The sequence below is a fragment of the Candoia aspera genome, chromosome 1 (assembly GCF_035149785.1).
Source record: "Candoia aspera isolate rCanAsp1 chromosome 1, rCanAsp1.hap2, whole genome shotgun sequence".
In the NCBI taxonomy this organism is placed as follows: domain Eukaryota; kingdom Metazoa; phylum Chordata; class Lepidosauria; order Squamata; family Boidae; genus Candoia; species Candoia aspera.
This window is the reverse complement of record NC_086153.1, coordinates 174,088,801-175,242,233: the sequence shown is the minus strand read 5'-3', so window position 1 is coordinate 175,242,233 and position 1,153,433 is coordinate 174,088,801. Positions and strand designations below refer to the sequence as shown.

Genomic DNA, 1,153,433 nt, shown 5'->3' with positions numbered 1-1,153,433 from the left:
CCTCAGAAAACGTAACTCCCAATGATTTTGAACATAGCACCAGCATGAGAGAACATCTGACCTGAATATCCTTTTTTTCCTTCTAATCATCTGATAGAAAAAAGAATATACTATACCTGCCAAGTCAAAGTTCCTCAAATAGTAGGCAGATACTCCACAATACTTTGTTGAGCCAATGATAAAAAAAAGCAAAAGTTGGGGCTAAAGAAAAAAAGAGTCTGATATTGATATCGAATTGGCATTTAGTAATTGATTAAATTCACATAACTGCTCTAAACCACTCCATTTTAGCTATGATTTGTTGGCTATAAAAGCTAGGTTCGTATATACTAAGCTACAGGTCATAGTTTGCAAAGCACAGTGATTGATGTGACACATCACACTAAACTCTAATGTGATTTATTAGTTTTTGCTTAATGTGATGCATGGGCCCAGCTAACTGCGGTTTATTCAACAAATCAAAATTAAGTAAATCACTGTGCAAAGCAACATTTATACTTATTATGACATAGGAATCAAGCCCCAGTTTTAACATGAAAAGTGGGAGAAGATATTTACATTAGCTTTGTGACCACTTGCTATGAGGTTGTACTTGGACGGTACGTGTATATGCTGGGATGAAGAAATAGCTCTGGTTGCTTTTCCTTTTTTCAATCCAAAAAATTCAGCTGTTATTTTTAAGCTGTCCCCCTGTTTGATGAAATATGGAACTCACAGCTGAGGTACACACACAGGAAAAGTGTTTGTGGCCCCACAGAAAGAGTTATTATCATATGCCAGACCCAAGTGACACAGTCTGCTTTCTTATGTCAGGAACTCTTACTGTGCTCAAATGTCATAAATCTGAGGGCGAGCAGAGGCGATTAATGGTCAGTTCTGCCAATATGCTGCTGTCAGACTCCTATGCACCAAAAAGTTCTTACAGGAGCAGTATAATAAATTCACAAAAGATTGCTTCTCCTCTTCCCGCCTTTGCCTTCCTCCATTGTCCAAATTTTTACAGGCCAGATCTCAAAGCCCTATAAACTGTCCCCTTCCTGAAACATATTCACATTTTAAAAATAAGTTGTTGTGTATTGCTTTTCTTTTTACATCCTTTTGCAAATTTAAATAATATTTTAAAATAATACTGGCATTTCTATTATAGTATTTTTATTAGTTTCTAGTCTTCCCAATGGGAAAATGGATTGGATCCTCACAGCTGTCTTTCAGCGTTCTTTAACTAGTTTTTCCATTTAAACATTTTTATAAAAGAATGATGGTGCTGGGCAATTTTTCACTGTCTCGGGCTGCCGCTTATCCAGTATTTCCTGTGTACATACTGATGTATAATTTATGAATAGTATTAAAATCACTGCTGCTGATTAATATTCCTTGCCGATTTTAATACATCCTTTCCCAATATGGTGCCCTCAGATGATGTGTCTGCAACTCCCATCATCCCAGCCAGCATAATCCAAGAGGCTGAAGATGGCAGATGTTTTAGTCAAACACATCTGGAGAATACAAGGATGAAGAAGGCTGCTCTAAGAGATGGATGTGTTGGCTGGCGCTCATCCTTCCAGAAAAGTAATTGTAGTCAGGGCAGAACAACATGTAATACTATGTAAGGCACATTTGCTAAACATATTGTACCCCTACATATACATGGGGGGGGGGGAGAAAGAGAGAGAGAAGCAGACTGTTTTACAGTGCAATCCTCTAGGTGAACACGTGGAAGGACTATTGAATAGATAGGAAGGGCTGTAGCTTCAAATGGCTTATGCAAAGGCTGGCAGTGAGCAAGCTCTTGCTAGGAGAGAATAAGTGGTGAGTAGGAAATGTTTAACTGTTTCCATGTCTGCTCATTCTCCCCTACAAACTATTGCTTTTATCAGTGTTTTCAGCTGATCCATTTTCATATTATTTATATCCTGCTCTAATAGAATACAGTATACTGTATGCCCCACTAAACTGAGCACTTTGCTCAACTCAGGCAATAATAATAATTAAAAAGTAAAGACAACAAACCATAAACAATCCTACCAATAAAAAGATTTAAAGCAAGCACATAATTAGCACTACTTAGGACAACAGAATTAACATTAAGAATCAAGTATCTGTCTATATAGTAAGTCTGCAAAAATTGGTTAAGAAGCAGGATGCTCTAAGGCAGTGTTTCTTAACTTATCACTAACCTCAAACTCAGTATCAGAAACACAGTTCAGTTTAGCATCCTGCCCAGGAGCTCTTTTCACTCTGAACTTAAACAAGTGCAAGCAAAAAAAAAAACTGGGGGGCTCATCAAAACATTTGGGCTCCCTTTTGTTCATTCTAAATTCATTTTAAGGTGGAGAGCCAGTTTGGTGTAGTGGTTAAAGCCCCAGGCTAGAAACCGGGAGACCGTGAGTTCTAGTCCTGCCTGAGGCACAAAGACAGCTGGGTGACCTTGGTCCAGTCACTCTCTCTCAGCCCTAGGAAGGAGGCAATGGCAAACCACTTCTGAAAATCTTGCCAAGAAAACTGCAGGGACTTGTCCAGGCAGTCACCAGGAGTCAACACTGACTCAAAGGAAAATCCATCTATCCATCCATCCAGCTATCCATTCATCCATCCTTGCACTTTTCAGATACTATCCTGCCTATCCCCACTTTGGAGACAAACAAAAGAACATCACCTCTTAATGCCTATCTATACAGTATATTAAGCTGCTGTTCAAGGCCTAACTACAAAAAATGGGAAACTAAATTATATTTCAACTAATCTTCTTTACAGAATCAATGTATGATTTTAATGGGTATAGCAAACTACAACAAAACCAACTTTTGAACCAGCTAATATAGCTTTGTATTTTTTTTAACAATGGCGCCATCCGCAGAAATTAATAGGCCACTGTCCATGTTGTAACACAGTCATGTGTTTATTTCTGCAAAAACATTAGGGCAAGCAGATCTGGGTTGCAAAAACCTAGACAGCTAGAAGGCAACAAAAGGTTAGGATTTTCTTTGCTGCTATTTTGTGGCCATACAAATGTTTGCAGCCTTAACACGTCATGACATTTTTTCCCCCTTACCCTAGTCAATCAGCAACTTTATATGACCCAGACATCATCTGAAAATTGAGTTTTAAATTTCTATTCCTTTTTGGCTTTCAGTTCACACATTTTTTCCAAAAGCTTAATAGAATGATTACTTCCTCAGTGGCTGGATAGATATGTTGCCTTTGATGCCTTTGGCATAACTTCCTAGAACCATACTATATTGGTACTAAGCACATGTGTCATACCTAGGAAGGTAGCTTTAAATTTAAGATAGTCCTCCCCTCCCTGAAGGTTAGAGAGAGGGAAGATCACACACATACACATCCTGTGCAATGCCCAGCCTCCCTACCTTGCCAATCCATGTGAAATCTATCCTCTAATAAAACACAACTCCACTCAATATATTTAACACAGATTGCTTCGGGAGGGCAGAATATGGAAGGAAGAAGTATGTTACAGAGTTTGAAAGACATTCCCCAAATCTCCACTACCATCAAAAGGCCTTGGGGGGGCTAACATAAAGACAAGAACAGGCATCAGAAAAGCCTGAACCTTTCCTAGCATTTAAACCCCTCCTTGATGCATATGGGCCCTGGATTGTTCCTGTGTTGTTGTATTCTTGAGCCTGATCTCAGTAGAACTCTTAAGACTAGGCTTGAGCCATGAGCACTGTGACTGAGTGATTGATTGATTGATTGATTGATTTAGAAGTCAGATTTATAAAATTGCCCAACGCACAATGACTATCAGTAGCTTTTCCATCTGGTTTCTTTGGGACTGTTTCCAAAAGGTCAAAATGTACCTGGCATCAAAACAACAGATGAGGGAGGCTGCTGTGTGTGATGTGGGATAAATGTATTTGGTTTGTCTGTGTATGCAAATTTCATAGCTTCCAAATCAACATGGGAGCTGGAATACACTTGCACACTTAAATCCCCATTATTCACAATTTTGCAATGTACTTTAGAATTAAAATGTATGCCAGTGTTCAGTGGAAAGGCAACGATGAATACATGCAAAGGCTATGGATCCTGAAGACACATACCCAAGTAAGTGCTTACAAAAATACTTCTCTTTGTCCCTAGAGATGTTGGAGGATTAAGAGCTGCAGAGCTTCCTGGCAGCTGGGAGAGGATTTATGAGGGTAGGGTGAGGTAGGACTTTTACCCTCCTGTAAGAAAAGGTCCTTCAGCAAAGGATCATTACCTTGTCATGGTGCTGGAGCTTGAGCACTTCAATGATGCCATGAGCTAAACCATGAAGGGCCACCCAAGCTGGGAAGGTCATGACAGAGAGGTCAGACTAATTGCGATCCCTGGGAAAGGTAATGGTAACCCACCCCAGTATTCTTGCCGTGAAAACTAAATGGATCCAGCTTGATTGATAACTGGCAAATAGAGGGAGAAAATGTAGACGCAGTGAAAGACTTTGTATTTCTAGGTGCAAAGATTACTGCAGTTGCTGACTGCAGTCAGAAAATCAGAAGACGCTTAATCCTTGGGAGAAGAGCAATGACAAATCTCAATAAAACAGTTAAGAGCAGAGACATCACACTGACAACAAAGGTCCGCATAGTTAAAGCAATGGTGTTCCCCGTAGTAACGTATGGCTGTGAGAGCTGGACCATAAGGAAGGCTGAGAGAAGGAAGATCGATGCTTTGGAACTGTGGTGTTGGAGGAGAATTCTGAGAGTGCCTTGGACTGCAAGAAGATCAAACCAGTCCATCCTCCAGGAAATAAAGCCAGACTGCTCACTTGAGGGAATGATACTAAAGGCAAAACTGAAATACTTTGGCCACATAATGAGAAGACAGGACACCCTGGAGAAGATGCTGATGCTAGGGAGAGTGGAAGGCAAAAGGAAGAGGGGCCGACCAAGGGCAAGGTGGATGGATGATATTCTAGAGGTGACGGACCCGTCCCTGGGGGAGCTGGGGGTGTTGATGACTGACAGGAAGTTCTGGTGTGGGCTGGTCCATGAAGTCACGAAGAGTCGGAAGCGACTGAACGAATAAACAACAAAAGAAAAGGTCTTGGGGCTTCTGTGATATCCTTCCAAGGACCACAGCATTGCAACCTAAATCTCTCCAATTATGTCAATGCATCTTAAAATGTTACCAGTGGAAATTGTGATTGGAGGATGTCCTTCCAGTATAATGACAGAAACTGCAGGAACTTTGCCAAAGCACAAACACAAGCCCCATCCCACATGGTTCAGCCGGAACAGAAGACCTGGCTCAGCTTAACCTCAACATATATTAAACTTCCCTTTTGATTTGTAAACCTCTTGCTTTTAATATGCTGTAGTAAAAATGTCAGGCCCACGCCCTCTGCTCTAATGATGAACATGTATCCTTGTTTCTGAGAGCTTAAAGAGCTCTCCCTTCAGGCCACCGCATTTGATAAAGAAATGAATCTTTGCAATTAATAATTCCGCGGGCAGTTTTTGTTTAATAACCCTTCTGTCAGTGATGGATCCAGAAAGCAAGGTTGTGTTTATATGCAAGTATGCTTACAGCAGGAAGAAGCAGGGAGAAGGGGAGAGGGAGAGAGAAGAATGTGGGGACAAGGAGTAATTTGATTGAGGCCAGAGGATTTGGCAGGCATGCATTACCAAGCAGCTCTTTAGCAATGGCTGGGGGAAGGAAAATCTACCAGCATGACAAATTGTTCCCTCTGCTCTTTCTCCTCCCTGCATTCTTCCCCCACAAATGTGCTATCTGATTAGGCAGCAGCAAGCCAATCAGAGGGCATGATTGGGGAAATATTTCCTCCTTGACATGCGAGAGAACAATTCCTTACCAGGGGAAAATTACATTAAAAAAAATAAATGGAAAAGCATCAATCAGCTAGGAAAATATATTCAGGTTTTTGGCTCTCTGGAGGGAAAGCAATTTTTTAGAAAACTTAAATAGGACTAAAGGGCCTAGCTTGATCCGAGGGCTGCTTTTTGGTTGTTGTTCTTTTTTTAAAAAATGGGTAACACTGCAGCATTTGTGATTGATCTCTTTCTCTAGGGAATGATACTCTATATTCAGTGAAACTTTGGATATTCATCCTCTGAATATGTACCTAGAGATGTGAGCATGGATAAACATCATCCATAACCAAAATTTGCAAAGCCCATAATGAAAAAAAAATGGAGGTATTATTATTTTTATTTTTCTTCTTTTTTAACAAAGAAAGTTTGGACGTACGTGTGTGGGGAATAGTCAGAGCTCTAAGGGCTGCTCTTCAGAGCAAATCAAAATAATCATCCATAAATATTCTCTGGAGCTGAATCGGTCAATAAAGGTGCTAGTTTTGGACCAGAGCTTTAGAAATGTATCTGAAGTTCAAAGAGGATAGGCAGAAGTCTATCACCAGCATGATTAATGAACGTTGACCAGTTATAAAAGTCCCCAGAAAGGGTCAGTAAAAAAATTAGCAGTCCCACCAATTAGATTAGCTGTCCAACTTGCCTCTTCATTTTTCCAGTGAGATAAATTTTAGAGATACGTCTGCTAAAATTTAACTGGAGTTTATAAGTTGGCCAGTGAAGATAAAACATCCTGTGAAAATATCTTGCATTTAATATCTTTCAGGGTCCTTCCAACACAGATCAGAATTTTATTGTATTAAAACTTTGTAGCCCTCAGCAGGGCTCAGAAATTTCTTAGGGTGCCTTGCAATATATAAAAACTAATAGGAATATCAGAATCAATACACTGTACAGTGCTAAACGAGCAACAAATTGTTAGCTGTAAAAGATAATACCAAAAGTTCATCTAAGGTACAGAGATGCTTTGCTTGCTCGTGTGGATCATCCGACAGAGCTTCTTGACCTGGTCTCTTCTAGCTCTCCATTCTTAAATAGAACATTGCAAATCGGCCTTTGTTGCATCCATGTCACTTTAGCAGCCTATGGTTTCTCTAATGAGGCAATACAAAGGATGGGATATGATCAGGCAAAAATGTCATTGAAGGAGAGGCTCCTTGACCCAGGAAGGCAGCAAATATTAGCTCGGCACCAAGGCAACCTAAATCTTGGAAACTGTCTTTTATCACCAATCCAGCTGATTTTTGCCAATCCTTAATAAACCATAGATATTGCACAGCATTTGCCCTGGCTAGCTTAAACACATTTCCTTCAACAGGCATTGATGGTAAATACCAAAACATTCCCTTTCATGACTCCCATGCCATAGAGGATGTGCAGTATGTTGTGTGGGGGAGATGGGCGGTGATAAAGTCTGATGGATTGATTGATTGATAGATAGATAAATACATAAATGTCCAGTTGCACTGTGATTCCTACTCAAACTTGCACCATGTATTAATGCAGCCCCCTTATCTCCCAGGACAGAGATAATCACTGGAACATCTCCTACCTCCCAGCAGATCATAAGGTCCTTATTACCGATAATGTAGCCAAATTTTGCCTTGCTGGCACGACGGTGAGGCAGCAAATATTGTCTAATTAAATTGCATTTGATACCTTCAACATTTTACCCTCTCCCCCTTTTTTCTTTTTAACTCTTTAATTTTCTTTTAACTGTTATTTTTAGGAACTGTGTAGAATATTTGTATATATACATATATGTACATATGCTAGTCAAAGATCATAATAAAGTTTACTATTATGACCAGGGCTTCAACTAGCGGGCGGCAAGCAGGGCATGTGCCCTGGGTGCCATGCTGGGGGGGACGCCAAAATGAGCGCTGGGGGGGCACCAAAATGGGTGCAGAATCCATGTTTGCCCCGGGTGACACAGACCCTAGTTGCGGCCCTGACTATGACTACTACTCTTTAGCATGGCTCTTCTATAAATCCATTCTATTTCCTTACATAGTTACACTGATATAAAAGAGTTATTCTAAATGTATTTTGCTAACTGTAAAGAACCTTTAGAGAGCCAGTTTGGTGTAGTGGTGAAAGCATCAGGCTAGAAACCGGGAGGCTGTGAATTCTCCTCGGAGCTCGGTGCTCTCTTCTCTCGTGTTTACATGAAGCCATTGGCAAGGGCATTCAACAGCATTGATCAGATATCGTCAGGACACTGTCTATCTTGAACCTGGACCAACCAAGCAATGCTGTCAACATGCTCTCACAATGCCTGGAGGCAGCTGCTGTCTGGATGGGGAGAAACAAGCTGAAGCAGGCAAGACTGGGTGGCTGTAGGTGCATGGACCATCTAGTTTCAGGGATTTGCCAACCTTGGCTCTGGATGGGGTGGTCTTTCCCAGACAAAGCTACTGCACATTTTGGGTCTTTTTCAAGTAGCAGGTGGCAGCTATGGTTAAGAAGAGCTTTGCACAGATTCATCTAGTGCATCAATTGCAACCTTTCCTGGATTGTGAGATCCTACTTAAAGTCATTCATGCCTTAGTCACTTCACTTATAGATTATTGCAATGTGTTGTACATGGGGCTGCCTTTGAAGACTACTTGGAAGCTACAAATGGTCCAGAATGTGGTAGTCAAATACATATGGATGTGCCTCACTACACCCATGTAACACTGCTACTATGCAAGCTGCACTGGTTACCAATAGGCTTCTAGGTGAAATTCAAGGAGTTGGTTGCCATTTATAAAGCCCTACATGGCATAGGCCTGGATATTTGTGCTACCGCCTGTCCCCCACTGTGCCTGCCTGTCCAGTAAAATCTGACAGAGTTGACATGCTTCAGATCATGACACATTGCCCTCTAGAACAACATTCTCTTACCCCACCCCAGCCCTTATATACCTGTTATTTTGAGATGTGCAGATCAGGCCAGGTGATAGGACTTTGCAAAAATCTGCTTCTTTAGTCTCCCCTATTCTTTAATTAAAAGCAGAACTTGCACACCTTTTTCCAACTCTTGTTCCTGACTTGAATACTTTTTAATATCTTTAATTGAACAAATATTTCAAACTATATCAGTGATTAACTCCTCAGAATCTGTAGCTAAAATAACAAGATTTTAAAGCATGGAAAAAAATTAAATCTTGGGAGATTGTCATCACAATTAGCAGTGATACAGCACCATTTAAATGACGTGCTTGTCACAAATTCCATTTGGCAAGGAGACATAAATAAAACAATGCTTTCTAGGGTATCAAACAATCTTTAACCAAAGGATTAACCAGGGCTGGCTTTTTATGACATCAACCAGCATACTCTTGTGCATGTGGGTTCTAGCAGCCATAGAACAGAGTACTACTTCAGGATCATGAAGGAAAGATGAAGCCAATGCTATACATTTCCAGAACACTCTTGGATCCAGCAATGTATGATGCCAACCTGAAAAAAAATACCTTGCAGCATTCTGGGCATGTGAACCATTTAAGGACTGTCATCCTTCCAGCTACATACAGACCAAAACCCATTGGTTCCCCTGGTAAATTGCAACAATTTAGCCCAGACTTCTTTTCCAGATATGAGATAAAGTTTAATATGATATGAGATAAAGATATAAGATAATGTTTTGCTGCATATCACCCAGGGAAACTACTTAACAGTTGCAGATACTTTGTCTCAAAACCCACTGAAATCTTCTGATCTATCTCAATTCAACTTTTAATTTCCATTTGTTCATAAATTTAGATACCACCTCTCCATTTAGAAGAAACAGAACCTTAGAAACCAGTATCAGGGCCTCATAATTATTTCTGAATGGTTACTTTAGTGTATATGCTACATTACTAATTGTGTCCGAGTAGGCTACAGGAACTGCTGAATGATATCCCAAAAAAAAAAGGCAGTTTGGTCTAGTGGTTAAGGCACTGGGCTAGAAACCAGGAGCCTGAGAGTTCTAGTCCCACCTTAGGCATGAAAGCCCAGCTGGGTGAAGAACCCCAAAGGAGTTGCAGCTGCCCTTCAGGTCCTCCTCACTGTTTCCAGCATTCAGTAAGAAAGCCAGCTCTCTTTCTCCATCAGGCGGCTATGGGCCCCGTCTTTATTATGACAAGTCTACCTCATGCCCACAAGATAATTCAGCCTGCTGTACTGTAGGTCAAGGCCCAGGGCACCGTCAACCAGCCTGGGAGCAACCACAAAGGCTTGGTTGAGAGGAATGACCAGCCACTAGTACGTTGCATGGAAACACAGGGTGCAGAATATACTGTATGTCCATCTGTTACTTTCTGTAGGAAGGGATGATTCTGATTTAAAAGGTCCTTACAGCAACGTATCTATAGGCAATTATTTTCACATACTAGAAGGAGAGCTCATAAGACCAATCGATATTTCCTGCTTTCCCATCCCAGAGGGAAAACCAAAATAAATATACAACAGGCACAACATTTGTTGTGTGAAAAGAGCCCATTTCTTGACAGTTAAACATCCATAATGCAAAAAAAAAAAAAGTTGTGTTGGGAGCCATACCAGATCTCTGACCATTGCTGACAATACATGGAATATCTGATTTTTTTGAGGTCATCACTGAGGGGCCACCATGTACCCCTAAAAATGAGCAATGAGTGTACAGAAGCTCATGGCCTCAGGCACACAATGGCCAAAGCACTGAGACTGGGTGGGGTAACCTGTCCTGTTGCATACATGCCATGCCAACCTTGTAATTGCACTTGTTCTTATAATGTATGTGAAAGGGCCACAAATTTTAAGTTTGTGAAATGTTTCTTCTTGCAACTGAGCCTCGTTTAAGTAAAAAGTGTTTCTGCTTAATCTTATCTGTTCTTTCATCAGGATTGCTCAGTGGTATTGAATGCTTCTTCCTGGCTCCAGACACCTCTCTGTAAACCAGCCTGCCTCTTTCCTCATGGATTACAATATGCAGTCAGTCTACAGCATACCTAAATAGATGGAAAATGGTGACAAAAATAGTATTTGCAGGACAAGAATCTCTAAGTCAAGAGGCAACAATGCTGCCAAGTATGTATTTGTGTGTGTGACAGTGTATTTATTTGTGGGATTAATGAAAACACTTGCTCATGATGTCATTGCACAAATGACATGACTGATGTAAATTAGATAATTGGTGCCATTTGCAGAATGACCTCATAACATGTGTGACATCTTTGCAGCTTCTACCAGATGTTTTTGTTGGGTGTGACTTTGGGGGATCAGAAAGAGAACACTTAACAAAGCCAATGTTGCCAAATTTCACATGTTGCCTTACTCCTATACTAAAAAGCTATTTACAGGAACACTGGGCCTAACTGATACAGTAACAGAAATCTAGGCAGAGAAGAAGGAAACTGATCATTGCTCCAGCAAGGGTGAGGAATCTGTCACTTTCCAGGTGTTGCCAAAGTACAACTGCAAGTGGCATTGGCAGCATGACCATTGCCAAGGACACCTGGATATTATAGGCCAAGGCAAATGTAATCATCAGCAGACTAGAGTAAAACAGGCTGTCCCAGGATGGGTTTTTCTCTTTCTTTCTTGGTAAAAGTTGCCAGGTGTGCAAGGATATAGCTGGAGGTGGAATAAAACCCACAAAAATGTTCCTGGACCATAAAGGGTAAATCCAGATGTAAAGTGGATGAGTTTATATTCCAAATATTGAACCCTTGTAAAATCTGGTATTTTCTCAGAACAAAACAACTCAGGAAATGGCAGTGCAGTAATTTCTTGACTCATCCAATGAGTGACCACTCCAGAATGCCCTCCACAGCTCAACATTGCTAAATATAACATATCAGCAATCTTGATTTAAAGCTCATAGTAATAAGGATATGTAAAAATTTATATAAAAATATATACATCTGTTAAATGGTCTATTCATGATTTCTGTTATTGCTTCATTGATTAACAAAAGACATTATGGGCAGTGGAGGTCAATATTTCTAGATGATGACCATGGCATATGGAAGATTGTGGCTTAGAATGTAAGAGGAGTAACTGATAAAGAACATGAATTAGGGAGGGAGGGAGGGAGGGAGGGAGGGAGGGAGGAAGGAAGACAGACCTGTAAAAACTAAGAGAAAGGAAGATTGTAATAGATCTGAATGAAAAAAATCTGATCTTGTGGAGTGAAGCTCATGAATACATACAGGAAAATGTCTAATTATGTATGAAAAGGCTCACATGTATGTCATCTAGGTTATTGTGGGAATGAATGAAGGTAGAAATCAATAGATTGATGATAGTTGTAGATGTTGATGATAACGAATTATGATAATGGAAGTTCAGAAGAAAAAACTATTCTTTAAGATGCCACCAATGGAAGTGTGGGAAGAAGACAAGAGAGTACATAAAAAATGATTGGACCATTCTGAGACTTAAGAATGAAGGAAAACAGACTGTTTGATGCTATCCAGTTAGAAAAAAGTCTGTTTCAAAGACAGGTTTAAGCATCCGTGTAGCAAAAGAATGGAAATAAATCTTAAAGCATGACTAATTTGTTTATAATGAAAGATAGAGAGTGAAAGATACAAGGATGATGAGAGGCTCTACAAGTGGGACAGATTGTTTTTTTGGTAGCACACAAGTGGGTCTTGGGAAATAATGGACATGGGGAAAAAACAAAGAAGTGAAAATAGAACAACTGCAAGAAGTGTGAATCCTGTGTGAAAAATTAGATAGATAGATAGATAGATAGATAGATAGATAGATTAATATCCAAACAGAATGAATGGAATCAAAAATGGATATAAGGGAAGATGATGTGGAAATTGCTTGAAACATTGTGAAAAGAATTATGTTACAGACTACCACCACAATTTTTGAAGTGACACTAATAAGAAATATGAAAAAGGATGCTTGGTAGAATGATGAAGTGAAAGAGGCTGTGGATGGGGAAAAATGTATATAACAAAATAGTTGCCTCAAATATGAGGATGAGAGAAAGATATTGTATAATGTATATGTAAATAAAAAATGCAACGAGTCTTGTCAATGAAAGCAAATAATGGATAAAATTAAAAAAAAAGAAAATGCGACTGATTTTGATGAAAATATAATTAAAATTAAATTAAATCAAATTTTATAAATGTTAGTGTCTGTCCAAGATTAAAAAATAATGAATGCTATGAGAAAGTTGAAAAATGGTAAGACTGCAGATATAGATGGTTTAACCAGAGAATTATTGAAATGTGGAGGTAGTTTGCTTATAGTGTGCCTGAATGACTTATTTAACATGCTGCATTTGTGTCTGCAATTTGAAGAATGTTGTTATCGTTCATGTATATAAGGAATGCAAAAACAGGGGAATTAATTTATCGTGTGTACCTGGATATATTTGGCAGACAACCAGTTGGAGGGGTAATGATGGACAAAATTTGGAAACAGCAGTGGCACTTTATGCCAGGCAAGGGTGTGTGTGTGTGTGTGTGTGTGCACAGACCAGATTTTTTTCTTTTCAGCAGGTCACTGAAAAATGCATGTGTGGAAGAAAGAGAGTTTATTGTATGTTTGTTGATTTAGATAAAATGTATGATAAAGTGAAGAGGTTTGAATTACAGAATATTTCATATAAATACGGAACTGATGGTTAATAGGTGAATGCAGTAAGAGATGGAAGTAACGTATGCCTAGCAATAAATGAAATGCTTAGTGAATAGTTCAAAACTTAAGAGGGATTAAGAAAAGTAGATGTAATGTTTCCTTGGTTCTTTAATGGATATTTCTTTAATGGATATATGCCTAAGGAACACTTATGGTGATGTTAGAGGTATGAGGTATGATGTCATATTGTTGGCTTAGAAACCAAATGAGAAAGCAAAGTTAGACTATAGTACAATGAGGACTATGGACCAGAAAATATATTGAGGACGAAGGTTGTTTTGTTTAACAATGAAATAAGTTTTAATACATGCCAATATTTTATTTTATTTATTTATTTTATCTAATTTATCCCCTACCATCTCCTCCTGTCGGAGGACTCTGGGTGGTTTACAACAATCGATTAAAACCATCACAATAAATACAAAAAGTAAAATACAGTAAAAAATAATATAAATATAAATAAAAAATAAAGAATCCAAGTGGTGAAGAATCTAAAACAGTCCAAGTGTGGGAGGAGTGGTCTATAACAACCATCCCCATGTAGATCTATTCCCCTCTCCACCCCAAGCGAGGCAGCAGAACCAGGTCTTCAGACTCCTCCGAAAGGCCAGGAGAGATGGGGCCAATCTCACCTCCGGGGGCAGCATGTTCCACAGGGCAGGCGCTACTGCAGAGAAGGCCTGCTTCCTGGACCCTGCCAGATGAAATTCTCTTACAGACGGGGTCAGCAGCATGCCCTCTCTGCACGATCGGGTGGGATGGGTTGATGTAATGGGGAAGAGGCGGTCCCTCAGGTAACCTGGCCCCATGCCATGTAGGGCTTTAAAGGTGATAACCAACACCTTGAATTGGACCCGGAAGCAAACTGTAAAGGTTAATATGTGGTCTGTTGTGAGGAATTAATGTTTCTCAAAAGAAGCAAAAATGGCTGCCCACATTATTATACGGATTGAGAGCTGGGTATGAGAGGAGAAACATGAACGTAAGTTTAATCCATTGGAATGTTTATGATAAAACAAGAAGAGATGGGCTCAAGAATGAATGGGTGGTAACTAAATGTAGACTGAATATGAAAGTGAGTGACCTGCACTGTGAGGTCATTTGGTGATGTAGAGAGAATGAATGAGGATCACATCATAGAACAAATATGAAAGGAAGAGTAAGTGGGTGAAGGGGAAGACTGAGAAAGATGTGATTTATTGAAAAGGATGAGATGCTCAAACAGAGAGGGGACCAATTTAAAGCACAAACACCAATGTATGTAGCTATGTATGGGCATGGTGGAAACAAGGTTGGTTTGCAAGGACAGAAATTATGGAAAGGTATAGTAGATAGTGGTGGTGTAAAGTAGATTTAGCAATATTGCCTTTTTTGCTTTTTAACCCACACCTTTAATTTCTTTGGTTTACTATTTCTTAAACCCTTTCTGTGCTTTGCATAATGTTTACCCCAAAAGGGAATGATATGATGGGTATGTATGTGAAAGTTATTTAAAGATTTTTATTATTACAGTTGCCTTGTATCTGATTATTTTAATCATTTTCAAGGCTGAACTGTGGTAATGTGTATAGTAATTTGTTTTTAATATTCACCTTAGTATAGTTTTTATATCAGAGAATTCTGGAAGACGCAAGTAATGCCCAAGTCTAGAGAAAACAGAACTCAGTAACTAGGTATGGGCGTTCTATTAATGAACCAGTTGCTCTGTCAGTTTTGCATCACTGATGTTGCAAAAGTTAGGTGGATAGGTTGTTTTAGATGGCTACTTGTCAGATATACTTGGAACATAATGATTTAATGACACAATGACTTGTGAGTTTGCCAACAAGTTGGTGGGTGTTGTGAAGGCCATCTGATACATTCTGCACTGTTTTTGCAAGTTAGAGCTGGAAAAGCTGGTCCAGAAATTAAGGGCTTCCTGGATGGAGAAAGCTGTTGTAAAAATAATGTGATAATACCACATTTAAAGCACCTCCATTGCATAAAGACTAGCTTGCCAGCTTATCAGACAGTCTCCAACCTTCCACATCAGAAGAAATCCATCACACCTGTAGTAGCAGAGCAGTTTTAAGACTTCCTAGTTAATACCTCTTTCCTTATTTAAATGTTGCTGGATTATTGTATTGTATTATTTATGATTATTTTTGTACTACAACAACAATAACAATTGTCCATCTTTTATGATGCACAGTATATTCTTGGACTGTAAGAGAATAAAACTGCTTAGAGCTGATTCTGACTGAGGTGGCACATGACTGTTCCATTACAATGGCCAGTGGTTCTTTCCATAATGTGGAACTTGACTTCCAACTACATGGCTTGGAACAAGCCACGTTTCATAGTAAGGAGGAGTTGATTTTCTAAAAAAGAAGACAGCACTGAATTAAGCCTATGCTGGCAGATTCCTGCACAGGCCCTATCTCAGGCTCCAGGGCCAAGATGGAGGTATGCATGCAGCCCCCTAGAGAGGGGGCACATTGTCTCTACCCTCACCACTGATGGCTTGTCACATGGCTGGAAGAGTCACTCCACTCTGCAGTCCAGTGACCCAAACAACCTCTTCAGCTGAGCGGCACCCTTGTGGCTCATGAAATGAAATATGTAAATGAACCTGAATAAACTCTTTTTTTTTTCTCCTTCAAAGCACCCTAGCACATTATTCAGAACCTCATCACTGTAATCCAGAGAGTAAATAACCTGCTGAATGAAATGTGCCATTTCAGGGCTATAAAAATGGGAATTCATTATATCCCCTTTTCCTAATGGGACACTGTAAGCCGTGGGGTGTGATTTTTCGCTGGAAGCAGCTGCAGCCCCAGTAGCTCTGCCTGCCCCATAATTCACTGCAAATTGTAGGAATTCAGCCTTCGTCTGTGTCATTATGGGAAGATGGAGTGCTGGTGCTGCTCGGAATTAAGTTTCTATTCATTTTGCTGATTTTTTTTCCTAATATTTGCTTCCCATACAGAAACTGTTGCTATTGCAGAACAATTCATGAGGTTGCATAGTTGACTGTTCCACCTTTTACATTCAGAATGTATCTCAGAAGTAATGGCAAAATGCAAATTTTCTCCCCCGTGACTTAATCCAACTTTTAAACAGCAGAATGGATTAGAGATGCACCATACATATTAATGGTGACCGTGAGTTAGTGCACTTTGTTTCCTATGTGCCCAGCCCACGTACCTGCCTTTTCTTCCCCTGGTTTGTTCAGCCCTGCATTCAGCCCCAATTTCTGATCCAAGCATTGGTCTGACCTCCCTTCCCCTTCCTCCTCTTCTTCCTCCCTTTCTGTTCCATGCTCTATGACTGATAAAAACTGTCCCAGTAAATCAAGAAGAACAATACCCCCTCGCTCAATCCATATATTAAAAACCCAAAGCTCAGCATGTCTGGTCATCGAGATAAATCCCCAAGTTATTGTCAAGGCTGAACGTTGAGTTATGGTCAGCGACGCAATTGCTCTATTAAACCTTGCCATCTCCTCTCTCTTCTGCACACACTCTGTAGCTCACACTGTCACTCAAGGCAGATAAATTACAAAAGACGATTTTCAAAAGCCTGCCTCTTCCATTCTGTAGCTTGCCTATCCTTTATCCCTGGTTTTGGGGCCTTCCTTCCTTCCTTCCTTCCTTCCTTCCTTCCTTCCTTCCTTCCTTCCTTCCTTCCTTCCTTTCTTTCTCCAGGTAAGCTGTATATTCTGTTAAATGCCACAGCAGTTTTAGATTACTTGAAATGCTGATCCTAGACTCAGAGGCCTGTTTAATAAGATTAGAAACTGACCATTGATTCTTTCTTGAAGATCTGGGAAAGGATTTTCATCCAACAACTACAAAAGTGTTCCCGTATTTACTTCAGAGTTGCCAATTTTTAGACAATCTTCTGCTCCTCTCCTCTAATAACTTATATGCACAAGTATTTCAAAAGAATGGATTTGAATGAAGACAGGATGTGAGGTTTCAGGAAGTATTTTCTTAGAGCTTCCAATATTTTTATAGCTGCAGGTGACTTTGATTCACTTTGCAGTTACTGTACCAGAGTTACACAGGGCAATGCCATAATTAGAGTAGCTATGTGGATTGTCCATCAGCTGTATGTAAGAGTGAGTTATATTTGCTTACCAAATGTTGTGCATTAGAGTTTCCCCAAATCAGCTTTTTGATCTGAATTCCAGGAGATTTGGTTTGTTCAATGTTATCTCTAATTTTTTGGTTATTTTCACTAGAGCTACCAGATGTTATGGATTAAAAGGAAGGACATACAGTACACCCTTTCCTCATTTAGTGACTGCAGTTCATTCCCTAAATCCAAAGCAAAATGGTCACTAAGTGAACATGTGACATAGAGAGAGAGAGAGAGAGAGATGCTGTGAAGATTGCTGGTTGCTGCTGTCTCATTTAGATACAGTTCACGTTACTCTCACTCCAACATGCATTGTTGGGCACACAAAATTGGGTCACAAGTGTGTGCATTGGTCAGAAAATAGTTTTTAACATGTATTATCGTCATATTTGAAAAGGGTTACTAAACGAGGAGTGGCTGTATTTGTGTATTGATTTGCACATTAATTTGCATCACATTTTTAGTCACCTGGCCCCAGAACCTCAGCCTAGACTTGGCTGGGTTTTACTGTTTCCTTACCTTCAATCACATATGCCACTCTTTTTAAAAACAAAAACCACATCCTCTGGGTTTGTGTGTGTGTGTCACAATCTTCCAAATGCCATGGTTTTCACCAGAGGGACTCAGAAATAGTGACTTCTGCTGCCCACTATGCCTTTGGTCATAGTAAGACATAGAAAGAGAACAATGCAATAAATCTGAGTGAAGGTGATCTGATCTTATGGAATGGAGTGGATGAATACATGCAGGGAAGTGAAGATGTAGGTTTCATTATGAATGGAAGGACTAAACTGTATGTCATAACCATGAATTGATGTTGTTTAGGTTGTTGTGGATGCGCATGAAAGTAGGTATTCATAGGATGGTGATAGTGGCATGTCACATTTCAGTGAATGGTGATAATGAAAGAACCAGATCTGAGATTGGAGGGAAATTGTTCAATGTTCTGAATGAATGTGATCCAAAGGGGGGGAAAAAACTACTCTGTTACATGACATCAATGAATGGGTGGGAATGAGATGAGAAAGTACAGAAAAAGTGGGCCATTCAGAGATCCAGGAATGAACAAGAATGATGACTGTTTTTTGAGTATCTGGTGAGCCTATTTCTATATTGTCTTAATTTATTGTATTTTTATTGTTAAAGGCTTACAGAAGTGGTATAGAACTTTATCAAGTACATAAATAAAGAAGGAATTGAGTCATCAAAATTAATGCAAATCTGAAAGGAGCTACACCTTTCTTCAGGCTCATTCAAAAGACTGCTATGATGAATAGCCATGATGTGCTTCTGAATGCATATTCCAAATAATTTTTGAAGCATGCAGAACTCTAACATAAAATAGATTAAAGAAGGCTAATTAGATGCCATTAGTTTGCAACTAAGCTCTCTGGTAAATACCTTGCTTGACCACTATAACTATTATTCTTAAAACCAACCATACATACTGTATATACCAAAGAAAACAAAACTCATATACATGATGTGCCTCTTCACAGGCATTAAAAATACTGATCAGACAGATGATTCCAGGCCAGAACCAAGCTTTGGATCCATGGATGCTCTTCCAGGGAAAAAGTGTTTTTCCTGGCTGTACAAGGTAAATAGATTTCTCTAGGCAAATTAGGCAGTGAAGTGGAAAAGGAAAGGAGGAGAATTGGGATCAGGAATTATAGGTTGAGCACTAGATAGAATGGAGGTGATACCAGAAAGAATAAGGAGGAACAGTCAAGTCAGTATTCTAGTGAAATCCATGAATACACTGGATTTCCAATTATTAGAAGAACAGCTGGTGCCCACTTTCAAGAGCTGTTATAAGGTTGCTAAGGGGTTAATGTTGTTGTTGTTTATTTATTCAGTCGCTTCCGACTCTTTGTGACTTCATGGACCAGCCCATGCCAGAGCTTCCTGTCAGTCGTCAACATGCCCAGCTCCCCCAGGGACGAGTCCGTCACCTCTAGAATATCATCCATCCACCTTGCCCTTGGTCGGCCCCTCTTCCTTTGCCTTCCACTCTCCCTAGCATCAGCATCTTCTCCAGGGTGTCCTGTCTTCTCATTATGTGGCCAAAGTATTTCAGTTTTGCCTTTAATATCATTCCCTCAAGTGAGCAGTCTGGCTTTATTTCCTGGAGGATGGACTGGTTTGATCTTCTTGCAGTCCAAGGCACTCTCAGAATTTTCCTCCAACAACACAGTTCCAAAGCATCGATCTTCCTTCTCTCGGCCTTCCTTATGGTCCAGCTCTCGCAGCCATATGTTACTACAGGGAACACCATTGCTTTAACTATGCGGACCTTTGTTGTCAGTGTGATGTCTCTACTCCTAACTATTTTATCGAGATTTGTCATTGCTCTTCTCCCAAGGATTAAGTGTCTTCTGATTTCCTGACTGCAGTCAGCATCTGCAGTAATCTTTGCACCTAGAAATACAAAGTCTTTCACTGCCTCTATATTTTCTCCCTCTATTTGCCAGTTATCAATCAAGCTGGTTGCCATAATCTTGGTTTTTTTGAGGTTTAGCTGCAGGCCAGCTTTTGCACTTTCTTCGTTCACCTTCATCATAAGGCTCCTCAGTTCCTCTTCACTTTCAGCCATCAAAGTGGTATCATCTGCAAGGGATTAATAGCATATACCAAAAAGAAGCTGATTTGTAGCTATTTGCTTGATTTAGATCTGACTAAAAAAAAAAACCCTGCCTCATGTGGCGCAAAGTGGTAAGGTGGCAGTATTGCAACCGAAACTCTCCCCACAACCCGAGTTCGATCCCAGCGGAAGCTGGATTATCGGGTAGCCGGCTCAGGTCAACTCAGCCTCCCATCCTTCCAAGGTTGGTAAAATGAGCACCAGCTTGCTGGGGAAGGTGACGGCTGTGGAAGGCAATGGCAAACCACCCCGCTATGGTCTGTCAAGAAAACGTCGCAAAAGCAGCATCCCCCCGAAGGGTCAGACATGACTCAGTGCTTGCACAGGGGACCTTTCACTTTCACACAACAAAAAACAGGTCCACTGAGGAGAAGTGGGAGCCAACATGCACAAGGGTCTGCTTGGGTGGAACTCTTGCCTGCAGATCTATATTCACAAAGGATTCAGGATGGGTCATTTTTCCCATCAAACTTTGGACTGACCAATATAGAGATGTTCTCCAGCATTCACTGGCCTCTGAATGAGATAGGCATATGCAGTTCTCAGAGATCAGCGCTTTTTAATTTATTTGATGGCTATAAGAACATTTCTTTCTAATCTGATTTCTGGAGAAAATGAATATACCTCATGCAATCCTTCAGAATTCTTCTTTGGAGTAGTCCTCACCCAGTGGCAATAACAGACTTACCCATGTACACTACTTTTGAATAAAAGTGGAAACATCACTGATTCCTGTGGCCCTCCCAGTGGCTACTGGTGAATCTCGTGATGAATGATCTTAGATTTAGAAATGATCTATGATCTTAGAAATCATAGGCTCTCCAATAATAGAAATCATAGACTTTCCAATCATATATGCTGATTATTCTGGAGATCATGACAAGGCAGGCACATTGGTCAACACCCATGTCCCTCCGATGTGGAAGTACTCCATCCATGCACTTCACTAGGGAAAAAAATGTTGGGGAGGTGGTTCCTTTTAGTTTTGATTAACCTGGAGGAGTGGTTGATGGCCACAGATATTATTCTACCCCTGTTCTGGATTAGTTAGCCCAATTTAGCACAATTCCTTCTCTTACCATCTAGAAACAGTAGGACACACTCATCCTGTAAGTTTGGAAGAATTCCAGCAACCTCCACTAGGTGGCAGACGAGCATGGTATTAAGTTGAATGTGACTCCAGTATTTTGTTGTTTTGTTTTTCTTTGTTTATTTTGTTATCTCATTTCACTGCTTATGGTTGTGGTTGCGGTTGTGGTTGTTTTAAGTTATATGGAAACCTTTTAGCTTTGCCTTATAGGAACAAGGGAGCAATGCCCAGTATGCATTACGTGGGAACAAACCTGCTATGTTATCCATTCCTGTTTGCATGGTATTAGCTCATTTAATTTTGAACTTTGGGATCAACAGCCCACAAGGCTCTTAGGAGATAAAACTGAAAAGGCATCTGAACAACTGCTCTTGCAGATACAACAGTTCGGAAGAAGCTGACTCTGGTGGTATTGCCTTTCCATGCAAAAAATATACATCTACATATAATCCCTTTCACAGGGCACTCCCAGTGAAACCATCCCAGAAACTTGGTCAAGTTCTGCCAGAGGGCCCCCCTCAATTTTTTCCAGAAGGATGACTTTTACCCAGCTTTCCCCAGCCAGTGGTCTCCAGACAGACTGCCCAATGATTCTTATGTCTTCTTGTGTTATCTATGAGGAAACATCAGCCTCCTGTTGGATTGCAGTTTGCATAATCCCTCATTTAGTATTTCTGTTTTGGAATTAGGGGCATTGAATTCCAACACAAGGAGAGGGCACTTGAATAACAGGAAAAGGTGCATGAACTATGGAAATTAATAATGGACAGTGCAGTTACTTCTGGGCCCCACTGAAAGGTTCTACTGATGGCTGCCAGTGGGGCTGACCAGATCAGTCCAAGCTGGGAGCATGCAGTACAGATCCTGCTCCAAACAGTCTACTTTTCTTGAGATCCCACGTTTCCAGTTTAGTGTTGCGATGACAACGACAACGATGATGATGAATAATTTATTAAACTTTGTATGTCAGACTCTGGGTGGCTCACAACAATCTAACAAAGAAATTACAATCAAATCAATAAAACATAAAAGATAAAGATAAGCATGATGAAGCAAGAGGCCTCTCTCTCCCTTGCCAAGGTCTTCACGGCTCTTCTAAACAACAGAGTGGGGGCCAACCGGATCTCTGGGGGAACCCATTCCAGAGAGAGGCACTACTACAGAGAAGGTGCACTTCCAGGGTCCTGATAGATTGCATTGTTTGATTGAAGGAACCTGGAGTGTGCCACCCCTGCAGGATTGAATCAACTGGGGGGATGTTATGGGAGACAGGTGGTTCCTCAAGTAACCAGGCCCTATGCCATGTAACAGCTGCTAAAATCAGCTTTAGAGAGAAAGTTAAGAAGGTTGGTCCTAGTGATGAATGCCCTTGAGTCCTGCTCTGAAGTCATCTGAGACATTGTACTGCCTGAGGCTGCAAAGCCTTTCCAAACCACGTTAAGATGATAGTAACTAAGGCCACTCAAGTTAGATTAACACTTCCTATAATCCTGTAAGTGCCTCTCTCTTACCCCAAACTGTAAAAATAGTCCATCCTTTCATGCCATCTCAAATCAGGGGACTGAGGAGGGCATCTCACGTTGCTTAATGATGGGGCTGAGTCTGGCTCTTCTTCAGGTGGCAATTTGTCTTTCGCTGGTATGGGTGTCTCCCTATGTTCCTAGAAGTCCAGCTTCTCTGTGATAAAACACAGTAGCCCCATTTTTTGTTGATTTATGTAAGATATAGATGTCTATCCTGTCCTTCAGGACCACATATTTCCAAGGCAGTTTGCAAAAAGCAGCATAGGCATCTTCTTCCCTTCAAGGCTCACAGAGACATATGCACATCTTCCACAGATCATTTGAGCATCATAGCCTGCCTGTACGCATGACATCCTAATTTCATTAGACTTTCATTTCCTGTGTAATGCTGTCACACTGCTATGCACCACTGCCACAGATTAGTAACTTTGCCAAAACGCCACTCCACTAATGAGTTAATCCAAATGCCCAAATGCCCAGATCAGGTTGAAAGCAAGACAGACAGAAGAGGGGTGTGTTCCAGTGAGAGACAATGTGTGGGCTCATATTGTTTTTATTTCTGTTAATCGGCAGGGAGATGAAAAATAGTAGAGAAAGAAGGGATCTCTTTGTTTTGCACTAAGAATGGGGATGTTTAAAAGAGAGAGTATCCTGTCTGCTGGATTTGCTTAGATATTTTCCTTACGCTCGCAACCATTCTGCGGGAGGGATCACCAATAGAAGCATTGCAGACAATCATTTCATTGTGTAATAAACATGGCATTGTTACAATCATGAATCTCTTTTGCCCAAGTGTGGTAGGGAAATTGCAATAATCACCCACCATTTATTGATGCTGCAAAGTACTATCTTTTTCCCCCTTAGCAAGTGACTGTCATGCTATACCTATTTAACATTACCTCTCTGCTCTGCTTTGCTCTGCTTGTTTTTAGACACTTTCTAAAGTTCCTTCTATAGCTCCAGTGAGAACGGTATTTACCTGGACTATATATACTGGAGCTGCAGGTGATGATTAACATTAGGCAGCCAACCAGATTTTGGCCTGCCCCACCACTAAAAAAAATTATTTAATAATAATAACAAAAGAATAAAGCAAATAAGAATCTCTTCTGATTATTAATGTATGGGGAAGTTAATGAAATTCGGCTGTCTGATACAACCACAGCATCTGCTATTAGTAAGAAAGTGGGTGGGGGTAAGATCTACCTTTGTTTGGTTTTGCCTTTATCGAAACTATGTAATTTAAGAACTTTTAAATTAGTTGTTAAGAGCTTTTTTTAGCATCTGTGCCTTGGAATATATTATTTATTTAAGAATATTGTTTTATTGTATTTTAACTAGTACTTATTCTTGTTTTCTTGCAAACCACCCAGAGCCACTCTTTGAGCGAGATGGGTGGTGACTAAATTTGAAATATAAATAAATAAATAAATAATTTAGAAAGCCCTTGCAGTATTCCCATTTAAAAGGTAGTTTGTTCAAAGTAACACAGTGTATAAATTGGCAATGGGGATAGAACTGGACAAGTAAATGGACTCTAGGTGTAGGAGTTAGTTCTCATATGGTCAGACATCAGATCTGGTCATTAGCAGTACAAGAGATGGATGGAAATTAGGCCTTTTGCCCAAAGGAGAATTCATCCAGCCTGCTGCTTAACTCAGGTGGGAGAAAGAAGTACAAGAATTTGAACACTGATTTTACTATAACAAGAACTTGTACTTGATACCTAGCAGTCACTGGAATTCTTTCATAATGGATTCTTAGCTTTTTTGCAAACAACTACCTTATCTGAAGCTCTTGGATGCTTGTGTGCTTGGTTAATTAGTTCATCTAGCCTGTCAGGAGAAGCCTGACACTATGTTAGATGTTCAAAAGCTTCCTCATTCCTGGTCCATCCTCCTTCTCCCAAGGTCAGAACTGCCAGGGCAGTTTTCCTTCCCGTCTGCTGGCAGTGCTATTAAATCATCAATCTCCATCCATAAGTTGATTGTAGTTGAGGGGGCCAACCTGATGTATATTACTGAGACATGGGTGGGTAGGTTTGGGGGACTTAACCTTCTACCTGGTTACGTGGTTCAACATCAGTCTAGACTGGAGGACCAAGGCCTGGTAGAGGCATGGCTGTCATAATTCAGGCTACAGTAGTGTGACTGTAAATCTAGGCTCTTCAGACTCTCAAGCACTTTTCTGGGATTGGCTGACTTGGTGATAGACTTCTCAGACATAACTCAGCTAGTGTAAATACTTTACTCCACACAGTAAATGCAGCCAGCTACAATAGAATATATGCCTACTGAAGCATACAGCAATTACAGCCTTCATTTATTCTAAGCTTTACATTCTAGGTTTCTTCCTCCTATCTTTCTGGGTTAGGATTGAATTATGAAATGCTATGTGCAAATATGGAATTCAATTTGGTTCCCGAATGCAAGTTAAGAGCAATATATGATAGACGTAAAGCATGTATAAAAATGATGGAATGCTTAGCAAATAATTCAAGATTGAGCAGAGAAAGGCAAGGGTGTGTGATGCTCCTTTGATTGTTTAATGTATGAATGGATATATAGAACACCCTGGAGAAGATGCTGATGCTAGGGAGAGTAGAAGGCAAAAGGAAGAGGGGCCGACCAAGGGCAAGGTGGATGGATGATATTCTAGAGGTGACGGACTCGTTCCTGGGGGAGCTGGGCGTGTTGACGACCGACAGGAAGCTCTGGCGTGGGCTGGTCCATGAAGTCACGAAGAGTCGGAAGCGACTGAATAAATAAACAACAATAAATGGATATATCTATAAGGAAGGCTTGTGCAGACATTATGTTGCTATGTTGGTTGAGGATATGAATGTGCATTTACTGTTGCATGTGCATGTACTTTTCTATGCAGATGATGTTGTGTTGTTAGCTGAGAACCCAAATATTTTACAATGAATGTTAGATTATATGATGGTATTAGGAGCATAGGTCTAAAAATTAATGTATCAGAAGACCAAGAAATCTGCATTTGACAGGGCAAATAGAATGAACAATGATAAAGTATGCATATATGATGAAAAATTAGAGCAAATAGATAAGAAACTTTAAGACTTGCAAACAGTGGTAATAAGGGTATGTGATCTATTGCAAAGAAAGAATGTTTGTCAAAAGAAGTTAAAACGTTGTGCACAATAGCCTGCTTCCACCCACTTTGTAATATGGTAGTGAGAGTGGAGTATGCCAGGAGAAGCATTATTTATATATTATTTATTGTATGGCAGCACATCATACATATTACAAATATATTTAAAATTTGGGAATATAAAAAGGTATGTAGAAAATATACATTGGCCATAGGGCAATTATAACTAAAAACAAACATTAAGGTCACAAATACAGTCTTTTGCAGCATCAGTTGCCATCAGGAAATCAGCAAAGTTCCCGTCGTAGGCTCTAGTCTTATGTTCTCATATTGTGTGTTTGCCTGTCAGCCCTGCAGTCACACCTTGGAGATGGTATCTTACCCCGTTTATATAGGAGAAGGGTAAAAGTTTATTACTGTGGGGAATGGGGTAGTTCAGAAGTATGAATGGTAAAACAAGGAGAAGTATGTACTGAATTAATGTAGCCTAAATACAATAGTGAGTGACCAATAACAGAAGTACATGGCTTGGTTATTCATTTATTTATTTATTTATTCATTCATTCATTCATTCATTCATTCATTTATAAACAAGTTTATATGGCCACTCAACTCACACACAGTGACTTCGGGTGGCTTACAGAATTAAAATCCAGGATACAAAAACCCGTCAACCCCTCACCCCCTGTGGTGGCTACAACCACAATCAAATCAGCCATTTGATTTAGAAAGAATGAACAAAGATCCAAGACTAAGAAAGTTGTGGTTGGATGGAGCTGTTGAGATCCTCAAAAAGAAAGAGCTGAGAAATGTACAGAGCAAAAAGCAACATATGAAGTAAGTGGTGGAAGCAAAGATGGAAGGATATGGAAAGCAATAGTAAAAGGCTTTGGCTTAAACTAGATTTAGCTTTCCTTTCTTTTCTCTCATTTGCTGCCCTTAATTCCTGTTGCTTACTATTACTTCTTTTCTGCACTGTGCACAATGTTGCTTATCTTAAAAGGAAACAGCAATGGTTGATAGGTATTCATGATTTTTTTTCAGTAGGCTGATGACACCAAAGTTTTGAACCTGAAGTACATTAAGTAAACTCTTCAAGGTCATCAAATCAGAATCGGCCTTTTAGATATCATCATATCCAACCCTCTGCTCAATGGAGTAGGATCATTTTGAATTTAGTTTTTGCCTTCTAGAGCATTACTTATTCCATCTAATTTTTCTGGTGAGTGCAAATTTGATTAAGATTCCTTCCATCACTTCATCCTAGTCATTAATGAAAACACTAAAGAGTACTGAGCCTAAGACAAAACCTTGTGATACCAACTTATTTACACTAGCTGAGTTATATCTGAGAGGGCTATCACCAAGTAAGCCAATCCCTGAATAAGGGCTTGAGAGTCTGGAGAGCCTAGATTTACAGTCACACTACTGTAGCCTAAATTACGACAGCCATGCCCCTACCACTTGGTCCTCCAGGTTAGTAAGAACCATTAATGAAATACTCTGATATGGTTCCAGGCCATCCATGTGGCTTTCAGCTCATGTTTAAGCAGCTTACTCATCAGAATGTCATGGGGTATTTTGGCAGAAGCTTTGCTGAAGCCAAGCAATAATGTCTAGCACATCCCCACAATACAGTATATTAAAAGAGTTACCTAATCACAAAAAGAAATATGCTTAGCCTGAGAAGCCATGTTATTGAGAAACCCATCCTGACTTCTAACAATCTTTGCATTATTTTCAAGGTGCTTCACTTACAGATCAATAGCTTTATGATCTATTGCTCTAAAACCTTATCAGGAATTGAGGTCTGACTGATTTGTCCATAATTCCCAGAGTCCTCCTTTCCTTTCCCCATCCTTTTTGAAGATAGATGCAACTTTTGTCTTCTTCCAGTCACTTCCAGGATTTCACAAGGATAATTGACAAACGTTCAGATAGATCATCTGCAAGTACAGTACTCTAGGATCCAATCCATATGTGCTGGTGACTGGAACTCATTTTAGGTCAATAGCTGTTCTCTGACCATATTTCTAACTAGATTGAGTTGCAATCCAGTAACATCTGGAGGGGCAGAGGTTGCTCATGCCATTGTAGGAAAAAAGCATACTTTGCTTTTGCAACATTTTTTTTCTCCTAGAATGGAAGGTGCCTTCCTCTTTCCTCTTACACACAGGAAGATCTCTCTCTTTTAAGATGACACTTGCCACTTTTTATAATTACTTGCATATTATATATAATTTTTAAAACAAATTAAAATCTGGCACCCAATTAATTTGCTAGCACCTCTTTAACTGATCAAAATTAATTAACCAAAGAAGTTAATTCATTTTAGAAATCAGCTCAAATAAATCATGTTTTCTAGAATATGAATGTTTTGGCAAGCATAAAGGCTAGGATGCAAATACTGAAAATTGAAATAGAGTCATAGTATGGTACAGTAGGAGAGTAATACAACATGCAGCCATAACCAAGAGGCAGGTATCCCAGCAATACATCCTCTTAATAGCAGTAATTGTGCCTGTATAAGATTTAGAAGATTCTAAGAATATTGGAATAAACTCCCATTCTTCTGCCTTTGATTACATTTCACCTCTCATCCTGGATGCACACAATAAAGTTAAGAATGACAGACAACAACAACAACAACAACAAAAACACCACAAGATGGGTTTTGACTTGGCTACAAAAATCTGGACAAACATTAGGGGGCAGCACGGACATATACCAAAGATCTGGAGTGGCTCCCTGGATTTTTGCAGCCCCAGTGTGGAAAGCCCACTAGAGACCATGGTAGCTTTTGAATCCAGCCCTGTATTTTCAGTACAATAAGTATAATGGACGAAATAAATTCTCTACTATTAGGCCATCTTCTAAACTAACATGATAAACAATAAATACTATGCCAGCCTAAAATGTTTTGCTCTGGTTACTAAACACTGGACTCCAATCAAATAAACAATGGCAATTTTCTTTAAGGGAAACTGATAGTCTGTCATTTTTTACACACTGGATGATCCTTCTAGGACATTTGCTGTGTTCTGTGAGTAAGAAATGGACACCTACCTAGGAAGCATGTAATATTTTATGTTTCTGTCACTAATCAACTACCTCCCTACCCCAGTTCCTGGCTTGCAATCTGCTCCCCTAGAAACCCCACCCTCCCCCCAAGCCAACTGCCTCCAGCAAACAAGCTTGCCTGTCTACAAGGCCCCAATAAGCATAGTAATCAGACTTGGCCTGCTCGGCTCACCCCAGGAGCATCACTGCAAATTGGTGATCATTTCTCATTGTGAATGATGACACTGGCGCATCACCTCACCCCCGGAATACAGCAGCACGTGCCAATCCTGCTAAAACAACGAGAGGAGAAATGAAAGGCCTGCCTTGGCCAATCCGATTCCCTGCTGGCTCTAATTATCCAGATGGGAGTTTCACAATTGCCCCCTCCACTAACTCCCATCTCAAAACTGCTTTGCTGTCTGTAGACTTTGGCTAGCTTTCTGTGAGTGTGTGAGAGTGTGTGCGTGCATGTGCATGCGTATGCGGGTGTGCGTGTACCTATTACCGCTCCTGCCGAGTGGATAGAGTTCCTAATGAGTCTTGACACTAATGGCTGAGCGAGACAGTGTAATTATGAATCCCCTCCTGCTTAGAACAGCCCTGGCAGGAAATGACCCCGGCCCTCACACCCTTCCACTCCAAAGAAGCCGGTAAAAACGCTTCCCCAGCAGGGCCAGCTGGTCTCCTCGTTCCTTCTCCCTCCCTGCCTTCTGCTACCTTCCTACTTCTCTCAGCACCATTGTGCAGGTGGTGAGCAACGTAATGTTTTGGCCTAACACAGGCTGGCTCCGGTTGGAAATCTTAAGGATTCCTCTTCAATTATCTCTTCACCAGCGGGCAATATTTTTTGTACACTACTTGCCGTCTGCTCCAGCCCGAATAATGGAATCCAGGATTTTTTCTTCTTCTGGGAAAAATAAAAAGGCGGCATGCACGTATGCTTCCAGAAGATGCAGGCAAGGTTTCTCAACGTATTCAAGTGAAACAGGCTTCCTAGCAGGCAAAAATTAAGGAGGCAGCCATTACACGTGCTTCTGAAATTTCTGTGTTGATTGTAAGTACAGGTGTAAGGAGCTGAAGCTACCTGCTGAACTAATTATGATAAGAAGCAGATGTTGTCTGCTAATGAGGAGGCAGAATCCATAAGAAATATCATAGAGAGGAATTTGTCTCTATTGCTTGCAGTAAATGGCTTACAGATTAAAGCCATCCTTTCTAACTCCTCCAACTCTTCTTTCTGAACAATGAGAAGCATCTTGTGAACAAGGATTTTCTAATTAGTAGTGACATTCATCACTGTAGCCAGAGTCAAAAGAGGAGAGGGTAGAGGTGGGTCTACGACCCCAGTGTTCTGGCCCAGCAGACATAACCTTGGACCTTCTTCCAAGTTTGGAGGGTAGCACTGGGGGCTACACAGCCTGACTTGTACATCTGAGCTGGCAGTAATAGAGGATGCTGTGTGATCCAACTACCAAGCAGTCCTTCAGCTTCTGTACAAAGTATTTGGGGGAGATGAAAATATGAGAAAAACCATCTGGAAAAACTTCAATACAATTTTAAAAAGGACTGAGAGTAAAATCAGCCTTGTGCTCCCTTCCCTCCCTGCTTTTGAGCAGGGAATTTCAAGTCTTTCCATTTGACGTTGTTCCTAAACTCTCCCCTTGCATCCAGATTGAGCAGCCCAGGCTCAACAAATGGTACCCGCAAAACATGAATGCTTATTCACAGGTCTTCTTTGAGTCTAACACATATGCCTAAATCAGACAGTTTCTTTGTCCTCTCTTAGGAGGCAAGCTTGGTATATGTGTCATGTTCACCGTTCCAATGTTCCTGGTACATCGTAACGTTTCGCATGTCATTTTCCTGATACGTGTTTGATCTCGGGAGGGAGGAGGATTCCACTTCGGGGAGTTGTTATCTGTTGGCTGTTGGTTTGGAATGTGTTTGGGTTATCTCATGTGTTCAAGGCTACTTTCCCAGGATCAGTGGAAAACGGTTAACAGCACCTGGGAGGGGGGAGTTTGCTATGGTCGGGCAAGGGGAGGGATTACGTTTTGAGCGAGGGTTTTTAGTTTGTATTTGGTGCGCTTTTATTCATTCTCAGCTTTCTCTGTATTTGCATACTATTCTTACAATAAATCAGATATCATTAAGTTCCTGCTTGTGAGTCTGACTCTGTTAGGATAGGCAATCATTACAATATGTCACAGATATCCATTGTTATCGTCAATGTCATCCTTGTCAGTATTATTATTGTCATCATTTACTTTTATGTTAAGATCATTGCTCATATTTATGTAGACTAGCAATGTGATTTAATTTTAAATCATAATCAAAAAAAGAAGGAAGAAGCTGATGCCATTCTGAGGCCCATAGCATCAAACAAAGGATTCTCTACCTAAAAGACAATTACAATATTAGAAATGTGTTGGATATTCTGGAGTATTTGGAGCAGCACAGTGAAAACCAAGCTGCATTGATCATTGCCTTTGATATTTTGAACTGGATTTTCTTGTTTAGACTTCTGGAAGATATGAACTTTGGAGATAATTTTATTAAATGAGTGAGAACGATTTATACCTCACAGAAAGCTCAAATAATTGTTAATGGAAAATTAACAAAACCTTATGAGATTCAAAAAGGGACAAGACAAGGATGCCCGCTGTCTCCACTCTTGTTCATTTTAGTTCTTGAGATACTGAATAGAGACATAAGACTTTTAGTTAGTTAGTTAGTTAGTTAGTTAGTTAGTTAGTTAGTTAGTTAGCTAGCTAGCTAGCTAGCTAGCTAGCTATTCGATTTCTATAGCCGCCCATCTCAGCAAGTGATTCTGGGCGGCTATAGAAATGAGATATGAGAGAATTGTAGGAGTAAAGATTAAAAAAGAAACTTATAAGTTAAGGGCATTTGTGGATGACCTGATGGTAGTTTTGGAGGATCTGTTAGAGGGAGTAGAAACATTAATGGGAAAATTAAAGAACTTTGGTATGCTAGCAGGTTTTAAGATTAATAATCAGAAGACAAAAATGTTAACAAAAAAAATATGAAAATAGAATATCAAATAGGACTGATGGAGAAAACTGGTTTTAAGATTGAGAAAACAGTGAAATACTTGGGTACCACTATGACTAATATGAATTGTATGTTATTCCAGAATAATTATGTTAAGACATGGAACAAAATTAAGAAGGACATGTCAAGATGGGAAAAACTAAAGTTATTACTGTTGGGGAGAATTTCTGTGATAAAAATGAATGTTTTGCCTAGAATGATGTTTTTGTTTCAGACAATACCTGTTTTGACAACTGATGTTCCATTCAAGCTATGGAAAAAAGATATATTTATATTTGTATGGCAAGGGTAAAAACCACGAGTTAAATACAAAGTGTTACAAGATGCAAAGGAAAGAGGAGGATTGGGTTTACCAGATTTGAAATTGTATTTTGCAGCTTGTTGTGTGGTTTGGATGAAAGAATGGGTGTTGCTGAGAAATAAAAGACTTTTAGAGTTAGAAGAGGTTTCAGTGGCCTGGATATTTATGGTACAATAAACTTAATGTGGATTTTAAAATTCACTTTATTAGATTTGCCATATTGAGAATATGCAATAGATATAAACCAAGGCTGTGCCCAAAAACACCTCTAAGGATCTCAGCATAAGAAGCATTTTACAGAAGAGAAACAACAGGCAAAGACAAATGGTTAACATACAAAGAATTATTGGAGAATCACCAAGGGGAATATAAAATTAAATCAAGAGAGCAACTAATGGCAGAAGAACATAGCTGTCAATGGTTTCCCCATTTACAGTTATCAGAAAGATTTAGAATAGACAAAAAGACTTATGGTATGGAGCAAAGAAAGACTGAATTTGAAGTGCAATTTTGTACCAATGATAAATATGTAATTGCTAAAATGTATAAACATTTGTTGAAATTTGAAATTGAAGAAGAACAGGTTAAAGAATGTGTGAAAAAGTAGACTAAGAATTTTGGTTATAATACACAGACAGATCAATGGGAAAAATATGTGGTCAAAAGGGTTGAAATTTACATTATGTTACGATCTTAAAGAGAATTTTTATAAAATAATGTATTGTTGGTACAGGACACCAGATATATTATCTAGAATGTATAAAGGCATTCCAAATGTTGCTGGAAATGTGAACAACATGAAGGGACATTCTATCATGCTTGGTGGACATGTAAAAAAGCTTTAACAATTTGGATTCAAATACACACATCGATACAGAAGATTTTAAAAATTAATATTCAGTCGAAGTCCTTTTAGGACTGATATATACACAGTTAGAAAAGAGTCGTGGAAGATGATTTTAATATATGATTACTGCAGTGAAATTATTATATGCACAAAGATGGGACGATTTGGCACTGCCCACCATAGAGGAATGGTGTGAAACTGACAGAACTTGCTGAGATGGCCAAACTGATTTCTTTGATTAGAGAAAGGTCATTATTGACATTCACCAGTGAGTGGAAACCCATTAAGGACTTTTTGCATAAAAAAGAAAATGATTTTGTGACTTATGGTTTGGCTGATTAGAAAGAATAGATTATAGAAAAAGAATTAGGATGTAATCTTAAGGAGAGAGGTTTGATTAGAATTGTATAGATAACTGCCGAGAGAAAGATTGGAAGCCATTTCTTTATATTCTTTTTCATGTTTTCTGTTCTTTTATTTTCTTCTATCTCCTTTTTTGTCTCTTTTTTCTTTTTTTTCTCTTTCACATTATATCTTTTTCTTTGAATGTATTTCTTATTATATACAGTATATAAAATCTTTTAATAAAAACTATTTTAAAAAAAATAGGATTCTCATAATCATAACAACAACAATAAAAGTTTACCACTTGGGAATCTAAAGTTGCTCAAAACTATCATAAATGGTTCCCCTTCCATTTGTTTTGTATTTTCCCAGCTCATCAAGCATTATTTCCTGCGCTATTCACTTTAGAACAAGGGCTTATTAATAGCAATATGTGCTATTATACACTGCCTGCTTGGGAGACATGAGAACAGAGCAGTTTTGAGTCTTCTTCAGAAATATTGTTGGTGAAAGAGTAATGTGCAAGATTTGCCATGCACGTATAATAAGCAAGTTTTACCACAATTCCATTCTTCTGGATCTTTTCTCCTTCCTTTCAGTTATGGTTACATCGTCTGGGGTGGTTATGACTGGGAGAGTTTTCAATCCTGATTCACAGCCTTCCAGCTCATATCTCACCACTCCTCTTTTTAGTGTTTAGTGTAACATCACTTTTTCCTAATATTGGGACAAACTGTTTTTTTGTGTTTTTAACTTTGTATACTGCCCAGAGTCATGTATGTGAGATGGGTGGCAATACAAATTTATAAAATAAAATATAAAATAACTATGCTTGGAGACTGTTAAGAGTAAGACATGTTTCTTAGGGCTGTACAAACCATTAGAAAGGGATGCATTAGAATATTTATAGCCCTTGAGATGTTGTCCCAGGTTACATAAGACACCAGCTCAAATATATTATTATTGTTATTGTTGTTGTTGTTTTAATGATGCACCTGTATGCAGAAGAGGAAAATGTCTCCTTTTTAAAAAAATCAGTCAAAATATTTAAGTCAATAACCTTATCTAAGACAGGAAATATAATATAGTAACTAGACAATTTGAATATGGAAATGTAGATTTAAATCTCCCCCACCCCTGCCGCCCCAGTTAAAGTTCATAAACAGTAGCATCATACAGATACACTAACTGGGTCCAAAACCATCATGCTGAAAATACTGAGTCCTCACTCATTTTCTCAGGAAGTACCTAGTATCCTATGAGCCTTTGACTGGGAGAATACTTTCAGAGTGGCACACTCACCTTTTCCATGTTAGCCAAGCCCACCACAAGAGCTTTGCATGCAGTCAATGAGTGTTAGGAAATGTGCTCTGGGTTCTGTGTGGCACAGCCTTGTCGGTGACTTCTGTAATAGGATGTCTTTCATTTAGAGCCACTCTTTCTCTGCATCTCTTTTTCTTGGAGGATTAGGTATGTCAAATACTGAGTCTTCCCACAACATGACTGATTGAATGGAATTAGCTTAATTCTGTCCATGACTGGGTCTCTTGGGAATTAGTTGAAAGAGTCAGTTAACTCCTTTTGGTGCCCTCTCTGCTGAATGTTTCGATGACTTTGAGCCATTTCGTACATCTTTCAACCTAACCTATTTCACAGGAAGAATGTTAAGAGGACCAGGGGAAAGAAAATCATATACACTGCCTTGGGCTCCTTGGAGGAAAGGCAGAGTATAAATATAATATGTAATAATAGCATAATATGGCTTTAAGACTTGCATACATTCTTGTCACTGATTTTTGCTTAAAATTTCCCTTTTTGTGCTACCCTGACCTCCTGGATTAAGAAGTTGGATCATCTTATGAGGTGTGCACATTCATGTTTCTGCCACCATGTGGCAGCAAAAAGTAGTTACTTTCCACCAAGTTGCAATACTTACGTTTATCTCTTCCAGCTCTGTAAGTCAACTGCTCAGGAAGAGGGAGGTGGGAGCGTTTCTTATTTTTGTATCTGCCAGCTGTCACCGAAGTCACCAGGGAAAGTGTGAAAAGATTCCTACTAAATTCCAGTGGGCAGCAGCAGCAGTGATTAGATTTGTTCTATCTTGTGAGAGTGGGGGGAGGAGAATGCTTCTGACTTAATTTCATTTTACCATTTGATTGGCTTTCTTTCCTCTTCATTTCTGTTGGTTCACTTTCTGTTGTTCTTTCTACGCAGCCCTTATGCAGAAGCACCACCTTTTTGTCTCTCGTTGCTCACCTAATCCAACCATCCCTTCCCTGTCTGCTTCCCACAAAGAACTGTTCGAAGATGCATTCAGCTCTCACTAACCATCTAGTTTAGCCTGCAGCTCCCCCACTAATAATTTTCTATAGACAGCACAATAGTTCCTAGCTTGGGTCTTGTGCTGTTGTTGGATAACAACTCAGAAGATGATGGGTCCTGAACACCACCAACATCTGGAGACCTGGGATTAGGAACCACCAAGATAGTAGAACAGGGGATAACCTAAAACAGGTATTTCCCCCCCAAAAGTAAGGAGAGATGGATATGGGCAGATCCTCTGAAGAATATATGCATCTTAAAAAAAAAAAAAAAGTATGAGGAGACAGCTGTCCAGTGAGGTTAAGTTCACCTTTCTTACTTGCGGGATCTCCTGCTAAGCCCCAGAAGGGGAGGAGCAAAACGAGGCATGCCGTTACCTTTTACAATGCCAGATGAAGTCCATGCCACTGAATACCCTGTGGGTGCTATTAATGGACTCATTTACAAAGAGAAGCCTTTAGCCAAAGCAAGGCTGAACCCTGGATGCAAAAAAAAAAAATCTCTCACAAGCCACTCACATTCATCATTAATCACTGTGTATAGCAGCATGACATGTTGCAGTTACCGTGTCTGTAGATCCCAAATAACAATTCCACCGTCCCTTTTTTAAAAAAAAAGCTGCGGGTGATCATCCCTTTAATAAACAAAACGGATGTCTGCTTAATTTAATTAACAGAACCCCATTTTCTCCTTGAGCAGAATCACACCCCAGGTGGAGGCAATTTGGGCTTTTGGTGTGGTGCAAAAAGCTGACAGGTGGTTAGATTGCCAATTACCTGAATCTGACATCCAGCTTATTCAGCAGATTTCAACAGTCCAAAGTATTAATGATCTGCCTAATGCTAAAGCTACACATTTTCTGAAGATACTTTATATAAAAGGAAAGAGACATAAAATAACTTGTGCATTTTAGAAGGGCAGTATGGTGGAGGAAGGACCTGCTGCATGGGCAATATCAAACTACAGTGAGTTGTGCTATCCAACAACAGGACTGTATGCTGTTTTCTTCAGCTCCCTTCCCTTATGTATATATATATATTATGCTTATATACTGCCATAATCACAAGTCCACTGGTTTAGATCATTAATTAAAAGCCCAATTACCTGCTCTACTGCCCCAGTGGAATTCAGATATCCTAGGTTGTGTCTTTAGCAATCTACTCTCTTAGTTCATGGACTGATTTCAAAAGTTGTTAATTTATATTTTATTTCCTCTTCTTTTTGATGGAGTTTTTAAAGGTTAATAAAAGAACTCCAAGCAGTTAACGACAATCTTGCAAAGTAGAAGCATGAACCAAAACTTTCACATTAAGCTTAATTACATTCAGAAAATAGATTCAGTCTTCACACAGTAGTTAGATGAAGAAAAAATAGAGATAGCTTACATTTATTCAATAGATTTAGATACAAGTAGATTCATAGTAGAAGGTACTTAATCATCACTGGTTCTTTGTAGACATTCTTATGGAAATAGAAATGTCTGCGGGCAAGTGAGATGAAAGGACAAGAGCTGCATTCTGCAGCACGTCCTGCATGCAGGTGTGCCAAATGGGTAAAATGGAGATCGTTAATCCCCAAACCAAAGGAGGAGGAGGAAGTGGAAATCAGGTGACCCATGTGACATCCCACAAGCATAATAGAGATGTGTTTACTAGAAAGACCCCCTTTTGCTTATGAGACAATGCTGAGTTGACCCCTGATAATTCCAACACTTTTGGACTAGAGCTATTCTCAAAAGGAAGTCCTCTTGCCATGCATACCTTACTTCACATTGCTGTTTAATCACACTGTCATTCATTCAGGCATACAATTTCTAACTTGTATATTCATTATTAAAATAATCCCAAAGCAATGAGCAATTAATAAACAATTTACAATAAAAAGTTGCAATCTTCAATAAAACTCACATAATTAAAACCATAAATTATAGTTATACCTGGGGCTGGCTAGTGCCCTAAGTGATTTTGAGGGGTGTCCTACACTCATGGACTGATTAAAATCTCTTGCCACTTAGATTTTACTATATTCGTATTTTATTGTATTGTTATATTGAAATGATTTTAAGTTTTAACTGCATTTTATTATAAACCGCCCAGAGTCCCCCATGAGGGGGAGATGGGCGGTGAATAAATTTATAAATAAATAAATAAATAGCTGAAAACAGTTGTACATGATGTTAAGTTTTAAAATAAACAGAAGGTAAAAGAATGCAGATGTAATCAAGAAAGGCTTAGCTCCTTATATTAACTTTTAGATACTTTATATGCTGCATATTAGAGTTAAAAATATTGTTGGATCCACAATTAAAGTGGCTTCATGTAATTTTTATAATTTATTTGAGCTTTAATTGAAGTGGTTCTAAGCAATCTCAAAGCTTCTTGATCTGACATGTTCAACTTCCTTCTAACTAAGCATTCCGTTTATTTATCTATGAAATAATTGCCCCTCCCATCTGAAAACAAAGCTGACTATGTTGAACAATCAAAGCGGTCAGAGGGATCCAAAGACTCTCCTCCTCAAACACCATTAAACTGTCCAGGATAAAATGTTCAGGGCCATCTCTAAGCTTTATGCCATCTTGATAATAATTGCCCAAAATAAACATGGGGGAATAAGATTATTTTTCTAAAACCATCATATTGTAAAGATACCCTGAATCTTTTCAGCTGAAACATGGCAGGACTGACCCTCTGAGAAGTATCAAACATGCTAGTAGATTTCATTCAATTCTGCTCATTTAAAAAAGAAAGAAAATTCCCTTTTAAAAAGAAATTAAAGACACATAGCATAAAACCCTTTTTACAGTAAAAGACAAAAGATTTACATGATCAGAAGAGAAACCAGAGTATATTTTGTTTCCAGTAAGAATTACAGAAATGTCTTCTGTTTGTCTTGTCCTTCGTTGTTGAATCCTCAACTCAGAAGCTTTTTCAAAGCTGGCTTTATCTATCTTTGAATAGACAATAAGGTAAGCATCCCCCATTTTCCTTCAGTGGTTCTGAAGCCACTGGCTCTCATCCTAAGGTTAAAAACCAGAAATATAAATATTGGCATTGAGTCAATATCAGTTAGGCATTATTGACCTTTCAGCTATTTTTAAAAAAATTATATTTTTATATTCATATACTATATGTTTATATTCATATTTTATATTTATATACTCTTGTTGGTCAACTTTTGTGGGGGGGATAGTTCATGGTGTCGTTGCGGTAAGCTGTTTTAGAATATACATTGTGCTTTTAATTTTGCTGTTATCTTTCTATGGTTTTAAACTCTATCTTGTAAACTAGCCAGAAGATGTATGGAAATGTAGTGAACAAAGAAGCTCTTTATAAGTTCCTTTGATATTTGGCAACTTCATTGACTGATAAGGGGCTTACACATATGAAGATTCCTATCATGAGGAAAATATGGCCATTTGTGGATTATTAGGCACATTTATAGGATTGATAAGGAGATTTGTTTCCCAAATTGACATTTGGAATTGAATAGCACCCCCTTAATAAGCACATGATCAGTAACACCTTGTTGCCCAATATCTGATTGGCAATAGATATTTACTGGATCAGCTTTCTACCAATAGGGTCAATGTTTGCTGCTCTCTGAATTGTCTAGGGTTGGGGGAACCCTGGTCAAATCCCATCTTAGCCATGACATCACTGGATGAGTTCAGGCCAGTCAATATAGCACTCTATCCATTCACCCCTGCAGCCCCTTTGCCACCCTGCAACTTTTTTCATGCAGGCCAGAATCTAAATGGAAGTGGTGCTCTTGCTTGATTGAACAACCTCCTCTTTCGCACAGCTATCAGCAGAATTCAAGACCTTGCTTTCCTCGGGTTCCAGGTGATGCAAACAACTGTACTGTACCAGCATGCAAGCATGACTAGAGGTCCTCTTCAGGCCCCTTCCCCTGATTGAATACATGGAGGTTGGAATGAAGTGAAGAAGTTTGTGTGCATTTTGGTCTCAGTAGCGAAAAGGATGATTTGTAACAGTTAATTGTCCATCATTTGGAAATACCAATAAATCACCTAGATATCAACCCCCAGATAATGAGAACTTTTTTTAAAAGCTATTTTTTCCCTAGAGTCTCGTTAAAACCCAAACAGCCAGTTTTGTATTAAATTCTACATTAACCCAGGAGCACAACAGTGCCTTCTAAACCCCCACCCCCAGTTTACCAGGTACTATGGTGGCTTCCTTACAAGCCCACACATGCATTGTATCTATTGTAGATACAATGCATCTGGTAGCTTTGAAGTTTTCATTATCACCCTTTTAAACATAAAACATTTGTACTGCTTTTTTTGGACACAATTCTCTCATTCTGCAGCAAAACAAACCTCCTCTTTCGCAGCCACAACAGAATAACAAATCCACCCCTGATTGTGCTCCATTCCCATTTTTCTCCTCATGGGGGTGTGCAAACAAATGTCCAGATGAAGGAAGTAGGTGGGTACATATGATATCAGCCCAGTTCTTGGCACGGAAAGGCACAGCTATGCATTTCCTAAATGTCAGGGAATGAGTTCCAAGGGCATGTGGGATCGCCAGGCACCTGCTCCCCACTATTCTCAGCTTTGCCTTCTGCTGTTGTCGTTCTGACATTCATGGCTTGGAGAAATTTCAGCCCACATTCTCAGCAGGGCAATTATATGGCGCTTTGCATGCTTCTTGTCGCCATAAGGCCAGGGATTGCCAACTGCTGTAGGAAGTTGCCAGAAGCCAAGAAAATAAACCACAGGAGCTCCTCAATGATGAACTGAAAGCCTGCATGAAGGCAGGCTTCCTGAGAACCTGCACTCCCTCCACCATGAACTCCATGTGCCCTCGAGGGTGGGGACCAATGGGGTGTCCGGGAATGTCACCAAGGATTTCCCAGAGATTGAGCTGGAGCTTTAGCCCAAGACCCCCAATGGGGAAAGCATCCCAGAAGCCAATAATACAAATTGCACGATCCTTATTGAGACCAGAATTGTACAATAATTCCTTATTGACCTGAGATATTGCCCAACTATGTTCTATCCGCAGTCACTTGGAAAGGGAGGAGAGGAGAACGAGCACACAAATTGTTGCCAACTGAGTTCTGATGAAACATTTGAATGAGAGGAAAGTAGGTAAGCCTTTCAGGAACTATTTGAAAAAGATCTCCAAACCCCTGCATTTCAGCAGACAATCCAATTCAAACACAATCCCAAAGAAAATAAAAAAACAGTGGGTGAAAAATTACCTTCTGCCCTGTTGCCCTCTCTGGGACGTTCTCTTAAATAACAGTGTAATCATTATTATTTTTTTTGCTCCTTCTAAAACGAAATGGTCTGTTAAGCCTATTTACAAGCACTCCCAATATTCTATTAATCATATAACAGATGAGACAGTTTATTAATAATCTAACTGCAGCTAGAACAAATTATATCGTTGCTAGTGATCAATCAGCTGAAAAAATATGTGCTCAGGTTATTTAGAGTCTTCCAAGTAGTGACAATATAATCACAGGAGTCTACAATTACTTCAGCATTGTCAGGCCACCAAAAATCATCATCTGTAGGCAGCTAAGAGTGACTTGAGAGAGAATTTCAGCAATGAATATTAAAGCATGCAAGGTAATACTCCATAAGGACTTGGAAACCTTCCCCCATCCTCAACTCTGCTCTCCTTGAGCAATGAATGCAGTAGTAAGGCTAGAGCCAATTGCTCAACCTTTTCAGGAGGGTCACAGTGACGTCCAGTGCTGCTCAAGCACCAAATGGGGGCAACTTTCATAGCCAAGGATCCTTGAAAAGAGGTTATCGAAACCCAAGCACCTTAGAAGAATTCTGTTGGATGAGTCCAGCACCCTGTTTTCCACAATGAGCAAACAGATGCCTCTGGAAGCCTAGGAGCGGGACTTGAAAGAATAGCACTCTCCTACTCATACGTCCCAGTATGTCTTCAGTATGGGGGTGATAGAGGGGTCTCCAAGCAGAAATTTGATCAGTTGCATCTGAAGTCTGCTAAACGGGGGTTGCACTGAATGTTCTCTGTACTGCTACTTTGATAACCGCCCAGAGTCCCTCTTTTGGGGGAGATGGGCGGTAGCAAAATTTGAATAATAAATAAATAAATAAATGCGGGAAAAGCAGATTCTTAGGTCAAATCAAGCTATCCTGTATTAGTCACTAAGAGAAGAGGGAGAGAGAGAGCCAGTTTGGTGTAGTGGTGAAAGCACCAGGCTAGAAACCGGGAGACCGTGAGTTCTAGTCCTGCCTTAGACACGAAGCCAGCTGGGTGACCCTGGGCCAGTCCCTCTCTCTCAGCCCTAAGAAGCAGGCAAGGGAAAGCCACTTCTGAAAAACCTTGCCAAGAAAACTGCAGGGACTAGTCCAGGCAGTCACCAGGAGTCAAAAACTGACTCGAAGGCAGCAAGAGAGATAGAGAATTAGAAATCATCTCATCAGCATAAAATAAGAGAAAGGGATTCATCAGATCCTAGACACTGGCAACAGCACGGCCTGGCATTTTCCCTCCACCATTATTTTTTACCTTACAAAGGTGATCTTTGATTGCTTCTCCAGGGCTGGGATTTAAAAAGGGGATCTAAGCATCTTCCTGAAAATTCAGATCTGGGCAGCAGCTGCCCTCCATTCCACCAATGGCAGACAGCTGCTGTCTTCCAATATTTTTTCTTGAAAGCCTCAAACAATACATACATTCCGGGAAGAAATCAAAGTATAAAACAAAACCATCATTAGCAAATAAAAGCAATATTATTTTTTAATTGCAGTGTTGCTATGTTTGTAGGCTATCCTGGGAACCTGTAGAAAGATGGAAATCATCAAATAAATACAGCATTTGAAGCCTTAAAGCCCACATTCTGACTAGAGTTCCCTCTTAAAGGAACAGATGGGGTGAATTCATCTGGTTCACATTTCAATGCAAGTTTGCAAACACACTCTTTCCAGACCAGTGCATAATCCAAACCTCCATAATGCTTCAGTAGACCCATTTTCTAAATGTTATGTTGATCCCCTGCAATACAAAATACATACAAAAATGTGTGTATGTGTGTGTGCAGGCACAAAAGCCAGCTAAGCTGGGTGAATCTGGGCCAGTCCCTCGCTCTCAGCCCTAAAATGAGAAGTTGAAAAACATCTATCTACCAACCTGCTTTGGCGCAACATAGTAGATTATGATCCATAACCTGCAATGAAGATCCTTCATCCTGATAATGATTATAATCATTTTATATAATCATTTTATATAATTATTATTTTATATAAAATATTAATATAATAGAATATAATATACAATACTTATTTATATAATTATAATTACTTTATGTAATTATTTATTATAATTATTACCAGTCTGGATCAATCCACTACGTGCACATGTTTGTGCATATACATACATTGATGTTATCACAGAAAACTGCTTTCAAAATGTCAGCATTATATTTTATTCATCAAGTGTACATCTGGAGAAATGTACCTGAAAATGTGCAGACTTTGTGCAAATGTTTTATTTAAACAAACTCACCAAAATCACTGTTCCGAATAGGAATAAGGAATTGGGCTGGGCAAAGTGTCAATGTTTGCTGCTCTCCGTATTGTACACTAGGTGCTTCAAAACAGAGGCCGCCACCTCTTCTGGAAAGCTTAGCACAAATGCTAATCCCAGGTCACTTCTGCAAGTGTGTGTGCACACCAAGTTGTTTTATTTCATCCGCACTTGTGACAGAAGTGCAGCAACCTAGGAAGTCCATGAAGTAGCCATGCTGAGCCTTCCCAAGTCTACAGCTGTCTCTTCTTTGCGGAAGGACACTGCTGCCAGACTGGAGGCTGGTGGAATCCAACCATTTTACAGATGACTATCAGGCAAAAAGGACCTCACAGTGATAGCACACATCAGACCAGAAACTTGAGGACTAAATTTGCTTCAGAAGAGCCTTACTGGTCAGGCCAAGGCCCTATCTTGCTCTTTTCACATTGATCAACTTGTTGCCTCTAGACTAGGGGATGGCAACTTTCTTTGGCATAAGGGCCACAGGTCATGCCACTACCACCACAATTTCCACCTCCTTCTCTGTTTCACAGCTTGCTCTTGCCAGCGCTGGATGGAGGACTTGTTGCTCTGCCCGCGCCAAGGCACCTAGTGAAGCCCTCATGGAAATGTCCACCCCAGGGAAGTGGTGAGCAGTCTCTCCCTCTCCCTTGCGGGCTGGGCGGATACATTTCATTTTGGGACCACTGGCCAGATGATTTCAGGTAGAGGGCCACATCCAGCCTGGGGGCTATAGGTTGCCAACCCCTGCCGTAAACTATGACATGATGGTAGTGCTCATTTATCTAGCATGGTGATGCAGTGCTTCTTCATCTTATTAGAAATTCTGAATAAAAGGCTTTACGTCACATTTGCCTAAAATTAGATGGAGCCAGTGGAAGAGCAGATAAATATGATTTTGGATTTCAGGTGTGGCAGCAACAACAGGAAGGACAAAACCAGAACAAAGAAGGCAGCAGCAGTTTCAGTGTCTCCCCCCCCCACCCCCCAGGTATTTTGAGATGCTCCTTTTATCAAGGCAAATATTTCATCTGCTTATCAAACTTCTTCAGCAGCCAGTCCAGTCAACCTTTCTTCCTTGGCTGTATTAAAAGTGAGAGACAGGAACAATGCACAAAGGAGGCTGTCTCCAAGGTTTGACAGCCAGACCTGGTCCATGGGTGATCCAGAGGCTACAGGAGCAAAAACTGCCTAATATTTTAGCTCTCTTCTCATGATAACAATCTGAGCCAAATATTAGCATCAGATATTTAGCATTCTTTCCCATATCCAGCATATTCCTATTGTGGTTTTTTGTTTGTTTGTTTGAAGAAACTATATTATATTTTCAGAATAAAGATAAAACATGAAAAGATAGGGAAAGATTGAAAGGAAACTAAAGAAGAAAGGAAAAAACTAAAAAGTGCAGAAACAAATAGAAAAAGATACAAAAAGAATGACTTCTGACTCTTTACAGCGAAGATATACATAAAAAAATGCATCACTTACTCCAATTTTAACTATAATAAATATTATTTCTATAATCCATTTCAACTTAATAATCAAAATTCAAAACTATCGCTTCATTTTTTTTCAATTACAAACAAAAAACCCTAAAAGCAATTCTCTATCAAAGGGAAATTTTATCTAAATATTATCACACATTTCTATAGTCAATTTCACCTTCTCTGCCAAATCTATTAAATTTTATCTTATTGTTCCCTTAATACTACCTTCCATTTTATGTATAATACTATACATAAAATATTTAATTCTTAATATATAAAAAATACAAATCAAACTATTATTTCAAATTAAATATTCAACAAACTTACAAGGAATAAATTCTATTACATATTCAGTTTAAAAACCTTTAGGAGTACAATGCATATCTTTCCCCAGTAATTCTTAATATTCAGGGTATTCTGATTGTTAAAATGGTAAATCCTTATCAGCCAACCAAAAAAGCTCAAGTGCTTACTGGGATTTTTATACTGTTTTAGACATCTGGACAAAAGGTTGCTATGCCTCTTCGCACAACAGGATGACACTCTTTGGTATTATTTACTTTCCAAACAAAAATCTTCCCACCTTGGGGTTTTATTTGCTCTTGGTTACTTTCTTATGTATGTTCAGACAATTCTTTAAGAGCAGACCTCTGTAGATCAAGCTGCTGCATTAGGAATGTCCTTAACTAGCCGGAACACTGCATCCTCATGCATTTTGATGAGCTAGATTAGTTATTTGTCACATATGCTGGTAATGCAGGGAAAGTACTCATTCCAAAAATTAATCGAAGCAATCAGCCATAGGCAAATGGATGACAGTGACCAAAACTAGGTCTGTACCGATAGCAACAGAGGAAAAACAGTCATCCCTCATATTCCCCCCTCTGCCCATTTTACAAACCTCTTTGCTTTGAAAGAGCAGATAAATGGTTCAGGGAAATTATATTAATCCTCTTGGAGAAAGATAGCAGAACAAGCTCCTACCCCCATCCAAGAATAAGATGCTAAACTCTGATTTCCATTCCCTCTGTCCATGCAATAATCTTCGGTCAACGGAAAAGCCACCTTCCATTGGCTTTAGAACAGGTAGTTCCTGAGCTGCTTGGAGAAAAGGTAAGATGTACAGGGCATTTGGCATAACTCCTAAGGGCATATTTTGTCAAGGAGAAGAATGAGCCACAGTACTACAACATAGAACAGTAACTGCCAAGTGAATTGATTTCTAAATTCCACAACGTTGGCCATAGATCCAGAGATGGACAGATGGATAAAGAAAGCAGTGGAGGGAGGGGGGTATCTTGGGCAAAGTTGCATTCAGTAGGTTTGAAATAATATCAGCCTTAAGACATGAATGTAAGGATTATACCTTTGATTAGCCAAAACATCGTCTAATGTGCCAGGACAGAGCATTACCCCCAAAGGATTAAAAACAATTGCACCAGGTATAAGAACGCATGACAGGTTTAAGCCCTTATAGTGCCATAACGCTCTGGGCATAGGACCTAAAAGCATGCTATGAGTATTGCAAGTTAAATGTTAATAGAGCCCACACACAACCCCATCATCTCCATGCCATTTTTGTTTGTTCCTGTTCATAGAAGGCATCCAATGTTATGCGAGGTGATATCTGTCCATGCAGTGGACAGTCTGCCCACACAGATTGGTCACTGTATCTGTCCTTTTTACCGGTGGATGAATGCAACTGGGTCTAACCCATAAAGTCTGTTCCATACTGCTTCCTTTTATCTGAGATTTTAAAAAACGAATACAAACATTCCACTTCTAATTCATGTTTAAGCTATTTTCTTTTTCAGCCAGAAAATGGTAAAATCCAGTGGTTAAAGAATCATCCACTGGATACTGGAAGGCGACTGGAGATCATCCCTTGCTCAGTGCAGGAATCCAGTGTAGGATAGCTTTATTCCAATTTGCACATACAGGGATATATATGGATCAGGTTAGTTCATCCTGGAATATGTAGAGATCTAACTAGATTAGGTTGGGCAATGGATCTAATCTCCTGGGTTTATTTTCTAAACCCAGGAGATTTATATTACCCAGATGCAAAGTAGGGTAGGAGGCATCCAAAAGCAGGCACTTTTTTTTTTCAACCCCTCTGGGGCCCTTGCTAAAATTCCTTGTTTTGCACAATTCTGAGACAAGATAATTAGGAGTTCTTTTTTACTTCCTTTCTGGTCACCTTCCAATCTAAATCTCAGTTGTGCCACAGAAGTCTGTTTTCCAAATCAGGGAGGGAGGAGTTTCTTACTCAATTCTTTCAGAGGCTCTGCTTTTATCCACTGCCAATTTTAGACCAAAGTGAAGCATCTCCTTGCTGATGCCTAATTGTTGTTTTTGTTTTTGTGTTTTTAGAAAGTAAAGGAGCTGCTAAAAGCTGAAAATACTTTCTGCTGATTTCCTAAAATATGCAGGGATGGGGTTTTTAAGAAGAGTGTTTACCTTACCTAAAAAGCCATGGATATTATGGATGCAGAACATATGGGATGCTAGATAAATTCAAGTTGTTGATTCCTCTTGTTACCACTCGTGAGATCTGAAAGCACATTTATCTGTCCTTCCATTGGCCCAATCTAATTTTAGGCCAATGTGGTGTACTTTTATTCAGAATTTCCCTTCTGCCAAATCAAATCCACAAAATCACACCTCAAGGCTTCATGCATCCTTTTTGTATGAGCGGAAAGCTTCAGTGACCAAGAAAAGGTAGATGTGGCTTCATGGGCCTTATTGCCACAAATCCCCCTTCCACCATCCTCCTCCTCCTCCTTCTCAGGGGTGGAAACAGATTCCTGCTTGCAGTAGGAAGGCAATAGGTGAGAAAGCAGGAACTTTGCCAACTCAGAGAGAAAAGCACAACCTACCTGGCAGGACAGTAAGTCTGATAGCCCTCTTAGGATACTGCAGAGAAAGTTGGAATGACTAATTTCAGATTGCTAAGAGTCGACTCGGACTTGATGGAACATTCAATCAATCAACCCAGGGGGGAGTGACCTTTTTGGATAACTTGGGGGGGGGTACACTTTTTGGTTTGATTTGTTTTTTAGTACCATGGGCTGCAGTGGGTTGGACCATGGATTTGTGGGTTTTTCTGGCATTTTGAAAGTGGGCATTTCCCCAATGAGAGCCAGTTTGGTGTAGTGGTTAAGGCACCAGGCTAGAAACTGGGAGACTGTGAGTTCTAGTCCTGCCTTAGGCACAAAGCCAGCTGGGGGACCTTGGGCCTGTCCCTTTCTCTCAGCCCTAGGAAAGAGTCAATGGCAAACCACTTGTGAAAATCCTTGCCAAGAAAACTGCAGGGGCTTCTCCAGGCAGTCTCCAAGAATCGGACATGACTGAATGGATAAGAAAAAGAAATCCCTAATAGGTGTAGTAAGAACTCAGCAGGTAGCAACATTTAATTGGCTGGGCTGGTCCCAAAGCTAAACTGATTGAGGCCTGATTATTACTTGGATGAGGGACCCCCAAGGAATATCAGAGTTGTAGGCTACACTGGGAAGTCAAAAACTACCTCATAAGAAGATGGTGGCAAATCACTCTCATCTGCAGACTCATAACCATGAAATCACCAAGGAGGGTTAATGTATACCAAGATAACCAATCAGTTTTGGGTTGCTGGGGTATAAAACCCTTCTGTCTCAGATGACTGAGACAGAAATGGTAGAACTATATATTTTTTTTAAAAAAAACAATAAAGCAAAGGGAGAAGAAAGAAGATTGGAAAGAAAAATAATAAGTTTTTAAAAATACATCAGCTGGGTTTCGAACCAGCAATGTTTAACTGAGAAGGCAAGAGTTATGCTAACTGGGTTCTTGCAGCAATCAAGCAAAAAGTGAGTCCAAAAGCCCTTACAAATAAATACAATTGTAAGACAGGATTTTTTTTTAATGAGCCTTTTGTTGTCCACATGTATGTGCATTTTGAAGTTTTAACTTGGAGCAGAAGTGAGCATGTTTGAGTCAGAATGGATTCCTGGCAACTACATAGATAAGTCTATGCATTTTGGAAGTAGTTTGCCCTTGCCTGCTTCCCAGGACTAGGAGAGAATGACTGGCCCAAGGTCACCCAGCTGGCTTCGTGCCTAAAGTGGGACTAGAAGTCACAGTCCCCCAGTTTCGAGCCTGGTGCCTTAACCACTACACCAAACTGGCTCTCTTAATTTTGTTTCTATATATTTAAATTAACTTTGAGTGTATGTACAGACACAGAGACATATACATATATAAATATTTATGTCCAGGAAGATCCAGCCATGGGAAGAAGAGCAACTGGCAATCAATTTCCTAGATCACAAAGGTTGGAGGGCCCAGTAGTAGGCACCTGCCCGATGGGAGCATGGGATAGCCTGCAGTCTGGACTGAATACTTGCAAGCAGTTGCTGAAGTGTATCAGTCAAGGGAGATTTATTTTTTTTAAGCCAGCTTAGAATTAAGCCAGCACAGGACAGAACAAGAGTACACAAGACAAGTAAGTCTCTATAGAGTATATGTATGTATTTACAGAATGTATAAGGCTGCCTATCTCAACCTAGTGGCTCTGGGTAGCTAACAATGTAGAAAATCTAAAATAAAACAAAATGGAATAAAAATACTGCAATACAATGCAACCATGGCTCCAACAAAATTGGTCCACAATGTATCATAAAACCTACAGAGTTCAACTAACATCCCGATCCGAATGCCTGAGGGAAAAGCCAGATCTTTAAGGCTTTCCAGAAGGCTTTCCAAATCACAGGAGGGATGCTGTTCCATAAGGTGGATACCCTTAGACAATCTTAATAACTTGGGAATTCTGTACCAATATATACTATATATAATACTTGTTGGAGTCTGCATGCAACCACAATAAACTCTGTCACTTCAACATTGTCATTGCACCACTGCACCTAGGTCCTAAGGTGGGCCAGTGAACAATCTGTTTTTTCTCTATGCCCTAGTACCTGCTTTCTGGAGTTTTCTGTTCCTCCTTCCCTGTGGTCTCAGTGGGGCTCATGTCTCTGGAAAGAGCCATGCCAGGGATGTCGTGCAAGTGCTGCTGTTGATCTAAACTCTTGCAGTTCTGGAAGGAAGCCAAGGAATCGAGACAAAGGCAGGCTGCCAGGGGGCCTAGGAGATATCTGTCTTGCCCATGATGGATGTGACTGTCAGCACTCAGTTGCTCTGCATGGCAGTCACGCAGGGAAGCGGGAGGCTTTGCATTGGGATCCTTGCAGTCTGAAAATGTCATGCCTCCGCCTCAGAGAGCTTCCTTCTCAGAAATGACTTGAGCCTTTCCAGCTGCATCACCGAGAGAAGAGATAGTGCGCTTCCTTGCAGGCTGCCATTAAGGGCACAATCTGCGGCTGCACTGACACCCAGTCAGAGTCGCAGCCTCTTAGTGTTTCCTGGTATAAGGAACCACTTCAGCAACAACGTGTTCACCAAATACATGTTGATATTCGCCAGTTGTTGATTCTCTCGGGAAAAACTCAAGTGTAGGAACAGTGCCGAAATCCTTGAGGTGGTATGTGACCTGCAGTAAAAGACGGGAATGCGTTCATGGAGAGCTCTTCACTAATCAACTCTATTCTCATTCATGGCTTCCTATGTCTATTTTATTGTTGCACCCTCTCACTTCAGAGCAGGCAGACACTTCTGAGGGAGGCCCTAACAGGTTTCGTTTCCTTTGATGAGAATGCATTCATGATGTGGGCTGCATTGAAAGAGGTGTGTGTAAGATTAGCTGCTTTTACAAAGAGGCTAGCAGAGCATCACTGGAAGCCAAGAAAGACTCTACCTGGCCCCTAAAGTGATTTCTGTATGTACAAGGTAGCTTCAAGAAACGCACAGCACTCTTACTCTCTCTTTCCTACGCACCTACTTCCCAGCGATCCCCAGAGAGTATTTCCTACCATTAATTGCATCAGTCAACTACCCTGTGCCTTAGATAAGAAGACTAGATCAGAATAATTCTAATTCTCAATTGAATTCACTGCTGTTCTAATCCATTCTTCCTTATGAAAAAAAGTAAAGCTGTGCTTTCGAGAATGCACAGTGTCCTGCTAGATAGCTTGGCTGACTAGGAATACCTTCCCCCGACCACAGATGCCCTTTGATCAGATGATTGGGCCGTTAAGGCCAGTCATAAGTGGTCATCTTTTTCAAATGGATCCAAAATTTATTTTGTTGTATGTTAAAGAAATAAGGCATTTGGGGGGGAGATGGGCAGTGATAGAAATTTGAATAATAAATAAAAAATAAATAAGACAATGTGCTATAGCTAGCTGCTGCTGCTGTTTCTTTCTACAGTGAACATAATAGTAGAATCACAGTTAGAACAACCCTTGGAGGTTTTCTAATCTAACTTCCTACCCAGGACAGGACTCTTATACCATCTTAGACAGATGGCTGTCTGAGAAAAAGTCCCCGGTGATGGAGCACCATGATTCCAGGAGGCAGGCTGTCCCACTGCTTAATAGCTCTCACGGTCAGGAAATTCCTCCTTATTTTGAGTTTGGATCTCCTATAGAGTTTCCACCCACTGGTTCTTGTCCTACCCTCAGAAGCTCTGGAGCATAAATCCACACAGACTTCCCTGTGATGGCCCTTCAAGAATTTGAAGACTGCTATCATGTTTCCCCTTAGCCTTCTCTTCTTTAGGCTAAACATACCCAGTTCCTTTAACCAATCTCTGCAGGATTTAGCCTCCTCTGCATTCTTTCCAGTTCCTTAGCATCATTCAGCTATGGCAACCAGAACTGGACAGAATTGTTCCAGGTGCAGTCTGACCAATGCAGCATAGAACAGAAATATCATTTCCTGTGATTCTGACACTATACCTTTGTTGATGCAGTCCAAAATTACATTATATTTTTGGCAGCTGCAGAACTGCTGGCTCATGCTTAATCTACAGTTTCTCAGGATGCTGAGATCCCTCTACAAGTACTGTCGCTAATCTAAACACTGCTTATTATGTACCTGGGCATCTAGTTTTTCCTACTTAAGTGTAGAACCTTACATTTCTCACCACTGAAATACATTTCGTTGGATAGGGCCCAATGTTCAAATCTAGCAAGATCCCTCTGAACCTTCAGTCTGTCTTTTGAGGTTCTTCCTGCCCTCATCGCACTTCCATGAGGAAGCTGAAGTTGGCATAAGATCCTGACTCACAATAATAGATGTCTAAGGTATGGGATATGACGATCGCTTACCAAATGGTTTACCAGTAAAATGGTAAGGAAGTGCTCTGTTTCTTATTTCTAGAAATATGGCTCTTATTCTTTGCACATGCCAATTCCCTTCTGGGAAAGTAGAGGCTCCCCTGAACGATAAGTGAATTTCCTTGTATTAATGACTGGAGAGAAGACAAAGTTCTTATTAAAGAAGTTGGCTTGAAAATACATACATTTCCCACTTCCTTCCTCTATGTTTCCAATAAACTTTGCCTTCTGTGGTCTCTGCTGAGATGAATATTCCTGTGAATCAATCCCACCTGACAATATATACTGATTGCTGAACTGTTGGGTTTCAGTTTGTGTTTTTTTATTATTATTTTAGTTGCTTTTCTGCTGAAAACTTACTTCTTCTTTTCTTTTAAGTGCATTTAAGGGCTCATTCACAGTGCTTGCCTCTATCCCAAAGCCAGGAAGAAATCACATTGGCATAAATCATGTTATACCTGCAGCATAGCTTTAATGCACATCTGGGAAAGGAATTTGTTAGGGCACAGGCTGCCAGGTCCTTTCAATTACACTTTCAATTATTCCCATTAAGCTAGGGATAGGCTAGTCAGTTTCAGGGCTTTGGATTCCCTAGGTCAGCTGGTCAACCAGTCCATAAAAATGGAAAGGAAATGGCTAAGGAAACTGGGGTTTCAGTCCTCCTCCTCCCATCTGAGGTAGGAAGCCCAGGAATCAGACATAAGTCCTGCTGCTGGGGCAATGGTAGCCAAGCAGATCACTGCTTCCAACTGCATCATCTCAAGCCTTCTCCTCCCTGTGCTAGAGGTTGTCCAGATGGGAGATCTTTTTTTTCCCCAGGAAAACCCATTTTCATGTTAGAACACCTTAGATTGATTCCAACCTGCCTTAGCAGTGAGTCTCCTATTAGGTGGGGGTTCTGTTGTCAGGACACATTTATTTATTTTTATTTATTTATTTATCCCACCTTTATTATTTTTATAAATAACTCAAGGCGGCGAACATACCTAATACTCCTTCCTCCTCCTATATGCCCCACAACAACCCTGTGAGGTGAGTCGGGCTGAGAGAGTGGGACTGGCCCAAGATCACCCAGCTGAATTTCATGCCTAAGGCGGGACTAGAACTCACAGACTCCTGGTTTCTAGCCCAGCGCCTTAACCACTAGACCAAACTGGCCCTCTCCTCAGAAAATGGTAAGTGGGGCATCTTCACACTGTGGTAAGCAAGTTGTGTGGATGAGCCTGAGACTCTCATAAGGTCCTATAATATACAGAGTTCTCTTTTGCCTCTTTACACCTAAACAGACTACTTCAGACTACTTTATAATCAAGCCATCTTACTATACTGCTAGGTTTCTTATATCAGATATACTGACACAGAAACAGACTGGTCACAGTCATATGTGCTTGTACAAAGACCTGGTAAGGGAGAGAATGTGTAATACTCTTTATCCAATTACACATTTGCACATTTATTATGGGCACTGCATGGAGGTTCACAAACATTGGCTTGGTTTATTAGCCAGCCAGCCATTACTTGTATTTGCTGATAGCTGAAAATGCAAGCTCTAATAATGAAAATCAAGGAGCACAGTGAGAAAATGGGACTAAGATTAAACGTAAAGATCAAACTCATGACAGCAGGTACAACAACCAGCCTTAAAATTGACAATGAAGATATTGAAGTGGTGGATAGTTTCTGCCTTTAATCAACTATGAACAATAAAGGAATCAGCAATCAAGAAATGCAACACCAGCTGGTACCTGGAAGAGCAGCCATGAAGGCCTTGGAAAAGATATTCTGATGCTGTGATGTGTCTATACCTAAAAAAAATCAGAACTTAGCAGGCAATGTTTTTTTCTGTGACACTCTTAAGTGAAAGTTGGAATTTGAAGAAGCAGGATGGAAAGTGTATTGATGCTTTTGAACTTTGGTATTGGACAAGACTCTTAAAATACAATGGATAGCCAAAAAACAAACTGATGGATCATCAAACAAATCAACCCAGAGTTCTTACTCAAGGCACAAATGACCAGGCTCAAGTTATCCTGTTTCAGAACCTTATCTCTGTTCCAGACCTACCTCTCTGGAGAAGGTTCTAATGCTGGGAAAGGTAGAAGGGAAGAGAAGAAGAGGAGGACCAGCAGCAAGGTGGATGGACTCAGTTACAGAGGCAAAGGGTGCACAACTGGAAGACCTGAAAGACCAGGTTGGAGACAGATGCTCCAGGAGAAAATCTTTCTGTGTGGTTGCTAAGAGTTAATACTGACTTGATGGCACATAATCAAATCAATTTGGATGTATTTACAATCCCTTTCCCTGCATTCACCATCAATACAGAGGCCTTAGGAAGCAGGGCCTTATCTCACATACGGAGAAAGTAAGAAACAGCAGCAGGTATTGTTCCTGCTGAATAAAATGCCTCCAGCCATTTCTTACCTGGTTCAAAACTGCCTCCCCCAAAAAAGTGCATTTGCACTATGCACATGAAAGCCTATCCTACAAATTATAGCTTGGGCAATGATATCTTAGAAAAAAGTGATCACCTGACTTTAAGAAGGCTACATGCAAAGGCAAAGCAAAATTGAGTCCCTGGCAGAAATACCACTGGCAGGTCCACAGGATGCAACCTTTCCCACAACAACTTGGACCTGCCAAATGCTTTGTTTCACTTAACCATTAAACAGAGAGGATCCCTGGTTTTGTTTGGATTTGGGCAGCTGTTACTGAAACCTGATTTACAAACTGCATTTTACAAACTGATTTTAACTGGAACTGTTATGAAACACTGAGTATGGTATCTACATTCCCATCTTGATTTGAGCAAAGTGTTGAAAGTTTTCCAAATGATAAGTGATTCACCAGGATTAATCAATCATGGCAAACCTAATTTACTTTAAAATGTCCTCAAAATATCAGCTGTGTTAAGATACTATAGCATTTATTGTAATCAGCTAATTAGGCAATTAATCAGTTAAAAACAGGCTAGTTAATTGAGTTAAATTCCTTTAATTGTCCTACCACAAATGTTTCTCTAATTAAAGGAATGGTTTCAAGAGACCTCTTGAAGTCTCTCCTGACAGTCTTGTGTGCATCAGCCACTATTACCTACTCTTTGTATCTCCTGCATTACACCTAACGTGGTGTGAGGTTTCAGCTGGCTTCTGACTCAGAAAGTGAAACGTATTCTGAGTCTGAAGGGGAAAACGAAACTTACCAGGCGGAACGCACGGAAACAAAACCAAGAAGTGACTCTGCAGTGTGGGAGAAGCTCGAGACGCCGATTGGCCAAACTTCGGAGGAGACTTTGAATCCGCCAATCAGTGCACAGGAAATGTGTGCAGAAAAGTGCGCGAAGGAAAAGGCAGCCCGATTGGCTGCAGAAGGAAATAGGTGCGCAAAGGATCGGCATAAAAGGCAGACATGCAAAGAGCAAGCTGCCGGAGACAACCAATCCTTCAAGCTCACAGCCCTTACGGAAGAGTCCTTACCTGCACCAGAAACCTCGCCTGTAGCCAGAGGAGAATCAACGGCAGTGTTTCCTATCTACAAAGACCTGCCTTCTGTACAAGCTGCTTCTGAGGATCCTTGCCTTGTCGTTCCTGTTGAGCACAGCCTCGCGCCCAGCTCTGGACCTCGCTGCCACGTTTCAGCGTGTTCCAGATGTGCTTCGTTCAGCGAGACAGTTGAATTCTGCCCTGCTGATCTGCCACAGTCTGATCCTGCAGCCTTGCCTGTTTCTCCATCATTGCCTGGGTGGTCTTGATTAAACAGTTTTGCCTTATTCATCATCAGGACTTTATTACTGTAAATAGTAGCTTTTAATAAAGAGTTTTTTATAGTAAACCTGTCTGTCCACCTCATAGTCTGAACAGGACACTTGGTGACTAACATGGGGAGCAAGGAAGAACCTGCTGCTATCCAGGTTCTCCAACAGGGCCTTGAAGAAACGCTTCCATTAGATGAAGCTTCAGTCGGATCATCCGCCGAAGCAGATTTGTGAATCGCAGCAGGGACTTCAAAGCTGATACTGCTCTTGATACGTGTTTATGCTCTCATGTTAAGGTGTAATCTGCTAGGAGTCATTCAGAATTAGAGTGGTACAAATAAATAAAAATAAGCCACCACTACAAACGTTTTGTAGCTGTTCGGTGCTTTTTCTATTGTTTCTGGGGTTGTTACAGACACTTGGCAGCCAAAGGGATGTATCTCCTCATGCAACTCTCTGCATAGCGGAGGTCTTTGGGGATGACAATACTAACCATACTTTAGCCTCTGCTCATTTCCTCAGCTCTCGACTGCTTCACCATGGCCAGTCTCAGGCTTTAACATTGTTCCCTCTTACACTCAAGGCTGACCTAACTTCTAATTTAAACTCTCTTGATTGTGAGTGAGTGAGTGTTCAACTAATGTTTATAGATGTTGGTCTAGACTTTTACTACTTTCAAAATAGGGGTGGAAGAGCAATGCCACAAATGCTTCTTTCTCGGTGGCTTCCTTGTCTCTGTGACACTGACCTTCACGATGCCATCTTACTGCTGTCTTCTGCTAATTAACTAACATGGAGTGTTGCCAGCAGGCCCCAACCCTGAAACAATTAGTCTGCTCCCTCCGTACAGCAAGGAAGAAAATAAGGATGAGTCACCTTCTGCAGCCATTTCCTAGCCTTCTTGGGATGGGCCTTTTATCTTTAGTAACAAAAGATGGGTTTGACAGCCTTCCCAACAACTATTCAGGGGGCACTAAACCCTCTAGTATCCAATTTCCCATCTCCTAGAATAAGACCAGATATCAGAGTCATGTACAATTTACATCACAGTCTGCCAATGATTATATTTCATCCTGTCCTGGTTTTCTGGATACAACTTGTGAATTTCTTTCTTACTGAGGATCATTCAGTTAAGGAACACCTCAACAATAGTCTCTGATATAGTACAGCCAAAGCATCAGCTTTCCACCTTCATGAAGATCCTATTAAAACTCAGAAGGCTACATCACACCTCAGAAGACCACAGGACCTCAGAGGTGAAGATTACAGAAGAAACAGTTCAAAGTGTCTTGAATTTAAAATTAATTCTTTACAGTGTAATTTTATTTTGGCACCCTACTGCTCTAATCACTCCTGTCCCACAATGGGTTGTTTTGTTCTGAACCTTGGAAGGTGCCAACTGCTCATTCCCAGACTTTCAAACACACAATGTTGGTTCTTTTCACTCAGATCTTGAACATCCAGAAGCTTTCCTGTGTTAGCTTTTCCCCTGTGTTTGGCTAAACAGCTCATGTCCAGCAGCCTAACAATTTTTCATGGTCTGGCTAAGTTAAAAGTATTGGAGGCCCCAGAAAATCAGCATGCCTCATTAGCATGTGGATGAGTTCGCTCTAGGATGCAAATTCTCTATGTGCTTCTGGAGGGAGCTGTTTGTTGCCCCTCCCACATTCCGTATCTTACTTCCTCCTTCTTCACCATCTGGGAAGAAGCATGAAGCTCCAGCTCTTTCATCTGGACACTATGCATGGGCCTAGACTTTCCCCCTTTCTCCATGCAGCCTTCAGCAGCAATGAGGGCTGAGGGTCAATTCAGTTTAGGGAAAAGAAAGAAAAACAAAGAAAACATCATTTTTCTTCTAAATGGATGTAACTGGTCCAAATAAATCAGTAAGACTCTTTTTACTTACTTTTGACCCTATTTTGTCTAAGTGTGTAATTCTTTATGCTTGGGTGGGCTGAGTGTGTAAGATCAATAACCTATATTTGTCTAACGTGCTCATTAATGATATTTAAGATAATATTCTTTTTCTGTGTGCATCTTTTGCTGTGTTAAGCTCTGCTCCATTCGGTGGTCCTAGCTGTCCACTAATGGCTTCAAAAAGGGACTTGTGCAGATGGGTAAAAAGCAGTTACTGGGTTACTCTTTAATTGACAAGTCTCAAATTAATACCACAAGTATGAAATTTACACCTGCTGATCTCTCCTCAAGCTTTGCTCCTCATCATATTAGACTTCTTAGAAGACCCTGGCTGCATAGAAGTTCAAACTTGAATATTCTGAATTTGCTTTAAGAGAAATGTCCTGGTGTTCACCCCAGGAAGCGACTACAGGGAAAGCCAGCATGTGGTTGTGGGTGCCCCCATACCAAAGATTTTGGGCACCCTAAAAACCCTGATCCACCGTAGATATCTCCCTCACAGCTGAACAATAGTTTCCTGTATGAACTAGCTGAATCAATAACAAGCATCAATAATACCTCGCACTGCATCATAAAACAGATGTCTTTGTTTTTACTCCAGCTATTTAGTTCCTAGTTCCAAATGTAATACACCTCATTTATGTCCATTTCTGAAAAAGTCATTTGTCTGTGTGGCAAGGAAAATAATTAAAATATAAAACACAGCTAGAATCAAATCATAATCTTTGGCACTGTTTTTATAATTTGCCATGAAGAACCATGAAGATTACTGTTCTGGGATTATGTCCAGGATGAGAAACATTTACGTTATCTCTCATTTTTGTTTCTAATCCTTTTCAAAATGGTAAAATGATAAGCCTAATTTACTTCTTTGTCAAGCTGTTACATTTTTAGAGCTGCCCAGTGCCTTTTCCCTATTGTGAATTATTCTCTGAAATGCAAGAAGATTTGTTTGTATGGAACATATTCTGAGTAATCATTCAGTTCTTTTCCCCCCTGAAGTCAATAAGCAGGTAATCGTCTACATGATTCCTTTGTTCTGCTTGTAAGATAATCTTTTCTGTTAACAACTTGCTTTTAAGCTGGGCTGGATGGAGTTTGTTAATTGCAATGAGATAAAGAAGCCGACAGGGTGCAAAAGAGAACAATACTGCAGTATTAGTAGTTGCAGGGCAAGCAGTTAACAGTAGATACACTGTTAATAAACAAACAGTCTGCACGCTCCATGAAAAACCTGCAAATGTATTTAATTTATTTATTTACTTCCCCTGGTCAAGAAGTGGAGAGTCATCACTTATTCAGCCTGGGGGCACCTTCTTCTAATAGGGCCTGCAGTTTTTTCTCTTGTTTTTTTCCTGGTTTTGGCCCCATTAATTTCAGCTGCAGAGGGCACGCAGAGGGGAGAGGCTCAAATTTTCAACCCTGTTGAAAATTGTTTGGGGAAGTGGTACATTAAACTTACTGGATCTAATTGACTTATTATTTTCTGAAGAATGTTATAAAACCATATTTTGGCTGCTTGTTCCTGGGAGCTCTCAGAGCTACAGAATGGATTTCAGGGACTAATATGGGCTTCAAATTCCCCTCTCTGTTTAAGTTTACTTCCAGGGCATCTGCAAAGGAAATCACCAAAGTCAAGAGGGCTGCTGCAACCACATGACTTGAAGCCCTGCCTTCTTTTTAGCTGTATCACGTGCCACTGTAGGCCCCTGATTTCAGAGTATCAACAGCTAAACAACAATATTGACCAGGGAACAATTTCTACCCGGACTGCTCTGCCCCAAAACACTTCCCATACATTGAAACAGAGCTGTGTCAGGAGGAAGTTGGTAGTGATCCACCCTCCTTGAGTCTCTGCATTTTAAGTGAGTAGCTTCTTTTAAGGAGGACTGATGTGCCTATTAAAATTGAAGTGTCTGATGAGTTTTATTGATTAACTTCCATTGTTAGCATGTGGCCAGGAATATTGCAAGATACATGCCTTCTGGTGGAAAGAGTTGTATATTTATGCTGGTGTGACAAACTTGTGCATAACATTAGGCCTTGTCCTGAAGCTGTCTATCATTAAAGCCCGGATAAGTGGCTAAGAAAAGCTGTTCGTAGCATATTCCATTCTTCCTATCAGCGTGATGCCCAATTACTTGGGAGAGGGTGAAGGTCTGTTCCCCACATCCACTCCTGACAGATATGACCTTTAAGCCCTAGCAAAATGCCAAGCCATAAGGGGACATAAAAATTCTGAACATATTTGCCTTCTCCGTTGTGCAGTTCCAATTTTTATGCAGATGTGTTCTTTTAAGTATTGTGATCTGCCAGACCTGGATGCCTGTTTACTGGGAAGTAAGTTGCACTGAGTGCAAGAGGGATTGCTCCACCGCTGTATCCCTAGACAAATATAGCACAAGCCAGGGGTATGTGTGCAACTGGAGTTATGAACAAATAAAGTCAGCAGCCCATCACTTGGCTGAGCAAGCTAACAAGTTATTTGCCTGCTCTTTGGAGTGAGTGGCTATGAAAAATATTCCAAAATAAGGCGAAGGTGGGGTGAGTTATGTTCATCAATTTCCTAGAGTGATGAGAAGTTTTAGGAGTGTAGCATTTACCAAGGCTTGGTTTCTTTGAAAGTTTAAGAGGCAAGTTTAAACATTCTGACAGACAAGCCCAAATCTGCTACTTCCACATCTGGTATTTGGGTCTCTATAGTAATCTGCAGTTAGCTATCAGCCCAAATACCACTCTAGGCAGTGGCATGCTGACTCATCAGCAGACAAAACTAGGAACCCAAGTCTATTGGAAAGCAACTTGCACTAACCAACGGCTCCACTACCAAAATAATAACCCAACCGCCCACAAGAATAGCTGTGTAAGAAGGTTATTCAGATGACCATAAACAATGCAGCAACTGGGAACGCCAGTGTAATTGTATGTGGGAATGACCTTGGGAGAGAGGAGGAAGAGCCGCAGACTGGACAACCAGCATGTAAATAATATCTCAGCCCACAGAAGGGAAGATGGTGTGGGAAATGTTCAGAAGGGACCCTCCCTAGTTTTCCAGAGAGTAAAAGGAAAGGAGGGGAGAAATACTTTCAGTCCTGCAAGATTCTGTTTGTTTGTTTATTCAATTTATATAGCCACCCATCTCAGACCAGTGACTCTGTGCAGCTAACAATAATAAAAACAATCAAACAATAAAAACAATACAAAAAAATTAAACATAAATACAGCTGAGAGATCTTAAAAGCCATTGGTGTCAACACAACCATGAAATGGGGCCCTTCAGAAACTTGGGGCCCCAGGCCCAGGCACAAAGCCAGGTCTTCAAGGCCTTCCCAAAAGCCAACAGGGTTGGAGCCATCCTAATCTCAGGAGGGAGGATGTTCCAGAGGGCAGGCGCCACAGGAGAAAAGGCACACTTCCTGGTCCCCGCCAGCCGACATTCCTTGGCTGACAGGGCCCGGAGCATGCCCACCCTGCCGGACGGGATTGGATGGGTAGAAACAACTGGGAAAAGACGGTCCCTCAGGTAACCCAGCCCCAAGCCATGAAGGGCTTTAAAGGTGACAACCACACCTTGAATTGCTCCCAGAAACACACCGGCAACCAATGCAGCTCCCGAAGCAGAGGTGTTACATGTGCCGAGTAGCTGACACTATTTACAACCCAGGCAGCTGCATTCTGTACCAGCTGAAGCTTCTGAATGCTCTTCAAGGGCAGCCCCATGTAGAACACGTTGCAGTAGACCAAACGGGAGGTCACAAGGGCATGAGTGACAGTGAGTAGAGCCTCCCAGTCCAGGAATGGGCACAACTGGCGTACAACCCGAAGGTGTGCAAAGTCCCTCTTAGCCAGAGCTGCCACCTGCTCTTCCAGCAGAGCCATGAATCCAAGAGGACCCCCAAATGGTGTACTGGGTCCATCTGGGGCAGTGCCACCCCATCCAGGAGCAAAGATGGAAAAATCTTGGTACTGGGAGCCCCCAACACCCAAAGCCACTCAGTCTTGCTTGGGTTGAGCTGGAGCCCATTGCACCCCATCCAGGCCCCTACAGCCTCCAGGCACTGAGATAGGACATCCACGGCATCACTCAGACAGCCTAGGGAAGAGATATAAAGCTGGGTATCATCAGCATATTGATGATACTTCACCCCAAACCGTCAGATCACCTCACCCAGCGGCCTCATGTAGATGTTAAATTAGAGGGGCGAGGGAACTGAGCTCTGTGGCAGCCCACACAGTAGAGGCCGTGGACTGGACCTCTCCCCTCCTTTTTTTAATAGTAAATTTTATTAGGTTTCAAGAAAAGAATAAAAACTACAAAAAAGAAAAAATGACAAAGAAAGGAAAAAAAACCTTTAAAAGTGCGGAAACACAAGAGAAAAAATTTTCAAATTTACAAAAAGATGTGGCTTCTGACTTTTAAAGGTTTTTGTTTGTTTCTTTGTCATTTTTTCTTTTTTGTAGTTTTTATTCTTTTCTTCAAACCTAATAAAATTTACTATAAAAAAAGGAGGGGAGCAAGGATATAAAAAAATTTCCATAATCAATCTCTTACTCTATATTAAACCAAAACACCACATTATTTCTATAAGTCATTCCACTTTAACACATAATAAAAATCACTAAGTACAGTTACTCCTCCCCTTTATATTAAAATAAAGGGGAAAACATTCATATATACCTCCTAAACATCTGTCTCCCCTCTAAAAGATAAAACATATTTAATTATTCCCTTCCTACCACTATTCCATACATTTCTGTCTGCTATAATAAGAATCAAATTAAAAAGCACATAAGTTGTCTGCTATTACGCTTAATAGTACAACAATTTTAATAATCCCAATCTTAAAAAACCCAAAAAACAAAGACAATTCGAAACAGTAATTCCATATCTTGAAAAGAGAATAACATCAATCAAATCCTTAAAGCAAACCAGGTAAACATTCTTTAACCCTAATTAACAGTTTTAATAACCTCTCATCTCCTAACAACGCTGACTGGAACCGACCCCGGAGGAAGGAGGAGAACCAATGCAACACAGTGCCACCCATCCCCAACTCCTGAAGCCAGTCCAGAAGGATACCACGACTGATGGTATTGAAGGCCGCTAAGAGGCCAAGAGTGAGGATGGTCACACTGCCCCCACCCCGCTCCCGCCAGAAGTCATCTAAGAGTGCGATCAATGCCATCTCAGTCCCATAACCCGGCCTGAGTCCTGACTGAAAGGGGTTCAGATAATCCGCTTCATCCAGAGCCCTTTGAAGCTGCTGTATGACCACTTTCTCAACAACCTTCCCTAAAAAGAGGAGGTTGAAGACTGGACAAAAACTGTCCAGGCTAGTTGGGTCAAGCGATGGCCCCTTGAGGAGGAGGTGCACCACCGCCTCCTTAAGAGCCAGCGGGACCACCCCCTCCCTCAAAGAGGAATTAACCACCGCCCAGACCCAATCACGTGTCCTCTCCCAGGCAGCCTTGACCATCCAGGAGGAGCATGGATCTAACACAGACGTGGCCGAACTAACAGCTACGAGACCCCTGTCCACTTCCTCAGGTTCAATGGGCTCAAACTCCTCCCAGATAACCATGCAGGACTCAGACCCCGTAGCCCCCACTGGCCTTGCATCAAGGCTGGAATTCAAAGCAGGGCGGATCTGAGCGACTTTACCCACGAGATGCTCAGCATATTCCTCACAATGGCCCTGAAGGTAGATCCCTGAATTACTCCCTCCGAGGAGGGTCCAGGTCACCTGAAACAGGGCCACTGGGCAGCTATCTGTAGATGCAATAAGAGTGGAGAAATAACCATATTTTGCCGCCCTTACCGTCATGAGGCAGGCTCTAATAGCGGCTCTAGCTCATGTTCTATTGTCTTCGCTCCTTGTCTTTCACCAGCGGTGCTCCAGGCACCTCTTAGCCCTCTTAAGCTTCCTCAGCTCTTCCGTATACCACAGGGAGCCACGGGAGCCATGGGCACAGAGAGGTCGCTCAGGTGCGATCCGATCCAAAGCCGTGGCCGTTCTCTTGTTCCACACAGCCACCAAGGCTTCAGTCGGACCGTGCAGCAGACTTCCTGGAACAACCCCAAGCTCCCTCTGAAACCCAACTGGGTCCATCAGTTGCCTAACAATGAAGTTACAATAATGTAACTAACAATAAAGATAGAGTTAGTAGTCCTGGTTGTGCTTCTTGAGCAGACTACCTCACAGGGATAACGCCCAGAAAGAGGAAACAGAACTCCTATACAACATCTTCCAACAAAAGGGATAGCCATGCAACTTTATCAAAAAGTGTCCGACTACACAACCTGCTCCAGCACAACCAGTACAACCTATGAAAAGGATAACACTGCCATACATCAAAGACATCTCAGAAACAACCAACAGACTGCTATAGCCACTCAGCATCACCGTAGCACACAAACCAACTAAAGCCCCCCAAAACATCTTAAGCAAACCAAAAGACCCAGTAGCTGAAGAAGAAGAAACAGGGGTCATCTACAACATACAACACAGAGACTGCAACAGCCACTGTGTAGGGCAGACAGGCGGAAGACTAGCAGAGCGCATCCACGAACACCAACTAGCTGTCAGAAGACACAGTGAGAACTCCTTAATCTCACAACACATGGACAGACTCAACCACGGTTTCAACTGGGGAACTGTGAGCATCTTTTTTGTGGGGAGGGGTGCCTTTGAGTCAGTCCTGACTCCTGGCAACTGCCTAGAGAAGTCCCTGCAGTATTCTTGGAAAGATTTCAGACATGGTTTGCCCTTGCCTGCTTCCCAGGGCTGAGAGAAAGCGACTGGCCCAAGGGCACCCAGCTGGCTTTGTGCCTGAGGCGGGACTAGAACTGACTCCCAGTTTCTAGCCCAGGGCCTTAACTGCTACACCAAAGCCAAATCTAAAAATGCTAGAGAATTCCTGGAAGCTTGGCATTCAGACAAAGCAGCCCTTATCTGATTTATCTGAATGCAGGTAGTCCTTGCTTAACGATGGTAATTGAGACCAGAATTTCTGTCACTAAGCAAGACAGTCATAATGAGCACATCCCTTAGTGATGGCAATTCTGGCTGTCCCCATTGCCTTTGTTAAGCGAGGATCACTGGTTGTTAAGCAAGGACCTCCTCACAACATCCTGCTGGCTTCCAACAACCAAAGTCAATGGGGAAGCCAGCAGGAAGTTGCAAGTCCCAGGCAGCACACAAGCAGGTGAGTGGCTGCTGCTGGGTGAGGGAGGGTGTGTGGGTGAGCACAGCAGTGTGCAAGTGATTTTGGGCCTGGGGTGGCTGCTGCCAGGAAGAGGAGACTTACCAGAGTGACTTGCAACCTTCCTTGCTGGCTTTCCCATTGATTTTGCTTGTGGGAAGCTGGGAGGGAATGTCACAAATGGCAATCACATGACTGCAGGGCGCTGCAACTGTCATAAGTGCAAGCCGGTTGCCAAGCACCCAGATCATGATCCTGTGATTGCGGGGTGGTAAGATGGCTGGAACTTCAAGGACTAGTCACAAGTACCACTCATTCAGCACAGTCGCAACTGCAAATGGTTGCTGAATGAGTGGTCGCTAAGCGAGGACTACCTGTAGACACATAGAGATAAACCACATTTATACACCATTCAAAAGAGACAATAAAAAACCTAGGAAGGAAACAAAAAGACTAGAACACATCCCCTCCAGCAGCCAACACTCAGATAAGCAGGGATCAACACCAGAGAAATAATCAGGCAGAAAACACTATCCTAATCAAAGAACCACCAAGGAGGAAACCACACTCCCACCAAACTGGCAGGCAAGCTACTGTATATAAGCAGGCAGCAAACCCCACCCTCACTCGCACTGAAGATGTTACCTAGTTGGGTAATGAAACGTCTGCAACCAAACAACCAGGCTCAGAGAGCACCATGGACTCCGCAGTTCGACTTAGCTACAGATAATCTTTTCTATTAAAGTGACTCTTCTCTGAAAATGTTACAATGACACACAAAGGATGAATAAAGTATTCGTTCAAAAGAAATGACGGATTTGTTTTATTCTTTAGTTCTCTGGTGAAATCAGAGGACGCCTTAGATCAGGGATGAATCATGGTAAACAATACTAAACAAAAAGTGAGCGTGGGCAGTTGTGCCAAGGTTATTTGTTTTGTGCCTTTGATATTGTATCCTTCCTTTCTCTTGCCAGTTTATTTCAGGTGACTTCTAAGCAAATCCACCTAAAATTGGCCTTCTTACAAAGAATTGCACTCTTGCAGATCCCTGAATTACAATGAAAACAGAATAATAACCCATGGGAACAGCCTCCCCCTTCCTCTGCCTCCTTTCTCCACTTTCACCCCACCCAATCCAAAATCTCAGCAATGCTCCAGAAGAGTTAATAGTAAAATCTCCCTTTTCTCCATGGCATCAAAATATGCCTCAAGCTTCAATACTAAAGAACAAAATCCTGCCCACCTTTAAGAGTTCGGGCTCCAGACATCCAAGCTAGACATTAGATAGCAGATGGGTGTAAGCATTTGTTTTTCCCCCTTTTTTGTTTTGCTTTTCTTTATTTATTTCTAATAGATAACAGCCTTCAGTGGTTCAGGCTGCTGAACACATCCTTCCCCAGCACTTCAAGTAGCAGAGCAGTGCCAGGGAAGGACCAAGGGGAAGAGGAAGCTTGGTGCAGCTGCCCATCTCTAGCTCAGCCCCTACCCTTTGTCTCCACTAGCCAAGGAGCAGAGTCCCCAAGGCCAGCCACCTCATCTGGATACCTTAGGCAGGAAAATCCTTCTCTCCCGCCCTTGTCAGTAAAAAAAACAAACACCCACAATAATTAAGCAATGAAGAATGTGCTGTCCTTTCATGACACTCCAATCTGTTTCTGTGACAGCTGTCTAGCTCTCCCTCAGGACAGAGTTTGCCCTGAGCAATGCCTGGATACTACAACTTAAAAGCTACCTTTAAGAAGAAGAGTAGATGCCTACTAAAAGATTAAAGGGTTTTCTGCTTATTTTTCAAGATTTCTGCTACATTTTTTTTCTTTTCAGCCATCTTCTTACCTTCTTTCCCTCTAAAATGCCTTGGGGTATTATTAATGCAGAACATATGGAGTACTATATAAATCCAGGTTGTTGCTGGTTTTACTTAAAAGCCATTTTATTATTTTTCTGTTTGGCTTCTGCCTGTTTACTGTTCCCTAAAACATCTCTCACACTGCAGCAGATGTCACCTGCTCAGAGCAATGTTGTGTCTCTTTTTATTTTATTCCCTTTTAAACTTCACTATCTATGATTTCGGTGCCAAAAAAGATAAGTTGCATTCAAAGATGCAGATACACAAAACAGAAATCCAATATGGCATGGAACACCACCAAGTGGCTTACAGAGGAGGCCTTGAATTGGCTTTAGAGACATGATGGTTGAAGTCACCCACTGGATGACAGGTGGTACAGCCAATGTTATGCCAATAGACTTCCAGGAGCAACTGTATTTATTGTATTTATATTAATTGTATTTATTTATTAGGCTTCTATCCTGCCTTTCATTCAGGAGCTCAAGACAGTATAGAGTGTGCTCCCTCATCCTCTTTTTCTCCACAAGAATAACCCTGTGAGTGTCAGGGCAGCCATGCTCAGAATAAGACTCAGACTCACTTAGAAGGTCTAAGGATTTCTGGTTTTATTTGAACGGTGTGCGTGCAAAGAGAAAGACGGGAATCCTTATGTGGTGACAGGGTGCCCTGTTTATACTTCGCTGGCGGACGTTGTGCTTCTCTACCCTCGGGCCAGGACCGGATGGGTGCTTAAGACCTCGATGCGTCAGCTGATGGGCGATCCCGGCGAACTCCTTTGTCTCCCTGTCTTCGTCCGGACCGGGTGCGTCCCCTGAAGGTGTTTCCCCGATCTTCTGATAGGCGTTAATTACTGCCTGATGGGTGCTCCCATTACGTTGGGCATTACTCTGTGAACATGCGTGCCTGAGGGAGGTGTGAATGCATCCCCGGGGGAAATGGGAAGGCGTTCCCCTTGCCTCTTGATGGGTGCTAAGTTTGGTCTGGAAGGCTTATCTATTGTGTTGGGGGTTCCCTTCTGGATATGGGTGCTTGAGTGGTTTAGGGATTATGCTTATCCCTTCCTCTTACCTAATGTGCATGTTCCCCGTTGTGATGCACATATGCCTTGCAACTGGGAACATGACAGTGAGGTAGGCTGGGCTGAGAGAGTGCAAGTCAGATAGTCCTCGCTTAATGACCACAGTTGGGACTGGTAACTTCATTACTAAGCGCTGCAGTCACTAAGCGAGACATGTGACTGTGATAGGCTTACGACCTCACTTCCACTACAGTCGTTGACTGAATTACCCATGGTTGTTAACCAAGACATCACATGACTGCGACTTGCAATTTTACTGCTGGATTCTCCATTGACTCTGCTTGTCGGAAGCAGGTTATGAGGTACCCAAATCATGATCATGTGACCACAGGGACACTGTGACAGTTGTAAGTGTGCGGACCGGTTGTAAAGTTCCTTTTTTAGCACCGTCGTAACTTTGAACGGTACCTAAACAGGGCAGTTGTTAAGTGAGGACTACCCGCAGCCCAAAGTCATCCAGGATCTTTTGTTGCTGAGTGGGGACTAGAACCTGGATCCAGCACCCTGAGTCCAACACCTTCACCACTATCCCAGACTGGCAAACGTCAGGAATATTCTACTGCACGAGGCAAAAGGACTTTCCCTGCCATCACACAGGAATGACCAATGGGTAAATGTTTATATGTCAGAATCCCCTGATATGTAAAGCTTTGAGTTTTACGTTCCATACTGCTTTCTGAGTTAATTATAACGCTGAACTTTTTTGTTTGTGTTCGAGGCATTCAAGATGGAGGACCTAATTATACGTGACACAGACTGTTTGTCTGACTGAAATGAAGCTTCAGAGGCTGCACGTTTGACCCGAGGAACGTAATCTCTCTGTGGCTGGTGCTCCACTTCAAGACTCACATAGTCAGAAGCTTTTTTCTTCATGGAGTAAAAAATGCAAGGAAGGGAAAACAACTGGTGAGCAGGAGGACCCATGTTGGAAATGCTAAGAACTTGCCTGCTGCTCTCTGATTAAATCAATAGCCCCTTCATCAATAACTGCATTTCAATCCCTCTCTTTTTTTTTTTTTGGAAAAAAGTCTCATGTCCTCTTTGGTTTGGTTGATCTTGCGTTCAAAGCAGCTTCGCCAGGCATGGAATGAACCTCCTCAACTGGCAGGAACAAATTCACTCTAGAGCCGGACTGCTGCCCACTTGCCTCGGGTGGGCCAAGAGGAAGATTGCAAGCATTCCTGAGGCTGGGATGTGGAGGGGGATTTTCTTATAAACTGCCACACGTGAATCCTTTGCAAAGTGAGATTGGCTGCTTTGTCAAAAAGAGGTATTCCTATTCTGTAACCTATCCAGTGAAACCACTTGGGCTCCTGTGGTATGTTCCTACATTACGAAGACTCAGAATCCAAGATTTTCAGGCACAAACTTCCCCATGACCTGCTACTAAGCATGCTACCATACTGCTGCACACTGTGCTTCACCTGTTGCTGTGTGGCAGCATCTTTCACTGCTGCTTTCTGCCAGGGTGGAGGCTGATCATGGGAGACAATCCAACAGTCTATTTCCAACACATACTGTATTTCCCCTCCCTTCTGCTGCCAGATCCTTTTCAGCTAGAGATGGAATAAAAGATCTTGAAATGAGAGATGTTCCACCTGCAACAATGACCTCTGTCTTTGGCTGTTCCGTTTTTGTTTTGTTTTTTTACTGCTATATATTTTATTAAGGCTAAATTTTGGTGCCCCCATTTGGAACATAGGGATGGGAACTCTGGCACAACACAAACATCCTGCAAGATCTTAAAACTGATATTTCATATATTCAGTTAAAAACATGGGGTGGGGGGGGAATGAGAACAGCAAAGTTATTTTTAACTCCATTCCACCCTGGTTAGCGATATAATTTTGTAGGAACAGCATCCAGGTAGTTTTAAACCAAGAGGCCCATGGACTAAGCCTCGTTTCCAAATACAGCAGAGAAGGGGCTAGTGGGGATTCTCAGGCAGGCAACCAATCACCCACCACCCAACTGGCATTTTGTTCCATGTTTTGTGCTTACACACATCATAAAAATCAGCCCCAGTAAGCCCCTGCATTGGCCAGTTGAAGGCCAACTTCATTATATTGTGGAAATGTGCAGTAAAACCTTGGGACTGAGTCCGTATTCCTCAAGGAGCACCTCCAGGCTTGAAACAGAACAAGCTGGCCATTGTGTATTTCATTTTCAATAATGAAAATGTAGTGTCATGTGGCTTTATGGCCAGGAACCATAGTGGACTTGACAGGGCCCTTTATCAATATATGATTATGTTCAGTGTTACTACGTACAGCCGATGATGTATGGCTTCTTCTGCAGCCCCATTTCAAGCTCTGCAGTGCGCACATTTTGCTGTTAGAGCACTACTGGGAGCATGGTGGGGAAAGAAATGGTTTGGAAGCCCACAAATTCATTCACAGACAGATCTCAAGACTGCTGAAACCTTCCTTCTTTTGGGGAAAAAAAGAAATGAAGGAAAAACAGGAAGGAGAGGAAGGGCTAGTCCTGTTGATATAAATGTCTCTCTCTTGCCAGAAGCAGCACATTACAAGGTCAGGAATCCACCCTTCGAAGGCCATCCCTGTCCTGGCAAGAACTTGGAGCCCAAATTCTTTTCTCCCATTTCTGCAGATAATTTTTTGAACCAAGTCGGTGTCGAGAGAAAATAGCATCCTCCCCCACCCCTTCCAAAGTGACCCCTAGGCTCATCTGGGACACCATCACCAAAGCCTCAGAGCTGATACTTATTTTGGTTCCGACTTTCAGCAGCCTTACTCAGAGAGCTGCTTAGCTTACACTGTTACCTGCTGTTGTTTGCTTTTCTAATTAAATAGCAAACATTTAGCTTATTTATAAAAACTAGGTACATACGCTGCATACAGTATAGGCCTTGGGGCAATTCCACACTGTACCTTTAAGCTGCTTGCTTCTCAAGCTGCTCATGGCTGTTTTTTTAGCCAACTGCAGAAATCGCTGTGGGTTGACAATGGGCCAGGCTGGGTTGGCCACCACAGGACCCGGTTGGTTGTTCCCCTGCTTCTTACTCTCCCATCCCTGCAGGGAAGGCAAGCCCCACTGGCTGGTCCTTGTGTGGAGCCATCTAGCAGTGCCTACTTTTTCCTTTCAGGAGAGGTCCCATCACCCGTCCCCAGGCCTTTCCTGTGCATTCTGGATGTGTGCATGCAGGAATGCACAAAACATGGAACAAAATGCACACACCCTTCCCAATCAACCTCCACTGATGCTAACGCAGACTCTTCCTTTAGGGTTCCAAGGTAGAAATTGGTTTCAGGCCATCTCAGAAGGCCTCTGCAAACACAATGGGTTTTTAACCCATTACACGTGTTAACTGAGAAGGGGCTCGCAGTCTGTCTCACAGGCAACCTGCATCTGCAGAACCGGCCTGTCTTCCCCTTCCTTCCCCCTCCGTCTCCCCAGTTCAAATCCTACCTCAGCCGAGACACTCTGCACATCATTGGATGAAGTGAGCTGCAGCTCGTGAAGGCTTATGCCTGTTTACAAAATGTGTCAGTCGAAAAGGTGCTCCCACACTCCTGGTTTTTTTGCCCCCACAGATTAACACGACTCCCTTTTGACAACCTCTTTGTAGAAACAGAATAGCAACGTTGCTATTTACCACTGAACGAGGTTAGAAAAGCATGAGGGGAAGGGAAGCTCTGAAGGACTGTGGACGGAGGGTGGGAGAGCAAGGGGAGCCTGCTTCATCCCTGGACAAAAGCTGAACGGCTGCCCCCTGGACGTAAGGGCTGAGTGGAGCATGAGCCTCTAGCACTGAGGATAGTTCGTTGCCTTGATAGACCGTATTTAGATCAACTGCAGGAAGATTTAAAAAGTAGCAACTACCAACCAACAGGAAACAGCCCTACCCAGAGCACAAAGACCTCATGTCCTAACAGTCAAAAATCACGCTGAGATGAGGAATAGGTCTCTTGTGTTTATTCCTGCTACATTAAACAGAATCCTAACAAACTGAAGAAGCGTGGGAAAAACTCAGATAAACCCCGAAAGTTAAGGCGGGTCTGATCTGTGTCTCTTTGAATGGCTGTTTAATTCCTCAGTACTGCACATGCATTTTCCCCCCTGGATAGAGGCCCCCTCCTGCTCGCCATCAGTACTCATGACACCTCATGATAGTAACTCACATTCTTTTCAACATGTGTTTAGACTATTGCAATATGCTCTCCATGAAGCTGCCTTTGAGTGCCACCTAGAAGCTACAATTGGTACAAATGTGGTAGCCCACTTGTGGGCACGTGTTAACCACTGAGAACTTATTACACCTGTACCTAAGGCTCTGCATTGGCTCCCAAGTGCAATTCAAAGTGATGGTTTTGATCTATAAGTCTTAGATGGTTTGACTCCAGGTTATCTCCAGGACTACCTTCTTCAACTGGAACTGAACTGGTGGATATGCTCAGCACAGCGACAGTTTTTAACGCATTTTTGTGATGTATGGAGGGTTGGAGGCCAGGAAGTAATGCTTTTCGGTTACAGTTCAGCTCTTATGGAACAGTCTCCCCATAGATATCAGTTAGCACTGACTTTCCAGGTTGGCCTTCTGGAAAGTGAGAAAGACTAAGTTTTTCCAGAGAGTATTTGAGATCAAAATCTCATCTTGTATGTGTGAAATTGGTGTTACAGAATTTATTCCAGGATTGTTTCAGAGTAATAAATATGAATATTATTAATTTAATTGTGGTGGAATGTTGCTGTGGATTTTGGTGGCCATTATTGCTTGTTTTAATGCTGTGTTATTGACCATGGGTATTTTATTGTTTCATATTTTAGGTTGTATTGTCGATGCTTATGTTTTATGTTATACTGTGAATATTTTAATTGTTATTCTGTAAACTGCCATGAGACAGTCTGGATTTGGTAGCCTGAAAATCCAATAAATAAATAATTTTTAACTTTCTTGCCAAAAAATTGGCAGCAGCTGGGAAGTGGGGCTGTGGAGCTGCACAAAAAACTTATGTTGTACACCTTTGCAGTAGTGGGATGTAGCTCCCTGGTGAAAAGGATAATTGGTGCATGGTTTGGCAAAATAAGTATCTATGTTTGGCCCAGCTGTAGCTGTTGGATCCCATTGAAGGCCTTCTGTTGTTTGCTGAGCCCTGTAAGGGCTGAAGCTGGTGAGGTGGGAATCTCTGTTTCTCATGCAATAGAAAGGGACAGATGGCAGAAACCTTCAAGACTGGGAAATGAGTAGCCATACAACCACTGATTCCAAAAGGCAGAAGAAACCCATGATTTAACCTACAGACTAACACATGTAAGGAGCAGGATTCCAAGGCATTCTTAGATAGGGAACTTGCATGTATGCCTTCCTTATTCTCCTATTTCAGTTCTACTCTTCTATCTTCTTAAATCTGCTTGCAGACACAGACAAGGAGACAGTCTGATTGCCACCCCTGGCCCTAACAGCCCAGAATTTAGCCAGAGGTCATCAAATGAGGCCGCAGATTGGATTCAGTATTTCCAAGACAAAACGCAAAGGTTCAACTCTCAAGCATATCTGTTCCATGACAGATATCAATAGCCCGAGACAAAAAGAATCTGGACTATGTTAAAAGCTGTTGCCTGCCACAGAGTTGACCCAAAGAATCCTTTATAATACAATAACGATAACTTTTCAAAAATCTGATTTTCCATTCATTGCTACAGTGAGAAGCATTCTCCTTTGTCACAATCTATTCCACAGCAGGAGACCTAACCTGATGAAGTATCATCAAACTGTCAACTCCCACTGTGAAAAACTGTGAAGAAAAGAACAAGAAAAGAACCAACTCCTCTGCTTGCTGGTTAGCCACATAGAGATAAGTAAGAAGATTTGCTTCGAAATTGCTTTTTCTTTCTTTTCTCAAAAGTTACAGTTGACATCAAAAAAAGTACTGTCATCTTTACCCACCCCAAAGAAATAAACATCAGGCCGTAAATTCTAATTGTTCTTCAGGACAGGGAAAATGTCTGTTTGGAGCCATCTTTTCATTTTAATTTATCTTCTTCTATTTTCTGTATTTTTATAATGGTTTTTAATGATCTTTTATTTGTAAGCCGCCCAGAGTCACTTTTGTAGTAAGATGAGTGGTGTATAAATTTAACAAATAAATAAACAATATTTTAAACAATATATTGAGCCAGTTTGGTCTAGTGGTTAAGGCAACGGGCTAGGAACCAGGAAACTGAGGGTTTTAGTCCCGCCTTAGGCCTGAAAGCTGGCTGGGTGACCTTGGGCCAGTCCCTCTCCCTCAGCCCAGCTCACCTCACAGGGTTGTTGTTGTGGGGAAAATAGGAGGAGGAAGGAGTATTAGGTATGTTCCCCGCCTTGAGTTATTTATAAAAATAATAAAGGCAGGATAAAAATTAATAAATTAAATTAAATTAAATTAATAAAATGAGATTAGCAAATCAAGCAAGTTCTCATATGGATCATCTAAGCCCATTTCCCTTTCAGAGGGCTTATGCTAAAGAAAAAAAATCCTAACCCATAGGCTGTCACTTTACTCTCACAGAACGCAGATATGGTGCAATAAGCCAACATGGCATAGTAGGGAAGTCAAGTTCAACCGAGGTTCAAGTTTAACTTTAGTTGTGGAAACTCACTGGATAACTTTTAGCCAGTTTTGCTCTCAGTCCAAGTTACCCTACAAGGCTGTTGAGAAGAAACATTAATGGAAGGACTGCTATATTACACCTTGAACTCCAGAAGAAAAGTGACATATACATATAATGATGCTTAGGTGCTTAGTGACCATTGTAATATTCTGTGTCTATAAATATGTATAACTCAGAAACTCATATTTCTGGGTAACTATACACTGCATAACTATAAATTGTGGTGTCTGGTATAGACTGACTTTCTATTCAAACAATGTAGACAAAATCACTATGAGATGAAATAGCAGAATCTTCCCACCTTTTCTACCTTCACATACAAATATTCCAACTCTAAGTGTGTCCTACTCTTCCATTACTACACAGTTTAGGACCTGTAGTTAGAAAGAATGTTTTTCCCATGAGATTGTCCAAACTACTTTGATTCAGTCCCAGAGTCACCAAAATTCCTTTGGCTACTGCAAAGCTGGGTTAATCACGGGCAATTTAAAGCTTCCAGGTTTTTCAGACCAAAAGGATCCTTTGCTTTCAGAGGGAAGTGAGGGCAGCTGTTTCCTCAGAGACTGAAAATGGTGAAGGCCTGTCTCACCTGGTATCTGTCCATGGCAGACTCTTTCCCCACCCAGCCACCTGGTAAAACCTAGGTCCCTTCTCCCAGACTGTCCCCCTAAAATTATCTTTCTCTGAGGCACATGATGTCAGCATCTGCCTCAATATCTTCTTTCCCTCATTTCATTTCCTACTTATCCTTACCCTACCTGTAAACAGAAGCTTAATTCTTAATTCTGCATGAAGAAATAGTGGGTACCATCATCTCAGATTGTGGGGCCCCATTAGGCTGGGTCCTTTGTCTTGCCTTTGTCCTCCTTTCCCATTGGACAGATAAGGACAATAAGCAGGCATCCAATACTTTTTCCCATATGAACCTGCTTCTGTAGATAAATAACGTTTAGAGGTGCTCCTCCAGGTAACCCAGACTGTTGGAACACTTTTAGTTGAGGCACCCTGTCCGGGACTTCCTCGCCTAAAGTCAGTGGATAATGCCAGGCAAATATTTGTTTTCCCAGGCTCTTAGATGATAGGATAGGATAGGGCAGCATAGGGTGGGAGGAAGGCAGGAAGGCAGGAAGGACAATGCATGAACATGAAAATCATGATCCAGTAGGTAGAAGGTAGATGGTAAACATGCAGATAACGTATGCCACAGAATGAGAGTCAGTTTCATGCCACTTTGAAGTGTTATGCCAATGCATAAAGGAAAACTGCTTCAGGGCTCAGAGACTGACTTCATCAATCACTATATAAAATGGGAGCCAACTGAGCCTGGAGATGGGTTGGCAGGCAAATCCTGCTGCCCTTTGATTGCCGCTAAACTGTTCAACGTTTGAATCAAAGTTGGTATCATTCCTCAGTATAACTCTGGGTTACAGCTGAACATTGGGAAATAGAGTATTTTAATTTTTTTCTCTCTAAATACTGAACCTACCATGGTGGGGAGCCATAAAAGAGGAGGCCATGGCATTCTTGCTATTCATACCACTATGAGATGCAGAAATAGTTCCCCAAAGGTGGGGAGAGATGCTGCTTTCATGTCCCTTATCTCTAAAACAGCCTTTCTCAAACCGGTCCATCGAAATATCTTGGATTACAGCTCCCATTATTCCACGCCAGCATGGCAATTGGCCTTAAGAAAGAGGATGCTTCCCAGCCCCCTTTGAAGTTCATCTTGCTGACTGCTATGGCTGAAGAATTCCATGAAGCATTCTAATATTTCAGGCTATTCAGCTAGGACTACCATATTTCAACTGTGAAGGTCGGGATGACTAGGAAGGTGCAGGGGAGCTGTAGGGCTACTAGACCTGGGTGCAAAAATCTGAATGACTGCTAGATGGCACAAAATTCTAGAAGTCTGGGTGCCAAGCCTGGGCCATCACTTCTCATGAGAGATGAGCTGTCAAAGGTTATTGTCCGGTGCATTGGGACAGGCCTTTCTCTCTTAAAAGTGCCTTTTAAAAGATATAAACACAGCTTCAGGGTTAATATCTTGTTGCGACCCAAAGTTACAAATTCTTTTTAAAAACAATTTGTTGGAGAAGTGAAAAGGAATTAAATATAAACAGTTCACCTTAAAAAAAAAAATCCTAGGGGGCATAAAATGTTCTTCCTTGGAGACAGTGCTTTGACTTTGTAGGATAAAGAAAAAGGTTTATCCAGCATTCACAAAAAAACCGATCTCACACCTAGCCCTGCCTCTGAGTTTTCTCACTTCCCTAGAAAAAGTTCAATTTGCATAATTTTCTCTAACTATTCTCCACCATTTCCTTTTCTTTTTTTGCTGGCCAGTATTTCAACCCCTCCCCCACATACACACAACACCCCCAGAACAATAGTATGCCCAGGACATGGTGGACAATGCGAAATGCTAGCGCTGCACCATTACTACCAAAGTCAAACTAACAAATAACCTCACTGTTTTTGGTGGGGGAAAGGAGTTGGGCTATCGAGATTGCTGATGGTGAGCCCCAACTTCAAGGAACTGCAGTATGGGAGAGTTTCTCTCTCCCTCCACCCTCCACTGGAAAAATTCAGAGAAATCGTCCTCTGATTTCTTTGCCCACAAGCCCAACAGACAAGTCTGAGAGGTCATGCATGCTCTAATTCCAGGGAATGTCTTCCATTTAAAACTGGCTGGTGATCAGAATGCGAGACGTCCACATGAAAATGTTGACTCCACCATCATACCATGTTCTAAACATTGGACCATATGATTGCCTCTAAATAAATTAGCATTGTTCATACATTATAAATACTCCCTTTCTCATTCTGTTTTACAGTGGCATTGGAAATACTGGCATTCATCCGTTTCAAAATACCTCCACTGCTTTTCCTAAAAACAAACAGAGAGATGAAATACCCAGGCAGAGCAAATGCAAAGGGTACCTTGGAGAGAATGCATTAGGGACAGGGAACAATGAGCACACCCTTCATAATTACTCTGTGACCTTTTCTTTTTTCTGGGAAAAAACACCCATAACTTGTCATTAACGTGGTTTAGCTTTGAATGCGTCAATTCACATAGCCACCTTTTGTCTTGGTTTCCTTATGCAAATTGTTTTACATTTTTGGGGCCACTCTATATGGCTGTTGCAATAATTAGATGCTAAAATATAAAAGCCAGAAACAAAAAGGAAGGAAGGAAGGAAGGAAGGAAGGAAGGAAGGAAGGAAGGAAGGAAGGAAGGAAGGAAGGAAGGGGGGAAGGAAATAAAACTGAATGCATTTTATGGAGTTGTCATCTAGAACAAATTTAGCTTATCAGAATCTACCTCTCAGTTTGCAGACATGTTAGATGTGAGCAGTTCTCTTCCTCTCCCCAAATTCAAACCATCCGAATGTCTTAATTAAAAAGAAAACAACTGCAGCCATGAGGCTGGCAAGGCATATATCCCCTCTAAACTCTTTATGCTCTCTGTGCGTGTCTTGGGCATTATGCCATGAGTACGTGATCCAAGCTGAGAATAACGTTTTGAAGAGCTTCATAATGTCAAAAGCCCCGTGGAATGCCAGCCCATAATTCCATGGCACATCTTATTCAGAAGCTCCCAGAAATCAGCAAACCAGGAAATACATTTGCAGCCACCTCTGCAACATTACACTACCACAGTGAACCCGAGCAGAGATGGAGAACTCTCTCTTTTGGCCAAGGGCTGCATTTCCTGGGGGATAATTTGTCACAGCTCCAAGGTTAGCTCCTCTTCTCTCTTTCTCACAATCCTCTCTCCATCTTTCCTGCTTCATCTTCTTTGCTGCCTGTCTGCTTTCCCCCAGGCAGCTAAGGAAAGACCAATTACTCTTGCCAGGAGTGCTAAGTTGCAAAGGGCTTTTGAAATTAGGTCAAAGGCTGCAAGTAGCCCTAGGCTTACTCACTCTTGCCGGAAGAATTATTTGCTGGAGGCAAAATGAATTTGAGTAGTTTTAATTCTAAGTATGCAAAAGCCAGAACCCAAAAATGGCAAATGCACATGTCACAACCAAATGTATTAATGTCAGAGGCTACATCTGTCATCCTGTACTAAACCTCCAAGTCAGCAGTCATACAGAATCAAGTATCATTGCATGGAATATGTACAGTAGTTTGCCCTCCCTGTCTGGTAGTGGACAATAATTTCTCCATTGGAATGGACTGTAATCTCCCAAAGCTTCTGATATAATAAATTTGGCCACCTGTTTATCTTTGCTGCAATGGCTACTCTACTGGGAGCCATATGTGGCCCAAGCAACCAAAATGATGCTATGATGTCAGCACCCAGATGGCACAATTATTTGGTGACGTCACAACATGTTGTTAGTTGTCCCCTCCCATGGATACCCATGCTACAATTGGTTACAAAATGATTGTAGCAGAACTGATTAAATGTTTGCATCCTGAATCTTGAAACAGGCCACTTCCTCCCCTGACAGTGGTCGTCTTATGAACCCAAACTGAATATTCAGACAAGTCAATACCCTAGCCAAAAGTTGGGCTTTCTCCCACTCAGGTGCTTGCATATCAAATGAGCCCCTACAGTCAACAAAACTGCACTGGGAACAGAGCTGATCTGAAATGTATCTTGAAAGCCAGGAATTCAAGTGAGTATCCTCAGGTTGCCCTGTTGCCTGGCTCTGAGCCCTCTAAGGCCTTAGGCAAGGCAGCTACTGTGGAGAGGCACATGGCTCCCTAGCAGTATGTGCTTGGTACATGGCCTCTCTGGACAATGCAAGGGGAGGACTGACCAGTGGGGGTGGGAAGCAGGATCCCTTGCCTACGGTCAAAGCAGGCAAAGTAGGCACAATGGATCTGCTAGGTTGGCCAGGGCAGACTTGTCCTGTAAGGAGTCCTGGGCCTATCAGCAATCTACCTTAAGACTGGGTGCTGCCGTACCAATATTCTAGTATTCTCTTTGTAGAGTCTAAGAAAACTGATAAAGCTGGGGCAGATTGGGCCAAATATTTGTATCATGTGGTCCTTTTGGAAATAGGGAAGTGATCAGGAGCACTTCAGATTGCAATTATTTGGTTGCAGATCCCACTTTTTCCTAGGAAAAAACATGAACTCTTTGGAATGTATTATAGTCTCTTAAGTAGCACTAAAAGCATTCCCTATAGAAGGGATTCATCTTCATGTACCAGAGACAGGAGCCTTCCCAGATATTGAATCACAAAAGGAAGCTCCTGATCTGCCCTTCTAATACACATATTCATGATTTTCCAAAGTTGTTGACACCTGCAAACCAACTCAAGTTGCAGGAAAATGTGTATTTTTTCCCCTGCTGGTCTTTCAGTGATTGCAATTAGGAAAAACTGGAAGAAAAGCTTGTTTCAGTTAATGTTTTTTAATAGCAGATGGGGTGCCAGCTATTTGATTTGATCTGTGTGTGTGTGATTTTTTTCCTCCTTGTTCCAAGTGTGTATTGTATAACTTTGCATGATGATGTGATTACTTTGTCTGTGACAATATGGCCACATTTTACTGGGCATCTCCACTCTTAATTTTAAGTTAATAACTGATGAGAACCACAGAGGGCTTTCTGGACAGCATTTTAATACCAAGGCACATTGATGGAAAGAAAGGACATTGACGAAACACTCATCAAACAGGAATAAATCTCATCCATAGCGGACGGCGATGTAACAGCTTCAGCTTTTTCTCTTGCACAAAGCAATGCCCAATTACTTGCTATTGATCCCTGATTGCATTGTGCCAAATGGAATGCCAGTCTCAATTCATTGGATCCAATTGAATTCCAGCCAATATGAATTGATAGTTGGCGTTTTTCCTTTTGGAACATTTGCCTGTCAACAGGGAATAGCTTAACAGGTTGGAAGGTTTTATTGCAAGATAATTCTTTTTAAAAAGTCCAAGAGAAAAGTGTAGAATCTGTTTCTGAATTTGTTCTCTTCCCTAGCATTGGCGGGGAGGGGAGGGGTGAAGTTCTTTTCATTGGAATTTGCTTTCTGAAAGAGGCGGTTACCCTGTTCATCTTGCTTAAAATTCTGTGCTATTCTCCACTTATTTTTTATTGATAATCAAGTGAATAATTGAAGTCCAACAGCTACATGAAAATCACATAAATCATCTTCAGGATGCAAATAATGCCACTGTGTTTATTCATAACTCACTTTGAAGATTAAAGTCAACCGACTTTTATTTCGGATGGTGGTGGGCTTGCATAGGATGGGTGTCACAATAGCTTCACTACCCATAATGACAGTAACAACAACTACACTCACAAATGAAATAGACCAGATGGACAATAGAATCACTGTGAGCTGTGTATTGGGTGGGGGATACAGTTTAATACATATGATTACCCCAACAACTATCCCAATCTTCTCCATCAGTTAAGAATGCGCTGTAAATGCAAATTCAGTGTAAATGTGCCCTGTACATGAATTCAAGAAGAAGTGAATGAATCAGGCTGTGGTAGAAAGGGTCAACAGTATAGCTGAACTGGACAAGGTAGAGGTGCTCACTCCATCATCACAGAAAGAGGGTCAGAAGGGGAAGAAAGCGCAAGGATCAGCCCAGTGATTCAGTAAATGCTGGGGTCATTGGAGGGGACTGACTCAAATCGCAAACACCAATCAAGCAAGGGCACAGCTTGGTATTTGAAAAATACACTTGCCAGTTGGCTCCTTTTGGCATTTACTTATCATTGTAATTTGGGCTACTGTTAAGACAGTAGCCAAACACAATAAATATGTAGACCAAGAAAAGACTCAGAGCACTGCCACCCTAGTAAGTTATGGTGTCACTCAGCCATCATTGTGGTGATATATCACAACAGCAGAAAACTTTTGGAATGGAGCACATGCTTGCACATTCGTGTATAGGGGACGTGGTGGGTTGGCCCCACTGGGTCCCTCGAAGCAAGGTCTCAGTGCCCTTTCCCAGTTATTCCCACCATTGTGCACTCCCACAATCCTGGAGAGAGTCTGCTTGGTCACCCCACCCCCACCCCCCATGCCTTTATGGAGAAAATTCCAGAGGAAGAGGCATTTTAGAGGCATTTAGGTATTGTATATGCTTTGAATTTGTATACTGTCCATCATCAGTGTTGAGTGGGGCAGCCTTATCAATGTAGATTATAATCATATTTAAGTGATACAAATAATCGCAAAACCAGTGTTTTCCCACTCTCTATTGAAAACCCACTGGAAAGGGAAAATCTCTCTGCTCCTAGTTGGTTGCTCAGAGTTTGAGTTTCTCAGACTTTACTAGTCTCTGCCCACTATCTGGTTTGGAAAGTTTAGGTCTGATGATTAACTCTTTCTTATCTGAACCTTTCTGAAATGGAATTTCTCTCCCTTCCTTATAATTTTATATAACCCAGCAGTGACTGAATGACTCTACGGATTCCTAGGATGGAAGTCTTCTCAGAAAAAGGACACCAAAAAAAGACAACTCCACAGCATAGTTTCATGTCTTTTTTTTAATGAAAATAAAATAACCGGCAAATATATTTTGAAATAATATATTTGCTACTGATCTACTCACATCTAGTGTTTTGTTTTTTCTTTTCATTAAAGAGAATGGTGACTCTTGGCATATATATCCATTAGCCTGCCATGCACTGCCAGCTTGACAGTTTTGCTAGAATAATATAACATCTGCCACTCATTCTTCAACTTCCTTTTGATCCCTCACACTTTATTTTTATGTTTGTCTCTGAAACAGAATGAGATTTGTTCCATCGCCTCTCCCAGTACATGATAAAATAGCACTCTCCTGCACAAACCTGAGATTTCAAATGAGAACCATCACAAGCCATCCACAGTGTTCTATTCTATGTTCAGATCTTTTGTATGTTGCCAAAAACTTATCTAGTCAGCACCAGCCTTCAATTAAGTATACATTTTATGTAGCAATAAATAAATCACATATCCTAAATAAAAGAACAGCAGTAGGCAGAAGGGCACATCTGTGAAAGAGGGATCCAGGCTGATAGAGAAGCTTCTTTCTAATTGCGTATCAGTGACCTTGTTCAAATGCAATACTAAGGCAATCTTTCTCCAGATGCTTTCAACTGCAATTCCCATCCTCCCTGGCTACTCAGCAAGTTAATAGCGCTAAGACAAATGATAGTTCAAAGCATCCTGAGAGCAAAATGTTGGGGAAAGCTGCAAAGCTGTGGCTTAGATGACACAAAGTTCTTCCCCTCGCTGACTGGAGCGTTATCAAGAAATATGTGAATGAGGCTCACTTACTTAGACTTTCAAAGGCCTGTACCAGAACCAACAGAATATACTTAGCATCCACGGATTACAATGAAAGGTGCTGTTATGGAACTAATGTATTAATAAATGGTCAGTTCTCCCAATGAATAGGGTGTAAACAGTGGACTCCCCCAAGGAGAGATGCTTCTCAAGTTGCTCATAAATGACTTGGAGAAAGGAATGAGCAGGATGGGGCCAGATTTTCTGACATCCAAGGGACAGCAAACAGCTCCGAAACAATTGCATGGAACAGGCATTAAAATGGCAGACACACTTCGGAGTAAGTATAAAACAATACACATTGGGGCACAAAGTCCTAGTTTCACATAGATCCTCATATAAAAGCTGCTGGTATCTTTAGAAACAGAATAAAAACCACACTTTTACAAATGTTACATTTTTTCAAATTTATGGTGTCATTACTGTATGTAATCTTATTTGTGTTCCTCCAAAAGGATATGGTAAAACTGGAAAAGGTGCAGATTCAGCCTTCAAAATGGCACAGGTGCTCAATACTTGTTTGCAAAGCAGGTACGTTCTGCCTTGGCACTTTGATTCAAGCCTCAGCAGCTTTGCAAACCCTGTTGATGCAAAGTGTTCTGCTTTGCAAAGCACCAATCATCCACCTCGACCAGCTGCTTCACTTGGAGGCAAGTGGTTTCTGAGCATAAACAGAAGACCACTAAAGGGCTAGGGAAGTGACTGAAGCAAAACAGCATGATTCCTCCAAGCTGGCGGGGGGGGGGGGGGGAGCACTGTGCCACTTTGCAGATGTGCTGCAATCAAGTCATCTTCAAAGCAAATCATGCATAGCCTTCATGGCGAGGACATGCAGAAGCAAGACCTATTTCTTCCCATTCTTCCTTTGGGCTTCTGGCCACTGTGGGAACAGGATTCTGTATGGACTAGTCCCGTGGTCTGACCTCAGGAGTTTTTAGGCAAACTTAGAAATAAGTACTATAATGTACAGTGATCCATCTCAACTTAGCAGAGAAAACTATTACCATGACCTGATGTTTTTGTTGTCCAGGTGCCTCTGCTCTCTTTTCTTATAGTGGTTTCTGTTAAAAGTAGACACAGGCTGGTAGATAGCCCTTCAAAGAAAGGCCTCCTTTCATCCAAAGATGATCCTCTGGCAACAGTTCAGAGAACTGTCCACTGTAAAGCTGGCCATTCTAGGTTACTCACTTAATATTCAAGTGATGCTACAGCTTGGAGTGTCACCTGAACAGTAAAATTTCCAAGAAGGTTTCTGGATGTTCAGGCAAACATATGGCACCAGAAATCACAAGGATGATTTACAAGTATCAGCCTGTAACATGACTTACTAGCTATGTAAGTCATTAGTACCTCTAGTTATTAATTACTACCTCCTAACCCAGAGAGGTATCCAGAGGGGAGGGGTCAAAAAAGTCAAGATGGTGGCCATGGCTATGCAACCATGGTTCTTCATGTATTGCAGGTACAACACCCGTCAGAGAGGGGCAGGCTGATGGCACGGTTGCAATCGCCCACTTTTAGCATACTTTTTATTATGGAATGTTTTGCATTTTATAAACTAAGTGAAACAATTGTTTGTTTATGTTTTAGGCAGATGAAAACAGTTGAAATTTGGAATCAATGCAGTAGCAAATTACTTCAAAGTGGACTAAATGACACTGAAGTGCAATAAGAATGGAAATGCCGCATAAGCAATTAAATGAGTGGTTGAAAAGGGTGAAAATAATTCTTATTTAACAGACCAATTTGGGGGAGGGGCATCTGTTAATTCAAAATTTACATCGTTTGCATAATTACCTAATTGAGTATATGGTATTATTTGTGCTACGCCATCAGTTTCATGGACACATCTATCCATATTCCAGAGAAAAAATGTATCTGCTGTGTCTGAAGTACACAAAACCAAAGGCCAATAAACTGAGAGTTTTCCAAGTAAGAACTGTGCTACCTTCCGTGTGTCTGCTGCTACAGAATATGTGCTCACCTGCTATGAGTAAGAATTATACATTGGAACTGGTTTCTATCTTTGACACATTCTGCATCGTTTGCATTCTTCTAAGGGGCAGCACCTGACAAACCTTGAAAAAGTCAAACAGCTGGATCTCTCCAATGCTGCAATATCAATCTCAAAAAAAAAACCCTAACAGGACAGTTCTTGGATGGGAGACCACAAGGAAAGCCTACACTAGACTGGGAAAAAAACACCCCAGGAAGTGGTGACAGCACATGACTTCTGCATTGGGGCTAAAAAACAACAACTCAGTTATGTTTGTGTAGCCACTCAGAGTCAATTCAGACCCAAAGGAGGTCTTCATCTCTTAGCCACAAGGGGTGGAGAACCATTTTCCAGTTTCCCAACAAGAAAATTTTTGCTGAGGGAGCAACACCTTTTACAATTTTTAATATGTGCTCAGGGAAAGGTTCTTCTGACCTGATGAAAAGTTGTACCTAAAGAAACTGAGAAAAGGCTTGGTCAAGGATCCCCTGGATATGCATAGTGCCTGACTAGATCACCTCTCTTGTTTGTGGTTTCCCTAAACCAGAGGATTTCCAGGTGGAGGGTGCCTAGCAATCTGCAGCCAAAGGCCTTGGGGAACTCTTTCGCCCTCCCTTCATTTCTTGGGATTAAAGAAGTAAAGATATAAGCAGTGGTTGCAAAACAGGAGAAGGTTGCACTAGGAAGACAACTGATTTATAGAGGACAGGGATGTTGCCCCATAAAAGTCTTGTTTGGAAGCACCCTCAGTGATCAGTGTATCTGTATCACACCTATCTGACAAAACTAGCCTGCCTGCCATTGTCCACTCAGGTGGGGCTGCCAGTAAACAGGCGAGTTTTCAACCCATTCGGAATGCAACCACTTCCTTGCAGCATATTAGCAGCGGGGAAGAGGAAGGGACATCCTCTGACTGGCTTAACTCTACAAAATTAGGAAACTGGGTACCGGCAATATTTTTTATACATCCCTACCATTTGGGAAAGCGCATCTCAACTCTTTCCTTTATAATGGTAAACATGCCTGCTAGGTGACATCATGGCGGACATACAACTGGGCGATTCCCTGCATCTGCAAATGGGCTTACAAAGAGAGAGACTGATGATAGTGAGGAGAGATGTCAGTGACACATCCTCCCTCCTCCAGCCCCAGATCTTTCCTGTTCCGAAGCATCTTTATCAGAAAAACAATTGACACCTTCCGGCTGTTTTTGCTCTGTCCATAAAATGAGAATTTCCATGACTCAAGGCATGGGGAAAGGTGCAGTATGTAGCCACACCACACTGCTGCAAATCTTCTATTTTCATAAAAAGATATGGAGACAGTTTTACCTATCCTAAGAAATAAAGAGGCAATGAAGTAAAGAGGCACATATTTTTCAGTCTCTCTCCATCTGGAGAAGCTGACTACCAACCTTTAGTTTGAGGAAAATCTCCACTGAATTAAAGGCAATCAGCACCACATGACAACAGAACGTCCCTCTTTGGGGAAAAGAACCTGTCGAGATCGTCTCTTTGCTGACCTTTCTTTGGAGCCCTGCTGAAGGTTAATTTCCAAAAGTGCTACAGTTGCCCATAACATAATTACTGATTAAAGTCATCTAACAAATTCCTCCAAAAGGCTAATATTAGCTTTTTCTTCTCAGTGAACATGCACATATGCACATTCCTGTTCTCACCCCAGGAATATAACAGGGGTGGTATTCCCATTTCCAGTGTAAAGACACCTTTGCCAGTAGGTAAGTAGAAATTATTACAAAGCATCTCACTGTGTACTGGTTTCAGAGGGAGAGAGGAAGCATATTTTTCTACTAAAAGCAAAAGGACTTAAAGGACTGAATTCGGGCTAGCGCTTTTTTAATCAGCTCCCACATCATGATGCTGTCCAACCACAAAACCTTTTTCTTACAAAGCATTAGAGGGTTTTGTAGAATAAACAATCAAGAGATCTGAAACGGTTACAGAAGATATAATTCAACCAGTGTAAGACTTTCAGGCTGTATTGCCTACTTGTTGCTCCCAAAACATGCACACACATCCTCATTCCGATTATATATAGAGTGACTGAGCCGGAAGAGAAATTTAAGTAGGACTCTTCTCTTCCAATAATCTTCTTCCTTCCTCATAGCATTGTGCTTATTATTATTATTACTATTATTATTTCATTTTTTGCATCTTCTTCTTGAAGTTTCAAACATTGCTCATTTATTTATCTTCCACCAACAGAGTAAAAAGAAAAATACAGAGAAATATAACTTTTTTCTAAACTTTTTTCTAATTTATTTCTTCTCATTTTTTGAGAAGTTCCCCACAATGACATTTGCTGCTTAAAATCTATACCTTCGCTCCAGTATCAAGATGGGCTGCTCACCATTTCTTGAGGAACATTCCTACAACAAAGCCTCCATCCAGAAATTGAACCAGCTCTCCTCTCTGTGAAGGTTCTGTGTCACATGACGGAGAAGTCCAAGGTAGAATGGTGACCTACAGGACTCCAAGTGGCCATTTCTGCTCTGACTACCAAAGATTTTTCTAGGATCGGGGGAATATTGACCTTGTGGAACCCCTTTCACAAGGTCCCCAACTCCACACACACCACAACAATCTTACCACCACAACAGGCTTACCTTGCTGGCCATCCCTGCCTCATTCCTCTCCTACCTGCCTGCTTCTCTTTTCTTGGTTCAGTGCCAATCTTCACCTGCTCTTCTTCCCTTCACTGCACCTTCTCTCTTGAGGGTGAGAGGAAAGCATTATGACCCACAATGGGGAGATACCAGTGTGGACTTGAGTAGCTCCACGTAAAAGCTGGAGCTCTTTCTCAATCACAAGCTAATGAAAGTAATACCTGAGTGCCACCATCATAAATCCCAGGCAAAAAGTTTCATTAAAATAATGCTAAATAATAATAATAATAATAATAATAATAATAATAATAATAGTCATTTAAAAACGATTGGGCTATATTTTCTAATTTAAACAATGCTATCCATCTCTGAAGCCTTTGACTGTGTGGACCATAACAAATTGTGGCAAGTTCTTAGTGGTATGGGGATACCAAGTCATCTTGTATGCCTCCTGAAGAATCTGTATAACGACCAAGTAGCAACAGTAAGAACAGACCACGGAACAACAGACTGGTTTAAGATTGGGAAAGGAGTACGGCAGGGCTGTATACTCTCACCCTACCTATTCAACTTGTATGCAGAACACATCATGCGACAAGCTGGCCTTGAGGAATCCAAGGCTGGAGTTAAAATCTCTGGAAGAAACGTTAACAATCTCAGATATGCAGATGATACCACTTTGATGGCTGAAAGTGAAGAGGAACTGAGGAGCCTTATGATGAAGGTGAAAGAAGAAAGTGCAAAAGCTGGCTTGCAGCTAAACCTCAAAAAAACCAAGATTATGGCAACCAGCTTGATTGATAACTGGCAAATAGAGGGAGAAAATGTAGAAGCAGTGAAAGACTTTGTATTCCTAGGTGCAAAGATTACTGCAGATGCTGACTGCAGTCAGGAAATCAGAAGACGCTTAATCCTTGGGAGAAGAGCAATGACAAATCTCGATAAAATAGTTAAGAGCAGAGACATCACACTGACAACAAAGGCCCGCATAGTTAAAGCAATGGTGTTCCCTGTAGTAACATATGGCTGCGAGAGCTGGACCATAAGGAAGGCTGAGCGAAGGAAGATCGATGCTTTTGAACTGTGGTGTTGGAGGAAAATTCTGAGAGTGCCTTGGACTGCAAGAAGATCCAACCAGTCCATCCTCCAGGAAATAAAGCCAGACTGCTCACTTGAGGGAATGATATTAAAGGCAAAACTGAAATACTTTGGCCACATAATGAGAAGACAGGACACCCTGGAGAAGATGCTGATGCTAGGGAGAGTGGAAGGCAAAAGGAAGAGGGGCCGACCAAGGGCAAGATGGATGGATGATATTCTAGAGGTGACGGACTCGTCCCTGGGGGAGCTGGGGGTGTTGACGACCGACAGGAAGCTCTGGCGTGGGCTGGTCCATGAAGTCACGAAGAGTCGGAAGCGACTAAACGAATAAACAACAACAATCCATCTCTGAGATATTCATGCCTTCCCTAGTACCCAACTCCCTAGCTACGGTGCCCTATCATTGACATGATTTCAGAGCAGCTAAAGCAGAAATAGCAGTACGTATGTGCTACCTTGAATTTATAGCATCGTCAAGTCATAGCAGCTAAAGCAGAGAGAGAAGAGCACAGGATGAATGAGATGGCAGAAGTGAGGTCAGCGAAGATAGAGACAGATGCAGGATTAGGTTCCTGAACATGTGCTTTCTGCAATTGTCACCGTGTGATATTTTGTACATGGCCACTTATGGTGTGTGCATATAAAAATAATGAGTACATTCTTCAGCAGGGCTGGAAAGAAGAATAAATACATTCTTTTGTGATGCAGGAACCATATGGCATCAGGACATTTCACACCGTGACCAAAACAGTAGCAAGGCGGCTATTTAAACTGAGGAGATGTAATGGCAGAACAGACCATATTGTTCCAACCTAAATTAGCCTTCATTTTCACGGATCTCTCAGATCACAGCTAGTGCACTCCTACAAATATGGAAGATAATGAAAAGTAGTGCAAAATAGTCATCAGTAGTGGACAATTACCATTAAATAGTATTTTATTGTACCAGTTAACAATATGTTCTCTATGTTACAGATCATGATCACTGCAAATTTTATATAGATATTTTATCACTGCTATTATTACTGTTGTTGTTGTTTCTACTACTACTACAAACATTATACTATTTTTTTTTTTTTGGTTTAAAAACAATCTACACCTGAGCTCCACTGAAAGCAGTGATGGTGGCATGATATCACAGCTTGGTAACCAGTGGCTTTTTCCAACAGCTGCAACCAAATCTGTAGGTAGGTGTTGAGGGCACGCTGCTCTACAAGGGAGGGTTTTTACAGGATTGTTCAGCAGTTGATCCCCCTGGCTAGCTTTTGTCTGGAAGGATTAAGAGTTGTCTACTGAACTTGCCTGTGCAATTTAACCACTGGACAGCTCTGAGTTCAGGCAGCAGGAGGCTGGGGTGAGGAGGGTTAGGCAGCAGCTCTTTGGGCGGGGGGGAAACCCTGCCCTTGCAGAGTGTTTGTGTCTCTCCCCCTTGAAAATTCGGCAGGGCCTCTTGCGCTCAGGTGAGCCAAAGCCAGTCTGTTTGGCTGCCCTGGAATTGCTTCTAACGGGTGCAGAATCCCCAGGTCCTGTTGCTATTTAAGGGGAACCCTCTGAGCAAAGACACTGGTAGTACCGAAGAGGGGTGAGAAACAAGGCAGAGAAAGCAGTCCATTCTTGATGGCTGCATTCTCTGCATGGCTACAACTTTGAATAGATTTCATGAATGATGTCTGCAGCTTTTTGAGCAGCAAAAGCTACTGTTTTGTAGTCTTCAAATATGGGTCAGATGCTTTATATCCATCTCCTCAGGCTACCTTCATGCTTGATGGGGATGATGGGAATTGTAGTTCAATACATCAGCAAATCTTTGCAGAAGACTTACATGAAAAGCTCTGGGCAGTGATGCATGCATTTCCTAAACCCCTGCCCTATGGGTCTGAGGGAAGGGGCAACTCTCCCCTCATACCAATAGTGCAGGCAGTTGGACACATCATGTGTCAAAAGCATGGGGAAGAAGGGCTAGAAAATTATTTTTTCCCCCTTTCTCTGTAGAGTGGGGTGATGGGAATTCTCTGCTCCACAAGCAGCCATAGCTCTGGCAACCGGACAGTAACTGAATAACCATTTTTGAACTTTCCTTTTGGCTGGCTGGAGATAGTACTGACTGGGGGGATTCAAAGTGAAAGATTCCCTGATGGTTTTCAGCATTCCAGATTGGCAAGGGAATTTCCAGTTTGGTGTAGTGGTTAAGGCATCAGGATAGAAACTGGGAGACAGTGAGTTCTAGTCCCAAGCTGGGTGACCTTGGCCCAGCCCCCCACTCTCTCTCTCTCAGTCCTAGGAAGCAGGCAAGGGCAAACCACTTCTGAAATTTTGCCAAGAAAACTGCAGGAGCCAATCCAGGCAGTCACCAGGGGTCAATGCTGACTCAAAGGGCCCAAATTTTTTAAAAAAAGATTGTCAAGAGCAGAGGCAATTGCACAACTGACTTCAAAACACTTTGGAGAAATTGGGGAGTAGAAACAAGGCCACGTAGAAGGGCCCTAAGCCTTCTTAAAGTGGTGGTGACAGTCCTCAGAAACTGACTGGGCTGGCTGAATATTCCTGCTTCCTTAGGAAAACAACCTCCACCATCACATGCCTCTTTTGTAGCACGTAGCTTTATCTGGACAAGCGGTGACATGAAAAGGAAACATTTCATTATTGTAATGTTAGCTTGTCTTTCATTGCAAGCAAACCTACTGGTTCTTCCATTCTTCTTCTCCCTTTAAGTTAAAAGTATTCCATTCTGGGTTATTTATGTATTATATGGCTTTGCCTGTTTGGGATTAATGCCATTATATGATATCTGCAGACTGCATTCAGCGTAAAATTCTTAGAAAGAAAAATGAAGCAAAGAAGTATGGATGAGAAATGGTTTTCTCTCTTTTCTCTTCCCTTCCCTCCCTCCCCCCTCTGTAGATGTTTTTACTGCACAGAGCTCCCTGGGTTGTGAGACAGCTGGCTGATTAATCAAGTAAGACAGTGGGGTTTTTTTATATAAAAAAATCAATTAAGAAAATAGACAAGACAAGACTTGATAGAAGAAGCCTCCCTTGAGGTGGCAGAGGTCTAGCCTGGCTGATAGAACAGGCACATGTTCCATGAAAGAGAAGATTCTGTTTTCCTCTCCAAACAAGCAAACAACTGAAGGGCAACTGGAATGTTTTGATGTTACACGGCCTCAGTAGCAACTGGGCAAACAAATTACTAATAGAGGGGAACCTGCTAATGTGGAATTATAGAGGGTGTGTGTTTGTGTGTGTGTGAAAGAGAAAGTTTATTTATGATACAGATTTTTATGCCACCCAATCAGCATGCAACTCTGGGCCACTAACGATCAATAAAATAACCACAATAACCATTAAAATAGGTTTTAAAAACCCTACAGAAGTGGAGCAAAGCCCCCCACCCCGCAAGTCACAAACAGGCTTATCCAGTAGCCATGTACAAGTCTCAGGGGGTAAGCCTCATGAAAGGCTGGCAAGGTCAGGGCCAAGCAAATCTCAGGGGGAGGCTGTTCCGTAAGGCAGGCACCTTAACAGAGAAGGCACACCTCCTGGGTCCCATTAGATGACCTTGACTGATGGAGGGGATCTGGAGCATATTCACCCTGCCAGACACAACTGGCAGGGTGGATATGCCCCAGTCTTGCAAATAACCTAGCCCTGTGCTATGAAGGGCTTTATAGTTGAGCACCAGCACCTCAAACTGTCTCCTGAAGTCCACTAGGAGCCAACGCTGCCTGCAGAGCAGAGGATTTATGTGGGTGGAGCAAAGGACACCCATAACTGCCCACCCTGCTGCATCCTGGACTACCCGCAATTCCCATCTGATCTTCAAGGGAGAGTCCCACGTACTCCAGCTCTGGCATTGTCCTAGGTGGGTTGCTCAGACTGTGTGAAGATCTGTGCTTAGCAATTCCAAGGTTGGCCAAAGAATAAATAGTCTGGGAGATGATCAGGCCTCTATGGTCAATCTTCTTAAATAAAATACATCTCTGAAGATTCTGAGACCAGTGGCCTCTTTGGCTTCCATTCCTTGAAAATAAAAGAATGAAATGACTTCTCCTGGAATAAAATAAAAACTGCTTTGGAAATCCCATTCAGTCTCCAAAGCAGCAGCAGGCCAGGCTGGAGGGAGGGATTGCTGTTGAAGAAAAATATCGAAAAGGATATTGGGCTCACTGAACCATTTTCATACTCTGACCAGTCTCCTGTCTCATAATAGCCTAAAAGAACAGCCACAACTTGATCAATGGGGTGGGAATTATTAACAAGGGATCCAAAGCCTCTTTGATTATGCCCCAGGATTGCCACTGAACTTCCTGTCATGTTCGCCGTTTCAATGTCTTTGATGCATCGTAACGTTTCGCATGTCATTAATTGGATGCGTGTTTCATCTTTCTGGGGAGGATGGGAACGGTTATCTTTTGGCTTTGCTTTGGAATGTATTTGTATTATCTACTGCGCTCAAGGTTACTTTCCCAGGCTAGCAACTCTGACGTTTGCTAGCACCTGTGCCGGGCGGGGCTGTTACGAGGGAGGCGGGATACGTTTGCACCAAGGGTTTAAGTTTGTATTTGGCGCGCTTTTGCTCATTCTCAGCTTTCTCTGTATTTGTCTTTAGTACTCTAATAAATCAGATTTCATTTAGCAGCCTCTTGTGAGTCTGAGTATTTGGGGCTAGGGCAATCATTACATAAAGCTGAGAATCTAAGTTCCTAACTCCGCTGGCCCCTGTCCAGGAAAGACAAGCGTCTAACCCTGTGAGGGAGAGAGCCCGCGATGACTGAACCCGACATCATGATGATGGAGGAAGGGGAACCGGACTCGACCGTGAGGCAGTCCGGCCGACCGTCCCAAGGTGGGGAGCTGTCAGCCATCCGAGAGGAGGCGAGCTCCGAGTCGGAGAGTGAAGCCGGGGGGCTGAAAACGGCCCCAGAGACCACCGTAAATTCTCCGGGCGAGCTGCTCACCTGGGATGAGACCCAAGGAGATGCCACGGCAGCGGGGGGTCCCTCCTGGAGGCAGAGATACCCATTATCCCCCAACGTGGTGCAGGTGCAGCCAACGGAGGGCTCACCCACTCCGGATCGGATCCGAGTGTTGGAGTCCAAAATGGATTCGTTGGAGGCTATATTGAAACAGCTGAGCTTGGATGTGACCTCGTTGCGAGAGGTCCGGGAAGAATCAAGCCAAAGGCATTCAACCCCCTCTTCCCAGGGGCTGTCCCCGGAACGGCGACGGGTGGTGCGGAGGCGCGAAGGGGACCAGTCGGTCCAGATGGAAATCGCAGCATCGCCAGGGCGATCGCCCCGGGGCCCCGTGCCGCCCCAAGCCAGGGAAACACAAGCCGCGGCAGCACCGGTGGTGGGGCGCAGCGCGGCGGGAGGCGGCATGCGAGACTTCCCTGTCAAGTTTGATGGGGACCCGACCAAACTCTCGTTCTTCCTGACGAACGCGAAAGCCTATATGGAAGAATGGGGGGCGTTTTTCCAATCGGAAAAGGCAAGGATCATCACCATTGCCACCAAACTGAAGGGGAGGGCGGCAGACTGGTATGTCCAGATGTGCCAGTCGGAGGCGCCTGAACTGGAAAGTCTCGAGGAGTTCCTCGGGGCGTTGAAGCAACACTTCGAGGACCCCTTAGCAAAGGAGAGAGCAAAGCGAGCCCTGAAGGAACTCAAGCAGGGGTTCAGATCAGTGGCCGATTATGCTTTGGAGTTTAAAGCGCTAGCTGGGAAGGTGGATGACTGGTCCCAAGCAACCATTATCGAGCTCTTCAAGGATGGCTTGAATACAGAAGTGCTACGCTGGTCCCTGGGGAGGGACGACCCATACACGCTGTATGAGTGGATCCTGCTGGCGGGGAGGGCTGAACATGCCCAGGAGATCTTTGCCCAGCGGAAGACCGCCAAGTCGGGGCGGGAGGTGAAGCCCAGCCGCCCATCGACCACCGGGGGGAAACCGGGACAACGACCCTGGGACGAGGAGCGGGAGAAGCGATACGCAAAAGGCTTGTGTCTGAGATGTGGTAAGGAGGGGCATCGAGTGGCAGCATGCCCGAAGGCGAAGGTAGAGGAACGGCCCGGAAAACCGCCAGCAAAGTCCCCTGCATTGCCGAGGAAACAGAAAGCTGCGGTGGCTGAAACCGAGGGAGACGATGTGATGTTCTTCGAAATTGAGGGGGAGACCGAAATCCCGCAGCCGGCGGGAAACGCCAGCCACCTGCTCTAAAGGGCGCCGCTGGGCAGGTGGTAGAGGACGGGCGCGAGCCTCCATCGGTGAGTGGCACTTACCGCATACTCATGGTGAAATTGAAATTGGGCTCCCAATCCAAGACTGTGGAAGTATGGGCCATGATTGATTCGGGGTGTTCCCGGTGTCTTATGCACCCCGACGTGGTGGCGGCTTTGGAGCTCCCCACGTTCCCTTTACAGCGACCCATCGCTTTTACTCAATTGGATGGGTCCGTGGCAGGGGGCAAACCGGTCACCCATTTTACAGGGCGTGTAGCCTTGCAACTGGGCAGTCACCAGGAAGGGTTGTCTTTTGTCGTGGCTCCTGTTGGGGGACCATTGGTGGTGTTGGGGGTACCCTGGTTGGTGCAGCAAAACCCCCAAATAAACTGGGTCTACCGAACTATCACGTTTAGGGATGGGTTTTATCAAGCGGCAGAGGGGAAGGGTGCCCCAGAGGAGATGGTGGGGGTTGCGGCAGCTGCGACTCCGCCTTACCCGGCCTCTCCTCTGGAAGGCTTGCCGGCCGAGTACTGGATGGTTGCTGATGTATTCGGTGAAAAGGAAGCCGATCAGTTGCCCCCCCATCGAAAGACGGACTGTGCCATAGAACTGTTGCCCAACACCCAATTGCCTAAACCAAAAATTTATTCCATGACGCAGAAGGAACTGACTCTGTTGAGGGAATTTGTGGACAAAAATCTGGCGCGCGGATTTATTGAGCCGGCGAATTCACCCGTGGGGGCGCCGGTTCTTTTTCGCCCAAAAATGGACGGGACCTTGAGACTTTGTACGGATTTCCGCGGATTAAATGCCGTCTCAATTTCCAACAAATATCCCTTGCCATTGATAAAGGACATGTTGTCACATCTGGCCAAGGGCAAGATCTTCTCTAAGCTTGATTTAAGAGAAGCCTACTATCGTGTACGAATCAAGGAGGGGGATGAGTGGAAAACTGCATTCAATTGCCCGTTGGGAGCTTTCCAGTATAAGGTGTTGCCGTTTGGGTTGGCTGGGGCCCCTGGGGTATTTATGCAATTAATCAATGAAGTTTTGCATGAACATCTGTTCAAAGGTGTACTAGTGTATTTGGATGATGTGTTGATTTATACTGAAACCATGAAAGAGCATGTAGCTCTGGTAAAGCAAGTATTGTGTAAACTCAGATCTGCTGAATTGTATGCCAAGCTGTCGAAATGTGCCTTTCATCAAACCCAAATTGACTACTTGGGGTATAGGATTTCAGCTAAAGGCATAGAAATGGACCCTGCCAAGGTGCAGGCTATCATGGACTGGGAGAGTCCCCGCACCCGCAGGCAACTTCAAAGTTTCCTGGGGTTCAGCAACTACTACAGATTGTTCATAAGGGGGTTCGCTGAGATTGCCTTGCCCCTAACTGAGCTGCTGCGAACCAAAGGGGTGGGAGATACTAGGAGAGTCAAGAATCCCGGAGCGCTGTTGAGGTGGACGCCTGCTTGTCAGACGGCGTTTGAGCAGCTGAAAGCAGCTTTCGTCAAGGAGCCCATTTTACAGCATCCTGATCCCTCAAAGCCGTTTGTTGTACAGGCAGATGCCTCCGATTATTCTATTGGGGCATTGTTGATGCAAAAGGATGAGGCAGGATGCCTCAAGCCCTGTGCCTACTTATCCCGCAAATTTTCCGAGACTGAGAGGCGTTGGCATGTTTGGGAGAAGGAGGCATTTGCCGTAAAAGCTGCATTGGAAGCTTGGCGGCATCTGTTGGAAGGGGCAAATCATCCCTTTGAAGTATGGACTGACCATAAAAACTTGGAGGCTCTTAGTACCCCTCGAAAACTGAGCCCCAAACAGGTTCGTTGGGCTCAATTTTTCAATCGATTCAATTTTCAGTTCAAATTTATTCCAGGGAAAAAGAACTTCTTGGCTGATGCCTTGTCAAGGCAACCTCAGGACTCTGGGGCAGCGCCAGATGTGGTAAGCACCCTATGGACGGCGCCCCAATTGGGCATGCAGGCTGTGACGCGAAGCCAAACGCGCGCGCAGCAGCCGCCCACCACAAGCGCTGTTCAGCCAAGTGCTTTGTCAATTCCCTCCCAGTTGCAACAAAAGTTTCTCAAAGAACTAAAAACGGATACTTGGTTGCTTGCGAATAAAGACAATGTTACTTTTGACAGAGGCTTCGCTTGGAAATCCGACCGCCTCTACGTTCCTGAAAGCCTCAGAAAAGATGTGTTACTACGTTCACACGATGACAAACTCGCAGGTCATTTCGGGTTTGTAAAAACCTTGCACCTCGTTCGGAGGCAATTCTGGTGGCCCACATTACGTAAAGATGTTAAAGACTACATTGCCTCCTGCACTGTTTGTGCAATGTCCAAGCGCAAGGCGGGCAAGCCCCAAGGACTGCTGCAACCAGTGGCAGCCCCTTCTTCCCCTTGGGAGGAAATCTCCATGGACTTTATTGTCGAGCTACCGCCCAGCCAACGCAAAACGGTCATTTGGGTGGTCAAAGACTATTTCTCCAAACAGGCTCACTTCATCCCTTGCGTGTCCATTCCGTCGGCACGTCAATTGGCTCGCTTATTCCTTGTACACGTGTACAGGTTACACGGATGTCCCTCCCGCTTGATTTCGGACAGAGGTACACAATTTACCTCGCAATTTTGGCGGGCGTTTCTCAAGCTGTTAGGCACGAAGCAAGCCCTGTCCACGGCTTGGCATCCTCAGACGGACGGGGCCACTGAGGCGGTTAACTCTACTTTAGAGCAGTACCTTCGAGCTTTTGTGAATTATCAGCAGGACAATTGGGTAGACCTCCTACCGTTTGCTGAAGTGGCTTACAACAATGCAGTGCATCAAAGCACTGGCCAAACCCCATTTCGGGTAGCTCAGGGTAAAGACTTTGTACCTATCTCTGATCTACCACAACCTCCAACAGCTGCAGTCACTCCAGATGATTGGACAACACAACTGGCTGACTCCTGGCCAATGATTCAAAAGGCATTGGCTGATGCTCAAGCAGATTATAAATTGTATGCTGATCGGAAGCGGGCCCCCCAACCTGCATTCCAAGTTGGGGACTCGGTGTACCTTTCTACCAAGTTTATCAAGTCATCACAGCCTTCAAAGAAACTTGCGCCTAAGTTTGTGGGTCCTTTCCCGATTATCGCTCAGATTAACCCTGTGACTTTTAAACTTGACTTGCCTCATAACCTTAAACGCTTACACCCTGTTTTTCATTGCAGCTTACTCAAACCGACTATTCCTTCTGACCGCTGGCATCGTCAACCTCCACCTCCCACCCCCATCATGATTGATGGTCAGCAACACTTCGAAGTTAAAGAAATTCTGGACTCTAGACGCCTTCGCAATACTTTGCAATATTTAGTTCGTTGGAAACATTTCCCTCATCCAGAGTGGGTCGCTGCACCAGATGTAGCTTCCCCTGTTTTGGTGGCCCGCTTCCACTCTGCTTATCCCACAAAACCGGGTCCCTAAGTGTATTTTTAGGGAGGCGGTATGTCATGTTCGCCGTTTCAATGTCTTTGATGCATCGTAACGTTTCGCATGTCATTAATTGGATGCGTGTTTCATCTTTCTGGGGAGGATGGGAACGGTTATCTTTTGGCTTTGCTTTGGAATGTATTTGTATTATCTACTGCGCTCAAGGTTACTTTCCCAGGCTAGCAACTCTGACGTTTGCTAGCACCTGTGCCGGGCGGGGCTGTTACGAGGGAGGCGGGATACGTTTGCACCAAGGGTTTAAGTTTGTATTTGGCGCGCTTTTGCTCATTCTCAGCTTTCTCTGTATTTGTCTTTAGTACTCTAATAAATCAGATTTCATTTAGCAGCCTCTTGTGAGTCTGAGTATTTGGGGCTAGGGCAATCATTACACTTCCCAATCCTCCCTGATATTGAAGCTCCAAAATCAGAGGGGTTAAGGGCTGCTGAAGTTTTCTGGGGAATGATCATTTGAGTTAGATCTCACCTTTCAGGGTTGGAAATCCCTCTGTGCAGTGAAGGGGGGATGCAATGTGATCTATTTCATGGCTTCAGTTCTGGAACACCCTGCCAAGGTCTATAGATTGCAGCCCAACAACTGATTGTTATATTTATGACTCTCTCTGCTTCTCCTAATTGGTTCCAAGCATACACCATTTTATTTTGCTGCCAGTTAACTTAGCTAGCATCTTTCATATTCCATGGAACGTCACATCTGTCAGCTAAGAAGATGAAACTATATTTCTCCTACACATTCACTAAGATAATTTAGGGTGCTTTTAGGAGCCTATTTCAGGGGTTTCACTGAGACACACCAAGGACACATGAGAGAAGCATAAGACAAGCTGGATCATCTGAGCTGCACCACAGCACCATGAGATGCCACAATGTAGAGGTAGCAACAACCTTTTCCCTGATCCTCTGCAGAACACTTCAGGGATTTCACAAAGGGAAGGCAAGGATATATAACAATAAAAACATGTCTCTTTCTAGGGAAAGTGACCAAATGAAACCTCTGAAAGGAGAGGCCAGTCTTGAACAAGCTGGATTTCTAATGAGATGGAGACACATTCCTGTCCTTTCTATTATCCTCCTGCAAAGGAATGTCAAGCATATTTCAAGGTGCTCTCAGCATTCTAGGCCAATATTCAAATAGAGAGAACATGCCTCAAAATCCTCTATAATAGATACCTGTCCACATGTTCATGTGCACAAATGCACGTGCGCACACACACACACACACACACACACACACACAACCAGTGATATTAAAGATGTTCCAATACAACCTATACTTTGGCATCCTGTTTTATTATTATACTGTTACATCATAGCTCTCAATACTGTATGATAAGAGAAAATATGATAACTATCAAATACTGTCAAAAATCAATGATCAAGTAGGACTAACACCAGATATAATGGAGTGTTGAAAAAAAGATATCAAGAGTGTTTGTCAAATACAAAACCTGCGGAAGATGTTCTATAGGTTTCTGAAACAATAAAACCCTCTTAGCTGTATTGAATGAGGGGATCAGGCTGAGCACCTTGATCACGATTTGGATTTGGTGCCAATTTTTAAGGAACTGAAATCACTATTATTTACGGCAAGAACACTACTCCATATTTCAGTATTCATTAGAAGGTAAACGGTTCAAAAGCTAACATGATTATTACTGGAATAGGAGATAATCAGGAAGTTTCAGGGAATAAGCTAGAATGGGAAATTGGGGGGAAAAAAGCCCCAGAAGGTGACAGGGCCAAACTTCTGTATTGTTGCCAAAGAAATTATACAGCTCTGTCTATGTAGAGTCCAGAAGACAAGTTTGACTCAAGGGGAAAGTTACCCTTCGCTAGTGCATTTCATATGAATATTTGTGAAGATCTTTTTAACATCTAACGTTTAGATTAAGATTAGGTTTAGGTTTAGGTTTACATTTAGGCTGCAAGACTACATAATATTTCTTAGAGAAAAGGCCCTTGTGGGGTGTGTTATGAATCCTCAGTAAATGAATCCTGAAGAAGAGCAGTGCCTCAGTAAATTGAACCAGTGACTTGGCCAGGGCCAAAGACTGACAGGAAGCCTGGTGTCATGGCTAGAATGCTGCTGATCCCAGCACCACCGAGATTCAACTCTCGAAGCTCCCCCAATGACCCACCACTCCCCCTTAACCTACCTTGCACAGCCAAGCCTGCAGAGGTAGAACACGATGAGTGGAATAAACAGAAGAATCGTCCTAAAGACCCACAACATAATGAAGCAGTATCTGCAGCAACAGCAGTGATGCTAAAATTATGACATGCATGCAACAACATATCAAGCAAAGGCCACTGCCAGGTACGTGCTTTCTGACACCCAACGTATGTCATTGTCATTGGCCCCCTCCTGTCCTCCCCCATGCCCCGCAAAAGCCCAGGCAGCTATTTCCCTCCCAAACCAGAAAAATTAAATCATGCCTGTTTTCATTTGAGTGGGTTCTTCTGGATGTGAAAACAGATCCAAATTAGAGGTGGAGGAAAAACAAAACACCTAAATAAATGTTGAGTGTGATCACTTCAGCCCTTTATTCTAAGATGATGATGGTGGTGATGGTGATGGTGATGGTGATGATGGTGATTCCTTATTCTCTTATGCATTGCTCTGCTACAATTTCAGGGAGACAATGGCTCAGGAACAGGGCCACAGTATCTGAAGCTCAGAGAGCCTTCACATGGACATGTTTCAACCTCCCAAAAAAGGAAGGAAGCTTTGTTCAAGCTATGGATGGCATTTCCCTCCCTCCAAATCAAATAATCGTAACAGTCAAGCTTCACTCTAATGTGGAGCAAAGGTTGTAGGGAGCCTTGAAACACTTGCCAGTTTTGTCTAATGATGAAAGACTCTCAGGGATTATTGTCACGGGCTTGCACCTTTACCAAGAAGCACTACTAACATTTTACGGCAATCCTATTTGTACTTCCATACTGGAATATTTCTCGCTACATAATTTCAGATTGTAAAATTTGCGACGACCACTTCAGCCCTACTGATTCAGGCGGGGCTTTCCAAATAGCAGGTGGTGACCCTCTCAGTGGCCAGAAGGCGGGCAGCGGCAGTGGAGCTCCAATGGCCACAGAGGTCTGGCAGGAGCAAGCCCATGTTGCACTTGGCGCATGTCGGGGCAGGGTGCTTCCTCGGAGCTGGGACCAGACTGCTGCACCGAGCTGAGCACTTTGAGTAGCTAGGGGTAGTAATGTAGCCCTGGTTGCCCAGGATGGAACTGGTGACTCTCAGATCTGCCCAGAAACAGGGTCTTCCACTTCCTAACTGGGTATTTGAACCTGGCAGGACGTGGGCAGGCCGAGTGTGTCCCTTCTTGGGAGTGTAATGGTATGTGAGAAGGACCCTGAGAAACAGGTTGAAGGGATGCTGCCTAGGGAACAGTCAGATAAGAGAGGGAACAGCCTGCAGCTGGATAGTGGGTGAAGAAAGAGGTTCAGAAAGGACCCTTCCTAACTTCTCAGGCTGTAAAGAAGATGGCGGGACATTTGTACTTTCAGACTTGCAAAATTCTGTTAATGTTCGTGTGGGTTTTTTTCTTAATCCATTCAGTTGTGTTCAATTCTTGGAGACTGCCTGGACAAATCCCTGCCCTGTTCTTGGCAAGGTTCCTTGGAAGTGGTTTGCCCTTGCCTGCTTCCCAGGGCTGAGAGTGAGTCGCTGGCCCAAGGTCACCCAGCTGGCTTCTTGCCCAAGGCGAGACTAGAACTGGTGCTAGTCTGATGCTTCAACCACTATACCAAACTGGCTCTCTCTATTTATGTAGCCTTAGAACTAAGTAGAATTAGCTCATCTGGTCGTGTTTCCTGTCTGGTCTACCTGAGAAGGCTGACAGGGGCAAACTCATCAGCGGCTGCAGCCATCAAAAGCCAGTTGTCCTTCCCGGGAGTGGGGCCTTGGCAGCAGCTGTCCCTCTAATTGGTTTGTCTGCTGGTGTGGGGAGGAGTTCAAGTTCCCTCATCCTCAGGTAGCTGACTGGAGGCGATGATGGGTCTTGGCATCTCAGCCTCCACATTACAGTTGGGTGGGATGAAAGTGGGCTCCTCATTACTTCCAGCTTGGGAGTAACGTTGTTGGACACGGACCTTTGGTCAGCTTTTTGTCTCAGACACTTTTGTTACACACGCCTGTTGTTCTTGCGTTCTTCCTCCGATCTGTCACTGCTAACCTATTGCTACAATATATTTTCCTTTAGCATTGTAAAACGGTTTTAAAAATTAAGGTGAAGAAGGAGACGGAAAAGGACAAGATGCCACGAAGCCATGCTTTCGTGGAAGAGACTATTACATGTGCTTCGGTTTAGAGTCAACGCCCAGTTCTTACCATAACTACAGACCCGACAAATCTTGCAAGCGAGTCAGATTTCCTTTTTCCCCTCGGTGGTGATGCGGGGATTTCACCTCTAGAGGGCGCTCTGTGTTTTTCGTTTTTGTTCGCGCGCGTGTTCGCGTGCGGGTGTGCACAGGTGCGGGTGCGAGCGTACGGCAGCCAGCAGCAGGGGAATCATCCCCATCATGGGAGGCTGTTAGTTTTGTCTTCCTGACCGAGAAATGAGTTGCTTTAAGGACAGGTATAATAAAAGTACTGCATTAATAATTTAGAGCCACAAGAAAAAACCCAGGCTTGTTTAGAATATTTTATGAGGAATTTATTCCCGATAATTGAAAAGAAGAGATTGATCACCAGGGCTTTAGCATATTACTTAACAAAACCTGGATAAAAAGACTGTCAGCATCTCTGATCTTATGGGCTTTCTCTTCTGTTTAAGATCAGATAAATAGCGAAGTAGGTTCTGCCCAATTTTCTTTTTAGCAATTAAATACCAGAAAAAGTTTGGGGGTGGGAAATGGCAGAGGGAGCCTGTCCCCCAATTCCTCTCTGCCCCCAAACATTTTAATATACAAATAATTTTTAAATAACTGCACTAGCAGAGTGAGGTGTTCAGGTTTTCTAAAACTTTGCAAACAACTTATTAAATGCAGGCAATACAGAATCCTTTTTGTCTTTAAAAACTTTTAGGCCTTTCCCAAAAGGCACTGCAGATTCTGGTTACCGCCCTTTCTCATAAAGTGGGGGTGGTCTATTTGCCTGCCTGCCCCATTCTCTTCAGGCAGTGAAGGCCCTACAACTCAGGGCCTCACATTATGAGAGGCCTCTGAAAACAAACAAGACTAAGGAGTTTTAGGTACTGTATTTTCATTTATCATTCCTAATCCACATCCGCTTATAGAAGGATACTTGTTTTCCTTAGATTATTAGTTTTTCATTGCATCTTTGCCACGTAAATCAAAGCTTTATTATTTCTATTTTTTGTAAGTCCTGAAATAAGTCAGCATGACTTCCAACATCCATCTTAGGTTTCTTTGGCAGAAATAAATATAATGCAGCAACTGCAGGCTGTAGCCTTTTTGTGTGCCCCATCCAACATGGGCCTGGGGAGAACTAAAAGGAAAAACAAAAACTATCTTGCTTGCCATACTCTGGATAGTTCCTTGTGGTAGGTGAATATTCTAAGCTATGTTCTGGTTTTGCCCCCTCTCCTAGCACACACTTCATATTTATCTTCACGTCTAGAGCTGAGCATGTGCCCTGTTGTGGAACCCAAAACTGCTTTAAGATACTTAGCAGTGGCACTCTGCTGGACCATTGTTCCAACACATGCAGCAAACTCAAAAGGTGTTGTTGCACTCGGAGCCTGATTCCAGTTTGCAGAACTATTTAAAAATCAGCCTAAATGAAAATAGCCTTTTAAAAGGGTTTCTGCAGTTGGTTTGGCAGAGAGTAGCACTGGGACATTGCACTTGACTTCCCTACCCCCTCAAGCATTCTGGCTCACACCTTAACCTTTGAATAAGTGTCTGTAATTAGACGGCAAAGCAGGGGGAGAAAAATAAACAGTGGTTTGGTTATTTAGATACACTAATGCATAGGGACAGTGATTACACTCAGCCCAGAGCTACCACTCCTGTACTTGCTGCATATATTCATAGACCAATTATAAGCAACAGGAAAGGGAAATTAAAGGGCACTAGAAAACTGTTAGACACAGACCTTCATTATTTTGCCCTGAAGTATGAAAGGTCTGCAAAGAATGACTGGCTCCTGGAGTAACAGAGGCAAAAAGTAATGATTTACAAACTGTAAGGCTCAAGGACTAGCCAGAAAAAAGAAAAAAAAAACAGTCATATGTTGTTGTATAGAAGCCCATTATTTCCCTAGCACCTCCACAGTTCTACCTTCTTTCACTCTATCATAGTGGGAGGAATAATCTGCCTGCCCAGCCTTAGCTGTATCTTCATTCAACTTTTCTGTAAGAGTAAATAAATAAAGTGCATAGGCTTGCACGATAGAGGAGTGTGTTATTTTTATTATTCAGATCTGAGACAGGTTTAACACTGAACAACAAAGCTTTCTGGATGCAGTTAAAGGTGCTAGCTGTCACCTTTAATATCCTCACAGTTTAGGACCTAAATACTGTATCTGGGGGACTGCCATCTCCCAGTAGTTTCTGTCCATCCTTGGTCCTACCCTTAAGACATGTTATCTGGAGCCTGGGCAGGGCTGCAACTAGGGTCTGTGTCATCCGGGGCAAACATGGATTCCACACCCATTTTGTGCCCCCCCAGTGAGCATTTTGGTGTCCCCCCAGCATGGCTCCCGGGGCATATGCCCCACTTGCCCCCCGTCCCAGTTGCGGCCCTGCGCCTGGTTTGCCTTCTCAGTTGCTGTTCCCCTTCTCCAGGCAGGCCTCAAGAATGTTCCCTTTTTCATAAAGCCATCAAAACCTGGCTGTTTCAGTGGGCCATTGGGGTCCGAGAATCTGTTCGTCTCTCCTGGAGGATGATTGTCTATATGGGGTACAGTTGTATCTCACCAATTTTTGAAGTCTAAGCTATTCAGAGTCAGGCATGATTTGAGTGGCATAGAAGCCTAGTTGAATAAATAGTCAAAATCAATACATAAAAATATACACTGATGCAGCATTTTGTATAACTTCACTTTTTAATAGTGACAATAAGGGCAGATGAAGTAACATATCTGCAAAGGTTTCAGAAAAAACTTCTCCCCACCCCAGCTGATTTCCCTCTGGCTCAGCAGATAGAGTGGAATAACTCGCTTAAGTAGCTTTAATGGTGCAGCAGGGCAGAATGGTCAATAATAGGTGCGTTCTCCTGGGTCAGCATGCTCTGTCCTGTGGTTACTTTTATGTGTCTCCCACAGGCCAAGGATCTGCCTGTCAGGCCGTAATGGTGTCTCCCTTTTGTCATTTTGCACTTGCAGAGATGGAGACAAAGTAATGATATTCATTTCTTACACCTGGCGAACACTGAAATTGCAAGGCTGATGAACGCAGTGGTTTCCAGCTGGGTACTGGAAGTCAAACTGTGTTCCCGCTCTGCTTGCCTGCTTCTTGATAGATAGCACACATCCATCTCTGTGCTGCCAGATCCCGCCTTTCCTGCAATAAAGGGTAAGCCACTGCAACTTTGGCCATTTTTGCACCAAAAGCAAGAAGTCAGCATCATGTTGCGCCTTTCCTGCTTCTTGTTTTATTGGCGTGCGGATTTGCTTCCTGAAGGGCAGGAGAAAGGCAGGAGTCACATCATTATTTCTCTCATTTATGTCAGGTGCAAAAGGAGGAAGATTAAAACCATTAACTGTTGGAATTGGCACTCAGCAGAAGAAACGTGTGTTGGGCTTCTACCTATTGAAGAGGCACTTTCCTTTTTTAGGAGACCCTCCCTGAGAGCAGACTCAAATCTTTACAAGACTGGTCTCTCTACCCGTGTTCACATGTGCCAGTCCCGGAGTATTTGCTTTGTCTGCTTTATGACCCACATGATCAACTGCCATTTCTCTGGCTTCAGATAAGAGGAGAAGAACACCAAGGAGCCCAAAGTGGTCTGGGTGGGCTGCAAGAGCAGCACAGTAATTGCTCCACGTCAGGGAGGAGCTCGACCACAGCAGTTCCCCAGTGATAAATCCTGATAAGATGCATGCAACAATTCATGTCAGCCACATACACAGTGTCACTGTAGCCACATGCTAGCTCTCTTCTCTGCACATGTCTTAGAGAGAGAGTGGAAAATGGCAAGTAACATACTTCAATGAAGTGACATTATATTTATAGCAACCGCCCTATCCTTTATCTACTTTATATTAGGAAAAGATGTGAAGATGTTTGGCATTAAAAATTCCATTCAAAAAAGAGCTGTTTATCTCTCTAATTTCAGTTTTTCTCAATAAACCATATTCCTTCACTTTCAGGTTAGGTCATTTTGTGCTGTCACTTAACTAAGGCTGGAATAAAATGCTGTACCTTAATTCTGATTTCCCCCAAATTGTCTTATTTTATGCTTTATGACAAATTGATGTGCTATATCAAGGACACTCCTTTTTAAAGGGCAGCCTGCTTTTTTCACTCCTGGCTGGCCATTGTAGGAACTCTAAACAGTTTAATTAACTTTTGTTCGCAACAGCTCAGTACACCTTGTAAATAGAAAATAATCAGTCGCTTGAGCATCATGGATTGGAAATCCCAGCTATACCAGTGAGCACTGTCTTTATGCCTCTTTAGCATTGCAGATGCTTTTCCAGAATCAGACATTTGTAAACAACAAATAATTGCACAATCTGGTAGCCACCCTGAATCCACAGTCAACCATAGATGACACTTCTACACCAATCAATTTCCAGAACAAGTACCAATTACACTAATAATAAAATCGTGTGCTGTCTTCAGACTGTGAAAGTGTTGTTTATGTATTAGTTATTCCTTTTCATGCTCTTGTGTGCATGTTCAATTTAATGTTCATAGAAGCCCTGTGAGATTGATCAAGTTAAGGGAAAGCAACTAGTCCGTGGTTAAATTGGTGATTTTTTTTAAAGCAGAACAGATGTCTGTAGATGTCAGTGGTGGTGTGAACACTACAGCCACTACATGGTGTCAAAAACCATAACTTTCAGATGTTTCTGACTTTAACTCCCATCAGTTCTAGTCAGTGGTCAAAGATTATATGAGTTATAGTCCAAAACATCTGGAGAGCATAAATTGCTTATTCATGCTTTACACTATAGTGTTACAGGTAGTCCTCATTTAGTGACTGCCTCATACAGCAACTGTTCATACTTACCATGGTGATGAAAAAGTAACTTTGCAACCAATCCTTTCATTTATGATCTTCACAGGTCTGTAACGCGAAGGAAAGCTGAAGTAAGATTGTAAGCACGTCGCAGTTTCACTTAGCGACTGCTTTGCTTAACGACCGAGTTGCTGGTCCCAATTGTAGTTGCTAAATGAGGACCACCTGTAGTCCCAAACAAAGAAGCTTTCATACTACACCACTGAGGGCCAAGCTTTCTGGCAAATACATCATAAATCCTCTTAGGTACACAAAGAGGAACACACTGCTTGGTGTTAGTGGTGATCCTTTTAAGGCTTCTAGAGCCCAAGGATGCTAGGTCCTGAGGGTGGCTCTGCTTGTGGGGCAGGTATCCATTTTTGCTATGTATTTTGTTTGTAGCTGTGGAGTTTTTAAACAGACTGGACAGCACCCTAACAGTAAGCACTAAGTCAGGGGCTCTCAACCTTTGGAATACCTCAGCTCCTAAAATGTTAAATAAATTTGGGTAACTTCTTAGACAGAGCAAGGGCACTGCCAAAGCTCTCTCTGAGCTGTGTTTGCTGCTTTGTCTGGGTAAGTGTTAGCCCAGCGAGGTACTCCAGACCTCGCCAGGGTATTAGCTCTATCTTTATTATAAGATTACATTAACAGAATCTCGCAAGACTCAAAAGTATTTCTCCCTTCCTTTCCTTTTACTCCAGAAAACTAGGGAGGGTCCCTTCTGAAACATTTCCCACACCATCCCCTATACGGTAGGCTGAGGCATCTTTTAAACGCCAGTTTTCCCCTCTGCAGCTCTCCCTCCTGTCTCCCAGGGTCATTCCCACAGACCATTACAGTAAGCCTGCTGAGGCTATGCCCAGGCAAAGTGAGGGTGAATTTTCACAGCAGGCCTGTTTTGCCTGCAGTAAGAAAAGTGGAGAGGAGAGGAGAGGTTTACCCCACCTCACCTCACCCCAAATCACTCAGGAGTCACAGCCCAGTTTCAGAACCCCTGCGCTAAGCTACTAATCCATTTTGCCTTTTCTGTGTTAAGTGGAAGCAGCAGTTCAGGGCAGGCAGTGTGTGATCTGGCCAGTGGGCCCTCTTGCCCAAGTGTTACATGAATTGATGGTGTCCATGCCACAGGTTAGCTCCATATGACCTGCTAATATTGTTCTGGCTGGAGGGATTACCTGGAGACACGACATACCCTGTGGTAGGCCCTGACAAAACTCCTCCAAGAAAATAATTATTTGTCAGTAGGTAACAAGTTCAGGTAGAGGAATAATTAGCAGGACTCTTGTCACTGTAGGATGATTCATTGGGTTTGGAATGTGGACATGATCTTGATTACTCTGAATCGGAAGAAAATGAATATTACCTGGTAGCTGAGAGATCACTACACACGCACACTAAAAAAACATACTGATGGTTCTCAAATGCTCCAGGATTGAGCAAATATTTCATCGATGAAGGCAAATTATTAATATTGTTCTTCTGATACCTGGAAGCTGCTCTCCAGCTTTTGGAAAACACACCATATCAGAATTAAGAAAGATGACACACTCAAGCTAAGGGGCCAGGGAAAAAAAACATTCAGAGCATTTGTTGGGGTAGATAGCTGCGAGATGGCTGAGCATGTATTGGCATCCTCTGAAAATTCAACATAGAGTTTCCTCTTTGCTGTAGGAAAGTCTATCCTCTGCTTATTGATTTGTAATGAAAGGACATTTTCAAACACTGCAATCAAAAATGTATTTACTTCCAAGAGAGTAAATTCTATTGAGCAAATTGAGATTTACTTGGGGGTAAGCAAGCGTAAGCTAACTTGGAAAGTTTCATAAATCTTGCATTCATCAATAGGAACTGAAATTGAGAAGCATTAGCTCTGGACTTAGGTGGCCTGGTGGAGAATAGAACAGAGTTCCTGCACCTTGAATCATAGGAATGTGAAAGAGGATTTCAGCAGGTGCCATTTACCAACTGGTGACATCTGCTGAAGCTCCTCCTTCTTCACACAATAAAGGTAAAAATCCAGGGCCTGATCCCGTTTTGTATCTGGTCACCCTATCTGGACTTTTCACTGTTTGGGCCACTTAACATAATTAATTCTATAACCATTATTCCCAAATCCATTAGAAGAATAAACATATATTTAGCAGTGAAGGAAAAGGAATAAATCTCTGAAGTCAAAAAGGAAATCAATAGGAACCTCAGTCATATGTTAAAGTAAGACACAGGATATCAAATTGGCCCAACAGCAAATGTGAACAGACTGCAAACTGACATCCATCGAGGCACACAGAACATTCCAACGTATTTCATATTCAGAAGTAGAGATAAGTCTGCACATTCACTCCTCTGGCTTCCAGGCCTATAGGCTACACTTTAAGAAAATATTTAATTGTATACTACCTTCCCAGTTTGTTTATACTATGGAAAACTGATTGGGATGGCTGAGAAAACCAGTCAGTCTTGCACTGAACTTCTTGTTCAATATTCTGGCATCACTGTGTCAACCTGGCAACACAGAGATGGGATAAAGCATTTTCCAAAGTGCTTAATTGTTTTCCTTTTCTTGTGGGTCTTGTCGCCCTTCCTTGTCCTTCTTGGAGAAGATGATAAATGGCACGTCCAGAAAGATTAGTGAAGTTACAGCTGAGTACTTTCTGGCTTTCCTGCTTTTCTCCAGCTGTTGCTTCCCACTATAGTTCTGGCAGCTCTGCAGTAGGGCTACTTAGTTGGTGAAATCAAGGGTGATCAGTACTACTAAACATCTGTCTGGTGTAATACTCCATGATTATTCTCAGCATTCACATTCCCCCTTATTACACAGCTGAAGTCAACAGCAAGATAATAATCATCTGTTCTTTCCAGGAAGTGTCTCCATGGAAGTTCATCTGCCCAATGGTCAGAGAAGACATAGGTTCCATTTGTAGAACCTTGGGGCTTTCCAGAATCTCCCTCCTTATGTCCAGTCCACATTGTACTTCTTCTCTTCCAGGCCAGTTTCATAACTTAGGAGCTGGTTGCAAATGACATAAATGATCAAATTCTCATGAGGTCATCTAGCAGGAATACACATATACATTACATGTTCAGCAAACAGTTCATCTGAAATATGGACCTTCATTCCAAATTATATTGTGTGTTGGTTTGGTTTATGTTGATCAATGTTCTCCAGTTATACACCCAAAGTTTGCATATGGTTATACAGATGCTCATACTAAAGTCAATTTAAAATCAAGTTGTAAATATTTATATTTAATGCTTTTTTTAAAGCATAAATAATTCACCTTACATATTTTACATAAAGATTCCTGAATTCAATCCAGTCAAGTGTAAAAACACATAAAAACTGAGCATACAACACTCTGAAATTAAAATGATGGCTTCAAGAGCCACCAGCCTACTATTTGTATTAGCAAAACACACACACATGTACAAACCCTGTACACCAATGGCAGATTTCTTTCCCCCACAAAATGCCAGCTTCAAAATAAGAATTTTCCTAAGGATCTCAAGAAGTAGAGAATGGGCTATGTACGTTCTCCACAACTGTTTGGATCCCATTAACTATGAGCATCTCACCCCCTCAGAAGAATAAATGGAAAGACTAATGTAATATTTGATAATTATGTGTTTCGGTTGATTCATTTGCTCTTGTTTGTTGATAACAAGTTTATAGATAAGGGGCTGTAAACTCTGTTTCTAAGATTATAGAATACTAGAGGGTAACTTTATTGCATGAAATATCATCAACTCACGTGTTCTTCTTTCATGAAGAAAACTTTCACTGATTTTTCTTGATTATTGCCTGTATAGGAAACAGATAAGATATAAGAATTCCAGGGCTTAAAATGTTGCTGCTGCTGAAACTATTGTTAAAAATCACACAGAGTTGGCTCCATAATTGTGCAGAATGGGCATAAACATGGCACTTTGGAGGACCAAAGGGGAAGACTCCTTCTGCCCTATCATGTGCTCATGAACCTCTGCTTTGAAAGTTTGGGGGACCCTCCAGAACAGGCTGAGGGATGTTGCTGGTATAAATCATGAAGCTGGCAAGGTAAGAACACGCGGGTTAGAGACAACTGGCACGTTAGAACTTCAACACTGAACAGGTGTCTTCCAGGACCAGCAAGGGAACTGCTAAGTATCAATTGACTCAGAAAAATAGGAGGAAAAAGCCTAGAACTTAAAGTTTGAAGCCCGGACCCATATGTAGGCCATAATTTCTATGTATACAGCAGACACGTCTTCTTGGCTTTGTTCTTGTCTGCAGTGGAGACTAATCTTGCTGAGTTGTGCCTATAGGCCTTTTATTGAGTAAGCCAAGTCCTGACTAAGGGGTTAAGTGATTTACAGCTAGGCCTGTGTGAAGGACACATTTGCTAACCATACTTCCAGACCTTTGTGAGCATCCAGCTCAAAGAGCAGGGTGGGTGTGGTAGATCTGATTCACTTTTGCCAATGGAAGTTGCCCTTCTGTGTGTGGAACTACAAGACTGAATTCAAACATCACTAGCATTACATTAGAGAAGCATCATTTATGAAGCTCTTCTATATTAAAGCCAGGCATTAAGACACATGAAAGATAAAGAAACATTGGAAGATCAGCATGAGGGCAAGGGGAGTGAGAATAAATCTATCCTCCTTTTCCAAAATACCAGGCTGATGACAACACCGCTGGGCTCAGCAAGTTGGGTAATTTTGCACTGAATATGAATGAGTTATAAGATAAATGACATTTAGTGACATTAATTAACTGATTAAATTAAACCTGATATTTTAATCAGAATTTGTTTATGCAAAGCTGTGAATAAAAACTGTGGTTTAACCCAGTTACTTTAAAAATGCAAGTTACCATAACAACTTCTTGCAATCTTAAAGGTGGTCTTTTCTTTACAATATTTTTAGAACCTGAGTTGCCATAACAACTGGATCCCATCTCCTCTGTTTTTTAATCTAAGGAGTTAAAGGGTTTGTTCCTTTAAAGACAATCAAAATATGGTAAGTGAAATGCTATGAATCAAACACCACAAGTGGTCACATAAACCTGCATTTAAAGAAAAGAAAGCTTGCTGAGAGAAAAAGAACCAATGAATCTTTTTTGTATGACAAGCTCAAATATCCCTTTCAATGCCCAAGTACATTTTAAGATGAATATTTAGCAATCAAGGAGGAAACAAGTGTAATCAAGACCCACCATATGATGAATTGTCAAAATACCATAAGAATGAAACAAATGTCACTCGCATTCACTGTCAACCATTCCCTTTTTACTTAGGCTTCTGACAGTATTAGAAGCATTTCATTTATGCCTCTGACAGTGCAACAGAGACTGCAAACTTCAGCCATAACATTCCCTAGCCATCCCTGACTGCACATCGGTCTTGCTCACTAGGTCCTTGGGATAATGAAGGGGGATAACACTGATACCCTGAGATGACCTCGGGAATGTGGGGAGAAAGATCATTTCAGGGCCTGCTCACAAATTGTGCTAAGGCTAGAATGCACCGCCCACGAGATGTGGGGTACATTGAAGGCGTATTTATGGGAATAGACACAGAGGAGTAGAAAAGGCCAGCCTAGAATGAATATTGTGGGTCTCATTCTTGCATTGCCCTCTCCAATTTTACTCTCTCGGGAAGCATCAGGACTACAACACCCAGGATTCTCAACCAGCAGGGGTGGGTGCAGATATATCCAGATGGATATTGTAGATCCGAGGCTATCCATCCTTTACCTGTTGGTATCACATTACCTTGCACGGCAGTACAATTTCACCTGTCTAATAGGTCAGTTGGTCACCTCGCTGCTTTTGCCACAGGAAAAAGCACTTTGGGTGACTAATTAATTTTTCAGCAGAGCCCACTGGGATTTCTCTGAGGAAAGAATGTGGTCACTAATACCACTTCCATTCACCTCTGTCATAGTCTGTGGTTTTGTTGTTAAATCTTAATTACCGCTGCAGTCTAAAGCTGCTTTCATAACTACAGTAACAGGCCCCATGCCTCAATGCTCTGGAAGAGCTGCATCTGTTCTTTGCCCAGGATGAACGAAAACACTCTCCTTTGCCTACTGCGTGCTGAGCAAAAGATCCATATTGAATTTCTCAGTGATTTGCCCTTTGTCCAGATAATCTGATGAGAATGCGATATATATTGCATTACTCAAGGCTGGTCTTCGCCCATACAGAGCAGATCAAGCAACCGAGTGGAACTGGGAGAGGTGACCCTGGATTCCAAGTGTAATTGTGGTCCTGTATCTTAATGAGGTTTCAAGAGGAGGCAGCAGAGCAAGCTTGGGGGCAGGGACGGAGGGAGCGAGGCCTGCTGATGCAGCTCGCTGGCTGGGGGAGGACATTTAATTAAACAACAATAAAAAAGTCAGCTGCTGCAGGTTAGCCGTCTGGATCCCCCTCGTCCCTTCTTCTGCTCTTTCATGACAGCAAGCAAACAAAGGCTGCTGTAAAATGCCAGCTTCTGCTCATCCGTCTTTGCTTTGTCCCATTCAGTCTCAAGCCAAAATCTCCAACTGCTCCAGGAAAAACCAACCAACCAATCAAAAAAAACAACAACACACCCACTGATGGCTATTCCTGAGGCTATCTCTACTAAAAAGGTGGAAAGTCTATCACATACAATCGGAGCATCTTGTTCGCTGTCTCAGCCAAGGATGCCTTTGCTATGATTTTTGGGATTAGTATTTTCTTTCTTCACTTAGGAGGAAAAGTCATAGCTTATAGGGTGGAATACATGCAGCCGATATAATCTCTGCTTCATAAAGCATCCTACCTAATCCTTGCTCCTGCTTCATAAATGATTAGAATTCTCTCATTTGGATCCAGCCATAAAATTCTGTTCCCCTTCTCACTTGTCTTCTTTTTTTCTCCTCTTCAGCAGTTGGCCAGAAACCTGTCTTCTCTGGGAGGGAATACACTGCTAAGGATTGTTTTTTTTTAATTTATTCATTCCTCTTGTACCTCAGAGATGCTGTTCGATAACATTAGAATCAACACTCAGATGAGTTCACTGTTACTATATAAAGCTATTTTAGATAGATATAAATAAAGAGGTGAGAGATGCTTTTTTTAAAACAGAGGCATTTCCACAAGGCAGCTATTTCTTTCACCCCAGTTCCTACAGAAACAACCCCCTCTCAGTTCCCCCACCCTTCCATAAAAAAGAGAAAGCGGGGAGGGAACCCAAAGCCTACTACTTGGCACTTTCCAGTTCTGGCACTGATGAAAAGGGGGTAGGAAACTGACAAAACACTTGTCAATTTCACTCTGTTTGTTACCTCCTAGTTGCCAAGATACCAGGCTAGCAATTCTTTACAGGATCTCCCTTCAGGAACTGGGAGGAGGAATGAGACAAGAGTTGCCACCAATGGAAAAATATAACCATGACATCTCTGGAAAAAAACAAAACACTTCCCTGTGGTTCCAACTATACTGTATCTGAGTTGAAAATAAATCAGCTTAGCTCTTCAGGGGCTGCTCTGGGTCTGGAGCTCCTGCCAAGCAGGCGCAGAAGCCTCAGGTGGAAATGCCCAGATCAGAAATATATGTTATCAAACATGGAAGTGTGATGGGTTGCAGTGTTCATGAAGTATCTTATTTTGAAGCACAATGTAATAGCATGTGAGAATGACCTTGGGAGACAGAAGGAAGGGCCACAGCCTGGACAATGGTCAGATAAGCAGAAGCTTAGCCCACAGAAGGAATGAGGGTGTGGCAGATATCTCAGAAGGGGCCCTCCCTAGTTTCTTGGGCTGTAAAGGCGAAGGGGGAGAGATGTACTTTCAGACTTGCAAGATGCTGTTAATGTAACCTTACCATAAAGTTAGAACTAATACTACTGGGTGTACTCCTTGTCTGGACTACCATGCAAGGCTGACATGCATGAAATAGCAATGCGCATTACATATACAGTATATCTACCCCTAAGCAACGTTTTGTGGAGCATTGAAGAGAGGGAAGAAATAATAAAGCAAAGAAATTAAAGGCATGAAATAAGAGAAGAAATATAAGTAACATTTGTTTATACCAACACCATTGACTATACCACCCCCTATTTTTTATCCTTGCAGAACATCCTTGCTTTCAACATATCTGTACTCTGTTTTACACATTGCCTTTTATTCTTTCATCTTCTCACCTCCCTCTTTTTGAGGAATTCTTCAACTTGTCCCAGCCATGACTTTCTCAGTCTTCTTCTTCCTCTTGATCCATTCACTCTTCCTTCATATATTTATTTTGCAATTCAATCGTTCACTTTTTTCTTTCATATTGGTCACTCACTGTTGTAATTGATCCTCAGACATTCAGCACCATTCATTATTGGCCAAATCTCTTACCACACACACTTCCTAAGTATACCATTTAACTGTTCACTCGGTTTTCCCTGTCAACCACACTGTCTTGGTCTTTGGTATATTCATTTTCAGATTCATACTATGGTCTGCCTAACTTTCCCTGCAAACCAGGTTCAGCAGACAAGAGTATGCATGCATTCATATCCTCAACCCACCTAACTCTGATGCCACCATAAGCATTCATTACACATTTAACCTTAAATACATTAAACAACCAAAGGGACATCATACATCCTTGTCTTAGTCCTTATTCACTGCAGAACCATTCACTAAGCATTCAATTTATTCTCACACTTACTTTACTTCCACTATATACTGCTTTTATTGCATGTAGCTAATGTAACTCCACATTCCTGCAAAAGATTCCATAATTCAATTCTATTCACTTTATCATATACTTTTTCTAAATCAACAGACATACAACAAACTTTCTTCCTTATATTCATACTTTTTTCGTGACCCGCTGAAGAGAAAAAAATCTGGTCTGCACACAGGCACTGCCTGGCATAAATCTGCACTGCATTCCCCAACTTTTGTTTACTGTCACTTTTGTGTCCTTTCAATCAGAATTCTGCCAAGCACTTTCCCAGGCACACTTAGCAAACAAATCCCCCCTGTCATTTTTGAATTTACTCTGGCAACCCATCCCCTTGAATAGGAGAAAAATAATAGCATTCTTCCTGACTTTAAGCACAGATGCAGTTTTCACACATACAAGTCTTACTCCATATATAAGCCACATCCATATTTTAAGATTCCTTCAGTTATACCATCTAAAAGAGGAGCCTTACCATTTTTCAATTTTTTTGCACAGGATTTATGACTTCCTGTTCATGATTATTTTTCTTGAGCACTAAGTTTTATAGCACTTATTTCAGTTCCAGTCTTCAGAATATCCTTAGCATTCCCATTCATTTGAAATCATTTCATCACTTTTCTTTTTTAGTTTATTCACTCTTTTTCACTCACTTCTAGAACATCTTTTATTTTCATCAAAATTGTCCTACATTTTCTTGCCTTTTTAAAATTTTAACCATTCCTTTCTCTTTTTAACTAACTTCTTTGCAAATAAATATTTCTACATATATTATATAGTCTATTTCTCACATCCATTTATATGCATTTTTCTCATCCACAGCCTCTTTCACATCATCATTCCACCAAACATCATTTTTCATACTTTGTATTAACATAATTGCTCATACAATTTATTTCAGGCAACATCCAGATCCTTTTTCTTTATGTTCATTTCCATTTGTGTTCTTGAGAGACCAGTCTTACACATTTTTGCAATCACACGTCATAATTTGTACAGAGTTTGAAGTGTTCCAAGGTTGGAATGACCCTGTCTTCCAGGGTTTTATCCTGAGCTCAGGAAAGAAAGAGTAATTTCATTCCACTTATTCTGAATGCTCTGTTATCACTTGATGGGCTTTCAAAAGCAAACATTTATCTAAATCATGGAGACTCAAAGAATAAATTAACCAATAAGGCCACAGGCAGTTTCCATCCCTACTAACATAAGCCAGAGCTAAATGAAAAGGGAAGGGAAATGGGGTGAGTGTGAGTCAGTTCAGCACATGAGATTGAGAATAATGTGGACTATTGCTCCAACTTCAGACTCAAGTTGGAAATCACAGAAAGATTCAGAAAATGAGATTCATTAGTGAGTCAAATATTGCCTGCCCTATGGGGAAAGAATAATGTTATTGTCCTTTTATGTTTTTGCTATACTGTTATTTGTGTGTGTGTGTGTGTGTGTGTGTGATAAGTTGCCCAATGCAAAAGTGTGCACTGCATATGTGCATTACTGGTAGGGTTGCTATGATGTTGATCTTTCAGACTGACAAATGCAAAAACTAGGTTGCTTTGTTTGTTTATTGAGCTTTGTAGGCAGGCAGCCAAATGTAAAAAGGATACATTGTGAATATGTATTAGGAAGCTAATCCAACAGCCTGTGAATTTTTGCTGTTCTGACATTGTTCAGGTAGGCTCTGTCACATTGTTGCGGTGTGTTTGCTGGTACGGTATCTTTTCTTTGGCTGTTGGCTGAGGAAGGCTGCAGAAAGCATATATAACCACTGCTTCTCTTATTTGCTATTGGTTTAAAAAAAATTAAAAACTTGTACATTGAGTAGCAGGTAGTATGGGCCATAGACTCCAAATCATGGTAGTCATGAACCTAGGACAAAAATTAAGGGAGCTAAGGGCTTGTTTCAAGTTCCCATTTTTTGCTAGGACAGAACACGTGATAGAGCTCAAATTTTATTTGGTCAGAACAAATTCCAACAGAACGTTCTGTTGCTTTGTTCCGAGACAGAGCTCTTTATTTTTTGGTCCTACTAACTGCACAATAAAAGGTGAGCAGGTTTCGTATATCACTGTTTACAAGAGCCCCAGCGGGGGAAAAGATTATCTGCCTTAAGTTTTTTGCCTTCCTTTTTGAAATACAGGTTCTTGCACGAGCTTCTGCTCTATATCTTATGCACTGTACATGAATTGACAAACGCAAAGGGTTCATTCAAGCTTAGTGCACTCCCTTATTTTCCTTCAGGACTTCAGCCAACAATGCAAGAGCATCCCTACCTCATTTCTTGCTTCTTCTATATTTCAAAATAAGTATTTTTAAAAAATCTCATCTTAATATCATGAGCGATATGCTCAAAAATCCTTTTTTGCATCCCTTATTATTACCTCATTTTTTTTCCAGGTTTATGTTCTATTCTATGCATCTCGGTGGGCAATATTTCTGTTTTGTAAGGGAAGCCTTCATTTTTTAAAGCTTCTTGAAATGGTTTTGCTAACAGCACTGGTCAATTGGGAGGAGACCAGAAACACTCAGCTGTTTGTTTGTTTTAAAAGACTTATATGGCTGCCCATCTTACAACTTTGGGTTGCTCAGAAGACAGAATAAAAGATACAATAAACTAACCATATCACCACCAGTGAATTGGACCAAACCCTATTTAATTGGTAATGCACCAAATTCATAAGATCAAGTCCCCCAACTCTGGGCACCAATCTTGAAGCCCCAAACCAACTAAAGTTTCAGAATGACACATCACACATCTCAGTCATCTGCCCAGAATCTCCATGTGCACATGTACATTTTGCAGAAGTACAGATAAGAATGCGTTAGGATTGTAGACTAAATAATTATTAGCAATCATGTGAATGGAGGACTAGCATTGTATATAACCTTATTTACTTTTTGAATGATCAAATTTCTCTTCATTACTCCTGCAGGCCAGCCTTTTACCTTTTTTTTATTGCTATGGCAAAGAGAGTGGGTTAGCTGAAGAGAATGAATAGCCTCAGGGTTAGGAGAATTCAACGTATCGATAAGCAAGTCAAATCATTTGTGCTGCCAGCAGCATCTAACGTACCAAATTATGACATAACTGTAGGAATAATGGCTGCAGCTGTTGCCTCTGTAAAATGATCTACAATACCACTTGCTAATAAGAAGGACAATATGTCTAAGTCACTTTGTACAATGCCGGCAGACTAATCCCATGCCGTGAAGCACGGTGCCAAAAGTGGTCATATCACAGCAAGAGGATAAAGCCTGGAATAATCACATAGTTAGAGGAAAAAATCATCTGTGTAATACAATGAAATCCATTCAAACAAGCCAGCCTAGTGAATCTATTAGAACCACATCCCCTGAGTTCTTCTACCATGGTTCTTTTTGTAACACAAACTCAGCGTGTTTGCATGCAAAATGCATACACCCAAGCAGGATATTTACTACTGACTTCTGGTAAGTAATAAACATGGTATCTTAGAACAACTGGGATGAATTTGAGTCTGTCCCTCCTGATGAGATAGATAGGGTTATGAGACATGTGAATTTAGCCATCTGCTTATTAGATTCAGGTCCCTCCTGGGTTGTCAAGCCTGCCCTGGAAGTGACATATAATTGGGCCCATGCAGTTGTGTCAGCTTCTTTGATAGAGGAGGTGGTTCCTTTGGCCTTGAAGGAGGTGGTGGTGTGCCCCCCCCCCCAAAGAAGCTGTCTTTGGACCCCATGATTGTGGACAATCATCATCCTGTCTACAACTTTTTAGGAAATGTTATTGAGAAGGTAGTCAGACAGCAGTTGCAGAGGACCCTGGAGGAAGCTGATTATCTGGATCCATTTCAGTCAGGTTTCAAGCTGGGATTCAGTATGGCGACGCCATTGGTTATACATGTTTGGCAGTGCAAACAACCTTTGGCAGAGCAAGGATGGGGGTGGTGTACACATCCTTCTGCTCCTTGATCTCTCAGTGGCTTTGATCACAGTATCCTTCTGGACTGGCTGCAGGATTTGGGAGTTGGGGCACCATGTTACAGTGGTTCTCCTTTCTCAACAGCTGCTTCCAGTCTGTTTGACAGGGGAGAGAGGTTGCCTGCTCAGGCCTTCAATTTGTGGGCTGCCTCAGGGTTCAATGCTTTCTCCCCTCCTGTTGAACATCTACAGTACATGAATATGCAGATGTTAGGGGAGGATATCCATTGGTTTGGTTCTGCTGTCATCAATATGATGATACCTAGTTGTCCATCTCAAACCTGGTCTGGCTGACTGATGTCATTAATGTCCTGTTCCAGTGTTTGGAGACTGTACAAGTGTAGATGTGGAGGAACAGACTCAGGCTCAGTCCTAAGTAGCTGTGGAGGTTTGGGGGCCCCAGAACTGGGGATTTCCCATTTTTAGTCTTGGATGGGGTTTCATTCTGCCATTCAAGACTGGTGCACAATCTGGGAATCATATTGGACTCATAGTGCCTGCTCAAAGAGCAGCTGACAGCTGTAGCCCAGAAGGCCTTTGCACAGCTTCATCTGGTGTGCTAGCTGTGCCTGTTCCTTGACTGGGAGATCCTTCAGATAGTCAGTCATGCCCTAGTCACCTCATGGTCGGATTACTACAATGCATTATACATAGAGCTGCCCTTGACGCCCACTTGTAAGCTACGGCTGGTCCAGAATGCAGTGGTGCAGGCAGTGATGGGCATGCCTCATATGCCCATGTGATGGTTGAGGGATTGCCTGTCTCCCATGGTTTTAGCCTATCTCGTAAGATCAGGCAAAGTTGGTACATTTTGGGTGTCTTCAATCAAACAATCCCCTCTATTGGGACCCAGGAAGCCTGCTGATAGAATGGGCTGTGAGAATAACCTTGAGGAACAGGAAGAAGGGCTGCAACAAAGACAATGGTCAGATAGGAGAAATCTGAGTCCAAAGCAGAAATGTAGTTTGAGAAAGCATCTCAGACTTGACCCCTCTTAGTTCTCTTGAGCATAAAGTCAGGGAGGGGAGAGGCTCCAAATAATTATATTTGGTAAGGGAGAATGAGATCCTTCACTTCGTTGCACTTGCCATCTTTCTTTTTCTTTCTTTTTTATGTTTTATTGTAATTTCTTTGTCTGATTGTTGTGAGCTGCCCAGAGACGTTGAGAGTCGGGAGTCATACAAATTTAAATAATAATAATAATAATAATAATAATAATAATAATAATAATAGTAGTTATTATAACTATGCTATGGGAGCTACAGTATATTGGCTACTAGTTTGTCTCTGGTACAATGCAAGGTGCTGATTATCACCTATAAAGCCATATATGGCGCTTGGAACCAGGCCTCTTTGAGATTGTCTACTCCAAACAGAATTTGTTTACCTCATATGCACTAATACAGTGTATGTTAAGAGGCCCCACCTAATGAGAATTCTGGCAAGAGAGGGTTCAGAAACGAGAATTCTCTATAGGGTTAGGCTTAGGGTTAGGCTTCCTCCACTGGGACAGCTTGCCCTCTGGGGTGCGATTTGCTCCTTCCTTCATGTTCAGGGAGCTGGTGAAGACATGGATATTGCAAAGGAAGAACAATATTGATGTGTGGAGTGTTTCTGAGACTGACAGTGGGTAGTTAGCTGATACCTTATCATTATCATTATCATTATCATTATTGATTTATATAGCTGTCCAACTTGCAAACAACAACAATATTGTGTTGTATGATTTTGTTTTGTTATTGCAGTTTATCTAACTTGTAAGCCCTTTAAAATTGGTGCCATTGAACTGGCACAGAAGTTATAGTAAATAAATACATAACATGTAAAAATCTAAGAAGAAAAGGGGAAAAGATCTAAATAAGTCAGCACCTAGTTATTATATGGGCAAATCGTTATAACATTACCTTATTATAAGGTAAGCCATTAAAAAAATCTGCCATGCATATATTTAAAATACTTTAAAAAAATAAATACCACCAATCTTCACTCTAGCAGTTTAAACAATGGAAATCACCAACACACATGGCAATTTAAATAATTAGGTCAGAGGAGGAATTATCTTCAGCATGCATTGCTGGCATAGAGGCCCAATGAATTGTTATAAAAACAATCACCCAGTGAATTGACCAGACATGTAAATGCTCCTTACGTGTTGTCTCAGATATTAAGTGGAGAAGAGAGCTGTCAGACCCCACATAGCTGGCAGGATTAAGGAAACAAGAACAACACAGATTTCAGTAAGGTCTTTCCAGTCTCAGTTGTAGTGAGTTAATTTAGGTGGAGTCTCTTTAGAGTGTATTTTTTCTCCTCTCCTAGCACCTCAACTGAGTTGCCTTTTCTAAGGTAAGCATTCAGCTCTCTCCCAGCTTTCTTACAGACTCTCACACGAGCAGGGAGAGGATTGAGGTAGATCCAACATCACTTGAAAGGACTTTAGAGATGTAAAAGAAATAAAACATAGGTTTCCATAGGAGCAAAAAGAGACAAACCACTAAGGCAAACTGTCATAACATGGAACAGAGTTCACCAGTATTCATAATACTTCATTCAAAGTTTGCTAAGATCTTACAGAGGGGAAGTTAAATATTAAAAAGTGCATTGTAGAAGTAGTTGCATTTAAACTAGTATACTTTAGGACAGGGTTTCTCAACCTTAGCAACTTTAAGATGAGTGGACTTCAACTCCCAGAATTCCCCAGCCAGCATTGCTAGCTGGGGAATTCTGAGAGTTGAAGTCCACACATCTTAACATTACTAAGGTTGAGAAACACTGCAAGTTTAGGAGCATTGCACAGAAAGCCCTATTAGTAAGGGACATTTGCAAACAATAACCAGTATGGGTTGCCAGATTGCAATATCTTGATTTATTTATTTTTTAAAAGAAAGGAATAATATGTAAGGATGACCACACTGACATAGACTGGATTCTTGTTCTTCTCTCCAATTCTTCAGAACAGATTGGGGGTGGGGGTGAAGCCTTCTGCTGCTGGACAGAGAACGTGGGGTCTGATGCTGTGTTCCCTCCCTAAGAAAGAGGGCCCGACTGGATCATGAAGGAGGCTACAACCAGTCATCCACCATTTGTTGTTAGTTCAACTTCAGTGCTTGTCACTTCTGCAATAGATGGTCAGAAGTCTATCTGTTTAGGATCCCTTTCTTATGCCATAAGACTCCATTCCCTTTAATTAATTCCCCAGTACTTATTCTCTAGGACTCAAAGAAACTCTCCGTGACATCAAAGATGCACTAGCCACATTTGGGAGCTAGCATAAGCAATTTGGTAACAGCCTGCAAAGGCCTTGAATGGCATCACAGTCTCATCAATTTATTTTGCACGCAGTAAATTGCTCTGGATGGAATGGGATGGAATGGAATGGAATAGACACCAGCAACAGCTTGAAGTTGTTTATCAGGAAAAACTGGGCTGAAACAAAAAGCCATTGGCTGAGGAAAGTCCAGTAAACTTTGCAAGCATAAACACAGCCACTCTTTTTCAAAGGTTATCCCCCCCCTCTTCGTTCTTATGCTTAGTTTTCCCCTGTCGTCCTTCCTGCTCTTGACATTCAAAAATGTGCTCTTAATTTACTATAGCTCTCCCAAAGCAAATATTCTAAAGAGAGTCAGCTAATTAATTATTGTTTCAACATTGTTTTTATTCGAACCCTTCAACCATTTGGCAGATCAGTTCTACAGTACATGCATGCCACATTGGCTGAGGAAATGAAACTCTTTTTCGTTTTGCAACAGTGAATTGAGATGTAGAACAAAGAACACATGATCCTTATATTTATACCCAGCAGAGAAATTCTTACCTTCCTGATACTTATTTCCCCATGCCTTTTATTGATAAATGTTAATCCACATTCATACCAATGGTGATAGCTAGATTTTGGCAAGAACATGTTGGATTGATTGTCTATTTATTTAAGAAGGTTAGCTAACCTGCCAAGTAAATAATACCTACATCCTACTACATTTTCTAATCACCCAGCTCCTACTCAGAATTCTTTTTTCTGAGTTCACTACATAAACATGCATGGTATCTTCTAAACGACATCATTTGTCTTGGGCCTGCTGGCTAGGCGATCAGTCTTTCCCAAAGCTGCCACCAACACTGCACAGAGTGAGTTAGTGGCAAACGTTTTTCTTTCAATAAAGCATCTGGCAATTCCCCTTCTATGCACTCAAGATTCTATCTTCCTCTGACATCCCAGACACCAAATTCTAATTGTTTCAGCACAAAAATCTTTCCATGAAGGTAATAGACACATTTTTAGAGTTTAATCTGTCTACCCAGAAAAGAAGTCCAGCCCTGTTTGATGGTAATTATTCTTTGATACATGAGTACAGTATAGCACTGCAACCTTACTGCTATTAGTGAACTGCCTTTAGACCTTTGCCTTAAATCTTTGGTCAAAAACTGATGGCCTATCAGATGGTGTGAGAAACTAACTCCCATCACCTTCAGATTTACTTAAATATAGGGCTGTAATAGATTTTAGGTACTTTCTCATGTAGCTTCTTGGTTCACCCAGCCTTGGACCCACCTAGTTCTAATAAGCCAGGTTTAGAAGACAAAGATGCTATGTTTGTATCTATGCTGCACTACTTCTAACTGAAGGGGGGAATTCAGAAGACAGAACTCCTTCCCAAACTGCATATGATTGGTCCAGGGAGCAGAATTTTAATTTAGCTTTTTCCTCAATGTATTCATTTTCTTCACGCGGGACATTCTGTGTTATTTGTGTACATATAAATGTGTCTTAAAACCACTGTATCTTATGAGCCCTACCAGTATTCTGTATGCACACTTAAATGGTTATTAGTGAGAAGTGACCCAGATCATGTCCTGGAAGCTGCCCAGATTCCCCAGAACACACAGGGATCAGGTGGCAAATGCACATCGAACACAGAGCTGGAAATTGAGGGTAGGAGGTCTGCTCTTATTGTATCTCTACTGAATTTAATCTCTAACATATATGGATATGATTCCATGAAATAGTTGTAACCAAGTTGGAGTGCCGCAAAAATTTTAAAGAAAAGGAGTATAAAAACTTTAAACTTTTAATGCAGCATTTTAAACCCACTATGACTAACCATTTTTGACAGGTTAAATTCAAGAGATAGATGGTTTCAGAGCATTAAGAGTAGAAGACCAATCTTAATTGTAAAGTATGAAAATGTCACCATTTGGAAGTGGTTTTCTTCATGCCTGATAAATAACTCTTGCAGATCTTTTAACCCAAGCAAGTTTGTAGTGAGTTAGTTCATTATCCTTCAGATAGTCAGGTCCTAAGCCACACGAAGCTTTAAAAGTTAAAATTAAATCCTGAGCCCAGAAACCAACTGTCAGTCAGCCGTTATCTTCCACTATCAATACTGTATGGCTGTATGTTGGTAGCACTGTGATTGTGAAAGCGCTAAATTTAACATCCTGTTCTGAATATTTATGAGTTGATGGCCCCTTGCATATAGAAGCAGGGGCTAAAATCTGAGAAATGAACTAAATGAACTTACTCATACTTTGGGCTAAACCATAGTTTATTTTGTTGGGGTTCCGTAAGTAAATCACAGTGGGATGAACTTGCACTAATTATTAAGCCATTAATCACAGCTTGTAAGTTTGGTTCATACAACACTGTAAGCAAAAGCGATCTAGCCACACTGGTTTAGGATAGTTATGAATTCAACCAGTGAATTAGGTTGATAGAAGAGGTCGCCTATTCTGAAGACTGAGAGTCCTGCTTCTTGGGTTTTGAAGCTTTCAAAGATACAGCACAAGCTCTCCCACTGGTTTCAGATCAGGAGTACAGACCATTTCCCCCCAATTCATCTTCTTTCCTGAGCATGTTTCTAATCTCTGTGCCTCCATTGTCTACTTGAATAAAATGAGGTCCATTTTGTTGTTATTTTCCTTAAGTCAGTTGTGGACTATATACAAGAAGGACCTAGTCTTACCTCTGATACCTCTTCATAGATCACTTTAAGCATCCTGTCTTAACCCCCCCAATTTATGTAGACATGACTGGCTAAATGGAACAGTGACTTGACTTGTATCTACATCTTCTGTTCCCATTAGCTATATTGGTTGGTGGTAAAACACAGACAGTAGTAGATAGACTAGGAGTCTGATGTGATATAGTGGCAAAAGTATGTTCTCTAGGCATGGAAACCATGTTTCCCTACTTCCTGAAATACATTCTTGAAATAATTTTATCAATAATATTATCATTTCATATGGCAGCAAGTGGCACATTGATACCGTATGACATTAAATGCTCCTGAGAATATATTTTGGGTAAGCCACAGGAAATAAATTGTATCAAGAATGTTTTTTTCATCCACAAGAAGCTCTACTCAAGAGTTGTTGCTCCTCCTGCAGCAATTTCCAGATTCATGTTCTGCGGTGCTCCAGATTGCTCTGTCCTGCTATGGTAAGGGAAAGCAGCCATAAAAGTGCCATACTGTTATCTTGAAACAAAATGGAGGCATCCACAGCATACCAATAACCCAAGTGGCGCATTGTTAATGCTCACTGGCATACATTAGGAATAGATTTTGTGACAGATATCTGTCCTGAAACTTTTTAGTAGTACAGCGCATAAACAGAGGATGCTTAAGAATTCCAAACCTGTCTCTGTGCTCTAAAAGACTGGTTCTGATTGTCAGCAGCTACACTAATTAATCAAGGGGTAAATTTTAATCTGCACAATTAAAGCCTAAGTTGATTTATTGCACTGGCTAAATCAATAACAGTCTGCACCTCTGCAAGCAATGCTCCCGACTCAGAGGACTTGAGACCGTTTCAGCTGTTTCCCTCCTTGGATTAAAAGAAAACAAACACCTCCCACCTGTCCTCGGATAGCGGTCCTTCTCAGCCCACGCTGGTTGGAGGAGCAGCAGGTGGGTTTCTGCCTTGGCTTGGGGCAAGGGAGGCTGCTTTGCACTTGTTATTTGTATTGGAAATTCCAGATAGACAGTCACGATAAAGGTCAATTCTAAGCCCATCACCCTTGTGATTTGAAGGTGCAGTTCAGCTGAACTTTGGTGTGCTGTTTTTTTAATAAGAAAAATAGAACACGTTCCTTTGACTATAGAACATGTTAGTGGGCCAGGTACTTTGAAAGGAATTTGAGAAAGAGCATTCATTGCTCTGCTGCCTCTCCCAGAGGTCCAGGCAGTCTGGAGCTCAATAATACAATAAGCAACCAAGAAATTATATTTTCAAATACATTTTCATCAAACCTTCTGTGTATCTGTCAGCTGCACTGTGAGTGAACCTGATCCTGTTTGAAAGCTGCTGCATAATTCCTGCCATTGATGAATATATTTGTAAGAAAATATTTGAGACATACCCTTAAAATTCCCCTGCCAATGCAAGTTAGGCTTATTTTCATGAGCCTTGCATCACCAGAATGCAGGGAGGGGTGGATTGCTCATGCCTTATCCCCACCCAAACCTGCTCAGTACAGTATCTTTTTCCTTCATGCCTGACAACCACAAAGCGATCTTAAATATTTCATGGCAACAAGAAACTATTTTAAGCTCGTAGGCACCATTTAAACTTTCCTGATAGTATGGTTACAAGCAGTTTTGTGAATTATTCAAAGTAAAGGGAAACAGCCTTCAGATGGGGTGGGGGGTTGCACATTCAAAGGCTTCTCTATTCCTTGGCTCACTTTGGGGGAAATTAGACTTGTTTTTGTTTTCAATCACAGATTTATTCAAAAAATAAATAAGTGGAAATTGCAGAAGTGTTTTAAAAGCAACGGCTATTGTATGTCAAGAGCATAAGAACCAGATCTGAAACAGCACTTTGCACAAATTAATACAAATCCTGAAGTAAGGATCGTAAGAGCCAAAACAGATCTTTGGCAGCAGCAAACCCCTGGCTGGAAATGCTGATTGCTGCCAAACAGGCAGGAGGCCACAGCTTGGAACCAGCAGCAGGCAGGGGAGGCAAGCCTAACCTTTTCACTAACCACCATTTTCCTCATGAGATTCTCTTTGGAGTGTTTTTTCAGTCTGGGGAAACTGCTGTCCAGAAATAGTTGCAGGGAGGCTAATCTATTACATTTTGGAGACTGGGTCAAGCTGCTTTATCTACCCTAAGTTACTAATAAACGATTTGGGTTGGTTTAGTACAGCTTTGAAATTCCACTCTGCTGGATTGGGTCAATGTCTTAAAATCTTTTTGTTCCCCTTGCCATTTTATTGACCCTGCAACTAATTTCATTTTTAAGATGGCACTTACTGTGTCTTTTGGAACTGCTTTGTAAGTTTCTTTGAAATTAAAAGATATTTTATGCATCAGAAGAAATAATGTGCATAGATTTACGGTGCAGATGCTTTTCCTGCAATCATTTGCAAGGACCACATTGATCACACAATGCAGGGAAATGGAAAGTGGCATTGGGAAGCATCAGTAATAAATGAACTGGTTTATTCTCTCCAGAATTTCCATACCCAGCAGTCTCAGGTTTATTGAGAACAGAATGTGATAGTAGAGACATGCAGTTAACCAGATGCTGGTAAGTAGTTATACTGGTCACTTGATACCATAACCCTTGGGGTGGCTCATAAAATGAAAAATAATGCTAAAACAGGAGAAACTCTGTCCCTTCCCCTATGCTAATCTCAGATTGTGCAAAATGCTTCCATTTTCATTGTGTATCCTTAACCACCTTGAGGGCCCTCTCCAAGCAGGAAGGTGGGAGGGAGAGGGAGAGAGAGAGAGAGATAGTAGGGTGTGTGTGCCCACCTTCAAGTCAATTTTGTCTCCTGATGATTGTCTGGAGAAGTTCATGCAGTTTTCTTGGCAAGATTTTCAGAAGTGGTTTGCCAGTTGTTTCTTCCTAGGGCTGAGAAAGAGTAACTGGCCCAAAGTCACCCACTTGATTTGTGCCTAAGGCTAGACCAGAACACACGGTCTCCAGGTTTCTAGCCCAATGCCTTAACCACTACACTACAAACTGGCTCTCAATAGCAGTAGAAGTACTGTAGTAAAAACCTGAAAATCAGGTATTATTAGGCAAAAACTGAATTTCATTTGTTCATTTATGTACCAAACTGACTGTTGATTATTACACCATGTGTGTGTAAAATTGTACTTGTTAGCATTCCAGTTAACATATGATCCATCACCAACTTAACCTGCCCAGTAGATGTCCACGTTATGGTTGTGGAGAACTGGCCTGACTTTGTCTTAAAAGCAAAACAGGATTGGGCCAAGTTAATCCCTGAATGGGAAGCATCTATGGAATATCAGATATGTTAGTTCCTCTAGGTCGACCCTACCAGGAAATCATCTCCACAGTAAAGCTAAAACTCCTTTCATTCAGAGGGGCTATAATAACAGTATCTTGCAAGTATGCTGATGCTATACCTCCTTATCCTCCAGTGAATCAGGCCAATGACTGCCTGAGTCACTTCTGAATGTTATCTTGTTTCTTTGGACTTAAAAAGTGTTTCGGCCCTTTTAGTTAGGTAACAGTTCTTGCATATTTCTGTCAAGATCATCTAAATTACAGGGGTATGTTCATGGACTTGAGTGTTCAGGGAAACTAATGCTTCCTTCAGCTCAATATTACTAATAAATGATATTTGATAAATGATTGCCTTTATTAGTAATATTGAGTTGCACAGGGCCACAAACAAAGAACTTTGGGATAACATCCTTCTCATGCTCTCTCCTGCTAAAATATAGGACATTCTCAGTATACCAGTTATGCTCATGATGATGCATTTCCTCTCAAACTAATGAAATGAAACACGTGCCCAAGGCCAGTTGGCTTACTCCAGGACTGTGTTCCTGGTTAATTAATTAGTGAGCCCTTTGTTCTGGTCTAGCTTTAGTGGTTCCCTGAGATTCAGACTCAGGAGAGAAGCTGGGCCCAGGGAAGGTGGTTGCCATATCTCTTTAGTCAGTCTATAGTGAAGGCAAGAGGCCTGCCAGTGGAGTTAAGAAAGCAAGTGACATTTTATACAAAAACTTCAGTCAGTAGGATGTTGGAGTTTCTCTTGAACAGCAGTGGAAGGATAACATAGTAAGGAAACAACAGAATAAGAAACTTAGCTGTAAAAGCTGAGTTCCAGGGTGGTAAACTTTGATAGTGGAGGGGACATTTCACATTTTTTGAGTGGTTAGGGACTACAAACCGTGGGCTGGGTGATGATGCCAAGTGGGTGGAGCCAGGATTTTCAAGAGGCTTCTTGCTCTGGGGAACAAGGAGGTTGTTTTGTTTCTTTTTTTTCTGATTACAAAATTAAGCCTATTACAGGGCTTAAGGTACTGGGGGCTTTTTGTCTGTGGGGTTCTCACCTTAAAATGGCAGGCAACTATTCCACCCATTTTCAGAAACTCTATTTAAAGGTGGCTTGTTTCTTTTGTACTGAATAAAGGTAATGGAATTTGAGAATGACCTTGGACGGGGGGGGGGGCAGCGGGGAGAGATGCTGCCTAGGGAATGATCAGATAAAAGGGGGAGGAGCCCGCAACTGAGTAACAGACAGAGAAAGAAGCTTAGGATCCAGCCTAACTGATCAGGCAGAAAAAAGGGACAGTGGGAGATTTGTACTTTCAGATTTGCAAGATTCTGTTAATGTAGCCTAAAAATAAAGTAGAAGTAGCTTGTCTGCTTGTTTCCTGTCTGATTTACCTGGGAGGGCTGACGATAAATCACAGTTGGCTAGGTAATGCTAATCAATACACGGTAGTTTACAAATCACAATTCATATCACATGCAAAGCTGAAGCTATATTATGGTTCGGCACAGTGTGTGAACCCAGTATAGAAAAGAGGGTCAAGCAACTAGGGCACCAAGGTAATTCTGTCTACTATAAGACTGAAAAAGGGAGGTAATATGAGCCTCCTGGATAAACACAAATGTTCAAAATAATCACTTTTGGGAGTAAAAATATATATTTTAATTTGCCATAATTTCACAGGTGTCTTGTTTTGCCATTATCATGTTTGGACAATGACTAGGCAAGGTTTGTGTGTGTGTACACACACTAATGTCTGTTGGCTGAAGTGAATGGGATTAACAATGCTTGGTACATAAGCATTAGGATTATAATTCAGGTGATGGAGTCACCAACAGCTTTAGACTGGGTAGAGTATTAGCTCAACCTTCAGCGCTATGTGTCAGCTGTGTAAGCCCAATAGGCAGTCACTTGGATTGGTCCCCTCCTCCCCTTAATACAGCTGATTTTTAAAAAACTGTATTTGGAGGGGACCATATGCAGACAGGGGCCTCAGAAACATACGTGCTCTATCCTCTGGCTTTTTCACTTCACCATTTCCTATTAAAGAAGGTAAAGCCTAGCCCATTCTCTATGCTTGTCGGCTGTCAAGATAGATTTGCTACAGCACCCATTATTTGTTGCTGAGAAGTCATTCTTCCAAATTAGAGGAGAAGTCATCCATCTGTCCAAAAGATTCACGTGTAACTGAGCACCACTGATGAAAGAAACCCCTGTTGGCAAAAGCAGTAGCGGTATAATCACAGGGTCTGTAACAGATAACACCCAATGGCCGTAAAATTGGGAAAAGGCTAGAACATTTCTAAAATCCAGTAAGGAGCAACGATGATGCTTTCCATCCCTGGAAAATTAGCATATCAAGGGGGATTTGTGTAACACTCCACAGAGAGCCTCAGAGCTCATCTGACATCAGTTCCAATTGCCTTTTTGCTCATTGTTCCAGAAACCTAGGCAGTTCAGCGAACAAGTGGAGATTCAGCTGTGGACTTGGCTTCTGAGTTTCCAAGTGTCATGGAGCAGAGAAGAAAAGTACCAGAAGAAAAGTGAGTAACCTGCAGTATTGAAACAAGATGAGATAGTGGAAGATTATTGGCATTCCATATACTGTTGTCACCTTGAAGGTAAATAAGCATTCATATATGAATCATCATCTAAGATGGTGCTTTGTACAACTTGGAACCGCTGGATTCTGGAATCTTCTGGAAGGCAGTCATTTCCTAACAGTAGAATTACAGTCAGACAAATTCATGTCTTACGTAGTTGGGTGTTATTTGATCAATTGATCCATGTTTGCTGTGGTGGTAGCTGTTTTGGACTAACGAAATGCTAAACCTTCCTTGTTTATGTTGTCAACGGTATGGAGCTGAAGGTATCACCATCTCTTATCAGTGATACAAAAGGAAGGAATAATGATGCAGGAAGACAATTTTCTGCTGACATTCAAACAAATTATATTTCAAAATATGCTTTCATATCCTATGACAATGACTCAGGGCACTATTTATGCACCAAGCAAAGTACAGCCCACAGGCATTTTATGTCAGATCTGACTTACTGAAGCTTAAGGTGAGTCTGAACACATTTATATGTATGAAACCAAAAAGAGGGGGGGGGAAGAGAAAGAGAAAGAATTTTTCCTTGCTTCAGGCAAACATTAGCATTATACCCTGAAGGAATCTAAAAGAGAAAAGACACATAGAAGAAAAACATACCTGAAATTCAGATGTCCTGTTCATCCAGAGATTCCTAGCACTGCCCTGAATTTCTCTCTTTAAAAATGAGTTTTGTAGGGAGTTCTACTGTTCCTCAATGCATAAGAGAAAGATATTTTAGCCTCACTACAGCTGGGCAAGGTATATTAAGAGGAGTCATCCAAGGGTACTCAGTGAGGTTCACAGCTATGCAAGTATATGAAAACAGACTTCCCCAAGCCCTAACTTAATATGTGCTCCATATTTGTGCCTTTTGCTCAGGTTTATACCAACTACCCAATTAGCAAAGATGATGAAGATACTCGAGCAGCTTAAAAGACAAATATATCTATTATGGCCTTCATAAGCGGGATTTTGCTTATTCAAATGAGAACTATACATACATGATCAAATATTAGTGGTATAAAAGGGTTTGTGGTGTCACATGATCACATAAACAAACTGTTGTATGTTGTAGCACCAAATGCTATCCATGATCTAATATATAGATAGCAAATGTTCTTCTTTTTCTTTACAGATACACATCACTAAATTAAGCTGCCATTTCCAGGGCTAGGTTCTCCTGCATGAAAATGTATGCCCTCAAATGGCCCTCCTGCATGCTACAGATAAATATCTAATCGTCTCTCCAAATGCCGGTGGCTCTTAGCTTAATGAGCAGAATGGATCTTATAATGTGCATTTCAGAAATTCAAGGTTCATTGTTCAGGAAAAAAGGAGAAATATCAAGCAAGGCCATCAGTTCTCCTCTGAGAAAGGCAGATACTCCTGACCATGTAGTCAAGCTGCATTCATTGAACTGAAATATACTCAAAAGGAACATTTTGACTTTTAATGATTTGGGACCAAGGTAGCTGAAGGATGGCTTGCATTCAAACACTTTTTAAAAAACATTGCTGCTATTATGAATAGCCTTATCACTTGCTGATCCCTCAAGAATTCACTGAATGGTAGGTTATCAACCCCTAAGAGGGACATACTTAGACAGTTGATCCATTTCTCTCATTCTATACATTCCAGCAAAAAGAAGACGACCCTTTGGGTACCTTAAAAGACTAATAGCTCTGTTATGGCTTACGAGAACTAGATTCTGTTTATCAAGCGTAAGTGATCAGAACGATTTCGGGTAGCTAGCTCTCTGTGATTCTTTTGCCACTATCAAACCTGGGCCTTTTGCATACAAAATGGGAGCATTACCATGGAATTATGCAGAGCCACCCCTGCCACTGGGCGAAGTGAGGCAGGTACAGTATCTCAGTAGTTGGTCTGAAGGACCGTGGCCAGCAGAGCTGTTCCCATTCACTTGACTGGCAGTGACGCTTGCAAGTTGGTGGCTGGGCTCACTAGATGCACAGTTCTCATCTAGTGAGCAGATGGAGAGGCAGCCATGAACCCCAGCATGTGTCACCTAAATACATGTGTTATGCTGCTTCAACAACACATCACACTAGAACCTCCATTGTTACGCTGCAGCATTTATTTCACTAGTAAGAGAGCAGGCAGCTGTTGCATCAATGAATATGCAGTAGTGAGACACTGAAGCCAAAGCTGTGCATGGAAAATAGCCTACCCTACTCCATTTAAGCAAGGTGTTTGCCCTTAGAAGTGGGGAGGACTGCTGTCCTATCCCCAGATACAACTACCAGTTGGACAGATGCTACAAGTGAAATGAGAGGTACATCCTACCTTTTACCAAGGCAACTGTGAGACTAGGCTGAAGCTGCCATTACCTAAAGATGGAGCAGGTAGGTAAGCAGAAGAGGACAAAAGCCAGGAAACTGGTCTAAAAGATCCCTTCAGGGAGGTAGACAAGTTGGATGCAAGTTGTAAAGGCATCAGAGGGCCTGAGAAAATGGAAACCAAAACCCCAATCCCATCAACAACTACTTGTGAATCAACAAAGCAAGAACTTTTGGGGATAAAAGGGGTCCCAAAGCCCGCCCACTCTGAGTCATCTTTGGATCCAGACTTGGCGGCTTCCGTCTCTCTGGCTAGTGCCTGGAAGCCCTAGTTGAGAAGGACGTGGGTAAGTGTGGATGGGTGTGTGTGTGCCTGTGAGAAAGAGCAAATGGACATTGCAACCAGTTTTGCTGTTGCTTTAAATTCACTGGGTCTCCTTGTATTCCAAAGAACCTGTTGTGCCTCAGTGTTTGGTTGGAAGTGATTTGTGTGTGTCCCTAATTAATTCCCGGCTGTTGACCAGGGCTGTGTGTCTTGTCTGCTCAAGCCGCACCTATCTGGAGAACCCAGGTACAAAGCAGGGGGGGCTGACAAGATCTGCATGCCACAACAGGCTGTGAGTGTGTGAGTGAGTGACCATAAGCCGGACCTAGGAGCGCGTGTGTAACACAACCCTAAAGCTGTGAACCCACAAGACTTATGCTTCATTCTCTGTCCTTTATCCATCATTATACAACCAGAGAAAATAAGTGAAAACTTGGTCCTTTCACCAAGTTATGGGGGCTGGGTTGTTATAACTATCCCGCCAGCTGACAAATTGGTCTTTCTACTCTAGTGAATGTGATTTCCAGTTCGTATATGCAGTGGCAATGCAGGGTCTATTTTTAAATTTGATTATTTACTTGCTTGGTTCTTAATCCCAAATTACATATTTGGGGAATTATATGCTGTTCAGAGACAACTGATTGCAGTGGCCATAAATCCTGTAAATAAACAAATAAATAAGCCCCATGTCTCTTTCAGGGTTCATTATCAGTAAATCCTGGCTTCTTTAGCAGCTACTTAACGTAAGTGCAAGATGTGGCCTGGATTTCATTTGGTGGTTTTACTGAGCTCCCCCCAATCATTGTCATCCTGACCCGTGAAAGCACCTGGCAGTGTTATCATTAGATGCACTGCTTCCAGTTGCGAGTTGCCTAATTGTCTCTCCCTGTAGTGCCTCCCTTTGTTAGAAAACACTGGCACTGTTCCTACCGTAGGGAGAAGATCTGCATGCACAAGCCGAGATGTTACTTTCCTGCAGCGGCCAGATAGGCCAGCCTTTTCAGTAACTGCATAAAATATAGCCCTAGCTGGAATTCTTTGTGGTTGTTGTTTTCTAAGTTTTACAGCCTTCCCTGTCCATAAATAAGAGAGTTAGATTTTTCCTTCATAATGTGCTGCATAAATACAACTTCATGTATCTGAGAAGCTGACAGCTGCCTTACGAGATCTACCTTGACAGCTTTAAAAGTCCACGAATCAATCATTTAGATATACCTACTGTACTCTCTCCTGGCTAGGATGTATTGCAGAATCCAGGCACTAGCGGCTGGAGAAATGCCATTGTAACGCTGATAGATGAAAGCCCCACATTCTCCGAACAATTGAGCATAAAGTGGAGGGGATGGTGAACATCAGGACTCACAGATTTGCCAGGTTACAGCATGCAGGAAGCAAAAAGCCGACTGGGGAAAGCCAGCTCTATCTCCCCTTCCAGAAACCTGCACAGCCGTATGATGACAGGTCTGTGCTCAAACAGCCCCATTATGATCTAATTAGTATACACGAAATGCAGATTCAACACATTAAAGTGATATACAAATCATTAATTTTTTGTCAACTCCGTGCCGGCCTAGTGTACGCCTTCTTATTTTCATGTTGCGTGACAGCAAAAAGCTTAACCCCTGAATATAGAAGAGAAGAATGGCTTGACGATATGGGGAGGCTACTTTAGATGGTATATTTTAACACTTAGACCAGCCTCTCTCAACTTTTTGACTCTGGAGTAACCCTTGAAATATTTTTCAGGCTTCGGGGGACCCCTGAACATTCAGGCTCAAATAGAGGCCAGAAGTTACAAAATTATTATATTTGTTTCATGTGTAGGCCTGAATATATGTATTAACAGTGTTCTTAAACCAGGCCTGCAACTAGGGTCTCTGTCACCCAGGGCAAACATGGATTCCATGCCCATTTTGGTGCCCCCCAGTGCTCATTTTGGCACCCTCCCCAGCACAGCACCCGGGGCACATGCCCTGCTTGCCCCCCCCCCCCCCAGTTGCAGCCCTGTCTTAAACTAAAAATAAAGAATGAAACTTACCTTTTTAATGTGAAGTGGCCCAAATTTGAAATAATTTTTTAAATGAATCGTGATCTCCCAGGGAACCCCTAGTGACCTCTCGTGGAACCCCAGGGTGCCACGGAACCCTGGTTGAGAAACCCTTAGATCATTGATCATTTTCGTGTCCACAAACTATTTGTGAAACAGAAGGAAATCATCCAACATTCTACCTGTAGTTTCTCTACTATCACTTGGATAGATGGAACAAAAATATAGGAAAGCAGCTCTATTTTTTAAAAACATGCCAATTATTGATTTTTAAATAAATCTTCTTACTATATAAACTTGTTTGATCCAGTTGAGGAACATACTATTTGTCCTCTGTTGGCCGTAAGCAATAATAAATTTGACTACTGCCTCTCTACAAATCTGCTTGCTATCATCCATCTTGTTCAGCAATGCCCTTACTGACTGACAGCTGTTCTCTATGTTTCAGGCGGGAGTTTTTCCCTGCCTTACGTAGAGATGCTGAGGATTCAGTCTAGGACCTTTTCTGGCAAAGTATGCTCCTCTGCTGCTAAACTGCAGGTCTTAGGTGATCAAAACACAAGCAGAGTTGCAATCAGATCAGAGGATCTTTGCAGAGGTCTGTGTGGTTTCTGCTAAGACAAGGGTGGGGAATTCTTTTCTGATCAGCGGCCACACTTACTTTTTTTCAAGTTTCTTAAGGGTTGTTGAGAGCCAGTTTGGTGCTGTGGTTAATGCACCAGGCTAGAAACCAGGAGACCGTGAGTTCTAGTCCCGCCTCAGGCACGAAGCCAGCTGGGTGACCTTGAGCCAGTCACTTTCTCTCAGCCCTAGGAAAGAGGCAGTGGCAAACCACTTCTGAAAAACCTGGCCAAGAAAACTGCAGAGACTTGCCCAGACAGCCGTGGAGAATCGGACACAAGTGAATGGATTTAAAAAAAGGGGGCGCTGTTGCCCAATGATGTAGTGATATCGCCAGGAGTGATAATCTTTGACCTGTTTCTCCTCTCACCTCCCCCTTCTTTTTTCCTCCTGGGTCTTTTAAAATGCAAAATATTGCACTTCTTCGAGTAAAAAAACTCACACTATCTCTAATATACTAGAGTGTAGTCTGTGTCCCAGGAGACATTGCAGCAAAGAGGAGGAAGGACTTAGGTGTGGAGTAGAGGGGGAGAGAGATGGAGAACTGCGAAAGTACTCTGGCTAAAAATGTTACATAATAAAGGGTTCTAAGTTGCAACTTACCCTGGAGTCTGTGTTAAGAACCCCCTAAGAAATAACACAACTATTGGCAATGAAGGCTGGGGATGAAGGTAGGATCCCGGAACATCACATAAGCAGGCTCCCTCTGGTCTCGCTGCCCCGGCCTCTCAGTATGAGGGCAGATGACCTGAAGTACGTACAAGCCGCAAATGGTCACTTTTGCATGTTATGAAACTGCTATCAAACTGGACAGGGAAGAAGATGCTATTAGAAACCTGTACTATTTGTGAGCTCCAGTACAGCAGAGTTTTTTTCAAACTTACTAGGAGAAAAAGATATCTTTTCACAAGCTACAGATGCTTTGGATAAATATTTCACTTCACACAGCGAGATGAAATGGCTTAAATTTGGACCAAGAGTCTAACAAATTCATCTAATGAATCTATAGGTGCGTATGTTCCGTGCACTTAGAGAATTAGCTAAGTCATGGGGGTGTGGAGCCTCGGAAGCAGATCTGATCTGAGAACAAGCGGTGAGAAAATGCATTCGCAAAAGACTGTGTGATAACCATCTGCAGCAGAAACATCTGACATTGGATAAAGCGGTTACCATGGCCAGATTATATAAAAATGCTCAAGAATAAAGCCATTCAGTGGTAACAGTGAGTAGCAGATCTATTGACTCTTTCGTTCATTGTGTTCATCAGCAAAGAGTGGTGCAAAGGCCAGCAACACGGGACCAAAACATGTCTGGGAACAGTATTCTAGGACTCAAGTCAGTTACAGGTGGAAATTCCTTCTTATCACTGCCGATTATTGCGCTATTCCAGAGAACAATACGGTACACTGAACACTACTTGTTTATCCTGCCAAAACAAACATTTGAAGCCAAGGATGAATTCTGCAAGAAGGACATAAAATAACCTAACACGACAACCAAAAATTGAGATGATGAGAAGGAAGGGTTTGCTTATTTTTGTGGATTTTGAAGAGGAAGAAACTGCGAATACTGATGGAAGACAAGGAGAGAGAGTGATTGATACTGGGAGTGCATGGAATGTTATTTGCAGCAATTCCTTATGCAATATTTGCAAGCAAGCAAGATTATTTATTTATTTGATTTACACTGTATAGCTGCCCATTCAGCACATGACTCAGGACAGCATTCATCATTTAAAAAAAACAAATTCTAAAAAACAACATAATGAACCAAAACAGCATAATAAAAAGTCATAAAAAACAGAAACCTATAGACACATAAGTTGCCAGGAAAACTCATCCGATGGCTCATGCCATTTGCAGTACCTACAAAAAAAAGCAGGGCTTTAATGCCTTTCAAAAGGTGGGCCAGAGCCAGCCAAATCTTGGGGCGGGGATGCTGTTCCAAAGGCAGATGCAGCAACAGAGAAGGTTCCTGGGTTCCCCCAGATGACATTACCTGAGCAATGGGACCTGGAGTCTGTCAATCCTGTCAGATCTTGCTGAACGGGCAGAAATAATTGCAGATGGACAGTCCTGCAAGGCGATCCTTCACCAATGAAACAAAAGTTGCCAGCAAAAATGGTTGGTTTTTTTTTTACTGTGGTCACTTGTGATCATTCGTGTGTTTCAGTTACTTTGCAGCATCATTTGCTTGGAATAATAATGCAGTTGATTATCTTTCACATGTTATCAAAGGAGCTCTGGAACCATTACTTGGCAGAAAAACTATTGCTGCCCTCCATATTCTTTAGAAGGGAGATTCTGTGAACCATATTACATTGCTGTTCATTCTCACAGTCTGCTGGATTAACTGGAATAGTATGTAGACAGTAAGGGAAACAACCTTGTCAGAAATAGGCAAGAATCATTACCTAGGCAAAGGGGGCTGAAGCATTTTATAAACCCTGAGAAATAAAATAATATTTGGAAGCATCTCAGGCAGACACCTCCCTGATTCCCTGGGTTATAAGAAGGGGGTGGGTAGGGGTGAAGCTAGAGCACAATCAGACTTGCAAGATTCTGTTATTATAGCCAGTCTCAATAAAGTTAGTCCTAGTGTTCCTGTGAAGTTGATTTCATCGTTGGCAAGCAAGGCATTGATTCAGGAACACCATCCTGTACCAATCATAGACAGATTTGCTCAATTAGTTCCCATCAAAGTTTTTTGTCAAGTAAAACTGACATTGAACATTGGTTGTGAACAAGGTTGTAACATTGAATAACCGTAATAATGCATTATTGTTGTTACAGTTTTAAGTTCTATTTGGACTGTCAGATGTTTCTGACGCTTATTAAAAATACTGGACTCCACCCTACAAAGCATTCTTGATGTTGTCTGATATACTGGTGATGATTGTCTGATACATGGATGATGGTTAAGGCAACAAGCTAGAAACCAGGAGACTGTGAGTTCTAGTCCTGCCTTAGGCATGAAAGCTGGCTGGGTGATTTTGGGCTAGTCACTCAGCCCAACTCACCTCACAGGGTGGTTGTTGTGGGGAAAATAGGAGGAGGAAGGAATATTAGGTATATTTGCCACCTTGAGTTATTTATAAAAATAATAAAGGGATAGAAAATAGATAAAATAAAAATTTTAAATAAAATGTTATTGTCTATGCAGCAACTATTGAAGAGCTCTGTGGTTGATTGATGGCAATTTTTGATAGATTCCATAGAAGAGGATTAAATTAAACAAAAGCAAATGCCACTTTGGTCTTGAAGAAATTTCTATCCTAGAACATGTTGTCTTAGCAGAAGGAAATAAAGCTGATCCATAGAAGACAGAAGCTGTTTTGCAAGACCCAATTCCTGAGAATCTAGATTTGCTATGTTCTCATGAAATTTATTCCTAATCATGCAGATATTTCAGAACCACTGCTTCTGAGAAAAGCAGTGAGCACTGAGCTACAGCAACTGACTCCACATTTCAACGGTTGACTGATGGATCAACTGAGGAATCTTAACTGCATTATTGTAATCTGAACATCCCAGCTTTTGTGGTGACTGATGCCAGTCCTGCAGGACTTAGTACCATCTTACTATAGATTCATGAAGACAGAGCAAGTAAGTTTGCAAAAGCCAGCCATTCAAGGATTAAGCATGAAACACTGAGGTGTGGGCTATAGAAAATTTTAATGTTTATTTGTGGAGACATCTATTTGTGTTTTGACAGATCAGAAAACACTTATACACATGCTTCAACCATATAAAACACCACTTTACCACCTCGTATTCAGCTTTTCAGTTGGAGATGGCCTTATGATTTTATTATTCCACTTCGCTGATTTATATGTGTTGGATTTTGAGGAATTATCATTAAAAGAACTCCACTTTGCTTCTCAGCATGATGCTTTGCTTGAAGGATATTGACATACTGTTCAATCCCACAAATGGACAAAGGCAATTACTGTTCCACTGCAGCTATTTAAGCATGTTGCTCCTGAAACTTCTGCACACAATGACCACCTGTTGCAGGGAAAGTGAATTGTCATAACTCAATCTAAAGTGTGCAAATAGTTAGCTTACGAGATGTACCAAGGTGTGGTGCAAACCAGACAGGTTTTGTGTGCTAAATCTTACTGACTGTATATGGACTTAGATGTGGAACACTTCGTCAAGCACTCTGCTCCTTGTGTGTGGACTCAACCTTACATGATGATCAACACACTTCCACTGCTATCTCAGCTTTGGAGCAAACTGGGCTCTGTTGTTGTTGGACACATACAACAAGCACATGTGCTTATGGTCATCAATTATTCCTCTTTAGAAGCAGTTTGGTTGCCACATATTTTGGCTGATGCCATGGCCAGTTCACTGCTGGATATTTTTGCTTATTTTGGATATCCAAGTAGTTACAGATAATACCAAGCAGTTCATGGCTCATCGTGCTTCAACTGTTTTCCAGTCTTGTGGCATTCAACATCTCTGTGCCTCATCTTACTATCCCAAGCATAGCATGAAGATGAAACAATTTCATCACTATTTGAAAAAAGCTGTGCAGACTGCACACTGTGAAAGGAGGAACTGGAAAAAGGAGTAACCTAAGATTTTAATGGCATATTGTTCTACTCCACTTAGGGCTTCCACTTTGGGCTTCAAAGGAGGTATCTGCCAAGTTGTTTCTTTCTTGAGACATTTGTACCAAACTTCCTAGTCTCTGTCCTGATGTGAAGGTGGATGATTTGGCCATTAGAGACCATAATCAAAAATACAAGGAGCAAATAAAACAGTTTGTTAATGCCAGGCATACAGTTAAACAACATAAATTGGAGAGTTGGTGTATGTTGCTAATAATATGGTTGGTCGGTGATAAACCTCAGTTCAAATACAAGAATGTTTGCTATGTTATCCTTTGGAGCATTTCTGAGTCTTGCTCTGAACTAATTAACATCCAAGATTGCCAGTGTTTGGATTAGAAATGTCAAGCATCTGAGAAAGGTTCCATCTCAACTGGAATGCAATGACGTAATAGCTCCTTTACTGCTGGGCCGGGGGGGGGGGCAGCCGCCTCTCAGGATGCTGAGCCTCCTGCATTGCAGGATGCTGGGACCAGAGTCAGCAGCTCAGTAGACAAAGGGATGACAACTAGAAGCGGCAGATTTCTTAGAAGACCTTCTAGATTTTGATATGCTTTTGCAGTTTTGGGCACCCAGGATAGACATCCTAAGCCCATTCCTTCTAACAGACATAGAAAATAAGACTATACAGTCAGAGCAACCAAAGCTCCAACCTTCCTCCATCTGTTTGGCCTGTTGATCCCTTGGTTAGTAATATTAGTTTAGACATACCTCTGAACAGCCTTCTCTGGGCCACTGAGCATGCTGTGTGCCCTTTTCCTTTATTCTTTCATTTGCTTTTAAAAAGTGTGAATTGCCTCTGTTTAAAAATGATGCTCAATCCATAAATCATGTGAATTAAAAATGCCATCTATTAAAAATGATGGGCAGACAAAAGGCAGCAGAAACAGAAAATTGGTTTTTAGTTTAATTTTCCTCCCCAAAGAAACTGTTTTTATCCACTGGCAAACTGCATGAAATGAGAGAATCCAGCGTTATCTCCCGAGGCTCTTGATTCCACAGGGAAGGCAGCTTCCTTTGCCCCCAGCTGAATGTTGGGAGGGGGAAGACATCAAGCATAGTGAGGAACTTAACAACAGAATTTGAGTTGTGCATTGATATGAATGGATAAATACTGTAAATATCTCTGGCAGAGCTGTGTGTTTTTCTCTGCGAGAGGCATTGTTTTCCACTGCAGTTCTATCAAGGGGACACCTTGCCGACAGGCACTGATTCCAGTAGAGCTGGTTTGAGTGAAGTTGTTTATATGGCTCAGGCTTTGTTACTTTAATACACTGAAGGAGTTTCCTTTAGGGGAAAAGTGTTATTTTGCAGCAAGCAGTGTGCAAAGATTTGTGGGTTAGATTTTAAATAAAAACCCAAGATGGAGGAGCTAGAGGGCTCTTGCTGGATTTCATGAGCCCATTGTTAGCAGTGATGGAGTTCTGGGGCTGAAAGGGAAAAGAATACTAACTGGAATTTAAATCTAATCTTTAGGAAAAAAGAGAAAGAGGAAAAAAGCTAACTTGGATAACCGATAGCTCTCCACTAATATTCAACCTGCAGCAATACTCATACGGTGGGGTTTCTATCCAGGTCCACAGTGTTTTCAGTACCTACTGTGTTAACTTTGGGTCACCCTTCATTGTGGCAATAAGGAATTTAAATATGCATACAGCTTCATATATTAACATAAATGTATAACTCAGTAAAAATCAACCAGGCTGTCTACAGTATATAAGTTTATCTCCCTCCACACACACACACACACACACACACACACCTTTTTTTTTTTGGAGGGGTGCCTTCAAGACAATGTTGACTCCTGACAACTGCCTGGACAAGTCCCTGAAATTTGCTTGGAAAGAGTTGTTATAATTAATTAATTTGAATGTATTGGCCACCCAAATCCAGTGGACTCAGTGGATTTCCAAAGTGGTTTGCCCTTGCCTGCTTCCTAGAGAAAGTACTGGCCCAAGGTCACCCAGCTGGCTTTGTGCTTAAGGCAGGACTAGAACTTGTGGTCTCCATTTCTAGCCTGGTGCCTTAGCCACTGCACCAAACTGGCTCTCTTTAGTTACTTTTCACCAATTCTCTTCTGCATTAGTTCTCCACCTTTTAACTTTCTTTTCCAAAGGTAGCTTTTCTATACCAATACAAGTAGGACTATACCTCCTACTTGTATTGGTATAGTCAATATAGTAACTGCAACCAATTGAGCTTCCATCTCCCATTCACCCAATTCACCACACATAACAGTTACAAAGCTACACATTCTTTGTTACTGTCATAGCCTGCTGACAATGTCTCAAGGCCTCAGAAGAGTTCAGCAACTCATAATATGATTTTTTTAAAACCCTTCTTTGATCACTTAGCAAGTAAGAATGTCAATTCCTGATCCAGAGATTAAAATTATGCTTCTTATAAGGAGGGTGACAGAAATGTTGACAACTCTAATGCTGAGGTATAAATCAACAGTGGCCATCCTCACTTTGATGGACAATCTCCCCCAGGATTCCTGGAGTGTGAAGGATTGTGCTAGAGTTCGCAGTTGTGTCCAAACTTATCAAGCTCAGCAGCTGGGAAGGGGGTTGGGCATTATTTTATTCTGGTCCTTCCTGGATGGTCAATCCCATTGGCTTATGAGGGGGAAGAGGGTGCACCAAGCTATTTAACAACTATATTAAATGATCAGAAGGAATGACTGGATTTCAGCACATTTGCTATTAATATGCAGCTGGCATTGCTTTATTTTTCCTTTGCACAAAATTCTAGTATCAAGGATTGGCAAGAATAATATTATAAATGAGAACAAACAGTAGAAGCTTGGTCCAGATAAATAATCCTGATCAGGAGAAGAGTTGATCTTACAACAGGCATTTGGCCAGCCTTGCATGGGATAACACTGCCCTCAAATAGTTATTTTGACACACACACACACACACACACACACACACCCAACACACAGATAGAGATTGCTGCAGAAGTTGCAGCGGATCAAGGCAGAAAGAGGCATGGGATTTGTTGCTGGTGGACCTTTAAAATCCTCAGTGTTCCTGGCCCAGGATCCTTGACAACCTGTAATAATAGTCTGCCCATCCATCCTTCAAGTTCTGCTTGGAAGGCTCTACCGTATTTCATGTCCTGGAAGTGGTCAGTGTCCAAAATGCAGCTGGTTGGGGCCTGGGAGAAGGCTTCCTCTGGGGCTGTGTCCAGGTTCTCTGCACTCAGCTTTGCTCTGCCATGTTGAAAATTCTTTTGGAACCCTTCTTTTGCCTTTTTTGATGTTTTTGGAACTGTGGCAGATCCCCTGGAACACTGTAAATGCAAAGGAAGGTCAGGATTTCATCTTTTAAATAAATGAATAATCTCTTCTTTCAAGCTCCCTTAAGCCATCCTCCTCTTCATTCTCCTCCTCCTTCTTATCATCATTAGAGCCCCATCAATGATAATTAACATAAAACAGAGAAACCTAGACTTTCACAAGAAGTGGGTGGCTGGGGGTAAAAGGAAGGTCCTAAGGAGACTAGGGGAAGCTCTAGGCTGCTAACTCTCTGCTCCTTAGAATTAAATCATTGCCAGCAGCATCTGACCTCCATTATTGGAGATATTTATCCCCCCTGCTAGTATATCCATTTGACTCATGGCTTTTTCTCCACTTCCATGAGTGCCACAAAGCACCATATTAAACTTCTGCAGCGCACACAGCCTTGACACCTGTTTGTCCTAATAGCATTTGCAAAGATCCATGCTGCTTCATACTGTGGTGACTTGTGGCAAAGAATGAAGTACATTTTCCATTAAGCAGCAGCTCTTGAGGGAGGTTTAAAAACCTAGCCACAACAACAGAAGCCTTTTAAACTCAATAAGGTAGCTCAGGGAAGCCACTGGCAATCTTTATGAATAAAACAGGGAAGAATGAAGGAATACTTTCAGCAATTCCAGGGGGTGTTAATATGTATCTGCACCACTAATAAGCAAGACTTCATCTAAACAGAATGAGGAGCTATGTCTGAAAGAAACTAGAGACCAAGGATAGACATAGCCAAAAGGGACACCACTTACTGTTACCCCACTTGTGCTGGCACAAATTCAGCTCTATCCTTTCTTCCCACAATAGTGTCACATCAATAAAGAAAGCAAGTGTAAATTTTAGAAGAGTTTTGTCCACACCAGCAGGCATCTATCATTTTTAAAATCAACAATTACTTTGCACTAGTCACCTTTCAAATTCTTTCTCCTCCCTCTCTCCTTCTATATTTTTTCACGAACCTGCGTGGACCTTGGCAGCCCTATTCTTTTCCGCTTTGAAAAGATTGCCCTTCAAGGTATCTCCTCACCTTTAAAGACTCTCTGGAATACAGAAAACTGCAAAATTCCAGAAGACCACTAGAGAGCAGTAAAGAATAATAAAGCTTTCTATGTCTCTTTGCTACCATCTAGTACTGGATTGCAGCCCAGGTATGTCATGTCTAGAGTACAAATATTCCTGTGGTAGATTAAGTGGCTTCTCTCATTAAGTTCTATATGGGGACTCTTCCATGGCATAACTGGTAATTCGATAATACATCTTCATATAATACAAGACAAATTATCATAGCCACTGCCAAATATCTGCCAAAGCCAAACAGTTCTCTGGAATTACACTGACAAAATGTTATGCCACAGAACCCAAGTGCCCACCTGGTTAGAAGTCCACAGGAAGAATACCAGCTTCAATACCTAATGTCTTTCTGGAAGAAGACAGTTGGGTGGGGGAAAGGGAATTTTACTATGGCTGCCAGATTTTTCTACAGAAACTCTGCACAACCACTAGATGGCAGCAAAGGTGGTCCTGTACCTCTTTGCTGCCATCTAGTAGCTATCTGGATTTTTGCAACTTCTATATAGCAACACTAAGCTTTATTCAAAATCTTTGAGAGGGCCTGCCTATCTAAATAGTCTAGACTGTAGAACCTTTTAATGGAATTGGCATTTAGAGAGCTATTGATGCATCTAGACCAGGGTTTCTCAACCAGTGTTCTGCAGAACCCCAGGGTTCTGCAAGAGGTCTCTAGGGGTTCCCTGGGAGAACACAATTTATTTAAAAAATTATTTCAAATTCAGGCAACTTCACATTAAAGATGTAAGTTTCATTCTTTATTTTTAGTTTAAAAACACTGTTAATTCATATACATAGGCCTACACATGAAACGAATATAATAATTTTGTAACTTGTAGCCTCTATTTGAGCCTGAATGTGCAGGGGTTCCCCAAGGCCTGAAAAATATTTCAAGGGTTCCTCCAGGGTCAAAAGGTTGGGAAAGATTGATCTAGACTCTAGATACTTCAATAGCTTTCTAAATGCCAATTCCATTAAAAGGTAAATTTTAGTCACTTCGATTTACATAACATACTAAGTCATACTATGATTTGTTTGAGTTTTGCTTAGTATCTTATGTGTTCTGCAAAGTTTTGACTTCTTCATCACCTTTACTTTACAAACTATAGCAAATTTAAATTAAAGCCAGAAAAATAGATTGAAACTTCTCCACATGGCAACACAGTACAAGAAAACCATGTACAGATAGTCCTTGCTTAACGATCACAATTGGGAGCAGAATTTTGGTTGCTAAGCAAAGCGGTCATTAAGCGAATCCGACCTGATTTTATTACCTTTTTTTGCGACATCGTTAAGCGGTCACGTGATCGTTATTTTCGACCTTCCATGCTGGCTTCCAGCAAGCAAAATCAATGGGAACTGTGTTATTTGCTTAACAACTACATGATTTGCTTAATGACTGTGGTGATTTGCTTAACAACTGCCGCAAAAAAGGTCATAAAATCAGGTCAGATTCACTTAATGTCTGCTTCACTTAGCAACTTTTCAAGCAAATTTTTAGAAATTCTGGTCTTAATTATGGTCATTAAGCAAGGGCTATGTGATGGAATGTGTCTCTGAGGAGGGAGGCGGTGCAATGGAGGTCGCAGGGGAGGAAGGAGGGGGTGCATTCCAGGGGGAGAAAAGATCTTACAGTTTGGAGGTCCTTGGGCAGCCGGCCAAGAAGCTGAGACAGGGCCTGCCTTAGATTCCCTGGAGTATTTCTCCCTAGCACCTTTTGGCTTTGCCTAGTTTGGCAAGATTCTGTGTATGGTAGAAACAATAAAGAACTAGAGCCCAATTCCTGGCTCAGCGTGGTTTCTTTGCCTCAAAGCCTGACAGACTACCTGTATAGCTACAAGAGAACATACTCTCTCCCAGTAATAACTTAAAGGCAGAACTCAACTATTTAAGTTGAGTTAGCATGGTGTTTAATCTAAGTCAACTACAGTTTATTCAACAAGCTATGATTAAAATAAAGGCTTAGGATCATATGCAAGTCCAGTCATACTCAGTTGTTTCATTTACGTATCCCAACAGTTTGCTTATTTATTTATTTCTCACATTTATATAGCCACCCATCTCACAAAATGTGACTCTGGGCAGTGTACAATAAAAAATGAATCATAAAACAATCATTAAAAACATTCCATGATAAAAAACACGAATATTTTTTTAAAAGACTGAAAGGGAGCATCTTCAGTGTTACGGACAATGTAGCCATCTCAACAATTCTCCATTTCCCTGAGATTCCCAAGCCTGTTGACAGAGCTACATTTTGAGGGACTTCTGGAAGATTACCAAGGATGGGGACAGTCTTCCTCAGGGGGAATGTTCCACAGGGCGGGTGCCACGGCAGAAGAGGCCTGTCTCCTGGGTCCCGCCAGTTGGAACTCCTTAACAGACAGGACCCGCAACATCCCTCTTCTGCCGGACCTGATGGGATGGGCAAACAGAATCAGGAAGAGGCGGTCCCTCGGATAACCCGGCCCCATGCCATGAAGGGCTTTACAGGTCAAGAACAGCCCCTTGAATTGGACCCAGAAGCAAACTGGCAAGCAATGCAGCTCGCAAAGCAGAGATATAACTTGTGCCATTCTAGAAGCACACATAACTGCCCACGCTGCCACATTTTGCATCAGCTGAAGCTTCCAAATACTCTTCAAGGGCAGCCCCATGTAGAGCACATTACAATAGTCCACCCAGGAGGAGTTACAATAAAACAGAACTTGCAGCTCTTAGTATGCAAATAGACTCCCGCACAGTGATGCACTTGAGTTTTTCTTGCAATATTGCTTTCCTCCCCCACCTTGGTACAGAGGATTGTTTTCCCTCTACAGCTTGCTTTATCTGTTTATTTGAACATATTGCCCCAATCCAAAGACTCTAGGTGGCTCACACTCGTCAAAATACACAAGCTATACCAAATTGAAACAAGAGCAATTCAGATAACCTTAAAAGTATTATTCATAATTTGTCCACACAAAGGTTCTTTCAGATGTTGTGCTAGTCCTGCACTGGGGACTGGGTTAGTATGTTCAAAATGACCCTCTGCAAAGTTGATACATTCCATGTGAGCTGCAAAATGGACATCCCATCCCTCTGGGATGGAAGGCTGCTAGCAGCATGGGTCCTGCCACACCGCTGGCATCAGAACTGCACAGACAAACTCATAGGTGCCTTCTGCCATCCATGTGGCTCTTTCCCATCAAGCCTGCTGAATCTAGTCAGCTGTGCTAAGAATGTCCCATTTGTCAGCAAAAACACCCCATGCTTAATCGCTGCCCCTTCTTTTTCGTGAAATCCCAGCCACTCTTCATCTTCAGCTCAACTATTCATTATTTAATTCTCTCTTAAATTGACTTTTAATTACTTGGCAGGCTTGAAGCATCTCAGTGTGCATTATTCCCCCACATCATCTGACACTGTCTCATGCTATGCTATTATTAGAAATAATTGCTGAGGCCTAGAGTTGAATGCAGCACATTATTAACACAAAAGGTCACAACCATGCTAGATTTTGAAGGAACCCTGAGGAGATTCTGCATCATCCTGCAGGTGATTCACAACACAAGAGCTAATCCTTCCCCAAGATGGTGCCTCCCGGTGCTGTTGGACTACAACGTCTTTCATTCCCATCCAGCAATGGAACTCTGATTTCCCGCAAGCCATTTCGTTATGCATGGCTTTAGCAAGACACAGATACCCGTTGCTAAAGAAAATTAAAGAAATGAAGCAGAAGAAACAACAGATCTACTAGAATAGGAAGACCAAAAGGAGGGCTGAAGGAGTTAACAGCTACACTGTCAGCTGCTGCACCTGCCATAATTTCATTAATAAGGGTTTGGAGGGTGTTTCTAAGCTCCCCCTTGACAATCATTGTTGCTAAGATTGATGTGTGCACTGAATTGTCTGGCTCTGACTGGTGATAACTTGGGTTTTAACAAAGAATCTCCAGGAGGCTTCAAATGCACAGCAACTAGAGGGAAGGCGGAGACACTTTTGACAGGCAGCAGGGCTGATAAGGCAGTATTTTCCAAAAAGGGCATTGTGCTCCTTGCAGGTAGTATCCACCTTCCTCTCCAGCATGGGATTAAGTCATGAGAGGAACTGCTGGGTTGAACGGATTTGGAGATTTCATGCCATCTATATTTTCTGGCTGCTGACTTGCAAGTGAATTGCTGGCTAACTCTGGCTGGCTAATTGCTCTGTAGCTATTGATCAGTTTTAGCACCCATAGTGGTTTCCCTGCAAAACAAATGCTAGTTTCCTCAGAACAAAAAGATTTGGTTAGCACTCCAGGGAGGGAGAGAGGGCTTGAATTCCTCCTCTCTGCCAGCTCAGATCTCAGCAGTTCTCAGCCTCTACCCCAACTCAGGCTATTTCACTTTGACAAAAATCACAGGGCAACAACACCTTGTGTGCAGATGGCTTTTAGCTCCAAGACTGTGGTTGTTAAACAAGGCTTGCTAGCTACTGCTACTGTCTCATCTGCAGCATTCCCCCATAGTTACACACTTCCAGTAGTCTCCTCCAGGGGACCCCCCGAAGGAGCTATGAAACTAACACTTTGCCTAATGTTAGGATTAGGGTTAGAAAACCAGCCAGCTGCTGGCCTGTTTGTTCGCTAGCAAGGAATGAAAGCACCATTTAGCTTTGGGGTCAAGTGGAGCAAACATGATCTTTTAAAACCTGGAGGTGGTGATCCAGTAGAGGGATGCTGATCAGGTCCCTGTCCTTGAACCTGAATCCATCAACCAGGAATCTCCTAGCTAAGAAGTCCCTGAACTTGGTCCACCACTACCTGTACTAAGAAACCAGCATCCTCCTTTCACCCAGATCTTGAGGTAGTAGCAGTGGGAGGAAGCCAGGTGAGAGACTGTAGCGAGCAGGCATGGCACTATGCTCCCAGCCTCACAGTGAATTATCGCTATTCTCAGGAAGATTCCGGAAGAGTTCATGCCAGTCTTGTTAATCTGGATTTCTGCTTAATTTTCAGACACAGATTTTACTATGTGCTGGACAGGCTGCGGGGATGAGCTGCTTTGATGGAAAGGAGGATGTGCCCACAAGAACAAGGCAGACACTTTAGAAAGCCAAACTCCACATGAAATCTCTTTCAGGTTCTGGTTAGATAGCAATTTATTATTTTGCATCAAGAATCCTTTGTGGTGGTGGTTTAGCTCATAGGGTGTTTATGATTTACACTGTAGCTGTCCACAAGCAGGCCTCTTAATTTACTGTTTTCCCCATTTTACTTTCAATGCTATAAAACCTACCAGACACTGGTGACTAATAAGATAAAATGTTTGAGCTAAGTCATTTTCCCGTTGTAGAGAGAGAAAGTGAAGGGGGGGACTGTGCAACGCTGATCTTTTCAACATGCGTGATTTCCATTGGCTCTGTGTAACTTCAGGTAGGTGCAGCAACTTCAGTGCTATTGTTGTACAGAGAGGAGGTGGAAATGCCAGCCAGTGAAAACACAGAATATTGAAAAGGTCAGCATTGCATAGCATGTGGCTTTAATTCATACAGCCATTAGAGAAGCCCCATATTTCATCTCAGGACAAACATTATAATGAGATTCAAAAATGGCACCACGTTAATTCATCTTTATAACAAACACAGCAATCAGAATGAAAGTGTGCACACATCAGATGTCTTTTTCATGATTTTCAGAAACATAATGCTTCTTTTCCTACAATGGAGGCCCCGGCATGAAAAGAGGTAGCTATATCTCATCGCCGAGGAAAAGCGAAGCCCCCAACCCTTCTGTTTCTCAAAAATGCAGCTGCCGTCCTGATAGTTCCAAACACTGCGAGTCTGGGGTTTTTAACTTGACTCCAAGGGACATCAGTGTACCCAGGGACACTCCTTTGGTGCCCTCCAAGCTTCCTGCCCCACCTGATATTGAGGCAGTGAGGGGAAGCTGGCAAGCTGCAAAGCAAGGGCCAACACCTGCCTTGTTTTTCTTTCAAGAAATGTTTCTAACCCTCCCTTGGACCCCATATAGTTGCCCTGGCCCTGTAATTTGCTTCTGCCTGCCTGCCCACCCCCAAAAGGAGAAAGGCTGGCAGGGAAGACATGGCAGGCTGCCTTCCGGTAAATCTGTGCTTGAAAACTGGCTATTTTGTGAATAGGCAAGAGCCCCAGTAGTACCTACAACATGTTCTCTGTTGGAAGTTCTGGCAAATCCAGCATGCCTCATTTGCATGTGAATTAACATGTAAATTAAGTTGTCCCACAAGGCACCTCTGAGGAAGCTGTTTGTTGCCACTCCCACTTCCTCTTTTCCTCTTCTTTCGTCTCCACCAGAAGCAAGCACACAGATGTGTGCTGCTCTCCTCCATTCTGGGCACCATGTGGTGGGCCTGGAATTCCCCTTTCTTCCACACAGCTCTTGGCAGCTGTAGGGCTGAGAGTTTAGGGCAAAACTAGGTATTTAGAAAGGAAAGAAGAACAAAGGAACTTCATCTTTTTCCACCAAGATGGATGTAGCAGAAGCAACATTAAAGTCAGTAAGAAATTCCTTTTACTTATCTCAACCTAATGTGTCTAAGCATGTGATTCTTTATGCTTGGGAGGGCTGAGTGTGTAAGAGCAATGACCTGTGTTTCTCTGGTATGCTCACTGAAGCTATCTAAGATAATTTTCCCTTTTTCTGTGCCAGCTTCTCAGCTGTGTTATAAGCTCTGCTCCATTTCAGTGGTTCTAGCAGGCCACTGAATTGGCTTCATTCTCAAAATTCCAGATATCTCTACCAGGCCCCAAAGATTGAGGACCTCTCTAAGAATGGCATAATGAAAAGACCCAAACAAAGCACCCTTAAAGAGTTGGATCTCAAGATGTATCATTTCAAAAACATCTGAATGGCATGGAATACATTGGACCCACACTGTTGCTGAACGAAAACATTGTCGTGCTAATGATACAGATCGAGGCCAGTTACTACTGAACATATGATAATGCACCAACTCCTTAAAAGGAAAAAGGATCATTCACAGAAATAATGAATATAAGCCAATTAAAGAGCCTAACTGAGAACAAAAGTTGGGGTAATGAAATTCATTCCCAGATTGTCCTGTGTGGCTATAAAAATCTTCTTTCTCTGATCTGCTTCACTGACATAGGGAAGGTGTAACAGAGTCAGGATAACTGAAAAGGTGTAGGTTTATCGCTGTCTAGAAATCCCCAGTGTGTTGGATGTTTTATTTATTTACTTAGGCTCTATGCCTGCTCAGTTGTGACCAACACTAAGAATGCCAGTAAAAGCACATTAGAGAATGACAGGCAGTTTTGATATTGTTAGCTGATTAATCTCCATGGACATCCTCTTTGTAGGACCACATGCCTAGTTGCAATCTTCTGAAAGGCAGCTAAACTGACCAAGCCTTGCTAACAAAGACTGACCGAATGATGACTTCCTAATATCAGTCAATTCAGAGGGGGGAGGGGGAGGAAAATACAGGACAATATTGCTGCTTCCACTGGATTCAAAGTATTGGGAATTACAGTAGAAGGACTCCTCTTAACTTGGTCTAACTTTGTGCCAGTGGTATGGGTCTGTCCTTCCTTTGCCATGTCCCCACTCCATGCTTTTTCTACTGGTATCTTTTGCTTAGCAGGACAGTTCTAATAAAAGATCATCTTATCAGGTCTCTCAATCAGCTAACAAAGTTGTCAGTCAAAGGGAATTGCCCCCAAACAGAAGTGACCTAAACCTTTCCATAGCCCTCTGCAGCCATTACAAATTTGAACTAGGTTTGCAATTCCTAGTTTACCTAGGCAATTGAATGAGGCTGGGAGCAAGGGGTCAAAGCCTGAGAAGGTTGAAGAAGCTCTACATTTCCATCTGCAGGAGGGTGAAGCACCTTTTAAATGTTTCCTATGTAAAAATAGCCCTGTAAGTACTGCCCATATGAAATGTGTCCCTGTGCAAATCTATCAGCTGATTATCTTTGCCGTCAGGGCCTTAACTAGTGGGGGGCAACCGGGGCATGTGCTCCGGGTGCCGCGCTGGTGGGGCACCAAAATGAGCGCTGTGGGGGGGCATCAAAATGGGCGCGGAATCCATGTTTGCCCCGGATGACACAGACCCTAGTTGCGGCCCTGTCACTGGTTGGTTGGTTGGTTTAAAACATTTATATAGCCACCCATCTTAAAACAACTCTGGGCAGCTTACAACCAACGATTACCCCAGTAATTGAGGGGCGAGGGAGGGTGAGATTGCTGCCACAGTCAGTTTTGTTTACATTGTGATCCACTTATGTCCAAGCAATCTTCTACATTTTAGAAGATTGTTCCTTTACAATAGCAGCAGAAGAAACCAGTACAACTGGTCTTTGTGAAGTCCCAACTCACAAAGCAACTGGCAATGAACAGCTTTCACCTGTTAACATGAGCACCAATGATTTGATGCTCTCCAAAGATTTTTTTCCTTTGGCAGCTTGTCTAATAACTTCTAGAAGGCAACATGGTAAGGAAGACCAGTCAAAGCCAGGAACACTTTGGAAACCAAGAGCTCTTCAGAATAAAATAGGTTTGAGGTCTCCCCACAATGCATTAGATAACACAGGCCCAATTGTTGGGTATTAGATATAAATCAGTCTTGCAAATATGATCAAGCATTTTGTACAATTAACCAGTTTTTCCTTTTTATTATAGTTCCACCACATATACAATATTCATACTGATAGGTCTCATACAGAATAATGTTAGTTATCATATTGGAACAGAGACCAAGCAGTATTCTGTTGTAGTGACTGCAGTACTGTTGACTTTAGGTAAAGTAAACTATGTCTTGTGCATACAAGAATTATGGTCTGAGATCACACTGCAGAAATTGGGCATTTTTTAAATAAACCAATATATTATGTTGAATGTCAGAAACAGGATTGTTGTTGGCATTTGTCAGTAAGCCATAGATTTTAAGAGGTAGAGAGAAAATTATAAAAAATGTGACATTTAATCATAAATAGAACTGTTACTGAGTGTCTTTGGAAAAGACAACATCAACCTCATTTTCATTATATTCAAATAACTGATATTCACCATGACATGTCAACCATTGGAAATTATGTTTTTGGGGAACCCTATATATATTTACAATTTTGTGACCAAGGTTAACATTCACCACATTTTTTGACATTTACTGAAACTGTCAGACTGTTTGGCAGCTGCCTAAAACTTGAAGCAATTTTTTCCATTCATGATTCTACAGGGTTCTTTTTAGCAAGATTTATTGAAATGAATGGGATGGGGTTAAAGAATTCCAGCACTGAACTATTTTCCATTTAAAGCCAATATACCCCTGCCTACATTTTTTTTAAAAAATTCCTTCTAATCATCTACAGTCTGGAAAGCAGCTGGGTCTCTTCACTGATACCAGAGGAGCGCCCAACTGGCTGTTTACACAACTGTTTCCTAATTTTTATCAGTCTGGGAACCAACTGTTCCAGTAGCCTACACTGAATAACATTCTACTTAAAATTGATCCTGAATATTTATTTTATAATAAAGTCTTACAGTTATAATGTAGTACTTATCCAGTATCAATATATTCCACAATAATACTGTTTCTATCGCAAACAAGGAGTTTTAAAGTTTGTTGTTATAGAGAACCATTGGTTGAGGATTACACCAGCCAGCTAGGATGAGGGTCTTGAAGATGTGCTGTCCCATGAAGTGTTGAACTTGATTTAAAATTAGAGTTCATGGTTCAGATGGTTTAGTTGGAAAACATTTCATAATTTTATGGAACCATAGTTTTAAAAATCTGTGGGATTTTAAATTATTTAATTTGCAGCAGGTTGCAATTTCAGAACACCTCTTTCCCACTGTGATGTCACATTAATTGGTTCTTAATTGAGACATGTGCTTCCAATTTTCTAAGTTCAACAGACTATGAATCTGGAAAAGACAGGCAGGTTTTAGCTGTGATTCATTTGTTTCAACAGGACTGACAAATATTTATTCCTAGTGCTTGTGACAGTCTTTCATGGTGGTTTTTGCCAGATCACTTAACAGATATTAATTATTCTTTAACGTGCTTTCACACTTCTGTGTACATTCACATGATGGACAGGGGAGAACTTTCTTTTGCTAAAGGATTCAGGTGATAATTTGCTTATAAATATTACAGGGATGCGAACCCACAGCTTCCTGAGTAACTCAAACCTATCTCAAGCAGTAGATGTTGGGGATGTATTGCTGTTCCCAGCCCAGCAGGGTTTGGTCACAGGTTCTACAGGTCCTTTTGGATTTGGAAGCAATGACCGCATCAGTATGAGCACTTAAGGCTTTAATCCAAGGCAGTGTTAAAAAAATAACAGTGGCTAACATCAAATAGTAATTAAAGAATATTCAGGAATACTGAAGTAATACAACATAACCCAAGGCAGCAATCAAATAATATTCAAGAATACTGAAGTACACAATAAGAGAAAGAAAGACCTTATGCCCTTTCTGCCAGTCAGGGAACCCCAGACATGTAGCACCTCCTGGTCAGGTCTGCATGGAAGTTCCATCCCATAGAGGTTTCTAACTAGCTTATGTGGGCTCTGAATCACCATTACTCACACCCCTTTTTTGATGGTCTCATCTCACTGGAATTTCCCAAGGGCAAGCCTATCTTATCTTGGAAGCTTTGCCTTTCTGCCAAGAATGAGACCATCAAGGCTAAGGAGTCTTTGTTTATACTAGGTGGTGATGAGACCATTTCAAAGTTAATAAGTATCTGTTTCTCAGGGTTAATTGGACTGAAGATGAGAAAGATCATCCTACTTTACACAGGTGTCCCACCAAGGACGGGGCAAAACAAAGTACAATCCAAGTATAATATTTCATGATTAAGATAAATGCTTGCTTAATTCTGTACGACAATACTGAACCATTGCGGGAAAATATAAAATCCTATAGAATTTTGTATACCATGCACCTAAGGGAAAGAGGTACACACCACAATTAAATTCCTTCTTGACAATCTTCCAGTAAAACCACCAGCACTACAGGGAGGCCATACATTGGAGAGATGTAGTAGCAGCCACCCGCTTTAACTAAGCCTCCTGGCCATTCCCCTCCCTGGAGGTTCAGCTTAGTTTATCTTGTATCCTCTAAGCAAGCCTAACATGTTCTGGAGAGTATCCCATTGTCAGTATTTTCATTTCATTTCACTATTTATCTTGTGCCTCTTTGCTCATAGAGCATTTCGAGTACAGAAGTTAAAATCAACTGCTCATTTGCTCGTCTTCTACATATGATTCTGGGTGCAACATAATGGGCCGAGCTGGCTCTGATATAAACCCAGTTCCCAAGTCCTTGCATCACACAGGCCTTCTGAAAAACACAAATCTAGGCAATACTCTGCACAGAATGATTGCCTCTTTCAGACCAGATTCATGCAGCGGTCGCCTGCGAACTAGCCATCCTTAAAAGGCCTCTTTTAAATGGCTTGTGCAAAATCCAGGGTGGGAATTCCCTGTTAACATATGCTTGCTGTAGAATGAGATCCCTACTGGTGGGAAATTATCTGGCAACAAGCTAATATTTATTTATTCAAAGGAAGCAGTACTTCCTCCATTAAACAGAGCAAAGCACAAAGCAGGACTCCCCTGACTCTTTGCTGCAGCTGAGCAAGTTTTAAAATTCCCCACTGCTCACAGCATTCAGAACATGGGAAGAAGTGACCACTGCTGCTTGCTGGGGATGATGTTCCTCCATGAGTCCCTGGGCCTTATTAACCAAAGATGCAGGAGCGTCAGGGTTCCGATGAATGCTTTTGTGGCCTGACAGTAAGTGAATCGTTTTGGGGCTTGGGGGGAGGAGTTTAGAAAAAGGGGGGGGGATTAATAGATCAATTTTATTATGGCCTTTAGCCAGCAAGATAAAAGAGGGGTAGAAAATCAAAATAGCTAAACACCAATAAGCATATACAGCAATCCATCTTAAGTCCTATTATAGATCCCCTGTCGAAGCCTTGATGCTAAATAACAAAACTTTGCAACATGGTAGGTTAAATAAAAAAACTAATCAGCCAGCAGAAAATCAACACAGAAACTACTGATTGTTGGGGGATTGCTGCTAAAAGAGGAAAAATCAGGTTTTGATGTAATGTCGTATGAAACCTGCAGTACAAACGGACTTGTGCTATCGATCTTAGCTTTTGAGTGCCTCCAGGGCAGAGACAATGAGCCGTGGGGAGTTTGCGATGTCTACCCTGTAATCGTGCTGGAGGAAGGGTGTTACAGCAAGCCCTTGAAAAAGCCCAGCGATACTTAGAGCCCATACAGGGAGCTATGCCTCTTCCATTAATTATTTCTGGGAACATACAAAAGCCGGGCAGTGTGATGATTGCCTTAATCCAGATAAAACTCTCAGACTCAGAATCTCAATTCAGGTTCTTGGTTTATTTAGAAAAGAGTGCAAAGAGGTAAAAAGCTGAGAATGAGAAAAGTGCGCCTAAACTCAAACTAAATAGCGTCTTTGCAAACATCGCCCCACCCCCTCCCTCACAGACAGCCCACCCCACATCCCCAGGTGCTCCTAACGAGCTCTGCTGATCAACGGGCAAACAGACCTTGACATTTAAGAGATAGCCGAAACACATTCCTCCCTGGCACAATCCAGCACGTCTCCCGTACAAGGTTCCCAGCAGCACCCTCCCAGCCAGCACACGTATCAGCACCATGGCAAGCGAACTGTTACGGTGTAACAACACCGGAACGGTGAACATGACAGGCAGTCAGTTCAGCTCGCCTTCAAGTAATTGTTGGGCAATCGGGTTTTTAGCATAAGACCAGCCAAGGCTACATGAAATGGTCTAAGAAAGGCCACCCAGAAAGAGCTTCTGCTTATGGGACTTCTTCCAAGTGGATTGGAAAGTATTGTTTAAAACAGAGTCGGGCAGCCCAGTGGGCTGATAGGTAAGTTTAAGCCAATAAGTAAATATTACTAGCCAAACTCTTGTCTCTACTCTGATCAGTCCTGCTTCTAGCCTAGGAGCTGTGTTTCAGATGCAGTTGGCAGTACCAAATATAGAACTAAGGAATTTGGATTGAACAGATTCCAGTGGACTAAAGAGAAGGTGGGGAGGATTAGTAATTCCCAAACACAGCTGAAAAAGAGGGACTTTGGATATAGGAACTGTGCTGCAGCAGTTCACAGCAGTGTTCCTTAAACTTTTTAAGACCACAGAACACCAAATGTTTTTTTTTTAAAAGGGGAATACCAATGACTATTTAATATATTTGACTAATTCTCTTCATTTCTCCTTACATTTAATAAACGTTAATGGGTGCATGAGCTTGTAGAAGGCAGCATATTTCACCAACGTGGTTTTGTTAAAGGATGTTTTAAGATTTTGTGTAGTGGTTAAGGCGTTGGACTGGCCTGGGGGAGACCCAGGTTCAAGTCTACCCTCAGCTATGGGATCTCACTGTGAGACTTAGGGCCAGTCACTCCCTTTCTCAGCTCAATCTACCTCACAGGATTGTTATTGTGGGGAAAAATAGGAGGAGGGAACAATAGGTGAAATAGAAATCTAACAAACACATATTGGGCTATTTCAATATTTGGCTTAGACTGAGTGCTGAAAAAAGCTACTGTGTGCACAAAATGTGTTAAATGAAAAGGTATTTGGATCTTTCCAAGTAAAAGCTCATCTGCTCTGTGAATTTCCATCCAAAAGTATTTTAGTGATTTTCTTTTTTAGTGTGATGCCAGCCAACATCTCCTCATTCACAAAGAGAGTACTTCTTTGGCTAGAGGACCTGAATGGACCCCAAACTCACCAGACAACTTATCTTGGATATTGGGACCAATTAGTGGAACACCTTGAAGTTGTTCAGGGAATGCTGGTGTTCTGTTACAGTTTAAGAAACATTGGGCTAGCTCACATTGCAGATACTTATGGAAACCAAGTTTGGAACTATAAGAAGCTGGTACAGGAATCCTAATCCATAAAGACATCTGGAAAATATGTTTCAGCACCTTCTATGGCTGCACAGAAACTGAAGAAAGACAGCAAGATTTGACATTAGTGAACTACTCTGGGGATATCTACTCCAAATCAGGGATCAGCCTAGCCTATAGTCTTAATGCATTTCATTCACACAAACAAAACAGGAGAAAGGAAAACAAAGAAATAGAAAAAGTAATTTCTTTGTACAGTCGTTTCTTTTATTTATTTTTGTATGGTCGGCTTTGTTGGATCCCTATATCCCCAAGTCATTGGAAGCTCCAGGAGCAGCAGTCATTGGAGATCCCCATTTGGGGTAAAGAAGTAGCCCTGGGGAGGGATGACAGTTTTGTTGGCTGGCAGGGATGAAAAGTAAGCACATGGGCAGTACTACATTGCAGGCTGGCACAACTTTGCCAAAAAAACAACAGCTTTCCTTTCTAACCCCCACCTATTGCCTTTTTCCAAGACCCCCTGCAAAATATAGAGGCTTGTACTGTCTCCTTCACAGTCACACCTCAGCTCACATCCCTGTTCGGCAAGGTTTGTCTGAACCCTCAGAAATATTCAAAGGAAGGCCTGCCTCCATCTCATACTGAGGCTTGCAGACACTGTGGGAGGAGAGCCATGTTAGTCTAGGGTAGCAAAAACCCAGGAGGAGTTTGGTCGCACCTCCCATTTGGAAATCCTTAACAAGCCTTATTATGGAGAGAGCCCGGAGAAGAAGAGATGCCAGGGAGGGGCAAGTGTACACAATGCTGTTGGAAGAATCCTGGTGACAAATATAATCCTGGTGGTTTTTTAAATCATGGGGATGATTTTTTAATGGTATGTGGGAAGGACGTTGGAAGACGGGGTGCCTAGGGAATGGTCAGATAAGAGAGGGCATAGCCCGCAGCTGGATAGTGAGTGGGGCAAGAGGCTCAGAGGGACCCTCCCTAGTTTCTTGGGCTGTAAAGGAGACGGTGGGAGATTTGTACTTTCAGCCTTGCAAGATTCTGTTAATGTAGATTTACAATAAAGTATAATTAGCTTATCTGGTTGTGTTTCCTGTCTGGTCTACTTGGTAAGGCTGCAGATTTAAACACTGGAGGTTGCAATGTTGGGGGTCTCTTGGGGCTATCAAGTGGGATTTAAATATTCCAACAGAACAAGAAACTGAACATTTTCTACCCATCAGAAGTCACTGTCATCAGCAAGAAAACAAGCTCAGGAGCAGGCTGCAACGTCTTTTCTTGACACGCTTCTTGATAGCTTACCAAAGGTCCTGAAAGTCCTCCCTTCCTTGAGCTTGCAGGTTTTGTAAACAACCATTCCTGGAAATGGTGTCCCCGTTCCTAGGAGAGGGTGGGGGAAGTGCTACAAGAGCCCAGCAATCCATTTTTCTTTGGCTTATTTATCACCAAGCAAGGTGTAGGAGCCTTTTTATTACAAAGCCTAGCAATTTAGTGTGCTGCCACCGTGCCAGCCTGCTGACACATCATCAAACTAATTACACTTATTCACTAAAGCGCCTGTCCTCCTTGTTAGAACAAGAATGGTGAAAAGGTAGTTAGGAAACAAAGTACTGCAAGGAGATATCACGGCGGTGAGCTGGCAAAGGCGCGGATCTCTTGTCTCTGCAGAGGCTTTGTAATAAAGGAAACATCTGGCCAAGAGGCATGGATTGGCAACCTCCTTCAGTTTTTTCCAAGGACCTGACTGGGGGCTCCTCCTCATGTGGCACCATTTCTAAAGAGTTTCTCTGAACAAACTCATACAGATGATGTCAGCCTGTCATTATTTCTGACCACCAGGCTGTTGAGGTCTCTTTTTTCCCAAAGCAAGAAAATAGGTACTAAGGGCTTGGCTGATGTGGCACTTGTTTAGAAAGGGGAATATGAGAATTAGGCTTTGCAGGAAGGAAGGGACTGGCAAAAATATTTAGAACTGGAGCCAGGGCTGTATCCAGAAGGCTACAGGTACATAACCATCCAGCCTGAATTGTATTGTACCATCTTTGCCCGTTGCCAGCACTGGCAAATGTTAAGCCATAAATAAGCAAACAAACAAACAAACCTTCCAGCTGATCTGCTGGTGCTGTTTGCTCACCGGAAGTCACTGCTGTAGTGCATACTTATGGATCAATACGTCCCATGGGGAGGATACATGCATTTGTATGGTAGGAGACCAATCTGTTTGCTGCTTTTTATCTCATCTTGGCATCTCGCTTAAGGCAGAAGAAGGGAACCTCTTGGTTAAAGGGCAAGTTCTTCAAGGGCAGTGGGGTGGAGGATGCTGAGGCTCAAGCCAGAATGAAATAAGAATGGAGGCACCCCTTTCCTTTGATAAAATGGACTTTATTTTATTAATCAGATGAACTCATTGCTATTTTACGGTAACTGGGTTCATGCATTGTGATAAGCAATGGTTTCTTTTAATCATGGTTCCTTCAATAAGGTAGAGCGGTTGGGTTTGCATATCAGACTAGGTCGGGGTTGCACTTCCTATTGTTATTTTTGCTCCTGGGGACTGCATTGCTGCTACCATGGTATGACTGGGATGAGATCAAAAGGTTTGGGCCCATTTTTTTCTTTGGGGGCGTGATTTGGGGAGGAGGCTAAGTGCAAATATGTTTGTAAAGGTCAAGGGAGCTTTAGTTATATGGGTTTCATCTTTTTTAGTGCATATTGTGTTGCTGAAAATTAGCAGATACGCTGCTGCATTTCAGTAGTGTGATTTGGGGTGTTCTAGTGGCCACAACGTGTTAGTATTTCTGATTTTTAGCTATTTTTCCATAGTTTTTATATATTAAGGTTTATATTTTCACAATTTTATATTGAATATTACATTGTAGTTTCCAGAATCTTAATATTTTAGTGATATTGTAATTTTATCATTGTGTTAGCAATTACTGTATACTTTGTAATTCATGTAGGCTATGGGACGGTTGTTAATTGTCATAATCTAATATCATTTTTAGGCTCTCAGCAACTGAAATAAAGGTTGACTGACAGACCAAAATGTGGGGTGTGGCACATGTCCCCATAAACCATGGTTTATAAAGCACAATAGCTGGGTTCACATAATATGATAAGCAATATGACAGTTGATGGCTTGATTCATGCATAAGCTTATGCTATTTACAAAGTGCAACAGCTAGTTTCACTGAAATCCTTTTAAAGCACAAAGTGGTTTTCAGAATTTTTGTTTTATTATTGTGCCTTTGAGTCAGTCTTGATTCCTGGCAACTGCCTGGACTAGTCCCTGCAGTTTTCTTGACAAGGTTTTTCAGAAGTGGTTTCCCATTGCCTCCTTCTTCCCAGGGCTGAGAGAGAGGGACTGGCCCAAGGTCACCCAGCTGGCTTTGTGCCTCAGGCAGGACTAGATTCTAGCCTGGTGCCTTAACCAGTACACCAAACTGGCTCTCTTTCACAATTTAGGCTTAGCATAATATGTGATCCCAACCAGTGTTATGGCTCCTTTTGTTTCACAAAGCAATTGCTCTTTAGCTCAAAATAAGAAAGCAGATAGCGTTTCTATACCCAAACCAGTAGTATTTTAACATTGTACCGGCACGGTGTTGGATTCCTCTGATCAAATTGGCTTTCAAAACTAGTTGTCATAAAATTAAAATTAACCATCCCCCACCCTTGTTGTGGTGAAAAAAGCAGGCTGTATCTTTAAATTTGTGAGCTAGCAACAGTAAATTCCAGGAATCAAGCTTATGTAGGCATCAGTAGATTTGCTTGCCCTATTTGAAGGCTCCAGCTTCCTCAAAATAAAATATTTATTGGAACCTGCTGCTGCTTAAGGCTACCCTAGCTGTCAGAACTCATACATAAAAATATCCCTTCTCCCCAAGAGTGCCATTCATCATTCAACCAGTAAATATAACTCACTTCATTGATTAGACTGTGATTATATTTTCTCTTTTAAATGGCTGTTAGAATCAGGTTTTAAAAGAGCCATTTGTTTCTTCTATAAATAATCTTCCAGACCTTAAAATCCTTCATTGTTTCCGTGAATCATTGTCGCCTGTAAAAGCAAAAATCTAAAGCTAGGGATCAGTAGAATTCTCTGTCTCCTTAGTAGCCTGAAAATTGTTCAAAATTACAGTTTTACTTTTCAACATGCTGACAAGGAGAGAGAGAAAAGTGTTCTCAGTTCCATGGAAGGGACCTTTGTCCTTGGGCTTTCCTTTTATCTATGAGAGTCCTCAAGGTTTGGTCTGAGCTCCCCTTTTGTTCCCTTTCTTTACTTTAATTTATTAATTTTATTAATTAAATTTATATCACTGCCCATCTCCCCCAATGGGGGACTCTGGGCGGTTTACAATAAATAGCATTAAAACATAGCCAGATAAAAATTACATTAAAATATACATAAAAGCAAACATGAAATCCAAGTGGAGATGGATCACTAAGGGGTACTATGGCGCCAGCCATCCCCAGGTGGAGCTATCTCTCTCCCCCTCCCAAGCAAGGCGGCAGAACCAGGTCTTAAGTTTCTTCCGGAAGTCCGAGAGTGAGGAAATCTGTCTCAACTCCGGGGGCAAGATGTTCCAAAGGGCGGGCGCCACTGCAGAGAAGGTTTGCCTCCTGGACCCCGCTAGATGAAATTCCTTTGCTGATGGGGTCCGTAGCATGCCCTCCCTGCCTGACCGGGTGGGACGGGTCAATGTTATGGGGACGAGACGGTCCCTCAGGTACCCTGGTCCCATGCCATGTAGGGCTTTAAAGGTGATAACCAACACCTTGAATTGGACCCGGAAGCAAACTGGTACCCAATGCAGCTCGCGTAACAGTGGTGTCACTTGGGCTGATTTTACAGCCCCAATAACTGTCCGCACAGCCGCATTCTGGACCAGCTGAAGCTTCCGAATACTTTTCAAGGGTAGCCCCATGTAGAGCGCATTGCAGTAGTCTATATGGGAGATGACAAGGGCATGAGTGACTGTTCGGAGGGCATCTCAGTCCAGGAATGGGCATAGCTGGCACACCACCCAAAGATGTGCAAAGACCCTCCTGGCCTCTTCGAGCAGGAGTCGCGAGTCCAGGAGGACCCCCAGGTTCCGCACTGGTTCCAAATGGGGCAGTGCCACCCCATCCAGAACCAAAGATGACAACTTCCTGGAACCCGAGGAGCCATCAATCCACAGCCACTCTGTCTTACCAGGGTTCAGTTGAAGCCTGTTGTTCCCCATCCAGGCCCCCACAGCCCCCAGGCACCTGGAAAGGGTGGAGACCGCATCACTTACTTCACCCGGGATGGAGATATATAACTGGGTATCATCAGCATATTGATGATACCTCATCCCATGGTGATGGATGATCTCACCCAGCGGTTTCAAGTAGATGTTAAATAGGAGAGGAGAGAGTACCAAACCCTGCGGCACCCCACAAAGGAGGCGTCGAGGGCCGAATCTCTCCTCTCCTATCACCACAGATTGGGAACGGCCCTGGAGGAAGGAGGTGAACCAGCGCAAAACTACCTCGCCCACCCCCAACCCCCTGAGCCGCCCCAGAAGGATACCATGGTCGATGGTATCGAGAGCCGCTGAGAGGTCCAAGAGAGCCAGGATGGATGCACTCCCTCCATCCCGCTCCCGCCAGAGATCATCCATAAGTGCGACCAATGCAGTCTCCGTCCCATATCCTGGCCTGAAACCTAACTGAAAGGGGTCCAGATAATCCATGTCCTCCAAAATTCTCTGGAGCTGCAACGCAACCACTTTCTCAACCACCTTTCCCCAAAAGGGAAGGTGGGAGACAAGGCGAAAATTGCCCAGTATAGTAGGGTCCAAGGATGGCTTCTTGAGGAGGGGGTATACCAGCGCCTCCTTAAAGGCAGCTGGAAACATCCCCTCCCTCAAGGATGCATTAACCATCACCTGGACCCAACCACAAGTCACTTCCTGGGCTGATTTTATCAGCCAAGAAGGGCATGGGTCAAGCTGACATATGGTTGCATTTACAGTCCGGAGAATCCTGTCCACTTCCTCAGCCCAACAGGATCAAACCGTTCCCAGATAACAGGGTAAGTACATTCCCCTGGCATCTCCCCAGACTCCGCTTCACACTTAGAGTCCAACTTAGAATGAATCTGAGTGATTTTATCCTGCAGATGCTGTGAAAACTCTTCCAAACGGCCTTGTAGGTGGGTCCCTGGATCTACCTGACCCAGAAGAGATCGAGCGATCTTAAACAAGGCTGTCAGACAGCATTCTGCGGATGCAATAAGAGCGGAGAAATATTCATGTTTCACCGCTCCTACCGCCACAAGGTAGGCCTTAATAGTGGCTCTAGCTTGTGTTCGGTCAGATTCAGTCTTCATCTTCCTCCAGCGACGCTCCAGACGTCTCTTAACCCTCTTCAAAACCCTCAACTCCTCTGTAAAGCATGGGGAGTGATGGGTCGAGCGAGGCAAGACAGGACACACAGGTGCGATCCTGTCCAAGGCCCCGGCCGCGGCCCTATTCCAGGCCGTGGCCAGGACCTCCGCTGGACCATGCAGAAGGCCCTCTAGAATAACCCCCAGCTCCCTCTGAAACCCTACCGGGTCCATCAGTCGCCGGGGGCGGACCAATCAAATGGGTCCAGCCTCCCTGCGGAGTGGGGTGGCACGATAAAATCTCAGGGTCACCAGGGTGTGGTCTGACCATGACAATGGGGACAGATCTAACTCTCCCCTCAGATCACATTGCCACTGCTCCAACAAGAAAACTAAGTCTGGGGTGTGATCACTGTCTCGAGTCGGGTCCTGGGTAATCTGGGACAGGCCCATGGCTGCCATGGTAGCCATGAACTCCCGGGCCGTCTCCGAGGCACGTCCCAGGGATGGCAGATTGAAGTCCCCCAGAACCATAAGCCTGGGGAACTCCACTGCCAACCCCGAGACGGCCTTCAGCAGCTCGGGTAGGGAGGTTGCTACGCAGCAGGGAGGCTGGTACAGCAGTAACACCCCCAACTGTTCTCGGGATCCCAGCTTGAAAAACAGGGTCTCACAACTGGCCACTTGTGGGGCAGGGCCCCTGAAGGCCACTAGAGATTCTCTGATGACAACTGCCACCCCGCCTCCCCTGCCCTGGTGTCTCGGCTGGTGCCACACTTGAAACCCAGCCGGCACATCTCGGAGAGGGCGACACCCCCTTCCGAGCCCAGCCAGGTCTCAGTGATACATGCCAGGTCTGCCCCCTCCTCTGTGATTAAATCACATATGAGGGGGGCCTTGTTGTTCATTGACCTGGCATTAATGAGCAGCAGCCGAAGACCAGGGTCCGCGAGGGTCTGTCGTCCAGGGCCTGGGTATGACCCTGGAGGGCCGGAACACGCCACCGGTAATAAACACTGGGGGCGTCTTCCCCGAAGATGGCCTGCCCTCCGGGTCCCATCATAACGTCCCCGGCCCGTCACCACCTCGATGGAATCGCCCGCCCCACAGCCCCCAGAGTTTCCTAATCCGGTAGCCTCCACTCCCGGACCTCCAGAACTCCTGGGCTTAACCAGGGGTCCCTCTTCCCACACATCCATCTTCTCCCACACCATCCACCTTAGCAGTGGCAATCCCCCCCAGCACACCGGCTTCTGCTCTTGGCGCTGGTGGGTCACCACTGCCATCCACACCCTTACAGTGCCCCACCTCAACCTCTCTCACTAGAAGAGGTGGGACACACCAGCTATTCCTAACCTGACTCTCACTCAAGGGCGGGTAAATTTCCACATCAAACCAATCCTAACCTCCTTCCGAGCCTCTCACCCACGGGAGGAGTGGCACACTCACACTCACACCAAGGGACCCCAGCCCTCTGCCGCCTAATCTAATGGGAATGGCCAGTCTCCCTTCCCCTCCCCCCCTCCAGAATCCCCTAAGCTTTTAAAAGCCAGGGATTTCTCCCAAAGCCACTTCACCCCCCAATCCTTCCCATTTCGCCCCCAAGTCTGTCACCCCAACAGGTTCAGTCTGTTGCGAAGCTGCCATTGTGGGGCACCATCTGGCCCATTGAGATGTGTCCAGGGGCCACCAAGGGAGCACAGGGGGCTACTGGGATTCCGCCGGGGTCCTCCAGGGTCCACACCCAGGTATGCTGCCACCGCCGCCGCCACCAGAAACCTCTGCTGCCCACCGCACGCCGCTTCATTCGGGGGGAGGAATCCAATTGTCTCCAGGTCCACCCCGATTAAGCCAGGGGACCAACCAATCCACCCCACAGCCACCTCAGATGACCTGAGAGCCAAGCCAGAGGCAGGACTTGCAGAGGCTCGCGGAGACTAGAAAACCGGGGGTCAGCGTCTTTCTCACAGTGTCTTTCTCGCAGCGGCCGCCATCTTGGATTCACCACCATTTATGACTTATGATGAAGAGGTGGAGGGAATTACTTATCAAATTTTATATGACACAAAACTGGGAGGGATATATAATAGCCTGCTTCTGTGCACGGTGCACATTAGCCAGCGGGTACAGAGAGAGGCCTGAAGGTTTGAGGCATCTTTGGGCGTGGGTTATCAAAGAGAAAAGTAAACGAAGGCCCTCCCTTGGTTGTTTTAGTTGAATAAGTTGTTGTTCAAAGTGAATCAGAGTCAGCAACAGTCAGTGAGGCCCTTGGCTGAGGCAGGAATCCGAGTTCAGGCATCCCCAAGAAAAGGTGTCCCCTTTACCAGGAAGGGAGCCCACCTCTCTCTGCCAGACAGATGAATAATTCAGGTACAAATCTCACGGTTGGGCATAGAGAACCAGACTTCCAGTTCCTGAAAAGGATGCACTTTGGGAGGTGGTTTGCTTCTGGTTCTCTGATTTCTTCCTTTCAGTTCAACTATCGTATTTATGACAGTGACCTCCAAGTGTATTTCTCTGCTCTGATCATGGACAATGCATTTTGGCTAGGTTACTGGGATTTCCAGCTGGATGTGTTTCCTCTGCTCTGGACAAGCCTTTATCCAGATTATCCTTTTTTCCTGTCTTTTCCTACAGTATTTCTTTTACTTTCCAGAAATGTCAGCTGCCAATGTCGTTGGCGGTATGAGATCTGGGAGTTCTTGCTGATGACAAATTTCCTCTAAATCCTTTTATCAATGAAACCACAAGAACCTGCGACTTTTATCTCCCAAAGATCCAAGAATCCAACCATCCCTTACTGTTGAAATAACCAGTTAGCTCATGTCTTGGTCATGCCTTGTTTGGACTATTGTAATAGTTTGTTGACAGGCCTTCTTGACTTTGATTGCCAGTCCTGCCAGACTGCAACAGCATATAAACCCCAACAAATAAGCAGGACACCGCCCATCTCTCTCTCGTTGGGGGAGATGGGCGGCGATACAAATTTAAATAAATAAATAATGATCAGTCTCAGGAGGTTCAAAAAGAGCCTTAAAATGCTTCTTTTTCAGGTCCTGTATGAAGTGAGCAGAATCATTCTTTTCAATTGCAATATCCCATAGCAGTTTAAATTACGGTGAGGTTGGGATCAGATAACACTTGTTAAATTGATTGTTTGTACAACCTAGAATGTTGTAATGCTGTTGTTTGTTTGTACTGAGCCTAGATATAAGCACATAGCAAATGAAAATACTATTAGTATTTGTAAGCATAAGTAGAATGGATTTTCTAACTCTGCTAAGGGTAAACTGTTTACATGAATATGGTATTAAGATTTCCAGGCAAGATAAACTCCTAGGTGCTGAATATTGGATAAAATGCAACTGTGAAAAAGTGTCATTTATTCATTCATGAAGCATCCAGGAACAAGTAAAATAATAAGTCATCATACCAGAGTCACTTTAGGGAAAAACTGTGTTTAAAAAAAAGCTTAAATACTGGGTTTTGTGAGGGTTACTGGTGTTTTGTCTTTTTTATTTATTTTTTGTCTGTTGCGGAGGTTGCATTCTTGATGGAAGTAGGAATAGGTTCAAGCAAGGTGTGTCATATAATTTCTGTTAGGCTAATGAAATTATATCAAAAGCCATATATCCATTAACTTCACATTAGGCAGCACCTGTTCTTTATAACTGTCTTATATGAATGAAGAATAGTGAGTTTAATTAAGTAGCACGTGTGGGTGGAACAGGCTTACTAACAGCAGTGAGATTATTAATGGATAAAACTTCAATGGGTATTGAAGTTTGTTTTTTTTTACATTTCTAAGAAACCAATTACAGTGCAAATTTAGCCTTAAATTGTGGCTTTGCTGTAGGATAGGCCTTGTAACTACTTCAGCCTTCTTCCTGATTCTTGAGAAAATCTATCTTCCCAGTCAAGCCTATAGCCTAGGGATTTCCTGGCTGTCTCCCATCCAAGTCTTAACATGTTTGATCCTGCTTACTTTTCAAGACCAGCCAAGGAAAGATATGAAAGATAAATATTTTGACTGCAATATACACACCTGTTTGTAATGACTGCCCACTCAGTTTCTCATTAAATCCGATTCATACGTGTTAAGTAGAAATCTCTTTAATGGATTGAAGTGTGCAGTACAGAGAAAAAGTTGTGAATAGAAGTTCCTGCACTTTCCCCAAGTTAAACAGTCCAATGAATTCAACCCCCTTCCCCTTCTTCAGTATGCAGCCCCCCTTTTCGTGCCAGTCTGTTCAGTTCTGTGCAGATGTCTGCAATGGCTCTGCCGGTTGACCTTGGATGCCAGAGATAGTCCAAACAAGATGCTTTCACACTCCTGGATTGTCCCCCCTCCCACTTCTACTGACTTGCAAGTCTCAACCTGTGTTGATTCCATTCATGCATGCGAGTCGGATCAGATGCTCTGGGAACATTTGATCTGGGAGCATGACATACTGCCCGTCTGAAAAAATAACTTAAATTAGTGAAAAGGGAAATATAATTAGTGAAAAGGAAGAACAATGCAAGGGAGTTAAAGAAATGGAAGAAAGAATATCTTAGGGAGTAGGCTTGTTAGGGTAGTTAGCATGAATTTTTTAAAAGTAAAACAGGTACATTAACATGATTACTGGAAACCCATTCGTTATCAGGGAAACGTTTCCAGCAAACTAGGTACTGTCAGGAGCCACGAAGTCTGTGAGAATCCAAAATATCTTTCACTTCGAAATGCTGTTCTCCGTCGACCATGATGGGGGTTGGTGTGAGTGAAGATGGGTGCCATCGCGACAACTCACGAAGCGGCTTCAGTAGGCTGCAGTGAAAAACAGGGTGAAGTCTCTTTAAATTAGGTGGAAGTTGTAATTGAACAGCGACAGGAGTAATGATTTTCGTGACAGAAAAAGGTTCTATAAATTTTGGTCCAAGTTTTTTGGATGGTTGAGGTGAATGGAGGAAAGTTGTAGAGAAATAGACTTTATCCCCAATCTTGAAGGGTTTTTCAGGAGAGCGTTTGCGGTCGGCAAATTTTTTAGAAGTACTCTGTGCATCAGTTAGAGCTTGCTGAATTACTGGCCAAGCTGAAGCAACCATTTTTTACCAGTCTGCAGCTGAGCAATTTTCTGGGGGAGAAAGAGGCAATTCGAGAATGGGTTTCTGCCAACTCTGTTCTTCTCTAGTATAATAGTATAAATGAAATGAAAGAATCTGTACCCCCCCCCCATTTACTGCTGAGTTTTAACTCTCCACGGATAACCATTGGCCATGCTAGCGAGGACTGCTGGGAGTTGTGGTTCAGCAACATGTGGAGCATCGCTGGTTCTTCATCCTGATGTGCACTATTAATCCATGGAGCAGAGTCCTATTACTATTTTTTCCATTTTTGTATCCTATAGAGTGCTATTTGTATTGCTAGTCTGCATGCAGATACAAATGATGCTAGAACCTACTTCTAATTTTTACTTGAGCATAAAAACTGTTAAAATAATCTGTATAAACTACATGTAATTCCTTAACATTTTAATTATTTAATTAAAAATGTAGGATACAGCCATAAAACCATGACGCATTTCCTCTCTGGAAGATTTTCTCTCCTATCTTCACTAAGATCTTTAGTGATTTTAGGCAGGGATAACCTGGGCACCAGATTTCCATTGATATGCACTTTCAGTAACAGGGAGGGGAGCCTTTGCTCTAAAGCAGCAAGGGATGCCTGTTCGTGAAACTGGCATCAGGTTTCTTGAACGAACCACCACTTGTGTCAGCCCACATTGTTACAGAATATGATTTTTCTAATAAATGGAGTGCTCCATGTAGGAGGTTTCCACTTTGGCATTTTTCCTTCGTAACCAAAATTTGCAACTTGTCCTCTCCTTAGTGGGACCCAAGAACTATCATTTGCTATCAAATCATATTTGGGGCAAAATGGTGGCAAAATGTTTCTCCCAAAGGTTCTTTATTTTTCCTATTTAAGAAATAGAATAAATTATTGGATTTTATTAATGCAAGTCTCTTCCCAAAGTCAGCTAATATTATTCTGATCTGTCAGCCCCACTAGGTAGGTCAGACCATGAAATCAGCTCCACGGGAAGGCTAAAAGTACCTTCACTGAGATTGGCTATAATAACAGAATCTGTGCTGTACCTCTCCCGCCCCCTCCCCTTCTTATACTCCCATGATTCAGGGAGACATCTGCCTGAGCCACTCCTGAATATTATCTTGATTCTCAGGTCTATAAAAACGTTTTAGCCCCTTCTGCCTAGCTAACCATTCTTGCACGTTTCCATCAAGGTCTTCTTTACTCTCTACATCTGTGTTTCCTAACCTTGGCAGCTGGCTGAGGAATTCTGGGAGTTGAACTCCTCACTTCAGGCTGCCAAGGTTGAGAAACACTGCTCTACACAATCATTCGAAGAAGTATTATTCTTAATTCACTATCAGGATATGTTTTTATTATGACTAATTAGGAAATTTTAAATTCCTCAGACCTCTTTGTCAGGCTGGATGTTAAATAAAACAGACAAGGAAGGCAGGGGAAGAAAGACAGACTTAAGACTGAAGTTTCAGTGTTTGCATTTTGTTATATTCTTACATTGGACTGCAGGAAGAGTCAAACTGACAGTACAATTCTCAGCTGTCTGCTGAGAAATAAGCTCCAGAGAACTTGACATTTTGTGACATTTTGGTTGATCCTAATAAAGATATTGTCTGACCATAGACATTTTTAATGGGCAACACAACTTCCTTCACTTATTATTATTAACAGTGCCTTTTTTTCTCCCAATATGTCATTCATCACCGTATGATTCTTAGATGGTGAAATTACAAATAAGTCTTCCTTTTCTTTCTTTTACAATATAAAAGTGGGAAAATTATTGTTACCCTATCATTCCGTTGAGTGCTACAATTGTATCTTCCACTGGGTCTGGAGATACTGGCAAATATACGATGAACATTTTCTTTCTGCTAGTGGCAAAATTAATGATTTCATTCCTATTTGATTTGTTGAAATGAGCAGTGATTTACTGCAGCTTTAGATCACCACCTGAAGCATACTACCTTGGAAACAGATCCTGTTCATTTCAGTGATTTCCAAATAAGGCAGGATTTCCAACTAAGTCCATAATTAAGAGCAGGCTACCATGGATGAGCCACAGGAAACATGCATGATATTCATCTTTTCCCCAGACAAGCAGCTGAGCCACACTGCAGCCCTGCGCACATTTATAAATTGTTACTCTTTTGTAGAAACAATGATGAAAAGTCCTAGTGGCAGTCTCAAGCTAACATATATTTTATGGCATAAGCTTTTGTAGTTTTCACAGATGCATGACATGTTGCTTGGCAAGCATATGTACACATGGTTGTGGGTGGAAGAAGAGTTAGAAGTGATGTCAGAATGAAGCAAAATGTCAATCTGCATGCATACAAAAGTATTACACCGACCACTGCATTATTGATGATAACATAAAGAGCCTGGAATTGAGAAACTAATTAACAGAAGTAGTGAGATTAAAAAATGCTATTTTGCTTCAAGCCACAGGTGGCAGAATTTAATTTCTAGATAAGGTATAATTTAGCAGTTTCATGCTGGAGTTTCCCTGTATAGTTCCTTTGTTGAAGGATCTCTGCACAAGGCCAGGCTCTAGAGAGAGTTCACTGTCAAGTAACCTACTTTCAAATGTAGGTTAAACTGGAATATGAGGGGCTGGGGATCAGGGGGAAAAGACACTTTTATGGGTGCAATCTAGTTAAAATTAAGCTGAATCAGCACAAAGGCCAGATGTTGCCTGTGTGCCCAACATTAGGAAAAGAGATATGAGTTTAAAGGTGGGATTCCAAAATATTCAGGGCTGGTGGGCAAAATCAGATCTTTGAGAGCATGTTATGGGTGCTCTCAAAAAATGGCTGTTGGTGACTTGCCCATTCACAGAATAGCTGCATATTTGAAGTGGAAAACCAGCCAAGGAAAAGGTTAGTCACTAGATAATAAAGTAGTGAACGGAATGTTCCAGGAGGATGTGGTGATTACAGAGAAATTGAATATATTCTTTCTACCTGATTTTACTACAGAAGATACAGGATAAATACCTGAGCCTGTATTGACTTCCGCAAGAAACAAATCTCAACTAGTAAAGCAAATTGACATAATGTAATAATATTTCTAGTACATCTTCAGAAACTACTGTATGCTCTAACAAGTCAACGTCTCCCAAGAGCATCCACCTGAAAATTCTTGAAGAACTTAAATGTGAAATTGGTCACCTCCTAGCAAAAATATGTAATTTATCCCTTAAATTGGGCTTGGTGCCAGAGGACTGGATGAAGCCAGTGTGTAACCAATTTTTAAAAAAAAGGATCTGGGGAGCGCTTGGAAAATTATAAGCTGATCAGCTTAGCACTTGTTCTAAGCAAACAGTGGAAACAGTATCAACTACAATATTAGGAGGAGCAAGCCTTGCTGAAAGAAAATCAGCATGGATTCTGCAAAAGTAAATCCTGCTTCACCAACCTTTTAGGTTTGGGAGATTGTAAATAGGGACATGGATGGAGTTGACTCTGTTGACACAGTACCCTTGAACATTCAAAATCTTGACAAAATCCTTCAACAAAGACTTTTTATTGATCACTGATGAATAGATCTCTAACTTTTGAATAAACATTGTGGTCATTGGATAAGAGCTCTTGCCAATTAATGCATTGCAGTTGATTAAAAAAGAGAAAGCAAAGGGTAGGAATTCATGGATAATGTTGCTAATGGAAGGAATTCAGAAGTGGTGTTCCTCGAGGATCTGTGTTTGGACAAGTGCTGCTAAACTTGCTCTGAAATGATCTTGACTTAGGGATAAACAGTATGCTGGACATATTTGTGGATAAGACCAAACTCTTAGCTGGGCTTATTATCTGTTCTCGTTTTTTATTCTTTCTTATTCCTTTGTCATAATTTTATTATATTGTATTTCCTACTTTGTTTGGTTTTATTGTATACCATGCAGAGTATATTTGGAGTCAGGCAGTGCCTAAATTGAATAAAATTAAATTAAAATTCAGGGTGATGAAAACCAAAAGTGATCGCAAAGAGTTCCAGAAGCAGCTTTGTAAATCAACCAAATGGCAGATGCAGTTCAATTAAAATAAATGTAAATTGATAAGCATTTGGGCAAAGAAGCACAAACAAATAAGGCTCAATTCACATGTACACTGATGAGGACTGAACTATCTATAATGAATCAGGAAAAAGATCTTGGACTCATGGAGGATAATTCAATGTGCATCAGTTGTGAAGGTAAAAGGTAAAGGTTTCCCTTGACGTAAAGTCCAGTCGTGTCCGACTCTAGGGGGCGGTGCTCATCTCCGTTTCAAAGCCTTGGAGCCGGCGTTGTCCATAGGACACTTCCGGGTCATGTGGCCAGCATGACTCACGGAACGCCGTTACCTTCCCGCCGAAGCGGTACCAATTAATGAAGGCACTGAAAATAAAACTATCGGTGTTGTAATGCCCTTATAGAAATTTATGATATGTGCACATCTGGGATATTGTGTACTAGAGCTATGTCAGCCCCACTAGATGATTCAGATCATGAAATCAGCTCCACAGGGCTAAACTACTTTTATTGAGATTGGTTATAACAACAAGTCTGCAAGTCTGATTACGCTGTACCTCCTCTTCCTTCTTATATTCACTGGAATTAGGGAGGCATCTCTCTCCATGAAGGTCATCTTCCTTACTATCTACAGGCTGAGCCTTGATTCTACGGGGGAAAAATGGCATTTGATTTAAGGAGTGCTGATAGGTGCTGTATACATACTATTGTAAACTATGCAGAGTTTGGGTGCTTTAAAAATTTAAATAAATAAATGCCCATATACACATTTCCCCTTCAAATTCAGACTGCTGCTGTCATGAGTAAGGATGGCGAGCAGAGGGCTCCCATCCAGACTGTTAAGCGCATGCGTAGCACTGAGGAATTGGTCAGCCATTCAAAGAGACACAGATCGGGACCGCCTTAACCTTTGGGGTTTATATGTCTGGGTTTTTCCCACGCTTCTTTAGTTTGTTAGGATTCCTGTTATGTACTAGCAATAAAACATTAGAGACCAGTTCCTTGTCTCAGCGTGTTTCCTGGCTGTTAGGACATCAATCCTAACAAACTCCTACTCCCATCGAAAGAGGGAGGAACAAGAAATTAAGGAGAGACGTTTGAAAATGTCTTCAGAAAACCAAGAAATGTGGCTCGCCATCCTTACTCATGACAGCTGCACAGCCCTATTGTGCACATTCTTGTCACTTATTTTAAAAAGGATATAATCGAGCTAGAAAAAATGCAAGGCAATCAAAACTGTTAGGAAACTAAAACACCTTCCTTAGGAGAAAAAGGAAGAACATTAGGAACAACTTAGCTTTGAAAAAGGCAATGGAGAGGGGACACAATCAAGGTGTATACATTTCTCTCTCCCTCTCTCTCTCTCTCTCCAAGTAGTTGGACCAGGGGTCATCTAATAAAGCTGATAGAAAAGGAGTGACCTGTGAAATTTATTACCACAGGATGGGATGATGGTTGCTAACTTAAATGGCTTCAAAAGGAGACTGAATAAATTCACGATGAACGAGTCTGTGAAGGGCTGTTGATCTTGAAGAGCCAGTGGTACCTCTGGGTTTACTTATTTATTTCCTTGATTTTTCAGGGTGCCCAATTGCCGGGTCATTCAAGGCAGCTCAGAAAGAGGGTTTAAAAAAAAAACTCAGGATGATATATTTTTTTAAAAATCAAGACAATAAACAACTGTGCCAGGAAAGGCAAAGACACATAACACTCTGGCAGTTTCACAAATCACCTCAGCCAGTGCCTGCAGTAAGACCCAGGTTTTTCAGATCTTCTTAAAGGGCAGCAGGGTCAGAGCCATTCATGTTGTAGGCAGATAGCTGCAAATACCAGATGCAGTAAAATATGGTAGAAGAGAAACAGGTTGCCTTACCCAGCTTCCCAGTACTCCAGGGGCATCTGGTTGGCCCCTGTGAGAAACAAAATGCTGGACTAAGGTGGGTCTTGGCTTGCTCTCACAGGGCTATTCTTAGGTTCAGCTGCAAAACAACACTTTATCAGAATGTTAGCTGCTGCTCCTACCTCTGGCCCTGCAAGATGCTACCTGTTATCCCTATTTAGTTTTGTCCTTTCTGGGGGCCCACTTCCCAGCAAAGCACAGGACTCAACTTACTATCCATCACTGTTTTTTCTAAGAAAGCTTATCAGATCCATTGGGGTCCTAGAGACCTTATTGGATAAAGATAATGCAGAGTGCCTCTCCCTTTTTTTTTTTTTTTAATGTATGAAGTCAGAAGGGGCAGAGAGCTGACTGGGTGCTGAGGGAGCTGTTTTCTGGTGCCCTTCAGCACCATGCTGGGGATTCAAGGTTAAATGCACAGCAGGTCAAGCAAGAACACCACAAGGGCCTAACGAACAGGAAGATGTAGTTTAGTGTGGCCATGCCTCTGGAGTTCTCATGGAGGGAAGATGCTTTGGTAGTACTGTACAGATTTTACATGCAGGAGCTCTCAAGTTCATTCCCTGACATCTCCAGCTTTGGGATGCTGCTTCAAGGAAAGTAAATGACAACAGTTGGGGTAGGCATAGGGGAAAAGACCTTCAGTTAGAGGAGAGGTGGATTATGGTTTTGTTTTAGGGTTTTTGTTTTAGCCCTTGTTGTAGTGACCTTAGACTTGAAATCAGTTGCTGGACCAATGTAAAAAGAATTTTAATAAAGGATAGACAAGTATTGGGTGGGTATTGTTGGGATTATGTCTGGAATCCTCTACTGGAATAACTCTCACCTCCTCTTTCCATTGCTTACTTGTTCAGGATCAATTGCTGGGCTTAAAATTCTGGATTTACTGAAATTAGAATGTTTTTAGTGGGGAAATGGTTTGTTTTGGGCCAAGGGGGATAATAAGAAGCCAGGAATCTCGAATGGTGATGTGTGAAAGAAAGGAAATCACGCTATCTGCTCCCTTCCCTTCTTCCAGCCACAATAGCCCTACTGGTGTATTGGCAATTTTCTTAGGTCTAAGGAGGCTTAGACCATTCATTATTCCTTCCTGTTTTCCACACCAATTCACTAAATATGTCAGCAAAGCACATGATGCGGTATTTCCCACCTGCTATCTTTTATTGTTGTTTAATGTAAATGTAAAGACCTTCTGGGCATGTTATATATTTTCATTAAGTTCTTCCTAACATGTTAATCAGGGCATGTTATTAAATGTATTGTTACTCATACACTATTCCAGGCATAGGAAGAAAAGAATTTGAAATCTTCTGCTAGAGCTCTGAGGGATTAGTAGGTAATCAGTCAGAACTTTCTGTCTGCTGGTGGATCTATTATATTTATCAAGAGTAATAAATAGCAAAAAGCTTCCTTTTCCTGAGAGGGCAGCTGAGGTGTTTTCTAAATTAGATTGCTGAAACTAAGAAGTTAATAGAGGAAGATGGAATAGGGGTGAATTTTTTGTACAGAAGGGCTATGAGTTCAGTTCTAGCTCTAAAACCAATTTCTTAGACTGAGTGTGAGCTCAGAAATACCTTGTATCTTAATACCAAGTATATATCTGTTCTCACTACTGTGCAATGGTGTTCTGCCTTGCTTTAGTTAGAGTGTGATGTTTCCGTAGAAGCACAACAGATTCCAGAATCCTGGAATCAACCCACAGGTTCTCTAGTCTACTGTGACTTACTGTGAAGGGGGAAATCCATACTCTTCATGAGATGGGCAGGAGAGACATGGCAGGGTTCATACAATGTTCTAGGCTAGAATTTAGTGACAACTTTTTTCAACCTGGGGACTGCATTTTAAAAAGTATTTTAGCCCACAAGGCTACTGGTAGTGAATTATTCTGAAGTTGCAATAACATTTTGGTGATGCTGAAAACATTTCAGCCTTTTCTTGTTCTTTTTTCCTTTCTCTCTCTCTCTCTTTGGTGGGGAGAGGGGAATTTAGAGGGTACAGTTAAAAGTCTGAGTGTGTTATCCAGTTCTATGCATATTTACTTGGCATTATGGAAAGTCCCACTGACCGAACTAAGACTTATTCCTGAGGAAGTGCAGAATTAATGTGGGAATACTGTAAGCCCCATGGCAAATGGTGAGTTCCGTATAACCAGATAGGGACAGATCTTACTGATTTGTATTAGTTTTATACGTATTTGCTCACAGGTCCATTCCATTTCACTTACACATCATTCTGCAGCTTTTTAAATAAAAAAAAAAGTCAACAATGTAGCTAAATATATATGGATTTTTGCATTAATTTAATTTATTTTCAATCTAGAGTTGTACAGGCAGACTTTGGAGATATCCACAATCCAAACAGTAATTGATATGTATGTGTGCACTCATTCAGGAACTGTGACTCAAGTTATTGTTTAAAAATGCAGATTGACAAAAAAATCCTCTCTGCCCAGATTATGTCTGTATAAGAACTGAGTATTTACCTAAATGATTTCCGTGGGATGTAGGTCTTAGGATTACACCTTATATCCCATAAAAACAGTGAGTTACCATGAATTTACAAAATCCACAGCCATTTCAATGGGACTTAAAGTAAATTTTCACTGGATCCGTCCTATGTGTTTTCTCTCAGAAGCGTGGCTTCAGACGCTCTGCCTCTTCAGCTTTCACAACCAAAGGCCACAAGGGGCAGTGATGTGCAGATAAAGGGTCTATGTTCGCTGTTTTCTTTCTCTACCTGCTATGTGTGTGGAGTTGCTATCTCCAGGTGCTTCCTGCTTTTGCCTTTCCAAGCACACTTGTTCTCTGATAAAGCTAGCCTTGCCCTACCCCAACTCCCATGTATTACATGTAATAAACCATCTTTCTGTTAACATTACAAAGGTATGATTTACTAGCCCTTGCTCAAGTTAGATTCCTGCTCTGAAGGTACACATTCAAAAAGCTTCCTCCGACACTATCCATGATGTATCCCTCAAATAAATCTGAATTATGCTTTTTTTCTACACAAACATTGTTACAAATCAAAAGCATTTGTTCTCAACTGATATGGCTGGATCTGGGAACTAGATACCTTGCCAGAAGACACAAGTCTCTTATTCTCTGCAAGAACATTTTGAACATGGTTAATTCATCAAATATCCATGTTACATTATTTCGGCATACCACACAACTCTAATATCTGGTTAGTTATCATGGAGGTCACAAAATGAATAGGAAGAATAGTTTGTAGTTGCAGATAAAAGGAGCTGGAATCTGTCAGGGGGGAAATAAACTAGAATATTTCTGATGTTGTAAAATATGAGTCTTTTGCAATTTTAATAATTAAAGAACCAGGAAGACTAAAAAAAGAATAAATATAGAAAAGGTAAAACCAAATGCCCACATTTCAGTTTATACATACATTCTATAGTATGTAAAATGAACAACCAACAAAATGTCTTTTCTCCTCATGTCTGAATTTCATGAATCAGAGAGTTTTATTTACGCTATAATGGCTCTAGACTGCTAAATTTAATCTAGAGAAGCAAAGAATACAGTCACACAACGTGGGGGTGGGGGTGGGGAGCAGGTTTGCTTGCTTTGTCAGAAGGAGGGATAAGTGGTTGCTGTTCTCTGGGTAGGTGGCTGAAAACTTTAAATAATGCAAATATGCCCTCTCTGAGCATTTTAATTCTCAAAAAGCATTAGGAGCTTTTTTGTTGTGACAAAACAGCTGCATTCAAAATTTGCTGACAAGCATTAGATGCACAAATATATGAATTTAAGATGAACAGTGCATGACCACAGCTTTGTTGTCATTCCAAAGGGTAATTATGAACTCTAGTCCAAAGAAGGGAGAAATAAAAATCTTACTAATACATAATCAAGACATGAGGCATTCTATGCATCTCCATCATGCACTTGCTTCATGTCTTCATTCTAAAGATCCAGATCGGGATATTGACCTGGAATAAATTCTTTAGGTTCGTTTCCATTCTTTGATTCACTGGATTAAAAGTATACAGATACTTCTTCTCTGGATCAGCGTGAGGAGGAAAGGCAGTATGTATGCTGGGAACGGCTGTTTTTTATGTCTGCCTAAAAAGAAAGTTCTATGGGGTAAAATCCTGTAGGTTTTAAGTGTAATTTGAAGCCAAATTGATAGGTACTCAAAGGAGTTCACCTCACCCTGCCTTGACAGTGCCAGGTGTCCCGAAGAGACAAACCATGTCAAAATGGAATGGGAAAATGTACTACAATTTTCTTTATAACTGATGGCAAAGGAGAATGCCTGCTGGGACTCTTGTCTCCAAAAGTACTGAAACAGATAAATATGAGAAGCAAAAAATAAAACCTCCTATAGTAATGTTCTATCTAGGTAACGAGGAAGAGATAGATTCTCCATAGGTGGTTGTCATTCTTTACTTACATTTCCTTCTTGGCTGACATGCTTTCAATCTATCTTCCTGATTTCACATTTTCTCTGAAAAGTTATTGATTCTCTAGTCAAGAGCATTTTTAAAAGGATGGTCAATTTGGCATTGCCCCCAAAAGAGGAAATACATTTAAAAAAAAATACAGATTCACATATGTTGCTTTCTATAGGGAAAAAATAACCATAATAATATCTCACTACACCTAGGAAAATTGTGGCCTGTGTTACTGCTTAGTCTATAATCCAAGTGCTAATGGCTGATAGCCAACTATAAGGCCTCTCTTTGCTCTTCCTTATTTTAACAGTGGACTTGTTCTTGAAATGGAAGAGAACAGAATTCGAAGACATGAATGTCATACAGGACACATGGATACCCTACTTCCTAGATACTCTACAAGGGATTATATATTTTTAATCAGACTTAAGGTACTTTAATTCCCTTTTCCATAAAGCTGGGATATATCCTCCTGTATCCATATTTTGAGAGCCAGTTTGGTGTAGTGGTTTAGGCATGAGACTAAAAACCAGGAGACCCTGAGTTCTAGTCCCACCTTGGGCATGAAGCCATCTGGGTGACCTTGGGCCAGTCACTCTCTCTCAGCCCTAGAAAGAAGGCAATGAGAAATCACTTCCAAAAATCTTGCCAAGAAAACTACAGGGACTTGTCCAGGCAGTTTCCAAGAATTAGACATAACCGAATGATTTTTTAAAAAAAAATCCATATATTATCCTCACAGCTGTAATGTATAGAACTGCAGAAAACACTTGAAAGGAGCACTTTGTCAGGTAAATTGGCACAACTGAAGCACACTCCTTGAAGCATTAAAGTAGCCATGTCATCCAAAAGGCAGAGAGTGGCTTCCTTAGGGGCCTCCCCCAGTTGTCTTTAACATTCATATGCCCATATAGCTATTTGTAGAAAATGTGGAAACATTTTTTCCAGGTAGAGGTCCAGCTACCAACAGTGATGACATTAGTGCATTGAATAATATATTTCTATGTTCAGCAGTGGTTTTGATCTTGTTTGATTGGGTGCAAGTGTCAGAAAAGAGATCAAAACACAGCAAAACCAAAAAGAATGCCTTTGATTGTTGGTCCTTGGAATACGGCAGACAACTGGTCACATCAGAAGAAAAAATTACATTTGCAGGTCCTGAAACACTACTACAGAGATGCAGAGAGAGAAAAGCTTGATGCTCAGTCTCCCCAAGCAAAATAGAGCAATCAGCATGTCATATTTTAGACACAGAAGATTGCTGAAGCCTATCAGACCCAGAGAAAATGGCAAAGTGCAGAATACTAAAACAGAATCAGAAATAGTAAAAACCGTGTTACGTAATAAGCAAAGTTCTCATCAGACCTAGCCCCAGCCCCAGCCCCAGCACTGTGCTTTTAAAAAAGAAGATACAGTGAACAAGAAATGAATAGATGAAACTGTTTACAAGTATATGAAGAATTCATCAGAAAAATACCAGCCATTCAGTATTTCAGAACAAAGAGAAGTCACAGTATAAGTGGATACATTTCAATATGGAGAAGGAACCGTTCTGTTAGAAGAAACAAGTAGAATGTACATTGTGACAGAATTGTAAATGTAAAAACTGATCATAACACTGGAGAGCAGCGTCAGAAATCTACTGGCACAAACACCAGCCAGATAGCAAAAATAATCTTGTAGCTGCAAAAATACACTTTGAAAATTAGATATGAATTAGAAAACCAGACAAAGATGTATCACTGGAAGGCATCTTATCCCAAATAATGCTGCTGAGCCACAATAGAAGGAACATCTGACTTTGAGCAAGTACATAAGATGATCAAGAACGTATCCATTACAGACAATATACTGTACTGGAGAAAATTAAAGAAAGGATTATAAGGTTGTAAACATGCAAACACTCATAAACCTGAGAGGATAATCAAAATTACGAAAGAATTGCCACCATTAAGGAGGAATAAGAACATTAAAGGGGAAATAACCATAGAAAAGGGATTTATTAAAAAAATATATAGAAATTCTACAGAAGCTAAGACTAAGTTTCCAAACCTTCATTTGGGACATTGTGGTAAAGTATTGCACCTCACCAAAAAGAAAGTGGATTGGCCAGGGATAAGTTCCTGTGCTCCAGATGCTTAGAACATCAGAAGTCAAGTTCACCAGAACCAATCATTGTAAGCAAACTTCCAGAGGGAAAGAAATGGGCAAAAATTAATGTTAGGCCACTGAGAAATCAAGGTGCACAAGGATGGACTCACTTCCCCCATCCCGAATTCACAGGTAATAACCAAGTGCAACCTGTGCTGTCTCTGTACTGTATCCCAGCTTGAAACCTGACTGAAAATTGGTCTCTTCCAGGATCAACTAGCTGGGTTCATGTAGTATGCTCCAATGTCATTTGATTTTACTGTAAACCATTGAGAAACCATCATAGATTAGGAAGTATGTCAGGGGAATGAACGAACAATTCTGACTTAGCCCGCTGGGTAAAGCCATTACTTTTTATCAAGCATGATGTAGGGTTTAAAGTGTTGTGTACCATGATAATTAAATAAACCATGATAGGTAAACCAAGATTAAACACAGCTTAGTGTAATGCGTGAACCAGTTCATAAGTTTTGGCCTGGCTATGTGAGCTGATGCTCTTTACTGGGAGGGATGGAATTTATCCCTTGTGTTTGCATGACACATTGTACCACAATGTGGTACATTTTATCCTAGCATGTTGTGTGAACCCAGCCCTTGGATTTAGTTTATGGTTCAGGGTATGGTGCCCAACTAAACAATTAAGTTAATTTTATATACCATGGTCCAGTTAATTATAAATAGATGTGGCATGTGGTTATAGCCACTGGAGAAGAACCATAAATGTAATGTCAAAGCAACCTCTAGAACATCATCCTGAGCACAGAGCTGAAATCTGCAGAATATTGAAGTATATAATTGAAGGTCATGCTTGAAACTGTTAGTTGTTGTGATTATTTTACCATCACTTAACATTTACAAACTTCCAGCCTATGCTAGCAGCTGTAATGAGTCAGAGTCTTCATTATTGTTGCATACAGAAGCCTCTCTTTTTTCAAAATTAATTTTTATTAAATAAGTTTTTTACAAAGTAAAAAACAATAACGTTTATAGGAAAGAAAAGTGATGAGTAAATAATAAAGAAATGAAAGAAAAGAGACAAAAGAAAAAGAAAAAAAAAGGTAAAAAGGAGAGGCTTCCAATCTTCTTTACAGCAGTTATAAATGCATTTATATTTTATCCTCTCTCTAAGGTTACATCGTGGTTCCTTTCTTTCCATATTCTACCCTTTCTAACTATCAAACCCATAAATCACAAGTTTATTTTTTTCTGTTTTCAGCAAAAAGTCCATAAAGGGTTTCCAGTCAGCCATAAATATAGATATTGTCTTTCCTCTGATCAAGTCAATTTTGCCAATTCTGTCATCTTCACCAACCATTTCTCTTTTGTAGGTATTCCAGAGTCTTTCCACCTTTGTGCATATAATAGTCTCACTGTGGTTACCATGTACAAAAACAGTTGTCCATAAGTCTTTTTGGACAATTGTACAGAAGCATTTCTTTAGAGACATTATCAGAAGATTGTCACTGTTATTATTTATATTCATATATTCTCAATTTCTATTAGGCCAGATTCTGGAATCAAGGTATTCTTTGGCTTCTGTTGAAACTGGTGGAGGGAAGAGAGGGGAGGCAACTGAGGTTAAAAAAAGAAAAACCTGAACAACAACCAAAAAAAAAAAGGAGCATTGTTAAGGAGAGGCTGGGTTCACCTAACACAAAACAGTAAGATGTTTGTTTGTTGTGAGCCCATCTATAATAGCTTAGCATTATGTGTGAACCAGGCCATGGGCTAGAGTTGTCATCTTTTTAGCACTAAAAGCAGTGAAGTGTTTTCTGCTACCCTAGAGACTAAAATCCTCAAAGCTATAGAGGCAATTGGAGCAAAGAAGTTGTAAAAATTCATTGCAAGGGTTTGTGTTTCAAGAATTCTGTATCAGACCAAGAAAGAATATATTGATACCTTGGTTTACAGGCAACTAAGGTCTTATCAGCTTCAAAATCTGGTTAACTTCCGAAATCTCTGAGAACACAAAGCAAGCAAACAACTGTATATTCCCTACCTCTAAATATATAACTTCTAGATATTGAAGTCAATATTTTCAGTCCATTCGGGTGCACAGATAACTTGACCAGTGGAGAACAGTGGAAAAACCAACGTATGTTTTTATATTAGCAAAGGTATTTTTAATCTGGGCTATTACTTTAGGTCCAAACCAAATTGAGTAGGATTTCCTATAGGTGGATAGGAATGGATTCTAGTAATTTGAAGTAATTTTCTTTTGATTCTCACTGTAGAACAGCTAAATTTGGGATTAATCCAAGTTCCATAAAAATATGTATCACATATGTACTGCAACATCAGAACAATCCAAATATAATTTATCACTATCTTAAAAAAAACCTCTACCAATTGCTTTCCATCATAATAAACTAGTTGCAATTGATATTTTTGTGAAGTTAGTAACCCCGTTTTGATTCTTAGAGGTGCATTGTATAATGATTTCTTAAAAATCACTTCCAAAGGTCTAGGATCAGTCTCTACCCACTTTTTTGATAAATGAATTGTGAAATCTTGCACTTCCAAAAACAATAGCTAACACCTCCTTTTTTATCTGAGAATACTGTTGCTGTGATTTAGGCACGGCTTTCAATGCTTATTCTTATTTGTTCCCTTCCTGGTTCTCCACTATTACTGATGGGTTCACAGTTCAGTAGGCTCATCTACTTCTACTACAACCCCCATCTGTTCCATTCTATTCAGTTTTTGCTAAACCTTTACTCTCAGTGCTATAGGAATGTTCTTTGGAGCACAGACTGCTGGTGATATCTGTGAATTCAGTTTAATTGTATAATATCCTGATAGGCATCCAAATCCTAAAAATAATATTTAGATTCATCTTACTGCATACACTCTTTGTACAAGATTTAAATGGTATTGCTTTAGGCTTAAAATAGCCTTTACTTCAAAATGTACCTCTTGGAATTCTAACATAAAATTCATATTCTTAATATTTAGTTAATATTTTCCTATAACCTGCAACCTTTGTCCTGAATAGATAACTAACATTACATTTGACTTTTTAAATGGTTCAGCATGCTAGGTTTTATATGGTCTGTAAGACATAGCAGTTGTTTGTGCCCCAGTATCTGTCTTAAGATTTATAGTTTTACAATCATTCATAACTAAACAGTCCATTCATATTTTAGACCCTCCATTTTAATCAGTCCGATAAAAAGTTCTGAAGAATCTTCTTCATCCAGTGCGCATAATGTTTTAGTCTGTAACTTTCTGTCCTTAGTTCTGCAAAATGATTCAGCCTTCCACATTTTCTGCCTTCTTTTGCAACAGCTGGGCATGTTTCTTGAAGGTGAGAAATTCTGCATCTCGTATATGTATGGGTACTTCCAAGCTCTGATCTTCAGCATTACAACTGATGGCTGGGATTTAAGTTTTGTGGAGGGTTTGTCTTTACTCCTCAAAAAATCCATTTCCTTATCAGTACTCCCAAGCTGTTTTAATTAAGTTATAGCCAACTCCTCAGCTCTATAAACATCAACAGCATATTCCAGTGTTGAGTGATTTATCCTTAACAATTTCGCTCTTACTTTTCCAAATCTTATTCCCCATACTACACAGTTCTTAATTAAGGAGTCCAAATTCACAAGACTGGGCTGAAAGTTTTAACTCTGCTACGTAGGCATCCGCATCTTCAGCGTCATTTTGTTTCCTTCTAAAAACCTTACGCCTCTCATATATAGTGTTTTTTTCTTCGTGCACAGTAAATTTCACATTTCTTAAACAACACCTGCAGCTTCTGCTTATCAGACTCCTCTTCAGATTGGAATATATTAAACACTTCTGTTGCTTCCTCCCCAGCAAAGTGCAGAAATAAGACTCCTTGTAATTTCTCATTCTTTTTATCAGCCCCACTCTCCATGTAATAGAGCTGAAAACTTTGTCTCCATCTTCTCCAGTTTTCTAGCACCTTTGCAACAAAATTTAATTTGTCTGGAAGCTGCAGATGATCCAATATTATACTGGCACTGCCCAAAACTTCTCAATTGACTGCTGAATTCATGTTTGTTAACACAACAAACATAGAAAGACAACCCAACATGCAGATGAGCTTTCCTGATTGTCTGCAGGTCACATCAGCAGTTGAGAGTTACATGTACAACTGGATTTGTTATCTACTTATTATAGTCTACTCAGAAGTGATACAGTACATTACAACTCATAACAATTGGATGTGTTCAAATGGAGATTAGGTAGCCACCTGACAGGGATGCTTTAATTTGGATTCCTGAACTGGGCAGGGGGTTGAATTATGGCCCCTTTCAGCTCTGCGATTCTATGATCCTACTGGTGATGCTCTCCATTTTTCAGAAGCCTTTGCACCGTCCTATAAAAACTATCTCCCTGCATTAAAACTTTAGGTAACATGGCTAATTTTGTTTTTATTCATTGCTGCTAAACACACTGATGTTAAGCAGATGCAGAATTTTCTACCACTTTATCTCTCTATCTGGAAAAATATTCAGCTGCTAATTGCCAGGACTGGTGACCTTAAAAATGCGGGGCAGTGGGGCTAGCCAGTCAGCAGCATGAGGGGCTAACTTTAACTTGCATGTATGCAGGACCCAAGAATTATTTTGTGTGATCCCATCAGAAAAGGTACATTTACCAATAACAGCAATTCCTTTTATTAAGCGAAATGTTTCAAGATTAGTTCTTGGCAGTTTTTCAAATAAATATCATTGAAGGTAAATGAACTGTGGTCTTCAGCCACCAATTTAAAGACTATTACCTAGTAATATATGGATGACCTGCGGAAGATGGAGAGGATGAGATGAGCATTTTGCATTGTGATGAACAATTGTTTTGTTGTTTATTCGTTCAGTCGCTTCCGACTCTTCATGACTTCATGGACAAGCGCACGCCAGAGCTTCCTGTCGGTCGTCAACATGCCCAGCTCCCCCAGGGATGAGTCCATCACCTCTAGAATATCATCCATCCATCTTGCCCTTGGTCGGCCCCTCTTCCTTTTGCCCTCCACTCTCCCTAGCATCAGCATCTTCTCCAGGGTGTCCTGTCTTCTCATTATGTGGCCAAAGTATTTAGTTTTGCCTTTAATATCGTTCCCTCAAGTGAGCAGTCTGGCTTTACTTCCTGGAGGATGGACTGGTTTGATCTTCTTGCAGTCCAAGGCACTCTCAGAATTTTCCTCCAACACCACAGTTCAAAAGCATCTATCTTCCTTCTCTCAGCCTTCCTTATGGTCCAGCTCTCGCAGCCATATGTTACTACGGGGAACACCATTGCTTTAACTATGCGGACCTTTGTTGTCAGTGTGATGTCTCTGCTCTTAACTATTTTATTGAGATTTGTCATTGCTCTTCTCCCAAGGATTAAACAACTTCTGATTTCCTGACTGCCGTCAGCATCTGCAGTAATCTTCGCACCTAGAAATACAAAGTCTTTCACTGCTTCTACATTTTCTCCCTCTATTTGCCAGTTATCAATCAAGCTGGTTGCCATAATCTTGGTTTTTTTGAGGTTTAGCTGCAAGCCAGCTTTTGCACTTTCTTCTTTCACCTTCATCATAAGGCTCCTAAGTTCCTCTTCACTTCCAGCCATCAGTGGTATCATCTGCATATCTGAGATTGTTAATGTTTCTTCCAGTGATTTTAACTCCAGCCTTGGATTCCTCAAGCCCAGCATGTCACATTATGTGTTCTGCGTACAAGTTGAATAGGTAGGATGAGAGTATACGGCCCTGCCGTACTCCTTTCCCAATCTTAAACCAGTCCATTGTTCCGTGGTCTGTTCTTACTGTTGCTACTTGGTCATTATACAGATTCTTCAGGAGACATACAAGATGACTTGGTATCCCCATACCGCTTAGAACTTGCCACAATTTGTTATGGTCCACACAGTCAAAGGCTTTAGAATAGTCAATAAAACAGAAATAGATGTTTTTCTGAAACTCCCTGGCTTTTTCCATTATCCAGCAGATATTGGCAATTTGGTCCCTAGTTCCTCTGCCTTTTCTAAACCCAGCTTGTACTTCTGGCAATTCTCGCTCCGTGAATTGCTGAAGTCTGCCTTGCAGGATCTTGAGCATTACCTTACTGGCATGTGAAATGAGTGCCATTGTTCGATAGTTTGAACATTCTTTAGTGTTTCCCTTTTTTGGTATGGGGATATAAGTTGATTTTTTCCAATCTGATGGCCATTCTTGTGTTTTTCAAATTTGCTGGCATATAGCACGCATTACCTTGACAGCATCATCTTGCAAGAGTTTGAACAGTTCAGCTGGGATGCTGTCGTCTCCTGCTGCCTTGTTATTAGTAATGCTTCTTAAGGCCCATTCAACCTCACTCTTCAGGATGTCTGGCTCTAGCTCACTGACCACACCGTCAAAGCTATCCCCGATAGTGTTATCCTTCCTATACAGGTCTTCTGTATATTCTTGCCACCTTTTCTTGATCTCTTCTTCTTCTGTTAGGTCCTTGCCATCTTTGTTTTTGATCATACCCATTTTGGCCTGGAATTTACCTCCGATGTTTCTAATTTTCTGGAAGAGGTCTCTTGTCCTTCCTATTCTATTGTCTTCTTCCACTTCCACGCATTGCTTGTTTAAAAATAATTCCTTATCTCTTCTGGCTAACCTCTGGAATTTTGCATGTAATTGGGCACATCTCCCCCTATCACTGTTGCCTTTTGCTTTCCTTCTTTCTTGGGCTACTTCTAGTGTCTCTGCAGACAGCCATTTTGCCTTCTTGGTTTTCTCTTTCTTTGGGATGTATTTTGTTGCCGTCTCCTGAACAATGTTGCGAACTTCTGTCCAGAGTTCTTCCGGGACCCTATCTACTAAGTCCAGTTCCTTAAATCGATTCTTTACCTCCACTGCATATTCCTTAGGAATATTAGTGAGCTCATATCTAGCTGATATATGGGTCTTCCCTAATCTCTTTAGTCTGATCCTAAATTGTGCAATAAGAAGTTCGTGATCTGAACTACAGTCAGCTCCAGGTCTTGTTTTTACCGACTGTATAGATGTCCTCCACCTTTGGCTGCAAAGGATGTAGTCAATCTGATTTCGGTGTTGTCCATCTGGTGAAGTCCATGTATAAAGCCATCTCTTAGGTTGTTGGAACAGAGTGTTTGTTATGCAGAGTGAATTGTCTTGGCAAAATTCTATCAGCCTATGTCCTGCTTCGTTTTGTTCTCCCAGGCCATGCTTACCTGTAATTCCAGGTGTCATTTGACTGCCTACCTTAGCATTCCAGTCTCCTGTGATGAAAATAACATCTCTTTTAGGCATGTTGTCCAGGAGGTGCTGCAGATCCTCATAAAACTGCTCTACTTCAGCTTCTTCAGCATTTGTGGTTGGGGCGTATATTTGGATCACTGTGATGTTAGATGGCTTGCCCTGAATTCAAATTGAGATCATTCTATCATTTTTTGGATTGTATCCAAGCACTGCTTTAGCCACTTTACTATTAATTATGAAGGCTACTCCATTTCTTCTGTGGTCCTCTTGTCCACAGTAGTAGATCTGGTGGTCATTTGATGTGAAGTGGCCCATTCCAGTCCATTTCAGTTCACTGATGCCCAAAATGTCTATCTTTAATCTTGACATCTCACCAATAACTACATCCAATTTGCCCTGGCTCATAGATCTTACATTCCAGGTTCCAATGGTGTGTTGATCCTTAGAACATTGGATTCGCCGTTCACCACCAGCACCGTCGGCCGCTAGCCGTCCTTTCGGCTTTGGGCTAGCTGCGTCATCACGTCTGGGGCTAGTTGAACTCATCCCCTGTTCCTCCCAGTAGCATTTTGACCATCTTCCAACCTGGGGGTCTCACCTTCTGATGGTATACCGACATATCTCTGGTTGTCCATTTAGTTTTCACGGCAAGAATACTGGGGTGGGTTGCCATTACCTTCCCCAGGGATTGCATTTAGTCTGACCTCTCTGTCATGACCTTCCCATCTTGGGTGGCCCTTCATGGTTTAGCTCATGGCATCATTGAGGTGCTCAAGCTCCAGCACCATGACAAGGTAACGATCCTTTGCTGAAGGATGAACAATTATGGAGTAAAATATAAAGAACCTCCCCCTGAATGGAAGATCTTCCTCACATAGAGTTGGGTTAATCCTAAAACAAACAAGTTTGCAGTAGTCTGTAAGAGTTCACACAAGCTAAAAAGAAATAAACAAGAGATTGTGTTTGCTGTTCAAAATGTGGGTTTTTATTAGCTCTCTGGTACAAGACTGTCATGGTCATCCACCCTGGCACAAAAATTTTTAAAAAACCAGAGTAGTCCATATCCACAATAAATAAAGTGTATTTTATTCAATTCTAGGAAAATAATTTTCTTCAGATTCTCCTCAGAGGCTTTGCAAATGGACATGTTATATGTTGTGATAAATGTAGCTTTGTATGGATTATTGGTGTTGTGTTTTTATAATAAAAACCATTATGTTGGATAAAGTATAGAATTTACTTGGTGTGCTGAAAGTTCCAACTCCAGTCCCAGAAATCTCCACTTAAGAGAAGCAGGTTGTAGGTGATAAAAAAAAGTTCAACCTAAGTTAGTGGAGGGTTACTGCTGGTTGGCTGGAACAAAACAATGCTAGGCTAAGGTCTAGACTGGCCTTTTCCAATCTGATGCCATCCAACGTATTGCACTGCAACTTCCACACTGGCTAGGAAATATCAAGGTTGCAGCCCAACAAATATGAAGGACACCAGTTGAGGAAGTTATTTTTTATTTCCTTTTAAGATGAAAATTGGTCTCCCCAACAATAGTCACAAGCAGATTTTAACAACCTTGTTGAATATGATGGGAGAAAATTGCCCTTTGTCTCACAATTTGAGCAGTGGACCATTGCCTGGGTAGGCCTTCCTTGGATGTATTGTGACAGCAGCTGTCAGGCAGCAATAGACGAGCCAGCTGAGAGGTATGGGAGTTGTGGTCCCAAGATACCTGAAGAGCAACAAGTTTGAGAAGGAAGTCTGTGTTTCTCTAAAAGCAGAGTGAAGATTATGTTGCGCAAAGTTGTTAAAAAATAACAGCAGCAATCAATAGGCAAATGTAAGGTAAAACCCTGTTTGAAAGTGCCCTAACCTCATTCTGGCATTATCTAAACTGGAGTGCTCACCATGACAACACTCTGGTAAAACTCCACTTTGATTATCATTTGTCTATTTTTTCTAGGACTTGCCCTACATTTTTTACTCTTTCCAGCAAGGATTTGGAAATATTTTAAAAAGTCTAGGATTTTGATATGCCCTAGCTCATGGAAGAAATAACCACTCTTTCAGGAACAGCTGCAGCCCCCAAGGCTCTGTGTCCCAGGTCTGTCTACACAGGAGGAGAAGATGGGCTGTGAGGAGCTCAGACCGGGTAATCCATCCATGTGACCCAGTAACAGGCAGCTCACAAGGATCCATCAGAAGAAACCTGCCTTTCTCTCACTCTCCTTCACTTAATTCTCACTCATTATTTTGATGTACACCTTGGCCTGAGTTTCAGGGAAGGCTTCTTCTCCAGTGCCAAACACTCTCTTGTTCGGTCAGGTCTCTCCTTTTAGCATTAAGAAACAGAATGTGTGCTGCAGTAACAGGAAAGAAGAGCAATAAGTAATAGTGCCCATCCTTCAGACTGTACTTTTTAAAAGCAAGTTCAAACGTGATAACCGTAAGTATTACCACACAGACTCAAATATCAAATAATGTGAGATTCCCTGCAGTCTTTGCACATTCAACACACATGTCTGTAGGAGAAAAGCCTATGTGTAGCAGAACTTCCATGAAATCAGGAGCCATGTTCTGACTCACATGAAGCCATCGTGGCTTCTCTCCTTCAGACATTATTAAAGCAATGCTGGAAGATGGTTATCCAGAGCTCACATGGTGAGCAATCCAGATTCATAAACTGAACACAAATTCCCCTTTTCTTTTTATAAGACCTATAATGGCAATACTGAAGTCTGATAAAGATCCTCTTGAAAATATAAGCTATTGTCCAATTTATTTATTCAACATGAATGCTAAAATGTTGTCTGCATTTCTGGCATAGAGGTTGCAAAATATATTACCATCATTAATCCTGCTTAGTCTGGCTCCATAAAAGGATGACAAGCTTCAGTTAATATCAGACTGCTAATTGATACATTAGACATACAACCAGAGAAACTGGATTAGGCAGGAGTGGCTTTACTGGATGCAAAAAAAAAAGCTTTGATATAGTGTAGATTCAATTTTTGGAATATGTTTTGATAAGGTATGGATTTATCAACTGGATTAAAATGTGACATTACAATTCATCAACTAGAGTGATTACAAATGGAATTATTTCTTCTATTATTAAGATGTCTTGTGGGACTCAGTAACAATATCCTTTGTTTCTTCTCATATTTAATTTGGAATTAGAAATAGTGCCCTGTTTTATTAAACAATCAGAGGAGCTGCTGATGTGGCTGGAGTGGAACATAAATTGTTACTATTTGCTGATTATATTTTGGATCTTAATGACAATTATTAGAGCTCTTTGCCTATATTTGTGGATATTATTCATCAATTTAGTAAATTATCAGGTTATTCAATTAATTGGAGGAAGTCTAATATATTTTCAGAAATATCTAGATTATCTGAAAAAATGTGTAAGAAATGAGCTTTTATTTATTATACAAATTCTAGAAAAACGTCTTTGTTGACTTGAACATTGTAAAGTGTTTAACATAGATTATAGTGATATAAATACATGGTTGAAAATTCTAATGAACTTATAGGGCAAAATATGTTGTTAAGAGGACTACATCACTACACTGAAGTGTGTGTGTGTGTTTGTGTGTGTATACACACAGAGAGAGACACAAAGACGCATACACAAACACAAACATAGGGAGGAGAGAGAGAGGAATCCCTACTAATTCCACTTAGGTATTGTATACAAATTGATAAGATATTTATAGAATGGGCAGATCCCTGATTTTCTTTCTTTAATTTGCAATTTCCATGTAAAAAAAAGGGGGGGAGGTAATTTCCCAGATTTCCAATTCTATAATTCGACCTATAATTTGCCTTCTGTTTTGTTTTGGATTTTAAGTGATTTTATTTCAAAAACCCTTATGGATACAACTGTGAAATTATGATTTGGCCCCTTTCATACCTTGGCCAGGGCTTGGTTCTTGTAGTTGAGGTTTAGCTGTTTTTCCAGCATTGAAGGCTACCGGACTCATTTGTAAGATTTTGGGATAGAAATTTAAATTTGATGCATCTTGACATGAAAAACTGACGCTCGGGTAATTTGAAGATTGCTGGGTTCATGTTAAGTCATAGTTTCTATAACCACAGTTTTGTTAATCCAAACCCAAATAAACCATATTATAGGTTAGCAAGATTTATGAACCTAGCCATAGTAAACCAGATGAATATTCATAGGTATGATAATGAACCTATAGAAAAAGATACACACATTTACCAGATGGTTCCAACTAATCCACAGCTTTCTTTTTGTAAAATATCAAATGATCAGGTATTAGTCAGACTGTCAATGTAATATTTTACACACACACACACACACACACTTTGTAATGGAATTACCATATCTCTGAGTATATGATTATAAAATTATGCATTACAGAAAATAGCATAAAATAATTTTGCAAGCTATCCATTACATGACCTACACTATACTGCAATGATAATATGAGAAAATGCATCAGCTTGTGAAATGTCTAAATTATTATTTTAAAAAAAGAAATATGAAAATCGCTATAATTGAGTCCCTAAAGTAGACATTCTGCTTCCACCCAAATGGAGGCTGATTATCTCAGTATAGGATACCAGAGGATAATTTTTCACTTAAAAATAATTTTACATGCACCTTATAAAATCTCTAGCTGCCTAACATTCTACAGCCTTTGATGTTGCAACCTTGGATGTTGCCCAGTTTTTTAAACACTGGGAAAGCTGATAAATTTATACAGGTCTAATCATACACATTTAACAGAGAGGAATACGTCTGTATTTCAGTTAAAAGCAGTATCCTTCACCAAAGAATGCTTGAAAAGTTTTAAAAACCAGTTAAAAGCAGTAATGTCGCAAAATAACATGTCCCAAAATTGAATACAGGCTTAGTTCCTTTACAACAGCATAAAGCAAGATGGTCCTTCTCATTTAGTCTTTTAGTTCCATAAGTGCATTTAAGTGAGTTTAGATGATAAAGAAGTGGGGAAGCCAACAGGATTCTAAATTTTGATTTTTGCAGATGTAGAACTGATTGTAGAGTGACAAGGTAATTATCTAATGCACTCCAGCCTTGACTTTCTAAGCCACCATGAAGTTAGATCAGAACTCCAGTCATTACCAAGTCAGAAGGCCACAGGAACTGATGAAATACCCACAGAAATATGGTAAGTAACAGAAAAAGAATCAAGGCTCTAATCCTGGAAAAGAGAGAAGAAAACAGAAGAAGAGCATGACCAGCAGCAAGGTGGATGGACTCAGTTACAGTGGTGATGGGTGCACCATTAGAAGACCTGAAAGACCAGGTTAGGGACAGATTATCATGGAGGAAATCTATGTGCTTGCTAAGAATCAACACCTCCTTGATGATACATAATCCATCAATAAATCAAAAGTCTCAGTAATATTTACAGTTTTCATTGAATTGCTTTATAGGAGAAATGCTTAACTGGTGGCCTACATGCCACATATCTCCCTGATGCCCAAAGAATCAGTTGCAGCAACCTTCATCTCATCTACATTGTGTTGTCCACCAACATCAAACATCAACATCATTGTTATCTGTCTTTACCCATAAAGGGTGTGTGTGTATGTCTGGAAGAGGATATTTAAAAGAGAATAGGGTGGGGGTTCTTGACAGACATACTTGAGTATCAATTGTAATGAGCCATGAATCACCATAATTGATTATTTATGTTAATTTTTAATTAACATTTCTGTACTGCCCCAATCTCATGATTCTGGATGGCATACAGGTACCTCAAATAGCAGTCTTAAAATATGAACAAAATCAAAACCATAAGTGCATGTATAAATATGAAATTTTAATACTTAACTCATGAAATTAGTTAGAATAATAACAATAACAGTATTAATAATTCATTAATTTTTTTCATTCCCCTATCCACTTTTGAAATTCTCGATGTGGCTCTGCTCCATTTTGCAGGGCAGCTCTGACATACGATCTCAAAGGCTAGTGAAAAACATGCTAGGAATGTTATTGCCATTTCAGGATTGTATAAATGTGTACAGATATTTAAATATTTAATACACAGAGTATTTCTGCTTAAGATATTCTGGTGGTACAGATGTCTGTTTGTAATTATCTTTTTCTCATTCTTACTGGCCTTTTGCCATAATAAAGTTTTGATTTGACACAAATAGCACCAACTTTTATACAGTTTACACAGGCAAATAGAGACATCTTTGCATTGTTGTTGTAACAGCTGTTCTGATGTCAAGGATTACTATCTGGCAGTAAGTCACGGCAGAAGTGAACCAGTGCTCTGATCTTTTGTGTCCATGTATACCTTCCACATATTTACTATTAGATTAAAAGTTCTTCTACCACTTCCTTTCAGAAATATTATCCTCTGGCCCTCCAAATTCCATTATCCTCAACCATTAACACTAGTGGTGGGGCTCGATAGGATTTTGATCTGAAGCCTCCCAATATCACAAATACCCCCAACCTGCAAAAGGCAAATATATACTAGAAGCAAAACAGATGATCTAGAGGAGGTTAGCATAAAATCAGAAAAATCGTAAGTAAACAGGGGTGGTTTTGATATGACAACTGTAGAATTGCATGCATTCATTGGAGAAATACTGTATTTTTCAGGCTGGATGAGCATCAGTTTTACTTGCTGCATCACCCAAAAGGCATTGATTTGCACATTGGGGCCTATTATTGCATTGTCCCTCCCTCATGTCAACAGTTAAAAGAAACCACCAGTTCCTTATCTTCCACTTGCAGGGTTGGTTTAATGTTCTGAAAATATAAAGAATGGAAGAAAGAAGGGAATTGAAGAGTTCTGAAAGTCCCTAAACTGTCATTATGATTATATAGATATTTCTGTATATTATGGCGGGGAAGATTAGATATATAGTTAATTGAAGCATTGCTTTAAAAGGAAATTTAACTATCATTCAGCATGATGTCTGAGCTGGCATACTAGTATTCAGTACCGACAAACTGTAAAAGAAGCCATGGTTTGACATGGACTTGCAGAATACAGATTATACTAATTCATGGTTTGGTGCAATGTCTGAATTGCAAATGATAGTTATAAGCCTATCTCTAGAGCCTGTAACATGGAGCAAAGAGTGGTCAAAAATATATATGAAAAAGCAACAAAGGAGGTTTAAACCATATTTCGTATGTTGGACATTTAGAAATTTAAATCATTTTTGCATTCTAAATTAACGTTTCATGCAGATATAACAGCAAAGCCTGATTATGTGCCTGGTGAGTTTCTTCAGAGTCTAATTTATCTCCAAAGATAAATTATTAACTCAGAAAAACTGTAAGATGGTATCAGTACTGAATTAAACTGATAATCGGTATGATTCTTAACTGTAACAGTGGCCAAATTCTGATAAAACTAAGGAATGCTTTCTTACCTGATTTATTCTTTACAGCATGCCTCAAAACATTGCTGTTAAAATTAGAATCCTTTCAACTAAAGTTCAAATAATGAATAAGCAAACCCGTCACCCCTTGGAGATCATTTTTAGAAACTGTAATGTCTTCATGAACATTAATGGGTAAAAGAGAGAAAAATCTATTTTTTTACTTAGAGATCATGTTTCATATAAACAAGTATGGCAAAATCATTGCCTTCAAATTTTTTCATTTTCTGAAGCAAGTACTTAGAATGGAAATAAATAGCATTGAGAAACTTGCATATCAAGCAGATTGTAGCTCCAAAAAATGTAAAACACAGCTCCTTATATGTCAATTCTCTGAACTCTAATCACTGCATTTTGCCTGCTTGTATAGTTAATCACTATTAATCAACACTCTTTTCTTTAAAAACTTGCTAAATATATCTGTTTTCAATTGATCTCTTTTCTATCTTATGCAGTTTTCTGGTGCATAACTACCTCTATAAGGTATTAATACTCTGTTCAGGTAAGGTAGGGAGCCCTGTGAAACATCAGCATAATTAAAAGAATGTCATCAGTTTGTGAAGTACACTCCCTACTGTGATGGATAGCAAGAAAATCTTTCTAATGTACAACCTGCGGGTCTTGAACACAAAATTATTTTTTCCACTGCTGGGCATTTCATTTAAAATATGGTGATGTGTACTTTTTTATGCTAGTATATTTTGTGTCTTTCATTCTTTACATAATGTATTCTGGCAATAGCCAGCAACATATGCTAACGTGTTTTTCTGTTTCCATCTCTCTCTCTCTCTCTTTTTTTTTTTTTGCTAATTGAGATAACTATTTGCTACTGTGCAAAACATTTCTAAACTTGGCACTTCTACAACATTTTCTGTAACCAGTTTCAGATGTGTCAGTTAAACAGGTTTAACTGTAAACATGTATACCTCTACCCAGAGAGCAATTGTTCTCAGCTGTTGAAAGGGCTATTACAGCACCATTGCTGTTCATGCTCCATCTCCTCATTGTATCATTGCTTCTAGTAAACAAGGTTTGGGGTGCTCCAAAACTTTGCAAGATCTGATTGATCAGAGATGACCGTAGGAACAAGGAAATGTGTTCCTTGATACAACAATCCCACGAGATGGAATCCTCCTCCCCTCCCAGATGAAACACACATCAGCCAAATGACATGCAAAACGTTACGATGTAACGGTAACATTGGAACGGTGAACATGACATACCGCCCCCCCAAAAAACACTAAGGAGCAGGTTTCAGAGGATAAGCTAGGTGAAAGCGTCTAACTAAAACAGGAGAGTGAACATCATGGGCAGACACCCACTCAAGGTGGGGAAAGTGTTTCCACCGAATGAGGTACTGCAGGGTGCCATGAAGTCAGCGAGAATCAAGGACCTCCTTCACCTCAAAATGTTGCTGTCCGTCAATCATGATCGGAGCAGGAGATGGGGGTTGTGGATGCCAATGATCGGAGTGGTTGACAGGCTTGAGCAAACTGCAATGAAAAACAGGATGTAAACGTTTCAGATTGTGTGGCAAACCCAGTTTAAACATGACCGGGTTCACAACTCCCACAATGGGAAAAGGACCAACAAACTTAGGAGCCAACTTCTTCGAGGGCTGAGGGGACTTAATGAACTTGGTGGAAAGGTAGACCTCATCACCAACTTTAAAAGCAGGTTGAAGGGCTCGTCGCTTATCAGCGTGCAGTTTATAGGCAGATTGGGCATCAGCCAACGCCTGCTGAATTACTGGCCACGAATCTGCCAGTTGAGCAGCCCAATCAGAAGCAGAGCAGGGCTGCGCGGGGGGTTGAGGCAACTCAGGAATGGGAACAAAATCCCGTCCAAAAACAATATGGAAAGGGGTGTGCCCTGTGCTCTGATGGATGGCGTTGTTATAAGCCACCTCAGCAAAAGGTAGCAGATCAACCCACTTATCCTGCTGATAGTTGACAAATGCCCTCAAAAATTGTTCCAAGGTGGAATTAAGAACCTCCGTAGATCCATCAGTCTCTGGATGCAACGCAGTGGACAACGCCTGCTTGGTGCCCACCAGCTTCAAAAATGCCTTCCAAAATTGGGAAGTGAACTGTGTCCCGCGATCCGTGACCAAGCGGGAGGGGCTACTGTGAATCCGGTAGATGTGGATTAGGAAAAGGCGGGCCAATTGCTGAGCAGACGGAATAGAAGCACATGGAATGAAATGGGCTTGCTTGGAAAAGTAGTCTTTTACCACCCAAATCACAGTCTTTCTCTGACTAGGAGGCGAATCCACAATGAAGTCCATAGAAACCTCCTCCCAAGGACGGGAGGGGCTGGCCACCGGCTGCAGCAGCCCGTGCGGCTTACCCCCCTTCCATTTTGACATGGCACAGACAGGACAAGAAGCAACATAACTTTTTACATCACGTCTCAATGTGGGCCACCAAAATTGGCGGCGTACCAGATGCAAGGTTTTGACAAACCCAAAATGACCAGCCACTTTATCATCATGAGACCTAATCAAAATTTCCCTTCGCAGACTGTCAGGGACATAGAGGCGGTTTTGCTTCCAAGCTAAGCCTCTGTCAAATGTAACATTGTCTCTATTTGCTTGCAACCAAGTATCAGATTTCACCTCTAGCAGAAACTGTTGTTGCAATTGCGAAGGAATTGGCGTCCTTCCCCCAGCTGGTGAACCTGAAGCTGGGGACAGCTGTGCATGAGTTTGACTGTGTGTGACAGCTTGCAAACCCAATTGGGGTTCTGTCCACAGTGTACCCACAACGTCAGGTGCCTGGACCGAATCCTGGGGCAGGCGGGAAAGCGCATCAGCCAGGAAGTTTTTCTTCCCGGAATGAATTTCAACTTAAAGTCAAAGCAACTGAAAAATTGAGCCCAGCAGATCTGCTTAGGACTGAGCTTACGGGTCGTGCTGAGCGCTTCCAAATTTTTATGGTCAGTCCAAACCTCAAAAGGACATTTAGCCCCCTCTAAGAGGTGGCGCCATGCCTCCAAAGCAGCCTTGACTGCAAAAGCTTCTTTCTCTCAAACATGCCACCGCCTTTCCGTCTCGGAAAATTTCCGGGACAGATACGCACAGGGCTTAAGGCAGTTGTCAGCATCCGCTTGCAGCAAGAGCACTCCATTTGAGAAATCGGAAGCATCCACTTGAACCACAAAGGGTTTAGTGGGATCAGGGTGTTGAAGAATGGGTTCAGCAGTGAACAGGCTTTTGAGTTTGTCGAAAGCCAACTGGCAGTCAGGTGTCCAATTGAGCAATGCCCCCGGGTTCTTCACTTTGCATGTGTCCCCCAACCCCTTCGTACGTAACAAGTCAGTGAGAGGCAACGCAATTTCGGCGAACCCCTGGATGAATTGGCAGTAATAGTTGGAAAACCCAAGAAAACTTTGGAGCTGCCTGTGGGTGCACGGGCGCTCCCACCCCAAAATAGCTTGAATCTTCGCAGGATCCATCTCAATGCCCTTGTCAGAGATCCTGTACCCCAGGTAGTCAAGCTGAGTCTGATGAAATTCACACTTAGCTTAGCATAGAGCTCAGCCTTTCTCAGTTTGCTAAGCACCTGTTTCACCAAGTGCTCATGTTCCTCTTCCGTTTCAGTATAAATCAAAACATCATCCAAATAGACCAGTACACCCTTGAACAAATGTTCATGTAACACTTCATTGATCAATTGCATGAACACCCCTGGTGCCCCCGCCAACCCAAAAGGCAAAACTTTATACTGAAAAGAACCCAGTGGACAATTGAAAGCAGTCTTCCATTCATCCCCCTCCCGTATGTGGATGCGGAAATAGGCTTCCCGCAAATCCAGCTTAGAGAAGATTTTCCCCTTAGCCAGATGTGCTAACATGTCTTTTATTAACGGCAGAGGATATTTGTTTAATATCGAGACCGCATTTAATCCACGGTAATCTGTACAAAGTCGCAATGTCCCATCCTTCTTCACTCAAAACAAGACGAGGGCACCCACTGGTGAATTTGCTGGTTCAATAAAACCCCTGGCCAAGTTTTTGTCCACAAACTCCCTCAACACTGCCAGTTCCTTTTGAGTCATGGCATAAATTTTTGGTTTGGGCAGTTGAGCATCAGGGACCAACTCTATCACGCAGTCAGTTTTTTGATGGGGTGGGAGTTGGTCCGCTTCTTTCTCACCAAACACATCTGCAAAGCCTTGGTATTGCTCTGGCAAGGCCTCCAGTGGTGTGACAGCGAAATGCGGGGTTGCTGCCGCCGCCCTCCCCACTGCAGCCTGCGGAGCGTTGTCCTCCCCAGGGGCTTGATAGAAACCATCCCCAAAAGTCAAAGTCCTGTGTACCCAATTTATATAGGGGTTTTGTTGGACCAACCAAGGAATCCCCAGAATGACTAAGGGATGCCCCACAGGCGCCACCACAAACGGCAGCCCCTCACGGTGGCTGCTCATTTGCAATGCCACCATGCCCGTGTAATGGGTGACCGGTTTTCCCCCCGCCATAGAACCATCCAGCTGGGTGAAAAACATGGGACGTTGCAGTGGAAAGCTGGGTAACTCCAAAGCAGCCACCACGTCAGGGTGCATCAAGCAATGCGAACACCCCGAATCGATCAATGCCCAAACTTCAACGGTTCTTGTGCGGGAGCCTAATTTCACTTTCACGTTCAGTGTGGGATAGTTGGCACTCACCGAAACATGTTCGCGCCCATCCTCCACCACCTGCCCACAGGCACTCCGTAGAGCAGGTGGCTGGCGTTTCCCGCTGGCTGATGTAGATCGGGCTCCCCCTTGCCCCTGAAGTAAGGAACCTCCTCCACTTCAGTTTCAGCCATGGCTGCCTTCATTTTCCTGGGTAGGGAGGGAGATTTCCCCGTCGGCTTCCCCAAACGATCATCGGTCTTGCCCTTCGGGCATGCCGCCGCTCGGTGACCTTCCTTTCCACATCGGAGGCACTGCCCTTTCGCATAGCGGTGCTCCCTCTCCTCCTCCCAGGCACGTTGACCGGACTTTCCAGTAGGCGCAGCAGGGCGGGAACCCTTGCTGAGCCCGGAATATCTCATCACCTTTCTGTGAGCGAAGGTTTCATGGGCATGCTCAGCCTTCCCTGCCAACTGTATCCATTCATACAGGGTATCCGGATCATCCCTACCGAGCGACTACCTCAGGACCTCCGTGTTCAGACCGTCCTTAAAAAGTTCTATTAAGGTAGATTGGGACCAATCCTCAACCTTCCCAGCCAGAGCCTTAAATTCCAGAGCATAGTCTGCTACCGATTGTGGCCCCTGGCTAAGCTCCCTCAGTGCCCATTTTGCCCTTTCTTTAGCTAACGGGTCTTCAAAGTGTAGCTTCAATGCCCACAGGAATTCTTCGAACTCCTCCAGCTCAGGGGCATCCGATTGACATAACTGCACATACCAATCGGCAGCCCACCCCTTGAGCTTAGTGGCGATGGCATTAATCTTGGCTCTTTCTGAACGAAAATACGGTTCCCATTCATCCATATAACTCCTTGCATTGGTAAGGAAGAACGATAGCTTAGTTGGATCTCCATCAAATTTGACTATAAAGTCCTTAACCCCCACTCCGGGCGGTCCCTTCGCCACAGCTGGGTGGTTGGACTTTCTTTTAGCTCCCAGGGATCTCTGCTCTCGAGGAGGGGACCTTGAAATTCTCACCCTTGGCACCCTTGCCTCCTCTCTGCGCCAGGTCCTACTCCTTTCCTCCGAAGAAGGTGGGGGCGAAGAAGGAGACGAATGCCTAATACTAGACTCCTCTCTCCTCCTCTCCCGGGGACCCAGTCCCTTGACATTTTCTGAAACATAAATTCTAGTGACTCCAATTTGGCCTCCACCAGTCTTATACGGTCAGGGGTTTGAGAATCCTCCTTTCCCTCCTGCCTCACCACAGTTGGGGAACTCGGGTACCGCTGTTTCCAAGACGTTTTGGACGTCCCTGGTAGGAGTCCCTGTGATTCATCCCAGGTGACCAGTTCGCCTGGCGACTCACCGGTCAGTTCAGGGGCTCTTTTACCTCTAACCTCCTCTTCTCCCAGGCTGGAGCTCGACACCTCCCGAATTTCTGAGAGCTCCCGAGTAGGGACCCTCTTTGTTCTTATCACCACGGAGTCGGGTTCCCCCTCGCTCGATTCCTCACTTTCCGTGGTTTGGGGATTTGGTTTGCTCATCACTAGCACTTCTCCCTCACAAAATAAATCTGGAAAGGGGCTAATGGAAATTTTTTTTGAGATTCTCAGCTTTATGTAAGGATTGCCTACCCTAATAGACTCAGACTCACAAGCAGGGACTTAATGATATCTGATTTATTAAAGAATAGTATGCAAATACAGAGAAAGCTGAGAATGAGCAAAAGCACGCCAAATACAAACTAAAAACCCTCAGCTCAAACGTAATCCCTCCCCTCGCCCTGCCGTTGCAAACTCCCCCCCCCCCCCAGGTGCTGGTAACCGTTTCTGCTGATGTCCTGGGAAAGGAACCTTGAACACACCAGATAACCCAAACACATTCCAATCCAGCTGCTAACATACAACAATCCCACGAGATGGAATCCTCCTCCCCTCCCAGACAAAACATGCATCAGCCAAATGACATGTGAAACATTACGATGTAACAGTAACATTGGAATGGTGAATATGACATAATGCCTGGCACTAGAGATCAGCCCACTGCCAATCAGATAGAAAGCAAAGGCCTGTTAGAAAAGCCATGTCTGGGGTGGGATGTTTTATGACATGGACAGAAAAGATCCACAGTTAAATGGCCTGGTCTAAATCCTGCTTGTTCTGGAGCCAAAATGTTATCAGAAAACATCCAATTCAAGAGTTTATACTATAAAAATTTGGTGTACAATTTAGTAATGACAGATAAAAGACTAATAGGTAATTTGCAAGATCTGACACCCTCTTTTTGTATATAGGGAGAATGATGGATTTAAGCCATTCTTTGAGAATTCTAAGAAAATTATTTATGGCAGTAAAAAGGGGACCTAGCACAGACACCCAGTAAGCAAGGTTAGATTTTAGAACTTCTGATAAAATAATATTTTTACCAGGGGGTTTGCTATTTTTCAAGTGGGATACTGTATTTATTTTTGAACTTCTGAGTGACTGGAGAGTCACTCTGGAAGGGGATCATCTGTTTCTAGAACATAAGAATCACCACTTGAAGATGTATTAAACAGGCCATGGAAGTACCCATTCCAAGACTCAGAAGAGATCAATTGTTGTGAGTAGCTAGGCTAGATTTTACTGAGGATTGGAAAATGAGGTGCCATAACAGGTAGTCATTTTTATTTGTTTCAGCCTGATGAATCTTAGCCCAATTCTTTACTGCATAACTTTGTTTCTTCTCTTTTAGAAGCCTCTTTTTAGAGTAGAAATGTTCTCCTGGACTAAAGATCATTGTAACTTTGGACATTTTTATATGCAAATATTACAAGTGTTTTTGCTGCAACACATTCACTATTGAACCAGAGTTTAGACTGCTGCTTGAACTGAAGAGGAGAGGGGAGTTGACCATGTTTGAGATATTCTTGAGCTAAAACAATAATTTGTTAGAATATAGTCATTATTTAGCAGGCCTGCTAGTCACACTTACAGTTTATTTCAAATGATCAGCTGCTAGGGCTACAAAGAATTGAGCCATAACCACAGGCAGCTTATTGCACCATATGGATGAAAATAATTGTTTTATTTATTTATTTATTCACTTTGATGTCACCCGACTCCAAATGACTTTGGGTAGCTCACAGTACACCAAAACAGTATAAAGACAATGTAACAGAGACAAACAAACAACAGAACAAGGCTCAAACAAAGAAAAAGAAAGAAGAGCAAAATGGTAAACCTGAAAACCCCAAAAACATCCCACCAGCAATTGACTTCCAACAAAGGGATCATCAACCACTGTATCCCAAGGCCTTTGGAATACCAGCTGATGGTGACAAGGAAATCAGGGGCTTGTAAAGATTGGTCCACTCAATTAAATTAATAGTGAAAGATCTGCCACTGGTAGGTGGTCACTTGCTAGATGGAAAGATACAGAAATGTTTATAATGAGAGACAAACATTATAAATTAGGATGTAATCTAAAATAAAAGTCCCTCTAGAACCCCAAAAGTTTAGTTCTCCCTCTGGATCACGGGACATAGATTCATTAATAATTTTCAAGTTGAGTTTTGTCATCAATTGCAACAGTCCCCATGCCCCTGGGTTGATCCTGGCATATTTAGATTTCCCTGAGGACAGACCAATCAAAGAGGAACATGAGGTGTTACAGTGTTGAAGAAGAGTTTCATCATTGTTCCCATCTTAGCACTGAAATCTTTGGCAAGTATCACTATTGAATTTGGGAATGAGGATGTTAAATCTAAGAACCAGAATTCAAAACAGTCCTAGCATCTGTTAATTTGAGAAACATGCTTATGAAATGGAAGACAGACTATAAGAAAACCCATTCCCAAAGGGGGGAAACAGGGTTGCATTCTGGTTCCCCTCCTTTTAAACTTTTATATTAACTTGTAATTAGAAAAGTGAAAGGGTTAAAAAAACTTGCGGATTTCTCACTCTGAGAACTAAATTTAAGCACAATTTAAAACATTATGAAATAATTTAATAAAACTGTAACAATAATCAGTCCATTTTTGATGTTATGAAATGATGAGTCCAAATATGTATCAAATTAACCTGACAGGATTACTAATTTCTGTTAACTTAATAAACATGTTAATAAAATGAACAAACAAAATCAAAAGAATATTTTCCTATATGATTAATGCAAACGCAAGTAGATAAATTGGGACCACTTCGGTGGGATGGTAACAGCATTCCATGCCTGTCATGCCGGCCACATGACCGTGGAAGCGTCTTCAGACAGAACTGGCTCTTCAGCTAAGAAATGGAGATGAGCACCGCCCCCTAGAGTCAGACATGACTGTGCAGGGGAAACCTTTACCTTTTAATGTGTGTTGGGGTTGTGCTCACTAGAGTTAATAAAGAAAAGAGTGTTTCAGTCCCTAACATGTTATTTGAAATTAGCAATTTCCTTATTTAAATATTTCTTCTTATTCCTGCTATTAAGAACTTCAACATTGTGTTGTGAACTTTTCAGTGTCTTTCTGTATTTTTTTACATCATAAAATATTATAGTTCTGACAGAGTTCTTATCTTAAAACATAGGCAGTCACCACTAACTTAATTTCAGTCCCTTTTATTTTATGTAGAGTTGATAAAACCTCAACTGAATGGGGAAATCCAGCTGAAAATTTGGCTGAAAATTCCAGGAAGAGCTATAGATTAAAAATGGATGGAATCCATTGCTCATGACTGAACATCTGCTTATATAAGTAGTTGTCCTCCTCCTTTCCTTCCCCCTGCACTCCCCCTCATAACCTCATGATTTACTCCCAAGAGTTATTCTCTGGAATAGACTTCTAAGGGATATGAAGGGCTCTAGCAGGGAGGAAATTTACTTTTCCCCCATCTTGCTGACTCAGGTAGTCCTGTCAGTAGAACTAGACCATTGAATCTTATCCTAGTAACTTTTATCATGTATCTTTATTATGTATAACATACATGTTATACATAACAAGGAGGAGTGCTTTCTCTGGCCATCTCCTCACAAGGACTCTGCTGATAAAACGAATCTACTCCTTAGCTATGGTGAATTCAAAACCACACTAAAACTGATCTTTACTTTGAATACTGTGGCTCTGAGGAGTTTGGGAGTGGACTGAATTCCTGCCTCACTGCACCTCCTAGGTCCTGGGCTCAGTCAGTGGGAAGGTGGGTCAATACCCTTGTAGTTCTCTGTTACAGATTCTTTTTTTTTTGTACCTGACCAGACCAATGAACAGAATATGGAGTAAGGATGTCAGTTTTTAAATTTCCCTTGCATTTGGAGAGAGGGTAAGGATTTTTTTTTTTTACTCAAGGACCTGTGACAACTCAGAGGGGCAGTACTTAATCTGTATTCTTTGCTCCTTGTTCTTGGTATCTAGTTGTTGACAGAAGTTAAGAAAACTGTAGATCATCCTTCAAGCTGCTTAGAAGGGCTTAGGGCATGGAAATAGTGGCAAGGTGGAAGTGTCTTTTACTGCAGTGTCCGGATTGTGCAATACGCTCCCCATTTATCCCATGGAGGTACAACTGGAGATGGAGCTAACAGCATATTATTTTTGTGGTGGATAATTGGGTGAAAAACATACTGTTCTGAGGTGTTTGGGGACCAGAACATTGTGAACCACTACTTATTTTGGAAGATTTTCTAGATTTACATCTAGAAAACTATCACTCATGTTGATAAATGTAGATTGGTATGCTCTGGAAGTAAAATGGAACATTTCAACCTTGGAATCACAAGTTTTCACTTCTCTGGCCTTGGGTAGAAACTTATACTTTTGCTGAGAAATTTTAATTTTTTTTTTAAAACGTACACATAGCTGCCTATATAAATACTGCCCCATTTTATATAATTTTATTAGATTTGTTCTATATATTTATAAATTGTATTAGTACCATAAGATGAGGAATGATACAAACACATTTTAAATAAACAAAACATAGTTACAATTAAATTCCTGTGTATGAATTTTACACTGAACAAAGCATGCCTTAATATTGGGTATACCATAAATGCATTGAGCTGTTACTCCTAAGCACCAGTACACTAGCAGATCTGATCAGCCAAGTTCAAGGAATCTTTGAACAATGAGAAGCTAAATATATTGTGTATATTCACATAAAATTTTCATTAAAGTTACACTGTTTTCTCTCCTTCTCCTGTTACCTGCAGCTGAGGCAAGATGGGACCAAACTCCACTATAGTGAACTCAAGCCATATTTTCCAAGAGAAGGTCATGCTTAGGTCAACTTCTTCACAGAAGAAGTTACAGCTACAGAAGATTCATATTTGGAGTCAGTGAACATGGAAGACATATTAATTGTTTCTTGGTCTTTTAAATAAAACAAAACTGAGGAAGGGGGACATTAGGGACTTGTTTAGGATTCTATATCTTTTCACTTTCTGGTAGGAAAAGAGTGTGATGTTGGTGCATAAGATTGGTTGTACAGATAGGAAGATGTTGCTTTTCACATTAGTCAGTATCAGGAAACGATGTGCGCATGTCCCATGTATCATTATTTAGACTTAGGCAGATATACCTTTAAATCACTTACAGATATATGTTTTAACCCTCTGTCTCAACAGTTCATCAATGTTCCTAGTGCATTATATTTTTACTATGAATTTACAAGTGATGCTATTGCTTTAGCAATTTAATATTTTTGTACGTAAAGTTATTAAAGAGAATTGAATATATTACTGACTGCCAAAATCAAACAGGTTGCACTTTTCCTTTTATAAACGTCAGGATGATCACACTAAAGGCAACAAGTGAACAAAAGAACAATTTCAGAGAGTTGTCCTATACTAAAATGATGAAAAAATTAATGGTGTTGGAGACAAAGAACATACTGGCAAAATTATGCTGTATGGTTATTATCTATTTTGTTCATATATAAATAGTTATAGGAGCTAAAAAGAGCTAGTTTTGCATATTTTAACTATCTGCAATGAATAAACTCCATCTGGAGAAAGGATAATGAAAGGGAGTGGCATTGATTTTTCTGTTTTTTAAAGCTGAGATGTAGGAAATTCAGCACGGCTGTTCCAGATGGCTGTGTATAACTAGGCTAAGGAAAAAAAGACAGTTGAGAAATAGTTTTCCATTTATATTTAAGTGGATATCAGTTCCCTACCAACCCTTTTCTCTGCTAATCCTTGGTGTTATACACTGTTATTTCCCATTAGCTATGTATTCACCCTTGTCATTTTGTTGCTTTATAGTAGTTTTTAAAATCCATTTCTTTAATCAAATAACCTGCTCATGATTTTGGCACTTTGAAGGCTTATCCAGAAGGAAACATTACAATAAACAAATAGGGCTGTCCAGCATAGTGATTTAAAAAATAATTATTTGTGATTTCTCTCGTACACATACATTCTCTAAGTCAATGGCTTTCAAAGTGTGTAATATACCTTCTAAAGAGGGCCTATTCCTGAACGGTCTCTCTACTGTAAACTTCAACTGGGAATCCACCAGTTCTCTTCCTGATCCTCTGCTACAGGACCATGAGGCCCTACTGCCCATTTAAGTCTCAAAAAATTTGTAACCTTCCATTTGGCCTTTTGTTTAAATGTATATTTAAGGAATTTAAAGAATGTTAAACTAACAAGAGGTACTTTATTTTATTTATTATTAAATTTGTACCGCTTATACCGCCCATCTCACTATAAAAGTGACTCTGGGCAGCTTGTATGACATGGGAAAGGTAGACTAATCAAGTTTTTCTAACATCTGGCACGTAATATCTCTACTTTGGCTATCAGGGCCTTATGATTCAGATGTTGAACAGATTTGGGCTACAATAAGACAACGTAAATTATTCTTCAGAGTGTGTATAAATTAAGACAATTCAGTTAATTCAGGGAGGCATGGAGCAGTTAATCATATGCTCGTATGTTATATGCTATGCTCTCCAGATAGCATGGCAATCTGTAGCTATCACATACAAACACACACCAGGACATGCACAAAAAGGCTAATCAGGGACAGGCCATTGCCTTTGCTCTTTTTGCCCTTAATAGCATGAACACATAGTTCAATTTGATTGGCTATACAATATTGTGACATCATAATCTCCAGGATCTGATCCCTTATTACCTATGATTCCCTGAAAAGGCATGAAGCAGAGACAAAAGGGACTGTCAAAATAGTGGAAGAGGGATAAAAATATGAGGAATCATTTACTGGGGTCTGTGGTGAAAAGCTATGGAAAAAGATAGATTTTGCAGACAGTGCAATGTGTAAGCCAGCCTTCTAAATCACAGTGGCTTTTTGGATAAGCCACAGGTGCTGGGCTCACAGCATATAGCCATAAACCATGGTTTACAAACTAAACGGCTGAGTTCATGGTAAACCATAAGCCAACCATATTTGGGTTTGGTATGATGTGTGTATCAAGCCATCCTACCATTAGCTCACAATATGTTTATTCCATGCTTTACCTCCAGCAGACCTGTTTGAGGATAGATTTGTTCTGGCCACCTAATTTTTCAGACTCTTGAAACAAATTTATTTATTTAATTTATTTATTTATCAAATTTATCACTGCCCATCTCCCCAGAAAAGGGACTCTGGGAAGTTTACAATAAAAATGATTCTGAATATGTACAAGACGTGCTCACACAAGCAAAATATAATGCAGCTATACAGTAATCTTCTTGTTTGACAACCATAAAAAATACAAAACCATAAAAATCCCCAAATATCAATGAAGCAAGATTAAAAGTTAGATCTAGAGAGACACAGAGAACCCAAAACTGGACTAAAATGACTGCCTGAAAATAAATGTCCTATTTACCTCAATTAGCATATTTCACTTTTAAGTTTTAGAATGTGGTGGGGGAGGTTTGGAGACTTTTCTAGAACTAGTGCTACTTTTTCTCACAAGTATCTTTTCCCAACACTCAAACCACCATGCTTAGAAAATGATTTTCCCCCATAGCAAGTAGTACCACAGAGATTTGGAAGTGTCTAGAATGATATTATTACCATTGTCATTATCCACAAATAGCGTCACAAATTTCTTTTCTACAACAGTCCTTCCAGATGTGCTAGTGCTACAACTCTCTAAAATCCAGCTATTGCCAATAGCTGGGTGGGAATTCAGGGAATTGCAATTACAGCATAATCTTGAATGCATCAGAATGAGTAATACATCTGCAGTTTCTTGTGAAACAACTTTAAGTCTGTACAAGTGAGAAATGCCATCAAACTGCATTCACACATACTGCCAAGCCACAGTGGGTGGATTCTCACATTATTTAAGCTGAAAACCACATTATGGCTTAGTGTTATATGTGAACTAGATCATTTTAAGACAAAATTTTTGGTGGTTGAGCCTTAATAACCAACTTGAAATTTCAGCAGGACTTGGTCCAACAGAAAAATTGGCAAAGCTTCTTCAGAATTTGTTTTGGAACCGACTTTCAGTTTCCATATGAGTCATCCAGTGTGAGAAGAGGTAAACAGCAGCAAAGCTATAATCACAGTCATTCTTTTTTCTTTTCCTGTAAGGAATGTATTACTTCTGAAGATAATGGGTTATTTTGATCTGGTTCTCCAGAGCAAAAGATTATCATCATTTTGTAGCCCTGGCCACTTGCCTTCAGGTGATATGGGGTGGAGGGTGATCAGCTTCATAAGAAAGTTGGCACTGCCGCCTTGAAACACTTATGCTCAGGTCTAGTTTTCTGCACAATTACGTTTATGTATTATATGCAAAATCTATCCCATGGATGTATTTATGTCTTTCTTTAAGGGACAGATAAAATATATACAGGAGCCACATCTGGCTCCTAGCCTGCCATTTGACCATCTCTAAATTAGATAAGTCCTATCAAATTAGAAGAGGCATGATGTTCCAAATTTGTGAGCCCCCCTTTGCAAAATTTGTGATTCATCTGCTTAGGGTGGATTCAGATCACATAGCTGTTCATAAGCTAATTAAATAGGGAAGAGGCTGCTTAGATAGGTACAGGTGGCCACTTACCTACCACAGATGAGAATTGATCAGAGATGACATTTTGTCAAGTGGCAAATTGTTATCCTGTGCAGAGCACATGCTTTGCATACAGAAAGTTCTAGGTTTATTTTCTGACAACTAAGCAGGGCTGGGGAAAAAGTCCTTTCTAGAATCCTGAAGGGCAGTCACCATTCCCTATGCATAATATGAGGCCAGTTGAAAACAGTGGCCCAACTCAAATACAGTGGCTTCCTATAGGGCAAATCCAACTTTAAGTAGACTTGTACTTCAACAGTGGGCATCCCTTCCTTCTTCTTCTCCAGATCTGCTCTGGAAAGTTCTCTAACGTCTGGAACAGACTTGGGGTGTTTGTGAGCAAAGGAAGCATCTGTTCTCTTGATGGATTATATCAGCAGATAGATGCCATAAGAAATGACCCCATATCTTTAACGTCATAAAAAAATAAAAGTGCTTTTCTGATAGCAATGGAGTTCCTGATGAATGGTGCTGCCCTGTTTTGTCAGTCATTATAGGTAAGGCGTACTGCAGTCCCCTTTTAGCATATCACCAGCCAATAGGGAAAAACATTTACCCCTCAGGGTACTGCAGCAGGCATGGGATGTGCCTCAATTCAGGACTCTTGTCTGTACTTCCCTAGGCTGGGTTGCCGGTCTCTTATCCCACATCCTACTTGAGCATCTCCCAAGTTAAAATAATGGGAAATAAACAAACCTATGGGAGAACCCCAGGGCAGAAATAGCTCTAGAAAAGAGGGAGGTAAATCTCACCATGATTTTGCAGCTAGCTTGATCCAATAGAGCAGTGTTTCTCAACCTTGGGAACTTTAAGATGTGTGGACTTCAACTCCCAGAATTCCCCAGCCAGCAGTTGAAGTCCACACATCTTAAAGTTCCCAAGGCTGAGAAACACTGCTATAGAGCCCCAACTGAAAGTAAATAGTTGATAGACAACCCTCTTTCTTACTTCATGGAAGGGGAGTGAAGGCAACTGAAATTGATGAATGCTGGGAAATGGACAAATAAGCAACAAAATCCTGATTGTATTCAAGGCCTTTTCTTATTTTCTGGAAAAGCAAGGAAAAGCAGGGCTGTTACACTTTAAGGAAGGGATGTATTTCACAATACTGTTCAAGCAAAATAGCAAAAAGTACTCCCTGTTCTTTCCCACATAAACTAGTGGAGCTCTGCTTCCTCTCCGTTTCTGGAAACCTGAAGAGAAGCTGGTGTCACAGACACTTTTTTTTTTTTGGCAGAAGTGAGGGGGACAGGTCTAAAATGAATGCAGGAAACAAAGTGCTAATGGCAAAAGCAAATGATTGGGAAAAAATGGCTGCAGTGGAAGCAGATTTGTAACCAGGCACCTCTGATCACACCCAGAACAGGTCACGTGACTTTGTCCTTAAGGTAATGGGTGGCAAACTATGCAGTACTAAGTTTTTATGCAACTGGAGTTGGAATAAGGCTACCTCTGCTGTGTGCTGGGGATGAAAGAAATATTACCTCACGAGACCCAGGAGGGGCTGAGGAAGGAACTGGTCTCATCAAAGCATGATTGTGCCAAGGTTAAATGCAAGTGAGGACAGGACCCAAGCAACAGTTGTAATGATGCCAACTTACCAACCATAAGTGTGGAACTTTGGGTTACCACACTACATCAAAAAGGAGTACATGTGATTCCAGCTAATACGTCTTTTAATGACCTAGGTTGCATGTAGAAAGTCTTTTATGTTTACTAATGTTTTCATGTCTCAGCAAGTCAAAGTGGAATAAAACCACTAAGGGTTAAAGGTTTTTACTCTATCTGGGAAAGGGAAGAGTTTTGTGCTGGTTTTATATCTCACTAAGCCATAATGTGGTTTATTTGGTTTTGGACCAAACTCAGTGCTTATTCCTGGTAGGGGGATTTAGAGAGTCAGCTTGGTCTAGTGGTTAAGGCGCCAGGCTAGAAACCAGGAGATGGTGAGTTCTAGTCCTGCCTTAGGCACAAAACCAGCTGGGGACCTTGGGCCAGTCCCTCTCTCTCAGCCCTGGGAAGCAGGCAAGGGCAAACCACTTCTGAAAAACCTTGCCAAGAAAACTGCAGGGACCAGTCTAGGAGGCAAAGCTAATTTGAAGGCACAAAGTAAGTACATCTAGGCTACAGTACTTGAAATAAATCTCGTTAAGCCAAAATACACTAGAGTGTCCTGCTCATCGCCAGTTCAATTGTTTTTTTTAAACAAGTTAATAGAACATTTTAAGAATTCCCCCTGCCTATTTTTCCAGCTGCTTTACATAAAGGAGAGGAGGTAGGCGGCATTCTTTCCAAAAGCAGTAATCCAAAGCAACCAATCAATTCAAAAAGTTGGAGCAAGAGAATTTGACTGTTGCCCAAAAGGGCTTTCGGGACTGTGTTTACTCCGCACTTTACTGAAATGTACTACAAAGCAAAAATTAATGTGCGTACACATGGAGTGGCTGCAAATGGTTCCCTTAATTCTCGCAAAAAACAAACAACCCCAGGACTTCATCGTTCTTCCGGGTTTGTTTCCGGGTCTGCTTTCCTTACAACCTAAAGCACAGGCTCCGAACCAGTCCAAACGGGATATTCCTCGCGCGGCTTTCCCGCCTTCTCCTGCGAGGCCAGCGGGACTTGTTGCGTTAGGGTTGCGTGTGCGCCCCTCTTCTGGAACCCAGCGCAGGGCGGGCGCGCGGCCCCTTTAAGAGCCAGGCAGGGCTAGCTTGCTGGGTGGGAACAGCTAGGAAGTGACACCCACCGACCCACCCACCCACACCCCAAACGCCGACCTCTGGAGCGCTGAGCCGCGAGCAGGCGCGCGGGGAGGCGGGAGGGAAGAGAAAGAGAGAGCCGGGGCGCGCGCGCGCGAGAAGGGGCGGGAGTTGAAGTTGCTGTACTGAAGTGGCGGCGGAGAGGCCCGGAGGGAAGGGGAAGCGTGGGGTGGGAAGGAAAAGGAGTCGCCAGGCCGGGCATGGGGCGCGGCGGTTGTTGCGGTTTGCTGTAGCCCTAGGCTCGGCCTGCGAGCTCTTCCTTCTTCCTCCCGGCCCCTCTGGAGACTAATCTGCGGAGGAGTAGGGGCGCAGCGACCCGCTTTCCTATGGGGTCGCTTGGGGCTTCCGCTTCCCAAGCTCCTGCATCTCTGGGTTCTTGGTTAGGGTGTGCGTGTGCGAAAACGGGAATAAGAGTGATTGCTCAGTCCCTCTCCGGCTCAGTTAAGAGTTGGCTTCGGGCGGCACTTTCTGCAGAGTAAAACCCAACCTGAGTGGTTTCACGCTTGTCTTCGCCTGCCAGGCCTCTGCCCTGTCCTTCCTGGGCAGTTCTGGCTCCCTGTCCCCCTTCTCTCTTCCTTCCTCCCCTCTTCCCGCAGTGTCAAACATAAACACCTGCTGCTGCTGAGAGTAGTGTTCTCTTCCGTAGTTTAGGCTTTGCTGAGTTTTGCATTTCAAAGAAAGGTTGGCTTTCTCTTGTCCCAATTACTGCGAGCCTGCTTATTACTTTTTTCCCTCCTCCGAATGTGCCATTTTTAACAGAATTCCTCATCTACCTTTGTATTTATTTGGATGAGATGAAAGTGACAGTTTGTTTTGGCAAGACGGGGATTGTGGTTCCCTGTAAAGATGGACAAATCCGGGTTAGAGATTTAACCCACCAGGCTCTACAGAGGTACCTAAGAACCAAAGAAAAGGTAAGCGTTGACTTCTGCTGTAACACACTGTAGGCAAAGTCACCTGTTACAATTCCTTGTGCAAGGTGATTGGCTGCATCTTTCCATTGCATGCATAGATATTTTGAAGGGGAAAATCTGTTTTGAGTTTTTTTATGCAGATGTTGATATGATATTAGAAATGGCACTAAATATGTCGAGATTGTGATACTTATTTCATTTTTCCTGGCCAAATGTTGTTAGGTATGACATATATATATATATATATATATATATATCTGAGCAGCATTCATATCTGATGGTTGATGCACCTTTGAATCTTAATATTTGATGCAAATAGGCGCAGGGTCAGACTTGGATATCCAGTAGTTCTGTGTGTGGTACTGCCCAAATGATTAGTGGCTACTGGAACTCAAAAGCAAGAGACTAGAGAAATACTTTGAAGAACTCTGGCAAATACATTTATATGAATAACTAAAATTGGGAGATTGGCCGTAGAGCATTATTATGTCACTCAGTGTCTTATTTAATGTCATTGTTGACCAGAAATGGATTAAACTGGAGAATGATATTCTATATGAAAGACCATAGATCTGCATTAATATAATGATACTATTTCCCAGAATCCCAAGAACATTCTTTAAAAACTTCCTCTGGTGAGTGATCACTGCCCTGCCTACAATATTCAGATCCTCTTTTCCTAATCTGGTGCCTCCTTAAATAATGGATTGTAATTCCTTGTTCCTCTCAGTGATTGGAGAAAGCCAAACTAGAGACAACAGTCAGCCATTCCAGAGTTTCCACACTACTGTGTCTGGCAGTCTCTAAAAATGTATGAAGATGGGGCTAAATTTTTATGGTGGTGCTCTTTGTGGTTTTATGTTGCAAGCAGAGTGGTGTCAACTCTGTCCTGTTTTCCTCCTGTCACTCCCTTAAGGTCCATAGACAGCAAAATTGTTGCCACTAGTTCCACCATAATTTTTATTGACACCTGGATCCTGTTCCTTCCCTATTATTCATTAGTATGCTTGACATCTGTCCCCCTGATGAGTTGAGTCTACAATAAGGCTGTAGAGTGCTTCAGCTTCAAAGGCAAAGGGACCTTTAACATATTGGGTTGCTTACATAGCACCTGTCTCTCATTAAAGCAGCTGTGTCTTTTCCTGAAATCATGAGGCTGCCCTCTGCTACTACAGGAAAAATATGCCATTTAAGGTACTGCAGATAGGTGCTGTAGGTACACCCCTGCATGTTCCAAAGTAACTTTTTGTCTTTGAATCTGAAGTCCCGCATAGCCATTGTCTACGAGTCCCAAAATTTCCAGTCAGCGTGGCTATCAGAGCCACAATATTATGGATTACTACTTTTGATAAATGAAGAGTGCTAGTATAGTGACAATTACTTCTTCTTTTTTTAATGTAAAAAATTCTCTTTATTTTCTCAGTGACCTGTCCAAGCTATTTTAAATAAGAGAGAATGAAGATGAAGTGATAAAGTGTGGCCAGTGATCTGGAATTAGTAGTTGTAACCCATAAATCTGGAATCTGCCCCATGGTTCCTGCGGTAGAGCATACAAAAGAATAGTTGTTAATAAATACGTTATCAGTATAAATGGCTTGATATTGAAGTGAATGTACTTGTGGTAGTTTGTCCTTACCAGACTGTCACCAGTGTATAATTTCACCATGTAAATTATATCTACGTAAAATGTAAATCAGGTCCTCTCACAGTGTTTATTTTTACGGCTCGGTAAACATCATGCAACTTAGGCACCTGTGTATGTGCCATACCATCAATTTAGAACTGAGCTGATTGCAGGCACATTTTCTTCTTGATGATGATGCTTGTGCTGGATAATCTTTTATTGAGAAGATCTCCTATACATGGAATGCACTGAGAAAGAACCTGGGAAAAACTCCCAAGTTAGCATTTCTTGGAACCTTATGCTTATTTTGCCACAAATATATGAAATGTTTGAATACAGAACAACATACTGAATTTGTTCCAATATAACAATAAGTCACAATGACTTTGTGTCTTGATTAATGCTACTATTGTTCCTTCTTGGCATCTCTTGTCAGGGTGAATATCTAAAAAATCCAGAATGTCTTCATTACATCTGAACTGGAATTCATGGCTTATTGCTTTCTTCTTGGGCCTGGTTTGCTCTTAGCTTGCTAGGAGAGAAACAAGGAGTACAACCTGAAGTTCTAGGGTTACATGCAGTCCCCAGATGTCTTGGGTACAGCCTGTGCAGACCTCCAAAAGTGATTGCCAAATTGTAGTTTTTAATGTGAAAGATAGGGAAATTAGTAAACATTTTATTGGAGAGTGATCATATTAACTGCATTTAATATTAAGTACAGATGTTCATGAAATGAAGTTAGATTCAGTTTTTGTTTTGACTTTACCCTACTTTGCTGCTCAAAGATCAAGTATGTTTCTCTGGAGAGAGAAACAATTGAGCACCTCTTCTGTAGATAATGCTTCCTGATTCTTTTAACTGTTCCATTGAGAAAGCTAGTGAAACTTCTCAAATATGATTCTTCCCACCTTCCGCTGGAATGTGGCTTTTGACATAGCATGCAAGGCCTGATGTGTTCCTTGCGTTGCTGGAAGTTGTACATCTGTATTCTACTTGTGTAGAGTTTAGCTGCTTGCCTTATAATTCTAATCTCAGTGTATTAGAGTGCTGAATGAGCAAGTGTTGAAGCAATAGGAGGCTGGAAAGTCTTGCATAATCTTACGTTTCCATGAAACTTGTAGCTCTCCAGGAAACTTGTTTATTGCTCAGCTGCATCAGGTATTACCAACTTCAGTACATCTTTTTTCCCCCTGCAAATTATCTGTAAAAATAAAAAAAAAGTATTATAGTTATGGATGGGAGATGTTTTGTGTAGATAATTAAATTTTACTCATGAGCAGTGTTTTCAGAGAAGAAAAATGAAGACTTATCTTCTACCTTTGATAAATGTTTTGAGTTATTAATACATAGTATCTGAAGTGCCTAATTATTTATCTCAAGCCTGAATTGACACTAGTAATTACTTCATGTTAAAGCAAGTATTCAGTTTCTTCATTTTATTTCATAAGGAAGTTACAGAATTTGAAAGAAATATTCCTCAGTTTGTTAGGTCGTGTTTATAACGTACTGGGTTTTTCCATAAACACTCAGTTTAGCTTAAGACTCACAGGTTGATCTTTTTCCTGTATCCTCTGGGAGCAGAAATTTTAAAATAGCCATCTTATTCTTAAAAGAGATCCCATAATATTTAAAAGAGACATGAGGGAATAAGTTGGGATCTGTAATGTAACAGAAGAGTTCTTTATTGGTGTGACAGATCTAAAAACAAGGTCACTTGGCTGTGCTACATTTAAACAAGGTGTGCCTCAGGTTGATTTGTAATATAAATCTATTTATAGATAAAGCTGGGGAAAACCTAGTGTACTCTGGAGCCTATTACACAACATAGCTGACCAAATCAACCCCCCTCCCTCTTATTTTAAAATAAGGTTAAAATCCAATTAAAAAGAACTAAAAGTATTGTACATCAGGAGATCATCAGTGTTAACAGTTTTATTGAGGTCAGTGAGTGGTGCCACTTTTAAGATCTATTTGGTGAAGGCTTTCTAGAATAGCCACATTTTTGTTAAAACTCCATTAAATATGGAGAAATTGGGTATATTGGTTATGCATGGTCTGCTGCACAATGTCCACTATCTTGTTAACAGAAGATAAAGAATTCAGGTCTTTAAATCTTGCAGAAAAGTCTGAGCTCAAAACAGCTCATTCAAATTTTCCAAGCTCAGAACAAATCAACCCATATTCCAAAGTTTGGGGGAAAGTGAAGCATTATTATTACAGATTCTTTCATGCTTTCTGCCATTCCTCAATTTGGCAGGGGTTTTTTTTTATTATTATTTTTAAGTCTTCCAAGTTCTGGAAACATGAAAAGTGCATTAGCTAATAAAATAGCAGCACAGATTCCATTTCTGCTGATTGGCTGGAAGTTTTTGTGGGGTGGCCAGGTGGAAGTACATGAGAGCCAGTTAAGTACATTTTCAGAAAGAGAGAAAACCATTTTGGGCATAACAAAAGAACTGCAGACTGGAGATTAAGCTTCCTTAAAGCAAAAAAAAAAAAAAAGCTTCAAAGAAACTTGTGGAAGAGATGAATGTAATGATCAGAAAGTTTCTGTTACTTTGCAAATAAGTTTAATAGCAAGGCTTGGACTAAAAAAAAAGGGTATGTTTATAAAAGAATGTGGTTTCTTTGCCATGACTGATTTTTTTAAAAAACCTTGTCTCTGATATCTAATCTAACACAATCAGAGATTTGTATTCATGATTTAGGGTTTTTTCATTTATTTAGAGGAATGAGGATTTTGCTACAACCTGTAATCCAGTTGCAGAGGCTTCATGCATGCAACCTAGTTAATACTTCATGGTTGTAATTTATAACTGATTTTGCAAGCAGTTAAAGAGAACTACGGTGATTAGTAATAGTTAACATGGATTTTCATAAGTCAGTGCCAAAGCAACCAATGGGTTTTGGGGCAGACAACTGGTTTTCCATTGCAGATGCAAATAACCGAATATTCAAATATGCAGTTAATTCAAATAATTGAATTTAGGATTGAATTGCAGCCTTTGAGTCCTTTCACAAAGTGAATCCTTGATGAAATAAAACCTAATAGCTGGCTTAAGGGTAGAGGTGAAATTTGCAGAAATGTACTTTTGTGTTTCAGCCATACATGTCTGCTGCAGAATTATACTCTCTCCCAGCTCAAACAGAGAAAGAGGGATAGACTCCACTGAGTTCTAGATTACTATTCTGGTACATTTATAAATCAGTATCATATATTTGTGCAAATGTGTAGACAAACGTTAATGGTTGTAATAACTGTAATATCTTTAATAAATTCTTTTAGTTTAACGTGGATTGAACATTTTTGCTTGTCCTGCAAGAGTGATGTTTAATTTTCCTGATGGACAGGATTATTATCTGTCACAGCAATAGTAACTATAAGCTGAGTTTTTGTATGTGCTTATTCAAACATATGCAGAACTATGTACTCTCCTATCTAAATACAAATTTATCCTTTTCTAAATCAGAGTTCATTAACAATTCTCTAATTTGGCTCTGGTGCATCAATATATTTTCTTGAATAGAAAATCTTAATTAAGCTGTACAACACTCAAATTTGCTCATCATGACAAGCATATTAATAAGCTCAAGTATCACTTTTGTACATCAGTGCCTCATGGTACAGTGAGAATTATGGATGATTGCTTGTCAAGTTTAGAAGAGAACTCCGAGTATAAATCATAGGCAGGGTCCTATGTAATTGAGAGGTGACTCCATACCATAGTATTACATAAAGAGAACTAAAACCTTAATGTGTTATGCATATCAATTTCTTCTATAAGGACTATAATTCTAAGTGAACTTGGTATTTCCTTTAGTGAACCGCAACTATTTCCTTTTTTGTCTGCGTGTGGCATATTTTTTTTCCTTCCACTTCTGTGGCTTGCTTATTTCTGACAGTTTTTATGTCTGCTAATAAAGTTACAATTTATTTTTTTTATTAATAACCTAAAATACATTTTAAAACTGCAGTAGAGTTTGTAATAATGAAAAATAGCTGACAGTTATTGTCTAAATGAAGAATTGCAATGTATGTGCCGAATTCAGAATTTAGAAGTTGGAGTTTCCAGTGCAGCTTTCTTAGCGTCTTCTGTTAGCACTCCTTGTATCCATAAAAACTTTTTGTGAAAGGCCTGGGTACAATAGGAAGGATATTGGTAAAGATGCCACGCAGCATGCGTCAGTCCTTTTGGGGGATGGGGTTGCTTTTTCAAAGGATCAGGAAGCTGCAGTGAGAAATTGGAAGTAGGTAAGCTCTGTAACAGTATTGCCTCTGGTATGACACCAGTGGATCTCAACCTATATTTGTCCAAAGAGAAGAGATAGTCTAGTATAATTTTCTATAATTAAAATGGTTCCCTTAATCTTTTACTGTGTTGGGTTAAGCAGCTCGCTGTGGAATGGTCCTTAAAAAGACCCTCTTGATAGGATGCTGTCTATTGCAATTAGTGTAAGAGATCCTTCCTTGATATTACAGTTGTGGGGCATTTTGTCTTTGGCAGAAATGATAGAGCTGCCCCCATCTACGAAGACATTTCTCCACTGTTGCTAATACAAGCCAGTTGGTAGAGCCTCAGAACACTGTGACACAGGTCGTCAGGATTATATCCAGCTTGTGGTGTAATACAATGAGTAGTGACATTGTTCACATGATAGGATCCTTACCACTTCTTCTGAGCACTGCTGAGTCATAAGATACCTAGTTCTTCCATGTGAGATTTTGAACAATCAGCATGTTGCTTTGTGAAGAGCATAATGATAATTGTCAAACATAAAATCAGCTTTCATCTAAATTTTGCCCCAGAAGGGAACAGTAGCTGCAACTCTAATAATGGAAGAAATACTGAAGTTAGCATCTGTGTGTGTGTGTGTGTACAACACACACACACATACATACCCATGCTGTCCCCTTTTAGGGTAAGCAACATTATGAAAAGTGCAGAAAAGGAAAGAAATACTAAAGTAAAGAGATTAAAGGGAAAACAGAAAAAGAAATACAACTAAATCTAGTCAGTACAGCAACATCATTTCCTCTTCATATATTTCTGTCCTTGCAAACCATCCTTGCTACTACAATGTCCATACTCTGCTTCATACTTTTCCTTTTCTTCTTCGAAGTTACCACCTCTTTCTTCTGAAGGATCTTAACTCCATCCAGCCATGACTTTCTTGGTCTTTCCCTTCCTCTCAACCTATGCGCTGTTGCTTGATATATTTGTTTTGTAATTCAGATGTCATTCATTGTTTGTATATGGTCCAGGCACCTTAATGTACTTTTTTCTTAGTACATTACACAGAACTACTTATTTATTAGATTTATATCCCACCTTTCATTCAGAACCTGAAGCTAGTGTACATGTCTCTCCTTCATCTCATGTTTCCCTACAACATCAGTCCTGAGGGGTTGGTTGGGCTGAGCGTGGGTGACTGGCCCAAAGTCCCCAGTGAGCTTCCATGGCTATGGGTGAGCTTGAAGCTGGGTCTCCACCTGGCTCCAAAAATATTTTTATTATTTCTCCTCCCCTTCCTCTTTTTTTTTTTTTTTACCTTACAGGCTTCTTAAGTACCCCATTCCCACTGCATTCAACTTGCAGATAGATTTATATCCCACCTTTCATTCAGAACCTGAAGCTAGTGTACATGTCTCTCCTTCATCTCATGTTTCCCTACAACATCAGTCCTGAGGGGTTGGTTGGGCTGAGCGTGGGTGACTGGCCCAAAGTCCCCAGTGAGCTTCCATGGCTATGGGTGAGCTTGAAGCTGGGTCTCCACCTGGCTCCAAAAATATTTTTATTATTTCTCCTCCCCTTCCTCTTTTTTTTTTTTTTTTTTTACCTTACAGGCTTCTTAAGTACCCCATTCCCACTGCATTGTATTTCTCCGGACATACCCACTTGTCACTTCATATAATAAAATGGGCAGAAGTATGTTCTTCTACATACAGTCATTTTATTTCAATAAACACTGATTTCTAAAAAGTCACCTCATAATGCCTACTATCTTTCTACCAGTATTTGCACATCTTAAAATTTCCCCATCCATTTTCCTGTCTTTAGTAAACATCAAGATATGAAAAATACATCAGATTACTATTTCTGTTCTATCTGTATGTGTATCTGTATTTTATTGCATTACTTTTTGCATTGAAAAATATATAGATGCACATTATACTTAGAATTCCCAGAGGGGAAAGCAATTTATGAATTGGCTTTTTTACTATGATCTTGATTTTCTGTGCACGTGTGTGTATATATATAACAGCTGTGCCCCTGGAATGAATAGGTATTAAATAGTCTAGATTCAACCTCTGACCTTATTTTTTTAAAGGCTAAAGAATAGATAATATGAGAAAGCATTCTCATCTCCAGATGGTTAAATGCTTGATGTGCTTTTATGTTTAGCTATCATCCAGCAATGAATGCAGTGATTGTGTTCTCCTCCTTTTTTGTGGGTTCTGACACAACCTCTTACATTCTGTTTTTTGACTGAATGATGCTTGGCTGATTAAAGAAGGTATTTAACAATGCCACTACCTTGGTAATGTGGCTGTATATGTTAAAGGCCATGAACAAATAAAATATGGGATCCTTGTTGCCTTGAATATAGTAATGATAGGTTTAGGTTACTTTTCTAGGAAAATAAGAGAACAGTTCTTGATTTATTTGGTGGATAAAATGGAAGGCTGAAAAATGCACCCTATTAAAGAATTCCAGTGAGTTTCAGTTTACCTTAATGTCAGTAATATTTTTTCTTCCACAATCTGAAATCAAAAACTTAAATCATCAAAATAATTAAATGCTGAAATAATGTATAAAGTCACAGTTAAAATATGTATTTTGACACCTTTTATGTAAGCAAAGTCAGTTGTAACTCTTTCTAGGAATTAACATTTTCTTTGTGCTAAAACATCTGCTTAAATAATACCCATTTTAATTGCTTTAAGTTTTAAGCAGTATTTGTTACTCTGTGTGGCTTCCAGGTGGATCATTGATCCATTCTTGGCTTATTTCTTTAGCTTTATGTCAATAGGAATTGAGAATTTCTTGTTTCATTGCTTAACAGAGAATTAAAATGTATTAAAAACATGAAATTCAATTAGGAAAATTTAAAACATGTAATATTGCTTACTGAAGTAATGACAGGTAGTCCTTGACCTATAACCACAATAGGGACCGAAAAATTCATCATTAAGTGGTGTGGTTGTTAAGCAAAGCATCATGTGACCACACCTGATTTTACAACAGTTTTTGTGATGGCTGTTAAGTGAATCACATGGCCCTTAAGAGAATCACGTGGTTCCCCATTGATTTTGCTTGTCGGAAGCTGGCTGGGAAGGTCACAAATGGCGATCATGTGACCCCAGGATGCTGCAACCATTTTAAATACATGCCAGTTGCCAACCATACCACTTACCGATGAATTTTCCAGTCCCTATTGTGGTTATAGGTCTAGGACTACCTGTAGTCAGTTCATAGGTCAAGGACTACCTATAGTTCATGTGACTGTGGGGATGCTGCGACAGTTGTAAGTGTGAGGACTGGTAATAAGTATCTTTTTTCAGTGCCTTCGTAACTTTGGTCACTAAACAAATGGTTGTAAGTTGAGGACTACCTATATCATGTTTTAAAGTACCTGCATGTGAAGAAGAATTTAGCAGATCATTAAAAAAGCCTTGGAAGAGAAATGTAAGGCATTTATGTATAACTTATACTTTTTACTTACAAAGTTCAACTTTTGTTATAATTCTGCTTATTAAAAAACAAAACACAGAATCATAGACATTAGAATAACAGTATCTACCATAATATTAAATTTTCCTAAATTTAGGGAAAACAAGGACCAGTTATAACACTCAGAGGAGTGCATCCCATTATTGTGACATAGGTGAAAGTCTTTTTCTTGGTACATGATATAACCACCCAGATGGATTATTTATTTATATGGCCACCCAATTCAAAATGACTCTGAGTGGCATATAACAAAATTAAAAACCAAGGTGAAACAAGTATATACATATCTTAATAAGTAGGCAACTTTATAATCATTAATGCTGCCAAGTGCTAACCTATTTAGGTCTTTAAACGTTAAAAGTGGTATCCAGAATTGTTGGTTACTGTACATTACTGTATTTTTGTTAAATACAGTTTCTGTGATTTTTGCCCCATGATTATGGTCTCATTACAAATTTGATAGATACTTTAAAAACCCTTAGGAGCCTTAGGAGAACAAGTAAGTCTTATACAGCACAAGTGAACAGCACAAGTGAACTTCTGGTGAGTCTTATACTTATACCCTTCAAACTAGCATGTCAGGCTTTGCTCCCCGTGCTGTAGAATTAATTACTGGGGCTGCTGATTATAAGCATATTGTACTAAGTTGTCTTGAAAAGGGGTATATCTTTCAAAGCCTTAGAAGATGGTGTATTCAATTGATGTGTGTATAGGTAGTCCTCAACTTATGATGGCAATTGGAACCAGAATTTCCGTCGCTAAGCAATGCGGTTGTAAAGCACGACCACATCGGTTAGCAGTGGAAATCCCTTCAGTCCAGGTTCTCAAATCCCATGGTTAACTAAATCCCATGGTCTTTAGGCAAGGCAACTTCCTGCTGGCTTCCCACAACCAAAGTCAGTGGGGAAGCTGGCAGGAAGTTGCAAGTCCCAGGCCAGCAGGCAGGTAAGTGGCTGCTGCTGGGTGAGGGAGGGAGCAAGGGGGTGTGTGAGTGGCCGAGAGGCACGGGTTGGGAAGGGTGAGCCAGGGGATGCATGAGAGGTGTGGTGCAGGTGTGGAAGAGTGCTGTGGCTGTGCAAGAATCACAGGGGAGGGTGTGTGAGGGTGCAAGGGAAGGTGAGGGAGGCTATGTGGGAGGCTATGTGGGAGGGTTGGGGTGCGCGAGGGTGCGGTGCAGATCAGGGAGAGTGCACAACAGTGCGAGGGAGGCGCAGCAAGAGGGAGAGAGGGTGCATGGGGGTACATAGTGGCCGGCACACTGTGAGCGCAGAGGGGCTGGGGGAGGGTACGAGGGTGGTGGAGAATGTAACTTTGGTTGCTGAACAAATGGTCGTAGGTTGAAGACTACTTGTAGTGAGCTTTGTCTTATGGTGAGCTAGTCATATAAGTAAATGTGGATTTGCAATGATATAATACCTTTACCCCCTTAAGTTACTTTACACAACTATATACTCTTAAGTCCAACTTTCTGTTATGTACTGCGAACCGCTGATTTAAAAACTGATACTTTTTGACATAAAGCAAAAAAGAACATGAAAGAATAGAATACACTCATGAAAACATTGCCATGGTTGTATTGATCAGAATTGGAATTCTTTCATTTTCTGGCAATTGTACAAGTAGATTGCATGCAGTGAAACCACATATTTGAAACCCATGGAACGTTGCTAATCTAACATTTATAATTGCTATATTAGATAAGCTGTGAGTCTTCTAATTAAGCAAAGCATGATGCTTTTTCAACTAGATTTAAAAATAACTGATGTTCAAATTTTGTTTACTAATAGTAATAACAAACATCTGTTAATGGTTTTATAGGAATTTTAATATTTGGAAACCTTTCCTGCAGGCATATTTTACAGGTTCTGTAAATCAACTACATTTAATTACAAAAGGTAATGGATACAAATGTTTACTTTACCCTTGTGGCAACAATTAATTCCTGAAACTATTTTTGGATAATTTTCTACTTTAAAAGTATAACCTCCAGTACAGTAATTTGCATTAATCAGATCTGTGTAAGTTAGATAATCTGTGATTATCAGGGTAGTTGTAAATCACACTTAGTTTGTAGTTGACCTGAGCATTATTATTTTCTTTTTGTTTCATGGAAGTCAAATGCTTAAATATAATGGAGATCATTTGTCACATTTTTCTTTAGTGAATTACCTGTACAAACACTAATTTCCAATAGGATTAGTATAGTGGAGGCAAGGATACAACTGGACCAGGTTACCCCAATGTGTTAGCAATGTGTTAGCAACACAAAACTACATATTTATCTAAGCCACTTATATTCAGTGAGACCGGAAATGCACAGTACCCCCCCAAGTCACCTATAGTAGTTGAGTAAGGAAGCAGAGAGAAAAGATTTGACCTGATTGATTCTCTGAGAGTAAGAGCAAAATCATTAGAAGCATATTAGTAAGCTGTTGTGTTTATCTTTAATAAAGATCAAGTTAGTCAGATTCCACAGTAAGTACCTCCAGGCTACTAGATTCTACAGCGAAACAAGCTACAGGCAGGCCAGTACACATCTGTTTTTTTCCTCCTTTCTTTTTGCATTAGTCTACTGCAGTAACTGGGAGGGACGCGGTGGCGCTGCGGGTTAAACTGCTGAGCTGTCGATCGGAAGGTCGGCGGTTCGAAACCGCGCGGCGGGGTGAGCTCCCGTTGCTCGTCCCAGCTCCTGCTCACCTAGCAGTTCGAAAACATGCAAATGTGAGTAGATCAATAGGTACCGCTTCGGCGGGAAGGTAACGGCGTTCCGTGAGTCTATGACAACGCCGGCTCCAAGGCTTAGAAACGGAGATGAGCACCGCCCCCTAGAGTCGGACTCGACTGGACTTTACATCAAGGGAAACCTTTACCTTTACCTACTGCAGTAACTAGGTAGAGTAAGGCCTAGTTATATTTGGATGGATGACCTCCAGAGAATACGAGGCTGTATGCTAGACTGTGAAGTTGAAAAAAAAGCATGCTGGAAGAAGGCAATACAAAACACTAACAAAACTACAAGAAAACTGCAGGTAGTCCTTGCTTAATGTCCATTTGTTTAGCAACCACTCAAAGTTAGAAAGGGACTTGCGACTGGTCCTCAAACAGCTGTTGCAGCGCCCCTGCGGTCACATGAACAAAATTCAGGCCCACATTTATGACTGCCTTTTGGCTGCTTGCCTACCCACTGCCGCCAGCTGCCACCAGCTGCCCCCACTGGCCGGCCCGGTGCCATGCCTGCTGCCCTGCACACCGCTACTGTACTGGCCATGGTCTTCTTTCACACTGGTGCAGCTGGGGCTTCAGTTGCGCCCTGCCCAAGGCCTCCATTTGCACGCCAGCCAGCACCTCTGTTTGTGCCCTGTTCAGGGCCTTTTGCAAAAGAAGGCTGGCACATGAAAGAAGGCCCCGGCTGTACTGGTTCAAAAGAAAGACAGGTTCTTTCACACTGGCACAGCCGGGGCCTTCTTTCACATGGTGGGCTTCTTTCGCAAAAGAAGGCCAAGGGCAGGGCACGAACAGAGGCCCTGGCTGGTGTGCAAATGGAGGCCTTGGGCGGGGCGCAAGTGAAGCCCCAGCTGCACCAGTGTGAAAGAAGGCCCTGGGTGATCCAGTAGTGGCATGCAGCATGGTGGGCGTGGCAGTGGCAGCTGGGGCAGTGCATAGGCAGAGAAGAGGGGAGATAGGCAGGTGGGGGGAGTTCAAGAGGAGGCAGTCCTTTACCTTGCTGAGGCTCGGGGCTGGGGTGTACCAAGACGGGAATGGCTTGGATTGGAGTGGGTCCTCGCTTAATGACTGGTGGGATTTAGTTAACAATGGCAATGGGCACTGCTGAAATTGCCATCGCTAAGCAATGTGGTCAAGTGATGTTGCGCTTTATGACTGCATCGCTTAGCAATAGAAATTCTGGTCCCAATTAACATTAACCAGGGACTACCTGTACAGGGACATGTCCAAGTGGTTATCAGGAATTGAACTCAATTTTAAATATACTTTTCTGTATCGCATATATATACTTGAATGTAATAGTATTTATCCCCAGGTAGGTATGTTTAGGGTTAAAGCCTTAATTGCCATAAAAAGGGGTGTTTTAGTCCTGCTTTCTGAAATTTCCAGATTGCTTAGGGTAGAGGCATAGACATCAATTGTATACATGTGGTATATATCATTACATATACCTGATGATAAGTGTTTTTTTTCAAGTAAATGGGACCTCTTTGTCTACAATTACAGGATTAATGTCATTAAATAATTTTCTCTCACCTTCTGAGATTTCTGTCTTTCTCTTTTCAATTTGTAAATATGTGTTTAAAGCTTATGATTGCCACTGTGGTTTTTATTGCAGAGTGAATAAAGTTAGCACTTTACATTGCTACTTCTAATGAAATAATGTTACTTCAAATTTAATTACCATAAGAATGAAAAAATGTGTATAAAAATTGTTATACACTGAACATTTTTTTTAAGAAGATGGAAGAAAGGTTTTGAGCAATAAAAGCAATTGGATTTGTCATTTGAACTCTGCATCTTGTACTTAATTGGTTGTGATCAAGTAAGATGTTATAGATTTAACAATCTGCTGTATTAAAACATTAACTGCTATTAGTTGTCTTTAAATTAGTGGGTATTGGGATCTGTTGTGAATCTAGGTCTGATTTCATTTGTGCCTTATCCCATGTTTTTCTCTTATACCTGACTTACAGTTAGATTTTTCAGGTGTGACATTTTATTAAGAAACTTTAATTTGGTGATTTTTTTTTTCAGTTTAAGCCAACTTGATTTTCTCTTCTTCCTTATTTACATATATAAAATATTGATGTACAAAGTAACGTAATACTGTTTTTTTTTAAAAAACTCTCCCCCATCTGATGGCATTTCTGATATGAAAAGATATGATAGCAATGAGAGACCTGCAGTAATCTAGTTGTTGCTGAATTTACACCTCCCAGCATCAGTCACCGTAACGAACATTGAACAGTGCTGCAAATTTTAGAACTTAACTAAATTAATTGATTAATTAAAAGTTAATGCAAGTTTTGCCTAGTTGTATATCTGAGAGCTTTTTTTCCCATATAGGCAAAAGTGGCCTGTGTAGAAGATGAAACCTGAGCAAATCTTGGTAGTATACCCTTTTAAAAAGATATATGATGGAGGCTTCTTTTTCTTTTATTCCCCCCCCCCCTTTTTTTTTGCTAGCCATTCTCTAATCCAGGGTTTCTCAACCTTGGGGAGTTTAAGATGGGTGGACTTCAACTCTCAGAATTTCCCAGCCAGCACAGCTGGCTGGGGAATTCTGGGATTTGAAGTCCACCCATCTTAAATTCCCCAAGGTTAAGAAACACTGCTCTAATCCATGATTAAATGATGTGCCATTGCTCTGCTGTATATAGATGATAGTATTTATATGGAATGAGCTGAAATGAGCATTGATTAATTCCTGGAGATACGGGCATTAGGCTTAACACTTGGATGTCTCCCAGACAGTCCAAGGGTGGTTCTTGGTGGCTTTACAAAGCGTTGATTCCAAAGGCTCCTGGGTATTTCTTCCTATCCTAAAAAAAACTTTTTCACCGACATAAGTAAGATATAAACAAAAAAATGTTCTATCCCTTGTGTATTGACTTTTATCTAACATTTCAAAACTTTCTTTTGCTTATTATGAAAAGTTGCGAATTGGTGGCCATTCACAGCATCTTCTAAAATCAGCACATTTTTTTTATGGCCTTCACTGAACTTCCAGTTTCTGGTGATTGCTGAATGAAAAATCACCCATCTGCCATTGTAAATGATATCATATTGAATCCAGTTCATATTATCTGCACTAAACAGTTCCTTTATACCCTTTTTAAACTATCAGTGAAGTTGCATTTTATTAAACAGAACATTTCATTGTAATTCATATTATAGCTCTATCCAGTTTAATGAAGGAATAAAACATTCATCATTGACTATCAGAAATCAATTGAAGTGGAGTTTGACAGCTGACTGGACACATTCACCCCCACCCAATCATTTTGTATGACCCCTAAAGCCCCTTTTCAGTTACTGTTGAAATTTGATTGTTGCACATAATTTCTATACACTGTCAGAAAGGCAAAAAGCAGCCATCAAATGCTTTACATTTATTTTTGTTAATCACTCAATAAGAATGATTGTTTGAGATTGCAAGAGCTACAACACTAAAGTATTTTACAGCACCGCTAATAGTAACAATTATTTTAAATGGAAGGTCTTATTTAAAAGAGATAAGCAGCTTGTTAATGTTAAGACTGAACAAATACCAGATCTTAAAGCATGGTGTTTAAACAGCTAATGAAAACAACAATGAAACTGGGGGGCCAAACAAAATACTCCTGGGGGTGCTTTCTATAAGTGAAGGGCCCAGTTATTTTGAAGCTTAAAAAATAGGATATGGGGAAATGTGTGTGTGTGTGAGATAGTGAGGGACAGACAGACTTCCTGAGACTGTTTCTTACCCAGCCTTTAATTACTTGGAAAATAAAGAGAAATGATTTTCTAGATTTTGCTGGACTAAAATTCCTATCCTGTCCTAGAATTGTAGAGGTAGGTGCCGCAAAAATATTTGCAATAAATAATTCCTGACACTTGATTATTATACTGGCTCAAAAGAATGAGAGTGGAGGACTACAAAATTTTCCTCTTTTGCTCTAAGTTACAGGAGAGTATTACTATTACTTTAAAGATTTTCAGTGTACCAATAAACTTTGTTACTGAAAATGTGGGCTTTGCAGAACAAAAGACTACCTCAGTGGTTCAGCTAACCCTGCTGGGAGTAATAATAATGAGGTTACATATGTGTGTGTGTATAATATTTATATTAATAAAATACAAATAATGAAGCCCTGGTGCCTGCTCTGGCTGAGGCCTTAATTGCTGCTTGGAATGGTGTTGGGAAAATTTCTGGGCAGGTTCTCTGCATAGGCCCGGTGGGTTCCCTGGTTAACAGAGGACCTCTGGAGAATGAAGTGGCAGAAGAGAAGCCTAGAGCACCCCTGGAGGAAGAAAAAGAGCAACTCTGGCCAGATACAGGTACAACCTTCCTCTGGATTTACCTTATGGCAATGTTGTTGTTTATTCGTTTAGTCGCTTCCGACTCTCCGTGACTTCATGGACCAGCCCACGCCAGAGCTTCCTGTCGGTCGTCAACACCCCCAGCTCCCCCAGGGACCTCTAGAATATCATCCATCCACCTTGCCCTTGGTCGGCCCCTCTTCCTTTTGCCTTCCACACTCCCTAGCATCAGCATCTTCTCCAGGGTGTCCTGTCTTCTCATTATGTGGCCAAAGTATTTCAGTTTTGCCTTTAATATTCCCTCAAGTGAGCAGTCTGGCTTTATTTCCTGGAGGATGGACTGGTTTGATCTTCTTGCAGTCCAAGGCACTCTCAGGATTTTCCTCCAACACCACAGTTCAAAAGCATCGATCTTCCTTCGCTCAGCCTTCCTTATGGTCCAGCTCTCGCAGCCATATGTTACTACAGGGAACACCATTGCTTTAACTATGCGGACTTTTGTTGTCAGTGTGAGGTCTCTGCTCTTAACTATTGAGATTTGTCATTGCTCTTCTCCCAAGGATTAAGCGTCTTCTGATTTCCTGACTGCCGTCAGCATCTGCAGTAATCTTTGCACCTAGAAATACAAAGTCTTTCACTGCTTCTACATTTTCTCCCTCTATTTGCCAGTTATCAATCAAGCTGGTTGCCATAATCTTGGTTTTTTTGAGGTTTAGCTGCAAGCCAGCTTTTGCACTTTCTTCTTTCACCTTCATCATAAGGCTCCTCAGTTCCTCCTCTCTTTCAGCCATCAAAGTGGTGTCATCTGCATATCTGAGATTGTTAATGTTACTTCCAGCAATTTTAACTCCAGCCTTGGATTCCTCAAGCCCAGCTTGTCACATGATGTGTTCTGCATACAAGTTGAATAGGTAGGGTGAGAGTATACAGCCCTGCCGTACTCCTTTCCCAATCTTAAACCAGTCCGTTGTTCCGTGGTCTGTTCTTACTGTTGCTACTTGGTTGTTATACAGATTCTTCAGGAGACATACAAGATGACTTGGTATCCCCATACTGCTAAGAACTTGCCACAATTTGTTATGGTCCACACAGTCAAAGGCTTTAGAATAGTCAGTAAAACAGAAATAGATGTTTCCTTATGGCAATAAAAGTGACAAAATGTGTATATTTCTCTGTTGTTATTGTGTCCTGCAAGTGTCAGCTGGCAGCTGTGTTTAGAGTGACCTAATCCCTCCTGGGTAGGGAAGGACTGGGGCAACATTTAAGGGTCAGTATAAGAACTGCTCTTGACACTTGGAGGATAAAATTTTTCAGCTTTGCAGATTCTGTGAAGTTGACTGAGACATGGTCTTGTGTTTCTATCTGGGAGGAATTTGATTCTTTTGGTTCTGAGGAAATAGGGTCTTTGGTGCTGTTGGTTTGTCTATCTCTGTGTTACTACCATGTCCCTCCTGATTGGTTAAACCTTCTTTTTAGCATCTACTGTACATGAAGTGACCAGGTGAGGTTATTTGTTGGCACGAGGTGCAGTATCATTAGTACACTGATGATAATGTATATCTCCATCTATGGCCAAGCAAGTGAGGTTGTCAAGGTGCCATTCCAGTGTCTAGAGGCTGTGGGGATGTGGATGGGGAAGAACAGCCTTTGACTCAGCAGTGCCAAGACTTAGGGCCTGTAGACTTTGGGCCCCTTGCATCCTGGAACTGGAGATTTTCAGTCAATGGTTTTGACAGGGTTACACTCCTCTGCTCAGATCTAGTGTGCAGTATGGTGGTCCTCCTAGACTTACAGCTCCTGTTTGAAGAGCGGGTGTAGCTTTGGCCAGGAGAGCCTTTGCACAACTTCATCTTGTGTGCCAGTTGCATGTGTTCCTGGACTGGAAGGCCCTGCTCACTTGTGCATTAGTAACCTCTGGAAGCTTCAGTTGGTCCAGAGTGCAGCAAGGTGGGTAGTTATGAAGATACCTCAGTTTGCCCGTGTGTCATGTCCCCCGTTGCAATGCATACATGCATCACAACGGGGAACATGCCTTTCTGGAGAAGGGAAGGAAAGAGGAAGGAATTAGTGATAATCCTTTAAGCACTAAAAGACAAATACCAATAAAGGACAAAGGAGCCATACCTTTGCCCTGACCCGAGAAGCCATCATCCTATCTCCCTGACATCTCTGCATTACCCCGGGGGACACACCTGCTCCGGACACAGGAAGAGGACAGAGGTAATCAGCGCTAATCCCCCTGATCGCCCATCGAGACCCCGGAATCGCACCCTGATCGCCCATCAAGACTCCGGATCAGGACTTTGGGACAATGGGGGGTGGAGAAGGACCTGGTCTGCACCGCGGGTACTTACCGGCTACCTCGCACGCCATGTGCTCATTCCCGTCTTTCTCTGTGTGTGCATTCTATTCCCAATAAACCAGAAATCCTTAGCCTGGCTAGTGAGTCTGTGTCTTATTGAAATAAGGGCAACCATCGCATAAAGGCGGGAATCAAAAAATTTTTTTTCCGCCAGCACCGTTCCAGATTTCATCTGTGAGGGACCCAAGCTGGCGATGGAAAGACTCAACCCATGGAGAGGTGGCTACCAGAGGACCGGCGACGGGTCACCCGACTCCACGGCACAAGTGATCGGTAAGAACCCTACTCCCAGATGGCACGAAATCCAGGAGGGTTCGGGATCAAGCTCGGAGGAGGAGGAGACCCGGAGGAGCAGGACACTCGGAGCCACCAGAGAGTCGCAGGACGAGTGGGTCACCCTGGACGAGACGGCGGGATCCCTGCCCGGAACGCTCGGGGCGTCTAAGAAGCTGCGGGACCAGCTGTCCCCAACAATCGCAGGAGCTGAGGGAAGGCGCCGGAGCGGACGGACCGGGGAAGGCTCCCAGACAGCTGAGCGGCTAAGCATAGTGGAATCGAGGCTGGAGTCGATCGAACAGCTGCTCCTGACATTGTCGGTCGAGTGGGAATCCCGAGGAAGGGGTGAGCTGGAACCAGGTACCAGAAGCTCATCACCCCCCTCCCATCCCTGAGACGCGACAGCCAGGGCGAGGTCGGAGATGGCAGGAGGCTGAGGCAGCGCCGGGCAGAGTTCACCTCGCAGAACCCGCCAGGAGGTCATCTTCCCCCCTTCCCCCCCTGGAGACGCGACCGCTGGGAAGAGGTTGGAGCCGGCACGAGACAGAGGCAACGCCACTCGGAATCCGGCTGAGGGAATCCCCACACTGAGACCGGAGAACCCCAGCAGCCCAAGGCACGCCCAGACGACCAGATGTGGTTTGGAGCCCACCGGGAGCGGGAGTGAAAGACCTTGGGGTCAAATTCAACGGGGACCCAGCAACATTATCCTTCTTCCTGACGAACGCAAAAAATTACATGGAAGAATTTGGGCCATATTTCCGCTCGGAAAAGGGCAAAATTAATGCCATTGCGAACAAACTCAAAGGAAGGGCAGCTGACTGGTATGTGCAGCTATGCCAGGCAGATGCCCCAGAGCTTGATTACTGCAACGAGTTCCTCTGGGTGCTAGATCTGCACTTCAGAGATCCCTTAGAGAAGGAGAGAGCGAAAAGATCCCTAAGGGGAATCAGCCAAGGGCAACGATCTGTGGCAGATTATGCCATGGAATTTCAAGCACTGGCTGGAAAGTTGGTGGACTGGTCGCAGTCTACCCTAATTGAACGTTTCAAAGAGGGCCTGAACTTGAACGTTCTGAGGTGGGCGTTATGCAGAGACGACCCATATACTCTAATCGAGTGGATACTGCTGGCTGGTAAGGTGGAAAATGCCCAGGAAACCTTCCTACAAGCCAAGAGGACGGCGCAACAAGCAGCGACGGCAAAGGGACCCCGAACCACTGCAGGACTGGTGAAACCAGCACCCCAACCCTGGAGAGAGGAGAGGGAGCGATGGTTCGCCAAGGGGCAGTGCCTTCGATGCGGGAAAGAGGACCACAAAGCGGCAGCATGCCCGAAAACAAAGGCAGTTGACAGGCCAGGAAAAACACCGGGCAAACCACCCGCAGCACTAAAAAAGATGCCAGTGGCCAGTGGAGAGATCGGAGCAAAACATCTACCTAACTCCATTGAAGAGGAGGAGAGCGACGAGGAAGAACCGGCAGGAAACGCCAGCCACCTGCCCTGAGAAGCGCCAGAGGGCAGGTGGAGGAGGAGAATGGGCGCAGCGACACCTGGGTGAGTGCCAACTGTCTCTCCCTGTACGTGAAGGTTAAACTAAAGTCCAAGGAGAAGTCAATTGAAGTTTGGGCCCTAATAAACTCGGGCTGTTCCAGGTGCCTAATGCACCCGGACGTGGTTGCCGATTTAAATCTCCCGTGCTTTCCACTTCAGCACCACATAGTTTTTACGCAATTGGACGGTTCGGCAGCGGGAGGGGGCCCGGTCACCCAATTCACCGGAGAAGTGGTGCTGCAGTTAGGCAGCCACCAGGAGAGACTGAAATTTGACTTGGCACCGGTGGGCCACGCTTTAGTCACCTTGGGCATTCCGTGGCTGGTATGAAGGAACCCCTACATAAATTGGGAAACCAGGACAATCACGTTTACAGACGGCTTCTACCAAGCACCTACAGGGGAACGAATTCCCCGTGCTGCAGTGGGGAGGGCAGCGTCTACAACCACACACCTGGCTGCAGCGGCCCTGGAAGGCTTGCCAGACAGGTACGCGGAGTTTGCAGATGTGTTCGGGGAGAAAGAAGCAGACAAACTCCCACCCCACAGAAAGACTGACTGTGCGATAGAACTGGTCCCCAACACACTTTTGCCAAAGCCCAAAATTTACGCAATGACACAGAAAGAACTGGCAGCATTGCGGGAGTTTGTGGACAAGAATTTAGCACGAGGCTTCATCGAGCCCGCAAACTCGCCAGTTGGAGCCCCAGTCTTGTTCAGAGAGAAAAAGGATGGGACATTAAGACTCTGTACGGACTACCGTGGATTGAATGCGGCTTCCATATCCAACAAATATCCTTTACCCCTAATCAAAGACATATTAGCACATCTGGCAAAGGGGAAAATATTCTCTAAACTGGACTTGCGAGAAGCCTATTTTTGCATATGCATAAGGGAGGGGGATGAGTGGAAGACGGCTTTCAATTGCCCACTGGGATCATTCCAATACAAAGTGTTACCATTTGGTTTGGCAGGAGCACCAGAGGTATTTATGCAATTGATTAACGAGGTCTTGCATGACCACTTGTTCAAGGGGGTACTTGTTTACTTAGACGATGTATTGATATATTCTGAGACTGAAGAGGAGCGCGAACGCTTGGTAAAGCAGGTGCTCAGGAAACTCCGCAAAACCGAGCTATTTGCCAAGCTCTCTAAGTGCGAGTTTCATAAATCTCAGACTATCTGGGCTACAGAATCTCTGAGAGGGGCATCGAAATGGACCCTGGGAAAGTCCAGGCCATCCTGGCATGGGAGCGCCCGCACACTAGGAGGCAACTACAGAGTTTCCTCGGATTTACTAATTTTTACAGGGGGTTCATCAAGGGACTAGCAGAAATCGTTTTGCCCCTAACTAACTTGCTCCGCACCAAGGGGTTGGGAGACACGCGCAAAGCACGAAGCTCAGGAGCGCTACTTAACTGGACACCTGAATACCAAAGGGCTTTTGATCACCTCAAAAGCCTGTTCACAGAAGAACTGGTTCTCCAACATCCCGACCCCACCAAGCCCTTTGTAGTTCAAATAGATTCCTCCGATTTCTCAATTGGGGCGCTCTTGCTTCAGCGGGATTTAAATGACCAGCTGAAGCCTTGCGTGTACCTCTCCCGCAAGTTCTCCGAAACAGAACGGAGATGGCATGTATGGGAGAAAGAGGCTTTTGCCGTCAAAGCTGCCTTAGAGGCATGGCGACACCTCCTGGAAGGGGCCACTTGCCCCTTTGAGGTCTGGACGGACCACAAAAACCTGGAAGCGCTCAGTACACCAAAATGCCTCAGCCCCAAGCAGGTTTGCTGGGCGCAGTTTTTCAGCCGCTTTGATTTTCAGCTGAAGTTCATACCAGGACGAAAGAACTTCTTAGCTGATGCTCTCTCTAGGCGGCCCCAGGATGCCAGTCAGGCATCCAACATTGTAGGTACTGTGTGGACCGACACACAGCTGGGTTGCCAAGCTGTCACACGCAGCCAAACTGGAATGCAGCGCACCCCGGCACAACCGCCCGCAAGGGGAGGGAGACACATGTCAATTTCATCGCAATTGCAACAGCAGTTCGTACAAGCCTTAAAAACAGATACATGGTTGCAAGCAAATAAACACAATGTGTCTTTTGCAAATGATTTGGCTTGGAAACAAAATAGCTTGTACGTGCCGGAGCAACTGCGAGCAGAGGTTCTGAACCGTTCTCACGATGACAAAATGGCAGGGCACTTTGGTTTTGTGAAAAAGCATCTGGTAAGGCGACAATTCTGGTGGCCTACACTTAGGAGGGATGTAAAAGAATATGTTGCTGCTTGCCCTACATGTGCTATGGCCAAGTGAAAAGGGGGAAGCCCCAGGGACTATTGCAGCCGGTGGCAAGCCCCTCCCACCCTTGGGAGGAAATCTCAATGGACTTTATCGTAGACTTGCCACCCAGCCAGAGAAAAACGGTCATCTGGGTGGTTAAAGACTACTTCTCGAAACAGGCACATTTTATCCCATGCGCCTCCATCCCCTCCGCTCAACAGCTGGCACGTCTCTTTTTAAATCACATTTACAAATTACATGGTACCCCCTCCCGCTTGGTCACAGATAGGGGTACACAATTTACTTCTCAATTCTGGAAGGCATTTTTGAAGTTAATTGGCACCAAGCAGGCATTGTCCACTGCTTGGCACCCCCACACGGATGGCTCTATGGAGATCCTTATCTCTACCCTGGAGCAATTTTTGCACTCCTTCATAAGCTACCAGCAAGATGATTGGGTAGACTTACTCCCCTTTGCTGAGGTGGCATATAACAATGCAGTGCAGCAGAGCACGGGTCACACCCCCTTCCATGTAGTCTATGGTCGAGACTTCATTCCGATCCTGGAGTTGCCACAGCCAGAGGCCCCTCCTTGTTCCCCAGATGACTGGGCAGCGCAGCTAGCCAACGTTTGGCCAATCATTCAGCTGGCTCTCTCCGAAGCCCAAGCAGCCTACAAGTGGTATGCGGACAACCACAGGGCTGTGCAGCCAGACTTCAAAGTGGGAGATAAGGTCTACCTCTCCACTAAGTTCATTAAGTCTCCGCAGCCCTCGAAGAAGTTAGCCCCCAAGTTCATTGGCCCGTTTCCAGTAGTGGAAATAATCAACCCGGTAACTTTCAAGTTAGAATTGCCACACAACTTGAAACGCATACACCCGGTGTTCCATTGTGCCTTACTGAAACCGGTTACCTCCTCAAAGTGGCACAACGAACCCCCCCTGCCTCCTCCCATCATGATCGATGGACAACAGCATTTTGAAATCAAGGAGGTTCTAGATTCCCGAAGGCTACGGGGCACCCTCCAGTACCTGGTCCGCTGGAGACATTTCCCCCACCCTGAGTGGGTGAATGCTCGGGATGTCTCAGCGCAGCGGCTTCTCAAACGCTTCCATGAAGCGTATCCTGCCAAACCGGCGCCTTTTAAGTTTTTTGGGGGGAGGCAGTATGTCATGTCCCCCGTTGCGATGTATACATGCATCACAACGGGGAACATGCCTTTCCGGAGAAGGGAAGGAAAGAGGAAGGAATTAGTGATAATCTTTTAAGCACTAAAAGACAAATACCAATAAAGGACAAAGGAGCCATACCTTTGCCCTGACCCGAGAAGCCATCATCCTATCTCCCTGACATCTCTGCATTACCCCGGGGGACACACCTGCTCCGGACACAGGAAGAGGACAGAGGTAATCAGTGCTAATCCCCCTGATCGCCCATTGAGACCCCGGAATCACACCCTGATCGCCCATCAAGACTCCGGATCAGGACTTTGGGACAATGGGGGGTGGAGAAGGACCTGGTCTGCACCGCGGGTATTTACCGGTTACCTCGCACGCCATGTGCTCATTCCCGTCTTTCTCTGTGTATGCATTCTATTCCCAATAAACCAGAAATCCTTAGCCTGGCTAGTGAGTCTGTGTCTTATTGGAATACGGGCAACCATCACACAGTTTAACACTACTGCTTTGGGAGCTGTACTGGCTCCCCATAGCCTTCTGGGTGCAATTCAAGGTGCTAGGTATCACTTCTAAAGCCCTAAATGACACAGGGTCTGGTTACTTGTGTGACTGCCTCTCCCCAGTTGTATCTGCCCATTATAGAGGCTCTAATGGGGTGGACGCACCACAGGTCCCTTCCTTGAAACACTGTCAACTGATGGGATCCTTTTTTGTTATGGGGCCTGCCCTCTGGAATAATTTCTCTCCCCTGACATATGGTTAGCTCCAGCCCTATTGGCCTTCAGAAAGGCATTAAAAAACAGGCTTAGGAAGTTGTGTTTTTAGTCGCTTATTAATGTTTGCTGGTTTATAACGTTGATCTTTTTTGTTTTTTGCTTTACCATATACTGCCCATAGTTACAGTGTTTGAGTTGGGTAGCCATATAAATAAATAAATGATGAAGTTCAAAAGGGCAAAAGAGGCAGTACAAGGTAGTTGTACTGGTTTTGAACTTCAGCTCCTATAACCCTTTGAGCTAGGGCTGGTGGGACTTGAACTTCCAAAGATGAGTAAAGAGAGTTCGTTCATTCTGTATGGCATTGGGAGTAGAATCAGAAGGATTTACACTGAACATGTTCATCGTCAAAAATAAAATTCAACCTTCTGTTCTTGAGCTTATTCTTATGAGATTGCATGCTTGGTACATGTGCGTTTTTCCAAGTCATCTATTTTACTATTTGCTATTTACCTCCATTTATCACCCTCTCCTGCGTTGAATTTTGAGGTTCCAGTAATTTGATTTGTATATTAGAATTTTTTTTTTTGAAAACCTCTGTAATGATGGGCTTGACATTAATTAGTAGTCATGGCAAATGTATCCCAACAGGTGTTCGACAACTTGACAATCAAGTTATTTCTTCATATCTAGTTAGAAATACAGAATTCTGTTAAAATCAAGAACAGTTTTATATATTTATTTATTTATTTATTTATTTATTTATTTTCCTTGGGATTGTGGGGTGCTCTTATTTTTCCCAATTATATCATAATGAAACAGTTTAATACTAATATTATGGAGAACTGAGGACTTTCTCTTGGCTGAGAACCAACTATCACAGACACATTATCTAGAGGTTTTTTTCTTCCCAAAGCTTTGGCATGGTTCCTGGTTTTGAATTGAGGGATTGTTTCTTTTAAAGGACTTTGCAAATCATGTGCTTTAGTGATTGTAACCATTGAAGCTCCTATTGTAACTAATGGCTTCATCAGTAGTCCTAAAAAGATCTGGGAGTGAGCAGAGACTAAATATATTTGTTCCATTTCAGTCATAAAAATGCAAGAGTTTTATCAGGTGACATTTGTTTTAATGGTCACATATTTGTTATGTTACCAACATTAACTGTACTTGTAAAGATACTATCTTGCCTTTTTTATCTGTTTTGTGGCTCACATCATAACAGCTACACAGTTGGTATACTGGGTATGTGTTTGTGTGTGTCAGAGATACAGGCAGAGAAGTTGGGGTAGATCCAGAGTTTTTAGGAATACTTGCTTCCTGTGGCAGAAACCGGCGGTGGAGGTGATGATTCTGCTTGCTTCTGCTGTCCTGGCACCAGCTTTTCTGTGTTTCGGAGAACTACCAACCCTTCTGGATCATGCTTCAGGGGACTCAGAAGACCCTACTGTGGGGAAGAATTGGTGAATTTTGCCTCTTCCCCTGTTCAGTCAACAGAAAAGATCTTTATCTGAATGGATAATTTGCCTTATATCTATTCTTGACCTGTTTCTCTATTTCAGAGTTTCAGAGTTGTTTATTCTGCATTTAGGCGAGGAACATTTTTTTAATATTTGTTTTGTTCATGAAGATCAAATCTCCTAATTAATTTAGAATAGAAGTGGGATATATAAATAGCCTGCTGAAGGGAATGGAAACCCTGCATTTTGTTATTTATTTAAAATATTACCGACTCCCCCAGTTTTTGGCCATTTTTCAACTGAAAAAAACTTTCACAGTTGCTTACATAAGATTAAGACCACAGTTACTAGCCATAGTAAAGCCAAAGACATCCTTGAGTCAAGCATAACTCATAATGGGCACAACCGTTCTAGCTCTGGAGATCTCCATCCAATTTTTGATCAGCCCAGACCCTGCTTTGCTTTGCTTTCCAACCCAGATGATGTTGGTCAGGTACTGCCACCTGTTGAGACTTAAAAAATGTGAAAAGAGTAGTGAAGAAGTGATATATTGGGGAACCAGTTCTAAAGTTCGAGAAATTTCAGTATGTCCAATTGGAATGGAATCAGGTAGAGAAGAGTCAGAAGAAGCTAGTCTCTTACCAATGGTCTTGTGTCCTATATCTTCCTCAGCAAAGAAGCCTGATGGATGCTGTCAGGAGTCAGCTATTTATCAGTTCACGTTGGTCAACCTGTAATTTGTTTTTTGTTTTTCCTATTCCATTAATCTTTTTTGGTCTCATTTTGTTCACTATAAGATCTGCTTGCTTACGGGAAATACAATGCTGAATATGGAGTTGGATGATGATTGTCATAATTCAACTAAAAGGATGATTAATTCCTTTCTTTGGTTCTAGCAGATCAAATGCTTATTCAGGTTCTTTCTAGCTGCAGATTAGAAAAACTCTGTAGAAAATGGAGAAATCATATGAAGTATTGAGTTTTTATATTAATATAAAAGGTCCTGTTCTCTTCACCATCCCTCTATCTTTTATTCCATCTATTTCTTGGGGAAAAGTGTGCATAAATTCCCTGCCTCCGTTTGTCATTTTTTCCCCTGTGCCTTCATATCTTTGTGTTTGGCTGATGAAGATTTTACCCTCTCAAAATTATATATTAAGCAAAAGTAGCACTATTCATTAAGAATGGTTAGTAATTACAACGGTTTGTTGAATAGTAAAGTAGAAACAGCTTTTAGATCAAGTATTATTTGCATCAGAATTTACGTTCCCTCAACTGTGTTTCCAGTAGACAAAGAGGGACCAGCATTTTAACGTAGCAGTTTTGGTTTTTGAAAGCATGTCTGAAGAAGAACGTTGTCATGAGTGCCGTTGAGCTGAAGACATCAGCGCAATGGCACACATGACAATAACGAGGAAACAGGGGAAGGGGCTCAAGATAAGCAGCCATCAACTCACAAAGAAGAAAGAAGAAGATACAATGGCTAAGCGGATCGCGAGGCACACCCAAGCTGTTAGCGCTAGCGCAACGGAGATCGCCCAGCTGACAGCAATCACCGGATGAATAAGGAAACCGATGATGGGCGATCCCGGAGTGCCAGCGGGGCCTCGCAACCCCTCACCTACCGGCAAGACAGCATGTTGGGCAAAGGGGGGGTGACGTAACCTCGAGTGAGGGGGCGCTGACCGGCGCGGGGTATTTAAACCCCGCACCGGCGCGCTCCTGTCACTCTCAGCTTTTTTCTACAACTGGCACTACGCTATGAATAAACCAGAGCCTGCTTCAACTGAACCAGTGTCTGTGTATTACTCGGCGGTAGGCAGTGCATGACAAACGTTATCTTCTGCACCCTTTGGCCTAAAGAAAAATCAGAGCATTTCCCTGACTTCTGAAAGGAAACTTTAGGAATTCAAACAGATGGGTGTGGGCGAAGGAGAGCACCAGCACTCTTCCATTAAAGTGGGTAGAGTAATTCAGTAATTGAGTTACCTGGGCTAGGACATACCCTTTATTTGCCCTCTCACCTATTGCTCCTAGCATTTGGAGTTTGGGAGAGGCATTGATACTGTCTTCATGGAGTTACTCTTTTCCTGTGAGAGAAATATGAGTTGAAAATGATTGCAGTTGGCAGTTCCCTATCGAATTAAAAATGCTGGGAGAACAAAATAGGAAGCAAGAGTGTGAAAGAGTGAAGCACCTTTTTTGGGATGGTGTTTAATGGCCATTTTTGAGGTTTATTATTCAGACAGTAAATTATTTTGCTTCAGAATCTGTCAGTTGTACTTAGGCTAGATAATTCCAACTAATTCCATCTCTCTTAGTTGATGCCTTTCTCTTTTTCTTTATGCCAAATACAGATGTGGCCAAAAGTATCGGTATCCTCCATTTTTTCACAAGTAATCCTAATTTGTTGTAAAATAAGTTGAAGCCGATACAAGTAAATGGCATCCAAAATTCTTTATTTCATAGTTCATAGAGCAGGCACTTCGCTTTTGATGTATGGCTTAACATTTTTCTGTAAATAATAAAAAAATTGAAAATGGCATAGACGTGATTATTGTTACCCTTAACCTAATATTTCGTAGCACACCCCTTTGAAGCAATAACTGCAATGAAGTGCTTTCTGCAGCTTTGAGTAAGACTTCTGCACTTCTCAACTGCCAACTGTCCCCACTCTTCTTGAGCAAACTGCTTGAGTTTCAACTCTTTCCATTGGTGTTCTATTGGATCCAGATCAGGACTCATAGCAGGCCACTTCAGAAAAGTCCAATGTCTGCTTTTCAACCATTCTTGGATTCTCTTAGGTGTATGTTTTGGGCCACTCTCCTGTTGGAAGACCCATGACCTGTGATTGAGATAGCTTTCTAACACTGGCGTTATGTTTTGCTCCAGGATGCCTTTTCTTTGGGGAAAAGTGGAGGGATACCAATACTTTTTGGCCATACCTGTATATATGTTGCCTTAAGCAGAGACAGAAACTGTTGGTATTATATCAGTGCTTTAGTGTTCTAGCACATTTGTGTTATATCTGAAGCTCAAAATATATTTGTCAGAGTGGTGAACTCCTGTAATCTTAAACTATGATCCATCAAGTTGAATGTGTTCTACTGATTGTGTCTTGTGAGTGGCTAGGCACTTTACAAATCCTAATTTGTATTTTCAGTCAGTAAACTAAGGTGTATTATACCTTTCCTGGATTGCTGCAGACCTGATGTGTTTTATCTAGTGGGCCACCCATTGTGAATTACTAGTGTAGATACATTCCTTTATTTTAGTGTTCATATATTTCATTTCCTATTCAATGCGATGACTCATGCTCAGCACTGAAAATTTTGCTTTGCAAAGCTCTCCCTATTCTTGTATTCCTTTGCTTTTTTGTCATTGTGATAATGACCTTGACATTTAGGGCCAGCCCTAGGAAAAGGTAAAGTTATTGGTAGTAATTTGGTTTTCTGGAATAGTTTTCATTGCAAGGTGTGAATTAGAGATGTCTAAATAAGCAGCTATAGTTCCTACTTAGCATTCTTTAATTTCAACTGACTACTTTTTAAATATATGATTAGGAAAACATTTGCATAGTATATCCCCAAACACTACTCTTTACATAAATGATATGCTCATCAAATAATGTTGGAGTGGTTTGATGTTAAACACAAACATGGGATACATTCCTTAGGCAAGGAGCACATGCATGTTCATGTTGCTATTCAATATTCATTTGAGAAGTGCTGAGATAAATTAAACACAGTTCCCTCCCTCACCCTTTCTCCTTTTTAAAGAGTGTAATGTGGTACCTATGGATAAAACTACAGCCTGATGTAATTTCTGTCAGTGCTGCTATTTCCAGAATTAGGTTAGTAGAAGTTACTCAGAAGAAAGGTCTACATAATGCTTTAGGTGATAATCCCTTTTGACTCAGGAATGCAGTAGTAAGAAACGTATTGTGAAGAAACCTCAGAATAGGTTTCTTACTACTGTGGTACTACAACTTGTTTTGGAGGGGAGGGACCACAAGTTTCAGCTTTCAGGCCATGGATTGCCCCTCCCTGATATAAACAAGCTGTTTACAGCAATTAATTTTCATTACATTGTAAATTGTCCCTCCCTCCCCAAAACCCCAACCTTAATAGAAAACTACCCAAGACTCAGGCAAGCACAGTGTTCAACTACATGTTGAAAGAAACCTCAGGGGCCCTAGTATAAGTGTTGTTGCTCCCTCTTGTCTTCCTGCTAGCTCAGGAAAAAAAGCAGCTCAAGTAGCAATGGGATATCCTTCCATGGTTTGCTTATTATGATGTGCAAATCAGGAACCAGGGAGTATTTTTTTTGTTTTGCTGTTGAAGCTTGACAGGACAGAACAAACCAGAACTCCTAGATTGTATCAATTGCTTTCAGTTATCATCTAATTTGGAATTGCTTTTATTTTCTTATAACTCAGTGGATTGTGGTAAAGAACAAGATCTTGTTTTTTGCCAAGTTAAACTTTCCCTATTTTTTTTTATGTTACTGGGACATTATATTTAAAATATAAGAAATGCTGCAGTTCAGAAAGAAGCAGGTTTGTGAACTTGTAGCAATACTACAATTAGCAAATGTTTAGTAAGGCTTTGGAAAGTATTCAGAAAAATCCTTTACGAGATACTGTGGGAGAACACAAGTAGAAGATCTTTTTTGAAACGCTAAAGCATTGGTGTTTGCAAGGCTTGTGTGGTTGATTCAGAAGCTGTTCTTGGCTATCTCCACATGAATATCCCTGTGTAGCCACTTCTCTTAGCTCTTTGAATTGCTTTAGCCTGTTAAAATCCTGACACAATGCTTTATTTGGAAAATAAATAAAAATAATACGTCTATTTTTAATTGACTTCTTATATGTTGAAAGATGTGTTATAAATGTATTACTGTGTTTAGGAAGCAAACACTTCTCTCCATTAAAAATAAAACAAGGGTAAAATATGTATGGGAACAATAATGTAACATGTAAGTAAGTAAAAAGTTATGGCTTTCTCTAAAATGTAGTATAAAAATAATAGAAAAGCTGAAACCTGTTAACTGAAGGTTATGTTACCTAGAGCTTGACCTTGAGCAATACATTTTAATTGATTGAAGTGACTAACTTCAGATTAGCAATTAGTTATTTAATTAATGTAGTATAAACAGATAAGGATCTATTAAATATGTGGCAGCAGATGTAGTAAATTCTTAATTTTGTGAGTTAAGATATTGTAGTGGTAGGCTAATATCAGCCAATGATTTATTTTGTAATATAGTAAAATTTACATAATATATGTAAATTTAAATTTACATAATATATGTAAATTTAAAGATGGTTCTCTGTGTTCCAAAAGTAGGTCTGTTATAGAATAGCTTGCAGTGGTTTGGCTTTGAAGGAATTGTTTTAGTCTTTGACCTCTTTGGTTCTGATCCTATAGCACCAACTGAATGAGAACTTTCGCTTCTGATTTTATTTATTATAGGCCCAAAGTACACGTGATTAAAACTCCAATTTGGGCACTAATGAAATTAGCTTAAAATGATATCTTTAGATAATTTATTTCTCTCCTCTTATTCGAGTCACAAATCAAAAGGAGTTTGATAATACCTTTTTAGTCCGAAAAGATGCTACTAGACCAGGGTTTCTCAACCAAGGTTCCATGGAACCCTAGGGTTCCGCGAAAGGTCACTAGGGGTTCCCTGGGAGATCACGATTTATTTAAAAAATTGTTTCAAATTTGGGCCACTTCAGATTAAAGAGGTATGTTTCATTCTTTATTTTCAGTTTAAGAACTCTTTTCATGCATATATAAAGGCCTACCCATGAAACAAGTATAATAATTTTGTAACTTCTGGCCTGTATTTGAGCCTGAATGTGCAGGGGTTTCCTGAGGCCTGAAGAAATATTTCAAGGGTTCCTCCAGGGTCAGAAAGTTGAAAAAGGCTGCACTAGACTCTTCCTGAATTTTGTCCACCATAGGCTAACATGGCTCTTCTCTTACATTGTCTCTAATTTGAATGTACATCTTGTGTACAAACCTGCTTGGGATTCTCCATGCCAGCATTTAAAAAGGAAAAAAAAAAAAGGGTGAGCCTGCTGTAAATTTAGTTATCAAGAAATGTAACCAGAAATGTAAGCCAGTGTTGAAGAATTCCCCTGTAATTTGACCCATGCTTGCTATTGCTTCCAACAGTGGTTGACAGGATAGGTTAACCAGCTGGAGGGTTCTGTCCAGCGTTCTCATCATCCTTATGCTTGCTCAACATAGAGGAATTTTCACATGGAACAACAGTAAGATAAGTGTCTGTGGGGTGGGAGTGTCAAAAAAGATCATGATGATGGTCATGGTACCACGATAAAAACCCCGCCCCTTGTGTATGTGCATCAGTGTCAGACACACGTACAAAGGGTCAGGATTTCAATTATACTGCCACCACTACTATCTTGACTTTTTTGCTCCCCCACAGATGCCTTGAGTGAGGCTAAATACATAATAGTTTAGAACTGCAAGAAATTAAGTGCTGCCAAGAGAAGTTTGATTGCGGTGGGGTGAAAATGTAATAAATAAATGAGCCATAAACATATATTTTGCATTGTAATTTGAGTATAGGTAGTCCTCAACTTATGACCACAATAGAGACTAGAAAATTTGTCATTAAGTGGTGCAGTCGTGAAGTGAGGCATCATGTCACTGCACCCCATTTTATGACATTTTTTGTGGCAGTTAAGCAAATCACCGCAGCAGTTAAGTGGATTACTTGGTCGTTAAGCAAAGCATTTGGTCATTAAGTGAATCACTTCCGACACACTGGCTGGGAAGGTTGCAGATGGTGATCACATGACCCTGGGACACTGCAACCATCATAAATACATGCCAGTTGCCAAACACCCAAATTTTGATCACATGACCACGGGGGTAATGCTGTGATGGTCGTAAGTGCAAGGACTGGCCACAAGTCACTTTTCCCAGCGCCATCATAAGTTCGAATGGTTGCTAAACGAATGGTCGTAAGTCGAGGGCTACCTGTAGTAGTTAGGTTGCAGAACATCCGTGGTTGCTCTGGAATCTTAGATGCTTGTTGTCTGGCCTGGTTTACAAGTAAGTTGGCCTTCGTTGAACTGAGGTATATCTTCCATCCTTTCCTTTTTTCTCTTCTTTGTTTATCTAGAGCAGGGGTTCTTTTTGACATCATCCTCATGATTCCCCACTCTCATGATTCCCCACTCCCTTTTTATTTTATGGAAGAATAATTTAATAATCAAAATTCAAAATAAAATATAAAATGATGTACATTTTAACTGAATAGTTTGTCTTCCCACAACAACAACAAAAACTTGCCTTCCCATTAGCCTGCTCAGCCATGATCTTCTTGCCATACCTCTACTAATCTTCACAGAGCTTGCCTCCTTCCGTACTCCCCCACTGATCTTCCCAGTCTATTTCATTTGCAAAGTATTGTACATACACATCTATGCAGTGTCAATGGATTAGTTTTTTAATACGTAACTAAAATAAAACAAAACATTGTGCTAAGCTTAGTAAAGTTTGTTTATTGGCTATTCAAATTACACCATATAGTCATACCTAGCTCAGTTATAATTATAGAATTATTACGATTGCATGATAGCCACAATCTCCATATGACTCTTTTCTCTCTTAACTCAGTTTTTAATGTTAAGATGCCATTATATGCTGATGGTGAGAAAGAATGTTTCCTTATACTTCTATTTACCGTAAGCTTTTCTTAAATATCTGTCGTCATATGGTTGACATCCATGGCATATGAAAGATTACAACTGGGAATGTAGCAGAGGTATTTAGTAAAGAGTATGTGCTGAATGGAAAAAAGAAGATATGTTGAATGTGAGACTAGGAGAGGGAAGAAGACTAACAGATTTGAATTATGGTGGGTGGATCTTATGGAGTTGATGAATCTGAATTAACAGTCTAAAATATTTATCAGAAAGTATGAATTGGTGTCATTTTTGTTGTGAGTACATGTAAAAGTAGGAACCTATGGATTGGTGATAATTGTATGTTATGCTTTAGTAAATGATGGTAATGGAAGAACCAGAGATGAATTTAGGGTAAAATTATGCAGTATTCTGAATGAATGTGAACCAGGGGAAAAATATTTTTTTAGGTGACGTGAAGGGATGGGTGGGAATAAGAGGAAGTACAGAAAATTATTATGAAGATAACATCTGTATCTGACAATTGTAAGAATGCTATTGTTCCCCTATATAGGGGGAAATGTAATAAGAGTGAATGCAGAAATTACTGATGGGTTAGTTTGTAAAGTGTGCCTGGAAAGGTGTTTGCAGAATTCTGATTTGAAAGGTTCAAGAGGTGACTGAGCAGAATTTATGAAGTGCAGTCTGGCTTTTTGCTGGTCAGCGGGATGTGCAACTGAGACTTTGTTCTTCAGCAGATCACTGAGCAATATATGAACATGAGAAAGATAGTTTACTGTGCATTTGTTGTTTAGGAAGAAGTGAATTATATTTATATTTAAAGTGAATTATAGAAAGTTTGTACAAACATAGAGTGGCAGATTAGTTGTTGAATGTGGTAAGCATGGTGTACTGTATGGTGGTAGAGCATGGATGAATATAAATGGAATGCTTAGCAAATGGGGTAACACCAAGCAGGGAATAAAATAAGATATTTCTTTGGCTGTTTAATGTATTCATGGATTAAGAATGCTTCTGGTGATGTTAGAGGTGTATTGTTTGGGGACATCAATATTTTGTACTTTAATATACAGATGATGCTGGCTGAATACACAAATGATTTACAACAGTAGAATGTATGATGCAAAAACAGTATGGATCTGAAAATTAATGTATCAGAAACATGTATTAGTTGTATGTGACAGGGCAAATAAAGGAAAGAATGCTGAAAAATTAGGGCAAATAGATGAACTTGTACATCTTGTTGAATGTTTATATGTTTTATATGCTTATATATTTATATAAATATATTCAACAAAATATATCAATATTTATATGTTGAATGTTTATAAATTTTAAAATGTGCAAATGCTGATAGAAAGGGTTAAGTAATATGTGGTTTGCTGTGAGGAATAAATATCAAAATAAAGTGTCTTTGTGTAACAATGTGCTTCTTCCCACTCTGTTATATGAAAAGAGTTGGATACAGAAAACAGAAAAATAAGTTGGCTGCAGTAGGAACTGGGAACCTATGAAATGCGTGTGGTAAAACAAGAGATAGAGTCAACAATGAATGGATGATGATTTAATTCAAGTCAGTGAACAATATAAAAAAGTACATTGAGGTAATTTTGTCATATAGAGAGAATGTATGAAGATCAGGACAAATATATGAAGGAAGGATGAATGAGTCAAGAGAAGGGGGAGGACTGAAAGAGTCATGGTTGGATAGAGTTGATAAATTCCTCAGAAAAAGAGCTGAGAAGTTTAAAGAACAAAATGTATTGTATGAAAGAGTGCATAGACATGGTGGCAGTAAGGATGGCATAAGAATACTAAAGCATGGGAAGCTATGGTGTTAAACTGGATTTAATTTAATGTCTGGACTTCATATAGGATTATTTAACACCTGGCTGTATATGTATGTATACATGTAAAATCCTAACTATTTTGCTGGATTTTTAAATTTAGATGATCTGAATCCTTTTTTAACTACAAACATACCATACTGGAGAGACTGAAGCTGTTCGTCAGAGACCTTTACAGCTAGTATTGTTTCATTTCAAAAACTCCATTTAATAATGAATTTAATAATTCATGTATAACTTTATCAAAATTATCAATTTTTAAAATGTTAGTTAATTGAAACAATTACAAGGTAGAGTAGCTAACCCAAGTGGGTTAAGTCTTAAATTTAAAATGTAATTTAAAATGTCCTAAATTATTCTGGAAAACATTGGCCTTATTTTAACCATTTGAATCACTATTGAATTTGTACAGGAATTATGATTTATATTTGATGGAACAAGCCAAATGATCTAGGTTTACAGCAGGTAAAATTTGTTAGTTTTTGTAAAATGCAGCTTCTGTTTGCTGCCTTCCAAAAACTGAGCTTCTCTTTCCTTGTACATGGAGAAAGTCCTTGTGCCCTAGACTCCATTTGTTATAATAAAGTTAGTGTTGTCTGGTACTTAATTCAAAAAAGGCTTTTGTGCAATAAGAAATGTTGTTCTTCAGCAACATTTTCCTTTTTTTAAAAGGTAACACTGGCAGAAACTAGAGGCCCCTCCATGGGAAATTGTGTTTTTTAAGACACTGGATATTCTTCTGGTGTGATTGCATGGGACTGGATATAATTTAGCATCAGTTAAAATGGACAGGAAGCTTGGTGCCCCACAATATTTAGGCTTGATTGTGATTAAGTTCAGTATAGGTGAGACTGCTAACCCAAAGGAATAGAGCAAATGGTTGAATAGTATATTTTAGCTTCTAACGTCGGTCCAGGTGTCATGCAGGTGGGGTGGTATATTCAAGTAGATCAAGTGAGAGGTAGCTTACACAGAAGAGCACTGTTACAGAGCTTTAGCAAGGAGTGGACGTTGTAAGTAACACATGGTTGTTGTAGGGGACAGGAGACGACTGCAGGATTTTGAGGGCCCATATGTGTGAGTTGATTTAGTATTACATCTGAAACTTATGGTTGGTTTATCTGAAGATGTTAAAGAGTGACACTTTCTAAAATAATAATTAAATTAATGATTATATTCGGTAATGTTATTCCAAATTAGGACAAGACAGGCAAACTCATCGTTTGCAAGCTTCTTGTCCAATAGAAGCACAGGGTTTTTACTGTTTGTTATAAAAGCCTTGCTAGTAGAAGCATTGTTCTTTTACTGGCTCTTTGCACAACAGGTCATGCAGTGATATAGCATTGCTTGGATTTGTTTTTCTAATACTAATTTTTCACTTCACTTTTACCTTGCTTTTCATTATGTTTTGAGCAATTATATTTTTTAGAATTTGATATTCTTAAAGTAGAATGCTATACACTTGATGTGAACAAAGATAATAACTGAAACCCTTCATATTACAGACTGAAGTGTGCTAAAATAGTGATTAATGAGAGAATGTACTTACGTTTCATTTGCAGAATCCTTCATATTGGGTGAATGTTCACCATCTGGAGTACACAGATGGCGGAATCCTGGATCCAGATGACATCTTGGCAGATGTTGTGGAAGACAAAGATAAGGTTGATGGAGAATAATACTTTATTTTTAAAGAGAAAGTGACTGATTAAATTAAGATCTGATTTCAATACAGTAACCTTATGCTAAATTCATGTTTAATAAGTTACTTGTGTGACTAATATTAGATTGAATACATTAAATGTTTATATTGCTGTTTTGTTGAGCTCAGCAAAGATTCTTGAAGAAATAACTTGAAATATTTTTAGTTCAAATTAAGTATTCAGTGGAAAAAAATCTTGAGTGCCCTTATGGTTTGGAAATTTGAGAAGCTCATGGGACTAAGCATTGATTTTAGATGTGTAGATTTGATTCTTTGATTTCACAAAGATAATGGCATTGTCCTGTGTAAATACATGACTTTCTTCATTAAATATTTCACATATGAAATTTTAATTGATCCACAATTTGAAACAGTGTATGCATCCTTCTGACAATACAGTATTTTCATGGAAATTCCATCTGTCCCTAAATGTATTGATAATAGGAAACAAGTGTGTGCTTTTACATTTGTGTCTTTTCCATACATTATCTCTTTTTTTATGGAAAAATATGGAAGTTGAAATAGCCCACATGTTCTAAATGGATTCATTACTTTTAAATGCTTGGATCTTCATTTTCCTACTGAGTAGGGTTTAGGAAAATTATTTGTACCAAAAGGTTTTTTTTTTTCCTATGAGTGTAACCTCCCTTCTTCACAAATTTAAAAAACAGAGCTTCTGAATCATAGGATTTGAGTAGTAGGAAAGATGATGGAAAGAGCTGGGAGAAAGTCATATTTTTTGCTCTTTCTCTTCCAGGCAGCAACTCAGAAAAACATTTACTGATGGTCAGTTGATCCTCCTGAATGAGCTGTCTCTGAAATGGGAGACTCAGGGGAGGTGGAGGAAATGCTTGGGATTGTTGACTTACTCAGTTTAATAGAGTGAACTCTGGCTCATATTTACAATGTTTTAATAATTGTTTCATGGTATTGTAGGCTCAGCAATGGCAATGCTGTAGTATCTGGTCTTTATATCAGACATTTCCAAACTTTGCACCTTCCAGAATTTCAACTCCCATAAATTTCAACAATAACCATGGGGAATTCTGGGAGTTGGGGAATATTATTTGATAGGCCAATACTTAGGAAAAAACCAAGGAATACAATAGTGTGAATTAGGTTAGTGGTTCATTTGCGGTTTATATAAAAGACAAAATATATTTAATTCCGAAAAACATATTTTGATAATGTGAACGTTCTGGAATAATCTTAGAGATTATCTTAAACTAGCATATACTTTCTATAGTTTCTCTCCTTTAGAAAGTTGCAGGGGTGAGGTAAAAGCAAACTTTGGCATTACCTACTTCCAATTATACTGCAAAATACAGTAGAAGATTTTTCCCCCCTCAAAAATTACAACTATTACCTTTTTACACGACTTGCATTCTACGAAGGTGAGGTTGTTCAAACAATTCAGCAGTCTTGGAGTTGTCAGGGAAACTTGGGGTAATTTTAACCGGAAGGCTAAAATTTATTTTTCTAAAAAAGAAAAAAATGACACAAATTTGAATAGTGTGCTGTTTCTAACTTAAGAAAATTATAGTATAATTAAATGTGGCATGCTGTACATGTTTACTGTGTCTTGTTGCTAATTAACTGTTGGGATTTTTGAGAAGAGCTGGCTAACAGCTGTTTGAGGTAATAGGAATGGGGAGGGCTTTGGAGGTGATGTGCAGAACAACAAAATATTCCCATAGTATAATAAACTCCTGAATTTCCTACTTTTTGAGGAAAGAAACAGGAAACATTGATTATCAAAAAGAAGGTTAGGCAAGTATCTTTATAGCTTTTGTTTTTCATCTGCCTTCTGTTTCTTGTATACCTTTTAAAAGTATTGTTAGACATTTCTCTTAACAAAATATATCCACACATTTCCTCTCAATTCTCTTTTGCTTTTTTTCTTGTATCTTGGACCATCCTTTTCTGATGCATCAATGGAACGATATGTTGTCTTTTCAGTTTAATTGGCAAAATCTACCCTAGGACACCTTGCATTTATTTTCCCTGTTTTCTGTGCCCTTATTTTTTTCATTTTTTTCCCCTTCTCCCTTCTGTCCCCACTGCCTAAATGGCATGTGTCATTTCTCTGTAGCATTTAACACATGATTGAATGCTTCTCTCTCACTTACAGTAATTTGATTGGAACCACAGTGATACTCAGAAAAACTGTATAAAATAGAAATTCAAAGCACTTGGAGCACATTGTCCTGTCTTTATATCATTTTGCAGCATATATGGAGGACTGGTCAATATTGCTCTTCTTTATGGTATAGCGGGGAAACTCGAAATAGCACTTTTAATACAGCAAATTCATGGTTGACGTGAGCTCTCATGGGCTCCTCAGTTGATCTTGTTTACCAGAAGATTGCTGGGTCTGATCTTGTCTCTGCTATGAATTTGGCAGGTGCCTGTAGTAAAACAATACCTTCTTAGCATTATAGTTTCTTACCCCTGATGAGAATAATCATAGTGAACCTAAAGATTATTAGTATTGGCCATGTCCCTTTATTCCTTATTTTTAAAGGAATCCAGGAATGTTTGCAAATTATAATCTCCCATATTGCTTTTATTTTTGTGTTGAATCCTGTACTATTCAGAGATCTACCAATAACAGGTAACAAGCCATATGGAGGCCCCCATGCAATTAACAAATCTGTGAAAACACTGTTATTTTCGCATTGGCTCTCTGTTTCTAAATTTGATCACCATTGTTTATTTATTTGTTTGTTTTTGGGTGCTGCTGTTAAGGTGTCAGGAAGTCTTGTTTCATTTCTCAGGTGAAAATAACACATGTTGGCAAAATGATGTATACTAAAAGCATAACAATGCATTTAAATATTTAGGAAAGTTTTCTAATAACAGGGATTATAAATACTATTCAGTTTGAATACAAAAAAAAACACAGTTTGATATTTAGCATGGTATAAATGGCAGAACATTCATTGTATCTGTGTGGAAAATCTGAATGGTTGAGAATCAGCAGTTCCGGTTGTGCATTAACAAAATCTAATATTGAACTTGAATGGAAGTACAAATAAAATCATGAAGAGAGATCTACACAGTTTAATCTGGTGTTCCCACTTCATTTTGTAAAACATGATTTCATTGCATATTTAAAATAAATCTGTCACATACTAGAAATATTGAAATAATTAAACACATTTGATTTTTATGCATACATTTTCTAAAATTAACTGCCTTTTTCACACTAATCTGCCTTGTCTCTAATTGGGTTGAAATGTGTGAAAGAGAGAGAACAATTTTTCAAAGGGAAAATGAAGTCAACTTTCATCTGTTATTCAGTGTGGAGGGTGTGAGCCAGAGAAAAAAGCTTCTTGTGGTATCTGGAGGTGGTAGCTTTTGCAGTGGTAAATGTCCTGCTGATTAAAATATTGTATTTCTATCTATTTACATTTTAATGCACAAAGGATAGAAATTTCATGGATTATCCCTCAACTTCTTATGTTTTGTTTTTTGGTAAGAGAAAGTAGATGAAACTTGAAATCTAACAGAAGTAAATGCGGGATACTTTTTGTCCAGGGAAAGTATCTGTCTCATCCTTTGCCATTATATGAGTAAAAAGATGGAAAGAATTTGGAAGGAAAAAATGAGCAGCCACTGGTTATGTCTCATGTAGCTGTTTATGATCTAAAATCAGTGCAGTTAGTTGGGAGGGAGGGTATCTATAACTAAGCCAATTTCTAGTCTATAAATTCCTTGGACTTAAACCAAAATCAAACAACCAAAAAACAGTCAATGAGATTTGGCAAATATCTGTTTATTTGCCCTGAATTTTTAAGAATGAATCTTATCCCTGATACTGATTTTATTCTAATTTATCATTTATTATATTAAAAGTAGAGGTGCAAAATTTCCAGAAACTCTGGAATAATGGGTTTTTCCCTCCTTTTGGAAAAAAATGGAAATTTTAGGAAGAAATGAAACAGATGCGATATTCATTTTTATTGTAGCCTCACTGATATGTTCACTTTGTTACTTAAACATAAAATGCATTATTCTTTTTTGGCTTACTTATAAAACTATAGTTTGTCAATATATTAAATGTAAATATATAATTTAGTCAGACAGTAATGATATTTTTTAATTGAACACATTTGGAATTGTTTTTTATATTTCTCCCAAATGTAATGATAAGCAGTAAAAACTCCCAAACTTTGTCATTTTTGTCTTGTTAGCAGAAAATAAAATTGAAAATAAAATTTATCAGCATGATAAAAAACTACTGCAGGGCAGCAGTAACTGCAACTGAATATTTCCGATAAATGTTGTTCAGTCCTGTACATCGGCATGGAGGAATTTTAGCCCATTCCTCCTGATAGAACAGCTTCAAGTCAGAGGTGGTGGTGAGCTTCCTTGCGCAAACTGCCCGCTTCAGCTCCTTCCACAACATTTCTATAGGATTAAGGTCAGGACTTTGACTTGGCCATTCCAAAACATTAACTTTCTTCTGGTTTGACCATTCTTTGGTGGTACATCTTGTGTCTTTGGGTTGTCTTGCTGCATGACAATCCAGAATTCATAGTTGCATCAATGATGGTAAGCATCCTGGTCCAGAGGCAGCAAGGCAGGTCCAAACCATGATACTGCCACCACCATGTTTCACAGATGATATAAGGTTCTTATGCTGGAAGGCAGGGTTTGCCTTTCACCAAACATAATACTTTTCATTCAGACCAGAATGTTCTGTTTTGGTCTCATCCATCCACAGAACATTCTTCCAGTAGCCTTCTGGCTTATCCATGTGGGCTTTGGTAAAGTGTAGGTGGGCAGCAGTGTTCTTTTTGGAGAGTAGTGGCTTTCTCCTTGCAACCCTGCCATGCAGACCATTGTTGTTCCATGTTCTCCTGATGGGGATCTCACGAGCACTGACATTCACTAATGCAAGAGAGGCCTTTAGTTCCTTAGATGTTACCCTGGGGTTCTTTGAGACCTCCTGGAGTATTACATGCCTTGCTCTTGGTGTAATCTTGGTTGCTTGACCACTCCTGGGGAGGGTAACGGTGGTGTTGAATTGCCTCTATTTGCCTGACGGTGGACTGGTGGAGTCCAAACTCACTGGAAATAGTTTTGTAACTTTTTCCAGCCTGGTGAGCATCAACAATTGTTTTTCAGAGGTCCTCAGAAATCTCCCTTGTTCAAGCCATGAGACTTCCACATACCTGTGTTGTGAACCTCAGACTTCGATAGTGAATACCCAGAATTCTGTTCCTTAAATAAAACAGGACCTCCCACACTCACACCTGATTGAAACACCTGACTCTAATTCAGGTGTTTCAATCAATGGGATAATTGAAATGAAAATCTTCATTTTCATTTCAATCATCCCATTGAATGAACTGATAATCCTAAAGGTTCTTCAGATGAACTGATAATCTTAAAAGTTCACATATTTTTGCCACAGACAAATATGTAGCTTTGGATCATTTTCCTCAATAAATAAATGAACAATTATAATGCTTTTGACTCATCTGCTCTTTTTATTTAGTTTTAGGACTTGTGTGTTGAACAGATCAAATTTTAACTTATATTTATGCAGAAATACTGAAAATTCAAAAGGGTTCACAAACTTTTAAGCTCCACTGTATATAAACAGTGGTATACAGAATGAGATAAAAAGTCTACTAATAAAAGATTGTAGGCTTTTTTCCCCCTGAGAAATTGATACTCAGTTGTCTTGAATAGATATTCAAGAGGGCTGAGTATTCTCCAAGCATTTTGTTTGTCTGATTGTTTAAACTGCTTTAACTGTTGAATGTTTTGATGACAACTTCGTAGAATGTAATATTCTGATGGTTGTGATGAGTAACTTATGAAAGTAGCTTATGAAAGTACCCTACATTCAGACCAAAAAAAAAAAGATCTTAACCAGAATTCTCTGAGATCATTTTTGCATCTTCCCAACAGTTTTTTTTTTAGATCAGCAATCACTTGTTAAGAAGATTAAAAAGAATACTGTCCTTTTCTAGGCTGAGAACTGTATTCATGAGTGTGCTTCTGCCTTAAAGGGTAGAGCTAAAGAAATAAAAATGTGCAGTGCTTGCTTCAGTGAAAAGAATAGATTTTATTTTCTTATCAGAAATTAATAGGGAGCAAAAGGCAAAGTTGGTTCATAAATGAGTACAGGGCCATGTATAATAGGCCAGATTCAGGTCTCTGATCCATCTTATGAATTTCGTAATGAAACTTCCAAATTATGGGTTCATGCATTATCTTTTCTATTAAGGCAAAACAAGGAAACCTTTCAAGTTTCAAATTAAAACTGGGAGATACTTGAAGTATCTTGATCATTGTATTCTATGTTATATATTTCCCCTAATCCAGATTTTAGAGTAATCCATTCATTTCTTGATTAGACTGAATTGACATCCCTTTCTAATCTACATCAAGGAGCTTTGATTAACCCAATCACTGATCAAGACATTTTAAACATTATTACATCTCTTTAACATGGCAAATCTGGAATGGATAGATTTCCTGCTGGTTACTTAAAAAGGTTCTGAGACATTTTAATACATTATCCGAAGCCTTTATTTAATGATATATTATCTACAAAGTCATGGCAGGCCTCGGAGTTAGTGATTCTGTCCAAATTTAGAGTGAACCTTAATTCCATGAGCTGATACTGCCCAGTTGTGTAATTAAATCAAGATATGAAAATATTTATTGCCATTCTTTTCTGCAGAATTAGCTTGTTTGTATTCTGACCAAGACTGTTTTATGCATTTAGGCGGGTGTTAAACATAATTCAGTACTGCAGCACCCCTAAACTTGCTGCTGCTTTATTTACTATAGATATTTAAAAACAATGCAGATTGGACTGGCCTTACTTTTGTATTTTATGTGAAATAGGTTTTGGAGAGACTGTCATTACATTTTTGGATTGTTTTTAGACAGCATTCCATTCCCCCTGCATAAAGCAGTCCTCTACATCAGTGTATGTATTTGGAGTTGGTCTGGAGCGGACATGACAGGATTGCTGCTCTTTGTCATTGTGACTCCACTCCCTCAGTACACATCAGAATGCATCCGTAGATGGGGAGAGGACTAGGAAGTTTTTAACATGCAGTATAAATTTGTACTGTGATTGATGTATTATGCCATTCCAGATCCAAATTTTATAATACTTTCCAGCTTTCATGCTATGCCAGACACAGCATTAATAAAGATATGGCATTAATAATGATAAATCTGAACTTCTTTGTTGAGCCACTCCGTGAGCTATACAGGAGAAGCCTCAGCAATTTGGGGGCTTTTATCCTAGATTTGGGTCTCCAAATACTTTGGGATATTTCTTCCAAAACTTCATGCCGGTGAGTTCTGGAAACTGTAGTCTGTTAGAAAGATTTGATATGATTATCCTTGCATGAGATGCCTTGCTTCTATCAAGATGACACTCTTAACATAGGTCTTTTGGTGCTGCTTCCCAGTGCTTTCAATTCAAGTCAAATCTTGGCAGTCTCTTCTATAAAGAAAAATATATGAAAAAAACTCTATTCTCTGAATTAAAGAAATAAAGGGAAATGGGTGAGGCAAGTCCTGGAAAACCCAGCTTTTCAGCTATATCTGGTAGCTGACCATATTCATAATGCAAGGCTTTTAGTCAGACTGAATGTGTTGTTTCTTGGCTCCCCATGGAAATTCCCATTCAACACTTTCACTGATATGCCTTGTTATTCAGGGTGATGACACTCTATATAACAAACCCATGTTTAGCCTATATCTCAAAGCTATTGGTTTGGAAATCTTGGATGGGTATATTTGTACAACCTATATTCTCCCAACTTGCTTTTCTAGATCATTGGAAGTTTCTGAGATGCAATACAGACAGTTTAGAGGGCGGAGAAAATTTATGTTTTTTAGACTCTGTATATAACAACCGAGAATTACTATAAATCAGACCTCACTTCATGTGGATGACTACATTGCAAATATTATTATTTTAGCTTCTTGAATTTGCTAAAAATTAAACCATATGATCTCTTACTAAATGTGAAGATTTGTTTTTTTGAGCTACAACTCCCATGCCTTACAAAAGCTTGCAATGTTTACAAAGAATCACCTCGCCACAGATGACCATGGGAAACAGATCTAGATTTTTCTTTTATCAACAAGATGTGGAACAAAGCCTATTAAAACTATCTTACATAAAATTGAAATATGTGTTGAAAATGATCCATCATTGGCATCTGAATCCTTTCAAGTTAAATTGTAATGTTACACCCGTTGTTGGCAGGGAGGCAGACTTTTTCAGTGTATATAGCAATTGTGTCCCATTTTGGTAAACAGCTTCTAAAATTACTAGATAGATACTTAAATTTTGCGGAACTTTGTTACTATTTATTGGGGGATGCCAATGCAGCACATCAAGTAGTAATTGGTCTATGTTTAGAAGCCCAAATGAAAATTGCAGCTTCCTAGAAATTACCTATTAATCTCTTATGGCAAAAGGGAATAGGTTTTTCCTGCTCTCTCAAAAACAAAACAAAACAACTTTATTCTGTCAAGAAATCACAAAGTCCAGGGTATGGTGATGCATTGCTTGATATTTGATTTCTTTTGTTACATTTTTCTGCCACTGGACTTCTGGTAGTTCCCTTCCCAATGTGTTTTCATTGAACTGTTTATGTTGTTACAGCTCCTGTTTCAAATTTCATTAAAAGGTTCAAATTGAAATAAGCCTTTCCCAATTATTCTCAGAGTCACTGATCTGAGATGGGCAGCTATATAAATTGAATAAATAAATAAAATACTTACCTATTCCTAAGTGCCTGCAAATATATACCTGTATGAGAGAAGTGAATTTGGAAGTATATATATATATGGGTGAAGAATGGTGAACTTGACGAATGGAGAGACTGACATTTCATATTGCATGTCTATAATGAAACATCTTTTATAAAAGAAGAGACCTAGTGGAAATGGTTCACGCAGTTTTTGCCCCGTGAGGCAATGGTGTGCAAAATAATGGTAATTTCAAGATTACAGAATTGCCTTTATTTCTTCAGATTGCTCTTTGCAGTTTTGTCTCCCACTGCTGCCGAAAGTAAAAGGAACAACCTTACAAAAAAAATCTGTGCTGTGTTCACTTCATCTAAAAGGCAGTGGGAGGTGGAAAGAACATTGCTGGCAGCAAACTAATAATAGGAGAAACAGCTTAGTGTCTATAAAACACCTGGGTTGCCTTGTCAATTGTTTTGATAAACACATTTCTGGAAGGTATATAAGAGGGATTTGGGTTAAAAGCCTCCCCCCTACTCCCTCTAAGCAGCCTTAATACCTCGGGAGCATAATTTGGGATGTTTGAGATAATGTGATATATACATTTTAAAAAAAAAAACCATCCCAACTTGATGTCCTCCAGAAGCTGTATGGAAATTTTGGGAAATGCAGTCTCAAATATCTAGAGTGTGTGTGGTTGGGGAAAGGTGATGTAGTATTTTATCTATATCTATCTATCTATCTATCTATCTATCTATCTATCTATCTATCTAATTTGTCCCTGCCCATCTCCTCCCATCGGGGAACTCTGGGTGGTTTACAACAATCAATTAAAAACACATTTTGTTAATGTAGTGTGGGTATTAGATAGCAGAGAGCTTTCTACAGTGGAAAGAATGCATGGACAGACAGACAGACAAATACTAACATTACAAATGTAACTTTTATAAGAAAGTATTGTTGAGGCTGGTGCTTGCATACAAGAAAATAAAGATGTGCTTTATTTAAGAAATAATATCACAATAGTAAAGCCTAAGTTACTTAAGTCTGCCTACAGCTAAGAGCCTGTTGTCTGCTATCCATTATGGAGAGAGGAGGAGTCAAGTGAGAACCTAAATTGTTCATACTGGGACTAGAAGAGAAGAAGGAAGTGATGAAAACCCTGAGAATATCAGCCTAACACAGTGTGTCCCAAGCTGGGCAACTTTGAGATTGGTGGACTTCATTTCCCAAAATTCTTAACAGTAGTCATATTAACTGGAGACTTCTGGGAGTTGAAGTCTACTCACCACAAAGTTGCTCAGGTTGGAAACACTGGTTTAACCAATACAGTAGGCACATTCCACAGAGACATGCAAATTAAATCTTCTAGGCAAGGAAAGGAGGTAAAATAGCAGAATCCCTCTGCTAACTCTGTATCTATTGTCCCTAGCCATTAATAGGTCTATAGATGCAGAAAACTGATGCATACAGTTAAATTCCAATACTATTTGGAATATTAAAAAAAAAGTATGGGCAGCACTAAAACAGAACAGAACATCTTTATTATGGCCATTTTCTGTATACATTTCAGAAAAGTACAGAGTTACTTTGGCTGCAGTGAACTCCTTTTATTGGAGACTTCAGAGTCCTCTTCAGCTACCATGGTCAAAAATCAATGGCATCATTTTCTATTTGTTTGTTTTTTTGAGAAGGATGCAACAAAGCTGTGTTAACATATACTTAATACAGTCAAAACTTAAAAAAAATTTCTCATCATAGAGCTCAGAAGAAGCAGCAAAATCCTGGCCACACTCATGGGTGTGATACGTCCTAATCCACTTCTTATCATTAACCCAGGCATCATGGCCCTCTCCTCCAAGATTCTGAGTTCCACCCCAGTGTATCTAAACATTTTAGGTATGTAGATATGTTGACTTTATTTATAAATATTGTCAATTACGGTTTTAAAAACTGGAATAAATGAATGGTGAGACAAAAGATGAAAGACTACTACTGCAATGGCTTGCAGTTTATTTCTGTACATGATAGAGGCATTTAAACAGTACTCAGGCGATGCTTTGTCCTCATTCATAATAGAAGAAAACTGTTGGTTCAGGTATCTCTCTCTATAGTTGCATTACCTATTTTTTTTTGCCTCCAGTCTTCAGATTGCATTGTACGGGAAAAAAAAAAAAAATCGATTTCCCATTAATGCCCTAAATGACTTTTTCCCAGAAGATTAAGGCAGTATTATGTAGGGGATAGACTGGGAATAAATTGAGATACTGCCAATATGTCACTCAAAATACCACAACCATCACTTTGTGTTTGCAAAACATAGTAGGCTATTGTAGGATCATCAGGTAGATGATAATGGTGTTTCATTTTGTGGCTGTCTAGTTTGAAAACTGTTTTAAAAGTTGAAAAACCTCTTTATTCTCTATTACTTCAAAAGTATTCTCTATGCTAAAGAATTTTTTACTTAGTTTTCTGCATTAAAAATGAAGTCTCAGACTGTAATGATTAATTGGACTATCACAATGTGGTTAATTGTGACACACTGTATACATTTCAAATTATAATTTGCCTTTCATGAATAGCTATAGGAGTGTAAGCTAATAAACATAATAGATTACTGCTATGTAACTTATATTTAAATAAATTCAGGCTGAGACATTCAGTCTTTAGTAATTTGAAGCAGTTTGAAATAATGAAAAACTATTATAACATTTAATTTTGGCTCATTGAATCTTTCTGCTTTTAGGTGCTAAACTGATACTCTGTCATATGGCTTCAATTATTAAAGCTTACCATTTTTATTGATTAATTAATACTTAACTTTGGTGAAATCAGAGTGATATTATAAAGCTGAGGTAGCTAGAATTCTGGTAGCAGACATGCTTATACTTATTGTTAACCAGTCTGAGTGGATGAGGCAGTAAACTGGGGTTAAATATTGTAGGTAATTCCTGATTATGGGAATTGGTAGTGTGGGTTGCACTTCTTTAGAAAGTACAGATACATAGTTTTGGAGGTGGTCCTAGAGCTATGACTGTCAATGGAAACCCACTCTTGAGAGTGCCAGTTCACAAGTTTACTCAGGGAAAAAGAAGGGATTGCCTAATATTCCATGGTCAAGTCTGTCTTGACAAGCTGTTTTGTCATCAGAACTACCAGAAGTGGTATAAGAGGGAGTGAGGAGAGAGCTCAGGCTTTCCAACTCTGTTACTATAGCCTATTATGGTAAAGTATAGTTCCAGTCAGATTTGTGTAGTCTGTTTCTGGCCTAGCCTTCCTTGAAGGCCTGAAACCTCACTGAGTTCTCCCCTCCTTCCTTCCTATGCTATAGTGAGTTAGGGAGGAATCAGTCTTTGCTTCTTTCTCATGCTCTCAGTGTTACCCAGGCTTAAAATATGCTTTTGTTTATGTAGCCATCACCGCCTCTGTCCATCTTCCCCAAGGTCATCTCCATGGCTCTCTACAGCCTCAGACGCAAAATCTGCCATTCCAAGAACAAACCTGCAGCTTTGAGAACATTTGTGTAGTATAAAACTCAAATAATGCAAAAATTGTATCATACTACTTGTTGAGAAAAGTAGCAGATGTACCATGTGGTAATAAGGTGACCTACCAATCCTGGCCTTTTCTTCTTGTTTCTACTGCAGAAGACACCCCCTGTAGATTCCACAGCATCTCTCTTGAGAATGCTCACTAATGTGTCCAAGATCAAAGGAAAACATGAAGCTCAGTAGTGGAGTTAGAAGGTCCAGACTGAATCTTTTGTCTTCCCCAGGAAGAGTTAGAAACTCAGGAGAGCAGCTATCAATCAATGTAGATAATAATAAATTAGGTGGATTAGTTTGCAGCTCCATGTAGCACTTTCTCTTTGAGAATATCTGACACATAAAATTCTCAAATCTGTTGAAAAGGTGGTGCCCCCCGAAATATTCAGTATATTCTTAAGATATGTATACTATGTTTTTGCCCTAAATAATGCTAAACAAGGCCCACATACCAACAATTACACAGAGTTGCAGCAGAATACAAAACATACAAGTTGTAATCTTTCATTTCAACCTATGCTTCCAGAAAGTTTCCTGCAGCTGCCCATTGTCATCAAATCACTGGAAACAGCTGATCTCAACCAAATAGTGTCAAGTTTTATACCAGATGGAAGTGTAATACCATACTGTTGATGGTATACTATATCCTGAAATCTGAGTTTTTCATAGTTAGAAGTAAGATTATGCTGTTGACGCTTGAATTACTTTCTTTTAAAAAATTAATCACATAATGCATTGTGAGATATGAAATGTAAAAAATTCTTTATCAATCTGCTTATCCATTTGCGTCTAATATCAGTATGATAGTAGGCAAATGAAATGGATGGCTTTTACATTCATGTTAATTGGAGAAATCTCATTAGTTCAAAATTGGAAGAACAGGATATTATACTCTATCTATAGATACTTTTTTGTTCTTAATTTTAATAACATTCCTACAATTATTGTGTGTCACAAGGCATTCAGCTGAGTTGATTCCTCTTAATTCATTTTGTGCCTTGAATCGTCTCTTTTGTTTTCCAATTCTGTTCTTGTCATTTTGGATTTCTTGCTATCTGTTCCCTTCTGTGTATGTTTAACTGGCCTTTTCTGGTGCTACTCAAATATTATATAATTAACTTGGTTACAGAAGTGTATTAATTTCATAGTGCATATGCCTCCCCCCCCATCCCCAGATTTGTATTGTGGCAAAGATGTATTTAATCCAAACAGATTGGTTTAGTTTTTAAAACAAATAAGAAAAGAATTCTGATCAGTAATTTATGCAAGTTCATCAACTAATAAGCATGGTCCACTAAAGTAAAACCTGAATATTACAATGAAGAATATATTAGAAAAGGCTAATTTGAGGCTTAAATAAGAAACTGAGGTAGAGATAGAGCATTTCAATTATTTCTAAATTCATTAGAAACATTCTATATCGAAATTGTCCTTGGTGCTAACTGAAGTAGATATGGACATAGAAGTTTGATTTAGTGTATTATTTGATAGCCCTCAAAATAATTTCACCAGTGCATATATTAATCCATCTCAAAATACAGTGATGAGGGGAAAAAACCAAGATTATTACTGTAGGATAATTAGCAGAATGAAACTGAGTTAATAGGTGCGACATCCAATTATTTTCTGCCCTCGAGATAAATTTCAAGTGAAGGTTGAATATTATAGCAGTAGTTCAGTTCTCCTGCTTGTTCAAAGTCATGTTGAGTGGATAGAAATTGTGGCATGAAGAAGATTTGGTATTACAAATTGATTTTTAGAAGATGCTTCTGCTTTACTCTGATGCAGCGTTTGTACTGAAAAGGTTCGTAGCTAACCTTGACATCTACCTAATTGCAGTGCTTTAGCATGAGCAAAGGCATTTCTGATTTAACGAAACATTTCAATAGTTTTTTTTTCCATTTTATTATGCATACGTTTCCGCTTAGGTAAATGCTTTTAATTGGGACCAGAAATCTAAAATGTCCTAAAAATGAATAATGAAGTAAAACCAAATTCAAATTATAAATTTTATTTGATTATGTGCCCATCAAGTTGGTGTTGACTCTTAGCAACCGCATAGATTTTTCCCATGGACTTTCAGGTCTTCCAGTTGTGTACCCATTGCTACTGTGACTTTGCTGCTGGTCATCCTCTTCTCTTTCCTTCCACCTTTCCTAGCATTAGAATCTTCCCTAAAGAGCTAGGTCTTCACATAATGAGTCTGAAGTAGGATAACTTGAGCCTGGCCATTTGTGCCTTGAGTGAGAACTCTGGGTTGATTTCTTCAGTGATCCATTTGTTTGTTTTCTTGGCTGTCCATGGTATTCTCAAGAGTCTTCTCCAACAACAAATTAGAAATAACTTTCAGCAAATACCTGCTTGGGGAAAAAAAAGATCTTGCTAGCTTTCTGGAAAACTACTACTATTTCCAAGGTTTTCAGCAGTTATCATAAAAGTAATTGTTTTGAGTGACTTGCTTGTGACCTGCTGGACAATGGAAAGATCCATGGGACTTGTGGTTCACAAATCAGGTAACCAATAATCTCTTCATCTGTGGAGTGAGATGATTGTTAAAGTAGAATAATACTGAGATAACCTTGAAATTAAATTTAAAAGTACCTGTACTGTGGCAATCAGAAGAAATTGATGCAACATAGTTAAAATTTAGCTCATTTTTCAGCATCTTAAAGCAGATGTGTTTTGAATCAGTTACAAAAGAAAAGGAACCAAGCTTCTGCACAAGGAGCAGATAGAAAAATGTGCTCCTAGTCACAATTCAATTCTGATCAGTTTATATCATTGCTAACATCCCATTATGGCTGTGTGTATTCCATTCCTCCCCATAATAGTTTGACTTCGATTGCATTCAACTTTTGGACTTTTGTTTAGGACATACAGAACTTACTACTTTGTATTTCATTACAGATGTAAATGGCTATCCCAACACCAAGCCTTATAATAACCTCTAAATGCTGAAAGAAACTGATAACTGGAATGCTCTGCCAAAGGCCTTTTGTAGATATTTAGTAGAATTCAGCCACATCAGGAAGAAGCCATGTGTGTCCTTCTCTTTTCAACGTTTGGTCAGTTTTTGGGGTACACAATTACAGTTTTGTCCCTATCCAGACTGAAAGTCATGACAAACAGTGATATTTTTGCATCTGCATGAATATTGCACAGCATAGTGGGTGACTGAATTTATTTGCAGACTGGATTAATCTAATTTCAACTATGCCATTGTGATAGCTTCTTGTATAAATTGAGTATCATGTGCCAGTAATGCTGAATAGCCAATTATCCATGACTTATTAACTGTTGCAATGCAATAATCTGTCTTGACTTTGTCTCTCTCCTGCTCCCTGCTTCAGAGTAAAATTCATTGTGAGCCACCATTGTTTCTGCTTTCTTAATAATATTGACCATGAAAGAAAATAGAGTCGGACTTATTATTACTCTTTTCTAATTTCTAAATGCAATAATACCTGTCCGTCACTGTTAAAAAAAGCACACGTTCATAACCCTGGTATTTGGAATCTATCAAAATGTCAAGAATTGTGGATCTTTGGGGCATGGGGGTTGACTAAAAGAATGGTTATGCAATGCTGGAAGGAGTAATGTACACCCACTACAGGTAGTCCTCAACTTATGACCATTTGTTCAGTGACTGTTTGAAGTTACCAGTCCTTGGAGTTCTGGCCGTCCCAGCACTCCCGTGGTCACATGATCATGATCTGGGCACTTGGCAACTGGCTCACATGACCGGCTGCAGTGCCCTGCAATCACGTGATGACCATTTGTGACCTTCCCTGCCGGCTTCCCCAGAAAGTAAGTGGGAAGGGAAGGTCACAAGTCACTGGGGTGAGTCTCCCCCACCTGTGCATCCCTCAGCCCCTCTGCATTCATGCCTCCCTGCCCCTTGTGCACCCCTGCATACCCTCCCCATGCCTTGCCACACCTCCTTCGCATCCTTGTGCACCATGGCATACCCTTGCGCACCCTCCCTAGCCTTGTGGCACCTCCTCCTTGAGCCTCGCTGCATCTCCCGTGCACCCTTGCGCACTCTTCCCAAGTCTCACCATGCCTCCTGCTTACCTTTGTGCACCCTTCCTGAGCCTTGCTGCACCTGCCTTGCACACCCCCATGCACCCTCCCCAAGCGTCATTGCACCTCCCTTGCACCCCTTCCCTGAGCCTTGCTGTGCCTCCCTCACACCCCTGCACACTCTTGCACACCCTCCCTGAGCCTCGCCACAACTCCCTCTCTTGTGCACTTCTTTTCACTCCCTCGCACTGTTGTTCATTCCAGTTCCAATTGCCATCATAAGTCAAGGACTACCTATAAACAGAAATTGATTATTCATATGTGTTGTTTGTCAACACTTAAATTATCATTCAGTTAGTCTGTATTTAGGAACATGGAAGAAGATTTTCAAGTAGGGATGTGCAAATTGTGTTGATACATGAGAAGATCAAGATGGAGTTCCTTGGAATATTCCATTCCAGGATCAATATATTTTGCAAATCTATATTTTCAAGCAATATGGCCAAAATTTATTCTGTTTATAATATAATTTCCAGGCTCCTTTTACTGGAGAAAGCAAAGAAATGTGACATAAAAGTGGGTGGAAAAGTATATAGCTAAGTTAACTATACCTAGAACATAATTTCCCCTTGGACGATGTACTAAGGAGATAAGCCATAGTTGACATATAAAAGCATTGAGTAAGAGCTGTGGCATTGGCCATGTATAAGTGGAAAGGAAAAGTCAGTGAAATGGTAGACCTTTTAGGGTGTCTAATGGTAATAGTATAGAAGGAATATAAATCATAGCCAGGGACATACCGAACTCCAAAGAGAGGGTAGGCCAAGAGTAGAAAAATGTCAAAATAAGGAGTGAGGAGTTACCTGTTGGATCTCTTGAGTATTGTAATGCGCAGTTCTAGGCCTGAGTTGGAGGGTAGTGTTTGGGCAAGTCCACAGGGGGTTCATCTCCTTGAGCAAATCCACTTCGTTCCCCTACTCCCCCCCATTCCATTTCTCAGTTTGGAATTTAATTTAGGTCATAAGTGCAGGCGGACTGCAATGCACCCAAATTTTGATCACGTGACTGCTGGGGCACTGCAACCGTCTTAACTTCGGGGACTGTGCGTAACTACCATTCATTCAGTGCCTCCATAGCTTCGAATGGTTGCTGAACGAATGGTTGAAACTTAAGAACTATATTTACTTAAGGAATCATGGACAGACATGAACAGTAAAAAGGAATAATAGATTAGTATTGGAACCCTGCTGAAGTGTTAAACTTGGTATAGATGCCCAGAGGTACCAATTCTAGATTGTAATAAAATATAGTATGAAAAAGAAGAAAACCTCTAATTAATAAAATACGGAAGTTGTATCTGAAATTACAACTGTAATAATTTGATAAATAATAGAAGGCTAATCCTAAATCTTAAATGATGCTATTTCCCACTAATGAACTGAAGGAAAAGATGCAGACCAACCAGTGGTTTTTTTCACTGAATATATATTTTGAAATATTACTGCAAAGTGTATTTTCTGTGAAAATGCTTTACTGCACATTCTGCATGATTGCTAAAGGTAAAAACTAATTGTGATGAATAAAGAACAAGTTATCAAAATGCATTAGATGTTCTAGTAGAGAGAATCCTTTTTCTTAGATTAAAAGATAAAATAGTAAAAATTGCCATTTCATAACTGCCATAGTCAACAGTTAGTGTACCCATTCAACTTTGGAGGCTGTGAATGTTGATAAATAACAGGTCTTTTGTATGACATGTATTTGAAGAGTGCTATCGTACCCCGCCTTTCTCTTTTCAAGCCTAAATATTTTCAGTTCCATTAATTTCTTTCCAAACAACTTAGTTTCCAGTCCAGTTATCATCTCTGCTTGAAGTTGTCCTGGTTTGAATCCTTTTGAAGTGGTTTGCTTATAACTAGAACCAATACTTGAAGACTGACCAACACAGAATAGAGTAGTAGTATTACTTCTCCTGATTCTGAAAACTGGAGCTCTGTTTATACAGCCTGAAATCACATTTGCCTTTTTTGCAGACAAGGCAAACGGTTGAGTTATATTTGGTTTGCAAATCAACTGAAGTTGTTCTTTTTCACAAGTGTCATTGCTAATATGAGCGTCCCTATTCTATTACATATGCATTTGGTTTTTCTCCAAAATTATACATCGAATTACAATTCCCATCAGCCATCATTATGCTTCATTGATTTAAACAAGATATTCAGGAAGATAAAACTGTTGAAGACATTACATCTTATAAAAGTTGTAACAGATCCCACAGTAACCCTAAGTTATTCACTCATTTCTCAGAGTTAAGGTTGCTTTACCTGGCTAAATGTCAATGCATTTGATTCAGTAATGGTAAATATAAAATTTATGCTTTATTGGGATACTTTAAGCCAGTAAAGAGAGGCCAGAAAGTTAGATTGGCTTTAGTAAACTAAATCATGTGTTTGATTATGCCCTGCTTTTCTATTCTGGTGATGATTGGAGCAGCTAACAAAATTTAAAGAACAAAAAATTAAAACAAAAAAAATGTTTCACAACCCAGAACCAGTACAGTAATGAAACTAGTAGAGTTCCTTCACATAAGCCAGTTTGGCCAATCACTGCTATTAATAACCATGTAAATATTAATTATGATTTTGAGTAAAAATATTTTGTTAAGTTTCTGTATGCATTTTGGTTAACTGTAGACAGCTCTAATAAACTTACCTTAATTCTGTAATGCATATTTCTGAATTAATCCAATTTAAAAAAGTTTAAAGTTGAATTGAATTGCATAAGTGTTGGAGAGACCCGATGATGCTACCTAGTGAGGTAATGAAACGTCTGTAAGCAAACAACCAAGCTCAGAAAGCACCAAGGATTCCACACACAGGATGATTCATACTGCATTTTACTGGTTAATGAAAGAGAGTAGACTTTTGGCATAGTTGTCTCCTTGGTTTTTAAGGAAAAGAACCTTTGCCCAATATTTTAACCTTTTTAAGGTTAAGAAATATTCACATGCTTTTTTTCAGACCTTCTCAATAAGAATGAACACAAAATTTGGCAAAGGACTAGTGGTGTAAAACAATTTTCTTGCTGTAAAGAAATCATTCGTGTATCATTTGTGTATCATTTATATGGAAAATGGCCCTTGGCCCCTCTGATCTGAGAAAGTGGGAATGAGAAGGCTGTTCAACATTTTGGTCCTGAACACTGATAATCAAAATGTCCCCTTATTTTTGTATTAAAAGCACAGTAATAAATTAACCATTATCTACATTTACTTCATTTGGTCAACCAAAATATTCTGCTTGACTTAGACTTTGGAGGATGACTGCAGGTTGCTGGATGTGGATTGGAAAGGCTCTTCTGGATAGGATTTCCACCTGTCTGCAGAGTCAACGTTGGAATAGTCTTTTCCTCTTTGCCAGCTCATTCTGCAAACTTAAATCTTATTTGCATATCTGTATGTTCTAGGTTTTTTCTCTCAGTGGATGGTTAGGAATATTAGTTGCGTTGACATTGAGTTTTACGAGGGGACATACTTTGTACCTTGTGAAATTTTGTGATGCTTTAGTTGTCAGATTATATAGAAGAACCAGTTAGCTGAAAGATTTCTAAACGTTTTAATTTATTTTTGTTGGAACATTGAATAGGCAATCAAACAAATTTGATTGATAATTTAAAAAGAATTCTTTCTTACAAATGCTCACTATTGTATGGACATATGCAACACATACCCTCTCCCTCTTTTAGAGATTTTGAAAACTTGTGTTTTTCACTGTTGATGGTCCTTCAGGGGTTAATATAAACACATTAGCAGTGATACTTTAATTTGATTTTTCTTGATTTCTGTAAATGACTAATTTTGCCAGTAGTTTGTAAGTTATGGAATAGGCATACATTTGAAATGTATTGTATTGTATAGTATATAAAAAATTAAGAGCAATAAACTGAGCTGTTTTCAGAAGTAGTATTTGTAAAAAAAATTGAGACTTCCTACATTCTTCAACCATTTGCGGTAAAGAACGGATAGATTTTTTTTTTTTTTTAGTTTTAGATTTGGTCCATGATTAGAGTCTGATTCTTCTCCATTATGTTTTTCCTGAAGAGGGTGGCCACTCAATCTTTAAGTGGTTTAATATCTCACGTTGGTTATATAAGTAATATTAGATTTCCTGAAGCCTGCTACATGGCCTTGAGTCCACAACAAAACAAAACCAGAAACTGAATTTGGATTTAACAGTTGCTGACTAGTGACAGTCTGCAACTGGGGCAGGATATTTGAATGGATGAAAGGAAACCTCATCTAGGATTTCTACATATTGAAACTGAAGGAAGCTTGGTCAACCTCATGGATAATCTGTTCTGGGCATTTAACTTTACAGAGACTTCGATAGCATCAGCCTTTTTTTACAAAAAATATGACTGTCTAAGATTGGAATTTGTGGTACCCTGATTGAATTCCTGTTTTGCGGATCAGTTTCAGAAGGTGTTGCTCAGAGACTGCTGCTCTATCAATTGCATTTTCATGAAAATATTTTACTAGATTCTGTTTTATCTTCTGAATCATTTAATAGAAATAAGAAGGAATACAACTTGTAAGTGTTAAAATAAATGTGTTGCCTGCCACTCTGTGTCCAAGCACTGTTAAAAATGTTGGCCTTTAAAGTATAAAATAGTTTGGGACCTTCATACATAAATTCTCCAGTGTAAGACTTCCCCTTTTGGGACACAGGTTTTTTTTGTTGTTATTCCATCCTTTGACACCAGGTTTTTTGTTGTTTATTCGTTTAGTCGCTTCCGACTCTTCGTGACTTCATGGACCAGCCCACGCCAGAGCTTCCTGTCAGTCGTCAACACCCTCAGCTCCCCCAGGGACGAGTCCGTCACCTCTAGAATATCATCCATCCACCTTGCCCTTGGTCGGCCCCTCTTCCTTTTGCCTTCCACTCTCCCCAGCATCAGCATCTTCTCCAGGGTGTCCTGCCTTCTCATTATGTGGCCAAAGTATTTCAGTTTTGCCTTTAATATCATTCCCTCAAGTGAGCAGTCTGGTTTTATTTCCTGGAGTATGGACTGGTTTGATCTTCTTGCAGTCCAAGGCACTCTCAGAATTTTCCTCCAACACCACAGTTCAAAAGCATCTATCTTCCTTCTCTCAGCCTTCCTTATGGTCCAGCTCTCGCAGCCATAAGTTACTACGGGGAACACCATTGCTTTAACTATGTGGACCTTTGTTGTCAGTGTGATGTCTCTGCTCTTAACTATTTTATTGAGATTTGTCATTGCTCTTCTCCCAAGGATTAAGGGTCTTCTGATTTCCTGACTGCAGTCAGCATCTGCAGTAATCTTTGCACCTAGAAATACAAAGTCTTTCACTGCTTCTACATTTTCTCCCTCTATTTGCCAGTTATCAATCAAGCTGGTTGCCATAATCTTGGTTTTTTTGAGGTTTAGCTGTAAGCCAGCTTTTGCACTTTCTTCTTTCACCTTCATCATAAGGCTCCTCAGTTCCTCTTCACTTTCAGCCATCAAAGTGGTATCATCTGCATATCTGAGATTGTTAATGTTTCTTCCAGCGATTTTAACTCCAGCCTTGGATTCCTCAAGCCCAGCATGTCGCATGATGTGTTCTGCATACAAGTTGAATAGGTAGGGTGAGTGTATACAGCCCTGCCGTACTCCTTTCCCAATCTTAAACCCGTCCGTTGTTCCGCTGTTCCGTGTTCTTACTGTTGCTACTTGGTCGTTATACAGATTCTTCAGGAGGCATACAAGATGACTTGGTATCCCCATACCGCTTAGAACTTGCCACAATTTGTTCTGGTCCACACAGTCAAAGGCTTTAGAATAGTCAATAAAACAGAAATAGATGTTTTTCTGAAACTCCCTGGCTTTTTCCATTATCCAGCAGATATTGGCAATTTGGTCTCTAGTTCCTCTGCCTTTTCTAAACCCAGCTTGTACATCTGGCAATTCTCGCTCCATGAATTGCTGAAGTCTACCTTGCAGGATCTTGAGCATTACCTTACTGGCATGTGAAATGAGTGCCACTGTTCGATAGTTTGAACATTCTTTAGTGTTTCCCTTTTTTGGTATGGGAATATAAGTTGATTTTTTCCAATCTGATGGCCATTCTTGTGGCATATTGACACCAGATAGGTTGTAATTAAAAGCAGGGTCTTTTTCATTATGCTGCTATGCCCTTCAAACATGCTCCTTTTCTGACACACTGTTTCTGTGTGTGGTTTTTTGTTTTTTTTTGGAGGGAGATAGAAGAGAATTTTGTTTCCTTTGTCTATGCCTTTAATGTGATTTCTATTTTTATGTTGTTTATGGTAACATTGATGGAGGATTGTAATTTTTATTTTATATAACGTTAAGTCTTCTCATTAACCCCTTTGTTTTTTTATCTTTATTGTCTGAGTGATACTGTAGCTGTGGCTGATAATGGATAAAACTAGAATCCTGTAAACATTCTATTGGAGAATATTTGGCTCTTAAGGCATTCATTTTAAAATTTTATTTTTTGGGAAGCATACATGTTTGTGTGACGGCTTGTACCTAATAAAAGCACAAATTCTTGCATCATACAAGAAAAAATAAAACCTTTTTAATAGGCTCTTACATATGTCTTAGTCATAGATATCATCCTCATGTTTGCATAGCTTACAAATAAATCTTACGATGATATCAGAATTAAAAGATACTTGTCATAATGCATAAGATTATTCCATCTGTCTGGTTAATTCTTTGTTTCCTGGAGCCTATTTGGCAAATGCCACTGACTTCTGTTTCTACAGTATATATAGGGCACCAGTTCTACATATGTACCACTTTTAAGAAGCCCATATGAAAATAGAATTAGAATCCAGTAGTCAGGATGTCATATATACACACTCATCATAGTATTCCTTTTTGGGGTAAGAAATGTTATGCAAAGTGCAGAAAAAGAGTAAGAAATAATAAGCGGATTACATTTTGTTCTGCTTTTTCAGTGTGTGTGTGTGTATAGTAATTCAAGAGCTCAGTGGTACCATTAAATATAAGAATCTCAGTTTGTTAATAATAATGCTTGAAGACTTTTAAAGGCATTAAATAATATTTTATAATACTTAGTGGAACAAAAAATGGTTAAAACACTTTAAAAAACTTCTGATTTAGAAAAAGCAAACATTGCTATACTTCTGTTGGTTTGAGAGTCATACTTTGCTTTGTCAAGGACTACATTCCAAAGGAGGGTGGGGCCAAGATCTATTTAGAAGGTAATTTCCTTGCATTTAAGAGGTAAACTGAGTTCTTTAAACCACTGCAGGTTTTTTTGCCCTTTAAACTCATCCTTAGCTCCAAAAGTGCAAAAGCTGGGTATCTGGTTTCTGTTGCTAAAAATTTGTTAATTGTGTCAGTTGGAGGCAACAGGAAACTCTGTAGTAAGGGGAAGCCCAAAGGAAGGCAGAAATGTGTTTATAATTTGGTGGGGGTCTTACATTGAAAAGTTGAAGCTGTGAAATGAAAATTGAAAATATAAATAAATATAAATAAAACATAAAAAATATAATGATATGGATGATTTTGACCTAACATTCATTAAGCACTTGTACGCCATGAATAGTGTAAAACTGAGATGGCACATAGGAAGCTTGGAATGATTTTCTTGACAATTTTGACATTAGGAGAAACACAATTATGTGGAAATTGATCCAATAAAGATATTAGAATTAATCTCCAATTTTAAAATTAAAAATCACTGCAAGTTGGGACAGATTTGTATAGCCTGCAAGCTTTACCTGCAGTTTGTGGCAGGATAGAGATCCATATTTGGACATCTCTCAGTGGTGCAAAACTGCATGTATGTAAATTTTTTTAAAACAAACCTATAGCCTTTGAAATATTGTGAACTACGGTTTCTGGCCATCATGGTCAAAGACGAGGTAGGTTAGGAGATTTTATTCAGCAGCACTTGGAATGCCACAGATTCATAATCACTCTCCCAAGAAACAGGCTTTAAGTTCCTGATGAAGTGAAATGTTCGCATGTAGATTTCAACAAGTGGAGTAGTGAGCATCTCTCTGGCTTCTGCCTCCCTACTGCAGACAATTGTGCTATTCCTGCAGAGACCAGCTCTTCAAAGATATCACCATTAGTGACATACTCTGTTTTCTAGAGTCATTCAACTATCATTGAATCAAGATAATGGTAATGAAAGATGTGCTTTATATTACCTAAACAAATGCTGAGCAATGCCAGAAGATGTATGTCACTAGGACAGAAATACAGGTGATCCTCGCTTAACAACCACTCATTCAGTGACCATTTGAAGTTATGATGGTGCTGAATGAGTGGTACTTACAACCGGTCCTCAAAGTTCTGGCCGTTGCAGTACCCCACTGTTTGGGATCCAGGTGACTGGCTTGCAATTATGATGTCGCAGTGTCCTGTGGTCACATGATCACCATCTGCAACCTTCACTGCTGGCTTCCATCAAGCAAAGTTAATGGGGAAGCTGGCAGGAGGTTGCAAATGGTAACCATGTGACATTGCGCATAACAACATCACAGAATTCACTTAACAACCGGAAGTGCTGGAACTGCTATCGCTAAACGGCGCAGTCACGTGACATCATGCTTTATGACTGCGTCACTTAGTGACAGAAATTCCAGGCCGAATTGCCATCATTAACTGAGAACTACCTATACTCTTACGAGGTGGAGGAGCTAGGCACAGCTGCTCATGTTGAAGTGTACTTAAAAATGTATTTACCCAGTTGGGTGTTATGTCATATAACATTCCATCCACTTCTGTGCTCTGCTTGTCAAAGAAATAATGAATATATGAATTTGTTCAATATGAACAAATTGAACTATTTTTTAATTGAAATAAAAAAATTGTTTCTATTTCATACATTTCATTCATTTTGTGTGTTTACACATACTTTCCATTCTCCTTTCTTAAACTTTAATCTGACATATGAGCTATTAAATCTTTGTTTGTAAAGGACACTTTCAACTGAGATACCATGATATTTCTTTCAATGAACAAAAAATGAACATTTCTCATTTTTCAGGCAATTTGAAACTCTTCCAATTTTTAATGATTTTCTCCCATCATGTAGCTTAAAGCAGTATGCAAAGTATCTTCTGGCCATCTCCTAACCAGCAAATTAAACACAAACTTGCCAAGTTTCTGCAAGTCAGGGACGTAATTTGTTTTGGGAACGTCTCTGCTATCACTTTCTTGCATTCAGTTTCAAATACATACCTAGACAAAAAAGTGTTTCTATACTGCTGAGCAACTGAACTTGGGCTCTCCTTAACCTTTTATTGCTTGGGGGAATATTATAGCATTGCACATAGGTTGAACAGGTACATTTTCAGTTCAGGAAGGAAGAAATAAATGAAGCAGGTTGAATATGGCCATCCTCCAGTCCACTTCTTCAGAAAGGGAGAGAGTTTGGATACAGGTAGTCCTCGAGTTACAATCATTCAGTGACCAAAGTTAGGATGGTGCTGAATGAAGGGACTTACAACTGGTCCTCATAGTTTCGGCTGTTGCAGCACCCCCATGGTCATGTGAACAAAATTCAAGTGCTGGGCAACCAGCTTGCACTTACGACTGATTGTGGTGTCCCACAGTTACATGATCACCATTTGCGGCCTCTGCCAGCTTTCCACAAGCAAAGTCAATGGGGAAGCCAGCAGGGAAGGTCACAAGTTGCTCGGGTAAGTCTTCCGCACCCCCAGCCTTTCTTCGCTTGCACACACCATGCCCTCCCCCCCCCTCACTTGCACACACCCCGTGCCCTCTTTCCCCGGCCTCCCCGCACTCACACATACCCCTCACCCTCTTTTCCCAGCCTCCCTGCATTCACACACACCCCGTGCCCTCTTTTCCCAGCCTCCCTGCACTCCCACACGGCCCACGCCTCTCTCCCTAGCCTCCTTGCACTTGCAGACACCCCGCACCCTCTGGACATGTGACGTCACGCTTTGTAACCCCATTGCTTAGCAATGGCAATTCCATTCCCAATTGCAGTCCTAACTAGAGGACTACAGGTAGCTGAAAATTTGCTGCAGTCCACCAGCCTTTTTCTTCCTTTTGTAGTGAATGCAGGGAGTGTGTGATGCCTAGTGCAACTAACAGCTTGAGGGTTCTCTCTGGAAAATATGAGAGCTAACTTTATCAGTCAATACTTTGAATTATGTTCCTAAATAGAAGAAATTGCCCAGGGCATATCTTTAGGTTAGTTCACCCTTCCTTTTGTATCAGAAATTCAGTAACTGAAACTCTGGTGTGTGTTTCTTAATGTTTATTTGACAAATTTACAGGAAAATGAAACTCTGTCTTTGATATTTTTAACTAAAAATCTTCAGATGTTTTCTTCTCAGTCAGGCATAAGATAGAAATATGGAATGAAGAAATTATGAAAGAAGTTGTCACTCTTTATATAGAACTGCATAACCAGTTCATGATAAAAAGAACTGAATGTTTGAAGTACATATTTTTGGAATCTTTTAACAGGATAAAGACTTTGGCTTTCTTGGTAGCCAAGTAATATCCCTCTTCTTCTCAACTAAAATGTTAATCAGAGCTTCAGATGGGAGATACTTAAGTTTGACTTCTGGAATTTAGTCCTTTGTATTAATATTTCAACAAAAAAGAGCAACATTATGGTTTTGGATATTCCAAATAATTTGGCTTCTTTTCAAAGATATTTTGAAGTTCTTAAGTGCATCCAGCAGTGGAATGCCCTTCACAGTGGAAGATTTTAAAACCTTTTCCTTTGCATAAGAGATCCACATCCTCATCTTGTTTTGAAATGCATAGGGCTACTATTCAAGAACCAACCCCCCTGCAGTGAAGTCATAATTCCATAAATGCCATAGCATTAATTATTTTGGGGTAATATTGGCAGTATATTATAAGCCACACATACAAGTAATTGTTTTTGTTTTAATGAATGGTAGCTTTTGTTGAAACTGTTCAAATTTCGCGGTGGTTGAAAACGTGTTTGAAGCTTTCTCCTTTGGGATTTGCTTCTATTAAATTAGATTGCATTTATGTTGAGAGTAGAACGTTAAAGGATTCTGCCAATCTATATTTAAGTCTATGGAATCTTGGTTTTTCCCTCTGGATTCCTCATTGCAGCCTACAACTTATTAAGATTGATCCTAGAGATAGCTTCTCTTTTGTGCATGAAGTAAACCTACTGTTCATTGAAGAATTAATATGTCAAGCCATTTTTTTAAAAAAAAGCTTCTTTGTTTGTTTCACTTGCTTTGAAAATATTTTCTTTTGTATGTTATCTGCCTTCAGGCTCTCACCTAGCCTTCACCATGCTGATTATGAATGGGCTTAAAGCTGTACAATCAGAGATAGCAGGTTCAATTTCAAAGATAGCTGTTGATTTTCAGGGTCTTTCATTGTAGTCTGGTTTAATCTGCCCATGCCAAGATAAACACTAAAAAGGTTTACCTTGGTGAAATAGTTATTTTAAACATAAAATTGGGAAATAATTATAGAAGCCTTATGTGGCAATGGCTAAAAAACACAAACCAAACCAAACCAAACTTGAACAGCAGCTCTTTTAATTGTGATAACTACTTTTTTTTAATCAAACGACTGTACTAGATTAGATGCTTTTGAATCATGTAGGGATTTGCAAATTTTCTTACTCGGTCTATAAATTATAGCTGGATTTCCTACCTAAGCTATATTGTCTAGTACACCAATGCAGTTTGATTGACTGTAAATATTTTCAGAAAACTGAATCCAGATAAAAGGTGATTACTGTGAGGGACTACAGTTCCAGAGAAGTGGTATATCAGCCACCTGTACACTCTCCCAGAAAAGCAGGTGTGTAGTTTGGAAATGCTTCTAGGCTTGAATCCCTGTGGTTTCCTAGAATGTCCAGTGGTCAAGATCCCTTTTTTCCGCTTTGGTAGATAAACCAATTGTGTCCTCGTAAAGTAAGGGAACGTGTGCTGGTAACCTCCTTTAATGTAGAGTATAAATAATGCACTCTATGTGATATTGCCTTTATGTGTAGTCTGGAGACTTCCATTTGGTACAAAACTAAGCAACTACTTTAGGCTTGGGAACAGCTGAGTGAACCAACTGTATTACATGTTCAGTAAAGCACAGCCCTGTCTGCCAGTTGGGCAAAATGTAAAATGTTGGCTGTTGCATTTAAAGCTGTAGGTAGCTGAAAAATACCTCTTCTTTATATGAACCTCCACTTTTACTGAGATCTTCTAGGAAAGTTTGCCTGTATTTAATTTATTAACTAATTCTTCAATTTATATAGCTGCTCATCTCACAATAGCAACTCTGGCTGGCTTACAACATTTAGAACAATACAATCAACCTACTATAAAACATTGACAACAGTGGAGGAGTCAGACCAATCCAGATTATGGGCTGGTTGTGCATAATGTGTTACAACCACATTATGGGCTCTAATTAAGAATTCAATCCTCCATGCCTAGGAATACATCCATGTCTTGAGAGTCTTTTGTAAAGCCAGTAGGATTAGGACCAATCCAGTTTTGGGAGGAACAGTGTTCCTTTTTTATTTTTTTATTTATTAAGTTTGAAACAAAGATAAAAGCTACAAAACAAAAAAACTACAAAAAGAAAAAACTAAAAAAAGTATGGAACACAAAAAAGAATTTTGAAGATTACATAAAGACGTGACTTCTGACTTTCAACAACAAGAATATACAGCAGTTTCCATAATCAATCCCTTACTCTGTATCAAACCAAGATCACATTATTTCTATAAATCCTTCCATTCGCACATATACAAATCACTAATGCAATTGCTCTGTCCCCTTATATAAAAAAAGTGTGTGTGGGTGTATATATATATTTTTCCTAAATCAACTTCCCTCCCCAAAAAACATTTATTTAATTATTTCCTTCCTATCACTATTCTATATATTTCTGTCCACTATAATAAAAATCAAATTATAAAAACATATAAATTGTCTACTTTTATAGTTAATAATACTACAACCATCTCGACCCTATTAAACCTAAAAACCAAGCAATTATTGTAGATACTTTATAAATCTTACAAGTCAAACAAACCTTAAAAAAGGTCCAGTAAATCTTAATCCAAATCATTAAAGAGGAATGAAGTCATAATAGCCTCATTATCAATCCATTTGCACATTCTTAAATTTTTACCCCACTTCGAAATATACTAACACATTTACATATCTCGCTATTACACACAAGGCATTTTTCTTACAAAAATCAAGCAGCCCAACTGCCCCCCTTAAAAACTCAGACTTCTCAGCAAAAAACCTCCCATAAAACAGATTCTCTTCTCTCCCATAACATTCCCTCAAAAAAATCTGTGATTTGCAATTCAAGCAGCCTCCCATATATTAAAACCTCTTCTTTCTCATAACATTCCCCCAGAAAAACAACTCCCTTTGTAATTTGCAGCTCAGACTGTCACTTTAACCCCTTCAGCACCAAAATGTAATCTTTGCCTGGCATTACTTCAGTCTCACTGTCAGTAAAAACATCTCCATCCTTACTAAAATCTTCATCTCCTTCCATAACATCTTCAGCCAGATGACACATTTGAGAAAAAGATTTTTCCCATTGTGCCGAATATTCTGCAGAATAGCCTGACAGCAATCTGAAAAGATCTCTTTGAAGGTCTGCTTAAGCTCACAACGGGACTCTGAAAAAGCCTCCTTGAAATCCTCCATGTTTCAGGCAGTAGATTATGGTGCCCCCTAGATACTTGACTGGTGCAGATAGGAGTTAATGAGTTAGTGAAAAGTTTCCAAATGAAATTGAGACGAAAGTGTGCTAACAAGCAGCTCTCAGGGAAAGTGAGCACAAGGCTGGAGATTCAAAAAAGCAAATTCAATGTGTAGGAATAATATTGAATCCTTCAAATTCAGTACAAAAGTAATAACAGGAAGGCAATTATTTATTTCCAGTTCTCCTTAATCTTTAAATGGGAAAACAAGCCAAAACTTTAAAAGATTTTAAAAATTTAATCCAGAAATAATGATAAGCACCAAGAGAGTCCTCTTCTTCTTACTGTAGAAAGCTTCTCTTAGAATACAAAAACTTAAAAAAATATATAAATTGGGTGATTTAGAAATGGGGTGGCTTGACCTAATGTCCCTTTAAGGCTACAGCGTGGGTTGGAAATGATGATGTCCTTGCTTCCCGTCGTCTTTTACCGGATCGTCGTGAACGCTGTTTGTGATTCTCTGGCTACAGGACAGTGTTTTAGAGAGCAGATGGGATGATTCTGAGCGTTTTCTTTATTATGAAAAAGCTCTGGGCTTCGCATAAAAACTTGCCTGAGCCCGAAAAAGCACCGCATTGTCAGTTCTGTCATCAGAGCTCGTGAACACAGCTGTTCAGTCAGCCATGTTCCCCACCAGAAGTTGGGAGGAACAGTATTCCAAAGGGCAGGCGCAGCAACACAAAAGGCCTGATTCACAAGATGTCATTCTTTGACTGACATGACCTGCCTCTCCTGCTGGATCTAATGGGATGGGTAGAAACAACTGAGGAGAGGTGATCCCACAAATACCTTAGCCCTGTGCCCTGTGCCATGAAGGGCTTTACAGTATAGGTGACAACCGACTCGTTCATAACTGCCTGTGCCACTGCATTCTGTACCAGCTGTGGCTTCCAGTTGTTCTTCAAGGGCAGCCCCATGTACAGCATATTGCAATAGTCTGCTTGGGAGGTAACTAAAGCATGAGCAACAATGAGCAAAGCCTACCAGTCCAGGAAAAGGTGTAACTGGCACACAAGAGACAGTTGTGCAAAAGCCTTCCTGGCCATGGCTGCCACATGTTCCTTGAACAAAAGCCATGAGCCCAGGAGGACCCCAAGTTGTACAGTAGTTCTGTTTGAGGTAGTGCAGCTCCATCCTGAATGAGAGATGGAAAATCCTATCTGCTACCTGTCCATAACTTCCAGACATTGAGACAGAAAAGCTCCACTGCATCATTTGGTCAACCAGGAATGGAGATGTAAAGCTGGGTATCATTAGCATACTTGCCATGAGCTTATCTGTTGGTGACTTGGGATTGAACCTTTTCTGTTGCCATCAGTGTTCTTCAGAATGCATTGCCTACACAGCTGAGGGGCCTAACTTCTTGTTTAGCCATAGAAAAAGGCTATTTTTGCACAGGCCTTTAGCTTGGTTTTATGTGTTAATTTTTATTATTAATTTTTATTCTTTTACTTGGTTTTTAATTGCACTTTTAACTGTCTTTACTGTCTTAATTTGAAATGTTTTCTTCTGTAAACCACCAAGACGTTTGGGTAGTTGGATACACTTTCTAGTATCTTTAATTACGTGGTGTAAAATTCTCAAATGTTTAATGCAAATTAGCTGGTAAGGACTGAATTATTGTATCAATCTACTGAGTCCTGGCTATTCCACACATTTTATCTATAAAATATTGAGGAAGTACTTCTGAGAGAGTGTACCTCCTAAAAGGAAAAAGACCTATCCTTTCTTTTCATTCTTTGAAATTCATGAACTCTAATCTGGCAGGGAATTAATCAGAAAGGGAAGAACTGCTCTGGATATGCTATCAGATATGATTCCATTGGGAGTGGAATTACAGGGTTTGAATGTTGATTAGACATAGATGGTAGGCAACCCTCATTTTGTGAAACAAAGATATGCATGTGATATTTTGGTTATTCTGTTTTGATCCCTTGTAAGGGAAGTTTTATATTTTCACTGACCATAACAGTCTGTTCTTTGAAAATGGATGTTCTTAATATTTTATTCTGGGCTAACTATTTATGTTCTCATCATAGACAATGCATTTATATCTCTTCTTTTCCACAATGCATATTACTTATCCAACATGAGCATGCTTCCATTCTTCCAGCAGGACTTACTTTGCCCTCCACTCACCTGTAATCTCAGATACCTTTTGAAAATAGATCTTTTATCTTTTTATTTTGAAAATAAAGATTAAAATATTTTACTAACACTTTCAAGCTATTTTTCCTTCCCCACAACCTTAAATAATATTTTCTTCCTTCTTTGAAACTAAAAAAACCCTTTCTAATGTGAGTCTGTACTTTGCAGTATGGATTCTCAAATAGTTGGGGAGAAAAAAACCCTGTATTGCACACAAGGGGGAAAGTGGTAGGGGCAGGGCTGCAACTGGGGGGAGGGGCAAGCAGGGCATGTGCCCGAGGTGCTGCACTGGGGGGCGCCAAAATGAGCACGGGGGGTGCCAAAATGGGAGTGGAATCCATATTTGCCTTGGGTGACACCCTAGTTGCGGGCCTGGGTAGGGGAAGAAAGTTTCACTAAAGTAGCCTGGACACTAGTCCCATGTGTTTATTACTACTGCCAGCAGAGACCCTTCATAGTGGTGTGGGGTATGATGGAGGTGAGGGATCCTAATGTCTCTAGCTGGTTACTTTTCTATATGCCATACTTGAGAAGGAGTGACTTCTACCACCACCACAAGACTAAAGCTGCCTATATGTTGCTAAAAAAAGAATGTTACTTTAACAGTACCAGTGTAAAACAAATAAATAAACATAGTAATCTTAGTTTTTTTGTCTTCTGATCTTTAATTCTGTATTTTTGACGGATAACCATAGTAAATGCTAGTTGTTGAAACATTATTAATACCTCCTCCTGAAACCCCAAATCCCAGATATGTTATCTCCAGCTAACAGTATGTGTTTTGGCTTCTTAAAGGCAAAAGACAATCTATTTCTACAGGGATGGATAGGTATGCTCAACAGTGTTTATTCACTATTTTTGTTCAGAGTTAATGTGATCGGACTGTTAAAGATAATGGCAAGACAACTTTTCAAAGTGTAAAGAAGTTCAGGAGTAGTTTTCTTTATCTGATAAGCACTGAAGAGTATAGAATATTTCTTTCATTTAAAAATACATAAAGGGAATATATGTGAAACAAGCATGGGCAGTAAAATTGGTAGTAGTGCATTTGAGGGGCTAGGTCTTAAAAATGTAGCCTGCGTTCAAGTTGATTTTTTAAAAAACTTAAAACTTTTTTATAAGCTCAAATTCTCTCTCTCTCTCTCTCTCTCTCTCACACACACACACACACACACACACACACACACACAAATACCATATCCAGTTCTGTTGTAAAATTGTCCATTCAGGAAATACTTCAATTGTTAGTTCCTTTTGATTGAACAGTCTTAAGATTAAATTTCTTATTTAAATATATCATCATAATAGATTAAGATTTTGATTTCCAGTAAGAATAGAGATCGCTTCTTAAAATGAGTTGAAAACGTTTTTGAATAAAATTATGAGGCCCATATTGCTTACTGGTTGCCATTCTCTCTTCATACAAACATACAGATTTGTATGCATAATGGAAGATGCTAGAATCACTGCATTTTTTGTGGAGATCGAACACAGAATCGATGTATGCATTAATATTTTATTAAATTGATAAATAATCATTACTATTTTTCTTTTAAAAATGAGATTAGTTCAAATTCCCACTCAAAATAAACAAACATTGAGGAAATTAACCTAAGAGCTCTTCTGATTTTCAAGTGATGGGAGTTAAAAAGGTTCAAAAGGTAGTTGTTTTCTCTGTGTGGTAAATAAAACAATAACTGAACTGGAAACAGTTGTTACAGAAAGGAAAACCAGTTAGGTTAATGTGCATGTTCCCTAGCACATAGATCAGTGTTTCTCAACCTTAGCAACTTTAGGGTATGTAGACTTCAGCTCCCATGGCTGGCTGGGGAATTCTGGGAGTTGAAGTCCACACATCTTAAAGTTGCCAAGGTTGGGAAACACTGACATAGATTGTCATACTAATTCTAATAGGCTGGACTTTATAATGGAAAATTGGAGCAGGAAATGGGGAGTTATGAAATATGTAGTGAAAATTCCTGGATGATGAGGTTATTGTAAAAGGTAGTTTGCTGTCTCATGAAAATGGTCAGCCATTGATAGAGTCTTGATATTTAGATTTAAATCTAAATATTTGAGGTTTATATTGTTAAGATAATAGCTATATTTGGTAAGGGGCTAAAATCTGGGGAGAAGCTTTCAAGGGTCTATGCAATAAATAATGGAAACATCTTTTAAGACTATGAATTGCTGCTAAAATCGATATTTTACTTTTAAAATTATGCAGCCTATACGTATTAGAACACGTATTAGAACTTATATTACTAAGTATATTTTATTTGAACAAGTTGAAAATGTTCATGTTATCCATTGACTAGTATCTGTTTATTGGTTTCCATCCAACCAATAGGCTTTGATTGTCAGTCATTACATGTAATATTAATGAAACATAATAGGTAATATGGATTTCTATTTTTCACCGTCATGGAAAATAAAATTATTAAATAAAGTTAATTACTCTTAATTATGTTCTTGTGAGACACTGTTTTGCCCTAATGCGTTTTAAATTGATGCCTTCCACTATGTGAGGAACTGATCATGGAATTTCATCAGCAAAATATAAATATTTTTATCAGTCCCTAAATCTTATGCATTGTCTAGTATTTTGTCCCCACCCCCAGATTTAAACCAAAGGAAGAAGTGTCTGTCTCAATTCTTCAGTGGTGGTAGAATTATTAGCAAGTGACCAACTACCTATATTACAGGACAAAAGCAGTAAGAATTTATGATTTTTTAAAATTAAGTATATCCATTTCATGGATCATTATCCTGGCATTGTTTTGTAGTGGTGAATGGGGCTTGGATTACCTGGTGTTATGATGAGCTATACTGTTGGGGGTCTATACTTTTTAAAAAGTCACCTTTGAATGGTGGGTCATAGGAGAGAGGTCAGACAATGCAATACATTGGTGAAGGAAATGACAAACCACTCCAGTATTTTGTCAAGAAAACCAAGTGAGCACTCGTAATGAGGACAGTATGAACATGATGAACCATCTTCTCTCCCAGGTTGGAAGGTATCCAAAGAAGTTTGGAGAAGAGCAGAGGAAGTACAGGTAGCACTGTGTTTATGACACGGCTAGATTAAAACTGAAAGGACATCCAGCTCCTGATGTGGCCAGAAGAAGGAAGATCCATGCTGCTAAAGTCTATATACAATTGGAAATGGAATAACAGAACTATAAACTGAAGGTTAAACGTGATACCACAGAGCAGAAATTTAAGACTGACCATGATGTCTAGGAATCGGCAAACTGAAATAGACCAGAATAGGTCACTTTACATCAGAGGTCAAGAAAACCATACCAGAAATGGGTAAAACATTATTATTAATAGAAATATGTCAATTAGAAATAATTATCTCAGTTCAAATCCAAGGTGAGGCAATTCATATTTTAGTGATACTATGCTCCAACCACAGATGCAGAGGAAATAGAACAATTCTATTATGACTTGCAATACCTTGTCAACACAGCACCAATAAAAATATATCATGCTAATTATAGGAGATTGGAATGCTAAATTTGAAACTAGAATAACAACTGGAATATCAGGAAAATTTGGTCTTAGTTTTCAAGCAAAATGGGAGACAGACTAATAGAGTTCTGCTAAGAAAATTCAATCTTTATAGCAAATACTTTCTTCCCACAGCCTAAAAGATAAGTTTGCACATGGATATCACCAGGTAGACAATAACAAAATCAGATTGACTCTGACAGCAAAGATTGAAAAGCTCTATTTAGTCATTAAAAACCAGACCTGGTGATGACAGCAGTTCATACCATGAACTCCTTGTAAAATTACAGCTTAAACTAAAGAAATCAAAATTATCAGATCAATAAGTTATTGCCTCAGCAATATTTCATACAATTATGCTTTGAAGATAAAGACATCTATCTTTAAGGGATCAGTTTTGTTAAAGAGGATCCCTGAAGTGCTCTGGGCTGAATTATCAGACATTATTAAAGATGAAGCAAACAAAAATATCCACAGATGTAAAAAGCAGAAAATGGTGAAATGGCTGTCTGCTGATAGGTTGAAAATTATTGCAGAGGTAGAGAAAAATTTGTCCAATTAAATGTTGAGATCCAGGGAAGAACATGAAGAAGCAAGGAGTTATCTAAATAAGGAAAGAAATTGAGGATAATTAAATGGAAAGGACAATAAATTATTTAAGACAATTACAGAACTCAAGGGAATCTTTTCTGTAAAGCTTGTCATGTTAAAGACGAGGCACATAACTGTTAAAGAAATAGGATATAAAGAAGAGAGAGCATAGAGATAGAGATGGCAAAAACTTCAAAAACAATCCCAAGACTGATGATATGTATGAAGGCTTGAGGTCTGAACTAGAGCCAGACAATTGTGAAGTGAAATGGGCTCTAGAAAATATTAACGATAAAGCTGCAGGAGATGTTGAAATGCCCAGAGAACTGTTTAAATCTGAAAATATGATGCACTTGAAGCATTAACACAGAGTTTGTAAGCTAATGTGGAAAACACAGCAGTGGCCAATGAAATAGACAATATTGATTTTTTTATTCCAGTGCTAAACAAGAGTAGTGTAAGAAAAGCTCAATTGACCAAACAGTTGCAGTTATTTCGCCTGTTAGTGAGGTAATGCTCCAGATTCTGCATCCAGAGTTCAACAATACACTGAACAAGAACTGCCAAATGTCCAAGCTACATTCAGAAGAATCAAGGGTATCTGAGGTTACATTGCTAATATTCAGTTCATAATGGAAAAGCAAGGGAGTTCCAGCAAGACATTGGTTTTTCCTTAATTTTTGATTAAATTGATTTTTAAAAGCTAAGGCTTTTGGCTAGGTAGGCCACAACAAATCATAGCCCTTAAAACATGGCTGAAGAATTTGTATGATGACTAAGACCAACTATTAGAACTGAATATGAAATAATTAAATGCTTTAAATTTTGAAAAGTATCGCTTTATTTAACTTATATCTAGTATGTATAATAAGAAGATATAAAAAGTCTAGAGAATGAGGAGGCAAAAAGGAAAGAGTACCGGTGATTAGATTTAAAGACAGTTAAAGGGTCTTGGGTCAAGAACGACTAAAGGCTTATTTATCATTGTTCTTTCCTCTTACATGGGCTATGCTCAGGATAGGTACAAAAATACAAAAGAAGAGTAATAAGTTTAAATTGCTCTGGATCTATCCTGAATGTTTTGACCTTTTAGAAGAGGGATAAAGATTCTCATCAAAGCTAAGGACTGGCAAAGTAAAAGATTTCTCTTGTGTGTTAATTGGCAATAATGAGGGTTTGCAGTCACAGGTAATGTCAGAAATGGTCATGTCTTTGGGAAGCATATTTAGTCTAATTAAAATAACCCATATACAGACTGCATATTAATACTAATATAAATTTGCTTCTGCTATGTCCACAAATGATTTACTATGCTTTCCTCTTTCAGAAACAAATTGAAAGTTTGAGCCAAGGTATCTGGATAATGTGTAAAAGTGTTACTGTAAGCATTTACAGTTACTAACTAAAATTGTGTTAATTACTAGAAAATAGGATATACTATCAAGTCAGAGATCCTGCATGTGTATATGAAATCTTATATATGTTATATATGATACCAGTGGATGCCTAGATGTCCACTGGATGTCTATTGGATATTATCCTGTTGCTTTTCCCCACATTTGATAGAATGCCTCCCCCCCCCAGATTATTGGAATATTACTATATAAATCAATTGGATCCTAGAAAAGAATTATATTAGTAATACTTAAATTATAAGTATAATTATCTCCAAAACTAAATGAGGCTGTGGTATATAAAACTGCCCAAAACCAGCATTTAACTTGCTGCTAAAACTTTTTTTTTTAATAAGCTTTTTTTGGGTTCATGAAAAATCAGCTATTAGTTTTAAGTTGAGTGGTGGTCCACTTCTGCTTTTATGTTGCCTTTAAATAGAGTGATTAAGTTCAGAGCAATTTTAATGATTGAAAAAAGAGTTCACTATGGAAATTGGGTAATAAATACCATCTAGCATGCTGTCACGAGTGCACTGCCATGGGGCAAATGCATGGCAGCGCACACATGACAATAGATAGCCTCAAGTAGAGAGGGGAAAAGGAGAAGTAGTTAGAAAACAAAAGAAAGCAATAGCCTGGAAATATCCTACCTGAGAAGAGCCGGCACTCAACCATCAACGCCATTGTCCTGACAACGAGCAGGGCAGGAACAGGTAGGGTGTGGTTGAGACATGCGCACATGGCTCGATCACAACCAAATAAGGAAATCCGGTGAAGGGGCGGAGCAAGGGTGGGGGGGAGGAACTCTGGCGGGAACGAGGGGATATATTTGAAATCTGTAACAGGCTACGCTACTCTCGGCTTTTTACTGGACAAGTACCTATCTAAATAAACCCTGAACCTGTTTGCCCGAAGCAGCATCTGCGCGTTATTTATAATAGGACGATCCTTACACATGCTCCTAGAAAAATAAAATTGCTGACGGTCTGAAATTGCCTTTTACACTTCATCTAAATGTACTAGTTACCTTTTTAATATAGAATGTCTTTAATGAAATAAACCCTTAAAAATTACAGTAAGTTCATCTATTGTGACCTTTAAGTGAGAATCACACACACAACACCAGTAAGAGACAAGTCTTAAATAGAAAATTTCTGAGGATGTTACATTTCCCAAGAGGCTAAGTCAGTTTGTCTTTGGTTTATTTTAATGTTCCAGAGACAAGTAATTTTACTGAAGTATACTGCCGTAGAGTGTATCTTAGAGTTCTAATTATTCTGTTTTTAAGTGCTGACTTCTTCGTATAGTTTAATTGGAATAGGAACATTCTTTATGGTCACAACTTGATTGGAGAATAGGCATAGAAGGCTTTGAAATCTAGATTTAAAATACGTAAGCATAGGCTAAGATCAGCGTGGAACATGCCAGTTTTGAGATAGGATGTATTTATGTTATAGTTGCAGCTCATAGTCCCTAGATCATTGATGACGAACCTATGACATGCGTGTCAAAGGTGACATGCCATGACGTTTTGGGTGACAGCATTCACCAGCACCCAGCAACAACTATTCTTCCTGTTTGAGAACAATACTGAACAAACAAACTGAACAAACAAAAGGCACTGCAACTCCCCCCCGCCTATCTTCTCCCCCCACCATCTTTGCCCTTTTGGCCACCCAAAATTGGATTGTATGGGGGTTCACACGCCAGCAGAGTCAAGTTAGGTGTTTTCGGAATTTTTGACATGCTGAGCCCAAAAGATTTACTATCACTGCCCTAGATAGTTCTTATCCTAACTGGATCCAAGGCAGATCTGCCCATAAAATATTTTTAGTCATTTTCTTGCTTTTACTTTATTGGCTGCCTCAGAGCTATGGGATTGATAGTGGGGCTGGCCTCCTTTTACAGTCCTCAACTTTTTATTTTTAATAGTTCAGGTTTGAATCCTGCTTTTTGACTGGAGCATCTAAAGCAGTTTATATTTTCCATTTTAAAATCTCTTCACTAAAAAAAGCCAAAACATATAATTGGATTTTTTTTCCCCCATTTCTTCCTACTATTTAAACAAATACAGTTGGCTTCCATTCTACATTGCAGTTAAGTATCAAAACCCATGCATGAATTAACATTTTCATCATTTGATGTAAGATTTAATATTTGTTCTTTTGAAGTTCAAAATACAGCATAAAAATCTTTTCCTAAGACAATGTGCTGTTTAATATCACAAATTATATTTATTTAGCTATATACACACACACACATACAGACACAAACATTTAGAGAAGGTTGTTTTTTAAAAATAAGATTCTGGTCTAGTCTGTGTGTATCACACGTGTCTATTTTGAACCTATATAAGAATCTTCTGTAGTTCAGATTTTGGTGGAAAAGCCTATTCCAATATGCATTCCTAGAGGCATGATTCCTATTTTTAAAAAATATTTTGCAGTGCTGCAATAGTTGCATCATCAGGAACTTACTCCATCAGGAAGGAGTTGCATTTTTCTCCTCTCTTTTGTCTTTTGGTAGTTTGTGGTTTTTCCCTCCTTCTCTCCTTTTCCATGAACATTAAAAAAAAAAGCTTTTAAATTGCTCCTCTGTTCTTTTCTTTGAAAGAGACGTAGTGGAGTGTCGTGTTAGCATCTCCAGTCATGGGTGTTTCAGAAATGTATGAAGTGTGACAGTATTCCTCATTGGTATGCACTCACTCAAGCCTCTTTTGCTTGGAAGAGGATCATATTAATTGCTGTATACACTGCCAGATCATAGAGTAGTCATACACAAACCTAACATGCACACTCAATGCCCTACTTGGGGAGAAAGCCATATTAGCTGTTGAGCTACTAACAAAAGCACACTGAGCTCAGTCTTCAATGATTTGTGACTGGCCCTGACTATGGCTGAAGTAAGAGGCTTCATGCTGGTTCTAGGAGATACAGTCCTGCTCCTCTGGTATTAGTGAAGATACTTGCCCACCAACTCCAGGCTGAGTGTGGTACCTCCACCTTTGTCAACACTCCTTAGATGAGCAGAAGCAAGACAAAAGAAGACTGCCCAATCTCTTCATCAAAACACCGGATCACTATCATGATAGTAGCAGCTCTCCTGGATCCACCACTGGCATCACTTCTGCAAATGATACAACACCTGCATTGCATTTGATAAATGTTGTTTAGCCCCATCTTAACCTTCATCGTTGATTGTTCATTGGCCCAGGGTAAGATCAGAAAGGGAAATCAGAAAAATAATCCATCCTGAGTTCCAAAGGAGCACATTGCAAGAAATGGCAACTGCACCCCAATTTCTGTCCACTACAAATGAGTTACTCAACTGCCCAATTTTGCCAGGCTCCAACAATTCATACAGGAGCAGAGGTTAATGCCAACATAAGGAAAACTACCCCTATTATTTTGCTAATCATTGTGGATGTTGAATCAGTATCTCTTCGGTTTGAAACAGTGGGAACAGAGCCACTTAGATTTCTTATGATTTCCAGCAAAACGGGAAGTGTAATGTTGCATACCTGGGTTTGATAGTCTCCAGGCACTTAACTCTTAATTCTATTCTCAGCTAGGGTTGACAGAAGACACACATACATGACTCAGCAAATTAAAACTTCATTGCAGACAAGCCTCAAGCCTTAGAACACTTGATTGCCCACTGAAGTGCAAAAGTATCAGCGATGTAGCTGTGTTCTGGGGTTTAAACATTGGTTTCTTCCTCATGTACCTCTAAATTAATACCTACTTGGTGGTTGTCTAATAGCCTTGGGAAACTGCAACATGTTTATATGATGAACATTTCTGGCCTGAAAACTGCTTTTTTTTTAAAATCTCAGCAACCTTAGCCTCTGCTTCAGTGTTCATCAGTACAGTTCCCTTCTGTCACCATGCTACAGAAAATGAGAACTGATACATACATGTTATTCAGCCCACAACAGTAATTTAGCGTGTTAGCGTCACCTACAAAATCACTGTTGCCGCTTACTGTGCATCAGACACTTTTGTAGTCCAAACCAGAGAACATGCATAGCTTACCCTGATATCAAAAGTGAGAATACCATCTCAACCACAGAGGTCTGTACCGAAAACTGCAGGATGGCCAATCAGAAACCAGCTGATCACAGAAGCAATATTACTAAATTCAGTGGTGATACATGCAGTGAAGGCAAATCCTAAGGCTCAGAACCAGATAGCTACAGTTGATAGAGAAGAGGGAAACCCAGAGGCTATGGGTCACCACACTTACATCACAGCCTTGTTTTGAGTTGCCAGCCTCTGGATATGTCTGGCAGGGTGTCAGCTTTTTCTTTTAGAAATGTTGCTTTTTTTCCCCTTTTGCCTTTTTGATGGGTCCAGGTTACCTGAGGGACTGCCTCATCCCTGTTACATCAACCCATCCCACCAGGTCATGCAGAGAGGGCATGCTACAGACCCCATCTGTAAGAGAATTCCATCTGGCGGGGTCCAGGAGGTGTGCCTTCTCTGTGGCAGCTCCCGCCCTTTGGAACATTTCCCCTGGAAGTGAGGTTAGCCTCCTCCCTCCTGGACTTCAGAAAACAGCTGAAGACCTGGTTTTGCCACCAGGCTTGGAGTGGGGAGAGGAAGAGCCATTCTTGGGGCTGGTTGGTTCCCTAGTCCTGCTGGGATCAGTCTTATCCCCTTATGGGCTGAATTAGATCTGCCGTTACTTGGATTTCATCATATTTTATATTTATTGATTACTGGTATTATTTATTTTATTGAATTTTAAATCGTTTTTATTGTGAACTGGCAAGGGTCCCCCGTGTGGGGGAGATGGGCGGTGATAAAAATATGATAAAGCTGGATGCCAACATCTTTTTCTATTTATTACGTAGATGAGTTGCATTACTGAGAGGCTGGGGTGTGTTTGTGTTTGTGTGTGTGTGCGCATGCGCGCGTGTGTGTGTATGTGTGTATATTCAGTATATATATCCTCCAGCCATCCAGTAATGCAACTCATCTACATAATAAGTAGAAAAAGATGTTGGTGTCCCACATAATCAAATGCTGTAAGTCCATTTAAAAACAAAGTTTTGAGAGCTTCCCTGAAGTACAAGATCAGGAGGTGGCCAAGTAGATCTCGGGGTAGCATTTCCCATAATGTTGAGGCCACCACTAAGAGGGCCTGTCTTCTGGTCCATGCACCTCTTACCTCTTGAAGAGGTGGAACATTCAGCGGACCTTCTGTAGATAACTTGAAAGGACAAATAGATTCACTATGGGTAAGGCACTCGGTTTTGCAAGTTAAAGCCGTGAAATGGACAAAACAAGGTAGTAGCTTAAGTCTGATTTTATGATATAGCCAAACCTGAAGTCCTTCTACTTCAATTTATTATTGAATTTATACTCTGCCTTGAGTGTTGGAATAAACAGAAAGATGGGATATAAATGCAGAAACAAATAAAATTGTCAGGCTGACTTCTGATCCTAGCTCTGCCATTTCAGGGAACTATAAGCTGAAGCATAAAACTGCATAGTATATATGGGGATATTTTTCAAGTGATTAAAATGGTTGTTATTAATGTTTCTTGTTTCTAAAAGCATTATAAGAATTGAAATCTGTGTTAAGGTCCTTCATGTCAAACATGTAATCCAAAAGCCATTGACAAGAAAAAAATAAAAGGTCTTTATTGAGTAAGTAGGGCTTCACTTTAAAGTCTTTGAAATCTGAACAATACAATACAATACAATACAATACAATACAATACAATACAATACAATACAATACTTTATTGGCCAAGTATGATCAAACATACAAGGAATTTGACTTCGGTGGAAGAGCTCTCAACATATCTATACAACATCAAAAATAATAATAAAGCAACAATGTTATTTACTAAAACCATACAATCAAGAAAGAAAGAAAAATTGAAAGAAATAACACTACAGCTATCAACCAACACACACTCATATCTAAAAGAATTTATGGACAGCATACTGCATCTGTTGTCCAACATATGTTCACATTTAACAGAGCATTACCCGTCACATCTTAGCAGTCACGTCTTACCATACTAAGCCTACAACACTATGATACTAAGAACTGTGGAAGTTTTCTGACTTGCTTTTTGTAGTTGGAAACTTCCAAAATGAAATCAATAACTTTGTTTCTAAGAAATATATATTCAGGTTATATCAAACAAGAGGAATGTACTTTCAGTAGAAATAATGATTACAACATCTTCCTAATTAAGGAATAAACCATGATTTCATCTTCCTGACTAGTGTTTTAAATATTGTAAATTTATTTGAATTGAATCAAATTACCAGACTTCCAGATACTTTGGACTAATTTCTGGCAGGGGGGTTATTGCTTTCTTATCCTATGAAAAATAACTTGCCTTTGTCCTTTTTAATAAAGTTTCCTTAATTGCACTTCTTAACTGGACAGAATGCCTATACGCAGTTAAGGTGTTTGTTACTTCCTAGATTGTGCATGTGGATACATTACCTCTTATGCTAGGAAGGAAGGAAAGAAAGATGAGCTTAATTTCTTGACCAGTTATAACTGGTATTTTAGCTGGCTTCTTTTATTACCTTTTCAGTTAGGACAGAGAGGTGCAAATAGCATTTAAATACAGAAATTGCATTGCCAGTCAACCACTCTGCAAGATTGGCTTGGGACATTAGTTCTTCCCACTTCTCTGGACCTAACTCATGTGTATTACATTACTGGTATTTCTTCTGGCTTTTCTTCTTCTGTTAACTCTGCAATGGCATTAATTTAATTTTGGGTGCCAGTATGCAGTCAAAGTAGTATTTCTCAGGAACAGGTTACATAGAGTACTCAGGCTCTTTTACACAGGCTGTAAACAGAAGGATAATGTTTTGCAGTTTGGTATGAGTGAAGTCTTCACTCTGCATAGACTAGTACTGTTGTTAGTAGAACAAAGCCTTCAACAAGTTGAAATGGTAGAAAACGAGGGAAGATCGTTTCAGTGATGTGAGAGAGGAGTGGGGTGTGTATAATGTCCCAGGGTTTTATAAATATTGAGGAAGCACATATTTGACATCCCCTGTAAGGTGAACTGGACACAAATGTTTATTCTTAAGTATTGTCAAAGATTAACAGTATTGACAAATATAATTAGATACTTATATTAAACATCCGTGGATCCTGTCCTGTTTGGACTATGAAATGGCCAGACAGGGTTATTATCAAAGAACACTCTTTATTAATGCAACTATTTACAGTAATAAGTCTTTGTGATCAAGAAGTAGGCTGGTTCCGATGAAGACCAGCCGGGCAACAATGGGAGAACTGGCAAGGTTGCAGGAGGAGGCTGTGACCTGGCAGCTAGGCAGGATTCACTGACCGGAGCTATGGAACTGGAGGACACTAGGACACATGAGGAAACTGGAATTGGAGGTGAATGTCCGTGATCTGAAATGCCACCCGAACTAGGCTGGCACCTGGAAGCTAGGCGAGCCTGAACTGGAACCACGGGGCTAGTCTTGGCTCTGGAGGCTAGGTTGGGCTTGACTGGATATTCTAGGCAGGGCTGAGAACTGGAAGCAAGGCTGGACAGGACTGAGACGCGAGGCACGGCTGCAGGCTTGAACCAAGGCTGGGTTGGACTGGAGACTCAAGGCAAGGCTGCGGGCTTGAAGGAAGACTGGACTGAACTAGAATTCCTAGGCAAGGCTGAGAGCTTGAAGTACGACCGGACTGGACTGGAGATCCTAGGCAAGGCTGGGAGCTTGGAGCAAGACTAGACTGGACTGGAGATCCTGGACAAGGCTGGGGACTAGAAGCACGACTGAGCTGGACTGGAGTTTCTAGGCGAGGCTGTGGGCTTGGAGCGAAACTGGACTGGACTGGAGATCCTAGGCAAGGCTGGGACTTGGAAGCAAGACTGCACTGGACTGGAGATCCTGGGCAAGACTGGAAATTAGAAGCACGATAAAGCTGGACTGGAGATTCTGGACAAGGCTGGAAGTTGGAAGCACGGCTGGAAGCGCACCTGGAATGGGCAGAATGACGGTGGTGAGGTCGGAAGCTGGACATGAAGCTGAGGTTGCTGGATCCGGCAAGGAGAAGATCCTCTGTGGCAGCGGGTGCAGGATACAGGTCCTCTTCAGTAGGAAACAGAGGTGCAGATCCATTGTTCGATTCTTATTTTCTCTAGTTTCTTCCTTCCTTCTTACTCTGTTTCTTATCTTTATTTCAGCTCCTTTCTTTCTTAGGAATGCCTTGTTCATTCCTTCTCTCTTCTTTTTCCATACCAATCAACTGTAAAAATATTACACCTCGCCATAGATTTAACCTCTCCAACTTGCTTCTCCATTCATACCTCATCCATTTCCCTCAAACACATGGATCACACATTTCACTGTAATAGTAGTGAAATACTTTCAACTGTTGTCTCATTCATTAAATTTATAAGAGACTGAATTTCTTGTAATTTAGTTTGGTAAGCTGGGATGAATCCTTTACAAATTACTACTTCTTGGTTAATTGTAAACCCTATGTAAATGAATAAAGAAAATTCTGCACTGGCTTCAGTTTGGCTGAAGGTTATATGTTTTAAATAGTTTGGAAGTTAATCTGTATGCTCAAGAAAATAGTAACATAAAGCTTATATGAGAATGGGGAAGGTTAGTCAGTTTTATTCACTTTTTCCCAAGTGTAAACCTCATTATATTCTGAGGTGTATCCATATCTCAGATATCCATATCTCATATAAGTATCCATAGTTGAGTATTGTAATGCATTAAAAACATGAAGTAGAAAATGATCAATATAAGTAGAAACAGAAAACAGAAATTCCCTTTTTAGTTTATTCCTTTTTGCACATAAGGGAAAAATTGATTTTGTGAAATATTTCTCCAGAAAGGGAATCAGGCTAGTCTGATGTGGATGGAAATAAAAAAGGGCTACTGAACTTACTTATTAATGGAAGCAAATATGTTGCCAACAGTATTGCCTTATTACTTATAAGAGCTGCTAACAGCATAGATCTTCTGTAATGCACTTTCACTTATTATTAATGCCGAGTTCCATTGTACAGAGCTAGATGGAGCTGTAAGATCTATATAAATGGTTAAGGCCAATTTCAGATGTACCTGTGACAAATACCAACATTTATTTAACAACCAGAATTCTAAAAAATAATTTTGGAGATTAACAATAAAGTGAAGCAACAAACATACTGGTCAATATAATTTATTAGAATGGTAGGTGTGTTTTAATATGTATAGATATAAATTCAATTCAATTAATAATTTTAAGTTAATATGGTGTTAAGAAAGGTAATTATAGGCATTTATTCTGACTTTACATTTTTAATGGAAAAAATATAAACATAACACATCTAAATAGATATTTATAGATAAAATACTGACATGTGCACACTATTTTGTTTTTACTAAGTTATTATTTGCTGTATAGTAACTTACACCTCCCTTTTAAACTGTTGACCAAAAAAAGTGTCCAGGTTTTTGTTGGCACTATTTTATTTTTCACCTTGCTTATTTAACAAATAGGAAGGAGAGCTTCAATATTTCTCACTAAGCAGAAGCAGGTATTTTGCATCACCTGTCAGCATGCTTAGTTAACCTGTCTGCATACCAGTTTAAGGAAATTGAAATCTCTTAGATAGAGAGGATGGTGACATTATTGAAGGCACATGTGGCCATGGGCAGGATGAGAGGATGGTCTTGATTAGCTCTTCCCTGCCCTTTCAGATTTATGTCTTTTCCTTGATTCAGTAGGCTAGAAAGAATATCTCAACAAAGTAAAGTTGGTACTTTCTTCTCATTTTTGACATATGTGGAAAATGTTTGGCTGTTTCTGTCATAAAATGTATTTTCCAGGGAAGCATGCTGAATATTTAAGCTACTGGACAACCTTCGGGTTGTTCCTGTTCCTGTTGTTATTATTTTTATGGCTTATGTGTTTGGGCTTGAACTGTCAGTTTTCTTCTTACTGAATTTGCTTCTGACATAATATAAATAATATGTAACTGAAATTATTCGTCCATATACAAAAAGCAGTTTGAGCTTGAAGAAAAGTTCCTTGGCAGTTTGATATTTTAAAATGGATAATGTTTGGTAAATAGATTTCTATTCTAGATTTCATTGATATTCCAGATGTAATTTGAGCCAGGGCAAATTGTTTCCTTAAAAAAAAAATAAGCCAGCAATTATTTACTTTCCAAATAGCAGTTAAATCTTACTAATTCACACAAACTTACTAATTTGAATATTTATTTTATAAATACGTATTTTCATGCATATTTCTTTAAATGTACATAATTGAATATGATACATTACCTAATATGTGCATTTTTTTGGCAAACAGTTCTTAAAATCTTAAATTTAAAGCATTATTTTTCAGATATATACATTTTTATGTGCACTTTCTTCTAATATGAATTTTAATGTTCTTTTTGATCAGAGAATTGCAGAAGGACAGATTCTGATAGGTTACTTTTTTCATTTCATGAAATTGATTTGAGGATGTGAAATTAAGTATAAAGTTACCAAATAAATTTGTTCCTGGACTGTAATAGTCATAATATTCAGTTTGTTTTAGGACTTTTAACTTAACTGAAGGGGAATCAGTTACAGGGAAACCTAGAGGAGAGTTTGTCTAGATCGTTTTCAGCCAGGGTTCAGGGCTGGTCATGAGACAGTGGCAGCACTGATTGCTCTAATGGTTGACCTTGCTGGGATTTGGATGGAGGAGTGCCCCTCCTTGTCCTGTTATGCCTTTGGGGCAGTGTTCAATGCAGCAAGGGTAGGGAGTAGGGCCATCATTTTAGGGTGGTACCACTCTTACCTGAGCAGCTGGTTCCCATTTGATAGTCATGGGGGAGAAGTAATCAGGTTCTTGGCTATTCCAGTTTGAGGTGCTACAGGGCTGTCTTACCTCTAAATTATGTAACATTTATACAGAACAGCTGGTTGTGGTCATCTTTTGGTTTGGGGTGAGAGGTGATCAATATGCTAATGATACACAAATGTGTATTGCTATTAGAGATGCTGCAGAAGTCCTGAACTTGTGTGTGGAGGCTGTCAGGGACACTAGATGGGAAGAAAAAAGCTCCAATTAAATTTCACCAAAATAGAGCTGCTGTTTATAAACATCTGAGCTTTCCAAGAAGGTTGGCCTCAGTAGTTGCTCCAATGGGGTTAGTTGTCTTGCTGAAGCCCATAGTGTGGAGATCCTCCTCAAATCATGGCTCTTGCTATAGTAGCAGGTGGAAGCTGTTACTGGGGACTTGTGTAACCACAGCTGGTGACCAGTTATGAACATACCTGATCAGGAAGCTCTTGCATGCCCTGATCACCACACAATTGGATTACTGTCATAAACTCTGTGTGGGCCTGCTCTTGAAGAATACTCAGAGGCATCAACTGATTCAGAATTCAACAATCAGACTATTGGCTGTGGAAACCTGCTAGAGTAGAATTACTCCCATTCTGAGGTCACTGAACTGGCTGCTGGAATGCTCCTGACCCCACTCACTGTACCTGTATAGACCTGTATAACATGGAAGTGGGTCTGTCTTGCCAAAAATGATTCTGCCCATCCAATCCAAAGATAGAAAGGGCCTGCTGAGAATTCCAGGTCCAAATGAAGTTCAGGGGGCATCAACTGGGCATCAGCCATAACTACCACTCCCTAGAATTCCCTTCCCCTAGAAGTGTGTCTGGCCCTGTAATGGTCCACAGGAATATCCTTGAGAAACAGGAGGAGGAAGAGCCACAGCCAGGGCAAAGGTCTGAGAAGAGATATCTCAGCTCACAGAAGGAATGGGGGTGCAGAAAGTGTCTCAGAAGGGACCTCCCTAATTCCCTGGAAAGTAAAGTCAAGGGGGGAGAGATGTGCCTTCAGACTTGCAAGATTCTGTTACTGTAACCTTACAATATAGGTAATGTTAGTACTCATGGTTTTGGTTTCTTGTCTGGACTACCTTGAAGGGCTGACAGGCCGCAACGTTTCAAAAGGTTGTGATGACAACTCTGTTTCAATGGGTGTTTTGTCCATAGAATGATTGTGGGCAACCACCATACTTTCCATCCATCCATCCATCTATTATATTTGTATACCACTGTAATCAAAAACAACTGTCAGTGGCTCACATTGAAAATGCAATATAAAACTCCATATAAAAATTAGAAATACTAAGAAAGAGAGAACAAAAGATAGCAACAACTCAAAGTGGTGGAACACTCTCAGGAAAGAGTTCAGTCTTTAGAAGCTTGTGGAAAACCAACAAAGAGGATTATGGATATGTTATATTATATTCATGTTTATGTTATGATTGTCCACCACTCAGTTACAAAGATTGGGGTGATATAGAAAAATAGCACATAAATAAGCAACTTAGTTTTGTTCTAACATCCAACATGAAGGAGAAAGAGGCATAACTAGTACTAGTTATTAATTGTCATACATTTAAATCAGACCCTCTTACAAAAAGAGCTTGGAATTATAAAACAAATGCCTAGTTTCAGAAGAAACCATAGACTGGTTGCATGTTGCACATGAATCAGGATTAATTCAATCTACTTTGGTTACAGAGTATTGCTTCTTGAAGGTTATGAAACCCACCACTACTTTTACAGATTATTTTGGAGTGATCTCTTAATGCATATTCCTGATCCCCTACATCCATTTTCAGTCTAATGAGTGTAAGGCTATTTAAGTACTTACCTGCATATATATTGACAATTCAAGGTCTTTATTGGGTATATAGAACTAATAGACCTTTTAGGTAGTATGCTGTTCATTGGTGGCAATATTTTTGTTAATTTAGAAAAAATATAGTGAAGTTTTACCTTAAAAATATTTTTTTAAATCAGTAATTGTAGCAGTTTTGATACCATTATAGATTTTATAAATGTGATGCTTATAAATAAATTCTGTTCCATGTACAAAGCAAGAATGTTAACCTTTTTGGTTCCAATCTCCTCCTTGTGATTAATATACTCTCCTTCTACAGTAGGAATGAGGTGAAATGATGAAAGGTCACCTGCGCAAGCTCCGAGTCATGTCTGACCCTTTGGGGGGATGCCATTTTCATGACGTTTTCTTGGCAGACTATAGCAGGGTGGTTTGCCATTGCCTTCCCCAGCCGTCACCTTCCCCAGCAAGCTGGGTACAGTAAAATGACCTCGGGAGGATGGAAGGCTGAGTCGACCTGAGGTGGCTACCCGAGAATCCAGCTTCCACTGGGATTGAACTAGGGTCATGGGGAGAGTTTTGGTTGCAATACTGCTGCCTACCACTCTGCGCTGCACGAGGCCCTTACAGTAGGAATAGCAAATCATTAAAATTGAAAATATGTAAACAAAATTACATATTATGCTTGAGGAGGGGGATTCATCTATGACTCTTCTAACCATTATCTTTTTTTTCCACATTTCCATCATCCTTGGCTTGCCAAAATATTTCATGCAGTGTTTAAGAAACTTATGTAAAAAGCCTTGAATTCACTGAAATAAATAGTGGTTGTCTGATTTGTACTCAAAATTCTTTGTTGTAGACAAGTTGTGTTTGTGTAATTTTTTTTTGCATAAATCTATAGGTACAGGAAGAAAACAGAAGTACTAATTACAACTACCATTAAGCAATTACATTACAGTAGATGTATTCCAGTGTCACTGTGATTTTCTTCTTCTGAAATTTTGAATTAGTCCTTCATAAATTCAATAAACAGAATATTCCTGAACCCAAAATTGGGATACATGGACCCCTTATTTAACAAGCAAGTGTTTCTGCGATGAGGAAGGAAGGAGACAATATCTGAATGAACACCACCATATATTCCTGAGATCACCATCAGAGGTATGACTGGTCAGAAACAAACTTTTTCAGTATTCTTTTATGGAATACTTTTGCTAAAAAGATCCTTCTGGCACATATGCTATTACTCCACTCTGGCATTCACTGAACACCTTTATATTCTCTTAGGCTATTCAATTACTTGTTTAGTTTTACTTCTGTGGTATTTTTTAAAAATTTGCATGTAGTGTTCTTTCGGTGCCTATTACTAATAACAAAAGTTTTAGTTCATTGTTTTCCTATTTTTATTTGTGTGGATTTTACTTTTTTGTTCCCACTCATTCTGAGAGTCATGGAGCCATGGAGGAACTTGTATATTTTAGAAATTAAATTAAATTAAATTAAATTTTTTAAAAATGATACTATCACTGTCTGATTTAAGTTAGAAGTAAAAATTATTCTCTGGAGTACATATATCTGTTGCATAAATAAAATACAGCAGATTCATTTATTTAAATATTTTGATATTACTTCTTATCAGAATAAATGTTCATGATAGTTTACAATTCTGCAATACAGAAAACCAATAAAGTAATTAAAAGTCTGGCAAAGTTTGGCACATTCACAGTCGCTGATCAGTTAACTGTCTTCCTTTTAAACTTCCAATCAAATTAAAATTGCAGAACTTCAGTAAAAATTAGTTTTGAAACTTCTTATAGATAAGCATTCACAAATAACTATATAATAAACCAAAAGCCACTGTACTTTTTTTTATCAGATTTGAGAATAGGGTGTATTTTCCATTACAAAAAACCAACAAAAATACACCTTAATCATCTACATAAATATTTAGATTTAAAAGATACGTGGACATTTTGATTGAACAGTGGTAGGATCCAGTGCCTATAGATACTGCTGTTACAAAAGCATAGTTAAGCCCTTTGGGTTGAAATTATTTAATAGCTTTGGATTTCAAAAGACCCAAACTCTTCTTCTCCCTGCCAAATATTAGCACAATTAAGCTTTATTGTGATTTCCATGTGGCATATTGGGATGGGGGAGGGAAAAACTATTAGTTGGATAGACATTATTCTTTATCCTATTTACTACAGAATTATGACAGGGAATAGAAGCCTTTTCAGGTACCAGGAGCCATCACATAATTTTGCATGATGGCACGGCTGCCAGAATAAAAGAAATTTAGAAAGAATTTAAAACGGGTGAAATTCCATGAGATTGCCCAATCAGTCAAGATTTCAGGTTTGTTGATGTCATGCACTGCCTACCGCTGAGTAAAGCACAGACACTGGTTCAGTCGAAGCAGGTTCTGTTTTATTTCTCACGTAGTGTCAGTTGTAGAAAAAAGCTGAGAGTGACAGGAGCACGCCGGTGCGGGGTTTAAATACCCCGCGCCGGTCAGCGCCCCCTCACTCAGGGTTACGTCATCCCCCCTTTGTCCAATATGCTGTCTTGCCGGTAGGTGAGGGGTTGCGAGGCCCCGCTGGTGCTCCGGGATCGCCCATCATCGGTTTCCTTATTCATCCGGTGATTGCTGTCAGCTGGGCGATCTCCGTTGCGCTAGTGCTAACAGCTTGGGTGTGCCTCGCGATCCGCTTAGCCTTTGTCTCTTCTTCTTTCTTCTTTGTGAGCTGATGGCTGCTTATCTTGAGCCCCTTCCCCTGCTTCCTCGTTATTGTCATGTGTGCCATTGCGCTGATGTCTTCAGCTCAACGGCACTCATGACAGTTGACCATAAATCTTGCACCTGTATTACAGATACCAAAGACTGAGATCTTGGTTCTATTCCTTCTTGGTACATGTTAGGAATAGGGAAGATGTGAGGTCAAATTACATTAATCATCCTTTTTCCTGTCTAGCTTGCAAGAAGCACAGCGCTTATACTGTATGGTTCTGCTGTGTTCTCTCATTACCAGAGGTTTATTAGAGGAAATTACAGTGTTAGGTTGAACATTCTAATTAGCCAGGGCTAGTATAGTATACTTACATATGTTCTGTACAACAGAACTTTAAAAAGTATCTGGGAAATGCGTGGCAAAAGATCTATAGTATACTCTAAGTATATGTTTATGTGTCTGTCCATGCATGCATTTGCGTGTGCTTTAAGGATGGGAAACTATGGGAGATTTGGTGGCAGAGGTATGCTATCCTTCCTTAGTTATATAATTAAACTTTGATTTAACAGACTCCCAACTGGAGATGGAACAGACTGGACATCCCCTTGAATTAACAGATAGACCTGTTGCATCCCAAGTTGTCTAGATGAGGCAGTTAAATTTAGTATGCAACAATTTATGTAGTTTGTGTAATGACATCATTACGCAAATGACACTAATTGATAGAAATGATGTACTCATATATTCAGTGGAGTAGTAGGAATAATGGACACTTCCTCCTGATTAGTCTATTAAATAGTGGTTTTATTGTGCTACCATGGGCTAATAAAGACAAATTCTTTAGCCAAAAATACTCAGATTTTGCGATGAAAATAGAGAAGTCCTTAAAACAGCTACAAGCAAATAATATAGAGGCAAGTTTTGCTATTATACAAGCCTTTCTTTGGTTTAGTTCAGCAATTGGGACAAAACCTGATATCTTTTCCACCATTCATTAGTGGATGTAATGAACACTGGTTTTCCTCTTAATCTTGAAGCATGTTGAGGCAAGCTGGGACTTATCACATTTCACCAGAACATGATAAAATCTACCATACAATGAGCAGAATTATGGATCAGTAGAAAGTATAATAATGCAAGACACAATCATTTTCAGGTGTCATGCCAAACCTGGATTTCTCCCATTTGAAAGGTGCAAACCACTCATCCGTGATTTATTTTGAAGTTGCCATATACTCTGAATATAACACAATGGACTCTTTCAGTTGGAATAAAGAGAATCTATAAACACTCTTAAAATTTGAGTTCTGTTGCATACTTTCTTTGTTGTGGTCCTTTTCTTACTTTCTTTCTTGAAATTAAAAGGTAATCTCACTAACCCAAGGATATCTCTAACTACTGGTTTCATTGTCACCATTGAAGTTCTGATTTGACAGTCTTTTGTGTATACACATACCCCCCCCCATGTATATACATACACACATGCGCAGACACAGACACACACAAATATATATATTTGTTATATATATATAACACACACACATATATTCCCTTCTTGGGAGGGAGATGGGCAGTGATAAAATGTGATAAATAAATAAATAAATAATACACACACGCACACGTATATACATTACATATATACAATATATATATATATACATACACACACATGTATATACATACTGTATATACATATGCATGCGTGCGTATACACACACACACACACACATAAAGAGCGAGAGAGTGAGTAGAAGTAGATTGGGGGAAGGTATAAAATAGCATGGTCAGTATGAGTGAGGAGTGGGCTCAGTTAATGGCTCCCTTAGAGATAGAAGTTTTGGTCTAGCTTGCCATATATCCACAGAATCCTGGGATAATTACTTTCAGAGTATTTTCACATCTTAATAGTTAATCCAGTTGTTGTGATCTACTCTCAAAATAGTCTTCCTGACTGGTCTTCTGGGCTGGTATTTGAGGTCGACTACCTCATTTTGCAATTAAAATCTGGAAAACCCTGGAAGGAGATTCTATCCCACTGGAATTATTAAGGGAAAACAAGGGCGGTTGGGCTCCTGCGTTGGCTACCCTCTTCATATTAACAGTTTGGCATATTTCGCTATTGACTGGGGCTATGCCATTGTTAATGCATTCTATAAAAACAAAGGGAATGTATTAAATCTTGCCAGTTATAGACCTATCAGTCTGCTAAATAAAATCACCTAGCATATATCTCTATTTAAAGATATCAGGCAGGGTTGAAAGTGGAAACATCCTAGCTGAGGAGCAGGCAGGTTTCAGAAGAGACCAATCATCTCTCAAGCATTGTTTGATTCTCCTCCATTAAGCTGATGAATATTCTTCCCAGCCCAGGGTTATTCCCTTTTTGCAGCCATCATTGAAACTTTTTGAAGCAATACCTCATTGCAATGTTATTCTTAGTTATACTCTTTGCAGCTGTTTTGAAACAACCCTAAGTCATACTAACCTAGTGGTTGATTTTTTTTAATGATTGTGTTATAAGAACAATTATCTTAGACTAAGTTCTTATCTGATTGAAAAAATTTTACATGCTAAGTAAAGATTAAATATCTGTAGAAAGAGACAAGGAAGGACATTTTCCTTTTATATGGCAGGGTTATCTAGAATGAAGAATGCAAATTCTACGCCAACTAATCTACTTTCCCATCTTGTAATTTGAACTATGTTTATTAAAGGACATGAGAGAGACTGTGTGGCTGTCTTAGAGGAAACGGTTCAGGTGTTCAGCTAATGCAAGACATGAGAACTGAAATAGTATTAAGTTATTTAGAGAGCAATAAAACCTGTAAGTAAACTTTATATAATATTGCTAATTATACTACAATATTTATAAAGTATTTTGAAATTTTTGAAACAATTCACCCCCCCCTTTTTCTTTTTAACCTGATTTCAGTTACACTTACAACAGCACCATAATGATGATTGGTTTTTTTTTCCTGGTGTTGAAGGTAGGAGTTGGTTGATGAGGCATTATGAAAGATGTAAGATTTTAGGGAAAAACATTTGGCATCGATGCCAACTTCAATGGCAGTAGACTTTTGGCTGCTTTAGAGTTGATGTGGTGTGATGGGAGGAATGACATCATTTTTGGTGATAATCCCCCATATTAGATGTTGTGGCTTTAAGTGCTACAATATTTCAATATTCAATATGACTGAGAATTTGTACCATATGGAAAGTGTCAGGTTGAGTAAGGCTGTTTTATATGTAAGTGGGGCAAGAGTTGTTTTGCTCACCCATATCTGAACTTCTCTAAAATGTCTTTAAGCAAGGAATGTCAGGAAAGAAAAGAAGTTCAAAAACATTTGTGGTGACACCTGTAACAGTGTGCAATATATTTTAAAACAGTTGCAAAGCTTGAAAATGTATATATAAGTCCTTTCGATGCACTTAAAATGAACCTCTGAATTTTATCTTTAATTGTAGACAAAGCAATTCTGTTTTAGATATATAAATACCTACATACTTCAAGACATATTTTAGTTTGTTTTTTCCAGTAATGTTTCTTTACTGTGAAGGAGGTAGGCAGAATTTTATTTCTCTCTCTCTCTCTCTCTCTCTCTCTCTCTCTCTCCCTCTCCCCCCCCCCCCACACACACATACACACAGTTTGAAGGGTTTGTTAGTCATTTCATTGGCAGATGGTTGAAATAGCTGGGTGGACCAGACATGACCAGATGAACTAATTCTACTTCATTGTAAGGCTACATTAACAGAATCTTGCAAGTCTGAAAGTACAAATCTCCTGCCGTCTCCTTTACAGTCTGAGAAGCTAGGGAGGGTCCCTTCTGAGCCTTTTGCTTTGTCCACATTCCTGCTGCGGGCTATGCTGTCTCTTATCTGACCGTTCCCTAGACAACATCTCTTCACTCCATCTCCCAAGGTCTTCCTTACATACCTTACATCTGTTGGGAGAAAGAATACTCTGCATTCAAATACAGTAATTAGTTTGATGGAATAAGTTTGGGGTTTGCCTTGAGCTGTGATGTCTTCCGAGTTGCCACTAGGAGGTGTGCCAGTATGGGGGAAAAAGTGTTCCTAGCACAGGAAAAAAACAACCATATTGTCCATTCTGTGTTCTGATAGAAAACTTTAGTTGCTGAGCAAATTATTCGGTACTTTGCTTTTTGTTCTAGGGCACAAAAACAGTTGAGGTAGTGGTTCTTGGGATAAAATGGCCAAGGAGCTTATTTTTAAATCTAGGAAACACATTTTTAAGATTGCTGTTGTCATGAGTACTGATGGCGAGCAGGAGGGGGCCTCTATCCAGGGTGGAAAATGCATGCGTAGTACTGAGGAATTAAGCAGCCATTCAAAGAGACACAGATCAGACCCACCTTAACTTTTGGGGTTTATCTGTCTGGGTTTTCCCACGCTTCTTCAGTTTGTTAGGATTTTCTGTCTTATGTAGCAGTAATAAACATTAGAGACCTACTCCTCATCTCAGCGTGATTCCTGACTGTTAGGACATCAATCCTAACAAACTGAAGAAGCGTGGGAAAACCCAGACAGATAAACCCCAAAAGTTAAGGCGGGTCTGATCTGTGTCTCTTTGAATGGCTGCTTAATTCCTCAGTACTACGCATGCATTTTCCACCCTGGATAGAGGCCCCTTCCTGCTCGCCATCAGTACTCATGACAGCTGTAGCAAACATTGAAAAAAGTGGTTAGCTTTCTTTTTTTTTCAGAAAAATAACCATAGAAGTAAACTCAACAAAGACATAAAAGCAGTTAATAGAAGAGATTTTTTTTTCATGTCCAGAATGGTTCTTGGTCTCTGAACATTGCCTTAACTATTTTTCTCTCTTCCCCAAAGTAGCTTCATCTGACAGCAACCAAGATATCTTCCCTGCCTGATGTTGAATTTGCTAATTTACTCCATCCACCTGAGAGTTCTTAACTCAAATATGAAATTGCTGACCTCCTATCAAAAATCTCAAATCAAGTTTAGTTCAAGAGGGCTCAAAGCTAACCAATGTCATACCAGTTTTGAAAAGGAGACTCAGGGAAGAGCCAGGAAGTTACAGCTTAATTTTCTCCTGGCAAATTAGTAGAAACAGTATCAAACAAAAAATATGTAGGGACATAGAAACACAAGCCTTGCTGAAGGAAATTAGCATGGATTCCTTGAGGATAAACCTCGCTTCACCAACATTCTAGAGGTTTTTGGAGAGTTTCAGTAGACATGTGGATGGAGTTGACCTTTTCGACATTATATACCTTGATTTTCAAAAAAGGCTTTGACAGATCTCATCAAAGCCTTCTTAGAAAAAGTAGTATCCTGGGTCAAAAGGATCTGTCATTTTATGGATTTCTGATTGATTAAAAAAGAGAGAAAACAGGGTAAATGGGCAGTTTCCTCAATGGAGTGAAGTGGAGCAAGTGGACTTGCTCAGTGAACTGTCTTTGTAGCAGTCTTTTTGAAGTTTCTCATAAATTACCATGAATTAGGGGTAAGCAGTGGCCTGATCAGTTTTGTAGATACTAATAATTCAGGGTGGCAAAAGCCAAAATGGAACAGGAAGGGTTCCAGAAGCATCTCTCTGAAGTGGTTGAGGGGTCAACCAAATGGCAAATGTGGTTCAGATTAAGTAAATATAAAGTGATGCTTACTGGGGGCAAAAAACTATCTTCACATTATTGGTGGAGTTTCAGGTCTCTGTAACTAATGAGGAAAAGGATCTTGAGATAAGAGGGATAGCTCAGTGAAGGTGTTGTCACAGAGAGGCAATTGGAGAAAAAAAGCAAATGTCATGCTAGGAATCATTAAGAAAGATATTGAAATAAGCTGTCAATATGGTAATGGTGTGGTGAGGCCACATCTGAACCACTGTGTACATTTATGGTCATCACATTGGAAAAAGGATGTAAAAGAGCTGGAAAAAGTACAGACGTGATCAATTGGCTTGAATACCTTACTTATGAGAAACAGCTAAAATGATTCTTTAGCTTAGAAAATGGCGACTGTTAGGAGATAAAATCATGCATGACAATAGAAAAAGAGATTTTTTTTTCTCACTTTCCCCAAACAGTGGGACAGTGGATGATCTACTGAAGCAGATTGGAAGTGGATTTAGAACAGGCAAAAGAAAGCACTTCTTCAAACAGTGTGTAATTATCCTGGAAGATGTGTTATGACCTCCAACTTGTGTGGCTTTAAAAGGGGAATTAGAAGGCAGGTCTGAACATATTTATTTATTTATTTCTCAAATTTCTAACATCGCCCATCTCCCCCCGAAAACATAGCTCTTAGTCTTAAAGATTCAGTGTTCCCTTTGGGTTGGGGCAGCATACCTCCAAATGGCAGTTGCAGGGATACAATAACAGAGGAGCGTTTCCCCATCTCCTACTTGTAACCACTGCAGAGGCATCTGATTGACTACTGAGAAAAAGAAAATGCTGGACTAAAATAGGCCTTGGCATGATCCAGGATTGCTGTTCCTACAGGTTAGAGAAAGAATACCAGTCGGCTGTTCTTCCCCTGTCTGCAGAAGCTGCATTAAATAATAATATTAGAAGGATTACTAATAAGTTAAATGGTGCTGTTCATCAACAGTCTGTCAGAAAATAATTTTCTTTCTATGGTGAGAGATTTATATAAAAAAAGTAGCTAAGTAGATAATGCCACAAAGATTTTAAAACAAGTAGTTCCTATCTGTAGATAAATGATTATTGGAAATCTCACTTGATTATTGTCAAGTGACAAGACAAGTTAAGTACTCTTGTCTTGGAATTCTTACAGGAATCAGACTCATTGTAAATCAGTATTTCCCATTCTTGCAATCTGAAACAAAATTGTAAGTGAAGTGAGAAGACACTGGAAGCCCTTTTAATCCAGGATACCTTAGGGACCATTTGCTCCATTACCATTCTACCTGCACCCTAAAATATGATGGAAAGACCCTCCTTCACATTTGAACTGAGAAGGCAGGCCAGTTGGTAGAGAAAGGAAGCACCTCAGGTATGGAACTTCCTGCCTTGGGAAGGGGTTGGGATGGCATTCTCCTAGTAGTCTTTGATCAAGGTATGTTCCACAATTATTGTGATTATGTTTAGCTACATTTTTTTCTTTTTTAAATGGATCCTTTTGGTTTAATTAATTGCATTGTTTAATTAATTGTTTTAATGTTTCCTGAATGGTACACATGCATTAGAATTGTGAGACATAAAAATTATATAGATGAAATAGGGATGGATTTCCATTATGTGGGATTAGTATTTAGTGGACGCAGTTTAATCTGACTGCAGTTTTTCAGAAGTGTTGAATATGCCAAACTGAATTGATCTCTCTTTAGAAAGGATCACAGATGCTATAAGGATCACTTGCAAGTTAATCTCCAGTAGATTGGGCAATCTTCTAGGGGGTAGGGCTGTATTTCCCTCCACCTCCAACTTTCTGTAGTGGCTGAGGACCACAATCATATCACCAAAGTGGCTACATAACATGATTTCTGGAAAGTAATTTGGATTTTGCCTTTCCTCCCTTCTTGGATTAATCTTATACATCTGTTTTTTGTTGTTTTTCACTGTACAATTGTAGGAAATAACTGATTTTTTTTCTTGGTGGTTACTGCCAAAATGTAGTGGTCATTTTGGGAGCGAACAAAACAAAATGGTTGTCCACCCCAGATCAAGAATATGCCTGTTTGCAAAGAGAATTCATGAAGCAAAATCCTGTACGCAGGCAAATTAGCTTTTACATCATGACGAAGTTTAAAATAAGTATATGTTTAGCAATTCAAGAAATGTATACCCAGGGCAGGGCTGAGCAATCTTTTAGTGTCCAAGGGTAACATAACATTTTTAGGAAGGTGATGGCTGCAATATGGGCTGGGCTGGGCTGGTGGTTTGAAGGGATTTTTATGATTTTATTTAAATGAAAGACTTACACTAGTTTTCACTAGTTTTTTCCTCAAAATGGCAAACTCTGGTGCCAGATTTCCACAGTCATGGTTAGAGGGTGCTCTAAGGGCATAGAAAGGAGACATGTGGGCTGCATCTCCATTATGCTAGAATATTATGTATATGGGGCTGTTACTATACTATTTTTCAAGAACATGATCTGATCAATATAAATGCTAGAGGATGGCATTAGAATTCTTTTTTCCATCTTTGTAGAAGACTCCTTTAATCTTTTTTTTCCCCTTGGTGGATTCACTTACTACATTGCAGGGAACTCTGAGCGTACATACAGCAGGAAGCTGCCTCTGTTCAGAGTGAGTTTATATGCATGATACATGAATTTGTCATGGATCAAGATGAACCCCTAAAATATACATTAGCTCTCTCAGGATAGAGAAGTCAATAAAACATTAGGCAAGTCATTGCACATGTGCTTTTCCCCCCCTAAAAGTCATTTGCCAGTTTTGTTTTGGATAACTTGCCAATTGACAATGAATTTATATCTTCTGTTAAAAATACAAACAGTTACATTAAATTGAACATTAGTCTCTGAATTTTACTTTGAAAGGCCTTACAGCAATTCAAAATACTAACATTTACTATACCAGCTTTTGCAATGCCAATATCCACTTGGTTTTACCAAAAGTACCACAGTAGATAATTTTCTGTAGAGCTGGGAGCCGAAAATGATCAGTTGGAAGAAATCAATGTCCAACTACTACCTGAACAGCAATGCTTTTTGAAATTCGATGAGAATCTAATCACGGCATCTTTAAACAAGGCAAACTTACCAACTGAAAAAAATGACTGGTTGAAATACAAAGGAAAATAAGGAAAGGAAAATAAAGTATAATTAATCCAGCATTTTTGCACTCTCATTATATATGAATTATTTCTCATTACTCTGTGATTACTTCAACTTCATAGCATAACAAGGCTTCTTTTCCTATATTTGGAAGACATTCACATATGCAATCAAAATGGTGCATAATTTTGGTAAATTGAGTTGCAAAATAACCAAACTGAATATACAAATCTTTACAATTAGCACCTTTTTCAGGAGGAGAATCTTCCAGATTTGCTTGGATTTTTGTTTTGCTTGGAAGTTTGAATTATCCACCTATGCAAATACATCTTTGCTGCACTAAGTGAAAAAAAAGCTATCAGCTAAAAATTCGGCAGTGTAGATTAAGACTGCTGGTAAGTCTAATTTTAAAGTTTGATTGATTGTGTTTTGTAACACCATGAGTTGAAGTACCATTTATAATTTCCTGTCTAGTATCTAAAAGTAAAGTGTGCATCAGATAAAAACTGTTACAACCCTAACAGCCATGAATTGTCTATGCAGAACATTTTAAAATGTTGGTTAGTGACCTCTGAAGTGTTCCTGCTAAATAGTGTTACTTTGAAGTATAGACAGTGAGATGTCACAGAATTACAAGACAGTCCAATTGAATTGGTCGTCTTCAGTCAGTTCTTAATGTGATCATTCTTTTTCTTTTACTCCTCTGAAATATTTCCCTCTGCAACAGTAAAATTGCTCTCTGGTTGAGAAATGAAAGTTGAGACTCGGTTCAGCAGAACCCAAATTCTGGATGAAAGACAACATACTGTCTTTCTCTTGCTACCCTTCCTACAGCCTAGGGACCAAGGGAGCCATTCCTTACAATTACTGAGTGAAAATGACATCTGGACATGAAAACTATGCATGTTGGATTTTAGTTTTACTGTTGTAATAATTCGATGAACTTCTAGGAAGTGGGTTCCTTGTGTTGAATGGGGAGTGGATGTGGAAAATGTTATAGACTAATTTGTGATTATGTGAATATGCTCTTTCTACTTAGTTCTTTTTTAAAAAAAAAAAGTTTTGAAATGCAAGTTTAGAAGTGGGTTGTTTTGCAACCAACTATAGCTGGTGATGACAGTCTTATGGAGAACTAATTGGGATTTCAATAATACAATACTCCTTGAGTATGAAACATAGACAAGAGCCAGTCTGTTCAACTAACGTCAGCTACCAGGCATATTAAGACTCCTATATTAATGCTGTACAGGATATAGCTTTTTATATTGTGCTAGTTTCTTTGACTTGAAGTAATTGCGTAAGTATTGCATAAGAATGTTTATGTGAATGTAATCATTTAATATAACTATCTCTTTGTTTCTTAAAAAATTGATGCTTGTAATCAAAATAGAAAAATGATACGTCTTTCCATTAGTGACTCAAACTCCAGTTTCTCCCCCCTCCCCCTAAAATTAATTAAATGCAAAAATATTTTTTTTTCCTTTGCTCATATGCAATATGTTGAATCTTACAGGCTTTTTATTTAGCTAATCTGATTGACAGGAATATAAATGAGAGCTGCATGTGGAAGCTTCTAATTTTTCATAAGTAAATGAATTAATTTATCATAGCTGCTCTGTGTTATTGCTGTCTGTGAGCCAGACTGGCCAGCTCCTTTTATTTTCCCCCTTCTACCTTCTAAATACTGAATCCATGTCATCGTGTTTGACAGCTTTCCGATTCCCCTGTCACATACAATTTGGTACTAATCACATTTCCTTTGCTTAGTGTCAATGATGCAGACCATGCATAATATTTCTCTGCGTCCACTGACTTACGTGCCACACAGCTGAAATGTCTTGGGCATTAATCTGATGGAGCTGCTGCACTGAAATGCAAAATTGACACTTGGACAGTAGGATAATGTGGTGTGGCAGATGTGCAGTAGATAAGTGGGTTCAACTAGTGATCTTTATCAAGCTCTGCTACATTTTGTTGATCAGTTTCCTGAATACCTCCTTTAAAAATGGAAACTATAATCAGCGCTGGTTCATTAGTTCTCCATTGTTGCTAATAGAATTCTTTCTGCACAGTCAAAACATGGAAGAATTAACTTTTCATTACAGTTTTAGAACTGTTGGCCGTTGTTAGTAATATTGCCTATGTTTGTTGCTAGGGATGATACTTGTGGGCTGACAATCTAATTTTACTCTAAAATAGCATCTGTGTGTATTCAATTACTTAAATAAGAATTTAAAATCTTTACTCTTGACTTCCTTTCCAGCTTTCTTCTTACAAGAATTTTTTAAGATAAATACTGTTTTATTAATTTTTTTTAAAAAATAATATTAAAAATAATTGCCTGTTGTAGTTTTAATACAGTAGATGCCCTTATCTGATGAGATATGAAGGAAATTTTTTTAGGACTTTGGAGAAACCACTTATTTAATATATGTTCTCAAAATGGGTTTTATGTTTTCTGCTTCATATCTCTGGCTATAGCAATTAAAATTTTCTCTTAAGGTTTTGAGCATTTTGGAGGAGATATACTGTAGCAAGAAAGGCAGGGGCAGAAGATAATACATTTTAAGTTATTCAATTAAAAATATTTTCTTCGTGAGTTCCATTTTCCAGGAAGTGCTGATAGTTAATTTGTTTTAGTAAGATAATTCAATGGATATTACAGAGAAATTCAGCAAAATGAACATCAATTAATAATAACATTGAAAAATTATGACTACATATGTAAAGGCTTGCTGTTTAAAATGTTGATTTGTGTTATTTTTGTTTTCCTGAAAATCACATATGTAGTTAAGCATAAAGCTTAATGTTCTAATGTTTGAACCTTTGACAAGACTAAAAAATGATGCATTTAATAGAACAAGATACATCTACTAATATTATTATATTACTATGGTGTCACCATTTGTTGGAAGATAAAATATGTAGTTTCTCAGGATCAGTGAACTAGTAACTCTGATTATAAGTTAACATGTTGGGAGAATCTGGAGATTAAACAGAAGAATGTGACAAAGGAATTTGGGTGTGGTGTTAAGGGTTCTCAGATCTTTGTTCAAGAGGGAGCAATTAATCTTACTGATATTCGAGAAGTAGACTGGCAGCATGTTGGAAACTGGATGGCAAAAAATACATTTAGATGTGGGCTTTATGCCTCTCCTTGTCTGGTGATTCTGTAATGAAAAATATGGATGGTCTTGTCCAATATGTACTGATTAGGGAGTTTAAACCCCCCACCCCATGTTTTCACATTTTATAACTCTAATTTTGACAAAGAACAAAGGCAAGCTAAAATAAAATAGGATCTTCTATTAAATTTTGTTAATAGTTCATATTTTGTTATTTAATTAGATTTACATGCTGCCATCCTGATCTGCTACTAAATTAATTTTTTTATGAAAATATGTAATTACTAATTTTATTGTGCAGTCACACTGCAGTCCTGAAGAGGTTGAGAAGTCTAGACTTTATTTTATATTTATATATAGTATAACTTTATTCTGGACTGTTTCCAGTACAACCTATGAAGACTGGTTATCCACTTGATTTTTTTTATCTGTACAGTTGTGTCCAATTCTTGGAGACTGCCTGGAGAAGTCCCTGCATTTTTCTTAGTGAGGTCTTTCAGAGGTGGTTTGCCTTTGTCTCCTTCCTAGGGCTGAAAGAAAGTGACTGGCCCAAGGTCACCCAGCTGGCTTTGTGCCTAAGGCGGGACTAGAACTCACTGTCTCCCAGTTTCTAGTCTGATGCCTTAACCACTACACCAAACTGGATCTCTATCCACTTGATAATTTCATGCAAAGATTTTGTTCATAATAATGAGAATATATTGAAGAAAAATAACCTAACTTTGGGGGTCATATTTAGTTCCAAGTATATTGTTTTAAAAGTTTATCTTTAATTAGGATAGTTTTTTCTTGACTTTTTCTGGACATTTTTGATAGCGCCTAAAGGGGGATTATACCTAGATGATCAAATTGAATTTAATTATACAGTATTGCCATCAGAAATATCAACAGAGTTGGAAAGATGAATTGTACTAAGTTTTGGGGGTAAAATCAATACTATAAATGAATGTTTTGTCCCAGATAATTTGTGTGGCATTCCCTCATATCTTCATATTCATAAAATAGAGTTTCAGACATGAACTTTTTCAGAAATTTATTTGAGAAATTCTCATTTGTTATTCAGAAAACTTCAGTTCTCAATTAAGGGAAGATGTTTTAGAACTTACATAGAATTTGGAGTGTGTTCAGCTAATAAAAGCAGATGATGGATGTCTGCCACTTGAGGAGCTGCAACATAAATACGATTTGTCAAGAAGTACGGAGTAGCTATACTTTTGACATCTAGACATGAGCCCACAGCCATAAGAACTTCAATGCTCTCTTTATGTATAGAGGATTGAGCAGATAGTTTACAAAATAATATGTCAATAACTCTTATTTATAAGTGGTTGTTATACATCTACACCAATAGAAATTACTTTGTCACCCCATGTCATATTCCTATAATTTTAAAATTACAGTTAACTCAACAAAGATTTTGTATATGTTTTATGTATATTGCGTCAGGAAGAAATTTAGGGATTTAACTAATTGTTTGAGCCATGATCTCTAAATACAAACCTAGTTCATATGATGTAGTCTTCTGCCATAGTGGGTTCCTTTTTACAATATGTTACCTCTTAATTTTGTTTTACAAGACTGATTTGTTTTTCATTTGGTCATGTTCTTTTGAACAACATGTCTGTGATGTGGAAAGAATGTCAAAAGAAATTGACATTGCATGCTTGTATAAATCAAAAAGTCTACTATTATAATTATCTGAAAAACTGACCTCTTTTTAAATATTTGAACAAGCATTTTATCACTGTAAGTGTCAACTGGAAGACTGTATATGAAGTTGGCGTTTATGTTTAATCTTCACTTGTTTCTTTATCCTTTACAGTTTGGTAAACTGACTTTGTATTTAAATTTAATTTAAATTTAAATTGCATAATGTAAGATAGACATATAGGTAAAATTAATTTAACGCTCCTGTCACTGATTATTCATGTACATGTTTTTCTGTTCTTTTTTTCCTTTGTAAATGCTGCTGCTGCTACTACTACTACTAGAAATCCAGTTTGATTTCTGAATAGCATCATTAGCTGTACGTACTAGTTTGAATACTTTCTTATTTGCTTTCTCTATCCCACTTATCTCTGTGGCTGGCCCAAATGGGTCCTGTGCCAGTAGAGCAATAGGAGTCCCACCTCCAGTATAATTTAGCCACCTGGGAACTTGCCTCCATCTCTGTTCCCTTTTAATCACCACAGAGGCAGTGGCAAGAAATTTCCACCAGCTTTTTCCTGCTGTTCTGCCATTACAGTTTTTGGTTTATTTCTTTCTCCTGCCATACATGAGAATCCAAAGTTTCTTTTGAGTGGAATTTCACCCACAAGAGCCAATCGAAGAGAATATTTGTAGCTCAGGGTTGAACTGTGGAGTCCCTGGTGCTCTCTGAGCCTTGTTGTTTTCTTGCAGACGTTTCATTGCCAGACTAGGCAACATCTATTCATGTTGCCTAGTCTGGCAATGAAACGTCTGCAAGAAAACAACAAGGCTCAGAGAGCACCAGGGACTCCACTCACAAGAGCTCTTACTGGTTTAAGACATGGGGGAGGAGCTCTCCTGTTTGAGAAGTGATCCTCTGGATTAATCAGAGATATTTATGTATAAATGTGTGCTGTAAGCAGGTTTGTACATAATGAATTTCAAGTTCACATCAGAAAACTCAATGCACTGGTTTTGTGTTTTGATAAACAATAACATCTCACTTAAAATGGCAATCAGTAGACTTAAGAACTAGGACAAAATCAGTATTGTTAAAAGGACATTAAAAGCAGTAATTTTATTTACAGAACAATTTAAAAAATAATGTATGGTAGTAATAGCACAATCCTTTAATATTTTCTTAAAGAAACTCTAGAAGTTATATTTTATATCTCCCCTATCCCTCCAATCTCTCTCTCTCTCTTCTTTAATTATCTAATATGATGCTAAGAAGCAAAATATTTATTTCTTTAAAAAGCAGTACTTGATTTGATGAATTTAATTGCATGCAGGTTCTGGTTGTGTATGTTGAAACCACTTTTCCTCCTGCCACTTTCAGCTCTAGGGATTAAGAAAAAAACAGGAATATTTTTAAAACAGTGAATTCAGGTAGTTTTGTACACATACACTTACTTAGAAAGAGATTAATAGGATTCTTTTTGCTTTTCCAAACTAATTGAAAGCCACTCATTTGGAAATGTTTGAAGTCAGCTGATATAAACTAATTGCCTTGATTTACCACTATATAAATATTTAAACTCCAGTATTTCTCTTTCCACTTAAAGGTGTTTGTCTTGTTCTTTCTGTCAAAATGTTGGATTTCAGGGTTTTATTGTCCTGTCGTTTTGTGATCTTCCATTTGTGTGTATCCTTTACCTTTTCTGATGGATGAACAAAAGACACCTCTACCTTGATACTAATGGCAACCCAGCCTCTGCTGCCTCCACCATCCCCATTACCTCAGCCCATACCAATTTGCCTTTGTCCTGCATCAAAAATCTTGTCTGCACAGGACTTACTCTCCTGTTGATTTCCATGAAACAGAATCCAGAGGACAAGCTTCCAAGTTACGTTAGAAGATTAAGAATTATGCTAATGTAGATACCATATCATGGTCAGCATCCTCTCCAAATGTGGTGAAAGGAGTGAAACTCTCATCTCTCTGTCAGAGGACTTGTGGTTTTTTTCATAGTGAATTCTGAGATTAACCCATTCTTTAGTACTTGAGGTTAAGCATTCAGAACAAACCTTAGAAGATACAGCTATTCGGTCAGTGCAGGATTTAGTAGTGTTTCTGTTTCCTTAACAATATTATCCACATTATGGAAGGTGGGAAAAATTGGCCCACATGGGGAAGGCTGTTGGTTTTTTTAAGAGATGAAATTGGTCCTGTAAGCCTAAGGAAGCCTTAAGGCATCCCTCCCTGTTCCACCTCCCTCCCCAAAGGAGAGTTTACATTTAGAATTTCATTTTTATCATTGGTTCAACTCTATCTCCATATGTAGACTTGAAAAAGAACTATTCTGGAACATATTTGGCTTACATAAGGTTGCACACGTGAATATCTTTTGCTCCCTTCTGCCCGCAACCCTGGTGCACTTTCCTGTCTGTTCCTGAGATCCCCTAATGGGGAAGCATGGAGGGATTTGCTTTACTGGCACCTGCCATTTCATTAGCAAATGGATATACTTGGAAATGGATATACTTGGGTTTTTCACTCTCTCTGGATTGGCTGAAAACACCCTGAAGTTTGTAATTCATGTTGAATATCAGGTAAACCTTTTGCTGATTCTGGTGAAAACATTAAAAGAACAAAACTTTCACCAGAATATTGGGGCTTTGGCTAGGATGCTGGCATGTATGTGGTTTCATTCAATTTTGCAACATTTTTTAAAATGTACTTCCTATAGTATCTTGCAGTTACTAGTACATTAATTGGATTGTCCAAATAATTAAATGTTAATGTAACTTGCTTCATATTTTAGAGAGAGACTGTGCTTTAAGATTCATTACTTCAAAGTAATGTAACTTTCCATGCAAAGTCTTCATAATTATTTCATTTATGAACTAATTGTTATACTTTACCACATCTTTGGTTAATTTTATTTATATTATTTTTCTTACTGACCAGCAGAAAGGTCCAGACTACAGCAATTTGAGCTTATGTTTTAATTCCTTTTTGCTTGTGTTAATTGTATGTTAAATTGTAGCACTCCCCTTGTCAGAGTAGAGAAGGCTCTTAGAGAGGAAAATGAGTCACAGTGTGGACTTTATGAATCCTTTAGCACCGATTTCCCCTATTTTGGATATAGAACAATATATCTCAGTACTACTAATATACTCTTATGTGATTAACAAAATCAATTTCTCTCTCTCATATCAGAAGGACAGGAGCATTGGACTTTAATTCCAGGCAGCGTGTCCGGTTTTAAGAGGTGCTAGGAGTTGTGTTTTAGCATTATTTGGAGTGTCACCTGTTACCTTCCCCTTGTGTGATACAGTAACACTTGTTGTTTTGATTAGATTTATAGTAAAACTGTGTAATATTACTTGGGTCATATTCCTTGTTTCTTTTAATACAATATCGTGTTGTATGATCAATGTTTAAATAATTTGTTTGCTGTTACAAACTTGAACTGTGTGAGAACATTTTCTTGTTTTTGATTTTTTAATCAATGCTGTTTCACATATGTTGGTGTGCTTTTTCTCTCATATGTATATGTATGTATATGTGTGTACAACTTTTGAGTCTCTGTTTTGGAACTCTTAATAGATCTTTCTCTGTGTCTTGCACATAGTTTCAGACATTTCAAGGTGCTGGTCTTGAGACAACTGAAGTTGGTTCAGCATCCAGCGTTGTATTGCGTGACCCTCACAGTAGATGTCTGTGAGTGTTTTCAAGGAGCAGGGCTTTCTCTGTAGTAATGCTATCCCTGTGGAACTCCTTTCTCAGGGAGAATTGCACACTGTTTGACATAAAACACCAGATCAGTTTGGTTTTGTTAACTGTTTATCTCTTATCCTGTTTGCCTGCTCTTCCCTGTTTTTGCTCCTTTCTTGAAGGCTGGAGAAAAGTCCTATAAGCTGTAGACCTCTGTTGTTTAGAATGGAGTACTAATGTGGTGGTATGTCTCCATGGAGGAATCCCATCCTTGCTTATGAATGCTTTATAAAATATTACTTTATTTTACAGTTGATTGCCGTGTACGACGAACAAGATGCATTCCCGAAATCTAATGACACAAACGGTAGTTTAACAGAAGGCAACAGCCCAGATGCTTTTGAGACTGATGTAGCTGCCCAGCTAGCTGCATTTCAACCTGTTGGTGGAGAGATTGAAGTGACATCCTCTGCTCTGAAATTAGGTAGGTACTTACATTTTTAAGAATGGATTGTAAGATAAAAATGTCCCTTGCAATTTTCTTGAGTCACTTGTCTTCATGAGCATTTATAGGCACTAATAAAATAATGTTAAAATGCTCCCTTCTGCATGGCAAAGGTGTGCAAAATCATTACCCCCACATTTAAATCACTGCCTGTTGCCTCTGTTGAAGGGAGAGGACTTATTTGGTAATTGTCTTGGAATTATTCCTGACTCTACGTGTCTTTCATTTTAGGTATTGTGCATAGGTTTCTGTGTCATAACCCAGATAGTTTAAAATCTTTGACTTCCAGTTGCACTTTTATTGGCAGGTTCTGTAAGGATTTATTATTTTGTTTGGTATCAAATCAGTTTATAAAAACTAAAAGAATGATAATAAGTGCGATATTAATTGTTTATTCAATTAAAAGATATTGAAGCTTTGTAGCATATATAAATTGAGCCATTGAAACATGATTTATATAAAGTCTTAATTTGTCTAATTTTTGTCACATTTTTACTGTCTTGCTGTATAAGGGGAAAGTTGCATGTTATGTTCCCTTTGGGGGGCCTTTGTTTTCAGCAGCCAATCACAAGTATGCTTGTATCATATGAATATAATATATAGAACAAAATATCAAAAATGATGGTTTATAAAAGTGGTATATGTCAAACTCTGGATTGTTTTGTTTCAGATAGTGGCTTTTTTCCCTTTCACATTATATTTTTCTTAAATCTTCCTTATTTGGAAGCTGATATGCGTTGAATGGGAGAAAGTTCCATTCTAAGAGATTCAGACACTGAAAGTATCCAAGAGAAACCTGACTTGTCAACCAGGGACATGGGCAGAGACCTCCAAAATCCAGTGAAATCAGATGCTGAAATGCCAGTCAGGAATAGGACTTTTTCATTTGCAGGTGGGCTTTTAAAAAAAGGAGGGATTTGCTTTTGCTGTTTCTTGGTCTTGGCTGAAATCCAAGTAAGAAAAGCCCCAACTCACAGAAACCTGAGTTGGAGATCAGGGCATTATTCAGCAAGCTAGGCAAAAATGGAGCTACAGTAGATATGGTGTAGATTCCATTTTATTTTATGACTGTGATCTGTTGGACTTTGGGCATTTTCAGAGATTCTGGGCTGAGGAAACAGCTAGCTGAATCAGTCTCTTCTGAAGCAATTTTTGTGCCTTTGGACCCCTTTCTTGTTTTCTGACCTTGATATACAAAATAAAGACTTGCATTCTTAATGATTCAGTGGCACTCATTCTGGGGAAAGGGACTACTGAGCGCATGGCTTCCCATCTGGTCAATTATGGAAGGAAGGAAGATTGCCAATGCCTTTTCACAAGAAGACCAGGGTAAAGAGGGATTGCTCTAGAGACAGATGCCTGGTGGCACCATTACCAAGTTAGCTCTTCCCAGGAGTGTTGGGATATGGGTTGAGGATTTAGAAACCCCTTTCATGGAAGCCAGGAGGGCCCAGTCCACACTAAGTAATGCAGCAATGCTTACTGATTAGTACCTATCACATTCATAAGCAACAAAAAGTGGCCATAAAAAATTAGAACCCCCAATTTAAGTAATTTAATCTTGAGAGGCGGTACTTTAGGATTTGTTCCATACTTTAGTATGAAGTTTAATTATTCATTGTGAAGACAAAGTATTTTGTAGCATTATCAAAGTAACAGAAGTCTAAAATCTCAGGCTGTTTAATGCATGTAGTCCGTCTCTCCTTTTTAGTTGCTTCAATGGGCTAACATTTCGAATAATCAATTTTTAACCATTCATCACTGCCTATTATTTCAGTTTGTTTCCTTTGTCTTTGGCTTACCCTATTGCACTTGTGTATGTCAGCATAAGTGGTATGAGTCAAGGATATATCTCAGTCTACAAAATACTTCTGGCAATAATAGCTTAAAATGAACACTAGCTGGCATTTCACAGACTGCTTTTGATATCACTTATAAAGTAATTTAACTGGCTCTTAGATAGAAACGAAGTATTATCAAAGTGAATACTTTGTTTAAATTGTCATTTGATATGGAATCATAAGTTAAATCATGCTCATAAAGTTAAACTTCAAAGTGTGTACCTTTGGTCTTTCTCTTCATGTTTTGTTATTGACTGTTCTCTTAAAACATGCAACATGCAGGCAATCTGTAATGCTGTTTAACTGCTCCTTTCATCAACGTCTTCAGCTGCAATTATCTATATTTTAGTAGCTTCTCATTTAAATAATCAGTGGGATATTCAGTGGAGATGCTCTAGTAGTAAAGGTGTGCTGTCCCTAGAAAGCCCATTCACTGAAGTTTTTTTTTAATGCATCTGGTGCCTTCCTTTTAAATTCTTCCATGCTTTTTAATCCTTCCTTTTAAAAAGTTGTGTGTGCTTTTTAAATATTTCCTCTGCTATAGATTTTTACTTTGCTGTAATTCTACAGTTGTCTTTAATTTGTTAAGCTTTTTAAATCCTATGTTTGGTTCTTTGTGTTCTGTTTTACTTTATTCTTTTTTTTAAATATAATTTTATTGAAAGTTTTAAAAACAAGAGTAAAAATTAATATAAACTAAAATAGAGTAAGAAGAAAAAAGAAAAAAGGAAGAAATAAAAGAGAAAGCTAAAGTGCGAAACAAAAAAGAAAAGAAAATTGGTAGAAGAAAAATAGAAAAGAAAGAAAAAAGATATAAAGAAGTGGCTTCCTATCTTCTTTACAGCAGTTATATGTACAGTTGTAGATTTACCTCTTTCTCTAAAGTTACATTGTGACTCTCTTCCTTCTGTAATCTATCCTACCTAATTGTCAAAACCATAGGTTGTAAGTTCATTTGTTCTGTTTTATGTAAAAAGTCCATAGGGAGTATCCAGTGAGCGATAAATGTAGGTATTGTCCTTCCTCTAATCAAACAGGTCAATTTGGCCATCTCAGCAAGTTCTATCATCTTCACCAACCATTCCTCCATTGTAGGTATTGCCAAAGCTTTCCATCTTTGTGCATACAACAATCTCACTGTTATCATATACAAAAACGAAGTCCCATGACTTTTTTCCAACTGTTTATCCATCAGACCCAAGAGGAAAAGTTTTGGTTTCGGTTGCATATTAATCTTTAAAATCCTCTGAATCAGTATATGTTTTACTATATTCTGATAAATTGTAGCTTTATGGTGTGTGTATGTAGGGAGCTTTCTTTCCTGGAAAATATAAAAATATAAGAAATAATTATTTTCTGCTTCTCCTTTACCTTTTGTTTAGCATGTATTCTCCTTGAGGCTGACTGGAAAAAGAAGCTGAGAGGACAATTTCTAACACTATATTTTTTACTGATGTTTTAAAAAACATGTGGGGAAGCAAGCAGAGAATGTGTAAAGTTCAAAATAATCTTCCATGCATGTACACTCTGACAAGGATCTCTTAAATGTTTGCTTCAACCAGATTGGTGTTCATGGGTCGGTTTCTTGATATTTAAGTTATGACTCAATATTTATTTGTTAAGTGCTGCTGCATTTATACTACAGCTCCATTTCAGACATATGAAAATGGCCCCCACATCCTTCTGTCACAGCTTCCTTATGTTGACAAGGATGGGATTTTAAGTGGATGGGAGAGAACATGTTTGTCCTGGTCTCCCTTCCACACTTAGAGGTTTCAAAGATCTGAATAGGACCTGTCTTGGAATGGTGTGCAGAAAACAAAGATTGGAGTTGCTGATGATTATAAACATTAAACTTAAAAAAGGAAGCCATATCTCTTAGACTGATAACATGTTTTATGTCAGCTTTTTCAAAGCCATGCTTTCCTTTTAAAGTAAATTTCCGTGTAAGAAGTACAAGAAGGCTATACACTTCAGAAAAGCAGTGTAAGTGAGAAATAATTCTGAAATAAAATGATGCTACCATTTAGTGTAGATCAGGCCTACAGAACTTACAGAAGGAAAAGGGCAACATTGCTAAATTAAAAATAATTGCAGGCTGCAAGAAAATAGCTGGGACACTTATCAGCTGTTTGGCAACTAGCAAAGTGGCAGCAGTCCTGGAGCTGGTGGTGGTGGTGAAGCCTGGGCTGGAGGCATTCAGCAGCATGTCTTTTGGGACGGTGGTGTCAGCAGTGGATTCATCCTGGCAGCAGAGAATTTATTGAGTTTTTAACAAATGCTGGCGGGCCGCACAAGGCTGCTTGGGCCATGTGTTGGCATTGATACTTCTGGGTTAGATGGATTTGGCTCTGATTAAAGAATTCCTTGCTATTCTTTAAAATGATATTTTGAAGAAAATCAAGAATGAGTGTTAATCTCACTGCCACTTGCAGTTACAAGGCCCTTGGTTGTACAAAATGGGACAGGTTCCTGTTTAACTGCAAGGGAACCAGACTGTTCATATTTAATATCAGAAAGGTTGAAGAGAAGCAAGTCCATAGGGAGTATCCAGTCAGCGATAAATGTAGGTATTGTCTTTTCTCTAATCAAACAGGTCAATTTGGCCATCTCAGCAAGTTCTATCATCTTCGTCAACCATTCCTCCATTGTAGGTATTGCCAAATCTTTCCATCTTTGTGCATACAATAATCTCACTGTTATCATATACAAAAACGAAGTCCCATGACTTTTTTCCAACTGTTTATCCATCAGACCCAAGAGGAAAAGTTTTGGTTGCATATTAATCTTTAATTAACTGAGTTCTTGGGGGAAGGCCAAAAGGAGCATTTTGTCAGGATGATTCATCCCTAAAGTTTGAAATAAATAGTTTAGAATATCCAATTAGCATACTTAAAATTTATATAGGAGCTCAATACAATTTGTGAAATAAGTAAAAAGGCATTAGAAGGAAATAAACATACAAAATACTCTTGAAAGAAGAAACAATGTATAGAAATTTATGTTGGATGCCTCATCAGAAAAGACTGGGAAATTGGAACGTTTGATACTAGAAAACAGTGTAGAAATCATGGGCATATCAGAATTGGAAGGGGCCATTTAAGTCGTAGAATCTAACCTCCTAATCAGAGCAGGAATCCAAATTAAAGCAATCCTGTCAGATAACTATCCAGACTCTGGTTGAACACATTTAGCAAAGTAGAGCCATCATATCTTTTGGTTAACTGGGTCTAATGTAAACTACTGTTACCGTTGCATTTTTTCCCCCCTAACATTCAATCAAAATCTACCTTTCTTCAATCCATACTCTGGAATGACAGGGCATGGGTCTTGACCTTTTTCTCTGCGACATCCTTTCATGTATTGGTAGGTAATGACGGTGGGATCATTTGGACGTAGGACAGTCCACTTTTCTACTTTGTTGCAGGACAGGATTTATTGTACAGAAATAAACAATTTCCTTCCAAACAAAATGGGAAATAAACCACTTATTTTCTAAATCTTGTCTGTCTTTATATCTCTTTCTAAATCCTATTTGCTGTACATCTTCTATGAGTATCCTGTGAGTTCATGGTTATGAACTCATAGATAAACTTGTAAGATAAGATAAACTTACGTTTATTGGCTCTTGTTCCTTGTTTGCTTGCCACAAGCGTTAAAATCTCATCTCCAAAAAGTTTTTACCTGCCACAGATAATAATATCCTTGTGATTTCATTGTGGGAACATAAATTTACAGAGATGTCAACCATTGATTGATAACCCTAACCTATTTGGTTGGGGAAAAGAAGTGACACAGTGAAATAAGCGGACATAATCGATTGGTGCATGAAACTCATTGGCAGGTCAAAACCTTGTGGGTGAAAAAGGAACAAGAAATGGTTTATCTTATTCCTACAGCTTCTATGGGATTATCTACTCTAAATATTATTTACTCTATATCTTATTGTGTGAGCTTCTTACTATGACTGTATCTATGGTTTCCATGAGTTTCTACAAACTTTCTTTCCTCCTCTCCCCTTTTCTTTTTTACATGCAGGCTTGAATTGCCCATAATTGTGCTAATTAACAGGGTTTAGCTAGCCCTGTCCTTGGTCTTTCTTCCAGGGGTGGAGTGTGAGGAAACCAAGGTTCTTTTTCCTCCGCCTGCATTCTAGCCTCTCTTTAGCTATCCCAGGTTTGTCTGCCTTCATTGCTGGCTGGTGTTTTCCAGGCTTTGGGGATGGGTGCCTCTTGCTTCTGGCTTCAGCTGCTGCAGGGGCTTTGGCATCTTTCAGGATCTGGTTGGTAAGGGGAAAAGTCTGTTACCAGTGCTAGCTGGTTTCTGGTGCTGCTGGAGAAGTTGGCAGAGTTGCTGGGCTCCATTGGTGGCTGCTGCTGCTGCTGAATTAGCTCTAGCAGCTGCTGCTGCTGCTGCTGCTGCTGCTGCTGCTGCTGCTGCTGCTGCCGCCGCCGCCGCCGCCGCTGCTGCTGCTGCTGCTCCTCCTCCTCCTCCTCCTCCTCCTCCTCCTCCAGTTGCCCAGTGCATGCTGACTCCAATCCAGCACATTCACCCAGCCTGTTTTGTCCTGGGCATCTTTTGCTTTGCTCAACTGCCACCTGTGACTCTTGCCTGCAGGGTCATCCTTTCCTCCTCCTGCCCTCTCACATACCCACCTCCAAGTCTGGAAGGCTTTGCCTTTGGTAGCTGGAGTGTGAGTGTGGTCGCTCTAATGCACCAGCCTCCAAGTCCCAGAGGGAAGGAAAAGCCAAGGGCAAGAAGGGCCCACTCAGACCGCTGCAAGGCTCTCCTTCCCCAGTAGAATGCTGTCATCTCACCTCACCCTTTTCTTTTCATCGGTCCTTCAAGCTCCCCTTGCTGGAGTTAGTTTCTAATCCCCAACTGACCTCATTGACCTTTTCCGAACTTGTTTCAAAGTGGGATGCTTGGAAATATATATTTTATACCTCAAATGGTATAAAATTCTATTCAAAGCAGAATAAAGCAGAACTGTTAATTTCTGTGATTTGTGAACTCTATTTCTGATGCTGCAGTATGAAGTTACATTTGCTTTTATTGCAATCACGTTTTACTGCTGCCTCATATATGATTTTCAGTCAAGTAGTATAACAAAAGCTTTTGCACAGGTATTATTACCAAGACAGAAAGTTTCCTAACTTTGCATTTGTGTCTGTTAAACAGCATTCTGTTACTTCAGCCTGTTCTTCTAACTTAGCAAGTTGTTTTCAATTTTAGTTCAAAATTTATTTTAGAAGGTATTATCTACCTCAGCAATTTGTGTCATTTATAAGAAACATTGGGAGAGTGTTATTTCTGGATCCAAAATCCAAAGAAAGGATGGGAAACGTCTTACTTAACATTGAACTGCTATGTGCTAAAGAGCACATAAGGTCTACTAGATTTTTTTCCGTAAAGTCTCTCAGGTTGGTAATATAAAGATAAAAAATAATATAACTCTGACCCCTCTCCCCCACCCCTCAGATTGATATGGAGGTGAATAAAGAAAACTAGACCCACCTAAAGAATGTGAAGTGACACTAATTATCATCACACGGATTTGATAAAAGACTGTAACAAAAACTCATAGCAATCATAACAACAGTATCAGAAGCCTGCCAGAGAGGCATACGACTGTCAGATGGTACAGAAATGCTAAAGGAGGACAGGAGGATCGCAGGAAACCTGAATTAATTATTTAGGTTTTTCTCCACAATGAAAGACATATAATACTTCATACCTGAAATGGCTTTTACAGATAAGGTGTCCCAAGTGCTGGGTGACATAAAGGTGACAGAAGAAGAAGTTCTAGAATTTATTGGCAAATTACAAATTAACAAGTCACCTGATTTATATGATAATCTCTTGAGAGTTAAAGGAAAGAACTCATATGTGAAATTGCTGATATGCTAATATGCAAATGATAATATGCAAATTATCTCTGTAATCAGCCTCTATAATGGGATTGGAAAGCAGCCACTGGAACAATGATTTTTAAAAAGAGATCTAGAAGTGATCCATATAATTATAGGATAGTTAACTATTAATTAGAGGAAAGCATTATTAAACATACAGCAGAACAAGATTTGCTGAAGAAGTACCAACATAGCTGTATAAATGGATGTTGTGCATAATCTCTGGAAAAGTCTATAATGCAGAGAAAGGTGGAAAGAAGGAGAGGAAGAGGATGACCAGAGGCAAGGTAGATGGATTCAATTACAGCAGTGATAGGTGCACTGTTGGAAGACCTGACAAACAAGATTAGGAACAAATCCTCCTGGGGAAGATCTGACTGTGTGGTTCCTAAGAGTCAACTCCGACTTGATGGCACATAAGCAGTCAAAATGCTAAATCATCTAGCAGCAGCCTCCATGGCTGTGGAGTGGATCAGAAACGTAAAAAATTCAAGATGGCAGTCACAACAGCCCAGTCAAAGCCTTGCCACTTCGTTTGTGCATGCAATATTGATGCATATACAAAGGAGCCAGGGTTTCAGCTGTATAGTTGCGATTGCCATCTGGACTATTTTGAGCCCCTCTGGGGACACTAGTTAGCTTTTTTATTCAGCATTGTCAAATTCTAAGCAGGGAAGAGATTTTAGCTACTTGAAGCTCAATAGTTTAAATGCGTATGCAGCTGGACTTAATTTCAATCTCAGTGATTTTGTTTTGTTTTTATTAAAGGTGCAGTATAAAGTGTATCCTTGTTTTAAAAAACCAGTTGGTTGATTTCTGGCTACTGTATTTCAGTGTTATTAAATGTTCTTTTATTGTCTGGATCTTTGTAGCTCCATTTTGCACTCCATTACAACAATTTAGATCTTAAATGCAAATGAAAAATTTTATCCTATTTTTGCATGATCAGGATATAGACTGATTTTTTTAAAATTATACATAAATTGACCCTAGGTAAAGGTTTCCCTTGACATTAAGTCCAGTTGTGTCCGACTCTAGGGGGCGGTGCTCATCTCCGTTTCAAAGCCAAAGAGCCGGCGTTTGTCCGTAGACACTTCCGTGGTCATGCGGCTGCCATGACTGAACGGAATGCCATTACCTGCCCGCCAAAGCGGTACCTGTTAATCTACTCAAATTTGCATGTTTTCGAACTGCTAGGTTGGCAGGAGCTGGGACTAGCAACGGGAGCTCACTCCGTCACGCGGATTCGAACCGCCGACCTTTTGATCGGCAAGCTCAGCAGCTCAGCGGTTTAACCCACAGCGCCACCGTGTCCCTTAAATTGACCCTACTTAGTATTAAAAACTTGAATCTTTTGGAGTAGTTGCAAAAGATATAACACTAAGTATACAGGAAAGAAAATGTGATTGGAATAAAAAGTCTACATGTTGATCACTTCTGTGTATCTTGTTTAATTATTGATAAATACCTCCAAAGACCTAATTCTGTCCTTTTTTAAACACTTCCTTTTGGGTTTTGTAACCTCATTCTGCAAGCCACAGCAGAATGAGGTGATCCAGTGATCAGAGACTGCCATTCTTTTCACTGGACCTCTGACTGTTTGCTGTCATCTAGTGGCCTTCCAGAGTTTTGAAGTCCACTACATGATGTGCCTAATATTAAATGTATAAATATTTTTGAAGATAAACAATGCCAGCTTGCTCAATAGCATGAAGCTCTTCTACTCTCCCAGCTATTACTGTTTAATATAATTGTTTAAGTTTCTTCAAACTTAATTCAAACTTCTTTCCACTCTATTATAATATTGATTATAAGGGCTCAGTTGAGTTTAACAACATATGAGTAATATTTTTGAACGAAGATTATGCATTCCCCAAAATGTATTGATGACTACGGTAGAATAATCAAAACTCAAGTTTAACTAATGAGAGAGAGATAAGCTATATAATCACTCAGCATACCATAAGGTCTAGGAAAAAGAAAAGAAAAAAGAACATGTTCATAGATAGAGAAGGAACAATCCATTGAAGTATGAATGAGAAACTGGCTGATTTGGCCTTAGAACTTCAGAAATTCTAAGTTCAAATAAATGAGCTCAAGCTTAAATTTTCAGTGATGTCATCATGATTATAACATAGGGCTAGGGTTAAGATTAGGTTTCATGTGTTTTTGAACACAAAAAAACTTGAGAAGAGTTTAAAATTATTTGGCATAATTACATGAAAATGATACATATGAAGAGAAAGGATACAGTTCACACTCACAAACTAGATTTGAATATAGTGACAGTGAATACATTATTTCAAAATAAAGTAAAAAATACAATATATTGAAAAATTGAAGTATAAGAATAACATGACAAAAATAAACCCATCAGATCATGAAAGCAACAGCAAGCCAGAAGAGGAAGGAGAAAAATTAACCGGTGGATCTTTCATTTAAGATTTCAAATCAGAATAAAGTGGAATTGCTCAGAAAAGGGCTGTGTACCCTCACCAAGACATAGTCAATCACAAACCAGAACTGACACTTTCTTGTTTAGGAGAGCATTAAAGCTAAAATAGTATTTTAAAAATAGACCATCTACTCATATGGAGCCTTACCACATTTTCCATTCTAAATGTATATTTAACACTCCAGGAGCTCTATCAATTGATGTACAGACTTTTGAAGAATTGGTTTTGAAGGAATGAAAAAAATGAACAATTTATATTGGCATAATTATATACAGTAGAGTGAAATCTGAGACACTATGCCAGGTTGGCTAAGGACCCAGAGACTAGATCAGCTGAGTCAAAAAGAGCTATGGGAACTAAGAATAGATAGGATTATGAAAATGTCCTGTATAAACTATTATTAGAGAAAGGTTCATGTATATAGAAAGTGCAATGTTATCAGTAGAATAAAACATAGATCAACATAGAGGAAATTTTAATAATGGGATATATAAGACAAAATACTTACTTTAAATGCATGCACAACGCATGTATTCCAGCATTCTGTATTCTTCCCAAAATTAAAAAATGAGTACCCTGCCCCCCTTTGCCTATCTCTTCGATCTGGCAGGGTTGGCATGCTCCAGGTTCCATCAATTAAACCGTGCCTTCTATTTGGACCCCAGAAGCGTGCCTTTTCTGTAGCAGCGCCTGCCCTCTGGAATGAGCTTCACCCTGAAATTCGAATGGCTCCCACCCTACTGGTCTTTCAAAGGGCACTAAAGACCTGGCTCTTCACCCAGGCCTTTGGCAAGGATGACTGATGCCCTTTTCTTCCTTTCTGTTTCTCCCTGGGTTTGTTTTCTTTGCCATCATGGTTCTTTTGTCTTGCATTTTTTTTTGTGGGTTTTACCCTTAAATAAACTTCTCTAAACTTTTGTGAGATGGGCGGCTATATAAATTTGATAGAAAAACAAACAAACAAACAAACGAACATGCATACATACATACATACATACATACATATATATATATATATATATATATATATAAATAAATGTTTTTAATAATTGTAAACTACCCAGAGTTGCTGGGAATCAGTGTATAAATTTAATAAATTATTATTATTTATTATTTCAGACTGTCTAAATTCATGGTTCTAAATATGGGGAAAGAGTGAATGTTGCCCCTCTTTTACAATATTGAAACACGGGATCAACCATTAAAAAATAAATTGAGGGAGATTTAGAACTGAGAAAAGAAAACATTTCTCAGTAACATAATGATACTCTTGATTTTTACTATCAGCTGTGGTTATTCTCACTTACTCCTTTTAAAAGGAAACTGGACCAATTCATAGAGAACCAGGATATCAAAGGCTACTCATCTTGATGGCTGTTCCAGTAAAGCAGTGTGCTTTCTTAAACCCTTTTTACAACAACTGGGTATGCTACATATTCTGGATTTCATTGACACACTACATCTTTCTCTTTTTCTCTCTGACATATTTAGAATTTCCAGTCAAAATAGTTTTCTTTTCCATATTAAAAATATAAAGCCACAGTTGATTGTTTTGCAGGGGATCCCTAAATCCATGTAGAAATATACAGTGTTATGAAAGTGAATGCTTCTGAAGTGATCATAATTAATCAAATTAGCTAATATGAAACCTATTATTTTTATGTTTCCAGGTACTCCACTTTTGGTTAGAAGGAGTAGTGATCCAGCTGTGGGACAGCCAGCTGACTTTGTAGCAGGAACTTCATATGCTAATCACCATATTCTGAAGACCTCTGTGTCAGTAGGTATCTTGTGCTTCAAAATTCTGACATTGTTCCTAGCAGTATTAGAATTCTTAGAAATCTAGGGGTTGATAAGCAATTTATATTCTATTAGGCTTTGTTATAATTACCCAAAGACTGATGGGTGACTTTTGGCAAAGATTCTTGCACAAACTTCTGGGGCAATTTCCCCAGTTTATTTGAGTCCTGTATGACAAAGTTTCTCTGTCCTAGAGAAGGAGAATGGAAGAATGGTATTTGTTGTGAAGCTACTTTTTTGCTTACCTTACTATTCCTGAGTAATAACTTGGATGCAAAATACTTTAGGCAGAGTTCTAGTAATGTGTTTTCTTAAACCAGTTTTATAACAACTGGGTATGCTACATGAAAAACTGCTCCTGAGATTTATGAAAATTCTAAGGTCTGTATGATATGGAGAGCTATAGCTGTGTATATGTGGATACACCTGAAAGAAGCAGAAATAAGAGATGAATTTTGAAGACATATGCTGAGAAGAACGTCTGATATTTCTTCTATTTTGTATATACATGTGTGTTATGCAAGCACTGTTTTTCATCTCAATAGAATGCCGAAAATTCTAGATGCTATGAAAAAAATCACTATCACATAAGTTAAACATCTCCAGTGTTTCTGTTCAGTAAGATGTTACTGAAATGAGAATATTTACTTTTCACAGCAGTTTCACATAGCTATTAATGTAGCAGCTGCATTTGGTTCCAACTGGCACTTCTAGTTACATGTATACGCAAAAGGACATCTACATAAATGAGTACATGCTAAACATTTTGTTTATTTGATGTAACTTATTGTTACCTATATTAAGTTTGATTAAATTTAGGTGAATTAAAACTTAAATAAGAGGATTTTAATTGTTATTCTGGCAGTCGTACTTGCTACTGAAATCCAGACTATTTGTATTTTTGGATTATATTTAGTGGTAGTTTCTGCAAAATGCTGAATTTGGTTCATGACTCAATGTACAGTTGCCAAAATATACTTCAAACAAAGATTTAATAATTTTGCAAGAACTTAAAATGAAAATAGACTTAAACACAGAGGAATTCTTTCAATATCATAGTGAATAGATGATCATGAAATTAAGGCAGTCTCAAGTAGAGCTTGATTCCTGCTGATTACATGGAAATATCCATGATATTTTCTTAGCAATAATATGGCATAACTTCTTCCAAGATTTTTTTCAACTTCCTGGTCTAGTCTATAGCACTGCCATTTTCTTGTGGTATCCTATTCAAGTATAAACCAGATTTGATCCTGTTAGTTGGTTAGATCATCCTAAGTTTAGATGCTGCTGCTTGAAGTGCATTTGAAACAGTACTATAGTGAGAAAACTTTTTAAAATATATCTAATAATAGGAAAAAATAAGAAAGCTGCAAATCAAATAATAAAAGATATAAATCAATGACAGGAACAACATAAAAGAAACCACCCTGTAAATATGGATATATATGAACCAATCTGAAAGTTAAGAAAACAATGTATTTAATGGATCATAAAAAGCAGATAAATTCATAGTTTTCATTAAATAAAGATCCTTTGAAAAGGTAGCCAAACATGGTAATTCATTAGATTGACAATTAGAAAAAAAAGCCAAACCAGAATGTAATATGTATGGTATAATTAATTCTTCCAATTAAATGAGTAGTATTAGGGATTAATAAATGAAAAAATATATAAGCATTAATGGAAAACTATAATAATTACTATAAACTGAGGAAATAAAGAACTTTTAAAAATAAGTTACAGGTACAAATTCTTTTAGGAGGATATTGTCAATCTAATTGTAAAATATAGGAGTATTACCTAGAAAAAATAGTCAAATTTAAAAAAAAGGATTCAAAACTATAGAGTAAAATAGAATTATTACCCAAATTAATAAAAATATAGAGCAGAGAGAATTCCAGAGCCTTGGAATCAAGGAAAAAGTTTATACTATTAATTTCAAGGAATAGACCAGCTTTCAGTGCAGATGATAAAATCAATGAAGGTCTTTTAGCAAACAGATTCAATAATCTAATTGGTAACTACACAAATATTAGGCTGGATTGAGTAAACAAAGATAATTAATTGATAATAATAGAACTCACCATATTATTAATAATGCACATATAAGTAAAGAAATCCACTTTGGAACTTTCTGGGATGCTGCAGAAGCAGTTAATAGTCAGATGAGTATTCTTGTTTGACAAGGTCCCTTTATAAGTTACCACAACTTACTAAATTGATTGAGACAACCTGTTCCGCAGTTTTAGCAAAGTAACCAGTAAATAGGTGATTAGCTATGAATTTAATGTGTGGAAAAGTTTATCATTCTCCTCTCTGTTGTTTGCTTTTGTCACTGAGTTATTTACATAATGCTGTAAGTAAGGAACTTAATATTTTTCCACCTGCTTAATGACCATTTGGTCAGTGACTGTTTGAAGTTACAGTAGTGCTGAATGAATGGTACTTATGCAGGCCCCCGAAGTTTCAGCCGTTGCAGTGCCTCCATGATCACGTGATCAAAATTTGGGTGCTTGGCAGCCCACCTGCATTTGTAACCACAAGGTGCACTTCAACTTCCCCCACTTGCCAATCTCCTCCCATCTCTGTCCTTTTAGCCGCCTTGCACTCCACTGCCCTGTGCTCTGCCCCTGCCACCCTGTGCTCCCCTAAGCAATGCAGTCATGTGATGTCACCCTTTATGACCACATCGCTTAGCGGTGGAAATTCCGGTTCCAGTTACCATTGTTAACCAAGGACTACCAGCATGGCCCAAACAAGGAAGTCTGCAGTAAGCTGAGATGTCATCAAAATGACAACATTGACCTTGATGTCACAATGCAGGCTCTGTCTCTTACATACTTGTGTATGATGTCATAACTCAAGTACAAAAGTATCACAATGTCATGATACATGTTTTGTCATTTGCTCCCTCCCTTGCTCTTCTGTAGATGCCCATAGACCCAAATAGAAATAATTTTGCAGATAGTATTACAGTACTATTGGAGTACCTTCATAAACTTGTGAGAGAAAAATGTGAATTATTTCTCTCTGAAAACTAAGCAAGCAAAAATATTTTGTAAATTTAACTTTTTAAGATGAAATACACATAGCACTACAATAGTTTTTTTAAAACAATTAAAAATCGATTTCAGTAAGTTTTGAATAAGATGTCTCAAAGCTAAATTATCTGATGATATTAGAAAGCTGAGAAAAATTAGTTATGATTTAAATTGAATACTAAGGTGAAAATAGAAGAAATAAATTTTAACATAATCCTAAATGCATGTCATGCGCTGCCTGCCTCTGAATAATACTCAGACACTGGTTCGATGGATCAGGCTCTGGTTTATTCACAGCGCAGTTACAGCGTCGGAAGAAAAAAGCTGAGAGTGACAGGAGCGCGTCGGTGCGGGGTTTAAATACCCCGCGCCGGTCAGCGCCCCCTCACTCGCGGTCACGTCACCCCCCTTTGTCCAATACGTTGCCCTGCCGGTGGGTGAGGGGTTGTGAGGCCCCGCTGGCGTTCCGGGATCGCCCATCATCGGGTTTTCTATTCATCCGGTGATTGCTGTCAGCTGGGCGATCTCCGTTGTATTGGCGCTGATGGCTTGGGTGTGCTCCGTGATCCGTTTAGTTATTGTTTGTTGGCCGTTAGTCGTTGTGAGTTGATGGCTACTTATCTTGAGCCCCTTCTCCTGTTTCCTTGCTATTGTCATGTGTGCCATTGCGCTGATGACTTCAGCTCAACGGCACTCATGACATACTGCCCCCTGTCCGAATAGTGCTCCCCCCCGGTTTTCTGGTTTTTTTTTTTTGGTTTTTTTTTTGAAATTCCCGCCGGAGTAGTTGTCGCCCCTCCCTTTGCTCCTCCCTCTACCACGTGCCTTCCCAGGGTGTGTCCATGGTGCGCATGCCCGGGTCACGTCCTGGCGTGCGCATGCTCCAGCCACACCCTGTTTGTTTGGCTCAGTTCGGCGAGGAGAGAGGCGTGGCTGGTCGGGTGCTTATCAGCTCCAGGTAGGGCCCTTCTTTTTTTTTCATTTAAAGTGCGTCGCCTTTGTTGTATCTCCTGGGCGTTGCCCCCAGGTTGCCCTGTTGACTTGCTTGCCACTCCCCCGCGGCCGGGGGGCGGGGGGAGGGTGCTGGCGAACGCTTGTCACCACCTCGTGGGCCCGGGGCGGGGGGAGTGAGTCCCAGGGGGGGAGGTCCACCCAAGTCGCGGGCTTGGGGGGGCCCTTTCCCTTGGGGCACGGGAGGCGGGGGGGCCTACGGGGGGGGGTTTGGCTTGCTGACCTTGGTTGTGGCTTGTCGGGGTATGCCCGGTGAAATGCTCTGGTTAGGTCAGGCGCGTTAACGTTGTGCACCGCCACCCATTCCGGGTGGGGGAAGTGTTTCCACCTGACCAGATAGTGTAGAGTTCCTCGTTGCTTGCGGGAGTCGAGAATGTCCCTTATCTCGAAGTGGTGTTGCCCGTTGATCATCACCGGTGAGGGCTGTGGCGTGCTTGGGTGCCATCGGGAGGTGGTTGCCGGTTTCAGGAGGCTGGTGTGGAACACCGGGTGGAGTCTCCGTAGGTTGTGTGGCAGGTCCAAGCGTATTGCTACCGGGTTCACTATTTGGGTGACTCGGAACGGCCCGATGTACTTAGGCCCCAGTTTTTTCGAGGGTTGGGTTGACTTTAGGAACTTGGTGGATAGGTAGGCCATATCCCCCGCTTGGAATGTCGGTTGTTGGCGCCGGTGCTTGTCGGCCTGCTCTTTGTAGGCTGCCTGTGCCTCCTTCAGCGCCGCCGTGATTATTGGCCATGCTTCCGCGATCTTCCGTCCCCAGTCGCTAGCGTCCACCTGGGGTTCCGGGGGTTGAGGTAGCTCCGGTATGGGGACGAAGTCGCGCCCCGAGACTACTTCGAACGGAGTTTTCCCCGTGCTCGTGTGGACGGCGTTGTTGTATGCGACTTCAGCGAACAGGAGCAGTTCAGCCCAGTCGTCTTGGTGGTAGTTAGTATATGATCGTATGAATTGCTCTAAGGTGGCATTAAGAACCTCTGTGGCTCCGTCCGTCTGGGGGTGCCAGGCCGTAGATAGGGCCTGTTGGGTCCCCGTCAGCTTTAGGAAGGCCCGCCAGAATTTGGAGGTGAACTGTGTGCCCCTGTCGGTCACCACACGTGCGGGACATCCGTGTAGCCTGTACACGTGGATGAGGAAGAGTTTGGCTAGCTGTTGTGCGGATGGGACCGACGTGCAGGGGATGAAGTGGGCCTGCTTTGAGAAGTAGTCCTTCACCACCCAAATGGCCGTTTTCTTCTGGCTGGGTGGGAGGTCCACTATAAAATCCATAGAGATTTCCTCCCATGGGCGGGAGGGTTCTGCCACCCGTTGTAATAGCCCCGCGGGTTTGCCTGGTGCCCGTTTGGCCCTAGCGCACGTTGGGCAGGACGCTACGTAGGCTTTTACGTCTCGCCTGAGCGCGGGCCACCAGAATTGACGCCGTGTTAGGTGTAGGGTCTTGAGGAACCCAAAGTGTCCCGCTTGTTTGGCGTCGTGTGACCTATGCAAGATCGCCTGGCGTTGCGAGTCCGGGACGTAGATTCTGCCTTCCCCCCATGCTAGGTCCTGTGCCATCGTTACCTTGTCGGGGTTTGCCAGGAACCAGGGGTCGGTTTTGAGGGCGGCGGCGAGGTCCGTGCGCATTCCCCCTGGTAGTTGCGGTTGGCTTCTTCCGGTCGCCGGTTGTCCCGCCGTCGGCTGCGCCGTAGAGTCGAGCTGCCTCCGCGCGCCGCTCCGGGTGGTCACGGCCATCCCCAGTTGCGAGGCGGATAGGACCGTCCCAATGGTGTCTGGGGCGGGCTCTTCGTCTTGGGGCAGTCGGGAGAGGGCGTCGGCCAGGAAGTTCTTTTTGCCCGGCATGAACTTCAGCTGGAAATTAAAGCGGCTGAAGAATTGGGCCCATCGGACCTGTTTTGGGCTAAGGCGTCTGGGCGTTCATAGGGCCTCGAGGTTCCGGTGGTCGGTCCAGACCTCGAATGGTTGGGTGGCTCCCTCGAGTAGGTGTTGCCATGTCTCTAGCGCTGATTTCACCGCGAAGGCTTCTTTCTCCCAGATGTGCCATCGCCTTTCTGTCTCGGAGAACTTCCTTGACAGGTAGGCGCATGGTTTCAGGAGTCCCGTGGGGTCTTTCTGTAGCAGGATGGCCCCCAGGGAGAAGTCTGAGGCGTCGGCTTGGACCACGAACGGCCGTTCTGGGTCCGGGTGCGCGAGGATTGGCTCCGTAGTGAACAGCGCTTTCAGCTTGTTGAATGCGGTCTGGCACGCGGGAGTCCAATTCAGCACTGTGCCCGGGTTCTTGGCGCGTCGGGTGTCCCCCACCCCTTTGGTTTTGAGGAGGTCCGTTAGGGGGAGGGCTATCTCTGCGAACCCCCGGGCGAATGACCTGTAAAAATTCGCGAATCCGAGGAAGCTCTGTAGTTGGCGTCTGTTGCGGGGGCGCTCCCAGTTTAGCACCGCCTCGACTTTTGCGGGGTCCATTTCTATGCCGTCCCCGGAGATTCGGTACCCCAGGTAGTCTAGGCGCTCTTTGTGAAACTCGCACTTTGTAGGCTTGGCATAGAGTTGCGCCCTTCTGAGCTTGTCGAGGACTTGCCTGACTAGGGTCACATGTTCCTCGTGCGTTTTTGTGTAAATAAGGACGTCGTCGATGTAGACCAGGACCCCTTTGAACAGATGTTCATGCAGTACCTCATTGATGAGCTGCATGAACACCCCAGGGGCCCCCGCGAGTCCGAAGGGCAGTACTTTGTACTGGAAGGCGCCTAGGGGGCAGTTGAACGCCGTCTTCCATTCGTCCCCCTCCCTGATTCGGATGCGATAGTACGCCTCGCGAAGGTCCAGTTTGGAAAAGACTTTGCCCGTGGACAGGTGGGCGAGCATGTCCTTCACCAGGGGTAAGGGGTATTTGTTGGACAGGGAAGCCGCGTTTAGGCCCCGGTAGTCGGTGCAGAGCCGTAGGGTGCCGTCTTTCTTCTCCCGGAATAAGACGGGGGCTCCGACCGGTGAGCATGCTGGCTCTATGAATCCCCTGTCTAGGTTTTTATCGATGAACTCCCGGAGGGTTGCCATCTCCTTCGGGGTCATCGAGTAGATCTTTGGTCTAGGTAAGGGGACGTCGGGCAGTAGGTCGATCCGGCAATCCGTCTTGCGGTGTGGGGATAGTTGGTCAGCTTCTGCCTCTCCGAAGATCCCGGAGAAGTCGGCGTATTGTTCCGGTAGGTCTGCTGTGGTAGCGGCATTGTCTTGTGTAGTCGCCTCCGCTCGTCCTACAGTGGGGTTGGTTCTGCCCGCTGGAACTGGTGCTCGATACTCGCCGTCGCCGAATGTGAAGGTGCGGGTCTCCCAGTTGATGCGCGGGTTGTTTGTCGCGAGCCATGGCATCCCCAGGACTGCAATGGGCCGTCCGATGTGAGTGACGACGAACGATGTGCGCTCGGTGTGAGTGCCCATTTGCAGGGTGACCGGCTCGGTTTGTAGCGTGGCTGGTTTCCCTCCCGCTGTGGAGCCGTCCAGCTGGTGGAATGCCAGCGGCGTGGGGAGGGGGAAGCAGCGGAGGTCGAGTTTGGCGACTAGGTCGGGGTGGATGAGGTTTTTTGAGCACCCCGAGTCCACTAGTGCCGCGGCCGTGGTGGCTCCGTTGCCGGCAGAGAGTTTGATTGCCGCCATTATTACGGGGCTTTCGTCGTTCCGTCGAGGTGGTCCGCGCTGCTGTCCCACCGCCTGCCTCGCCACGCATTTCAGGGCAGGCGGGGAGCTTTTCCCGCCGGCTGGTCGGGGTCTGCGTTATCCTCTTCCCCCCAGTAAGCGTCCCAGCCTTCCTCTGGTGTCGCTGTGGCCACGGTCATTCGGCGGTGAGGGGGCGGCCCCAGGTTGGGTGGTTTGGGGCTAATTTTCGGGGTGGGTTTGGGCGCACTGGTCGGCGGTCGGTTGGCGAAGCAATCCACCGTCTTGTGCCCTAATTTGCCACACCTCCCGCAGGGCTCCCGATTGAATTTCTTTTTTGGGTATATGGGGCCGGCCATCCCCACGTGTGGTGCGGGTACCTTTTTTCCGGCATAGTTTGTGTCTTCCGTGGTTGTCATGAGGAAGGTGCGGTGCGCGTGTTCGGCTTTCCCCGCGAGGTGGATCCACCCGTGTAGCGTTTCTGGGTCGTCGCGGTAGAGGGCCCATTGGAGAATGTCGCGATTGAGCCCCCTTTTGAACATTTCCAGCAGGGTGGTCTCGGACCAGTCGCTGACCTTCCCCGCGAGGGCTTTGAACTCCAGGGCATAGTCAGGGACCGTGCGTGTGCCCTGTTTAAGTCTTTGGAGTGCGCTTTTCGCCCTTACTTTGGCTAGGGGGTCTTCGAAGTAGTTTTTCATCTCATTGATGAAGGCAGGGAAGGTGGCGAGGGCGGGGGAGCTGGACTCGTACAGTTGGACGTACCAGTCCGCCGCCCTGTCTTGTAGTTTGATCGCCACGGCGGCGATCTTGTCGGCCTCGGAATCATAGGAGTGTCCATGCCTCCCCATGAACTCCCTAGCGTTCGTTACGAAGAACGAGAGTTTCGTGGGGTTCCCATCGAAGAAGATGGGGAAGTCCTTTGGGGCCCGGGCGTTTTGCGCGGCCCTGCCTCTCGCTTCCCGGTCTGTGGTGTCCGCCTGTGCCGTCTGCTGACCCTCCGCTGGCCCGTGGGGGTTCGGTGCTTCGCTCGGGGTGTGGGCCTGTGCGGGGACGTCGTTGGGTGGCGCGGGGGGCATAAGCGACTGGAGCATGGTCCGGAGTTCCGTCAGTTGAGCCCGCATGGCTGCGAGTTCAGCTCGTGCCTCCTCGTCCACAGCCCGCGCCGCCGCTGGGGCCGGTTCCGTTGGTGTGTCAGCGGGGGTGGGTTGCCGGCGGGGTTCATCCTCCCTCTGCCGCTGGTCCGCTTCCTCCGCCGTCTGCTGGGTGTCTCCATCGTCCTCCTCCATGTTGACCGCCGTTGGGCTGTCGCTCCACGCCCGTTGCTGGGGTGCGATGTGGGGCGCGGGGTCCTCCGCTGGTTTTGGAAGGCGTGCTGCTCCCTCCCGCGGTCGGGTTGCCTCCGTCGCCATCTCCCCTTGGGGTTGGAGCTGAGGCTCGGGTCGGGTGGGGTGGGCGTCCATGGCTCCGGGAGTCCGCGGTGCGTCTGGCCTTGGTCGGTCCTCCTCTGTCTCTTGCCGCGCGGCTCGCCCTCCTTGCCCGCGCCGCTCCGGCTTCATCTTGCTGGTCTTCTCGCCGTCTACTCCTCCCGCGGCTCGTTGTCGTCCGGTGGGGCTCGGCGAGGCTGAGTTTATGACTCTCAGCTTTATGTCATGCGCTGCCTGCCTCTGAATAATACTCAGACACTGGTTCGATGGATCAGGCTCTGGTTTATTCACAGCGCAGTTACAGCGTCGGAAGAAAAAAGCTGAGAGTGACAGGAGCGCGTCGGTGCGGGGTTTAAATACCCCGCGCCGGTCAGCGCCCCCTCACTCGCGGTCACGTCACCCCCCTTTGTCCAATACGTTGCCCTGCCGGTGGGTGAGGGGTTGTGAGGCCCCGCTGGCGTTCCGGGATCGCCCATCATCGGGTTTTCTATTCATCCGGTGATTGCTGTCAGCTGGGCGATCTCCGTTGTATTGGCGCTGATGGCTTGGGTGTGCTCCGTGATCCGTTTAGTTATTGTTTGTTGGCCGTTAGTCGTTGTGAGTTGATGGCTACTTATCTTGAGCCCCTTCTCCTGTTTCCTTGCTATTGTCATGTGTGCCATTGCGCTGATGACTTCAGCTCAACGGCACTCATGACAATGCATAAGTTATATACAGTCAAAATGGTATCATCTTGATTCCTTTATTTTTGTTCATATTTTTTGGTGCTTGATTATATCACATAGTGAAAAATCTGGGCAACAGATTTTAAATAACTTTAGCAGGACAGAAGCTCTAGGATTAGAGCTAATACTATGTATCTACAAGAAAAAAGATGTTTAGTAATCCCAAATTTATTGAAACATTATGATGCTGTTTTTCAAAACATGGGATAAATATAAGGAAAAAATTAGAACAGATATGTACTGAATGCTTTGGCTTCAGTCATTTTGGACATTGAAACTATTTTGGGAAGATCAAACACAAGATTTTGGAACTTTGAAGTTTTATCAAGACAAGAAATATTTAGGTCCTTTTTATTTAAATATTGTCAAACAAAACTTTTATTCTTAGACATATTAGAGCAGAGAATTAATTTATATTTAGAGAAGCAAAAAGTTTGTTGGTTAGAAATTATGTTTAATTATTATGGAAAGAAGCTTTGGAATTATAGTATTGTACTTGAATAGAAATAGAAAAAGGTGTACTCATTTGATTAAGTAACTGTATTTAGATATCTCTGCATGTTAAAATCTTAAATAAAGTCTAAAACCTGGGACAATAATGCCAGACTATAGTCAGCAGCACCATATCACTCAATAGCCTGGTATCAGGTTTGTCCTAAGGTAGCACTGGAAATTTAAATGCTTGGTGCTGATTGTAATTTAAGAGGGAAGGTATTCCAACCAGGATATTCAATGTTCAGAATATCTCTGTCGAATTACCATGTAATGAATCCAGTATCCTCAAAAAAGTTTTCCTGCTAGATTTGACTAGAGCTGACAGAGAGACACACTATTAGATAACTGGGCACTAAGTCATATAGGGCTTTGTACCGTATTGAATGTCACCAGGTTGCAGGCAATGCAGCGCCTTCAGGATCAATGCTGCATGCTTATGTGTGGCCATCCTGTTGAACAAGCTAACTCTGGCATTTTGCACTAGCTGCAGCTTCTTGGCCTGCTTCAAGGGTAGTTCCATGTACAACTCATTGCAATATCCAATCTTGAGACTATAGCTACATGGATCACAGTGGCCATGTTACCCTAACCTTAGCTGGCAAACCAGTCAGAAAAGGTAAAATTCACTTTGTTCCATAAAGTCAGTTGTGCCTTCATTCACAGTGTAGAAAGTAAGGAAGATGACCTTGATAGAGATAGGCCAGATCCATTACCAAAGTGACAAAGGGAAAAACATGGCTTAAGCCCAAAATAAGAAGAAGGCATGTGCAAAAGCAGACACCTCCCTAATTCACATGGAGGGGGGAAGCACAGTTATACTTGCAAAATTCTGTTACTACAGCCAATATTAATGAACATAGTTTTAGCCTATATGTGGAGTTGATTTCTTGGTTTGGTCCACATAGTGGAGCTGACACATACAGTAGTGATAGAACTGTAATTATTGTTAGCTCTCATCTCATTTGAATTATGATTCAGTACCAGTCTAAATCAAGTAATCTCCATAATTTCTGGACAAGGAAACTGCTTGCCTATAGTGCATATGCCTTGTCTGGATTAAGCCACATGATAGGTAAGATAATGTGTTCTAACTCATGTTCAATCATCTCAGTAAGATTTCTACCCCTGCATACTATCTGTCTCCCAAGCTGGTTCATTGCCTGTAGGTTCTCTGAGAACCAGGAGGACCTCTGGGCTCTGTAGTGCCACTTATAGGTCAAGAAGATGCTTGGGCAATTGTATCAACAGCCTGAATTGACTCACAGTTCCATAGATCTAAAGGTTTACAGAATCACCATCTTTGTCACCAGGAAAATCTCCCTGAGTTGGTTATTTTAGTAGGTTCTTCAACCCCAAAGGCAGATGAGATGATCATCAGTTCAACCCTCATCAGAAATTGAACAGACTATGACAACATGGGGATTACAAATTATAAATCCCTCCACTTTCAATCTACCCTTTTCATATCCTGGCACCAAGTCTAGATCAAGAGTATCCTTTATGTTGGTCCAGCAACTTATTGAGACAGCTCCAGTGTTGTGATGGAAGCCATGAAGTCTCCAGCTACAACATGGATGTTGAAGTACCTAAGGACAACTTTCCTTTTAGTCTTCAACCCCACATCAGAGACTACCCTGGCCAGCCATTGGGTATTGAACTGGATGGTACAAAAGAACATCGGATTTTGTCCTTTTGCATCATATGCAAACCCACAGATCCTGCTTGGGAGCAAAAGAGCCTTCCCATGAGAGCAGAGTAACTCCCAATTAAAGTATAGATGACATATATTTACTTAAACATTAAACGTTTATCAATGGCACTTCCAGACTAGTGGATAGGCTGACAGTACAACTTAAGATTCATATATATAGAAATAATATGAGCTAACTAGTAAAGTCTTCTTCAGCTGATTTCCTATATGTCTTTGTACATAGATATGAGTAGAGACATCAATTAGAAAATAAGAACCTTTGGGAAACAATTATTTTAAACAGTATTGGAGTTTGCAATATATAAGTATAATACTAGATAAAATGTTTGAATAATAACCAATAGGAAGAAGCATAAAAGGTAACATAATAATATGGTTATATCAATAATCAGTTTTATGAATAATACATTTTGAGTGATACTTTTTGATAAAAATTATATTGAAGGAAAAATTCTGTGAGGGAAGATGTTTTGTTCTATACAATTCAAAAATGTCTGGAAGTTCATAAGATTTGGTGATGTGGCAAAATTTCACTTTGGATGTCCAAGTTGTTGGGATATTGTGGCACTTATGAATACTGTCCTGTATTATTAACTCCATTTCTAGAAACCAGGAGTCTGTGAGTTTTAGTCCCACCTTAGCCATGAAAGCCAGCTGGGTGACCTTGGGCCAGTCACTCTCTCTCAGCCCAACTTGGTGCAATGTAGACTAGCCTCCTCATGGTGCACCCCAGGCAACGTGACTTGTCACGGCTAAATAGTCTACACATCTGGCTGCTGGACCTCACAAGGATTTCCCAGCAAGAAAAGCAGCATGAACACCAAACTGCTATGCCATACAATTAAAAAACAACAACTCCCATTTCTATTCTCATAGTATATTGTTCATCGTTCCTTTATATTAATGGCAATATATCTTCTCCTAAAGCCCCTTATAGGGACGCGGTGGCGCTGCGGGTTAAACCGCTGCGCTGCTGAGCTTGCCGATCGGAAGGTCGGCGGTTCGAATCCGCGCGACGGGGTGAGGTCCCGTTGCTAGTCCCAGCTCCTGCTCACCTAGCAGTTCGAAAACATGCAAATGTGAGTAGATCAATAGGTACCGCTTCGGCGGGAAGGTAACGGCGTTCCGTGTCGTCATGCCGGCCACATGACCATGGACAGGTCTACAGACAACGCCGGCTCTAACGGCTTAGAAACGGAGATGAGCACTGCCCCCTAGAGTCGGACACGACTGGACTTTACGTCAAGGGAAACCTTTACCTTTACCTAAAGCCCCTTTTGCCAACCAGAGTTTTAAAAAAAGAGATATTGAAATAAATATATTTTTCTCTGCTGATATAATGATACTTCATTCAGTAGCATCAGATGATGCTGATGATGCTGATGCTGTATGTGTAATTAATATGCATCAGACATATTATGGCTTTTTGCTACTAAAAAGGATATGTTTATTTATTGGCTAACATATCTCATTTTGTTTTGTATTCATATATATTTCATCCTGTTGACAAACTGATAAATAACAATAATAAAAACAACCCAGAATACTTTGAGATAGCAAATTCACACCAACCAGGAAGGCTTTCTCAGCAAGACTTTATCTGAAAATGTTAGAACTTGGGAAGGTTTGTGGAAGACTTGTCTTAAGAACCTTTGGCTCATGGCCTCCTTCCAGCCAATGAGCCATGCCACCAAGGTCCAGCTGCCCCTTTCTCAGTGAACAAAGAAGCATGGAGCAGTGGGGTTTTCAAGAGGTTGGAGGAGGCTGATGTTACAGATAGTCCTCATTTAGCAACCACAATTGGGACCATCAGTTTGGTCGCTGAGTGATGCAGTTGCTAAGGGGAAAATCACGTGAGCACAACTGTGCTTATGATTTTACTTCAGCTTTCCTTTTTCCCCACTCCCCCACCCTTTGGAATGCTCACCCCGGTGCTGGGATAATTAGCAAGAAAGGAATTAATGTTTGTATTTACATTCACTGGAGAGGAAAGGATTACAAGTGAGGAAGTAGGCACACAATGAGGAATTCACATTGAAAGGAATGCGCTGGCACCAGCTGTTGCCTAGCGCACTCGCAGCTCTGAGCCCCAAGCTGTTTAAGAGGGTAACAAAAGCCAAAGACTTGTCAGTTACAGGCAGAAGCTGCCAACCAGCTAACTAAGATCACAGAGCTGAGCTTGTTAATTTGCAGTTAGCACCTTTGGGGGAAGTGCTGTGCTGCAGAGAAAGCATCTCCAGAAGAGATCGCTTGTTCAGACAATCTCTCCACTCTGCAAGGAGGGGGAAAGGAAAGAAGGATCAGCCATAGGACAACGCGTACTAACTGATTATAATGGTGAACATGTGACTGAGAGAGAGATACTGCGAAGGTCGTAAATGTGGGCATTGCTTGCAAAGTTACTTTTTCATCACCATTGTAACTGTGAACGGTCGCTGCCCGAGGCAATTACTAAGTGAGGTCTACCTGTATATGATTTCCTGGAGATGTCCTGGGAGGCAGTCTGGCACTTGAACCAATACTTGGGCATTTCATAGTTCCGTATCCTGCTCAAAGAAACAGAAATAAACATACATGAGATAAAAATTAGACTACTTCTTTCCTGAACAATTGTCAGGGAGTAAGTTTAACATTTCTTAATCACTTTTTAGATGATTTTCATGCTGTTATGTTATAGATCAGTGAACTAGAATAGGCAAAAAAACTGCATAAACCTTTTGCTTTAACAGAATTGTCAGTAGGGACGTATGTCACTATTGTACTTTTTAGTTGTTTATCTCTAACATATACAATTACAAATAATTAATTGGAAGTTCAAATTGCACATGATCAAAATTTGTCATGCAAATTGTGTAAGTGCATCAAATAGGCTAAGTGAAAATAAACAATTTACACTCAGTGCTAACCAAAATTAGCTTGTAACATGTGCTCAAGCATGAAACATTTTCAATCTGGTCTTCTAAATTTAGCAAGTTTAATAAACTTCAGGTCTGGTGTTCCTTTGAGATATGAACATAAATACTGCTTCAATTAACTTGAACATGACTGTGGATTAATTTAACATACATTCCTAAAAAGTGCAGTTATAAATTATATTAAAATCATGTTAGATAAGTACAAAACCTATCATTCTAGGAATGGAATGTTCCAGAAAATTGCAAAGTATTTTGTTCCGGCTCTTAACTTTTGGGAAATCATAGGACCAGCTCCAGAATGGTCAGATTGGTGTGGGAAGTAGAATATTCTGTTCCTGGAAACAGGTTTTGTACGTCACTCTTCAGGATCACGATATAGGGAGTTGCTCCTGCAGCAGCTTTTAGGGGAATGCAAGGAGCGGGGTCGGGGGGGAAGCTATATATAGCCAAGGACTGGATAAAGAAGATCTTGACTTTTCTCCTACATTGAATAAGTTAACCTTTTAATCAATGGAAGATAACTTATACTTGCATTAAAAGCATTGTTGAATGCAACACAAAATAATTTTACTGCATTGTTGAAATAATCATCACAAAATGACTGTTGTGGGGGACATGGATAGATGAAAAGCAGTAATTTGCCAGAAGGGAGTAGGAAGCTAAGCCCCAGGATACTCCCTATCTCAATTTACTTTAGTAGCTTTTGGAGGAAAGGAAACACATTTCAAAGCTCTGGGATATAGTTACCTGCCACCTTTATTTTCCCAAAATGTGTATGGGACCTACATGGATCCCCAATACCAGTTTTTATATACACATGCATATACACCCATCATGCTGTTCCCTCCTGGGATAAGAAAAGCATAGAAATGGAGAAAAAATAGTCAAAGAAATTGGTGATGTGAAATAAGAAAAAGAGATACAGCTAAATCTAGTACTCCACTGTCCTTGCCAGATTAGCCCATAGATACTGGCATCAGCTGCCAATTCTGACTTTGGTTAATCATGGTTTTCACATAATGCTGTTTAATAAAGAAAGTGTAATCTAAATTACTAGCCTTAGCTGTACCTATCCCACATACAGCATTCCCTGCTAAGAGTATAAGGATATACTGGTCATTTTTGACACATTTTGACAAGTATGCCATAAGCTCAGCCAAAGTCCAGTTTTAACCCAGGTGTGTTCACATTATTCTATGCAAGGTAGGACGTCTGATCTAAGAATTACCCTGAAAACAAACAAGCTGTTGTCTGCCTCCCACCAACTTGAGGTGCATGCAGGTCAGGTAGGGAGGCTGACTGATGCAAACCCTAAAATATATCTTAAGGTAATATACCTGTCATGTGGTATGTTACTCTTGAACCTCTGCTAAAATATGTAATAGTGAATTGGAGTATGCTCTAGTAACTCTGTCTACTTTGGATTTATAGTTAAAAGAATGCTCCTATTTATTTCTTTTTATGCATTTTGGACATAAAAAATTAACTTGTAAGGTTAGTTATCTTTGTATATTTTACGTTCCTTTATAAAAAAAAGGAAAAGAGAAAGGGCAAATGCTAATTGTTCCTATAGTGCTAATTTTAATTTTAAATTATAGGCCATTATGTTTCAGCATTTTAACATTGTAACATCTATCATGCTCTAGCCCAATTAATAGTATTTCTTTTTCTTTTTTTTACATATGACAAATGAAATAGTGTTGCATTTCAAAAGTTTGTATTTGAGATGAAGCAACACCATTCATTTAAAAAAAAGTTTAAACTGTAATGGGTATATTTTATAAGAAGGAGGGGAAAGGAATTGTCTTTGAAATAGTAATATTTAAATTTTATGCTATTAAATTACACACATGAATGGAGCAGTTCTTGACCCAGTGAGTTATTAGTTACAGAATATGTATCTCCAGCTGTTCAATTAGGCAGTGGTTAAGAGTCGGAAATGTTATCTGTGCCTGTTTTTTCAAAATTGGAATCTACCAATTTTCCTGGTGCTGTTATTCTTCATCTAGTCAGATTAGAAAGTATTGACTGCTTGCCCATATATTCCTGGCAGGATTTAAAAATTTATATGGAATGTTAGGTTTCTGTAGTAGATACATCTTATCAAGGATACCTACCTACCTACCTTCCTACCTTCCTCTGGCTGAAATAAATTTCTGGGCTTAATTTAGACACTCAAAAAATTGTCAGTGTAGAAGGCCCCGGGATGTGCGGTCTGATTTTGCTTCTCTACTGTTTGGGCTCCCTGTCCCATGCAGTATTGTTGTCATTATTATGGTAGATTCTCACGTAGATATTTTAAAGTCCTTGGAGGCCCGATGAGATATTGCTCCCAATGTTAGCAGATCATGCAATTGCAGCTCTGACCTGTTAGGATGTCACAACAGTATTCCTTTATATCAGCGCATATGCCCATGTGGGGATGGCTCTGTGGAGTCCCTAAGCCGTATGCTCTTCTGCTGCTCTCCTTGGATGGGAATCTCGGATGACATTCGCCTGGCCCATTCTGAAGTCATACCCTGACAGAGAGTACAAAGCTTCTTTATAGCTTCTTCTGCCTGACCAGAATTCTGCTGTACCCCCTTAGGTTGCTCAGTTTTGTACTTCTGTTTGTTCTATTCATCGTACTTGTGACTAAAGGTTTGTACTAATTTTGAAGATCACCACTATTGCTTTTTTATATTTTATGTTATTTTATTGTATTTTATGCTCACCCTTTATTATATCTATAGATTTTAATTGTGTGTGTCTGTGAATGTATTTGATACACATATTTGAAGCATATTGTATCTTCTGGCTGTAAGGCTATACTAAAAATTAATCTAATCCTACTTTAAGTGCTGTTTTGGAAGACTGGAAATTGTGTTATAAAGAAGAGAGATAGGCAGATATGTGGAAGAATGTTCTATAATTTAGGAGGTAGAATGTTTATTTCCTTAACCACTCATTTGTGTCCTAACAGACTCTTGATTTAGGTAGTACATTTAAAAACGAAGCTGATAATAATAAAAGCCCAGTTGCTACTGTATGCATTTAAACTGTGGAATTGTATATATGAAATACTTCTAATCAGCATGAGAGCTTGTCCAGAGAGTGCTTTTGATGTTTGATTAAATGATCACAGGGACATCTGGAGGGAGTTAGACTTGGAGTTGTTGCTGTGATGCACTGCAGAAGCCAAAACCCTCTTGCAATTTTCATCTGCTGGATTGGGCCGGGGGGGTGGGGGGGAGAGATGCGTGGCTTTTTCCAATTCTTTTTAAGAACAGCTTCCCTCCTCAGCATAATACACAACTAAATAATAGTACATCATGTTAACTTAATTTTCTTATACCTTTTATCTGGCCAACAATAACATACATTTTATTATTTTTAGATGGCAAAGTTGTAATAAATATGAACATGTACTGTAGAATTTTCAGCTTAAGTGAAAAGGTGAGATTTAATGGGATGCATTTTATGACTTCAGCATTACTGATTTCATTGGCTTGGGGAATTGGGGTAAAGTCAAAGCAGGAAGAGATCAAAGTATAGTTTAATAGTTTCTGTCCTTTCCATGACCAGATTTTAATTCTGTAATCTGTACAGTACTTGTTTGTCTGTTTTCCTGTTTTATTTGTGCTTTTCTTCAGCAAAGGATCGTTACCTTGTTGTGGTGCTGGAGCTTGAGCACCTCAATGATGCCATGAGCTAAACCGTGAAGGGCCACCCAAGACGGGAAGGTCATGACAGAGAGGTCAGACTAAATGCAATCCCTGGGGAAGGTAATGGCAACCCACCCCAGTATTCTTGCCGTGAAAACTCAATGGATCAGTACAACCAGAGATATGTCGGTATACCATCGGAAGATGAGACCCCCAGGTAGGAAGATGGTCAAAATGCTACTGGGGAGGAACAGAGGATGAGCTCAACTAGCCCCAGACGTGATGATGCAGCTAGCTCAAAGCCGAAAGGACGGCTAGCGGCCGACGGTGCTGGTGGTGAATGGCGAATCCGATGTTCTAAGGATCAACACACCACTGGAACCTGGAATGTAAGATCTATGAGCCAGGGCAAATTGGATGTGGTTATTGGTGAAATGTCAAGATTCAAGATAGACATTTTGGGCGTCAGTGAACTGAAATGGACTGGAATGGGCCACTTCACATCAAATGACCACCAGATCTACTGCTGTGGAAAAGAGGACCACAGAAGAAATGGCGTAGCCTTCCTAATTAATAGTAAAGTGGCTAAAGCAGTGCTTGGATACAATCCAAAAAACGATAGAATGATCTCAATTTGAATTCAGGGCAAGCCATCTAACATCACAGTGATCCAAATATACGCCCCAACCACAGATGCTGAAGAAGCTGAAGTAGAGCAGTTCTATGAGGATCTGCAGCACCTCCTGGACAACACGCCTAAAAGAGATGTTATTTTCATCACAGGAGACTGGAATGCTAAGGTGGGTAGTCAAATGACACCTGGAATTACAGGTAAGCATGGTCTGGGAGAAAAAAATGAAACAGGACATAGGCTGATAGAATTTTGCCAAGACAACTCACTCTGCATAACAAACATGCTGTTCCAACAACCTAAGAGACAGCTTTATACATGGACTTCACCAGATGGACAACACCGAAATCAGATTGACTACATCCATTGCAGCTGAAGGTGGCGGACATCTATACAGTCGGTAACAACAAGACCTGGAGCTGACTGTAGTTCCGATCACGAACTTCTTCTTGCACAATTTAGGATCAGACTAAAGAGATTAGGGAAGACTCACAGATCAGCTAGATATGAGCTCACTAATATTCCTAAGGAATATGCAGTGGAGGTGAAGAATAGATTTAAGGGACTGGACTTAGTAGATAGGGTCCCGGAAGAACTCTGGACAGAAGTTCGCAACATTGTTCAGGAGGTGGCAACAAAATACATCCCAAAGAAAGAGAAAACCAAGAAGGCAAAATGGCTGTCTGCTGAGACACTAGAAGTAGCCCAAGAAAGAAGGAAAGCAAAAGGCAACAGTGATAGGGGGAGATATGCCCAATTACATGCAAAATTCCAGAGGTTAGCCAGAAGAGATAAGGAATTATTTTTAAACAAGCAATGCGCGGAAGTGGAAGAAGACAATAGAACAGGAAGGACAAGAGTCCTCTTCCAGAAAATTAGAAACATTGGAGGTAAATTCCAGGCAAAAATGGGTATGATCAAAAACCAAGATGGCAAGGACCTAACAGAAGAAGAAGAGATCAAGAAGAGGTGGCAAGAATATACAGCAGACCTGTATAGGAAGGATAACAATATCGGGGATAGCTTTGACGGTGTGGTCAGTGAGCTAGAGCCAGACATCCTGAAGAGTGAGGTTGAATGGGCCTTAAGAAGCATCGCTAATAACAAGGCAGCAGGAGACGATGGCATCCCAGCTGAACTGTTCAAAATCTTGCAAGATGATGCTGTGAAGGTAATGCATGCTATATGCCAGCAAATTTGGAAAACACAAGAATGGCCATCAGACTGGAAAAAATCAACTTATATCCCCATACCAAAAAAGGAAAACACTAAAGAATGTTCAAACTATCGAACAGTGGCACTCATTTCACATGCCAGTAAGGTAATGCTCAAGATCCTGCAAGGTAGACTTCAGCAATTCATGGAGCGAGAATTGCCAGATGTACAAGCTGGCTTTAGAAAAGGCAGAGGAACTAGGGACCACTTTGCCAATATCCGCTGGATAATGGAAAAAGCCAGGGAGTTTCAGAAAAACATCTATTTCTGTTTTATTGACTATTCTAAAGCCTTTGACTGTCATGCGCTGCCTACCTCTGAATAATGCTCAGACACTGGTTCGGTGGAACAGGCTCTGGTTTATTCACAGCGCAGGTACAGCATCGGGAAAAAAGCTGAGAGTGACAGGAGCGCGCCGGTGCGGGGTTTAAATACCCCACGCCGGTCAGCACCCCCTCACTCACGGTCACGTCACCCCCCTTTGTCCAACACGTTGACCTGCTGGTGGGTGAGGGGTTGTGAGGCCCCACTGGCGTTCCGGGATCGCCCATCATCGGTTTCTCTATTCCTCCGGTGATTGCTGTCAGCTGGGCGATCTCCGTTGTATTAGCGCTAATGGCTTGGGTGTGCTCCGTGATCCGTTTAGCTATTGTTTCTTGACCTTTAGTCGTTGTGAGTTGATGGCTACTTATCTTGAGCCCCTTCCCCTGTTTCCTTGCTATTGTCATGTGTGCCATTGCGCTGATGACTTCAGCTCAACGGCACTCATGACATACTGCCCCCTGTCCGAAAAGTGCTCCCCCCCGGTTTTCTGGTTTTTTTTTTTTTTTTTCCGGTGGAGCTGTCAAACGGCACTTTTTTTTTTTTTTTTTTTTGAAATTCCCGCCGGAGTAGTTTTCGCCCCTCCCTTTGCTCCTCCCTCTACCACGTGCCTTCCCAGGGTGTGTCCTTAGAACGCATGCCCAGGTCACGCCCTGGCGTGCGCATGCTCCGGCCACACCCTGTTTGTTTGGCTCAGTTCGGCGAGGAGAGAGGCGTGGCTGGTCGGGTGCTTATCAGCTCCAGGTAGGGCCCTTCTTTTTTATTCAAAGTGCGTCGCCTTTGTTATTTGTGCTCCTGGGCGTTGCCCCCAGGTTGCCCTGTTGACTTGCTTGCCACTCCCCCGTGGGCCCGGGGCGGGGGGAGGGTGCTGGCGCACGCTTGTTACTGCCTCGTGGGCCCGGGGCGGGGGGAGTGAGTCCCGGGGGGGGAGGTCCACCCAAGTCGCGGGCTTGGGGGGGTCCTTTCCCTTGGGGCACGGTAGGCGGGGGGGGCCCGCGGGGGAGGGGTTTTGCAGGGGACGGCTTGCTAACCTTGGTTTTGGCTTGTCGGGGTATGCCCGGTGAAAAGCCCGGGTCAGGTCAGGCGCGTTAACGTTGTGCGCCGCCACCCATTCCGGGTGGGGGAAGTGTTTCCACCTGACCAAATAGTGTAGAGTTCCTCGTTGCTTGCGGGAGTCGAGTATGTCCCTTACGTCAAAGTGATGTTGGCCGTCGATCATCACCGGTGAGGGCTGTGGCGTGCTTGGGTGCCATCGAGAGGTGGTTGCTGGTTTCAGGAGGCTGGTGTGGAACACCAGGTGGAGTCTCCGTAGGTTGTGTGGCAGGTCCAAGCGTATTGCCACCGGGTTCACTATTTGCGTGACTCGGAACGGCCCGATGTACTTAGGCCCCAGTTTTTTCGAGGGTTGGGGTGACTTTAGGAATTTGGTGGATAGGTAGACCATATCCCCCGCCTGGAACGTCGGTTGTTGGCGCCGGTGCTTGTTGGCCTGCTCTTTGTAGGCTGCCTGTGCATCCTTCAGCGCCGCCGTGATTATTGGCCATGATTCCGCGATCTTCCGTCCCCAGTCGCTAGCGTCCACCTGGGGTTCCGGGGGTTGAGGTAGCTCCGGTATGGGGACGAAGTCGCGCCCTGAGACTACCTCGAACGGAGTTCTCCCCGTGCTCGTGTGGACGGTGTTGTTGTATGCGACTTCGGCGAACGGGAGCAGTTCAGCCCAGTCGTCTTGGTGATAGTTGGTATATGAGCGTATGAATTGCTCTAGGGTGGCATTGAGGACCTCTGTGGCTCCGTCCGTCTGGGGGTGCCAGGCAGTGGATAGGGCCTGTTGGGTCCCCGTCAGCTTTAGGAAGGCCCGCCAGAATTTAGAGGTGAACTGTGTGCCCCTGTGGGTCACCACACGTGCGGGACATCCGTGTAGCCTGTACACGTGGATGAGGAAGAGTTTGGCTAGTTGTTGTGCGGACGGGACCGACGTGCAGGGGATGAAGTGGGCCTGTTTTGAGAAGTAATCCTTCACCACCCAAATGGCCGTTTTCTTCTGGCTGGATGGGAGGTCCACTATAAAATCCATAGAGATTTCCTCCCATGGGCGGGAGGGTTCTGCCACCCGTTGTAATAGCCCCGCGGGTTTGCCTGGTGCCCATTTGGCCCTAGCGCACGTTGGGCAGAATGCTACGTATGCTTTCACGTCTCGCCTGAGCGCGGGCCACCAGAATTGACGCCGTGTTAGGTGTAGGGTCTTGAGGAACCCAAAGTGTCCCGCTTGCTTGGCGTCGTGTGACCTATGCAAGATCGCTTGCCGTTGCGAGTCCGGGACATAGATTCTGCCTTCCCCCCATGTCAGGTCCTGTGCCATCGTTACCTTGTCGGGGTTTGCCAGGAACCAGGGGTCGGTTTTGAGGGCGGCGGCGATGTCCGTGCGTATTCCCCCTGGTAGTTGCAGTTGGCTTCGTCTGGTCGCAGGTTGTCCCGCCGTCGGTTGCGCCGTAGAGTCGAGCTGTCTCCGGGCGCCGCTTCGGGTGGTCACGGCCATCCCCAGTTGCGAGGCGGATAGGACCGTCCCAATGGTGTCTGGGGCGGGCTCTTCGTCTTGGGGCAGTCGGGAGAGGGCGTCGGCCAGGAAGTTCTTTTTGCCCAGCATGAACTTCAGCTGGAAATTAAAGCGGCTGAAGAATTGGGCCCATCGGACCTGTTTTGGGCTAAGGCGTCTGGGCGTTCGTAGGGCCTCGAGGTTCCGGTGGTCGGTCCAGACCTCGAATGGTTGGGTGGCTCCCTCGAGTAGGTGTCGCCATGTTTCTAGTGCCGATTTTACCGCGAAGGCTTCTTTCTCCCAGACGTGCCATCGCCTTTCTGTCTCGGAAAACTTCCTCGACAGGTAGGCGCATGGTTTCAGGAGTCCCGTGGAGTCCTTTTGGAGTAGGATGGCCCCCAGGGAGAAGTCTGAGGCGTCGGCTTGGACCACGAACGGCCGTTCTGGGTCCGGGTGCGCGAGGATTGGCTCCGTGGTGAACAGCGCTTTCAGCTTGTTGAATGCGGTCTGGCACGCGGGAGTCCAATTCAACACTGTGCCCGGGTTCTTGGCGCGTCGGGTGTCCCCCACCCCTTTGGTTTTGAGGAGGTCCGTTAGGGGGAGGGCTATCTCTGCGAACCCCCGGGCGAATGACCTGTAAAAATTCGCGAATCCGAGGAAGCTCTGTAGTTGGCGTCTGTTGCGGGGGCGCTCCCAGTTTAGCACCGCCTCGACTTTTGCGGGGTCCATTTCTATGCCGTCCCCGGAGATTCGGTACCCCAGGTAGTCTAGGCGCGCTTTATGAAATTCGCACTTTGTAGGCTTGGCATAGAGCTGCGCCCTTCTGAGCTTGTCGAGGACTTGCCTGACTAGGGTCACATGTTCCTCGTGCGTTTTTGTGTAGATAAGGACGTTGTCTATGTAGACAAGGACCCCTTTGAACAGGTGTTCATGCAGTACCTCATTGATGAGCTGCATAAACACCCCAGGGGCCCCCGCGAGTCCGAACGGCAGCACTTTATACTAGGGGGCAGTTGAACGCAGTCTTCCATTCGTCCCCCTCCCTGATTCGGATGCGATAGTACGCCTCGCGAAGGTCCAATTTGGAAAAGACTTTGCCCGTGGACAGGTGGGCGAGCATGTCCTTCACCAGGGGTAAGGGGTATTTGTTGGACAGGGAAGCCGCGTTTAGGCCCCGGTAGTCGGTGCAGAGCCGTAGGGTGCCGTCTTTCTTCTCCCGGAATAAGACGGGGGCTCCGACCGGTGAGCATGCTGGCTCTATGAATCCCCTGTCTAGGTTTTTATCGATGAACTCCCAGAGGGTTGCCATCTCCTTCGGGGTCATCGAGTAGATCTTTGGTCTAGGTAAGGGGACGTCGGGCAGCAGGTCGATCCGGCAATCCGTCTTGCGGTGTGGGGGTAGTTGGTCAGCTTCTGCCTCTCCGAAGACCTCGGAGAAGTCGGCGTATTGTTCCGGTAGGTCTGCTATGGTAGCGGCGTTGTCCTGTGTAGTCGCCTCCGCTCGTCCCACAGTGGGCTTGGTTCTGCCCGCTGGAACTGGTGCCCGATACTCGCTGTCGCCGAATGTGAAGGTGCGGGTCGCCCAGTTGATGCGCGGGTTGTTTGTCGCGAGCCATGGCATCCCCAGGACTGCAATGGGCCGTCCGATGTGAGTGACGACGAACGATGTGCGTTCGGTGTGGGTGCCCATTTGCAGGGTGACCGGCTCGGTTTGCAGCGTAGCTGGTTTCCCTCCCTCTGTAGAGCCGTCCAGCTGGTGGAATGCCAACGGCGTGGGGAGGGGGAAGCAGCGGAGTTCGAGTTTGGCGACTAAGTCGGGGTGGATGAGGTTTTTTGAGCACCCCGAGTCCACTAGTGCCGCGGCCGTGGTGGCTTCGTTGCCGGCAGAGAGTTTAATTGCCGCCATTATTACGGAGCTTTCGCCGTTCCGTCGAGGTGGTTCGCGCTGCTGTCCCACCGCCTGCCTCGCAACGCGTTTCAGGGCAGTCGGGGAGCTTTTCCCGCCGGCTGGTCTGGGTCTACGTTGTCCTCTTCCCCCCAGTAGGCGTCCCAGCCTTCCTCTGGTGTCGCTGTGGCCACGGTCATTCGGCGGTGAGGGGGCGGCCCCGGGTTAGGTGGTTTGGGGCTAATTTTCGGGGTGGGTTTAGGCGCACTGGCCGGCGGTCGGTTGGCGAAGCAATCCGCCGTCTTGTGCCCTAGTTTGCCACACTTCCCGCAGGGCTCCCGATTGAATTTCTTCTTTGGGTATGTGGGGCCGGCCGTCCCCACGTGTGGTGCGGGTACCTTTTTGCAGGTATAGTTTGTGTCTTCCGTGGTTGTCATGAGGAAGGTGCGGTGCGCATGTTCGGCTTTCCCCGCGAGGTGGATCCACCCGTGTAGCGTTTCTGGGTCGTCGCGGTAGAGGGCCCATTGGAGTACGTCGCGGTTGAGCCCCCTTTTGAACATTTCCAGCAGGGTGGTCTCGGACCAGTCGCTGACCTTCCCCGCGAGGGCTTTGAACTCCAGGGCGTAGTCTGGAACAGTGCGTGTGCCCTGTTTAAGTCTTTGGAGTGCGCTTTTCGCCCTCACTTTGGCTAGGGGGTCTTCGAAGTAGTTTTTCATCTCATTGATGAAGGCGGGGAAGTTGGCGAGGGCGGGGGAGCTGGACTCGTACAGTTGGACGTACCAGTCCGCCGCCCTGTCTTGTAATTTTATCGCCACAGCGGCGATCTTGTCCGCTTCGGAGTCGTAGGAGTGTCCGTGCCTCCCCATGAACTCCCTGGCGTTCGTTATAAAGAACGACAGTTTCGTGGGGTTCCCATCAAAGAAGATGGGGAAGTCCTTTGGGGCCCGGGCGTTTTGCGCGGCCCTTCCTCTCGCTTCCCGGCCTGTGGTGTCGTCCGCCTGGGCCGTCTGCTGACCTTCATCTGGCCCGTGGGGGTTCGGTGCTTCGCTCGGGGCGTGGGCCTGTGCGGGGACGTCGTTGGGCGGCGCGGGGGGCATGAGCGACTGAAGCGTGGTCCGGAGTTCCTTCAGTTGGGTCCGCATGGCCGCGAGTTCAGCTCGTGCTTCCTCGTCCACGGTCCGCGCCGCCGCTGGGGCCGGTTCCGTCGGTGTGTCGGCGGGGGTGGGTTGCCGGCAGGGTTCATCCTCCCTCTGCCGTTGGTCCGCTTCCTCCGCCGTCTGCTGGGTGTCTCCATCGTCCTCCATGCTGACCGCCGTTGGGCTGTCGCTCCACGCCCGTTGCTGGGGTGCGATGTGGGGCGCGGGGTCCTCCGCTGGTTTCGGAAGGTATGTTGCTCCCTCCCGCGGTCGGGTCGCCTCCGTCGCCATCTCCCCTTGGGGTTGGAGCTGAGGCTCGGGTCGGGTCGGGTGGGCGTCCATGGCTCCGGGAGTCCGCGGTGCCCCTGGCCTCGGTCGGTCCTCCTCTGCTTCTTGCCGTGCGGCTCGCCCTCCTTGTCCGCGTCGCTCCGGCTTCCATCTTTCTGGCCTTCTCGCCGTCTATTCCTCCCGCGGCTCGTTGTCGTCCGGTGGGGCTCGGCGAGGCTGAGTTTATGACTCTCAGCTTTATGTCATGCGCTGCCTACCTCTGAATAATGCTCAGACACTGGTTCGGTGGAACAGGCTCTGGTTTATTCACAGCGCAGGTACAGCATCGGGAAAAAAGCTGAGAGTGACAGGAGCGCGCCGGTGTGGGGTTTAAATACCCCGCGCCGGTCAGCGCCCCCTCACTCGCGGTCACGTCACCCCCCTTTGTCCAACACGTTGACCTGCCGGTGGGTGAGGGGTTGCGAGGCCCCGCTGGCGTTCCGGGATCGCCCATCATCGGTTTCTCTATTCCTCCGGTGATTGCTGTCAGCTGGGCGATCTCCGTTGTATTAGCGCTAATGGCTTGGGTGTGCTCCGTGATCCGTTTAGCTATTGTTTCTTGACCTTTAGTCGTTGTGAGTTGATGGCTACTTATCTTGAGCCCCTTCCCCTGTTTCCTTGCTATTGTCATGTGTGCCATTGCGCTGATGACTTCAGCTCAACGGCACTCATGACATTGACTGTGTGGACCATAACAAATTGTGGCAAGTTCTTAGTGGTATGGGGATACCAAGTCATCTTGTCTGCCTCCTGAAGAATCTGTATAACGACCAAGTAGCAACAGTAAGAACAGACCACGGAACAACGGACTGGTTTAGGATTGGGAAAGGAGTATGGCAGGGCTGTATACTCTCACCCTACCTATTCAACTTGTACGCAGAACACATCATGCGACATGCTGGGCTTGAGGAATCCAAGGCTGGAGTTAAAATCGCTGGAAGAAACATTAACAATCTCAGATATGCAGATGATACCACTTTGATGGCTGAAAGCGAAGAGGAACTGAGGAGCCTTATGATGAAGGTGAAAGAAGAAAGTGCAAAAGCTGTCTTGCAGCTAAACCTCAAAAAAACCAAGATGATGGCAACCAGCTTGATTGATAACTGGCAAATAGAGGGAGAAACGGTAGAAGCAGTGAAAGACTTTGTATTTCTAGGTGCGAAGATTACTGCAGATGCTGACTGCAGTCAGGAAATCAGAAGACGCTTAATCCTTGGGAGAAGAGCAATGACAAATCTCAATAAAATAGTCAAGAGCAGAGACATCACACTGACAACAAAGGTCTGCATAGTTAAAGCAATGGTGTTCCCCGTAGTAACATATGACTGCAAGAGCTGGACCATAAGGAAGGCTGAGAGAAGGAAGATCGATGCTTTTGAACTGTGGTGTTGGAGGAAAATTCTGAGAGTGCCTTGGACTGCAAGAAGATCAAACCAGTCCATCCTCCAGGAAATAAAGCCAGACTGCTCACTTGAGGGAACGATATTAAAGGCAAAACTGAAATACTTTGGCCACATAATGAGAAGACAGGACACCCTGGAGAAGATGCTGATGCTAGGGAGAGTGGAGGGCAAAAGGAAGAGGGGCCGACCAAGGGCAAGGTGGATGGATGATAGGTGACGGACTCTTAGGTGCTTTTAGCTGACAGCTTAGTAGAAAATAGAAAAGTAAAAACTATTGGTTTGGGGGTACTTTGTGAATAGCTGATTTTAGGGCAGTGTGGTACCTTGTAATTTCCCCTATAGGGAAAATTAATCTTGGGTGAAAATACAACCTATAATGTGTAAAGGACAGTGTTTTTTAATCATCTTCGAATTTTAAACAACTCATATCATTAAAGTTCCATGGCCTAGCCCTGAGTAAATGTGTAGAGCCTCTCTGCAAGGATAGGGTTGGGAAGGCTAAGGCTCAGCATGAGCCAAAAATAACAGAAAATGATTTTTTAGGTATGTGTGCAATAATAGGAAAATCAAGGAAACAGTTGGCCCACTGGTTGGAGAAGATGGCAAGATGTGGATGGGCCACAGGGAAAAGGCTGAATTGTTTAATTCCTACCCTGACCTGTCAGTGCTGCAGATCAAAATAGGCAAGGAATTGGTGAGAGAACACTTAGCTGCTTTGAATGTATTCAAGTTTCCTGGACTGGATGGATTATACCCCAGAGTGCTATAGGAACTGGCAGATGTTATTTCAGAGCCACTGACTGAAATTTTTGAGAAATCCTGGAGCACAAGTGAAGTGTCAAAAGACTGGAAAAGAGCCATTGTTGTTCCAATATTTAAGTACACCCAAGAAACTACAGACCAATACCTGGGGTGATCCCAGAAAATATAATCAAGCAGTGGGTTTACGTAAAAATGAACAAGGTGGTTACCAGAAGCCAGCATGGATTTGTTAAAAACAGGTTGTGCCAGACAAATCTTACTATTTTCTTTGACAATGTGGCTAGAGTAGTGGACTAAGAGAATGTTGTGGAATGAGTGTACTGTCAGCCATTGAGATTGACTGGATTACGAAACAGAATTCACAAGATGGTTAGAACTATACTTTATTGAGATGGGCTATTGTAACAGAAACTTGAAAGTCTGACTTTGTTTTCCCTTCCCTCCTCCTTATACCCCAGGAGTCAGGGAGGAGTCAGTCTGAACCTCTCCCTGATACTTCCACTATTTCCCAAAATCAATACACATGTTGTTACAGTCTCTGAATACTTTCTCCAAGGTCATCTCTGTGGCTCCCTACATGTATTTAGACTTCAGTAAGGTATTTGATAAAGTTGACCATAGCTGCCTCCTTGATAAACTGGAACAATATAGGATGGATGGTCCTACTACAAGATGGATTTGCAATTGAGTGAACAGTTGTTGCCAATACATGGTCCTTAATGGGTCTGTGTCCATATAAAGGGAGGTATGCAGTGAGATACCCCAGGGTTCTGTCCTGGACTCAGTACTCTTCAGCATCTTCATAAATTATTTAGATGAGGTAATAGAAGGGATCCTCATACAATTTGTTGGTCATACAAAACGGGGTGGGGGTGGGGGTTGCTAACACCCCAGAAGGCAGGCTCATGGTTCAAAAGGATCTTGTGAGACTTGAGCATTGGGTCCTATCCAATAAAAGGTTGTTCAGTGATGAGAAATGTAAAGTTCTGCATTAAGGCAGGATAAACCAGATGTACTGTACCTGGCTCAGCAGTAGAACTTGTGAGAAGGATCTGAGTGTCCTGGCAGACCACAGGTTAAGCATGAGCCAGCAGAGTGCTGCAGCTGCCAAAACAGCCAGTGCAGTTTTGAACTGCATCAACAGAGGTGTAGTGTCAAAATTACAGGAAGTTATAGTATTGCTCTATGCTGCACTGCATGTGGAATACTGTGTCCAGTTCTGGTTTCCAAAATCCTACAAAGACCAGTTAAAAGAAGTTGGTATGCTTAGCCTAAAGCAGAGAAGGCTAAGGGGAGACATAATAGCAGTCTTCCAATACATGAAGGGTTGTGGGTGTCCGTTGGAGGTTTTCAGGAACAGATTGGACAGCCATTTGTCCAAGATGGTCTGAAGATTCCTGCACTGAGCAGGGAGTTGGAGTAGAAGCCTCCAAGGTTCCTTCCAACTCTAGGATTCTATATCAAAGTTGTTAGAGGAGTCTCCAATCTGTTGCAGCTGGTAAGCACCAAATTTAGAATGTTGAGAGCACATCTCGAGCACTCTCCCCCAAATCGTTGCAATGGGAGTAGGCTTGCCTAATTGTAAACTTGTAGGTGTTGTCATTCACAACTTGTCAACTTCCCAGGAAACAAACTGATGAAGCTTAAAGAATTGTAACATGCCTGAGGATCTAAGTGTAAGTCAGAAGTTAGGTGTGAATGTCAAGGCAAAGGTTAGAATGGGATTAATTGAAGAGCAGAGGCACTCTTTAAAGTCAGTAAGGTTTCTTTTTTTTTACTGCAATAGTTATTTCAGTGGAGACAATTTAAGACTTTGTAATAAGTGACTAGGAAACTGAGTACAAAGATAGGTAGACTTTAAGCTCTCAATTGGGTATTTACTGCGATTATGTGCAAGTAGATACCCATTTCAGAGAAGGCGAAAATAGTGACGCTAAGACAGTTGTGTAGACTAAAGAGTCATCCCTCCCATGGTGAAAAACAAATATATTACATACACACAAACTGGAAAGCTAACCTCATACATATATCTTCTAAAAAGAAGAAAGCCCCAGACATGTACACAACAGACGTCTTGCTAATTTCATCTCCCCTAGCCCACCAGGAAGCTCCTCACTGCCATTCTAAGTTTCCAGGTTATTCCGTCCCCGGATTGTGTGTTTTGAGGGGATGGGGGGAACATCTCAACATACAATAAACTGTATCTTCTTAAAAACCAGCATGGTGTCTGGAGACCGGCCCTTTTGTTTTCAGTATAAAAGTCTCCTCTATCTATCTATCTATCTATCTATCTATCTATCTATCTATCTATCTATCTATCTAAAAATAGAAATAAAATAATGGAAAGACAGAGAACTTGTCACATACCCAAAAGAGGTGCCTACTGCTACACTGGGGTCCACAACAGCATGCTGGAGAACGTTACAGAAAATGATGCAATGCTAATTTAAAAGCATGGTTAAAAAAGGAATCCATGTCATATCTTCTTATATGAAGGTGTGGAAGATGATACAGTAAGCAGAATGGTCGAAAATGGCAAGAAAGGTTCTCTATTAATCTTGGAGATTCTTGTTTCTGCAAAATACCCCAGAGTGATAGGAAGAAATTCAGCAGCTTGTATAGTTGCTGCCTGCATCAGTGATGTTGATGTTTCCAGGGTATCTAAGCTTGTCTCTTTCTGCTGTTCCTAGCTAACTTAAGGTCACAACTCTGTGTTTACTTTGGATCAGTGAGGTTGGTGATCTCCTCTGGAAAGTTGGAGGAATGAAGCCAGGGAATAGTGTGCAAATGAATCACATTTGGAAGATTCTACTGAATAAGCTAACATTAACAGAAAGATAGAACTGCTTTTTCTCTTTTTCCTTCTTTGAAATGCTTTCCCCTATATATGTATGGATGTGCTCATTTTTGAGGGTGCTTCATAAGACATCACATCTGAACTAAGACTCAAATACCTTCCAAAGTGAAGCAGATTGAGGCTGGCACCTTTTTCTGTTTTAATTTTAAATAGTTGTCAGATGCTGAAAGTGCTTTGAAGTACAGAGATAAACAAAAGAGCTAAAACTAAATTTAAAGGAGAACAAACAGCATTTTATGTTGGTGCTTTTGAAATAATCTGAATGGATATAGTAGTCCTCTGCCAGAGTAGTAAGTCTGCAAATATTATCCGATCAATCTAAATTGAGTTACTGTATATGCAGTAAGCAGAAACAGGTGGAAATTCGTTTATCTGTGCCAGAGTTTTCTGTTTGCTGGGAACATTGGAACATAAACTAGTTTTTTTTAACCTAATTAGTTTTTGTTTTCATTTCCTTTACTTAGATGGGTGGTGGCAAAGCATGTCTAAAGCTATCTTAGCTTTAAAGCAAAAGATGTAAAAGTGTCTCTACTAGCTACTGCATGCAACTGAAGCAAGTATGAATTAAAGGTCCTTATAAAACAAATAGAAATGTGAGCAATTATCTTTGATTCTGCTAAGTGCTACAACTATTAGCAGCCTGAATATACCACTGTTTTCACAATCACAGCCTAAGCCTAGCAGAGGCTTAAAATACTCCTTGTCAGCTAAAGCCAGAATGAAGCTTTACTAGGGGAGATGGCACAGTTGTCTGTCTTAGTAGTGACATTTTTGAGGACTTGTCTATAGAGATTGTAACATCTTACTATATAATCGGGAATACTCATTTTCTGAGCAATCCAAACTCTTCACTGATAATATCAGTGTATGGATTTAAATAATTCGAAAATGCCTGCTTTCTGTAAAGTTATAGGAAACTTTAGAGTTTACATAGGCTTATTAATACATACCTTTTTTAAAACTGTGCTTGGATTGGATTAGATGCTAGTTTTCTATTCATATCAAAGTTATGGTAGTGGACTACCATGCAATTAAAACCAAATGTTGTATTATATCAATAATTTGCAATCTTATTCTCATTGCATTTACAAATATTAATGCCAAACCTGATATTTGTTGGTTAGGGAAATGTATAAACAACAACTTCTCCTTCTCCTCCTTCTCCTTCTCCTCCTCCCCCTCCTCCCCCTCTTCCTTCCTTCCTTCTTCCTTCCTTCCTTCTTCCTTCTTCCTTCTTCTTTTCCCTAAAGGGAAGTTTGTTAAATCTCTCAGTAATTTTAAATTAATTTATGCACACATTGGATGTAAAATTATAAAAGTCTATTTATTTACATAGATTTAAAGAATGCCTGACTCCCAACAACTTTGGGTGCTTCACATTATAAAAAATCCAGAATAATAAAAGAACAAAAGACGTGTGTCCAGAAAGAGAAAACCCATACAAAATACCATGAAATCTTACACGGGCTCACCACCACCCGCTATCCTAAGGCCTGGGAAAATAGCCAGGGTTCCAGTGCCTTTTTGGACATTATCATGGTGGGAGCCATATAGATCTCTAACATATTAACCATTGTTTCCAAATATTAATGCATTTTTTTTCAAAAACTACCTCAAGCTCTCCAATCCCAGAAGGACATAAATATGCAGCAAAGAGATACTTTGAAATCCCTTTCTTGTAGCAGTATGGAAGCTAAAATACTGAGCTTTATAGGGATTTGTGGAACATTACAAGCCATTCTATGCATGGAATAGTAGGTTTTGAATAGTCTATGCCCAAACCAAACTTTGTGAGTTTTAGATGTTTTGTTTGAATATAGAAAGAAGCCCAACTGTTTTTCAGATGTGGACGGAAAGGCGATTGTTCTGGACAGAAGAGGTTCAGAGGGAGGGAAGAGAGGGGAAAACTCCAGGACAAGATATTTGCTTGGCACTGGCAGGTGCAGGTATTGTGGCTGAGGGAAGTCAGGGAGGAGAGGAAATGGAAGCTCCCAGGAACATGAGGTGGTTAGGCCAGTGACATCTGCCCCACTGAGACATCAGAGGCAGTAATAGTTGAGAGGAAGCCAAGGAGGGAAGGGAATGCACTGGGAACATCAAAGAAGTAGGTGGACTGGTAAGGTATGCTACACTGGGAGCTGGTTCCCTACTGCAGAGACCATTGCAGTAAGGAGCAAGTGCACAGGCTAATAGAGTGGCAACTGCAGCAGAGGGGAGGGAGGGGAGGCATTGGGAGTAGGCCGGCCAGTGGGATGTGCTGCCCTGGGACATTCATGGACATTTATGACCTCAGCTGAGCAGAGGCAGCAGATATAGCAAGGCAGTAGGAAAATGGTTGAGGGCAGCTGATGAACAGGTTATGTAGAAGAGGAGGGGAAAGCGGGGGTGAGGTATACTTTTCTTGGCCTACTTGCCCCATAAAATCATTCCAGATTTTGGAGGACAACAGAAATGTCCCAAGTTTTGTTTTGGCCAGACTGTGGCTGCTTCTAAATAGTTCAGCAGAACTTCCAGAATATGAGGGTTTTCACACGATAATAAAATGTATTTTCTGTTTCATGCATATTGGAGAACCTAACTTGTGCGCCACTGAGAAAAAAACATCTCTGTTTAGGAATATTTAACACTCAGAAGTGGTGTACTTCAATCTGATTAATAGGCTATAGATGTGTATGAGTTTGTGCCCAAATCCTGCAGAGCACTGCAACAGAAAATCATGTGGGACCTGATCATCAGCATAAGCATCTTTTTCACAAGCTTAACATTGCTGAACTGGAACAAATAACATACGTATCTGGAAATTTGTGGTACATGGGAAGAGGCAAATGCCCATAGTTTAGAGCAGCATTTCTCAACCTCAGCAATTTTAAGACGTGTGGACTTCAAGTCCCAGAATCCCCCAGCCAGCCATGCTGGCTGGGGAATTCTGGGACTTGAAGTCCACGCATCTTAAAGTTGCTGAGGTTGAGAAACACTGTTTTAGAGGCTCCCTGATATACAACGTACCTTGTCTTCTGTGGGTGAACTTAACAATAATATTTACTGCAGAAGCATCATCTGCTAATATTAAAAGATGGGCCTTCCAAACACATACTTGCCCTAGCCTCTCACCTTTCCAAATAGTTTTCATACTCCAGTGGTTCCTATACTCTGATGATGTTATCAATAATAGTGTCATTGTTAGTGTTAGCTAAGGTTAAATAAAAGTTGAATCCAGAGATTAAAGGTGGTTAGAAGGCCCTGATTACAATTATAATGTGATAATAAACTGCCATGTTTCTTAACTCTGATGGAGGTTTGTGGGATATGGGCAGACAGTAAGTTGAATATGTGTTGTCCCAATTATCCTTATTTTTGGTTAAGAATATTAATACATCATCCATTTCTGTTCCATTGAATGTGATCATTAAACAAATAATGCTACCATTATATATAACAGTGGCCCTTATAATATTACATGTCCCTATCCCATGACAATATTGAGCTCTGGAGGGGTATTTTTGTTTCTTTGTTTAAAGATAATGCTTAAAGATTGTGTTCATGTCATGAGAATATAGGAAAACTGTAGATTCATTATTATATTTTGACTTTCTTTCCATTTAAGAGTTCCGAAGATAAGGTAAATATCAATAATTCAGTAAATTAAAAAAAAATCAAAAGCAGAATAAGAGCAAATATGAGCATTGACCGAAGTAATTTCTTAAAAATTTTGGATTTGATATACTGTAATAAGTAGCTTGCCAGCTGTAGTGGATGAGTGAAGCCATTCCTCTTTCCAGGTACTGCTTCATTTCAGACTGTAAATTTGTTCACAAGGAACATGAGATGAGAAAATGGATCATACAGTGCTGACACTTTGAGCAGAATCAGAATCGTGTAACTTTTGTTCTTTGTACAGAATAACTATAATTTTCACACCTTTCCAAACAATGATTAGCAATGTTTGAGTGCAGCTACTCCTGCTGTTAAAAGGGATGGAGGCAGGTTTATGTGACTTCATAAACTGGCCCTAGAGAGTTGGGAGAATATTTGTGAAAAGCACAGGGGTTGCATGTTGGATCTTAGGAGAGGGGGGGGGAATTATCTTGCCATTTATTGGGTGGAATATTCACTGGATTGAAAGCACATAAACCACCAAAAGGATACTTAGAATCAAAGGCAATGACCCATGCACCTGTAGGTTTTCAATATGATCTAAGTGCTATTTAGATGACTTTGTGAATATAAATAAAATTATACTTACTCCCTGCAGTGCCCTAGCAATTGAGAAGAATTACCACGTTGATTGCAATATATTTCATTTGCAAGTTTGAAAGTTGCTTTTTAAAAATTCAAAGATTTTACAATCTTATTTCTGCTCAGATAATCGGGTTTGATGGATAATAATTTTATAAATAGGAAAGTGAAACCAAATGCTTTATTCAGTTTATAGATGCTAAAATGTTATGTGTGACAAACAATGGATCATATATTTAATCTTGACAGTGAGTCATGTTTAACTGCTTTTCATGGCTGACCTATATTTGACCTATGTGAGTTGTGAAAAAGTCTTGAGATGGCAGTGCATGTTCCCAAGAAGGAATTATCTGAGCAGATACTTGAATTTAAAGTTACAGCATCGAACAATATTTTCATACAATCACTTTTAAGAAATCCTAAAATAGTTTTTGATAACCCAGTTATCAACTGCTGTAAAAGTTATTCATTTGACTTTCTTTTAAGTTCTTAATTAAAAGAAGTTGCACATTAAACTAACATGAATATTTGGAGAAATGTCTTCTTTAACAATGTTATTAAATATTTAACAACATTCAGCTTGCCTGACTGAGTCTGTTTGTATCCAGATTCTCAGAATTAGTCACATGTACAACATTAAGTCCAGATGTGCAGCCTGTAAGATGGTAATACTATATTATAGACTTTGAAAGTAGGGAGCCTTATCACATAATTAAGTTTAGTTTTGAAAAGTTTAGTTTTACATAAAGACATCCTTATATGTTTGTCATTTCTTCTGCACACAATTTACCTGACCATCATCTTTTTATATAAACAATTTTATATTGTAGAATCTTTAAATTGAAAATAACTGTTTTTTTAGTGGGGCTGTGTGCCTATTTTATTTATTTATTTATTTGTATGTATGTTTGTTTTATATAGCCGCCCATCTCACACAAGTGACTCTGTGTGGCTTACAAGGATTAAAAGCACAGAAAAACCCACAACGTATAACCTCAGGCACCCAAGGATAAACAGCCCCACTCAACCCTCCACCAAAAAAGCACATTGACAACAGCACAGCTCATTCAAGCACCTGACCCAAATGCCTGGGGAAATAACCAGGTCTTTAATGCCTTGTGAAAGGCTAACAGGGTTGGGGCCATCTGAATCTCCAGGAGGATTTTGTACCATAGGGTGTTTTTGAAAGAATTAGGATTTTAAAATTTTCATTTTTAAAAGAATTAGAATCTGTCTTTTTTTTTTTTTGCCTTTGTATCATTCTTGATCCTGATGACTACATGGGCAAGCCCAGGCAGTTTTCAAAGGAACATTTCTGGAAGAGGAAGTCCCTAAATTTAACATAGCTTTTGTTTATTTAATTTTCAGTTATATCTGTTTTCCAAAAATTAGAAGTATAGTTATTTGTAGCCATAGTAAGGTAGGTACAGCTTTCCCCAGGTTTCCTTTTGGAAAAGTTAAGGCTAATGTAATTGCATTATTTTCCCCATATTATGCTCAGTGTGGCTACTCAACAATGACTCACTCCCATAACCCAAGGTAGGAGACCTTCTGGCCAGAGGCTGCATGTAATGTTTTCCATTAGGGGTGGGCTTGGGTCAAAGACCAAAGTGTGATCACAGGGTGATGACATAAGGTGGACAAGGCCACATTATGAATATGGGTGGGGTTTTAGGATGGATGAGTAGCTGAATCTTTTACAATGTCAAGTTAAACTGGCTTGCACAGTAGATTTTGTGCATTTCCTACTTCAAAAAGATTGGAAATGGCAGTGCTGATTTTTGCCAGTTTTGACTAGAAAGGGACTTGGAGAGGTTGCCCTTCACTGTCATATGCCAAATTGCAACACAGAAACCCACAAAAGAAGGAATACTTTGCTTTTGAAGCTGTTCATTATTTTGACACTAATCTTTGAGCAGACATTTGTATAGGTGATTAATAGATTATTTTATACTCTTGATTACTGGAGTCTTTTGGTAACATATGGTTAAAAACATGTTGGTGGAAGGGATACCAAAAGAAGTAATAAATCAGGAATATGTTAGCACCTTTCCCAACTAAAAGGCTTAAGCTTTTGTGAGCTCACAAAAGACTCCTGAGTTTTTGCAACCATAGACTAACACGGCTCTACTCCTACTAAAGAGGTAATGGAAGTGCTGGCTATGAGCTTTCTCTGGGTTGACTTTGCAGTTTCTTAGCATCAACTTTTGTGCTTTTAGAAATAACTGTCATAGCCTTTCTTATACTGTTGTAATCACTGATTTTTCTGTTTAAACAAGGATCACAAGTTGAATGGGAAAGCACTGGAATATGTGCGTATATTACTTCTTTTTGAGTGGAGATCTTAGTGAACCTCCATTGGTTATAGCCTTCTTCAGCATGGATATCTGGACCTCAACTCCAAAAATTCTCAGCAATGGCCATGCTAACTGGGGAATTCTAAGAGTTGAAGTCCACACTTCTGGGGGGCATCCAAGCTGGGAAACACTTTATTACACATTTTATCTGATGCTGTTAATTCTTTGACAGAAAAAGGGAAGAAAAAGAGGAATGCATTTCTCTGCTTTGCAGTCCCCAATACATTTTTCAAATATGCTGCAGAGAATTGCAGGAAAAGGAGGGCGGAGGAAAATGCTGTTACAAATACAAAAGTCTGTGTGTGTAATGTTTCAATTAACCCTAAAAATCAAGGAGATTTAATAGCTTTTGCCAGATTCATTTCACTGGGTTTCTGCCACACCCATATACCAATTTGTTTTTTCACCTTTACTTGTCTATTTAATCATGTTGGCATTGCTTTACAGCACTACATCAATTACATGTAACCTCAAAGAAGATAATGCTGTCGGTAACCATATCTCCTAATACAAAATGAAATCTGCTGTGGGGTTTATAATATTAATTTTCTCTGAATTAATTACAATTTAGGGATATTAGCAGTAGCTTTCATATTAATTGTCTCAGAATTTTGTAATAATTCTGAGAAGGATGCATTATTATAACATTTTAAATTAACCTTTATTGGTTTCTTTGTAGTTGTGCTGTTTTTTGTCCAATTAGTGTCTAAATCATGATTTCATTTCTTACAAAAGTTAGCACATTCTGATTTTCTCATTATTTTTTATCTTTAATAAATATTTTGTTTTGTTTTATTACAGGTTATGCCATCATTTTGTCAAACAGTTCATCAATTTTTGTATTAAAAATGTAATTCAGTCCTTCAGTACCGATTTCATTGAACATTACACTAAATTAGTATCATATCTTGCCAAAGATTATTTTCTGTTATTATATTCTTGCATGGACATGCAGATACATACATGGACACTTAAATCATTATTATAGATCCATGCAGGTTTCTTAGAAATAACAATGTTTCCTTTAGTGATTAAACTCTCAACTTTTTCTCAACATTTGAAAATGGAGACATTGATTTACATAAGTTTATAAACAACATAAAATTGGACTCTGTATTCATGTATAGGATAGATGTAATTTTTTATTTTATTTGTTTATTTATTTATTGTATTAAAACAAAGAGCGTAATTCAACCAGATTTGTAGTAGTGTTGTTGTCAGCAGGGAAGATTTAAGTTTATGCTTATCTCTGCTACTGAAGTAAATGCTGTTTCAAAATGCATTAATACATTTTTATCCCAGTATAATGCTAGGTAACATTCTTCTGGCTGGCAGAAAATAAAAAGGGTCAGGGAGAGAACTATTTGTGCCGCTAATGAAATTGATGCTCCGTTTTTTGTCATAGTCAAAATTCAGAGGCATATCTGGTATGTACCCAGGCAGTAGTTGTTGGGGTTGGGGGGGAGGATTGCTACAACCTTCATAAAAACTTTGGGGGCACATAACTCTGTAAGCTATCCAACCTATTGTAGGTTGTATGCTGGTCTATGACCAAAATAAGATTGATTGATTGAATGTTTTTATATTTGTGATCTGTAGAGAAATGTTGCTAAGACTTTACATTCAATCCCTACCATTCTATGCTTTAGAAATTGGGGGCTGCAATTTGCCATAAACACTTCTTCTTCTTCTTCTTCTTCTTCTTCTTCTTCTTCTTCTTCTTCTTCTTCTTCTTCTTCTTCTTCTTCTTCTTCTTCTTCTCCTCCTCCTCCTCCTCCTCCTCCTCCTCCTCCTCCTCCTCCTCCTCCTCCTCCTCCTCCTCCTCCTCCTCCTCCTCCTCCTCCTCCTCCTCCTCCTCCTCCTCCTCCTCCTCCTCCTCTTGTGACAGAGATAGTAATTGCCTTAATTCTCCAGTCTTTCTTTCTTGTCCAAGCTTCCTTCAATAGCAGTGGTCCTTTTTGAGCTGGTGGGCACATCTAGAATTTTGAGAATGTGTTATGGTCACTCTTATAAAATGGCTGTTGTGGTTGCTATTGCAAATCAGACATACATAAAATAGATCTATGGGAAGGGAAACTAACTAGATTGTTCCCAACCATCCCCTCAGGCCTCTCAAGATGCTATCTCAGCTAATCTTTTGTCTTTTTTTTTTCTGGAAAGAGGGCACACTTCCAAATGAATCAATGAATAGCAGTTGTCACCATTTGATTTTTGAGAATGAGTCTCAGAAAAATCCTTGAAAATAATCTGGTGCTTTATAGCATGCTGGCTTCCTATTTATTATTTTATTAAATAAATGTTTTTAAAAAACAGGGCATGAAGGTGTAATGTTGCCAGGTATTTAGCATTCACCAGTCCCATGCTGGGGATTCGGATGCCATAGTGTTCTTGGCTTCTAGAGGGCTCTCTGTTTTGGATGCGGTAACATCCAATAATAGCTACAGCTGACAGAAGGACTCAGAATACTGCTAGAAGTTGAATTTCTGTCAAAATTAATTTAAACAATTGGAAAGCAAGGGATAATTTTTCAGCGCTACAGCAGATAATAATTATTCCATGCTCCACTAAGTTGATTATTATCTTTGGGTGAGATTAGTATGGAAAAGTAGTCAGTCGTAAACTAAATATAGATAATTATTTTATGTTGCAAGTATGTAGTTAATTAGAAAAAAGAGTAAGGTATTAAATACGTATTGAAGTCTATCATTAAATTTAAAAGCATACTAGTGATTAATTGATGTATCATATATCTGTGTCTGTCTAATCTATCCATCAAAATCTGTATGTATTGACATTGGATGTCCTATGCACTTTTGGTCTGACCCAGTCAGTTTTAGGAGTACTGCTTTGAAGATATTCCTGAAGACTGAAAATGACCTGAGTCTCCACACACACGCACACACACACACAGCCCCAAATAAAATAACAATGACAACAACAACAATAGCAGCCAGAAGGTGCCCATTCTGGGACAAAACTCCATAAACAGGAGTGATTAGTCAGTCTCCCCATCTCTGGTGGCTTTCAAGGTACTTGTACTATGCAATGGAAATATTCGACAGTTGGTAAGATATGATGTCCATGATTAGTTCCTGTCAAAGAAGCTAGGTTCTGAAATAAAAAAAGTCCTAGACAATCTAAAAAGGTTGAAAAACACATCACAGTCTTCTAAACTGGCCCTTCTCCCAGTTTAGGGGAAAATAATAAAGAAATTCTGCAGACATGCTTTTGTCTCTCGATAGGTTAATGGCTGCCATATCAGTGTAGTAATTGAAAAATACTCCATGCCAGTACAACCACTTTTAGATAGCTAGAGATAAGTTTGGACTTTACAGCCTCTCACAACTGAAAATGTTATATTTTAGGACAACCTTCCTCCACTAAAAAATGCCAGCAACATTTTTTTTCAAAACAGTGTTTTTAGAGTGTCTGATTAACCACTGATCTAGATAAATGAGTTATCTATTTTCAGATTTTTTTATCCAAGACCTCCTAAAAACAACCCATGTAAAAAAGTACACTATTAAAGTTGAGATTAATAGATTAGATTTTTTTTTCAGGATTCGGTTTCAAATATGTTGGATTCAACCAAGGAGGTTATAGTAATTTCATAGTACATGTAGAAAGCAAAGATAGTTAATGTGGTTGTGTCATGAATTATTAAATCTTAGTCCTTGCTTAATGACAATTGGGGTTGGCAACTCCATCACCAAGCAAGACAGATCGTTGAACTCTTTTCTGACGTGGTCGTTAAGTGAATCACCCACAGCTGTTAAGCGAGACATCACATGACCATGACTTGCAGTTTTACTGCCAGCTTCTCCATTGGCTCTGCTTGTTGGAAGCCAGCTGTGAAGCATGCAAATAGCAATCACGTGACCATAGGATGCTGTGACAGTTGTAAATGCTCGTTGCTTGCGAAGTGCTCAAATCTCGATCATGTGACTGCAGGGATCTTGCAAGGGTCATAAGCGCAAGGACCAATCGTAAAGTTACTTTTTCAGCATCGTCATAACCCCGAGTGGTTGCTAAACAGGTCAGTTGTTAAGTGAGGACTACATGTATAGCAAGTGTGTGATGCAATAAAATATTACATTGAAAACTTCAGATATAAATAGAGTGCCTGTGGAATCAGGTCAGGTTGCTTTACAGCAAGATGAGTGCCATCACTGGCATAAAACAAGATAAAAAGTATATTAATATCTAGTTTGTCATTGATAGTTCTTCAAATATTTCTTATAGACTCTGTTAATATACCACTCATTATGACACTTGACAATTATCTTTGAGGTACCTTTTTAAAAATAATATCACTTACTTTAAAATAAAATAAAGTGGGCAGGTTTCTCTGTGCTGTCAGTTCGACCACCTGTTTACTGGATCTGGGCCCCTCCTGGACAGTAAAAGCAGCCAAGGAGGTGACCCTCAGTTGGTCTGTGCTGTGGTGTTGGCTTCTCTGAGGGAGAAAGTGGTACCTCCTGCCTTGAAAGGGGCAGTGGTGTGCCCTCTCCTCAAGAGGCTGCCTTTGGACCCTTATCTTGCTCATGCTTGTCAGTGACCTGTGGTGGAACCAGGATGGTAGCAATGCATCTATCCTTGTGCTGCTTAAACTCTCAGCAGCTTTCAATATTGTCGACCACAACATTCTTCTGAGCCAGCTCTGCTCATTGTGGGTGCCATTTTACAGTGGTTGTCTTCCTTTCTCCAGTGCCAGTTCCAGTCAGTGTTGGTTGGAGGAGGAGAGATCACAACCTAGGCCCCTCCTGTGTTATGCCACAGGGTTCTATTCTCTCTCCTCTCCTTTTCAACTTCTATATGAAACTGCTGGGTGAGGTCATCTGCTGGTTTGGGGTTTGGTATCATCAGTATGTTGATGATAACCAATTATATCTTTAGATCCTGGGCCAGCCTAGTGAGGCTGTCAAGGCACTGTCCCTGATGTCCCCTACTCTGCTGTTATTTAGAAGAGCTGTGAAGATCTGGCTCTTCACCCAGGCCTTTGGCAAGGGAGAATGAGATCTGGCTCTTCACCCAGGCCTTTGGCAAGGGAGAATGAGATGCCTCACTTCATCGTGCTCACCATCTTTTATCTTTTTTCTTTTTGTCTTATTGATTTTATTGTGATTTCTTTGCTTGATTGTTGTGAGCTGTCCAGAGCCGTTGAGAGTCAGGCAGCATACAAGTTCAATAAATTATTATAATTATATTCATTTTAAAACAGTACATTATACACCTTACTTGTGTTCTGTTGACCTGTCTCTGGCTGTCCCCTCCTGTTTCCTTTCTCACTCAGTGGATTATTCTGTCTTGCTTAGCCTAACTTCACATCATGTAAGCATAGAACAACCTCAATCTTGTCCAACCTGTGCCTTTGCAGAGAAGCAAAACATGGAAATAATGGTACTAATGAATGGCCACATTTATGTTTATTATATTATTGGCCATATTTATGTTTATTAATTTTTTAAAACAATAAGACAAATTTTGACTATATTTTTAAGTTAAAATGATTTAAATAACTGCTTTTAAATCACTGACTTTTAAAAACCTAACGTCTGTGAGTTAAACAACTTTCTTATTCAAAATATTCCTTATTTTGTTGTGAAATAAGGATATAAAAATTATTATGCTGCTAGTGCTCTTTTATGACCAATTGTCACTGAGATTGGGATTCATGTTACACCACTTTTTAATGGGAACAAATATATTTCAATACAGTATAATATCTTTATTTTGGTCTGTGACCAGCATAAAATAAAAACATAGAGAATTTGGAATTAACTACAATGTGACAATAGTCTATGTATAAAAAAGTGTGATTGTAGAGTTAAAAGATGGAAAATAAGTGTGATAAGCTGTTATAAGACTAAAATATATAAAAACCTATAGGGATAACTAAAATTAAAAATTTAATTAAAATACAGCTGTTAAATATAATATAGTGAGATAATATGTGGTGCTATCTAAAGGCTAAAAGAAGAAGATTCAGCTACAAAAGCTGTAAAACCTAATAACTGGAAGCTAAAAACAACAGCATAATAGTTAAGCATGAGCTGTTTTGAGCCTGGCTGGCTCTACCTGGCAACCCTGGTAAATTTTGTGTGTTGTTATGCAGAACTTGGCAACACCATATATTATGAGGGGATTGGAGTCAGGGAGTACTAGGAAGACATGAAATTGGCCTGTACATCCTGGTTACTTGGTGAGTAGTAGGAGGGGAAGGGCTTTCTTGATGTTTCTGTGTTAGCAGGAGAGTAGCACATGCTTGGTAGCTCCACCTTGCCCAGCTTTGCAAGGGCACAGATGTTCCAGGAAAGATCTTTTCCTATATCTTCCCTCTAACATAACTGAAGGGAGAACAATTAATGAAGCAGTGCCATCTGATGGAACCCAGGAATGGGACATGCCCTCTGGAATAGTATCCAGAGATTCAAATGGCCTTCACCCTTCTCCCCTTTGGATAAGTTCTGAAAACCTGATTCTTTTCAGGGTTTGGTCTGGACTGAGCAGTGGCTTTTTTGAGATGTGATTGTGTTGAAGAGTGTGTATTTTTTTCCCTCAGGGTTAACCTTTGTTCTTTGTTGCCTGGCTTGTTGCATACTCTGTCTTTATTCTTGTGTGCTACCCAGAATTGCTTGGAGTTGGGTGGCTTTATAAATGTGATAGACAGGTAGACAGACAGTAAGCCATGCAGTAAGCCATGGCAGTTTACTGTAAAAAGAATTACTGTATCACAGTGAAATAAAATCAACGTAAAATAGTCAGTGGTACCAACTTAATCCAGTCGAGGCAAGACTACCTTTCAAAGGCTCTATGGAATGAAGCTGGACAAAGGTCCAATTGGCCATGTCTCCACCAGCAAATCTAGCAGTGCCCATGAGTTCAGAAGGAGTCCCAACCTCTAACCCTAACCCTAACCTTAACCCTAACTCTAATCCAGACTTGCCCCTTTGGGAAAGTAACCCCCCCTAGAGTTAAAACCAGAACAAACAAAGAGGTGGTTTCTGGACAAATAGGAACTGTGCCTTGTTAGTATTCAACTTCACCCTATTTTATCCCCTGCAACTCCTCACAGTCTCCAGATACTGGGCCAATGAATATCTTGATCAAAGATATTCATGGCATCTCTGTCCTGCCCGTGGTGTGGGCGTGGTGGCTCAGCAGTTAAGACGCCAGGCTTGTCGACCAGAAGGTTGCAAGTTTGGCTGTTCGAGACCCGAGCACCGTGTGACGGAGTGAGCTCCCACACTCACCCCAGCTTTTGCCAACCTAGCAATTCGAAAGCATGCAAATGCGAGTAGATAAATAGGGACCACTTCGGCGGGAAGGTAAGTGTTCCGTGACTCTCACGCTGGCCACATGACCGCGGAAGTGTCTTCGGCAACGCTGGCTCTTCGTCCATGAAACGGAGATGAGCACCACCCCCTAGTGTTGGACACGACTAAACAGGAACCTTTACCTTTACCTGTCCTGCCCAGGGTGGCAGTGTGTAACTGGGGATTGTTGGCATATTGATAATCCCTCATCCTGAACTGAGGAATAATCTCTCTCAGAGGTTTCATGTAGTTGCTGAAAAGTAAGGTTGAGGGACTAAACTCTATGAGCCCTTACTCAACCAGCCTCTCTTCCCTCCAACTAATTGATACATCTACTGTAGAAGGAAGGGAATGACTACCAAACAGTGCTTCTGATCCAATCCTTGTTGGTAGTCCAGAAAGATAACTTGATTGATGGTACTCAGCTGAACTGATGCTGAACTGTCAAGTAAGACCGGAAGAGGTATATTTCTTCCCATCCAGGTTCTGATAAAGATCATCTACATTTGCCTGATGCATTCATTTATTTTCAGCTGGTACGTTAGGATCTTAAATGTAATGTCATTATATTCCATAAGAGATTAATTATCCCATTATAGCAAGAGCATATGCATCTACAAAGGTATAGACCAGGGGTATCCAACCCTTGCATCTTTTCCAGAGCTTGCTCTGATCACTACTTGTAGTGTACGCTTTCCAAACATTTTTAAAATCATTGCTTTATCAGCTTTCCTGGGCAGAACTGGCATGTAAAGATGAGGTGTTAGACAGTATTTTAAAAAGGCAATGGGATTGAACTCTGAGCAAAGAGGACAAACAGAGTAGAATATCCTAAGAGAAGTCATGGCTAGCTTTTGATGTGGTAGAGGTCAATTGAGAAGGAAGGTAAGTGTGGCAAAAATAGTCATTTCAGTAGTTCTCTTCAAACAGAGGGGAAGAAATGGCCAGCAGACTGGAACATGAGCATTGATGCTCCTATGTCTGACCTGTGCTTGGTGCATAGATTGTCTTGGTTGTCAGATGGATAATCTAGACAGGGAGAGAGATCAGGGATATTTCTTGATATTCCTGGATCTCTCAGGGCTTTTTTTCATATTTTTGACCACAGTATTTTTTTGGAGTGCTTGAAGAAGATCAGAGGTATTACTTTATACTTTACTAGGTACTATCATAAGGTGCCATTGGGAGAGTTTTGCTTGATTTTTCCAAGGGGACCCTGCAAGATTCCATTTTAATCTGATAAATTGTATGTACCCATACTTGGAAGAGACAGTCCTGGGATTGATTGATTCATGGCTGGGAACTTTAGTGTTGGATTATTGCAACACAGTCTATCAGATAGCCTTGAAAATGGTTCAGGAACTGCAGATGGCCCAGAATGCAGTAATGCAGATTATGAGTTAAATGAATAACATAAAATGTTGGAACTGGAAGGGTCCTATATGCCATCAGATCCAATCCCCTATCAACAACCTTTCCAAAATGTAAGGATGTGGGCAAGCTTCTATATTTTTTTGTTAGACACATATCGTCCAATGCAATTTCTCCTTTAGATGTTGAGAAGTTCTACTTGCTGAAAATAGAATATGTACTTTGATGCATTTGATTTTGATACAATACTATTAAATATGATATACAGTATATGCCCACACATCTCTGTTCTTACACAGCTTAAATTAAATTGAATAAACTGGTTGGTAGTAGAAGTTACAAGAAAAACTGGAAAAGGAAAGTTCAGAGGAATTGAAATCTTCTTCGTTCAATTCCATTCTTTCCCAATTTTATCAATGGAGTGAGACCCAGTTCATATTCTTTGAATACATGACAGTAACAATCCTATGCTCATTTAACGAGGAACAAATAACATTGAACTAAACAGGCCGTAAACTAAACTTAGGCCCAAGTAGTAATTCATTGGGTTGTGCTGGTGAGACTATCTCCTTTATTGCATTTTATGTGCTCCTGTGACAAATTTCATAAACTCTTTTCTTTGAAAGAGCCCAGTACCTCTAAACCTGTGGGCCATTGGGAAAAAGCAGTAGATGAGTCTTTGATTTATATGAGAGTGTTAAAGACTCTCCAGATATATAGATTTCAGATATTACCTTTATTAGTGTAAAATTATCTTCCTCGCTTTCCTTCTTTGTTCCAAATTGAAGGACCTGTTTTTCACGGCACTTTTTTCAATTATTTAAATAAACTCAAAATAAAAATAGCATCCCTGTTCATGGCATTCCCCTTTCTCACATAATTTAGCATGTTACACTCATTATTTGCGCAGTCAAAGCTGAAGTGATCACAGATGAGAAAATTGTACGGCGACAGGTTTGTTTCTTTTGATGCTGTCAAAGGATCAAAACCCAGTGCTTAAGTTGCTGTAGGAAAAAAAAAAGTTTCTGTAGTGTTTTTGTGATGCAATAAGTTACTGTCTCAAAATTTCACGTTTGAACTGAAAGGTAGGGTTAACACTTGTAAACAAGGCAGTATACCACTTGTAGAATTTCCCCTGGTATTCTTTCTATGAAGTAACAGCATTTTCTCATCCTGATATTGGGTATTCCAGGACATCTTATACAATTAAACCTGAGTTTTGGCAGTTATGTATTCAGAATGGTTTTGTGTGTGGTGGTCTCACTATTTGGAGCAAGGAAGATCAAGTACAGAATCTGAATTTTTGTTCCTTGGCTATCTCATTTAAGAGAGAAAGGTTTGGATTATTTTTTCCCCTTCCAATTGATCCTAGGCAATTGTTTTCTATTTTTATCAACAGAGCCACACAACTGAGGACTTGAAGCAAACAAACACACACACACACACACACACACACACATGCGCGCACGCGCGCGCACACACACACACACACACACACACACACAGTCATTCCTAGATCCATCCCAAATCTAACAGATTGGCTTCTGTGCAGAGCTGTAGCTAGCCAGGGCAGGATAGCTTTAATGCTGTTTAGGGCTTGCAAAGGGAAGAGGTTTGGGGGAAGATCAAATGGAAGCCAAATTAGCCCTTTGATTTCCTATACTTTTGATGTCTTTTCTTGCAGATTTGAACTCTTCTTTGTTTAATGTCAGTAGCTTAGAGAGAGCAGAATGATTGTCTTGTTTTCCTTTAAAACTTCCCTAGAAAATGTAAGAAGACTATATGGATACTTCCTTCAAACTCTTATTCTTCTGCACCCAAGATACAAAGTCATTAGATGCTTAAACAGAACATTTCCATCCCAGTCCAGACGATTCTCTCCCTTCTTCCTTTTCTTTTGGTGAATATATCCTCAGTAGTTTAGTTGGGTTCTACACATCAAAGGTTATCAAAGTGACCTTAAAGACATCATTATGGGATTATTAAGAAGCTTCCTAAAATAGTTATGTAGGAACCTGTGGAGTCCTAACTTTGCAGAAATCACTAGTCTTGCATTTTGCTAGTGTCTTCCTTCCAGTTTTTTCATTGTGAGACATTGATGGGTAAAAGATAAGATTCCAAATCATCAAATAGTTTCATAAGTAACAATAATTTAATGAATTAGACGAAATGTGTCCAGTCCAATTCCCATTTCTTTAATAGATGTAGTATTACCTTTTAACCAAATTGATATATTATGGAATAGTAATGAATATATGGAGGCATTCCTTAAGTCTTTTCCTTTATCACTAGATATGATAAATTTTTCATACTGCTTACATTACTTTAATACCTTCCTTGATGGTTCGCTATAGTTACAGATATTAATCATCATTCATCTAAGCAATCAGCAATATTTTCATAACCTAAGCAAGTACACATGATTTCTGGTTCTGTATGCTATTGCATCTCTTCAAAGTATTTCCCTTTCTCCCACATGAGTGCATTATGTATGTGTCTGTGCATGTTCAGTAATTTCTATAAGGGCAAAAAAAGGGTAACTTTCCCTTTCTAGCATTTCCAGTCTAGCTGTCTCATAAAAAATGGAGATAAATACATTAATATCAGGTGAAATATCTGAACATCAGTGTTAATTATTACGCGCAGTCCTCTTCAACTATCATTATAAGAGACATATGGAAGACCTGGTGAAGAACAATATGGTATTTCATTGCTTTCAGCTTTTTTACAGCTTCATTTAAGCAGAAGCAACAGTATTACATCCTCAGCATGATCTTGATGATATAACAGATTTAAAATGCTTATTGTTTGTATCTTTTAGTGTTCAGCACAATCATCTTCAGAAGCCTGGGATCTCACTACACATAATGATATACTGACATCTCAGAAAACAAAACTCAATTTCAGGTAAAAAAATCCATTTATGTTTATGTTTATGTTTATGTTTATGTTTATATTTATATTTATATTTATATTTATATTTATATTTATATTTATATTTATATTTATATTTATATTTCTTTATTTCTATAATACAAATAAGTCTTTACACTTTTGCTTTTAAGAGTGTAAATTCATATGCCTGTCACGGTGCCTTTATCAAAGATGATAAAGGACTATAGTAATCTCGTACTTTGAAAATATTGGCACTTGGTGGATTTCAAGATGGCATAAAGCCTCTGTATTGCCATCTAACTTGGAGTTCAACTAGATGTCATGATGCAGAGTAAGGATCTCCCACTTTCATTTATTTGAAAGCAGCTGTGGGAAGAGAAACAACCCTATAGTGAGTCCTAACTGGTAAATGTGATCTGGTGTGAGATGTATAGTAAGTATTGTGGAAAAAATAGAAAAAATGACCATAATTCCACTACATAGAATACACATAAGAAATTGCCAACTATTTCAACACAAGAAATTGCCAACTATTTCAACACTATTTCAACACAGCCACATTTAACTATGATGTATCATTGGTACTTAACTCCCGATAAATTGTTGAAGATATATAAGGGAATGTCAAATTCATACTGGAAATGTTCCCAAGGCAAAGGTAATTTTTACCATCTTTGGTGGACACCTAAGAAAGCTAAGTACTATTAGGACCAGATATGTATCTTAATTCAAGGGATTCTTAAGGTGAATGTACAATTGAATCCAGAAGTTTTTCTTTTAGGCTTGATGGATAAACAGTTTGAAAGAAAATTTGAGACTTTGTTTTTATATATGATAACAGCAGCAAGACTTTTATATGCACAAAGGTGGAAGGACTTACAAATTCCTACTGTGGAAGAATGGATGGTGAAATTAATGGAATTGGCAGAGAGGGCAAAGCTGACTACATTGATTAAAGAAAATAATTTGTCTAACTTTGTTTCTTCTTGGAAACCACTTTTGGACTTTTTGCTTCAAGACTGAAGTTTTGATTTTGAGATTTGATGATTAGGACTGTATAAGAATATAGAAATAATGTATACCTTAGTTAAAAATGGAGTAAGAGGATAATGTACAGTAGTTTTATGTTTTTATCTGTACTGGACATGGTTGGAAGTAACTCTTCTTTCTATCTCTCTTTTTATTTCTGCATTTCAAGTTTGTTCTTTTTTCATTTCCTTTTTCTTCAATCTCTTTCTATCTTTACATGTTTTACTTGTACTTTGAAATGCCTGGAAGTTTCTTGAGCCTTGACTGGCATGTTTTCCACAGTGTAAGAAAGAGTCAACGAAGGCCACCAAGCTGTAGAAATTAAGATGGATCTTTCAGGAAATGGGAAGCCTGTCCTAATAAGCAGAATAAAAAGAAGTACAACTTACAGAGAAAAGAAAATGTATGGCAAACAAACTAAGGAAACAATAAGAATGTTTTTAGGTATGCTTAAAGCAAGACTTAGTCAGGGAAGTGATTGATCCATTAGGGAAAGGGATTTTGAGGGACGATTTGGAGATTACAAAGAAACTGAATGAAATTTGCACATTCTGCATCCACAGAATATATAGGATGTATTGACTTGAGATCCTTGAGAAGACTCCTTTTTGCGGGAGGGGGGGATTAAGCAAAATGCCCATTTATTCCTATTCTTTGCTTTCTTTTTTTTAACTAGTTAGTAATTTGTTACAGGAAAAGTCCTCATATCCCATGACTGCTAAATTTACTGAACAGCCTTTGATGAGGAACTTTAAACAAGTTAAAAACCAGACAGAACTGGAAAAAGTGCAAAAATTATCATGGGTCTGATGTACTTTTCTTACAAATAAGCATTGCAACATTGACTGAATAGCTTAGGGGAACAAATTGTGGGGAACACCATTAAAGTGAATAAAATCATGTGTAGTGTGGAGAAAATGGACAAGAAAAAGTTTTTTTCCCCTCTCTTAAAGCACTAAGTCTAAGAGTCATTCAACAGAATTGATTAGAAGGAGATTTAGAATAGACAAACGAAAGCCTGTCTTCACACAATGAATAAATCTGTAGAATTCATTACCACAACATGTGGTGATGGCTATTAATTTGGATGGATTCAAAAAGGAATTGGATAAATTCATGAGGGAAGGTCAGGTCTATAAAAGCCTCAGTGATTTCCCTTCCAGGATGGGAGAAGCATACCTTTAGTACCAGCTGTAGAGAGCCAGTTTGGTCTAGTGGTTAAGGTTCTGGGCTAGAAACCAGGAGACTGAGAGTTCTAGTCCTGCCTTAGCCATGAAAGCCGGCTGGGTGACCTTAGGCCAGTCACTTTCTCTCAGCCCAACTCGGTGCAATGTAGACTAGCCTCCTCATGGTGCACCCCAGGCAACGTGACTTGTCATGGCTAAATAGTCTACACATCTGGCTGCTGGACCTCACAAGGATTTCCCAGCAAGAAAAAGCAGCATGAACACCAAACTGCTATGCCATATGATTTTTTTAAAAAAGTACCAGTTGTAGAAGAGCAGTGGTGGGAAAGGGGCATGTGTCCTTCTTCTCTTTCTGAACCCCCCAGAGGAATCTGATTGGCCACTATGAGAAGCAAAATGCTGGACTAAGTTGAGCCTTGGCCTGATATCCATCAGAGTCCTTAATTTCTTAAATAGCAATATGGAACACTTATGAAAAAGGAAATATGAAGATCAGGGAAGATCGAATTCTAATTTTTTTTTACAAAACCCTGCACTGCAATTATCTCTATATTGGAAGTTTCTTCCACAAAGTGGGTACCATTCTAATAATGCCTATGTCTGCACTTTAGGCTGATGGATATTATTGGTCTCCAAGTCAACAAGATACTGTCACTGAAATATGAAGAGTCACTGGGTAAATCTGTAAGAAACAGGCAGTTCCTCAGCTAAACTGATCCCAAGCTGTTGAGGTTGTTAAACCATCAACATTTTGAAAATGATTCAGTAACTAATTGGCAGACAGGACAGAGCCTTCAGTACAGGTGGTACATATAATAATGCTACCTACACATGGCATTCTCTCCTATCTACAGTCTTTGAAGCACAGTCAAGGGGAGCCACCAAATGAACATGTTACAGTGTTAAAGTAACCTAGTCTGCCTGAATCCCACCCTCCTCCAGCTAATAGGAATTGGAGGGGGGGGGAGTATATTTTAATTTCTTAATACCATGACCTTACTTCATTTCTAAAGTTAGGGTAGAAAACAGTGATGGTCCAGTCATCTGTGACTGAGTCACATTGCATTCTCCTTAGTATTAATTCATGGAGCATATGCTTTATCACAGTGGAATAAAGTTTCGGCAATATATAACATAATTCTCATTCACTGTTCTTTTGATAGTTTATTTTGTTCTTTCTGTACCTCAAACATTTGTTTTAGCTAAATGAGAGCAGAGTGGCATGAAAAGTATTGTAGGTGATCTTGACGTTGTTGACTTTGAATTTCATACTCAGTGATCTTAAGAACTTAATGAAAAAATGGAGGATATTGTGATACCCCTTTAATGTAGCTGCCACTTTCAATTAGGCTCCCTTACCATATCCATTTGGTGTTTCTGCATTCAAGAATCTTTGTGGCCAGATCAATGACTGGCAAGCAGTGAATTTTCTAATCTGATAAAGGTTTCCCTCATTTAAATAGTCTGGTGAAAAGTATTTTGCTCTTATATATAATATTGTGAGGGCAATTGCAGGGCAGTTAAAAACAAAACTAAGATACCAAATCTAGAAAACCAGATGCTTAAATTTAAACTTTTTGTATTCCAAAAGATTTTAAGAACAGACTACAGTGGCATTATTGAAAATTTTAGGTGCCTGATTTCTTTATGGACCTACATTTAGCAATTTGAAGGGTCGTACCATAGTTTCTGATCCTGTGGGTGTTTTTAGGCCTAGCTTCTTATTCCTCATGCATTCATATGACTTATTAAAATTGTTAAATAAAGCAATGTCAGAATAAATAACTTTTTCTACATTGTCTGAAGAGGGATGTATCTAACCTAATTGTGGAATTGTTTGTTAACTTGCTTCTAGATAAAATGGAGATACTGTATGTTGATCTAGAGGGTTTTAGTTGTTGTTAGCAATAAACTAATCTAGGAATTTTAAAAATTGCTTTAAAAATAAGCTCAATTGTCCTAACAGTCAGGAACCACGCTGAGACAAGGAACAGGTCTCTAGTGTTTTATTACTGCTACATTAGACGGAAAATCCTAACAAACTGAAGAAGCGTGGGAAAAACCCAGACAGATAAACCACAAAAGTCAAGGCAGATCTGTTCTGTGTCTCTTTGAATGGCTGCTCAACTCCTCACTACTACGCATGCGTTTTCCCCCCTGGATAGGGGCCCCCTCCTGCTCACCCTCAGTACTCATGACATCAATAATATCATACATGCTAACATGGCTACTTAATGTGTTCAGTAATAACTAGTGACCAACATCACTTTTCCATTTCTTAACTTCCTTGTTTTTTTACTGAGGACCTCTTAAAGGAAAGTTTTAAAAATGGCACCATATTATGCTTTTAAAAAGGTAAAGGTAATGATTGCCCTTTAGTCGGGTCTAGTGACACACTAGGTGGCAGTGTTCATCTCCCTGTCCATGGCCAAAGAGCCAGCTTTGTTTAAGGACGCTTCTGTGTCATGTGGCCAGCTTGACAGTCATGGAACGCTGTTACCTTCCTGCCGAAGTGGTACCTATCTATCTACTCTCATTTGCATGCTTTCGAATTGCTACGTTGGCAACAGCTGGGGCGAGTGCGGGAGCTCACTCTGCCGCTTAGTGCTCAGGTCTCAAACGTCCGAACTTACAACCTTCCAGTCGACGAGCCTGGCATCTTAACCGCTGATCCACCACGTCCCCCTATATTATGCTTTAGTTTAGGAATATATAATTAGCCATTAAATTCTACCCATTGTCAACAACTGGAAAGAGAAATGCAGTTTTTGCAAGCCTAATTTTTAACATATTTTCCATAGTAAACATAGAGTTGTTAATTTTATCACATTGAGATTATTAGAATATGGATAATTCTAATTCACTCACTATCACTTTTACCTTCTATATTGTCTCAGACTAAACCACTTCTGGAATCTGTTTAAATTTGTGTATTACATTGATAAACATAGCTATAATAATAGAAATATTATTTTAAAAATTAAAATCCTTTATCACATTTAGTTTTTCTTCCTCTTACCTTTTCTTTATACCCCCTGCCTCTCTCTTTAATGTCTTGTCTGATGAAGTCTTCTGAAGAATTCAAAAGCTTGCACACCATTCTGTGATCTTTCAATTAATTCTAATAAAAGTATTGCTTTAGGAGGTGTTTTGGATTTTTTCCCCGTATCCATAAACATGGCCGGCTCTGAGTTTTGTTCTGATGGTGTATCTTGAAATGAAGTGCTCATTTACACATGCATGTTGATCAACCTAACCTTTTGCTGTAAATATATGAAAGAGATCTATTTAAAAAGTATTTTTTAAAGTTGGTACTGGGAATGCCAATGCTCCGTCAGTGACCAATAATCTCTGATAGCTCATACACACATGCATGTCTATGCTGGTTAATGACCGCAATAAAGTCTTTCATATAGTTTCACATGCAAGTTGTCCCTTAATGCTTTTTACTTGGTGTTTTGCATTTATGATCCTCCACACAAAACATGACTGGTAAACTTGAAACTTATTGCCTCTTCTCCTGTTTCTTATAGATGGAACTTCTGGTTCTTCCTATATAGAGATGTAAATGTTCAGCTTCAATTGGATTGTCAACTTCTTAGCACTTTTTGTTTGTTTTAGCAGATTCACTTTTTGCAACAGTTCCCACAGGCATCCTAGGAAACACTTTGTTTCTTGCTGCTGTTCTAAATACAGAGGCCAGATATACATGAGTTGCCCACTGGTTGGTCTGTAGAAATGTAAGGTTAGCAGTTCAAATACTGTTATTCTCGTATAAAAAGTTTCCTTTTGGAGTACCATTACTAAATTTTACTAATAAGTTTAACTTTTTCAGCAATTATGTTCTAGTTTCAACCTCCTTCCTAGTTGCTGATCTTCTAGTCTTTGAAAATACAGTATCATCTTAGTTTCTGTCTCCAAGTTCAGAGAAGCCTTAGGAAATGATTCCCTGCATTTTCCATGTTAGCCTGCCTGGATCTCAAAAATACAAAGAGAAGATATATTTTTGCTCACATTGTATGCTTGTGTGAAACGATGTAATAATACTGTATGTTGAAAAGTGTTCGTTTGACAATCTGCCTGCTCCAGTTAAGTTGGAATAACAGGGTATTTCTATTCAGTTATACCTGTAAAAGTGGAGTAATTGCATCTCTTCCACAAGACTCAGTAGGAGGGGTGTCTCTGAAAGCCTTCTTTAGCCTCTCTATGATGCCTGTATTTGTCTGGACAACCACTTATTATTGCATACTTGACCACATCAGCTCCTCTTCCTATTTTGTTGCCACTTTAATTTCCTGCAGGGTTGTAGATTTAATCAGTAGCTAATGCCTTGTGTTGATTGACTCAATTTTCTGATTAGCTTTGTATCACCTCCTTGGTCTTGTTGTATACCATGCTGAAATATCAATTCTTGCTAATAATTTCCTATAACTGCCAGGTAAAAGATGGGAAATGCAGCAGTCTCAAACTGAAAAGTGTTGTGGGCATGAGGGGCACATTTATACACTAACCATTATGTCACAATTTTCTCTGTTGTGAACCTATAGGTAAAATTGTTTTCTCTAAGCATCCATTGTAGTTTGGCCATTTGGTGCTCTCATGACGTACAGTTAAAGTAAACTTTGCCCCCAGTTTTGAGCTGAGCAAGCCTCATCTTCCTCTTCCCCCCCCCAAATATTATTCTTTATTTTAGAAGATTACAAAATATAAACAGAGTATCAGGATATACCACAGTAACAAAATTCAACTAAATAATCAAAGGGAAAAAAGAGCGAAGAAAAAGAAAAAAGGATCCCTCACCAACCCCCTTCATGACCATAACCAAATTTAACAAATTACCATACTAAAGGGTTAGATTTGAACTGAAGATCTAACATATATGTTAAACTTACAGATAGTTACTGGTTTACAAAAACTACCATATAATACTTTATTATAATCAGATACAAAAAAATTAGAAACCTAATGATACCATTGTATTATTGTAAAATATCATAAAAATCTATGCCAAAGAAAAACATAATGCTTCATCTTTTGATTAGTAGACAATACTGCCTTTTCCAGGATGGATAAGTTACACAGTTCCAAAAGCCAGTCCTTAATTTCTGATCACTTTTCCAATTTCTAGTATAAAACTTTTCCCCCCCTACCCCATGCCCGGTATAACCATAATTCCTCATGGACAGCCAGATTCCAGAACTCTGATATATAATTCAACATCACATTAGCATCTTTAACATTTAGGGATTTCCCATAAATCTACTTATGTACATTAAAATTCTATTCCAGAAAAGTGCCAAAACTTTACAAGACCATATCACATGTATCAATGAGCCTCAAATTTTTTTGCATCTCCAACAGAGAAAATTTGATGTCAATCCATTTGAGTACATTCTTTGGGGAGTCCAATAATACAATTTTTGATGAATCAATTTAAGATTAAAGCCTGTTGATACCATATTAGCATTTTTAAAGATTTTGTTGTTTGTTCATTTAGTCGCTTCCGACTCTTCGTGACTTCATGGACCAGCCCACGCCAGAGCTTCCTGTCGGTCATCAACACCCCCAGCTCTCCCAGGGACAAGTCCGTCACCTCTAGAATATCATCCATCCACCTTGCCCTTGGTCGGCCCCTCTTCCTTTTGCCTTCCACTCTCCCTAGCATCAACATCTTCTCCAAGCTGTTCTGTCTTCTCATTATGTGGCCAAAGTATTTCAGTTTGGCCTTTAATATCGTTCCCTCAAGTGAGCAGTCTGGCTTAATTTCCTGGAGGATGGACTGGTTTGATCTTCTTGCAGTCCAAGGCACTCTCAGAATTTTCCTCCAACACCACAGTTCAAAAGCATCTATCTTCCTTCTCTCAGCCTTCCTTATGGTCCAGCTCTCGCAGCCATACATTACTACTGGGAATACCATTGCTTTAACTATGCGGACCAGTGTGATGTCTCTGCTCTTAACTATTTTATTGAGATTTGTCATTGCTCTTCTCCCAAGGATTTTTAAAGATATGTAGCCATTAATGGGGCATTATCAAAGATTGGCCTGATTTTAATCTTGGAGAAATATATGTTTTAAAGAACATAACGATTTTTAATAATAAATACAGAGGCAGAGTTTATACAGATCATTATTTTGTTTCCTGTTACATATGCGGAATCTTGGAGAATCTTAGAATAATCTTGTATTGCTTTATCTGTGTTACTTATTACATCCTAAGGCCTAATAAGCTGTATTTGTATGTTTTGAATTGTAAAGGGAACATTCATGAAATTTAACAGCTATTCATTACTTAGAAGCTACCTACAAGATTATGGATTCTTTCCTTGAAGACATGAAGACCATGCTGAATACAATTTTGAAACATTTTTATTAAAATAAATTTTTTTGAGAAGAGTGATACAGTTGGACAAACCTGTTTCTCAAATTACACAGGATGTATAGAAAATGTAAATTCAGACATGTAATACTGAAAATTATACAATCTGGTGCACAGACAGAGGCTATTGGCCATCCAGTCCATGCAAATGCATATATTTTATTAAATATGTAGAAATGAGTTGTGAACTTTGCAATACACTTTGTAATGTATCAGTTATTGACAATTTCCAATACAGAGGGTTCATTGCTGATCTTTCTCAGAATTACTTGTTTTTCCTCAGCAGGGATGTTTTTCTCTAAAATCAAGCTAGTAACTGGAATGGTATTTTTCTGAGGAAATAAATGTCCTTGTTTATTTTTACTGAAATGGTGATATAATTATGTCTTAACTTCCTGAGTTGGTAAGAAGAAAGCTAGCATGCTGTAGCCATTTAGATTTAGAAATCTTGGCATATCATTAATACCTTCTGCCAACATTTCACAGAGGAAAATAGCAGTATCTTTGTGACATATCAAGGGTCAGCTGATGAGGAAGAAGATTCTGTCCTGTGTCCTCTTGTGATTTGTTTATTATTTAAAGTATTTCTGTGTCACCATCCAGGGCAATGCTCTCCCAAAGTAGCTTACTGAAGTCAGTTAGCTAATATGGAGCTGGATAACAAAAACATGTTTACAACTAGTCCATAGTACAGTCTACTTACAATGGTGAGGCTAGCCCCCAGTGTCTGTTCTTTTACTGTCTACTTCAATTTCCAGCCCTTGTGCCTTCCGTAGACCAGTGGTTCTCAAACGGTTTGGCCTCAGGACCCCTTTGCATTTTTAAAAAAAATTGAGGACCCCAAAGAGCTTTTATTTATATGGGTTTTCTATTGATATTTACCATATTAGAAATTAAAACTGAGAAATTTTAAAATATGTATTTATTTGACTGCATGGATCCCCTGAGGCATCTTGAGGACACCCTGGGGTCTCCAGACCAGACTTTTGAGAAATGCTGCCCTAGACTGCTGCCTCTATCTTAGTCTGCAGCTTATATTTATTCATGTTCATTCATGGAGAGACATGGTATGAGATCTGCCTTGCAATGAATCTAACCTAAGAGTTTCATTTGTAAAACGTTTAACATTTTCCTAAATTAAAGCAAATGCTCAATAATGCAATCTGGATTTCTCATTTGTATTAGACTTTTTTCCTATTATCATTTATACAGTACAAAATTTGGCCAAATATTCACCTGCCACCTCTCAGCAATTTTTAAGGTGGCTATTTATTAAAAACAGTGAGAAGATTCTTCATCTTCCTCTCTCTTTTTAATACTTTTTCAAAAACGTAACTAACAAATTCTGAAAGAAGTACATAATATACTGTACATAATGGTTACTGATTTCTTGCAGCATGGCATAGAGGCTATTTTGGCCTTTGTTTTGTGAATCATCCTTTATTTTATTATTGCTGTTAGCTCCATTTCATGAATTTAAGTGACAGAATTCTGTACAGCTGTTGTTTAAAGTATAGCTGAGGGCTGGTGCACAGATTTATTTGCGACAATTTTTGTAAGCCTTGATTTAATGTGAGAATGCTGAACTGGATATCTGAATATTGTGGTATGCTCTCTCACACACAAACACACACATATATTTATACGAATTATAATTTAATACTTCAAAAGTATTAAAGTTGAATTCAGCCTAGGAGGAAAAAGATGGATGGATGGATGGAGAAATAGAAAAGTCTATCTCATTCTCCTAAAACATATAGAGAGCTTTTAATTCATACACATTAACATTTTATGTTCTGAATGTACCCTGTGTCTCATGAGACAGTGTGACTGATGAGCAGCCCCTACAGATTACAGAATCTTCTTAGATGGTAGAGATCCGCTTTGTTCTCTGAAACAAAGAGGCCAGTTACACTTTTTTTTAGTTTTGATTGAAACTTTGCCATAATAACAATACTGTAATATTCCTTGCTCTAGCATGTTATGGGGTGTGTTTCACCTTTATCTCCAAGGCCCAAACCTTATTTCAAACATTCTTTCTGCCATTCCCCCATCCCCACTTTTTAAAGAATAATTTTGCTAGCATCTCTAGTGTTCATCCTATAGGCAGGCATAGTTCAAACATGACAATTAATATTTTGGTGCCTAATCATATAGGCACAAATCTAAACCTAATGTTCTCTTTCTCTTCTTTCCTCTGTGATTTTTTATTGAAGTGAGTCAATATCAAAGTGGCTATGATCTTGAGTTTTTAATACATCCTAATATTATAGATCTTCCTTTTAGATTTAGCCTCTAAGATCTTTGGAATAGACAGCATAACATTCCCAAATAAAGAAAGGAGCCACAGTTTGCCCTTTGCATTAACAATAAAGATGTTGAACAGGAAATGGATTCTTTGGGTCTTCTACATCTGTCTTTGTGGGAGTAGAAAAGGTGAAGCAGGAGTCCGTGGTTCTATAGTTGAGTCTTATTGGACATAATATGGAGTATTATTTTTATTTATTTTTATCCCATCTTTATTATTTTTATAAATAACTCAAGGCAGCAAACATCCCTAATACTCCTTCCTCCTATTTTCCCCACAACAACCCTGTGAGGTGAGTTGGGCTGAGGGAGAGTGACTGGCCCAAGGTCACGCAGCTGGCTTTCATGCCTAAGGTGGGACTAGAACTCTCAGGCTCCTGGTTTCTAACCTGTTGCCTTAACCACTAGACCAAACTGGCTATTCCCCTTTTTCTCCTCCTCCTATTGTAGATTTGATCAAACTTTAGTGCCCTTTTTTTTCAAAAACCAAATACTTTTATTGATCCATTTTCAGACAGACATAAAATAAAGTAAAAATAAACAGTTTACCATACACAAAAACAAAAGGAAAGAAGAACTTTACACAAATTACATAAAAAGAACACTCAAACAAAAAACTTGTAATTACAACTATATCCCAAGCTCACCTGATTTTGTAAATCTTTAAAAAGGAAAATTAAACTTTTAATGTTGACCAAGCTTGTTCAAAAATTTTTCCCAAAGGGAGAGATAATGTGTCATTTTCTGATTAACTGAATTTATAATTTTCCCCAAACTTGCTAAATCACACATCTCCAAAATCCAATCCTTTATCTCTGGAGTTACAGGTTTTTTTCCATCTCCTAAGGATTATTCTTTTTGCTATTGTTAAAGCACAAAAAACCATCTTTGTTCTGAACATGTTAAATTCCAAGTCATCAGTATATAATTCAGTAAAATATACATATTTTTAAAAACCAGAGTTTTCTCCAAGGTACTTGTAACCAGGTTATCAAATGATGTACTAATTAATTTATTTGCATAGAAATGTAAAACACTTCTTTTGTCTTGAAGGAAGACATCCCTGAATTTACGATAGCCTTCTCCAAAAAGGATGGCTAAACAGAAAAATCTCACCTCTCTCCACTGTTACATTCTTAGTAGATCTAAGAGTATTCTCCTGTTTTAAAGGGAAAATATACATATAGCTTTTCTTTAAGGTAAATAGGGTCAAATTCATGTAGCACATCTTGTCCTTTAACATATTTTTATTGATTTTTTTAATAAATCAAATTTGATTAATGTGGGCAGTTTTTGTGTATTAATTATCAATATATGGATATCGAGCAGACAAAGAGGCTGGATGAATAGTTTTGTTGTACATAGGCTTTGTTGTGGTTTTTGCTTCAAGTCACTCTTGACTCCTGGTGATTACCTACCTAGATTAGTCCCTGCAGTTTTCTTGGCAAGATTTTTTGGAAGTGGTTTGCCGTTGTGGCTTTCTTTGTAGGGTTGAGAGAGAGAGACTGGCCCAAGATCACCCAGTTGGCTTTGTGCCTAAGGCAGGACTAGAACTCACAGCCTCCCAGTTTCTAATCTGATGCCTTAACCACTACACCACACTGGCTTTTGTAGGCTTACTTAGTGATTGCCAATATATAGAAGTTATTGTGTAATCTACTTCATGGAGGATAGAGAACAAAGCTCTGGCTATTGAAGGAAGTGTCTTATGGAAGTGCAAGTTATTAAGAATGACCATTTATTTCAGGGATTCATAAAAGATATTGAGGTAAGTGCCTCTTTGGAGCTCAGAATAATCTCCCTGCTTTGTCTTGCTTTCTTCTGAAGATAACCTGGTGCTTTTCCCTTTTTCTTAGTGGTGTGACAAGAATCGTAGAGATTTCTGGGGAAGGAGGCCCACTGGGGATACATGTGGTACCATACTTTTCATCCTTAAGTGGAAGGTAAGGGATTTCCATTATGGAGAAGCATCCCAGTGGAAAAAGTCATCAGAATTTCTTCTTTTCAGATATCAGTACCCGTACACACTTAATACAAGCTACATATTGAAAATCTAAGTCACAGTTGAGAATATTTCATTTATTTATACCCAGTCTTCCTATTCTAATATTTTTCAGAATAGGAAGACTGGGTGTAAATAAATGAAATATTCTCAACCAATATATAAGGCTCCAATATATAGACCTAAAAGCATGAGTTAAAATTAATTCTAAAATTAATGTTAAAATCAATTCACAATTAAAAGCCTGACAAAAGAGATGTGCCTTTAATAATTTTCTTAATGCCGGCAGAGTAGGAACTAAACGCAAAAGGAGTAAGATGTGACCCTTAGATAGTCAGGTGCTAAACCAGCTGGGTTTTCAAGGTCAATACCAATATCATAAGCAATTGGTAGACAGTGCAGGTCTTTTGTATGGGCATCATATAATCCCTGTATCTTGTATCATATGACAGCTAACCATTTGGTATAGGCTGGATACTACTATCTGCATCAACAACTTTACTATTTGGGCCTCTTACAGAAGCCCTGCATGTCAGAAAGTTCTGTTGAAGGTTAACTGGACTGATGAACTCAAAAATTCTGGAACTGGAAGGGGAAATCAGCAGGAATGTTGCATGCATGTGGAAGTAATTTAGGCATACACAAAGGAGAGCTTTGGCTTCTGGCCATTTGCTCGTCCCTTCCGGTTTCTATTAGTAGCCAAGTCCTCTATATCTTTTTCTGAATATTTTCAAATGTATTTTTCCATGTTTTACAGGTGAGGGAGGGAAGCATAGTTTTAAATTAAAGCTTTCATTTAATAGAAGAAGCTTCTGAGAGAAAAAGGGAAGTTTTACAAGCAATTTAAAGTAGCATCACAGCCTTTCAGCATCACAGACATTAAAGCAAATATTTCTTTGTAAATATTGCAAAAAAGCTCCTCTAGCAATTAAGAGGTCTGTATTGGCAACTAACAACAACAACAACAATTGGCACATACTGTACTCAGATGCATTACTGAATAGACTGCCATTCAGAATAGCAGTACTGCCTATGGGTAAGGATCCCTAATTTCTTCATTTTAAAAAAAATACACTTTTACTAATATGACGTGATATGCTCTTCTTGTCACACCATGGATGGGAAAATTCCATTTGGAGTAAGCAATCTTGGAGATTGCCAGGCTCCAGCAATGCAGGACTTTAAAGATGATCACTAGGGCCTTGAATTGCACCTGGAAACAGATCAGCAATGTGGCTCCTACCATATCATTACTGGGTTGTGCCTATTAACATGTGGACCCCTGCATTTTTCACTTGCTGCAGTTTTGAGATGTAGTGTACATTACTGTAGCCCATCCATGAGGTGATGAGTGTTTGAGTGACTATAGTCAGTCAACAAACACACTCCTCACCACAGCATGTATCTGTTCCAGCAGAAACTGAATCCAGGGACACCTCCTGATTACACACCGGTTTTTTCTTAGAGAGCATAGCTCTGTCCAGAGCTGATGTTGGTATTGTCCCAACAGCCAACAGCCTGAATTGACAGCCACTCCATCTTGCTAGGGCTGAATCTCAACCTGCTTCTCCCCATCCAGATCTGTACAACTTAGGATAATGGGTCAGAACTTTCACCACAACTCCTATATAGCCTAGGGTGGAGATATGTCACTGAATATTACTAGCGTGTATTATTGATATCCATCAGATAGTCCCTCCCAACAACTTCATGTACAGTAGTTATTAAATAGGATGGTGGAGATGGTTGAGTCCTGAGGCACTCCATAGCAGAGTGCCAGAGGATTCGACATCTCCATCTTGACACACACTGATTAAAACTGCCCACTCAGGAAGGGAGAAGTAATCTAAGCAATCTTGGTCCCACATCCCAACTAAAACCCCAATTGAAATAGGCCCAGATACAATGTCATTCCATTCATTCATTCATTCATTCATTCATTCATTCATTCATTCATTCATTCATTCATATATATATATTTGGAGTTGTGAGGCCATTACTATCTCAGTCACCTTAGCTAGAAATGGTACTTTTGAGACTGACCAATAACTTCCAGGCTGTCAAGCAAATGAAATGTTTCCTAAGTAATGTTCTTGTCAGCATATTTTCAGGCAGGAAGGGAATTCCCCTCCTGCAAGGAAGTATTAATCATCCCCCTTAAGCATGGGTTCAGTAATCAGTCAGGAGGGAGAAACGTGAAGCAAGCAGAAAGTAGCTCACACTTCTTCAGATCTTCAAAATCAACAAACTGAAAAGTATCCAAACAGGATGAACATGTGTTACATCATAATATTCTGCACCAACACTGGCATTGTAATATTCTGCCCCAGCACTGGCATCTAAGGCAAGGTGGATTCTTGTAACTTCTCCCCAGCATCTGTATGTAGAGATGCTGCACAGAGTAGGAAGAAATTCATACCAGTTTACTTTGTGCAGATGCAGTGAAGGCAGAGGATTAAGCATGCACTCTAGGACCTGAAGGAGGAAAGGGGAATCTGTAAAAGTGACCTGTCTTTTCTTGAAGCAGCAGAAGCAAATTTTGAATCACAACTTAATAAAGATGATTTAAACTTAACTTAAATATATATTTACATTTCCTCCAGGATTCTAGGACTCTTCATCCGTGGTATTGAGGAGAATAGCCGGTCTAAGCGGGATGGACTTTTCTATGAAAATGAATGCATTGTGAAAATAAACAACATTGAACTTGCAGATAAAACCTTTGCACAGTGAGTTTTTCTTCTTTTTAAAAAAATTCTGTGGTGTTCAATGCAGATCAGTCCAAAGTTTCAAAAGTTAAATAATTTGACAAAATAACTTAAATATTGCTTTTTCCCCTTTATAGTATACAACACTAACATTTTTGTAGTACAAGCATCTTGGAATGAAAGTATTTTATCTCCTGTTGCTATATACTCAAATCTGTTTTCTTGATCTGAACATTTTGCTAGTCATTTGTAATATTTCCTTAGTAATCAATCTAAAAACTTCAAAGCCTGTTCTTAATAAAGAATCATAAATGTCATTAATCTGCCTTTTTTAAAAACAAAAATAACTAAATTAACCAACTCTTCATTAGTTTTGTTTCATGAAAATTAGATACTTGTTTTTAAGGCAGCTTTCCATTTTCTGTTCAAACAATATCTTCATTACTAGCATTTCTTTTAAAACAAGGCTGTTTATTATTTCTAAAGTACAGAGGGTGTCTGTTCATTTTTCATACAAAGCTATCTTAGTAGGAATTTTAGACATTCATCTTCTCCAGGGTGTCCTGTCTTCTCATTATGTGGCCAAAGTATTTCAGTTTTGCCTTTAATATCATTCCCTCAAGTGAACAGTCTGGCTGTATTTCCTGGAGGATGGACTGGTTTGATCTTCTTGCAGTCCAAGGCACTCTCAGAATTCTCCTCCAACACCACAGTTCAAAAGCATCGGTCTTCCTTCTCTCAGCCTTCCTTATGGTCCAGCTCTCGCAGCCATATGTTACTACGGGGAACACCATTGCTTTAACTATGCGGACCTTTGTTGTCAGTGTGATGTCTCTGCTCTTAACTATTTTATCGAGATTTGTCATTGCTCTTCTCCCAAGGATTAAGCGTCTTCTGATTTCCTGACTGCAGTCAGCATCTGCAGTAATCTTCGTACCTAGAAATACAAAGTCTTTCACTGCTTCTACATTTTCTCCCTCTATTTGCCAGTTATCAATCAAGCTGGTTGCCATCATCTTGGGTTTTTTGAGGTTTAGCTGCAAGCCAGCTTTTGCACTTTCTTCTTTCACCTTCATCATAAGGCTCCTCAGTTCCTCTTCGCTTTCAGCCATCAGAGTGGTATCATCTGCATATCTGAGATTGTTAATGTTTCTTCCAGCGATTTTAACTCCAGCCTTGGATTCCTCAAGCCCAGCATGTCGCATGATGTGTTCTGCATACAAGTTGTATAGGTAGGGTGAGAGTATACAGCCCTGCCGTACTCCTTTCCCAATCTTAAACCAGTCCGTTGTTCCGTGGTCTGTTCTTACTGTTGCTGCTTGGTCGTTATACAGATTCTTCAGGAGGCAGACAAGATGACTTGGTATCCCCATACCACTAAGAACTTGCCACAATTTGTTATGGTCCACACAGTCAAAGGCTTTAGAATAGTCAATAAAACAGAAATAGATGTTTTTCTGAAACTCCCTGGCCTTTTCCATTATCCATCGGATATTGGCAATGTGGTCCCTAGTTCCTCTGCCTTTTCTAAAGCCAGCTTGTACATCTGGCAATTCTCGCTCCATGAATTGCTGAAGTCTACCTTGCAGGATCTTGAGCATTACCTTACTGGCATGTGAAATGAGTGCCACTGTTCGATAGTTTGAACATTCTTTAGTGTTTCCCTTTTTTGGTATGGGGATATAAGTTGATTTTTTCCAGTCTGATGGCCATTCTTGTGTTTTCCAGATTTGCTGGCATATAGCATGCATTACCTTGACCGCATCATCTTGCAAGATTTTGAACAGTTCAGCTGGGATGCTGTCGTCTCCCGCTGCATTGTTATTAGCAGTGCTTCTTAAGGCCCATTCAACCTCACTCTTCAGGATGTTTGGCTCTAGCTCACTGACCAATATTGTTATCCTTCCTATACAGGACTTCTGTATATTCTTGCCACCTCTTCTTGATCTCTTCTTCTTCTGTTAGGTCCTTGCCATCTTTGTTTTTGATCATACCCATTTTTGCCTGGAATTTACCTCCAATGTTTCTAATTTTCTGGAAGAGGTCTCTTGTCCTTCCTATTCTATTGTCTTCTTCCACTTCCGCACATTGCTTGTTTAAAAATAATTCCTTATCTCTTCTGGCTAACCTCTGGAATTTTGTAATTGGGCACATCTCCCCCTATCACTGTTGCCTTTTGCTTTCCTTCTTTCTTGGGCTACTTCTAGTGTCTCAGCAGACAGCCATTTTGCCTTCTTGGTTTTCTCTTTCTTTGGGATGTATTTTGTTGCCGTCTCCTGAACAATGTTGCGAACTTCTGTCCAGAGTTCTTCCGAGACCCTATCTACTAAGTCCAATCCCTTAAATCTATTCTTCACCTCCACTGCATATTCCTTAGGAATATTAGTGAGCTCATATCTAGCTGATCTGTGGGTCTTCCCTAATCTCTTTAGTCTGATCCTAAATTGTGCAAGAAGAAGTTCGTGACCGGAACTACAGTCAGGTCCAGGTCTTGTTGTTACCGACTGTATAGATGTCCGCCACCTTTGGCTGCAAAGGATGTAGTCAATCTGATTTCGGTGTTGTCCATCTGGTGAAGTCCATGTATAAAGCCATCTCTTAAGTTGTTGGAAGAGAGTGTTTGTTATGCAGAGTGAGTTGTCTTGGCAAAATTCTATCAGCCTATGTCCTGCTTCGTTTTGTTCTCCCAGGCCATGCTTACCTGTAATTCCAGGTGTCATTTGACTACCCACCTTAGCATTCCAGTCTTCCGTGATGAAAATAACATCTCTTTTAGGCATGTCGTCCAGTAGGTGCTGCAGATCCTCATAGAACTGCTCTACTTCAGCTTCTTCAGCATCTGTGGTTGGGGTGTATATTTGGATCACCGTGATGTTAGATGGCTTGCCCTGAATTCGAATTGAGATCATTCTATCGTTTTTTGGATTGTATCCAAGCACTGCTTTCGCCACTTTACTATTAATTATGAAGGCTACGCCATTTCTTCTGTGGTCCTCTTGTCCACAGTAGTAGATCTGGTGGTCATTTGATGTGAAGTGGCCCATTCCAGTCCATTTCAGTTCACTGACGCCCAGAATGTCTATCTTTAATCTTGACATCTCACCAATAACCACATCCAATTTGCCCTGGCTCATAGATCTTACATTCCAGGTTCCAATGGTGTGTTGATCCTTAGAACATCGGATTTGCCGTTCACCACCAGCACCATCGGCCGCTAGCCGTCCTTTCGGCTTTGAGCTAGCTGCGTCATCACGTCTGGGGCTAGTTGAACTCATCCTCTGTTCCTCCCCAGTAGCATTTTGACCATTTTCCGACCTGGGGGTCTCATCTTCCGATGGTATACCGACATATCTCTGGTTGTACTGATCCATTTAGTTTTCATGGCAAGAATACTGGGGTGGGTTGCCATGACCTTCCCCAGGGATTGCATTTAGTCTGACCTCTCTGTCATGACCTTCCCGTCTTGGGTGTCCCTTCACAGTTTAGCTCATGGCATCATTGAGGTGCTCAAGCTCCAGCACCACGACAAGGTAACGATCCTTTGCTGAAGACTTATATGATTACAGTAATAAAAATTAACACAAACTGAACTGAAAAAGAGAGAAGAAAATAAAAAGAATAAAAAGTGCAAGAAAAAAGAAGAAACAAAAAGAATATAATAATAGAATATATAAACAAGTGACTTCCAACCTTCATCACAACTAGTATAGACAAATTTAGCAACTCTTCACCCCAAATAAGGTTACAAACGGATATCAATTCATCCCATATCCTCTCCCTTATCTATATGCAAATCCGTAAAAACATCAACTTTTCAATCCTGTTGTCAGCAAAATGTCCATAAAGGGTTACCAGAACTTTGCAAAAAAAAAAAAAAAAGAATCAGCAGCAGCAGCAGCTTTATTTTAATCTAGATAAATAAGCCAACTTTATATTCCTTCCTTTTACTTCTAACAGGCTTAATCTTTAATTCAATCAAATATTGTTGTAGAATTTGATTTCTCTTCAATTCTTCTTTATCCTATCGCATAGACTTCCTCAGAGATTTAACAAGACTTTTTTGTACATCCAGTAAGAAAAGATTTTCCGGATCATTCTCTTGTTTTTCATTTGTATTTCCCTTTTAATTTTTAAAACTTCAGAGAGTTTCTTTGGATATCCAGTAAGGCGTCCTTTCTCAGATCGTCCTCTTGGCCTGTTATTTGTATTTCTACTTTCGGCACATTTTCTATCTTGTCAAACAAAATTTGTTCCACATCTGTCATTCCCTCATTAACATCTTTTGGACATAGTGTATTCCTAGAGTCAAACGTCATTACTGAGACTATTGATATTGTAGCTACTAATTTCTGGCTCTCTTCTTCAAAGATCTCCTTTAATATTTCCAGTGTTGTGATGTTTTGTGTCATTTTGTCAGTCCCAATAGTAACTGACACCAAAAGCAGGCTTTATAGTTTTTTTCCCCTGCTACTTAGAATCTTTAGTCCTCTCTAGTGTCCAGTTTCTAAAATCATAAAGTCACTTACCTTTGTTATTACTTACAATAGCCAGGATAGCCAAAATAATTCTGGTTCCCATGAGAAACTATTTTTTATAATTAATTCCAAAATCTTATAGTAAAAATCAATATTTCAAATTTATCTGGGCCCTTAATCAGTTGTAACTTTCTTAGATCAAACTTTTATTTAGCTTTTTGCTGTTTATTTCAAATTCTTAAAGTTCTTAAGATTATAATGATTTTTTCTTTTGTTCAGAGTTGAAGATAAACTCACCTGATGACTTCTCAAACTTGTCATTCTGAAGGTCTCTAATAGCTTTAAGATGATTAATAGGCAATTTTCAAAAGTGATTAGAAAGTGAGGCATGCGAACTTAGCGTCCTTTAAAAGGCTCCATCATGGTTGTGAGCAAGATGGCTAATTCCTTCTTCTCCTGGCACTCAGACCTGCAGAAGACTGCTCTCCTGCAGTCTCCTTGCAAGAAGCAGCCTTCTGGAGCACATGTGGGTGATCTCCTGTCTTCTCCTTTTCCAGAGAGGTTCCAAAGAACTGGTCTACTTACTGGTTCTTCGGTCTTTGCCGCAGTCATCGGCTCTGCTTTTGTGGAGATGTCTTCAGTTTGCCCTGGAAGTCTTGTGATTTTTCTCTTGTAATGTAGTCTTCCCTTTTATTGCCTGAATTGCTATCCTTTAAGAAATTTCACATAAAACAGCAAAAATTTAAAAAAAGTTTTCCCCTTATGCAACAATAGAAGAGAATGCTTTTTCTGAGATGGTACATGTATTACATCTAAAAACAAATTGAGGCCCCTAAAAAATCTCAATGTCATACCTGTCATATATATCAGTCATACCACTTCCACACCAGAGCTCCATTAATACTTCATTTTATTTATGCACATGTATGTAAAGTATAAATTCAACATAAATCTGAGAGCCAGTTTGGTGTAGTGGTTAAGGCAATGGGCTAGAAACAGGGAGACTGAATTCTAGTCCCACCTTAGGAATGAAGCCATCTGGGTGACCTTGGGCCAGTCCCTATCTCTCAGCCCTGGGAAGCAGGCAAGGGAAAACCACTTCTGAAAAACTTTGCCAAGAAAACTGCAGGGACTAGTCCAGGTAGTCGCCAGGAGTCAACACTGACTCAAAGGCACCCCTCTCCCCCCCAAAAAAACAAACCCAAAGCAAAACAAAACAAAAACCCAAAATCTAGTATACATAGGTCTGTGTAGCATAATTATTTCCCCATTTTCAATGTGGTAATTTTGGTCTACTTGAATGCATAGAGATTTAGAGTGGATAAGGTATGACCTTGTTCCATTGTTGCACATTAGAAAATCTTTAGTCAGATTACAGACAGACTTATATTCTATTTGAATGTCTTGCAGTGGTGAGAAGGGAGGGAAGTACAGGTATACAGGTATCATTATAGATTCTAGTTGGTAGAGAGAGTGAACAGAAGGAAAACGCATATAAAAATAAATTAATAATGGAACTTGGTTTAAAGTCTGAAAATCCTAGGTTCATGGAGCTAATTAACGGAAAAGAGCAAGGCAGTCTCCTTCATCTCACAGTATATTTTATTTTACAATTGTTAGGGAAATAAGATAAGAATGATAGAAGTCTTCATTTGCTGAAGTGGTTAACACTGCTTAATTGTTCAGATCATTTATGGGTTTTTTTCCCAAGAGCACAAGATCTTTTCTGCCAAGCAATGAAATCTCAGAACATCATCCTGGAAGTTGTCCCTTCGTATGGCCGTGAACAATATGAGAAGCTGGTCATTGCACCATTGTACTCCCCAGATAAAGCTGAACACATTTCAAAAGGAAAGTTTCCACCTGCAGTCCATCCAAAGCCGATGATGAAAGACCTAGATTTCTCTGGAGCGAACAATCTAGAGACTGGTATTCATACATCTGCCAAGAGTCCTAACTTCCCAAGAATTAATAGGAAGCCTTCGTCACCATCTTTATCCCCACTGATGGGCTTTGGCAGCAAGAAAAATGCAAAGAAAATAAGGATCGATCTCAAAAAAGGTAATGGTTATAAGTTGTTAACACTTTCCTAATAAGACTCTGTTTGTTGTGGCTGTCTCATATTTACAGATGCTTCTTCTCTTCTTTAGGACCTGAAGGACTAGGCTTTACTGTGGTCACCAGAGACTCCTCCATACATGGTCCTGGTCCTATATTTGTAAAGAATATTTTGCCTCGAGGTGCAGCAGTTAAAGATGGCCGTTTGCATTCAGGAGACAGAATACTGGAGGTTGGGAATCTATTTCTTTACAACTTACTACAAATCTTATTGTTAAGCGAGTTTAAACATAGTATATGGTGAGGACAAAGAAATCTAAACTTTTCTGCCATTGTAAGATGTTTTTTCAAGTGATGCAAGCCTGTTTAATGTAAAACATAGGGCCCAAGTAAATTGTAAAATACTCATAACCAATTTGTGTTGCCTTTTTGCAAATATAACTGCTTTTTTTTTTTTTTTTTTTTTTTACCAAGCAAGGATATCATCTTCCGGTCCTATTGCTATGGATAATTTTTAGCTTCTGTAACCTGAAGATGTGGTCAAGTTTTTTGGATAATCAATTGCTTTGATTCATGATTCATGATCCTTGCCCATTTTTGCTTTTTAAAATCTGCCTGAGCAAGACTGGGAATTTGGAATTCAGAAGTAATAAATGCTCCTTGGGTATCCCACCTCTGAGGAGATGTAAACCTCCTCCTGAAGATGCTAAGCTTAAGATTCAGCAATTTGTAGCTTTCCAGATTCAGATATTTTGGATGATATTATTTGGACCCATTGAATTCCATGCTTAAGCCCGAGTTCAAGACCAAAAAAAACCCTTCTCAGCAATATTCAAACAGGTTCTGGATGTACCTGTTGAATGTGTTTCTCACATAATGTGAAAAAAAGCACAAAGCAGGCACAAAGCAAGTTTCTCTGGGGATGCTTGGCATGCTACAGCTGGAAAGACCCTTTGCTCAGTAGCCATTCACCATACTTCACTTGGCAAAGACAACTGGAAAATGTGTGCAGTTCTGGATGAAGTGAAATCATACCTAAATCAGGTGGCATTGTTGGAGAGAAGTCAAAATTCAAGTTTAGTCTTTGTGACAACGTCTGGCTTGGGTGGGAAATGCTTGTTCTGAAGTATGTCTTGCCTGACAGGCAAGTTTAGTGCTCCATCTTTACAAGGATTTCATCTAATGCAACCACAGGCAGACCTTTGCTTCAGCAACCTTGTGCTTTCCTCCGTGGGAGGGTGGGGTGGGGTTGAAATGGTGTTCTTGCAGGGACTCAAGGAGAGAACTTGCAAAAGCAGCTATTCTTCTGCTGCAGAAGAGCTGTCCTTGTAAATTTTCATTGGAATGCCTGCAATGGTGGCTGTTCATAGAGAGGGAATATCAGTAGATATACAGGTATATAAATCTGTAGATATACCATAGAGCTCACTGCTAAGGATGGGCAGGAACCTTTGAAGCATCTGCAAGATGGATGGCCAAGATGGATTAGGCCCATAATCCTCAGTTTGATATTATGTAGATTAAGTTGCTTAATATTTAACAATATGTAGCTAAATATTTTTGCTGACTTGTTCATTTGTGGTGTTCATTAGGTGAATGGTAGAGATATCACTGGCAGAACTCAAGAAGAGCTTGTAGCTACACTGAGGAGCACAAAACAAGGAGAGAGAGTTTCCCTGGTCATTGCTCGCCAGGAAGAAACCTTTCTGCCCCGAGAACTGGTAATATTTTCTGTAAAATAAAGTGCATGGAAATGTATCACTGTTTAGTAGATAGTTGAAAATGTTTATTTAATGATTTTGTGAGGTTACAAAATTGTTTGACAATCAGAATAAACAAGTTTGAATTCGCCTATCTACACGAAGATACAAAATAAGTATGATGTACGATAGCGCTATTAATATTAGGAGAACTATATTAAATGTTAAAAAGTATATATGATTTCTTCAAATGCCAATTTCATGATTTTTGTTGTTAGCAAGAGTGATTGCCTTCCATTCTGCTAACGTCTGGTACAACTTCCTCCTCTGTGGAGTCCCTGGTGCTCTCTGAGCCTTGTTCTTTTCTTGCAGACGTTTCATTGCCAGACGAGGCAACGTCTTCAGTTCGAAAAGGAACTAGTCTGGCAATGAAACGTCTGCAAGAAAAGAACAAGGCTCAGAGAGCACCAAGGACTCCACAGTTCAACCCTGAGCTACGAATACTCTCTTCGATTTGAACTTCCTCCTCATTAGATTTGTCCAGATGCTTATTTAATACAGTAATACTACTCTTCCTTCAAAGACAGCAGAGCAAGGTATGTGATAACCATCTCCTCTATGTTACCCTGATAACCTGGAAGTCAGGCTAACTTAGACAGAAAATGCTTAATGTTTCAGCCAGAACTGACAAGGGAATGGACACCAGGTAATCCTGGATCTAAACTGGCAATGCATTTCACTGTTTTCCATTATGACTTCCAGTGCTGTGGTTCTGGGGTGTGCATCTTACACTTCATCAACCAATCATGTTTAGAAAACTCAGTTCTACCCATCTACATTAGATGACAATTTTAGTTTTCTGGGTAGTATTCCTTATATATATATATATATATATATAGCAAGAAGCAAGGAGGCAATGAAGGAACAAAAATGCAAGACCATCTGTGTAGCAGTCCACCCCTCACCCAAACCGTCTGCGCAATACATACCAAGTTGTACCAAATCTGAAGGTTGCTACAGAACAGGTTAACCTTACATTTTAAAATGTAAGGATGCAGTGTTTAAAATATTTCATAATTTCTCATACGTCAGTTTGCCAATGATATACTGCAAAATGGTTGTTTAGAATAAGAAGTTGCCTTGCTTTGAAAATCTGTTCTTGCCCAATCAGTGCATAGAGAAGTCTATCAATATAGATAGAGAAGGTACTTTTCTGGAGTAACTGCCGCCTCAGAAAAATGTAACCTCTTGGTTTCCTCTTTGCTATTTTGATTTTTAAAAATCACTTTAAACATAAAGGGTAAAGGAAGGCCAGTACATCCTGCCTTTGTCTCATTCTCTCTTCTTGAAATAAAATAAACTCCAATAAGACTTTTCCTTTTCTGTTTCTTAAGAACTTGTTTTTAGTTCAGCACTTTTACCATTCTGTGAAAATCATATAATATATCAGTGGCTAGGCATGCTTTTCTTCACTTTTTTTTTTGCTTGTTTGTTTGCCCTTTAGCACTCCAGTCCATTTTGGACTGACCATTTTTGTAGTAAGAGGTTACCATGGATTGGTATACCTACAAAAAGCAGAGTAGATTTAATTGCAGAATGATTTAACATACAGCGTGTATATATGTAAGTATGCATGCATGCATTTCTTTCCTCTCCTTTGTAGTTTTGATTACGTCCAGAATGCGGTAACTGTACTGAACTTAACCTTTCTTATGGGCTAATAATGCAGTTTGCTCTTTGCCTGCTGAAATGCTAGATTTAAGCCAACTTTGGAATTTGAGAAACCCACATATTTCATCTTGCAATTTTGCCAGTTGGCAGCTTTACTTGGGTGAACAGCACCTTTAGCGGGAAGTCCTTCCCTCCCTCCCTCCCTACAATGAAAGTGCAACAATAAAAATACAATAAAGTAATAAAATTCAAACAGTTAAAATCAAAGCCAAAATCACACCTAATTAAAATAATTAACAATTTAAAGCTTGGCAAAAATGAAGTAGTTTTATCATCTTTCTAATTACTGGCAGAGTGGGAGCCAAACACCCCCCCTTACAAAGTGCATTCCATAGCCTGAAGAAGACCCTTTCCTGTTTTTTACACACCATTCAAAAGAGATAATAAGAAAGCTAAGAAGGAAACAAAAAGACCAGAACACATCCTCTCCAGCAAGCAACACCCAGATAAGCAGGGATTAACACCAGACAAACAAGCAGAAAACAATACCTAATCAAAGAACTACCAAAAAGAAAACCACACCCCCACCAACACTGGCAGGGCAAGCTGCTGTATATAAACAGGGAGCAAACCCCACACTCACTGCCACTGATGATGTTACCTAGTCGGGTAATGAAACGTCTGCAGGCAAACAGCCAAGATCAGAGAGCACTAAGGACTCTGAAGACCCTTTCCTGTTAGATCGCTTCAGAAGAGCTTCTTCTGTTGATCTTTGTAACATGATAGGTTCATACTTTGCAAAAAAAGCTTTAGCGGCTCTTCCTTACACAGTTTCAGAATAGTACATGACTGCCAGAAGGAGGAAAAGCTAAGGCTGGTGGGCAATGTAGTTCAGAGCATTTATTTATTGAAATTATATGTCCACCTATATCACACAATGATCCCAGGTGGCTCACAACAATCAATAAAAACAACAATATAGAACAAATCAGATCCTTTCCACCAGGCACCAGACCACCCATACTCTAGACTCCTGACTCAGGCCCATCCTAGCCCAATGCTTAGGGGAAGAGCCAGGTCTTCCTGGACTCATAGATCTTAGTAGACATCCAAATTAGAAATAAAAACAAACTATGTTTTTTTCATTCCTTAGCCTTCTTTAGCAAAAAAAAAAAAGTACAAATAATCTGCTATATTTATTTATTACTTCAGATTGATTTTTTTCTTATTGACCATATACAGAACTCTTTCCTGCCCCCTGCCTACTTTATTCTGTGAAGTAGGTTAGGTTGAGAGAGGTGAGTGATCGAAAGATAACCAGCGAGTGTCTTGTTTGTGCAGGGCTTTGGACTTCCACATCCAAAGCTGTAACCAGATTCAGTACCAACCAGCTACACTCCAGAAGCAGGGAATTTTTCTTCTACTTAACTAATCAGGGTGATATACTGGTAGGTGTGAAACAGTTGCCTGGGGAAACTAGCAATGGGAAAGCACTGATTTTGAAGTACTGATAGAAAAATGCCCCCTTTTTCTTCCAGAAAATATATGAATACAGGGGGGAAATGTCCATACACACAGTATTTTTATGTACTCTTTGGAAATACAAATAAGTGGATTATTTGAGTACTTGTGGAGAACTGGAACAGATCTACCAATTTCTAGGTCAACGTTCAGTAAGAGGAAGCAAGTCCATGAGGACTGAGTGCCATTCTTGTCCCCAGAGGAAGAAATGCATTTTTGTAATTGGACTGGAGGCTGTACTGTGTGACATGACCTCTTCGTACAGGTCTCGCAAGGAAACTGCCATGCGCAGCATCAGGAAGGAAGCCTCGTGCAGCCAGCAGCTGCCTCATGAAGGGCCAGGCCAGGTGTGCTTGGTCAGCAGTGGGAGTAAGAAGATGGCAAAGGTCAGCTGGGGCAGTGGAGTGCAGGCTGGCAGGGGCCTCGGAGTACAGAGGGTCAAACGGTGGGGGGAGGCATTGAAGTGCCCCTGCAGTCATAAGTGCAGGTGGGCTGCCAGGTGCCCAAATTTTGATCATGTGACCACAGGGGTGCTGCAAAATCTGTAACTTCAGGGACTGGACATGAGTACCATTTGATCAGCGTCACTTTCACTTTGAAAGGTCACTGAATAAATAGTCATAACTCGAGGACTGCCTGTAATTTCATGAATAGCTAATTTTAGAAAAAAAACATGAAAAATCCTCACATTTTCCTGTTATGGTGATGATTTGCTGAGGCTGGGTGGGATATTTCTTATGCTTTTACATCTCCACACAGGTTCTGTCAATATAGAACATGATGCTAAACTGTGGCTAAGTGCTAGGTGTATTAGCTGGAAATAGTCCAAGTGATTGTTAGAGCTTGCACTCAATCCCCTTGTTTCTAATCAATCTTCAAACAGAGTTTTCCAAAGCTTGCTTTTAACTAAATGTAATGAAGATTCTTTGAAAATACTACCCTGATCACTAGAATAGTCACTTATTTCATTTCATATACATTTGTGAAGGACCTTCTTAATGGTGGCATCTGCTATTTGGAACACCTTGCTGATATGTATAGATTGCTTATTATTCCATTGTTTGCGGATGCTTACTTAAGACTCAGCTTCATCCAGATTTTTGTTTTTAAATACGTTTAATTGTTTTCTTTATTTTCTCCGATCAATTTTAATGTGCATGTTTTATATTTATTTCATTTACAGTCGCTTTTTGTTCCTAAATTTGGGCTGTTTAACTACAAGATATTGTATGGGAATTGGTATAAACAAGTTTAGATAAATGAGTAAACATACGTGACACAAAATGTTGGATTGGCATTTCAGACAGTTTTCTGAGGTAACGAGGAAGCCCAACTGAACAGTGGAAGAATAGAAAGGAATAAGTATACTCACCATGGTGGTTTCACCTGAGCAGATGATGGTTATCTTTATAATTTTGCTGTCATGGCACACTTGGCATAGATAGTGGTGTTGTACTGAAAAAAACATCCTCTGGAGGCTGACTTCCTTTCTGTAACTGATGTATATTTACTACTCTCACAGGTTATTAACGTTACAGTTTGTTCCCTCTGCTTCACTGTTGCATTTTAAAGCACCCTAGGAATCTGCATTTTTAGATGGGCAAGAAAAGGCATTTAGAATTATAGATATGTTTATAATTTCTGGGTGTACATTTTAATTCATGCACTAAGGATTAATTATCTTTCAAGAGGACAAGTTGCTCCTCACTGGCTTAATTGAGATCTCAAAAGGCAGGAACACTGGATAGTTTCAGTCTGGCCTTCAATTAAATTGCTTTTTTATTTCTCTCAAAAATAATGCACAGGTGTTAGGTTTCATAATAATGAAGATATTTGAGTTCTAATGCAATATAAAATATAGCTCTGTTTACTCGTTCTATAGCTATATAACATAGCAAGTCTAGTAACTTACTGGCGGAAAGGAAGGCTCAATTGCTTAGGCATATTGCAACATGTTTTAAATCTGCTGACATCTGAAACTAGTCTACTGAATGTTGGCATTGTGTGCTAAAATGGTAGTAGTATTCTTGATTTTCTTCTTAAATACAGTACTATCCTTTTTGCTGTCATAAGGCAAGTATACATTTTACTGGCAGCAAATATATAGAAGGAATAATACAGATTTTGTGTTTTTTAGTTGAGTGGACTTCTGGGGAATAGGATAATTTAGTCTGGATAGTAAGTCGAGGGGAGACAGTATAGAAAATAAGGGGCATAAATATTTCCTTGCTGGTGTGGATGGTTGATAAAATGGAATGCTTACCCTAACATGGGTAGATGGGAATGGGAACTATATGGGAACAGTTGTACATGTTTGCTGCTCTAATTTAATCACCTAATTCAGTAGTTGAATGTTTCTGGCTGTGATGACTGGAACACTCGAGCTTTCACTCAGTTAAGGCTCATAAGCTGTTGCTTAGAAATCTATTTAATGAAGTGAAGCATTCAGTACATAGAAAAAGTTGTGAATGGCATTTCCTGCACATTTCTACATTTAAAATCACAGAAACTTCAAATCCCCCCCCCCCCGCCCTCTTAGGTTTGTGCCCCTCTTTCCCGTGCCGGCAGATGGCTGGAACAGTTTCTCTCCCGATGACCTTGGGGCAAGGAGCATCTGGCCCAAACAAGATGATTCACACTCCAATCTGGCTCCCCCTCCCTGCTGGCGACTCGCGGGCTGACACCAATAAGGTGTTCTGGGAACATTTGATCAGGGAGCCTGACACTGGCATGGAATCATTTCTGACATGGAACTGCTAAAATGAGGACTGACCCAAATGGAGTCTAGCAATCTTATTAATCCCTACCATACTTGAGTGCCTGCTTGAAAGAGAGCAGAATTGTACTCAAGTTATCAAATTGCCTTATTCTATACTTTTCATTGATGAATCAGTATTGAATGCTAACTTTGCACTCTTATGACAGCAGTGGAGGAGTAGTGACCCTCCAGAGGTTCTTGAGCTGAATCTCCCAGCCTTCACCATCTACACTGCTGGGTGGGTCTGCTAGCAGTATAGTTCAGCACCATCTAAAGAGTCACCGTCCCCCAGTCTGCTCTGCAAGTAATTTTTTGCAATCTTCCATTCTTGTTTTAGGGATTTCTTTTTTACAAATTACATTTATGTGTGCCTTACTTTTGTAGATAATGCAGTTTTAGGAATATTGCATAAACAAAAGACAAATATATTGCCCTATTTAAATAAATATTTAAGTATAACCGTATATAAGACTATTTAATACAACAGTGCCATTTCTTTAGGTTAATAATATATTACAAGATTAATATTTTGTGATTCCTTTGTATTTTCACTAACCACCTGGAGCACTTAGGGACGCGGTGGCGCTGCGGGTTAAACCGCTGAGCTGTCGATCGGAAGGTCGGCGGTTCGAAACCGCGCGGCGGGGTGAGTTCCCGTTGCTCGTCCCAGCTCCTGCACACCAAGCAGTTCGAAAACATGCAAATGTGAGTAGATTAATTGGTACCGCTTCGGCGGGAAGGTAACGGCGTTCCGTGAGTCATGCTGGCCACATGACCCGGAAGTGTCCTATGGACAACGCCGGCTCCAAGGCTTTGAAACGGAGATGAGCACCGCCCCCTAGAGTCGGACACGACTGGACTTTACGTCAAGGGAAACCTTTACCTTTACCTACCTGGAGCACTTACCTTTTTTTGACCTTGAAACAATCTTGATGAGTCACAGCTCATAAGTAGGTGGTATACACAGGTAGTCCTCACTTACCAACCACTCGCTCAGAGACCATTCGAAGTTGCGATAGCGCTGAATGAGTGGTACTTGCAACCAGCCCTTGAAGTTCTGGCCGTCATAGTCCTCTCGCGATCACATGATCACGATTCAGGTGCTTGGCAGCCGGCTCGCGCTTACAATAGTTGCAGCATTCTGTGGTCAAGTTATCTCCATTTGCGGCCTTCCCTGCCAGCTTCCCACAAGCAAAATCAATGGGAAAGCCGGCAGGGAAGGTCTCAAGTCCCCCTGGCCTTCCTGCACTTGCAACAAGCATGCCATCCACCCCCGGGCTTTCCTGCACCTGTGCTGCACTGTGGCATCCACCCCCCAGCCTTCCTGCACTTGCGCTGTGCCTCACCATCCAATCCCAGCTTTTCTGCGCTTACGCCGCACCACCTTCCTGTGCTTGCACCTTGCTGTGCCATCCATTCCCTGGCCTTCCAGTGCTTGTGCCCTGCCACACCATTCACCCCTTGCCTTTCTTCCACTTGCACTGCACCATCCACCCCCTGGCCTTCCGGTGCTCGTCCCCTAACATGCTATCCATCCCTTGGTTTTCCTGCACTTGCACCCTGCTGCACCATCCACCCTTGGCCTTGCTGTGCTTGGGTGTGGCCTGCACCAGCTCTTCCAAGTCTTCCCCCAACTCCCGCATGCCCTGCACCAGCCCTCCCAGGGCCTCTCCTGACCTTCCCTGCCCCCTTGAGGCACCCCCGCACTTGGGACTTCCTTTGGTTACGACTGCTGGGATTGTCACGTGACATCACGCTTCATGACCACATTGCTGAGCGACGACAATCCCGGTCCCAATTGCCCTCGTAACTTGAGGACTACCTATATAGGTAAAACAGAGCTATCAGATCTGGGCTGCAAAAATCCAGTTAGCCACTAGATGGCCACAAAGTTATACAGAAAATATTAACTCTTTGATGTCTTCATCATTACAGCCTAGATCTGGTAAACCTAAATAAAGATACTTCCTGTGTCAAACTGGATCTGCTTTTACATAATTTTTAAGGCTCTTCTGAACATATAATAACAAATCTAAGTTTGCCACATGGTTTTATAAACCATATGACTAATTTCAGATCTAACAAAGGATAATGACTGTTGATTGGATTATATGATAGGCCTTACTTAAGTATGAGTTCAGCAAACATGAACAAATCTTTATATGCACTGTTTTCACATTATAAGTGCAGAGCAACCCAGATTACTCTTTGAGATTGCTTCAGAAGAGAATCTTAAGATTCTTTTGTAAACAGATCCACAAAATAAAATTGGGATCAATCACAAACTGTCCTCTTATTATCCACTTAGCCAAATGTTACCGGTAATGCATGCCAGCTGTTGACAATGTAACAGCTGGGGTTAGTAGCTGGTTCCAAAACTCAGGATTATCTTAATTTGCTTAATTATCAGACTCTACAGATTGCTTTGTGATTAGTATATTTTATAAGACACATTTGGTTTTCCAAATACATAATAAATACTAAGTTGACTTCTCTGAAGATAATTTAAGGATTATGAGGATAAGTGAGGAACTGCATGATAAAAATCTGATTCTGGCTGTTTTTTTAAAAAAAAATCATGGAGAAATCATGCAAATGTTCCACTCGATTCAGTTTGATTACCGTTTCCAAAAAAGATGGATTATGAGCCCACTTTTTAAAAATCAATTTAAATATCATTTCTCTTCTTGCTCCAAAGAAGTAAGACTCTTTCAGGGAAACAATCATGTTTAATGCAGCTGTATAAATTTTCTGAGCAATATTACTATGAGAGGAGCCTTTGTTGTAATGATTTTGTATATTTATCATTGTATTCCTATCCCATCTTTTTTCTGAGAACTCAAAAGGGAGTGTTTATTTCACCCTTCACAACAGTCCTGTGAGATAGATTGAGCTAAGGGAGAGACACCCCGGCCCAGAGACACTTAGTGAGTTTTGTAGTCAAATGAGGATATACACCCAGGTCCCCCAATCCGCCCCTCCAGCACACAAACACACACACACACAGAAGTAATGGATGAATACTAATATTCACCTATATCTGTTTTCATCTACATATGCATTAATATCCTCTTAATATTTGGCCTTGCCTTGCCACTCATGAGTGTATTGCCTATAGATGCAGACTTTGTATGGATAAGTAGAATGAAATATGGGACTCATTTATACAAAGTACAGTAGGTGGAAAAAAAAGATAGTCATACAAATGTATTAGAAATATATATGTTCTTGAATAATATTTCTGTTAGATAAGTATATAGAGAACTGTAACTGGTTACTGCTATAATGTCATATTATACTATGCTTTTGTTCTATTTTCTTTTTTTGTTGCACTTTTTCTATTTTTTTGTAAAGCTCTTTTTAAGTTTTTTTCTTTTTATGGCAATGTATGTATCTCCATCTGTATTATCACTGTGGGTTTTTTTGTTATTAATTAAAAAGCAATACAAAAATAATACAAAAATAGCCTCTTAATATTTGGGACAGCTTTCAAAGCGTATGTTTTATTGTAAAATTAGGTTTTTTTAAAAAGCCCTGAAAAGCCCTGAAAAAGGTTTTTCCTTTAAAGGAGAATATGTATAAATCCTATAATCATAGAGCTTCTCAGGTGCAATGGTCACTGGAGTGCTCTGCTATTTCAAATTATGAATCCATGATGCAAAGTTTAATAAAATCATTGATCTTGAGTATACACTGCCTTATATTTTTGAGTTGGCATGCTTGCATGTATGTGTGTGAAATGCCAAGAAGCTTTGGTTTTCCAAAGAATTGCCACAAACAGCATCCTTGTGCAAATGGAATAGTTGAGAAAAGAGAACAGTCATTTTATATATGGAGATATGGGCTAAAGAAGCTATGAGAGGACTAAGGAAATGCATTTTGCACCCTAAATTTTAAAAAGTAGAGGCCCCGAAACAAAGAGAAAGGGAATTCTATGCTTTACCTTCTGGGACAGACTTTCCTATCATTTGCTGCTTTTCCCAGCAACCACTTCTCACCTGATGCTGCCTCTTGAGAGATCAGAGTGACTTTGTAACAGATGGTGAGAACTTAACGTCAGGTGGAATACACCAGGCATATCTTGAAGGACTTTCCCTCTCACCCTGTTTTCCTCTTCTGATATTAGGGTATGGCATTTTATAACCATTTGCTGAGCTTCAGGTAGAAGAAATAATATCTGACATTTTGCAATCATCTGCTAAGTTTTAAGGAATGGAACAGTAAAAAGCAAACCTGATCTCCTTTGTACTAATTGCACTACAAGAATTTGAAGGGGTGTAATCTGGAAGCGTATGTGGCATGGCTATGCCTGATGGAATGGAGTGTGTGGGTTTGAGTAGGAGGCAGTCCCAGGAGGCAGGAAACAGATAGTCCCCAGCCAGTGGGCAGAAGATCATTGGTCCCTCTTGATCAGAGATTCCCTAGAGCCGTGTTTCTCAACTGTGGCAACTTTAAGATACGTGGACTTCAACTCCCAGAATTCCTTAGCCAGCATGGCTGACTGGGGAATTCTGGGAGTTGAAGTCCATACATCTTAAAGTTGTCAAGGTTAAGAAACCCTGCCCTAGAGGGTAGAAGATTGTCAGTTCCCCAGGGAGCTGTGTGAATGGAAACCAAATTAAGTGAACAGATTGATTCTAGACCCAGGTTGAACATAACACATGTACACAGTATAAAATTTGTCAGGAAAATCTGTTGTTAGAAAGCCAAATCATACATCAGGGGAAAGCCTTAGAAAATAAACAGCTGTGATGCTTTTGCAGATTAGATGCCTCTAAACATGTGCTCCCTTAAAAGATACCAATTTTGTAGGAGAAAAACCTAACTATGTGGATTTCTGCTATTCTAGACACAGTAAACAACATGCCAGCATGATGGAGTCTTTAAAGCTGGTGAAGCTCAGTCTGAACTGATGGAAGGATTTGGGTTTTGCTATTTTGTTGAACACCTGACAGAGTTTTGGGTTTGGGAGACCATTGAAGGCTGTTGTTTGGCAAGGCAGGATCTCTCAGTAACCCACCTCTTAGACTTGTTGTATAGGTAAAATAAGATCAAAGGCAGGTTGCAATCTTACTCTAGTGCTTAAGCAGGAAAGATACCCAAAGCATCATAATTGCCTTTTAAAGACTTCGTTAAATGGTTTTGTCTCCGCTGGTGGCAGCACCTGGGCTCAGGAGCTAAGTGGGGTTGCCACTGATTAGTACTTGGATGGCAGGTCTCTGGAGAATACCAGGCCTGTAGGCTGGATAAGGAAGTCAAAAAACATCCTGGAAGAAGGCAAAAGCAACCACTTCCATTGCCAGGAAACTGGGTGGATCTGTCTATGAAATCACCAGGTGCTGTGTTTCACTCGCTGTGTTTGATTTTAAAACTGTTTTATCTCAGACATATAGGTGTCTAGGAAAGAGGGCCACATCATTTTTTTCTCATGCCTTTGAGTCAGTCTTGGCTCCTGGCAACTGCTTGGACTGGTTCCTGCAGTTTTCTTGGCAAGGTTTTTCAGAATTAGTTTGCCACTGCCCCCTTCCTAGGGCTGAGGGAGAGTGACTGGCCCAAAGTCACCCAGCTGGCTTCATGCCTAAGTCAGGACTGGACCTCACAGTCTCCTGGTTTCTAGGCCACTGCCTTTAGCCACTATACCAAGCTACTATCTTACATCAGTTATTACTAATAAACTAATACATTAGTAAACATACTAATGCTTTGCTTTTACAGCATTATTCGTAGTACAGTACTTGCCTTTATGAAGGGAGGATGATAGGTGGGTATAGAAGGAATGGCATTCACTTCTGTATGTGTTGCAGTACCTGATCTAGATTGGAGAGCCCTGACACACAGTTTCAAGAGAAGACACATAGGAAGATACATAACTGTGCACTAGATAACATGCAGTTCTACCCTACCAACATTTTCATGTTAACCTTAGCGTAACGTTTTACAAATACCACCAAATTCTCTTGGGTGGCAAGATTTTAAATAAAAATTAGGAATATAATAGTATAACGAGTTTAAGAGCAAACATCGTATTTTTCAATATTTATCTGAGATAATGGTTATTATGGCTTCAAGATACTGCCTTCTTGAATCACACGTCGTTCTTTTGGAAAAAGAGACCAAGGGAGTATGAATTCATAAGCCTTTGAAAACGATACGTTTTTAAGTCAATTGCCTCTTGCTGTCGGCTCTGAATGGCACCCAGGGGAATACGTTCCTCTTATCAGACCTGAGCAGTCAGGCAAGAGGGCAGCCAGCACACATTCAAGAGGCCATGGTGGTGTGTGCTGGTCAAGGACATCTAACAGTTAGTAAAAAGTCTCTGGCTGTGTTAAATAAATGCTGTTTCCTTCCTGGCTTTGTGAAGGCTTTTTTGGCCCCAGAACAATAAGGGTAACTAAGACAGCCCTTCTGTCAAGGGAGATGTGCATTTGATTACCATAAATCCACAGTTAGACAGTACAGTGGTCAGCGAGTGTTGGTATTCTTAGATTAAATAAGATTTAATTGAAAAGTTGTCTCAGGAGAGAAAGAGGCCTTAGACAATATTGAACATACATTAATATCTTCTGGACAGAGAACACTTTATGTGATTGAGAATATGTTTCACTTCATTTTTAAAAAAATAATTGTTAGCAAAGACCAGATGCATATTTTGCTGGAACTGAAACTAGGGTTTTCTGTTCTAGTGCATGGGATACTTGTTTCACATCCCTTCTCTCCAGTAATCTGGTTAACACAATTTACAGTGGTAGGAATCATGCTATTTCAAAATAGACGGTAGCTTCTGTTAAAATAAAAATGATCAAGTCAGCTGTTGGTGCACAAAGTTACTTGTCCTGTTTAAGAAGAAAACCTGGAGAAAGGGAAGATGAGTAAATGACCCTCCCTGCCAAAAATCTGTTTTGACCTACTATTGCAAATAAGATGTAGAGCTAGGGAGGAGAAAGTAAATTATGATAATAACTCTTGAGAAGAGAAAGAAAAGAAGAACAGGGATGAAACTTTCTTCATTACTCAACAGATAGGCAGGCAAACTGTCTAAGTTTAAACAGTGATGGCTGTGGGAACTGTTTACAGTTCTCTGGTTTGAATCTACAGCAATCTTTATAGAACTCTAGAAGCTTTCTTAGCTTAAGTCAAACAAGAGTTGAAAGAAAATGATTAGAAATGTTGAGATGCCAACATTCTGCTCTTTTCTGTGGCCATTTCCATTTCATAAAAATACTTTCTAACAAGTTGTTCATGGAAACAGAACAATAATAAATGTTGATTGTGTGATGTTTGCATTTTCAAAGTATACAGAATAGGTTACAGTAAGGGAGTGTGGTGTGTGTCCTACCTGTGGTTTGTCAAAGGATGTTTTTGTTTCTAATGCTAGGAAGAGGGATGGTGGGTGCATAGTACATTGGTAGTGATAACTGGTCATCGTTGGCTTTCTCTTGTCTTCTCACTGCCTATCAGCTCTTAAAACTTTTTTAGGGAAAATGTTTTCTCATAAATCTGTTCTCTATATGAATCAGTATTATCAGGGGAGGCCAGTTTGTTCTAGTGGTTAAGGCACCAGGCTAGAAACTGGGAGACCATGAGTTCTAGTCCCGACTTAGGCAAAAAGGCAGTCACTGTCTCTCACCTCTAGCAAGAAGGGAAGGGCAAACCACTTCCAAAATCTTGCCAAGAAAACTGCAGGGACTTGTCCAGGCAGTCTCCAAGAATCAGACACAATTGAATGGATTTTAAAAAAAATTATCAGGGCAGAAAGTTTTCTTTGAATTGCTTTAATAAATTATTGATGCATTGACAGATTGCAGCCAAGACAAAGAACAAAAGTGTTTATTAAAGCTTTGATTTACTGGCATATGTAAAATCACATTTTATTTTAAACTTAAGAAGCCTTATTCTGCAATCCATTCAAGTCCAGTTGTCAAGTTTGATATATCCTGGATGTAATGAATTTATACAAGTTACCAAAATGTAGAGGCAAAAAAAAAAAAAATACTGCAGCCAGTGATTGCATATTTACAACTACAATTATTTGCAATTGTTTTGGACTTCAGAATTGTCAGGTACTGCCAACTGCTATAAAATGGATTGGGAAAATATTCTTGGAAATGTATTTGCAAATCTTCTTGGGTAATGAGATGAAGTCCAGACCACTTGTAAATGAGGCATTTCACATGATTTATCAGTGAACTTGATTAGTGGTTTTCTAGCATGCTTGATTATATTGCATTGGTGCCTTTATAAATCAAATCATTTTATTTTCTGTTACTTTCATCAGAAAGTTTTAATATACATTGTATTGGTATTGCCTTACTTATTTCAGTTTACTTTTGTGCCTCTTCTGAAATATCTAGCTGCTCAAATTCAGTGATGCGAAATGTTGAAAGAGAAGTAGATGGGGCAGAATGGAGAATGGCAATGTAAATCATTGTGTTCCAAGCTTTTGGAATATGCCATACAGGTTACCAAGTAAACAAGAATAAAATATTCACTAAATATAAGCAAATATTAAATATTCTTCAGAAGATAACTGCAGTTGTTCATCATGGTTTCTGTGATTCATGGATATGGTTCTGTATCTGTTCAGTAGCTATATTTGTAACTTTTAAAAGAAAACTTGATGTTAGTTATCAACCAGTGTCCCCATATGGCATGCAAAGCAAGCAAAGTGTGGCAACAAGCCATTCCTTTTGTCTCATCCACTTGGGAATTGCCCATGTGCTGAAATCTTATCCCCATTGTTTGAGAGCCAGTTTGGTCTAGTGGTTAAGATGCTGGGCTAGAAACCAGGAGACTGTGAGTTCTAGTCCCACCTTAAGCATGAAAGCCGGCTGGGTGGCCTTGGGCCAGTCCTCCTCTCTCAGCCCAACTCACCTCGCAGGGTTGTTGTTGTGGGGAAACAAGAGGAGGAAGGAGTATTAGGTATGTTCGCTGCCTTGAGTTATTTATAAAAATAATAAAGGTAGGGTAAAAATAATATAAATAAATTGTTTGGTCTTTACCAACAAGAAACTATTCTTCCCAGCTTAGGGTCTCTCTGCAAACTTGACTGTTTAAAATGCTCTGTCCCATTCCACAGTTCAGACTACGAATTTGAGAAATCTAATTCTACTTTAATGCTTATTTTACATCTGCCCTGACAGACAAGGGAGGTGAACAAATACAGTTCTGTGCATTAATCTCTACCAGCGTAGGCTATAGTTCAATATCCCCCAAACCTTAAGAATCACTTCCCACTAGGACATTTACTCAGCTGTAGGTCTAAGTGACAGCCCCAAGCTAAGTCTAATAAGCCAAATGCAAAACAGAAAAGACAAGAATGACAAGTTTACACTTTGGCAACAGAAAACCTCTTCCTTTCAAGCTTCTGAAAGCAGTGCCACTGTTAATATCACTCCTCCAATGCTCATTTAACCAATACACTATTGGAGGGCTCTGCTTCAGGACTGATCTGGTTGCCCTGCTAGAGCTTTACTTCTTACTGATTCCATCTCTAAGGATCTATAATCCCTTCACTGAAGTAAGTCATTCTGTAGTCATGAGCTTCTTGGTAATGGATCCTTATCTGCTTTAGGCTTGATCATCTGGTCATTGCTGGATCTCAGAAGTAGAAAATCCACATCTCACTCTTGGGCTTCTCAACATGGCTCAGCTCAAGAGAAGGAGGTCTATAAAACCTGGGTTCCTTTCCTCCATTTCTAGCTTTTGTGCTCCCTCTCAGTATCCAAACCCGGCATATTATAAAAATCTATGATTATGAACACTTCCTTGACATTGGAAATCATTATCTACTATCTCTGGACCATCACCACCCTTATTACTCAAGCAGACTGCTTCTCTGTCTCGACCTCCCACAACTCCCACAAGTAGTCCTTGTGCTCCACAGGATCCATCTCAAGAACAATCAATGACCCCAACATTGGGTGCCACTTTTCCACATCTTCTGAAAAGGATATGTCAGAGGATTCCACATCTGAGCGAGAAGACTCATCCATCTCTCCAAAAGCAGAAGTAGGAGTCCAGACCAATCTCTCCTGAAAGTTTTGGTTTCTGTACCAAGTAGTGCAAATGGTACATTTTCTAGATATTAAAATACAGCAACATGTTCCACTTTTACAGGACCCTATGTTTGATGCTGCATTTTATGTCTCAATTGCAGTGTTCCTGGCCCTTTTGAAAATTGTAAAGGACTGTTGACTAAGCCATCATACATGGAAATACAACTCTGTAGTAGTGATGATGAGAAAGTCAAAGGATTAGACCGGTGATTGGTCTCTGAAACAAGGAAGATTTATTAGATTAAAAAAAAAATGGAGGTAGTACAACGGGAGCTGACAGAAAACAACCTTCCAAAAGGAAGAGAATCTAAAAACAGGCCTAATAAGCAAGAACGATTATCAGAAGCAAGAGATGTAAATAATATTCTGCACCTGCAGAACTCAAAATAATTCTCAGGCTGCACAGTGAACAGCCTCTGAACCTTCAGGGTTGAGAAAGAGACACTGTGGAACAGGAGATGGATGAACACAGCTGTATCCTGCAAGAAGACAAAGGGATGAATTAGGATAGTTACTAACTCACTACTATGAAGAATCAAAACAAATGTACCCTGATCAAACCCATGCCCTTGTAGGCCAGGAACAATTGTCATGAAACTTCCAAAGCTCATCAAATCAGTGTGTGAGAACATGAGAGTAGCCCTGTTGGATCAGGCTTAGGCCCATCTAGCCAGCATTTCATCTCACACGGTGGCCCACCAGATGCATCTAGGAAGCCACAGGTAGAAGATCAGTGCAGACCTCCTCTCCTGTTGCTGCTCTTGTGCATCTAGTATTTAGAGGTAGACTGCTTCCATGGCTAATAGCATTGATAAATTTGTCCTTCAGTAATTTGTCTAGTCTCCAACATAGCATCTCATGATAAGCAAATCACATAGGACATGCTAGATGAAAAAATATATTTCCTCTTACCAGTTTTAAATCTTCTGCTAGGTGGTTTCATTGAAGAGGTAGATAGAATGATTATGAGATTTATAGATGACACAAAATTGGGTTATATCCTTTATGTATTATTAAAAATGGGCTGAAAATAGCACATTAAATTTTACAGAGACAAATGCAAACTACTTAACTTAGGAGATAGGAATCAAATATACGTATTATCTAGCTTGGCAATAGTGAAAAAAATCTTGAAATATTATTTGATTACACACTGGATATGTGTCAGCAATGTAATGTGGGTGCAAAAAGGCACAATTTTACACTGCATCAAAAAGTATAATCTCGAAATCACAGGAAATAATACAGGTAGTCCTCCCTTAATGACCATTCATTCAGTAACTGTTTGAAGTTATGATGACACTGAAGATGGAGACTTGTGTCTGGTCCTTGAAGTTCCAGCCGTCACAGCACCCCAGTAGTCATGTGATTGTGAACTGGGTGCTTGGCAGCCGGCTCACACGTACAATGGTTGCAGTGTCCTGTGGTCTCATGATTGCCATTTGCAACCTTCCCTGCCAGCTTCCCACAAGCAAAGTCAATGGGGAGGCTGGCAGGGAAGGTCACAAGTTGCTCTGGTAAGTTGCTTGCACCATCCCCTGCCCAGCAGCAGCCACCCCCAGCCTCGCCACACTTGCACTGTGCCTTACCTGCCTACCAGCCTGCTTGCAAGCCACCTGGAACTCACTTAATGACCCACGATCCCCCCTTAATGGCAGCAGTGGGAATTGCTGTGATTGCCATTGCTAAGCAATACGGTCATGTGACATTGCACTTTATAACCAGATCACTTAGCGACAGAAATTCTGGTCCCAACTACCATCAATAACTGAGGACTACCTATATTCTGCTTTATTTTGTGTTGGCTAGACTACACTTTGAGCATTCTGTCCATTGCTGGTACACTATCGCACTGAGGGGGAGATCTTACAGCATTCTTCAACTACCTGAAAGGATGTTAAACAGCCATCCAGCCCTGTTCTGTCTCACTGAAGAGTAGAGAATACAAAATAATGAATTCAAGTTGCAAGAAGGCAGATTCTGACTGAATATTACGATTACCCAGAGAAGTGGGTCCACTTTACTAGATGTGTTGAAGTAGAGATTAGACAGTCATCTAATGATGCTTTAATTGGATTCTGTAATCTGTGGGTATTGGACTCTATAGCCAAAATAGCTTTCTCCAATTCTGTTGTTTATAAATTTAAGGCAATTTTGAGAAATCTTATCTCCTCCTTTTTCAGACTCTTCAATTTATCAGAGCATCCCTAGACACTTTGGAGGGGGGGGGTGCTTTCCTCCCATGCAACCCACTTGACTGAATCTCCGGACTTGTGTACCAGAAAATGATAAGGCTGATATTATCAGACTGTTTTTTGCTTCACCTCCTGGGCCATATGGTTCCTACTTCTGCAGTATGAATTCTTGTCATGCTTCAACTGCATTTCTTGATCTCATGGTTCTGAAGGACATCCCTCATTCAAATTGGTAGCTACCTGTGCCTTCCCAAACCAGTACCAGCTATGGCTACACCCATAGACCTGCCTTACCATCCTTTGCTCCATCATGGAGCTAGCAGGAAATCATGTCATCCCATATCTGTCTGTGCCATATCACTTCCTTATCATGCTCTCTGCTGTGTGCTGTTCATACAGCTGTAATGTACAACATTTTAAGGCCCATGGCTGCTGGTTGCTCACCTGAAGTTCCAGACCTGCCCAATGTCATCCACCATGTGAAAAACCTCCTCCAATTGGCATGCACAATGTTTTGGCTACTCCATACGCTACCATAATTTTTCTTTCCTGCTGTGCTTTTGATCAATTGCATTTTCTTTTTTTCTTTTTTTTTTAATTATTCCTTGAAATTATGGAATTTCAAGGAATAATCACCCAATCAACCTTTAACTTCAAAAAATAGTTAAAAAAGAAAATGCAATTGATCAAGAGCATAATGGGAGAGCCAGTTTGGTATAGTGATTGACACACTGGGCTAGAAACCAGGAGACCGTGAGTTCTAATCCCACCTTAAGCACGAAGTCAGCTGGGTGACCTTGGGCCAGTCACTCTTTCTAAGCCCTAGGAAGGAGGCAATGGCAAACCACTTCCAAAATCTTGCTATGAAAACGATCGGCAGGAGTCAAAAACTGACTTGAAGGCACGCACACAGACAATCAACCTTTAACCTATTGAGTACCAGATGGCAGCGAAGAGTTGGGGATCTGCCATCTAACAGTTACCCAGATTTGTGCAGCTGGGATGCAGCCCAGTGTTGCTGAAAAGCTGAAGTTTGAGAAAGGTCTTAACTGTGGGTTATAGTAAACTATCCTAAGCATATTATGTAAGAAGGGTAAGTGAGGAGCCAGGGCTTCTCTGGAAGAAGTAGCGTTGTAGGCTATAGAAGTATATGAGAGGAGACTTTGTCAGTTATATTTGCAATCACATGCATTCAGCCAAGGACAGGCTTGTCAATGTCAGGGTTTCATACTCTCTAGGTCAACCAGTTAACTGTGGACCAACTAATTTACAACAGAAAAGGGAGGGGGACTTCCAGAGCCATGGTTCTAGTCTCCCTTGCAACCAAAAAAGGATCGGGAGGCAAGAGAACAGGTTAGGGACCAGCTGGAAGTGGCAGTTCTGTCGGAAACCTGCAGAACCAATTAGAGCAAAAATTTGTCAACAGAGAATATGTCACATCAGGACTGCTCTCCCTTGGGCATCCACACAACTTACATTGCCTGCATGCAGCATCTGGAGGTAAGGTAGGATGGAAAATACTTCCAGAGTGGAGTAGCTAAAGGTGAACTTTGAACACAGTGGACTGTTTTTGTGCCAAGGAAAGAATGCTGTGATGGTGAGAACTTTCTGTGCAGCTTCTCGTTCAGTCCCCTATTCCTATTGGCCAGAATCATGATAATTGCATCTACCCTCATCTGGGGTTCTCGGTGCTCCAGCAAAAAGGCTGTAAAGCTATACTAATTGTGTGCTAGCCACAGGATAGCACCTTCCTACATGTCCCTTATTTGTTGAGTTGGAACTATTCCTTTGTATTATGCCTGAAAGTGAATTAAAAAAAGAGAATAGGACAAAGTAAGTACCACTACATTAAAAAAGAGCAAATAACATGTGGAGAAAACACATCAGTCTGGAGGAGAATAGATGGAGTGGGAGATCTAATGCCTAGGGCAAGACTTATTTCTCTAATATTGCATTTAGCGACTAACATGGGATTAACCAAAATAAATATGCTCCACACTTTATAGTATACTCAATGCAGCCTACAGTAATCCTTTTTCAGATATATACCAAACTATCATATGATACTCCTGAAGAAGTTGAGCCCTGCAGGACAAAGATAAGAGGGCAAATGTTGGGATTAAGTCCAAGAAAGTAGATCTGTTTGGGGTTCAGGGTGCAAGAGGAACAAGCTGCAAGGCAGTAGAAGAGCTTATCTCAAACAGTGAACTTTACACTGGAAGCTATACCTGGTAATATTATATACATTCTAAAAAATATCCAAAAAACCCAACAGCTTTGGACCTCTTACATGCACAGCACCTCTCTGCTATTCATTAAAGCAGCCTTGTTTTTTTTTTCAGAAAAGTTTCTCTTTTTGAAAAACAATTTTGGCCATTTTAAGGAGCTGAGCAATTGAAGTCAATGAGACTCTTCAGGTAGCTACAACTTTTTTCCAGGCTCAAGTGGAAGCCTGAAAAAAGACAGGCTATTTTAATGAGCAGCAAGGAAGTACTCTGCTCATTCTAGGCCCAAAATACTTCTTCAGATTACTTTTGAAGTATGCTCAATGGTAATAACCCTTTTTCTCACAAAACTGCTGTTTATGAAGCCTGATTTGGCTGCAAAGTTATCTGGATATAGTGAGCTGCTCTGAAATAGGCCTTTATTCCCAAGTCTTTTCTCTGTTGAGTGAACCCTTCAGCAGAACTCTGTACAGGTAGTTGTCACTTAACAACCATTCGTTTAGTGATGGTTCAAACTTAATGATGGTGCTGAAAAAACTGACTGATGACAGGTCCTCACACTTATGACTATCGCAGCATTCCTCTGTGCACGTGATCACAATTTAGGTGCTTGGCAACCAGATTGCATTTATGACCGTTGCAGCATCACCTGGTCATCTAATCACCATTTTCGACTTTCCCAGTTGGTTTCTAACAAGCAAAATCAATGGGGAACCATGTCATTCACTTAACAACAATGTGGTTCACTCAATGCCTGTGGTGATTCACTTAACAACCACCACAAAAAAGTTTGTAAAATTGGGTTGAATTCATCTAATGACCACTTCGCTTAGGAACCGAAATTCCAGTCCCAATTGTGGTTGTTAAGCGAGGACTGCCTATAGCTTTTAATTCCGGTCCCAATTGTGGTTGTTAAGTGAGGACTGCCTGTAGGTTGATTATTGTACTGGGAAGTCTAGATGAGAGTCTTAGGTAAAATGTTCCAAGGCCCTGGCTCATCAGTTGCAAAAAGTCAGGTTGTCTAACGCATCTTCCTCCTCTGAGGAGTCTTTGAAGCTCTGAAATGTATAGCCTTTAGCTTTTACAATAATTCATTCTATATGATCCATACATGAACTATTAAATGTAGTATATGTATTTACTCTTAAACATGAGACAAATAAAAATGAGTATTCACTCTAATAAGTTGTTTGATGGACAGAACATTCCCAGAGTGCTTTCTGGAGAGTAAGTAGCTGTGAAATATTATGGATCACAAACTGAATATTAGTGGAGAGCTGTAAGAAATCTAGTATTTGAAAATGATTTAGTATATTTATATTTGTCATTTTACTCCAACACATTTAACAACTCTATTTTGCTACAGATAGCATTCTGTGTACTCTGATCATAACCAACAGATTGGTTCAGAGAGCTAATCTGACCAATAATTCTGTTTTAATAAACTAATAAATCTTAGTAGAAGTATGAAACACTTGAACACCCAAATTTGCATGTTTTACCATTGAATGTTTTGTTGAATTTAATTATGAAGTAAAGTTTTATTTGAAGTTGTTGTCAGAATGGCTTTCTATATTGTATTCTTTAACTTTTGAAGAAAAATACTATTTGGGAAGAAGCCAGCAATTGCTTCTGTTATATTGTGACCAGTTTATATATGTTTGAAATAAATATCAGAATATTCATATTGGAATGGTTAGTTACTGATTAAAGTAGAGCATTTATGCTGAAAAGTATAAAGAGTTTAAATAGTTACATAAAATATTTATTATTATAGAGGGCATTACATACATTGATTTAGCTGTGGTATTACCATTAATTTTGTTGCACTATTGGAAATGGGAAGAAAAATTAGCATTTTGGTACAACTTAACAAAACTAAGTTAACAGGGGCACTTATCTAAATAAAGTGTGATATACTGTAGAAATAAATTGTTATGTCAAAGTGTTCCCTAAGAAACCCACATACTTTGCTTGTTAGGAGGAGAAATTAACTATTGGGTATGTATAGTGTGGTGCAAGATCTTCATTGCTGTTCTTCTAAGCTAATATGATCATAGATTTCCTCTGTAATTCCTCAGGCTGTTCATGCCCTCCATAGCAGCCATGGACTGAGTTGGTATGTGAATGGAAGATAAGGACATTGTACATAGTCTTTTGCTATGGTCAGATCACTTCCTAGTATGGATAAGCTTCACTGCTGCTGGTGACCTCCATAAGTGGTAGTGGTGGATTGATTAAGATGGTTTGTCCTAGGTGCCTCATGGATCTTAATGGATTCTGGCAAGTGCTTAGGTATTTTCCAAGCAGCCTGGCAGGCAATTGTCCTGAGCTGTGCTTATGTTCTTGTGCTCAGAGGCAGGATGTGATCTCTGCGCAACCTGGAATGCTAGTGGAAGAAGACTAGGAGTGTGATTGAACATGGGTGAGACTGAGCCAATCGTATCAAAAAAGGCAGCTCTAGGCAGTAAGGAAGATGACCTTGATGGAGATACACAGGGTCTGTTGCCTAGGCAAAAGAGGCTTGAACAAATTTTAACTCCCCAATGAGATAACATTTGGAAGTGGCTCAGGCGAATGCCTCCCTAATTCACTGAACAATAAGAAAGAGAAGGAGGTACAGAACAGATTCTGTTGTTATAGAAATCTCAGTGAAAATAAGTTTAGCCTATCTGTGGAGTTGATTTCCTAGTCTGATCTATTTAATGGGACTGACAGCAGACTTCTCCTTCCTGGGAGAGGTGGGCAGGGAGATCTGCCAAACAGCCCCAGTGAATTATTTGCATAACACTTTGCTCGCAAAATTGCTCAAATTCACTCAGGCCAGGACTTTGCATTGGTGGGGTCTGAGGAGGTGGCTTGTGATGAGGTGGTATTTTTCTACTGTTCCTCACTGCTATGGAACAGCCTCCTTGAGAAGTGGCTGACATCATCTCTGTTTGCATTTAGGAAAGCTATCAAGATGGATTCAAGGCCTTTCAACCTCTAAGAGCTGTTGCTCTTAATTATGGATGCTGGGTTGATTTCTGGATTTTATTCTTTGTATGCTTTTATGTACTTTTATATTTGTACTGCAAACCACCAGGAATTGTTTGAAATGCAGTAGTATATAAAAACAATAAATAAATAAGCAAGCAAGCAAGCTAGCTTTAAAACATACATGGATAGAAGGGGCTTTGAAAAGCAATTTATATCATGATGTACATGGTGGGTGGAGTGGGGATGCTGTGATACTGTTTTTTTCTCAAAAAAAATGTTGGCTATGCCAAAGCTCTTACATATGGCTAATGTAGAAATATGGAGCTTAGTCCTTGTCCTGATGCACATTATAGCAAATTATGGAGTGCTTTACACTTCGAATGTTCTGAATGCTGTGGAGAAAGGATTAGTCATAGACTATTGTCTGTCACTACAGATGGTCTAAGGAAACAAAGATGGTGGTTGCTCCGAGTGGGAAGCATTATTCAATATTTGGTGACAATTGAAGTTGGATAAGAAAGATATATATATTGGTTTCCTAAATAAGAGTAAACCAGAGAAGGTATTGTGCTAGTAAGAAAAACAGAATATCTGAGGGAAGGATAATTTGTTAGGGAGAAACAGGAGAGAAGGTGCTGAATATTACAGTTTATATTAAATTCACATAAAATTTGGTATGATCTCCATAAAATTCATCAGATAATCATGGAGGGAAGGATCAACAAAGCAGTTATGGTGAACCATTCTTGATATGTACAGGGTTTTTTTTTTCTAATTCACTTATTTTCACCTGATAATCATTGTTGTGGTGGTTTATGAATTATACAGGACAGCCTATAGCTGACATCATGTAGAGATGGGTCTGTAATGTCAAGAGACTTAAACATCAGTACATCTATTTTATACTAAGCAACTATTGGTTTTTATTTTAAAAAAAATTCCAAGCATTCATACAGTGCAATATGTTATTAAATTTCAGTGCACACATTATTTTCTAAAACATAATTATACAATTGTTTTTAAGAATTTAAAATTTACATACTGTGTATGCATCTTTTATTTTTCAAGACTAACTTTGGGTATAGAAAAAGCAATAGAGGTAGGCTGTTAGATTATACTACAGCATATTATTAATATCAACATCCAATCATTTTTATGTTTTCCAATTAAACAGAATGCATTCATTAAATATATGAAATATTTGTTCTTGTTATATATGAAATTGATGTTTATAGTTCAGTAGAGCCTGACTTTTTCTCGCTCTTTGAAATAACATGTTTTCCAAATTGAAGACATGTTGTTTATTTTTGTTTTTCACAAGAACAAAAATAAAAGGTTTTAATTTGCAATATTGTTGGATGTGCTATTGCTCACTGATATGAGTGACATTTCCATAAAATAAGTTCCAAGAAAGTGAAATCCTATAAATACTACGTTTCTTATATAATGAGATTATGCTCCGTACCCGAACCCTGATTGTGGGAATCATAAAGTGAGTGTAAGGAATCTGAAGAATTAGCAATAAGAATGGCCATTAAAATACATCATATAAGGAAACACAAAGCTTGTTAACAGAAGAAAGGGAGGCAATGCCCCTGAAGCCCTCCTTGTGCCCTGAAATTTTTGTAGGCAAAAATATAGAATGCATTATTTATTAATGTGTTTATTAGATTGAAAACAGCATAAAATAATATTTGTTGTAGGAGGAGAGGCATGTTAGTCTAGGGTTGCAAAAAATCAGAAATCTGATAGCACCTTTTCCAACTAACATCGAAAATTTACACTTTTTAATAAAATTTGTTAATTGGAAAAGGTGCTATCAAACTTAGGATTTTTTGCCATAAAATAGTGTGTATCAGTCATATGATGATCAACATATTTAAAATATTTTAACCATTATAGTGAATTGACATAGTATGCTTAAATGATATGAAACAGCTTTGATGACTCTAATTCATCTCATACCAGACTTCTCTGCTGTTCTTTTAGTATGGCATCATAGTTCGGTCCCCTGCTAATGCAATCACTCTTGTTAATGACTTGGAGAATACCTGACTGCATCCAATGACTCCTTCAGGGCTGAATGATAAAAAGTTGGTTTCAGGGATAGCTTGCCACTTTTACTTATAGAAACGGCAAGAAATTTGAAATACTTTGAAATAAATATTGTCTGGCCTACCTTTCAAAGGAGACTTTTCATTCTGATTCCCAATTAAAATGTAGTTAAAATGAAGGACATCTCTGTCTCTTGAGGTATTTCTCTCTGTTCTTAATCTTGTATGATCAGAGGAAAAAGTATTTACCTGATACTTTTAGTCACATGTTCTGTTTTCTCTGTTCATTCAACAGAAAGGAGAACCATGTTGCAATATTTTTTCAGTTGAGGCAACAGAGCAATTGACTTTTGAAATTCCTTTGAATGATTCGGGTTCAGCTGGACTTGGTGTGAGCTTAAAAGGCAACAAGTCTCGAGAGACAGGGGCTGATCTTGGAATTTTCATCAAATCTGTCATTCATGGTGGTGCAGCATATAAGGTATTTTATTTATAATATTTTCATCTTGAGAGAACTTCTGTTCCAAATTGTCCATCTAGTTCAGTATTCTGATACTGGCTCTTGGGAATTTCAAATACAGTTTTTTCACACCACCCCAAAATACTTTGTTTTGGATGTATTTTGAACATGGAACTAAAGTAAGTTGAGGTCATATCATTTTTATTTAGTTTGATTTACAGAATATTTTTACTAACATTACCTTAGTAAGAAATATATGTAAGACTAAAAAGTATACATCCTGTTTTTTGTACCTTTTCTTACATTATAGGAATATATTATGATTAGCTCCTTTATTATTCTTATGCTAAATGAAGTTGTTGCAATCCTTTTGAATCTTAAAAGAATTTTTTGCTCCTTTTAAAAAGGCTGTATAAATAATATTTTTGTGGGACTGGGATAAATTATTGTTTTTACATTTCAGTGAAATGTACTTATATACTGTGAAATGCACCTTAGCAAATACCAATTTTGGAAAATGTTTGCATTTATAGAATAGCTTCCTTGAGTTTTCATGTTGTAATTAAAAGATTCACACATGACAAACCTGTCTTAAATACCAAGTCACTAGGGCACCTGCATAACAACATGTAACACAGATGGAGCCATAAACCAGCACAAAAGAAATTGAGAGTCTCATTTATAGGTTATAAAAGTAGTCATTCATCAGGTCCATGAATTCACAAAGTATATATTCAGTCTGCACAGAAAAGGAAAAACAGCTTGATCATATTTGAATAATTAAAATAGTACTATGGACAAAAGTGGTTCACTTGGCAGGAGTTATATCTATGTGCAGAACTTGATTAAATTCAAGCCAAACACATTGTGGTGGTGGTGGTGGTGGAGGTGGAGGAGGAATGATCATCTTGGTTTTTTCATCATGTTGTAGTACTGTTAGAAAGCTACATTCTTTGTTTGTTTGTTTATTGGGGAAAATGAATGGATATAAATACCTGGAAATTCACAAATTCTATCTTATTGATTGAACAGTATAAATGTGATTTTTTTTTAAAAAAAATTCAGTTCCTGAAGATTATTTTTCGCTTGAAAACTGGTGTTTCAAAAATGTATATATCTTAACTTCCATGGAGTAAGATAATTTCCAATATAATCTATGCATTGTAGCATATATATAAAGTAATATTAAATAAGTGATAAGTGTTCAGTACTTGTTTAGATTTATCTCTTTCTTCAAGATAATCAACCATACCATGTATATGTGCATAAGTGTGTAAGCATATTCGTGTTTTTGAGCTTTAACATTTGATTATGCATAATTGACATGGTGGTTTTGTTTTTGAATGAGTTGGTGACTGCATAATAAATAAATAGAACAGAATTGAGAAGAAAGCTATGTGTATTTAAGCACTGGACTTTAAATTGTTACCATCAGTGCTTCTTAATGTTATGAATTAATTTATTTTAACCACAAATTAAAATGATGATGTGGATGTTGTACTGTTAAATTTAGACTTGTAGATCATGTTGTTTGTTTGTTTAAATGTTTCCAAGCCTGTACCCTTGGGTGGTATAATAGATTGCTTAGTTCTCTTCTCTTCTCAGCCACAAAATCCGGTGACTGGCTGTTGACGCAAATTTAGTTTTATCATGGTTAGGAACATAGTTTTTCCAAAGAGTATTGAAATTAGATTTTTCTATATAGCACACAAAGCTTTTTACAGCATCAAGCTCTACCTGTTACTCATATACACTTTAAAATACCATTTCTTTTGTCCATGATTTTTTAAAGCTAAACTTTTTTAAAAATGTATCATTTAAAAAACAAAAGCAAAGCTTTGGGTAGAAACTTGTTTTTACATTCACTAGTAACCTTTTCAGTCCATTATTCTCCTCTTTGTTTTCACAAGCAGTAAACACTATTTTGCCTGAACATTTAAGAATTATACAAAATCTGAATTTGTAGTTCTTACATCTGATCTCTCTTACTCTTTGGTAAATAACTCAGGGACCTTCCCCTCAGGCCAAGTGCACTGGAGAATATGGTGGTTGGGAAGAGCCCCGAAGAGTCAGCTGAGACTTCTATATGTGTGGAGTTCAGGGAAATGTCACCTACTGCTCCATAATATCAATGTTAAAGAGTTTTGGTATGGTCACTATGCATTTCATGTTTCTTGCTGCTACTGATCTTACGCAGTTTTTTCTTTGGATTCTTCTTCCTAGGCTTATAGATGTTGTTGGCTTTAATAAACTACATCAATTGAAGTATTTTTACAGATAGTTTGTGATAACAAAGCCAATTCAATTTTTCCTGCTATATTTGCAGGAAAATAACTACTGTCTTTAGTCATAAAGAAAAATTGACATTTTGTAAAATGACTGCCCTTACAGTTGCTGGAAGTAACTTATTCAGTGTGAAGAATAAGCACCTCTTATAATAATGGAAAGCTCAAAATGTTAGATGTGTTTATTGAAGTCATGGACTTTAAGGGATGAACACTCTAAACCAGGGGTCCACAACCCTTGTTAGGAACCAGGCCGCACAGCAGGAGGTGAGCGGTGGGCGAGTGAGTGAGCGAAGCTTCCTCTGTATTTACAGCCGCTCCCCATCGCTCGCATTACCGCCTGAGCTCCGCCTCCCGTCAGATCAGGGGCAGCAGTAGATTCTCTGTTGGGATGCAGTCTGAGTTTTGCGGCAATGGAAGGAAAAGTGGCGAGCTCAGCAGCAATGGCAGAAAAGTTGCAACAGAGCCCAGCTTGACAGTTAGAAAGTGCGCCAAAAAGAAAGCAAGCCCATTGGCGGCTATCTCCAAACGGTGCAAAGAAAAAAGAATAAAAGGTTGGGAAAAAGAGGAACATGTTGTCGAGGACAATCATTCTTCAGGCTCAGCTTCCAGACCTCGCCTCTTAGGATCCAAAACTGGGAAGACCTTCCAAGCCTTGCACAGCTGAACCACCAGACAAGCATGCCTTCCTGCACCTTCACTGCACTCAGCCTCTTCCAGCCCTGCCCTGCTGACCCATCCTCCACCAACTTGTTGGTATTTGTTTTGTTTCTGCCTGGAGTAAGATTACCATGGTAACAAATCACTTTGGCAGGGTGAGAAGGTCAGACTTAATTGTCCTCAGGTTGGGGTGTGAAAAGGATGACCATATAAGAAAAAGCTGCTGTTTGGGGAACTTGCCTGGAGGAAAACTTGTCTGGACTTGCTGCCGGAAGGTTTCTGTTTCGTTTTTGCAGGCCCCCTTCCAGCTTCTTCTCTTCCAGCTCTGTGAGTGTATGAGCTTGTAAAGCTTTTGTGCCTATCCAGGGATCTGGATATGGAAACTATTTATGTTTTATCCTTTTTATAAATACACTTATTTTTATAGAAATGCCTGGTGTGTTTTTTCTGATCTCGTGGGCCAAACGCTTTCCAGCACTCTGAACACAACCCCTACCTTCCTACGCCTCCTCCACTCTCCACCTCTGCCTCCATTGCTGCTGTGCTGCTGCCGAAGCCTCCAAGGGTTACCAGGCTGGAGCTCCTTACCTGAACCTGCTGGTTTCTGTGCCGGTCCTAGTGCCTGACGGGTGCCTTGTGAATCCAAGGAATTCTCTGGCTGGGTCTGCTTTGACTTTGCTGGCTTTCTGGAAAGGACTCTGCTCTTCAACCCTGCTGGCAAGCATGCAAGTACTCTGTGTCAAGCCTTCTTGTACCCAGAGCGAATCCTGCCAAATCTTGTGGTTATCCAAGTGAATCCTGCCAAGTCTTGTTTTTGCCAGAGTGAATCTTGCCAAGCCTTGCTTGGATCCAGTGTGAAATCTACCAAGCCTTGCCTTCTCCAGCACAACCTTGCCAAATCAAGCCATTACCCTGCTTGCCACCATCCTGAGTTTCGTGCCAAGCCTGCCGTGTGCCAACCAGCAACTAACCACTGAATCTGTATCACACTTGCTGTATTAATAAAGATTATTACTTTACCTTCCATGTCCAGTCACACTTCGGAACAGGACACTTTCATAGGAGCACAAACCCTGCTGTAAACTGTGCATGCGAGGGATCTAGGTTGCACGGTCCTTATGAGAAGTCAGAATCCGACATTTATTTTAGTCCGCACACGGCCTGCCCATCATTTTATTTACCACTTCTGTCTGCACCTCTTTCCCGCACTGCGCTCTTGTCTCAGTCACAGTTTTGGTAAGCCCACAAGCTACCCCTAGCCAAAATGAGTAAAAAACAAACATTGCTGGAGAGCTTTGAAAAGGGGGAAAGACCCAATGATGAGACAACAGAAGACTCTAAGACTGCCAACAAAAAGAAAGCTGCATTTAAAAGAAAATACCAACAGTCCTACTTAAATTACAGGTTCATTGCAACAGGTGATTCACATTCTCCAAGTCCACTTTGTATAATATGTGGCGACCGGCTATCCATCGAAGCCATGAAACCTTCAAAACTGCTTCGCCACATGGAGACCAAGCACCCTGCATTAAAAGACAAGCCTTCGGAGTTTTTCAAAAGAAAAAAAACGTGAACACGAAGAACAGACGCAATTGTTGAAGGCCACCACCATCAGATGTGTCTGCACTGAGAGCATCGTTCTTAGTGGCTAACCGCATTGCTAAAGCTAAGAAGCCCTTTACTGTTGGTGAAGGGTTGATCCTGCCTGCTGCTAAGGACATTTGCCATGAACTTTTAGGAGAGGCTGCAGCTCAAAAGGTAGCACATGTTCCTCTTTCGGCTAGCACCATAACTAGGCGAATCGATGAAATAGCAGAGGATATTGAGGGACAATTATTAGAGAGGATTAATGAGTCACCGTGGTACGCAGTCCAGGTTGACGAGTCTACCGATGTTGACAACAAGGCAACAATGCTTGTTTTTGTGCGATACATTTTTCAGGAGGATGTGCATGAGGATATGTTAGGTGCACTTTTGTTGCCAACCAACACCACAGCTGCAGAACTCTTCAAGGCTTTGAATGATTGCATATCCGGAAAACTGAATTGGTCATTTTGTGTCGGTATGTGCACGGACGGAGCAGCTGCCCTGACTGGACGGCTTTCTGGTTTCGCTACTCGGGTCAAGGAGGTCGCTTCTCAATGTGAGTCTACGCACTGTGTCATCCATAGAGAAATGCTGGCTAGCCAAAAATGTCACCTGACCTTAACAGCGTTTTGTAGGATGTGGTTAAAATTATCAACCACTTTAAAGTGCATGCCCTTAACTCCCGTCTGTTCGCGCAGCTCAGTGAGGAGGTGGACGCAGAGCACACACGTCTTCTCTTATGCGCAGAAGTGAGGTGGCTTTCTAAAGGTGGATCACTGGCCAGAGTTTTTGAGTTACGAGAGCCGCTCCAGAGGTTTCTTTTAGAAAAACAGTCACTGCTGGCAGCACATTTCAGTGACCCGGAATGGGTCGCAAAACTTGCTTACTTGTGTGACATATTAAACCTGCTCAACGAACTCAATCTGTCACTTCAGGGGAGAATGACAACTGTGTTCAAGACGCAGATAAAGTGTCTGCATTCAAAGCCAAACTGGAATTATGGGGGCGACGAGTGAACATTGGGATTTTTGACATGTTTCAAACGTTAGCAGAGATTTTGAAAGAGACTGAGCCAGGGCCTTCTTTCTCCCAGCTGGTGCATGATCACCTGTCTCAGCTTTCAAAAGAGTTTGAGCATTACTTTCCAACCACAAAAGACCCCCGAACTGGGAAGGAATGGATCTGCGACCCATTTGTGAATAAGCCAGGTGAATCAACTTTGTCCATGCCAGAAGAGGATCAACTGCTTGAGATCGCAAATGACGGTGGCCTTAAAAGTATGTTTGAGACAACTTCAGATCTCCATACCTTCTGGATTAAAGCCAAGGCGGAATATTCTGCGATTGCCACAGAAGCACTGAAAAGCCTTCTTCCATTTCCAACATCCTATCTTTGCGAAGCAGCCTTTTCTGCAGTGACAGCAACCGAAACGAGATTACGGAGTAGAGTGGACATAAGCAACACACTTCGGGTGTCACTGTCTCCCATCACCCCCAGATGGGACCGTCTAGTTGCAGGAAAACAAGCTCAGGGCTCCCACTGATTCTGCATTATGCTGAGTTGTATAATTATTTCATTATATATTACAATGTAGTAATAATAGAAATAAAGTGCACAATAAATGTAATGTACTTGAATCATCCTGAAACCATTCCCCACCCCCCACCCCCGGTCTGTGGAAAAATTGTCTTCCACAAAACCGGTCCCTGGTGCCAAAAAGGTTGGGGACTGCTGCTCTAAACTATTGGGGTTACTTAGTTAAACTTATTGCCTTCATGTCAGTAGTACTGCCTCTTTTTGGTGCCTCCAGAGTCTTCAGACTCCTTAATCTGGAGAGAAAATGTATGACAGTGGCTGTGAGGTTTTGCATTGATCTTATGCACTTGCTACTGATCCCTTTATGGGCATCAGTAGCCCATAAAGATGTAGCAGAATCTATTTAACAGGCAATATACTAAGAGGTACCTATTCAAGATCTTGTATCATTTTTTCAGTATATCAGATATTAAATACATGGACTTGGTTATACTTGAAGAAATCTGGCAGTAGTAGGATCTACAGGAACTTGCTGCTTTAGTCAGAATGATGAAAGCAGTATTTTAGTCTCATGTTGCAAGCTCCACCCCTGTGGGACATGCATGTGATGTTGTGACAAATGTAGAAAAGGAGTGAGGCTTTCATCACAATGCTGCTTTCATCTGTCTGCACCTCCCATTGCCTCCCCTGTGGGTGCAACTGCCTGACAGCAAGTACAGATTATATACTAACAGATGTATTTAGTCTGCAAAGACCATCTTCAGACTGAGTCTGAGCAACAACAGACACAAGGTCTGCAATATTTTTTTACTTTCTTTTTTCTGTTCTGTTGTTTTTTTGTTTTTTATTTTGGTAACATCCTACCTAATGAAGAGTTCATCATTTGAAGGTTTGCACGCTCTTCCCTTCAGTATTAAGGATGGAACGGTATTACACTTGTCTCAGTTGGTTGACTAGGTTGAACAAATCTCTTTCGGAATTCTTCAGAACGGAGAGACTGCTTCAGCTTTGTGCAGGAACGGTTTCAAACAGTAATTCATGTTTTGCAGAACCTATCAGTAAAACTACAGTAGAATTCATCAAAGATCTTGCATAATTCTAAGCACTGGTTTGACTGAGATTGTGTCCTAATTATTATGGTTTCCTCTGACTCCTCAGTGGTTGAGGGGCCTGATCCAGCAAGATACCAGCCTCAGGAGTCAGCAGTCAACTACTTGAGTCTGGTTCAGTAGATAATCAGCAGGTGCAAGTGTAGGAGAAGTCAGTGATGCCCAGGCCACATCAGCAGTTTTGGAAAGCTGAGCAAAGGTGATCTACTCAGCTGTTTAAGAAGGGAATATGCCAGCACCATACCTGCATCTGGCCTATTTAAGAATAGCCACCAGTAATAGGCCCTCTTTTGGAAATAAGCCACCAACCTTTGCTCTGCTCCTTGACTCTTGGCTCTTTAATTTGGAGTGACTAACCTGTCTGGTATTTGATTCCTGGACTATCATGGACTATTTTGTCTTTCTGTCACTGCTGCACCCTGTTCTCCTGAAGCTGTGCTTCATTTCTTTACTATGGCTTGTATCTGGACTGAACTCTAAACTGGCCCTGCTGCATCCAGCTATAAAGCAAAACGTTGCTTCCCTCTCTTTTTTGGAGTGTGCATGCATCTGCAAAGCCAGTTGTCTGCCTTTCCTTGTTATTAACTGCAGTGCTACTCATCAGTAAACCACCTGTAGATCGAGCCAGTATGTTTGCTCAGTCTGAAACAGGACACTAATGAAAAAAGCTTTATTTGCCAGTTTTGGGCATATAATTGCCTTGTATTTTCTCCCTTTTTATATATTCAAAAAACCAAAAATCATACAATATTCTCTTGCAGCTGAAAGCCCCTGGGAATTGATTAAAGCTAATCTTGAGTGGTAGGTTTCCATGTTGACAGTTCTGTTCATCCATATTGATCAAAATCCAAAATGATTAGAGGCAGACTAATGTGATCCCTATTTTCAAAAAAAGAGAAAATATGACTTATTAGACTTTTGAGTTTACTGAATACTATCAGCAATTGTATGCTAGAAGATTTACTGTAAGTGGCTCAAACATTCAAACTGCATAACCAGTAAACTGGCAAGATTTAGGGTTGATTAAGTGATAATTGATCACTTTCTCAATATTTCATTAAGAGTAGCTCAATTTTGGTTGCCTGTCAATTCTATAAAGCAGTGATTGCTTAATCCACTGGATATACAGTATATTCTAAATTATATAAATTGCATGTTGAAGTTCAAAAATATATCAGTGTGTCATTCCTGTTGAAGAAGTTAATGGCAGAACATGGAATCCTGTCTATAGAATTGAACCTTTTAGATCTTAAAGCTTTTGTATTAGGCCTATGATAGCTAATTGGATGATTTGGGTTTCTGTTTTATACATTACGTATATTTTTGGGGTATTTTATTGTGTTATTGTTCTATGTTTATCAAAGTGATTAATGTTAAGAAATAAATAGAGCAGAACATGGTCACATAGTTACATCCTAATGACTACTTACAAAGAAGACTTGCCAGACTGCCAACTCTCCTGTTCTATTGAACATTCATGTCATATCAGAAACTAATACTAGATAGAGGAGACCATTGATGTCACTTCTCCCACTGACCATTATGGCCACAGGACCACTATCCCATGGACTAGAGGGAATAGGAAAATGCACCATCTCATTGTTGAGGCCATTATTATGATCCCTTTCTGACCTCAGAATCGACATCCTTCAGGTCTAATTCACCTGGTTGTTAGGGTAAAGATGAGAGCCAGTGTTCCCAGGCTAGTGATAGCAGTTACATAAACATTCAATGAATTCTTGGCTTCCAAACCACCATGTGCATACCAAACAGTCTATTAATTCATGGGAGGGCAGGAAGAAAAATCCATGAATTTAAACCATCATAGATGTAAGAGAGAAACTGGATGCATATACTAGCAGTGGGCAATCAACTGTTTCATTTGGTTTCCTTATTGTTTGCAGTAAAAAAATTTACCTACATTGAACCATGTCTATAGGACTTCTGCCAAGTCCTAGCCCATACCCCAATTTAAATCATGCAGAGGAGGTTGAGGGAGCCAGACTATGACCTAGATATCCTTATAATGGACCAATTTGCATTAAGATTGTTTCCCCCACCAGTGAAGGTAGCAGAAACAACTATATGTCAACTTCTGACATCACGGATGACAGAACGTAGGTCTCATGTAATCAAATGATCAGATACAACCGAACCAACCTCTAGAATGAGAGTTGAAACTTCCCCTCTGAGAGAGAAGATAATCAAGCAGAAGGCAGAAAGAGCAGAATCTGATCAATTCTTAAACTTGTATCCATACAAACCAAGAGGAGGCCAAGCAAGAAGCTGATAATATGCTGGAAAATCAATCCACCTTGCCACAAATCCATCAAGTGATGAAATCAATAGATGACTCAGTTTTTCAGTTTGTACATTATTAAGCATATACCCCAGGAGCCTTCATTCTGTTATCAGCATTATTAAAAATACCAGTGACCCAGGGAAGAAGCCAGCTACTGCACCATAGAAACTGATACAAGCTACAGCAGGAGGAGTGCAAGTTTCTATTACAACACCTGTTGGAGAGAGAATTCCACTAAGTGTTGTGTCCCTGGGATTAAAAAATATCAATCCTTGTGGTGCACTATTTACCCGTTTATTTACAGAAAAATGTGCAAAGAACAATAACACGTATAGCACTCTAGAAGTTGTTGGTATATAAAGGATACAAATTCCATAGAGAAACCAGCGTCCATAATCCAATAAACATAGTCCAGTGTACAGTAAATCCAATATCCAAATACAGCAGTTAAATTGTCAAACAAACCAGCAGAGTAACAGGAAGACTTTTCACAAATGAGAGAGAGAATGCCTATGCTTTGCTTCCATATTTATGTGGCTGCTAGCCAATCAGATGTCACCTTGCATCAGCCTGCTCTGTCATTGTCTTGTGACTGTCTTGTGCTGGACATTGCATCAGACCATCAGACAGCACTTTTTCTCTGCCTCGCATTCTTACATTTCCCAGACTGCTTTGCCATGGAAATAACATCCCTGACACCCCTCCTATTTACTGGCGAACAGTCTGTAATCCCAGTTGCTGGATGATGTCTATGTGTTTCTGTACACTCGCTGGCTTGGTAAATATATCTGCCAGATTCTCCTCTGTTGGGCAATACTGTATATCAATTACTTTATTTTTGACTGCCTCTCTGCAATTGCAGTATTTTATGTCAATGTGTTTACTTCTGGTTTTTATCTGTTCTCCTGTAGCCATCTGTATGCAGGTCATGTTGTCCTCCATGACCAGTATGGGTTGTGTGACTGCAATATTGACATCTTGTAATAGGTGTATATACCATGTCAATTCCGTACATAAGTGTGACAGTGCTACAAATTCCACTTCCGCTGTGGATAGTGCAACAATAGTTTGCTTTCTAGTCTTCCATCCTATGCTGGTGTCCGCAAACATAATGAGGAAGCCAGTCGTTGACTTTCTGTCCACCTGTTACTCGCCCAATCACTGTCTACATAGCATTTCAGGACTAATGCTTTTGATGGCTGTATATGGAGTCCAAGATCAATTGTTCCTTTTAAATACCTTGACACACGTTTAATACCGGTCCAATCAGTCTGTGTGGGTTGTGCAGTGTGTTGACTTAAAATATTCACTGCACTGGTTATGTCTGGTCTCCACCATTGCAAAATGTATAACAAACTTCCACAGCTGATTGAAACAATTCAGGATTGCACCGGCTGGCGAGAATGGCGATGTGCGCCTGTGCGCAATGCCTTTATGCCTTAGCCAGTTTTGAAAATAGTTCGCCATAAATACTGAGCCCGTCTGTCTGTAGAGCCTTTACTTTATGTGTATACTTCCGCTCTACGAACGTGACCCGCTGTTTAAATGTCATGAATGCTTCAGATTTGTTCAGTGTACAGCAGTTAAATTGTCAAACAAACCGGCAGAGTAACAGGAAGACTTTTCACAAATGAGAGAGAGAATGCCTATGCTTTGCTTCCATATTTATGTGGCTGCTAGCCAATCAAATGTCACCTTGCATCAGCCTGCTCTGTCATTGTCTTGTGACTGTCTTGTGCTGGACATTGCATCAGACATTGCTGGACATTGCATCAGACTATCAAACAGCACTTTTTCTCTGCCTCGCATTCTTACATTTCCCAGACTGCTTTGCCATGGAAATAACATCCCTGACAACACCCAATGCCAAATTCTTCAGTGGTGAAGGCCACTCAAGGGAAATTGCAATGTCAAATTAGTAACACAAGCTAGATGCCATGGGCAGATGAAGCTTTACCATGACAGGTCTCCTCTTCAGAATCTCCAACCACCTGGTGTCCCTGGCAGGCTATCAACTGTGTCTGTGACAGAAGAATACCTCCTTTCATTACTTTCCAGCAGATAAGAAAGAGCTGGCCTTGATATTTCCAGCAGAAGCCACCCGTTTCTCAGAACAACAGATAAATTTTGCCAGATATGTAGCTGACTCTGTTGCAAATTCAGTAGGAGGGAGGATAGCTCTGAGACAGAACCCCTGACTGGGCTAAGCAGGCTTATTCTCAGCAGTCCCTAACTAAATGGAGGACTAGGCTTTTGATGGAGGGAGTCTCTACAGGTCGCTTCCAGGTGAATTCCTAGTGGTGCTGTAACACAAACTTTCACTTTCACCATAACTCTCAAATTTTTCACTTGGAGAGGTTTTCCAGTATTATATTTCTTAGTTAACTTAGTTTACTACTTTCATGCTGCTGAAAAGTTCTGAAAAAGTATTTTCAGGGGCAGAATTTAGAAAGCAAAAGGTAATCATATATATTGAAATGAACGTATTGGAAATAAACTACTCCTAGATGTGACTGTCTAAAGTGTTCAATATAATTAACATCCCTTCAGAAGCTAATTTAACTCCACTGTCTCAATGGGTTTGTCAATAAACTGTTGACATGTGAACATTATAACTAATCTGAATACATCTGAAAATATCTTTTGGAGTGCTGAATGTTACTGATTAATGGAAATATATGCCCCGGACTTGGAATCTGTGATATTACTTCTATGCAGATATCAGGTCAATGTTGCCATTTTTTGACATCACACACAGAGAAAACATTTTATAGAACTCACTGGGGTTGCATACAATTCACCTAAACCAATATTGTCTTTGAGTTTAATATTCATCTTACTATATATCTCTCTATTCCATTTTACTGTATACTATTTTACCTTATCTTTTATTCTTATTTTACCCTATCTTACTATATCTATTTTATCTCATTCTAGCCTATTTTATCCCATTATATTGTATCTTACCTCATTTTGTCTTATTGTATTTTATTGCAGTTGATGTTTTGATATGGTCAAATAGACTAATCAATAAAGTATAATCAATCAAAGAAATGGAAATATAAAAGTTTCCAAGATTTGTAAATGTTTGTAATATATCAAGGAGGCAATGTCTTGAAGCATGATAGTTGGGTCAGTCTACTGTACCTCTCTCCCTCATAAATAAAATAAAATAAAATGTTGCTTTATTTTCTAATCTATTTGTTCCTACGTTTAATTTTCTCCTTAGGTACTGTGTCCTGTACATTACCGTTATAGCAGCTTTAATCACTATTTATTAAGATAGACAGATAGACATGGCAGCAATGTACCATGAATATATTGAATGCCTTACTGATTAGGATATTAGAATTGAAAATACACATTTTATGGACTACTAAGACATATGAGAGATGTAAGCAACTCTGACAAGTGCTTATAGAAAACTCTTAATGAATGCATGATTGAATCAAATTCATTGTAAGCAGACTAATGGTTTTTCAATGCTACTTCCTCATCTATGAGACCTTTTGAACTATAGACCCTTTTAATCCATATTAAGTTTCTTCAGATTTATGTCATCATTATGAATAATTCGAGTTGCAATGTCTCTAAGAGACATCATTTTTAAAAAAATAAGGATTGCTCTATCTTTATTTTAAATAAAAAACATACCGTATGCTATAGGTGATCTTGAGTAAGTGGGAGATGCTAAAAGTTAAAATAGATCCAACTTTAAATCCTGTTTAACTCTTTCCCTTTTCTTAAGAGACCCAGGGCATAAGCTCCATAATAAACAAATAGGTTTAGAATGCAATAGAGGTCAGACTTCTGAGGCTGGGCTTGACAGTAGACTGTTCTTGTCACTTCCATGCATATTGTATCATGCTCTGCAGTATAACTTTTGGTCGGTGTTCTAAGGCTTCTTTTACTTAAAAATAAATTACCTTCACCATGGAGGATGAAAGTAATTTCTGCTATGTATTTAAGATCTAGTGGTAGAGTCCTATAGTTACATAAAGGTAATTTTTTATAACCTAAAGTTATATTTTTAATTAAATCTTATTATTTTGTTTTTTCTCATATTATCTCTCTTTGTTCTATGAGTTTCAGTGCTCTTTGCCCAGTAAATAGGAACAGAGCATTGGGGTGATACATACCTCCCAACATTAAATATGCACATTTGGTTAATGCTGTTTGATGGCTTAATTAACATTTAAAAAATGTAAGAATAAATGACTGCATAGTTCATTTTAGAAGGCAGCATAAAGGATCTACTAAAGATGGAAAAATTGTGCGCCCTTTATACTTACCTCATTTTTATGTTATTAGGGCAATGAGTGCCTAGGATATGGATGACACAGTAAGACAGTTTCAGGGCAGAGCTGTTTAAATAACAGTCATAATCTATGTCACTTTGTGTAAGGACTTTAAAAATTGAAATATGGTGTATAAGGTCTTATGCAGTTGTATGCTTTGCCAGTTACTCCAATCTTTTAAGTGGAGGAAAGATTGCAGGATGGATTTCTGGATCAGAAACAGAACAGCCTATTGTGCTTACTCAGTTCTCACTCTGGACAGGCCAGAATAATACTTTTTTTTTTTTTTTAAAAAGCAAATTTATAATTTAAAAAACCCACAAAGGTACAATTAAAAAATGCCTAAAATACATCAGTACAAAGAAGTAACATTTAAGCAATCAGACCAAGCAGAAGACAGAGATTGCTAACCTGTTCTCTTTGCAGGTAATTTCAAAGCTTGGGGTGGCCACATATAGTGCCCCGACAAATGTGGATTTTTGAAAAGGTATTTTCCAAAGAACTGGAAGTCCAGGAAAACCTGTAATAGAGAACACAGTCTTTGAAATAGCCTGGTCCTAAGTGATGTCAGTGTTTATACATCATAACTAGTACTTTGAATTGTTCCTGGAAATAGATCAGAGTAATCTCTTCTCTATACCTCCTGGCCCTAGTCAGTAGTCTGGCTACAGCATTCTGTAGTTTCCAAACAATTTTCAAAGGCAGAACATTTTACTGAAGTCCAAACAGAGTGTAATTAAGGCTCAGATCACTGTATTTAGTTCTGACCTCTCCAGGAATGCACATACAAAACAAATCTAACAATACATTGAATCTTCAAACCTGAGGCTTCAAAGGAAGTATGATTTCATCCAAAACTTCATTCCCTGGGCTGATTTTTAGACTGACCAGGGACACTTGTCTGGGTTGCACTTCAATTTAGCTGCCATGGCCAACAGCATAAGACTTCAATTTAGAGCTTAAATAGTTTGGTTGGGCTTCAGTGGAAAGATCTCTTTTCTGCATAATAATGACACCAGCTCCAAAATTCTGGGCCAGTGGTTCTCAGTTTTTTGCAATACATTCCACCAAGTACTCTGTAAAAAAAACCCACGCCCTACCATGACAGAAGCAAAAAGGCCTGTTTTCCAAGAGGGCATTTTTTATGTTTACAGATATATTTGTTGTTACATTCAAAAAGTATGGTTGCAACATAGCAACGCTTGCACCTTGTACACATATAGAGGAGTGGAGTCCCAACAAGCTCTGTTGAGTGTACTTCTGACCAGATGTGAACTGAAACTTGGATGATGGCTTTTAACTAAGGCACTCCAAGGTTTTCTCCATCCCAACTGCATTTGCCAGAAAAATAACTTGACATACTTTTGCTTTAAAAGTCTGTTGATATTCCATGGATATGTTGGCTACGAATATTCATTTTGTTCTAGAAAGGTTTGGAGAATAGTAAGAAAAAGAATAAAACTCTTGACTTTTTTTTATTCACCACAAGGAAACTTGGATCATATTTTGCTGTATCTTAAACATAGCTGCTAGATACCTGTTGTTTTGATTTTTTTCTGCAAGCTGCAACAAAATACTTTGAGCAAATATTACAACTATTTAGCTACCTCTAAATTCTTTATTAAATCAAACTATTATAACTACAGAGTCATTAATAATTATTACATTTCTGTTTGTTCTTCCTGCCATTATAAGAACCTGTTGTTCTAAAACTGGTTTCTGATACATTATCCAACACCTCTTTCTGTGCAGCGTAATTCTTGTGGATATCTAAGCCATTTGACTTTTTTTTTGGTGTATATTCAATTTATAATCAAAAGGTGGAAGATACATACTCATTATGGCTTTCAAATTAATTCTGAACAAAGTAGAAGCAAATTCCTTCTACGCTATAGCAGGGGATTGTTACCATTTCCACTTTGTTTCTCTTCCTGTAAATATTTTCATTTTGCCCCCATATCACAGCACTTTCACTAGTGCGGAAAATTTGTTGTCATACAAGAACCCCTGCTCCAACAGCTTTTACCACACCTTATTTCAGAAATATTGTTGATGTTCTAATCTTTTTTTTTTTCTGTCTCTTTTTTAGGTTTCTCAGCAATAATATCCTGGGCATGTGCTATGGGCTGGTTATACTAACCAGCTGTTTTTCTCTTTGTAACACGTTTTCTTGTGTGCACGTGAAAAATAAAATCTGTAACTTTGGACTTGAATGACTAAGCTAATTATTTTAAAAATAGCTAATGCTCTTTTCATTGACACATAATTAATTAATAGCTGTTACAAGTGTGCCACGCCTCTGAAAAAGGTTTCTTCTTCTTACATTTATCTATGCAGAAATGTATCGGGAAAGATGCACATTTACAAATACTGCATTTAGTTGCTTTAAGTGAATTTTGTTGAGCACTGCAGGGAATATACAGGGTGTACCAAAAGTTGGGTCCCATAGGTCAATTCAGTTAGAGAAATAGATCATAATGACAGCCAATATTTAACATCTTCTGTGGGCTCTTACGTATGTATAATGCTAGAGTCCTGCAAGAGAGTAAGCTGATGGAAATGATTCCCAGACTACTCTGGTATCAAATAGATTGAATTTATATAATGTTGTAGCTTCTTCTGAGTTGCTATTTCTGGTCATGTTAAGGTCTATGATCTTATATAATCTGTTTTAAGTCTGTAGCATATAATTTCCTGATATTGAGTGAGATATCCGAAAAGTACACTGTATATAGTGTAGTCATAGGCCAATCACAATATGTTTTATTAATTAATATATTTTTAGAGAAAATGTTACTGTATTTAAGAATGCTTAAAGTCATGCATCAAACAAGTAAGAACATGTTTAGATGAAAACAGCAACCAATTTAAACATTTAATATAATTTATATAGTAAATTTTCTCTGCGGGCTGGCTTTTGTTACACCCTGTATTTCGGAGTTGGATGTAACAGAAATCCTAGATGCTCAGAACTCACCCCTTCGGGGATTTACCACAGCCTTTTTATTTTTATGTGTTAAAGAACGCTGAGATAGGTTTTAGGATATGTTTATAACAATTCTGCTTATGCTTACGAAAATTCATATGCTTTCATATGCTTATGAAAATTCTGCTAAATTTTGTACTTCTGGCTCTTCCAGTATTTTGAAGTAGCCAGCAATCAAAATGACTTGTGCCTTTCCAGGTGTTTTCCAAGTTAGAGTAAAATAATAGGGTGTTTTTAAGTGATGGAGATTGGTGTTCTTAGATTATACAGAATTTTATGGAAACCTTGATACTATACTCCGTTTTTTCAAACATTCTTTTAACACATTGTTGACTGATATTTTAAATTTTTTTATATACCTAGCTCTCTTATTTTGTAGGATGGGCGATTACGAATAAATGACCAGCTTATTGCGGTAAATAGTGAATCTTTGCTTGGAAAATCAAACCATGAAGCTATGGAGACTTTGAGACGTTCTATGTCTATGGAAGGAAACATCCGTGGCATGATCCAGCTAGTAGTTCTCAGGAGGCCAGAAAGGCAAACTGAAGTGGTATGTGAAGCATTTATATCCCCCTGTCTATGTACTTATTATATGAAATATTGAACTGAAATTGCTATAATTAGCATTAACATCTGCTGACATTGATTGTTTATACATAATGCTAAGCCATTATGTGTTTGAGATCTACTGAACAGGACATGGTTAATCTCAGATATGAGTCAAGAAACCACAATATTTTTATTTTTATTTTTTTATGAGAATTTTATTAAGTTTAAAACAAAGATAAAAACTACAAGACAAAAAAGAAAAAAACTACAAAAAGAAAAGAAAAAAAAAGAGTGAGAAAACAGAAAATGAAAAAAGATTTTTTAAAGAAATTATATAACAAGGTGACATCTGACTTTCAACAAAAGGAAATGTTTTCATAATTAATCCCTTACTCTAGATCTAACCAAGATCACGTTATTTCCATAAATCATTCCATTAGCACATTATAAAAATCACTAAAGACAATTGCTCCTGCCCCTTATATATATAAAAAATAAACAAATATATAAATCTCCAAATCAACTCCCCCCCCAAAAAACCCATTTTTCTAAATATTTCCTTCCTACCATTCTATATATTTCTGACCACTATAATAAAAATCAAATTATAAAAACATTTAAATTGCCTACTTTTATACTTAATAATACTATAACAATCTTAACCCTATTAAACCTAAAACTAAACACTTATTATATCTTATAAATCTTAAAAGATCAAACAAACTTTAAAAGCAATGGAATAAATCTTAATCCAAATCATTAAAAAAAATAGAATAATACAAGCCTTAATATCAGTCCATATACATATTCTTAATTTCTTATCCCACCTCAAAATAAACCAGAACGTTTACTTGTCTCCATATTACACACAAGGTTTTTTTCATACAGAAATCAAACAGCCCAGCTGCCTTTCATAGGAACTCAGACTTCTCAGCAGAAAACCTCCCACAGAATAGAGCCATTTCTTTCCCAAAACATTTCCTCAGAAAAACAAGCCCATCAGTATCTTGTAAGTTGAGCTGTCTTAACCCCTTCAACACCAAAGTGTATTCGTTGCCTGGCATTTCCTCGAAGACTCCAATCTCACTGTCAGTAAAAGCATCTCCATCTTGATTGAACTCTTCCTCTTCCTCCAGAATGTCCTCAGCCAGCTGACGCATTTTAAAACTGATATTTTCTGCAATATCCTGAATATCTTGCAGAATAGCTTGACTGTCATGAGTACTGATGGTGAGCAGGAGGGGGCCCCTATCCAGGGGGGAAAACGCATGCAGAGTTTAGAGGCTTTGAACTTTCCTTCAAAGAAACTCAGAGCAGACCTGCCTTGAGTTTTGGGTTTATCTGTGTCCTAATAGTCAGAAATCACGCTGAGACGAGGAGTAGGTCTCCAGTGTTTATTACTGCTACATAAGACAGAAAATCCTAACAAACTGAAGAAGCGTGGGAAAACCCAGACAGATAAACCCCGAAAGCTAAGGCGGGTCTGATCTGTGTCTTTGAATGGCTGCTTAATTCCTCAGTACTACGCATGCGTTTTCCCCCTTGGATGGGGGGCCCTCCTGTTCACCATCAATACTCATGACAATCTGTGTGGGTTTCCCACGCTCTTTCAATTTGGCAGGATTTTCTATCTACTAGAGCATTCAATAAACACTAGAGACCAACTCACAAGAGAGCTCAGAACGAAACTCTGAGAAATTCTCCTTAAACTCTTCCATGTTTCAGGCAGTAGATTATGGCACCCCCTGGATACTTGGCTAGCGCAGATAGGAGCTAATGGGTTAATGAAAATCTTCTGAGAGTTATTGGGTGATAGTGACAAAAGGGAAAGTATGCTAACCTGCAGCTGCGGCCTCCAAGGAAAGTGAACAGAAAGCTAAACACTCAAAATGGCAGATTCGATATGTAGGAAAATGTTAAATCCTTCAAATTAAATACAAAAATAGTAGCGGGGAGATGATTATTTATTCTCATTTCTCCTTAATGTTTAGATGGAAATAATCCAAAGATTAAAAAAAAGGTTTTAAAATTACTCCAGAAATAACAATAAGCACCAAGAGAATTTGCTTCTTCTTGCTGTAGAGAGCCTCTCTTGGGGTACATAAACTTTAAAAAATATATAAATTGGGCGATTTAGAAATGGAGTGGCTCAACCCAGTGTCCCTTTAAGGCTACAGCGTGGTCTGGAAATGATGGTGTCCCCGGATCCTGTCGTATCTTACTGGATTAGTGCTAACACTGTTCACGATCTTCTGGCTGCAAGGCGATGTTCAGGAGTACAAATGGGATATTCTGAGCATTTTCTGTCTATGAAAACGCTCTAGGGCATCAGAAAAAGCCAGCCTGAGCCCCTCCCCAAAATCTGGCATTGTCGGGTCTCCCTGCAGCACTCGTGAGCACAGCTGTTCAGTCAGCCATGTCCCCACTGGAAGTCCATAATATTTTTATTTAATGTTGATTTGTTCTGACATCTGAGTGCTTCCTAGGTGTAAACTCTGTATAATGAACTTTTTTGACTGAGATAATGAATATAATTACCTGAACACAACCGAAGTTTTCACACCACTTCTGGATAGGCTGACCATACGTACCGTTTTGAATGAGACAGTCCTGTTTTTTTAAATTTCCTGACCGTCCTGTCATTTAAATATAAATGTCAATTTTGTCCCGTTTTTAAAAAAATGTTGGAGCCCTTATTGGGAAAAGCAGGAAAAAATTGAAATTGAAATTGAAAAGGAGGCTGACTTACCCATTGACAGTAGTTCTCAATCCGGTGGGAAACCTAGAGCAGGAACCTCAGGAACAGCTGACTGGCGGTGAGCAAGAGGAAGAGTCGCTGCCGCCAATCAGTGCAGTGGAAGACAGTCAGAAAAACACGCCCAGTAGAAAAGAAGCCAATTGGCTCTCAGGCCAAAACGGCAGGAAGAAAATAAAATAAAAGGGCGTGCCAGAGAGGAACAGGTTGCTGGGGACAACCGTTCACTAGACTGCTCCATTCCTGTTCTTCTGCCCCAGCTCGCTGCCACCTTCAGCCCTCCTGCACTTCGCCAGCCTGCTGCCGCCTCCGTTTAACTGCGTCCCATTTTGCCATCCCAATGTCCTGTTTTTGTGTGAAGGAAATATGGTCAGCCTACTTCTGGAAGTCTAGCACCTGCCCGCTGCTCAATCCTTGCCTTGTGATGGATTCAGTATGGAATCCAGTATCGCAAATATAGTGGCTCAGGTGACAGATGGCTCTATCCAAACTCCTGGCATACCAGATGGCACCAAGATCTTGGTCTTTAGTTTGCTTCCTGAGCCAAAGTCCCATTATCTCAGGGGATAATTATCAGTCACTACAAAAGGAAAAAGGGAGCAGTCATTCCCAGCCACTGGATATGAAAGTAGGATTTACGGAAAGGGACATGGAGCTGGCAGTTTAGAGGCCCTGAGAAGAATATAATTTCCAGTAGAGCTTTGGGATCCAAACAGGCTATATCCTCTTTGCTTGGCCTTTGTGTTAAAACATAAATGAGAAAGCACAGTACAGATTGTTTTAATTCTTTCTTTCTGTAAAACAGTAACAGGAATTATGTGCTTATTTTTCATGCTGTCCATGAAAAACAAAACGTTCCCAAATTGCAAAGAAAAGCATGTATTTCTTTGGTAAACAGTCACTTTCATTTAGGGTCCTGCTAATGGCTGAAATATGAGCTATGATCTTCAGTTCATCTTTTCACAAGTTTTACAACTTCCTCAGTCTTGTGTGAATCAGTGTGCGTATATGTATTATGAGTACACTTATGAAATGGTATGAAATGCAATTTACAGTACTTTTTCCACATGCCTTGTGGAATACCCAAGGAGCACCTTACTGAATCTAACTCATTTTAAACATTAATTTTTATAAGATAGTCTTGCAGTTCAATTGTAATTCCATTTGGAGCTAAAAACTATAGCAAAAGGAGCCATGACCTGTTCCTTCTCCTGCTTGAACTCCTTTTCTCCCTACTGCAGCTCGGTACAGCAGGGTATGTTTAAAAATCCATTATTTTTTTACTGGCTGGGACACTAATGGAATCTTTTCATGACAGTTCTGTTTTGCTAACTGAGTACCCTAATTAGGCAGTATACTGATCAGTTATTGAGCTATTGATATGGTTGTTTATCAGAGAGCTTAAAAAAGCAGATTTTCATTCCATTGCTGTTAATTTAAAACTACCTCCTTACGAGGTATCTGCATTTGCTTCAAGCTTGCCCTTCGGTGTATTCAGAACCCCAGAAAATAATTACAAATTGTAGTGTAAAGGACATACAGTAAGCTTACAGATATTTTTTTTAAAGTTGAGATGCTGTACTGGGTAAAAATGCCTTATTGATTATTAATATAAACTTTAATATGCTACTTAAATAGCCACTATATGTATATTGTAAACCGCCCATAGTTCCTGGGCAGTGACAAAATTTGAAATATAAATAAATAAATAAAATATGAGTGATTTCCTTATAATAGGATTTGCAGTAAACTGCGGTAGAGTATCCCCACTCCTGCTAGTCTAGATCAGGAGTGTAATAATGCTGGGTCAAGCTCTCACAAGGACTGGTCGAAGAGGGAGAATGAGAAAAGGGGGATTTGGTTGAAAATTAGTTTGACAATCTGTTTCCAGTGCAGGACTATATTCTTACTGGCAAATATTCTCAATACAGTATATGCCTCATATGCAGGTAAAATTGTACAGACATTTTTAAGTCTCCGATTACTGGAACTCTCAAAAATATGTCACAAGACAAAGAAGGAGGGGAAAAGCAAAACTGCAACCTGGAGAGTAGGGAAGAAGGAAAAGCAAATAATTCAATAAATCACTTAGGATTAGGAAGAAAAAAGACCAGTTGAACTTCAAGAGGAAAATGCAGGAGATAAAAATGAGTTATTCATAATGCTTTGGAGTGAGATAAGGAAGTGCTGGGATATTTAAAGGAAGATAACTCTACTTACAACAAACTACAGGAGAAATGGGTCAGGAAAAATAGCACAAGGGAGTGGGGTTTTAAGAGGAAAACTGGTGGAATACCAGAGTATTTGTATACCAATTAGATAAAGAGATCATATATTAGATAAATATATATTATAAATATAATTATGTTAAAATAAGTAAATAAAATACATTAAATACATGAGACATATAGTTTACAACAAAATTAAACTTGATGAACAAAGAATCCAGTGAATAGAGATATTTAAAGTATGTGAAAGGAAAAATAAAGTTCAGAGGCATCAATCACAAAGGTAATAGGCTTAAACTGAGGCACAGGCCATTCCATTACTAGGACATCACTAGTGTTGACAATGGAATTACCTGAATGAGCATTTTAGCAGATTATTTAAATTATACTTTGGGTGGGTGCGTGTTTAAAGAAAAGACAGCAATATACCTAAACTGGAGCAGCAGAATTCTGATCTGAAAAATAAATATGATTAAAAAAAGAAATTAAAAAAGTTGAATAACAATTACAAATATTGATAAGAACAAAACCATAAAAACGAACAACAAAACAGACCTGGAGACCTTCATAATAGCAGCCATATTGCAAGACAAAAGAAGGAATCAGATTTCCAGGGGGAAATAATATAAAGAGCGAAAAGAAGGAATCTAAGAGTTGACAGCAACTTGGTGGCACATAATCACACTGTCATGACGTAGGTCCAAGATCTATTAGAGTAATCTACTGGAGTAACAACAGCTCTGAGAAGGACGTTGAATCATACTTGATGCTTTGAATATTGGAGCACTGCATCCCATATTCCATAGTTTGTCCCATAAAAGTTCAGGAAGATGCCCCAACCCTATAACTTAGATCCACCCAGAAGACCTGAAAGAACATTACCTTCCAGGCTCTAATCTTCTTACTTACATATTTTGAAGGAACGAACACTGAGAGTAAGGAATGTTGGCTCTTTAAAATCTGATACAAAACCTAAGAGGTAGAGTTACTAAAACGATTCTCCTGGCCAAGCTCTAATACCATGGCACTTACTCCAGATGAACGCTGGGATAACTTATCTTGATTTGAAAATTGTTCCATTTGGTTTGGGTCCTATACTCCTGAACCTTTTGTCCATGGCAGAACTATCAGATTAGAGCTAAAAAATCTAGACAACCTGTCATGAGTACTGATGGCGAGCAGGAGGGGGCCTCTATCCAGGGGGGAAAACACATGCGTAGTACTGAGGAATTAAGCAGCTATTCAAAGAGACACAGATCAGACCCGCCTTAACTTTTGGGGTTTATCTGTCTGGGTTTTCCCACGCTTCTTCAGTTTGTTAGGATTGATGTCCTAACAGTCAGGAATCACGCTGAGGAGTAGATCTCTAGTGTTTATTACTGCTACATAAGGCAGAATCCTAACAAACTGAAGAAGCGTGGGAAAACCCAGACAGATAATCCCCAAAAGTTAAGGCGGGTCTGATCTGTGTCTCTTTGAATGGCTGCTTAATTCCTCAGTACTATGCATGCGTTTTCCCCCTTGGATAGAGGCCCCCTCCTGCTTGCCATCAGTACTCATGACACAACCACTTTAACACCAAAGAAATAGAAAACACTAACTTCTTGCTGTCACCTAGTGGTCATCTGGATTTTTGCATCTGTGTTGGCAATCCCGGTGACCAGTCATGAACCACATCCCTTCAGCAAGCCAGGTACCCCAAGAATGGCAGCAGGTGGACCCCCTGAATTGTGTAGTACTCTCTAGGATTCTGGGTGTACGATGAGGTTCAAACTCTCTGGGATCATTTACCACCTCTTTAATATTTTTCTTAATGGACAGGGAGTATGAATGGTAATACCTAGAGATGGCTTGGTAGTCCATCTTATCAGTGACTTGATCATAACTTTAGACAGTGGAACCTCTGCGAAGAATATTTTAGACCAAAGAACACAGTCTAGTAGACAGCATCTGGGGATGGTCTGATGACATATCTAATCAGGAACCTAGACATGCAACCATCTACCAGGGTTTATGAAAACACTGCTATTAGTAGGCAGCTTTTTTGTCCCCTCCCCTTGGCAACTTCTTTTAATCGCACATATGGAGAAATCTGCAATACACAAATACAGGTTGCTTTAGTCAACTAAATAAACCTTTCTCCATGGGTATTTCTTGTATGTGGAAGGGAAAAAGGGATCCATACCATTAACTCCTTGCTGATCTTCTGGGGAGCTACTACAGCATCCTGGATGTGGCATCCATATCTTATGCATGTTCTGCTCTTGGAGTCCTGAACGAGATTTGCTGATCATTTCTTCCTCTGTAATATAAAAATATGGTTAAAGTAGGAGAATGACTAGCCATCCTGAAGTGAACTAGGCAGTGTTGCCCTAGTGAAGACCACTGAATGATCCAGAAGGGCCCAAGACACCCCTGAAGTTGCGTGCTGGGACCTTTCTTCCCAACAAAGAAGAGAGGAAGACTACATCACACCAGCCTGAGAGAAACTGCTGACCAGCATAACTAAACCTCTTAATTCTCAGTAGGAAGGGAATCTAGATATAGCAGTGCATGCATTTGCTACCATTGAAGGCTGCACATGTATCCTGTAGAGAGATGTTTAACTTTGAAATGCTTAGACAGACACCCATAAATCAAGCTTATGTTTTATTGCTTTATTGCTACTTCTCTAGCACTACCACTTATCAGAATGGCCTTAGGGAAGCAGGAAAGGGGGCAGGGGGGAGGAACTGGTTTGTTTAGCTGTTGTTTAGCTGCTGAAATGAAATACTGTCTACATTGCTTTACATGCCCCAGAATGAAAGTACTAATTTGCCTTATCATGCTAATAAAAAAGAGAAAAAAAATCACAAGAAGGTACTTGTATACTGTCTGTTGGATCAATTCCCATGAACCCATGAGACTGGCTTTCTCAGCTTATAGAGAGTATCCTGAGAGAAGGAAAAAGAGTCTTCATGAGAAAAAACAAACAAAAAATAGCTATCGCTTTAAAAAGATGTAAAGGGACAATGGGATTTTCTTCTTTTTCTAGTCCCTAAACAGACATATATTAATATTGTGAGGAAGGTTCAGAATAGACAGCCACGCACAAAATGTGGCATCCAGATTGTTGTCTGACATGTACATTAGAGGCCAGGCCCAGTTGCACTTGATGCTAAGCTTTTTACTTATTGTAAACATCACTTGACTTATTACTGCTTTTTTCGGCATCTGAACAGATACTAGGCAATGAATTGTTTATAGGCCTTGTTTCAAACTTGAACCTGGAATCTTATCTTTGTTTGTTTTTGTGCTTTGTGTAAACTTCTTTCTTTTCACAAAAATGAAGGGTTAGGATAGCAAAAAAAAAAATTATTCCATTTCAGACTAAACTTTACCTTTTAACTTGCTTTTCCCCTGAGGTCCTTATTCTCCCTATAGTAGAAAGCCCAAAAGAGACATGAAGATCTGAGCTTTACATCCCAAGTCACATAGTTGGTTCCACAGCCAGAGGAAGGTTGAAAAACCCTGAGTTAGCAGACAATTAAGTTGCCCAATTGATTTCAGAGGGCCCTAGACTGTAGCCCAATTTTTAATGATAGTTTTAATCAACTATCATTGTACTCCGAATGCTAGATATACATCCCATCCATCCATCCATCCATCCATCCTTGATATCAGTTGTGGAAACAAAGCCCAATTTACCAATGCTTTGTAAATAGTTTTAAAAGAAGGAAATGTGCTTTTAATCATTGTGGAAATAGGATTTTTTTACAGCTAATCTGTGAAAATTAAGAACAGTTAATCTATATTTTAAATTAATATTTTAATTCCACTTAGTAAGTTGTTTATTTTTACAACAAAAATGTCAGAAGAAATTTGGAATGGTTATTGATGTGAAAAATAAAAACTTTATAAAGCTAAATACATTGGCATATGATTTAAGGGTATGCCATTTGTTTCCAAAGCCATTCTGGTGTGCATTCATTACAGCACATATGTGGCAGCCACTGAGAGAAGGGAACCAGCTGGCTGTCAAAAAATTACCATTGGCACAGTTTTTTCTTGTCTTGACAAGACTACAAGCTGCCTTCACAGATGGAGTAATAATGGGAAGCCAGTTGTGGTCATAAGAGATCTTACCATGCAGTTTGCCTTTCATGCTATAATATGAGTCCTCACTAAATATTCACTGGTGTTCATTTTTAAACCCACCACCACCATAAAAATAACCCCTTCTCAAAAGAATTATGTGAATGTTTTGTGCCATTGTTTCTCCTGCATGCTGCTGCTCTATTCCCTTTTAAGTCCTTTTTTAAAAAATTAGTTATCATAATAGCCATGGCGAGTGTTATCTGGCCAATCAGATGTTGCCATTAAAGGCAACTGATAGTTAATTAAGAGCGAGAGCACACCGAAACAAATGATGACAGACTAAATGAATACACAAAGATATTCACCAAGAACACCCATAGTCATCAGGAAAAAGATACTGTATTGTCAGAAGGCAAAGCCTAAACTCCTTGCCCAGGTCTCATTTATAGATTTCAAAAGATGGGGGATATTTGGGCAAGGAATTCAATGCTGCTTCATCCAGTGGTCATCTCTTAGATGTCATTTTATATCTCAGAATGATACTGTTCAGTTATATGGAGGTGGCTAACTTGAATTTGCCTGGAGTGTTGACAGAGGTGATAACAAAAGATAGTTTGTCTTCATGCTTCACTCAAAGCTTCCAAATCTGAGCGGAGAGCTTAAGACTGACACTCATGCAGGAGTACTTCTTAGTGCAGTTTGCCAACCAGTTCTGCTCCAAATCAGCTGAAGGGTGTGATCACTGAGAGCTTGTACAAGCCTAGGGATAGGCAATTCATGGGTGGACAGCTGCACACACGTTTTCCCAAAACACTCTTGGAATGGGTGGCTACAAAAGCTTTGATCGATGGGGGACGGAGGTTAAGGGGAAAAGTAGGTGCTCTGTTCCTTTGTGAGCTGCAATACATCTGTCTCATCCCTTAATCCCTCCCTTGAAGTCCTCCCCATGCATTCATCCATTTTTATCATTTTGGAAAAGATACTTACCTTGTATGCTAACTATCCAAACTCTTCCCCAAGAGCTAAAGTTCTGGCCCCCACCCATTCTAGTGACATAATGCTATTGGCCATGTCTCCAATAGCCCTCAGTGTCATCTGCATGCAGGTGTGGCTCTTAATCACAAGCACATTGCTCATTCCAGTCCTAGTAGGTCAAATCATAGGAGTTAGTTCCAGTTGCAATTTCTTGTTAATATAGGACTATTTTAAAGGCAGGTCTGTCTATAGTAAGGTTTGAGTGTTCACAACGTAGAATAAACATTTTGGAAACAATGCATAGATTGGGTGGTCTCCAAGAGAGACTGATAAAAAGTTGTGTTGTACCTTAAAGACAGCCCAATTTATTACATTATATACCTTTATGGATCATTGTCAACTACCAGAGCATTGTTTTACATCAGACACTGGGGACTTGTAGCTCACCAGAAGCTACTGAACTACAGTTTTCAGAAGCTTCAACCAGCATGGACAGTGGTGAGAGCTTCTTGAAGTTATAGGTCAGCAACTTCTGGAGGGTTGCTGTAAAACACTGAAGTGTTATATTAATAGATATTATTTTATTTTGTTCTAGGAATATAAGGAACCTGATACTTTATTTCCAAAACCAGAAGTTGAAGGGAATATTAATTTTGCAAGCACTCCTAAGCATAGTGATGCTGCTGTACAGTGTTTTGTAACATATTGCCCACAGGAGAGGTTAAAAGGTAAGCACTATGCATTGGGCTTGACTTTTGTTTTTAACTTTTTGGGGCCACTGTATGATTTTCAGAAACTCACAACAACCTAAAAAATGATTAATTAAAGTGCAGACTGTAAAAGATCTGAAGATTTCACAAATGGTGGAAGAGCTGACTCAGACTTCATGAATTGGTTTCTTGGCACAAATTCCAGCTTTAAATAGGTTCCAGCTTATTGCTACACACAAATAGATAGATATAAAGCAAAGTTAGACATACAAATTACAATTTCAGTACTTATTTTCTACAAATCTTAAATAATTCCATTGTTTCTAAACTTAGATAAGAGGTTCAGATGTATGTAGTTTTTCTATTGTTGTATTGATATATTTGTAATTACTTGTTTTAAATGGCATTTTGAATATTGTAGCTGTTTTGAATGATAAAAATTGTCTTAATTTTCGTTCTTAATCTTTAGAGGTTCTACTTTTTTAAAAAATAACTTACTAAAGAGTGTATGGACATGTTGTCTTAACTGCTGACTTAGGTTTCAAGTAGATCTGATCTCTAAAACACTGAGAGAGAGAGTGACAGTACACTTGAAGAAACAGGTTACTTATCCAGTAGGTACTGCAAAATGTGAAGGGACACACTGAAGGTCAACTAAAGGAACATCTGGCATAAGTTAGCTAGTAGGGTATCAGGAATAGTAATCTTTAATATAAATGATGAAAATCAGATTAAAATGGGCAAAAAAGAATTATGGGATAAAAATTTTGTAACTGAAAACAAGTATGGAAACAAACAGCTAGTCATTAGTTTTGCTTTGCCAAGAAATACATTCTTGAAATAAAGTGCTTACTATATGTTTTGTGAGCATAGCCTGTAAATAACACAGTGACAGCTTAATAAATTGATCATTTCCATGAATTTTGTATGGTGACCTATAGTAGTTATATAAAAATAAATAACATTCATCAAATTTTCTACAGATATTACAAACTTTGATAGAGAAGTGGCTTTGTAACATATTGATGATAAAGTATCCTACCGGAGTAGATAAAAAGTTGGAGCAACTGCATAGCAAAACTCATGATCAAAACAGGAGAAGGCATCCTCTATCTTTCCAACAACTTTGCTCCAAGGAGGAAGTGGAAGGAAGCTATGCCATCTCCAAGTGACAGTTTATTAAGCTGCTGGTTTCCTAGATATTGAGAATCAGTGAGGAAAGAGGATTGTCTTTCTATCCATCTTCTAGTGACCAAGCTCAAAATCACTGGATTCCAACAGTGGGAACCCACCGATCTTCTAGCAGGACATTTGAGAAGGGAGGAAACCACTTTGTTTCTCTGAGCCACTTGTTAGATTCACTGGATGGTGTGTGGACAAGAGCAGTTATACAACATGTATTGTGTAGAAGCATGATGTGTTCATGTGTGTAAGTACTTGAGAGGTGATGTGAATGGGAGTGTGAAGGAGCACACGCACATGAGGACAAACCCACAGCTTTAAAACTTGAGTGGGATCGGAGTAAAAGCTTGTACCCCCATGCAGTGCAGAATAGAAGAGAGCTGTTTTCTGCTGCAGGAGTCGAGAAAGCTTGACTGAGTAGAGTAATGTAAAAAAATGAACTAATGGTTATTAAAAAAAAACAAAAACAAACCGGTGAGTGGTTATTGAAGAATTAATCCCAAGTATAATAGGTACTTTATAGGCTTTTTGTTTATATGAAGAAATAGGATTGGGAGGAACTGATCACAGCTTCATTGTTAGATACTGAGACCTATTGGTATTAATTTGGAACACATTACACTGTATTTGTTCTGGTAGAAAACTGAAGTGGTTCATTTATGTTCTTCTCATTTCTCATGTATCTCTATAAATGCTGGCTTTCTGCCAATTTACTTTGGCTTTTTAAAAATCTAATATTCTTGGGAAAAGATTAAGAGACGCTTCTTTAAAATAATTTTGCTTTGCCTATCATTATTAGAAGAAATACTTAAAAATCCAATATTGAAATGTCAACCTTCAGTCTATTTTTATATGAATAATCTAATACTTGCTACCCCGAGGTCCTCAGTTTGTTCCTCTGCCAAGCTGTGGTGCAGAGTCAGCATTTGTTTCGTACAACCTCTTCAAAGAAGTCTTACTTCAGTGCCAGCAATTTCACATTTCTGCTGCTGAAAGATTACTGGAATCTGCCTCATCAGAGGATTTCTAATGTCCCCCTGAAAACTATGAAGTTGTCAACAAACCTGTCATTTCTGTGGCTAAGTAACAGGTTTCCATTCTAATGACCCAATATACTGATTCTTAAAATGACTGTATATAATTTGAAAGATTCCATCATTTTAGGGAGGATAGTCAGATAAGCAATTTATTTTATTATCTTCACTTACCAAGTTAATTAATGAATACCTTTTATTGTATAGGTTACTATCATCATAACTGGCCTTTGTGATGTTAAAGCAAGTAACCATCTGCCTAAATATCTCAAATAAGAAGTTTTTTAAAATTTAAAGGTAAATTCAAAATAAGATAATTTACAATTTACCTTTAAAAGTACTGCTGGGCATATTGTATCAAAGTGGTATCCTGAATCAAAGTGCTGAAGAGTGGTAGAGTGATCCTGTGCAGTTTTCCATCAGTCTTGAGTTATTCTTATTTTCTACTTCCAGAATTTGATGCCAATGAGCATGTTGTGCAACTCAGTCATTATGTAGTGGCTTGGGAGAGGGGTTCAGATGCATTTTATTTTTAATTTTTTTTGTGGGTTTTTATTTGTTTATTTAGTCTTGGTTTTTGCATATCTGCAAATCTTCGTTTGTCCTCAGTATGCGGATACTTTTCACTTATTAGTGCCTGGTATGATTTGGATCTGAGTGCCATAAGCATGGGAAGGTTGGAACTGCTATTTAAAATGGATGATTTTTCTTCTTCAATTTTTATTTCAATTTAACCTATGAGTACTGAAATACTATAGCCTTAAAAAATAAACAAGTGGACCTTTAATGTGCAGCACTACTGATTGCAATTGCTCCCTACTAATTAATCAACTATCAAGGTTGATTAATCTATCAAGTTAAGACAATTACAGATTGCAGTCTTAATTTTATATGCACAGCCTTTTCCAGCTACAGTTTCATCAGAGTAAAGTTATGTTCCTGAATGTCATTGATTTGGATTTATTTATGCATGCAGGCAATCCTATTTGCCTGAGCAATCTATCTTTGATCCCTACCATTGTTTCTATTGTCACTGTTTCCACTATCATTTTCACAAGAAAAAAAAATCCATTTGTAGAACATCACATTTTAGAGTTATTCCGTCACAGCAAAATATCTCTCATTTTTGACAAAATTTCTAGTAAGTGTTTTCATGATAAATATAAAAATAATAGCCTTTCATGGTATTCACAGAAAAGGTTATAATAAATGCATGCCAAGTCATTTCACATTTTTGATACATCAATGTCCAAGCAAATCCCTGTATTTTATAAAAGACAGAGTGGCGAGAAAGTATCACTTGTGGAGATAATGTTCCTTTTCTGTATGTTAATGGAAATGTATGAAAAAGTTGACTTTCTAGCATTTGAGAAAACAAAAGAGTCTTGGGAATACAATACAATGTGGATATTCCATGAAAGTTATTAAATAATTTGAGAAATACCCCAATTAGGGAATAACCATTTTAATAAAGAAGGATCAGAATAATGGGATAGCTGAATTCATCCAAAAGTTTTAAATTATGCTTATACTTTTTACAATTTCTGAAAATACAAGTTGCTTCAAGCCTAAAAAAAAGCACTATTCCAAATATTCCAACAGGACATTTTAACCTGCTGGCATTCCAGTGGAACAAAACTCAAAGGGTATTGAGTGTTCCTGCCATAGAAAACTACGAGAACTTGGGACTGGCCCCTCACTTCCTTGTTTTGCCCCCCAGGGCCACATGAATAGATGAATGACAGTTCATGCTAATTAACACAAGCCAGCTAATTTGCAGTAAGATTGGAGAAAGCGATGATTAACAAAAATTAAAACATTCTTCGTAAAAACTGGGATGGGGAAAAAAGCATCACTAGTCATTTAACAGAAAAGAATGAACAGCAGAATCTGGGTCATTGTGGCTGTGCTTAAGAGTTTTCTTCCAAAGAGGTCACAGGGGTCAGAACTTAGCAGAGCCCGTGTGGTTGTTTGGAGGTATTACTCTTGGTAGCCATTTTCTGTTTTCATTATGTGTAATTCATTTTCTTATGGTTATTTTTATTGTTGTTTTTAAACTTGTTTGCCATCCAGGGTCACTTTGGTGAGATGGGCAGTTGTTTATAGACTGAATAAAAATTTAAAAATAAAAAATAAGAATGGCTTGAGTCCAGAGACTGCTTTGACCATAAGCTGCCTCCTGGGTGCTAAGGAGATATAATTTAGAGTGTCTTGCTGTGCGTTAGTGATACAGGGAAGGTCCACCCTGCTTCCTAATGATAGTGAAATGGATAGTCAGGAACAATCAGATAGAGGAGGCATTAAAATCCAACATTCTCCACCATATTAAATGGCTGGGCATCCAGAACCATCATCTGAGCTCATGTCGATATCTGATACCTTTGGACAACTTTAACACTTATCCCCCTAACGCTGCTTCACCCAGTGCTTCTTGACAGCAAGTGCCTTACTACTAGTTTGCCTCTTGATACCAGAGCTGGGAAGGATGCTTAGATTAGGCCTGAGAGTTTGTTTAAGCATCCAGAATGTCCCAACCAATTTTGTATCCTTGCCTCTGATGACCCAACAGCTTTTCTGTGGTTGTAAGCAGCATAGAGTGGGTCAAGCTTGATGTATACCTGTACTGTGCTGCCCTTAGTCCCACAGCATGCTCACTTTGATGGTGGCTTGTTTCCTGTGGACTCATCTGACTCTCTAGCAGCAGCAGCAGCAGCTGAGGGATTCTCTTCTTCCTGACCCTCAGTCTCAGTCTCTGGGATGCTAACAAAGAGGAGTGGCTGACTGTGCAAAGATTTGGCATGACTCCTTCCTCTTCTGCAAAAGCCCTTTCACCAGTACTAGGTCCTGCTTTAGTGACAGCTGGTAGGACCACTGCTACCCTGGGAGGAGTGGGCATATTCCTGATATCTAATCTCCATGCAGTTGACCAGCAAAGCTTAACTCAGCTTTTGCACTCCTTCTCAATAGCTACTCCTCTACCTCCTCTAATCATGCCTTCTCAAATGAGGTTCTGTAGGGGGAGGTACAACTACTTAGCCCTAAAGGGGGAAGAAGTGGGAAGCCGTAAACACATGCCTCGGTTTAACAAAAGGGCTTGTGCATACATGAGTCTTTAACTGGAAAAACTGATTCCCCCATATGGGAAAGCAGTTCTTATTTTGGGATGGGGAGTGGTGGAAACCCCTTCTTAAATTTTAAAGGGAGATGGACTGCATGTCTCTGCCTCCTCTAGCTAGTATCCACTATACTGTTTTAAACTATTGTTTTAAGACAAAGGCATGTTTGAACCCTTCCTCCCACGATGAGAATGGTGTCTATATGTGCATAAGTTACCTCAGAGGCATATAGCCTAACCACCACAGAGCAATTTACTGTCCTTGCATTTGCTCTGCAGAAAGACAGATTAAAAGGACCCCCTATAGGATGCTCACCTCCCTTTGTGGCTCAGGGGTGGGCAAAGCAGTTGGGTATGTCCTGTTATACTCCAATTTTGTAGGGATATACCCAGTAATCATATTGCAACCCTGTTAGCATGCTTCCCAGATTGCACTAATGAATTTCTGCTTACCCTTCTACTTGCAGACAGATGGTCTGCTGGAACTCAGGAGGTAGCAAAATTTTGTGCAACAGCATGTAGGGGTTGCCAGCACAACTGGTAAACCAAATTTTCCACAGTTATATCGTTATCTCTTTATTGTCTGGACATTTCAATGTGTGTAGGATGTTTTAAGTTGCTGGCTTTGGGCTATAATAAAAATTTCAGTTACTCAATCTTTCATAATTTGTTTGAGAGGGTCAGACTTTTTTATTTTGTCTCTTAGTGCTTAGATTGAGATAATCATGTGCATGATATTAATTTATTCAGATCTCTCTCCCCCCCCAACTCCCCCCCCCCAATACTTCCTGCATTAAAAGCATCTATTAGTTAGTAAGATTCCCAGCTCTCAATGGGGTAGGAAGTCAATGCAGAATTCATTATGCTTTTCTTCTCTTAACTTGCAAATGGTTTTTCTCTTACTTTGGGAGGAACTAAAGAACGTCCATGTCATGTACATTTCAGACAACAACAACATGAAAGAGTAATTTTGCACATAGTTGATACATTAAGCCAAGATTCAGATTAAGAATGTTATAGGAAATTGCAGAGTATGCTTTCATTGTTTGCTTCCTGCAGTTTTGCTAGATATGTATTATTTATTTGTTTTCTAATACATAACAATTTGTAGATATCAAAATAGAACTGATACACAGCTTAACTATGTGGCAGCATACTTGATACAGCATCTACCCACCCACAGAATGTTTTATTTAAGTCTTAGCATAAGCATAGATGTGGGGAAGAGAATATCCAATGAAATTACTAAAATCAACATAGAACTTTCATTTTTCATCATAAGGAGAATTTCAGTGTGTTTATCTTTAATTATACATGGGCAAAAAGGAATCAGGTCTGTTGAAATCCTAAGGGGGAAGTATTTTTTGCTTGGTGTAATTTTAATTCTAGTCTAGCTAGTTTGGAGATTTGTATAAATTTGCTGCTACTTCAAGAGAGATGCTGCTTGCCAGTTCAGTTCTTTGGCCAGCAAACAAATATAATTGTTTTTACCATTGTTTATTTTTTCCCTTTAATTTCAGAGCTTGAAAGTGGCATGGTTGAAATTGAAGTTCCACCCTCTTTGCCTCCACATCCTAGTGAGAAGCTGTTCACAGATTATAATCATAGGTCTGAAGATGTTTACTATTGTTGATTTCATATCTAGTAATAGCAATGCATTTCCTTTGTGTTATGCAAAAAATAGTTTTGCTTTATAATTCATTTGTACCAAAACATATGCTCTGATGTTCAGCCTTTTTAATCTTCCAAATCTATTATGATTTTTTTTTTACTTATACTCACAGCACTTAGATATCATTATCCCCAATGGATAGGAAGAAACAGGCCAGTCAAAACTGAACTGTTAAATCTCCAAAGTTTAAACCAAACAAATCATCTGTTGAATTGCTATGGCTCACTCTAGTAATTTTTTTACTAGTAGTAATTATTTGCACCTATAAAAATTAGCACAAGTTTTCATTTGGGGGCATTTTGCAATTTTATATTTCACTGAGTATGAGGGGGGCATTCTTGTGTTCATATGGGATTTGCAATTCCATTAAATAGAATTGTCCCTTGTTAGAACAATTGCCCCTCTCCCATCCGTACTATCCACTCTGATTATGATTAAAAAGATTCTTTATCAACATTCTGAATAGGATTGGAAACTGGTTAAAAATTGGTTATGTTGCAAACCTGATTAAATCAAACCACAGATAAGATGGAAGGACTGGGAAGCCTACATACAGTGTTATGTGCAATTTCTTGCCAGAGTTTTCTCTATCACATGTTCTCATTTCTAATTGGCAAGATATTTCAAAATCTCCAGTTTTTATCCAGTTTCCCTCTTCCCTCAGAAGGAATTGACTAGAGAATTGAAGTGTTTCTTTGAGACAGTTTTTGAGCATATAATTCACACAAATAATTCACACAAATATACAGTATATGACTGAACATCAGTAAAATTTCAGTATGAAAATTTTTGGAAATATGTAATTTTCAGCATATGGTTTTGTGGATCAAATACTGGCTGGAATCTAATAGTCCTCTTGCAGTGATGGAAATTTTCCATTAGCAGAATCAAAAGAGATCAGTCATCCTTCCCCATAGGAGTTCATCATTAGACCTCCAGATCTGGTCAGAAGGATTGGAGTACCCTTTTTTGGCAAAGTTTGGGAGCAGGGCTAAAGATAGAGGGATTCTGTGGAAAGACTTATGTTTACATACATTGGACCATGCCTTTGATCTTTTCATTTGAAAGGTGAAATGATTAAGTTAGGTCTTGATTTCCCTGGAAAGCATTTTTGATATCTAAGTGTTCTCAACAGCATATTCACATTTTTTATCTTAAGCTTGAGTACATTATAGAGCATCTAGGAGTTTTGTCTAATTGAAAACAAATTAACCTGATGATAGTTAGATGATAGCACACTTTTTCTTTGTTTTAATACTTAAATTAATGCACTTTGTTAATATGCCTTATTAGTGACTGAAATAATGACAAAGTGGGCAGACAAGGTCAAACCAATACCTTTGGGTCCAGTGATAGTTACCCAAAGTAAATTTAGATTTAATGTAGGCAATAACTCATTCGAAAAACTTGAATGGCTTATAATAGCTCAGGAGGGAAAATGCATTATATTGTATCGAGTTCAATTACTACGTTTGATTTTGAGTCAGTGCTTCTGGTTCCCTACCCCACCCCACAACCCTGGTATGATTTCTTTCTTTCAACAGCATAATAGCAGGTTCAGAAGTTCTTTTGCCAGATCAGCACATCAACTTCAGATCTTTGACACTGGCCAAGCAGACGGAATCGATTAATCTGAAAGCCTCCAAAAGCATGGACCTTGGTAAGAAGTGGATGTTTAGCTTCACCATACAGTATATTCCCTTGTTTTGTTTCTTAAGTACATCTAATTCATAAGAAAAGTTATTATGAGAAGCCAAATTTGGCAGAAAATTGGATGGAAAAAAAAATCTGTCCTTGCAGTACTATGTTGTTGTTTAGATACAAATGTATATAACTGTAGAGATTGAATGGGGTCCATATTGTACTAAATCATAATATGATTTGTTTGATTTATTATTTGGTGCAATATTTGAACCCAGTATTTGGTTTATGTAGTAATCTGTGAACTAAGGCATTCTACTCTTAATGTCTGATAAAAGCACCTTACTTTGTTAATGCAGATTTTAAATGTGTTTACATACAAATTTTGAAAAGCTCAGCAACTCCAATATTTTATTCATTGTGATGCCTTAGAACATTTTGCTTCTCCATTTAAAATATTGCCTAGGAAATGGGGAGAAAACAAATATGCTAATGATATGCACTGTAGGCCATCACTAACATCAGTAACAATCATCATCATCATCAACATCATCATCCAAGAAAATTGGGGTAAGATTCTAATGCAGGAAAGTTGCCGGTTTCTCTGTTACTGTTGACTTAAGCTAATAGAGAAGTTTTCTTCTAGCCATTTAGGGTTACTATTAAAATAGGAAGCCATTTTCCAATCAACAGTAAAATAATAATACTAAAACAACAGCAACTGCTCAGCTCACTTTTAAAGGCACATCATTGGTGTCAACATTGTGCCTTGCTAGCAGTCAGAGCTGTGCCGACTGTATTGAACTGTGGTAGAAAATAATTTCCACAGTCTTGGCACAGCATATAACAATTTCATCTGAAATTGCTTTCTCTGAAGAAAGGTGACAGATCTTTCATGCACAGTTACTGCACAGGTGGGTATTTCAGCTTGGCCTTGTATTTTGTAGCCCATCAGCATCTGTCTTGCAATTGAGCACGTCATACCTATTGCTAACCCCAGAGCTTGGTGCTTTCAATGTCAGTTGGAAATCATCCTAACGCAGAGAATATGTTAATGTGAAGATGAGACATAGCTTAAAATACGGCTCCTGGGTTTGAGTTTACAGAATGTTTAGACAGTTTCTACAAGTGGCAGAGATGTTACAGAAATGATATGGGCAACAAGGTTTTCCACAATACATGAAATTGCTCAAATTGCAGGATAGAAATAACTGTATCTGATTCAGTATTCTGATTAAAATGGGTGACTGCTTACTGTGTAACTGTTACGCTAATACATTCCCGTACGATAGCTTTACTTCCATGAAGAGCTTATGGTCTGTGGGTTCCATTGCCAACTGTGCCTTACCAAGCTTTCCATTCACTATATAGGCATTGCTTCCAGTAATCAAAGCTTTCAGAGAACATGAATTGAAGATGCTTGATTATAAAGGAAGAAAAGCTATTTTCCTCTACAATTTAGGACTTTAAATGACAGAGCTAAGTGTATGTCCTTATTTTTCTGCTCAACAGGTCTAAAGATAAATACTAAACAAGAAAATGACAGACAGTTCAGAGTAGTTGGCCACAAAAGATCTTTCAGATTTTCAAAACCATTCACATAGTATTTGCCAAAGACATGCATTGTTCTTTGTTGTTCATTTCCTTGAATTTTATGAATTTTGCAAATGTTTATCTTGCAAAAAAAAAAAAAAAAAATTCTCATCCCAGAAACTTAAAGAGAAGAATCATCTGAACATTTAGAGATAGAATATATATTTACTTCCCTTCCCAATAAATTATCTGCTCTTCTAATACATCAACTATGATAGATGAACAGCCAAATTGATTGACTCGTGATATAAATATCTTGGGTCCTTCCAAACAGTACATCGCACTGGCTATTTAACATAGGAGGAGAAGCTGCATGGCCTTCTCATGTATGTACAGTCTTTTTTTAATTGGCTAGAAAACTATGGCAAAACTCTCATGAGGGTGAATTTTTCCTTATTTTTTTATATTATATTTTGTTAGATAAAGTGTTTGGATAAATATTTTGTTTCCCCAACCTCATAGAAAGGCAAGATATACATATTTTAAAAAATCTGGAAAAGAACCTGTATGAAATTACTTAGAACAAGGCTGCTATTGTTTGGTAACACATGGCTTTAGTCTTTTGCAGTGCTTTGGAAATGTGGGTCCTGTCTGATAAGGGAGGAAGGGAGGGAGGGTATAATTTTAGTAAAGATCCTTTTAATATATGTGGTTTCATTTTTTATATTTTTTCGTGATCGTTTCAGAAGCATCTGGGATAGCGCCATCGTCCCTTCCTTAGGTCAGAGATAAACCTCTCACTGAAAAGTGGTTCTGTATTTTCCTATAAATCCAGTGACAATTCCTTTTTGGAACTTCAGGGTAGAAAAGGTTGTGCAATGATTTGGAGCAGTCAGCAGGCCATTCAGAATTGTTTCTCTGATACTGAGAACTTTTCAGGTGAGGAATAGGACAAAACAAAGGAAATATAATCAAGAATTTGTCTGCTGGCATGTTTCTAGTATGCTGCAAAAGTGAGAGGACCACTATATTTAAATGTTTTCTCTCCCATAATTTAAACTGCAGTAATGGAAAGTCAGTTGCTAGTCATGTGCAAGCAGCATTCTTATTTTTAAATGTAGTATTTCTGCCAAAACCATTGCTTCTTTTTCTTTACTAGCTCCTTGACTTCATTTTCAGAGTTTTTTTGTTGCAATTAATGACTTGCAATTAAAACTTGATATATCTAATTAAATTCTGTTTTTAATTAATTTCATTCAATTAAAGAGGGGGGCTTGGAGAAGGTGGGTGCTAATGTACTACTGAATGTTGTAAGAAAACACTTGTTTTCATTCTAATTTCGTTCTATTAGCAAACTTGGAGTGAGAAAAAGATGAATTTAATATTTCATCACCGGAGAAAAATAGTTCAGTACAGTTATCCAGACTGAATGGCCTTGTCATCTCACACCATGGTGAACTTGCCTCTTGCCTGATGAAACTACTTTTGATGTAGGAATTAAGGGACTGTGCCCTTGGAATTTGGTACTATCCAGAAGTATATCCACATGAATATGCCCCTCATGTGGAACTGTGTGGTGACATACAGGCCAAGAGGTAAAGCTTTCCTCATTCTTGAGCATTTGACAAACTCATGCTTAGTTGATAAATACATGACTAGTCTACATCACTACAGATGAATATTTGTAATGATTTTTTTCACTGTTAAACAGAACAAAATGAAATGTGCATGAGAAAAAAGTTTGCCTAGCAAATCTCTTCAGTTGATCCTTACTTTTCAGTTTGGAAGAAAGTTTTAGGTGGAATAACCTTCAATCACTTGTCTCCTATTTTTAACATCTAGTTTGAGATTATTCTCCATCTTGGTCATAATTTGGCTCTCCATCTTGTCTGATTCATGGGGATAGGATTCTGAGAGTTCTTGGTGCAGAAACCCTGGTGCTTGTGTGGCACATGAAGTGCAGCTGGGAGGTGGATCGGTGACTCTTAGAGTTAGCGAAAACCAGCCTGCATCCTCAGCAGATCAAACATTTCTTCACAATTGTTGCTTCCTCTCTAAATTCTTCGGAGTCCAAAATAAAAAGGGCACTTAAGTACTAGAATTCCTGCCCACAAATACTGGCTGGATCACAAACTTGGTTGTAAAAGAAAGGCAGTTCACATGTTTCATTTATATATTTGACATATTTTAGCTCGTTTTTCTTATAAGTCATTTAAAACAATTAGTAGCATAATTAAAAACAGAATTTGAATGCAATCTACATTTAAAAAAGCATAACTGAAATAAAATAATGAATCTATTTAAAATACCCCTCAGTCAGAAGGGTGAGAACCAGTCAGACCATCAACTAAATAAAGCCAGCAAATGGTAGAAGAAAAACTAAATCTTAACTTATACAGTATCTGAAAAGTTTCAGGTGGCAAGAAATTCCAGAAAATGGGAGCAGCCAGCTTCAGCGTGGTGACTGACTGGCTTCGCAGAAGATGTGGGAACTCACAGGGAAGCCACTCAAGCTGTCCTTACAGACTGGGCAGACTCTTACAGGAGCAGATGGTCTTTTCAGCACTTTGTCCCAAGAAGCTTAGGGTTTTAAAATTAAAACAAAAAACAAAACAGCATCCAGAAACACACTGTCAACCACTGCAGCCTGTTGAATTCTGTGCTCAGATCTTTTAGAGCTAGTCAAAACCCTAGTTCCCACGTTCTGAACTAACTAGCTTTTGAAGGCTCTTCAGTGGCAGCCCCTTGAGGTGCCAAGCACTTAGGTCAGTCTGGCAAGCCTGCATGCTTCAGGAATGGTTATATTTGGGACACCAGCTGAAGGTGAAAGGTGTTGAGGTTTTCCTACTAACGATTAAGACTGCTATTGTACCTAATCATTTTGGCCGGATGAGGAGGTTGTATTTGATTGTCTCCTCTCACGTGCTTCATGCAAATTGCCTGGGGGGAGGAAACCTGCCCGGACTTGTTTCTTACTTCCTCTTTTTTCTCTCTGCCGATATGTAGCAAGCCAGGCTTGCTCTCAATGAGAGCTAAGTCCTTTAAATATGTTTTGCTTTTGTTTTGCTTTTTGTAAATAAATTATTTTTATAGATATGCCTGGTGTGTGTGACTTTTCTGATCTCTCCTGGGCTAAAGGCTTTCCCAGCATTCTGCCAACAGGTTATGGGCCCAGTGAGCAACCCAGTAAGCCCAGTAAAACCCAGAGAGAAAAGAGAGATCAGCTCCACACCTCATGCACAATTTAAAGGCAGGTAGCAAAGACCTGTGAAGATTTTCTTTGGAGCCACCTGGAGTTTTTCCAGCAACTGCCGGTCTACAGGACAAAGAAGCCAGCTGAGGTGACTTGCAAAAGAAGGAAGAAGCCATGGCTACCTCCCAGCCCTCAGCGATGCCTCTGGAGCGCCTATCAGAGACCAACTATTTGAATTGGGCCCTGAAGATGGAGATGTATCTTCGCAGAGAGAATCTTTGGCTGCCAATTGGTGAGCAAACCCCCCAAAATCCCAGTGCTGAATGGCTGAGACAGGATGAGCGGGCTAGAGCCACCATTATCTTGGGAGTTGAGGACAATCAGCTAGTCCACGTGCGAGGCATGCAGTCTGCAAAGCAACTTTGGGACGCTTTGAGAGACTTATATGTAAAGGCAACAGCAGGGAGTAAAGTTACTCTGACGAAAAAGCTGTACAGAGCCTACCTTGCAGAAGGAGATAGCCTTCCTGAGCACGTGCATTTTATTCAGCAGCTGTTTGTTGAGTTGCAGGAGAGAGGGATGGAATTTACACCTCTCACAAAATCATATATCCTCCTGTCCTCACTAAATGCAACGTGGGACACGCTGATTTGTACCCTGGAGGATATGCCTGAAGCAGACCTCACCCCATCGTATGTTACACAGCGCTTACTCACTGAATGGGAGAAGAGAGAGGAAAGATCCCCCCCCCATCTCTTCTGGAAAGCTGCAATACCAGAAAATGAGGGAAAAGAAGGGAAAGGAACCTGAGGCCACAGCGCTAGCCAGCCAGCAATGCTTCACTTGTGGTTCAGCTGGACATTTGCAAAGAGACTGTGCCATGAGACCCAAGAGTAGAAAGACAGGGAAGAAGAACACAAGGGCAACACAGAAGAAGGCTCTTCAGACAACCCAAATTGCACAGGTTGCTGAGAAGGGTAATTCTGATGTATGGGTGTTAGATTCTGGGGCCAATTGTCATTTATGTAATTGTAAAAGCTCTTTTGTGTCACTGTCTAAAACTGAAAGACAGTGTATCTTTGGCTGATGGGTCTGTAACCAAAATTATGGGACAAGGTGACTTGTATTTATCCTGCTTAGGAGAAACTGTAAAAGGTGTGTTGTATGTGCCAAATTTACAATCAAACCTTTTATCTGTGGCACAATTGGCTGCAACAGGGTATATCATAACATTTAAGAAAAATGGTTGTGAGATACGTAAAAATGGGAAATTGTGTGCTACTGGTATGTTAAAAGACTCCTTGTACATTGTGCAAAATGCAAGGAAGCCAAGCTGCAAGGCTGCAGTTGGCAACACGCCATATCATGACCAATGTGTACACCTGATGCACAGGAGATTTGGTCATGCTAATTTCAAGTATATAGCACAAATGCCACAGCTGTGTGCTGACCTAAAGATAAAACCCTGTGATAAATACTTAGACTGTGTAGTTTGCAAAGAATGCAAAACACTAAAAGCTCCTGTGAGTAAGCACAGTGACAGAGTTACAACTAGACCTTTGGAAATTGTACACTCTGACATTATTGGTCCTTTTGCTCCAAGTCTTGGACAAGCAAGGTATGCAATGACCATCATTGATGATTTCTCAAGATACACATTTATCTACATCTTAAAACATAAAGATGAGGCATTTGAGAAATTTAAAAGTTTTGTGACATGGGCAAATGGAAAATTCCCTAGACCTGTATCTGCACTCCAATGTGATAGAGGAGGAGAATACCTTTCTCACAAATTCAGAAGGTTCCTAGTGGAAAAGGGGATAGAACAAATTCTTTCTAACCCGTACACCCCTCAGCAAAATGGTGTTGCTGAAAGAAAGGGCAGAACCTTGCAAAATGCGATGGAATGCATGATTAAAGATTCACAATTATCTTTTAAGTACTGGGGAGAGGCCATATCTACTGCCACTTATGTACAAAACAGATTGTATAACTCTGTGATTCAGGATACTCCATTCCATTTGTTTTATGGTGTGAAACCAAAGGTAAGCCATCTTAGAGTGTTTGGTAGCACTGCATGGGTTCACATTCCAAAACAGCAGAGAAGGAAAGGAGGCCCCACAACAAAGAAAGCCATCTTTGTTGGCTATGAACAAAGCCAGAGGAGCTACAGGTTCATAATGGGAGAGAAATTAATAATTAGCAAAAGCGCTTCTTTTGCTGAACAAAACTGGGGGAGATTAAATTCTAGCTCTCCAGTTGATCTGACCACCACAAGAGAACGGCAAGGACTTGCTGATGGTGATCTTTTGCCTGATGAGGACATTAAACCAGAAAAGCAAACTGAAGATCTGTCTGATGAGACAGATGCTTCTCAGGAAAGTGATAGGAGTCAAAATTTAAGCCCTGTATTACCTCGCAGATCTCAGAGGAGTAATAAAGGCATTCCTCCATCACGTTTTCAGGCTGAAACAGTAAAGGCTTTTCACATATTCACAGAACCTGAGTCTTTAGAACAAGTGAATGCTTTACCACCTGAGATTGCACAAAATTGGCATTCTGCCATGCAACAGGAATTAGCATCCTTGAAAGAAAATAAAAGATGGAAACTGGTAAATCTACCTCCCAATGAACGCTGTCTGGGTTGTAGGTGGGTTTTCAAACTGAAAAGGGATGCTGATGGCAAAATCCAAAAATATAAAGCAAGGTTGGTTGCAAAAGGGTTCACTCAAAGGAAAGATTTAGACTTTGACAAGACTTTTGCACCAGTTACTAAAGGTGAATCAATTAGATTACTGTTAAAAGTTGCTGCACTCAAGGGAATGTCAGTTAACCACTATGACATTCAAACTACATTTCTCTATGGAGATTTAGATCACAAATTATACATGCAGCAACCCCCTGGCTATGAAAAAGGGGAGGATCTAGTCTGTGAACTGCAGAAGTCAATCTATGGGTTAAAACAAGCTGCTAGATCCTGGAACCAAAAAGTAGATGAAAAACTGCAGAATTTTGGTTTTGAAAAAGGAAAAGCAGATCCCTGTGTATATATGAAGAAGGACAAACAAGGCTGTATGTATCTGTGCATTTATGTTGATGATTTGCTGCTGTTCACATCAACAGAGAAACAAAGGCTTGATTTTGAAGCCTGCATGAAAAGCCATTTCATATTAAAAAGCCTTGGAGTTGTGACCAATTACCTAGGTTTGGAAGTACACAGAGACAAGGATGGTAGCTTTCTGTTAAACCAACGTAGTAAAATTCAAAAGCTCCTAGAGGATTTTAATATGCAAGACTGTAAACCAGTCTCTACTCCGATGATAATAGATTTTCAGAAAGATATAGGAGAAACTCAATTAACTGAGGCAGAGAACTATAGATCTGCAATTGGAAGTTTACTGTACATTGCAAATCATTCTTGCCCAGATATCTCAAATTCTGTGGCCATTTTAAGTAGACAGGTAGAGAAGCCTACATCTACTGGAAAAGCAGCATTGAAGAGGTTAATGAGGTATTTGCAAGGAACAAAGAATTATTGCCTGAAGCTAAATGCCTCTGGAACTGAGAAATTGCAGACTTTTGCCGATTCTGACTGGGGAGCAGATGTCAGTGACAGAAAATCCACTTCTGGGATTTTAATTCAATTTGCTGGATCTAGCTGAGGCTGGCATTCTAGAAAACAAACACTTGTTGCTCTTTCCACTGCAGAAGCAGAGTTTTATTCTCTAACACAAACCTGTAATGAGGTTACATGGTTTAAACATTTGTTAAAAGACATAGGCATGGAAGTGAACCAGCCTATAACTGTTTATGAGGATAATCAAGCTTGCATTGCTATGGCAAAATCTGAAGCCTGCAGAAATAGAACAAAACATATCGATATTAGATATCAATATATCAAAGATATGATAAGCAAAGGAGAAATAATGTTAAAATATTGTGAATCAAAAGACATGATTGCTGATACTTTAACCAAACCTCTTCCTGTACCAAGACACACAGAGTTGTCAGAGAAGATTGGTTTGCATCTTAATCTGTAGTATAAAAGGGGGAGTGTTGAGGTTTTCCTACTAACGATTAAGACTGCTATTGTACCTAATCATTTTGGCTGGGTGAAGAGGTTGTATTTGATTGTCTCCTCTCACGTGCTTCATGCAAATTGCCTGGGGGGAGGAAACCTGCCCGGACTTGTTCTTACTTCCTTTTTTTTTCTCTCTGCCGGCATGTAGCAAGCCAGGTAGCTCTCAATGAGAGCTAAGCCCTTTAAATATGTTTTGCTTTTGTTTTGCTTTCTGTAAATAAATTATTTTTATAGATATGCCTGGTGTGTGTGACTTTTCTTATCTCTCCTGGGCTAAAGGCTTTCCCAGCATCCTGCCAACAAAAGGATGCCTTCCAACGCCACGTGACATCAAGGAATAAACCAGTTTTATTAATTTAATTAATAAAACTTATTAATAAAAAGTTTTAGGCTGGGGAACACCCTAAAACTGCATACCCATTCCTTCAGAGGGAGTGCAACTCTGTCCAGAGTCAGATAAATAGCCAAATCTGCTTGCTTTGTGTACCCTTGTTGGATTTTTTAAAATGTTTACACTGCATCACACTTTTCCTTTTCAAAAGGGACAGATGGAATGGCTCTATTATCCTCAGTATCATCTCCCGTACAGGTTTTCCCCATCTCATCAATGTGCAGTATGCAGGTGGACCACTGAATTGGGTCACTGCAATTAAAATATCTGGCAAAAATGGGATCAGCATCTGGTACTGGTAGAATGTTGCCACTGCTGCTCATGGTTATGAAATGTATTTCATCAACTTTGATGAGAAAATCTCAATATTTTACTCTTTTTCCAGATTTAAATTTTTTAGATATTGTGCTCTAATTAGTTCACTAACTGTGCATATTTGGGAAAGGAGAATTGGTCTAATAACTAAATTAGCCAGGCTGATGAAAAGAGTTAACTAAAGGGGAATGAGCTGAAACTGTGGGAAAAGATGTCCTTGGTTAATTATGTATTCTTGGCAACTGCAGCTTCTTGGGATAAATAATTATGTAAATAATAGAATGATCTCTATTTGGAAAGTGTCACTGTAGCTGAAGTTCAGAAGCCACTGACCTGAGAGTGCCTGCGGTAAAGATGCAAAAGGAGCAGGTGGCCAAAGCTTTCCTTTCTGTGTGATTGAGAGATGAGAAGGCTTGATTTTGTTAGCAAGCCCTAAATTACTGGGTTATGCTAATTTTTTCCCTCTCCCCCATAGAGGTGTTGGTGATCGTGGTGTTTCAGTTATCTTTATGCATGCAATCTCTTAGGGCACCTAAATTCAATACAGTCTGACCCTTGGTGAACAATTCCAAGGGTTGAACTTTTAGCCTTTGCTTTACAGATCTGAAAATTACGGTCCATCCAATTTAGAACAGTGGCAGTACAGATGGTTTGTTCTTACTTTTGCAAATAAACAAGACAGATGATATAGCTGAGTGTTATTGGAGTTCAGAAAGGAAATGAGGGGAAATAGCTAATTACCGTACAATTTATTGTAAGGATGCTGCTGCTTCCTATTCATGCACAATAGGACAGTTGTATAGACAATAATTGCCACATTATGCACTAAAATGCATTAACCAATCACGTGAGCATCAGTGTTTTTCTCCAGCTGCATGAAAAATGAATTTGTCCAAGCAGTAACAGGAGACAAATACTTTAAAAACCCTAGCATTTTATTATTTATATTAATATCACTTACCCTTTTCCATAAACATACTGTATATACACAAAGCCTACTTGGGCCTTGTAAAAATCTTCTTACCTACAGCCACGGAAATTGCATTCAGAAGAATGAAAGCCCTATTAGCTTTAGCTTGCAGCTAAACAGGGAATTTAATGTTATCAAAATACAGCTATTTTGCTATACATAAGTTCATATACAATTCCTGGTAATGTTAAAGTAGGAAAGTGGTGCTATATTTCGATCTTGTGTATATACATGCATGGGTGTACTTTGTATCGAACCTTAATCCTTTCACTGAATGGCAAATTGTTCATCAGGTATAATTTGTGTTTCAACCAATTTTTTTCCTTTTATTTTCACTTTCACCATGAAGATTCTTCTGCTCATTTGAGAAGTTATAAGCTGCACTGTATAAAAATAAAATGCTACATTCCTTAATAAAGTGATAAACTCGACCTTGATTAGCATGCCACATTACTGCAGATGCTGACTGCAGTCAGGAAATCAGAAGACGCTTAATCCTTGGGAGAAGAGCAATGACAAATCTCGATAAAATAGTTAAGAGCAGAGACATCACACTGACAACAAAGGTCCGCATAGTTAAAGCAATGGTGTTCCCCGTAGTAACATATGGCTGCGAGAGCTGGACCATAAGGAAGGCTGAGAGAAGGAAGACCGATGCTTTTGAACTGTGGTGTTGGAGGAGAATTCTGAGAGTGCCTTGGACTGCAAGAAGATCCAACCAGTCCATCCTCCAGGAAATACAGCCAGACTGCTCACTTGAGGGAATGATATTCAAGGCCAAACTGAAATACTTTGGCCACATCATGAGAAGACAGGACACCCTGGAGAAGATGCTGATGCTAGGGAGAGTGGAGGGCAAAAGGAAGAGGGGCCGACCAAGGGCAAGATGGATGGATGATATTCTAGAGGTGACGGACTCGTCCCTGGGGGAGCTGGGGGTGTTGACGACCGACAGGAAGCTCTGGCGTGGGCTGGTCCATGAAGTCACGAAGAGTCGGAAGCGACTAAACGAATAAACAACATAATCAGAAACGTGATACTGTGCATTTGGCTATTATTCCTAAACAAGCAATAGGTGAATGAATATCATACTTCTTTGTGAAAACGTCAAGTAGAATTTGAAATGTAAAGCTTTTTCAAATCCCTAAAAGTTTTACATTTCAAATTCTACTTGATTTTTTCACAAAAAAGTATGATTGTCTATTGCTAGTAAGAGTGTCCAATATTTCCATTTCTTTAATTCTGTATTTATTCATGTATTTAATTCGATTTGACGCTGGTCAACTCCAAAGCAACTCTGGGAAGCTCACCAGATGTTATCCCAAAATCTTGCACAGCTGATTGATATTTTCTCTTTTGTATTTTTGAAGGCAAAGACTTCAATCATCTGTACGCTTATTTTACAAAACATTTTCTGTTGCAAAGCAAAGGCATGAACAAACTAATGGTTTTCCATTGTTCAGGACATAGTTTCTCACTAGGGCTTGGTGAATTATACAGTTATCAGGGCTCTGTTAGCGGAAGGAGAATTTCAGCCTAGAAAAAGGGAATTATGTCAGGAGAAGATGAATGCCAAGAGTATGAACCTCTAACAGCCTTCAAGGGATGAGACTTGGAGTCATGTAAAGAGGAAGTCTAAGATTTCTCTGCAAATGGGGAGATGTGGGAATAGAGTGTGCAGGATTTGAAGTAGTGAAATACTCTGAAGAAACTCAGTGAGCTGTTTCAATTTGTCCCAACTGAAAAGCGCCATAAACTACAAAAGAAATGGGATAACGTGAGAGGATGGTGAAAGTGTTTCATATGAGCAAATGTTAAGAAAATGTCAAAGAAATACCGCAGGGCTTATTCTGGTTACAGGCCACTTCATAGAATTACTGATCTTAAATATTTTTTAAAAAATGATTGCCTTTCAGGGGAAAATGAGATCCTCTTTATGCACATAGTAATCATGAGATGAGTTGATAGTGTAGCAACTTGTGGTTTTGGAGATTTGGTGTCCCCCCCTTTTTTCCTTAACCTGATATATGATTGTGCTGGCAATATGAATCTTACACTTGGTCAAGTTTCATCCACTATCTGTTTTAAAGACTATCATCCCAAGTCATATAATTGTATTGGCAAACAGTAAGAAATGGTCAGAAAGTGCCAAATCCTACATTTGAGGGCATTCACTTAGATATTCTGGAGCAGTCTTATTTCATTTTAACAGATGTAGTTATGTAGAAATCTGATGAATGGAAATATTATAGAAATGTTTCCTGAAACTTTTTATAATCTCCATATTAATATCTTTTTAGCAGCAGGCATAACCATAAGAGGTTTTGCTGGTTTCTTGCTGTTACTCTGCTCATTTAACTGTTCTTTCTGATTTTCTGTTACCTTTGATGTTTTGTTGTAAACCACCTTGAGAATGATGAAAGTACAGAAATGTAATAAATATAAAGACCCAGTTCTCAGATCATTTTTTTAAAGTCAAGAGTCGTGAACCTGAACAAGCTGGTTTCAAAGACATATAACATTTAGCTGGGAATAAGTCCCACTGAATTGGTGGATTTATTTCTGAGTGGAAATGTATGGGATTGTACCAGTAGTGATTATGGGTTGTATTTCTTCTATTGTAAGCTACGCATAGAATCCCTTTCATCCTAAAATTACTAGCATTTTTGTACTGTGTTTTTTTGTTTCTGCATCACCACTGAACTGCACATTTTGAGAGTTGTTTACAGTAGAAATGGGAGCTCATGACTTTAACTCAGAATACGGCTGCCATTCTTTCCTGGCACATCCAAAATTGATTCTCCCCACCTGATTCAACCTAGGCTAAACAATTGCTGCAGAAATCTCTTGGATCAAATCATATCAGAGAAAGATTAGTTGGATTTCTTTCTCTGAGAATTATCCAACACCATAAAAGTACATTTGTTTTATGAAATCTGCCTTTGTCTTTGAATATTTGTCAAATAATTAATTGACATCATGTGGAATCATCATGTAGGAAGGAATTCTTAAGGAACCACTATTTAATAATTCATGGATTCTATATCCATTTTAATTTTAAATCAAGAGACCATTTCTAATCTTTTCTCTGCTTGACTCAGTTGGAGCCCATTCAATTCTTTTGCCTAGCCTGAATTTCATCTTGCTGGCCTACTATATTGTAGGACTTACATATTACCATAGTTTTAAGAATAATAAGTTTTTGTATATCCAAGGTAAGCTTTATGAATCATCTCATGTATGGTGGCAGTACTTTTGTGTATAGAAGTATTTAGCTGCCTGAGCTATCTCACAAAGTTAGAAAGGCAGAGGTCTGTTGGTCACAGATGGCATACCTAAAGGAAGACAATTAGGCTCAACTCTAGAGAGTTCAAAATCATGGATACACGATGTATCTGAGCTCTTTCTTGAAGGAATACTCCCATTTTGGATTCCATCCAACTATGACCTCCAGGCAAGGCAGGCATTCTGTATTTTTGCCTATTTTTCTCTCTCTCATACATACAACTCTCATGGTTATGGAGCATGCTTAATCCTAATTGAACTACTAGTGTTTGTCATTTTCTTTAGATACATATAGAGTCATTCCTCTTATTTTGGCTGCAGTCCTGGTAGCAAATGTATCTGAATTTGCTCTGAGGAAAATACTGGCTTTTTTGTCAAATCCATGGAGGTTGTCAGAGATGAAGATGCTAGAGGCTAGGGAACACATTTACTGCTTCCTCTTTCTGTGAAGAGGGACAATGGCAGTGTATATTGCAATCCTGTTGTGAGTAAATTGTAAAAAAAAAAAATTGGTTCAAAAAGACAATATTCATTTATAACCTGTATAGTATTTAGACTAAAAGCCTCTGGATCTAGTAATAGGGTAACAGAAAATATAAATAACTTTAATGTAATACAAAATATGGCTCAGTAGTACTAAGTATTTTGGCCAATGCTCATAAAACCTTAACATCATAGAGTTGGAATTGCCCGGTTAGGCCATAGAGCCCAACCTCTGCTTCAAATTATGGCAGACCAGGTTTTGTTTTACAATGCCCACCATTTCCCTTGGTAGTTGGCTCCACTGTTTTCCCTACCATTCAGCCAGAATCTTCATTGCCATGACTTAAGTATTCCATGTTCTGCATTCTACGATGATAGGGAATCTTGAACTTCTCTGTGGCATCCTTTTAGGCACCTAAAAAGAGCTTTCCTATTCCTTCTCGGTTGAATCTTTTCTCAAGATTAGACATATCCAGTTCCGCTCATCTCTCCGCATAGGATGTATTTCTGACCCCATCTTTCTTCTGTTCATTTTTTCCTGACTTTTTCTTAAAATATATTACCTGGTACAAACACAAATGGGGTAGGATATGACCAAAGCACGACATATAAGGGAACAATTACTTCCTATGATTTGGAAATCCTGTGATCTGAGCAAAAATGACATTTACCTTTTTAGAAGCCAAGTCACCTTGCTGATTCATATTCAGCTTGAGATCAACTATAATTCCACTTTGCAAATGTACTGTTTTCAGGCCATGCTATATCTATGCATTTGATTTCTTTTTCCAAAGTGAAGAATTTTGCATTTGTCTCTGTTAATTTTCATCCTGTTTTTTTCAACCCATTTGTCTAATGTATCATGATCACTTAATTTTATATCTGTCTTCTAGGGTATTAACTCTCATCTAATTTTGTGATCTACAAATTTGATAAGCATTCCCTCTACCTCTTTATTCAAGACGTTAATAAAAATGTTGAAGAGATCAGGACCAAGACTGAACTTTGTGGCACGCCACTCAGTGCCTTTCTTTAGTCTGATGAGAAAATGTTGATGAACATTCTTTGAATACAGTTTTCAGACCAACTACGTATTGTCATGTCAATCCACCAACATTTAACTATGTGCAAATCAGAAAGTCTTAGTCAAATGTCAAATGCTTTGCTAAAATCAAAACAGTTCTACAGCATTTCTCCAGTTTACTAAGAAAATTAAGTTTAGTCTGGCAATACATGTTCTTGGCAAATATTTACTGACTTCTGGTTACTACCATATTGTTTTTAAAGTGCTTACAGATTAACTTCTTTATTATCTGTTCCAATAACTTCCCAAGTATCAGTGTCATATGGACTGGTCTCTAGCTCTGTGGATGTTCCTTTTTCCCTTTTCCAAATAAAAGCCATGTTCATCCTCCTCCAATCATCTGAAATTCACCAGTTAATTCAAACATAAAATTTGACAAGAACTATCAGCAAGTTCTTTCAGGACACTAGGATGCATTCATATGGCTTTGAGGGTTTGTACTCATTTAAGGTCGGTATGTATTTCCAGACCATGTTCCAATGAAGCTTATGCTGTAATCATCCTGCTATTCAAAATTTCTTAGTGGGACACATACCTTCTTAAAGAACAACAACAACAGGAGTTGAATAAGCTCATGTTTATTTTATCATTAGCTACATATCCTTTTGCCATGTTCACTTCTGAATATATCTGAAGAAGCCCTTTATGTTGTTCGTAGCATCTTTCTCCCATCTCTGTTCATTCTTCAGTTTTGAGTGTCTGCCTACTTTGGGCTACCTGTATAAAATCTTCCTTGGTGACCTGCCCTTTTCTCTACCTCCTATATGGATCCTGTTTGGTTTTCACATTTTCAGTGAACTTTTTGTACAGCCACATTGGCAGCTTCTGCTGCCTTCCATTTTCTTCCTCATTGAAATTATTTGAAATTGTGCTTTTAATATTTAAATTTCTAGAAACTTTTATACATCTTAAGCTCCTTTTTCAATTAGCTTTCCTTGCCATGCAACCCTGCTTACTGTTCAAACATGCTTTCTTGAAATCTAATGGATGTGATTGACTATACTTTGCTTTAGTTTTCCTTAATATCAAGAACTCCTGTGGGGGCCTGGATGGGGAACAACAGGCTTCAGCTAAACCCTGGTAAGATGGAGTGGCTGTGGGTTGACAGCTCCTCTACATTCAGAAAGTTGTCATCTTTAGTTCCGGATGGGATTGCACTGCCCCATTCAGACCTTGTGCGGAAACTGGGGATCCTCCTGGACTTGCGACTCCTGCTTGAAGAGCAGGTGACAGTCATGGCCAGAAGGGCCTTTGCACAACTTTGTGTTGTGTGCCAGCTACACCCTTTCCTGGAGCGAGAGGCCCTCCGAACAGTCACTCATGCCCTAGTCATCTCCCATATAGACTATTGCGATCCGCTCTACATGGGGCTACCCTTGAAGAGTATCCAGAAGCTTCAACTGGTAGAATGCGGCTGTGCGGGTAGTTATTGGTGCCTCTAGATTGGCACATGTGACACCACTCCTGCGCGAGCTGCACTGGGTGCCAGTTTGCTTCCGGGTCCAATTCAAGGTGTTGGTTATCACCTTTAAAGCCCTATATGGCATGGGGCCAGGGTACCTGAGGGACTGTCTCATCCCCTTTACATCATCCCGTCCCACCCGGTCATGCAGAGAGGGCATGCTACAGACCCCGTCGGTGAGGGAATTCCATCTAGCGGGGTCCAGGAAGTGAGCCTTCTCTGCAGTGGCAACTGCCCTTTGGAATATTCTGCCCCTGGAGGTAAGGCAGGCACCTTCGCTCCCGGCCTTCCAGAAGAATTTGAAAACCTGGTTCTGCTGCCTTGCTTGGGATGGGAAGGGCAACAACTCTTCCTGGGGGTGGTTGGTGCCATAGTGCCCTCCCCATTGAATGAGAGCTTTTTGCCACAGGGATCTTATATCTATCTATTTATAATGATGGTCTGTATCATAATTTATGTTTTATGGTTTTAATTTTTTTTTATTTTGTTGTAAACTGCCCAGAGTCCCCCTTTGGGGGAGATGGGCGGTGACAGAAATTTGAAAAATAAATAAATAAATAACTCCAGCATTACATAATCATCTTTGCCCCAAAGTTCCCAGTGTTTGCCCTGTCTACTATTATTTGCTGTAGCAATCTGAATCACACAGAAATGAAGTCACAGGTAGCTGAGATCCAGAAAACATTAACCTTGTTAGATGACAAGAATTTCTGGAAGTAGAGGCTGAGTAGAGTTTGTCTCCTAACCAATAATAGCATAACTATTCCCCCATCACTACTACTTTATGTAGGTTGAGCTAGGCTACTATTAGATGGATATAGAGCTAGCTGAACAGTTACCCACTGAGAGTACATAAAAGGCTTTGTGTCAGGCTGGAAGTAAGTATTGAGTGGAATGTAGCAGGGCCCCATTCTAGGTCAATGATGGTCAATATATTTAAAAATGACTTGGATGAGGAGTTATAAACTATGATTGTCAAATTTGCAGGTAACACAAAGACAAGTGGAATAGCAAACACCTTAGAGGACTGTATCAAGATTCAGGAGAATCTTGTGAAGCAAGATGGGCAACAAGATGAATTTCAACAGGGACATATGCAAGAAAAAATCAAAGGCATGAGAAGGGGGAACCATTTGGCCATTTGGGTAGAAGTACACGCATAAAGGATCTGAGTGTCTTGGTGGATCACAAACTGAACATGAATCAACAGTGTGTTTCAATTGGGAAAAAAGCAAATGCCATCCTGGGCTGTTTGAACAGAGCTATAATACCAAGATTAAGAGAAGTCACTTTTCCTGTCCATTCAGCATTGGTCAGACTCACACTTCATCCAGGAAGAATATTTACAAACTAAAGCATGTCTAAAGGAGAGCAACTAAGATGATAAGGGACCTGGAAGGAAAAATGTATGAGGAATAGTTAGAGGCACTGGGTATATTTTGTTGAGATTTTCCTACTAACGATTAAGACTACTATTGTACCTAATCATTTTGGCCGGGTGAAGAGGTTGTATTTGATTGTCTCCTCTCACGTGCTTCATGCAAATTGCCTGGGGGGAGGAAACCTGCCCGGACTTGTTCTTACTTCCTTTTTTTTTCTCTCTGCCGGCATGTAGCAAGCCAGGTAGCTCTCAATGAGAGCTAAGTCCTTTAAATATGTTTTGCTTTTGTTTTGCTTTCTGTAAATAAATTATTTTTATAGAAATGCTTGGTGTGTGACTTTTCTGATCTCTCCTGGGCTAAAGGCTTTCCCAGCATTCTGCCAACATATTTAGCCTGGAGAAGAGTCAACTGCAGGGAACCATAAATACTTCTTTTCAGGTATCTGAAGACTGCCACGTAGAAGATGGGGCAAAAGTGTTCAGAATGGTTTCAGAAGACAGGACATGAATCAACTGATTTAAATTCAAAGTAGATTTTGCTTAGACATGAGAAATATTTCCTAATGATAAGAGCTGTTCAACAATAGAACAGAGTATCCTGAGAGGTGGTGGAAGCTCTTTCACTGGAGGTCTTTAAGCAAAGGCTCAGTGGCTATCTATCTGCCAGGGATACTGTAGTAGTAGATTCCAATACTGAGCAGGGGTTGGACTAGATTATCTCCAAGATGATTTCCGTTCTGTGATTCTTCGTTAAGGTTAGTCTTTCCTGGTAACTTTTTTGATAGAATGCTGATCATTATGACCTGGAAACTGAGTGGAAGTGATAATGGATATTACAGGTTCCATCAGAATGTGGATTATTAATGTTTTGCGGTATTTCATTGTGAGGGAATTAATCTGCTTCATTTAGTGTATGAGAAAGACATGCAGCAACAAAAGTGTAAAAGAAGCTATATGCTGGCTTTCATTAGCTGTGCATTACTTAGGAATGAAAAGCAGAGGTGTTATAAAGAAAAAAGAAATGGTTTGCATTATACCGACAGTAACAAATACTATGTGAGGAAGTGAGGAGATAGTACTGGCAAAATATATTGTTATGAACGATAACATTGTGAAGATTTGTCTACATTTTGATTTTGCTGTATGCCCCAGGAATAAAGAATTTTATCCCAACTCTTTATTACCTGTTTCAGTATAGATTTCTGCCAAGGGCTGATGTATTATTTTAGATGGCTTGGAAAGAGATTTGTAGGTACCTAGATCTAAAGGTACTTAACTGCATTCAGGAGATTTGAGAGAGAGAGGAAAAAAACACTACTTTTCAGTCATACATACAGCATTCAGATAACCTTGTTTCTGTACTTTAAAAAGAAAAGAAAGCTGTTCCAGCGAGTACAGAATAAGTAATTTCTGGAGTGCTACTGTGAAGAGAAGGGAAAGGAAGAAGTATGCAATACAGCATCAAATAATAGTTGCTATTCATCCTGCATAATCACACAGAATGCATGCAAGCATGTCGCCATTTTTACATCTACTACTCAAATTTAGTTGAGTTTTATGAGAATTAGTCTCCATTTCCTGCACTCTACTTCCTTCTCTCTTCACACGCAGTTGCTCAAGACTCCTGAACTTCTAGGCAATGGTTTGTTCTAATGATGATTAATTAAACTATACCAGGCTGTCAAGTCATGGCTTGACTGGCTCTCTCTTTGGTAAGAACATTGGAACACAACAATTCACCTATTTCAGTTAGCAGCTGAACATAGCTTAAAATAGATAGTAGCAGCTTTTGGTCTTCTTGAATGAAGACTTTTATCTGACAATTTTGTTGAGGTCTTCAAAATTAGCTCATTTTTAGGGAAAATAACACTAGCATACCATGAAAGAGTTTCTATTCAAAAACAGAGCAGCTGAATGGTTTCAAGTCATGATTTGACATGTTCTCTGTACTATCCAACCACCCTTAGATGAGGAAAGACTGCAATGCAGAAATAAGGGCTGCTGAAGTAATGTTATTGGCACAATCATTGACTTAAAATTAATTGATGGCACTATGTTTTTATTATGCGGAAAGGGCTGTGTAAGGATAATATCCATCTGGAAAGCTAGCAACTGATTTTCCCCCTGACTGCAAATATGTTTAGATCAGGGAAAGTAATTTATTTAGATCCTTAAAAGCATGCAAGTTTTTGGGGGGTTGTGGAAACAGGACCTTGGTTGATTAATTTGCTCTCTGTGAAGTGTTTTTGGTTAGGCTTTATACAGATAGAAAAATACTTTGAATTTTATTGAGATAATTGGTGGGGGGGGGAGAGATTCTTCATTGTGCTGTAGCTTCTCCAGATCTATTGTGTTAGAGCTCATACAAACTTAGTTTCCCCATCTCTCTCTGCAAAAATGAACAAGTGGTGCCAGATTTTATTTACACACACACACACACACACACACACAATGAGAAGCAGTACAGAGGCCACCTTGAAAGTAATGAATATATCTTCATTTGCCAAATGTATCATGCTAAAAGCTTTTTGTTTGGGGATGCCTGCTGGTGGCATATTTTAGGAAGTTTGACTAACTGTGCTAAAACAAATTTCAGCCAGTCTCTACTCATTGTTTCACCTAAATATTAACTAGTTCCATGTTAATGGCATCAAAAAATACTTGGGGGCAGTGTGTTTTCTCTGTGGGATTGCTCTGGAATTTCTTGCCAGTGGGAACCTTCCTCCAAATGTGAATGGGAGACATACGTGTATGTAGGGGACTGTCATGAGTACTGATGGTGAGCAGGAGGGGGCCACTATCCAAAAATGCATGTGTAGTTTAGACACTTTGAGCTGTCATTCAAAGAGACACACAACAGACCCGCCTTGACTTTTGGGGGTTTATCTTTCCGGGGTTTCCCACGCTTCAGCTTGGTAGGATTTTCTGTCTACTATAGCAATAATAAAGCACTAGAGACTTCTTCCTCGTCTCGGCGTGGTTCTTGCTTAGTCAGGACAGGGACGGGGTATTCAGTTCTGATTGGAGCCACGGGAATATTCTAGAATAGAGCCCCCTTTCATACTCCCAGTTGTGGCTACTTGTTGACAACCACAAAAAAAAAAAAAAAATCAGTCACAAGGTTAAGCCAGAAGAGAAACAAAATGCCCAGTTTGGCTAAAAATGCTATTGGTAAAACATGAATAATTTGGGTTTTTATACATTTAACATTGAAGTAGGATATTGTATCAGAATTGTATTTTATTATGCTTCCATTTTTGTGTACTGGAATTACTTTTATGCAGAAGTCCCAGCTGCTTTCCACTGAAATTGGATGGAAAAATATGTAGTATGACTGAAATGTCATCTTTGTTCTAAAATACTTCAATAATCCATACCTATTTCACTTTAATTTAATTGGGGTTTGAAATTTAGAATGTGTTGATATTTTATATTTATATATGTTTTGTGAATTAGACACCAAAAATAAAAACTTTGCAAAAAGAGTGCATCTGCTTTGAAAAATCGACTGCGGTCTGTTACTGATAGTGTATGACTCCTTCATTCAATGCTAAATCTGATTTATTTGTATTTTTCTTTTCCTTCCTTTCCTCCAGTGGCAGATGAAAGCCAAGTTGCCTTGTTGACCAGTCAGAAACTAGGTAAGATATTGTTTTGCCTTAGTTTTACTATGCTTTGCAATTAAAATATTATATAAAATACATAAAATAGTTTAGAGAATCACTTAAATTCCATTTAAAATTAATCTCCAATCTGTAATGGGAAATTAAGTTTTATTCTGTTTCTGGGATATTCATTGAAAATGGAACAATTTGCAAAAGCAGCAGTAGTATGACTTTTTAATTAAATACAATTATGTGTGCCAAGTAAACAGTTACATTTGAAAAAGCCATTAAAAATGAGGCTAGGGAGGAGAGGAAAATCCTGATGATAGTGGTAGGGAGTTTGGTTAGGAGTTCATTGCTCTCTTTTTTTTAGGTATTTTTACTGTATTATTTTAATGGTTGTTTTAGTTTGCCAGCTGGTTGGTTTAGTACAGTGTTTTTGAACCTTGGCAACTTTAAGAGGTGGAGAATTCTGGGAGTTGAAGTCCATACATCTTAAAAGTTTCCATGGTTGAGAAACACTGGTCTAGTATTTAAACCTTATCTGGGGCAATACAGGGGATGTATTACTTGCAATTTAATCTTGTAGGTGAAAGTACAGAGCTTCGATGATCTTTAGTGATCACTGAGATCACCCCAGCTGTGTAAAATACAGTTTTTCCTGGATTTCCAAGCTCATGGAGCAGCATCTTTATCTTGACCTTCCAGGTTTAGGTGACCTGCTGCTGGCAGCCTTGACTAAGTTTATGTCCTTCCCCTTTGTGTCACGTTACATAAACTTAATTCCATTTCTAGACTAAGCCCCAATTCTTTGTTTTCAGAAACTCAGTTCCAAACATGGGCTGGTTCCTAAATAAAACATTGGGTAACCTTACCTCACAGCAGCTATCACACAATTGATTCCCATCTGATCTGAAAAATAGAAGAATTAAAAAAAAACATATCTCTGTTATGTAGGGATTTTGTGATGGTTATGTGTTACTTCAAGTTCTAGACTGGAAGAATAGGATTAAAATGTTGTGACTAAAGCTTCTACTGCTCTTCACCTAACATCTTATGATAGAATTCTGGATCACTGTAAATACTGCTTTGGCTAGGGGAAAGTATTTGAAAACCTTATATGACTAAGGCCCTATTTTGCCATAGCTATCTACCACAGCACAATTTTGGAAGATCTTCCTATTTGTATTATGAGAGAATGGCTCTTATAAATGTAGAAAACTGTTTAGTTTTCCTTCTCTAGAAATGCAAATCATTCTCTTTGACAGAAGAATAGAATGAGAGTTGCTTACTTCATTTATCACAATTAAATCATGGAACCTTCAGAGAAGAACATTACAAATGTGAAAATCCTTAATTAATATCTGTTGAATTCTAACTAATAACGTGACATAGGTTGTTATCCTCTATTTCCCATCCCTATCCAATTTGATGTAGAAACGTTCTTGGAAATAGAAAAGCTTGTATCTGGAAAAAATGTTCACATGTTAGGAGAAACTAAATTCAGTGTATTCCAGGTCAAGTTTAGAAAACTACTTAATTTCTCTTTGAATAAAAAGCTTTGGGTTATTAATACCACAGTGAAAATCTCATAGATAAATATTTTAATGCCTTTTCTATTTAGCTTAGAAACTATATCCTTCTTTTAAAGGATATGTACAAAAGTGGCCGTTTTGAATAAACTTTGTTATAAGTTTTGCGAAATTAAAAAATGAAGGCTACATTGTCTGCTTTAATAATCATGGTGATAATATATTGTCAAAGCTTTATTTAAACAGAGTAACTGCACTATATCACTGACATTTTTCGTTAGATACTTTTAGTCAATACTTTTTGGCATTCGGCAATTTTCATTTCTGTGGTACAAGAATATAATCTTTTTAATTTCTCCTACTCTGTAGTTCTTCCCTTTACCTTCAGTGTACAAAAAATTGTTCTTCTATTTGAAACTGAGGATCTCACCTGGTACTGTCTTTCATCCTCCTCTCTGAAACCACTGTCAAAGAGAATCTCAGGCTGAAAATCTTTCCAAAAAGTGACTCATCAGTTGGAAATTGTGCCCTGCTACTCAGAAGGAGGTTTGCAAACATAGCAGCTGCATTTTGTTTGCCAAAAATAAATGAGAGCCCTTCCTGTCAATCCACATTGGAACAAGGCCCACTGCAGTCGTAATAGTTGGCAAGGAATTGTTTTCAAACCGAACAAGCTCTCATTTCCAATTTCCATGCCCAGGCAATGGGTGGGGCCCCGAGTCTCTTTTGCTTGTAATGGAGGTTTTTGTAAACCTCAAAAAGAGCCCAGCTGTGCCCTTTAGAGGCATATGCGTGTACACACAGATGCATACATACGCAAGATAGATAAGCAAACAGGCATACAAACGGACAGAGATGGAAAAAGCTGCTGTTCTGCATGCTGTCTCTCGTCTCTTATAGTTTACAGGATTATGCTGCTGTCTCAGTTTTGCCATGTCATCATCCCAGGTTATAGGCAAAGGGCTACATCACACTAGCTCAGCTTTTTCCAAGTGCAAGTTCTAATTTAGCACTGTTTTTAATAGCACACTCAAAGAAAACAAAACCCCCACAGAGATTCTGAATTTCTACTATGATGTTATTTGGATCTGTTTTCTTTGATACACCAATACCATGTTTGAGGCATAAAGAAAAGGAATGGTGATCTAGACTGGAATTGCTGGGGTTTTGTCTTGGCCAACAATTTACTTAAAGCTAAAAAAAATCTTCCAAAGCAGCTTTTAATGGTTACATACAACCAGAAAGGGATCCTTTGTAAAGTCAAGAGTTAGTTCTTAGAGTTCTAAAGTTACCCATTGCCCAATTAGCATGAGAGCAGCTGAGAAAGTGGGAGAGTTAAATGGGACTGGTCTGCTAGAATGGCAAAAGTATAATGAATTTCCAGCTACTTGGTGTCAGTTAAAGGAGGAAGCACCCAAATGGAGCTTGTATATCAGCAGATCTGGCCCCATCTGTTCCTCTGTAGGATCTTAGTAGAACATAAACCAGACATCTTCACGGAGCAGAGCGATTTAATCTTATCCATCAAGTGAATGTAAAAACACAGTGAAATAAATGACAGGGTAAACAGAAGCATTTATTTTTCCCAGCAGCATCCATCTCCAGTCTCTTACACTTTCAGACAATACATCCACTGGTAAAGGATGGCTGAGAGGCAGCTAAGCCAAGTTTCCTATGTAATCTCAGAAACACTCAAACTCTCTGCTGATCACAGCTTTTCTGCTGATTGTGTTTCAGTAAGCCAGGTTTCAAATCAGATTTGGCCACCAAAATGCCCAAGATGTCCATCTTAATTTAACTTGCTATAAATATATAGCTATTCTGTGTTACAGTGGTTATAAAGGCATAGATTGGAAGGATTTATGTACAAGCTATTGTTGGTATTGGAAAAATGCTGCCCTTTCCCCCCTTTTATGCAAAGTCACAAATGGTATTCCATTAGCCTCCCAGCTATTTGCTTTATTTTCATTTTTCATATGGTTCTTTCTGATTATTTAATGCTTGGGACTAGTCTTAATATGTATTGACTGTCTGCTAAAGTCTCTGCTGACACAGCTCTTTAAAATGATGCAGAGAAAGCTGATGAGTTCTTCTTTACGAGCTTTGACGTATTAATTAGTAAAATGGACTAAAAGGAAGAAACCTTTCCCATATTCTGTTTTAATTTTCTAAAACACATGTATTTTGAGACTTTAAATGAAGAGCTGCATCAAAGGATTAATACATGTTGGGAAGTTGTACATTCTAGTAGATTAATACATTGATCTCTGTTGGTTTTGGGACCCCAGTCCTTACAACATCAGGCTGTCTTTCTCATGCCAGCAAGAGGGTCTCCTCCTTTTATAAAGTTATCTTATAAAGCTGTGTAGATCGTCCTTACAAAAGTACCCTGGAATCAGTAAAACATTAATAGTCAATTTTTTCAGGTTGTAAAGTTGTAAATAACTTACGAAGTACTATTTGACATGTTCCATTAAATGTGGCTATCATCTGTATTATATAATGCCTATATTATGATGCTCTCAAGTAGCTCATAACACAATAGCTTCCTCTGTGTTTCCCAGCAACTGGTTTCAGTGGCATGTTGCTTTGGCACTGAAGACAGAAGACAGCCTTATCTTCTATAAATTGGTCTGATCCCCATTTTAAAGCTAAGACATTAGTTATCTAACTTCATTTTCCTTTGCCTTTTCTGAAATCTATTTGTTCATCTGGCATTTCTTTCTCCATGTATGGGTCTATAGTTGTTTGTAAGGTCTTAAAGCTTTGTGAGAAAAATCAGTAATTTGTAAAGTAATTTTCCTTGGTACAGGTATATACAAAGATATTTTCAATCTTTAGGCCGCACATCTTTTTCCATACTTGTTGATATAGAGCAGTTAACACTTTAACTGCCTCTTCTCCCACAGCATTAAACAGTTTAGTATATGCTTCATCTGTACCTTTCCTATTTTACAGCTGGTCTATTGCTTGCTAGTTCTTGTATTATCTATTGGCCTATAGTCATATCATACTTTTTAGTGGAGTTGGTTCATGAATATGTTTTGTCTCCATCATTCTACAATCCCATTTGTAACAGAATTCAGCATGATCTTTCTATCTTCCTTACATTAGAGATGAAAATATTAGATCTCTTCCATGATTACATATTATAGATTTGTTTTTAATTGTTCCATTTATTTCTACTCTGCATGGGTTCAATGTTAGCTGCTCACTTGTTATGAATGGAGCAGCATACAAGCTGAAGCAAACAAGTACAATGAACAAATTAGTGTTGAATAACTTAGCTGTAACTTGTCCTGTGATTTTTCTGAACTTCTAAAAAATGGCTTTCGTTTGTCATTTCATGTTTGGAATTGACACTCTCTACTCAGACACTTTATTGTCCTTTCTGCTACTCCAAACTTTCACCATCTTTCTGTAGCTACCATGATAACTTGTTCTAAAAGCTCCTTGCTGGCCTACCTATTCTCTCAATCCATAATGTTGACCAATCTTTGGTATGTTCCACAATAATCCATATGAGAGGTGACTAAAGGATGAGTGACCGTGAGCAGGACCTCCCAGTCCAGGAACAGGTAACAGGTGCACAACACATAGTTGTGCAAGAGTCCTCCTGGCCAACCAAAGCCACTCAGTCTTGCGTGGGTTGAACTGAAGCTTGTTGTTCCCCATCCAAACCCACACAGCCTCCAGGTACCGAGACAGAACCTCCACAGCATCACTTAGTTGGCCTGGAATAAAGCTGGGAATCATCAGCATACTGATGATACCTCACCTCATGATGTCAGATAACCTCACCTGGTAGCTTCATGTAGATATAAAACAGGAGAGGAGAAAGTACCAAACCCTGTGGCACCCCACAAAGCAGGGACTGAGGGCGGGACCTTTCTCCCCCAATCAACACTGACTGAAACTGGCCCTGAGGAAGGAAGAGAAGCAGCACAATAAAGTACCTCCCATACCCAACCATCAAAGCTGATCTGGAAGGACACCATGGTCAATGGTACTGAAAGCCTCTGCAAGGTCAAGAAGAGCAGGGATGGACACATTACCCCCATACTGCTCCTGCCAGAGGTCATCCAAAAATGCAATCAATGCCATTTCAGTTGCATATCCAGGCCTGAGTCCAGACTGAAAGGGGTCCAGATAATTCGCTTCATGCAGGATCCTTTAAAGTTCCTGTGTGACCACCTTCTCAACAACCTTCCTCAAAAAGGGAAGGTTGGAGGCTGGATGAAAATTGTCCAGAACAGTTGCATCTAACAAATCACTGCCTCTTTAAGAGGAGGAGGAACAACCCCCTCACTCAAGGAAGAATTCACCACCATTAGCACCCAACCACATGTCACATCCTGGGTGGCCAGGATGTGTAGGACTAGGCACATTTGTATCATGTAGTAGGACTAGGCACATTTCAAAAATGATTCAGAAGTAGTTTGGACTTCTGCACCTCTGCTACTCCTTAAAGTGCTACTCTTTTTTCAGACTTCCATGTGAGTCTGAAAAAAGGTGCAATTGCATAAAGATCTGATTTCTTAAAGTAAATGCAACTCTTAAAAATAGCTGATTTTTTTTTCCAGGCTCATACAGAAGTCTGAAAAAAGTAGGGTTGTTTTAACATGTATCCAGGCAAGACAACATACTTTGATGAGATGTAACATTAAATTAAAAATAAATACTAAATAATTAATTCAGCTATACTTTCTCATTAAGATTCTATTACAATGGCTTTAAATAGTGTTCAGAATCTTTTGGAGAAATTTGATGATCTTTTAAAATTGCATATGATTCTAGTGGTTCTAGTGTAAATATTTTTTCATGGTTGTTTGTATTATCACTCTTTTCTACACTGCGTGAGAATTTATCAAATTTCTGTAGCTTGGGGATTGTGTTGTGGGTCATCACATTTATACAAGACTGGTTATGTAATTTGTAGGAAAGGGATATAAGGGCTAATGTAAACAATACCTCTCCTATTCTACATATATCACTGGGATTGCCTCTACCTTCTCTGCACTTAAAACTGTCCACCAATTTCCTCCCGCCAAGGACTCTTGGCCTTCATCACAAACTCATTCTTCCTCAGTCTACCTGATACCTTTTGGAAAAGATAACTAGAATACCAGACCTTCAGTGAGGATTCATGGCAAACTAGACATCCCTGAAGCAGTGGGAACGGCATTGTGGCGATCATCGACAGCCAGACAGTGAATTCTAGCCATTGAAATCTCTCTGGAAAAAGGAGAGAACATGAGATCTCCTACTTGCACTCCGGGCAGTTGCTCCTCATGAGTAGACTGCAGGAACTGAAGTTTTTGCAGCCAGCTTGTGAGTTAAGGGATTTCTACCAAGCTCACAACCATAATATAGCTTACATTGACATGGGATTCACTGAGCCTCATTTCTTAACCACTTATGGAAATTGCTTCTTAACTGGAATAAACAGCAAAAGGGTGATTAGGACGTCAATTTTGGAAAGTTACGAATGGACTAAGGGTCCAGATGGATTTGAAATAAGGTTTTGAAATTATAAGAATCCTTCCTGTGGGAAAGGACTGTTGTTTTGAATTCTTTAAAAAAACATGATAGGATGGGACTTTGAGGGTTGGACACTAGAGAAAACTAGAAGGAACTAAAGGTTACAATTAAAGGAGAAGAACACTTAAATTTGACTTACAGAATGGAGCAAAATACTTTAACATCAGATGTATTGAAGGTTATTTGTGAACAATGGACCCAGAAGTTAATTTTTAAAATGTCTGCCATTATAGATAGATTGTGTTTAAAAGATGTTATGGAAGAGGAACAAGTTATACCAGACAAGACTGAGACTGATTTCAAAATTAAAAAATGACAGGCTACAAGAACGGTCTGGAAAAAGATGCTACGGTGGATATACAAATGAAATCGGCTGATGTCTTAATAATTAAAAGGGATATACAAATAACAAACCAAGAGAGTGACCTGGATAACTTTCCTATATTAGATTTACAAAAGGGTTTTGTTAAAGTTTTGAAGGATTTTCTGAGAAGGGACAAAGTAAAAAATGAAAAGAAATCAAGTTCTAGGACAGTATTTGAAGGGATTAAAGATCAAGATTGTTAAAAATAAAAAGAAGGAATATAAAGTTGGTTTATTTGATCAAAGTTAAAATAGATACATTGTTATCGCTAGTAACTGTTAATGGACTTTTGCTGACCAGGACTGAATGATGAGGCTTTAAAGATTTGCTCATAGATAAGAGATGGGATATGGGAAGAAGAAATCATTTTTTGTATTTTAAGAGAAGGTGGTAAGTTACTAAAATTGTTCATACTTGTTATGATGAAGGGGGGTGTCATTTCTTTATATATTTCTTTTCTTTTTCTTTACTATATTCTTGTTTTCTTTTCTTCCTATTTTCTTTTTTCCTTCTTTTCTGCACTTCCTATTTTTTCTTTATATTCTTTTATTTTTTTAGTTTGTATTAGTGTTTATTTTTATTGTAATGTTTAATAAAATTACTAAAAAAAAGAAAAGATAACTAGAATACCAAGTACCACTAAATTAAAATTGTGAATATAGTTTTGCAAAATATTGTAGATTTATCAATATAATTTGGCTAAATGAAGATGTTTACAGGCAAGAAATGGATCCAAGATTTCATCCAGATTCCCTTAAAATTTTGTGTGACCCACTGATTTGATATAGAAACGTTGAGAGCAATTGTGTATTTATACTGAAACTTAAAGGAGATGCATTCATTGGAATACACACTGTTCCATATTTTAGCACCCATTTTATTTTATTTTTTTGTATTTTATGTTATCTTACAGTATTTTATCTCATTCCATTTTATCTTTTCTATTTTATCTGGAGTGCACAGACCATTCTGCACACTTGTAGTCCATTTGTCAAAAGGGTGACTTTTGTTGTTCACACCAAAGAAGTTCATCCTATCCTCTCTAAAGGTAGCTTTTGTAACCCACTCCAGTGGATTAACAGAAAGGGTTACATTTCAAATAATCCTCTGTCATAGAGGTGGTTAACCTTGAAAACCCTGGACCATGCTTGACATATTTTGAGGAAGTGAGAGGGCAGGGCAGGGCAGTAATGCAAAGTAGGAAGGGCACACTGGGCAGGGCAATAATGCACACTGGGCAAGGCAGTAATGCAAAGTGGGAAGGACTAGGATTTTCAGTTGTTTCCCCTCAATTTTCACCCCCTTTTGGGGGGTTGTTTTTGAAGCTATATTAAGTTTTCTGTTTGCCCTACAGCTTTCATGCATTTCAAAATGAGAGTAACGTTGTTGCCAATTTGGGCCATTATGGTCTAAGGGGACTCCCAGACCACAAAAACAGTGTTTGGAGGTTTCATGCAGTTCTGGGACCTCAAGTTGGCCAACCATATTTCTTTCCATACAGGTGAAGTCAAGCAAACAATGCTGAAGCTGTTTTTCAAGTTACCTTATTTTATTCGATCTTATTTTATTGTGGCTGACATCCACTGTTTCTTGACTAATCAATAAAGTTACTTACTTACTTACTTATACTTTGTGGTTAGACAGTATGTATGTATGTATATATGTATGCATTCAATTTATACAGCCACCCATCTCAAACCAGTGACTCTGAATGGCGAACAGTCATAAAAAACATTCAAACAAGTAAAACATCACAAAAGAAATTAATACAAATAGCAGCCAAGAGATATTAAAACCTGTCGGTGTCAGCTTAACCAGGAAATGGGGCCCTTCGCACACTTGGGACTCCAGGCACATAGCCAGTATACTGTAAGTTCAGTAATGCTGAACATCGGTGTCCAGTTTAACAAGGAAGTCACGTCTTCTTGTGACTTCATGAATAGGTCCATATTATTTCTTGGCAGGATACAAAAGTAGTTTGCCATTGCCTTTTTCCAGGGCATTTTCCCAGTTAACTCACAGAACTAATATTCCCTGGAGATTTCCCATCCAAGTACTTACCAGGCCTGCTTAGCTTTCCAGACCAGAGAAGGTGGGCCAGATGCTGCCACTTCCTGAGGTGGCCTACTTCATCTAATGTTAGAAAATCTAATCAAAATTGCAGCATTTCTTAAACGTTTGGAATCGCCCTTTACATACATTTTACCTACCCAGACTTTCTTCATCAGCTGTTAATCATTTGGGGAAAAAAAAAGTCTCCTGTAAAAATCAGTTTCAGATACTCTCTTTAATTTAGATTAGCCTGTGTTTAAAGTAGGACCTAACCCTTTGACATTAATCATTAACAGTTTAAACAGAAAACAAGGAAAAAATAGTTTGTCTGTTTGTTTATTTGTTTCTCATATTTCTACACTGCCCATCTCGCAAGCGACACTGGGCAGTTTACAATTTAGTTAAAATAACAAGAGATTAAAAATATAAAAAAATACGTCATAAAAATATAAATGTGAAATATAAAATATAGAAAAAATATTTAAAACTTACATAAAATATAAATTCCTTGGAGCCACATCACAGCACCAACAGCAATATAATCACTTTAGGTAAATTAAAAATAACAAATCAATAAATAAATTTTAAACAGCATACTTCCAAATGTGTAGAAGTCTTCCTTCTTGCACAATTATATACATAATAGTAATAATTCCCTCTCACCATTGCTATTCATATTTATCCCAGTATCAATTATTTTGAATAAAACATATCATAGATATCAGACACTGAAGCTCAGTTAAGCTTTTTCATCTCCTGTATATGGATGAGCTGAAACTATATGGAAAGTCACAATTAGAAACTGAAGCATTACCTTATAAAGTCCAAATTTATAGCAATGACATTGCCATGGATTTTCAGTTAGCTAAATGTGCATCATTTAGGAAAACTGGTGAAAAGCGTTGGAACTGAAATGCCAGATGGAAACTAAGTGAGAAGTCTTGCACTAGAAGATAGTAACAAATATCTGAGCATCCTACAAGCAAATAACATTAGACATGTGGAAGTCAAAGCCAACATAACCAAGCCAACATAACCAAGAAACACATAAGGGAAAGAAGAATCCTAAAATCTAAGTTTTAACAATGGAAATATTATTAAAGCCATCAATGCCTGGATTATCCCACTTCTTCAATACTCTGCAGGAATTACAATCTAGATACAAGCTAAGTTAGAAGCACTCAACTGAAAGACTTGGAAAATTATGACCATCAACCATATAGTACACCCACCTGGTGCAACTGAGAGGCTGTATTTGCCCCATAGTGAAGGCAGACATGGAATGCTGCAATTGCAGCAAACAGCTGAAGAAGAAAAAAGGACTGGGGCTGAATATACTAAGGGTACCCAAGAAGATAAACTAAATGACCTAATAAAGAAAGGTGTATTGAACAGCAGTGCAACCCAAAATATATCTCAGAATGAGCAGCTGGTGCTGTGAAGGGCACAACTGTCAAAAGAAGCCATTATGTGGCCAGCACTTTAACATCACCCAGTGGCTACTATGTGTTGTTGTTACTATGGCATGGCGTACATAATTTACCTCAAGTGGTAAATACTTAATTTTGGTTTAATATTTTCATCAAAATTGAATTTTAAAAAGATTTTTAAAATGGTGGAGATGGGAAAGTATACACAAATGGAACTATAATCATTAACGTATGCGCTGGAAAGCATGAATTTCCATGCAAAGACAAAAATACAGGGAGGTGGGTTGTTTAATTGGGTGGTCCCTCATTTTCAGATGTTTTATTTAGTGATCTACAGTCACAGAAAATTTAAGAAATGCTGCTGTAGACAGTAAGAATGATGCTGCCAATGTACAGTGATAAAGAACTTCACTGCCCTTGATATGTTAACACCTTCTCAAAGTATAAATGGCTGAGTGTGTAGCTGCACGTGCTTTTGAAGCAATAAACTTTACTCAAAAGGTTATAAGAAAAAGAGAAACCTGTTTCAAATAGTTTTAAAAATATGTTTATCCTAGTTGCAGAATGAATATTGTGTCTAGGAGGGTTTTTTTTTCTTTTTTGGAGCCCAAAGCATTCTATTTCTAGCCTTTCCACCTTAGAATACTTCAAGGAGTTGTTTTATAGGCCAAACTCTTACATTCATCTGAATTATAATTCTTATCTCAACATTTCTAGTTCATGTTGGATTGAACACATATCTGTAGGAATTTAATTCTACATCAGGTCACCTGTTTATTTTAATTTTCAAAGGGGCACATTTGAGTGGATTATAAAAAGGGAACAGAACCTGCTTGAAGAATTAAATACATCAGAATTGTTCTTCATGTAATGCTTAAATCTCAGATGCCACACTGAACAATACATTGTACGAAAAACTGTTATAGCAAGGAAGAGGCTAAAATGAACCTGCTTAAAAATGTGATGAATCAGAACCAGTAAGTATTACAAGCTTGTAAGAAAGTATATTTTAAATGAATTTAGCTATTTCAAGGCACAAAGATTTCTCAGTGACTGTGTTTTTTCCCATTATTATTTCATCCTGGGTACAAAATTTTTAAGCGGAAAAGGGTATTCTAATAGCATATGCCTTTTAGTTTGTGGGATACGGGGAACAATATGTTGGCTTGCAAGGTCGTCCCTTGATTACACGTCCTAGTTTGCATAGAATAGTCTGAATATGCTTGGGGCAAAACTGGGTTTTGGTTGTACTTGTGATCTATAGGACAAAATGTGTCTACACTGACTGGTTCGCAGGGAATTATGCATGTGGCATGGAAACGATTAAGGGTGGTAATGTAAGCTGCATCTTCTCTTTCTTACTAAAAAGCATTATATGAAAGTGTCAATTGACCAAAGTCATAATTGGTGTCTGAGGTCAATATTTACAGACCCGTGTGGTGATGATCGTAACATATTCAAGATTGGAACTTGGAATGTAAGAGGAGTAAATGGCAATGTGAGTGAATTAGCAAATGAAATGGAAGAAAAATAAATCTGTATCCATGAAACTAAGAGAAAGGAAGGATGTAATAGTTCTGAATGAAGTTGGCTTGATCTTTTACAGTGGCATTGAATACATGCAGAGAATTGAAGGTATAGTTTTAATTATGAATAAAAGAGCTAAAATGTTAGTAAATATGAATATGTGATTTAAACATATGTTTAAGCAAAAATTTATATTTATTTCCACATGATAAAGTTATGATTGATTTGATTGTTTATAATAAAATATTGAAAAAAAACAGTGAAGGATACAGTGGTGATGAGATGTTCTGTATGTGGGACAGATTAATTTTTGATAGTGTCAAGAATTGATCTTGGGAAAACAGGCATGGAAGGAAAGGAAGGAAGTAAAAGTAAAACCATTGCATGGAGAGAAAGTATGACTACTTTTTTAAAGGCAAATTGACAAAATGAATGGAAAATAAACATAAGGAAATAGGATGTGGCAGCTGCTTGGAAGAGAGTAAAAATCATTGTGTTCCAGAGTGTACCACAGAAATGTGGAAAGTATGAAAGAGGATACTTGATGGAACAATGAAGTGAAGTGAAGTGAGGAAAAAATGTGTAGAAAAGAATACTTGCTGCAAAAATAAGTGTGAGAGAAAGTTATTGTATGTCTACACAGAAAGAAATATAGTTGCATATAGTCAAAGAGAGCATGGAATAGTTAAGATTAAAAGGGGCAGGCAAATGCAGAGTGATATGGAGGGAAATAAAAATGGTTTTGGAAGTGACAGGAGAAAGCTAAACACAGAGCCTCCAACAGACTGAATGGAATTAAAAATAAAGAGATGAAATAATTTGGGTTGAAACTGAAGTGAAGAAAAATTGGAAAGAGTATTTTATAGATTTGTATGGAATGATAATGGTATGTCAAAGAATGGAACTGAAACAAATGCTGTAAATGATAGTATCCAAGAAAAAAAATGATGAAAAGGAAGTCATAAATGCTGCAAGGATGTTGAAAAATGGTCTAAATGTGTAACTGGAGAAATACTAAAATATGGACATGGTTTGGTTAGGGAGTAGCTCTGTGAGACAAAGTGAGGTGAAAATTTTAAGGAACCAAAGCAAAGGATGAAATGCTGTATAGCCATGTTGGAAGCAAAGATGGTTTGCAAGGAAACTATGGGGAAGTTTAGGGAATAGTGTTGTTAAAAACCAGTTTTAGTTTTGTTTCCCTTTGCAATATTCTGTCTGTCTTTGCTTGCCCTGTTGAAGAAAAATCCATAAGGAGAGAACTTCTGTTGAATCAGATCAAAATAATTTCACAATCTTGAAAAGCTCGGTAAGTTGGAACATTTATTATGTAAAGGAATCTTCATCCTTATATTTTATTTGAAGGGTGGTGTATACACCTAAAAGCAAAATTGTCTGATAGTCCTCACCTGTATAAAGCAGGGGACCCCAAACCCCAGGCTGTGGACTGGTACCAGTCCGTGGCCTGTCAGGAACCGGGCTGCACAGCAGGAGGTGAGCGGTGGGCGAGTGAGTGAATTTACAGCCTGAGTATTTACAGACGCTTCCCATCACTTGCATTACCACCTGAGCTCCACCTCCTGTCAGAGAAAGCAAGCCCATTGGCTGCTATCTCCAAACGGTGCGAAGAAAATAGAATAAAAGGTCGGGGAAAAGAGGAAGCTCTTGAATCATCCCAAAACCACCACCACCCTCCCAGTCCGTGGAATAATTGTCTTCCACGAAACTGGTCCCTGGTGCCAAAAAGGTTGGGAACTGCTGGTATAAAGGACTTCCAAAAATGGAAGTTTCAGACTAATGTTTTTTATTTAAAAAAATAAATTCCCTCCTCACCCCTATGGGTGTTATGTGTCTTCCTCAACCTTGGGTCCTCTACCAGAGGCCTGGGAGTTTGAGGGTTCTGCGCAGTATCTTAGCTGTTCCTAGCATTGCACTCTTCTGGACATGTTGCTCCTGGGATCTGTTGGATTAGGATTCACAGCCCCGAGTGCTCCTACCACCACTGGGACCACTTTGGCCTTCACTTTCCACATCCTCTCTAGTTCCTCCTTCAGGTGCTAGTACTTCTCCAGCTTCTCATACTCCTTCCTGATGTTGCTGTCACTTGGCACTGCCACATCTATCACCACTGCCATCTTCTGGTCCTTGTCTACTACCACGATGTCTGGTTGATTGGCCAGTACCTGCCTGTCCATCTGGATCTACAAGTCCCACAGGATCTTAGCCGTGTCATTCTCCACGACCTTCTGTGGAATCTCCCATCTGGACTTGGGAAGGTCTAGCCCATATGCTGTGCAGATGTTCCTGTACACAATGCCACCTTCTTGGTTGTGCCATTCAGTGTATGCTGTTCCTGCCTGCATCTTACACCCTGCCACTATGTTTTGGACATGTGTTAGACTCTCTCTGAGGCCTCTCTGCAAAGTCTGCACCTCGGGTCCTATCTAGTGTGGTAGACCCCTGCTTCTATGGATCTGGTGCTTAGTGCCTGTTCTTGTGCTGCCATGATCAGTGCCTCAGTGCTGTCTTTTAGTCCAGCCCTTTCCAGCCACTGATAGGATTTCCCAGTGTCAGCCACCTTAGCTATCTGTCGATGGTACATCCCATGCAGGGTCTTGTCTTGCCATGGCATTTCCTTTGCTTGATCTTTCTTCCATGTCTGCTGCTGCTTCAGGCATTCTCTCAGCAGCTCATCTTTAGGTGCCATCTTACTGTTATACTCCTGGATGCTTTGGGTCTCATCCAGGACAGTGGCTTTGACACTCACCAGACTCCGCCCACCCTCTTTCTGGCTGGAGTACAGTCTCTGGGTGTTGGACTTGGGGTGGAAGCCTCCATACATTGTGAGGAGCTTCTGGGTCTTCACGTCAGCAGTCTCCATGTCCTCCATTGGCCAGCTCACTGTACCGGCAGGGTATCTGATGACTGGCAGGGCATGGATCTTGTTCTTCCCATTGAGCTGGCTCTTCAGGACCTGTCTTATCCTTTGGTGGTACTTGGATGTTGCTGTCTTCCTTGCCTCCTCATCGTGGTTCCCATGTAACTGTGGGATACCAAGGTAGTTTTAGCTGGTCTGTATGTCTGCTATGTGGCCTGCTGGTAGTTCCACCCCATCAGTCTTAATTACCTTCCCTCTCTTTACTACCATCCGGCCACACTTCTCCAGTCCAAATGACATCCCAATGTCCTTACGGTAGATCCGTGTCAGGTGGATCAGTGAGTCAATGTCTTGTTCACAGTTAGCATACAGCTTTATGTCATCCATGTAGAGGAGATGGCTGATGGTAGTTCCACTCTTGTATCTGTATCCAGTTCTTGTGATAATCTGACTGAGGGGATTCAAGCCCATGCAGAACAGCAGTGGGGACAGTGCATCACCTTGGTATATGCCACACTTGATGGCCACTTGTGCAGGCTGCCTTAAGTTGACCTCCAGTGTTGTCTTCCACAGTCCCACTGAGTTCTTGAGGAAGGTCCTGAGTGTGTCCTGTGACTTTGTATAGTGCCAGGCATTCATAGATCCATGTATGTGGCATTGAGTCATAGGCTTTCCTGTAGCCAATCCAGGCTGTGCTCAGATTGGTCTGTCTAGACCTTGAGTCTTGGGTGACTGCTCTATCTATGAGCAGCTGGTGTTTGGAGCCTCTGGTGTTGTTCCCAATGCCCTTCTGAGCTGTACTCATGTATGGGCCTATATGGTCCTGCAGTTTGGCAGCTATGATGCCTGATAGGACTTTCCATGTTGTGGGGAGGCAGGTTATTGGCTGGTAGTTGGATAGTGTTGTTCCCTTGTTGGGGTCTTTCATGATCAGCATTGTCCTACCTTGTGTTAGCCAGTCTGGGTGGGAGCCTGCTGCTTGCAGCTGATTCATCTGTGTTGCTAGGTGTTCATGCACTGCTGTCAGTTTCTTTAGCCAGTAGGTGTGGATCATGTCTGGGCCAGGTGCTGTCCAGCTCTTCATGTTCTTGACCCTCTGTTGGATGTCTGCTACTGTGATGGTGACTGGTTCCTGCTCTGGGAGATTTCTGTGGTCTACTCTCAGGTCCTGCAGCCACTTTGCACTGGTGTTATGTTTCTTCTTTTTCTCCCATATGTTCTTCCAGTACTGTTCAGTTTCTGCTGTTGGTGGTTCTGCTGTTGCACTGCAGTTGGGAGTACACCTCGGATGGTTCTTTGGCGAACAGGGCATTTATCTTCTTGGCCTCTGCTTCTCTAGTGCATCTCCTTAGCCTGGCAGCCAGTGCTGTGAGCCTTTGTTTAGCAGTCTCTAGGGCTTCAGATGGAGTCAGGCCCTTGTATTTTTTCAGTAGCCAAGTCTTATCCTTAATCTCCACACCCTTCTGTAGCTCCACCAGCTGACTAACTTCCCTCCGAGTTGCCTTGATCTTAGCCTCCAACCTCATTTTCCAGGGGGGTTATGTACTGCAGTTCTTGATCATGTAACCAAGCATCTCCAGGATTACAGCAGCTGTAGCATATACCAGTTCATTGGTTTGAGTTATGGTGGTAGTAGGGATTGTCGTGAGGGCTCTGTTGGCATCTTCTAGCATAGTATCTGATGGTACTTCTCCACTGAGCCTTAGTAATCGGTCTCAAGAGTTGACTGTAGCTAGTTTATCCATGAACTTTTGCCTCATATCAGCTGCTGTGCTCTGTAATGGAGGGGGTGGCAGTGATGTTCCAGCTTCAGGTGTTGGCTGCACCTCCAGTTGTTCTTCTGGATCTTCTTGAGTCTGGGATATAATGTGTAGTTGGTCTATCTCAAGCTGTGAGAGCAGCTTCCTCTTCACTATGTTGAAGCATTGGGTAACTAGCTGTTTCTCAGTTAGTGTGGATGCAGGTCTTCTGTCCATCCATAGTTCCCTCATGCACTTCATATATCCCCTCTCATTAGGTCTGCTGTTGTAGTAGCATTCCATCAATTCCAGGTTCTCTTGTCTCATCCAGGTATGGTTTGTTCCAATAACCCACTTATCAGATTGTCCTGGTTCCCCAACATCTGATGCGGACCTTGTTAATCCAGGCGACGTCTGAGCTGGCATGACTCTCTTAGTTCATGTCACTCTCATATTTGAGGTAGACAGGTGAAGCGTTAGGGGGTCTTTGCCCAAGGACCCCTACTGGTAAGGTAGTTAGAGCTGGGATTTGAACCCTGGTCTCCCACTTCAAAGGTGGCACTCAAACCACTCCAGCCTCTCTTTACTATACATATACTCTATCCAACCACATGCGCATGTGTGTGTGTCTGTATATATACACACACAAATACATACATACTACTTGCTTTCCATTCAAACTATTATCCCAGTTTTTTCTTCCATATGAATTCTTGGTTGAAAACCATCAAAGCTGATGGTTACCATTGCATTATGTGATTATCTTAAATCAGGAATAGGCAACTTGGTGCCCTCCAGGGGATGTTGGTTCCCATCAGTTCCCTACAGTATGGCTGTAGGAAGTAGATTGTGGAAACTATAACTCCTGGGGGAGATGGGCAGTAATTAAATTTGAATAATAAATAAATAAATAACCCAAAGCATGTGAAAATACCAAGTTGGGTGCTCTTTTTGTTATGAAAACTCTTTGGCAAGTATGTTCAGGAAAAACAAAACAATCACAGGAAAAAAGAATGAGCAGATATGTTGATGTGATCCCTTTAGGATAAAAAGGGATCATGATTGCATTCTAGAAATACATGAAAGATTCTACAGAAGAAAGAATCAAGCTATTTAGGATAAATATCAGTATGCTTTTTGACATTTCTCCAAGTCTTCCTTAAATACTGAGAATTAAAAACAAATGCCAGCATTTAACATTCTGACATCTAAAGTATCTTATTTGCTGACATTTTGTCATTTAAATAGGCTGCTTTGGGAATTTGCAGCAGATACTAGGAGTCTACTCCATCCCTTAATTATGGTTTACGTACTATCTAGTTTGAATGTAATCTAGGACAATATAAGGTAGCCTATGCTGTGTTTGAGAGAATAGAGTCTGTGGTTTTCTGGAACATTTATCATCTTTGCTTCCTTTTCTTTCTTCTTAGCTTGATGGACTTGATCAAAATAATCATGTCTATAGATGAGCGATTTGAGCTTTGAGAAAAGACCTCTTGCCAACCATCTGTCCATTGGAATGTAGCCTAGGTTTTCTTAATGCCTGCTAGGAATGTGATAGTTACCTAGCACTGGCTTCAGGCACAAAATTGCTTTAGAAATGCATTGTGGTCTGTCTGTGAAAGACACCATATTCTTCAGGCTGTACCAAATAGATATCAGTGGAATACCCTGCCCCCTCAAGGTCAGAATGGCCTTCATCTTTCTGGCATTTAAGAAGGTTGTATAAACATCCTTTTTAATAGAGCCTTTGGGATAGAGAGCCCTTAGTAAATGATAGTAATTAAGGAAGTTGTGGTATTTTTTAGTTATTATTTTATTACACATACAGTATGTTCATAGTTTTAATATTGTAAGCCACCTAGAATCCATTAAGTAGGCAGCATGCAAATCTGTATAATATATACCTCATCTCCTTAAATGGGTTTTTCCTTCTCCATACTGCAAGCTAAGAAATTTGGCAAAAGAAAAATCTAAAAGTGACAAAAGACTAGACATTTAGATTTCAGCCCTGTTCTTCCTACTTGGTAGTAAGATCCAATGAACCCAAGAGGAGTTTCTTTTAAACTGAGAGGCTAAATAATAATAATAATAATAATAAATTAAACTTCTATGCCACCCAACTCCCAACAACTCTGGGTGGCTTGCAACAATCATACAAATTACAATAGAATCAATAAAAAATAAAAGATAGTAAGAATGACAGAACAGATGGAAAAGAAGCAAAGGGTCTCACTGTCCCTCACCAAAGGCTTGGGTGAAGAGCCAGGTCTTCATCACTCCTCTGAACAACAGCAGAGTGGAGGCCATCCAGATCTTGGGGGAAACCTCATTCCAGAGGACAGGTGGTACTACAGAGAAGGTGCATTTCCAGGGTCCCAATAGATGACATTGTAACTGAAGGAACCTGGAGCGCACCAACCTTGCAAGATCAAATCGGCCAGGCCGATACTATGGGAGACAGGCAATCTCTCAAGTAACTAGACCCTATGCCATGTAGGACTTTATGAGTAACACCCAGCACCCAGAAGCAAACTGGCAACCAGTGCAGCTCATGAAGCAAAAGTGTTACATGGGCATACTGAGGCATGCCCATCACTGCCTGTGCCACTGCATTTTGTACCAGTTGAAGCTTTCAGGTAGTCTTCAAGGGCAGCCCCACATGGAGCGCATTGCAATAGTCAACTGCAAGGTGACTAGGGAATGAGTGAGATTCTGAAGGGCCCCCCCCCCATCTAGGAAAGGGTGCAACTGGCACACCAGATGAAGTTGTTCAAAAGCTTCCTGGCCACAGCTGCCACCTGTTCTGCAAGAAAGAAGTATTAATATGGTTGCTAGGCTTCCAATATGGAACATAACTCCCAAATCTTATAATAGCTAATTGTTGCATTGCAACTACTGGCAGCATTGGGCAAGAGATACTGATCTAGAATCTTCATTTACTTAAAACATTTATTTCCTTTTCTTAAGAAAGACTCCCAGAGTGACTGACAATTTTGGCAGTCTGTTCCAGTTCTTGGGCTTATAATCTAAAAGAACATTGCACAGAAGGGAAAACAAGAGTTTAGTGTTGGGGATAAAGAAGGAGAAGGAAACAGCCATCAATGTTTCAGAGTCTCATAATAAACCACCTGCCATTTACAGTTCAAAATGTGACCTTCCACAAAGTGGTTGTAAGGCAGGTGGAGGTCAAATTTTCTGGCTTCTCACAATTCTCAAGACATCCAGTGGACTGCACCTCCTCACCAGTCAGTATTCTTTTTTGGTCAAGAGAGTTGATTCTGCCTACCTTTCTCTGTAAGAAAGGAAGAAAAAGCTGGAAAAGGAGCAGCAAGCAAAGAAGGCAGTGTCTCTTTCTGCTGCCTTGGCCACGGTTAGCTGCTTCTCAGGTATATGCAGCAATGAATGTCAGTTTATCTGACCCTGCTGGTTGTCTTCCCAGGCAGGCCTTGATCCATATAAACAGAGGGTAACCATAATAACTGACATATAGGAAAACCAGACAAAATTAAGAGAAATTAATTTGAAATTTAAATTCTTAATTTAAATCCATCAGGCTTATCTGCCTGTCCACACTGCTGTTGTCTAGTCCTCTACTTCTGAGAAAAAAGCAGTTTTCAGTCTCTCCTTAATAGTACCTAGAATACCTGTATTATGTTAATAGAATATTATTTAAATAATATTCTCTGTACTATTTGCATTGTTACATCTTTGACCAATTGGATTCTGGACACAAGATCTGTGCAAAACAAACAAACACATCACAGTAAGCTGAAAAGCAATACTCTCCATGCTGAATGAGATATTCTTGGGGCATTCTTCAATTCTGTTACAAGGTTTTTATTTTCTCTATCTTGCACAGCATTCCTACCAGTATCATTACAGTAGTGTATGTGTATTATTATTATTATTATTATTATTCTATTCAACTGTATCTGATTCTCAGAGATTGCATAGACAAGTCCCTGCAGTCTTCTTGGGAAGGTTTTTCGGAAGTGGTTTGCCCTTGCCTGCTTCCCAGGGCTGAGAGAAAGTGGCCTTGACCCAAGATCCCCCAGCTGGCTTTGTGCCTAAGGCGGGACTAGAACTCATGGTCTCCCAGTTTCTAGCCTGATGCCTTCACTACTACACCAGACTGGCTCTTACACACAGATATTTGTGCTTATGTTTGTATGTCTTTATATAGCTACTTGCAATGAAACTTGTGATTCCATCTAATCATGGATGCTCAGTTTCTTAAACTGTGAGGCAAAATTCCTAACAATAAATATGTATTAATTATTTTTGTAAATAGGGTGAAAATATTAAGTAATGCTTCTGAAACAGGACCAGATTTCTAGCTATTTTTTTCTCAGGTTTGACGGGGGTCTGTAAGAAGTTTATAACCCTCAAATCCCATTTGGATAATTTTATTGCTTTATTTATCTATATGTCTTTGTATTTTATGCTTCCCTTTTTTAAAGTTTATACTACTTGAATTGCTAATTTTAATCTCTTTTCTCTTTTGTGGCACATGTGTAGCCAGAGCAAGCATCTTATCATTCTGTTTTTAATATTGTTTTTAGCCAAAATTCTATGTATGTATTTTTCCTAACTACCCTGATATTGTCAATTCAGTTTTGGATATTTGCATATCAATTTCCTTGTGCTGGTTAAAGTTTTTCATAGCAAATGCATTCATAATTCACGTCCACTGCCGATTTCTGCCTCCACATTTTGCAGAAAATCTCACTGCCATCCTAAACCTGTCGTGGGCAGAAAACAGTGTCTGGACAGCCATTTCTCTCTCTTTCTTCTGAAGCAGAGCATTCTTAAGGTCTCATTGCTGTACTGGATTTTCACACAGATGTTCCAAGGAACAAAACATTCCATACTGGCAAAGTGTATGCAATGTTTAGAATTCAAGGGGATTGTTCAGGAAAGGGGAAAATAAACAATATTAACGATAATAAATTGTTTATTAATTTATTTTATAATAAATTCATCTTCCTATTGACTTACCTATTGCCCTTGTAGTAAAGGTAAAGGTTTCCCTTGACGTTAAGTCCAGTCATGTCCGACTCTAGGGGGCAGTGCTCATCTCCATTTCAAAGCCGAAGAGCCGGCATTTGTCCGTAGACACTTCTGTGGTCATGTGGCCAGCATGACTAAACGGAACGCCGTTACCTGCCCACCAAAGCAGTACCTATTAGTCTACTCACATTTGCATGTTTTTGAACTGCTAGGTTGGCAGGAGCTGGGACTAGCAACGGGAGCTCACCCCGTCACGCGGATTCGAACCGCTGACCTTCTGATCAGCAAGCTCAGCAGCTCAGCGATTTAACCGACAGCGCCATGCATCCCTTATTACCCTTGTAATCAATCCCTAACCCAAAGTATTTTCATAGATTCCTAGTTTTGAATATTATCTGCACTTAAATCTCACACTCTCTCTCTCCCAGTAAAATAAAGAAGATAAACCATTTCTAAGCGACCAGCCTTTCACTGTTTTTGCACTTAAAGATATTTACATGAACCTGAATTGCTAAATAGATTTGTCACAGAACTGTAGACAAGGCTTAAGGGCCTTACATGTTTCTCTCAAGTACATTCCCTCAGATGGAGTTTAATAATAATCTCAGTGAGATTACATCAGTGTATTTTTATCTTGTGAGGGTATCTTAGATAAAGTACCCACCACCTAAGCCTTGTCTTACCAAGAAGTAATCTAGGCCTGGCAAATTAAAAAAAAAAATTCAGGTGTTCTTTATGTGCACCTTTTCTTCCACAGATTTTATAACATTCATGCTCCTGGGGACAATAGGAACAGCTAGCTCTGATTCCACATAATAACTTCATACAAATTTGATAACAGATGGAGAACCACACTGCAGGGTTTATATGTGGAAGGAAAGGTAAAAGTTAATTGCCTTAGTTGCCAATTTAGGTAGATAGTAACACTGTTAGGAGCTAGTAATATCTAAAGCAAGGACTCTCAAACAGCGACCCTCCTCATGAAAGTCAATAATAAACAAACACTGGCTAAATAATATAGAATAAATAAAATTCTTATGCAGAGGGTTTTGACAGAGGTCTAGAGCCATGAAAGTAGCCATCTCTCAGAATGTGCTTAGGGTTTATCCTCTGCGCTGCTTATGCAAGCCCAAAGCAAGCTTGCCCTGTTAAAGCTGGAGCAGATTTGTACCATGCTTCTGCTTTGCCTGCACTGGTGACTGGAACCATTGTCAAAAGTCACTCTGGGCTTTGTGGTCCACTTTGCCACAGATTTAGCCATTTCTCAAAACCTGCTGGGCCTTCCTCCTGTTTTGCCTGGGAGCAGTTCGTAGGTACACAGCCTTTTTCTGGTTTTCTGACTCCCTCTTAAAGTGTGGTGCCCAGAACCTGGGGTCAGTTTCTTTTACCTAACATGTAACTGTTTCCAACTTGCCAGTGAAAGCTGTGCCACACATGGCAGGGCCTCTTGGGTCTGCACAAAAGCCTCTGTTGACCTGGTAGACTGATGTGAGTCCTTTTCCCCCTTGGCCCTCTTTCCCCTGATTATAAAGTGTGGCTTCTGGTGCCATTGGTCAATAACCGTTTCAGCACCTGACGAAGTGAGTTGATAAACATGCTAGTACTCCACTTCATTAGGAAAAGATACATTTCTGGGGAAAGCAGATGACTGGTCTGAAGGTCCTGCTGTGATGCGAGAGTGGGAGAGAGAAGCTGATCGCTTCTGCTCTCAGTACCCCTCCACATGTTCCAGACTCGGGCCTGTTCCCCGCCATCTTGCCTGAGCCTCTGCATTAGCTGGCTGCAGCAGAACTGGCCAAGTGCACCTCCAGCTTTGGCTTCTGCCCATCCACAAGCCTCGCACTGCGCTAATCCAGTTTTGACAGTGTCCAGTTCTGCATGCACGAGCCACCCTCTGGGCAGTTGGGAAAGCCCCAAGTAAATTCATTGTTGGGGTAACACAAGACTACTACAGGAACAGTTGTTTGAATGTCTCCCTCTCTTCTCTGCTGTGTGAACCTGTGTTCTTAGGCACTTTGAATCCAGTCTGAGAACTGGGACACTGCCTCACTCTTCAGTACATTTGTAAAACGTTCATGTACAAGTAAATTTATGATCAGGTTAATGGCTTGGATTTGACATGCTGTTTAATTGTACCCTGGCTGACAAATATTAGTGTCTCACCTGATGTCAAACTGTGGGGATTCAAGCAGTGTGATCTCTCCAAATGATAAAGGGCAGGCAGAACAAACATTGTACTTTATGTTCTCTTCATTCGGGTCCAAGTGGATTGGGATGAATTGTTTGTTTAGTTTGCCAGTTTCTTCAGATGTGCTGCCATATTGATTTCTTTTTATTACTGGCAGTCATAACTTGACCTCTTCCAAATCCTATATTTTAAAAGGTATAAATTTTAACTTTTCTTGTAAATAAGGACTGAAGTGCTGTAAAAACCACTTTATTAGTAGAGCTTTACCTTGCTTTGTGTTCTTGAGTTGCCCATGGCAACAATAGACAGAGTGCCTTAAATTAGAGTTGCTGCAGGGGAGGGAACCCCAATAAAGCATGTACATAAGCATCTCAGGGGAGCATGATTCATTGATCAGACTGAGACTCAGCAGGTATTTGTTTTGTTTCAGTACTTTCACAATTTGGAGAGAAAGAATTGTTTTGTTATTTTTTTTTAAAAAAATACATTTCCATCCTTTTAATTGGAGAAAAATGCATGGTCTCTTAACCTCATCTTTCCTCATTATATTAATTTTCCATGTGGTAGTGATACCTTTCATAATTTCTTCAGAGTTTGAAACAGTCTTTATCTCACAGCTATTTATCTATAGTTTGAAATAAACACTGAAGTTCAAGTTTCTGTGAAAATTGGTAGGGAATTGAATTGAATCAGATATATATTAAATAATATTTTAGGGAGGACAGTTTTCTATTTATAAGTAGTAGTTCAGTAAAAAGTTGGGAAATATTGAACAATGTACAATGTCACTTTTACCACTTCCACTATAATATCTAAGTTGGTCAGGCAAACAGATAATTCGGGTAACAAAGTTAGTACGAGTTAAGCCCATGTTTGACCATCACTGCTATTATTCAGTATTCAAAAAGGCATTATTGATATTACTGCTTTTTGCCAGTCACAATTGCAGTCTCTGGCATGGATCTGTTTTGTAAAAACAGTAGAGGTGATCCACTTTTAGTTGAATATACAATTGTGGTATCTAAAAAGCACACATTTTGCTGCTATACCCAAGTTATTTTTTCTTCTTTGTAAGTGGTAACTGGTTATCATGTTTATCTTTGAGGAGGCAAAGAGTGAGTTTTATTATGTAACATTATATGGAGGCCATCTTAAAACTTAACATTTTATGTTTTATCTCATGATATTAGCATTTTTGGCCTCAATATTGTAACATCTGTGCCTGGCAATTAGATGTTTTTAATTCAAACCTATAAATGTCAATATTTCCATCATTGGTTAAATATTTGAATCTCCCACAAGGCTCTGTTTCTGTTGGTCAGGGTAAGATTATCTTTACTAACTGTACTTGGTAGAAGCAGAACCAATTTTTGGGGCCAAGCATATCTCCCCTTGTGTGCCAACTCCAACCTCTGTATTAAACAAGAAATTCAGGATAATAGGCACAAGAATCAACTCCAATTTTTGTTTCCAGTTCTATGAAATTAGGAAACAGGTAATTGAAAACTCAGTAAATGCTTCTCTTGTGAGTTCACAACTCCTATCTTGATTGATAATTGATTATGAGCCATCAAGTTGTTGTTGCTCTTAGCAACCATATAGATTTTCTCCATGATGATTTGTCCCTAACTTAGTCTTTCAGGTCTTCCATCCACCCTACTACTGGTTGTCTTCTTCTCCTTCCTTCTGTCTTTCCCAGCATTAGAGCATTCTCCAGAAAATGAGGCATAATGTGTCTGTAGTAGGATAATTTGAGCCTGGTCATTTGTACCTCGAGTGAGAACTCTGGGTTGATTTGTTCAATTATCCATTTGTTTGGGTTTTTTGGGTGGTCCACAGTATTCTCCTATCTTAAGAACATGTCTATTGCTAAAAATGAAACAGTCACTCCAAAGCAATACGGTGGTTTCTGCATACCCAAGGGAATCTCTGGGTACGCAGAACTACAGACATGTTGGTGATGCATATGAAAATACATTTCCATGCTTTAAAAGGTAGGTCTCAGAAGGGTAGGTATAAAGGGAGCACTTGTTGATCACATTGAGTGTCTCAGTTTAAGTTATGGTTGGGAACAGCTGAAAATAAACATTAAAATGTCAGTGGAAAACTGTAATTTTGTTGTCTTCTCTCCAGAACATTCATTTACACGTTTCTTTTTCTAGGCTGACCAAAATAAAAACAGAAGGGACTTCTTTTGCAAGTCTCCAAGGTTTATAAATTTGCCTATCAACTGAGGAGGATAATTTAATGTCCTTTGTAACATATAGCATATAGCTACTCTATGATTACAGAGCAGTATGAATCGCTTGCTAAATAAGCCTGAATATTCCCTCCTTTTTACCTGGCCTTCCAGATTAAAGCAACAGCTCTTCATGAATGAGATTAAGCCTGTGATACAATCAAGTGGTGCTATAGTGTATAAGCAAGTTATTTCAAGTAGATGTATGTAATGTTCTCAAATATGTAATGAGAGTTTTTAATCTGAGGTTTTTTTCAAATTCTCTGGACTTTGAACTTCTGATGTTTCTTTGACATGCATAATATTATTCAGACCTTTTATTTTTAATTCCAGTTTAGGATCCTTTGCCTAAGGCAAAAGACCAACTAAAAGATAATGATTACCAGTAATTATTGAGTATAAAAAGTTTTAACATATTTCCTTGCCTTTCATAATTCTCTACATGTTTTCTAAATGAAGCAGTGTTGAAAAGGCCGTAACACTAGGAGTGCTAGTGATAACTATTCAGTTGAGCGCAAATTAAAGCGTGTGATGAATATTGAAATCCCTCTGTCCTAGCTAATTTATAGTATCTCTGCAGAGATCATGCCTGAAAATGTAGATGAGTAATGATGAGATGGGGGGAAAAGGGAAGGAAAGAACTCTAAATGAGCCTATAAAACATTATGTTTAATACTCATAAATGAAAGGAATACAGATCCAAAATGTGAACATTTACTGCTTTTTTTCTTGTGACCAGAAAAAACAGTACAGTTCTAAGACTTGTCATATAGTCCATTTGCTGAGGTTGTCAAAATAATCCTGAAAACACATTTCAGTACTTTGGCATGGGCTGAGAAGGGCAAAGTGTTAGCCCTTTTTCAGTAATTGGGCCTGGGGTTGTGAGTTTCTGTATCCTAGAAACTCTACAAGGAATAAAACACGTTACTGTAGTCTCAGTATAACCTTCCTTAGATTGGCTCTTGCTCCTTGCTCATTTTCTCTATAACCTTTCAAGACAAAGCCTTTGCAAAGTAGTAGACAAATTGGGAAACATAATTAACTAAACTTTTCATTTCACAGTACCATAGAACTGGAAGGCACCTTAGAGATAATTTAGTCCAACCCCCCGCTCAGTGTAGGATCCACTACAGCATCTCTGCTGGATGACCATTCAACAGCTGTTTCAAGAAAATTCATCACTTAATATGACAGCTTGTTCTACTGGCTGGCAGTCAGGAAATTCCTCCTGATATCTAGCCTGAACATGTTTCCTTTTTTTAAACCATTGTTTCTGGTCCTGCCCTCTGGAGGAAGAGAGAATAAGCCCACTTGCTTGTCTGTATGATGACACTTCAGATATTTTAAAACTACTATCATGTCTCCCCTCAAGTCAGCTTTTCTATAATCTAAACATACCCCAATCCCTTATACAGTAGGGCTTGGTTTCCAGACCCTTCACTATCTTGATAGTTGTCCTTTGAACTTTTTCCAATCTGCCACTGTCCTTTTTGAGCCATGGTGCTCAAAACTGGAACAATATTCCAAGAGTGGTCACATTAGGGCAGAGTAGAAAAATTACTTTCCATTAACTGGCTCTACATTCCTGTTAAGCCATCTCAAGTGTCAACGCCTGGCCACTCAAGCTGCATTCAGTTACGACTCATAAGGGTTACTTATAAATCTGTTTAATGAGCGAAGCGTCCAGTACAAAGTAAAAGTTGTGAATGGAGGTTCCCACGCATTCTACAGTTTAAAATTGCCAGTTTCCCATCTTTCCCCGCATTACCCATCTAAGAATGCACCCCTCCTCCTTCCGTGCCAACAGATGGCCAGAACGGCTTCTCTTTTGATGACCTTGTGGCAATGATCCTCTAACCCAAACAATACAATTCACTCTCCAGTCCATTTTCCCCTCCCGCTTGGCAACTCGCAGGCTGGCACAGGTCTTCAGAAGATGGATGCGCTTCCAATAAGGTGTTCTGGGGAACATTTGATCAGTGAGTGTGACATCAAGCTAGTATTTACCTTTTTGTCAGCTGCATCAACCTGCTGGTTCATGTTTAACTTGCGGTTGACAAAGACATCCAGATCCCCTTTACATGTACTACTGCCACGCCAGTTCTCCCCCATCCTGTACTTGTATTATATATATTTTTCCTTATATTTTTCCTACTCAAATATAGAATTTTATAATTCTGTCCTAGTCATCTCAGCTCACTGCTCAAGTCTGTCTAGATTTTTAACTATCATTTAGCCACCCCTCATCTGCAGACATGATAAGCATCTCCTGAACTCCTTCATTCAAGTCATTGGATTGTAGTGCGTGAAAAGCAAAACAGAATAATTAAGAATAGCCTCTAAAATGTAAATCAGCATCAGTATTTAATTACAATATTTATATATTATTCAGGGAATCACTCTGAACAGGTATAGAGTTTATTTTTTACATGACATCTTGCCAATAGTTCTCCAAATCCAGAAAACGCACTGCCTCATAGAACAAAGGTTCCTTACAATTTCTGTTTACAGATCTGCAGGGAAATGGATTCTCTTCCCTTTAGTTCTAGAACATCATCACAAGAATTTCTAAGCCATCTCTGAGCAATTAAAGTTTTTATATATACATAAAATCTCTCTCTCTCTCTCTCTCTCACACACACTCACTCTCTCTCTCTCTCACACACACAGAGAGAGAGAGAGAGACAAATAATCTCCAATTCTGAAAGAACAGTCATGAATAGAGGAAGATTTAGATTATCCACATAAGCAGGAATGGATTTTTATTTTATGTGATAAGAACAATATTTATGTTTCTGATAGTATTTAAATTCTGGTCCCTTAGAGTTTCATGTAGGCGCGCACACATGCATCATTGGGTCAGTCATATTTTCTATACAGCAGACTCCCTAACCTTTCTGAGCCGGGGACACGTTTGGAATGTTGAATATATGTTATGGAACCCCCCCCCCCCCCTCAAAACAGTTGCCATGGTGGATATGAATACCCATTTAGCAGAAGGTTAAGCTTATTTCTCTGCCATTCCTTCTAGTCTCCCAGAATGGTCTGTATTACCTCAATTTACCTTTGTTGGTTTTTTCACCCTCCCTAGGCATGGGGACACATTTCCACACAAAGCATAGAATTTAACTACCTACCGTGTTATCTGCTAATAATGCCTTTGGGGTACATGTACTTGGGATGATATTATTGGTAATACAGAGTATTCTTGAGGCTGGGTGCTTTGTTTTGCAGTGTGCTAGCTTCCAATTAATATTTTAAATTAAAAGGCCTTCTGTATACCTGACTAGGGTAGACTTGTCCATAAATATGCATCACCGCGCCTGTTCTGTCTAGTTTTGCCAACTGACTACATTTTATGAGGAAGAATCTATCATTTTTGTGAGGGAAATATATTGCAGGCAATTTATCCAATTCTTCTCTCTTCTGAAATGGCTGTAATCTTGTTATATCCCTCTAATATTGGGATACTTAAGTAACCTGTTTTACACAAATTCATTTCTCTGAATTGGTTCCCAGAAGCATCTTCTTTTAGCTGGAGTATACAAAGAAATTACTCTGATAAATTAATGTGTCAGTAATTCTAACACTGGCTAATTTAGTGGCTCTGCTTAATTGCTCAAACGTTAACCACCTTGCACTTTAGCTGACCACTGATGACATATTCCTGTTTCTTCAAATTTTACTCTCTGTCCTTTCATCTGCAAGCCACCTCCTTTCTTTGGCAGGTATTTATTTGGACATATCCAGATTAGTTGAATGAGGGATATAGAGCTGAAAGAGTTTGGTCTTTCTTATTAAACAAGGGACCAAGCTTGAGAGCTGCATTTCTCTCAGATAGAAAGTCATACTAATCAGGAAGACCAACTTTGCTCCATACAACTTCCAGAGAAGGAGCAGCTGTAGGAAAGATGCTTTGTTCTCCCTTGTCCAGAACAATAGATATAAAAACTTGGTTATCCAAGAATTATTCAAGAAATTAAGTATCACCCAAATTTGCCTTTTCCACTCTTTCCTCCCAACTTTTTCCCTTTATGTCATATCTTTCAGATGTGTAAATTTAATTCTATAGAATTATATGTATAGGACTGAGAATACACCATAATCAATCAACCAGAATTAAAACACTTCTCATTGATCAAGGGACTAAAAATACCATTCCAACAACCCAGAACCTGTTGGAAAAACCAGGTCGTGAAACACCTGTTAAATGCCAAAAAGGAAGGGCAGTTCAGATATCCAGGAGAATGTTGTTGCAGGTGGGGCAGGGGGGGGGGGAGCAATAGAAAAGACTTGCTTCTACAGCTTGGTTCAGCAATATATGGTTGGATGGAGCACAGGTTCTCCACCCATATTAGAGTAATTGCTTTATTTATTAACATAATCTAAGACGGTTTTCATTATTAGATAGAACTAAATGTGATCATATATGAAAATTGAAGGGTTTTCTTGTTATGTATATATGTTTGTGATCATGTGTGTGAAAGATCTTAGTTGGAATTGCAAGTTTAACAGTCAAGATTTGAAATAATAAATTAGGACCTAATTTATAGTTTAACTATTAGCATAGGATTGGTGTGAAGAGGAGAAATAGAGAACTGGGTCATTCATTATATGTTTCCCAATCTGCTCTTTCTTTATCCCTGTAGTCCATCTCCTGTTTCAGAATAAGAGTGGAGGGGGGACATAAATGTTAGCACTATTATGCATTTATTTCGCTAAGTGCATTGTGCTTTGTAAGAATCATGTATGCCACCAATGAGTACAGTTCATTCTTGCCTTGGTGGAGTTCAGCTTAGATAAAGGGTCTTTCTGCTCCAAATTGTCCCTAACTCTCTGGGACAAGTTGGAGAGAGGGCTGAAGAAGAAAGGTAATCCTATTCTGTGCAAATACATATATTTAGATAGGCCCAGTCCAGTATATATTTTCTTTGCGGCAACATGGTTCAATATATAAATGCAATTATTGTAAAAAACTAAGCATCGCTAAAATAAAATGCTTGTGTGGGTGCATATGTCTATATAGCTTACATTTCTGTATCAGGACTTGCTAGGATCTTTTGGAAAGACGTGGGCTCTCCCAGGCTCTACTTCTGGCTTATATAGGTTTTATTGATTGTTTTGATTTCCAGCTTAATGTATATGATGTCAAGAGTGGTTCCACATATGACTGCCAGTTTTATGCATGTATGTGTGTCTGTGCACACAGATATGTATAAAATTTTAAACTAAAAATATCCCTGATTTTCTAGTAATTTTTATTATAGAACACAATATGAGGCTATAATTTTATACTGACAATCTTATAAAAAATTAAACAAGGGTACATCAGTTAATGAAACTGCAGCTTATTATCTTAAAGTATCTATTATATTTTGATTCCCTTTATTGAAAATATAAGTATCTTTGTGGGTTTTTTCCCCCTGAACCATTGTTTTTATTACTTTTTAAAAATTTGTCACCACTTAAAATGGGTAAATATCTGTGGACTAATACAGGACAAAATCCTCTATGGATATAGTTTTCATTGTTTGATTTTGTATTACATGTTTGGACATATTTGAACATTTATTTTATACTGAAGTGATGGATTTCTATGACCTAAAAATGTTAGAAATGTGCAAGCATTTATGACCTTTAAACCATTTAAATATGACCAATTAAACCAAAAATATGACTTTTAAAGCAAAAATATGACTTTACAATTTTTCTGAAATTAGCACTCAATTTTTAAAAATCTGTGCTTACACACACACACACTAAAAGGTTTATTCTTCTTCACTTCCAGTGCAGAAGTGCTAGTATTGAAGGAATCAAATGAACATTTTGAGAGTACAATGGTCATCCCTGGATTAGTTTTCATTAACAGCAGAATTGCATTGGATGACCACCTACATCTTGAGGTTATCGAACTCAAAACTCCTTCTGTTGTCCACCAGTATGTTCTTGTATCTGGAGAAACTCTGTTCAACATCACAAGAGGTTATAGGAACAAATTTGAAAAAAGCAAACTTATCTGGAGAAAATTCTGACTTGAAGTCTTCAAATTTTGCTTCGAGTCCATTTAGAATGTTACTTATTCTGCAAAGTGTTGAATAACCCAGATTAGATTGCAGCACTCTTTGCAGTTTATCACTATTTTTTTCAGCCACTTTCCCCTTTGCTTGCTTTAAATCACTCTCAGTTTGTTTTACAATGTTCAGTGCATCACTAAGTTCCATTCCGACAGTTTCAAGGTGGGTGATTGCTCTTGATAATCCACTGAAGTGAGATCCTATATATACTAAATTTCCAGCCAAGGTTTCAGATAAGGAATCTTGCACCATCTTGATGGAGGAAGATTCACAACAGTCAAATTCTTTAACTATCCACCACAAGGAAGCATAATTTGTGAAATAATACATAGCGGCATCCAGCCAAGTCCCCCAACATGTCACGACAGGTTGGGGAGGAAGAGCCAAAGTAGGAGCAATTTCTTTGAACTTTGGTACTCGAAGTGGAGATTTAATGAACATTTTTTCCCATTCGACATTATCTTATCTACATCAGGATAGTCGCTTCAAATCTCTTTGGCCACTCTGTGTAAACGATGTGCAAGGCATATGACATGGATCATTTCTGGATAAAGAAGTTTAAGTACCTTGGCTGCTTTAGTCATATATGGAGTAGCATCCATTACAAAGAGAAGGATATTTCCCCTTTTTACACCATCTGGCCAGAGTAGTTTCATAGAATCATCAAAGAGCATAGCAATAGTGGAATTGTTTACTTTTTGTAGAGTTTCACATGTTAGAAGAAATACTTCACCAGGCTTGTCACATTTCAGAGTGCCAATAATAACTTTGGCTACATATCTTCCGTTTACATCACTTGTTTCATCTATTGAAACCCATATCTTATTGCTGTCAACAGCAGATCTTATCCTTCCTAACACATCTTCCTAGCAGGCAGAGATGTAACTTTTCCTTACAGTTGATTCATTTGGAATCGGGTGACTGGTGTACTTCTCCAAAAAATGCCTGAGGTTACCGCTACCTAATTTCCTTAAGGGAATATTTGAAGTAACCATCATTGTACAGAGATTCTTACAAAATTCTGACTGGGTATTTGATGAACCTGCCGTTAAAGAAGAAGCTCTCTCGAAAAGGAGACATTGCCTGTTCTCAGTGAAGGTAAATCTTGCTAAACAACTCTTGTGTTTCGCAGTGTCACAACGTTGTTGAATATTAAAATGCTTTTGGGCCGATACCTTAACTTCACACAATTTACAAAACAAAATATCACCATCGCTACTGAAAATCTGCTCCCCAAATTCTTGAACAAGACGCCATAATTTCATACTCGCTGAACATCTACTTTTAGGGATGTTGAAATCAGATTGCAGCTCTCATGTGACTCTACCACCTTGAACACACACACAACTGAGTTGGGGAGCAAATGAGAAAAAGAAAAAAAGGCAAATTCTCACTCTTTTTTTCAGGCCTGGTCAGGGGAGAAGCCTCTGCCTGCTGAAGTCATTTTAAAAAAGGTTGCTCTCCCTCTCTTACACACACACACACATACACACAGCCCTGAGTTGGGGAGCAAATAAGAAAAAGAAAAAAACAGGCAAATTCTCACCATTTTTTTAGGCCTGGTCAGGGGAGAAGCCTTTTCCCTTTCCCTCCCTCCCTCACACATACCCCTGAGTTGGGGAGCGAATAAGAAAAAGAAAAAAAAACAGGCAAATTCTCACTTTCTTTGCTGGCTCGAACTTCCTGGCTTATCAGGAGGGTTGCCAATGACCAAAATATGACATTTGTTACAAAATTAAGCAGAAATATGACATAACACCTTTAAAAAGTCAAAATATGACTTTTCAGGCAAAATAAAAAGCATCTCACCAGATTATTCTAAAACATGTTTTAACTTACTTACAAATTCAAATAAAGGTTCCAGAAAAAAATTGACATATCATGGAAATCCTCGCCCTATTTATTACAATTATTTATTACCCTTTTTCAGTATACCAGTACTGCCTTGCATGTGGCTTGCATGCAGTATAAACAATTGTAAATAAAAATATAGCAAATATTGATGACAAACTTCTAGGGACCTTCCCACTGAGTTGTTGATAGTAGTGGTCTGGAGTGAGGAAGGGAAAAATTAGAGAAACAGATCATAATGACAGCCAATATTTACTATATTGTGTGGGCTCACACGTATAATACTAGAGTCCTGTAAGAAAGTAAGCTGATGGAAATGATTCCCAAACTCAGTGGTATCGCGTACATTGAATTTATATAATTTTCCTCCTTCTTCTGAGTTACTATTCCTGGCCATGTTAAGGTCTATGACCTTGTATCATCTATTATAAGTTTGTAGTATGTAGTTTCCTGATATTGACAGAGATAGGTCTGAAAAGTCTATGTATGTCTATGTGTGTGTATTATGTGTACCCAAAAATGTATATCTGTGTACCCAACAGTGTATATGTGTATAAGTCAGGCCCCGTAGGTAGGATTACCAGACATCCGGCAAAAGGAGTACATGTCCTCCTTTTTGTTCTCATGTCCTCCATCTGGTAGGCATAGCCTTAAAATCAAACATTGTCTAGCTTTTTGAGTATCTAACATGCTATCTCTTCCTGAGCAGCTTTTCTCTGTGGCACAGCACTTCCCTAATAAGTGCTAATCGCAAGTTAACAAGTTCCACTCTGTGACCTTAATTAGTTGATTAGAACCCACAGCCAACTCGCTCTGCTGCCTTAAATTGACAACACAGTGATCAGTTATACACTGAAGGCTTTTGCCTCCTGGTTTCTGTATGCTTCCCCATCTTGGAATTCCTTGTCTTGCTCTAATTTGCTCCAATTGTGACTGTCCTTTTTGAGCTTTGGTGCCCAGACACAGGCAAAGTATTCCAAGTGTGATCTGACAGGGCAGAGTAGAGTAGACAATTACTTTCCATGATCTGGACTCTGTGCTAGTTTTGATTAATAATGAATCAATACATTTAAATGCAATAAAAAAACATAATTTCTTTTTAATCTGATCTCTAAAATAATCTATTATTGGTAGGCTTTTCAGGTGAAATGATATTATCTAAGGAAAAAGGCAACTACATGTTCTGCATTATTCTACTAGAGAGAGAGTGTGTGTCCTCAGTAAGAATTTTGAATAAGTGAATTAGCTGTTTTTAAATAGGATGATTCAAGGAGGTGACAGAGGAAAACTTCACTTTTATTCAAGCAAGTACAGTGTGTTGTTAATCTTTGCCACTTCGCTCCATATTTTGACAGGATCCCCATAAAATGCTTTTAGGCCATAAACTGAACATAAGCCTGTTCAATGTGTTCTCTAATTTTAGATGCATTAACAAGAACTAATGAAGTGTTTAACTGAGTTTACTTGTTAAATAAATGCTGTCAGCTTTTTCTCATTTCTTCCTCTTTTTTTAAATGTACCTGGGGAGGCTGCTATATGGGAGGCTAAAAAGAAGGAAGTATATCATTAAGATTTAATTTAATTCCTCTCTTTTGATCAGACTTAACATTTATACAACAAAAATATTTTCCAAATATTTTTTTCATGCCCGTATTGTATTTCACATTCACAGAGCTTCACAAGTGCTTATAAAAGGTACAAAATTCATGATTAATTCATTAGCTATGTTTCTAAGTACAATATGTAAGATGACATGGGCAGGTTTGTGGACATGAGTGGGGAGCATTTTGCAATGGTGGGATATCTGAAGTAAGACTTTTATATAATGATTGTATTCATCTGGGTTTTTGAACTGGCTGTAAAATCCAAGAGAGTCTCAAAAGGAATTGATAGTAGAATCTAGGATACTTGATCACAGCCATCTGCCCTGATCAGTACACCAAGAGCAACATTATCCTTGAGTTATATTTTCAAAGACAAAAATGGTATATCCTTTTAATGGAAATTAATCCTCCCAAGTGTCATTGTAACACATATGGCATCCATCTATATCAACCCTTATGCCATATGTCTTCGTTCTTTCAAGTTTTATCAACTTAACTCAACTGATAGATGAAACAAGATTCACAATTGCTCTTAATTTAATCTATTCCACAGTAACAAAGCATCGCAATAAATACTACCACTTAGTTTGATCAGATCCATTTAAAGACAAAGGCAAACTGAACATGTAGTTCTTGTTTTGTTTTGCTTTGTTTTCTTACAAGACTTAGGGAGAATGTCATGGTGAATACAGATGCTACCACTAAGTGGGTGAGGAAGATAATGAGGTAACACCTTCCTGGGCCAGGACTACTAGGCCCTGTGACGTTCCATGTAGGTGTTGAATCTTCACAGCAATGTACAGAAGCCCAAGCCTTGCAAAGTGGAGAGCCAGCGTGGTATAATGGTCAAGGCATTGGATTAGGGGGGGGGGGAGACTAACTCTAGTCCACCCTCAGCAGTAGGTGACTTGGGGCTGGTCAGTCTCTGCCTACCCTATCTTCACAGGGTGCTGATAGTGATTGTTAAAAATTAGAGAAGTGAGCATATGTATGCTTCCTTGAGCTCCCAAACAAATAAAATCAAATAAATCAAAATTGGTACCCCATATACTGTTTGAAAATGAAGTTCACCTATACCAGATCTGCTGCTATTTCTTTCGTCAATTTAGGCTTCGAACTGGGATAAATAGCATGACCTTGTTACTGCTCACTCTTTCCAGTCCTATATATTCAGAACTAATTTTTAAAGATATCTCAGGTTGCTTCCCATAGAAGAGAATGACAAGCTGCTCAGAGGATCTTAGGAATAGATGATTTTACTGTGGCTCCTATTGCAGTTGGGTGAGGGAAGAGAGGATTCTAGCCTGGCCTAAAGTCCATTTTGTGAGCTTGCAGTGGAAAAAAACACATTCAAGGAAGAAGTTTACCACCTTACTTGCTTTTTTGACAACTAGGACAGTACCAGAAGGAGGGCTTACAAAGAGAGGAATGCAGTTGTGCTTCCTTTTTCCCACCCTCTTTTTCTACTTGGATTGAATACTTTTATGCTATATTTATTTATTTATTTCTCAATAAATAAATTTATGCTATATTTATTTAATTCATATATATTTTATGCATGTGTATATACGTTCTGTTTAATCAGAGAGGGATATGTGCATGCTCAGAGGCCATATCTTTATCATCCATGTCTCTCTGAAATACGTTTCCTAAGGATGAGCCTAAATTTTGAAAGCACGACCAAAACTGAGATCTGGTGTTGATTAAGCACTGCAGGAGAATCCTATATTTAAAGCCAGGTAGTGGTTTTCTTGTTGAAAGCTGGCAATCAAAGCTTTTTTCTCACTAGAAAGCAACCTTCCTTTTTCTCTACTGATCAGAAGACCGTTTATTTTAGCTGTTCCTTCTTCAGTGATTTTTCTCTCATTTTTTGTTGTTCCTTTTCAACCTCAAATGGGCACCACTATACCTCTCACTGAGGCTTATGCCTTGAATAATTTTAAGTACCTTCACATTGCACACAGGGCAGTGCTCACAGTCCATTTCAGCAGTTGCTAATTTGGCAATAATGGTAGTCTCCACAATGGCAATTAATGAACAAAGGAAGCTTGCACTTTGTGACCTAGCAACCAGGTTTCCCTCTAAACTGGTTTCTCTCATTCTTCCTCTCTTTTTTGTATACAAGCCCTCAAAGTCTCCAGGGAACAGCAGTGTTAAATTGCTTTGTATCACTGATCTTTACTATGTGATGGCAATGCTTGCTCTCCTTTCCCTCTCTTCTCCTCTCCTCTCCTGGTTTCATTAATTACTTGGCTTTATTTACTCATTATTGCATTGCATCGTGTATTTAGTTCCAAACATGCAAATATCGCCAGATTTAATATTACGTTTAAATAGTTCCAATTCTCTCAAGGCTCAAAGTTTTTTAAAAAGCAGCAACCAGCACAGTATTTTGCATGTTTAGTTTCTTTTACAGCAACTGGACTAATCCAAATATCTTGTTGATCTTTCTCCTTCAAAAATCATAGCATATTGTTTACATTCTTGCTTTACTTACCATCTATCACTTATTGAGCTCTTTACTTTCTTGCATGCCTTGCAAGTTTGAAAAGTCTTAATAAATTTCCATTTAGAAACTTCCCTTATACAACCGATTTATTCAAATTAGTTTTTGTTCTGGTTCTGCTTGGGTTATGTAGTTCATGCACTAAAAGAATACAGTGACTGAGAAGAAAGAGGAAACGTTTTCCCTGTTTTTAAAAAACGCTTTGTCATAATGTTCAGAGAAATGCATAGTAATCAGTATGTCTCCAGAAATAAGTACACTACATTATGATCTGCGTTAAAAGCAAAATACTCTGGAAAAATACTCAGCATTACCACCATTCTTTCATTTCACAACTAGTACATATGAAAACAAAATTAGGAACACTTTCCAACATGCCTTCTATCCCTCTAAGCATGCTCATTTTTTTCCTTGCACACATTTCTCGCTACATCCCATCATGATCCTCCTCTTTATTTTGCATCACTAAAGTCTTTGAAACTTCAGGTGTGCTAATGATCATTCACTAGCTCTGCACCCTGCAACTTTCCCTGTTGCGTTGCGTGCCTGAGACATTTCAAAATCCTCTGAGTCTCTCTGCACAGCATGCTACCCCTTTTCTTTCTGTATCTTCTGTTATCTTTCCGCCTCTGGCCTATGACATCTTTTTTCACCACATTTGTTGATCCACTGTTCACTGCACCCAGAGGCAAAAGCTAGCAACGAAGATGCCATTATGGCAGAAGCTCTATTCTGCTGTACTTGAGTTGTGATGTCTCACACAAGCATGTGAGGGATAAAGTTTCCATTATAATATTGTGATTCATGTTCCATCACTTGGCATCCCCCCCTCCGTGGATGTCTGTGACTGCATCCCCAGTTCTAAGTCTTTGCTTCTTTTCTTCCTATAGTCTCTCTCATACTGTTGCTTGTTTGTTTGTGGGTTGTATTTATTATTTATTGGTAGTCCCTAGAACTCCTGGAACTTAACAACAGAATTAAAATATCCACAGTAAATAGTGCAAGAAACATAAAATTCAATCATCCATGGTCAAACGTAAAAAACAAAACCCACAACATAACGATAAATAACAATAAATCATCAAATAGCACCACTCCTATTATTCCTCAATTCCTCTCTGGAAAAATCCTGCTTTGAACAATTTCCACATAGACTGGGGGCTAATCTATCTTCCAGAAGGATGCTGCTATTCCTTCAAAAAAAATGTTTTCATTTTTTTCTTCTCTCTTCCCTTCTCTTGCCACATTGTTCTTTTTTAGGCAGGAACCACGTACATAATACAGTTTCAGTAGTTCCCACTTTCAGGCCTTTGAAGGATAAGTAAGCTATACAACATGGCTGTCCATCAGAAATGGTCTGGTAAAGGCAATGTGAGAGAAGCATTTCTGATCTCCCCACTTAAACTTCAGGTTGCTTTTGTAGACAGTCCACATCAGATATTATCTTCTTCCCCTGTCCATTGTGTAAAAGTAAAGGAAAGAGGAAGTATACTTAGAACAATTTATGAAAACAAAATCTAAGTACATAGAATGCCGAAATTCTTCAGCAATCTTGCTTAGGGAGATTTGCCTAACTGAACAATCATGTGCCTTGTTGTGTTTTAAGGGCATCTTTTGTTTTTCTTCCTGTGGCTTCTGCTGTGTAGGTCTGCTCTTTAGCTTCTCGGTGGACAGGTTTTTGTGTAGCACCTTGTCTGGCCGCCCTTTAATTCACGTTTCATATACCCTTCAAAAGACCCTATGCTATTCTTCATGTCTTCATGAGACAGTCCTTTTACTCTACGAAAAGGAGGAGCTTGCATATGCAGATGTACTGACTTGCTTTTCAAAATGTATGCTTTGCCAAAAAGTTGGGGGTTAAAATACTTGAGACATTTTCATAACAATTCTTGGAAATAAATTAATAGTCTTTTTCTTCTCTTAAAGAAAAATTCTCAGCAAAAAAAAGCACTACAGATATGTCCCAGTAAACTTGTAGACAGATTTAGGATTTATGTGGCTATTGAAGGAGGGTTACTTTCTTTATGAAACTAGTATTCATTTGTCTTAACAAAGCCTATGTCAGTTGTGAAATTAGATTAGGATCCTGAGGGAATTTTAGATCCTGCTGTTTTGATTCCCTCAAGTCTCAGAATAATAGTATTGTTTCTGAGTTAATTATGCTTCCAGCTTTTATGGTTTATGTTTTCTGCGCCTATGAGATTAACATCTAATTTACTAGACTTCAAAGTTCTACAGAATTATTATTATTATCATTAATAAGAATTTTATTACGTTTGAAACAAAAATTAAAACTACAAAAAAGAAAAAAAACTAAAAGTGTGGAACACAAGAAAAAAGAATTTTGAAGATTACATAAAGAGGTGACTTCCGACTTGCAACAAGAATATACAGCAATTTCCATAATCAATCCCTTACTCTATATCAACTCAAGATCACATTATTACTATAAATCCTTCCATTAGCACATTATAAAAATCACTAAACACAATTGCTCCTTCCCCTTATATTGAAAGAAAAAGAAATATATAAACCTCCAAATCAACTTCCCCCCCAAAAAACAGTTATTTAATTATTTCCTTCCTACCACTATTCTATGTATTTCTGTCCACTATAATAAAAATCAAATTATAAAAACATTCAAATTGTTTACTTTTATAATTAATAATACTATAACAATCTTAACCCTATTAAACCTAAAACCAAGCAATTATTATTATATCTTATAAATCTTAAGAATCAAACAGACCTTAAAAGCAATCCAGTGAATCTTAATCCAAATCATTAAAGAAAAATGAAAACATACAAGCCTTAATATCAATCCAAATAAACAGTCTTAATTCTCTACCCCACCTTGAAATAAACCAAAGCATTTACATATCTCCATATTATACACAAGGCATTTTTCATACAGAAACCAAACAGCCCAACTGCCTCCCCCACCCCAGAAGCTCAGACTTCTCATCAAAAAACTTCCCACAGAACAGAGCCTCTTCTTTCCCATAATACTACATCAAAAAAAAACCTCCCTTTGTAATTTGCAACTCAGACTGTCCCTTTAACCCCTTCAATACCAAATTGTAATCGTCGTCTGGCATTTCAACAGAAGCTTCAATCTCACTGTCAGTATAAACATCTCTATCTTTGTTAAAATCTTCATCTTCTTCCACAATGTCCTCAGACAATTGACACATTTTAAAGCTGATATTTTCTGCAATGTCCCAAATATCTTGCAGAATAGCTTGACAGGTATCATAACAAATCTGTTTAAATTCATAGCGAAGCTCACAACAGAACTCTGAAAAAATCTCCTTGAAATCCTCCATGTTTCAGGCAGTAGATTATGGTGCCCCCTAGATACTTGACTAGCGAGAGTAGGAGTTAATGAGTTAATGGAAAATCTCTGAAAGTTGCTGACATAAAGAGAAAGTATGGTAACAAGCAGTTCCCAGGGAAAGTGGAAACAGAAAGCTGAAGATTCAAAACAGCAAATTCAACGTGTAGAAAAATATTAAATCCTTCAAATTCGATACAAAAATAATAACAGGGTGATGCTTGTTTATTCTCAGTCCTCCTCAATATCCAAGTGAGAAAACAAACCAAAGCTTAAAAAGATTTTTGAAAATTAATCCCAAAAATAACAACAGGCACCAAGAAAGATCGATTCTCCTTGCTGTAGAAAGTCTCTCTTAGGGTACATTACACACACAGACACACACACACACAGAGCATGTGTGTGTGTGTGTGTGTGTGTATAGATAGATAGATAGATTGATTGATTCAGAAATGGGGTGGCTCGACCTAGTGTCCCTGAAGGCTACAGTGTGGCTTGGAAATGATGATGTCCTGGCGTCCTGGTGGCTCTTACCTGATCAGTGCGAACACTGTTTGCGATTCTCGGGCTGCAAGTTGCCATTCCAGAGGACAGATGGAATGATTCTGAGTGTTTTCTTTGTCCGTAAAATCGCTCTTGGGCTTCAGGACAAAAACCTGCCCTAGTCCAAAAAAAGCCCCGCCGCTGTCAGTTCTGTCCATGGAGCTCGCGGACACAGCTGTTCAGTCAGCCATGTCCCTACCGGAAGACCCAACATTCTGCATAATTATGAGGAACAAGTGGTGACTTCCAGTTGTGCAACTTCAAGATCTAGTATTACTATATATTGGTGTACTAACTGAAACTCTACTTTAAAACTTGGACAAGTTAGTAGCTTTGTTACAGCTTTAGGTAGTTTAAATATTTTTCTGTTATTCTCTTTCTTTAGAATCTCCTGGCAAGGATATTGGCCCCACCCTGGGTTTAAAAAAGTCAAGTTCCCTCGAAAGTCTCCAGACAGCTGTTGCTGAAGTAAAAAAGAATGAGCTTCCATTCTATAGGCCAAGGCCTCACATGGTCCGTGGTCGGGGATGTAATGAGAGTTTCCGAGCTGCCATCGATAAATCTTATGATGGACCTGAAGACATGGCAGAAGGTAAATATCTATGTTGTCCTATAAAAATGCATCAGTAAAATCTGATTTCAATGAAGAGTTGAATCTAGTATTGCATATATAACCATAGTTTTGTATGGAACATTACTGCAGATTATCTAGTTATGGAACTATATTGAGATTCACGTATTGAGCCCTAACCTGTCATCTTTGAAAACATGGCTGGAGGTCATATATTGATCTGATCAATGAGTAGATACTCCTTTTCTATCTTGGTATACGGTATATTGTTGGACAGCTCTGTCATATTCCAATATGATCACAGAAGACTGGCTCAATTGATGCATATATCTTGTCTTCTTCCTGAAAGCCATTGGTGCTATCTGTATTAGGTCATTTCTGAATCTAGGTTTGAATAGTGTGTGTATATTTCTATTTGCATGTAAAGCCTTGATAGACTTGGTGTCAAGCATATGACCGAATATAATAAGTAGTGAATAATATGAACAACAGTATCCAGTTAGATTTAGCTGTCCATATTTTATGGTCTCTTTAATACAAAGAATCAAATAAAAGTCTGTTATAATCCTACCTCTGCAGTTCTGACAGGTTTACTGGAAATGTCTTTGGTTTGCCATTTATAGAAAGTAGTTTTGCTTATACACATTAATTAGAAAATATGTGTGTAGCCTATAAGGCTATCTTCTGTACATACTGATTACTTTTCTTCCTCTGCAGATGGTCTGTCAGATAAGAGCTCTCTTTCTGGTCCTGATGGTCAGCACTTTGCAAAAGCCTTTCACATGAATTCTGAATTAGAAGATGTGGAAGGGAAGACAAAAAAACACAAGACCAAAGAAAAATTGAAAGTAAAAGAAAAAAATAAAAAAGTTAATCTCAAGAACAAATCGAAGATCAGTGAAAAGGACAAAAAAGAAGAGAATGACAATCCTGAAAGAAAAACAAAAAAGAAAAGTTTGGGTGCTATGTTAAGGTAAAAGGTCTTTTTTATATTTCTTATTGATCTTATGTTAATTTGAACTTTATTTATTTGGCCTGAGGCCCCTCAGTGAGGTTGAGCACAAGTCAAGCACTGTATCCACTGAATGACATTTAGTAAAAATGAACACTATATATGTTAATTTTGCTAATACATCAGTTAAACTGCATATTAGAAAAGGAGTATGTATTTTTCAACATGTACTTGTCAATTATTTTGTTAGCAGTTATGCCCTATTTTTCCTCAAAAAGAACTAAAGAGAGGTTGTAACAAATAAACTATTGGTTTTGGAGCAAGCACACTGAAAGCAGTGAGATTTGATTTAGTCAAGTGTGACTTAAGTCCTACTGAGTTCAGTGGGATTGCTTTTAGGATGACCAGTTCTGATTCAACCTTATTCTCTTTAAAGTTCTTAAGTAGCATAGTAATATAAGCCACATGAACTAAATATTGTTGAATGAAAAGTAAAGATGTCCTTGTGTGGAGCTCTTCTTTTATTGACTGCATCCATGCAGCTTTCTTGGGAGTGATTATGGAAGTGGTTTGTCATTGCTGCCTTGTGACATTTTTTTTTTACTTCATTATCTGAGAAAAGGTAGAAAAGAGGATCCTAGCCAAACTCTTCCAGTTAATAAAAGGGACAGAGAAGCTCAGAAGTGATTATAGATTACATGGCAGACAATATTTGCCTATGCTGACACTGGCATCTTCTGCTTCTGGCAGCAGATGTTTTGGAAGTCACCTACTCAGCGTTGTATAGAGGTTATGAAATGTCTGTTTTCCCAGAATATGGATTTGCTGAATGCTTTTAGTTGTTTCATTTTACACCATTTTTAAGTTGATTGATTTTTCTTCTCTAGTATCTGCTTTAAATGTTAGCCATTCAACACCCCTTCATGAATTCTTGAACATTTAATTGGCAAGTTTATTTCTGAATGCCCTGCCACTGTCATGGGTAGAGGTAAACATGAGAAGTCTTTGAAAACAGAGAAGGAGAAGTGTTCTGAGCCTCTGAGAGAACCCCAGAAAAGTGTGGCCAAGTCTGTTCTCTTCTCCAGAAGAACATCCAGAAGGATGTGACATAAGCATTAGATACATTGATAATATTTTTTGAGATTTTAAAGATACTATTTTGTGTTCCTGTACTTCTTATTTCATTTTATTCTTCAAATTAAAGGGAAGAACTTAACAAATTCGTCTTCCATATCCTGCAAGAACAACAAACCTCTTTCATCAGACTCTCAGCCCAATTATATTTGAGTCGGCATAAAAAGGCACTTTACTGTTAGTAAAGTTTCATGTCATCCATCTCTGTAGGCTATTCAGAATGCTAAAAGGTATCTATTGAGCTGGACCAGTTACCAAGCTGTATGAAGTGTTTCAGATTAAGGCAGTGGTGGCTATGTACCTGCAGGCCTCAGATGTTACACTGGAGATTGTTTCTTCTACCACTATACATATCATGCTGTATGAACTGTAGGAAATGCACCCTGCATATTTCTATAGAGGAATCTTCCAGATGTCTTTTGACAACACCTACCAATGAAATTAGGGTTGGTGTAAAGATGGCAATCCATTTGTCATTTCTTAATGCTTACCTATGTATAGGTAAAGGTAAAGGTTTCCCTTGACGTAAAGTCCAGTCGTGTCCGACTCTAGGGGGCGGTGCTCATCTCCGTTTCTAAGCCTTGGAGCCGGCGTTGTCATAGACACTTCCGGGTCATGTGGCCAGCATGACGACTCGGAACGCCGTTACCTTCCCGCCGAAGCGGTACCTATTGATCTACTCACATTTGCATGTTTTCGAACTGCTAGGTGAGCAGGAGCTGGGACGAGCAACGGGAGCTCACCCCACCGCGCGGTTTCGAACCGCCGACCTTCCGATCGGCAGCTCAGCGGTTTAACCCGCAGCGCCACCGCGTCCCTACCTATGTATAGCACACGTCTTATTCATTCATAAAAATGACATACGCTTCAGTTGGCTGGATTGGATAATGGGTATTAATTTCTTCATTTTGTTGTTGGACAAAAAACATTGCCATCCTGTGTTTCTTTACCAAAAAGCCAAAACTTTACCCTCATTTTCTTTAGTTAAAAGTTTAGTTAAATGAAAGCTGGACTTTTTAAGTCACCAAGAGTATGTGGCATCTGTCATAGTATACTGTTGCTCTGTGGCTTGATCCCAGAGCAGTTGTTAAAGGCACAGTGTATAATAAATGCAATTTGACTGTGGCTCAGTTATTACCTTTTTCAGATAGTGGTTGTAAAATTTCTGGGTTTACCCTTCACTTTTTATGGGTATAAAGGTACGTTAGCTAATGGACTGCAGCCATACCTATGAAATTTTTATAGCTAGCTCCCTATAGGCAACCAATAGACAAGGGTTGTGGCGTTCAGCTTTATAAAGTATAGACCAACTGTGTACCAGGCAATTTCCGTAGAAGGAAGAAAAGGATAACTGTGCATGTGAAATGCAGTCTCTTACTATATCGTCAGTCAGGGTAAAAAAAAAATTAAAACAGTGTTGGAGTAGATCCATATTTTTTCCACTAGTCCAGTGAGCTTGATTACACTGGCGGATGTTGCAATGGCTACATTGCTTGTCAAACTTTACTATATACCAGAGTAGTATTTCAGTAGAAAGTTGTTTTATATCAGCAGTGCAGGGAAATTAATAAAGTACCTACGTGCTAACCATTATTTTCTTTCTGTAGAAGTATTATATTTTCTTACCAACAATTAATCTTAGACTATTTACTCTCATTTTCACAGTATGAACCATTTTGTCTCCTAATTTGCCTACATTGCTTTGAGCTAAGCATCTCAACTATTTTAATGTTTCATTTTAGCTCGAGTCAAGAAACATTTTCATTACTTAATTAAGACATTCTTTGCAACTGTACTTTTTTGACCAGCCATGTTGACTGTGTAATCACCCTGCTGAGGAGGCAGTTTCACTCTGCCTAACTTCTACAGCCCTAAATCAAGAGAAACGGGCTTCTAATGAGCCACTCATGCTCTGTATGTCTAGCCAGGTATGCCTAACCAGGCTGCCAGAAGTGGCATCAGGTTTGAAAGTGCAAACCATCTCTTCCAAAAGTATTTGCAGACCCTCTTATTTCCCCCCTACACACAAGATTCAGTATCTCATCTATTTCTTAGTTCATCCATCTTATGAAATTAGTGTCGGGTGCTACACCCACAGCCATCTACACCAAATGCAGTTCTAGAAAAGGACCCCAGTGCCTGCTTATGTGAGTATCCACATAGGTGTGTACACATTTTCTTTCTCCTGGGCCTTAGGTCATTCTTGTTAGTACTATTTAAGTTTGGAGGGAAAATTATAGAAATAAATGTCTGTAGTGCTACTGCAAAAAGGGAATTAAATTATCAATAGAATGTGGTTAATTCAGTGGTGATGAGCTTCCAGTCTAATAGGCACTGGTATAATGATCTGGTATCCTGATGTTTCACCAGCAACTGTGCTGGCATCTTCAGAAGCAAAAGTGATCTGCTCTGTAGTATACTTCTTCAGGGAACTGAGCAGGAGCTGACTGAGCTCTTGTGTGTATAAAGGAACTAATCTCTAATTGGACCATGTCATTAGAATTCTGAAAAGGCAGTTTCACAGTGAAGGACCAATCAAAATTTCAAGATTTCCAGTGACATGGTCTAATTAGAGTTCCTGCTCAGTTGCCTGATAATTAGACCACAGATAATCAGATCACTGACAATTAGACCATGCCCTATTAGCCTGGAAGCTCATCACCATTGGATTGACACTGGCCATGAAAGCCCGCATCAATATATAGAACCTAGTTAGTTATGCAAGGACTTTATTATACAATTTTTCTTTTCTTTTAATTTTTTAAAATTGTTTTTAATAGTGGAATACAAATAACTCCCAGCACCACCATCACAACCTCCAACAACAACAACAAAACAGTAGTGGTTATACAATAATAAAAGAATCTATATACATTTTTGGTGATTAAAATAAACTAAACATAACAAAAGAAAAGAAAAGGGGGGGGGAATTAGTAAAAGAAAAAAAATCCATATATTATCAATATAGAATCCTTAATCTTATAACTAAATCTAGATTGTATGGAAACATGTTACTTAATCTTCTCATTTTTAGAACATAACTAATACTTTTCAAAAATAGGTAACAGATTCATAGCCTGAAACCATTGCTTGGAATCTGGAGGATAAGTTTCTTTTGGCCTTGATAGAGTCTAAGGTCTTCATAAAATGATGTTTCCATATTTTAGGAATATAGTTTAATATCACATTTACATTTTTACAATATTTCTTTCCAAAGACAAAACTAAATTGTATGAGTTAAAGAACCTCAAATTTCTTACAATGCCGCTACAAAAAATCTGATGTCGAACCCTTTTTAAACATTCTTTGAGGGATAGACACAAATAATACTTTTCTGATGGTGTTACTTCACTCTTAAATCGTAAGAAGTATGTTTTACATTTCTTAAAACCTAGACCCATTGATTTTTCAAGATTGTATAATACAATTCTTTGTTATACTGTATAGTTCAGATATGTAACTGATGCTAACTTTTTTTTTTAAAAAAAAATCCTGATAAAATTGCTGGTTTCACTTCAAGCATTCCATCATTCAAGGATCCTAGGCCTGCAGATATCTCCGAGGCTACTAAAGCATCTGGGCCATACTGTTTAGTCACTATATGTTTCAATTGTATATATTGCCAGGCAGATGTTACAGATAAATCATATTCAGAACACAATGTCTCAGACTTTAAAACAGCCATTATAAATAAACCGATTTAAGGTATTGCCCAATAGAACATCTTCCCCACTATCTTAAGTTTGGATTATTTCACAACATTGATTTTTCACACAATTCTGGGTCAAAACCTACCACTGAAACTATGTCTATTAGCTTTCAAGGCCGGAAGCAAAGATCCCTGTTTAATATACTTGGATCCTGAACCTTGCCAAGATTTGAAAGAGGTGACCCATTTGTTCTCCAAAGAAGCCCAAAGAGGGTTAATAAAAAAAATCCCATTGCAGAAAAATATAGATGTTAAAATGGAAGTCCAATGGTACAATTGAAAATCTGGTAGGTTAAAGTTCCCTTTACCATAAGGCAACCTCACTTTGGCCAAAGATATTTGAGGGGTTTTGGCACGCCATGGATATTTTTCTCAGTAGTTTGCCTAACTGGATAAAGTACTTGATAGGAATAAACATTGGAATCACTCTTAATTCAACATATTTTGAGAAAAATATAAACAAAAGCATATATACATTCTGTACAAACTGAAAATCCTAATTTCTTATAGTAGTCTATAGTATAATATACGTAGTAGTCTCTAGTAGTCTTGGCGTAGATCCCATAAGCAGCAAATTAAGCTTTTTCCAATTGTTAGTGCAACCAGATTATAAATTTCAATAATATTTGGTAATGACACTACATAATTATTCGAAATGGCCATGATATCCTCAACATACACAAATATAGTAGTTTCAATCTCAAGTGCCAGTATACCCTTAATACCCTGCTATTTATTTATTTGATTGATTGATTGATTGATTTATATGGCGTGCAGCAATAAAAACAAGATAATAGATTCTGTCTCTACATAACTGACCATTATTGGCCTGAATTCCAGATACATATTTTGTTGTTTTTGTTGTTTCAACCAGTGAGCCATTAATTGTCTGGCTTTCTCTTCTGATTCCCAATAGATCTGAATAATGCATTTCAAGGAATATTCAAATTTTTCTGAATGTAGTGGCCCCAATTTAACCCTATCTGCTATAAATATTTGATATAATTCATCTGTGGGGTTTTATGTCATAAGAAAATGTGAGTATTTCTTTTCCAGGTGTATGAGATTAAAATCTCTGTCTTTTTGCTGGGGTGATAGCAGTAGTGGATCCACAAATTAATACCTTAAGCCCATCCCAGAGGATTAACATATTGGTAGAGTCCCTATTTCTGTTTGAAAAACAGCAAATTTCTTCATGATATATTTCACAAAAGGAGGCCCTCCTGTAAGAGAAATATTTGAATACCATCTGGAATTAGCTGATTTACGATTTTTAAATTTCAGAATAAGAGTCAGTGGAGTGTGGTTTGAGATTGCAGTATTGAAGAGTCAACAACTTGATTGACCAAAGCAGAAGATTTTTTTAAAAAATAATCTAAACCAATTTTGATGTGCATTTATACCCACTGTGTTTTACTGAGTTCAGATTAAGGGACAGATGGGAGAATTAATAGGAAAATGGGCACATGTTATTTCTCATACTGTTTAGAAAAATCCATGGGGTACTTTATGATACCCACTTCTTATTTCTCCTGAAATCTTGTTAGTCACTCTTAAAGATAAAGGGAAAACAGCATATGTACTGAGGTTTATTTAACCAAGGCAAGATTGACACTTAATGAAAGAGAGGGAGTTGGAGGAAGTCTAAGACATTATTTGGCAACCTTCTGATGCCAGTGAGCCCAAATTTGGAAAACCACCATTTTGTTGTAGAATAATGGCTGTTACAGTGATTTGATGAGTCAGAAAATGACTGGTCTAGTGGAGAATGTAAAGCAACTATTTGTCAGAATGCAAAGAAATTAGGTTGCTCCATGATATTTAATTTAATTAATTTTACTTATTTTCTATCCCACCTTTATTATTTTTCTAAATAACTCAAGGCAACAAACATACCTCATACTCCTTCCTCCTCCTATTTTCCCCACAACAGCAACCCTGTGAGGCGGGTTAGGCTGAGAGAGAGGGACTGGCCCAAGGTCACCCAGCCGGCTCTCATGCCTCAAGCGGGACTAGAACTCTCAGGCTCCTGGTTTCTAGCCTGGTGCCTTAACCACTAGACCAAACTGGCTCTCTATCCTTTATTTATTTGTGTGTGTGTGTGTGTGTGTGTGTAGGTAGGTAGATAGGTAGATATAAATATAGATATAAAGGTATCTTTATATCCTTTCTATCCGACTTGCCTTTCCCCCTGGAGGGTTCTATCATCTCAGCTTGACTTTGTTTGTTTTTCTGGGTAAACTGGGCAAACAAAGCAGGAGTTTTATTTTCTAAAAATGCCAAAATATTTTTGTGGGTCAAGAGGTATTCTTTGAAATAAACATCATACCAGAGATCAGGCCCTTACTGTGCAGCATGCTAGCTTCCCATTTATTGGTTTTTAATAATTAATTTTACAAATTGAAGTTAGGTATGAGAGGTATCCTCACAGGTCCCATACTGTATATTCTTAGTAATGAGGATGATTGTTCATGTATCTTTAAAACATAACATTTGAAAGTACAAATAGCTTTCAATCCTTTGCACACTGTTCACACCATTTTTGATCCTTGGTTTCAGACTTGCAAGAATTATAGGAACTGCAAGAGTATTTCCTCTTTTTTAGGCAAATTCCTAAATCATTGTCGTCCTTGTCATTATCATTATCGTTATTTTTCTTATTATTCTTATTAAATAATCTGAAGACACTATTGTTGCAACATTGAATAGTGATTCAGATTACAGTGTTTAGCCTGAAATACATTGCTGAGAATCCCAGTGGAAACAGACATACCATTTTCTTCAACTTCCTGGGCATTTTAAGGAACACTGAAATTTTCAGGAAGGAAACAACACAGAAAGAATTAGAGGGAGATCAAATGTCTTTTTAACATCTGCTTTGATGGGAACAAATTCGCTGTTACCAAAAAACAAACAGTCCTTACTATACGTTTATATCAGAGAATTCACATAGTTTTGTTCATGAGTGAACGTGACAGTCATAATATCAAATGTAGCATGCTAACATCTTTACAGTTTTATTTGTGCTTAATAAAATGCATATAAATGAGGGAAAAAATAACTGGCTAGAGAAAATAGCTTTGAATAATATCAGCACAAATGTGTATACCGTGAATTGGAAAAAAATTGGAGGAATAGAGGGAATTCTGTTCCTTCCCATTATGAGTGTAAAAGGTGAAGAATTGAGTCGTCACTTGCTAGTTCAGGGATGAGCAAAGCATCCATCCATCCATCCATCACCTCAATTGTGAGTGACTCTAGATGGCTTGTAGAATAAGATTAAAGCTCTCATTTAAGAAATAGTAAAAAAAAGGGTATGAGGGCGATCCAGCTGCGACTTCTATCACCCCATTGATCGCCAGGGTTGATTCGGCTGATATGGCTGACTAGGCAGGTGCTCCCTTCCTCCCACACTGCCCCATATGTGTCCTTCCTGAAGCTGCATGCTCAGTGGAATAGGACAAGCATCACAGACAGAAGGAGGGTACCAAACTTCAGTCAAGGGTTAATTATAGCTGCACTCCCCTGCTGGAACCTCCAAACATGCTAAAACAACAACAACTACAATAAAATACACAGCGCTTATCAGGGAGGTATAGCTAAGCAAATGCATTTCCATCCAACCACCATCAGGGAGCCAGTTGCTACACCCTATCCCAGGACCAGGTGGGAAAGCCAGGTTTTTACAGCTTTACAAAAACTCAGCATGGTCAGGGCCATGTGGACCTCAGGGGGAGTGTTCTTCCACAGAGTGGGAACAACTACAAAGAAGGTGCGTCTCCCAGGTGCCACAAGATGACACAACACTGCTGAACAGTTGGGACCTGAGCACTGATTTTACTACTCAGGCAGAAATAACAAGAGAAGTTTGTTCTCCTACCTATTTGACTACAAGCACGTTTTAGCCTCAAGGTGCTGCGGAAGGACTTTTTCACAGGCTGCTCATTTTCTACTCTTTGTGAAATAGCCTGGGCTTGCTGATACAAGCAACTACCTCCACCAATAATGATCAACCAATGTTTGGAAGCATCTAGTTCCCTGAAATTGGCTTATGGAACAAGGAAATGTTATAGTTGTAATGGAACCCCTAGTCCCCTGTTGTGCAGGCTCACAGTTTGTCCTCAGGTAGATTAATGCAAGGTAAGCCCATCCCTCCATACCTAGAGGAATATAGCCTGATCCCTCTCAGGCTTGCATTTTCCATTTGGAAGCATGGGAGGACAGGTAATGAAAGGTAGATCTTCCTTTTGGTTACTGGTTACCTGTTAATATTATTTTTTATTATTTTAATCAGTTCAGTCATGTCCGATTCTCCTTGCAGTTTTCTTGGCAAGGCTTTTCTTGGTTTGCCATTGCCTCCTTCCTAGGGCTGAGGGAGAAGGACTGGCCCAAGGTCACCCAGCTGGCCTTGTGCCTAAGGTGGGACTAGAACTCACTGTCTCCTGATTTCTAGCCTGGTGCCTTAACCACTACACCAAACTGGCTCTCACCTGTTAATATAATAGCTGTTTAATTATAAAACAAAGTAAAACGAAAACTAAGAAAACTAAATAAAAATGGCCGTACATCATGAAATAAGTATCACCGATTTCATTGATTTTAGCTTTTGACGCTTTATTTCTGAACATAAACATGTATATTTCCCTAAATGTTTTTAGTGTAGGCATTATGGGTGCTACTTTGAACTGCATGTTTGAATGTTTAAGTGAATATGAAGTAGATGTTCCATTTTTTATAAATACATCACATATTCAAGCAAATTTAAGCACTGCGGTAACTTTAAATCTTCAGCATGGTAGTGCCAGTGCTACCGTGAGTCACATGAAAAGGTTGAGTAGTCAGAGATGGTTTAGTACTGCAGTTGTAGAGTCAAGCTGAAATTTTACTCTTAAATTATGAGATGAATCCTTTGAAACATCTAGCCACTGAGCAGTGCAGTGGTGGCATTAACATAGAATCCTTCTACTAGTATTGGATTTGTTTTCCTTTGCCCAACCTCCAGTTTGTTCTATTCATTTCAACTGAAATTTACAGTAATAAAGCTGTAATCCTGGACAATGCTTAGAGAGAGAGAGAGAGAGTCAGAGTCTTATTAGGAATCTTGTCAGTTTTGCAGGAAGGCCTCAGTGTGAGTTGTTTAATTTCTTGATTTATATGAGAAGTAGATTTTACCTACTGGATGGTGAAAAACGATTTGACATGCAGCTTTGAGCGAATAACTGCCTTTAGTCCTTACTTGCTATAATAGCATGGGATTTGTTCTCTTACAGATCCTGATTAGAAATTGCTATTGCAAATATGTCTTGTAGAGATACTCCTTATTTTATAGAGATTTGTACAGAACTGTTGGAGGAATTGCACTGCTAGGCATTTTGTGATGCCTGCTCAACTGAGAATCACATCAGATTTTAGAAATGTGTAAAATAAGCTTTAAAAAAGTTGCAGTGGAAAAAAAATGCTTATACCAGACGTAATTATAGATTTCTCCTGGAAAAAAAAAGTTTTACATTATCAGAATAATTCTTATTTCATCACTAGATTCTGAAATGAAGTCAGAAATAATTGTAATAAATCTCATACATAGAACCAGTTTTATTTTTGTGGCACTTCATATTCCACTGTTTTTGAGTTGGCCTGCATATTAATATATGAGTGTTGTATGTGATTTCTGGATTATGGCTGCCCATATCTATAAGAAAGTCCTCATTTGAATTAATGTGAGCAGGCAAATATTACAATAGCTTTCAATCAGATGTTCTCCCTCATTCTCTTTCATGCTGTATTCACACATTTGTTTTAATCATGAGTTGTTGAATACGTTAGTTTGAATCTCAAGGACAAGCAAAAAGATATCATAGTTTGTTCTTCCCAATCTTAGTCTCTTTCCCCACCTTACTTCTTCCACTTTCTTGCTAATAGCTTTTGTATGGGTCATAGGCTGGCTTCAGAGAGTTGGGAACTAGTCTTGAGTATCTTTTGCTGCTCCAGCCAAATTGACCCCATCCCTGTTTTATAGGCCTTTGTTATTTGTGATTTACTATTTTAAACTGTATCCCAGTTTTTCATTGGGTGGTCTGAATTAAGAGGAAGGCTTGATTCTTTCTACAGGTGGAGAGAGTAGGGACTGCATGTACCTTGGGGAAAATGCATTACAGAGTTTAGGAGTGATGGTGGAGAGTCCCAGGGGAGATGGGGCTCTGAACCTGAGAGGTACTTTGAGCAGATGCTTCCTGCTGAGCTTAATGCCCAGAAAGATTCCTGACACGACTGGTGATCTTCCTGGTGCTTAGGCTCTTAGAAGAAGAGAAAAGTGGTAAGACTTCTTGGTACACCTAAGAGGATATTTTTTTCTATGAAGTGTTAAGTACCATGCAGTCATAAGCAAGATTTCCCCTGCAACAGATCTAGGGTAAAAGAATCAAGCCATTGTAAGTTATAACAATTTTAGAAATAGCAACCAGGATATCCAGCAAGGTTTTAAATTGTGCTTTCAACATCTAGTCAAAGGGTTTAGTAAAGTAGAGAAAGGTTCCTTCAAATGTTTCTCTTCTTGCAAAGCAGCAGCAATTTTATTTAAGCTGGACTGAGAAGGTAGGCAATTTCAGGTGAGGGGGAAAAATATACTGCTAAGCAGCAGGTGGAATACCATCAAAAGTTGTTTAGCTGGGATAGGGAATCTGAGGCCCATGCATTTAATGTGCCCACAGAAACCATACTCTTTGAACGGCATGGAGCAAAATGAAACATCAGCCTATGGCATCATTTTTATTTCTAAGAATGCCCCTGAGCTCCATGTAAGTCCCCTAAGCATTTTAAATAAACACACATTCCGAGTAGCTACAACCCTGTGTTCTATCTGAAAGTGTGCCCAGCTGTCCAGAAAAAGAAAATAAACTGGGATAGTAAGAATCATTTTGGAGTGGGAACTAGGAAAGGTGTTGGGGAATAATTGTATTGGTTTGCTTTCTGGTAAATGGATGCCTTGTGACTGCTCACACCTGCTATTGTGGCCATTTTGTGAATATGGAAACTTTTTCATCACAGCCAGCTCAGACTCCCCCAAAAACTGTTTCCACAGCTTAGATTATGCAGAATATTTATTTTCTAGCACTTGCCACAGATCTCTTTAATTTTGAGAGCATGGTATCAAATACGTGGTAGAGCCTGCCCTGTGGAACAGCATCCCCCCAGAGATTTGGGTGGTCCCAACCCTCTTAGCCATTCACAAGGCATTGAAGACCTGGCTGTTTCCCCAGGCATTTGGGTCAGGTGGGTAGATGATCTCTGTTGGTGATGTTTTTTAGGGGTGAGTGGGGTTATTGAGAGGAACTTTGCTATAAAATTAGATATACAACAGACCAAAGTTTAGCTTAATGAAGCACTTACACCTGAAGCTTAATTATCCTTGGGCACCAGGGGTTATAGGCTGTGCGGTTTTTTGTGTTTTAATTAATTATCCTTGGGCACCAGGGGTTATAGGCTGTGCGGTTTTCTGTGTTTTAATCCTTGTAAGCTGCCTAGAGTCACTTGTGTGAGATACATGGCTATACAAATCAAATAAATAAATAAGGCACAATAAACCAAGAATAAGCCAGAATCCTAAATTCAGGATTTATAAAACAAAAACAATTCATGACTTAACATTGTGGTGTAGCAATCAATATAAACTTTATTTATCTGTTTGTTTGTTTGTTTTTATAATTCCAATTTCTACAACCACTCATGACTTTGGGTGGACCTCTAGCTGTTGGCGCACACAACAAGCACATAATAGTGTAATAAAGAATAGTTTTTTCAAGGAAAACATTCTAAAGAAGCAGAAAGAAGCAGATTGTGTGAGGAAGGGGAGAGAAGATATTTGAACATAGAATCAGTGCTGCCATTTTCTTCCTGGCCCTGTTCAGGTAAGTGCATACAGAAACTGGGAGAGAGGCAATACATCTTTCCATTTTGTGATTGCTGATTTTCTGTTCTCTTGCCAGCTAAACTATGAACTCTGTATTGCATTTTGTTGTTGTTGTAGTAGTTAAAATATATTCCAGGAAAAAATTATCAAAATGCATTTTAACTGCTATAAAATTAGATATACAACAGACCAAAGTTTAGCTTAATGAAGCACTTACATCTGAAGCTTAATCACTGTTGGAAGCCTGCATGCAGTGTTCAGCAAAGAAACTCAATAAATGCCTGTCTGTCCTATAAATATGTTATCTACCTTTTTTTTTGCCTGAATCTTTATTAAGGCAGTATATTTGACAAAAAATGAGAAAGGATTGATAAAGCCAAAATAGAAACATTTAGCTCAGCTTCTGTGAAACAGTATATTATGTTGAATATTCTGTTTCCATGCCATTTAAACCCATAATTCTAAGAAATAGAGTAGGCTGGAGTTATGGTGGTCTTTCTTGCAGTGTTCAGAGTTCTTTTTATAACTAAGTAGCAGTTAATTTCTGAGAATGCTATATCAAAATAGATATCTGTACTTCAGAAGCCAAACTGCACATAATGTACTTACCAAATATATATGAGAAGTGGAAAGGTTCTTTTTCCCTGAGTTGTGATGCCTCTCCACAAAGGTAGAAAAACAGGATTCTTTTAACCTCTGCCAAAATCTGTAAAGTACCCAGCCCACTTCATAAATCTATTTCTTATAAATATGCCCTTTATAAATATATTTTTAGATTCCTAAAAACTTCTTCAATCATAAATGAAAGAGGAAGTACAGAAAAGAAAATAAACATAAATTTATTCAACATCTGCATATAGATAATTAAAGCCATGAGATTTAATTAAAAACTACAGAATAGCTGATGTTCTCAAGAATAAAGCATCTTGCTTCAAGCAGATATTTGTGGAATATTCATGGGGATTTTAAGGAAAAAAATAAGAACAAATGAGCTCGTTTCAGCTGGTTCAATGAGAAAGGCCAGAGACTGTTTGCAGTGCGCTGTGAATGATCTTATGATCAGTTGAACTGACTGCACTTCAGAAGAATTAGATGGAACCAACATACAGCAATCCACTTGACCAACTAGCAAAAAATTCATTGCAAAACTTATTTAAGTTATTCTGTAAATTGTACATATGACTTTATGGCTGAACCAAAATATGTTCTGGATTATCTAGCTGAGGTTTTTGCAGGAAGCCTACCTCCAAAAGCTGGGGTTTTAGAAGTTTTTCCAGCTGTCGAACCTGTTTAAAAAAAATGTCATGAACACATATGCAGGCTTCTTCCAAGTCTGTTTCTTCCCAACTCCTCCTCTAGCTCAGTGTAAATACAGTACACAATCTTGGAATAGTGCATCGTCCCAATCCTTGGGATGCACATATTAAGCAAAATCAATAAATGGCTCAAACATGACCCCTGCAGAGAACTCCTTTTTGTTGTTGTTTATTCGTTCAGTCACTTCCGACTCTTCCTGACTTCATGGACAAGCCCACGCCAGAGCTTCCTGTCAGTCATCGCCACCCCCAGCTCCCCCAAGGTCAAGTCCGTCACCTCTAGAATATCATCTATCCACCTTGCCCTTGGTCGACCCCTCTTCCTTTTGCCTTCCACTCTCCCTAGCATCAGCATCTTCTCCAGGGTGTCCTGTCTTCTCATTATGTGGCCAAAGTATTTCCGTTTTGCCTTTAATATCATTCCCTCAAGTGAGCAGTCTGGCTGTATTTCCTGGAGGATGGACTGGTTTGATCTTCTTGCAGTCCAAGGCACTCTCAGAATTTTCCTCCAATACCACAGTTCCAAAGCATCTATCTTCCTTCTCTCAGCCTTCCTTATGGTCCAGCTCTCGCAGCCATATGTTACCACGGGGAATACCATTGCTTGAACTATGTGGACCTTTGTTGTCAGTGTGATGTCTCTGCTCTTAACTATTTTATTGAGATTTCTCATTGCTCTCCTCCCAAGGATTAAACGTCTTCTGATTTCCTGGCTGCAGTCAGCATCTGCAGTAATCTTTGCACCTAGAAATACGAAGTGTTTCCCTTTTTTGGTATGGGGATATAAGTTGATTTTTTCCAGTCTGATGGCCATTCTTGTGTTTTCCAAATTTGCTGGCATATAGCATGCATTACCTTGACAGCATCATCTCGCAAGATTTTGTACAGTTCAGCTGGGATACTGTCATCTCCTGCTGCCTTGTTATTAGCAATGCTTCTTAAGGCCCATTCAACCTCACTCTTCAGGATGTCTGGCTCTAACTCACTGCCCACCCCGTCAAAGCTACCCCCGATATTGTTATCCTTCCTATACAGGTCTTCCGTATATTCTTGCCACCTTTTCTTGATCTCTTCTTCTTCTGTTAGGTCCTTGCCATCTTTTTGATCATACCCATTTTGGCCTGGAATTTACCTCCAATGTTTCTAATTTTCTGGAAGAGGTCTCTTGTCCTTCCTATTCTATTGTCTTCTTCCACTTCCGCGCATTGCTTGTTTAAAAATAATTCCTTATCTCTTCTGGCTAACCTCTGGAATTTTGCATTTAATTGGGCATATCTCCCCTTATTGGTTTTGCCTTTTGCTTTCCTTCTTTCTTGGGCTACTTCTAGTGTCTCAGCAGACAGCCATTTTGCCTTCTTGGTTTTCTCTTTCTTTGGGATGTATTTTGTTGCCGCCTCCTGAACAATGTTGCGAATTTCTGTCCATAGTTCTTCCGGGACCCTATCTACTAAGTCCAGTCCCTTAAATCTATTCTTCACCTCCAATGCATATTCCTTAGGAATATTAGTGAGCTCATACCTAGCTGATTTGTCGGTCTTCCTTAATCTCTTTAGTCTTATCCTAAATTGTGCAATAAGAAGTTCGTGATCTGAACTACAGTCAGCTCCAGGTCTTGTTTTTACCGACTGTATAAATGTCCACCACCTTTGGCTGCAGAGGATGTAGTCAATCTGATTTCGGTGTTGTCCATCTGGTGAAGTCCATATATAAAGCCATCTCTGAGGTTGTTGGAAGAGAGTGTTTGTTATGCAGAGTGAGTTGTCTTGGCAAAATTCTATCAGCCTATGTCCTGCTACGTTTTGTTCTCCCAGGCCATGCTTACCTGTAATCCCAGGTGTCATTTGACTGCCCACCTTAGCATTCCAGTCTCCTGTGATGAAAATAACAACTCTTTTAGGCGTATTGTCCAGTAGGTGCTGCAAATCCTCATAGAACTGGTCCACTTGAGCTTCTTCAGCATCTGTGGTTGGGGCGTATATTTGGATCACTGTGATGTTAGATGGCTTGCCCTGAATTTGAATTGAGATCATTCTATTGTTTTTTGGATTGTATCCAAGCACTGTTTTAGCCACTTGACTATTAATTATGAAGGCTACTCCATTTCTTCTGTGGTCCTCTTGTCCACAGTAGTAGATCTGGTGGTCATCTGATGTGAAGTGGCCCATTCCAGTCCATTTCAGTTCACTGACGCCCAAAATGTCTATCTTTAATCTTGACATCTCACCAATAACCACATCCAATTTGCCCTGGCTCATAGATCTTAATTCCAGTTTCCAATGGTGTGTTGATCCTTAGAACATCGGATTCGCCGTTCACCACCAGCACCGTCGGCCGCTAGCCGTTCTTTCGGCTTTGAGCTAGCTGCGTCATCACGTCTGGGGCTAATTGAACTCAGCCTGTGTTCCTCCCCAGTAGCATTTTGACCATCTTCTGACCTGGGAGTCTCATCTTCCGATGATATACCGGCATCTCTCTGGTTGTACTGATCCATTTAGTTTTCATGGCAAGAATACTGGGGTGGGTTGCCATTACCTTCCCCAGGGATCATATTTAGTCTGACCTCTCTGTCATGACCTTCCCGTCTTGGGTGGCCTTCATGGTTTAACTCATGGCATCACTGAGGTGCTCAAGCTCCAGCACCATGACAAGGTAACGATCCTTTGCTGAAGAGAGAACTCCTATTCAACATTATTTCTATGTTTAAAAAAATCAAGTGGGTACAAGTGGAATTAGAGCAAAATATTGTAGTACATAATACTTCTGTTTAGAGTAGCAGTCAATTATGTTCCATTTTCCATTTTTCCCTTTCCAACTGTTATCTACAGTTGTCATTACACTGTTTTGGGAAGGGAACTTTCCATGTCCAAATTTCTTGTACCTCTTTTGTGTTGTTCATATGGGCACCCATAATGAAGTATACTTAGATAAAACGGATACTAGATGGAATTGTAGATAAGAACTGGATTCAGTGGCCTGATCCAATGATTGCTTTGAAAGAAACTAGTTATCAGCATAGGACATACTGATAAGGTATGTCTTTACACCAGCACTGCATTACAAATCTGCCAAAATAGTTAAGAATTTTACAAAGAATTTGTAATTGCAAATTACATAATAAATAAAGGATTGGTTGAGAAAAATAATGAAAACTTATTAAAACGGACCTTCACATTCAGAACATCAAACTTCCAATATAAGGAATGACAGACCCAGTTTAGCCAACACAGGTAATATATATATTTAAGCTCTAAAATGAACAGTTCAGAAATTCTGCATGTACTTTTTAATCTCATTTATGAAATCATTACTATTAATACTAAGAACTTTATCTTATGACAATGTTATTGGAACCTTGAGCAGAGCCAGGGGGAGTTTTAAATGAATTCTGGTTATGATCCAGTAATAGTGTGCAATAATATGCCATCAATGAGCTGCTCCCTCATAATCTTGGAGGATTGGGAATGAAATTTTTATATAGCCTATGTATTTTTTAGTAATTCATTGCTTTAGCTTACTATCTTCAAATTTGAAGATTAAAGTTGAATTGAACTTAAACAGAATTGTGTATTGGTTTATAAATAGTCCATTGCTTAGAGAGCCAGTTTGGTGTAGTGGTTAAGGTACCAGGCTAGAAACCAGGAGACCATGAGTTCTAGTCCTGCCTTCGGCACAAAGCCAGTTTAGGGACTTTGAGCCAGTCACTCTCTCTCGGCCGTGGGAAGGAAGCAGGAACGAACCATTTATTTATTTATTTATCTATCAAATTTTATTACCACCCATCTCTCCCAAAAGAGGGACTCTGGGCAGTTTCCAAAAATCTTGCCAAGAAAACTGCAGAGACTAGTCTAGGCAGTTGCCAGGAGTCAAGACTGACTTGAAGGCACAAAATAAATAAAACATTGCATGGAAAGACCAAGGAAAGGTTCAACCACATGACAAAATTCTGAGTCACTTGTTGAGAAGGGCAGCTATAGAAATCAAATAAATAAATAAATAAATAAAAATTGTTGTACACCGCCCAGAGTCACCTTGTGTGAGATCGGCAGCCATATAAGGGTGAGAAATAAATAAATAGATAAAATCTATCAACCAAGCCCTTCAAAAGATTTTGTTTGAATGCAAATCCATTGTGGTTAACATGAACAGATAATAACAATGTGCAGAGGGAGGTAATGAGCCTGAAAATACTAAAAAAAAAAAATTCTAACTCAGCTACAGTATCCTACTAAAATGCTAGGTCAGTTGTTCACATTAAAAATAGTCGGATGGTTGTTGTTATTGATCAAATAGAAGAAAATGAGAATCTCTAAAATTATTCCAATTTAATACCAACATATGAAACCAATTATTATTCACCAGGAATACAATAAGGAATGAGTGATCTGAGTTCTGTAATGATCCCAACTTGTTCTATGAATATAATATAATAAAACAGAAAACACAAAGTTGTTAACACCTGTTCATAGATGCTAAAACAATGCAGAATCTCTATTGTTTTGATCAATTTTGGATGAAAACAGTATTCTTTTCAGTGGAATTCAGTGCCATTCTATTTTATATCTTATAGTGGCTGATGCCCAACTTTCTGATATGGTCATTTGACTAATCAATAAAGTTATTCATTATTAGCACACATTCAGAACAGAAGATTAATTGTGACCCAGTAGAATTATACTGAAATGAAACAAATTAGAAGAATGTTTTATACTTATGGCCCCAAATATACAGAGGAGTTCAAAGTGTTCCATATCATGGTTACTTCTCTTTTCTGTCCTATGCACACATTAGGTTATAAGTCATGCTAGCTGAAGTAAATGACCCATATCAAAAGTTAATGAGTAGACACCTACATTTGATAAACAGCTTCAATCATATAGCTTCTATAGTACTTCCAAAGCATATATAAGAAGAGGAAACAACTGTGTACAAACAAAAATAAAACTCCAATATGTTTAAATAATCTCTCAGATGACCTAGATACAGTCAACTACCACATGAAATGATAATCATAATCTGGTCTTCTGGCTCTTTCCAAAATAAATACCAGTGAGATTCCACCTCTCCTGACCATTTTACCCCCTCCAGGCTGAACTTTTTAGTCACAGCAGTTCCTGAAATATTGCCTACAATACTTCCCATAGAGGTTGCTCCTGCTGGAAAGAAATACAGCCATCCAAAACGCTTCTAGTAGACCAATATCCGTGTTTGATTATGGGTAGCCATGAACCCCTTTTTTGGAATACAACCCTCAATTTCCCTGGCCCTTGTGGAAAGAGTCTCTCTCAGAAGTGAGATGGCCCCATTTTTATAAAGCAGTGAAAATTAAACTCTACCACGGGGCTTTTGAAGGCTGATGTTGCCCATGATTGAGTGGGTGCTTATATTGTTTTATCATTTTATTTCTAAATATTTGGTATGTTTTATTGTTTTTGTCTTATTGTAAACTGTCATGAGCATAAGATTCAACAGTATTAAAATGTGATAAAATAAATTTATTTAAAATAAATACAAAGGCTGTGTAGTCCAAGTTTGTTTAAAAATAAAGAACCAGAATAAGATAGAGCAGAGACAAGGCCAGGAAATTGTCCACCAACAATTTGCATCGTCATTGTCAATAGACAGATCAGTAACTTGATCAGTCTTGAGTTCTGTAGGTCTCTCTCTTTCTCCTCTCTCAATAATATAAATACACATATGTTGTCTCTGTTTTTGTCTCTTTTTGGAGTGATTAATTTTTCAGATGTATAGAAATCAATATCCTAAAATACAGAATGTGGATCCTTGATTTGATATGCAGTATATATTTTGCTCACAGTGACACAATGACTGTGTGTTCACGTAGATTTTACACAAAGACTTCCTAAATAAAACGTTGCAGCGTGCTTGTTCAAATTTAAACAGATGTTCTAAATTGACAGGGATTTGGGGAGGGGTAATTTTCTCTCAGATGTGCTTGGATGAAGAGACGAGAAGGTGAATTAGACTTTTACTTTCAATTGACTTGGCATAGAACTTTTGAAGTTGATGGAAATGTTGCAGATGGTGTGTCTTAACAAGTCCCTTTCTACTGGAAAATCTGCTCCTGGGTTTAGTGATTGAACGCTCTCTTGTGGAAACGTCTGTTTCTCTCTGGCACATCAGGAACACTGCATTTCAGTCCTACATGTGTTTATACATCTTTCCATTAGCACATACACAAATCACTAATTCAATTGCTCCTTCCCCTTATAGAAACAGCAGAAATAATATATAAATCTATAAATCTATTTCCCTCCCTCCCCCCCCCACAAAAACATCTAATTATTTCCTTCCTATCACTATTCTATATATTTCTGTCTAACAAAAATCAAATTATAAAAACATATAAATTGTCCACTTTTATCATTAATAATACTACAACACTTAACCCTATTAAACCTAAAAAACAATTATTATTCTACCTTATAGATGCCTTATAAATCTTATAAATCAAACAAACCTTTAAAAAATCCAGTCAAACCATTAAAGAAAAATGAAGTCATATAAGCCTTAATATCAGACCAAATGTATATTCTTAACTTTTTTTATCCCACATCAAAATAAACCAGAACGTTTACTTGTCTCCATGTTACACATAAGGCATTTTTCATAAAAACATCAAACAGCCCAACTGCCCCCTTAAAAAGTCAAACTCCTCAGTAGAAATCCTCCCACAAAGCAAAACCATTTTGTTCCCAAAACAATCCCTTAGAGGGGAAAAAAAATCAGTACCTTGCAAGTCAGACTGTAACTCCTTCATCACCAAAGTGTATTCATCGCCTTCAAAGAGTTCACTGTCAGGAGAAATACCTTGCTTTTGATAGAACTCTTCCTCTCCCTCCAGAGCGTCCACAAGCAACTGACACATTTTACAGCAGGTTTTTTCTAAAATATCCCAAGTATCTTGCAGAATAACTTGACGGGTATCATGGAAATTCTCTTTGAGATCACAACGAAACCCAGAACAAAGCTCTGAGAAAATTTCCTTAAGGTCGTCCATCTTCCAGGCAGTGGATTATGGCGCCCCCTGGATACTTAGCTTGCAGAGTCCGGAACTAATGGGTTGATGAAAGGCTTCTGAAAGTTGAGTGATACTGACAAAAGAGATAGTATCCTAACCAGCAGCTGCGGCCCCCAAAGACAGTAGATAGAAAAATTGAAGACTCAAAACAGCAAAGTCAACGTGTAGGAGATTATTAAATTCTTCAAATTAAATACAGAAATAGTAACGGGGAGATGATTATTTATTGTCAGTCCTCCTTAAAATTTAAATGGGAAGTAAGCCAACAATTAAAAAAAGTTTTAAGATTAATCCAGAAATAACAATAAGCACCAAGAGATTTGTTTCTTCTTGCTGTGGAAAGCCCCTCTTTGGGTACAAAAACTTAAAAAATATATAAATTGGGTGATTTAGAAGTGGGAAAGGCTCGACCTAGTGTCCCATTAGGCTGCAGTGTGGTCTGGAAAATGGTGGCATCCCCGACTCCTCTTGCCTGTTACCAGATTGACACAACGCTGTTTGCGGTCCTCAGGCTACAAGGCAATGTTCTGGAGTACAAATGGGATATTCCAAGTGTTTTCTGTCCATGAAAATGCTCTAGAACATCAGGAAAAGCCTGCCTGCGCCCCCACAAAAATCCATGCTGTCAGGTCTGCTCGCTGAGCTCTCAAGCAAAGCTGTTCAGTCGGCCATATTCCCACCTTCATTTACAGTATTACATTAATAAGCAAAATTTATACACAGTTATATATAACAGGTTTTTCAATTTGATAATGGAGAAATCTGCATTATTTCATATTTTTAATCTTTATGGCAGAGAAATCTTAGCTGAATCAAAACTGTGTACTAATATATGCATTATATATGTATGTATGTATGTATGTATGTACAGTACATGTATAGAGCGAGATTTGTACATTTCTGTAAAGGTCTGAGGGCTTAAAGTGCAAATTGGGAAGGTTTGCATATAGTATTCTACCCCCATCATCCACATGATCCTGTAGTCATTTGTTGAACATCCTTTAATTTGGGTTCCTTCATTGAGAAGAGGTTGTACTTTTCTAACTTTATGATTGCTTTATTCCAAAGTGGCAGACCCAAAGTGCTTCAGAACTATCGATGATGATATTCATGAAGTGTTATAATCCCATATTTTTGTTGTATGTTGCATTTGTGGCTTCAGCATCTACTGTGGCTAGTATGCGATTTTCTGTGAGTTTATTTATAGCTTTTACTTTCTCATAAGGTAAAGGTAAAGGTTTCCCTTGACGTAAAGTCCAGTCGAGTCTGACTCTAGGAGGCGGTGCTCATCTCCGTTTCTAAGCCTTGGAGCCGGCGTTGTCCATAGGACACTTCCGGGTCATGTGGCCAGCATAACGCCGTTACCTTCCCGCCGAAGCGGTACCAATTAATCTACTCACATTTGCATGTTTTCGAACTGCTTGGTGTGCAGGAGCTGGGATTAACAATGGGAGCTCACCCCGCCGCACGGTTTCGAACCGCCGACCTTCCGATCGACAGCTCAGCGGTTTAACCCGCAGCGCCACCGCGTCCCTTACTTTCTCATACAAGTTGCATATTTTATGTAATTTACAGTGTGGATGGCAGTTGGATAGAGTCCATATATTCAGGTATTTCTACTGTGATTGTCCAGTTCCTTGGTAGATATTCCTGAGGTATGGTCAGTAGAGGTCTTGTGAATCTTCAGGAAGTTCCTTCATTATAAGGAATGAAGTTCCTTCATTCTATAAAATGATGTGCTAGAGATTAACTCTTAGCCTCACCTGTAATCTGTACTGCAGGAGGTTGATATTGGCTGCTGTCTAGTTGCATTATCTTTCTGTCTGTCTCCTGCAAATCATAACAATCCTGCCTATTTTTTTTACCTTTTGTCCATCATACTTCTTTCTCATGAGACTTTTCTTCATTGATCAGATGAAGTGGATATGATCCCCAAAAGCATATAGTGAAAATAGATGCGTTGGCTTCTAAGGTGCCAAAGAAATTCTCTCCCCTTCCTCCTGCCCCACTATATATTCAGAGGAACATGTAAAGAGAGCCAGACACTCATCTACTGTCATGTATATCTCAGGAGAGGAAAAATATTATACAACTACTGCTGCTGTTATGGTCCTTCAAGTCAATCCTGACTCCTGGTGACTACAGAGACAAGTCCATGCAGTTTCCTTGGTAACATTTTTGAAGTGGCTTGCCAGTGTCATCTTCATATGGCTGAGAGAGAATGACTGTCCCAAAGTCACCCAGCTGGCTTCTAACTACTCATCTGTAATTTAATTTTTCCTTTCTTCCTTATCCATCAAGAAATATCAAAGTGAACCTCTATTTTCTGAAGCTCATCATCAGTATCAGTCAGATCTTCTCTTTCTATTGATCTCTGTATGTTATATTATATTGCAGTAGTATGATTTATTTCTTTATTCTACTTTTGTATCACCCAGTAATAGGAATTCTCTAGAGAGTATATAATCAATTAATACATATCATTAATAAGTAAAAGGTATATAACATTATTACATTCTGTTGTGCTATATTCTGTATAGTTTTTTATGTAGTTTTCATGCTGGGTTTGTATTGAGAATTGCAATAGTAATGCTAATAAGTACACCTTAAAATTATACTAAAGCACCAATTTTTAATCTCATATATGCAAACTTGTGCAATGGAATTTTAATTAAAAACATTTTGGAGAAAAATATGTATTGTATGAAGTGTGAGGAATTGTAATTTCAGTGGAATGCCAGTTAGCAGATCCCATGGAAATGACTTCATTGCTATGCCATTATAAAGAGAATTGGTCAGCTTCTATTACCCAAGTGAAGAATTTTCATATTAAAGTTTGGAGGGTATGAAGATAGATAACAGCATGCTTTACCTACAAAATCCCATCTGTCAACCAGCTTTGGCACTGCTGTTTTCATGGATGTCAATTATGGAAAGAAGTTTGCATGGTTGGGTAAAGTATCTCAATTTCAGTTAATCTGGATTGCCAATTCTTAGTAAAATAATCCTTTGAACTTCAGTTGTCACATATTTGAAGACAAATACTTTTTTCTAGTTTTCTCCTCTGCGTAAATCTTCCAGGCTTCCATGGAAAATGTGGACAAACATTCTCAGCCAGATAAGACCCAAGAAGTCTCAATGTACAATTGCCAGATTGTCCGTGAACTTGAGCTCAATGTGCGCATAAAGTATAAACTAGCTATTGACATCTGTTTCTGCTAAGCAGATAGCATATAAATATATACATTATGTTTGAAATAGGCGAATGTGAAATAGGATTGATTCATGCTTTAAAAATGCTGTTGTTCAGAGCTGTATAGTGGAGAGTCATCATTTGTGATCTATCTCTTTGCTCCCTGTGCATCTACAAAGCTTTTCAATTTCTGCCAAAGTAATCTTTTAATGGTGGGTAACGTAATTATCACTATAATTCATTACCCTATCATCTATACTATGAATGGGAAATGTTATGTCAATTCTGGGCCTTCATTATTTCCCCTGATAGCAGGCAGAAAAGAGTGGGGATTTAAATGGCCTTCCTCTGTGTGATGTAGCATTGATGATGTTGATTCTCTGGGAGTCTGCATTTGCTTTTGGATCCATAATTCTTCAGAATAGAGCAGGAGTAGTACAAAAAGCACACAAAAGACGTAGTGGTAAAAATGGAAGGGAAATGAAATAGCATTAGTGTAATTGATGAAAGAAAAACGTTATTTGGTGAATGCAAATAGAAAAACAAGGTCCATAGGGATAATGGAAAATAAGTGTATATAGATAAATGCCCATACTTGTACATATATGTCTATGGCAGTATGTAAGTTCCAATTTCTTATCTGTTGAAATCAATTTGTTTAAGTGCGACTGGCTAGAGGATTACAGTCTAGGTCATTATCAGATGCATCAAAGAATGTAAAATGTGTGCTGTGCCATTTGCCAAATGATAGCTATTTTTTGTACAAGTGGCCTGTGCTGAATATCCTTCTCTTCTCTCTATCTCCCTTTAAAGAGCAAGCCTCCACTTTGTACACAGAGTATCTGGAGATGGCCTTCAAAATATCAGTATTGAAGCTTCGTAATGTTTTTATGTTTTCTCCCTGCAAACTTATTTTCTGATTTATAATGCCCTATAACCTGAGAATTCTGAGAAAGATCATTTCAGATGATTTAAAGTATTTTTATGCATTCTGAGTTTCAGTGAAAGAACAAAAATTTTAGCCTCCCCTTTATTTAACTGAAGTTTTAAGTACTACACTTCTTACAGTTTCTGATAAGCAGATAATTCTAGAAGGTCTGAATGTATCACAATATGTAAAATTCCTGATTAATATTTTTCTATTAAGTAACCTATATTGGTAGACCTCTTTTAGAATTGCTTAAATGTTGATAGTTTTATGCTATCACTTAAAATTAATTCTTGTCATTATTTTATCTTGTCCCAGGAAAATGTAAGCCGATGACGATAAATAGATTTGAATGAAAGACATCATGCAGTTATTTGTCACATTCTGCAGTCTCAAGCCATTCATGTACAATTATAAGTTGTAGAGAGAAGTTTCTCTCAAGGAATCTTCATCACTTTAAGCCATCCAAGGCCAGATTCAGAAGACTCACTTCTAGGTCTGCCTCCTTTATCAAAAGTAGAATTGCTGTAAGAGCAGAGATGGTACCCCAGAGGGGATGAAGCCAGGAGCATGACTGGTCTGTTTAGGCTTTTGCATTTTCCTGAAGCAACAGCTTTCCTTCAGTAGTGAGAATTTTCCATCCAGATACCCCATAATATTCTGTGCAAGATCTGAACAGGTTCTGACTTCTCAGACCTCACTGTACTGTGTATACAGTAAATAATGTTACTTTACCTGCTATGACCTGATCTTGCCAGATGTGACTCTGCCTGATCTGCCATTATACTATCCTGCCAGTAGGTGACACAGTTGTAGTTTGCTTCCCAGTGGACTTAGAGTTTGCAGGACATCATTTAATACATGAAATAGTTTTCCCTTTCACAGTACTGCATTTTAATATAATACAATTAAGGAAAGGATGTGTATTATCTGTTTGATGTGGATTAAGTTTGAGGTATATCTTCTTGCATTTTAAAATAAATTATTCTTTGTGCTAATGCTTATCTTGCTGTTGATGGCTTCACCATGGCTAAACATCTGGGGTTAGAATGTAAGATTACATGCTTTTTATTCATCTCTCCTCATATAACTGTGGTTAAGGGTTACATTGGCAATAAAGGAAAATCAAAACTCAGGGAAAAATGGGTTTGCTAGGACCTAAACTCATCACCAGGAACTGCAGCAATCCTTTGAATTTATATCAGAATGGGGACTCACACACTGCTGAACAGTGGGAACACATTACGAAAAGGGGTCATGGGGGGAAAGAATATCCGTATCTCCGTAAAATCTTGATTCCTGATTTCTGTGTTTGTAGTGTTTTGTGCTGTCAGGGGAACCTACTTTCCCCCCAAATAGAAGTTATTCAGCTAAAGAGTGATTAATGGTGAGCCCATCTGCTCTCTGATGGCCTTTTCCAGAAATATTCCTAAGGTGGCATACACTGCAGATAGGCTTATCTATGTACTAGTGGTTGTCAGGCTTGAAGCCTGGCTGGTAATGAAGACAAACAAGCAGATGTCTGCATTATAGGCCAGATATTGTGTCTGGCCATATGGGCCCCCACAGATCATCCTTACCATCTCTTTGAAAAGTGCATACCCAACTAAGCAGGGTTCTTTGGAACAATGCCCAAAAGAACTCTTAGGCTGGGGATGGAAGGAGGTAAATGACTCTGAGAATCTTTGGTCCACCTGCAGGCTGACTGGGTCCCAGATGTCCCTGCTTCTAGCAGTGCCCAGTGCCCTGATCTGAGTCACTGGGTCTTTCATTCTAGGCTGTGCAGATGCCAAGGGCTCCCCTGGTGGGTTGCAGAGCAGGCCATGCCATTCTTGTCTAAGTCCAATCTTTATCTGAAAAAAATGATCTGAAAAAGACAATTATTTTTAAGTAAAAATGATGCTAATTATGTTTTCTTACTATAGAGAATAGTTCTTTTAAACAGTTTGTTTTTTGAAGAAATATATTTCTATTTTCCGAATAGTATTCAGCATGTTCCAGTTCAGCTGTTTGTTTATCTTTTCCTAAGTAACAATTCTGCTTTCTCATCCCAAGAAGCAGATTTCTGTAAAAACTTGAACGGTATATTTGAATTTTGGCTAATACCATTTTAGTTTGGACTGTCATTCCTTCAGTATTGCTGCTAGAGTTCTTCAGATTAAAAGGTCTGAATTCTTTCTTATTCAGGAGGGAGTGGAGTGGTGTGTGTGGTGATTGTAGACACATTGCAGCTTCTTGAAGCTGTGCTGTCCTAGTCACGTGTGCATACTTTTCAGCAGCACCGGGGTCTTGTGATCAGGGAGATCTCATGTTAAGATAAATATTTATGTTCTTGTCTGTTTGCTGAGTCTCCTCCACCTGTGGTGGAGAATGAGAAGGGAACATGTGAATCTAATGGTCAATTCTAATACCATCTCAGAATCGTGAAAGAAGCATGCAAAACACGTGTGCTTCAGGGAACTGAGTGCTGTCGTAAAGGTTAACTTTTCTCCCAAGCCCACCCCAAACTGAACTTATCACCTCTCTGGAGTCAAACGGTGGAGAATGTTTTGTTCTCCTGAAGAAAAAAGGGCCACTCTTTGAAGATGCTGCTTGACCTTGCTTTCTTTGATATTTTTGTCTTTCGTTTCATCTTGCACATGCTTCTGTAATGGAGGTAAGCCCTTATGGGCAGCGTCAGCCACTCTGAGAGAGAGGAAACGTAATGGATTTTATGAGGAACTTTCAACATTTTGATTGTTCTATTATTTGGATGCAGAGCAGCAGGAAGGTGTCTCCTCTGCATTCCTGATTAGAATATATAATCAGGAATACTGTAGATGACTTGTTACTCTCCATATATTTTGGACTACAGCTGCTATAGTCACATGACCATTTACCATACTGGTTGGGTTCATGAGAATTGAAATCAAAGCTTTTATTTATGTGTTTCTTTACTGGGCTTATAGGCCACTACAATCATACATATACATACAATCAATCATATTAGACTCTGAGTGGCATACATATCTGATACAACAATTGAATAAAAATAAATATGTAAAAATACATAATCCAAAATATCCCTGGCACCAGTAGTGCAACTCACATCTAGACATTACCGAGCAAGGAAGAGCAAAATAATATATCGAATCCTGAAGGCATGCTGAAAAAGCCAGGCCTTTATGGCTTTTTGAAAACTCGGGAACATAGGGGCCAAACTGATCTTTGGGGAAAAGTTGTTTTTATGATGTACTTTTGTTTAAACATCTCCTTCCAAAGATCAAATACATTTATATTTTATTTCCCTGCTCCTGGGTCCACATCATATATTGGATCTATCTCTGCATATCCAGTAATCTTCTCTTTGTAAAAATATTGCCCTTGGGACAGCTGTCTGTTCAAGCTGGCAGCCAATAAACTCTCTTTCAGGGTACAGTACTTCATTCTATTCTATTCTTTCTCTGCACTGATTCTTATTCTCTCCACAAGTCAATTGAAAATCCATATTCACTGAACATGCCCAGTGGGTACTTCCTTGTGCCATGGCCTGAACCGCATTATACATGCGCTGAGGGTGGCTTCAGGTGCTCTGCTCAGGAAATTGTATTTTCCCTCTTACCCTATCCAGATACCATGTGTTGGCAATGTTGATGCATATAAGGGAGGCTGCTTGAAGTGACATATTCTGTGTTGGCAAACTCGTGGCTCCGAGTTTCATGTACGACTGCCCCCTTCCATCTGATCCCTGACCTGTTCTCATGCCCTAAATCCTCTTGGCTGTGAGTCTAGAACACCAACCTCTAATCATTGGATTAGTGGATCTAGAGAGTGTAAAGTCCTGAAATGGATTAGCATGCCTCTAGCTTAATGCATATAATTGGTAAACTTCTTTCTCAGATTTCAGTTGTTCAACAGCACTTTGCCAACAGTTGCATGTTTCAGGACAACCCCCAGATGGCAGCCAAGAGATTTTAAAAACTCCCAACTCTTGGCTGCCACCTAGTGGTCAGTAGCTCAAACAGTTGACTCACAGTTTTGAGATTTTTTTAAAAGTTCAGAGAGTTGATGGGCAAGAAAAAAGAAAATAATGATAATGATAATAAACAACCAGAATGTTGTACATGCTAATTGGAAAAATGGATTATGTTGGGCAAAGCTGGAATTTCAATCGAGGGAAGCACCAATCACAGCCCTTAGAGTATTGTGTGTTAAAACTATAGAAATTCATGCCAGGTGCATGGTGAGGACACACTGTGGGGACACCAAGTTACGGGGTGGCAAAATTTCCTGCTGGTTCCAGGATTGGAATGGTACACGGGAAAGCATCCTTGTAGATACTTCAATAACATAACAAATTAAATGTGTATTAATTGTGTATTAATTTCAGTTGAAGTTATAACTCATGAATTTCAAGGCCAAGTAGATTTTCACAAGACTTTGCCCGTATTGTTTCTCCAATTTCATTTACATTTACTTACTTAAATAGTAGAATAGGCCATTCTAAATGGACGACTGAAAGCATATTTTCATGTTAACAAATTGTGAATATAGATGTGAATATAGCTTGTCAGGTAGACATTAGTAGGTAATAGAGAGCACAAGATATCTTTCACAGGATACAAGTGCTACTGGTCTAGTGGTTAAGGCAACCAGCTAGAAACCAGGAGCCTGAGAGTTCTAGTCCCGCCTTAGGCATGAAAGCCGGCTGGATGACCCTGGGCCAGTCCCTCTCCCTCAGCCCAGCTCACCTCACAGGGTTGCTGTTGTGGGGGAAAATAGGAGGAGGAAGGAGTATTAGGTATGTTCGCTGCCTTGAGTTATTTATAAAAATAATAAAGGCGGGATAGAAAATAAATAAATAAATTTGCAACTGCTGGCAACTGCTGTACAGCATCTAGTAACTGAGCTCAAAAAAATTTTGTTACTGCGTATGAGGTCGACATGTATGTAGAGCTTGGAATTTAAACCATATGTTCAAAACCAAAACTAAATATTTTTTTTTATTATTTTTCATTGCACAAATATGGCTTACCTTTCATGGTTTGAGTGTCTTTAATTTCTTACACAATGAAACAAAAAGAATCCTGTAAACAGCATTCAAACTTGTCATCCCTAAAATTCCCTCTTTGGAGTAGATTTTCCTCATAGTTATAACTGAGTCTGTAGGAATGTAAAGAAGGAGGATTTGTCTCCTCGTCTGAATGTGTATTTGATTTCCGTTCCAACCACTCCCTGCCACTCCCTCCAATCGCTGTAATGCCATTTAGCACTGCAGGCAGCAAGGGTTCTGTGGAGGTGGCTGCGTGAGCGGACAAAGCCACAATCTCTGCAGCCAGCAAGCTGCTACACTAGCAGAGTTCAGTACATTTTCTGATGAAGTGAACTTTAGTAAAGTTTTAACTAAGAATGCTTCTCAGCTCGTTTACCAAGTTCCCTTATCTGTTACCTGCTCTTCAGTGTGTCACTGGTCTTGAACTGGGGTACTGTTTAGCTGAGTTAGCCACGTGGGAAGGCTCTACTGTAGTCGGTCTTCCCCAGCAAATCAGTAAGCCCTGCAGCTAGGAGGCCAGTTTAAAAACTGTCACTCGCCACAATTCATGGCTTCTTTATTGAAACATTCCTCCCATGGCATGAGAGCTGTTCTCATGCAGCAGAAGTGACCGCTACTATTTTTCCTATTTTGAATTATTGTCAAGATCCAAGGGGACTCCAGAACTTAAAGATGAATAGGCAAAATCAGCTTCAAATTCCATAATTCAGTTTGGCAAAGAGAAAAGGTAAAATATGGCATTTAGAATGTAAATCATGAACAACGGACTTCTGAATCTAAATTAGATCTCTTCCTTTTGAAAAGTTTTACTGCCGATGACATTAACTCCTTTTTGCTTTCCTTTGATTCAAGCAATGTGTTTAAAATTACTTGAATCTATTGTCTTATTCTCAAAATATCTGCAGTGAGATACTGTACTATTTTAATGTGATAATTCATCAAATGCAAGAAAAATGAATTGCCTATTGTTAAACATTATCATTGCTGTTATGTATTAATTTTAGCTATACCTTGAAAAATGGGTTAAGTTTTGAAGAGAGTTTAAGTGATGGTAAAATTATACATTTGGTGCTTTGTAGTCCTTGCTTTCAACTTAGTTTCACAATACTGCTTTGTGTAATTTATACTGTATTATTAAAAATGATTTTAGAGACATTCATTACTCCTGGCAGTATAGGGTTGCTATTATGACCAAATTAGTTGGTAAACTTCCTTGTTTCAGAACCTTTTATGAACACATCCGCAGTATCACAAAAGTGAATTCATCCTTTCTAGCAACAAGATTTCTTCATTATTTAGAAAGAATGAATTAATAACCCATTATATTTATATTATCCAAATAACTATGTCTTCAAATAACTAGGACTTCAGAGTTAAAATCAAGACAATAAAATGCCTACAGATACTTAGTTAATGGTTCACAATGTGCTTTATATCAATAATCAGTAATATAGTCCAGTATTCCTGCCAGCATTGTCCGTGAAAATTATAAATCCTCCTTTGACATCATAAGCATACCATTAACCACCTAGAGAATTAAGTATTACTGAATTATTTATATATCTGAATGTTAACAGATATGCTTATCAAATACATACTGAAATTAAGATGTAATTACCAAAAGGGCCCTGTTCGTGGATTTTTTGAATAGTTACTTCCAAATATCAGTGTTTATTTGGTCAGCAGACTTTAATTATCCGTGGTAATTTTAGAATAAGAACATGATTTAATGACGAAATTTTACCTGCCAACCATGAGTATCTCACTTTGGTCCTGCCTGATTGCCAGTTACCAATTTCCTGATTCCGGTTCAGGTTCTTAGTAATGTACAAGCGTCCTAGCTTGAATGTGACAGAATCGTTTAATCTGCTAATATTCATGATGCCCAGTTTAGAAAGGACAAGCTATTTTGCCTTCAATATCTGTTAGCCACATTCAGATCTGTTCTTTCAGCCCAACACTATTAAACTATCAAAACAGAGTTCAGGGAGTCAGTCCTTGTCTGTGAGTAGCTTTGATTGTATATTGGGGGGGGGGGGAAACACTTGCATTGAACAGGTATAATTGATTGCTTTGGCTGGCCAATAAGCTCTGGAAATAGCTATGCCATGTTAGAAATAGGTTTTCAATCTGTCCATATTTGTATGTCAAAGAGGGGCAGTTATTTATTACATGTATACTGCACAAAAGCAGTAATCCTGTTTGGTATCAATAAACTTGAAGAAATATGGTTTCTAATCAAAGAGTATGTTGTTAGCAGTAATATGATTTAGCAGAGAAAGATGGACACACAGAATTTTCAGGTTAGCTTTTCTGTACGCAATTAGAAAGAAACTGTTAATCTGGCTGCCAAGCTGATATTTTCTAATTACTTAAGAATTGCAGAAGTATGCTAGCAACTGATTTGGCTTTCTATGGCCATGTTAGCACCATGTGGCTGATAGAGACATCCTTTATTCCAGTTACTCTTTTCAGCTGTGTGCTGCTAACACACAATTGGAGATGTCCCAGTGAGTTGTTTGATACTGGTGGTGATGTTTACAGTCTTTCTAGCTTCTGCAAAGGGTGCTTTCTTTCCTAGCATTTCACAGAGATAGACAGAGAGTGCAAAAAAGAATAAAACTGACAGTGCAATCAAGATTGTATCCACCACTTGCATTTCTGTCCCTCTCCTCTCCATATTGCTGCAGGTGAGAAAGGGTAAAAACCAAAACCGTTTCACAGGCAGAATCCCAGAGAGATTCCATTTTGTAGTAAAATAAAGCCTGGGTCTATTTAGAGCTAAAAATACTCTTCACATGGTTATTTAATTCTAGCTCAATTAGCCAGAGGGGGGTATCCACATGACATGCTAACCTTGTCCCCATAACCCATTTAACTGTGTAATATGAACAGGGCCTATATATTCATGGGATGAAGGCAGACGTCAGAACCAAAGGACAAATGAAGAGGCAGGATTAAGGAGAAAACCAAAAGCCTGTACAGAAAGGAGGACAACAAAGTTATACTAGAACCAATCATAACTTCTGCAGAACATTTAACTTCCTACTCCACACCTCACATCTCTGTAGCTGATATTTTTCCCTCCAGACTTCTCCCAGCTCCCCTTTTCTTCTCTGTGAGCTTTGAAACTGTTATGGGTAGAAGGCTTATACCACAGTCCCTAATGCTGCATCGTGTTTAATGAGACTCAGGCTTACAAAGAAAACAAACATTATTTCCTTTGATCTATTGTTCAAGGCTGGAACCTGAAAGGGGGAAGCTACTTGGCTTCTCTTTCCCTTATTATGAGTCTTCTTACAAGCTCACTGATTCATAATTAATTACACAATGTTACATGGTTATGATTAAGATTGTCATGAAAAGTTGTGTTCCCTAATCAAAGTTTATGTTTGCTACCTGGTACATTGCTCAAAACTGAAGTACTTTGGCCACATAATAAGACAGGATACCCTGGAGAAGATGCCGATGCTAGGGACAGTGGAAGGCAAAAGGAAGAGGGGCCGACCAAGGACAAGATGGATGGATGACATTCTAGAGGTGACGGATTCGACCCTGGGGAAGCTGGGGGTGGCGACAACCAACAGGAAGCTCTGGCGTGGGCTGATCCATGAAGTCATGAAGAGTCGGAAGTGACTGAACAAATAAACAACAAAAAACATTGCTCAAAGTTATGAGAACAAGCACTGGACAATGTTAAGGAAGATTATCAACAGAGTTCAAGCTAGAATTAGATGAAGCTACACCCCCATGTCCTATAATGCCTATGACACATTTTGACATGTACCAGAAGGTGGGAAGGGATTTGTTCTTTTGGTATGCTTCTGGTACAATGCCAGATGTTTTATTAAATTTCATCAGTACTCTGCATATTGCTTTTGACTTCCATTGATCTGAAATACCAGATTCTGCACCCTTTGCAGGATATGCTATATTGTCATCTCAGCATTGTTCTTGTTATTATCCCTTGGCTGATTTCTGATCTGGCCTCTGAATATTGAAATGCAACTTATTCACAGAATGACCCAACCTGGCTATTCAGTTTCTTTCTATGGGGTCTTCCTCACGAGTGCATTAACATGAATTTCTCAATAAATAGGTAATAGCTGTGCTGACAGCGAGTGGTCATGACTGATAGCACCTGTTGGTCATCCATGGAGCACCCAAAATGGCATAGGGTAGGAAAAATGGTGTCACCCCATACCCGAAGTAAAAAAAAAACACACCAACCCTTGTCAGCAGAAACAGCAGAGAATTGGTAATGTGCTTATTTAGGACAGAATCAGCAACTCAAAGCTAGTAGAAACTGATCTCTTTCCTCAGTTTAACTTGACCTGCACAGCACAGGACTAGTTCTCTGTTTTTTAAAAGTTTTAATGCTCTTTCAAAACTGCACTAAACCAATCTGTGTTTTTGTTTTTGTTTTTTAAAGTCTGCTGTTTCTATAAGGAGATAACTCAGGCATTACATGGGCACCTCCAGGAGCCAGGTTCCTGATCATAATGCTAATTGAGGGCAGTGCCCACTGGGGGGGTAGAGGTATACTTACAGTAGCCCCAGACCCTGACTGCATCATCCGTGAGGTGTTGTAGTTCATTTATATAGCAGATTGTTTGAGGTAACAGGGAAAACACAGCTTTAAAACCAGAACAGCTAAAGATGAAGTTAAGCTACCTCCGTGATGAGCTTGGGATGAGACAGAAGTGACATCACGACCATGTTCCTTTAAAACAGCAGAGCATGAGGTTGAATTGTGGGTAGACACAGACAGCCTACCTTCAACTAGACTTATGCTTGCCTTTGCTATTCTTCATTTCCCCTACTAGCATGTCTAGAGTTTGTAAAATAAGTTTGCATAAGTTTCTGCCCATGTGTTATGGCTACTTTCTGAATCTGCCTACCCTTTCTTTTGAGAAATTCATTCCCAGGTCTGACTCTGTTTAGTTTAGTATGGGTACAGTTGAGAGAATGAGAAATAAATGCCAGAGAGCACTTGGAAGGAAAGGTGCTATTTTCTGAATCACAGTCAGCAGCAAAAATAATGTTTTGATCCAGGCTTTAGTTAAGAATAAAAGTACTTTCTGGTCTTAGTGCTCCTAAAGTTCAGTTAGGAGAAATAAAGATTAATTCAGGTGAAACCATATGTATTTTTAACAAACCAGCTACAACATTTATGTATTTATTTCTTTTATTTATTTCTCTTTTTTTAAGATCACCACCAAAAGCCAAAAATAACAAATTAAAACATATAGAATATACGATTTGGCAAGAAAGTTTAAAAAAAAAGAACAGTGCAGATTTGTTGTCCTCTGAAATTACCCATCTGCTAAATACTAATACTAAATACTAATCCGGTGCTCTTCAACACAGATTGCTTAGGATACTTTTTTTAGTCAAGGTATAAAAAAACATTTTAATACATACCCATTGGGGCAGTATATGCATCAAATACATTCAATATTAATCTGGTGTTACCATATTTCAAAAATCGAAAAGTAGGACACTTGGAGAGTCACAAGCAGTATAACATGCAGATTATTCTCCTCCTCCTCCACCCACCCACCCCCCCACTGCCCACATTCTGACTCCTAAGCCCTAAAGAGGTAACTCCAACAGAACAAGACATCAGTAACTTTGCATACAGTAACATTGCATGCTAGTCTCAAGGATGGAGCCCCCCTGCATCTCCAAGTGCATGCCATGGTAGTTGCCATTGGCTCATTAAATCAATTATAGTTTCTCTGGTTACTCCCAGCAGTGTCAAGCAGGCATGAAGCGATGTTGGCCACTGTAGAAGTAATAAACACCTTAGTAATATTAGAGCGCTACAACTGAGGCTGAAGCAGTCTTTCAAAATGAAAATTCTCCTTCGTGAAGCTCTGCGCTTCAGTGTAATGTAATCCATGGGAGCAATCTGCCCTAAGGTCCTGGTTGATCCTGCCAGTAGCATCGGCTAAGTCTTTGTACACCTGAACATTTTCAAACTCTCTCTGTCTTCAATAAGACAGGTGTGCAGTCCTTTTCCTTGAAACTATTTTGATGCTTAATGGTCTGAGATGTAAAAGCATCCTTTGCAACAATAACAGCATCCTTTGATCTGCTGTTGGGTTTTACAAAATAATCTGTCAATTTTCCTGATGAGCTCTCCTCAAACTGCTTTCTTGTGCTTTTCTGAGCCCAAATAAGACTGTAAATCAATAAACCTTTTCTTTGCTCCGGAGACTTGTGTACCAGCTTTGCCTCCCAGATGGTTGGTTTCTCAGGGTTCTCAACCCTTTCAAAAGCATGGGAATTTGATCTACAATTCTGCAGGGTTATTTGTATTTTTGTTTTGGCATTGTTTGGAGCAACAACAAAGCGTCCAAATACAGTACAGAGCGAGACCTAACTGGAGCTAAAAGAGTGTATCAGAATCAGATTAATTTTTTTATACAGTAGCATTTGTGGAATGAAATCTCCTAGTTTCTTACAAAGCACTACCAAAGAAGTCAGCCTGTTTTTGCTTGCAAAAATGAGATCTGTATGACAGGCAATAATCTAACCGGAAACTGTACTTTCTGGCAACTGGTGGCAGGCCAGCAGCTCCTCTCTCGACAAGCCCACTGGCCCTTGCCTCTTGTCTGTCTCTCACCAACCAGCAGGCAGAATAGGGAGAACCCTTTCCCCTAGAACAAGTGGTTCTTAAACCAGGGATAATTTGGGCATGTCCTGGGGGTGATGGAGCAGTTTGTAATTTGGGCTTGTTTGTGAGTCAAGGATCCAGTTTGGGACAGCTGTTGCCAAGACACTTGTGTAAAACAACGGAGCTGGGTGCTTTTCTGGGGATAATGACTTTATCTGAGACCAGGGAAAGGAGTATTTGCATCCAACTTTTAAGGACCACTGCCCTGAAAAGTCTCTCTCAGTTCCATCTGTCTGCCAAACTGCGAGTGGCACCTCTAAGTCTACTCTAGTGAACCCAGACATCTGGGTGTACATTCTTTTCCTTGGGTGCACAGAGCATAAACAGATGAAAAGTAACTAATTTCCTCAAGATTTTGAACAGAATCAGTCAATTCAAAAAACAGTTTCTTAAGCAAAGGGCTGACTATTGCCTCCTTTAAGGTGGCAGGGATCTGCTCCTGCTGAAGAGAGATGTTCATCATCTACTAAATCATGGGCAGGTCAGAGTACGTGGAAGACCATAGAAGTTTTCATCAGGTACTAATCTATCCATGGCAAGAACATCTTTCTGGGTGCTCCACATATGAGTCCCTCTCCTCCAGGACAAAAGCCAGATCAAGAGTATGATCCACCTTATGGGTAATTTTGAAAGACTTTTGAAACCGTGAGGCCATGATAACCTTCCAAGGCAACCTCAGTTTGAATGCTGAAATCTTGACATCCATCCTTGAATTTCAGACAATAATGGGTTTTATCCCAAGTAATGGACAAAGTCTGTTATTTGGTGAATCAGGCTAGATAACCTTTTTACAATTTTTATTTATATGTATATATATTCAAATATGTTACATACATCTTACACATGCATAAAATCCTATTTTTCATTTAATAGACATTTGGCTCTAACAAATATCTCTTCCCCTCTTTAGTCCACTAAATCAAGTATTTATTATTTAAAATTCCATGATATGTAAACAGCTCTTCAAGATAACACTCTACAGCAGTGTTTCCCAACCTTGCCAACTTTAAGATGTGTGGACTTCAACTTCCAGAATACCCTCCTCCCCACCAGCATGCTGGCTAGGGAATTCTGGGAGTTGGTCCACACATCTTAAAGTTGCTGAGATGGAGAAACACTGCTCTACAGCAATATTATATGGTGTTTATTGATACTAAATGAAGCTGCAAAGTTTCAGAAGGAACAGTAGTACTTGTTTAGGTTTCAACTGGGAACTTTCTGGTACTGCTGAAAAATTAGCTTGGGTTGCAAAGCCACAAAAAGGCAAGGAAGTATGAGACATTCTTGTTTTCCACTACATGGGGAAACTAATGGAGAGGGGGTTAAATCCTGGGATCATGGAGACATTTGCTAAATCTCAGGCATTATGGCTGACTGACTGCTTTGTGTTTCTCAGGTCAACAAAGCTTCAGTTTGCTGCTTTTCTGCCCCACAGATTTTTATCATGACTTCACCTTTATGCTTCTATATCCTGTTGTTCTGTATTTCTAAATATTATTGGCTTAGCATATTCATAGTTCCCACCACTAAAATTGCAGAATTGGAGTTTTATAGTGACAAGAGATTGGTCAACTGTAGGAAAGAAATGAATTTTTTTTTTGTCATTTCCATCTTTAATAGAAGACTGGATGATTTCTGTGATTTATAGCTGGAAAAATAATTGTGAACATGTTCAAACTTTTTTTAAACAAATATTTGATTTGTCTGTGCTTTCACTGAAAAATTTCTGCACCTTAGTTCATATAGGATAGGTCATTAAAAATGATGCTAGTGAAATTAATAAGAATCAATAGCAAGGAAACCTTATATAATCTTATGAAGCAGTACACAGTAGATCCCTGGACTTTCAAATTTTTGCAGAATGAAAGATAAAGTACTTTATTTCTGCACCACAGTATAGACAGCAATGTATCACAATCATACATACAGCACATCTATTCAGATGTAATTCCCATTTATTTCAGCAGTGCTTACTCTGCAGTAAATAGTTATGCCCCTTCCTGGATCGGGAGGCCCTTTGAACAGTCACTCATACCCTTGTTATCTCTCATATAGACTATTGTAATGCGCTCTACATGGGGCTACCCTTGAAAAGTATCCGGAAGCTCCAGCTGGACCAGAATGCAGCTGCGCGAGCTATTTTTGGTGCCCCCAGAAGGGCACATGTAACACTGCTGCTGCGCGAGCTTCATTGGGTACCAGTTTGCTTCCGGGTCCAATTCAAGGTGTTGCTTATTACCTTTAAAGCCCTACATGGCATGGGGCCAAGTTACCTGAGGGACCGCCTCTTCCCCATTACATCAACCCGTCCCACCCGATTGTGCAGAGAGGGCATGCTGCCAACCCTGTCTGTAAGAGAATTCCATCTGACGGGGTCCAGGATGCGGGCCTTCTCTGCAGTAGCTCCTGCCCTGTGGAACATGCTGCCCCCAGAGGTGAGATTGGCCCCATCGCTCCTGGCCTTTTGGAGGAGTCTAAAGACCTGGTTCTGCCACATTGCTTGGGGTGGAGAGGGGAATAGATCTACATGGGGATGGTTGCTATAGACCACTCCTCCCACACTTGGACTGTTTTAGATTCTTTCGCCACCTGGATTCTTTATTTTTACCTTTATTTATATTATTTATTATTGTATTTTTATGGTTGTTGTTTTTAATCGATTGTTGTAAACCGCCCAGAGTCCCCTGATGGGAGGAGATGGGCGGGGACAAATTAGATAAATAAAATATATAGATAGATAGATGTAGGATAGCAGCCTCAAGTAGACTTTCTTTGTCAGCTGCTCTAGAGAGGTGCAAAATCCACAGGACAAACTCTGCAGCCAATTACATTTTCATGGTCCTGTGTAGCAGGCTCTGCCAAACTTTTCATGACCTATTTCTGTATTTGTTTTCAGCCTTCAGTGCTCTCAGCTCATTTTTAATTCAAGTCCCAAGACATTTTTGCTCATGTGTATTTTATTTGCATTGCATCATGGTTTTCTTGTATTAAAGCTGCTGTTCTTCTGATCAGTAATGAAACAAAAAGAAATAAATTTTTAAAGTTTTCAGTAGATGTTTGGCACAGAGGATTATTTGAGCTGGGATATTTTTTGAGATGGGTTGACATAAATACATTAAAATGTTTTAATAACACAGGACTATGGCATGTGGCATTGAAAGCTCTTAACACTTCATGAAAGAACATTTAGTGGATATGACAAAAAGGATTGCAAATTTCAATAAGATGGCTTGCAATTTCAGAATAATATTCTGATTTGAAGCAATTGCATGTTTTAACCAGGATTATGTTGATACAGTTTGCTAGGAATTCTGTGTCTTGGTACTGGTGGCCTGCCTGGTCTCAAGCATTTTGTATCATCATTTTCTTACAGTACTGAAACTTCTTTCCTTCCACAGCAAATGTTAGAGGGGTAGAAAGATGATGGAGAAGGGAGGTCCACTTGAGAACGTCGTGATCCTGTTATAGTTTTGATGTACAGATACTAATTCTGAACAGATTTGTAACATCAGTAGTTATTGTATTGGCTGAGGATAGAGAGGAGAGCTCTTTTCAGGGTCTAAATTACGTACAAATTGGTTACAGATGTGTGGCATTTATCAACACGTTTTCATTCATCTCAAGCACTGATGTTTCTGTCAGTTACAGTAGCATACTGTAATTGTTTAAAATACCTCCTTGGGCTTTTCTATTCCATTCTTTCCCAAGAAATCTGTTTTGCTTTCCTGTGGTGTTTGTTGCATTGGCAATAATTCATGTGCTCATGGAGTTCCTTCCTGCACTTCCCTTCCCTTCTCCATCTCTCACTGCTCTTCTATGAAGTTTCTTGGTTTCATAAACCATAGTTTCCAGTTAATTTTAAACTAATGAAATGTAGAACAACCTATAACCTAGGGCATAAGACATTAAACCACAGTTCCCTGGTTTGGATGAATTGGAAACTGGCTTAAGAAATTATATGTGTAAATAGAAGAAGATTGAAGGAGGATTATCGGATCAGAAATGTTATATATGAATCAAACCTTAATAATGTTTTGCTAAGATTTCATTCCTTCCCCGCCTATAACAGATTATGTAGGGAACAAGGAGACTCCCAAATGGCCACTTGCAGGATGACTCTGGTGGAGAAAGCCCTGCCCTGCCACTATGGTATCCTACTGAAGAATGGGGCACACGGCTAATGTATGGAAGAAGAGCCTCTGGTTCTGGTGAGGCAGCTGAAATACTCCCCTGCCAAAGGCAGGCATTGCCAACAGTATTCTCCAGCAGCCACAGTTTGCAGCAGCAATCACATAGAGGCAAGAGGGAGGGAGACCACTATAGGCAGCAGCCATTTTCTCCAACTGAGCCTGAAAGCAGCGAGCTTGCCCCTTGTTTTTCCTCATAAGGCATTGGAGGGCTTTCTCCAGATATCAGGCCTTTTCGGGAACATTGGCAGAAGGGAGAAGAAGGACTATGCTGTGCTTCCTTGCATAGTCCTTCCTCTCCCCAGGATGGCAGGACCAGGAGGTTGGATGTTCCCTCTTCCCCCTTAAATAACAGCAGCCACTAGTAAGGGGAATCCTTTCACCTTTGAGCCAAATCTTAGATGGCAAACTGGGTGGCAATATGCATGCCAAGGAAAAAGAGAGAAACTTTTCTAGTTCCAATCGTCTCCCTCCCTTTCCCTTTTACTGTGGACCTCTATACCTTCTATGCATAGAATAGAACTATATTCCAATTTAGCTAAGCAAAGCATCCAAGGTACTCCATCAGTAGTAGATAGCTTTCTCCCCCACAGCCATATTGCCACCCCAGCATTAGCATTCCAGACAGCCTCCAAGGTCTTCTCTGGGGAAGACCCCCACAAGATACAAAATGCTGTTTCCTCTCGCTATCAACGGAATAAGCAAATGTGAAGGTTGAAATCCATTAGGACAACAGAGATGCCCGCAGAATTACTGCACTCTGTGGGTAATCATGCCTAGGTGTGCAGTTAGCAATAAAAACAACACTAAAGGAAGAAAAAAAAAATCCCAGACTAGACGTTCTATGTCACTTCAAAAGTAAACCAATATTACGCAGTTCTTCTTAAGAGATCTGCCAAACGGCATGACAAAAACATGAAATAGAATTCTGATGCACCTTCTAACAACCATTGTTTCAGCATGGTTTGCCCCTAGTCTCCTGACTGTACTATAGGCCAGTTCTAGTGGGAGTTACCAAAACTTCTATTTTTTTCAGGTTAACCTGAAACCTACTGTTTGTACTGCTAATGTTATTTTTTTCCATAAGCTAATGTACAGTATGGCTCATAGTAAGTTCTTGGTAATTTTATCAAGTCTGAAATACAGAGTGAGAATTGTTTTTCAGTATGAAACAAGCTGATACATTAACTCCACAGGTATCTGTCTTCTGTTGTTGTTACTGCTGTTGCTGCTGTTATTCTAAAAATAATACTTGTTTATTCAGGTAAACCGTCTGACATGGCTTATTACATAGTTGTTAACTTTACTGAATGAAGATGCCATTCTGCCAGAGAAACCATTTTTTCTCGCAGCCCCAACCTCCACCACTGATTCCACAGATCACCTCTGGAGGGTTGGGGGTGACTCTGGTGGGAATGGAGAAATCCTGCCTGTGAACCTTCAGTACCTGACAAACATCAGACTCTAGGAAGAAGTCTTTGTTGTTTTGAGATCCATATTTTTCAACTCTTGTAACGTAATACTGGTACAGCATAAAGTACGTATTTTTACTTTTTAAAAATTAAATTTATATCTTGTCTTTCTATTTACTGTGTACAACACTCAAAGCTGCTCATTCGCCTGATTCTTTGACGTTTTGAAAAAGTCTGTCCTGCATGCAGAATGGAAACAAAATCGTCCAGGTCCTGAGCATTGCATTGCAGAAGAGAAAAGCTTATTGTTTCTACTATTGTCTTGGACCTTCTGCTTTTTATTTATTGATTTTCCACTGGCATAATATATTGTATAAAGCATTAAGGAGGGTGAGAATCTTGTACATCTTACTGCCTTGTTTGTATTCCTATATCTTGGCCTGTTCCTAAGTCAAGAAAATTATATATAACCTTTTTTTTATGGGGGAAGCTAGTTTCCAGTGCCTAAAAGTCTGTGCAAGGTATCATTCTGAATTCTAGTAACTATGTCAAAGCCCATTTCAGTCCAGCCTGGGGCACAGGAAGGTTGGAACTTGTCTCCAATACTTTTCATTTAACATTGCTATCGTCCATTTTGTTGCTCTTGACATTTGACAATTGGCTTTGTGTCAACCTGGCTGGCAGTAGAAGAGGAAGCGAGTTCTCCCAAGAATGACAACAGAGGATTCTGCTTAATTAACCAGCAGAGAGAGAGAGAGAGAGTCTTTGAGTGACAGAATCTCCTTTAGTCCCCGTAACAAGGTGGTGTTAATCTCCACAAAAGGATGCTCCCCTTGATACTTGCAGATAAGTCTTATTAACACTAATGAGACTTATGCACTTGTATCAAAGAAAAACAACTACCTTTGCTCCTGAATTTTTTCCACTAAATTAGATTCTTCTTCTGAGCAGTATAATTGCATCCTTCTGCTTGCTTTTATGTACTGTATTTTTCAACAATTTCATAATTTCTTGTTCCTATTTAGCAGCTGTTTTCAGTTTTGCTAAACCACCTAAAAAGAATGAATCTGACCCAGATTTCTTAAGATGTCCCATTCTGCATACTTTTAAAATTAATTTAGATGCCTATAACATTCCCTATGGGGATAACGTTTCCAGAATGACTATTCTGGGCATAGGTTGTTGGGGGTTTTTATCCATGGCAACTTTTTCCCCCTCGTTGATACAGTGGTTGTTTTTTGTTTGTTTGTTTTCTCTCTCTCTCTTTTAAGATTCCCTTGCTTAATAAAAAATACATCACTTAAAAACATAGCTACCAACAAAACAAAATCTAGCAAAAATAAATGAATTTAAGAAATGTTGGCCACCCTTATGACAGGCAGATGCATTTCAAGTGACTGGACTCCACTGGTTTTTAGCATTAATTAAATTTGATTGGAAAAAAGTCAACAAACTAATAATAAATCTCTCATAGTTAAATCATATTCTCCCATGACTGATGTATGATGGTTATCATGGTTATCACCATGAAGAAAGATATTTACGCAGCTTGCTTTTGACCCTTTTAACTGCCTAAATAGTAAATATTTAATAATGCCATATTGAAACATGTCACCTGCATTAGAAATATATGTGCACCTCTATAAGAAGCCTAATTTTATATTGCTATAATATGCAATTTAAGTGGGGAAGAATGGAGGAAAAAAAAGAGAAAAAAAAGAAAGGAAACAACAAAAATACCTTAGGATTCATAAAGAAAATGTGTTATTTTTTAAACACGTCATTAAACCTTAATCATGTGAATAATTGTGAGGTTTCAGCCTGCTTCTGACTCCAAAAATGAAACTTATCTGGAATCAGAAGGGGAAAACAAAACTCATCAGGAGGTACTCTGCCAAGCAGAACCAGGAAGTGACTCAGCAGATCAGGAGAAATCGCAGACACAGATTGGTCAAACTCCAGAGGGGGATTTGAATTCACCAATCAGCACTCAAGAGAGGAGAGCAGAGAAGCACGTGAATCAGAAAGCAGCCTGATTGGCTGTGGGAGAGAAAAGACATGGAAAGGATCACCTTAAAAGGCAGACTCACGAAGAGCAAGCTGCCAGAGACAACCGATCCTTCAAGCTCACAGCACTAGCGGAAGAGTCCTTACCTGCATCGGAAGCCTTGCCTGTAGCCAACGTGGACCAGCACCAGTGTCTTCTACCTCTGTGGAACTGCCTTCTGCACAAGCTGCTCCAGTCGAGTCTCTCCTTGCTGAACCTGCTGAGCACAGCCTTGCATTTAGTTCCGGACCTAGTCGCTGCACTTCAGCACGATCCAGGTGTGCTTCTAGCCTTGCTTCCAGTCCTCAGCCTTGCTTGGATTCTCCAGTCCAGTCCAGCCTTGTTCCCAGTTCTCAGCCTCACTTGAGTTCTCCAGTCCAGTCCAGCCTTGCTTTCAGTGCTCAGCCTTGCTTGGATTCTCCAGTCCAGTCCAGTCTTGCTTCCAGTCCTCAGCCTTGCTTGGATTCTCCAGTCCAGTCCAGCCTTGCATCCAGTCCTCAGCCTTGCTTCAACTCTCCAGTCCAGTCCAGCCTTGCATCCAGTCCTCAGCCTTGCTTCAACTCTCTAGTCCAGTCCAGCCTTGCATCCAGTCCTCAGCCTTGCTTCAACTCTCCAGTCCAGTCCAACCTTGCATCCAGTCCTCAGCCTTGCTTGGATTCTCGAGTCCAGTTCAGCTTTGTTTCCAGTCCTCAGCCTTGCTTGGATTCTCCAGTCCAGTCTAGCCTTGTTTCCAGTCCTCAGCCTTGCTTCAACTCTCCAGTCCAGTCCAGCCTTGCATCCAGTCCTCAGCCTTGCTTGGATTCTCCAGTCCAGTCCAGCCTTGCTTCCAGTCCTCAGCCTTGCTTGGATTCTCCAGTCCAGTTCAGCCTTGCTTCCAGTCCTCAGCCTTGCTTGGATTCTCCAGTCCAGTTCAGCCTTGCTTCCAGTCCTCAGCCTTGCTTGGATTCTCCAGTCCAGTTCAGCCTTGCTTCCAGTCCTCAGCGTTGCTTGGATTCTCCAGTCCAGTCCAGCCTTGCTTCCAGTCCTCAGCCTTGCTTGGATTCTCCAGTCCAGTTCAGCCTTACTTCCAGTCCTCAGCCTTGCTTGGATTCTCCAGTCCAGTTCAGCCTTGCTTCCAGTCCTCAGCCTTGCTTGGATTCTCCAGTCCAGTTCAGCCTTGCTTCCAGTCCTCAGCCTTGCTTGGATTCTCCAGTCCAGTTCAGCCTTGCTTCCAGTCCTCAATGTTGCTTGGATTCTCCAGTCCAGTCCAGCCTTGCTTCCAGTCCTCAGCCTTGCTTGGATTCTCCAGTCCAGTTCAGCCTTGCTTCCAGTCCTCAGCCTTGCTTGGATTCTCCAGTCCAGTTCAGCCTTGCTTCCAGTCCTCAGCCTTGCTTGGATTCTCCAGTCCAGTTCAGCCTTGCTTCCAGTCCTCAGTGTTGCTTGGATTCTCCAGTCCAGTCCAGCCTTGCTTCCAGTCCTCAGCCTTGCTTGGATTCTCCAGTCCAGTTCAGCCTTGCTTCCAGTCCTCAGCCTTGCTTGGATTCTCCAGTCCAGTTCAGCCTTGCTTCCAGTCCTCAGCCTTGCTTGGATTCTCCAGTCCAGTTCAGCCTTGCTTCCAGTCCTCAGCCTTGCTTGGATTCTCCAGTCCAGTTCAGCCTTGTTTCCAGTCCTCAGCCTTGCTTCAACTCTCCAGTCCAGTCCAGCCTTGCATCCAGTCCTCAGCCTTGCTTGGATTCTCCAGTCCAATTCAGCTTTGTTTCCAGCTCTCAGCCTTGCTTGAACTCTCCAGTCCAGTCCAGCCTTGCTTCCAGTCATCAGGCTTGCTTGGATTCTCCAGTCCAGTCCAGCTTTGTTTCCAGTCCTCAGCGTTGCTTGGATTCTCCAGTCCAGTCCAGCCTTGCTCCCAGTCCTCAGCATTGCTTGGATTCTCCAGTCCAGTTCAGCTTTGTTTCCAGTCCTCAGCCTTGCTTGGATTCTCCAGTCCAGTCCAGCTTTGTTTCCAGCTCTCAGCCTTGCTTGAACTCTCCAGTCCAGTCCAGCCTTGCTTCCAGTCCTCAGCCTTGCTTGGATTCTCCAGTCCAATTCAGCTTTGTTTCCAGCTCTCAGCCTTGCTTGAACTCTCCAGTCCAGTCCAGCCTTGCTTCCAGTCCTCAGCCTTGCTTGGATTCTCCAGTCCAGTCCAGCCTTGCTTCCAGTCCTCAGCCTTGCTTGGATTCTCCAGTCCAGTTCAGCCTTGCTTCCAGTCCTCAGCCTTGCTTGGATTCTCCAGTCCAGTTCAGCCTTGCTTCCAGTCCTCAGCCTTGCTTGGATTCTCCAGTCCAGTTCAGCCTTGCTTCCAGTCCTCAATGTTGCTTGGATTCTCCAGTCCAGTCCAGCCTTGCTTCCAGTCCTCAGCCTTGCTTGGATTCTCCAGTCCAGTTCAGCCTTGCTTCCAGTCCTCAGCCTTGCTTGGATTCTCCAGTCCAGTTCAGCCTTGCTTCCAGTCCTCAGCCTTGCTTGGATTCTCCAGTCCAGTTCAGCCTTGCTTCCAGTCCTCAGCCTTGCTTGGATTCTCCAGTCCAGTCCAGCCTTGCTTCCAGTCCTCAGCCTTGCTTGGATTCTCCAGTCCAGTCCAGCCTTGCTTCCAGTCCTCAGCCTTGCTTGGATTCTCCAGTCCAGTCCAGCCTTGCTTCCAGTCCTCAGCCTTGCTTGGATTCTCCAGTCCAATTCAGCTTTGTTTCCAGCTCTCAGCCTTGCTTGAACTCTCCAGTCCAGTCCAGCCTTGCTTCCAGTCCTCAGCCTTGCTTGGATTCTCCAGTCCAGTCCAGCCTTGCATCCAGTCCTCAGCCTTGCTTGGATTCTCCAGTCCAGTCCAGCTTTGTTTCCAGGTCTCAGCCTTGCTTGAACTCTCCAGTCCAGTCCAGCCTTGCTCCCAGTCCTCAGCGTTGCTTGGATTCTCCAGTCCAGTCCAGCCTTGCTTCCAGTCCTCAGCCTTGCTTGGATTCTCCAGTCCAGTCCAGCTTTGTTTCCAGGTCTCAGCCTTGCTTGAACTCTCCAGTCCAGTCCAGCCTTGCTCCCAGTCCTCAGCGTTGCTTGGATTCTCCAGTCCAGTCCAGCCTTGCTTCCAGTCCTCAGCCTTGCTTGGATTCTCCAGTCCAGTTCAGCTTTGTTTCCAGCTCTCAGCCTTGCTTGATCTCTCCAGTTCTGTCCAGCCTAGTCTCCAGAGCCAAGCCTTTTCTAACGTATCCAGTCCAGTCTTGCCTAGCCTCCACATTCCAGACTGATTCTGTCTGCAGGCCAGTCTATGGGACTTCATCTTCACCTTCTGCCTTGCCATGCAATCTAGCATCACCAAGTCTGACAGCTTCAATCCGAGAGTTAGCTGAATTGTTGCTTGCTGTTCTGCCTAAGTCTGACCCTGCAGCCTTGTCTGTTCATCTGCCCTTGCTGGGGTGGTCTTGTTTGAAATTGCTTGCCTACTTATTCATAGACTTTTACTGTTGTAAATAGTTGTTTTAAATAAAAGAGTTCAATAATACTTCTGTCTGGCCGCGTCATACTCTGAACAGGACAATAATATTAATTAGTCTTTTGATTTATTGATTGATTATGTGCCATCAAGTCAATGTCAACTGTTAGCAAACGCATAGATTTTCCCTATGGCAATCTGTCCTTAGCCTAGTCCTTCAAGTTTTCCAACAGTGCACCCACCACCGTTGTAACTGAGTCCATCCACCCTAACTTCTGGTCCTCCTATTCTCTTTCCTCTTACCTTTCCCAGCATTAGAGCCTTCTCCAGAGAGCAAGGTCTTCACATAATGTGTCTGAAGTAGCATAATTTGAGCCTGGTCATTTGTGCCTCAAGTGAGAACTCTGGGTTGGTTGGTTTGGTGACCTATCGGTTTGTTTTCTTGGCTGCCCATGATATTCTCAGGAGTCTTCTCCAATACCAAAGTTCAGAGGCATCCATACTCTTCCTATCCTGCTTCTTCAAAGTCCAGCTCTCAATTCTGTAGAGTGTCACAGGGAATACCATGGCTTACACAGTTCTGATATTTGTAGGTATAGACACATCACAGCATCTGAATATCTTTTCCAAGGCCTTCACGGATGCTCTACCATGTGCTAGTCTGCAGCATATTTCTTGACTGCTTGTTTCTATGCTGTTGATAGTTGACCCTAAAAGGCAGAAGCTATCCACCACTTCAGTATCTTTATTGTCAGCTCTAAGTCTGGTTGTTGTACCTGTTATCATTAGTTTGTTGTGCTTTATATTTAATCTTATTCCCATTTTTTTCACTGTGCTCCTTGACTTTTATTACTAGAACTTGTGGATTCATTGCCTTTTTGGCTATCAGGGTGGTGTCATCATCATAGCACAAGTTATTGATGTTTCTTCCTCCAGTTTAAAATCACTCTCATGTTCTTCCAATCCATCTTCTCTTAATATATATTCAGCATATAGGTTGAATGAATAAGGTGAGGATATACGGCCTTGTCTCATTCCTTTACCAACCTGGTGCCAATCTGTTTTGCCATGTTCTGCCAGTACTGCGGCTTCCTGACCTGTATATAGGTTTCATATGAGGACAATGAAAAGTTCTGAGATTCCCATTTTTCAAGCTCATTCCACAGCTTGATATGATTGACACAATCAAAGGCCTTTCTGTAATCAATGAAGCACATACTAACTTCTTTTTGGTATTCTTTGGCTTTCTCAGTTACCCGGCATGTATCAGCAATAACGTCTGGTGTTCCTCAGCCTTTTCTAAAGCCAGCTTGAACATCTGGCACCTCTTTTTCAATGTAAGGTTCTTTGCATTACATCAAAAAGTATTTTTTCCCTTTCCTTATTAGTTTTGTGGAACATAAAAGGTCTTAGATATCCCTCCAAGAGGGATTTATCAAATTAGGCAACTTAAAACCTGGAATTGTTTTTTTTTTCACAAGATAATGATCTTGTATCTAGGAGGTGGGTTAGTCAAGTATACTTTAGTGGAAATTTGAAATCTTCTGTGGAGGTATTAATCCTGATTAACAAGTGCTCAAGAAGTCAGTGATCTGGAAGAATATTTTTAATTGGTGAGTGTTTAAATACACATCCTGGTTAATTATGTCCCTACTAAGGGTTTTCCGGATATTTTACAAAAAAATGTTTGAATATCTTTTTATTTTGGCTGTGGGTCAGAAAATTATGGCTGGATATTTTGGTAATGTTTTAGACCCTCTATTAGATTGGAATACTAATCCACTTAAATCTAATTCTCATATTTGGAAAATATTGCAAACTCATACATCTGAGTTTATTTGGTGGACATATGACGGCTTTTAAATCCTTTGTAACTTTTTTTTTCTTTTTAAAATTCTGTCTTAGAGTTGTCCTCAACTACATTATTTTCTGGTATTCTGAACTGAGCAGAGACATGAGCTGGAAAATCTCCGTTTTGCAAGTTTGGTAGTTTCACAGTGTCAGATAATATCAGGGGTCTAACATGAATGCCCTTGCTTTTACATCAAGGTGTAAGGGCAGCTGCACCTAGGGACCAATGCCAAGAGGTTTAGGGTTTTGTGCAATAGTAGATATACAACAGTGGACCCAAGAATCAAGCAGCAAGAGTATTTGATTTATTTAGGCAGGTTCAATAAGCAATTTCCATTCATTCCTCATGCATACAGACATACATATCATCCTATGCCAGACTGGCCAGGCTTTGGTCTGAGGTGTGGGGAAGCGGTACACAGCAGAGGGATGACCCTGATCAGAAATCTTCCAGCAATTCCATCCTACTTTTTAAAACATCCATTTTACTGTTTTCTGCAGCATACGCCCTCATGCACTGTTCACAAGCTTTGCCTCTGGGTACGTACGTCCTTTTTCAATAAATTTGTTATTAAGCTGTTTTCATACATGTACTTGCCTAGACCACTTCCCATTATTTGTCAACTTCAGAATGACTGGTTTTCTGCTGCTACTAAGTAGTTCTTCTCATCCCCCACAAACTTCACTATGGCTTTCCTTTGAGTTTTTCCTTACACCTTTTATAACAAAAAATTTATGATGCTGGCTTTTCAAGTTTTCAATTTTCTAAAAAATTGAAAAGTAAGGGTTTCATAACTCCTCACATCAATTAATGTAGCCTCAATAGTTATGGAGACTATGGGTATTGAGAGATTAATATGCTAACTAGAATCATTCTCATTTGTAAAGGAACATTTTCTAAAAAAATTCTAATTCAGAATTTTCCCGAAAGCCAACTTCTCTATTCTCCAATAATGCTATCAATTACTACAAGGAAGCGTCACCCCTATTCTTTTCTAGATGGTATTTATCTAGGTGCTACAGGAGTTTGAAGAATTTTTTTTTATAAATAAACGTTCTGTGAATTTATGGGCTGTTTGGAAGGCTTTTAATTTATTAAGACTTTTATATTCATATTATTGCTTATTCTTCATGGGCAAAGATAAATAATCAAGATGAACAAGAAAATATAAGGAATGGGAATTAGAAGTCCTTTAGAATACATATAAGATAACCTATACCAGAATTTTATAAAACTTTTATTAATGCTAATTACCATTATTCACTTGACACAAAATATTCATTGAATTTTAATTTTTTTAAAAAAGATACTGGGAATGTAGTAAAAGACCTGGTATATTAGTAACCTCTCAACTGAAAAAAATTACAACAATGTAATAGTATCTCTACTATTAAAGATGTCAAAGGTAATGATTGGTGATAAAGATTCTGACGCAATAAATCAACATTTTTAATGTTTACTCTTGAATGTGTAATACTGATTAAATGCATTTAAGAAAGTAGTTGTTTTTACATAATACAGCTCTTTCCAGTGGTCACACAAGAACAAGTTGTCTATTTACCTGCAACTTATGTTTCGAAGAAATTATAGATACTATTAATTCTATCTAGCTTCCTGTCCAGATGGTTATCCCATTGAGATAATATTGGACATATTATTATTAAAACTATGACTTTTAAAATAAGGTTTTCAAACTGCTTTCAGACTCATATACCTGTGAGCATCATGGCAATTCTACATGGTATCATCTAATTTCCTTGTAAAAGTTGATACAAACATACTAATAGCATCTCTGGCATGTAGATTACAGATGTATTACCTGAGATTATCCATCCTGAAGAAACTGATTATATAAAAAGTCATCAGGTATCTGATTTAGTTTACTAACCAACATTTTGATATACATTGAGAGAAAAATTTAATTTATGTTGGATTCAGAAAAGGCTTTTGATATGATGCAGTAGAATTTTTTTTAAACAAGTTGTGTAAATGTGGATTTCCCCCTTTTTTAATGAATTAGATCAATATGTGGTACTCCTTTTGCTAGAGTTATTACAAATGGAATTTTCTCTTTATCTAGCAAAATGTCTCATGGAACTCATCAAGGATCTCCCTTACCTTCCTTATTTTTAATCTGATATTGGAACCAGAACTTGGTTTATTGGATTATTAGAGGATAGACTGTTACTATGTGCCAATCATATATTACATCTCATTAATAAATATGTATTTTCAATAATGAAGTATACTGATATTGTGCAACAGTTTGTTATTGTAAATTTATTCAGTTCATTGGAATGAGTTTCATATACTTTCTAAAGACCTAATGACATTTGTAATAATTTCATTAGGTCTTTACAATGTAATAATTTCATTAGGTCTTACAAATAATTATTTGTAATAATTGAGGTTTATTTTATTTATTTGTTCGTTTGTTTGTTTGTTTATCAAATTTCTCTGCTGCCCATCTTGTACACAACGACTCTGGGTGGCTGTTGCAGTTGTTGTTTGAATTTCAGTTATTGCTCAAATTCTTTTAAATATCTGGGAATAGTTATTTCAAAGATTAAAAAGTTATATCTAACTTTTTAGATATAAATTATATCAGGATTAGAATGTGCTTTGGATTATTCTATGTCTATAGTATTTTTTTAAATAAACATTTAAAGTGCATTGGTAAGATGGATAGTAGTTATTTGCAACAACTCTGGAATAAAGTTTTGTAATATCCCATATTAACATCTAAATGTTTTAGGTTCTTAAAGAATATTAAATCATAAGACAAAATCAGCAAAAGATTATGTGTATGTGTGTGTTAAGGTAAAGGTAAAGGTTTCCCTTGACATGAAGTCCAGTCGTGCCCGACTCTAGGGGGTGGTGCTCATCTCCGTTTCAAAGCCAAAGAGCCGGCGTTTGTCCGTAGACACTTCCGTGGTCATGTGGCCAGCATGACTAAACGGAACGCCGTTGCCTGCCCGCCGAAGCGGTACCCATTAATCTACTCACATTGGCATGTTTTCGACTGCTAGGTTGGCAGGAGCCGGGACTAGCAACGGGAGCTCACCCTGTCATGCGGATTCGAATCACCGACCTTCCGATCGGCAAGCTTGGCAGCTCAGCGGTTTAACCCGCAGCACCACTGCGTCCCCTGTGTGTGTGTGTGTTACTGGCATGTAAAATAAGTAAAAGGACATTTACTCATACAATAACAGGCTTATCCCATTATTGCCCCATATTGGTTAACATGCATACGTGTATTAATATGATGTTATGAAAATCAAGATAATTTAAAGATTTGAATATCCTTTTGAATGATATAGCCCTAAGTTAGAATTTATCACTGTACAAAGAATTGTGGATTTACTGGGTGTAAGGTAGATAGCGATTTCTTCAATGTTGGGGAAACTGTGCAGCCTCAGGTGTACAATTTTAGATGGCCACTATGCATTGGCTTTCTTTTTATGAGAATCCTTTCCCCTGAGTTCCTCTTTGCAATCTGTAGGCCACAGATTTTGATCTTCTGAATAGGTGACTGGAAATTGCAGTGTAAACTCACACAAACAGTCTTCTCAGATGTTCAATTGGAAGCGTGTCCCACTTGTGTTTCTACTTGGTTTAGATACTGCATTTGCATTAGAGAGAAATGCCTCTCTGCTATCTAAGTCAAGGCCATTGTGTTGTGAAATATCATGTCATTCATGTAAATATAGAGTTGCATTTTTGTACATAACTTTTTATCAAAGCAGCCCTATAATCATATTTCCAAATACACTTGCTGCATAATACTTCTGATAAGTCTCTCTGTTTGTTTGTATATAAATATGCATTTCCCAATTTAAAAAAAAATGTTTGGAGTGAGAATGGTTCATTTTAGCCAATCAAAACACTCAGCTATGGTATTGCATATTTAGCAATTAGAATAAATTTTGATAATGGAACTAGATAGTTTCTTTGAAAGTCTCATTTCACCCCCTTTAGCTCTTGCTGTTAGATTTGCCATGCTTTTTCATACAGCAGGGGAGGGAAAGTGCAACCCTCCAGTTGTTGCTGCATGACTTCTAACAGCCCCAGTTATCATAGCAACAGGTGAAGGGCACAGATTCCCTACCCAAGTCATACCTAAAGAATATAGAACTTCGTATAGCCAGTCTTACAGTATTAAGAACAGAATGTGGCTTCTAATACAGATTAATGAAATATGGCTTCCATTATGACTATGGAAATCTGAAAGATGCAGGGTTCCAAACTCACATTGTTGAATGAACACATTGTTCATTTCTTTTAAAAAACAAAAACAAAATGACTTTTAATACCTTTCTCCTTAATAATTATAAAGGATAGCATGACTTTTGAATTAGCAAATTTCACTTCAATTACTGTTATGTAAATGGGACAGTGTTTAAACTGACCTGAAAATAATATGGCTGTCAGGATACTACTTAGAAATAAAGATCACCAATCTGAAATGGACAGCATTGGTTGTGCATTATTTTTTTGTGGGTTGAATTTAAAGTGCCAGGGTGGACCAGCAAGTTCTAAACAGCTCACGTTTTACATGATATTTATAAAGCTCTAGCTGAGATCTGTGGTGATGTTTTTATTGTTATTACTCATTTTACTGAGTTTAATGATATTGTACTGAACTTTTTAATTTGTTGTTTTGAGAAAATTATCTGCCATGCTTTGTTTTCATGAAGGGTAAGAATGTGTCAAATGAGAGCCAGTTTGGAGTGGTGGTTAAGGCATCAGGCTAGAACCCGGGAAACCATGAGTTTTAGTCCTGCCTTAGGCACAAAGCCAACTGCAGGACCTTGGGCCAGTCCCTCTCTCTCAGCCCTAGGAAGGAGGCAATGGCAAGCCACTTCTGAAAAGCCTTGCCAAGAAAACTGCAGGGACTTGTCCAGGCAGTCTCTGAAAATCAGACACAACTGAATGGTAAAAAAGAAAAGAAAAGAATGTAACACTAACTATGGTGCAGCCATTTTGCTACACAGATCAGACAGCTTCACTCAGTCTGTTGTAATGAGGTAATAATCTGAATTTTGTAGCCCCCAGCGAAGCTTGAAAATTGCTTAGGTATCAGATGAGCATCTTACACTTTATGTATCTTTTCCTACTATATACTCAGATACTAAAGCAGTCTTAGAATAATAATAATGTGCTTTGTTGGTTAATATTTAACAGAGGGGTATAAAATGTTTTACACAAAAGATGGAAAATGGAAGAGAAAGAATTTTGAAGCAAATCAAATGTCAATTCTAAGTGTAGATATGATTGTTAAGTTATGAACCTAAGTGAAACACAAAATTGATTGAAGCATCACACTGTGGTCTAGAAAAGTGACAACATTTATTTGAATGTGGAAAGAGCTCTATTTGGATCTCAAGTTAGATATCAATATCAATATTTTCTGGGTAATTATTGTGCACTGAAGTAACTCAGGCAGAAGTTAATGTTAAGGTATACTAAGCCTTCTCATCATTTTTCTAGAGTAGGTCCAGAGTTCCCCCTCACTTTTGTCAGTACTGCTTTTGAGTTGTGAAGAGCATCAGACCTAAAGGCATAGTGTCCTTTGGAGAATGCAGGGGCTTACACATAGGACCTGTTGACAGTTCCTTAAAGGAGCTGCACCTTTCTCCAAATCATGCAGTTTCCCTCTGCTGCTGCATCACAATCCTAAGAAATTTGGTATGGTCTTAGGGAGTTGCAGACACATCCTACATGAGTAACTCCATGTGCTCTGAAGCACTTTCTGGCTTTCAGATCTACTGTAAAGTGCTGCATATTCCTATGCTGTTCTTCCTACCATGTCTTTATTAAAATGTTTATAATATAACCTATTTGACAGATACCAGAGTAGGACACAAGCTTCAAAAAGAAAAAAAGTTTGGCAGACATTAACCCTTTTGAGAGGAAGCCAACTCCATTGGGTTTGCCTGCTTTTCCCATGGTCATCATATAAACCATTCCAGGGATGGGTGGGTGTATACACATACATACACGCACACACATAGGGATACATCTGTGATGACTGTCTACTCAGCTTACCTTTAAATGTGATTCATACGTGATTAAGTAGAAATCTCTTTAATGGAGTGTAGTGTGCAGTACAAGGAAAAAGTTGCGAATAGAGGTTCCCACGCTTTCCCCCAAGTTAAACAGTCCAATGAACTCAACCCACTCCCCCTTCTTTGGTATGCAGCCTCCCTTTTCGTGCCAGTCCATTCCGTTCTGTGCAGATGTCTACAACAGCTCTGCCGGTTGACCTTGGATGCCAGAGATAGTCCAAACAAGATGTTTTCACACTCCTGGCTTGTCCCCCTCCCACTTCTACTGACTTGCAAGTCTCAACACATGTTGACTCCATTCATGCATGCGAGTTGGATCAAATGTTCTGGGAACGTTTGCTCGGGGAGCATGACAATAGCTATATATCTAAATCTATTTGGTAATTTAAATTTTAAAACAAGAGTAAATAAGTGTGGTCATTAACTGTATTGCATTTTTTCCAATCCTGGTTGAGACTTTGACAAGTATTATATTGAAAAGTAAATTTCAGTGTATGGGACTTACTCTAATCTCCCTTATGAATGCTATACTTGAATATTTTCAGATTCCAAAATCAAATCTGCCTTACATGTTCTGCTTCACTGTCCTGTTTATGCTCAATGGCGTATGGAGCTAATAGCACCCACCATTAGATAATTTACTTGTTTGCAGGACTGTGAGGCCATGGCCATCCTACTTAATGATCAGTCTCTCAATGTCTCTACAAGACAATGGCAAAAAATCTGTCAGTGATGTTGGCTCTTAGAAGCCTTTTTCTTCTTATGCAATGTAAACTATCATCTGTTATTTGTACATTTTATGAATTTGTAAATTGTTCCTTAGTCTTAGAATATAAAGATAATACTTTAAAGCGAAGGATGAGTTAATATACCACCCTCCCAGTTTCCTCTTCAGACCACAGAAATGTTGTTCATCTTCATACGTGAGATACACACACACTCACACACATACACTCTTTTACCATTTCTTCATAATACATAAAATAGCCTTTAACTGGGATTTTAATTCATAACAGTTCCTGTCTAATGGGCAATATTAGCAATGCAGGCCAGTAGCCAAAAAAGATTAGTAGTAAGTATTTCAAAATAAATTGCTCTAACGTCATGCTGCAAAAAGAGTATCAGGAAAAAAGAAAATATATGGGGAAATGGTACTTATACAGTCTAGCAGACAAGCAAATGGAACTGTGTGCATTGGACAGCTTCTAAATCAATTCATCATTTCTCTGGTCAAGTTGTACATCACTGCCATACTATACTAGTATAACTTGTATAATTAATGATTTGCTCACAAGTGATGACAATGTTTACTGTCCCCCTCCCCTCCAAAATGGCATATTTGCATTGCACTGGAGTATGAAAGTGGTGTACATTCAGATTAAAATAGTGTAGTGTGGAAAGATAGTATCTTCATTCACCGATGCATTATCCTGATACTCTCCAGCTCCAGCCTTCTAAGGGCTGAGGAAGCCATGCCCGAAACACAGAAGTCTTTGTCTCTGGAGAGCAGAGGTATTTACTAGTTTTCCAGAAGCCTTGAGAGATGTGGATGGTACATGTTTTTTCTCAGTTGCAGGTGAGGGAGGGAGAGGTGGGAGGGAGCAAAAGAAGGAATGCTAGTAGCCGAAGGCTCATCCAGAATGAAATAGGAAGCAGTTAGTAACTACTTAACAGCTCGCTTGTATAAAGAATTCCAGTTTAAATAAAAAATGCTTGCTGTTTTGGAGGTATCCCATAATTTATTGTACTGCAGAGAAAACAGTGGGAATGGGGGGTGGGGGTGGAGAACCTATCCCAGGTTGCCAAGGCCCTCATATGCAAAATTTCCTAATTATCTTTAAATGTTGCAGAATAACAAGCATGTTCATATAAGCAAAGTGGGAAGAGGCTATCTTCTCATGGCTTTGCTTCAGCAGACAAATTAGTCCCTGTGAAGAGTTGATTGAGACAGTATCCAGGGCAGCCTTTCTCAACCTTTTGACCCTAGCGGAACCCTTGAAATATTTTTCAGGCCTCGGGGAAGCCCTGCACATTCAGGATCAAATATAGGCCAGAAGTTACAAAATTACTATATTCGTTTCATGTGTAGGCCAGTATATATGCATTAACAGTGTTCTTAAGCTAAAAATAAAGAATGAAACTTACCTCTTTAATGTGAAGTTGCCCAAATTTGAAATATTTTTTTAAAATAAATTGTGATCTCCCAGGGAACCCCTAGTGACCTCTCACGGAACCCTGGCTGAGAAGCCCTGCTCTAGGGTATTCCACTGGCTCTAATCTATTGTAGCTGGCTCCTTTTCCTAACTTTTAACTTCAATTATTCTTCAATTACGGAACTCTAAAAAATTTTACTATTAGTTTATTATTTCGCTTGTGATATAATGTTTTTGGGACATCAAGCCTATAATAACCCACTAGTTTGTACTACATCTCCATCTGTATCTGTTTTCCTGATCTGATTTATCTCTGATTAGTCCACATTTGGAGTAAGGTAAGCAGCTTTTGATGCCAGCTTCAGAACCTGGATATATATTTTACTTTGTATAGTTATAATCAGCTATCATTTTAAAAAAATATGACTATAACTATTATAAGAGAGAAAAATATAGTACTAAGCTGAAGTTCTAATTAAACAGACAACCTGACAGATCATTCAAATTAACTATTTTATATAAGATTTCAGTTATTCAATTATGTTACTCCCAAAATGACCTAATCAAGAGGAAGCAGCAGCAGCAACCAATCCTGGCTGCAAGAATTCAGTGTTCAATTTATAATATATCCATCCCACCCTCAACAATGAGATGGCTGTGCATATGTGTGGCATATTCTGCATGTTAAACAAAAGGGTAACAGTAGCATGTAGAGGGTTACAGCTTTGTTTTTCATTTAAAATTCCCAATAAATATAGTTTCAGCTTTGTTCCTATCTGGACTAATTCTTTTGTCATTCTTAATAATTAATTCAGCTTCTGGAGAAAAGATGCTAATTTGAGCATCAAAGTAGCACTTTCTTTCTGTTAATCAGAGTTGCTGAAAAAGATACTTTAACTCCCATTGGACTCTCTTGGACTGTAGCTGTTTTGGTCTTATCCTCCAAAACGGGAAAAAAATGTGTTTAATATTAATATAAGAAATTACACCAGACAATATTGATGATATGTTTCATTTATTTATTTTAATGAGGCTGTTCCCTATTTCATTATAACACTTCTGATCATATTTTGAATTGCTTATAAAGACAAATAATTGCTATGCATCAACATCACAGCAACCAAGTTTCTTTCTAAAAATTATCTGAAAATGAGTAAGCTTGATTTATCCAAATGCCACCATATTTTTCAGTTTTCTATAATTATTTCCAGATACCCTTACTAACAAAATGAATAATTAAGCAATATATCTTTAAAACTTTTTCAGTTATGTAATCTTCCTCCTCCTACAGAGCTCTTACACTTTTATACTGAGTCCATTCTAAGTCAGGATAGTGAACATCAGTATCTGTAGAAATTTCATGCGGTGGGATGGAGGGGAGGCAGTGATTGTGAGGGTGGTTCAACTTTTTTTTTTCTCATCAGCTAACATGATGCAACTTTTTAATTACCAAGTGGTCTGGTAGTTACATTGTATTGTCTTAATAGATGGGTTTCACGGTCTTGCTAGATCAAAGCCAAACATTCCATATTATGGCTGAACATTATAGAGAACCAGGCCAGGGACTGACAAAAGGCTTGAATATATCTCTGCATATTAAGCTCATTTTTATACATGCAAACCAGGCTACAAGTTGTTTAGTGTTTCAACAGAAGCTTGAATCTGATGTTTAGCCATTGTATTATTCCGAATGATCGTACTATGCTAATGAAAGGCCTCCTTTACTCTTTTTCCTCTTGATTACTTAGTAATTTTTTGTGCTATTCTCTTTTTCTATATAGCCTTGAATGATAGAGGTTTGTTTATTTGTTTTATTGAAACCTGGGAAGCATCCATTTCTATCAAGATCCCATGTGCCCCGTTGCAGTGGCCTTCAGCAGATGCACGTTTGTCTAATGCAGTGGACTTTTTACTAAGCTGCACTAATCAATGCAATTCTTGTTTTGAATTGGTACAGCAATTATAAAAATAAGTAAATAAGAGCCTGCAAAAAACAAAATCTGGACAGGGAAGTACTCTAATATCTGAGGAGATGTATTTTAATTCTTACTTCATTGATGAATAGATTAAATAACAGTGTATGGATGTAGATTTCAAGCAAGTTAAATACACTGAGTTAATTGTCATCTGTTCTCTTAGAAAATGACATTTGATGGCAGGTTTAGAGAGTTTTTGATTCCACATTGTTATAATGTATCACAGCATCTGAATTCTTTCATAATTATATTTTAATGATAAGAAGATGTTGCCAGTAGCTGGGAGAATAAATAGTTTAATTTATTTTTGTTTTACTACTTTTTGAATCTACATTAGTATGCTTTGATATTTTAATTTATTTTATCTTTGTCATCTTAATATTTCATGAGAGTAGAAGACTGATATCTGTTATTACTGCATACATTTCAATTTATTTATTTATTTATTTTGAAAGTAATGTTAAGTCTGTTACGATCAGGTTAAAAAAAATTTAAGGACCCACAGCCTGTTTTCAATAACTGGCTAAGTGAGTTTGTAAATAGTCCCATATGCCTTCATGGAAACATGTATTTCTTTTAGCTAGTGATTTTAAAAAATAATTCTTACGTTAGAGAGTTTACAAAATAGAAGTTAGCACTTGAACTTTTCTGATCAGTTTGTTACTCTGGTTTATCATGAATATTAAGTGGGTCTTTGTAAAGTTGAAAAGAATAGCTTCTTTGATTGAAGCTTCAGTTAATACCCTTGGATATGACTCTACTTCTTGAGAAATCAGTGACTTTTCTGGCTTTTAACAGTCTTCTACACACGCATGTTCATATGCAGAAGATATTTCTATTTATGCAGTACAGTTCCCTCCCTCCATCATGAAACTTTTGAATTGAGAGCTTGTAATGAAAAGCCTTGTTTTTCTTTGTCAAGGTTCCACCTTGAAGTGGATTGCAGAAATGATTGGAGATAAAATAGTTTCATAAAACCAAATTGGTGCCACTTCACTCGCTCTTAAAAACACACACAGACAATAATTTGTATTCCGCAAGTATCTGGGGGGAAATAGATATCTTCTACCTTTGCCTGGCCCCTGAACTCTGAACTTTAGGCTCTTGCTTTAGTCAGACTGGGGCCCTGAACAGGAACTTTGATCTAAGGCAGGACCAGTCCTACCATATGACACAGTGAAGCAACCAGCAGATGCTGGGGAGCACCATTTAAAAGCCTCAACTATTCCTCCTAAGCCCCATCTATTCCATTTTGTTGCAGGGCAGTGCTGTGTGTCCTGCACAAGCCTGTCTAGTGCCCCCAGCCTGTTGTGTCTGCAGAGTATGATGACATCCCATTGCCACTGTTGAAATAAGATTCAGAAATAAGAACTGCCAATGCAGTTTTGTGTGGAGTAGTGATGCCTCAGCATTCTTTGCCTCAGTAGTAATGGCCATCATTCCTTGGGGTGAAACACTGTAAATTAATTGTGTTTCAGGTCTCACTTAGCATTGTTCTAATTATCTCAATTATTCCTTGCTTTCTTTGATAACAACCATTGCAATTCTACTTTTTCTCTCTATGCACGTTACACATCTTTCTCTTATCCTCAGTTTTTCCAGCAAATCAGGCAACTTTTCTCTTCCCCAGCCTTTAATTCACCAAACAGCTTTTTTCATGCCTTCCATTGGCTAAGCTCCATATAATTCAATGGAACTTTTCAGTTTCTTCAAAGCAACTTCCACATATCCTTGTACTTTAATTCCTATAGCACTGTTTCTAGTATAAGAGCCAGTTTGGTCTAGTGGTTAAGGCACTGAGCTAGAAATCAGGAGACCGTGAGATCTAGTCCCACCTTAGGCATGAAAGCCAGCTCAATGACCTTGGGTCAGACTCATTCTCTCAGCCCTAGGAAAGAGGCAATGGCAAACCACTTCCAAAAATCTTGCCAAGAAAACTGCAGGGAGTAGTCCAGGTAGTCTCCAAGAATCGGACACAATTGAACAGATTAAAAAAAAAAAATTCTGGCACATGTGCTAAGTCCCTTATCAGTTTTTGAGTGAAATTTCACTATTTTTTTCAAAATTAATTCTTTTATTATAGAATATAAATAATACATTGTAGAATACAAATAAAAACTTAGTGTAGTCTACACAGTAGAAACTGTAAGCTGTTAATGCTCTAATGATTAAAGTAAATTAAACCTTTCAAATAGCAAATTTATATAATTGTTAAATAATTTCTAATATATGTATAAACATAGAGTTGCTTATAAGTTGATGCTTAATATGACATTGATAAGAACTTGCAAAGTGCACTGAATTATTTTATAATACGAAGAAAAAGTTTATATTTTTGAAATTAATATTAAAGCCTCCACTGTATTATTATTTACTGTTGTTTATGAGTCCTAAAAAGGGGGGGGGAGGAAGAGGGGGAAAAAGAGCTGCTTGGAAAAGGTACGTAAATAGGTATTTAATCCCTAATTTCCCTCTTCTCTGTACTCTGATGCATTTGCAGTGTATATGAACATGTAAACCTCTTTAAAAACTAAACTATCAATGCTTATATTTGCCTTGCTGCGTGACGTATTGTACATGGAAGCCATTATAGCTTAAATTTCCCTTCCTGATTGCAGCTACTGCAAAGCCTCCTAACTGAAGAGTCTTTCTCACGATACATCTGAAATTAGCCTCTGCTAGTTATTTTCAAAATAATTGCACATCTGACAATTTGATTCTTCGTATTGCTTCAGTAACATTACATCAATATCCTGTACAACAGTTTACTGTATGTATTCCTTGCTCAGGTACTTCACTTGTGTGCCACACTAGTTCACTGTCAACCAGAAGGCTTCTAGCTGCATCTTCAGGTGTTCTTTTGTCTTATATCCTAAAGCGATAGAGAGGCTTTAAATGAAGCTTTCTAAATCATTCCTTCTGTTGCATGATTTATGTCTTAAATCATACCTTTTCAACTGCCAAACTGTTTCAATATATATTCATCTTTCTTTATATAAGACAAAAATAGTTTCCATTTTTCTTTTCTCTGCCTCACTGCTGTTCATAGAAGTGTTAACCATTGTGTAGTCCCATTTTTTAGAACTGAAACTGAGCTTAGACTAGTCAGGTTAGAACTACATATTGGCTTAGATGCAGAATTGGCCTTCTGCAGATGGAAGTGTTCCTTTTACCTGTGAGACCTCCATGTTCAGCAAAGAAATGCCATTGTTCCAGTATAGTCTCCTCCTCAGAAATCTCCAATATAAAAAGGGAGGTCATGTTTCTAGGAGCTCTGGGAGGGAAATATTGGCAAAAATGCCATTGCATTGCATTACATCTGATGCCCATTCAAGCAATGCTACTTGTGGTAGAAGAATTACTTAAATCAAACGTATGTCATTCAAAACAATGAACTAGTTTTGCATAATCCTCCCTGTTCTTTCCCTGTCCCAGGTTTGCTGCCTTTGTCATCATGCAGACAGCTTGAGAGAACTTGTAGTTGGGTTGATGCCATGTCCTATTTTTCTTGTGACTGAGCTTGCAGGAGTAGCTGCTTTCAATCTGAGTGTCAGCCTCAGTTATTGACTTGACTCCAGTGGTCTCTAGAATTCACTGAACAAAATTAAGAATATACACTTAGACTTATAATTGCTTTTACTTCAGAGAAACAATAATTAACATTAGCATTATAAATGGAGATGAAGATGAAGGGGTCTGATTGTCATAACCAAAGAGTTATCTAGGCATGCTTTCTTTGGAATAAATTCCGCTTTATGTATTGTAATTCTCACCCACAGTGTAGGGATGAATATCTGTTTAGCTATTCACAGAGTAAGAGCTTCATTGTGATTTACTGTGCATATTTTCCTCCCAACTCATGCAATAATTTCAACGAGATGCATAGAATTGCTGTATATGGCACCCATAATTCCTCTCCAATAAGTAAGAATATAACCAGAAAGCTTTTATATAGTTAGAGAAACACTAAAAATGTAAAAGATTTCTTTCATTAACACCCCTATTAACATAAATGTAAAATGAGTCTGGGCTGGTAATCATAGGCAGCCAGTCTGACTCACTCCAGCACTAATATCCTGTAAAAGCCTCTGTATGAAAGTAATTAATCAAAGTATGGTGCTGTTCTGAGAGAGTATTTCTCCTGCTGTAAAGCAGAGTAATAAAATAACTTAAAACACAAGGCAGTGGTGACAGTTAAGCTTTTTATAGTCCCCATGTGGACCTGAAAATCATACCTTATTAGTATCTTTATCTTTCTCACTCATTTTTTACTTACATTTAAATATAACACTCTGGTTTGTTGCTATATATTTTTTCTGAGTATTGGGAATGTTTTCAGAAAATTTTGTTGAAACCTTCTATTATTTTTTTCTGTCTATAACCAGTCTTAGCTTGAAAGATCCAATGTGAGATACGGAACTTTTACTGAAGCCTGATTTTTGCCCACGGAGGAAATGTTTACACCAAACACAACTATGAGCTGTAGTTTTTTGTATGATATCCTGTGGCCCATGTGCTGTCAAATGGCTGTTTCAGTCCATATAATCACACCCATTAAGTCACATGCCCCAGCATATAACTTTTCTATACAGGCTATAGTTCACTGAATATTCTCTCAAGTGAGCACATCCTGTTAGATGCCTCTTCTGTTTATACATGATATGAGAGATTGTGGAAAAGTTGGGGGACAGTCAGCTGAAAGGTATGAGAGATCTAGGAAAAAGCACGAGATTAATTAACTCACTATAAATGAGGTTGTGAAATTCCTATTACAGTTTGCAAGATTCTGTATTTACCCCCAGACTACATTAACTGTCCCTTACTGAAATCCATCTTGTTCTTGCTTCCTTGGGCTTGCCAGTTGTGTGCAGCTTGACACATGGCCACCTTACCTAACCCAATAAGAGACATTATGCATGCTTGTGTATGAGGATAGTCCTACCATTAATGTTGCTGACTAAAATAGGAGGAGGAAGGAATATGAGGTATGTTCGCCACCTTGAGTTATTTATAAAAATAATACACACGGGATAAAAATTAAATAAATAAATAAATATAAGCAAATAATTCCTGGCACTCTTGAATAAAGTTGTTTATCTAGATCCATTTCAGCCCAGCTTCAGTTCAAGCTTTGAGTATAGGAGATACATCAGGAGGTAGAGTTTCCCAGGACAGAAATGCTGAATTGGTCATTGAGAGTGGCCTCCTACTACCAGGTGCAATGAATGCAAAAAAGGTTTCTGTTAAGCCATAGGAAGGGTAGAACAAAGAGGCATCAAATTTAAACTAAGAAGGTAAAAGAGAAAACTGCTCAGTGTTAGTTGCAGTTATAACTGCTTTTAGCTATAACATGTGAAATATCTGTGAAGTTTCTGTCAGTTCAGAGTTTCAGCTTTAGTTAAGGGAGACAGCAACTGAATTGATAACTTGGCAGGATGGGTTTGGTGGGTTGGTGTAATATAAATAGCCTGGTTCTGAATGTTGAAAAAACCAAGGAGATTATTGGTGACTTTAGAAAGAACCAGCCCAGCCAGACACCACTCTTTATTAATGACTTAGCTGTGGAGTCAGTTAGTAGCATCAGGTATCTGGGGGTGCAGATAACGAACAGTCTGACTTGGTCTCTTAATACTGCATCTTTGGTAAAATGAGCACAGCAGCGTCTGTACTTTTTGTGCCGGACGAGGAAAGCACATCTTCCACCTCCCATCCTTCTTACTTCCTATAGAGGCGCTGTAGAGAGTGTATTGACCAACTGTATTTCTGTCTGGTTTGGAGGTTGTAGTGCCTCAGATAAGAAGTCTGTGCAGAGGGTGGTGAGGGCAGCAGAGAAGATAATTGGGATCTTACTTCCTCTCATTCAGGACACAGTGCATACACGCTGTCTGTCCAGAGCCCGAAATATTGTTAGTGACCCCTTCCACCCCCATTATGGCTTGTTCTCCTTGCTGCCCTCTGGGAAAAGGTTCCGCTGCACCCAGTGTAGAACAGCTAGATCAGGCAACAGTTTTGTCCCCTGGGCTATTAGACTCCTGAACTCTTAATAATCCCGTCTCACTCCATGGGAACACATGCTGGGTGTAGGACTGATATTTATTAGGATAAAGATTAGAGGAGAGGAATGGGTAAAGAATATATATTACATATTGTAGTAATTATGGTATTCTTATTTGATTGCTTGAGCCAATGCAATGAAATTTCATTTTAATGTACACTTTGGTGCATAGTGAATTGACAACAAAAGTTTATCTTATCTTATCTCATCTCATCTCATCTCATCGAGATAGAAACTGAGTTGGTAACTTTGCAGGATGGTCTTTGCCAAGAGAGAGAGAGGGATAATTAAATCTTGTTGATTTTCTTGGCCGTCTCATTGGCTGTCTGACTGTTGAAAGTTGGACATTGTCTTACTATGGTCCCATTGCTACTTGATTGGTGATTTTCAGTTGGTGGTGTTAAGACGTTATAGCTATGGTCCATAGTAGTTGTGTCACAGGAGTATTTCCTCCTTTACCTACCTAGGCTTTCTGTATGTCCTTGCCAAGTAAAATCAGATAAGTGGTTACAAGAGAAAGGGCCTTCTCAGTTATGAGCCTCTGTATCCTCCCCAGAGAGGCCCATCTGATGCCCACATTGATACCTTTTCAGCTCCATGCAGAAATAAGCAACTTCTGCCAAGAATGTCTACAGTCTGCTTTCAAGTGCTTGTTCTGTGTCAGAATTTTTTTTGTGCTTTCTAATTCTCCTGTGCTATTTATTGCATGTTATAAGTGTTACTGTTTTATCTTTTTTTAATGTTTAAAAAAACTGGGCAGTTCCTGGACACTTCAGAAGTAAGATTTATTGTTTTTGCTGTTGTTGTTGCTTCATCACCTTTTATGCAGATTAAAATGGGTATCTGAAATATATACCATATGAGGGGCTGGAAAGTGGCTGTAAGATGCTGTAGAATAAAACTGTGTAGTTTATCCTAAACTAATAAGGGTAGTAGTAGTAGAGGATTCAATCCCATCACCGGCATTGAAATGAAATTCCACAGTCAGTCTGATTGGTTGTCGAAGATGGAATGGATGACCCAATGTTATTTTCAGGCAGCAAAATCCTGGGGGCTGGCCAGAGACCATGACTGCATGATCCTGTTCTTGTGCACAGTGGATCTTTCTTTCTCCAAATCGTACATTTCAATAAAAGTCCATACATGAGGATCTCTGTTTTTGTGTGCAGTCAAACACACACCTGCTCGTATATCTTTTATATAAACCACTTGGGAGACCATGAAGGAGGAGCTCCTTAACAATGCCAGGTGGCCTGTACTATATTGCTGCTTTGCCTATTGTTTGCCTTTGGGAAAGATGGGTTTGGGCAAAGTACACATTTGAAAGCACTCCCAGTGGAGACAGCCTTCAAGTATCAAGTTCCAAGAAGCAGGTTCTGCCTGCTCACTCCACACCCTTCTCAGAGGGGTAGGTGGGAAGCAAGTGAAGTGCCTCCTAAGTACTGATTCCTCAATGATTACCTTTGCCCACACTGCAGCTTTGTGAAAAGGAAAGGCGAGGAGCAGGGAATTCTTGAATAGATGCTACTTCTAAATGCTTCCCAGTGAGATGATAGAGGGAGCAAAGTTTGTAGAGCAGGGATTTACTAAGTTCTATTAACCAGATGGAGCAGTGTAGTAGACCAGATTAGGCAGAAATTCCTGAACCCAGACCTAGTGCCTTAGCAAACATTAATGAAAAACAGAAGCCTCATTCTAATAGAGCATAAAGGTAAAGGTAAAGGTTCCCGTTTAGTTGTGTCCGACACTAGCAGGCGATGCTCATCTCCATTTCATGGCCAAAGAGCCAGCGTTGTCCAAAGACACTTCTGCGGTCATGTGTCCAACATGACAGCCATGCAACGCTGTTACCTTCCTGCCGAAGTGGTACCTATTTATCTACTGGCATTTGCATGCTTTCAAATTGCTAGGTTGGCAAGAGCTGGGGCAAGTGTGGGAGCTCACTCCGTCATGCGGCACTCGGGTCTCGAACCGCCAAACTTGCAACCTTCTGGTCGACAAGTGTGGCTGCTCAAAATACTGTGGGTTTTTTTTAATGTATCTGAGTTCTGCAGTTATTTAGAAATAACACATTCTGAGAGTGAGAGGCAAAGATATTTTGCTGAGTCATTTCAGGAGGACGGCATTGCTGAGGGAGGAAAGCTAAAAAAGGGGTTTTGCAAATTGAGAGTGACACCCCGCCCAATACTGAACAGTGTAGTGATTGCCTTATCCCAACGAAGTCAGTCTCACCAGTGTTTAGTGAATAAAACTGATTTATTGAAAGAATAGTATGCAAATACAAAGAAAGCTGAGAATGAGCAAAAGCGCGCCAAATACAAACTAAAAACCCTCGCTTCAAAACCAACCCCGCCCTTCCTCCCTCCTAGCAACCACCCCCTCCCAGGTGTTAGCAACCGTTACTCACATCGGCCTGAGAAAGTAACCTTGAACAGAGTCACTAACCCAAACATACATTCCACAGTTGCAGTAAGAAGATTACAGCCCGGCACGGCTGGAAATTTCCAACCCGCAAACACGGGTTAGAACAGTGACATGCGAAACGTTACGATGTATACAGAACATTGAAACGATGAACATGACAAACAGCATCAAGAGACAGTCTGAAAGTGGTGCAGCTGGATGTATTTTCCAGCTCACCAATGTTCAGGAGAGAAGGGGAGGAAAGGAACAATTCTCCATGCCGTTCTGAACTAGAGAACTATACAAATTTATTCTGTAGAAATCTTTTTCAGTTTTTCTAGCAGCCTAAGGCAAGATTGTAAAACCAAATGCAAGAGTATAGAACCTAAATTAGCACGAGGACTTGACTGTCATTCTGTCGTGTTGTCAGGAAATGTGGCTTTACTCCATTTCTGAACTTCTGCCTTCTGAGGGGAATCCTTATCTAGAAGAAGGGAAAGGAAGAACTGGCTTTCTCGGTAAAGAAATGGGGGGGGGGGGAAACAAGTGGTTCCTTTCTCCTTTGCCACAAAAGACTCTCTAGTCTTCCTTCATGGAGAGGAAGGCAACACCATCTTTTCTTATGTTTTTTTGCATAGAGGAAGGTGTCCTTTTCAGTGCTAGGTTTGAAAAAGCTCTTGTCTCCAAAACAACAGCTGATCAGAGATGGGGTTTTTCTCCATTCATTGTTCCGAAGAGAGCTTTAGTCAGCACTGAAGTGAAGAGTAAGAAATTGATGAGCCAGATGTGAAACATTTGAGGCTTTGGGTTCCTGGTTCCTACTGTAATCAACCTCTTCTGCCTATGCATTAGACCTATTAATATTAAAAAAAAGAAGCCCTTCTGTTGACAGTATCATACAGGTGAATAGAAGATGTCTCAAAAGTGTTGCATTTGCGTTAAGGCAGAGATGGAAAACCCTTTTTCTGCTAAGAGCCACACTTCTTGGGAGTCATCTGGCATATATTAGTGTGGCTTAAACCAGCAGTTGGAGGAACAGAGCCAAATGTTGGACTACTCATTCTTTTTCTCTTTTTGGCATTCCCTCTGTTTCTGTTTGTTTCTTTATAGATCTTGGTCTCTCCTCACCATCACCCTCCAAGTTTGGGGGAGTGGGGTTGGTCTGTGAAATTCACAAATAACTTTTTGAGTGTTTTGAAACACAGATCATTTCTACAGATGACAATGTCTTAGTATGAATTCTGTTGTTTTTCTCCTGTTATTGACCTTTAGAGTTAATGCTCTTTTCTTACAAAATGCTTCAAATAACATTGCGTCCTCAGTTAGCTCCAGTGACATCTACTGATACGGAAGACCTAATTAACTGAAAGAATTCCCAGTTGCTGAGTTTAGCTAGCAATCTGCTTAGGACTCTGTCCAGCAGATGTTTTCCCTGCATTAGAAGTCTAGGGACTTTGCAGACCTCCCTGCTCTTTAATCCTCAAAGTAAATATCAACACATTTGAGATGTGGAAACTAGTTCTTCAGCACAGAAATGAAATGTTACCATGGTCACCGCTTTTCAGTCCTGTATGTAAGAAATTCATCACGGGAGCAACAAAGTAGGTTTGCAGAACAGCAAGTTCATTTTTAGCCTGCCTCAAAATTAAAAATGAAACAAAGAAAAAATGGTGCCAGTGGGACAAGTAGCGATCAGCACGTAGCACTGCCTGGGACATCAGCAGAGAAGTATTGCTTCCATGTTATCAACTCTGAAAAAAAGATGATAACATATAACAGCAGATAGGATTATTGTACATTTGGTCTTTAAATGAGGGGTATGGTTTTTTGAAATGGAAAAATGAAAGTGTTCAAGTTTGATTCTGTGCGTTTGTTGTGTTCATAGACAACTCTAGGTGGATCAGAACAATTCTACACCTCTGTTTCTACACCATATTCAAGATGGTTTGTGTAAGATGGCAACAAAGCTGTCAGGGCACGAACAATTTATTGGTGTTCTTGCAGCCAGATGTGAATTTAAAAACTTGCATTAAAGGTAATCTATTACACTAAAGGTAAAATCAGGAAAGGGGAATCCATTGTGACTGCACAAATTGTCCTTGGCTGTAGTACTTTAGATTTTTCCCATTGGGATGACTCGCCTATTTCTGCTTTTTTGATGGGAAATCACAGAAAAGAGAATCCCTTCCTGCTTTTGTATGCACAGCTAATATACCCAGTGCATTTGGATATTGCCATTCCATTGCAAGCTGCATACTAATGGATCATAGCTGTAACTGCTTTCATAGCTTACTGCAAACTTCAGCTGATGCTACAACAATATTATGCAGAGTGGCAGAAGGCCAGAATGCTCTTAATTTTATTTTCTGTCTCCTTTTCATATAGTCTGAAGAAACCATTTTGAAACGCCTAATATATTAAATACCCAATAGTTTCATTCATCACAGGAGGCTTTTCTCTCCTAACTGAGCTATCAGTCTAACAGTATAACTGTTTAGCAGGAAGCATCTATATTATTATGAGAATGTTGTTTTTTAAAAATAACTGCAACAACTTGCTTAGAGAATGCGGCTTCTGTATTATTTTTTGTTTCAAATGGACTTCTTGCACTCTCATCTAAAAGTGCCCCTCTTTAGCATTTTTGGATGAGCACATTTTTTTCACTTTGTAGCCAGGATATTTCTTAAGCTATAAAGTAGGCAGGAATTATCAGTTCCACTGTATTCTTTCAACAAGCCTTTTGGAAATCTCCTGTTACTCTGTCATCTTATATCTCTCTTACATCAAATGTTGCTAACATTTACATTCCTTTCTTATAATTTTAAGTGCTGGGCTTCTAAATTGCCAAGTAAAACCAAGGCCTCCGGAGGAGGAGAAGCTTCATCTAGCAGATGAAGGGACCAGTAAAGTCCACCTTTGACCCATGGAAGCACACAGGGTTGTTGTGGGGAAAATTGGAGGAGGGAGGGCTATAATAGTGCCTGAGCACATGGAGGAAAGGCAGGATGTCAGTCGAATGAATAAATAGAAGTAAAACTTCCTTCACTTTGGCAATTCCAAGTAGTCTGTTGCTTTGTCATTTTAAAGCCTGCTTTTCCATAGTTTGTTGATATTTTTCCTTGCTCAGTGAGTCCTGTTGCACCTTAAAGATGAGCATGTCCCTAGAGGACTCTTATCATGTTTGCTGCCACAGGATAATAGGCATCAGCTTTGACACCTGAATGGGTTTGGAACCCAGATATCATACAGGTATCAGCTTTGATATAAAACCAGCAGGAAGAGCTTTCTAAAGGTTTTGTAAAAGGCAAAAATGTTTTTTTTTTAAAAATCCAGCCAAGGCTACAAAAAGGCTGTATATTTGGTACAGCAGGTGTACTGTGCAACTTAACACAGCTTTGGTATGAATCCAAAAATAGCAGAGAGAGCTATTTTCATCTGGATTTACTTACAGCTCATTAGTACATAATTTTATTTCAGTTTACCAATTTTTGGACAATAATAATACATCACTAACCAGCAGCACTCTTCTTGTTGCAGTATCTACTTGTTCTCATTGCCAGGTAGTACAATGAAATTTTGTTTGGTTTTTTATAATTTTTTCCTATGGGAAAAAAAAGACATCATTCAGGTCTAAAAAGTGGAGATAGGCACCTTTAATTTCTTTCTGTTTTGCTCCATGTTCTGCATTATTCCTATAACCGTAGAAAGATGGGGGCAGTATTACTTTGTAAAAACTTCAGCACGTGCAAAATCAAATATTAAATGTCAGGTCTGCTTCAATGAAACTGTGGGGAAGGAGAGCAGAAACAATAAAGTATGGTGTGGTCAGAATGCAGCTTCTCTAAAAGCAATGAGTTATCCATTTAATATGTATGTATTAGACAAGAAAGCTCTCTTCTGGGCTGCTATTAGATTCAGATCTTTCCAGAATTAGCTGGAGGGCCATTTTACACTCTCTGATTATACTTGTAAAGTTATTATGCGATAGAATAATTGATGATCTCAAATACCCAACTCTTTTTGATATTTCTGCCTGCTAAAAATTCAAAGAAACAGAGATTTCTCTACAGGACAATGTTTAGTCCTTCTCTCTGAAGTCCCTAGAGAGAAGGCAGAAAAAAAGTATTTTTTATTCAGTGAAACTTTTGCTGATGCTGAAGCATTCTGTTTGTTTTCAGATGTTGATTATTTCCAACTCCTTTTCCCTCATTACTTTTGGCTAACCAGCAGTGCGCTTGGTGATGAGTATGGAAAATGGTATACCATTTTTTGCCTCAGCAAAATCAGTCATGAATTCCCAAACAGAATTACATGTCTTAAGACCATAAAAATTTTTCTTCTCTCCTGCTAGTAAAGAAAGTAGCAATTGTTTCATAATATGTAATGGAGCCTATACATCTTTTTTTAAAAAAATCTGTGACAGTGAAAATACTACAGTATACAATAAGAAGAAACCGGCTTTCTAGCATATACATTTCACGGTCTCCCAGTTTCTAGCCTGGTGCCTTAACTACCACACCAAACTGGATTTTTCCTTCTTCTTGATCCATTTAGTCTTTCTTCAAATATTTGTACTTTGTACTGATCACTCACTTCCACATTCATTCAGCACCTATTCATTGTTGACCCTGTTGCTTCTTTTTTTTTTTTTTTTTACTGCACACAATTTATACGTGCCCCATTCCCAGCACATTCAACTTTTATATTTTTACCAGAAAATAACAAAGATGAGCAAGAATACTTAAAAGAATTCAGAAAGAGGGGGTCTAGAGATAGTGGCAGTAGCATTCTGATAAACGGGTGCTTTGTGTGATCCAATGACTACCTTTATGTGAAGGGATAATCCATACCCATAACCCCTGCCATTTTGTGAAAGCACCTATAATGTTTTCTTAAAATGCCAAGTGCACGTACTGAACCAAAAAGATTGAAATTCCTCCGTCTGTACATATCACCTCATACACACAAAAACATGTACATATCCTGTGTGCATAAAGTTAACCTTATACAAATGCTGAATTTACACAAAGCAAGATATTTTTAGTTGGCAATTAACTTGTGGGGCCTCCAAGCAGTATTGTGTTGTTTCCTTTTAGAGACTCACTTTGTACTATATTGCTGTAGACTCATTGTTTGAATTCAGTAGTATTTTGAGCTATATAATATTGAAATGAAAATCAGGATTTCAACTTTGGTCACTGAAAAATTGCCAACATTTCAGAAAAATATAATTCATCCAACATGCTAGAGGCCATGGAGAGATGCTTAATGAATAAAAAAAGTATTTTCTAGAGACCCAAAGGAACTGAAGAATGTCCTGAATATTATTCATTCATACACACACACACACACACACACTATTCTCATATATATATGTATGTATGCATATACTGTATATACTGTATATATAGTATTCAGTAAATATATTTCGGTGTCTATGTGGATGTATGAAATGTACTTACTGAATACCTTCTATAAAGGTCTGTTAGCACCAGGTAGCATTTGAATCAAGAGAGATAATGGTTTGCATTTTTTGCAAATGCTAATTTTACAAAAACTAGAAAGAGTAATATTTTTATTAATGAGGTAGCATTAGAGATAAATGGTGAGTTCATTAAGAAAATAGTATAGCATCCAAATTATGCAAATAATGATTACTAAAAATTTGGGCTTAAGAAATAACTCAGGACTGTTACTGCTCAGTGTCAGGGCAGCAACATCCTCTTGAAGATTGTGTACAGTCATTTTAAACTCCTTCCAGGTCATCTGGGGAAGGATCTTCCGTGCCTTTACAGATGTGCACTGATGACCTGGTAAAGCCCTCAAAGCAATCACACTAAACCTTTGAGGAGACATCACTGGCTTGGCCCTTCAGGGATATATGCTTCACTCAGGGTGTTGCCACAATCAAAGCTCCCCTCCACATAATTTGCATAGCTCTATTAAAAATATTATTTCTATAAAAGGTTGTTTTCTTTCAAAGCTGAGTTTACTGCATATGTTTCCGTCAGTGTTTATTGCTTGGAAATAACTGACTTTCAGCTAAGTTACTTAGGGATTTCACTGCCTTTGCCCATGCCTTTAAAGCAGCTTTGGTCATAGGTCTGCCACTTCTGGGATACAAAACTCTAGATAATCATTAGATGGAAACATCTAGGCTAACGTTTTGCTGCCATCACATTTTGGAAAGATATTCTTTCTATTTGCAGCCCAGATCCGATAGCCATCAATAAAGTTGGCCAGCACAAGAGACAGGGCCTTCTTAATGGTGGTTGCATGTATGTAACTGTAGAACTCGTTCCCCCGGATCATGCATATGGCCCCATCCTTACTTCAAAATAATTCGTTGCATTAAAAGTATCATACTGCTGCTGTCTGAAGTGGCATGAAATTTCTTTAATTGGCTGATTTTAATGATGGCAGCCTATTACTGAGATAGCTGTTTTTCATTATTGTCATCCAATTTTATTGGATTGTTTCATTTTAAAGAGTACTTTTTGCTAAAAGGTACTTACGGTTCATATTTTCTTAGCTGGATTTGACTTTGCTTTTATGGATTCTTCTTGCCTAGTGAAAAGATTTGTTAATACTGTTTTATATATCAAGAGAGGTATAGATTACCGTAAGAGGAAAATGGCCTTTAGCCATGGAAATTCTAACATTTTTGTAAATGTGGGATCAACAATGATTTCTTATGTCTTTTTCACAGCATGTTTTGGGAAAGTTTGCATTTCAAACAAACATCACTTCTGTACCTGAACAGAAGCAGAGGATTTGGAAGCCAGGGTTTTCCATCTTTTGGGAAATTGACACAGAACCAGGGTTTCCCATCTTTTCTACAGCATAATTGCCCCCCTCCTTGGACTGTCTCTAGATTTTCCTCCATACCATGTTCCTTGCAGGAGACTCCTTACTCTGGAACGAACTGGGGCACTGCCCATTGGGACAACACCTGGCAGATGTACTACCCTTATGTACAAAAGCCATACTTGCATGTGCTAACATGTATAGAGAGCTGTTGAATCTGCATTACATGTGTTATTAAAAGGGCCATTCTATACCAAACAAGGGACGTGGTGGCGCTGCGGGTTAAACCGCTGAGCTGTCGATCGGAAGGTCGGCGGTTCGAAACCGCGCGGCGGGGTGAGCTCCCGTTGTTAATCCCAGCTCCTGCTCACCTAGCAGTTCGAAAACATGCAAATGTGAGTAGATCAATAGGTACCGCTTCGGCGGGAAGGTAACGGCGTTCCGAGTCGTCATGCTGGCCACATGACCCGGAAGTGTCTATGACAACGCCGGCTCCAAGGCTTAGAAACGGAGATGAGCACCGCCCCCTAGAGTCGGACACGACTGGACTTTACGTCAAGGGAAACCTTTACCTTTACCTATACCAAACAGTAATAGAAACTCATGCCCCCAATTGTCTATCATTTTAATTGCTCCTGCGATTATGAAATAACTGCTCTCCTTCTACGTGATCAGTTCTAAGAAGGTTGCAAAATTCTTATCAATAGTCATGGCTTAGAAACCATGGCTCCTTCACATTATTAACAGTTTCAGATTTTTAATGTATTTTTTTTTCCTTTATTCACTGTATTTGTTTTCCTAAATGCTGACTAAGCAGTTTATAATTCTGCAGCCTTTAATGCATATTAATACAGTACATAACAATTTGTATTTTCCCTTCATTTTCAATTCTGTATTAGAGAAATATAATATTTCTTTACATTTTCAAAACATTTTGAGACAGTAAAGGTATCATAATGCATTCATCTCATTAAGAATGGAAAGTTTTCCATATACCATTCCAACTGCAGCAAGTAATTCCAATATTAAAGAAGTATAGTTATTTTCCATTCTATTTAATAGTTCTTGTCATTGGGACTTATATATTGTGTACTTAAAAACAGTATTTGCAAGGCCTTTAACAACAGTTGTTCGTTCATGAAAAAGAATCCAGGCTTTGTGTGAAGTGGTTTCCCTAAATTACAGTTGTTTGGTCTTTTCATTATAGTACAATTTGTTTTGGTATTAATTATGCTTTATCGTTATTTTAAAGGTAAGGTGTGCACCATAAAGTCTGTGAGTAATAGTGATCCTGATCTGTCATGCAGAGTTTGTGAGCTGCATTGATTTGGGGGAGGGAGTTCACAGGGAAGACAAGACTTCAGTGTGATAATTTGCTGCACTGACTTGAATGCTGTCAAGGGTGCTTACCTACCAATTGACTGCAGTGAGTGCAGAATCCTCAGCTCCTTTCCAATGCATTCTATTAACCGTTTAGCATTTAAAATCCCATTCAGTTTGCATTTTGCAAAATTTCTATTATTTATTACCTGTGGTATCTTGGAGAAACTGAGATGAAATTTATGGAAAATAAGTTAATTCATATTCTTAAAAAAATTGAGTTCCTTGAGTCAGCTTTATTGAAGATGCAGCCAAAGCAAACAATAGTACACTATACTTGTTTAAACCAGTCAGGGGCTCTGAACACTTTCATAGTATTTCTGGCTTATTTTAATATGAACTTGTCTCATTTTTAAATCAGATTTGGCAAGAAAAAAGAGGATAAAGGTGTAAAAAGTGATCAGAAGGGGAACTCCAAGCATGGTACACTCAAAAAAGATGACCTAGAAAAGATGAAGGAGGAACGGGAAAGGTAAGTTGAGTGGGTATGTATAACTTTTCTGGTGTTTGGTGGACAGGAAGGCTGAGTGCTGGCCAGCAAAGGCTGGGGAAAATACTCAAGAATGTCCATCGTTCTTGATGGAAATGTTATTTCAAAACAGCAGCTATGTGTACAAGCTGTCAGAGCATAGTGGGTAAGTTGAATTAAAAAATGTGCATGAGAGCTATTCATTTTTAACCAATAAATATAGAGAAAATTGTTTTACTTAAGATTATATTGGAAAATTCATGTAGAAAAAGACATAAATACCAGATTATAGTGTATGTTGCATACAGAATCATATACTGAGAAAACCTATATCCAAAAATAATATGTAGGAATAATATGCAGTGATTGCATATTCTATATTTTTCCTAAAATGTTTTTGCTAATAAATATGTGAAGAAATGAAATAATATGAGTCCCTGTGGCTATGATGCAGGCCACATTTCCACTGATTTCTTGTCTATCATGCACTGCTTGTGCCCTGCACTTGGTTTAGTTGGAAACACAAAAAGCCTGATGTCACTTGTTAAATTCAGCATTTTGTTGTTTCTTATTATTTATAAAATGTTTATCCATATAAAAATATTCATGACATTATTCAAGTGATGAAATCAGCTAAGGATATCCAACCATGACAATAATTGTTCTCATACCAAAACTCCATCTCCAGTATCTTCCATGGCAAAAATGGTGGTCTATCTATATGCTTAGCCAGAGCTTGCATTGATGACGCTGAAATCTCTGTCACTGGCAACTGTAAGGTACATGTCTTTCACTTCTGCAGAAGCTCATGCTCATTGCTGGGATCCTGGCAAGCTACAACGCATGCACTCCATCTGTTAAAGGGCCACTGCCATTTGTTAAAATGTTGGCAGACTTCTGGGAATGATCCCGTCTGTTTCTAGGGTTAATGTTCCAATTGGACAGACGTGAAGCAATTGTTGTTAATATTTCTTGTGGTAAATTCTCTTTCAAAATAGAATATATTCCCTGGAGTGACAGTTAATTGGTAAGAACCTATTAAAAACACTTGGTTCCATGCCTTTATAATTCTGGTTTATCTTGTCTAATAATTATTCACCTTTTGACCTGGAATCGTTTGAGACTGAAATGGGGAACAGCAGGTGTGCTTAGAAGCTGATGAACCCATATGATATTTTTAACTTACATATTTGATTTTTATTCTACAATTAACAAGAAAAGAAATACAATTTTTCCCCTGGATAGTTTTGTATCTTTTATTTCTCCTTTACAGAAAATATATATAACATGAATCCCAAAGGAAGGCTTAAATTATACCATATAGAGAAGACAATTTCTGTTTTCTCTGTCATTTTTATATAACATATTGATGTGTCATCTTTCTGAATACAATGCTGGTCAATATTGCCTGAAGAAGGCTTCTGTTTTAGCAAGCATGTCACAAGTAAGTTCCAATGCACTGTACCCTTTAACTGCAGCTGCTAATATAAATATAGCTCCACTGTTTTACTGCTATTTTATTGAGTAAGATGACTGCTCGTGAAGGGCAGCAGAAATGCAGACCTGATCAGTCATGAATACACCGGTAGACCACCTAGTTTCCCATTCAGATGATTCTTAAAGCCCTCCTGCTTTAGCCACGCATACCATAAATTAACCCCCATGGCTTCCAGCAGGGATAGGCTGCCTGGCGCCTCCAGATGTTTTGAACGACTAATTTTACAACACTTTGCTATTGGCCATGCTGGCTAGAAGTCCAAATCTCTGGAGGGCATAAGGCCACCTATTCCTTGTTTACAAAAGCTGTATCAGATTGCCTGCACATATGGTACTTTTGTGTTTAAAATGCATCTTCAGTCTGAATGGGGGGAGGAGTGAGTTGATCCATAGAAAACTGTCATCCACATTGATCCTTTTTATTCTTAAAGTAGATGTTTGCGTGCGGATGGGTGTGCATGCGTGCGTGTATGCACATGTACGTACATGTGTTTCAGTTATACCTTTTTAAATAACTTCCTTTTTTCTTTTTGTAATTTTCCAGTGTAAACATGCAGGTAACATTCCCCAACTTTAGATAATGTCTCGACTACCCTGTGATTAAAAAAACAAACAAACAAACAGAAAACACCCCATGTCTAATGGGTGGCCTCCACTGTAAGTCAGGCCAGAGATGTCTTGGGTTAGGTCCTTAGAACCATAAGTCTGGGGAACTCCATTACCAACCTGGCCAAATTTTAGCAGCTCCAGTGGGTAGGCTGGTGTGAAGCAGGGAAGCTGGTACACCAGCAACAGTCCGTTCTGATCTCTGCAGCCCAACTTCACAAACAAGGCCTCACACCTGGCAATCTGTGAAGCAATTCTCCTGAACACCAGCTGGGTTTCTGATACTTTGTGTGTGCCCCACCTGGTTTCTCATCACTCGGTGTTCAGCTCTTGAGGGCTCGCTCCAGAATGGCTACAAGAGTCTAAAGAAGATGATGCTGTGGAACATGTGTCTTTAGCATGGCTGAGATAGTTCATCTGCAGACACAAATCACGACATGATGCTTCAGTTACCGAACTATGAACATGCATGTGGGAAGTAGCTCAAGAGCTGAATGTGGTGAGTGATACTGGCAAAAAACAAATAATGTATTGCCCAGTTCTTGAAAACACAGCAGCTGATTTTATCAACAATAAAAATGAAAGCTAGCTTTCCTGTGACATGCTATTATAAAAAAAGCCCATCTACCTGTAAGATATGATCTAAGTTATCCAGATGAGTAAAAATTGAATGCTTTCTGGTGTTACTCTGTTAACATAACGAGGGCTTACGCAGACAGTAAAGATGAGTTTTATAACTCTGCCCCAAGATTCACTAATCCTATAATGTATAATGTAGTTCAGGCCTAAGATTTCAATGCATGTATTGGCAGCCACCACCATGCAGTGAACTGATGCTATAGATCTTGCTGCCACTGTGACTTCACTAGCTGCATACTTTGTCTTACCTGCCGAACAGACCAAGCTTCAGAAATGATTTACAAGAACGTAGGCTCTGCACACTCAGTTGCACATTCCTCATTAGAAGAGAGATTAATTTATTGTAAATCTTAACAATTGCAGCACCTGGAGATAGCAGGAAAAAGATATTGTGAGCCTGAGCCACTCACCTCAGTTTTAAAGATTTTAATTGCTTTCCTAATTACTGACATTGGTAAAAGTTTCTTAGCCATCTACTATGAATTTTCCATGTCTGCTCACATGATAGTTTGATGCTGTTCCTATTGTTGTACTGGTGGAGAGGTAGAAAAATAAGATTTTTCCTTGTCTTGGCACTTTGACCTGAGTCCCAGCCATTTTCCTGAAAGAAAGTTATGAAAAAAAAAAAATCCTTATCCAAAGAGCAGTGACTCTTCACTGGCAGAGAGCAACCTGAAAGAGGTGCCACTCATTGGGTAGCAGGAAGCAGACTCTCCCAGTCAGGCCCCACCAGTCAGGTGACAGTTCTTGTGGCTCACTATCAAAGTTAAAGAATGGGGATTATCTTGATCCAACCCTTAATAACAACTGAGGGGTTAGTCCAGCTTTAAAAGCCAGCTTGTCTTCTTCCTTTTCTCCACACCATGTATCTGAGGAGAGGGACTACATTTTGTTTGTGATCGTACTGCCCTGGTTGCTGTCTTGCATGGCAAGAAAAGAAGAGAAACTGAAGGGCCTCTTGGGGAAGTGCTCTTCCATTCCAACCAAAGAAGTTCCTCCACCTCTCAAGCACAGTCAGGAAGGCTGTGCTGGGATTCAACTTGGATTCAAGGGCAGAAAGAGTTCCATGATAAATGGCCCCAGAAGAAGGTCTCTCACAAAGTCCTGAGATGTGAATCTTTGCACTGAGCTCCTTAAGCATGTTAGCAAAATTGTAATGAAAGAAACATCATCTTTTCATGGAATGGCTAACAAACTAAGCAATGTCTTCACAACTTTCGGTGGGAAGTCCTTAGTACTTAGTAGCCAGTCTTTAGTCCAGTCAACTAAATATCAATAGCTGTAAATCTTCCTGAAGAATAAATATGCCCCAGAATAAGAGTGGCCTTGCTAAATTTGTTGTCCATTCGTTCATCAAACTGTATGTATGTGAGTTCTTACATGTTCTTTAGATATTCACATTTCCACTGGTATAGCATTGTACACCAAAAAGTCATTTTGCATATACAACTTATGTAAGTATGTTCAGTAGTTGTCGCTTGGACTAGAGTTCAGATTGTCTCCTCTCTCCCTCAAGTGCTATCAGCAACACCACCAATTTTAATAGCTGTTGTCAGGATGGTAATAAAGAGAAAATTATCTCCATTGTGTTTTTCCTGCTTGGTGCTATTGGTGTCTTGTTCCATTCTAGACCTCAGTATAGTCTAGAGATACTGTATATCTGGGTAAGAGTGTGCCTCCATGGACCAGATTATTTATTTGTTTATTTACTACATTTATGTCCCACTACAATTAAGTCCAATTCTCAGTGGTTTACAAGGTATATTAAAAAATAATTAAAATATTCACAGTAAACTAATTACAAATCCCTACTCAATAAACCATGACATAATCAAACATAATGGAACAACACATACACAATCATGCTGAATCATTATATTACAGGGATGGCTCATTCTAGAATGTGAATGCTTCACAAAGAGCTCAGTTTTTAAAATTTTCCTAGATGCAATCAAAGAGAGGCCCAGTCTGATTTCCACTGGAAGACTATTCCAAAGGGCAAAGCAGCTACTGAAAAACAGCAACCTTTGGCTTCAACCCCCATTTACTTCCCGGGAACTATAAACTGCTCCTTCCAATATGACTGTGTAAGTTGGGCTGATTCCAGTTGAAATAAGTGTTTCTGGGAATAACTTTAAAGGGCTTTATAGGTCAAAACCAGCCTTTAATCTATACTAAGAAGGCAGTGCAAGGCCTGAGACACAAATGTGATATGACCAACAATAGGTGCCAGTGAGTATTCTGGACTAACTGTAGCTTCTGAATGTTCTTTGAAAGCAGACCCATGTAGCAGCATTGCAGTAATCTAAACAGGTGGTAGTGAGAGTGTGAGTTATTGTTGCCAGGTCCCCTTGCACTGAGTAAAACCACAACTGGCACAGAAGACAAAGCTGTACAAAGGACCCCTAGGCACAGCTGCCCCTTGCTGCCCTAGTAGGGGCCGTGAGTCCAGAAGAACCCTCCAGTCACGGATCTGCTCCTTCATGGGCAGTGCCTCCCCATCCAGAGATAGCACTGGCATTAACAGACAACCTTGATGGATAGGCAGTACTAATTTTTCTTATTATGGTCACGTATTAGGCAGTACTTCTGTCTTTTATGGCTTCAACTGAACACCCCCTCATCAAAATTAAATATTTAATATTTAAAAAGAAAGAAATCAGGATGCCTTTCTTGAAATTAGAATTCTTAAAATGTGGAGCCCTGTTTTACAAACACTGTGCTTGATTTCAGGATCAGAGTGCTCAAAATCAGATCTGAGCCCACAGATTTACTATGGAGCTCTTCCATTTGCTGAATGAAAGATTACAGTGGTCTCCTGCAGGGGAATATATGTTGAAATCAAGTGCTGTGTTTCTTCTTTTACTCAAAAGGGGGATGGTTGGTATAGCCTGCGCTTAAGATCTTCCAGGGGAGAACCATCACACAGTTGATATATGGGGCCCCCAATTGGGTTTTCAGTAAACTAGAAGAATTAGAGGTGGTCCAAAATAAATTTGTAAGATTAATCTTAGCCTTACCCCCATGTATACCAGCAGCAATGTTGAGATTAGAAGTGGGCCTCCCATCAATTAATATAAGGGCAAAGAAAGTAATAATCTTATATTATAGGAGACTAGTCCTCATGCCCATTACTTATTTGGCAAAACAATGCCTCCATGAACAGTTTAACAGTAATAGATGGATGAATTTGTGTCTAAAACTATTTTCACAATAATCGCTAGATCAGGAACTGTTGAATGACATAAATTATCATACACTATTGAGAGACTATTTTTTAAAGATTTTAGACAAGATAGAGAGCAGGTATGTAAGCTTAAGTTGGCCAAGTGGTATTGATCTTTTAAAGATGGACAAGGAATGTCATATGATTTACGATCTCTTACATCCCATTCCCTGAGACAAGCTTTCACAGAACTTCATTTTCAAACAATGCCAATAGCCTGTCTGGATGGAAGATATAAAGGATTACCAACTACACACTGATTATGCATTTGTAATAATTCACAGGTGGAAGATTTGAACCATTACTTACTATTTTGCAAATTATATCAGGAACCTAGAGCTAGATTCATCATGCTTTTGTTAATCGAACTGAATCATTCTAGTTTAGAAGAAAAAATCTACTTTCTGTTGACTGATGTTGATGAACAAGTAACTAAATAAGTTACATTGTTTGCAATGGCCACAAGGAAGATACGAAAGCAGATGTTGACAAATAGTGCTGTTAATATTAGAGGGGATGTATTTAACTGATATGGGTTGTTGTAATTTTATACGAATTTTGCTAAAACCTACAGCTGCAAATATACATACAATATTGAACTTTGATGATGGGGTGTTCAGTCTTATGAGAGACATTTGCATGACATGCTAAACCATATCGAGGTTAGATTTAGAACGTTGCTGAACCTGCTCCAGCCGTGAGAGGGTTTATGGATTTACAGCTCAGACTGAGTAGGAGGAAGATGACTTTTCGAATTATGTGTGTCATGCTTAACTCTACATTCTGGCTTCCAATCATGGGCAGGTGGCACTTGTGCCACAGTGTCTGCTGCTTCCATCTGGGCTGTATCTCTTACAGATGCTCAGGAATAGTTTAGTATAAAGCGGAGCTAATTCTTCCTCTCTTGTTTGTGTTGTGTCTCCATCCCTGTTTGAAATACAGTCCACCTGTTATTTTAGGGTGGGGTGAGGTTTGGGGAATTTCCTTTTGTTAAAAAGAAAAAAGAGGGGACACCTCCAATCAGCCAGATGGCACAAATGCCAGCCGATTGAGGGAAGAAGCTTGCCTGAGTGTCTGCATTATCCACGAATATCTCGTGCACGGCTAGCCTCAATGGCAAACCTATGTCTATTAGGAATAAGCTCATAACCTGGGATTAACTGAAATAAGGGTTTAAGTGGGAAATGAAATCTTGCTCCATTTTGAGCTTTCTATAGTATTCACCTGTATCTGAATGCCGTTGAATATTAAATTAATATCTGAATGCCACCATTTTGTTTGGTCCTTTTAGCTTCTTTTCAGCTAAATCCATCTATAAGCTTTTGACTTTACATTTATAAGGACTGCTAGGAGAGGGAGAAAAGCATGGTAGGGTCTCAAATAATTTTCTCTGAATTTGGGGGGCAGGCATTAGGGATTCATTTTATATTTGCTGATAAAAATCCAAACACTGTTGAAAACCAAAGAAGGTACAAGTGAGGGCCAAGAGTCTTGTGGAAAAGTCAGTGCCTCTAAAGATAAGCTGTTTTTTGGGAAACACTTGCTTTCCTGCTGAGTTTAACCTTTTTTGTAATATTTGACACTCCTGTCTGCCTGCCTGCCTTGCTTCCCTTGATTGCCATCTTCTTTTATTCCACCCTTTTTCTGTCACCCCATTCCCATCTTCTCTTTCACCTCCTTTTCCTTTTTAATATTACTGCTGGGAGTCTTTGTGTGTATTACATTTCTGCATGTGAGAATGGTTTAAGTGAGAGAGAAAAGATTGGTATACATGCAAATAAAGATCAATGTTATCAGTCAAATTCCTTATTTTACAGGCAATTTATTTTTAATTAGCAGTTACTGATACTTTATGGGTGGTTTGTGTTGTTGTTGTTTGGTCCTGATCCTGGTCTTTTTTGGAGTGGCTTCTGGCAAATCCATTTACATATACACCCAAGTGTAACTCCTGCACAAACTGATTGGGGTGGGAAATTTCTCCTGAATCAGTTTCACCTGAAGTTGGCAACTCTAGGTTGACAAGGGAGGGAAGGTAGGCATTACATAGGATTATTCTCTTTTTTTTTTTCAGTCTACTCTTCCTTTTGGGATGGGTCATTTGGGATTTCTTCCTTTTGTTTAAATTCGGCCCTTAATTCAACAGAGAGTGGTGATAGTCCAACTTCCTAAGCTTCCTAAATTGTTAGATCATCTGACTCAGTTCCTGTTTTCGCCCTGCTTTAAAAACTACTTAGATTAATTAATTACTACTTAGATTAATTAAAGATTAATTCTATCTTTAAGAATTTGTTCTAATACTTCTAATTAAAATAATCTGTCTTAAAAGTAAAACTGTTATATAATGTTCAAAATAAGAAAAACAGAATTCCTTTCTCTGAAATGAAAAGTATCCTCCTACTTTAAGGTAGTTTGTGTGTTTTGTTTTGTTTTTTTCATATTCTTGCTTTTGAAGAATATGAAACAAGGTGGGTTATTCTTTATTACAACTTACTCTCTTTTGTACTATATGTAAGATTATTATCAGTTAAAGGACAGCTGTCTTTGCAAGTTGTTTCCATATTTTAGTTAAATACCCTATTGAGACTAGTGTTCAGGAGAGTTCAACATCTCATACACACACTGTAGAGGCAGGGATATTTTGAATAAAGAGTATATAGAGAATATGAACTGTGATTATATAGAAGTACTCTATGCCAAGTTGGTTCATTTATGAAAAGCAAAGAGCTCACTGTATTAATTAACATGCTCTTGTCTTAGGGAGACTAGTTTTACATGCAGGAAATAAAAAAGTAAAATATAAATCTAGTCCTTGTTTTCTGCAGCTGTATATTTGAGGGAGTGAATCTTAGTCTTGGGGTCTAATAAATTATTTTAAGTTTGTAGTTTCCTTGAATTCCATGAAGCCTTGGAGATATTCTGCATTGTCTTTTCAACCCTGAGCATTGCTGCATGCTAATACACTTTAAATAAATATGTATCTTTTTGATATTTGAGAAAATGAACTTTAATATTGCAGCTGTGGATACTCAGCACAAGCTAAATTCAGATTCATCTTAAAAAGAAAAGGAGTGACTCAGAAATCTAATTTTATTCTGCTAATGTTTACATTGCTTTATTATATTCTTCCCCTCCCACAAAAAAGATGTGGTTCTGAAAATTAATATTAGTGCAGATCACCTTTTAGATTATAGCATGAGACAGTCTACTAGAGTGGGTTCGTTCCTGGGAACCTTTTAGACCTGCAAACTATCTGTTCAGTCTGGTTTGCTCAGCACCTTCTTTTTTGCCCTCTTTAATATTCTACCCTCAGCAGTCTTGGATGGGAGGTTTCATAAAATCCCATTTAATGAGATAACTTGCCCCTGCGGTCAGAATGAACCCAAGAACTTAGTGCAAGTATTTCTTCACTGTCCTTGCCAAGTTTTTATTAGCAGCTATTGCTGTAAGAGGACTCAAAATGTTGTAAACTTGGAATTATGTCTCTAGGAAGACCTTTTATCCTAATTTTATTTTTATTTTATCTATTTTGTTTTGTTTTCTCTTGTTTCCTTCTCTGTTGTTTTCTTCTTATACTTGTAAATTTTAACTGGCAGGTCTATATGGTACTTGCATTGCTCTTACTGTATTTGAACCTGCTTTTATGTGCTGTTTTATATTGTTCTAGCTATATACTTCACTGGTCACTGGTGATAGGTAGGTAGGTAGGTAGGTAGGTAGAGCAGAAACAGATGCTTGTTTAATTTTCAAAGAAAATTACATCATTTAAAAACAGAAGCAACATACTTCAAGAAGGCCTGTGCCTTTATTCTCTAGATTGAGAACATCAAGGCCATAATCTAAAATTGCATGTGCTTATGACCTGGGTAAGCCAGAACTACTGCATGGCTGAATCACTACAAATAATCCTATATTATTATGAGAGTGAAATACTTTCATTATTTAATTCCTAATATTACCTTCAGAATGATGTTCTCTATCTTGCACTCCTATATATTTTGCTTCATATCTGGGAAGAGTTAATTCCTTCTGTTCACTAAATATTCCTGACTTAGCAGCACTCGATACTGTGGTTTAGACAAAATAAAGTGTTGGATGAGATCCCAGTTTTAATAGTTCCAATTTATTATAACCATTGAACCCTGATCAGATCACAGCTTGGATGAGGTCCCAGTTTTTTAAATGCCCCAATTTACTCCTGTCTCAGAACTCTGATAAGAATACATATTTGATTGAGACACTGGCATTTTTTAATCCAGTTAATTACTTTTAGATACTTATTAGATCATAGCAGGATAGTTATGATATATGCAGTTTAGGTGGGGGGTGCTAGATGGGCTGTCAAGTCAAGGTCGTAGTTCTGTTTTATGCTGACTACATAACCATGTCAGGTGTCTGGTTCCCAAAGAGAAAGCTGTAATAGTGACCAAAAGGATAGGTTATACGCATCAAATTGATTGGCAGTAATTCTCATTCTCTCTGTTATAATGCTGCTGCCATACTTACCAAAACCACTTATCCAAGTTCCTTATTCCAGCTAAATACATAAGTTCCATCATTTGTAAAACTACCACAACTTCAAATACTGCTTAGTCAAAAATTTACATCTAAGAAATTCTTCTTGTATTTAAACCATATTTGAGCTGATGTATTTAATTGCAGACTTCTGACTTTTCATCCCTTACTTGTCCCACCGGACAACTTTTAAAAGTAAATGATGATTTATAGTAATTATAAAATGGAAAACAATAGGGCATCAGTCAAGAGCTCTAAATCACTCAGTTTTTTGGCATCCTTTTCCAAGCCAAAAAGGGCTTTGCAAAAGAGGGAGGGAGACCATGTTGTGAATGTAACTGATAATAAACCTTTTGTACTATTATAATGTGGGCAATTGTACTTTTAAATTTCTGGGTTTTTTTCCAAAATTTCTCAACCGTCATAGGGTCAGTTCACTACGAACTATCTTTATTATGTACTTTAGATGGTGATGGAAATATTTTTACCTAGTCAATTACCTGTGGGGGGGAGTGCTCAGGTAACAGGGTAAGGTCCAGCAGAGTGGGTGTACCCCAGGCCCCATCAAAACATAACGAATATCAGTTTGCAGGATCTGGAAAGCACACCAACTCTGTTGCAATTCCTGTCCTCTGGAATGATCGCCCCTCAGAGATTGCTATGGCTCCCACCCTTAAGTTGTTCAGGAAATCATTGAAGACCTGGTTGTTTTCACAGGCCTTGGGAACAGGGTGATTGTGGTCCCCCTTTTGTTTTGTTTTTGTTTTAATATTTTTGCTCTTCCAGTTGGTTGTGTGTGTGTGTGTATAAAAATCGTAAGCCGCCCAGAATTGTTTAGGACTTGGGCAGCCTCTAAAATAAATAAATAAATGCATATGGGTTTTTAAATTAAAAATGAATGTGATAATTTACCTTGCTCATCAATCCTTTGACAATACTCAGGAATGTTGCTGTCCTGATTATTTTTGGAACAGCATCATTCCACCAGTTTGCTGAGAGAACTATAACCTTGCTCTGGCTTGCTCTATCTGACTTCTTAGCCGTATGCAGCATATATTTCCTCCTTCAGGCTTCCATTAATACGTGCCAATGAACTTTATTAAAATGTTTTTCATAAAATTGTGAAAATTGAATGCTTTGTTTCCTTCACATTGTGAAAATAGCTAGCTATATGCTAAGTGATGTTAGTAGTTAGTCCTGAATTGCTTGGTGAGTCCTCGAAAGAAAGATGTCAGCTACAGAGCTTACCTTGTTGCATCAGGACTGACAGATGTATGTAAAGACTGTATTATACAGTATTTATTTATTGCTGAATAAACTTTAATATTAGAAAAGTATTAAGTTTCAAAGAAAGAATAAAAATTATAATAAAAAGAAAAAACTATAAAGGTCATGTTATTATGAGAGAGAGAGAGATGATTATATTATGATTATGATATTATGAGTCAGGGCACCACAGTACCCTCTAGGTCTCAGCATAACTTCACTTTCCTGCTAGGGCTTACTCAGTAGATATCAGTATCTTGATCTCTCTTTCTAGGTTTCTGCATGTCAGCCTGTCTGTTTCCTTCTCAGTTCTTGATCTTGTTTCTTTAACCATTACCGCTTCTTATTTCTAATGGTCCAATACATTTGTCTTCCAGTCACCCTTAAACTCCTTCACAGGAGTCCTATCTATGACTGACTTGAAGATAAAGTAAACTGTTCTGGATTATGTACATACATACATACATACTGTCATGGGAAAAAGTAAGTACACCTTCTTTGAATTCTATGGTTTTCCATATCAGGACATAATAAAAATCATCCGGTCCTTAGCAGGTCTTAAAATTTGGTAAAGACAATCTCAGATGAACAGCAAAAATAAAGCCAAAATGGAGAAGCCATGTGTGAAAAGGTAAGTACACCCTATGATTCAATAGCTTGTAGAATCACCTTTAGCAGCAACAACTTGAAGTAATTGTTTTCCGTATGACTTTATCAGTCTCTCACATCGTTGTGGCGGAATTTGGGCCCACTCTTCTTTTCAACATTGCTTCAGTTCATTGCGGGCATTTGTTTATGCACAGCTCTTTTAGGGTCCCATCACAGCATTTCAATCGGGTTGAGGTCTGGACTTTGCGCCACTGCAACACCTTGATTCTTTTCTTTTTTAGCCATTCCACTGTAGATTTGCTGGTGTGCTTGGGATCATTATCCTGTTGCATGACCCAATTTCAGCCAAGCTTTAGCTGTTGTGCAGATGGCCTCACATTTGACTCCAGAATACTTTCGTATACAGAGGAGTTCATGGTCGACTCAATGTGTGCAAGGTGCCCAGGTCCTGTGGCTGCAAAACAAGCCCAAATCATCACCCCTCCACCACCATGCTTGACAGTTGGTATGGGATGTTTGTGCTGATATGCTGTGTTTGGTTTTCGCCAAATGTGGTGCTGTGCATTATGGCTAAGCATCTCCACTTTGGTCTCGTCTGTCCAAAGGACATTGTTCCAGAAGTCTTGCAATTTGTTCAGATGCAACTTTGCAAACCGAAGCCATGCTGCCATGTTCTTTTTAGAGAGAAGAGCCTTTCTCCTGGCAACCCTTCCAAACGAACCATACCTGTACAGTCTTTTTCTAATTGTACTGTCATGAACTTTAACATTTAGCATGCCCACTGAGGCCTGCAGTGTCTGAGATGTAACTCCTGGATTTTTTGCAATTTCTCTGAGCATTGCACGGTCTGACCTTGGGGTGAATTTGCTGGGACATCCACTCCTGGGAAGATTGGCAACTGTCTTGAATGTTTTCCACTTGTGAATAAGTGTCCTCAGTGTAGAATGATGGACTTTATATTGTTTGGAAATGGCCTTAAAACCCTTCCCAGATGATGGGCAGCAACAATTGCTTCTCTAAGATCATTGCTGATGTCTTTACTCTTTGGCATTGTGTTAACAACACCTGAACGCTCAAGACCAGCACACCCCTAAAACTTCGGCTTTTATAGAGGTGGTCACACTTGCTGATGATCAGTTAATCAAGGGCATTTGATTAGTAGCACCTGGCTGCTACTTAGCCTCTTAATACCTATGGAAGCAGTAAGGGTGTATTTACTTTTTCACACATGGCTTCTCCATTTTGGCTTTATTTTTGTAAAATAAATAATGACACGGTGTAATATGTCATGTGTTGTTCTTCATCTGAGGTTGTCTTTACCTAATTTTAAGACCTGCTAAGGACGAGATGATTTTTGTTATGTCCTGATCCGTAAAACCATAAAATTCAAAGAGGGTGTACTTACTTTTTCCCATGACTGTACATATATATCTCCAATCCCTTGTAGCACGAAGTACTCACACACGCACACACACCCCTAGCTAAATATTGGGATTGGTTCCATATTTGGAATTGGTCCCGTATTTCTGTCCAGCCTTCATCTTACACTTCCTGTTCATAGACTGATCTTTAGGTACTACTGTTCCATTGCAGTAGTAATTCAGACACCCACATTACACATTAAAAGTTGGTAACATCCTGCCATACGTTGGTTTGCTTATAAATCTGGGTTAAAGTTGCAGGATTCAGTTTACAGTTTTGGTTTAGATTTGTTGGTTTAAATATCCATCTGCTGACTTTTCCAGTTTCTAATCACATATTATTACCATACTTATACAGGCCTATAACAATGAGATGTCGTATATTTCACTAATAAATTAATGAAAGAAGATGACCTTGACAGAGATAAGCCATATCGGTTCCCAGGAAGCGCGACTCATACCCAAAACAGTCTGATGAGGGGAGGAGGAAACAACTCAGACAGACACCTCCTTAGTTTCAGAGGAGTATTAGAGGGAGGGGAGGGAGTAAAGTATAGACAGATTTGCAAGATTTGGTTACTACAGCCAATATAATAAAGTAGTTTTAACCTTCCTTTGGAATTACTATCTTGGTCTGGTATACCCAGTGGGGCTGACAGGTACAAACAAAACTAAGATACACTTATTAGAATCCTCTCAGAACAGAACACAAAGATTCTCTTACTCATGAATTTTGGTTATTGTTTAATAAACATAACGAGTGCTTTTTCCAAGCTTGAAGCATTCCAAGCTTGAAATTTATGCTCGCCTCAAACTCAAAATGGGGTGATTTTAAGCCCAGAATACTTCCAGAATGATCAAAGCACTGTTGGAAGGTCAGAACAACCTGTTTCAAACATAAAACAATTATTTCATGCTTGAAACAAGGTGTTTTGAGTTTGAAGCACTTTGAATTCAAAACTTGCATGCGCCTCTACAGGCAAGCCTAGGCATATGGACCTTTAATAAAAGAACATTCACCTTTGGCAAGGGAGAGTAAGACCCCTCACTTCATTCCATCTGGTCTGTCACACTTGCCATCTTTTATCTTTATCTTTTATGTTTCATTGACTTTATTGTAATTTCTTTGATTGTTGTGAGCTGCCCAGAGTGTTGGCAGTCAGACAGCATGTAAGTTATTAATAATAATTATATACTCAAACTATCACTTTGTTTTATGTTGTAGACAAAGCTGATTAAATTGGAATTTCTTATGGAAACATGTAAGGAACAGATGACAAATATTTTAAAGATCTATGTGTAAAGGGTCTGGAAAACCTGAGTGAGCCCAGACTCTTTAATACATACAAATAGAAGAACTCTCACCCCTGCTTTGTTGATTGTATTTAAAGCAGTCACATATATTACATATACTGGAGAGCTTCTTCAGAGGTCAGCTAACGTATATGGAACTCTCTTTAGTTGCATGATGATCTAACTTTGGGTTGCTAGGTAATATTACCTATTGGGATCTTGACAAGATACAGAATTTTTAAACTGGAAGTAGTAATACCCCTCTAGGTAAGAGCCCCCATATACCAGAAAAATTGAAAGCTGCTGTCTGACATCTCACAGATTTTTTCCAGTGTAGTTTTGTAATCAGTTTTGTAATCAGGCACAGGCGTACAGTTGCACTGAATGATGGCTGCTGTGGTCCATATCTTACATTTTCTCTAATTTTTTTCCCCTGTAATCATGCTGATGAATGGCATGTTATTTATTGATAGAGCTCTATGCGTTTTATCTGACAAATCTCACCAAATCTAATCACTACTTTTGCTGTTGAAAAACTTACTATTTGTTTTTGAAGTAGCAGGCTTTTGTAATTAGAGTAACATGTCCCTATACTATATGTAGCAGCCGGATTCAAATATTTTACATCTTATTCTAAGATCTTGTGCTCCCTGTGCTCTAAGGGGGTCAAAAGAAAGAGGAAGCTGGGAAATACACTGAATGGGGAAACAATGCATGAACAATTCATTGCTTCCCATCCAGTTGCTGTGACCAAGCACAGAAAGCAGCTTCTTTCAAATTGTTAAAACAGCTGTATCTTTTTCTACACTCATCCAGCTACTTCATTAAGTTGCTTTTGGCTGTTCCCACATGCACGTGCGTGAACAGCCACTTTATTTCCCCATGCAGCCCCTTCATCCAGGAGCAGTTTATGAAGCAATTTATTCTGTTTTAGTAAATAAATAAATGCAGGCATGCCAGCCTGGAAAAATCTGCCAGAGTTTTAATAATATGAAGAGGGGAGATGGTTTATGCATCTTTTTCAAAAGAATTGCACAACTCTGACATGTGTCTTAGAAAGAAGCAAACTTTTCCCTTCCTTTATGATGTATTTATTTGCTGCTTGTTTTTGACTTCAGATTCAAATACAGGTAGTCCTCGGATAGTAACTGCCCAGTTTAGTAACCGTTTGAAGTTATGATGGCACTGAAAAAGTAACTTTATGACTGGTCCTTGTGCTTACAACTGTTGCAGAGTCCCTGTGGTCACATGATCGAGATTTGGGCGCTTCGCAGCCTTCATACGTTTTATGACTGTCACAGTGTCCCACAGTCACATGATTGCCATTTGTGAGCTTCACAGCCGGCTTCCCACAAGCAAAGCCAGCAGTAAAATCACAAGTCACAGTCATGTGATGTCTCACTTAATGACCATGGGTGATTCATTTAATGACCACAGAGGAACTGTCATCATAAGTCTGGCACGGTCATGCTTGGTGACAGAGTTGCCAGTCTCAATTGTGGTTGTTAAGTGAGGACTACCTGTAATTTCTTCCTGATACATTCTTAGCAGCAATAAATAAATCCTTACAATGGGACACAATGATATCATTTTAAAGAAATTAACCTGGGCTCCTAGGCCATCTCATTTTGAAGGCTGCTAAGCTTCTACATTGATAAAATAAAAGGTCAACAATGTTTTGTAAAATAAAATTAGGAAAGTGATCCTTAAACCAGCAAAGAAAACATGACAGCAATAATACAGTAAAATCGACAAAATGTATACAAGATGGTTCAAGTATTGTTGACTACCAAATGAAAGTGTGAACTGAGTAAAAAAGAGAACACTGATGAAAGTGTATAGATTTTTTCCAGAGAGAGGTGAGAAACAAGAAAAACTAATGCAATTATAATAGCCCTGTCAAAGAGTTGAAACATTGATCATGGAGAAATTCACATAACCTAGTATTGGCTAACCAACTATAACATAACATTGTGTTTTTTAGCAAGTATGGCTAGAACTGAGGAAGCAATTGTAGGTTGCATTTATATAAGAGAAAATGAAGACTTCACATTTTTCCCCACTCTAAATACAAGAGAAAATTGTGGTGTCCCAATTCTTACTTTTGTTTTATACGAAGTACCAGAATTCACAGCAAGACTATCACACTTGAAGGAAAATTATGATCGAGATGGATTAAGCCATTGTGCTAATGAGCTTCTCCTTGGCCCAAGTTTTACGCATTTCTATAATTTTGGAAGAAAATAAAACTAATCATAGTATTTTTAAGCAGCCTCCTCAAGGCTTTCCTGGTAGAACTGTGTTGGCCAGCTACAGCATTACTATCCAGATTTTTGTATTCATTTCTACCTCTACCTATTTCTTTCTTTCACAGTAATGTAAAAATAGTGCAGTAAAACTGATGGAGGAATTTCCACTTGGTAAAATGTAACACTGGTAGTACTAGTGTTTATGGAAACCAAATGAACAGCTCTCCTTGGACCTTGGGCAGCCAGATATCGTTACAACCGCTTCTTTGTATCTTTGCAAAACTCTAGCATCAGAAAAATTGAAGTAACCCTCTGAAACAGGGGTTAATAAACAGGCTAATATAGTTTTTGAAGCCAAATTAAGAGCTTTCATCTTTATTTATAAATACAACTCTCCCATGAAATCGAATGAAATATTTATCTTTCTGTGCTATACCATGTGTGAGAGAGAGGAAGAATGAGAGTGTAATCAGTCCAGTTACTTCACACACATTCTTCAACTGTTCTCCCTTTTTTTATTGGTGCATTGATTTGCCCACAGAAATCCATTTCAGTTGTTACAGTGCAAGAACACTCTGACAAGAATTTTGTTATTGCTGCTGACAAATTTCTAGGTTTTAACTTTCCACATATGTAACCACGTACTTGTTCCAGGAGAACCCTAAACAAGCAAGCAGGGCTTCCTCTTTTCTCTTTGCTGTACGATCTTTCTTTCATCTTTCTTTAAAGATTCTTTGGAGAATTAAGCCTTTTTCTCATCAGTTCCCTAATTATGTGCTGAGATTATTGCATTGTAGAAGTAAAAGGAAATGGTTCTTTATAGTTATCTGTTGTAACATCAAACCCTTTACTCAATTCTGTTGGCTATTTGCTTTCAGTTCCTGGTTCTTTCCAGGGATTCCTTTCGTTTGAAGAGTATCTCCTTTTCTATCCTGGAATCTATTCTTGTGTCTGAATGACAACAATAAGCATGTTGCTTATTTATCATTAAAGACTGAAGATGGCCATGAGTGTCCTTCTCAACTCAAAACCATAACCTAATCCTTTCATAACCAGTGTAGGCTTTCATGGCCAGTATCTGTTGGGCAGTGTTGGGCTTCAGCGTTTAGTTGCCATGGTCTAGACAACAGATATCCTGACGTTTTGGTGGCAACTGTGGATGATCCTCATTGGTCACTTTGGTGGTGTTGATTCATGATTGGTCCTTTGTTCATGCCAGCTTCTGATTGGTCATTTTTGGAGTGCTGATTCCTGATTGGTTCTTTGTTTGTGTTGGGTTCTGGTTGGTTAGTCTGAGCAGCTGAGTCCTGATTGGGTCCTTGTCCATGGAAATGTCTGATTTGTCCATTTTGGGAAGCTGATTCCTGGTTGGTCCTGCTTTTGGGCAGGATCTTGGTGTGGCGCAGAGCCACATTCCTGGTTATCTGCCCTGAAGAAACTTGTCTGGAGACCAAAATTGTGAATGCTAATACTATTTTTATTATAAGGTTACAGTTACAGAATCTTGCAAGTCTGAATGCACCTCAGGGAGTGCATTTATGTTCCACCATGCCTTTATGTTCAAGAGAACTAGGGTGGGTCAAGCCTGAGATGCTTTGTCAAATTACATTTCCCGCTTTGGACTCAGACTTCTCTAGTCTGACCATTGTCTTGGTTGCAATTCTTCTTCCTGTTCTTCAAGGTTATTCTCACATCCCATTATAGTTGGTTTCTGAAAAAAGGGGCCTGTGTGGCTGTCTAACATAGGGAGAAAGCACTGTCCATCCCTATGTATGACAAAGCTAGACTTAGCTGTGGGTCAGAGAAGACCGTATGTGAGCCAGCTTAGAAAATATCGGTGCTTATAATACATGTTGTATAATTATTCAGTTGAAGTCACATTAAGAATTCATATGTAATCCATATGCAGACATATGATACAGACAACTACCTAGATGCCAGTGATTCCTGCCCTGGTCAGTGGTGCTGTGATCTCCTTAGTCATCTCCCCAAGAGTTCTGCAGCTTTAAGTAACATCAAGGCAGGAACAGATTAGCGCCTACCCCAAAATTCATGACAACATATGAACCTGCCTTCCCTTCCCTAGGTCTTCTGGCTTATGAAAGGGAGGTTTAAATCTGTGTATGTCTCATATTCCAAGAGGTGGCCATTTTCACAACTGTAACTGACTGCAAGTTTTCCACCATGTCATTGTCCACCCAACAGAGCACTGGAGTCAGCAAGGGATTCCTGTACCCACTCTATGAGTGCCTTATCATGATGTGTAGGTTGCAGTTGTAAATACCTGTTAGTTTATATTTACACTTTCATTTTAGATATACTAAAGCTCACAAGATCTGAAGAAGCCTTCTGATTTCAGACTACTTTTAATAAAATACCCCTCCATAAACAGTATGCAAGTGTTCTTTAAACTTGGTTATCTGACCTTAATTCCTTCTCATGACTGTTCAAATTCCTGGAGCATCTTTTCCGTTCTAGGCATTTTCTCTGTCCTCTACTAAATCCATTTTTGTCTCATATTTCATTCACCCCCTACTCCATGGTTCTTAATTTTTTCCTGCTACAAAAGGAGATGGTTTAACATTGTTATTCTTTTACCATTTTTATGCATCCTCTATAGCTGTTTGTTTCCAGGAACATTTTCTTGAGCTACAGAATTTAATAATGGTGGGTAAATCCTGACTTTTTAATTGGCAGCTTTCCTGTGCCTTAATCCTTCTCTTGCTTTTCATTCTCTGCTCCCTGTACACCAGGCTCATCTTGCTGCTGTGATCTTTTCTGCTGCTTTAATTACGGAGTGAGGCAGCTGAACATTTAAGTTTCTTATTATTAATAGTGCCTTGTTTAAAGTTCTCAGTCATAAAGTAAATGATGAATCATCTGAATTTGACTAGGTGTGAAATTATACCTGGATGTCTTCTTACCTCTCCTATTCCCAACAGATTACACAATAGCATTGATTAGCAGCAACGTTTGTAATACCACTTAAAGATTCATCATAGTGGAATACTGCTAGTAATAGTATTTAATTCACTTATGTGTACCAATTCATCTCTGCCAGGCTTCTGCTCGTTTCTTCACTGTATTACTCTCTCTCTAATCTCCACATAACAAGATATGATGTCCCCAATTTAAGTGTTGGGAAAAAATGTAGAAAACCCTGGTAAATTGCTTTGGGTCTTTGACTTTACTCCACTAATTTCCATTTGCATTTGCGTCTCACATTGCTACACTTCTCACAAATGAATTTAATATTTGCTTCAAATTTAATATAGGTGATTCATTAAGTTGGGAGGAAGATATGATAAGAGTGGCATTGGTAATATTGGCTAATTCAGATTCAAAAGAGAAAAACATATTTTAGGATACACACACACACTGTATATATATTAAAAGGGACATTAGATTTGCCTTTAATTCTCAATGGAACTTATATTTGTGCAGTGATGATGTATATATAGGCATTTCAGCCAAGTCTCTGAAAATACTTGGAAGGGGACTAGATATTTATTGTTGTGAATTAAGGTGGATCTGTGATTACTTTGCCTGCATAACCTGTGCTGTTACAGGTAGTCCTCATTTAGCAACTGCCTCATTTAGTGACCTTTCACAGTTACAGTGGTGATGAAAAAGTAACTTTGCAACCAATTCTCACATTCACAACCTTCACAGGTCTGTAAAGCAAAGGAAAGCTGAAGTAAGATCATAAGCACAATTGTGTTTCACTTAGCAGTCGCTTCACTTAATGGGACCGAGTTGCCAGTCCCAATTGTGGTCACTAAACAAAGACTATCTTTATATTCTGACAGTGTGATTTTAAAAGTGAAATGATTGTCACTGGCATTTGGCTTGCATATTAAATTGATCTAATCAAACTTCAGTGAATTAGGCTTCCTGTTTTATGTTGGCAGTATGTACTGACATTAGTTGTTGTGTCTCCCAGAATTGGTGCAAAACATCAGGAACTACGTCAGAAGCAGATCAGGGGACTTGCTGAGTATTCCACAGTTCCTATGGGACCCCCACCTGATCTTGATGATGATGAGACAGACCCAAATTATGCACGAGTGAATCACTTCAGAGAAATATATCCAGTTATCAGCTCCTACCAGCTTTCTTCTCCACCTGTTTCTGAAGCTTCTGGTGGGTGCAAAAATCCTGCAGCACCTCTGGACAGGGACCACTTAGAAGGATTATATGCAAGGATAAACAAGCCATCCCATCAGCATGCTCCTGTTGAGAGGTAATGCTCATGTCATGGGGAAAAAACCTAATGCATCCCTTTTGGGGAAAATGGGCGGTGATAGAAATTTGAAAAATAAATAAATAAATAATGCATGTGTGAATGTTTTTAAACGTAACAACCATATTATATTAAATTAACATGGCAACTATGTTATATTTTGAAAAATGAGTTTTTTCTCAGGGTTTTCAATGGTGCACTTCTGTAGTTTTACAACTGCGAATTGTGATATTATGTGAGCACAATGAAGACCTTGGAATGGTTGGGAAATAAATCAGTGGATGTGTTTTTGAAGAAGCAAAGAAGCATTCTGTACATCTTTTTAATGAGCAGAATGCTTCACATACTGGCCATTTTCACAGTATAGTAAGCTTTCCACACACCTTGGAATGTGTTTTCTTCCTTCTTTCCCTCAACAGTCTCACAATTGAAGAAAAGCTGAGGTTACCTTTGAAACGTATACCTTTTACAGTACCAGCATTTTGATTAAGTCGGGAGCTTCTGCTGAGCTTCTACAGCCCATGGCATCACTCTGTTTTCTGTGAGAGGGATTTCTTACCTTGCCCTTTTACCTGTGCAAAGTTGCAGGATTCTATTACTGTCTCAGCCAGGTATAGCATTCACCATCAATCTTCTCTTTTCCCCTAGTGTCGTCTTCTAATATCCTACTGATTATTTATGACTCGTTAACAGTCAATGGCACTTTAGTCTCCACCTCCCAAACACATGCATACCCACAGAGAGAGAAAACAGTCCAAATGCAGGTTTAGCAATATGCAACCAAGCGCCCAAGTGCTTCAGAAGGCTTTCTGATGCAGATTTGGCCCCATGCTGCTATGATCATAGTTTTTGTAGTTTTTCAGCACGGGGTTAATGCTGTACAGCCACTGAGCTTCCATGTCATGGAACTTCAGTAGATATACAACATACTCATATTATCTAATTCTGAAGTCATTTGCTTTTTTTTTTAAAGAAAGGGGGGTCCCCTTGCTTACGATCTATAATTTTACTCAAAGGGGCTGAATGTTCTTAAATGATCAAGAATTTATATTTGCTTAAAAGGAAACAAAATAAATTTGCATCATTAGTAGATCCATTACTCAAAGTCATTATGAAATTGAAATTATTATCAAAAGGCTCTTCTTTCACAAACTGACTTAATTGACCTGCCTCAAATTAAATTTCAGTGCAGATTGAGTAAGTAGTTTTCTTTCTGTGCTCTGAAGTTCTATACTTGGGGAAGGGTTGCTTGTACAGTATTTTACTATGTATGCTTACAGTTTACATTTTCCATATTCTGTGATATTATATGCTTTCAATTAAGCCAGAGGAAGATCTGAGAATAATGGCATATTTATGCAGATTGCAAAACATGGCTTCATAAAACAGATTACTTTTCAGGGTCTTTTGAATAATAAGCAGGGAGAAAGGAGCCATTTTTAATCCTTAATGTCAAATTTCTAGGATGATAGCATTATTATTATATGACTGAAAGAAAGCATGCATCCCTAGTCACAGTCATGGAACCATAACGATGAGATTCTGAAATCTGGCACTGGAGATTACAAAAACTGTCTTTCATGTGGCTTCCTATGTTTAAACAAGACATTTTTGAGGCACTCTTTGAAAGTGCAAACAAGACAGATGGCTGGAGGTAACTGAAGAGTGAGGAAGAGGTCACTACTGAGATGTGTGGAATTGTTTGGGGGGGGGGAAGCATGCTTTGTTTATCTCAATTTTTGGAAGAAGAGAACTGTATTGAATTGGGATTTGTTTTGGGAGAGGCAACTTCAACATTTCTTTATATCCAACTTTGTTTATTTCAGTCACTGCAAAGTTTTAAATGTTTTAGCTCTCTGAGTGTCTATTGTTCATATTGTATACTTAAGCTTTAATCAATTAGGCTATATATTACATAAGTAATGTAATATAATTGATTATGAAAGGTGGCAAAGATAACTGGCTTAACTTCATGGTCCTCCCTCATCTGAGAAAACTGGATAATAATAAAAGCATATTAATCCCATGATGCCTTTGGTAAAGTATTTTAACCCACGGATTTACCTTTACTGTAATGTTAGTCCAATATGGTTTTTGTATTTGGAGTTTTATTATCATTTGTTACCTTTTTCCAACTGTTTAAAATGCAAGGGTTTTTGAAAATGCTGTGGGTGAGCTTTTATTGAGTTTTCATTCTGTTTGGGGGTTTCTGCCATTTTTCTATTTTGTGAGCTGCCCAACATTGTGGTTACAATATGAGCAGCTGTGTAAGCCTTTTTAATTTATATCTACGTGTGTGTGTGTGTGTGTGTGTGTGTGTACACACACACACACACACACACTTACCTACACAGTAAGCAAGACCAGGTAGATGTCTGTGTCCATTGGCTTGAGATTCTTTCACAGAGCTTAAATCAGTCATGTTAAAGTTCCTTTTTCAGACCTAAGCATCCTGGTAAAGTTTTATGTTTTTTTGTAAAATGACTGGTTGGAAAGGACTGTTCATTTATGAAGTGGTTGCTACAATTGATATGGAGGAGTTAAAAAGCATCCCTTTTACAGAAAGTGAGGCTTCTCAAGCTAAAAGAGAAAATGGAGTGTGAGCAACACTCAGAAGACATTTGATTACATCATTCTCTCTCTTGTTCCTGATCCTCTGTGCAAACACTTTCTCGAGCATAACCCCACCATATAAGATCCATTTACTCCATTCATATATCTTCTGTAAGGACCACCTCTTTCAAAATCATTCTGTCTCTCACACACAGGCTTAAATATGGTGACTCTGTTATCATAACATTGGGGTGTGGGTGACAGGTCATAATTTCATAGGCTGATGTCTTTCTAGCATAATATTTTATTGCATATTCATACTACTTTTTTATTACAGCCCCAAATTTTTAAAAGCTAGATACTTATACACTATTGTTTGCTATGTTAGAATCCTGATCTTCTAAGAAAACTGCTTGTAGTAGCCTTCTGATTCTTAAAAATATATACTATACTCATTTTTATCACAAACTAAAATCTTCAGCAAAAAAATGAAGAATACACTAAGAAAGGAAGAGTAAAGAGTCAAAATAGGACAGTAGAACCCTAAGCCAGTATTTCTTAAACTCAGCAACTTTATGCTGGCTGGGGAATTCTGGGAGTTGAAGTCCACACATCTTGCTGAGGTTGAGAAACACTTGGCCAGGTGCAAGTTGGGAACCCCTTAAACTCTGGCTTGAGTTCAGGCATCATGGTTTTAGATACACGTACAGGAGGCTTGGTCTCAGACCCACAGTTTAAGCCCAGAATTGAGATGCAGATTCCAGTTTAGAAATAATTGCTTTTGTTTTCTCTCTAAGACCCTCAATTGGAAATGAACAGCTGTTATTGTGATAATTCAGTTAAGGCATCACACGAAAGCCGAAGTAGTCCAACTGAGTTCACTGAAAAATTTGAGAAGTTACTGCTGGCAAGGATTCCCCCCCCCCCCCAGTGAAAAATGGTTTTAAAATAATTCACTGATATTTATTAAAAACATAGAAAAAATGTTCATCTCTCTGCTTATATTTCCATTTTAGACAAAACCCCATGATGCCCTTTAAACAAAAGTAGGTTTTATTTCCTCCATCAGGCAGCTCTGTAATAAGAATGTTAACTTTTTATGTGTGTGCACATTATTTTTTTTTAATCTGCCATTTAATTTCAAATGGTAATATGAGTGTGAGTAATTAAAAAGCCAAAATTGACTATGAGGTTAGTAAGCTGCAAGAATGGGAAAAGGGAGATCATTATGCCTCTGTTCATGGATAGCTATTTGCAAAACAACTGATAATGTGCAAAATGAAGATTTTATAAGTGGCATTTTAAATGAATGGTTAATGGCTTGAAGATTAATTAAATAGAGTTGTTCCAAAGAGAACCTGCTAAAATCTTGTTTATAGGCCAGTCACTTGCACAGTGAAAGTGCAGAAAAGCTGTGCTAATTCCATTTTGCAGACAAACAATTTAGAGTGTTTTATTCCTTGAACCTTTTGATTACCTTTCCAAAATGCATAGGTTTCTTAATTAACATGTGCAAGGTCAGAAAAGCTTTAATGCAGAATATGTTAAGATAAGTGGCATAAAACAAATTATAGGCCTTTGAATTTATTCTTTGACCAGTATTACACTTGCTAATCATGAGCATTCTGGGGATGGTGCAGAGAATCAAAACATTGCTGTTTGTGAGAGCTACAAAAATGCAGTATCCCTGGAATGAAAGTGCTAGCTTGGGGAAAATATTTGGATTTCAAGGCAGCTGCATATTTTATGTCATTTTATTTATTGTGCAATAATATGGCTGCCTGGAAAAACCATTACAGCGAACTGTTCATTCCTAGACTGTACTCAAACATGCAGTTCACCACAGATGTTGTGAGTATATTGAGTACCACTATAGCACCAAAAGAGAAATAATGCATATTTGTGGCAGAGTTCTTTCCATTGTACAACTTGTACATCTCTAGTTGGTCTGTCCATATTCTGGCTCTCTTTGCTGTTTCAGACCAAATCAGGGAGCATAAATTCCTTGGTTCTTCAGTGGAGGAGTCGTTTCTGTTTATGTGTCATGTTTATTATTAGAAAAACTGACAATTACAATTTCATGGCTTGGTTATGTGAAGGGTGAATGAAGGGTCTGCTATTGCACATGTAGTTTTTCTCTCTCTTTGATTTCGTACCTGTCTATAGCACAGCCAAACAATGGGTTTGCTCAAATTGCCTTTGCGTAGCTCTGTGATGCAGTAAATAAAGGATAATCATGAATGCTGGAAGGCTGATATTCCTCTTCCCAAAAGGGAAAGCGTTTGTGGATGTGGTTTACAAACTGATTCTTTTTCCCATTTATTGGAGAAGCATAATATAAAGCCATTTTCAAATTTGAGTTCTTCCCTGCAGTGATTAATATGATTAAACAAAGATGTCAGGCCTCGATCTTCCATCTATATCCAAATAAATACTTTAGTTGACCAGGTGATCTCATAAACGTGAGGGCAGTATGGAGCAACCAAAAGAGTCCCCCGGCATTTACTACATGCCACTTTCTGTAAAAGATTTGTTAAGACAGTAATGGAAAATCTTAATGCATGAAGTGGAAGAAGAGAAGGTCACGTACAGTGATGACTAAGAGGACCTCGAGCTGGAAGCAGTTGCAGTGTGCTTCCCGAATCCCACATCTTTAAGACGAGGGCCACTTTCATGGGCTACTTTGTCTGATATTAAGGCAGTTTTTCACTGTAGACTATGTCTCAGTTTTAAAAGAGAAAAAGTAAATGTTACTTGTAGACCAATACTGTTTTTATAATAACTATTAATACTTTACTTGCATATTATTGCTGCCATACATAGAAACCATGATGAGTAATATTTGAAGAACATAAAGACTCATGCTGCAGCCCAGCATCTTTTTGTTTTTTTACTGAGGTTCAGAGTCTGATAGTTTGATGCACACCCTCTATCATGACATTGGCTGACCATTCATAAGTAATCATGAATTAATTATGCATTATATAAAATAACTTCCTAAACATGATCTCTATATCCAGTGGTGCTTAAATGTTTGTGAATCCTTTTGAATTTTCCATACTTCTGCCTAAATATCACTGAAAACAAACAATGTAGCTTTGGATCATTTTCCTCAATAAATAAATGAACAAGTATAATGTTTTTGATTCATTTGTTTAACTGGGTTCTCTTTAGCTAGTTTTAGGATTTGTGTGGAGAACAGATCACGTTTTAGGTCATATTTCTGCAGAAATATGGAAAATTCAAAAGGGTTCACAAACTTTTAAGCACCACTGTAGTCCCACACTGAAAGCTGAACATGCTGATGGAATCTATGGGTGGGGAAGACACTGCATTGGATTCAGAGATCCAGGTTAAGGTGGGTGCAGCTGAGTTGGTAAGAAAGTGGTTCATATCAAAAGTGTCCTCTGAATCATATACATTCTGATGACATAAAATGGCAGGAAAGGAGAGGATGTGCAGCTATATAACATCAGCCAATGAGGATTTAAAGCTGTATTATGAGAAATTGATACAGATAATAAAGTCTTTTGAGATCATTGGACCTCCCCAAATTTTGTATTTACAGTTCTTGCTGCAGCAGCAATGAGTATGGGAGCTTTATCTGTCATGCATGAGTCTATTAAAAGCTGCACGTTTTGTAGTTACTGCTATTAAAAAGAAGGAAAAAATGATAAGTCTTTTGGTTTACATATTATTGGTCCACAGCTGTGTTATGCTTCTCATTCTCCTCCAGCAGAAAGAATGACCTGCTAGGGCAAAATATGTGTTTTTTCTTAGTATTAACTTACCAATCTACTATCTAACTAAAATAGCAAATTATGGGGAGAGGCATTTTTGTGGTGGATTATGACACCTTGATTTGATTTGACTTTATGTGCCAACAAGTCATTGTCAACCCTTAGTGGCCACATACATTTTCTGCATCTGCCCCTAACCTGGTCTTTCAGGTCTTCCAACAATGCACTCCTCGCCCTTATAACTGAGTCCATTCAAGTGCTAGTCTGCAGCATATTTCTTGATTGCTTGTTCCTTTACTGTGGATGGTTGATCCTAAAAGGCTGTAGCTATCCACCACTTCAATATCTTTTTGGTCAATTCTAAAGCTGGTTGTTGTACCTGTTGTCATTAGTTTGGTCTTGTTTATATTTAATATTCACATGCCAGTAAGGTAATGCTCAAGATCCTGCAAGGTAGACTTCAGCAGTTCATGGAGCGAGAATTGCCAGACGTACAAGCTGGGTTTAGAAAAGGCAGAGGAACTAGAGACCAAATTGCCAATATCCGCTGGATAATGGAAAAGGCCAGGGAGTTTCAGAAAAACATCTATTTCTGTTTTATTGACTATTCTAAAGCCTTTGACTGTGTGGACCATAACAAATTGTGGCAAGTTCTTAGTGGTATGGGGATACCAAGTCATCTTGTCTGCCTCCTGAAGAATCTGTATAACGACCAAGTAGCAACAGTAAGAACAGACCACGGAACAACAGACTGATTTAAGATTGGGAAAGGAGTACGGCAGGGCTGTATACTCTCACCCTACCTATTCAACTTGTATGCAGAACACATCATGCGACAAGCTGGGCTTGAGGAATCCAAGGCTGGAGTTAAAATCTCTGGAAGAAACATTAACAATCTCAGATATGCAGATGATACCACTTTGATGGCTGAAAGTGAAGAGGAACTGAGGAGCCTTATGATGAAGGTGAAAGAAGAAAGTGCAAAAGCTGGTTTGCAGCTAAACCTCAAAAAAACCAAGATTATGGCAACCAGTTTGATTGATAACTGGCAAATAGAGGGAGAAAATGTAGAAGCAGTGAAAGACTTTGTATTCCTAGGTGCAAAGATTACTGCAGATGCTGACTGCAGTCAGGAAATCAGAAGACGCTTAATCCTTGGAAGAAGAGCAATGACAAATCTCGATAAAATAGTTAAGAGCAGAGACATCACACTGACAACAAAGGCCCGCATAGTTAAAGCAATGGTGTTCCCTGTAGTAACATATGGCTGCGAGAGCTGGACCATAAGGAAGGCTGAGCGAAAGAAGATCGATGCTTTTGAACTGTGGTGTTGGAGGAAAATTCTGAGAGCGCCTTGGACTGCAAGAAGATCAAACCAGTCCATCCTCCAGGAAATAAAGCCAGACTGCTCACTTGAGGGAATGATATTAAAGGCAAAACTGAAATACTTTGGCCACATCATGAGAAGACAGGACACCCTGGAGAAGATGCTGATGCTAGGGAGAGTGGAGGGCAAAAGGAAGAGGGGCCGACCAAGGGCAAGATGGATGGATGATATTCTAGGGGTGACGGACTCGTCCCTGGGGGAGCTCGGGGTGTTGACGACCGACAGGAAGCTCTGGCGTGGGCTGGTCCATGAAGTCACGAAGAGTCGGAAGCGACTAAACGAATAAACAACAATATTTAATATTAGTCCCATTTTTTCACTGTGCTCCTTTTATTTCTAAAGTTTGCAGATCCTTTGCACTTTCAGCTATCAGGTAGTGTCATCAGCATAGCATAGGTTATTGACGTTTCTTCCTCCAATTTTAAAATCACACTCATCGCCTTCCAATTCAGCTTCCCTTAATATATATTCAACATATACAGTAGGTTGAATAAATAAGGGGAGAGTATGCAGCCTTGTCACATCCTTTGCCAACATGAAGCTAGTCTGTTTTGCCATGTTCTGTCTGTACTTCCTGACCTGTATATAAGTTTCTCATGCGGACAATGAGATGTTCTGGGATTCCCATTTTTCTAAGCACATTCCACAGCTTGATGTGATCAACACAATCAAAGGCCTTTCTATAATCAATGAAACACATACTGATTTCTTTTTGGTATTCTTTGGCTTTCTCAATTATCCAGCAGGCATTAGCAATAATGTCTTGCTCCTTGGCCTTTTATAAAGCCAGCTTGAACATCTGGCATCAATTTTTCCATTTAGGTTCTAATCTGCATTGGATGATGCTGAGCATAATTTTGCTAGCATGTGAAATTAAGGATATTGTACGATAGTTTGTACATTCTGTTAAGTACTGTTAAGTTTGTACATTCTGTTAAGTATCCTTTTTTGATATTGGCAAGTAGCTTAAGTCTTCCAGTCTGTTGCCCACTGTGCCATTCTCCAGATTTGCTGGCATAGCTTGGTTAGAATCATTATTGATTCTTCTTCTGTTGCTTGCCCTATTTCTGTGGGTATTCCATCAGTTCCTGTACTTTCCAGTTGGGTAATGACCAGAGTGCTGATCTAACTTCATCTTCTAGTACTAGAGGTTCTTTTAAATAGGGTATCACACTCATCTTCTAAGGTATCTTGGATGTTGACATCTCTACAGTACGTCAGTATACCCTTCCATTTTCCTTTGATCTCCTTGAATCAGTTACTATCTGTCCATTGGCATCCTTTAGCATACCAAGTCGAGGTTGGAACCCCCTTCTGAGTTCAGAAATCTTTTCAAAGACTTTCCTTGTTTTTTCATGTTTTCTGTTTCCATCTTCAATGTCTTTACAGATATTGTTGTAATACTGCTCCTTGACTCTTCTTACAGATCTCTGAAATTCTTTGTTAAGTTCCTTCCTGAAATTTTTGTCTTTCTTGGCCTTGACTTTCTTCTCCTCTTGGCAGTTTCCACAGTTTGTTCTGACATCCAGTTTGCTTTCTTTCTTCATTTTTGGCAGTCTCTTTTCACATTAATCCTTAACAACTTCTTTAAATGTATTGCATAATTCATCTCCTTCTTTATTAATGAAGTTCAGGATTTCAAAGCAATTCCTGATGTTCTCCTTGAACATGGTAGGTATATATTCAAGATCGTATAGTGGAAACGGACTAGCTTTCTTCTTCATCTTTACCTAAACTTGGAACTTGCCAATGAGCAGTTTGTAATCTGTTCCACAGTCAGCACCTGGCCATGTCTTTGATGCTATAATTATGTTCCTCCACTTCCTTTAGCAATAATATAGTCAATTTGATTTCTATATACTCCATTTGGTGATGTCCATGTATAGAAGTGTCATTTTGGTTGTTTGAAGACAGTGTTAGCTATGAAGAAATCATTGGAATGACAGGAATTGATAAGTCGGTCTCCTGCTTTATTTTGGTTTCCTTATTAGAGGATAAATTTGAATGATCATTATATTAAAGGGTTGTCCACAAAGACTAATTAATATTATTTGGTCATTGATTGCATTGTAGCCAAACACTGTTCCTTAGTAAAAGAGCAACCCCATTTCTTTTTTGCTTTTCATGTCCTGAGTAGTAAACAGTGTGATCTTCTGACTGAAAGTGTCTGATCTCAGTCCATCTCAATTTGATGATGCCTAAGATGTCAATTTGTAGTCAGTTCATTTCATCTTTCACTGTGTTGAGCTTTCCCATGTTCTTGCTTCTTACGTTCCACGTTCTATCTTTGCAGCTTCGGATTTTCTTTTACTGTATTGTATGGCAACATAAGGGACGTGGTGGTGCTGCGGGTTAAACCGCTGAGCTGCTGAGCTTGCTGATCAGAAGGTCGGTGGTTCGAATCCGCGTGACGGGGTGAGCTCCCGTTGCTAGTCCCAGCTCCTGCCAACCTAGCAGTTCGAAAACATGCAAATGTGAGTAGATTAATAGGTACCGCTTCGGCGGGCAGGTAATGGCGTTCCGTTCAGTCATGCTGGCCACATGACCACAGAAGTGTCTACAGACAAACGCCAGCTCTTCGGCTTTGAAACGGAGATGAGCACTGCCCCCTAGAGTCGGACACGACTGGACTTAATGTCAAGGGAAACCTTTACCTTTAGCTATGGCAACATCAGCAACTAGATGTCCCAAAGGCTTTAATCTGGGCATATCATAAACACCATTAGTGCTCCGAAAGATCCTCAGCATTTCCTCAGTAGTACGTTGTGTGCCATCCAACTTGAGGGGCCCATCATCTAGCACTATATCGTCAATCATTTTATATTTTCTATCCATGTGGTTTTCTTGGTGAAAATACAAGAGTGGTTTACCATTGCCTTCTCCCACATAGTTTTAACTGATGCCTTCGCCACTGTCACTAAAGTGATTTCTGCCTTGTCAGCCCATTACAGCCTCCAACATCTTCCTATATTGCTGCTGCCCAATAGAGGTGCCTGTTTGCTTTAGCTGGGCAGGTGGGATGTCCTTCATGCCTTGGATGACCCTGCTGGGAATATGTACCCTTGGCACACACTCCCAGGGTTCTTTGCTCATCCCTCCCAGGAACAGCACCCCGCCCCCGCCCAGCACTATGAGGTAGCACAGCAGGACTTGGGGGGAGGGTGTCACCTTACCTAGATCTAATTCCAGAAAAAAAGAGGCAACAGACTTCATTCTGCAAGAAGGGGAAATTCCACTGTTAAAACAGCCAAATATGGCCAGCCATGGTATGGATAGCAGAATGTGAAACATTATGACAGCTTCATTGTTTGTTTTAGTAGGGTTGGAATCCACTGCTTTATTAGCTACAACCAAAAGCAAGGATAAATAATTTACTAATTGAAAATACAGAACTATTTATTGCCCTAGAAAAACAAATGTCTAGAAAAGATAACTAGCTTCATCTCAGTCCTTAGGATGTTCAAGTCTTCTTCCTATTTGACAAAATAGGTTTTTAGTAATGCCTCACACAGAATTTCTCTGCCCCAGCCTTCCCAACCTTGTATCTTCCCAATTTGTTGATTTCAGTTAGATCGTTTTGATTCTGAGTAGATATTCCCATTCAAAACAAAGTAAACTGAAGTATATTAAGTTCCAGAAACCTAAGGGGAAGTTACTCCTGTATGACATTTAACTGTGATTTTTAGCAGATGTTTATCTGCCTATCTTTGAGCAAGAAGTTAAATTTATTTGTAGCATTTTGGTGAGAAAAGGAGACTCATTCTGTCAATTTCTAGTGGTTTTTTCATGAGAGTTTGTTAATATGTTCTCCAATATTCCAATACATGATTCCAAGTACTTACTGTAGTTGCCTTTTAGCAGAAAACATCTTTATAAACGAGCTATGGAATCAATACCTACCCAGTAATTAGAGAAATAATTTAGTAATTTCTGATCAGCTAAAAGGGAAAATATCTACATAGAAACCCAGCCCCCATAATAAATATAGCAAGAATAGAAAATCAAGAATGGTAACATTGTAGAAAATCCTCATATGGCTCACCATTATAGATTTAAACAGAGGTTTGTTTTTATATATCAGCAGCATCAATACCTCCAAAGGTATGTCTACTGTATTTCTACAAATGGATGGAGGGGAAGAAGTGTTGTATAGTACAAGGTATCCAGATATGAAGTTCTGTTCATCTAGAATTAAAAGCTATTAAAATGCACTAATATACTTGCCACCTGTAGTGAAATGCAATATTGGATGAGTAGCTGCAGGCAAACCACTTTGAGTCCTATGAAAACAGGCAGTTAATAAATAAATAAATGTGCTTTGTGAACTTAGGGAGGCAGCACATCACTCAGTATGTACAGAGAAGAGATGCATATTTCATGTTCTTCACCATTTTGAGACACTTCATATTCCATAGATCAGGTGTGGTCAGTTACATGTTCCTGGGCAACAAACATGTTCCTGATTTGGGGAGTATCACAAATGGAATTATTTGCAATGAAATTTTGATGCAATTTTTCATAGTTTTACAACTCTGATGACTGTAATTCCCAGTGATAAGTTTGCCTTTCCCCCCTACCTTTGTTTATTTATTTTATTTATTTATCTATGGCAGCACATCATACATATTACAAATCTATTTTAAAAAATTGGGAATATAAAAAGGTATGTAGAAAATATACATTGGCCATAGGGCAATTATAACTAAAAACAAACATTAAGGTTACAAATACAGTCTTTTGCAGCATCAGTTGCCATCAGGAAATCAGCAAAGTTCCCGCTGTAGGCTCTAGCCTTACATTCTTGGATTGTGTGTTTAACAGTTTGCCTGTCAGCCCCACAGTCACACCTTGGAGACGGTATCTTACCCCGTTTATATAGGGAACTGCACACCTGCCATGATTAGTGCGCACCCTATTGATAGCTGACCATATTCTGCGTGGCTGATCAAAAGCAGGAGGCTTCGTTGTAATACAGGGTAGGCTTTGAGAGTGCCGGGGGCAGGCTTTTTGCCAAGACTGCCTCCAGGAATCAAGGAGATGAAAAATTTTTATAGCCAATTCCCTGGCAGTAGCCATAGGTGGATGCCTAGATCTCAATCTGTTTATGACACTCTTCAAATGTTTCTACAAGCCTTTTTGCACTATATCCTCAAAATCATGTTAGGGTACTCATAAGTAAGTGGAATCGCATTATCTGGCCAATGATGATAAGACTGGTTATTCCATGACAGATTGCTACGTTGTACATACCCTACGTTGAATCTTATTGCTATTTTACTGTTGATTCATCCCATTTGAATTTTCTTCCTGATTTCTACATTTCACCTTCTTGAATAATTTGCTATAATCTGCAAACTCACCACTCATGCACAAATTGTAATCATCAATCCAATTCATTCATTTATAAAAAGTAAAGAGCCCCTGGAAAAGTTCATGTCCCAGTTGTCCTAGATGACTTTTTAAAAACGATGTCTAAGCCCTGCTCCAAATAATCTGAAAAGAAGAGTGATCTTAATAATCTGTAAATAGTATTAAAGTAAATGTCACTCCTTTCAAGAAGCCATGTTGATGAATCTTCAGCAAGGCCGTTTCTCCTCTGTATATATCAATTCTAGTTAATAATGCTTTCTACTGTAGACCAGAAGTAAGCCTAATGTGTCTGTAATGCCATAAATCCTCCCAAATCATTTTTTAAAAAATGGTGATGCTCTCCTCCAATTATCTGAAAAGAAGGATAATCATAATAAATGGCAAATTACAAAATAATAACGCTGCAGAATCAGGTGGCTTCCATAAGAAAAAATATTAAGTGTGTTTATTTCAGAATCTACAACTTATCTCAAAAACTTTTTAAAATGCCCTTTAAACAATAAGCATTTCAGCTCCTTTGACACTCTTCCAAAAATTGGTTGTTCTTTAGCTTTCCTGAAATACCCTTGTACTATCTTACTCCTGCTGAAACAACACAAATTTGTTAATTGTGTAACTATGATCTAAAGCAGCCTTTCCCAACTTTTTGAACCTGGAGGAACCCTTGAAATATTTTTCAGGCCTCGGGGAACCCCTGCACGTTCAGGCTCAAATATAGGCCTCAAGTTACAAAATTATTATATTCGTTTCATGTGTAGGTCTGTATCTATGCATTAACAGTGTTCTTAAACTGAAAATAAAGAATGAAACTTGCCTCTTTAAGGTGAAGTTGCCCAAATTTGAAATAATTTTTTAAATAAATTGTAATCTCCCAGGAAACCCCTAGTGACCTTTTGCGGAACCCTGGCTGAGAAGCCCTGCTCTAGAGCAAGATGGGGTTAGGGTTAGGGGCACTGCATCTCCATGCCATATAGCCATGCCCTGAGCATGAACTGGAGACCAAATCCTGCATGACTCCAGTTCACCTAGCAACCTGTGCATTAAGCTTTAGAAGTACAACAATATCACAAGCTTTTATTCATGAGGATGTCATTCAAGTCATTTTTTTTCTCATTTTCACGTCTCATCTTTCTCCTGTTGCCATGATCCTTCTTCCCACCGTACAGGTCACTTCATCCTTCATTACATAGCTGTCACGTATTGTTATCACAATGTATGCCCCTCCCTGTCAATTCATTCTCAAGGGAATTAGAGCTTTTGTATTTTGCAAGCAAAGCCGCAGAGGAGAATACAGTAGCGGGCAGCGAGGTGTCAATATTTTGTACTGTCTTTACAAATAATCTGAATCATCAGCCCTGCTGACAGCCCATTGTTGTGCTTGATTCTCCTCATTCATTTAAAATTTAAATGATGATACATTATAATTTTCAGTGTAATAGTTACTTCAGGGTGTTGTCTGTCAACTCAGTAATCACCGAAAACATAGCCAATGCAAGCTTCTGAAATTTATCAGCTCTAAACACTGCTGCCTTTGGGCTTTTAAGCATATTCAGCCCAAGATGCGAGTCTACCTCCTAACTAGATAGCAGCCTTCTGTAATGATTAAAATGTGTCAAAGGGGATGCATTTAATTTATTGGGAGTGGGGAGAGGTAGCTTGTATGTGCAGTTGAAGATCCTACCCAAAGTGTTACAAATTAACTCTTTGAGTCTTGAAAGGGGCCACCACAGATACAATGTTGAAAATATTTTTAAAAAGGAAAAAAGAAAGCTCACAGCGCTGATGGAAGGGGTAAAACTTACAAAAATTCAGTCTCTTTTGCGGTAAAGGGGAATGCTGCTTTCTGCTTCTGAGCAGCTGTAATGCTCCGTAATTGCCTGAAAGGGCAGCTTTAATTGAGCACTTGTGTGCAGTGAGTGTTCTGCTAACTGGGGGATCTGAAGTCCTTCTGATCCATCTGCAGGTAATGATAGAGGAGGGCTGTTGCAATGCAAGCCCTGGCCTCACCAATCAGGAGCTATTTCTGCTGGATGGGCTTGGAGGGGTAGGGGTTAATGGGGGGTGGAGGAGCAAGAGGACTTCAGGGAGTAGTGTTAAACCAGCTACAAGCCTGTCCCTAATTGTTATTGATTGCTAAGCTCACAAATTATAGAGAAGTAGTTGTCCCTCATATGAAGAAAGCCTTGTTTTCTTCCTTTGCTACTTCAGTAACTGCTGCTCCTGATTTATACAGGTACAGAGGCAGCTATTTTGCCCCTGTATTGAAGGAAATTGCAATGCTTTTCAAACAGCTGCTGCTCTTAAATAAGTGGGGAAAGAGGAAACGGCACAAAAGGGGGTGTGATTTTTTTTTTCTTGCTGCAAATGCTACTTTGGGGATCAGTCTCGATGCTTTGGCCTCCACGGTCCACCTCAATGCTTATTTGTAAACGTATTATCAGACTAACTATATCACATTTAACATGATTCATTGGTGCCCTTTGCCAGAATCATTGCAGTGCATTTTATCTTACCATCATGTACATGTCTTTAAGACTGGGGTGCCATTTAAATGGTTTTATTAAGTCACAATTTTTAATTTCTTTGATCTGAGCCATTTCATTTTCTCATTTAATTCTCCAGCCCATTAATCCATTGTGGAGCACAAAGCTACTTTGTAGCCTTATGCTACATTGACTCATTGGGAGGCTACTTGGGTATCCATTTAAGCAAGGTGCTTTTAACCTTTTTGCAGGCAAAGAAACTCTTAGGCAGAGTTACAGCAAGCATTTGAATCCTGCAACTTGCCAAAGTTTTGCAGGACGGAGGGAAAGATGGAGGAACAACTAAGCATTCCCCATGACCTCCAGGAGTAGAGCAGTGCAATTCCTGTCATTGGCTCTCTAGATGATGAGATTTGTAAGATTAGACTGATCCTGGGTGGAAAAAATGCTCCTGTGGATACATTCCCCTGGCATTATAGCCTTTTCTGGAATTTTCATCAGGACTTGCTGCTTTCAGGATGAGCAGCATGATGCTTGTCTACCCAAATTCTCAATATTTCCAGGAGAAAGGACTATAATTGAGGGCTGGGGGAAGTTTGGTCTTTAGTTTTGCATGTTTTGCTGTTAATATACAAACTGGTCCATCAAACTCTACTTTTTCATAAAAATAAAAGACTCAGTCGGAGATAATCAAGACACTGGTAGCTTTCAACATTTGCTATCAGTGTGTACCTCTTCTCTTATTCTCTGTGGCTTTGGAGGGACCAAGGCAGATTGTGTGGCCTCTTCTGAGAATATATGCAGGCAGATCTTAAGGTTACTGGAGAAATCAGTTACCTACAACAGTGTCATGCGCTGCCTACCTCTGAATAACGTTCAGACACTGGGTTGCGAAGCAGGCTCTGGTTTATTTCAGGATAGGTACAACGTTGTTAGAAAAAAGCTGAGAGTGACAGGAGCGCGCCGGTGCGGGGTTTAAATACCCCGCGCCGGTCAGCGCCCCCTCGCTCTCGATCACGTCACCCCCCTTTGTCCCATGTGTTGCCCTGCCATTGGTTGAGGGTTTCCAGGATCGCCCATCCTCCGGTTTTCAATCTTCTGCTGATTGCTTTCAGCTGGGCGATCCCCGTTGCAATTGCCGCTGATGGCTTGGGTGGCTCCGTGATCCGTTTATCTATTGTCTATTAGCCGTTAGTCGTTGTGGGTTGATGGCTACTTAACTTGTCCCCCTTCACCTATTTCCTTGTCATTGTCATGAGTGCCATTGCGCTGATGACTTTAGCTCAACGGCACTCATGACATACTGCCCCCTTTCCGAATAGTGTTCTCCCCCGGGTTTCTGGGTTTTCCCCTTAGAGCTGTCAAAACGCCACATTTTTTTTTTTTTTTTTTTTTTTTTTTTTTTTTTTCAAAAGTTCCCGCCGGAGTAGTTGTCGCCCCTCCCTTTGCTCTTCCCTCTACCACGTGCCTTCCCAGGGTGTGTCCATGGTGCGCATGCTCGGGTTCTGACCTGGCGTGCGCATGCTCCAACCACACCCTGTTTGTTTGGCTCAGTTCGGCGAGGCGAGAGGCGTGGCTGGTCGGGTGCTGCTCAGCTCCAGGTAGGGCCCTTTTTTGCTTATTTGGAGTGCGTCGCCTTTGTTGTGTCTCCTGGGCGTTGCCCCCAGGTTGCCCTGTTGACTTGCTTGCCACTCCCCCGCGGCCAGGGGGCGGGGGGAGGGTGCTGGCGATCGTTTGTCACCACCCCGTGGGCCCGGGGCGGGGGGAGTGAGTCCCGGGGGGAGGAAGGTCCACCCAAGTCGCGGGCTTGGGGGGGGCCCTTTCCCTTGGGGCACGGGAGGCGGGGGGAGGCCTGCGGGGGGGGGGGTTGGTTTTGCTGACCTTGATTGCGGTTTGTCGGGGTATGCCCGGTGAAATGCTCTGGTCAGGTCAGGCGCGTTAACGTTGTGCGCCGCCACCCATTCCGGGTGGGGGAAATGTTTCCACCTGACCAGATAGTGTAGAGTTCCTCGTTGCTTACGGGAGTCGAGGATGTCCCTGATCTCGAAGTGGTGTTGCCCGTCGATCATTAGCGGTGCGGGCTGTGGCATGCTTGGGTGCCATCGGGAGGAGGTCGCCGGTTTTAGGAGGCTGGTATGGAACACCGGGTGGAGTCTCCGGAGGTTGTGTGGCAGGTCCAGCCGTATTGCTACCGGGTTCACTATTTGCGTGACTCGGAACGGCCCGATGTACTTAGGCCCCAGTTTTTTCGAGGGTTGGGTTGACTTTAGGAACTTGGTGGAGAGATAGGCCATATCCCCCGTCTGGAACGTCGGTTGTTGTCGCCGGTGCTTGTCGGCCTGCTCTTTGTAAGCAGCCTGTGCCTCCTTCAGCGCCGCCGTGATTACTGGCCATGCTTCCGCGATCTTCCGTCCCCAGTCGCTGGCGTCCACCTGGGGTTCCGGGGGTTGAGGTAGCTCCGGTATGGGGACGAAGTCGCGCCCCGAGACTACTTCGAACGGGGTTTTTCCCGTGCTCGTGTGGACGGCGTTGTTGTATGCGACTTCGGCGAACGGGAGCAGTTCAGCCCAGTCGTCCTGGTGGTAGTTCGTATAGGATCGTATAAATTGCTCTAAGGTGGCATTAAGAACCTCAGTGGCTCCGTCCGTCTGCGGATGCCAAGCCGTAGACAGGGCCTGTTGGGTCCCCGTCAGCTTCAAGAAGGCCCGCCAGAATTTGGAGGTGAACTGTGTGCCCCTGTCGGTCACCACACGTGCGGGACATCCGTGTAGCCTGTACACGTGGATGAGGAAGAGTTTGGCTAGTTGTTGTGAGGATGGGACTGACGTGCAGGGGATGAAGTGGGCCTGCTTTGAGAAGTAGTCCTTCACCACCCAAATGGCCGTTTTCTTCTGGCTGGGTGGGAGGTCCACTATAAAATCCATAGAGATTTCCTCCCATGGGCGGGAGGGTTCTGCCACCCGTTGCAATAGCCCCGCGGGTTTGCCTGGTGCCCGTTTGGCCCTAGCGCACGTTGGGCAGGACGCCACGTAGGTTTTTACGTCTCGCCTGAGCGCGGGCCACCAGAATTGCCGCCGTGTTAGGTGTAGGGTCTTGAGGAACCCAAAGTGTCCCGCTTGCTTGGCGTCGTGTGACCTATGCAAGATCGCCTGGCGTTGCGAGTCCGGGACGTAGATTCTGCCTTCCCCCCATGCTAGGTCTTGCGCCATCGTTACCTTGTCGGGGTTTGCCAGGAACCAGGGGTCGGTTTTGAGGGCGGCGGCGAGGTCCGTGCGCATTCCCCCTGGTAGTTGCGGTTGCCTTCTTTCCGTCGCCGGTTGTCCCGCCGTCGGCTGCGCCGTAGCGTCGAGCTGCCTCCGTGCGCCGCTTCGGGTGGTCACGGCCATCCCCAGTTGCGAGGCGGATAGGACCGTCCCAATGGTGTCTGGGGCGGGCTCTTCGTCTTGGGGCAGCCGGGAGAGGGCGTCGGCCAGGAAGTTCTTCTTGCCCGGCATGAACTTCAACTGGAAATCAAAGCGGCTGAAGAATTGTGCCCATCGGACCTGTTTTGGGCTAAGGCGTCTAGGCGTTCGTAGGGCCTCGAGGTTCCGGTGGTCCGTCCAGACCTCGAATGGTTGGGTGGCTCCCTCGAGTAGGTGACGCCATGTTTCTAGTGCCGATTTCACCGCAAAGGCTTCTTTCTCCCAGACGTGCCATCGCCTCTCTGTCTCGGAGAACTTCCTTGACAGGTAGGCGCATGGTTTCAGGAGCCCCGTGGAGTCTTTTTGTAGGAGGATGGCTCCCAGGGAGAAGTCTGAGGCGTCGGCTTGGACCACGAACGGCCGTTCTGGGTCCGGGTGCGCGAGGATTGGCTCCGTCGTGAACAGCGCTTTCAGCTTGTCGAATGCGGTCTGGCACGCGGGAGTCCAATTCAGCACTGTGCCTGGGTTCTTGGCGCGTCTGGTGTCCCCCACCCCTTTGGTTTTGAGGAGGTCCGTTAAGGGGAGGGCTATCTCAGCGAACCCCCGGGCGAAGGACCTGTAGAAATTCGCGAATCCCAGGAAGCTCTGTAGTTGCCGTCTGTTGCGGGGCCGCTCCCAGTTTAGTACCGCTTCGACTTTTGCGGGGTCCATTTCGATGCCGTCCCCGGAGATTCGATACCCCAAATAGTCTAGGCGGTCTTTGTGAAACTCGCACTTTGTGGGCTTTGCATAGAGCTGCGCCCTTCTGAGCTTGTCGAGGACTTGCCTGACTAAGGTTACGTGTTCCTCGTATGTTTTTGTGTAAATAAGGACGTCGTCGATGTAGACCAGGACCCCTTTAAACAGATGTTCATGCAGTACCTCATTGATGAGCTGCATGAACACCCCAGGGGCCCCCGCGAGTCCGAAGGGCAGTACCTTGTACTGGAAAGCGCCTAGGGGGCAGTTGAACGCCGTCTTCCATTCGTCCCCCTCCCTGATTCGGATGCGATAGTACGCCTCGCGCAGGTCCAATTTGGAAAAGACTTTGCCCGTGGACAGGTGGGCGAGCATGTCCTTCACCAGGGGTAAGGGGTATTTGTTGGACAGGGAAGCCGCGTTTAGGCCCCGGTAGTCGGTACAGAGCCGTAGGGTCCCGTCTTTCTTCTCCCGGAATAAGACGGGGGCTCCGACCGGTGAGCATGCTGGCTCTATAAATCCCCTGTCTAGGTTTTTATCGATGAACTCCCGGAGGGTTGCCATCTCCTTCGGGGTCATCGAATAGATCTTTGGTCTAGGTAGGGGGACGTCGGGCAGTAGGTCGATTCGGCAATCCGTCTTGCGGTGGGGGGGTAGTTGGTCTGCCTCTGCTTCTCCGAAGACCTCGGAGAAGTCGGCGTATTGTTCCGGTAGGTCTGCAGTGGTAGCGGCGTTGTCTTGTGTGGTCGCCTCCGCTCGTCCTACCGTGGGGTTGCTTTTGCCAGCTGGTACTGGTGCTCGATACTCGCCGTCGCCGAATGTGAAGGTGCGGGTCGCCCAGTTGATCCGCGGGTTGTTTTTCGCGAGCCATGGCATCCCCAGGACTGCAATGGGCCGTCCGATGGGCGTGACTACGAACGACGTGCGCTCGGTGTGAGTGCCCATTTGCAGGGTGACCGGCTCGGTTTGTAGCGTGGCTGGTTTCCCCCCCGCTGTGGAGCCGTCCAGCTGGTGGAATGCTAGCGGCGTGGGGAGGGGGAAGCAGCGGAGTTCGAGTTTGGCGACTAGGTCGGGGTGGATAAGGTTTTTTGAGCACCCCGAGTCCACTAGTGCCGCGGCCGTGGTGGCTCCGTTGCCGGCAGAGAGTTGAATTGCTGCCAATATTACGGAGCTTTTGTCGTTTCGTTGAGGTGGTTCGCGTTGCTGTCCCGCCGCCTGCCTCGCCACGCGTTTCAGGGCAAGCGGGGAGCATTTCCCGCCGGCTGGTCGGGGTCGGTATTGTCCTCTTCTCCCCAGTAAGCGTCCCAGCCATCTTCCGGTGTCGCTGTGGCCACGGTCATTCGGCGGTGAGGGGGCGGCCCCGGGTTGGGTGGTTTGGGGCTAATTTTCGGGGCGGGCTTGGGCGCGCTGGTCGGCAGTCGGTTGGCGAAGCAGTCCGCCGTCTTGTGCCCTAATTTGCCGCACCTCCCGCAGGGCTCCCGGTTGAACTTCATTTTTGGGTATATGGGGCCGGCCATCCCCCCGTGTGGTGCGGGTACCTTTTTCCCGACGTAGTTTGTGTCTTCCGTGGTTGTCATAAGGAAGGTGCGGTGCGCGTGTTCGGCTTTCCCCGCGAGGTGGATCCACCCGTGTAACGTTTCTGGGTCGTCGCGGTAGAGGGCCCATTGGAGAACGTCGCGGTTGAGCCCCTTTTTGAAGATTTCTAGCAGGGTGGTCTCAGACCAGTCGCAGACCTTTCCCGCGAGGGCTTTGAACTCCAGGGCGTAGTCAGGGACCGTGCGTGTGCCCTGTTTAAGTCTCTGGAGTGCGCTTTTCGCCCGTACTTTAGCTAGGGGGTCTTCGAAATAGTTTTTCATCTCGTTGATGAAAGCAGGGAAGGTGGCGAGGGCGGGGGAGCTGGACTCGTACAGTTGGACGTACCAGTCCGCCGCCCTGTCTTGGAGTTTGATCGCCACGGCGGCGATCTTGTCGGCCTCGGAGTCATAGGAGTGTCCGTGCCTCCCCATGAACTCCCTAGCGTTGGTCACAAAAAACGAGAGTTTTGTGGGGGTCCCATCGAAGAAGATGGGGAAGTCCTTTGGGGCCCGGGCGTTTTGTGCGGCCCCGCCTCTCGCTTCTCGGGGTGTGGTGTCGGCCGCCTGTGCCGTCTGCTGGCCCTCCGCTGGCCCGTGTGGGTTCGATGCTTCGCTCGGGGTGTGGGCTTGTGCGGGGACGTCGTTGGGTGGCGCGGGGGGCATAAGCGCCTGGAGCATGGTCCGGAGTTCCGTCAGCTGAGCCCGCATGGCCGCGAGTTCAGCTCGTGCCTCCTCGTCCACAGCCCGCGCCGCCGCTGGGGCCGGTTCCGTTGGCGCGTCCTCGGGGGTGGGTTGCCGGCGGGGTTCATCGTCCCTCTGCCGCGGGTCCGCTTCCTCCGCCGTCTGATGGGTGTCTCCGTCGTCCTCCTCCGTGTCGAGCGCCGTGGGGCTGTCGCTCCACGCCCGTTGCTGGGGTGCGATGTGGGGCGCGGGGTCCTCCGCTGGTTTCGGAAGTCGTGCTGCTCCCTCCCGCGGTCGGGTTGCCTCCGTCGCCATCTCCCCTTGGGGTTGGAGCTGAGGCTCGGGTCGGGTTGGGTGGGCGTCCATGGCTCCGGGAGTCCGCGGTGCCTCTGGCCTCGGTCGGTCCTCCTCTGCCTCTTGCCGCGCGGCTCGCCCTCCTTGCCCGCGCCGTTCCGGCCTCATCTTGCTGGTCTTCTCGCCGTCTACTCCTCCCGCGGCTCGTTGTCGTCCGGTGGGGCTCGGCGAGGCTGAGTTTATGACTCTCAGCTTTATGTCATGCGCTGCCTACCTCTGAATAACGTTCAGACACTGGGTTGCGAAGCAGGCTCTGGTTTATTTCAGGATAGGTACAACGTTGTTAGAAAAAAGCTGAGAGTGACAGGAGCGCGCCGGTGCGGGGTTTAAATACCCCGCGCCGGTCAGCGCCCCCTCGCTCTCGATCACGTCACCCCCCTTTGTCCCATGTGTTGCCCTGCCATTGGTTGAGGGTTTCCAGGATCGCCCATCCTCCGGTTTTCAATCTTCTGCTGATTGCTTTCAGCTGGGCGATCCCCGTTGCAATTGCCGCTGATGGCTTGGGTGGCTCCGTGATCCGTTTATCTATTGTCTATTAGCCGTTAGTCGTTGTGGGTTGATGGCTACTTAACTTGTCCCCCTTCACCTATTTCCTTGTCATTGTCATGAGTGCCATTGCGCTGATGACTTTAGCTCAACGGCACTCATGACAAACAGCTAAGAAAACCCACACACCAAGGCAAATGCCATGTGAGAAATTGAAAATAAAGCTGTTATGATTTATTTACTTTGGTATTTTTCACGTTCTTTTTCCTGTTCATCAAGGAGTTGCTGAATTACATATATGCATGTATGGCCCAATAGTTCCTTTAAATGGGGTGAGTGTCACCTACAGAATCTTTTTCTGCAGTCCACCATGAGTGAGTGAGTTAGTTATTGGACTTATATGGCCACCTATCTCATGTGATGACTCTAGGTGGCTCACAACAAACCATAAAAAACATGGTTGAAAAGTACCCATCCCCACAGGCACCAGACCAGTCATCCTCGCAGTGCAACTGGAGGTCCTAGAGTTGCCATCCTGTACCTTTTCCCTTATAGGATTGAAGTTCTAACAGCCTTCTTACCAACTATCTGGCAGGCTATTCAGACCCCAGTCCTGTTGGAGACCAAGACATGCAGGGATGACTCTGAGAGCTCTTTGACTCTGAGATCTTAAGAATTTATTTATTGAAATAAATTATTGCTGTATTTGTACAGATAGGAGATATGTAAAATGTTATGAATAGTCTAAAGAACCATATCTCATTAGGAAAATATAATTTTCTACCACTCGAAAGTGGAGCTTTCAAGGTTATGTGTCCTCTAGCCCCTAAGCCCCTCCCAAGGGATTCCTACCTGGACATGGAGGGAAGGCTCTGGAGCTTCAGTGATCGTGAGAGGGACCTCAATGATAGCATGAATTTTGGGTAGAATTACCCTTGCTGTTAAGATAATAAGGAAAAGAACCCAGGGCATGGCTTCTAGAGTTCTTTGCAATCCTTAACCATCAGTGATCATAGGAAGCATCTTTATTTTCTTTTGTGGGAAAAAAGAAGTATAGGCTTGCTGACTGCTGAGCTCAGTTAAAGCCCCCATCTTAACACTATCTTAAAAAGCCTTGAAAACATGGCTCTTCCCTCCGGCTTTGGGTGGGGTAAGTGCTGAGTCCTTGTATCTCTTTTGGATAGAATGGTTGCTTTTTCCAATAAGTTGAAGTCTTCCATTTGTATATTGTCTATTTTATTCGTGTTTTTATGGGATGCCACCCAGAGTCACTATACAATTGGGCAGCCGTATGAATGTATGTAAAAACTCCCAGGATGGAGGAAAACACTGAGGAACTCAGTGACAAACTGGAAGAGGGTCACCGTGTAGAAGGGACATGGTGTGGTTAATGGGTGCCTGGAATGCAAAGTTGGAAAAATGGAGGAACTTGAAATTAAAGAAAGATTTGGATTGTGAAGGTAGACTTTACAAAAATAATGTTTCTTTGAAGCAAACTTATACTTGCTTCAAGTTACATAATCACAGATTTTACACATGGTCATCACTTATACGGGAATCAGATTGACTATATAATAGGAAACAGAAGATGAAGATATACAATCCCACCAGCCAGAACGTTCCTGGTGCAAATTGTTTACCATGAATTACTGGGGTCAAATATATGGGTTAAACTTAGAAAATAAAAGGGAGACTGTGTGCCAACAAGTTTTGACCTGAAGAATATAAGATCAATGTACAAAACAGGTTCAGTATACTTACCTAATGCAGAAGAGATAAGATATATTGTGAAAACTAAAGCAGAAAAAAAAAATCCCCCAAATTTCAAAGTGAAAGAAATCCAGATGGCTATCATAATAGAAGATGGAGATGGAAGATGAAAGCCCTGGGTCATAAGAAGGATGCATGTTGACTAAACACAAATTTTCAACATTAAGCAAGAAAGAATAAGGAAAGGTACCTCAGTCAAGAATGGCAACAAATATAGACAAATAGCAAGACAAAGAAAATGAAAGTTGTTTTTAAGACAAAAGGAATCACAGGAAAACATACAGCTAAGGTATTTCTGTTCAAGAATAATAATGAAAGAGTTTTAATAAAGACAATGTTAAAAGAAGGAAGACTGTAATGAATTACTTTACAAATGGGATTGTAGAATGACAGAATCATTTTCAGATAAAGAATATCTTCAGGTACTAACTGCACCAGAACAATAGGAATAGCAGGCAATGGACCAGCTGTCAAATAGGAAATGCAGATGAAATACCAATTGAACTCTATAAGGCTGGTGGAGAAGAGGCAGTTAAAGTGGAAACAATATCATGTCAACAAAGATAGAGGAAGACTGTGTGGCCCTCAACTTTGAAAATATTTGTTTTAATATTCCAAAAGAGAGGGATGCAAGGGAATGCACAATTTATCTAACAGTAGAATAACATATAGCCTTGTGTGGCGCAGAGTGGTAGGCGGCAGAAACTCTCCCCACGACCTGAGTTCGGTCCCAGCGGAAGCTGGAACTGGGTAGCCAGTTCAGGTCGACTCAGCCTTCAATCCTTCCGAGGTTGGCAAAATGAGTACCCAGCTTGCTGGGGAAGGTGACGGCTGGGGAAGGCAATGGCAAACCACCCTGCTATAGTCTGCCAAGAAAACATGAAAGCAGCGTCCCCCCAAAGGGTCAGATATGACTCGGTGCTTGCACAGGGGACCTTTCACATCACATCAGAATAACATATATTCTGAGGTTACTGCACTGGTTACTAGCTGGCTTCTGAACTTAATTCAAAATTCTTATTATGCCCTGTATGGCATGGCATAGAGTTATATCAGGAATTGCCTTACTACACATGATTCTGCCATCCTGTCAAAACAACAAGAGTGGATCTGCTAAGCGTCCATCCTCCATGTGAAGTAAGAGAGAGCTATGGATCAGAAGTGCTCCCACATAGTGGAACAGGCTACACTTAACAGCTGTAAGTTCTTTGCATTCTGGAAGGCCCTTAAACCAGTTTTATTTCAGCAAGGCTTCAACTCATGGGGAGATTGCAGGTAGTCATCTGTTGAATATTTATATACAGTATGTTATGTTGTATTTTCTTTGTTTTTTATTTAAACTGTCTTTACATCCAGCTGTCTTGGAATGGTTTATAAATATTGGAATAAAATAAAAGATATTGCACTGATTCTATATGAAACAAAAGGTTTCTTAAGAACTTACAAAGAAGAGAATAGAGCCATGCTTGAATAGAGAAATTTGGCAGGTTGCAGAGGGACTGAAGATAGTTCACATAAAATGGAACATGGAAGAGAGCAAGATAATACAGGCTGATGATTTACCTTTGTTTATTATGTACAACAAGGCATTCAATTGGTTGGATCATGCCAGTATGTAACATATACCATAATATGTATGTAGAGAAAAAGGTAGTTGCAAAGAACATTGTTAAGATTAAAAGAGGAAAGAAAATGCAGGGGGATTTTGATGCAACTAAAAAAATCACTTTGGAATACTGTAGGTAGAAAGGTCTAAAAAAAGAAGCATTCAGCAAAATGAATAAAAAGAATAAAAATGAGAAAATGGTTTGTGATGAAAGTGAAAGAATGGTGGAAGGATATTGTATAGATTTGTCAAAGAGCAGAATTAAAACATTAAAAATGTTAGTGTTCAAGGAAAAAAGATGAAGTGCTGTGAGAAAATTGCAGAACAGTAAGGCTGCAGGCGTAGACAGTGTGACTGAAAAATGCTAGCATGGTGTTATAAACTGATTTTTGCTCCCCACACCGCCTTTTATTCATCTCATGCTTTAAATACAACTTGTTTAATGTGTGTGTAGTGACTGTATCAGTACCTGACAGTTAGAAGAATGCCACTATTTTTCCCCTATACAAAGGGGCAGGTAACAGAAATGAACATAAAAACCATTGTGCCTGGGAAGATATTTGGCAGAATTCTAATTGCAAGTGTAAAGACATGACAATAAGCAAAATTTAGGAAACATGGTGCAGCTTTATGACAGGATTTGTGTGCAGGTATGCAAAAAAGATTTTTGTTCTTCATCTTTATCTGTCTATTGGAACTTCCAGCTGCATGAAGTATGCTGTCTGTGTTACCATGTACCAGTGATTTGCAGCAGTCAGGAGTGCTGGCTAGATCACCTTGACTCTCTTTGGCTACATCCACACAAAGGAGTACATCCTTTGCCGTACTCCCCTCCTGTTTCAGAGCTGGCAGGAAATCCTCCCACCTTACATCTTGCTGCCCCCGCTGCACATTCAGATCAGGTCTGTGCCACATTGCGGTCCATGCAAGCTTAACGTGCACCATTCTAAGGGCCATGATTTGTGATTCCCTTGGCTGAAATTTCATTCCCACCCAATGTCACATGAAAAGGCTCCATCAGTTGACAAACAACAGTTTGATTATTCCATGCACTGATTTTTTTTCTTTCCCGTTGTACCATTGATTGAACTTTTAAAAAATATATGTCAGTATTAGAGTTACCTTCATTGTCATTCTTTGGTTCAGTCTTTTGACCATTAGGTTGCAGCAAAAGGGTTCTTGTATTTCTTGACCACCATCTAGCAACCATCCAGATTTGGACAGCCAAGATGCAGCCAGGGGATAATTGCTGCTGATGAGCTACAGTTTCAGAAAGAGGTTTAGCTGTGAGGATCCATGTGGGAGCTGTAGACTACCCTAAGGGCGTACTGTGAGGAGAGAAGGCGGGGAGTCCAGACCTTTCGTCCAAGAAAGGAAGGGAATTTCCTACTAGGCAGGTTACAGAAGTCTAAGAACCGATCCCTTCAGCTGCAGTTTCAGTTGCAGTTTCAGGGCTTTGCACTCTCTGGGTGACCCACCCATTAAAAAAAGTGACTGCAGAAGCTGGAATTTCAGTCTCTCTTATAGTCAAAAGAGAACTGAGGGGTGGGGAAGGAAGTCGAGGATCAGACTGAAGGAGTCCAGCAGAACCCGTGGGAGCCTGCCATGTCATTTCAGGCTGCCTCCACAATGTACATCAATGTAGGGTTACTTCTGTGATTGAGGTGGCATACAAGTTGATAAATAAATAGATACATAAATAAATAATCCACACAGACTATCTTGCCTCCACACAGTGACCTGAGGCAGGATATTAGGGAAATATTAAGGAAAACACCACTTCAGAGCATCTCACTTTAAGCTGCTGTTGAGCTGCCTCTGCTGCAGGAGGATGCTGAGATGCAGGCAGAATCACACAGTACTTGGGAAATAGTTCCTGGACTGTTCTCGCATCAGGGCAAAGGTACTGTACAGATTTGCCCTTTATCCTCTCTTTGCTGTTCTTTTTTAAACACAGTTCTAATCAATGCTCCCCAAAATGGGCTCAAATTTTGCTGCCAGATTTCAGCAACATAGCCTCAGGGTGCAGGGTGGCTACAGCTTTGAGACCGATAGCCTGCCCAGCACTGTTCTATTGCTTGTTGGCATTAATATGAAGCATGTCCTGCAATGGCTTGGGGCTCTTAGCCAGTTGCATTTTTAAAAGAGGCGTGGAGAGAGACAGCACTCAAAGAACCATGCACCTTTGTGCATTAAAGCAAAGTAAGTAAAACAGCCCTGCAGCTCCTCTGCTGATTCTCTGCATGGCACTAGTGAACACAGCCAGACTTATCCTAATGGCGATCATGTATTCCACTCAGATATCCTCCTAGGCAAAAATCCAAACTCTAGTCCCAAAGGAAATCTTGGAGGAAATGTATTATATCCCTAATCATTGGATGTGGCCCCTGTGACCCCTTACCTCAAAAGAAATCTAACATTTTTCAAATGTGGCCACTGGCTGCAGGAAAACTCTGGCTGCTTCTACTCTGCATGAACACATTTGGTCTGACAGTGTAGAAAATAGCCAAACACTTTCAGAATGTTTTAATGAGATAAGATAGAAATAAGGCCATGAGGCTCCATTTCTTAGGAATGACCTAAGATGGGATTTCACAGCTTCTCTAATACCCTGTAAGATTTATGCAACACTGGAACATTTACAAAACAACAGATTAGTAATTCTTACAGAGCTTACCTTAGAGAATTCCTTGGATAACATTTTCATATTCATTGTATTACTCCTATATTAGGAAATGGAGCAAAAATAATCAGGGAAAGGATGAGTTAGAAATCTTTAAAACATGGGTTGAATATGGAAAGGGAATTTCTCCCAGTATCGGGTCAAGTATTGTACAAGTCCATAGATGACTAATATTCATAATAAATGTTGTTCAACATATTTTTGCACCATTTTTTTTTTTACATTGATCCAAAGTGGAACATATGAAATACTCTGCTGGTCTGTTTAACTCAGTTTTGTCTATTCTGACTAAGGGTTGCCACTTTCTGTGGTCTGAGGTTAGAGGTTTCTTAGCCTCCCTAACTGGAAGTCTGTTATCTGGAGGTGCCAGTAATGGAACGCAGATTCCTTCATATAGACAGGTTTAGGATGTGCTACAAAGCACCTCTCCATTATTTTGTGTGAAAACCATATTCTTTTCTATTTTGTGGTAAACAGCTATTTGAGAAGCAGCTGATCATCCTAGAATTGCACATAGATGTGTACATAGATGAGAGAAAATTTAGTTAAAATGATGAAGATGCTTCAGCATAATAGTGATTTTTTTTCTTTTCCAAATTATCTTTTTGTTTGCTTTTTTAGAGTGCAGCTATCAAGGGGAATAACTTTTTCCATCACTGACCCTAAATTTAGAACTAGCAATGAGCAGCCTACCCAAACTAAAATTTTACAACATTAATTGTGCTAGACCTTAGCATTTAAAGCAACCTATTCTACCGTCCACTTACCTCCCAAGTGAAATGAAAGCTCTGTTTTGATTTGAACTGTCACAGATAATTTCTGCACATAAAACACATCCAGGGACAGCTTTCAAATGGAGTTGTCACTTCTTATTTAGCAGGCGAGGGACTCTCTATTGTTGTCAAACCTTTGCAAAAGCATCACTATCATGCTGATATGCACAGCTATTTGGAAATGAAGGAATGGATACTCTGCTGCCAGGGAATGCCAGAATCCACTTTATGATGCATTCATCTCCTTAAAGGGGAAGGCTTAAATATTTTAACCAGTTTATCTGTCCCTTTTGTTTTGTAAAGTGCAGATGGATAAACAGGTATTTACTCATCAGAATTACATATGACCTTTAGCAGTAATATATGAGGTATAGTAGAGCATAGATGGTAAAGTGTCTTCATGTGAAACATGCTTGGTGATAATAACATGCCAAATTACATATTCAGGGAAGAATCAAAGTTGGTCTGCATCATCAGTTTCATTAGTGGGGAACAGTATCTGCAATAGTACTGTATGTATTTGTGATGCCAGAAATAAGATACACTGTTTTAGAAACTGAAATGGTTCCTTTCTAATTCACTTCAGCTCACAGACACACGTGCCTTGGTTCTTCTCCATATCCCTATCTATTATCAAGACATGTGAAATAGCCACACTATAAATGGTCCTTCTCTGAAAGCTTCACTTAGCAGAACCTTCAGAATCTAAGCACAGGTTGTCATGTGTTCTTATATCCCAAATAAAATAAGGGATACTTGATCTTCAAATATGAATAGGCTATTTTATATTGGCGACATAAACCTACCTCGTACTAAATAAATACAAAAATAATTTTTCAATAAATATAAATAATAAGCGTTACCCACGTTTAGATTCAACAGATTTTCAAAGAAAACTGTTACAGACAATTGAACACTGTGCTCAGTTAGAAGTTCAGTTGTTTTGTTTCCTCAGAGTGACTCATATTTCTATTTTCTTAAAGTTTCTTTTTTCTTGGGATGGCAATCTCTGTTCCATGATCATTAATGGAGAAGTCCAGATATTTCTTACATAATTAACAGTTTGATCAACAGTTTGATCAGATATCATACTTCTGTGGGCATTCAGAATTTAGTAATAAAATCTGTGGGTAATTGCAGAACTCTGTTTATGTAGGAAAAGGTATTGTGGAACTTAGTGGAACTTCAGTCATGCTTCCCTATTGATTATGAATTTCATTAATTTTATTTTTCAATCCAACTGCATTATCCTCTGTAACTCTGATTCTCTGTTGCTCTGCATCCATTCATTTATTTTGTGATATAAGAGAATCTTCAGCTTCAGGTGTGGCTGGATCACATTGGCACATATTCTGCTGTTTTTGGATTAAGAACCAAGCATGCTGTGTTATTTGCCACAGCCTCTGCATCTGATTCAGGAAGTATTTCACTAAAATCATGTCTAAACTATTTGCTAGCCTTTGGGCTATGCTGAAATAAATCCACAAAGATATAACAAATCCCTGCAAAGAATCTTTTCAAAACCGCTTCTTAATTCTGTTTTTACTCCATAGAGAGGTAAGTCAAAGGTAAATCCTGCTTCACTGTCCTTTCAGAGTTTTGGGAGAGTGTCAACAAACAAGTGGATTGTTTCTGTGGACATAGTATATGTATGCTTGGATTTTCAAAAAGATTTTGACAAAGTTCCTCATCAAGGGTTGCTGTGTAAACTTAGCAGCCAAGGGTAAGAGGATGTATCCTTTTATGGATTGCTAATTGGCTAAGCAATATAAAGAGTAGTAATAAATGGGCATTTGTTTCAGTGGAAAGAAGAAGTGGAAGACGTAAATTTGTTCATAAATGATTTTGACTAAGGGTTAGCAGTGAGGTCATCAATTTCACAAAAGTGATTACAAAGAGCTCTAGGATATCTTTAAATTATCTGGTCAACCAAATGGCAAATAGAACTCAATTTAAGTAAATGTAACGTGATGCATATTGGGTGGGGAGGGACTTTACATATTACACTGGTGATATCTGAACCATCTGCAACTAAGAATAAGACCTTAGAATCATAATAAGTAGCTAGCATGATGATGTCATCTGAATGTGCGTCAGCTATAAAAAAATAAAAAGCAAATTCCATGCTAGAGATAGTTAGGAATGAGACAGAAAAATAAAAATGTCAGTGCCATAATGCCTTTATACAAACCTATGCTGCAGCTAGAGTACTCTGTCTAATCCTGGTCAGCACACTTGAAAAACAATATAACATTATTGCATATTATCTGAATTTAAGTTCCCAGTCTGATATCATTGGTAACATCTCTCTTTCCCAGTGCTGTGCTAAGTTTATCCTCGTGGCTGTGAACATGTATTTTAGTAAATTGTGATTTTTTTATTATTATTATTGTGTTTTGGAATTATGCCTAGTTAAAAAAAAATGGTTTGATTTCAAAATTGATTTCCAGAATTCTCTCAGTAATGCCATATATTTCTTTCCAGTACTTTTCAGTTTTTTTTACATGTCCACCACATATGGTAAAATGTTCCTTCTACCTCACAGCTTTTCCAGCACTTATTACAATATGATTTGTCTATCTTGACAATTATTGATAGAGTTTTATACCATCTAGAAAACATTTTATATCAATTTTCTCTTAAGTTGTAACCTGAGGTAAATGTAACAGTATATATTCACAACAGACGTTGAATTCCATTTAAGCAAGAATGGCTTCCATATATGTCATATATTACCCAGCAAAGCAAATATTTAGAGTATTTTTTTAAGGAGAAAAGGAATTGATTAAAGAACTGGAATTAGAAATACAAAAAAAATTAATTTTTTATCAATATTGTATGTCAGTCAGAGTACAACAAAGAGGAAGTGAAAAACTAAATATTTGTAATGCTTTTAGTAGCTCTTTCTTTCTTTCTTTCTTTCTTTCTGCTTCTCTCTCTCTCTATCTCTCGTATCTTTAAATAACAAAATAGTGGAAATCTTGGCACTCACTCCAGAATTTCAAATCCTTTCTCACATTTTAAAATAATTCATCAATGTACTTTGTTTTTATGGTCAATTTCTTACCAACAATTTACTGAGCACTAACTGTACAACGTTGGTAACTCCTTTGTTCGCTTGCTTCTGCATCATTTCCCCCCCCCCCTTTTGCTTGTGTGTTTTCTCTCTTTTTTCTTCTTTTAAAAAATATTAGAAAAAGAAAATATTACACAGCTGGAAAAAGTTCAGAGCTTCAAACACCTGCATGTGGGAAAAGGCTAGAAAGTTTGAGACTTTATAATTTGGAAAAAAGGCAACTGGAAGGAGAAGAAAGAGAAAGGGAGAAATCTCGGTCTCAAAACAGAAAGACAAGGACCATCCAGTGTAATGGAAGGAAATTTAAAACAGGCAAAAGCAGGCACTTCTTCACACAACACATGATTAACCAGAGTCCCTCTGGTGGGAGAAGATGGGCAGTGACAAATTTGATAAATAAACTAAATAAATAAATAAACTTGTGAAATTTATTACTGCAAAAGGTATGGATGACTTTCAAAAGGGATTGGATAAATTCATGGGGGACAGCTCACTCACGGGCTAATGAACTTGCTCATTCTGGGTTGGGGCCAGGGTGTCTCAAAATACCACTCACAGGGGAGCACAACAAGAGAGTTGTGCCCATCTTCCTGCCTGCAAGTACTGTACTATAGAAGGGTTTATTTGCTTTTACGTATCTTTGTATACCACCTACTCCACGGAGTCTAGACAGCTTATACCTATAATACAATAAAACATACATAAAATCACTTGTTCGATGCTCTCCCCCTTTGGTTTAACATCTACATGAAACCACTGAGTGAGGTCATCTGGTGGTTAGGGTTTGGTATCATCAGTAGGACTACTCATCAAGCTCACATACATGGTAAAAAGTCAAGTGCATGCTTAAGTTCTTCAACAACAATAATGAATTTAGGTGCCATAAAACTCCATCCTTAGAAGGAGCCCTGCACAAGCTTGCCACCTCAGCGTAACTGCAGCAGTGAGGGTCACTCGGCACCATTGCAGGGTGGCCTGAGCAGGAGTTGGTCTGAGCAGTGTAGCCGGAGCAGCCTGTTGGTCCTTTCCCAGCCTGGCAGCCAACCTGCTCCAAATAAGAGCTAGCTCGAGAGAGCCAGGCACGACCCCAGAGCTTCCTGTGCACAAAGGAGCCATGCCAGGGCCCCCCCTCTGTACTGAAAAGTGATTTCTGACAGGCCCCCTTGGCCCACCTCCTTCCACCCTCCCAAAAGGGTTTAGTATCTGTTGAGTTTCAGGCCACGCAAGGTCCGTGATCATTGTTAACTTTATTTTAAAAAGCAGTTTATAAATTAATAATAATTAAAGTTTAAATAGGGAGCCGGTTTGATCTAGTGGTTAAGGCACTGGGCTAGAAACCCCAAGACCGTGAATTCTAGTCCTGCCTTAAGCACAAAGCCAGCTGGGGGACCTTGGGCCAGTCACTCTCTCTCAGCCCTAGGAAGGAGGCGATGGCAAACCACTTCTGAAAAACCTTGGAAAGAAAACTGCAGGGACTTCTCCAGGCAGTCTCTGAGAATCGGACACAATTGAACAGATAAAAAAAAAAGTTTAAGTTTGGAATATATCCAGAGAAGGAAAGGGGGGCGGGGATTAAAGAGATGAGGCTATCTAAATGCTTCTTGTATTATGCTTTACTTTTTCTTTCCTTTTTTAAAAAAAAAATATTTCATTACAATATCAAATTTAAAAAAACAATTTTAAATGCTTACAAAATATTTATCGTAATTATCAGTTGCCTTAGGCTCAAAGCCAGCTGGGTGACTTTGGGCTGGTCCCTCTCCCTCAGCCCTAGGAAGAAGGAGGCAATGGCAAACCACATCCGAAACCTTGCCAAGAAAACTGCAGGGGGCAGTCACCAGGAGTCAAAAATGACTTAAAGGCATCACTTTTAAGTATGTATGTGCCATACTATTCTACCTTCTCGTTTCTATACTTTAAGAAATATGTAAACATTTTAACATGTCACTATTACATGTATTTGCAATTTACTTATATTGTGGCACATACATTTGTACTTGGTTTGAAAAAAGCTGCACAAACATTTTTGTTCCACATATGGCATGTCAGAAATTAGAAGGAACATTGTTGACTGCATATAATTTTGTCATCAGTTGCAAAATGGAAAGAGTAAATTTTGATTCTTTGTCATCCACATCTCACAAAAAGACAGAAGTGAGATACTAACGTTTTTAGAAGGAATAGCTGATCTGATAATTTTGAAAATATATAATTTATATCTTAAAATGCAACATTATTTGTTAAGCAAAGATTGCATGTCTAACATCACAAAATATAGTTGACAGTAAAGAAGAAATGAACAACAGGACTATAGTATCAACAGAAACTTAAGTTGGTGATGGGAATGAGATTTCTGGGGTATTGTTGGGAAGTCCTAATTTATCAGGGTTATCTAATCATGTTTGGAGGACATTTCAAAATATGTGATCATCATGTGTTGCAGAGTATTCAGTTACTAGAAGTGGGAAAGAACAGCCTCTTAATGGTGGAAATGGAAAAACATATCTCCAGAAATGTAGTTATCTGTTGAAGAAATGGAAGCATTTTTGCATCTGAGAGCCGGAGTTTTATATCATCAAATTAAGAAGTACGAGATTATTCTTTGTACCCACAGATGTTATGGATTTGGGGGAACACTTTAATACTGTATTTTGCTGGTCTTAAGTGTTTGATGATGTGGAAAGGAAGTATAGAACATGTAAAAGCAATAAAACTAGAAAAAGCAGCCCCTTTAGTGAATTTTAAAGTTTATGCTGTATAGATCTCTTGTGCTCTAGTTATTTCATAACAGAGCCACGTTACAGTATCCAAAATATAACAGTAAGAATTGTTGGATGTGTGATGAGCATTTTATTAGTTGTTATGGATTGTCTCTGAGAATACTGCTGTGTGGTAGCAGAAAGAACTGAAGCAACGCACACAGGCCAAATACAACTAATTTTTATGAAACAACTGTAAAGAATGCTGACAAAACTCCACCCAAGAAATACAGCTCTTTCAAACTATGTGATCTGCAGTAGGCCAACAGGAATTACTAACTCACACAGTGTCCCCTGGTACCTGTAAGAATATGTGCATAGCATAGACAAGCTAATTTTAATCTGAGATAAGAAAACTGTGCAATTTATGTGGAACCAACCACAATCACGCCATATCATCTTAGAGGCAATCCTGTAGAACACTTTTATAAATGCTTCTTGGAAGATCATACCTTGGAGGATCTTAAGAAAACAGAGTGGCCAAAACACGCAAGGCACTAGTATGTGCATACAACTTCACCAAGAACCATATTTTTAATATTTAGCAGACAACCAGTTTTGCTATAGATACTTCTTGTGGTCCAGCAGCTGTTTAACAGTGAAAACAGGCTGTGAGGGGATGAGTTGGGATCTGGTCTGCTAGCTGGTTATCGGCATACATAGGGGGATGGGGCTCAGTCAGTGGGGGAGCTTGGCCAGTGAACAAAGGGCAGCTGCAGCAGATCACCTGGTGGATCTCAATCTGAGAACCACTGATCAATGTTCTTACAGATGGACCAGCATGATAAGACCTTCATCCCAGTGTCTACAAATAAATTGCTTTATTAAAGGTAATTCAGTCTGTCCTTATAAATATCCTCTCTTTTAAAAAAAAAAAGAAATATTTTTCTCCAATCATTTCTGAATGTAGTCTGGAAGCTTTTCTGTATTTTTTAATAGTTTGTGTGTATATAAGTCTACACTGTAATATCATATATCTTTTCCAGTTCATCTAAGTAATTTTCATTATAGCAGTACAGACATACATTTATAGTATAGACATTTAGATCAGAATGTTATACTTATTTTTTATTATTATTATTATTTATTTAAAGTATTTGTATGGCCATCCAACTCAACCAAAGTAACTCTGGGCAGCTTACAGAAAATTCAAGTGAACTTAACAGAAAGAATACAAAACCAGAGTGCATAAACTGATAAACAATATTATTATTAATTTCTTCATTTAACATGACAATCCAAATCGAATAACACCATCCTCCATTCTTCATTATTTTTTTCCCTCAAAATGAAAAATAGTCTAAATCTTTTACTAGGTCTTGAATTTGTTACCTCAGGTATCAAAACCTACTCCTCCTGCAGGTTTGGTAAATTTTCAAAAAAAAATAAAACTTTATAAGAATTACAGTTACCTCCTTCTGAGTCTAGAGATTTTATGACACATCAAACAGCCACCTTATGCAAGCCTTCAGGTAGGAGCACAAACGTAGTAAGAGAAATGTGGAAAAATTCTTCCCTAACATTTTCTGCCAACTGAAAAACTTCCTGACTTTTTAAGGGTAAAAATTTTAAGTAGAAAAATGCCTGGCTTGACTAACCCTCATTTGGGAATTACTTGGGTTTGAGAAGTTATAATACACTTTCTTCCAGCTTAATGGAATTACAGTAGAAACATGTATTCAGATCCAAAGCATGCCAAGGTGCTTCAGATCTGGTGTGGTCACCCTTGTTGTATCTGTTGTCAGACTCTTAAAGCAGCCCTGCCTTTTCCTGAGCATGCAGAGTAGCCTTGGGGCCTCACAAAAATATCTGTTTGAGTTGTGGAAATGATAACCTTTTGATAGACCTTTTTTGGCCCATCATGGCAAGCAACCCTAATGATGGTCTCGAACCCCTAGAGAGTTGCATTCCGTCAGAGATTTGAAATCAGCTTCAGAGGAAAAATAAAGCACTGAATTACAGAGGTCTGTCTTATCCCACAGAAGAACTCCCTGCTGGGCCACATAGGATAGTGGCAGAGGTCAAGAATGTAGTTGCTCTGTTAAGATGAGGAAAGGTCCCTGGCAGTGGTTTAATTCACACTGAGTTGGTAGACTCCCATTCTGCCTTGTGGGTTATAACTAGATAGGTCTGGTTGTAGCCCCAGGGACCGGGAGCTAGCAGTTACGGTTCTCTCGCTCTCGCTCTCTTTTAAGAAAGGTAGGATGACCCAGCAATCTATGAACATCGCAGTTCACTTAATACAATTAATAAGCTTTATGTTAGACACATACATTGGAAATTAAGGAATTGGCTAGAACCAAAAACTGTCTAGGAGAGGAACAGACAGGATTTAGGGAAAGCCAGTATCATTATCAGCCAATATTTAATATTCCAATATTTAATGGAGATAAATTCCACTGGCTGCAAATTCTTTTTATATGCAATGCTCTCTCACTCTCTTTATTTTTTTTTATTATTAATTTTATTAAGTTTGAAGAGAAAGATAAAACCTACAAAAATCCCAAAAAAACTACAAAAAAAAGAAGAAAAACTAAAACTCTGAAAACACGAAAGAATATGACTTCCGACATTTAACAGGAAGGATATATAAAAATTTTCCATAATCAATCTCTTACTCTATATTAAACCAAAATCACATTATTTCTATAAATAATTCCCCTTTAGCACATTATAAAAATCCCTAAGTACAGTTGCTCCTCCCCTTATATTAAAATAAAGGAAAAAAATTCATATAAACATCCTAAACAACTCCCCCCCCCCAGAATAACACTTATTTAATTATTCCCTTCCTACTACTATTCTATACATTTCTGTCTACTATAATAAAAGTAAAACTAAAAAGCACATAAATTGTCTGCCATTATACTAAATAATACAACAGTTTTAATAATCTTAATCTTAATAAACCCAAAAAAGAAAAGCAATTCAAAACAATGACCTTAAATCAAATTCTTGAAACCATCCAAATATTTTTATACCCTAATAATCTTAATCCAAATCCTTAAAAGCAAATAACATCAGTTAAACCCTAAAAGCAATCCAGATAAACATTCTTTAACCCTTATCCCACTTCAAAATAAACCAAAGCATTTACATATCTCCACAATGTGCACAGAGCTTTTCTCTTGAAAAACTCAAATAACTGCCCCCCTCAAAAATTCCAACTTCTCTTCACTCTCACTCTCTTTAGACAATGTATGGTTGTGGTTCCTTTCTTGATGAGATTGTTGAAGAGTTTTAAGCTTATGATATGGGAAAGTGAGAAGACGACAGCTGGAGAATGTTGTTGCTGCTTTTGGGGTGGTCTCAGATTTGGTTTCACAGAGCCGAAAATCGATTATATCAGCTTGAATGGGGCCAGACTGGGAGCTCAGGAAGTGGAATGAGATGGATAGTAGAGATTGAGAGAGGAATGAATGGAGAAGGTTTTAACAAATGCTGTTGCTGGTGGTTTACCAGAACAGAAGATCAGAGTCAGCCTAGCTCTGGGTTGCATCACTGCGATTTAGCATATTTAGCATGGCAGCAGGAGCAAGTGAATCTGTTGGTTTGGGTGCACTACTCTGGGAAATAGCAGCTATGGATGTTAAGACCATATGGTGGTTGCTGTTCTTGGCAACCAGAAATAGACAGGAATGCTAGAGGGGAAGAGGTTTGGATAAGGAGCCCCACTGGAGTTCCAGAAATTCTGATAATAGATGGTTTGTGCCTTCCATACCATCAGTCGTAATATCCTTCTGGACCATCCAGAAGGGTTGGGTTGGAAGCCACTGTAAAGTGGCTCTGCTACCTATTTAGTAATTGGTTCCGCTCTGTAGTTATTTTTGTTGTTTATTAATTCAGTTGCTTCCGACTCTTCGTGACTTCCTGGACCAGCCCATGCCAGAGCTTCCTATTGGTCAATGCCACCCTCAGCTCCCCCAAGGTCAAGTCCGTCACCTCTAGAATATCATCCATCAATCTCGCCCTTGGTCGGCCCCTCTTCCTTTTGCCTTCCACTTTCCCTAGCATCAGCATCTTCTCCAGGGTGTCCTGTCTTCTCATTATGTGGCCAAAGTACTTCAGTTTTGCCTTGGAGAAATCAGCCATGCTGTTCCAGGGTGCCTCAGGGTTTAGTTCTCTCTCCCCACTGTTTAACATCTACACAAAGCTGCTTGGGGAGGTCATCCATCCATCTTGGATGTAATATTATCAACATGCTGATGATAACTAGTTTACTTTGCCACTCCAGGATGAACAGGAGATACATTTGGATTCCTGTCCTGGGATCTTGAGGTTGCTGGGGTCCAGATGGAATAAAACAAATTGAAACTCAGTGTCAGCAAGAAATAACTGTTTGCTGATTGACAGCTCTGGTGTTGTCTCTTGATGGGTGGCACTGCCCCTAAAAGGGCAGATCTGCAATTTGTGAGTCTTCTTGGACTCATGGCTACTGTTTCCTAGGTAGGTGGAGGCTGTGGCTAGGCAGGCTGGTGATTCCCCTTGGCTGCAAGGTGCAAAGTAGGGAGGCTTGTAGGCAGTGATAGCACTTATGCTATGAAACAATTTCCCATTTGAAATTAGTCTGAGCCACAATTTTGGCCTTCTGGAAACTACTGAAAACAGAGTTGTTTCAGATGTCCTATACTGACTGATGATGCCCAAGTTGGATGATTCTTATGGTTTTATGACAATATATTTGCTTTTTGTTTTTGTATTTGTGTAAAACCTACTGGGGATATTTTACTTTTGGGACCTCCAGGGGAGGTATGGCATACAGATGTGCCTGTGAAAGCGAAGCCAACAACAGCAGCAAAGATCAAAGAACCGGTGAGTAGATCAATTCTTCAGAACCTCTCCAGACAAGGAGAGGATGGGAGATCACCCACATGTGCTCCAGATGGCTACTCCTTGCAAGGAGACCGCAGGGCAGCAGCAAGGTTTGAGCGCCAGGAGACAAAGGGATCAGCCAACTTGCTCGCAACTGTGGCAAGGACACTAAGTTCATAAACTTCACTTTCTAATCACTTTCAAAAATTGCCTATTAACCATCTTAAAGCTATTAGAAACCTTCGGAATAAGTTTGAAAAGTCTTCATCGGGTGAATTTATCTTCAACTCTGAACAAAAGAAAAATTAATTATAAGCTTAAGAAAATTTGAAATAAACAGAAAAAAGCTAAATATGATTTTGTTTCCAAAAAGTTATAAATAGATTAAGGGTCCAGATAAATTTGGAATATTATGTTTGGAATATAAGATTTTGGAATTAACTATATAAAATAAACAGCTTCTCATGGGAACCAGATTTATCTTGGCTATTGTAAGTCTTTATGATTTTAGCCTTGACTTTATGATTTTAGAAACTGGACACTAGATTCTAAGCAGAAAGGAAAAAAATACAAGCCTGCCTTTTATAATACTGGGACTTACAACATGACACAAAATGTCATAACATTGGAAATATTAAATGAGATCTTTGAAGACTGGACCCAGAAATTAGTAGCTACGATATCAACAGTGTCAATAATGATGTTTTAATCTGTGGACAGACTATGTCCAAAAGATGTTAATGAGGGAATGGCAGATGTGGAGCAAATTTTGTATGACAAGACAGAAAGTACCAAAAGTAGAACTACAAATGACAGGTCAAGAGAATGACTTGGAAAAGGACACTTTACTGGATATACAAAAGAAACTGGCCAAAGTTTTAAAAATTAAAGGGGAAATACAAATGACAAACCAAGAGAATGACCTGGAAAATGTTTTCTTTCTGGAAAATGTTGGATCTACAAAAGAGGCTTGTTAAACCCTTGAAGAAGTCTGTGCAATGGGATAAAGAAGAATTGAAGAGAAATCAAATCCTACAACAATATTTGATTGAAATAAAGATTAAGACTGTTAGAAGTAAAAGGAAGAAATATAAAGTTGGCTTATTTGATCAAGGTTAAAATAAGAGTTTTTTTGCAAAATTCTGACCACCTTTACAGGCTTTTTGCTGACACTAGGAGTAAAAAGTTAGTGTTTTATGGATTTGCTTATAAATAAGGGATGGGATATGGGATGAAGAGTGATCTGTTTGTAACCTTGTAGGGGGTGAAGAGTTACTAAATTTGTTTATACTTGTGATGAAGGTCGGAAGTCACTTCTTTATATATTTCTTTCCTTTTTCTTTATATTCTTTCTTTGCTTCCTTTTTCTTTTTTCTTGCACTTTTTATTCTTTCTATTCTCTTCTCTTTTTTAAGTTTGATTTCTATTAGTTTTTACTATTGTAATCAAAATCTTCAATAAAAATTATATACAAAAAATCTACTGGGGATATTTTACTTTTTATTCTTGGGAACTGCTGAACGTCTTGTGACTGGAGTGGGTAGAACTGGATAAATAAGTAATATAAATGTGGGGAAATGTGGAAGCATTTTTAACTGATTGGTGGCTGTTATTTCTTATTCCAGCGCTTTTTGAAAAATAAATATAACCATGGTGGCTCTTTTCTTGTGTTGTTTATGATGCCTAAATTTAAATCTAACCAATACAAATATGGTTTATAGTAGTCATTATGTGGAGGCAATAATAATGTTTGCAATTCTTGTATTAAGTTATAATGACTCTAGAATGAAATCAAAGGATTACTGATATAAAAGACAGATGCATGTGCTAGAACTGTTCTGCATTTAAATTGTTATTTTATTGCTTTGTTCAACTGAACTTTATCACAGTGGAATCTTCCCAGTTGAAGACCCTGTGACTGATATATTAAAAAAAAAAGCACCTCAGCATGAGGCTGTTGGTCAAAAGATTTTAAATGGGAAATGCTCACTATTAAATTGGAGAATAACCTCAGAGTAGTTTTTAAAAGGTTACCAGAATCAAAAAATATAATAAATAATTCTCCTTTTAGTTGCAGCCCAGTAGTGAATTCAGCTGGATGCTCTTTCTCAAGGGAGCCATTTAAGGATATAAAGTTTTAGATTATTAGCTATATGAGTTAGAGTCCTGCAAAGTTTGGCCTCCTGCCCTTTGAATAGTGAGACAGGGAGAGTGTATCTTCTTCAGAATTAGGTGGACAGCTCTAATATCTAACCTGTAAGATGTCATCATCTGGGTCTAACCTGGCAATAAAACTGTCTGCAACTACTATATATGCTTTAGGAAAAGCAGAGAAAATATCAATTAGATAACATTCCAATTCAGGCCATAATTTCCTGACCTGAGAATTCTGCTCCAAGGGAGGTAAATAAATGTTAATTACTAACAGAATACAATATCTGAAGCAGATTGTCACAGCCAGCACAAAACTGGTATTCCCAGCCCACCATTAGATCTCCCTCTTCCCACAATGGCTGCTGCCCCCAAGGAGTGAGAGTTGTACCCATTAAGATCTTCCAACATCTCACTTCCCTGCACCATTTCAAATTATCATATCCAAATATTAAGTTTATAAAGGAACTATTCCTATAACTAAAGTACCACCCTGGCCCATACCAAGTCCAAAAGAAAAACTTATCCTGCTCTTTTAGACTTCAGGTTATGATTTTATTAGTGGAGGCCAGAACATCTGGAGTCAATGTATCAAAGCTGGAAGGCTTTCAAATTATTTCCAGTATACTGGGCTCCAAGTGTTCCTCAAAAGGCTATATTGGTATTATATAGCATATTTTTTTTTAAAAAATGCCAAAAAATATAAATAATAAACTGCAGTCTAATTCATATTTAGATAAACAGTTTTGAAACAAACAATGTGTTCAACTAGAAGTTCATTTTGTCTTTCCTTAGAGTGATCTAGAGTTCTATTCTCTTACTGTTCCTTTTCTTATGTCATTATAAGGTTGCAGATATCACTCTTTCTGTTACTGTTTCTTTTCTTGGGTTTTTAGCCTGGTAACTCTTCTGTAACATTAACTAAAGACTTTCAGCAAAGCCTTAAACAAAACTGGTAGTCCTCTTGAAGGAATCTTTTTTCCTCCGGCCTTCTGGAAAATTCTTACTGAGAACTGTAATGGAATGGAATTTGTATTTTAGAGCCCTCAAAAGACCAGCATTGCATTGGCATCAGAGCTAATCAAGTTTCTTTGGATCCTCTAAAAAGCATTTAAAATGTCCAAAGTTTAGCCCATGCATTTTTTTTTCCTCCCCACAGAAATTCTCATGCCGATTACTGCATTGGGAAGAAATGTGTAAGCTCAGATATGATGAGACACATCACAACTGTGCTTCTGTTTGAGTCAGTTGCTTAGAATAATTGAAACCATGTCCAGCTGAGGGACCATTTATTGCAGCAGAATCTTCCCACTTGAAGGATCTGTGACTGAAAGGCTGTTGGACCAAAGGAAAAAAGTTAAGCATAAGAAAACTGGGAAGTGGCCATTATTACTGTCATGAGTACTGACGGCGAGCAGGAGGGGGCCTCTATCCAGGGGGGAAAACGCATGCGTAGTACTGAGGAATTAAGCAGCCATTCAAAGAGACACAGATCTGACCCGCCTTAACTTTTGGGGTTTATCTGTCTGGGTTTTCCCACGCTTCTTCAGTTTGTTAGGATTCTGTCTTATGTAGCAGCAATAAACACTAGAGACCTACTCCTTGTCTCAGCGTGATTCCTGACTGTTAGGACAATTACATTGGGGAACAACCTCAAAGCAGTTTATAAAAGCAAGCAGGTTACCAGAGACAAAAATATGATCAATAACATTCCTTTTAGTTCCAGCCCCATAGTGAGTTCACCTGGATGATCTTTCTCAAGGGAGCCATTTAAGGATATAAAGATTTCAATTTAATCTGTCTGTCTGTCTGTCTGTCTGTCTGTCTAGTTGGTTACCCAATCCTTCTTCACAGGAGGATCTCACTTCCATTTTACAGTGAACAGGGTCACCCAGCCAAGTAATAACCTGCTGCTACCACCTTTACTCAGTCATTCTCTCATTCTTGTATTTGAGAATAGCAGGATTACAATTTTTCCAGCCATGTCTCAGCCATAATCTACCTTTGAGCATATTTTTCCTTTAAGTTGTACAATAGAAGTTAGGATTTGAATCCTAGTTTTAATTATATTTTTCCACTTTTTAATCACATTATACTGCTAACTGTTCCTTTGGCTGTATTAAAGATGGACAGTCTGAAAGGGATGGTCACATCAAATGATATCTAGCTGGGGTTGGGGAGGGAGCTGTAGTGCTTTTCTGCAATGCATCCCTCAGCTCCTTATCTTCAGTGCATAAACTGGCTGGAAATGAAGCCATTCTAAGAAATCCCTGTGGTTTAACTTCTTCCTTCACAAATGGCTTGATATTTGTTTGTTTGTTTGTTTGTTAATTACGCCAGCCATCTCACTGTATAAGTGACTCTAGGTGGCTTACAAATAAAAAAGAATAAAAAATCTTACAAAAAACATACAAAGTTTAAAAGATGGAGACAGCATACTCAACCCAGGGCTGCGTACAACTATTGGATCCCCACGCTAGGTGGCAGAGCCAGGTCTTAACGCTCTTCCAGAAGGCTTGAAGAGTGGGGGCCAACCTCACGTCCAGGGGCAAGATCTTCCTCAGGGTGGGGGCAACAGCTGATACTCTGTCCAGGCAATGTTTATTTATTTTATTTATGAAATTTATCACCTCCCATCTCCCCCACAAGGAGGGACTCTGGGCAGTTCACAATAAAAATGTTTATCCTATTCCCAGGTTAGTGAATTCCCCTGCTCCTTTACATCTCCTGGACTGATTTTTAAAAAGGAAAACACACACACACCCGCAGTTTAACCATTTTTCCTATCACTTGTGCTGAAAAGGAAAGGGGCAGAATTCTTGTCAATTTCACCTGGTCAAAAAAAAAGAAAGGATGAATTTTTTAAAAGGCCACAATGAACTTGGGGGGGGGGGGGACCCATACCTTTTCATTGTTCCACTGAAAAAAAGAAAAAAGACAGTGGAGGGCAACAACCAATGACCAGAGGAGAGGGTGCATTCCCAACACAAGCCTCAGTTGCCAATTGGAGTGCAACCAAAAGGAATCCAATTGTCTCGTGCACTGTCTTTCAAGGGTTTGAAAGAAAGCACACAAACTGGACAGTATGGCTTGAGCCAGCACAAGATGGAAAACACTACTTTTGACATGGAGCCCGAGAACGCAGGCAAACTTTGCATTAGCTGCTAGCTGGGGATAGGTCGATGATGATGTGTTCCTGCCCTCCAGAAATGGTAAGTGTCTGTTGCTTGTGCAGGGGAAAACGGAGAAGAGAAGCATGCTTTCAAACAAAGCACAACGCAACTTTCTCCAAATGTTGGCTTAGCATAGTTAAATTTTAGAATGTTGGAATAAACAGACCAGAGATAGATTTTTAAAAAGTTGCAGGGTAGCTTTCATGATCTGAATAGCTCCTTAGCATGACCACCTTCAGAAGTGTCAAAACCTGCAAGATGGTGGCGCAGTATTATGACCCAAGTCCCACCCCTTTGTTACATGCATGTAACGACTCACATTCAGAAGAATTGGGACTTGGATCACAACACAGCACCCACAGTCTTGCAAGTTTTGATATACTCCTGAGGGTACCACTGCTCCTTAGCATGGATGTAATTTATATACGGAGCTTGTTCAGCAAGTTACTTAACTTGATGCAAATAATATTTTATAGATTTCCATTTCTAAAACAATTACTAATTAGTTTGAGTATCAAGAATACTGAGACCAGTGTACACTGCACATCTAAAGACCAAACTAGAAATGACAAGTGTTGCAATGTTATTTATTAACCTGCCTGCCCTGCTCATGTACAGCTGAGAAAGGTGAGGACTCTAAGAGAAACTAAGTTTGTTGCCTCTCCTTTGCCTCATCATGGCTGTTGGGTAGCAAAGTTTCTCCCCATCCTGAACTGTCTCGCCCTGACAGTTGAAAGCATATTGCAACTGGTCAACAGGGCAAACACATAGGTTTGACACTAACATTAGCATTAGATAAGGGTGGCAAGCATCATTCACCAAAGAAAAATGGGCTACCTCTCTTGAGTTGGGAATTGGAGTCCTGTGTTGTATTCATTCTACTTCTACAGGAACATTGCCAAATAGTGCTGGGGAACTTCTGTTCAGCCCCTATGCAGTCATGCTATAGTCTTTATATTGTTTCCAGATAAGAAGCTTCTGGGAGAGATCATCAATAAGCTGAAGACACTCATCTCCCATTCTTACTTTGATTTGAACCAGGAGAGGAGGTGAAACTGTTGGATCAGTGCTTACAAGGTAGTAGCTGGCTGGATGAGGTCCAAGAGGATGAGGCTTCCTTCATGGGAAGAAAGAAACTCTCTGGCTGGACAAATTTCAAATCCAGGAATTGTCATCAGGCCTGGGGTTGAATGGGTGGCACATCGCTATAGGTCTAACTGCAGGATTTAAGGTGCCAAATTCTCATTGGAGGTGCATGTGGCTTCAGTGATCAGGGGCACCTGTGCACAACTTTGGCTGCTGATCAGCTCTGCCTATTTCCAGATGGCAATAGCCTGACCTTAGTAGAGCATGTGCTGACAACTCCCTGGCTGGATCATTGCAACGATAGGCAAAGGAACAGCCATAATCAACATCCCTTGTTCTTTCACTGCTGCTCAAGAACATTGTGGGGGGGGGGGGGATTTTTGGCAGCAGAACCATCAGTTTCTATTCACATTCAACCAGTGGCTCCCCAGGGCTAACTTTCCCACTGTATTAATAATGAAGAATAAGATCTGCTGCCATAGCTTATTTTTTTGATTAAGGTGAAAGCAGGACAGTAACAATAGTAAAAGGGAATTCCATTTAGAATCTGTATGAATTTTTATTCCACTTCCTGGCTACTTTGCTTTCCTAGCAACAATGGCATATAAATGGCTGAATTCTCTCTAAATTTATACATCAAACATAGAGATCCTCCATGTGTGAGATATAAGCATCCTTTTATCATGCTAATGTGATTTGTTTCTGCCATTCCTACTATTCTGAATGCATGGTTTGGGGGGAAAAGAACAGTTTCTACCGGTAGAGGAAAAGCATGGTATGCAAGAGTTTGCCATGACAACACTATAATAGCTTCCTACCTTCCTTTATTCTTCTTACATTTTGTCCAGAGGGTTTTTTGTTCCCTCCAAATTTCATTAATAGTCTCATTACAAGTACAATGCAACTAAGGCACTGGCTGAGATGGGCAAGCCAAAGCATACATTCCACCCCTGAGATCTTTAGCTTGGATTTCAAGCATGTGGGGAGAGGATCCAGTCCAAGACAGGGCCCAAATATTACAAGCAGCCTTCTGAACAGTAAACTCTTGGTCCTCTTGGTTCAAAAGAGTCATCTGAAGGGCAGAAATTTGTGCCTCTCTGTGTGAGATGTTTCAAGAGCAACAGAACTTTACGTATGGGCTGGAGAGAAGAAGACACTGTGGTAAGGATAAAGGGCCCAACACTGAAACATTGATCCCAAGGATAATAGAAACCACAATTGCTAATAAGCCATACAGGTCCAAATCTAAGTGAATAATAGTCCTAAGTACATGTACAGTCTTGCTTCATACTGCTGCGGTCATTACTATAACGCTAGTTTCTAAAGCAATTAGGAGTTTAAACAAAAGAGAACTAAAAGAAACTAAAAGACACCAAACAATCCTCTAATTTTTCAAGACATATTTTCCCCCCCTCCCCTCAGATTTGGGCTTGCAGCCTAAAAACATGTTAAGTTCTATCTCTCCAAAATGTTCTATTCAGTATCCTGAAATTGGAAGAAGTGCACAACTGAGCAAAATCAGTGCCAACAGATCTTCTGGGCATGAGTTTCATACATTTCTTCCCAATAAGAAAGAAAAAATTTCTGTGCGCGAAATGGGACTACAGTATGTATGAGGAAAGGGCACTTTACTGTGGTTATTGGGTCCTATTTCTGTTGAAAAATCATGGGGAAAATCCTAGAGACAAAGTTGGTGCTGTGTGACTTGGGCAGAGTTTCTTAAAAGCAGCAGACACTCACAGGAGCTAGTGGAAGCCAGATGGGCAGTCCTGGTACACATTGCTCCAAGCCTAAATGTTATTTCATTGTTATGCTCCCCCATATACCTGCTTAAGCAATTTTCAGGTGGAAAGCAACATCCAAAGAAAGTCATTTTACCTAGCAATTCTACTTGTTGTAGTTACACTAGTATTATATTACCGTTTCCCACAATAATCACATGACATGTGAAGTAGAAAAGTGAGCATCCCTAACCAACTAGAGCTTTCCCGCCACTTGGTTCTCCTGAGTATTCTCCTCAATGTCCTTGCACACTGCATAGACAGTGAGAAACCTGGATGTAACTGCGACAGAAAGTGAAGCAACTCTGAAAATAATCAGACAATTCAAGAGAAGAGACTGAATCTGGATGGGGCAGCCTAGAGCGCTCAGTAGTCATGTGTGGAAAGGCAAGTTGGGAAAGAACAGGCAGAAGAGATTTAACTCTTCTATTTTTGACTTGAATAAACAAGAGAACTGCTGTAGACATCTCCCTGACACCAGCAGAATACAGTCCTTTGGAGAAAAGTATTTCTCTTAGTATGTCTGTAAGTCAGAGTCCCCAATTTTTACTATGCCTATGGGTCCCACAATACATTAAGGAAGTCAGTTTTTAAAAACTATACCTCACTTTCTCATGTTGGAGTCACTTTGATAGACAGCAGTGCCAGGGTTTTTTATAGTCCATTTCTAAAATGAAACCATAAATTTAAAAAATAGGCTTCATCCAGCAGACTTCATCGCTGGGGAAAAAAAGCCTTTCCAGTCTGCTGATGAAATATAACATTTAATGGGATTTATGAGGCCAAGATTCAGGGAGATAATTTTCAGGACAGTTATAGGAGCTTTTCCCCTGCTTCCCTCTGCCCTTTTCCTTTCCTCATCCCAAAAGCAAAAGTGTGACATCCACACACATGAAAATCTGTTAGTAATGAAAAATTATTAGAAATAGCTCAGTTGAGCCTGTACAAATTTCAGTTGGAGGGAAAAACAATGGTGAAAGGGATTTACAATAAGGGGTAGCATTGAACAGAATACCGCTACCCCTTATTGTAAAGGAGACAGCATGTTTATTTTTATAATAAAAATCCATAAATGCATCACAGTACTGTACAGGTTTGCATTACTACATTCCTGACTAGGTTTTAAAGAAGAATAAAATCTTAATGCTGCTTTTTGATGCTTCTTCATGCTGTTTCAGTAAAGTAACTGTTCATCAAATAACATTTTGTAGGGAAGAAAGAGAGCCTCTAACTTCTGATTCTAGTGACCATCACAGATGAGGAAATGAAAAAAACCTGCCAGAGAATGTCATATTTATTAACAGCTCCACAACTCTCCAAATTAATGTGTTTTTCTTGCCTTTGACAAGCTGAGATGTGCACTGTTCTACTTACATTAATGGACGGGAGAAGGGAGTGGGGCTCATCAATTAACTATCTCATTAAGCTGACTACAGCTTCATTTCAAAGGCAGGCATGATAGCTACCTACTCATGAAAGCTCTTTGCAGATCTCAGGATGTTTCCTGTTTCTATTGTGGGGGTGCCCAGAGGCTCCATGGTGTAAAGCCTATGTAAAGCTTGATGGAATTTAAAAAACAGCAACAACAACAACAACCTGTGCCATCTCCTGTAACAGTATTGTTGTTTGTTCAAAATGTATCCTAAAATGATGGTGTGTGTTCCTTAGGCTGTGGCTGACCCATTTCAACTTACCTGGAGGTGTATAATACTACTGGGATTTTGAAGAAGCTCTGTATTTAGTCTTCAGATTAGACTTCTCCTGGTAGCAAGTTCCCGTAACAAGGTCATATTGTGCCACATCAGAATAGGTTTCTTTCTCTAGGCATTTTTCTTAATTCCAGTATAGCCTTGCTGTGGGTGTCGAAGGTTAAAAAAAGAAGAATATCAGAGTCACAATAGGTGTGGGCATATACATGGGTCTGCATGCATGTATATTAAAATTATATGCATATTACTTACACTTTTACAATGTATAAATATTTATAAATCCTGGTGTTATACAGTGATAGATAGAGATATTTATAAATCCTGGTGTTATACAGTGATGGATAGATAGAGATAGAGATCTTAATCCATCAAAAATCAAGAACAATGTCTATCTTAAGGCCATCTCTTAAAGGACAAATAAAAACAAAGGGATTAAGAAATATTAAAATATTAGTCCATGTTGATGGATATGAAATGTCTTGACCAACCTTCTGAAAACTAAGTCAGGCAAACATCTCTGCTACCCCTGCAAAAAGTGTGCCTTCCTTGGCAGCTGGACACAAGGGCTGCTTAGGATGGTTGCAACAGGCATTATGGGAGGAGATGGTCATTCAGCTCTCTTGGCCTCAAGCCATCATATGCATTAGAAGTAATAGCCAGCATCCTGAAAATAACAACAAAGTGAGGAAAGATGGAATAGTATTGGGGGTAATATAGTGCTAATGCCAAGCATCAGAAGGCATTCGAGCTGCAATTTTTTTCATTGATTGTAGCTCGTAGACATTCTTATGACAAGAGATTAAGCCCACTTCTGTCTCTAACTTGGTTAATGTCCCATTCCTTCCCACTTTTAACTGAGAGAAGTTTATGCAGGCAGGGAACTAATCATGGAATATTCCTAGAGTGCTGCTCCTGTACGTCTTCCAGGATACTATACTGCAAAACAGTTTGCAATAAATGAGGTCAAGCACCCAGACAACAAACTGAATTATATAAATTAATGTTTATATACAACTAGATATTTTTAGTATATAAACAAATATACATGGGACTCTATGTAGAGATAAATATATTGGGGAGCAACATAGCTTAAGAAACCATGATTAAACAATTTAACATAACCATTACATTATTGCCCGAAGCATCACAAACAGTTGTTTTATCTTACTTCTCTGTGATCCCTCCAAGAAGATTCAACCCTTCTACCCAAAAGGGCTCAATTATTTAAAGGTTTTCTGACAATTGAATGCAACTGCTTTTTTTCAGAAGGAATACCACAATTCAGTCACAAATTAATAGAAAAAAATGAACTGCCAAATAAAAAGTTACTGTGCAACAACTATTTGCAGTAATGTGTAAAACATCATTGCAAGGCCAACAAGAGAGCCAGTTTGGTCTAGTGGTTAAGGTGCTGGGCTAGAAACCAGGAGACTGAGTTCTAGTCCCACCTGAAAGCCAGCTGGGTGACCTTGGGCCAGTCACTCTCTCTCAGCGCAACTCACCTCACAGGGTTGCTGTTGTGGGGAAAATAGGAGGAGGAGGGAGTATTAAGTATGTTCCCTGCCTTGAGTTATTTATAAAAATAATAAAGGCGGGATAGAAAATAAATAAAAATGATAAAAATAAATAACAATACTACAGAATATCTATGGGCACAAAGTAAGTTTAACTCCCATTTATTCCAAAAAGAAATCATTTTCATTGCACTTACTCCCTGTAATGTCTAAGAAAGGAGGCAAATTAAGATATGTTGAAAACCTCTTCAAGGACATCATTCTCAAGAGTAGAAGGAGGGCCATGTTAGTGTATGCTAGCCAAAAAATCAAAAGCAATCTGGTAGCACATTTTCCAATTAACAAATTGTATTAAAAGGCATAAGCTTTCATGAGCTGCAGCTCACTTCATCAGATGTATGGAGTGGTTAAACTGATGTAGGGAAGGAGGAAAGAAAAAGTGGGAATGCAGAGGTAGGTTACACATGAGACAGATTACAATTAGCATGTGTTAAAACCCATTGTGTTTTGTGAGGCCTTCTGAGATAGCCTGAAACCTTTTGACGTATGTGAATCTGCCAGTCTCTTAGAATGATTCTATGCCAGCGTTATATAGTGAGAGACAGATTCTACCTTGATATCTGTAACTGAGTGTCCTGGGAAGTTAAAATACTCTGCTATTATTTTGTCTTTGTTTTGAGTCCTGATGTCAAACTTGTCTATTAATTCTTTTGTGCAAAGTTTTAAAAAAATATAACAGGTGCAAAATCTGCCTTTTCCAAAAATGGTGCTACTGGCACACTAGGAGAAAGTCTCAAAGCCATTTCTAGTCATAAGTTTGCTGGATATCCACATTAAGTACAGAATTCAGAAATATGTCTAACTGCAAAACTGTGCCATCTCCATCCTGAAGAGACTGGCTTTCTTTCAGAAACCAGATAAGCTACTATCTGTGCTACAACCTTTACTGAATTCAATCTTAGCCCACATCCCATACATCATTACACCCAGGCATGGATTCGTTCTTCCTAACTTCCTTGACAGTACATGAGTCGAATACTCTCAGCCCATCCAACCTCAGAAAAGCAGATGTTCTATCCAACTGTTTCATGTAATTAGTAAGTAGCAGGTGTAAAAGTCTAGAGACATGCAGAGCCCCATAAAGCAAATAACTAAGGGGTTACTTCATTCTCAAAACCAGGTATTAATCCAGAGTTGAAAGCTGGAATAGCCATCAGTCACCCACTTCACCCAACCATTAAATCTTCTGCATTGTTTTGGATTCTCTACTGCTATTGAGGCTGGGCAGCATTTGTCTTTTCTAACCTTTTTGCCTTGTTCTATTACCATTCCCTTCCACGCATCACTTGATGTATATGTTCTATGCTAATCCTTTCCATCTTGTGGCTTCTATATTGACCAAATCCCTCTTAGCAAGTGGGTGGGGGAAGAAGCCCTCCACTGTTGGAGCAGGCAATCCTAGCTTACAGAGTGCAGGCAACTTCCAGCCCCATTTTTGCAGCTCCCACATTCAGGAAAAGGAACAGCCTTGGTTCTTGATTTAGCTGCATCATGGCTTCTTACCCTGTTGGCAAAGTCATTCAAAAGCTGGCAAAGATAGGCTGCTGGGGCTTTCTCTTGCTCTTCTTGGTACTTAGCATATTTCCTCTTTCTGGAATTGTAGGGATGCTGTGGTGACAAATTATTTTTTTTTCTTCTTTACCATCATTGTGCTTCAGAATAGGATCCCAAATGGGCTCTAGCCTATCTTCCATTGGGTATACCTTCTTTCTCCCCTGGTATTTCAGCAACTTTCCCCACTGTTTCATTTCCCCCAGGTCCTAGAAAATCAAGAAATCTGAGCTCTATGTTTTGGTGGAAGACACTGGGGAAGCCTTTAAGCAATCTCAGAACTGACTTAAATGTGAGGATGCTGACTGCCCAAAAGAACTTAAGCGTATGCTGAAAGTGGCCAAAGTAATATTTATTCCATGGATGGTATTTACACTGTGTCTGTACAATGTCATCCACTTTATGAAAGCTCTTGGGAGACCCACCCACTAATCATTTACTCCCAGCATGTCATGCGCATGTTAATAAGTTAATGATTTGTAGACAGTATGCTTCCTAGGCCCTGTAAGATGCCACTGCTTAATAGATGGAACCTGGAGTGTACCAGGCTCTAGCTGACCTGACTGGATGGGCAGAAACATCCGGAGACAGGCAGTCCCTCAAGTAACCAGGCCCTGTGCCATGCAGGGCTTGATCGATGATAGCCAGCACCTTGGATTGCACCCAGGAGCCAACTGGCAACTAGTGCAGTTCATGAAGCAGTGGGGACATGTGTGCATACTGCAACATATCCATTACTACTCGCATTGCTGCATCAGTTCTTTCAGAACATGGGTATAGTGCTCTTTTGAAAGAACACTAAAGCTGTGTTGAAATTATAATGGTTGATAGGTAACAAGCACACAGAAAGAATATGGGGTGAAGCAGGATGGAGCAATTGATAATAAGCAAGCTCTGTCCCAACTCCCAAGAGAATGGATGGTGCTAGCAGCAAGTAACCAAGGAGCCTGGTCCTGAACTTGTGGCTGGCAACTCCTAAGAGTAGCCAAGCAACATCCATCAAGAATGTAAATCACACACCTGTGATTGGCTCACCCATAAATAGCTATAACTCCCACTAAGTGCCACCAAAGCTGGAATTCCAGCTGTCCTTCTCCCCCCTCCCCATGGGGACATAAGTAACTGGTGTGTTGCACAAGCAGCTGTAGAAAATGCAGCTGCATAAAATTGGTCCTGGAAATATTCCCCAATCAGGTCAATACAAGTCCTCAGAGATAAGGAAAATAATCAGTGAAAAGTACAGCCATATGAATCCCATTGCTGGTAGAAGCAGAGGAAATTCCGCAAGGCACTCAAAGGTGACAGAACTAACAACTTAGCTGGTAGAATCCAGCTGTCTTTCCAGATTTAAATCAGCTTTCTGAGCGGTACAGGACTAGAGAGCTATATGTGGTTTTTGTTTCTTTCTTTGTTTTGTTATGTTAAACCTAGAGGTCTTTCAAAAGAGTATTCAATGCATGTTTCTGTTGAGCCATTATAAGAGGGCAATGTGAAGGCCTGAGAAACATGGAATGCCCCAGTCAGGCCTTCAGTAGACAGATGCCTTTGCAATAGCTGGAGATCCACTCTCTCTTGGAGGCCAGTAACAAGTGCCCAAAATGGAGGGGGTGGACCCACAGCAAGCCTAAAATGTCCAAGAGGAGCCGAACAGACCCCAACCCATGATTGTGTCACCAACCAAATGGTTGGTGAAGCAGGCCAAACCATACCCACTGTAAAAATTATGTCAAGGGTAGATAGAAAATGCAATTTAAAACTGGAACATTAAAGCACTTTAAGCTTCCTCAAATATGGGCTGGAAATGAGACCAAGGCAATGTCCTGAGGATGCATTCATGCCATGGTTAGGGTAAGATGATGAGGGAAGACCCAAAGGGGGCTGCAGAGTATGCCTCAAGTGTGCAAGGAATGTCTGCCTCTTCTGTTCAGAGAAGTTAAGCCCAGGACTGAAAGAGTATCCTGCACTATCTTTCTGAAACACAGAAGCTCCAGCATATAAAAGCTTTGCAGTAGGAGGAGCAAAAGTACAGCAGCATATCTTTGTAGTTAGCCAATGCCACCACTTTTGCTTAATTGATTGGCAGGAGCACAATAACAGCAGGAGAGAAAAAAGTAGAGAAAAATAGGGTTGGGGGGCAAGGGGGACTTACTAGCAGAAGCATCCACACAAGCTGATGCTTTTGTCACCATGTAGTTACAACAGGGGCAGAGTCTGCACCACAATGGTTTTGTCATCCCCCCTCCACAGAAGCCTCTGGGGGTAGCAGGGCAAGTGTGGAGTGTTGGAACTGGAGTTTTTAGGATGCTCAGCCTCAAGCTGAGCAAGGGAGTGGTTGCATGTAGGCCTCAACAGGGGCTTGTCACTGTATTAGCTTTTGTAAAAGTTTCTGAAATGGGTCAGTTCCACATTTTCATTTTGCCCTCTGGCTCACCCAGAGTGTGGCAAGTTGATAATGCTGTAATGTATTTTAATGACCAGCTTAAAGATCCTTGGGTACTTCTGAGAAAAGACAATGGCAGATGCATCTTGATAAACCTTTGCTCAACCAGGATTTCAGACATGGCTATTTTCCAGGGTATAGTGTAACTCCATTTCAAGAAGGAAGGAGCAGAAATTACATTTTTGTTACTTTACCTCCATAGTTTAAAAAGAAAAAGTGTATTTACAACTTCCTTAATAACAAATATAAATTATGTTTGTGCCTGTATAGCAAACACTGTGAAAAAGAATTAATATAGCCAGTGAACGAAAATAAAAGATTTCAGTGTGTATGTTTGCATTATTTATTTTTAAAATTTATACTTCTTTCATTTTGCTCAGAAGATTTTAGAGCAGTTTTCAGAATAAATACTAAATTATCATAAAACAGTGGCCATAAAAATGAAACAGTTGAAAGATTATAAACCTATCATTAAACCCCAGTAAATGATAACTTTATTGTACTTATCCCTTCAAGCTGGATTTCAGGGCAAAACAGCTCTTGCGGGATTGTCAATTTGCCTCCAATTTGCAGAGCTGGAATGAGAGATGGGTTTTCTTGCAAGGGCAAAGAAGCTCAGAAGTAAAAGTCCTGCTCAGGACTTTTCTTCTCCTCAAAGATCACATTTCTCAAGCAAAAAGAGAAGAAAAGCAGTAGGTACAAGTAGGTATAATGTGCATGGTTGCCCGAGCCCTAACTTTTTTCTGCAAGGATTTACCAGATTTACCTCTGAGCATTTAATTCTAGCCTACAAACCTTCTATCACTGGTGGAAATGGGGGAAGAAATAGAAGAGCTAATGATCAGTAATCACTTAAAAGGTTAGATGGCTTTTCTTGTTTCTTGTTTCTATTATTTCAACTGGGATCCTTTTGAAAAGTGGAAAATTGCTTTAAGGCCCTAATCCTGAGCAGATATAATTATACCAGTTAATTTGAATGCTTTGATTCCTATCTAAGAAAATATGGCTTGGTTCACATGTCACAGGGTTTGGCTGTGGCCTCATGTGATCTGTGAACCTATCTCATTGTGGTTTATTAAACAAATCATGGTTAAGTGCATGGTTAAGACTTGGGACAATGTGTAAACCCCAGTCTGTATGTAGGGAGGCCTCCGAATGGTCTCTGTTAGGCTTCTAATTCTAGAATACAGAGGCCTGTTGATGGCGTGAGAGCTGAGGCAGACGGCCAAAACATTATGAAGTTCTTGTGAGCCGCCCAGTGTGAAGCTTTCAGCTTGATGAGTCATACGTTTTGCAGGCCTGGTCTAAATGTTAAGCACATCATTAGACGTGTTGCATGAATGTCAAAACCCCATTTACATAATTTCCTTAATGATTCAAAACCCACTCTTCTCCTATTATGTGAAGATTTTGCAATTCCAAAAGCTCCTTGAGAATGACAGGCCACCTCCTTGAACCCATACCAGCAATATATCTCAGTCCAGTCATGCCTAATCCAATGGTTGCTGTGGTCGAGACTCCTGAGGCAGTAACAGGATGATTATAATACTGATTAAATGTGCACATCTCGGAGGAGTTGTGGGTTCTGTAATAGCAGTTCTGTCATGCACGGTTATTAGGCACATTTTCATCTTGCCTCGCATCTTGCACTGGCAGCTAATGAAATACTTTACAAATTATTTAACTTGCTATTTATGCTATTCCTTGTTAAATTGCTGCTGGAATGCTTTATTCTTTCCTGGTAACCTTTCACCCCTGGCGTGCTAGTGTCTTAACTAGAACATCTGCTGTAGAAAAGATGCTGATTTTGTTTTTACATCTGTTTGGCTGAACATATAAGTAGAACTGAAATATAATTAGAAAAATGGGAAGATGCATTTCAAACAAATACTTTGAAATGGTGTGCCAGGATTTCTATTGTCTGCAATGTTAAGGATCTGAATTCACTGAATTTTCCTTTAATAAGGAAGAAACTGTTATATTCAAAGAACAGTGTGAGTGATACATTTCATAAAAATTACCAGAGGAGTAATGTTGACAAAGCACCAAATTCCATATGGTGTCTTGAGACAGGAGGAGATGTCGATTTGAGGAAACCATTTGGACTGATGGAAGTTGCCTGAAGATGCACATTCAGACACACATACCTTTGCTAATGGAGAGGGAGGCAAGATTATCATTACCACAAGGGAACCTTTCCTTCCTTCTCCATCTGTGGCAAGGAGCCACTTGGAAGAGGACAGCTTTGTGAATCTCTCTCTCCCTGCACCAGCACTCTAATCTAATTCAGCTCCTCAGCCCTGCTCTTAAGGCTAGACGCAGAAGCAGCAGTATGCCGCCCAACTGCCAGTGACGCCCTGGGTTGCTCACAACAATCAAACAAAGAAATTACAATGAAATCAATAAAAGATAAAGATAAAAGATGGCAAGCACAATGAAGCAAAGGGCCTCACTCTCTGTCACCAAAGGCCTGGGTGAAGAGCCAGGTCTTCACAGCTTCATGTTGGAAGATGTGTTTATTTAGTGCATGAGTCTGTTGCATTAAAAACAGCAGAGGCCTTTATCATCTTGAGAGAAAAAAGACCTTGTATCTTGAGAAATAAGCCTTATAGGCTCCGTCCATTTCTATAGACATTTCATTCATTCCAATTTTTCATGTTTTTATTTGTAATCAGTTCTTCAGCATCCTGAAGAGATCTCCATATGCTGCTGAACTGCATCTCTCAGCATCTCTCACCATTGGCCATGTGGTTAGAATTGCTAGGTGTGAAATTCAGCAACATCTAGTGTGCCCCACATACTCTACAGTTTCCTAGTCATTACAGGTTGATATGTAGCATATTTAGAGGCTTATGGCAGTTAATTATTAAGTGCAAATATAGGAGCTTTTCTTCCAATCAATGTCCTTACCTTTGTAGGATTTTTTTGGGAATGTTGCTGATGACATTATTGATAAGTATCATGGCTGCCACCCCACCACTATGTTAGAACTCAAGCCCATTATATGGGTTTAATAAATATTTGGCTTTTTTTTTTTTTTTAAAAGTCCTTTATAAATGTTCCTGTTCTGTCTCTCAGATATAAAATGTAAACAGTATATAAACAGAAGAAAAAAACCCTACTTTTTCCCTTGTGAAATATTCTGTCTGGATGACTAATCTTTCACTAGTGGTTGTGAAATGGTGCATCTCCTGTTTAACTATATTTCACAATGAGATATACATTTTCTTTATATCCATTTTTGTCTCTTTCATATGCATGTTTTCAGAAATTGTGTGTGTCTATCAGCCTTCTTTTTTATCATATTCAAGGGAGTTCTGTTTCATGTGGTCTAGTAATAAACACTGATGGTGTTACTAGTTTGTATTGAGGTTTAGTGTGTTTCATCAAAATGGCAGCTCTAATTAGCTTCCTTGAATTAGCTGATGGATTTTGAGAAAGATAACTTACAAAGCTCTTACAGCTGTCCAAGATATTCCTGCCATGGCAGAAAGACAAAAGGCCGCTGGAAGCTGCAGATTTTAAAGCTTCAGAAATGCAGCTGACAGTTAAAAAGACAAATTGCATTTGTATTTTTTCCGGTAAAAGTCTTAATACTGGATTAATGTTATCCCAGTAGCCATCATCCATTAAATGCTTTCTTTTATTATAAGGATGCTTTTTGACCACATGATCTATCTACTTTTCTCTGACATCCTAGGCAGCCTATAAATAACCTTTTAAAAAGACAAAAGCAAATTATTTCTTCAGCATTACTAATGTAGGGAATTTAAAATTTAAGGCTACCTCACTAGGCTTACAATATTTCTAGTTACGGAGAGGTATGATCAAATGAAGGAAGAAGGGGAAATGGACCACTGAACATCTGTCAATGAGAGTGACTGATGCATCTAAAACAAGCCTAGTTTCAGGTTTTCATGGAACACGCAGGATTAAATCTCACAATTATTTTCAAGTATTTCTGTGTAGAGCTATAATTCTCAAGTCTTTAAAAATTAGTACAAGATTGCAGAATTGTAGCACTGAAACAGGCTCTTTGGGCTAAGTCTAATTCCCTGTTCTGTGCTGGAATCCAGATGGAAGCATCTATGAGAGATGGTTCTCTCTCTACTTGAACACATCCAGTGAAGGTTGGCCCGCCACTTCTCTTAGTAATAGGGTCCACTGTTGAGCTACTCTTACCCTTAGAATTATATAAGTAATGGAATTTCCTGTTTAGAAAGTTACTATCACAAACAACTTTTTCCCCATAGGTGATTTCTGAAAGGAAAGTGAAACCATTTTGGTTTGGTATTGCTACCTAGATTGGAACTCCACATTCTAGATGGTAGTGCCTCTAATTTTGCTTCAGGATTCACTGCTGAGCAGCCACATGGCTCTTCAACCAAGTGTTGCTTTTCCCCGCAGTGCTTCTTCAGTGAGTGAACAGATGCTCCAGGAATTTTGCTGCTTGAAGAGGCAACATCGCAATGGGATACTTGCCACTGAGATCTTCTCAGTGGTGAGAATCCCAGACTGTGATAGAGAAAGTCTATTGTTTGGAAGCAGGAAGGTTTTTTAATAATAGGATTGTGGCTGGCAGTTTCAGCTTAGTCATCTTTATTTCTAAAGGAAGAGAAAACACTTCCAGACATTTTTTCTTTGTGAAAAACATTGAAAAGATTGGTTGCCAAGATGATTTCCAGAGTTACTTCACATGGTCCTATAGCAGATCAAGTTAAACTCTCAGGCCCATATTGATGCATAAAATGTTCTTTCCTCTTCATTTCATTTTTTTAAGCTCCATGATTGAAATAGTTTCTTCTAGTGTTCAGCCAAAATGCCCACTTCACAGTGAAGGGGTTAGCATATCCCAGTGAGCCTATAAACTGTAGAGTTGGGAGTGTACAGTCCAAGAAAGTACATCTATGACCAGCAGATCATAGAAGAGGGATCAGATCAGATACAATCCATGGGAGAAGGACAAGGCAATGCATTCTGTATTCTGCCGAGAAAACCAAACGGGTATTTACAACAACACAATATCACATGATTCTGGAAAGTAGCCCTCCAGGTCAGAGGGTATCCAGCAGCAAGGGCAAGTACAAGTAGCACTGGTGCTTTTGCTATGGATAATAGATACCAGGCTGAGGATGTGCCAAGGGGCAAAAGGGAAGTTTGAAGTTGTAAAGATACGTATACTATTGCAAGTCGAATGTCAGTTCTGCAAACCAAGGCAAACAAGCTATTCTCAGAGCAGAAATTTCAAGATTTAACAACCGAAACATTCTGGGTTATCAGTGAAGTGAAATGTAATGGAATGGATGTCTTCACATCAGAGAAGCATCAGAACTTCTACCATGGACAAGGAAATTATAAAAGAAATGAAGTAGCCATCATTATTAACAAGTGGGTATTAAAGTTAGTGCTCGGATTTAATCCCAAAAATGGTAGAATGATCTCAATTTGAGTCCAAGGCAAGTAAGTCAGTATTAAAGTGATCCAAGTTCATGATCCAACTACAGGTGCAGAGGAAGCAGAAGTTCTGCAGTGACTGGCAACACTTTGTCAACGGAACACCCCCCAAAAAAGAAGACATACCGGTCATAAGAGATTGGAACACTAAAGTTGGAAGTAAAATAGCATCTGAAATAATAGGGAAATCTTGGTATATGAAATCCAGCAGGAGACAGGCTAATCCATTTCTGCCACAAGCATTTGATATTTATATTCTTCCAACAAACTAAAAGATAATTCAACACATGGACATTACAGGAGGGACAACATCAGAACCAAATTGGCTGTATACTGTATTGGCAAAGATGGAGAAGCCCTGTTCAAGATCTGGTGCTGACCATGACTTAGATTATGAACTCCTTCTTGCAAAATTCAAACTAAAGAAAACAAATAAAATCAATAAACCAAGACAATACTACCTCAGCAATATTTTGTATGATTATGTGGTTAAGGTAAGTAATAGATTGAATGGATTTGATTTGATAAACAGAGTGTCTGCAAAACTCTGGACTGAAATTCATGACATTATTAAAGATGAGGCAAAAAAGAAAAAATCCCAGTCTGCTAAAAGCAAAAGAAGAATAAATGATTATCTGCCGATACACTGAGCTGGAAAAGGTAGAAAGTAAATGTCATGTCATGTTTGGTCCCCTGTGCAAGCACCAAGTCATGTCTGACCCTTTGGAGGGACGCCACTTTCATGACGTTTTCTTGGCAGACTATAGTGGGGTGGTTTGCCATCGCCTTCCCCAGTCGTCACCTTCCCCAGCAAGCTGGGTGCTCATTTTACCGACCTCGGAAGGATGGGAGGCTGAGTCGACCTGAGCTGGCTACCCGAGAATCCAGCTTCCGCTGGGATCGAACTTGGGCCATGGGGAGAGTTTCGGATGCAATACTGCCGCCTACCACTCTGCGCCACATGAGGCTTGCTAGAAAGTAAAAGGCAACAGAAATAAAGGAACATTTGCCCGACTAAATGCTGAGTTTCAGGGAACAGCAAGAAAAGATGGGGAGTTATAACTAAATAACCAATGCAATGAAACTGAGGATAATAACTGAATGGGAAGGACACAAAATTACATGGAAAAACTACAGAATTTTGACTGGAAACCCCTTATGGATTTTTTGCTAAAAAAAATGAACTGGTATTTGATGGTTAGAAAGGGTAGATCATGGAAAGAAGGAAACTTTGATGTAACTTTAGAGAGGGTAAAATATAAAGGTACTTATAACTTCCAATGGAAGAGAATATTTGTAGCTCAGGGTTGAACTGTGGAGCCCTTGGTGCTCTCTGAGCTTGGTTGTTTGCCTGCAGGCATTTCATTACCCAACTAGGTAACATCATCTGTGCTAGTGGGTGTGGGATTTGCTCCCTGTTTTTATACAGCAGCTTGCCCTGCCAGTGTTGGTGGGGTGTGGTTTTCTCCTTGGTAGTTTGTTTGTTTGTTTCTTTTTCAAATTTCTATCACCCCCCCATCTCTCCCGAAAGGTGTTGGTTGCTGGAGAGGATGTGTTCTGGTCTTTTTGTTTCCTTCTTAGCTTAACACAAACCGGACATAACTCTTCATCCAATTGTATCATTACCAGGGACCCCAACATACAATATAGGCAAAGAACTTACAAAAAAGCTTGGACATCTCACATAGGGGAGTGAATATTTCTATCAACTCCCTGTGACAGCACCTCCAGAAAAAATAAAGACCTAAAAATAGAATATTAAATTATAGTTTCATTCAATGTCACAGCACTCTTTACATCCATAGATCCAGAACTAGCTAAAGAATCCATGGCAGCAGTACTACACAATACTACACAACAAACCTGACCTAGCCAAATACACTTAAGATCAAAATACCCAGAATCATGGACCTCATCAACCTTTGCCTCACTATCTATTTTCAGTTTGATGGACCAGAGCACAGCCTGTCCAGCAAGCAACACCCAGATAAGCAGGGATTAACACCAGACAAACAATCAAGCAGAAAACAATACCCCAATCAAGGAACTACCAAGGAGAAAACCACACCCCCACCAACACTGGCAGGGCAAGCTACTGCATATAAACAGGGAGCAAACCCCACCCTCACTGGCACTGATGATGTTACCTAGCCGGGTAAGGAAACGTCTGCAGGCAAACAACCAAGCTCAGAGAGCACCAAGGACTCCACAGTACTTATAACTGCTGTTAAGAAGATCGGAAGCCACTTCTTTATTATTTTTTCTTATTGTTCTTTCTCTTTTTTCCTTCTTTTCTATCTCTTTTTCTTTATTTCTTTTTCACTTTTCTATTACTTTTCTCTATTTCTCTTATCTTTAACTTGAAATCTGTATTGTTTTAGTCTCTGGAAAAACTTCTGATATATATATATATATCAGAAATTAAGAGATCTCTTTATGCAAAGATGGGTACAATAAGAGATAAAGAAGGAAAAGATCTACTGGAGAAAGTATAGATGATGCAAATATGCCAAAGATATCCAAAAATATTCCAAAATGAATGATATGTGCAAAGACTAGCACCAGACATTTTGGAGAATGAAGCTAAATGGTCTTTAGAATATATTGCTGAGAACAAAGCTACAGGAGCTCATGAAATACCAACTGAACTGTTTAACATTTTGGAAGATGATATAGTTAAAGTGCCAAATGTGGTTTGGAAGCAGGTATGGAAAACAGAGCAGTGGCCAGTTGCCTGGAAAAGTTCATTTTTTCCCCCCAATAACCTCCCCCACACCAAAAAGAACACTCAAATTATCAAACCACCATGCTTCTCTCTCATGCTATTTTGAATCCAGACTTCAACAATACAGGAACAGGAATTCCCAAATGTATAAGATGGATGCAGAAGAGGCAGAGGTACCTGAAATCACATTGCTAGCATCAATCCAGTCCGGCAGGATAGGCATGCTCCAGGCCCCATTAACCAAGGAATGCTGGTTGGCGGCGGCCAGAAGATGCACCTTTTCTGCTGTAGCGTCTCCCTTCTGGAATATCCTCCCTCCCAAGATTAGGATGGCATTGGCCCTGCTGGCTTTTCAGAAGGCCTTGAAGACCTGGCTGTGTGCCCAGGCCTGGGGTCCCAAGTGTGTGAAGGGTCCTGTTTCCTTGTTGTGCTGACACTGATGGATTTTAATATCTCTTGGCTGCTATTTGTATTTAATTTATTTTGTACTATTTTACTTGTTTAACTGTTTTTATGATTGTTAGCTACCCAGAGTCACTGATCTGAGATGGGAGGCTATATAAATTGAATAAATAAATAAATAAACCTGATGGGTAATGGAACAGCCAAAGGCAATTGTTTTTGCTTTATTAATTTTACTATGGCTTTTGACCAGGTAGACCATAACAAATTGTGGATAGCCCTTAAACTCATGGTTGTACCAAGCCACTTATCCGCTTGTTGAAGAATTTGTATGATGACCAAGAAGCAACAGAAAACACATTATGGAGAAACCAAATGATTCAAAATTGGCAAAGGGGCATGCCAGGATTGTATACTGTTACTTTATTTAACTAACATGCAGAATGTATCATGAGAAATTATGGACTAGATGAAATACAAACTGGAATTAAACTTTTCAGAAGAAGAATGAACAACCTCATGGTGGTTGATGATACCACTTTGCTGGCTGGAAGAAAGAGAGACTTAAAGAATCCCTTGCTGAAGTTTAAAGGAATGAGTGCAGAAGTCTACTGCTCAGTATTTTAAAAACCAAAATACTAAGGTCCATACAATACAAATAGATGGAGAAGCAGTTGAAGTAGTAATGGACTGTATCTTTCTAGGCTCAAAGATTCACAAGGATGGTAATTGTAACCATGAAATAAAGAGGCATCTACTACTTAGGAAAAAGACTGTGACATGACTAGACAAAATATTAAAGTTCAGAGATGTCACCCAGACAATAAAGGTACACACAGCATTGTCAAAGCCATGGTTTTCCCAGTTGTAATGTGATTATGATTATGATTTTGATTATTACCATCAAAAAGGCTGAACAAAGAAAAATGGATGACCTTTAACACTTAATTTCTGTATGCCACCTAGAATCTGGTTGGTTTCAGGTGGTAAAATAAATTGTACAAATGTATAAATGAAGCTAGAGCTTAAATATTTTGGACACATAAGAAGATCTCAATGCTCGGAAAAAATCAAAGGCCCACAGAGAAGAAGCTACTGATAGACAATCCTGGCAAAATGGTGTCGGTTGAGTCACAAAATGTCAGACGCTGAACACCAGCAAAGCCAAACTGGGTGGTGGGAGTGCTCCTCCCTGCCATCTTGTGAAAATATTCTTTTCCAATGGTTTTTACCCAAAGCTGCATGAAAGAGTCATGAAAAGGTAAACAGGAGGAACAAAGAAGGAATATACCCCAAGACATAAGATAATGATCTCTCATTCAGATAGCGGTATGCAGTTGATTAGTTTTGGTGGAACGTGCAAGGCAACGTGATACTAAAATGCATGGATCTATCTGGGCAACCACTAAAAGGGGGTAAAGTGTTAAAGGAGTTTTCCTGCATCTCTGCTTCCAGCTAGGTGTTATCCATACTTTTGCAGCCCATAGGTGGTAGCCCTACTAGAACTGGATCAGGAGGAAAATACGATTACTACTGGTAGACAACTGTGACTAGAAGCATGGCAATTCAGAGAGCATTTCAGTGGTGACATAACTCCCTTTCTTCTCTTGTAATGAGGGCAACATAATGGGCTTCCCCATTCCTTAGTATGCATAGCTGGATATGCGCACATTCACTATGTGAACCCTGTTGGATAATTACTGTGGGTAATTTCTCATGTAGTCTGCAGCTGGCATACTCCCAGCCAATCCCTACATCCAGATCAGAACAAGCACACGCACCACTCAGATCAGCTAGCAAAAAATATATAGTTTGATCTTTATTTACTAAATCTCAAAAATAATTAGTTGACAAAAGGCAAGCCACAGCAGGGAGAGAGAGGGATGAACAACAGGCAAGAGAAAAGAGGACGGAGAACTGAACAGGAAGAATCTGCATTATCTATATGTACCTATACCAAAAGGCACAGAACGTTTTAGAGCCACTGGAAGCAATGCGGTAGGCAGTAGGCCTGGACAGGCCCAAAGGGAATGCCCTGTGGTAAATCCAGCCTTATCCCTTTTAGATACGTAACAGCAGCAGAATAGAGATGGAAAGTAGGACATCAAGTGATCTGTTCTGCACCTTTAAGGAAACAATTTGCTGGATGGGGGTGATATATGCAACAATCTCAAACGGACTGGGATCATATTATACAGAAGATCAGCTAAAATGACACCAAATTAGCAGCATTATAGGGTTACCAGTAAAAGTTGAGTGAAGGAACATAAACGTTCACTAAGGCGAGTGAAGGTTTTAGAGATTCTCTGCACCCATCAAAAGCCTAATTTTCAGTCCATAAAATCTGAGTGTGGAAATCTGGTGCAGTGCAATTTTTCTAAGGCACTGTAACTCAGAATAGCTTAATAACCCTTCTGTATGCTTCAGTCTTTTACATTCTGAAGCCAGATGATAGACATTTCTTGAAGTTACCCCATTGTTAATTGTTTATTAATGTAATAGGCACTAAGCCTGAAATACCACTCTTATATACATGGGAATAAATAATATATTCTTTTAAGTAAATTCTTAAGTCTGAGAAACAAGGAAGACTGCAACAACAGCAGCCGCTATCCCCTGCAATAATTTAACATTCAGTGTTAGCTTAGTTGAATTGTTACAGTTGTTGTAAATTGAGTGAGAGGTTGAAAATCTGCACTCTGTAGTGGTGTGACCTGTATGTTACAAATATGCCAGCTGCTTTTTCTCAGCATACACAGAGAGAGAAGGAGAGAGAGAATGAATTCTGCAAGAAGAGGTGCCAGAAGAAAGCAATACCCCAAATATTCTGCTCTGGGTATTCTAAAGAAGTTATCACATATAGATTGCCCTCTATTATTGGATTTCCCAGTGATGCCAAAACAACAACAAAAAGAAGAGATAATTCCATTTTTCAAAAAACAAATGCTTTATGTTTATAAAAACAAATCAAAATATTTCCTGGGAAATCAAAAAAAAAAATAAGGAACAAATTTGGCGATTTCTGTGTCATTATTTGTTACTGTGCATAAACTGAGAAAACATCAATTGTTGTCAGTAACTGAGTTCTGTAATCCTCTGGTTCAGACATTCATATTCTAGAACAGAATATACTAGATGCTCAGACAAGCAGTTAACTAACTTAAAGTTCATTTTTTCATTATTTTCAAAATGAAAATCTTAAGCTCTTTCCTGCCTTGTGTCTAAGAACCTTTCAGCAACCATAATGCCATTTGTCAAATAAATCTTTTTTATACATATGACCAGAAACACCTAATTTGCCCCCAATTATATCATCTTTTATTCTGTGCTTGATAGTCTGTCAAGGTTAAAATTTTAACATTTCTTCCACCAGCTTCAAATGTTGCCTTCAGTGGAGTAAGGTGTTTTTCCTACTGTAATAGCAGAGGTTCTGATCACTGCTCCGTTTCAACTGTTAAGCAGGCTTGTCCTATTCACAGTCCAGAAGAAGTCTATAAAGACCTGTAGGTTACAGAATCAAGGACATCAGATAGAGGTAATGAGAGGAAATAGCTTCCGTGAAGAAGTTAATTGTGTGTTTGTCTGGAAAAAATGATACATAAATGATCTTCTCTCAAAGATCTATAGAATCCAATGGTGTGACTTTCCAGTAGCCAGAGCTGGTCATCCTGTGGAACCCCCTGGTCTTACTAAGGAATGGTGAGACGAGCCATCTTTGTAATGGCTCCTGAGTGCCCTGTCTGACGCTGTGGAGAATGATTTCCTTCCCCAGAAAGCTCTGAGCAATGGAGCACATCAGACAATGGCTAGAGAGCCAGCGGTAATGGAATCGGTGCGAAACAAAGGATAGGCATGTGTTGCTTTAGAGGTCTTTAATGATTTGGGCAGAAGCATTTGTGATGCTTTAAATCTGCATAGTTAAAAGGGCACAAGTTGCATAATTAAAAAACAGCAAGGATTTAAGTATAAAACTAGCTAGTGATCTGGTTGATGTTTTTTTTATGGTACATGTTAGAACTTCTGTTTATAAATGTATCATTGAAAAATCATCTCTCTCCCTCATTTGTGTTCATGCATAGAATGAGACATAAGGTTACTTTTTGTCAATTTCCACTTTCAGGAATGTCTGACTTTGTGACTCTGCCTGAATCATCTTTCACCCATAATTTTGTTCTGCAAAGTCTAGAGTTTCCATTTCTAAAGCTTTATTGTTCTCTTAGTTACTGAAATACATTTTCACATCCTGCTGACAGCAGTTATGGCAAAGAATTAAGCACACCAGTTTTCTGAGTTTCTCTTTCAGAGTTTTTCCCCTTTTCCCTTTCCCCATCCCCATATTTATGAACCACATTTAGCACTCAGAAGACAGCAGCTGAACAAAAAGACCTTTTCTCTGCTATTAGCTCCACCCACCTGCTTTCCTTTCAGCAGTTTTCCTAATGCCCAAAGTCTAAGATTGTATTCTCACATGCTCTTCAAAGCACAGCCTTCCTATTTTGCACAGCCATTACTACATTAGAGCTGTTCTACCCAAAAAGCATTGGCTGGGTTTTAGTGATGCCACCACTACATTCCTTCCCTGCAGCTTGAATACAGATTTTTGGGTGGCACTGAAGGTTGAACTTGCAGGTTACTCCTGGAATGATAAACAGAAAATCCACTGTGTTATATTCAAAGGGAGTGACTGGGATCCCGCTGTTGACTCCCTGGAAGATAATAGGGCTGAGTCAAACTCCTACGGTGTCCTTATTCTATAAATGTCTGAGGTGAGTCAGTGTCTCCTAGTATCTCTTGTAACAGGTCTGATGCAGTGGGGCTCAAACCATGGAAGCTGAGATAGTCAGTATATGAGTTGCAGCTGTTTGCTGAAAAAGAGGCTAGACATCCTAAGAGCTGTAGTATTAGCAATAAAGGGGTTTCTAGCAATTCTGTGATCCTCAAAGCTGGGGTTCAGGTAATGTCAGATGATTCAGGGACCATTGGACAAAAGCAGCAGATGTGACCAGAGGACAAACATAGAAATGCAAATTCAGGAAGGCCTTGTTGCCTAAGAAAGTCTTCAGTGGAACAGGATATCCTTTGATGCTCTTTCCTTTGATGTCAGGAGAATTCAGTGCCCAGCCCAGAAGGTGGGATCAGTCCAAGGTCTAAGCATCCTAAACTAAGGCCCCTGTCTGATGTTATTACATGCAATAGAGTCTAGACTCTAGAGTGTTTAACTTCCATCAGAATGGTGATTCTCTCCAGCCTTTATTCATTTCTCAGGTCTTTAGGAAACAGGAGCAGCCAGCAACATACATTGTATACCACTGATGCTGAGTAGTAATATGAAAGAAAAGCCTCAGCATTATAAAAGAAAATGCCATTGCCAAAGTGACTATTTCAGCAGGTTCTCAACGTTTTAGAAGACAATGACATCTAATAATACAGCAGGGTTAAGTACCTTTTCTCCTGTGTTGGCTGTTTCCCTGAAAGAATAAACATTAAATCATACCTTCTTTTGCATGCTTAGCAAAAGATAATATATCATACAGATCTTGAAGGATCCTGATTGGACTAAGTCTGAGACATTTGCAGACTTCTGTATATTATGAATGGAATATACTGCCCAGAGTTGCAGGAGTTGGGCAGCATTTAAATTTAATATCTTCTTCTCCTTCTCCTTCTTCTTCATCATTCTTTCCTTGAGAATATATTAGGTATTAATGAAGCCCATCCAAATTCACATTGGTATGCTCACAGCTCCATGGATATCTTTGCCCAGTTTCATCTGGTGTACCAGTTGGGGCCTTTTTGGAGAGAGAGAGACTCTGGTAACAGTCAGGCATGCCCTCATTAGCTCTAGATTGGATTACTGCAATGTTTTGTACTTGGAGCTGCCTTTGGAGACTATTTGGAAATTGCAGTTGATGTAGAACGTAGTAGGCGATGGTTCAGGAATGTTCTGCCTATTTTATAGGCGCTGCCGCGGCTTCCATTAAGTTTCTGAGTACAATATAAGAGGCTGGCATTAACCTATATAGGTTACAGGGTATGGAAACAGGATATTTACAGGACCATCTCCTCCAAGCTGACCCTGGCCAGCCTGTCCCCAGCACAGAAAGAGAATTTGGTAGGGCCAGAAACCCTGCTTCCCCGTTGCCACTCTGACTGATGTTCTTTATGGAACAATGGGAGGAACCAGACAGTCCCTGTTTTAGTTATTTTACAGAAAGCGGTTAAGATCTGCCTTGCTATCCAGCCTTTGGAGATGGACATCTGTGTTCTGCATGCCACTAGTACAGTAGCATGCACTTTTAGTTTGACTGATTTGGTTTTATGTTTGTTATTAATGTGGTTATATGGTTTTTATTATCTTTTATGTTAGGTCTTATAAATATCATAGCATTTTATAATTTAACTGTTTACAAATACTAGGAATATACAGCCCACTTCAAAGTCAACAAACTTTGTTTCTAATGAGCTTTATATTAGAAGCTGTAGCTACCCCACCCTTACTCAGCTGGTGCTCAAAAGCCAGAATTGAGTATATCGTTCTCTCTAGCATGCTATCCCATATATACTTGTTCTTGTTTCCCCTTTGCCTTCAGATATTCAGTCTATTGGTGACACCAGTCATATGGGGTGGCTGTATGGGTGGGTGGATACAGATTCTGGATTTGATGAGTTAAGCAATGAGGTTTAGTTGACTATGGTCTGTTCCCATCGCTTTGATACTGTAATTATATGTGGGAATGACCTTGGGAGACAAGGAGAAGAGACACAGCCAAGGGAACGGTCAGACAAGAGGCAGGTTACCTGCAGCAGGAATGTGGGAAGAGCAAGTGGCTCAGAAGGGACCCTCCATAGTTTCTTGGGCTGTAAAGGTGAGGGGGGAGAAATGTACTTTCAGACTTGCAAGATTCTCTTAATGTAACCTTACAATGAAGTAGAATTAGCCCATTAGCCATGCTTCCTGTCTGGTCTACCTTGCAAGGCTGACAGATAGCAAGTATTAAGGGTAGTTCTCAGATGCAGCTCGGAGCAGGGGGAAGCACAGAACATTCCCCCATTCAGCCAGTTCCTAAATTAAATAGTGATTACAAGTCTCACTGACAGATTCCAATGGTAATTCTTATCATATTGTATTATGCCAAGTTTTCAAGTTGGCATAAAATTTTGCACTTCTTTTGTAACTTCTGATTGCTTTTTCTAGGACAAGCATTTATTCTTCCTGTGCACCTAAAATCTGTTTTCTTTTTTCATAATTCTGCCTTAGAATGGCTATCTGATCAAACACATATTTTTAAATATATGTATATATAGTCAGATGGGAGAATAGGTTGCAATCAGTATGATTTTTTTTCTTATGAATGTGAGAAAATGGTGGGTTTTTTAATATTGCCTTATAAGTTTCTTTTTTATCATTATTATTACTGATGACTTCATTTTGTTTGAATTCAATGCTTTGGTTCCTTTGGGGTAAACTAATAGATTATGTATGCGATATTTGCCTGGCCCTGATTGAATTCATCTGGTGACTCTGAATGTAGTTCATATATTCATGTAATTGTCAGGAGGCAAGCTGAAATTCAGAACTGCTAAAGGATTGGATATCACAATCATTTCACATTGCCTGGGACTTGAAGTTCATTTTTTGTTACACAGTTCATATTTCTATCCCCAATTAAGCTTAAATCCTTTTAATTATATTGTTGTCAATCCTGATTGAGCAAAATCCCTCAAAGTCTATGGTCTGGTTTTTGGGGGGGTGGGGGGGTGCAGTGAAGGTATAGTGCAAAGAATTGTCTTTATCAGACAAATCTAGCTCCCTCTCTCTACACCCCACTCAGAAATTAGTTCCTAGTATGGAACCTGATAGCTTTGCCCTGCAATTAAGTTAAGGTTGGTTTGCCAACATGCCATACAATCTGATGTAACACAGTCAATTTTTATATGGGCCTTAGTGCTGAATTTAAGACTGTGGGCCATGTAATCTCACAATTGTCCTGCAAAGGATTTCTCAGAGGAGCTCTGATGCACCTGAGAAATCGCCAGCGTAAACAACTTGTTATGCCATCATACCGTAAGCAGTCAGTTAAGTATGATGTCTGAAAATGAAGACACTGATTCATAATAACAGGAACTGCATAAACTGCCTTGATAAAAGTTGTGTGAACTGTGAAATCGTGATCAGATGTGCTTGCTTCAAGTGTTGCAAAGTTTCCAGGCAGGAAGAATGTCCATGTAAGGAAATGTATGACTCGAGTAAAGGTTATTAAACAAGGCTGTTGTGCACATTTGTAAGGCGTCACATCCAAATATATTACTCAGGATGTGCAAATCCATTTTACTGCCTGCTCTGCATGATAGATTTCCATTTTGGCAGATTTATGTCAGGATTTTTAATAAAATATCCAGATATAATCCAGTTGATTAATTTGGGGTAGGGGGCTTGTTTATTTTTGTAGAATGTCACCTGGTTATACTAAGAATACATCAGAAAGAAGAAGCCATTTCAGTAGCAAGCCCTACAGTGCCAGGAGACTTGCAGCATTTGTGCTGTGAAAAGCAAGAAAAAGACATAAAGTGTGCACATTTACAAAAATGGGTCAGATTTCTTTTTTCTTTTGCTCTTTGAGGTAGGATGAAGGCTTGTTTCCCTACCTTATTCCCATGGATCCACTGAGAGTGAAAAACTGAAATTGCTCCTATCAAGGTCCACAGCGAAATGCTTTTACATCCCTATGTGTCACATGTAGGTGAACACAGGAGATGTGGGGGGTTGGCGGTATCCTCTCTATTGTGCTGTGAAACAAGGGATGCATTATTTTATTAAAAATTCATTAACATCTGCTATGCACATTGAAGCGCTTTGTTATATTCCGTGTGCGTGGAATTCGTTGAACTATCCAACAAGGCCTCTTTCATCCCTTACAAAAATGGTCGTTGTTTCTTCTTCATATAACCCCTACATTTGGGCAGATGTAGGAAATGTATGTGGTATCCACCAATGTCACTGTGAATCAAATTAGTTTAATAACTTTACATTTAAACCCACAGAAGACAGGAAATGTAAATCTTGGCCAGCTAACTTTTTTTTTCCTTTTTTGCCTTCTTGTTCATGCATATAGCTCAAGCTCAACATTAATCTTGGACTTGCTACCAATCATGCAGATAAACATCACAGTGCCTTTCATTTTACCAGCCATACCATAGCTCTTTCAACAAACCTTCTGCAACTATTAGCAAGATTTGTTAGGTGACAGATAAAGGAGGGAGGAGAAGTCGCAGCACTCGGGCAAAGAGTTGCAGAAAAAGACAAGGGGGTCCTATGTAGTAACCAAGTCATTTCTACCAACCCCTTGGGGCACATGAATAATTGTTTTTATGTCAAGAAGCTGGTTTAATGTGCTGCTGAAAAATAATTTCTTTAAGGAGAAAGAACTTGAAGTCAGAGTAGAAAAGGACTCTGCTATGATTGTACCATTCTCCAGATAGCCTAAATGGTGATATAGGTTACGTTCTGTAATGATTTACAGGTAGTCCTCATTTAGCGACCACAATTGGGACCAACCAGCAACTCAGTCATTAAGCAAAGTGGTCACTAAGTGAAACTGCAACTGTGCTTATCATCTTACTTCAGCTTTCCTTTGCATTACAGACCTGCAAAGGTCTTAAATGCAAGGATTAGTTGTAAAGTTACTTTTTCATCACCATTGTAACTGCGAACAGTTGCTAAATGACGCTAAACGAGTACTTGTATAACGAAACCCACAAAGAGCCCTAAATAACATTTGATGTATATGCCATATGTGATTCTTTTGAAACTGAAGTGAAATTGTAAAAAAAAGAAACCCTAGCTAGCATGGTATGCTATATGCGTTTATTTACCAAATTATGGCTTATGAAGACCTAGCTAAATGAAAAATTGCCTTTGTTGAATTAATTCAGACATGTACCAACTAAAAGTAAGTATACTCAGATATCACTGATATATTCCTTCTTTATCCAGTGATCGTCCACCTGTTGGAACTGCTGATCGCATCCAGAAGTTACGTAAAGAGTATCAACAGGCAAGGAGAGAAGGTCCACCTTTATACGATGAAGAGGATGGTAGAGGAAGATCATCTGATTATGATCAGCATTGGGTAGGTGCTCATAATCTATTCAAAACTATTTAATGTATTATATGTGTTACGCAAATCACTGGGAAATATATATAGGTAAAGGTAAAGGTTTCCCTTGACGTAAAGTCCAGTCGTGTCCGACTCTAGGGGGCGGTGCTCATCTCCGTTTCTAAGCCTTGGAGCCGGCGTTGTCATAGACACTTCCGGGTCATGACTCACGGAACGCCGTTACCTTCCCGCCGAAGCGGTACCTATTGATCTACTCACATTTGCGTGTTTTCGAACTGCTAGGTGAGCAGGAGCTGGGACGAGCAACGGGAGCTCACCCCGCCGCGCGGTTTCGAACCGCCGACCTTCCGATCGACAGCTCAGCGGTTTAACCCGCAGCACCACCGCGTCCCTTGGGAAATATATATAGGCTTTGAAAAATATAAAAAGTTATCAAACCAAATCAGTCGATGCTCTCCCCTACCCACCCTGCCTTGTGATTCTGGGAAATCTTCGGAAGCTTTCAGAACCAAAGTAGTCATTATCTAAGTAAGTGACAGAACAGTCTCCCTTGGATTGTGTAGGCATAAAGTAGCATTTCTGTGTAAACCTGTTCCTTGTTCTGCACTCCTGCTAGCATGCATTAAATTCTTCCAAGAGTCTGGAAACTACCTTCTTATCATGGGATCTGGGAGTAGAGATTATTGACACTGTTAATATCAGTTTATCCTAAATTTTATATTCACTTAGCACTTAAAATTTTAAATACTATATCTTCACATCAACTCCTTGAATTCTGTAGATTATCTCACAAATATATTGCCCAAGCTAAAGTGGATTTAAGGTTAAGACAGTGCCAACTATTCACAAAGCAGTAATTTGATATGAAGCTGGAGACGGTGCAGAAGGCAAGATAATCCGAGGGGAGGGGAGGGGAACTGCTTAACCCTGTATAATTTTTTCCCCATGGTTTGTTCATTTTTAGAGCCATTAAAAGAAATACATCATAACAACTTTGCTGATCACACGATCCCAGCTGATTAGGGAATACAGCGTCAGTCAGATGATGTCACAATACCAAACTGCCAATGAGATTTGAGTGGATGTTGAGAGGGAGGAACAACTGCAAATTCTTGTATGATGTTTAAGGCATTACTTTATTTAGTTTATTTAGCATAATGACTGCTTTGATTCTGAGAGCTTCTTAGTAACAGGAGGAAATGGGGTTAGGAGAGGATTGATTAAGTTTATGAAAAGAAAAGAAACAAATCAAATGCCTAATTTGCAGTTGTGAATTATTAATAGGTTTTCCTTGTTCATGTGTGAATTGGCTCTTTTTAAACAGAGACTAAGAAGATATTCAAATTGTTTATATTTTCTTGAGTTATTTATTTAGTTTATGATTGTGTGTGTGTATAGATGATTTTCCTTTTTTCTCATTTTTTTTCCTTTTATTTATACGTTATGTATTGCATTTGTTGTTAGAAATCAACCTCTTGGTACAGAGTTGCACTGAACATTGGGAGGGGTTGTGGAGGATAGAGATGATGCAGTGTGCACCTGGCAATGGCTCCATGTACTTTAAGATAGCATGTTGCCCTGAGTTATGATAAAAGAGGACTGAGAAGCTGCCAGGCCAGTTGGCTTCTGAGCAAAGGAGGTGTTCCTGTTATTCTTCACTTTAACCTAGAAAAGATCTGCCCTACACTTATGATCAAGTCATCCTTGTGATTACATCGAATCCATTCAGTTTGGAATCAGGTTGTTGGGAGAATAAACAGTACTTTCAGGATTTAATTCAGTGCCCATAGGAATATTGTGTGCTGAGATGTCCTCTGCATAAATCAGTTTAAATGATATTTGAGTAAGTCAATCTCCTTGACCAAATATACCCAATTTTAGTACATAGTTTTGTTTGGATTGTTGTTTTTAATGAAATCCTATAAAGAACATGTCTGTATTCCCAAGGTATAGATGGTGAAAAACAGTTGATATCTTGACCAGGTCAGTGGTGCTTTCAGAGCTGCCTAGGATTCTCATTTCTTATCAAACCTTGAAGGGCTTTATTACTTTTTTGAGTATGGCCCCATTGAGTCTCTGAAGCTTCACAAAAGGCCCTTCTGGGTAATCCCTTTTAAGCTGGTTCTATTAGGTGTAATACCCTAAGATTACTGATTCTCAAAGCTACATGTTTCCTGTGAGGGGAGGGGTTGTTAATCAAAGCACCCAAGATAGCTTTAAAGCTCTCAGACTGATTAATATCAGAAGCCTTCAGATGGTTTCATTTCTCATTCAAAGGCACTTGTGCTAACATTAACTCTATGGCTTTCACACTGGAGGAAAGAGGAGAAGTACAACTGTACTGGCCAGGTTTTCCTTGTACAGATGGGTAGGTGTTTCTTGAGCCCTGGTCTTCACTGTATAGGTTTGTGATGAACATTGGATAGTACCTTGTACCACCAATCTCTTTATCAGACCAGATTTTTTTCTAATGGAAAAGCAAGTTTTCTCACACCAAAGAGCAAAACAAGAATCCCTCCTGAAAGGAAGAGCCTTTATCTCTTGGAAGAGAGTGCATTCAGTCAGCCTCCATCCAAAGCAAAGCAAGAATTTCTCTAGTGCTTTGCTAAAGAGTTGCATTGTAATTCTCCTCCCTGGCCAAGTTGGGGTTGGGGGGTTCTAAAGTTAGAAGGTTCCCCAGTCTTCCCAGGAGCAGCTGTACAAGAAAAAACTTCCTGCCGAGGCAAGGAACTTGGCTAAGGGGAGCTGAACTTGGGAGATTGAGGTTGGGGGGCTCAAGTCCATCCAGAGATAAAATGTCCTTGTGTCCCACATGACACCCACATGGAATGAAGCTTTTGCTCCCCACAGCAGATGTTTTAAAAATGTTTTTTTAAAGAAACCAACTTCCTGGAAAGCAGCAAAGATATTAATGGGCTGCTTTGCTACTAGGTTGTAGCTCTATATTTTTGCAATCTCTCCCCCCCTCAGGTAAATGCTTGGTACTTATCCCTGCCTTGGATTCACTCATCTCTCTACAACTTTGCTTCTCTAGGACAAATTCCTCCAATGCCCACTCCATTTCTAAACAAAAATAGCTTTGCTTATTGAGATGACTGGCCCTCGCATGGGGCTAAGTCAAAACCTGATCCGGCTGTACATCAACTGTGAGCCTGTTGATTGAAAGCACTGTTTGTAGATTGCCTTCATCAACACTAATTTACATACCACCCTTCAATATTATTAGATTTCCTTTCCTTTTGTCATGAGTAAGGATGGCGAGCAGGGGGCTCCCATCCAGACTGTTAAGCGCATGCGTAGCACTGAGGAATTGGGCAGCCATTCAAAGAGACGCAGATCGGGACCGCCTTAACCTTTGGGGTTTTTCCCACACTTCTTCAGTTTGTTAGGATTCCTGTTATGTACTAGCAATAAACATTAGAGACCAGTTCCTTGTCTCAGCGTGTTTCCTGGCTATTAGGACACCTTTCCTTTCCTTTCTTTTGTTCTTTGCCAAACTAAAATTTCCCTCTCAAGAAGAAAAGTCAAATAAGGACAAAAAATTATTAGTACAGTTGTCACAAAAGATTAATCATGAAGTATATCTACTTGAGAGCCAGCTTGGTGCTGTGGTTAAGGCACCAGACTAGAAACCAGGATACCACAAGTTCTAGTCCCGCCTTAGGCACAAAGCCAGCTGGGTGACCTTGGGCCAGTCACTCTTTCTCAGCCCTAGGAAGCAGGCAAGGGCAAACCACTTCCAAAAAACCTTGCCAAGAAAACTGCAGCATCTTGTCCAGGGAGTCTCTGAGAATCAGACATGATTGAACAGATTTTTAAAAAAAATCTACTTGCCCCAAAGTAGCAAACTATCTGTGGTTTGAATATGTGTTATTTGTAGTAGCTTATTAGGGTGAGTGAATTGTGACTAAAAAGTAGTGTTCATTCAAACTACATTTTGATATCACTGTTTTTAAGTGACTTTTAAGGTCAACCTAGGGAAAATTACAAAATAATGTTTCTCAATGGATTTTGAATGAAAAAATGCATATGTAAAATAATGGAAACATATTTTTGTGAGCAATTCAGCCTTTAGAGTTTCCTATCTATATCTGTCATCCAGAGTTTTTCTGGCTTTCTTGGAAATAATGTGCCTGTGTGTGGAGAGGAGTATATGAAGAGAAATATTTGCCTTCAACTTTCTCCTTTGCCTTCATGACATTGGGTCCTTGTCTCTGAAATCACCGTTACTGATAGCCAGAACAATATATGTATTAATCCACTGACAACTAGCAAATGTATCTTTCCTGACCAAATAGGCAAAGTGATGGTAGTAGATTATTTGCCATCTTTTGTTGCGTTATTTCTCTTCACTCAAAATCTACAGAAACATATTTTGGCAATTTTGTCTAGGCATGTCAAGACTTGGACTGTATTAGAATCACAGAGGTGGATAGGACCATTTAGGCTCTCAAATCCAACCCCAGCTTCCTGCGGGAATCCCAGCAGAAGCATCCATGATACATGGCTGTCCAGCCTCTGCTTAAACACATCAGGTGAAGGAGAGACCACAATTTTTCTGGATAATTGATTCCACTGTTGATTAGCCCTACAATCAGGAAATAGTTTGTTTAACCAGAATCTCCCTTTCTATTACTTACTTCTCTTATCCTAGGTCCTGTACTCTGAAACAAGACAGATCAGGTCTTGCCCATCTGTCTGAAACCTTTTTGGGTACTTAGAGAGTACTACTGCATCCTTCTTTGCATGTTCCATCATTCTCTCTTCATAAGGAAAGATTTAGTTTCAAACCTTAGTTCCTGATCATCTTTTTGGTCCTTTTCTAAACCTGGTCTATTTTGTCTGAATCGTCCAAGTATGCTGCCCAGGTATTATTTCTGTATTCTATTTAGGGATAAGGTGATTATGAAAATACACTGAGCATTCTTGTGACCCGATCTTCACTGCTGATACTGGATTCAGCTACTAACATACAATCTTTTATGTAAACATTGCTTCATATCTTCTCATATACTGAATAACCTTGTTGGAAAATAGGAACTGTAGACAATGACCTAATAGAAAAACTTTCTGACTTCTGCTTGGGATCCTTGGAACAGAGATTGGGCAGCAGCTGAGTTGTTTGCTATAGGAGTGAAGAAAACTGAGTTCCATAATTGGGACTAAATTGAAAACTTATTGGAGCCTGCATATGACCAGGCACATCTCAAAGAGACAGGAGGAAATCCTGCTGTTGAAAGTTTTTCCTTTCCCTATATAGGAGATTCACAAGGGGAATACAGATGGTGACCTCCATATGTGATTGATACAGAGAGAGAGAGAGAGAGAGAGAGAGAGAGATTTCAGTTATTTCTGTTACCTAAGCCATAGTTACTTTATACTTTCTTGCTAATACATAGCAGCTGCTGTAATTATGGCTCACTATCCAACACAGTATTCAATCTGGTTTTCATCTAACACCAACAGCAAGCTCAAAAATGTGGTGTACTTATTATATTGTTGAAATACAATATGTACAATTTATAAAATACATAAAAATAAAAAATATGGTAAAAAGGATATCACATTACCTCACAAAAACAATTTGAACATCTAGAGTAGAATAATAACTTGATTAGGTCAACCAACCATTGCTTTTTTGTGTGACCTGGAAAGAAATGAACCTGAAATCTTCACAGTTCCTACCAGACATTAATCAGATCAGTTATTATCTTGTTCCAAGTTAATCTCCACTAACTGTAGGCTCCTTAGTTTCAACCTAATCTGGTTGTTGTTGTTTTTCTTTTCTTCCTCCTCCATGCCCCATTGATTTATTTATTGTTGCACAAATCTGTGTGTATGTGTGTGTGTATCTTATTTAAGAAAAGCCCATTGCCTTAGAAAGTAAATATGGATCTGTATATAGAGAGATTTTAATTATAAAACTTGAAGAGATTTCAGTATTCAGCAGTTTTTCTATTATCAGTGCCATTCTAATAATTTGGAGTCCCCAGATTAAGATAGGAGAAACTTTAAGGTATAACATAGAGAATAAATAATAGTGTTCTAATTTAATCATTAAAATGACAATCATCAACATTCAATTAGAAATCAACAGCAGCATTGATCAGAGTACCATCTACTTCAACAGCAAGTTTGCTTGAATGTCAAAAGCAGCCTATCTGAATCAAGATATCTTTAGAGAAGCTCTTCATTAGAAGACAGCCCAAGGGCCTATGAGCTTTTTTTAAAAAAAGAACAAGGTTCCAAATACTTTTCAAAAACAGCATAACATTTTCTAAATTCACATGTTATGACAGGATGAAGTGAATACAGAAATGGATGCATTTAGTTCTGGGCATCCAGACTGAAGAATTGCCCTCATCCAGCCATTAAGGGCATCAGAAACTCATTTGGAACCTGAAGAGCGTCTTTGAATTTCAGTGGAAAAGAGAAGTTGAGCATCATTAGCATTGAACTCCAAGCTGTGGACTCTCTCTCCAAGTGGTATCATGCACATGTTGAATAGCACAACATGGCACCTAAGACGTTGGTGCCAGACCAGGACCCATAGCAGCACTTTCAAATCTACTCCTTCAAAAACAACCAGAAGCTCTGCAAACAGTACCTCTACTTTCTAATTACTGAGACAAGATAGATACTATGATCAATACTATCAAAAGAAGCTGAGAATGTGTTCAGAAACAACAGGGGCATATTCCTCTCATTCATGTCCTGGTGTAGATTATCCATCAAGACAACCAAAATAGACTCTATCCCATAATCATGATATGGATCTATCATCCATTCAGAACTCTTAGAGCTGAGATATTACTACACATTCCAGCATCTTGTTTAGGATCATTAATTGACTTTACTTTTTGTCCATCTCTTGAACCTCTATAAATCTAAAACTTCATTTAAAACAAATTAAGACTTGTTTCCAAGTAAAAAACACATATTAGCCTGATATCTGTAAGTTTGAATACTGTGGTCTGATGGCTCTGTAATGGTTAAGGGACACCTAGGGCTATACTTTTAAGGATTTGATCTTAACACCTTTGAAGCCAAATTTCCTATTAAATGTACTGAATTTCCTCCTGTTAATTTAGATGCAAACAAATAGAAACTGACAGGAAATTAAGGATACCTTGAGGTCTTGGTCTATTGGGGAAGAGTTCTTTATTCTCAGATTTTATTTTATTTTATTTTGTAAATGAAGTTAAGAAAATAAACTGAAGCTGCCAAGTGATCTACCCATTGAACTAGACTTGCACATGCTTATTCCTGGCTGAATGGGGAAACGTATCTATTTTAAAATCTGGTAGGTGCCCTTGAGTTGAGCTCAGTTCCTGGTGACTGCATCCATGTAGTTTCTTTGAAGTGGTTTGCCAAGGATGCCTTCTGGCATGTTTTTTCAACTTCTACAGACAGGGTCACCTCCTGGGAAAGGGGTGCCAATGACATCAGAATGGTGGGTGTGGCCAGGCAGTTTTTATTTGTGTGCAATGCATGTGGCTCATGCTAAAAAGGAGGAGGGGCTTTGACTGCCCAGTCATGCCCACCATTTTGTTGTCATTGACCTCCCCCCCAAAACTGCTGATCACAGCCCTGGAATTATTACCTGGTCCCCCTATTAACCAGGACAGACCCTGCTTAGCATTTGAGACCAATCATGATTGGGTAGATGCTGTCTTAAAAAAAAGAAAAGAATGTCTGCTACCTTTCCCCCTTTAGATCATCAAAAGATTGGTTGGATTTCAAATTTTTATAAAGGAATATTTCTGGTTAGCCCCAGCCACTCTATGCATACTCTCAGACTGGAAGCACTGAATCTCCACATGTGCATGTGCACATGCCAACAATGTAACTTGGAATTAGTAATCTCTTTGCACATTGGTATAGATTGCTTAACAGATCTCATATAGAGATTTGGTTACTTTATAATCTTAGCCCTGTCCTTTGGCGTGACATTAATTTCCTCCTTGTTGCTTATCTTTTGGTCTTCAAGAGCTGCATAAAACACAGTAATTGTGCAGTTCTTCACTGGTAAGATGGATGCAGACAGCATGACAATTTCCTTTTATAATATCTTGTTTATATCCAGTCTCATAACTCTTTTTTTCTGCTGTTTTGCAAATCAGATTTAAATGTTGATAAATAACACCTTAAGAAATAATTATGTGTTTGTTATTTGACTTTCCTTGAGCCATTTGTGGTCCTAAACTGGTGTAGTTTGGCAGGAAAACTCCTCCCAACAGATTTTGACAAATACTTTTGCAGCACAGTAAGTTTTGTTAGTATCCAATTAAGGTTACAAAAAGTAGAATCATGCTAGCTCATGTTCAAGGCCAAGGAGTTTATTATTCATCTGGCATGGAACCAGACACCCCCCTCCTGCCCCCCTGCAAAAGTCAAAGGGAGAAGAAGGCTGAGAACAGCATTATTTTTTCCATATTGTGTCAAAAGGTTCTCTACTTTACTTTGGGCTAAGAAAGAAGCTCTTTGTGTATTAATGAGCAATTAATTCCAACTTCAGGATGTTGAGTTTAGAGTGGGTTAGGTACCCCTAAACCACAAACATTTGTACAGGAGTGTGAATTTTGAGAGTGCCATTCCAGCTCAGAGAGAGTAATGGCATTCCTGTCTTCTCATGCAATGGGAGAAATGACAGCTTTATGGAACACAGGATCCTACTGCAGAAGCACCCTATGAATTCAAGCGTTTTCTTGTTTTGTTTTGTTTTGTTCTGTTTGAAAGGCCTCTGCCTGGTAAAGTCAGTTGCACAGTGCTAATTCATTTGGCCTCTCTAACTACTTTTCAGAAAAGCAGAAAAGTAGGAAAGCTTCAAATGTGACATAGCAGGATTCCTTTAATGAAGATCCCTGGTTGCTTGTTTTACCCAGAATGACATTATGGAACTTACTGTTCTTTCCAGCAGGAAAGGAATGACATGACTCTTCTGTGGGTAATGTTTGCTTACTGAGGACTGAATGGGCAAGTCATAATTCTGGAACTTGGGGGTTAGGGTGGGGTGAGAATGCTAATGGTGCCACAAATAGAATTGGGTGTTTCTCCTTTCTTCCTCTACTGTAATTTTAGTGCAGATCTACAGTAGATCAAAATTTATATAAATTGATACTACACCAACTACATAGGTCTTCAGTAATCTCCAAATAGGTTTCATTGTTGCCAGCCAAAGAATGATAGGTAGGTAGGTAGGTAGGTAAAGATGGATGGATGGATGGATGGATGGATGATAGAGATTCTTTGTAAACTTTGTTCCAGTCTTCCACTTCCAGAAAACACCTTGCAGTGGTGTTGCCTCTTTGCTTGCTTCTTCAATTAGTCAAGTGGAGCCATATCTTTACCACTGTCCAAGGGACAGGACATGGCAACTGAAGCTTATTTAATCAGCATGAAAGTTTGAGAATGGCAAGTAACTGACTGCATCACAGGCGGCAGCATTGAAGCTGGCAGGCAGCCAGCCAAGAGAGAACAGAATCCTTTCCTCTACCCACCCCAGAGGACTGCCTGGAGAACACTGTGGCCAGAATTTGGCAGCAGAGCTTGGAGTGTCTCTGATGGTGCTTGGCAGAAGAAACTCTGAGGTCCTCTTCTTTAAAGCCATAGGGGTGTGCAGTGGACCACACTGATTCCGAATCTGTAATAATGATTTAGTTGTGTTTATAAAATCCCCAGTTTAAGTGGGAGATTTTAAGGGAAGCTCAATAAATTAAGATAAGGATGCTACAAAAACAATTGTTCCAGCGACGAAGTCAGCATTAAAGGCAGAAGCGTTCTCTCTCTCTTCTTTATGCTTAAAATATTCATCACGTTCCTTTGAATAGGTCAGGCCATAAATTTCCATTGGTAATAGCCCCACAGCTGACAAATTACATTACTACTAAAGGTGTTTAGTAATTGTGTGGCTATGTGTTAATCTACATCAGGAATGCTGTTCCTGTTAACTTCTAGTCTTAAAAGGGTAGCAGCTACATTGTTACCAAGTAGTTGCAAAGTTTAAAAAGCTTGAGTCCTGCCTACCCCACCATCACCAACCACCCAGCCCCTTTTCTCAGCGAAGATGTGAAAATTAGAATTCATTGCTTGGTGTTGTATAAACCAATTATCTGTGAATATAAAAAAGGCTTTTTAACAAACAAGTGGCATTGTTATAATTATTTTAAATGAAAAATAAAGTCAGTGGCTCAGACACCTAGAGATTGTGTGGATAACTTTATTAGTTTCCACTTCAAGGTCTGTGGTGCAGATGCTAATCTAATAGGAATACATTAAAGTACAGAACAAAACAGGACAGCAGAAAACTTCATTTGCTAAATCATCCCCCGTTGTACTACAAATCTAGCCTTTCTGTCAAAGGCCATCTCAGCCCCGCCCCCCTTTTTTTGCTTCAGTTTGTGTTAAATGGATCTGCCCAGCTTAAATAATTCAATTCTGGTTATATTTCTAATTTTTAAACCATCATTTTGGATGTACTTAGGTACATGAATTTACTGGATTTTTAAAGAAAAACCTATACGCGTAGGTATTTTTCAAGCTCAACAAAAAGAAGGGACAAAGAGAAATTAGAATCATGAGATGATATATTTCGTAGAATCATTGCGTTTAGAGGTCCTTAAAGGTAATCTAGCCCAACCGTCTGCTCAGTGTGGGACCTACTTTGTTCATGAGATTTAGAGGCTGCCCAATTCCAAAAGGACTCCAAGCAGCTTACATAAAAAATAAGAACAGTAAGAGGAAAACAATAAAAAGGCATCCCGTGCATCCAGACAACACACTCCCTGTAACAAAGAATAAGAAAAATCACCAACAGGACTCCACAAACATCCTACCCCAAGGCCTGGGAGAACAGCCAAGTAAGTTTTTAAAGACTTCCTAAACATAATCTCTGTGATGTGAAATATCCAAGACCCCCAGTGAAGGAAAATTCACCAATTCATATGGCAGTCTGTTTCACTGGCTGACAGCTTGTACAGGCAGGACATTCCACCAGACATCTAACCTGAAGCTCCTACCTTACAGTTACAATGCCCTGGTCCTGGTCCTACCCCCTGGGGCAGGAGTGACTAAGTCCACTCCATCTCCTGGATGACAACCCTTCAGACACTGGGAGACTGCTATCTAATCTCCTTTGATCATCCCTTCTGTTAACTTGAACATTCCCATTTTCATACAGCAGGGCTTGATTTCAGACCCCCTTCCATCTTATTCCAATTTGTTACTATTCTTTTGGAGCTATGGTGCCCAGAACAGGACACAGTATTTCAAGTGGGGTCTGACCAGACCAGAAGTGAGTAGAATTTCTTCTCATGATCTGGACTCTATAGTCCTCTAAATACCTCCCAAGAGAGCATTTGTCTTTTCTTTTCTTTTTATTTATTTATTTATTTATTTTCTATCCTGCCTTTATTATTTTTATAAATAACTCAAGGCGGCAAACATCCCTAATACTCCTTCCTCCTTCTATTTTCTCCACAACAGCAACCCTGTGAGGTGAGCTGGGCTGAGAGAGAGTGACTGGCCCAACAAGGTCACCCAGGTGGCTTTCATGCCCAAGGCAGGACTAGAACTCTCAGTCTCCTGGTTTCTAGCCCATTGCCTTAACCACTAGGCCAAACTCACTCTCAGTTTGTATATACAGCTGTGTCACACTGCTGGCTCATGTTTAACTTATAGTTGAAAAGGATTGCCTGATCCCTTTCTCATGTACTACTGCTAAGCCAGGTCTCCCACATCCTCTACTTGTGACTTCCATTTTTCCTACTCAGTTGAAGAACTTTACATTTCTCCCTGTTACATTCTGTCCTATTCATTGCAGCTCATTGCTCAAAACTGTCTGAATGTGTGTGTTTTTTTAAAAAATTCTCTCTTTTAAAGTATTAGCTGCCCCTTCTGGACTTGCTGAGCATTCCCTCAACTCCCTCATCCAAGTCATTGATAAAAATGTTGAACAGTGCATAAAAAATGTTGTCAAAGCACCAGGACACTCCTCACAATACTTTCTTCCAATCCAAAGTGGAATGATTTAATGAACACTTTTTGGATGCAGTCATTTAGCCAACTTTGAATCTAGTAGCATCTCACCCATGTTCCTCCATGTCATTAAGGAGAATATCAGGAGATGCTCTGTTGAAAGGTTTGCTGAGCTCCATTCCATTTCTCTGACCAACTAAGCTAGTAATTCTACAAAGAAGGAGAGATGGTTAGTCTCTGGTGTGATTTCTTTGTGAGAAATCTACACTTGTTCCTGTTAATTGCATCATGCCTATGCAAGGGTTCATCTCTCTAAAAACTTTGCCCAGTATACACATCCAGCTGACAGGTCTGTAGCTTCCTGAGTGCTCCTCCTTCTCCTTTTTGAAGATGGGGATGGCATTTGCTCTCTTCCGGTCCCTAGGACCTTGCTAGTCCTCAGTGCTTACCAAGGGTGGTTCTCCAAACTCCTCCGCTAGTTCCTTCAGTACCCTGGGATGGAATCCAGCTGGCCATGGGGACTTGAATTCATTTAAATTAGCTAAGTTCTTTCTTACAATTTTTCTTTTCTATCTTCAGCTTTATCCCCCTCATAGGGTAACAATGATAGCTAGAACACCAGTTCTCTTCCAAGAGGGGACAGACACAAAATAGGAGTTCAGAAATTCTGCCTTCTCACTATCACCCAATACCACTGTTTCCTTGCAATGGGCCTATACCAACTTTGGCTCCCCTTTTATGTCTAATGCACCCAAATAGCCCCAATAGAACCAAATTATTGGAATTTGTCTATATGTGTGTATGCACACAGCTACCAGATACAAATTCAAGCCATCATTCCATTTATTTTGATACTTTTTGCTCTGAGTGGTAATTGCAGAACAGCCAGAGAGATTTTCCCCAGTACCTGATTCCTGAAACCTAGGAAAATTCCGCTTGCAGTCCATGAGCATTTTGGCCTTGGCAATTTTTCTCCCCTTCCTTGTTGGTTCGCATTTTCTCAATTCACATTAGCACCATGCGTTCCTCTTCTTGCTTGTCCTTGGATGTAATAAGAACAGAGAAGTTGCTCAGCATCTTAGACCATGTTCCAGCTTCAGGATCCTGGCACAAATGGATGACCTCAATGAAGCAGAACAAGCTCAAATCCAAAACTGATGTAATTAAAAACAAACATCATTTTCAGTCATGTACAGATCTATCGGTCTATATCTCTATCTATCTATCTGATTTATATACCACCTTTTTTTGAGGAGCTCAAGGTGATATACATAATATTCCCTCCTTCCATTTTCCTCCACAAAAATTATCCTGTGAGACTTCTTGGGCTTAGAGAGCGAGTGTTTGGTTCAAAATCACCCAATGAACTAGAACCAGGGTATCCCCAGTGTCAGACAACACCTTAAGTACTATACCACAGTGGTGTATTTTGTGTAGTTCTGGTTGGCATCTCCACATTTGTAATGTTGATGATCTGCACAGCAGGAAGGAGAAAATATAGCAATATCCCAAGATGTCATCTCCTTTTCAAAGCTCTGTAGGAGTTACATAAAATCTAAAATGCCCTCTGCTGGAATTTGCTTACCATCCTAAACACACATTCATAAAGTTTGCTGCTGTAAGGACGGAAAACCCAGAAGCAATAGCTAATTGCGACTGGGTGCTCCAACCTTACACATCAGGGGGAATGAAGGATAGAGGTGAAACAATGGAGGAGCAAGGGATGAGAAGACAGCAGCTAGCAGCAACCCCACTCACAATTGAGAGAGACTGCAAAGCCACCGTCATGCAAGCTGTCAATGCAGAGGAAGGGGTGGGACAAAAAAAAGGCAGGATGCTTAAGGAGGGAGGAGGGAGGAAGTGGAGCCAGTCGTGGCTTTGATAGAGTGAGATAAAGACCTAATAAAGAACTTCACATATCCCTCATGGCTTGCTGTGAGTTTCTAAAATAAGATCTTAAAACGAAGACCCCCACAGCTGCAGATAGATTAACCAACATAGTTCAGAAGGAATACTACAGTTCTGTCATTTTGAAATCTTAACTCAAATGTTTGGGCAATCATTTTATTATCTGCCTTGCTTTCAGTGAACCTATGTATACATCAGCTCCCCCACCCCAGGTAAACCAGATAGGCAACATGACCAGATGAGCTACTTTATTGTTAGTCTACATTAACAGAGCCTTGTAAATCTGAAAGTACAAATCTCCTGCCCTGCCTTTTTACCACCTGATCAATTAGGGCAAATTTCCTTTCTAAGTTTCTTTCACTGCCCATTATTCAGTTGTGGGCTCCTCCCCTGATCGTTATCTGATCGTTCCCTAGGCAGCATCTCTTCCCTCTGTCTTCCAAGGTCATTCTCACATTCCATTACAGTATGAAACATTCACACTTGAATGAAGTTTGTAGGATATCCTGCATTTTTGTTATATTTTAAACTTTTCAGGGAAAAAAGCCCATATAGTGCTACGACATTCTTTCCCAGCTATTCATAGTAAAAGCTCCCATTTGTGAAACCAACACTTTATGTCTTTCCAATACTTTAGTTTTTTTCTAACAAACTACCTGGAAGAAATCATGATTTACAAAGCTTTTAAGCTAATAATTAATGATACTAAGAAGAGTGTAATATTGGAAATAGCCAAAAGTCAAATAATAAGATAATATTTTTCATGAAACTGTATTAGTAATGTTAGAAAAATAGTATTTGAGTTGTCATTTTTATATGTATCTACAAAGAACCATCAAAAACTCAATTCATTTTGTTGAGGCAGATGCAAATGTTTTCCAAATCCTCTGAGCCATAAATGAATTGTTATTTACTGCTTGTATTCCCTCTTCACTATTCCCTTCCCATTCATTCAATGTAGACATACACATCTTTTAGGGGATCTGCCACATTTATTTCATTGGAAGGGAGCGTGTTCATTTATGAAAAAATATATATACACAGATCTGCTTCCTCTAGTGAAATTAGAGAGTTCCTTTGGAGCTACTATATAATAGTAATGGGGAGAAACACAATTTACTTTGTATTTGAATGCAAACTTGTTTCATTCCCCATTTTCCCATTTTCCAACTAATGTACAAATTGAAATTTCATCACCATTTCACCATATTTCTGAATTTCACAATTCAGTAATACAAAAATTATACTAAGGATAATATAATAAAGAATATACACAATATAAAGTGTTATATTGATATTTCCATAAATTGGGTATATTTATTGGGTGTATTAGGCAAAATTGCAAAGAAAAATGCATGTTTGGAGGAATAATTGATGCAAGAAATATATTATTTTTACTGCAAAATAATTTCAATGAACTTAACAGATCTGCAAAAAATCACAAAACATAGAGAAACCAAATCAATATATTTGCCATTTCTAAAGTATACATAAAATGGACCAAGAGAAATTGTGTTTAGGTGTTAAAATATATGTTTCATATGTTCATGTTCAAAATGTTTTATACACACACACACACACACATATGTAGTAAATGTAGATAGGTGATAATTTTCTTGGTGATTATATCAACATTGCATTCATCAATAATTTTCAGCTTAGACGAACAGATCATATTATAGCAGTTGTCATTTGAAAGAAGTATGGATTGTAAATTAAGTATTGGTTTAATTTACGATTGTTAGAAGGCTTCTTTTCTTATATATTCAGAAAGGCAAAAGCTTATCAGAATGATAGAAAACTATGTTCCCCATGACTGTCCTCCCATCATCCAAAATCTAAAATACATCCTTAGTATAAAATAATTGCATGAGGCAGTATCAGAGAAAATAGCTATCAGATGCAACAGAAAAGTAATATTTAATATTTATTCTTGCATCCAAAGATTTATTTCTCCTGATACTAGTTAATAACCAATGAAATATCAGTTAATTTCTACTCAGCCACTAAGAAGTTTAGATGGATTAATACATCTTTCTTTTAAATGTTACGTCCACAAGTTTTGAAATAATAGCAATAAAACATGCTGGCATGACCTCTTTTAAATCTCCTCCCCCCACTCCCCCAAAAAATCAAGTTCTGTCATTTTGATGCAAATTGTACCTTTGGAAATGATGGCCTGAAAAGAAAAGGTTTCCATGGTAACCTTAGGGAACCACATAACCTGTTTATCATAACTTCTCCATGAAGAAAATTGCAGAGTGGAGACTGTGCTTTGAAGTCAGCTGTATTTTCCTGCAGACCTCATTCTAAACTTAAGGGCATTCTTTTTCTTTTATACATAAAGAAAGGAAGGGAGGAAGCGCCTTTTGAAAAATCACATCTGGTCCATTAAGCAATTGATGCTACATCCAATTTGAAAGAAGACCTGCCTTCTGAAAAACCAAATTAAAACATTAATACTTCTAATAGGTCTCTGCCCCACTCTCTTCTTTCTCTTGCTTTTGCCTGCTTCCTACGCAGTCTTGGCCTCTCCAAAATCAGAGCCATTTGCTTGCTTTGCTTTGTTGTCCTGTTTTGCCATTTGAAACAAAGTTCTCTTGCTCTGTTTTGGGAGCACCTTGTTCACAGTACTATTGCATATGGCTACCATAGTTGGGTTGCAAAAATCCAGGCAAACACCAAAAAAGTAGAAATCCCTGGGCCTCTTTGCTGTCATCTTGAGGTCATCTGGATTTTTGCACTGAGGTATTGTAACTCAACTGTTGAAAGAGAAAAGTATACTGGTTATACTTTAAATTCAGAGGGGACACTAGTGGTCCAATTGCAAGGCAAAGTGTATGGAGGCTAGAACCTTTGTTTGTTTGAAGATCTATATTAACTTCACATTATTTTCTATGGTCATTATAAATTTGGAACAGATGTTGCAGTCTTCTCCTCAATTGTCTTGTTTTGAAGTGCCATCTGAGATGGCCAGCTGACCAGACTTGACCCCGTCTCCAGTGATGTTTAGGACTGGAGTCCAAAAAAAGGCATTGTCCATCTGGCATCCATCTGGTACCAAAAATGGTAGATAGCATTAGATCACACAAATATTGCTATCAACTGTTAAAGTGGTATCAACCAGGGAGGGAAGGTTGTCTCCCAGTCATGATTGCAGGCTTAAAGGAACTGAATCTTTAGTGCTTGGAAAATTTAGTCTAATGTAATTTTTTTTTTTTAAAGAAAAGTCAGATCTCATGTCATGTGGAATAGAGCTAAAATCATCTGCTGCTGATAGCTTTGATAAATGTTAATGCAGACCTATTGGATTTTGGTGATGCGCTTTGTTTACATACTGAAGCTGAAGTTTAGAGAGGGCTTTTTGCCTTAATTATTTAAGGTGGAATGGAGAGAAAAGCAGAAGAGGAGATTTTCTTGTTTACTCTCTATCCTATCTATTTTTAAAAGGATTAAGGTGGATTTATTACTCTAGCCATTAACATTCCATGAATACTGTTCTGGTTTGTTATTAGATTAGAAGGAAAGCATGCAAGGTTAAAGTTTAACAGCAAAAATATTATTTGTTTTATTCAGTGTGGGTTGCAATGTAAGACATTTGTCATTCTGTCCCCGACCCCATTTTCTCCCCTCTAGTAATGGAGTATCCTGATTTGTGCATTAACTAAATGTTTAGAAGGTAATAATGGAAGGATTATTGCCTATACTTTCGACTCATGAGAGTCTTTAGCAAAGCAAGAATCCTAGAGACAATGAAATGCTCTGTTTCCCCTGTGTGTATATCTGCCTATAAGTGTATTTTTACTGCCTTTTTTCTCTGCTTGATCTGCAGTTCAGTTCCAGGTCCTGCTGTTACATGCATACTCTCACAGCAGCATGTAGCCACGTATGACAGTACAGTGAATCATACTAAATATTAAAAACAGAGTGAGAGCTTCAGCGGCCCATGGGCAACTGATGAACTGAGATGTTTTGTCGCTTTCTCTCCCCCACCCCCAAGCCCAAATTTGTTGCTCTCACGGTTCAGTTTGACTGCTGACTTCTGCAAATGTTTTGCAAAGCTTAGGCTGAAACTTCAGCCTCTGAGAGTTAGAGCGCTGGTGTGCTGTGCTCAAAATACTTGGGTTAAAAGTTAATGTAATGGGAGGACATGGAAATATAGATAACGATTCAAATTGTTAACAAGACGACCGATTGGAAAGAGGAGCAGTGACTCATCTGAAAGCGGTAGTTATCTGGATCAACCGTGTAGTAAACTAACAGCAAGAAAGGGAGAAGAGAAGAATGCAAGACTGAAAGAACAAAAGGGGGTCATTTTCAATCATGGGCATCCATCAAAAGGTTGCCTTTAATATTACAAATGAGCCAAAGGGGCAGATTGTCATGCTAGTATTAAATAAATGCTGTCCTTCCAGTTTAAAGAAATAAACAGAAAGCTGACCACTCCATGTGACTGCTTCTCTAAAGAAGTTGAAAAGAGGCTCGTTGTTGTTGTTTCCCTGAGTTTATGTTCTCTTAAGACACTGAAGTATTCTTAATGCAGCCTAAAAACATGGAGAATAAAGCAAGCCTTTCCTATTACCCAGCTGAAGATGTCTGTTGTTCGTTTTTCTAGTTTATCTCAGCATTGGGCTTCCAATGTGAGGGTCCCAACAATCTGCTTGCATTTAAGACAATTAAAGCATCAAATTAACAAAAACAAATGACTGGATTAATGGGACAGAAAGCCACCCAGCAAGAAGGGCGCTGAGATGGCAATGATCTCATTTGTGAAAGAAACAGAGGCAATTCATAAGATCTTGAAGCAGAAGCTTCTGTAGCCTGAGATGATTCTGGACAGAGGGTAGCCAGAGAGCCCAGAGGCTTATTCTCATTTTCAGTGGGCTTCCATCTAGATTGGCCAGGTTTTCCGTGAGAGTACAGTCCGGCATGTTCCTTCAAAAGCAAGTGTAACTGAGTTAGAGATTCCAGCCAAACCCCTCTATCTCATCTAGTTAATGCCCCTAAGTATTCACTCTCCCTCAGCCCAACCCACCTCACAGGGTTGCTTTGTGGGGAAAATAGGAGGAGGAAGGAGTAATGGATATGTTCCCCACCTTGAGTTATTTATAAAAAATAATAAAGGCGGGATAGAAAATAAATAAATAAATAAAAATAAATACAGGTTTCCATCTGTATGGCACTTTCTTTGTTCAGAAATGTTTTCAGTCCGAGTATATTGCATTAGTGCTCAAATGCTCAATGCTCAAATGATATGATTGGCATACTGTTGTCAAAGTTTCATCCTAGTTCTGTACAAAAGGGAGAAATGAAATTTAAATAACAGTGTCATTATCTCATTCTGTCTCAATATACGAGATAGGGAGATTAAAGGAACACTTAATTATTTGAGCTTGCTTTTCTGTAAAAGTCTCCAAAATTGCTAACCAGAGACACCAAGGTCATCAGAAACCTTATTGATAAGAAAATCTACTGTCAGTCTTTTATGGATGAGAAAAATAATGCTGTGACTATTCTATCTATTTACTTTATTCCAGAAATGCTTCTGACCTATGGAATGTGCATTCTAATGACATACATACAACTATTAATCAACACATTGTGGTAATCAGTGAGTGAAAAATGATGACCAGAAACTGAAAATTACCTTAGTGGGATTTTGTTCCCTTTGAGATCCTGCCCTTGCATTTTTAGAATGAATAATGCTTACATAGTTGTGGTACAGTCTAAAGTGTAGAGATTTTAAAAAATATATATGTAGTCCTCATTTAGTGACTGCAATTGGTTCCAGTGAAATGGTCATTAAGTGACACAGTCAGTAAGTGAACCAAGTGACAGAGAGAGAGAGAGAGAGAGAGAGACTGTGAAGATCACTGGTTGCTGCTGTCTCATTCTGATAAAGTTCTCTTGTACGGTGTCCTATGCCTGACCCGTTTTTCCCCCCTCACAGGGCAGAGAGATTGTTTAAACAAGCTATCTCTTCCTGAGCTGCTTTCCTCCAGGCCTGTCCCTAAAAAGTGCTAAACACAAGTTAACAAGCTCAGCTCTGTAACCTTAATTAATTGATTAGAACCCTCCTGAAGCTGCTTCCTGAAATTGACCAGATCTTAATCAGTTTAACACTGAAGGTTTTTATTGTCCTAAATAGGGGCACTGGTGGCAGTTACTTTTTCATTGCTGTCGTAATTGCAGTCACTATCCAAGGCAGTTGCTAAATGAGGACTAGCTGTATAATTCCAATCCATTACTTCTTGCTTCTTCTCCTACCCAAACTACAGATGGCTGCACTCATCTTTGAAATAATAGGCTAGACTTTTTAAAAGGTAGCCAAGACAATGAAGGTGATGAAATCTGCATGAAATTTTACATATGGTCCTATGCCATGTAGGGCTTTTTAGGTGATAACAAGCACCTTGAATTGCATCCAGAAGCACACCAACAACTAGTGCAGCTCACAACACAGTGATGTCACATGAACATACTAAGGCATGCCCATCATTGCCCATGCTGCTGCATTTTGGACCAGTTGAAGCTTCTGAGTAGTCTTCAAGGGTAGCCCCAGGTAGAGCATTTCAGGAGTTGAGCCACGATGTGGCTAGGGCATGAATGACGGGTCTCTGATTCAGGAAGAGATGCATAAAATGAAGCTGTACAAAGCCCTTCTTGTCCAAAGCTTCCACCTGCACACCAATTTTGAAGGGGGAAGTGCTACATCATCCACGATTAAAGATGGAAATTCTATGGATCTTGGGGGAGGGGAGGCTAATATCTACAGCTAGGAGAATTGTATCCACATTCTCAAGAGTCACTGACTCAAACTCATGCTGGAACATACCACCACACTGAGCCCTTGGCACCTCAACCAGATTTAGCCAGAGTCCAACTCCAAGCAGATCTGAGCAACTTTATTCACCAATTAGTTAGTGGATGTCAACCCCACTAAGTAGACCAGACCAGAAAATCAGCTCTACATGAAGGCTAAGCTTTTGTTGCGATTGGCTATAAAAACAGAACCTTACAAGTCTGATTCTACTGTACCTCCTCTTTCTTCTTATACTTGAATTAGGGAGGCATCTGCCTGAGCCACCTCTGAATGTTATCTCATTCTGGACTTTAAAAATTCTTCAGCCCTTTTTGTCTAGGCAACAGATCCTGCATATCCAGGGCTGCAACTGGGGGGGGCAACCGGGGCATGTGCCCCGGGCGCTGCGCTGATGGGGCGCCGAAATGAGCGCTGGTGGGGCGCCGAAATGAGCGCTGGTGGGGTGCCAAAATGGGCATGGAATCCATGTTTGCCCCGGGTGACATAGACCCTAGTTGCGGCCCTGTGCATATCTCCATCAAGATCATCTTCCTTAGTTTGCACAGTATATTCCTTGCAGCAGCCCTGCAGGGACCAGGTTACCCTAAACAGGGCTGCTGAGCAACTATCAGTGGGTACAATAAGGATGGAGAAATACTGACATTTGGCCATTCTTATTGCCACCCAGTAATCCTGAATATGGATTCTTTCCTCTTTTCAATCAAACTCGCTCTTTATCTTCCTCTAATGGTGCTCTAAGCATCTCTTCTTGCACTTCATCTCCCAGACCTCCTCAGTGAATCAAGGTGCACCCCAGGATTGGTGTATAGGGAGGGCCCACATGGGGAAATGTGGTTCAAGGCCTCAGCCACCTGCCCATTTTGGACTGCAACTAAGACATCAGCTGAGTTGCCCATCAGATTCCCAGGAAAAACCTCAAGCTTCCTCTGGAATCTCATTGGGTCTATCAGCCACCAGGGGCAAGCCAATTGAAAAGTGCGGTGGGTGTCATACCAGTAAAATGGAAGGCAATCAGAGTGATCTGTCCATGGCAAAGAATGCTGGCTGGGGAATTCTGGGAGTTGAAGTCCACTTGCCAAGGTTGAGAAACACTGCTCTGGATACATACATAGAGATGTCTCTGTATGCTTTAGAAGGGGAGCTTTCTGTGCTGCCTTTTTTTGTTCCACTGATCACAAGGAAGTTTTCTTCTCTTTTAGCCATGTGAACATATAAATCTGACTCATATGACAACCTGTGATTAGCATGTTGCCAGTACCAAGAAACCTATTCAAATTGTGATTAAGGCAGAGCAGAGCACCTTAACCTCAGCCTGAAACTGTGGTTTATTTTTGGTTTAGCCAGTTCTGCTGTATTTGTGGGTGGCCTATAGTTAGGTAGCCCTAAATCTGCCCAGAAAATGAAGTAGGCAGCCACCAAGCAGCATTTCCACCACTCCAATTACCATCTGCTGCCATAAGGGGTATTTCTTTTAAACACTGGGGGGCTGAGGGTTGAAATTATAGTGAAAAATAAAAACAAGCACACTCAGAAACAGCAAAGTCTCATATTGCTTCCTTTCCCAAAGGTTGAGGGGACACTAACCTCTTGGACCAAAGAGGAGGAGGTGTCCCCTACAACTATACTTGGAATGCTTTGTGTCATTGTCTGCTGGCCATCTCATCCGGTAAGCCTTTTAAGCTATTAGAAGCCCAGAGATCCTTGGATATTTTCACACTGTGTTTAGCTGAGATTGACAGGGAAGGTTATTCTTGGGGCTATCATATACAGCATATACTGATGATTAAGGAACTGAAAAGATACTATTAAAAAGTTCTGTTGAATGTCATTTATACCTACTCTCTGAATCCTTTTCCACTGGTGAATCATTAGCTGAAATCCTGATCCATGCAAAGTAAGAGATTATCTGCGACTAAATCATGCATACTTTTCATAGATTTAGAGTTAGATTGACCAAAACAAGGGAGAGATTACTGTTTTTTTAACATTTTGAATCACGATAGAATTTTAAAAAATGACTAACAGTAGCATATGTTACTGTATTTTTCATACAGCATAGCTCTGATTGTTTTTGTGGTTAGACCTTGTAAGGTTTTTTTTTTAGTTATTGGAAATGACTAAAAATAATTGCATTTTAAAAACTGAGCTATTTCTTCTCTTGACATGGCAAACAAGCTGCTTTTTCATTGTGCCAGTTGAAGACGTTTGCATAGGACTAGTAATGATTAAAAAAATGTTTAGTTGATTGATTATCTACCATTTAACATATGAATTAAGTATAAATATGTTTGCATATTTCCAAAACCTCAGTCATAGAGCATGTTTATATTTTTGTGTATATTGAAGACAATGTAAATATACGAATTAATAAGGAGAGATTACTACTTCTGATAAGAGGCCATGGATAATGTCACCTTGCTGATTCCATGTACGCTTATCAAACTGAAAATCAAAGAAGCAAAAAATATACCACGTTACCATAATTTAAAGACTTACCCATTGTAATTCTCGTAGTCCTCCCTTATTTCTGTGCAGAACAAATTGAAAGGTTGAGTGACTGTCCTAACAGTGAGAATCACACTGAGACGAGGAGTAGTTCTCTAGTGTTTATTACTGCTACATAACAGAATCCTAACAAACTGAATAAGCATGGGAAAAACCCAGACAGATAAACCCCAAAGGCTAAGGCGGGCCTGATCTGTGTCTCTTTGAATGGCTGCTTAATTCCTCAGTACTACGCCTGCGTTTTCCACCCTGGATGGGAGCCCCTTCCTGCTCGCCATCATTACTCATGACAGTGACCATGGGTTTTCCCGTTTCAGAAATAATTCATTGCTACCATCCATTCCAATAAGCTTTGGCCTGAATAGATGGACATTTCAGAGCTACAATTTATGCTTATGGAGAAGATCAGGACTTTTTATGGGAATTGTTTGATACATGAGCAGATATGCCCAATATCTTAGGATATGTTTAAAACTAACTTAACAAACTTGCAGTAGAATTTTATTTATTTTATTTTATTTATTTTCTATCCCGCCTTTATTATTTTTATAAATAACTCAAGGTGTTGAACATACCTAATACTCCTTCCCCCTCCTATTTGTACTCAGCACCAATTTTCCATAAAGCATTTAGGAGCCAAACAGAGAGAGATTAGAGAAGTTCCATTGTTTTTAAAAAGAAAATAACCTAGAATTTTCTAACATTTGCTTACTTATCAGGAATCTAAGGTAACCCATATTTTCAAGTAATTCAGAGGAGAGGGAAAGGTGAAGACTCTCTGGACAGGGAGACTGTGGGAATTATGGTGCCACTTTTGGGAAATGTGATGAGAGATCCAAAGCAAGTCTCTCCTTGCGACAACATCCCCCTTTTGAGCCTCCCCACACCTCTTTGCTTCCCCCTCCTTTTCACATAAAATTTGTGAGGGAGGGAAAGACAGAATAGCTGCACAATGTGCTTTCACTGGTAGCAGTAGGGCACTACCTGCTTGGAAGAATCCTTACTTAGCACCCTGCCAGCTGCAAGATTTAAAGGAAGTTGTCATAACCATCGGTATTTCCACCATTGCTTTTTCTATAAAGGTAGATGATGTCCAGACAGAGTGGATGGCTCAGAAAAGCTGATCAAGTCACCCAGATTATGAACATTTCAGTGGATTCCTGCATGTTCATCTCTAAGAAAAGGGGAGAGGGGACAGGGAAGAGAATCAAGCTTCGGATGTGAAAAAAACAAATCTATTTATCCTTGTCAAAAGCATATTTATTGACAGGTTGGTTATCCACCCTATTCATCTACTCCTACAGCATTTGTTAGTTTGTCTATTGATTAAACATACAGGCTGAATTTTATGTAATTCAAAAGCTTGCATATTTCCTCACCAGTAGTAGATGAGCCAATAAAAGATATTCTGTCTTTTGTATGCTGTTTCAAAAAGGACAACTTATTCTACGCAGTGACGAAGTATAAAAAGTAACGTCAAACAATGATGCAATGGTATTGGTAGGATTATATAACCCTAATTCCATCTTCAGGAGATGACTGCTATCATTAAAATCAATGCAACTTAATTAAAGCAAATTAAAGATAGATACATCTATAAATAAGATATTAAAGTGTGCTGCTGAATATGATAATTGCTGCATATTTAGTAATCAGTGTGTATGTTCTGCATTTGTCAAGAGAGGGTTTCATTCAGTGGAATCAATGGAGCTTTATTAAAAACCATCCAAATTAGAGGCAGAAATGATGACTCTTATAATAATGCAAAATCACTGTTTCAGCTTTGATCACAAGAAGGAGAAGAGCAGGAACACACCCTTTCTCTGTGTAGAGAAAACACCAGGACTGCTTGCTTGCTTGCTTGCTTGCTTGCTTGCTTGCTTGCTTGCTTGCTTGCTTGCTTGCTTGCTTGCTTGCTTGCTTGCTTGCTTGCTTCCTTCCTTCCTTCCTTCCTTCCTTCCTTCCTTCCTTCCATTATTAATTTTTTTTAATGAACACAAGAATGTTTGAAATTGTAATTTGTACCTTTTGGATTAAATAAGAAGGCAAATTGGAAAATCTGGATGGATTTATTTAAATAATGTGCCAGACAGAGGGAAAGTATCTGTTCAGTCCTCTTCCAGATACTAAGAAAGCATACCAGGAAGACTGTTGTTTTTGTGATAATCCTTGTTATTATGCAATTGGATGGAATGTGTCTGATAAAACTTGACATTTTACTCTTTATTTTTCTCCATGACTTAATCCCCTTTGGACAGGCACAACAAGCTATACATTTCTTGCTTATTTGCCTTCTCCCCTCCAGCACACATAGGTGTCCCAGGCAGAAAATATAAACTTGGAGATAAAACATCAGAGGTTGACTTGTGCATGGTTTCATGGTTCTTTTCATGTCTTTTCTTTTCAACACTTGATTAGAAATTGGGAGGCTTTGGTTGGGGGGAAAGTACAGAAGACTGGAGGTCAGGGCCTCTTCTGAGACCAGCCCGTTAATGCAAGGTGAATGGGCAGCAAAAACCTGTGAAGCTTTGCTTGAAAGAATGTCTTTATGTGCCTGACAAAGGTAAAGGAGATCCTGGAAGGAAGACAGCAGGAATACCTGAGCTAATGTCACCTTTCACCACTGGGAAGGTGACACTTCAGCCCAACAGAGTGGCTAATCATTTTTAAGCAGAAAAGCTGAATGATCCCATGGGTCTGGTAAACTACAACTATTTATTAAAAGTAGGAAACTTATTAAGGATGTTGCTGTGTGCAATGAACTTACTTAAATTCACATGGAGGTCAGGCAGTCCCTAAGTGAATAATCCCTATGAGAAATGGTTGGGGTTTCGTCACCAGAACTCTGATATTAGACTAGGGATATATTCCCTTTTATAATGTTCTGTAAACTTTTGCAGCAGTGAATACTCATCCCAATCTCTTCTCTTTTTCTAAGTTTAGTTTGTGTTAGTTTTTAACTGTTGTAATTAAAATTCCTCATAAAAATTATATTCAGAAGATAAGTGCACAACACCAATCTAGCAAGGGTAACACATGTATAATCCCAGAAGCCAGTGCAGGTTTTATATATTTTGCACACACAATGCTCATGTAAAAAGGAATTGTCCTCAACCCACAGGGAAATAAACATCTCTGAAACTTCTACAACATCAACAGTAGAATAGTTGTCCCATGTCACCTCCTTATTCTACAGCTGCTCACTGTGAGTCTTGCATACTTCAAAGTGAAATGGCTCAAGCAACAACTCATTAATGTTTTTGCAGTTCTATACCATCAGACAGCGAATGCTCCTGTTAAGTAATCCATGGGTCAAAAGCAATGTGCAGCTCCCTTTCCATTTCCATGTTAAAATATTTTAAAGTACTCTGATTTTATAAACAAGCCTCTGGATAGCAGCTTACTTGGGCTGCCCTGAGTATTTGCTTCAGAAGAAAGATGGGGTGCAGATCAAATAAACTTAAGTTCAACTAAATTCATGTATTTATTTAGTTATATTTCAAATTTCTGTCACCACCCATCTCCCCCAAAGGGCAACTCTTTTTAGTGACAACTATTTCACTCTCAACAGTATAGATCCTCAGTGACAGATTCCACCTCAACTCTGGCTTCGTCCTAGCAAACATATCTAGGAAGGAAGCAGGCGCATCCACAGGAGGAATAGAAAAACATCCCGCTGGTGGCCACAGCAGCCTGATCAGAGCCCCGCCCTGCATGTGACATATATTCAAAATATATGTTTTTGAATATATGTTTTTGACAAATATACACTCCCCGTGGATATCAGTGGAAGAGAAGGATGTCATTTGGGGGAAAGTGGACTGGCAGCTACCTGGAAGGATGATAGACATTACTCATTTCTGAGCAACACACTTCATGAGGGATTCTGTGTCTTAAAAAATAAGCCAGATTTCTCCCTTGCTCTCTCACACTCAGATGCTAGAAACACCTATCTCCAGGTGATGAAAATTAATCTGCAAATCAATTAATCTAGAATATTAAATTGACTTTCATTTAGTTTCAGTTAAATTCATACCAGATTTATTAATTAGTATATTTGTTTTCTTACCTGAACAATAACAACAAAAAAGATAATAGAGCAAGCTCCAGCAGGGATGAACTTTTTTTCCTGAAATACTGGTTTTATTTGGAATCCAATCAAATATGCCAGTTTAAACTTTAAAGATTTTTAACGATGTTTCTATTTTGCTTTATATGAACATGAATCAAATAACCGCTTTTCTTGCCTGTTTTGCAAGTTTATGTCTCTATTCATTTTTAGTTCTGTTTCCCCCCCCGCCCCTTCGGTGGGTGTGGGCAGAATAATAAAACCATTCAAGTAGATGAATAATTTATCCAAATAAATTAGAAACCTGAAAATTTGAATGTATGTTTAAAATGCTTTTAAAACTGATAGTGGTACTGTATGGTATATGGACTGATGGGAAGGGAAAAAAGTCAGATTTCATGAAGTATCATAATATGTATCAACTTCTTCAGATTCTCCTTCAGGGGCTTATCACAACTGAAATGGGATCTTTCATAATGTAAGTGAAATTGGATGAAGTAGCAGTTACAAGGAAGGAAGAAAAGAAATGTTTCTTAACAGGAGATAAAATGTACGGTCTCGACAGTTGCACCATAATGTACTTTTGTACTTTTTATGCATGGTTTGAATATAGAACATTAGATGTTTAGAGTGCTGTTTATTTTTATATATAAGCAGCCACTTCCAGTGAATTGAAACCTCGTATCCAAAGCTTAAGCTAATCCATTCCATGAAGGAGGTAGGAGAGGAACAATCACTAAACAAAATGAGTTTAGAATCTCATTATGCTAATTTCTATTGTGTGCTTGATCTCGACCTTATAGGGAACCCTGTTTGGATTTCAAAAACACCCATGGAAATATCTATTAGCACAAGTAGCCATAACGACAACTAAGCAGGCATATGCTTCTAGCTCCCTCAATAAATATATTTTTCCCTTCCTGTTTTATTAGGTCAGCTATTCCTCCCCCCCCCCCCCCATGATTTGCTGAGGTCACCTCAGGGCTTGGTGGATCCTTGGAGGACAATGCAGAGTTTTTCCCTGCCCTTGGAGCATACTGACCACTTTACCCTGAGCACAGAATGTCTCAGCTCTAGGGAGCCAATTTTTTACAAACTGTGTCCACAGTGAGTTTCTATGGCAACAGTATCTTAGAGCACACAAACAGAATTGCCAAGGGGATTATTATTTCTTCCTCTTCCTCTTCCTCTTCCTCTTCCTCTTCCTCTTCCTCTTCCTCTTCCTCTTCCTCTTCCTCCCCTCCCTCTCTAGGAATAACAGCAACCACAATAAAAAAAGGATAGTGCAGGCATATTTGATACACACAAGTGATGCAAGTAATGTAAGGAAACAGTGCAAAACTGTGAGGAGTTACAGAGATGGAGAAAGAAGCAGAAATCCAGACTTCATAGTGAAAAGGGTTTTGTTTGGTGGGGAGATAACTACTTACTGAGGTATTTTCCCAATCCAGGTTTTTCGTCTGACTTAAAATAAATAAATAAATATTGGGGCGAGGGGAGATCTGAACTAGAAGACTGCTTCATTAAGTCGCCATTCCTCCCACAAAACATTAATTTTAATTTAATTAAAAGTTTTTAAATCGGCAGGGGAAAAATGTGTGGCCATTTAACATACTTAACAGGGGCTTGGAGGAATCTCCACGCTGCTGCAAGCATGAACCAGGGAGCTTCTGGTGGCACAGGAGCCTCCTGAAATCCATTTCCACTTCAGTTTCAGGACCTGGATTTCTCAACAAATATTGAACTGATTTGGACCTAACACCAAACTGTGGTTTATGTATGTAAGGAGGGGTCATAAACTCATGCCCTCATTGTTTTCTTCCAGCATGACATAAGGAAGAGTTTGGAAGCTTCTAAATCCATTTTTAGTTAACTGTGGCTTCTTTTTATGTCCAGACCCAGAGCTAATTTGATTCTGGTTTAGAAAAGAATTGTAAACCATAGTTTGCAACTCTTATATTGTTGAATTACAATTCCCATCAACAGCCATCAGCACAATCAAGGATAATAGGAAATGGACTTTTTTTAGTCATCCTAAACTATAATAAGGAATAACCATGATTTGTTTGGGTTGAGCCAAAACAAGTAACCTCAGTTTGCTTAAATGAAGCAAAATTTCCCATCTCCTCCTTGTGGCTGAGGCAGAGACAAGGAAAACTGATAAGCCCTGGGCTGATTCATCTAACACCAAATTGTAGGTGACCATTCCTTACTAGAATGATACCAAACTGATGAAATGTGTATTGTGACATCACAAGTTCTGCTCTTTAGCATTTGCATTGTGACATGGCATGCAAGAACCTAAGGGGCTGAGCTTGTATTGTGATGTTGTAGTACATATTTTTTCCCTTGCCTGCTCTCCCCATGGATGTCCATCCACCAAACCATAGTTTTCTATCATGCCATGTAGCATGTTTTATTTATTTGTTTGTTTGTTTGTTTTTATTTAATTTTTTAGAGATTAAAAATTGTTTATTTTATTTTTCTCTGTATATATTTTATTATTCTCTGTATAAACACAGAGAAGAGAAAACATATAAAGAAAATAAAAAATCATGCACAAATGAGTAGACAAGGGATTTTAAAAACATCCAAAAGTTACAATTTTCCACTATACCCTTAGTAAGTTATGAATAGCCAAATATAATATATAGCTTTAAATGACTAAAATAGTTATTAAACTTTAAGCGAGGATAAATATCAAGTGTGGTCAGCAAGATATGAATCACCACATAAAATTATAAGCTACAATAGATTGAGTCAGAATCTGTTCTGCTTTAAATAAACCATGAAATTCAGGTTTGAACTGTATACATAAAAATACCCAAATTATGGATAAGGTACAAATCTGGGTATTACGTTCTAGTCCAGGAATGGTTTCCATTTTGAATTAAATTCTGTGTTAGATCTACTTTTAAGATACGAAGTTATTTTGGACATTGTATTTTGGCATACTCCCTCAATTTGATTAACCATTCTTACAAAGAGGGAATCAAACAAACTTTCCAGTAAGAAGCATATAACATTCTTATACAAAAGTAGCTCAGTATATTTAGAGGGAATATATGGTTTGGTGAAGTTTACTAAGCATATCACAGGTTGAAATAGTATCCTATTGTTTTTATAAAGCTATCCTATAGCTTTCTTTCCGTTTGATGCCAGAGAAATAAGCAAACCTCTCATAAATCCTTTACTAGCTTCCCACACTGTAGATCAGTGTTTCTCAACCTTGGCAACTTTGAGATGTGTGGACTTCAACTCCCAGAATTCCTCAGCCAGCATGCTGGTTGGAGAATTCTGGAAGTTGAAGTCCACACATCTTAAACCTGCTGAGGTTGAATAACACTGCTGTAGATAAAGAAACATCAGAAATTAAAATGATTTGGAAGAAACTGTTTAATTCCTGGTAACACTTCAGTTTAATATATTATAATAATATTAGCCCATTGAGTCTCTACCTGTTCAATTTGGAAGTTCCTCTATTAGGTCTTAGCCATTAAACACTTAAGGAAGTATGAATTGACAGATCATACCTTGACATCACACAGGAGGTACTTAAATAAAATGGGTTTCTATCAGCTATAGTTTTTTATAATATCTGAATCTACAAGCTATAGCCCCCATAATGTGTGTATTCAACGAGGGAGGGAGTGGTGGGCAAACAGAAAATGACAACTAACATATAGTTTGAAATACAGATGAGGTATAAATTATTCTTACAGAGATATTTTACTTGAGCAAATGAAATTGGGAAAACTCTTCTGCATTTTGTGTATCTAAATTCGACAGTTGGCTTTCCTTGTGTATCCTGGATAGATCTACATGGTGCAATCATTTTATGTGGCTATGACAGGATGAGCAGAGATTTGTGCTTCTGCTGAATGAGTTACTCCTCCTCACACATAACTGTCTTATTTATTCTTCAGCTTTGTCCTTTCCAGGACATATGGCTTAGAGCATGTAGATGGGTTGTTGAAAATAACAATACATGCTTCCCCAATAGTGAACAAACTTAATAATTTGCTTATTTGTTCCTTCACAATGCTTCAGGTCTGTCAAATAAGTAAAGAATAGGTTCATATTTTTGTTAATAATTATTCATTCCTCTAGCACTTTGGAAGACAAAGGTTCAATGTTCTTTTGCAGCCATACAGACAGTATCCCTGTTTTATACCCTGGAGAACAGAGACTCAGACACTTGCCTGTTCATTTTATAGTCTGTCCCACAGTTTCAATAAAGCTAATTTAGGTCCACATCTTAACATCATGAATGGTTATCAGTAACTAGTTTTATTTCATCCAATATTTTTCTTGATTCCTTTCAAAAATATATTCCATGCAAGTTCACAGCAGCTTTCTTGGCTTAGAAAAAGAATAACAAGAAGGATTTCCCTTAGGAAAAAAAAAATAGGATCAAATGTGGATTTCTCTTGAGCCTCAGAATTTCTTCTGTTTTTTTCTTTTTGTTTTGTTTCATTTTTGCATGCTGGAGCCTCATTTGTTTTCTGATTATCATTTTTGAGAAACATTTTCAGTAACTGGGTTGAATAATTGATCTTCATCACTAATTATGCTGCTCTCCACAGGTGTCTGGAAAAGGCCCAGATGAGACTCCACACCATCTCCAGTTTGAAGGCATAGAAAGGCAGTATGCCTCCTTACCCAGGTAAGCTTTATTTTGTATTTATACACAGTCGCTCTTTTATGCAGACACAAGTGTGTCCGCACAAATGCTTTTCATAGGCAATCAAGGAGTCTCTCCCTCCTCTCCCACTCTTTAGCAAAATCTGCATTGAACAGACATCTGGCAGTGAAATGAGAGATTATGTTGCAATTTTGTTATGCTGCCCTTCTGTTGATGATTTAGTGCCATCTTTATAGCTGTGTTAATAATTTAGACAGCCAATTTTGGTGGTGGGGGGAGTTTCTTTCGCTGAACATGTCAGCAAGAATCATGATCTGCAGGAGAAGAATGTGATGTTGAGGAAGCTTCTTCTGTGAGAGTTTAGCCACTTTAGCAGAGCTGAATGAGACATCCTTTGTGGAGTAAATTTCAGGGCAAGGGGCCTGCTGGGAATAGCTCCCATTGCTGCAATCACAGCCCCACATCCATAGCTCTAGAGGTTCCTGAAGGAAACTTCATTTTTCACAGCCAAGTCATTCATGCTGCAGCCCCATACATAGGTAATTGAATAAATCTCACTAAGCCTAATGGAGTGGATTGCTATAACTTCTATTTTTTTGTTCTTATAATTTCTAAGAGAGCCAGTTTGGTGTAGTGGTAATGGCATCAGGCTAGAAACCAGGAGACCATGAGTTCTAGTCCCGCCTTAGGCATAAAGCCGTTTGGGTGTCCTTGGGCCAGTCTCTCTCAGCCCTAGGAAGCAGGCAAGGGCAAACCACTTCTGAAAAACATTGCCAAGAAGACTGCAGAGACTTGTCCAGGGTGTCACCAGGAGTCAATACTGACTTGAAGGCAACCACCTCCCCTTCAAAATATTCCAAACTGGTTGAAGACAATCCATGCCTAGTGCCCTCAAGATATTTTGGGACTACAGCTCTCAGAATTCCCAGCCATCAGAATGCCCACACTAAATTGGCTGGGAATTTGGATGATCCTGATGTATCTCAAGGAAGATGACAGTTCTCAGGAAGTATAGGAATTATAATGCAAAACATAGAAGGGACACCAAATTGCTTGTGCTTTCAATCTCAACTTTGTGGCTACCTTCCACAAGCTTTGGTTATTGATGTTTGTATCTGAGAAACAACAGTAACAGTTTTTCTTAATTCTCCCAATACACTGATATGCTTAACAATAGTAGGCCAGCAAGGGAAGGAGGTTCACTCCAGGCAGCATAAAGGAGGACCTTTGTTCACTCAATCATTCTGAATTCAACCCATAGAATTCAAAGCAAATGTGCATTAATGAGAAGAGACCATGCTGTGTCTCCTCGTCACTTGCATCCTTAAGCTATATTTGGCACCTTTTTTTAGGTGACATGACCATGAATTCCTTTCGGAAACTTAAAAGCCAGTCCCAACAGTGTACGGGCCCAGGGGCAGTTGCTCAATTCTGTAGGGTCAGAAATGTCAGGCCAAGCATCCATGTTACTTTGTTGTTAACATTTATTGAAACATTCATTTAATAGAATTAGAGCAATTAATTAAATATAGAGTAGTCCTCTGGAGTCCATTATATTCTTTCCCTCCCAAACCAAGATTGTGCTTTCTTTGCCATCCCACCCTCCCTCAGCCCATGTGAACCACATATGTCTGCTTTCACTTTTAAGAGGATGCTCCAACTCTTCTGAAGAGCTGAAAATCTATGAAACTTGTTTCACAGAGACCTTGGCAAGAAACAAAAAATATTCGTACTGTAAGCAATGTTCAATTATCAGAAAAGCTGTAGTGCGCACACATGTGTGCGCAGAAACACACTTACGTAATTTAGTTCAGATCTGTGGTCATAGTGTAAGCAAGTTATTCCAATTTAGCCTCCTCTCTCACCTTTGCTACTCCCAGCTTCTCACACTAAATATGGCAGGCAAGATTTTTAGCAAATCCTAAAATAGAGAATAATTTTATCTAGAAATCAATGACATATGATAAATCAGAAGAGTTCTTGGGAATTTTTTTTTTAATCTGTTCAACCATATCTGATTATCAGAGATTGCCTGGACAATTCCCTGAAGTATTCTTGGCAAGGTTTTTCAGAAGTGATTTGCCATTGCCTGCTTCCTAGGGTTGAGAGAAAGTGACTGGCCCAAGATCAACCAACTGGCTTTGTGCCTAAGGCAGGACTGGAACTCACGATCTCCCAGTTTCTAGCCTGATGCCTTAACCACTACACCAAAATGGCTCTCTTCTTAGGAATTACAGTATATTAAATGGCCAAACTTTGGTGAAAGTCAAAGCAGCAGCATTCAAAAAGTAGTAATGTTAAAAAGGAGACTAAGAACATAGAAGTATAGATTGTTTATCTGTCTAACATGCCAAAGTAATATCCAGGAATATAAATGGTCAAAAGGAAGAAAGGATAGCTTTCTGAATCAATGCATCATTTTCAACGATGCTGAAGGACCTTACATTCAAACAAAGCCCCTCCTGCCCAAGAGTTCATCTCTCTTTCAGATTTTATGGTGCCTCTTCATTCATATTTTCCAGCTATATATTCTTTCAAATTTTGTCTTCTGTTAAAACTACATACGTTTTCTATCCGTATGACAAGCTAATCTCTTGGTTAAATTGTACTAATTATGGAAAGACAGTATACCCTTTGATGGAGAAGAGGCATACCTCTCTTGATGATGTGAGAATTCCAACTGTCCCACAGGTCCTGTCATGTCTCAGACCTTCCCTTTCAGATGAAAAGAACTGAAAGGTTCATGGTAACACAGAAGAATGTTTTATATCAAATCTTTTGACCATCTAGCCCATTGCCATTTTCCCTGTTTGGAAGCAGCTATCTAGGATCTCAAGCAGAACTCTTGCCCATTAGCTACTATCTGTCTATTTTATCAGGAGATGCTACCAAATGAACCATACACGTTTTGCACACAATTAGGTATACTCCAGTACTGATCTGTGGTTGTTTCCCGGCAGCTGGACAATGTTACAATAATACACTTAGTGCCAAATGTCACTTATTATCCCTTGTGCTTCTAAGGACTCTTAACTTTTAGACATTACCTCTCTGATCTCTTTACTCAAAGGAAAACATAAGTTTACTCAATATGCTAAGAGGGATATGTGTGAACTACCTTCATTAATTTTGTCATATTTTGTATATGCTATTAACAAAGCTTTGGCAGTTTCGAAGTCCAGTAATAGTGAAGTGACTTCAGTTTGAATGTCAGTGTTCACTGGCAAATGTTAAGGATCCAATACTAGTTTGTGGTATTCAAGAAAATGTGGACAGCTATCTACATATGGTTATCACCATTCACTGGTGGAGTATCTGATTTGGTGAGGTGTATGTTTATGGCATGAGAGACGGCTGGGTGACCTTGGGCCAGTCCCTCTCCCTCAGCCCAACTCACCTCACAGGGTTGCTGTTGTGGGGAAAATAGGAGGAGGAAGGAGTGTTAGGTATGTTTGCCGCCTTGAGTTATTTATAAAAATAATAAAGGCAAGATAATTAATTAATTATTTAATGTGGGATTGTTAACATCTCCCAGGTTTTAGACATTCATTGGAGCACACACTTGAAATGTCAGGGTTCTGCAGTCTAGATTCTCCAACAAGGAAGGGGCGTTCCAAGGCCTTAATTGGTCCAGTCTCATTTAGGGCTGGGCAACCTCTGGCCATAAGGTCACATGTGCTCTTCGCCCAACTGCAAGCAACGCTTGGCTTACTTCACAAAGCCCTCTGCAAACAAGCAACTTAGACCTCTAGAAGGAGTGATCTTCCCTGGCAGCTTGTGGTGTCTGAGAAAGAAGAGAGAGTATTAAAAAGGGGAAGAGAGAAAAAGAGAAAGAAAATTATTCCGACCCATTTTGAGTGGCTGATGTTCTGCAATAATGGCCAGCATTTTTCAGATGTGGTACAAATTTTAAAAGTTTAGAGGTGGTTTAGATTTGTATGTATCATATAGAGATGGAAACACACACACACATATGCTATTTAGCATTATGCTTTTTGGGTAGATGTCGCCTGTTTCCTACAAAGTTTTTCTAATTGTTTAAATTTATATTAGGCAGTATTAAGAATATCTAATTGGATTTTGGGATCTCTCCTAAGAGAATCTTTCCCAGGCTTTAATATTCTTTAAACATACACTGGAGCTGTTAGAAAACATTCTCTTATTTAAAGAGGATTTGACATTCCATGCAGTTTCTTATATTCACATCTGTGACCAAGGCTGGCTACAGTTTGCTAATTTAGTATCAGGAGAACTATCTTTATTTTTTTAATGTGTAATTTGTTTCCCGAAAGTTTTCCCTGTCGTCTCAGGTGATGGGATTTTTTTTTTTTACGGTTAAAATGCAACTATCCATTAGAAAGGCATGTTCCACTGGCTTATTATTCATTTCAACAACTTACTGGTTTCTAAGTTTTCCAAAAAGAGCACCTTAAAACTCAGTCCCCACCATAGCCCTGTTTCCCATTCTTTCTTTCAATCCTTTTTCTGCCACCATGCTTATTCTTTTCTACTCTCTCCTCTCCTCTATTCAGTCTCTTCTTCATGTCCATTACTTTTCTAGGCTTACAGACACAGCTGTCTTCCATTCCATCCCTGAATCCTTTTCATTTCCTTTATGTGTGCACCATAATAGAACATAAAAACTGAATATGGTCCCCAGCTGTGCATGTCCTATTTGATTCATTTGACTATTATTTCCCTTCAGTTCTTCACCATCTCAACTCTTGTGTCCCACTTTGACGGTAGCTTTGACTTTACGTAAGCTTGTTCAGTTAACACTCTTTCTTTCTGAACACTAGTATTCCAGTTATCATAAAACATGAGAGTTCAATTTTTATAGTCCTAACCTGGTAACACTTCAGCAAAGGATCGTTACCTTGTCATGGTGCTGGAGCTTGAGCACCTCAATGATGCCATGAGCTAAACCGTGAAGGGACACCCAAGACGGGAAGGTCATGACAGAGAGGTCAGACTAAATGCGATCCCTGGGGAAGGTAATGGCAACCCACCCCAGTATTCTTGCCATGAAAACTAAATGGATCAGTACAACCAGAGATATGTCGGTATAACATCGGAAGATGAGACCCCCCAGGTCGGAAGATGGTCAAAATGCTACTGGGGAGGAACAGAGGATGAGTTCAACTAGCCCCAGATGTGATGACGCAGCTAGCTCAAAGCCAAAAGGATGGCTAGCAGCCGACGGTGCTGGTGGTGAACGGCGAATCCGATGTTCTAAGGATCAACACGCCATTGGAACCTGGAATGTAAGATCTATGAGCCAGGGCAAATTGGATGTGGTTATTGGTGAGATGTCAAGATTAAAGATAGACATTTTGGGCGTCAGTGAACTGAAATGGACTGGAATGGGCCACTTCACATCAAATGACCACCAGATCTACTACTGTGGACAAGAGGACCACAGAAGAAATGGCGTAGCCTTCATAATTAATAGTAAAGTGGCTAAAGCAGTGCTTGGATACAATCCAAAAAACGATAGAATGATCTCAATTCAAATTCAGGGCAAGCCATCTAACATCAAAGTGATCCAAATATACGCCCCAACCACAGATGCTGAAGAAGCTGAAGTAGAGCAATTCTATGAGGATCTGCAGCACCTACTGGACAACACGCCTAAAAGAGACGTTATCTTCATCACGGGAGACTGGAATGCTAAGGTGGGCAGTCAAATGACACCTGGAATTACAGGTAAGCATGGCCTGGGAGAACAAAACGAAGCAGGACATAGGCTGATAGAATTTTGCCAAGACAACTCACTCTGCATAACAAACACTCTCTTCCAACAACCTAAGAGACGGCTTTATACATGGACTTCCCCAGATGGACAACACCGAAATCAGATTGACTACATCCTTTGCCGCCAAAGGTGGCTGACATCTATACAGTCGGTAAAAACAAGACCTGGAGCTGACTAGTTCAGATCACGAACTTCTTATTGCACAATTTAGGATCAGACTAAAGAGATTAGGGAAGACCCACAAATCAGCTAGATTCATATTCCTAAGGAATATGCAGTGGAGGTGAAGAATAGATTTAAGGGACTGGACTTAGTAGATAGGGTCCTGGAAGAACTCTGGCAGAAGTTCACAAGATTGTTCAGGAGGCAGCAACAAAATACATCCCAAAGAAAGAGAAAACCAAGAAGGCAAAATGGCTGTCTGCTGAGACACTAGAAGTAGTCCAAGAAAGAAGGAAAGCAAAAGGCAACAGTGATAGGGGGAGATATGCCCAATTAAATGCAAAATTCCAGAGGTTAGCCAGAAGAGATAAGGGAATTTATTTTTAAACAAGCAATGCGCAGAAGTGGAAGAAGACAATAGATTAGGAAGGACAAGAGACCTCTTACAGAAAATTAGAAACACTGGAGGTAAATTCCAGGCAAAAATGGGCATGATCAAAAACAAAGATGGCAAGGACCTAACAGAAGAAAAAGAGATCAAGAAAAGGTGGCAAGAATATACGGAAGACCTGTATAGGAAGGATAACAATATCGGGGATAGCTTTGATGGTGTGGTCAGTGAGCTAGAGCCAGACATCCTGAAGAGTGAGGTTGAATGGGCCTTAAGAAGCATTTCTAATAACAAGGCAGCAGGAGACGACGGCATCCCAGCTGAACTGTTCAAAATCTTGCAAGATGCTGCGGTCAAGGTAATGCATGCTATATGCCAGCAAATTTGGAAAACACAGGAATGGTCATCAGATTGGAAAAAATCAACTTACATCCCCATACCAAAAAAGGGAAACACTAAAGAATGTTCAAACTATCGAACAGTGGCACTCATTTCACATGCCAGTAAGGTAATGCTCAAGATCCTGCAAGGTAGACTTCAGCAATTCATGGAGCGAGAATTGCCAGATGCACAAGCTGGGTTTAGAAAAGGCAGAGGAACTAGGGACCTAATTGCCAATATCCGCTGGATAATGGAAAAGGCCAGGGAGTTTCAGAAAAACATCTATTTCTGTTTTATTGACTATTCTAAAGCCTTTGACTGTGTGGACCATAACAAATTGTGGCAAGTTCTTAGTGGTATGGGGATACCAAGTCATCTTGTCTGCCTCCTGAAGAATCTGTATAACGACCAAGTAGCAACAGTAAGAACAGACCACGGAACAACGGACTGGTTTAAGATTGGGAAAGGAGTACGGCAGGGCTGTATACTCTCACCCTACCTATTCAACTTGTACGCAGAACACATCATGCGACATGCTGGGCTTGAGGAATCCAAGGCTGGAGTTAAAATCGCTGGAAGAAACATTAACAATCTCAGATATGCAGATGATACCACTTTGATGGCTGAAAGCGAAGAGGAACTGAGGAGCCTTATGATCAAGGTGAAAGAAGAAAGTGCAAAAGCTGGCTTGCAGCTGAACCTCAAAAAAACCAAGATTATGGCAACCAGCTTGATTGAAAACTGGCAAATAGGGGGAGAAAATGTAGAAGCAGTGAAAGACTTTGTATTTCTAGGTGCGAAGGTTACTGCAGATGCTGACGGCAGTCAGGAAATCAGAAGACGCTTAATCCTTGGGAGAAGAGCAATGAACAATCTCGATAAAATAGTTAAGAGCAGAGACATCACACTGACAACAAAGGTCCGCATAGTTAAAGCAATGGTGTTCCCCGTAGTAATATATGGCTGCGAGAGCTGGACCATAGGGAAGGCTGAGCAAAGGAAGATTGATGCTTTTGAACTGTAGTGTTGGAGGAAAATTCTGAGAGTGCCTTGGACTGCAAGAAGATCAAACCAGTCCATCCTCCAGGAAATAAAGCCAGACTGCTCACTTGAGGGAACGATATTAAAGGCAAAACTGAAATACTTTGGCCACATAATGAGAAGACAGGACACCCTGGAGAAGATGCTGATGCTAGGGAGAGTGGAGGGCAAAAGGAAGAGGGGCCGACCAAGGGCAAGGTGGATGGATGATATTCTAGAGGTGATGGACTCGTCCCTGGGGGAGCTGGGGGTGTTGACGACCGACAGGAAGCTCTGGCGTGGGCTGGTCCATGAAGTCACGAAGAGTCGGAAGCGACTAAACGAATAAACAACAACCTGGTAACAAGTTCATTTCCAAATACATCTTGGAATGGTATATGCTAATAGAGTAATAAATAGAAGGAGGAGGAGGTAAATTTCTAGAGGTACCAAGAACTGGACACAGTCCAAGGAATTACCTTCTCTTTAGGAAAAAAAGGTCAACAGTCCCTTTTCCTGATTTCCCCTACAGTAAAAAGCAGGAAGGGGGACAGTATTTCCACTCCGAACTCCTGCACAGGAAAGAACTAAGATAAAGCAAAGCTCCCTTCCTGCAATTCCAGTCTCTGCCAGCAACAGCCTACCAATCTAGATTTTTCTGAAAAATCAGTCATACAGTCAGTTGATATGACTTTGAGGCTTATAGAGAATGGGCATGCCAATATGTCTTACTTTATCTGATGAATAGTTTTCTGCTAAGGAGTGCAACCTCAGTAATCTGGTGTTTCTGATGGGATATATGGCTTTTGGAGGCTGCCTTTTTGACTGTTTTACCTTCTTCCAGTCTGGGCTGCATAGTCCAAGAGAAGCTCTATTTGTACATGTATTGTAAGAGCATATGGCTGTCCTTATATGCACACACACAGTCCCGTCCAGAGCCACATACACAGTGTATGGAGGAGTATAGAGATAACCTTAAAGAAGGAGTGCAAGACATCAACTTAGCCCTGGGAAATTAGAGGGGGTGAGGAAAAAAATCAAGACAACCCCACCTTTATTCTCTTTGGTCTAAGAGGTGGAAGAGGTAAATTCCATCAGCCTTTCAAGATTCTGTTATTATACCCTATAACAATAAAGCAGAGTTCCAGTAGTCCTTGTGGCATCTTTTCCTGACCTGGCCTACCTTAAAGGGCTGACACAGTGTCCTGTGGAAAAAAAACATTATGGTTGGAGTACCTGTTATTTGGTGGCCTGTTTCAAACTTAAAGTTGAGATGGGTCTTTGCCAGAGAGCTTGATTATGCTCATCCAGTCCTGGCAGGGCCAATTTGATGAAATGATTTAAGTACTTTGGAGGAAATCTGCACATGGGCTGAAATAATTAGATGCCTGTGAATTATTGCTACCTGTTGAGGGCATAGGGAATAGCCTTGAAGGACAGGAGGAAGAGTCCCTACCAGGCAAAGGCCAGATTAGAGGGGCTTGAGCCTGGGCCAAGAAATTAGTTTGAGTAATTTCAGACATACCCATCCCTAGTTCAAATGAAGATAAAGTGAGAGAGGAGGAACTCATTCAGGTTTGCAAGATATGTGTGCTAACCTATATGGCAATGGTTTCATAGTCTGGTATACCTTATTGGGCTGACACTACCTGACCCTTTCAAACTGTTCACTGCTCTAAAACATACGTGGCACATTCACTGACCTCAGTTTCCACATCACTGTAAGCCAGAATGTAATTGTTCATTTGCTTCCAGGAGTAATCAAGGTGTTGGAACAAAATAAACATACCAGTTGTAGCTGGGGACAGCAAGTTGTTCCCAGCTTTTGCATTCCCACTTTAACAAGTATGCTGTGTGTGTGTGATTCCTAAACAGATTCCAACTTTTGTACGGGAGGCTCCCTTGGAGTATTTGGTTTGTTAAATTGTAGTGGTCTAACCCACCACAGGGTTAACAGAGCAAGGTTGCTAATGCTCTGGGAGTTCTCAGTTGTTAGGAAAAGCTGCAAAGAAAACAACCAGGATTCAATCAAGCCAGTCATGTGACCTCATATTAATCAAAGTTTACAGTCATCGTTTGGCAACATTTTGTGGGAAACTTTTTGCTAAGTCAGATCTTCCCAAGGGCTCAGGAGTGATGGATACTCATTCTTATACTGGATTGTGTTATTTAATCTCCAGGAGGAAAGGCAAAAGAGAAATGTGAAAGCCAAGGATTTGCAGGCAAGAGAGATTCTTTGCCCTGAGGCTCTAAGGCAAGCACTGCAGAAGACTGTCAAGCAATATTTAATCTCCTCACTTAGGAAGAAAATAGCATGAGTCTGGCCAACCCTGCAGTGCCCCTTTGGCCCTTGGAAATAGTTGGAGAGCTTCCCGCTTAGAAAATGCAGCAGCATCTTCTCCTTCCATTCATGACATTTGAGTCAAGTGCTTTTTTTCCTGAATAAGTGCATTGTACCGATGAAATTACAAACCAGTTCTATTGTTAAAACTTGTCTGCTTTCTCAAAAGCCGTTGCTCTTGCTTGCTCTTCCTTTTCACTTTTGCTGTAAACTGCTTTAGTTCAAACAATAACTTTGTCAGAGTCATCTCAGGTAAGCAAAGTATTGGTGCCCAAAATAGACTCTTCACTAGAAGCAGAGGTCAGTCACCAAGGCCTTTAATGATCAGTATTAATATGATATATCTCCCAAGGAAACTTGGCCACCTTTCTAGCAAGAAATGCTGATTCTAAAAAAAATCAATATTTCGATTCGTCTAAGTCCTTGTGTTGATACAAGAACAGCATTTTTAGTCTAAAGGACACTAAGGTAAACCTGAGAAGGCTATGAGAGATTTGTCAGTATACAAAGCATTTCCAGAGGAATGAAGAAAAGCAGGGCAGGAGGAGCCCTATGCAGAGCATCCGTCCCCTCTTTAGAAGCCTGCTTAAATTTAAAGAGAACTTTTAAAAGAGCATCTAGAATTCTGCTTTTCTTCAGCCATTAAACACGGAAGGTTTAGTGAATGATACAAGGGAGCAACTACTCCCTTACAATATTATTTACTACAGCACTGAGGGGGTATTAAATAATCTTTGAACAAAGGGAATTGAGTAACCCAACTGGTAGACTTGCATAAATTTGTCCGCTTTTCCAGTCCTGGAAATAATTCATTAATTCATGTTCATAATCACTCTGAGATTTCTTATAGTCATGTTCTTTCCCTTGAACACACTCATACACACCTACTGTCCAATCAATCTCTTTAGTGCTACTGTACAGTATTAATCTTCTCAGTAGGAGGCTTTTGTTTTCTGGAGTCACCTTCCCATTTTGAATATTTCCCTTGAGATTGAACCAGATGCAGAGTTTGTAATTACTTGCTCTTACAAGGTTACGTGCAGGTGTAGGCTTCACATAGCTGCAGCTGGTGTCTGTGTTTCATTCTCTCTCCTAACTGACCAATACTTGTATGTATGCCTTAGCAATGTATAGAACTATATAACAATTGCTTATATTTCTCGCCTGGAAGTCAGTAGGTCCTTTGCAAATGTAATGTCTGTGCTCATTGTGAGATTCACTCTTTATCCTTCCATGGAAAACAATCCAATTTGGACTTCTCCTTTTTTTTACTGAAATTAGATGCCTATTAGAGAGATACCTAATTCCCTTTTCACCAATATCTGGGTTTACTAATCTAACTATCTGAAAGGATCACTTGAAAGACACTTTTCCTCATCCCTACTTGGTGGAGAAGGATTACAAATCAACAATAGGTCACATGCTCTACATGCAAAACACCCATGTTCAGTCCCTAGCATGTGTAGAGCATGTCTCTGAAAACTAGGAAAGGCACGTCCTATGTAATTCTTAAGAACAGATTTACTCTTTGCATCTCACCCTTGCAGTTTAACAATCACATTCAAGGCAGCAGATAAAATACTAAAAATGTAAAAGAAATCTGCACCTAGGCAACTAGCTGCAGGTCACAGCAGGCAGACAGAAACCTGAAGGTAAACAGCTAGGTTTTATAATACTCTGTAGGAAGAACTGAAGTTAGTCTTTGGGTTGGATGCAGCCACCAAGAGGGCTTTTCTCCCATATCCCAGCTATGAAGAAAAGCTTCCTTCCAGATGTAAAATGGCAACTCCAAATGGGAAGAAGTTGGTCTTTTAATAATTTGGGTCAAAGGTACTTTTGACATGATAATGAAACCTTGCCCAAAAGCCAACTGAAAGCTAGTGCAGCTCTTATGAAATGAATGTGTTATGTCCTCACCAAAAAGCACCTTTGTTTCTGTACTGGACCAGATGAGGTTTCTAAGAATTCTTCAGAGACAATCAATGTAGGATGTGTTGCAGTAATTGCATCTAATGACTTTAGCATATTAAGGAATATTCAGTTCAGTCTAATGTGAATAAGCTAATAAGAATACAGAGTAAAGGTAAGAGTCTCCCAAGTTGAGCTTGACTCCTGAGGACTTCATAGACACATCCATATAGTTTTATTTGACATAGAATGGGAGGAGATTTTCATTGTCTCCTCTGGAGATTTTTCTTTCATCTTCCCTGCCTGTGACTTCCTGGCAGTCTCCCACTCAAGTATTAATCAGATCTGATGTGCTTATCTTTCTGTGAGATCAGCCAAGTCAGCTAGATGATACTGGCTTGCAGAAAGAGTTACTGGTTTGCTGGGGAGAGGCATAGGAAAGTTGGAGATCATTGTTCTTCCTGCAGCAACTCACTTGCATTTTGATGTAGGATATGAAGGAAATAATTAACTTCCTCTAGAAGCCTGCTAACTTGCCCACTTGGAATTGCTGGTCACTTATTGCTACCAAGCTGACACTAAAATACAAGAATGACTTCATTTGATGAGGTGCAGTCTGAAATGCCATAATCCAAATCAGTTCATCATCTGCTGGTTTTTAAGAAATGCTTATGATAGAAAGATAATGATTAAGGTTGATGAGGAAGTGGGGGGGGGAATAAATATCAGGATATAATTGTACCAGACCTTCTAAAGCTTTACATAAATTACATAAAGCCAGTAGAAAAATTAGACCAGTTTTAGATCTAGATGATTAAAGCAGCAATTTTAATGGGTCACAAAAAGATCTAGTGCATTATTAGTAAGGGTCAGTCACCCACTATTTAGATGCTAGATTTGAAGCCAAGAGCAAACTTTCTCAGCAAAGCATATTTCAAACCTGTTGTCACTTGTGAACTTTTGTCTCAGTGCTAACTAGGGAAGCTGAGGTTGTGGTAGCAGTTAGGAGTGTTTGAGGGATTTTTCTTCAGCAGGAGATCCTGCACATGGATTTCGTCTCCCAAGAACCACTGGACCCAAAACAATGTAAATTCCAAGTTCCAACGGAGAGAATACATTTAAACCTGAATGCAAAGTAGGCATTAACTGTTGCCCAGCATGCTGACTGGAGCTTGCTGACCAACGCTTATGGGAGCGAATACCCCAAATATCTGGACAGCACTAGTTTGTTAATCCATGCTTTAAAGGATTTCTTCCTTTTAGAAACCTCTCTCTGCCTAAAGACTCCACCAGAGGAATTCTTGGCATTGGCTGCTCTGTTTCTTGGCCAGTCTTCCCTGTGTTAGCCCATCTGAGCAATTTGGCTACCGGTTGGCTTAGGAAGAAAAGAAGCTGACACCAAATTAAAGATGACCCTACTGCTTCCTCTCTGTTTCACTTGTAATTCCTGGGATTCGTTGTTGCTGAGGTATAAGAGGAGACGTGAAGGCAGTGGGAGCAACAGAAAGGTATCTTGGCTCACAATCCCCTTCTAAGGGCTGGCGCACAGAAACTTAACTCATGAGGTTTAGCTATTTGAATTTGTGAGTTGGTCTGAGCACGTTTCATGTCACCAAATCTTGAAGGTGTGGGTATCAAATGACCACCCCATAGGCACGTATGTTATTGTGTAGCGAGAAAATTCCACTCAGATGAAGAAATAAACAACAATCTGAGCATGGCCAATTCTGATTGATGAGTGTGTGTGTGTGTGTGTGTGTAAGAAAAATAGATCACCTTCACTCTATCTTAAAAGCAGCCAAAGGAGCTTTTGTCTTGATTTTGTCTGTTTAGTACAAATTGCCTTTTGTTTCTGGATTCACCAATTCACATCCATTTTACCGACTTTGAAGGATAAGTGCAGTTTTTAAATTAATTATATCAAATAGTTCGTATTAAATAAATCTCTGCCATATGAATTATTTTTGATGAATCTACTTAGCCCCTGATTGCTACACTGTTTCTGGTAGCTCATCAAGTCAAGACAATGATAGATTAGGTATGAAGAACCCTTTAGACTGAGAGGGTAACATGTCAGTTTAAGAGAAGTTGCCATTTGAGCAGAAAATGCCTTTGATAAGAGACTTGTCATAATTATAGAACTTTGCCTCCTCACATTATTGTGAAAGATATAGAAAAGATAGCAGCCCACCAGGAGGAGGAGAATAAAGTTGCAACAAATGCAGTGTATTAAAGCAATCCCTGATGCCGGCTCAGCACCTAGGTTTTACTAAATTTTATTGAATGGGAAAAGCTGGAGGGAAAGTACCAATCAAGTATGAGTCACTTCCAGTGATTTTGTTTTAAAACCTTATTTGCAACATGGATTCAAAATTCGTTTCCAAAAAGCAAAATATGGTTACATCTCAACCAAACATCATGTGTGGCCATAGCAGCTCTGTTGCCTGTGATGAATTTTTCAAGCATTGAACCAGAAGACACTGGACTTCCTAAAACTGTTGCCTTGCCCTTTACTTAGGACTGAGTTGGAAAGGAAGGGCTCCTTGTGCAGATTGATGTATCCTGGAATGAAAGGAGTTGTGTATGTGCATTAAGAGCAAATAGTGCACTGCTAGCTTAATTCAAAAAGCAGGCACTAATCCCAACAGTCAGTAAAACTGTCACACCAGATCCATCTGATGTCCTCTGTGGGTTTTTTTCCTACTATAGGCCAAAGTAGGTGTGATGTTTATTGTGTAAATGCATATTTCTAAAAAATAAACATTGAGTTTTAGTTTAGTCTTTAAAAATAATAATAAATTTGAGTTTGTGACCAATCCAAATATCCATAGTGGGACTCAGGTAAAAAAAAAATCCCTCCCTCTGCACAGAAACTTTCCTTCCGGGATAAATAGTCAGTTATGGGTAGAAAATACAGTTTTAATTCAGGCAGCAGTGTGAAAGGTTCATGTCAATATTTAAACCTGTTAAATTCAGTGTGTTGTCTTATTAATGCATTTAAGCTCATGTCTGGTTTAGCCCTCATAGTCTTCCTATTTTTATGAGTAATTCTCCTCCCTTATTCTCTATCAGTTTTAATAGCCAAAGTTAAAAAAAAAAAAAAAAAAGCAACTGCAGAAATGATACTTGGGGGTAATTACTATTAATTTCAGAGGTGATTTGAGGCCTGGATCCAACTGAGGCATGACATCCTGATTCCCTATTATCTGATTTTCTGGATGCATTTGAAATTAAACTGAAGTTTCCAACTTGGTGCCCTACAGATGTATGGTACTATACATGTTCCACGTTTTCTAGCCAGCACGGGAATTATAATCTAATCATTCTGGAGTGCACCAGATTAGGAAAGGTTAAGTCAAAATAAAACGTTCAAATAAAAAGTAGAGTGGTAAAACATTGACTGGTTAGGTGAACAATTTTATACTGAAGAATTCCAATTGGAATGAAATGGACACTTGACCCAAAAGAATTATGATAATGAAAAGGAATCATTCTTCTTTAAAATGAAGTAGAACAAAGCCTGTAATTAGCAAGTTGCTTTTTTTTTTTGAAAAGCCAATTTGGGTCTTTTATACTGAAAGGGATTCTTTTTAAAAGGAGCCAAGAAGGTCACAAGGTCAAAGCATAAGTCATGGAGTGCAGCTGTCCAACTAGATCAGCAATCTCCAAGGGAGAAAGTGAAGAAATTTTAGGAAGGAAGGGGAAATCTACTCTTATACCAGTGAGAGCTTGCTTTAAAACCAAATAAAGTAAAATAACACACACCCCCAGCCCAAGGAAGCCTTAAAAACAATTGTCCAGGTTGAATGCTTCAGAAATATGGAATAAGATTAGATACAAACCAACAAGATAAAATATTATCATTTGTTCTCTTTAGCTATTAGTTCTTGCCCAGAAAGGACCCACTGATATAAATTGGATAGTTTAAAAGTCAGTGTTTTTTTTTAAGCAAAACAGTTGAGTAAATTAAAAAAGCAGTGTTCCCTTTAACTGATACAATCATGGAAGGACAAGTCTTGGTGAGAAATTTCATATGTTTGACATAAGGCCTTCTCACATTGAGAAGCAGCATATGTTTAGGAAGTAAAACATTAATGGAAAAGGAAGAATGAATGTTTCAGGAGATCCATTCATACTGTATTTGATTGGATTCTAGCTCATTAATTCCCATGCCTAGCTAGAGGACATGGCTTCATTTTTAGCTACTAAATTAGATCTTGAAAGACTGGAAGCCTTAATTGTACATAGAGGATGAGAAGTAAATTGAAGATATAGTACACTTACATAAGCAGCCTCAGATCATTTGGTTGAATAAATGTGGGGTACAAAAAATCTTTGACCAAATCAGGACATGGATTGTTTGCCCCTGGATTACCCCCCAAATGTTGTCATTTTCTGAGCAATCACCATCTCATATGCTGAAAATATATCAGTAGCCACAACATGGATATCAGAAAAAAAATCAATTAAGTTACAGAAGTGGTAATATTTCTCTTTGCTAGATATACATGATGTGATAAAAGAAAGATCCAGTGCAGCAGTTGATGTCATTGTCAAATAAGACAGTAGCAACAGACTAGAGCAAATATAATACTAAACTATAAACCACATTTTACAAGCTACAAGGGCTGAGTTCACTCAACATATTGAACCAAAATCAACTACCCCATCCTCACCAACAGACAGACATGCAAATGTGATCTCAGCCAGATTGTCTCCTGGGCACTATAATGCATGTGACTGACCTGGCTCTTGAGATGATAGAGGAGTCCAAACAAGAAGGGTTACCCAGAGACGACCCTCCCTTTAGTCAAAATTAAGGGCAGATGCTGTGAGGGACAAGATCCTATATTGTAGATGAGCTCATTCTGCATAAATAGTTCCCCTTGGAGAAATGCGAGGGGGAGGCATAAATACATAGAATATATTATACCTCCTAGGAAATATTAATCTCTAATCCCACTTCAGTTCTTTGGGATTTGAATTTCTCATATCCTATGGGAAGAGGAGGACGATATTATAGCAGTATGGATTAAGCTTGCCCTGTGACTGATTTGAAATAAAATCTCCTTTAAAGGCCAATAATAAATTCAGCTAGTATATGTTATGACAGGGAGAAGAAAATCAATTATCATTTTTCCTGGGTAACAACATCCTTATTATGTTGGTTCTGGATTCCTTCTGCAACATTTTAAATTGGTTGACTCTCATTTTGAAGCTTAACATTTAGGTTGTGAAATAAATTGACCTTCCCAAATAATATTTTATATTAAAAAGACACTTGAGGGCTTTGTGTGTGGGGGGAAAAGGGGAGAGGCATTGAATGCCAGATTGCATGGTAAACCTTCATCAAAATAGATGGGACAATATCCTGACAACAAGAGACTTGAAAAAGAGGGTTATTTATGAGAAAATAGTTGACAAAAAGTAAAATCAAAAATCAAAATTTTGTGGTTTGATTTGCAAATGCTTCCATGATTTTGAAGTTACCAGGACCTTCTCTCTTTTTTTCTCACAGCTTTAGGGAAACAGCTGACTTAAATTTTAATCTGAATGTTGTGTTATAATATGTTAAGAGTACTTGTGTATGGCATTGTATAAATGCTTATAATTGGTACAAATTAATAAAAGCTTAGAAGTCTATAATGTCTGCAGCATATGATTTTGTGCTGTTCCTTTTTTCTGTGAAAAATTAAAAAGCAATTGTATCCAGTTACATATGATTAACATTTTCCCCCTATTAACTTTCATCTTTTAATATAAATGTGAGTGTTGCTTTTCACTTCTGATTTTACTTTAGAAGATTGAAATATGTGCAGTCCAGTGAGATTCTTGAGTAAATGTTAGTTTTAAAAGAGTTAATCCCCTCTGAACCATGTAATAAAAGGGAAGGGGAAGTCATGAAGCCTTGATTCAGGAGGAGTGCAGGAGCCCTGCATTTACATGGCAGAGCACTTGACAGGGAAGTGAGAAGTAACATTAAATGGAGAGCTGTTATTCAGGCCCGCATCCTCCCTGCACAAAGTAATTGATATCCGGTACTTTTACAACAGCTGAAAAAACAGCAGAACATTCTCAACACGACATAACAGCCATCGGAAGTGAGAGGAAGGAGGGTGTTATCCTTGAAGGAAAATGAGCTGCCTACCAGTTGTGTTCCACTTCAAAGTTAATTTCTTACTGAGAATGAGGACTGCATATTCAGCAGGGTTTTTTTTTAGGCTGTGTTCTAGAAACTGGTGCCATACCATCATCTCTGGAGTCAAGGATGCAAAATCAAGTATATTCAATCAGAGTGATTCCTGATACAAGGAGCAACCAGGGAATCAGGAGTGTGTCGTGAGACATTAATTTGAAGCATTTTGATTTACTTAGACCCTTTGCTTTCCTGGGAAAATAAAATAATCTATAGATAAGAAACAAATTTGGCAAGCAGAAATAATCTCAGTAGGATTTCATAGTTGAAACTCAATGCAAACATTTTTTTACTTGGATCAAGGTGTCAACAGCAACAGTGTTATATGACAGCATTTGACACTTTAGTTATCAATTTCCATTTTTGAAAAATAAAATTGTTTTTGAAGTAGAAAAAAACTATTTTTTATTGAAATAGTTGAGAAATAAACATGAAAAACAAACATTGTGCTATTGATATGATAGCATCCAAAATCTAATAAAAAGAAGGAAAATAGGTCATAGGGAACTACCAGTTTTTAATTATTCCCATTGCTCATTAAAATGGAATCAGCACAAGAAAACCCAAAGATCATCTTACATTTATCTAGAGATCTCTGAGGATTCTGAAATAGCCCATTGGGGGCTCAACCTGCATTAGCTGCTAAGGATATCTGTCAGAGAGCTGAGGTGTCTCTGTAACAGGCGTGGGGAAAAAAAGAGAGAAAATTTGAGGGAGTGGGGAATCTACCTGCAGTTGTGAATAGGCCTTATTTGTATGACCCAAGACACTCTGGAATAGAAAAGTCATTTTTGGGGAGGAGGGGGAGTCTGATATTAGCTCAAGTACTTCCAGACTTTGAGATGAATGTAAAGAAGATTGTCCTAACTTTTATCTACAAGTCTCCAAGCATTGGACATTAGCCAATTGAGGACTCGATCTGCACAGACTACATAACAGTCATGACATTGAAGTCAGCATTAAAGCAATGAAACCATTTTGTAGAACTGCCAAATCTGAGCTAAGCTTGTGTGGACATAGTTTAGCAGCTTCTGTTTACGAAGACCATCCAGAAGCTACTGAAGCCATTAGTGGACAGCTAGGACCACTGAATGGAGCAGAGCTTAATACAGTGAAAAAGCATGCACAGAAAAAGAATATTATTCAAAATAGCATTAATGAGCACGTTAGAGAAATATAAGTTATTGATTTTACACACTTAGCCCACCCAAGAATAAAGAATTACACACTTAGACAAAGTAGGTTCAAAAGTAAGTAAAAAAAAGAGTCTTACTGATTTACTTGGTCCAGTTACATCCATTCAGAAAAATGATTCTTGTTTTTCGTTTCTTTCCCTAAACTGAATTAACTTTTAGCCCTCATTGCTGCTAAGAGCTGCATGCAGAAAGGGGAAGCTCATGGCTCTAGGCCCAAGCATGGCACATGATGGAAAGAGCAGGGGCCGCATGTTTCCTTCCTTTCCAGATAGAGGAGGAGGAGGAAGAGGACAAAGGAATGTGGGAGGGGCAAGAAACAGCTTCCTCCTGAAGCACATAAAGAATTTGCATCCTAGAATGAACTCATCCACATGCTAAGGAGGCATGCTGATTTGCTGATACCTCCAACAGCTACAACTGGTCCAGAATGCAGTGGCATGTGCAGTTTTGGGTGTCCTGCGGTTCACCTGAGTAACGACTGCTGCATGAGCTGCACTGGCTTCCAGTTGCTTTCTGGGTGCAGTTCAAGGTGCTGGTTATCACCTTTAAAGCCCTACATGGCACAGGGCCAGGTTACTTGTGGGACCGCCTCTTCCTGAGGTTATCTGCCCATCCTATTATGTTCATAGAGTGGGTGCGCTCCAGGTCCCCTCCCTTAAATGTTGCCATCTGATGGGACCTCAGAGGCGTGCCTTCTCGGTGGCCATCCCAATCCTTTTGAACAGCCTCCCACCGGAGATCAGAGGGACCCGTACCCTTTTAGTCTTCCAGAGGACTGTGAAGCCCTGGCTCTTCCCCCAAGCATTGGGCTAGGATGGGGGGCTGAGCTATAAGGAAGTATGTTCTGGCCCCTGGGGGAAGGGTATGTTTTTAACTGTTTTATGGATTGTTGTATGCTGCCTAGAGCATTGTATGAGATGGGCAGCCATATGAGTCAAACAAAGAAACAAAACAAATCTACTCTTGACTTTGCCTTCCTACATGCTGTGGAGCTGGCAAACACTACGAACTTTTATTATGAATGTTAGAATCGCTTTCTAAACCATTTTGTAAGCCCAGGGCTGTTGAGGGTGGGCTGTGGAGAAAGTGAATAATACTGTTTATTTCTCTTTAGCTTATCATCATGGGATTGTGCACTTAGAATCTAATCTGTTTGTTTGTTTGTTTGTAGCCCAGGAATTTATTGAGGGTTGGTTTTGTTTTTTGTCTTCGTTTTCTGTTTTGTCTTTTACAATGTTACCTGTCCATCTGCCATAGCAGGAAAACTATGTGCGTCAGATATAAAGCATAGGAGGTTGCAGCTTGCAGATCAATAGCAGCTTGACGATAAATACCAATCAAAGCAGAGGGAAGGCAACAGGAATATTCTTCAGAGCAGCAAATCATTCTTACGGAAAGCTGGTTGCGCCTCACTCTTCTCCTCACAAGCCATAAAGTGACACAGCAGCCTCATGGCAATGCAATGGGGTGGGGGGGCTTAAGAAGTCCTCTGCATACCGTATCAGATCAGTGGTTTATCTAGCTCATTTTGCTGGCGTTCAGTCATGCTTTGGGGTGTCAAGCCAGAGTCTTTCCAGCTCTCCTTGGAGATCTTTTACATGCAAAGCATCTCTTTTTCCCCTAAAAGACAAACAGTACAGTGGGTTGGGCTATTTTAAGCCGGCTAAGATTATGTACCCTATAAAGCAGAGGGTTTTCCCTGTTCAAAGCCAGCTTGAATCACACGGACACCGCTTTGCACAACCATCTAGCTTAGTTATCGTTCTGTTTCTCTTCTATCAACAAGCAGATGGTAGCTTTTAATAACACCGTATCAACACTTGTTACTTTTTCAGATGTTTGCTTATTGTTTAAAACGGTAACTCTTGTATCATTCTGGGTTGTTTATCAATGTTACAGCTCAATTCTCTGTTTATAAAGCCTGTTATTTATATCGTCTTATTTTTATTTCACAACTTAGTGTCATGTTCTAAATATAGAAAACACAGGACATGGCAAGGTTTTAATATGAGACAAACACAGAAAAGCTTAGGCCTGGCCATTTCTTTTGTTCATGTTCTATCTTTTAATTAAATATTACTGTTAATTTATAGAATGCCTACAAACACACACATACTGTAATCAACACATGGAATTTTGTACATAAAACCTATATAATAGATAACCAATTTTCTTAATCAGATTCTTCAACATTAAACTATTGCAAAATAGTTTTACAGTATTAATTCCAATTAATACTTGCTGAAAAAATTATTTAGGGGAAGGCAGATATAATATTACCCTGTTGATTAGTATTTGCTGATTGAGAAAGAAGATGAGAATTATGGGAATCATATGTCTTGTTATGTTATTTGCTGGCTCCAAGAATGAGAAAAAAATTGGAACTATCTCCAACTTTCATGAACGATGGTCTTTATCTGGACTCATGTTTTGCTGATCCATACTTCATAAAATAAATGTGTAGCATACTACCTATACTAAAGAAAATTTTAGTAACAGCAACAATTATTTTGGGATAGCTAATGTATTAATTTACTTTTTTCCTATTCCTTTATGTGGCTGCACTACACAAGAAAAAAAAACATTCCAAGTTGCATCATCAGTTTGCCACCCTTAGAGATTGGAGCCTAGAGTAATAGCTTCTTGGCAAGAAAAAAAATAACTCCTGGTATCGACTGAAGCTTTTTAAACACATTTTTTAAACTCAACATACTCCTATTTTCCCATCTGTGAATTTTTAAAAAATGTATTTTGGGTCTGCCATTTTATACTCTGGTGACTACTTCTGCTATGACTGGCCATACTGCTTGCTTTAGGCTTTTGGGGGGTGAGATACCTGCCATCATGGGTGGTCCTTTACTTGGACCAAAGTAGCTTTTCAATGTTCTATTCCTGCTCCAGCTGCCTTCTCCAAATCAGTAGGTCTTGTAAATAGTACCCTATGAATTGTGAGAGGGGTTAGTGTAAGGAAATGCTATCTTCTCTTGTTTGTGCAGAAGCAGTTCCCTTTTGCATTAGAGAATCTTGACCTATACTTCTAACAGATACTACACTGCAATAGTTTGCACACTTAAGCAGCTATATGTTACACTTAATTTGGTCACAGTAGATTGAGTTTAATGAACATCATGTACGCAGTACAGAAGCATCTGAAAGTTAACTGAATAATTAAAAAAGAGTTCAGAACTCTGTTTGCCCAGTTTCATAGAAGTGCTGCTAACTCCATCATATTAATCATGAAGACTGCTATTTCGATTTATCTGGGAATAAGCCATCTGGACTTCTGAATTGCACTGTATATCTTCTTCAGTTCATAAAGTAATGGGCAACTTGTGGAAGCTTAATGATCACAACTCACCCTCCCATTTTTTGGAGGGCTGCAGAAAGCTGCATGGAGGCATTATGACACCACCAATCATATTCTTTTGGTGTGCTAAGGGCAGAGGGAGTAGGTTTGAGAATGGGAGGCCAGTATTTAACCACCATCCCCAAAACAAACTAAAAATCATGATGCCAAAATGTGGATGTTTTATTGTCAAAAGTTGGCAATGTGATCTGGAGTGCTAGGAGGTGGGAGGGTTTATGCAGTAGAAGTAGATCAAATGCACTGCTGCAAATGTACAATATAATGGAATGTGGAATTCATTTATATTAAAAATTGGGGAATAATTAAATGCAGGATTTATAAAATGGGAAATAGGGAGACAATATATGAAGAGGATGAACTTCTTTGAAACTAGAATAATATAGCTGCTTTACATCCTTATATTATAAAGGCAGATGAGTAAAAACAATACAATCCAGCCAAAGTTTTCTCTATTTGATTTATTTCAGTAATACTCAAGCTATCCTGCTTAGGGCCTTTAAAAGTAAGAACTAGTGTCTTAAACTGAGCCCATAAACAAATAGATAATCGATGCAGGTTAAACATCACTCAAATTATATGGTCTGATCAATCACTTTTAATCAGGAACACAAGTGGAACAAAGTTCATTTCTAGGAAGGACAGTATTTGTACTTTTTAGAACAAAGTCATCTTTAGTCATGAAACAGAATGAGAACTTTTTATTAAGAACAGCCTATCAACAACATGACACAAAATTCTTTTATTAGAATTTTCACTAATTAGGATTAGTGCTTCCTGTTGCCACTAAGATGGGTTTAGCTTTCAAAATGTGCTAAGAAGCACACGCATGCTACCAATTTCATGGTATTATTCCAAGATCTCTTCCAAGGGCAAAATTTCCATCCCAAATTTCCATGTCCAAAAATAGCTTAAAGCAGCTAACCAAGATTCCTGAAAAGAAAAAAAGCACCGCCCTCTTGAAATAAAATGGATTATGCCTTAAACTTCCAGTGAGCAACTTCAGTGTTTCCCTAAAAGTAGCACATTAGTACATCACCAAGTAATACATCAGTGCATCCCTAAAAGTTCACTTTCCCATGAATGGCTGTCCCCATCCCCTGAATTTCCCAACCTCCCAACCTTTCACAGTCATTGCTAGTGCAATGCAAAATTCAGAGTTAGGGTAGAAGATGTTTGAAAAAGCTTCTCCCCAAAAAGGAAGGAGGAAGGAAGAGCCAAAGTCAGGTGGTGGGAAGTGCTATTGATCTTCCCCAAAGAAAGAGTGGGGAGGAAGAGAGATGGGATGTCTGTAGATATAAGCAGCATGAAAGGGAGCCCAACCCATGGAGAGCTGCTCTTTAATGCATGGCTGCCTGTATAAATATGTAAAAACAGGGCCGCAACTAGTGGGGGGCAAGTGGGGCATGTTCCCCGGGTGCTGCGCTAGGGAGGCGCCAAAATGAGTGCTGGGGGGGTGCCAAAATGGGCGTGGAATCCATGTTTGCCCTGGGTGACAGAGACCCTACTTGCGGGCCTGCATAAAAAACACATTTTTCCTTCATATAATATTGTAACCCAGCAATATTTGGAGGGGCATTGTGAGGTCCTCCAGATACTCAAAATTTTGTGTGTTCTCTTGGGGAGGTTGCATTTATGTTCCAACCACATGCAGCAGTCAGAGGTTACCTCTTTGCTGGATGTAGGAAAGCAGGAAACTTTCAGTTGTGTTCTCTAGTTAGTGCAAAGATGCCTACTGGCGGCCAAGGAGAACCTAAATATACCATTGGCACTGTTAATGTCACTTGATGGTCATTATCAACACTAGTATATCAATGGCAAACCACTTCTGAAAATCCTTGCCAAGAAAACTGCAGGGACTTGTCCAGGCAGTCTCCGAGAATTGGACATGATTGGACGGATTAAAAAAAAATTGGCTAATGAATGCAATCCATTTTTTTAACAGATTAAGACCTATAAACATAAATTAATTATTAAATGTAAATGAATGCCTCCCATCCTGATTTCCAATCTACCATATGAATATCTGGTTAGAAATAATAATAATACTAATAAGCTTGTCACTTATTTAAGCTACGAAAACTTTTCTTCTTCTTGAAGAGAATCTCAGTCCAGATAGAGCCAAAAACAGAGTGCCAAAAGTGAGAGTTGATGGCTCTTTCCTGCAACATTTGCTACAAATGTTCACTGGAACTGCTTTGTTTTGAATCTGGGGAAAATGGATGACTAGACTGTATGAAAGGAATCTGGAGCATTCCGGAATTGGGCAAACAACAATAACGTGGTTGCCTACAATATACAATCCTGTTGTTACTTCCCAAAAGACCCTATTACCAACTAAATAGTTTTATATATGCCAGCAGATAAATGTCATGCAAAGTAGAGGAAATAGAAGTGTGATGCATTTTTGTTATATTAAAAAAAACATAGGTAGGCATCCACATTGCAATATCTAAACAAAAGAAATGACAAAAATATTTTAAACAAAGATGGTGAACTTTGTTGGAGCTTTAGGTATGAAAAAAAATGTTTCAGCAAATAGGCTTGAATTACTGTACTTGGAAATAAAAGTCTAAAAATTGAGGGAAATATCATCTCTGCTGAGTCTAACTCAAACTGTTCTGAGTTCATTGAAACTTTTTGTACAATAGCAGAATAGTAGGGCAGATGAGCACTGACAGCAGGGGGAAACACCAATGAATGCTCTAATTAAAATAAAAGATAATTTTAAAATGTTCTGTAGTAGTATTAATAACCTGCTTTTATAGTATTTTATCCAGCTTCTAAAAATCAGCCCATATGTTAATAATAATAATAATCCAATATTTGAATAGCTAGAATCTTCTGTACCACTTGTTACAACTTAAGGAGATTTGCTAATGGGTTCTATTGTTTGTGGAAAATTCTTTTATCAGTGCAGCTGATTTTTCATGTATAAAATGGGAACTGATTAAAATGTGTTTTTATATGACTATGAACATGTTTTACAGAATGCTTTAGGATTTCTGTAGGGTAGGGAAAGCACTAGCAAAAGGTGCAGTTTTAAATATGGTACTCATCTGCGGTCCCACTCCTTCTCCTTATAGCCAATATTGCTGTATTTCCCTTTGCATGATAGAGAAGGATATTTTTCTTAGAGTATCAGAAAGGCTGATTTTAAGTGCACTAAGAAGGCTTAATCTTGGCAGTTACTAACAAGCTAACCTTCAGACCTGTTCCCCTTATTTTCTGATATCGGGTGCCTCATTAACAGAGCTCAGTTAATGACATGCCTGATACAAGCTGGACTCCAGTTTGTTTTCTCTAGGTGTGTACCTTTTCCAACCTAATACCTTGGATTAAGCATTTTGTCCATCTCTAAGCAATCAAAATGCATAATCCAAGTGAACAAGAAGTGAAAAATCCCTCCTGTTGGGATAGGATTGCTGCTTTGGTCAGCTGCCTAAGTTTTCCACCATCCCAAATTGTGATTCCTTTGGCTAGAAGAGACCAAGAATTCTCTAAAACTCCATCTCTAGATTGATCAGAAAGGTTAATTCAGGAAGATGCAAAACTCTTTCCACAGAGCTGAATGTTTTATGTTGACATACTGTAAGATCTCAGCCCATGTCAATTCAAGGAACAAAAGGGTAGAAAGAAGGAATCCACATTCTAAACCTGGTCAAAAGGGTTGCAACACAAAAGACAGGACTACTTGGCATGGAAAAGAGAATTCCTGATGCCAAGAGGTTAATGACGCTCATGGTATTATGTTGTATTGAACAATGTACAACATACAGTAAAACACATGTTGTTAATTTAAGTAGCCAGTCATTACATTAGGCTTTAGCTCCTTCCACTTTTGAAAAGGTCACAAAATAGCAACATGTTCTTCAGTAAGTTGTTTAACTCACGGCTCCTGCTCAAAGAGCAGGTGGCAGCCGTGGCCAGGAGAGCCTTTGCGCAGCTACGTGCTGTGCACCAGTTACGCCCTTTCCTGGATCAGGAGGCCCTTCGAACACTCACTCACACCCTTGTTATCTCCCATATAGACTACTGCAATGCGCGTTACATGGGGCTACCCTTGAAAAGTATCCAGAAGCTTCAGCTGGTCCAGAATGCAGCTGTGTGGGCTGTTTTTGGTGCCCCCAGAAGGGCACATGTAACACTGCTGCTGTGCAAGCTGCATTGGGTACCAGTTTGCTTCCGGGTCCAATTCAAGGTGTTGGTTATCACCTTTAAAGCCCTACATGGCATGGGGCCAGGCTACCTGAGGGACCGCCTCTTCCCCATTACGTGAACCCGTCCCACCCAATCATGCAGAGAGGGCATGCTGCGGACCCCATCGGTAAGTGAATTCTGTCTGGCGGGGTCCAGGAAGCAGGCCTTCTCTGCAGTGGCACCTGCCCTATGGAACATGCTTCCCCCAGAGGTGAGATTGGCCCCATCGCTCCTGGCCTTTCAGAGGAGTCTGAAGACCTGGTTCTGCCGCCTCGCTTGGGGTGGAGAGGGGAATAGATCTACATGGGGATGGCTGCTATAGACCACTCCTCCCACACTTGGACTTTTTTTTTACCCTTTTTTACCCTTACTTTTTTATATTATTTATTATTGTAATTTTATATTGTGGATTTTATGATGGTTGTTTTAATTGCTTACTGTAAACTGCCCAGAGTCCCTCAAAGGGAGGAGATGGGCAGGGACAAATTGGATAAACAAACAAACAAACAAATAAAATTCCAAAGACAATTCATGGAAAGGCAGCCAAGCATTGCTTTTGATCATCAGAATATAAAAAGCAGCTAGACAGACAATGGTCACTTTCCCTTGTAGCTTATTCCAAAATCTATTGGACCATTCATGTAATTTGTTTTTTATTTTCATTGTGCTTAATTAATAGCCACCTAATAGTCATCTCTTATCATGGTCAGCTCTATAATGTCCAGGTAAAGCAAGGGAGGAGCTTAAAGAAAAGACGTATCTATTTTGAATGTTCTTAGCTTCATTCATTCATGTATTTATTGTACTCTTTTAGTGCACTGATTGATTGATTTGCAATCCAAACTAATGCAGGTTTCTTTGGAAGCAAAACACATTTTGTTCAGTGGGATATAATTCCCAAAACATGTGGAGAGAATTATAGCATGTTTTTTGCTAATTTTGTTTTTGGAGTTCTTTACAACTGGTCCTATTCACCCAGTTCAATGTTATTTTTTACATTTCATTGTACAGTCTGTGGCAAATACTCTAACACTCTCTTTGTAATAATTTCACCTTCCCTCAATTTTCATATTTTTGAGAAACCATCTCACACTTTCCACAAGTAAATAAAAAAATTACAGGAATATTGTTTTTGATACAAGATGCTGGAAACAACCATTTCACCATGATGGGACAGGGGTACATTATGGTCCCATCTAAGAATTGCCATAAAGTATTAATTCTCTGGGATACTGTTGTTTGATTTTCCAGTTGGGGGAAAAAATTAACATCAAAGTATTGTAAGAGTACATTAATGTGTCAGGAGAACATGATAATTCCAGCGGTATCCCGGTTGCAAAATACAAGACACAGCACATATTTTTACACGTGCAACACAAAGGGTTTGTTGGAATAAGAGGGAAACTTACCTGGAAAACAACCTAACTAAACTGGACATAACAACGAACAGGTTATTGAAAATAATAATCATAATACATAATGGGAAGGCTTTTCTCTTCGGCACAGAAAATAGTCTGAGTGTGTACTGATGTTTGCTACCACTGACTTTTCTAATCGAATGATTTCACTAGTTAAAGCAATCAGGCTGAGTTATTTTGTTTGACAGCTGTTAATATCACGAGTTGTTCCTAGAGGTTCAGCTTTACATTTCAAGGCTTCTCATCAACTATTCCCCAAGAGTTCAGTGGAAGCAGTATTGCTAGCATCATTCATTTTATTTCTGTGGGTCAGAACAGGAAAATGATTTGAATCAGAGCAGCAACCCCCATTTCCCCTCCAATTTTTCATTCTGTGATGTCTGGGTTGTGGGTGGAATTGTACCTAACTGCAGTAGCATAAAGGAGAAGATAAGCTAACCCAACCTAGCTTCTTTAATTTTCTTTAAAACATGTCTGTATCCAAATTATGCTCCTGGCATAGTGAAGGGACTTGTGCTTTTTTCTTTTCTGTACTCTGCTGCAAAGGCAAGTGGTGCATGAAGTCTTTTATTTTGTTATATTTGCTCTCCACTCAGCATCTTAAGTCATCAAATGACATCTTCTGTATGGATCTGTAAAGCCTAAAGACATCAAAACTCTGGAATATATTATGTTGCATAGTAGTCTGCTAATCCTGCTTAGCGGCAGTGCTGCATGTGAGGTCTGGTAACTGGAAATCCGACACTGCAGGAATTCCAAACACACTCCTCGAAGTACAAACAGCCCCTAGTGCACGGCATGTGCTGCATGAGAGGCTGAGATGGTATAAGTTTACATTATCTGATTTTGTAGCCACACGTTGTTGATAAAGAATAGAAGGAGACAGCACCTTTACGAGAGCAACGCATAAATAATCTGTGTGTGGCATGTGCAAGGACTGGATGGTATTGCTAAACATCTGCTTTGTACCTTGAGGTGCAAGAGTCTTTCATGGACATCAACAGTAGCAAACAGAGCATGTTTTCTTTTAGCAGTTTGGGACCTTGAAGTTTCTAAATGTGAAAAGCATAACCCTCATTGCTAAATGTTATTTGTTTGTTTGTTTGTTATTCACATTTCTATCACCGCCCATCTCCCCCTAAATGGGGGACTCTGGGCGGTGTACAATAAAATTCACCTTAAAACCTCAGCATCATAAAATCACCAAGTCAACACCTACAATACTAAAATAATAAATAAATATAAATATAAATTTTATCCTAAAATTACTAAAACCAAGGGCTTTTGAGAAGAAGCCAGCCTACTCTGAAGATGTCCAATGATGCAAAATGGATTTCAGTGAGCTGTAGCTGATAGGTTTGCCCCTAGATAAGTATAGTTGTGCACATACACACATACCTATTTCCATGCTAATAGACTTCACCCATATAGAAATGTTCCTTTATGCAGCTCCACTTTCCTGATAGCATCTCCTCTCAGAAGAACATCCTCTCAAATTCTGGACCTGGGTTTTTACTAATGAATGATCAGAAGCCTTGCTGCTGGGTAATCACCGTCCTACATAAAGGACTTTTCTCCACCCTCTGAACCTGGGCTTACTGAGTAAATATAATAAGCACTGAGGACATCAGAGATCTGTCAGATGTTTTATCTGAGATCCTTTGGACTTGTGTTTTGGAAAGAACCATCTCTTGACTTTATATTCTGCTGCTGTATGGCCACTTGTAATAGAGAAGAGCTGAACTTGTTGGAACAACAGGACAAACTCACTGAACACATTCCTCACCATCAAAATGGCAATGGCAGGGTTTTCTCTGAAAACACTTACTTACATCCAGGCACCTGCATGTTGTTTATGGAAGGTTAATACCATCAGATCTCTGGCAGTGTAAGCATTGCCTCCTGCCCCCAACATTTCTCTGCTTCCGAAAGCCATCAAAGAGTAAGATTGGAATTGTTCCCGAATGTCCTTAGCATATGCCTCTTACGAAGCACTTTTGCACAGTGTATAATGAAGACTCAGTGTCAATTCCAGGACTGGGATCAGCACTGGCAGAGTGCTGGGTTTTGCACAGGAGTTCTCTGCGGCCTGGTTCTCATTAAGGGTGTAAATCTGTTTCTGGGCTACAGGCAGGGACTTGCATGATTCAGTCTTTCTACACACCAACAGTCAAGTTCTGCACCACTGACAACTGTTATCTCAGGTAAAAGAAATAAATAGGCCTTCTTCTAAGATATTAGTGGACTAGAAGGTATGAGACAGCACATATTTACATCAAGAGCAAGTATTTCACATGAATAAAAAACCCATTTATTGTTTTCTGAACAATGTGACTGTGGAATTCAAGGTTTCAATATTTTATTTCATTAGAAATTACAGATCACGTCTCAGTCCAGTGGTAAAGATAAAGGAAAGCATCTCAGCTAGATTAAGACATTTGCAATCTTGTGTCTGGTCAAGGGTCTACTTTCTTTTTACTTTACTAAAGAGAAATGATGAAATAGGGCTTAACTGAACTATGACCTCCATTATTTCTAGAACATCTGTAGTTTACAAAGTGCTTCATAATCTTTGGTGAGTTTGCCCTCGCAAACCTCAGATTTCCCCTTTTAAAAATGGAGGCCTGAGCATAAGAGAGTGATGCAAACCACCGCATGACCCCACGATATGGCTTTGAACTAAGCCCACCCAAAATCCAAGCTTTTTCTGCTAGACTGTACCAGCAGCAAGCTGGGCATAGCTCACGTTATTTCTAACTCTTTAACATGGATGTTCAAGGACAAATAGTTCTAGGTGTCCTTGCCGCTTTTCTAATGATTCAATTTTATAGGCTCTTGCTAGTTATGACCTTGAAATTCTTGGGAAGCGACCCAGTTCAAATGATTGGTGTTAGTACAGTAATGAATATATGAAAAGCAGAACAAGCAAAACATTGTTTTTTAATTTGGTAGCATGAGTTGAAATCATACCTTACCATTTTAACTTGATTGTTTTTAAATAACTTTTAAGCATTTGAAATGTAGTCTGAGAAGGTACAGTTGAGATGCACCTTCTGGAAGACTGGCTTGGTGTTCTTATTGCTAATGTCCAGTGCCATACTAGATGCCCTTTTTTGTATTGTTTTGTTCTCCTCTTCATTTTCAAGAACTTGAACAAGACTAATTTTCTGCAAATTTGAATGGGCATGCCTTTTTAGTTGGTTACATATTACACATTAACCTGAAAAAAAGAAAAAGGCATTTCTTTTTACTGTTTCCCTGTTAATGGAAGTATTTACCTTTCCAAGAATACATTATTAGAGGAAGATGCTGTTAAAAGTGAGCAAATAGGCAGGAGGTGCAGATAATGAAAGCAAGTGGCTGAAAAGAGGCAAAGAGAAGCAGCAGCTGCTATGATGCTTCAAGGAGATGAGGGACACTCTAGCCCTGCCCTCCTCTTGGAGTTGAGTATGTGTAATAAAAGAAGATGTTGCTGGAAGTGAGCAAAAGGGGTGTGTATGTGTGCAAATAATAAAAGGCTGACAAGAGACAAGAAAGGGGGGAAAACAGAGCTGTCATTTCAAGAAAGGCAGGATGAGTTGATTAGCCTGGCCTCCTCTTGTGTCCCTCCGACTGCAGAGACAGTTGTTTTCAGTGGAAAACTTCCTACAGTATATCAGTTGAGCTTCTCCATACAAATGAGGACTTCAGAAAACCAGGATCCTCAGCCCCATGCAGTTTCCCTGGATAGAGGGTCTCTCCACTGCAGATGCTCCCCCTCTATTCATGGAGGGGAATGGAAGGTCCTAAGCATGCTCACCCAGGAGAAAGGGCCACAAACTCAGTGGGACTTACTACTGAGTGAGCATGCACAGCAGCCCATGCTTACTTCCCTGAGCAGGGGAAGTAGTTAAGATGGTGATGTGGAAGCACTCTTTTATAGATAGTCCCCAACATATTTTATAAGTTGTATTTTTTATTCTTTTTCTCCTTTTATCTTGTCTTATCCTTGCTCTCTGACTGAGGGAATGATATTAAAGGCAAAACTGAAATACTTTGGCCACATAATGAGAAGACAGGACACCCTGGAGAAGATGCTGATGCTAGGGAGAGTGGAGGGCAAAAGGAAGAGGGGCCGACCAAGGGCAAGGTGGATGGATGATATTCTAGAGGTGACGGACTCGTCCCTGGGGGAGCTGGGGGTGTTGACGACCGACAGGAAGCTCTGGCGTGGGCTGGTCCATGAGGTCACGAAGAGTCGGAAGCGACTAAACGAATAAACAACAATTTTTCCATCTGCTGGACTAATTTCCATCTGCATTTTGGGTACTGATGGTGGAGATGAGTAACACGATAATACATACTGAGCATAAGAGCCACTGAATTCTTTGGGTCTTCATACCAAGTAAGCATGCTGTGCTTTATGCTTCATGATTCCAGATTTCTGCAGTCTTTTTCCCTATATGGGTATATGAGAGATAATAGTTCGCATGTGGGACAATACTTTGTGTGTCTGTATGTAGATGGGGAAGCAATCAGTTTTGTAAATGGGGTGCCTTATTTTACAGACAAATTTAATAGTAATTAATTCAATTAATATTAATTTTATATCATCGTCTTTCAAGTCAGTTTTGACTCCTGATGACTGTCTGGAAAAGTTCACGCAGCTTTCTTGGCAACATTTTTGGAAATGGCTTGCCCTTGCTTTCTTCTTCCTAAGGTGGAGAGAGAATGGCTCAAAGTCGCCCAACTGGCTTCTGTTCCTAAGGCAAGGCTAGAACTCACAGTCTCCCGGTTTCTAGTTGGGTGCCTTTAACCACTACACCAAACTGGCTCTCATTTTTTATTATCAGGTATTATAAAATAATAGAATACATATTAATTTTTCTTTGGAGCTCTACTTTTCTCTAGAAGTAGATTTAGTGACAGCGGACAAGTCTCCCAAGTGGTTTGAATCACAGCACCAAAATTTGGGGTGGGAAGATTTTTTTTTCCCCTAGGCTGAACATGGGGATGTTTATTTGCCAAAGGCATTCTGCTCCTATTTCCACACTTGTTTCAATGAACCTCAACATTTTCATGCTACTGAAAAGGAGGAATTTGCCAACAAATTTCAGTGGTGCGATATAGTACTAGAGGAGCTGCAAATGGGCAATTGGGCTGCATACAATCCACAAATGACTGCATTAAAGCTCCATGATCCCGAAGGGACAGTCTTATCTTATTCTTCATTCACCAGTTGTTTGTAGTCAGTTGCACCAGACCTTTTTGTAGAAAGGAATATTGTTCCATATAAAATAGCAAGGTGCGTTTTTATTTTTTGGGTGATCCTATATTAAATGGAAAAACCATGGTCCCCAAGGGAACAAGTGCACTTGTGGAAGTGACCCCTTTGGATAGGTGAATAAATGCGAAGTCCCCTTAGGTGCTCACTGATATGAAGGGCCCACAGCAGTGTGTCGGGCTTGCTTGTCCACCCTGATGATACCCCCACCCTAGCAACATTCCCAAATGGTAATTAAGGCCGAGTGGATGGAAATTCTTACCACCTCTTCAGACATTCATAAAGGAACTCTTGGAGAGGGACCTCTTCCAGCTTATACCCAGTTGCTGCCCTTTAAAAGCATGAGGCTGTGCTGGCATCCATTTCTTTTCCCTGTTCGTTCTAGTGCTTCAGGAGGACCTGCGTCTGTGGAGTTTCTGGTTGCATATCCTTGTTGCGCATGCAAGGGGTCATATTTGTTTATCACTAGGAGCAAGTGAATTGCCAGGAACCTGAAGCTAACAGATCCAAGTATCTCTGTCTTTGTACTCTTGCAATAACCAGTTGCTCAGTTTCAACAACTTCATTGGACAGACCATGCCTGCCAGGCTGACATGATCGTTACATTGCTTCTGGATTGCCAGTACTGATGGCAGAGATGTCGATGAAGATTCTCAGTCATCCCGGTGGAATCGCCTGTAGGCTGAGTCATGGCAACTGGATTTCTTTCTTTTCGGTTGAAACATTTCGCTGCTTGTCCAAGCAGCTTCTTCAGTCTGGGCAAAGCCACCCTGGAAGACATATATGGGGTCCCCTCACCAACCTTTGCCCAGACTGAAGAAGCTGCTTGGACAAGCAGCGAAACGTTTCTACCAGAAAGAAAGAAATCCAGTTGCCATGACTCAACCTACAGATGATGGCAGAGATCTAATTGATAAAATTATATACACTGAAGTGTGCCTCAGTTTTCCATTTGCTCTTTGGGATTATTAAATTTCCCATATTGTTAAATCTTCTGTGACCTGTAGGAATTCCTAAGGCTAGATTTTTTCTCATTTTTTTCCCTTACGGGGAATGTTCCCCACATGTTTTCTGAGTGGCTGGACGTGCAGCAGACATTTTGGATGAATCCCATGGGTCACTGACTTTCTGCCTTCCCTGTTGATCTGAGAGACATGTGTACCCTCCAAAGTACGGGTCACCATGGAGGCATGAACCAGGCTTCTGAACTCTGGGGCCTGCAGGAGTCAACAAAAACAATAAAAGCCGAGAATAAAATTCATTAGGACCTCCTTGGAGGTAACCGGTTTTGCAAAGTGAAAAAGCAGTATTGTTTTCCTTATGCTTGGAAAGGGAAAACTAAGACACACACAAGTGAATTCTCAGTCTGTACATGTGTTGTTGAGTTGGTTTTTTTAGGAAAAGTAGCAACAAGTAAGGCATTGTATAAGGTCAAGTGAAGGTGAGCTGGCTCAGAATTAAAGTATGTTTATACTTCTGTAGCTATACTCCTTTATCAGTCTTTCTCAGAAAAATAAAATGTGTATGAATCTCTCCCAACCCTTGCTCTGGTTTCCATGTACTGTAATTCAAGATATGAATGTTTTAAGTGTGATAGCAGGGGGCAGAACTATGTGTTACACTCACTTTATGATTGCATGCTATGGTGACATGCCCAGATTTGGACCGCTTTTTCCATGTCTTGATATTATCATGACTATTACGATATTATCATGTCCTCAACCCTTCCACATCACTGGCCACCATCAGTAAGAGAAAGAAAATGCACAACTTGAAAACAAATGACAATTAAAGATTTCATATATGAATAGAAGTCCATTTCAGCTTCGACATCATTTTGTGACATTCTTGGAAACAGCAGCTTAGTTTCTGTATTCACAACTATGCACAAAAAGGAATTATATTTCAATATAAACATTAGAGAAGGGAGTAAGTTCTCTCTGGATTTTAGCCCTGTTGTGGCTGTTGGAGGCGGCCTTGGAAAGATTTCAGACTTTAGGACTCTGGCAACAATTTTCATTTTTGCTTTTTAACAATCTTTTTAAAAATTCTATCCTCTAATTAGTACAGATATATATAAAAGTTAGAGTAGCATTTCCAGGGGGATGAAAGGGGTTTAACGTCCTCATTAATGCTTCATCTTTCTTCATGAGTAAGAGAAATAAGATTATGCAATTTTATTTCAAAAACACCCTAATTAAAATCCAATTTCCCTTTTTCTACAGTCTGCACTCAAGGCAGTCCATCAAAGTAACTTCTGTAAATCACATTCTTAACACAACAAACTGTAGATTTGTGTTAGCGACATTTTTGCTACTTCTCCTCTGGATTAGTCATGAGACTTCAATAAGGGCCATGATGTGCCTTCTAGAAAGGCATTTCTGTCTTATCAGGAATTCCAGGAACTGTGTGTACTTTTTCAGACCAGCCAAAATTCCTATAAAGTCATCTTCTTCTACAAAAAAAATGCTAAGAATATTGTCAGTCCAACAAAGTTAAGAGAACCCTATTTTCCTCAAGTTAGCCGAAGTAGCTACACTGCCATGTTTATCATTTTAAACATGATCATTCTGATTCTAGATATCCAGACTCTCAATATAATATGGATCAAGCCCTTCAAAAGGAGGATTACAAAGTCTATCCTGGGTATATTCCATCTAGGTTCAATGTATTTTCTTGCTTAGGTCATTCCATGAAAAAGTGAGTCAACATTTAATGCTTCATTCATATCGTTACAAGATCTCATAATCTTCCCTACCTGCTAAGGCTCTGGGGGTAGATGTTCCTCCAGCTTTGTGAACTAACCAGTCTAACCTAAAACCATGATAACCTACTTTTGTTACCAAGCACTTTTAAGGGAGATGTTCTGGCATGCCAAAATAATAACTTTAAAAAGAAGAAGCAAATGGCTGATTATTCTAGTTTTATCTGAAAATTGCACATTTCTGACCCTCATCTTATTTGCCTAGTATTTTGTGTCTATGCTATGCTCCAGACTTACCAAGCATTGTTTTACATGACGTGAAACATAATGTGTGTTTTTAGTTCCTGCTGGACTCATTTAAGCCCATAGGATAAATCACCAAACATAAGCCACACACAAACATTATCTTCCTTGAAATGAACCTACATTCTCCCACTGGAATGGCTCAGTGCAAATGTTTCCTGTTTAAAGTGGAAAGAGAAAGAGGAAGAATTCCAGGCCTTGGACTTTCTGGACTCTGGTACTCCCCAGAGATTTTTCACTTTGAAAACAGAACATTATAAAAGACAGGCCCTCCCTGTTTGGTATGAGGGACTCCAGACCAAGTGCTGAAGGCCTGGAGCCACTCTCAGAGATGCTGAAAGGACTCTGAACCAACAAGTGCTAAGGTAGCTACTGCTGCCGCTTGCACTACAGAACCACGTTTCAGAAGATTCTGTTCTCTTTTTATCACACAATTTGAGATGCTTTTTTTACGATTGAAAGTAACATTAGATCAAGAAGGAGCTATTGTGTGCATATGTTCTTTCTTTCCTTTATTTATCACCTTGAATTGAGTTGTGGGTTATCCAATAGCTTGCTTGTTTATTTATTTACTTGTTTGTTTGTCAAGATTAGATCCCTCTGCCCTAAGTTTGGATGTGCTAGCTATATCTAGTTTGCCAAAATGCCTAGTTCCCACCAGCAAGTAAACTGCAACTTTTGAACTAACTACAGTTTCTGGGTAATTTCTGACTGCATTGATTGACTGGTGGATTGTATCTCAGTTAAGGTTGTACATCTGTTGAGTTTTCTGAGTACATCACAAAGTTACTGGGCCAGTTTAAAAATAAAATATATATATAATTAATAAATAGCACAGAAAAATCGTAAAAAACAGGATTCTGCTCCAATATAATGCAGGCAGCCAAAATCCTAGGGATGACAACAGTATAAAAATGACTGAGAGAAGAATGTCAGCCTAGTATTGAAAAGACATGGATGACAAGCATGGTCCCCTGGGGAGAGCATTCCACATGACAGTAATCTAAGCTGGAGTTAGCTAAAACATGACTGACAAGGTCCATCTTTATCAAGATGGTTGTGGCTGACAAAGCAAAACAAACAAACAGGAAATATGCATTCCAACTGCACATCTAGCAAGAAAACCAGATCAAGGAACATTCTAAGCTAATCCTGAACTCCCAACAGAGCTCAATAGAAATGAGCTCTCATTCCAACAACTCTGTAGCCCAAAGCTCTAGATGACTTGAGCCAGTGTTTTTTTTTTCTCCAGATGGAACTCTGACAATACACTTGCATCAAGCATCAAGTAAAAGACCACAAGGGTCCTCTTGCACTATCTAGTGAGGTGACGGCAGCTCATTACGGTACCACCAAACTGCATCCCTTTAAGACTGTATAGAAAGTTACTAAACATGACAGTATTGAACTCAGAGGGCCAGGAGTATACTCAGGTTGGACTCGCAGTCTCTGTTTCATGAAAGTGGTACTCCGTAGAAATAATTATCAAGAGAAAGTGAACAGAAGTGCTCTCTCGCTCTCTCTCGCTCTCGCTCTCTCACACACACACACAAACACAATACTGTGATGTTGGGTCATTCAATTAAGAATAATAGTGGAAGATTCATAATAAACACAAGGATGCAATCATTCACACCTCTTATATTTAAGCTATGGGATTCAGTGCAACAAAATGTGGTGTACACCAACTTCATATGGTTTTAAAACTGGGTTAGAGAACACTTGTTACTGGTTGGTCTACAAGCAGAACAAATAATAGTTTAGATGAAACCATGGGAGATCAATAGCTGCTATCCACATTGGCAATCTATTAGCTCTAGGGTCTTCTGAGTATTGGATTTGGCCCCTTAGGCTTCATAGCCTTCATCCATGCAGCCTGCTTTAATTCCAGCTAGTTGAGGAACTGAGGTGGATAGACGGTAGATGCAGGATTTGTCCTGGTGGCTCTTTCCCCAGAAATGTTCTTGAGACATTTAATGTGCCTTCACCCGCAAACAGCTGCAAACTTTGAACAGGACAGATGCTTTTAAAGATGCCTCATGAAATACATAATGTTTGTTCTGGATAAAAAGTGAGCACCATGGATGCTGTATTACGAGATGTTACTGTTTCTATTATTATGTTGATTTTTAGTGTATTTTTTTACTTTTGAAAGCTGCTTCAGACTGAAGTGGCATAAAAGTCACTGTAGTAACATAAAATCATCACAAAATAATCTGAAACAAGGATAGGAATCTGAAGCCTTGGAGTAGCAGGTCACCATCAACCCCCCTTTCTTCATGTATGCACACACACATCTGGGCCATCTCCCATAATAATGACTGAACATCAGTGGCACTATTTCTTCCCACTTTGTAGTGGTAAGCACACAAAAACTGTAGGATAAGCCCTAAATCATACTTCAGAACTAACTAAATCCAAACTCCCTCCTTTCCTAGTCTAGGAAGAAACAGAAAATTCTGGCCCAACTTACAGTGTGTGTGTGTGTGTGTGTGTGTGTGTGTGCACGAGCATGCATGCTTGCATGTATACATATGTATGAGAAACAATGTGGTGCAGTGGTTAAAGTGCTGGACTAGGAGCAAGAAGACCCAGGTGCTGGTCTCTTTTAGGCAGGGAAGGTGGCTGGGTGATTTGGGACAATTGCTGTCTCTCCCTAGAAAGTCTAAAAACGTCTCTCTACCAAGCTGCACTGGACCAGCGTGGCAGATTATGGTCCATAATGTTCAGTGAAGACTCCTTCATCCTGCAGTCAATTGATTTGGGCTGATTATCTATCTATCTATCATCTATCTATCTATCTATCTATCATCATCTATCTATCCATCTATCTCATGCTCACTTTGCATCTTTGCCCCACTCACGGTGGCCACCTTGCCCCTCTAAAAAAATTCTTAAGTATAACATTCCCACTTTTGCTTAGGGTGAATTTGTGTTATGCTTTCTAAGCATCTCTGCTCCTAAGAAAAACTCTCCCTGGCTATCCTCCAGTGCTTCACTCTTTTCTTTGGCAAGCTGGATCAAATGTATGGAGCGTAATTGCATGAATTACATGAATTGCACAAATTTAGCAGAAGAATAGAACATTTGAAACACACGCACACAGTCTGAGATCCACGAAAGAGGAGAAAATATGACATGTAGAATCTGACAAACCTAGCACTAAGACACGAATTCTTTCAGTTTTTCAGTGTTGCAGTCAGCAAGTCAGTTCAGAGTTCTTTCTGTAACTGAAAAAATATTTCAGTTTGCAGGGAACAGTTCCTAATAGGTCAAACTTTTATGGTGTTGGTGCTGACATCTACATACAACACTTCTTTATTCCATGTAATATTTGTCCTGGCTTTAGGGAGAATCCATCTTTAATGTAAATCCTAGATTTGGAACAGAAAAACCTATAGAACGACCCCATCATCAGCCCTCCCCTGACATTTCATGGTGTGAGTTTGCATCTGATCCAGATCTTGTCAAATATAAATTAACACAAGCAAGTTGAGGAACATATACATGCTCATATACATGCACACAGCTTACATGGTTGCTACACACGGGCACACACACACACAGAATCAAATGTTATCGGCCCCTAGGTCACTGAACACAGATACTGTATCCTCGTATCATTAATATTTTTTATGGGAATGCCAGGCTTTCTAATTATGGGCCTTCAAGAGTTTTATGGACTGGCATGTTTGAGGCAACGACATAGGTAAATCAGCTTTGAGGTATGAATTGTATGTGAGCCTCATGGGTTGCTGGGATACAGACCAAACTCATCTGTTTATCTTCAGGCTAGACAAGACACAGTCAAACACACATTATTAAAAAGGTCTTGCTTTCAGTATTGCAAATGGATTATGAATCGCTTGCACTGTTTGATGAAGGAGCTGCAGTATGTGGGGGCTGGACTTTTCCACTGGCATCCTCAGTGTTTTACCAGGCCAGAGCTTAAAGTCTTTGTTATGTCAGACCTTTGTGGACTAGTTGCTAGTCAAAGTGGCATTTCTTGCCCCAAACAAATGGTACATTTTAGATTAAGGTGATGCAAGGCTTTTTACTGACAGCTTCCCCCTCCCCTTCTATTTCTCTTCCCAGGCATGGATCCGTAGAACCAATGGAATATTTAACAGGGCTACGGATAGCACAGAAAGAAAGAGATCTTCCTTATTGTCCTGCAAGCCAACCTGCAGTCCACCCCTCCAAAGGGAGCTACCTTCCTCCACCAGATGGCCCAAGAGCAACAGAGCTATGGTATTCTCAGTACTTCCCACCACAGCCAGTTATCCAGCACAAAGGACCTCTCCGCCAAGATGTACCACCATCCCCACCACAAGGCCACAGAGCTCCACCTTATAATGAAATGGGCAGAATAGGACACCGTCAAAGCACTCCTGATCAGTACCAATGCAGGTACCAAGATCCAAGGCAGAAGGACCCTGTGACTGCAGCTGTGTAATTGAAAGCTGAACTCTGGCTGATATTTGCGGTTGACATCATCTTACAGTTAGTCCCACTGAAGTAATTTCTGCACTCTCAGCCTGTAGCATCTTCTAGCGTCATCTACCCATTCTTTTGCCAACCTACCAGTAATAAGGACAGGCTTCATATTTCTTCAGCAATGGCTGGGTGATGCTATGAAGATGCTGTAAGTCACTCCAAGGAAAGTGCTCTTTAACGCTGGCCAGTCTATGGCCAGGATACGTACCCAGCTATATTGCAAACTCATACAAGTGGTACATGACCTTTAAGTATTGAAGAGTAAGAGAGGTTTTTTTTAAAAAAAAAAATGCTTAAACATACAGTAGATGATGGTAGATAAAGACTCAGCAGTATTTCTACACACACCACAAAGTGCCACTCAGGGCTATTTGCAATTACACAGGCACAAAAAAGACACCCAGATGGTCATGGGCGGGGGAGGAATGATTTCAAAAAAGGTATATAATCCATGCCACTGAGGGTGCAATCAGTATAGCAGGTCCTACTTTACTAGACTTCCTCTGAACTGAAGAACTGGGAGTATTCTGCAGTGTCACTGAGATGGGTTCCTTTCAAAGTGTGACCTGACACTTGTTATTGTCTTCATCTTGGTAATAGTGCATTCTCTCTCATCTTTGAATCCTTCATGAATACTCTTTTCAGCTGCTTGTAAGGATGCTTCAATTCTGATGCCAATTTTCTCGTCTTCTCTCTGTTTTCTAATAACAAGAGCAGATGGACAAATATAAAAGATGCCTAAGGAGTTCTTAGAACACCATACAGTGTTGCATTGTAAGAGGTTCTGGAAGGAAATACAAAAGGGCTCAGTATGTAGTTTCCTACCTCTGATTTCATGATGATTAGAAGATTTAGTTCATTTGTATGCCAGTATATAAATGTGTGTGGGTGTCTACATGTCTGGAGAGGGCTGATTCTCCATTGGTAATACCAGAACTGCCTGCTATATAGTTAATAACTGTGCCCTAGGATGGAATTATAAATTTGTGCTCTGTTGGTATTTTACTAGTACTGGTTTCCCCAGTTACAACTCCAAGTCAAAAAGGTTGCAAGATGGCTGTGGAAAATCATGTTTTTAGGAACTCATTTTTCCTAGACCACCATCCTTTCCTTGGCCCTATCAGAAAACAAGTTGTTGACAATGTTTAGGCTGCTGTTTGTAGTTTCTTTGTTTAAGTCACCCACGAAAAGCAGCTCTTCTGCTAAGCCTAGAAAGGTGGTTAAATGCCAAGCATTACAATGCTTGGGGCTGTGGGGGCAGTGGAGAATTCTAGGTTAAACAAGGAAGAAAAAGAGAAAGAAATAATAATAGTATAGTTATCAAGTGAGAGATTGACTGTAGTGTGGGTTCCACTGAGATGGAATCATGGCAGGAGTATCTGGGATGGGAGAAATGGGGCAGGAGTCAAAAAATCAAGATGGCAGCCACAACCACACAATCAAAGCTGCCATCTTGATGTTTTTGACCCTTCGCCCCATGGATGTCCTGAATCATAGTGTAGCTGTGATGAATGTGTCTAGAAGAAAAGAAGACTGCAGAAGGGAAATGACAAACTTTGCACATTTCTATGAAATGCAAAGGTAGTTTAAGTTCTCATGATTTTTGTGGTTTACCACTCAAGACTAATGAAACTTCTGAGACTTGCTTCAGTCTCTAATAGCTTCTCTAAAAAGTCTCTAATAGCTTCAGTGTGTTTTTTTAAAATTCCAAACTCTGACTGGGGAATCATTTTAAGTCTATGTTACAACCCTTTTCCTTCCAAGTGAAAGACCTTGGGCCTGGCCACTGAAAAGGATTGAAAAATCCTTGGGTTTTCTTTTGCTACGCAGCAAATTAACAAGATTCATTATAGAGGTCATCTTATAATTATTATATATTGCTCAGAGGGGTCATCAAGCAGGCAGAGCCATTTATCATTTAGCCTTTCTGAAATGGCTTCATTCTACCAGGTACCCTCAAGAGACTTGGCATGTAGAGAATTCATTATGTATACCGATTTGTGTGGCTATATTTTAGAGAGTCAGTTCCTCTAGCGCCCCTGAAAGAGTCAGCTGCTTGATGTGAATGCAGCCGATTTCTTATGCATTCATGTTCAGAAAACATGAGGTACTGTAATGCATTTTGAATCAAGGTTGGAGGTCACAGCCTTCCTCCAGAACTGTATGTTAAAAATATCAGGACATGGGGCTAAGTGGGAAGCCTCCAGTGAAGACAAATATCAAGTATGTTCATTTTAATAGGGAATGTCACCAAGAAGTGATTTTTTTCCCACCCGGCATGTTTGTATCTGTGTGTGTACACACCTGTGTGTGGGATTTCCCCCCTAAAATGCAGACCTTTATAGCCATGCAAAGGCCAATATCTATTTCCAGTGGATGAATTTAATTTCAACTGGCCCTGGATGATTAATCAAGAATTAACTGCAAGGAATTGCAAGACTACATTGATCCTTCCCTGGAAAAATCTATCTATATAAATGAACGAATCTTGCTCATGCCATTTTAAGCAAATAGCTAATTCTCCCCACCACCTCCATGTAATCATGTCTGAAATTGATGACTTGCCTACTTTTTGTTAAGCCAACATTTTCACATTTTGTTGAATATCCACAGTGAGTTGAACTACTACAGGGAGGAAGGAAAAAATGGCATATTGTGAACACCGGTATATACTTGCACATACATGTCATTTAGTCAGACAAGTTCTTTTTATATCAGACTTTATTTTTCTGGCTAATTTGTCATCCCATAATAGATGGATTTCCTCGATGTATGTAGCATATTATATACATAAAAATATGTTTTCCACTTTTCACCTTTGTGAATCATGTCAAGCATTTAGGATATTTATAGCTTATGTGCAAAAATGGAACACATCAAAACTCAGCTCTTCTCTACTCTGAACTGCCAATGCTTCAATTTCATAATCTCCTTGGTTTTAAAGAGGCCTCAACAAAACCTGCCTTCTTATTAATCCAGAACTGATGTTGGTCATCTGGTTTAATATGTAGGAAAGTTCCCTGCACTGAATTCAATTTATGCTTTCCTTAATGGTTTTGGACAGAACAGATGTGGGCATCTATTTGAGTAGGAGCATTCAGAAATCTAAATTTTAGAGTGGCCATTCCAAAGTTGAAACAGATTCTCTTCCTTCTCCAAGGATTGGGCCTGTGCTTCTGATTTAAGTCTATAGCCTTCAGTTTCTGTAAAAAAAAACACCATATTCTTAGATGAATGAAGATTTGGCAAGGATGCAGTAGGTGCAGAGAAGCAATTAGAAGTGAAACGAAAACGTTTTAATGCACTTTGCTTTTTTTTAATGACTATAACTTATAATGCATAGGGCTCCTTTGGTAGTAAAAACAAATGTTGATGATGGTGGCTTTCTTGAGCCTAATCACAATTAAGAATAGCCTTGAAAGATAAACTCCCACCTTATAAATCAATGCCACTAAACCTTTCCTGGGCCATTACATTCTCCTTTGCAAAGATAACTGACAGCATTTCAGGAGCAAAGGAAGGATAAATCCAAATTGGATGGAAAGAGCCTGCCTAGGTTATTTATGGCTTTTGAGGCTGGTGCTCAATTGTTCCCATGCAACCTGAAACTCCCGTCCGAAAACACCCATTGACTGAGGTGGCCCAGTTTGGTAGAGCATGGCAGGCAGGTCAAAAGTAGATTTCCTGGGCTGTTAATCTTAACCAGTGGCTTATTAAACAGTACCTCTCTCAGATCAGTAAGGGAATTGATTCCCTGCTATAAAATAAGAGATGCAGCACACCACTATAGAGGTGTTTTGGGTAGGTGCAAGGAAAATGAAAATTCTTAAGCTGAGTATGAGGAAAAGTGCAAAAGGATTACATGCTATCCTCCTGAGTCCAGAAGGCCAGGATTCTGACTGGGGAAAAGCAGGAGGATGCGTTAATTGATTTTAAGAGGGGTGTGTTCATCAGAGAAAAGTTGCTTCTCTGAAAGAGCATAATGCAAACTATCTCAGCACCATATTGCAGACAAATGAGTCGCACACACATACATCACAAGGTGCTATAGCTGATGGATGACAATGTACCACTTGCAAAAACAAAATAAAAATCAACATCAGCCGTTAAGAAAATAGCTGCTCTTTTTTCCTGTGCAGCCATATGTTTGGGCATATTATGGACCTGGAAAGATCCATTTATATTCTGATGTACTTTGCACTCATTTGCTGTAAAAATGTACCAGTCCAGCAGGATGTGATGGCTTCTGGACATTTTGGAGGTCCTCCTCTGAATGCCTGTCGCTTTTCCAGAGAAATTGTGAAGACATTCACAATGGGAGTGTGGATGTCTTTCTAGGCAGAAGACCAACTGATACCTTCTGCTACACCCTTGTTTCAATCTCCCTTTTCTGGAAAAGGAGCAGGAAGATTCAGGAGAAATTCTTTAATAAAGCAAGCCCCTGATTCTATACAGATGCCTTCACTCATTTTCTATACCACCTGCCAAGAAAAATTACTAGTCCTCAGGCATGTATTGTGGTAGTTTTAATCTGCATCCACTACTCACACTATATCTGCGTTGAGCCATTTTCAACTTAACCCAAAAAAGGCTAAGGAATCCGCTGCAGTTGCTAAGCACCAATGATGTACTTTCTATAAAGGCTGGCTGACCTATGATTCTACAAACGAATGTGGTCTGAACAGTTGGTACACCCAAGAGGGAACCATTCAGTTGATAATGATATGGTACAGATGAAGGGCTGCTAACAGTTGGGCAACCAGGCCTGAATGTTGGGCAAGCTTAGGTTATCAGGCACAGAAGATGGGTCAGCATCCTCTAAAGTCATTGGAAATATCACTGTACTGTCAATCAAATTATTGCTGACATTTTTAAAAAGCCTGAATTGAACGTGTTACTAAATATTTACTTTGACCACCATTAGATTCCCAAAGAAGGGGACTAGCTCTGATCACCCAAATGAAAAACGTGGCTCTCTGAACAATATAAAAGCCCAAAATGTTTATCCCAGCTAAAGCCCATAGCCAGAAACAGCTTCACATCCTGCCCAGTAATGCACAGAGTGAAAACGATTCCTCCCTCTTTCGTGTATTTCTTCTAGTGAGAAGTGCTCTGTAACTCCACCCTTCACATGGGAGCCCTTGCCTTCCTAGATCAGGCCCTTGTTCAGAAAACCATGGAAGATTATCTGTGCACTTGAATGCTGCTTGTTTGGATGCTCAGCATACAAGCCATCCATTTCAGGTTATTTCTGGTGCAATTCCACAGGCATCAGTGGTTGAACTATAATGGGAATTGCTCTGGTTTGCACATTGGGTGACCTTTCTTTTATACTTAGAGTTTTTTTTTAAGAACAAATCTTTATTTGTGTGCGCTGAATTGTTAAAAGTTTGGGGAAATTATGAGGGGGGGGAGAAATCTGAGAGATCATTAATTTGAGTGTAACAAAATTAAGTTTGAGCTGTTTTGCTTTGTTTTTATTTATATATATACATACATACATACACACTCATATAGATATTGGATGCCATATAGATTTTGGACAGTTTTATTTTGCATTAAAATAAAAGCTTTGAGAACAAATGCCTTTTGCGATTTTTTTGTTGATCTTTTTTTCTTCAGCCATGGTCAGACCTCAATAGAAGTCTGTTAAAAAGAGTCTTGGCAGATGATGCAGGCAGCTGTGGGAATGGTAGACTTCTTTCTCATGTAGGTTTGCAAGCTACATCCAGTCCTCTAAGCCTGATTCTTAGAACTCCTTTTTTGACACTTAATGTTTAAAAGACTTGTACAAATGCAACAAATGCTCAGGGCACATATTTAGTAGTAAAATCACCTGAAGACACTGAGGTTTCCCATCTGCTCCACTGATCCCTTTTATCAGACACAGGCCCATTTTTTACTATAAACAAATGCATTTTTTAAAAAAAGAAAGTAAAAGAAAATAGATTCCTGTGTAGCGGCTAGTAAAGAACTTGATGCACTGTGACTAAAGCAATTATTTCTTTACAATATAGAATGAACTGATGGCAAAACTCAGAATTGGATCATGAGAATATTTTCCAGCCTCTCAAGAGTGTGACTGTATTCATTAAGACATATTTCTGAATTTAAAAAATCCAAGGCAGATAGATCTACTTATTTATTTAAAATATTTGTATACCACGTCCCATTAAAAGAAATCTTAAAGCAATTTTCAAAGTTGGACATTTGACAGGACAGAGTCAGTTAATTTTAGCACATAATAAACAATTTACACATAATCTGTGTAAATGGGAATTTTGATTAGGAGTTCTGCAGAGAATGTTACTCTTCTAACAAATCTCTGTAAGTAGAATATTTTAGTTTCCTTCTTCCTACTAATGGTTGTAGTCCAAAACCTTAATCACTCTACCATCCTGGAAAGGGGTTGAGGAGAAGTTTAGATGGCTTGCAGAAGGAAAGGTTTTTTTCTATGTCACATGTACTATATATACAAATCCATGGTTTGCAATGAAATGAAATGCAATGAGGATGCAATTGATAGGAAGTGAACAGAATATATTTTAAGAGATAAAACTGTGTTGATTGAACTCTTGGCCATTATTTGTATTCTGAGGCCTGGAAGAAGGTAGAGTGGAATTCAACTCTTTTGTTAAAATATGATATGCAGCCTTTCTCCCCACCCACCCCAAGATTCCATAGACAATGAACAAGTAGATGTATGTATCAGGATATAGAATAAATCATTCAAAATCAGATGCCTTGTCTCCAAAAGCCATTGGTTGGTGGAATAGAGTTGTACAATTCAGAGAATGGTCTTCTGCCACCTGTTTTTTTATTCCAAATGATGTATTTCTTGAAAGGGCACCATCTAAGATGGCACAGCTGCATACAACTGGTTCTAGTAGACACTATTAGGAAATCAGGGAGTACATATGCCCAGCTTAAAGATATACCAGTAGGTTGTGCAAATGCAATAGATATTAGACTGGACTAATAAACCAGAAGATGAGTGCTGCATGTCTGTTGAAGCAATACCACTAAACAAACTTTGATGACCGTTGAAGCCTAAACTTGACTAATTATAGGCATACCTACACCATCAAAGCTGACTCCTGACATGTAACCAGAGCTATGGAACTTCAGACACCAAGAAGGGGTAGGGAAACAGACAAGTGTTTGGATTTTGGTGAAATGTAGAAGTTGACAAATGTAACAATATTTTCTTTCACAAAAAAATGTCTTATAATTTAACAGCCTGAACTTTACATTTTTATCAGAATCAATATCAATAACACACAGCTTAAACTTTACATTTTTATCAGTATCAGAAACTTTTAAACCAGGATTTCCATTTAACATAAAAGAAAGCAGAAAATATTTTAAAATAAAGAAGGGAATTTCATGAAGGAATTAAATTAAGAGAAAGGCAAAAACACTGGACTTCAACTTTCTACTACCTATATGTAGTAAAAGGGTTACAGATGTCTTGGAAGGTGCATATAAGGACAGGAAGACACATTCCTGTTTAGATATTCATGCTGGAAAGTGGTGAGACCACATGACATAGTCTGCCTATCTAGACTTCCTGAATGAAAGAATAAAGCCCACATTTTATTCTTATAAATATTTGGCTTTTATCCCAGAGTGCAAGATTACATTTCTCCAGCCTACACAGCAATATCACATTGGGTTTGTAAAGTATCCACAATGTACAGAATACAATCATTATGCCAAATTTAACTGAATAAAGGCCATAATTCACATACAAACGTACATACATACATGCATGCATTTTGGTTAGTCAGATTTCTCATTAAAAGTTAACTGAAAATCTGTAATACACATTGCCTGAGATTTGAGATATAGATATATGTTGAATTCATGCTCTAGTTTGTATGAAGTAAAATAATCAGCCAATGGATAACTTAAAATCAACTTGCTTAGGGGGAGAGATTGGAAAATCTGGGTGGTGGGGGGAAGAAGAGAGAGAACCAGAGAGAGAAAGAGTTTTATGTTTAGTTTTTCTATTGAGAAAAGAAATATTTAAGATAGAAGCAAGAACTTCTGATTTACTCTACTATGATGTACAAAATGTTATAAAGTATAATAAGATGTTATACTATGTGCAATGTATTATGGAAGTAACCTTCAAAAAATTTTTTATAATTTCCAAGAAGCAAGACTTCATATATGTTTCACCCTACCGGAACTAGGTTTTGAGGCTGTCTCAGCATGGGTATTAAAATATGCATACCATCTAAAGAAAATGTTGAATGAAGAACCAGCTATTTTAGGCTGAGGCAGAAAGATGAAAGGAATAGCTCTATAGTCTTTTATTTGACACAAAGATCTGAAAACAGCCTCTGTGCCATGGCATCAAACAGAAGAACGAAGAAGGAAGGCCAGGATGCATCTGCACCTCATCTCTGCATCCAGAGCTCCACTGATGTGTGCTGGGACTGTGCTGTCTTCCCCTCAAGCAGTATGTGGGCAAGCATTTGCCCAACAGGGGAACTGAGATTCCTTTGATGATAGACAACCTGCTGCCACCTCACTTCAATAGATCAAAACTAATGCTGGCCTTGGTGTCCTGGACAGGGCCTGAAAGCTAAATGGAAGGAGGGAACAGAAAAAGTTGCTATATGTGAAAATACTAGTGATGTGAAGAGTATCATCTGACATGCAGAACAGTCACATGCTAGCTAGCTGTACAATCATCTGTTAGGATGGATTGAAGATCTGATTCAAATCCACGTTCCCACTTATTATATTGGATGTTCCTGAATTGATCTGAGAAGTCATGACTTTTTGCGTATGTGCACAAATGCTTCCCTCCCCAACTGACTTTCTGAATCTATCAACTTAATTGATAGAAGATTTCTGAATTAGATCATCAAATAAAGTTGATAGATTCAAAAAGTCAGTTGAGGAGGGAAGCATTTGTGCACATACGCAAAAAGTCATGACTCCTCAGATCGATTCAGGAACATCCAATGCCTCTTCCATTTCTCTGTTTGTACACTTGCAAAGTTGACAAAGACACCATATTTGTTTGGTTGTTTAATTATTCCTTCACCACATTTCTAGGCTGACCAACTCCAGATGATAGCTGGCTCCAATAATCTTTCATCCAAAGGGAACCGAATCCTGGAAGGAATAGTTCTCTTTAAACATCTCACCGTTTGGTGTTGTGCCCAACACCATGTTTTTCACCTGGTTTTCTGTTTGTTCTTATCTTCAACTTAAGGCTTCTTGGACACACTTTTGTAGGGCTGCACTGTTAGGTATTGCTCTTCTCTTGCTCCATATACCTTTTCCAGACCACTCATGGCAACTGACTGAGGTATCAATCTTTGAGTTCCGTCTGAGATTTCTACTTTTTCCCTGTTCTCTGCCAACATTCCTTCCTCTCTGCAACCGCCCTGTATTGGATGTCCTTCTGGCTTTTCTTTATCGATTCCCTTTTCCTTCTCTCATTCTTGTGCTGCCTTTATTGAGAATACAAGCCTACCTTAGAATTTTTTTAAAAAAAAATATGTGCATCATTTTGCAGCTCAAATTCTAGGGAAGAAGATGGCCTTAAGCAGAAAATGGCAGAATCAAGAGAGAAGCCTTATAAAATTCAAAGCACAAAAGTTGAGCAATAGTAAGACTGTATAGGATTTGTAGGAAACAGAAATAAATCTATATTTACTTTTATGATATGCCATTGGCTGAGCTGATCCAAACATTTCACACCATGGTTCATACCTCCACTGATTGAAATCCAGGAGATTCAAGAATGTCACCTCTTTTGAGAGAAGACACATACACATACATACAAAATAGCAAGAGGGGGAGAGAAAAGCTATCCAAAAAAGCAATATTTATGACATTTATACACTGGCATTCTTTACAACAGGCACTCTCCATACCAACTCTTAAATGGCCACATACAGGGGCAGGATAATAGGATCTATTTCTAAGCACCTACATTATATTCAGCTACACCCAAACATTTATACACTGGTATCTCCCACAGAGCTCAAGGAGGCTAATGAAAAATATAAAAACTTGTGTAAGCAATAAGTGGAATTGCATTCCAATATCAAAGCAGTAGCAAACCATCAACAATCCAACAAAACAATGTTGTCTGAAAAAGGAAGGTGTTAAGACTAATTTCTGAAATGTCTCTAAAAGGGAGTTGAAGGGAAGTTTCTCATGGAAATAGCTCCCTCCTTGGTCCAATCCAGTCTATTTCCGGGGACCTCCAGCAGGGCCTACCACAGGGCTATAAACCCTAACAGGCAAAGACAACCTTTCAGGAATGTATGGTTTTACAGTGGTTGTCGTCAATAAAGCACTTCAAATTGGGCTCCTAATCATAATGGAAGCCAGTGCATATCCTGTCTCTTCTAACAGGAGGCATGGTTAAAAAACAAAGCAAAGCAAAACTGGTCATCATCTGGACCAGTAGAAGTCTGTGTGTATGAAACATTTCATTAAGAAGTCTGGTCTCCCAAAGAGGACACATAACACAGTTAAATTCAGGTAGTGATGGAGTTTTTTCCTTCCTGCCTGCAAACAGAAGACACACTATATGTGGGCCAGTTCAGAGAACATACAAGAAAGGCCGCCATTTTGAGCTGTGCAGGGCAGTTTTCCACAGGCTCCTTTTCCTGGCTCCAGTACTGAGGCTGCCTCTTCTGGAGAGAAGAGCAGCCACCCCTTCTGGCCTGGACTTCCCTTTTGCCTTGCAGGCACATGGGTGGCTTTCGGAGACTTGAAGGCACATGGCCTGCCAGCCTCCCTTCCTGATGGAGAGGCTTTCCCAGCCACTTGGCTCAGCGGAGGGGCCACATTGTCTGAAACTGAGACTCACAGGGTGGAACAGGGAGTAGCTGCTGAGAAAGTTGCTACTGACTGCAGGACTTGGTGGCCAAGAAGCCTTACCTCTTCCTCTGCCTCTGCCACGGTGGCCCCCACTTGTTTCCTTGGAAACAGCAACTGTGCCTTAGGAAGCAAAGAATTAAGAGGAGCGTGGCTTGTTTTATTAGATGGGTGTGCTGGGCAGAGCAGGAAAGGGAGAGGCAAGTTCCACGCAGTAGGCTCTCCTTCTTCCGGGAACCTAGTGCTGGGCCTGGACTGCTGGATGAGCTGGACACAGGAGCCCATGTCCCTTGCAAGCACTCCCTGTGCCCTCCTTCCCTCTTCCCAGACCAGCACAGCTACAGCAGGAGAGGTGAGCCATGTGAGTAGGTGACACTGCTGCCTGGGCAACTAGAGAGGCACTGTGGCTTCCATAGGTGGAAGGTGGAATAAGGGAGACAGGCTTATTCAGGCTGTACAGGACCAGGTTCCGGCAGCCTGGGCACAGTTCCTCCTATTCTGGAAGGCCTGCCACACCGGACTTCACGTTGTCCCTCCCGTTCTGCCAGCAGCTGCCAGCTTGTTCAAACAAAGGGGAAAGTTGTGGCTCCCCTCCACTTTGCTAACAGCCCCCCAAAGAATTGCAACCCACAGTCTGGGAAGCCCTGAGACAGCCATATAGCTGCAGGGACACTTCGAATGCATGCGCTCTTCATCCATCCCCTCAAACTTGGAACTGATATTGGGCTGGTACGATGTGTAGTTTTCAAGCAAGCCTTCTGGATTTGGGGGCTTACAACTGCCATACTTCCTGACTACTGAGCACACTGACAGAAACTGTAATCCAAAACATCTGGAGTACCCCAGACTGCCTACTGTATCCAGGAGATTTTGATGTTTAAGGCAAACAACAGGATGAAGCTCCCATTCTGGGTACAAAGACTAGTTGGATTGGCAAACTGAACTGTTCATCACTATAGGTTATAAAATAGTGTTATCTACTAAGAATGGGGTAGCTAAGAGATACAGGCAGGTCGCATGGCACCCTGTCCTTCTGCAACACTTTCCTTTTGCCTCCCAGCATTTCTGCCTGAGGCCACTACTTCATTTGACCTAATTGGAGGGCCAGCCTTATTGTTAGTTGGTGGTATACCACACTAAACCTCCAGGGAGATGGCATTAATACAGTTAAGAGACACTTTTTGTAACTGCTCCCACCAAGGTTTGCCCCTTCTTTCAGAGTTTCTAGGGACCTGGTAGTCTTGAAGGAAAGCTGCCACATACACTCCCCCAATAAATTCTGTATCTGAAAGAACATTTCTCAAGGCATCTGTGCAGTCAAATAAAATTACAAAATCAGACATCTGGTGTGGATTCTATATATATAAAATCATGCCCTTTGCCTCCAACGTACAATGACTAAAACACGCTATCAAGAAGCAATGCACATTCAATATTTCATATTTAAAATATGTTTTTGTGAGGGAAAACAAGGGGCCATAGAAATGAATCTGAAAGGCTCTCAAAGGATAATGCCAGCCACTGCAAGATGTTGGCGGCATGGTCACCCAGGTTTCAAGGCAGGTTTTAATTTTCTCTTATGAAATACAGCAGTGAGGTGAACACCGCCACGAAAATCCATTGGAAGTTGTGGAAAAAAGTAAAGTCGCAGTGAAATCTCTTTGGGTTTTTTTCTCCTTGGCAGACTTCTTGTACTTGTTTGTGAGAGGGACGATTTGGTATTCTTGCTAAACGTCACCTACGTCAGGTAGTAATTCAACCAGAAATCTATGAAATTAGAGCTTCCTCTGCTATAGAGCAGCACTTGAAAAAATGTAGCATTTGCTATAAAGAGAATCTTGAAAATGTGGCTTTGTTTTTTAAGGTTCTCACTGCATATTTGTCACTTTGAGTCCAAGTTGTTGGTCTACTCAAGCTGGAGTAGGGCGAGAATCAAGCGAGAACCGCAGCTACCAGTCTGTCCTATTTAGCAAGGAAGTGCAAGCTCTTCTATAGGTAAGTGAGAAAGTGGTGTCATTTGCCTGGATTAGGGTCTGCTGCAAGATCTATTCTGGTAGCGTTGCTATCTTTGCAATCCACCCAGAGCGCTGTCACCCACTTGTTGAGACAAGTTCCTCGCATAAGAGAAACAATGGTCTATCTAGGTTACCCTGCAAAAACGCTGCCTGCTGGGATTTCTGACAGAAATGGAAGAGAAGTTACCTTGCATTGCATTGGGATGTAGCTGCCTTACAAAAACAACAGCCACAAAAATAATTTATTAAATGTATATGCTGCCTGACCCCCAGCAACCCCGTTGTGTGTCATTATATGCCATTTTAGTTTTGATCTGGATTTAAAAAGCACAGCTGAAAAAGTTAATGAAATCTAGCTGAAGGGGAGAAAAAACACGTAGTGGTGTGAACTCATATCCAAGCCCTGAGAAGTAACAATCACTGCAGCCCCACAAGGTTTAGAAACATAGATTCGGCATTGGTAGCGGATTCCACTGGATATAGGCAGCCTAACATTGATAATAAATTTGAATAATTTAGTGGCAGAGACCTCCATGGGGTTTTAATAATAGGAACCGGCTTAATTTCTAAAGTTCAACAACATGGATGTGTGAAATAAGCTGAACTCATCCAGATAGAAAAACACTGGAGCCTAAAAATAAAAAAGGCTCTTCTTACTCATAGTAGCAATAGTAATGCAAGTGCTTCTGACCTTTGGAGTGCTTTGTACTTACATTAGAGCAGTGGGGTTGTTCATAATATTGCAATTTGTTACACCTGGATTTACGGCTGGGACTTAGAGCTGTTTTGGTCTGGCTGGGACAGATAGGAGCTGAAGGGCTGCAGACCAGCCTCTCCTACCTGCTGCCCTTCAGATGCCATTCAGCTAACTACTCCCATAATTCAGGCAATACTGACAAGGAATTAGGGGAGGTGTAGGTCAGTGTACCTGAAAACGGTATGTCGGCAAAACCCAGATGGAATCTATGCATGGCCCTCAGTTACTGATTTCTAATTAAAAAACAGCATATGGTTAACCTTTCTCTAACAATTCCCCCACCGTCCACTGCAATAAAATTGAAACTGATATCATAAAGTGTTATGGCTTCATTTCCAGGCCCAACACGAAGTGGCCATAGAGATTTAAAATCTTTCAGGACAATGAAATCATTTCCACCAGCAACTTTCCCTTTATCTCTGGATTTTATTCTAGCAAAAAGTCTTGGTGTGAGGGAAGGACATGTTCTCATTGGCAGATTATAAATTCATTCCTAGTATGGATCTCAGGTTATATATCTTTTATCTGTGACTACTTTTAATGGACTTAAGCAGTGAAAGATTAACAGGGCCCAGATAAAGACTGCTGATTAAATCAATGGGGAAATACACAAAGTGGGGACATCCAGGTGCAAAGCCTAGCAGAGTCAGGGAAACTTCCTGGGAGGCAACTGCTATCTGTAAAAGATCCGAAATAGATCAAAGCCAGGGATGGGGATGGGTGTGATTTGAGATAACCCCCCATCTGCCGCCTTAAGTTCGTTCTGATAAGCCCCATGCATATTTCAAGGGTCATGAAAATGGCTGCAGCAAGCATCAAACCACCAATGTGGCTAGGAGGTATCAAATCCTGCCAGTAGCCTAGGACAAGTCAAAGGTAGCTCTGAGCTGCAAACATCTGTCTCAAACTTGACAACAATCTTGACACAATTTGCTAGTAAGTAAACTGAGTCCAGTTGTGGGCTCAGCAGAACCTACGATGAGTCCCCTAACTACTCAAAATGTTATTGTAAGGAGAAAGATTATACCACTCCAGCTGTGTTCTTTCTTCTGACCTTTTGGCATACCCACATACCTCTCCTCATTTTCAACTTTTTGAGATTTGGTTTTTCCTACTTAAATCTGCAACAGCAAGGAGAGAAACTCTTAACTGCATCCCAGACTGCAACTAAGAATGCGTCAGATGAGAGAGTTTGGCTGCTGGAGTTCCAAACAATGGGGAGGAGAATGAACTTGCTTTGTACAGGATAACGCATGAACGTTCTTATGCACGCATGCTTCTTACACACTCACAACCATCATTTTTCCATAGTATATTGAAAAGTGTTATTTATGCCATGAAGGCACCGGCAAGTTGTTGACAGTTTTTTAAACCACCATGAGTCTGTACTGATTAAATGCTATGTAAGTAGAATAAATGACTGGATGAATACCTACATTTTTTTAAAACCTTTCAGTCATGTCCAATTCTTGGTGATTGCCTGGACTAGTCCTTGCAATTTTCTTTGCAAGGCTTTTTGGAAGTGGTTTGCCCTTGCCTGCTTCCTAGGGCTGAGAGAGAATGACTGGCCCAAGGTCGCCCAGCTGGCTTCGTGCCTAAGGTGGGACTAGAACTCCCGGTCTCCTGGTTTCTAGCCCAGCGCCTTCATCACTACTCCAAACTGGCTCTCGAATATGTACATACATGCTGCATTTAAAGTGCAGTTGTTTTAAAACATAAATAGCATCAGTATGTATGTGAATAGAACAGTGATAATTATGGGAAGATAATTTTCTCATCTGTCAAGTTCAAAATAATTATTCAAGAGTTCCTAAACACAGTCATAATCGTACCTCTACTAAACAGAACATTGTATGAGATTATGCTGTAGTAAGATCTATTCTTAGATATAGTATTTACAATGATTCAAGCCCAAGCATATATGAGGAGCAAATGTATGGATTTAAATGTATTTCCTGGCCTATGCCATCCTCAGTTTAGATGGTAAGATCACAGACCTTGAGGATTTGACTGGAAGCTTGCTCCTGATAAGTTACTAAAGTTATGGACTTCTACATCACTACACCATCACCAGCATACCAAGCTCTCAGACTTCTTCATGATGTCCTTGACACATCCAGGAGATATATGAATTTCTACAATATACTTCAGACTGAATGGAGAGAATAGTTAGTGTAATCCAATACATCTGGAGGGTGCCAAGTTGGGGGAAACTGAAGAAAAACCTATCAAAGGTTATAAAACAACATTGTTCTATAGTGGTAATAATTATATTTTAATTAAACAATATGAAGCAAACAAGTAGATTTTTCACAGGAGGTTCCCTGTAGATATTTTTATTAATTCAGGTAGATGTGGAAATCCTGTTGCCAAGACCAGTTCTCTATTTCTCTTTCTCCATAAAGTGAGTTCATCTGAATGCTCATTCTGTCATTCATCAAGACAGTGCTATCTATTCAGGCAGCAAATTTAATGGGTGCATCATTAAAGACAATAGATTTTCCTCACTTACTGTTTGTTATAAATATTTTCAATACAGGAGGAGGTAACTCTTCATTTTCATCTAAGTGTTTTTCTAATGGTTCCCCTCTCAAAATCTTACTTTTTCCTTCTCTCATTTTTGTCATACTCCATGCTTAAAATATAGGGAACATCCATGCTAGTACTGTGTCCCCCAAATCTCTTCAAAGGCTAGGGAATGAATTTGCAGCGTGTGTGTCCACATATATGTATGAGGGCTGAAAGAAAAGTAATGCCTCCAATATTATCAGCCACCAGTTGAGGGCAGGACTGATGTGCTAGAAGCTCTGATGTGTCCTTTAGCATCTGTTCTTTCATTTCAGTTGACAGGATGTTGCTGTGAGAAAAGGTGTGTTGATGTTCCTTAAAGAGGAGCCCGTACTGAGTGCTCATCTGTGCACTTTAAGCATAGTGTTGTGATCGTTTTGACTGCTGAAGGAGTCCCTCCAATTGGAACTCACCCTGAATACAGATTGTTTATGATGATGACTGTGTGGACATCAATACTGTGCACTGCTAGGCCAAAAAATGTAAAGAAAGTGAACCAGAGCTGAGTGTGAACAAAAACAAACTAGATGACTTCCGACAGTGACTAAAGCACCTTTCAGATGAGAAAGACTGATGAACTGATAAAGAGCAATTGATAAATCACTCAAAGAAAATTGCTGTCAACCTTGGCATTTCATAAGAATGTACGGGGCACATTACTGATGTTCTTCAATGTCAGATGTTTCATGCAAGATGCATTCTGCATAGGATGATGGGAGGGATAAAAGTTTCAAGAATTGAAATTTGCCAGCAATTGTTGTCATGCTACAGGAATGAAAGTGAGGAATTCCTTCACAGAATCGTGACAGTGGGTGAAACATAGGCTGATCATTATGACCCCGAAACTAAGCATCAGTACATGGATATCGTCACAAAGGTGGAAAGGATTGTCAAGACATGGTTGAAGAGACAAAGTATGGAGTTCTTTTGTAATGGCTTTAAGAAACCTGTCTATCTTTGTTAGAAATGTGTAGCTCATATGGAGAAACGTGTAACAAAAGCGCTCATTCCAAGAACTATTTTCCTGTTTCATTCATTAAAAGATCCCTATTTATGCTAAAGTTAATGGACGTGGAGGCACCATTTTTTTATTCAACCCTCGCATCTGAGCATGTTAGCCCAGGAATGTGCAAATCATAATTCATAATTTATTGCATTGGAAACTTTGAGACTATTATCCAACAACTTTTCTTGTTTTAAATATATTTTTGTGCTTGCTTGAAAAAACCTTGATGCTAACTTGGGCGGTGCATTTCTACAGTGAACATTCCTGCAGCCAGCTTTCTCAAATGGAGCAATTTCATGTTGTCCAGCTCATCCAGAATATAAACATTACATTGTAGGCCTATAAACACAGGGAAAGTTCAAGATGAAAATGAATCCAGGCTTGTGGTTTTTTTGCCAGGATATTTCTTTTCCTAACAGGATATAGTGTTACAAATTTTTAGGCTCGTGCATATTAAAAGAATTTAAAATGTCACTAGGAACATGAAATTCAGGGTACAAGGCCACATAGCAGCAGATAACATTAACTGGAAGCAAAACAAATCTGAGTTTAGGGGAAAAATATTTGACTTGCACATTCAAAGTATGCTGTGTTAGTGGGTCACGTGGACTTTTTGTTGCTTAACAAGACATATATTTAACTGGGGAAAAATATTTTCAAACTATTGACAAAAAGAAATGGGGGAAGAGAATGCACTTGGCTTGAACATGTCTTTGGCTCTCTACAAGTAAAAAATTCAAAGGAAATATGGTTTTGCCAACAGAAATCATGATTCTGCCACTTTGTCTCATTAAGATGATGGTAGCTTTGCAGAATGTACCTTTATCATAATTGCCTGCAGACCAGGGCCCGTATTTTTTAGCATTAATTCTAGCACCATTGTGCAAAATGCATTTATGCATAATTTTATTTGGTTGGATTTTTCTTGAACATGGCCATCAAGCCCACTCAAACAAAAACAGTGCTAAATACTATGAATGCTATTTCCTCACTGTAGTACTTTGTAAATTTTCTGTATTATCTTTGTAAAATGTATTTATTTAATGGCCGGGCACTCCTCCTCTCTCATGAGCAATCATTTTGTACTGTTCATTTACAGCAACACATAAAAAATATAAGAAAGTGCTGAACACATAATTTTTATTTTCTCTTCAAAAATATATGCCTCGCTCAGTAGCGAAGGTTTTCCATTTGCTGCTAATATTAGGAGTGTCATTACTCCCTAAGGAACCAAAGCTGCTTGCAATTTTTCATTAATGGAAATGGAATGTTTCTCAAATAACCCCATGAATGATTCCAAAACAGAGACCTTTGATAAGAAGCTACAAAGAGGATGGGTTCCCCAAGTCATAAGACATCAGAGGAAGCCAGACTAGGGAAGGCTGCTTTGAGGACTCAAACGTTCCTTTTCACATCTCATAGCAGAGGAGAAGCTACTGGCTGCATTCTGGTGTGACTGGTTAGATTCCACCATAGCAAGTGGCTGGAAAAGGGAAATGCTGCCACTGCACTCAGAGGAATCAGGTGACATGAAGAACCAAAGAGGTTTCCCCTGGTCTTATATTCTCTCTGGCTGGACTGTGCCTTCTCTGTTCCACCTTCAGATAAAGACTAACTGGCCATTAGGCTGCCTGGCCCACCCCACCAGACCATCCCTGTCTTTGCCAGCTGATGGACCTGCACTGCTCTGCCTCCTCCTAGCCGCAGGTCCCAACACATCTGAAGTCCAGAGAGATGAAGGCTGGGATTTTAAATATACACAATGTACATCTCAACAAGGAAACGAGTTCCCTCTGAATAAATACCCAGGCTGGGTGCACACAATGTGCTTATCGGAGGTGAACTGAACCACGGCTTCCTGAATTGGCCCAACTGCCTTGGTTCACACAACATACTAGGCCATAAACGAAGCCCGCTAGGCTAAAATGTAACTGACCAGCTCAGGTCGTCTTTTGTGCAAACCCAAGCACCCAGCTGCGCTTTCTCTGCCTTTTTACCCGACTTCTCCAGGCATTTGCAGGCTGCCTAAGTCAACGCTGAATAAAGCAAAGCAACCTCTTTGGCTGATCAAAAACAGGTTGGGAAGGGAAAGAAAAACAGTCTAGTGACCTTAGCACGACCATACATAAACCTCTTCGTCCCTTATCTTTTCTCTCCTTGCAGATCCTTTCATGTAACGCGGGCGGAGGGGCAGGGGAGTGCCATTCAGCGGGGCAACACAAGACAAAGCCGGGGGCTCCCGGGGCTTCTAAAGAGGCCGACATTTCCACCACAATACACGCATTTGCCTATTCAATGACCGACGAAAGCGGCTTTTTTGAAGCAGACCTAATACTGAGGCGCGGGCGAATGGACGCCCGTTCCCGCCCACTGAACCGAGCGGGGGCAGCTGGGTGAAGTAGGAAGGGCAGAAGCAACGTCGCACAAGAACTGTGGTCGTGCAAGGCGGGTCACTATTTCTGTCCGCGGACCACAGGAGCACGCAATGGAAGGGGCGGCAGCGCCCACCCGGGAATTCTTCACAGCCGCAAGTGGCTTTCCCGCTAATCCCTGGCTGGCGGCAAAGTAGCACCCGGCGGCCGCCCTCTAATCTCTGCCCTAGCGTGGAAGCCGTAGCAAATTGCTCTTCCCGTTTCTTACGCCTATTCATCTCTAGACCCTTGAACCCAAACTCCGGGAGAAGGCCCTCTCTCAGCCCCCACCCCATATGGTTATGGCCATAACCTTCTGGGGACGCCCAACTGCGCGGCCCCACTACAGCCACCAAAGCACGGCCGCCTTGCCTCCGCAAAGGCCGCCGTCTACCAACGCTCCGGTGGGGATGTCCCTCCCGTCTGCAAACATTTCCCTGCCGCAAACGCAAACGAAGAGCGCCGGCAGCCCCCTCGCGCCGCTGTGGCCCTCCTGCCATTTGGGGATGTCCCTCCACCGACCAGCTGGTTCACGGGGGACCCTGCTCTCTCGTGGTTAATGCCAGCCGCAACAACAGAGGTGAGGGAAGCAGGCGTGAGTACAGTAGCTTACATGGTAGCAAGTACTGCTACAAACCTGAGCCAGATGCTTAACTCATCACAAACAATTTGTGGCTCATCGCTGGAATTCATGTAGTAACAGGAAGGCAGTTGAAATTACTTCTTACCTGGGATGGCAGAAATTCGTTCATGTTTGACAAGAATTTAAGATTGCCTACCCGATATCCGGCCTCAAGCCACACCCTATTTAGTGCTGGTTTTACTATTGAAGAAGTAAAATACCCCCGGGAAGCATTTGTGGGGATAACCAGTGATAGGAGGCTAATGCTCTCTTCTGTCTTCAGTTCTCCCCTCCAAATATACAGTACTCCATCTTATCACATAAGGAAGTCAGGGCTACAGCAACTTTATGTTTATCCATGTGTTCTACCCTGTTTGCCTATTTCTGTTTACACTTAATTTTTAAAAAAATTTGAAAAAAGAGATTCATTTTCTGTTTGTAATTTGTGTGTGTGCACAGAGGAAAAGGAAGTTAGGACTCTGAAAAAAAAGCTGTAATTTGGTTGGGAAGAACAAAGTGACTTGCAGTATGGCTGACAGAGCTGGGTTGCAAAAATATGGGTGACCACTAGTTGGCAGCAAAGGATACCTCTTTGCTGTCATATACTGGTCGCCCAGATTTTTGCAGCCCAAATCTGGTAAATCCTAGTTTGCAAAGTATCACTTGCAAGGGTCTGTGACAAAAGATGGATTTCTTATTCCTAAACCTGTGCCTTATCAAACAGCTCCCCACTTTGTGTTTTCAAATGGGATGGTTTCCAAATGTATTGGAATTACTTCTTGCAGAAGTCCCAGCTGTTGACCATACACAGACCATACATAGAGCGTCAAGACCCAGTTCTGCCAACTGGCTTGCAGATCCAAGACAGATAGGCAGCCCTGGGGGTGGTTGGTGGCTTAAGATGCTCTCCCTGCCTTTTAGTTTCCCTCTTTTATCTTCTATTTTTTGTACTTCCTATTTTTATTTTATTTCTATTTTTAGAATGGTTTTATAATTTTTATTTGTAAGACACCAAAAGTCACTTTTACAGTGAGATGGGTGGTGTATAAATATAATAATAACAACAACAACAGCAGCAGCAACTGCTGGGAATATTTGGAACTGTAGTCCTAACAGGGCATGAGGTTGGGGGAGCTGAACTAGATTACACACCTGCACAAGCCATTTATTTGTGAATCATAAACCTCCAAGAATCTGCCCTTAACTACCTAACTGGCAAAGCTTCAAGCAGAGACTGTGGTGTAGCACAGAAGAGAGAATCTAAACAGTGCTTATAACTGTACATCCTGGGTCAGCAGAGGGCTAATTAGAGAAGTGAGACTGCCAAAGGTCAGGCTGGCTGGGAATTCTGCAAGTCATTCAGGGCACAAAATGGAGAAGCTCTTTGCCCACATACTGTTATGGATACATTCCACAAACTACCATTTGGAAATACAGACACTAAATCTGGGAAGGTTTTAAAATTAGATGGAGCTTTCTACAGTGGGTAGCGCTTTCTTGATCTGAAAATGCTTGGCTGCTGCTGACATCTTTATTGGCATCTGGAATGATAGAAATCCGAGTGAGGTGTCCTGGGCAGGCCTTCTAGCTTTTTCCAGAGGAAGAGAAGGAGGCTGGGATAGGCACCAAGTTCTGACCCATGGGCCACTTTCCTCCGTTGTACATAGGCCAGGTGGAACCAGAAAGGTGGGTTGTTGTTTTGCCATCAAGAAACCTTGTGTTCTTGTGCTATGGCCCATAATAGCATGCCCTTGGTTCCCTCTGGGGCAGTGTGAAAGGACTCCAGCCTGTACTCAGCCCTGCCAATGAGCAAGCCTAGTAATGATAGAGAAACGGGGAGGGGATAGAAGATCAGCCTTTCCTCATTCTCAGCCTAAACTGACTACCAGCATTCCTGTCTCATTTTGCCCAAGAAGCTCTTTTTTGTGAAGGCAAGATGGGGCTCAACCTGTCTGGATTCTAGTTAGGACTGATGTTAGAATGTAGCAGGATGACTTGCATCTTGAACAACTGGTCTAGCATCTCTTCACATTCTAATTTCTGTGCCACTGAGATTTTAATGTTCCTTCGCTGGATGTTCTTGCAGGCACTGTCTCACACACCACAGCATATCTTTAGTTGCCAGATCCAGATCTCCAGCAGAAGTACTCCCTTCAGCTTAGCAAGATCTCATAAACTATCCCCATTATCTTCCTGTCTGTACCTATCCCTGTGGTTGGTAGATGTGCAATTAGACTATAACATCTGTAAATCCTAAAGCCATCTCTTGAAAAATAGTATTTCTGTGGAATAAAGGAAACAGCTATTACTAAAAGCAGTTATTCCTACTTTATTGAGAGACATAACCATTTACTTTATTTATTATTATTTTTTAGGTTGGATGCTGTTGATTTCCACACAGCTGGCTTTATTTCCCTTACCTTCTCCCCTCCCCCCCCTTTTTTCTTTCTTTTTAATCAAATCCATGTGGCGCTAAAACCTTGGCTTCCATTTACATGTGGTACAGAAAACATTCTTGAATTTCATTTTCAGGCTGTGGTACAGATGAAATGAGCTGAGGTGTGTTACGAAGCAGAGTGCCAAAAAGCAACTAGCAGTGCCATTTAAAATAAATACAGTGGAATTCCAGGTGCAGTTTACCCTCTATTGCTACCGTGTCTCTTCCAAGCAGATGTCTTGAATCTTTACTCTGATGCTGGTGTACCACAGGCTAGAATGAGAAACCATCAGAATTAAAATATCCATTGGGATTGTTTCACACAGCCAGGGGCAGATGCCTCTGAAATAAAATTGATTAGTAGTATCATTGATATGGGGTAGTTCATGATTAATTTCAGGCAAAGCTTTTTTTATTTTAGTTCAGTTTTCTAGCAAGGACCAAGAAAAAAGATGGCATACATTTCAAAGATGTTCAGCTTGATTTTCAGATGTGTTTGGAACTAGTAATTCCTGATGGAATCGATTATCCTTTGATGCAGTCAGTACCTTTGAAAGTCATTGTAGCTTTATCTTCAGTTCTTTGCCACAGCAGGTTTTATGTATTCAAATCAAAAAGGCTGAACAAGATCTGATTAGCTGTTGCTTCTTTATATTGAAATATGTAACTGTGCAAAAAACAATAACCTGATTGTACCTATAGCCATACAGAGATTTTTAATGTTGTTTTCTTTCTAATTGTCTTTTTTATCCCTTGCTGAAACAATAAGGCACTTGTCAGATGAGTGTCCAATTAGTAGCTGTAATGAGTTACAGTAATATGACAACAGCCTCCATTCCAATTCCTTAGCAACTGTAATTGCAGAGACAGATCACATGCTTCTTTCGCCCTCAGAAGAAGTTGAGTTTATGCCAAGTGATATTTTTAAATGAAAATACTAATAAGCTAAAGAGTAGTATTCAGCTATCAATGACCCGGCAACAGCATTTGTGCTAGGAACTGATGGTAGAGTGCTTTTAATGCTGAGAAAGATCTTTAGGTTGCATTGGAAATGGGGCGGCCCAGTGCCCATCCCCTCTAAGGTCATCTTATGTAATCCTACCACAATCAAAGAACTCTAGGGGATTTCCTAGGTTTAAAATTAATCGCGCAAGTGGTTGCTGCAAAAGACTGTACAAACTATACATTAGTATGGAGGGCAATGGATGCGCTTGCGTAATATCAAATATGGAATACCAGCAAAGTGAGGACTTTAGAAGTCCAAATGGGCTTGAGTGAGGGAATCTCTTCTACAGAAATCAAAGAGGATTTGGAAACTTTGGCTCCGTTGTGCTTTAAATCAAGGATAACAGACCTTGAGTGGGAGCTATATTTTGCTATACAAACTGGTCACAGTCCCCAATACGGGTTGATTAGGATTCGTAGTAAGGTTGGCTCGGTGTAACTGAGAATGCCATAACAATAGAGCCAATGCATTCTGAAACCTATCTGGACTTCCCTTGGGTATAGAAGAGTGTTCCTGGAGTTACAGCGATGAAATCATTCCATGGAGTCTGAAATAGGAAAGAGTAGGGCAACAAGAGCTGGGCTGCAAAAATCCAGACACCATTGGACAGCAGCAGAGAGATGCAGAAAACAAAACCCCTTTTCTGCCACCTGGGGGTCACTTGCATTTCTGCAACTTGGTTATGGTAGCCCTAGGGAAGGGCAAGAACAACTGACTGCTCTTCCAGATCTGCTCTTGACCTCTTTTCCTTTCTCCTACTGCACAGCTCCCTAAATCATGTTCTTTCCAAGCCTTGCCCACATACAGGCATACACTCTTATACACACCCAACAATGGAAAGGCATTCTCAAAAGAAATTATTCATAGTGACCCCCTTCTGTGTGGAGATCCTGGCTCCTGAGTTTAGCTGCCAAAATTACCTTGTACCTGTCCTCACAGCCCCTTTCCAGCTGCTGCTTTCCATATTCCCTTTCCCCAGTAAATTTCAGGAATGATGAGCTGATTCATATACATTCTTTCAATAGAACGGTTTAAAAGAAAACAGAAAATGTTTTTACAGCAAGTGAACCCACTAAAGCTGCTTTGACTACTGTGAGGCAGAACACTCTAAGAAATGGCAGCTGTAAAATATATTATAGAATGTTTTATTCATTCCCCTCACAATGGGCAAAAGACACTAAATACAGCTTTTCATTTGTTTTCCTCAAAACTGCCATTCCAGTTTCTTTAACAGTAATGATCCTTCCGCTTACAATCAGACCTAGATACTTGCATGCACAAAACCCTTAGAATTTTAAACCAATATTCTCCCGATGAATTACTGATGGTGGGATCCTATGCTTTTAGAGATTGACAGGAAAGCTGACATTTTGGGATATATGTATTTAAGAAATGAAACACAAGGATGCAGAAACAACTTTCTATACATAGCAAACTGCAGTGAACCTCTTCCCAGGATAGCATCAGGACTGTTCAGCTCTTCAGAAGACATCAAATAATAACACCAACTACTAACTCCCCAGGAAACATCTAGGGAATTGGAAACTAATGATAAGACAAGCAAAGCCATCAAGTACCTAGAATGCTTTTCCAATGCATAGATCAATTCCTATATCTTGATCTCTTCTTTTCCTTAGGGAAGACCCTGAAAAGTGCAGATCTATGTACCCAGGGGAAGCAAGTACAAATCAGTAATAAAGTTGGTTTCTCTGAGAAATGTAGAATTAAAAGCAGCAGTTCTGGTGGAGGATATCGATCACCATTCTGACATAATATTCAGCTATAAGTCTAGTTGACTTTGGAATGTCGATAGGGAGAGGATGCCATCTTGTCCATCATCTCATACAACCAAATATCTTGGATCCACAGCGAGGAATCCACCCAAGGAGGAACAGTTTAATCCCTTACAGGGCACTTCCACGCAGCCGTGATTTCTGTTCCTCACTGAGTTCCTTGAAAAGCAGCATGCAGCTGTCCTGTGATGATTTTCACAGCTGCCAGCCTCAAAATGAGGAGAACCATCAGCTATGGCAAGAGAAAGGAGTTCTTGCGGGATGTCTCAGAACCTCTGCAGAGGAACTAGATTTGCTGCGGTATTACACAGATCGACATGGCTCCCACTGTTCTGGCATCAGAACAGGCTGTCCAGAGCTGACTCCAAAGTGCTGTGAAGTTCCTATGTGAAATGCCCACAGCTTTTCTACCACCCTGTGCCCCAGCAACAGTCTTTACTAAGTAAAAGCATTTTACTAAATACTTTACTAAATAAAAGCACCCCATAACCCTGCTTTGTCAGCAGTAACATTTCATTTGAATCTCCCTCTAAGTATAACCCAGTCTTCCCTGCTTGGGTGGGTCAGTTTCTTCTCCCTGACTGGGCAAGATGTGATGAACTTGCCTTCTCAACTGGTTCTTTGTCTTCCCTAGTTCTTTTACAACACCTTCCCTTGCCATCTGGAATTGCAGCCTTTATTTCTGGCAAGGTTGCTGTGCCTTTAACAGCTTCCTAAAGGGCAGGAATAGAGAAGGACAAGACTTTGGCCTGGCAATGCAGCAGCGGAGGAGACATCACCTTGTGAATTCTCACTGATGTACAGCTGATAAAGGCGCAGAAGCCTGCAGTGTTGTTTGCTGCAACCTGAAAATGAACCTCTGCTTGCTTCTCTTGTGAAGATGATGGATTATTGTTGGAAGGAGACAGAAAAAAAAAATGGTTAGGCAATCCAATACCCAGAAGAAGCCTCTCAGGACAAGTTAGAGCTGTGAAGAATTTTATGAACATTAATATGCTATTCTTGAACAGCTGGTGTTACTGCCTTATTCTGTGGCTCTCTGTAGCCAGGATTCTACTGGCAGTGGTTCTCCCAGGTCTCTGCCTAAGCGAGGTTCTTCCTTACTTGGCTGTCTGGCATCTTTTGAATTGGAAATGCCAAGAAGTTTTGCCTTCTGTGTGCAGTGTCTTGTTCTAACACTAATAATGTTTCCCTCCTAGTATGTTTGAAGCACACCAAACACACCAAAGCAACTCGAACTCAAAGGGGCACATATTTCCATCTTTCCTGTAAGATGTGGTTTGAAAGCCCAATTTCCAATTGCCCTTAGGCTAATAGGATGAAAGGGTTTCACCCTGAGTTCCCTCTTAAACTAATTGAGGTAATATGCTATGGTATTCTGATGAGATGTGACTTACCACCAGGCAGTTGGTAAGGACAAGCCCTTAGTCTTTGGATAAGCACTAACCAATCATTTTTCTAATTGCTGTAGCAGGCCTCCACGCCATGCATTCATATCTGGAAGGCTTCCATTAGCATATGCTAGCAGCAGGAAACCTCTAATCCTCTTGGATGATATCTCAGATCTTCTGTAGGAATGGGAAGATTTTGGTAAAAGAAATGGCATTGTTTCCATAGGAAATATTTGCCTTAAAGGGGGCTATGAAAGAAGCACATGCCAATTACTGGGGAACATTTATGTGATGTTCCCTTGTGCACATGCATTGTTTGTGGACTTCCCAGGGGCGTTTGGTAGGTCATTGCGGGATACAGGATGTTTGACTGAATGCGTTTTCAACCAGATTCAGGGTTCTCTTTATCTTTTTATTTAGAGCAGTTCCTAAGACTTTTGATATTTGTAATTTAATGATAAACGGAGTGGGCATAATCCTGCCTCGTGTAGATGCTGCATATGATTACAGAAGGCATCTCTACACACAACCCTACCCTTCCTCCTTCAGCGCACATGTGGGCAAGAAACCACACTAGGCCTACTTGATCCAAGCTGCAAAATCCAGTTGACTTTATCTCTGCTGCCATCTAGTGGTCATCTGGATTTTTGCATCCCAGGTCTGGTATCCCATCACCAGGTTCTTGTAAGAAAGCAAAGGGCTCTGTAGATCTCCCATATCTGCATCCAGCCCATTGCTTCCATTTGGTTAAAGAATACCTGTTTTGGCAGGAAGTACACCAGTGATTAAGACATGGAAAGCACAGGAGGACTTCATCCTTCATCTGCTTTTGTATCCTTCCCCAGTTGCTTCTCCCATTTGATCCCCATACAGTTGCTCGGGGCTATTGCAATGGTGCCACTCCTAGTTTCCCACAGTGAATGGCTGCAGATTGATCTTTGACATTTCCCCAAAGGCTTAATCCTTGGTGGAAAAACAACTGCTCTCCTTCAGTGGCACGCTTGTCTTTCCTGCCCAGATCTGTGAATTTCTTTTAGGCTTGGTTGCTCTGCTGCTATCACATGTTACAACGTAGGCAAAATTCTGAGCAGGGGTATATACACACTCCATGATGAAGAACTTACGGTGATAACTATGCAACTGTAGGACTTTGACTAGAGTGGATTTTATTAACAAAAAGCAAAACAAAGGCCCAAGACAGATAATAGATTCTACAACTCCTCTTACCCAAAGAATAGATTTTAAAGTAATCTGAACAAGATTATTGTTTTTGTTCCCGAGTGTGCTTTTTTTTTTAGCTTTAATTTTGATTAAGAGTAATTATAGAATAAACTCATGGTTTAGCTTGCCACCTGGGAAGCAAAGAGGCCGAGAAGCAGGAAAATTTCCTTACTCATAATCCTTATATCTGTTGGTGATGATAAATTTATCTAGGTTTACTGATGGGTTTCAAAGCTTAGATTGTGACCTGTCTTAAACCATGGTTAAAGAAGATAACATGTTTGTGCCCCCCCTCCCCATATCTAGGTAACCACTGTTTGAAACGTGATGGAATCATGGCCCCATATTGTTGGAAGGTCCATCTAGCCATCTGCTCACTGCAAAAACCCAAATTAACCCATCGCAGGCAAATGGCTGTTTAGCCTCCACACGAACCCATTCAGTGGAGTCCACCACCTATCTGGGTAACTGGTTCCATTAGCAAACAGCTGTTATTGTTAGAGCTTTTTTTTTTCTCCCCAATGTTCAGTCTGAATCCGCCTTCCTGGAATTGAAATTTATTACTCAGTGTGCTTCTGGAATAATAGAAGAAAATTCTTGTGTGATATCCTTTCAGGCATTTGAAGAGTGCTATCTCATCCTTCCTCAATCTTCTTACATGCTGGATATGATAGATCCTTAGTCTGATCCAGCAGGGTTCATCTTAAGTTCCTATGAACATAAAGAGGTTAAAGCTCTCCAAAAGCACTTTGAAGTCTCTTAAAAAGTATTGTTTGTCCTCAAGTCAAATTGCAGTGAATTTCACTGTAGAACACATTGGGCCTCCTGCTGTGTTTCGCAGACTTTTCTAATTGTGTTTATGAAATTAACACCCAGTTAGACCCATGCAATACGTGATGCTAGTAGGATGTAAATATATTCCACAATGTGTATACTTGTAAAGGTGAGAGGCTGCAAGCTAAAGCACTGCTAAGTGTAGAGAATGAGGAGATAGCAGTTGACAGTTTTCATACATTTTCTGGCTTATCAAACAGAGTCAAGTACTGCAGACAAGAAAGAGAAAAGAAAAGAGAGAGGGAGGGAGGGAGGGAGGAGAGAAAAGAAAGAAAAGGAAGGAAGGAGAGAGAAAAGAAGGAAGGAAAGAAAAAGAAAAGGTAAGGGAAAATTTATTTGTTGAGTTTCAGGCTGGAAGGAAATGAAATAGCTCTGTAATAATTTGGTTTAGGAATCTATTTTTATGGCAGTGTTTATAACAGAACTGCTGGCAGAAAAATAAATATAAAATAAAATACTGCACAGACCTTCTGGCCTTAGTTCTCTGTCCCTGGACTTCAAAATGAGGAGAGCTGCCTCCTAAGATGTTAGTGGGGAAAACCATGGAATGTGAAACATTGTCAGGAACACAACTAAATAAAAATAAAAAGGAACACATTCTTCTAAGAATTACTGCAACAAAACCAGCATAAATAGTGAATATTTTTCTCAGAACATATTGATGACCATTTCTTTTGTTTGTGGGCTTGTTCTCCCATGTGCTTGCTTGCCTGGGTCTCCTCATAGCTCCCACAATTGTTTTAAAGAGATGTGCTGCATAAACATTAGAAGTCTCTTTAACTTTCTGCCCCTTGCACCATCACTTAGAAGCTAGCCTTCTTTCTTCTTTTCTCTTCCAGTTCTTCTTCTTACCTTTTTAGACTCTTTCTTAAAATATATACAGCTTTAACTGGGAAAAGTTCCTTAATGTCATGGACATGGTGAACGGGCTCCAAACTTTTGGGGATGTGAAGTTGTTGGGACAATAAAGTGGGGGTGTCCTTCTATTTCCCACTTCCACATCAGCTTACTGAAAAAATCCATCAGAATAGGGTATGATTACAAAGATTTTAACATTTTTAGTGTAAGGTAGAATTGTGTGTATGTGCGTGCGTGTGTGCATACGCCTTTGAGTCAGGGTGAACTGCCAGGACAGGTGCCTGCAGTCTTCTTGGCAAGATTTCAGAAGTGGCTTGCCCTTGCCTGCTTCCTAGGGCTGAGACAGAGGGACTGGCCCAAGGTCACCCAGCTGGCTTTGCGCCCAAGGTGGGACTAGAACTCCCAGTTTCCTGATTTCTAGCCTGATGCCTTCACTACACCACACTGGTTCTGTGTAAAGTAGAATTACATTATTGATTACATGCTCAGTGCTTGGCAGATCCATATTTGGTTACCATATTCTGAGCAATGCACCCTATTCCTTTCTTTGAGTCATACTTACTCCTTTGAATGGCACCAGCCCCAGACTGAAAAGTGCCAGTTAACTGGAATCTGGCAAGATGGGCAGTTCTGGTTTGAGGGAAAGATAACTTGTAGAAGAAGTTGGGCAGAAATACAGACTTCATGTTTGAGTACTAAAGTACCTTCAGTACTTTAATGGTTAAGATAGGCACTGGTTTCTAATATCCTTGTTCTCATAAAATAACAATTGCCTAGCCAGTATGGTAGAACATTTGAATGTCAAGTAGAGCCTTGGTTTCAAATGCTAACTTAGCCATGAAGGTCATGGGATGACATTGGGCCAGTCCTTATATTGCATACTAATCTGTCATAAATGTGAAGTTCCCTTCAGTTTGGCTCCTGGTGACTCTATGGACATAACTAGGTGGTTTTCTTGACAATGGCATGGAAGTGATTTGCTATTACTTTCTCCCAGGATGTTTTGCAATTTCCCAGTCTACCACAGAATTCTCTAATAGTCTACCATTCAGGTGCTACCCAGGCCCGATCCTGCTTTAGCTTCTGAGCACAGACAGGATTAACCAGGTGCTGCCACCTGCTGGGGCAATCTATCATACATGGTTGTTAATAATCTGCATCTAATGAGTACTTATTATATGCTCAGCACCAGCCTGGAGGGAAGTCTTGAATACAAGGTCACAAGGTCGTTTTCTAGGCCCAGTAGAAATAATTTGAAGGAGGATGTAGAGGATGTAACTAACATTATAAGAGGCAGATGCCAAAGGTTCTCTTAGGAGGGGAATGCTGAACTGAAATAAAAAGATGTAATTGAACAGAAAGAAAAATATTTTACCACTGGTTGCCCCCCCCAAAGTAAAAAATACTCAAATCTAAGATGAGGGTAACCTGACTTGGATGCAGTCTATCAAGCTGTCTTAATGGCTCATAAGCTGAAGTGCAGTCAGTGGGCAATGCATCAAAACAAACAAACAAACCAGAAACCAAAGCCCGTGATACGGTGGGCTATACGAACAGAAGCATAGTGTTCAGATCATCAGAAGTAATTGTTTTGCTTCATTCTGTGTTAGAGTACAAGGTGAAATACTGTCTCCAGTTCATGGCATCTCATTTTAGGAAGGTCTGAACCTTTCTGCTGGATCACTTTCTAAAGAAGCCCAGCGTTCTGTGTCCCGCAGCCAGTACATTACAAACAGGATATAAGGATGACAGCCTTCTTCCACTCTTGCTCCCTAGGAAAAATCTTGAAGGCGTGCTGCTAGAGGGAGCATGTAGCCATGAAGGCCAGCAGTCTTGTCCTCCGTGAATTTCTCCAGTTCCCTTTTAAAGCTGTGTATAATGGTGGCCTTCATCCTACCTGAAGGCAAAAAATTGCATTGTTAAATGTGAAGTACTTTTTTGTGTGATGGTGAAAGGTCCCCTGTGCAAGCACCGAATCATGTCTGACCCTTTGGGGGGATGCCGCTTTCACGGTGTTTTCTTGGCAGACTGTAGCGGGGTGCTTTGCCATTGCCTTCCCCAGTCATCATCATCCCCAGCAAGCTGGTGCTCATCTGACCGACCTTGGAAGGTGGGAGGGCTGAGTCAACCTGAGCCGGCTACCTGAGAGAGAATCCAGCTTCTGCTGGGATCAAACTCGGGTTGTGGGGAGAGCTTCTGTTGCAGTACTGCCACCTACCACTCTGCGCCACACGAGGCTCTACTTTCTTTTTCTTTTTTTGCAGGGGTCCTGAATTTCCCGAAAGTGAGTTTCAATGAGTAACACTGACTTACAATACTATGAGACTGAGAAAAATGATTTCAAGTATTTCTATGCAATGTGTGATTTTATACAATTTGTTCACTACCACCACCATTACCTACCTTCTTTCTAATCTAATGCTACATTTTTTAAGGACAGAAGAGCCCCAATAATTTTGGTTGCCTTTTACTGCACCATTTCCATCTCTATGATGATCTTTTTGATGTGCAGTGACTAGAACTCTACACCATATTTCAAGTGTGGTCACTTCATAAAATAACATTGCTATAGTGGCAGTTTTTTCAACCTCTTTCAAAGTTTTTTATTTTATCTTTTTACCCTTCTTGATTTTACCTTCCTGAAGAATTTGGCGTTACTGGCAAATGCACTGTTCACTGTTAAGTGTACCTACTGACTCCAGGTAATATATGAACCATGTTTAAAGCACTGGTCCCAATATAGATCCTTAGGACCCCTCGCTTGGTATATCTCCCCAGGGTAGTGATTCACTTCTTCCTCTTCTTTCCTTCCTGTTCTTCCTGTTCACTGCTGTTATTGAGAGCACCCATTTTCTTATCTCATAGGCTTTCCAAAAACCTTTGTTGAAGGTCCTTGCCACAAGCTTTTTTACGTCTAAGTACAATGTGTCAGTAGTTTCAGTCTGTGGTCTGAAGTCCACTAATGGTCTGTTATGGTATTATATTTGGTACTTGATGTTGGCACCGTAATAAAACAGACTGTCCAAAATCACATAAAGTTAGTAAATCTCCTAAGATTTTGGTGGATTTACTTGAGGTCTCATAAGGTATCTGGTGGGAATCCAAGAATCTCAATTGTGTTGGCGATTTCAGCCATTAAAATAATAAATAAATGTGAAAGAGTTTTTTATTTAATTTTGGGTTCTGTAGAAACAATATTAGGAGGGAAGTCTGTGTCTTGGTGCCTACAGATGCCATGTTAGTGATTCTTGGTGTATGTGATAGTCATCAAAAGCTTTTACATATGATGTGGTGGTCCATATAAAGAAAAGCATTGGGGAAAACCATGCTGTATTTATGAAGTCAATCATACCTACATGTTTGTTGACATGCTAAAAAAATTCTAGGAAATTAGTGAAAGATTTACCCTTACAGAAGCCATGTTGGCTATTCTTTAGCAAGTTGTTCTTTTATAAGCTTGACAGTAGTTTCTCTTAACACCTTCTACTGCCTGTCACTGATGATGTTTTCCATCAAGTAGGGTCAGTTTGAGACATTTCCCTTCTTGAGGCAAAGAACTAGATATGATTCCTCCCGTTTCATCTTGAAAGTCCACTGGACTGAAGACAATAGGCTGTTTACTGGGCCCAGGGCAGGGTAAGGAACACAAGCCTCTTTATCCTTGCTGCCTTCTGGGATCCTCCATCCAAGGGGACAAGATTACTTTATCTGACTGCAACACTAGACCTAAAAGGTAGTGTTTCTTTGCCTAAAGAATGTATGATTAAGGGAAGACATGATAAATGTCTCCAAATATTTGGATTATTTCCTGTAGAGCATGGAACATGCTTATTCTTGACTGCTCCAGAGGAAATGGCAAATAACAGCAGCTAGAAATAAAAAGAAAGCAAACTTTAGTAGACATTAAGAAATGTCTTAATAGTTCAAGCAGTGTGAACGTGGCATGGCTTGCTCAGAGGTGGCAAACCCACCCCTGATGGAACTATTGAAGCAGAGGTTAGATTATCATCTGTCAGGAATGCTGAAGTAGCATTATTTCTTGCACTGAGTCCGTCCTTGGACTGGACCAGAGATGCAGAGCTTGTAATATTCTAAAAAGGGTTGAACTATGACTTGAACTTGGAGGAAAGTTGTTTATCTATGTTACTAATTCATTAGGCCTTCCCAGTTGCTGTATTCCCCTTTCTTTTGTATTGCATTTTTTTAAAGTCTATCTATTCAAATAATGTCAGACCTGGACAGAGACCACCAGAAAATCCCAGGGCAGAAAATTAGTTGGAAAAAAATATCCCACACAGCAGCAGTGGCCAGGCACTACTCTGTTGTTGCTAAGAAGACCTCATAGATGTATTTGTGAAGTTGCCAAGAGTCAAGCTCAACTCAAAGCAGACTTTCCCTTAATCTGCTCTGCACCGAAGTAAAAGCGTTTGCTGCCCTGCTTAAAGATGTATTAGTAAAATACATCTGGGTATCGCGATTCACGAATGTATCCTAGAAGCTGCACTGTAATGAATTGGCAGTGTGGGTATAAATAATAATTCCACATTCGTGCACACGGGTTACATGCACATAATCAAAAGGTAAGGGGTATCTCCTAGGTTTCTCAAGCCAAAAACAGAGAGAAAGCTGGATCTTAAAAAATGGTGAATTAAGTAACATTGAAAAAGCCTGTTAAAAAGCATTCTTGCTAGAATAGAATAAAAGGGATGTATGGATGTTTGTTGGTAGGTGAGCTGGTCTAATTTCCTAATGGTTGTTCTCTGCCTGTTCTTTGATTTCAGAGACTTCTCCAAGGAATGCAGTCAATGTGGACACATGAAGAAAGCCTTACTCATTCACTGAACTCTGCAAAAAGAAGACAGAAAAAAAGAAAGAAATACAAAATAAAGGCCTGGTGACAAAGCTTTGAGACAGCCAGCAGTAGCGGCTGCTGCATCATAAGTACGGGAAGTACAAGGGAAACACCATCCATTTAGATCTCTTATCGCAGAGAGGTCAGCAGCAGACAGCACAGGGTTTCTTCTCCCTTAGAATTCAATTTGCCAAGATTCTCGTTCAGCCGCCTTTCAGATCCGAGGGCTGTTTCTCACTGAGGGTCCGGGCCTTGTGTTTGGAGCGTAATTAATAGCTGCTGAGGATCAGCTCCTCTCCAAGGCCCTCTCTTGCCCGCCCAGGCATTCCATTCTCCGGTGTGGTGTAAAACATCCGTTCACCAACATCCCACCAAGGGCCTTTTTTTCCGCCTAATGTAGCCACCCAGTAGGACTCCGAGCAAACATGAAAGCAGCCGAAGGAACCCTTTAATGAAGTTAACCTGCCGGAACCAAGAGGGTAGCTGGGAAGAAGCGCGCTTTGAAAGACTCGGGTGAATCAGAAACGGCTTTAAAAAAAGCGAAAGCAAGTGGGGAACGAAAGAAGATCCGTTGCCTCTCTTAATACTACTGAGGGATTGAGAGAAATAATATTGACACCCCTAGATTTGGCCTCATTAAATTCACATGCTCAGGTTTCAAAGCTTTCTCTCTCTCTCCCTCTCGCTCTCTCGGTCACTAATGCTTAATTCCCTTCTTCTCATATGAATGCATACTTCAACACTTTTTATGTTTCTCTAGCTAATAATACTGTGTTCACTTCTTTCTCCCTCCCCACACTATTTCTAGAGGTTGCCCCATAACATGTTTGCCTTTGTTCCTCTTTTTCCACTGCTGCTCTCTTCTTCAACAGCTCCTCATCTTACTCCTCCTTTCTCTGCTCTGCCTGTATTTTCTTACCGTTTGCTTCTGGTTTTGCTCTTTTCTGGTCATAGCTGCCCCCTGATGGCTTCCAGATGTATTACAGCTTCAAAGCAATGGGAGGTGAGGGAGCACTGACAGCTTTGCCCGCAAAGGAATTATAATAGTGCTAATTAATTTGAATGGAGGCGGAGAAGCACTGCAATCCAGATATAATCTTAAAAAACAAAACGTGATTTTCTTTCATTACAAACCATACTCTAAGGAAAGAAAGGAGGAGAAAGCCGATCCAGGAGAAGACATTTAGGCCACCCAAGAATGAGAGTTCAAGTGTTCCTTCTACTTTTGAAGCTTTTTGGATGTCTTTTGGCAAATTGCAGTCTATCTGCCAGACTCTCCTGCAAACTGTGAGGCTACAAATGCTTCTCTGAGCTCCTTGGAAGGAGTTGAAGAGAAAAATGGACCTTACAAGGGAATTGGATGAACTTTGAGCTGAGGTAGCTGTGTGGCTAAAGAGATGCCTGAGCTGATGGCTGCTTCACTAAGCCAAGCCATTCCCTGGGGCTTTCTTTCATACATGAGGAAAAACACAATGGCCAGCCTAAAGATTGCAACTAAATAATATATGTGAAGTGCTCGGAACAGTTTAAGTGCCATAATTATTAATTATGTCACAACAAAGCTGGTTAAGTATCAGATACTGGTTTTAGGATCCATGATATATGTACTATAAAACAAATTTCTATAATCAGCTCTTGCATGAATCTGGAAAATACAATAAAGTCAATAGATTTTTTTAACTGTCTAAATCCATTAACATGCAAGCAAACAAAACGTCTGTTTCTGGAGCAGCCCCATCTCTTAGCATGTTGTTTGACTGATTTCTCTGCAAACTGCATAGGAGTGAAGACCAGGGAGGCAGAAAATGAAATGGAACTGTTAGTTTGAGTTCCCTGTGGCCTCTTCATTGCCAAAAGGTCACCTCCCTTATGGTCTTCTCTCCCCCCTTTTCTTCTCTTTCCAGAGTCAAGGTTGTTGATGTCACTCCGGCACTGTGATTAAGCAAGGAATTAACTTAAGTTAACAGAACTTTGCAAATCAAGAGGACCCATCATTCTGAACCATTTTCAAATGTAAAATCCAGTTCTTTCAATGTAAAAATGGATCTGTCCATACCACTTTGTTGCACAATAAGCTAAGTTATGTTGCCATGCTTTGCCATGTTGATCTACATTTGTTATTTATTTTATTTCCTAGATTTACATCCTGCCTTTGTTCCAAGGAATTTGTCCTGGCTCATTGGCTTTTCAGCCAAAATTGAAAAGGGGCACTCTCAGTTAATTTGTAGGGCAAAGCTGTTAAACTAATGCAGTCCAAATCAAGACCTGAGGTTCCTACAAGCAAACTGGATTCAAAGGGAAAGGAAGAATATGGTCAGAATGAAGCAGAGAATTCCAGAAGTCAAACCCAACACCACAACCAAGGTTTGAAGAGCAAAGCAGGGACAGTCATGGCAAAACAGGTCAAGGTGTTAAATGCAACATGATTTGAAGTGCATGAGAATAGGTTGTAACAAAGTTGTTCAATACCTAACAGCACTAGCATGAAGCCTTAAATAAATGCAATGTAAGCCTCTGTCCCAGCATAGCTGTTGGCTCTGAGTCCAGGACCTGGTGCATCAAGACTACATGATACTCACAACCAGACCCCTCATTCTTTGAATTTATCTTCACTAAAAATGCATCCCTTTATCTTTCCATCTTCTAGTGCCTACCCAAAGGCATTCTGGCGTTTAATTGAAGGTCAGAGTCTATGGAGGTAAGTGCTTATATGTATTAAGTGAAGTAACAATTTCAGCAGTATTGGGGCCTGAGCCTGAACCCTCTGTAATCAGTCCTGTCTAGAAGCCCTTCCTGTTCTTCACCCAAGGATGAATCATAGGCCAGGGCCATGACAGGACTCCTGGCAATGGTCTCTTCCTCCAGAATTTATTCTTTACAACTACCCTGTAAGATAAGGCGGGCTGAGGCCGAGCTCCTAGCCTAATATAACCATGTGACAGTCATCCTTTTAGGACTCTCTGTCAGGCCTCTCTTAGCTATCAAGGAAAAACTGCAAGAATATATTTCCCAGGATTCACATATTCAGAGAAGTAGGAAAACTATCAAGTAATTATGAAAAAATTTCAACTACTGCTCTGCATCAAATGTGAGCTCTATTTATAACAATGTTCACACTTCTTGTGTCACTTCCTTGTGCCCATTTGATGTAAAGAGCTACAAATGACTCTCTTTTGGGCAGGAGATCCAGTTTCCATCTGTCCCTTAGTTTTGGTAACAGCCCGATAACTAGATCAGGTTGTTTAGTTTTGACCATGCCAGAACTAACTTTCACACTAAATCTAGTCCAGCATTCTAACCACAATAGTACTCCAAGCTATATCTATTAATGGATAAGCAATAGCATGGTTTCCCAAGTGCTGTTTATAAATACTCAATTGAGCTTGCTTAATTAAAAGATTGTGCCACCTGGATATCCATTTTTTTAATAGTCCAGGTGTTAATTAAAGAAGATTCCATCAGAAGAACAGCAAGGTGAAGGTATACTTCTAACCAAGGGTCACCAAGGGAACACAGGGACCAAGGTCAATAAAAATTGAGACATACACCCCTATACTTTGAGCTACTCATTAAAGGGTTTTAGTCATAAGAGTCAGAAGTTTCACATACTCGCAATTTACCATCTGCCATCATGAATAAAGTTTTGTTTTACTAGATAAGTAAGTTGCCAGATCAAGCTATTCTGATACATTAACACATTAGGAAATTACACATTGGCCTTTGTCTGACTTCCTGGAGATTACACTCCCAAAAGGATCAGGATGAGGACAGGCACACACACACACAAACAAAACCGTGGATTAATGTTAAATATTTTCCTTCAAATGTTTTTCCCAAACGACCAGTATTCAGTTTCAATTCAATTTTATTTATTATAGCCTTTATCCAGCAAACCAAACTACCAGTCAAATAAAGCACCCCAGCTGTAAATTAATTGAACCCATGTCTGTATACCCTCTCTCTTTCTCTTACATGCATCACTTCCTCCTTCAGCAATCCTTGGCATGATCACTGAGTGAGAAAGAACAAAAAATGAGATCCCATCACCACTGCCAGAAACGTATTTGAATAGTACCTTTTTCTACAATGGAAAGTCAGTTTTTCAAGAGTGAGAGAAAGCTAAGGCACTTCTGCACAGGGTTTTTGTGCCAGTTCTCAATCAGCTCCAGACCAGTCCACTCTCATATCATCAGTTGATTCCAAGTGGCTGAGTTGATTTATTATTGGCTGTCTACAATATATTTGAAATTGCAGTCAAGCTGATCTTTTTGCTTGAGATATTTCAGCTCTGCAGAGCTTGTAGGTGGTCCATTTGTCCCATTGGCAAGAACTCTTGCCTCATCCTGGCTCGCTTCTCCCCCTCTCCCCATAGCATTGTTTTCATTGTTTCAAGGTGGGCAGAAGTGAAGATGATTGTGAGTCTTAAAACATGAGGTATTCTTCCAGATTTGGAAGAATTCCACTCAGTTTACTTGACATACTTTACAGGCAATCTAGGATGCCACACTGACTCCATCATGAAATGTATGTATGTACTGTGTGCCTTCAAGTCAGTCTTGACTCCTGGAGACTGCCTGTATTAGTCCCTGCAGTTTTCTTGGCAAGATTTTCAGAAGTAGTTTCCCATTGCTGCCTCCTTCTAAGGGCTGAGAGAGAGTGAATAGCCCAAGGTCACCCAGTTGGCTTTGTGCCTAAGGCGGGACTAGACCTCACGGTCTTCCGGTTTCTAGCCTGATGCTTTAACCACTACACCAAACTGGCTCATCCATAATGAAATATGAGGAAGCCATCAAAGTACCAAAATATTTTGTTAAGTGTGTGGTGAGATCTTACAACATAGTCCTTACTCATCTCATAAATTCCAATTTGTTGCTCTATATTTCCATTAAACCATGTTTCTTTCTCAGGTTCTCTCTTTCCCCTGGCTCCTATTTGGACATGTAGCCAATGTAAGGAGTCCCACTCATGGGTTTCTTTCTCAGAAACATATATTCCATTTTAACTGTTTGATGATTAGGTAGTCTTACAAATCAAATCAATCAACCAATCCATCAGTTTGTTTGGTAGCCATCCCCAACTAGTTGGCTTCCAGATACAGTATGTTGGACTGCAAAATCTCATTTTCCCCAATTATTTGGGGAATGGTAGCCCTACAGTCTGGAGGGCACCAAGTTGTTTCAGCCCTTCTGCTCAGTGCAGCCCCATTGCTACATGAAGAGGAGAATGGAGGGGGAGAGAGAGACATGAAGTCTGCCTTGTGACAGAAGTCTATCTGATCTGGCAATATCACAATCTGCACAACTACAACCATAGGCTCAACTTCTTCCCTCCTCTTCCCCAGTTCAGGATGACTCATTCTAACAGTTACCGCTTGGCCATTTGAAAAGGTGAGTGAGATGTGGTAGACTTTCGCATATATATGACAAGGCTGAGAATCAGGATATGAGTATCATCAAATGTCATGGCTTGTTCCACTCAGTGGAATGATGGTGACAATATTCTAGGAAGAACAAAGAGGTGAGATGGGGGAAAAGAAATCCATTTCATCCAGACAGGAACTGAGAATGGGGCAAAACAGGTTCCCTATTTGAAGATGCCTTGGGTTCCCTCTCCTCTGAGAGGAAATTCTATCCCATAAAAACTGCAGCCAGCATTTCATCTATGAAATTCTTCCAGCTAAAATTTATTGCAGATGCTGAAGTAAACAAACTATTAAAGGGCAATTAAATTACAGATTGTCCTATTTTCTGTGAGGTTTTATGGATGTTTTTCATCTACTGAGATAGGGAGGGTGGGGAAGGGAGACTATTAATGCAGGTGGTGTGTTGAGAATTAGGCTTTAATTCCACTGAAAATTACATGGGCTAGTCTTCCCTGCCCATTTTAGGTGAGGATTCTGCTGAAGTCAGTGGGAAGGCAGAATTCAGATCCAGGTCAAACTTAGTAGCCCCCAGCAATCATCTCTATAGCTGCACCGAATCCAGTACAGCTCTCGGCATGTAGATTCTCACAAAGCAGAAAACTGGTAAAGAATGCAGTTATAAATAGCCAAAAAACCTGAAGTACACAAGCCTTCCAAATCCAGGCAAGGCTGGGAAAGGCCATAGCTCTATGGTAGAGCAAAGGTTCTGTATGCAGCGCAACTACGGTTAAACTGGGAAAGGTCCAGTCTGAAACCCTAGAAAGCTGCTGGCAGTGAGTGTATGCAAAATACTGCCCGGGATGGGATTGGCTAATTTGGTTTCACACAGCTTCCTGGGCTCCTAAAATGTCCTACAGCCACAACTGCTGCTGTCCTCCTTGTCCTCTCACTCTTCTTCCTCTTCGTAGGAGAAGATGGGGGCAATTTCAGGGACCCTGTTAGGGGGCCCTCCACACTGTAGGGCTTTGGAGGTTTCCCACTCAAAATAGCATCTTAAGCCTACAGGAAATTGCATGTGCGTATTTGTGTATGTATGGAAAAATAGCTTTTTGTGGCACAGTCTTGGAAGATTCTGGGAATGACAGAGCTGAAGGACTCACTTGGTACTGTGTGTTGCCCATTTCCTCTTTGTGATGAGACGTTATTCATATTATAACACCCTAATCACAAACTTTACACTAGTAAATCTCCCATTGCATTTGACAGATATTTATTTTGTCATTCTACTGAATATGTTTAGGATTATGCCAGTTTTAATTATGGGGTTCCCCTACTCTCCTTCTTGATGATTGTTTTTTCCCACTCTTAGAAAATATGTTTTTGTAATAGCAAAATAGGAATTCAGAGGAATTCATATATAATACATAAGAACTATGTTATAGTTTCCTGCAACTATTTATAAGTATATAAACAAACAAACCATGCCTTGAAAGAAACCTAGCCATAAGCTAGCCATTAAAATGTCACACTTTCATGTTGAAAATTCAGTGAATTATGCTCCCATTTTCATTAACAAACTGCTATTAATGGCAGGTGAGATAGAAGAAAACTGAAATGTCTATATGTTTAAGAGTAGAAACAATAACCAGTAAAACTTACAATTATTTAACAAAAATGGGCTTAAGGAATCCCTTGACTTCAGTTAGAAGGAAGCATGTACACGAGTGACAGTAAACTTTTCTGGGTATTTTCTTTATATGATGAATCACAGCAATATACAGATTTTATTAGTATGAATCAACTAACACGATTTGCAGTTTTTGTTCATCAATCCAAACAAATACCACTGACTTAAAAAATCATTGGTTTCTTTTGTGTCTTTTAAAACATTCTATTATGCAGGGAAAAATGGATTATTAAATCTCTCCTGACCAGTTGTGCTGAACACGGTTGTGTACAACTTCTAAGGGACCAAAAGAGTTAATTTTTCCATTACCAGCTCTTCCAGGTGTCCTGATCTTAGACTCCTTGCCTTTTGTCCCCAGTAATAATGTGCGAACTCTCTAAAAACAACATGATTGTTAATTAGTTAATGTTTAAATCACACACACATCCACCCTGTTAAATTATTCTTGGTTCAGAACAAAACTGAACAGTGATGATATCAAAAACTCCCTTAGACATCTGTGACAGAGTTTGCAATGTCTCAAGTGAGCAGGTGCAATTTGTCATAAAGACAAAAATAATCATTATCAGATGGTTTTAACAGAAGAACTTTTTTATAAGCTGTACTAAAAATGGGCCTGATCAGTTGAGAAGTTCTGTGCAGTGCAAAACTAAGCTCCCAAAGAAAAACAGAGTCATCCTGGGAATAATCACCATCTATTTTCTAGGCTTAAAATGTTGGATAACCCTGGTAATCCTTACAGGTCAGCCAGTATCCTGCCCCCGCCCCCAAAGAAGAGGAACTGCCTAAAGCAAGTGGTACAATTTGCAACCCTCTGAAGTAGCTAGGAATTCTACAACATTTGAGGAAAGAGGTTTAATTGTAGACCATTTTTAAATAAAACAATGAAAAGTGGCTGTGTAGTATTTGACAAAAGGCAAGATGGATGGATGATATTCTAGAGGTGACGGACTCGTCCCTGGGGGAGCTGGGGGTGTCGATGACCGACAGGAAGCTCTGGCGTGGGCTGGTCCATGAAGTCACGAAGAGTCGGAAGCGACTAAACGAATAAAAAGTATTTGACAGAAGGATGAAAGGTAATGGAAGGGAAGAAGGTGGGACACTGTCAGGATTGGTAAAGGTTGGAAAGAGAAAGCAGTAGGTATGATATAATCTTCCAATAATCTCTCTCTCTCGTTTCCCCCCCGCCCCCACAATCACAAAGTGTTTTTATATGACCAGTTTAGCTTAGTGATGGATTTCCTGCTAAAATGTTCCTCCTGCTTAATTTATTTAATTTAAACTGTTTTTGCCTGGCTTTTTTATTACCAGGCATCCAAACTGGCTAATGAATGTGAGATAAATGCAAATATAGTAAATGTTCAAGAAATGTAAAACAAAGGGGGGAATATTCTCCATTACAAAGCCAGTAGGACTGGAGAAAAGCCAGATTTTCACTGGTGTGAAAACGGGTGTCAGAACTGTTCCAACTTCAGGCAACAAGAAATTGCACAAGGGGGAGGTGCAACTGATTAAAAGGCTGGCTCCAGTGTTAGGAGAAACTGCTGCAGTTCTTCAGAAAATTAATGTGAGAACAAGCAGTCCTTACTTTGGCCCTAAACTTTGTAGTCTTTTAATGGCAAATCTTTCTGAGTGCTATGTACAATGAAGCAAAAATCCAATGAAATTAGTATATGGAAATCTGAAAGCGTCAGACGTCAATCATTGTGGATTTCGAATAATCTTTTCCAAGGCTGGTGCTTTTGCTAAAGTGCAGAGTGCTCTCTTCTACCCTCTGCAAAGGTTTAAATGTTTACATATAGTGCTTTTCTTAAGGGATCACGACACTTCGGGCATGTCACTCTTAGGGATTCTGATAGCATTCTGATATGTATTAGAAAGTGAGAGAAATGTGGGAGAAGAAATTAAGGCTTGGCTGATAAGAGCAGTGTGGGGGACTGTGTGCTCCTTCTGCATAAATGTTCACAACCAGGGAAAGCTGCAGAGTGTCTGTTCTGCTCTTTTAACCAAACTTAAACTCGTCAGGCTAAGTAATATGCATACTTGATGTAGTTCTCCTTTGGTTTCCCCACCTCACTGAATGTAGCAGTACGGATTTTGGTTAGAAGTACTAAAAAGCACATGTACAAAAATGTGTTTGAAATGCAGACAAGAACAGAATAGACATTAATTCATGTATCTTTAGAATAGTCACACATGTTTAAACAATACAAGAAATGTAAGGCAGTCTTCCCCAAAAGTGCTAGATTGCAATTCCCATCAATTTCAGTCGGTCTGGCCAAATATTTTAGTCTAGTATATCTGGAAAGCATCAGCTTGGGGAAGACTAGTTTAAGCCATCTACCTTCCAACCCTTTTCAGAATACTTGTTGCCATAAAAGTAAAGGCAAACTCTTCCTCAAGTTGGGCTCAGCACCTGGCAACTATCTGGCCATATCTGAGTTCTTTTCTTAGCACCAAGCGGGAAACCGTTGGCCACTGCCCTCTTCTGGGGACGCTTTTAGATTTCCCAGTCTAGCCCACAGCCCTGAGATTTTTGGTGCGGTTTTATGGATAGTCACCAGGTACAACCACTTGAGCTTTTCCGTGCATGAATCTTCTTGCCATAGCATCATGAAAACTTAAGTTTTTTTCCCCTCATTTGCTAATTTCACCTCCCCTTATCTCTCTCCATTTCTCTTCCTGAGAACTGTATTCCTTTTTGTTTTGACATCATTTCATATCACTCTTTAGAGATCCAATCAAAACTTTGGCTTTCCTAGGACAGTTCTCGTCCCCACTCCTCCAGCACAGAGCCAGTGTCTGAGAACTGCTTATATACAGCATTGAAGTGCCTGGCTGCCCCCTTTTTTTTGGAGAGGAAAAGAATTGATCTGTGTCAGTGCAAGCAGTCCCAAGCTCATTGGTTCTGAAATATCACAGTATTCATTTTGTTCTTGGTATTCAAGAACACTTGAATACCAACTACCTCCAGGTGTCATCAGAAATATGTCTCAGCTCAATGGAATTTACTTCCAACAATGTATATAACGTCCAGCGTTGCAACCTGATTTACTACCCTGATTGACTTGCACGTACGTGCCAGTTCATAATTATTAGTCTTGTACCTGGCACAACCACAGACAATTGGCATTTCGTTTGTTCAGCCTACTTTAGGAAAATTTTTCAGTGATATGTAAAAGCATAGCCTATACTCCACTGCCTAGCCTTGTGAACATTTCACTGTAACAATATACTGAATTCTGGTGGAAACTGAGCAGCTCAGGTTTGGAGGAATGGCCTCCTAACCATCCTTACTACAACCGTATATGGACTGCACATGGGCTTTCAGCAGATGCCTTGGGAGTGCTTCCAAAGCAGCTCTTATGAGAAAAGCCAATGTGCTAATAGGCTTCACATGGCTACTTCCATAACTAGCACCAGCATCTTGGCATACCCACAGGGTACCGTGCCAGACCGTGTCATAAGAATCAGCCGCTGTGGTTTTGTTGCGCATGCGCAGGCCATCCTGCCTGCTTGCCCTTCTCCTCCGCAGGGGCCAGGTGGAAGTGGGGAGAGGCTGCACCCGCTTCTGCTCCAAGGCCAAGACATTCTGCACTCACTGCTGGGTGGTTTCATGAGCACCTCCAGGAACTTCCATCCAACAGTATGGAAGTGGTCTGCCATTCCTTTCTTTTTTCTTCTTCCACCTTCCCAGGAGGTTTCCCATCCAGGTATTAACAGGCCCTGATCCTGCTCTCCTTCCAGGCCCAATGGGGTTGGCTGGATGCCACTTGCACATCACCAGTGAGGGGTGGTATATGATGACAGAATAAGGAAAATTATTTTGATCCAGCCTTTGGATGAAAAATGCACAATGCCCATGTTATTTAATACCCCATCTTTATTATTATTTTTTCATAAGTAACTCAAGGGAGCGAACAGACAAAATACTCCTTCCTCCTCCCCCCCCCCCAACCCTGTGAGGTGAGCTGGGCTGAGGGAGAGTGAGTGGCCTGAGGTCACCCAGCTGGCTTTCAGGCCTAAGGCAGGACTAGAACTCTCAGGCTCCTGGTTTCTAGCCCGGTGCCTTAACCACTAGGCCAAACTAGCCATGGCTTACATGTGATTTCATCCTGCCAAAGGTAGAGTTTTGTATAACTGGTGAGCCTGCTTTCTCTTAGCCAAGCAAAAATGGGTCCCTTCTTCTCCAATCGCCACAAGTTATTTAAATCAATCTCTTTATGGGACTGAATCTTTATCGTTTTCTCAGGGGTAAATTAATTTACTATGCTGCTGGCACGATTTATGCAAGAAATCCTTCTACTATGTTGTAGCACATAAGGTATCTCCTGCCAGCCTTTTAAGTGTTATTTGTGTCTCTCTCTTTGTGTGGGTGGTGTTTGGAGCTCAGAACTCCGGTTTATAGTTGGAGAAAGCTGTTAAGCATTGAAGCTATCACCTTCCTCCGACAGCGTGCGTGTATAATTTTAAATACCTATCATTTTATGGAGGGATGCAATATGTAGCACGTTCACGCGACCTCCCAAGAACGGGGAGAAGCGCCCCACCGGCAGCCCCAGCCAAGACGCCCAGCGAGGAGGCGGCCTCCGCGCTGGACTTGTTGCTTCTGCCAAGCGCCAGGCGTGGGCTGCTGCTGCTGCAGCCGGGAAAGTCGGAGCTGGTCCGGGGAGACTTTCGATCTAGAGCAGCGGGAAGGGACGGAGAAGGGCTTTACCGCCCCTGCTGCTCGCCGCGCTTTCGCTCCCCCGCTGGATCCCGGCCGAGTTCCGAACGTGGACTGCGCGGCGGTTCGCGGGCTGCCCCCGCCTCCCCTCTTCTCTCGGTGTGTTTTGTTTAAATGAGAAACATAGAAGGGGCGGGCCCTGGGCGAGCGTGTAATCGGATAGCTCTGCCTTTCTGTCTGACATCCACATGCTGCTCTGCCTGAAAAGGCTGCGAGGAAGCCGAGGCGGAGGCAAAGAAAGGGAAGAGCAGCAGACCTCGCACCAGCGTCCGCACAGCTTCAGTCAAGACCCCACGCGTCGGAGGAAGGCGGCGGCGGCGGCGATAGAGCAGCCCTCGAGTAGTCGTTCGCGGCGCTGCATCCGGAAAACGCCTCTGGCGCGAAGCTGACCGGCAGCCGCCTGGGAGCGCGAACTGGCAGCGCACGGGGGAAGCAGCCGGGAGCCGCGGGGTAGGAAATTACCCTTCGCCGGGAGAGCCGTTCACTGCGCCCTCGCTCTCAGCCGCCAGGCTCGGGCGTGGGCGTGAGGGTGCGCGGCGGCCGGCTGGTTGCGATGCCAAGGCGGCCCGTTCTTTCGGCGGCGGTACGAAGAACCCTGGCAGTGATGCTGTGCTAAAGGCAACGCCACTCTGAAGAACGGGGATCTCTCGCGCGCTCTGGGTGTGTGTTCAGTTCTCCTGCTCCGTCTGTCGCTGGCTGAGCGCGCCTTGGGAAGGGCGGCCGGCGCCTCCTTTTCTCCTGAACGCAAGGAGTTCCCTCCAGCTCGCCGATCCTTTGGGCAAGTGGGTTTACTGCTGAGCCGAGGGGAGGAAGCCCCGGAGCGGATTTGAAACCTCGGCCGAGGAAATCCTGGGACGGAATCGGTGTCATCTCGGAGAGTTGCGAAAGAAAATTCCCTTTTCCCCGATCCAGCGCGGCTTGGGAGGAACCGCTCTTTTGCCTTCAGGGGTTTCTCCATCCGCCCCGAAATGGATACCGTTCCTCTGCTCTGGGGCTTTCTCCTTCTGCATTTGGCCGGTTCGGGCGTCGTGGGGCAAGCGGCAGGTAAGACCCAGTGATCATCACTCTTGTTTTAAAAGACTCCTCCAACCTGCCGTTTCTGTCAGGGGAGAGGGGGAAGCGACCAATCCGGGTTACTCAGCCAGATTCTGCTTACATCTACGGCCATAACTCTGCTGCTCTGCTGGAACACAACTTCACCCCCACTTGAGTTGGCTGCGCAATGGATGGTGGCTTTGTAACAAACTGAAAAGTCTGTTCTTTTTTAAAGCGGTGTATGTCTCGTATGGAATAAATCAAAGGTCTAAACGTACCACAAAGTCCCCCTTGCTGTATAATTTTTGTGGGGGTGGAGAGAAAATATAACTTCTCCAAGTCTGTCCTGCCTTTAACAAAAAGGCATAAATCACTTCTAAATTTGAGATACATTTCAGATTTGCATTTCTAAAATAGGAAGATCCCGGAGGGGGTGGTGGTGGAAGGGAGAGTCCCTTCCAGAAATAGAAAAGTTTTCAAAAATAGGTGAGTAGCTTGGGTTCGGGAGAGAACAGGCGAGCGCGTCTTTTTTGCTTAATATCTAAGAAATACAGTAACCGAGGATGTCCTTTGAGTATGTTCCTGCACACGCGCGCGCGCGCACACGAGTGTACTTTCTTCCACGGGGAGAAAGAACTTTATAGATTATACAACAATATTAGCTGAAAACCCCTTACAAAATGGCTAGAAACTTCTCTGGATGAAACTTACAGGCCAAAAAAAGGGTGCTAGGAAGAATTAAGGCAAACTGTGCAGAGATATGGGATATTCCAAGTCCCTCAGTCTATTTCAACGCGCAGTGAATTACTAAAACCATCTACTGCTTCTTTAAAACTCTTCCAGCCTTGTTACTGAAAGAAAAAGGGAGACTGGAGCTAATCTCCGTTTACTGGCGAAGAGGGCGCGCTAAACCCGTCCGGCTTAATTACTCCTTTTTTGATCTGACACTTATTTCTTCTGAATTAGCCACTGAGCGGGCAGTGAGAACTCTGGTAACGGAGATCAAAATCCCAAACGACAGGGCTGGGAGAGGGGAAGAAGAGCCAGGAAACACCAGCTTTACCCGGAGAAGTGGAGCATCTTGAGGTAGTTTCGAAATGACATGGGGGGGGGGGGGTGGCGTTCCGCGTTATGCCTCTAGCTCGAAGCGAGTAAAAATCACTGCTCGCGGCGCGGTTCCTTGTCGATTCCAAAGGGAGTCTGACTCAATTTGGGGTCTGCTTGAACGCAGCGGCGCGCCGCATTCCTGCGCACGGTTCCTGCACTCAAAAGTCTCAGGGAGTTCCATGGATTGTCGCCCGGGGTGCAGGATGACTCCCAACAATCCGACTAGGATCAGGATATTTGATGGGTTTTCCACGAAAATGACTCCATGTTACTGATGAAGGAAATCCGCCACTCTCTAGGCCTCAACCGAGCGCCAGGATTTCCTTGGCATGAAAGCTTCCCCCAAGGGTGGCTTGAGCGTAAGCAGAGCGCCTTTGCCACAGCCCAGAGGCCGCCACGCCACGCCACGGGGTATAAAGCACAAAGTTCCTGCATCAAAGGCTGGGACTTCTAAGTGGGTTTGAAACCCGACTCTTTTCCCTCCAGCAGTGAAATTTTGGAGGGATCCGGCAGGTGGGTGAGGTCTAACTCCGGGCAGGGTGCAAGTCAGGGTGGCAAGCGAATGCTCAAAGTGTGGGTCCTAACAAACTGGTGCGCCGTGGATATTCGCCTGACTAGAGGGAGAAAGCATCGCTAACGTGGAAGGGCGGTGTAGTAAGGAACGTGAGAGAGATGGACAGGAGTGTTGCATTCTTTTTTAAGTCGGATTCTCTCCCTCCCTCCCGACCCCCCTCCTCAGTCCAATAACAACAGTGATTCTTGTGCTTTTTCACCGGGAGGAGGCAGAGCCTGCGACCCTTCGCGAGCCCCATTGCAAAAGGCGGCATTAGTACATTCCCGCGGTCTTGCCGGGGCGGCGCTTCCCGCAGAGTCCAGGGCGTGCTGCGCGCCGCCACCGCTCTGGCTTTTGGCGACGGCGAGCCTTGCGGCAGCGCTCGTCTCTTCTGCAAGGTGGCGGGTAGATAAATACCTCCAGTCCCACCAGACGACGTGGGCTTGCCCTGCCGCGTCTCCGCCAATCTCCCCCCCCCCCCAGCCCCCTTCTGCGGACCTTCGGGACTCCCCACTCCCCATTTAAACAGCCAGCTATAAATCCCCTTGGGAGTCGGTGCGGCACTCGCGAGTCTGTTCTCCAGCCGTCCTCTCAGGCTGAGCTCCCCGAGGTCAGTTGGCCCGGCAGTGCCTTCGCTTGTGCGGCTTGCGCCTGAGCTTCCTGCTAAAGTCCGAGCCAGAGGGCTTGCGAGGGCCGTCCGGTCGCCCGGCCTGGTCTGCCATGTTTTCTCCGCCGAGCCTCTCCTGCCCTGTTGCACCTGGCCATTGCGCGCCGCCCCTGACGCCGCAGAGCTCCTTAGGGGAAAGAAGCCTCCGAGTGGGGGCTGGGCGGATCACAAGACTCACAACTATTAGGCAAAGCGGGTGCCGGGCAAGGGGTGCTGAAGCGCCCTAATGCTGGCCCAGGTTGCGGTATCTGACTCCATTTGCTTCCAAAAGGGGACGTGCGAGGGCCGAAAAGCTACCCACCCTGGAAGCCACAGCTGATGGAAATAGCCCCCCCCCCGGAAAATCCGAAGTGAGAAGTCAAGCCCTTTCAGGGTGAAGGGTGCTGGTAACTTGTTTCTGCCCATGATAAAATCCTCAAATGAAGGAACAAGAAAATAGTCCCGGGGTTTCAAGGGGCTCTGCTAAGTTGTGCTTTGAATTAGAAAAATTTGAAAGTGAAGCATTCCCATCTCAGTCAGGTCAGCCCTTAGGTGTCAGGGGTTAGAAGCCGCGGGATTTGGGTGAAAATGCCCGAGAGCTGTTTGCCTGCTTGAGAAGCCTGGTGGGGCTCTTTTCTTTCCAGCCCCCAGTCGATTATAGCTATCTCAGCAGTCCGGGGTTGAGGACTCTCCCCAGAGGAAGTGCTTCCCCCTCCGCCAGCCCAGCCCAGCCCAGCCCAGCCCAGCCCAGCGATTTCAGGGAAACCAGCAGGGAAATCAGAAATGTGATTGAAGTAATGGAGGGAATAGGGGAGAGAGAGGGTGATGAATGTGTCGTAAATACTGGCTTGTTTCCGAATTCTTGGCACTGGTGCCTTGCTGCAGAGGGTGGCTGCCTCAAGGCTGCAGTAGCCCTGGGTTGACAGCAGGCTGGGTTTTTAAAATCTCATCTCTCCGGAGGTTGAGGCCATAGGAGCTGGGCACTGACAGATGTGCCCACTGGTGTAGATTTGCAGGGAACATCCCTCTCATCTCTGTCCCCTGTAAGCCCTTTTCACTTCCAGAGGCTTGGCCATTCCGGCAGCTACTTGGGCTCTCTCTGTTTCTCCAGACTGGGCAGGAAGAACTGGAATTTCATATGAGAGGGAGAGAGAACCTATCCTGTCTATCTTTGATCGATCTATCTGCATTTGAAAAACATGCTCCAATTAAGAACAAGTGAAGACTGTGCTTGTGTATACATTGTGGACAGGGAAGGGTGGGTTTTTAATTTGAATTCATATTGTTGAATTAAAACAAAAAGTCTGTCCTTCCCAGTAGGAGTTACCCTTCGGGGAACTAAGAAGGGTGGGTAGACTTGGTTACTTGTCTTATCGGAAGGAATTTGTTCCAGCAGCCCTTTATTTCTCCCTCCAACGCATCTGCATAGGGGGTGCTGTGGATGGGGAAGGAGTGGAGATTTAGCAGGTGGGGACTGGCAAAAGTAGCTTTTTGGTCCCTCCCAGCTGTTGGGACTCTGTGAATAAGGAGCACTTCCATTTTCCTCTGCAGCTGTTGTCTTCTGAAAGACCCTGCTTGTGCATTTGCAGGATTTGCTGGAAGAGCTGCAGATGTAGGAATTCTGTCCCCCCTGTAGCACAATAATGTAAATTTTCTGGGGACCACGAGAAGTTGTCTATATTGTTAAATCTCAGAGCTTGATGGAAACCAAATGGCATTGTTAACAGATTTAGAAGAAGTAGAAGCTGGATGGCTTGGAGTTTTGCCAGTGGGACTGGTGAAGCAGTCACTGATGTTGCTTTTTGTTGCTGCTTGTGGGTTAAAGCATGGCAGCTCAGGAGCTGCATGCATTGGAGATCTGCCTTTGCCCATTCCCTGTGGGCATCCTCATTCAAACTGGGAGGCGGGCGAAAGGCTGTCCCTGCCTGTAGTGAGAGCCATCCCTGTTGTACCTTGGCATTGATTTGCTTGGGCCACTGAAGCAGAAACCAAACTGGACAATCCATATAAATTCTATTTAAGCAAAGATTATCTATCCTAACACTGTGCCACTCTGTATGTATATGGAAGATGGATCAGCCCTGTCCTGTCCTTTTCATACCTTTCCCGTCTGAGTGTGAGACTTACTGTGGTTCTGGAGAACTGCTTAAATGGCTGGAGAAAGGCTGACAAATCAAAACACAGAAATGGATACCTGGTGAATGTTTAAGAGATGCAATTTTCTCACAAAATGATTTTTTTTAGTAGGGTTTAACACTTTAAGTCAGAGGCATTGTGGGGGACAAGAGGCTTGTTGGTTTGCTTGCATGGCTTTTGGACATTTTTAGAATGTTGGATAACTTTTCCTGATATGACCCAAGGAAAGGACTGTGTCGCATGTTGTGCTAACCATCAAGCAGTATGCTGGCTTAGGGATCTAGCCATTGTGGTTTGTAAACAATGGTTTATGATTAAAATTGTCTTTGAAGCTAGTCACAGCAGACTATGGTTAAACAAATTACAGCTTGATATGAAATGTGAACTCAGCCAGTATCTAGTTTTCAGTGATTCAGAGATTTAAAAAAAATAGCAAAAGCTGAGAAAGAAGTAGGTAGAAAGAAAGATGTCCTCCTCATTATATTTATTGGCTCTCTACTTTGTAAATCCTAAAACGTATCAGGATTTTTCAAGGACTTGCATTAGCTTTGCTGCTGCTGTAAGAGTAAGATACTGTAAAACGTGTTTAGCATGTCCAGCTGCAGTTTAGCATTTGCTGTGTTCATGAAAATGATACACAAGTGGCATTAATTATGGGTAACCATGGAATGCAAGGTAGCTGTAGCATTTATGATGCATTTCTTTCCATTTTGGGCTTCTATGCTGCTAAGTAGGTTCTCAGCCCACTGATTTAAGGATAAATGTAAGAGACACAGAAACTTGGGTGGGGAGTTATTGCAGAAGGAGTTCTCTCATTTGGGGAGTTGAACCGTTCTCAGCTCTTGCCACCCTCAGGAGCAATTTCAGTTGCAAATGAACCTCTGCCTGTTGTTGCTTTTCCCAATGAGGAGGAAATTGTGGCTAATGCTTCATTTCAGCTGATTGATTTCTCCTTAATACCGACATAAAGTTAATAGAGGAGAGCAGAGCTGTGATTAAGCTATATAGTCCCAATTGCTTGACTTAGTTTGATTGAATCTCTTTTCTTTACAAATATAATCAGATAAATCTGAAGCTTCCTTTGGAGGAACAAAACTGTTAATGGGGAAGAGGAAGAAGAGAGGGCAGCTTGTGGGCCAAGCTGGTTTTAATACTATAGACTTCAGTACATCCACACCAATGTAGATGTCATTCTCTAAAGGGGCATAGTCAAAATAATTCAACACGGGTGAGAATCATCCTATGATACTCTGTAATCACTCTTCTGTACTTCAATGAATGTGACTGAAGTGAGGATTCAGAGGTTGATTTCCTAGCAATATGGAATGCTAGTTGTGAATACAGAGTGGGTGTGACAGTGGGAACTATGGCAGGTTAGCTACAGAAAGAGGAAGGCATAGTTCCTTGGCAGGTTAGCTACAGAAAGAGGAAGGCATATACAGAAAGAAGAAGGCATAGCGAGGACATAGTTAGTGTATCCTGCCTAAGTGAAGATGGGCACTTAAAATACAGTGTCTTACTTACCCAGGAGAACAAGAAGAACATGGGAGCAAGATTTGAGTTTTGTTTTCTGTCTCTTACAGAAGTAGTCCATAGCTTTCTTTTGCCCTAATCCTGACCCAGGCCCCTTCTAAGAGAGAAGAGGGGGTGGGGGAATCTTCTCTCCAGAGCCATTTAATCCTTGCCCTTTTGGCTCGTTCTCATAATAGGGAGGACATCTGCTGGTTTAGGGCACCAGGTACAGGCTTTGAGAAACTCATATGCTGCACTCAGTAGGGAACTTTGCTGGCAGCATTCAGCGGGGTGGGGGGTTTATCCTTTAGCTTCTAAACTTGAGCCAGGACTACCAAGTTTCTGGAGAAACATAAAGGCTTTTCTGCTTTTATTTACTTAGGTAATGAATTTTTAAAATGCCTTTCAAGGCAGCTTATGGTAGGAATCATGTACTTTGGTATCAGTAAAACAAGTCCATTAAACCAGTTTTAAACAAGGTTAAAAATGAACCAGTTTCAATCAAATACGATTTAAAAAAATGCCAAATCCAAAATCATCTTTAATCAACACAAGTACTAAATATGATAAAAATTGATGATGGAAACCCAAACAAAGAAACAATAGAAGTAGGAGCATGCAGGGACTTCTCGATGAAAGATTCAGGTTCTGTCTTGCTCAGTTCTAACACAGCTTCCTTTGTCCAAGATATTCCTTTATTTAACTTTGTTTGGTATTTGTCTTTCTGCATAACTGTCCTATAGGCCAAAAATCCATAGTAAGTCCATAGTAAGGCAACCTGGTGGCTGACCCTGAAAAAGGCTAAACAGGACTGGGCCTGGTTAGTATTTGGATGGGACAGTACTAGGAAATTTCAGGGCTCTACTGGGCTGTTTTTGATAGATAGATAGATTACAAAGTCCTCCAAACGAAGGCACTGACAAACCACTTTCATATCATTGCCAAGAAAACTCCCTGGAAGTGTCTATGTAATCACTGAGCTGAGCTTCACCTGAGAAAGTATTTCCCCTAAGGAGTTTCTAGGCTTGCAAGTTGCTAAGCCAAGGTGGTTAACAATCCAGCCGCAGGGGAGAGCCCGCGTGACAAGGCTCCCTCACCCACTCCTTTCCCTTAAAAGGGAAATGTTGTGGATGATGTTTGACTCATATCTGTAGCAGCTGCAGCTGAGAGTTTTAAGTGCACTGATGAAGACTCCCCAGACATGCATATGATTATGGGGCGCAGGGGAGGACACATTATACCAAGGACTCTCCCAAAGGTTGCTAGGGGGAGAAACAAGAAGATAATTAGTCTTTGGCTTTGTGGAAATATAAAGTGTTCAGCCAGTAAAGTGAAACCAGTATTGATCCTTTAGACCTACACATCCTTTGGTTGGAAAACAGTAAAAGAGTGATTCTCTAGATTGTGTGTATGTGTGTGTATAAATAAAAGCTTGAGCTGTTTCAGTAAGTAAGAAAGGTCAGTCAAGGCCAAGTTTGGTAGGGTTACCTAACAGTGGGAGATGATGCCATTTCTGAGAATGCAGTCTCAGCATCAAAGATTACAACCCCCCCTTTCTCCTGTGTAGGCTCTCGCTGTTGATTGATTACATGCAGTATTTTCTTAGTCACATAGAAAGCACAGAAGCAGTCATGTTGACTCGCAAGGGAGAAAAAAATAAAATAAAATCCATACTGAGACCCTCTTCAGTAGAACAATTGAAGATTTACACCATCTTCCCTGATGAAGGCTTCTTGGAAACTTGAAAGATTGCAACTTTCTGTCAGTCTTCTACTGACCTAATAAAGATATTATCTTGAAATGAATTAAGAAATGATGCCTGCAGAAAGCTGCCCAGGAAAGCAAAATGGCTTAGTGATTCAGACCAAGGGGCCATGCTCTATGCGTGTGAAGGCAAACAGAAAACCTCACTTGAAAAGACCCTGCGGTCACTAGACACTGCCCAGAAAAATTCCTTCCCTCCCTCCCTCTGTTGACATTCAGAAAAGTCTTGGTATTCTTAGAATTCTCAAAACAATTCTATAGTGTTTTTTAGGTGAAACACATTAATTATTCATCTTCAATGTGCATTTCCATTCTGGCTGAAAAGGAATAGACTCTCCTCTCTTCCAGTCAGCAAGAAATTCAGGATCCTGGTCTCTGGGCATGCAGCGTTCTTTTTGAAGAAGCCTATGACCAAATGTGCTGGTGGGAGGGATGTGTCTGAACTGCAGACGTCTCTTCCTCTGCAGCCCCATGGAAACAAAGAGATTGGTGGAAGAGGAATGGAGTGGTAACATGCATCCCCTGCCAGCATCCTCTCTCACCTGCATGAAATTCCTTGGAGCTGAGAAGAGTTATGAAATGCAAAGCAGCTTCTCCTTTTTTTTTTTTGTTAAAGGAAGTTCAGAGAGTGTCCTTTACAGTAATTTTTCAACCAGGCACAGCCCAAGTCTGCAGGCATGTAGTTTCAATGATGCTGCAATAATAAGTGCTTTTGCAATGATTTGTTTTAGTGCATCTTCTAGATTCAAGATCTAGAAGCACTGGGATTTTCCCAAAAAGATAGTTCCAGCAAATGTGAGTGTAGCTGTGGGAATCTGGAGACTTGATTATTCTATATGTTGATTGAGAGATGACTGTTCTGACACAGTCCTTTCCTCAGGAGTGTTGAGCTGGTCTTGGTCCTGGGGGAAGAAAGGGGGGAAGGAAACCAGTAATGAGTATTCAGGATTCCTGTGAATCACTGTGGACACAAGAATGAATTTGCCTGGCTGTAAACTAAAGCTAAGAAAGAGAAGTTATGCTTAGGATAGAGTGAGACATGGGCAATTTGTGTTAACATTTCTCCTAGCTATTGAGTAGATCTTTCCAGCATAGGAATGAGTACCTGATGGATTATATGTGGCCCTTGTAAGATTGTTATTGCCCCACATCCCCCTCTTCATTTGCCAGCTGTTTTTCACTGCCCTTGGAATCTCCCTCCCTCCCACCTACCCATCCATTTGGAGCTACCTGAAAAGGTTTGAGCTATATAAAAAAAGTCATCAGCTAAAAAGTATCTACCATGGTGTTAGTTAAGACTTATGAACTTCATGTAACCTTGAACTTCAAAAATCTAATGGAATTGATCTATTTGCCTTTTAAATTGCACTATGCTCAACTTTTCTTTGTCCTCCTAGATCATGGAATGGGCTGAGTGTTTGTTTTCTTTTGTCAATATGTACAGCTGGTTCAGAATACTGGGCACCGTGACACAAACATGTAGACATGGGTGCTCTCTGGTCCTTTTTTCCAGTACCCTTGGAGACTTCTGAAGAGCCATTGTCATTATTTAATTTATTACAAATTTATTCTGGACCTTTCATCCCCCTCACCCTTTTGATGCTTCCCACTTTTTCTCCAGTTATTTTCAAAACTAAATGAGGCCCTTGGATTAAAAAGAAAGTACTTGAATCAACTGTGTTGACTTCATATCTATAAACGTATCCATCTCCATGAGGGCTATAAATGTACACCTAATGGAATATAAAGCAGGATTCTATCATTTTTGTTAATCCATTGCCTCCTTAAAATAAAATCTGCATAATGTCCAGGCCCACATTTTTGGGGAAATCTGCAAAAGCTGGTACCAGCAAGCCTGCAGAAATAATCCATTTTATGCAAATTGCACTCTTTGTACATACATATTTCTCTTTGAAATACATATCTGCATTTCTTAGCTAAACGTGTTGCTTTATCTCTTCAGAAATCCAAAGCTTAAAAATAGATCGTGATGATAATATTTTGCAAAGATCACACTGCCAAAGCTTCCCTATATAAACATTATAGGGAAGATATATATGTTTATAACCGGGCTATCAGTTTCTTTTGTCATAGCAGATGGCACTACCTGACTGTGCCTGATCCGAAAAACTGAAGTAGGGTCAGATCTGATTAATACCTGGATGGGAACCTACCAGGAAATCCCCAGACTGTAGACTAGACTGACAATAAAAAAAAAAAAAAACCAAAAGTAGGGAATGACAAACTATTATTGTTATCAAGAAATCTGCATGACAACATTCATGTTGTCACTAGAGGTGAACATCTCTTTAGATTCAAAGACAGAATGAGCTTTTGGTACATATAGCCCCTGATTGCAGCTCCTTAAAGCAGCTGTGTCTTTTCCTGGGATCGCACAACTGCAAAACATATATTTGGTTTAAGGAGTTGCAGACAGGAGTGACAAGGATGCCTGTGCATGCATCAAGGCACTGTTTTGGCTTTGAATCCAAAGTCCTTTCACAGCTCTAGTAGTCATAGGGAGTTGAGTTTGACTGGAAAGAGGCTTTACCTTTTAATTCCTGAGTTTAAGGTAGAAGTTTCAGCAAAGTTTGTAGCTCTGGTTCCCAGTAATGCAGAAGTAATCAGATCAGGGTAGCTTTTTTTTCCACAGATGACAAATGGGGTTTCCAGAGAATGGTTGAAGAAATTCAGAAGATGTTGACAAAAGAAGGGGCAAAAGTTGAGAAGCTGTTAATAAACAATCCTGGCAGACCAAATAATATGTACACAGAAGTAAACCTTCTACTGACTTACTCAGCTGGAGTCTCTTCTCTCTCTCAGTCTGATGACCTATAGTTAAGCAACACTTACAAGCATAACACGTTATTGCATGAAAGGCTCAGTATATTTTACAAGAGCAAATGTAAGCATTCCCAACAAATCTACTTTAAGTTGCTTTCTTTGCCAAGTGCCACTCCCTCATTATGGCAATAAGAAAATAGGGACATTTAAATAAATAGGAAACCAAAAGGAAAGAGTCCTTGTTTCCTTTACTGTCAACACATTCTTGTAACAGGAAATTGGAAGAGTGATGTATTTATTAGAAAGTAGTGTTGAAACAAAAGTCTGGGTTTCAGTATTGTGCAAAGCCATAGTTGGTCGGTTTTATTATTATTTATATCCTGCCTTATATCTCTGACAGCTTGCCTCAATGTCCATGGTGGTCTCCTCAGATTTTATCCTTGCAACACCCCTGTAAAATTGGCTGGGATGAGAAACTATGATTGACCCAAAGTCAGCCAATATGCCCTGTGGAAAAGAGACTCCCCAGTTCCAGGCCAGCATCTGACCACTATATTACTCTGAGCTGAAAAAGCTAGAGTGGCTGGATTCTCAAGTCACACTAAGCCAGAAACCACACTGCCTGGGTTCAAAGAACTTTTCCTAAATCAAAACAGAAGAAACCACATTGTGACTTACTGTGTGTGATCCTGGTAATTTGTGATCTCCTTCTAAAGAAGTATTTTGATGAAGATACCATGGCAGTTTCACAACATGAACCTAAGAATAGTTACTGAGAAAGAGATTTCAGTAAGTTCAATAGAGCTTACTCTAGTAAATGTTTCTCCACCTCAAACATAACTGAGGCCCAGATGGTATGATGGGAAACAAATTAATGTGCTGCCGTGGTATAAAGTTTCTGGTGAGAGCTTTAGATGTTTGTAGTAAAGTAGCTTGTTGCTGCCTCTTTAATCCAATTGATTCAGTCCAGCAAAGTAGGCTTGGGTTAGAACAATCTTGATTCAGCTACTGTACTGTGTCTGCTAGAAACTCAGGGTATTTCCCTCCCAGGGTTCCTCTAAGGGTGAAGCCAACCCAGGTTATGGCTGTGATTGTAAGGCATGTATCTTCCTGACTGTTTATGTTTGGTGTTCAAGAACAAAGGAGTATCCTACTCTTCCAATAGCAGTTATATGTCCAGTCTTGAATGTTTTTGGGTTGTATAGGAATTCTAGGCAATAATGTCTCCAGTCTTTTGTTGCTGTTGTGTCATGCTTTCTGAAGAACTTTTGCTTTGTTCCTGTGCTGTTTGGATGACGTGTCTGAACCAGTACTATCTGTTTGGTTCTGGATATATAGGAATTTAGTTGACCTTTCCCTATTTGAAGATTCGGTTCTATAAGAGAGAGAGGTAGAGAATGAAGACAGCTGCCTTGCAAAATGTGGCAGTGTTCTGTGTTTGGTTTATATAAAATGTTGCTCTGAATATCTATAGAGGCATGGTTGCATAGCTGGTTGTGTGAACAAGCAGACTTTACAGGTTCAAAGATTTTCACCGGCTAACCTGTTTCATATAAAAGGAGAAGGTTGCAAGGTGATGGGTGCCCTGGAAGACAATACTGGAGCAATCTGAAGTCAAAAAAGGGTGGGGGAAGAGCTCCAATTGGCTTGTTGCTCTCTTCTCACAAATATTTATCAGATAAGCAATTCAGATCCTTAGCTGTGAGACATCCACTGTTGAATAATCTATGATCTCTGGTACGTGCAAATGGCCTCTTTGTCTTCCTTTCCAAATATGCCATTTTAAGCCTATGCCAATCACCTCTTGTTTGACAAAGATATAGACTTAATGGTGGATTTGGTTAATTCACCTATAATTTTATTTGTATTGGTCAGGCTCTGTCTTCAGAGACATGAGTGTGATACCGGAGATCCAGTAATGTGACTTCAGTATCTAATCTAGCAAGAGATAAAGATAAATTGTGACAAGGAGGAAGCCCTGACTTCCCCACAGATGGCTTTGGTAATTAACAAAGCAGGGTAAAAACACATGTTAGAGGTAGATAAATTTATGCCAGGATCTGGTGTGTTCATCCATAATGAAAACCTGTTTCAGTTCCCCAAAGGGATGTCAGATGTAAAAAGGGAAGACTTTTAAATAGAAAATAGTCTGGTAATCTACACAGAGTGAAAAAAGCCTTCTGTGGTTCATACACTTTTCCTAAGACTGGAGGGGGTAAACAGAACAGCTGCCAGCATGTATGTAGCCATGCAGTGTTAAGACAACAGTTTAGGGCAGTGAATGGGAGACCAAGGATAAATCAGATACTTGGACTACCAGCTATTTTAATCTCCCTTGACTAGCTATAAAAGGAAGCCAAAATAAATAAACCCAGTTTTGGATGGCCATGCCACATAGCAATTCAAATATTGTTTATGCAACTTGGAGCAATATGTGCTCATAAAGACCTTGAAATGCTTTGCTAAAAGCTAACATTTGTAGAAATGACTTTAGTAAATCTAGCAAAAAAATATTGCAGTGGGGAAAGGCAAGCCTGCAGCAAATATTTGGTAGCTGCTAACTGGTTTGTTTGGCTGAGTTAAAGTTTTTCTTGGAAATGAGAGTTTTTTGAAAAGGAAGCGGATGGCTGTCAAAGGGATCTTTGAAACATGCATGCTTGCCTTTAATTAAGAATGCTATTCTGCCTTATTTGGTCAGTGATATCTGCTCTGATAACTTTTAAAGCCTAGAGCCCTGAGATTGGCCGTAACAAGTATATATCCCTCCCTGAGAGAAATGATCTAGGCCATGTTTTGGAAAGGTTTAGTTGTGGTTTGTGTTTGGGCTAGTTGTCCTCATCTTACTCCAGAAAGCGTGACTTGAACAGCTTCTGAAGGATTGGCTGAATTGGAGTAGCTCCATTTGACTAGTACTTGCAAGACTGCCTTTAAAAAGATTCATGTCTACAGTAAGGTGCAATACAGCCAATTAAACCCTTGTAAAACTCATTGATTTCAGCAAGAGAGTTCACTACGTGCTTAAACTCCTCCAGCCTAAACCAGTGAATTTAAAAAGGCTGGGTTTACATAAGGGAAAGTGGTGGAGGAAGAAGAGGTGTACATGTTTCTAAGGAAGTTGTCATATTCTCTGGCCCTTTTCATATTTGACCGATGGGTGACTTGTAAAAGAGGTTGGATATAAGGCAGCTTCCTTTGCTAAGTAGATCATTGCTTCCTTGAATATTTTATAAAGTTTTAAAATATGGGATATATTTAGAAATATTGTTCTAAAACAATATATGTGAATTTAGGATCAGTGGCAAACTCAGTGGGGAACCTCTATTTTTTAGATAAATATATGTAGAAGTGCATATGTAACAGAAAAAACCAGTTCCAAAATACATCAGGAATCGTGTGGCAGACAATATAAATCAGCTATCTCATATTTCATTTGTCGTCTTATTGTAAATACTGCCTATAAATTTGCATGCAGAAATACAAAGCTTCCTATCAAGCTTCCCAGTGGCCTCCTTGTTTGTAAATATAACTCATCTTTGCAAACTCTGGTCTGCAAATGGATGGCTAGGCCTTTTGGTTTGGTAGAGGTGGACTGAGCTGAAATGGAAGAAATGAAAGGGGTAGCTGATAATTTTGAGAAACAATAAGGACATGCTCTTATAGACTGACCATAGTAGAGTATTTAAAAGAGGAATATAAAATTTCAGAACATGTGGGATGTGTTTATTTATTAATGACTAATTTTAGATATTCAAATGCTGTGATGTGTCTATACCTGCAAAGATCGGAATCATGCAAGCCACGGTATTTCCTGTGATACTCCATGGAAGCGAAAGTTGGACTTTGAAGAGGTGAAGATAGGAAGAGTATTAAAAGCTTAATACTCTTCCAGATAGGAAGAGTATTAAGCTTTCAAACTTTGGTGTTGGAGAAGACTCCTGAGAATACCATGGACAGCCAAGAAAACAAACCAATGGATCACTGAACAAATCAACCCAGAGTTCTCACTCAAGGTACAAATGACCAGGCTCAAATTATCCTATTTCGGACACATTATGCAAAGGCTCTAATGCTGGGAAAGGTGGAAGGAAAGAAAAGAAGAAGATGACCAGCAGCAAGATAGATAGACTTCGTTATAGTAGCGATGAATGCACTGTTGGAAGAGCTGAAGGACCAGGTTAGGGACAGATCATCATGGAGAAAATCAATGTGGTCAGTAAGAATTAGCAATGACTTGATGGCACATAATCAGTCAATCATTTTTTAAATCAACTAATCTGGTTTTCAGGGAATCTGAGTATTTCTTAGTTTCCTTTAGTCATTTTCCCCCAAAACAGACTGTGGCACACTGTTGGTACCTTTTTTAAACGCTATTAGAAGCATGTATTCCCTCTTCTCAACTAAATGTTCCCTATCACCAATTCTCAAGCATTTTCCTCACTCCCTCACTTCTACAGGTTGTGTTTCATTATCCTTCTCCTCTTTAAAGTTTTGATACTATTGGGTATTGTTCCTTGCTGATTGACAGGTGTAGAATCTGTGTTTGGAATGTTGCTTGAGCATTCTATAACTCTTGAATACATGTTAGTTTCTTCAGTTTGAAGAATTTTGTTGTTGTTTTAGAAGGGAGACCTGCCCCCCTGATGACACACCTATGAACTACCCAATAAACTACCCAATAATTCTAATGCCTCTTCACTTGCTTACAAAACCTCCACAACTATCTATATGCTCCTTAGTAATGCACTGATAGGGTTTTTTTTTTTCCAAGTGACAGAATCCTTTAAGGGAAGTAGAGTTTACTTGAGTGACAGAAACATATACCAACCAAGCTCCATTTTCTGCTCAGTGTTGCTTCCTGTACTTTTGGCTGTGGAACAATAAGGGTCTCAGTTGGAGGAATGCATCTTGTCCTCATTTAATTGATGAGAAGTGGAACTTGCCAAAGATCCATGGGCAACACTAAATCTCCAAAAGCCTTTGGATTAAAAAAAATATTACCATACCAACTCAACTTGGTAACAGTATTCAGTATGAATTATATTGTGAAAGTGTCATAAGCAACTCTATCCCAGCTGCAACCCACCCAGGCTTATATTGTGGAAAACGAACTTGGACTATATATTACCAGAAGTTTAAAAATGTTGTACTGACTTTTGAAGAACAAACTGTCCTCTTCACTGTGTTTTGGACTTTTCTTTTGTTAGGGTGGTATTAGCCACACTGGTGCCCAAATATTAGCTATATAAAGAACTTGGATTTCTTTACTGACTTTATAAGGGTGAATAATTTCTGATCCTGGAGCCATTTTAAATAGTTCCACATGTTGGCCCAGAAACGAGCTACTTAGAAAGCCAGAAGACTTTTCTCTACACATTTTGTACCTGTCACACTTCTCTCTTCCTTCCTAGTTGCTCAAATCTAGTCCTCCCCTCACTTTTCTCTCAATATATTACTTAGTCTGTTTTGAGGGCTCTTGCCTTGGGTTTTCCTTACCTAAAGATAATTTGTGCCTCTCAAGGTATGAAAATATCAAACTCTTCTATCCTGAACTTCAAAGACAGAATACTAGTTAAAGACAAATCCAGATGTTCTACCATGATGTCCTTGAATAGATGTGTAAGGCCGTGGGTCTCAATTTAGCAGATTCCTGATTTTAAAGCCCTGTTTCTCTGTTACAGAGCAACTCCACAGCCAATGGACAAGGAAAGCAAAGAAAAATAAATTAAAATGAGGAGGAACATGGTTGTTTAAATGGCTTCCAGCATGGTTGCATTCCAGGATACAGTGGCCTTGTACCGTCAATAGCCTTCGAGGAGAATGTTAGGAAGCTGTCAGGTTCAGATAAGGCTGGGATCCTCTCCTATGGGACCCTCAGTTGTATTAATAAGGAAAAATTAATTTTTAACCACTGGGATGGCTGCCAAACCCTACAACCTTTTGGCAGACCAGCTGTGCTAGAAAAACAAATTGTAGGTATCTAAGAACAAAGGGGAGGGAATCCTACTACAAATTAAAGTACAGTATTTATGATGGAGGAGGGAGGAGTACAGTCTTGTGCTGCAAAAGCAAAAATCTGGAGCTCTTTTGATTCCACCTTCCACTTAGCATTGGACGGTTGTAGACAAGAGAATTGTGTTTCCCATGAGGTCCTAGATTACAGTTGTCTAATCCAGAGCTTGGGATAGGTGACAGCAGCGACATACCCAAGGGGATGAGGGAGGTGTCAACGACTCCAGCTAACAGCAGCCTCTTGACACTTCTAATTAATACATATGCAAGGAAAAGGAGAATTAATTTCTTTGCAAAAAAAAAAAAATATCCAGCTGCCCAAATACCTACCAGACTTGAAGTCTGTATTGTAAACCACGGCTGTGCCTGACACAGTTTAACGGTGGCACTTAACAGAAGCAGAGTTTCTAGTCATCGTGTTGTAATTGAACAGGGTAAGCCTCTTTGAAGTCAACGTCAAATCAAACCTCAAAGGACGGTCTGTGATGTCCTTGTATTTCTTTCCTTGTAATTACAGGAAAAGAAAAATCCCTCTACTGCTGAAGGTGGGAGTTTGCCTTAATAAAGCCTTCTGGAATTTGCTGACGTTTACTGGAGCAGTGTGTACTTTCCAATATTTGGTTCCAGTCCTCTTCTATTTGTTCTTTCAGAATATTGCACCAAGGATGACATTTTCCTTTGGATTGTGAATTCTCATGATCATGTTATTAAATGCTTTTTCTGATTTATAAATTTGGCATTTGAAAGGTCAATTAAGAAGCAGTTGCCCCATCTATTGAAAAAGTGGAATTCCTGTTCCTCATTCCAGACTGCAAAGAGATGCTCTGTAATTAGCCCATAGGTAGTCCTGCCCTAGGTGTTCATAACATTAGAAGAGTGAAGTTATCAGGCCTGTTAGTTATTTACAAGACCACTTACTCCAAATAGAATCTGCAGAGAGTACGTGCTGAGAGTCCTTATCCCTCTCTCCCAGCATGAGGAGCAGTGGGAGGGGACTCAGGAAGAACACATTCTCTACAGGTGTGCCCCTCCTGTGGAACAGGCTACCACCAGAAATAGTAGGATGTGTGCTCTCATCTGTGACGCTTAGGAGTCTGGAAGACCTGGCTTTTTGAAAGAGCATGTGGGGACTAAGGAATGAGGATTGGATGTACCTGAGTTGAATGAGGGCACTGGCAATAGGAATTGCTCTTACTTGTTATGACATGATTTGATGCTTTGTATAATGTTTTATATGTTGTTGCAGTCTGTGAGCTGTTTGAGTAAAATTGCTGAGACGGCATGAAAGCATTCCAGATAGATAGATAGATACGAAAATCAAAGGATCCATCAGTTGGCATTCAGTACAAAGAATAAAACCCTTAAAATAAAAGCATTCTACACAGGAATTTGTTTTCAGTGCCAGAATTCATGGTCTGTCCATGTACCATCTCCACTCCTGCTGACTGTCTGACCCTGAACTGCTGTGCTTTTTCAATGTTTGGTAAAGGATATGAATCTTGAGGCATGTCTAAGAGCAGTGATGCTTGTCCCAGGGTGAGAAGAAGTGATGGGGGTCAAGCAGCACTGAGACTAAGCCAGAGCACTATCCCCAAACTGGAGGCTGCTTTGATATGTTGGACTTCAGCTCTCATAATTCCCAGCCAAAGCCGAGGTTGGGAAAGTCTGCTGTGTGGTGTCTTGTAAGATGATAAATGGGCAACACTTCTGGGTGTTCACCTTGGAAAGCCCTCCTCTCTCCCTCTTGGTTACTTTTGTTTTAAAATAAAACAACTTTGGAGTTTCTGAATTTGGTTTTTATTATTTTCCCCCCCTTTTTACCACAGAGCAAACAAAAGACAATTAAAAAGGTAAAAGGAAAAGTAAGGACAAGAAAGCACCTTAAAAAATAAAATACAGATGTGTGAAACCAAGGAGAAATATATATATTTTCATCATCCACATCCACATCCAACTATTTTAATCCAGAACAATATTTATACAGACAAAAGTTTTTAAAAAATTAATATAGTTAAGACATTTACTCAAATCTGGCCACTGTTTATCATTCATTGCAGGTCTTTCAGAGCTCTCTACAACTATTGTTCTGTTAATGTTTCAGCCAAACCAATTTCCAACAAATAGCACTGATCCAATTAAAGATGTACATTAATTTTCCAGTGTTTTACAATAACAGACTAGGAGCTAATATTGCATCATTTTACATGCCTAGGGAATCTGGTCAATGAACCAATATCAGGAATTCCCATGAAAATACATAGGATGCTTTTTCCCAATTTTTTTTAAAAAAATTTATTAAAAGATTTTACATATAGAATAAGAAATACATTCAATATTTATTAAATGTATTATTTCAGTATATGATTACTGCGGCAAGATTGCTATATGCACAAAGATGGAAACTTTTGACATTATCCACCATGGAGGAATGATTCGTGAAATTGGAAGAACTTGCTGAGATGGCTTTTTCGCAATTTCTTCAAAATTTTAAATCAGAAGGACTCACTGACAATTGGGCACTGCAATGAAAGACAGTGATATGTACCAATTTGCTTATAATTCTGCCAGCCCTGGATTAACCATTAAGCAAAATAAGGCCATGCTTAGGGTATCAAGGGAAGGGAGGCACCACACAGTTTTTTCCCCTAGCTATCATGCCCTCAACTGGGATACTCAACTTTTGTCCAATTTTTCTAATTCTCCTTATCTGTCATGTTCAACTTTAATCTGCATTGTTAAAAAAAAGTTTTCTTGGGCATGGTGAGTGACTAAAGTTTAAAAGTTTGGTTTGAGGGTCGGATATCACATTTGCTTTCATCTCATGGCAGAGTTTTGCTTCTGTTGAGGGGCACCATTGTTAGGCTGTGCTTAGGGCATCAGCTGGCCTAAATCCAGCCTTGAATTCTGCCAGTGCAGTCTGAAAATGTACAATTTATATAGTGCAATTTATAGCAGAGTGTAGAGCTGCCTATGGGTTATCAGTTCCTGATGCCTTGCTAAAATTAATTTTCAAGAAACTGTGGGCCATAGAGACTTCCAATGAGATTCATCAAGTTTAGATCTTCAATCATTTCCCTGGAGTTTTTAAAAGACATTCAAGAAAACCTACCATGCTTAATACAAAAGTTTTATATAGCATTATTGAGATTCCCCTGCTATAAAAAAGATATTCTTCAAATGTTAATGGTATTAATTGATGAAATTTACATATTTTATGAAACATTATTGAAGTTAAGTCATTTGAAACCAAGATGGTACTTGTAATTATTCTTTTTGCAAATTGTGTTCAGCAGTATCACGATTTCCATCAATAGCTAAGTCTGGTCCTGTAAAATCATCTATCTTCCTATTCCATGTATTGAACAGATTGGTATCACAATCAAGAAGTGGAGAAAGGTTGGGGAGCTTTTCCAGATTCATATAGTACATTTTAAATATGCAATTGAAAAATATACAGTAGTTTCTCCCCTATGTGAACTACTAACAACTTAGGGGAGCAAGTTGCATGTAGAAAACAGCATCAAGGGAGTGACATTTGCCCTCAGTCAGAGAAACAGGATTGGATATTGCCTGCCTGAGATTCTTTCCACTAGATTTTGGGGGGAGTGGGGTATCTATTTTTACATACCCACTAAATATGGAGGAGAGTGGTAAAGGTATTGCTCCAGTAGTAGGAAATTGAGGTTCATGTCTACTCTCGGTGTCTCTCTCAGGCCAATCTATCTCACAGGGTTGTTGTGGGAAGAAAGGGAAGGAGGGAGTGTTAATATAAATCTAGCAAATACATCCCACCCTCACCCCCAAATATAAACTACTGTCTTAATTTGGAAAGGAAAGGAAAGTGAGATCTGAACTCTGTTCAGGTAGCACTGCATATGCACTGGTCTGGGAAGAATGCATCATGCAGTGGAAGAATGGAGGAAAAGGGAGAGATTTTTAAGCTGCTTTCCTCCCCACCCCCACTCCTGGACCCACATTAAGATTTAGGCTCCTTATAGGCGAGTTTTGCAACCTGTGGCACTCCAGGTGCATGGCCAATAGTGAGGGATGCTGGAGTGTCACAAGTTGACTATCCCTGGTAGAGGCTTTTTCTGCTTCTGAAGGGTCATCAGGTTGGCTGAGTAGGGAGAAGAGCAATAATATTTTTATATGTATATTTAGGGTGTTGTAATGATAAGGGAAGCATTTCTCTGCCATGCTGCCCTTGGGCAAAAAGGGCAACCCTGAGAAGACATACAGTATATAGGATTGTGGGCAGAAGGCTCACTCCAGAAAAATAAGGGATGGATGCCAGGGCATGCTGTCCCCTTCCTGCTTCTTCCTTATTTTCTTCCTGAATTTGGTTTTTGAGATGCAGCATGTTCAAGGTGCTTTATAGAATCTGCAAGAGCTTGTGTGCCTCGAAGCAAGAATGAATGAATTGGACAGAGTTGCCCTAAAGACCAAACAGCTCTCTCGCAGCGAGATTCTGAATCCCCTTCTTCCCAGGTCTCCATAGGAAACCTCCAGTGTAGCCCAACAGAGGGGGGCAGTGGAGAGGAAGAGGAGGGTTGAGGATAACTGCAGGGAAGTTCTCTGGATTCCTGCAAGGGCATTTTAGTCCAGGGCTGAAATGCTGGCTGGGCAGCAGTTAGCCATGGACTCAGTGATAGCTTTGGCTATCTGCTGCTTATGGGAATTCATATTCTGGCAGGCTGGTATTATTATTATTATTATTATTATTATTATTATTATTATTATTCACTTGTATTATGGAAAGTCTGTGTATTGCAAGTGTGGACACTACTGAGTTTTGAGCAGACCTGATTCTAACAGATGCCCAGGCATGAGGTTTAGTGAGTTGCTTTGAACATAAAAAGTGATAACCATGCATGAACTTCCAGGAGGTCCTTGAGAAAGAATGGGCTATGTAGGTCACAAATGAGCAAGAGGAGGTTGCATGTAACCGGCAAGGTTTCTGAGAATGCAGTGGCACAAATGGGCTTGGCAGGTTTCATTCATATTCAGAAATTAAGCAGAGGTGGTGATCTGGTTCTGCTGTGGACTGAGCATAAATTAAGTGGAATATTTGTAGCATTATCTAATTGTTTAATATAGCTAGTGGAAATAATCAAACTAAACCTTTATTATTATTGTCACTGACCAGTATTCAGGGGAAATAATTGGGTGAAAACTGCAGAAAGTATTTCACAATCGTAATTCTTTAATACACATTAAGGCTGCAACATTGCTTTGAATTGAAGTGGGAATTCAAACTCGAGTGGAGCAGCTTGTCACTTTGGAGGATTGCACGGTTGCTGGAGGGTAGCTTCTGCTGGAGCCCTGCCATCCTGGGCACAGACCGCTTTAATGAGTTGCAGGCAAGTCTTGCATCTGCACTTCCATGAGTTCCAAAGCTGCTTTTCCTAGTCAAATCCAAAGGACTGTCCAGCCCTAATTTCTAGTATTTGTGGTACTGAGGTTCAGCTTCTGAGTCCTGCATGCTTATTGGCATTGTTACCCATTTTTGAAATCTGTTTTTATTTATAAAATGTATATGCTGCTTCAGTTCAGCTGGGCTCTAAGTGGTTTACAACACCTGTAATAAAATGCAACCATGATGATGCAATAATATAAAATAGAAACAATATATAACTATAGGAAAACTAAAGCTTCCACTGATGGCTCCAGAATTGCTCTCCAGAAAAGCCAGGTCTTTACAAAGTCTGGAAGAGTGACAGTCTTCCTTGCCTCGGAGGACAAGCTGTTCCATTAGAGGGGAACAAATTTTGGATCACAAACCTTTCTCAGATTTTCTGCTTATTTGTTTGAAGGGACAAAAGAGGTACCAAGTTTCTGCAAGGTTTAAGATCCCCCTTTTTACTCCTTAAAATTCCTCAAACTCTAAATACTCTTCCTACTTCAGTGGCATCATGATGTCACCAATCACACCCTCTCTAGCTCTTAGTCAAATAAAATAAAATTAAAATTAAATAATAAAATAAAATTAAATAATAAAGAAATGTAGCCCCTACAGGGCAAGAACTTTGGCCAGCTCTGCTTCACTTCTTTTCACATAGGGCTGATTCAGACTTTACAGTATTTTCTAAATATGCGGACATGTGCAGCATGTAAAATGTGATTGGCATATCAGGCAGAGATGCAACTTGATGTAAAATCTGGCATCCTTTCTTTTTCTCTCCCCTTCCTATGTGATGGGATAGTGCCCTATTGTGACTGAGCTTCTCTGCCCCCGCAAGTGGCAACCTCTGAAGCTGAGGGAAATTCTAAAAGGATGACTTCCTGTCTCATATTTTACATTATTAAATGTTAGAGAGAATAGATGGGGAAGGAAACAGCCACTGCTTTAGGCATGAATCAAGTGTGCAGAGCGTAATCCCAGTCTAACTGATAGGGCTTCCTCGATATATGTCAGCAGCAATGAGCAAAAGGCCAGTGACCTATTTCCACAGATGAGAGAAAATGAATGGAAGGAAGCTATATTTGCATACATTGCACTGATTTGTGAAATTTGTTGCAAGCACAGAATTCCAGATTCTTTGATAGAAAATGTGAATATCTATTGTGGGATCACTTAATCCTGAACTGGAGCTGATCCACAACACAGCCTTTGTCCTATGCTTGCTAACCCTGATTAGGTACAAACCTAAAACATATGGCTCAAATTCCTATGTTATGGGCTGAACAAAATGTAATTTTACATCAATGGACAGTTTAGTAGAATTCACACTTTTCTTGCATTAAAGATAACATTATGGACCATAATGTTGACATTACTTGTCCAGATGTTATGATTGTGGCCAGGAAAAGCAAGCAAACGTTGATGTGACTGTTCTTTTCAATGAGAAATTCCAGAAACACAGGTCCTTGTCATGAGTCACTCTATGAACTGTAAAAAGTGTGATTTCTACTTTAATTGACTGCACATCATGAAGGGTGGGGAGTGCCCCTTGTCATCCAGTTGAAGTGTCCACTCTGTTCTTTACAGTAGCATTCTGCTTAATACCGGTATGCATACCTGCCTCCTAGAAGCACGTAGCAGTTGTATAGGAATGGTTCTCAGCACCTTCTCTTTAGAGCAACGAGTTCTTCCACACGTGCTGGCTGAGATAAGTTTTTCAGAGCAACTTGAGTAAAAAATGCAACATTTGGAATCCAAACAAAGCTGTGTTCAGAATGCAAATTGAATTTGCATTTACATTGCTATCATATGCATATTTGCTCAGAAATTAGTCTAAGTAAATATTAAATATTGTTTAATAGGATTTATTGTTGCAAGCTCAAGTTTAGGGATATTATGAATAGCCATAATACTGAACACTGAGAAACTTATCTCCACACAGAAGGAAGAAATAATTAACTAATTATTCAAATAATTAACTAGTCTTGTACTGTTTTAGTAAAATCTTTTAGGAAACAATATGAAAGATATTTTCCACCATTTTTATTGCACACTTTTAGTATGAAGCCACATTTCCACATACGCTGAACACAATGAAGTTTGGAGGGAGCAGCCCCACATAGGTCAAGAATGCAGGATTGTTCTAAGAGATGGCATTAAGGAAGGCACCAGAGTGGCGGCGTATTAGGGAGACTCAATGATGGATGATGATGTCGGAATTGTAATTCCAGAACTATCATCAAGGGCCCCGGAACTGCGTTTGCAGGAATACTTGGGCAATAATGGACGTAAATATCAATTAACAAAGTTATATCATCTGCTCTATCGGAATTACATTTGCTTATGATCTAAGATGACAGATAATGATGTTAGTGTAGGTGGCATTATGGCGAAGCAGGATGTAAAATCTCATCAGTTGTGTTTGTTAAAAAGGAAAATGTGAACATTAAAGGATAAACTGTGGGCTTCCCCTAGGCCCTCTGTAAATAGCTTCTCTCCATTGACTTACTCATTTGCAGTGAAAGGGCAAATTCTGCATTAGGCACACATATGGTTTGTGATATATGGCTTTGGAAGGGAAGAACTTGAAGGCAGAAATTATATGTAGAGCAGGAATGTTTGGCTAAGGCATCCCTTCACCACTTTAAATGCCATCTTCCCAACTGGCTCCTTAATTACATACTGCAAATAGTCACTGAGACCTTTTCATTAAGTAAATTTGCATAGAGTTTTGAGCTTAACATCTACATTACCTCAAAGCTGATCTTGCTCAGAAGAGGTATCTGTATTCCCTCTTTTTCTAGATATTTTACTTGAAGAGTCTGTAACCAAAATTAAAATTTGAAAGTGTTAAGAAAGTTCTAGTCCTGCCTTAGGCACAAAGCCAGCTGGGTGACCTTGGGCCAGTCACTCTCTCTCAGCCCTAGGAAGCTGGCAATGGCAAACCATTGCCATTGGTTTCCAAAAAACCTTGCCAAGAAAACTGCAGTGACTAGTCCAGGCAGTCGCTAGGAGTCAAAAACTGACTTGAAGGCACCCCCCCACAAACCATATGTTTGTTCATGCTTGTTTGAATAGTAATAACTTCTAAGTGTACTAATGTGTCAGCACAGGATGGCTTCTATGCATAACGATATACAGTAGAATCTCAGTTAACTGGAACTCAAGCAACCGGCACTCTCAAGCAACTGGTAAAAAAATGAAGAAATAAGATGTTAAATAAAAATTTAAATAAAATCAATTTTTAGCAGAAAGATAAGTTTAAACTTGGTGCGCCGTGCCACGCCAATCCCCCCCCCCCAGCAGAAAGGCAAGTCCAAACCCACCCCTCTGCTAGAAAGGGACCGGATTGGCACAGCATGGCGTGCCAAGCCCAAACCCACCCCTCTGCCAGAAGGGGATTGGCCGATCCCTCTCTAGAAGAAGGGCAAGTCCAAACCTGGCATGCCTATTTTTAATAGTAGCCCTCAAGCAACCAGAAACTACCTTTATCTGGCATCTACCAATCCCCCATGGGTGCTGGCTAACTGAGATTCTGCTGTAGATGTAACCCTGAAGATAAAATGAATAATCTTTGCTATAGGAAAGAATTGCCTGACCATTTTTATGGCTTATGGTATTATGCACATGGTGGCCCTTTGTCTGAAAGTGTCCCTGTAGACAGTCCCAAATAAGCTATAAAATACTTTCAGGGTTATCCCTGCTGGAAGACCTTAGGGCAAGGTCTTCTAACGATGTGGTAAACCGTGAACAACCACAGACTATAGTTTCCAGGTTCCAAGTTTATGGGAGAAGCCATTGTGTGCTCATGTGCAAGCCCAATTGATTGAAGAGTTCTATCATTTTACTTCCTAAAGACGCTAGAACTGAAAGAAAGACGTACTGGCAATTGTGTTCTTAGAACCATGTCTACCCATTTGATTTCTCTCAAGATACACGTGTAACAGGGCAGGAAGTGCTGGAATGTCTTGGCGTCATGCAACAGCTGCAGTATACATATTCAGATTGTACAATTGTTCAAACAGTGAAGGTCACAGGGTGATGATGGCCAGTCTTTTTGCCTAGCCCATTTTACTGAGTTGCAATGACAAAACAAAAGGTGATGATGATAAGTCAGAGAGGAGATAGCATTTGTATTACTCTGAGTTTCTTGGAGGTACATTAGAATACCCGTGTAATAAATTAATCCTTCCAAACCCAGTGGAGAAAAACATCCATCAAATCTTTCCAAGACTGAGACCTGAAATACATAAGAATGAGTATATTTTAAAATGGTTCTCCTTTTTATCTTTGTTTAAGAAAGGAAGATTGAATCTTATTTCTTTCTCATGAATGTTCGCAGGAAAAATAGAGCCATATGCTGAGGTTTCAGGAGTTCATTACTCACGGCTGTCTTGCAGTATAAAGTGGATATATTATAGCCCTTCCCTCTTGGCCTTAGGAAGTGGTCAAATGACCACATTCTTGGGCTGATGAATTGTTCTTCTCCTTTGCTTAAGCCCAGATGTGGCATTTATGAGGTGTTCTCATGACAAGGGGAAGTCGTTTTGAATAAAAACAGAATCCTAGTTCAGACTGCAGAGAAAGAAGACCTCTTACCATCAGCATAGCTGCATCCCTAGCATGAAATTTAGTTAAAACATCTGTCTGGGGGAATACTGAAGGCTTTATTAGCAATGTGAGTAGGATTTCCAGTTTGTAATGAAAAGTTGAATTCTTGTATGTACTTACTTGCATTGTGATTTGCTTGCAACAGACTCATGGCCTGCAGATGTAAAACATTTAGAAATATTTGTGGTGGTGGTGTTGATTTGATTTGGAATCTCTTATAATCTACTCTGCATATAAATTAAACCGGCAAGATGCATCTCTTAAAAATAACCTTTGCCATCAAGCTAAGAGGTCTTTTTTTCCTACCTGATTAGTGGATCTTGTCTTAGATGTCATTCCTTGATAGATTACCTTCATAAGCACTGTTGTTAAATCAGAGATGTCAAATTTACATTGTTCAATCCCTGTTCATGCCTCTAGGCTGCAATTCTCTGCTGGGATCTTGTCTTCTGATCTTTAGAATATTTCTGGCTCTGATACTTCTGAGGGACAATGTAGAAACACAGACCACCAGTTCCCAAATCATGCTGTAGTGCAATGTTTGGTTACACTGTAGTTAGAATCAGGGGATGAGATTCAATCACCCTGAGGTTTATAGAGTATGAACAAAAGCTGGATAAATTTCTTGAAATCAGCATCTTTAAAAATTAACCTTTACTTGTTTTATTTGATACATTTTTAGTCCACATTTTGCTTTTCTTCCACCATGGACCTCAGAAACAGCAGAATAGTGTAGCTTCAGCAAGGAAGCTTCATCATGTGACCTAATGTGTTGGAACAAAAGCAACAGTTTTGTGGCATGTTAAACATAGTCATTGCGTTGTGTGCTTTTGTAGACGATAGTTTGCTTCAATGTTAGGTTTTGTGTAACACTCTAGGGTTGTTATTATTAGTCCGAAAATATGGAGTAAATATATGCCCAGAATCTTTGACTAATCATGGCTTCAGTGCACCTTCATTGACTGTTATAATCAATGTCTACCTATAAATACTACCCAGATGTCATGCCAAAGATTGTGGTCAGACATATGTTTGCTATAACATGTGAAGGGCAAATGGACACTTCAATGCTCTGCAGAAGAGTGCTTAGAACCTTATGGGGTTGAGGTGGATCAACGGAATCTTAGAGCATGCTTTTAGGCATGCCTGGTTTCAGGGCTTTGCTAAGGACATTTATGATTTGTGGAAAGGGAGTAGAAGAACACCTTAATGGGATGGTGCTGATTATTTTTCGGCTTCACTGAGTATTGAGATTGCTCAGCGCTTTTGCAAAAGGTGCTCAACCTTCACTGAACAGGGTCTTTAGTATACTATAAATGGACACGTGCACTGAGATGGAAAGCTGCCTTCGGGAAATCTTCCCTCTTTACTGAATTGTGATGAGCAGAAAACTTTTTGCTTCAAAGGCAGCAGGAGGTGAGTGTGAACCTGAATGTGCATGGCATTTAGAAAAGAGTAAATAAAGAATTCAGCTTAAAGGATTGGAGCTCTGGCAGCTCAGGAAGACAGCTGTCTGGGCTTCTCCTTTTCTGTAACCCAATGTTGAGTTTATTGTTGAAGCATCACAAGCTCCTCAGATAATTTCTAGAAATAGAGGGAAACTTTGTGAGAGGCACACATGCTAGTAGCTCTGCTCTTTACAGCTGGGTGATCTGTGCAATTTTACAGCACTGAGCAAGAAAGCACCTGTGCTTTTCATCTCCAGCCTTACCCACAGGCAGTCTTCAGTGGCAACAGGGTTAGATGCACTGAACCTTAAGTCCCACTTGAGCTATTGTACAATCTGTCTTTTTTTGCAATAATAACAATGCAACTTTAATCGAGTCACTTTACATCTTCAATTACTATTTTAAGTAAAGCTGCAAGACTCAGGAGAAAATTCTGTTTGAATATTTAATAATAGATTCTGTGCAGAAACACTTTGCTTATGTATGCTAGTAGCATTATTTTCACCAGTGTGGGTCTGTTCTCTCCCCCCACCCCCAGCCCATATGTTTAATTAAGAAATATACTGAGGATGTGCAAGATCTCTGGTGATGTTAATATGAACTAGAGTGTGTTTATATAATTCTAAAGGCTTAGTGTTGTAACAATAGTGTTATAACTTTGGAGATTGCTATGCCTGGAGGAAATTTTTTAGATATTTCTTTCAGAATGGTAACAATGATACAGTTTTTAAAACGATATTGATGTATTACGATGTCTGAAATGGTTTTCATTCGCCTAAAGTCTTGTTAGAGTTTATGCATATTAACCAGAGATTATACAAATCTGTTTTACATGTACGCCCCAACATCTGCTTGGGGGTAGGCATATTGGTTAGGGAACATACAAAATGTTGTTCGGATACCTGTATTCTCCTGTCCTGCATGTACACGTTGTATGGAAAGTGTGCAGAATTTCATTTTCATGAACAGATGACGCATTTATGAGGCATGGTGAATAGGCAGAATAGGTGGTAATTATGCCAGCTATTGCGAATGCCCCCCTTCTGCCATTTTGTCTTTCATCCCTTCTTTAGACCTTGCTAAATGCAATATTTTATATATTTTTTTCTTTCTCTCCCCCATGTTTGCTTTTAACGTGTGTGATTAACCCAGATAAAGGATTCTTGAAACAAAATGCTTCTAAGAGCGCATTGTGTTTGCAAATACGACTATCATACAGACACAGTTTTCTGAGATCCAGGTTTAATGTAGTTTCCTTCTAATTTTTGGCAACCTGGTTTACTTTTTGTCATGTTATGCACAGTTTGAAAAATGTCTACTGTTGATTTTTTTTGTTTTCATATTCTGTCAAATAAAGTGGCTTGACATTTAAGGATAACATGCAAAGGACAAGTAGGGAACTATAAAACTGAACATGAATTTCTGTTACTTTTCCATTTTTTAAAAATAGTTTAATGGCATGTGGGAATCCTGAATGCAATGCAAGGGCTTGAATCTGAAGGGTTGATGAGATGTGGAAGTTGTAAATGTTTTCTTTGCTTGAAAACTTTGTCTGTGTTCCAGGCAAAATAAAATGTGTCCCTTGAATGTTTTTGTTGGAAGAGTTTGAGCTTGTGCAAATGATGTGTGATTGTTTTTATGAGGAGGGTGTAAAAGTGTGTAGAGAACGGCAGGATAAATTCTGTAGACATCTGCATCTATCAAGTTAACTGAAAAATAAGTGTGTAGTTTGCATGCAAAAAATCTATATGGCATACATACATGTGCTTGAATTCCAAGTAAAGGGAAGAGATTTTAGAAGGAGCTGTGGGTTTGTATAAATGTTTTTGTGTTGACAAAATTCTCTCCATGGAACAAAACCAGATGTTTTTTATATATTCTTACCTCTTAAATGCTTTCTCATGATCTTTTCTAGATACCATTTTTTTTCTTCCAAAAGAGGAAAGTCACACAGAATTATTTGGATGAGGTCTGTAGAAGAAAACGTATTGAAACAATCAGCATGTTTCAGAACAAAGCAGTTCACATATGTGTGTGTATGTGTGTATGTGCATACATACACACAAGCCAAGAATGTTCTGCCAATTTGTTAACAAGGGCTTTGCTTGCACATATTGTAGGGGTCTGTATAAAGTATTTCGATAAAATACAAATTGGTACAATGAACATCCACTCCAAAAGTAACCTCACAAAATAGAAATATATAAAATTAGAAAATAGGGAACAATTACAGTTTGAAATATATGAAGAGTGTGTTTTTGTTGAGAAGGTTGTATTCTCTGATGGCAAAGATGAGGTTAAAAAAATCCTAGGAAAGGAAGATTTTCAGGCAAGTGAGATATAAAAACTAACAGAGTAGTGCTTACACTAGAAGATTCTGGTCACAGCTAGGGTCTGGATGCAAGCTATGAAAAGGCGAAAGAGCCCACACTACCAGGCAGGCTTGCCTAGTAAATTAAACTTAAAACCTGCACTGCTACACAGTTAACTGCTAGCTGAGCATGGCATTTCTTCTGATAAAATGGATTCTATGGTTCTACAGGGAATTTTGAAAGTCTGTCAGGGATTGAGTAGGCAGGATTATCCTCCTGGCAGAAGGCTTGCTATCTAAGAGGGCAGAAGAAGGCCAAGATCAAAAAAATTGAGAATTTTGGCTTTGGGTCATCGCCCATGATTAAAATGATTTGTTAAACATTATCAAACTTTTTTTTTTTTTTAGCAAGGGTTCAGATAATCCCAAAAGTTTAACAAGGGCCTTGTGTGAGTCTCCTCCAGCATATTCTGACATGAGAGGAAGGGTGGATTTGGTGAAAGATGAAAACAGTCCTTTGTGGAACAGGAGGTGGCAAGTTCCTTGTACAGGAGACAGAGAGAACCTTTTGAGAAGAGATTTCCTGTTGTCACTATTCCTCTTTGCTGGTTTTGGGCAAAGCAGATAGTCCTTCTCTTGGAAAGAGAAAAGACTATTCTTGCAGAGAACAGCTTTTCAGGGCAGGGTGAGGAGCTATGGAGCTATGTATAACTTTATTGATTAGTCAATTGACCATATCAAAAAATTGGGCATCAGCCATAATAAAATACAGTAGCATAAGGCATGTAAGATACAATAAGATAAGATAAAATAGGCTAAAGTGAGATAAAATGAGATAAAATACAGTAAGGTGAAATAGAGATAAAAGAGTAAGATAAAAGAGTATAAGATAATATAGAGGCTTATAATAAAATGATTAATAAAATACAAAAACAATATGTGTTTAGGTGAATTCATCACCTTTGCACGCCACCCCAATGTGTTCTATAAAATACGTTCTCAGTTGGACAGGATGAGGAGTTACATGCTTTCCAAAATATAAGTGGCTTTTCAGGGTTTAACCTGCTTGTCTTCCGGAGGGCGTTGGGTCCTAGCTGAGCTAATCGCATTGGGCTCCCTGTGGCATGTGGAAGGTGGCCTCCAAGGCTGGCAGAACAACCCATGGGAGAACAGATCTTTTTTCAATGAGATCAACAGGTAACTTGGACTAGGCTGGGCAAGTGGAGGGATTTGGCCTCCATCTTTGCCTTCTCGCAATATAAACCCAGGATGCTTCCCGCCTTCTGCAAAAAGGTGACCTCCCTCTTGTATCCGTTGGATAACATGGAGTGGTTACAGAAAATACAATTTGCTTACTTGGAACCCTGGGAAGATGGGGTAACTCTTGGGCAGAACTGGGATTATCTGTGAGAAACTCTGCTATCTCTGCCTGTGTGTTAGAAATGGTCTAATTGTTAATCCCTGCTGGAGAGCACTAGGCTCCCTCCTGTGTGTTGGCACTAAATGTAGGATTGTGGACAGGCCTGATTTTCTTAGGTGATTTAGTGTAGCTTCGGCTACCATGTCTGAACTCTTAGCTAGATAGGGAGACTTGGCAAATTGAAAAGGTTCAGCTGCAAGCACACAGAACAGTTTGTGGTGAGGAAGTTCTTTGCTTGGCCTCCTGTGTTTGGACCTTCAGTGGCAGTCATTCAGCCGGGCTGGGAGATCTGGGGAAATGCATGCCTATTGGGAAGAATGCCTCTGTCCTTCTACTGAGAGGTAGCTGCTGAGAAGTAATATATAATTCACAAGGCCATGCTGTTTCATGCAGATGGTGATATTCAAGCATGACTGACAGAGAAGCAAAATCTCTGAAGCCCATTTACTTTCTTCACTCTTTCTCTTCCCTGTGGTCTCCTGAAATTCTAAACATTAAAAATTTCCCCAAATGGAAAACTACAGGCACTGTATAATTTTATACAGTGTTTGTAGTAGTTTCTAATTTCAGCCTTTTGCTTATATATCTATGCAGCTGAGGCAACATTTCCCCTTTCTTTTTCATCCTCAATTTATCTGAAGGACCATGAGGTCATCCAATGCATTTCAGTAAGAAGTTTGTATAAGCAAGAGTATTATTTTCACGTGATGATGTTCACAGGGTGGAGTGTGGGGAATACACCAGTAGCTTTTTTTGGTGATCCTTGTTTAAAAGGGTTTTCTTACTCTACTGTCTCTGTAGAATAAAGGCATCCCCAGAGGCTAGAAGAACGGGGAGAGGAGGAAAGCCTGTCTTCAGGACCCCTGTTTATTATGAAAGGCCTCCTATTTGCCTCAAGGTGTTCACCAGTCCCAAAGGCCTCCTTTAATGCTGTTTGTATGCCCACCAGAGATAAAAAGGACTGTTTAAGTTAGATACCCCTGGATTCCGACTCCCAGCATGGACCAGCAAGACAAAACTGGCAGAATTCTCCCAGCTTGTGCATGGGTCTTGGCTTTCCCAGCTGAGCTAGCAGCTGTTAGCAGTGCACCAGTAGAAGACTTCTTGCCAAATGTTAGTTGCTGTTGACTTGAGTGCAGAACACCCACATCGCTTTGGATCCTGAGAGCTGGCATTCTGTTCCGTAAAGCAGATCAGAAAATAGGAAGAGGACTAGATCAGATACAGCATGAGCAGGAGAAACTAAAGCTGCCTTGCTTGGCTTGGCTAAGCCTGTTGCCTGGGATTGCAGGGCAAGGATATAGAGCAGTTCTCAGGACTGGAACATGGCAATGCTGCCAACTACATTTTCTCACATAAAAATGTTCCAGTGTCATTGGGTATTTCCAAGTATGTGTAGGATGGCAGCTGCTAGATACAGAACACATACAATCATGCTGGTCCAAAGTATTTGTTTTATTATCTATTTCCAGCTGTGGTGATGTCTGAGCCAAAGCTCTGATTCAAAGAGAGAGGTAGTTCATTTAACTCTTGGGTGTCTGCACTTTTCCTTCTTTCTTCTTTCCCAGTTCCTGTGTCCATAGCTGCTTGAGACATGCAGATAGGGACAATCCCATTAGGCTGCTCTGAGGGAACATCATCTGGTGGTGGCAATGAACTCCTGTGCAGCTTTGTGCCTTTTGATGGGCACAGTAAAAATAAAAGCAGTGTGCTGTATAGCCATATTGGACTGGCATTGTTGAGATGCTTTAGTATGTAATCAATTGTGTATATGATGCAGATTTTCCCCCTAAGCCAGTAATGAAATAATAAATCAGTTTTGTGGCATTTGTAAGATGAAATGTTTTCTTGAAGATTAAATCGCCCTCCTGGGTCCATTGTTATATAACTAAGGATTGAAAGTGCTTTCCTCACTCAAGATATAATTGTTACCAGGCTATTTGTGGGCCAGTACCACAAAAACCACCACTGCTGATTATTGCAGTCTTTAATTCCAACTGCTTAGGTTGCCATGAAATGTTGAAGGAGACAGGGAGAAGATGAAGGTGAAGCCAAGAAGGAGAGACACGCAGAAAGGAGGTGAAGAGGGGGTATGGAAGTGCAGTTTTGTGGTTAGAACAGAAAGAAGAAATGCTGAGATGTAATCTGGAAGCCATTCCAGAAACTTTATGTGTGGGCCTACGTGGGACACGTAGGCCTTTTTGGATGCCAGACACTGATGTTGGACAGGGTGGATATTCTTCTAGAGTGCCACCTTGTAAAAGGCCGTGATGTAGCTTAGTAACTGTTTGATTGCTTCTTCTTCACATTAGGTTGGAGAGTCAACGTTTAGGCAAGCCTTCTACTTTAGACCACAGGTGATTATTCCTGAGGCATTGGTGCTTCTGCTGCTATAGATTAAAAAAAAAACACCTTAAAATCAGATTATATATTTGATAGGCATAATATAGTGGTTAGAGTGTTGGATTAGGACTGCAGAAAACTGGGTTAGAATTCCTGCTTGACCAAATTCCCATGTTGTTTGACCTTCGGCCAGATTCTACCACCTTTTGGTGTCAGTTAAAGTTAAGAACTGTTGAAAGGATATAACAGAGACCATGACATATTATCCTGAAGAGGAAAGGTGGGACAAACATGTCATAAATAAAAATAAGTACCACTGCTTAAAAAAATGAAAAGAATGGCTATTTTCTACTGGTGAATTTCAGGACAGGCTTTAAACTCTGAGCACATTCAAAAGCCAAGGTGTTTGGTCTTGCCAAGTATCCACTGAAACGCCTTTCCTCACTCCTATCTGACATAGTAATTATGAAGGGAGGGAGAACATTTGGCTGGAACCATAGCATGAAGCCTTTCTCCAGATAAATGACAGCCAAGCACTGAAGCATGGTGATCACTATTACGTGAGATTTATCCAATTGTACGGAATTGTGTAACTCAGAAATAGAGGAGCTGTTGCTGAGGAAAGGCATTACCAGGGACAAGACAGGAAGGGAAGACTACAGTTAATTTTTGCATTGTATATTGAATGTATGATGGTCTGTTGGTCATTTCAGTTTTGAAGAGATCAATGTATTTTCCTTTTTTATCAAAGGCAGGATTGTTAAGTTGAGATCTAATAATGCCTGTGATTCCTGTTAGACTCACTATGGAAGAAAGGGAAGAAACGGAGGCACTTCCATTTATTTCCAAATTATCTGATTTCTGTTTTAAGTGTTCAGAAAAAAATGAAATTGTGTAGATGGGCCCATTTATAGCCGTTCTGTTTTTCTGGATTGTCTAAGATGTGAATGTGTTGGTATTTGGAGTGGATTATTGTGCACAGTAATTCTAAATATCCAGATTTAGCAGCCAATAGGAAAAAAAATGGAAAACATGTAACAACAGCAACAACATAATTCAGGCATCATTTGCCAGAAGAATACATTAATGTGTTTAAGATTATCACCATTGTCAATTGCTGTCTTTATTTTAGATTCTGGATTTTTTTTTTATCTGTTTGTTTGTAGCTCAGCCATGCGGGGGCCGCTTGAATTCCAAAGATGCTGGCTACATCACGTCTCCTGGCTATCCACAAGACTACCCCTCCCATCAGAACTGTGAGTGGATCATTTATGCCCCAGAACCCAACCAGAAGATCATCCTCAACTTCAACCCTCACTTTGAAATTGAGAAACATGACTGCAAGTAAGAGGTTTTTTGTTTCCCACTGCCCCTGTCCTTGACTTAGGAAAAAAAAAAAAAATCCTGTCTGTTCCCCTAATTCTTGGCCTCTCTTTACTCCCACGATATGATGAGTGTAATATCTTTATAAAAACTGACACTGTGATTGGAGGAATTTAGAATGGGAGGTTGAAACTCTGAAGCTGAAATTGATGATGCCATTCTGCAAAGTTGCATATAATATATCACATTTGGAATGTAGCTATTAGGCAAGAATTTCTGATAAGCCATTAGTATATCTAATACAGCGTGCATGAGCACACATTACAGCTCTTATTTCCAGGGCTTTTTTACTTTGCAATAAAGCACAGAATAAGGGAGATGGGGAACATGTGGAATCATATCCTGATGCCTGACTTGGCTGTGGCTCTCTAAGTCTAGGTCCTTTTTCTATCTTACTAAGCACTTAATAACTGCCTAAATAGATATACATTGTCAGTATTTTCACTTTCCTCATATTTGGTCATTACTATCCATCAGAGGTAGGAAAGGAAAAGCGACTCTCTTTTAAACTGCAGGAATAAGTAGAGTCCCTTCAGAATCAGAGTCCTAGATTGGTTAGGAGGCCTTTGTGCTGCAAATTTATGTAGGAGCAAATCTATTGGAATTTATGGTAACATATTTAGAATCATATTATTAGCATAATGAGAGCCAGTTTGGTGCAGTGGTTAAGGCACTGGGCTAGCAACTGGGAGACTGAGTTCTAGTCCCGCCTGAGGCACAAAGCCAACTGGGTGACCTTGGGCCAGTCCCTCTCTCCCAGCCCCAGGAAGCAGGCAAGGGCAAACCACTTCTGAAAAACCTTGCAAACAAAACTGCAGGGACTTGTCCAGGCAGTCTCTGACATGATTGAATGGATTAAAAAAAAAAAGCATAATAGTTAAGGATGCAGATTTGAGGAACCTGTCTTGTACAAGTTTAGCCTAGTATAAAGGGGCAACCATCATTGGGTGATTGAGCACTTGCTTCACATGCAGAAGGTCCCAGTTCAAATCTAGATGCCTCCGGTTAAGAGAAGGCTGAGGTAGCAGGTGATGGGAATGACTGAGACCTTGGAGATGGGCTGCTATTTGGAACTGAGGACCCTTGGCTTGATGGGTAACTTGGCTGACTTGAATAATGGAGATTCTTCCATTCCTATTACTGGAGGCGGTTTCAGAGAGTCCCATAAAGAAGTTGTTTTTGCACGCCTTTCTTGCTTGTAGTTTTCCTCCCCACAATTTAGTTTTGGAAATTACAAGTTGTGCTGGCATCCTAATTCCCACGCTGGTAAAGCACTGAAGTTGAAGCCTGGATATTGTAGTTGTTGGTCATGAGCAAGCCCTGCATTCACATGTCTGACAGCATGTATTTTAACTGCTTCTGTGATTCTAACATAGCCAGTTCCCATTGGTGGATATTTAGGTGATTTTGTATAATAAAAAAAAATAAAGGAAAAAAAAGATTACAATAGAAGAGAATATCTATAGCTTAGGGTTGAACTGTGGAGTGATGACGTTACCTAGTCTGGTAATGAAACGTTTGCAAGCCAACAACCAAGCTTAGCACCAAGGACTCCACAAAAAGAGATTGCATGACGGTTGCATGTTTGTTTGTTTGTTTTTAACTCCAAAAGGCAACCATTAGATTTCCAGTAGTTGGCCAGGTACGAGGCTTTAAAAAAATATTTATGGCAAGCGCCACTTCTCCTGCAGAGGAGAGAAAAGCAGCTTTTCTGACATTTCCTCTCCCATCTGGTTAGCAGAAAGAACTACAGCCTCTTCGGCAGCTTGTCACCTAGGTCTGGGCTACTCCTGTGCTGTGTGTTTGTCATAAGAAAGGAAGTGTTTGCTCCCTGCCTTCAAAAATCAGGCAGATCCTCCTGCACTTGGTGAATTGCAAAGCCAGGGAGCTCCATGTCCAAGAAAAACAATTAGCAGCCAGTAAGAAATAATTAACCGCTTCAGTGAGCACCATTAAAAGCATGAATTAATGAGGTAGCCCCTGGGGTTTTATAGCATGCCTGTGGCCTAGAGGCTGCCTAAAATATTTTGCTTTTCTTGAAAGTCTAGATCTGATCCTGCAGCCTTTTCATGTGGTTTTAGGTCCTGCTTATTTCTGAGTGGTGGATAAATTGTGGCAGTTGATGAGCTGGCTGATGATACAGCAACTCAGTTTCTCCAAAACAGTAATAATCCCCCCTGTAGATGGGGAGAAATGCCAGGTTCACCTTTTAACGTAAACCTATTTAATTGGTACTTCTGCACTATTTTATTGTGTCAAAATGCAACTATTCATTGACATCCATATATCTTTAATTAAAATTCACACAACTGTGTACAAAATGCTTTCCGATTAGGGACCTTTCTTGTGAAATACACACATCAGAGGAAATGTGCCTAATCTGTGTAAAGTTTTACACTTAAAATAAGAAACTGGAAAAATAAGAAACAGAGAGAAATTAAATTTATCCCTAAGAAAAAATAGTGCAAATCCATACAGCTGACATAGTCTGAAATTGCTTGCTTAGATCCTTGTTGGTACAAGTTTAAACCATTCAGTTCATTTTGGAATGAAATTGCTTTTGCCATCTTTGTGGATATCCAAAAACAAGACAAGATTGGTTTTGCTGGACCTCTCAGTACCTTTTAGTTTTCTTTTTTCATATTGTTTGTTAGTTTTATAGCCCATGTGTTCTCTCGGACTCAGAGCAGCTTACAAGGGCATCTGCCATCATGTTAAATGAAAACAGCTCGGGACGATTCTGCATGAAGGAAATCACAAACTCAGTTCAAACATTATGCTCCACCATGGTTTGTTCTAAGTATAGTTCTTAAGCTAAGCTGTGAAGATTTAGAACTGTTTCCTGATTTTGCTGTGTACCTGCTTAAGTCCATTTTGGTGGGTCAGAGCAGGGCCACCACTGTGGAATATTGCACCTTTTCGTGAATTAGAAAATGATGTTTCTTCAAGGTTTTTTTTTCTAAAGTCAGAAGAAGTGGGGAGGGTGTGTGCACGCTGCTGTATCTGCTCTCCTCGGGGACAAGGTGGCCATGCCTGTTTGCTGAAGCCCCCGAGTGCCCTCTCATCTGCTGGTAGACCACTTGCTTACTGTTATTTTGCCCAGAAAGGGAAGTGTCACGGACTCCCTGTGCTTTGCAAATGCTCAGCTGTGTGAATGGCATCCCTTCAGATGTGGTGTGGTATACAACAGGAGCTACTGTATGTGGCAGTTCTGGGTTAGAGGCTTCTACAGACAGAGCAATGGCTATGACTATCTTGCTAATTTACCTATCACACCAAATGGTGGTTAGCCCGGTCTGACAAACAAACCCATTTTTAGCTATAACTACAGATTCTGGTATATTGGCTGATCCCAAATCATGGCCCTCTTCTGTTCTCAGCTGAATATGTGGACAGTATCAAAATGGTCAAGTGGGGTTTGAAGGGGAGGCGTGTTCCTTTTGGCCTGAATATGAGGAAACTTCCCTGTGTGACTAAGGGACCAGGACCAGGTGCTCACTCTGTTTTCAATTCAGTTAACTCCCTGCCCAGGTTCTCCCTAAAACAAATTAAAGTTTAATATGATAGAATTTAGGAACCAACATGAAGCTTTCACTGTCCATGGGAATCCAGGAACTGCAGTAGCAGTCCATTGGGTTATAATGGGCCAGATATCTAGTTCCCTATTTAAGGGGAAAATATCTTCTTGTCCTACAGGATAGTTGGCCTAAATGCTCAGAGTGAAAGAATCTGCAGCAGTATATTTATGGGGAGAATCAAGTGTCTATTTTATATCAATAACATTTTATCCTGGGAGGCAATCCTCTAATTTATTATTCTTGCAATGTCACTTCTTCTCATAACGTCTGTGTGTATCTATGTATGTGAGAGAGACAGAGACAGGGAGAGACATTGCTGCCAAGGCAATAACCCATTAGCCATTTTAAAATAATTAATCATGGGAGAGGCATATTCCAGCACTGGAGAAAGGAAGCACACACCCTAAATGTAAATCAGCATGCAAAGAAAAGGGGAAAAAGGCTGAGAGTTCATGAAATGGTAGAGCAGTATTTTGGAAAATATGGTATTCTTTGCTGATGTTTGAGAATTTCTTATAATGTTTATTTGCAAAGACTTGTTAAGAGAATTGAAGTGATTGTGATAAAAAAAAAAGCACAGTACACATGTATAATTTATCAGTGGCCAGATTTTCACGAAGGCTCTTTAATCCACTTACTGGGAGATTAAATCCACACTGAACTTTAAAGAACCTCTCTACTTCTAAGCAGGCTTGCAGCATTAGATTCTGATCTTGAAAGTACAACATTCACATACAGTATGCAGAATAGTTTAAACAACAATTCTACAGCCTAACAGCAGCTGCTATTCTACTATGTAATTGGTTTAAATGTTGCTTATATATAAGTAATGGGACTTCCTGCATTAGGGCTGTAATACAATTCTACATAATTTGCATAATGTCCCAACATAGTCAACTTAACCCTTCACAAATAGATAATCATAAATTTAATGTGGTTGGGCCTTTAAAAGTCCTCCATGATTTCAATAATTTTTAAAAACATATTTTCTAGGCACTTTTCATGAAAATGCCTGCTATTTCTTTCCCTTTGGCTTCATGCATTGAAACGTCCTTATGCCCCAGTGATTCTTGGAATGGCCTTCCAGGACCTGCACTTCTCAGAGTGTAAGAACTAAAAAATAGAAAAAGCATGTGGTCAGGACAAAGCTAAAATTATTCAATTTAAATGCATTTCTAATTAAGTTAATTAAAATGGTTAATAGTCTGTTTTTGGCATATTGAATACTTCTTCCTTTGATCACATCAGTGGAATTTGAGAAAAAATTGGGAGAGATCCAAACTTCCAGGGCCCCTGATTTATATCCTGTCTTTTAATCGAAGTAATCCTTTACTCTAGAGTTTTTCAAACTATCATCCAGAGAACCTTAGGGTTCCATGAGAACTTGACAGAGTTCAGGCAAAAACAAAAGTTCACTAAAGTGCAGCTCTAGCTTTCTACCACTAGAGCAGTGTTTCTCAGCCTTGGAAATTTTAAGATGCGTGGACTTCAACTCCCAGAATTCCCCAACCAGCAAGCTGGCTGAGGAATTCTGGGAGTTGAAGTCTACGTATCTTAATGCTGCCAAGATTGAAAAACACTGAACTGGAGTATTGGCTCTTGATTACAGATTCTGGGGAAGGGAGGGTACCAAGATGATGAAAGGTCTGGAAACCAAGCCTTATAAGGGTCTATTAATGGATCTGGGTACATTTAACCTATAGAAAAGATGAATAAAGCCACAAGATATGATAGTGGTCTGAAAGGCTGTCATGGAGAAAAAGGAGTCGAATTATAAAAGAAGCAGATTTAAGCTAGACATCAAGACGAGCTTGATGTCTCTACAAGTGGAACTGGCTGCCATATTAAAGGGTGAATTCTCCTTCCCTAAAGGTCTTCAAACAGAAACTGGATAGTCATCTGTCAGAGATGTCCTAGTGGGGCCTGCACTGAGCAGGCAGTTGGACTTTAGGAGTCTGTGACAACCCAGAATTCTTTGTCTCTGTGGTAATGGATGAGGCCACGGTATAATTTCTTTGGGCTTTCCAGTTGCTGCCAAGTATCCTTCTCAGCAGGGCTCCCTGTAGGTTCTTCTGTGGCTGCTATAAAGGGTTTGGTTTCTCTCTGTCTTGCCGTGATGTTCTTTGTAGGGAGTTGATGTAATGTCTCCCTGTGGTTTTCAGTCCCCTGGTAGATTGATGCTAGGGAAACGTCAGAACATGCCCAGATTTTATTGGCTTGGTAACCTTATGATGTTAGTCCTTTCCCGTGATCCATGGCTGGCTGGGGTCATACATGTGACTGCTTCAGGAACTATGAATTAATAGCAGCAGCAGCAACAACAGCCAGATGATACTGGGGAAAAATAGTTTAAAAAGGGTGTATGCTCAAAAGTGGTTTGCAGAAGATAGTTCTTCCCAACCCAAATGGCTAGTGAAAAATCAAAACCAAGATGCCTGCCTGCCTGCCTGCATTGTCTTCAGATTTATAGATTGCAGTAATGGGCTTAAGAATTTTGTTAAAAAAAACACAGAACTAAACCAAATGTACTATTCTGATTCCCATTTGTACTCTCTTTTGCTTATTTATATGGAGACCCATTCCTTCATCCCAACATTTGGAAGAAGAGGAGAATTAGGAAAACTAGGAAAAGGCTCTACTTTTGCCTTCCTTGCCATGAAAGGAATAATTTGGCACTATTAAAACTTCTTTGCCCCCACAGCTTCGTTTCTACTCGAGGAAAAAGCGCTTCAATTTGGGAAAGCACTTCCAACCCCAAGAAAATTGGCCTCCTTCCGTTATCACGCGCCCTGAGTGTGCTATGCTAGGCACCGCCAGGATGTTTAATACTTGCAGGATGGGTGCTTTTCTGAAATGAAGATTGGAGGCTGAGCCATTCTCTGCTCTGCTGCCCTTTAGAAGCATTGACACAGCAGCCAACTGAAAGCAAAAGGGGAAAGGGAAACAGAAGCGCTGATTAAAGCAGCGCCAAACTATTTGGAAATAATGGTAATAGCCCAAGTCAGCTTGCCATTTCTTACTCTCCACGCGGTGAGTGCAGCTGCTGTTTTCCCCTCTTGCTCTTCTTCAAGTATCCATGTGGGAGGGTTTGGTATCTGCTCCTTGAATTGGGAAGCTGCATCTTGTTCGAAAAGAACAGGCTGTTGTGCTCTTCTGTCACATCAGATTGAGCAAAACCCCACGGCCGTGCCTGTGCCAAGGTTTATTTTTGATCTGGAAGGGAGACTTGAACTTCCTGAGGCTGAACGAAAGGACTTATTTCCCCTCGGCCCCCACCCCAGAGATCCCCTTGGTCACGTAGCTGGCCTGCCTAGATTATCTCTAATGGCTGCTTCTCATTTCTTTGACACCGCCTAGGTTGGAAAATTTGACTCTGAAACCTCATCAGTATGTGAATCACTGCACTGGAGGCCTTCCTTTTTCATTCACCCGCTCCCTCCCAGCAGCATCTTTCAAGTTCAGGTTTCAGTTTGGAATTCATATGCCTGTATTCTCTTCCCCAGTCCCCCAACCTTCCAATTTCTGAACTAATGCTGCTGAAATATGTGTCTCACTGTTCCATGCTGGGCTACTCATCATGCGGAAGGATCTTATGGGGCATTCAGATGGCTTTTTGTTTCAAGTCTGTATCATGGATGTGGGGCAGTCTTTCTCCTGCTGCAAAGAAGTCATTTCAAGGGAACTTTGGTAAAAATCAGCCCCAAGTATTTTCTCCGTCGTTATTCAGTTCAGTTCAATTGTGAGTAACCCAACGGACATCCTGGCTTTGGTGTGTTCACACTGGTGTGGGTAGCTCCGTGGCTTCATCAGTGATAGCTTATAGCCCCCTCTGGCGGTGACATGTCAGAGAGGTCATGCAGCCTTCTGAGACTGGCTTCTGGAGGAGAGAGTGGCTGAGATTGATAGAGACACTGTGGAGTTGTCTCGGGGTTTTGAAATTCTTAAGTGTGTTCACCTTGAAGTGAACTTCCTCTCTTGCTCTTGGTTGACAAAAATAGAATGCAGCGTGAAGAATTCACACAGGGAAATCACACAAATCATGGCAGAATATAGTGAACACACCTTAAAAGGCCAGTACAGTGAGGCTTCGGAAAACTGGCTTTAAATGTAATCAAGACTAGATGTATTATGCATTGTGCCTTAAAACTGCTCTCTTGATCCTGAAAAATAGATCAAATGCCTCCAGAGTATATTAACAGCATTGATTTAAAACCCAAACTCTTGTTCTTTCATTGTACTAACATTACTCCTTAATTATTCCATCACATTTAAAGCTTCTAGCATTATAGGGGAAGTGCAAAATTTTACAGAATTCTGCATTCTGCAGCCTAAAGACAATCAAATGAAATACCAGCAGAACTGAATTAATGATAGGTCAGGAATTGAAGTAATGGGGGGGGGGATGTATTTTCCCAAGCTGGGATCCTGCCTACTAGATTTCTTATTCAGCTCGGAAAAGAGAAGTGCCATTTTTATATCTGTGTATCTGTCCTGGATTGTTTCAGGGAGAATTGAATCAAAACGAAGCAACCTGTGTTCTCAGCATTTTTTGCTTAGAAATAATGTTCTTCGAAATGAGTAAGAGTTAGTTCTAAGTAGATTTGTTTAATGCTAAAGTGTACATCTTCCCGATTGAGATGAGGCGTATGACAAAATAGGGTAGTATTATGACAAAACAGACTATGCCAAGAGTTTCTTAGCTATCCCCGGGATCTATTTTCCTTAATGAAAATTAGGCTGCTTGAATTTAATTCACTGGCAGATGTTTCCTCACAGAATGGGGAAATATTTGGAAGTGCCGTAACTTTATAGCCAAATAATACAGAATAAAAAATAGCAATAAAACGAGACTCATAAAAAGACCATGAGGCCAAGATCAAGCGCAGTGTTTCCTGATTGTGATCACAATTTAACAGCATTCAGCTACTCCCATTGAGAACTCAGAGGTCTGAACTGCTAATAGAAATTAGCCTCTCCCACAGGCCAGCCCAGGCATTTAGTCAGGATGGGGGTTCCTAGCTCAGAGTTTCAGATGATATAAAACAACACATGAGCAACTCTTAGTTTGATGTACCATCAACGATGGACTGAGCCAGAGAACCAGCCCCAAAAGACTAGTGATAGCCAGAATTTCAGATGGCAAATTCTCATTTAGGCTTCCACAGAGGAAGTCAAACTCCAAGCAAAACAGCATGTTGGGCAGACAACAGGGAACATGGAACACAATTCTTAAAAATTTAAAGTAAGTTACTTGTGAGAACAGAGCTGTGCTCCATGTAGTAGGAGGCACACAGTATGTAAATAGGAAACAAGTTATTTCACTTTGTCTCTGCAGGAAGAGATACCATCTTTGGGGTGCAAGATGAATAAGCTGCTGTAAGGGGAGGACTGAGTATGACCACTTTACATTTTGGTTTCTGAATTAGGATAGTATGGTGGGGTATCCAGAAGTAAGCATGCAGATTCTAATTCTGAGTCAATAATTTACCCTCCTTGCTTTCAAAAATTGTTCTGGAGGATGGGTTTATGGGGAAAAATAATAGAGCCAAACTTCATAGGATTGTTGGTGAGTAGACTTGGAGCTATGATGTTTCTGATCCCCATTTTATTTCTCTTCTTAGGAACTGAACCACTAAGGTATCTCAGATAAGCTAGAATCTCTGAGCCAACATTTATGAAATTGGGATAGTAATATATTTGCAGGACTTTTGGTGAAAATGAACGGTGATATTATGCAAACAAACACTACATTGCTGCCTGCCAATTTTATAACAATCTACAGGGAAAGAAGAACATAAATGTTTATTTGTTTTTTCCTGCCTGTTTTTATATTGCTTCAGTGGAGGGAAGCAGAAGTGAAAATTGTGAATCATTGAAGTACAGTTCTGACTTGACTATATGCCCACTAAAATAACAGCTGATAATTATAATTTTAGATCCAGTGAGCCTTGGCTGCACCCTTTCACACAGGAACACAGTCTTGCAACCAGGCTTCTTTCCATCAGCCATGGTCAAAGAGCAGCTGAGGCAGCCATTACTGTGGGATAATTAATAGCATTGTGAAGACTGATGAATGAATGGTACAGGCATAAATGTTTAAAAAATAAAACAAATGCATCTCTAGAAATTGGACAACTGCTAGAAATATAAACAATGCAACTTTCCCCTCTCTTAAACCAAGAACAGGTCTATAGTACCCTGTATGAGATCCAATTTCTTGTTTTACAACAGAGGTAGCAATTGGCTTGTTTCCCCTCCATACCCTACCTCCACACTCTTGCAGAATTCAGTATTAAAGGAGTAACTTTGAATATAGTAAGAAACTGAAAAATGTGGAAATTTATTCAGGAATCAAGTAACAATATGAAACTATTTGTTAAAAATTACACCATAGTTCTGCTGGAATGTAATTTAGGATGCAAATGAAACCTAGATTGAAAAGATTTTTATTAATAGCCTGTTGAATAAAGAACATTTAGAACTTAATGTATAAAGTGCAAATAATTTATGCATAAGGAGGCAGTTGAACCCAAGCCTTTCAATGAATTAAATACATGTAGGAAGCACTTAAACTTCATTGACAGATACGCAGTTGCAGCTATTACTAGAAAAAGAAAGGAAAACAGGGCAAATTATTATACATTATAATACCAAAGAATGTGACAAAATAAAAAGACAGGATAGTCTCTGTGCAGGAATATAGGCTAATGAGGAAAAAAAAAACAGCCAGAATTCTTATTTTTTTTAGAGAACCTTAATCGATCTTATGTTTATATATAGGCTTGATAGAAGGAAAGCTTGAATAAATTTAGATTAAATTATATCAAATATTTATTCTGTCCAGCAATAATGGATGCATAAATCCTTCAAAATCTCCAGGTTCAAATAAAATGTAATTCTTGGTCCTGTTGGCTTGGCAGCAGAATGCTATAACTATTTCTAATTCTTTGATTCAACTGCTAACACATCTTTTCAATGAATGTTTAGAGATATGACGTATACTGGACTCTAGAAATTATACAAGAAAGATGTGTTTTTATACAATAGATAAAGACTTTTCTACAGGACATGCATAAACTTATTTAACTTTTAAATTAGGATTTTAATGTATGATGCTTTAGGGCAAAATGTTGATTAACATAAATTGATAATAACAATCATTATGACCAACATGGCAATAGTGAGGCAACATTAGAATGGTCTTATCCACGATTAACAAGTATAACAAGACAAAGAAAAATCTTGTATTGATGTTTATTCAGGCAGAAAAGTATTTTCAGTACTGTGGAGTGCAAGTATCATTTTAATACACTGCAGAGTTTTGGAATAGATAAACTTTTCTGAAATTAGATCTTCTGAAATCTGAATCATTTACTTGCAAAGTGGCATTAATCAATGTTATCTTTTAATCATATTGTTCATGGTCAGTTTAAAAACTGAAATTCACTGTTTGTTGGTTAAATTTGAGCTGCAACTAAATAAATAAATATTTTCCCTCAAATTTGAATTTATTTGTTAGAAACGTAGAAATTTCAGTCTTGGACAGATTAGATATTGAAATCCTGGCACAAAATGGCGTGTGTGTGTGTGTGTATAGGAAGAAAAAAAACCAAGTTTTGGGATAACCTTCTAAAACCTTGAGATAAAGGAGGCACAATCTTTCCAAACTTGTACATATTATGGTACTAATTTAAAAACGACATTATAGAGCTGAAGTTCTAGATAATACCTTGGTTGTATATTAATGGACCTAGCACTGCCATACTTTCTTTTACTCAAATATTTATATGGCTGCTGCCTTTAAGTTTGAACTAAGGATAGGGCAGCTCTAATTTCAAGTTTCTATTTGCTATTCTTGACCTGTATTCAATAATATAAAATAGTGCATAGTCCTTCATTATAGACAATATGAAATTACAACCAAGGAGTCAAACCATTAAATTGTTTGGTTCATACTGAACTATTATTGATGGTTTATGTTGTCTCTGGTTCAGGTCAAAGGCCCAATGATCAGTTGGTTTTCTTTTATTTCATGTGAGAATATTATGTGAAATATAAAGCATGTAATTTACAGCAGTCACGATGGGATTATTAGGTTTGAAACGGCTGCAGTTATATCAGCAATATGTAGAGTGAAATATAAATGGAATTTTTAAAAACATACTTAGCAAAAATGTTGAGGGGGTTAATTTGAATTGTATATTCAGAGACATGAAAGAGTGACTTGCCATGTCTAGAGGCTGACTGCAGCATGGGAGAGGTCTCATCAATGTCTCTCCTTCCACCATTAATAGGTGGAATTATTCTTTAGGTTTGTCACTGCCCTCCCCATCAAGATTTGTGCTAACAGTCTGTCTAAATAGGTTGTTTTCATTTTTCTCTGTTTCTCTTGTTTTCTGCCATCCATTCTTGTTTTCCTGCCCCAGTTTTGTATTCTGAGATAAATTCCTATTTCAAGCTTATACTTGCTTTATTTTATATTGCTGTTACTCTACTGAAATTAATGAAAAACACTTGAAGTCATATGTTGTATTTCCAGTCCAACTAAGAAGGCTGTCATCTAGTGAGTGTATCACGTTAGAAGTTTTCTTGTTTGGTTGAATTTTTATTCTCAGTTTGAGTTCTGATTGATTCCCCCACCTCCATCTCATTCTATTCTGATTCAAGTTCAACATCAAGTTTTAGTTCAGAAAAAGTTTCTTTATTTTGTAAGTCACATTATTTTTTTACTTTTTTTTTAAAGTCCAATACTTCATATTATATATTTATTTTAAGGCCAAAACTTTATGCATATTTACTTGAGAGTAAGATTAATTGAATATTATCTTATCGCGTCCACAGAATGCCGCCCCACGGCCCTGTTTAAAATCACTCGATCCCTTCTTGGGAAGGTGGGCCCATTGACCCACCTACAGGGCCGTGCAGAGGACTTTTCTGAGCATCTGCAGGATAAAATCGCTTGGATCCATTCCAAGTTAGACTCCAAGTGTGAGGCATGGTCCGTGGAGATACCAAGGGAGTGTACTTACCTAGTTACCTGGGAACAGTTTGATCCTGTTGGACCCGAGGAAGTGGACAGGATCCTCTGGACAGTAAATTCCACCAGACATAGTCATCTAGACCCATGTCCCTCCTGGCTGGTGAAAGCAGCTCAGGAGGTGACATGTGGTTGGGTCCAGGCAATGGTTAATACATCCTTGAGGGAGCGGGTGTTTCCAACTGCTTTTAAGGAGGCGCTGGTGCACCTCAAGAAACCATCGCTGGACCCTACTGTACTGGACAGTTTTCGTCCAGTCTCCCACCTCTTCTTTTTGGGGAAAGTGGTTGAGAAAGCGGTTCTGGATGAAATGGATTATCTAGACCCCTTTCAGTCAGGTTTCAGACCCGGATATGGGACGGAAACAGCATTGGTCGCATCTATGGATGATCTCTGGCGGGAGTAGGATGGTGGCAGTGCATCCATCCTCGCTCTTCTTGACCTCTCAGCAGCTTTTGATACCATCGACCATGGTATCCTTTTGGGGCGGCTCAGGGAGTTGGGGGTGGGCAGTGTAGTTTTGCACTGGTTCACCTCCTTCCTCCAGGGCTGGTCCCAATCAGTGATGATAGGGAGCGAGAGGTCCGACCCTCGGCCCGTCCTTTGTGCAGTGCCGCAGGGTTCGATTCTCTCTCCTCTCCTTTTTAACATCTACATGAAACCACTGGGTGAGATCATCCATCACCATGGGATGAGGTATCATCAATATGCTGATGATACTCAGTTGTACATGCCCACCCCAAGTGAGGTAAGTGTTGCTGTGACCACCCTCTCTCGGTGCCTGGGGGCTGTAGGGATCTGGATGGGGAACAACAGGCTTCAGCTGAACCCTGGTAGGAAGGAGCGGCTGTGGGTTAATGGCTCTTCCGTATCCAGAACTTTGTCATCTTTGGTTCTGGATGGGGTTGCACTGCCCCAAACAGACCCGGTGCATAATCTGGGGGTCCTTCTGGACTCACAGCTCCTGCTCAAAGAGCAGGTGGCAGCTGTGGCCAGGACAGCCTTTGTGCAACTTCATGTTGTGTACCAGTTACACCCCTTCCTGGATCGGGAGGCCCTTCGAATAGTCACTCATGCCCTTGTTATTTCCCATATAGACTATTGCAATGCACTCTACATGGGGCTACCCTTGAAGAGTATCCAGAAGCTACAGCTGGTCCAGAATGCAGCCACGTGGGCTATCTTTGGTGCCCCTAGAAGGGCACATGTAACACCTTTGCTGCGTGAGCTGCATTGGGTGCCAGTCTGCTTCTGGGTCCAATTCAAGGTGTTGGTTATCACCTTTAAAGCCCTATGTGGCATGGGGTCAGGCTACCTGAGGGATTGCCTCCTCCCCGTTACATCAACCCGTCCCACCCGATCATGCAGAGAGGGCATGTTGTGGACCCTGTCGGTAAGATAATTCCATTTGGCAGGGTCCAGGAGGTGGGCCTTCTCTGCAGTAGCGCCCACCCTCTGGAACATCTTGCCCCCGGAGGTGAGACTAGCCCCACCGTTCCTGGCCTTCCAAAGGAATCTGAAGACCTGGCTCTGCCACCTGGCTTGGGGTGGGGAGGGGAGTCATCATGTTTGGGGATGGCTAGTGCCCTAGAGTGCTTGTCGCATACAAGGACTGAGTTATTATTAGCCATTTGGATTCTATTTTTATCTATAATTATTGTTTGCATGTAATTGTATTTTTAGATATTGTATTTTTAGATACTGTAATTTTATTGCAATTTTATTTTTTTATTGATTATTGTTGTAAACTGCCCACACTTTCTCTGGTGGGAGGAGATGGGCAGTGACAAATTTGACAAATAAATAAATAAATAAATATAGTTGGACTTACTGTATGTCCAAGTAGATGTATATGTGACTAAGTGGAGTAAGTAACTAATTACTGTATAGCTTACATTTTTTTGTGTGGGAAATAATGTACAACGTGTAGTTCTGGCTTAAGATCCGTATGTGGGTATAATAGGGTAGTGCAACTTGTATACATATCTACTCCAGATAGACTAAGGGATGCCATCAAAGTTTTTTCTCATTCTTTAAAGGTTGTGCAGTTCTGCATAGGCTCAACTCTAGCAAGATCAAGTGTCTGTGGGTTTTTAGGCACTGTACGCTCATGTAACCCCTCTACTTCATGAGCTACATTGTCCTAACAGCCAGGAACCACACTGAGATGAGGAATAGGTCTCTAGTGTTTTATTACTGCTACGTTAGACAGAAAATCCTAACAAACTGAAGAAGCGTGGGAAAAACCCAGACAGATAAACCCCAAAAGTCAAGGCAGGTCTGTTCTGTGTCTCTTTGAATGGCTGCTCAACTCCTCACTACTACGCATGCGTTTTCCCCCCTGGATAGGGGCCCCCTCCTGCTCACCATCAGTGCTCATGACATACATTGTGTCCCACTGGGCTTCTGGGTGTCCTTATAAAGCTTTTCATGGTAGAGAGCCAGGTTATCTGCAGGACTACCTGTCTCCAATTATTTCTAGCCTTTCCACTAAATCTGACAGGTTGGGCATGCTCCAGGTCGCTCCTATCAAATAGTGTCATTTGATGGACCCCAAGAAGCATGCCTTTCTTGTCACGCCTGCCCTATCAAACAGCATACTCCCTGAGATTTGGATGTCCCTGACCCTGCTAGCTTTTTGTAAGGTGTTGACAATCTGATTTTCCCTCGGGCACAGGGCCAGGATGCTGGATGAGCCAGTGTTCAGGAAAGCGACTGTGCAGATTATGAATCACCCTGAGTGTAACATGTTGTTTTAAATTGTTTTTGATTATTTTGTGGTTGCTTTTTAACTGGATGTTAGACACCCATTGTCACATGGTGAATGGGTGGCGATATAAGTTTAATAAGTAAATAAACGTTTTGTGATTTATCATACAGCAAACATACTTTTTAAAAGGGCAAATGTTCAAGAAGGGATTCCATGGTGAGTAAACAATCCAGATATTTTATTGTAAAACAGATCCGGTTTTAGATATTGCAACTCTGTCACATTTATACGTGGCCAATGACTAAGATCACTCAATCCCACTGGAGAAATCTGTTGTTGATCTCATAGGCATTTGTTAGTACCTATTATCTAATACCTATAAAGGGACTTTTTAACACATTTTTGTATAGAATTCTTCCATCTAATCATTGCACATTCTAGCTCCTTGAGGATTAAGGAGCGTTAACTCAAGAAGCCTTCTAAATATTGACACTGAGATTACCCTTCTGATGTCTGATCCTTTTGCAATTTGCAACCCCACAGAGTCTATAAAATTAGTGCAGAGGTTGCTTTGGCAGGATTTGTGTAGTATGTGCATGTGCACACATGCATGCATGAAATCCAGTGACTGAGGACATGGTGTCATAATATTGTGTGTCATAATATTTTAGCACTCTGTTTTAGAAATACAGTACAAATAGTTGCCAATTACATTTTCCTGCTATTGGCAAGTAGCTTCTTGCATGAGATCAGAGCAGCTTTTCCCACTCTTGCATACCTCTAGAAGGCATTGGGTTAAAGAAAGATCATGGACTAAAGAAATATGGTAATATATGATATATTCACATTAAGAATGAGTAGTAACAAGAAAAAAGGGGGAAAAAGAATGAATGAAATGCAATATAAAGAATATTATTGAAAACACATCAGGCTATAACTTTTAACCAGACAGAGATAAGCACTCTTTCCTCCAGAAATAAACTGAGTTTTAGACATTCTATAGACATATAGAAGATCACAGCAATCCAGTTTGGATTCACAATTGTGTCTTTAGGCGTTAACAAACAGTGGCCACAGTTGGACAGGACCCTAGAGACTGAGGCTGGAACTTTCAAGCTGGAAATTATTGGGTGTCTTTTGATAACCAGCAGCCAGTTTGGTCTAGTGCTTAAGGCAACAGGCTAGAAACCAGGAGACTGGGAGTTCTAGTCCCACCTTAGGCTTGAAAGCCAGCTGGGTGACCTTGGACCAGTCAGTCTCTCTCAGCCCAACTCACCTCACAGGGTGGTTGTTGTGGGGAAAATAGAAGGAGGAAGGAATATTTGGTACATTTGCCATCTTGAGTTATGTATAAAAACAATAAAGGCGGGATAAATAAATAAATAAATAAGTGCTTCTACCAAGGTTAAGTTCTTTGCCTTCATTTTTATTTCAAATCTTAGAGCATGATTAGCAACAGTGTCTTGACTACACACAGACAGTGAGGGGAAATAATTGATCCCTTCTCCTCTCTTATACCTTTACATGCCACCCATCACAGTGTAGGGAGAATGAAAAAATTATTATGAGAATTATTTGCCTTTAATAACAGTGAAGAAGAACCAAATTTAGTACAAGGATCAGACAAAAGGAAGCCTGGAAACTATGTAAAGAATGGAATGTTTCCCCAAATCATTCACTACTGGGGATCCTTTTAAATGAGCTGGATAGTGTAGGTGCAAAACATAAAGAGTTTGAATGGTGGAGTAGAAAGCTATATGGAGTGTGGATGACATTCCAAGCTGCAAATTCTTAAATGTAGAGGTGATCTCTAAGCCAAGAAGTTGTTTAAACATAGGGCAAAACCCCACTCTTTGTAGCAATGATAGTATTATTCATATGTTCTTACTTTTCTCCCAGGATGATACAATGCCATGCGAAGAACCTTTAATGAATAATATCGGGCCTTGTTCTTAGCTCAAGAAGAAAAGATAGAATGTTTGCTTGACATGTTAGCAAAGCACTTCACTGATAAAATTGCTCACATCCGTTCATTTATAAGCACCACTTTAAATACAATTCTTGCTCAAGAAATGTGCTTGCTCTCCTCTTATCTAGTTGTTTTGGTTGGGTTTTAGTTGTTTTCAGCCTAAAGGTCCTGGGAACGATTTAATCTATCACGTGTGCTTTAATTTCCTGTCCTACATACAGTAACTAGCTAAAGTAAACTAGTGATGGCCCCGTGGAGAAAGAAAGCAAATCCTGGCTTTGTTGTGGATCTTTAGGCCCTTTGTTCACAACAGAAATTTGGAGGTTCTTTTAGATGAAGCCAGTTACCCATTTCAATCTAGTTTCACACTTATTTTCAAGGCAAAAACTCCAAGATTGTTGCAGGCAAGTTTGCCAGGAGATGTGAGGTAGTGTGTCCTTAGTGATCCTTTTAAAACTTTCTGTATCATTTTACATTTTCCCACCACTGTAACCTTCTTTTCAGTGACGGCTGAAGGCTATATGTCGCCACTAGGCCATGTTGACTGGTGAAGCTACCTCCTGCCGATGCAAAGATTTGCATTTTTTGAATGATTCGGAACAAGGGGCAACACTGACGCCCCCTAAACTTGGGTGTCATAAGCCAATGCCCTTGGCCAAAAGCCAGCACTGATTCTATCCTGTTGGTTCTGTAACTCTGAGATGACAGGAAATGGAGCTGAAGGAGGATTAATGTTCCATACTGTAGGAGTTGTCACGTAGGATGCCACATGTCCATTATAGCCTGCATTTTAAGCAAAATATTACATATGGAAGAAATAGTAGGCTAGCTTGCCCTGAGTCAGACCATCATCTAGTCTAGTATTATTTATCTTCATCTGCTGTGATTTCAGGCAAAAGAGTCCTTTCTTGGCATCTCTTGCCAAAATTAGTTTAACTATAAATGATATGGATCTAACTAGGGTCTGCCTGCTACAATATTAAAACAATGCTTGAATGATATTTGGTCAGATCTTCAAAGTCTTTGTTCAAGGGGTGCCGCACAATATGGAAAAGCAAAGCTGCCTTAAGATTTTAGAGAAATGCCTTTTGCTGTCAATTTTTAAGTATTTTAAGCTGCTTAGAACTGTGTGAAGACTAGCTAAGATAAACATTTTAAGTTAATAAAAAAAAGGAAACTGCCATTGGACAAGACTGTTGTTGGAATACTGAGATAATGTTATATAAATGGGTTTGAAAAGCTGTTGATGAACATATTTTCAGAATACTATTATTCAGCAACATTGATTATAATGATGACGATATTCAGAATTATTATTATCATTATCATTATCCCTTGACTTACAAAATAGTTGTGGTGATTGAAAGAAGTTCTGCCTGGCAGCTGAAACTGTACCTGATAAGAATTTCTCTGTCTTGCAATAGATATTGAGGTTTTGTCACAGATGATTGACATTTTTATGCCGCTTTTTCCAGAATCTGTCAGTACCAATTTGGGCAGGAAATATACCCAGCAATCAGGAAAATTTAGACTCCTTCTGTATCTTGGGGTTGGACCTTATTCAACCTTATGGAATTATTTTACTTTTTCCTGTTCTCTGGCTAGTGGCCTATGCTTCTAGGTGGTATGCTACATGTGACATTTAGACTGTGCCTATTTAGGAAAAATGAAGGCAATAACTGCATGGACAAATGCTTTCAGCAGGCGGCTTAGCAATGTCTGTTCTAGTGTTGCTATCCAGCGTTCTTTGATTGGCCTTATTCCCTCAAAAAACTATTTTTCTTTTATTTTTAAAGGGAGGAATGCAACAAATAGATCTTGTCATCATGTAGTACATAAAATACAACCAGATCCAAACACTCCCTGGGGCATGGCAAGAAAAGCTCAATGTTCAGTCTAGCCTCATTTTGTCGGAGCTGCCTTTTAAACCCAGCCAGAACAATGTCTTCAGAATTCAGGGGGAGGTGCCAGATTGTGAACTGGAAGAGAGTTGAGAAATGACTGAACAAAGTAAGCGGTTTCAGCGAGCCGGACATCAGAAGCTCTCTTGTGCCAGTGCCATCCCTATTACCCTGCCCTTAATTAAAAGGGGGAGAAATAAAGTGGTCTAAGAATTAGTGTGCAATTATTCCCACCTAGAGAATCCATGTTCCATGTTCCCACCTAGAGAATCATATTTCTCAGAACCATGTTTAACAGGGTAACTCAAATTCCATGAAAACTAAGAGAGGTTCCATACATTATGCAAAATGTGGTTGGTGACCTAGGTAATAGAATGTGAGTTTGTAATATATGCAAGAATATACTCCATATAGCATTTTAATTTTTATAGATAATGCATAACAGGCCATTATTAAAATAGACTTTTTTCACTCCACTAATTGCTACAGTTTACCATTCTTTTGCTGTAACACAGTGTTCTTTTCTATATTTATTATACCTTTGTGACACACTCTTGGTAGAGAAGATGAGGTGGCATATATGTCTTCTCTGCCTTTAATGTTATCCTTGCAGCATCCCTGAGAAGGCATGATGCCCAAAATGAGTAAGATCTCACTCCCTAAACAACAATAATTCCTACTGCTTTGTTTTTAGAAAAACATCTCAGGTTTTTTTCTACTAGGTAAAAGTAATCAATAAATATAGATGGAGTTTTAGTTTGTGGGATAAGAAGCTATATATTAGAACAGCTTGATATATTTCAAGACAGGCAAGGAAGTAACATGAAAATCAACAAGTTTAGCTTGTGCATGGCTGCTTCAAACTTGTGTGATTTATTTTTTTCTCCTGATTCGATCTGTTCCATAGTATTATTGGTGTATAAGACAAGAGCCTAAAATCCAAATTTTGTATCAAAATTGGTGGGACCAATTCCGTAACAAATAATTAACTTTTAGTTTAAACAGAGGGGATTGGATCCAAAGGTACTCATACTGTAAGTGGACTCAGAGAAGTTGAAGAGATTTAATTAATTAATTTATTTGGTTTCTATAGCCACCCATCTCAGCAAGTGACTGAGCAAGTGACACAAATTAGTTGTGACTAATTTTTGTCCGTTAGCTGTTAGTATATCTAAGTTTAGATCCAATCCTTTTTTAAATTTTTGCACCATTATTCCATTTGCTACAGCAGAAATAGAATCTCTTGCTCTCTGTTTCCTTCTCGTATGGTAAGTTATGACATGTACTTGTTTTTGTTTTTTCAACAGAAGGAAGCATTTATAAATATGTACTACATTCCTTGTGCTCCCTAGTCAACAACCTTTGCTTAGTCTATTGCTAGCACTCCATTCTTTCTGCAGTGGCTTTGGGTCCAATTCATGCGAAGTCTTTTGTTCTATACTGGAAGTAGTTTTAGTCTACCTTGGATACAGAGGGATATGGACAACAGTTATGCAAGAAGATGTTATTTTAATGCAGCTGGCAGCATTTCTGTGATCATAGCAATGAAGTAAAATGCTGGTATCTCGCAGGAATTGTTGCTGATTGTATGTTGGTCTTTTATATGCCCAAGAACAATTAGTACTGTACAGTAAGGGTGGCCAGAGGTACCACTGGACCCTCTAAACTTGTTTGCATGTCTCTCCTACCTTCATTCAAAATAAAGATTGTTATTTTTTAAAAAATATATATACCAATATAGGTGTAGTTGTGCTGTGACTTTGTTACAGTGCCTCAGCTATTGTACTATGGTCCTCTATAGCATTATTGTACAGTGCAATTATTATGTATTTTAACTTTGTTAAAAATAACAAAGTTATTTTAAACTTGGTTTGTATTTTTGTTTCAAAGTTTTATTTTGTGTGTGGTTATATGCGTTTTGTTGCTGGCCACCCAGGGGTTTGTGTTTGAGACAGACAGCCTTGTAAATTCTCTAGATAAATACGTAGCCCAGAAATAAGATTTCACCAATCAAGAGATGTCAGTGTTGCCATTCAATCTCTTGTGAAACTTCACCATTCATGTATGAGATTTTATTGTGGAACTGCCAAAATCTCATGAAGATGTGGCAATTAGAATATTTGAGAGGGCAATTAGGCTAATGCATGGCTTCAGGCATTAAATCCGTGCACCAGAAAATACCACCACCTCTGTTGTACAGAAAGTACCTTGTATAAATAAGCCATTATTAAAGTGGGGAAGAAACTTTGAAAGAGAGTCAATTGGTAAAGCTCCTTCCTGCTATAAAATTCTTTTCTGACTCCAATTTTCTGTTTTTTTGAAGGTCCTTTGACAGGAAATTGGACCTGTATACAATCAGAACATTATTTTAGATGGACATGCTATTGATCCAGCATTTGGTGCAGTTCAGAACATTTTTAAGATTTTGCATTTTCTTTCTTTTAGGGATTAGATGCCATCAAGCATTCAAAAAGCAATGAAATGGAGAACAAAATCCAATTTTCTCCAAAAGTGGATTTATGTAGCATTGGGAAAGTGTAAATATAGTTTCTCAAGAGCACAGGCATCCTTGAGAATTGCATTTTCCTACATTTCTGGAAGAGGGGGGCTGTTGCTTCTCTTCAGTGTTTATTATAGCATAACATAATAGAATGGAGGAAATTGTGGCATTTTGTTAGGTTTTTGTAAAAATCCTCACTAGTCCCTCTACCTTTCCTTTGCTTTCCCGGGAGTCTGCCTATGTGGATGCCTTTATGCCTCTCCTTCCCGCATACCTCCTTTGATGCTAATATAGGCCTCTCCTTCCCTCCCTCCCTCCAGCGTTGCAGTAATCATAACAACAGGGAACAGGTTGTTCTTTTGTACAGTACCTATTCCTCTGTAGGTCCATGGAAACTTGTAGCAAGGAAGGAACAATAGTTCAGGTTCATTGAAACAATGTTATTTTGTTTTATTTTATTTATTTACTGTCCTGGCTTTATTATTCTTAAAAAATAACTCCTACTCTGCAACTTAAAGATGTTTTAAAAATTAAGGAAAGGGAAGGAAAGCTTTGCAATACTGTGGGCAGAGGGTGGGAAAGCAAAGGGAGCGTGCTTTACCCAGCCTGGGCAGAAATTGAAAGGGTGCCCACTGGGAGATGTAAAGGTTGGATGGAGCACGTGCTTCTAGGGCTGATGATAGTTCATTGACTTAATTGCCCGTAGTTAGATCAACCGCAAGGTTATGAAAAACAGCAGCTGCTGACCAACAGAAAACAGAGCCCTGGCAGCCCTGGAAAGATATCCGCTCAGGACAGTGGCTACTCCCTGGAGGGAAGGGGCCTGCCAGGCACTGCAGCCAGTCGGAGCAGTCGGGGATGCTACTAGAAAGAAGAGGCCACCTGCTCTAAAGGGCTGAAGATGGCTCAGGTCAGAAAACAGCAGTTTTGAATGAAAGCCGGGAAACATGGGAGTGGGGTGCATCTGCTGTGGTCTGGGAGCAAAAGAAGAACGATGTCATCCATTCCTGCCCTCAGAAAGCAGTGAATGGCCTGCAGTGGTGACTACCAAGCAGAAAATACAGATCTGCCTTTTTTCTACATTAAATTGAAAATGAAGTGTCATAAAATGTAATTTATACCCTATTTAAAGAAGCCTTTCTTTTGATTTTTTTAATCCAGAAAATGCACGGCCTCCTTTTCAATACGTGCATCAGTTCATGGGCCCTCGCAGGTGGCACTACCCAGTGCAATCATTTGGTAGGTGGGTTCGCTCTGCTGGGAGGAATGCCATCCCTCTGATGTTTCCTCAGAAACCTGGGTGCAAAAGGGAGGTGGATCCCCTCCCTCTGCACTCTGTGAAATAATGCTGAGGCCTGAAATTCCAGGGGCCATTCGGGGATGCCAAAGTCAATAGCTGTCTGTATTTACCAGCTGCTGTTTCAGAATCTGAAGATATTTTATGCTTATCCCAGAGGAATTCCTAGAGGAATGTAGATAAGGCTGAATTAGTCATTGCTCTGTAGTAATTATACAGTACTTTTGTAGAGTACTTTATTTGATTAACATTATTTGGCTTAATGAGATCATCTCTGACCCTTAGGTAACCAGGGCACATGGGAGTACAGGGAAGAAACCTTAGTGGTGCCTTTGCTTGGTCAACATCACCAAGTGTGCTTAGCCTTGGGATCAGAGCCTGGTTCAGTGAGGTTTTTGTAGAAAAATCCTCTCTTGAACTACAAAAGGGAAGAGGGCCGTGGCATGGCTGCCTTTCTGCCCACCCTGAAATGATGGGATTTCTTCTGTCCTTCTCTCTCCAGTTCCTCTAAGGATCAAAAGTCAACTGACACCCATCAGCACTGAATGGATGTTTCGCAGTCTAATTTAGTGAATTGCCTTTTTAAATCTTCTGTATATCCATCCATATCTATATCTTGTGCCTGGCTGTTGTAGGAGGTGTCGGGATGTTGCTTAGAGGCAAAAGTGCTTGGAGCCCATTGCAAAATCCCCAGAGGGGCATGTTAAGAGGCCTTGGGAGATTCTGGGTACTGCAATAACTGTATCTCCAGGGCAGTATATAGAGGCAATGGAAGCATCTTATGTTCCCCTATGCCCTGCATCGTTTACTGTGCCATAATTTTATCCAGCAGCTGGGTTGGACAAAGGAATTGTAAGCCCCTACCCTCTTTTATATTAAATGCTAAAATTTGTTAGAGCTATAGTCTGGCTCCCCATGCCCCTCCCTGCTGAAGTAACTGTTATTTCAACCTGATTGTGTAGTTAAAATTTTAGAGTAAGTCCAAAGCAGAGTTCAAGCAGAAAGCTTTGTTCCCTGGCTTGCTATAACTGCAGCTAGATGAAAGACTGATTTGTCTTTCGTTTGTTTTGTATCTATGAGGTATACCTGTACTTTCCAACTTTCAAGACCTTAAACTGGATTTGGGGGGCAAAAGGTGAATCCAATTTAGGAACCTAGATGTCATAAATCCCCTGAGTGATAATAGAGCTTTATGCTACAGAATGTACATGTAGAATTGGAGCCTAAGATAAGCTAAAGAAATTTACAGAAAGTAACTTTTCTCTCTGCCTCTCTTCTTACAGCCTCCTGCACCCACCCAGAGCTTCTCTACTGGATGGGTAGCAGCTCTTCTGAGGCTGCTGGATGGTGGGAATCACTTTTAAAAAGTTAAGGGAATGAAACAGAGCCCTGGGCCCCCTCCCATAGGGAGGAGTGGGCTGAAAAGTTTTGTGAATTACCTTAGGTGAAGGTGTCATCCAGATCACATGTTGTAATCATGTATAGAAACATGGAAATACATGGGGAAATGGAGTCTTAGCCAGATTGGGACTATAGTTGCCACGTTACTATCTGAGGACATCTGTATATAGACACTGCTGACCCTCTCCCTCTATTCAGAGATCAGAAGATGAACATCAACCTTTATGTGCTAGAGGGAGCATTCTCACTTGCAGAGCAGCATAAATGTGCTGCTCAGTTGTGGTGTGGTATTAGCAGATTATTCCCAACTTTATCTTCTGTGTGGTAAAGTGAATGGTCTTTGCATTTGGAAGGCTCTTGTGAGCCTGTTTTCCATCTTGGTATACAAGTGTGTTCATTTCCTGTATCCCCAAGGAGCTGTATTCCTTAGTTGTATTCCCCTCTACTGGATGGGGTAGATGAGGATATGGGAGCAGTAAATATATTAAAAAAGAATCTTGCATCCACCTTCAAAAACGTTGGCAGAAAGGAATGCACAAAAGGGTAGATGGCAAAACAGAAGTGACTCATTCATTCATTCATTCAGTGCATTTTTATGGCTGCCCAACCCAGGCAATGTGACTCTGGGTGGTGTACAAAAAAGGGGGAAAAATCATACTGACAAATGCAAAGCAAAAGCAAAACATACCATAAAAACCTACTAAAAAAATAAAACGGCAACTAAAGCTGAATATACTGTATATTGGGGACTCTTCTCATCCTGACCTAAAGGCCCAGGCCGCTTCTTTGCACAGCTGTTGTGCACTGATGGGTAAGAATTGGGATGGAGGTTTAGAAGAGAGTCAGACTGCAACATCTGGATGAATTGTATGTATTGGACTATGTTGGCTTAATCTGTGTAATGTGCTCTGTTTCTTCTGATCACTTTGAGTGTAGTCCCAAAACTATGTAAGCCAACAAAACCTAAACAAACTAAATCTGAAATCTCAGCTAGTCTGTATTGATCCCCAGGCTAGCCCAGAAAGCTATGGGCACAAGAAAGGAAAACTACAACAAGCCAATTTTCATATGTTGCTCGGTACTTAATTGTGTTTGCATCGTACAAAAATAAGGATCTGGAGTGGTATCACAGCACAGCGTTTTGCACTAACCTGTGATTTGACATACCATGCCCTTTAACCTGAATGCAGGATTCAGCAATCTAAACAGTTATCAGAAGCTTGCAAGATTAAGGTTTTAACCGTACCTAATCTTTCTGTTTTGTGTTGCTTTTCTGATACAAGCTTAGTTTCCTACACTATATGTCAAACCATGTCTCTGTTCTATTTTAGTTACTCTTGCAAACTTCCTTTGTGACCTTGGGCAAAATATTGACCCCTTCTTCTTTCTTCCCTTGACAGGGTCTTGTGAGGATAAAGTTGTACATGTTTGCCAAGGCCTCAGTTAAGGCAGTGACAAATGTCACAGAATAAGTGCTTGCTGATAAAAGTAATAATAATAAAACATGTCTAGAAAAGTTTAGAACTAGATCTATTTTTGCTTGCTCTCTTCTTGGAGATAACATGGCGACGTACTTTGTGAAGACAGGCTAACAAAAATAATAGGGCACGTCTTATCTCATTTTCCCTTCTGCATCAGAGCAGAAAACTGTGAAAAGGCTTATTTCATGGATAATCTTTTGAAACTGTTGATGTGTTCAGTCTTTGCTGTGAAGAAAGGATGACGGTAAGGAAGTTGGGCTAGACTTAAGGGAATTTGATTTAAACAAATCCTAACCATCCAGATTTCAGTTGGGGGGGAACCAAGAAATGATGAATCTCCTAAAGGCTTATTAAGCTGGCTGGAGAATACACACACACACACACACACACACACACAAACTGTGTGTGTATACATACTGTATTTCATTCATTCTTCAGCAACATTGGCAGGAAGAGCACCTATTAGGGAGAGAACAAGGCTTTTGAGTTCTCTGCAATCTTCCTGCATCAAGGCAGACACTTTTGTGAATAGAAAAAAGGATCCACATGATTCCATCATCTGATATCATCCTTACCGTCTAGCATTCCAGCTTATCATTATCAAAACCTGCCTACCCACAGATTTTATTCTTACAAATCTTTTCTGGGAAGAAGTATGGTTGAAAAGCAATATGCTGATAATGGCGATCCAACAAAGGATCCCAAGAATGATTTTTGTGTTACTAAGTTTTGTTTGAGGCTTCATTTTGGGTCCCTTTGCATGGTCTGAGGTCCTGGAATGGCTTTCAGGGCCATTGTTTGGATGAACAAAATGATTTCATGTTGAGTTACACAAGAAGAGAATTGGGGGAGCTGTTGTAGAATGGGAGGGGGAAGAAGAGAGGAGAGATGACTATCAGCAAAGACCCATTTAAAAAAAATATTCAAGATTTCAATCAATCAATCAATCAATCAGTCACTCTTTATTACGGTCATAGGCCAATACAATGGTATTATTCTGTGAGTTAAACATAGTCATGCTTAAAATATTAAAAACATACAATCATATATATATATATGATATACAATCATGTATGTATGTATGTATGTATGTCTGGATCAAGTAAAATACACTAATTGTCTAACTGTGTAAAATCTAAGGTATAGCCTATTTTACCTATTTAAAAGTGTAAAATTTTAAGAATATATTAGATATGAGACACAAAACATGAAAAACTACGTTTGCAACTATGTTATATATATAGATAAGATATATAGATAATAATATAAAGAGTTACTAATGTATACAAGAGATTACAAAGATTGGCCCCTCTTGGTGTGTCAGATCTTCACTGCTCCAGCGCAGAACCTTGCTACCTGCACCCTAACTGTAGAATATTTGTCTATAAGCAGCAATTGCGTATACTCAGGATCTGTACATCCGGGATGTGTAGTAATCGCTTCTTGGCCTTTTGGCTAAAATCAAGTGTTGTATCTGTTCTTATCAGTTTAATATTCAAGATTTAGGCTGCAGGAAAACACCAAGACTGTTGTAAGTGTGCATGACTACTTACGACATCTCATGAATCATAGTTAGATAAAGCACTTCTGAAGAATAGTCATATGTGGTCTGTCTCCCTAAAGAGTGTTCTTGCAATATTGAAAGAAGGATGTTGACCCCCTGCAAAGTCTTGTGGAAACCTAACCTCCTTGGGACCTTCTCTGCATTATTTACCCTCAACTGGAATTGAGATGGGAAAGAAATCTTTATTAGCCATGGGCTTTTATCTCAGTATTGTATTTGGCTAAGTGATCTTACCAATGAGCTTTTAATGTGTGGGAACAAATTCAATTCATTCATTTGCAAGAGAGTTTTTTTTTATTATTATTATTTTTTTCCTTGGGCAGTGTGCAAGAACCAAGCTTCAGGACCTGAATGACATGACAGGATTTCTCCTGAGTGTTATAAACTGAAGCACCAAACAGAGCCCTTTGTTGTCTGTAGGTTTCTTTATTTTTGTTTAAAATGCTTTTGTGGTTAATGGAGAAAACAGAGGAATGAATTTCTGGGAAAGAGATAAGTGCTGGCCACAAGAGGTTGAAGAGACATTAAGAGTAAATTATTCTGAATAACAGCAAAAAGAACATAGGAAGAATTTTCTCCAAAAAAAAATACCTGTTTGAGAAAAAGGACTATTATACATGTTTTCCTAGCGAAGTGCTCTTCTTATGTTGAATCTGTTTTTCATAAAAGGCAACTATTCATATGTTAGAATCAAAGAGCTGGAAGAAGCCATTTAAGCCTTCAAGTCCAGCCCCTTGCTCAGTGGGGGAATCCAATTAAAGCTTCCCTGACAGATGGTTGTCCAACCTCCGTCTGAACACCTCCACTGAAGGAGACCCCACCATTTCTCTGGATAATTGGGGAAATAGTTGAGGACACAAGGACTGAAAACATTGCCCCCCACCCTTTACCACCCAGCCCATGCACTGAAATCTGATGGGGAGGTCCTGTTAAGAGTCCCACCAGTTAGCATGGCTCCCAATGAAGGGGCCAGCAGGAACACCCCAGGGATGAACTCTCTCTTGGAGAAAGTTCAGCTAGCACCTGCATTGGCTTTCCAGCCCCTATTCACCAAGGCATTTGCAAAATGAAGCTACTCCAGCTTAGGCTGCTGTGTGTGTGTGTGTGTGTGTCTGTTTGTTTGTCTTTGAGTCAGTGTTGACTCCTGGCAACTGCCTGGACTAGTCCCTGCAGTTTCCTTGGCAAGGTTTTTCAGAAGTGGTTTGCCATTGCCCCCTTCCTAGGGCTGAGGGAGAGTGACTGGTCCAAGGTCACCCAGCTGGCTTCATGCCCAAGGCGGGACTAGAACTCATGGTTTCCCAGTTTCTAGCCTGGTGCTTTACCCACCACTCCAAACTGGCTCTCAGGCTGCCTTTTAAACTATCTATTATGTTACTATCCCTTTTTCTTTTTAATGAACCTTATTTTTTCACACATGTTTACTTGTTTTAAGGATTGTTGGTTTTATTGTGATGGGTTGATTTCATTTTTTGCAGGGGGAGAATTATCTGGTAAACTGCACCAGGCAGTTCCAGAATAAGAGTGTTATGGGGAAAAAGAATAAAATATATAATGTGTGAGGTACTAGAGAGGGAAAAAAAGTCTCTTTTCAACTGTGTCTGGTAAGGTATCTCTAGGAAACTGCCAAGTAGGGCATCAAAGAAACATTTCTGTTCTGCTCTCTGATTAAAAAACAACAACCCTGAGCAACAGCTGCAGATATTAGTGCTGGAGCTGGAGCACAGACATCACAGGGTGGGATGTGTTTTTGAAGTTAATGTTAAACCCGCTATTGCATATTAAATGTGATTGTGGCATGTACAGTTTAGGTCAGGGTTAGGGTAGTGATACCAGTGTTTCTCAACCTTATGATTCTGGCAGCTTGCAGATGTGTGGACTTCAACTCCCAGAATTCTAGGAATTGAAGTCCACGCATCTTCAAGCTGCCAAGGTTGAGAAACGCTGAGTTATACAGGGGAGAGATCCCATGTTTAAGAAAGTTTGCTCTCGCTACTTCAGAAGCACAGCCAGCGTGTGTAGAACTAAACTAAACTAAAGGGCAGCAGCTCTAATCACTGCCCTTACAGTATTTCAAAACATTTTAGCCAATGGATCCCCCAGTCTGTTTTGGCCTTTTTTAGAAAAGGAAAACGGAACAGCTGTCCGATGATTTGGCTGAGTAATTTTGTATGCCATCACACCAAGAAACGGTCCCACCCTGTGGAACTGAATCATACTTTTCTGAAACCAAAATTACAAAGTAGCTGAATTTTTTTTTCTTTTGCAATCCAAACAAAAAACAAGAAACAAAACCTGCACAACAAACAGAATTCTCTTTTAATATTATCTGAGAAGTGACAACACTAGTAGGATTATACATGATTGTATCTAAGTTGAAATGTAGAAAATGTAGCTCTTGGGATTATTGTCTAAATGCCCAGATCTTTGGAATAAAATTGTTTTCTCCCCCCGCCCCTCTTTTTTCTTTAAAGGAAAGTACATAATCTCTAGCCAAATGCCCAAACAGTATTCACTAGCACCAGTAATATGATCTAGGTTATCTTTCACTGTGCAGATATCTGTAGCCACGCAGTAGAAAAAACATAAATGAAGAATTTTGCATGGATGAAAACTGCAGGAGCTGTTGAAAAAGCAAAACCGTGTAAATCAACCTGTGTCAATGTGTATGCTTTGTTTGGCATTTTATTGCTGTTTGTGTTTCTCTCTCACCATTTTCATGTGAAATATTTTGCAAAAGAAAAGAGAAAAGAAATACGGAATCCACAGTCTGCCCTAAAAATCCCTTGGCCCAAATTTGTGTGGAACCCCTGTACAAGTTAATTGTGTTTCAGCTTCGTGTAAAAGAATGGGAAAAATAATTTTCATTGGTTTTAAACTTTTTGATGTGAGTAGGTCTTAATGCAGCTGATCTGTAGTTGCTTTGGATACATTGACTTTATTCTCTAGAGAGGAAGAATATTCTTGCCAAAATACTTGCCTTTGTTACAACTTATTTCATGAGTTATCAAACTGAACCATGGCATTAAAAATAGGCCCTGGAACCCTGCCTCAAATTCATCCTTCATAGAACTTTTGCTATCAAGAGTAGTTTGTTGTAAGAGAAAATGCCAAAAGGAATGTGGAGACAGCTGATGCATAATCTGTCTGTGTAACAAGCCAATTATAAATGTTGGCTTTTGTTCAACAGGTAAGTTCACCATCACCAGACTTTTGAAATTGTTTGAATTAATTTGGTGGTGGTGGGAGAAATACCCTGCATGCGGATTTATAAACAAATAAATTTCAGCTTCCACATTTTGGGGAAGCACAAACATATCCAGTTAATTCACTTAGTCAGAAGATCAAGCAGATGGTGATTCATTTTTATTACTGTTAATAGCAGTGACAATAAAAACTACAGAAAATTCTTAAAGCACTCCCAGTGTCCTGAAACCAATTTTCATATCTATTGAAAACACAAACTATTAGCTCCAAACATTTTCTACTTGCCAAATTAGAATTAAGTTTTTTTGAATTCAGCACAGTTTGATTGATTGATTATGTGCCGCCATGTCAGTGTCAACTGTTTGTGACCGCATAAATAGATTTTCTCCATGATGATCTGTCCTTGATCTGGTCTTGCAGCTCTTCTAATGGTGCACCCATCACCACTGTAACTGAGTCCATCCACCTTGCTGCTGGTCATCCTCTTCTGCTCTTTCCTTCCACCTTTCTCAGTATTAAAACCTTCTCCGGAGACGTAGGTCTTCACACAATGTGTCTGATATAGGACAATTTGATCTACCCTTTGTTCATCCTCCCAGGAACATCCCTACCACTCCACAATAAGGCAAATTAACAGGACTTGGGGAGGTCAGTACAGTTTAGTCCCAGAAGAACAAATATAATAATGAAAACCAATACTCCTAATTTATGTATGTTTATTTTATACAATAGTTAGCTTTTCTCTTAAATACAACAGCGCTCAATACATTAACAAACTCTGCTATTGCTGTGCTGCTTCTCCATGGTGTAGAGAGAGCAAGTAAGGGACACGTTGGGCATTCTAGTAGATGAATCATCCCTTTTAAGGGATTCCTGCATCACCTATTCATGTATACAGGTAGTCCTCATTTAGCGACCACAATTGATACTGGCAACTTGGTTGTTAAGCAAAGTGGTCGCTAAGTGAAACCCTGACCCTGCTTATGATCTTACTTCAGCTTTCCTTTGCTTTACAAACCTGCAAAAGTTGTAAAAGTGAGGATTAGTTGCAAAGTTACTTTTTTATCATTGTCGCAACTGCGAATGGTTGCTACATGAAGCAGTCGCTAAACGAGGACTATCTGTAATGCAGTACTTCTTAATACTCCTAACAATGATGATAAGTAACTAGGGAATTCTATACAAGACCCATCGTCTACAGTGACAATTGTATTCCATATATAATTGGAAGGAATTATGGGTGAAAGGTGGAAGGTCCCCTGTGCAAGCACCGAGTCATGTCTGACCCTTTGGGGGGGACGCCACTTTCGCAACGTTTTCTTGGCAGACTGTAGAGCGGGGTGGTTTGCCATTACACCAGATATATATGTTCCACATCACATTGTAAGGAATTTACTGCTTTCTTAAATAATTTCTAGAAAACCAGTTATGCATTTTGTCTTACTTTTCCAGGAAACCTCGTATCATATTTACTTGAGAACAAATTACAGCATTCACTACAGGGGAAATGTGATTTTATGCAGTAGTTTATGACAGCTATTTTCAGATGAATTTTATATGCTGGCAGATGAAGCACTGGGTGGTGCATACAGCATAGTTCTATTTGTAGCTAAGCGTGGAACTTGGTGTATCAAAGGACACCCTACTGGTCTTACAAAGAGTTCTTCATGCGGAGGTGGTACATTGGACTCTCCAAAAAAGCTTTTGCTCAACTATAGCTTTGAGCCTGAAGATCCCACAGCCCCCTTTTACGTATTCAACCGTAGTTTCAAACGCCAATCCCAGCTCTGTCCTAAAGCATAATTAAAAAATAAATAAATTCAGAAATATAAAGAAGAAAAAGCATGACTGATCCGCATTGCTGTATTCAGCTTTCAGTCAGTGAAACTATCTGTAGGGAGAGATTGAGACACATGACAACCAGAATGGTGTAGCGGTAAAGGGGCCGGCCTAGGAATGGGGAGAGCCAGGCTGCAGTTCTCCTGCAGGCATGGAAGCTGGCTGGATGATTTCAAGCCCTATACTGGGAAGTAGAAAGACATCTGTCTACTGACATACACTAGACCAGCAGAGTAGATTATATTATATATCACTATAGTAATACTATATACTACTATATATTACTATAGTAGATTATATTATATTATCAGGCCTTTATCCTTCAGTAGACTGATTTGAGTGGAGTGTGTGTGTGTGTGTGTGTATTAGCACTGGCTATAATCCAAATAATTTAGAGTTAAGTAGTGTGCAGAGGTGATACCTGTGATTGCGTTATACCTATCCTACAGCTGTGGTAGGGAAGGCAACCTTTTGGGGGCCAGCTGCCAGACTTAACTGGGGCGGGTATGTGAGTGCCTCAAAATGGAGGGGGCCTAGTTTGGGAAGGAGTTTTGGGAAGCTTATTGCTTCTTTAACTGGAATGTGCCCATTTTAAGACTTGTGTTATAGTATTGCTGTTCAGCAGTGGTTCTCAGATGGGAAAAGTTGGTCTGTCTTTGAAAATAAGTCCCTCTCTTTCTCCCACGGTGGTTGGAGAGGAAGATTTGCACCAGTCCCACAGCCCCTGCCCTTTTCCAGTGCCCCTCTTCTTCCTGCCTCTTGAAAAGCAGCATTCAGTGTCAAGAGGCCTTCCTTGCGGCCTTGTGCTCCGTCCTTCAAAAACCGCTCTCTTTGGCTCCCTTCCTAGGTAGGTAGAGCTTGGCTATTTAAGGCTAGTGCTCCCTCCTGCCTTTCTCTTTGCTCCTTCAAGGACACCCCTTGCCCTTCTCTTTTGACAGGCTGAGGGCTGAATCTGACTGCTGGCCCAGCAGGATCACAAGGCTTGGCCGCAGCAGGTCCTTCTTAGCAGAGCACATAGGCTGAGCCTATAGATAGGAGGCGTTATGGCCTCAGGCATTTGTTGTTGGAGTGAAGCCTGACTGACTCCTAGAAAGGAGTGATATGAAAGACTACCCAGTTAGTCTAGCTGGTGGCACACTGAGCTCCTGTAAGTTCGTTTAGGGTGGTTTGGCAATGTGTGCCTTGCAGGAAAGGAATGAGTCACATGAGAGTCATTTCAAGTCCAACACGCTCTTTTTCCTTTAGGCTCTTGATTCACAAATAAAGGATCTTGTGACAAAGCCAGAAGCCTGGCAATGTATCACTTTTCTTTCCTCCTCCTCCTCCTCCTCCTCCTAGGAGAGGGAGAGTGGTGACATGCTGTTTTTTACCAGGTTAATCCAAAACAAATCAATAAAAGGAAGGGAAGGGGCAGTTTCCTGCAAATGTGTTCTGAATCTGCAGCTACATGGCAGTACAAATTAAGGGGAGAGTTTATATGAGGAACAATCACAAGTCTGTTCAAACAAAGCAACCCAAGTATAGTATACTTCAATCATAATGCTGGGAAGCAAGAAAAACATTTCAGACTTTCTCCATCAGATTTTGTTTTCAGACTGACAACCCCATCATCCTCAGCCCTGAATTTTCTCGAGAAGAGTAGATTGGAGGTGATTAGAGCTTGGATGTGGCCTAGGGAAGAGACATCCATTGGGAGAGGGATGCTTTCAAGGGCAAGACAGGGGAAGAACTATGAGAAACATGTACAGGAAGAGGAAGAAAATGGAGTGGGAAAAGGCCTTATGGAATGAGTAAGCTATGACTTGCTAAGTTCCTCTTCAGACCAACCTCAGCAATGAACTCACTGTGCTCTTAAAGCAAGCCACAAGTACGCCAGACCCATCATTTTCTCCCTTTTATTTAACAACAGTCAGTGTTCAAGATAATACAGTATGGATATTTTGGAACTATTTGACAACTTCTTTCGATTTGTTCACTCCCATCCACTCCATTACTAAACTTGGGCACCATTCAAAAAACTAGGTGTCATTAATGTCCTCACAACATCTCTTTGCAAGCTCCCATGACTCTCCCAGTGGTTTTGTTTAGATATTTAATGGCACTGGGAGAGGGTGGAGTTCTTTGGTTCTCCAACACCACCTTCTGGACAGAACTGCAGTTTAACAGAATCACCAAAGCCCAGCCATGCCAGACAGTCCAAAAGGATGCTGTGGTCAGTGGTATGTAGCCATAAGAAGTCCAAAAGAAATAGCAGTGGCTTATTCTCAGGACCATGTCCAAGCACAGGTCATTCCCCAAGGCAACCAGAGCAAGGTTAGTCCCATATCCCAGCTGAGAGCCCAACTTAATTCCATGTTGGTAGCTAGATTTATGGGGCAGGTTCATTGATGAACGCATGGAGTGTGATGAACCATCTCCCCATTTTCCACCCACATTTCTCTTCCTCCTCCTTTGTTTTCTAGGTTGACAAGTCATCTGATGAAAGCAAAAGATGAAGTTGCGGGGTTGGCAGGCTCTTGTTTGATCTCTAACCATTTTGGGAAAGGCAGAAAAACAGAATAAGCTGTTGCCAGACTGCCCTAGGTTTGGTCATCCAAAGATAAGAAGCTCAGAACATAACAAAGCATAAGTAAAACATTTTTTTTAATACATAAGTAAATGGAAAGGTCAAAAGTGAGGAAATCTCTCGAGCTCTCTGCTGTGTGTGCTAGGGGTGCGATACATTTATCACAGTGAGTCCCAGGACATCAAAAATGTACTGAACTATTTTCAGTAAATGAACAGAAATGCAACTTGTCTGAATTTTGTTGCTGTCACACTATTTGGAGGGTGTGCAGTGTCTTCTGTTCAGCAGAATAATTTGACAGCACAGTACTGATGATGGAATGCTACAAGAAAGTGTTATGTGATTAAAATGTAGTGCATTTGCTTGTGGCATCAAGGATCAGGGCCATAGAAAACTGGCTTTGTCACGCAAGATCAGTTGCTATGTGTTAAATACAAAATGCCTGTGAAAATGTAAAGGTATTTAATTTTTTTCCTGGATGTCTTTGTCTTAATATTGTTCTTTTTTCCCTTATCCCATTGACAGGTATGATTTCATTGAAATACGGGATGGAGATAGTGACAATGCTGATCTTCTGGGAAAACACTGTGGAAACATTGCTCCGCCTACTATCACTTCATCTGGCCCTTCTCTGTATATCAAATTCACCTCAGACTATGCGCGTCAAGGTGCTGGCTTCTCCCTGCGTTATGAGATCTACAAGACGGGTCAGTGTCCATCTGCTCTCCCAACCAGGTTCTTAGGCCTCCCTCAGCGGGGGCAATGTTTCGAGTATATCGATGGGCAATGTGAATGTCCTTTGCAACAATTCCCCCATTGTGGTCTGAACTGGAAGCATGTGAGGCCGGCCCCTTGCAGAAGTTCTGAGCCTGGCCACGACTGGGTTGTATCCCTCTCTCTATCATCTTGAGTTCCTGATGGAGAAAAAGAGAGATTTTAATGTAATCTATAACCGGTGGCGCTGCGGGTTAAACCGCTGAGCTGTCGATCGGAAGGTCGGCGGTTCGAAACCGCGCGGCGGGGTGAGCTCCCGTTGCTCGTCCCAGCTCCTGCTCACCTAGCAGTTCGAAAACATGCAAATGTGAGTAGATCAATAGGTACCGCTTCGGTGGGAAGGTAACGGCATTCCGTGAGTCATGACCCGGAAGTGTCTATGACAACGCCGGCTCCAAGGCTTAGAAACGGAGATGAGCACCGCCCCCTAGAGTCGGACACGACTGGACTTTACGTCAAGGGAAACCTTTACCTTTACTATAACCATATCATTTTCAAGAGTGTATGGCTTCCCTGAAAAAGAAAGCCTATCAGAAACTAAAACAGATTTGTGATCTGTTTTAGAACAATAATCTGTGCTCTAGTGTCCTGGAAAAAGCTAAATTATTATTTGTGCTTTATGAACAGTGGACCACTAGTCTGAAATGAGAAATTCACCTTAACTCAAAGTTGTAAGATGCTTTTGATGAGATGAGCTGCTCTTGTCCATGAGACAGCACTGCACTTCTACTCACCAGTAAAGCAAAGGAAAAGTTGTTAATGGCCTTATTGCTGGCAGGATGTCAGACTGCCTTTGTTCAGGTCCTTCTTGGAAATTCAGAGGTCCTATCTAGCTGATTATTAAACTGTTTCCAGGTTTCACTGTTTCTGGGAAGAGGTGATGGCTCTGCCACTTGAGTTGCTTCAAGAAGGTGTTGATGGCTTTTCTCCTTGGCAGGCTTGGGGAGACAGTTCTCAGAGTTGACAGTCTTCTCATATGAGAGTCTCCTTATTAAACTTGGCATTCATCTTTCCTCAGTTCTGCTGCCCTTACCAAATCTGTTTCAATGTTTTCAAAAAGTGAAGTATTTTATGACATATTGACAAGGTATTTTGATTTCTAAGGGAAAGCAGCTTCTTCATTAAGTGATCTAATTTATTCTAGAATTACAAAGAGCATATCTTTTTAAAGTGTCATGTAGAAAAAAGCTTGTTAAAGTCAAGGCTAAGCAAGAATGGTCCTCTCTTCCCATCCTGCCTCCTCATGAATATGCAATTCCAGCACTGATCAATAGCCATGTGTTTTCTTTTTTCAAAAAGCCAAGGATTTCGTAACCAGTGTAATGCTGGCTTAAGTGGGCTGCTGTTGGCAGTGCCATCAGGGCAACCTCTTGAGTTCCACGGAAAGGGAAACTACTCAGAATGCTCTTTTAATAATAATATTAAAAAGCCCTACTCTTGGAGAAAGTGAATCGGTGCCCCTTTACATTGGTTCAGTCTAAATATTTGCCAGATTAGAGGGTTTGGAGATGAAGATTCTGGTGTATAAAAATAGTCTTGCTTCATCATTGCAGGCCTGAGCAAGACAATGCTGTTGTGTGCTCAGGGAGAGGCCTGGCTCGCTGGGCCTCGCACAAGAAAAAGTTTGTGGTCATGGGACAAGGGACTATTGCTCATATTTAGAATGGAAAGGCGCAGAATTATGTCACTGGTAGAAAAGGGAGAACTGCTTTGAGGAACTGAAAGGGACATGAGGCAAACAGCATTCCTTAGCTTGCCCAGAAATCTTAATGAAGGGGCGGAAGTACACAGAGATTATACAGATTTGGCGGACTTTACCTCAGCTAGATTATGCTCATTAATCTATGGCAGCACATTTCTTTTTCTTAAATCTCCTGTATCAGGTTGGGAAACAGGTTGATGTGATTCTTCTAGATCTAAATTTTAATGATTTTGTTCTGGTGGAAGGCACAGGCTGCTAGACTTCTAGAATATAGAGGATGAATACTATCCATAACGGCAAAGTCAAAAAATCTCAAACTCTGGCAAAAGTAAGTTGTTTTGATGTGTCTCTGGGCATTAGGAATAGATATTAACACAGAAGTGATCCTGGAATTGGAAAATAATTTTAGTGCATCTCTAGTTTGGTAGATGTTATTGTTTCAGCCTTGTTGTTTAGTTAGCAGGTTGCCCTAAGTATCTTCTTTGGTGCTCTTGTCTGTGCAGTTCAACCTCTTTTGGGGCAGAGTTGATCTGGCCATACCGTTCATAACCTTCATAAGTGGAAGGTGGTCCGATTATCTTCAAAGATAATTCAGAATCTTCAGTTTTGTAGATACTAGCCAATATAAGATTGTTCAGCAAATATTATTACTGTTCAGTGCAGGGGGTTGATTTATCAGACTCAGTTTAATTTATGGGTTCAGTAGAAGCTCTGGAAGGCTTAGATCCTACATCAAGTGCCTATGTACTCCTTGTAATTTCCTTCTTCACTCTAAATTCCCTTTCTATGTAAAATGAGGACTATTATGGAGAAAGCAAGGCCTCTGCATCAATTGCCCATGGCTGGGGTTTGAACTTCCATCTGCAAACTCCTCATTATATGTGAAAGAGAAGGCAAAATGCACTTTCACTCTTGAGTTTTTTGCTTAGCTGGTTTTAAGTTTAACTTCTTCTTATTGTTGCTTCTTCTTTCTCTTTCTGCTAGATTCTCTTTAGTTGGTTTATTTGTCAGTATACCACCCAGCTCATAAATGATTTTAACATTTAATTTAACATTTCGCATCTTGATTTCTGGTTACTTTTGGAGCAGATTAAACAATATATTTTGTGACTTGGAGAACCTGACTGTCAGAAGTCAAGGACATTTCTTCTGTAAATCTGGTTCATACCTGCGTGATGTTATATTGATAGTTGGCATTCACAAAAACTGCAGCACTTTATCAGAAGCCCTGTGCTTTCTCTGTGCCACAGAAGGGAATGCCCTGTAAAGACAGTGCTGTTGGAAAATACACGCTTGCTGTCTAAATATAACATTTCAGAGCTATTGTCTTATTTTTATGTTGATGCTGATTAATCAACTAATCAATTAATCTAACTGACTGCCAGTCTTAATGAATATTTCTCCAAGCTGTTTCTAGGTAGATATTATAGCTGTCAGTTGAGGAAACCAAGTGTGAACCGACCTTTCAAGCAAGCAAGCAAGCAAGCAAGCAAGCAAGCAAGCAAGCAAGCAAGCTAGCTAGCTAGCTAGCTAGCTATTTATTTATTTGTTTGTTTGTTTGTTTGTTTGTTTGTTTATTATTCAAATTTTGCTACCGCCCATCTCCCCCAAAAGGGGGACTCTGGGCGGTTTACAATAAAATCAATATGTTTTTGTATTGTTTTTCCTAAGAGCAGCTGATACAGTTCTCCCACAGCATCCTTCTTTGCAGGGGCAGATCTGCTTGGCTTCAGCAGTAGAACTAAGTAGGGTATTAAGGTATCTTCTGCCACTTGTGGGCTGGATCTCTGCCCCTCCTTACACCAGTGCTGGGGGCCTTGCACTGGTGGCCAACAGGCTTCTGGGTGCAATCTAAAATGCTAATACTAACCATGGCTTCTCACCTAGTTATTTGTAGGTCTGCATCCTCCCACTGGAATTGGCCCAGCCAGTTAGATCTACCCAGGAAAAATTATTAGTGGTGCCCACTTTACGGAAGTGAAGGGAGCCAAGTTTGATCGCACTGCTTTTTGATGGCCGTACCTGTTCTTTGGAATAACCTCCCAGTTAGGCATGCTGGTTGGCTCCCACTGTGCCTTTCCAGAAGCTGCTCTAAACAGCTCTTCCAGAAGATATTTGGGCCTTGATCCCATTTGGGTCTGATTATACTTTGGTTTGGTTAATTTAAATTTCTTCTATGTTTTTCCTTATTTGTGTACTTTTCGTTTATTTTATATTGTTTCTTGTGCATCTTATCTATAAACCACCAAGGGTCCTTAGAGATTTGGCAGTCTATAAATGTAAAGGACATCTCTGCTGAATTCCTTCTCTAAAATTTGTTTTGCCTCTATCTTCCTTCCTGGGATTATCAAATGCGTTACTTGAGACAGAATGGTGGAGAGCTATTGGATTCTTAACCATCAGATCCTCACCTAGTATGAATATTATGCGTATTTCTACACTGGTAAATGGTGGTAGCCAGAATGCAGAGGCAGATTTCATGATGGTTTGAATTAAGATTTTTCTTTATTTTTTTGTACCTTTATTTCTTTGTTCTGTCTTTTTTCTTGACTGCACTTTTAAATATACATTAAAAAAAAGTAAAATTAAAAGAAGATTAGCAAGGAATTCTAATTCTCCACTGTTCAACAACTGGGGAAAAATATCTCTCCCTCTTAGTTTGGTATTCAAATAAATAACATTGGAGGGAACTACAGGAACAATTTTGGGGATACATTTTTTATTGTTGCTTTGTTTTTTGTTATCTCAGCTCTGGGACTCTGGGCTCAGAGTTTTTTCATTTAAAGAGAATGTGTTTTGGGTGTAGCTGCACTTAATGCATCTCAAGGTTTTAGTGACTTCTACAGGTCTGTATTCAAACATACATGACCATCAAGTAATTTATTAGAATCCAAGCATCATTCATTGATAAAGATATTGGTCAGTCCCTGGAAAAATGTTAACATTCCTAAAAGTTCTATATGTGTATTATACTGTGGACTACAACCCTTTAAAATTAACTCTCTCTCTCCAAAAACATAATACATAAGTATAATGTTTGAAATATACACTCTCAAACATAGCCTGAAACTGTCTTTTAATGAAACCCAGTTATGTGGGGCCTGTAATGTTAACAGTTTTGATTATTTGTTTTCAGAGGTCTGTATCAGGGCTGGTAAATTAAAATTTATATTGTCCAGCAATCCTGTTAAATCTCACTTGTTTTGCATGACATTTGATTTAAATAGATTTCCACAGGCTTCTTTGCTCCCATGTGTTTAAGTCCAGCCCTGCTTCTTCAGGAGAAGCAAAGGTCCATGCAGGGTGTTGGGGTGGTAATAGGAATTGTGTTAACTTTTCCATGGAAAAGCAAACGGCCCAAGAGCTGTGAAAGGTAATCTTCTGCTACAGTTGTGGAACCAGAGGGGCTTGTAACATTCTCTGCCCACTTCCCTCATCTTAGTGACCTGTAGCCTAGAGAATTCAATTGTTAATTGTCTGCTCTCTCCAGAGCAATAGCCTTAATGCAGTCATAGCCTCAAGAGAATGTAGTCTCCTTCTCCCTAAGGCACCTTGGGTCTGCAAAAAATAGAAGGCACTTAGCTGCGGTAGCACAATGAGGGCCAGTGTTGGGGTCATCCCTAAATAAATGGTAATATTGTCCCCACGGCTGGCAGTTAGAAAGGCATTCCTTAAGGATAGAAATAACTGGCATTTCAGTTTTGATGATTACCGTGGATGAGGGAGAAAGGCAGCTCTGTTTCAGTTTTCACCAGAACCCTTCACACTTGCCCCTGCCTACCCCAAACAGTGTTAGCTTATTCATTGTTAAAGATGTGCTATTTTTCAAGGCTTAAGCTGCTAGTCTGCAGGTGTTGTTTCCCTGAGAATTGCCACTTGGATGGAAAATGAAATGGGGACAATGATATTAATAATTAATACATTTGCAAGGCAGGAGCAATTTTCTGCATGAGGGATTTAAGTGCTTAAAAAGAACACTTATGAATAACATAGCTCAACCTGCCTACAGTAAGGGAAGTGGCTGATGAGGTTAATGCTCAGCCTCGGCCTTCTTGTCTCTTTCCATAGGCTCCGAAGACTGTTCTAGAAACTTCACCAATTCAAATGGCACCATTGAATCCCCAGGCTTTCCGGATAAGTATCCACACAATTTGGACTGCGCTTTCACAATCATGGCCAAGCCAAAAATGGAGATCGTCCTTCAGTTTTTAACGTTTGACCTAGAGCATGACCCTCTGCAAGTTGGGGAGGGAGATTGTAAATATGATTGGCTGGACATCTGGGATGGTATTCCTCAAGGTAAGGGCTAAAGGCTGCACCACCAGGGTTCACTCCTCTAGATGGCCATTGTCAAGCAACTATTCATTTTGAGGCTGAAGAATTCTGTAACAATCATAAATTACTAATGTTGTCATTGCTTCCTGCAATCTCACATATTGTTGCTTTGTTCTTAGAAAGGAACAAAAATTAACCCTGAAGGGAAATGAAATTTCTTCTTTGTTTCATGCACTAGCAGTGCTGCCTTTCTGCTGCCTTGGTGTGATTTTAGGTGACAGTAAAATCACTTTAGACAAATCAGTAACCTGATTTATAGAATTAGATGAGAAAGTGAAATCTTTGAGCCACTGAAGTATCCTGAACTTCCAGTTAGAAAACAGGACAATAATTAAAAAACAAAACAAAACAATCTACACTAAGTTGCATATAGGAAAGTTCTGCATATAATTATCATAAAGATTTTTGTGGAAAAGGGGCTGAAAAATATTATCCGTTAACACATCAACTGTAATTTTACATGTCAGGGAAGCAATGCATGTGTTAAAAATGTAAATAGCTCTAGATTAGTCTTTTCATGAGTACATAAATTCCTGTTTGTTTCCTGTAAGAATATCTATTAGTGTGTGTGTGTTGCAAAGGGGGGACTGTACAGTACAGTCATATGCCTTTTCTTCTCAGATGCCAAATTCTCTTCAGTTTGATTTATTTCCAGGTAAGTTATATAGTTATTTATCTAAAATCACTCATCAGTTAGGATGAGGTCTGGAATGTTAAAAAGTGTCCTATTAAGTTTTGTGGACCAACGTCTAAGGTAGGCATTTTATGCAACTTGTATGAAATACAAAAATTTATTTATCCCAATACTTGTCTGCAAGGAAAAGCTCCTGCAAATTTGTGGCATAATACATATTAAGGGTGTTATTTAAAAAAAAGTCTTTATAGTGTTTCATTTTATCTGGTTGATGTATTTATTCCCTCAACTGTCTACCTCTTCATCTTTTCCAACCAAAAAAGGGGACATGCCTATGAGTCAGTAAACAGTGTCTTTCTTTCATCTCTTTTGCAGTTGGGCCCTTGATTGGCAGGTACTGTGGCACTAAAACTCTTTCAGAGATCCGCTCAACTACTGGCATCTTATCCCTCACATTCCACACAGATTTGGCTGTGGCTAAAGATGGCTTCTCTGCTCGCTATTATTTGGTACAGCAGGAGGCGCCAGAGAGTAAGTTGGCAGGTGGTTCAGTCTGAGTATTTTCTAGACCTACAGCATAGTAAGAATGTATCTATATTTGATATATTTTCTGATCCTTACATTTGGAGGGGAGAAGTAACATTTCAACAATTTTAGCGTTGATAACTGAGATTTGGAATTTGAATTTCATTACACCCCTTACATTTAGTAATTTATCTATAATATTTTGTTTTCTCCCCCCTCCCCCCTGTGAGATATTGAAGCTAAGATCCAAGCTTCAGTACCAGTATTTGAAAGTGCTGTAGAAATTCTAAACACAACATTAAAATATCAACATTTTCCTTTCAAAATCAAGGTATTTAGAGTTAGAATTACTTTGAACTTTGTTTTGTATAGGGAGACACTTGAAGCTATGTTTGGAATTTAGGAATTTGAATGCTTACAAAGTTATCAGTTCTTTCTTTGTCTTTTGTAAGATCTTAGCTTTTTTCTTTTAAGTGTGATATTCTATTACTTCTATGACATGTTTAGAAAATGGAAAATGCAACAGAGAGCATCTAGTTTTCCAAGAGTAAGGCTTTTGCATTTACTAAAGCTAGGCCAAGGGACTGCTGAGCTGCTGAGCTTGCCGATTGGAAGGTCGGCGGTTCGAATCCGCGTGACAGGGTGAGCTCCCGTTGCTAGTCCCAGCTCTTGCCAACCTAGCAGTTCGAAAACATGCAAATGTGAGTAGATTAATAGGTACCACTTTGGCGGGCAGGTAACGGCGTTCCGTTTAGTCATGCTGGCTGCATGACCACGGAAGTGTCTACGGACAAATGCCGGCTCTTCGGCTTTGAAACAGAGATGAGCACCGCCCCCTAGAGTTGGACACGACTGGACTTCATGTCAAGGGAAACCTTTACCTTTACCTAAAGCTAGGCCAGACCTGCTTTTAGGGAAGCTAAGGCCTCAGTCAGCATTTGCTTGGGATTAGACAGCTCTATCTGTCATGAGTAAGGATGGCGAGCAGGAGGCTCCCATCCAGACTGTCAAGCGCATGCGTAGCACTGATGAATTGTTCAGCCATTCAAAGAGACACAGATCGGGACCGCCTTAACCCTTGGGGGTTATAAGTCTGGGTTTTCCCACGCTTCTTCAGTTTGTTAGGATTCCTGTTAAGTACTAGCAATAAATATTAGAGACCAGTTCCTTGTCTCAGTGTGTTTCCTGGTTGTTAGGACACTATCTGGTAATAGATAGTGTAATGCTGTAGGGGCTCCCAAACTGTGGTTGCAACTTCCAGACATCATAAATAAATACGATGGGGGATCATAAATTGGGAGGGACTTGCACACCCAATGGAGGATTGTTCCCAGAACTCATTCCTGCTCTGCCTGGACAAGCCAGCACCTGCTTTGTCCAGGCAGAGCAGGAGCACAGTCTGGCAGAATTCCAGAATAAGCTGACTGATAGGTTCCAGCTGTATATGTGTTTACACCCAGAACCCTGTCAAATTGCATTCTTACTCTCTTTGGACAAGCAACTGTTAGCTTGTCCAAGCAGAACAGGAGCAAACTCACTCCCACTCTTCTTGGGCAAATCATCGGGTGACCAGAAAGGATGGGAAATTCAACCTATTGGAGGAGTTAAGGATGGGCATAGAAGGTGGAGGTCTCTGGACCGCATACAGCTTTCATCTCCATCCTTAGTACCCTCCCTCCACACAGACAAAAGAAAATCAGGTTGCAATGGAGAAAAAAATAGCTGAAATGGGCCCCAAACACTTTGATTTCAGAGCCTCTTGGTCCCATTCCCGCCTTTAATTTTGGAAAAGAAAAAAAGAATGAAATACCATTCAAAGACAGCCCCAGCCTACCTGGTAATATCCTCAAGGAGAGGAGAGTTCCACATTGTTTGTTCCTCCTCCATTTCTTCTTGTTTGGGACTTATGATCAAAAGTAAGCTCTTGTGATCAACACAAATTCAGTCTGCCTACAGATGTTTTGATTCTACTTTTCTTTCTTTACCATAAGAATGAAAACAACATTAAACAAGCTCCAAAAACAATAATAATAACAAGTATACTTGCTGCAGAAAAACTCTTCATCAGAGATGATTTGGTAATCAGTTATAAACACTTCCACGATATTTATTCCACTTGCAAAGTGTGAAATTCCCAGCTTTTCATGCAAAATTCTATAGTTTTCCCTTTGCAGTAGTTGCACGACAATTGACAGTGGATTTCATAGGGGCCTTGTATTCCTTTTTCTGAATGCTGACATTTTATTTGCAGATCTGTAGAGGCAATTCTGCACTTCAGCCTCTGCAAACAATTTTATTTGATAGGATATTGAGAGACAGTTGGTGGCAATGATTCATTTAGGAGTGGAACCCACAGTTCTGTGGGAGGATTTCTTTTCAGTTTCATAATCTGCCTATTCTAGACTTCCAGTGCAACAGTCCACTGGGAATGGAATCTGGCCGGATCTCCAATGAGCAAATCACTGCTTCCTCTACATACTCTGACGGAAGGTGGACTCCGCAACAGAGCCGACTCAATAGTGATGATAATGGATGGACTCCTAATGTGGATAACAACAAAGAATTCCTGCAGGTATTTTCAGTTTCTTGTATAATAGCCTACAGTAATAAAGGTCGGACACCCATACCATTTAGAAAGATTGGGAGGGAAACTATGGTATCAGGCTTCCCACCACTTGTGTTACCAGACTCTTAAGTCATATTTGTCAAAACTGGGGCCTGCTAGAGTCTCCAACTGGCATTCTTTTTCTGAAAAACTTGGCTTTTATTTGTCCATGGAATCAGCTTTGGCAAAGTGATATATCAGGAGCATACTTATTTGTTTAGACCCATAGTACGTCATGGCAGGAACTAGGACTATCCTCTAGACCTTCATGTTCTTTCCCCTCCCCAAACCTTTTGTGCATATTTTACCCTTGAACCAAATGGATTATCGTGTTGCTAAATCAACCTTAGAATATACGCCTTGTAGGATCTTCTGTTGCTCTCGCTGCAAGCTGAGAGCTGGGAAAGAGGCTTCAACTGCTGTTTGGAAAAGGGCGCGTGACTCTCTGTCTTCATGAACTGTTGGGGCCGTTAACATTCCTGCAGAAGTTCTTGGCTTGACCCAGTGCCCCCTGAACTTTAATGGGCTTTCCAGAGGCCAGAGAGAGAGCGAGAGAACGCATGCTACCACTTACAGCCTTGTTGACTCTGCAGTGATCTAAAAGAGGGGGACTTTCTCATGTGTGTTGAGCCAGTATAGCTAGAATAATATTATTCTTCTGGGGAATTGCAGTGTGCACCAACTGGAAACTCCAGCAAGAATGTTTGAAAAAAATGTTTTAGCAGGGCTTACACCAAACCAATTGATGGTAGCAAAGTTTGGTGACTGCAGTGGGAAGTACTAGATGGCACTTGCCACTAGAAAAAGAAGAGGTCCTCACTTGCTACAGATGGCCAATTCTGAGTTGCTGGGCTGGCATATGTGATCCTGTATGAACTAGACCAGTTAAACATCTCTGAAAAAGCATGAACTGAACATCACAACTTCATCTTATCGGTGAAAAGCATCCCTCCCCAATATAAATTGGCCTCTACAAATGATGCAGTTGATAAGAATTCTCTGGCTTAAGCTTGGGTTTATTTGACTTCAGTAACAGCAGAACCAAAGTTTCAAAATCCTTTACTAAGCTCAACATATCCTGAAACAGAAACTCTCCTTTCCCACTGCTGAAATCTGCAACTGACATAGCAAAATGTTGGGAGGTTCTATTCTGCAAGACTAATGACACACTGGTAAGGGAGCATTCAGCCTGCTTAGCTCAAATTATTTGCATTCAGATGCTGCAGTACATTATTATTGTTGTTGCTAGCAATCAAGGCTGCAACACAGTTATGCTGAGCATTTTGTGAAAATCCTGGTGAGATTTTATCCTAGAAATGTTTACAGTCCAGTCCAATGAGATAGAGAAGCAGGGGAGGCAATTTCAAAATGTACTATTCTTGTTCACTTTTGGAAGCTGTAACAAAACCACAGACTGAAAACATTTCCTTCTATGGCTCACATGTTGCTGCATCTAGGAATGTTAACTCAGCTGAAAACTGATCCTATTAAGTTCTTATACTGGGACAGCGTTTAGATAGAATAGGAACTCCTGACATGGCCAGTGGCAAATGCTGAAGCTGCATCAGAGGGATCTATTAAAAATGAAGTATTGTCATGCTAATTTATACTAGCTGAGTACCAATCCTGAATTTCAGACACATTCTCATGAAGCAACTGCAGCCCAGCATGGTTTGTCCTGGAGAGCCCTCTTAGCACCATAGGCTCCTAGTGTGTATTGTTGATATCTCTCTGAGAAACTCTGGGGTTCAAATGTAGGGCACCCCACATTAGAATGATGGGCTCATGGCCATGTTTGTGACAGTAACTTGCTAATTCTCTCCCATCTTGGTCTGCATTCTCATTCCGTTTTATGGCTGCTGGAGAATATTACATCTGAAAGTACTTCAAATGTTTCAAGTAATGGGAGTAAGTTGTTTGTTCCTAATCTTACCCTGTCATCAAACCCCACCCCGACATTAGGTGGATCTTCGCTTTCTAACAGTGCTGACAGCCATTGCTACTCAGGGTGCCATCTCCAGAGAAACACAGAACGGATACTATGTTCGGTCATACAAATTGGAGGTCAGCACAAATGGAGAAGACTGGATGATGTACCGGCATGGCAAAAATCACAAGGTAAGTGTCTCTCCTCTTTTCCCCAAATAATTCCAAATTGCAAAAAATTATCTTGATAGTGGAATGGAAGATCTAAATTTGTGAGGCATCTTTGGTGTTTCTTTCAGCTTACACCAAGATGCAAAAGACAAAGTCCCCTTCCCAAGTAAATTTTTTTCTCTCTTGAGAAATGTTGAAATAGTGGGCAAGTCTTGAAATGTTCCAGTAATCTGGTTGCTCTTCTTCTGTTGCCTCTGAAAGCTTTTGTGAGTTGGGAAGGGGAAATAATGCTGTTTTACAAGCGTTCTTCCCAATAAGTGTAACTATGAGTTGCTGGTTGCCATGGTAGCTGGATTGAGGGAGGGGAAAGAAGTGCTGAGGAGATCAGGGCCAGGAACCCTGTGCTCGAATATCCACTGGAATGAAGGCAAGTAAGGGCCCATTGAGCCCATCCACAAGGTCTGTGGGAGCAATTCCAAGGAATTCCAAGGAAAATTCCGCTTTTGTAGTGGTTTCAAATAGACCAGACAAGACCCAGAAATAAAACAGGCTGTGAGATCAGTCAGGTCCAAAACTGATCTTGAAGAGCTACAAATTTGGTGTGGTATGGAGTGTGTTTTGGAAAAACCTGGTGATCTTATACCTTGCTCAGTGGAGGGAGAGTCTGCTGTGTGCTTTCTGACTGCCAATGAAGGAGAAAATGGTTTTGCAGACTATGTTTTGCTACGTAAGATTCATTGAGCATTTATGGCCTGAGCCTCATCCACATGCTGGGTTAACAATCACAAAACCACATGAAGCTGCACTTCAGGAGTTATTGAAGCCTGAAAAATGAAAGGGCACAAATCCTGAGAGAGGATCATGATGTCCTAGAGAATAAAGCCCAACCATAAATAATGAGGAGCAATCTGGTTTGTCAGGGATAAGGGAACTGTAGCTGCAGCGCTGGCTGGCAGTGATGCATGGGGCACTCTGAGTTGGTACCTGGCCTGCCTGTAAATACAGCTGCGTTGACCCTCACTGATCCCGCCACCTTGAATGCTTAGTTTGTGCTCAGTGGGGATCCGGAGTGGGGGGAGTCTCTTCTTTTGTACTCTGGGCAGGTGTGCCAGGGGGCCATCAGTGCGGAGCACAGCTGTGTCCAATAAAGCCGTAACTGCCGGGCGGGGGGGGGGGGAGGGAGCTGCCACTGATCTTTGCTTTTTATCTGGAGACACTTCTAAACTGACCCTCAGTGCCCTGCTGCAGAACAGAGCAAATAGTGAGCTACCTTAGGTCCAGAGGGAAGAATCGCTCTTTTTTTTTTTTTATGAAAACCTCACTAAGGCAATGGCTGCCCCCTAAGAGAGATGGGTGCTTATCTGTCCCGCTTGGTTGCGCCTCTTCACTGTTATCACCAGGGAAATGACAAAGAATCCCATTTAAGCTGTTGCTTTCGGATGGGAGGGTGGGCTTTTGTCAGTTGTCTGAAGGGAATGGTGCCACTGTTTCTCCTACTTCCCCAAGAAAGACAGGCTAGACATTCCCATTTCTGAAAAGGGCTGGGCCTGCCCAGAACTGGTCTTGCGGTCAGTACAACAAAGGAAGCCACTGGAGACTGTCATCTTCCAGTTGAGGTGTTAGCCCTCCTAAAAAAGAGTCCAGGTAGCATTGAGGACGTTTGGACTGCCTTGGTTCAGTTCATGTTCCTCAAGGCTGCCCTTCTCTTTCTATGGTCCATTGATGTTCCGTTTTCCTTGTGTTGCTTTGATTTATTTTGATCCTTCAGCTGGGGGACTTTTAAGAGCCCAGGGGGCTGGGGGTGGGGACCGATTGAACAGAGTTCCTTTAATTTCCATTCCTGGAATCTAAGCCCCTCTGCCTTGCTTTGCCTTCCTTATACTTAATAATGCTCAAGCACTTTTTGCTGAACCTGAGCCAACTTTCATCTTCCAGCAGGATGCAGAGGGAGATATTTCATATAACTGCAGTGCTCACCCATATGGAGAACAGTTAAAAATCATGCTCAGGAAGAAAAAGCAATAAATTCCCTGAATTTGTGTTTGGCAAATTCCCTAGTATGACACTCACAACAAATGGAGATGCGAGGTTACTTTTGAAAAGACTTTCATATCACCCAATTCCCTTCTATTTATTTAGCATAGTAAATTAAACAAACTCATTTGCTCAGAGCAGCAGATATATCAAGGATTTTTAAAGCTGTTAGGGTGAGCAGTACATCCCTTAACATTAACCCAGAAATTTAAGCATCCCATAGGTTCTCATGAAGTGTGGCATGGAAGAGTAGGGATACCAGTGTTGATTCTGTCCCCATGAGTATCCCTGCTGATTCCACACTTGATTGTCTTGCGCAGGAAAAGTAGGATCTTTTCTGTATTTGGTTGAATATAACTAGAATTGCTCCCTATCCTCCCCACAACCCACCCCCCTGCATTCATGTTTGGGAAGCCTGCATGATAGAGATTACGAATAGCAGAGAGGATTTCTAAGTATGTTCAGCCAAACATGTGAGCATGTCCCCTTTGTGCAAAGGGGTTAAAGTGGTGCAAAGGGGTTAGAGTGGTGCTTGTGCAAAGAGGGTTGCTGTGACAAAACTGCCACTGTACTCTCACTCCATATATTATCTCAGTCTGTTTTGCCTTAAGATTTGACAAAACTGTAATAGGCAATTGACATTACACTTGTTTTTAAAATTATTTTTATGTATTTTATAGTCTCTGGTTCTGTTGCTTTAGATGTTTTCAACATTTAAGTTTTTGCTAGATGTTACTAATTTTAAATTATTTAAATTACCCTGAGTTTTCTGAGTGCATTGGAAAGACTCAGTATAAATCTATCTAATGAATAAATAAATTGGCAAATAAACTCAGAAAGTTGGATTCTCCATGAATAATGAAGACTACAGTGTGAAAGTTGCCTCAAAAATTCATTTTATGCCAATGCAGGTTTTATATTCCAAATATGGTACAAGAAATTTTCCCTTGTGCAAGTGCCATGTATGTATAGATTCCTGGTAAAAACTGATGGTGTGTTCTTAGCATTCCAAGATTGCTTTCCTGCAGAAAACTCCGTGGATCAGGCTGAAATAACTATGCTGTGCCAAATAAATTGTCAATTTTGCTGCAGCTTGATTTGATGTTATAGAGTACAGAAAAAGGGAAGATGAGAAGATGGAGGAAGACTGTCAAATCCTTTGGTAAGATGGTCTGGCAGCTAAAGTTAATGGTGCTATCAACAGGTCAGCCAAGGCCCACATGTCCGTGAAACTAAGAAAGAAGATAGAGTGTGTGTGAGGGTGTACCCGGCCAAGTAAGCTTGTAAGAGAATTTGAGAAGAAAGATAACATTTTCTCCAGGAAATAGAGCAGTCCACCATCCTTACTTGCAGCTTTTACCAAGGGAGGGAAAAGAGATAGGAAAAGGCAGGGAAGATTGTGAAGGCTAGCAGATTTTTAATCCTCTGGCTGCTGTCAACGTTGAAACTGCACCCAAAGCAAGGGGATGGGAATAAGTTGTAGGAAGAGGAAAGGAAACAAGATTAATGAGAGTGTACAGTAGTAGGAGACAACTGTGTCCTTTTTTCCCCCCCAGAAAGCAGTGCTGCATTTGGGGGCAGAAGAGGGGAAAAAGTTAAAAGGGGGTACCATATCCAGTACCTGCCCAGAAGTGATGGAGTTCTCTGAAACATGCCCATAGACACCCTGTCCCCCTCATGGTTCTTGACTTCTTGCAAGAACTCGACAGAGAAGCTGCAGGGTAGTGGATGAGTCTCCCAGGCATGGAGCGACTGATAGCATCCCCCAGCCAGCACTGGGGCAATAAATCAGAAATGGAGACAGGCTTTATGGTGCCTAAAGATGGGTGAGAGAGGGGGACCAGCAGAGGAAGAACATTTGGCAGTGTCAACTTCCTGACAGAATTCCAGGGCCCATATCAGGTATGACCACTACTTGGACTTGGAGTACAAGGCAGAGAAGGGCATCCTGGAATCCTCACATGCTGTCCATTTCCTGTGCCCACTTGCACTGCCTTTTGACATGCAAAGCACCTGTCAGGGTTTAATCTGCAGGGAGGGAAATGTGGATCAACACATGCGCATATGCACAGACATAACTTTTTTTTCACAGACTCAAAACTTTATGTGCATATTAACATTCTGGCATTTAGCAAGAGCTATGTGAAGTGAGAGCTGTGTGATATACAGAGGGCAGAATGACATTTTCAAGGCCAGAAGCTCCTTCCATATTTCCAGAAGCTTAGGTTAAATTAGTTCACGCTGAGTCTCAGTGTCAATTCCATGGTCCAAAAGGTGAAGCAAGACCTGCCTCTTGTGGGCTTTGAAATGTATTGGAGAAGAGAACAGATAGAACTGTGCATAATAGCAACGTTGACAGGCAATTGAATGATAAATGTTTTTTAACACTTAAAACGGTTGTGAGTAGCTTCTTGGTTCTTTTTGTATACTGCATATCCTCCTTATTGACCAGCAGCACAGTGATGGGCTGGAAGGTAGGGGGATTGATAGCTGGTGGGGCTTTGAACTAAGATTCCCCAGCCCCAACCCCTTCCTCCTTTGGAATCAGCTGTGCGCCTTGCACTGCTTGTTGATTTGCTAATAGGTAGGGACAAGAAAAGGTTGCCTGCAGCTTTAGCAGCTCCCCAGCTGTTTTTACTACTTCCTTTGGGGAGCTCAGTGCCTGGTTGGCTCACACTATATGGCAGGAGGGCTGCATTTAGTTTGGGGGTCACCAGTTGTCCAGTTCTGGTCCAACAGCCTTTCATGCTGGATCAGAGAGAAAAATACCATTATAGAAAATAGATGGAAGTATACACAGAATGGCAGATAGACACAGAGGGTTTACAAAGAGAGTGGATGCAAGTTCCTCTATATAAAGGAGTTGGGTTAATTCCAAATCAATTTGTTTGACTTTCCACAAAGGTCAGACTACATAAAAAGGGGTCTGCCACATGGACCTGTGAGGGGGAGGGGGATGGAGGAAATGGGCTATAGCAGCACTGGGACTGGGCTGAGTTAAATGTGGTATTTTATCACTATTGTTATTCATTCATTTATGTATTTATTTACTATCCCACCTTTATTACTTTTATAAATAACTCAAGGTGAGGAACATACCTAATATTCCTTCCTCCTCCTATTTTCCCCACAACAGCAGCCCTGTGAGGTGGGTTGGGCTGAGGGAGAGTGACTGGCCCAACAAGGTCACCCAGCCAGCTTCCATGCCTAAGGCAGGGCTAGAACTCTCAGTCTCCTGGTTTCTAGCCTGTTGCCTTAACCACTAGACCAAACTGGTCTATTTGCATGAATTGCTGATTTTATGCAAATAATCAGCATCCAGACTTTCCCAACCGTGTATTGGAGAGAGGTCTTCTGGCATTCTCATTGGCAATGTTGGTTGAAAACTCTGGGAGATGTAATCCATTACCTCTTGGAGATAATAGGTTGGGAAGGCTAATGTAATATAGTAATTAATCCTGAAGTTGAGATTAGTGTTTCTTTGTCTTTCCTACTGAATGATGGTATGTGCCTGAAATTTCTCTGCTGCTTATTTGAAGGTCTCTCTCTCTCTCTGTCTCTCTCTGTCAAAAGATAATCTCACAGCTTTTCTTCCTTTTTTGCCTTCAAAAAGTCCTGAACTCCTAATCCTCTTAAAGTTTTCTGACTCCATAGGGTAATATAATCCTGTCCTAAATCTAAGAGTCCAAGAAGGCAGATACAGACACATACATATGCAGAGAAGTGTCTTCCAAACCATCATCCCTTCCAAAAAACACAATCATGTTCTCTCTTTCATGTCCTTACAAATTCTTGACAACAGAACCAGCACTAAAAATAAATAAGGTAAAGGTTCCTTGGGAACATGACTAGCCTCTTTCCCCCTTTCCCCTGCCTTTATTTGTGATACTATAACTGGCAGGATTTCTACACTCACTGGAACTAATGCAGCTTTTAAAAATGAAGTGACAAGGGAACACTTTAACACCAAAAGAAGTGTGAATTTGATTTACAGTTGAGGACAATTGGAAGCGTGTGGGGGCTCATCGGATGTAAAAGGGAAAGAAAAACATCATCCAGCTATGCTGTTTTCCACACTCTTTTGGTGTCTCCAAGCAAATTAACTATACAGGTCAGCATTTATTGTTCATTGATATCTGCATCTGGACATGTCAGGTAACCTGAAACAGCAGAAAAGATTATGTGTGGGATACGATGAGCAGGATGTGTGTATATCTGGTGCTGTTGCAATTAAAAGTTGCAATTTGAAGAAAAGGAAGAACTGGGCTGGGTTCCTTTCAATTATCCTAAACCTAACCTGCAATCCTGAGGACACTCTACTGTGTGGCCCCCTTTCCTTCTTTTACTTTTCTTGATTGTAATGTGCCTGAGAGAGAAGACACGGAAACTCACAAATCTCTTACTTCACAGGAGTATCTTGTGCTCCACTGAGCTAAAAAAAAGCTCATTAAAGGCTCAGAGAAACAATTTTTGCAAACTGCTTGGATACAGAATATGAGATTCAAGTGTTTTGTGCTTGTGTGTGATGACAGAATAAGAAAGCCATTCTTAAAAGCTTTTAATGTTGCTTCTTTTCCTTTAAAAGCATATCTTGCTTTGTGCTATTTATGACTTTGGAAAGTTGCTGTTTGCATTTAGTTCCAATAAAAAGGAAAGCCTGTGCAGAATATTCTCAGCAATAGGTCAAGTGCAAGGATTTCAAAAGAACAAACCACAGCTTGATTTCTTCCGTTTATTTTCATTTTTGCAACAGGTGTGTAGAAACTTGAAACCAATCCTAATATCCTTATGCTTTGAACACAGTGCCTGTGATGGTCAGATTTTCAGTAGCAGCCCAGTCTAGGTGATGGTATCTTTATTGTTATTCATACATTCTCTTTCAGAAAGGCTCATTCCAACCAAGCAGAGTTGGATGATAGAGTCATTCATATTTCATACCAGACTGAAGATGAAAAAGGCTGGAGGTGACAATATTGCCGCATGACAATCTGGGCATTCATGTCTCATTTTCAGATTCCCCAGTGTGGTGTAAAAGGAGACCACTATGGGCTAGGCTGTCTCATTTCTTCCGTGCTTCTCCTATAAATCACATTCTTGGAGAAAAGATGGCTGTCAGGACTAGGGGAAGATGACCATGAATTTGCTTCTGAATTGCAGTTTGACTGGCAACCTGTGGTTGTTGGATAATGAAGAGCTTAAAGTGCTAGAAGGGAGCCTTCAGTCCTCACATTGATCTGCACACTAATTTATGCTGATCAGTGTGGCATCTGATCAGTCAAATGTATCTGGTTTTCAGAAGGTGGGGTGGAGAGGAATTGACAGGAGACAGCCCAGCACTATCAACACACATCATTTCTAGGTTATTTTTACCTGCCTGTGGCTGCATCTGGATAGGAAGCATCAGTCTGTTTATTGGTGGGGCTTTCATTTGTGTTCATTCCATTCTACCTATCTCCTCATTAATCCATAATTTTTTTTAAAAAAGATCTGCAATAGTATTTGTATTTAATTCACCAGATAACAAGGTCATCCAAAGGTTGTCTTTTTTTTAAAGCCAATTTAAACATTTCATTTTATGTACAATGTTCTAGAAAGAAATACCACATTACTCTTAAAGGCATTTGCATCCCATTTTGAAAGGAGCCACTTTCTGGTCACTTGGAGTGACTCTAATTCTCAATCCCCCCACCCCCGCCACAAAGAAGATAGATATTTTTTTAAATAATACATTGCAAAACAGAGGTGTGTTCTGGTCCATGTTTTAGCTGAAAACCCATGGAAGAGTATATTGGGCTATGGAGTAGCCCCAGATGTCTACCCTCAGCACCGTTTTCAGGAAAACAAACAAACAAACAAACTGAACAGAAGATTCGCATGGGGGCAGAAGAACTGCCAACAAATACAGTATGGAACAGCAAAGGAACCTGGGGTGGGAGGGTTGTTTGCCTGATTAAAGAGTAAAAAAACCCCAGTTGTTAATGTTTTGTTTTTTTGCTCCACTAATACAGGTAACACGAAGCTTCATGTATCAGGTTCATTCTTAACTGGAAAGGAAGTTTGTGGTTTGATCGTAGTTTTGGATTTTGCTGTCAACTCTGATACCTGAGTCCTTTGTGAGCAGATTGGATTAGTAACCATCAGCCTAAGACTTGACACAGGTCTTTTGTGGCATTGAGAGCAGGTGTTGAGCAGGATGAATCTATAATTTCCAATACTTAAGGGAAACCTTCTGCCTAAAAGTGTTCTTAGTTGAGCAGACTACATCAAGCACTGTGATATGTGAAGCAATTTGTGCCTTCAGCTTGAGGGGAAAAAGTAAAGAATGTGATCAAGACAATGTCTTGGGGACCTTTAGCAGCAGTAATTCATGACAAAGGCACCATTAGAAGGAACAACAAAGATACTGACACTGTATAGGATTTAAGAGGTAATACTTTCTCTTGGAAGAAATACAGCAAGTAATTCAGTTTGCATGTTACACTCAGTGCAGTAGCAAGGAAAATACTCTTTTTCAGAAAAGGCTGAAGCCCTAGGTAACAATGGATGCTCCGTGGCTTTTGAAATAGCATAATCTGTCTAGGAACACTTGGTTTGATTTTTGTTGCCAGTTACACATACCTAAATCCTGCTGTTTCTGGAGGAATCTTCAGGCTTTGTACATCTGTTTGGAATTAGGCACCTGGCTGAATCATAGTGTGTCTAATGAATGAATTTAGCCTGAAGTTGTGATGAATAGGATGGTTGTTAACACTTTCCTTTGAAAAAAGTAATGTTGTTTGGATTATTTATCAGTTTAACAGAAAGGATTGATAAAGATGATGCCATCATAAAATTCTTCCTGCTCCTGTTCCATCAGTGTAAATGAGAAAATGCAAGTTGCTAAAATGATTGGCATACAACACCACTTCAAATAAGAATAACCCCCTATAACTTTCACACTACAAAGGAGGCTTGAATCAAAATTAGTGTGAAAACTAAGAAAACAAGAGAGAGAAAGGACAAGTCACCATATAGAACAAGTCAGCAGAAAAGGTGGCTGAAGGGTGAGGAATTAAATCCATTTCAGAGATGTGACTTTGCAGAAAGAAGGGGCTGAGGCTGAAGTTGTAAAAATGTCGAAGAAGGATGAGAAGAGAAACAAAACAAGGAAAGTAATGAGGCCAAATGGGTCTCCCTTGTCTTGAGTTCTTAGACAACAGGCTACGTATCACCTTTTCTGGGTTGATCCAATGTGGAGGGCTTTACAGCAGTATCAAAATACGTCTGCATGCAAATAGACTTAAATATTGGCACAGGTGAAAGCCACTCACAGCAGACACTGATACTTCCAGACTTCCTGCGGAAGAAGGATATTTAGTGATTGCTGAGTAAGGGAAAGGGTAGGGGAAAGGGTGGTCTGTGGGGATAAAATAGCATATTAAAAACACATCAACTGTGCTATGTTTCTAAATGGTACCAGTGCGATCTATATCTTTTGGTTTAGCCTTTGTCCAAGCTAAACCTCAATTATCAGCACAGATTTACAGGCACATATTCTTTGCTACAATGTCACTAGACTTCACTACCCTGAAGGCAAGAAAGTGCTAATGATGCTAACTACTATGCCTGCTTGCTCTGACTCTGGCATGAAGTTTGCACTGAGTGTTCTCAATGGCACTGAGTTCCTCTCCCCCCAGCTGTCACAAACTCCATGAGCTGATGGTCTGGAGAGAATGTCACCACTATCACCTTTGTCAGTCCTCTCTGCTGAGGTGCGTGCCTGGGCATGTGGCAAAAGGAGGCACCTGTATATTGTTAGTGACATTAGCTTTACGTGGGGTTAGCCCTTTGCCCAAATTTTTGCATCAACGCCTCTCTTCCCACACTCTGTGTTAGGAGAATGGCTATCCCCTGCATTCCTGCAGAGTGCCGGTTCATACAGCGGCCACAGCGATTGTGATACATAGGTTCTGGCAAACAATTTTGGCCCCAGGTTGACTAAATTGTTTCGAACAGAGGAAATATCTGCATTATCTCTTCAATTCTAGTTCCCCTGGAATCTGAGGGATATGTCATAGGATCTTCAAACAATGCCTTGCCTTAAATCCCAGGGCTCTTAGTATTTAAATTGTTTAACTTTTACTTTACAGTCAGTGTTCATTAGGTTCAATTCTCCTGAAGCCATATCAAAGGGATGCACATGAAGGCACATGCAAATTTAGCGACTCCTGTACCAAAAAAAAGTACAAGAGAACATTATATGAAAAGTTGATTGTTTGGCACACAGAGATTGTGTTACAAAACCCACCACCAGCAGCAATAACAATAAAAACCCTCTTGCTGTCTGGTGAAATCTATTAGAACTCACCTATTTAGAGGTTCCAGATCTGATCTAGATGGGCCCTGTGCTTGAGCCTTCTCAATGATGTCCTCACCTCTGGAACAGCCTGGTTCCAGAGGTTTGACCCATCCCCTTCCTGAACATGGCTTTTTAGACAGGTGTTTCGGAATGGTGCTCTCCAAAGGATGACACATCAGGGCCTTCTTGCTGCTATGGTTATGCCATCAATTTTCTGTATTTATTTTTATGTTTTTAATTGTAAATTGCTGGAGTGTTTGGAAATGAAGCAGCATATAAGTTGAAGTAATAAAAGAAAATATGGGGACAATTTCTTCTAGAATTTTTTTTGTCTTTTGTATTTGACAAAGAATAAAGCAAAAATTGCTGCTACTTCCCCAAGCTATTAAAAAGTAGAAGGGGGAAAAGGGGGGAAATGGCCCATATGGTAATTAAGGATTATGACCATCTGGTAAGACAGGAGTTTGTTCAAATAATTCTGTAACATACGTTGCATCAAATGAAAGTCTTATTAAAATGTTTTTATTCTGTCTGCACGTGGACATAGAAGAGAAGTGACTGGCATCTTTTCTTGGAGGGATTATAATTCCATGGAAGAAACCAAAGCATTGCACTAACAGCAGTCGTCATTTATTAATTTGTTGATTTGAATCTGCATTGCCAAAATTTACTGGAGACAATCATTACTACTTACGCCCACTTTGTAAATATTGAAACTCAAATATGAATGGGTAAAATCTGTAGTTCAAGTTATTTTTGTTTGCATGCTCTATTTTAGGCAAATGGGATCTAGATTTTAGGAGTGTTTTGAACATCTTGCACTTCTGGGAATTAAGCCAAGGTGTTTCAGATTTGTCTGTCCAAAACCAGAAGTTGTTCTTATTTAATTGATTTGTCTGGGATTGTATTTTAAGTTGCTGTTGTAATATAGTAGGACTGAATGGAGTTCCATCAATCCAACTTAGTGCTGCCAATTGCACAGGGGGGAAAAAGCTTTCTCTGAACATGGTCCAGTGTTGAAAATTATTACTAGCCAAGTCAAAGAAGTCAAATGGAAAAGTATTTACTCCACTATTTTGTATTATTACATAATCAGTTGCTTGTATTTCCTATCTGTTCCTTTTCATTCTGCTCAGTTTTATGCGATTAAGGAAGTACAATGTTAACCATGTCGCTTTTTCAGGTATTTCAGGCAAACACCGATGCTTCTGAAGTGGTTCTGAACAAAATCCATGCTCCAGTGCTGACTCGATTTGTGCGGATCCGTCCCCAGGTTTGGCACAACGGAATTGCCCTTCGACTGGAGCTGTATGGCTGCCGAATTACAGGTGTGCGTCCTTTCTGATGCTAAGAAAGACTTGCTGTTTTCAGCCTCTGCTCACCCCTACAAACAGTAGCCTAGTTGCTGTTAGTGTCACAACTGAGGCTGCTTCTTGTGCAGAGAGTTGGAGAATATTCTGAGATGGGTACATCCAGCTTATTTCATGACGTTGTAGAATTATAGGTTTGGGAGGGAGCTAGAGATCATTTAGCCCAAAACTCCCACAACCAAACCAACTTAATCTGCTGACTGCATTCCATTTACTAAGACCTTGCCTCTGGAAGAAAGTTCTCCCTATAAAAAGTACCTTGACTAGTGTAGCGTGAAAGATTTACACAAGGATCATAGTACCAACCCAACTTACAAGTCTTTTTTTCCTCAAGAATTTCCTGCATTTTCAGTTTCCAGGTGCTGCGCATGCAAGGGTTTGTCTCATCCTCCTTAAATTATCCTGAAATGCATCTTTCTTAATCTGCACACTTTTAAAAATGCAAATGCAGCTGCTGGGAAGGGAAATGATGATATTTCATATGGTAAGCAGGGAAAAAGAGCTTAATGCTTTCTTTATCTGCTCTAGTCCTGGTGAAAATTGCTGCATCAAAGCTTTATTTTCTACGGGAAAATTCCCATCCCAGTGGCTGCTACGTATATATTTTAAATGTGAAGATGCCTTAGGATGATGCACTGGTTTGTCCCTGAGTCAGCCCATCAATACAGTTCAAGGATATACGTACTGGGTTTATGGTCTCCTTAAATGACCCACAATACAAAGGTTCTGTTGGAACAATAACCTTAGTCCCATCAGCCGCTAAGTTATATCTCCTTACCAAGGGTCCTGGCAGCCCACTATCCAATCCTAATTAGATCAAGAGCTACCATTTTAGAGAATACAAAATTTGTATCCACTTTCTCCAATCCTGCTTTGGATCCCTTAAAGCTTTGTACCAGGAAAATACTGACAAGGCTTCATTGCATCACTGGGCCCACAGTTGATGTTGGGTTTTGCACAATGTGGTTGTCCAGTGCAAATATTAGGAGGAGGAGGAGGAGGAGGAGGAGGAGGAGGAGGAGGAGGAGGAGGAGGAAATTGGCCTATGCAAATAATTACTTGAGGCTGCAGTCATCAAATATTTGGGGATTTAATTATCCTTCACCCTATCATTTTTACCTGATTTGGGGATGTAGAGCCACTGCATCTTGATTCTTTTTTATACAGCGAAGAGATTTCAAAAGTCTTCTTAATTTAACTGATATTTTGAAATCTGGAAACTCTGGGCCACGAGATAAGTAATGTTGCAGGTTCATTGAAATGCTTGTCTAGCTGCTTTTCCTTCTACCACCCACCCCCCATTAGTTGTGGCTTCATAAACCATAAGTAAATTTACATGTAAAAAAGAACATAGAGCCTAGCCATCATCTGAATTGTTTAGTACGATGGCCTCTAGTTGTGGTTTATCTCCCATTTGATTGGATTTAATTGATACTTATTTTTTAAAAGAGCTGGAACAGCAACCAGGATGCTCTTACTGGATGAAAAATTAGCTGGAAGCAGATAGCAGTTTGGGTTAAGCTTTTGGGGCGGGATGTGTTCTAAGCAACCATCAAGGAGTCTCTGCAGCCTAGGATAGCCCTTATAAAGCAAAGCATAGTTGGCTTAAGTGTTCTGACACTTCAGTGCCTAGCAATTGGTGAGTGTGAAACTTCATTTATTCATTTATTAAATTTATACACTGCCCATCTTACTATAAAAGTGACTCTGGGCGGCTTACAAATAGAACTTATAAAAACCATTATAAAAATACAAAAAATAGAAAAAGAGGAAAGAGGAAAACTAAAAGGCGGAGAGAGTGTCATTTAAGCCACCAACCACCCCCAGGGCTGCCTATCATTCTTGGATCCCCAAGCTAGTTGGCAGAGCCAGGTCTTGACACCCGTCTTGAAGGCCATTATTCCTTCTATGTCATTGCAGAACCTTCACCCTCCCACCTGCTTTTGCATAATACGCACTTCTGTGCTCACTGCTGTTCCTTTTCATACAGACTCGCCCTGCTCCAGTATGTTGGGGATGCTGTCAGGACTTATCCCAGACTCCCAGATTTCAGCTTCTTCTACCAGAGAGTATCACTGGGTTCCTAGTGTAGCCCGCCTAGTCAGCAGCCGCTCTGGATGGTTCCCACGCATTCCTCAAGCCCAGCCCGGTGAGGAGTGGCTGCAGGTAGATCTGGGTGTCCCTAAGAATGTGAAAGGAGTGATTATCCAAGGGGCCCGAGGTGGAGACAGCATCAGTGTGGCAGAGGCCCGAGCTTTTGTGAAGAAGTTTAAAGTGGCCTACAGCATGGATGGGAAAGAGTGGCATTCAATACAAGACCCCCGGACCATGCAGCCAAAGGTAAGACCTCTTAGCAGGAGTGTAGTCAGCAACAGGGAGCTAATGGGCACTGGCGTTTTTTCTTTTATTTCTCTTCCTTTCTGGTGAAATTTATTCTGGCTGGATACACAGTTGGGGACCTTTGCTTCAGAAGACATGAAGGGGACTGTCTACAGTCCTACCTGAAAAATCATATGTTTCACACTTGTCTTTAATTCTCAGTGTAAAAATGCTTCTATTCTATTTGGGCAAAGAGTGGTTATGCAATAGTTCTTGAGAGCTGCTTAAAGTTGAAATGATTGAAGCAGCATAAAAGCATTTGAAATGAATGTTTCAAAAGGATGTGGGAAAGGGGAGGGTTCTCATCCATGAATGCCCTTCCTTCCTTTTTTCCTGTTCAGCAATAGGATCATCTTCCTGTAGTGGAAAGGCTGGAACATTTAGAAGCTGGAAAGTGTCATCATTTTTTCACTCCTCTCTGGCCCAGGCCTAGTTTTCCCTCACATGGCAAATTTACCCATGGGCTTTTTCACTCTCTTTAAACCCCCAGCAGCAACCATTGACCATTCACTGTGCATAGAAAAACAGATGTTAGAAATAAGTATCAGTGAACAGAGCAGCAGATGTTGGGGAATGCTCTGTCAGAAGCATTAGAAGACACAGTGTCTGTACCATACAGCCTCCTTTGCTTCCCTGGACTAATCTGTTGCTTTTCCAAAAAGCAGATGAGGCTGCTTGATGACCAGTCTCAAAATAGGGTTTTATTGCTGGTCCAGGGTTTGTTTTGGGGAGTCTGTGGAACAGAAGGTGTTGGGTGAAAAACCTTGTCTTTCAGCTCAGACAGCACTATATCTTGGGAAGGTGGGGTGGGGAGGGGAGGGTGTCTCCCCTTTTTTCCATGCTATTGTAAGATGTGAAATTAGGGTGTCTTAGTGACTTGGACAGACAGAGCAAGACAGACAGCAAAGCAGTATCCAGTTGGCAGTGATGGTACCAATACGGTTTTGGCAAAAGGGTGGCTTAGTCTTGATGACTTCTTCCCCCTCATTTCTGCAAAGAATGTTTGGCACAATCAAGCTTCACTGTATCCTGCCTTGTCTCAGTTTTAACTCCTCTGTGAGAAGTAGGGTATTGTTCTCCACATGATGCAGAGGAAGGTGAGGATACAAATCATTCATGATAAAAATAGACTGCTTTAGGGCCCATATTTGGGTTGTTCATATTGAAGGTTCTGCTTCATTTTTCCAAGTTTTCTAGTGACATTCTTACCTGTTAAGGATTTAACAGAGCTGAACTTTTGCACCACTGTAAAAGCCTTAACTCGGGAGGCCCAAGGTTCTGAATCATAGACAAACACAAAGTCTAAGTTCCTGCTGGCCAATTCCTTGAATTAGTACATATGGCATCAAAGAAAGGTGTCCTTTAGAACTTGATGGAAAAATGTGTGGGGCGGGTAAGGAGAAGACCCATTAACAGCCGAGTCAGAAGTCAGCAGTGTTTACACAAGAAGTCAGTAGAGTTATACCAGATTTGACTCAGTATATCTGGGATCAAGATCTACCTAAGAGGATGCATGTCTTGTGCCAAAACATACTGTGTGGTTTGTCAGATGGACTGCATTCCTCTTGGCAGCAGCATCCTACTCTCAGGCATGAAACTTTCAGTTGTCCGCAAACTCTGGTTAGCGGTGGAAGGAATGAGATCGAGCCAGAGGGGAGGGAGAATCAGGAGGCAGCACTGCCTAATTTTGAGACTGAAGCACCATATCCTGTCCCTCAATTACTTTTTAGATCAAATTTATTTTAAGATAACCGTCTTAGCTTGTACCGAAGGTAAAAAAGCCTTATCATTTTTCTTCCTTGCTGGTTTTTATTTTTTAGTCACCCACCACAGATACCAGGAAACTCTGCTTTAGCTGTTGTGTTTAAATATAACATGCTACCAGAGTTAACACAGTGTGATTGAGATTAGTTGGGGCTTTTCATGGATTTTGTTGCACCTTGAACTGAATTTAAGTCAAGAACACCAAGATGTTTATAAATGACCTTTGGAGCATGTATACAGGTGTACCTAGTTTGTTGATCTATACCAGTGTTTCTCAGCCTTGGCCACTTTAAGATGGGTGGACTTCAACTCCCAGAATTCCTCAGCCAGCATGGGTGGCTGGGGAATTCTGGGAATTGAAGCCCACCCATCTTAAAGTGGCCAAGGCTGAGAAATACTGATCTATACATTCATGAGGTTGTCCCAGAATGTGCAATGTGTTTCTGTCTCTGCACTCTGATACCCAAAGCAGGTGGCCTAAAAGTATGCCATCCAAATTGTGCTGTCCAGATGTGATGTCCTAGAATGCTAGAACTCTCTATCTCTCTACCTGCAAAAATCTCACATGCACTTAGAAGGACTACAGAGGAACCTAGAAATATTAAAATGTCAGAAATTAATAGAAGAGTTTTTGCATGAGAGTCTACTGTGTCAGAAAAACATGCAACTCAGCATTGTAATCCTTACATTGTTGTTTCAGTGCACAAGCTTTTTTATTAACAAGTAATACAAAGAAGGAATTTGAGGATTTTAAGTAAATGGATTTTTCAATTATTTAAATGACTGCTTGTTAGTGTACTGATGTTAGCCCAAAAATAGGTTCTGATGAGTTCAGTGGGGTTTGCATTGGTTTTTGCTCTCTGGAAACATTTACAATTTAACTTAATGCCTCAAAACAAAACATAGGAAGAACAGAGTAAATAAATGACTTAACTTCTGGTTGGCAATTTGGGTCTGATGTTGGGCCTGATTTGCTACTATATATCTCTGTCATGGAATGCAATTTGTACCTCTTGAACGTCATTCTCTGGCCTCAAAACTGGTATCAGTTCAATGCCCTGAGTGTGGTCAGGAAACTATTTTGGCACTTCTCTCTGTAGTTTTCACCAGTTCAGGTTGTTTATTCACTCTTGTGTGATGTGAAAGATCCCCTGTGCAAGCACCGAGTCATCTCTGACCCTTTGGGGGGATGCTGCTTTTGCGACGTTTTCTTGACAGACCATAGCGGGGTGGTTTGCCATTGCCTTCCCCAGTCATCACCTTCCCCAGCAAGCAAGCTGGGTAGTCGTTTTACCTACCTGGGAAGGATGGGAGGCTGAGTTGGCCTGAGCCGGCTACCCGAGAATCCAGCTTTTGCTGGGATCAAACTCGGGTCGTGGGGAGAGTTTCGGTTGCAACACTGCTGCCTACCACTCTGTGCCAAACGAGGCTCTTATTCAATCTTACCTAACTTTAATAAACCATATAAATATGATGTGAATGCATGTAGCCTGAAGCTACATTCAGTAAACACTTCTGTGTTTACACACCTAAGGGTTTGAAACAGGGTAGAGATTAGGCTACACCCCACTCCTAACACACTTATTTGTTTTGATCTATTATTTGACTTACATCATCTTTCTACTCATAGTGGTTAACAAAACTAAAGAAACAACAACAACATATGGAAGACTAGATTAGAATTAACAGTAAAGTCATTAAACAATTAAAAGTCTGGTAAAAGAGACACATCTTTGAAGATTTTCTGAATGCTGAGAGAGTGAGTACAGAACACAACTCCTATGGGAAATTCTTTCCCATGGGGCAAAAAATTGGGCCTCTGACAGTGGAGGCATCTTCCAAAAGGCTTATTCTGTAGGTTTGGTCTAATATGTCAGTAATTGATTAGAAGCTATTCCTATTTGAAAATAGGAATGTGCTGCACTTCGAATTCAAACTGAAAAGGTGCTCTGGAGTGGTATATACACCTGTTGGTGCCTCCTGGGCTCACACAGTAGCCATGCAATCCCAGGAAAGTCTGCATTTGGGATAAGGAGATGCTGATAATGTGGCCATGCCTACTCCGAAGCACCTTGTTGCTTCCTGATGGTGCTTTCTTAATTCAAACACATATTTTCCTGGGATTGCACAGATAGCTTGTGAGCTCAGGGAAAGATGCAGCTTCTTTCAGGAGGTGCTGACCCCTAAACCATACCTCCTCTGAATATCTTTTTGGATTTGGATGCAGAGAACAGTACATCACTATTTGAAAGCTAACAAACAGTTCCTTTTTCAAATAGATGGAGTTTAAACTGTTAATTTTTTTTTCTTTCCAGCATTCTTATGTTCTCTCTTTCCGGTGGTCATTTTGTAACCAGTTGCATTGTTTCGGTTATCCCAATAGGCCTGGTTGTTGATCAGTAGAACAGAAAGTTCAAATAAGTTTGAAAGAGTAACCAGTCTCCCAGAGAGTTGCTGCCCCTTTCAGAATCTTCCTTTTACCCTCTGTTTATTTTTTATGGCTATGAGCCAAGGAGACTCCTATTTAACCTCTGTTTCTCTCTCTAAGATATTTGAAGGGAATATGCACTACGACACCCCTGAAGTTAGGAGGTTTGATCCTGTTCCTGCACAGTTCATCAGGGTTTACCCAGAAAGATGGTCTCCAGCAGGGATCGGGATGCGATTAGAAGTCCTCGGGTGTGATTGGACTGGTAAGATTTCTGTGAATCTATTTCATGCCATGATTCCTTCAGCCATTTTGGTCTTGAGAATGTTTGCATAAAAATGTCTATGTGAGGATCCAAAACATCCCTGTGTTCAGCCACGTAATGTACAGGGACCACTGATGACATTTCACCACAAATAGCTTCCTTTCCCCAGTCTTCTTGGCGAATAATCCCTGCTCTGCTTAGAATGAGCAGTGAACCTCTCTTTCAACTTTATGTTTTCATGATGGCAATACTGACTATGAAGATCCTTAATAGAAAAAAGAAAATGCATTTGATAACATTTATTATTTTTGTTGTTTATTCTCTGCTAATTAGGCTAAGGTTGATCAACAAGTTGTTGTATGTTCTTTGTCTACTCTCCTTTGTGGACAATCTGCAAATTTTGTGTATGGCTGGCTATGGATGCCCAGTACCCTTTCCCTTGTTAAACTTATGCCTAACCGCAGCTTATTAGGCTGTTGGGTTGCAACTTCAGTATGTATAATGATGCAGAGGAAGACTTTACTCCCTGTAGCACCCTCCCCAAGCAAAAAAAAAAAAAAAACTTTCCAAAATGGCATTAAAGTTCAGATTAAAAGTGGAAGATGCGTTTTCTTAGGTTTTCCTCCTCATTTATATTCTCCTTCCAACTGATTGGTGCCAGGACTTACTTATTTGTAGTACCTAATCATCTGAGTTGGACAGGGCAGGCATTCTGAGTTTCAGCACACAAAGATAATTCTAAGCTTTCCCATCTCTACCAGTGAAATAAGAGGAGCAAGAGGGTGCATGTGTGCATATGTAGAATAATGCATGTGAGTAAGGATATGTATTAGCAGGGCTTAAGATGGGGAAGGGGAAGGAATGTATATGAAAAGAAGAATGGTATATGGTGGTGATGGTGGTAACATTCTAATGCCTGCTCCCATCCTGGGCAATTGAGTAGTCCTCAAAACTGATGACCCTGTATGTGTGTTTTAATTATTGGCTTGCTCTGATGCTGTGTTTTGTTATACCCTATATCTTGATTCATATGCTCAACATGCATTAGGGAGGAGTTCCATATAATTAACAGGAATATTTCAAGAAACAGGGAAGACTCAGGTTGAGATCTCTGTACCACAAGGTAAAACCCTTATATTTAAGGCTTCTTGAGAGAGAGTCCACTTATCTGTCAGTCTAAGGAATCAAAATGTTACCCACATGATTTTATAAAGGAACTGCTTATTCTTCCTTCTGATGTACAATCATAAAGTATGAAAACCATCAGCTGGATTTAGCTCTCTAGCTTCCAGGCTTAGCTGAAATGACAAAAAATGGAGTACAAGCTACCACTACCAACAAAATCCTTTTACTGATGACTGTTAGAGCTAGAAAATTCTCCTTTATTTTGTTAAGATGCATCTATTTTGTTAAGATGCAGTCCGCTTTCCAGATGTCACTGGTAAAAAAGGTTTGATTTCTGTTTGGAAATCACATCTGTAAAAAGCATGTTTGTATAGATTAGCTTTTGCTGTACAAATTTCCAAAGAAGCAGTTCTTTCATTGGATTGTTACTACCTTTCAATAACTAAACTGTATGATACTCCAGCATGCATCAACAGATATATATGAAAATAATAAGACACCTACATTTTTAAGTACAATTTGATAAGCTGCCCCTCTTTGCTACTGTCAGTGTTGAAGTACAGTTGAGTGTTTTTATTTATTTGACAGGTAATGTTTGAACCACAAATCTAAAAATCATAACCTCCCCCTTTGCACATGGAAGATCTTGTGGGGACCTGCTGTGTGGTCCTGTCAGAGGCATGATGTTACTTGGGTATCCTTATACGAGTATGAATTACTCGGGCAAGGTGAAGCTATCCTTGGAGAAAGAGTTTTTGAAAGTTTGCATACAATATTGATATATAACTTAGACATCCTGCCTGCCATTATTACTTTTGTCTTTGTCTAGGAACAGAGACATAAAAATCTCTCAGCCTAGCCCATCTTACAGGGTTGTTGTCACTGTGGGGAAAATGGGAGCTGGCAATATTAGGTATGTATGCTACCCTGAGATAGCAAAAAAAAAAGTGGGATTTTTTAAAAAAATGAAACAAGTACACATGTACATTTTTGGGATGGAAGAATTCTGATTAAGTAAAAAACTCAAAATTGAGAAAAATGTCAATCTTCTTCCCACACTGCCTTAGTAATACAGACAGCAAAGACCACTACTCACTAAGATGGTCAATATATGTCTTGCCTAGTATCATTTCAGGCTGCAAGTTGGGGGCTCACATGATTAAATGGTCTTCCATGTAAATGCTAGGTGTCCAGAAGAAGGACTATAGTCTAATCATACTCCTGTTAACACTATTTATAAGAAATGCTTTTGTTGGGAGGCACTCAGTTGAATTCCTTATTTGAAAGGGAGACAGATCTGTACATCCAGAATAGAACCAGTAAGGTCCTCACATTTGTCTGCCAGTTCCCCTTACTACACCTCACTTCATAAAACCATTAACTGAATGCTTTTAAACCAAATTTTGGATGCCTCTTTGAAGAACATGCTTACTTGCAACTTGGTTCTAGATTTTTTCTAATCCTCAAGGACTGTGAGTTGTAGTGGTACTTGCTTCTCTTTGACGCTGTAGTTAGATCTTTTAAATGATTTAAATATGCAAGAAATGACCACTTCTGGTGTGACTTGCACATTTGTACTTTACTGTAAATGATCTGTTTCTGACGCCCTTCAGAAATAAGACCTGAAGTACCTCTGATAGAAACTTGTGCCAGGAGCATTTGCCATTCTAGCTGGTTGGTAGGAAGAAAAGTTGAAACATTAGGTCAACAGCTGGCTTGTTTCAAGGGCCTGTTAACATTTCTTCCCTTCTGAAGATTGACAAATATTAGCTCGTGACTGGTCCTCTCTCTTTTGAACTTGCAAACATCTGGTTTCCATTGCTTGACAGTTTTGTAACAGGATCCACAAATGCCTCTTGCAGTACATACACTGCCCAGCAGGAGGGAGACTATCTTTTGCATATGTTCCATTCCTAACACATGTTGCTTATCCTACTGTTGCGGTAATTTGACTTTATTCTGCTATGAAATCTGTACAGCTCTATTGACCATATAAGACACTGCAAAGCTTCTAAATTACTCCAGCAGAGGTTGCAGACACACTATGGGGCTTTCATGTTCAAAGATCTCTCTCAGAGTTATGTTCCTGCTGTAAATCTCTGAGTACAAAGGAAGAGTTTAATGCATCTGATGTTCAGCTTTGGATTTCTTGCTCCCCCAGATATTTTTAATAACCATTTTGTTCAATTCCTTTTCATATAAGTTGCTGTTAATTCCCTTGAAGATTTATGGCAGTATAACAAATCTGAACTTATAAATCATACAGCTCTGAGGTTACATAGTATTTTGTTGAAAGCCTGAGAATTATTTTGTACTGAGTCACATGCTGAACAGCTATTTAGACATGGCATGAAGTAATCAGATGCGGTTTTGCCAACTAGCATCACTCCCGAACTCTCAGTTTGACCAAGGTGTCAGAATGTGAAAAGGCTCTCTCTCTCTCTCTCTCTCTCTCTGTGTGTGTGTAGTCAGCCTAAATAAATCCACTGCATGATGAAGGTCTCTTCACTAAAGGTTATGGACTGTAATCTATCACGCTGGTCCAGTTGGTGGATAGATGTTTTTAGATTTCCCAGTCCAGGGCTGAGAGAGTGACTGGCCCCAAATCACCCAGCCGGTTTCTATTCTTAAGGGAGGACTACAATAGGGGTCTCTCTGTCCCCTACCCCCCACAAAAAAGATCTATGTACCTATCCCCAACATGCCCAACACCCTAATCTTACTGGACTGGTCTCAACAAATTGAGCAAATTTCTGCCAAATAGTGATGGTCCTGCCAATGAAACTGATTTTTCATAGTTTATTACTTGAACAGAATTTGACATTCTTCATTTAAAATTTCTATTTGTATATCATATCTGTGAACTTCATGTTAGCACTGCTCTCGTACAGTCTTGCATATGACATTGCACAGAACTTTTCTCAAGATTGAAGGTAAAATGGTTCTTTATAACGCAACCTCATTGTTTCCTTTCTTTAAATTGAAGGGGCAAGTGCCTGTAATGTAAGGTACTGGAGATGTTATTAATTTGTGACTTAAATTTACCTTGACACCTGCCCTTAGGGAGTTTCCTGGAGTGGTGATAGAACTGTACAGCCAAACATAATCATATGGTTGTCTACAAAAAAGCCACAGAACTTTAAAAGATCTTCTTGACCTGCTTCATAGATGTGTCATTTGTGGTGTTGTCAGGGCTGCAATTGGTGGGGGGGGGAGCGCAGGCAAGCTGGGCATGTGCCCTGGGCGCTGTGCTGGGGTGTGTTTGTGCCAAAATGGGTGTGAAATCCATGTTTGTCCTGGGTGACACAGACCCTAGTTGCGGGCCTGGGTGTTGTGAGACTTGTTCTTATGCATTGGCTCATTTGAATGTATAGGTGTGCTTTATCTGTGTCTTACTCCTTTTATGAAAGGAAAAGGCATTATCCCTGACCTCAGTTTTCTTAGAGCTGCAGTAAATCTCTTTGCCAGTTCAAACAAAAACTGGTAAGACCACAAGCATAAAAAAGATTGTTGACCACCAAGTCCAAAGATGAAAGAATTCTTTATTTTTTCTGGATCCATAAATCAGTCTCTGTAAGGGATTTGAGCCATGTTGATATCTGTGGCATGTGAGAAACTTCATTGTCTTTTGTCTGTTACCTTATTATCCTGCACATAAGGAAACCTTTCTGTTAATTTTTATGACTTGGTTGCTGGGAGTTTGAATTCACTACTTGGTTAAAATTCATCTGGTAGTTTCTTTCTCCTCCTTTTAGTTCTACTTGACTTCCAGTTCAGACTTCCTGTGCTTGGGACCAGTGCTCCATATTTGCAAATATCTCTGCATGGTATCTTCATAGAGACAACATAAGGTCCCCCAACTCATCTATGAATAATTGCTTCCCTCTTTTCCCATTCCCAGCTGTGGTTCTAATAGTCTTTGTTACCGTTACCTTATATTGTGTCACATGCAAAGTGCTGTGCTGAAACACAAAGGCCTGGAAGTCCTCAAGAGCATCAGGCATATGAATACAAGGGAACCAAACTAGACTAATCTCAACGTTTAGACTTGGACAGCAAATTAAGAGCTGCTGCAAGCTGGCTGTGTTGATCCATGAATATAGCCTCTTAGTGTACACTAGGAATTCTCTTAATCCACCCTTTGGCCACATAATCTGCCTTCTCTTGATTGCTGTATATCCCTGTGCTTGATATGCTAGATGTTCGTAAGAAATAGTTTAGCAGAACCATTCACTGAAAGTCTCTGGAATAAGAACTTTACAAAATAAGAATATTCATTGTAAAGGGGACTTTTATGGGGGTTTGGATATATTCCTTGAAGCATTAAACCAGTAAAGTTTTATAGCATCTACAGATTAACTGATTTTATTACCATAGAAAACAATCCATATCATCAATGTATAGTCTTGAAATAGGAACATTTATATACACAGAGTGTTTGGGAGAGGAGAAAAGGAAAAGGAAAAGGTGGAAATGGTAAAGAAAGAAGTCTCAGAAAGAGATTTGAAATATGCAAGAGTAGAATTATTTATACTGGGCAGTCCTTTCTGTGCTAGTTGGCATCCCTGAGATCTTGAGGTTGTGCTGGGGGCTGTTACAAAACAGCTGGTGGGAAGAAGCTTGCTTATTCATAAAATGCCATCCATGAGGGACATAATCGGTTAAAAACCACTGATTCCTCAGAATCCTGCCTGCCTGCCATCCCTTCTGGTTCACCTCCTGCAGTGGGTACATTTCATATAAAACATTGAGATGTAGATGCTCATCGTTTTTATTTCTGAAGAGAGCTTAGGGCCCATCAGAAAGAAAGAGTGAGCTGGAGGTTGACACTTCGCTTTATATATTTTATATTTATATATGTATAAAGACAGGTGGGGAAGAAAACCAGGAGGGCGCCGATGGAGGAGCCTGCAGGAACACTGGGACTCATGTTGGGGACTTCAGGTTTACATAATGGCTATAAACAAAAAATAGTCTTGTTTACAGCCGCATCAGTCTGTTGTAATAAAAGCAACCAAGGGGCCTATGGCATCACAAAGACCACTAATCTGTTTTCGTAGGAGCTTATTATTTTGAAAAATAATAGTTGAAGCCCATAAATAGTAGGTTTATGCTTTGGTGAAAGAGAGAGAAAAGGGGAATAGGGTGAAATGGAAAAGGAAATGGAAAAGAAGAGCAGAATTTCATAAAGCAGCAGATGTGACATAACATTTTTGCACTAACTGGTAGTTAACATGTTGTTTGGTCAGAAGCTTTGGTCTATTCATAATCCATGAAAATGGTGTTGAATTTACGAATGAATTTATCCTCAATTGTTTTGCAGTTTATTCTGTCTTTGGAGGTTCTTGAGGTGTAAGACATTGTCCTATGAAAAGGGGACAGAAAGTGGTGTATACTGCTGATAGGTAGTGGCATGTATCACAGTGGAGGATGAACAAGCTTCTCTTGATTTGGAGGAGTGACATTATTAAGTCCAAAACTAGTTTTTTAGAGAAGATGTGAGGGTAGATTTAGTGCCTGGGACTACCTAGGCATTGATTCTTGTGCCTATGTCATTGTAGCATGATATGTTCATAGCTGTTTCTTTCCTGGGTCTGTCTTGTAATAATTATTTCTGGGAACCAGTATAGCAAACGTTCATCTTTTTTGAAGTATTCATTGGGTAAGTGTTGCTGTTTGAGGAAGCCTGCATTAAATCCCTTAATTGTGTGCCTCTGTTGATGGATTCCATAGATGTGGTTGTATCATGGGGCTTGGCTGTACACAGTGGGTTTGGGGTTGTATTCTGAATGGGGACTGGAGGCATGTAAGTATGTATAATAGTCACTTGGCTTCCTAAGGATTGGACCTTGCTGTTGAAGACTTTCTGGATCTGCCAGATTATCACTCAAATAGGAAATGGTGCAATAGCAAATAGGCCTAGTTTTATTTACCCACGCCTGCTGAAGCCCAATAGGAACTGAATGAAACTAAAGTTCTCCTACCCATCACGTATGATTGTTATCTGACTTTTGTCTGGAATCTGATGAGATGATTCATTCATTTGTCCTTTCTTTTTTCTTTTTTCTTTAACTTGCAGATGTCAAGTCAACTGCGGAGACATTGAAGCCCACACTGAAGAGTGAGGAGATGACCACTCAGTTTTCCACTGATGAAGAGGCAACAGATTGTGGTGATGGTTGTGTGGAGAATGGAGGTATTTCCCGAGCCAATCAAAATATATAGTATTTCCCAAGATGTGCAAAGTTTGTGAGTCATAGAGCTGCATACATAAATGTTTGTATGATCAAGTACCTTAATTGCCTCTTTTGAAGTTTTCAGACTCTATCCAGCAAAGAAAGAGAAAAACCTCAGTAGAAGGAGGTAGATGGCCTTTTTCCTAGCTTCAGTTCAGAATCTTTATGTCAGGTGTGGAAAATCTAGAGCCTTCCTGGTGTTTTTATAATTAGGAAGACTAGTAGGGACTGTTGGGAGTTGAAAGCTACAGCTGGAGAGCCACAACTGGAGAGTTGCTTTAAATGAACCATTTCCTCATTCTTGTTATCTCCACAAATGGTCTGACCATGCTGAATTCAAGAGAGAGTTACTGCTCTTCTGGATCCTATCTCCCCAAGATTCTTTATGTCATTACCTATGGAGTGTATTCAGGCCTTGGCTGCCTTTTACAGATCTTTGGCCTGCTTTCCTGCAACTCCTCTTTCAGTTCCCAGCCAAACTGTTCTCTTACATTGCAGTTCACACCATTGGTTCCCACCAGTTCAGGTTGTTGACAACAGCCATCCACAGCACTGTCTACTGCATGAGCATACTCCATCCAAGGGCATGTCACATGTCACATTTGCCACATTGACCCCACCCCAAATGGCCTTCCTTAAGTTCACTAACTCAACTATTTGCCTGATGTTGCTTGCTATTTTATATGCGAGGGATCACATACAAAGTGCTAAATAGTCATACTGTATGGCTTCACCTCCCACTCATTTTCTTTTCTTGAGGAAGGTTAAAAATCTCAAATGACAAGCAATGGCAGCACCCACCTTCCATGGCAAGGGGTGACAGATACTTTCTTTTGTTTTGTTTTGCTCTGTCTCTGTGGCTGGTGTTTTATATTAGGACTGAGCAAATCCATAGAAAGAGGTGCTTCATAATGCATGAGAACATTGTTGTCAGTAATGAGTTTGCAACTAAGTGATTGTTCTTGCTTCTACCTCATTCTTAGCCAAGAAATCTCAGAACTGCAGAATGATATTACTAGTGACAGGCCAAGCTCTAGAGAGGCTTGATCAGAAGTCTGATCTTATTTAATAACAAGGAGTGAGTGACTTCACAAAACATTACATTGATTTATTGTAATGTTAAGAGTGGTTTCAGGGGAACTGCCCTGATATATAGATATTTAAGCTATATCCATTCTGAAGTATCCAGAAATAGCCTTGAATAGCTTCAGATAAAATGGTCCCTCCCTCCCTGCATCATTTTTTCAAATAGTGTGGAAGCATCTGCTTGTTTCAACTTAACCTTCTTTCAGACATGCTGATTTTCTATGTGCAAACATTCTTGGTCAGATAAGCAGTTTGTCTTCAGAAATTTCACCTGGAATTTCAAGTTAACCTAACTAAACATTACCTTATACAGTGCATTGATGAATTTCTACTTCATTGTGGATTATACTAATTACAACCTCTGTATTTTTTCTTTTGATTTAGCTGTGATTTTCATTCTCAGGATAAACTATAATCTGATTTTACTAGTAATTTTATTAAAGATTATAATCGCAACCGTAAAAACTAATACAAACTGAAAAAAAGAAAAGAATAAAAAGAAAAAGTAGAAGTTGTAGAAAAGAAAGAAAAAGGGGGAAAATAGAAAGAAATAGGAAAAAAATAAGAATATAGTAAAGAAAAAGAAAAATATATAAAGAAGTGACTTCTCACCTTTATCACAAGTATAAACAGTTTTAGTAACTTATCACCTTCTCTTAAAATACAACAAATGATCTCTTCTTCCCATATCCCATCTCTTATCTATAAACAAATCCATAAAGCCTCGTCATTTCAGTCCGATGTCAGCAAAAGTGCATTAAGGGTTACCAGAGATAACAACATACCTATTTTAACCTTGATCAAATAAATCAACTTTATATTCCTTCCTTTTACTTCTAACAGTCTTGATTTTTAATCCCTTCAAATAATGTCATAGAACTTGATTTCTTTTCATGTTTTCTTTGCCCCTTCTCTCAAGCCCCTTTTTCTTTTGTAAATCTAATATAGGAAAAGTATCCAGGTCACTCTCTTGGTTTGTTATTTGTATATCCCTTTTGATTATTACGACATCAGCCGGTTTCTTTCATGTGTCCAGTATAACATTTTTAACCATGTCATTCTTGTAGCCTGTCATTTTTAAATCCGCTTTCAACTCAGTCTCAATTTTGTCAGGTAGAATTCGTTCCTCTTCCATAACATCATTTAGGCACAGTCTATCTATAGAGGCTGGCACTATTAAAATTAACTTCTGGGTCCATTGTTCAAAAATATCCTTCAGTATGTCCAATGTTAAAATATTTTGCTTCATTATGTAATTGTAAGTTGAGTTTGAGTGTTCTTCTCCTTTAATTGTAATCTTTAGTTCCCCCTAGTGTCCAATTTTTAAAGTCTTATTTTTTAAAAAAAAATTTTTTAAAAAACCATTTTCCCATGGGAAGGATTCTTTATAATTAATTCCAAAATCTTATTTCAAATTTATCTGGACCCTTAGTCTGTTTGTAACTTTCTAAAATCAAAGTTTTAATCACTCTTTTGCTGTTTATTAAAAAAAAAAAAATTAAGTTCTTAAACTTGTAGTTAAAACTTATTTCACTAGGGATTGAAGGAAACTCACCCGATGCTGTAAAACTTGTTGATCCAAAGGCTCCTAATAGCTGAAAAGCAGTTAACAAGCAATTTCTGAAAGTGATTAGAAAAAGAACTATGTGAACCCAGTGTCCTTTCAAAAGCCCTGACCGCTATTCCCTTGTCTCCCACAGCTCTAAACCCACCAGAGACCGCTATCTCCTCATGAGGAGCAGCCGTCTGGAGCACTTGTGGGTGAACTCAAGTCCTCTCCTTGTCTGGAGAGGAAATTATTGAAGAACCGGTCTACTTGCCAGCTCTTCATTCTGTTGTGGTCATTGGTTCCACTTTTCACAGAGCTGTCTTCAGTCCACCATGTCTTATCTGATAGTCTGCTATGATTTTCCTTCTTGGAATTAAAACAATAACACACATTTCTCTAAACTGTCTGATTTGTGGGGCTCCAAAATAAACAATCAGTGGAATAATTAGATTAAATCTTAATATCAAAGGAATCATGAAGCTGTTGCTGTTGTGGTTAGTGTTGTTATTATTGTCACTTCTACTGCCACAGGCCTCAATGATATTATCCTTATGGGCTCGCTCAGTTAGAAACTACCATGGGGTAGGGCAGTACATCTGGAAAAATGGTTAACAGACTTTGACGCTGAACAGAGTATATTCTTCTAGAGGAGAAAGTGCTGGGTAACAAGAGTGAAGGCAATTTGGTGCTTTTATTTCTGTTTCCTTAGCTGAGAGATGCAGGTATATACTTGATGATGATGATGATTTGGAATGTCAGGCTGATCTCCAGGAGTTGAAACATGAGAAATGTTAAGAGTAACGTGCAGTAGGGAAAGAAAGAAAGAACATGCTTGTACACGTTCCAGAGACTTTATATTTCCATAACCATTTATGATTTGCCAACTATGTTAGTTATTAAATAGTAACTGGCCTTCCTTTGATCTTGTTTTTATGTTGTGCTGTTTTCTTACAAGATTTCCAGGTCCCAATAGGATTCAACTGCAACTTTGATCTTCCTGAAGATTTTTGTGGCTGGACACATGATATGTCTACAGGATTTACATGGACTTTTCATTCTAGAAATACCTGGACTAGCCATTTAGGGCCAGGCATCGGGGTCTACCCAGGTAAGTCAATTCATATCATTCTAAAGGAAGAAAAATACTATGTATGCTACATGAACTATGGACTAAAGAAATAAGTATTCAAATTATCTCTGAAGAACTATAGCGTACATTACAAAGTCTGTGAACATTGCCTTTTTAAGCATATTGCTGTGAAATTATTTATTGATTACAAGTATTTTTATGTTGCTTCAATCAAATGAATCTAAGATACATGTGAAAAAAAGTCACAGTGCTTATGAATTCAGATGTATATGTTGTGAATCAGTAATGTGGTATAGCTCTCTTAATATAAGTTTTTGTTACATTTATACCCTGCCTTTCTTTGAAAAGCTTAAGTCAGCATGTATGATTCTCCCCCACCCACTATTATGTCTTCACCACTACCCTGTAAGTGGGTAGGCTATGGAATAACAACTGGCCCAAAGTTATGCAGGGAGCTTCAAAGCAGGCTAGGAATCTGGATTTGTGTCTTCCTGTTCTTAGTCCTTGGCCCTTATAACTGTAACTGTACCGTACCATCTTTCATTTGTGAATGTTGATTCAAATAAAGCATTTGTTACAAGAGGGATGCTTACACATTGAAGGGAAAATTAAGATCTTATGCTAACTTTCCATGTGCACTGTGCATTCAGATCATCTGCAGGCTTCTTAGGCGGTAAGAAAATAGAATAGTGTGCTTGTTTTTGTCTGGGTGAATTGGTATTGAGGTAGGTTTTGAACAGGAATAACAAAGTCTCACTCTGAATTATCTAGCGTGGATGCTTGTTTTGGCTTCTGCTATTTATACATTCTCTTGCATGTGAATACTCCTTCAGTGTGGAACTGGGCAGATCTTTTGCTGTTCTGCTATGCCTTGTCAATTTTCCCCTGAGGCTAGAACTTGCATGGGCCTCTGTAAGACCATGATATTTGCACTGGATGCTTTGATACTTCTGCCAGTACAGAGGCTTGTGTTCTCAGACAAAGGACTGTCTTTTAAAGGCTGTGTGAACACAATAAGGCCTTCACAATATGAGCCCTTGTGCAGTGTGGAGTATCTACGTTTGTCTGGTAGCTGAAGGTCTGTTTGCTCATTCTTCATCTCTTTCAACAAACTCCAGGATTTATGGAGTTTTCCTTCTTCTCCCCATTGGACATAGAAAGAAGAGGAGACATTTGCCGGCTTCAAAGAAATGTTTGCCTAATTTCCATGAACACGCATTAAAATTTCACACCACAAATCTGAGGATTTACTAGAAGTGGTCCTGCTGTTTGAGGGAAATCTTTCACACAATTTAATTTTATTGCTAAGGCACTAGTACTGATCACTGCAACATCTGTACCCAAGGAGCACGGATATTCAATAAATCCAATTGATTCCCATCCCCCCATTAGTGGGTCTTCCCTAATAGGGAAGTGTTTTGTAACACACTATTCATTCTCTCTGGTAGCTCTATGTTGATGGTGATAACTAGACTGACTGATTTATAAGGCTCTAGAATTGAAAGATAGTGTTCCCTGCTGGGCAGAACAGAAAAGACAAAAAACTGGTCCAATACAAACTGAGTGTGCTGATTAATTTGCCTTTTAGGTGGTTAAGCCTTTGTTTGCAATACTAGCTTTCCAACACTGTCTGTATCTTGTATTCTGTGAATTACCTCAGTGCCTGCTACAGGGTCCCAGTGCCTTGCAGCAGATTCTGGAGCATGTTAAGAGAGAGACAGAGGGACTGGCCCAAGGTCACCCAGCTGCCTTTGTGCCTAAGGCAAGACTAGAACTCACCATCTCCTGGTCTCTAGCCTGATGTCTTAACTACAACTCCAAACTGGCCCTCTATTTTATACATAATAAAAAGAATTATCAACAAACATTTCACATAGGAGATTACATCTTTCCTAAAGAACTGAGCCATTTGAACTCAGGTTTGGCTTTGAAGTGGGAGTGGGATTCTTCTTTCTTCTATTTTCAGAATGGAAGCCAGACTTGGGAAAAGTAATTAAAGTCGCAAAAGTGGGTGAGTTTTGATCCCATCGCAGGCCCTCCGTTTAGTGATAAGAGTAGCCCCAGTTTTGCTAAACTGATACGTGTTGGCTTTGGCTCTAAGTTCCATTTACAGTTTCCATGACCACATATTTTGCCGAACTGTCAGGTATAGAAAAAAACAGAGGCTGTCTGGACATCTAGTGAGTATTTTAGATTGGCCCAAACTTAGAGTCTCTGTAGGGCTGAAGTTGGAGAAACTTTTTCTTATTTCCAGTGTTTACCTCTTCAACATTTAAAATGTTTTAAAAGATTAATATCACAGAATAACTGTGGCCTCAGGCAACATGAAAAGCTCAGACTGAATACCCTCTCCAATTTATTCCCTGTAATAATGTTTAATTAATGTAATAAGCCTTCTGCAAGTAGCAAACTAACTTATTTTTGCAACTCAGACTCGATATTTCATTCCATTTCTTCTCCCTTGACACCTCTTATAATTGTTCTCTGTCTTTTTTTCCCCTTCAGAGTATGTTTGGTAAAGAAATAATTTAAGTATGATACTCATGTACAGATGACTGTTCCCCATATTGAAATAGTGCTTCATTTGCATTTCAGCATTTAAAAAAAAACTTTATAGGTTGTGTTACTTCAGCCTATTTCAGTGGCAGGAGAACCTTCCTTCCAGTGAATTATTCTCAAAAGCATCACTTACATTTTTCATTGAAAGAAATGAGATTCGAATGGCTATTATCATATCTCATACTGTAATGTGCTTCTGGTGGAGAAGGTTAATCAGGATTTGTGCATCTATCAAAGAGGGAGGGAAACAGATGGCTGGGAAGAAGAGACAAAACAACAACAAATGAACAGAAGTGGTGGTGTAGTACTTAAGGATCTCCCTGTAGTAGTTAAAGATCTCCCTGTGTTCAGTTTGGCACTAAAATCAGGTTCTGAGCTAGTTCTTGGTGCCATAAAACCTTGCACAGAATGAAAACCATGCCTTGAGCAGGCATTGAATGGGGAGAAATACCCATTCATTAGGTCCACTAAAAAAAACAACGGTAAAAGCATAAGTGATCCATTGACGTTTTCTCAATGGATATTAGAGTCACAGAAGAAGGAGAGAGAGCACAGATTCTAAACAGAGGTGCTGGGGCTTAGGTATGCATGAAAAATGAGTTAAATGAGCCTGCACCCTTAACTGTACGAGGCGGTCATGAGTATATACTTACTATGCATATGACCAGAGGTAATCTTCCTGTATTTCAAGACTCAGGCCTTCTGTTGAAAACAGTGGAACCAATGACACAGGAGAGGCTAGAGAGATCTTTTCAGAGTATTTTAATTCACATTCCTGTACTGAGCAAGAGTTAGGACATGATCACCCCTATGGCCCGGGGATTGAATTTCCTAGTAATTTAGGCTACTTGCCTCTCAAGATAGACTGGAGAACAGACAGTTTGAAGAAAAGAGGGGCATAGCCAGTCAATTAAAGAGAAACGGCATAGGCACAGTGTGGTGAAATGCTCACTGGCAAGAGAGATGCAGCATAATCTTACTACTCAAAAGTAAACTGCATTGATTTCAAAGGGACTGTTTTTGGATAAGTGGAGATATATTTGCAACCTTGGCTTCTCTGTGGTGGACACATGGGAATAAACCAGCAGGGCTTGTTTCTGAGCTGTTATGTGTAGGATTGCTCTGTTGATGCCTGCTCTATGGTTTAAACCACAGTGGTTTTGGCATGGTATGTTTTGCAGGGGGATGTAATCTCTCTCATGCTTGTTATTAGAATGTTATAGCCCTATTATGTTTTATCATTCTTTTTTTCACATTAAAAAAAATCCTCTTGGAATACGGAGAACAGTGATTTATCTGTCCTCTGTTTCCTAAGAGTTTTCTGCTCACCCATCCCATACCTTTTAAAACAAAGTAATATACCCCAAGCCCGAAAGAGTAAAAAATAGTGATTTCTGTTGGCAGGAACTTGCAATCCAACAGTTCCCCCTTCTTTCTCCCTCCCTAAGATACTGAGAAACAAACAAACAACAACAACAAACCAGCTGTTTCAGCTGATGGTCAGGGCAGATGTTTCTTTGCAGTACTTCAGGCCCCTCCAGGGTAAATGTGAGAAGTCTGTGGATGCTCAGTAAAATGCTTCCATAAAGGCGGTAGGTTGTACCTCTAAGAAGGCAGGTGGAAAGTACTTTGGCTCCTTTACCAGAATAGAACACAGGCAGTGAATCAGAGTCATAAAAAGGAAGAGCAGGCCCTAGCCAAACGAGGCAAGATAAATATCTGTGTGCCAGTAGCAGATTGCTGGAATCCATGCAAGGAAGCATTCTTTCTACCTGCGCCCTCTGCTTTCCTTTCCTTCATAGCTCTTTCTTCTCTTTTTTAATACAGGATGATTCCTTAAGTGTTCACTCCATTTTTTTCCAAGATGGCCTTTTGGTCAGCTTCATGTTTTCTTTTCTTAGCCCCATGTTTCTTGTACCTCACAGATCATCTCTGAACCAGCCCTCGTAAAGCTTCCACTACAAATGCAAGGAGCTCTCTTGGTGAAAGTGAACCCAGAGCAATTTCCCTCTCTTATTACACACCCACACCCATTAGGACTTGAGCTGTTCACCAGAGTAATGGAATATACACCCTCCAGATTTCACGCCAGGAAGAATTGCAGGCATTTTTCCCCATGGATTTTCACATGCTTTCCACAGGCAAACAGATTTCTGTGCTCCCTGCAGTGAAAGATCTTCCTGCTACGTCAAGGAAATAGGACTTAGTCTGCAATTTTAAACAATCTGGTAGGGAGTCTAAATGGAGCTTATGTCTGAGTTAACTTGAGGTGGATTGTGCTGTCCAGATCTTCTCCCAATGAAGTGGAGCAGTAGAGTTCTCCGTGGGATCAGCGCATCATGGGAGAAACATTATGGGATTATAACACCACGTGTTAGGTATTTATTGGAAGGTGATGAGAAAAAGTGTATTTCAATATAAATATGTGGTCCTGGCGGTTTTGGAAAGGGCCATAAGTCAGTGGTAAGTACCTGCTCGGTTGGTAGAAAAGTTTCTGGTCTCAGAGTAGAGTTTGAGAAATAACCTTTTTAAAGTTCCACAAAGCCCCATTCAGTGCTATATTGTGCTAGATGTATTTAGTATAAGGCAGCCTCTTATAATTTTATGAGAATGGCAATCATAACAAGAACAGCAACCACGATGTGTATTGTTGCTACTAGCATTTTATAAAGCACTTGAAAGGCTTCAAAATAGAGGTGTGCAGGTATTTGGATCCAAAGCAGGAAAGATGCTTCAGATCCACGTGGGCATGTTCTCTGTTCTTCTCACTGGCACCTTAAAGAAGCCGTACCTTTTCCTGGTCTTGCATGGTAGCTTGTGGTTTCTAGAAATAAAATACATATCTGGATTCAGATATGTATTCTCCTGGTGCTACATGGCCACCATGCAAGACCAGGAAAAGTTGCAGCTCCTTTAAGATGCCACTGATAGGTACAGGAAGCATGCCACACTGGATCTGAGGTACCTCTTCCACTTTGGATTTAAATTCCTGCAGATCCCTACTTCAAGGTGTTTGGAGTACGTTATTCCACAAATCTTTATACTAACCTGAGAAGGGAGATGCTGTGTGTGTGTTGCAATGCACAAAGTGGGATGTGAGCAGATAGGATCAAGAACAGAGTGGCTTGCTTAATACCACCTGGTATAACCAGCTGGATTGGAATTAAAATTTTCTGGCTGACATTCCTGAATACTAATCTAGGAACATTGCAGAACTGATTTTTAGGATCTGTTGGTAAATGCCATGGCATGGTCAGGCCAGGTTTTCCCTTGCTATGTGGATTCTGTCCAGTTGGGTCTCCCTTCTCAATTTGGCTATGTAGCCTCTTCCGGATCATGACTGCACAAGTCAGTCTTGATTTTTCCCAGCCAGTTTGCATCTCATCTCACTTCCTCTCACTTGTGGGGAGCAGGCAGGTTTCCAGTGTTTTGAGGAAGAACGGAGAGTACAGCAGAATCTCCTCAGGTCTGAACAGAAAACATTCAGCTTTTCTTTCTTGGGGTGTGCATGGTGGCCACACTTCATCTTAATGAGGTACTTTGTGGCATGGAAGGAATGCAAAATAAATCTGGCAGTAGTTCCAGGATTAGGACACATTATGTGAAGACCCAGCTCTCTGGAGAAGGGTCTGATGCTGGGAAAGGTGGAAGGAAGAGAAGAAGAGGATGACCTGCACCAAGGTGGATGGACTCAGTCACAGTGGCGATGAGTGTACCGTTGGAAGAGCTGAAAGACCAGGTTAGTGTCATGAGTAAGGATGGCGAGCAGGGGACTCCCATCCAGGCTGTAAAGCGCATGCGTAGTACTGAGGAATTAGGTAGCCATTCAAAGAGACACAGATCGGGCCCACCTTAGCCTTTGGGGTTTATATGTCTGGGTTTTTCCCACGCTTCTTCAGTTTGTTAGGATTTTCTGTTTATGTAGCAGTAATAAAACACTAGAGACCTATTCCTTGTCTCAGCATGGTTCCTGGCTGTTAGGACAGTTAGGGACAGATCTTCATGGAGAAAATCCATGTGGTAACTGGGAGTCGACAACGACTCGATGGCATGTAATCATCATTCAGTTCCAGGAACTGAAGAAGTTGGAACAAACTTCTGTGCAGGACAGTGCATGTGCCAAAACCTCATCCAGCTACTGAAGGTTCCAGACAAGTCCTTAGAGCAACACAAAGTGGAGCAACATGGCCATTTCCTGCTTTGTCTCACTATTGAGGTGGGGAGGGCTGGCTTCTAAGGAGCGTTTTGTGTGAATCTTCATCAAACAAAGCATGCCTTCGAAGTTGGGAGACAGACAGGGAGAAATAGAGTGCTATATTTGTTAAAAGAATCGATGAGCTACCATTGGCCAAAATAAAAACATTCCTACTGTACGGGAAGAAAAAAAACCCCCATCCTGTCAGCAATACTAGCATGTGCATAATTCAGACTCATGTCTTATACAGCACCTTGTGCCTTTCAAGGCATAGACAGTGAAGGGGATTGTTCAAGGTATTCAGCAGATTATCTCCAGTTCAACTTGGAAGGAGCTGTAGTTGCAGTACCTTTCGTGAAAATCAGGCATAATTAAAAGAGATGTTGGGCCTGGTCATTTTATTGGCTTCCCCAAATTAGATTAAAAGCTTGACTTTATGCAGACTACAGTGCTGTAAGTCTTCATTGATTTGGCTGATATATGGATTTTTATTTAGAAAACAAAATGGTGGTGACTTGGTAATTAACAGGTAATCTGATTGAGAAGGTTCCCTGTGAGACAACATGCCCATCTGCCTTTAAATATTACAATTATGGAAGACTGAGTCAGCACTACACAAACAAGACTACTGCAAAGTAAGGAGGTCTCACAGAGGCAGAGTGCAAGCAAGTTAAAAGCATTGGCTCAGGTTAGCCAAGCTGTGAATGAGCTTTATACATTCAGTCAATGGTTTTATCCATCAGTGAATTGGAAGCTTTCTTCAACTTTCCTGGATGTAAAGAAGGAGGGAAATGAAGGGTTGAGATGTAGAGGGCCTTTTTCAGATGATGTTGATTATCTCCCTTGCACTCTTCCTGCCTGATGGGAATATAAAACCCATATTGGCCCACTGTTAAAAAACGAGCATCTGAAACTGAGATGCTAAACTGAGCATCTCAATTTGCTGTACCTACGTAGGTGATGGTCCCATCTCTGCTGTTGAATCTATCTCCCTTGCTGGCTACTACAGAGGTCAGGTCTGCCCATTATGACCTTGAGAGATAAGTTGTTACATCAGTTCATTGAGTGACAGAAATCCCTTACTATGCTATGTTAAATGTTGCCAAGGACACCTCACTGGCAGAAAACAGATATCTGTGTTGGCCAAATTATTTGTTTGGCTTTCCAGAAGCCTGCTAAGGAAGATCATCTCATAATTTATCAAGAAACTGAAGTTACGTTCTTGTTTGCTGAGCAACACTGATTTGCATGTTCTTATTGTTCTAGCTCTGTTGAATCCAGATGCTCTCATAAATCTCCATGGGAAGCAGGCACTCCAAAGGCGGCAGCAGGAAGCAGAAATGCCAGAACTGATTTGTCTTTCGCCCTCAGGGTCACCCTTTTGAACATTTGATGCCACTTTAGCTCCGGCTTTATCTCTGTCTCTTTACTAAGAACAGATCCTTTTCCTAAAATCCAAGCCAGTGAGGGGGTTAATACATGCTTCCGATCCCAAAGACATTGATCAGAACCTTCTGCTAAAACGCTTTCTTCAAGTGTTCAGGGCCTGAGAGATTTTTATTTATCTGTATGCTTCAGATGCCTCCTTTCCTTTGGTACTGATTGCCTCCTTTCCATTAACAGCATAAAAAAATATGAATTCCTGGCTGAGGCAAGCTGTTTTGGCAATCAGCTCTTCAGTGGGTCTTGCTTATTTGGCCACCAGCTTTTCAATATACTCCTCCAGCCATTAGCGTGATCCACTGAGTCAGTCTTAAAATCACAGAGGAGCAGGTAATGCCTGCTACCTTCACCATAATCTCTCCAAAAGCGTTCTGTAGTCAGCATATTGAACAAGATTTGTTTGGGTGCCAATAGCTGTTAATGGGCTGCCCAAAGAATAGGCTTGGACACTATATGTTAATGCCACTGGAGTTGCTCACAAGTCCAAAGTGAACAGAAGAAGAGGAGGAAGATGGTCTAGTGGGAACAGAAGGTCTTCTATCCATGGCATCCTATTTCTGATTAAGGCTGCTTATTGCAGAGTCCTTTTCCTCTCTATGATAGATACATTCCCAGTTTCAAACTCTTCTTGCCTCATCTAACTGCTACAGAGATGGAACATGGAAATTCAGATGCAGAAGGACTGCATCGCTACGTGATAAAGGGATGTTTGGTAACAGCACAGAGTAACTTAGGCAGCTTTCAATAGGTAACATTTTTAAAAATGTTAGTGCACCTCCCTGTCAATCTTCTCCCTTTTCTGGGTGTGATGAAGGGCCACTAACATTATATGTATCCATTCAGAAAAACACAGAATAGCAGTCTGACTCTCTTAAACTCCCACTAACGCTGCTTTTCTGGGGAAGAAATAGTGATTATCCCCAAAGCCATCTGGCACACCCATTACTGTTTACTTAGGCCCTGTCCCCACTTGCACTCGCCCCTGGCAACTGCAGCCTCTCCTGTTGACCACGCTGCCCTGTCTTCATCTCCTCTCCAGCCCATGAGTGAGACAGGCTTAAGCTGTCATGAGGTGTGATGGCTTTGAAGTGGTATTTTCTCCCTTAAACTGGCCCCATGTCACCGTAGCTTCAAGATGCATAAAATTTGTAGTACTTTGCCATTTGTTACCTTGGAAATGAAGTCAGGTAACTTGAGGGTGTGATCTGAAATGTGTTTGGGGAGTGTTGGAAGATGCAGACACTCTCCCTTTTCTCTGGTCACTAGTCAGCCACCCCTGGTTCTATTTTATTATTTTTTTTTTTTTGCAGTGTTTTCCTGCTCCATTAACACTTGGTTTCCTGAGATCCTGAGTGTCCTGCCTTTGGAATGCCTTCTGTGGGACACTTTCTTTTCAATGCCAGGCTCAAACCTAATTTTCTAATTTTCACAGGCATTTAAAAATAATTCTTAAATACTTCAGTTTAACTGTATGTTTAATATTGGTTGGTTGCATGTTAAATTTCCCAGTATGTTTAAAAGCTGTATTTGATTTTTAATGAAGCAGAGCTCATTAAAGCCTCCACCTCCAACGGTGCTTTCAAAAGGGAGCAAAGTTGGTGTTGCCCTCTATACTGTAAAGAGTTTTTCTTTTATTGACCATATTGGCAGGGAAGTCAGAAGAGTAGTGGAGTGCCTGGACAAATTTCACTAGGTGCTCTTGATATACTTCCTGTAAATCCAGAGACACTGTGATTATATGTTTTTAATGAAGAGGTCTGCATTATGATATGGGTTGTGCGGATGTGGAGTTTTTGATGCCAGAATGACACTTGAGAGCTTGACATCTATTAATTTCAACAGAAGATAAGTGCCTAGGAGCAATTTTGCTTTTGAAAAATCTACTTCTTGGAAACAGAGATCTCATCAGCTTGGCTGTCACTCACTTCTGAAGGCAGGGAATTATGGAAAGTAGGGTGATTCAAAGGCCAGCATGAGTTATCCCGCTAACTCAAGTAGGTATAGTTGCGTTGCATTACTTTCATCTTGAAATGAGTCCAGCTTAAGTATTATAAGTTTAATAGATAATTCAGAAGGATTTAGAACATTTAGATGAATAAATATTTTTTCACATAGTTTTTGTAGTCTCCACATGGTGTTACCCAGGTGAGTTTTGCTGAAAATGTAATTTGCTGAATGGATATAGTTGTTTATTCGTTCAGTCGCTTCCGACTCTTCGTGACTTCATGGACCAGCCCACGCCAGAGCTTCCTGTCGGTCATCAGCACCCCCAGCTCCCCCAGGGACGAATCCATCACCTCTAGAATATCATCCATCCACCTTGCCCTTGGTCGGCCCCTCTTCCTTTTGCTTTCCACTCTCCCTAACATCAACATCTTCTCCAGGGTGTCCTGTCTTCTCATTATGTGGCCAAAGTATTTCAGTTTTGCCTTTAATATCATTCCCTCAAGTGAGCAGTCTGGCTTTATTTCCTGGAGTATGGACTGGTTTGATCTTCTTGCAGTCCAAGGCACTCTCAGAATTTTCCTCCAACACCACAGTATATAGCCCTGCCGTACTCCTTTCCCAATCTTAAACCAGTCTGTTGTTCCATGGTCTGTTCTTACTGTTGCTACTTGGTCATTATACAGATTCTTCAGGAGGCAGACAAGATGACTCGGTATCCCCATACCGCTAAGAACTTGCCACAATTTGTTATGGTCCACACAGTCAAAGGCTTTAGAATAGTCAATAAAACAGAAATAAATGTTTTTCTGAAACTCCCTGGCTTTTTCCATTATCCAGTGGATATTGGCAATTTGGTCCCTAGTTCCTCTGCCTTTTCTAAACCCAGCTTGTGCATCTGGCAATTCTCGCTCCATGAATTGCTGAAGTCTACCTTGCAGGATCTTGAGCATTACCTTACTGGGATGTGAAATGAGTGCCACTGTTCGATAGTTTGAACATTCTTTAGTGTTTCCCTTTTTTGGTATGGGGATATAAGTTGATTTTTTACAATCTGATGGCCATTCCTGTGTTTTCCAAATTTGCTGGCATATAGCATGCATTACCTTGACAGCATCATCTTGCAAGATTTTGAACAGTTCAGCTGGGATGCCGTCATCTCCTGCTGCCTTGTTATTAGCAATGCTTCTTAAGGCCCATTCAACCTCACTCTTCAGGATGTCTGGCTCTAGCTCACTGACCACACCATCAAAGCTATCCCCAATACTGTTATCCTTCCTATACAGGTCTTCCGTATATTCTTGCCACCTTTTCTTTATCTCTTCTTCTTCTGTTAGGTCCTTGCCATCTTTGTTTTTGATCATACCCATTTTGGCCTGGAATTTACCTCCAATGTTTCTAATTTTCTGGAAGAGGTTTCTTGTCCTTCCTATTCTATTGTCTTCTTCCACTTCCACGCATTGCTTGTTTAAAAATAATTCCTTATCTCTTCTGGCTAACCTCTGGAATTTTGCGTTTAATTGGGCATATCTCCCCCTATCTCTGTTGCCTTTTGCTTTCCTTCTTTCTTGGGCTACTTCTAGTGTCTCAGCAGACAGCCACTTTGCCTTCTTGGTTTTCTCTTTCTTTGGGATGTATTTTGTTGCTGCCTCCTGAACAATGTTGCAAACTTCTGTCCAGAATTCTTCCAGGACCCTATCTACTAAGCCCAGTCCCTTAAATCTATTCTTCACCTCCACTGCATATTCCTTAGGGATATTAGTGAGCTCATATCTAGCTGATCTGTGGGTCTTCCCTAATCTCTTTAGTCTGATCCTAAATTGTGCAATAAGAAGTTCATGATCTGAACTACAGTCAGCTCCCGGTCTTGTTTTTACCGACTGTATAGATGTCAGCCACCTTTGGCGGCAAAGGATGTAGTCAATCTGATTTCGGTGTTGTCCATCTGGGGAAGTCCATGTATAAAGCCATCTCTTAGGTTGTTGGAAGAGAGTGTTTGTTATGCAGAGTGAGTTGTCTTGGCAAAATTCTATCAGCCTATGTCCTGCTTCATTTTGTTCTCCCAGGCCATGCTTACCTGTAATTCCAGGTGTCATTTGACTGCCCACCTTAGCATTCCAGTCTCCCATGATGAAAATAACATCTCTTTTAGGCATGTTGTCCAGTAGGTGCTGCAGATCCTCATAGAACTGCTCTACTTCAGCTTCTTCAGCATATGTGGTTGGGGTGTATATTTGGATCACTGTGATGTTAGATGGCTTGCCCTGAATTTGAATTGAGATCATTCTGTCGTTTTTTGGATTGTATCCAAGCACTGCTTTAGCCACTTTACTATTAATTATGAAGGCTACTCCATTTCTTCTGTGGTCCTCTTGTCCACAGTAGTAGATCTGGTGGTCATTTGATGTGAAGTGGCCCATTCCAGTCCATTTCAGTTCGCTGATGCCCAAAATGTCTAACTTTAATCTTGACATCTCACCAGTAACCACATCCAATTTGCCCTGGCTCATAGATCTTACATTCCAGGTTCCAATGGTGTGTTGATCCTTAGAACATCGGATTCGCCGTTCACCACCAGCACCATCGGCCGCTAGCTGTCCTTTCGGCTTTGAGCTAGCTGCGTCATCACATCTGGGGCTAGTTGAACTCATCCTCTGTTCCTCCCCAGTAGCATTTTGACCATCTTCTGACCTGGGGGTCTCATCTTCCGATGGTATACCGACATATCTCTGGTTGTACTGATCCATTTAGTTTTCACGGCAAGAATACTGGGGTGGGTTGCCATTACCTTCCCCAGGGATCGCATTTAGTCTGACCTCTCTGTCATGACCTTCCCGTCTTGAGTGGCCCTTCATGGTTTAGCTCATGGCATCATTGAGGTACTCAAGCTCCAGCACCATGGCAAGGTAACGATCCTTTGCTGAAGGAATGGATATAGACCACTTAGAAATTCTAGACCTTTCAGCATGTTCACTGTACATTTCTGCACAATAGGCAATAATTGCAGGAAGATATAAAATCCTCGCTGCTAGGCTTGTCCCAAATTCACCATAGACAAGGAAAATAAATGAGTAATTGAGGTCACTGGAGATAGCATAGCATTTAGAACACAGGATATGCCTGTAAAGGATAGTTTGAAGGAGGCAAATATTATCTTATGAAGAAAATAGAAAAAGAAAGGCTAACACAATAATTTTCAGATATTTAAAAAGACAGCATTAAATAAAAATAGTTGCCACCATTTTGAATTTGACCACTGCTCTATAACATGTGTCAGGTCATTTAAAGGCAAGGAAATATTTATGTTGTCTATAGAGCCGTTGCATTTTATGGAAGACTTCCAAGATTTAGTACTAATTTAATAAGAATGCAAAAATATGGCAGTACATGATTGTTGTTTGTTACTGGAAATAACTACAATCCAGGACAGAGTTGGTTGGGTACACTGCAATTCATTTTACTGTTTTCAACAGGCTTCCAGAACACCCAAATTTGTACTGTATTGACTCTAATTCATGTAAAGTTCAGTAAACCTTGGAAGCACCTTTGAGTGTTTGGATAATACAGGAAAGTTGAGGAATTTTCACTCCTTGTTGTTGTTTATTTGTTTAGTCGCTTCCGGCTCTTTGTGACTTCATGGACCAGCCCAAGCCAGAGCTTTCTGTCGGTCGTCAACACCCCCAGCTCCCCCAGGGATGAGTCCATCACCTCTAAAATATCATCCATCCACCTTGCCCTTGGTTGGCCCCTCTTCCTTTTGCCCTCCACTCTCCTTAGCATCAGCATCTTCTCCAGGGTGTCCTGTCTTCTCATTATGTGGCCAAAGTATTTCAGTTTTGCCTTTAATATCATTCCCTCAAGTGAGCAGTCTGGCTTTATTTCCTGGAGTATGGACTGGTTTGATCTTCTTGCAATCCAAGGCACTCTCAGAATTTTCCTCCAACACCACAGTTCAAAAGCATTGATCTTCCTTCTCTCAGCCTTCCTTATGGTCCAGCTCTCACAGCCATATGTTACTACAGGGAACACCATTGCTTTAACTATGCGGACCTTAGTTGTCAGTGTGATGACTCTGCTCTTGACTATTTTATTGAGATTTGTCATTGCTCTTCTCCCAAGGATTAAGCGTCTTCTGATTTCCTGACTGCAGTCAGCATCTGCAGTAATCTTCGCACCTAGAAATACGAAGTCTTTCACTGCTTCTACATTTTCTCCCTCTATTTGCCAGTTATCAATGAAGCTGGTTGCCATAATCTTGGTTTTTTTGAGGTTTAGCTGCAAGACAGCTTTTGCACTTTCTTCTTTCACCTTGATCATAAGGCTCCTCAGTTCCTCTTCGCTTTCAGCCATCAAAGTGGTATCATCTGCATATCTGAGATTGTTAATGTTTCTTCCAGCGATTTTAACTCCAGCCTTGGATTCCTCAAGCCCAGCATGTCGCATGATGTGTTCTGCGTACAAGTTGAATAGGTAGGGTGAGAGTATACAGCCCTGCCGTACTCCTTTCCCAATCTCAAACTGGTCCGTTGTTCTGTGGTCTGTTCTTACTGTTGCTACTTGGTCGTTATACAAATTCTTCAGGAGGCAGACAAGATGACTCGGTATCCCCATACCACTAAGAACTTGCCACAATTTGTTCTGGTCCACACAGTCAAAGGCTTTAGAATAGTCAATAAAACAGAAATAGATGTTTTTCTGAAACTCCCTGGCTTTTTCCATTATCCAGCGGATATTGGCAATGTGGTCCCTAGTTCCTCTGCCTTTTCTAAACCCAGCTTGTACTTCTGGCAATTCTCGCTCCATGAATTGCTGAAGTCTACCTTGCAGGATCTTGAGCATTACCTTACTGGGATGTGAAATGAGTGCCACTGTTCACTCCTTACTGTTGTATTTTTAAATATGCTGCAAAATCGTTGTATTGTACCAGTGTACAACACACAGTGACAGTTTAAATCTAATTGTTCCTTCAAAAGGTGAAAGGTGGAAGGTCCCCTGTGCAAGCACTGAGTCATGTCTGACCCTTTGGGGGGATGCCGCTTTCGCGACGTTTTCTTGGCAGACTATAGCGGGGTAGTTTGCCATTGCCTTCCCCAGATCACCTTCCCCAGCAAGCTGGTGCTCATTTTACCAACCTCGGAAGGATGGAAGGCTGAGTCAGCCTGAGCCGGCTACCCAAGAATCCAGATTCCGCTGGGATTGAACTCGGGTTGTGGGGAGAGTTTCGGTTGCAATACTGCCACCTTACCACTTTGCGCCACACGAGGTACATGAAAAATGAACTTGCAAAAGGACAAACCATGCTAGAATGTCTCTCCCTGATATCTTGATGGTGGTGGATGTTTTGGTTTGGTGTGCTTTTTCGCAGAGGGATTTGGCATATGTGAGATTTGCTCCATCCCTCTCAACATTCTGTGACATCCCTCAAGACCAGGCTATGTGATCAGGCCTGCGGGTCCCAGGGACTGGGGAGATTTTGCAAGGCTCCCTTACTGTGGTTAAGATCATCCCCTCTAGTTTTGTGTGCCTTTTTTATAGTTATATTTTAATTGTGACTGTTTTTTATGTGTGTGTTGTTTTTTAATCAAGTGCTATATGCTGCCGAGAGTTACTTTTATGTGAGATGGGCAGCTGTATAAATATGGCAAATAAATACATAAAACAAAATGTGCGTTTAGAGGAGCATTCAGTCACGTGAGCCCCTATCATCTGAGTCTGTAAAGGTGCCGCTCAGACACAAGATCTTAAAAATGACTGAATTGACAAGTATTAATGATTGTTTATGTTCAAAGGATTTGCCTTTGCTCATGATCTGAGCTATTTGTGTATTTTGCTTACGTTTTGTGAACTGCCCTGGAAATTCTGTTGAAGTTGGTCAGAGATGCTTTAATTTGGATTCCTGCACTGAGCAGGTGGTTAGATACAGTGGCCTAAGTAGCCTTTCCAGCTATACTAATATAAATCTGTAATTCCTGGTGACCTAATTAAATCAGCCACAAGCAATTCTATGATGTTTGAGCCATAATATTAAATTAGAAATATTGTGAGTTGCCCAGGTCTTTCAATTCCATTATGCAATAAGAACGTAAGTTTACAATTGGAGTTTTGCACACAGTGAGAACTTAGCTTGTTTTGAGTTCAGAACAAAGCAGCCTACATAGAATGTTTGTTGGTTGGTTGGTTTGTTTTTCAAATTTCTATCACTGCCCGTCTCTCCCAAAAAGGGGACTCTGGGCAGTTTACAATAAAATATTGTAGACGTTGGAACCTTCAATTTGGTGGTGTTTTGATGGAACAAAAACCAGAACACAGTGAATATTCTCTCATGTAACAGAACTTGAAATGTTCCAAGTGCTCTGTCCGTAGAAAATAATGAGAATTCAGTGTGAGATAGCTTGTGCATGATCTCTTTCTCTCTTCATTCATCTCAAGACCACAATAGTAAGAGTACTGGTAGACGATGCTGGTTACCACTGATCAGCCAACTTGCAGAAAGACTGGTGAAAGAGAGTTGATTAAAAGAAATTGAAAAAATACTTTGAGTAGCCAACAGAACAGAGAACTCTGTTCTTACTCAGAAGTTCTACATTGAGCATGTAGGACAATCTTCTCATCAATTTTCTTCACTTAGCTGGTAGTTAACGTCTCCGAGGTACACTAACATATCTGTTGCTATGATAGGGGATTTCTTTAAATGTTTTCAAAAATTATATTTTGTAAACTGCAAAATAGGAGCTGGTGTCACATGAGTAGCATTCATTAACATCACAGCAGCAAAACAAAAGAAACATCTACCATCCACCGCTACCACTACTCTCTTTAAATAAACGTACTAGCAGCTTATCAGTAAAACAGCACAGGGCCAGGCTACTTGTAGGACCATCTATTCTGATTATTTCTGCCCATCCTGCAACTTCTGACAGGTTTGGTGTGCTCCAGGTCCCATCACCTGGGCAATGTCATCTGGCAGGAGCTAGGAGACTTGCCTTCTCTGTTGCTGCTCCTGCCTTTGTAACAGCATCCTCCCTGAGATCCAGCGGGCCCTGACCCTGTCTGTTTTTTGAAAGGTGTTAACGACCTGGTCTTTTTCCTTAGCATTGGGCTTGGGAGTGGAAAGACTTGTGAGTGGAAAGTTTTTTCCTGGCACATTATGTGTTACACAGTATGTTTCTGGCTTGGTTATGTTTTTATGCCTTCTTTTATTATGTGTTTTTAGTTAAATTTATTATAGTTTATTAATTATGTACATTATCCTGAACTGTATGGTGAGTGGGTGGCTATATACATTGGTTACATAAATAAATAAAACATGTAAGTCAGCACTCTTCCTATAAGTAGCAATGAAATCAACACAAATAGCTTTTCAGTTTCTTAAGTACGTCCTGAGATCAACATTAGCACGACACAGGAGGATAGAGCGTTCATACACAATAAAGGTCAGGCTTCCCTCAACAGCAAGGTAAAAACTTCAAGACTAGATGTCCAAGGACACGCAAGCTCAGACAAGTAGGTTTATTGTAGAAAAGCTACAAAGCCATTATGAAAGAATTCCAGTGAGTTCCATTTTTTAGTGAAAGCAGCGTTCTCTTTCTCCTGCCTGTGCAGTGCAAACAACTAGAAGCTACTCTCTTCCATTAATTTTGTTTTAGGGTTTGCATTGTTACCAGGCTGTTTGCGTTTGATAATGTGAGTGCTTGCTCTCACTCCAAAACATCAGCAAACCAACATAGATTTCTTGTTGTCTCCCCACTCTAACAATTATTTTAAAAGTAAAATACCAAAGCAGCCCACTTTTATTAATATGGCATTGGGGTAAGAAGGTTGAGGATTTGCCTCAGCCAAATGTATAAATAAGCTAATCACTCTCCATTACTCTAATTTCTGCCTATGGAGGAGGTGGCAAAGTTTTCAGAGAAAACAATGGTAGCCTTATACATAATACATTCCTAACATCCAGGATGCTAGGTGAGGGTCTTCCCCCACTACTGTGTTGAAGTGTGGTCCACCCATCCTTGAGTTGACCATAAATGATACCAGTGTCAAATTTGCAGACCTCATTGCTGATCCCTATCATGCCTCTATTACCTCTGTTCCAAGTCACTGTATTTCCTGACTTCTGTTCAAGGTAATGGGTAGCAAAGCTTAATAGATTTTGTGTGTCTTGATGCTAACCTTGGAAACAGTTAGAATAAGGGGAAAAATACTTTCTTGTTTTGTTTTGTTTTTTAATGCTGGTATTGATAAGGGTATCTTAAGTTTGTCACACTCAAAAGTCTGGGAACAAGATGAAAGCAATGTCATGTGGGCTTGGAAGAAAAAAAAATGAGTGTTGCTAGGGCATGTTTCTGCGCTGGTTCGGTAGGAAAAAATGGGGAAAGGCCCTGAGAGACCAAACTTTTATTTCAACTCAAATTAGTCACTTTTGCTTTCAGCATCTGTTACCATGTTGGGATCATTTTGCTTAGATCCCTGACAGCAGCTTCATCTTACTATTTGTAGATGAGGATTAATCTTTGCAAATATAAAGAGGAGGAGGAAGCAAGAGCAGCTAGTGCTGATTGCAAAATATTTACTGCTTATTACAATAGACTGGGGAGAGGGGGGACAGGAAAAAATACCTCTCTCCCCAAGTTGTAAAGTTAGCATAGTGAGTGGCAAGATGGTGATCATGAATGTCTAGCTCATAACTTAAAAACAGAGCAGCAAATAGAAGACAGAATAAATATGAATGTGTGTGTGTGTGTGTGTGTGTATATATATACATACACACACACACACTCACTCACACTGATAATGTTATGATTACAGAGTCAATTTTCCCTGCCAATTACAGCACTTTCACTTGTCCTAATTATGTCAATCTTTTGTCTCAAGCTTTTCAAGTGTCTTGATCAGGAGGTTTTCTTGTCTCTGGCTGTTGATGAAACAGATGGCCACCTTACTTTTCCGCCTCAGTCAGGGTAATGTCCTATCTTTCTATCCATCCAGTGGATTTTTCTCTTCTTGAGACTAGTCTTCCTAACAATGGTTTGTGTATAGTTTAGTAGGGATGTGCAACACATTTGACTGAAGGAGTTGCAGAAAGAAGAGTTGCATTCATGCCCCCCACATGCTGTGAGGTACTTTTTTGGTTTCAGATCTGAAGGGCTGCACAGCTCCAATATTAGTTTCTTTGGCTTAATCTTTAGGTACAGGGCTATCTTTTCTCAGATAACTTTTCTCTCCGATAGGTATGTTCTCAATAGCTACCTGATGTTTTCTGTCTAGTATTTTGTAAAAACAAGCCCTGTTGCTTTTCCGCAGTTCAGTCTCACACATATTTACATGGGATAGGCAATCTGTGGCCCTTCGGATGTTGTTGCACTACAGCTCCCAGCATGTCTTACTATTGGCAGTGTTTCCTAGGGATACTTGGAGTGAGTTCAGCAGCATCTGCAGTGCTGCAGGTTGCCTTTCTGACTTACCAGTATAACCTGTTGTACACATTGGGACATTTTCCTAAGAGAATATGCATGGGATTTGGTCTTTAACGTATCGTCCATAATCAATATTCTATAAATATATCAACTGCCATAGGCCTGCGCACATGTTCAAACATCTCTCTGTAGAAGATTGATAGCATATCTTTTTAAAGATTCACATATGAGAAGCCGATGTTTACCAGATGAAGGTTTTCCCAACATGTAAATCCCATGAAAATATGCTTGTGATTCAGCAAAAGTGTAGATAACCTTACAGGATTGGGATGAATAAACTAGAAGGCTTTTTAGCAGCCTTGTTCTCAAACAAGAAGTCAGTAAAGCTGCTTTGCATGGTATCAGTCCAGCCCATGCACTGGTAGGTTGGGAGGAACTGTGCTTGCTTTTTTTAATGGTCACATTATTGTCTGTTACCTCTTTTGTGTAATAATTTCATTAATTGGTAGACTACTTTTTAACAGAAAACTTTCAATGTGGCATTGAGAGAATACTGAAATACAAGATTATGTTATGGTTAGCATTAGATAAAAACAAAAGCAAAATTAAGAAAGAATACAATAAAAACTAAAAGTTTCAGGGACACAAAAACTTTTTTCTGGTTACAAGTATTTCTGTACTGCCAAGATCAAATGATACCTGGGAGTTTAATATAGACTGAGATATTGGGAGGGGGGGGTCTTTCAAAATTAATATGATTCTTTTTTATGGAAATAAATAATGTCTTTTGAAATGAGATGGTCTTAAAAATCTGCCAGGAGCCAAGACAAAGCTCCCAAATGAAGAAATTCCCAAATCTGGGTGCTATCATTAAGAAAAGAATAATCAGATGGAGTAGGATACAAAACTAAGTTTTTCTGGGAGATCTTAATGAGTGAGCAGATTTCTGTGGAAGCAGTTTGTTCTTCTAATAGTCTGAACCCCCCAAAATTTTGGAGGGTGCCCAATGCTTTCTTTACAATGCATGCTTCCTTCATCTGACATTTAACTGTTAAGTTTGCTCCTAATGTCATAGCGGTGTGGAACAGGACAGGACACGAGTGACTTCTTCTCCTGCATCATGCTGAAATTATGAACCATGTACCTTCTTGCTATTCATGGTTGAATTTCACATTAGCTAGAGCTAATAACCATACATTGCCATATCTCTTGAAAAATCTAATTAGGATTAATCTTCTTCAGCAGATGGCAAGAGTTATTTGAGGTTGCAGAGCAGTGCAAGAAGAGAAGGACAACACGCTCGGCTGATCAGTCCCACTGTCTTCTTGCCCAGGAGTGCTGTGTGCCTGATGTTTTGGTACCAGCTCTCTGGAGGCAGTGGGACTATGCTGCAGGTGCGGCGGGAGGCAACGCATGAGAACAAACCACTGTGGATCATCAGGGAAGACCAAGGGGATGAGTGGAGAGAAGGCCGGATCCTTCTGCCTAGTTACGATACGGAATATCAGGTGAGCTTGTTAAGGTGTGAATTGAGATTTAGATGGAGTATGGCTACCCTCATCTCCAAGATTTCAAGAGACCCTGTTTCGTTTGTCATTAAAAAACATTGTTCAAAAGGGCTTTTCCTCTTTCATTGTGTTTTCCATGTTGCTATAGTAACTGAACAACAGTGTATTTGCTACTTGGATTTTGCTTATTTTATATGTAGCTTAGCTCTGTGTTAATGTTGTTGTCATTTATATTCTTAAAGTCTCTCCTTTGCTAGATAGGGGCTGCAAAAATCCAGATCACCATCAGAAGGCAACAAAGAATTAGAGCTTTCTGTATGCCTTTGCTGCCTTTTGTGGTCGTCGAGATGTTTGCAGCCCAGATCTGGTAGTTCTCTCCTTTGCAAGTGTTTTTCCCTCTCCTGTTTTCTCTTGGAAGGTGATCATGTAGCTTGTCAAGCAAACATGTAAGAAGTAAGTGTGAGCGCATCTTGGAGGCAGGCAGAGAGCTTAAGAGCTTGCCTTGATGGTTGTTGCTATTATTATTGAAGAGCCTGGAGTCTATGCTAGAGAAAACAGGAAAGCAATTACACATCTATTTGTTGGGGAAGGAAGTGATTATTTATTTATTTATTTCTCACATTTCTTCACCGCCCACCTGGCAAGTGACTCTGGGCGGATTATGACATCATGACATGAGCTCCAAAGTGGACCACGTGTTTTCAGACACCTTAAGCAACAGAGGGCAGCTGTGTATAAATTCTGAATAGGCCAGGTGTGTCAACAGGAAAGGGTAAAAAAAGTCAAGATGGCAGCCAAAACATATGATCAAGTTCCTGCTCCTTTTTGACATGCATCATGCAGTCATGGCCAATATCCTGGCTTTTTTGTCAGCCCCCTGCAGATATCCCTGGAATAGGTAGGTAGGTAGGTAGGTAGGTAGAGGGGTGCCTTTGAATAGGTTTCTGACTCTTGGCAACTGCCTGGACAAGTCCCTGCAGTTTTTTGGCAAGTTTTTTGGGGGTTTTCCATTGCCTCCTTCCCAGGGTTGAGAGAGAGTGACTGCCCCAAAGTCACCCAGCTGGCTTGATGCCTAAAGCAGAACTAGAACTCACAGTCTCCTGGTTTCTAGCCTGTTGCCTTAATCATTTTTAAAATCCAGCATAGAAACTGACCTCTACTGCTTGTTTGGAGGAAGAATGCTAATTATCATGGTGGAAGCTTGCATCATAAACTGAATTGTTTTGTACTACTTAACTGCCAAGGTGCCTTCCTCTGAAAATTCCTAGAATGTGGTTTTGTAGGATGTTTTGAATTCCCTATCAGAGATTACTAGCCTACCTTGACAGATATGCAGCGCTCAGGATTTCTTAGGAAGAGAAATAATGATTAAAGCAGTTTAAACCTGATATGAATACAAGGTCAGAAACTTCTTTTCTAGGCGTGTTTGCTGCTGCTTCCAACAATTCAGGAATGTTTTCCGGCCACTCTACTGCTTTTCATTAAACCACATTCTTTTTCTCTTCACCACACTGAAGCATTTTGGCGAACATGCCAGTCTCAGTTTTAAAATAAAGCATGGAAATTAAACCTGACAGGCACATTTGCCTACACTGCAAAATTTAGCTGGAACGCAGAATTAAGTTCTTTGGTTGGTTGGTTGGTTTTCTTTCTTTTCTTTGCATTTTCTTGTACCAACATTTAGCATGGGGTTCAAACCACTCGCTCATAGTCAGTGAGAATACAGTACTTAGATATGGTTCAGAGTCCAGGCAAGCAATTTGGGATCTTATTTGACTATTTGGGGTTCCTGCTTCTTTGCTAGGGTCCCTCTGGTGATGGAAAATGGAGAACCACATTAGCTCTCCAAGTTCCCCATATCAGCCTTCAGCCTAATTTTCTGCATCTCTGGAAAGAATAGCCAAGGCTAGGTAACAAGGCCCAAGGAGCAAGTTGCTCTGATTGATGTTTTAACCAAGAGTCTTATTACTGCACAAGCAGAATGGAAAGTATGCATAGGTTTCATCTCATCTCATCACACCCCCAACTCCATGCTACTTTCTTGGAAGATTAACCTAGCTGGAGCTGAGAGTAGAACCTAGATGATGAACCATGGTGAAAACAAATATATATTCTCTGGTTTTCACCCACCTGCTATATATTTGAGGTTTATGTTTGACCTCTGTAATTCCAAATCAACAAGTAGAGTTTGTTCGTTTGTTTTATGCCATTTGACTCTAGGCAATTCGCAGATTTTTAAAAAATGAATAAATAATACACTATATGAAATTGTTAAAACTACAGTAACAAGTAGAGAACCAATATAGAAGCTGTATATACTGTAGGTTTTTACCAGCCTCCAGAAGACTATGATTTTTTGCACTGGGCTGTGCCTTATCAGAGAAATAATGTAAAATTTAATTGCATGATGCACTAAGTTTCTGTAGGGTGTCCAAAGCTGGAGAAACGTAAGGAGAACTGGAATGGATTAGGAGAAACTGAAGGCTGCTGAATCCCTGGCTTTGGCAAATTGGGAGTGTATCTTAGGAATGGTGGGCAGCCAACATTGTTTTTCTCTTCCAGGTAGCTATTAAAGTAAAAAACAAGCTATTTTACTTTTTTGGAGTTGGCGATAACGAACACCTTTCAAGGGTTCTCTTGAACAACTACCTTTTTTGTCAGTTGGAAACTTCTAAACACTAAGAGAATCTGATACATTTTTATCGCTTTCTTTGAAATATGCAAGAGCTGTTTGTGGATTTATTATCCTGTCTATATTCACTCCTAGATTGTATTTGAGGGCACCATAAGCAATGGACATTCAGGAGAGATTGCCATCAATGATGTCCGGATAGGCACTGATACCTCTTTGGAGAATTGCATGGGTATGTAAGGATGCATCTCATCTGTAATAAGAAGCAAAAATTCATCTGCACACAATAGGTTTGACAAGTTGAAAGGAGGGGGGGATCTCCTACTTCTGATGTAATTCGCCTTGTCCCACGTAACAAATACTGACAAAGAAAATGTATAAAGCCATCCATCTGGACCATAGCACAACCCTTTGTAGGGTTTTTTTTCCCTACCTTATAGTTCACACAAAATAAGTGGTGTTTGAAGGCTACTTGCAGTTGCATTGCTGTGATTGTTGCACATGGCAAGCTGTTCCTGTGCATGCAAATTAGCCACTGGTATTCACTTTTCACTGTTATAACAAATGCTGGAGCGTGTGTTATTCTACCTTAACGCAGATCCAAGTGGTGCTGCTAGGATGGTTATTTCATGAGAAGCAGCCTTCAGATTATTCCTATGCCAAGCACCCAATACTAAAATCCACCAGTTAACCCCAAAGCAAGTGAGGTGATCTTGGCTTTCAGTTGGGACACAGGAGCGTTGGCTGCGGCTCTGCTGAATGCCATCTCCACTTGCTTTCCCATGGAGAAATTGCTCGGGCTTAGTTCACACAAACAGCTCTGGACTGAGCAAGGCAGGCAAAAAATAACTTGACTAAATGCATCCTATGACATGGACAGAAAGTCTTGCTCATATACGTCAGGCATATTGGAGCAAAGGCTGGGCTTGAATAACTCCTCCCTAAAGGCTTTCCTTTATGAACATTTTCTGAATGGCAGAAGGTTTTCATTTTTTTGGTTTAATTTAAGAGTCCCATGATCCTCCTCAGCAATTTGAATAGGCCAGAAATAGTCAGAAGGCCAATTGCTGTGCACAGAGGTGGTTGTGGGGTGATGGCCCCATGTGGGAAACCCTGTGTCTTTTTTTCTCATTGCCTCCTACTGCACATTACTGACTTCCAGGAAGAGGCCAGGAAGGAGCAGAGGGGCAAAATTAATAGGAATGAGTTGCCCTCCAGCAAATAGCATCTTGGCTCAATAGCTCTTATGTGCAAATGATTCTTCTACCATCATGGCCAAGAGGTCACATAGCAATCATCCATGCAGGCAATCTTATCTTAGGGTTGTTAAGCAGACAGAGTCCTGGCTGCATTAGAGGAAGTCTCACCCATTCATTTAGCTTACTCTCTCCTTCTGGAGGAAGAGTGCCTGGGGAAAGCCGGTACTGATGGCTTTCCTATCAACACACTGAGGGATTAATGTGTGGCTCTGCAGTAGCATGGACTACTCATAATAATAATTAGATGATTACCAACAAAAAATACCCAAGAGCCAAAATCAGTCATCTGTCAGCACTGTATACATAGAAGAGGCTGATCAGATCAACAGAACCCCTTATTAGTAAGAAATAATCACCAGGAAAGTGTGGTGACATGAGAAACCTCATCCAGAAGCCAGGAAGTAAGGTTTAATAATTTTAACTCCTATAAATATGCCAGTTTATTCTACTGACATGAGCATCTGGATGGAGGCAAAAGGGGCCATGATGACAGGTGCATGATGATGCCATCACACAAATGCTGCAGCTCATGTACTTGCACCAGGCATCAGTGCCCAGGTACTAACAACAGCATTTCTGGTAAGACATTCCATGTGTGTTGTCATTTTGGGTATCATTGTGGTTTGTGCTATCAACCACTGAAATAAGGCAGTAGTACAGCACCTGTAGGAGAGGCAGAACCAATTTCTGGCATCATCAGTTGAAGAAAGGCTACCATATCTTAGCTGCAAAACTCCAGCCAACCACTAGATGGCAGCAATTAGGGCCCCTTCCAAATGTTATCTCAATCTGGACTTAAAAAATGCTTCAGCCCCTTTTGCCTAGGCAGTGGATCCTGCATTTCTCCATCATGGTCATCTTCCTTACTCTCTACATCTGTAATAACGCAACTTCTGTGATCATATCAGCTTCAGACTGATGCCTGCACTCATATTTTGAGTATAAGTTAAGTATCAGTTAAGCATGTGCAAAGCACATGCCTTAGCATAGTTTTCCTCAACCTGGTGCCCTGTAGTTGTGTTGGATATCAGTTCCCATACTTGACAGCCACTTTGGCCTTTGGAAACTATAACTGAGAATCACGGGAGCTGAAATTCAACACAACTGGAAAGCACTAGATTGGGGAAGGCTGTTCTGCTATATCTCTGTCAGGTGATTTTTGGGAAAGATTGGGCACAGCAATTCTGATAGATAGATAGATAGATAGATAGATAGATAGATAGATAGATAGATAGATAGATAGATAGATAGATGCCTTCAAGTCAGTGCTGACTCCTGGTGACTGCCTGGACTAGTCCCTGCAGTTTTCCTGGCAAGATTTCAGAAGTGGCTTTCCCTTTCCTGCTTCCTAGGGCTGAGAGAGTGTGACTGGCCCAAGGTCACTCAGCTGGCTTTGAGTCTATGGTGGAACTAGAACTCCCTGTCTCCCAGTTTCTAGCCTGGTGCCTTAACAACTACAGCAAACTGGCTCTCAATTCTATTTCTTAGGAATTAAGTATTGTAGTGCAAGTAAGTATTTGTTACCATTAATGCTCAGGAATCTTCTACACATTTACATGCTAGGTGCAATTGCCATGTTTGCAGTAACAAAAAACAAGCATGTCTTTGCCAGCATTCAGGAACCTGGTTCTGTAGAACCATTTACATGCTCAGATGTTTGCTAAACAGAGGATAAGCGTTGCATTGATATTCCCATAGCTGTCTCATTTATTGAGTAAGGTGGGGAGCTGCTTGAAGAGACTGGAGTTCCATGAATAGGAACATTTTTAAAGATATAAAAGCAGCTGGGGACATTTGAGATGGGGTCTTGGGACTGACAGAATGAGTATTTGATCCTTTTCCTTGCATCATTTTTTAATGTAAAGTGCCCCTTCTAAAACCCCTATTTGTCCCAGGGTTTTTCTCTCATACTATGATTTTAAAATCAGTATCTACTAAAAAAGCAGAGCTCAAATGTCTGACTGATGGTTCTGTTGAATCAGTCAGTATGTGAAATAAACAATATCTGTGAATTGCCACTCTATGTCTATGCGTGTGCATGCACAATGACACACACACACACACACACACACAAACATACCCCACAGAACTATAGAAAGGAACTGACAAGCTTCTGTTTTAAAATTGTAATCCAGAGAAGTAATCAAATTCCTTTCCTACTTGAGAAAAGCATCTAATAGCTCACAATATTACTGTTTTTCTTTTTGAGAGACCTGTCACTTTCTTCTTTAGGCTGGCTGAGTATTTCATAGCACTCCACTGAAACCACAGTTAAACCAAGGAACTCCATTTCCAAATGTAATGCAGAAGTCATCTAAAAATAATAAAAAAAATATTTTCCTTTTTCTTCAGGAAAATAATCAGTGAAATCCACTGGTTGTTGCTCCCCCACCCCTACCCCCAGTTGCTAGTAACAAATTATTTCTGCTAAGTATCTGTTTCTATTCCAGTATTCAAAATTTCCTTTGGGCGGTGGAAACCTATGAGGGAGGGAGAAGTAGAAAAGAGAATGGATGAGGCTGGGGAAAGGTTAGATGGAGGAAATTGCAATTCCCACCCCCACCCCCCTTTTAAACTTGTCAACCCTACTGTCTATATTCATAAGCTAAATTCAGTCCATATATTCTGGATTCAGGGTCAAACATAATGTTATTTATTGTTGCAGATTTTAAAAAATTGTTTTTATTTGCTGTCTGCTGCCCAGAAGCACTACAGTGAGATGGGTGGCCATATAAATTGAATGAATGAATGAATGAATTGGTAAAAAACTGCACATAAATGGAGTTTGTGATATAACATTAAAAATCATGTTATTCCTATGTTTGGGAGAGAAAAAAAAAGCAATGTCCCTAACCATCTCTAAGAAACTAACCAGGATCCTGCTCAAAACCTTCACAAACAGACACTGCAGTACATATGTAACAGATGGTACTTTAGAAAACAGTTCCTGATACACATTACAAATCACATCTTAAGTTTATTTCACAGGTGCTGTTTTTTCTTTTCTTAACTTTTCTTTATGGGAAGCTTTCCAACTTACGAAACCTCTTATCATATCCTCCCTTCCTGCAACCAACTTAGTTTTAATCTATAATAATATTAATCATATTTAGTTTCTCTTGCTTACCACCCCAGTAATTTTATTCCTTCATTTTTAAAACTGGAAGCAACCCCCCACCTGCAGTCTCCAAACCAAAAGAGATGCATGGAGAAAGGAAGAAGGGTCATCTTTGCTTCTTGGCGTGTGTTCTGTGTCATTCCTCAAAAAGGGCATAACACCTTTGCAGTGGTTTTTAGCAAGTACCATGTTATAGGTGTTATTACAAGTGTTGCCACACCAAATGGGACCAAGGTATGAATCGAAGGCAGCATTTGTTGTGTTAATCTTCAGTGTATGAGAACTGAGAGTCTTCCCTTGGGGACCTCATGGTGGCATCCATAGGGTTAACTCATTTTATCCCTCAAGCAACCTGTGAGCTAGAAGAGGATGAGAGATGTAGAGACTGAGATACTCTGTGTGCTTTGCAACCAGCACTGTTTCAGACCCTGAGTTTACCAGTTTTCACCTAACATTCTACCTTCTGTTCCAAACATTTAAAGAGAATACAATTGCAATTATGTTTCTACTTCTGGAACACAGTGGACAGCCCTAGTGGAGGGGGGAGCCTGTAGCCCCAAACACATTTTTTAGAGAATTATCCTCAGTGAATATGGATATCCTACTCCTTCCCCCCACCCCCCAAAAAAGGATATAGGATTGGCTGCCACTTGTACAAATTGATAAAGAGGTTCTTCAAGGTTAGAGGTTTCAGGGCACTCCTTATAATCACATGGGTTACTATCTTCAGGATCTATAATTCGCTGATGGAAACACTAATTTTCAACTCTTCTTTTTATTTATAGAACCCATTGCAGCTTTCCCTGGTGAACACACATTTGAAATTTCAGGTAAAAATGCACTTCTTACCTTTTTTTTTTTTACTGCATGGTTTATTTTCTGATTTTTTAAACACTTAAAAATGAATGTGTGTGCAAAACGTGAGATGCAAACAACACTAACACAAATTTGCTATGCAAGACGTTTCCATTGGCCTTTAAGTAAGCAAGTGGATAGGATGTCGGTGAGAGGGCTAAAAACAGTATAACTTTTTACCCAATAAAATACAGGATTAATGTCTAAACATCGTCTTAGGCCAGTTTCAGTTATAAGAACCCTTTCAGAATGTTTTTAAAGTTGTGCAGATCTACTAGCTTGTAAGCATTAACACCCTAATGAAATAAAAATGGATGAGAAACCTGATGCCTGTATGTGCATCCTCGCCCAGCTGAAAGATTTCTCTGGGGAAGAGCAAGCATGCTTTTACTTGGACAATATCCTGGAAAGCTCAATATGCCTTTGCAGCTTACTGCTTTACCTTTTTAAAAAGTAGAGCTTTTTCTCTCTTAACTATTCTGCCTAAGTTCAACTAGCGTACCACTAGGGTGGCAAATGCGTCTTCCATTGAATTTCTGCCTTTCACATACATAAAAGGTGGCAGCCTGTATAGATTGCAAACTCTGCACTCATTATTTGGAAGGTGGTTACGTAGGTGCCTTTGTTAAGATGAATGGGACTTAAGGCTTATTTTGTGTCTTCTCTGTATGGTTCAGAAGCATTAAACTGAAATCTGTTTAACTGTGTTGTGTAGCTCAGCTGAAAATCTTCTAGAAATACTAATTTGAAAAGGATATCTAATAGCGATAGGCAACCCAAGGCTGCCTGTGGCTCTGAACTTTCCCCTTCCAACACTCAGAGATTCTACCACCAAAATTTGGTGGCAAACTGCCAAATTGCAGCACCTCAATTTCCTGCCAGTAAATGAACAAAGGGGTATAAACCTTTGGATTGATTTTCACACCTTAAAAAAAGTAAAATAATAACAACAACAACAACAATAGGCTGGTAATATCACAAAAGCAACCCAAAAAACCTTCTTCATGTGCTGCAGCCTTGCTTAGGGCTATCCTTTTGGGGTTGCAGGAATCCAGATGACCATTAAAAGGCAGCAAAGCGTTTAGAGTTTTTTCTATCTCTTTGCTCCCAACTAGTGGCTAGTCAGACTTTTGCACCCCAGATATGGTAGTCCTACACTAGCCACTAGGAAACATGGATAAAATTAAAGGTGGTCATTGTAAAATTGCCCAGACCTGAATTGTAAGAATGCTGAAGCTGCATTGCAGGGCTAGTACAGAAGTTATATCTAGCTGTATTAGAAATCAGACCACCTAATAATAGAGATCATAAAGATGCAAATGAGCTCCTCTCCCTCTGCAACACCAGGCAAGGAGCAGTGAAGCTTTAAAATATAAGATGGGGGAATAAATGGCCACCACAGAGAGGCTTAACCCCCAAATCAGAGTGAATTAGAAGTGCAGTGAGGTGGCAGTGATGAATATTTTAGCATCATGTTTTCAGCCAACAAGTGCTAAGGCAGGGGGCATGGCAGGTAGGGGAGGAGGGAACTGAAACAGAGGAACAACTGTCACCCTGAATCTGAAGGCTGACATTTAGTCAGAGAGAAGAAGGTGAAATGGTGCATTTAATAGCTTAATGTTGGCCTGAAGAAAAGAAAATGGGAAGGCTTAGATTGATAAAACCTGTAGAAGGAAGCAAAAGGGGAAAGGAATGCAGGGAGATTGTCCTGCTCATTAAACTTGATTCTGAATCAGTGGAGATGTACTGTTGTGTGTATGTCAGGGGGGAGGAAGCAAAGCATCTCTTTTTTAATCTGGGGAAATTTTTCGTTTTGTTTTGTTTTGCAATGCTTTCTGCCTTTCACCTGTCAAATGCAAAACTCTAGTGTGGCCAAAAGGAAAGGGGATTCATTTCCAAAAGCTTTCAGTGTAGATTAAATCATTTTTGTTGCATTGATTAATGGATAGATAGTTCTTCCTTGAGCAATTTCAGGCAATTGGCAACATATTGCCAGACATTGCTGCCTGTGACTTCCAGAAAATACGTATTTTCAGTAGTTGGGAGAAGCTGGCTTGGTTCTGAAAAGTAGTTTGCAAAGTCCTTCTGCATTAAGATTTAGAGTCTAGTAGAAAGTCAAGGATGAAAGGTATATTGACCTTCAAAACATTTTATGCTTGTCTGAAGTTAAAGTAGAAAGTTGTTTAGCAATCTTGGCATGACTGTTTCTATGTTCAGGATTTTGTTGGTTTATTATTTTCCCAATGGAAAGTAGCCTGATAGTCTAATCCCAAATTTTGTTGTTTTGTGCATAGCAATTGTGACCAGTATGCTGATGTTGCAGAGATGCTATATAGATGCTGCAAGGCAAATGAATTGAATTATGATCCTTTTACATGTTTGTTGATTGATGACAGATAACTACAATGACTGCATATGTGTAATATAGCTACTTGCATCCTACCACATATGTTAGCCTTTTAAAATTTGCTGCTGAAGCCCCATTTTATAGAATGGACAGGAGTACTGGCAACTTTTTGGCTCAAATGAGTACATATTTTATTAGAAAGGATTTGGGTATTGTGTTATGTTTTAAACAGGACTGGTTTAAAAGGCTGTTGGAGTAGAGCCACTTTTCCATCCTGGTTTAGAATGCGGTGTGCAAATACTTGAGTGATGAACCTTTGTTCTGAATACTTGAAGTACAGGAGGAGAGCAGTGTCACTGAGCAGGAAAAATAGCTTTTGTATTTCTCGAAGGGGATACATTGGTGTGCAGGGCTACTGATACCTTTTCTTCCCAATTGGAGAAAAACCGAGACAAGGCCTGAGGTCTAACTCAAATGTCCCCCCACCTTCTGGGGGAAGTCTGCACTGTACTTCCTTAGACTACAGGTGGGGGTTCATGTGGATAAATGCTCTTCTATGGAAACATTCCCTCTGTGTTGCTTAAAAGCTTAGTTGCCATGAAGAATGGACCAGCCCTATATTTTCCTCGACCACCTTAATCTGCTATGTGCAGGAACTTATTTTATTTTGCTTCCTTTTATTTTTATGGAGAAATGCATAGTTTTGTGAATCCCCACTTTCAAGCTGAACATTTGTCAGTCTGCCTTACAAATAATTATTGGATTCTCCTTTGTGCAAATTAAAATTCCTAGCCATTCCTGAAAGTGGGGGTGGTGGAACCTCTGTGCTTTCTGAGAACAGTGCTGGCCTAAAAACAATTTTGTTGAACATACATACTGTAACTGAAGGGCAGAAGTTAGGAGGACAGCTGGACACACTTTCGCTCTGCTTGTTTCCTACATGAAGCACCCTAATCCAAAAAGCAGAGTGTTCTCCACTTCAGCCTCACTTGGAGCAGTTTGTGTGTGGTCCCATGGAAGGAGATAGGAAGACTTTCACAGAAGTTTGTCTTTTAGGAAGGACTGTGCAAATCTTCTGAGAGGGTGAGCAAGCTGTTCCCCCGTGCCTTTAAACTTGCCTTGCATGAGGAAACAAGGCAAGTTTGTTGCCTACAACACACGCAAGCAAGCGAGCAAACAGGTCCCCTCCCCCTGCCTTTCATGTTGTGTTCTTTCCTGCCAGGTGTGCTACTAAGCTGAGCGCAGGGAGAACCAATGGAAGAAAGTTTCAGTTTTCTAATTTCTCACCCCACCGACAACCTGGGAATACAAAGGCAGTCTCCAAGTAGCAAGCAGGCATTTTCTGTTTATACATTGCTGAACAACAAATCTGTGTTTGCTCTTAAGGGTGCACAGGAAGAGGCGTGTGTTTTCAAACACCTGCTTGTCAGATCTGTTTTTGGCATATTTAGGTATATACTTTGAACAGAGAAATGTAAAGTGCCCATCTTGAAAATGCAATATGTAAAGAACTATACACCACAGGAAGCCTTCCAACAGCCTGAGCTACTTAGGTGGATGCTTTCTATTTAGTACTACGGATTTTTTCCCTCTCTTTTCTTTTCCTTCCTTCCTGCCTGCCTGTGGCTGCTATTTTCCCACCTTCCTTTTAGTCTGAGAGAAAATGCCCGTCATGTTAAAGGACAATATACAAGGGGCTGTTTTCTGCTGATGGGAGACAACACCCCATCATGCTAAGTGCGGACAAACGCAGCTAGCAGTAATTCCCAAGCCTTCACCTGCTCTGCATGCTAGCCTTGCTATTTCACACCCTTGTGGTGAGCTCTTCTCCACCCATCCTTCACATTGCAATAGGGGTCTGCCATTTTCAACCATAATCCTTTGTGTTTATTCCTACATCATAGTTGCATGTGACAGAACTAAGGGAAAGCAGTGGAGAAGACCTTCCCTCTCTCTTTACCCAGGGCAGAGTAGAATATGATGTTCCATAACATCCTACAGTGTTTAGTTGAAAATCACAGCAGGATAGCATACTCAAACCTATTGCTCCAGATTAGTTGTATTAGAGAACAGAAAGTGATTAGAAGAAAAAGAACAGTGGCTTCAGATGCTCATAATCTATATTTGTCCTTCTGTATATTACAGAAGATGGCTGGGGTCTTGATCTGATACTGAGAAGATTGTGGCGCTACCCCTATTTTAAGAAAATATGCTTAACTGGAGGCACGATAAAAATACAGCTGAAGCCACCCAAAACAGCACTGTTATCTAGAACATACATACATACATACTTACATATTCCCTTCTCACCCCTATGGGTGATATGTGTCTTCCTCAATCTCAAGTCTTCTGCCAGAGGCCTGGGAGTTTGAGGGTTCTGCGCAGTTCCTTTGCTGTTCCTAGCATTGCACTCTTCTGGACAGAGAGCTCTGATGTGGCTCCTGGGATCTGTTGGAGCCACTCTCCCGGCTTAGGAGTCACAGCCCTGAGTGCTCCTACCACCACTGGGACCATTTTGGCCTTCACTTTCCACATCCTTTCTAGTTCCTCCTTCAGGCCCTGGTACTTCTCCAGCTTCTCATGCTCCTTCTTCCTGATGTTGCTGTCACTTGGCACTGCTACATCTATCACCCCCGCTGTCTCCTGGTCCTTGTCTACTACCACAATGTCTGGTTGACAGGCCACTACCTGCCTGTCTGTCTGGATCTGGAAGTCCCACAGGATCTTAGCCCTGTCATTCTCCACAACCTTCTGTGGAATCTCCCATCTGGACTTGGGAGGGTCTAGCCCATATACTGTGCAGATGTTCCTGTACACAATGCCAGCTACTTGGTTGTGCCGTTCAGTGTATTCTGTTCCTGCCTGCATCTTACACCCTGCCACTATGTGTTGGATTCTCTCTGAGGCCTCTTTGCACAGTCTGCACCTCGGGTCCTGTCTAGTGTGGTAGACCCCTGCTTCTGTGGATCTGGTGCTTAGTGCCTGTATATTAAATCCCCTATGCAGCTTTATTTCCAGTGTTCAGATTCCACCCAACAAATTATGCATGTGCAACAGAAAAGGAAGAGAAAGTTATATTTTCTGTTGGTGGCCTGCCTTATTTGGGTTATTTAATAAGTTCTTTTCACAAAACCTTTTAATGTCCTTCCTTTTGAACATATTCAGAAGACCATGACATCCCCAGCCCCACACCCAATCCACTGAATATGGATTCCACATTTCTCTTTTTTTGTTTTCTGGTATGTCTAGGATGAGAGCAGATGAAACAGCAAGGGACAGCCATATCCAGTAGAGCAGAGCATTGCATAGGTTTGGGGGAGAAAGACAGGCTTTGTCTTGAATCAGTATGGATCCCTGACTTTGGGGGGTGGGGGGTGGAAACTTGCTGCTTCTAAACCTCTAGGCCATAAAGTACCAATGAACTGGTTACATGTGACTAATGATGAAGCTGCCATTTGCATTTCTGTTCTTGTGCTACCTGGGTGGCAAAGCAAGGAGACTGAGTGGAGAAGTTTGCATTGTTCAGCAGGCTGCAGGATAGTTTCTCCTTGTTCATCCTTCCAAAGGAGATGGGCAGCTTTATTGCTCAGGTTTGTTTTTGTGGGGTTCTTTCTAAACTTCTCATCTTGGCATTTGAAGCAAGGCACAATTTCCACTAGAAAAGTAAACAAGCTTTGGGGATATATTGTTTGGGAAAGAGTAAAGGAAGTAGAGAAGTTAGGTAGGGATCAGCAGTGGCTTGAATTTTCCCAGGCAGGAGGAAAGGAAAGGAAGGATATAAGGGCTCAGCAGGGCTCTGGACCTTATTAGAGTACGTTGTCACCCCAAAGTGACTGCCCTTTGACTGCTTGCATCTAAACTCTTTCCCCCAGACCACCCACAGGTTTCCATACGCTCTTTGGCTGAATCTTTTGGAGTTCTTTGCAGAGTCTTCTGCTTGTTGTTTACAATGATCAGAGTCGGATAGGTTCATGAGGGATACAAAAAACAAAGGTCCTGTTAAATAGAAGAAAAAATCCACATTAACAAAATATCTTTTTAGATCTAGTTCAAAGATCAGAGAAGCATTCCATCTTCTTAGAACTTAGGGGTTTAGCCTGTATAGTCAGTTTACATGGAATGTTTGGAATGTTAATGGAGACAGCAGGCATTCACAGTAGAGTTCATCCAGAATTGTGATATCAGGGCCTTGCCCTGAGAATAAGATCACTAGACTTAAGACAACCCTTGTTCCTTACTAATTCTAGGTTTTAGGTCCCTCCTCCCACAAATTTATATCTCACAAAAGGTGGGATAAAATATGTATGTATGTATGTATGTATGTATGTATGTATGTATGTATGTATATCTTAATAATTGGGTGGAAGGGGCAGAGAGACAGCTGAAGGTAAGGAAAGCCAGCCATTCCTTAGTGTCGTGTTACTTGAGACACAGCTCTTCAAACCTCTTCACAAAAATAATTGGAGACCATCAAGCATTCCATTTCCTAATACTGTGAGTTGATGAAAAGAGAAGACAGACAGCAACAGTCTCCTTGCTCCCCTAAACCACCTTCTTTTTTTGGTGGGGTGGGAAGAGGATCCTGCAAGCTGATACCCTCTCTGGAGGGTCTTAACATTCGAGGCTCTCTAGCTATGTCTGGAACAGGCTCAGTGGAAGCTTTGTTGCACGTTCTCCCACTGACTGATTTCATTCTGTTGTTGGGATGGAGGGTGAGCAGAAAGGCCTCCTTTCATCACCCCTTCCAATAAACAGCTTCTCAGCAGAGATGGAAGGTTACTTGCTGATGGTTATGCTGATGGCTTCTAGTGTGTGTGTGTGAGGTAGAGAAATAATACATTTTTATTACAGATGTCTGGGCGATTGATCATTTTATGCTTCTGGAAAAGTCTGTGCTCCGAATATTGTTTTAAACCCCATCCTGGTACTGTATAGCTGTCAATTTGAAGCAACCTAACCATAAAGGTATCAACAGGTACCTTGCATTAAAACAAGAATTGAATACCTAGTGCCTTTATGAGCCTGCCTAAGGGGGTAGCTGCTAAAAATTTTGAGGAAGGCAAAATGCCCCTACTTTCTTTTTTGTTTTAATTATTATTTAATGAAAAGATGGCATGAGCTGGGTGAATGCTGAACACCAGAAGAAGAGATGTCCACAGGTACCACATTGGAGATCCCAGTCCTAGGTTATCTCCCAGGCTGTTAACAATGATGATGCTTGGTCTCCCAATGCCAATGACCAAGGAGAACAATCATCACCTTTTGAGATGGAGTAAGGGGACTATAAGAGGTGCTTGGATGACATTTCTGAAATAGCATCTTAGGGACTGATATTTATACTGGCTTATTTGGACTAATGTCAGGGGAACTGGCGAAGAAAATCATGCTGAGTCATAGCTACAACTCTAGTTACTTTATTGGTCATGCCATATACAGAATTTTGCCAGACTAAAGGTTCCTTAACTGAGCTAAAGGGAAAAATACCCTTGGGAATCTAGGGTGGTGCTAGTCTAACTTTCTTCCTCCCCCCCCCCCCCCACCTCCAAACTCTGCAAGCTGTGAGAACGCTTATCTGCCTGGAATGCGCTCTCTCCTCCCTCAGCTCTGAGCTCCATCACATCTAAGGTCCATTGTGCTGTTCAGCATTTTGGGCAATGATTCTTGCAAAGTGTTTGTTTTTATATGTGCATATCTGATTCATACCAAAGAGTCCTGATTATGTGAGCTCTTTGAACAATACATCTAGATATAGGGGCATAAGTAAGCTCTGATTGGTTTAATTTGTATATTTAGTCAACTTAAATTGAGTTGATCAACTGGAAGTAGAATTAATTAGTGATGAAAATGTTAATTGGAGAGGATTTCTACTTAAGTCTATACCATTATGTCTGTAGGAAATAAGAAGAGAGATTTTTCTTCTAATAAATGCTAATTTTCACTTATTAAATTATAAGTTTTATCTAACATATTCTTTAGCTCCCCAAAAAAGCATTTATGTATGTCAAAAAGTTGATTTATATAGACATTTATTTAAGTTTAATTGATTACTTGGGTAATAATATACAATTAACAAACTCATTATTATCTTATACCTATCTTTTAAGAAGGAAATTCCATTGCATTCAGTGAAACTTAGTTATTTTATTATGATAAAAAATATAGAAACAGAGATTAATATATATTCATAAATGTAATTTCCCAGTTATATAGATGCAGCTCAGAACACACTGATATAAATTAACATAAAATCTTTTCAAAACCCGCTAGTACATCCCCTTTACTTGAGCAGTAATTCACCTTTGACCACATATTTATGTCACGTGGAACAGATAATAGCCCAAAATTTAGCTACATTACAGGAAATGCTCAATTTTTGATCTTGTAAAAGGCAAGATAGATAAAATGCAAAGCTTTGCCTGGCTGATTTCTTAAAATAGCTGAAATCAATGTTGCATGGACATTGGAGAAGGCAGAAGAGGAAAACGTACAGTATATCATCCTTTATAGCTTTCCTAACCTATAGAACATACTTTTCAATGGGGATGGTGTGTGAGCTACCCAATAACAGTGTGGATTGCCATGCTTTGTATTTAGGCTGTATTCTTGTCTCAGAATCTTTGACTTTCCCATGTCTCCCTTTTTTCTGGAATATCTGAACAACTGTCCTTAGTCTGAACCAAAGATATATTCTAAAGCTGTCTATTAAATTAACTAGTATGACCCAATATTAATTTATTCCCATATCTACCTCCCTCTTCCTTATCACTGCCTAGATGGATTGCCATGCCTTGATAGTTCAAAGCATGGCAATCCACACTGTTATTGGGTAGCTCACACACCATCCCCATTGAAAAGCATGTTCTAGTTACCTAGAGTTTGTAGCAGTCATTGATGTAAAGCTAATATTATATGAGTTATACTTAGCTTGCAGTCCCAGATGCACTTATTATGGAGTAAGCCCTGTTGAAAAGTACAGTGGAATTTATTTTTGAGTAGATATACATTAAACTGTGCCAGAAGTCCATTCCAGATTAGCTCTGAATCAGAAAGTCATGCTAGAATCGTGAAATGGATTTTCTGTGTTCTGCTCTATTCCGAAGGCTGGGGCTGGCTTGGGAAATGCTTCTAAAATCTTGGAGCATGATGGCCTGTGAAAGCACAGCTTCTTTCCCATTTTCTTTTCCCATAGGAATGAAGCATGTTTTTCCTCTCTAGTATCTTTTCTGTAATCCTGTCACAACCTTCTTCATACTTTGCAATTAAACTCTTGTCACTTGTTTAAAATGGTGATATGTTTTGTCACTGCTTGACAAACAAATACCATATTGCTGCTAGACGGGGCTGATTGGAGAAGGGGCGGGGGGCCCTGCTCCTATCAAGTATAATGGCTATTAACAAAATTTACATCGTTTCCCCCTCCCCCTATTAATGAAATGCTTTAATTTGCCTGCTTGTCAAAATCCAAGTTATGTTCCCACATAGCTCGGTCATGCAAGACCTTGTTTTAATTGCACAGAATTTCTCTCAGAGCATGTGTATGTGTGTGTGTATTTGTGTGCTTGTTGTTTTTACTCCACCTGCATGCCTCCCACCTAGCAACATTCTTCTGTCTCTCCCCCAGGGGGCACCCTTCTGCCAGGGAGCGAGCCCACAGTGGACACGGTGTCAGTGCAGCCCATCCCAGCCTACTGGTATTACGTTATGGCCGCCGGAGGTGCTGTTCTGGTTCTGGTCTCCGTCGCGCTGGCCCTTGTGCTCCACTACCACCGGTTCCGCTATGCGGCCAAGAAGAGTGATCACTCCATCACCTACAAAACCTCCCACTATGCCAACGGGGCCCCTCTGGCTGTGGAGCCAACCTTAACAATAAAACTAGAGCAAGATCGCAGTTCGCATTGCTGAGAATGGAACAGGAACACAATCATTTTAAACAAAAACAAAACCAGACTTCAGATATGTTGCCTCAATTTTGCACTTTTCTCCTTGCCCAGCATATATGTGAACTCAAGGTATCTTTTCCCCCCGACCCCCTGGTTCTTTGACAAACTCTTAAACTATAATGCTGCATCTTGGAAGAGACTCCGTTCCCTTTGAATGCTCCTTTATTTTTATTTTCAAAGACTTGATTTTGGGTTTTATCCAGTAGACACCTTGCAAGGAAACTCAAGAGCAAGTCCTGAGGGGTATGCAAGAGAATAGGTGTGTGCGCTTGTATATCTATATCTATATGTATGTACGTGTGCATGTGTGTGACATTGGCTGGATGGCTCCCTGAAAAGATTATTTAGGACTTGCGTGTACCATTCTGGCTTTCTTCCTGGAATACCTTTTGAAAGCTGAAGACACTGATTTGTTTCCTTGGTGAAGTGAACAATGTTTTTTGTTGCCTTATCTAGCTCTGGCTGGGTTTATGACTGAGATCCTTTAAGAATGTCAGCTGGTTCAGGCTGTTGAAAAAAAGAAAGGCTTGGCCCACGACAAATTAAACATGGCAAGCCAAAAAAGGAAAGGAAAAATCACTGTGGAGAATGGGAAGAACCCAGAACGGCTTGGCGATGGTCAAAACTCAGATTGTACAGTATTGCATTCCCAGACATCATAAAAACATAGCCATTGTTTTGGTAGTGGAATTAATCCCTCAACAAAACAAATCTTTTTGAAGTTGCCTTATAAAAGAGAAGCTCATAATGAACGTTCAGTTTATCTGCTAAACCCAGCCTTAGAGTAATGCATAGATATCAGTACATCTAAAGATTTGGAAAACGTAGCTCCATAAATTGGAAGTTTACTTAGTTTGATTAGTGAACCTTGCTCCCAGTGATACTTCATTGGGGGGGGGGTTGGGGGGGTGAGAGTAAGAATTTTTTTTCCTTGTATTTTACTAATAATTTACAAGAGACAGAGAACAGTTTTCCCTGTTTTCTCTCTCCAAGTTCACATTAATGGCTGACTGACACAGTTTGCATTTGTTGTCATGTTGCTTCTTCAGATGTTGGTAGTAATATCTGTCAACTAAAGCTCCCAAAATAAGGGCCTACTAAAATCCAGATATCTTTGCATCTTTTAATGAAAGAGGCATAAAGGAATTCCCAGTAAGCCTCTCTTTATTGATTTGCTCTGAAGTAATGCGATGGAAATGCCTTATATAGACCAACACATTACAATACACAAAGGTGGTTGGAATAGTTCCATCAGATATATTTTCAAGCAAAATACATCTCCATGGAATGCTATTTTCCAATGGTTTTTGCTTTTTTGAAAAACATCCAATCATGACTAATTGTTGCTACATCTTCCTTCAAACTGCCATTCATCCTTTTGCCTTCATGGAAACAGAAATATATAGCAGTCATATTATTGTACTGGGGGTTTAAGGCCGTGGGAGCATTCCCCTGGGGGTACCTCTGTGCAAGCCCTCAAGAAATCAATGAGACTGGTGCAATAAAACTGGTGCTCCCTTGAACAACTCCCATTGACTGAATTGTACAAGACAGATTCCAAACAAATGGACTCCCGCATTTACATGGGGTTAGCAAAAGTCACAAAAGCAGCTGGGGATCCTCTGTCAGAGGCACATTTTATCTAGAGATGTCTGTCATATCCTCCCACCCTGTGTTATTCAGGTAGCATGCTCTGGTGCATGTAGCAAATGGATTCTGCCAAGATGCTTGCTTAAGCTGGGGTAATGCCACACAGTGCTGTTTAATGCAGAAATTGTTCTTGAAAGTGCATAGTGAAAAAAGAAAAATGAGGGTGTGTGCTGATAAGCTTTATCTAGATAGGAGGGATGTGTGAGAGCAAACGGTGATCACACATCTGGTATCTCAAAATGGGGAGGGGCTGGACATTCTTCAAGGAGGGCCATGGAACAAGGAAAGCTAATATTTCAGAAGATATTCAGTATCACCTCTTAAGATGTGCTTGCTCTTTTTTGCTTTTTAGTCCTTTGGTTTTGTAGGGCCCAGGAAAACATCGTCCAGAATGGAAGTCATATGTTAGCAAGTATCTTGACTTTCTGTAGCTGTGGTACTTGTCATAGGAAATCCCCAATGCAAAATAATGGTCTATTTGAATTGTTCCCTCCCACTGATTTTCTTCGTTTTGCCCCTACCCCACCCTCAGCAATCAAGTGCAATATATCCATGAGTATTCTCTATTTCACCTTGAGTAAAATATGCTCAGTCTGGATGTATTTAACCTGATTGAGTTGCCCCATTTTTAAAAATTCACCAAAGATTCACCTGCCCACCCCAAATTCTTACCATCACCTTTCACTCCTCCCTCTACAGCTGTGACACTGTCAGCATCACTCAGTTGCCTGTGTGTGAAAATATCTTGTGGAATTTTGAAATTCTTGACAATGTATTGTGTGGAATGTAATAAAATGATAATATTTTTATACATAGATCTGTTTTCTTCTTTATCTCTCTTCTGAATCTTATGAACAATGTACTTGAACCAGCCATGTTTCTAATGCTTTATGCATGTATATATTTTTCTAAGTATCTATTGTCATCCCTCCCTCAATACAACTGGCTATGGGTCTCTGTCCACCTGCTGGGCAGAGCAGGTGGACCTTATCTCTGTAGGAAGACTTCAAACACTCTACTTTGGAGACTTGAGACTTAAATAGATTAAAACCAATGATATGAAGCGAAGGAGAGGTGGTTTGGATTGATTTTGTATGCATGAGATCATAACCAAATTTGTTCAAGTTTAATTTTCTTCCTACCAAAAAGCTAGATGATCTGATCTAGCCAGTAGGTCTAATATTGTGGCATAGATGATGCCTCTGGGTTCAGCCTACAATTCTTCAGCAGGTGAGTTCTCTCAGTAAAATTGGTGCTGAATAGACTTCCATTACCCACCACCACTATCATTTTAAGGCAGGTTTCTTCATTAGGTCTCACTTTTAAGAGCTTTTCATATGAGTAGTATATCTTATAAAAAGAGAAAGGATAAAGACTGCAGATCAGTATATGCATGTCCTGTTCACAGAAGTTGATCTGCAATACTGTATAGCACCATTTCTCCCTTTTATAAAATATGCTGTAGTTCTGTGCCCAAATATAGGAGTTGATTTATCAAGTCCCTTTCTTAAGCAATCTAAGATGCAGCACAGTGAAAACTGATAATAGGTAGAAATAATGAATGCCTGCCATTAATTGCTGTGACTTCTGTAACATCCTTAGAATGAGGAAATCCAAATTGACATGGGATTGGATCTTCCCTTTTTTAACTGCCTGACTTAATTTGAAACTGAGATTGGATCCTGATTTTCAATATTGGATCACTGAACTGACATTAATTTCTGAAGCATGGAGCATGGCTGTGATCATATATAGCGTGTCTATTACTGGTGAGTAATTATATTCACCATCATGCATCTGGAAAGGAAGAACATCGAGGTATTCCGGATTGAGTCCTGGTCATTATTTATAGGATCTTGTGCTGCATAATCTTAAAGTAAGATCACACTCCATTTCTGTAGAGGAATGAGGCTTTAATGAAAGGTTCCTGTGTTTTTGTTCTGTCATTGCTTGTTAGGAATGTAGTCATCTTGATCAACTAAGCCAATTCATAAGATTCATTTGGGATTTGCTAAAGTGTTTAGTTGCTGATTATGATTATACTAGATTTCCCTGGAGAAGATACCCAGGAGATGAGACACATCATTTCAAATTGTCTCACGGGATTACAGTTGCAAAATAAAGCATGGAGCTGCCTTTCCAAAAGCACACTTGAAAAATCTTTGCTAATTAGGCTGGGTATCAGGCCAGCTTGCCCATCAGAGGGTTTTTTTTAAATAAAAGCTTCAATCTAATATTGGGCATTTGGCCACTTGAAAATGTGCACAGATCTAAATAGATTAATACTGAGACATGGGGTGCTGTCTCAATTTTAAGAAATTATTTATTGCACTCTGCAGTCCCTCAGAATAGTGGGATAAAACTCACACTTCAAAGAAAGGTGACTTTGGTGGGATGTTTGCTATTGAAATTAAAGATGAAGTTAATCCAGGATTCCATATCAAAGCCAAAAAAACAAAGGAATTTCAGGAGAAGCCAGAATACTTTCAGTAAATGTAGTGGCATTTCTTAGAGGAAATAGCACATTTCAGATAATTTTTTATAGAAGGATGATAGAATAGTCAGTCATTCAGTCAGTCAAATTTTATTTCGGTCAAGACCAGTAGATAGACTAGAGAATCTTCAGGGCTTCTATCCAAATGTTTGATTCCAGGATCAGCCCAGGTTGTATATCTTAAAACAGGCACATAATCATACCAAGGGCCCACATTCAAACAACCCAATGGAAGCAAAACAAAAATTAAATTAAATTAAACTAAATCTAAATCTAAATGTAATTCAACTTACATGAATTAAATACAGATAATAAGATTACTCCATTTGTATTTAATAATACCTGTTACTTTAAAAACTTGGCAGCAACATTTAGAAGGGAGCAGCATCCAAGATTTGGGGGCCCACCCACTGCTCTGGGCCCTCAGATTGTGTACCATTATTTCAAGGCAATATCTCACATAGCTAGCCATTCATGTAGGGTTGTGGGTTCATTAAAAGTTTTGGGGTTTTTTTAAGAATGTAATTTATTTATACTAACATAATTATATGAAATCAGATGATGCTTCAAGTAGCATTAGCAAAGGCAACAAAGTTTTCAAGAGCAATGCATCCCAAGAGAAGGGCTTAGGGGTATTACTATGCTAGCCCATCACACATTCTAGCAGTAACCTCTAGAGGGGTTAAATATATTATGGTTGGGAAGAATTTGCAGCTTAAACCAATAATTAACAAAAGGTTCTTATTTAAAGCCCAACTATTCTGAACCTTTATTTCATTTCTAAGAAGCACTGTGTTCCAAACTTCACACTCCAGGACTAAACTGCACAAGTAGCAGTTCAGGAAGGCTATAGTTCATATAAACTGTGCTGTATCTTTCCCTTGGCAAATGACTAACTGAAAAATCATCTTGAATGTGTTGTCTGAATCCAGTGAATGCATCTATATAATTCATAGCAATGCTTCAAAAACCTTCTTTCAAAATCTTTTGTATTCTGTAAATTGTATCAATTCATCAGAGCAATTAGTTTTCATCTTTAGTATTGTCTACAGCTGGATAAAGTAGTAAAGGAGAATGCAAATGGTCATTTTTCAGTAGGTATTCGTTTTCATGATTTTCTTGTCTTTAGGCACCTTAGTCAGAATTGCCCCAAACAGTTTGACTGATTACACTGGAGATAAAAAACAACCCAGAGGAACAATAAATGCAGGTAGTTAGAGGAACTCTGAGAAGTTAACATCTCTGATGCTGGGACCAGAGTTCAGATGGCTCTCATTTTTAAATAGCCAAGCTCATGGCTGCAAACATGTCCCCAGATGACATTTGGATAAAAATGACGGCATGGTTCCAATTGAAGATACTGAAGGGAGGTGGGACTGAAGATCAAACACTGAAATGGTAAGCACTTGGAAAATAGTGAGAGGTGCAATCTTCCTTTTTACACAAAGGCAAACTAGTAGAAATCATTCCATTGAAAGAGTTGTGTGGCACCTTAAAGATTATTTTTGGATATACTTTCATGGAGCACAGATCACTTAATCAGATGCCCAGAATACAACCTTGAGAAAGAAGTATTCTGTAAACCCATAGTAATAGTTCCTTTCCCAGCACTGTCCTCTGTGCTTCTGATTAAACACACTGTGAGCCAAGGAACTTTCTGCAAAGATAAATGGGCTTGTCTTCAAGATCCTGTGGGAGACTAACATGATTAGTCCTCTAGAAACTCAGGCAAAGAGAAATATGAGCAAAGAAGGCTACAAATCAGACAAGTTTTTCATAGCAAGTAGGATTAAATTGGGAAATTAGATGCACTCTGCTGTCAGATACGTTTGCCTTCAAGTCAGACTGGATTCCTGGTGACTCCCTGAACAAGCCCCTGCAGTTTACTTGGCAACCTTTTTCAGAAGTGGTTTGCCGTTGCCTTCTTCCTAGGCCTGGAAGAGAGGGACTGGGCCAAAGCCATCTAGTTGGCTTCTGTGCTTAAGGTTCCCCGCCTTCTAGTTGAACACCTTAACCACTAGTCCACACTGCCTCTCAGCTATCAGATAAAAGCATTACTTTAAAAAGAGAGAGTAGAAAGACTCCAGGAATAGAGAAATGTCAACAGCTGGTACTGAGGGCATTCGAAGTACCCACTTCCCTCCCTTCTTCCCAGAACATCTGTTTGAAAACACCTGTGGCATTCAACTACATACAAAGAGAGCAGGCAGTTTGTTTCCCATTTGATAGCATATGCCACTAAAACCTGAGGAGACCATGATTTCTGTTCATATCTGAGGCAAGATAGAAGGATAGATAGTTTGTAGGTTAGGCTTCACTGCCCCGAAGTACATGATCTGTGTTGGCTGGCTTCAGCTACCTCATACATGAGGGGAAGGGAATATGCTTGCTGAAATATAGGGGTGCTAGATTGGCACCTGCCTGTAATATGAGACAATGGATGAACCCAGGACTTCTGTCCTGCTTTTCAGCCCCACAAGCCCCTGCCCCGCCCCTGTCCTTCCTTTGGGCTGGGAGGCAAAATAAGAACTCTGGCTTCAGCAGATGGGCCAGAACCAAGAAGGAGGGAGACAGGAGAAGCTATTGCAAAAACAGCAGACATTACTGGGTACACGCTGCAGGGAGTCACAACTGATCAGGAGTTCCCTGTGGTGCCAAACACATGTTTTAATATACCAAATGTTCCCTTTTTCAGCATGTAAGAATACAGGCATACATTCAAAATGTCACACATGAAGCAGCTCTAATTTGTCCTCCTGGCTTTAAATGTGGAATAATCTTTAAATGTAGAATAATAATAATAATAATAATAATAATAATAATAATAATAATAATAATAGATAAATCAAGTCTTTCTCTCAGGAGTCTGAGGACATTTCCATATAAGTCTTAAATCACCAGATAGCTCATCTTAATGCAGGTTATGTTGTTTTCTGTGTAAACCAGAAAGCAAGGACAGAATTTGTAATATAAATGAGCATTTTGGCCACAATAAATGCCAATTAGCAATAAATATCTTCAGTTAATTGGAATGCAGAAAGGAACTAGAGACAAAGACTTCTCTTTGCTTGAGAGCAAGAACTCTACTAGCCAAAAAAAGGCAAAGTTGGTTCTGGATCAGCCTGCCCAAGCAGTCGCTCTGTTGAGGAAATAATCATCCTACCCCATCTGAAGGGGATGGATAGGGAAGACTGGGCAATAAAAGAGCTACTTCCCTGGATTTGGTTCTTTGTGCTGTTTGCAGCCCTTCTGCTAAATACCCACGTAACTTCCTTGCCAGTAGGTGGCGCTCTGGGGTCCAAAACTAAAATGCTACCGATCAGAAAAGATCATCCCATGTGGATTGTTTCAGTAGGCAACAGAACCCTTGGGTAGCCAACTAAGAAGCTGTCAAGCTGACATCCGAAGTTTTGTTTTGTGCGAATCTCTGTCCAAAGCATTTCCATTTGGCAGCACGTACTTTAAAAATGTCAAAATTATGATGGGGATGGGGGAAGCTTCTGTCATTGACCTGATCGTTTGAACACTGAAAGCCTAAACCAGTACAGCAGCAGTGCTATGCGATTCATGTGTAGTTGCACCTGGAGTAGAATCATGGGGTCAGTCATTGACCAGATGCGTCTCTTGGGCTTAAACTCTAGTACAGATGTGAAGTTCATTGGATCCCCAGAACACAGGCAGTTGCTTTATACAAGGGCAACCACTGGCAGCAGCTCCTGAGAGTTTCCGATATGATCTTCCTAGCCTTGCCTAAAGTTACCAAGAATTAGCCATAAGGCTACCATTCTGGGATCCTCCTCCTCCTTTTCTTGCCTCACAGACAGTTCTGCTATAGATAAAATTTATATTGTGATGGTAAGTAACCCTTAAGAATCCCCGAAAGACTTTAATTACCAACCTTGAGTTCTCTTTTCATCTCAAGCTTACCCTGAGCATTTGGTTATAGGACAGTAGCCTGTCCGCAGTCATAATTTGTTTAGTGGCCTGGTATGGCCACTCAGTAATACTGTGAAGGAATTTTCCCCTTGAGATTTCTAGTCTGCGTGAATTGAGCTTTCTCTTTGCCATCTGAGCAGCACCACCCTAACTCCTCAGTCCCCACCCCTCCTATGTGCCTGCTTCAAACAGCTAAGCTACAGTGTGGTTTGGTTGCTTTTGAGTTGGCATAAGATGCATAAACCTGTCTTTTGTGTCTTAGAGTTCTGTCCAATCCAAGCCTATAAAGTTAGTTTAACTAATTAAAATGTTTTGTCTTTGTATTAAGTGTAAATCAGGCCACAGAGAATGTATTCAGAGATGACCATATTCCATTGCTTCTAATATTCCACTGCTTTCTGTATTCTGTCCTGTTCCTCCATCTTGGCTTAGAATGATGTTCCAAGCCATCTAACACCTAAGCCAACATCCATCTAATCAATGTGCTCCTCCAAATGTCTTCCACTAATGCTTTCCCCCCTGTATCTTTTGCCTCTTTGCCTGATTTGTCATGGTTTACTGTATTTTCTTGGCTTATTTCCACTCTCTTGCCCTTTGGCAGTCAAAACTGTTTTCACCCTCTCTGTCCAAGAATGATTCAACCTGTTCTGGAAGCCCTCCAGATTCTGCTGGCTTTTCCTAGGATTAAGTTTAAAAGATATCTTATTAACTTTTGGACACTGAGTGCCAGTAGTCTGGCTCTATGTTGATTCAGGGGAAACAAATCCTTTTTCTACAGGCCCATTTTTCCTCCAAACGATTATTTAGAGCCTAACAAATCTAAGTCCTCTCCTGGGACCAGTGTCTCAGTCATGCATTGAGATTATTTAGCTTTGTTTGTCTAGCTGACCATATGTATGTGAAATGTTCCCATTTTTGAGAACGCTGCCTTGGAGTTGCTGCCTTTCAGTCTCCCATCTAGCTAATGATGCCAGCTGAGATATTATCTGCTCTGTGCTGAATTTCTAGAAAAATGTGTGGGTGTATCTGTAAATCTGTAATCCCTTGGAAAACTTGGTAGTAGAAGGAAGGACTTCTAACCCCTGAGTTCTTCTGTCTGTTCATATGTCCTGATGGAGTTCGAGTTTTAACACCCTAATAACAGACAAACGGGCTGCAGCACTTATTGTTCATTGATGTTATTGTTGTCTCTGTATCTGCATGTCTGGGAAAGCTTTGGCTTTTCAAATGTCCACCTGCTCTACCAACATTAAAGTACAGCAGCTGGATCAATTGACAATAGGTGGTGAGAGCCAAAGGTATCTGCAGATGCTGTTACAACTCTGGTGTTGGCCTGGCATTTTAAAAATGTGTGCATCTCTGTCTCTGAATTCTAATGCAGTCTAGAAAGTAAACATCTGTAATTAACAGTTCTGAAGGATAGTGATAGTGTGTCAACTTTTTTTTCTTCTGCCTCCTAATGCAAGATAATTTCCTGCAGTTTTTTTCCACAGGGTTCTCTTAGGAAATGACAAGAGTCCCTTGGTTTCCTAGTGTAAGGCTGGTGCTAAATGTTTGTTCCTCTGCTAATGCAAAATTGTCTTGCTTAAGGCTTTGCTGTAAATCATTCAGACAATTTATCTCTAGAATACCCTAGTATATTTTATTAAAGTAATCATATAGATTTAAACATTTTTCGCATAGTGTCCCCCCCCCGCCCATGATGGTATATTTACCACTTAGCTTGCTTTGAGTTTATGAGTTTAAATATTAGACAATGTAGCATTCTGCATTAAAAATAATTTTTCAGCTCTTACAAACCCTGTTGGCTATTTATTTTATATACAATTTTTAAATTTATAGTTTATATATACTGTTCCAATCTTAGTAGACTGAGTAGTGCACAGCACTAATCAGAAATACTGTAAGATTTAATAAGCATAAACAATACTTAGAGTCAATCTCTTTTTATTTATTTATTTATTTATTTATCAAATTTGTCACCACCCATCTCCTCCCACTGGAGGGACTCTGGGCGGTTTACAACAAAATCCTCAATAAAACAATAAATATATAAAATACAATATAAAATTACATATTATTAATAATATAGATAAAAATAAAGTCCAGATGGCTATATCTCATTCAGTCTTCACGTGGAAGGGGTACTTCAAGGCACTAGCCAACCCCAGGTATGACTCCTCTCCTCCCTGCCCCAGGCCACTGGCAGAGCCAGGTCTTCAAGTTTCTCTGAAAGGCCAGGAGCGATGGGGCTAGCCTCACCTCTGGGGGCAAGATGTTCCAAAGGGCAGGCGCTACTGCAGAGAAGGCCCGCCTCCTGGACCCCGCCAGATGGAATTCTCTTACCGATGGGGGCCTCAGCATACCATCTCTGCAAGATCGGGTGGGGCGGGTAGATGTAACAGGGAAGAGGTGGTCCCTCAGGTAGCCTGGCCCCATGCCATGTAGGGCTTTAAAGGTGATAACCAACACCTTGAATTGGACCCGGAAGCAAACTGGTGCCCAGTGCAGCTTGTGCAGCAAAGGTGTTATATCCACCCTTCTAGGGGCACCAAAGATAGCCCGCGCAGATGCATTCTGGACCAGCTGTAGCTTCCAGATACTCTTCAAGGGTAGCCCCATGTACAGTGCATTGCAGTAGTCTATATGGGAAATAACAAGGGCATGAGTGACCGTTCGAAGGGCCTCCTGATCCAGGAAGGGGCGTAACTGGTGCACATCACGAAGCTGCGCAAAGGCCCTCCTGGCCACGGCTGCCACCTGCTCTTCGAGCAGGAGCCGTGAGTCCAAGAGGACCCCCAAGTTACACACCGGGTCTGTCTGGGGCAGTGCAACCCCATCCAGAACCAAATATGACAACATCCCGGATATGGAAGAGCCCTTAACCCACAGTCACTCCATCTTAGCAGGCTTCAGCTGAAGCCCGTTGTTCCCCATCCAGGCCCCCACAGCCTCCAGGCACCTGGAGAGGGCAGTCACAGCATCACTTACTTCACCTGGTATGGAGATATACAGTTGAGTATCATCAGCATACTGATGATATCTCATCCCATAGTGATGGATGATCTCACCCAGCAGTTTCATGTAGATGTTGAATAGGAGAGGAGAGAGAACTGAACCCTGTGGCACCCCACAATGGAGGGGTCGAGGGTTGGATCTCTCCCCCCCATCACCACCAACTGGGACCGGCCCTGGAGGAAGGAGGTGAACCAGCGCAAGACCACGCCACCCACCCCCAACTCCCTGAGCCACCCCAGAAGGATACCATGGCCGATGGTATTGAAAGCCGCTGAGAGATCAAGAAGAGCAAGGATGGATGCACTGCCACCATTATGCTCCTGCCAGAGATCATCCATAAGTGCGACCAATGCTGTTTCCGTCCCATATCCGGGCCTGAAACCTGACTGAAAGGGGTCTAGATAATCCATTTCATCCAGAACCCTCTGGAGCTGCAACGCCACCACTTTCTCAACTACTTTCCCCAAAAAGGGGAGGTGGGAGACTGGACGAAAATTGTCCAATATAGTAGGGTCCAGCAATGGTTTCTTGAGGAGGGGCTGTACCAACACCTCCTTAAAGACAGATGGAAACACCCCCTCCCTACATCCAAGGATGTATTAACCATCGCCTGGACCCATCCACATGTCACCTCCCGAGCTGCTTTCACCATCCAGGAGGGACGTGGGTCTAGCTGGCACGTGGTGGCGTTTACTGTCCGGAGGATCCTGTCCACTTCCTCGGGTCCAACAGGATCAAACTCCGTTGATTTATTTATTTATTTATTTATTTATTCATTCATTCATTCATTCATTCATTCATTCATTCATTCATTCATTCTACGTTGGCTAAATACAATCTTTGTCTCCAATGAATGGGGCATACTATAAAGGCACATGGTTCAACCCAGGATGTCCAGCAAGCAGAACCGAAGCACTAAACCTAGGAAATGTATTGCTTCAGTCTTACTTTTTGCTTGAACTTCTCATCTGTGCTGGAGTTTAGACTGACCAAATAACCACACAGAAAAGATCCAACCACCTTAAGCCAGCCCAGTGCGATCAACAAAGTGCATGTTCATCCTAAGACATCACCGCTCAGTTTGGCAATACAGCAAGTCACAAAACTGGGTGAGAGAGCAGGACAGGGGTTCAAGTCACAACTCATGCACAGCCTCAGTTGCACTGATGGCCTTGGGCTTCCGTCCCAAGGAGGTGCACAAATACTGTGTCAGGGCAAATATCCTGGACCACTCTGAGCAAAGGAAACTTAGCATGGGTCTTCTGTCCCACTATGATGAGAACTGGCTATAAATCCTATTCACTGCCTCCATGGCATAGTGAAAAGTGGACTGGCACCATTACTTGGAATGATGATCAGGGAGAAACTCAATTATATTTCTTTGGAGTCATCATTGCTTTCATTAGAACTTAAATGCTGCTGTTTACAAAATAAAATAGTGCATTTTATGACATTGGTTATTCTGTAGCTCAGAACTCAGCCCTGATAAATGAACATAAAATCAAAGTTGTTTTTCTCCAAATGAGGGATGGCCTACTGGCAGCCCATAGGTGGTACCCAGCCCTACCTTAGACTTACTTTAACCCTAAACCAGATTGGTAGTGGGAGGTGCTTCAGACCTAGAAGGAAAGCTTTTCAGTTCCCATTGAAACTGCAGTGTGTAAGAACCTGTTGCAATGTAGCAGAATCATAATCCAAAATGATACCTTTGCTCCTCCTTACTTTAAGCAGCAGCAAGGAGCTCATATTTGGATCCAACCAGCAATGCTAGCACACAGTATATTTAACTCCTACCATTACTTCTCAGCCTATATTTCAGCTGCAGGCTGTAGGGTAGGATGGTCAGCTTTTAGTGACCCATGTTTTGACATTGTTTTGAGACTCCAAGGGGCACCATCAGTGGGACAGGGATGCAAAAGGTGTAGAGCTATCTTTTCCTTGGTTAGGAGGGAATTTCTTAGTTTTTTAAAAGATTGTTAAGCCTACTGTAGGACTTACATTACCCTTTTCACATAGTTCCTGCCTCAACATGTTAAAAATAGTTTCACCAATTTTTAGCAATAAGAGCCAGAGGAGATGCTAGGGGCTGCAGGTTGCCCACCTCTACACTGGGGGAAACCGGGACGCCCACATGTACCTGTCTCTCCATGACCCTCAAAACTAATTTGAGCTTCGGAAATGGGATTTAGATAGGGAAAACTACTGTATGTGGTAAATACTACCTCTTCTAGAATTGTTGCTGTATAGAAAACAGAGCTTCTCTGCAGCTGCTTTAGAAGAAAATAGAAGAATTAGAAGAATGGAATTACTATATTTATTACTTTTTGTCTCATCTCTGTGGATTGAAAATCAGAACCTTTTAGTGAAATGATCCTCCATAGGCAGACCTATTCACTTTGCCTTTGACAATCAGTACCAGGGGGCAGCACCATAAAGAGTCAATACAGTGGCTGTGCACAAGCCATTCCTCACACCAACATTTTTAAAGACTGGAGCAATTAGTTTTCTAACCCAGCCTTTCCCAATCTGCAACAGCTAGAATTCCCAGCCAGAACAGAGTTTGGATGGCAGCAGCAGGTGCAAAACTCTGTAGGGCCCCAGGTTGGGGGACACTGTTCTATTGTAAAGATGCTGTCCCTTATCCTTTTTTCAACCCATCTTGAGCAGCTAGCTGGATGGTCCTGAAGATGCACCATCATGTCCTTTGATTCAAATCCAGTGGCTTTTTTCAGGATCTGTGCTATCCTTCTAATGGTCTGAGAAAAATTGATGAAACAGGCAATCAGCCAGTTCATAAGACACTGCTTACAATGGTTTTTATGTCATTAATTTCCCCCAAGCTTTGACATTCACAGTTTGAATTCAGCCTGTGTTTAGGAAGGTCTCTGCCTACAGAAATTGTTGCCCAACCTATAATAACTCTTTATGGTTTCCAGATTCTGAAAGAAGCCAATAAGCAAATATTTCTCTAGGTAATATGCCTACCTCTGTAATAACACCTGCCTTCACTTCTGAATCACTGCGTATACATGTAGATAGCTGTGTTGAGGCCAGTGGAAGCAAGGTAGCTCCTCCTGGCAGTACTACAGATTGACCTGTCAGTTCCTCTAAAGCCAATGGGATTAAAGTGCCTTTCTATCAAGCATTCTGCCTCTTCTGGCTTCTGGATCCTGCTGAGAGAAGGAAGTCCTCTTTTGTTTAGAAAGGAAACCATGCTGTAAGACAGCAGTGGAAATATGTGCATCAGTGGATAATTGTACCCTGACCTAAAGGGACCCCTCCCTGCCCCTGTTCTTCAGTGATCAAATTCCACATTGTGCTCAATTTGTGGTTTTGGTTTGGCAACAAGGGTGATACAGAAAGATTACTGCAGCGAAAAACCCAACAACTACTTTTGAAAGAACAATTGTAGTTCTTGTCAAATAGCCATCATTTGCACATTTAAATGAAGAGGTGTAGACTAGTATCACAAGTGAAGAAGGAAGGCCACATTTAACCATGGTAAGTGGCAATATATAAAACCACAAGGTAAGCTTATTGAAAATGGGATCGGCATGGTCTCCAGACCATAACTCACTCCTGCTGTTGCCCAAACCCTCTAAAATTCTCATTAAATGGAGTCACAGACTATACAGAAAAGGAAATGGGAATATGAAGAATAAAGATTTTGATCAAACAAAAGCACCAGCAGTATCAGTAAAGCATGAACATTGCTGGAAGAGTAAATAGATTTTTGTATAAATGTTCTCTTTATTCAAGTGCAGATTTCTTCCTAGAAGGCTTTGAGAGTGAACATTGATTATTCAATACTTAAATAGTTTTTGCTACATCCCCCAACAAATCACAGAGACAAAAGAAAATTACAATATCATAATCAGCTGCCCTGGTTCACAGATATCTACATGGCTGCTCCTACAGACCAAAAAGAATAGAAGAAGTCTAGGCTGACAGAAGAAGGGATCCTCTCCTCTAGTGAATCAACAAGCCAACATTATATAGCATCCTTTCTGCAGTGAACAAATCCAGAAGTTCTATTTGGGACCATGAGAGGTCTCTTGGCAAAAATCTGTTTCCCTGTGCCAATTATCCCCTGCACTATTGGGACCTTTTTTTTAATATATATTCATTTTAGATAATAGAGAAATCTGAGATATATATTGTGTCTTATTTCAGCAACAGGGCTATATTTAAGACTAAACTGAAGGAGACATAAGAAACGGAAAGAATGCATTTGCCCAGCCTAACAGTGACATGACTGTGTTGGGAGAGAAGGAAAATACCACTTTAATAGCAGAAGCACTCTCTCCACCACAGGCTGGGGATGACACCAAGAAGGCATTGTGAAGATGTGTCCCTTAAAAACAGTGAGATATCTTCATATCATGCTAAGAGGGATGTGAGCATGAGCTCTTGGTAGCAAGAGTGAATGCCATGGTTTCCTGATGGATAACCAGCACATCAGGCACTTCAGGGGTTCATTTTCCCAATTCTCTCCCTAATCAATAAAGCTGGATGGGTTGATTCTGTTTCCAAGAGGCATCCTGGCAACTTTTCAGCTCTTGATACCAGATGTGTGAATCTGATCTGCTGGTCCTGTAGGAGGCTGAGAAATCTGAACTCACTTTTCAAATAATTACTTCCTTTAAATGTTATACAGCTTGGGTTTTGTTTTGTTGGTTGAAAATAAAAACAGTTTCCCTTCATCACTCTGTTCTGGCTCCAACTGTGACTAAGGAGGGCAGAATTACTTGCTATGAGGGACTCTTTGCATTCTATAACTTTTGGAGAGAACTTTCCAAAGTTTACCACAAAGTAATAAGAAGCATTTGTTCCAGATTCCATTGTGAAGTGCATGTTCCTACTTTCAGTCTTTACCTTACATGTTATTTAATAATGAACTCCAATGGGATCCCTAAAGCTCGAACAGGACATTTCTCTTTCTGGGAGAAGCCTTGCAAAAAGTAATATTTGTCATAAAGAAAGTCACTGAAATGTCACTGGGTACTGTATATGACAATATGATTGAGAAAGCATATTCTTGGCTCACCTGTCTATAGTTTCAGTGATTGTTCCTCTTATGATGGGGGCAGTCATGTTTGATTTCTGATACTGATTCAGTGGGAGGGAAGAAGTTCTCATGCTGTGTAATGATTAAATTTCTGGTAGTTTAGGGACTACTTTCTGAAATTGTATTATTTTTGTTTGGAAGGAAATAAGAACTGGTGCCATCTAGTGCTTTCTGTGAAACAATGGAAAATTCTGCCATAATACTACATTATCTGTTCTCCCACAACAGCAAACAAAATAAAGCATAACAATAAACATGCAGGAGCATAGTACTGAAATAAAACATTAAGAAATATCCAGTATAATGAACTTCAGCCAGTATAAGGAATTTACCAAGTTCAATTTTAAAAAATCAATAAAATAACAAATGACCAATAAAATACACAAAGCTCTTTAAAACAGCTGGATTTTCAGAGCTGTTGTCAGTATTGTAACTGAGGGGGCCATTTGTAAATCTTAAAGGAGGGAGGCTCATAAGCTAGGGGCCACTGCTGAGAAGGCCCATTTCATAAAGTGGTTTATTGTGCCACCAGTTTCGACTTCCAGGTGGAAACATGGCAGATTAGCATGTCTCCGCAATGCAGGGATGATGCCAAGGCAAAGACCAATGCCTGGGTGCCATGCCCAAGCTAATGGAGCTTCTCCAGACAAGGAGAAAGCCACAAGATCATCCACTCAAGCTCCTTGCAAGGAAGCCTGCAGGATCTGGAGGGAACCTCTTGGTGATTCACGAGTAGAGCGCCTAGACCCATGGGAAGATACAGCATGCTCACAGCCTCAGGCAAAACCTGTTTAAAGGACGTTGGGTTCGCCCAATCCACTTTCTAAGGCACTTTTATGAAATGAAAAGAATTTAAAGTGAAAAGAGACCTTCAATGCAGCAGAGAGCCCAAAGCCATCTGGACGAATGTACCTTTGACCTATGGGAAGGATTACGATACAGAGTAAGAAAATAATTGTAAGGATCTAAAAGAATTTAAAAGCAAAAAGCTTGCTGGGAGTTTGGATTATGAAAGTTAAAAATGTACTAAGGGGACAGTTAAATTTGGAGTATTGTTTTATTAACAAAGTACTTTTGAATTAATTAATTAAATAAAACATACCTCTGTGGGAAAGAGAATTGTTTAAACTTGCACAGGAGGACAATTGGTTGACTTCATTAAACAAAGAGATAAGATGAGAAAGAAAGGAAATAGGAAGCTGCAAAAGACCATGTGATTATGGACGTATGAGGTGATGATAGAGACTAAAATGCTACTAAATGGAACAGAGAAAAAATGTCTCTCTTTCTCATCTTTACTTTTTTTGGATTGCAAATTTTTTAAAAAATGGCTACTACAAGAAAGGAAACAAAAGCTGCAGAAACAGGAAGGAGAGGATCATTTTCAGAAGGTCAACAGATAAAAAGAGATTCCTCCAGATTCTCTACAAAGAATGTTTGAAGAATTACAGAAGAATGTAACTACATCAGTAACTGCATCAGTCAAAAGAGATCTGACTACTCTGAAAGAGAGAATGGAAGGAAGATTTACAATTATGGAAGAAAAGATCAGTAAAAATTGGAAGAATCTATAATACAGATGAGTGGAGAAGTTAAACAAATTAAAGAAAAAATAGAAATTCTGGAAAATAAGACAGAAATAATAAATAGATTGATGGGAAGGGACCTGGACAACGTGGCACTACTGAAATTAAGAGAGAGAAAAAATTGCTTAAAACTGAGGGCAGTTCCAGAGGAACCTGACAAAGACATTAGAGAGAAAATTGTGGAATGTTCTCCTTAATAAAATTTTTGGAATGGGATGAAGAGGATTCAGAAGTGGACAAAGTATATAGAATTAATACAAGATATGCAAAAATAAGAAAAGTACCAAGAGATATACTTGTGCACTTTGTCAGGAAGAAGACAAGAGACTACAACATTTTAATACTAAATTAAGGATAAATAACTCAGAAGTAATTTTATTGAAAGAAATACCTATCAAAATACTCCGGAAGAGAAAAGAATATACATTTTTGACAGATAAACTTAAGGAGAGGAGGATACCATTTCGTTGGGATAAATTGGAAGGAATAATTTTAACTTTCAACCAACAGAGATACTGATGGACTTCAATTCAAAAAGCAAGACAGTTCTACGAAAGAGTCAAATAGGAGTTGGATAAAGTACATCTGGAACAAACGGATGGAATTATGCAAAATATGACAAGAAGAAGAGGAAGAGACCACAGTGTTAGGCGCCGCAGGTATAGACTTTTCTAAGCTTACAACAGAGATAAAGATCTTAAATGCCTAACGTGGAACACTAATGCTCCTTAAAAGAGAAAAAGGGTATTTCACTATTTGAAAAAATGAAAACAAGATGTAATTAGCCTACAGGAAACACATATAAGTAAAAAAAAGATAAAAAATATTTGATTTACAAGAATTTGGGACAAGAATTTATATCGGCAGGGACAGTCAAGAAAAATGGAGTTGTTTTGTATAGAAACCCAGAATTACAACCAAAATTAATAATGAATGATGATTATGGTAGATATGTAGAGGTTGAAATTAAATGGAATGAAAGCAAAATTATGATATTGAATATATGCATCCAATGATAACAAAATTACATTTTTAAAATTTAAATTAAATTAAATTTAAATGTTGGGGCTGTTCACTTTGAATGAAGGAGAGACATAAGGGAGGATAGGGATATTTAAAATCATGCATGGCATAGAGAATGTGAAGAAAGAGAAGCTTTGCTTTAACAATGTTCAAATCAGAGGTCATCCACTGAAAGTAAATACTGGAAGATTCATGAGACACAAGAAGGAACTTCTTTTTCAAACAGTGCATAAGTAAATGGTAGAATTTGCTGCCAGCAATTTTGATAATGGGAGCCAATTTGGATGGTTTAAAAATGGGATTGGACAAGTTCATGGAGGATCAGGTGATCAATGGCTGCTAATGCTGATTGTTTGCTTGTTTGTTACCAATTTTGAAGGCCGCTTGACTCCTGAACAACAATGAGTAGCATACAATATTAAAAGGAGTTCTAATAATGTAACAGAAAACAGTGATAAATATTCAGAAAGAGGAATAAAACACACAACCTGAACACAAAATATCCATAGCTGGATAATACCTTCGTTAGGATCTCGCTCCTATGTACTCAGTTACAGACCTTCCAATCAGTGCTAAGGCTTTTTTATTGGGCCTGAACAATAAACACCCCAAGTGTAGCTTTGCTCACCAGGCCCCTCCTTGCAAGAGCTAGGCTCAGCAGCTGAGGGACTGCACTGGCATTGCGGTTTCAAAAGTCTTGGGGCCAAGCTTTTGACAGAACAAGTTGTAATGGAGACTGTGCTGATTGTTTAGTGGGACAAAGTGATTCTGCTGCAAACAGCTCCAGAGATGTAATACAAGAATTGGTGTCTTCATGAATGCTGTACCAAGATTGTGATGTCTTAGAAGTTTTCTCCCCTTGGGGCAGAAGCATCCTTTTTATTCTGTCTTCTTTTTAGGCTTTGAGACCTTCTTTCAAATGGCACTTGGTGGCTGTTTTGAGCTTTATTGCTGGTGGTGTGGAGGGTGCTACTTGTGTTGTTCTCTGATATTTCTCAGAGTAAGGGAACACTCTGTGAAGTCTTCAGAAAAAGCCCCAGGGAAGGGGAGGGAGCTCCCTCATGGCTTCTCCCTTACTGGAAGCATTTGAAACCAAGGAGACTGTGGATCCTTGCAGAAATGATGGTCCACTGAAAGACTGGGCAGCCACGCTCACCTCTTGCCCACCTCATCACTAAATAAATGCAAGAGAATTTCATCCTGTTCAATTCTTTTTCTGAAAGAATTCCTAATGCAAATTTTCTTTTACCCTGTTGAATGAAAGAAAAAAAGCAAGATAAATTCTTAACCTAGCTCCACTCTAAATAATGCAGCACGGTTGAACATTGGCTGTAGCAGAGGAGGGTGCCCTCTGGGCTCTGCTTGAGGCGGCAAAATGTCTCTGTCTGGCCTTGAGGGTGATCTGAAAGCCCAGTCCTCCAAGCTGCTGAACTGGCTTTTTGCTCCTGCTGAGTTTGTTTTGTTTTGCAGACCTACTTAGCGAGGCCGGTTCCAGTAACAGAACCCCTCACACATTTCTGCATAGCAATTCAGGTTTAGTTTTTCTCATGGCAAGTACATTTGTAGTTTTAATAATTGCTTGTAATTCCTGAATGTTTTATCACCACCTTCTGTGGGAGGCATTTGTTTGTGCCATGCTTGTCAAGCAGATATTCATGTTTCACTTCATTGGCCTTACAAATTGTCAGCTGATTGTTTTTTGTTTGTGTTTCAACTTGTGTGAAAGATGCTGAACAGCAGAATACTTTTTCCCTGAGAATGATAGGGACAGTGTTGGGTGATTCCATTTCTGACACTTAATCTAAAGAATAAAAATGTAACACATCTGTTGATTGGATTTATTCATGAAGGGGGTTGAGCTTCAGCTGTGTTCACACATGCATCTTCAACATCTGATGCTTCAACATCAACCAAAGATTAATCTAGGGGAAAGTGCCCACAAATCAGATGCCACAACATTCACTTCCTCATTTCCAAAACTGTCACTGTGGTGGCAGCAGCCCTCACATGTAAGTCCCAACTGGCCATGACAGTAGCATTGACATGTGTTTGGGTTATACCAACCTGGTAGGGAGGAGAGGGGGCTGTCTGTTTTTATTAACAGAGAGAGAACTCTCAACAAGGGATGCAGAACCCTCCATCTGCTTAAAGAAGAATGGAGGGAAGATTATTTTTTATTATTATTTATTTATTTATTTATTTATTTATTTTCTGTCCCACCTTTATTATTTTTATAAATAACTCAAGGCAGCAAACATACCTAATGCTCCTTCCTCCTTCTATTTTCCCCACAACAACAACCCTGTGAGGTGAGCTGGGCTGAGGGAGAGTGACTGGCCCAGGGTCACCCAGCCGGCTTTCATGCCTAAGGCGGGACTAGAACTCTCAGGCTCCTGGTTTCTAGCCCGGTGCCTTAACTACTAGACCAAACTGGCTCTCAGTTAGATAACCAGTATTTAATAATAATCAGTATTTAATAAATAATCAGTATTTATTGCAATCTAGGCCAGTCCCAAAGGAGGGAAGAATTCAGCCATCCTTGCTCTTGAACCCCTTTCTCCTTTTCAAAATTGGACCATACTGCCTTCTTTCTTCATGACTGTGGCCTTTCTGTAATTAAAATTGCTGTCATCAGCTGCGAGCCATTAAGTATCGAGTGAACCAATGATTATACATGTGCATATACATGCCTAAGCTTTGTTATCCTTAAAAATGTGAGATATTGTCCTCAAGTAAAAAAGCAAAATGTCTACTATAGAATAATTGTTAATCCCTACATCTTCCATTGGACCAAAGGTTCCAAACCTTCTATGATAAGAATGCTTGGGGCCACTCCCAAAACAGATGGTGCCACGTCCAAAAAGTGGATGGGCCATTGAATTAAAAAAAAAAAAAATGATGATGTATAAATGTTTAAATCATGTTTATGGAATTCCTGCAGTGATAGAAGAGGCAGTGAACATACCTAATACTCCTAATACTAATTAATAATGAAGTATAATTCAATTTCCCCTCCATGCCAACTCATTGTATTTAATGCCCACCCACAAACAGTCCAGGTGTGAAAGTCAAGTTTTAAAATACAGTATAATGCCCCTCTCACATTTCAGATGTAAGATTATTTTTTAAAAGGGGGCGGCTCTCTTTTTACTCTATAGATTTCCAAGGCACTATAATTACTTAAGAAGTAGATTTAAGTATGTCAAATTAGTTTGAAAAATCATATAATTTCCATAAAACCCCCTGAGACAGTTCATCCCATCTGTAAAATTAATAGTACCCCATCTGTTAAGTTAATGTTTCTCCTATTCACCAACTTATATATCTGACTGTCAAGATAGGTAGGTAGGTAGATATGAAAATTTTATCTTGCACACTCTGCCTTCCAAAAAAAGAAGCTGGATGTATAAATATACATTTACTTCTCTCTCGAACATACACACATCTAAAAAAAAATGAGAAAGGAAAAGAAGTTGGGTGTGTAGGACAATGAAGGTGATGGTTGCTGGTGAGAAAGCGCAGAGGACACGGTGGAAAGAAAGAGAGAGGTGGCAGTAGCAATGAGGAGAAACAGAATTTGGGAGGTCTGCAGAGCATTTCTTGGGCACTATCCTGTACCCAGAAATGTATCTTGAAAATATACTACAGCTATGTACTTCTTCGAAACATTTATTCAATGCCTTTCACAAACTACTTCCCAAGGAGATGTATAACAAAATACATACTATGATGGAGTCTTAGCACACTCTATAACTTCTCTGGACTTACTTTTCAGCCTGTTTCTAGAAATCTAAACAAAGCTTTTCTATAAAAAAGGGTTGGGCTTATATGGATGATTTGTATTCAAATCATTTGTGGAATTCTTGTCTTACTAGCTTATTCTGGTTTTTACATTCATACATGTAATGATGATACACAGCTTTCATAAACCAGTTTGAACGCATTTGATACCCAAATTGAAAGTGGATCATTTGGTCTTTATTTCTACTGGGATGCATGTCAGATGATGACATATAGAGTATGCTAAATGGATGCCTCATTAATGGTGACTAACGATGGGTGCTATGGAAATGTGATTGTGGTACTAATGAAGCATAGCCATTATAAAGAAGCTTCTTTCAGTAGTAATCAGACTTATCTGGTTTTATCCCTGTCCTCCAGTTTTCATTTCCCCTGAAAACTGGTAGGAAAATGAAAGTTAACTATGTTAAGAAAAAAAGTTAACAGTGATGCATGTGTTTCCCATAGTATGCTAATAAATATGAATGGAAAGTAGCTCTGGCTATGAACAGCCTTGGAAAAAATAGCTTTTTGGAAAGTGTATGTTTATTTTAGGGGAAATGTATCTTGTTCCTGCTTTTTGAATTAGACTTTTTACAACATCTTTTTTCATTCCAGTGGATTTCCCTGCATTAGAGGATGAGATTTCAATTCACCGGGAAGACTTTGGAAAAGACTCCAAAGATGGTGAGTAGGAGGTATTTCCTGCTTCAGTATTCAAGTCTGAATTCTACTTTCTAGTGATTCTCTCAAAAGCAAATTATTGCTCAGCCACAAGTAAGCCGTTCAGGAATCTGATGTATGTGGATTAGATCAGTTTGCTTTAGAATTGGTAGAGATGTGTATGTGAGTCCTTACCTCTGGCTACACAAATCGTTTTTAGGACATAGGAACATAATACAGTATTTCAGTAGCAGTTGGTCCCATAGCCAAGGTAAGTTTTGCCTGCACATTGCACAGTACTAATTAGCATCTGCACTGTACAAGATAAGGGCTGTTGATTGAGGAGCCCCATCTGTTAATTGGTGGGTGGATGCTGGTGCAGTTGCATATGTCAAGAGAACTCTGACAATCAGGGAGAAGAGCAAATTGAGGAAGAATCCCCCCCCACTTTAGCAACAAACTGTATATCTTTTCTCAGATATGTTTAACTAGAGCAGGTTGGAATACAGCAAACTAATATCTAGAATACTCTTTCCTCAAGGCCTGAAGAAGTTCCTCTATAATTGTTACTGAACATATAAATTCACCCTTCCCTGCCAGCCTTCTGGTGTTTCTCTCACCATAGCAAAATTAGCATCCTTCAGGTGTGACGGGTCTAGAGAAGTGTTTCTCAACCTTGGGAACTTTAAGAAGTGTGGATTTCAACTCCCAGAATTGGCTGGAGAATTCTGAGAATTGAAGACCACACATCTTAAAGTTCCCAAGGTTGAGAAACACTGATCTAGAGGAAGAGACATATAAAGCCTTAGCTGGAGCATGAACTGGGGACAAATTAGGCAGCAGGAACATTTGGCAACCAAAAGGTACAATTTGTTTCATTAGGGATGGGAAATCTTGCTCTTTAAGTCTTTCTCACTAAACTGAAACCACAGAGAACTTCTTTGAAACATCAGGCAGAAAATATGGGATGGGAAAATAATATAAGGTGATGCAAATTGGAGGTCAGGCTGAGACTGTGTATACTGACAGAAGCTCCCCCATTGTATGTGTCTTGAGAAGGTAGAAGCACCAGCAAGAACCCCACTGGTAAAGATAGTTGCGAGGGCAAGCTTACGAAGAATTACACAGTACCTACCAAAACAACAGTGTTTAATAATTAAAAGTACTATTAGACTCTTTAGCTTCAGGCATTTTAACTGTCCTGTAAATTTACAAATGAAGCTCTGGCTCATACAGGAGGTCTCCTACGATCATGGTGACAATTTGGTTGAAGGACAAGTATGGATGGCCTGCCCTCCAGCCAAACTCAGATGGAGACAGATGTACCAGAAGCTCCCCCCCCCCCGGTGGGCATGAGTCCCCCTTTCCCTCAGGGGGTCTTCCTCCACTAGTCCCACCTGAGGCTGCTTTTCTGATAACCTCTCCCCATTGTATTTCAGGTGCCTCGGGCCCAGAAAGAAACCACACCACGCTTTCCACAAACTCCCCATTGACTCCACTGGTGGACACTGAGAAGAGCTGGCCGGATACGCTGGACCCCATTCTGGTTACCATCATAGCCATGAGCTCTCTTGGAGTCCTCATAGGGGCAGTCTGTGCTGGGCTGCTGCTGTACTGCACCTGTCACTACACTGGCCTCTCCTCCCGGAGCTCCACCACTCTGGAGAATTATAACTTTGAGCTTTATGATGGCATCAAACACAAGGTCAAAATGAACCACCAAAAGTGTTGCTCCGAGGCATGACTGATTGCACTGGAATCACATTTGACACTTCATTCCAGCGGCAGTGGCTGGGGAAGATTACTTTTTCTATGGGAACTGAATGCCATAATCTCACACTGAAGCAGGGAGGGGTCCTGCTGCTTAGAAGCAGCAGCAGCAGCAGCAGCAGGAAGAGAGTTGGAAGAGGACTCCCAGCTGTAGGAAATGTGGCTAATTGCTCTTGCAAGAAGAACTGGGTAGGCCCCAACAAAGGAGGCGCCACGGTCTCCATTTTATTTCTGCTGTGAGCCAATCCCATCTGTAGAAGGCAAAAGGTTCACTCTGCTTTGAGGAAGCGAGGGACAAAATGTTGATAATTATTTGCCACTTCCTTCTTCGGATGAGATTGCTAAGCAGCCCCCTCCCCTTCCCCTTTCTATTCTTAGAAATTGCAATCTCCCGCTTGCTCACACACAGAGGTACCCGCCCATGCTCCAGCCAGCAGATCCCCCGTCAGAAATGGTGCTCGATTGGAAGGGACTGGCTTGTTGCCGTAGCTGGTGAAACAGCCCAGGCAGCTGCAGCCGCTTCTAACCCCCCACCCCACCCCACCCCTCCAATGAAACTGTTCCGCTGATCAGGAAAGGAGGGGCAGGGATTGGGGAAGGGGTGGAATTTGGCTCGCGGGTCAGTGGGAGTAGCAATGCTTTCTTTCCAGATTACAAAGCAAAAGAAACAGGCAGCCTGAGGTGTGAAAGTTGACAGAAGCACCTCCTCCAGAGAAGCTGAAGAGCCTTAAAGTGATTTGTGAATAAGAGCCATTTATTAAATCCAGATCTTGGATTGAAACAGCGGAGGCCTTCATCACAAGGGCTCTTTCTTCTCCTTTTCTTTCTGTCCCTCTTTTTTTAATCTTGTTCTTTTAGTGTAAGAAAATTGCAGCAAACAAAAGACACAATTATAAGGTGCCCAAGAACTCAGGAGATGGCTTTTTATATACTTCAAGAGGAAGTCAGGCTGCTAGGTAGATAGATAGATATATATTTTTGTTAATGCTGTGGCCACTCTGATGGGGAAAAAAGGAGTGTTAAAAGGCTCATGGAATAAATACACTTATCCAGCCCATCACAGAGTGGTAATGATACCTCTATCTGACAGATACGGTTTAATGTCATCATTAGTCAACAAGAAGGACTTAATTCTGCAAAGAATTCTAGACTAATGTACCCTTTGAACAGATGCATAGTTCTGGTGCTGTCTGGCAAAGGCGTAAGTCCTTCACAGATTTTAGGTCCTTTGAGGGGACCCAGCCATTATAATCCTTAGGTTATGGCAACATTGCAGGGTATCAAGGTTAAGCTGATATTCTGGTATGGATGTTGAATAAATGGATCTGGAGCAATCTTCTATCACCTTCTTCTTCCTTCAGAAAAATGCAATTTGCTTGTTGTGGTTTGCAAAGCAACTTGTTTATTTTTGAAGGGCTTTGTGTGAATATGTATGTGATTTTTTTTAATAAAGTGCCTTAGAAAAAATATTTTTCCCTTTACTTAGAGATGTGTGATGTATCAAACTACAGCTGAGGCATTTGACCTTCCTCCTCCTCCTCTTTCTCCTTCACTTCTTCATTACCATCAGATCTCTACTGGGTAGAGTTTTGTCCTTTCGGATAGTCAAATACAGTCTATATCTAATGTGGGCTGTGCCATGCTTATGTTGCAGACCGGTAAGGGTTTACAGTGCCACCTTTCAATTTCCAATGCCTTTTGTTCAGCTCTTGACAGCAATCTTCAAGCCACATTGTTTGGAAAAATCCCAGTGACTGTGGTGTGGAAAGTTCTTTTTAAATTAGCAGATTGGATAAGCAGCTTTTTAAAAAACAAATGTGATAATTTGACGAGTGACACCTTGTAGCCTAGCATGTTAGTTTGATGTCAACATAATAATGTTGTGACGTTAACACAACTTCATCTTTGTGACGTTGTGCTGGCTAAGCTCTCTTCTAGGTATGTACCTAATAGTCCAGTAATTGTTGAAACCACTTCACATGTTACACTTTGCACGAATGCATTTCTAAACTGCCATTTGTGAATGTAACATGTGCATCTTTGGATACACATGTGTTATATATGTACACATGTATGCAAATGAGGATTTGCAGCAGCTATCCTACTTACACAGAACCTGCTGCCATGCAGATGATGAAATGCTCCTCTGAGCAGTTTTATATGCATGCTCACCAAGCTGAATGTCTAGAACTTTTGGTGTATGTGGTGATAACCACCTGTGTGCAAGGATGTGAACAAGGCACTTACTTTCACTTTAACACACTGAAGCCACAATTCTGTACAGATCTAGGTGTGCTTAGAGCCGCTGATTTTGGTGCATTTAATTCTGTGGTAGACTAGAATGTTAAAGCATTGATTTTCGCACTCTATTCTCAGTTCCTCAGAAGACCATCAGGAGCACCTCAGTGAGATAAATAATACTAAATATGTGTCCTTGAAAAACAACAAGGGCCATATGCCATCCATCATTCCTAAAACGAATAGCAGCATCAGGAGTTTTGGAATACCCACAGTTCACACAGAGCAAACAGCTGGCTAGCCAATGGCTCATGTCCAAGAGAATGCGTTGGAGTATGCCCCCAAGTTCTGTATAAGGGTTTAGCTGCACGTGCTCCTGGGCTTCCTCAACAGAAATCAGCACAGAAGAAGTACCCTGAAAGCATGACATCTGAAAAACACTGCCCTAAAAGCAGCCTGGCTCAAACAGAATAATGACTGTATCTATCTAGGTACACCATGTACAAATACACTTTACCCCACCCTGATCTTAACCACAAAGAGCAATCATCCAATTTACAGGGTCCCCTTCTGCAGACCAGATTACTGCTACTACTGTTGAAGAAAGGGCCACAGGCCAGCCAAAGCTTACCACTTGAGCACTCCACGGTTTTCCCTGGAAGAATTAAAGCATGGCTGGATTGGGTATCAACTGTATTTCTCTTACACTTGTATGGTGGATGAAGGAAGACCTCACAGATGATATAAATATATTAAAAGGTAGTATTGCTGTCTGTAGTAGACATACAGAGAGAGAGAGTTCGTGTATACATATATTACAATGCATATGTGTTTGCGCGTGCTTGTGAGTTCTCTGTATGTATTATATATGTGAGTGGCTATGTGGGGTTACTTGTGTCTTTAATGGAGGCAGGAGGATGCTACTGCCCTTGGCATGAGTTCAACTGGGAGGGCAGAGCAAATGGCATGCAATTGAAGAGTCCCACATGCTTTGTATCCCATGTTGGCAAGTACAGGGGCTTTGTTGTGCGTGCACTCAGTGTGCAGAATCAGGCCATAATGCTGCATAGCTGATACCTCACCTACCTCTGTGCTGGGTGCTTTACTGTTCTAATGCAGAAAACAGTGTTTGATTGTATTTTTCATAGGGTGAAAGAGAAAAAGAAATGGTGCATATTTCCATGTCAGTATGTTGTCATCTGCAAATGTATGTTGTAGTTGATGATCCATGTTCTTTAGTAACCTCCCTCTTTTCCAAACAGACAAAGAAATGCAACCTAGTGTTACCAACTCCTTTGCTGAAATACTGGTTGCCCCCCCCCCCTCCCATGGTCAGCTTCATCATGACCAACAGGAACACCGTGGTAGAGTTGGTCTTTGCTTTCTAGGGAGATGTCAGCAAGAAAGCATGGGGAGGAAGGGAAAAAATACAGGAAACAGGATTTTGTAGATCTTACCAGCTCAAGGTAGTTTGACCATTTACTGGCTGTGCCAGATCATGTGGACTTTAAAGCTTTTACTGTGATTCTTCAGTGTTTAAAGAAAACTCAGACTGTGTTTCTATGATTTGTATAAAAGCCTTTTAAAAGTACTATTTAATAAACATTATAGTAGATAATGTTTCCTGAGTCCATTTATTTTGTAGCTGGGAAAGCGTGGTTACTTTAAAGTCTATCCCCCCTTTCTGCTACTTCGAGGGAGGTCTCCTTGCCAAAGCAGACTGCCGCGCCTGCAGCCAGCATGACTTTGCCATTGTCCATGGCATCGACTGGGTGTAGTCTTTCATGCAGATGGCAGTGGGCTTTTCCACCCAGGGAGACTAATTGTGCCACACAACAAGTTACATACAGTGAGAGGTGGATTAAGGTGTGATTACGTATAATTGCAATGTCTTGAATTTCCATGGCAGAGTGTAATTTCAAAACACTTGTTATGGGAAGTCTTGGCTACAATCCAGGAAAGCTATTGTGACTGCCCCTTTGAAATCAAAGCAACCAATTGGTAATGGCTGCAGTGCCTAGGGCTTTCAGCAGAATTCATAGCCCAACACTAGGTATGTTTACTTGGAAGTTCCATGTGGCTTACTCTCAATAAACGTACAGAGTGTTTTGATCTCGGGCAACACTACCATTAGCTATTAGATTTGCTTGTAATATCATCCGTAATTACCAGGAAACAAGTAAAAATTCTGTGATAAAATAAGCCCAAGTTGTTCACAAAAAGCTGAATTCTCTGACCTTCACACGTATATGAAATGTGAGTGTTCTTGCCTGTTTTGCGTACTGCATTCTTCTGCATTTCATAATGGGCAGGGATTTTGGAAATCCATGAACACTTTATTCAGCCAGTCTCTACAGGTTGCAGCATATGTAAGGTAAAGCAGTATGAAATTTGTTCTAGCCTGTAGAGCTACCGGGAGTGGGGGAGGGAGAGTAGTTGTTTTCGGAGAAAAGGGAAATTTACATGGAGTGACATTCTGTGCCTAAGACCACGTTCATTCCATGGTTTCTGTGCATGTATACACAGAGGAACAAGCATGTGCCACACAGCAAGCTTTTCTATTTGCTAATAATCTCCCATACACTTTAAAACAAACCTGTGATTTCCATACATTGCCCTCCTTATCTATAAGGTAAAGGTAAAGGTTTCCCTTGACGTTAAGTCCAGTCGTGTCCGACTCTAGGGGGCGGTGTTCATCTCCGTTTCAAAGCTGAAGAGCCGGTGTTTGTCCGTAGACAGTTCCATGGTCATGTGGCCGGCATGACTACACGGAACGCCATTACCTGCCCGCTGAAGCAATACCTATTAATCTACTCACATTTGCATGTTTTCAAACTGCTAGGTTGGCAGGAGCTGGGACTAGCAACGGGAGCTCACCCCATCACAAAAGAAAACAAAATACATTAGGAGAAAAATAAGACAGCTAGCTAAAACCAAAAACCTCAAAGGCAAGCAGCCAATAACCAACCAAAGGGGCTTGACCCCCATCCTGGCCCAAGGCCTGGGAGAACCACCAGATCTGAAGCAGGTTGCAAAAAGCCAGATGGGTGGGAGCAGTACGAATCTCCAGGGGGGTATCATTCCACAGGGCATGTGCCATCCCCAAGAAGGCATGCTTCCCAGGTCCTGAAAGATTACACTGCTTAATAGCGAGGATCAGGAGCATGCCCACTCTAGCTGACCTGAGCAGATGGGCAGAAACCTGAGGAAATAGGTGGTCTGCCAAGTAACCAGGCCCTTGAAGGGCTCTATAGGTGATAACCAGCACCTTGAATTGTATCCAGAAGCCAACCGGCAACCAGTACAGCTCACAAAGCACCACCCATGCCTCTGCATTCTAGACCAGCTGTTGCTTCCAAGTGGTCTTTAAGGGCAGCCCCAGGATGAGCACAGTCCAGTAATTCAATCAACAGACAACCAAGGCATGAGTGACTGTCTGTCATGAGTAAGGATGGCGAGCAGGGGGCTCCCATCCAGGCTGTAAAGTGTATGCGTAGTACTGAGGAATTAAGCAACCATTCAAAGAGACACAGATCAGGCCCGCCTTAGCCTTTGGGATTTATGTGTCTGGGTTTTTCCCATGCTTATTCAGTTTGTTAGGATTCTGTTTATGTAGCAGTAATAAACATTAGAGTACTACTCCTCGTCTCAGCGTGTGTCTCACTGTTAGGACACTATCTGTAATGCTATGTGGGAATGACCTTGGGAGACAGGAGGAAGAGCTGCAGCCTAGACAACCATCACACAAAAGGTATCTCAGCCCACAGAAGAAAAAGGGGCATGGGAAGCATCTCAGAAGGGACCCTCCCTGGTTTTCTGGAAAGCAAAAGTAAAGAGAAGTGCTTTCAGACTTGCAAGATTCAGTACTGTAACCTTACAATAAAGGTACTGTTAGTACCCATAGTTCGTGCTTCTTGTCTGGACTATCTCAAAGGGCTGGTATAACTCTTGCAATCTTATTGTTTTAAAAGAGAGAGAGAAGGAAAAATATGTCCATATTCTCCTCTCTCATCTAAGAAACAGGCCATGCGTTTATCCACATATATTTGTGTACAATTGCCTGGCTGTTTGCAATACATTCTTCCTAATATGCTACTATATGGGCACGAAAGAAAGATGAGTTTATTAAAACTATTAGACATTGAGAAGCCTCAAAAGCTTTCTGTCTGCTATGGAGTTAGATCAGTGTTGCAGAATGAACTCTACATTTTACAAAACCATGATACTAGAGCTCAAGAAGTAGTAACATCCAAGCAGGAGCCGCAGATTATCATCCTGAGTGGTTCGGCCTCAGAGATCTTTTTCCAAAGAACCCTTTGAATGAGAGTCTGGCCAATGAGCTATGAATAACCACACCTGCCAGCCCATAACAATCACTTCAATAAAAATGCTCAACCAAATAGTGCATTATATTTGGCACTTACAGAGTTTGGAAATTTTTTCTGCACGAATGTCTAGAATTCCCAGAACAATGATCTCTGGATATTACATTTATTTATTTCTCGGAATAAATTCTCAAAAAAACTGTAGATTTGGACTTTGGTATTTCAACCCTTTTCACTTCCCTCCCTATATGTGAGTGTGAGCATTAAATTTAGATTCAAAACATGAATTGTAATGCTCACATTTCTTTATTCTTTATTTGGCCCAGTGTCCCTGCAGCAAATATTGGGCATTTCTAATGGATTAATAGTGCCTACTGGCATCCAGCAATCTCTTATTTGCAGAGGGCATTTCCTTTTCTTCTCTCTACAAATGTTTACACAACACTGTGGAAAATGGTGCCAGATTTAGCCATGGCAAAAGTTGTCAAGAGGCAGCAATGGCTGAGAGGAAACATCTGGAGCCTGGGGCCACTAAAGCTGTTGTTCAGTTTAAAAGTGATGCTTGGCTTTCCATTCTCATATCTTTTGGACAGATTTATTACAGGAGGAAGCGAATCAAATCTTGTGGGATGGTTGTGTTTTGGGGGTGAAAGGTCCTGCAATAGAATATGCCTAGTTTGTCTGTGGTGCTTGAATTCAGTCTACCTTTTGGAGAATCATCTTATCACACTTCAGTATCATGCTGTGCATTTGTACTGTTTCTTATACACCCCACTGATGGAACATGATGAATTTTACAAGAGGTTTACATGTTTCAGTTTATGCCTGGAGAAGATATATACAAATAAAAGAAGCATAGTCATGTGCGGCAGCTTGCACCATTACAATCATTGCAGGGCAACAATAGAATAGAATCACAGAATTGGGATCTAGACCACTGAATCCAATCTAGTTTACTGCAGGAATCCAAATTAAAGGATCCCAGCAAGACAGCTCTCTTGCCTTTACTTGACCACATCCAGTAAAGGGAAGACCACCACTGCACTGGGTGATTGGGCTGTGCCTGCTTCAAAAATAGAAGTGCTTTGGAACTCTAACAAATGCAGTCCTACTCTACTATTGCAGAAAGCTCCCTTGCTTCCTTCTTCCACAGGAACCTGAAGAAAATTGGTAGTTGCTTTAACACCATTTCATTAAAACACCTGCATCTTTAATGTGCTTCTTAAAGCAGCCATGTCTTTAGTTGGGCTCATGCAGAAGCCAGAAAGAGGTCATAGCTGCACTCATGAATACCAGGGAAGCGCAGCACTTGTTCATGAAATGCATGAGTTCCAAAGCATTTCTTCTTATCATCTGAAAAGCATACAGTATATAGCTGGCAGCCTAGAGTCGTATTTACCTTTTTTGCAGGTGCGTCACTGTGTTGACTCATATTCAGTTCGCAATCTACTCTTCCAAATCCTTTGGAGAATATAATCATTCCAATCCTAAAATAGCAGACAACTTTAGGATTTCAAGCCATTCCACTAGAAGCCAATTCAAGGTATACCAGGGGAATGAAATCAGTTATGTCAGAAAAAATGCAACACCCTTAAATGACACTGAGAGTAAATTCTGGATTAAGTGAACCACCTGAAAGATGGTTTAAAGGCATCAACAGTTTTGGTCATACTTAATTATTCTGTGATAGACATCAAATGTATCTATAGTGATATCTAAATGGAAGGGTGTCTGCAGGGGAGACTAAAAAAATCACAAGATAGCAACTTGTGATCAAAGTCCTGATCTTTCCCAGTGGGCATTTTTACATACACACCCGGACACCCTTGTAGAGAGTGCCAAAATCTGGCCAAATCTCACGAGAGTTCAACAGTCCTTTCTGAACTCTAAGGTCTGTGATTGCAAAAAGATTCACCATCCCCACCAAAACAATATGGTTTGGGCTACAACTTCTTTGGTCCTTGGTAAGAGTGAATCATCCATTGTCTGCTTCACATGCATTGCTGCCTGTTTTAATTTGTCTGAATGGGAACTGGAGGAAGAGGACAAAACCCAACTTGGCTCTCTCTCTACTGGAACCTGGGAGATCTCCTGGGGCTAAAGGCCTTGCTTTCATTGCCAAGATCAGAGGTTTTAATCTAAACCCAGGCTTCATTCCCGAACCCCTTTGCAATCTCAGGATTCACGTTCTGAAGCAAAAAGTCCTGTTGAGCAGGATTTCAGTGAACAGTCACTCAGGAATCCCTCTCTTAATAGCTACAAAGCAGAAAAATTTCTATACAATTCAGAGAGAAGGAAGCGGAGCACAAGCCCTTAATACTGATGGGTGTTACTAAGCAAGAGAACTTATTTTAAATGTTCATTGACTTCTTTGTCATGCTGTCCTAATATGTTTCATCTTCAAAATTCAATATAATTGGCGGATCCAGGCTGAGGACCCTTCCATGCACAATTTTTTGCATTTATCCTTGATCAACTAAGGACCTGAGAGGATTTTTTTTTTATTCCAGAGCTGTGGCAACTTGGGATAGGAACCCTGTTTGAAACCCCTTTTTAAAACAAATGTTAATGGTCAGCTGGAGGGAGAATTCCATTCATGGTGCTCCCTGCTTCTTCTTAGCTTTTTAACACCAGCAAGTAATCCATCCACTGAAGCAGAGCGAAAACTGTGCTGCATGGAAGTGCAGTCAAAATAGGCACTTCAATTCAGTGGGACTTAAATTCATCTTCTGTAAACACCACTGATTTCCAGGGAGATATTTAAGAGCCAGTTTGGTGTAGTGGTTAAGGCCCCAGGCTAGAAACCGGGATACCATGAGTTCTAGTCCCACCTTAGGCACAAAGCTAGCTGGGTGGCCTTGGGCCAGTCCCTCTCTCTCAGCCCTGGGAAGCAGGCAATGGCAAACCATTCCCGAAATCTTGCCAAGAAAACTGCAGGGACTAGTCCAAGCCAGAAGTCAAGTCTGACTACAAGGCACAAAAACAAACAAACAAACAAACAAACACCCTTTAAGTGTAACTTAAGTCTGGATGCAACCCAAGGAGCTCAGGAGCTTGACTTATTTAAGCCCATAACTCTTGAGAGGTTGGTAATTGTAGTCCTTTCCTAGGGTTACCTGTGACTCAGTGATCTGACTTCTGGATAAACAAGGATAAGGATGATCAGAAGGACATCTGGCTCTGCTGGTTTAGGCCCGACATGCAGAAGCCTTGGATGTACAGTTTGAATGCTCTTCTTAAGCAAAGGGTCAATATTTCTCAGACTTGCTAATTAAGCTCCAACTTCACAGTCACATGAAAATACTTTGAACTCAGATCATGAACTCCCAGTACTATGAGTTGGTTCCCACATTTAAAGAGCATTCAGAATAAACAATCGACGGTTTCTTGATTGGAGACAGAGCCTTAACAAGCTGCACAAACTCTGAGTGAAACTCTACCCGAGCTCATCAGGAACCAAGTTCTTAAAAACGGAAACAAACCTGTAAAAACAAATCCCAAACACCTTATTAACTAGATGCTTAGTATAAAATCAGCACCTCGTTAGACAAGGCATATCAAATACAAGTCAGATCAAGAGCCTTTGCCATCTTGCTAACAAGACTCTCACAGAAAATTAACATTTTTATCTCCCGTGGTATAAACACAGATATTCAAATGGGAGGGAGGCATATGATATGCATGGAATACCAGTTTCCCGGATTTCACTCGATTTCGCAGATAAGCTGACCCACATTTTTCGTGGTATTTTGATTAAAAATTTGAGGGTTGGCTTAACCGTGGATGGGCTTATATGCAAGAACATATGGGAAGTACATGTACTTTTAAAAAGTATTGCCATATACTCGCAGATAAGCCCATCCATGAATAAGCTGCACCCGGTTTTTTGGGTTATTTCGGTACCTAAAATTCTTGGCTTATCTGTGAATGTATGTACATGGTTTGGCCCTGTGTAGGCTCTGGGACAGTTTGGAGGCTGCTGTGCTGTTCTTTCCTCCTTTTCGCTTGCTCTGCCTTAAAATACGAAAAGGGTGAGTCCTGCAAATTCTGCTAAGGCGTCTCCCTTGAAAATGTCCAGGTGAAACTTGGCAGGGCTAATGTCCTCCAGGGGGGTTGCTGTTGCTATTTTCATTCAGTTTTGCCAGTGGATGAAGGCCTTTTACCATTTCCCAATGACAACCTAGCCTGAATTTTGTTTGAAAGGGAGCATCAGAGTGACTAGAACTGAGTCAGTTTTCCTTCAAATTGCAAGCCGAAGTCAAATCACGCTGCCCATGAATCATGAATCTCCAATTGACGCTGACTTGGGGCTGACTTGCACATCTGACATAATAAGGACATCTTAGCTCAGACTTCACCTTTGCCTAAGGCGTGTTCATCAGCACATCTGTTTCAGATATGAGGCTTCCTCCTAGGCCTTGCAGAATGAAGCAACAGCTGGAATTGCCAGGGCTCATGTAATGGGTACGTGCAAGGAATACGTACAAAGTATGGTTTGGAAGTTGAAAGGATCAAATGGATTTGGAGGTTTAATTAAAGACTGCAAAGCTCCTAGACTGAAGTGGAGTCCCAACAGTTATTTCAATACAATTTTCCCAGTCATTCCCATTGACTGCACAACTGATTTCAATGAAGTAAAAATAGCAGAAAAGTGACCTTGATGTATGGGAGAAGGAGAGGAAAGGGGGTCAGATGACTATTCTGACTCTAGGCCTCTCCAAAACCTTAGAAGGCCTCCTTACAAACCATTATGCTGGACCTGTAAGAACTGGGTCTGCTTTCTAATCTGCATGTGTTGAGATCGATAAACAGCAGCAGCATCTGAACAGGGCTAATGTGATTTCCATTCACACATGCAAATCAGTTCTAGATATTATAGGTATCATATGAACCAGCCCTAAGCACACAATGCAAACTTGTAAAGTAATCAGACAGTGGCGTATGTGCATGTACGAACAAGAGTGAGTTAGCATACTTATTGGTTACAGGAAAATCTGGAATATTTATATTGCATTAGTTTCCAAATTGGTATGTTGCTACATGCATGCACAGAGAAAAATGAAGACATCATTTTTTACGACAAAAAAATTATTTATACAGATGTATAAATGGAAGAGTTCAGAACATTAAAATTCTAACAGATCACTAATCCAGATCAGATTTCTGGAAATTCAGAGTAGATTGCAAAAGCCAAAATAATCTTCCCTTTTCTTGTTTTACTACCAGCTGACCTTTTCCTACACATCCATACCTCATTCACCCCCATCTCCTTGACTTCTGGGAAATAAAAAGATGAATCATCTTTGTCCATCACCAGCCACCCCAACTTCACTGTAAAGATGTTACCAGAGGGCACTGCCCATCAGCTGCCTTCTTCCGTCACTGAAAACCAATAATGTAGCTATGGAACAATGACACGGGCCTACAGCAAGACTTCAGGCCAGTCCCTGTGTCTCAGCCCAACCTAGCCCATTAAGCCGCTGTTATGGGGAACCAAGTGGAGGAGGGAGCATTATGTACACTGCCTTGAGCACCTGGAGGACTGAAATCTAACAAAGAAACCAGCAAGCAAACTGCTCCACTATTAGGTCTTTAAAGGCACTGTCTTCAGAACTGTAGAAAATGCAATTCTATAATTAAAATGGAAACTTTTCTTTTATGGCTCTTGATGTGGTAGATGTATGCCAGTACTGTGATATGAAAGCGAGGAAAGGTCAAGGCTATTTGTTTTAAATCATCACCATCATCATCATCATCATCATCATCATCATCATCATCATCATCTACTTTCCACCCCACATACACATATTGTTGTGGCCCTGAGTCTTTAATTTGCTCATGTGATGCAGCAATTAAGCATATAAAAGAGGGAACTAGTTGCAAGTTTAGCTATGAATTCAACAGATAGTTCAAGAAAGAGACTTTACCAGTCAGGGAAACACAGCCGTCACCCCTCTGTAATAAGAATAAGAAAACTGTCTACCACATAAAGGTCTGAGTAGATGGCATCATGTGGCTGACCTCATCTGCGCTTGGAGGCTGATCAGAGTTGGTGACAGAAGCATCTGCAGAATCCAAGGCTTTTATCAAAATGATGAAAGTATCATTGTGCTGTTGATCTGTAAGTGCTGCTCCTTGGTACATGGAAGTGATGCCATGACACACACATATATATAAAGGGTGGGGCTTGCAACATAATGCTGCTTTCATCATTCTGCCCCCCCCCCCCAACGGATGCCTTGGCCTGGTTAGGTCTTGGACAGAGATCCTCCAGGGAATATCAGGGCTGCAGGCTAGACGGGAAAGTCAAAAAAAGCCTTCTGGAAGAAAATGAGAACTTCGAATGAGAGGAACTCTGAATATTTTTTGCATCTGGTCTACTTCCACCACCAGCTTTCCAATACTTCTCCAAATCCCTGAGGAAGTACAGTTCTATATTCATTCCAACAGATGGAAACGATGTTTTCCAAATGCAAAAGAGGTCTACTCAAAAATAAGGCCCGATGAGCAATAGAGATGCCAGCTCAAAGTGTAGCAGGGATAAGGGCAAGGCCAACCAGAGCTAGGAAGGCTTTTGGCCTGGGGCTCAAGATCCAAGGGGGCTTCACAGTTGCCCTTTACTTTAAAACACTGTTAGTTTATAGCCTTATTTTGTTCTCATATGTCATCTATAGTCATTTTGATTATGGCTAGAAAGCTTCAAATGCAGAAACTGGCCCAGGCCTCTCATAAGGAGATCCTGAGCAGGGTGGGGTCTTTTCATTATTGATTCACCAAAAAAACCCCAAAACCCTCAATTGAGGGCAACACTCCAGGAAAAAAAGTACTCATGGGGATTTGATTTGTTTTGTTTTATTATTTTATATTTTTATTATTTATATTTTATTTTATTTTTTCTTGATTTGATTTGATTTGGTTTGATTTAAGTCTCCCCCCTCCCTCCCTCTGACTCCAAAAAGACCATGAATCAGGCAGGCTGACAGCTACACCCTCAATGTTCTCCTCAGCAAGCAAGTTAATGCAAAGACAAAGGCCATGCATGGACCATCTCCCAGTAGAAGATGGAGGATCTGGAAGCAGGCATGGACTGGCTCAATCTCTTCCAAGGATCTTATCCCCACCTGTACTTAAACAAAGCCCAGCAACATTATTTTTCTGCCATGTCCTCATACTTTCATTTTCTTCCCAGCCTTAGTTCCCAGCTGGCTTTGGCTGTATTGGTATTAAAGTGGTATTCCCTCTTGAGTCTGACAGCATCCAAAGGCAGCCACTGGATATATAAAATATTCGTCACCCATTACCTTGGGTATGGTGGCTCAGCGGTTAAGATGCCAGGCTTGTCAACCAGAAGGTTGCAAGTTTGGGGGTTCTTGCCAACCTAGCTGTCATGAGTAAGGATGGCGAGCAGGGGGCTCTCACCCAGACTGTCAAGCGCATGCGTAGCACTGAGGAACTGTTCAGCCATTCAAAGAGACACAGATCGGGACCGCCTTAACCTTTGGGGTTTATATGGCTGGGTTTTCCCACGCTTTCTCAGTTTGTTAGGATTCTTGTTAAGTACTACTAATAAATATTAGAGACCAAGTCCTCGCCTCAGTGTGTTTCCTGGTAATCAGGACACTAGCAGTTCGAAAGCATGCAAATGCAAGTAGATAAATAGGTACCACTTTGGCAGGAAGGTAACAGCGTTCCGTGACTGTCATGCTGGCCACATGACTGTGGAAGTGTCTTTGGACAATGCTGGCTCTTTGGCCATGAAACAGAGATGAGCACCGCCCCCTAGTGTCAGACACAACTAAATGGGAACCTTTACCTTTACTTACCTTAGAGGTGAGGGACAATAATTGGGAACAGAACTAAAAAAGCAGGATAGGGGACAACAGTGTGGACAGCAAAGTTCTCATCACCAAAGGTCTTGCTGACTTCAAAACTTCAGCTCAGCACTGGAAAAAATCCCTAAGTGAAAGGAAAGCATTGCCCACTCTTGAGCATCATCCACTTAGTAGGGAACCTCTGGAGGACTGATAAAATCAGGAAAAGGACATTCTCCCTTCTCTCCCCACCATGGATTCTTTTTGTGGTTATAAAGAAAAAATAAGAACTAGTGATGGGAATACATGAGAGAATGAGAAATCTCTCATTCCCTCTCTCCCTCTACGCAACAGGAAACAATCCATTCATAATTCCCAACATTTTAAATAGGATCTGCTTCCATTCTTCTTCTAGCAAGTTTGTCACTTGTCACCATCTGATGCTTTCTGGAATGTTTGCAATGTAATTGGTGCTGACACATGTCCATGAGGAGGTCATCTGACAGCAAAAGCCACCGGGCGACAGCAAGCATTAACGGGGGATCAGAGAACTAGCAAGGACCATTCAGGTTATCTGCAGAGCCAAGGACTGAATCCCAAGATGTGAGTGAAGGCATGTTTTCCTCCCAAACCACCTAAGAGACTTGGTGGTGGTTGGAAAATCTCCTGTGTGTTGTCAAGTCATGCAAATCTTTTGGAGCCAAAAGAGAAAACAAAAACAATTTTCTGTTCTTATACGTCCAAGGGAAGGGGTTTTTCACTAAGGAAGCTCTGGTGAAAAAGGCTTCTGAGGAATATCATCTGCAGTTCATGGGGAGGGAGGCCAGAGAAGGTTAACCTGCTTTAAGATCCAGTGATGCAAAGAAAACAGTATGACCTATGAGCAACAGAAAGACCCAGATTTATCAGAAAAAAGGAAGACAGTGCCTGGGCCCATAGGTGTGCTGTTTTGTTTGCATTTTTACCTCTGTTCTGTTTCAAGATGTTTTCCTGCATTTTACTGGTGTAAGGGAACTAATTTCAGCTGTTCCAATAGTGTGCCTGTTCACTTTTGCGCAAGTTCAGAAATTAATACAGAAAATGCTGTTTTGTTCCACAAGGTGCCTTTAGAACTGCAGTCCATATGCATATAACCATTTGTGATTCCCCTCTCTTCTGCAGCGGTTCTGACTGTCCTCCAAACAGCCCTTCAGCCTGGGTAGGCCTGAAGAGCTTGTGACTTCAGCCAAGCTAATGCCAAGTGCTACATTCCCCAGATGGCAGGCAAGATGAGTCAAGCCATGAATTAGCATTTCCCCAGATTATTGCTCAAGGGGTCGATAGCCCTGGATGGCAGCTTCAGGAAAAGCTGGCCAACGGCAGACAGATGGGGAGATGAAGCATAAAGTCCTTCAAAGGGCTCCCGCTCTCCCTTCCCGGCCTCAACTGGTTCTGGTGCTGAAATCAAACACAAGGCAGCTGACCCTTCTTTGGCCAAATCTGCGCAACCAGCCAGTGGCAGATTTGGAGCTTCATTTTTAGTTCTGTCTCTATCTGTAAGTACATCCAGTGAACCACTTTACATAGCTGTGGTATCCTCCAGACTAGTAGGTGGCACAACATGCCAGCATAACTTTGCTGGGTCCCCACAGCCTAGCTGTACTCATTAACAAGGCCATGAATGGTGCTGTTTTAACAGATTACGTTGGGGCAAGTTAAAGTACAGTGATTGGTGGATTTCCCTGCCAATGAGAAAAACAGCCACCAATCACTTTCCACAATGTGCAGTGTGGCTGGAGGAAATGAGTTCTGAAAGGTGGGTTTAGCTGTCTGCCAGAACCTGATTGGTGAGAGAGGGGACCTTCCACCCTGTTTTACCACCCATTTTACCTTACCCACACCCAGACCACCTGCAGCAACTGAACCCAGGGGAAGGGTGGGGGTGATGGAGGCAGCACACTCCATCACCCTAACACGGGGGATCAAATTGGAGGGCTCCCATTAAAGCAAGAGAGGCCCTCTCCTCCTACTTTATTGGGAAGTCCCTACTGTGTGTGACCTCATACACCTGTGAGCAGGTCATGCAGAGGACCTGGGAAGTAAGGGCATTACTTCAGTCCTACTTTCTCCTACATATGACCTGCTGACAGGCCTCCCAAGAATCTCCCATTTAAGCCATCATTGCCAACACAATTGCCAACATGTGACATAGGGAACCTGGGAGGGAAACGTAAGTAGGACTTCAAAGTACAGAATCAGCCGCTATGCACCATAGGTGATTAAAAGTGTGGAGGTGTGCTCATAGCAGCAAAAAACAGCCAATAGGAGCAGGGCAGATCACACTCTCTGTTGCATCGTCATCTCTGTCACCACAAAAGCAACACACACAATGGAAATAATCAGAAAACGGAAAACATTATTTCCTCATTGGGTCCAAACACCCCAAAGTTAGCTTGCTGGCCTCAGCTATGAGTTGGGGATGAGAGGAAGGCTGCATCACGTGGAACTGACCTTCAAGAACAAGGAGAGCCAGGCATCCTCAGGCCAAAGTTAGGGAGATCTGAGGGTGTGCCTTGAGTCAAAGCCCATCCATTGCTTTGTATGCGCAGAATAAATAAAAGTAATAAAAGTTGAAATGGATGTGTCTACTTGCTAATACTTCCCATGTCTTGGATGGTTTTTGCTCTCACAATCCTCAGCATCACCATTGGCATTTGCATTTTGAATCAGAACATCTGAAATCATGCCCTGATGTCCATGTGGGCAGGCGCTCGCCATAAAACACTGCATTCCTGTGCTCCTACTTGGGAGCATGTACACACTTCACAGGACTCAGTTCCAAAGAGATATGCCCAGTAAAATTCTCACTTCCTGCGGGCAACTTCCATTAAAGGGAAACAACACAGTGTTGACAAATGCCCCCATCCTAGCTGAAATTGCTCCCTTCCGGGAAGTTTGTTCACACAGAGGCTGATGGCTGGATTCATAAGGTTTCTTTGCCTTAGCAAAATGTGTGAACCCAGCCCTTGTAACTGCCTGAGGCCAGTGCATCTGTCTGAGCAGTTCTCTGCTGAGAGCTGCAGAAATCAGAATCTGTTCTAAATAAATGATGGAAGAAATGGAAGGGTGGTGGTGGTAGAGCTGCTTGGTGCAGAATTTGGAGAGGACATCTATTGGTTGTTGCAATAGGCAGACCACTGCTAAATGCATGTCAGGAAGGACTCAAAAAGTTGTGTATGTGCAGCCTTCTCCTATCTTGCCAGCTAATACCTTCCTCTGCCTCTTTCCCATTCCTTTGAAAGTTTGATTTACCCAAGTTTATGCCTATCCTAACTGAGCTGAAACTATTCTAAAAATGGGAAAAGTGGAAGTATACCATTTCCTAACAGAAAGTTGGTTTGTAGCATCAGCTGCAGCTAAATTGTTTTGTGTTGTTCAAACTAGAGTTTCCTTGATTTCGAATACTGAATATTTATTTATTGAACATCCCACAGTCAAATGCTATGTACACACACTTTCCTAATTGTGACGTCTTCTTCCTCCTAAACTGAGATCACTTCTCTTCAGTTCTGAAGTCATTTGTATTGTGTTGTCAGTACCAAAGTCTCTTAAAATATGCAGTTTGTCACCAAAGCCACCCATGTGTCCTACTTTCCCCTTGGTATAATTTTTTCCAAGGCATAAAGAGCAAATGGCATCCAGTCTGGGCTTCAGCCTTGCACATCCTTTCCTACGGCCCCTCTCTCCCCTCCTCCACCCTCATCATTACTATCAGTCACAATAAATGCTGGCTTGTTGATATTTTAAGCACCTTGGGTGCTTGCTTTATGTTCCATGTATATAAGAGCTCCCCCTTCATAGCTTCTGCATCTCTCTCTCTCTCTCTTTCCCCCTCTCTTAGCTGTAATAACATCACCCATCACATCCATTTTGTGCAAATTAGGAATATGGGTTTTTAAGATTGCAGTGACAGGTTGATGCGGCAGAGGGGAAAATTTATGTTAACTTAGGGACATCATGGAAACGGGGGAAACAAACGCACCCAAGCTAATGGGGATGCTGCTGGAAGCTGCACCGTGTCTCCCTTGCCATGCCTTTCATGCCTGCATGAGGCAAAAAGGAAGGCTTTTGAAGCCGTGAGGGGCAGCTGGCAGTGCCGTTGGAGATGACAGTCCCAATGTGATCCTCCTGACAGCTCTTTCCCTCACCTATGTGAAAGAACTGATGGGCTGATTGATACCTGCGGGAAAGGCTGTCATCAGGCCAGCCACAACCAGGGAGATAAGCGACTCCATCAGTGTCAGACCTGTCCTTCTAGAACAGCCTGTAAATCACTCTGGCTCCAGATTCTTCCCCTGCTGCGGCAGACAGCTCCAATGTGGGTGATTGGAACACAAGAGGCAAAATGGCTGCATTCACTGGCTCCAACCAGAGCCTCAGAACTGGGATGTGGCTCAGGGGGTGTGCATTCCATGAAGCTTGAAAACTCTTTTGTTTTGCTTGGAAAGTGGAACTGTCTTAGCTCCATTGTGCTACCTTCTTATTTTCTTGCAAGGAAAGGGCAAAACAAAGAAAAGGAAAACCACCTGGATGGGGCTCCTTCCATGAATGACATGAGGAGGGTGAAGGAAGGGAAAAGGATGGCTCTTCCTTGTCTCCCAGTGTCACCTGGCAAATGATAGGAGTGGATCTGAGGCAATGCAACAGTGATCAAAGCCATAAAGTTTTAATGACCACCGTTGCTCTGCATTTATTCAGATGTCTCGGAGACCAAGATCATCTCCAAAGCATCTTCAAGAACTAATTATAACCTAACAAACATATTATTCCATTTTAATGGCCCAGAAGCACAGCTATGAAAAATTACAGACATTCTTATCTCTTACTGCAACGACTTCAAAAAATAGCTGGAAGACCACATAGCAAGAAGATGGGTGAAATCTCAATGAACCACTAATTAATTGCTTGTGGGCGCAGATGTAGCCCAGGCTAGGATTTTTTGCCGCTCATTGTCTTCCTTCTTCCCAAGATCTTGACACAGTCCCATTTTAATTAATTTCTTGTCAAAGGCTCTGATCAGATGCTCAAAGGATTAAAATAATGTCAATGCTTGCCTTTTGCTCCTAAAAGTTACCCAGTCTTGAACAATCAGAGGAAACGACTAGGCAGACTTTAGGCATTGTGCTGTGTTTTCCATCTCAACCCTACCCCCTTCCATTTTTGATCCACTGGGCTTAAGCAGGGGCAAAAAGTCCAAACCTTCAGAGGACCCTGTTTGCATTCTCACAGAGAAACATGGCTTATTCTTCATATCAGGGTTCCTTTCCATGCTGGCCCCAAGTCTGGTCCAGAAGCCTTAAAAGTCGCCTGCTTGTGAATATGGTTTAGCTACTTATCTTTGTAGCTTTTCATATTAGAAAACGCCCATTCAGACTGAATCTTGCATCTTCCTGTTAAGGCACTCAGTTGCATCTACCTGGTGCACTGCTTGGGAAGCCATCTGGCAGAGCAAAAGACTACCCAAAAGTCATCAGTGGTGACACCCTGGCCTACCTACCGCATGAAGTCCTCAGCCTTCTCAGACCTGATACTGGGGAGATGCAATAGATTTCAGTTCCCATGGCTTTAAGACATTGGACTTTGGGGTGGTTAGGAATTATGGGAATTGATATCCAATACATCTGGACAGCATCAGGTGGAGGGAATCCAAGTGTAGCGCAAACTAGCTTCTTTATTACTGTCAATCTAGCCCTGTTGTTGTTTATTCGTTCAGTCGCTTCCGACTCTTTGTGACTTCATGGACCAGCCCAAGCCAGAACTTCCTGTTGGTCGTCAACACCCCCAGCTCCCCCAGGAACGAGTCCATCACCTCTAGAATATCATCCATCCACCTTGCCCTTGGTCGGCCCCTCTTCCTTTTGCCTTCCACTCTCCCTAGCATCAGCATCTTCTCCAGGGTGTCCTGTCTTCTCATTATGTGGCCAAAGTATTTCAGTTTTGCCTTTAATATCATTCCCTCAAGTGAGCAGTCTGGCTTTATTTCCTGGAGGATGGACTGGTTTGATCTTCTTGCAATCCAAGGCACTCTCAGAATTTTCCTCCAACACCACAGTTCAAAAGCATCAATCTTCCTTCTCTCAGCCTTCCTTATGGTCCAGCTCTCGCAGCCATATGTTACTACGGGGAACACCATTGCCTTAACTATGTGGACCTTTGTTGTCAGTGTGATGTCTCTGCTCTTAACTATTTTATTGAGATTTGTCATTGCTCTTCTCCCAAGGATTAAGCGTCTTCTGATTTCCTGACTGCAATCAGCATCTGCAGTAATCTTCGCACTAGGAATACAAAGTCTTTCACTGCTTCTACATTTTCTCCCTCTATTTGCCAGTTATCAATCAAGCTGGTTGCCATAATCTTGGTTTTTTTGAGGTTTAGCTGCAAGCCAGCTTTTGCACTTTCTTCTTTCACCTTCATCATAAGGCTCCTCAGTTCCTCTTCGCTTTCAGCCATCAAAGTGGTATCATCTGCATATCTGAGATTGTTAATGTTTCTTCCAGAGATTTTAACTCCAGCCTTGGATTCCTCAAGCCCAGCATGTCACATGATGTGTTCTGCGTACAAGTTGAATAGGTAGGGTGAGAGTATACAGCCCTGCCATACTCCTTTCCCAATCTCAAACTGGTCCGTTGTTCTGTGGTCTGTTCTTACTGTTGCTACTTGGTCATTATACAGATTCTTCAGGAGGCAGACAAGATGACTTGGTATCCCCATACCACTAAGAACTTGCCACAATTTGTTATGGTCCACACAGTCAAAGGCTTTAGAATAGTCAATAAAACAGAAATAGATGTTTTTCTGAAACTCCCTGGCTTTTTCCATTATCCAGCAGATATTGGCAATGTGGTCCCTAGTTCCTCTGCCTTTTCTAAACCCAGCTTGTACATCTGGCAATTCTCACTCCATAAATTGCTGAAGTCTACCTTGCAGGATCTTGAGCATTACCTTACTGGGATGTGAAATGAGTGCCACTGTTCACTCCTTACTGTTGTATTTTTAAATATGCTGCAAAATCGTTGTATTGTATCAGTGTACAACACACAGTGACAGTTTAAATCTAATTGTTCCTTCAAAAGGTGAAAGGTGGAAGGTCCCCTGTGCAGGCACTGAGTCATGTCTGACCCTTTGGGGGGATGCCGCTTTCGCGACGTTTTCTTGGCAGACTATAGCGGGGTGGTTTGCCATTGCCTTCCCCAGATCACCTTCCCCAGCAAGCTGGTGCTCATTTTACCGACCTCGGAAGGATGGAAGGCTGAGTCAGCCTGAGCCGGCTACCCGAGAATCCAGATTCCGCTGGGATTGAACTCGGGTTGTGGGGAGAGTTTCGGTTGCAATACTGCCACCTTACCACTTTGCGCCACACGAGGTACATGAAAAATGAACTTGCAAAAGGACAAACCATGCTAGAATGTCTCTCCCTGATATCTTGATGGTGGTGGGTGTTTTGGTTTGGTGTGCTTTTTCGCAGAGGGATTTGGTATATGTGAGATTTGCTCTATCCCTCTCAACATTCTGCGACATCCCTCAAGACCGGGCTATGTGATCAGGCCTGCGGGTCCCAGGGACTGGGGAGATTTTGCAAGGCTCCCTTACTGTGGTTAAGATCATCCCCTCTAGTTTTGTGTGCCTTTTTTATAGTTATATTTTAATTGTGACTGTTTTTTATTTGTGTGTTGTTTTTTAATCAAGTGCTGTACGCTGCCGAGAGTTACTTTTATGTGAGATGGGCAGCAGTATAAATATGGCAAATAAATAAATAAAACAAAATGTGCGTTTAGAGGAGCATTCAGTCACGTGAGCCCCTATCATCTGAGTCTGTAAAGGTGCCGCTCAGACACAAGACCTTAAAAATGACTGGATTGACAAGTGATAATGATTGTTTATGTTCAAAGGATTTGCCTTTGCTCATGATCTGAGCTATTTGTGTATTTTGCTTATGTTTTGTGAACTGCCCTGGAAATTCTGTTGAAGTTGGTCAGAGATGCTTTAATTTGGATTCCTGCACTGAGCAGGTGGTTAGATACAGTGGCCTAAGTAGCCTTTCCAGCTATACTAATATAAATCTGTAATTCCTGGTGACCTAATTAAATCAGCCACAAGCAATTCTATGATGTTTGAGCCATTAAATTAGAAATATTGTGAGTTGCCCAGGTCTTTCAATTCCATTATGCAATAAGAACGTAAGTTTACAATTGGAGTTTTGCACACAGTGAGAATTTAGCTTGTTTTGAGTTCAGAACAAAGCAGCCTACATAGAATGTTTGTTTGTTGGTTGGTTGGTTTTTCAAATTTCTATCACCGCCCGTCTCTCCCAAAAAGGGGACTCTGGGCAGTTTACAATAAAATATTGTAGACGTTGGAACCTTCAATTTGGTGGTGTTTTGATGGAACAAAAAACAGAACACAGTGAATATTCTCTCATGTAACAGAACTTGAAATGTTCCAAGTGCTCTGTCCGTAGAAAATAATGAGAATTCAGTGTGAGATAGCTTGTGCATGATCTCTTTCTCTCTTCATTGATCTCAAGACCACAATAGTAAGAGTACTGGTAGACGATGCTGGTTACCACTGATCAGCAAACTTGCAGAAAGACTGGTGAAAGAGAGTTGATTAAAAGAAATTGAAAAAATACTTTGGGTATTCCTCAAGCCCAGCTTGTCGCATGATGTGTTCTGCGTACAAGTTGAATAGGTAGGGTGAGAGCATACAGCCCTGCCGTACTCCTTTCCCAATCTTAAACCAGTCCGTTGTTCGGTGGTCTGTTCTTACTGTTGCTACTTGGTCATTAGCTGGGTTAATTTCCTAAGCATACAATTGAGAATTATATGAGATGAAGCCCAACCATTTTGAAGCACCCTGAGTTGGACAAGATTGCCCCAATCTTTTTACCTAGAAAAATTCCTAAGATACAGGGCCCGAAAAGACCTCTCCCTACAAGCCAAACTTGACCTGACATGATGTTACTCATTAAGTGCAATTATGCGTTTTTGCTCTTTATTTTAAATACAGTTTGGGCCAAGAAGATGTGAACAGGGCTTGGATGCCCTCATGATCGTTATTTACTTTTTAACAAATGATTTGCACAATTGCTGTTGATTGGAATCTAATATTTATTTCCGGGTCATGTTATTCCTACTTTGTCCCACTTTTTTTGAGCAAGGTGAAGGTTCAGAGGTGCAATACAATATTTACAGAAACTTAATTTCTCCTGGAAGGAAGTCAATGGAAGTCTCTGGAATTGCGTAACAGTAGGATTTGTTTGCAAATGTACAGGTTAACAATAGGGAAGCCAAAAGTAAGGCAAATCCATTGTCCTGCACCATATCTCTGGAGAAATCTAGTTTCTTAGCTTCTAAGAGACACCAAACCTGAAGGGCTATGATATCTAGGGATAGAGTGGTGAATTCCTAAGCTATCCCTGGAGCCTGGAATGGAAACCAGCGTTGCCCCAGGAGACCTAGCATCAAAGTGAGTTCAACAGAAAAGAGAAATAAATGCTAGAGGAAGTGTACAGAAACAAGGAAAGTTGGAACAAGAATAAATTAAGACCCAGCTGCTCTGTAAGATGTTTCACAAACAACCACTGTACTTACAATTAGCAGCGACGACATATAATTTAAAAAGTGACTAATGTGAATGATAGTTTTTTGAATAGCAAGCAATGGCTACAAGGGTTGGAAGGTGGACATGATGTAAAGAGCCCCCCTCATTGGTTTGGGGTACGCCTAATTCTGCCACCAGGAGGAAGTGTGGTGCTGATGAAAGAAAGCCCATCGTTTGACAGGTGTAGCCGCTGCCCAGCTCCTTGCTGCCTTGGGCCTTTCAGGTGATTACACTACTGGCTCCCCTCTTAGCATCCACAGCGGCTGCTGCTGTGGAGATTGTGCGGTGGCTTGACCTACCTCTCTGATCTGGCTGTTTTTTGACAGGCCCATGGAGGCAAATGAGCCTGTTGTCAAGCACCCGAGGCTCTGGAGAACAAAGCGAGCTTTCCCCTCCATGTCTGCCCCTTTTCTCCCCCTTGTCGTGGGATCTGACACCCTCCCTTCCTACTAATGTTTCAGCTGGGGAAAAAACAAAAAGGGGGGCTGCTTTAGTACAGCCATCTCTTGATCTGCCAAGTTTTTGTTTGTTTTCCTTGATCTCTAATGGTTTCGGTTTCTTTCTTGTTTTAAACTTTTCATGCATCAACAGCAAGGAGCGGGAGGAAAGCAGCAGACCGTGGAAGAACAAGGGACCATTTTCTCATTTGCTTAGATTCTAAAAATTTAACTCATCCTAATACTACTTTAATGTTAATTAATGGAGCACCTTCTATGTACATGGTATATATGGTACATTACCAGCTAAAAGCATTTAAGAATTCATATTTGAAGATGCCTATTTTCTCGTCTCCATTTAAGCCTTGTATGAAATACTGCATAAACACAATGAGATTCAATTAAAAACATTGTTATAAATCCTACTATTGACATCTGGAACACTAATTAAGCACTAGACGGCTATGAGTATGCAGATTTATCATTAGTAAGCAGTGAGTTGGTCCTACAAGTTCCTATTGTAGATTCAGTGATGAAACCATCTCTGGATCTATCTATTTGGAATTTCAACATTTTCAACCCAACTCTCGCCCCCAAACTCTCATTAAATCATCATCAGTACAACCAAGCATAATCTAGTAAATGCCAATGGCTTATCAAACAGTTCCAGAAATGTATATCACTGCAGTAAAAAGAAGCTTTTTCTTATTTATCTGCTAGACGCGTATCCCACCTTTCTTTAAAGAGATCAAGGTGACAGAAATTTATTTGTTTGTTTGTTTGTCTGTTTGTTTGTTTGTTTGTTAAACTTTATCACTGCCCATCTCCCCCACCTGGGGGAGATCTTCCACATTTTAATCCCACAACAACTCTGCAGAGCAGAGAGAGGTTCTAGCCCAAAGTCCCCCAAGTATTTCTTGTATAGCCCAAATTTACAAAACATGTAGATTTAGCCATGCAAAATTATTCTGAATCCATTTTAGCTAGACAGCTGATGAAATAATGTGTGTATGTGTCAGTTTTTGCACAGGTCCCCTCCTGGATCATCCACAAGTGCCATCAGTACATTTCTGTTCCAGGCCCAGGCTTGAGACCAGACTGGCAAGAACCCAGATAATCCACTTCCTTCAGGATTCTCTGCAACAGAGTCCCAACCTTTTTTTTACATACAAGTGCTCATACGCACACACACACACACACACACACACATAGTCACACGGTTCCCTTTCAGCAAAAGCGATGGTTGATCGCACAGTCAGCCAGATGTTTAGACTGGATTTGGCATTTTTGCCCAACTATTGAGTCCTTCCCAAGGATCTGGGATAAGCAGATGTTGTTTAATAAATTATTATTATTATTATTATTATTATTATTATTATTATTATTATTATTTTAAAAGATTTGTATGGTCACCCATCTTAAAACAACTCTGGGCAGCTCAAAACAATAAAAGCAGAAACCTAAAAAGCCGGCACCTTGTTCAACTTCCCAGGGTGCCCCAACAACCCTCCGCAGGCTCCACCCCTCTACCCCAGGGCCTGGGTAAAGAGCCTGGTTTTAATGGCCTTCTGGAAGGCTAAGAGGGTGGGGCCTGGCAGATTGCCAGGAGGGGAGGGGGAATGCATTCCTTGAAGTAAGCACAGTTCCTAGGTTCCACTAGATGGCAATACTTCAGGGAAGGGACCTAGAGCATGCAGAATTGGGCAGAAGCACGGTCTCATACACCACTGTTTTTGCTTCTAACAGACATTCATTCCTCACAACAGACACCCAGCACCAACTATTCTCCTACCAGCACATCTCTTTCTTCAATCCTGTTTCCCATACTTTCCCACTCTACCAAAATACACCTATTCCTCTATTGGCAATTGTTCAGTCCATTCCTTGGTCTTTTATACATTAATTTCCAGAACCACACTGTTCATTATATCATCCAACCTGCCTTGCATTCACTGCAAATAATGCAGGTATTCAGCCCACAACACAGCATCATCTGCATACGAAAGTATACACAGATGCATGTCCTAACACAGCACATCCCTAATATCACCACAGGTATTTCTTGTCCATATACGCTTGTCCATAAATATGTTCAGCATCTTATAGCCGTATCTTACTCCCTAGTCAGTGCTGAACCATTGATGAGGCAATCCATTTATTCTCATGCATTCTTTCTTTATACAGCTGTCTGATGTAGCCTTCACACACACACACACACACACACACACACCGTGTTGTACAGGTGTTCCATAAGCAAAGTACATTTCTCCAGTCATGCCATCTATACATGCACCCTTACCATTTCTCAACATTCTCACACCACTTATGACTTCCTTCTCATCACTTTTATTTTTAGACACTAACATTTGCAGTATTAATTTCAATTCAGCTCTTCAACATAGCACTATAACTCACATGCAAGTTTCTAAAATACTCCTTCTTGTATTCCCTAACTTCAGTTCCACCACGTACGTATGTATGTATGAGTTTGGATGTGTGCGCATGCACCCATCTTTCCCTCTGATTGTGAAAGAGGCTTAGGCTTTGGGAGATCATGAAAGCAAATTTCAGACATAAAGGGCAGCCATTGGAACACCTTTTTTCTCATCCTGGCACCTTTTCAGGATAATGGGGGCCACTTTTAAAGGCTGCTCTCAGTTTAAGTGGAATGTAAAATATGATACATCCCAAAAAATAAAACTGTCCTTCTGATGCCACTGGGTCCACCAAGGCAGGCAGGAGACCTGGATTCTACTCATGAAGCAGGGCCAGTTCTCCACCATGAGAAAACTCAGGTTATTCACATACCATGCCAACTGGAGAGGATTGCATCTGGGAAACTGTAATTCTGATTGAATTTTATGAGTATCTGGAAAACCTAGATCACTACTGCATTCTTGTGATGCAACATTTCAAGTGACTGGGGATTCTGGAAAAGATAGGCCTGAAAAGAAACCCAGCCTTGTTCTCTCAGCAATGCTGAATAAGGAAACTGAGGTGATAATGTTCTCTTGTTTCCTTCAAGGGCAGGGATAGCAAAGCAGTCTTCAAGGCCATATTTTAGAAAGACAGTAGACTTGCTTAAGTAGTCTGAGTACAGCTTTACAGCACAGCAGTAATCCACCATTGTGGGATAAAATCTTGGCCACCTTGGCCTTTCTAGACCTCTCCAAGTTTGGCCTAGTGATTAAGGCTCCAGGCTAGAAACCAGGAGACTGAGTTCTAGTCCCAGCTTAGGCCTGAAAGCCTTGGGCCAGTTGCTCTTTCTCAGACCAACTCACCTTACAGGGTTGTTGTTGTGGGGAAAATAGGAGGAGGAAGGAGTATTAGGTATGTTCGCCACCTTGAGTTATTTATAAAAATAATAAAGGCCCGATTAAAAAAAAACTAAAAAAAACTTACCACATGAAAAGTTTCTAGAAGCAAAGTGACGTCTTCTCCCAGATAAAAATGAGGACAATTTCAGCAAAAACTCTAATATTCAAGACATAGCCCACACATACACATGTAGTGTGGTGTATGTGTACATGTCTCTCAACTGACACATCAGAGGGAAAAATATAAGCATAAATCACAGTTCATTAAAAGAAGTTAGCATCTGCAAAGCCAGCTTTTTCAAGCACAGTTGAGAGAGCATTTTAATAGAAAGCACAACAAGGCCATAGCAGATTCTGGCTTTGAAGAAAAAGAATGTCATTCCCTGTCAAGTTATGAAGAACTGTCTAAGCTTATAGAAAATTAAATTCATTTGTAATATTGAGTATGGGTGTATTGGGTTTTTTAAAGCCTATTCATTCCCGCTCTTGTCCAAAAAGACACGGAACAAATCCACTGCAAAATGGTTTATGAAAAGTAGCCACCAATCACAGCACAAGAGATGAGCAAGCCCGTTGAGTATCTCCAAAGTCTAGTGAGGTAGAGAAGCTTAAGAAATTTTTTTTTATTGTTTTCCGCATTAAAATATTAAGGACATCTTAAGAACAGCAATGAATCTAAACTGGAGGCCTGTCATCAACAGAAATGAACAACTGGAATGCTTGACAACTTACATAAATCTCAGATTGAAATAAAGTCCAATCAAATTCTGTTCAAGAAGAAGTGGGAAAAAAGTTCTAATGCTAGTTTTAAAAAAGACCGGATAGCTAAGCTCTTTCTATTATGTTTACTCACTTGTAACCCTGCTGGTGTTTGTGGGGCAAGAAAAAGGTGATTCACCCCCTTCACTCATGCCTTTGATATGACAATCCCAGGGCAATGCCACACAGCAATCTAACCTGTTTCTGAAGCCAACTTTAAAAATCCCACACCAGACTGTGGTGGGTTGGCATTGGGACCATGCTGGTGCTCAGTCTGGGCTACAGCCATTGCAGGCCCTGATTGGCTGTTCCTCTGCTTCTTGCCTTTCCCATCCAGATAGGGAAGGAAAGCCTCTTTTGGCTGCCCCCTCTGTGAGTGGGTCTGCCTGGGCCAGTCTTTTTCATTTTAGGAGTTGTTCTTTCATCACAAGTCCCCATTCTTTTCCTTTGCTTTCCCAAATGCTTGCACCCATGGATGCCTTCATTCCTCCTTCCCTTTCTCTCCTTTGACACTCAACTCTCCCTCCTCCCTCCCTCCCTCCCTCCCTCCCTCCCTTCCTTCCTTCCTTCCTTCCTTCCTTCCTTTCATGCTGCAATGATTAAAGGAAAGGGAACAAGTTGTTCCTTCAGTCCTACATTCCTCTGTAAGTCCATGGAAATTTTGTAACAAGGAAAAAGGGGTAGTTCATCTTCATAGAAGCAAAGAAGCCTTCACCTGAAACTCTTCAGTTTCATTGTAATGTGTCTACCTTGCAGTCTTTGAAAACACTAAGGGAAGGAAAGCTTTGCAGAGGTGTACCTATGTGAAAAGCAAGGAGAGCATGCTTCACTCAGCCTGGGCAGAAAGTGAAAGGGTTCCCATTGGGAGATGTATGGGTTGAATGGAGTAGTGAGTTTCCTGAGGGGGTGGGAAAATACAGGGCAAGGAAAGTTCATTGACTTAATAGCCCATAGTTGGATCACTCACAAAATAACTTTAAAAATCACAGCTACTGACCATCTGAGAACATAGCACCTGGGAGCCCAGGAAGACAGGGCTGCTGAGGATAGCGATCAGCCAACTGAGGGGAGGGGGCATGCTAGGCACTGTGACCCATCAGAGCTGTGGTTGTCACAAGTTTGGAAGGAGGCTCTGCAGACTATCTGCTCAGAAGGACTAAAGATGGCAAAGGACAAAAAACAGCTGTTTTGAAGTGGAGCAGGGTGGAGGTGCTGATAGTGGTTGGAGGATGATGCCATCCATTCCTGCGCTCAAGAAGAGGTAGGGGGCCTGTCAGCCCTTTGAGACAGTCTAGACTAGAAGCACAAACCATGAGTACTAACACTGCCTTTACTGTAAGGTTATAGTAACAGAATCTTGCAGGTCTGAAAGTGCTTCTCCCCTTCTTTAAGTTTACTTTCCAGAAAACTAGGGAAGGTCCTTTCTGAGATGCTTCCCATACCCATTTTCTTTCTGTAGACAGAGATACCTTTTGCATGATGGTAGTGTAGGCTGTGGCTCTTCCTTCTGTCTCCCAAGGTCATTCCCACATATCATTTCAGGGCCCATACTGGTGAGGGCCAAGCAGAAAGTATGGATCTGCTCCTGTAGACAAATTGAGGGGGGTGGGGGTGGGGGTGGGACAACATAGCCACTCAGATTCTGAGTCAGCATGTAAATGTGGATTTGGACAACATCCCCATTAACCGGAGAAAGACAGCTGATGAAGACATTGGGGCTGAGAAGTGGCAGGCCCTGCTCCAGATAAACATTGCCACTCTTTGAAATAATTTCCCTGAAACTGGGTTTATATTACAGGAGCGGAATCCTTTGAATAGTTCCACAGACTCCTTAGATGTAAAAGCAATGTGTACAACTGGGCCACAACTCAACTCATGGTTCTCCTAGACAATCTTAAGCTAGGCATAGAGCTTAGAACTCCATGTAGGGTCAACAGGAACAGACATGTTTGGGAGAAAATAGCCTACGTTTCCCATAGAATATGAAAGAGTTTGCAAAGAAGAAGCTGCATAATCTATCTAATCTCCTTCTTTATTCTCTCCCTGGGTGGGCTAGGTAGAAATGGCAGGTCTTAGTGGAGAGATCAGACATGAACTTAACTGTTCTTATCTACTTGATTATAAACAAGTCAACAATATTTCCTGCTTTCTGAGAATTAAATGGAAGCTAGTTTTTGAAAAGAGCAGTTTGCGCATTTCATGGCCATGATTTGCCCCTTGCTGACCTACTTCTATCTTACTTTCATAGCCTAAAAGTAGTTAAAATATATTAAAAGGCAGGGAATCCTTATTATAACATCTTGAATGTATAGCAAGAGGAAGTATAGTTTATCTGTATTTTACAGAAAAAAGACTGACAGCCTCTGATTTTATTTTATTTTTTTTTAAAATTCCCAATAGCCTTGTCCCTTTCTTAACTGAGACCATAATCCGCAGCCAGGTAATCAGTAAATTAGCAGGTCAACCATCTATACATTTCCCCACTACAAGAAAAGTATAAAATTGAAATCAGTATGTAACTGAAAGGTACAGACATAGCAAACACCACTAAAATACATTTTCTTTTCATGTATGTATGCATCTTGTTGCTTGAATCACATTCCATGATATTTAGCAAACTACCCAGAATAGCATAATATCCTGGGAAACTGGTAGTCCTAATGTGGAAGAGTCATAAATTCCTAATAAAAGTTTCTTTAGAAGTAGGGATATAACAAAGCTAAGGAGATGAGAGTAACCAACAGAGGAATATACACAGTACTGCAGTCCTTGTTAAGACTACCATACTCAACATGACCTGGCATCATCAAGTACTTCTTAGGAAAGGGACTCCTTCCTCTGGGAAGCAAAGGAGAGCTGTTTACTGGGATGCCAAGTTGGCAGCAGGAGGAGAACAGATAATGTGGGATCAGGGCCTGAGGTTCTAGAGAGGGATAGACTTCTCTAGGTGTTACTTTGCAAAAGAGAGGTTAATCACACAGTGAAAAAACTCAATTTTAAATAGCACAAGTGTTTCTTGGGAATTGCTTACTGTATTTTGTTTCTGATTGCAGTTTTTCAATCCTTTCTGCAAGGCAGATTGCTGCGAAATGCTAAAGAGGAAGATTAGTAAGCAGGAGGCATTGGTCACCCAGGAAAGGTGACATAGAGGCTTCACCATCTAATGAGCTGAAGTCATGTCAAATCTCAAGTAACTGCAGAATATATTACAACTATGGATTCCTGGAAATCAAAAGCATAAGTGAGACTCAACACAGCATGGGCTTGGGTTCAAAACTCAGCTTGCTTTCAGCTGTCAATTGATCTCTCTGCCTCAGTTCATCATTTTTATGAAGGAAATGAAAGAGATATAACACCAGTTCAAGAGATGACTTTTTAGGATGAAGATAAAATGGTAAAATAAATTTTACTAATCCCCATGATGAATATGTGATCTTGTACCCTACACAGGATCCGTAAATCATTTTGTAGTGCCCTCTGATGTTTCAAGTGAACATTCATTCCATAAGGAGGTAAAAAGAATTCTCCTCTCTTTCACTGATTGGCCCGTGTGTGTGAGAAATAAGCTGAAACTCAGTTACTTTCCACATCCCTTTCCTGTTTAAAAATGGAACAATCTCTGAATGAAGATGAAGTTGGACACGTGAGATGAATTAAACTGGCCTGTTTTTTATTTTTCAAGGCTCATTTGTATGAAAGATGAGGACAGATTTTAAATCAAGATCTGGAGCGGCAGCCAAAACTGTTAGTATGTTGAGAGACCCAGTGCAATGTGGGCCAGGTTTATTAAAAGCTGTATTTTAGCCAATCCTCTGAAACACTAAACAAAACCAACACTGAGTTATATTTTGAAGGAAAACAAAGAGCATCTGGTTCTCTTTGCTGGTATACATAGCTGGAGAAAATGTTGGCAGTACATTTGATTACTAGAAAAAAGACAGCTATGTGCAAAGAAAGCCACAATATAGAGTCAAATGTCTGAATTGGTTGTGTGTGCATATTTGGACAAAATGTCTGCAAAGGTTGGCCCAGGAAGCAAATGAGTTCTGGGTCGAGTGAACTGAGCCTCACAGGACAGGGAACGCTATGTGACCATGACAAATTGAGATCTTCAGTGATGGGTCATTGCTAAACACTTGTAAAGATGGGAAGGTCATTTTAAGCAAAAATGTGGTGGACGAGAGACAGATGGTAAACATTTCACTTTCTAATAGAAGAGAATATCTGTAGCTCAGGGCTGAACTGTGGAGTCCTTGGTGCTCTCTGATCTTGGCTGTTTGCCTGCAGACATTTCATTACCCAACTAGGTAACATCATCTGTCCTAACAGTCAGGAATCACGCTGAGACAAGGAATAGGTCTCTAGTGTTTATTACTGCTACATAAGACAGAAAATCCTAACAAACTGAAGAAGCATGGGAAAAACCCAGACAGATAAACCCCAAAAGCTAAGGTGGGTCTGATCTGTGTCTCTCTGAATGGCTGCTTAATTCCTCAGTACTACACATGCGTTTTCCCCCCTGGATAGAGACCCCCTCCTGCTCGCCATCAGTACTCATGACATCGCCCTCCCCTCCAGATTCACATTCCATTTCAGCCCCCTCCCTTCCAGAGGTCTGATAAGAGTCCATCTCTCCTTCCAAGCTCCCATGGGAATTGGGCAACAATGGAAATTCTTCAAAGGAAAACTCCTCCAAGGACGAATCAGTGCTGCTCTCCAGGTCTGATAATGCTTCTGGCCCAGGTGGCTGCTGCTGGAAAATAGCTAGATAATTAGAAGATTCTTCCCCCCTCCCCCTTGGGAAATGCAAGCCCGAGGTGGAGGGCTGCGGCCCTCCCTCCTCCTCTGTTTCTGGTCTGAAGGTTTCAGGCAGGGGTGGGGGCTGCAAACTTATGAACTCCTCTGCTTGGGATTCCTCTGCTTGCTCAGCCAAGTGAGGAATCTCTGGTAGAGTGCGAGGCTTGGGTTTGTGAGGGAAAAGCTGATGGAATCGATGAACCAGCGTTGGTGCATGCACATCTCTGGCATTCTCCCATGTGCACTCTTCCTCAGGGTACCCTTTCCAGTGTATTAAATATTGGATGCCCCTTCCCCTCCTCCTAGAGTCCAGAATTTCCTTGACTTCGTATTCCTCCTCCCCCTCCAAAATTACTGGAGGTGGGGGGGCAGTTGCGATCATAAGGCACTTGGGGGAGGGTCCTTGGCTAGCAAGGCTCTGTGAAAGACTGGATGGATTTTCATGGATGCTGGCAGCTTTAAGTGATAAGTACAGATTTATCTGCTGTACCACAGTGAAAGGGCCCACAAACTTAGAGTCCAACTTCTTGGAGGGCCTGGTAGAGGTCAAAAACTTGGTAGGGAGCCACACTTTGTCTCCTACCGCAATCGCTGGCCCCTCTTGTCTGTGAGCATCTGCAGCTCTCTTGTAAGCACTCTTTGCCCTGTTCAGCTGCTCCTTTAACAACTCCTGTGCGGCTTGTCGCCTTTTAAGAAAATCAGCCGCGGCTGGAACAGCTCCCTGATGGGAGGAGGTGGGCAACACCCGAGGGTTAACCCCGTAGAGTGCTTGGAAAGGAGACATCTTGGTAGAGGATTGCACAGAGTTGTTATAGGTAAATTCTGCCATGGGGAGCAGGGCTGGCCAATTGTCTTGCTGATAAGTGGTGTAACACCTGAGATACTGCTGTAACCATTGGTTAATTTTCTCAGCTTGCCTGTTACTAGCTGGATGATATGATGATGATAGGTGGATCTGGACCCCTAATGACTGGAAAAGCGCCCTCCAGAACCTGGAAGTGAACTGAGGGCCTCTGTCACTCACCAAGTGATTTACCATGCCTCTATACCTAAAAACATGGTCCATGAACAACTGCGCTGTGGCTTGCACAGATGGGAGGCCCTTGCAAGGAATAAAATGCGCCATTTTAGTGAAAAGGTCCACCTCCACTAGTATGGAAGTCAGCCCCTGGACCGGGGGTAAATCAGTGATGAAGTCCATGGAGATTGTATCCCAAGGCCTACTGGGGGTGGGTAGGGGTTGGTAGGGGTTGGGTGGGTAGGGGTTGCAAGAGTCCTGTGGGCTTCCCTGGGAGAGGCTTGGCTCATCTACAGGTATGACAAGAAGCAACGTAACCCTTTATGTCTACAGTCATCTTAGGCCACCAGTACTCTCTCAGAGCTCTATGGAGAGTTTTGAAAACACCTCCGTGGCCTGCTGTTTGATGGTCATGGCAAAGTCTCAGTACTTCTTCCCTCAATGAGGGGGGAATGTATAATCACCCGCTATGCCAGAGGATTCCTGCCTCCACATTAAAGGGGGAGGCAGTGTCTTGCGGGCCCCTCTGGAGGTCATCTGTCCTGGCCCTGGCATATGGGTCCTGTTGCTTCTGAGCTCTGACTCTTGTAAACAGGTCCTCTGCTTGTCTGCCTGCTGCTAAAATCTCTGTCTGGTTCCCCCTCATAGACTGCTGAAAGTTGTGAGGTTGTAATATAGTAGCCTGTACCTCCTGGTGAGTAGTGGGGGTTGCCTGAATGGATCGAGAGAGGGCATCTGCCAAATGGTTCTGCACCCCAGGAACATAAGAAATAACAAAATTGAAACGGGAGAAAACCTGGCTCCATCTGATTTGGCATGGGGTGAGGGAGCTGGTGTTTTGTAGAAGCTGTAAATTCTTGTGATCGGTGCAAACTTTCACAGGAAAGGTTGCACCTTCTAGCCAGTGCCTCCACTCTTGGAATGCTGCTTTAATTGCTAGCAACTCCTTGTTAAAAACATCATAGTTTCTCTCTGCTGGTGAGAGCATGCGTGAAAAAAAGGCACAAGGAAGCAATGTATTCTCGGTGTTGTTTGTATATTGCAATAACACCGCCCCAGTGGCAATATCGGAAGCATCTGAATGCATTATGAATTGCTTTGTGGGATCAGGGTGCTTTAAAAGCGGCTGGGATGCAAAGAGTTGCTTAAATTCTTGGAAGGCTGCTTGCTCTCTCTCCCCCCAAATGAATTTTGATCCTTTCTTCAAAAGTTGTGTGAGGGGTTTAGCCCTGTCACTAAATTTATTTATGAATCTCCTGTAGAAATTGCAAAACCCTAGGAACCTTTGTACATCTTTCACATTTCAGGGGGGTTGCCAAGAGAGAATTGCCTGGACCTTAGAAGGATCCATGGATATTCCTTCTGTTGATATTTTATAGCCCAGGAAATGTAATTCAGTTAAATCGAAGGCACACTTCTCTAGCTTGGCGAACAGCTTGTTCTCTCTCAATCTTTGTAAGACATTACATACATGGGTTACATGAGTTGTAGCATCATCAGAGAATATTAATATGTCATCTAGATAAATGACTAGATACTTATCTAGTAAATCAGAGAAAATTTGATTCATAAATCGGGAAAATATGGCTCCTGCATTAGACAAGCCAAAGGGCAAAACAAGGTACTCAAATTTACCAAACCTGGTATCGAAGGCAGTCAGATATTCATGACCCTCTTTCATCCGGATCAGACTGTACGCATTCCTGAGGCCCAACCTAGTAAAAATGCGTGCTTTCTGTAAGCAATCCAGCAGATCAGATATTAGCGGGAGGGGATAATTTTCTTTTATCGTGAGTTTATTGAGGGAACTGAAATCGTGGACCACTCTCATGGGTGCCTCCTGGTTTGCCGGTGCCAATGGGTCAGGCTTCTTTGGTATGAAGAAGGTAGGAGCAGACGCTGGGGAAGTAGATGGTCGGATGAAACCCTTTTGGAGATTAGAATCCAAGTAATCCTTTAAGGTGGCTAGTTCCTTGGGGGACATGGGATATTGTTTCCTTGCTGGAATCTTGGCTCCTGGTATCAACTCAATGGTGCAACCACAGTTCCTATGGGTGGGTAGTGCTGTGGCCTCTCGTTCGCTGAAAACGTCTGTGAAATCTGCATACTTGGCTGGCAACTGGACCCCCCCTGCTTCCGCAGCTTCGTTGGTTGCTGGAGAGAGGAGAGCTGCTTGAATCTTGTGGTGCTGGCATTCCTTAGCTGGGAAGGAGATTGCTCCCATAGTCCAGTTCAACAATGGGTTGTGGATCTTCAGCCAAGGTGTGCCCAGGACTATAGGCACATTAAGTGAAGCTGTAACATAAAGTTGGATCCACTCAGTGTGGTCACCTGTTGTTAGTTGCAAAGGTTCTGTGAACCTTCTAATCGGCCCTGCCTTGAGGGGCTGGCCGTCAATGGTCTCCACTTCTATGGGACGTGGCAATTCTATGGTTGGGATGTTGAAGTCTTGTACAGTTTGTACATCAATAAAATTGGTGGAAGCTCCGGAATCCACGAGGGCCTCTAGCTTGACCTGGTGCTCTGGGTTTACGTGCATTATGACTGGTAAGTAGTAAAAGGATTGCCTGGAATCCTTGGAATGAGCCCTTCTTAATTGATTGATGGTCTCCCTGCTGAGCTCTGTGGAGGGAGACCGATGGAGTTTCCCTGGTTGGAAGTCGAAGTGGAGGTGGCTCTTGGTTCTGCTGCTTGCCCTGGGGCTCTTACAGAATTTGCTTGGCTTCTCGTTGGGCAAGCTCTCACCATGTGCCCCTGGACTCTGCAGTAGAAACAGAGGGCTCTCTCTCTCCTTCTCTGCCTCTCAGCCTCGGAAATAAGCCTCCTGCTCGCCCCGATCTGCATCAGCTCCTCTGGTCCTGAGTAAAGAGATGCTGTGGAGAGAGCTGGAAATCCTGGAAGCGCTCTGAGGCCCCTGTTTCTCCCCAGCTGCATCTGTCTGAGCTCTTCTAGCCTGGCGTTTATGACCACAGACAACTGATATAAACCTTCTAGGGTAGCTGGTGTTCCCTGGCACACTAATTCATTTTTAATTTCTTCATCCAGCCCCTGTTTGAATTGGTCTTTCAAGGCGCTTTCATTCCAGTCCAGATCTCCTGCTAACAGCTTGAAATCAGCAATGTAGATTCCCACTCTCTTGTTGGCTTGCTTGAGCTTCCGAATTTCCCGGCTAGCAGTGACCTCTCTGATCAGGTCGTCAAAGTGTGCTCGGAACCCTGCCAGAAAATTCTGGTAGTCGTTGAGAATCGGGTCGTTGTTCTCCACCATGGGAATAGCCCATTTGGCTGCTGGTCCCTTTAGCAGACTTAGGATGAAGGTGACTCTGGTTCGGTCTGTGGGAAACTCTGTCGGTCTGCTGTCGAAAAACATTGTGCACTGTGTGAGAAAAGTTCTCAACTGACCTGCTTCTCCTCCAAACTTCTCTGGTAGACTGCCCTGGGATCTCAAGACTACTGTGGAGCTGCTGCTGCTGCTGCTGGCACCGGTTGTGGGTTAACCGGAGCTGGTTGTTGTAACTGCTGTAGCATGGCTGCTTGTAATGTGTTGATCTGGAGATCTACTTGTTGTTGGTGTTGTTGCAGGGCTGCTGCCAATTGTTGGATGGCTTGCCAAATTTCCTGGTTTTCCGAAGACATTTTCCCAAATGTCTCTCCTTTATTTTTCTTTGTTCCTTCCTCTTTCAATGGGAGTAGGAGTGTGTTAGGATTGATGTCCTAACATTCAGGAATCACGCTGAGACGAGGAATACTTCTCTAGTGTTTATTACTGCTACATAAGACAGAAAATCCTAACAAACTGAAGAAGCGTGAGAAAAACCCAGACAGATAAACCCCAAAAGTTAAGGTGGGTCTGATCTGTGTCTCTCTGAATGGCTGCTTAACTCCTCAGTACTACGCATGCGTTTTCCCTCCTGCTCGCCATCAGTACTCATGACATCATCAGTGCTAATGGGTGTGGGATTTGCTCCCTGTTTATATACAATAGCTTGCCCTGCCAGTGTTGGTGGGGGTGTGGTTTTCCTCTTGGTAGTTCCTTGATTTGAGTACTAATTTCTGCTTGATTGTCTGGTGTTAATCCCTGCATATCTGGGTGTTGGCTACTGAAGGGGATTTGTTCTGATCTTTTTGTTTCCTTCTTAGTTTCTTAAGTCTACTCCTCTTACTTCCCCTTGGTTCCTGGAGTCACCTAAGCCATTCTGTCTTGAACTCCAGCTGCATTTTAAAGTTAAACTTCCTGGAACCTCTTTGCATTGGTTAGGGCATTTCTTCCCCTCTCCTCCACTCTAGCTGCTATAGCAAAATGCAGCCTTGGTTACAGATACGGTATTGGGGAAAACACTTGGTTGCGAAAATGCTGATATGATATCCTTCCATCTTCAGGTGCTTTTCCATGCAATATAAAGAAGGGGCAAGAAAGCTTGGATGGTTCCTTTGTTGTTCTTACAAACCACTATCTTTCACATAGCTTGTAGGACAACAACAAATGTGTGGGAAGGTGGTTTCTTTTTTCCTGTTCTGCATGGAGTAGGGAAGAATTGTTTGTCCAAGACCTAGGGCAACTCAAGGGATAGGACACTAAATTTAATTACCCAAATACAATGTGTTCTCCTACTGGTCTGCTGGAAGGTGCATGGATTGTCTCCTGGTGACCTGGCTAATGGACTGGCTGAAACCTTATATATTATTCTTGGGAAATTGTGGGAAATTAGTGAAGTGCCAGGTGGCCAGAGGAGAACAAATGTTATTTGTATCTTCAGAAATGGGGGGAGGGGAGGAGAGAGAAGGAAGATCTACTAAACTATAGACCACTCAATTTTATATCAGTACCTGCAATGTTCATATGCAGTTATTATTTCTTTATGCAGTTCATAAAGAAATGTCTGTAAGCACCTTGGAAACAATGTGATAATTACAGAACTCAGCATGGATTTGTCAAATATAAATTTTGCCAGATTAGTGTTATCTCCTTTTTTAAAAATCCTTAATAGATTTGGGGAATGTTGTAGACATAATATACCTTGACTTCAGCAAATTATTTGAAAACGTTCCCATGATATGCTGATTAGCAAGCTAAGTATGGGTTGGATAGTATACAAATTAAGTAGATACATTAACATCTCAAAAACATGCTTACCAGTGATTGGATAGTCAATATCCTAGAAGACAAAAGTACAATCCAAATTCAACCTAAAAGAAATGGGCTGAAAGTAACAGAATAAAATTTAACAGACTCAGGTACAAAGTTCTTCACTTAGGAAACAACAATCAGATATACAGGATGGGAATACCTAGCTTAGTAATAGTATTCATGAAAAAGATCTTGGAGTAGTATAAGCCAGCATTGTGAAGTAGCTGCAAAGAAAGAAAGAAAGAAAGAAAGAAAGAAAGAAAGAAAGAAAGAAAGAAAGAAAGAAAGAAAGAAAAGCAAATGCTGTTTTAGGCTGTATTAATTGAAATACTGTATAATTTCCAAATAATAAACTTTCTACTTTATTCTGCTTTCAAAAGACCCAACCATGAGTACTGTGTCCAGTTCTGGACACTGCACTATAAGACAAAGTTTAAACAAACTAGAACAGGTTCAGATAAGGGCAATGAGGTTCACTACAAACTAAGTCCAGTGAAGAAAGATTGAAGGAGCTGGGTATATCAAGCCTTGACAAAGGTAACTTAAATGGGCTATGCTGGAAAGCTCTCTTCAAATACCTGAAAGGAGATCACATAGAAGGTAGTCAAACTCTGTTCTCTTTCATTGCAGGGTGCAGGACATGAACAATAAGATTAAGTTTCAGGAACCCAGATTCTGATGGAATGTTAGAATAAATTTCTAAAGTGTAAGAACAGTTCAGCAGTGAACCCAATTACCAGAGAGGTGGTAAGCCTTCTTCACTGGAGCTCTGGGGTGCTTTCATTTGGATTGGTTCCTGCCCTGAGCAGGGGGATGAACTCAGTGGCCTAAATGGCCCTTTCCAGCTCTACAATTTTGAGGTTTCAGCATGTTCATTACATTTAGAAGCTAAGAGCAGTGAACAGAATTGCAGATTGATTGATTAATTGGACTGCTATGCTACTGCACCAAGTGACTCTTGGCATATACATATAAAACAGCCACATAAAATGTGTATCATATTAAAAACAATACAAGTCACATTAAAGTAAAGCAGAACAATACAGAATTACAGTATATGCAATATCAGTGGTATTCTCCAACTAATTAAAAGAGCCCTGCTATAACCTGCTTCCAGAGCAAGTCTAAATTCCAGGAGAGACCATTCCGGAAAGGTTGGAGGGGTGGGGGGGAGACCAAGCACCACCTTATGAACTCAACTGCTAATATCCTAATAACAGGGGATTAGAGCCAATATTTCTTGGGATATTTATATTGGACCAGTCACTTCTAGTTGAAATAGGTGGACCTATATGTACCACAGTGCCAAATTTTCAAACTTCTTTGGAGAAAATGAGGAGTAAAAACCATGTTCATATGAAAATCATCTTTGATTACACTAAAACATATGTATACACATATGTGTAATGTACCCATGTCATAAATTTGTGTACACACACCTTGCTTGAAAAGGATTCTGTTTGGATGTCCTACATCAAGGTACATCTACTTTGCCTCTGGAAAAAAATCTGATCTAAGCTTATGCAGTGAGTAAGGATTTGAACCCAGAATTCAAATCACAGTTTTTAGAAAATTATGTTTTTTAATGGTACCAAAAACATGTAGACCAATGTGATTATCAGTCAACAACGTAACAATAAGCTTGTTCTGTTCTGAGTACAAATTGACCAGGAGGAGGTAGAATAAAGTTCTTTATTTACAAACTCACAACTATTTACACAATTTAGAGCTTAGTTCAGAAGACAGCAATAATAGTCTTCACTCAATCCCGTCCCGGTAGGAAGGCAGAACAAATCTGAACTGCAGGGCTCTGGGACCTCGTTGGGCAAAGTTCTTGCATGGCACGTGGCAAGGCGGCAAGGCTGGACTCGGCTGGGACATGCAGCGAGGCGACAAGGCAAGATTCCGCTGTGGTTTGCGGCAAGGTGGCAAAGCTAGGCTTGACTGTGGTTCATGGCAAGACGACTGGACAGGACTTGACTGCGGAGTATGGCAAGATGGCTAGGCTAGGCTCAGCTGAGGAACACAACAAAGTGACGGGATAAGTCTTGGCTGAAGAACACCACAAGGCGGCAAGGCTAGACTTGGCTGGGAAACATGGCAAGGTGGCTAGGCAAGGCTCAACTGAAGAAAACCATGGAGTGGCAGGGCAAGGCTTCGCTGAAGAGAACAGCAAGGTGACTGGGCAAGGCTTGGCGGAGGAACGCTGTGAAGCAACAGGGCAAAACTTGGCTGGAGGAGGCAGAGAAGTGGCAGGATGTGGCTTGGCTGGAGGGCACAGTGAAGCAGCAGGACAAGACTTGGCTGGAGGACGTAGTGAAGCAGCGCTCTACACATGGTCTGGATTTGGAAGGCGGGGCTTGGTAGCAGCCTCTGAGTCTTCACAGGTGCAGACTGACTTGGAGTTTGAAGACTCAGTGGTTGAAGGCACAGGATCAAATTGGAGATTGACAAATGCATGCTTCAATGGAGCTTTTAGCGAACAGTTGTCTCTAGCAACCCGATCCTGGCACTGGTGTCCTTTTATTCTGTTACCTTCCCCCTGTTTCTCATCCGTGGCCAATCGGGCTTCTTTCTGCTTGGCGCGCTTTTCAGCTCACCTTTCCCGTGCACTCATAGCCGTTAGCAAATCCGTCTCCTGGCTCCGAACTTTCCCGCCTTGCTGAATCATGCTCTATTTCAAAATTCCTGCCTTTAGCATTATTACCAGCGTTCAACTCCAACTCCCTCTCCTCTAGATCAGAGCTGGACTCCATTTTGACAAAGCCACTCAAAATCACAGCTCAGGTGGATAAAAGCTAACTGTGGTTTGGCCCTTTTCCATTCGAATTTATGAACTAGGCAGGGAGATTTTTAATCTTCTGTTTGAGATGTTCTGAAAAAGAAGGACCTTCCCTCCAACACACACATTTTAATCAATAAAAGAGTCCTTGGATTAAGGTTATTGGAAATGGAAACACTATATAGAATGGAATCCTGAATTTTTAAACTTCAAATATACAAACACCTCTGCTTTTCCAGAAGCTTGTCTGATTTTTGCATAGAGCAGTGTAAACAAATTATAGAAGGGGGAAATGATTAAAAGTCTAGGGAGAAGAAGTGGGAAGAAAGGTTCTCCAGTTCTATTAACCCCACTCAGAGGATTGTGAGTGGTATGATTCTGCATGACAGCGCACCCAGGGATATTTTTGTAAAAGCAAACAGAATTAATAAACGCTGCACAATTGTATCAGTAGAATTAGATCACAGCAGGCTTGACCCTATAAATATGGCTAAGGTGGCCTGCCAAGAGCCCAATCTGGGGGCCACACTTTGGCTGTGGATCTGTCAGCCAAAGTGTGGCCCCCAGATTGGGCTCTTCCTGCCACAACACCAACCTTAAGCCTGTTTCCTTCCAGTACCTTCAACTCTATTAGTTCTCACTGCTCTATTTTTTCATGCTGCTCCATTTTATATACCTAGACTTGCTACCTGATCCTTAAATAGACATTCTTCTTAGACTATTTTTATACAATGCATATGCTTGGCCAGGTCTCTAACAGCTGAAGTTTGCAGTCTGATTATGACAGGCTGATCCCCAATGTCTGACACTCCAGCTTATCCCTCCTAATGCTGGTATTTTGCAGAAGAGTATCTCCCTTGAAGATACTGTTTTGCTAGGATCATACCACCTGTAGGAACAGAGATACATTTGTTAGAGACCTCTCTATTCTTCTTGCTACATCCATAATATCGCCCCTCCCCCCAGTGATGACAATGTGTTTCAAATGATGTCGGGTTTTTTTTAATTGATTATGTGCCATCAAGTCGTTTTTGACTTCTAGCAACTACATAGATTTACTCCATGGTGATCTATCCCTAACCTGGTCTTTCAGGTGTTATGTTATGCAAAAGTCACCCCTTACAGAAAAAACACCAAATATATCTATGCATTTCCAAGATGTTGATGTTGCAAAATGTTAAATCCCTTCTTCACCTCCCGTATGGGCCATGCACTTGGAAATCCCTGTTTCCTAGCTATGTGTACTTCCCGTAAAGAACATTGCATGATGGAATTCCCCAGCTGACTTGCAGTTTTAGAGGCTACCAAGATAAAAGGATGTGGCTAGTCATTCATAGCACAGCTCACTAGCAACAGGCAACTTGGCTGCTTTGTAAGGCTAACCGAAATAATAACAACAAACTGCAGTAGAAGAAAACCGGTGGAAAAAGTGCCTAATGAATAATTTCAGCAGTTAGTTCGACAGGGTGGGCCTCCTTTTGGAGGAATCTGCTGGCTAGAAGAGACCCTTAACTACAGGATGGGGCTCATCCCCAGGGTAGGAGAGTCAATCTAACATTGCCAGGGCTGAATTAAACATGGCCTTAAGTATGCTCTGGAGACGTTTTATGTTAAAGTGTGAATATATTATACTTTACTACATTTCAGCATTCCTTGCTTATATGGTAAGGCAATAAAACCCCTGTTGTGCCTTTTCAAGACCTTTATTATCAGTGATGTTCAAGGAGGAAGGAGTAAAACCATCAACCTACATCTCTATTTGTTTTCTAGGATCCCACATGTTCTTACTGGCCATTCCCCCAAAGCTCCCATATTTTGGCCTGGACCAGAATGCAATACAGTAGCCAAGATAGGGAGCAGAAGTTTCAATGGAGCTAACTGGTTAGCTCTGAGCCAGTCCTTGCTTCTCAGCCTGACTCAGTTGACAGGCTGTTTTGATGATGGTATCAGTCCTTGGAGAGAGAAAGGGGGGGGGAGGAGAAATATTTCCCCCAGCATGGCCCTGCATGATTTGAAAGATGGCCTGGCTCTGACATCTTTCCAGGGCAATCTAATCCAAAGCAAGCCTTGCTGCATTGAATGAGATTTACTCTAGGTCACTGCAGGAAGTTACTCCATTTCCAGCTCAAGGCTGAAAAAATTGAGCAGCGGAAGATGTTCACCAATACCTGTTTGTTCCTTTTTTGAAAAGCTTTTTCTTGATCACGTAGCCTGAGGAAACTCTGAAGTTTGAATACTGAAAGTTAATCCTAATGAAAAATATTATTGTAGTGACCCTGTGCATTTTTGTCTTGAAAGACAAATCTGACTTTACACATCTCAATCTCCTTTATTTCTTTCACAAGCGGTAGCTGGGTCAGATAGGATAATATATTCACTCGTAGATCACTGAGGGCACATCCTCGAGCACTGATTTATCACATCTATTAATACCCTAAACTTTCTCCAAAGAACAGAGGAGTTTACCGTACAAATGAACCTCCAGGTGGCTTCCTGCCTAGGTAGCCTATGAGGCTATACCTGCCTTTTAGCCTTCATTCAGTAATAAAAAAACAAATAATGCAACCCACACCTTCATGTAATTCTGATCAGTCTGACCTTAATAATTCATTAATAGCTGGTGCTCAGTCTGTTGAGGAACACAGTCAGGTAAATGAAGAACAAGCCTCTCCCACCAAACGGGAGGGAAGATTTATTGTAAGTTTAGATGGGGGTGGTCCTCAGATTTAATTTTAATTTTATGTTCTGATCATCAGGTTAAAGCCTCAGTCCATCTGAGGTGGCCAGGAGGTGGGGAGGGGAGGACTACATGTCAAATAATACTTGAAACAATAGGCCCTGAGTCACTGGTGTTCCTACTTTTATGGCCAAAAATGTAAGTCTTATCTAGTACTGGAGAATGCTAATGATTTCTGATCTTGACTGACATCCAAGAATGGTACTGAAGTTAATCCAGAAAGAACTCAAAATCACTAATGTGCTCTGTAGACAGACCAGATTAATTAGCCTTGCTGACTGCTTTTTAAACATCCAACTTCACACGACTGATTTAATCTACGAAGTTCATTAAAGCATACCAACATCCTACAGAGTGAACCGGGTGGAAACAGGGAGGGAGAAGGACTTGCTTCAGGTTCCGGAGCATTAAAAGCACCTTGTCTATTATTTTGGAGATCCACTATTTTAGAAATATGCTGAAGAGTGGCTTTTAAAAACAACATGCCATGCAGGACTGTTGTTTTTGAAAGGTGACCTACATTAGGGATTGCATCCATGAGAATTCCTGCCTTTTGCTGCCCATGACCCACTCTGAAGTGATTCTGCAGAGGGAGAGTGATTCTCTGATTCAGATATTGAGGGAGGCACAGTGTAGGATAAGCAGGACGTTGCTCCATGGCTTAAAAACTGAGCACCTCTCCCTTGGGTTCTCATCTTTTAGATTATGACAAGGTTATGAACGTTGCAGTGTTGCTGACATTGAACAGATTCAGTATCCTGACTCTGGAATGAATTGTGATTCCCCATGAAGCAGAGATAATGCTGATAAAACTCACACCACGGAGAGGCACAGATTCATTACAACTGCTTCTGTGATTCAGAAGCCTAGGCAAATATTTTAACAAGTTTAAACAAGGTACTCCCCGGGGTCCATCCTGTACCTGAATTATGTCTTCCGCACAAGGAGTGTGACCAAAAGCCATGGATAATTGCAGAGCTGATCCCTTTGTGCACACAACCCACCAGTATGAAGCAAACAGCATCTCATCTTGGTTTCTTGTGCAGATCTGAATATCTGGAAACTGTGCTGTTAGCAAGGAGAAGGAGCAGTGTGCAAAGTGTTGACAAAGTGGGGATCAAGCTCAGCAGTGCAAGTGCTCCTCACCTTCTTGTTTCCCGGGTGCACATTCCCTCATCCCATCCCTTGTCAGTTTGACAGTTTAATGCTTTTGGCTTGAGGTTGCACTGTGGATGATTCTAACCAGTTTCATTTTCATAACCAGAATGGTAAAGAAGCAGCATTGCAGGTCCAGCATTAGTGTTGCTACTGCTGTTACCCTAAGCCAGTTTAAAGCTGGCAAGGAAAGGGAGGAGGAGGAGGAGGAGGAGCCAGTTTGGTGTAGTGGTTAAGGCGCCTGGCTAGAAATGGGGAGACTGTGAGTTCTAGTCCTGCCTTGGGCACAAAGCCAGCTGATCACTTCAGAAATCTTGCCAGAAAACCACAGGGACTAGTCCAGGCAGTCACCAGTAGTCAAGGCATCAAAAATAAAAAAGGAAGGGAAGGGAAGGAGGGAAGGGAATTCATACTGGGAAAGGAATATTTGGCTTTGTGAGAGACAGGATGAGCTATCTGGGGTCGTCAATGTCTTTTTACAGCTATTTAATGGGATCCAAGGAGAGGTGAGTGTAAATCCTCCCACTCGCTGCTCCTAGCAATCAATGGGGCCCCTGGAATGATATGTGATGTTGGATAGCAACTAACTGGGAAAATGGCCCGAGATGGTTTAGCCAACCAAAACAAATCATCTCTGGAGTCATGCCATGAGCTTTGGATTGGCTGGTTTATCTCCACAGATAAAAGTTTTCTAAAGTTTTAATTACATCCAGGAATTATAATATCTTGAGATGAATTATTATCCATTGTAAGTTGTTTTAAAATGACAAGCCGGTGCAGAAGCCCTTTCCATAAGATGGGTGATGGAGTCCCAGTATGTCTGTGGTTGGACAGTGATTGTTAAGATAGTGTTTACAGCTCCATTCCTGATACTGGCTGGGACTGAGAACAATTTTGGTCCATTAAGGCAACCATCCTTCAGTTCTAAATGGACGTATGTAGGATTGAGCTCTAAGTTATTCTTGGAAATAATAGTAGTTGGACAAAAAACACATCCTAAATATCCATGCTTCTGCCAGATTAACTGTTGACTTTCAAGGTTATGGTTATAAATTTCTAAGTGGAGAGAATGCTGAATCAGGGCTCATGCTGATTTATGCTTGGAGCATTTCAGTCTCAGCTTCCTCTGGTTTTTTATTTAGTTTTTTTTCATAGTAAGTCTATCACATCAGCTCTGCACTCTTCATACACACAGTGCTGCAAGAGGGCTTCATTTTCCACTAGGTGGCACATGCTGTCGTGCTAAAAAGGACTCGTAAATCAGCCAAATAATGTTTGGGATCATAACGCCCAATCTCTTAATTCAGGTCATCCCAGATCGCTCAGCACTGACTCAGGAGCTCTTCCTTCACACCCGATTGTGTGCCAGGCTGCCCTCCCATGCCCAGAATGATTTGCCAGGCAACTAGCGCATAAGGCTCCAGGCACTTCCAGGAACGAGAAACAGACACTTCTGTATTTTCTAACAAGAGATAGACACTTTTTAATTTATTTTAATTTATTTTTATTTTAATTAATTAATTAATTAATTAATTAATTAATTTCTAGCAAGAAATAGACACTTTTCTGCAATAGGACCTACTCTGGAGGTAGATATACTAAGCTCTAAGATGTGTATATATTCTCTTTGCATCCCGTAATGTATATGCTCCTTTTAGCCATTAGTTCCCTGTAGGAACTAATCACAAGCAGCCAAAATACAATGCAATTAGGACTGATTGTGAGTAATACCAAGAATACCCGTGGGGATAAAGTTCCATCCAGGTAATACGTGCAGTTGTAAAATTGAAGCCAGGAATCCATTTGAATGGATTTATTTGTTTTTATTCCATTTTTTGTGTAGGTTTAAAAACATTAAAACGTAAACACAAACACTTTCTGGCAGCAACAGATAAACAGCAAGTGAAAAGGCTTCATATGATAAGAATGAAGGGTTTGCTAATACAAGAGTGTAAAAAGGAATAGGCCAAAGACTGTCAATAGAAAGGAATTCTTGGTACCCCCTCCCCCTCTCCACCCACCCACCTACCCAAAACAAGCTCTCTTGTGGGTATCCAGCAATGTGATTTCAGGTAAAGGCAAAACTTTATACAAACATATAACATGCATAACATGTTAAGCCAAAAAGCTCAGTTAATGAGTGAAGCCATTAGTGGACAGCTAGGACCACTGTATGGAGCAGAGCTTAACACAGCAGAGAAGCTGTGCACAGAAAAAGAATATTATCTAAATAGCTTTAATGAGCACATTAGAGAAACATAGGTTATTGATCTTACACACTTAGCCCTCCCAAGCATAAAGTATTACATGCTTAGACAAAGTAGGTTTAAGATAAGTAAAAAGAGTCTTATCGTCATGAGTACTGATGGCGAGCAGGAGGGGGCCTCTATCCAGGGGGGGAAATGCATGCGTAGTACTGAGGAATTAAGCAGCCATTCAAAGAGACACATATCAGACCCACCTTAGCTTTTGGGGTTTATCTGTCTGGGTTTTTCCCACGCTTCTTCAGTTTGTTAGGATTTTCTGTCTTATGTAGCAGTAATAAACACTAGAGACCTATTCCTTGTCTCAGCGTGATTCCTGACTGTTAGGACACTTACTGACTTTATTCTTGGTTCAGTTACATCCATCTTCAGTGGAAGAATGAAGTTCCTTGTTTCTTCTGTTCTTTCTCTAAACTTAATAAACTCTTAGCCCTATAGCTACTAAGAGCTGCATGTAGAAAGGGGCAAGCACATGGCTTTAGGCCCAAGATGGAGAGAGAAGCAAAGCATGCTTCTTCCCAGATGGTGAAGAAGGAGGAAGAGAGAGAGAGGAAGTGGGAGTGGCAACAAACAGCTTCCTCAATAACACAGAGAGTTGCATCATGGGACAAACTCATTTACATGCTAATTGAGGCATGCCGATTTGCCAGGACCTCCAACAATGAGCTCATACATGCCACCATTTTCCCACTATGTTATCTGCCATCCAAAACTAAAATGGCTACTATTAGGGATTTGCACAGGCCAGACTTCATAATCTAGGCTTTTTTCTGGATAGGTAGGCCAGTTTGTGCAAATCCAAAATGGTATCCATTTCACATTTGGATGACATAGTAAACTCCAAAATTTGATTAAAATTCAGCCTGCAAATGTACAAATTGCTATTAGAGTTTGAAACAGAGGTTAAAAACTGTATGGTGAAATGGGCTGCAAACTTTGGTTATAATATGAATATGGATATATAGGAGAAAATGTAGGAAATGGATGTTAAATTTAAGAGATAATTCTATAAAATGATGTATCAATGGTATATGACACCAGCTAAACTGTCTAACATGTATAAATCAAATCAGTGTTGGAAGTGTGAAAAGGAAGAGGGGACAAGTCCATGGTGGACTTGTGAAAAAGCAAAGGAATTTTGGGTGCAAATTCAAACAATGATGCAAATGATACTGCAGATTAATATTATGATGAAACCAGAATTATTCCTATTGGGTTTTATGGGCGTGGAATTAGAAAAGAACTATGGGAAATTAATATTGTATATGGTCACTGTGGCAAGATTATTGTATGCAAAAAGATGGAAAAGTAATGATGTACCTACAGTGGAAGATTGCATTGTAAAATTAACTGAACTTGCAGAAATAGCAAAGATGACCAGCAAAGTCTGGTCAGGCAAAAAACAACAAAGATTTTTTTTGAAAGACTGGAAACCTTATATGGACTTTTTGTTGAAAGAAGAAAAGAAAATAGACTGAATTGATGATTTCTGGATTTGGGGATTAAAAAGGGCCAAAGAGGATGGGGAAAAAATAAGATGATAATTACTTGATAGAAAGTAGGGTGGAAGGCGTAACTATCTTTTCTTCTTGTTTCATTCCTTTTCTTTTTTTTCTTTTTCTTACTTTCTACCTTTTGTTTGTTTTGTATACTTTTATTGTATCAAAAAATTAATAAAAATATACTTTAAAAATGCAGTCTGCAAGAGGGGAAAAAAGTTAGTTTGCTTGTGTTTGGGAACTAAGTTTTCTTTTGGCTTAGTGGGTAGTACAAACACAGCCAAAGATACACACTCACCTGAACTAGCAGGACATATCTGAGAACCGATGACATAATCTGGACGCAGGCTGTTTAAGGCTTCGAAGTTTGCCCAGCATGTGAAATAGTAGCCCTTGGGGAGCAGGAGAGGAACTAGGTATTAAACATCACCTGTGAAGGAACCAGGACGTGGAGAATGGATAGAAAGCAGAATGTATTGGCCAAATGCCTGGAAGAGACGAGGAGAAAAGAAATGAACAAGTGGTGACTTGAGATGTCAGTGAAACCCTGGGTCAAGAATCTTTACCTGTCCTGTCCCCTGCAGTCCCCCTCCCTTACTAGCAGTTAAATTGCTCGGTAACTCAAACTGCTGAAACTCTTATAAGCAGGCATTATTGCAGGCCATGATCTCATTATCACAGCAGACAATTAATAATCATTTCATAATGAGAGGCAGCCACCAGATATTGTGTCCCATATGTTGACTATCATTTGTATTTTTTTTAATTTTTATTAAACATTTTAAAGAGAAAATAAGCAGTTCATATGTACAAAGCTAATTCAGTATACTTTATGGGAATATGTGATTTAGTAAAATGTAATAAGAATATTGTAGGTTGAAAAGGAAATTCAACTTTACTTTTTTTTATTTTGATGTAAACCATTTTCCATAATTATTCAGCCTTGCAACATTGCCACCAAATAAATAAATAAATAAATCTGACCTGATTGTTACATTTCCAACAGTTTTTAGAAAATGAACTATTATAATATACCAATGTTAAAATACCTTATACCAGTTTTCTCTAAGTATAGTACTACCATTTGAAATAGGAGACACAGCTTCTATTTCTCAAAGCCTATGTGAAATCAAGCTTTTTGTTTTCTTTATTTGATAGATTTATATCCCTCCTATTATTTATTGATTATGTGTCTTCAGGTTGGAGTCAACTCTTAGCAACCACATCGATAAACCTTCTCCAGGATGACCTCTTCCCCCCTCCCCCCGGCCCTTCATATCTTTCACTGGTGAACTCATCACCACTGTAAGAGAGCCCATCCACTTGATGCTGGTCATCTTCTTTTTCACTTTCACCTTTCCCAACATTATAGGCTTCTCAAGAGAGTTAAGCTTTTGCATAATGTGTCCAAAATATGATAATTTAAGCCTGATCATTTGTGTCTCAAGTGAGAATTCAGGACTGATTTGTTTTATGATCCATTCGTTTGTTTCCTTGGCTATTCACAGTGTTCTCAGGAGTCTTCTTCAACACCAAAGTTCAGAGATGTCAATCTTTCTACCCTGCTTCTTCAAAATCCAACTTTTACTTGGACAGAGTGTCACAGGGAAACCATTGCCTGCACAATTCTGATCCTTGAAAGTATAGAAAAATCATGGCTTTCATTGCTACCCTACCAAGTGCTGGTCTGTGGCATATTTCTTGACCACTGGTTACTTTATTGTTGATAATCAAGATCTTCATTGTCCAAGATTGGTTGTTATATCTGTTGTCATTAGCTTGGTCTTTTTAATATTTAACCATAGTCCCATATTTTTCACTGCAACTTTTATTACTAGTGCTTCCAGATCATTTGCATTTTCAGCTATCAGTGTCATGAGCACTGATTGTGAGCAGGAGCGGGCCCCTATCCAGGGGGGAAAATGCATGCGTAGTAGCGAGAATTTGAGCTGTCATTCAAAGAGACACAGATCAGACCCGCCTTAACCTTTGGGGTTTATCTGTCTGGGTTTTTCCCATGCTTCTTCAGTTTGGTAGGATTTTCTGTCTACTGTAGCAGTAATAAAACACAAGAGACCTATTCCTCATCTCGGTGTGGTTCCTGCTTGTCAAGACAATCAGAGCAGTGTTATCAGCATAGTGTAGGCTATTGCTATTCCTCAATTTTTAAAATCATGTTCATCTTCTTCCAAACCAGCCTCCCTCAATATATATTCAGCATATAAATCTTGTGCACCAGCTGTGCCCATTCCTGGACCGGGAAGACCCACTTGTGGTCATCCATGCTCTAGTCACCTCTTGATTGGACTACTGCAAAACATTTTACATGGGGCTGCCCTTGAAGACCATCTGGTTGATCCAGAATGCAGTGGTGTGAGTAGTTATGGACATAACTCATTGCACCCATGCAACACCACTACTCTGCAAACTGCACTGGCTCCCAATAGGCTGGGTGTGATTCAAGGTGCTGGTTATCACCGTTGAAGTCCTATATGGCATAGGGCCAGGTTATTGTGGGACAGCCTTCTCCCAAGAACATTTGCCCACCCCAAATGCTTCCAGAGGGAGGATATGCTCCAGATTCCTTCTTTTAAATTTTGCCACCTTATGGGACCCTTGAGGTGTGCCTTTTTGGTGGCTGCTCCTGTGCCCTGGAATGGTCTCTCCTCCCAATGTACTACAGGTCCCAACTCTGTTTGCCTTTAGGAAAGCTGTTAAAACCTAGCTTTTCCCCCAGGCATTTGGGACCAGTTGAACGGAGTCCCTTTTGGTTGTTTTTATTATTGTGACCACACCATTTTATATTTTGTATTTTACATTCACATATTTTGTAGGTTTTATGCTATTTAGTTATTTTGGTTTATTGTTAGTTTTTCTGTTGTACACTACCTACAGCCACATTGTTTGAGTTTGGCAACCTTAAAAATCCAGTAGACAAACAAATAAATAAAATATAGGTTGAGTAAATAAGGCAATATATGTATGTATGTATGTATGTATGTATGTATATGTATATGTATATGTATATAGTCTTGTGTCACTCCTTTGATGATCTGGAACTAGTATGTTTCTCAACATTCTGTCTGGACTGTCACTTACTATTACACAGGAGCTCAACATGACATACATATCACTTCCACTTCCAATTTTCCCCCACAGTAATAACCAGTTAGCATGTAGAACAGAATTACTCTGTAGACACTGCACATTTTAGACTTTCAAAAAGCCTTTGACAAAGGCTCCTGAGGAAACTCAGTTGCTGTGGAATTAGAACACATGGATTTGCATGGATTTCTCATGGACTGTCAACTGATACAGATAAATGGGCAATTGTCACAAGAATGAGATATATGAAGTTGGATCTGCTAGGGGTCAGTGTTAGGGCTAGTGCTTTTGTTTCTATGAGCAGTGAGGGAGCAAGGTTTGGTGATGATTCCAAAGAGTTTAGGGTATAAAATGAAAGAGGGGTTGTCAAGAGCCCTAGAAGGATCTCCCTAAACTGGTGAATAAGCTTCATAATTGCTGTTGTGGTTCAGAATAAGCAACACATTGATACAACAATTACAAACTTTACCTGTACATTAATGGATCTGAGCTGGCAGTGACTGACCAAAAAAGGGATATTCCCTGTGACATTTTGTCAGCTTGAGGAAAATGCCAACCAGTGGGCAGCTGCTAATTTTTTTTTTTTTAAAGAAGCAAATTCTGTACTTGGAATCATTAGGAAGGGAATTGAAAATAGATCTCCCAATAAAATAATGCTTTTCTAAAAATCTATGGGGAGGCCACTAAGGAAGTACCATGGACAGTTCTGGTCTTCTCAACTCAAAAAGGATATTATAGAGCTAGAAAAAAGGGCAAGAAAGGGCAAGCAGAAAGATTAGGAAGCTAGAGCAGCAGCTTCCTATGAGGAAAAATTGCAACAGTTTGGGCTGTTTTGCTTTGAATGGATAAGGGAGGAATTGGAAATTATGCATGGGAGAGAGAGTGTTAATGGTTACAGTCTTCCACTAAAAGTAAATGCAGGGAGATTCAGTTAAGACAGAAGGGGTCAGCTGGTTTGGATGGTTTTAAAAAAGTTTGGGCAGGTGCAGGGAGTACCAGTCAATCAATGGCTGTTAATACTGATGACTTCTCTACCCCCTGAACTATAGGGAGCAATGCCTTCAACACTGCAACATTGGAAGGAGTTTATTGCTCTCCAGGCTAAGCTCAGGAGCTTCAGGCCAGCTCCACACTCCATAGTTGATCTAAGTCTTATTCTCAAAGAAGTTGAGCAGGAAAGTGGAAAGCTGAGTTTCAAATGCACATTAGCTGTGAATTCAGTAGGTGATACCTGTTCTCAGCCTCTGGAACAACCTGCCAAAGGAGGCCAAGCTGGTTCCATCTTGATTGGCCTTTGTTGATAGGCGAACATGTTTGAATTCCATCAAGTTTGTTTTGGGCATTTGAGTCATTTCTGAAAGAGTTTAATCTGTTGTGTGCTGCTTATTTCTTTCTTACTTGTGCATTTTAATTAGGGTGCTTTAACTAATGAGTTTTTAATTGTATTTTAATTGATATGCATTTTAGTTTTTATCCATATTTTTATTTAGCTGCTCTGATCTCTATTGTTAATGGATAGAAGGACAGAATGTTAAAAAGTAACAGGTGCATAGACTTGTATTATAGCACATTGGCTGAAACTACTGTTTTTCCCTATGGGTTTGGGTTCTTTCCTTTCTAAGGATAATTATAAATCAGTATGGTTCAGGACCATCTCACAAAAACTAAAACATCTCAGCTTTTCTAGTGAGGCACTCCTAATGATGGGCTATGAGCGTGCACTTAGCAAATTCAAGCAGCATATCAAAGACCTGGAAATCCAGCAGGACCAGTCAGCTTTGCCTAAGAGTGTTTTTTTGGGCAATCAAGACTTTTCTTATAAGCCAGCAAGATACCTAAATCATATAACTGTCTCCAAATTTCAGAGGGCACTTACTTTGGCACACCGTAATGTGCTTCCCACAGCAGTTTTGGAGGGCCGCTACAAAAAAGTCCCATACGAGTTGAGACTGTGCCCCTGTGGACAAGGGGCTATTGAAACTATAGAACATGTCCTGCTATACTGTATTCTTTATAAGGATCCACGAACCCATTTAATAACCCCTCATTTGATAAAATATCCAGGAAATTCTGATCTTTTTTATGTTCAGTTGTTGCTATCTGATCAGAATGACTTAGTTTCCCTGAAAGTAGCTAAATTTTGCTGCACTGTCTGCAAATTAGGCAGACCTTGACTGCCCATTGGCAACTCTATTAATCTGTAAATATATTACCATGTTTTGTTCATTTCATTTAATGTATTTTTAATGTATCTTAACGTATTTCAATGTTTTTTTTTAATTTGTAATTCTGGTCTGTGACCGTATTAAAGATTGATTGATTGATGTTAAAAAGTAAACAAAAAAGCTATGTAAACGGCAAGATCCCTATCTTATTTTACATCTAGCTATGCTACGAGAGAGATCACCCACCCCGGGAGCTAATTGGAAAGTTTGGTAGTTGCAGAACATGTGCTCACACTGGGGAGGCTTACTCATTCACAAAATGGCTGTCACTGCAGCCTTAGTCAATTACAAAGCTCCTCTCTGCTAAAAGTGAAAATGAAGATATTCCTGGTCCCCACACACTACCTAACACTCTATAGTTGTGGGTAGAGCTGCCCCAATGATATTCAGGGGCACTGCACCATAGCCCTACAAAAAGATTATACACTTCTTACCCCAGATCCCCAAGGAAAGGCATCTGTCCATCTTCTTATTCTTTTACCTTACCAGAGCTCACAGCTCAACTTCATGTACACACATATCTCAGATCTAAATGAGATCATCCTTAGCCTTCGGTGTACTGGTGAGAGAAAGACTGCTCATGCAGGGCAATCAGGGACCTTCCAGCTATCTCCTTGCTATTGAGAAGGCATGCATGGGTCATTTAATCAGCTATCTTCTTAGCAAAAGGGAGGGAGGTCTTCCTGGTTTGACTTGTGTGAAGACTGGAAACAGTCTCCCTGGCAACCTTAACCATTTGTAGTCCCAACACCATCTTATAACACAACTGTAGTTTGGATCCAGATTTAGCACTGGTAAAAAAAATGATAAGAGGGCCTTAAATGTTGCAGTACAGCAAGAAGGATGGATTGCCCTATGATTGTATGCTAGAGCATCAATGTACGATACACTGCCTATTCTGGGCTGCCTATTGCTATTTTATGACTAGCCTTGACTTCGTAATGGTGCTTTCTTTTAAAGGTGTTGCTGGGGTTCAGCAACATCAGATGAGGTCAGAGGAATCAGAAGAAGAGACCATAGTTTCATATCTTCCTTGAGCAGGGGGGGCATATTGAAAAGGATCCTTCCCTTTGGGGAATTAGAAAAACACTAGTGGAGGTTCACTGGACATTAGAGCACCTGTAGGAGAGCCTCAAAACTGTTCATAAACAGTATGAGGCCTCTTTTTGATCTCGTGGGGGCAGCTGTTCTGGAGAGCTGAGCTGACTTATTGGAAACTGTAGCAAATCTGTTTTTTTTTTCCATGAGCAATCTGGCAGCTGTGCAGAGTTTGTAGTTTTCTGCCCCATAGCCTTAAGCTGCTTGCCTTCCGTATGTAAAGTGGCTGGAAATAAAAATGCCTTAAGGTATCCCTTCCTAGGTGTCAACCCTGCTTCTGCTTTGGCCAGGCTGATGGCCTGGAATTCTAGTCTGATGACATTTTCCACAGCCCGCAATGGGTGGTTCCCCTGATTGGTTACACTCTGGGCCTATGCTGAGAAAACAAGTGTGTAGGAATTTTTAAAATGAATACTTCCTTTTTTTCCGGTTTTTCTAAAAAGCCTTCTTTCCCACTCCATTTTCCTTCTCAATGTCTCATAAGGAAAGTACTGTTTGGAATTGCAGTTCCTTTCCTGACTACTTTAAAATTTTGCTCCCTGCTGGAGTTAACTGCAACAATGTACCTGCGAGTACCTCCACTGCCCTCAGCCTGTTAAACTGCGCTGTTTTCTGCTTCAAAATGTACTCATAACTCGCTCCTCTTATTTTTGCTTTGGAAATGTAATCACGAGCCACTTCTTTTGACTGCAGTTACATCCACCTAAGAAACGTATGTACGTCACTTTTGGGGTCTGGGCTAGGGAAAGGGAACGGGAAAGAGAGAGAGAGAGAGAGAGAAGCTCTGTCCTAAATTCCTCGTGAGGGAATAACTGCCTTCCCTGGAGCTGTGCCCTTGCTGCTCTAAACCTGTAATCACCAATCCCTTTCCTTTCCATGGGTGGGTCTCTGACGACGTGTGAGTTACGTAAAGAGCTCTGTGGTACAGGCTTGCTTCGGGGGCTACCTGATATCTTCCCATCTGATGTGTCCATTGACAGACCGGTTTTTGAAAAAGGAAAGAAAAGAAACCATCACCCTTCCTTCTGTCTCTTGGACTAGAAAGGGAAACTGGCAGAACTCTTGTCGCTTCCATTTTTTAAAAACTCCATTGTTTCAACTCTCCATGATGAACTTGTAGAAAGAAAAATATTTCTAAAAAACCAACCCAGCTCGCTCCCTCACGGTCACTGGCTCCCTTCCAGTCCCAGCTCATAATTATTTGCTAGGGATCCAAACGCATAGCAAGCAAGTGGCTGACTGCAGCAGACATGCGAGGGAGAATCAAGCAAGGAAACAGTGGAAGGGCTTACCGCTTCACGAGCCCACCTGTGGGATAATTTAAAAAAAAAGGTTCAGGGGTCAAGGCCCCTTCAGAAGGGGGCAGGCAGCTTAGAAGCCCAGCACTAGATGATTGTGGAGGGCACAGGCCCACAACTAGGGTCTGTGTCACCCGGGGCAAACATGGATTCCGTGCCCATTTTGGCGCCCCCCCCAGCGCGGTGCCCGGGGCACTGCCCCACTTGACCCCCCCCAGTTGTGGCCCTGGGAGGGCAACAACCAGTGACCAGCGAGGAGGGGCATTCCTGCCACGGTGGCCAGTTGGAGTGGAGGCCTTTGCCTACCATGGAAAGAAATGCAGCAGGTGAACCCAACAGCACTGCTCATGCCAGCACAATTTGGAAATGCTGCCAAAGGACAGGGCAGTCTTTGTGGCAGAGTGAGAGAGCAACAGGGGTGCCACAGAGAAGCCAGTGCCAAGGGAGGTGCCTGGGACCGAGGCATGGGCAGGGAAATGAATGCCTTGGATGCTTCCACCCATGTCTGTAGTAGTAGTCCTTATTGTGGTCATTAACCAGCACAACCATATCTGGAAAACAGCCAAGGCTGAACCAACCCTGATCCTACGTGACAGGGTTGGTAATAATTGGTAACTGAGGAAGTGTGAAAGTGAAAGTAAATACCGAAAGAAATACATTTCAAAATAAGAAAACTGAGCACTGAGAACAAAACACTTAAGCATAGAAACATGAAAAACAAATCAGGATCTAGGACAAGAACTAGATAAAATACAACCCAAAGGTAAGTTGTGGGATAAGAAAAATTGCTTGCTGTGAGGGATAGATTACACCACAGGAGTTTCAAAATATAGGAATATATTTTTGCAATGTGCTTTTTTGAATTAAAAGCACATCTTCTGCACCGTCAGTCTCTGTGTGACCAAGATCTATTCCATTCCTGAACCTACAACAGAATATCTGACTGCAACTCACCCCATGAGTTTCTGGGCCTAAGTATGGACTTGAAACTGGCCTTCTTTTAGCCATTACACCACACCACAGTGACCCTCTCTTTGTTTGCTTTGTCTGAAATAGAGGAAGGAAAGTGGTCAAACCAGCATTCTCCTTACAGCACTTGCTGAAGCGTCTCAAAATCAGGAACTAGGAGAAGTGGTGAGAGAAAAATTCTTTCTAACAGAGCAATGGCTGCACTCACATTCCACAGAGCTCCAAGGTTTCCATGGGAAAACTGGCTTCAGAGTGGTTCCCCTTGCCTTGCATCTGAGTTAGAAATAGATTAGCCTAGTGCCAAAGAGAAATGAAGATGAGAGATCAGAGAAGTGTGGAGTCAGTTTGAGAATGTGGCAAGTGCTTTGTGTAAAAGTGCCCGAGGAAGGACCTTCTCTAACCTACTTCTGCGTTGGAATGGTGGTAACGGAGAAAAGGAGCAGAACTGGGGAAAAAAATCCATTTAATCAGATTAAAATTTTGTTCCACAAGATATAAGGTATTGATAACTCATTCTACCAATGCCTAATGGCAATTTATTTGCATCTGCATATACAGTAATCCTGGGCAGCCAACAGGCTCTGCCAGAGGATCAGAACACTGTCTTGTTAGCAATAACTTGTTTTGCTTGCTGGTTTTTCCAGCATGCTTTGCAGCCTCTCTAATTTAGCACAATATTTTGGAAGATAGGAATCACTCTGAGCACTCACTGAGGAGTCCATTTTGATTGGCTGTAGCTGAGCTGGAAGTGCCGGACATCTGTTTCCAGTTGTAGAAGCAGCTGCGGCCCAAAAGCAAGAATCAGCGATGCGAAATCCTTTTGCATGCTTGTGAGTGGACCCGATCTAGAAGGACATCTGCGTGTAAAAGCTTCTTCTTGCTGTACGTAGATTAGCCCTGCTAGGTCAGGAATGTCGAAGTAGATTGGGAAAATTATCTGCTGAGGGTAAGCCCAACAGGGGCACTCTTGTGCCCAGATACTTCCTTAACATCTGCCAAGCTCCTCCTTTGCTTGACTTTTTTAAAAAAATGACATTGTTTTAATTTTAAAAAATGGAAAGCTGGCATGCTGCAGTACAAAGCTCCAGACTCTAGCGTCCTTTTTAAAAAGAATTTCTCGGAGTCCACCCAGACCCTGCGGGCATTCTTGGAAAACAAGAATCACCCATGCTTGCAATTTGGGCCTTTGTCTAGAAATGTGCTTCCAGGCATAAAGCAAACAAAGGATCAATACAAGGCAAGCTGGATTGGGAAGAAGCAATGGGGCAGGTGGCAGGGGCGGGGGAATCTCACCCTTCTTGCAAATGGGTGTTTTGTGGCTGGCTACCCTTACTATGGCAAGCATTGTACGGAAGGGCAATCTGGCCTCATGGCTGCCTTTCATGAAAGCTCCCAGGACAGGCTCTCAACACTCCAATTGTGCTCAGAGCCCCAGGCGTTTGTCTCCTGCAGTCTAGGAATCAATGCGGCACAAAACTAATAAGGAACAAATAACATCTAAAATCAGTATTGAGAAAATGCACAAAAACACACTAAACACACATACACACATGGAAGATCTGTGATGCCACCAACATATAGGCTGTATTCCTACAGTCCCTTTGAGGAAGTTCAAGAGCAACTGTCTATTGCAGTTTTTTCATACTCAGGATCTCTAACCTCATTATACCCTGACTTCTGGATGAAGGTGCGGTTCAGGTGCTTTTATGGGATAAGACCTTTGCCAATTGCATGTTGCTGTAACCAGGGCCAGTGGCATACCCATGGCTGGCGAAATGGTATAAAATAACATCATATCATTACCTTCTGCTTGAAGGGGTGGTTCATCTCTCTTCAGAGATATGTTTTGGTTCCCCTGCCTTCCAGTTCCTGGATCCTGGCCTAGCACTATACTGACATAATTACAAAAAAGAGCCAAAATGCAGAATTACTGGCATGTTAGCATTAGGAGCTTTGAAGGGAACAGAATGTTGCTATCAAGGAAAGTGCAGAAATACAGGGAAAGGCTAGCAATTTATTCTTTTTATTTTGGGGAAAAGGAGAATGAAAGGTATGTTCATCTATGAATATGAGTGGGTGGAATGAAGCTCGCTGTGATTGGTGGTCAAGGAAGTACCACTGGCCAGAAAGGGCAAGAAGTGATTGGGTGGCAATTCTCTGTGATTTTGGAAAATGCATAAACATGTGAATATGGTATGCATGCAACATCCTGATGTCCAGACAGATCCGAGCATGTTCAAATAAGCTCAGATAAACCTTGAGTGTGTTTCAGAAGGCTTGGGGGAGAAAAAGATGGAATACCTGTTTAAAAAATTTCCAATACATATCTGTTTTCCTCTTCATCTTAATCTATAATTAAAATTAAAAGTATTTAATAATATTTGTTTTTAGCATTTCAGCTCATGGACATTAGCTTAGCAATCCTTGCATTAATCTGCAAAATGGGCCTGGGTCTAAGAGTGCAGTCTCAATTGCTGCCAGCAGGGGATTGAAAAATGATGGGTTGCCTACAGCCATCAAGTAAATTTGGGTCATAAGCAAGATTAGAGGACAGACTGAGAGCTCCGTGCTTGCTTTGATGCCTGATAGCAAGCAGCAGAGTCACAGAATTCGTAAGATGAAGCCTCGGCCTCATCTAAGGCAATTAAAGAGAATGCAATCAGGTTGGCTTATGCAGTGGGGGCTGAACAATTTTCAAATAATTTAGAAAAAGTGTCATTCTTTCTCAGAGCTGAAGCGAAAGGCCAAGTGCACAATCACATCTAATCACCCAAACTTCCAACCTGATCATCATGAGAAAGTGTAAGGACCTTTCATTAATTCTCGATGAGAGTGCTCGTGTCATTGACACCAGCTAAATCATCTGCACTGCTGAGATGGGTTTCTTTCCTGCATGAGGATTTCCTGGAATTAACTGCTCTCAGGTATGCAAATAATTTTTTAAAAAAGGTGGGTAGCTAGGCAGGACATTACTTCTTTAGGAGAATACTGAAGGCTTTTTAAAAAGGTTCATGCCAGTCACATCGGATGGTAGAGCCATGATCTAAGGTCCAGGGAGACAGGCTGAAAGGCAAGGGTGCTGGATATACTAGATACTCAGCTGGTTCTTCCTGCCAGAATATACTGCCAGATATACAATGACATGACACAGCACTGATCAGCTTGGTGATCAGAAATTCTCTCCCTTTACTATGTCCCGGCAGCCAAGACTATAACCGCCAAAACGCCTCCTTTGCCTGTCAGTCTTGCTCCCTGAACTGGGCACCCAAAAGCAAGGTTTGTCCTTTTTTCAACATTCATGGGATAAGCAGGTTGGTCCCAGTTTTCAGAACCTTTAGAATACAAACATTCTTATGGGTACGCTGTACAAAGAATGGGAAGATGTGTAGGATGACCATTCATGCATTGCCGGGAGCGGGGAGGGAGGAGGAGAAAAGATAGAGATTCACACCAAATTTTAAAGACACCAGTTTAGATGTACTGATGGAAATGTGGAAGTAATTACTATAATTTGGAATCTACTGTGTCCCCTGTCCAGGTGTTGCTATTGGTGATGGACTATACCGGGGCAGAAAGAATTAACTTAAAAGTGAGTTGCAAAGAAGAAGAGTATCTGTCCAAGTCAAGCTGGCGAGAGACACAGCGGGCACCAGCTCCCCTTCCAGGGTGATGCCTGTCCGTTCCAGTGCACTGCTACCTCCCTTCCGCAGGGAACACTTCCAGCAGTCTGAGCACTGCTGAAGAATGGAGTGGCCTCACTTCTTTGGGCTGATTTGACTGCCCCTCCTCCCACACCGGATAAGAGCGTGTGTGTGTGTGTGCGTGCGCATGCCCACGCAGACACACGCAGACACACACAGACGGCACTACCAGAGAAGAGGGAGGCAGATCCAGCCACAACGGTGTAGCTAGCTGGGTCCTGTGGAGCCCAGAGTGGGAACTGAGTAGTTGCTTGGGGTGGGGTGGGTGTGTGTCTATGTGTGAGATTGAAATTGACAAATAAAGGGAAATTGTTACATCAGCAACAAAGGAATCCCCTTCAAAAACATCCAGGGTTAGTTAACATATGTGCAGACAGGCTCTAAATGCTGCAATCTAAATAATGATGTGTGAATATGCCACACAGATGTGTGTGCACTGATAGGATTCTCTTATCTTCTTTCAGTCAGAACTCTTCAGTACAGCCTCTTCCCATAGCCAGCTGCAAATCATCAGACAATTTTTTTTTTCAGTCCAGAAAATCAAGAGATTATATACAGGTTTAAAATCAGCCCCCAATTACTCAGATTTTCCACTTCTGATGGTGCGTTGTGCAAGTGTTAACCCACTTTTTATTGCTGCTACAGCTATCATCAGAAGAGAGAGAATTAACTGTCCACTGCAGACTTCTATAGGACATAAAAGTGTGCTATTAGTTTCCATTATCACTTTTATTGTAGTTATTTTAATGCTGTTTCATGGGTGAAAAATAACTTGGGAGTTCCAACTTGGATCTGTTGTCAGCATAATCAATACCTCCTGGTGACACTGGTGAGGTTAAACATTAGTACAAGAAGAATCATCAGCACTGGAAACCAGCCAATTTCCTTCCCTCTCCCCATGAAAACCCCCTCCCCTCCTGCCAGCTCAGCACCAGCCCTGTGAGTTCCTTTATAATTGATCACGAATATGCATCCTGTGTCCTGAATTAAAAAACAAAATCTGGCTTCTTCCCAGGTTCCATATGTCAAATGGTTATATCGAGCCCGTGTGCTATAGCAAATCTTGACCTGTGCCAAAATGCTGCTGTGCAAAGCAATCGGTTCAGGCATGACTCATCAGGCAGTGCATTCTGTAACCTTACGCAAAAACAGGAGGTTGCCAGCTCTCAGGATGGACCAGTCAGGAGAAAGGAACCATGTAAGTATACCTGTGAAGCTAATTGATTTGGGTTCCAATCGGCTGGCATAGACCCAGCCAACTGCAAACCAGATGAGCAGCAGATCTGTAGAGTGTGTATCCTGGAATCAAGGTCGACCTCAGGGACTAATGCATCATCCTGGTCGTAGATGACATGAGAAATCCCAACTTCCTTTCTGTGATGGCAGAAAGACACTGGGCTCTGGCTAATCACCCCATGGCTAGAATTCTGAGCAAGTATTACTAATTGTGAAACAGATGCTACAACATTACCTTAGGTCCAAGGTTCTGCCAGCATGCTGGAGAATCCAGTTGGAATGGACTATTGCGTAATAAATCACAGGCATATCCTTCCATTCATTGGAAAAACTCATGTTAGCGCCTAATGTTCTGGGTCTGTCAATCAGTGTGGGAGTGTTCCAAATATATTTTTGCCTCTTAGATATAATTTTGGAACAAATCAGAGCAGAACTCAGTGAGGAATAAAGAAGGGAGGCAAAGAAGCTTGACTAAAAGGGAAGAGATAAAGTTGATAAGAAAACTGGTAAAAAGATTATCAGATGGTCTGTGAATATGATGACCAGTGAGAAGCTGTTTAGGGATTATGCTCCCTTCTGAGCTTGCAGCAAGGAATACAGGTTTATAAATAATATTGTATACGTACTCACAAGTGCACACTTACATCACTGCACAGTGAAAAAATGACCAAGACAAAGAAAAAGGAGAAGCTGCGCTAGATTTCCTATCTGTTCATTATAGGTGACTGGAAAAACAGCTACAACTTGTGTTAGATATATCTTCTTCCTGTCAAAAGATGAGACTTGGACATGTTAAATGAGAGGCAGCTGCCCAACACCCCAGTTGGTGACTATTCCTCAAGAACCATCTGCCCGAGTCTGAGGGTGCCCTGGCCATTTGGCAGGAGTGTCCCATTTTTGTGCTTCTTTCTCTCTGGACACTTACTTTCCCCAACATTGCTTGAGGCAGGGAACAGCTCTTGAATGCCAACTCTTTGACATCATTAACCAAAGATTTGCAGCCTGGACTGTCTTCACCTTGTGCTGTTGGCTGAGCATGGTCAGCCTGAGGGTCTTCTGCCTCTGTGTGTTTTAACACCAACAGCTGAATTAAGAAAGCCACAGGGGTGAGACACTGGGTAAAATACAACAGTTAGTGCTGCTGGCTGTAGTACAAACAATTAACTTTCTAACAGCAGCATCTTGCGTATATGAAGGAAGCCGCAGGGCTGTTTGTGCCAGCATGATGCATTTGGTTGCGTCTGCAAGAGGGAGGTTTCACTTGCACATTGAATGGCTCTCTCACAGATAGCCTGTAAGCATAAGGGGAGGGGGGTCTTTCAGGCTCCAGTTTCACCAGTTACAGAACTGGGTTAAGTGGGTTGGCCTCCAGTTGCTATCTAACCACAGTGGAATTCTCCTCAGTCAGCCATCTCTGCCAGGAATCATGCTGTGGTAAGAAGACCTGGTCAGCCTGAAGCTTAGGGCACTGTCACCTGACCTCCATGAGCCTGGCAATCCAAGGTTAGTACATCATTTTCTGAGTGCATGTTGTCAGGGAGAGGACTAGCACACAACATATTTCATACTGCTGTAAGACAAAACATTTCAGTTTAGTAACAGAAAACTAAGTAAGAAGTGTCAGAATTTGTCTTACTCATTTTTTGCTAGGGTGGCTTGTGTAATCTACTGATCTGACAAGTCAGAGAGGGAAAAAAAAAGTAGAGGTGCTGACTGAGTTATCACCCCCCGCCCCAGTTTGGAATCTTTGTAAAGGTAGAAATAACTTTGGGAAAGGGTGCCGCCAATTGTCATTGTTGTCTTGCCACAAATTTAACAGGAAGGGCAAAGAGTAAAGAAAGAGTATAGGAACTGATAAGGAGAGGTAGAGCATTGTATGCGCTGGGAAAACTTTTTTCTTCCTGTGAGGCTGATGCAAATCATTCCCTTTTGCAGACACCTCAAGAAATCAAAGAGAAGAAATATAAGTGAAGGCAGGATAGAAAATAAATAAATAAATAAATCCCAACTTTCTTCTTCCTTTTGGCTTCTTTGGGCAACCAGACCATGGTTTCAGAAGAAGGGAGAAGCCAACTGAAGGCTCTATCTTTGAAGAGTATTTAAATACATTAGAATAATATAATTGACAATCATGTGCAGGCTCAATGGTTCCAAAGGAATGCGACTGTTTTCAGCTTGTGAAATAGCAAGTTGTGCCCTGCAGGATGCCAAAAGACCAAACTACATGTTACAGGAATGGTGTCTTCCATACCTTTCTACTAAGGATAGCGTTGTTGCTTTCTTCACAAGATAGGAGCCCTGGAGAATAGAGATTGGGTTGAAGGTCGGCAGCTGCTTTCTGCTGAGGAAGCTGCAGCTATACTGCATGTAAATATGTGGTTTATTGAGAGCTTGTGGGAGATGAAGTGACTGAAAGTATGCCTAGAGTGCCAGTGGAGAAAGCTGAGAAGTGAATTGGCTGAATTCAGGCCTATTCCATTATTTCTCCTCTCTTATTGCTTCAGTAAATTGTCCTGCAGCCATGTTTCAGTGGGTTCATTTCCTGTTAGGAAAGAACCGGCATCAAGAGCCCTACAACATTTCATTGACAGTCACCCAGATTCACTTAAGTATCGACTCCACATGGGCTAGCAACGTCAAGAGGACATACTGTATAAAAAACAGTATTGGGGTACATTTGGTTGTGAGGACAGACTTTGAGGGTGACATTTAGATGTCTTCTACTTTATAACATAAGATTTTCTCCAGCCCCTTGATTAACTGGATTACCCTTTTCTATACCTTATCAAGAGCAGCAATATTTTTTTGAGATCCGGTGATTAATACTGCAGACTATATTCCAAAGGTTGCAGTACTATCGCTTTGCATAAAGGTGTTACGACACTGGCAATGTTAGTTGTAAATCCTTCTTAATAACACTAATATGAAGTTAGCCTTTTCTCAGCAGCCTCATGATGAGCAAAGCCCTAAAATTTCTTTTCTGATCAGTCACCAGTCATTAGTCCATCAGTATTTATACAGGGTGTTTGGGATTTTGTGTAACAGTGGTGTAACCACAGCAAACGCAATTGCTACATACAGTGTGAAGTGAATTGTAGACTTCGGTCCTTGAACACTTTCATTCCTATAATCTGATGAAGCACTTAAGACTGTAACATAAGGGTATCTCATTTTGGGATCCTAGTGGACCAAATTCAAGCAACCCAAGCCATGATCAGAAGTAACATTGCCAATTGCAATGTTGTGTGATCCAGCTGCACCCACATTAAGAGATGCTTTAAAAGTCCACCACTGCTTTTCAGATGGCCCTGTAATATCTACTGCAGTCAGCTGGGGAGTCTCTCAAGTCCAACCACATAACATAATTAATTACAGTGATTTCCCTCTACATTACTCCTATAGTGTCTCATCTGCATCCTATTGCTTAGGTAGGTTTTAATTTTGGCTACACGTGATTACAAAAGATAATGCATGTGCCTTTTCCAATTGTTGCACAAGGACCTATTTAATTAATTTTCTCTGGGGAAATCATATCTTGGCAGGGGGGCTGGTGGACTCTAACGTATATAAAATCATGGGTTCAAGACAACTAAGATGGCTGGGAAGATACTCTGGAATAAGTGGTGAGAGGTTGCAGCATCAATGTGGATCGTATCAGTTAACTGTAATGACTAAATCTGCGTGGAACAGAGATTTCAGGACAGCTTGAAGTCCTCAAATAGCATCTAATGACTTTCTTTTTCTAATAAATAATAGTACATGGTAAACAATAAACAGCTTGAAAGCAACTTCCCAGTGCCCTGTGCTCCTATTATGTGAACACTGTCATTAAGAAATCTTTTAGTGACACTTCAGGCAGATCATTAATTCTAGATCACTGCAGCATACTGTAGTAAGACATTAGTATTTATTTTTTTTTAAAAAGATGGTTTGTGTGTATTGTTTTTAAACATAAAACATATCAAGACAAAAGTGTATGTTGGGATTAGAATTTGGCTTTCCATTCTTGAAGCTAATTTTACGTGCAGCCAAACCAAAGTTGGCTGTTTTCCACCTGCAGCAATGTAGGGTCTTGAGAGAAGTGACATAGGCCTTCTAACGCTAACGAATACCTTATCAGTGGAACAAAGTTATATCCTACTAATAAAGTTGCCAGCTGGTTTGCATGTAACTGTCCTTCCTGTTTACGTGTGAGTTGGCTGCCAAACTAGACAATCCAAAAACAGGTAAATCCTTGCAACATATCCTACAGCATTATTAATTCCATTCTATTCTCCAGAAAGATAGCACAGGGACTGTGAAATCAGTAGCATGAAAATGCAGTTCCTAAGACCAAAACTGACACAATATTGCTCAGACAGGGCAGAACCACGGCTACACAACAGAGTACACGTTTGCTTGTGGAAGATTCCCAGTTCACTCCCCAGCTATGCACATTTGGGGTCACATGGGTCACCTTTGTATTCCATTTTACAGATCCTACTGACTTCTTTATTCTGTATATACAGAATCCTGTAAAAAGTAGGAGTGTTCTGAATAACCCTTTGGCCCCCTTCCCTTCCCACTCCCTATCACCTTTTCCATACCAATGATCTATAGCATCTTATTGCATCACTCAGTAGTATAGTCTTCATGACTGACACATCAACACAGTGATGGCTGGATGATTCTTTTGAACGCTCCTGTCCTTTCTGCTGCTTCTCTTCACATGTAGCATAGACAGGATTTTCAATCTGCTGCTGATGTGCAAATACTAACCTGTAACTCTTTTTATCTGTTATGAGTTATGATTTTCCCCACTTGAACCTAACGGTGGTACAAACTTCTCCTAGCAAAATCTTTTTTCTGCCTCCTGATGATGTTACCTTCATCTCTTCACTGTGTTTCACCGTTGTAGTGACACCACCCCAATGTCAAGCTGGATAACATTTGTTAGGCTCTGCTACCTTGGAGGAAAGTCAGGACTTGCAGTGATTTGAAACAGAGGCAATAGAGGCAGAATAAGGGTTGGCAATGGAGGTCAACAAATCTCATGTCAGCACAGTCTTCCGCCAACTCCAGGATGGGTAAAGAAACACTTCAACTCAGCAGCCGGAAAAGGCCCTTATCCACTGATGTGAAGAGCTTCTCTTCTTCTTTGAATCTCTTCTTTCACAGACCAATTGACTTCTTTGATTAGAGAAAAGTCATTACTGACATTCATCAATGACTGGAAACCCCTTATGGAATTTTTTGCATAGGAAAGAAAATGATGTTGTGACTTATGGTTTTGGTGATTAGAAAGAATAGGTTATAGAAAGAAGGGAATTATGATATAATCTTGGAGAGAGAGGTTTGATTAAAATTATATGTATAACTGCATTATGCATACAATTAAAATTGTATGTATAACCGAAGGTCAGAAGCCACATCTGTCTGTCTGTCTGTCTGTCTGTCTGTCTGTCTGTCTGTCTATCTATCTATCTATCTATCTATCTGTCATCTATCCATCTATCATCTATCTCATTTTCTCTTCTGTTCTGTTCTGATCTTTTATTTTATTTTTATTTTTTCTATCTTTTCTATCTTTTCTTTTTTCTTTTTCACATTTACTTTACTATATTTTTTCTTCTTTTTAATGTACTTATTATCTATGTAAAATCTTTTAATAAAAACTATTTTTTTAGAAAAATCTCTTCATCTATGAGAGAGATTTCAATGAGGACCTATTATTTGAAGTCTAATGGATGAACTCATTCAACAAAAGTATATGAATGCAGCAGAGCTAGGAATTCCTCCCATGCTCCTGATGCTCTGAAAGCTTTACTATAGTTTTAGGGATTTAGGGATTCTCAGCTTTGACTTCTAAATAGCAAGAGAGCCACCTAACCAATGAGTGGGATCTGATTTGGCAGTGTTTTCATGCTGTTTCTTAGGCTCTTTTTCAGGAGCACAGAATATTGGGACCATCACAGAAGGAGTTTCCCAAAGCTCCTACATGCCTGCTTTGACCCATCCCTCCCTCCCTTCCTCTCTCTGTGCTGCTGCATTGTGTTGTTTCTTCCAAACAGTACAGCTTAGCCTTTCTTGAACAGGGAGGCATATGGCATCGTATTGTGTCTTTTAAGAGGTGAAGAACACTGGGATTTTAAAGGGCAAGTTAATTCTCCTGTATGGAGATTCAAGAGAAGACTGTTCTGTCCTGATGGGTTGTAAGGGAGGCAGCCCAGCCTCCTGCCACTTAGCTTTCTGAATGGTAAGGTTGCCAAGCCAAAGTCCTCCTTACTCTAAGAGGAGATGACAAGCTGACCTGTCACTGGCTTGAATCTGTAATCCAGAAGTTGTAACTCACTGAAGGTCCATTTTTACATTTATATTAATCCACAGGGGCCGTGCCACTACTATTTAGCATGTTTGCTTATTTGGCAATATGCTCAAACAGCTTTTGGTTTCACAACATGGTCCAGATACATTAGCACTGCCAAATGTGTTTGGGGTGACTCTAAATTCATGATGTTTTAAATGGACAATTAAAGAATATTGTTAAGGTAGTTGTCAGATAGATGATTAGATAGACAGACAGACAGACAGACAGACAGATAATAGATGATAGAGGTATCCACCTTATTTATATATACTGTATTTGGGGGGATTCTAAACTCATGATATTTTAAATGGACAATTAAAGAATATTGTTAAGGTAGTTGTCAGATAGATAGGCAGAGATAGATAGAGATGATAGATAGAGGTATCTACTTTATTTATATATATTTGTGTGTGTATGTGTATGTGTGCATGTGTGTGTATGTGTTTTCTGTCTTTTCCCCTCTTTTCTCCCCCCCCCCTATATTTGGCTTTGTTTTTGTCTTTTGTAACTTCTTGTCTCCCTCTATCCCCACCCCCACATACTAAAGGAATAAAATATTTTAAAAAAAAGATTTACTCCTTCTTCAAAGCAATGTTTCTTTTTACCCCAAATGCAGTTAATTCTTAAGCAATAGCCATTTTGCTATCCTTTGAGGGGGGCCTACATTTTATTATATGGTCTCTTGGGGCATTTTTGCTGAAGGGTGCATAGACACCCACTATATAAATCCATAAAACAAAACAAAAATCAAGGAATATTTTTGATGTAGAGTATGCTTTACCCGATTGACAGGCCGCTGGCAAAAGAAACTGGCTAGTGCAAAGCCAGGGCAGCTCCAGTTTCCAATGGGCAGATATGAGTGCCTTCTGCCACCCTCACTTAAATGGCCATGAGTTGCCATTACAGGATTGCAGATACTCTTAAGTCACTCTGTGTATAACCATCCATAACAGGCATTTTGTGGCTTTTTTTTCCCCAAAGTACCAAAATGTCATAATCATTTCTGAGATAAGATATTACCTGAACAAGCAAACTATCAAAATCTAAACATGGCATTAAACATCGCCACAGTGAACCTCAGCAGAAGAAAAGTAGGGTCATAAAGATGAGAGGCCTGATTAATGGGAAAAGCTCCCAGCTGAAAAGGTGGCAACAAGAAGTGTTAGGGTCTGATTTTATGCACCGAAGCCTTCGCAGCTCCATGAAGAAGAGCCAGAAATCAGCTGGTGACCCTTTCTGTGAGGTGGCAAGGCACAGAAGGCACCTGCTCATTTCTACCTGATGTGCAGTCTTTTAATAGCACCTGGAGCTAGTGCCCTTCAATGAAGGAGCTGCCTTGGCAACATCCTTGCAGATACCCAGGAAGCCCCACTTTGTTCAAATCTGACCCCAGAGCTTCCTGTGGTGGCTGATTCATTGGGAGTGCGCATTTAAAGTGCTCAAATCATTCACACTCAGCTTACAGCATTTTCAGTTAAAAAGCTTTAAATGGCTTAAAGTGCTTTTTAAAAACCTGTGATTGTGCCTGCAGCGAAACCTGGGTCAGAGAGCTCTCCTCTGCACTATCAGGGTACCTTCGCTTATGTGGCTTGAATAGGCCTAGATGGGAATCCTGCACTGGCCTTTAGATGGCCAGAACTCTCCTTTATGTTTTGAATTGCATGAACAGCATGCCCATGGGGCCTGGATGCCATGAGAGAGGCTCAAGGGCAGATTTTGGGTTTTGTATGCACTTCAGAATCTCCCTCATCTTGAGCGAGAATCTGGAACTACTGAGCTTTTTTTTTTAAATATAATTTTTATTAAGAATTTTAATTACAATACAATAGTAACAACTAATACAAACTAAACTTAGAGAAGGAGAAGATAATGGAGAAAAAGAATAAAAAGTGCAGGAAAAAAGAAAAAGAAAGAAGAAAAGGGAAAGAAAGAATATAATAAAGAAAAAGAAAAGAAATATATAAAGAAGTGACTTCCAACCTTCATCACAACAAGTATAAACAAATTTAATAACTCTTCACCCCCTATAAGGTTACAAACAGTTATCTGTTCATCCTATATCCCATCCCTTATCTATACGCAAATCCATAAAACATTAACTTTTTAATCCTAATGTCAGCAAAAAGTCCATAAAGAGTTCCCAGAACTTTGCAAAAAAAAAAAAGTCTTATTTTAACCTTGATCAAATAAACCAACTTTATATTCTTTCCTTTTACCCCTAACAGTCTTAATCTTTAATTCAATCAAATATTGTCGTAGGATTTGATTTCTCTTCAATTCTTCTTTATCCCATCGCACAGACTTCTTCAATGGTTTAACAAGCCTCTTTTGTAGATCCAACATTTTCCAGAAAGAAAATATTTTCCAGGCCATTCTCATGGTTTATCATTTGTATTTCCCTTTTAATTTTTAAAACTTCAGCCAGTTTCTTTTGTATATTCAGTAAAGTGTCCTTCTCCAAATCATTTTCTTGGCCTGTCATTTGTACTTCCACATTTGGTACCTTCTCTGTCTTGTCATATAAAATTTGTTCCACATCTGTCATTCCTTCATTAACATCTTTTAGACATAGTCTATCCTTAGAAGCAGACATCATTACCGACAGTGTTGATATTGTAGTTACTAATTTCTGGCTCCATTCTTAAAAGATCTACTTTAATATTTCTGATGTTATAACGTTTTTTGTTATTTTGTAAGTCCCAGTATTAACTGACATCAAGAACATGCTTTTTTTCCCTTATGCTAAGAATCTTTAGTCCCCTCTAGTGTCCAGTTTCTAAAATCATAACTTATCTTTGTCTTGACTTACAATAGCAGGATAACCAAGATAAGTCTGTTTCCCACAAGAAGCTGTTTATTTTTTATATTTAATTCCAAAATCATAAAATAAAAGTCAGTATTCCAAATTTATCTGGACCCTTAATCTGTTCATAACTTTCTTAGATCAAAATCTTATTTAGCTTTTTGCTGTTTATTTCAAATTATTTAAGTTCTTAAGCTTATAATTTTTTTTGTTCAGAGTAGAAGATAAACTCACCTGATGAAGACTTTTCAAACTTGTTACAAAGGTCTCTAATAGCTTTAAGATAGTTAATGGGCAATTTCCAAAGGTAATTAGAAAGTGAGGTTTGCAAACTTAGTGTCTTTTAAAAGGCTCTGCCTTGGTTGCAAGAAAGATGGCTGATCCCATCATCTCCCAGGGTTCAGACCCATGGAAAACCACTATCCTATAGTCTCCTCACAAGGAGCAGCCATCCTGAGCACAGGTGGGTGATCTCCCGTCCTCGTTTTATCCAGAGAGGTTCCAAGGAATGTGTCTTTTCACCAGCTTTTGCGGAACCATCTTCAGTTTGCCATACCTCCCACAGAAGTTCCTGGAACCAGTGAGCTTAAGGTTGCCTATGCTGGTTGGTAGCCAGTTGTCTGGATTTTAAGAAGGAGCTTTCTCAGCCTTCCTCAGAAATACCCAGAATCAGAAAATGGGGCCTCCTGCATGCAAAACACATGCTGTACTGCTACCACTACAGCAGCATCCATATGGGGGATGAAAAGTCAAGATGGTGGTCACAGCAGTGTGATCTAAGTCCTATCCCTTTATATGTGCATGCACTGTCAAGGCACATACAAAAGGGGCAGGGTGTCAATCATACTTCTGCAATCACCGTATTCACTCTTTTGATCCCCACTCCACCCCCACATACACTGCTGACAATATAGTTCTACATATATACAGTTATATGTGTTACAGTTTATAGTTATATACAGTTATGTATATACAGTTATGTATACTGTCCTGTATTCTTGGCGTATTCTATTCTTCACAGAATTGGATAGCCCAAACTGCCTCATAGAGAGTTAGATTCCATAATAAATTTCCCAGGAAGTCAAGCTTTAAGCAAGATTGATGATGATGATGATGAGCCATCTAGTCATTATCAAATTTTGGTGACCGCATACAGTACATATATTTTCTCCATGATGATCTGTCTCTAACCTGGTCTTTCAGGTCTTCCAACAGTATACCCATCGCCAGTGTAACTGAATCTTGCTTTGCTGCTGGTCATCTTGTCTTTCCTTCCACCTTTCCCAACATTACAGCCTTCTCTAGAGAGCTTGGTTTTTGCATAATATTTTCCAAAGTAGGATAATTTGAGCCTGGTCATTTGTGCCTCTAGTGAGAATTCTGGGCTGATTTGTTCAATGATCCATTGGTTTGTTTTCTTATTTGTCCACAGTATTCTCAGGAGTCTTCCCCAACACCAAAGTTCAAAAGTGTCAATACTTTTCCTATCCTGCTTCTTCAAAGTCCAACTTTTGCTTCCACACAGTGTCACAGGGAACACCACGGCTTGCATGATTCTGATCTTTGTAGGTATAGACGTATCGTGGTGGTTGAATATCTTTTCCAAGGCCTTCATGGGTGGTCTACCAAATGGTAGTCTGCAGTGTATTTTTGATTGTTTGTTCCTTTAATGTTGATGGTTGATCCTAAAAAGGCAGAAGCGATCTACCGCTTCAATATTTTCATTATCAATTCTAAGGCTGGTTGTTGTAGCAGTTGTCATTAGTTTGGACTTTTATATTTAATTTAAGTCTTTTTTTCACTATATTCCTTAAATTTTGTCTGTATTTATTTTATATTTTAACTTCTGTATTTATTTTATATTTTAACTGTTTTAATTGTAATTGTTTTAATTGTTTTATAGTTTTATTGCTGTAAGCCGCCCAGAGTCACTCGCTGAAATGGGTGGCTATAGAAATCAAATAAACAAACAAACAAACAAACAAACAAACTTTTATTACTAGATCCTGCAGATCCTTTGCATTTTTGGCTATTAGAGTAGTATCATCAGCATAGCTTATGTTATTGATGTTTCTTCCTCCAGTTTTAAAACCACACTCACCTTCCAATCCAGCTTCCCTTAAGATATAGGTTGAATAAATAAAGGGAAAGCATGTAGCCTTGTCTCATTCCTTTGTCAACTTGGAGCCAGTTCCTTTTGCCAAGTTCTGTCCATCCTGTGGCTTCCTGACCTGTATGTAGGTTTCTCATGCGGACAATGAGATGTTCTGGGATTCCCATTTTTCTAAGCATGTTCTACAGCTTGACGTGATCAACACAATCAAAGGCCTTTCTATAATAATTAAGCAAGATTTCACCTCGTTAATACTCAGGTGGAAGACTACAAGGGAAGTCCAGGCTAGAGGCTAGACTGGGAAGAAAAAAAAAAGACAATGGCAAACCACGTCCATATTTTTCCAAGAAAACTACATGGATATGTCCATGTAGTTCACAGAAGTTGAGCTGAATGTTGGGGGAGTTTTTAATCTTTACTAGTCAGGCAACTATGTATGAAAACTTAAACAAAGGTGCAATGTGTGGAAGATCTCTGCTTCTCACAGAGAAGAGTTAATGCAGGCTTTGGTGGTTTTGGTGTTTTACACTGATCTCCTCATTCTAACCACAATGTAATATTTCCCATTGTGCTTCCTGTGTTTTGTTTCTCAATCACAGGGGTTTTTTTTAAAAAAAAAAAGCAATCAAAACGTTACGGGTTCTCTTCTAAGTCACTTTCGCTCTCAGCAGGGCTAGCAGAGGACTTTTTAAAGGGTAATATTCCAAGGCCAGAGGAACATTCTTAGGCTTGTTATTTAGTCAAGAAATGTTCCTTAGGCCTCCTTTAAAAAACCCTCTGCAATCTCTCTCTCCACTGTTTGTTTCCAGAACAGCCTCATGAAAGAGTAATCGGCTCTGAGTTGTTCTGTGAGCTTCTTGACAGATCCAGCTCTCCGCAGCCTTCCTCCTGGACAAAAGCGCTGTCTGAGTCCACACCCTCTTTCCAGCTCATGTTGAAAACATAATCACACTGTGTATGGAGCACATACAATTGTCACTGCACCAGAAAAAGTAAAACCTATGAGCACAGGTCGCTTTTTAAAATATTTAACTTATGCATTTATCCTGAGTGAACATGTTCACACCACTAGCATCTACTTTTGTGAACCAGCGGTTCATCTCTGCTTGATTTACATGTGAATAAATTTAGTTGTGCACACACATCCTTCATTTGTGATGGCAGATTTCCTTGAAAGTGCATGTTTGACATGGTGGATGAGGGGCTCCAAATGAGGATATTGCAACATATTAGTTTTTTTATGGATCAAAGATCTGGGGACTCTGCAATAGACCTTTGTATGTGGAATATAGATACATCCTTTCTAGTCAATTTGTGTTAGTTTAAACAGCACTCCACATGTGTCCGATTTAATTCTATGACAGTGAGGGCTAGTGTATAATTTTTAAATAAAAACAAAATATTATAACTGGAGAGACTCAGCCCTCTCAACAAATTCACATCATGTGCTCTGGGATACAACACCAGCTTCAAATCCATCACCTAGCCAAATAGGCTTTAGTGTCAATGATAGGCTTTCAGACATGCTACAGATCGGACCACATATAAATTATTCCTTCTTAACTTCAGCTCCATGCCAGGAGATGTGATCTAGCTGCCAATTGCAGCATATGTAATCAATCTCTGCAGGAGATATTGTTCCATTTTTTGCCACGCTCCACATTAAACATAGGCTGTGCTTTCTTGGAATGGCAAATATTGCTGCTCTCCTCCTCTTCCTCCTCCTCCTCCTTCTGTTTTTAAAGGGGCTGCTCCTCCCCCACCTCCCTATTATCTATAGAACTCTGGTTTTGTTAAAGAAGAAGAAAAGAACCAGCTTCAATGTTATGTATCCAAAGGAAGTTTAAGCAACCACATGGGGGAGAACACAATTATCCAAAGATATTATTGGTGAGGGGAGAGGGAAAAACCTTGAATAACATCTTTTTTAGCAAAAAAAACTCCTGGACACTTGTTGCTTTGATTAACAAGACTATCTCTTCAGAGGCTGTTCACACAGCTCAATAAAAACACGGTGGGGTAGTTTAAGATCCTTTCTGGCATCTTGTTCAATATTCATGCTGTTTTCCATCAGTGTTATTATGAAGCAGACAGAAAGCAAAGTTGTTTAAATGGGAGCAGCAAGAGGAATCTTCCCTTTTATCTGCCTGCTCAAATGACAGAAGGTTCATTTTTGACTCAGGTAAGAAAAGAGTGCTATTTGTAGAGGGCTCTTTGAAAGGACAAGCCAAGGGATAATGAACAGGCCCCTGGTTCAGTGCAGGAATATTTCTCAAGGCCCCACATGAACACACACTATGGAGTCTAAACAGCAACCTGGCTTCCTTTCCGCCCACAACTTATTAGGTTGATGCTTCCCTGCCATGTTTTGTTCTGCATCCCTAAATCCTTCTTCTGAAGAATTACGTAGCAAACTCCAAGGAGCATCAACCCTTGGTCACCATAGTAACCCAAGTGTATTCTAGCTAGCAATATGTGCCAAATAAAATATTCAAGTCATCTGCCCTCCCCCAGCCATTCTGCTGTAGCCGACCTGGAGAGCTACTAAATAGGGCATTTCTATTAACCAACAGTTGGCATGGGGCAAAAAGAGTCTGCACCAAAGTTAATAGCTACTCCACCTGGAGATTAGCTTAATGCTTGCTGTTAAGTGCTTCAGAGGCTTGTTTTCTGGCCAAGGTCTGCCTGATACCTAGGGCAGCCAGCTTAAGTGGGCAGAAAGTGAACTGCAGCAGAAGCTGTTTCTTTCTTAAGAAGATGAGCAGAGAAGCCACATTCAAATCTCTACCCAACCATTAAAGGTAGAGCCTTAGGCACCATGTTCTGTGGCCTTGAAAGGTACTGTCTCTCAGTCCTAAAACTCTATTGTGGGTACATGTTAAGGGGTACTGTTTGCCTTAACAAAATTGCATAAGCTACTGTAGAAGGTTACTCTATTACAACAATGCAGATATTACATAGAAAACATTATTAGGACTACTGCACTATAACTGGTAGAATTACATTGTTGAACATCCTGAATGCAAGTCCATATGCTACACATACCTCCTAGCTGACATATGTGAGCAACAGTAAGTTGGTTGCAAGTCCATCTCCTGATTACAGATCATAGCTTGTATGGGATTGGGTGAGCATGCTTGGGGTAAAACTGGTATTTTGATGCACCTGTGATATATTAGCATGCCAAAACTGGAGAGACAGTTTGATGTAGTGGTTAAGGCACCGAGCTAGAAACTGGGAAACCGTGAGTTCTAGTCCTGCCTTAGGCACAAAGCCAGCTGGGTGACCTTGGGCCAGTCACTCTCTCTCAGCCCTAGGAAGCAGGCAAGGGCAAACCACTTCTGAAAAACCTTGCCAAGAAAACGGCAGGGACTTGTCCAGGCAATCTCTGAGAACTGGACATGATTAAATGATTTTTTTTAAAATGCCAGAATTGACTGGTACTGTCTGTATCAAAAGAAGGAAGTACTGCAATGCTGTAATCTACACCTTTTGTGTCTTACTAAAAAGCATTGTGTGAAAAGCTCAATTGACTACAGGTCGTCCTCAGCTTACAACAGCAATTGGGACGAGAATTGCCATTACTAAATGACATGGTTGTAAAGCAAAAAGTCACATGACTGCATCACTTAGCAACAGCAGTTCCAGCAGTCCTGGCAGTCCCTGTTGCTGTCATTAAGTGAGGACCATATGGGTCATTAAGTGAGGACCTCACGTGATCGCAACTTCCACATTCCTGCTGGCCTTCCCATTGACTTTGCTTGTGTGAAGGCAGCAGGGAGCATCAGAAATCACAATCACGTGACTGCAGCTGACTATGATTTTGTAATTGTGAGCCAGGCACCAAGCTCCTGGATTGCAATCACATGACCTTGGGGACACTGCAACATCCAGAACTCTGAGGATCAGTTGTAAGTCCCCCTTGTTCAGCACCATCATAACTTTGAATGGTCACTGAACAAATGGATGTAACCTGAGGACTACCTGTAAAGCCATGGTGGATGGTGGAGGTCAGTTTCTAAGGAACCAATTGGGGGATGACCATGAAAGATAGTGACTTGGAATGTAAGAGGAGTAAATAATAAAGAGCATGAATTAAGAAGTGAAATGAAAGAAAGAAAAACAAATAATGTTATGTGTTTGTGAAGCTAAGCAAAAAGGAAAGAATGAAATAAATCTAAAGGAAGTGGTCTGATCTTGTGGAGTGGAATTGATAACTACATGCAGAGAAGTGAAGATGCAGATTTAATTATGAATGACAGGGCTATAATATATGCTTGAAAAGTGGGAATTGGTGTTACCTAGAATGTTGTGTATGTGTGAAAGAAGGAATCCATAGGTTGGTGGTAGTTGCATATTACGCTCTAGCGAACGGTGATAATGGAAAAGCAAGGAATGAGTTTGGGAAAAACTGTCCAGCATTCCGAATCAATGCAAATCAAGGGAAAATTTATTCTGTGAGATGACACAAATGGATAGGTGGCAATGAGATGAATAAATCAGAGTGGTGATTGGTGAGTTAGAAAAAAAGTCTGTTTCAAATATGTGGATTAAGCATAATTTTTCATGCATAAACAAGGAAAATGAATAAACTGAAAAACTTGATTGATTTGATCATTTCTGATGAAAGATTAAGAAAGTTAGTGAAGGGTGCAAGGCTGACAAGAGGTTCCAAATGTGGGACAGACGATAATTTGGTAGTGTCAAGAGTGAATGTTAGAAAAAATTAATGTGGGAGAAAAGAAAGAAACATAAGAAACTCTCATGAAAGTAAAACAACTGCAGAAACAGAAGGCATGAGCCCGGCATGAAAAAGCATTAGAAGGTAGATCATTTCCTTACAGAACGAATGGAAAATAAATTCAATGACAGAGGATACGGAGGCCGCTCGGAACAGATCGAAAAGGGTTATGCCACAGGAATGTGTGGAATTATGCTAACAAAACTATGAAAAAGGATACTTGTTGGAATGATGACGTGAAAAAGGCTGTGGCGGATTGGGTTATTTGATGGAAGAGTGAATGGGTAAAGAGGAAGGGACGACCAAGAGAGTCATGGTTGGGTGCAGCTGAAGAGATCTCCAAAAGAGAGGTGAGAAGTTGAAAGAACAAAAGGCAGAACAAGATGTGGTGTATGGTGGAAGCAAGGATGGCTTTTGAGGGATTGAATGATATGGATTTTGTTTTGTGGCTTAATTTATTTAGTTAACTCTTCTTAGTTCTTTTCAGTGTTTTGCGCAATGCTGCTCACTCTGAAAGGGAACAGTCTGAAAAGGAATTGTGAGATGGTATGTATGTGCAGTGCTGAAATCAATGTATTTGTTTTCTCAATTGCTATGTTTTCTGACAAAATGTGCATTCTGTCTTTTGCGTAATGCAGAGGGGATCCTGCTTGATTTGTGGCAAAATCATTCTTATTAATATAATTTGCCTTTAGCTTGGGTGACTGGCCCACTGTCTATGCACAGAGAGGTTGACTGGGGTGCCAAATGTTAAATGTTCCCGCAAAGTGCCATCCCTTGCCTGTGGACTCATACCTTAAAAGGCTATGCACATTTGGAAAATTATTTGGAAGATAGGCTTCAGTTCTTGTGTAAGCTCAGCACCTTTCTGCTACTAGTTAATGCAGCCACACTCAACCTGCAACAAAGAAGCCGCTTTATGGAGCTGACTTACAACAGGGACTCTTGAAGCAGCCGTGTCATTTTTTTAGGCTCATGCCAAAGCTTGAGAAAACATGGGCTGCTTTGATGAAAAGCAGAAAGGTGCTGCTTCACGGGAGATCCAAAGCACTTCTTCTGAATCACGTTTGAAGCTTGTACAATCCTAATATCTCTGTTATGGGCTGTTGCCTTTAAACTGATAATATTTTTTTAAAAAAATGCTTTGACTTCCTTGCAGGACTTTCTGTTAATGCCTTGATTCGTTGTTTTATATATTTCTTACCAATGAAGACAGGATTATCATGTGTTTTGGTCACTTACCAGAAGTAATTTGTAGCCTGATTAAATCCTATGATAGCAACCTGGCCGGGTTCCGTCTCACATACCAGCCCGTGTGTAGCAAGCTGAGTTAATGTGATTGCTAGAAGGAGACAATGGTCGACACCAGATTCAGGGCTCGTCACACGATCTAACTATATGTGATTGTAAGGTACAACGACTACCAGATACAATGGTCCAGAACCATATTATATTTGCTGCAGTGAAGAGCTAACTTTCATGAATCTACTTTATCCTTTAAAAAAAATAAAGTGAGTGGCAGCCACTCACCATCAGCTAAATCCCTGATAAGCTGTGAAAAAACATTCAGAATACAGATGGAACTTTTCATATTAGTATGCTTTCTCATACCAACATTTTGCTGCCTAGGGTAAGTGAGCAGATTAGCCATTAAGGCACATCTCTAGTTTTTTCTGTGACGGGGCTGCTTTCAATCTGTAAGGACTTTTTGAAGAAGAAAACAAGTGAACTAAAAAGTAGTAGTAAACTTTTTCTTTCTTTCTTTTTTTGCAGATCCTCAGCTAAAAAAAATCATTTCATTTAACTCCTTCTCAGAAGACCATGTCATATATATATATAGCAGCCCATGCGCTTTGCCATATAAAGAGGTGCAAACATGTTTCCCAACAACCAGATAATGTTGAGGACAGCTAGTTTGGCACCTTTTTTTATAAGATTGTTCAAAGCATTTCATCCATCTGTCTGAGATTTTGCTTCCCTCTGGCTGTCCCTTCTGACATAGTGCCAGCTGTTATGCATTTTCAATGTGGTTAGAGTATTGTGTGCCAAACTGAAGCTTCTGCATCAGCCTACTATTGATTGGGCTACAGAAAAAAGGAAGAATGGAAATTCAGATACTGCTTCCAAAAAGCACTGTTTGAGTTTGAGCTTCATTTGTTTTCAGAAGTGAGCTGAATAAAATCACAATTGTATTTTATGGCAGCCATACATTCAAAGGCTTTAATTTGACTGCCTGTATGGGAAAGTTATTGTTTTTCTATCCCAATCAAATGTTGGAATATCTTTTTCTGGTCACCAACTATGTATTAGCACTTAGCAAACACCTTGCTTTCTCAGCCTTTGATCTGCTGCAAAATCAGGAAAATCACTGTCCCTTTGCCAAACCATGATGCTTAGTTAGCAGACTGCCACACTGTCATGTTCACTGTTTCAATGTAGTTTATACATCGTAACGTTTCACATGCCATGGCGCTGACGTGCGTTTATGTTTGGGAGGGAGCTGCTGTGAGACCTTGTACCAAGCTCTGTATGTGAAATCAGTACAATGGAACGTGTTTGGGTTATTTTCTCTGCTCAAGGACTTTTCCCGCAGACCATCTGAAACCGTTAGGAGCACCTGGGATTGTGGACTTGAGAAGATTCTACAGGGGGAGGGATTTCATTTGCACCGAGGGTTTTTAGTTTGAATTTGGCGCACTTTCATCATTCTCAGCTTTCTCTGTGATCCTGCATACTATTCTTTAATAAATCAGATATCTTTGAATTCCTGTTCATGAGTCTGACAGTGTTTTAGAATAGGCAACCATTACACACACAAAGGTTGGATCTATAAAACATGTTTGGTCAGGTCAGTGAAAGTCCTAATGGTTGCATTTGCACAAAATGCTAAGATTAGTTATTTTTAATCTTTTTGGTTTTTGGTGACCTATGCATGAACTCAACCTGTTTGGTTAGTTTGTAGTTCAATGTTCTGTAAAAATCCAGAAAATTGATTTTATTCAATAACTAAACTGAATGTGTCATAGAAACTCAGCCAGACTCCATGGGCTTGAAATATTGGAGGCAAGGAAATAGTCTGAGTGGAAAACTAATACAAATGTTTAATCTTGAAGAGAATAAATATTTGGCTGTGCTTCCACATGGGTCACAACTAATGGCTTAACTTAAAAACTCTCTTACTTAATACCACATGGATAAGATTGGTTTCCATGATGCCTGGAGATAAGTGAAGAAAACTCAAATGTAGTCTATGAAAAAGTAAGACTCTTTCATATCAAGGTCAACTTCTAATGACCACAGGGGCACATCAACTGTGAAGACGTTGCACTGAATCTCAGATTAGTTTCAGTGGCACCATATCATGTGGGTACAAAAGAAGGTTTCCTCAGAGATCAGGTCACTTTGGATTCCTCAGGTATTTCCCATAGAGGTTGAAATGCCTATTTAGCTTAAGCTGGTGCCTTTTAATCTAGTAGCTGATCTATTTGCTCCTCAGCTCTTCTTGAAGGTCCCAAAATTCTGTTTATAGAGGGTAAGACATTGGACTAGGAGTGGGGAAGTTCCCTGAGTGGAAGTTCCCTGAGTGATTTTGAGACAGACAGTGCAACCTACCCTACAGGGTTCTTGTGGAGAAAAATAGGAAGTGGGAGTCTTATGTGCATTGCCTTGAGCTCCTGAATAAGATGGATCTATCATGTCTCTCTCTCTCCCCCCCCCCCATCCCTCTATTCTATCTATCTATCTACCTATCTACCTACCTACTATCTCTATCTAACTTCTAAGCCACCCAACTCCAGTGACTTTGAGCAATGTAAGGTAACATATAAAAACAGTACAAAATGGAAATAAAGCCCCAAAGACAGTATCATCTGGAAGGAGCAACAACCAGTGCTCTCTCCCACCCACAGAAATAAAAATGAACACCCCTCCCCACCACCCTAAGCCATGTTTTCAGTGCTATCTTCAAGGCCAGTAAGATGGGGGCCATGTGAACCTCCAGGAAGATGCTATTCCAGAGGGAAGTGCCAAATAGATCCACCTTAATATGGGCATATTTGTCATCTGAAACAGGATACACATTTAGCAGAGAGGAGTATGGTGCTGAAAATTCTCTTACTAAATATGGATGCCTTGTTTTATAGGAACTAAGAAACGATGTAACCTCATGCTTGCTTCAATTTTATGTTTGCAGCATATTATTATTATAAACTTGGCTCTTAGGCACTCCAGTCCCTGAGTTAGGATTACGGTATAATGGCTTCTTTATGCTAATACAATATTATGCCATGGTTTGTTTGTAGTCTGCTTAATTCAATGGAAGCAAAATTTCTAAATAATGAAGGTTCCCATCCCTCACATATCATTTCATTATTGTTATCTCAGAGAACAATAGCTGGGTCATTACAGGGAGGTACAAAATGAGGTAAAGAGAGTTCAGAATCACCTATGAATGAATACTGACCATCGAGTGGACTGAGATCATGGAAATCAGAGAATGTGTGCCTAAACATGCAGATAACATGGAGATAGGTGGCAATAGAAATCAGAATAATAAATAAATAAAATAGACTATCTTTTGACAGTCTCTGAAATGATGGATCTTTTTTTACTGTTGTTAATCAACAATACCAAGGGCAAAGCTGAACTTTTACAGGACTGCCCAAGACATCCATAGTTTAGGGATTACCCATGTATCTTAACAAGAAGACCAGTTTAAATAGTACTTCTTACAACAACATTGTCTATATTGTGTTAGATGATCCAAGAACTCCTTTTCTGCTTGAATGGCATCACTTAGCACAGACCGCGCTACAGCCAATGGAGGATATGTTCTGCGGGAGTCAACATCTGGATTTATTGACTGAGACAAACATAACTGAGTAACAGCTCGCCTCACTCAATATTTACCTGTAGAGACTATAAATCTTGGCATTGACCAACAGTGAAAGTCAATATATATGCAATGTTACATACCTCCCTTTTGGCCAAAGCAGCCGTTCACAATATGGATTTTATTAAGTATAGTTTAATACTGAGTTACAGCACAGCTAGAGCAGGACAGCTATGTGCAGGGAATGCAGATTTGATAATAGGCAACCACCTTTCGCCTGCTGTAATCCTGCAGTTAGTATGAGGAACGAGCATCGTTTGAGGCTAATATGTTTTTTGCTAATGGCTGTATATTTACAAGGGGGCTTCAGAAGAGCCATGTTAAACAAGATGATGTCATTTTGTTCGGGGAGCGCTCCCTTATGAATAACTACATGGTATCTGGTATGCATGAGAATCCGTTGTTAAAAAGACAAATGGCACATTACAGCAGCCTCTTGATGGACGTCTTGGTTGTAACGTATGCCGTTCTGCTAAGTAAGGAATGATTTAGAGGACCTCTCAGCAGGTCATGTTCCATCAGGAGTACCTTCAGTTTGGGGTTTGTTTTTTAATTAAGCGGGCAGTAACTAACTTCACAATGGGAACAGCCATCTAGCATACAGTGCGGAGAAGCTTTCTCTCCCTGTTACATTCGGCTTATAGGGTTTCTCTCTTCTTAGCACGGAGTCAGGTCACAAACTGTCAGATTAGTCACGTGTGAATATACACATATCCTGAGGAGATAAAACCAGGATCTCTCTTCCCAGACCCCTTTTGCCTTATTTCGACAATTTGTAAACTTTTACTCTCCACATCCTTTGTCATCTTTGTTGCATGCCTCTGAACCGCCTTCTCGAGGTTTTCTTGTTTTTGTTGTTGCCTGCTTTAAACTGAGCTAGAATGAAATTGAGCACACCAGCTGCAGATTGTGTAAAATGTTTCTGAGAGGCACTGTGCTTTTTCAGACACCAGCTATTTTTTTCTGCAGAAATGCATGAGCTCATGGTCTAAGAACAATATATTTCTTTTTTACTTTACTGCTACTATATCTATCTGCCCCACATTTTTCAAGCCACAGTGCCTGAAATCCTCAAAATGATTGCTCCTAATATGAGTTAAAGATGCCATCTTGCCCCTGCTTTAGATGCTATTGTTCTCTGATCTTCCGTAAAGCTTCTTTGAATGCCCTGAATACTATGAGATGCTCCAGCCAGAATCATATTTAATGTGAGACTAGTTCATACTGAGCTCTTCTCAAAATATTTTTTCTTTCTTCCAGTTTCAGCTAATAGAAATAACCCTCCAGAGATTTTTTTAGCTCTTAGATTTTGAACTTTCCTTTCAGAAGTGGCTGCAGTGTAGGAAGCAAGTGAATTATGGAGAACTGGGCAGTAGAAAATGTGACAGGCATATCCCCACGCTTCTTGCTTTATTTTTCTAGATCAAGAAATAGAGCACATAATGTTTCCCTCTGGCTTTTGTTTGCTTTTGAACTTCAGAAGTAAAGCTTAAGCACCTTTGAAGCAATGCGGCAGAATTATGAGAAAGCAAAAGGGTGCCCTTGCAAAAATGCCATTTTAGAGACAAAAAGTGAGATGGCGCCGTTTTGCTTGAGTTAAGGTAGAACAGAAGGAAGATCTTCCAAGGTTCTACTTTCACGGATCCCTTTTGCACAAGAATTCCTCTAACTGAGGAGTTTCTTTGTCTCTACAAAACTGTATGGATGATTGAAGGTGCTAAGTGGGATACTTGGGTCACTCAGCTTTATCCTGAAATGTGCATCATAGGGAAGCAGTGGTAGTAACAAACAGATAAACTCAGGGCAATATTTAAGAAGGTCAAGAAGAACTGTTTCCTTTCCCTTGAATTCCAGTTTCAACCTTTCTCTAAACTGTTTGGTTTTACACATGAAGGGCAAAGAGAAAATTGATTCTCTCTCATTTGAATCTTAAAATGGTTGTCAGAGAAAACATGGTAAATGCAGATGAAATTATTTTCCAGACACTTTGCTCTTGCTTTTATTTTAAGAATGCCTGATAAACTTCTGGCTTGTCTCTAATAGGTCTCATGGCAGTTTGTTTGCTTGCTTATTTATTTATTTATTTATTTCTGTTGGCAAAACTGTTAACCATGTCTAAGTGACCATCAGTTCATCCCTGTGTTGGTATCTTCCAACACAATAAGATGGAAATCATTGCCAATGACTAGGGTAATAGGACCATACCAAGCTATGTGGTATTCACTGACACATGCAGAGTTATTGGTGATGCTGTGAAGAACCAAGTGACAATCAACCAACCCCACTAACACAGTCTTTGCTGAAAATCATCTGATTTGCAGCAGATGTGATGATGCTGTTGGGCAGTCAGAAATGAAGCACTGGCCTTTCACTATCATGAACTGCATGGTGGCAGGTCCAACATCCAGGTGGAGAACACAGGAAAAACTAAAAACTTTTATTCATAAGAAATATCCTTTGTGGGGCTAATCAAAACATTGGGGATTACAGAGGCATGTTTAAGAAAGACTGTTACAAATGCTGTGGTCACAGTCCTAGGTTACTTCAGTGACTCCTAGCACGAAGCAACAAAAGGCACCAGAACCATTGCTGGTCTCAGTGTGCTACGAATAACTGATAAGTCAACTGCAGCTGCTGTTGTTTATGGCCTGGACAAAAAAGTTGGTGCTGAAAGGATCATGCTAATCTACAATCTGAGTGGTGAAACTTTTGACCTGAGAAGTTCAAGTGGAAGCACAAGAAGGATAGCATATGTGAAGCACACCTTTTCCCCTAGTATTCAGGGAAATTGATTTCCCAAATAAGAGATACTGCCAAGATGCATGACATGGTGGCCATCAGAACAAGGAAGTGCATGACAAAACGGCTGCTTCAGCATAAGCAAATGGTAATTGATGATCTTCATTCTAGAAAAGCCACTGTACCCAAAAGAGAAATCCATGAAAAGTTGGCAAATGTGTATAAGACAACACCACATGTCATTTTTCACTTTGCCTTCAGGACCCACTTTGGTGCTGGGAAGACAACAGGCTTTGGCATGGTCTATGATTCTCTGGACTATGCAAAGAAAATTAAACCAAGGCCAGGAATGGTTTGTATGAAAAGAAAAAGACATCAAGAAAACAGCACAAAGCTCATAAGAATGGGATAACAAGGGTCAGAACAACTAAAGTGAATGTGGGGGCTGACAAAAAGTGAGCCAGACAAGGAACAAAACAGGAAAACTGAAGTAATACACCATGATATCTATGACGGTTGTACTGATGAGTCTATGAATTTTTACTATGAATAAATTTTTATAAAAACTGAAAGAAAAAAATGCTTGATAAGCTTCTCATTGACCTATATTGAGGAATATAGTTTATAGACCACTGTGGACCACAGTATCTTTGTTAGTTATTTCTCTTACCAGCAACAATACAACTGATCTGCCAAGAATTCAGAAAAAAAGCAAAAATAATCATATAGTTAGGACTATTTGACACACATACAAGCAAAAGTTGAACTCACTGGTCCTGTGAGCTATCATAAGAATATACCTGGAACTTATTTCTTTGCCTCTTCCTTTTATTCAGGTTCCACAGCACTCCTCCTACCCATTTTAATTTGTTTCTGTTCTGAAGCTCAGTTCATGAATTTATCTGACTGGCAAGGGCATAATCTCTACCCTCCACAACATAAAGTCACATTTGAACTAGATATTCTATACGAATGTCATATTTGCTAGATACCTCTTCCTCAGAAGAAGGATTATGTATATGTGCCTCAGGCATCTGTCTGGAGTGGTTCAGTCACATATGTCTTTGCTAACATGATAGAGAAAAGGAAGCATAGCTGCTTCTTCATTACACAGATCCACTATATTTTTGTAGGCCAGAGTTGTGGCAATTAGCTTCAAATATTTTTAACACAATAGAGCCACTTTCTCAGACTGGCTGGTATCCTTCACATGGCCCTCATCTTAATGACTGGGATTATGGAGGACTGAAATACACACCAAATGGAGGAAAGCATTAGAAAACTGACCATTTCACTTAGTGGCCTAATGTGTAAGGAAGGAAAGGTGTATCAATCTATTTGGCAGTTGGGGGTGTATAGTTTTGTATTTGTATTTTGTATCTGTTCCATTTAATCTGCAATCTGTACGTGTATTTAAATAAATAATTTTAAATTAAAGCATTCCCAATAAATGAAGAGGTGTAGCCTGTCACTGCTTCACTGCCATATCCAGTGAAGGAGAGCTCATGACCTCACTTGGTAATTAATTCCACTATCCACAAAATTCAAATCAGGTCAGTTCATGAAGATCAGCTTCCTCACAAATTGATAGTAGAGTTTGAAATCTGTAGCCTCCAGATTCTGCTGGACTCCAATGGACAAGCAACCTATTTTTTCAAAACAACAGGAAATAGGAACAGATGAGATCTTCCTCAGCCCACCCCTAGGCTGCTGGGAAGGTGATATCCACCCGGATTCTTTTCTTGCCTCCGGATGGCATTTTTGGGCTGCAGGGCTAAGGCAGAAGGGGTGAGGCCAGTCTCAGTTCAGGAGCTTAGTTCAGGAGCTGCTAGTTGGTTGCCATCTTGGCTCCTCCCCTGATGTCCACCCGAGCTTTCTGGCTCTGCCTCAGAGAGAGGATCCTCTCTGCTGGAACAAGCAGGGCAGTCTGGTTCCCCTGCTGCACTTCATTCCATCTTACTCAAATATCTCAGTTCCAGTTAGCTGATGTGTTTCAGGCAGGTACAGCAGGTCCCCAGTTTAAGAACGAGTTCCATTCCCAAGTCTGTCCTTAAGCTGAATGTGTATGTAAGTAGGAAAAGTTGTCTAGCATCAGTTAGTCAACTGTTTGTCTTAGTATTGTAATGGTTGCCTATTCTAAAACACTATCAGACTCATGAACAGGAATTCAAAGATATCTGATTTATTAAAGAATAGTAGGCAGGATCACAGAGAAAGCTGAGAATGATGAAAGTGTGCCAAATGCAAACTAAAAACCCTCAGTGTAAATGAGATCCCTCCCCCCATAGAATCTTCCCAAGTTCACAACCCCAGGTGCTCCTAAAGGTTTCTGATGGTCTGCGGGAAAAGTCCTTGAACAGAGAACATAACCCAAACACATTCCATTGTAATGAACACAGATACTGAGCTTGGTACAAGGTTTCACAGCAGCTCCCTCCCAAACAGAAACGCGTGTCAGCACCATGGCATGTGAAACGTTACAATGTATACTATACATTGAAACAGTGAACATGACATACTGCCCCCACAAAAGAAAGAAAACACTAAGCAGCAGGCTTCAAAGGGTAAGCAAGGTGGAAACAGCGAACTAAATCAGGAGCATTAACATGGCAAGCAGACACCCATTCAGGATGAGGAAAGTGTTTCCATCAGACCAGATACTGGAGGGTGCCTCGAAGCTTGCAAGAATCAACGACCTCCTTGACCTCAAAGTGCTGTTGGCCGTCAATCATGATCAGAGCAGGAGGAGGAGGTTGGGGATGCCCGCTGGAGGTGTGGTGGACAGGCTTGAGCAAGCTGCAATGGAAAACAGGGTGCAAGCATTTCAAATTGTGAGGCAGGTCCAATTTAACAGTAACTGGATTGATAAGACCAACAACAGGGAAAGGACCAATGAACTTGGGAGCAAGTTTTTTAGATGGTTGTGGTGACTTGATAAATTTGGTAGATAGATACACCTGATCCCCAATCTTGAAGTCGTGTTGCAAGGAACGATGCTTATTGGCTTGAAACTTGTAAGCAGCCTGGGCATCAGCCAAAGCTTGTTGAATCACCGGCCAGGAATCAGCCAGTTTAACAACCCAGTCAGAGGCAGAACATGTTTGGAAGGGGGTTGTGGCAGTTCAGGGATGGGGACAAAGTCGTGACCAGAAACCACACGAAAAGGGGTTTGCCCAGTACTTTGATGGACAGCATTGTTGTAAGCCACTTCAGCAAAAGGTAGTAACTCCACCCAATCATCCTGATGGTAGTTAATGTATACTCTAAGAAATTGTTCAAGAGTGGAGTTCAAAATCTCAGTAGAACCATCAGTCTCAGGATGGGAAGACGTGGATAGCGCTTGTTTGGTGCCAATCAATTTTAAAAATGATTTCCAAAACTGGGAAGTAAACTGTGTCCTGTGGTTGCTGACCAAATGGGAGGGGCTACCGTGGAGATGGTAGATGTGGATGAGAAATAGGCATGCCAATTGCGGGGCCAACGGGATGGATGCACATGGAATGAAATTGGCCTGTTTGGAAAAAAAATCTTTTACAACCCAAATGACAGTTTTCTTCTGACTGGGAGGAAGATCCACAATAAAATCCATAGAAATCTCATCCCAGGGACGGGACGGGCTGGCCACAGGCTGCAGAAGCCCCTGTGGTTTCCCCCCTTTATGTTTGACATTGCACAAACAGGACAGGAAGCCACATAGTCTTTTACATCACATCTCAAGGTAGGCCACCAGAATTGACGACGAACCAAATGCAATGTTTTAACAAAACCAAAATGCCCAGCAAGTTTATCATCATGGGAACGCTGTAAAATCTCAGCTCTTAAAGTTTTGGGTACATAAAGGCGGTGTTGCACTCATGCCAGACCGTTTTCAAAAGAAACAGTGTCTTTATTAGCTAGCAACCAAGTGTCAGATTTCAGCGCCTGGAGGAAGTCCTTCTGTAACTGACAAGGAACTTGCACCTTCTGCTTCCCAGACTGGGCTGGGGGCGGGGTTGCTTGTGCACAGGTCTGGCTCCGAGTGACAGCAACCAAACCCAGTTGTGGTTCAGTGAGAACAGTCCCAAACACATCTGCCCCCTGGTCAAAATCCTGAGGTAAATGCGACAAAACATGGGCCAGAAAGTTTTTCTTTCCTGGGATAAATTTTAACTGGAAGTTGAAATGACTGAAAAACTGAGCCCAGCAAATTCATTTAGGACTGAGATGCCGGGGGGTGCGGAGGGCTTCCAAATTCCTGTGATCAGTCCAAACCTTGAAAGGGCATTTAGCACCTTCAAGGAGGTGATGCCAGGCTTCCAAAGCAGCTTTTACAGCAAACGCCTCCTTTTCCCAAACATGCCACCAGCGTTTGGTTTCAGAAAATTTTCTGGACAGATAAGCGCAGGGTTTTAAGTGATTTTCAGAATCTCTCTGTAACAATATAGCCCCAACTGAGGAGTCAGAAGCATCAACTTGGACCACAAAGGGGCGTTCAGGATCGGGGTGCTGTAGAATAGGCTCAGCAGTGAAAAGGGTTTTTAATTTCTCAAATGCTGCCTGGCATTCAGGCAACCAATTCAACACTACCCCAGGGTTTTTTACTTTGCGTGTCTCCCCCAAGCCCTTGGTATGGAGTAAATCGGTGAGGGGCAAAGCCATCTCAGTGAGCCCCTGGATAAATTGGCGATAGTAATTACTGAATCCGAGGAAACTTTGCAATTGTCTCGGTGCGGGGACGTTCCCAACTTAAAATCGCCTGAATTTTTGCAGGGTCCATTTCAATGCCCTTGTCAGACACCCTATAGCCCAGATAGTCAAGTTGGGTCTTGTGGAATTCACATTTGGAAAGTTTGGCATAGAGTTTGGCATTTCTAAGCTTGTGTAACACCTGTTTGAGGAGGCGTTCATGTTCCTCCTTGGTTTCAGTGTAAATGAGAACATCATCTAAATAAACCAGGACCCCTTTAAACAAATGATCATGTAATACTTTATTAATCAATTGCATGAAGACTCCGGGCACCCCTGCCAACCCAAAAGGGAGGACTTTGTACTGAAATGAACCCAGTGGGTAGTTAAAAGCAGTTTTCCACTCATCTCCAGCTCATATGCAGATGTGGAAATAGGCTTCACGAAGATCGAGCTTGGAGAAAATCTTGCCCTTAGACAAGTGAGCTAACATGTCCTTCATGAGCGGAAGTGGGTACTTGTTGAAAATTGAGATGGAATTTAACCCTCGATAGTCCGTACAGAGTCAAAGCGTGCCATCTTTCTTTTCCCAGAATAGCACAGGGGCCCCAACTGGGGAATTTGCAGGTTCAATAAACCCCCTTGAGAGATTTTTGTCAATAAAGTCCCATAATGCCTCAAGCTCCTTCTGAGTCATTGGATAAATTTTTGGCTTGGGCAATTGAGCATTGGGAACCAACTCTATCGCACAGTCAGTTTTCCGATGGGGGGTAGCCGATCTGCTTCCATTTCCCCAAAAATGTCTGCAAAGTCTTGGTATCGATAGGGAAGCCTTCTAAATGTGCCAAGTTAGGGTGTGGCATGGCGGCCGCAGCCCTTCCAACCCCCACACGTGCAGCTCTCTCCGCTGTAGGAGCTTGGTAAAACCCATCTTTAAAAGTCACAGTTCTGTGTTCCCAGTTTATATATGGGCTTTGATAGGTCAACCAGGGGATCCCCAGAATTACCAAGGGATTGCAACAGGTGCTACTACGAATTTTAAAGTCTCATGGTGGCTGCCCATTTGCATTGCAACAGTTCCAGTGAAATTGGTTGCCACCCCCCCCCCACCGTTGAACCATCCAACTGTGTGAAGATCAAAGGCTGCTGGAGGGGGAAGCTAGGCAGGTCCAAAGCAGCAACCAGATCAGGGTGAATTAAACACCTGGAACACCCAGAGTCAACCAAAGCCCAGACCTCTGTAGTTTTTGTGCGGGAGCCCAATTTCACTTTTACTGCTAAAGTGGGACAGTCAGCACTCACCATAGCATCCTCGCGCCCATCCTCCTCCACCTGCCCGCAGGCACTCTTCATGGCAGGTGGCTGGTGTTTCCCGCCGGCTCCTTAGAGTTGTCTTCAGCCTCTCCCGAGAAGTAGAATACTTCCTCAGCATCGGCTGTGCCCTTGGCTGCTGTCATCCGCCGCGGGGGGTGTGTGATTTGGCCGGTGGCTTGCCCGCTCGATCTCCAGCCTTGGCTTTTGGACAATCAGCTGCTCAATGCCCTTCCTTTCCGCATCGGAGACACTGACCCCTCACGTAGCGCCTATCTCTCTCCTCATCCCAGGCTCTATAGCCTGGCCGGGCAGCAGTCGCAGCACTTTGGGGTCCCCTCATGGAGGCTGGTGGTTTTTCAGGTCTTCTGGTTTGCATGAAGGTATGCTGAGCGTGCTCAGCCTTGCCTGCCAGACAGATCCATTCGTACAATGACTCTGGTTTGTCCCTACACAATGCCCACCGTAGGACATCCCAGTTGAGTCCCTCTTTAAACCATTCTATTAAGGTTGACTGAGACAAGTCAGGGAGTTTCCCAGCTAGAGCCTTAAACTCCAGGGCATAATCAGCTACAGACAGTTGGCCCTGGGTGAGATCCTTCAGCACCTTCTTAGCTCTTGCCTTGGCCAGAGGATCCTCAAAATGCAGCTTTAATGCCCACATGAAGTCCTCAAAATAATCAAGTGCAGGGGAGTCAGCCTCACTTAATTGAACATACCAGTCAGCCGCTCAACCCTTCAACTTGGTGGCAATGGCAGTTATCTTAGCCTCTTCGGAAGGGAAGTATGCTCCAAACTGCCTCATGTAACTTTTAGCATTAGTTAGAAAGAAAGATAACTTGGTTGGATCCCCATCAAACTTGACAGAAAAGTCTCTCACCTCCACTCCTGTTGGAGCGGAATCTGCGGCTGCTTGAGTGGTTGGGCTCCAGGTTACAGTAGCTCTCCCTCTTCGGGGTGGGGACACTGGTGGTCGAGCCCTGCGGGGTGGAGATTCATCCTGGAGCTGTCTCTGGCTCTGCTCCGCCAGGGTTTGGATGGGAGGATGGGGGATGGTTGCATGAAGCTGGGATCTCCTCCGTGCCTCCCCTGCCCCCCCAATGACAGAGACAGATTTCTTAGCATGTACTCCATCGATTCTATTTTGGCCTCCATCACTCTTAGCCTTTCAGGGGTTTGAGATTCCTCCCTCCCTCGCATGTTAGGCTGTCTCTCTGTTGATACCATGGTAGATTCTACATCTGGGGTCAGAGGGAACTGATACTTCCAGGATGCCTGGGACGTCCCTGGCTGGGGTTCTCCCACTTCATCCCAGGTGATCAACTCTGCAGGTGATTCGCTGGGTGCCGGTTGCTCTGGTTCTCCCCCATCATCAGATTCCTCTACCTCAGGACTGGAACTCAATTCCTCCTGGAAATCTGAAGGTTCTGGGGTGAGTCTCAGTTCTCCACTCTTGACCGTCAACTCGGGCATCAAGCTAGCCGTCTCCTCAAGTCCCCCAGTCATGAGCTTGGACTCGACCATCATTAACTATTTTCCCTCACAAGAAACTAATCTTGGTAGGAGCTAACGGTACAACTTTGGTGATTCTCAGCTTTATGTAATGGTTGCCTATTCTAAAACACTATCAGACTCATGAGCAGGCATTCAAAGATACCTGATTTATTAAAGAATAGTATGCAGGATCACAGAGAAAGCTGAGAATGATAAAAGCATGCCAAATGCAAACTAAAAAACCCTCGGTGCAAATGAAATCCCTCCCCCCCATAAAATCTTCCCAAGTTCACAATCCCAGGTGCTCCTAACAGTTTCTGATGGTCTGCGGGAAAAGGCCTTGAACAGAGCACATAACCCAAACACATTCCATTGTAATGAATTCAGATACAGAGCTTGGTACAAGGTTTCACAGCAGCTCCCTCCCAAACAGAAACGCACGTCAGCACCATGGCATGTGAAACGTTACGATGTATACTATACATTGAAACAGCGAACATGACAAGTATACAGTATATATTTTACCTTTCTATGCATATAAAATACTTAAGAAACACTTCCAAATACACTAAAACATCTTAAACATAATAATACACAAAGTATTATTGGGTATTTAACCCAAAACATTGTACTTAACTCAAATTTTTAATATAATAGTCTTTATTGCAGTCTGTTCTTAACTAGGAGTCGTCCATAAATCGGGAGGTTCTTAAACTGAGGACCTGCTGTATGTCTCTCCCAGTCCTTGCCCTCTGCTTTTGATTGCCAATATATACTGGGCAGCTGCACTGCTCACTATGAAAGGCTGGGTCGCTTTTTAAAAAAAAATAGATTTAGAAGAGGAACATTGAAATCCTGGCCATTTGTTTTTTTCTTTCTTTGAACTTGGGATTCTGGGAGTTGAAGTCCACACACGTTCAAGTGGCCGAGGTTGAGAAACACGGCCTTAGAGCAAAATTTTACTTCCTTGTAAACTGAGGAGAGTATCCAGCTGAAGTGTAGGACATAAATGCTTTCACTAGTTAACTATTAACCAGCTACTAAAAATTTAGAAGACTCAATTTGTCATCTCTGGAATATAATATGCAGTTTCATTTGTACTGAAAAATAAACTTTATTTCTTATATTGTCCATGAAGTTATCTATTTTAAAACATTACAGAGCTTAACACAAAAGTGTGAAAGTTACAGTTCCATACACTTATAGCCGGGCACAAAGCTTTTAATCCCAAAATATGGAGGGAAAGGTAAAACGTAGAAAAAAGGTTCAGCTATTACTTTGTTCGGTGTTGCCAGCAAATTTATTTTCTAAGCACTTTTTTTCCAGTTTGCCTCACAGCCTATGAGGAAGCAACTGTAAACAAATGCAAAGTCAAACTTCCCAGCCCTACTTGTCAGAAAAGTGTTTCAGTGGAGCTCTTGTGTGGAATTATGGGATTATTCACGGTCAACTCCTATTTCACAGTTTTGGATGAATTTCACGGATTATTTTGAAAAGCATCGTTTTCTGTGACGAACGTATATCTGTCTGGAAGACTCTTTTCATTTGCTGAAAGTGAAGGAACTAGAGCAGCTGACAATGAGATGCAAGGGGTTTCAGATATATTTGCCTCCTCTCCTTCACTGCAAGGACTCCTTACCTTGCAGTTATTACAGACGAGATTTCAGAGCAGCCTTTCTCAGCTTCATCCTGTTCAGATGTGTTAGAACAAGGAGGATGGGGGTGGGGTTCCAGAATTCTCAGCTAGTGGAGCTAATCACTATAGCTGGGAATTGCAGTAGTTACAGTCTCAACTCATCTTCTCTATGTCAGAGAAGAGGGTTTCAAGGTACACACACACACACAAACACAAATACATAAAGGGTGCCACAAACACGTATGCAAGCTTTTGCATCAGTTCTGATCTGTGAACATCAGGGTTCCTGCCTCGTTCTGCATTAAGTACTATGCAACCAGACAAGATGCATTAATTTTTTGATCAAGTCTGCTGAGAAACCATTATTTTTGAAAGCCACTGAGAACAGAAAGTTTAATGGTTTACAATCGTATTTCCAGATCTGTGAATGTATAATTACATTTTTCCAGTTTCCTGTCCAAGAGATGTTCTAGTAAGTTATTGGCTAGGCTGTAGTCATGCTGATTATGGCCCTGTGTAAATAGCCCATAAGCAAGTGATGACTGTAGAGCCGTTGGGGTGGTGTCTGCACTCAGATGTCTATGAATGGCCTTTCAGTGGCAAGGAACAAAAGACTTCTCCCCATTTTTTCCTGAATATGCAACTGTGAGGGAGTTCAGGTGTATTGCTTAGAAGAAATCAGGTGGGGCTCTGCTGAGCATCAACAGAAAAAGCCACTGCCTTGCATCCACTGATTTTGCATTCCTAGAATAATCCCAGCAGAATATATGCAATCCTCTGCAAAATATATGCAGAGATGTGCTTTGGCTCCATGGAGGGTGAAAGTTTAAAACTGAGAGCCACAGCATTCTACAAGAGCATCATTTGTACTTGAGCAGCATGCAGTCTGAGTATTCACAATTAATGCTCATCGTGTAATAACTACTGCTTTCGTTTGAGAACCTGTATATTCTGCCTTCACCTCCAAGGTCTCCTGGTAGTTGTCTGTGGTCAACAAAATACATGTTGTCACAGGATGCAGCATAGTAAATTATTGCCTCTTATTGCTGATGGCATTTGCTCAGCTACAAGAGCTAAACTGACACCCCAGACAGAAACTTCTGAACACTTATGTGGACCTGCTGCAGTTAATGAGGCAACTAATGCAAAGAGATGATGACCTAAAGAAACAGTATGCTTGATATTTAGATTGAGAAATACAGCAGCTTACTGTAATAATATGATCTTCTATTGACTGGTGCCTTAGAGCAAAATTTTGTTTCCTTGTATTCAACTGAATAATTAGTTATTCATTCAGATTTTCGCAAATCCTTACACTCTCCAAATGCTCGGAAAAAACAGGCTCATTTAATATCAAATATTATTTGAAGGGGAGATTGTTTTGCAATGGCACTGTTTATATTGGTGACTCCTAGGGGGTTGGCTCAGACCGGTACCTGTTGGCCACATTAGGCTGGTGTGAGCCCACGTCTCCCTCTTCCCTCCCTTTGCTTCTGGTCCCTGGGCTCTGTCTTTCAGGGCCATTCTGTTGGGGCAGCAAGAAAGTCCAGTTCTTTCAAACTTCTCTCTAGAACAGAGTTTTTCAACCAGGGTTCCGTGGAACCCTAGGGTTCCGTGAGAGGTCACTAGGGAGATCACAATTTATTAAAAAATCATTTCAAATTCAGGCAACTTCACATTCAAGAGGTAAGTTTCATTCTTTATTTTCAGTTTAAGAACACTGTTAATGCATATATACAGGCCTACACATGAAACGAATATAATGATTTTGTAATTTCTGGCCTCTATTTGAGCCTGAATGTGCAGGGCTTCCCCGAGGCCTGGAAAATATTTCAAGGGCTCCCCCAGGGTCAAAAAGTTGAGAAAGGCTGCTCTAGAACCATGGATTGTTGGGGGCTGATTCTGAACATAGATCTAACACTCTTTAGGTTAAAGAGATTGGTGGTAAGGGAACTTGCCATGAAGCCATTTAGTGCTCTTTCCAAAGGAGCTCCAAATGCAGCTGAGTGGTGGGGGAATCATTCAGCTTCCTCTCTGCCATTTCATCCCTCCCCCCACGACTGTTTACCTGTCACTGAGGCCCGTCCTGAAGGCATCCAGAGAGAGCACTTGCACAAAACAGGGAGCATGATGGTTAAACTCACCAGCTTGACTCCATCCTTCATTAAGAAGAGTGACTGGTAAATATTTTTTCTTATAAGCTCAGGATGAGAGGGAAGGGAAACAAAGCTGAGAAAAAACCCTCAGTCCTTTTCCTTAACGGGCCTTACACTTAGTAAATAAGCAAGTAAGTGCCATTCCACCTCAGCCCAGAGCAGGGAAGGAGGGAGAGAATGGCAGTGGGGGAGCAGATTATATGCCAGTGTAGTTTTCTGCTGGCTCAAGGTTGGGTGAATGTCACTTAGATTGAGCCATTCAGAAAACGCCAGAGATAATAAAATGAGGAAGGGTTAGGGCTGCATATAGCCAGTAATGAAGAAGGACATCTGGAATTTGCATCTGGATGGCAAGAAAAAGATGTGCTATTTGCTTTGGTGTCTAGTTTAGAGATAAACTTTCCCTGTCTGGTTAGCTCTGTTCATTTCTTTTCAGGAGGTGGGTGGAGCTGCTATAGACTTAATACTGCGTGTTGCTGGTTTGTTTCTTTGTCTGTTTATCAGTTATTTATAGGCTGCAGGACTCAAGGTAGTTCACAATACTACTATACAATAAAAATACAGCAATTAAAACCATTTACAGCCTAATTAAGCTATCCCAATATCATTGGCACCAAAATATACTGCTGAACAAAAAAGATATTTTAAAGTTTTCCTAAAATCCAGGAACTGGGGGGCATTCTTTATCTCAGGAGGCAAGGTGTTCCAAAAGGGGGGAGGCAGCCATTGAAAAGCACATCACCAAGCTCCCATCCCATTCATCTCCTTCAGCATTTCTTCCCTTAAAGATCACCCAAGGCCAAGTCATGTAAGGCTTTAAAGGTAATAATCAGCACTTTGAATTGGAAGCAAACCAGAACCCAATGCAGTAATCACAATATGGGAGTTATGCTGCTACATCTGCTATCTCCAGTTTGCAGATGAGTATTCTTGACTCGGCGAAGTCACTTCAAAGCCAGCCTCACATAGAGTGTGTTACAGCAAGGTGCCTGTTGCAAGGATGTCATGGTCCAAAAAAGTCTGTAATTGGGCAAAGAGCTGGCCATAGCCTTCACCTGCTGTTCTAGCAGGAGATGAGGGTTCAGGAGGATCCCCATATGGCAGATCTGCTTCTTTAGAGGGATTGTGACCCCTCCCAGAACCAAGGCTGGAGCCAGAATGAAGTCAGATCAATTGCAGAGATTTAATCTGAGCTTATTTTGATCCATCCAGACCTTCAGAGTCTCAAGACACTGGGCCAAGATTGCAAAGCATCCTCAGGATGGCCTGGGGTGGCAATCTATAATAGTATATCATCAGCATAGTGCTGATATTACAGCCCAGACTGACCATCAATTTAATTTTTGTCTTGGTCTTACCCACTACTTTTTGAAATGTGGCTGTGTCAAATAATGTTGGATGGGCATGCAACAGGAGCAACCTACAGTGGCTATAATTTTGGTACTTTTGAACAGGAAGGGATGAGTTCCGCAAAAGGAGACTCTTCTGGGATTAATCTTATATGTCAGGGAAATGTGTAGAAATTTTGGAGGCAGGTTGGTTCCTCTAATATTTTATTTAAAAAAAATAGAAAATGCCTACTTTTGCCATTTTTATTATTCTGGAATGCAATTAGGTAGTAGTGGTAGACAATGTATCATATAAGACTCAGTATTCTTCCTTCCCAAAAGCATGTACTTGAGAAGCCCCTAATGATTCATGATTAAGCCCCTTTGATTAAAAAATATTATCTGTCATTCGCTCAGTTCTCTGCCTACTCTGATATTTTACAGAAAAAAGTAAAATAAGAGTAGTACATTTTTGCAGATCCAGTGTCTGCCTTGCTTTACTACACTGCCACATCAAAATATACAGTATGTGAAGCTTCTTTGTGGTCCTGATTAAGTTCTAGCCTTTTACCCAGATCTCACTTCACTTTATGGAGTCAAAGTATCCATCCAAAGCAGCCCAGATTGAATGGGAAATCAGAATTTGGCCAACCTTATGCACACTTCTAACAATTGGATGTCTCTTTTTACAAAGAATTGAAGCTATGTCCTATTTGAAGAGCTGCCTGGTATAAATTCAGATTAAAGAAAAAGAGCCATGGGAAAGTTGAGCAGGGAGGACCCTGAAGGAGCCTATCAATGACGTATCCTGGAAGCAGAGAGGTTACCATAGTCTTTTCTGAGATGCGTTTGCCCTCTATTCAGATTGCATCTATACCTATTTCAAGCCTATGCAAACCTTTGTGAGGGGGGGTTGTTTGTTTGTTTGTTTTACTGGAGTAATCCATAAAAAGCTATTCTGTGCTTAAATTATTCTCTGGGATTAAAATTCCTAATGGTCATGCTCTGCCTCCATTCTTTCTCAGCGGAGCACCTCTTAACTTATAGGTTCTCTAATGAGGAACAGAGGTTATTCAGAAGAGGGGGAAGGGCATTTTAATCACCCTTTTTTTCAACTCTCCTCTCGCAAAAATCTAGCCTATTTCTGGTTGGAGATAATTTGCAGAAGCATTATTCCTAGGGTGATATTATAATAAAATAAATGATATTGTTGTGGTCTACATCTAAAGTAAAGGTTTATGAGAAGAACCAAAACTTGAGCCTAAGCCAGCACTTGAACTAATGATGTTATATTACAACTACTGTTCTTTAATTAACTGTTGACATTCTGACATAGCAATTGAATGGAACCTAGCAACAATGTCAGAAACCGATTCGTATTGATCCAACAGCAGAAAAGTAACATGAGAGTCCACTGCCTAACCCAGCATTTGTGCTTAAAAGGGCATTATGTAAATCGAGTGTTGGTCCCTGTAGAGCTGATAGTGCAATAATACATGGCGCATTGTATTATTATCTCATCTGTTCCAAAAGGCAGATGTGTTCGGATTCAGGAATATTACAGTATTTTCCGTCCAGCAGCAGTGATAGCAAAGAGTTGAAGTGAGCTAAAGTCAAGGCTGTTCTGTGATTTGCTTGAATGATATTGAACAAATATTGTCCAGGAACAGGTCCTCTCCTAACTCCCATGGGCACAGAGAAAGTAGAAACTGCACTCTACTTGTTGTATACTCATGTTACCTGAATGACAATACGGCCCCAGCAAATCCCAGGGAACTAAAGGACTGAATATTGAGTCCTCGGCAATGTTACTTATCATCAGTTGAAGTCTTCTCCAAAAGACTGGGAACTGTCAGGCTTCCAGTGGGGACATAGCGGACTGACCAGCTGTGCCCATGGGCTCTGCAGGTGGAACTGACAATGTGGCAATTTTTTTCAGGCTCAGGCAGGTTTTCCTGAAGTACAGGAGTGTTTGCCAGATAAAGGAAAACACCTGGAATCACCCCATCTGCCCTCCGGATGGCTGCTTGTAGCTAGAAGATTGCAAACAGCATTTGTGTTCGACTGGTAAGAGCTAGAAGGGAGGCTGGGACGTCACCATTTTTCAAGCCGCACTGTAGCCTTAAAGGGAAACTAAGGCCAGCCACCCCATTTCTAAATCACCAAATTTATATATTTTTTAAAGTATGCATACCCTAAGAGAGGCTTTCTACAGCAAGGAGAAGTGGGTTCTCTTGGTGCTTACCATTATTTTTCAGATTACTTTTTTTTTTTAATCTTTTTTAAGTTTTGGAATTTGTTTTCCCTCCAAAAATTAAGGAGGATTGAGAGTAAATAATTGTCTTCCTGTTATTATTTTGGTATTAAATTTGAAGATATTAGCATTTTCCTACACATTGAATCAGCTGATTTAAACCTTCAGCTTTCTGTTTCTACTTTCCCTGGGGAACTGTTTATCTCACTTTCACTTTGTGTAAACATACTCTGGAACTTTTTCATATCTTCGGCTTTTGCTGGTTAAGCTCCTAGGGGGCGTCATAATATACTGCATGAGACATGGAGGATTTTAAACAGATTTTTTTCTGACTTCCATCAAGATTTTAAACAGATCTTTTCTGACTCCTATCAAGTTTTGAGACAAGACATTCAGGACATTGTGGATAAAATGTGTTTTAAAATGTGTCATCTGGTTGGGAATGTAGTGGATGAAATTGAGGAGCTCAACAGTGATAGAAATGTTTCTTCTAAGAATGAGATTGGGGTTTCTGTTGAGATGCTGGATGAAGATTGGATAGTGGAGTTGGAGAAATTCAATGGAGAGAAGGATCTGTAGGCAATAAGCAAAATTGACTTTTTGGTGAAATGTCATGAAAAAGAAGGGGTCATTATGTATGGGAGGTTTTCTGAAGAGAAGTTGGAATTTTTGAGGGGGGCAGTTGGGCTGTTTGATTTTTCTCAAGAGAAAAGCTCTGTGCACATTGTGGGGATATGTAAATGCTTTGGTTTATTTTGAAGTGAGATAAGAATGTTTATCTGGATCACTTTCAGGGTTTGACTGATGTTTGTTTTTAAGGATATGGACTAAGAGTATTAGGGTATAAAAATGTACATTTGGATGGTTTTAAGAATTTGCTTTAAGGTCATTGTTTCCAATTGCTTTTCTTTTTGGGGTTTATTAAGATTAAGATTATTAAAACTGTTGTATTATTTAGTATAATGGCAGACAATTTATGTGCTTTTTAGTTTTACTTTTATTATAGTAGACAGAAATGTATAGAATAGTAGTAGGAAGGGAATAAATAAATAAGTGTTATTCTGGGGGGGAGTTGTTTAGGAGGTTTATATGAATTTTTTTTCTTTGTTTTAATATGAGGGGAGGAGTAACTGTACTTAGTGATTTTTATAATGTGCTAAAGGGGAAAGATTTATAGAAATAATGTGATTTTAGTTTAATATAGAGTAAGAGATTGATTATGGAAAAATTTTGTATATCCTTGCTGTTAAAATTTGGAAGTCACATCTTTCTGTAATGTAAAAAATTTTTCTTTTGTGTTTTCACACCTTTTAATTTTTCTTCTCTTTTTTTGTAGTTTTTTGTTTTTTTGTAGCCTTTATCTTCCTCTTTAAACTTAATAAAATTCATAATTAAAAAAAAGACTTGGAACTGTCCTGAAGGGTCAGATATGCTCTCAGTTAAGGCCAACCTTGATTCCAAATACAGAAAAATATTTGATACTGTATAAGCCTGGGACCATAAAGATGGCTCTAAGAAAGTTGAAATCAATAAACCTAAAGGGCCCAAAGTTCTTGAATAAATAGACATAAGAACTGTATAATAGTTATAACTGTATTGAGTTATGACGATTGACTTCAAAAAATCCTGAGGACTGTAGTTATAGACATACCACCTTCAGGTTAGAGAGGGAAAAAGGAATAGCTTATACAAAATTGTGATTTCCAAAATCCAGAGGTATGAAAAATGATTCTTAGTTATTTGATAATCCTTACCCATTTCTTATATTTCCATTGATTTCCCATCTTTGTCTATGTTTTCCAGGCTTCTTCATATAGGCTGTTGTTGTTGTTTTTAGTTTATGGTTTGCATCTGACCATGAGACCATTGGTATCATTAAGGGAATTGCAGCAGCATCTGCTTAAAGGACCTATCAGCCAATCTGTGGGGAGGGGGGACTGAAAAATGCGTTCTTAGTTTGACCACAGCATAACAATTTTGTTGTTGTTGTTGTTGTTGTTGTTGTTGTTGTTGTTAACCCTGGTTTAAGGTTTAATCACTGAAATGATACAGAAGTTAAAGCGGAGCTAAAATATATTTTTGCTTGACTCCTTTCCATATGGGGATTTGGGCCAATCCCCTGCATATCTAACCTGCATACTGGGATTATCTAGGTCATATCTAACCTGCATACTGGGATTAACATCCATCATCTTTATTAACAACAATACTCATCTATGAATGGCTGATAACTGCAGCTTCCACGATTGTCTTTTTCTAGTGACAAGAATCGCAAAGGCTGTGTGTAGAGCTTCCCCAGAGTGTTTCTTTGGCAAATGTTGGGTAATACTTGACCCCCTACCTTTGAATACAGTCTGTTTATCTACTAAAAGGATCTCACACTCCAGTCTTAATCTCTGTAACTCCCGAAATATACATGGATAGCCAGTTTGAACTTTCAAACTGGGTTCACACAACATATTAAACCTTAAACCAGGATTAACAAAAAAACAATTGTTATGCTGTGGTCAAACAAATAGATTGTATAACAGCTTAATGCGATAGTCTACTTCTCACAACATGTTGAAACACAAAGTATCCAACTCGGTTTTAGGCTAATATAGTATATTCCTTGAATCCGGCCATCCTTCTGGCTCTGCTTGGAGTTACCAATATTAATATTAACAGCAGATATGGATATGGGCAAATGTAGGATATTTTCTGGCTCAGCATATGGAAGTATCTGGTGGCTAATAAAGAAAGAAAGAATATTCACTTCTAATCTAATGTTATTAATGGATAAGCTACAGCCATTCGTCCTTATAGTGTAACCTTCTGAAACATAAATTCTGCAAAATATGATTGTCCAGAGACCACTATGGACAGAAGAAATTACCGTATGTATCCCTGAACTCTGTCATACAAACTTCAGTTCTAGGAAGCCATCCATTATCTTGACTACCCATTTTGGGAAGTAGACTTAACTCTGGAACAAGGATGCTATTCCTCCACCTCTGAGGAAAAAGTCCAAAGGCCTGGCCAGGCAAATGTATAATCAAACTGAGAGTTCTTGTTGCATCTCGGGCTTAATTTAATGTTATATGCATACTGACTTGCTAAACTGTTTTAACACAGCCTGTGACTCCCCGTGGCATGCAAATTAGATCAGCATGATACAAAATATTTACCACCATGAGCAAACATGTTCAGATGGGGGATCTGGCACATTGGTTTTATCCAACATTATGATTCGTAACTCTAATGTGTTTTAAGGAAAAGCAGATTATCGTTTCCAACAAAACTAACAATTCAGAAATAGCTTCAGTTGCTGTTAAAATAAATTGTTGATGAGCTATAAGAAGTACTGCTGAGAAGCAGTGGCTAAAACTTAATACATTTCTTTTTTTCAACCAATGCTTTTTATTCTTTTGTTATTTTTTTCCCAGCCCATTTTTTTCTCTCTCTCTCTCCTTTGTCAATTCCTTAGTCAACAGGAAGATCACTTAAATTAGCAAAAACAGATTTCTGCTTCATTAGTTCTGAAAAAGGCATCTTTGATTTACGCACATATTGTGCATAATTTCACATGCGTTTTTATAAAAAGAGGAACATTGATTCAGAATAAAATCTATTGGCCATCATCTTTGAAAAATATAATAAAATATTTACTGACAGTCAGAAAATCATCGCAACTGGTTTTCAAACCTATCCAGCCACATCTGAGGCAAGGGCAAGAGTCCAAAAGCAAACCTCTCAGAGGCCCCACCCCCATCTCAACATAAGTCACCAGTTGAATTGCTAATGAGAAGCAGATCTATTCGAGTACCTGGGGTCTGCGCACACAAGCTTCTCTCATGGGCAAATGGGAGAAGGGTGGGGTGGCATCAGTAGATTTAGAACTAGGCTGAAAAAATCTGACCAACTAATAGAGGACAGAAACCAGTCAGAGTTTTGTTAGTACCTTTGCTGACATCTAGTGGTGACCCAAGTCACTGTAGGCTGAGGCTGTTTCATTTGCCTGCAGCTCATCTCTGCCTACTGCTCCATTTGTGCCACCCTAAGCAACTGGCTAGGTTCCTCTATGAGAACATGCTGGCCCTACAATCAGTTTTTTTTTTTTTAAAGTAATGGAGACCTAGACATGTTCCTCTGTACCTGTGGATGCCACCCTTGAATGTATTTATGCCATTGAACCTTGGGCTAGACTCATTCTTTCCCACAAACTTTCTGTTCTGCAGCCTGCAGTGAACCTTGCTGGTGCTTGGCCAATACTCCTTACAGCTCAGTCCTCTGCCCATTTAGAAAGGAGCAGTTGGAATGACCTCTATTGGAAGACCTTGGAGGGTCAGTGTTAATCAGGGCATTTTCCTAAGATCAATGCAACATCAATGCAACATTTGGGGCATGTTGAAATATTGTTGTTTATTCATTCAGTCACTTCTGACTCTTCATGACTTCATGGACCAGCCCACGCCAGAGCTTCCGGTCGGTCATCACCACCTCCAGCTCCCCCAGGGACGAGTCCGTCACCTCTAGAATATCATCTATCCATCTTGCCCTTGGTTGGCCCCTCTTCCTTTTGCCCTCCACTCTCCCTAGCATCAGCATCTTCTCCAGGGTGTCCTGTCTTCTCATTGTGTGTCCAAAGTACTTCTGTTTTGCCTTTAATATCATTCCCTCAAGTGAGCAGTCTGGCTTTATTTCCTGGAGGATGGACTGGTTTGATCTTCTTGCAGTCCAAGGCACTCTCAGAATTTTCCTCCAACACTACAGTTCAAAAGAATCGATCTTCCTTCGCTCAGCCTTCCCTATGGTCCAGCTCTCGCAGCCACATGTTACTGCGGGGAACACCATTGCTTTAACTATGCGGACCTTTGTTGTCAGTGTGATGTCTCTGCTCTTGACTATTTTATAGAGATTTATCATTGCTCTCCTCCCAAGGATTAAATGTCTTCTGATTTCCTGGCTGCAGTCAGCATCTGCAGTAGTCTTCACACCTAGAAATACAAAGTCTGTCACTGCCTCTACGTTTTCTCCCTCTATTTGCCAGTTATCAATCAAGCTGGTTGCCATAATCTTGGGTTTTTTGAGGTTTAACTGCAACCCAGCTTTTGCACTTTCTTCTTTCACCATCATTAGGCTCCTCAGTTCCTCCTCGCTTTCAGCCATCAAAGAGGTATCATCTGCAATCTGAGATTGTTAATGTTTCTTCCAGCAATTTTAACCCCAGCCTTGGATTCCTCAAGCCCAGCACGTTGCATGATGTATTCTGCATACAAGTTGAATAGGTAGGGTGAGAGTATACAACCCTGCCATACTCCTTTCCCAATCTTAAACCAGTCCGTTGTTCCATGGTCTGTTCTTACCGTTGCTACTTGGTCGTTATACAGATTCCTCAGGAGGCAGACAAGATGACTTGGTATCCCGATACCACTAAGAACTTGCTACAGTTTGTTATGGTCCACACAGTCAAAGGCTTTAGAATAGTCAATAAAACAGAAATGGATGTTTTTCTGAAACTCCCTGGCTTTTTCCATTATCCAGCGGATATTGGCAATTTGGTCCCTAGTTCCTCTGCCTTTCCTAAACTCAGCTTGTACATCTGGCAATTCCCGCTCCATGATTTGCTGGAGTCTACCTTGCAGGATCTTGGGCATTACCTTACTGGCATGTGAAATAAGTGACACTGTTCGATAGTTTGAACAGATTTTTCTGTTGAATTGATTTTTCAATGATGCCATTAGCATGTTGGAATATACTCAGGATGAACCTGACAAAGCAAAGAGGCAGGAGGGGAGGTATCCTACCAAGGCCATAGATTTCAGCAAGCAATGTAGATGCGCATTAATGGCTTTGCTTATAAGTTGCACAATGGCAGCACTGCTGTTGCATCACACCACTTGCTTTAATGGACAGGCAGTGGCAAAGAATTTGAGGAGAAAGCTCTCTGTGCCCTTGGTCCCCTTCAACAAGCCTGTTGCCTTAAGTGAGGTAGATACAGTTTTCCCACTGCCATTATGAATGCAGTGTCCAGTGGCTTGTTTATTTTACCCTTTATACTGTGCAATTGTTTTATTGACCATTTATGGTTATATTGGTGGCCACCTTCACCTTTTAGTGAAGGGTGGTATGAAAATACTTCAAATAAATGTGCATATATACTGTTTCCAAAATGCTAGAATCAAGCTCCATAAATAATCCTGATTACAAATTCCATCTATCTGTCTACAGTATGGTAATGGCCAAGGGACAGATGATTGGATAGGGTACCGAACAGCTAATGTAAAATGCTTCTAAAGCATGCTACTGCATTTCCATGGGCAAAGAAAAAACTGCACTGCTGGGAATTATCAATTACCCATTTGGCTCAGTTTTCTCTTGCAGAGTGGCAGGGACTGTAGGGTTTCAAGAAAGTGTGTTTTCTAGATTCCATATAACAAACCTGAATTCTCTTGTGTGCAAAGCACATGTTGTGCTCCTCAATCACTGTCTTCCCCAAGTTGCCCAACCGCTGAGTCAGGAGTGCGGAAGTTCCTGACTTTAGATTTTATCTCAGTCCCTCACCTATTTGGAGGTTACATGTTTAGAATACTGGCAATGCTTTATGAAAGCAATGTATTATTCTTAGAGATTCACATTTCTGTAAATATCATGTTCCCAACATTATGTAATTTTCTCTGCATGCCGAGAAAATTGCAGTGCATGAATTATCCTTCAAAGCTCTATATTAGTTGGGGGGGGGTTGTTTGTTTTTGGTTTTTACTGAATTTTGAAGTCTCTTGAGAAGATACATCCTTGCTTATGTTCAATTGTGCTATATGACAATAAAGCACAGACAATTACACTGGGGTTAGTAAAGAGTTCAGATCTGTAGATGCAAATGCCTGTCAGGCGCAGCAGGGAAAAATAATTTATTTTCTGGGGGTTGTATCCTGCCTTTTCTCTGGAAGCAAAAGGCATTTCTCTCCCCTCCTTTTATCTTCCCAACAAAAGCCCTGTAAAAGGATTTCTATTGATAGAAAATGGCTGGGCTAAGATCACCAAGAGTGCTCAAGTGAAGGTGTGAACTTGGATCTCCCCAAACTCTAACATTTTAATCACTGTGCTACACTAATCGTTGAGCTGTTACTGCAGAGATGGATGCTAAATCGCAGATGGGACAGTTAGGCCTCAATCATGTTTTTCAGTTGAATAAACCATGTAGTTATTGTTTCCTAAGAAGCTGTGTCTGTTCTTGCTGGAAACTAGATGATTCCTTATGGCTTCAGGAAACTCCAGTCCTTGTCTGTCCCTCCCTTCTGAGAACATTTGCTATAGGAAAATGCCTCGCAACTGCTCAATCATTTTTTTCCCTCTGACACAGCCCATGAAATGACTCTGGGTAGGAAACAGCCCTCTGACTCCTTTCAATAAATCAGCAGCGAGTGCTGTATGAAGGGTTAATCTTCCCTTCACATCTTAAGTACAGTTAAGAAGCTGAAACAAAAGAGTCGTTATTTTCCAATATCAGACATGTCTATGGCTTGTTCAAGAGTTTGCAACACTGATTAAGCACTCAACTAGGACTGATGAGGTGTTCAATAAAATCAGCCCGTTGCACTTCACAGCTTGGAAAGAAGCAAAATGAACAGAGCTTGGCTGAAGAACCTTGTTTTTCTAGTAATTGGAAACACAGTGAATCTTGCCTCTCAAAATTAGTTGTAAATTTGGATTTCCCTAGCTGAAATTGCATTGCCTGGCATATCTTTCAGGCTATCACAGAGTGATATGTTGTTTTCTTTCCCTTAGGCTGAGTCCCCATCTTTGTTTCCACTAACGTTTCCATACCAATAGTCACACTAACTATTCGATAAAGTAGCTGTTGCGGCAGGGAGGGATTTGAGACAGATGGAAGCCCGTCCCCTGAACCACAGGAAAAAAAAGAAAAAAGCTCAAAGCCTGAATTCATATATCGTTATTTGCGATAGGATAAAATTGATCCCCATTCCAATACCAAAATCATTAGCCTATAGGCATTAATAATAATGCATAAACTATTTCATAGATAGAGATATACATTACTTTATACTGTAAAGCTGTATTTTAAAAGTATATATAAATAGTGCTGTGGCATCCAAAGCTTGCTTTGATTACCAGTGCCAATGGGAAGCTTATTCTGTGCGTGTAAAGCATATCTATTTCACTTCTACCATTGATGCAAAGGACCAGTCACCCTGATGTCTAGAAAGGCTCTTATTTCATTACACCTTCTTCAAGCAGCATTTTACTGTTGCCTCTTTGGACTACCCTAAAGACAAGAAGTGCACATGTGTGTGTGCATATGAGTAGGTAAGAGAGAATGTAATGAATGTCGAGATTCTCATTGGTGCTCAGTACAAAATTTGATGGCCTTTCAGCACTTACCCTGAATCACCAAAGACACACAGCCTTATTAACAGTTCAAAACAAGTTCTTGGAATTTAGTGATTTCTCAGAGGGACTCTTTCAAGCAGCTCGGAAAAGCTTTCTCTGGTGGCTTGGCCATAGTAAAAATACTGACTGAGCAGCAGCTCTGTCCCTTTGGAGCTTAGCATTTTAATGGATAAGTCAATATGTAAGAAAAGACGCAGAGGTGGAGTGATTTGCCAGAGGTCAAGACCAACAGGGGTGTGACCAGAATGTATTGCTACAGACAACCACCCATTCCAGCAGAGGGTGTGACTAAACAGAAGGGAGGGGCTAACATGCCTCATCTCCAAAGCCTGCCTCTAACAAGGGTATCCCATTGGTCAGCTTTACTTGTTCATTAAAAAACAAGTAATCAAGTATGTTTCCTGCCACCCAAACACCACACATGGCTCAAAAAAATCTGTGGCAGGAGACTTGAATAAAGGCAACTTCTTAAACAGAGCTGTCTGGATGGTTATAGAATAAAACTACCCATTTCAAATCTCCATTTCTTTGCTGCCGGCATATCTCAGAAAGGTATCTCAGGGAGATGTGGGTCTTTCCATTGACAGCTCCCGGAAGAGACATACTAGCAGAAGGAAAGGTTTTTTAAAAAAAAAATAGAAGAGAAACTTTCTATGGATCTAAATGAGGGCGCTGGAAGATTTAGTGGGCCTATATTGGATGAATGCACAGTTGTACTGAATAAAGTGGAATTTCACTCTTTTGCATTTATTTATTTATTTATAATGTATTTATTTGTTTTGTTTATTTTATACATTTATTCACCGCCCATCTCTCCCCTATGGGGGGACTCTTTATCCATAATATAAATCATAGCATGTGAGAGAGAACCCAGAAAGCATTCCTGTTCATGTGTGTAATAAAAAAAGGCATTATGGTGGGCACAGAGTTGCAATGCCAGCCCTGCCCCTTTTGTAAGTGGGTCCATCATCTTGCTTTTGGAGACACCTACCCTACAGATGTTGCTGCTTGTGTTCCCTCTTTTGTTCCTCCATCGGAGAAACTTGTTTAACTCTAAAACTGCAGATTCTGAGAGGTGGAAGAATTGACATTCTGGGGGGCATTAAAAGAAGAAAAATAACAAGAGTAGCACATAAGTAAAAACACTTACTAGAATCTACTTAACAAGCTAGTTTGATAATGTTCCAACACAGCTGGAAGATATCTATAAAGGGAGCTCAGGGTTGATTTCAGATAACAGACAGGTGGCATTCAGCTAGTAGCTTTTAGGCAACGCTTTCCTGCTCAGCAATGGAGCATCAATCCACAGCTCTCCTGCTGAAGTTCCATTAATGACGTTTCCTCACCTTTAGGAGCAGCGTGGTGTATAAAAAGGCACATTTCGAGAAAGCATATCCTGGCCTCTTGGGGTCATCTTGTTTTCTGTTTAGAAAAGGGAGGGCAGGCAGAGACACGATTTAAAATTTAGCTTAACACAAAACTTCACAGTGAAAAGGATTTCTTTGAAAATTACTTAGTCCAAATCCATTGTCATTGGAGATGTGGCAGTTCCAATTTGCTTGATATTGAGGATGCTGCTGAAGACTGTTTGGAAATTGCCTGCTTTCGAACAGTCTGTTTGATTAGGAAGGAGGCTGCTGTAAGCCAGTTCTGAAGGCCCTGCATCATGGGCTAGTAAAGTCATCCAGGGCAAGACTGCAAAGGCCCTGAAAAAGAGAACATCCCATGCATTGGTCTTCCAGTGAATTGTACTCTCCAGAAGTATAAGGACTGTAAGTCCCCAAGTTCCCAGCCAGCATTATGACAACCTCTATTTTAGATATTAGTTCATCTCCTGTTAACATTGCTGACCCTGCCCCAAGTTTACATTCAAGACTAGCCTAAGACTTATTGCCATCTGAGACAGGCTAGCACAGATATACATGTCCCAAAGAAAAGCATGGCGTGTTTGGTCAGCTTGAATTATGAACAACCCTTTCTTGTCACCCCAAACTGCTGCTTGATGAAGCTGTTCTCACTTTGCCAAATCGGAGGGCAGGCCTTACGATTCTCATCTAATGGCTGCGTTGGATTAGAATGCCACTCAGAAGAAACCACCTGCAGCAACAGCACTCACACAGTGTGTTCCATGTGAGAATCTCCATTCCATTCCACAATGTGTTCTATGTGAGAATAGATTTTTGGGGAAGTAGATTCAGAAGTGAAGCCAATGTATTTTTTTTAAAAAGAGAAATAGTAATGTGACATGCAACCAGGTACTGAATCAGTCTCCCAATAACATGTTTCTGGGGTGGGCAGTCTTTTGGTGCTGCAGATACTTATTTTCATTACCAATTTTGTAGTTAAATTGCTGTGAGTCTGTGTATTCTGTGGTATACAGATTTATGTAATAAATAATAATGCTTCTGCTTCAGTGGACACAGGCATTCCATGTTCTTCAAGATAATGTTCATGGAGGCATCTCATGTTCTTCAGGTTGATAACACTAGTTAGCCATAGCATGGTACGTAAAATAGGGCTTCTGTTTGTGACCAGTGAGTAGTAAATCCTTCTCCAAGAGCTCCCTCCCAGACTAGATTCCTTGTGAACATAACAATACTTCCTTCTCCCCAAAAAGGTAGATTGCAGCATTCATCTTGGCATTGTATTTATTTATTTATTGATTTTTCAAATTTTGCCACTGAAGAGAGGGATTCTGGGCAGTTTACAATAAAACTAACACATTAAAACAATAACCATAAATAACATCTAAAATATAAATACAGTACCCAGATATAAATATAAAATCCAAGTGGCCATAAGCGATCTAATTCAGTGAGGAGAGCTCTAGGGCACTAGCCATCCCCAGGAATAACTACTCCCCTTCCCGCCCCAGGTGAGGCGGCAGAGCCAGGTCTTCAGGGCCTTCCAGAAGGCCAGAAGCAATGGGGCTAGCCTCACCTCTGGGGGCAAGATGTTCCAGAGGGCGGCAGCTACCGCAGAGAATGCCCGCCTCCTGGACCCCGCCAGACAGAATTCTCTTATCGATGGGGTCGGCAGCATGCCCTCTCTGCATGATCAAGTGGGATGGGTCGATGTCATGGGATGGTCCCCCAGGCAACCTGGTCCCATGCCATGTAGGGCTTTAAAGGTGATAACCAACGCCTTGAATTGGACCCAGAAGCAAACTTTTGGTAAACAGGTAAGAAAACCTGCCATTAGCCTTCAAATCCCACTGAACCACAGTACCCTATGCATCATCTGATCCCTGAAGGACTGTCATCAACTTTGCTTCCAAGTCCACAGTGTCCCCATAAGCCTCCCCTTTGTAATATTGGTTTCTTCACGGCCTCTTTCTATAACCCTTTCTAAAATTAAGCCTGAGTGGTTATATTTTATTAAACAGTTTTTCTCTAAGTTCATGCAAGGGTAAATTTCAGTCTTCTTCAGCAAGAGGTTTCTGAGACAAACATTTTCAAGATTACATAGGGCTTATTCACACTGCCTGATTGCTCCATCACCAACAGACCAGCAATCATTTCTCAAGGGCAGATACAGACATCACCCTATATTAATCCCCCATTCACCATCAAAATGAACTCAGGGTACTTTTTCTGTTCTACTTTCAAGGTACACTTTTCTGTGTTACATTACTGTCCTGTCTCAGGCTACATACCCACAAACACACAGAGAGGTTGTTGCAAACTTTACTGAGAAGTTTGTGAAGTAAATAAACAAGCAGCAAAGGAAATGTGAGTGCAGACACACACATGCACACTAGAGAAAACAAGTCCCCTAAAGTCCAGCAAGCTTGACTTGAGAGAGTTCCAAATCCAAAACAGCAGGCACAAGAGTGGTCAAGTCAAGTCCAAGGATCCAAACGTTGCAGAAGGGTTGTCAGGTGGTCCGGGTCCAGAGACAAAGTCATGAGGTTTCAAGTCAGGAGTTGAGGCACGCGGAGTCTGGGTAAGCAAACAGTTGTTTCCAATGGAGAGGCTTGATCTTGCTGCTCTTCTTAAAGAGAAGCAACCCTGGTGTTGCTCCTTTTTTGTGAGGAGCCTTGCCGAGCATCTTGCTCTGCTCTCCCCTCCATATGGCGAACCCTTGCGCTGGGAGGGGGTGGAGCTCAGACTCCGCATCTTCAGAGGCTGGCAGCAGCTGTGTCTCCTGGTTACTGGCAGCGCAGCCTCCTCTGCCTGCCTCTGCTCAGGCAGCGATTTGTCTGGCAACTCTGGAACTGGCTGCTCATTGTTGGTTTCCTTGTCAGAGTCTGAGCTGGCCACGACAGTTGCCTTGACTGCTCTTCTCCATTTCAAGTAATGTCCTTCAGTTTGTTGCAGGCCTTTCCCAGCAGTTCATTGGCCACTTTGTACAGGAGAAGCAGCCTTAAACTGAGTCAATGTTTCCTATAGTTTCTAATAACTTTTAGAGCTCTTTTTGATCATGAATGCTGTCATAGCTCCAAGGCTATAATTGTTGACTTGTAAAGAGAAGGTTGTTCATTTGAAACGTGGCAGAATTTTTTATTGCTGTTTTTCTTCTCTGAGCATTTGCCTTTACCCTGTGCTTCGCTTAAAAAGACCCATGATCCATTCTTTTATTCTTTTTTTTTTTCCAGTCACCCACAGAAAAAGAGTTTCACCCTCAATTTCCCAACTAGCCCATGGGTTATTTGGACTATTTGGAAGCTGAGGGTGAAACCCTTGTGCCTTAGGTGACTGGGAAAAAATGAAACAAAGCACTGCTGGACTTTTTTTTTTTAAGTACAAGGAATAGTGGAAAGAAAGAAAAATAATAATTAAAGAAGTAGCTCTAAAAGACATTAAAAAGCAATAGGACAGTAAGAAAGGATTTTTTTTAAAGCTACCTCTTGTGCCTACATGCACATGCATTCTGATGCTTTATATGAATAAAATCAAAGCATCAAAATGCATGCACATGCAGGTATAACGAGCAGCTTTAACAGATAAATTTAACATTGCGTGTGTTAATTACACACGCACACACTTATACAAGTATATATGACCAAAAAGAGCTGCCCACAGGAAGGAAAATGACTAGCAATTGCCTTCCTGGAACAGCAGGAGGGAATTGTTCAGTGGGAGGATAGAGAGTCAGTTTGGTCTAGTGGTTAAGGTTCTGGGCTAGAAACCAGGAGTCTGTGAGTTCTAGTCCCACCTTAGGCATGAAAGCCGGCTAGGTGTCCTTGGGCCAGTCTCTCTCTCTCAGCCCAACTCGGTGCAATGTAGACTAGCCTCCTCGTGGTGCACCCCAGGCAACGTGACTTGTCACATCTACGCATCTGGCTGCTGCACCTCACAAGGATTTCCCAGCAACAAAAAGCAGCATGAACACCAAACTGCTACGCCATACAATTTAAAAAAAAGAAGTGGGAGGATGTGGTCTCACACATTCCAGACTGAACACCTTGCAAGCTGTTGCCAAAGTATCTCAGTCCAGAGATGATTTTTTAAAAGCCACTTTAGAGTCAAGCTGGCATGCGCACAGGACAGGACAGGAGCAGCTTAAATGGCAAGTGCAGATAGGCCTTAGTTAGCATGCACCCAAGCGGCCTGTTTTGAATGAGCACATAAATCCACACCTCTGAGAGATTACAGGGATTAGGATTATAACTTTCAGGTGATGATACATGATTAAAAGGAGAGTTTCAACCCTTAAATTTCTCTTAAGTCTCTTAAGACTTCTCTCTTTTCTAATGCTGCCTCTCTGTATTTTTTTATTTCAATATTAAGACAAAACAATAGAACAAATAGTGTCTAGGAACCAAAAATAATAGCATGGGGGTTGTAACTTTTCAGTCTATCATTACTACTAGTTTTTCTTATTGTATATTATACTATGTCACATTCTTATGACCTATGATTACAACAATACATTCATTTACTTTCCTGGCTTTCCTTAATAGACACATTGGAAGAGAAAGGTACTTGTCCCTGGATTTGAAATGCAACATCTGAGACTGCTTTCAGCTTTTTGCAGCCAGGACTTCACTTAGCTCAACCATAACATCACGCTGGAAAGTGCCCTCAGAGGCGAAGTTTAGATTTGGGTCCTAAGTGCCCAGAAGGAGGACAAGACATTGAATAGGTGGCTCCTTGGGAGGCCTTTCTATTTTTTTAAACTGGCATTGGGTCAGACAACTCTTCAAACAGGGGACACCTTCCACTGGAGAGTCCACTGACAGCCTTCACAGAGAAATTGTCTTCTGTACTGCACCCACCATAATTCTGAAAATGGAGCTGGCTGTCCAGCAGCAGCAGCAGAAGATTCTTTCAATTGCACTTTTGCTTTTCACCACCACTTGCAAAATTCACAATAATCTGACATACAGAAAAAAAGCAAGTAAATTTTCTCCCATTTGTACTGGAAACTTCAGCTGTTTACTTTTTGATAGCAGCCTCCTCTTTGTTCTTTCCCCACGAAGCAGAATCAAAGCAAAACATGGCAATCTTCTTCAGATGATGAAGAAAAGCCACTAAAAGAAAAAATACCCACGGGCTGCAGTGCCTTCGATTGTGTCACAGTGGCTGGCAGCTCTTAGTTGTCTTTGACCTTGAAAAGCTAAGCTTGCTTAGACCTGATTATTACGTGGATGGGAGGAAAGCCCAAGACTAGCAGGGAATGGGGGTGGGATGGGGGGGAGAGGAGAGTCATATTTGAAGAAAGCAGTGATGAAACACTTCCACATTATTGCAAAAATAACCCCAACAGCAGCATGGATAGCACAACCAAAAATAGAGGGAGGCTTTAATTCTACTTCCAGTTAGCCTTCCAGAGTTGGAATTTTCATAGAGTAGGAAGACTTGTATTTCTCACTTGCACTAAATTCAACCAACTTTCAAATACAAATATGTTCAGAATTCCTTATTTTCATATTATTATGGTTGCTGGGAAGGGCCTAACATAGCTAACATCCTTGCTGACTGGTATATAAGGATGCTACTTCATATGCTGCCTCTGGATGTCACAACAGGGAAGGGGAAATGTGTAACAAGATGGGAAAGGTAGCATTTCTAGACCAGGCTTTAGCTGGGAATCAGCAAGGGAAAGCCTATTAGATATAGTACCAGACTGCTAACTCAAAATTAAATGAATTGGGTTATGAAACAAATCCTCTATTTCTAGGAACAGGATCTTAGTAAATTAAAAGCTTCAGCATTTGGTTTCCACACTGGTCGACTAAATACCTCTGGGAAACCCACCAGAGGCCAGAAAGGCAACCACCCTTTTCTGCTCTGTCCCCAACATCTCTTTGTCTTCAGCACAGGCAGGCTGCTCTGATCGTGGATTTAGCAGACAGCTGTGTATTCAAATTTTAAAAAGCATATGTCTAATTTCTAAGGTTGAAATGACTTACCCACAAACCTTGGAAAGCAGAGACCTCCTTATATGCTAACACTGCCCAGTGTCTTGCTAGTGGGGCAGTTTACAAATCTATTGCAAATAAATGAATAAATAAATAAAACAAGGGCAGAGGGTATTTAGATGTGGCAGCCAAGGAACATGTGCCAGGTGAGAAGCTAACACTAAATTTATCAACACTACTAAAGCAATCTGAAAACTCAGTTTATCCATTCACATAGTTCGTTATATTCCCCTTAATTTTAATTTCTTTTATTTTTTAATTATTATTTGTGCTCATTTATACCTCACTGAGGAAAAGGCCTACATAGGATGATAACCCATATGGAAGATGGCAGAGTTGCAGTGATTTTAGGTCTTTGGGTATCTAAAATGTCTCATTAAAATTTAGATAAAAATAGCAGTGCCTGTTTATTTTCATGCCCATATTTATGCTACGCTATGCAGAGCTGAGCAGTGAAATTGGGCCATTAAACTTGGGAGCCTTTTTGTGCATGTATGATATTCAGATTTCAGTGGAATATCTGTGTTGTGCTTAGGCTGATGTGATCTGGCTCACTAAGAAAATCAAGGTTAGCATGAAATTAATAAGGAATGGACTATGCAAGAACACCAGTGAGAACACTATGAAAATAAACACTCGCAGGCTGGATTACAAAGCACACACATTATATTAACAATCCTGATCACTGTGTGGTTTGTATAACCTTAAAATATATTACTTTCTTATTTTTTGCATTTTACTTAACTATACAGTACTACTCAGCAACACCCAGCAGAGAGGCAAACTGGGTGAGTCTATAGCACATGGGAAAAGCTGTAATAGGGAAAAGCAACAGGCAGCCTGGTTTATAGACTCATTTGATCTTCGAAGTGGAATAGGCTAAATCTGGCACAATCCAGAAAGCATATAGGTAGAGTACTTCTGCAGAAGTTCATCACACAATATAGCTTATTTAGTGTTTTGCTAAAATGCATGCTGACATGTTTCACTTCACCAGCTATTGACATTAGCTAGGCATCAGTGGAAATATTACAACAACATAATCACTATTACCATCTCTCTCTCTCTCGCTCACACACACACACACACACACACACTCTCTCTCTCTCTCACACACCCAACATTTCTATGCTTGTGATACATGGAAAAAAAACAGTCTTTCCATGGTGACTGGAAAGGGGATTTGAGCCACTGGAGATATGGGATTACAAGCAACTGATTAGTTGGGCTACTCCTTTCACTGTCTGTTAACTTAGAGTACCATCTAGTGGACTGTATCTCTAAAAAAGCATACAGGGATTGTTATTAGTTTGTTAAATCAGCATTTAAAGATTATTCTGAAAATCAGTGGTTACACTGTACATTTTTTAAGATAAACAATTATAAACTTTAAAATGAATACCTAAGTATGTAGCCCATGAATGCAACAATCAGGTGATTAAAAACACCTTATGAAATACTCTCATCACAGAGTGTCTGTCAATATATGTTTGAATTCTGGCAACCTCAGATTCACTGTTGAATATTATATACAATAACTAAAAATGCTGGAAATATGCACGCTGCATCTTTTTTGAATGCTGGAAATATGCACAGTGCATTTCTTTTGAATGGGGACCACATGTTCTGGTTCTTCAGATGATAGGTTGGAGCAGTTGTGAAAAAAATGCTATAGACAAAGACCACAATGGACTTAGACTGGCATGTGATGAGGCAAAAGAGCAAGGCGTTTACAGTTAAAGGCTGTGGCATTAGCAACACAGACATATGAAACTTTCTCATTTCACCTGTACTACTTTCTGATCTTATTTGATTCTACTGCAGTCTCATTTGTATCAAGAATCAGTATAATATCTTCACCAAATTGTTGAAATTAACACCTTAACAATCATCCGTAGTTTTTTTTTTCTGATTTTGCACTGAAGTTGCTGTCTGGCAAAATGATACTAAAGGAAGAAGGAAGTTGAAGTTGAAGAAGTTGAAGAAGTTCGAGTTCCATTTAGTAGCCTCCTCTTAACAGTGGTATCCATGTCAATATTTTCTTATAATGTACTACAGTTACATGATCGTACTCTACTTATAAGCAGTGAGATGTTTCAAGGTTTCTACCATTCACTAGGGGCTTACTAGAAGAAGGACACTGGAGATTTAAGCCATTTCTAGATTACGAGGATTATTTACATACGTGGAGCGGCTGAGCATAAGATGAGTGTTCACAGCATTGGCATTGTCACATTCCCCTGCTTCAGATTGCCATATTTTAGAGTATTTCTGTACAGACTAATCAGCTATCTGCTTCATTTAATGAGAGAGAGAGATGTTGTGGAGAATATAAGAGGCAGGAGTATTACCGTATGTACCGTGAGTTGACCAAATATTTTTTAAAATGGCAGAATAAAAATCTAATAATACTTTCACCACTTGCCTTCCTGTTATGCACACCAAGCTTACTCCTTCATTCAAACAAAAAAGAGGAAAACAATAAGAAATCTCTCCTTACTTACCACCTACAGGGGTTTCCTTGCTGCTACTGGAATACATTGCCAGAATATGACCATCTATCAATAACGTTTTGTCCAGTCTTAAGAATGCAGAATTTGAAATGAACCTGTGGGAACAAACCATTCTGGATCTGCTTTCAAACTGGCATGTATCTTCATGTTGGAAGGCCTTAGGCTACACATAGCACCATAGAAGACTTGATTTCTCCTCCACATCTTAAGACTTAGAGATAGAATAAGAGAAAATGTTGTTTGTCTGATTTGTCTGCACACACCTTCGAGACACTGTTGAATCCTGGACTAGTCCCCACAATTTTCTTGGCAAGATTCTGGAAGTCCCTTGCCTTTGCTTGCTTCCTAGGGCTGAGAGAAAGTGACTGGCCCAAGATCACTCAGTTGGCTTTGTGCCTAAAGAAGAACTAGAACTCACAGTCTTCCAGTTTCTAGCCTGGTGCCTTAACCACTACACCAAACCGGCCCTCTTTGACTGGTTCATATTACTCAGCAAATGCCACAAAGAAGAATAGGCGTATTCTACTAGGCTGTAGGAGAGGAACAAGGGAAAGAAGGAAAGCTGGCCCACCATCAATCCTCCTGAATGACCAACTCCATCAGGTTTCCCTCTCTCCCAGGAGTCATCCAACAATGCAGTTCTATCAGGCATCCTATAGGAAAAGAATAGGAATCTTATAACATTAAGAACATGGTGTAGTGTTCATTGGCATTAGAGAAGGAGTGGGAGAGCCAGTTCTAGTCCTCTCTTAGACTCGGAAGCCAGTTGGGTGACTCTGGGCCAGTTGTTCTCCCCTAGTCCTAGACTGGGAAGTCAAAAACCCTCCCAAAGAAGGTACTGGTAAATTACTTCCACAATATTGTTGAGGAAACTGCATTATAACAACATTCCCATTTTCCTTTCCCCAGGTTTTTATTGGTTGTTTGTTTGTTTGTTTGTTTGTTTATATTTCAAATTTAGTCACTGCCCATCACACTCAAAGAGAGATTCTGGGCAGTTTACAATAAAACAAGAAAGTTATTTCTTCCTCCCCCTGAGTCAAGTTTATTAGATTGTAAGCTTAAGGGCAGAGGCTGTCTCTTTGTTATTGATCTTCCAGCTACACTAAGCAGCTTTTCTTGATGAAATGTTGGATATTAATGTAATAAATGAATACATAAATAATTAACCTTGTTTCAGTGTTTGGTTGTTAAATAACCTTGATTCACCCTCCCACTACAAAACCATGCAAAACTTTTTTAGGCTTTGTTAACCGGCTAGTAGGCTCTTTTTCTCCAACATCTACTGTATTAACACCTTGCTTTCAGAATATTTCTGTATATCATTCCTGTGTTAAATTGGCAGACTGGGTGAGATGATTGTGGGGGAGTGTGTATGAGTTGCAGAAATTTAGCATTCATATGTTCTTTAAACTGAAAATCCTTTTATGTTTTCAAGTGTAAAAATAATAAAGGGTGGAAAGAAAAGACAGCAACCTGCCAAAGGGAAAAATATTTTGAGATTGGTAATCTGATGAAAAATAAAGTTTTGGGTGGTAGTGACTCTCTTTGAGGGTTTCTTCAACAACAACAACTAGCATTGATTAAAATGGCAGATGTTTGCAAACACAGTGGAAACATCAGATGAAAGGGGATGTATAGAAATATCAGTGGTTTTCCCTTCAGCTGGATCAATCTGCAGACATAAGAGGCATCTTCATCAATGGAAGTTCTTGTGCAAATAGGATTTAATGTTCTTTCTCTAAAAAGGACTCCTGAAAATTATTAGCTCTGAAAGGAAGAACAAGATGCATTTTGAACTTACCAAACCTCTGTTACAGAAATAACTGTACCTATTTAAACTACTGTCCTCCACCATCCCTGATGTTATACTAGTGCTCCAACAGTAAGTTAATTGCCCAGAAGATTATTCTGCCAAAGTTCATACCCATGCTGTATCATTTGGCAAGGAGCATTCCATGTCAAAGTCTTCAGTTTGAAACATCCATCCATCTGGGCTGCCCCCTTGCCGTGGAGACATTTAAAGGCTCTGTGTGAGGATGTTGAGTGAGAATACAGCCATCCCATTTGGTCCTCTGACTTGAGAAAGCTGAAGAAAGGAAAGATTCTGGACAGTTTTATAAGCTTAACTTATAGATGTTTTAAAGAATTCTAAAGGTGAACTTATTGACCAACTCAAAGGCACAATGGTTGGAATACTCTTTCCTTTGTAATGTAATGCAGAACTAAACAATCTGAGTTGTGAGCTTCAGGGAGATAAGGACATTTCTGAGATGATTACTTCCTTCAGTTTCCTCAAAGCTGTCCTGATCTTGTAGAAATCACTCTTGCATTAAAAATTACTTGTTCACTTCTCTTCAGTGAAGCAACTTGTTGGCTCAAGTGATTTCAACCATACACAATTTAGGAGCTACCTAAAAAACTTGAGGAAATATGCCAGGTCTGATTTTATGCATTCGCTATCACTGAATAGCCAGCTCTCTTACCGTGAATCCCTTCAGCCCAGTTGATCTCACTGAAACCAAAAGCTTCATTAGAGAGGTTGTACTAGAGCTAGAAGACCTGTACCTTCAAAGTAAGTTGACTGTAAAAGTAGATTTTTTGGTTCATTCTAAAGAATCTGCTTGGCTGAGAGAGAGAGATATAAGATCTTCCTTTTAGCTGTTCCTCTGTGCAAATCACTCTTGTAATCTATGACTTTCCTTAAAGAAAAATGTTTTTTTTCCCCCATTCAGTCATGTCCAATCCTTGGCAATTGCCTGGACTAGTCCCTGCAGTTTTCTTGGCAAGGTTTCAGAAGTGGCTTGCCATTGCCTCCTTCCCAGGGCTGAGAAAGAATGACTGGCCCAAGGTCACCCAGCTGGCTTTGTGCCTAAGGCAGGACTGGAACTCACAGTCTCCTGGTTTCTAGCCCCATTGCCTTAACCATTAGACCAAACTGGTTCTCAAAGCAAAATTTAGAACCCAAGTAATAGATGTACATTTTCCATACTCCTTGCAAATAGGCAGTTTAATTAAATCATTTTGTTTGTAACTTAGTTTGGTATTTGTGTAATACCTGGCTCCAGAAAAAAAATGTGAATTGTTCTTTATTTCCTCCTGAAGTCATCTACTCTAAAGCACCCAAGGGCACACCCCTCTTCTCAGGTTCCAGGCATAAGTTAGCAGCATCTGCAGAATATTTATTATATTTATTTATTTGGTAAATGTATACTGTATCTCACATATGTGACTCTGAGTGGCATATATAGTTAAAAACACAAAACAATACAACAAAACCAGAAAACAACAAGAATTATTAAAAGAAAATTAAAACAAAAACTATTAAAAACATGTTTTAAAAAAACAATTTGGGGAGAGCACAGTCAATCTCACTAACACTACAACTGTTTTTCAGGCCCCACATCACCATTACCAGATCCCTTGGCCAGATGACAAAGCCATATTTTCAGGCCCTTCTGGAAGGTCAGCAAGATCAGGGCCAATCTGACTCTAGGGGGAATTGTCCTAACAGTCAGAAATCACGCTGAGACAAGGAGTGTAAGGGTTGCCTATTCTAACAGACTCAGTCTCACAAGCAGGTGCTTAAGGAAAACTGGTTTATTGAAAGAATAGTGTGCAAATACAAAGAAAGCTGGGAATGAGCAAAAGCGCACCAAATACAAACTAAAAACCCTCGCTTCAAACCCGATCCCGCCCTAGCTCCCACTTAGCAACCACCCCCTCCCAGGTGTTGGCAACCATCACACATCGGCCTGAGAAAGTAACCTTGAACACGTGCAATAACCCAAACATACATTCCTCGGTTACAGTAAGAAGATTACAGCCTGGCACGGCTGAAAATCTCCTCCCAGCAAACGTGAGACACGGATCAGGAAATTGACATGCGAAACGTTACGATGTATTCAGTACATTGGAACGATGAACATGACAAGGAGTAGGTCTCTAGTGTTTATTACTGCTACATTAGACAGAAAATCCTAACAAACTGAAGAAGCGTGGGAAAACCCAGACAGATAAACCCTGGAAGCTAAGGCGGGTCTGATCTGTGTCTCTTTGAATGGCTGCTTAATTCCTCAGTACTACGCATGCGTTTTCCCCCCTGGATAGAGGCCCCCTCCTGCTCACCATCAGTGCTCATGACAGCAATGATGTTCCAAAGGGTGGGTGCCACAGCAGAAAAGGCTCTCCTCCTGGGTCCAGTCAGCTGACATTCCTTCTTGGATGGGACCTGCAACATGCCCTTCCTGCTGGACCTGATGGGATGGGTAGATATGATTGGGAAGAGACGGTCCCAAATAACCTGGCCCCATGCCATGTAGGGCTTTATAGGTCATTACCAGCACCTTGAGCATCACTTCTGGACCTTCATATTTCTATACATACTGTATTCCTATGGGTGGAATATGTGGAAGGATAAAGGAAATATCCTAGACAGGGAAGGCAAAACAAGTATTGTATATCCCTGCCCATGTGCCTGTAACCCTATACCTGCAAACCTCAATTCCCATGCATACATACTTCTATAGCTATGCATGTCGACACTTTCAAATATAGATCCATTGGCTCCTCTGTATACCTTGGTTTGTTTATAAAGTTCATTTGTATTTATCATTTAATTCAGGTTATTTTTTTTCTACTCTTCCTTATAAACATTCTCAAAGAAAAGTTCTTCTAAAGATTTTAAAAATTGTTCTTTGTTTTAATTAAAGCAACTTTTGTTCTATTCTGCTTGTGCCATCCTTATTCCTGTGCCCACCAATATATGGTCTAGTGCTAAAAAGAACATATTTTATTTTTTTTTCCTGAGGAAAAATAGTGGCAGCATTTTTTTTAAAAAGTTCAATATTCTCTTCCTCTTTTTTAAAAACAATTTTTTTCTATAGTGAATGGGAAGGCAGAAGACAAGGGGACTTAGGACTTTTATAAATATCCATTTTAGGTGTCTCCATAACAAGCACTGGGAACTTGATGCTAAAGTGCTTTACCAGTGAGGAAAACCCACAAATCACATCTGATACCTGCAATGTTATGCACTAGGCTGCATAACAATTTTCATCCTTTAGTAGATTTAGGGAGAGCCAGTTTGGTCTAGTGATTAAGGCACCAGGCTAGGAACCAGGAGACTGGGAGTTCCAGTCCCACCTTTGGCACAAAGCCAGCTGGGTGACCTTGGGCCAGTCACTCTTTCTGAGCCCTAGGAAGGAGGCAATGGCAAACCACTTCTGAAAACATTGCTAAGAAAATTGCAAGGACTTGTCCAGACAGTCACCAGGAGTCAAGATTGACTTGAAGGAACCAAAAAAAAAAGTAGATGAAGGAGAAGCTTTTGTATGGAACACCTGACAAAGAAAAGCTGGATGATGGCAGCAGTATCTTGAGTAGGGAGTCTTGCACTGAAAAAGTTACAAGCAATACAATTTTGTAGCTCTTATCACAGTGTCCTTATAAAGAAAATAATTCTACGGGGATGATGCAGAGGCTTATGGTACCATTGTTTATGCCTGGTTGCAATACCTTACTGTGCACTGAATGTGACAGTCTGCTCCCACTGGTACAACTGAAATAAGAAATGGTATGGAAACTAGAGGGCATCTATGGGCACACCACCCACATGGAAAGCTTTGAATACGGAATTATTTTGGATCTCTGTGTTATCTCCTATGCTCTTTCCATCACCTCCTTAGGTTATTAGTGCTGTACATATGTGACATGCAATCATTCATGGGGTTAGTGTTATGTGCAGAGGTTGAAAGTGAGAGAAGAGGGGCTGGGATCTATCCCTGTTCCAAAGCTAATTTCTGGTATAGCCATTATGGCTTCCTTCTGCTGGGCTTGTCTGTGGGTGAGCTGCTTGTTTTTAATCTCCTCATGTATTCCTGTATTAATTAAAATCTACCATATAAATCTAATCGTCAAATGTTCGCACTGTTTATGACTCCTCGTTGTATAAAAGCACAGCTGTGTCACAATATATTATTCCTCTCTCTCTCTCTCTTTCATTCTCTCCTTCTAAGCAGAGGAGAGAAAGCCCTAATGTTGTTCTCCAGGGGAACTTTTCTTTCTTTTTCTATTCCAGTGTTTCTCAACCTTGGCAACTTGAAAATGTGTGGACTTCAACTCCCAGAATTCATGCTGGCTGGGGAATTCTGGGAATTGAAGTCCACACATCTTCAAGCTGCCATGGTTGAGAAACACTGTTCTATTCTATTCTTATTCCAATGAGGTTATGCTATGAAATTGGCTCAGGTCACCTTTCTGTGCTAAGCACATGATTCAGAAAGAAGTGTGAAGTCCATCCATGTTGTGTGAGCAAACATGGAATGAGAAAGGCCTCAAATGAACAAACCCAAGGTCCTCAAAGAAACAAATCCAAGTACTTTAATGCAAATGAAAGCGGCTTTGCCCTTCTCTGAGATATAGACTGAAGGTCAGAAGAGACAGATCATAGAAGAAAGAGATGGATTTGCAAATGTATACGCATATAAGCCTCCCCAGAGAGCAAAAGAGGCAGCAATCCTTCTGGATAAAAGTAAAGTGTGATGGTCTCAACCAATGTCTCTCACTTGCCCAGATCAATAGCTGTTGTCTTTATTGTCAAGACAGCAGCTTTGCAGTTATTTTCCACAACCTTATTCTGTTTACTTCTGTAATAATAATCTCTCTGCATTTTCTTAATAGTAGCCATGTTAAATTTTCTCTTTTCTATATACAATCCCACAGCTCCAAACTTTATGCCCACTTTGAGATACGACACAGCAATACTTAAGTTAACCAGGATCTGATTTTCAAAACTCACTTAGTCTTCTCCTTTCAGGTCACTAACCTGTAGCAAGACCAAGCCAATCTTTATAAAATGGAGATGAACAGATGAACCCTTTAAAGAATAAAAGCCTTTCTGCTGTTTGTTAAATGTTACTTTACAAGTTATTTAAGCATAACTGTTTCATGATACTGTTTTATTCCCTTGATATGAGGGTGCTAGGCAAGGATGGGTACAACCACAGCATCTCTAGTGGCAGACCATCTGGGACAGCTTGTGCCCTGCCTCTAAAATGTGGTGAGCTGCTATTGGCAAGATCAACCTCTTTGTGCCACTCGGCAAAGGGCAAGGCCCCCATCTCTTTGGCATTTAGGACCCGGGAGAAGGAACTGTTCAGCTATTTCATGGTAAGGCTGCTTCCAACATGCCTGCCTGAGAATTTGGATTGATGTAAATGGCAACCTGGGTTGACCACCTTCCAACAGTCATGGTAACAGTCTTGGTTGGGCTTTAAAGGTGAATGGCTGGGAATGGGAGGAAAGGTTTTAGGGAGAAGAAATTCCCTGTGTCCGTGGAAGTGGCCAGTGAAGATCTTCAGGAATCTCAGTGAATGCCTAACCGTAGTTGGTCCTGCTCAGTATCTGGTATCAACCGAGCTCCATTGTGAGAAGTTTGCACAGTTTTTTAAGGATAATATTGTTCAGATCCAAGCTAGTCCAGATGTCTCCTGCGGCTAAATACAATATCTAGGGTGTCCAAAACATGGTGAGGGGTTTCCAACCAGCATTACATGTACAACAAATGGGATTCAGGAATAGTCTAAATGGGACACAGAATAAATAATTGAAACTAATTAAATTTGTAAAACGTACCTTAAATGATAATTGGGTTTTTATTTCTAGTTTGGTGGGACCTAAGACTTCAAAAGAATGATTGGTGAGACTTCAGACACAAAAAGTTGACATAACATCCAACTAAATAATATCTGTCTGGTCTAAATAGCATACATCAGAGCAAGTTTTGTTGTCTATTTCTTGACGAAGTGGATGAGATTTTTGGATCTGTTCACACCACTACTTTTCCAATGTTTTATGAGATTATTAACACCTGCCATTTTAAAAGGAGCTGATGGTAGGTCCCTTAGCCAAGGAGCCATCTTGGACTCAGACAATGTTATCACCTACTAGCCAGTGTCCATTAAAGTTAGCCATGATGATAGCTGCAGTTTCACAGACTCTTAGAGGAAACAGAGGATCTAGAGCCTTTCCTCCTTGGTTTTCAGTGAGGAGCATATATTATTATATTATAATAATATAATATAGATATAAATATAGAGGTTACCAAAGCTATCAGCGGCATGAAGAACTCGAAAGTACCTGGCCCAGACAATCTACCAGCAGACATCTGGAATCTGAAAGAACTTCGTGGCACAGTAGCTGACTGGCTGACAAATGCCTTCAATGCTATTGTGGTCTCTGGCCACGTGCCTGCTGACTGGGCCACAAGTATCACCGTTCCCCTCTTCAAGAATAAAGGTGACTTGGCAGACTGCTCCAACTATCCACCAATCCACCTACTGTCACACACAATGAAAATTTTTGAGTGGATCCTCGGTCAGCCCCTCTGTGACAACCAGGGCGGTTTTGTCAAAGGCTGGAGTACTACCGATGCCATTTTTGCAGCTCTCATGCTCATGGAGAAGCATAGAGGAAAGAAGAAGTCATCATATCTGACTTTCCTTACTTAGGAAAAGCTTTTATCTGCATCAGCTGATATGGTACATGTTACGTGACCATGGTGTGCCCCAGTTACCCATAAAATGGGTCCAGATGCTCTATGTTAATACTAGCAGCTGAGTGAGATGTGCCACCAGCTTTTCCACCAGCTTTCCTGAGAAAGTTGGTGTGCACCGAGGCTCAGCCTTATTGCCATTGCTGTTCATTCTTGTCACAGATTGTTGCAGAGTGCTGGAAAGCGTTTGGCCCGAGAGACCAGAAAAAAGACACCAGGCATTTCTACAAAAATAACTGTATTTAAACAAAGCATAGAACATAAAACAGTTCCTTATCCAGAGCCCTGGATAGGCAAAGTCCTTAAATACAGAGAATCGTTTTAAAAGCTCATACACGTGCACACACTCTGGGCAAAAAGAGAGGGCTGCTGAGCTGGGCTGAACAGAAACAGAAACAGAAACTGAAACTTCTGGCGGCAAGTCCAGGCATGTCTCCCAGGCAAGCAGCAGCTTTTTCTTATTTGGTCATCCTTTTCCACACCCCAATTGTCCAACCTGAGGACAATTAAGTCTGACCTTCTCACCCTGCCGATACTTAATTACCATGGATACCTGGCTCCTCTGTGACTTGCTCCTTGCATAACAACCTGAAATACCAACATGGATACCATCACATGAGACCTGCATCACAGTGTCCCCGGGCCTTGCTCTATGCTGATGATGTCCTTCTCACAGCTACCACCAGGGGAGAACTGCAGAACTGTGTCCAGACCCGGAATGACCATCTTAGCCAATGCGGTTTACACCTCAATATCAAGTATTGATATTGTATCTAGAGACCAGCTCAAGCACCTCCACCATCCAGGTCAGGGGCAAAGATCTAGTGAAGACAAACTCCTTCTGTTACTTAGGATCTCATCTGCAAAGTGATGGCAGCAGTAATGCAGAAGTGCATGTGAGGATGAATGCAACATGGCTACAGTGGAAGGAGATTACCAGAGTGGTCTGCGATAGGCGCATGCCAATTCACTTAAAATTGAAAGTATATAGAATGGTGGTTCACCCAGTATGGTGCAGAGTGCTGGCCAACTATCAAAAGTGCTGAATGCCCTCTACATGCCATGGAGATGTGTATGCTCCATTGGTCATTAGGCGTCTCCCTTCTTGACCACGTCAGCAATTACACAGTCTGGCAGCAGATGGGCATTGCACCAATAGCAGAGAAAATGTGGGAAAAACACCTACAGTGGTATGGCCATGTCCTATGAGCAGCACCCCACACTGTCGCCTGTACCACCTATCACTTTAGCACTAATGTCAAATGCCTGTTCAGAAGACCAAAGCAAAGGTGGCAGGACAAAACTGACACGGACATGAAGATCACCCAGTTGGACCTGGTTGTTGTATTCGATCACATGAAATGGCGTTTTCTGACCTCAAAAGCAGACCCTGCACCTGTGGGAAGCAGCTAGGAAGAAGAAGGATATAATATTGATTTGATTTGATTTGATTTGATTTGATTTGATTTGATTTGATTTGATTTGATTTGATTTGATTTGATTTGATTTGATTTGATTTGATTTGATGATTTGATTTATTTATTTTCTATCCTGCCTTTATTATTTTTATAAATAACTCAAGGCAGCGAACATACCTAGTACTCCTTCCTCCTCCTATTTTCCCCACCACAACAACCCTGTGAGGTGGATTGGGCTGAGGGAGAGGGACTGGCCCAGGGTCACCCAGACAGCTTTCATGCCTAAAGCAGGACTAGAACTCTCAGGCACCTGGTTTCCAGCCCGTTGCCTTAACCACTAGACCAGACTGGGTCTCTTTCCCTCACCTCCTCCAACTATCCTAACTGAAATGTTAATATCTTCACAAATGTTCTCAGAATGTCACTTCAGTGCCCTTATCCTTTCTTCACCAATGGCTATAAGCATCCATTTTTATGGACAGAATGCACAGGATACTCTGGGCATAGCAGCAAAGCCCAAAGCAAGGCACTGTGTAGTAAAATCTGTTATCTATACTTTAATCCACCTGCGCTACAAGATTCTATTCGTCTATCTATCAGCTGACGACCATATAATACATTATTTATAGCTCCTCTTCCTCTATTCTCACAGGCTCCTCTTCACGTGTATCAATTACCTGTGTATGCTCCTCCATAACTTCATACTGTTGAGGTTTCCCTACTAACAGATTAAGCTACTTTTATACCTAATCATTTGGCCAGGTGAAGGGGTTGCATTTGATTGTCTCCTCTCACGTGCTTCATGCAAAATAGCCTGGGGGGAGGACCTGCCCGGACTTGTTCTTCACTTCTTCTTTTTCTCTCTGCTGGAAATGTAGCTCAGCAAGGCTTGCTCCAAAAAGGGAGCTAGGTCCTTTAAATGTTTTGCTTTTGTTTTTGTTTTCTGTAAATAAATTATTTTTATAGAAATGCTTGGTGTGTGACTTTTTTGACCTCTCCTGGGCTAAAGGCTTTCCCAGCATCTGCAACACATACAACCATACTTTCGCATTATTTTTTCTTCTGCGAGCTTCCCGTTGACCCAACTGAACTTCTGAATTCAATTATCCACCAAACATCATTATTAGGTCTTCATACGTCTACACATTCTATTCCTAGTGTTGGAATACGTGGAAGCTGCAGGAAGTGCTTTGGACATTGAAGACAAAGCCAGATCATGCCGGGTGAGGTTCGTTACATATATTTTCGCATTAGCCTACACCACAAACTTCTGTTCTTATGCCTACAGACCTCTAAACCTATATACTCCCAGATGTACGGTATATATTTGGCTTCTATTCATATACTTCTTTGTCTGTATCCATTAGCTCATCTAAATAATATTTATCAAGGGGGCACTAGAGCATAGACAGAGGGTCAAGGGTTTATTATGTGTCCTCACTCTATGCATTTGCTACCCAGAGTAAATGCAAAGGGACACTCACTCTGTGTAGCCCACTCTATGCACCTGGAGGAGAGAGGTGCAGCTCATAAAAGCTGATGCCTTTTAATAAAATTTGTTAATTGGAAAAGGTGCTACCAGACTCCTGATTTTTTTTTTCTGCGTCCCCTCTGTATCTCTTCCTCCGCCTGTTCTTAGTCTAGAACACAGCAAACCTGAAGTCACTTCTTCTTGCTTTTCTTTCGCTTCCTGGGTAGATGAAGTTAGCGAGGTGCTTGGCTTTGCCTATCCTTATAATTTATTTCCTGTAAATAAATTTGTTTCATTATGGTTATAAAATCTGCTTCATTAATCACGGCTCGTGTTAGGTTCCCTCTCTCAGGAATGCTCATATGAATAGACAGAATGCTTCAACCACCAACAGTTTGTATAATATTCTTAACCAATTGTTTAGACTTGACTGCCCCAGCAAAGGCCATACTGGCTGGAGATACTGGGTTGTTATCTAATATTTCTATAGAGAATCCACTTGGAAGAGGCAGGCTGAGAAAAAACACAGTTTACTAGTTCACCAAGACCAATTAGTTGCACTATATGATGGGGAGCTTAATTTGCAACATGATTCCTCATGATATTAGTCACTTTTGATAGATCCAGTCATGGCTTATACAGTATTACCTTAATTTTTTTTTCGGGTAGGGGGTGCATTTGAGTCACTGTTGACTCCTGATGACTGTCTGGACAAGTCTCTGCAGTTTTCTTGGCAAGATTTTGGAAGTGGTTTGCCACAGCCTTCTTCCCACAGCTGAGAGAGAGGGACTGGCCCAAGGTCACCCAGCTGGCTTTGTGCCTAAGGTGGGAGTAGCACTCACCGTTTCCTGCCTTCTAGCCTGGTACCTTAACCACTACACCAAACTGGCTCTCATTATCTAAATACAAACTATTTAATAAATAAATTAGATATTATCAAGTCTAAGAAGTTCACACAGCCCTCTTTTGCTTCTCCATACTTATCTCTGATATTGCTAGTCTTTTTCAGATTTTTTTTTTTTACTTACACAGCTGACTTTGAGAAGCTCTGGATTTAAACTGTAAAATATGTGGGAGAAAAGTTGGCAGATTGGGGAAATCATCCTTTGAAATTTGACAAATCAAAACTCGCTCCTCTTGGCAGATGTTGTAGCTTCTCCCACTGGAGCCCATTTAACTCCCATCTTCCAGCTGTGAACCAGTTATATACATCGCACATTTTACAGGATATCGTCCTTAAGAGGAGGCAACTGCTGAGCTCTTTGTCACCTCCATTTCCTCTTCCTGTGTTCAGAACTGCACTGAGCCATGATTCCAAAGAATATGTCCACCACCCAGCCTCGGTCTTAAAGCTTTTCACGAAGTCTACCAAAGGAAAATTACTGCCCAGCCATTTAGAAAGCAACACTTTCTTGATCTGCAGAGGACCACAAGTAACTGAAGGGAAGAAAATCTGGTTAACTGACAATCAACGATTATTTATTTGTTGAGAAAAATATAATCCATCATTCTACGACAGTCACAGTAATCTCTGTATAAATAATGCTAGAAAACATACATTGGTGTATAGATGGTATTCATTTTCTTGAGACTGTTCAGAGAAGCCCACTAAGCAGCAGATTTTAGTAGAGGTACAATTTCAGTGAATTTCACTTTTTAAAATCTACTACAGAAAAAAGAGGTGATTCCAGATAGGCTTTTATTGTGCAATCATTCTGCAATTTTATGAAGGATACAAGATTTGAAAGGGAGACCTACTACCTAGTAACTTCTCACAGACATACTACCTTTCCTTCAGACTGTAAAGTCGTCATTTTCAAGAAACAGCTACTGTATGAACTGTACTGTAAATCAGGCATAAATCAGTGGGATTCAGTGGGACTAAAACATGCTATGGCAAGGAATTACTTCCATTTTCTTCAGTTAGGCTTTAAACTTTTGCATCATTTTATACCAAACAAAGGCAATTATCCCTACTTAGAGGTGCTGAAGATAGACCAGTTTCCTCTTGCTAATTTGCCTTTAGCTTTGTTCAGTATCATTGCTAGAATATATGCCTGGTCTACTTTGAAATGCCACAGAATATTTAGCATTTAATGTAATTTAGAATTATTACATGTAATTATTAACACATGATAACTGTGGTCAACATGTAAACTGCAATAGGTGCAGAGGAGAACAGCCCATTCAAATGTCTAGCCAGGTGGCATTTATCATGTAGTAACTTAACTGGCTGACTAACTGAACTGATATGAGAGCCAGCTTGGTTAAGACTAGATATGGGCAGATGGCAAGTTCTAGTCCTGCCTTAGGCACGAAGCCAGCTGGGTGACCTTGAGCCAGTCCCTCTCTCTCAGCCCTGGGAAGGAGGCAGAGGCAAACCACTTCCAAAAATCTTGCCAGGAAGACTGCAGGGACTTGTCCAGGCAATCCCCAGGAGTCAACACTGACTTGAAGGCACAAACAAAAACAAAACACTGAACTGACAGGACTGGATTTGCACAGGCATCTTTCCCTAGTGAAGCCAGCCCTTGCTGTAACAATAGGAAGGCTGCATTGTCCTGATGCTCTTGGTGTTCCTCTGTTTTGTTTCTGGGTGGTGGCATTTTGCGATATGGAAAAGAGCAGGATAAGGGTGCTTAAATCATGGCTTGGGACCAAGATGAGGCCAGTGTCATGGAGACTTGACTTAGTAGAAAAGTGGAACATAAATGGAATACATGAAAATAAAATAAAAATGGGTCCCCAGGCCATTCAGTGACACCATCAATAGCTAAGAAAGAAGGACTCTTACCGATTCTTGCAAGAGACATTCAGGCATTTATCTGAGTGCATGAGACTTTAAACTGGGTTGGCAAACAGAGTTTGATGTACTGTACGTGTCCCCTAGATTTGGTATCTTGCCATGTTGAAAAGCAGGCTCCAAGATGGCCAGGAGCCCCCTTAGGGAGTAGATGCACACACAGAGGAGGTTGGCCCCCATCCTAGGAAAGACTAGACTATGGGAGATTAAAAGGAGTATGAATATATTGCAGCTGTTCTTCTCCATCTTAATTGCATCTCAGTCCCAAGGTGCTAGTTTCAGCCTATAAAGGCTTGCACAGATTGGAAATTTAGTACCTAAAAGGTCACCACCTCCCATATAGATCTACTTGAACTTTGAGATCCACAGAGACTTTTTTTTTTATTGCTCTTCCTTGAAAAAGCTCAGAAGCTGTGTTTTAATATTTGCAGCATCTTAATTCAATTAACACCACTGAAGTGCAGATATTTTAGATTCCCATTGAATTGGGAGCTATATATTTAGTTTTGGGTGTCTGTTCTTACCCTCTTTTCTATTGGCTGATATGATTACAGTGGTTTATGCTAATGCTTGCTTAATTGTATTCTTTATTTATAATTTCATTATTTGTCTATGAGGCACCCCGAGTGTACTTTGTTACAGAGTAATTTGTAAATGTAACAGACACTAAACAATAGCGTTACCTGTTACTTTGTGCTTCTTTTCAACAGCAAAATAAATATTCATAGAAACTTAACACTTTTCGTAAGGAGCAGTCAAATAGCCCAAAAGAACGGTCACGTGGCAGCAGGAGGTAGAAAGTGAAGAGATGAGATGACCATAGGTTCACAGGGCACTTCTGAACCGACTCTTCCAGTACTAGTTACCCATAAAAAAGATAATGAGGCTTCTAATGGCTGACCTATATGCCATAGCAATGAGAGTTGAATATAAGATATAATAACATTCTAAAGAGTTCTTCAAAATTATATGAGGATTGCTAACAACGACTGAGTATATCTAATGAGTTCAATAATTTATCTTTTGATGATGTGTACGTAGATAACTTGATTACAGGTTTCACTGCAAATCCTGACACTGATTACTAATTAGAGAGTTCACAGATAAAAGCCTTAGTAGAAGAACTCTTGTCTCTTTCTTAATTCATGGATACAATTAATGTAATTATCAATGAGGTGTGGGGCTACAGCCTGTATTACTCTCTGTACTGATGATGCAGGGCAAACAGTGCCCTTGCACAAGAGAACTGATCCAGCGGGGCAAATGGCATATCAACCTGTCTTTTACTGAGCTGGCTTTCTCCTCCTGTTTTAGCTTTCCTCAACCTGGTGTCCTTCAGATGTGTCACACTTCACTTGCCAGAACTCCAGGAGTTGTCATCCAAGTCATCTGGAAGGAACTTGGGGAGGGTGGGGGTGTGTGTGAATTGTCCTGTATGGGGACCAGTCAGTGGCAGCAAGGGTTAGTCTTTGTACTGGAGGCTGAATCTGGATCGTATGCATGCATAGCCAGTGCTCCTCTGGCAGTGATCCAAGATCTTTCGTAAAGTGCTCAAGTAGTGCAGTCCTGGACTGCCCGCCATGCCCATGCAACTGTCATGACTGCAAACATTTTGGCACCAAAAATGTCCATATTAGAAAACAAGCTTGGAAAGCTTTCCATGACTGCATTAGTGCTAACACAATGTGGCAGCTAAGAGACAGGATGGAGACTCTCTGCTTACAAGCCTTTACTTTTATGTCCCACTCTTGTAATCAACTTCATGCTGCTTGCCACAGAAGAATGTATGGAGAATTATTCTGCTAATGCAGCCGGAGAGAACAGCAGCTGCTAACATAAATTACCTTCTAATGTGTTATTCCAACAGTGAGAATGATCTTAGTCATACTTTGCTTTCCTCAGTTAAGGTTATGCCAAATATACTTAGAAATACAGTATACCAAAGCAGATACTTTTTACACTTTGGTTTTCAAAGTTACTTCTCTAAGCACATCTGGAGGAATGCTCCAAGTTCTGACCATGAAGAAATTATATGGTAGGGTTCTGTACTTTACTATCAATGGTAGTATACCAGATGCATTTTCTTTTCCATTCATGGATGTGTTCAAGTTCCTCAAAGTCATGCCAAGTTCTCCAGAAGATCCAATACTGCATTTCACAATATAATCAATTGCCCATCCTTTTTAATGAAAGGACAAAAAGATCAGGACGATACAATCATCTGACATATACACTGAGAAGGTAAACCCACTGCTGGTGAGAAAAGCTATTTAAAAAAAACACACACACAGATAAATGGTTAGTTATCTGCTACAGGGAAGTGCAACAACGAAAAGGAAAAGCAGTACCTCCTAATTCTAGGAAACAGTGTTAAATTCATTAAAATAATGTGCTAGTCCTGCTTAATAATTGCCATATCTACAATGAAAATTTCCATAGATTGATGGACATGGCAAGATTTAAATGTCGTGGTAGTTTGACTAATGAAGACTTCATAGAATAGTGACTCTGGATTCCAGAGCCTCTGAAAGCTAAGTTAAAACAACTATTTCACTCTAAAACAAAATATACAGAACTGATAGCAAATTATGCTATTTTAACTGCCAATACAGAAGGAATCCAAAGAAAGGTATGCAGTTTTGAGTTCCACTGATATTAATAAAACTAAAATACTTCCTCTAATTCCCTGCTGACCAGATCATGGCTTGCCAGCCAAAGTAACCTTATAGAAGACTTGTTAGTGCACTACCCGGTGATCTAGACCTTTCATCTCACAGTGGACCGTATAATGTAAATGCTTTCTTTCTACCCTTCTGCAGCTACTGCGCTCTATTATGCCTGGTATTCAGTTACTGTAACTTGAGACAATTCCCTGTCAGATGTTATATATTTGCATACTGTGATTGATGTAGCTTATCTGACATAATGTTTGTCAGTTTACTGCTTATCCTTTATACTTCTCTAACATAAATCAGGCAGACATAACTAACATCCCATCACTCCCTAAACATTTCTTAGCTCGGTAGTGCACTAACAGGTCTAGAGACCTACTCAGAAAAGAAAACTGTAAGAACATGCATAACAGGGAATATGGCGCGATTAGCCCATAAATCCTCTAAAATTATCTGGGAGTATCCCCAAAGAACACAGGGGAATTACCTCTGAGTAAACTTGTTATTATAAACTCTGTCCAGGTACACAAAACTTTACCAGAAAACCCACACCCAGATCTGACACGTCCTTATCCTAGAGAGCTTAAAATTCAGAATAAACGTAAGGAACTGGGGGGAATAGGTGACTATTTGGGAAGAATATGCAATTGTGTTATCTATACACTGAAAAGTAGTGAGACAAAGTTATTGTTCAAAAGGTTTCTTGGAAGAAAAGAAAGAAGACAGAGGGGTGATCATATCAAGGTGCTCTGATAGGCAGTTCCAGGCGTTGGGAGCTGCATAGGAGAAAGGATGGAATCATTTCATGAAGCAGAAGACCTTTAGGAGACGAGGGCAATGTATGAGCAAAGATCGTAAGAAGGGATGTTTCAGTGTTAAGCTAAAAGAGGATGATGGAGGATGTTAAAAGTAAGGATGAAAATTTTGCATCTGGTCAAAGAATGGGTAGGAAAGCAGGGAGTTTAGAAGAAGCACGACATGGTCAGAGTAATGAGATTTCCATAGAATTGTACTGCAAAAGATTTTTATATACGCAAACACTTTTTTCAGCCAAAAAGCCTTGTAAATGTCTGCAGCTGAAGTGATTGATTATTTGCCATCAAATCACTGATGACCACATCAATTTCCTCTATGATGATCTGTCCCTCACCTGGCCTTCCAACAGTGCACTTGTCGCCACTGTGACTGAGCCCTTCCACCTTGCTGCTGGTCCTCTTCTTCTCCTCCGCCCTTTCACCTTTCCCAGCATCAGAGCCTTCTCCAGAGAGCTGGGTCTTCATATAACTGAAATAGTGCTGCAAAACTTCACCCTTGGTTTATTTTCATCTCTGTAGCAACTTTTTGATACAACTGGAAAAATGTACCTTTCTCCACAAACACTGACACTGAAGTTGGCACAGCTTTCCTCTCCAATCTCCCCTCCTCTTGCCAGATGAAATAATAAAAAAAAAAAGCAGAGGAAGCTAAGGCTTTCTTACTAAATGATAAAAAGATAAGGGCATACATAGAGCTATTCAGTCAAGACTTCTAACACCTAATATTGTGAGGAAATGGATTTTAAACCTTCTTGTTACTTCGTGACAGTTTCCTAGCTTTCAAATACAATGAAAAGAAAAGAAAATGAAGAAACCGTCTCAGATGACTGTTAGATTTCCTCCAGCCCTTCAAAAGCACGGCTAAAATGGATACGGTCACTTTGCCATGACTAACTTGAATCCCATTGATTTGTAAGGATGGCTACCTCTGGATTTGACATCATCTAAGTATCTCTCTGATAATTACATTGTCCAGTGGCTCAGCTTAGGAACCACATGTAAACGACTCTGCATTTACCCCCAGACAGCTCCAGCTACAAGATCTCAGAGAAATAAAAGACACTGGCCTGAAACCTTGGAAATGCCATTATTGTACTAATCTTTCTTCATCACTTATCTCTTATTTTTCATGATAAATAACAGAAAGAAAATGTATTTATACTAGATGGTCCAAAACAAGGTCACAGATTTAAATTAATGGATTTCCACTCAGAAGTGGACTCTGTGCATTCTGATGGGTTTTACTCTTGTCGGTGTGTAAATAAGAGTGCATCTCAAGAACTACAATTCCCACACAGCACCCACCCTACCACATCTTGAGCCAAACGGTGGATTACAAGGGTTGTCACCCAACGGGCCAGAAGGGCAAGGAAGTGTGGAAGGCGGATCTTAGTCATTTTTTTCAATCATGGCATCACTTCATAAATATCTGTATGTGTCCAATCCGATGCATTACCATAGCAAAATTCCTGCAGAAGTAGCCTATTTTGTTGTACTTCAACACTGGTGAAAACTAGAGCATTTAAGGGCAAAAATGCTACAAATGGATAACAAGGTTTGGAATATATATTTGAAGACAAACAGGAATCTTTCATTCTGCACATTAGAGCTGTCAAATTAGGACCTTTTGGGTAATAGAGAAAAGTCTATCTCCTAATAAGATAAATGGAAAAAAAAGGTGTACCTCTACCTTTTGGGAAATTCCAGAGAGTTTTTCTGGACAGGCAACATTTGAACAGAGGAAATGCCTGCTGTCCAGAAAAGGAGGAGCCTGGGGCCTCGAGCGTGTGGATGGTCCCGTCTCTTGGCTGTATTAATACCTATGCATTGCTCACTTGGCAGCCATGTATATTTATTTTGTATTTATTTTATATTTTAACTGTTTTAATTATAATAGTTTTAATTGTTTTATGGTTTTATTGTTGTAAGCTGCCCAGAGTCACTTGCCGAGATGGGTGGCTATCGAAATCAAACAAACAAACAAACAAAATGACAGCTACAAGAAACTGGCAAAAACGCAACAACATGCCCACATAATGTACAGTGGGTATGGAATCTGTAAGGTGGTTATATTGTTAAGGAAATTGACTTTGCTCTTCCACAAATTACGTTTTATGGTTTTAATGGTTTTACTGCTTTTAATACTTTCTGTTGTTATTTTTAAAATTATTTGTTGTACTGTTCTTTTTTAACTTTGGTCACCCAGTCACATATATGAGATGGGCAGCTATACAGGTAGTCCTCGCTTGCCAACTGCCTCATTTAGCAACTGTTCAAAGTTATGATGGTGTAAAAAAAAAAGCTTTGCAACCAGTCCTCGCATTTATGACCATCACAGCATCTTGTGGTCATGTGATCACCATTCATGTGTTTTGCAACCAGCCTGTGACAAGCAGAATTAATAGAGAAGGCGGAAGTAAAATCGTAAGTCACGGTCACATGATGTTTCATTTAGTGACTGCGGCACTTAACTTAATGAGCAAATGGGAAGTGAGGTTGTAAGCCCATCACAATCACATGATTTTCTGCTTAGTGACCACAGCAACCAAGTTGCTGGTCCCAATGGTGGTCACTAAGTGAGGACTACCCCTATAAATTTATCAAGGAAATAAATAAATTTCCCAATTCAACATCCCTCATCATTCTTTTGGAACTGCAGTGATGAAAAGCAGGAATGCTGCATCTTAAGATATAATTGATTAGTTAAAAATATATTTCACAAAAATATTACAGTGGATCAGCACAAACACAACACATCTTCTTCCCTAAATAAAACAATGGAAGTCCAATGTCCCTTCCTCTGTTTCTTTAGAAGCCTGGAGAAGTGTCAAAAATAGTACACTGGGGGCTTTTCTACATCACTTGCTAGCTGTGGTCGGGCAATGCTTCAGTGGCTGCACCAAGAGGGCTTCAACAGTCACTGCCACCCTCAGCTTGTCTTTCCCTCAGCGCAGAGGCAGCCTGTAATCAGGCTTTCCTGCTCTGCTTCAAAATTGGTGCTTCTAATTTGCATCAGCAGAAGCCAACTGTGCAGTTTTCTGCTGTCCTTTCATCTGATCTAGGCAACTTTTGCACTCCTATTGATCAATGTACAGAGCTGACAGCACTGGTTATAAATTCTACACCCCTCCTGCCACTCAGAGGCTATTGCTGGTCTGATATGATTACAGGTTCCTGTATTCAATAATTAATCACTGTGTGGAGCTGTCTCTGGTCACCAGTTGCTGCCCTCTGTAGCCATTTCCACGATGTCCACATCTGAGGGGAAGATGCCAACATGAAGTCTGAACCTGGCTGTTCTTTGACACGCAGTTCTCAGGCCTTATGTGGGCTCCTTCTGTGGCATCAATAAGGGGCACATTGAAGCATTAGTTCACCAATTCTTATCTGCATGTGCAACTATACCAATGGTTAGGGCAAGCAATAGCAGATTAGACAGGACTAGTGAACCACTGGACTTCCTTCCCCACCAGTGGCCCAGTGAAACAGAGGACTTTTTCCTTCTTTCCTTTTCTTTTCTTTTCTTTTTTCTTTCCTTTCCTTTTCTTAGCAATGAAATTGACAAGAGTTCTGCCAGTTTTCCTTTGTAGCCCACATGACAGAAAGAGAGAGAGAAAAAAACCCTTTGTGTTGTTTTGTTTTGTTTTGTTCTGTTTTTGTTTTGTTTAAACAGGTTCACAGGTGGATCAGTAAAAGAGTGAGCTTTCTTTTCTTTTTTCTTTTTTACTTGAGTGAAATTGACAAGAGTTCTTCCAGTTTTCCCTTTTAGCCCAAATAGGGGGAGGAAAGGCAAAACCCTTTCCCCTACTGCAGTGTTTCTCAACCTTGGCAACTTTAAGATGTATAGGCGTCAATTCCCAGAATTCTGGGCCTTCTGGGAGTTGAAGTCCACACATCTTAAAGTTGCCAAGGTTGAAAAACACTGCCCTACTGGTTCACTGGTGGAGCAGCTGGATAGAAAGGTGTCACGTAGGAAAGAGATCAACAGAGTGGAGCTCATCTGGAGGGTCTCCCAGTGGAAACCATGCATCCTCAAAGTCCACACCACGGGCAGGAAAGGGATAGGCAATTGCCTTTTCCATGGCTGCCCATACCTTATGAAACATCCCCCCAGCAATCTGCCAGGCCCCGCCCTCTTAGCCTTCCAGAAGGCCATTAAAACCGGGCTGTTTACCCAGGCCCTGGGGTAGAGGGGTGGTGTCCTAACAGTCAGGAACCACACTGAGACGAGGAATAAGTCTCTAGTGTTTTATTACTGCTACGTTAGACAGAAAATCCTAACAAACTGAAGAAGCGTGGGAAAAACCCAGACAGATAAACCCCAAAAGTCAAGGCAGGTCTGTTCTGTGTCTCTTTAAATGGCTGCTCAACTCCTCACTACTACACATGCGTTTTCCCCCCTGGATAGGGGCCCCCTCCTGCTCGCCATCAGTGCTCATGACAGGTGGAGCCTGCGGAGGGTTGTTGGGGCACCTGGGAGGTTGATCAAGGCGCTGGGTTTTTAGGTTTTGTTATGTGCTGTTTATGCTTTTTGTAGTTTTATTGTTGTCATAAGCTGCCCAGAGTTGTTTCAAGATGGCAGTCACACAAACCTTTTAAATAAATAAAGGGCGGGAGAGGTAAAGAAGCAGGGGAATCCACCATTCAGGGGCAGTGGTAATTGCCATCCGGATAGAATACTTGGCCAGCTTCCCTGTCAGTGCTGAAGAAGGGGCTGAAATCTGGACAGCCAATTTGTCAAATTGTCTTGTTTCCAGCAAGTTTCAACATGGGAGAATGGCAGCTTCAGGCTGCCATGAAGAAGATCCTGATGCTGAAATCTCTAGGTTGGAGGCTGACTATTCACCAGAGGGGAAGAGGCATATCCCCATATCCCAACCCACCTCTAATCACACCCACAACAGGTCAGCTGACTTTGCATACCAGATAAAAAGTAGCAAAGTATACAGATTTTACACATATTGAGCCATGGTGAGATAGTGTCAGCTTAAGGGGGGGGCAAGATTCTACTTTTATACCAATATAGACAATGATAACTTAAGGCCGTTTTACTCATGTGCTGGGGATGGGACGAGGGCGAAGCTATAAGGTCAAGGAAGAACAGTTTTGTAGATGTTGTGAGGGCATAGTTATCTAATAGCAAAGAGCAAGTGGACACAAGAGCCAGAGACAAAACAGAAGCAAAATGCCTGATTGAAAGATATTCAGGGACAAAACCACCAGAGGGGCAACATGGAACAGTGGGCTCTGTTGTAGACAGAAGAAGACTGTATTATTTTTACTGGGGAGGGAAGGAGGGAGGGAGGGAATAATGCAGTCAATACAGATTAGTCACTACAGTTATAGGCCATTCCCACACAAGTGTTTTATAGCACTTGGTGGTATAAAACCTGGCCTTATTACAACTGTCTTAGTATAACAATAGCAGGATGATGCCATAAAACATTTTATATCATTGCTGTGGGAATGACTAGAGACTCACTCTTCAATTTAAAAATATGAAGCAAACAGGGTACAAGAAATTGAATGTTTTTATAATGCACCTTTTTGAAATGCCCAGAAAGGGATAAATAATTAAAGAGGATAGCTTTTACAAAACTTATACA

The 1,153,433-nt window shown here is 40.3% G+C and overlaps 2 protein-coding genes and 3 pseudogenes across 5 annotated transcripts; all 5 read left to right on the top strand.

The window, feature by feature from the left end:
• The first annotated feature begins 216,058 nt into the window (after positions 1-216,058).
• PARD3B (par-3 family cell polarity regulator beta) lies at positions 216,059-785,990 on the top strand. The gene is made up of 23 exons (XM_063317964.1): positions 216,059-216,856; positions 254,166-254,267; positions 324,955-325,126; positions 337,027-337,136; positions 386,936-387,021; positions 399,766-399,852; positions 402,515-402,640; positions 408,806-409,155; positions 409,245-409,384; positions 410,745-410,873; positions 436,606-436,791; positions 453,913-454,086; positions 464,716-464,848; positions 471,682-471,769; positions 473,378-473,493; positions 495,249-495,293; positions 538,055-538,261; positions 538,958-539,213; positions 616,260-616,370; positions 637,629-637,928; positions 712,215-712,350; positions 744,206-744,285; positions 784,962-785,990. The coding sequence occupies exons 1-23, from the start codon at positions 216,737-216,739 to the stop codon at positions 785,320-785,322; spliced, it is 3,615 nt and encodes a 1,204-aa protein (XP_063174034.1). The 5' UTR covers positions 216,059-216,736; the 3' UTR covers positions 785,323-785,990.
• Positions 785,991-831,927: 45,937 nt separating this feature from the next.
• On the top strand, positions 831,928-1,011,289 carry NRP2 (neuropilin 2). 4 transcript variants are annotated; one of them, XM_063317960.1, is made up of 17 exons: positions 831,928-832,807; positions 868,010-868,187; positions 903,799-903,980; positions 909,818-910,048; positions 911,094-911,249; positions 913,646-913,815; positions 915,811-915,966; positions 927,501-927,645; positions 929,678-930,027; positions 934,379-934,523; positions 941,728-941,844; positions 945,475-945,627; positions 966,406-966,671; positions 969,439-969,535; positions 974,466-974,510; positions 1,007,996-1,008,064; positions 1,009,480-1,011,289. In XM_063317960.1, exons 1-17 carry the CDS (start codon positions 832,732-832,734, stop codon positions 1,009,782-1,009,784), a joined length of 2,841 nt encoding a protein of 946 aa, XP_063174030.1. In that variant the 5' UTR covers positions 831,928-832,731; the 3' UTR covers positions 1,009,785-1,011,289. The 4 variants fall into 4 exon arrangements, with proteins under 4 accessions (XP_063174030.1, XP_063174031.1, XP_063174032.1 ...); XM_063317961.1 differs by having other exon boundaries at positions 831,929-832,807; positions 966,409-966,671; XM_063317962.1 differs by lacking the exons at positions 1,007,996-1,008,064; positions 1,009,480-1,011,289 and adding an exon at positions 984,504-985,725 and having other exon boundaries at positions 831,930-832,807.
• LOC134488739 (U2 spliceosomal RNA) lies at positions 895,536-895,762 on the top strand (annotated as a pseudogene).
• Positions 1,011,290-1,095,748: 84,459 nt separating the features above from the next.
• LOC134497747 (heat shock cognate 71 kDa protein-like) lies at positions 1,095,749-1,097,033 on the top strand (annotated as a pseudogene).
• A 26-nt stretch (positions 1,097,034-1,097,059) lies between these two features.
• On the top strand, positions 1,097,060-1,097,459 carry LOC134489205 (small ribosomal subunit protein eS24-like; annotated as a pseudogene).
• Positions 1,097,460-1,153,433: the final 55,974 nt, after the last annotated feature.

What these genes read in the sequence shown, in the direction of transcription:
- PARD3B (XM_063317964.1), top strand. Translation starts at nt 216,737, where the DNA reads ATGAAAGTGACAGTTTGTTTTGGCAAGACGGGGATTGTGGTTCCCTGT. An exon ending in TTTTCATCCTTAAGTGGAAG is followed by an intron (nt 399,853 to 402,514) that starts GTAAGGGATTTC and finishes CATTTCCTCCAG; the next exon opens with GATTCTAGGACTCTTCATCC. An exon ending in CTCCAAAAGCATGGACCTTG is followed by an intron (nt 473,494 to 495,248) that starts GTAAGAAGTGGA and finishes CCTTTCCTCCAG; the next exon opens with TGGCAGATGAAAGCCAAGTT.
- NRP2 (XM_063317960.1), top strand. Translation starts at nt 832,732, where the DNA reads ATGGATACCGTTCCTCTGCTCTGGGGCTTTCTCCTTCTGCATTTGGCC. An exon ending in CGTCGTGGGGCAAGCGGCAG is followed by an intron (nt 832,808 to 868,009) that starts GTAAGACCCAGT and finishes GTTTGTTTGTAG; the next exon opens with CTCAGCCATGCGGGGGCCGC. An exon ending in GTTACGATACGGAATATCAG is followed by an intron (nt 966,672 to 969,438) that starts GTGAGCTTGTTA and finishes ATTCACTCCTAG; the next exon opens with ATTGTATTTGAGGGCACCAT.